This window comes from Homo sapiens, chromosome 15 (assembly GCF_000001405.40).
Source record: "Homo sapiens chromosome 15, GRCh38.p14 Primary Assembly".
Lineage (NCBI taxonomy): Eukaryota > Metazoa > Chordata > Mammalia > Primates > Hominidae > Homo > Homo sapiens.
Window position 1 is genome coordinate 44,282,323 of NC_000015.10, and position 1,074,538 is coordinate 45,356,860.

Genomic DNA, 1,074,538 nt, shown 5'->3' on the forward strand with positions numbered 1-1,074,538 from the left:
AATTCTGAAGGTGGCTGACTGATCACTGAGAGGTGTCTGCTGACAGCACTCCCAGCAGCTGGGGGAATATGTCATTCATTCCTGAAGAGGGATCTGGGTGGCACACCACAGCATCCATTACCCATGCTGGATATCATACTCCCTTCCTGTGCCTGTGGCTGAACTATAAATCGACTACAGTTTGCTTTATCAATAAGTCCGGATATATTTTCCTAATCTTTTTTAAATGCACCAATCCAGGCATTGTTTGTTTGTTTGCTTGTTTCTGAGATGGAGTCTTGCTCTGTTGCCCAGGTTGGAGTGCAGTGGCACTATCTCGGTTCACTGAAACCTCTGCCACCCAGGTTCAAGCGATTCTCCTGCCTCAGCCTCCCGAGTAGCTGGGATAACAGGCGCCTGTCACCATGCCCAGCTGATTTTCGTATTTATAGTAGAGACGGGATTTCACCATGTTGGCCAGGCAGGTCTCGAACTCCTGACCTTGTGATCCACTCGCCTCAGCCTCCCAAAGTGTTGGGATTACAGGCGTGAGCCATCACGCCCAGCCCAGGCATTGTTACTAATTGATTGCAGTTTGGCCTTTCCCTTTCGTTATCCAAAACCTGGTTGGTGTGGGAGTATAAAGGCCTGAGCCCTTCCAACCCAGGACAATTCTGAAGGGTCACCACAGCTTCAGAGTTCTACGTGGAGCTGGCCGAAGCTTTCACTGAAACTTCCCAGCAGCCCAACTTCACCCTCTGCTCATCCTGTTTTCCTCTCTTTCTTTCCCTTCCCTTCTGCAGGTGGTGATCTCAAGAACACTCCCTAAAAAAACTTCCTATTACTAATCTCCATCTCATAGTCTGTTTTCTGGATAACCCAACCCATGACACCATGGCTTTATTCACACATTAACTGTTCCTAATTGGAAGGAAAGTACTTAATACATCTCAAGAAAAAGAAAACTCAGTTGTAATTAACGTTATTTATTTTGGTCTACCCAATACACTGTTTCATAGTAACATACTGCCCACTGGCCAGAGAGGAGTGTCCTATGCTGGGCCAATCATAAAATTTCACCTTCCTGAACACAGTAATGGGTACAAGGGGTGGGCACATGACCAGCCTTGGACAATCAAAATCCTTCCCTGAGGATTTTTGTACTGAAATCTAGAAGACAAACCTCCCTTTCTTCTCAGATCAGAGAAATGTCAAGATATTACTCTATGGATGCTGGGGCCATATTTGCTGCCTACAAGGAAAAGGACCATCTGAAGTAGTGAATAAAGCCAAGCAGAGGGGAGAAACAGAAAGAGTTAGAGGTCCTGGAAGCATCAAATCCCCTGTAGGTACTCCAGTTCCTACTGCTACACCAATAGTAGTACTGTGAACTATCCTAGTATCATTCTAATAATTTTTTTCTTTTTCTTTTTTGAGACGGAGTCTCGCTGTCACTCAGGCTGGAGTGCAGTGGTGCGATATTGGCTCACTGCAACCTCCACCTCCTGGGTTCAAGCAATTCTCCTGCCTCAGCCTCCCGAGTAGCTGGGATTACAGGCGTGTGCCACCACACCTGGCTAATTTTTGTATTTTTAATAGAGATGGCGTTTCACCATGTTGGCCAGGCTGATCTCAAGCTCCTGACCTCATGATCTGCCTGCCTCAGCCTCCCCAAGTGCTGGGATTACAGGCATGAGCCACCACACCCGGCCATAATTTCTTTTCTTAAGCTAGTTTTAAGTTAGGTTTTTTTGATTAGCAATAGAAGAAATCTTGCCTACATATCTGTGTATTTCTTATTTCTATGAGCTGCCATCTTCTCTAACCTAGTCCTACCAAATGTCCAAAATATTGAGGAACAAACTATAAAATAATCCACTTTTCTACCCAATTCCAGCATGTCAAACTTTTTATGGGTCAAAATATACTGAAGACAATGTACGTGAAATTGTGTTGTGGGCTTAAGAAAGGGGGTCAGAAGGATTATGTTAAGAGAAATACAAGACATAATTTTTGCCTTTATTTATTTATTTTTGAGACAGAGTCTCGCTTTGTCACCAGGCTGGAGTGCAGTGGTGCGGTCTCGGCTCACTGCAACCTCCACCTCCTGGGTTCAAGTGATTCTCCTGCTTCAGCCTCCTGAGTAGCTGGGACCACAGGTGCATGCCCCCATGCCTAGCTAATTTTTGTATTTTTAGTAAATATGGGGTTTCACTATGTTGGCCAGGATGGTCTCAATCTCTTGACCTCATGATCCGCCCACCTCGGCCTCCCAAAGTGCTGGGATTACAGGCGTGAGCCACTGCGCCCAGCCGATTTTTGCCTTTAAAGATGACTTCATCCAAACACAAAATTCCTACACCTGCTACCCTATAACAGATGCTTATCCCCAAACTAAATCTATATAATTATTTAATTAATGTATTTATTCTTGACACAGGGTCTCACTCCATCACCCAGGCTGGAGTGCACTGGTGCGATCACAGCTCACCAAACCTCCACCTCCCAGACTCAAATGATCCTCCCACCTCATCCTCCTGAGTAGCTGGGACACCTGGCCTCCCAATTAAACCTTAAAACATTATATGTTGGCCGGGTGCGGCGGTTCACGCCTGTAATCCCAGCACTTTGTGAGGCCGAGGTGGGTGGATCACGAGGTCAGGAGTTTGAGACCAGCCTGGCTAGCATGGTGAGACCCCCATCTCTACTAAAAAAAAACAAAACAAAAAAATACAAAAAATTAGCCGGGCATGGTGGCATGCGCCTGTAATCCCAGCTACTTGGGAGGCTGAGGCAGGAAAACTGCTTGAACCCAGGAGGCGGAGGTTGCAGTGAGGTGAGATCACGCCACTGCATTCCAGCCTGGGTGAGAGTGAGACTCCATCTCCCCTCAAAAAAAAAAAAAGAAAAGAAAAGAAAGAAAAAAAAAACCCATGATTTGTCTATGATTGGCCGGGCATGGTGGTTCATGCCTTAATCCCAGCACTTTGGGAGGCCCAGGCAGCAGGATTACCTGAACTCAGGAGTTCAGAATCAGCCTGGGCAACATGGCAAAACCCTGTCTGTACAAAAAATACAAAAATTAGCTGCACGTGGGGCGGGCACCTGTAGTCCTAGCTACTTCCGGGATCGAGGCCGGAGGATCACTTGAGCTGGGGAGGTCAAGACTGCAGTGAGCTGAGATCCGAAATCGAGCCACTGCACTCCAGCCTGGGTGACAGGGCAAGACCCCATCTTTTAAAAAACAAAATAAAACAAACAAAAAAACCACAAGAAACATTATTTATCTATGATTACACTGCCTTTACAGTTACATCATATTTATGTCTATACTTGATAACATATTCTAAAAGACAGGAATGGACTTTTTAAAAATAATTTTTTAGCAGCTTTAGATCTACAGAAAAATTGTGAAAATAGTAGAGTTCCCATATATCCCACACCGTTTCCCCTGCATTAGTATGGTGCATTTGTCACAATTAATGAATCAGTACTGATATATTATTATTAACTAACATCCATACTTTATTCAGATTTCCTTAGTTTTTACCTAATGTCCTTTTCGTGTTCCAGGATCCCATCCAGGATACATTTAATCATCATGTCTCCTTAAGCTTCTCTTGGCCATGAAAGATTTTCCAATTTTCCTTGTTTTTGATGACCTTGACAAGTTTGAGGAATACTGGTCAAGTATTTTTTAGAATGTCCTTCCACTGAGATTTGTCAGATGTTTTTCTCATGAGTAGACTAGGGTTATGAGTCTTTGTGAAGAAGACCACACAGAGTGCTACAATCATCATATTGTATCACCAATACATACTATCAACAGGACATCACTGTTGATGTTAACTTTGATTACCTGGTTTAAGGAATTGACTTTTACCTTAATTTGTTTAATGTCTAACTCAGAACTACATATGGGAGGGCACTTAAACACTGTCTTAATATCTGGTTTGTATTCAGTAGGAGGAACAGCTTGATGAGACAACCATCAAAATGGAAAAGGCCGGGCGCGGTGGCTCACGTCTGTAATCCCAGCACTTTGGGAGGCCGAGGCGGGCGGATCACGAGGTCAGGAGATCGAGCCCATCCTGGCTAACACGGTGAAACCCCGTCTTTACTAAAAATACAAAAAATTAGCCGGGCGTGGTAGCGGGCGCCTGTAGTCCCAGCTACTCGGGAGGCTGAGGCAGGAGAATGGCGTGAACCCGGGAGGCGGAGCTTGCAGTGAGCCGAGATCGCGCCACTGCACTCCAGCCTGGGCGACAGAGCGAGACTCCGTCTCAAAAAAAAAAAAAAAAAAAAAAAAAAAAAAGGAAAAAAAAATCCTCTGGGGAAGAGTGGAAAGAGGATTGGTCATCTCGGCCATTTACTACATAAATGACTTTCGGCAAGTTACCTCTGCACCTGTAAAATGGAATAATGGTACCCAATAGTTCTATTAAACATCTGTTGAGGAAATGTATGTGTATGTGTTTTGTACAATATTTATACTTTTAGATTTGCCTATGTAAAAATGAAAACACTCGTGGGAACAGTAAATCTTAAGTAGTTAACATAACTTTATAGAATAATTTTTTTTTCTCTTCAGACGGAGTCTCACTCTGTTGCCCAAGGTGGGGTGCAATGGCACGATCTCGGCTCACTGCAACCTCTGCCTCACCGATTCAAGTGATTCTCCTGCCTCAGCCTCCCGAGTAGCTGAGGCTACAGGGGTGAGCCACCGCGCCCGGCCTAGAATAATTTTCGATTGCTGGTTGAGCAGAGCAAGGCCAATATGAGTTGAGGAAAGCAGAGATGGAAAGGCTCTTTATAGTTAATGATTTCTCATTTTTGCTTTGCTTCCTTTTGCCAAAGTCGGCTTGTCATCTGAGAGTGGAGAGGATTTGTTAGATCTTATGAAGCCAGAGCTCACTTCTGATGTGAACCAAGTATTAATAATTTTGGTGGTGGTTTTCTGTACTGCATCTGAGAGAGTAATCATTGTTCTTTGAAGATGCAATAATTCTACGCTACTACGGGACTTAGGGAAATAATTTTTGAGGATAGGAAGCACAGAATAATTAAGATGACAAGTCTTCCTGCCTCAAAATCATATCACTCTGATTCGAATAAAAAATACCAAGGTTTTTCCTTCTTGAGGTTTTATACTCATGGAAGTTCTTCAACCTGAGGTCTGAAAAATAAGGCAACCCCATCCTCTCCTTAAACAGGTTAGAGCCAGTACCTTTTTATTTCTCTATGCACGGACAAAATAATTATGCAAAAAAAAAAAAGAGGCAGGTTTTGTTTTTTTTTTTGCACTACTGAAATTCACACTTAACATATAAACAATCTGCTATATGCAGACAGCACTGGTGTTTAGAGTTCAATGATCTGGATTCAAGCCTATTTAAAACCAGATAAGAGAAAGTTCCCAAACATCTATGTGTCTTGGATTCTTCATCTGTAAAATTGCGTTGTTGAGAAGATAATATGAGACTAGGCGCGCAAAACAATTTGTTAGAGCTATTATTTCTAACCCGGAATGTGTTCGCTGGCAGTAACAGTGCATTAGTTACGATTCATCGAGGGCAGCTTCTGGACTTTCTGTTTGGAAGCCCAGCTGAGGCAAAAGCAGCAGTGCGTTTAAAAATTGGAGCTCGCCACATTCTGAAATTCTTTCGGTTCGTGAAAGCAGTAACCTAGGAAACGAGACTGGCACCACCCCTTTCAGTCCTAAAGCTTGGTTTCTCCCGCTTTTCTCCATTATGTTTAGGGCATCGCTATTTTACAGTCTTTTTGTTTTTTCTTTCCACATCATTAGCACAAAAGAGAAATTCCCCTTCTACAGAAGCAAGTACAAAACCTTTCTAGTCGCTCCTTTTTGGCAGCAGCTCACCTACTATTTTTTTCTATTCCGCGGTCGCAGCCCCAGACGTCCTCAAAGACAAATATTTTCGCGAGGGCCAGTGTAGGGCAGGAACTCCCTAGGCCTTGAATCAAGGGAATCCAGTAGATAACAACAGAAAGGACTCCGACCCAGGTACCTGAGACATCTGAGACCGCCAAAATTAACACAACACCCTACGCGACAGAGAAAACTCTGGGCGGGGAGAGAGAAAGAGAGCGAGCGAGCGAGAGAGAGAGAGAGCGAGAGAGAGAGAGAGAGAGAGAGAGAGAGAGAGAGAGAGAGAGAGAAAGAGAGCGAGCGAGAGAGAGCGAGAGAGCGAGAGAGCGAGAGAGCGAGAGAGCGAGAGAGAGAGAGAGAGAGAGAGAGAGAGAGAGAGAGAGAGAGAGAGAGAGAGAGAGACGAGAGGAAGCAACGTTCTCGCGACAAGAGGGGTGTCGACGGAAACTCGGAAATGGTCCCCTAGACGACCCGGCCCCAGCTAGTGGGTGGGGCCAGGGTACATCCGCCCCTTTCCGGTTTTTTTCCCCGCCTCCCAACCGTGAGGTGTTGGGTTTGGGGGACGCTGGCAGCTGGGTTCTCCCGGTTCCCTTGGGCAGGTGCAGGGTCGGGTTCAAAGCCTCCGGAACGCGTTTTGGCCTGATTTGAGGAGGGGGGCGGGGAGGGACCTGCGGCTTGCGGCCCCGCCCCCTTCTCCGGCTCGCAGCCGACCGGTAAGCCCGCCTCCTCCCTCGGCCGGCCCTGGGGCCGTGTCCGCCGGGCAACTCCAGCCGAGGCCTGGGCTTCTGCCTGCAGGTGTCTGCGGCGAGGCCCCTAGGGTACAGCCCGATTTGGCCCCATGGTGGGTTTCGGGGCCAACCGGCGGGCTGGCCGCCTGCCCTCTCTCGTGCTGGTGGTGCTGCTGGTGGTGATCGTCGTCCTCGCCTTCAACTACTGGAGCATCTCCTCCCGCCACGTCCTGCTTCAGGAGGAGGTGGCCGAGCTGCAGGGCCAGGTCCAGCGCACCGAAGTGGCCCGCGGGCGGCTGGAAAAGCGCAATTCGGACCTCTTGCTGTTGGTGGACACGCACAAGAAACAGATCGACCAGAAGGAGGCCGACTACGGCCGCCTCAGCAGCCGGCTGCAGGCCAGAGAGGGCCTCGGGAAGAGATGCGAGGATGACAAGGTAAGGACGACCCTTTTCTCTTCAAACCCCATGGTTTCTTTTCTCCCCGGGGTCTGGGGCGGGATGTTAATCCGCTAGCTGTTGTCTTATGCCTTCCAGTATTTCAGTCCTGAAGGCTCCTTTCACCCCCAACAACCCTGTTTCTGTCAGACTTTTCCCAGTTTATCAGTGCCACGTTCTCTGGTCCCTGCCAGAAAAAAATGACTGTAAATTCTGGTTCTCAAGAGTGGACTGTGTGCAGATGCTGCCTATTCTCTAAGCTCAGCTGGTGAGTTGGCAGTAGTAATCATCTGGCCTGTGTGGCCCCCTTACCTTCAAAGACACACAAATCTGGCGACTGCCAGGTTTGGTGTGGTTATTGTCTCATTTTTATTCCGTGCACACTGATCAATATTAATTTCGTTATTTAAAGAACGAAGCCGCCTCTGACTCCTCTACTTATGGTAGTCATCATATATTTTTTAAGCTGTGTGACTTTTAAAATCTCTATAGGGTGATGTATTGAATAACTAAATAATCAGCTATGACTGCCTTTTTGTGATCAAAATGTTATGATAGATGGGCCCTCGAGCTATATGTGAGACACACTTGTGTCTTGGACATAGTTGATCCATCATTATCTACTCAATTTGAATTGTTAATGAAATCAGCCAAAAGATTAGAATCTGAAAATAAATTTTAAGCAGTGGAATGTCATGTCAGTGTCTTCATTGAAAGAAAATAGAATGAAATTTTGTATAGCTAAGTTGCTATTAGGGTTGGTGTTTTATGCAGATGGAAAACTATACAAAGTTTTAAATATAAAAAGTTTAAAATTGAACTGTAATCATACTTGCTACTAAATAATCCTTGTTTTCATTAGCTCATTGGTAACTATATTAATAGTTTATGACTTAGCAACTTCTGTAGGTATAGTAGAGTTATGAAAATTTCTGGGCAGGATAGTAGATGCCTTTCTATACACTTCTTTGGTAATCTTCACATTTTTGTGTGTAAATGCCCATTATAATTACAAGTTTTACTTTGCATATCAAAATCACTTAAGGGTAAGTCATTATGAATTAAACTGTCTGTGAGCTTCTAACTTTCCTGTTGACAGCCTCTACCTGGCTTTCTTATTTCATGAAGATTAAGGCCCTCAGCTAAGTGCTTCCCTATAACCCCCTCCTCTTCACCATAACATAGACATGCTATGATAGGGTCAAGGAATCAGTACATTTATATGTGCGCTGCATGCTTAACTCTAAAGACTGAAAAACTCTCGGGCAGAGTAGGTAGAAATCCATGAAAGTTTGGAGTATTAAAGTAAGGTCTTCCTACTTGGCATGGTTGAGCATTACAATTCACATTCTTCTCTCTGGTCTCAAAGGAAAGTCTCTTGTTGTAATTAATACTCTTGATTCCATTCTTTCATCCATTGGACTTTTTGTTGTTGTCGTTGTTGTTGTTGTTGTTGTTTTTTGAGACGGAGTTTTGTTTTTGTTGCCCAGGCAGGAGTGCAATGGCGTGATCTCAGCTCACTGCAACCTCCGCCCCCCCGGGGTTCAAGCAATTCTCCTGCTTCAGCCTCCTGAGTAGCTGGGATTACAGGCATGCACCACCACGCCTGGCTAATTTTGTATTTTTAGTAGAGAAGGGGTTTCTCAATGTTGGTCAGGCTGGTCTTGAACTACCAACCTCAGGTGATCCGCCCGCCTCAGCCTCCCAAAGTGCTGGGATTACAGGTGTGAGCCACCATGCCCAGCCTCTTTTTTTTTTTTTTTTTTTAAAGAGACAGGGTCTCATTGTGTTGCCCAGGCTGGAGTGCAGTAGCTGTTACACAGGCATGATGCACTATAGCATTGAAATCCTGAGCTCAAGTGATCCTCCTGCTTCAGCCTCTGAGTAGCTGGGACTGCAGGTGTGCACCACCTTGCCCAGCTCTACTGAACTGTCTCTTTCAGTTTGTTTCACTTTTTACCTTCAACAGTATGTGGGTGTCCCCTGTTCTCAGTAAAGGAAAAAAAATCTGTATATTCCTTTCTCCCAACCAACCCATTTGTTTTTTCACTTTCATTGCTAAAGTCAAATTATTGATGGTCTACAAATGTTCCATCTACCTATTTTTTCATAACCATCCTAATCTTAAAATGTCTGCCATCTTTCTTTCCTCCCCTTTTTTGAAACTATTCTCTTGAAGGTCACAAATGGCAGTCTTCCTAGTCAAAACCAAAGAATATTTTTATTCTTACTGTATTTGACCTCCCAGTAGTTTGATCCTGTTGATTGTCTCTAGCTATTTGGAAACTATTTTCTTTCTTGCTTCTGTTATACTGGACTCTCCAGTCTTATCTTCTTCACTATATTCTTTGCTGGATTTATTTTTTCTTTCCAGTCACCTAGTAAGGGACTCTGTTATTGAGCCTTTGCTCTCCCATAAGAGCAGTATTCCCCAAAGTAGTGTTAAACAGAATACCCTTCTTGTAATATTTCTTAGGTGGTGAGGAGAAAAAAATGAAAACCTTTTTTGGAGGGAAATGTTAGTGTATCCTCCTCTTGGAATTCATAATGCCTGCTGGAATATAAAAGCTCTGAGAAATCCATTAATAAAGAAGGCTATTCAATTTTGTTTAACTCAGTCTTGTTTAGTTTATTTGATCACAGGTTACTATTTTCATGGCCTACCTATTATGGCACAGAATAATATAGCAAAGCCCACTAGTTTGGGAAATATTGCCCTGGGTATCTTAACTACTTTTAAGTGTTTGGCTAATATTTTATGCAGCTGGCTCACAAGACTGTATCTCTTATTGAATGTCAGTTCTGTGTGTGTATATGTGTATACATACATATATATATATATATATTTTTTTTTTTTTTTAGACAGAGTCTCGCTCGGTTAAGCAGGCTGGAGTACAGTGGTGTGATCTCGGCTCACTGCAAGCTCCGCCTCCTGGGTTCACGCCATTCTCTGCTTCAGCCTCCTGAGTAGCTGGGACTACAGGCGCCCACCTCCATGCCCGGCTAATTTTTTGTATTTTTAGTAGAGATGGGGTTTCACCATGTTAGCCAAGATGGTCTCGATCTCCTGACCTCGTGATCCACCAGCCTTGGCCTCCCAAAGTGCTGAGATTACAGGCGTGAGCCACCGCACCCGGCTAGTTCTGTATATTTTTAAAAGTTTTTTCTTTTTTTAGTTTTGTAGAGATAGGGTGTTGCTATGTTGCCCAGGCTGCTTTCAAACTCCTGGCTCCAAGTGATCTTGCCTTGGGCTCACAAAGTGCTGGGATTCTAGGTGTGTGCCACAGCACTTGGTGTGCCACTTCTGTATTTTGAGCTGGCTATAACAACTTTCTTGGGCTGCTTGTGAATGTCTGTTCTTGGGGTTAATGAGGACTCTCTGAGCTGCTTAGTAGAAAGGGTAGTCTTGGTCTCTGTATTTTAAACTTAACAGTTTTTCAGGGTTTTTTTTATTGTTATTGTTGTTTGTTTGTTTTGAGACAGGGTCTTGCTCTGTCACCCAGGCTGGAGAGCAGTGGTGCGATCATAGTTTACTACAGCCTCAAACTCCTGGGCTCAAGCGATCCTCCCACCTCGGCCTCCCAAGTAGCTGGGACTATAGGTGCATGCCACCATGATGGTCTAATTTTTTATTTTTTGGTAGAGATGAGGGTCTTATTATCTTGTCCAGGCTGGTCTCCAGTTCCTGGCCTGAAGTGATCCTCCTGCCTTGGCCTTCTAAAGTGCTGGGTGTGAGCCACCATACTTGGCCACTTAACAGTTTTAGATCTGGAAAATTATTGGAAAATTAGATCTGGAAAACTAAACAAGTGATCCTCCTGCCTTGGCCTTCTAAAGTGCCAGGTGTGAGCTACCATACCTGGCCACTTAACAGTTTTAGATCTGGAAAATTATTGCAAAGATAGTACAGGGAGTTTTTATATACCCCACACCCAGTCTTCCCTATTATTAACATCTTAACATAAGTATGATGCATTTGTCACAATTAATGAACCAGTATTGATATCTTATTATGAAAGTCCGTACTTTATTCAGATTTCTTCAGTTTTCGCCTGCTGTCCTTTTTTAATTCCAGGATCTCATCCAGAGTTACGTTACATTTAGACATTATGTCTTCTGAAGCTTCTTTTCAGCCTTTCCTTGTTTTTTAGACCTTTTCTTGTTTTTGATAATCTTGACAATTTTAAGGATTACTGATTAGGTGTTTTATATAGAATGTCCCTCAATTGGGAATTGTCTGAGTCTTTTCTCAGGATTAGACTGGAGTTGTGGGTTTTCGGACAAAGACCACAGAAGTAAAGTACCAATCTCAACACATCATAACATGGGTATGTTTTTCAAAATGATTTATCACTACTTATGTTAACCTCTATCACCTGGCGTGAGATAGTGCTTGTCAGGTTTCTCCACTATAATGTACTCTTAAAAAAAATCTGTTTCCATACTGTACACTTTGGAAGAAAGTATGTTCACCCTCACTTAATGAGTGGGTAGTTATGTTTTTCCTCCTTAAGGACAGAGTATCAACATAAACTATATGGAATTCTTCTGCAAAGGAGATTTGTCTCTTCTCCCTCATTTATTAACTTAATAATTTACTTGTATCGGTATGGACTCATGGATATTTATTTTGTACTTTGGCTTATAATCCAATATTAGTTTATTTTTTTGTTGCTCAAATTGTTCTGGCTCTGGCTGTTGGAGAGCTCCTTCATTAACTCCTGTATCCCCTTCTTACTTTTATAGTGCCAGAAAGTACAGAGAATTTCCACATACCCTACACCCAGTTTCATTGTGACATACCCCTTTCTTACTTTTTGGTACTTTTAGATGCTCTAGGCCTATCTATACGTTTCCTACTCCAGCCCTAGAGTCAACCATTTCTCCAAGGAACCTTGGTTCCTTTTATTGGAGAATGGCATTAGAAACCAAGGTCTGCAGCTGGGCACGGTGGCTCACGCCTGTAGTCCCAACACTTTGGGAGGCTGAGGCTAGTGGATTTCTTGAGGTCAGGAGTTCAAGACCACCCTGACTAACATGGTGAAACCCCATCTCTACTTAAAAATACAAAAATTGGGCCAGACACGGTGGCTCACGCCTGTAATCCCAGCACTTTGGGAGGCCGAGGTGGGCAGATCACAAGGTCAGGAGTTCGAGACCAGCCTGGCTAGCATGGTGAAACTCCGTCTCTACTAAAAATACAAAAAATTAGTCGGGTATGGTGGTGCGCACCTGTAGTCCCAGCTACTTGGGAGGCTGAGGCAGGAGAATTGCTTGAACCCGGCAGGCAGAGGTTGCAGTGAGCTGAGATCACGCCATTGCACTCCAGCCTGGAGGACAGCGAGACTCCATCTCAAAAAAAAAAAAAAAAACACCACCACCACAAAAAAAAACAAAAATTAACCGGGCATGGTGGGGGGCGCCTGTAATCCCAGCTACTTGGGAGGAGTATCGTTTGAACTGGGAAGCAGAGGTTGCAGTGAGCCAAGATTGTGCCACTGCACTCCAGCCTGGGCAACAGAGTAAGACTCTGTCTCACAAAAAAAAAAAAAGAAACCAAGGTCTGCTTGGCAGATATGCTCGTTGCTACTATAAGGTTATCTTTGGAAATCAAGGAATCCTTTCTCCAGAGGAATCAGAAAGGTGATATTTGGTTTCTTTCACATTATTATGCCATTCTGTCACTTCCAGTCTGTTACCTGGGTTACTAAACACATAAATTCCTTTTTTTTTTTTTTTCTGAGATGGAGCCTCACTCTGTCACCCAGGCTGGAGCGCAGTGGCGCAGTCTCAGCTCACTTCAACCTCCACCCGCCGGGCTGAAGTGATTCTCCTGCCTCATCCTCCTGAGTAGCTGAGACTACAGGTGCATGCCACCATGCCTGGCTAATTTTTGATTTTTTAGTAGAGACAGGGTTTCACCATGTTGGCCAGGCTGGTCTTTAACTCCTGACCTCAAGTGATCTGCCCACCTTGGCCTCCCAAAGTGCTGGATTACAGGCATGACCCACCACATCCGGCCTTGAACATGGAAATTCTTTAAGGGAGCTTTAAGTTGCTCCTGTCTTGTCCAAAGAAGTGAGAAACAACCCCCACTTCTCTGAGATTCCCTCAAACTTTCTGATTTTTTAAACTTCCCTCTAAAGGGTTTCAGCCTGGAGGGGTGTATTAGTTTGCTAGGGCTGCCATAACAAAATGCCACAGACTAGGTGGCTTAAACAGCAGAAATTTATTTTCTCACATTTTTGAAGGTTGGAAGTCTAAGACCAAGGTGCCAGCAGGGTTGTTTTTCTCTGAACTTCTCTCCTTGGCTTGCAGATGGCAACCTTCTTGCTGCTTTATTGTGACATGATAGTCCCTCTGTATGCACACATCCTTGGTGTCTTTTCCTCTTCTTAAAAGGATACGAGTCATATTGGATTAGACCCACTGTAACTTAAGCACTTTAAAGACCTTGTCTCCAAATACAGTTACATTCTGAGATCCTGGAGGCTGGGACTTCAACATGTGAATTTGGGGGAAACACAGTTCATCTTAGAACAAGGGAGATCCACCACACATACACACACACACACACACACACACACACACAGACACCCTTTTATTTCCTCTTTTATCAGAAAAGTCCTTATTTCTCTTTCCTCAGTACAGGGCATGTCTCTTAACTTTGATTATTATTCTCTCTCTCTTTGTCTTTTAAAGAGATGGGGTCTTACTACATTGCCCAGGCTAGAATGCAGTAGCTATTCATAGGTGTGATCATAGCACACCACAGCCAGGAACTCCTGGTCTCAAGTGAAGGTCCTCCTGTTTAAGCCTTCTGAGTAGCTGAAACTACAGGTGTGCACCACTGTGCTTGGCTCCTAAACTTGGATTCTTGCAAACTGTAGCTCATACTAAAGCTATGTGGTCCAGCTGTGGCACGTCAAGCTCTTGATAAATAAAAGGAGCTGTTAGAATGTAGAAAAAGTCCTCAAAATTGTCGTTTTATTACACACATACACACACATACACACACATCAGTTTTGAGGTTTGAAGCTGAATAGTAAATGACCTTTTTTCCCTTTAACAACCATAATTTTCCTTGAGGCAGCCTATGCCTTTAGTTGAATGGGGAAAAGGTCATATGTCAGAAAGGAGGATGAGAAGCGTATTACAAAAAAATGCTTTTTGGGGGAAAATTTTGGAATATAATAGTAGTCTCTCTTATTCTTGAGAGGTTTGAGTAAATTGATTAAAATTCTTAAAACAGTGCCTACTACATTGTTATTCTACAGCTACTTCCTTATTTCTTTTCTGCCTTTTTTCCAGGATGGGACTCTGTCTGTGTTCCTGCCCAAGATCTGGTCCCAGCCCTAGCCTACCTGCCTCACCCTTTGCTCCTGAATGTCTGACTGTTTTTGTTATTTGCTTGTTTTCAGTTTCCTGGTTCATTTCCAGTTAGGCTTAGTTGGCTCCTCCCATAGGTGTCTTAGCTGACTCCCTAGAGCTTGCCTGTTCTTCTGTAATTTGAGTATCAACCTTCTACAGTTCTAATATGCTGCACATGATAATTCCTGCCTTTGCCTCTGCCTCACCAGCCATAATCTGGCCAACTTTTAACTGTAATTTCTACCTCAAATTATTCATAAACCAATCAAAACTGATAACTCTTCCAAACGATATCCCTTTCCTACCTTCTTGGTTCCTATAAATGATGCCCATGCAACTGTTATTTAAGACTGAGGTTAGAAATTTGGTGTTGTCTTTGATTCCTTCAGTGTATCATATTGAGTGCTTCAACATGCAGAGGAGTTACTTGATCGAATTAAAAAAAACGTCATTCTGACTGCAGAATAGAGAACTTGGCAGATCCCTAACTAGTCCCCTTTCCTTGGTCTCCATTTCTTTTTGTCAGTTCTCCTGTGAAGCCAGCCTGAACTTCCTCAAACCTTATTTTCAGAGTGGCTGTATGACTCACTGACTACATCAGGTTAGAATTCTGCTGTCTCATCTTTAAGGTCTTCCATAGAATGGCTCTAGCTACCTTTGTCTCCCACTATCTCCTGACCCAAATTGTATTTCAGGCTGATTGTTTTGCTTACTTTTGCCTTCCCACCTGCCTTTCTGTGTCATGTTAATTCCTGTTTCTGTGCCTTTGTTCCTGCTGTTTGACTCTTAGTTTCTTGCCTCTTTTCTGTATATTTATTATACCAATTTTTTTTTGTTTTTTTTTTTTTAATTGAGGCAGAGTCTTGCTCTGTCGCCCAGGCTGGAGTGCAGTGGTGTGATCTTGGCTCACTGCAAGCTCCGCCTCCCGGGTTCACACCATTCTCCTGCCTCAGCCTCCTGAGTAGCTAGGACTACAGGCACCCGCCACCAGGCCCAGCTAAATTTTTTGTATTTTGAGTAGAGAAGGGGTTTCACCATGTTAGTCAGGATGGTCTCCATCTTGATCTCCTGACCTCATGATCCACCCGCCTTGGCCTCCCAAAGTGTTGGGATTACAGGTGTGAGCCACCGCACCTGGCCTTTTTTTTTTTTTTTTTTGAGATGGAGTCTTGCTCTGTTGCCCAGGCTGCAGTACAGTGACGCAATCTTGGCTCATTGCAACCTCCGCCTCCCGGGTTTAAGCGACTCTCCTGCCTCAGCCTCCTGAGTAGCTGGGATTACAGGCACGCACCACCAGGCCTGGCTAAATTTTTTTGTATTTTTAATAGAGATGGGGTTTCACCATGTTGGCCAAGCTGGTCTCGAACTCCTGACCTTGTGAACCGTCCACCTTGACCTCCCAAAGTGCTGGGATTACAGGCATGAGCCACCACACCTGGCCTATTCTACCAATCTTTTATCCAGCTTCTGATCCATGTCCACTATGAAGCCCCCTGGGACTTCTGACCTGGAATATGCTTTTCCTTCTTTTCTTTTTCTTTTTTTTTTTTTTTGAGATGGAGTTTTGCTCTTGTCGCCCAGGTTGGAGTGCAATGGCGCGATCTCAGCTTACTGCAACCTCCGCCTCCCAGGTTCAAGTGATTCTCTAGCCTCAGCCTCCCAAGTAGCTGGGATTATAGGCACCCACCACCATGGCCGGCTAATTTTTTTTTTTTTTTTTGTATTTTTAGTAAAGATGGGGTTTTACCACATTGGCCAGGCTGGTCTCGAACTCCTAACCTCAGGTGATCCACCCACCTGGGCCTCCCAAAGTGCTGGGATTACAGGTGTGAGCCACTGCTCCCAGCCATGCTTTTCCTTCTTTATACACCATTTACATTTATTGTTTGAGCTTCATTAACTTATTTTGTTCATTTTTTACTAATAGCTTATTGTTTGTGAACTTCGTTTTCTCAACGAAATTTTAAGTTCCTTGAGGAAGGACTATGTTTTAAATTTTTTCCTGCGGGAAAAATTGTTCTTAGTGCTGTTACAAAATGTACGAGGTTGATTTGTATCCCCTAAAAGGATATATTGAAGTCTAAATCACCTGTGAATGTTATCTTAGTTTGGGAATAGGGTCTTTGCAGATGTAATCAAGTTAAAATGAGGTCATACTGGATTAGGGTGGCCCCTATTCCATTATAACTGGTATCCTTATAAGAAAAAAAAATAGAATTAGGGAGAACACCAGGTGCATGAATACACAGAGACACACAGACACATTGCAGAGACCGCATGGCAGATAAAGGCAGAGATTGGAGTTATGTTTCCACAAACCAAGGAATGCCCAGGGCTACCAGAAGCCAGAAGCCAGGAGCCTCCCCCTAGAGGCTCCAGTGGGAACAGGGCTTTGCCAACACCTTGATTTTGGACTTCTAGCCTCTGAAACCATCCTCTAGCACTGTGAGACAATACATTTCTGCTTTATGCTATTCAGTTTGTGGCACTTTGTTATATCAGCCTAGGAAACAAATACACAAATGCATACTTAAAAGTTAATTTGATTTTTTGACTAGATAATTGTTTTTGTTTTTTTTTTTTGAGACAGAGTCTCGCTCTGTCGCCCAGGCTGGAGTGCAGTGGCGCGATCTCAGCTCACTGCAACCTCCACCTCCCGAGTTCAAGTGGTTCTCCTGCTTCTTCCTTCCGAGTAGCTGGGATTACAGGCACGCACCACCACACCCAGCTAAATTTTGCATTTTTGATAGAGACAGTGTTTCACCATATTGGCCAGGCTGGTCTTGAACTCCTGACCTCAGGTGATCCGCCCGCCTCGGCCTCCCAAATTGACTAGATAACTACTCTTATATAATATATACTGTGTGGCAGTATGGTTCACTGGAAAGAACAAGGGTTTTTGGAGTCAAACAGACTTGAGTTTATAATTCTACCATTATGTTACCTCTCCTTAAGCCTGTTTCTTCACTCATAAAATGAAGAGGATTCATGAAGTAAAATATTTAGAGGCCTGTCCCATACAAAGCTTGACATTTAATAATATTGGTTCCTTTCTTTCATGGGTGCATTGGTATAGCTAATCTTGAAGAAATTTGGGGCTAGGTGTAGTGGCTCATGCCTATAATCCCAGCACTTTGGGTGGCTGAGGCAGGAGGATCATGTGAGGCCAGGAGGTTGAGGCTAGCCTGGGCAACATAGCAAAAAAAAAAAAAAAAAAAAAAAAAAAGCTGGGCATGGTGACACATGCCCATAGTCTTAATTGCTTGGGAGGTTTAAGCTGGAGGATCACTTGAGCCCAGGAGTTTGAAGCTGCAGGGAGCTATGATTGTGCCACTGTGCCCTAGCCTGACAACAGAGCAAGACCCTGTCTCAAAAAAAGAAAGAAAAGGAAAAAAGAAAAGAAGAGAGGAGAGGAGGGGAGGGGAGGAGGAAAGAGAAGGAAGGAAGGAAGGGAGGGAAGGAAGGAGGGAAGGAGAGAAAGAGGAAGAAAGAGGGAGAGGGAGAGGGAAGAAAGAAAAGAAAGGAAGAAGGGAGGGAGGAAGGAAGGAAGAAGTTTAGTCTTGTATTATTCTATTGAAACCCAAGTATATTAATTCAGTTGACAAAAATTTATTAAATATATTGGGCACTTACTGTGCTATACACTAAAATGATCTTTGAAACAAGTTTTCACTTTTCTTTGTCTCCCTTTCTTATTTTTGTATTTCTCTGTTTTTTCTTACTCTCCTGATAAAGGACTGAGTAATCTCAGGAGGTTCCATGAAGATCATAAAACAAGCTGCTTTTTGAAAAATGATGACTAGGATTTAGTTGTGCAGAAAAAAGGTAAAAGGACATTCAAGGAGCTCCCTTTTACTTACTCCATAGAGGCAAACAAACAGTTCTTATAGTGTGGCATGTAACATCTGTCTCCTGAAGTGACAGGGAGTACCTTTTGACTTATGACCTCATTAAACAGGAGGAACTAGTCCTTACAATTTTTGGTTGAAGACCTTAAAGTTCCCCATGTTAGCCTCTTCCTCAAAAGAGAGTTAAAGTTTCCTTGAATTCAAAGTCCAGGCTTTTTTCTAGGGACAGACTGGGCATGCAGTAATTTCAGTTTCTCACAGTGCTTCAAGGCTCTCTTTCTTGTTCTTAATTAACTTTATCTAATTTTCTTACACTGTTTCTGGCCAGGTAGTTCCTCTTTTGAACAATGTTGCCACAGAGCTTTTGCTCAGATGCTTTTAATGTCTGATTCTTTCTCTTTTCCAAACTACACTTTTTCCCTGAGGATGACTTCAAAACTTACATCCACGAAGCTTTTTCTATTTAATATAAAATGATTTGCTTTCCTTTTACAATTTCAATTTTCTATATCCAATTTAAGTTCAACTTAGGGGAACATTTTTTCTCATTTGATGATTAACAAAGGCCTCTCATAGCTCACTGCAGCCTCAGACTCCTGGCCTCAAGTGATCCTCCCGCCTCAGCATCTCAAAGTGCTGGGATTACAGGCATGAGCCACCATGCCTGGCTACATTTTCACTCTTAAACTTGACTCTCTATAGCATTTTATACTGATGATCTCTCCTTTCTCTCCTTTTTGAAACTTCTTCCCTTTAGCTTTAATAATACCCATTTATCTTGGTTATCCTATCATTTTCCCACTCAATGTTTACATATGCTGTGCTTCCATCTTTAACCCCATTTTAATTTCTTTATTGAACAAATATGTTCAAGTTTCTATTTTGGATCAGTTACTATGCTGCATGCATATCACATAGTGAATGAGTGAACAAGACAGATATGGTATACATTGACTATGGAACTTACCCTTGAGCAGGGGCTATGAGGGGAAGACCTAACCTATTTTAGAGGCTTAGGGATGACATTCTTGAGAGTTTTAGTTGAGTCCTAAAAAAAAGATCAGGATTTAATGAGGCAAAGATTGAGTGAGAGGTTTGAGATAAGAGGCTCAGGAGAGATGAAAAGAGGGTTCCAGATGTAGAATGTTGCATATTTTATTTTATTGCATATTTTAAAGCACAGGATATCAGCCGGGTATGGTGCCACATGCCTATAATCCCATTTACTCGGGAGGTTGAGGCAGGAGAATTACTTGAATCCAGGAGGCAGAGGTTGCAGTGAGCCAAGATCATGCCAAGTGCACTCCATCCTGGGCTACAGAGGGAGACCCTCTCTCAAAAAAAAAAAAAAACTTAGGAGCCAAGGTCATGGCACCACTGTACTCCAGGCTGGGCAACAGAGTGAGATCCTATCTCAAAAAAAAAAGTTCACCATGTGGAATGAGGGAGCTAGAATGAGTGTGATAATATTTGATGTTGCACTACAAGACTGGATTCAGATTGTGAAAAGATTTGTGAGTCATGTTAAGGGCAATAGGAAGCCATTGATTGACTCTCTTTTTTACATTTAATTTTTTTTTTTTTTTTGAGATGGAGTCTTACTCTGTTGCCCAGGCTGGAGTGCAGTGTCACGATCTTGGCTCACTGCAACCTCTGTCTCATGGGTTCAAGCGATTCTCCTGCCTCAGCCTCCCAAGTAGCTGGGACTACATGCACATGCCACCACACCCAGCTAATTTTTGTATTTTTAGTAAAGACAGGGTTTTGCCATGTTGACGAGGCTGGTCTCAAACTCCTGGCCTCAAGTGATCTGTTCACCTCGGCCTCCCAAAGTGCTGGGATTATAGGCATGAGCCACCACGCCTAGTGGTTCTAGTTTTTTTCTTGTCTTCCAATGATATATTGTGAATTTTCTTTCTTTCCTATTTTTTTTGAGATGGGGTCTCACTCTGTTGCCCAGGCTATAGTGCAGTGTCACCATCTCAGCTCACTGCAACCTCCACCTCCTAGATTCAATCGAGCTTCCTGCCTCAGCCTCCCAGGTAGCTGGGACTACAGGTGCACAGTACCACACCCAGCTAATTTTTATTTTTTTTGTAGAGATGGGGTTTCATTGTGTTGCCCAGGCTGGTCTTGAACTCCAGGACTTAAGTGATCTGCCGGCCTTGGCCTCCCAAAGTGTTGGGATTACAAGCATGAGCCACCATATCCAGCCTGTGAATTTCTTGACTATAAAAATATAGTCTAGGCTGGGCGCAGTGGCTTACACCTGTAATCCCAGCGCTTTAGGAAGCTGAGGTGGGCGTATCACGAGGTCCAGAGGTCAACACCATCCTGGCCAACATGGTGAAACCCCGTCTCTACTAAAAATACAAAAATTAGCCGGGCGTAGTGGCGGACGCCTGTAGTCCCAGCTACTTGGGAGGCTGAGGCAGGAGAATCAATTGAACCTGGGAGGCAGAGGTTGCAGTGAGTGGAGATCGCGCCACTGCACTCTAGCCTGGGCGACAGAGCAATACTCCATCTCAATAAATAAATAAATAAATAAATAAATAAATAAATAAATAGTCTAAATCTAGTATAAATCTAACACTTAATATTTCATACTATTCCCTATGTCTGGACTCAGTAAATATTTGATGATTGATTTAGCAATTTGTATTGCTTCTTGAACCAACGGGTGCATAAATATGTACTAGGGCTACCACAGATATTATCCACATATCTGATTGCACTACCTTTTCTGGAAGACATAACTAAAATATTCAGATGTAAAACTACTGCTTGTCAACTCATCTTTCTAGTATACATAGAATATATCTTTTATTTGAAACGTGTTATAGTAGATCTAGAATAATATTTTATTCATTTAGAAACTCAAAAATATTTTTCTGATTCAATTTAGTGTTTAAGTGAAGAGAACAAAACCTTGGGATTAGCTTCATGGGGATATAATGAAAAAAAGTTTGAGTTATAAGCATAGCTTGGATTTTTGTTTGTTTTTTTTGGTGACAGGGTCTCATTCTGTCACCCAGGCTAAACTGCAGTGGCATGATCATGGCTCACTGCAGCCTTGACCTTCTGGACTCAAGCAATCCTCCTGCCTCAGCATCTGGAGCAGCTAGGACTACAAACTTGTGCCATCACACCTGGCTAATTTTTTTTTTTTTTTTTTTTTTGAGACAGAGTCTCGCCCTGTCACCAGGCTGGAGTGCAGTGGTGTGATCTCAGCTCAACGCAACTTCCACCTCCCAGGTTCAAGCAATTCTCGTGCCTTAGCCTCCTGAGTAGCTGGGATTACAGACATGCACCACCAGGCCTGGCTGATTTTTGTATTTCAGTAGAGACAGGGTTTTGTTGGCCAAGTAGGTCTCAAACTCCTGACCTTAAGTGATCCGCCTGACTCGGCCTTCCAAAGTGCTAGGATTACAGGTGTGAACCACGGTGCCTGGCCACACCTGGCTAATTTTAAAATTTTGTAGAGATGTGGTCTTGCTATGTTCCCCAGGGCTGGTCTTGAACTCCTGGCCTCAAGTAATCCTCCCACCTCAACCTCCCAAAGTCCTGGGATTACAGGCATAAACCACCATGCCTGGCCTATTCAAGTTTTATCATGAGATTGCAGTAATTCAGTCACGTCTTCAGGCTCCACTTCTTTTTTTTTTTTTTTTTTTTTTTTTTTTTGAGACAGAGTTTCACTCTTGTGTCAAGGCTGGAGTGCAATGGCATGATCTCGGCTCACTGCAGCCTCCGCCTCACAGGTTCAAGCAATTCTCTTGTCTCAGCCTCCTGAGTAGCTGGGATTACAGGCGCCCACCACCACACCTGGCTAATTTTTGTACTTTTAGTAGAGACAGGGTTTCACCAGGTTGGCCAGGCTGGTCTCAAACTCCTGACCTCAAGTGATCTGCCCTCCTCAGCCTCCCAAAGTGCTGGGACTACAGGCATAAGCCATCGCTCCCAGCCCTCCAGGCTCTACTTCTATTTCTAGTTCTCTCTCTTTCTCTCTTACTCAGTCACTTAGGCTGAATGCAGTGGTGCAATCACAGCTCACTGTAGCCTCAACCTCCTGGGGTCAAGCAATTCTCCCACCTCAGCCTCCTGAGTAGCTGGGCCACAGGCCTGAGCCATCACTCCTGGCTAATTTTTAAAAAATGGTTTGTAGACCAGGGTCTTGCTATGTTGCCCAGGCTGGTTTCAAACTCCCATACTCAAGTGATCCTCCTGCCCTGGCTTCCCAAAGTACTGGGATTACAGGCATAAGCCACCGTGCCTAGCCTAATTCTAGGTCTCTTGCTATTTGTACCACATCTGCAGTTACTTCCTCCACTGAAGTCTTGAATCCCCTCAAAATCATTCATGAGAGTTGGAATCAACTTATTCCAAACTCATGTTCCTGTTAATATTTTAGCCTTCTTCTATGAATCACAAATGTTCTTTTTTTTGAGGCACAGTCTCTGTTGCCCAGGCTGGAGTACAGTGGCACAATTCATGGCTCACTGCAGCCTTGACCTCCCTGGACTCAGGTGATCCTCCTATCTCAGCCTTCCGAGTAGCTGGGACTACAGGCACATGCCACCATACCTGGCTAATTTTGTATTTTTTGTAGAGGTGGAGTTTTGCCATGTTATCCAGGCTGGTCTCAAAATCCTAGGCCCAAGCAATTTGCCTGCCTTGGCCTCCCAAAGTGATGGAATTAATGGCCACTGTGCCCAGCCACAAATTATTATAATTTTTTTTTTGAGACAGAGTCTTGATCTGTCACTTAGGCTGGAGTGCAGTGGTGCGATCTCGGCTCACTACAACCTCTACCCCCTGAGCTCAAGTGATCCTCCCACTTCAGCCTCCGAGTAGCTGGGACCACAGGTATGGGCCTCTACACCTGGCTAATTTTTCTATTTTTAGTAGAGACAGGGTCTCCCCATGTTGCCCAGGCCCGTCTTGAACTCCTGAGCCCAAGTGTCCACCCGCCTCTGTCTCTCAAAGTGCTGAGATTATAGACGTGAGCCACTGCACCCAGCCTCTACAAATGTTCTTAATGGCATCTAGATTGGTGAATTCTTTCTAGAAGACTTTCAATTTATTTTGCCCAGATCCATCAGAGGAATTACATCATGGTAGGTATAGCCTTATGAAAGGTATTTGTTAAATAATAAGATTTGAAAGTAGAAATTACTCCTTGCTCCATGGGTTGCTGTTAGCAGACATGAAAAGATTAATGTCCTTGTAAATCTTCATCAGAGATCTTGGGTGACCAGGGACATTGTCAGTGAGCACTAGTATTTTGAAAGGAATCTTTTTTTTAAGTAGTATATCTCAACAGTGAACTGAAAATATTCAGTAAACCATGCTGTAAACAGATGTGCTATCATACAGGCTTTGTTGTTCCATTTATAGAGCGCAGATAAAACAGATTTAGCACAATTCTTAAAAGCTAGGATTTTAGGAATGGTAAGTGAGCGTTGGCTTCCACTTAAAGTCACCAGCTGTCCCTAACAGGAGAATCAGCCTGTCCTTTGAAGCTTTGAAACCAGATATTGACTTCTCTGCAGCTATGAAAGTTCTAGATGGCATCTTCTTCCAATAGAAGGCTGTTTCATTTACATGGAAAATGTGTTGTTTAGTGTAGCCACCTTCAGTGATCTTAGCTAGATTTTCTGGATAACTTGCTGCAGCTTTTTCATCAGCACTTGCCACTTCCCCTTGCACCTTTATGTTATGGAGATTGCTTTTTTTTTTTAAACTTCATGAACCAACCTCTGCTGGCTTCCGACTTTTCTTGTACAGCTTCTTTACCCTTCACCCTTCATAGAATTGAAGAGAGTTAAGTCCTTGCTCTGGATTAGGCTTTGGTTTAAGGGAATATTGTGGTTAGTTTGACCTATCTGGACCATGGAAACTTTCTCCATATCAGCAACAGTAAGGCTGTTTTGCCTTCTCGTTATTCATGTGTTCACTAAAGTAACACTTTGAATTTCCTTAAAGAATTTTTCCTTTGCATTCACAATTTGGCTGTTTGGCACAAGAGGCCTAGCTTTTGGCCTGTCTATGTTCTTGACGTGCCCTTTTCACTAAGCTTAATTATGTTTAGCTTTTGATTTAAAGTGAGAGACATACAACTCTTTTACTTGAACACTTAGAGGTCATTGTAGTATCGTTTTGTCTCAGGAAATAGGGAAGCCTGAGGAGAGGAAGAGAGATGGGGGAATGGTTATTCCATGGTAACTCCCGTTATCGTCTCCCCAACCCTTGGCAACCTCTATTCTACTTTCTGTTTCTATAAAGTTGTTTATTCTATTTACACACACAACATTTATTGATTAAACTCACTGTCCTCTATGAGTGCAGTTTGTGGTGCCCCCAATTATAATAATATTGAAGGTCACAGATCACAGATCACCATGACAGATGTAATAAAGAAAATTTTGAAATATTTTGAGAATTATCAAAATGTGACATAGGGACATGAAGTGAGCACATGTTATTGGAAAAATTGTGCCAATACATTTGCTCGATGCAGGGTTATAAGAAACGCATAAAGCAAGGTACAATAAGACAAGGTATGCCTGTATCCAAGTTATACTGCTTATCATCAGGGACTTGTCTCATAAGCTGGAAACTAACATGATACTAATTCTTTTTTTTTTTTTTTTTTGAGACAGAGTCTGGCTCTGTGGCCCAGGCTGAAGTGCAGTGGTACGATCTCCGCTCACTGTAAGCTCTGCCTCCCAGGTTCACGCCATTCTCCTGCCTCAGCCTCCCGAATAGCTGGGACTACAGGAGCCTACCACCACGCCTGGCTAATTTTCTGTATTTTTAGTAGAGATGGGGTTTCACAGTGTTAGCCAGGATGGTCTCTATCTCCTGACCTCGTGATCCGCCCACCTTGGCCTCCCAAAGTACTGGGATTACAGGCGTGAGCCACCGTGTTCAGCCCACATGATACTAATTCTCAATGGGCAGAATGAAATAAAACCATTTATTGATATAGTGCTTTATGATTGTTCAAAGTTTATTATATGCATAAGTCATTTATTTGGGAAAGTTGAATACCATGTGGTATGTGATAGGGATAGAAAGATAGTAAGATTCCCGTTCTTTGAAGAAGTGAGGGAGGCACACATAGAAAAATAATCCATAATGCATGATTAAATGCTATAGTAAAGCTGCTTACAAAGGGGTTTGAGAATACAGAGGAATAACTGATTAACTTCCTCAGGAAGTCAAGAGCGAAATAATTCACTGAAAAGGTGATCTTTAGTAATTTAACAAAATGAGAAAGGGATAAGGACAGGAGGAACATAAATGAGGCCAGGAAAGCTGGAAAGTATGTTGTACCTTCACAGAAGGTCAAGCAGTAGAATAGGAGAGTGTAATATAAGGTACATGGTATTGAGAAGTAGGGGAAATTATGTCTGAGTTAAAGCTATTTGGGGCCAGAATAATGATGATTATTGTTATTACTATTTTATTGTGGTAAAACATCTATAACAAAATTTACTATTTTTACCATTTTAAGTGTATAATTTAGTGGCATTAAGTACATTCACAATGTTGTGTAACCATGATTACTACCATCTATTTCTAGAACTTTTTCACGATCCCAAACCAAACAAAACCTCTACCCATTAAGCAGTAATTCCCATTGCCCTTCCCTCCAGCCTGTGGTAACCTCTATTCTAGTTTCTGTGTCTATGAATTTGTCTATTCTAGATACCTCATATAGGAGGATTATACAATATTTGTCCTTTTTTATCTGGCTTATTTCACCTAGCATAATGTTTTCAAGATTCATTTATGTTGTAGCATGTATCAGAACTTCATTCCTCTTTATGGCTGATAATATTTTATTATGTGTATATACCATGTTTTGCTTTTCATTCATCTGTTGATGAACACTTGAGTTCTTCCCCTCTTTCAGTTATTGTGAGTAATGCCTCTATAAACGGTGGTGTACAAGTATCTGTTTGAGTCCCTGGTTTCACTTCTTTTATGTCTAGCAGTGGAAATGCTGGGCCATATTCTATATTTAACTTTTTTTTTTAGAGACAAGGTCTCTTTCTGTCACCTAGGCTGGGTACAGTGGCATGACTGTGGCTCACTGCAGCTTTGACCCACCTCAAGCGATTCTCCCACCTCAGACTCCTGAATAGCCGGGACTGCAGGTGTGTGCACCAAAAGCACAGGCAACAAAACTAAAAATTGACAAATGGGATTACATCAAATTGAAAAGCTCCTGTACAGCAAAAGAAAACTATCAACAGAGTCAAAAGGTACCTACAGAGTAGGAGAAGATATTTGGAAATCATATATCTGATAAGGGTTAATATCCAAAATATATAAGGAACTTATACAATGTAATAACAATGAACAACCTGTTTTAAAAATGGGCAAAGGACTGGAATAGACATTTCTTGAAAGAAGACATACAAGTGGCCAACAGGTACAGTCATATGGAAAAATGTTCAACATTATTAATCATCAGGGAAATGCAAATCAAAACTACAGTGAGATACTATCTCACACCTGCTAGAATGATTATTGTCAGAAAGGTGAAAGATAACAAATGTTGGTGAGGATGTGGAGAAAGGGGAACCCTTGAACATTGTTGGTGGGAATGTAAATAGCCATATGGAAAACAGTATGTAGTTTCCTCAGAAGTTAAAAATAGAACTATATTATGATCTGGCAATCCCACTTCTGAGCATATATTTAAAGGAAGGCTACCAGGGACTAGGGGAAGGGGCAAATGGGATGTTGGTCAAGGGGTACATAGTTTCAGTTATGCAAGATGAGTAAGTTCTGGAGATCAATGTATATAAGCATATCAAATCATCAAATTGTGTACCTTAAATATATACAATCTTTAATTGTCAAATATCCCTTAATAAAAAAGTAATTGAGAAAAAAGTAAATAAAATAAAAAAATTCTATGAGATTCCCAATTTATTGTTTTAGCTAAAAAGGCTAAAAGCTAAAGACTTTTTTTTCTTTTGTGTTGTTTTTAAGCCAGTCAAATTTAGCAGTGGGACTTTGTAGAAATAGTAAAGAAGACATTCTACTCCTTTACATAGTAATAGCTAATGTTTATTAAGCCCTTACCATGTGCCAGCCAGTGTTGTTAACACTTTATCTCTGGCATAAACTTTTTGACAATGCTATGAGTCAGATAATATTTTCTCATTTTATAGATAAAAGAACTGAAACAGAGAAGGTAAACAGTATGTCCAAGGAAATAGAGCTAACAAGTAGTGAATTCAGAATTCAGACTCAGGCAATCTAATTTTAGAGGCCCCACCCCCTCACCAGCTTTTGGTTTTTTTTTTGATACGGAGTTTCACTCTGTTGCCCAGGCTGGAGTGCAGTGGCATGATCTTGGCTCACTGCAACCTCCGCCTCCTGGGTTCAAGTGATTCTCATGCCTCAGCCTCCTGAGTAGCTGGAACTACAGGCAAATGCCACCATGCCTGGCTAATTTTTGTATTTTTTGTAGAGACTGGGTTTTGCAATGTTGGCCAAGCTGGTCTGAAACTCCTGACCTCAAGCGATCTGCTTGCCGTGGCCTCCCAAAGTACTGGGATTACGGGCGTGAGCTGCTGCACCCAGCCAGAGCCCCTTCTTTTAAGCACTATGCTATTGGGTTTCTGCATAGTCACAGTCTTAATTTACTTTGTGCAGCATTAATTACATGATGCAAGTTTAAGAATTATCCAGAGAAGAGCAATTAAAATCACCAAGGGATGAAAGGGTACTCACAAGAGAACCAACTAAAAAGACTTGGAAAGGCTGGGAGGCCAAGGCGGGAATCTCTCTGAGATTAGGAGTTCGAGACCAGCTTGGGCAACATAGTGAGAGTCTCTCTTTCTCTCTCTCTCTCTCTATATATATATATATGTATATATATATATATATATACACACACACACCCACACACACACACACACACACACATACATATTCAGATAGCCAGGTGTGGTGATGCACACCTATAATCCCAGCTACCTGAGAGATTGAGGTAGGATCCCAGGAGTTGGGATCAAACTCCTTTGATCCCAGGAATTTGAGGCTGCAGTGAGCTATGATTGTGCCACTGTACTCCAGCCTGGATGACAGTACAAGACCCTGTCTCAATCAATCAATCAGTCAATTAAAAAATACATAGGCCAGGCACAGTGGCTCACGCCTGTAATCCCAGCCCTTTGGGAGGCCAAGGCGGGCGGATCACGAGGTCAGGAATTTGAGACCAGCCTGACCAACGTGGTGAAACCCCATATCTACTAAAAATACAAAAATTAGCTGGGCATGGTGGCACACACCTGTAATCCCACTTATTCGGGAGGCTGAGGCAGGAGAATCGCTTGAACCCGGGAGGCGGAGGTTGCAGTGAGCCGAGATTGTGCCACTTCACTCCAGCCTGGGCGACAGAGTGAGACTTCATTTCAAACAACAACAACAACAAAACGAACAAGCAAAAAACAAACATACATACATACCTGGAAAAGTTCTTAAAAGAACATATGACTAAAGAATATGGATATAAACTTTCCATACCAAATCCTGCAAGGTAGTTTTATACTTATACATGTTCTACTTATAAATGACCCATTCTTATAGATTATGCCACTGCCTTGATGCTACATGTGGTATTTCTTACCTTAACTGAAAAAGAGAAAACTATTTTAGAGCTTAGTGGGGAAAGTTTCTTAACAGGTTTTACTTCCCTAAATGGTTCCCCTCCCTAAGAGGAAAAACATTTTTCCCCAAAAATGTTGGGGAAATGCCTCCAATTAAAGAGGCATTCCAGGCACCATAACTTTAATGTGAATTAATGGCATAGTGCCTGTATTTTTCAAATGAAATTCAGGACATGATGTCTGAAAAAGATTGCTTTTCTTTTTTTTTTTATTATTGTGGTAAGTGTGTATGTGGTAAAAAACACATACCTTCAAAGGAGTGGGGAGAGACAGTCCTTCGAAGGGCCTGGGATGAGAACTAGAAATATTTGCCAATGTTAATGAACTATCAAAAGTCTTGATTATTAATTCATTCTAACATAAACCTAATATAGGATTGCTTTTGTGTGTGTGTGTGTGTGATGGAGTCTCTCCCTGTCACCCAGGCTGGAGTGCAATGGCACGATCTTGGCTCACTGCAACCTCTGCCTCCCGGGTTCAAGCGATTCTCCTGCCTCAGCCTCCCAAGTAGCTGGGATTACAGGTGCCCACCACCATGCCTGGCTAATTTTTGTATTTTTAGTATAGATGGGGTTTCACCATGTTGGCCAGAGAGATCTCGAACTCCTGACCTCAGGTGATCCACCTGCCTCGGTCTCCCAAAGTGCTGGGATTACAGGTTTGAGCCACCATGCCAAGTCGTTAACATAGGATTTCAAATCCTTGAAATTTAAAGTTTGTGAACTTCAAACTTGCATGTTCTTGGGAGAATGTAACAAGAAAGAGATTAAAACCGCTGAATAAACCATAATTGTTCTCCAACTTTATCTGGACCTCTAATCTATTACCTCTTCCTTTCTAGCAGCCCTATGTATTCTTTACTTTCCTCCCTATCCAGCTGAGATTTTGTTTCAATTTAGTTTCTTGCCATTACCCTCTCTTTTACATGCCAATTTCAAGCACAGCTGCAGAAAATCATATAACCAGATTTGCAGGAATTTATGATCAGCAAACTCAACTGGGTTTTCAGTAACACGTTACATATTATATTTCTCCAGGCAACACACCCTTTCCAACAGCTTTCAGATCTTTGCCCTCCTTAGGCCCATTTAAACTTTTTTTCTCCTTTCTCAAGCTTAGTAGGTGATCTTGTCTCCTGCTTGACCAAGAATTGGACTGATAAAACTTTAACTACCAAATCTGTAGGAATACCTACATCTGTACCCATCTGTCTTTCCTCTTTGTTAAAATAAAAGAAGGTTCATCCATTCTCCAGGGCCAGCCTCTCTACCTGTTCTCTGGATCCAATGTCTTCCATCTTTTCAAAGACTTTGTAGAATTAGTAATCCAGTCCTCCTCTTATATTCACCCTCTCAGTCTATGCTTGCTCCTCAGCATTTAAAAAATAGTTGTCTGGCCTGGCGCGGTGGCTCATGCCTATAATCCCAGCACTTTGGGAGGCCAAAGCAGGCAGATCACTTGAGGTCAGGAGTTCGAGACCAGCCTGGCCAACCTGGTGAAACCCCGTCTCTACTAAAAAATACAACAATGGCTGGGTGCGGTGGCTCACGCCTGTAATCCCAGCACTTTGGGAGGCCGAGGCAGGCGGATCACGAGGTCAGCAGATAGAGACCATCTTGGCCAACATGGTGAAACCCCATCTCTACTAAAATACAAAAAATTAGCTGGGCGTGGTGGCGTGCTCCTGTAATCCCAGCTACTTGGGAGGCCGAGACAGGAGAATCATTTGAACTCAGGAGGCGGAGGTTGTAGTGAGCTGAGATCATGCCATTGCACTCCAGCCTGGGCGACGGAGCAAGACTCCATCTCAAAAAAAAAAAAATACAAAAATTAGCCTGGTGTGGTGGTGGGCACCTGTAATCCCAGCTACTTGGGAGGCTGAGGCAGGAGAATTGCTTGAACCCAGTAGGTGGAGGCTGCAGTGAGCCAAAATTGTGCCACTCACTGCACTCCAGCCTGGGCTACAGAGTGAAACTCCATATCAAAAATAAAAAATATTTGTCTTACTTCCCCTTTCCAGGAAAATTTCTTGAAAAGACATTTTATCTCTGCATTTTCTGCTTTCATCTGCATTTTCTCCTCCTACTCCTGATAATCTCAGCATCTTTTCCCCAGCATTCTATGTTCTTGGCTTCTTATCTCTCAGTTTACTTCTTAGTCTCCTTTGCTGACTTCACCTGTATTCATTATTAAATGTTATAGTTCATAGTTTTGTGTCTGTAATCTTCTCATTCTACTCTCTTACTACGTCATCATACTCACTTATAAAACTTGTTACACTTTATGTGCTAATGACTCCAAATCTGTATCCTTTATCCAGACTTCTCTCTTGTTTCTTATATATTGCTGTATCTTTAGGCTTTACACAGTGTCTTTCACTTAGCAGGTGTTCAATAAATGTTTCTTTGTGACTGGCTGACTGACTAAATAAGTAAACTTTATAGTAATTCTTTGTGATTCTTCTTAACAGACCAAGATCAAATCCTTTGTATCCCTAGGTCTAGCACATAGTGGGTACTCACTAAGTGCTTTATAAATGACTGATTGAATAAATAATGAATAAGCACCACAATAAAATAAAATTTCTTAATAAGATGAATGAGTGAATGAAAAAAAACTTTGTGCTGTTCATTATAGCCAGTCAAGACCAAAGACCTTGTTTATTCTCTTTGAAAATGTAACTGGGGGCCAGGCGCAGTGGCTCATGCCTGTAATCCCAACACTTTGGGAGGTCGAGGTGGGCAGATCACAAGGTCAGGAGATTGAGACCATCTTGGCTAACACAGTGAAACCCCGTCTCTACTAAAAATACAAAAAATTAGCCGGGTGTTGTGGCGGGCGCCTGTAGTCCCAGCTACTTGGGAGGCTGAGGCAGGAGAATGGCATGAACCCAGGAGGCGGAGCTTGCAGTGAGCTGAGATCGCGCCACTGCACTGCAGCCTGGGCAACAGAGCAAAACTCCGTCTCAAAAAAAAAAAAAGAAAAGAAAAGAAAATGTAACTGGGTAGGCCGGGTGCGGTGGCTCACACCTGTAATCCCAGCATTTTGGGAGGCCAAGGCAGGTGGATCACCTGAGGTCAGGAGTTCGAGACCATCCTGGCCAACATGGTGAAACCCCATCTCTACTAAAAATACAGAAATTAGCTGGGCATGGTGGTGTATGCCTGTAATCCCACCAACTCAGTAGGCTGAGGTGGGAGAATTGCTTGAACCTGGGAGGCGGAGGTTGCAGTGAGCCAAGATCGCACCACTGCATTCCACTCTGGGCAATAAGAGTGAAACTCCATCTCAAAAAAAAAAAAAAAATGTAACTGATAACTGGATATAAATTATACTAAAACTTGGTTTAAGAAGACAGTAATTCATTAACAGATAAGTAAAAGTTGCAGATGTGATTGGAATGTTGACTGCATACTCTGTGTGAACTATGAGTAGTGAGAATAAAAAATGTTAATCACCTACCAGGTCTAGTATATACACAGTAGTCACAGACACAGACTCTGGACGGGGTCTATTTGAGAAAGTATTCAAAACCTCCTGTAGGTATATGACTGAGGACACAGTTTCCTCATTTGTGAAATGGGGAAAAATAACTATGCCCACTTTCATAGGGAGGTTGTGAGAATTAAATGAGATAATGCTTGTAAAGCACTTAGCCTAGGACCTGGCACAAAAATAATCATTTAATACCCGCTTGTTATTATTAATGCTATTCCATTTTGATCCAGCTGGTATAGGTGTTAACCATGCTATAGATGAATAATTGCCAAACCTGGCTGCTTATCAGAATCACGTAAGATTTTTAAAATTAAAATTCCTGGGCCTTTCCCAGACTACTGAATCAGACTGGAAGTAGAATATGTCTTTTTTAAAGCTCCCCAGGTGATTCTGAGCATCAGCCAGGTTTGGCAGTTATGTTACAGAAGATAGACTTGTCTCTAGAAATCATCTGAGTATGAAATATAATCAAGAAAAATATTTCTGGTGTGGAGAAAAAGGAGTCAAGAATGACATCTGTAGTAAGCCAATTGTATATAACCTTTGGAATAAATGGTCATAGTTGTGCTGATTGCCCAAGAACAGACCGTAATGAAAGGAAAGCAGGCACAGCTGAGCCATTTTCAAGGTTCCCCCAAATGGAAAGAGAAGCAGAGCAACTGAGCTGTTAAGAGCTGCCAAAATTAATTTAGAGAAGCCACGTAGGATGGGGAAACATGAAAAGAACTTCAGAAGAGAGCTGGTAGAAAAATAAAAATGAAGTTTTTGATATTGCAGGAAGAAAGATTAAGGGAAAATAAATGAAGTAGCTGGGGATGAACAAGAAGTACTATAGGGAAGTATCAGGAAAAAAGAATTCTTGCTGAGGAAAACAAATAAAGAGCATAAACAAAGAACATAAAACTCAGGAGAGAGGTCTCAGGAAGGACAGTAAACACATTTTAAGAGATTCACAGGGAAAAGGCCAAACAGAGCAAGGATAATTGGCCTATTATAGATGGACTCAAAATCCCAAAGAAACAAGTATTACAAAAAGAGAGGGATAAGGTAAAGCCTAAAGGCAATGACGGCGATAACAAGGGGAAATAAATGAAGGCGCTCAAAAGAAACCTTGAAGAATAATTAAAATTGTGCAAATATGGATAAAGTATAACTTAAGGTAGGAGAGTGTGTAGTACAAAGAGTATGGGACATAAAAGTCTAGGGGATCATTGAGCAAACATTTATTCAGTGTTTATGGGTATCAGGAAGTTTATGTGCTGTTACCTGTGTGGAATATATTTAGAAAAAAAGTGAAAATATTCTGGAAGCATGATCAGTTCAACAGAGAATATGTGTGGCAAAATGAAGATAATCTCTTTTTCTAGTCATGTAATAGTAAGAACTCCAATTAATTTCTCAACAGCAGGGACGTTTTGGCAGTCATTTAGAAGATAAGCATATTCCTAATGACCACAAGGAAATTAAAACTGTGAGGAGAGAGCTGGGTGTGGTGGCCTGAGCCTGTTGTCACAGCTACTGAGTTCGAGTTCAGCCTGGGCAACACAGTGAGACTCCATCTCTAAAAAAAATGAAAAAACAGTGAACTATGAGAAGGAATAGTTAGAAGGGAAGTTAAGCTTTCTTTTGAAGGTGAGGGGATGGTGGTGGAGATATTAAATGAAGGCTCTCAGAGGAAGGGTTAAAGCCAAAGGAGTTAAAGAGCTGGCCCGGCGCGGTGGCTCACGCCTGTAATCCCAGCACTTTGGGAGGCCGAGGCAGCCAAATCACGAGGTCAGGAGTTCCAGACCAGCCTGGCCAACAGGGTGAAACCCCGTCTCTACTAAAAATACAAAAACTTAGCTGGGCGTGGTGGCAGGCGCCTGTAATCCCAGCTGCCCAGGAGGCTGAGGCAGGAGAATGGCATGAACCCGGGAGGTGGAGGTTGCAGTGAGCCGAGATTGTGCCACTGCACTCCAGGCTGGGCAACAGAGTGAGACTCTGTCTCAAAAAAAAAAAAAACAAAAAAGAGCTAAAAGACCAGACTGGGCAACATGGCAAAACCCTGTCTGTACCAAAAATACAAAAATTTAGCCAGGAGTGGTCATCTGTGCCTGTGGTCCCAGCTACTCGGGAGGCTAAGGTGGGAGGATCACATGGGCTTGGGAGGCAGAGGTTACAATGAACTGAGATTGTGCTACTACACTCCACCCTGGGTGACAGAGGGACCCAGGCTGAATATATATATTCAACTATAGATTGAATTTCCCCACCTCCATTAGAATTTTTTTCCAATGTATAAGAATATGAAAGAGACAGTTCAGGGAAGCTGAAGCCACTCACAGCCTAATATTTAAGAAGAGCATACCTCTACCAATTTCAGAAGCAGATTTAAAATGGAGTACAGAGAACCTGGCATAGCATCATAAAAATTGATTTAAAAAAGTGAGACCCCCCCATCTCTACAAAAGACAAAAAAAATTATCTGGGCGTGGTAGCACATGCCTGTGGTCCCAGCTACTTGGGAGGCTGAGGTGGGAGGATCTTTTGGGCCTGAGAAATCAAGGTTGCAGTGAGCTGTGGTCATGCCACTGCACTCTAGCCTGGGCAGTAGGGCAAGACCCTGTCTCAAAAAAAGTGTTTTTTTAAATAAAAAACCAAAGTGTTGAAAATGAATACAAAGGAAGATGATGTTCTTGGAAGGGCAACAAGTACAAAAAGAGATTAGGTTCTGCAAATGAAGGAATTGGGAAACAAAGTAAAATACAGGCTAATTGGAAGTTATTACGGAGCAGTTCTGAGTGAGCAAACTGATCAAATACTGTAGTTGTTGGTGTCAGGTTTTTTTTGCTTCCCCTGTAGCTTTCCCTCAGTGATCTCATTCCTATGACCTGGATTACCATTTGAATGTGAATGGCTCTCTGGTCGTCGCCCGAGCTCCATATGTCCAACTGCCTACTGAAGATCTCTTCTTGGATATGTCACAGATGCCTCAAAATCAATAGGTCAAAATCTCAAAAAATCATTTCCCCAATTCTCTCCCTGACCCCAAGTCTGTTCCTCTTCCTGTGTTTCCCTATTACAGAAAATTATATTCTTACTCATCTAGTCACCCCGATTAGAAATCTAAGCATCATACTTGATGTTTCTCCTTTTACGCCTGTATATAATCAATTCCACAAGACTATTCTTCCCCTTTAATATCTCACATGTATTTACCTCTCTTTTCTGATTCTATTAGTTTAGACCAGAAATTGAAAAGACCTTTTCTGTAAAAGTCCAGATAGTAAATACTTTAGGCTTTGCAGGCCATATAGTCTCTGCCACAACCACTGTAGCTCAAAAGCAGCCACATACAATATGTAAACAAATTAGTGTGGCTATTTTCCCATAAAACTTTATTTGTAGACACTGAAGTTTCATTTTCATGTAATTCATATATCATAAAATCTTCTTTTGATTTTTTCCTTCAGCTATTTAAAAAAAAATGTAACAGTCATCCTTAGCTTCCTTCCCTACAAAAACAGGCTCACAGGCCATAGTTTGCCCACCTCTGACTTAGACCAACATTCTCACCTATGATATGGCAGTAGTACTTGGTCTCCCTCCTTCTCATCTTGCCCACTCTGGTCTACTCTTCATGTTGCAGCCAGATTGACTTTTTAAAATTGCAAATTGGGACTGGGTGTGCGTGGCTTACGCCCATAATCCCAGCACTTTGGGAGGCCGAGGTGGGTGGATCGCCTGAAGTCAGGAGTTTGAGACCAGCCTGATCAATGTGGTGAAACCCTGTCTCTACTAAAAATACAAAAATTAGCTGTGTGTGGTGGTATGTGCCTGTAGTCCAAGCTACTTGGGAGGCTAAGGCAGGAGAACGACTTGAACCTGGGACGTGGAGGTTGCAGCGAGCAGAGATTGGGTCGCTGCACTCCAGCCTGGGCAACAGACCGACACTCTGTCTCAAAAAAAAAAAAAAAAAATTGGAAGTTGAATTTTACTACCTTGTTAAAAGAACTTTAAAGATTGACCATAGCTTACAGGATGAATCCATGTTTCTTGGAAGACCCTTCATAATTGTGAACCTTACTTACCTTTCTAGCCATATTTCTTACCAGTTCTCCCTAATTCTCTGTTGCAGCTACTGGGAATTGTTTATAATTCCTAGAATGTTAAGTGTTTTTCATATCTAAGTTTTGACACGTGCCTTGAATGCCTTTCTTCCTTATCTTCTCCCTACTTATACCTGGTTCCTGCAGGACTCATATCAGTCATCATCATCATCTCCAGAAGCCTTCTCTCACTCCATGAAGGCTGTATTAAATCCTTCTATTAAGTTCGCCCATCATGTCTGTAGAACCGAATGATAGCATTTATTTTACGGTATTATGATTGCCTATTTACTTGACTCCCCTCCTAAATAGTAAGCTCCTTGAGTACATAGTGTTTGTCTGTTGTGTTATCCTCAGTTTCCATTTTTCTTTTTTTGAGATGGGGTCTTGCTCCGTTGCCCAGACTGAAGTGCAGTGGCTTGATTATGGCTCATTGCACTCCTGACTTCTGGGCTCAAGTGATCTTCCCACCTCAGCCTCCCAAGTAGCTGGGACTATAGGCATATGCCACCATGCTCGACTAATCTGTTTATTTATTTATTTTTTATTAGAGATGAGATCTCACTGTGTTTCCAGGCTGGTCTTGAATTCCTGAGTTTGAATGATCCTCCTGCCTCAGCCTCCAAAATGCTGGGATTATAGGCATGAGCCACCACGCCTGGCCTTCCAGTTTCCTGTATGATACCCCATAGTAATGTGTGAGTGGGGTTTTTGTTTGTTTGGTTGGTTTTGTTTTCATTTTTGTTTTTGAGACAGGGTCTCGCTCTGCCACCTAGGGTAGGAGTGCCGTGGTGCAGTCACAGCTCACTGCAACCTCAACCTTTAGGGCTCAATCAGTCCTCCCACCTCAGCCTCTCAAGTATCCGGGCCTATAGGCATGCACCACTGTGCCTGGCTAAGTTTTTGTATTTTTTGTAGAGAGGGGATTTTGCCATGTTGCCCAGAGTAGTCTCAAACTCCTGGCCTCAGGTGATCTGCCTGCCTCAGCCTCCCAAAGTGTTGGGATTACAGGCGTGAGCCACTGCACCTGGCCATTTTTGTTTGTTTTACATTTTAAAAATTGACGTATAATTCATGTACCATAAAATTTATCCTGTTCAAGTGTACAATTTAGTGCATTTTACTATATCTAAAATGTTGAGCAACTATCACCATGGTCTAATTCCAGAACGTTTTCATCACCCCCAAAAGAAACCTTGTGCTCAACAAAAAGTCACTCCTCATTCCTTCCTGCCCCCAGCCCCTGGCAGCCACTAATCTACTTTCTTTCTTTATGGCTTTACCTATTCTGTACATTTCATATCAATGCTATCAGATAATATTTGAACTTTTGTGACTGTCTTTTTTCATTTAGCATATGTAATGTTTTCCAAGCTCATCCATATTTTATCATGTTCTAGTACTTTATTCCTTTTTTCTTACTGAATATCAACATTATATTTCATTATTTATTTATTTTTTGAGATAGGGTCTTGCTCTGTCTCCCAGGCTGGAGTACACTGGTGCAATCCTAGCTCACTGCAGCCTCAAACTCCTGGGCTCAAGTGATCCTCCTACCTCAGTCACCTAAGTAGCTAGGACTACAGACATGTTCCACCATGCCTGGCTAATTTCATTTTTTATTTTCTTTAGTTTTTGTAGGTCTCACTGTGTTGGCCAGGCTGGTCTTGAACTGCTGGCCTCAAGTGATCCTCTTGCTTTGGCCTTCCAAACTACTGGGATTCTAGGCATAAACCACTGTGTCCGACCTAGCTGTATATTTTAAACTTCATTCTTCAAAGCACCCAGGACTCGGGGGGGTGAAAAAGAGGGACCCCCTAGACTCCTTCTCTTGCTTCACCTAGAACATTTATATTTTCATCTATTTATGGACAAACTTTTATTTTAAATTTGAAAGTCGTGGGCTCTCAGATTGAAGAATACACTCTACCTGGGACTGAAAGATACTCCATGGTCTTTTTACTCCATCTTTCTTTCCAACTCTTCTTTTCATGTGCTCCAGTCAGACAGTATGTTGGTGGAGTCTTGAGGTATACCTCATGCTTTCTTGCCACTGTATCTTTTCTTATACCATCTCCTCCATCTGAAATGCCCCTTTCCCATCTGTTTAAATTTTTACCTAACTTTCAATGCCTAATACAGATATAATCAATTCCATGAAGTTTTCCCGGATCTCTGGATTCTTGTAGTAATTATACTGCTTTAGATGGTGCCTTGTCTAATTTCTTGAGACTACTCTCATGTTTTCTTAGTTGTTTTATACTTTCCCATTGAGTGGCTGGACATGGGATGGTGGGGGACTGGGGGTTGGGGGTGACTATAACAGATTGCATGGGCCAGGCATTGTGCCTCACTCCTGTAATCCCAGCACTTTGGGAGACCAAGGCAAGAGGATTGCTTAAGCCCGGGAGTTCAAGAACAGCCTGGACAACATAGCAAGACCTCATCTCTACTAAAAATAAAAAAATTAACCTGGCATGGTGGCAAATGCCTGTAGTCCCAGCTATCAGGAGGCTGAGGTGGAAGGATCGCTTGAGCCCTGCAGATGGAGACTGCAGGGAGCTGTTTTGCCACTGCACTCCAGCCTGGTCTGCAGAGTGAGAACATGTCTCAAAAAAAAAAAAAAAAAGGGGGGGTGGGGGGATAGCATGAGGGAGATCTTTGTGATGATAAAAGTATTCTGCATCTTGATTGTGATGGTAGTTATACAAATCTGCACATATTTTAAAATGACATAGAGCTATACATTCATATTGTACCAATGTCAGTTTCCTGGTTTTGATGTTGTACTGTAGTTACATAAGATGCACCCATTGTGGGAAATTATGTGAATTGTGTGAAGGTTACCTGGGACCTCTCTTTGCTATCTTTGCAATTTCCTGTGAATCTGTAATTAATTTTAAAATAAAAAGTTTAGGTTGGCCATGGTGGTTCATGCATGTAGTCCCAGCACTTTGGGAGGCCAGCAGGAGAATCACTTGAGTCCAAGAGTTCAAGACCAGCCTGGGCAACATAGCAAGACCCCGTCTCTGCAAAAAAATATATTTTTAAAAATTAACTGGGTATTATGATACATACCTGTAGTCTCAGCTACTTGAGAGCCTGAGATAGGAGGATAGACTTGGGCCCTGGAGGTCAAGGCTGCAGTGAACCGTGATTGCATCACTGTACTCCAGCCTGGTTGACAAAGCAAGACTCTGAAAAAAAAAAGTTTAAAAATATATTCTTCAGGCCAGGCGTGGTGGCTCATGCCTGTAATCCCAGCACTTTGGGAGGCAGAGGCCGGCAGACCACTTGAAGTCAGGAGTTCGAGACCAGCCTGGCCAACATGGTAAAACCCCATCTCTACTAAAAATACAAAGATTAGCTGGGTGTGGTGGTGCGCACCTGCAGTCCCAGCTACTTGGGGGCTGAGGCAGCAGAATATCTTGAACCTGGGAGGTGGAGGTTGCAGTGAGCTGAGATCGCACCACTGCACCGCAGCCTGGGCGACAGAGTGAGACTCAGTATAAAAAAACAAATCATTTTTCCATGGTGCTACTTCTGATTAATGTGAATCTGCCTGTGCCTTCCAAAGTAAAGTTACTTTGGGGTAGACAAGAGATGTATTTTTAGTGATATTTTAGTTACATTTTACAATTAGAACAAACTTGTCTAAAGCAATAACTGAGACAGAGTGGTTAGTTCCCTGTCTACGAGGTCCTGGCTTATCCAAGGTCTTATTTTAATTTTTAAGTTGACTGGTAAGCCTTTGAGTCATGTTTTCGTATACTTTTAAGTTCTTAGTATTCTTATGTACTGGCTCCTAGAAGACAGTGACCATAGCTCTGAGTTTTAGAAAAAAATCATTATGTGATGTTCAGTTCAAACTTTAAAACTTTTAAAGTTGTTACATTGTTTATCAATTGAAATGAATTTTCTTGTGCAAATTTAAAGTAAGCATTACAAGATCAGAATTATTGCTGATTTTTTTTGGAAAGAGGTAGAGTATAAATAAATAACCAGAGTTTTTTGTTTGCATTTATGATCAAGCTCAAAGTGAATATGAACCAAAAAAATGAACAAAACTACATATTTTTTAGTAAAATGAGAACTTAATTTTTTTTCAGGTTAAACTACAGAACAACATATCGTATCAGATGGCAGACATACATCATTTAAAGGGTAAGAACCTTAATTCCAGATTAAAGATAAACCAAGGTCACTAAATGCCTAAAATTGTGAAGAATTAAGAAATAGTAAATTAGCCTAGTGAAATACAATTTTCTGAACAAACTCCTCTGATGGTAAAACATTTATCCTTTTGCCTTAAGATATAATAAATTATTTAATGATGCTTTATATATGATAAATCCAAGTTAAAATTTGAGATCTGTGTCTTAACCTTGAGCTACAGACAGGGTTATGCAATGAAATGTTCTTAAGAGAATACTCAAAAAAAAATTGAGCTGTAGCTTCAGAAGCCATCAAATTTCTAGGGAAAAGGTGAGAAGTGTTCCCTCTGTACTGTGTCCAATCTGCTAAATTAATTCATTCAGGTCTAGGGATGCTTTGGATAGAGCCTCCAAGCTTAAGGTTTTAGATACCCTGGGAACAGAAAGAAACCTGGAAAATAGATAAATATATAATAAATAAATAATAATAAATATAAAAATACACACACATATTTTTACTTGGATGAAGTGATAAAGAGGTACTACAGCTTTTATGGAGAAAAAAAAAAAGCCCTGCAATCTGCTTATGTTACTTCATGCCATAGCTGTTAGCCTTTGAAGTTTGGGTTCTGAGGAACAATCCTCATCTCCCTCACACCCTTTGGTTATAATACTGTATTTTAAAATTTTGCATGCATTGTCTCTAGGTTTATGTATGTGGGTAGTACATGCTCTCTAGCTTCAAAAATATCCTTTATTCTATTATCCTTTTGAGCCTCTTTGGATATACTTAGATAATCTATTTTTATTGTCCTCTCGAAGTAGCCAACCTTAGCTGGCTTTGTAATGTAGTAAAATTTTTCTCCTTACCTAGCACAATCAATAGGAAGTGTTTTTGTGTGTTGTAACCCTAAAATAAGTTGTTGATTTCCTATTATCCATGATTTAGAACAGCTTTGATTTTCTGTTAGAAATGCTTTCTGGGTCATCACATGGGTTTTTGTTGCATCTGTGTCCATGTTCTCTTTTTGACTCACCAAAATATATTAGGATGACACAGAAGATGCCACAGTGTCAGTGCTGCTTCCAACTTGCAATTTTTACAAATGCTTTCACTTGTCATCAAAGTATACTTCTTATTAAATGTTAAGAAATACTATTAGGGCTTATTAAAGCAGTAACTTAATGCTTATTAACTGTTTATTAAATAGATCAGTTGAATAAGAAGTCCTGTGGCTTCTGTTAGTATGTGTCAACAAAAATGACAACCTGTGTTACTGAGTAAAAATCTTTATTGTACCATATGTGTTGGAGTAGATCTTGAGATATTTTGAAATTGTGTATGATACTCTTCAGCAGAGAAAAAGGTCTTGATTTGTATGTATAGCTATACAACTTTTGGTTTTGAAGCTTGGGCTCTTAAATTTGAATTTAAAAATTTAAAATTGAAATTCAATAATGTGACTTTTGCAACTGGAATGATTTCTACTGAAACAAACTTCTTGAAAACTTGCCTTTTATAGGCAAGTTTTCTTTGAAATTAATATCTGCTATAGTAGAATTAATAGACACTAAGACACTTGAGATGGTTTATATTTTCTTGGAAATAAAGGAAAGTTGGTTTTTTCAATCATTGAGGTAATAAATTGACATTCTACTATCAGATTTATTTTGATTAGCTTACCTTGTTTTTATGCCTGTTACTGAAAGAAAGTTCAAAGTCAAAGTTTTCTAGAAGTAATTTTCTTTTTTTTTTTAAAGCTGGCCCCAGGCAACCCATTTCTTACCTATCCCTAATCTTTTGAAGTTAAACTAAGGGAGTACAGCCATGTCTTTCTATAACATAACTGGTGTTGCTTTCAAAGATAGAGCGTCCTGTACAATCAACCTGACTCGTGTTAACTTACTCTAAGAGTTCTGCTACGGTGACCTGGAGCAGCCACGCTAGACAGAATATCTCTGGGTTCATATAAAGAAAACACATGCCAATCAGTCAAAAGTAAAATTGATTTTTTTTAACCTTTATTTAAGTTCAGGGGTACATGTGCAGGATGTGCAGGTTTGTTACATAGGTAAACATGTGTCATGGGGCTTCATTATACAGATTATTTCATCTCCCAGGTATTAAGCCTAGTATCCATCAGTTATTTTTCCTGATCCTCTTTCTTCTTTGTTTTGCTTTCTGGTCTTCTTACTTTTCCCCTTGCAAATCTCTGTTTTGACCCACTGGAAATCACCAATTACCTCCCTGCTTTATGATCTTTCTCTGTATTCAAATAGGAAATAATCATATTTTACATGGGCTAAAACTCATATTAATGTTTTATTTTTCTTTGTCAATTGTATTTTAAGTCTTTTATCTTCAATTACAAAGGAAAATTTTATTTCCTGATAGATGAATTTCAAATACCATCAATGGGAAGCTTTGTGGGGGGACAGAGAAGCCATCCAAGAATCTTAAAATCATACTAAGCCTCAGGTTCATTCTGAAGCTATTTCAGGTATTTTACAGCATAGCCTGAATCAGAAGGGACTGTAATCTTTTTGTTCCCTTTTTCCCGAGGAGAATGAGTCCGAAAGATCACCAATTGAAGTCTCTTTCTGGTAGTTGTTAAGTTTTGTTTGTTTTTTAGTTACAGTTTTTAAATTTAGCTTTCAGTTCTAGAAACTATCCAGCCTGAGCACAGGTTTACTGAACTAGCTAGTTTGATCCCTTAGCCACAAGGCTTTTTGCTACTGCTTCCTACTGTGATCTCATTGTCTCTATAGAATCAGCATTCATAGCTGGGGCCAGGGTTTCTGGTACCTCTGGCCTGCTGTATCTTAGGAGATGGAGACAGGGATCAGGCAACAAGCTGAAAGGGTTTTTTATGGCTACCTGGCCACCACAGATCCATCACTTTTATTTGAGATGGGGGGTAAATCAACCATGTTTACATATTGGAGAATTAATATTATAAAAAGAGAAATTTGGCTGGGCACGGTGGCTCACGCTTGTAATCCCAGCACTTTGGGAGGCTGAGGCGGGCAGATCACAAGGTCAGGAGTTCGAGACCAGCCTGGCCAACACAGTGAAACCCTGTCTCTACTAAAAATACAAAAATTAGCTGGGCACGGTGGTGGGTGCCTGTAATCCCAGCAACTCAGGAGGCTGAGGCAGGAGAATCGCTTGAACCTGGGAGGCAGAGGTTACAGTGAGCTGAGATCGCACCACTGCACTCCATCCTGGGCAACAGAGCTAGAGACTCTGTCTCAAAAAAAAAAAAAAAAAGAAAGAAATTTAAAATGTGGCTTGAATATGCAAAGATAATGATTAACTACAAATATTTTATATGAATCATTGATTTTTTCATACTTGATTATTATACAATAGTTATTATGCATATTGTTAAGCATTATGTGTCTCAGCAGATGTTTATGTGACTTAAATTTTTATTCTTCGTTATTGCCACAGTTATAATTCCACAATAAAATTTAGAAAGTGTAGAAAAAAAGTATATGTTCAAAATCCTACTGTCAGACACATTCACTGATAGCACTTTGATATATTTTTATTCTAGTCTTTTTTTTTGCATGGATGCAATTATATGTTTACATCTGCTGTTTAAAAACATCTGCTTTTTATTTTTATTTTTTTATTTATAGTTTTTTTTTTTTTTTGAGACGGATTCTCGCTCTGTTGTCCAGGCTGGAGTGCAGTGGCATGATCTCGGTTTGCTGTAACCTCCGCCACTCGGGTTCAAGTGAGTCTCCTGCCTCAGCTTCCTGAGTAGCTGGGATTACAGGCATGCGCCACCACACCTGGCTAATTTTTGTATTTTTAGTGGAGATGGGATTTCAGCTTGTTGGCGAGGCTGGTCTCGAACTCCTGGCCTCATGTGATCCACCCTTCTCGGCCCCCCAAAGTGCTGGTATTACAGGTGTGAGCCACCGTGCCCAGCCAACATCTGCTTTTTTTTTTTTTTGTCTCGCTCTGTCACTCAGGCTAGAGTGCACAGTGGCGTAATCTCGGCTCACTGTAAGCTCCACCTTCTGAGTTCAAGTGATTCTCTTGCCTCAGCCTCCCAAGTAGCTGGGATTACAGGCTCAGACCACCATGCTTAGTTAATTTTTGTATTTTTAGTAGAGACATGGTTTTACCATGTTGGCCAGGCTGGTCTCGAACTCCTGACCTCAGGCGATCCACCCGCCTCCACCTCCCAAAGTGTTGGGATTACAGGCATGAGCCACCACGCCCAGCCCCAACATCTGCTTTTTAAAAACAGCCAGGCATGGTGGCTCACGTCTGTAATCCCAGCACTTTGGGAGATTTAGGCAGAAGGATCGCTTGAGCTCAGGAGTTCGAGACCAGCCTGGGCAAAATAGTGAGACCATCTCTATAAATACACGTATATATCTATATCTCCCTTTTTACTCAGGAAAGTGGCTGTATATATATCTCCCAAGTATTTTTGGAGTGCTTTTAGAGGAATAAGACTAATTCTGTAACCCTTCTGTAAAAAATAGATGTTATAGTATTGGTACATTATGGCTAGATGTTATATTTTAATCTTAATAGCTGTTGCTTATACAGTATAGGCCCCTGTTTTCATTTCTAAAAATTATCTTAATACTACTTTTGCTTAACTGCTAAGGCTGTTAGCTGTTTTTAAAATCACCTATCTGTGAAATTAACATTCACTCTTTTCCGCCTGCATTTCTTTTGTCTGTAGGCTTAGATCATGAGGGAATGAAATCTAGAACATGTGTGGCTGGTGATTATGGATTAAACATTTACAAACAAGTGTTTGGCCAGGTTATAATTTACTATCCAGTTTGGAATTTCACATGATTCATTTCCACTAAAAAAATTCAGTCCTAGTCCAGAAATTATGAGCTTTGAAAATGGAATTTTGGGATATGTAGAGCTACCATCCATAGCCGAACTAGAAATGTATCTAAAGTGATTGGCACCTATGTTGGTAGTCGAATGTGATTTAAAATGAGAAAGAAAACTTAAAATTTGTACCCATAGTACTTTTTTCCTACTTTAATAAAGCAGATAGATTTGAAGAGATAGGTAGTTTTTTGTATTGTCTCCACAGCTTAGCATGTGTCTATACAAAGTGTAACAATGTGTAATTTAAAGAATATTTTGGGTTGATGTGAAAGCCACTGAAGCTATATTTTTTAAAAAATAAATGTTGCCGGTCAGGCATGGTGGCTTATGCCTTTAATCCCAGCACTTTGGGAGGCTGTGGTGGCCAGATTGCTTGAGCCCACAAGTTTGAGACCAGCCTGGGCAACATGGCTAACCCATATCTACTAAAAATACAAAAATTAGCCGGATGTGGTGTTGCACACCTGTAGTCTCAGCTGTCTGGGAGGTTGAGGTGAGAGAATCACTTGAGCTCAGGAGGTGCAGGTTGCAGTGAGCCAAGATTGCACCACTGCACTCTAACCTGAGTGACAGAGCAAGACCCTATCTCAAATAAATAAATGAATAAATTTTATTGACCATGAATGTGTTACAAAAGGATATTAAATGTGGTGTTTGTTATATAATTTAATTTCCTGGGAGTATTACTAAAGAAATTGAGAATTATGTATAATTAAAAAAACATCCCATAGCTTCTGAATAGGAAGCATTACAATGAGTGAACTTGATTCCTTTGGTTCTTACCTTGGGTGGATAGAGCAACTTGCTGAGCTTCGTCAGGAATTTCTTCGACAAGAAGACCAGCTTCAGGACTATAGGAAGAACAATACTTACCTTGTGAAGAGGTTAGAATATGAAAGGTAAGATGTTACATGCAACATATGTTTATGAATCTAAAATATTTGTCCAGCTTTTGGACTCAGTTCATTTCTTTCTCTCTGACTTTTGTTTCCCTTTTTTTCTCTTCTTTCATTTTGTTAAGCCTTTTAAATTCCTTTTCTATTATCTTTCTTTAGCTCTTTGAAATCCAGACTCTTTTATTTTGATAAATTAAACAGCATGAAGTATCTCTTAGAGGGCATGTTGAGTTTGTGTATGTTGTAGAATTCATTGTGAGAGAAAATCTTACAAGCTCTGAGTTTTATTAGATGTGGCAAAGATGGAAAGAAGATTTGTGATTCTTTTTGACGGACATCCAGAAGATGAAACCAGCACTGGGAGATGTTCCCAGAAGAGCTGAGGGACTGAGTGCCGGCTGCTCTTCCTGCTCTGCATGTCAGCCCTCTTGCTGATACCTCTACACTTGGTGATGAGGTTGGGGATCCTCTTACAGGCCTTTCTAGCAATCACGCCTTAAAACTTTTATTATATTTGTAATCAATTTTATGGTAAAAGATATTTTTTAGATTTGTACACCAAAAGTTAGAAAGATTTGCCATATTTTAAAGCATTTTGTGTCCATTTCTGACTTCTTACTCTTGTAGGTTATCATTGTACATTTACTTAAATATATGTATTTTAACGTAACAGTATTCAGTATTTTTCTGCATGTCTATAGGATTAAAGATTTAACGTATGTACAGGTAATATATTATTCTAGCATATTAATGTACCAAAACTTCTTTAGTCTCTTCCAATTGTGGGACCACAGTAGGAGTTTTCCTTTTCTCACTTTAAGACTATCACAGGCTAGGTTATGGTGGTTCACACCTGTAATCCTAACACTTTGGGAGGCTGAGACTGGAGAATCATCTGAGCCCAGAAGTTAAAAGACCAGCCTAGGCAACATAGTGAGACCTCTGTCTCTGAAAAAAATTTTTAAAAATTAGCTGGGCATGATGGCGTATGCCTGTAGTCCTAGCTGCTTGGGAGGCTGAGGTGGGAGGATTGCTTGAGTCCAGGAGATTGAGGCTGCAGTGAGCCATGATGATGCCACTACACTGTAGTCTGGGCAACAGGGTGAGAACTTGTCTTTTTTTTTTTTTTTTTTGAGATGGAGTCTCTCACGTCTCTCGCTCTGTCGCCCAGGCTGGAATGCAGTGGCGCGATCTTGGCTCACTGCAAGCTCTGCCTCCCGGGTTCACACCATTCTCCTGCCTCAGCCTCCCGAGTAGCTGGGACCACAGGTGCCCGCCACCACGCCCGGCTAATTTTTTGTATTTTTAGTAGAGACGGGCTTTCACCGTATTAGCCAGGATGGTCTCGATCTCCTGACCTCGTGATCCACCCGCCTCGGCCTCCCAAAGTGCTGGGATTACAGGTGTGAAGAACTTGTCTCTTTAAAAAAAAAAAAAAAAAAAAAAAGCTGAGTGCAGTGGCTCACGCCTGTAATCCCAACACTTTGGGAGGCTGAGGCGGGTGGATCACCTGAGGTCGGGAGTTCAAGACCAGCCTGACCAACATGGAGAAACCCCATTTCTACTAAAAATAGAAAAAATTAGCTGGGCCTGATGGTGCATGCCTGTAATCCCAGCTACTTGGGAGGCTGAGCAGGAGAATTGCTTGAACCTGGGAGGCAGAGGTTGTAGTGAGCCGAGATCGCGCCATTGCACTCCAGCCAGGGTGACAAGAGCGAAACTCCATCTGGAAAAAAAAAAAAAAAAAAAAGACTATCACAGCTATAAAAATGTCTATGCAAAAAAGATTTCCCAAAACTAGCTGGGTATGCTGGCATACACCTGTGGTCCCAGCTACTTGGGAGGCAGAAGTGGGAGGATTGCTTGAGCCCAGGAGGTTGAGGCTACAGTGAACCATAATCATGCCTGCACTCCAGTCTGGGCAACAGAATGAAACCTTGTCTCAAAAATAAATAAAAAAATAAAGATTTCCCCTCCCCTTGTTATTTCAGTAGTATATTTTCTCAAATGTAGAATTCCTCTAAAAGAATGATTTACCAGTTTTGTTGCTTTTACAGCATAGATGAAAGGTTGCTTTCTAAAATGATTGTACTCATTTATAATGTAGACATTTCCCCATAGCCCTACCAAATTTGGTTTTAATTCTAATTTAATTTTGTTAGTATAGGAATAAGATACTACTATATATATATACATATAGGAAGTTGGTGGGTTTTTTTGTTTTGTGTTTTGTGTTTTTCTTTTTTTGAGACTGAGTCTGTTTCTGACGCCCAGGCTGGGAGTGCAGTGGCACAATCTCAGCTCACTGCAACCTCCACCTCCTGGGTTTAAGCTATTCTCATGCCTCAGCCTCCTGAGTAGCTGGGACCACAGGCACGTACCACCATGCCTGGCTATATTTTTTGTATCTTTAGTAGAGACAGGGTGTCATTGTGTTGGCCAGACTGATCTCAAACTCCTGGCCTCCAGTGATCTGCTTGCCTCAGCCTCCCAAAGTGCTGGGATTGCAGGTGTGAGCCACCCTGCCTAGCCACATATAAGAAGTTTAATTTGCATTTTATAATGGTGAAAGTTAACATTTTTCTATATGTGTGTTAACTGTTTCTTTTTGCATGATTGGTGTATGTGTATCCTTTGACTACTTGGCTAGCAGAAAGTCACCATCTTTATCTGTTTTGCTGCTGTTCACTTTCTCCTGATGGCACCAGTCTATCTTCTTTATTAGTTTCTTTCGTTCCTAGTATTCTATGGTTTAGCCTTTTATTACAGTGTTAAACTACTATTGGATGAATCTTCTGCTGCCACTTCTTATCAGCTCTCATAATTCTAGCTTTCCTCATCTGTTACTATAAATTGGTCTCACAGTTTTCTCTTCTATAGTATTTTTCTCTTCTGTGATTGAAGTTGGTTTTGAAAGTTTTTTTTTAATAGATGCAATTTATGGAAATAATAGGAAAAGAATTGTTTTTATCTTTGTAATTTCTGTTTTCTCAATTAGCTTTATCAGTATTATCTACCTCCTATTACAAGTTCAAGTATTTTAAAAGTTTTGATTGTGAGCTATTTGTATGCTCTGTTTTTTCCAGCCCACTCTCCCCTGCTAACTGAGTGTTTTATCTTTCTTATGTATGTGTCAACTTCTGGACAACTTTGAGAATCCAATCCAAGATAATATAATCTAAAAGAATGACTTTGTAATTTAGTTTTCAGTGTGGACAGCAGATGAAGGAATTGAGAGCACAGCATGAAGAAAATATTAAAAAGTTAGCAGACCAGTTTTTAGAGGAACAAAAGGTAAATTTTAAAAATATACTTAAATCCAAATATTTTTATTATAAATCATGGTAATTTAGAAATTAAAATTATAATTTTGTCACAAAACACTATATTTTAAGTTTTCCAGCCAGCCTAATTCCAAAAGTGATTTACAATGGCTTTATTTCTGAGTAAATTAAACATTTGCAAAAATATAATCTTAATTCTTAAAACTGGTCGGGCACGGTGGTTCACGCCTGTAATCCCAGCACTTTGGGAGGCTGAGGCGGGCGGCTCACTCGAGGTCAGGAGTTCAAGATCACCCTGGCCAACATGGGGAAACCCCATCTCTACTAAAAATACAAAATATAGCCAGGCTTGGTGGTGTATGCCTGTAATCTCAGCTACTCAGGAGGCTGAGGCAGGAGAACCGCTTGAGCCTGGGAGACGGAGGAGGTTACAATGAGCCAAGATCACACCACTGCACTCCAGTCTGGGCAACAGAGTGAGACTCCGTTTCAAAAAAAAAAAAAATTTAAATTAATTTTGAACCAAAATATCCATCTTTTTAAAAAAATAATTTTTGTTGTTAATATATTTCTCAGATTGTAAAGTGGGCAACTTTTTTACTGAAAATCAACTACTTCCTTTTTTATACATTTGAGAAATAGAAAAAAAAGAAACACTTTTTCCTTTATCATCAGTCTCTGTTATTCTGACACCCTTTCCTAAAGCACAGAAATGAGACACTAGCCACTACAACCAATTTGATTCATACTTTTTTTGGGGGGGGCAAATTCTTTTATTAATTCATTTTAAGTTAATATGTATTATGAAGATTCTTTTAGCAATAGAGGAAATTGTCTGAAGATTACTAATTATTAAGGACATGATTCATTTTTTTTTGTGTGTGTGATGGAGTCTCGCTCTGTCGCCCAGCTAGAGTGCAGTGGCGTGATCTCGGCTCACTGCCAGCCCCGCCTCCTGGGTTCACGCCATTCTCCTGCCTCAGCCTCCCGAGTAGCTCGGACTACAGGCGCCTGCCACCACGCCCGGCTAATTTTTTGTATTTTTAGTAGAGACAGGGTTTCACCATGTTAGCCAGGATGGTCTCGATCTCTTGACCTTGTGATCCGCCCACCTCGGCCTTCCAAAGTGCTGAGATTACAGGCATGAGCCACCGCGCACAGCCAATTCATTTTTTTATACCTTGTAATCTTACCTAACCAGGCATGATTTTTATGAACTCTTGTGATTTAAAGGAAAAAAAGATTTAATAGTGAAAAGTATTTGTTTTGCTCTTTGGTAGCATCTCAACTAAAGGACTAGAAGTTAAGGATATCAGGTTTTCATTCTTAGCTTTTTCACAATTTTATAGTAGGATATAGAGGGTGTCATTTCTTTCTCCATTTCATTTTTTGAATCTACAAAGTGGAATACCTGCTGCCTATCTGCAGTCTACTTTGAAGAGGTGTTTAAGGATGGATTGGTGGACGAAGGCAGGCCTGAGTGAGCTACCATAGTAGAGGCATTGAGGGCAACCAAAAGGTATTATTGAGACACTGGAGGGTCAAAAGAACATAATGGAACACAAAAGGAAGGGGAAGAGAGGTTTGCTGTTGCAATTGTGTCATTATAAGCGTAGTATATAAATAATGGGATAAGTTTGCTCTCTTCTATTCTCTTTTTTTTTTTGAGATGGCGTCTCACTCTGTCACCCAGGCTGGAGTGCAGTGGCGTGATCTCAGCTCACTGCAAGTTCCGCCTCCCAGGTTCACACATTCTCCTGCCTCAGCCTTCCGAGTAGCTGGGACTACAGGCACCTGCCACCACGCCCAGCTAATTTTTTGTATTTTTAGTAGAGACGGGGTTTCACCATGTTAGCCAGGATGGTCTCGATCTCCCGACCTCGTGATCTGCCCGCCTCAGCCTCCCAAAGTGCTGGGATTACAGGCGTGAGGCACCACGCCCGGCCGCTCTCTTCTATTCTCTTAAGGAATACAGATGAGAGCTTTCCCTTTTTTTCCAAGCCAGTGTAATTCTCTTTCTGTTCTTCTATACTAGGCTATTTTTATGTTATTAATTAACTAATGCTTCTCCAATTCTTCCTTGCCATTATCCTACCCTAAATGGAACAAGGCATGGCAGGAATTGAGGTGCCCAGAGAACTTCTCCTTTCTGGGTAGCACATCAGCCCTTACCCTCTAGATCAGCTACCTAATTCTACTCCCCACCCTTCATTTCCTGTACTTTAACTACTATGGCAAGTTGGTTCTGTGCAATTTGAGTTTTCATAGAGACAAATCCAATGTTAGCTATATGAAATAAGCATAAATTGTATTCAGGGATTTATCTTTTTGTTTTATTAATTTTAAAATTAATTAACCAGCCACATGTCTATCATAGAAATGACTCTGGAAAAGAAGTCAGCAAACTATAGCCCGCAGGCTGAATTCAGCTTGCTGCCTGCTTTCGTACTGTTTAGAGGCCAAAAGTGGTTTTCACATTTTCAAATGGTTGAAAAAAATCAAGAAAAAATTATCTTAGTACTTGGGAAAATTATAAGAAATTTATATTTTGGTGTTCATACATAAAATTTTATTGAGACACAGCCATGCTTATTTGTTTACTGCGTTCATGCTGTAAGGGCAGAGAAACTCTCATAGCCCAGAGAAGACTAAGGAGACTAAGGACTTAAATGCAGTGTAGTAGCTGGGGGCGGTGGCTCACACCTGTAATCCCACCATTTTGGGAGGCCAAGGTGGGTGGATCATGAGGTCAGGAGTTCGAGACCAACCTGGCCAACATGGTGAAACCCCATCTCTACTAAAAATACAAAAAGTTATCCGGGCATGGTGGCTGGCACCTGTAATCCCGGCTACTCAGGAGGCTGAGGCAGGAGAATCCTTTGAACTGGGGATATGGGGGTTGCAGTGAGCCAGTACTGCACCACTGCACTCCAGCCTGACAGCAGAACGAGACTACATCTCAAAAATTAAAAAATTAAAAAATTAAAATAAATGCAGTGTAGTATCCTGAATTGGATCCTGAAACAGAAAAAGGACTTAGTGGAAAAACTGGTGAAATCTAAGTAAGTCTGGAGTTTAGGTAGTAATAATATACTGATTTTCTTTTTTAGTTTTGCAAATGTATCATGGTAATTATGGATGGTAGGTTAACAGGATTTTAACATTAGGGAAAACTGAGTAAGGGGTGATTACTTTTCTGTAAATCTAGAATTATTTCAGAATAAGAAGTTTATTTTAAAAACAATCAGGAGGCCCACTAACCAAATCACAAACATTACATCTAGAAAAGCATCTTATTTTATTAATATTAATATTGTCCATTCATAGAAAGGTACTGTCAATAGTACATTAAAGATACAACATCTTTGTTAACTATTTTCAATGGAAAAGTATTTTTGAACAGTAGCTTGTTGACTTTTAATTTTGTTCAATATTTTTCTTATCCATATCTGGAAAAGAGTGAAGAGTACTATAGCAATAGCCTTATGAGATAGCATTATAGTGAAGATGCACAGACATGCAAGCTGGCTGCTCAGGTTGTACCTCATGGATTTTCTCACCCTTGGTGTTTATATTGACATGTTCAAAAATTTCAGTTTATCATTTCATTCATCAATGATTAAACTATCAGAATTGATTATAGCTTACCAACTTACAGGAAATGTGGGATTTGGAGTCAGAAAGACTGTGGTTAGAATTCCTTCTTCACAATTCTCTAGTTTTGTGACTTTGGACAAACTGCTTTTTTTTTTTTTTTTTTTTCTGAGACAGAGTCTTGCTTTGTCACCCAGGCTGGAGTACAGTGGCCCGATCTCGGCTCACTGCAACCTCTGCCTCCCGGGTTCAAGCGATTCTCCTGCCTCAGCCTTCTGAGTAGCTGGGATTACAAGCATGCGCCACCATGCCCGACTAATTTTTGTATTTTTAGTAGAGACGGGGTTTCGCCATGTTGGTCCGGCTGATTTTGAACTCCTGACTTCATGATCCACCCGCCTCTGCCTCCCAAAGTGGTGGGATTACAGGCATGAACCACCGTGCCTGGCCCAAACTACTTAACTTTTTCTATTTAATGGAGTGTTGCACTGTTGCCCAGGCTGGAGTGCAGTGGTGCCATCTTGGCTCACTGCAAGCTCCGCCTCCCGGGTTTACGCCATTCTCCTGCCTCAGGCTCCCAAGTAACTAGGACTACAGGCACCCGCCACCACACCCGGCTAATTTTTTGTATTTTTTAGTAGAGTCGGGGTTTTACTGTGTTAGCCAGGATGGTCTCTATCTCCTGACCTCGTGATCCGCCCACCTCGGCCTCCCGAAGTGCTGGGATTACAGGCATGAGCCGCCGTGCCTGGCCCAAACTGCTTAAGTTTTTAATACCTCAGTTTTGTTTTTCTCAAAACTATTAATTTTATTTCTACTAGAGGACAGCTATGAAGGCAATTTGGAAACTATGAGACACGATGCAAATATTTATTGTTGATTTTACTTGCCAGGACACTGGAATACCTACACCTAATTGTCAGAGTACTCTTTCTCCTTTATTGTGACACACTCTTAAGATTTGGCTGTTGTGGCCGGGTACGGTGGCTCACGCCTGTAATCCCAGCACTTTGGGAGGCCGAGGTTGGCAGATGACGAGGTCAGGAGATCGAGACCATCCTGGCTAACACAGTGAAACCCCGTCTCTACTAAAAATACAAAAAATTAGCCGGGTGTGGTGGTGGGCACCTGTAGTCCCAGTTACTCGGGAGGCTAAGGCAGGAGAATGGCATGAACCTGGGAGGCGGAGCTTGGAGTGAGCCGAGATCGCGCCACTGCACTCCAGCCTGGGCGACAAAGCAAGACTCCGTCTCAGAAATAAATAATAATAAAAAAAAATATTTGGCTCTTGTTTTTCTAGATTCCATATAGATTTTTCGTACTATTTTTATAACATTACTAAGAATTATATTTCATACTGCATTAGAGTTTACAAAGCATTTATAGATGCATTAAATGTTGACTAGAGGAACCTGTATATGGCATCCCAAGCTTGTGTACTTGAATCCTTGCTGCTCCCAATTTTCCATGGAGGCAAACTTAATACTGGTCCACCAAGAGAATTGAGTTAGGCCTAACCATGTACCTGAAGATTCACATTTCCAAGAAGATGCTAGGTTAGGAACAGGTTAGAGGAAGCACTGACCTGTTTATTGTCCTGCCACTACTTGCTGTGTTTCGGTGGCCAGCACACTTAGGAAGAAGATTGCCTGTTTTTCACCCTTGCTCTTGAAGAGGCACCTGTGTACCAGTCTCCTCCTTACTGCCATCCTGCTTGGTTCTAACATATGCTTACAGAGAACCCACCCTGCCCATAGCACCCAGGAAGATGCCCAATTTTAGGCCATTAGGGTAACCTAGAGTATTCAGCAGGCTGTCTTGCAGAATCACACACCTCAGCATAGCCAAGCAGAGTCACCTCTGCCTACCAAATCATTCATTTACTGTAGCTAGAGATTTTCAAAAGTGTTATTCTTTGACTTTTTATCAGGTATAAAAATCACACAGAAAATAATGTATCCTGCATCTCCAATTGTTCATTATTTGAACCCATGGTATATGTTTTACAAGATGAACTGTTTCAGAACATTTAATTAATAGTTGTGTCGGTGGTTTAACAATTTGAACTGAAAAATATTATTACCAAATTTTGTCTAACAGCAAGAGACCCAAAAGATTCAATCAAATGATGGAAAGGAATTGGATATAAACAATCAAGTAGTACCTAAAAATATTCCAAAAGTAGCTGAGAATGTTGCAGATAAGAATGAAGAACCCTCAAGCAATCATATTCCACATGGGAAAGGTATTATTGTTATTATTCTTTTGTTTTGTATTAATAGGATATTGACTTTTTCTTCCCATTTTGAAGTGGATATTTTCAATCATAAAGAAAATTGTTTGATTTTAGTTCACACATGATTAAGTGTCTGCATTGTTTCAAATTTGGATTGTTTGATAGAAGAGAAAAAAGAGTAAGTTATTTTAGAGTTACAGCTATGTCCAAAGCAAGAGGTAAAGATGTTCAGTTGATGTAGCCTATTACTTTTAGAAACTGATTGTTACATTCCTTCAAAACATTTTCAAATTATGTAAGAAAAACGATAGAATTCTATCTTTTTGTTACTTGGGCAGAACAAATCAAAAGAGGTGGTGATGCAGGGATGCCTGGAATAGAAGAGAATGACCTAGCAAAAGTTGATGATCTTCCCCCTGGTAAGTAAAAATTGTTAGAGAATTCGACTAAAGTGATGATAATACATTTCATGTGACCCCATTCTCTTTTTCGGTAACACTTGGAAAAGTCACAGATATCTGGATGATCGATATTTCTACTTAATTAAGTACCCATTAATTGCCAGGACTTTTTTTGGATCCAACTTTTATAAAATTTTTTGCTAAGATGTATAAAATACTTGTTTTTGCCTTGATAAGAATCACCTATATTTGAATCTTTTCTTTGCGACTCTGAGTTTTTGCTTATGACAGTTGTACTATATAGAGTCATTTATGTTTACTAAAAGTATGCATGGCTCTTTTCTTTCCCACCAAATGTGCCCAGATTCCTGTGTTGTTGGTGTGCTTTAATATGGCATAGTAATACCCTAATAAGAGTTATTTAATTATTTAGTTTTGAGGGCTTGGCTTGTCCTTTTAGTGAATTACCCCACACTTTTGGATAGTTTGTTTAACATTTTTTTTCTTCTTTTCTGGCCACTTCTGTTCATTGTATGTCTCTTTCCTCCTTAATGTGTCTGCTGCTTATCCATTTTCACTTGAAGGCCTGCTCCCACTTGCTGCTATTCTAATCCCCTTCATTTTTTTCCTTCATGTCTCTTCTTTGTTTTTCTTGCCATATCTATGTTTCTTGGCTATTAATGGTACTCCTCCCTGCTGACTCCAATTTATTAGGGTAGAAAAATAAGAAATTAACAGCATGCCTCTACTGCTTTTGGCTGATTTTATTTCTTCTCAGTCTCAGTAATTACTTCTGTGATTATAGCTAGTTGTACATGACTGAAATTGCTGAATGTTTAGATCAAATAAATGAAATATTTGTCCTTTCATTTATATAGTTTTATTGTCTTCTCAAATTCTTATGGGTTTCCAATTCATAGTGATTTCCCCTAAAATAAAGGTAAGGACAAAAGCAATAACATGAATTTGAAAATAAAGAATCAGAATTAGCAAGCTTTGTTTGTAAGACAATGAAGTAATCCAGTGATTTTTTAAAATTAATTAATTAATTAATTTTGAGATACAGTCTCTCTCTGTTGCCCAGGCTGGAGTGCGGTGGCGTGATCTTGTTTCACTGCAACCTCAGCTTCCCAGGTTCAAGCATTTCTCCTGCCTCATCCTCCTGAGTAGCTGGGATTACAGGTGTGTGCCACCAAGCTCAGCTAATTTTTGTATTTTCAGTAGAGACGAGGTTTCACCATGTTGGCCAGCTGGTCTCGAACTCCTAACCTCAAGTGATTCTCCCACCTTGGCTTCCCAAAGTGCTGGGATTACAAGCATGAGCCACCAAGCCCGGCCTCTTTTTAAAATTTTGAGACAGGGTCTCACTCTGTCACCCATGCTGGAGTGCAGTGGTGCAGTCATGGCTCACTGCAGTTTTGATCTCCTGGGCGCAAGCTATCCATCCACCTCAGCTTCCTGAATAACTGAGACTACAGGTGTGTGCCATCATGCCCAGCTAATTTTATTTTTTATTTTCTTTATTTTTTTATTTTTGTGATATGGGATCTCGCTCTGTCACCCAGGCCAGAGTGCAGTGGCATGATCACAGCTCACTGCAGCCTCGATCTCCCGGGCATAAGCGATCTTCCCACCTCAGCCTCCTGAGTAGCAGGAACTACAGGCATGTGCCACCACACCTGACTAATTTTTATAGTTTTTTTGTAGAGATAAGTTTTCACCGTGTTGCCCAAGCTGGTCTCGAACTCCTAGCCTTAAGCAATCTGCCTGCCTTGGCCTCCCAAAATGCAGGGATTACAAGCATCAGCTACCATGCCCAGCCTATTTTCTTTATTTTTTTGTAGAGACAAGGTCTCACCATGTTGCCCAGGCTGATCTCAAACTCCTGGGCTTACGTGATCCTCCCAAAGTGCTAGGATTACAAACATGGGTCACTGCACCCAGCCAAAAAATATAGAGAGAGAGAGCCAAAAATTACATATATTTTTTTCAGAGACAGGGTCTCATTCTGTTGCCCAGGCTAGAGTGCAGTGATCATAGTTGATGGTGGCCTCAAACTCCTAGGCTCAAGCCATCCTCCCACCTCAGCCTTCTAGGACTACAGGCACACACCACCACACCTGGCTAATATTTTTATTTCTGTAGAGACGGTGCCTCACTGTTGCCCAGGCTACTCTTTAACTCCAGTCTTCAAGCGATAGTCCCGCCTCAGCCTCTCAAAGCACTGGGATTATAGGCGGGAGCTGTGGTGCCTAGCTGTAATTCGGTGATTTTTAAAGTGTGGTCTTTGGATCAGCAGTGTCAGCATTACCCAGGAACCTGTTAGACATGCAAATTCTTAGGTCTCATTCCAGACCTACTTAATCAGAAATTTTGGAATGGAGCCCAGCAATTTGTTTTAAAAAGCTCTCCTAGTGATTTTGATCTATGCTAAAATTTGAGAACCACTGACTTAGATGTTAATTTAAAGAAATGTTCAGAGCAGGAACTCTGTATTCTTCCAAATTTTTGTAGCACTTACTCTAGTCCTAGGCACAGTTGAGTTTTAGGTTGATTAATCTATTTTACATTGCGGTTGTGTATTTTAAAAACTATACCCAAAGTTTTGTCAAGGACATACTGCTGGTTTCTGATACATAGAAGCACTCTATTCAGATATGAGCAACAGTTGGCTACCTGCATACATTAATTTTTCATGTAATATACCTGAAAAATGTATTATTTGTGTTTAAATATATATAATTTTTGACCTCTATTATTTATTTCCACATACTTTTCTCTTTTTTTTTTTTTTTTTTTGAGACAGAGTCTCACTCTGTAGCCCAGGCTGGAGTGCAGTGATGCGATCTTGGCTCACTGCAAGCTTTGCCTCCCAGGTTCATGCCATTCTCCTGCCTCAGCCTCCCGAGTAGCTGGGACTACAGATGCCCACCACCACGTCCAGCTAATTTTTTGTATTTCTAGCAGAGACGGGGTTTCACCATGTTAGCCAGGATGGTCTCGATCTCCCAACCTTGTGATCCGCCTGCCTCAGCCTCCCAAAGTGCTGGGATTACAGGCGTGAGCCACCACGCCTGGCATATTTCCACATACTTTTCAAGTTAAAATTTTATCATTATTACTCTAAATGTGTAATGTCTCCATTTATTTTCTCATTGGTCATAATTTATTACCCAGCCACCAGGAAATTCCAGTGTTTAGGGTAAAATGAAATGGGAATACAAGAGATCTTAGAGATCTTGTCTTGACCATTATTAGGTATATTGTCCTATCAGACAGTGGTTTTCAAATGTCTTTCATATATGAACCACTCCAGCAGGATAGAAATCTTATCTTGCCGCTTCTGCTTTCTTAATAATAATTTTTAAAAAGTACACAACAATTTTATTAGATTTTTTTTTTTTTTTTTTTTTTTGAGACCGAGTTTCACTCTGTCGTCCAGCCTGGAGTGCAGTCGTGCGATCTTGGCTCACTGCATCCTCGGCCTCCCGGGTTTAAGCAGTTCTCTGCCTCAGCCTCCTGAGTAGCTGGGATTACAGCGCCCACCACCACGCCCGGCTAATTTTTTTTGTATTTTTAGTAGAGACGGGGTTTCACTATCTTGGTCAGGCTGATCCTGAACTCCTGACCTCGTGATCCACCTGCCTCAGCCTCCCAAAGTGCTGGGATTACAGGCGTGAGCCACCGCGCCTGGCCAATTTTATTAGATTTTATAAGAATGAATAGCGCTACTTTTGATGAGATGCCAACAAATTCATATCTGATTTTTACAATGTGAACTTGCCATATGCAACTTACATGGTTGCAGCACTATAATTTGGAACTGGGAAAAACACCACGTGTATTAACATTTTGTGTAAATTGATCGTTAATGTAAAAAATGTCACCATATGCAGACATTTTCTACATTGTCATGGCATATTAAAGGCCTTCCTCTGGATTGTTTTTTTTTTTACTTTTATTTTTATTTATTTATATTTTTTGGGACAGGGTCTTGCTCTGTCACCTAGGCTGGAGTGCAGTGGCATGATCATGGCTCACTGCAGCCTTGACCTCCTGGGCTCAAGTGGTACTCCCACATCGGCTCCCGAGTAGCTGGGACTACAGGCATGTGCCACCACATCCAGCTAATTTTATTGTTGTTGTTTGTAGAGACAGGGTGTCGTTATGTTATCCAGGCTGGTCTCAAACTCCTAGGCTCAAGCAGTCCTCCCACCTTAGCCTCCCAAAGCACTGCAACTACAGGTGTGAGCCACCATGCCTGGCCTGGATTAATATTTGAAGCTCTTTAAACTATTGGTGCTTTGCTTTGATAATCATTTTTCATAGCAATTATCCTTAATTATTTGAGGAAGTATTTTGAGTGTAAAGATTATTTTGAAATGGTAACTGGTAGAAGGAAACTTTGAGCTCTGTGATCATTCGGATGCAAACACGAAGGAAAGCCATTTCATATCTTTGTATCTGGAGCTCCCTACATGCTGCCTTGCATATAGCAGGGTCCCAGTAAATGTGTATGGTTGAATTATCAGGCTATCTTTAATGGTGAGACAATGGTCTCTGGAGTCAAATTGCCTAGATTCAAACCTTTGGCTCTTATCTTTTAACAATTATGTGACAATTTTTTGCCCTTATATGTAAAATAGAATAATAACAATTCCAGCCTGACAGGAATGTTGTGAAATTTAAATGTAAAACACTTAGAACAGTGCCTGGCACATAGCAAGTGCTATATATATCTTAGTTTCTATTGGCCGGGTGCAGTGGCTCATGCCTGTAATCTCAGCACTTTGGGAGGCTGAGGCAGGCAGATCACTTGAGGTCAGGAGTTCAAGACCCCCTGGCCAACATGGTGAAACCCCATCTCTGCTAAAAATACAAAAATTAGCTGGGTGTGGTGGTGGGCACCTGTAATCCCAGCTACTCGGGAGGCTGAGGCAGGAGAATCGCTAGAATCCAGAAGGCAGAGGTTGCAGTGAGCGAAGATCATGCCTCTGCACTCCAACCTGGAAGACAGAAAAAAAAAAAAAAACCAACTTAGTTGTTGTTGTTATTATTATTTCATGTAATTGTAGCCCCATTTTTAATCTCTTTGCCACTCCTTTTTCTCAGTTTTGTCTTTTCTTCCTGAAGTAGAGTATGCCAAAATTCTTAATGTCAATGTAAGTTCTGGTGTATATGTGGTGTCCTATTAGCTATAGAGGCAGTAACCCCAAAGAGGAAGCAGAGAAAAGAACATATCCTGGCTGGGCATAGTGGCTCATACCTGTAATCCCAGCACTTTAGGAGGCTGAGGCGGGCGGATCACTTGAGGCCAGGAGTTTGAGACCAGCCTGGCCAACATGGTGAAACCCCGTCTGTACTAAAAATACAAAATTAGCTGGGCATGGTGGCACACACCTGTAATTCCAGCTACTTGGGAGGCTGAGGCAGGAGAATCCCTTGAGCCCAGGAGGCAGAGCTGCAGTGAACTGAGATCGCGCCACTACACTCCAGCCTGAACAACAGAGTGAGACTCTGTCTCAAAAAAAAAAAAAAAGAAAAAAATATATATCCTTGTAATTTAAAAATGGACTGTTATATATACTGACAGTTTTGTTTAAGATAGCTAGGACCATACTAGAAATTATGGTAGAGCAATGGGAAACTATCTTTAAATATACCTCTGAGGCCGGGCACAGTGGCTCACGTCTGTAATCTTAGCTGAGATTACAGCTGGATAGGCTGAGGCGGGAGGGTCGCTTGAACCCAGGAGTTTGAGACCAGCCTGAGCAACATGATGAAACCCTGTGTCTACAAGAAATAGAAAAATTAGCCAGTCATGGTGGCACACGCCTGTAGTCTCAGCTACTCAGGAGGCTAAAGTGAGAGAACTGCTTGAGCCCAGGAGGCGGAGGCTTCAGTGAGCAGAGATCACACCACTGCACTCCAGCCTGGTGTCAGAGCGAGACCCTGTCTCAAAAAAAAAAAAAAATGTATATGTGTGTGTATATATATATATATATATATATACCTCTGAAATAGTCAAGGGTTATAGAGCATGTGCCTAGGGTTAGCATTTTGTTTCAGCTTCTCAGCTCCCAAAGCCATACAGTGAACCCTTACTGGGTTTTGTTTGTTTTTAATGCTTGATTTGGAACTAATCGCCAAGACTTTACAGGAACTTTATGATTTAATGAATTACCTTCTTGACCTGGATACTTACCTATATGCTGATTTAGATAACTGTAATGTTAGGCAGTTACATATTTATATCAGTAGTTTTTAAACTTTTAAAATCTTTTTGTTATTTATTATTTTTTATTTTTAGAGACAGGATCTTATTCTGTCATCCAGGCTAGAGTACAGTGGCATGGTCATAGCTTACTGCAGCCTCAAACTCCTAGACCCAAGCAATCCTTCTGCCTTACCTTCTAGAGGGGCTGCGATTACAGGCTTGTGCCACCACATGCAAAACTTATTTATTTATTTATTTAATTAATTTTTTTTTTTTTTTGAGTCGGAGTCTCGTTCTGTCGCCCAGGCTGGAGTGCAGTGGCGCAATCTTGGCTCACTGCAAGCTCTGCCTCCTGGGTTCGCGCCATTCTCTTGCCTCAGCCTCCTGAGTAGCTGGGACTACAGGCACCCGCCACAAGTAGCTGGGACTACAGGCACCCGCCACCATGCCTGGCTAATTTTTTCTTTTTTTTTTTTAATACAGACGGGGTTTCACCATGTTAGCCAGGATGGTCTCGATCTCCTGACCTCGTGATCCGCCTGCCTCGGCCTCCCAAAGTGCTGGAATTACAGGCGTGAGCCACCGCGCCTGGCCTATTTTTTTATTTTTTGAGATGGAGTTTCGCTCTTGTAGCCAAGGCTGGAGTGCAATGGTGCGATCTCAGCTCACTGCAACTGCCGCCTCCCAGGTTCAAGCAATTCTCCTGCCTCAGCCTCCTGAGTAGCTGGGATTACAGGTGCCCGCCACCACATCCAGCTAATTTTTTTTTTTTTTGAGACAGAGTCTCGCTGTGTCGCCCAGGCTGGAGTGCAGTGGCACGATCTCGGCTCACGGCAAGCTCCGCCTCCCGGGTTCATGCCAGCCTCTGAGTAGCTGGGACTACAGGTGCCCGCCACCACGCCCAGCTAATTTTTTGTATTTTAGTAGAGACGGGGTTTCAACTGTATTGCCCAGGCTGGTCTCGAACTCCTGAGCTCAGGTAATCCGTCCGCCTCGGCCTCCCAAAGTGCTAGGATTACAGGTGTAAGGCACTGTGCCCAGCCTTTCTTCTTGATATTTAGGAGTTCTTTAACAGTATGCAATGCAAATATCTTCTCTGTATTATACCTATAAACAAAGAGGAAAATCGTATTTCTTTCTTGGAAACTCTTTTTTAGCTTTAAAAATCCAATCAGTCCCAGTAAAAATGTAAAAATTACCCCTACTGACTTACTTTGGGGGAAACCCTCTATAGGTATAAAGATATTTAAGTACCTGAGCAATTGAAAGTTATTTTCCTAATTAATAACTTGGAAAGAAAAAAATTACTCCCTTGGTTCTTATTTTTCTTTATTTTTATTTTTATTTTCTATCAACAGCATCCAGGAAAAGCTTTTAGGTTTTGTGTGTGTGTGTGTGTGTGTGTGACAGAGTCTCGCTCTGTTGTCCAGGCTGAAGTATAGTAGCGTGATCTTGGCTCACTGCAACCTGCGCCTCCTGGGTTCAAGCAATTCTTCTGTCTCAGCCTCCCAAGTAGCTGAGATTACAGGCGCCTGCCACCATGCCTGGCTAATTTTTTGTATTTTTAGTAGAGATGGGGTTTCACCATGTTGGCCAGGCTGGTCTTGAACTCCTGACCTCAGGTGATCCACCCGCCTCGGCCTCCCAAAGTTCTGGGATTACAGGTGTGAGCCGCAGCACCTGGCCAGGCTTTTAGTTTTTAAATATTAGGTAGAGGTAATCTATTTGTAAGATAACAGATTTTCTAGAACAGAGGCTTCGAATGGTGGTTGCATATTGGAATCTCTGGGGAGCTTGAAAAAAAAAAAGATACTGATGCCTAAATTCCATTCCAGAGATTTTGTTATATTTGTTCTGGGGTTTGACTTGGGCATTGAAGGTTTAAATGGTCACTAGGTGATTACATTATGTAGCTAAGGCAGAAAAACCTTTACTCTAGACAGATTCTCTAGATCTATACTGTATTAATGCAGTAGCCATTGGTCACATGTGGCTATTTACATTTAAATTCATTACATTTAGGTGAAATTAAATTCAGTTTCTTAGTCAAACTAGCTACACTTAAAGTGCTTACTTAGTAGTTACCTGTGGCTAAAGGCAACTGTGTTGGACAGCACCAATGCAGAACATTTTCATTATTGTAGAAAGTTCTGTTGGACAGTACTGCTCTAGATTGAAACCAGTAATAGTGGTTTTATGGGGAAGAAGATTAGGACAGGGATGAAAAGGTGACTTGCTTTTCATTATATAATCTTCTGAACTTTTAAATTTTTGTATAATACTAATAAACTACCTATTCAAAAAAATCATTATTTAAAAAAATTAAAGAGAGGCTAGGTGTAGTGGCTTACGCCTGTAATCCCAACACTTTGGGAAGCCTAGGCAAGAGGATTGCTTGAGGCCAGGAGTTCGAGGCTTGGGCAACATAACAAGACCTCATATCTTAGGAAAAAAAAAAATGGCTAGGCATAGTGGCACACACCTGTAGTCCTAGCTACTTGGGAAGCTGAGGTGGGAGGATCACATGAGCCCAGGAGTTCGAGATTGCAGTGAACTGTGATTGCACCACTGTACTCCAGTCTGGGTGACAGAGAGAGACCCTGTCTAAACAAAAAAGAGAGAGAGAGAGAGAGAGAGGAGGCAGAGTGAGATAACTGAATAGAAGCCTCCACTGATTGTCCTCCCTGCAGTAGCACCAAATTTGACAACTGTCTACACAGAAAAGTACCTTCATGAGAGCCAAAAATCAGGTGAGCAATCACAGTACCTGGTTTTAACTTAATATTGTTAAAAGGGGCATGGAAGGAGTAGGAAAGACAGTCTTGAATTGAAGACACCACCCCCCAACCCCTGCAGTGGCCTTGTGGCATGGAGAGAGAATCTATACACTTCCAGGAGTGAGAGTGCAGTAATTGTGAGACTTTGCACTGGAACTTAGTGCTGCCAACACTGAGCAGAACTCAGCCAATGCCCACAGAGGAAGCCTGTGGACTAACCCTAGTCAGAGGGGAAATTTTCTCTCCCAGCAGGCAGAACTTGAGTTTGGCTAGCCTTGCCACCGCGAGCTAGAGTGCTTTGGGGTCTTAAATGAACTAGAAAAGCAGTCTAGGCTAGAAGGACTGCAACCCCCAGGCAAGTACTAGAGTAGTGCTGGGATCAGAGCCAGTGGTCTTGCGGGGGCACACAACCTAGTGAGACAGCAGCCAGGGTGACTAAGGAAGTGCTTGTGTCACCCCTTCCACACAGTGCCAGCCAGTGCATCTTGCCAGTACAAAAGAGACCCCTTCCTTCTGTTTGCGGACAGGAAAGGGAAGAGTAAAGAGGACTTCATTTTGCAACTTGAATACCAGCTCAGCCACAGGCATCTAGGGTACCAAGTAGAGTTGTGAGACCCCTATTCCAGGCCCTAGATGCCTATAGTGTCTAGACACAGTCAGCGCCAGAAGGGAACCTCCTGCCTTGAAGGGAAGGACCTAGACCTGGCAAGATTCATCACCTGCTAACTAAAGAGCCCTTGGGCCCTGAATAATCAGCACTGGTAACCAGATAGGAGATGCCATGGCCTTGAGTGAGACTCTGAGACATGCTGGCTTCAGGTATGACCCAGCAGTAGCGACTGCAAGTAAAGACTCTGCTTAACAAAAGGAGAGGGAAGAATAAAGGAGATTAGGTCTTGCAGTGTAGATTTGAACTTGGTCATAGTTGGGAAGAGTACCAAATGGGCTCTTAGGGTCCCTAATTCCAGGCCTTAGCTCCTGGATGGTAGTTCTGGACCTACACTATGCTAGAAGGGAGCCTGTTGCTCTGAAGGGTGAGTCCCAGGCCTGAGTGTTCACAAGATGACTGAAGAGCCCTTGGGCCTTAAGTGAACACTGTCGATACCCTGGCCTCCCCATGGGAGGCCACAGTACTCCCCATGGGCCTGTGGTAGTGGTGGACACAGGGAGAGACTGAGACTCTGTTTTGGTGCCAAACTTACTGCAGTAGAAAGAATACCAGGTAGATTTCTGACATTTCCAATTCTAGGCCCTGGTTCCCAGACATCATCTCTGAACCTGCTGGGGGAATTTGCCACCCTGAAAGGAAGGACACAAGCCCAGCTGGCTTCATCATCTGCTGATTGTGGAGCTCTAGGGCCTTGAGCAAACATATGTGGTAGCCAGGTAGTGGTTACAGCAGGCCTTGGTAAGACCCAGTGCTGTATTGGCTTCAGGTCTAACCCAGCACAGTTCTAATGGTGGTGCCACAGTGGTACATGCCTATAGTCCCAGCTACTCCAGAAGCTGAGGTGGGAAGATCACTTGAGCCTGGGAGATTGAGGCTGCAGTGAGCTGAGATCATGCCATTGCACTCCAGCTTGGGCACCAGAGCAAGACCTTGTCTCAAAAAAAGAAAAAAAAAAATTAAGACCCAACAATCTGTTGCCTACAAGAAACACACTCACCTGTAAAGACACACATAGGCCGGGTGCAGTGGCTCACACCTGTAATCCCAGCACTTTGGGAGGCAAAGGCAGGCGGATCACCTGAGGTCGGGAGTTTGAGACCAGCCTGACCAACATGGAGAAACCCCGTCTCTACTAAAAATACAAAATTAGTGGGACGTGGTGGTGCATGCCTGTAATCCCAGCTACTCGGGAGGCTGAGGCAGGAGAATCGCTTGAACCCGGGATGCAGAGGTTGCGGTGAGCTGAGATCGCGCCATTGCACTACAGCCTGGGCAACAAGAGTGAAACTCCGTCTCAAAAAAAAAAAAAAAAACCACACAAAGACTGAAAATAAAGGGATGAGAAAAGATGTTCCATGCAAGTAGAAACCAAAAAAAAGAGCAGAAGTAGCTATGCTTAAACAAAATGGATTTCAGGACAAAAACTAAGAGACAAAGAAGGTCATTATATATAAAAGGGTCAATTCAGCAATGGGATATAACAGTTATACATATATATGCACCCAGCATTGGAACACCCTGATACATAAAGCAAATATTAGAGCTAAAGAGAAAGATAAATTTCAATACAATAATAGCTGAAGACTTCAACACCCCACTTTCAGCATTGGACAGATCATCCAGACAGAAAATCAACAAAGAAACATCAGACTTCATCTACACTATAGACCAAATGGACCTAATAGATATTTACAGAACATTTCATCCAGTGGCTGCAGAATACACATTCTTCTCCTCAGTACATGCATCATTCTCAAGGGTAGAGGCCATATGTTAGACCACCAAACAAGTCTTAAAACATTCAAAAAATTGACGTTATATCAAGTATCTTCTCTGAACCACAATGGAATAAAATTATAAATCAATAACAAGAGGCATTTTGGGAACTATACAAACACATGGAAATTAAACAATATGCTCCTGAGTCACTAGTGGGTCGATGAAGAGATTAAGAAGGAAATTGAAAAATATCTTGAAACAAACATAATGGAAACACAATATACCAAATCCTGTGGGATACAGCGAAAGCAGAACTAAGAGGGAAGTTTATAGCTATAAGCTCCTACATCAAAAAAGAAGAAAAACTTCAAATAAACAACCTAACAATGCATCCTAAAGAACTAGAAAAGCAAGAGTAAACCAAACCTAATGTTAGTAGAAGGAAAAATAAAGATCAGAGCAGACATAAATGAAATTGAAATGAAGAAAACAATACAAAAGATCAAGGAAAGAAAAAGTTGGTGTTTTGAAAACATAAAACTGACAAACTTTTAGCCAGACTAAGAAAAAAAGAAGACCCAAATAAAGTCAGAAATGAAAAAGGAGATATTGCAATAGATACTGCAGAAATTCAAAGGATCACTAGAGGGTACTATGAGCAACTATATGCCAGTAATTTGGAAAACCTAGAAGAAAGGGTTAAATTCCTAGACACATACAGTCTACTAAGATAGAACCATGAGGTAATATAAAACTTGAACAGACTGACAACAAGTAACAAGTTGAAGCTGTAATAAAAAGTCTTCCAGCAAAGAAAAGCCCGGGACCCAATGGCTTCACTGTTGAACTCTACCAAACACTTAAAGAAAAACTAAAACCAATCCTATTGAGACTATTCTGAAAAATAGAGGAGGAGGGAATACTTCCAAACTCATTCTAGGAGACGAGTAATAGCCTGATACCAACACCAGTTAAAGACACATCAAGGAAAAAGAAAACCACAGACCAATATCTCTGATGGACATTGGTGCAAAAATCCTTAACAAAACACTATCAAACCGAATTAAGGAACATATTAAAAAGATCATGTATCATTGAACAAGTGGGTTTTATCCCAGGGATGAAAGGATGCTTCAGTATACATGACTCAATTAATGTGGTATGTCGTATCAACAGAATGAAGGACAGAAACCATATGGTCATTTCAATTGATGCTGAGAAAGCATCTGATAAAATTTAACATCTCTTCATGATAAAAATCCTCAAAAAACTGGATGTAGAAAGAAGAACATACCTCAACATAATAAAAGCCATATGTGGCAGACCCACAGCTAGTATCATACTGAAGAGGGAAAACTGAAAGCCTTTTCTCTAAGATCTAGAACACGAAGTGGATGCCCACTTTCACCACTGTCATTTGATCTAGTACTGTTATTTGACCTAGACTTCCAGTACTAGTACTGGAAGACCTAGCTAGAGCAATAAGAAAAGAGAAAGAAATAAAGGACATCCAAATCAGAAAGGAAGGTGAAAGGATTCCCACTTTAAGCACTGCTATTTAACCTAGTACTGGAAGTCCTAGCTAGAGCAATCAGACGAAAGAAAGAAAGGTGGCCAGGTGTGGTGGCTCACGCCTGTAATCCCAGCACTTTGGGAGGCCGAGTTGGGTGGATCACGAGGTCAGGAGATAGAGACCATCCTGGCTAACATGGTGAAGCCCCGTCTCTACTAAAAATAACAAAAAATTAGCCGGGCGTGGTGGCGGGTGCCTATAGTCCCAGCTACTCAGGAGGATGAGGCAGGAGAATGGCGTGAACCCGGGAGGCACAGCTTGCAGTGAGCTGAGATTGCGCCGCTACACTCCAGCCTGGGCAACAAAGCAAGACTCTGTCTCAAAAAAAAAAAAAAAAAAAAAACACAGACAAACAAAGAACATCAAAATCGGAAAGGAAGAAGTCAAATTATCCTTGTTTGCAGGTGATGTTATATTTGGAAAAACCTAAAGACTCCACCAAAAAACTATTAGAACTGATAAATTCAGTAAAGTTGCAGCATACTAAATCAACATACAGAAATCAGTAGCATTTCTATATGCCAACAGCGAATAATCTGAAAAAGAAATCAGGAACATAATCCCATTTACAATAGCTACAAATAAAATACCTAGGAATTAACTTTACCAAAGAAATGAAAGATCTTTACAATGAAAACTGTAAAACATTGGTGAAAGAAATTGAAGAGGACACACACACAAAAAGGAAAGATATTCCATGTTCATAGATTGGAAGAATCAATATTGTTAAAATGTTCATACTACCCAAAGCAGTCACAGATTCAATGCAATCCCTATCAAAATATGACATTCTTCCCAGAAATGGAAAAAACAATCCTAAAATTTATATGAAATCATAAAAGGCCTAGAATAGCCAAAGCTATCCTGAGAAAAAAGAACAAAATAGGAGGAATCACATAACCTGACTTCAAATTATACTACAGAGCCGTAGTAACCAAAACAGCATGGTACTGGCATAAAAACAGACACATAGACCAATGAAACAGAATAGAGAACCTAGAAACAGTTCATACATCTACAGTGAACTCATTTTTGACAAAGGTGCCAAGAATATGCACTGGGGAAAGGACAGTCTCTTCATTAGATGGTGCTGGGGAAGCTGAATATCCATACACAGAAGATCGAAACTAGCTCCCTGTCTCTCACCACATACAAAAGCCATATCAAAATGAATTTACGACTCAAATCTAAGACCTGAACTATGAAACTACTAAAAACAACATTGGGGAAACTCCCTGGGACATCAGACTGGGCAAAGATTTCTTGAGTAAAACCCCACAAACACAGGCAACCAAAGAAAAGATGGACGGATGGGATGACATCAAGTTAAAAAAGCTCTGCACAACAGAGGAAACAATCAGAAAAGTGAAGAGTAGCCAGGTGCAGTGGCTGACACCTTTAATCCTAGTACTTTGGGAGGCCGGCAGATCACCTGAGGTCAGAAGTTCGAGACCAGCCTGGCCAACATGGTGAAACCCCGTCTCTACTAAAAATACAAAAATTACCTGGGCATAGTGGCAGGCACCTGTAATCCCAACTACTCAGGAGGCTGAGGCAGGAGAATCGCTTGGACCTGGGAGGCAGAGGTTGCAGTGAGCCCAGATCGCGCCATTTTAGTCCAGCCTGGGCAATAAGAGCAAAACTCCATCTCAAAAAAAAAAAAAGAAAAGAAAAGAAAAGTGAAGAGGCAACCCACAGAATGGGAGAAGATATTTGCAAACTATCTATCTGACAAGAGATAAATAATCAGACTATATAAGGAGCTCAAACAACCATATAAGAAAAAAAATCTTATAATTCAGTTAGAAAATAGACAAAAGGTCTGAATAGACATATGTCAAAAGAAGACGTACAAATGGCAAAGCAGATATATGAAAAAGTGCTCAATATCATTGGTCATCAAAGAACCATAAATCAAAACTATAATGAGATATGACTTTAGCCTGTTTAAAATGGATTGTATCCAAAAGACAGGCAATAACAAATGCTAACAAGGATATGGAGAAAAGCGAACCCTCATACACCATTGGTGGGAATGTGAATTAGTTCAGCCACTATGAAGAACAGTTTGGAGTTCCTCAAGAAACTAAAAATAGAGCTACCATATGATCTAGCCATTCCACTGCTAGGTATGTACTTAAGAGAAAGGATATGACCTGGCATTCATATGCAGAAAAATATATATATAGAAAGGAAATCAGTATATTAAAGAGATATTTGCACTCTCTTGTTTATTGCACTATTCGCAGTAGCCAGGATTTGGAAGCAACCTAAGTGCTCATCAGCAGATGATGGATAAGGAAAATGTGGTATATATACACATTGGAGTACTATTTAGCCTTAAAAAAGAATGAGATCCTGTCATTTGTAACAACATGGATGGAACTATGGTCATTATGTTAGGTGAAATAAGCCAGACACAGAAAGACAAACTTCACGTATCCTCACTTATTTGTGGTGGGAACTAAAAATTAAAATAGTTGAACTCATGGGAATAGAGAGTAGAATAATGGTTACCAGAGGCTGTGAAGCTTATTGGGGAAGGGTAAGGGGGAAGTGGGGATGGTTAATTGGTACAAAAAATAGAAAGAATGAACAAGGTCTGGTATTTGATAGAACAGCAGAGTGACTAAATAATAGTTTAATTCTATGTTTTTAAACACCTGAAAGAGTATAATTGGGTTTTAACACAAAAGATAATGCTTGAGGTGATGGATGCCCCATTTACCCTGGTGTGATTATTACACGTTGTATGCCTGTATCAGAATATCTCCTGTACCTCATAAATATATACACCTACCATGTACCCACAAAAATTAGAAGAAGAAAATGTAAGTAATGCATTTCCTCAAAAAATTATAGGTAATTAGTATTAATCCACTGTATGTAATTGACATCTATTAACCACTTCATCCAACAACAGCAGGGACTCATTCTTCTCAAGCTGTCACAGAACACTCACCAAGATAGACCATAAAACGGGAATTGAACAATGAGAACACATGGACACAGGAAGGGGAACATCACACACCAGGGCCTGTTGTGTAGTGGGGGGAGGGGGGAGGGATAGCATTAGGAGATATACCTAATGCTAAATGACAAGTTAATGGGTGCAGCACACCAACATGGCACATGTATACATATGTAACAAACCTGCACGTTGTGCACATATACCCTAAAACTTAAAGTATAATAATAATAAAATAAAAATAAATAAATAAAATAAAATAAAATGAGACAGCAACCACACACAAAAAAATACTTATAAAACAGATTTTAAAAAATATTAATCACATAATGTCTACTCTCAGACCTCAGTGGAATTAAACTGAAAATCAATAGAGAAAGATAGGCTCTCTGTTCCTTCTGTGTGATAAAGGACACAGCAGCAGCCATGCAGCAGCAGCCATGCAGCAGCAGCCATGTCCCTGAGACAGTTGGTGAAATTGAAGGTTGTAGTAAACACATTTGGCTGTACTGGGCATCTGGTCAACTGGGCTGCTTTTAACTCTGGCAAAGTGGATATTGTCATCATCAGTGACCCCTTCACTGACTCCAGCTACATGGTCTACATGTTCCAGTATGATTCCACCAGTGGCAAGCTCCACAGCACTGTCAAGGCTGAGAATCACAAGTTTGTCATCAGTGGAAATCCTATCTCCATCTTCCAGGAGCAAGATACCACCAAAATCAAATGCAGTGATGCTGGCACTGGTTGTGTTGTGGAGTCAACTGGTGTCTTCACTATCTTGTATATGGCTGGGGCACACTTAGAGGAGAGAGCCAAAGAGTCATCATCTCTGCTGCCTTTGACCCCCTGTTTGATGGGCATGAACCATGAGAAGTACGAAAGCAACCTCACAATCATCAGCATTGCCTCCTGCACCACCAACTGCTTAGCATTCTCTGACCAAGATCATCCATGATAGCTCTGGCATCATGGAGGGACTCCTGACCACAGTCCCTGCTATCACTGCCACCCAGGAGACCTATGGATGGCTTTTCTGGGAAACTGTGACGTCATGGTTGTGGAGCTCTGCAGAACATTATTCCTGCATCTACTGGAACTTCCATGGCTGTGGGCAAGGACATCCCTGAGCTGAATGGGGAGATCACTGGCATGGCCTTCCTCGTCCCTACCACCAATGTGTCAGTTGTGGACCTGACCTGCTGTCTGGAGTAACCTGCCAAATATGATGGCTTCAAGAAGATGGTGAAGCAGGCATCGGAAGGCCCTTCGAGGGCACACTGGGCTACACTGAACACCAAGTTGTCCCCTGTGACTTTAACGGTGACACTCCCTCTTCCACTTTTAATTCTGGGGCTAGCATTGCCCTCAGCAACCATTTTGTGAAGTTAATTTCCTGGTATGACAATTAGTTTTGCTACAGCAACGGGGTGGTGGACCTCATGGTCCACATGGCCTCCAAGGAATAACAGCCCTCCGGACTACCAGCCCTAGTGAGAGCACGAGAGAAAAAGAGAGGCTCTCAGCTGCTGAGGAGTCCCTGCCTCACTCCGTCCCCCACCACACCAAGAAGCTCCCCTCCACCACAGTTTTCATGCCATATCCCCTGAAGAATGGGAGGGGTCTAGAGAGCCCCCACCTTGTCATGTACCGTCAATAAAGTCTTCTGTACTCAGCCAAAAATAAAATAAAATAATAGAAAGATAACTGGAAAATCCCAAAATATGTGGAGATTAAACAACTATTTCTGAATAATGCATGGATCAAAGAAGAAATCTCAGGAGAAATTTAAAAATATTTTGAACTAAATGAAAATGAAAACACTACTTATCAAAATTTATAGGATGCAGTGAAAGTCATGCTTAGAGGGAAATGTATAGCAGTGAATGCATATGTTAGAAAAGTAGAAAGGTCTAAAATCAGTCATTTAAGTTTCCACCTTAGGAAATTGAAAAAAAAAAGGCAAATTAAATCCAAAGTAAGCAAAATAAAAGACATAATAAAAAATTAGAACAGAAGTCAATAAAATTAAAAACAGGAAATCATTAGAGAAAATCAATGAAACCAATAGCTGGTTCTTTGACAGTATTAATAAAAATGCATAAGCCTCTAGCAAGGCTAAGAGAAAAAGAGAGAGGACACAGATTACTTCTGTCAGAAATGAAAGAGGGTTATCACTACAGATCCCATGGACATTAAAAGGAAAATAAAGGAATACTATGAACAACTCTGTGCCTACCAATTTGATAACCTAGATGAACTAGACCACTTCCTTGATAGACACAGTCTGCCAGCTCTACAAAAAGATAATCTGAACAGGTTTATATGTATTAAATAAATTGAATCAATAATAACCTTCCAAAGCAGGAAGCACCAGGTACAGATGGGTTTGCCGGTGAATTCTACCAAATATTTAAGAAGAAACTATACCCCTTATCTACAGTCTCTTTCAGAAGATAGAAGCAGAGGGAATACTTCCTAATTCATTCTATGATGCCATTGTTATGCCAGTACCAAAACCAGAGAAAGACACTACTACAGACCAATGTCTCTCATGATCTTAGATGAGACAAAACTACAGACCAATATCTCTCTTGATCTTATATGCAAAAATTCTCAATGAAATATTAGCAAGTTGAATTCAACAATGTATACAAGAATTATAGGCCAGGCACAGTGGCTCATGCCTGTAATCCTAGCACTTTGGGAGGCCAAGGTGGGCAAATTGCTTGAGCTCAGGAGTTCAAGACCAGTCTGAGCAACATGGCAAAAACCCATCTCTATAAAAAAATACAAAAACTAGCCAGGTGTGGTGGCACACCCCTGTGGTCCCAGCTACTCAGGAGGTTGAGATGGGAGGATTGCTTGAGCCCAGGAGATGGAGGCTGCAGTAAGCCAAGATCACATCATTGCCTAGGTGACAGCAAGACCCTGTCCCCACCACCACCCGCCCCCCAAAAAAAAGAAAAAGAAAAAAGTGTATCACAAGCAAGTGGGATTTATCCCAGGTATGCAAATCTGGTTTAATATTAAAAAATCAAGTAACATAATTCATCGTATTAGCAGGCTAAAAAAAAAATCACATGATTATATCAGTGAATACAGAAAAAGCATTTGGCAAAATCCAAAACTCATTCATGATAAAAACACAGTTAACTAGGAATACAGGGAAACTTTCTCAACTTGATACAGAATATCTACAAAAAAATCTACAAGTAACAACATACCTAGTGATGAGAAACTAGAAGTTTTCCTAACATCATGAACAAGGCAAGGATGTGCCTTCTCACCACTCCTTTTTAATATTATACTGGAAGTCTTAGCTAGTGTAATAAGGCAAAAAGGGAAACAAAAGGTAAACACATTGGGAAGGAAGAAATAAAACTCTCTTTGTTCACAGATGTCATTATCTTATATGTAGAAGACCCAAGAGAACTGACAAAAACGCTCCTGGAACTAGTAAGTGATTATAGAAAGGTTGCAGGATATAAGGTTAATATACAAAAGTTAATCACTTTTCCATATACCAGCAGTCAACAAATAGAATTTGGAATTAAAAATACAATACCATTTATAGTAGTACTCTCAAAATTCAATTATTTAGGTATAAATTTAATAAAATGTGTGAAAGGTCTATATAAGGAAAACTACAGAACTCTAAGGAATGAAATCAAAGAAGAATTAAATAAATGGAGAGCTATTGAGTTTCATGGATAGGAAGACTCAGTATTGTCAAAATGTCAGTTCCTCGGAGTATGATTTATAGATTGATATGATCCAAGTCAAAATCCCAGGAAGTTATTTTGTGGATATTGACAAACTGATTCCAAAGTTTATATAGAGAGGCATGCCAGGCACCATGGCTCAAGCCTGTAATCCCAGCACTTTGGGAGGCCAAGGCAGGCAGATCACCTGAGGCCAGGAGTTTGAGACCAGCCTGGCCAACATGGCAAAACCCTGTCTCTACTGAAAATACAAAAATTAGTTGGGTGTGGTGGCGCACATCCGTAATCCCAGCTACTCAGAAGGCTAAGGCATGAGAGTCACTTGAACCCAGGAGGCGGAGGTTGCAGTGAGCCAAGAGCACTTCATGCACTCCAGCCTGGGTGACAGAGCGAGACTCTGTCTCAAAGAAACAAAACAAAATAAAGTTTATATAGAGAAGCAAAACATTCAGAATAGCCAACACAATATTGAAGTCAAAAGTTGGACGACTGATGCTACTCGACCTCGAGACTTAATATTAGAGCTACAGTAATCAAGACAGTATGGTATTGGTCAACAAACAGAGAAATAGACCAATGAAACAGAACAGAGAGTCCAGAGATAGACACACATAAATATAGTCAACTGGTCTTTGACAAAGAAGCAAAGGCAATACAATGGGGTAGACAGTATTTTCAAAAAATGGTGCTGACAACTAGATTTTTAAAAAATGAATCTAGACATAGACGTTATACCCTCCACAAAAATTAACTCAAAATAGATCATAGACCTAAATAGAAAATGCAAAAGTATAAAACTAGAAGACAACAAGAGAAAACCTGGATTACCTTGGGTATGGCAATGACTTTTTGGATACAACACCAAAGTAGCGATCCATGAAAGAAATAATTGATGAGCTGGACTTCATTAAGATTTAGAAACTTCTGGCCGGGCACGGTGGCTCACGCCTGTAATGCCAGCACTTTGGGAGGCTGAGGCAGGCAGATCACGAGGTCAGGAGATCGAGACCATCCTGGCTAACATGGTGAAACCCCATCGCCACTAAAAATACAAAAAAATTAGCTGGGCGTGGTGCCGGGCGCCTCAGCTACTAGGGAGGCTGAGGCAGGAGAATGGCGTGAACCAGGGAGGCGGAGGTTGCAGTGAGCTGAGATCGCGCCAATGCACTCCAGCCTGGGTGACAGAGCGAGACTCTGTCTCAAAAAATAATAATAATAATAAAGAAAAAGATTTAGAAACTTCTGTGAGTGAAAATGTCAAGAGAAGACAAGACTGGGAGAAAAATTTTGTAAAAGACATATCTGATAAAAGATCTATGCAAAATATACAAAGAACTCTTAAAACTTAACAATTAGAGGCCAGGCGCAGTGGCTCATGCCTGTAATCCCAGCACTTTGGGAGGCTGAGGTGGGCGGATCACGAGTTCAGGAGATCGAGACCATCCTGGCCAACACAGTGAAACCCCGTCTCTACTAAAAATACAAAAAAATTAGCCAGGCATGGTGGCAGGCACCTGTAGTCTCAGCTACTTGGGAGGCTGAGGCAGGAGAATGGGTTGAACCCGGGAGGCAGAGCTTGCAGTGAGCTGAGATTGCACCACTGCACTCCAGCCTGGGCAACAGAGCGAGACTCCGTCTCAAAAACAAACAAACAAACAAACAAACAAGCAAAACACTCTGCAGGATATTATCCAGGAGAACTTCCCCAATCTGGCAAGGCAGGCCAACATTCAGATTCAGGAAATACAGAGAATGCCACAAAGATACTCCTCGAGAAGAGCAACTCCAAGACACATAATTGTCAGATTCACCAAAGTTGAAATGAAGGAAAAAATATTAAGGGCAGCCAGAGAGAAAGGTCGGGTTACCCACAAAGGGAAGCCCATCAGACTAACAGCGGATCTCTCGGGAGAAACTCGATAAGCCAGAAGAGAGTGGGGGCCAATATTCAACATTCTTAAAGAAAAGAATTTTCAACCCAGAATTTCATATCCAGCCAAACTAAGCTTCATAAGTGAAGGAGAAATAAAATACTTTACAGACAAGCAAATGCTGAGAGATTTTGTCACCACCAGGCCTGCCCTAAAAGAGCTCCTGAAGGAAGCACTAAACATGGAAAGGAACAACCACTACCAGCCGCTGCAAAATCATGCCAAAATGTAAAGACCATCAAGACTAGGAAGAAACTGCATCAACTAACGAGCAAAATAACCAGCTAACATCATAATGACAGGTTCAAATTCACACATAACAATATTAACTTTAAATGTAAATGGACTAAATGCTCCAATTAAAAGACACAGACTGGCAAATTGGATAAAGAGTCAAGACCCATCAGTGTGTTGTATTCAGGAAACCCATCTCACATGCAGAGACACACATAGGCTCAAAATAGAAGCATGGAGAAAGATCTACCAAGCAAATGGAAAACAAAAAAAGGCAGGGGTTGCAATCCTAGTCTCTGATAAAACAGACTTTAAACCAACAAAGATCAAAAGAGACAAAGAAGGCCATTACATAATGGTAAAGGGATCGATTCAACAAGAAGAGCTAACTATCCTAAATATATATGCACCCAGTACAGGAGCACCCAGATTCATAAAGCAAGTCCTGAGTGACCTACAAAGAGACTTAGACTCCCACACATTAATAATGGGTGACTTTAATGGGTGACTGTCAACATTAGACAGATCAACGAGACAGAAAGTCAACAAGGATACCCAGGAATTGAACTCAGCTCTGCACCAAGTGGACCTAATAGACATCTACAGAACTCTCCACCCCAAATCAACAGAATATACATTTTTTTCAGCACCACACCGTACCTATTCCAAAATTGACCACATAGTTGGAAGTAAAGCTCTCCTCAGCAAATGTAAAAGAACAGAAATTATAACAAACTATCTCTCAGACCACAGTGCAATCAAGCTAGAACTCAGGATTAAGAAACTCACTCAAAACCGCTCAACTACATGGAAACTGAACAACCTGCTCCTGAATGACTACTGGGTACATAATGAAATGAAGGCAGAAATAAAGATGTTCTTTGAAACCAACGAGAACAAAGACACAACATACCAGAATCTCTGGGACACATTCAAAGCAGTGTGTAGAGGGAAATTTATAGCACTAAATGCCCACAAGAGAAAGCAGGAAAGATCCAAAATTGACACCCTAACATCACAATTAAAAGAACTAGAAAAGCAAGAGCAAACACATTCAAAAGCTAGCAGAAGGCAAGAAATAACTAAAATCAGAGCAGAACTGAAGGAAAAAGAGACACAAAAAACCCTTCAAAAAATTAATGAATCGAGCTGGTTTTTTGAAAAGATCAACAAGCTAGACCGCTAGCAAGACTAATAAAGAAAAAAGAGAGAAGAATCAAATAGATGCAATAAAAAATGATAAAGGGGATATCACCACCGATCCCACAGAAATACAAACTATCATCAGAGAATACTACAAACACCTCTATGCAAATAAACTAGAAAATCTAGAAGAAATGGATAAATTCCTCGACACATACACTCTCCCAAGACTAAACCAGGAAGAAGTTGAATCTCTGAATAGACCAATAACAGGAGCTGAAATTGTGGCAATAATCAATAGCTTACCAACGAAAAAGAGTCCAGGACCAGATGGATTCACAGCCGAATTCTACCAGAGGTACAAGGAGGAACTGGTACCATTCCTTCTGAAACTATTCCAATCAATAGAAAAAGAGGGAATCCTCCCTAACTCATTTTATGAGGCCAGCATCATCCTGATACCAAAGCCAGGCAGAGACACAACCAAAAAAGAGAATTTTAGACCAATATCCTTGCTGAACATCGATGCAAAAATCCTCAAAATACTGGCAAACCGAATCCAGCAGCACATCAAAAAGCTTATCCGCCATGATCAAGTGGGCTTCATCCCTGGGATGCAAGGCTGGTTCAATATACGCAAATCAATAAATGTAATCCAGCATATAAACAGAGCCAAAGACAAAAACCACGTGATTATCTCGATAGATGCAGAAAAGGCCTTTGACAAAATTCAACAACCCTTCATGCTAAAAGCTCTCAATAAATTAGGTATTGATGGAACATATCTCAAAATAATAAGAGCTATCTATGACAAACCCACAGCCAATATCATACTGAATGGGCAAAAACTGGAAGCATTCCCTTTGAAAACTGGCACAAGACAGGGATGCCCTCTCTCACCACTCCTATTCAACATAGTGTTGGAAGTTCTGGCCAGGGCAATTAGGCAGGAGAAGGAAATAAAGGGTATTCAATTAGGAAAAGAGGAAGTCAAATTGTCCCTGTTTGCAGACAACATGATTGTATATCTAGAAAACCCCATTGTCTCAGCCCAAAATCTCCTTAAGCTGATAAGCAACTTCAGCAGTCTCAGGATACAAAATCAATGTACAAAAATCACAAGCATTCTTATACACCAATAACAGACAAACAGAGAGCCAAATCATGAGTGAACTCCCATTCACAATTGCTTCAAAGAGAATAAAATACCTAGGAATCCAACTTACAAGGGACGTGAAGGACCTCTTCAAGGAGAACTACAAACCACTGCTCAATGAAATAAAAGAGGATACAAAGAAATGGAAGAACATTCCATGCTCATGGGTAGGAAGAATCGATATCATGAAAATGGCCATACTGCCCAAGGTAATTTATAGATTCAATGCCATCCCCATCAAACTACCAATGACTTTCTTCACAGAATTGGAAAAAACTACTTTAAAGTTCATATGGAACCAAAAAAGAGCCCGCATCGCCAAGTCAATCCTAAGCCAAAAGAACAAAGCTAGAGGCATCATGCTACCTGACTTCAAACTATACTGCAAGGCTACAGTAACCAAAACAGCATGGTACTGATACCAAAACAGAGATAGAGATCAATGGAACAGAACAGAGCCCTCAGAAATAACGCCGCATATCTACAGCTATCTGATCTTTGACAAACCTGAGAAAAACAAGCAATGGGGAAAGGATTCCCTATTTAATAAATGATGCTGGGAAAACTGGCTAGCCATATGTAGAAAGCTGAAGCTGGATCCCTTCCTTACACCTTATACAAAAATCAATTCAAGATGGATTAAAGACTTAAACGTTAGACCTAAAACCATAAAAACCCTAGAAGAAAACCTAGGCATTACCATTCAGGACATAGGCACGGGCAAGGACTTCATGTCTAAAACACCAAAAGCAATGGCAACAAAAGCCAAAATTGACAAATGGGATCTAGTTAAACTAAAGAGCTTCTGCACAGCAAAAGAAACTACCATCAGAGTGAACAGGCAACCCACAAAATGGGAAAAAATTTTTGCAACCTGCTCATCTGACAAAGGGCTAATATCCAGAATCTACAATGAACTCAAACAAATTTACAAGAAAAAAACAAACAACCCCATCAAAAAGTGGGCGAAGGACATGAACAGACACTTCTCAAAAGAAGCCATTTATGCAGCCAAAAAACACATGGAAAAATGCTCACCATCACTGGCCATCAGAGAAATGCAAATCAAAACCACAATGAGATATCATCTCACACCAGTTAGAATGGCAGTCATTAAGAAGTCAGGAAACAACAGGTGCTGGAGAGGATGTGGAGAAATAGGAACACTTTTACACTGTTGGTGGGACTGTAAACTAGTTCAACCATTGTGGAAGCAGTGTGGCGATTCCTCAGGGATCTAGAACTAGAAATACCATTTGACCCAGCCATCCCATTACTGGGTATATACCCAAAGGACTATAAATCATGCTGCTATAAAGACACATGCACACGTATGTTTATTGCAGCACTATTCACAATAGCAAAGACTTGGAACCAACCCAAATGTCCAACAATGATAGACTGGATTAAGAAAATGTGGCACATATACACCATGGAATACTATGCAGCCATAAAAAATGATGAGTTCATGTCCTTTGTAGGGACATGGATGAAACTGGAAATAATCATTCTCAGTAAACTATCGCAAGAACAAAAAACCAAACACCGCATATTCTCACTCATAGGTGGGAATTGAACAATGAGAACACATGGACACAGGAAGGGGAACATCACACTCTGGGGACTGTTGTGGGGTGGGGGGAGCGGGGAGGGATAGCATTGGGAGATATACCTAATGCTAGTTGACGAGTTAGTGGGTGCCGCGCACCAGCATGTCACATGTATATGTATGTAACTAACCTGCACATTGTGCACATGTACCCTAAAACTTAAAAGTATAATAAAAATAAATAAATAAATAAAAACACACACTTAACACTTAGAAAACAAGCTCGGTATGGTGGCTCACATCTGTAATCTCAGCACTTTGGGAGGCTGAGGCAGGTGGATTGCTTGAGCCTAGGAGTTTGAGACCAGCCTGGGCAATATGACAAAACCCCATCTCTACCCAAAATACAAAAAAATTGGACAGGTGTGGCCGGGCGCGGTGGCTCACGCCTGTAATCCCAGCACTTTGGGAGGCTGAGGCAGGAGAATGGCATGAACCCGGGAGGCGGAGCTTGCAGTGAGCCGAGATCGCGCCACTGCACTCTAGCCTGGGTGACAGCGCAAGACTCCATCTCAAAAAAAAAACTGGACAAGTGCGGTGGACCATGCCTGTGTTCCCAGCTACTCGGAATGCTGAGGTGGTAGGATTGCTTGAGCCCAGAAAGCAGAGATTGCAGTGAGCCATGATTACACCACTGCACTCCAGCCTGGGGAAAAGAGTGAGATCCTGTCTCAAAAAAAAAAGAAGAGAAAAGAAAACAACTTGATTAAAAAATGGACTGAAAACCTAAACAGACACCTCACCAAAGAAGGCATAAAAATGGCAAACATATGAAAAGATGCTTCATATCATGTGTTATCAGGGAAATCTACTACAGTAGATTTTGGACCATTCTAATAGGCCAAGTTCCAGCACACTGAAAACACCAAATGCTGGCAAGGACGTGGAACAAAAGCAATTTTTATGTGTTGCTGGTGAGAATGCAAAATTGTCAACTACTTGGGAAGGTAGTTGGGCAGTTTCTTACAAAATTAAACTTACTTTGACCGTATGATCCTGAAATCTTACTCCTTGGTATCTATCAAAAAGAGTTAAAAACTTGTATCCACACAGTAGCCTGCACATAAATGTTTATAGAAGCTTTATTCGTAATTGCCAAAACTTGAAAACAACCAAGATATTCTTCAGTAGGTGAGTGGATAAACTGTGGTACCTTTGGACAATGGAATATTATTTACCACTGAAAGGAAATGAGATATTAAGACATGAAAAGACTTGGAGAAAGCTGGGTGTGGTAATTCACACCTGCAGTCCCAGCACATTGGGAGGCCAAAGTTGACAGATCGCTTGAGCCCAGGAGTTCAAGATCAGCCTTGGCAACACAGTGAAACCCCATCTCTACAGAGAATACAAAAATTAGCTGGGTGTGGTGGTGTGTGACTGTAATCTCAGCTACCCAGGACGCTGAGGTGAGATAATCACCTGAGCCTGGGAAGTTGAGGCTGCAGTGAGCTGTGACTGCACTCCAGCCTGGACAATGGAGTAAGAACCTGTGTCAAAAACAAAAAAGACTTGAAAAAAATTAAATGCATATTACTAAATGAAAAAAGCCAATCTGAAAAGGCTACATACTGTATAATTACAACTATAGATATTCCGGAATAGGAAAAACTGTGGAGACACTAAAATGCAATTAAAAAATTAGTAGTTGCAAGGGGATGGGGTAGAGAGAGAGAGGATGAATAGGCAGAGCACAGAGGATTTTTAGGGCAGTGAAATGCTCTGATACTATAATGGGGAGACATGTCATTATACATTTGTCCAAACCCATAGAATGTACAACACCAAGAATGAACCCTAATGTAAACTAGGGACCTTGGGTGATTACAGTGTGCCAGTGTAAGTTCATCAGTTTTAACAAATGTACCACTTTGGTAGGGGATGTTAATAATCGGGGAGGCTATCCATGGCCATGTATGGGAGCAGGAGATATTTGGGATATTTTTCTATCTTCCTGTCAGTTTTGTTGTGAACTTAAAACTGCTCTAAGTCTTGGCCGAGCGCGGTGGCTCACGCCTGTAATCCCAGCACTTTGGGAGGCCGAGGTGGGTGGATCACGAGGTCAGGAGATCGCGACCACCCTGGCTAACACAGTGAAACCCCATCTCTAGTAAAAATACAAAAAATTAGCTGGGCGTGGTGGCGGGCGCCTGTAGTCCCAGCTACTTGGGAGACTGAGGCAGGAGAATGGCGTGAACCCAGGAGGCGGAGCTTGCAGTGAGCAGAGATCACGCCGCTGCACTCCAGCCTGGGCAACAGAGCGAGACTCCGTCTCAAAAAAAAAAAAAAAAAACAAAACAAACAAACCACAAAACTGCTCTAAGTCTTAAAAAACAATTAAAGAGAGGCCAGGCTCATACCTGTAATCCCAGCAGTTTGGGAGGCTAAGGCAGGAGGATCGCTTGAGTCCAGGAGTTTGAGACCAGTCTGGACAACATAATATGAGACAGAAAAATACCACAATTAGCCATGCATGGTGGCATACGCCTGTAGTCCCAGCTACTTGGGAGGCTGAAGTGGGAGGATCACTTGAGCACAGGGGATTGAGGCTGCAGTGAACCATGATGACGCCATTGCACTCCAACTTGGTCAACAGAACGCGACCCTGTCTCAAAAATAAAAATTAAAATTAAAGAGAAGTAATTACAGTGATGTGTGAGAGGAGGAAAAAAGATAGGAAGATTATGTCTTAAGGCCAGGTGCAGTGGCTCACGCCTGTAATCCGAACAGTTTGGGATGCCGAGGTGGGAGTATTGCTTGAGGCCAGGAATTCAAGGTTACAGTTCACTATAATCATGCTACCCGTACTCCATTCTGGGCAACAGAACAAGACCCTGTCAAAGAAAAAAACAAAAACGTTATGTTTTAAGGAAGCATTGTGGTTAATAATTTATATTTTTGGTAGAGATTATTTTTCTAAAAGCACTCTCAGAGGAAAAAATTAAGCTATAAAAATTTAAAAATCCTAACAAATTGCCAGTCTTGATATTAAAATTATAATTAAAAATTTTTCTTAGATATCTTATAAAACAGACATTGGCAAACTACCAGGTGGCCATTTGTTTTAATAAATAAAATTTTACTGAAACATAGACATACTCATTTGTTTATATATTGCCTATGGTTGCTTTTCTGCTAGAACAGCAGAATTGAGTAAGGCCCACAGCCTGAAACACTTACTGTCTGGCCCTTTTTTTTTTTTTTTTTCTGTCTGGCCCTTTAAGAAAAAGTTTTTAGATCCCTGTTTTAAAGGACACAAATTTGAATCCTTCCTATAGATTAAAATTTCTACTTTGATTATCATTTCCCTTCAGCCTGAAGAACTTCCTTTAGCATTTCTTGAAGTGCAGGTCTTCTAGCAGTGAATTTTTCAACTTTTATCTGAAAGTATCTTTATTTTATTCTCATTTTTGAAGGTTATTTTTGCCAGATATAGAAATCTGGGCTGATACGTTGAGGGCATTCATTTAGCATGTTAAAAGATGCAGTTCCGGCGGGGCGCAGTGGCTCATGCCTGTAATCCCAGCACTTTGGGAGGCTGAGGTGGGTGGATCATGAGGTCAAGAGATCCAAGACCATCCTGGCCAACATGGTGAAACCCCATCTCTACTAAAAATACAAAAATTAGTTGGGCCTGGTGGCGTGGGCCTGCAGTCCCAGCTACTCGTGAGGCTTGGGCAGGAGAATTGCTTGAACCCAGGAGGTGGAGGTTGCAGTGAGCCGAGACCACGCCACTGCATGCCAGCCTGGCGACGGAGACTCTGTCTCAAAAAAAAAAAAAAAAGATGCAGTTCCAACTGTCTTCTGGCCTTCATTGTTTCTAAGTCAGCCATCTTTCTTTTGTTGTTCTCTTTTATTGTGTGTTTTTTCTCTAGATGCTTTTAAGATTTTCCCTTTATCTTTAATTGTTATCAATTTGACCAAGATATGCCTTAGTATGGGGTTTTATTTTGTATTTATCCTGCTTAGGGTTCTCTGAGGTTCTTAGATTTGTGGGTTGATGTTTTTCACCAAATTTGGGGAAATTTCAGCATTTATTCAGATCAAATATGCAAATTTTACAATGCTATCTTTTTTTAATCCTTCTAGGACTCAAGTTTCATACATTTTTAAAATTTATTTATTTATTTATTTAAGATGGAGTCTCGCTTTGTCACCCAGGCTGGAGTGCAGTGGCATGATATCGGCTCATTGCAACCTTCACCTCCCGGGTTCAGTCGATCCTCCCACCTAAAACTCCCAAGTAGCTGGGATTACAGGCATGCACCACCACGCCCAGCTATTTTTTTTTTTTTTTTTTTTGTACTTTTATTAGAGACGGGGTTTCACCATGTTGGTCAGGCTGGTCTTGAACTCCTAACCTCAAGTGAGCCACCATGCTCGGCCGAGTTACATACATTTCAGACTGCTTGATATTATCCCAAACATCACTGAAGTTTTGTTTAGATTTTTGTAATACCTTTTCTCCTTCAGTTTGTTTAATGTCTTTGATTTACCTTCAAGTTCATTGACCCCTTTTTTTCTGTAATGTTTAGTCTGCTGTTAAGCCCAGTCAGCATATATTTCACTTTAGATGTCGTACTTTCAATTCCAGAATTTCCATTTGGTTCTTTTTTACTCCCCATTCTTTACCAGATGTTCCCACATTTTCCTTTAAATCCTTGAACATATATATACGCACACACATATATATACACATATACACACATATATATACATATACATATACATATATATATAAACAGTTGTTTATAAGTTCTTGTCTGCTAATTTTCACAAGTGGATCACCTCTCCGTTTGTTTCTGTTGATTCCTTTTTTTCTTGATTGTGGGTCATTCTCTGCTTTTTTGTATGTCTAGTAATTTTATTGTATACTTTATGAGTATTACATTGAGGAGTTTGGATTTTGTTGCCTTCTTTTAAAGTGTGTCTTCTTTTAAAGGGTGTTGAATTTTGTTCTGGCAGACAAATTACTGGAGGAGCCTGCGTTAGGGTTCCCTAGAGGTACAGAACTAATAGGAGATATATACATATAATAGGATATATTATATATATATATATATATATATATATATATATATATATATATATATATACCCGGCTACCACACCCGGCCACCTCTGTTATTTCTGTTCAGCTCTCAGCCCTATATCATTTTAGATATGTGTGTGTATATATATATATATGTGTGTGTGTGTGTGTGTGTGTGTGTGTTTGTATGTGTGTATATATATGTATATATGTACATATACATTCTTAGATTTGTGGATTGATGTTTTTCACCAAATGATTCTTCCTCAAAAATGCCTCCCCTGACCAAACTATCTAAAATAGAGCCTCCCACCACTCTCTATCACATCTCCCTGTTTTAATTTATACACAGCACTCTGACATTTATATTATGTTCTATAACTTTTGTTTATTTATTGTTATCTCCCCAACAAGAATGTAAGCTTCGTAGGACAATAACTTGGTCTGTTTTGTTCACTGCTGAATCTCCAGCTGTTTAAAACAGTTCTTGGCAGGGCACAGTGGCTCACGCCTGTAATCCCAGCACTTTGGAAGGCCAAGGCGGGCGGATCGAGAGATCAGGAGTTTGAGACCAGCCTGTATGTATATATATACATATACAGCCTGTATATGTATATATATACACACATATATATATGCATACACACACACACACACACACACACACACACATATATATATAAAGGGGAGTTTATTAAGTATTAATAAAGCCTGGATGACAAAGCAAGACTCCATCTTAAATAAATAAATAAAATTTAAAATGTGTGTAACTTGAGTCCTAGAAGGATAAAAAAAGATAGAATTTTAAAATTTGAATAATATATGATCTGAATAAAGGGGAGTTTATTAAGTATTAACTCATACGATCACAAGGTCCCACATTAGGTTGTCTGCGAGCTTGAGGAGCAAGGAGAGCCAGTCCAAGTCTCAAAACTAAAGAATTTGGAGTCTGATGTTTGAGGGCAGGAAGCATCCAGCACGAGAGAAAGATGTAGGCTGTTAAGCTAGGCCAGTCTCACCTTTTCTCGTTTTTCTGCCTGTTTTATATTCGCTGGTAGTTGATTAGAATTTGCCCATCAGATTAAGGGTGGGTCTGCCTTCCCCAGCCCACTGACTCAAATGTTAATCTCCTTTGGCAACACCCTCACAGACATATCCAGGATCAATACTTAAAGTATCTTTCAGTCCAGTGAAGTTGACACTCAATACTAACCATCACAGAGCCTGTTGATTCTGTCAGGCTTGTTTATGCTTTGGTTTTTTGCTTCATTAGAGCAAGTTAGTTTTTATTTTGTTTTTAGTCTCAGAGCATGGCCTTTAACTCTAGAGTGTGGCCTAAAAATGATAATAATCATAAGTAATTAGTCTAGTGTGGTGATGTGCTCCTATAGTCCCAACTACTCAGAAGGGTGAGGTGGGAGGATCATTTGAGCTCAGGAGATTGAGACTGCAGTGAGCTATGATCATGCCACAGCACTTCAGCCTGGGCACTAGAACAAACCCCAACTCTAAGAGCGTGGTCCCTACTCTTAAACTATGGCCTTGTAGCAACTCATCTGAATACCGAAGATGGTTGGTGCTCCATGACCTCTGTTATTTCCTTTATTTTTTATTTTTAATAGGGAAGACGGGGAGAATTTTAGCCTTTTTTGTGTATGTGTGCAGTGGTGTGATTGTAGCTCACTGAAGCATCTACTTCTTGGGCTCAAGCTCTCCTCCCACCTTTGCCTCTGAGTATCTGGGACTACAAGTGTGTGCCAGCATGCCCACCTAATTTTTTTAATTTTTAGTAGACACGAAGTCTCACTATGTTTTACAGGCTGGTCTCAAATTCCTGAGCTCAAGTGATCTCCCACCTTGGCCTCCCAAAGCACTGGGATTGCAGGGATGAGCTACCACACCCAACCACCTCTGTTATTTCTGTTCAGCTCTCAGCCCTATAGGAGGAGCTGTCTGTTAGACCCCATGAAGTCTCACCCTGTGCATACACAACCTGGGGCTTGGCCAAAGACCTAAGAGGAAATCCCCATATAGATTTCTGCTCTCCGTTTCATCCCCCACAGGTTCCTCCTCTGTAATATCCTTTCCTGCAAATTCTAGCCACCTCAGCAGGCCAAACTCTGATGATCTCTGTCTCCTCTGCTCACAAAGACTGCCTATTCATATATATCCCTTCTTTTAAGGACCATGGTCTTGTGCTGATGGTTGTACAGTGCTTACAAACAGCTGCCTCATGTATTTTTCCTGCCTTTATAATTGTTTAGGGTAGAGGAAACCCAATACTGGTTAGTATGTCATTGCTAGCAGTGGAAGTTCATGTTGTCCTTTTTAAATTAAATAAATCCATCTCTAAGTTTAAAGGAAACTCATTACTCACAGACCATGTCTCAGGAGCCATATGAGAACATAATTTTAAGTAGTACATGTAGACATTTACCTATATTTCATGGAGGGCTGAGATAGTCCCACTAACCAGTATTTGAGCAAATTTCAAGTGTGTTGTATCTGTTCATATACACAAAGCAAAGAAAGAATGTTATATCGTTGTTTTGTATTTAATGTTTATGTTTCAGAATGATTAATATTACTTCATCTCTTTCTAGGAGTTTTTATGGTCAATTGCTGATCTGAGTTTCAGTAACTTTCCAAAACATTACTATAAGTAAATATTCATCAGGACTCTGAAGTGCAAGTCAACTATATAATCAGGAGGCTCAGAAAATTGATCACAGCCGGTCAATAAATTGATTAGTTTTACATGTAAATTGTAAAACTAATCAGATTTTCTCAATCTAAATCTTAGATTCTCTTTCATTCTAAGGATAAATACATTACTTTGACAACTCTAAATACTCCAGTATGTATTAATCACCAACTATTTGCTAGGCTTGTCTCATAATCCAGAGGAAAATATTCTCACTTAGTCCCCACATTGATCATGCAGGGTAAATGGCATCATCTTTATTTTATAGATGAGGGTTGAGGCTTAGAAAAATTAGGAACTAATCCAAAGTCATGCAGTTAATAAATTACAGAGCCATGATTTGACTCTCTAAAAGAGAAAATCTGGTCTAACTCCAAAGCTCATGTATTTTATTCTTTTATTCTCTTGGCTGTGCAGTAGAACCACCTTTGGAGCTTTCAGTAAATATAGAAACCCATGCCCCATTCCCATGTTCAGTACGTCTGTGGTAGTGTCTGTAATATTAGAATGCAGCCAGAGTTGAGGACCACTGCTTATCAGTGCCATACTCCTTCTCTATAGCCATAGGCACTGGATCATGAAGTCCTGTTAGTCAGGAAATTGGAAGTCTAGACAGTTTTGAGATTATAGCCCTGCTGTTAGAGTAAGAAAATGGGAGGAAAAGGCAGGATCAGTTCTTTTTTTGCCTCTCAGAGTAGGGGCTGCAACTGAAGCCTAAAAGAGAAGTAGAGGACGATTAATCCTAAACCACCTGTCATCTTTGTAAGCATCTTACCAGTTTCTTTAGAAATGTTTACTCTGAATTTTTAAGTCAAGTGAGAGGTATGTCTTATCTCTACTGTCATGAGCTTTTTGTTTCCTCACCTTTGAAAAAGGGATATCTATCTAATTTAGAGGTAAGGGTGACATGAGACTAGTGCCTGGTTATTGCCTCCTTAGGAGCTACCAGATACAGTCCCAGCCCCCAGTTACCTCTGCCACCTAGCCACCTATTCTTAAAGTTTTTACTATTGTGTCTCTAATATGGCCCCTTCTTTCCTGTCTCCCTCATTTCTAACACTTTTTCCTCACTCCTTAGCTTCTCCTCAAATATGCTGCGCATGCTCCTGTCTCAAGGCCTTTGTACTTGCTCGTCTTTGTTTGAATGTTCTTCCTCCAAGTTTCATTCATACCTCTGCTCAAATGATTCCTCCTCAAAAATGCCTCCCCTGACCAAACTATCTAAAATAGAGCCTCCCACCACTCTCTATCACATCTCCCTGTTTTAATTTATACACAGAACTCTGACATTTATATTATGTTCTATAACTTTTGTTTATTTATTCTTATCTCCCCAACAAGAATGTAAGCTTCATAGGACAATAACTTGGTCTATTTTGTTCACTGCTGAATCTCCAGCTGTTTAAAACAGTTCTGGGCGGCCGGGCACGGTGGCTCACGCCTGTAATCCCAGCACTTTGGGAGGCCGAGGCGGGCGAATCACGAGGTCAGGAGATGGAGACCATCCTGGCTAACACGGTGAAACCCCGTCTCTACTAAAAATACAAAAAATTAGCCGGGCGCAGTGGCGGGCGCCTGTAGTCCCAGCTACTCGGGAGGCTGAGGCAGGAGAATGGCGTGAACCCGGGAGGCGGAGCTTGCAGTGAGCCGAGTTCGTGCCACTGCACTCCAGCCTGGGCGACAGAGCGAGACTCCGTCTCAAAAAAAAAACAGTTTTGGCAGGGCACAGTGGCTCGCACCTGTAATCCCAGCACTTTGGAAGGCCGAGGCAGGCGAATCAAGAGATCAGGAGTTTGAGACCAGCCTAGCCAACATGGTGAAACCCTGTCTCTACTAAAAATACAAAAATTAGCCGGGCGCGGTGGCGGGCGCCTGTAATTCCAGCTTCTCAGGAGGTTAAGGCAAGAGAATTGCTTGAACCCAGGAGGTGGAGGTTGCAGTGAGCCGAGATCGTGCCACTGCACTCCAACCTGGCTGACACAGCAAGACTCCATCTTGAAAAAACAAAACAAAACAAAAAAACAGATCTTGGCATATAGTAGATACTAAATATTATCCAATTGGCTGGGTGCGATGGCTCACACCTATAATCCCAGCACTTTGGGAGGCTAAGATGGGCGAATCACTTGAGGTCAGGAATTCGAGACCAGCCTGGCCAACATGGTGAAACCCTGTTTCTACTAAAAATGCAAAAATTAGCTGGGCATGGTGGTGCACACCTGTAATCCCAGCTACTTGGGAGGCTGAGGCACAAGAATTGCTTGAACCCACGGGGCTGAGGTTGCAGGGAGCTGAGATCACGTCACTTCATTCTAGCCTGGGCAACAGAGCAAGACTCAGTCTCAAAAATAAATAAATAAATATATAAATAAATATTGTCAAATGATTAAATTTCTACACTGATAACTCTGCTTTATAAATAATACAAAAATCAGTGATAGGATAAAAACTATATGCTCTAATGGCTTTGGTGGCCTGTATTTTCTCTTTGTGATAAATACATTTTATTATTTTATCTTTGATACTTTTCCTTAATAATGGCTTTATCAATGATATATGTTTTAGCAGCTGTAGTGGTCGGATCTTGCATTGCTATAAAGAATTACCTGAGGCCAGGCACGATGGTTCACGCCTGTAATCCCAGCACTTTCCAAGGTCAAGGTGGGAGGATCACTTGAGCTCAAGAGTTCAAGACCAGCCTGGGCAATATAGTGAGACCCCATCTTTGTTTTTGTTTTAAATGTTTAAAAGAAAAAAAAAATTACCAGAGACTGGGTAATTTATAAAGAAAGAGGTTTAATCAGCTCATGGTTCTGCGGGCTGTACAGGCATCTGCTTCTGAGGAGGCCTCAGGACACTTGCAATCATGGCATAAGGCGAAGGGGAAGCAAGCACATCTTCACATGGCCGGAGAAGGAGGAAGAAAGCAAAGGGGAAGGTGCCATACACTTTTAAACAACTAGATCCTGTGAGAACTCTATCACGAGACAGCACTATGGGGATGGTGCTAAACCATTAGAAACCACCTCCATGATCCAGTCACCTCTCACCAGGCCCCACCTCCGACACTGGGGATTACAATTCAGCATGAGATTTGGGTGGGGATACAGAGCTAAACCATATCAGCAGCCTAGCTATTAATGGTATTTTCTGATAGCAGCATGATATTCCCTGTTGACTTGTATATTTTTCCCCTGGCTCTCTGGTCTTCAATGAAGAGGACCGGGTTAAAATATAAAGAGAGCTGCTTTATTTATTTATATTTATTTATTTATTTTTGAGACAGAGTCTCCCTCCATTGCCCAGGCTAGAGTGCAGTGGTGCTATCTCGGCTCACTGCAACCTCCTCCACCTCCTGGGTTCAAGCGATTCTCCTGCCTCAGCCTCCTGAATAGCTGGGATTACAGGCACACACCATTATACCCGGCTAATTTTTGTATTGTTAGTAGAGACGGGGTTTCGCCATGTTGGCCAGGCTGGTTTCAAACTCCTGACCTCGTGATCCGCCCACCTCAGCCTCCCAAAGTGCTGAGATTACACGCATGAGCCACCCCACCTGACCGAGAGTTGCTTTGATATCAATCATTGTCATGATATTGTTTGCAGTCTACTCTGCATCTAATTTTCCCCAAACTTTCATTGTTTTTAAGCTCACATTTGTTACAGGTTTTTTCTTAATTTGTTTGAGAAGTATTCTTAATTTGTTTGACTTAGTACTTTCTTATCTGAAGATTTATAGGCTGGGCACAGTGGCTCATGCCTATAATCCCAGCACTTTGGGAGGCCAGGACAGGAAGATGGCTGGAGCCTGGGAGTTCCAAGACCAGTCTGGACAACATAGTGAGACCTCCTCTCTACAAAAAAAAATTTTTTAATTAGCCAGGTGTAGTGTTGCATGCCTGTAGTCCCAGCTAGTCAGGAGGTTGAGGTGGGAGGACTGCTTGAGCCCCGGAGGTCGGGGCTCCAGTCAGCTGTGATCACACTGGTGCACTCCAGCCTGAGTAACACAGCAAGACTTCTCAAAAAAATTAAAAAAATGAATGCTTATCATAAATGGTTTATAATGATAAATTAAAAACCATGGAAATCTTATAGGGAGGGTTCATTAAATTTGTTATATCCATAAAAGTGTAATATGTAGCCACTAAAAAGGATGATGCTGAGCTATATTTATTGGCATACAAAGATATATATGTTGGGCCGGATGTGGTGGCTCACGCCTGTAATCCCAGCACTTTGGGAGGCCGAGGTGGGCGGATCACCTGAGGTCAGGAGTTCGAGACCAGTCTGACCCACATGGAGAAACCCCATCTCTACTAAAAATACAAAATTAGCTGGGCTTGGCGCATGCCTATAATCCCAGCTACTTGGGACGGCTGAGGCAGGAGAATCGCTTGAACCGGGGAGGCGGAGGTTGTGGTGAGCCGAGATCGCGCCATTGCACTCCAGCCTGGGCAACAAGAGCAAAACTCCGTCTCAAAAAACAAAACAAAACAAAACAAAAAACAAAGATACCTATGTTGTTTCTTGTTTTTAAGACAGTGTTTCCCTCTGTCACCCAGGCTGGAGTGCAGTGGTGGCTCACTGCAGCCCTAGCCTCCTGGGCTCAAGTGATCCTCCCATCTCAGCCTCCTGAGTAGCTGGATTACAGATGTGTGCCACCCCACCCAGCTAATTGTATTTACTTTTAGTAGAGACAGAGTCTTGCTAGGTACCCCTGGGCTCAAATGATCTTCCTGCCTTGGCCTCCTAAAATATTGGGATTACAGACATGAGACACTGTGCTCAATCTGTATCTGTGATTTTTTAAATTAAAAAGAAAACAGGTTACAAGAAAACAAGTATAACATAATCTCATTTTTGTGGAGGAAAAAAATAGATACTTGTATATGTATACACAAGTATCTCCTATACAAAATTGGAGGGTAAGGTTAGCACTCTTAATTGTCTCCAAGTCAGCTAGCATTTTTCTAGATCATCGTTTGTTTCAGTACGACTAACTATAATAATTACCTCTTTTTTTAATTTTTAATTTTTTAGGTATATAGTAGGTGTGGGGCTTATAACTATTACTTCTGGCCTCTGGGAAGCCCTCTAACTATTCTATCCTAGGTATAAATAAATACCTTTCTCCTTAGTTCAACAAAACCAAGGCTGGGGTTTTCTAAAAGGAATTTTTCAAGAAAACAAAAAAAGGAAAGTAAACAAAAGGCAAAATAAAAGCATAGAAATCAAAGTGTTTACAGGATACACACTGCTTTTTCTTATGTCAGTAAAAGTCTATCCACCAACTAGTTAAGTTGTTACAGTTTATGGGGCTCTAAAGTTTTTGGGAGCTGGGCATGATGGCTCACGTCTATAATCCCAGCAGTTTGGGAGGCCAAGGTGGGACAATTGCTTGAGGCCAGGAGTTTGAGACCAGCCCGGACCACATAGTAAGACCTCGTCTCTACAAAAAATAAAATATTAGCCAAGTGTAGTAGTGCAAGCCTGTGGTCCCAGCTACTTGGGAGGCTGAGCTGGGAGGATCACTTGAGCCCAGGAAGTTGAAGTTGCAGTGAGTGATGATTTTGCCATTGCCTTCCAGCTTGGGCAACAGAACAAAACCCTGTCTCAGAAAATAAAAAATAAAAATAATCCTTGTGACTCTGCAACCCAGGCTGGAGTGCAGTGCCGCGGCCTTGGCTCATTGCAACCTCCACCTCCCAGGTTCTAGCAATTCTGGTGCCTCAGGCCCCCAAGTAGCTGGGGTTACAGGCGTGTGCCACCACGCCAGGCTGAATTTTTTGTATTTTTTAGTAGAGATGGGGTTTTGCTGTTTTGGCCAGGCTGGTCTCAAACTTCTGGCCACAAGTGACTCACATGCCTCGGTCTTTCAAAGTGCTGGAATTACAGGCGTGAGCCACCTTTCCTGGCCCCTTGTGGCAATTTTTTACCCAGATCTCTCTAGCCAAAACTATAAAATTGAGAGTTTTGATTCAGCACTATCATTTGGTAATAATGTAGAGAAAAATGGAATGACGTGGAAAATATGTGTAAAATACAAATAAAAAAGATTATAAGATAGTATATATGATATAACCCTAATTTTAAGGTATACAGTATAATGTACAGAAATAAAAAAAAACCCACCAGAGAGATACTCTTCAGATGATAACAGTGGTTATCTTTAAGTTGTAGTACTACAGTTAAAGTTTAATTTCTTTGTGCTTTTCTATTTTTCCAAGTTTTCTATAGGAACATGTTATTAAGAAGTATATATATATATTTTTTAAATTATTTATTTATTTATTTATTTATTTATTTTTTTGAGACGGAGTCTTGCTCTGTCACCCAGGCTGGAGTGCAGTGGTGTGACCTCGGCTCACTGCAAGCTCTGCGTCCCGGGTTCACGCCATTCTCCTGCCTCAGCCTCCCAAGTAGCTGGGACTACAGGTGCCCGCCACCACGCCCGGCTAATTTTTATTTTTTTGTATTTTTAATAGAGACGGGGTTTCACGATGTTAGCCAGGTTGGTTTCGATTTCCTGACCTCGTGAGCCGCCCGCCTCGGCTGCCCAAAGTGCTGGAATTATAGGCGTGAGCCACCGCGCCAGGACTTTTTTTTTTTTTTTTTTTGAGATAGAGTTTTCACTCTTATCGCCCAGGCCGCAGTGCAGTGGCCTGATCTCAGCTCACTGCAACCTCCACCTCCCAGGTTCAAGAGATTCTTCTGTCTCAGCCTCCTAAGTAGCTGGGATTACAGACACGCACCACCATGCCCGGCTAATTTTTTGTATTTTTAGTAGAGATGGGGTTTCACCTTGTTGGCCAAGCTGGGCGACAGAGCAAGACTCTGTCTCAAAATAAGTAAATAAAAGAAAAGAAAAGAAAATTTGAGCAACTAAAAATAACATATTCTTAATACCTTACCTAACTTGTGTCAATTTTTATTTGTGCTATGCATATAAAAAGGTCTCACTGTTGAAGATCACTGTATCTGAAGAGATTCATTTTATTTATTTATTTATTTGAGATGAAGTCTCTGTCACCCAGGTTGCAGTGCAATGGCGCGATCTCAGCTCACTGCAACTTCCGCCTCCCAGATTCAAGTGATTCTCCTATCTCAGCCTCCTAAGTAGCTGGGATTATAGACACGCACCACCACGCCCGGCTAATTTTTTGTATTTTTAGTAGAGATGGGGTTTCACCTTGTTGGCCAAGCTGATCTTGAACTCCTGACCTTGTGATCTGCCCACCTCAACTTCCCAAAGTGCTGGGATTACAGGCGTGAGCCACTGCGCCCAGTCCATTTTATTAATTCATCAAATCTTTGTTGAACTTCTCTTACATGCTAGGCATGTTCTAGATGTTGGGGATATAGTGGTGACGAAGACAGTTTGTACTGTCATGGAGCTTATATTCTGGGCAGATTTATTGGTCAAAAAAATCTGTGATGGGGCCGGGCGCGGCGGCTCACACCTATAATCCCAGCACTTTGGGAGGCTGAGGGAAGCAGATCACCTGAGATCCAGGGTTCGAGACCAGCCTGGCCAACATGGCGAAACCCCATCTCTACTGAAAATAAAAAACTTACCCGGGCGTGGTGGCGAGCGCCTATAATCCTAGCTATTACGGAGGCTGAGGCAGGGAGAATCGCTGGAACGCGGGAGGCAGAGGTTGCAGTGAGTTGAGATCATGCCATTGCACTCCAGCCTGGGAGACAGGGCAAGACTCTGTCCCCCCACCAAAAAAAAAAATTCTGTGATGAATGGTACAGTGTATCAATTAGTAACTGTAAATAAATTAGCATACCAACTATAAGGATTACAAAATTAGAATAAACATCATAGAATTAGTGCAATGTAAATTGATTCACGGTGGTTTTTTTTTTTTTTTTTTTTAGAAATCATAGTATCAATGGGAATAATATGGATTTATTTTTTTTCTTCTAGCTTTAAGGAAGCCTCCTATTTCAGTTTCTCAACATGAAAGTCATCAAGCAATCTCCCATCTTCCAACTGGACAACCTCTCTCCCCAAATATGCCTCCAGGTATGAAGGCTTATGCTTATAATTCCATTTGAAACCAACTTACTAGTCATGTACAGTTATATAGTGTATAAAATATATCACTTAGCAGTATAGTGAAATAGCATTTATTCTTTGAGGTAATGTTATTTTTTTTTAGACTAGTAAAAGCAGAGAGAAATAATAATCTGAAACTCCACTTTATCTGGTGGATTGTTAGTCTTTTTCTTAAGAACAGAAGAATTATTTATTATGCCACTCTGAGCTACATTCCCTTTCCTCTCTGCCTGCTATACAGGTTTAGCTTCTTCAAAATGTGTTCAAATTTATCTCATAGAGGCCTTCTATAAATTACAGTGCCCACCTATATTAAAATCTTCGTACTTATGAATGTATTTGTTTATTTTCTAAACACTCATTCCATTTTATAGAACATTTCCCTGAAATGAGAGTAGATATGATTGAAGAGACCTGCTTAAGGGAGATGATGGAAAGGAAAAAGGTCAGAGTGGAATAGGATGTTTTGGGATCCAAAATTAAAGTCATTGATGAGGATAAAAAGGGAGGTGGGGAAAGAGAGGTGGTATCCAGTAGATAATGCTAAGAAAGAATCAAGAGTCAACACTTGTGAGTCACTGTATAGTGAAGATGACTTAGAGAGTAGAAATTTCAAAAGCCTTACTGGATTTTGGAGATTTCTGATAGTGATATGGAATTTGGAGGGAGGAAAAGATATGAGTATCATTGCTATATTAATCTATGGATTTCTACTGTATATCTTTTTGGTGAATAAGTTTATGGCCATTAGTGGAGATACTCACCTGGGAATGATCAGTAAACTTCCCACAGCTAAAATCACATTGGTTATAATACTTGATTAAAGAAATGAGAATAAACCTTTAAAAAAAAAAAAAAAAGCTTTGTGGCTACCCAATGTTAAACAATAGTGTGTCTTAGCTTTCTAAAGCAGATCTTGTGAAATTCATCTTTAAAAGATTAAATTAAATTATATTCTTTTAATTTGATGTTTTTATGCCACAGATTCACACATAAACCACAATGGAAACCCCGGTACTTCAAAACAGAATCCTTCCAGTCCTCTTCAGCGTTTAATTCCAGGCTCAAACTTGGACAGTGAACCCAGAATTCAAACAGATATACTAAAGCAGGCTACCAAGGACAGAGTCAGTGATTTCCATAAATTGAAGCAAAGTAAGAATCAATTGATGAATATTATGCTAAAAATATTTCTTTAAATGTAATATGAATTAAGGTCTTCATTATTCTGCTCTCTAATAAATGTATAGTGAAGTTATATATATTTAAAGAGAAGGTATGAAAGTGTCAAAATTTAAAGGAAATACAGGTTTTAAATGGATAGATACGATTTTAAAGAAAACTTTAAAAAGGTTCTCATGTTCTCCATTGTTAAATAATAAATTTCAGGTGAGTTGACTTTTTTTAAAAATACAATTAGTTCTTATGAATATAAACTTTTTTGGAGAAATGAGAAAAATATATTTTGATAGGCTTACAAATGAAAACTTTGATTAGGGAGGAGAGAAAATAAATAGTTTTGAAAAATGGAACATTCTGGGAGAAACATACACTCTGGGGGATTGCCTTAGTAGATTGCTCAATACTGCTTCCTCCTCCATTCCCTGCAATTGCATTTTCCTCATTTAGATGTTAGAAGTATAAGAAAAAATTCTAGTAGTAGAATTTGAGGCAGGAGAGTGTCCCTTAGATCAGCTTCCTTAAACTGTGCTTTTCACTGGTTCTGCTTTTCATGGCATCTTCTTACCTTCAATTCTGAATAGACAGAATCTCTAAAAGCTTCAGTTTGTCTTTGGTTTATTTATTTATTTTTAATTTTTATCAGTCACCAGGAGTAAGATCAAGTCTTTGGTTTTTATGATGGCTTCTGTCTATGGCAGCAACTGTGCAGAGCACTGGTTAGGCAGTTATTTGTACAAAGATTGCGTGTAAGCTAATAATTGAACAATGTTATATTTGTGAATTTATTCAAGGTATTTTATTTTATTTCTTTATTTTTATTTATTTATTTTTAGAGACGGGGGTCTCGCTTTGTTGCCCAGGCTGGTCTTGAACTCCTGGGCTGAAGTGATCCTCCCGCCTTAGCCTCACAAAGTGCTGGGATTACAGGCGTGATTCACTGTGCCCAGCCTATTCAAGGTATTTTTGTTGATCTTGTAACAGTTATTCAAATTTATTCATATATGTGAATGTATAGTTTGCATTAATTTAATTGGCTTTCCTTTCTTTTTTCTTTTTTTCTGTTTTCTTCAAATAGGAAATTCCTTGATATTTTAAAGCATATCTGTGTATCTTGACCAAAGTATTGTGTGAAAAACATTTTTATTACAAAGATTTAGCTAACATTTTAAATATAATGAAAAAATATTTCCTCAAAATTGGGTTGGGGGATTGGCCTGAAAACTTACATCTCAACAAGAAGAGGTGTACAGTAAGAGCATAACAAATAAAATATCTTAATTTGATCACTTAAGATTTTCTTCTTTTTTTTTTAAATTTTTTTTGAGATGGAGTCTCACTCTGTCACCCAGGCCAGGAGTGCAGTGGCAGGCAGGAGTGCAGTGGTGCAATCTCAGCTCACTGCAACCTCCGCCTCCCAGGTTCAAGCGATTCTTCTGCCTCATCTTCCTGAGCAGCTGGGATTACAGGTCCACATCACCATGCCTGGCTAATTTTTGTATTTTTAGTAGAGATAGGGTTTCACCGTGTTGGCCAGGCTAGTCTCGATCTTCTGACCTCAGGTGATCCGCCCGCCTCGGCCTCCCAAAGTGCTGGGATTACAGTCATGAACTACTGCTCCCGGCCAAGATTTTCTTCTAAACTTATATTTATTCTATACATTTTTTTAATTGTTGCCTTACCTGTATATATTTTTTTAACTGATATTTGGGTAAAGAAGGTGGTTGGAAATAATTGCTCGGAAATTATTACTCTCTACAATAATTTTGAAAAGAGCCTAGGCATGGTGGTACACAACTGTAGTCCCAGCTACTTGAGAGGCTGAGGCAGGAGAATCACTTGAACCCGGGAGGCGAAGTTTGCAGTGAGCCAAGATTGTGCCACTGCACTCCAGCCTGGGCAACAGAGCGAGACTCTGTCAAAAAAAAAAAAAAAAAAGAAAAGAGCCTATTGAGTTTTAAACCCTCACTCCATATTATTTTCCATTTATCATTAATGTATATGGAGAGTTGAAATCAATGCATGCACAATTTTGTGATTTACTTTGACATTATTTCTTACATTCCTTTTTACTTAATTTAAATTTTTATTAATATATACACATATATTCTGTATATATTATATACATATACAGAATATATGTATACATATACATATATTCTATTGTGCTTAGGCAATAATAACAGTTTACTTAGGTCTCCTCTCATTGTTTAGATCATTTCGTATTTTCTCATTGTAGCTGTCATGATTGTTACTATCATTTTTTTTCTCCAGTTATTTCCTGTTCTTCCTACTTTGCGTGTTCCTTTAAAAGTATAGTCCTCAGAACGAAATTACTGGGTCAAAGCACTTGACTAGCTTTATAGCACTTGTTAAATAGTGTCAGATTGTTCTCTAGAACAGTTTTAAAGTGTCACTGGAGTTATTTAAGTTTAGGGGTTTCTCTGTGGCCTGGCCACATTGATTTTTATCGTTTTTATAAGGTATTTAGAATATAACGTTTCCTTAAAAATGTTTTAATAATCATTTATTCTGGTGGCCTATATTTATGTGAGTAATTTTATTATAATTATTTCTTGGTATATAATCTGTGCATCAGTTTTGACCACTTAGCCTGAAAACTTTGTAGATTTGTTCTATTTATTTGTATCAACTCTTTTCTTTTTCTTTTTTTCTTTTTTTTTTTTTTTTTTGAGACAACGTCTCACTCTATCACCCAGGCTTGGAGTGCAGTGGTGCAGTTGTGGCTCACTGCAGCCTTGACTTCCTGGGTTCAAATGATCCTCCCTTCTCACCTTCCTCAGTAGCTGAGACCACAGGCATGTGCCATCACACCTGGCTAATTTTTAAAATTTTTAAACAAAAATGAGGTCTCGTTCTGTTGTCCAGACTGGTATTGAACTCCTGTGCTCATGTGATCCTCCCATCTCAGCCTCCCAAAATGCTGGGATTACAAGCGTGAGCCACCATTGCCCAGCCCCGTATCAAATCTTTATAGATAATTCAGATTTATCACAGTTTTCCTCTTATATTGTCGTTCCTGATATAAGACTTTCTTATGCTTTATCATGCAAAAGTTTTTTTAATTAAAAATAATTTTTTGTTTTGGTAAGTTACACGTAAAATTCACCAAAATGTACAATTCAGTGGCATTTAGTGCATTCACAAAGTTGTACAAACTATCACCACTCTAGTTCCAGAATATTTTCATCACCCTGAAACAAAACTCTGTACTCTCCTACCCTCAGCACCTGGCAACCGCTAATTTGCTTTTTTCTCTCTGTCTATGGAGTCACCAATTCTGGATATTTCATATAAAAGGAATCATACGGCCAGGCGCGGTGGCTCATGCCTGTAATCTCAGTACTTTGGAAGGCTGAGGTGGGTGGATCACAAGGTCAGGAGATCGAGACCATCCTGGCCAACATGGTGAAATCCCATCTCTACTAAAAGTACAAAAATTAGGCCGGGCACGGTGACTCAAGCCTGTAATCCCAGCACTTTGGGAGGCTGAGGCGGGCAGATCACGAGGTCAGGAGTTTGAGACCATCCTGGCTAACATACTGAAACCCTGTCTCTACTAAAAATACAAAAAAATTAGCCGGGCGTGGTGGCGGGCGCCTGTAGTCCCAGCTACTTGGGAGGCTGAGGCAGGAGAATGGTGTGAACCCAGGAGGCAGAGCTTGCAGTGAGCCAAGATCGCGCCACTGCACTCCAGCCTGGGCGACAGAGCGAGACTCCATCTCAAAAAAAAAAAAATTAGCTGGGCGTGGTGGCGCATGCCTGTAATCCAAGCTACTTGGGAGGGTGAGGCAGGAGAATCACTTGAACCAGGGAGTTGGAGGTTGCAGTGAGCTGAGGTCACGCCACTGCACTCCAGCCTGGCAACAGAGCGAGACTGCATCTTAAAAAAAAAAAAAAAAATCATACAGTATGTGACCTTTTGTGTCTGGCTTCTTTTATTTAGCATAATTTTTCTGAAGTTCGACCATGCTGTAGCATGTAGCATCTATCAGTATTTTATTTCTTTTTATGGCTGGATAATATTCAGTTGTATGGATACATTTTGTTTATTCATCTGTTGATGTATATATGGGTTGTTTCTATATTTTGGCTATCGAATAGTGCTTCTATGAACATTTATGTACAAGTTTTTTTGAACATCTGTTTTTAATTCTTTGGGTATGTACCTAGATGTGAAACTGCTGAGTCATATGATAGTTCTATGTTTAGCTTTTTGAGGAACTGCCAAACCATTTTCCACAATAGCTGTACCATTTTACATTCCCACCAGCAACGTATAAGAGTTCCAATTTCTCCACATCCCCTCCCTCCCTCCCTTCCTCCCTCCCTCCCTCCCTTCCTCCCTTCCTTCCTTCCCCCCGCCACTTTCATTCATTCCTTCTACCATGTAGTACATATGAAGTGATGTTTCCTTGTGGTTTTTATTTGCATTTCACTAATGACATTGAGCACCTTTTCTGTGTACTTTCTGGCCATTTGTATATCATCTTTGGAGAATTGTTCTTTCAAGACCTTTGTCCTTTTTTAAAATTTACTTTTAGAGACAGAATCTAGCTTTGTCACCCAGGCCAGAGTGCAGTGGCACAGTCATAGCTCACTGCAGCCTCAAACTCCTAGGCTCAAGTAATCCTCCTGCCTCAGCCTCAGTAGTAGCTATGGCTACAGGCATACCCTACCATGTCTGGCTAGTGTATGTATTTATTTTTTAGCTTTTGTGGAGATGGGGTCTTGCTGTCTTGCCCTGGCTGGTCTCCAACTCCTGGCCTCAAACAATCCTCCCATCTTGGCCTCCCAAAAGCACTGGGATTATAGGTATGAGCCACTGGGCCTGGCCCTTTGCCCATTTTTATGTTGGGTTATTTGTCTTGGTTGTTGAGTTTTAAGAGGTTTTTGAAAAGGTATTCTGGTTACTAGACCCTAATCAGGTGTATGATTTGCAAATATTTTTGCACAGTCTATGGGTTGTCTTTTCATTCTTGATAGTGTCCTTTCATGCACGAAAGTTTTTAATTTTGATGAGGTCCAATTTATCTATTTTTTGTTTTTGTTCATACTTTGAGTATCATATCTAAGAAACCAGTGCCAAAATCATGGTAATGAAGATTTCCCCCTGTGTTTTCTTCTAAGACTTTCATAGGTTTAGCTGTTATATTTAGGTCTTTCATCCATTTAAAGTTAGTTTTTGTATATGGTTTGAGGTAAGGTCTAACATAATCCTTTTGTGTGTGGATACCAGTTGTCCCAGCAACATTTATTGAAAAGACTCTTCATTTCCCATTGAACAATCTTGGTATCCTTGTCAAAAATCTATTGACCACAGATATATGGGTTTATTTCTGAATTATAAGTTCTGTTACATTTATCTATATGTCTCTCCTTATGCCAGTATCATACTGTTTTCATTGCTATAACTTTGTAGTAAGTTTTGAAATTGTGAATTATGAGTCCTTCAACTTTGTTCATCTTTAAGATTATTTTAGCTCTTCATGATCCCTTGTAATTTTATTGTAGGATCTGCTTTTCCATTTCTACTAAAAAGGCAGCGATATTTTAAAAGGAATTGTGGCTAGGCACAGTAGCTCACACCTATAATTCCAGCATTTTGTGGGGCCAAGGCAGGAGGATCACATGAGGCCAGGAGTTCAAGACCAGCCTGGGCAACGTAGCAAGACCCTATCTCTAAAAAAAATTTAAAAATTAGCCAGGCATGGTGGCACAAGCCTGTAGCCTCTGCTACTGTGGATGCTGAGGTGGGAGGATTGCTTGAGCCCAGGAGTTCAAGGTTATGGTGAGCTATGATTGTTCCACTGCACTCCAGCTTGGGTGACAAAGTGAGCCCTGTCTCTGAAAAAATAAAATTAAAAAATTGGCCGAGTGCGGTGGCTCATGCCTGTAATCCCAGCACTTTGGGAGGCCGAGGCAGGCAGATCACTGGAGCCCAGGAGTTTGATACCAGCCTGGGCAACATGGCAAAACCCTGTCTCTACAAAAAATACAAAAACTACCCACATATGGTGGCATGCACCTGTAGTCCCCGTTACTTGGGAAGCTGAGGTGGGAGGATCACTTGAGCCCAGGAGGCAGAGGCTGCAGGGAGCTGAGATTCTGAGATTGTGCCATTGCATTCCAGATTGGGCAGCAGAGCAAGACCTTGTCTGGAAAAAAAAAAAAAAAAAAAAAGGAATTGCACTGAATCTGTAGATCACTTTGGAGAGCACTGCCATCTTAACAATATGAGGTCTTTCAATCCATAAATATGGGATGTCTTTCCATTTATTTAGGTCATCTTTAATTCCTTTCAGCAATGTTTTGTAGCTTTTAGTGCACAAGTCTTGTGCTGCCTTGGTTAAATTTATTCCTAAGCATTTTATTGTTTTGATGTCATTGTAAATCGAACTGTTTTCTTAATTTTCCTTTTAGACTTCTTGCTAGTGCATATAAATATGACTGATTTTTGGCCTGGCCTGATGGCTCATGCCTGTAATCCCAGCATTTTCGGAGACCGAGGTGGGTGGATCATCTGAGGTCAGGAGTTCGACACCAGCCTGGCCAACATGGTGAAACCCCATCTCTACTAAAATACAAAAATTAGCCGGGTGCAGTGGCAAATGCCTGTAATCCCAGCTACTTGGGAGGCTGAGACATGAAAATCGCTTGCACCAGGAGGTGGAGGTTGCAGTGAGCCAAGATCGCGATACTGTACTCCAGCCTGGGTGACAGAATGAGACACTCTCTCAAGGAAAAAAAAAAAAAGAAATAAGACTGATTTTTGTGTGTGTTGATCTTGTATCATGCAGCTTTATACAACTTGACACAAAAGGTCTTTATTTGTATATATTCAAGCATATTGATCTAGACTCTTATGATGATTTTCATTTCTCTTATAGAAGATCATTTCTTTTATAAAAATCATTTCTTTTATTCTATCTGGACATAAATATACTGTTCTTTTTTTTGTTTTTGAGACGGAGTCTTGCTCTGTTGGCCAGGCTGGAGTGCAGTGGCGCAATCTCAGCTGACTAGAACCTCTGCCTCCTGGGTTCAAGTGATTCTCCCACCTGGCCAATATGGTAAAACCCCATCTCTACTAAAAATACAAAAATTAGCTGGGCTTGTTGGTGCATGCCTGTAATTCCAGCTACTCGGGAGGCTGAGGCACAATAATCTTGAACCTGGGAGGCGGAGGTTGCAGTAAGCCAAGATTGCGCCACTGTACTCCAGCCTGGGCAACAGAGCAAGACCCTGTCTCAAAAAAAAAAAAAAAAAAATCGTTAGTATTCTTGTGTTTATTCAGCTTTGCTTTCCATAGAGTAAAAACTATTTAGTTATAAGAAAAATTTATTTTATTTTAGTTATTTAAGAGACAGGTGGCCTGGCACAGTGGCCCATGCCTGTAATCCTAACACTGGGAGGCCGAGGCAGATGGATCACTTGAGCCCAGGAGTTCAAGACCAGCCTAGGCAACATGGTGAAACCCCGTCTCTACAAAAGATACAAAAATTAGCTGGGCATGGAGGCGTGCTCCTGTAGCCCCACCTCCTTGGGTGGCTGAGTTAGCAGGATTCTTTAAGCCCAGGAGTTAGAGGCTGCAGTAAGCCATGATCGTGCCACTGCACTCCAGCCTGGGCAACAAAGCAAGACCTTGTCTCAAAAGAAAAAAAGAGAGAGGGAGAGAGACAGGGTCTTGCTGTGCTGCCGGGCTGGATTCAAACTCCTGGGCTCAAATCATCCTCCTGCCTTAGCCTCTTGAGTAGCTGGGATTTATAGGCATGCATCACTGAGCCCAATGAAAATTCATTTTTTTTTTTTTAGACGGAGTCTCGGTCTGTCGCCCGTGCTGGAGTGCAGTGGCGTGATCTTGGCTCACTGCAAGCTCCGCCTCCCGGGTTCACGCCATTCTCCTGCCTCAGCCTCCCAAGTAGCTGGGACTACAGACGCCTGCCACCACGCCCGGCTAATTTTTTGTATTTTTTTAGTAGAGACGGGGTTTCACTATGTTAGCCAGGATAGTCTTGATCTCCTGACCTCGTGATCTGCCTGCCTCGGCCTCCCAAAATGCTGAGATTACAGGCGTGAGCCACCACGTCCAGCTTGAAAATTCATTTTTAAGTACAGTTTTGCTTTATAGTTTTCTTCTTTTTTGACTTACAATTTTTTTCTTTCATTTAACACTTGTCAAATCATTATTTGTATCTAAATCATTATTCTCAAAAATTTCATTGTGGCCGGGCACAGTGGCACACGCCTGTAATCCCAGCACTTTTGGAGGCTGAGGCAGGTGGATCACTTGAGGCCAGGAGTTCGAGAGCAGCCTGGCCAACATGGCAGAACCCTGTCTCTACTGAAAATACAAAATTACCCAGGTGTGGTGGTACACGCCTGCAGTCTCAGCTACTCAGGAGGCTGAGTGGGAGGATTGCTTCAATCTGGGAAGCAGAGGTTGCAGTGAGCCATGATCACGCCACTGCACTCCAGCTTAGACAACAGAGTGAGACCCTGTCTCAAATAAATAAATAAGTAAATAAAAAATAAAAGCACTTGATACTCTGTAGGTACAAAATAACATGCTGTTAGAAAAAAGTTGAAAATTTTATTGAAAACACTATTAGAAAAGGAGGGGAAGTCCTTAGACTTTATATAGTTATCACCACAATTTTTGTTTTGTTTTGTTTTTTGAGACAGGGTCTCACTCTCTCACCCAGGTTGTACTGCATTAGCACGTTCATAGCTCACTACAACCTTGACCTCCTTGGGCTCAAGGGATCATCCTACCTCAGCCTCCTGAATAGCTGGGACTACAGGTGTGTGCCACCATGCCTGGCTAATTTTTGTATTTTTGCAGAGACAGTTTCACCATGTTGCTCAGGCTGGTTTCAAACTCCTGAGCTCAAGCAGTCCTCCCACCTCAGTGTCCCAAAGTGCTGGGACTACAGGCATGAGCCACCATTCCTGACCTCACTACAAATTTTTTGGCAGCTTTAACTTTAGTATTTTTGTTTTATAGCTTAATATATCATACTTATATTGATATATTTATAAAGAGCTGCATATTTTTGTAAATTTAATTTTGTATTACCACATCATGCAAAAGTGGCTAGAACATTTTGGGGTATATTTCACCATATTTGGAAGATGTATTTGGGTTAGTTTAATTTAAACTTTAGAATGTAGGCTATGTGGTGACACAAAATATAGTTTAGGGATACTTCAAAGAAACAGACATCTTCCAAAATAGTTGAAACTGAAAATCCAGGCGAGGCCTACATGTTTGCCAGCTAGGAGGGACATACCATTTGTATTTAGATGCTTTGAATAGAGATAAGAATTTACTTCAAATGTCAGCTCCCATATGGAAAGTCATGAGGGTGGTTACTCCAAACAGTAGGGAGTGATTGTTGATCAAATTGCTTCTCATATTGGCTTTTCTGTATAGCAGCAGGGTTTCATTTATTTAACAGTGGTTATTAATCATTCTCCCAAGGAACACTGGAGAGGCAAGCTAGTGTATCACAGAATACCTGATCTTCCTTTACATATAGAATTTTTTTTTTTTTTTTTGAGATGGAGTTTCACTCTTGTTGCCCAGGCTGGAGTGCAATGGCACGATCTCGGCTCACCCACCGCAACCTCCACCTCCCAGGTTCAAGTGATTCTCCTGCCTCAGCCTCCCAAGTAACTGGGATTACAGGCATGCACCACCACGCCCGGCTAATGTTATATTTTTAGTAGAGACGGGGTTTCTCCATGTTGGTCGGGCTGGTCTCGTACTCCTAACCTCAGGTGATCCGCCCGCCTCAGCCTCCCAAAGTGCTGGGATTACAGGCATGAGCCACCATGCTCAGCCCCCTTTTCTAAGGTCCCTCATCCCATTTATAAGAGTGGAGCCCTAATGGCCTAATCACCTCCCAAAGGCCCCATCTCTTAATATCACCACAGTAGGGATTAAGCTGCAACATGAATTTTGGAGAGGACACATTCAAACTGTGGCAATTATTAGTTACCTAAATTGGCTCATGAAGATTTGAAAACTTGAATAAACCAATAATCATTAAATAAGTTGAATAGGTATCAAAAGTTCCCCCCTTCCCTCAAAAGAGACTGGTAAAAGTTAATGAGAGTTTAGCTTGATTACTAATTCAGGGTCACTGTATGAAATCAAGCAAACCAAAAACTGGTTCTTTGAAAAGGCAAGTGAAATTGGAAAGACCAGCCAGGTGTGGTGGCTCACACCTGTAATCCCAGCACTTTGGGAGGCTGAGGCGGGCAGATCACGAGGTCGGGAGATCGAGACCATCCTGGCTAACACGGTGAAGCCCCGTCTCTACTAAAAAAAATACAAAAAATTAGCCGGTCGTGGTGGCGGGCGCCTGTAGTCCCAGCTACTTGGGAGGCTGAGGCAGGAGAATGGCGTGAACCCGGGAGGTGGAGGTTGCAGTGAGCCAAGATTGCGCCACTGTACTCCAGCCTGGGCGACAAAGTGAGACTCCATCTCAAAAAAAAAAAAAGAAATTGGAAAGATCGTCAGCACACATTAAGACAGGAAGAGATGACACAAATTCTCAATAACAAAAATGAAAAAAAAAGAACATCAATATAGATCCTACAAATAATATTAAAGGACACATGATAAGAGGTATTATTAATTTAATGCCAAAACATTTGCAAAGTTAGATGAAATGGCCAATGTCCTAGAAAAACACTTCTATACAAAACTGACAGAAAAAGATAGGGAAAATCTGAATAGTTCCATGTCTATTAACATATTGAATCTGTAAGTTAATATTTTGGTACCTAAATGGTTTCATTGATGAATTCTTTATTTTTTATTTATTTATTTATTTTTGAGATGGAGTTTTGCTCTTGTTGCCCAGGCTGGAGTGCAATGGCACAATCTCAGCTCACCGCAACCTCTGCCTCCCAGGTTCAAGCTATTCTCCTGCCTCAGCCTCCCGAGTAGCTGGGATTACAGGCACGTGCCACCATGCCCTGCTAATTTTGTATTTTTAGTAGAGACAGGGTTTCTCCATGTTGGTCAGGCTGGTCTTGAACTCCCAACCTCAGGTGATGCTCCTGGCTTGGCCTCCCAAAGTGCTGGGATTACAGGTGTGAGCCACCGCACCCAGCTGGTGAATTCTTTCAAACATGAAAGAATACAACCAATGTAACATAAACTTTCAGAGAATTGAAAAGGAAAAAAACACTCCCCAACCCATTTTATGAGACCAGCATAAGTTGGACAGCAAAACTAAGAATATTATGAGAAAGAAAAATTATAGCAGTTTCTCTTATTAATATAGATATAAAAATCCTAAACAAGGCCAGGCACGTAGCTCACGCCTGTAAATCCCAGCACTTTGGGAGGCCAAGGCAGGTGGATCACCTGAGGTCAGGAGTTTGAGACCAGCCTGGTCAACATGGTGAAACCCTGTCTCTACTAAAAATACAAAAATTAGCTGGGTGCGGTGGTGCGCACATATAGTACCAGCTACTTAGGAGGCTGAGGCTGGAGAATCGCTTGAACCCGGGAGGCGGAGGTTGCAGTGAGCCAAGATTGTGCCACTGCACTCCAGCCTGGTGACAAAGCGAGACTCGGTCTCAAAAAAAAAAAAAAAAATTCTGAACAAAACATTAGCAAGTCAAATCCAGAGATAGATAAAAATTATATACATGATGACCATGTTGGATTTAATCTGAAAATTCAAGATTGTTTAATATTTGAAAAGCGATCTATGTAATTTACCACATTAACAAAATATATGAGGAAAATCATCTCAAAAGATGTAAAGTGAGCATTTGAGGAAATTCATGCATTTATGATAAAACAACCAATTTTAAGCAAAGTAGGGTTAGAAAGTAATTTCCTTAACTCGATAGAGTATTTTAAGCATCCTATGACAAATATCAAATTTAATGATTAATTCTCAAAAACCTTCCCTTGAGATCTAGAAAAGGATACCCACCATCATCACTTCTATTCCGCTTTTCACTGTAGATTCTAATCAATGAAATAAAGCACAGAAAAGGAAATAAAGAGTATAGAGATTGGAAAGGAAGAAATATAACTGATAAGCTGATATTATTTGTAGACAATATGATTTTATATGTAGAAAACTCAAAACAATTTATAAACAAATGTATTTAGCAAAGTTATTACATGCAAGATTTATATACAAATTATATTTCTGTATATAGCAGCAGTAAACATAGTGAAACTTTTAAAAAGAAACTTTTTAATAGCATAAAAAGACATCAGATACCTTGAAAAGTTCTTACAAAGATTTACAAGAACCTCTATAAGCTACAAAATATTGTTCACAGAAATTAATTAATATATAAATAAATCCATATCCATGGATTGGAATGCTCAATGTTGTAATTATGTCAATTCCTCCCATATTAATCTAGAACTTCATTGCCATCCCAATTATAATCCCAGCAGAGTTTGGGGGTTTTGGGTGGAATCTGATAAGCTGACTCTAAAATGTGTATGGAAACTGCAAAGGAATAAGAATAGCCAAGACAATTTATAAAAGGAATAAAGTGTAAAGACTTCCACTATCAGATATGAAGATTTATTATAATGCTCTTTTTTTGTTTGTTTGTTTGTTTGTTTTGAGACACAGTCTCGCTGTATTGCCTAAGCTGGAATGCAGTGGCGTGATCTCAGCTCACTGCAGCCTCTGCCTCCCACATTCAAGCGTTTGTCGCCCAGGCTGGAGTGCAGTGGCGCAATCTTGGCTCACTGCAATCTCCACCTCACAGGTTCAAATGATTCTCCTCCCTCAGCCTCCTGAGTAGCTGAGATTACAGGTGCATGCCACAACACCCAGCTAGTTTTTGTATTTTTAGTTAGAGATGAGGTTTCACTATGTTGGCCAGGCTGGTCTCAAACTCCTGACCTCAAGTGATCCACCCGCCTCAGCCTCCCAAAGTGCTAGGATTACAGGCATGAGCCACCGTGCCCGACCTACTGTGCTATTTTATACAAGGGACTTTAACATCTGTGGATTTTGGTATCTGCTGGGGTCCTGGAACAAGTTCTCAGTGGATACTGAGGGAGGAACAACTCTATTCACCATAAATCACTTTGTAGGATAAATTGACCTCATCAGACTGGTACATAATGGCTCAGGCCTCAGGCATACAAAAACATTTATAAAGCAGAATATTTCATGGGCTCAGAGGTTATCTCTCAGAATCCAGCCAAGGGCCAGTCCTGAAAACAAAGCTTTCTTTGGAATGTACAGGGTTTGAGCAACCACGGAATACATTGCATCACAACAGGGGATACATTCTGAGAAAGGTGGTTTTTAGTTGATTTCATCATTGCGAACATCATAGAGTGTATCTACACAAATCTAGATAGTATAGGTTTGCCTTGGAAACGGGGAGATGGTAAGGTTGTTCAGATGCTGTTTGCCATAAATTCTAGCTACCATGCTTCTTTCATTTCCTTTATTTCTCTTTACCTTCCACAAGTCCAGTCCATCAGTGAATAGATTGCTTCCTGTGCCTACTATATGCAGGGCCTATATCCCTTGAGATAGAAATGTGGTCTTTTTGCCCTAATATGTTCCTGATAATGAAATCAATTCAAAAGCCAGTCAATAGTTTTCCTACAATTGTTTTGTGAAGAAAGCCTGCAGTAACATTTTTGTTACAGTTTGTACACCCCAACCTCCCACCTCTCATGATTATAACTCATATCTCAACAGATTATAAGTCATCACGTGTCATTTACCTTCAGGGTACTTGAAATAGTCACAACTCTAGGTATTAAATTGAATAATGCAAGATCAGTTGAATGTGTTAACTACCAAATGAATAAATGAAAGTGAATACTGCCAATAGATGAAGGCTAGAAAAAAGAGGCTGCCTTCCTTAAACTTTCCTTTTCATTCTCTCTAGGTTTATTGTAACTAGCTCTAATAGTTTCATTTTGCTTACAATAGTGGTAATATATTACATTAATGACATAAAAATATAAACTTTTTTTTTTTTTTGAGACGGAGTCTCGCTCTGTTGCCCAGGCCAGAGTGCAGTGGTGCAATCTTGGCTCACTGCAACCTCCACCTCCCAGGTTCACGCCATTCTTCTGCCTCAGCCTCTCCAAGGAGCTGGGACTACAGGCGCCCGCCACCACGCCCGGCTAATTTTTTTTTTTTTTTTCTGTTTTTAGTAGAGACAGGGTTTCACTGTGGTCTCGATTTCCTGACCTCGTGATCCGCCCGCCTCAGCCTCCCAAAGTGCTGGTATTACAAGCGTGAGCCACTGCGCCCGGCCAAAATATAAACTTTTAAAAATAAAATAGTTGAGAAATTGAAACCCGTAAACGAACATCAGACTAATGCAGCAAAAGTGACTCATCTTGGTGTTTCCTTTGACTTATAGTACAGAATTAAAATATACGGCCTAGTTTTTCTTGATTGAAATACCCTCTTGTGATTAAGAAATGTTATTCTCTTATTTTCTACTGGTTTTTTTTTTTGAACGTGTTTCTATTTTATTTTACCAACAATTTAAAACTATCTTTAGGGCCGGGTGCGGTGGCTAATGCCTGTAATTCTAGCACTTTGGGAGGCCAAGGCGGGCGAATCACAAGGTCAAAAGATCAAGACCATCCTGGCCAACATGATGAAACCCCGTCTCTCCTAAAAATGCAAAAATCAGCTGGGTGTGGTGGTACGCGCCTGTAGTCCCACCTACTCAGGAGGCTGAGGCAGGAGAATCGCTTGAACCCAGGAGGCAGAAGTTGCAGTGAGCTGAGATCACGCTACTGCACTCCAGCCTGGCGATAGAACAAGACTCCGTCTCAAAAATATAATAAAATAAAATAAAAAATAAAGCTATCTTTATTTACCAAAGATTGCCAAATTCATATGAACTTGAAAAGCATGCAGGCTAGTTATTTAATTTATAAGTGTTCATTTATTTATAGGTCAGTGATACCATGTAGACAATATACAAACATACATGTATACCTGTACACATAATACAGACAGACAAAAGTAAAGACTTTATAACTTTATTTTAAAATTTTAGCCATGAGGCCAGGTGTGGTGGCTCATGACTGTAATCCCAGCACTTTGGGAGGCCGAGGTGGGCAGATCATTTGAAGTCAGGAGTTCGAGACCAGCCTGGCCAACATGGCGAAACCCCGTCTCTACTAAAAATGCAAAAAAAATTACATGGGTGTTGTGGTAAACCCCTGTAATCCCAGCTACTGGAGAGGCTGAGGCAGAAGAATCACTTGAACCCAGGAAATGGAGGTTGTGGTGAGCCGAGATTGCAACACTGCACTCCAGCCTGGGCAACAGAGTGAGACTCCATCAAAAAAAAAAATTTTTTTTTAATAAAACATAAAATTTTAGCCACGAGAAATGGCTACATTTGCTTTCTCATTTAACATTTGCTTTCTCATACCTTCCCAATAAAACTCACTAGTTTAAAAGGATAGTTGTATTCAAACTATGCCTTTGTAAATGGAAAAGGTTAAAGTTTATCTATTCCACATGACCAAAGCCCTTACTCATTTTTTTCTCTACTAGTTTCTGAAGTTTGTAGTCTGATATTTGAGATGTCTTACAGAATGTCTAGCATTCTGTTTGAAGTTTTATTGTGTTGTTTAGCGTGAATTGAAAAGCGCGTTAAATGCCTAATTAGGTGATGTGGAGCATATGAAGTTAGACCATGTGGTATATGAATTAAAGTAAAATGTATGAAAAATTACTTCATATACATGCCATACATGCTTATTACATATTTAATAGACTTTAGCTCACTTAGCCCAGAAAAGGAATTTAAATATGGAAAATAATCTGTTACAATTTTTCAAACTTGATACAACTCAAAGACTTTCAATAGCTAGTGGGTGTGTTGTTTCTTTGTGTTCTCATGTTTAAACTATTGGGATGAAGCTATATTGTTGCTGATAATCAAATCATTTTCAGCTGGCCACCAGAGTGAAAATAATATTCAAGCGCACAATTGAATTTTGCAACAATATAAGGAAATCTAGGATCCAAAGTAAATATAATTACTTTATTACTCCCCTAGCTGGGCACAGATTTAACAGTTTTGTTACGGAGCAGCAGAACTGTATTAAAGGTTGTAAAAAGTTGAAATGCCTCAGAGATGAAGTCTACTATTTAATTCCTGTTAATACACATCATAGGCCAGGTGTGGTGGCTCACCCCTGGAATCCCAGCACTTTGGGAGGCCGAGGCAGGCCGATCACGAGGTCAGGAGATCAAGATCATCCTGGCTAACACGGTGAAACCCCATCTCTACTAAAAATACAAAAAATTAGCCGGGCTTGGTGGTGGGCGCCTGTAGTCCCAGCTACTCAGGAGGCTGAGGCAGGAGAATGGCATGAACCTGGGAGGCGGAGCTTGCAGTGAGCTGAGATCGCACCACTGCACTCCAGCCTGGGTGACAGAGCGAGACTCCGTCTCAAAAAAAAAAAAAAAAAAAAAAAACAAAACCACACACACACACACACACACACATCATAGATTTATACCATCAAATGATAACTTTGCCCTCATTACTTCTTTTTTCTCTTCTTAAATATTGTCATTCCCCAAGATCACTTCTTTGACTTATAGCTGTTTTCTGTAAATATTTATTTCCTAAAATTATATTCTGATAGTTTAACCAATCACCTTGAAATTTATGAGTTTTAAATCTACATGTTTAGCCCTCACTTTGCACCTACATTCTAGATCCATATAGCTATGTGTCTATAAAACATTTTCATCTGGATGTCATACTGTAGTTCCAAATTCAGTTTATCTAAAGCAACATTTGCTTTCTCATACCTTCCCAATTTGGGATATAGGTAGCATTAATTATAGTTTCCAGGCTAGGATTTGGAATCATCCTTTGACTCTTTCTGCTCCATTATGACATATATTCATTTTGTCATTTTCAAATGTATCTGATTCATCAGTTTCTAACATTTCCTCTGTCTTCCTAGTGTAAGTCCTCATAGCTTCTTACCTAAATAGATACTGGAGATACTGTAGGGCATAAGGCAGATCAGATTTCAGTTCTCAGGGAGCTTAAAAGAAATCTTGACTACTGGTTATTGCCTCCTACATAATGTTCAAACTCACTCTATCAAAAGGAAGCCAACTGAAGCCATGTTCAGTTGTCTCCATGTTCAGATGTTACTTTCTAGAGCAGTGTGCAATAGCACACGTACTATCACTTCCTAATTTGTTTACTTATCTGTTTTCCTTACTAAGTTATAGGAGATGAAGATAGGATGTTATTTTTGCTTTCTGTTTTTATTTTTGAGGCAGAGTCTCATCCTGTCACCCAGGCTGGAATGCAGTGGTATGATCATAGCTTACTGCAGCCTTAAACTCCTAGGCTGAAGCCTCCTGAGTAGCTGAGACTACAGGTGTGTGCCACCATGCCCAACTGTAGATTTATGATTTATTTTTGTATCACAGTGCATAGTGCAATACCTATCACATACATCAGTGAACCATGGATGGATGAAAGCATTGTAGATACTTCCATTATACTTTGTCATTGGATTTAAACAGTGACCACAAGTGAATATAGGAGATTCTATATACTTTGTCATTGGATTTAAACAATGAACACAAGTGAATATAGGAGCCTTTTTTTTTTTTTTTTTTTTTTTTGAGACAAGAGTTTCACTCTTGTTGCCCAGGCTGGAGTGCAAATAGAGCAATCTCAGCTCACTGCAACCTCCACCTCCCGGGTTCAAGCGATTCTCCTGCCACAGCCTCCCAAGTAGCTGGGATTACAGCCACCCACCACCACAGCCAGCTAATTTTTTGTATTTTTAATAAAGATGGGGTTTCTCCATGTTGGCCAGGCTGGTCTCAAACTCCTTACCTCTGGTGATCCACCCACCTCGGCCTCCCAAAATTCTGGGATTACAGGCGTGAGCCACCATGCCTGGCCCCGTAATTATCTGTAATTTGCTTGTTCAAACTTACTCTAACTTTCTCATATAAATCCAGTCAAATTAATCTCTTTACTATCTTCTAAATACCCCATCTTTGTTCTTACCTGTTCTTTCAGTGCTTCTTTCTTTCCCTGTCATAGTCTAATATAATTGTCTTCTTTTTGAACTTTCCCTTTTCTCACATTGACATGTGGCTCTTAAATGTTGAATAATTTAGCAGTCCCTTATATTGATCAGTATTATGCATTTTTGTCTGTACCGTTATATTCATTCAATGTTTAATGCAAAGTTTGTCTGATCTCCTTAACTTGATTGGCAACTCTGTGTAAGTTGGTTCTGTGTTTTTCAACTTTTGTTGTCTGTGAAATGTTGGAAGCCCAGTATTAAAGGTTAGCTATAAATATTTCTCCAAACGTGATAATTCTGTATATATAATAGCACAGATCACTGTTTAACAAAGGGCAATTGTGTCATTATTCATTCTTGTTGATATTTTTATTATCTGAGTATCTATGTAATTATAGTATTAAAATTTTGACTTAATTTAGGCTAGTCAGATCATCAAACACCTAAAAAAAGGAAATTTTAAATTGTTCTGTTGGAATATTATAACAGGTACAAGTGGGACATTTCTTTATTCCATGTCTGACAATATTAGTAAATGATATATATTTTTTAGTACCTTGTCTTAGCCTAATGTTTTGAGTCTTCTGTATTTCATAACTCTGATTTAAAAATGAAGGCCGAGCGTGGTGTCTCACGCCTGTAATCCCAGCACTTTGGGAGGCCGAGGCGGGCGGATCACCTGAGGTCAGGAGTTCAAGACCAGCCTGGCCAACATGGTGAAATCCCGTCTGTACTAAAAACACAAAAATTAGCCGGGCATGGTGGTAGGCGCCTGTAATCCCAGCTACTCAGGAGGCTGAAGCAGGAGAATTGCTTGAACCCAGGAGGTGGAGGTTGCAGTGAGCTGATATCAGGCCACTGCACTCCAGCCACTCAGTCTCAAAAAGAAAAAAAAAAAAAGAAAATATAGATTTCTGTAAATCTCTTTTTACTGCCTATATTGACATCATTTATTTTATTATTCAAAAAGAAAGATAATAAAGCCCATCAAAATGCTTGATTTATAATTAGGAGACACTGTTTTCTTACAAATAGCCTACCTATTCTCTTGTATGTTTCTTTTCTCTAACTCTATTTCATCAACTTTTCTATTTATTTATTTATTTATATATTGTACATATCCAAGCTTATACTAGAATAGTTTTAAGATGAATTCATGCTCTTTTTCTTGGCCCCAGTTACTCCAGTTACTTCAGTCTCCTGTTGTCCCCACACCCTCCCTTCTTTTTTTTTTCTTTGAGACAGAGTTTGGCTTTTGTTGCCCAGGCTGGAGTGCAATGGTGCAATCTCAGTGAGCCGCAACCTCCGCCTCCCGGGTTCCAGTGATTCTCCTGCCTCAGCCTCCCAAGTAGCTGGATTACAGGCATGCGCCACCATGCCTGCCTAATTTTGTATTTTTAGTAGACACAGGGTTTCTCCATGTTGGTCAGGCTGGTCTTGAACTCCCAACCTCAGGCCATCTGCCCGCCTTGCCGCCTTTTTTTTTTTTTTTTTTTTTTTTTTTAGTCTTGCTCTGTCACCCAGGCTGGAGTACAGTGGCGCAATCTCAGCTCCCTGCAAGCTCTGCCTCCTGGGTTCACACCATTCTCCTGCCTCAGCCTCCCGAGTAGCTGGGACTACAGGCGCCTGCCACCACACCGGGCTAATTTTTTGTATTTTTAGTAGAGATGGGGTTTCACCATGTTAGCCAGGATGGTCTTGATCTCCTGACCTTCTGATCGCCCGCCTTGGCCTCCCAAAGTGCTGGGATTACGGGCGTGAGCCACCACGCCTGGCCACACCCGCCCTTCTTTAAAAGCCTCTGTAAGTGCAATTTGTTCTTTAACGATTTTTCCTGATGGACTCTTTACCCAACAATTAGAAATACATTGGCTTGATGATGTGATGAACCATCTGTAGAATTGACCAGTACCCCCAGAATTCTATTTGTACTTAACCTTTCTTTCCAAGCAAAGGAAGCTGTTTATTTTTTTTCCTGAGTGTTCCATTGCAATGTAAATTTTATTTATTTATTTATCTATGTATTTATCTTCAGAGATAGAGTCTTGCTGTTGCGTAGGCTGGGGTGCAGTGGCACAATCTTAGCTCACTATAACCTCAAACTCCTGACCTCAAATGATCCTCCTGCATTAGCCTCCCAAGTAGATGAGACTACAGACCCCTGGCTAATTTTTTTTTTTTTTAAGAGACGAGGTCTCACTCTGTCACCCAGGCTGAAGTACAGTGGCAATATCCTAACTCACTGTAGCCTTGGACTCCTGGGCTTAAGCAATCCTTCTACCTCAGCCTCCTGAGTATCTGAGACTATAGGTGTGGACCACCATACCCAGCTAATTTTTGTATTTTTTGTAGAGATGTTACCCAGGCTGGTCTCAAACTCCTGGGCGTAAGCAGTCCTCCCACCTTGGCCTCCCAAAGTACTGCTATGACAGGCATATGCCACTGCACCCAGCCTGCAATATAAATTTTTGAAATATATTTTTAAAAATTTAGACCTATCACAGAAAGTTGTTAAATTTCTAAGTCTTAAAGTCTTGCATTATTAGGAAGTTAATTTTATGGATTAAAATAAATCTACTTTTATGCTAAGTTAAACTTAATGTCTAAATATAGTTTTAGTTGTATTGCATTTCTAAATCAGATCCTAGTGTGCCTAACATTTTTATTTTCAATGTCTAATTGTTGAATAGTTTTCTACAGTAGGTATTATGTCTATTTATCTTCTTGATTTCTTTTTTTTTTTTTTTTTGAGATGGAGTCTCACTTTTGTCACTCAGGCTGGAGTGCAATGGTGTGATCTCGGATCACTACAACCTCTGCCTCCCGGGCTCAAGCAATTCTCCTGCCTCAGCCTCCTGTGTAGCTGGGATTACAGGCATCTGCCACCACGCCTGGCTAATTTCTGTATTTTTAATAGAGATGGGGTTTCACCATGTTTGCCGGGCTGGTCTCGAACTACTGACCTCAGGTGATCTGCCCACCTCGGCCTCCCAAAGTGCTGGGATTACAGGTGTGAGCCACTGCACCAGGCCTGTCTTCTTCATTTCTAATGGTTATGAATGTGTATAATATACTGGCCTGTTATAGGTCAGTTTTCTTAAGATTCCATTGTCTTTTTAAAAATCTGTCTTAGGAAATGAGAAGAGATACACCAGAATTACTTGGGATTTTTTTTTTTTAAACCACTAGGGATTCTGATGGCTTACCTTCTTTGTCATCCCTTTTTGGAAATCCAAAATGCACACCACCATACCCAGTTAATTTTTGTATTTTTTGTAGAGAAAGGGTTTTACCATGTTTCCCAGGCTGGTCTCAAACTCTTGAGCTCAAGCAATCCACCTACCTCAGCCTCCCAAAGTTCTGGGATTACAAGTGTGGGCCACTGCACCAGGCCTAGATTTTCAAATTTTAAATATGTATCATATCTAGTAATAAAATAATTTATTCTCCTAAAGTGTTAATTTAGTCATACTTATATTAGAGAAGTCATTGGTTATTAGGAAAACATTCCTAAAAATGGTGCCCATTTCTTTAAGAAATCATTCAAATTTTAAGTGGCAAGCACTAAAATTAACACAAAAGAGAAATTCTTAATAAAAATTACATATTTTCAGAGTCTTCCCTCTTATATACTTTTGTCTTGGATAACCTTCACAAAATGTATCCTTTTATATCCAGTACCCCAAAAGTTGCCAGCTTTCACTTGTTTACTTTCTGGTCTGCCTTCCGTATAGATTCCTTCTTTTCTTCTCTCTTTACTCTTGAATTAATCCTCTACCTACTTCACAGGCCGATTCTTTGATGAAAATGAATCCCCTGTTGATCCGCAGCATGGCTCTAAACTGGCGGATTATAATGGGGATGATGGTAACGTAGGTGAGTATGAGGCAGACAAGCAGGCTGAGCTGGCTTACAATGAGGAAGAAGATGGTGATGGTGGAGAGGAAGACGTCCAAGGTGAGCGTGGGCCTGGCCTCCATGCTATAACCATGAAACCCACCTCTAAGTTTTTTGGTTGAATTTGTGTAGAATTTCCCCCACTTATTAGTGGCAGTGTAACCTAAATTTTTTGTTTTTTCTTTGTGACGGAATTTCGCTTTTGTTGCCCAGGCTGGAGTCCAATGGTGCGATCTTGGCTCACCGCAACCTCCACCTCCCGGGTTCAAGCGATTCTCCTGCCTCAGCCTCCCAAGTAGCTGGGATTACAGGCATGCACCACCACGCCTGGCTAATTTTGTATATTTAGTAGAGACGGGGTTTCTCCATGTTGGTCAGGCTGGTCTCAAACTCCCGACCTCAGGTGATCTGCTCACCTCAGGCTCCCAAAGTGCTGGGATTACAGGCATGAGCCACTGCGCCCAGCCAACCTCAGTATTAATACAAAGAGGTTCTGTGGAGTTTTTCAGTTTTATTTTGAAAACTTTTATAATAGTGGAATTTGTAAATCTGTAAATTATTTTAATTTTTAAAAATTTTGGTTATCTTATGTGTATTATTGATACAGCTATGATTTAAAACTTAGAATCTTCAGAAATTTTAGAATTAAATTGTTTAAAATGACTCTAGACTTTACCTAAGGCAAATGCTTCTAGAAAATACACTTTTCCAATTTCTCATCTAAAAACATTTTGTTATTTCAGGTACAAATATTGCCCAGGTAGCTTTTTCGTTATAAGGAAAGCCACAAAGGGAATGGTTTTCTCCACACTGAAGATAAGATTATTTCACCACTGACATAGCAGAGGAAGGCTATTTTTGAATTTTTTCTGAGAGGCTTAAAATTTATATTTAACAATCAATATGTGAAGAGTTTTTTTTATATTTATTACACAGATTCAACATATTTTTCTTATTCACTGTGTTACTTCTGCTGAGCATTTAACTTAGTGAAAGTTCAGAATCTACCTGTGTGCATGCAGCCCTACCCATGCATGCATATCAGAGTGTTTTACTCTATTACAAGTTTTTAGGCTAGTTTTCTGCCTGCTTATATTGTTTAGTAGTATTTGTGGAGCTATTTCTCTTTTCTATAAAAGTTGATTGTGACCTTAGTGTGTGATACATTACATTTTTATGTGATACATGGAAATTTTTCATCATAACATGCTTTGATTTCTTCCTTAGCTGTTTTTAAAGTAATTAAATTTTTATTTAGGCTCATGACAAGCATTGTTTTTATAAAACCCAGAAGAAAATGTAGTTGTTCTAGAAAATTATATGGTTTGTAGAAAAAAGGGAAACTAGAGACTGACTTTTACCTAGGCACTGTTTTCATAGTTCATTTTAGTTTAGGAAAATTATGATTATTGGGGATAGAAAAGAGATTCATATGTGCTAGGAGTTATATAAGGTTATATTTATAAGAATTTTTCAAACACTTTTTGGTAATATTGATATTGATATAAATATAACCTTACAATATTATGTACTTTTTCTATAATCTCATCCTTTTTTCATAAATTTTATCATTTTTTCTCATTGCTTTTGTGATTTGTTTGGATTATATTTATTTGCAATTATTTATAACGTTTTAAGGCTTTTTCATGCATGTATATCATATCACCAATTAGATTGTAAGCTCTTGGAGGGCAGGAATTTTTATTTATTTTGCCTTCCATTTTGTTTGTATCCTTTTCTACCTTTATACCCACCCCCCACAGTACTTTGCACATCACCCACCCGCCACAGTACTTTGCACATTGTCTTTAACTGATAATTGCATGCTTTTCTCGTTGAGCATTTATTCTTATAACTGTGACTAGGGTAATAACTCTTTAACTTCTGGTATTACAAGGTTGCTTGGTTTACACTTTCAATATTCTCTAATTTTTGTAAGGGCTTTTTCATCTCATTGGATAATTTTGAGGTTTTTATTATAGTGGTTTATCTCAATCTTTGTTGTCAATCATTTCTTATATCTTAAAGGTGATAATTGTCAGAAAATTTTGATTTAATATTTGTATGGATTTCAATCTATTGTAAGTAGATTTATTTTCAGTGCCTTCTCTCTCCCTTTCTTGTACTCTTCTCCTTCTTCCTCCCCTGGTTCTTACTGCCACCTTCTACTTCAAGTCCCCAAGACCCTCATGTTGCCCTCCCATTCCTTTCACAAGAAAATAAATTCACCGATACTAAGGAATATAAGGAAATGACAAAAGATGATGTCCTCAGTGAAGTAGAGAAGGGGCTGTTACATTTTTGGATTTCCCTATTTGCAAGTTAATCTTACGTGAGCTGAGTGTTGCCATTTAACATTTCTTGTCTCATTCTGGCATTCTCTAGATGATAGTGGCAGGATAGGGCACCTACAAAGGGGACCAAGAACAAAAAGATGCAGGAACATCAGCTCCAACAAATAAAGAGGGATAAGTTTGGGTGAACTGACTAAAAAGGAATACTGAGGAGACCTAAATAATTGTTAACATGTTTCCAGGGATCCTTTTTTTTAATTGAGACAGAGTCTTGCTCTGTCACCCAGGCTGAAGCTGAATCTTCCTGTTGTAGAGTTGATTTTTGTGTGTTTTTTTGCTTTTTTTTTTGAGACGGAGTCTCACTCTGTCTCACCCAGGCTAGAGTGCAGTGGTGCGATCTCAGCTCACTGCAACCTCTGCTTCCTAGGTTCAAGCGATTCTCCTGCCTCAGCCTCCTGAGTAGCTGAGACTACAGCCGTGCACCACCACGTCCAGCTAAGTTTTGTATTTTTAGTAGAGATGGGGGTTTCACCATGTTGGTCAGGCTGGCCTCGAACTCCTGACCTCAAGTGATCCACCCGCCTCAGCCTCCCAAAGTGCTGGGATTACAGGCATGAGCCACCACACCTGGCCATCCAGGGATTCTTTAGGTATATTATTAACTGTCCAAAAAGTAGGGAGAGGTAATTATGGCTGTTCCCTAATTTATCAACAAGTTGGATTCCAAATGTTCATTACTGTGCCAATGTGGAAGTAATGGTTGGGTTCCCAGTATGGTTTGCACTTGTAGCCAAAGCAGGCAGAACATAGAGTAGAAAAAAACATTAGTCAGCCAGGCGCAGTGGCTCACACCTGTAATCCCAGAACTTTGGGAGGCCAAGGCAGGCGGATCACCTGAGGTCAGGATTTCGAGACCAGCCTGGCCAACCTCTCTACTAAAAAATACAAAAATTAGCTGGGTGTGGTGGCAGGCGCCTGTAGTCCCAGCTACTTGGGAGGCTGAGGCAGGAGAATTGCTTGAACCCGGGAGGCAGACGTGTGGTAAGCCGAGATTGCACCATTGCACTCCAGCCTAGGTAGCAGAACGAGACTCTGTCTCAAAAAAAGAAAGAAAAAAAGAAAAAAACATTAGTCTAGAATCAAGAGATAGTCTGTGTATTGCTTTTCAAGTCACTTAAACTCTCTGGGCCACAATTTCTTCATCTGTATGAAGACTGCTGAATTAGAATAAATGATCTTTCTCAGTTTTAAAATTCTGTGGCCACATTCAAGTTGGAATCATTATATATAACACAAGTATTATGAGAAAATATGTTTCAGATTTCAGGATGTCTGAAACAGATCTATTCCCAAATCCATGAAAGAAAGTAGAAACTTTATTGCCACTATTGTGACTCTACAGTGAAAGATAACAAAAAATGAAGCACACACTTAATGCTCAATCAATAGGGGCTCTTCTCTGCTCTCTAGTAGTAGGAGTAGTTTCTTAAGTTGTGAGGTCCCTAGGATTAGAGATTCCAGCTGCAGGATAAGATTCTGGCTTCACCTAAATATACTTTGGCTTTGGTCTCCAAAATTGTGTATTATGAATTGAGGCTTTGGCAGCATATCTGCCAGTAGGGAGCTGAAGCATTCCAGCCTTTTATCTGATACCTGTTCATTTCATATTAATCATTGGGGTCAGCACTACTTGTAGAGTGTTTTGTAGAATTGAGGCCTATTTTTCCTGTGTTTACAATTATTTATATATGTAAGTATATATATAAATTATATATAAACAATATATAAAATATATTCTATTTTAATAAAAATGTTTGCATATTTATAATATATTTATATAGATATATAAATGGTTATATATTTATAATATATTTCTATTATATATTTATAACATATTTCTATTATATATATTTATATTTATATTATATATTTAATATATTTATATTATAATTTATGATATATTTATATTATATATTTATATATATATATTTTTTGGAGACAGGGTGTCCCTCTGTCACCCAGGCTGGAGTGCAGTGGCATGATCATGGCTTACTGCAGCCTCGACCTCCTGGGGTCAAGTGATCCTCCCACCTCAGCCTCCTGAGTATCTGGGACTACAGGCATGCACCACCACGGCTGGCTAGTTTTTTGTATTTTTTGTAGTGGCAGGATTTAGCCATGTTTCCCATGTTTCCCAGGCTGGTCTTAAACTCCTGGACTCAAGCAATCAGGCCACCTCGGTCTCCCAAAGTGTTCGGATTATAGGCATGAGCCGCTGCACCTGGCTCCTCACTGGCTTTTTGCCCCGAATTCTTGCTTTTTTTTTAAATTTTTTTTATTTTCTAAGATGGGGTCTTGCTATATTGCCCAGGCTGGTTTCAAACTCCTGAGCTCAAGCTATCCACTTCCCTCAGCCTCCCAAAGTGTTGGGATCACAGGCGTGAGCCACTGCACCCAGGCGATAGAGCTTTCTTTCTTTTATCTTTTTTTTTTTTTTTTGTCGCCCAGGCTGGAGTACAATGGCGTAATCTCAGCTCACTGCAACCTCCCCCTCCCAGGTTCAAGCAATTCTCTTGCCTCAGCTTCCTGAGTAGCTGGGATTACAGGCGTCCACCATCACGTCCAGCTGATTTTTGTATTTTTACAAGAGACAGGGTTTCACCATGTTGGCCAGGCTGGTCTTGAACTCCTGACCTCATGATCTGCCCGCCTCAGCCTCCCAAAGTGCTGGGATTACGGCGTGAGCAACCACACCCAGCCATGGTAGCGCTTTCTTTAATGGAGGTGGCCTTTCTTGACTTCAGAGGGAATTTAGGAATTATTTAATAAACTATGGATATCTTTAAAATATTCCTTTAATATTCATTTTACCTTGATGAACTATTTAAAATTTTGCTGCTTCCTAAAAGGAACTAAAATATTAGTTCTTATAATTATATTTAGTGGTTATCTGTTATTCTACATTAGATTTGGTTAGGTGATTTCATAATCATGTACTACTGCTTTACAGATAAATGCAAAGAGGTTGTTGGTAGAAACTTGAATTCTGGGTAGAATAGCTACACTGAATATGAACTCCAGTTAATTTAAAAGTCCTATGAAATTCTGAAAACAATGTGAAGATACCATATTAAAACTTTGCTAACAGGTATAAATTAACAAAAAAATACTTCATATTTATTGAGGACATTGCAAGTAATGACTGCCTTCATGTATATTATTTTGAGGTAGGAAACACAGTTGTTATCTCTATTTTCCTGAGAAGATAATTACAGGTCCAAATAATTTTAGGAACTAGATCATGTTTGTTAAGTACGTGAGCTGGGAGTACATTTGTTTTTCTGTTCCTAGACATTTGCTCTTATCCTGATTTCGCTTTTTATTTGTTCACTTAAAAATTCCAAAAAGGGCCAGGCGCGGTGGTTCACTCCTGTAATCCCAGCATTTTGGGAGGCCAAGGAGGGCAGATCACACCCTCCTGGCTAAGATGGTGAAACCCCGTCTCTACTAAAAATACAAAAAAAATTCAGCCCGGAGTGGCGGCGGGAGCCTGTAGTCCCAGCTACTGGGGAGCCTGAGGCAGGAGAATGGTGTGAACCTAGGAGGCGGAGCTTGCAGTGAGCCGAGATCGCCTACTGCACTCCAGCCTGGGCAACAGAGCGAGACTACGTCTCAAAACAAACAAGCAAACAAACAAATCCCAAAAAGGACGGGCACGGTGGCTCATGCCTGTAATCCCAGCACTTTGGGAGGCTGAGGCAGCTGGATCACGAGGTCAGGAGATCGAGACCATCTTGGCTAACAAGGTGAAACCCCATCTCTACTCTCTACTAAAAATACAAAAAATTAGCCGGGCGTGATGGCGGGCACCCGTAGTCCCAGCTACTCGGGAGGCTGAGGCAGGAGAATGGCGTGAACCCGGGAGGCAGAGCTTGCAGTGAGCCAAGATCGCGCCACTGCACTCCAGCTTGAGCGACAGAGCAAGACTCCGTCTCAAAAAAAAAAAGCCCAAAAAGTGGCTGGGCGCGGTGGGTCATGCCTGTAATCTAGCACTTTGGGAGGCCGAGGCGGGTGGATCGCCTGAGGTCAGGAGTTCGAGACCAGTCTGGCCAACATGGGGAAAACCTGTTTCTACTAAAAATACAAAAAAATTAGCTGGGCGTGATGGCGGGCCCCTGTAATCTCAGCAACTCGGGAGGCTGCGGCAGGAGAATTGCTGGAACCTGGGAGGCGGAGGTTGCAGTGAGCCGAGATCTCGCCATTGCACTAACAGGCTCGGCTACAACAGCAAGACCCTCTCTCTCAAAAAAAAAAAAAAAAAAAAAAAAAAAAAAAAAATGCTGGGCGCTGTGCCTCACGCCTGTAATACCAGCACTTTGGGAGGCCGAGCCAGGTGTATCACGAGGTCAGGAGTTCGAGACCAGCCTAACCAACATGGTAAAACCCCGTCTCTACTAAAAAAAAAAAAAATACAAAAATTATCCGGGCATGGTGGCGCACGCCTGTAATCCCAGCTACTCAAGAGGCTGAGGCAGGAGAATCGCTTGAACCCGGGAGGCGGAGGTTGCAATGAGCCGAATTCGTGCCACTGCACTCCAGCCTGGGCAACAGAGCAAGACTTCGTCTAAAAAAAAAAAAAAAAAATCCCAAAAAGTAAAGACACCTTTTCCTTTCAATAACTTTCCTATTAAATTTCTAGAAAATTATCCACTGCTACATGATGATTAAGTCTTATCTTAATTTAATCATTATATTAAAGTCCTAAAAGATGTGTTTATAGCCATAAGGTGAGGTTCTATAATGTGGATCCTAAGGAGAGCTTTCTGGAGAGGTACCCGTGATTATTTTCCCTTTTAAAAACAAAGATAGGCTGGGCGCGGTGTCTCATGCCTGTAATCCCAGCACTTTGGGAGGCCGAGGCGGGCGGATTACGAGGTCAGAAGTTCGAGACCATCCTGGCTAACACGGTGAAACCCCGTCTCTACTAAAAAAATACAAAAAAATTAGCTGGGCGTGGTGGCGGGCGCCTGTACTCGGGAGGCTGAGGCAGGAGAATGGCGCGAACCTGGGAGGCGGAGCTTGCAGTGAGCTGAGATCGCGCCACTGCGCTCCAGCCTGGGCGACCCAGTGAGACTCCGTCTCAAAAATATATACATAATTTTTTTTAAGTAAAGAGTTCATTGATAATTGATTAGCATGTATATAAAGTAAAAGTGTGAAATGGATATAATTTCAGGCTTTAACACATATTAAGACAGATTTGGGATTATCATACCTAGTGGATTATACTATTTAAAGATAGATCATTTGTTAAGAATATGGGGTAGGCTGGGTGCAGTGGTCACAGCTGTAATTCCAGCACTTCGGGAGGCTAAGGTGGGCAGATCGCTTGAACCCAGGAGTTAAAGGCCAGCCTGGGCAACATGGTGAAACCCTGTCTCTACAAAAAAAAAAAAAAGGAAAAATTAGCTGGGCATGTGGTGTGTGCCTGTAGTCCTAGCTACTCAGAAAGTTGAAGTGGGAGGATCCCTTGAGCCCTGGGAAGTTGAGGCTGCAGTGAGCCGAGATTGTGCCACTGTACTCCAACCTGAGTGATGGGACTGAGACCCTGTATCAAAAAAAAAAAAAAAAAAAAGGTGCAAAATGGTTACCTGAAATTCTAGAAATGAAAATTTCTGTAAGTTTAACAGGAAAGTTGTTGAAAAAGAAAGTTGGTTTGTTTGACTTTTTTTTTTTTTTTTTTTTTTTTTTGAGATAGGGTTTAACTCTGTTACCCAGGCTGGAGTGCAGTGGTGTGATCTCTGCTTACTGCAACCTCCACCTCCCAGGCTCAAGCAATCCTCCTACCTCAGCCTCCTGAGTAGCTGGGACTACAGGTACACACAACCATGCCTGGCTAAATTTTGTATTTTTAGTAGAGACTGGGTTTCAGCATGTTGCCCAGGCTGGTCTCAAACTCCTGAGCTCAAGTGATCTGCCTGCCTCTGCCTCCCAAAGTGCTGGGATTGCAAGCTTGGACAACCATGCCTGGCCTGTTTTGCATTTTTGAAAGAAGAAAGTTTTAGAGTGTTAAAACCTCTCATACCTAAAGTAATAGTTTTTAGAAAACTATAGTATACATATGAATTTAGATTCCAATGTATGACTTTCTTTAAATTATATTAACAAAAATTAAGCTATTGGGTAATAGTATGTGACCCAGAATGTAAGAAAAGTGATTTTTTAAGTCTGCAGAGAAGCCAAAAGATATCATAAAAATCCATGTACTCTACGCCAGGCGCGGTGGCTTATGCCTGTAATCCCAGTACTTTGGGTGGCTGAGGCAGGTAGATCACAAGGCCAGGAGTTTGAGACCGGCCTGGCCAACATGGTGAAACTAAAAATACAAAAATTAGCTGGGTGCGGTGGCAAGCGCCTTTAGTCCCAGCCACTCAGGAGGCTGAGGCAGGAGATTCCCTTGAACCCAGGAGACAGAGGTTGCATTGAGCTGAGATCATGCAACTGCACTCCAGCCTGGGCGACAGAATGAGACTGCATCTCAAAAAAAAAAAAAAAAAAAATCCATGTACTCCAAAGGGACTCTCCAAGGCTCTCATCAAAATACTTTTCATTCTTGTTCTAATATAATTTTAATACTCTTGGCTGAGGCCGGTGGATCACTTGAGCCCAGGAGTTCCAGACTAGCCTGGGCAAATGGCAAAACCCTGTCTTTACAAAAAATACAAAATGTAGCCTGGTGTGGTGGCGTGCACCTGTGGTCCCAGCTACCTGGGAGGTTGAGGTGGGAGGATTACTTGAGGCCGGGAGGTTGAGACTGCAAGTGAGCCATGATAATACCACTACACTTGAGCCTGGCCAACAGAGCAAGATTCTGTCTCAGAAAAACAAACAAACAAACAAACAAAAAAACCTCTTCAGCAGTCTCATTTCAAAACCTGTAATTTGCAGCAAAATTAGAAAAGAAGGATTGCTATTGGCAGGTAAATTGACAAGAAGGCAAAGTGATCACAACTCATAGCCAAGAAAGAGCCAGAAAAATCTGTAATAGCCAAATAAATCAAACTCCATAGCACTATTTGGAGTAATTTAATACAGCCACTCAAAGAGGCTTTGAGGATTTTAGTAACAGTAATCTTTTTTTTCTGTTTAGTTAAGAAAAGGTTAAACTTTGGTTGTTATACCCCATTTAGGAAGCCAAGAGGAAGCTACTTTTGCAGAGACGTAAAGAAATTCACTAAAATGTTAAATGTTGGGATTATGAGTGACTTTTATTTTTCTGTCTTTTATAATTTTAAAAATACTAATATTGGATACTTTTATAATTTAGAAAAAAAAATTGATGTTTAAAAGCCTGAAAATGTGTACAGAAATGTTTCTACCAAAGCTTTAATTTAAAGGACTAAATATCATCTATATAGAAATAATATATTTAGGCTGGGCACTGTGGCTCACGCCTGTAATCCCAGCACTTTAGGAGGCCGAGGTGGGCAGATCACCTGAGGTGAAGAGTTTGAGACCAGCCTGGCCAACATGGTAAAACCCCGTCTCTACTAAAAATACAGAAATTAGCCAGGCATGGTGACAGGTGCCTGTAGTGCCAGCTACTTGGGAGGCTGAGGTAGGAGAATCGCTTGATCCTGGGAGACAGAGGTTGCAGTGAGCCAAGATCGCACCACTGCACTCCAGCCTAGGCAACGGAGTGAGAGTCGGTCTCAAAAAAAAAAAAAAGACTACATTTATATAAAAATATTAACTCCTCAATATTTGTGCGTTCCTAAAGTTTTACTAGTTATGTCTATCTGGCTCTATTTCTGTTTGTCTGTCATCTATGTCTATTTTCTAAAGATTTGTTAAAATTAATCTTGCAAAATAGTTCCACATACTTTTCACTCTTTAGCCAAGCAACTAAGAAATAGAACACTATTTGTACTAGGTGTAAAATAACAAGCAGGAAACTACCTTAAGGCTATGAAAAACTGAGACATTAATTGGATTTCTGCAGTGATTTAAAAAATAATATGTTGATACAAAATTATTTTACTTACAGATGATGAAGAACGAGAGCTTCAAATGGATCCTGCAGACTATGGAAAGCAACATTTCAATGATGTCCTTTAAGTCCTAAAGGAATGCTTCAGAAAACCTAAAGTGCTGTAAAATGAAATCATTCTACTTTGTCCTTTCTGACTTTTGTTGTAAAGACGAATTGTATCAGTTGTAAAGATACATTGAGATAGAATTAAGGAAAAACTTTAATGAAGGAATGTACCCATGTACATATGTGAACTTTTTCATATTGTATTATCAAGGTATAGACTTTTTTGGTTATGATACAGTTAAGCCAAAAACAGCTAATCTTTGCATCTAAAGCAAACTAATGTATATTTCACATTTTATTGAGCCGACTTATTTCCACAAATAGATAAACAGGACAAAATAGTTGTACAGGTTATATGTGGCATAGCATAACCACAGTAAGAACAGAACAGATATTCAGCAGAAAACTTTTTATACTCTAATTCTTTTTTTTTTTTTTTTTGAGACAGAGTTTTAGTCTTGTTTCCCAGGCTGGAGTGCAATGGCACAATCTTGGCTCACTGCAACCTCCGCCTCCTGGGTTCAGGCAATTTTCCTGCCTCAGCCTCCCAAGTAGCTGGGATTACAGGCACCCACCACCATGCCCAGCTAATTTTTGTATTTTTAATAGAGAGCTAATAATTGTATATTTAATAAAGACGGGTTTCACCATGTTGGCCAGGCTGGTCTTGAACTCCTGACCTCAGGTGATCCTCCTGCATTGGCCTCCCAAAGTGCTGGAATTCCAGGCATGAGCCACTGCGCCCAGTCTACACACTAATTCTTGTTAGCCCAACAGCTGTTCTGTTCTATCTACCCCTCATTTCACGCTCAAGGAGTCATACCTAGAATAGTTACACACAAGAGGGAAACTGGAAGCCAAACACTGTACAGTATTGTGTAGAAAGTCACCTCCCTACTCCTTTTATTTTACATGAGTGCTGATGTGTTTTGGCAGATGAGCTTTCAGCTGAGGCCTGATGGAAATTGAGATAACCTGCAAAGACATAACAGTATTTATGAGTTATATCTTAGTTCTTGAAATTGTGGAATGCATGATTGACAATATATTTTTAATTTTTATTTTTTCAAGTAATACCAGTACTGTTTAACTATAGCCAGAACTGGCTAAAATTTTTATATTTTCAGAGTTGAAGTTGGTGAAGACATTCATGATTTAAACACCAGATCCTGAAAGGGGTTAAATCTACTTTGAAATGAATCTGCAATCAGTATTTCAAAGCTTTTCTGGTAATTTTAGTGATCTTATTTGATTAGACTTTTTCAGAAGTACTAAATAAGGAATTTTAACAGGTTTTTATTAATGCACAGATAAATAGAAGTACAGTGAGGTCTATAGCCATTTTATTAAAATAGCTTAAAAGTTTGTAAAAAAATGAATCTTTGTAATTACTTAATATGTTAGTTAAGAACCCGTCAAGCTTATATTTGCTAGACTTACAAATTATTTTAAATGCATTTATCTTTTTTGACACTATTCAGTGGAATGTGTAAGCTAGCTAATTCTTGTTTTCTGATTTAAAGCACTTTTAAATCTTATCCTGCCCCCTAAAAACAAAAGGTTTTGATCACAAGGGGAAATTTAAGATTGTTAACCCTGTTTTTCAGAAGGGCTACTGTTAATTGCACATAAACATGAAATGTGTTTTCCCCTGTGTACTAACACATTCTAGGCAAAATTCAAACTTATAGTGGTAAAGAAACAGGTTGTTCACTTGCTGAGGTGCAAAAATTCTTAAGACTTCTGTTTGAAATTGCTCAATGACTAGGAAAAGATGTAGTAGTTTACTAAAATTGTTTTTCTACCATATCAAATTAAACAATTCATGCCTTTATAGGGTCAGGCCTACAATGAATAGGTATGGTGGTTTCACAGAATTTTAAAATAGAGTTAAAGGGAAGTGATGTACATTTCGGGGGCATTAGGGTAGGGAGATGAATCAAAAAATACCCCTAGTAATGCTTTATATTTTAATACTGCAAAAGCTTTACAAATGGAAACCATGCAATTACCTGCCTTAGTTCTTTTGTCATAAAAACAATCACTTGGTTGGTTGTATTGTAGCTATTACTTATACAGCAACATTTCTTCAATTAGCAGTCTAGACATTTTATAAACAGAAATCTTGGACCAATTGATAATATTTCTGACTGTATTAATATTTTAGTGCTATAAAATACTATGTGAATCTCTTAAAAATCTGACATTTTACAGTCTGTATTAGACATACTGTTTTTATAATGTTTTACTTCTGCCTTAAGATTTAGGTTTTTTAAATGTATTTTTGCCCTGAATTAAGTGTTAATTTGATGGAAACTCTGCTTTTAAAATCATCATTTACTGGGTTCTAATAAATTAAAAATTAAACTTGTTTCACTGTTTTGCTGATTCTAATACATACACAAACATCACACCCATGATGTAAATACATTTTAACACTAAAATCTGAGTAAGTTTAGCACTCATTTTAAGTTAAGCTAAACTAAAAAACCAAATTTTTTTTTTTGAAACGGAGTCTCACTCTGTTGCCCAGGCTGGAGTGCAGTGGCGCATCTCAGCTCACTGCAACTTCTGTCTCCCGGATTCAAGCAATTCTCCTGCCTCAGCCTCCCAAGTAGCTGGGATTACAGGCACGTGCCACCACACCTGGCTAATTTTTGTATTTTTGGTAGAGACAGGGTTTCACCATGTTGGCCAGGCTGGTCTCAAACTCCTGACCTCAGGTGATCCACCTGCCTTGACCTCCCAAAGTGCTGGGATTACAGGCATGAGCTACCATACCCGTCCTGAAAACCAAATATTTTTACACCAGGGCTCTTTACTGTAGGTCTAGTTTATTCAACAAATATTGAATGCCTATTATGTGCCCAGCATTGTTCTAGGTATTAAGATAAGTGGATAAGATAGACAAGGTCTCTGTTCGCATGGAGCGTACATTCAAGTGGGGGCAGTCAGACAATACACAAGTAAACAAATGAACAAGACAACTTTAAATAGTGTTAAAGAGCTATTAAAAATAAAAGTCCTGGCTGGGCGCAGTGGCTCACTCCTATAATCCCAGCACTTTGGGAGGCTGAGGCGGGCAGATCACCAGGTCAAGAGTTCGAGACCAGCCTGACCAACATGGTGAAACCGTGTCTCTACTAAAAAGACAAAAATTAGCTGGAGGTGGTGGCGTGCGCCTGTAATCCCAGCTACTCAGGAGGCTGAGGCAGGAGAATCGCTTGAACCCGGGAGGCGAAGGTCACAGTAAGCCAAGATCACCACTGCACTCCAGCCTGGGTGACAGAGCAAGACTCTGTCTCAAATAAATCAATGAATGAATGAATGTTCTAAGGGTCCAAACAATTAGATTTTACTGAACTAAAACATTACAGTTATTTGGCTGGAATGGAATATGCAAGGGAGAGAGAAATGAGGCTGAAGAAGTATGGAGGGGTCAAGATAGGGAGAGCCTTGTAAGTTTAGGTATTGCTACTGACCCATAAATAAAATGAAGCAAATATACATGGAAAGATGATTTTAGAAGAAAAGTGAATATGACTTCAAAATCATTTCTAAAATATGACACAGTTTGAAGAAATCTTAAGATTGTGTCTTTTGGGCTTCTCATTCCTGTAATCATGTAACAACAAAATTTGCTTGAATATGAGGACAGAGAATTTGTTTTTAAAAAAAGCAACAACAAGACAGGTGTGGTGGCTCACGCCTGTAATCCCAGCACTTTGGGAGGCTGAGGCAGGCGGATCACAAGGTCAGGAGTTCGAGACCAGCCTGGCCAACATGGTGAAACCCTGTCTCTATTAAAAAAACACAAAAATTAGCCGGGCTTGGTGGCGTGCGCCTGTAATCCCAGCTACTTGGGAGGCTGAGGCAGGAGAATCGCTTGAACCCAGGAGGCGGAGGTTGCAGTGAGCCAAGATCGAGCCACTGCACTCCAGCCTGGGCGACAGAGCTAGACTCCGTCTCAGAAAAAAAGCAACAACATACTTACGAGGAAGTGTATTAGACTGTTTTCACACTGCTATAAAGGTACTACCTGAGACTCGGTAATTTATACAGGAAAGAGGTTTAATGACTCACAGTTCCGCATGGCTGGGGAGGCCTCAGGAAACTTACAGTCATGGCAGAAGGCAAAAGGGAAGCAAGGCACATTTTACATGGTGGCAGGAGAGAAAGTGTGCACACAGGAAACTGCCATTTTTAAAACCATTGGATCTTGTGAGAACTCACTCACTATCACGAGAACAGCATGGGGGAAACCCTCGCCATTAACCAGTCACCTCTCACCAGGTCCCTGCCTCTACACAGGAGGATTACAATTCGAGATGAGATTTGGGTGGGGACACAGAGCCAAACTGTATCAGGAAGGTAGTCACTTTCCATAATGGGGCTGACCTTAGAAACACCTATTCTCTCATGTGCGGCATATGGTTTCAATGGGACAGTGTGTCATTAATACATTTTCAGTCTAGGTTATAGAGTTTTCACATCACATGTGGGCCATCGACATTCAGTTCTAATTTTTTTGTTTTGTTTTGTTTTGTTTTGTTTTGAAACGGAGTCTAGCTCTGTCACCAGGCTGGAGTGCAGTGGTGCGATCTCGGCTCACTGCAACCTCTGCCTCCCGGGTTCAAGCGATTCTCATGCCTCAGCCTCCCGAGTAGCTGGGACTACAGGCATGTGCCACCACGCCCAGCTAATTTTTGTATTTTTAGTAGAGACGGGGTTTCACCATGTTGGCCAGGATGGTCTCAATCTCTTGACCTCGTGATCCACCTCGGCCTCCCAAAGCGCTGGGATTACAGGCATGAGCCACCGCACCCTACCCAGTTTCTTTTAAAACTCTCTTCACTAAGAGTTCCAAGTGAAAATTCAACCAACTAACCCAGAAAAAGGGGGGAAATGTAATGGTTCATGTAAGAAAAGTGCATAAAGAATAGGAATCCCCTGGACTTAAAGACAACTGAAACAAGGACTGGAATGCTGCCAGGACTTTGTTTCACCAACTCCCATTTCTACTTCCCTCTACTTACTACCTTGTCTCAAACTAGCTCCCTCCTCAAAGTTCTAACTGTGGCTTCTAACAGATCATATTTTCTTAGTTTTGCTACCTGGGAGGGGCTTCTCCTCTTCCCTTAGTTTCACTTCAAAAATCTGAGGGAGGCCAGGCACAGTGGCTCGTGCCTGTAATCCCAGCACTTTGAGAGGCCAAGGTGGACAGATTCCTTAAGCCCAGGAGTTCAAGACCAACTTGGGCATCATGGTGAAACTCTTGTCTCTACAAAAAATACAAAAATTAGCCAGGTATATGCCTGTAGTGGTGTATGCCTATAGTTCCAGCTGTCTGGGATGCTGAGGTGGGAGGACACTTGAGCCCAGGAGGTCAAGGCTGCAGTGAGCCATGACCATACTACTCTATTCCAACCTGGGTGACAGAGTGAGACTCTGACTAAAGAAAAAAGTCTGAGGTAAGGAAAGGGAGACTTCTGCTTCTGGCTATGTTGGAGTAACTTGACTAGCCCTCTTGGATTAGTAGCACCTATAAAACTCGACAAGATGTATTAGGCAACTATTTCCATCCAGCACAAGACTACTATCCCTGAGAGAAGGGAAACTTAGGCAGTGAGCCCCACAATCATTCCACTTTTTGTGGTGTAAAGAGGCTGGGAGTAAGAGCAGAGGACAGTGGGTCTGCTGAACTGAGAAGGCAGAGATCATAGGGAGCAGCTGAGACATTTGGAATCTGTTGGGTGGGACACCAGAGAATAGGGAGCTGTTCACAGAGGCAGCCCCAGAAATCCATATAGAGGTCCCCACAAGTCCATGGCCAAGGACTGGGCTATACATGCTCAGAAAAAAGACCATCTAATGCTTACAGATAGCGGTTGCTACAGGGCTGAGAACAGAATAGAGATACCAGAGGCCAAGAAGTTTTGGCACAAAAGCAGTGCTAAGGGACATTGGATTTCTGGGCCTGCCAAGGTGAACATCTTTAACAATTGCAGCAACAGGCTGAGCGGGTGGCTCATGCCTGTAATCCCAACACTGGGAGGCCAAGGCAGGTGGATCACCTGAGGTCGGGAGTTTGAGACCAGCCTGGCCAACATGGCGAAACCCCATCTCTACTAAAAAAAACACAAAAATTAGCTGGGTGTGGTGGCACATGCCTGTAATTCCAGCTACTCGGGAGGCTGAGGCACGAGAATCGCTTGAACCCAGGAGGCAGAGGTTGCAGTGAGCCAAGATCATGCCCTGTACTTCAGCCTGGGCAACAGAGGGAAACTCTGTCTCAAAAAAAAAAAAAAAATTGCAGCAACAGCTGAAACATTAGAAAGGCTGCACATTAGGAGTAAACTCCATCCCCTACAGTAAGACCTACTCTAGATCTGCCTTATCAAAGCCTAAAGTCAAGCCTTGACAAGATTAGCAGGGGAAACAGAGTATGGAGCTTGTGTCCTGCCAACGTAGGGCTTGCAAGTCTCCTTAGGCTTTCCATAGATGTGAACTAACAAAGTATAAATAAAACCAAGCATCAACAAGTTTAGGTGACCACTCAGTAACTGAAGTGCCTGCTAAAACAAGAATCATCACTTTTCAGGGAAGATAACAGAATCTAGAGTCTCTAAAACATTATTATTCATAATGTCCAGTGTTCCCGAAAAAATGACTAGACCTACAAAGAGACGAGAAAATGTGGTCCATAGTTTTTTAAAATTGGGGTGGACTTTGTTATTTGTTTTGTTTTGGAGACAGTCTTTTCTTTTTTCTTTTTTTTTTTTTTTGAGATGGAGTCTCACTCTGTCACCCAGGCTGGAGTGCAGTGGCTCGATCTCTGCTCACTGCAAGCTCTGCCTCCCGGGTTCACACCATTCTCCTGCCTCAGCCTCCCGAGTAGCTGGAACTACAGGCGCCCACCACTACGCCCGGCTAATTTTTTGTATTTTTAGTAGAGATGGGGTTTCACCGTGTTAGCCAGGATGGTCTCGATCTCCTGACCTCATGATCTGCCCGCCTCGGCCTCCCAAAGTGCTGGGATTACAGGTGTGAGCCATCGCACCCGGCCTGGAGACAGTCTTGCTCTGTCGCCCAGGAGGGAGTGCAGTGGCACGACCTTGGCTCACTGCAACCTCCACCTCCCAGGTTTAAGCAATTCTCGTGCCTCATCCTCCTGAGTAGCTGGGAAGGACTACAGGCACGCAACACCACACCCAGCTAATTTTTGTGTATTTTAGTGGAGACAGGGTTTCACCACGTTGCCCAGGCTGGTCTTGAATTCCTGAGCTCAGGCAATCCACCCGTCTCGGCTTCCCAAAGTGCTAGGACTACAGGCATGAATCACTGCACCCAGCCTTTATTGTATTTGTTAATGGAGCTATTATAAATATGTTTAAAGAATTAAATGAAAATATGTTAATGAAAGAACAGATAGGGAATCTCAGCACAGACACGGAAATTATAAAAATCCTAATGAGATTCTAGAACTGCAAAGAACAATAACTGAAATGAAAAATTCATCAGATGGGTTTAATAGCAGATTGGAGATGGCAGAAAAATGAACTTGAAGACATACAAAGTAACATGTCCAAGTATTTGGAAACACAGGGTTGACATGTTGAGAGACTCAGAAATTTGAATTTTTGATTTATTCGTCAAAATTAACGTACAGCCCTTAAGACACTATCCATCCAACTCTCTAACACGGGATTTTATCATGGCAGAACAATGACCATTCTGCAACTATGTATTGAATACCTAATACGTGTACAGAACTGTTCAGAGTACTGGGGATACAGCCGTGACAAAATCCCCGCTTTCATGGAACTACATATTAGAGGGAGAGACAAAATTATTTTATATGCTTATTATATGACCAGTAGTGATAAATGCTGAGAAAAAGAAGCCAGAATAAAGTGAGTAATAGGCCGGTAGGCCAGGCCCGGTGGCTCAGGCCTGTAATCCCAGCACTTTGGGAGGCCGAGTTGGGCGGATCATGAGGTCAGGAGTACGAGACCAGCCTGACCAACATGGTGAAACCCCATCTCTACTAAAAATACAAAAAAATTAGCCGAGCGTGGTGGCATGCGCCTATAATCTCAGCTACTCGCTGAGGCAGGAGAATAGCTTGAACCTGGGAGGCAGAGGTTGCAGTGAGCCCAGATCGCGCCATTGCACTCCAGCCTCGGCGACAGAGTGAGACTCTGTCTCAAAAATAAATAAATAAATAAATAATAGGCCAGCCCGGTGGCTCATGCCTGTAATGCCAGCACTTTGGGAGGCCGAGTCAGGCAAATCACCTGAGGTCAGAAGTGCGAGACCAGCCTGGCCAACATGGTGAAACCCCATCTCTGCTAAAAATACAAAAATAGCAGGGCATGGTGGCATGTGCCTGTAGTCCCAGCTACTCAGGAGGCTGAGGCAGGAGAATCACTTGAACCCTGGAGGCAGAGGTTGCAGTGAGCTGAGATCACACCAGTGCACTCCAGCCTGGGCAACAGAGCAAGACTCAGCCTCAAAAATCAAAAACAAACAAAAAATAAAATGAATAGTGATGGAGGGGTGCTATTTTAGATAGGACGATCAGGGAAGGCCTTTCTGAAGAGGTGGTGGTAAAACATGCAATGTAAATATCCTGTATAGCACTATTCAATTGAAATATTGAAACCACCTATATATTTTTAAATTTTCTAGTAGCCACATTTTTTTTTTTTTTTGAGACAGAGTCCCGCTCTGTCGCCCAGGCTGGAGGGCAGTGGCACGATCTCGGCTCACTGCAAGCTCTGCCTCCCGAGTTCACGCCATTCTCCTGCCTCAGCCTCCCAAGTAGCTGGGACTACAGGCGCCCGCCACCATGCCCGGCTAATTTTTTGCATTTTTTAGTAGAGATGGGGTTTCACCATGTTAGCCAGGATGGTCTCGATCTCCTGACCTTGTGATCCACCCACCTCGGCCTCCCAAAGTGCTGGGATTACAGGCGTGAGCCACGGTGCCCGGCCCACATTTTTTAAAAAAAGGGTGAGATTTTGATATTTTACTTAACCAATATACGCAACATGTATTAAATACAGAATACTATTAATGAGATTTTTTTTTTTTTGAGATGGAGTTTCGCTCTTCCACCCAGGCTGGAGTGTCGTGGAGCGATCTCGGCTCACTGCAACCTCCACCTTCTGATTTCAAGTGATTCTCTTGCCTCAGCCTCCCCAGTAGCTGGGATTACAGGCGCCCGCCACCATGCCCAGCTCATTTTTGTATTTTTGGGGTTTCATCATGTTGGCCAGGCTGGTCTCGATCTCATGACCTCACGAACTGCCTGCCTCGGCCTCCCAAAGTGCTGGGATTACAGGCATGAGCCACTGCGCCCGGCCATGAGGCAGAGGTTGCAGTGAGCCAAGATTGAGCCATTCCAGCCTGGGCGACAAGAGCAAGACTCTGTATTTAAAAATAAAAACAAAAACAAAAATTAGCCAGGGGTGGTAGTGCACGCCTGTAATCCCAGCTACCTGGGAGGCTGAGGCAGGTGAATCACTTGAACCCAGGAGGTGGAGGTTGCAATGAGCCGAGATTGTGCCACTGCACTCCAGCCTGGGCAATAGAGCAAGACTCTGTCTCAAAAAAAAAACAAAACAAAAAACTGGCTGCTGTGTTGAAAAGATTGAAGGGGTTCAAGAGTGAAACAGAAAGACTTTAAAGGCTGTTATAGCATTCCAAGTTAAAGATGATGGTTATTGAACTAGAGAAGCAGTTGAGGTGATGAGAAGGGTTTCGATTCAGAATTGATTTTGAAAGTTTATTGTACTTTAAAATTGGACATTGGGTATGAGAAAGAAAAACTGCATTCAGTAAGGCAGAGAATACTTAAGGAGGTGCAGGTTTGAGAGAAAATTAAAAATTTAGTTTTGACCACATTAAGTTTCAGATGACCATTGCCATCAAGTAATTGCAACAGTGGAGCAAAATAACAGTTCTGGTATTTCAATATTTAATATATTACTGCCTTACTGAGTTGCAATAAGTGACAAAAACATATACATCATAGAATTAACATAAGAATGAACTGTGAAGAACAAATGCCTTATATTTCAGGTAAAAGGTAAATATATTCCATATACTCTGGAATAAGGACCTACTGAAAGACTGCTGAGGATTTGAGGTATTTGTATTACATTACTTTTTTTTTTTTTTTTTTTTCTGAGACAGAGTCTTGCCCGGTTTCCCAGGCTGGAGTGCAATGGCCTGATCTCGGCTCACTGCAACCTCCGCCTCCCAAGTTCAAGGGATTCTCCTGCCTCAGCCTCCCAAGTAGCTGGGATTACAGGCGCGTGCCACCACACCCAGCTAATTTTTTGCATCCTTAGTAGAGACGAGGTTTCACCATGTTGGCCAGGCTGTTCTCGAACTCCTGACTTCGTGATCCACCCACCTCTGCCTCCCAAAGTGCTGGGATTACAGGCGTGAGCCACCGTGCCCAGCCTACATTTTTTTTTTTTTTTTTTTTTGAGATGGAATCTCATTCTGTCCCCCAGGCTGGAGTGCAGTAGCATTATCTTGGCCCGCTGCAACATCTACCTCCCGGGTTCAAGCAATTCTCCTGACTCAGACTCCTGAGTAGCTGAGATTACAGGCACGTGCCACCATAACCAGCTAATTTTTGTATTTTTAGTACATATGGGGTTTCGCCATGTTGGCCAGGCTGGTCTCAACTCCTGACCTCATGTGATCTGCCCACCTTGGCCTCCCAAAGTGTTGGGATTACAGGCGTGAGCCACCGCGCCTGACCCTATTACATTACTTAATGAACACTCTACTTCATTAGTGTCTTCATATAGCAGTAGTTTTGAATAGTTTAAAAAGCATTCAAGCTGGGTATGGTGGCATGTGCCTGTAGTTCCAGCTACTCAGGAGGCTGAGGTGAGAGGATCACTTGAGCCCAAGAGTTTGAGTCCAGCCTGGGCCGCCTGGGCAATATAGCAAGACTCCACCTCTTAAAAAAAAAAAAAAAAAAAAAACAGAAAGCAAAAATACCTGCTACTAGCTTTTTGCATTAATTACACTTTTTTCCTGTGGCCACTGCTTTACATTTAAAAATACTTCATACTTTTTTAAGTTCATATTTTTAGACCATTATTTTATTCTAAAATTTTGGACTAGATTGTTACGGAAGCTTCAAGACATTAACTACTACCATTTAAGGTAGTAGTTAACTACTACCTACTAAGTAGTTAATTACTACTTTAAGTAGTAATTAACTACTACCATTTAAGGAGCAAGGAAAGCATCTTGCTAAGTGCTTTCGTAAATAATCTAATTTGATCTTCACAACAATTCACTTAGATATTGCAGAAAAGGAGGCTAGGAGAGAGACCATGGGATATAAATTAAGGTAAAAAGCAGAACATAACAATTATCCCTTGTGAAAAAATGGTGTTAAAATGTTAAAAATTGCAAATGGACTTAGGCTTACTATCAGCAACCTTTCTAAACTTATTTTTTTTTTAATAGAGATAAGGTCTCACTATGTTGCCAAGGCTGGTCTTGAACCTGAGATACAATGATCCTCCCACCTCACCCTACCAAAGTGCTGTGATTATGGCCTGGCCCTAAACTTACCAAATGTAACAATGGTAATAATATTGCCATAAGAGGTGGTATAATGAGCAGAATAGGGGCTTGAGTCTCTATTATATTTCTTACTAGATGATTGTGACTGTCTTTGGATATGGCATGTTTTTCTTCTTTTTTCAAATTTCAGTGTCTTCAACTGAAAGGCAGGGAACAAATACCACCTATTTTACCTACCTCATAGGGTTGTTAGAGAATCAAAATGCATATAAAAGTGCTCTTTGGAAATAGCGTATTTTACTTAAGTTTTAGGAACGTGAAGGTTTGAAATAACGATTTCTTGGAAATTTTTTCCCCCAGAAATATTTCTAATTTTTACCTGATTTAAAAATAACTTTATTAGCCAGTCCTCGGTACTGGGAGGCTGAGGTGGGAGGATCACTTGAGCCCAGGTGTTTAAGGATGCAGTGAGTTATGATCATGCCACTGCACTCAAGCCAGGGGTACAGAGGAAGTCCTTGTCTCTAAACAAAAAGCAAAACAAAACTTTAGGGGCTGTGTGCAGTAGCTCAGGCCCGTAATCCCAGCACTTTGGGAGGCCAAGGCAGGAAGATGGCTTGAACCATGGATTTTGAGGTTGCAATGAGCTTTAATTACTTCAGCCTGGGGAATGGAGTGAGACCCTGTCTCTAAAAATAAATAAATAAATAAAATAAACTTTAGTAATAATGGGGTAACTGTTTAGTTGGTATTTTACTGCTTTCCATGATACACTCTGGATAAACTAATTATTTGTTGGATTCCATTGAACTTTTCAGGAATCTATTTTTGTGTGTGTGGACTGTTACTATTAATAGTTCTGTGCTGTGTATACCACCAGCTCCCAATAAATGTCGCATTCAGAGCATTTTTGCACTAGGAAGATTTAGGGTGCAAATGAACTCTGACAGAAGAATCTGTAGTATACAAGGTTTTCAGAAGACAACCCACCTGCTCCATACTTCGAAATAATGAGATTCACAACGGTATGTTATTTCTGCTTACTTCTCAGCCTCTCTTGCCATCTTCCCCCTGCCCTCCCATCCTCTTTTCTTAGCGCACAGAACTACTTCTCCAATGGCTCAACACAGTCTCATCTTTGGACTTTTCCGTCTGTTGTTTCCTTTACCCAGACACTCTTCCCCTGCAACACACACTCCTCCTTTTTGTCTCAGATGTTATCTTACGAAACCTTCCCAGACCCCCTCGCCGGCACTCTCATGTGTTTTACAACGCCTATCATGCCATCCTTGTATTCGCTTTATCAGTTTTTAAATTCTGTTTACTTGGGTGTCTTCTTCAATAGATTATGATCTTTGGCCGGGCGCGGTGGCTCACGCCTGTAATACCAGCACTTTGGGAGGCCGAAGCGGGCGGATCACGAGGTCAGGAGTACGAGACCAGCCTGACCAACGTGGTGAAACCCCGTCTCTACTAAAAATACAAAAATTAGCCGGTCGTGGTGGCGCGCGCCTGTAATCCCAGCTTCTCGGGGGGCTGAGGCAGAAGAATCGCTTGAACCCGGGAGGTGGAGGTTTGAGCCGAGATCGCGCCACTGCACTCCATCCTGGGCGACAGAGTGAAGACTCCGTCTCGAAAAAAAAAAAAAATCATTACCTTTGGGGAAGGCAGTATCCGTGTCTGCCTGGCTCACTGTTTTACCCGTCGCACCTAGTTATTTTTTCAATAAATATTTCTTGATTGAATAAGGAGAGTGGCTTGGAGTTTCAGTGAAAAATGTTCTTCCAAACACTAGGCTTGGTTTTCCGATACCCCACTAGAACTGGATTCTCTGGACTGATACATTTTCACTCTGTGGAGCTGACCGTCCTTTGACCTAGGGTCGCAGGTGGGAGCCCACTGGCCTGAAAGATCCGAGTTTTCAACCTGCAGAATCACCGCCAACATAGGGTTGAGTCGAAGGGCATGAATATTTATGATCCAAAAGCGACTGCTACGCCCTCTAGGCAATGAGCTGGAAAGGGAACCTTCAAGGGCCACCGAAATCCCAGGAAAGGCGCCAGATTCGCTTTCTCCCGGCCTCAGGCAGCTCTCCCTACGAACTACCTCCTCCAGCGCGCCAAGCCGTTAGTCCCGCCTTATCCCCTCAGCTCCACCTACCCAGCGCGCCCACAGTTACTAAACCCTAGCCGCCAGGGTGCACTACGCGTTCCTAAGCCCCGCCTCCGGGGCAAGGGCGCGCTCCCCCTCCCAGCTCTGCCCAAGCAGTTCCGTTAGGAGCGGGAGGAAAAACCGTCCTTCGGGTCCCCGCCTCTCCACTCCTAACGCTTTACTCCCTACTCCCCCTGCGACCACTACACAGCCGGCTACGGAGGCCCCTAATGTACAAATATCCCCCAGGCCCTTGCTCATCCTGATAGGTTTTGTCCTTTCTTAATCGACCCAGTACTAAGGCCTTGTGTTCAGTTTTTCTCCAGGATTCAGACTAGAGAGTTTCTTCCGGCGTAAGGAACTTCAACGCTCTTCACGGAAGTAAAAGTGTTTTTTTGGTTGTTGTTGCCGTTGTGGCTGCCCGCATTCCTTCCCTCCCACCTCGCGGAATTGTGGCGGGAGGGGGAGGAGGAAGTCAGGGCGCCTGCGCGGAGAGGCCGCTTTCCATCCGGGTCCCTGTCCGTGCGGTGCAGCAGGTCGGTAGGCGGGAAATGGCGACTGGCTGAAGGAGCTGGTTCTGTTGCTGCTGCGGGGTAAGCGGGAAAGACACCACACATTGCGCAGTCGGGACCATCGCCGGAGCCTGAGGACACTTCTCTGTCGTCACAGTTAGGTAATCCCCTTCGTCCAGACGCCGCCGCTGCTTCCAATCTCAGTCCTCCTCCTCTTCCAGGGCCGTCTGCCGGGATCTCCTCCCCTTCTAAACCTGGTCCTCCAGCGGCTCTGGCGCCTTGGTAGGCATGCACTCTTTGGCGCCTCGTACGTCCACTGTGCGGAGCCGCTCCTGTCTGGACTTTCCCCTGGGAACAGAAAGGGAGCTCACTTCCCGCCAGCTTCACCTCTTAGGTTGCGGCCTGCGTTGTGATTTCTGGGGTTAGATTTCACTTTGCTACCCACCCCCACTCCGATCTCAAGTTCCTAGTCCCCAACCTCTGGGTAATTAAGTTAGAAGTTTAGCTTTTTTTAACCTTTTTGGCCCACCTCATGTTTTCAGCATTTCATTCTTTGGAGTAGGGTGCTTTTAGGGGGGCGTTGCTCTTATCTCAGTTCTTATAAACACCTTTTCAGAATCTGGAAGAAGGGATTTGACTAAGTTCTGTTTATCTTTTGTACTGTTAAAATCTCGAGTTGACATTGTTACTTTTTCAAATCGGGAGTGGTAGTAAAGAACAGTCCATGTGGAAGGCGTCTGGTTTCCACAGTGGTCAGTTAAAGAGTGAACCTTATTATCCTTAATATTCTCTGCTTTCTTTGGATTTTAAATGTCTGTATGGGTGTTTACTTTTGCATTCTTGACCAGAGTTCTGTGGTAAATAATTGCATAAGTAAATCTTGTTTATTTACTTCTCACCCTAGTGGTGGCTGGATGTGTGAATGATGTTAAACACTTCAGCGTACCTTAGGGAAACCTAAAGAGATCTAAGAGCTCGTAAACTTACCTGAGATCCTGAAATGAAACGTACTCAGTAGATGTTCCTCCGAGGCAGGGATTTATCTTCCTAATGCTGGTAACGCAGTACCAAGATGAATTTCTTCAGTGGGTATACAAATTAGTGACTTGAAATGATGGATTTATCTGTGTAATTTTCAAATTGTAGATTGCTTTGTCTCCCCATTCTTCGCCCAGTTTTAAATTTTCGTTCCTGGTCCATTTTTTATTCTTAGAAAAGGGAAATGGCGTGTTAAAGCTAGTTTTACTATATTTCTTTACTTTTTCTTTCCTTTTTTTTAAATTACATTGCAGACCAATTGTTCATAAAGAGAAGTAATAAGGAGGCTGTTGGTGTTTTCGGAATTTATTAATCATGTTGAATTTGGGATCTTTGTAGGTTTTTTTGTTTTCACTAATCAAATTAAAATTTTAAAAACTGTTCACATTGAATATCAGTTGATATTTATAACTCAGGTTTTCAGTTCTGGATAGGTCCAGTTTAGAGAATTTCACTATTGTTTGCACGATGTTATGGTTAATTTTCAATAATAAACAGGAACACACAAACATTATTATAATCCTCATTTGGTAGACTTTGCCCAAGGTCATAAAGAAAGTCAAGGCAAAAGGTAGCTCTTATGTGAAGGAGTTTTTTAGGATTAAGTTGAGCTTCATACTTTCCTAAGGCGAATAGAATAGTGGAGGTACAGGCACGTTAACTACTTGCCGAGTCAGTTTATTTAAAAAATGGAGCCAAATATGCAACTTAAAGGGATCTTAAATCATTGGTCTAGTGTGTAGGTTTTGTCTGTATTTTAATGACCTTTTTGGGTAGTTAATAGCGTTAATGTTTTTAATAAAAATTAGTTTGCAGCTAGCTGAGTGAGCATTGTAGACCTTGTTTTCAAGAGTTCTCCTAAATTGTTTAGTACTACGTGCATTCAGTACTTGCACTCTTTTAATGCTTTCTCAGAGTTGAAAGAACGTATAAGCTGGCTGGGTGGGGTGGCTCACGCCTGTAATCCCAGCACTTTGGGAGGCCAAGGCAGGCGGATCACAAGATCAGGAGTTCGAGAACAGCCTGGCCAACATAGTGAAACTCCATCTCTACTAAAAATACAAAAATTAGCCGGGCATGGTGGTGCACACCTGTAGTCCCAGCTACTCGGGAGGCTGAGACAGGAGAATCGCTTGAACCCAGGAGGCGGAGGCTGCAGTGAGCTGAAGACCACCCCACTGTACTCCAGCCTGGTGACAGAGCGAGACTCCGTCTCAAAAAAAAAGAATGTAAAAGCTATAAATGATGTAGTCCTTAACCTTTGTGGACTTGTAGCTATATAGAAAATCTAAATAGGATTGCATAGGAATGTCAGGGTTTGTATGTTTCACAAGATTCCATTCTACATAGTGTCTCTTGTGCATTTAACTTGAGCTGGTAATGTTACTGTTTTCCCACTGTTAAGAAATTAAGAATTGGGGAAGTCTTTTCTTTTCAGATTCATCTAGCTGATCTCAAGTTTGTGATTTCTGCTTAAGTGGTTTTTCATGAGATTATTATATAACAGAGTCCATCTAATTCTGGTTAAAGAAACTTGGACCTGTTGTTCACCAAGGATGTACTAGATTCTGGATTTGTAGCTATAGATTTTATTGTCAGTTGAGTAAAATGGCATTTATTTTTATTTTTATTTTTTAGAGATGGGGGTCTCTCTTTGTGGCCCAGGTTGGAGTGCAGTAGTGAACCCCTGGGCCTATGCAGTCCTCCTGCTTCAGCCTCCCAAGTAGCTGGGACTGCAGGCACATGCTACCACACCTGGCTAATTTTTTTAGTTTTTTGTAGAGATGGGGTCTCCCTATGTTGCCCAGGCTGCTTTGCAACTCCTGGCTACAAGCAATCGTCCTGCCTCAGCCTCCCAAAGTGCTGGGAAGACGGGTATTTGCCACCAAGCCGAGTCCAAAATAGTATTAATTTATCCTAGTCATAGGAGACTGTGCTTTAGATTGATGAGATAATGAATAAAATGGTTTGCCAGAATTTGGAAAAAGCAATATCTAATTGTAACTTACCAGGTTGTGAAAGCATAAAGTAGAAAAGACACTTTAAGTCACAAATATCAAGTGTGCTGAGAGTTTATTTGTGTTGTGCTCTAAGTAATTTTTCTGGTTAAAAGTAAGCTAAAAAGTACCTGATTGTTTTAAGTAAATTGGCTACAGGGGGTCATTTGCTACTTTTTTTTTTGTTTTTTTGAGACGGAGTTTCGCTCTTATTGCCCAGGCTGGAGTGGAATGGTGTGATCTTGGCTCAGTGCAGACTCCACCTCCTGGGTTCAAGTAATTATCCTGCCTCAGCCTCCTGAGTAGCTGGGACTACAGGCACGCGCCACCACACCTGGCTAATTTTTGCATTTTTAGTAGAGATGGGGTTTCTCTATGTTGGCCAGGCTGGTCTTGAACTCCTGACCTCAGTTGATCCACCCACCTCGGCCTCCCAAAGTGCTGGGATTACAGATGTGAGCCACCGCATCTGGCCCACTTTTTTTTTTTTTTTTAATGGAGACGGGGTCTCGCTGTGTCACCCAGACTGGTCTCAAACTCCTAGGCTCAAGTGATTCTCCCTCCTTAAGCCTCCCAAAGTGCTGGGCTTACCGGCATGAGCCACTGCACCCGGCTCATGATGAGGAGCCTTGACAGATATGGAACCCATGTTAAAACCGTTTAATTGCAGCTTTAGTTTTCACTTACTTGGCATTTGCCAGGAGGCATATATCTAAGCCAGACATATATTCACTAGTGTTTGTATGACTACATTAATTTTTTAATTTGAACTATATTAAATTGTAATTGGACGTGCATTACAAATAGGTAGACTAGGTAGTTGACTGTGTGGTATAATTTGAGAATTGCCAATGCCTAACTTTATTTATATCTCTCCAGTGTTTTTCTAAATGTCCTGTTTAAAAATCACAAATTCTCTGAAAGAGGAAACTTTAAAAATTGTCTTTTGTTGACAATATTAGCACAGATTGACTATCAAATAAGCTTATTGGTACCACACACAGGTTGAGGGTTCAGAGATAAGGAAACATAGGAGAGTTAAGTTTTTTGTTTGTTTGTTTGTTTGTTTGTTTTTTTTTTTTTTTTTTTGAGACAGAGTTTCGCTCTTGTTCCCCAGCCTGGAGTGCAGTGGTGCGATCTCAGCTTACTGGAACCTCTGCCTCCTGGGTCAAGCCATTCTCCTGCCTCAGCCTCCCAAGCAGCTGGGATTACAGGCGCCCACCACGACGGCCGGCTAACTTTGTATTTTTTTTCTTTAGTAGAGATGAGGTTTCACCATGTTGGTCAGGCTGGTCACGAGCTCCTGACCTGAAGTGATCCACCCGCCTCAGCCTCCCAAAGTGCTGGGATTACAGGTGTGAGCCACCGCGCCTGGCCAGGAGAGTTAAGTTTTTATGCACTGGCTGTGATTAGAAGGGGTGTAGAATATAGGAGCATTGTCTCGGAAAGATGACAGGCATGGTGGGGATAGAATTGTGGTGGGAAGCTTTGGCTGCTTGGAGTCCTTTGGGATCCTGACAGTAAGGAATAGTGAGACTGAGTGTGGCCCCAAGAAGAATTGTAAGACCTTAAAGACAAATATTTTAATGAAGGTCACAATAGGCCAGTTGACTGTACTAGGGACTATGTATTTTGTGATATCCATATGTTCCTATATTATTATTTTATTATTATTATTATTATTATTATTTGAGATGAAGTCTTGCTCTGTCGCCCAGGCTGGAGTGCAGTGGGGCAATCTTGGCTCAATGCAACCTCCGCCTCCCGGGTTCAAGCAATTCTCCCGCTTCAGCCTCCCAGGTAGCTAGGATTATAGGCACACGCCACCATGCTCGGCTAATTTTTGTATTTTTTTAGTAGACATGGGGTTTCACCATGTTGGCCAGGCTGTTCTCGAACTCCTGACCTTGTGATCCGCCCACTTTGGCGTCCCAAAGTGCTGGGATTAGAGGCGTGAGCCACTGTGCCCGGCCTATTATTATTATTTTTTTGAAACAGAGTCTCGCTCTGTCTCCCAGGCTGCAGTGCAGTGGCGCCATCTCAGCTCAGTGCAACCTCTGCCTCCCAGATTCAAGTGATTCTCCTGTCTCAGTCCCCCGAATAGCTGGCATTACAGGTGCCCGCTATCACGCCTGGCTAATTTTTTATATTTTTAGTAGAGATAGGGTTTCACCATGTTGGCCAGGCTGGTCTCGAACTGCTGACCTCAGGATGATCCACCTGCCTCGGTCTCCCAAAGTGCTGGGATTACAGGTGTGAGCCACCGCACCTGGCCGATTCCTGTGTTAGATTGAAGAAAAAAGAGAAAGTCTATATTGAACATGAATGATCAACATGGGATTCTAGCATGGAAATGTGTTTGTGGATTTGATTAAAACAACACAACAGGCTGGGCTTGGTGGCTCATGATTGTAATCCCAGCACTTGGGAGGCTGAGGCAGGCGGATCCCCTGAGCTTAGGAGTTCGAGACCAGCCTGGGCAACATGGCGAAACCCTGTCTCTACCTAAAATACAAAAATTAGCTGGGCATGGTGACTCACATCTATAGTCCCAGCCACTAGCGGGGCTGAGTAGGGGGAATTGCTTGAGCCCAGGAGGTTGAGGCTGCAGTGAGCCGTGAGGGTGCCATCCATTGCACTCCAGTCTTCCAGCCTGGGTAACAGAGCAAGACCCTGTCTCAAAGAAAAAAAAAAAAAAAAAAAGGACAAAAAACAGCCGAAACAGTGTACTAGTAGAACATACTTGGGATTACAAGTGTGAGCCACTGCGCTCAGCCTAAGTAGGGATTTAAATGTTTTATATACATATATATACACACACACACACACACACACACACACTTTTTTTTCTCTTGAGATGGACTCTCACTCTGTTGCCCGGGCTGGAGTGCAGTGGCACGATCTCAGCTCACTGCAACCTCCGCCTCCCTGGTTCAAGTGATTGTCCTGCCTCAGCCTCCTGAGTAGCTAGGACTACAGGTGTTTGCCACCACGCCTGGCTAATTTTTGTATTTTTTCTGTTTGTTTTTGTTTTTGTTTTTTGAGACGGAGTCTCGCTCTGTCACCCAGGCTGGAGTGCAGTGGCATGAGTTGAGGAGTTCGAGACCAGCCTGACCAACATGGTAAAACCCCGTCTCTACTAAAAATACAAAAAAAATTAGCTGGGCATGGTGGTGTATGCCTGTAATCCCATCTACTTGGGAGGCTAAGGCAGGAGAATCGCTTGAACCCAGGAGATGGAGGTTGCAGTGAATCGAGATTGCGCCACTGCACTCCAGCCTGGGCAACAGAGCAAGACTCTCGTCTCAAAAAAAAAAAAAATCAGTGTATATTTTAAGAGTGTGTTTTAGTCATCAGTAATCTAACAACCCATATATTGCTTCTCTAGAGAAAACAGATTGATAATGGTTTTAGAAAAATCATTGTTATTTATTTATTTATTTATTTATTTTTTTCTTAAGAGATAGGGTCTTGACTGGGCGTGGTGGCTCACGCTTGTAATCCCAGCACTTTGGGAGGCCAAGATGGGCAGATCATGAGGTCCAGAGATCGAGATCATCCTGGCCAACATGGCGAAACCCCATCTCTACTAAAAATACAAAAATTAGCTGGGCATGGTGGCGCATGCCTGTAGTCCCAGCTACTCAGGAGGCTGAAGCAGGAGAATTGCTTGAACCTGGGAGGAGGAGGTTGCAGTGAGCTGAGATCGTGCCACTGCACTGCAGCCTGACGGCAGAGCAAGACTCAGTCTCAAGAAAAAAAAAGAAGACAGAGTCTTACTCTCTCACCTAGGCTGGAGTACAATGGCACAGTCACAGTTTACTGCAGCCTTCACCTCCTGGGCTCAAGCGATCCTCCTGCCGCAGCCTCCCAAGTAGTTGGAACTACAGGTGTGCACCACCACGCCTGGCCAAGTTTTAAAATTTTTAAATAAAGGCAGGGTCTCACTGTTGCCTAGGCTGGTCTTGAACTCTTAGTCTCAAGTGACCTCTTCCTAGGTGGGCCTTCCAAAGTGCTGAGATTACAGGTGTGAGTGAGTCACTGTGCCCGGCCAAAAACACATTCTTTTCTTTCTTATTTATTGAAGAAAACTTTAAGTCAGAGAAAACCCTATAATTTTATCAGCCTAACTCAGTTGTTTTATTTTTTGTATAGTTCTGTATTTTGCCAAATGTTTTTGATAAGTTTATTATATTTAGTAGTTTTTAAATAATTTTATAATATTAGCTAAATGGAAAAGCAGAGAAGACCATATATCAGAAATATTGATGATCCAGAAAGACCACCTGTCTTTATCACACACTTTGTTGTGAATAGGATTAAAATAACCTTCGACCAGACACAGTGGCGCACGCCTGTAATCCCAGCACTTTCGGAGGCCAAGGCAGGCGGATTACAAGGTCAGGAGTTTGAGACCAGCCTGACCAACATGGTGAAACCCTGTCTCTACTAAAAATACAAAAATTAGCTGGGCGCGGTGGTGTGCACCTGTAATCCCAGCCACGGGGGCTGAGGCAGGAGAATTGCATGAACCCGGGAGGCAGAGGTTACAGTGAGCCGAGATCACGCCACTGTGCCCTAGCCTGGGCGACAGAGTGAGACTCCGTCTCAAAAAAAAAAAAAAAAAAAAAGAATCCTTCTAACTGTGCGCAATGGCTCACGCGTGTAATCCCACCACTCTGGGAGGCCAAGGCAGGTGGATCACCTTAGGTCAGGAGTTCAAGACCAGCTTGGCCAACATGGCGAAACCCCGTCTCTACCAAAAATACAAAAATTAGGCGGGCATGGTAGCGCATGCCTGTAATCCCAGCTACTCGGGAGGCTGAGACAGGGAATTGCTTGAACCCTGGAGGCGGAGGTTGCAGTGAGCTGAGATCGCGCCATCGCAGTCCAGCCTGGGCAAGGAGAGAAACTCTGTCTCAAAACCAAAAAAAAAAAGAGAATCTTCCTGTTGTAGAGTTGTTTTTTTTTTTTTTTTGAGGCGGAGTCTCGCTCTGTCACCCAATCTGGAGCGCAGTGGCGCAATCTGAGCTCACTGCAACCTCTGCCTCCCGGGTTCAAGCGATTCTCCTGCCTCAGCCTCTTGAGTAGCTGGGATTACAGGTGTGCACCACCACGCCTGGCTAATTTTTGTGCTTTTAGTAGAGACGGGGTTTCGCCATGTTGGCCAGGCTGGTCTCGAACTCCAGACCTCAAGTGGTCCACCCGCCTCGGCCTCCCAAAGTGCTGGGATTACAGGTGTGAGCCATCGCACCTGGCCAAGTTGATATTTTATATAATGCTCCTATACTTAGTCCTTCTTCCCTAGTTGTCTTGATTTTTTTTCTTAGGTGACGGAGAAATCTGTTTTTTCCCCAAGTCCTCCTCCTCCTTTTATAATGAAGGCTTATGGAAGTAGTGGAGAGTAAAGGTGGACAGTTGTAATACCTGAAACTTGATTTCAGATTAGTCAGGCTAGAAATGTAGACTAAGTGGAAACATGCTGCTACTTTTGAAAATGTCATTTGGTGTCAAAGAGGGCAATGACTTTAGCTTTTTCTTTCATGAATATAGTAAGTTAATGTAAATTTAGTAATCATACCATTTGTAAGGTAGAGTATAAATTAACAGACCCAGAGAATTTTAGAGCTGGAGGAGACCAAAGAGGTCATCTAGTCCAATAACATTTGTGTTTTATTGTGATGAATCATTCTGAAGACTCCTTAACATGTAGTGAATGTTTGTCTTAATGAGGTTGCTGCAGGATGAGTTGTATATGATGGAAGGATGAAGACAGCTCTGATTAATTAATGACTCATCTCCCATTTTGACAGCTCTTTGTTTGTTTATTTTTTAGGTAAAATTTACATGTGAAATGCCAGATCTGATGTCCAATAATTTCTTTTGCTGTTGAGGAAACAAAGTGCTAGAATGATTGCATGACTTAAGCAGTGTCTCACAGCTAACTAATGATAGATTAAGGACTGGAAACTGAGTGTGTCCACCTCTTAGTCTGGAGGTCATTCCTTTAGTAACTCCTTCAGGAGTCTACTCTAGAACCTTGCATGCATGTATTATTTTTTATATAGCCAACTGTAAATATACATAAAGTTTTACAGCAAATCTTGACTTTGTTGCCTTTAATGTTTGATTTGTGATCTTTTTGTAATTTTCTTTATTTATATGTGTTATCTACTCTTGTTTCTCTCTTAATGCATGACACATCAGAACAGGTTGAGTATCCCTCATCCAAAATGCTTGGTATCAGAAGTGTTTTGGATTTCAGATTTTTTTGGATTTTGGAATATTTGCATATACATAATGAGGTATCTTGGAAAGGACCCAAGTTTAAACATGAAATTCATTTATGTTTCATAAGTACCTTACACACATAGTCTGAAGGTAATTTTAAACAATATTTTTAATAGTTTTGTGCATGAAACAGTTTTGACTGCATTTTGACTGACTCGTCACATTAAGTCGGGGTGGAATTTTCCACTTGTGACATTATGTATGTTGGTGCTCAAAAACTTGGATTTTGGGGCATTTCGGATTTTCAGATTTTTGTATTTCAGATTTTCCTAGTAGGGATGCTCAAGCTGTATACCACTTCTCATTCAATTAGCAAATACATTTGTAAAGAGGGCACATAAGTAAGTTCTAATTTGTTGAGAATTCTTCATATACAATGTGCTATTTTCTCTTAATGTTGTTTAGGTAGAAATGTGTGCATTCAAGACCTTGGGAGCAGATTATCAACTGAATTTATGCTTTTATCATTATTGTAATCATATTGTTAATACAAGGCAATTTGAAACCATAATTGTCTGCCTCAAAAATTGCTTGGTATCATGGATTTTGTGAAGGGGAAGGAAATCTTATGAGGAAGAAACTTTTAGTTTTATTTATAAGCCCATTTTTGTAGGCAAGAATTAAGTATTGATGTGAAGATTGTTTATGTTTCAGTGATACGGTCTCCTTCACCCCAATTATATGGCCTTTTTGAGAGAGATTAGAAAAATTGTGGCTTAGTTCAACAAAGATTGAGTTAACTCGTGTGCCAGGTTACTAGAATTATGGATCCAGCATCTACCTTCAAGACTCTTACAGTCTAGTGCAATTAAAGAGAAAGAAACAGATTATTTAATACAATTTAAGAGCTAAATTAGAGATAATCACAGGGTTTACACAGGTTTGAGGCTATAGAGGTGGTTACTTATACATGATACTTGGGCTGAGTTTTAAACAATGAAGATAATAGTTAATTGAAAGAATGAGGTAAAAAGAGCAGAAGCATGTATAGAGCACAGTGTGGGCAGGAAACTATTAGTACTGCAGTGCTAAGAATGTGGCAGCTGGCTGGGTGCAGTGGCTCACGCCTGTAATCCCAGCACTTTGGGAGGCCGAGGCAGGTGGATCACGAGGTCAGGAGATTAAGACCATCCTGGCTAACATGGTGAAACCCCATCTCTACTAAAAATACAAAAAATTAGCCAGGCGTGGTGGTGGGCGCCTGTAGTCCCAGCTACTCGGAAGGCTGGGGCAGGAGAATGGCGTGAACCCGGGAGGTGGAGCTTGCAGTGAGCTGAGATCGCGCCACTGCGCTCCAGCCTGGGTGACAGAGCGAGACTCCGTCTCAAAAAAAAAAAAAAAGAATGTGGCAGCAAATAGCAATGAAAACAGACTGGGAAGTAGTTATTGTGGGTTTCATATGCAATGCTAGAGTTTAGTCTTTATTTTGAAGGCAGTTGATGGGAAACCTGGGTGAGAGGAACAGGCAAGTTTGTGCAGTGCCCAGGATCGATTTAAAGGGGACAAGAAGAAGAAATATTTCAGAGGTAAAATCATCAGGATTTGATGATTGACTATATAAGATAAGGGAGAGGAATAATAACTGTGATGTTTAGGATGGCTTCTAAGTTTCTGGCTTGGCTAGTTAGGTAGATGGTAGTAGCATTACTTGTGATGAAGAATATATTAGGAAAAATACGGTAGGAAGAGCTGGTTTTGGTATGGGGGTGGTATGGGAAAAGTGAATTCAGTTTTGGGTGAGTTGAATTTGAGGTACCAAGTAAAAGTGTTGAGAACGTGGTTGAGTGTGAGTCTGAAATTTAGAGGCAGTAGAGATTCAAGCAGAATTAATGATGCAGTTTATAATGAACATTTGAAAGAGGCTCATTCTCCAACTCCAACCCACTACCTCTTTAATCCTTTTACCTGGGCTGCAGGCAAGTAGAAAGGAAATTTTATTGCCCAGTTTTGAATTGCTGGGCAATTAACTTTTTGTATTCCTGAAAGGAGATCTTGAACCAGATCACAACCAGTGTTGTGAACAAGTAGGGCTGTTTTACATTATATACTTTTTTCTTCCAATGTCATGAATTCTTAGGCTAAAATATTGCCCTTATTGCTATGTTTGTTTTGTGATGATGCCTAAATTGTATCATTTTCATTCACAGATTTCTTTCCTAAGCATACTCATTTTCCCAAGCTTTATATTATTATTATTATTATTATTGTTATTTATTTATTTATTTTTTTAAGATAGAGTCTCGCTCTGTCGCCCAGGCTGGAGTGCAGTGGCGTGATCTCGTCTCACTACAACCTCTGCCTCCTGGGTTCACACCATTCTCCTGCCTCAGACTCCCGAGTAGCTGGGACTACAGGCACCCACCACCATGCCCGTCTAATTTTTGTATTTTTAGTAGAGACGGGGTTTCACCATATTGACCAGGCCGGTCTCGAACTCCTGACCTTGTGATCTGCCTGCCCCCCCATCCCCAGCCGGCCTCCCAAGTGCTGGGATTACAGGCTTGAGCCACCGCGCCTTATTTGTTCCATTTTTTACTGATACAGGTTGAGTATCCCTTATCTGAAATACCTGAGACCGAAAGTCTCTGTATTTTTATGTTTTTTTTGGGGGGGGGGGAATATTTGCATTATACTGGTTGAGCATTTTCTTTGAGTGTCATGTCAGCACTCAGGTTTCTGGATTATGGAGCATTTCAGGTTTTGTATTTTCAAATTAGGGATACTCAACCTGTAATTTATCTAGTAATGGAACGCTAAAGAACTGAAAGGGTATGGTAAATCCTGACATAAGTAGTAGCATTACCAACGTGAGGCTGTATATGTCTGTTTAAAACTGTTTCCTTTATATTTTAAATTTAATAAAATCAGGTTGTTGCTGATGTTATATAAGCAATTCCTAACCTGTACTGGGCCAAATTAATATTGTATTATGTTTGTTTGGTTTTGTTATCAAGGTAATGTTGGTCTCATAAAATGAGTTGGGAAGTGTTCCCTTCTATTTTCTGGAAGAGTTTATGTAGATTTGGTATTGTTTCTTTTTAGATGATTGGTAGGATTCTCCAGTGAAGCCATTTGGGCCTGGAGTTTTCTGTGTTGGAGGTTTTTTACTACAGTTTCAATTTTAGAAATTAATGGATATGGGGCTAATTAGGTTATCTAATGTGTGAGCTTTGGTGGTCCATATGTTTTGAGGAATTTGATTTTCATCTAAATTATTGAGTGTACAGGCATAAAGTTGTTTTTTTGTTTGTTTGTTTTTGTGTTTTTTTTTTTTTTGAGATGGAGTCTTGCTCTGTTGCCCAGGCTGGAGTGCAGTGGTGTGATCTCTGCTCACTACAACCTCTGCCTCCCAGGTTTAAGCGATTTTCCTGCCTCAGCCTCCGGAGTAGCTGGGATTACAGGTGCGCACCACCATGCCTGACTAATTTTTGTAATTTTAGTAGAGATGGGGCTTCACTCTGTTGCCCAGGCTGGTCTCGAACTCCTGACCTCAGGTGATCTGCCTGCCTTGGCCTCCAAAAGTGCTGGGATTACAGGCATGAGCCACTGCGCCTGGTCCTGTTGGTAATACTCTGTAAATTCTCCTTAAAAGTATATAGGATCTATAGTGATGTTCACTTTTTCCTTCCTAATAATGGTTATTTGCGTCTTTTTTTCCTCAAACTGCTGAAGGTTTATCAATTTACTCATCTTTGCAAAAAATTTAATTTCTGGTTTTTAAATTTTTTTTTTAATTCATCTTGATTTCTGGTCTGTTGAATGCTTTGCCTCTTGAGGTTGTAATTTATTCCTTTTTTGTGTGTCTTGCAATATTTTACTGAATGCTGGATATTGTGAATAGGGTAGTAAAGACTGAGTAAATAATATTTATACCTGGAACATTGCATTCGTGGACTTTTAGGGTAGGGAGTTGAGTCAGTGTACTCAGGAGTTAAGCTGAGTTTCTGTTTTGTTGTTGCAGAGGGTACCTTAAGTGCGCCATTGGCTTCAAATTTCTCTCGTGTTACTTTGTGCTTAGATTGGTAGTTGGCATGTGGGAAGGTGTTTCTGAATTTTCCTGATCAGTTCTCAGCGTTTGGCTTATGTGCCTTGGCCTCATGAGTGGGACTCTATCAGTAATCTTGCTCCTCTAGGCCAGACTGCAATTTTTATCTTTGTCGGTGTTATCTGGAAAAGAGTTTCTCTGCTCTTGCCTCAGTGGTATTAGAGACATTAGTAAGATCTCTAATGTCTTTGGTATAAGACCCTGGGTCCAACACTGTTTCCTTCCCCTACAGTGGTAGAGTTTTTTTTTCTTTCACTCCCCCGCATTCACTTGTGCCTTGCGGGTAACTGGGCTTGCTGTTCCTCCACTAGTCCCTTCCAGTTTTTGTTCCCTAGAAGAGAAGGATCTGGTTGGGGCTTCGTATTTTTCCCATTGTAGAAGCTGCTCCCTTCCTCCAGCACTGCACCACAGAGGAGGGCTCTCTTCAGTCCCATGTTCGCATATTGTGAGCCTTTGGTGGAGGTCTGTGGAAGATCTTGCAAATGGTTTCAATTGCCCTTGTTATCTGTGTCTCTCAGGAATAATACATTCTCATGCTAATCCACACTTTGCCTTCAGCAGTTTGTTAACAATTTTAGATGAATTCTTTTTACCTGGTTTTATGGAACCATTGTTTCTTCCCGTGGTCTACCTCAGGTGAGCCCGTGCTTGCTTTCTGTCTCTCCTAGGAAGGGGTTGTATTTTCTTGGATTTGAGGTTTCCTGGTTGCCTGAGTCCTCAGCTCTCGGATGGGTTTTTAAAAGGTTCAATTTTGTAGTTTATTCATGTTTTTTTGTTGTTAGGCTGGTGGTGGCATTCTTTCTGGCTTTCTGTAGCCTAGGCAGAACCCAGTTAATTTAGAAGAATGAATCTCTAGGAAAAACTCCAGTGGGTCATAGAAGTGCTCTTCTCTTTCTGGGGCTGTAGCTTGTAATTCCCCGACTTCTTTGCCCTCAGGTTGCCTTTTCTTTAGTTTAGACCAAAGGAAAGGGTTTGAATTGGTTAGATCGATTGATAGTGGAAAGAGAGACTCCCCAATTAGCGCTGGATTGCTTTTTCTTCTTCCCTAAGTGCTGGTTCCCTCAAAACTGTCTTGTGGTCAGCTCCTCCTCTGTAACTTTTGTCATCTTTTCCCAGTCTCCTCTCAACCTTGCTTATTCTTCTATTTCCTGTTACGAAATTCCTAGGGGGAAAAAACATATATTGTGGCCAGGTGCGGTGGCTCATGCCTGTAATCCCAGCACTTTGGGAGGCCGAGGCGGGCAGATCACCTGAGGTCACGAGTTCGAGACCAGCATGGCCAACATGGTGAAACCCTTTCTCTACTAAAATTACAAAAAGTAGGCGTGGTGGTGCACGCCTGTAATCCCAGCTACTCGGGATGCTGAGGCAGGAGAATTGCTTGAATCTGGGAGGCAGAGGTTGCAGTGAGCTGAGATCATGCCACTGCACTCCAGCCTGGGTGACAGAGCAAGACTCTGTCTCAAAAAAAAAAAAAAAAAGATAGATAATTTTAAAGTCTGGAATTAAGATGAAGTATTTTAGCACTTGGTGTACCTGACAATTTGCCATTTTTTGTCTACAGGTTATTTTGTCATTTTTAAAAGTAAGTAAATATTAAAAAGGCGGGGTAGGAGGCAAATTTTACTTGGTCCCTTTTTCTGTCCTTTTCTTCTGTCCCCATTATTTTCTACCCCTTGTTCACAGTAGTTGGTTAGCAAAAAAAAAATAGGGCCAGGCATGGTAGCTCACGCCTGTAATCACAGCACTTCAAGAGGCCAAGATGGGCGGATCACTTGAGCCCAGGAGTTTGAGACCACCCTGGGCAATATAGTGGTACCCCAGCTCTACAAAAGATTAAAAAATTAGCTGGGCGTAGTAGTGCATGCCTGTAGTCCCAGCTACTCTGTAGGCTGAGGTGCGAAGATCGCTTGAGCCTGGGACGTTGAGGCTGCAAGTAAGTGGTGAACCTGCCGCTGCACTCCAGCCTGGGTGACAGGGTGAGACCGTGTCTCAAAAAAAAAAAAGAGATTTTGTTTTCCAATTCCAGAGTCCTTATCTCTTACTCTTTTGGAAACCTTTGGATTAGATGAAGATCTATAGTTTTGTTAAAAACTGTGTTAAACCATTTTAACCATTTGTAAGTACACAGTTCAGTGGTATTAAGTACATTCACCTTGTTGTCTACCATCTGTCTCCAGAACTTTTTCATCTTCTCAAACGGAAACTCTGTGTTCATTAAACAGTCTTCAACGTTCATAATATATATCAGAATTTCCTTCCTTTTTAAGGCTGAATACTACTTAATTGTGTGTACGTACCACATTTTGTTTATCCATTCTTCCATTGGTGGACACTTCGATTGCATCCACCTTTTAGCTATTGTGAAAAATGCTGCTATGAATATGGATGTACTGTGTGAGACCCTACTGTCAGTTCTTTTGGATGCATACCTGGAAGTAGAATTGTTGGATCATATGGCAATTCTATATTTAATTTTTTTGAGGAACTGCCATGCCACTTTCCACAGCAGCTTTACTATTTTACATTCTCTACAGTAAAGCGCAAGGATTCTAATTTCTCCACATTCTTGCCGGCAATTTTTATTTTTTATTTTTATTTTTTTGATACTAGTCATCTAAATGAGTGTGAAGCTGTTTTTTATTGTGGTTTTAATTAGCATTTCCGTGATAATTAGATAATTAGTGATGTCAAGTGTGTTTTCATGTGCTTATTGTCTATTTGTATATCCTCTTTGGAGAAAAGCCTATTCAAGTCCTTTGCACATTTTTGAATCTGGTTGTTTTTTTCTTTCTGATTGTAATGCTTTATGTATTCTAGATAAGAACTTCTTAAGAGACACATGATTTGCAAGTATTTTCTGCCATTCCATGGTTTGTCTTTTCACTCTGTTGATAGTGTACTTTGATACACAAAAATTAAAAACAAAATTTTTTAAGAGGTAGGATCTTACTGTGTCACCCAGGCTGGAGTGTAGTGGTGCACTTGTAGCTCGCTGCACTCTTGAACTCCTGAGTTCAAGGGATCCTCCCACCTCAGCTTCCCAAGTAGTAGCTAGTACTGTAGGTGTGCACCATCATGCCTGGCTAATTTTTTTAGTTTTTTAGGGATGGGGTCTCACCTTGTTGCTCAGACTGGTCAAAACGGTCCTTCTGCCTCAGCCTCCCAAGTAGGTGGGATTATAGGTGTGAGCCATGGCACCTGGCTCAAAAATTTTGGGTTTTGACACCCAATTTATCTGTTTTTCTTTTTGTTATGTGTGTTTTTGTTGTCATGACCAAGAAACCATTGCCAAATCCAATGTTATGAGCTTTTCCCATACACACACACACACACACACACACACACACACACACACAGACACAGAGACACATTTTTTTGAGAAGGGACCTTACTCTGTCACCCAGGTTGGAGTGCAGTGGTGCAATCTCAGCTCACTGCAACCTCTGCCTCCCAGGCTCAAGTGATCCTGCCACCTCAGCCTCCCAAGTAGCTGAGACCACAGGCACACATCACTACACCTGGCTAATTTTTTGTATTTTTGGTAGAGACGAAGTTTCACCATGTTGTCCAGGCTGGTCTTGAACTCCTGAGCTCAGGCGATCTACCCTCCTTGGCCTCCCAAAGTACTGAGATTACTGGTGTGAGCCACCACACCCAGCCTATATTTTCTTCTAAGAGTCTTAGCTCTAATGTTTAGGTATTTGATCAATTTTGAGTTAATTTTCTATGTAGTATAAGGTAAGTAGTTTTTTTTTTTTTTTTGGCGTTTAGATATATAGTTTTCCCAGTACCAGATATCTATAACTTTAGTAGGGGTACAGATAGGCCTGGTGTTGAGATATGGAATGTAGTTTTTTTTTTTTTTTTTTTTTTTTTTTTTTAGACGGAGTCTCCCTCTGTTGCCCAGGCTGGAGTGCAGTGGCGCGATCTCAGCTCACTGCAAGCTCCACCTCCCGGGTTCACACCATTCTCCTGCCTCAGCCTCCCGAGTAGCTGGGACTACAGGCGCACACCTGGCTAATTTTTTTTATATTTTTAGTAGAGACGACAGGGTTTCACCGTGTTAGCTAGGATGGTCTCGATCTCCAGACCTTGTGATCCGCCCGCCTCGGCCTCCCAGAGTGCTGGGATTACAGGTGTGAGCCACCCCGCCCGGCTGTAGTTTTTCATATTATTTGTATAATAGGTTAGGTTCCAGATTTTTTTTTTTCTTTTTGAGACAGAGTCTCACTCCGGCTGTTGCCCTGTCTGCAGTGCAGTGACGCAGTCACAGCTTACTGCAGCTTCGACTTCCCAGGCTCAGGTGATCCTCCCACCTCAGCCTCCCAAGTAGTTGGGACTATAGGCATGCACCATCACACCTAGCAAATTTTTTTGTATTTTTAGTAGATACAGGGTTTCATCATGTTGCCCAGGCTGGTCTCGAACTCCTGGGCTCAAGTGGTCTACCTGACTTGGCCTCCCAAAGTGCTGGCATTACAGGTGTGAGCCACTGTACCTGGCCTAGGTTCTAGATTTTTGAATTCAGTTATATTATGGGTTAACTATGTACATAGGAGCTGCCCTGGAACTCTACTCTGTATTTGTAACATTGTTTCTATCAGAAGTTTAATTTTGAGCTCATACCAGCCAATTTGAAAACACAGCTTTTTTTTTGCTTTTTTTTTTTTGAGATGGAGTCTCGCACTGTCGCCTGGGCTGGAGTGCAGTGGCACGATCTTGGCTTACTGCAGCTTCCGTCTTCCAGGTTCAAGCTGTTCTCCTGCCTCAGCCTCCCGAGTAGCTGGGATTACAGGCGCCCACCACCATGCCCAGCTAATTTTTTGTATTTTTAGTAGAGACAGGGTTTCACTTTGTTGGCCAGGCTGGTCTCGAATGCCTGACTTCATGATCCACCTGCCTCGGCCTGTCAAACTGCTGGGATTACAGGCGTGAGCCACTGTGCCTGGCCTTTTTTTTTTTTTTTTTCTCGCTTTGTCACCCAGACTGGAGTGCAGTGGCGCGATCTAGGCTCACTGCAGCCTCCACCTCCCGGGTGCAAGCGATTCTTCTGCCTCAGCCTCCCAAGTAGCTGGGACTACAGGAGCCCACCACCACGCCTGGTTAATTTTTGTATTTTTAGTGGAGACAGGGTTTCACCATATTGACCAGGCAGTTCTCGAACTCCTGACCTCGTGATCCACCCACCTCGACCTCCCAAAGTGCTGGGATTACAGGTATGAACCACCATGCCCTGCCATAAACTTACAGCTTTTACAGGTTAATTTTATCTTAAGGTTTTGTTCAGCCAGGGGTTCAGCTGAAAAATTACCCATTCCAATGGACCATTCAGACAAAAGGCAGAAGTAAAAAACAAACCTGGCTGGGTGCGGTGGCTCACGCCTGTAATCCCAGCACTTTGGGAGGCCAAGACAGGCAGATCACTTGAGGTCAGGTGTTCGAAACCGCCCTGGCCAACATGGCAAAACCCCGTCTCTACTAAAAATAGAAAACAAGTAGCCGGGTGTGGTGGCATGCGCCTGTAATCCCAGCTACTTGGGAGGCCAAGGCAGGAGAACTGCTTAAACCTGGGAGGTAGAGGTTGCAGTGAGCTGAGATAGAACCACTGCACTCCAGCCTGGGTGACAGAGCAAGGCTCTATCTCAAACAATCAAACAAACAAACAAACAAAAAACCTTAGAGAAAAATGGGAAATTGCTGGCTCAGAAGAGGGAACAGGCAAAAAAAAAAAAGAGAGAAAGAGAAAGGGAAATTGGAATCTTGGGGAACTTTTTTTTTTTTTTTTTTTGAGACGGAGTCTCAGTCTGTTGCCCAGGCTGGAGTGCAGTGGTGTGATCTCAGCTCACTGCAACCTCTGCTCTCGGATTCAAGTGATTCTCCTGCCTCAGCCTCCCAAGTTGCTGGAATTACAGGTGCCTGCCACTATGCCCAGCTAATTTTTGTATTTTTAGTAGAGACAGAGTTTCACCATGTTGGCCAGGCTGGTCTCGAACTCCAGACCTCGTGAGCCACTGCACCCAGCCTGGTAACTTTTTAATCAGTTAAAATGTTTTGTTGGTTATAAATATATTATTTTCACATTGCAAGTTATTTATATTGAAATTATGTGGAAATTTTTACTTAAAACACTTCTGCTGTCTTCTCCCCTTATACTTTTTCTTTCATAAAATGGAAATAACAGACACTACTTTATGTGGTTGAGAAGGTTAAGTGAAATAACATGAGAAAGCATTTATCACAGTGCCTTGCACATAGGAACCTTTTCATGTTCAGGTAAATATAGTATTTTAGAACTTTTTTGGAAAAGAATAGATTGAGAATTGGTTTTCTTTTTTTATTTTTCCAGCAACTGGTATTTATTATCAAAGTTATGTTTGATGTCAGCAAGTTGCCACAACTACAAAAAAATTTGCATATTACAATCTCAATGCAAACGTTCAAATAGAACCCCAGTCCTTAAAAAGTAAAAAAGTAATTCAGATTTCATCAAAAAGCAACAGAATTTTTAAAACATCTTTATATATCCAGCCAACAAGTTAAAATAGTTAACAAGAAAAAAATACAAAATATTGATGTTTAAAAAAGGCATATTTCTATCGATTTGCCCATCAATCTCTTGGCCACTCGGCTTCGTGCCAGTCATCATCTGACAGGCTCTCAGCCACCTCTGGCAACTCAAGCTTAACCAAACCACATCCCTTGGACTTCACATTCTTCATCTTGATGTTGGGTTATAGCACATGGCCGTATTTGTCAATTTGATCATGTAAAATCAAATGGGAGATTTCTCACAAATACCTGGTAGGCTTTCCTGGCCACCGCCAGGAGCATGGCCTCCAGCCTCACCAAAGGACCCTGCCAAACTTCCTCCAGAGTTTAAGTGGGCGCAGTCAAAGCTGACATGGCCACCACCATCCATGGCTAGGCCCATACACCCAGTCTCAGCACCCAGTGTCTGGCCCATGACGGGACCCATGCACTCAAGGCTGTTAATGCCCATCCTCTCCAGACTGTTGGCACCCGTCCACCCCAGTTCCATCCGGATGTTCCAGGTTGTTGGCACCTATGTGCTCCAGGCCAGTGGCCATGTGATCCATCATGGGGCTCATGTGCTCCAGGCCAGCCCCCATACCTGCAGGAACCATGCACTCCACACCAGAGCCCATGTGCTCAATGGTTTGGTCCACATGGTCAATGGGAGCAGCTGTGCACTTGAGGCTGAAGCCCATGCCGGCACCCATGTGCTCCAGGCCGGAGCCACTGCGCTCCGTGACCTTGCCTGTGTGCTGGATGCTAGAGGCCATTTGGTCAAGGCCCAGCAGGCCCATGCGCTCCCTGTGGGAGCCTTTGTGCTCCACAAAGCCCATGCGGTCCATGACCAGACCCATGTGCTGCATCTTGGAACCCACACGATCCACACCATGGCCCAGGCCTGGACTCATGCATTCCATGCTGGCACCCCCAGTGTAGTCAGCGCTTGGGCCTCATCCTCTCGATTTTGGGGATGCTGCCTCCACCTTCACTTCCTCTCTGCTTTGTAGTGATCTTCCCTATCCTAAGTGTATTACTAAGATTTCCTTTATTCTGCCCATGTTCATCCCAGAGCCAAATTGACCCACATTTTCCATACCGCCACCATGGGGGTCCCTCCTCCATTTCTCCCATTTTATTCTAAATCCATGCCCTCCATTCTAATTTCTGCAGGCCCTGTTTCCCATTCCAGTGCCTTTATTCAGGTGATTGGCATCGATAGTCTGCCCTCCTGGTCCTAACCCTGTTCCAATACCACCAAGGCCATAGGGAAGCTGCGGACGCTTAGGAGGGAAAAAAAAATCCTTTGGTAAGGCGGTCTCATCCGTCTTTACCTGCGTTGGTCTATCACACAGCAGTTGGCCATTGAATGTAGATATAGCTTGCACAGCTTCAGTGGACTGTTCAAAAGTAACAGTGCCCAATCCATGATTTTTTTCATCTTTATCCTCAAGAATGTGCTCAGAACACCACATCAGCCATACTAAAATATTTCCTTGAGTTTCTTCCAGCCAACTTTGTAATCCTGATTTGCTACAAATATTGTGCTTCCAAGTCTTTCTGTCTGTAATACATGGATAATTTCATTTGGGATGTTAGGATTATTTAAGATACTAGGTGGGATAGTAATCATTTCTGGGCCACTTGGTCTCATATCTGTTCCACCAGTGGTAGCCATCACGTTTTGCATTGCTCTCCTGGCATGTTCACTATCAGGATCTTTCACTTTCAGTGGTCTTCCACTCAGACTATGCTTGTCTAGCACCTGAATAGCTTTTTTTATGTTTTCTTCCATCTTGAATTCAATAACAGCACATCCCCTGACTTTCCTTCAGTGCCTGTTGCCCAGGCTGTATTGCAGTGGCATGATCTCGGCTCACTGCAACTTTTGCCTCCCTGCCTCCCGGGTTCAAGTGATTCTTGAGCCTCAGCCTCCCAGGTAGCTGGGATTACAGGTGGGCACCACCATGCCTGGCTAATTTTTTTGTATTGTTAGTAGAGACAGGGTTTCACCATGTTGGCCAGGCTGGTCTTGAAATCCTGAGCTCAGGCAGTCCGCCCACCTCGGCTTCCCAAAGTGTTGTGATTAGAGGTGTGAGCCACCACGCCTGGCCTCAGTTCAGTATAAGGAAGTTTTTTGATTAGAACTCGTTTAAGGCGAAACACCATTTCTACTAAAAGTACAAAAAGTAGCCAGGCGTGGTGGCACTAGCCTGTAATCCCAGCACTTTGGGAGGCTGAGAAGGATGAATCACTTTGAGGTCAGGAGTTCAAGACCAGCCTGGCCAACATGGCAAAACCTCGTCTCTACTAAAAATACGAAAATTTGCCAGGCATGGTGGTACATGCCTCTAATCCCAGCTACTTGGGAGGGTGAGGCAGGAGAATTGCTTGAACCCAGGAGGTGGAGGTTGCAGTGAGCTGAGATTACGTTGCTGCACTCTTGCCTGGGTGACAGAGCGAGTCTGTCTCAAAAAAAAAAAAAATTAATATTTTTTTACGTTTGCATTATGAAATAATGATCCTTATGTCTCCTTAAGCATTCCGTTAGATTCTACATTACTTTTCTTCAGGAATGCTACCTGAGGTGTTTTTGCTGTGGTTGGAGAGGTTGAATTAAGAGCATTTTTCAATTTTAGTGTTTTAGATTTTTAGAAAAAAGAGGGAATTGGAGGTAACCTATAAATATAATTTAAATTACTTAGTTTTACTGTTTTTTTAACTTAAAATTAGGAAACATTTAAATATTAAAAATAAATTCTAATTTGGAAGATTTAGTCATATAGACACTCCTTATACACTGCTAGTTCAAACCACTTTTCCAGAAAGCAGTTTGTTAGTATTTCTAGAGATACTACCAAATGTTAACAATCTTTGAACTTGTAAGTTCACTTCTAAGAAACTGTCTTAAGGAAAGAATCAGAAATGTAGACTGAAATTTATGTGGTTATTTCATTTGAGGTGATGTTAGTAATTATGAAACAGTTTATTTTCCAACAAGTCAGTGATCAAATAATGAAACGTTTATCTGTATATTGGAATATGACATGACCATTAAAAGTTATATTCTTAATTTTTTTTTTTTTTTTTTTTTTTTTGAGACTGAGTCTCACTTTGTCACGCAGATTGGAGTATAGCGGTGCAACCTTGGCTCACTGCAACCTCCGCCTCTGGGGTTCAGGTGATTCTCCTGCCTCAGCCTCCAAGTAGCTGAGATTACAGGCGCCTGCCACCATGTCCGGCTAATTTTTGTATTTTTTGTAGAGAAGGGGCGTTTCACCATGTTGGCCAGGCTGGTCTCGAACTCCTGACCTGAGATGATCTGCCTGCCTTGGCCTCCCAAAGTGCTGGGATTACAGGCGTGAGCCACTGCATCTGGCCAATATTCTCAAATTTTTAAAACAACATTGGTAAAATATAGTATAAAAGGGGAAAAAAACAGGTAATACGTGTAGTATAATTATAAATATTGATTAAAATACTTATACATGTTAAAACAAGCAGACTAATATACCCACATTATCAGTCATTTCTGAGTTAAGGAATTATGGGAGATTTTATTTCATGTTTTACTGTCTTTCTGTTTCTTGTTTTTTGTTTTGGAGACAGAGTCTCAGTCTGTTTCCCAGGCTGGAGTGCAGTGGTGTGCTATGGCTCACTGCAGCCTCAGCTTCTCAGGCTCAAGTGATCTTCTCTCTCTCAGCCTTCCAAGTAGCTGAGACTAGAGGTGTGCACCACCATGCCCATATAATTTTTTTGTTTTTATTTTTTGTAGAGACTGGGGAGTCTCCCTGTGTTGCCCAAGCTGGTCTAGAATTCCTGGGCTCAAGCAATCCTCCCGCCTCAGCCTCCCAAAGCCCTGGGATTACAGGTGTGAGCCACCACGCTCAGCCTAAAGTTCTAAAATGATGTGTATTTTATAATCAGAGAAAAGGGTCAATATGTCCACCAAAAATAAGAATTTTTCCAACTCTTAAGGGATCAAGAGTGAATTTTGTTTTATGTAAATAATTACATATATCTCTCACTGGATTGTTGTAAGCCTGGCACATGATTAATATGTTTTCACTGCAGTTTTTCCCCCTGAGTTTGGGTCATACTTTACTGTTTCTATCATGTCTTATAATTTTTTGTTGAAAACTGGCCATTTTAGATAATATTGTAGCCACTCTGATTCTTGATTTTTCTCCCGTCAAAAGTTGTTGGTTGTTTAGCAGTAACTTCCATGGGCAGAAAAAAATCTATGAAATTTATCTCCCTGCAGTATGCAAACACTGATGTCTCTGCTTAATTATTATTTTTTCTTTTTAAATATTTTTGCTTTTACTTTTAAGCTTGGCTTACTAAAGCATACCTCCCTATATATTTGCATAGCCTAGTGGTCAACTAATGATCGGACCAATCATGAGCCCAAACACCTTGAACACAGATCTCAGCTGTAAAATTTTTAAACTAGTAAATTCACTTCTAAGAAACTGTCTTAAGGAAAGAATCAGAAATGTAGACTGAAATTTATGTGGTTATTTCATTTGAGGTGATGTTAGTAATCATGAAACAGTTTATTTTCCAACAAATCAGTGATCAAATAAATTATGAGACATTTATATTGAAATATTGAAATATTACATGACCATTACAAATTATATTCTGTAAAATTTTGACAAAAAGATACTCCTATAACATTAGAGGGCGTTTCATTTCTCCAAGGCAAAATCTGTTTTGCTTTTTTTCTCTATAGATTATTTGTGTCCCCGATAAAAATTCTTTTTAATGATGTTATTAAATATGTATTATTTTGTGTCTGCCATTGTTTAGCATGTCTATGAGATTATTTCATGTTTGTTTATGATAGAAGTTCCTTTGTGATGCTGATTAGTATTCACTTACATGAAAACACCACAGTATTCATCTTTCTGTTTTGGGGCATTTTTGTTGTTTCCAGTTTGGGACTAGAAACAGCCTTATTGTGAATAAGGCTGTCAGGAATATTTTTGTAAAAATATATTGTGAACGTGTTTACATTTCTCTTGGATAAAAATGTAGAAGTGAAATCAGTGAGTCAAAGAGTTTGGTGTATATTTATTAGAAATTGCCCAATTTTATCAAAAAACATACATCCTTAACAGCAGCATATAGTAACATGAGAATAAAGAGACTTCTCTTTATTCTCCATCATTGTTACTATTTAAATTTGTCATTCTTTTTAATTTTTGCCATTTTAGGAGGTGTGAATTGGCATACCTTTGGGGTTTTAACTTAAAATTCTTATGAATAATATTGAGTATCATTTTTTATGCTATCACCAGTTATCTAATTTTTATGAAATATTTTCTCATATTTTTGCCTGTTTTTTCTATTGGCTTGTTTTCTTATTGTGTTGTAGGACTTTATATATTCTACATACAAGGTCTTTGTGATATGTGCGTTTTGTGAATATTCGACCAGTTTGCTCCTTGCCTTCTTATTTTTCCAATAATGTCTTTTGGTAGACGGCAAGTTTTTAATTTTTATGAAGTCAGTTTATCCAGTTTTTTCTTTATGATTATTCTTTAAACAAGACTATGTCATTTGCAAAGAGATAAGTTTCACCTTTTTTTCTTTTTAATATGGATTTCTTTTATTTTTCTAGCCTAATTGCCTGCTTAGAACTTCCAGTAAAATGTTGAATAGAAGTGGTGAGAGGGGCCGTCCTTGTCTTGTTCCTGATGTTAGAGGGACAGCATTCAGCCTTTTATCATGTATGATAGGTCATGTGGGTTTTTCATAAATACCTTTTTATTATGTTGAGGAAGTTCCTGTTTGTTCTTCATTTATTGATTATTTTTAATATGAAAGGGTGTTGGATTTGATCAAATGCTTTTTCTGCATTAATTGAGATGATCATGTGGATTTTTTTTTTGTTTTTTACTTAAATTCTTTTTATTATACTTTAAGTTCTAGGGTACATGTGCACAACGTGCAGGCTTGCTACATATGTATACATGTGCCATGTTGGTGTGCTGTACCCATTAACTCGTTATTTACACTAGGTATATCTCCCAATGCTATCCCTCCCCCATCCCCCCCACCCCACGACAGGCCCCAGTGTGTGATATTCCCCTTCCTGTGTCCATGTGTTCTCATTGTTCAGTTCCCACCTATGAGTGAGAACATGCGGTATTTGGTTTTTTGTCCTTGTGATAGTTTGCTGAGAATGATGGTTTCCAATTTCATCCATGTCCCTACAAAGGACATGAACTCATCCTTTTTTATGGCTGCATAGTATTCCATAGTGTATATATGCCACATTTTCTTAATCCAGTCTATCATTGATGGACATTTGGGTTGGTTCCAAGTCTTTGCTATTGTGAATAGTGCCGCAGTAAACATACGTGTGCATGTGTCTTTATAGCAGCATGATTTATAATCCTTTGGGTATTTACCCAGTAATGGGATAGCTGGGTCAAATGGTATTTCTAGTTCTAGATCCTTGAGGAATTGCCACACTGTCTTCCACAATGGTCGAACTAGTTTACAGTCCCAGCAACAGTGTAAAAGTGTTCCTATTTCTCCACATCCTCTCCAGCACCTGTTGTTTCCTGACTTTTTAATGATCGCCATTCTAACTGGTGTTGAGATGGTGGTATCCCATTGTGGTTTTGATTTGCATTTCTCTGATGGCCAGTGATGATGAGCATTTTTTCATGTGTCTGTTGGCTTCATAAATGTCTTCTTTAGAGGAGTGTCTGTTAATATCCTTCACCCACTTTTTGATGGAGTTGTTTTTTTCTTGTAAGTTTGTTTGAGTTCTTTGTAGATTCCAGATATTAGCCCTTTGTCAGATGAGTAGATTGCAAAATTTTTCTCCCATTCTGTAGGTTGCCTGTTTACTCTGATGGTAGTTTCTTTTGCTGTGCAGAAGCTCTTTAGTTTAACTAGATCCCATTTGTCAATTTTGGCTTTTGTTGCCATTGCTTTTGGTGTTTTAGACATGAAGTCCTTGCCCATGCCTATGTCCTGAATGGTATTGCCTAGGTTTTCTTCTAGGGTTTTTATGGTTTTAGGTTTAACATTTAAGTCTTGAATCCATTTTGAATTAATTTTAGTGTAAGGTGTAAGCAAGGGATCCAGTTTCAGCTTTCTACATATGGCTAGCCAGTTTTCCCAGGACCGTTTATTAAATAGGGAATCCTTTCCCCATTTCTTGTTTTTGTCAGATTTCTCAAAGATCAGATGGTTGTAGATGTGTGGTGTTATTTCTGAGGGCTCTGTTCAGTCCCATTGGTCTATATCTCTGTTTTGGTACCAGTACCATGCTGTTTTGGTTACTGTAGCCTTGTAGTATAGTTTGAAGTCAGGTAGCGTAATGCCTCCAGCTTTGTTCTTTTGGCTTAGGATTGTCTTGGCAGTGTGGGCTCTTTTTTGGTTCCATATGAACTTTAAAATAGTTTTTTCCAATTCTGTGAAGAAAGTCATTGGTAGCTTGATAGGGATGGCATTGAATCTATAAATTACCTTGGGCAGTATGGCCATTTTCACGATATTGATTCTTCCTACCCATGAGCATGGAGTGTTCTTCCATTTGTTTGTGTCTTTTATTTCATTGAGCAGTGGTTTGTAGTTCTTCTTGAAGAGGTCCTTCACATCCCTTGTAAGTTGGATTCCTAGGTATTTTATTCTCTTTGAAGCAATTGTGAATGGGAATTCACTCATGATTTGGCTCTCTGTCTGTTATTGGTGTATAAGAAAGCTTGTGATTTTTGCACATTGATTTTGTATCCTGAGACTTTGCTGAAGTTGCTTATCAGCTTAAGGAGATTTTGGGCTGAGATGATGGGGTTTCCTAAATATACAATCATGTCATCTGCAAACAGGGACAGTTTGACTTCCTCTTTTCCTAATTGAATACCCTTTATTTCTTTCTCCTGCCTTATTGCCCTGTCCAGAACTTCCAACACTATGTTGAATAGGAGTGGTGAGAGAGGGCATCCCTGTCTTGTGCCAGTTTTCAAAGGGAATGCTCCCAGTTTTTGCCCATTCAGTATGATATTGGCTGTGGGTTTGTCATAAATAGCTCTTATTATTTTGAGATACATCCCATCAATACCTAATTTATTGAGAGTTTTTGGCATGAAGGGCTGTTGAATTTTGTCAAAGGCCTTTTCTACATCTATTGAGATAATCATGTGGTTTTTGTCTTTGGTTCTGTTTATATGCTGGATTACATTTATTGATTTGCGTATGTTGAACCAGCCTTGCATCCCAGGGATGAAGCTCAGTTGATCATGGTGGATAAGCTTTTTGATGTGCTGCTGCATTCGGTTTGCCAGTATTTTATTGAGGATTTTTTTTTTTTTTTTTTTTTTTTTTTTTTGAGACGGAGTCTCGCTGTCGCCCAGGCTGGAGTGCAGTGGCACAATCTCGGCTCACTGCAGGCTCCGCCCCCTGGGGTTCACGCCATTCTCCTGCCTCAGCCTCCCGAGTAGCTGGGACTACAGGCGCCCGCCACCTCGCCCGGCTAATTTTTTGTATTTTTAGTAGAGACGGGGTTTCACCGTGTTAGCCAGGATGGTCTCGATCTCCTGACCTCGTGATCCACCCGCCTCGGCCTCCCAAAGTGCTGGGATTACAGGCGTGAGCCACCGCGCCCGGCCTTTATTGAGGATTTTTGCATCAATGTTCATCAAGGATATTGGTCTAAAATTCTCTTTTTTTGTTGTGTCTCCGCCAGGCTTTGTATCAGGATGATGCTGGCCTCATAAAATGAGTTCGGGAGGATTCCCTCTTTTTCTATTGATTGTAATAGTTTCAGAAGGAATGGTACCAGCTCCTACTTGTACCTCTGGTAGAATTCCGCTGTGAATCCATCTGGTCCTGGACTTGTTTTAGTTGGTAGGCTATTAATTATTGCCTCAATTTCAGCTCCTGTTATTGTTCTATTCAGAGATTCAACTTCTTCCTGGTTTAGTCTTGGGAGGGTGTGTGTGTCCAGGAATTTATCCATTTCTTCTAGATTTTCTAGTTTATTTGCATAGAGGTGTTTATAGTATTCTCTGATGGTAGTAGTTTGTATTTCTGTGGAATCAGTGATGATATCCCCTTTGTCATTTTTTACTGCGTCTATTTGATTCTTCTCTCTTTTCTTATTAGTCTTGCTAGCGTCCTGTCAATTTTGTTAATCTTTTCAAAAAACCAGCTCCTGGATTCATTGATTTTTTTTAAGGGTTTTTTTGTGTCTCTATCTCCCTCAGTTCTGCTCTGATCTTAGTTACTTCTTTTCTTCTGCTAGCTTTTGAATTTGTTTGCTCTTGCTTCTCTAGTTATTTTAATTGTGATGTTAGGGTGTCAGTTTTAGATCTTTTTTTTTTTTCTTTTTTTTTTTGTTTTTTTTTCTTTTTTTTGAAACAGGCTCTCACTGTCGCCCAGGCTGGAGTGCAGTGGCGCGGTATTGGCTTACTGCAGCCTCAACCTCCTGGGCTTCAGTGATCCTTCCACTTCAGCCTCCCAGGTAGCTGGGACTACAGACATGCACCACCATGGCCAGCTAATTTTTGTATTTTTTATAGAGATGGGGTTTCACCATGTTGCCCAGGCTGGTCTTGAACTCCTGGGCTCAAGCCATCTACCTGCCTTGGCCTCCCAAAATGCTGGGATTACAGGCGTGAGCCACTGTGCCCAGCCTGCTTTGAAGCCAGGCACTGACTTCTCATAGCTGTGAAAGTCCTAGATGGCATCTGTTTCCAGCAGAAAGCTGTTTCGTCTACTTAGAAAATCTGTTGTTTTAGTATAGCCACCTTCATCAGTGGACATAGTGAGATCTTCTGGATAACTTGCCTCCACTTTTATATCAGCACCTGCTGCTTCACCTCACCTTGCACATCTATATTATGGAGACAGCTTCTTTCCTTAAACCTCATGAACCAAATAGTGCTAGCTTCAAACTTTTCTTATGCAGCTTCTTCACCTCTGGATTAGCTTTGGTTTAAGGGAATGCTGTGGCTGGTTTGATTTTATATCCAGACTACCAAAACTCTCCATGTCAGCAAGAAGGCTGCTTTGCTTTGTTAGCCTTTGTGTGTTTATTGGTGTGGCACTTTTTTGGTTGGGGGGGGTGGTGCGGGGTGGGAGAGGGTAGTGATGGAATCTCGCTCTGTTGCCCAAGCTGGAGTGCTATAGTGTGATCTCTCCTCAATGCAACCTCCGCCTCCCGGGTTCAAGCAGTTCTCCTGCCTCAGCCTTCAGAGTAGCTGGGATTACAGGCCCCTGCCACCACGCCCACCTAATTTTTGTATTTTTAGTAGAGACAGGGTTTCTCCATGTTGGCCAGGCTAGTCTGGAACTCCTGACTTCAGGTGAGCCACCTGCCTTGGCCTTCCAAAGTGCTGGGATTACAGGTGTGAGCCACTGCGTGCCCAGCCTGTAGTTTCTATTTTTTAAAAAGTTTCTTTTTTTTCTATGATTGTTTTGTTGAGTTACTAAAAACAATTTCTGAGACTCTAATCTTTGCCAGGAATTTCTGTACATTTAGAGTTTAAAGTGCTTAATTGGAGTTAGTTTGTTCTGTGAGTGTATCCACTATGGTGAATAGCTTTATTGTCCTTTGCACATTATAGCCTTTACTAGTCCTTTTTTCATTTTGAGCCTCAGAATGGTAAGGTAAATATGTTTTTTTATACATGTGATAAAACATAACTAAGTGACTACAGATTAGCCATGATTGGAGTAGGATTAAAATTCACATCTCTTAATTCTTCGTTTAGTATTCTTTGTATTGTGTTTCACAGATTCTAATTCAGTTATGTCTTTAATTCTAAGTGTTGGGACAGTTTTGCCAGCAATTAATTGTCTTACCTATAAAATGAGAGAGCTCAAATAAATAGCCTCATATTTTCTTTCTGATGTGAATCGTTTTAAAAGTATCATTAAATGTGGTAAGATAGGACTTTCTCAAAATGATCCACATTCTGTTGTTACACTTATATGGTTGTTGATTATTAGAATTGTGCTCATGGAATTCATTCATTCATTGGCTGACATTACTTTTCCACTACCCAGTGAGTTACAGAAAAGCAAAACCTTTCCTTATCTTGTTTACTATTTACTCAATTCTTACTTGGCCCAGTGCCTTGAATGTGGCTATGTATGCAATAAATATTTGTCGAACGAACGATTAAACGAATAGTAGTGTTGGCAGGCAGTATAGTATTATGTAAAGAGCATGCACACTCCTTGGTGTTACCCTTACTTTAGATCATAGGATATATTATAATATTTCAGAGGTTGTTGGGAAGGTTACTTGGGATAATATAAATAATGTATAAAGCATAATGCCTTTTACTTAAAATGTTGGTTTCTTACTGCAGTCTCCTAGAGTCTAGGACTTTTGTTTTTTTAGCCAAGATATTTTTATTATATAAGCTGGGCACATTTGGGTAGAGAAGGTTGAATTTAATAACTTTTAATTTTTTATTACATTTATTATTTTTCTCTTTTAGTTTTACATGTGGCACCCATAAAAGATGAGGCTGAGAACACGGAAAGCTTCTCAGCAGTCAAATCAAATCCAAACACAACGCACTGCCAGAGCAAAGAGGAAATATTCAGAGGTTGATGATAGCCTGCCTTCAGGAGGAGAAAAACCATCGAAGAATGAAACCGGCTTGTTGTCTTCAATTAAAAAATTTATTAAAGGAAGCACACCTAAGGTAATGATTTTACCATATACTTTCATATCATTAAAAGTGAAAATTGGCCGGGCACGGTGGCTCACGCCTGTAATCCCAGCACTTTGAGAGCCCCAGGCAGGTGGATCACGAGGTCAGGAGATCGAGACCATCCTGGCTAACACGGTGAAACCCCGTCTCTACTAAAAATACAAAAAATTAGCCGGGCGAGGTGGCGGGCGCCTGTAGTCCCAGCTACTCGGGAGGCTGAGGCAGGAGAATGGCTTGAACCCTAGGGGGCGGAGCCTGTAGTGAGCCGAGATCGCACCACTGCACTCCAACCTGGGCGACAGCGGGACTCCGTCTCAAAAAAAAATAGTGACAATTATGATATTTTCTCTAAGCATGTGTAGATGAGAAATCTGATAGCGCACCAAAAACTACGTTTTGGTGTTAATTTTACTTCTAAGAGTTTTACATGCAGAATATTTAATGGCAGTTTAAGAAGAACATTATTCCACTGAACTAATCCACGTAGCCTTCTGCTTTTTCAACATAGTATTATGGGAAGCAAAATAAATTTTTCCTTGTTCTTTTACTTGAGTTGTTTCTTTTACTTTCATTTTCTTTCAAAGAAAAAGTTTCTTGTTAATATTCACTGTCTAGGGAGGTGATGTCTCTCATCTATTCAAGTTCTAACATTTGTATGATGAAGATGTATTGCTTCGTTAAAGAGAAAAGAACATAAAGAAAGAATGGACACGGACCAGGAGTCTTGTACTCCAGATTCATATTCTGGACCAACTTGAGTGACCTAAGGAGAGAGTCATTTACCCCCCAAGCCTCAGGAAGATAGTAAATGGCACTGATACCAACTGCTTCGTCTATCTCAGAGTTGTTTTCAGATTAGATGGTACAACAGGTAGAAAAGCAGTTGGATGAATTTTATTTTATTTTATTTATTTATTTTTGAAACAGAGTCTTGCTCTGTCTCCAGGCTGGAGTGCAGTGGCGCATTCTCCGCTCACTGCAACCTCTGCCTCCCGAGTTCAAGTGATTCTCCTGCCTCAGCCTCCCGAGTAGCTGGGACTACAGGCGCCCGCCACCACACCAGCTAATTTTTGTATTTTTAGTAGAGACGGGTTTTCACTATGTTGGCCTGGATGGTCTTGATCTCCTGACCTTGTGATTCGTCCGCCTCGGCCTCCCAAAGTGCTGGGATTATAGGCATGAGCCACCGCGCCCGGCCTCAGTTTGATCACCTTTAATGCACTCTATCAATGTATAGTATTATTGATTGTGTGTAGTTTTTTTATGACTTTACTATTTTTGTGTTCTTAGAATAATTATTTATATGGTAAATTTTTCATTATAATGGAAGTGTATTACTTTCTTAAGCAGAAAAATAAATTACTGGCTGACTTGTTCATAGGGATAGATTTTGTTGTAATAGAATTAACAAAGCCTAATTACTGTAAGTCACTGGGCAAGATTTGGAAGTATTCTTGGTTTGCATAGGGTTTTAATTTTTGTTTTGGTGGTTTTATTTTTTGTTTTTGTTTGTTTCTAATACTATAATTTCTTTGTTAATTTTCAGTAATTAGAAATTTTAAAAAGTTTCTGAATTTATGTAAACTGAGAAAATATTCTAATGTTATCATATAACAAAGATGAAATATCTTCCAGAAACCTGAATTTCCATCTCTATAAATTCCTAATGGGTTGTCATCAGCCTCTGTTGATGGGAACCTTGCTACGTATTATTACTTCATTCTTCTGAGCAGCTTTAGTTGTCATAAAGTGCGTCCTCATCTTTTGCTTTCTCATGTTACTTTTTTGTAGTTTTTTCCACTTGAAAACAGATCTGTGTTTCCTTACATGTGCAAGTACAAACCTTCAGTCATTATACAGGGCAGCTATTTCTAGTTTTCCTTATATGACATATGATATTTATCATTATCTTGGTCACCTTTATCTGTTATTCATGAAAGATAAAAACCAGAAGTGAAGATAGGTTTTTGTTATGTCTTCAGAATTCTATTCATATTTATAGTTGACCCTTGAACAATGTGGAGTTTAGGGATGCTGACTCTCCCATGTGGTTGAAAATCCACATACAACTTTTGACTCTCCAAAAACTTAACACTAATAACCTCCTGTTGACCAGAGCTTTACCAATAACATAAACAATCATTCAACACATATTTTGTATGTTATGTGTATTCTATACTGTATTCTAATTTTTTTTTAGACAGGATCTTACTCTATTGCCCAGGCTGGAGTGCAGTGATACTATCATAGCTCACTGCAGCCTTGAACTCCTGAGCTGAGTTGATCCTCCCATCTCAGCTTCCTGAATAGCTAGGACTACAGGCATGTACCACCATGCCCAGCTATTTTTAAAGTTTCTCTCCCTTTTTTTTTTTTTTTTTTTTTTTTAAAGAGATGAGGTCTCATTTATATCGCCCAGGCTGGTCTTGAACTCCTGACCACAAGCAGTCATCCCACCTTGGCCTGTCAAAGTGTTGGTATTACACACCTGGCTTTATATTGTATTCTTACAATAAAGTAAGCTAGAAAAAAAGAAAATGTTATTAAGAAAATCATAAGGAAGAGAAAATATGTTTACTATTTAAATGGAAGTAGAGCATCATAAAGGTCTTATCCTCATTATCTTCTAGGCTGAGGAAGAGGAGGGGTTGGTCTTTCTGTCACAGAGGTAGCAGAAAATTTGTGTATTAATGGACCAATACAGTTCAAACCCAGGTTGTTCAAGGATCAGCGTACTTCTTTTGACAGTGAATTGTTTCTTTCATTCCCATTGCCCAGGCTAGAGTGCAGTTGTGCAGTCACAGCTCACTGCAGCCTTGACTTCCCAGCTCAGGTGATGCTCCCACTTCAGCGTCCCAAGTAGCTGGGACTACAGGCTTTTGCCACTATGTCTGGCTAATTACTTGAATTTTTTAATAGAGGCAAGGCTTCACCGTGTTGCTCAGGCTGGTCACAAACTCCTGGTCTCAAGCTGTTTGCCTGCCTGGACCTCTCAAAGTGTGAGCCACTGAGCCTGGCTGAATTGTTTCTGTTAATGTGGTTTTGTGTTAAATTATACTTTTTGTCCTTCTTTAGTAGCTTAATCTCTGTTGGTCAGCAAATTTTGGCTCATGTCAACTGGAACAGCAGTCCCCAACCGTTTTGGCACTAGCAGCTGATTTCAGGGAAGACAATTTTTCCAGGGACCAGGTCAGCCAGGGTGGGGTTTAGTTAATGGTTTGGGGATGAAATTGATCCACCTCAGATCATCAGGCATCAGATTCTCATAAGGAGCACACAGTGTAGATCCCTTTATATGCACAATTCACACTAGAGTTCGTGCTCCTATGAGAATTTGCTACTATTGATCTGACAGGAGATAGGGCTTAGGCAGTAATGCTTGCTGGCTCACCGCTCACCTCCTTCTCTGTGGCCTCATTCCTAACAGGCCATGGACTGGTACCGTTCCATGGCCCAGAGGCTGGGGACTCTTGAACTAGAACACTCAGGACTTTTTTTTTTTTTTTTTTTTTTTTGAGACGGAGTCTTGGTCTGTTGCCCAGGGTGGAGTGCAGTGGCACAATCTCAGCTCACTGCAACCTCTGCCTCTTGGGTTCAAGCGATCCTTTTCCTCAGCATCCCAAGTAGCTGGAACTATAGGTGTGTGCCACCATGCCCAGCTAATTTTTGTGTTTTTGTAGAGATGGGGTTTCACCATGTTGCCCAGGCTGGTCTTGAACTCCTGGCCTCAAGTAATCTGCCCACCTCAGCCTCCCAAAGTGTTGGGATTACAGGCGTGAGCCATCGTGCCCAGCCACTCAGGAGGATTTTTCTGTAGAAATTTTTGTCCAAGTTTCTTTTTTTGTTTTAGCTAAATCTAAGATCTTTCATTAATGCCTCATTACTCAAAGATGTTACATAAGATCGGGCAAAAATCTGTTTGTAAGCTAATGTTGATTGATTGATTGATTGAGACGAAATCTTGCTCTGTCGCCCAGGTTGGAATGCAGTGGCACGATGTCAGCTCACTGCAACCTCCGCCTCTTGGGTTCAAGTGATTCTCCTGCCTCAGCCTCCCGAGTAGCTGGGACTACAGGCGCCTGCCACCATACCTGGCTGATTTTTGTATTTTTAGTAGAGACGGGGTTTTGCCATGTTGGCCAGGCAGGTCTTGAACTCCTGACCTCAAGTGATCTGCCCACCTCAGCCTCCCAGAGTGCTGGGATTACAGACATGAGCCACTGTGCCGGGCTGTCTTATTTATTAATTAACATTTTTGGGTAAGGTTTTTCATACAGCTACAAATTCACTTTATTGTGCTGTAACTGAACTCAGATTTTAAAAATCATATTCTATAAGATTATTATTGAAATTAATATTTGAATGCTTTACTAAAATCGGAGTGAAATCACAATTGTATTTTCCCAGACAACTAATCCTGTGTTAGGAGTAAATAATGTGGTTAATTTGTCACATATTAGTCTTAATGAGCTTATATGGCTTTTAATTATTGTTGCTTTCTTATCTACAATGTCATAAACCATATTCTTAATCACATATTCTAAAATTGCGTTGAGTGTCTAGACAATGCTTGCTTACGTATGTATCTTAAATACAGTGTCATTGTCTTTTTCAAAATTTGGGTAGGAGTTCACAGCTAAAACCTATTGAATATTAACCATCTTTTGATGTTTTATAGGTGAGAACAACAGACTTAATGAATTTAGGTAACTTGCAGTGTCAATAGTAACAATAACAACAATAATTATAATAATAACCTACCCAGGTTAAAAAATAACAGTGAAGACCAATACGACAGCTTTTACTTTTTTTCTTTTGAGATGCAGTTTCACTCTTGTTGCCCAGGCTGGAGTGCAATGGCATGATCTCTGCTCACTGCAACCTCCACCTCCTGGGTTCAAGCGATTCTCCTGTCTCAGCTTCCCGAGTAGCTGGGACTACAGGCATGTACCACTACGCCCGCAACAGCTCTTACTTATGGTTAGTAAGCAGTTACTATTTGCCAAGCACTGTCCTCAGTGTTTAAAGTGTAATAATTTAAGCCTTACAAACCATATGAGATAGGTGTTACTTTTATATTACAAATGAGGAAGCTGAGGCACAGGGAGGTTAAATAATAACTTGCGCAAAGTTACTTAGTTTTAAGTGGCAAAGCTGGAGCCTAGTTTACCTGGCTCCAGAGCCTACACTCCTAACCACTGTATACTACTGCATCTCCAATAAGTGGTGCTGCTAGGATTTAAACTCATATGTATTTAACTGATACCTGTATTATTTCTCCTTTATTATTGTCTGTCAAAGTGGCTGGACGCTGTCTAGAAGTCCAAGAACAAGATGCTGGCCAACATGCTTCCTTCTTAGATCTCTGTTCTTGACTTATAGATGGCTGCCCCTCACACCCCTCACATGGTCAGTCTTCGGTCTGTGTATGGTCTGTGTCTGCATCTTTACAGACACTGGTCATACTTCTTTAGGGGCCACCTGAAGAAATCCTCCTTTTTTTGTGCGTGTATGTGAGACAGAGTCTCTCTCTGTCGCCCAGGCTGGAATGCAGTGGCGCTGTCTCAGCTCATTGCAACCTGTCTCCTGGATTCAAGCGATTTCTCGTGCCTCAGCCTCCTGGATAGCTGGAATTACAGGTGTGTGCCACCACACCTGGCTACTTTTTGTATTTTTAATAGAGATGGGGTTTCTCCATGTTGCCCAGGCTGGTCTTGAACTCCTGACCTTAAGTGATCTGCCTGCCTCGGCCTCCCAAAGTGCTGGGATTACAGGCGTGAGCCACCACACCTGGCCAAGAAAACCCTTTTAATTACTTTTTTAAAGGCCCTATCTTCAAATACGGTCACGTTCTGAAGTATTCAGGTTAGGGCTTCAACATAAACTTTGGGGTAACACTATTCAGTGTGAATGAAATCTTTGGTCTCTCAAATACAGATTTTGTGATTCAAAGACTTCAGATTTATGAAATTATCAGCAAGATTATTCAGGAATTGTTCGTGTGCAGCCTTTCTGCTTTTTAGCACAATGAGATTTCTAATATGTAATTGAAGGCCTCACAACTAAAATATATTTGTTTTCTACCATGAATCTCTGTATTTTTCCAAATATGGCATTTCCAGAGTTTTCTTCATAACAAAATGACCTTTTCCTCTATTCTTAACTAAATGATGTTACAGTTAAGGATCATAAATTTCCATATGAATGCAGTTTTAATGAAATACCTGTTTTTAGACCTTTTAACTGTGGTCTACAAAAAGAAACACATGGCTAATACTTTCATGTGAAACAAAAATCACCCTTAATTTATGTGATGTGCTCTGATTTTTCTGTTTTGTTTCTTCTTCTAAAGGTGATTGTATTAATTTAAATTGATTTGATAATACATTAATGGGTTAAATTTCTTAGTTTGAAAAACATGATTAGATGAACATTTTTGTTCAAAATCTTTAACTCTGATTTGCCAAACTTTGTAGTTTTATTTGGGAATTTTCCTCCTCCTCTTTTTTTTTTTTTTTTTTTTGGATGGAGTCTTGCTCTGTCGCCCAGGCTGGAGTGCAGTGGTACAATCTGGGCTCACTGCAACCTCCATCTGCTGGTTTTAAGCGATTCTCCTGCCTCAGCTTCCTGAGTAACTGGGATTACAGGCATGTGCCACCATGCCTGGCTAATTTTTTGTATTTTTAGTAGAGACAGGGTTTCACCATATTGGCCAGGCTGGTCTTGAACTCTTTTTTTTTTTTTAAAGACGGAGTCTCACTCTCACCCAGGCTGGAGTGCAGTGGGACCATGTTGGCTCACTGCAACCTCCATCTCCTTGGTCCAAGCAATTCTCCTGCCTCAGCTTCCTGAGTAGATGGGATTACAGGCACCCACTACCGTGCCTGGCTAATTTTTTTATATTTTTAGTAGAGACGGGGTTTCACCATGTTGGCCACGCTGGTCTCGAACTCCTGACCTCAGATGATCCACCCGCCTCAGCCTCCCAAAGTGCTGGGATTACAGGCGTGAGCCACCGCGCCTGGCCAGAACTCTTGACCTCAAGTGATTCACCCGCCTTGGCCTCCCGTAATGGGATTACAGGCATGAGCCACCACACCTGGCCTTATTAAGTTTCTTTAACTACTTGATTAATTGAAGTAATTTGCCACTTACTATGGAATGAAAAAAAATCAGCTCAGACTAACTGGTGGAATTTATGGAGGAAACGACAGTTTAAGATTCATTCATATTCATTCATTCTCTTCCCACCACCACACACACAAGCATGTATTTATATTTAGTCATGTGTCACTTGACAATCTGAAATGCACTAATTGGCAATTTTGTCATCATGTGAACATCATAGTACTTATGTGAATCTAGATGGTGTATTCTACTACTTATCTAGGCTATGTGGTATAGCTTTTTGCTCCTAGGCTACAAACCTGTACAGAATGTTACTGTACTGATTGGCCGGGCGCGGTGGCTCATGCCTATAATCCCAGCACTTTGGGAGGCCGAGGCGGGCGGATCATGAGGTCAGGAGATCGAGACCACAGTGAAACCCCGTCTCTACTAAAAATACAAAAAAAAAAAAATTAGCTGGGCATGGTGGCGGGCGCCTGTAGTCCCAGCTACTCAGGAGGCTGAGGCAGGAGAATGGCGTGAACCTGGGAGATGGAGCTTGCAGTGAGCTGAGATTGCACCACTGCACTCCAGCCTGGGTGACACAGCGCGACTCCGTCTCAAAAAACAAAACAAAACAAAACATAATGTTACTGTACTGATTATCATGGGCAGTTGTAACACAATGTTAAGTATTTATGTTTCTCAGCATAGCTAAACATAGAAAAGAAACAGTAAAAATAGAGTATTATAATCTTACGAGACCACTGTTCTATATGTGGTCTGCTGTTGACTGAAACATTGTATGGCACATGATTCTATTGCCTTGCTCTGTCTGCTGAACTGTGTGCACATAGCACCCAGATCTTGGTTTCTAAATACTGTTCTCCACTAAAGGAACTAGGGTTCTGTCTTGTTTTATGCATATATAATTATGTCATATGCCAAATAATGAGAGTTTTGCTTACCCTTTGTCATCACTGGGACTTATTTTTTTCTTCACTTATTACATTGGTTAGGATCTGTATTACCATGTTCAGTAGCAGTGGTGAGAACAACACCCTTGCCTTGTCCTTAGGGGAAGAGAATTTGTTTTACCATTAGGTATGATGTTAGCTAGATGTTTTTCTTAGTTATCTTTTATTAGTTGGTGGAAGTTCTTTTCTATTCCTGTTTGTAAAATGTTTTTATTTTGTTGTTGAGTTTTCTCAAAGGCTTTTTGGCTTCAGATTTCTCTTATTCTTTTCTTATTTATTTATTTATTTTATTTTTTTTGAGACGGAGTCTCACTCTCTCGCCCAGGCTGGAGTACAGTGGTGCGATCTCAGCTCACCACAACCTCTGCCTCCTGGGTTCAAGCAATTCTCCTGCCTTAGTCTCCCAAGTAACTGGGATTACAGGCACGTGACACCATGCCTGGCTAATTCTTTGTATTTTTAGTAGAGATGGGGTTTCACCATGTTGGCCAGGCTGGTCTTGAACTCCTGACCTCAAGTGATCTACTCGCCTCGGCCTCCCGAAGTGCTGGGATTACAGGCATGAGCCACTGTGGCAGGCCCCTCTTATTCTTTTAATGTAGAGTAGTACATAAATTTTTTTTTGAATGGAAATCGTAACTTGGAGTTGATTTGCTGGGGATTTTTTTTTAAGAATTTTTGTATCTGTATTCATGGAGGATTTCTTCTGTAGTTTTGTCTTGATTTGTAATGTTTTTAAATTTTGGGATTAAGATTAAGCTGGTGCCATAAAACAAGTTGAGGACTGTTCCTCCTCTTCTGAAAGAGCTTGTGTTCGATTGGTGTTATTTCATTCTTAAATATTTGGCAGAATTCACTGTTGAATTCTGGAGTGGGATTTCTAAAATGTAACTGGAATTTTCTTTGTGGGGTATCTTTTACTGTAATTTAGTTTCTCTAATATAGATGAGATTATTTAGCTTTTCTCTTTCTTGTTTTAGTCATACATGTTTTTAAGGAATTTAAGTTGATTTATTTGACATCATATTTTGTTGGTATTTATTAATTTAATACTGTCTATAGAATTTGTAATGGTGCTCCTCTTTTCATTCCTGATCTAGATAATTTATTGATCTTTATTTTGATGAGTCTTGCTTGGGTTTATCAATTTCATTATTCGTTCAAAGGGATTTTTAATATTAACTGTTCATTCTGTTTAATTGATTTCCACTATTTTCAGTATTTTCTGTTTTCAGTTTGATTTACTTTTACTTTTGTAGCTTCTTGAAGTGAGAGCTTAAATCAGATATCAGTAAACATTTTCTATAAATATTTCAGGTAAGAAATATTTTAGGCTTTGTGGACAATATTGTCTCTGTTGCAGCTACTATTCAACTGCCACTGTAGACGGCTACATAAATGAATGAACATGGCTTTGGACACGGGTACAGTAGTTCCCCCCTATCTTTGGTTTTGTGTTCCATAGTTTTAGTTACCTGTGGTTGCCAGGGTCTGAAAATATTAAATGGGAAATTTCAGAAATAATTGGTAAGTTTTAAATTAGTCACCTTTCTGAGTAGCATGATAAAATCTTACATCATCCTGCTCCATCACAACTGGGACATTAATCATCCCTTTGCCCGAGTATCCATATGTATATGCTGTACTCCTGTTAGTCACTTAGTAGCTTTCTTGTTTATCATATCAGCTGTGTAGATACCACTCTGTTTGTATTCAATTAATCCTTATTTTACTTAATAATGGCCCCAGAGTACAAGACTAGTGATGCTGATAATTGTTCTATTTTATTGGTAATCTCTTACTGTGTCTAATTTATAATTCAAGGTTTATCATAGGTGTATATATATGGAGGAAAAAACAGTATATGTAGTGTTTGGCACTGTCTGTGGTTTCAGACAACCACTGGAGGGTTTTGAAAGGTGTCACGTGAGCATAAGGGGGAACTACTGTATTTGAATTTCATATAGTTTTCATGTGCCATGAAATATTATTGTTCTTTTGATGTATTTACCTCCAACCATTTATAAGTACAAAAAATATTTTTACTTTCTTGCCCATATGAAACAATTAGTGTGCTGAATTTTGCCTATGGCTGTAGCTTGCTACTTCCTTGATTAGAACATTAATTTTACACTATTTTTTTTTCTAATGTAGGTATTTAAAGGTATGAATTTTAAAGTATTCCTTTCTCTATATGCCATATATTTTGATACCTTATTTTTTATTACTTCATTTTTCTTGTGATTTATTTTGACCCATGGATTATTCATTTCGATTCAAGAATATTAATATACTCTGTATAATTTGATTTCTTTGGTATTTTTTGGTACTTACTAGCACATATTCTATCTTGTTGAATGTTCTATATGTATTTGGGAATATATGTGATATTTCGGAGTTGTTCAGTGCAGTATTCTATAAATATCAATTATATCCAAATGGTTGATAATATTCTAATTTTCTATATCTTCTTTTAAAGTGAAAGCAAGTTTATTAAAGAAGTAAAGAAACAAAAGAATGGTGGCCGGGCGCGGTGGCTCACGCCTGTAATCCCAGCACTTTGGGAGGCCGAGGTGGGTGGATCACAAGGTCAGGAGATCGAGACCTTCCTGGCTAACACAGTGAAACCCTGTCTCTACTGAAAATACAAAAAAATTAGCCGGGTGTGGTGGCAGGCACCTGTGGTCCCAGCTACTTGGGAGGCTGAGGCAGGAGAATGGCGTGAACCTGGGAGGCGGAGCTTGCAGTGAGCCGAGATCACGCCACTGCACTCCAGCCTGGGCGACAGAGCGAGACTCTGTCTCAAAAAAAAAAAAAAAAAAAAAAAATGGCGACTGCATAGTCAGCTATCTTATTTTTTCATGTACTTGTTTTATTGGTTATTAAGAGAGGGATGTTAAAATCACTTATTTTTGTGCATTTGTCTACTTCATTATCTGTCAATATTTGCTTCATGTATGTTGAAGCTTCATGTATTTATAAGCGTATGACTTGTTCTTGTTAATATTATGATGTATCTCATTATCTCAAGTGATATTATTTATTTTGAAGTTTATTTTAATATTGATATAGCCATACAGTTTTCTTACTTACTATTTGCATGATATATGTTTTTCCAGCCTTTATAAAACCTGTGTGTATATATTTACATTGGCTTTTTTTTTTTATTTTAAAGACAGAGTCTCGCTCTGTCACCCTGGCTGGAGTGCAGCTGCGCAATCTTGGCTCACTGCAACCTCCACCTCCTGGATTCGAGCAGTTCTCCTACCTCAGCCTCCCGAGTAAGTGGGATTACAGGCACCTGCCACCACTCCCAGCTAATTTTTATATTTTTAGTAGAGACAGTGTTTTACCATGTTGGCCAGCCTGGTCTTGAACTCCTGACCACAGATGATACACCAACCTTGGCCTCCTAAAGTGCTGGGATTACAGGTGTGAGCCACCACGCCTGGCCTACATTGGCATATTTTGTCTATTTATATTTAATGTAATTATTAATATGTTTGAGTTTAAAGTCTTCTATCTTACTATGTATTCTGGATTTGTCCCATCTTTTGTTTCTCTTTTCCTTTCCTGTCATTTGAGTGAACTAGCTATTTTTTAGAATTTTATTTATCCTCCTATATCCTATATTGACTTCTCAAAAAAAAACCTTAAACACAATAAAATACACCTGTTCAAAGTGTTTGTTTTCTTGAATTCTGACAGATTTATGCACATGACCAAAAAGTATCCTTATTTTATACCCAACATCACCTGAGACAACCACTGATCTTTCTGTCATTATAGAGTTTCATAGGATTATAATCAGTTTATCTTGCTTCCTTCACACACACAACATACATTTTTTGGTTTCTTCCGCGTTACCACATGTATCTGTAGTTGATTCCTTCCCCTCCCCTCCCCGAGTAGTATTCCTGTGTGTGAGTCTACCACAATTTGTCTATTTAAGTTGTTTCTGTTTTTTGGCTATTATAAATAAAGTTGTTAGGAATATTTGGATAAATAAGATTGATATTGCTGGATCATAAGATGTATGCTTAACTTCTTTGTAGCAGCTTTATTGAGATATAATTTATATACCAGAAAATTCACCCATTTTTTTGAAGTGTAGAAGCTTTTATTTACTTATTATTTTTTGATATAAAAAGCTGTACTTAATGTATACAGCTCTATGAGTTTGGGGATAAATATATTCCTGTGAAACCATCACCATCATCAAGGCCATCAACGTATCTGTCACCTCCCAGAGTTTACCCTGCCCCTTTATTATGATCTACTATCTTAGAAAACTTTAAATATGTAATATAGTATAGTTAAGTATAGGCACAGCACTATGTTGTATAGTAGTATCGTTCATTCATTCATTTAAAGTATAAATTCAGTAGCTTTTAGTACATGCACAGAATTGTGCAACCATTGCCTCAACTTTAGAATATTTTCATCACCCTCAAAAGAAACCTCTAGCTCCTAAATTTCCCCTTCCTCTCTAGCCCTAAGCAGTCACTAATCTGCTTCCTGTCTCTATGGATTTTGCTATATTTTGGACATTTCATGTAAATGAAACCATAGTCTATTATGTCTGGCTTCTTTCACTTAGCATGTTTTCAAAGTGCATCCATGGTGCATTTGTTCTCAGGATCTCCTGGGGCTGTGTCCTGGGAATTGAATAAAAATTAAAAAAAAAAAAAGAGAAAAAACAAAGTACATCCATGTTGTGGCATATATTATATCACTATTTCCTTTTTATTGCCAAGTAATATTCTGTTGTATGGATATACCACATTTTGATTATCCATTTATCAATTAATGAACATTTGGATTGTTTTCATATTTTGACCATATGAAGAATGCTGTGAACATTCATGTATACATTTTTGTATGGACATCTGTTTTCCGTTGTCTTGGGTAAGAGCTTGAATTGCTGGGTTATATGATAACTTTGTGTTTAGCTTTTTAAGGAACTGCCAGACTGTTTTCCAAAGTGGTTGCATCATTTTACAGTTCCACTAGCAAAATATGAGGATTCCAGTTGTCTTGAGGACAATCAACACTTGTAATTGTCTGTCTTTTTTATTATAGCCATCCTAGTGAGTGTGAAGCAGTATGTCGTAGTTTTGATTTGCATTTCCCTAATGACTGATGGTATGGAGCATCTTTTTTATGTGCTTCTTGGCCATTTACATTTTCTTTAGAGAAATGTCTGGTATTTTAATTGTATTATTTTTATTATTGAATTGTAAGAGGTGGTTTTTTTTTTTTTGGCATGATCTCGGTTCATTGCAACCTCTGCTTCCTGGGCTCAAGTGATCCTTCACCTCAGCCTCCTGAGGAGCTGAGACTACAGGCATGTGCCACTATGCCCAGCTAATTTCTTTCCCCACTTTTTGGAGACAGAGTCTCACTTTGTCACCCGCTGGAGTGCAGTGGCGCAGTCTCCATTCACTGCAACTTCTACCTCCTGTGTTCAAGCAATTCCCCTGCCTCAGCCCCCTGAGTACCTGGGATTACAGGCACATGCCACCAAGTCCAACTAATTTTTTTTATTTTTAATGGAGACAGGGTTTCACCGGCCCAGGCCGGTTTTGAATTCCTGACCTCAGGTGACCCGCCTGCCTTGGCCTTCCAAAGTGCTGGGATTACAGGCTTGAGTCACTGCGCCAGGCCTAATTTTTGTATTTTTTGTAGAGACAGGGTTTCACTATGTTGCCCAGGCTGATATCAAACTCCTGGGCTTAAGAGATCATCCTACCTTGGCCTCCCAAAGTGCTGGGATTACAGGTGTGAGCCACCACACCCAGCCATGAGTTCTTGATATAATCTAGATACAAGTCCCTTTTCAGAGATATGCAAATATTTTCTTCTATGCTGTGGACCCTTTCTGAAACACAGAACTTTTACATTTTGATGAAGTCCACTTTGTTTATTTTTTATTTTGTTGCTTGTGCTTTTGGTATATCCAAGAAACTATTGGCAAAATCAGGGTGACAAAGATTTATCCCTAGATTTTCTTTTTTTTTGAGATGTAATCTCGCTCTATCGCCCAGGCTGGAGTGCAGTGGCACGATCTCAGCTCACTGCAAGCTCCACCTCCCGGGTTCACGCCATTCTCCTGCCTCAGCCTCCCTAGTAGCTGGGACTACAGGCGCCCGCCACCACGCCCAGCTAATATTTTGTATTTTTAGTAGAGACGGGGTTTCACCGTGTTAGTCAGAATGGTCTCGATCTCCTGACCTTGTGATCCACCCGCCCCGGCCTCCCAAAGTGCTGGGATTACAGGCGTGAACCACTGCGCCCAGCCGTATCCCTAGATTTTCTTATATGAGTTTTATACTTTTAGCTCTTTGATACATTTGAGTTAATTTTTATAGATGGTGTGAGGTAAGAAGTCATCTTCATTATTTTGCATGTTCATTTTCATTAAGTCCCAGCACCATTTGTTGAAGACACTTTTTAACTTTTGAGAAACTGCCCAGCTATTTCACCGTCTAACATTCCATTTAACAATTTCAAGCAGTTTCCCTTGCTCACATTCTTACCAGTATTTGATATTGTAAGTCTTTTTAACTTTAGTCTTTCTACAGGGGTAGAGTATCTTATTGTTTTTAACCTGCATTGTTTTAACTTCCATTTCCGAGGCTCAGGTGATCCTCACGCCTCAGCTAGCTGGGACTACAGGTTTGCATCACCACACCGGGCTAATTTTTATATTTTATAAGAGATGGGGTTTCGCCGTGTTGCCCAGGCTGGTCTCCAACTTCTGGGCTCAGGCAGTCTACCTGCCTCGCCTTCCCAAAGTGCAAGGATTACAGGAGTGAGCCACCACCCACAGAATGTTAAGACTCATATATAAAGGCCGAGATTTAACAGTTTTACAGCTTCATCAAGAACTTTCTTGGGGCCAGGTGCGGTAGCTCACGCCTGTAACGCCTGTAATCCTAGCACTTTAGGAGGCCGAGAAGGGCAGAGGGTGGATTGCCTGAGCTCAGGAGTTCAAGACCAGCTTGGGCAACATGGTGAAACCCTATCTCTAATAAAGTACAAGAAATTAGCTGGGCATGGTGGTACACGCCTGTAGTCCCTGCTACTCAGGAGGCTGAGGCGGGAGATCGCTTGAACCCAGGAGGCGGAGGTTGCAGTGAGTGGAGATCGCACCACTGCACTCCAGCTTGGGTAACAAAGTGAGACTCTGTCGTCTTTGTTTTAAAAAAGAAGAAAGAACTTTCTTGAGAGGAACTGGCTCTCCCAACTTGCTAAACGTGGCTATAAAGAATGCAATGGGCCAGGCTTGGTGGCTCACGCCTGTAATTCCAGCACTTTGGGAGGCTGAGGCAGGCGGATCACCTGAGGTCAAGAGTTCGAGACCAGCCTGGCCAACATAGTGAAACTCCATCTCTACTAAAAATATAAAAATTAACCGGGCATGGTGACACATGCCTGTCATCCCAGCTACTCGGGAGGCTGAGGCAGGAGAATTGCTTGAACCCGGGAGGCAGAGGTTGCAGTGAGCCAAAATCACTCCATTGCACTCTAGCCTGGGTGACTCCATCTCAAAAGAAAAGAATACAATGACTGTTGGGTTTCAGTGCGTTGATTTGTCTTAAGGTACCAGTTACTATATACACCGTTGCTCTTGCATAGCTAGCACAAATGTTAACACAAGTTGTTCTAGAATGGACTGAAAGACAATAAATAAATAATAAATAAATAAATGGATTCACCACTTTTGTTTGTTACCATGCATTCACAGTAACAAAACTCTTTGCTAATTAGTTGGTGCTGGTATCAAATAAATACATGTAGGCAAAATACCAAGTCCGGCCACATTAATAAGGCACAGAAGTACAATTCTCTACATACTAGATATTACTTCTTTTTTTATGTTTGCAGATAAATCTTTCATTCAGTGATTTAACTTAGCATTGGAAAGTGGGAGGGCATGCTTCTTTTACTGACTTTTTATCTAGCAGACTTTCAGCACTATCTACTATGCAAAGATTTATCTCTCTGATATTGTTTACCCCTTTTCAACCAATGCAGTGTGATAACTTTAAGATTCTTCAGGCCGGGCGTGGTGGCTCACGCCTATAATCCCAGCACTCTGGGAGGCCGAGGCAGGTGGATCACCTGAGGTCAGGAGTTCGAAACCAGTCTGGCCAATATGGTGAAACCCCATCTCTACTAAAAATACAAAAATTAGCTGGGTGTGGTGGTGGGCACCTGTAATCCCAGCTACTCGGGAGGCTGAGGCAGGAGAATCGCTTGAACGTGGGAGGTGGAGTTTGCAGTGAGCTGAGATCATGCCACTGCACTCCAGCCTGGGCAACAGAACAAGACTTCGTCTCAAAAAAAAAAAAAAAAGATTCTTCAGACGCTTTTTCATTTTTAGTTTGAAAAACTAACCACTTTTTGCTTTTAAAGAACTCATTATGTATATATTTAAAGTATTAAATTCCTTTTTAAAAAACTCATTCTCAAATGACAGTATACTAAATTGTCACCATTTAAATATGTCTCATCTATTTAAGTATGTTCTATTACATAAGATGTAGTAAGACAACCTTATGCAGCCAAAGGGAAGATATCTTTATCATGCTTTCATTTGCTATTGACAATTGCATCAAGAGTCTCTGGAATAGATTTACTGCTTTGTGAGTCAGAGAATCCTGATATGTCAGTTTCTTATTTTTCAGCAGTGCACCAATGGATTGAAATCACAGCTCTTCTTACCTCCCTGTTGTAACCTAATGATTCATTATTAAGTATTAAAAAGTTACATTTTTTTTTATTTTGAGATGGAGTCTTCGCTCTGTCGCCCAGGCTGGAGTGCAGTGGCACGATCTCGGCTCACTGCCAGCTCCACCTCCCGGGTTCATGCCATTCTCCTGCCTCATCCTCCTGAATAGCTGGGACTACAGGCGCCCACCACCACGCTGGCTAATTTTTTGTATTTTTTAGTAGAGATGGGGTTTCACTGTTAGCCAGGATGGTCTCGATCTCCTGACCTCATGATCCGCCCGCCCTGGCCTCCCAAAGTGCTGGGATTACAGTCGCGAGCCACTGCACCCGGCCACAAATTTTATTTTAAAATATTACTAAATTCTGAAATAACTTTTATGTAAAACTTAAAATTTAGAAGTAAATGTATTTTAAATGAATATATTATTGCAAAGCAAAAGCAGAAGAGTACTCTTGCTGTGTTTTCACATAAATATATATATACAGTCAGGTGCCAGGTAATGATGTTTAGGTCAGCATGGACCACCTTATGGTCCAATAAGGTTATAATACCATATTTTTACTGTACTTTTTTCTGTGTTTAGGTACATGAGTACTTAACATTTTGTTATAATTGCCTACAGTATTCAGTATAGTAGTTTGCCGAACAGGTGGGTTGCCTAGAGCGATAGGTGTGTGGTAGATAATATCATCTTGGTTTGTGTAAATACGCTGTATGATTGTACAGTGATGGAATTGCTAAAGATGCTTTTCTCAAAACATATCCCAGTTGTTATGTGATGCATTACTTTATATAGAAAAATTTTGAAATTGCAAAATAATAATTTACTAAATCATAATGAAGTTACAGAGATTATAGCAGGTACAACTAGATAATTAGTAAGAGCACAGTAGAAGTGCACAACACAAGGTTGGGCACCATGGCTTATGCCTTTAATCCTAGGACTTTGGAAGGCTGTGGTGAAAGGATCGCTTGAGCCCAGGATTTCGAGACCAACCTGTGCAACATAGTAAGACCTCGTCTTTTCAAAAACTTTTAAAAACGAATTAGTCAAGCGTGGTGCTGCACACCTGTAGTCCCAGCTACTTCAGAGGCTGAGGTGGGAGGATCACTTGATCCCAGGAGACAAAGGCTGCAGTGAGGTGAGATTGTGCCACTGCACTCTAGCCTGAGTGACAGAGCAAGACCCTGTCTTTAATAAAAAGGGGAGAAAAGGGGGCCAGGCTCAGTGGCTTATACCTGTGATCCCAGCACTTTGGGAGGCCAAGGTGGGTGGATCCCTTGATCTCAGGAGTTCCAGACCAGCCTGGGCAACATAGCAAAACCCCGTCTCTACAAAAAAATTTTGTTTTCAATTTGCTGGACTTGGTGTGTGCCTGTAGTCCCAGCTACTTGGGAGGCTGAGGTGGAAGGATGACTTGAGCCTGGGAGGTCAGGGCTGCAGTTAGCTAAGATCGTGCCATTGCACTCCAGCCTTGGTGACAGGGCAAGACCCTGTCTTTTTAAAAAAAAAAAAGTACTTGCCAGGCACGGTGGCTCATGCCTGTAATCCCACCACTTTGGGAGGCCAAGGTGGGCAGATCACCTGAGGTCGGGAGTTCAAGACCAGCCTGACCAACATGGAGAAACCCTGTCTCTACTAAAAATACAAAAAATTAGCTGGGCATGGTGGCGCATGCCTGTAATCCCAGCTACTTGGGAGGCTGAGGCAGGAGAATCACTTGAACCTGGGAGGCAGAGGTTGTGGTGAGCCAAGATCGTGCCATTGCACTCCATCCTGGGCAGCAAGAGCGAAACGTAGTCTCAAAAAAAAAAAAATACTTAACACAAAGATATTTTATATGTATTCACATATTTTCCATTATGTTATTCACCCAACGCATTTAGGATTTTATCTGGTACTATTTATCTGATGCCTGCAGAACTTTATTTAGTATGTGTTTCTCACCAATTTTCTTAGTTTTATGTCTACATTTTTTGAGCACATACTCATTACATGCTATCCTTTATTCAAATTTGGCTTAGTTCTACAGGTTCTCCATCTGTTTGATGTGCTTGATGTTTATGATTAGTCTTAGCATCATTGTCTGAAGCTCATTTTTGTAGTGAATTCCTTGGAAAAGATTGGTGGGGCTGAGCATGGTGGCTGATGCCTGTTATCCCAGCACTTTTGGGAGGCTGAGGCAGGCATATCACCTGAGGTCAGGAGCTTGAGACCAGCCTGGCCAATATGGTGAAACCGTCTCTACTAAAAAAGAAAATACAAAAATTTCCTCAGCGTGGTGGCAGGCACCTGTAATCCCAGCTTCTCGGGAGGCTGAGGCAGGAAAATCGCTTGAACCCGGGAGGTGGAGGTTGCAGTGAGCTGAGATTGCACCACTGCACTTCAGCCTGGGCAAGAAGAGCAAGACTCTGTCTCAAAAAAAAAAAAAAAAAAAAAAAAAAAAAAAGACTCATGAGAAGCATATTCTGAGCTTTTGCATGTTGATAACAGTGCCCTCTATGCTTGAAAATCAGTTTTGCTGGATATAAAATCCTTAACTCACATTTTTTCTTGGTTATTTTAAATGTTATTCTATTTTCTTCCAACATGAAAAGCGTTTCTGTCAAACGTTTGATAATATAATTTTTTTTAAGTTGCTAAATTAGAACATGTCTTGGATTGACCTGGGGCTTGGTGGCTCAGGCCTGTAATCCCAGCACTTTGGGAGGCCAAGGCAGGCAGATCACTTCAGGTCAGGAGTTCAAGACCAGCCTGACCAACATGGTGAAACCCTGTCTCTACTAATAATACAAAAATTAGCTGGGCGTGGTGGCAGGCACCTGTAATCCCAGCTACTTGGGAGGCTGAGGCAGAATTGCTTGAACCCAGGAGGCGGAGCCACTGACTGCACTTTAGCCTGGGTGACGGCTGTCTAGCCTGTCTCAAAAACAAATAAAAAATAATAAAACGTGTCTTGAATTGACATGCCACTCCTGGCTTTTACATTTTCTTCATTTGTTTTTATGTCTGTCTTCATTTCTTTAAAAAAAAACAAACAAACAAAAAAAAAAAAACAAGTTTTCTCCCTTGCCAGGTGTGCTGGCCATCAGCTATAGTCCTGGCTATTCAGGAGGTTGAAGCAGGAGGATTGCTTGAACCTGGGAATTTGAGACCAGTTTGGGCAACTTAGTGAAACCCTGGCTCTCAAAAGAACAAAATTGTTCATTTTACCCTCTTTCTTATAAGGTATAATCTTTTGTTTACTCTCTTGGGCCCCTTGTAGTATAGTCTTTATTTCTGAAATGATTTGTAAAAATTTTTGAATTTTTTTGTTCTGTTTCTTAGTTTCTGAGTTTTTCTTCCTCTGCTGTATGTCTCATATTTTCTTTCCTTTTTTTTTTTTTTTTTTTTTTGAGACAGGATCTTGCTCTGTTGCCCAGGTTGCAGTGGCATGGTCATGGCTCACTGCAGTCTCAAACTCCTGTGCTCAGGTGATCCTCTTGCCTCAGCCTCTTTGAGTTGCAGGGACTATAGGCACATGCCACCATGATTGGCTAATTTTTAAATTTTTGTGTAGAAATGGGATCTTGCTGTGTTGCCCAAGCTGATCTCAAACTCCTGGCCTCAAGTGAGGCTCCTGCCTCGACCTCCCAACGTGCTAGAATTACAGGCCTCCACACCAGCCTCATATTTTCTTATTTTGCCTGATTTTGAAATAGAAGATTATAATTTTTATCTTTTCCCTATGCATCTTTTTCTGACACGTGTTCTTTATCTATAGAGGTATTGTTCTGCTCCACGTGTGTTTCATTATAGTAGTTTTGTGTGGGATTTGATATCTATACTTTCTTGCTCATTTTTATGTGAAATTAGTTTTTCTGAATTTTCAGAAAGTTATGTAGTTCAGGGTATCTCTTTGAACAAATTTTGTTTTTATGTAGTGTTTTTAAATATTGGTGATGCTTTTTGAGTTTTGTCTTTTATTTCTACCATGTGTTTATTTGGAATTTCTCTGTCTTTTCTCTCTGTGCCTGCCCTACTCACATTTGATTCCACTCCCAATACTTCCTCCTAAGTATGGAAACTTGTTCTAGAAGGGCGCCATAGTTGGTCAGTTTCAAGAGTTCATAGGAGCAGACTGTTCCTGTCATTTCAATTCTAGCCATAGACCCCCTATGCTATTGGATTGGACAGCAACTCCCCAACTCCCCTCCCCCTTATTTCATTTGCTGTTCTCAAATTGGCCTGCCGTGGTTTCCAGTGACTACCTACCTGTTAGGTATTTGGGGCTTCTTTTCTCAGGTGTGCCACCTCACTTGTTGCTTATTTCTGTTTTCCTTTGCACTGGTATATATGGACATTTAGTTATTGTGCCTGTTGGTTTGTTCTCATCTGCTTGCATTTTTGAGTGTGGGGGATACCTTGTCTTCTGGTTTCGTTGTAAATGTTGCCCATGGGTTTTTCTTGCCTTTTCAGTTCTCTGTATTTACATGGGGATTCATATATTTAAGAACACCTTCCCATCATTTTCCCCTTAATTACCTATCTTAGAGACAACTTTGAAAAATACAAATTTTGCACTGAGGTGGAAGGATAGCTTGAGGCTAGGAGTTTGAGACCAGCCTGGGCAACATAGCGAGACCCTGTCTCTACAAAAAATAAAAACATTAACAGGGCGTGATGTTATGTGTCTGTATTCCTAGCTGCTTGGGAGGCTGAGGCAGGAAGAATGCTTGAGCTTACGAGTTTGAGGCTGTAGTGAGCCATGACTGTGCTACTACACTCCAGTATGGGCGACAGAGACCCTGCCTCCATGAAAAAAAGAAAAAAGAAAAATACAGATTTTAGAGAAGACATTGTAGGATTACTGTATTTAGTGAAACAGCTTATATAGTAATGTAGAAACTGTGTCTTTCCTAGTTCGTCTTCCTCTTCTAAAAAATCCTACCATGTTCAAAGTATACCCAAATTTTACAGTTGAATGTTCACAGAAGACTAGGATTGGGTGACAAATTGTCATTCAGAATTGGATCATCAGGCTGGGCACCATGGCTCATGCCTGTAATCCCAGCACTTTGGGAGGCTGAGGCAGGAGGATTGCTTGGGGCTGGGAGTTCAAGACCAGTCTGGACAACATAGCAAGACCCTGTCTCTACTGGGGGGAAATAAAAGGATTGGATCATTAGGCATTTCAATGAATTATTCTGAAGAGTATGATTTTACTGTCAATGACTGCAGAATTTTAGTCTTGACCTTAATAGCTTCCTCTTCCGTTTTTGTAACCTGAAGTATTTGAATGTGTTCTAAAGTGACCGCCTTATAGTCTGTTCTGCAACAATATGTGGTGCCCCTACAATAATATTATTTAGCTTACTCACTATTGGTAAACAGGGGAGTAGTATCAATAACATAGTAGGGGGGAGGGGTTTGTAGATGATTTTCTTCTAAACCAGACAACAAACTGAATAATTAGAGTTGAATTTGATATTCTCTTCATCAGGAAAGTAAAAAGCCTCCAGTTCAGCTGCTACATAGGCACAAGTCCTTTCACCTGTATTTTTATTTTTATTTTTTGAGATGGAGTTTCACTCTTGTTGCCTAGGCTGAAGTGCAATAGCATGATCTCAGCTCACCACAACCTCCACCTCCCGGGTTCAAGCGATTCTTCTGCCTCAGCCTCCCAAGTAGCTGGGATTACAGATATGTACCACCATGCCTGGCTAATTTTGTATTTTTAGTAGAGACAGAATTTCTCTATGTTGGTCAGGCTGGTCCCGAACTCCCAACCTCAGGTGATCCGCCTGCCTCGGCCTCCCAAAGTGCTGGGATTACAGGCTTCAGCCACAGCGCCCGGCCTATTTTTATTTTTAATTAAAACTGATAATCTGCAGCAGATATTCTCTCTCCAGAGAGGTGCACCCTGGTCTAGCAGGGACTCTTCACATGTGGCAGTTTGCATTTCCTTTTGTACCCAACTTAACAGCAGCCCTGCTGGCTTAAAGCTTCACTTTTCCCATAAGCCCGTTTCTACTTCATTGTTTTTAGTACCCTTTATTATCCCCTGAGGTAGCATTCCAGCCCTCTTAGCTGCCTTACCTGCGTAGGGATGTCCAAGTTATCTCTGGTGGTCCCAGTCGTTGTTGTTTTAGAGACAGGGTCTCACTTTGTTGCCCAGGCTGGGGTGCAGTGGTGCAATCATAGCTCCCTGCAGCCTTGAACTCCTGGGCTCCCACCTGAGTCTCCCAAGTAGCTGAGATTACAGGCATGTGTCACCAAGCCCAGCTCCAATCATTGTTTTTGTTAGTGCTATGGTTACAAAGTTACAGGGGCATGAACTAATCTGCCCCAACATACCTCTCTCCCCTTCTGGACCCATTTTTTCCATAAGTTTTGTTACTTTTATTGTTGCAGAATGCAAGGTTTTCATGAATGTATGTATGTATGTTATAGCAGCTGTACTAGGACATTTCAGGGGGAGGCTAGGACTTAATGTAGTTGAAACTGCTGTATTATTTCTGTTCTTCAAAGACTTTATAAAGAGAGCTCCTGTATTTTTTGATAATGAAGATTCCATGTTTGTGATAGGAGGCTCCCTGATCCTCATTTTAAAATACAGGAGAATAGTACATGGTCAGAATTGGAAGGATTTTATTGTGGATCACTGAGGCATTATTGTATGCTATTGTAATTTTCACCATTTACAATGCCAAGTTTTGTTTCAGAAATAATGCAGCAATATCCAACTTGTAGAAAATGTATGTTAGTGCATTTTATTAGTTGCTGTAGGGTAAAAACATTAAATACAAAAAAGTAGAGATGAGAATGTTGATTATATGTATCAATTATATATAATATGTAAATTTGAAGATCTAATCCTTACCAAAAGATTTCAGGTAGTCTCATTAAAACAGTAAGGAATTATGTAGGGCAGTATTATAGTAATACTAGAAAATCACTCATGTGGCTAGGTGCTGTGGCTCATGCCTGTAATCCCAGCACTTTGGGAGGCCGAGGCAGGCGAATCACGAGGTCAGGAGTTCGAGACCAGCCTGACCAATATGGTGATGCCCTGTCTCTACTAAGAATACAAAGATTAGCGGGGCGTGGTGGTGCGTGCCTGTAATCCCAGCTACTCGGGAGGCTCAGGCAGGAGAATCGCTTGAACCCAGGAGGCGGGCGGAGGTTGCTGTGAGGCATGATCGTGCCACTGCACTCTAGCCTGGGTGACAGAGTCAGACTCTGTCTCAAAAAAAAAAAAAAGAAAAAGAAAAAATCACTCATGTGCATGACTCTAGAAAAAATTTACAAATGAGGCTGGTCACAGTGGCTTACGCCTGTAATTCCAACCTCGTCTCTACTAAAAATACAAAAATTAGCTGGGCATGGTGGTGGGCGCCTGTAATCCCAGCTACTCGGGAGGCTGAGGCAGGAAAATCGCCTGAACTCAGGAGGTTGAGGTTGCAGTGAGCCAAGATCACACCACTGCACCCCAACCTGGGCAACAGAGGAAAAACTCTGTCTCAAAAAAAAAAAAATTTACAAATTAGAAAACTATATATATAAATAGTAAAACATAAATCATCCTAATGGCTGAAAGTATACTATTTTAGTCCATTAGTACTGCAAGAATAGTATAAACTGGTCATGGGGACTTGCCCCATATAAGGTAGCAAATAGAGAGCTTTGTTAAGGGGTAGACTCTATATTATTTATTCTGGTAATTGAATAATTGAGGTAGGCAGTGCGGGTGTGGCAGTGCCAGGCCCCACCTTTATCCCCACCCTCTATTTTTGGGCTATATGTGACTTGCCAGCACATTCAGTGGGGCTCCCTCTCCTACCCTGAGTTGCTTAAGGAAATTATCTCTGTTCTTAAGGACACTTCTAAAAATGAGGGAAAGCTTTTGAAGATTCAGAGCACATTCTATAATTCAATATTTTGATAGCATGGAAAACTTAATGGACCTTGGGGAAGGGATCTGAATTGTAGGGATGCTGTAATTGTATTTGTATATTGTAATTGCATTCATGTTCTTACAGCCCTGTCAAATTTTTTCTGTGTTGATATTACCTATAATTGCATTTTGTTTTTCCTGGATATGAAAAGCAGAGGAAAGTATATTATACCGTATTTTTTCATTTTAATATTGTAACCTGTAAGGCAGAATGATTGTGCTTAGTGTGTTTTTTTTTCTCTTATATCTTAAGGAAGAGAGAGAAAATCCTTCAAAACGGAGTAGAATTGAACGTGATATAGATAACAATTTGATCACGTCAACACCAAGAGCAGGAGAAAAACCTAACAAACAGATATCTCGAGTAAGACGGAAAAGTCAAGTAAATGGAGGTTTGTTAATATTTAGATACTGTTTTATTTAGGTGTAAGCAGAGATCTCACCTGACACATTTCTTATCTATTTTTAAAACTCTACTTTGAGGCCGGGTGCAGTGGCTCATGCCTGTAATCCTCACATTTTGGGAGGCCGAGGTCGGCGGATCATTTGAGGCCAGGAATTTGAGACCAGCCTGGCCAACGTGGCAAAACCCCGTCTCTATTAAAATCACACACAAAAAATTAGCCAGGCGTGGTGGCGCATGCCTGTAATCTCAGCTACTCAGGTGGCTGAAGGTTGAGAATCGCTGGAACCCGGGAGGCAGAGGTTGCAGTAAGCTGAGATTGTGCCACTACACTCCAGCCTGGGTGACAGAGTGAGACTCTGTCTCAAAAACAAAACAAAACTACTTTGAGTAATTTTTGCCTTAATTTTGTAATCTTTGTATTATTAGTAACATGAAGTGAAATAAAAATGTGCTAATTTGAATCTTACTTTGAATTAAAGTAAGTAAAGATAGAGTATATACCTTTATGCTATTTAGCATAAAAATGTATGTGGATCAACATTTTGAACATCTAAATAAACTCATTTCTTAAAGCAATAATAATTGTGACTTAATTTAATTGAAATATATACCAAATTTCTTCCTAGATTATTCTACTTAAGAGCTCAGAGGGGACTTGCATCACTTAGTCCAGTAGGTTTCAACTAGGGGTGATTTTTTCCTCCAAGGGACATTTGTCAATATCTAGAGACCTTTTTGGTTGTCACAACTTGTGGAGGGGTGGCTACTAGTGTCTACTAGGTGGATGTCAGAGATGTTAAACATCCTACAATACACAGGACAGCTCTTCAAAACAAAGAATTAGACTGAAATGTCAATACTGCCGCTGTTGATAAACTCTGTCAATACCTTGTTGCATAGCAGAGAAACTCCTCAAAGTCAAAAAGAAGGAGAATAGCATTAAGGAAAAGCAGAGACAGCTATAAAGAATAACACTTTAGAGCAACAGTCCCCAACCTCTTGGCAGCAAGGACCAGTTTTGTGGAAGACAGTTTTTCCACTGACAGTGATGGGAATGGTTTCAGGATGAAACTGTTCCATCTCAGATCATCAGACATTAGTTAGATTCTCATAAGGATCGCACAACCTAGATCCCTTGCATGTAAAGTTCACAGTAGGGTTCGTGTTCCTAAAAGAATCTAATGCAGCAGCTTATCTGCAGATAAGGTAGTAGAGGCAGAGCTCAGGCGTTAATGCTTGTTCACCTCCTGCTCTGCGGCCCAGTTCCTAATAGGCTGCGGACTGGTACCAGTGGGTATGGGGTTAGGGACCCCTGCTTTAGAGTATGGAGTACTGTTTTAACGAATGCTATCTTAAACACAGCAGCAATTTCTCCCCTTGTCTCTGCCCAGTGCAGCAATATATCTTTATTGTTAGAAAAAACAAACCAGGAGGGAGAAAAAGACTGAGACAAGACAAGGGGGACAAAATAGAGAAAGAAACAAGTTAAAAGAACCATAGCAAAGAAGGAAATAAGTGTTGTAGACATCAAAAGTTGAGGAGAATCAAAGGATGATTAATTAGAACAGTTGATTGATTTTACTTTTATATTCTTAAAAGATCTGTGGAACATTTTGATTTACAGGAAACTTAAAATTATTTTCCCTAGCCACTCTGAGATGGCGTCTCAGTGTCCATAAGTAATTTTTGACACTGCTATATATAGCCTTTTGCTTCAGTAGAGTTATGTTGCCTCTATTCATTTCGCTGTCATTCATTAGATAGAAGCAGATGTGAGGGAAGGTTTTATGAATTAGAACCGTCCTAGAATGTAAACAAAAATAAAATTATTTGTGTTTTAGTTGGTGGGAACTAGTTTGCTTGTTTACAAAGAATTTTCTTCATTTTGTGTTATACTGTGTTGATTTGAAGCCTTTCAGTCTATAGGTGTAAATCTACTTTGAAAAAACTCAGTAAATATTAGCATTATAAACACATTGATACATAAAGAGCATTTGACTTACGAGTAATTTACCTCAATGTTTCTTTAATAAGCTTTCCTGAACATTAACATTAATTAGCTTTCGTGAAGTATTTTGAGGGAAAAAGAGTTACTTCTATAATGAATGATTTATAACACACTTCTGAAATTCAGTGTTTTCTAGATCATGACTTTTTTCTTGTTTCTTTTTTAGAAGCTGGTAGTTATGAAATGACAAATCAACATGTAAAACAAAATGGAAAATTAGAAGATAATCCTTCCTCTGGCAGTCCTCCAAGGACTACTTTGTTGGGGACCATATTTTCACCTGTCTTCAACTTTTTTTCACCAGCAAATAAAAATGGTAAGTATAAACTGTTAACTGTGATTTGGATTTTTTTTAAAAAAATGCATAGTTTGGGTTTTTTTTTTTTTTTTTTCTTGAGACGAAGTCTCTCTTTGTTGCCCAGGCTGGAGTGCAGTGACGCGATCTCCCCGCTCACTGCAGCCTCTGCCTCCCAGGTTCAAGCAATACTCCTGCCTCAGCCTTACAAGTAGGTGGGACTGTAGGTACCTGCCACCATGCCCGGCTAATATTTTTTGTATTTTTGGTTGAGACGGGGTTTCACCATGTTGACCAGGCTGGTCTCAAACTCTTGACCTTCAAGTGATCCGCCCACCTCGGATTCCCAAAGTGCTGGAATTACAGATGTGAGCAACTGTGCCCAGCAAAAAAATACATAGTTTTTAAAAAGATCTTTTTTATTTTATTAGCATATTTTGTCAATGTCTCGTGTATGTTTTCCACCTCATTAATAATATACAGCTCCTTGGGAGCTGGGTGTGGTGGCTGATGCCGGTAATCTGAACTCTTCGGGAAGCCAAGACAGGAGAATTGCTCAAGGGCAGGAGTTTGAGACTAGCCTGGGCAACATAGTGAGACCCTGTCTCTACAAAAAAATGTAAAAATTATTTGGGCGTGGTAGTGCACGCCTGTAGTCCTAGCTACTCCAGAGGCTGAGGTGGGAGGAATGCTTCAATCCAGCAGTTTGAACCCAGGAGTTTGAGGCTGCAGTGTGCTGTGATTGTACCACTGCACTCAAGCTTGGACAGCCAAGTAGGGGGTCCACGTAAAAAAAAATAAAAAGAATGGAATGGTCCTGTCTTCTGGGTGGCAGGGGTAGTGGCTCACAAAAGGCTTGAAAGAAAAGCCGAATCTGGAAAAGTGGCAAAAGCCATTCCAGGTAGAAGGAGCAGCATGCGTAGAGGCCTTGCAGCAGAAAACAGCATAGTGTATTTGAGAGCTGTTTGTAGTTTGTAATTGATGGAACATTGCATTTGAGAAGGGATAAGGTAGGAGAGCTATGAAGAAGTCATATAATAGAGCTAACATAGTAAGATGATGAACTTTATTCAAGTATGGGATAATTGAAAGTTTGTTTTGTTTTGTTTTTTTCCCCAAGGTGAAAGCAATTTTATTAAGAAAGTAAAGGAATAGGCCGGGCACCGTGGCTTATACCTGTAATCACAGCACTTTAGGAGGCCGAGGCAGGTGGATCATGAGGTCAGGAGTTCAAGACCAGCCTGACTAACATGGTGAAACCATGTCTCTACTAAAGAAAAATACAAAAGTTAGCTGGATGTGGTGGCATGTGCCTGTAATCCCAGCTACTCAAGGCAGGAGAATCACTTGAACCCAGGAGGCGGAGGCTGCAGTGAGCTGAGATCATGCCACTGCACTCCAGCCTGGGTGACAGAGCAAGACTCCGTCTCAAAAAAAAAAAAAAAAGAAAAAGGAATAAAGAATGGCTCCTCCTCCATAGGCAGAGCGGCCTGAAAGGTTTTAAACTGGTGAATAATACGATCAGATCTATGTTTTATAAAGATCACTTGGGCAGTAGTGTGTAGACTAGATTCTGAAGAGGCCATAGGCAGGTAGAACAATTAGTAGACTTGTAGTCGTTTGTGTGAGACTTGATGAGACCTTAATTGTATTAGAGAAGACAGGAAGGATCAGAGGATAGAAAATAGACACATTTTTGGTGCAGATTGGAGGTGAAAGAGAATAGAGATGAAGATGGCACAAGAGTAGAAGATTCAAGGAAAATAAAGTTCCTGGGAGATAGATAATTGAGTGTAATTTGGACCATGCTGAGTTTGAGATGCCATGAAATATTTAAATAAAAATATTCAGGCTGGGCGCGGTGGCTCAACGCCTGTAATCCGAGCACTTTGGGAGGCCGAGATGGGCGGATCACTTGAGGTCAGGAGTTCAAGACCAGCCTGACCAACATGGAGAAACCTATCTCTACTAAAAATACAAAAAAATTTAGCTGGGCATGGTGGCGCACACCCACCTGTAATCCCAGCTACTCAAGAGGCTGAGGCAGGAGAATTGCTTGAACCTGGGAGGCCGAGGTTGCAGTGAGCTGAGATCGCACCATTGCACTCCAGCCTGGGCAACAAGAGTGAAACTCCATCTCAAAAAACAAAACAAAACAAAAAAAACAAACCCCAGTAGTAATATTTTCCCCTCATGCTGAAGTAAAGAATCTCTGAAGGTGTGTATATCTCTGAAGGTGTGTACAGAAATAGATGTCTGGGGAAGAAGGAGTTGAAGTTTGATAGAGTTTTCTTGGAAGGAAGAGATGGTGTCATTAATGATAGTTCTAGTGGAAGGGACTTGGGAAGAATAGTGAAGGTTTACATTGATATTTTCTTTGTGTGTGTCTCTGTCTCTCTCTCCCCACCCCATACACACACAACCTCTCTCTCCACTCCCACATCTGTCTCTTCCCCCCTCCCCCCCACCTACCTCCTCCCCTCCCCCTGCCTTTCCCTGTCTCTGTGTCTCTGTTTTATTTGGATTATGACCAGTCTTTGTAATTGTATTTTTTGTTCCATAGCCTGCAACTAGGGTCTGAGAAGCCTGTTGGTTACGTTGATTCAAGAGGGATTTCTTGATGGATGACAGTGGAGGAATGAGGGATCAAGGATACTGAGGCTGCCAGTTTGACAGTGTATTTAAGTGATACACCACGAAGTCTAACTAGATGAGGAGGGTTGAGAAGAAGTGTTTGAGGGACGTGTTTGGAATTAAACAGACTGGCCTTTATCAAGTTTGAAGATCACATATAATGGGAGTATGAGATATATAATTTGAGGGTTAGGAGGTTGTGCTAAGTGGTTAATACAGTATTAGAATTTTAGGCTTCAGAGGTGAAGTTTCTCAGTGTTAATGTCCAGGTTATAGCTATGGTAGTAACTGATATAGAGCAGTATGAGTGAAGGTGGTTGGAGCTGAAGAGGGCAAGAACTTTGAGGATTAGTCATTGGATGAGTCATTGACATCATCTGTAATAACAACTAGAAAAAATACTGTGTTAAATAGAGCAGTAAACTAGTAGCTATGTATTAAACTTCTTTGCGATTGAGAGGATTCTGGCAGTAGATGGTAGGTGCCAGCAGTGAGGATAAGTGAAGAATTATATAGCCATGTGACATCAGTCTCAAAAGAGCAGACTTTTTTTGCACATTAGTGGAAAACCAGCGATTGGATAGTAGCAATGGAGATAAATGAATTCTGATTCAATTAGTATATTGGTATGGGAGAATAAAGAGCATTGAGGGAAGGGTATCAGAAAAACCTTTTAGGAAAGAGGTTAAACTTAAAGCAACAAGGGAGAAGGAATGTTCTGTAAGGAAGTTGAGAATATTGGAGGTTAATTTTTTTTGTTATTTTTGTTTAAAATGACATTTGGAAGATTCCAGAAGGAAATGGAAAGACCTGGGATTATTATTTTTTCTTTTTTAATTGAGACAGGGTCTTGCTCTGTCACCCAGGCTGGAGTGCAATAGTACGATCACCGTTCACTGCAGCCTTGACCTCCTTCTGGGCCCAAGCGATCCTCCCACTTCAGCCTCATGAGTAGCTGGGATCACAGATGTGCACCACCACACCCAGCTAGTTTTTATATTCTTTGTAGAGACAGCCATGTTGCCCAGGCTGGTTTTGAACTCCTGAGCTCAAGCAATCTGCTTGCCTCAGCCTCCCAAAGTGCTGGGATTACAGGCATGAGTCACCACACCTGGCCCAGTCTTTGTTATTGAGATGGAGTTTTGCTGAGAAATTATTTTTATATCTTTTAATTAAAAGGTTCTCATGATTAGGGGAACAGCTAATTTTTTGATACCTCTGGTTGAAAAATTACAATTGCACACATGACTAGGATGCAGAAACTTTGCTCACAAATGTTACTCTAGCCTGTAAGTCTTTATTCTTCATTGTTTGAAATAGCTAGCAAAGATTCTCTAAAAGCAATATACTCAGCTTTGTTCCTGCAGGAATGATCAGTCTAAATAAATATATTGTACGGTGATGCTGCATTTAGTTTTTCTAAATAGGTGCATTTTTAAATGATGATAGTACACTGAATCATGATTTCAGGAACGTCAGGATCAGATTCTCCAGGACAGGCTGTGGAAGCTGAAGAAATAGTAAAACAACTTGATATGGAACAGGTGGATGAGATCACTACCAGTACTACTACATCAACTAATGGAGCAGCTTACTCAAATCAAGCAGTTCAAGTGAGACCATCACTAAACAATGGTTTAGAAGAAGCAGAAGAAACAGTTAATCGTGATATCCCACCCCTTACAGGTGAAGAAAATTTCTTTTCTTATACATCTTCATGAGTAGTTGATAAAAAATAACAGTATTTCATATTTTTTCTTAAATGAGCACATTATATGCATAGGTTTTTCTTCCTGGAAGTTAAGAAAAAGTTAAAATTGGAAACAAAGCTTTGTCCCAAAAATCCAAAGTCATTTTGAAATTGAAATTTTTTAAAAGATTTTGACTAAGTATTAGTCATTTTACAGTTTAATTATTACTACTAATCTTATTGCTTGGAGAAATTTAATACAACTAACAAAATATATGCTCATGTTTATGAATATCCTTATTATTATTGCACAAGTCTTAGACCCTTATGTCTGAGGTCACTAGCTAGAGGCAGTCTCATACCTTCAGATTTGTTTGATTACATCAATGACATCCCCCCAAAAACTGCTTCTGTTCCTAGATCTCCCTATATACCTAAGTTTGCAGCCTGACTTGGAACCTTATAAAGGCCAAACATAATTATTGGGTTTCGGAGCCATTTGTCCTTGAAATGTGGAAACATATGGATCAGGAATTTCATTACCTCTGAGTACTGTGGTGGATAGACAGGGTACAAGATGGAATTGTGTTCCACCATTCTTAAAAGCAGAAATAAAACTGAAGAAGGCCATCTTCTTATTAGGGCATGGAGATTTTATCTTAAATTTGTTTTGTTTGTTTGTGTTTGTTGTTGTTGTTTATTGTGGTACCAGGTATTTGAGAGAGCGCAGTAAATATATATTAGTTAAGAAACATAGTTTGGGGCCAGGCATGATGGCTGGGGCCTATAACCCAGCACTTCAGGAGGCCAAGGCAGGAGGGTTGCTTGAGGTCAAGAGTTTGAGACCAGCCTGGGCAAAAGAGCCAGACCCTGTCTGGGGTGGAGTCTCACTCTGTCGCCCACGCTGGACAGTGCAGTGGCATGATCTTGGCTCACTGCAACCTCCACCTCCTGGGTTCAAGCGATTCGCCTGTCTCAGCCTCCTGAGTAGCTGGGATTACAGGCATGTGACACCACTCCCAGCTATTTTTTTTTTTTAACTTTTAGTAGAGACCAGGTTTCATCATGTTGACCAGGCTGGTCTCGAACTTCTGACTTCAAATGATCTGCCCACCTCGGCCTCCGAAAGTGCTGGGATTACAACTGTGAGCCATTGCGCCCGGCCAAAAAAAATTTTTTTAAATTAGCCGGGGATGGTGGCATGTGCCTGTAGTCCTAATTACTCAGGAGGCTGAAGTGGGAGGATTGCTTGAGCCCAGGAATTCCAGACTGCCGTGAGCTATGACTGAGCCACTGCAATCCAGCCTAGGCAGCAGAGCAAGATCCAGTCTTGGGAAAGACAAAAGAAAAAAAGAAACATAGTTTGGTTTAAGGAAATATAATATACAGATGGTTCCTGAGTTACAGTGGTTCAACTTCCAATTCTTTTACTTTACAATGGGTTTATCAGGGTGTTAAATGCATTTTGACCTATGATATTTGTGACTTATGATGGGTTTATTGGGATATAGCCCCATCATAAGTCTAGGAGCATCTGTACTTCTCTCAGCTATAAAAAGGAAACTTTTAAAAAAGTAATTGACACAGCAGAAAACATTTAAAGAAAATATGATACAATTATGAAACTTCTATATAATGCAATCCAGTAATACCAACGTGAAGAGACAAGCAGCAAAATAGGTTTATTTTAAAGTCATCAAGTGAAAGATTCATATGTATAATGTTAAATTCAGAATTTAAAAATAATACAGAATCTAACAGTCAAATCAATACAATTACGTTCATTCTTTTGTGGGTAATATTTGCAATTTAACCCACCTTTGACCCATCATTTTATGCTTATTACTTTGCCCAGTGGTATAAGACTAATAAAGTATAGACTAAAGTTCAGGGCTTTGGCTTCCTGTTCGATGTTTGTTCTGTATTTTCATGCTCTTGTATAAGCCTTTTTATTTATTTTTTCTGACAACTGTGAAGATGGAGAAAGGATTTCTGTAACTTAGCGGTTTCTAGAAGGGAAAATTAAGATATACTATAGTTGTCACAGTCATTCATTTATTCTCCCAGCATTTATGAGCACCTTTTTTTTTTGTGATTGGAACTGTTGATGAATTGACTCCTGAGGAGTTTGTGATCTAATTGAAGAGCCAAATATACAGAAACATCACTATACAGTATGGTGAGTGCTGCTACAAAGAAGTGAGCTAAATGACATGGTGTGTCACATTGCAGTTACTCTGATTGGGATGATCATGAGAGTATAGATAGAGGCATTTAGTATGAGTGACAAAAGTATTCTTTTCCTTAACTTTGAGAACATAGCCAAAGAGAACAAGAAGGTAGGAAGCTAGCAGCTGTGTTACTTTGGACAGCTTATTTAAGCTTTTGAGACAGTTTCAAAAACAGTTTTCTTAGCTTTAACATAGTTTTTGTAATACAAGGTTTTGCAGGCTAAAGGAGATAAAATAGGCAAAATACTTAGCATATAAGCACTTAACAAATATTCTTGGCTGGGTGCCGTGGCTCATGCCTATAATCACAGCACTTTGGGAGGCCAAGGTGGGCAGATCACTTGAGCTTAGGAGTTTGAGACTAGCCTGGGCAATATGGCGAAACCCTGTATCTACAAAAACAACAACAAAAAAATTAGCTGGGCATCGTGGCTTGCATACTATAGTCCCAGCTACTTGAAGGGCTGAGGTGGGAGGATTGCTTGAGCCTGTGAGGTCAAGGCTGCAGTGAGCTGTGTTCATGCCACTGCACTCTAGCCTAGGCAACAAAGTGAGACCTGTCTCAAAAAATAATAATAAAATAAAAATATTCTTTCATCTGAGATTAATAGGAACTTGAAATGGTAAAGTTGTTGGAGATTTTTTTTTGTGCTGATTATTGGAAGCATAATGTCAGAGATGAAAAAAAATTCTGCTTTACATCTGATGTCATCCATTGGACATACACACCACGTTGACTCTGTCTCAAAAGGTGTTAATACATGATAATTGCACAAAAGATTAATTTTTGTCTTGAAAGACTATTATCTACCATTTCATTTCTATAGAAAGACTATAGAAATTTTTATTGGGTTCTACTTTAAATTTTTATATCTGAGACGTTACCTATTTGGCTTGTAAGTTACCTTTGTCTTCTTACATTTAAGTTATAATTATTGTCTTGGAAAATTCCCAGCATAATTTCTAAAGCACTATCAAAAGATAAGCTCTTAGCTCAAACTGGGAATGAACTATGGCATGCAATATAGAATTACTTCTTGATCATTTTTAAGTGTTTATAAATTAGAAGTAAAATAGTAAGTCTTCTAAGCAGTGATTTTGATCAGGTACAGTGGCTCACCAGCACTTGAGGAGGCCTAGGAAGGAGGATCTGTTCAGCCCAGGAGTTCAAGACCAGCCTGGGCAGCATAACAAGATACTTTTTTGTCTCCACAAAAAAATTTTTAAAAATAATCCAGGTGTGGTGGTACATCTGTAGTCCCACCTACTTGGGAGGCTGAGGAGGATTGCTGGAGCCCAGGTCGAGTCCACAGTGTTTGCTCCACTGTGCTCCAGCCTGGGCAACAGAGCAGGACCCTGTCTCAAAAAAAAAAAGGTTAAAAGAATAATTTCTGGCTGGATGCAGTGGCTCATGCCTGTAGTCCCTGCACTTTGCGAGGCCGGGTCACCTGATGTGGATCACCTGAGGTCAGGAGTTCGAGACCAGCCTAGCCAACATGATGAAACCCCATCTCTACTAAAAATACAAAAAATTAGCCGGGCGTGGTAGCAGGTGCATATAATCCCAGCCACTCGGGAGGCTGAGGCAGGAGATTTGCTTGAACCGGTGAGGCGGAGGTTACAGTGAGCCCAGATCGCGCCACTGCACTCCAGCCTGGGCAACAGATTGAGACTCCGCCTCAACACAAACAAACAAAGAAAAAAACAGAATGTCTGCATAGAGTAGCATTTCTTAATTTTTTGTTTTTCTTTTTGAGATGGAGTTTTGCTCTTGTTGCCCAGGCTAGAGTGCAATGACACAATCTCGGCTCACTGCAACCTCTGCTTCCCGGGTTCAAGCGATTCTTCTGCCTTAGCCTCCTGAATAGCTGGGATTACAGGCATGTGCCACCATGCCCAGCTAATTTTGTATTTCTATAGAAATGGGGTTTCTCCATGTTTGTCAGGCTGATCTCGAACTCCTGACCTCAGGTGATCCGCCTGCCTTGGCCTCCCAAAGTGCTGGGATTACAGGCGCCCGCCACCACTCCTGGCTGCATTTCTTAATTTTTTAAGATTATAGTCGTGGCCGGGTGCGGTGGCTCACGCCTGGAATTCTAGCACTTTGGGAGGCCGAGGCCGGTGGATCATGAGGTCAGGAGATCGAGAGCATCCTAGCTAACACTGTGAAACCCCGTCTCTACTAAAAATACAATAATTAGCCAGGTGTGGTGGCACATGCCTGTAGTCCCAGCTACTTGGGAGGCAGAGCCTGCAGTGAGCCAAGATCACGCCACTGCACTCCAGCCTGGGTGACAGAGCGAGACTCCGCCTCAAAAAAAAAAAAAAAGAGATCATAGTCTTGAGATTCCTGGGAACATACAGTTTTTTAAAATAAATCTTCAAAGGGCTCATGAACTTTTTAAAGACTGTTCATGGTCCGGGCGCAGTGGCTCACGCCTGTAATCCCAACACTTTGGGAGGTTGAGGTGCACGGATCACCTGGGGTTGGGTGTTTGAGACCAGCCAGACCAACATGGAGAAACCCAGTCTCTACCAAAAATACAAAAATCAGCCAGGTGTGGTGGCACGTGTCTAATCCCAGCTGCTCACAAGGCTGAGGCAGGAGAATCGCTTGAACCTGTGGGGTGGAGGTTGCAGTGAGTTGAGATCATGCCATTTGCACTCTAGCCTGGGCGACAGATCGAGACTCCATCTCAAAAAAAAAACACAAAAAACCTACATTTGGGTCTGTTGTCAGCATACATTTACTGACTGCGTGTATGTACAAGGCATTTTATGAACTATTACCCCTATAAGAGCACCATGAAATTTTTTGGTGATTACATGTAAACACCATACAATTAGAAGATTACATTTTTTGGTGTATATTTTTCTAGTAATAAGTAGTAGATTTTTTCTTAGCTGATAAACATCTTAATTCTAGCCATGATCTGGTTTGCCATTTTTTCTATAGTGGTCATTTTTCCCTTTAGATCTAAAGTTAGATCTGTATGTTAATAAATTGGCTTTTAGGTGTTTACAAGTTATTTCTGTCTTTAAAATACACAAGGCTTTAGGAAGATCTTAGATAGAAGCAGTAAAAATATATATTTCATGAAGCATTAAGTAAAAGCAACATTTTTTCTTTCACTATGTTAAATAGCACCAGTAACTCCAGATAGTGGTTATTCATCAGCCCACGCGGAGGCCACCTATGAAGAAGACTGGGAAGTATTTGACCCGTGAGTTGCTTTTTTCTCTTTTTTTCTTTCCTTTTTGGAGCATGATGAGAGTACGTTATATATGTGGATTGGTGGCTAAATAGTATATTGCCAAGATATGTGACCTGTAGGTATTTGAAACTTTTAATGGGGCTGGGTGCAGTGGCTCATCCCAGCACTTTGAGAGACCCAGGCAGGCAGATTGTTTGAGCCTGGAGTTCAAGACCAACCTGGGCAACGTGGCAAAACCTCGTCCCTATAAAAAATACAGAAATTGGCCGGACACGGTGGCACATGCCTGTAGTCCCAGCTATTAGGGAAGGTGAGGTGGGAGGATCACTTGAGCCCAGGAGGCAGAGGTTACAGTGACCTGTGATAGAGTGAGACTGTCTCAAAAACAAACAAACAAAAACAGCTGTTACTATTTTACAGAGATACTAATTTGTATGTTTTCACTTTTATTAATATGTTTTATAAGTTTTGTTTTCTGGGTTAACTGCTTTATAGATTTTTAAATGGGCTGAGCTTAGTAATGTTCTATATGTATAAAAAGTAAAATGTTGAAATTTTCTTAAAATCTGATTTATAGCTATTATTTCATCAAACATGTCCCGCCACTGACAGAAGAACAACTAAATAGGAAACCTGCTCTTCCGTTGAAAACAAGAAGCACACCGGAATTCTCCCTAGTTTTAGACTTGGTAAGTATATTATCTGTAGAGGTAGAGAGAATAAAGGGGTGAAATTCTTTTTTAGAATCATGCTTATGTTAGCTTTCCCTTTTTTTTGTCAGGATCATGTTTTCCTGAAGGACCAAAAATAATTTGGGTCAACTTAATTAACCATATGCAAGACCATAACCCTTTTCTTATTCTTATTTTTACATATATATTATACCAATACACTTTTTATTAATAGTCTCAAAAGCACAATTTCTTATTTTTTTGAGATGGAGTCTCGCTCTGTCGCCCAGGCTGGAGTGCAGTGGTGCGATCTCAGCTCACTGCAAGCTCCGCCTCCCGGGTTTACACAATTCTCCTGCCTCAGCCTCCCGAGTAGCTGGGACTACAGGCGCCTGCCACCATGCCCGGCTAATTTTTTGTTGTGTATTTTTTGTAGAGACGGGGTTTCACCTTGTTAGCCAAGATGGTCTCGACCTCCTGACCTCATGATCCGCCCGCCTCGGCCTCCCAAAGTGTTGGAATTACAGGCATGAGCCACTGAGCCCGGCCCCAGTATGATATCTTGATGTGATTTAAAAATTTGTATTTTAGGGACTGGGTGTGGTAGCTCATGCCTGTAATCCTAGAACTTTGGGAGGCCGAACTTTTGGCCGATCACTTGAAGCCAGGAGTTTGAGACCAGCCTGACCAACATGGCAAAACCCATTCTCTACTAGAAATTCAAAAATTAGCTGGGCATGGTGATACACACCTGTAATCTCAGCTACTCTGGAGGCTGAGGCACAAGAATCACTAGAACCCAGGAGACGGAGGTTGCAGTGAGCTGAGATCATATCACTGTGCTCCAGCCTGGGCAACAGGGCAAGATTCTGTCTCAGAAAAAAAAATGATATTTTAGGGTACCAGAAAAGCTTTGAAAACAATGATCTCCTATCATTTGCTAACCAAATTTAATATATAGTCACATTTCCCCTCTGCCTCTTGATTTCTTATTAATTTTGCATTTTTAAAATCTGTTTACTTTTTTTAAGGCTAGTAAAGTGAAGCCCTGGGATTGAGGAAGGAACTAATTTCTTGATATTAGTAAAAATGTATCTCATGTCATATTGGAAAATATTTTATTATTAAGCATTTGTTACTGGAACCCTATAATTGGTACCCTATATTTGGAGATGTGGTTTAGCTCTCATAGAAAATTTATCTTAGCCAGGCACAGTGGCTCATGCCTGTAATTCCAGCACTTTGGGAGGCTCCATTCAGCCCAGGAATTTGAGACCAGCCTAGACAACATAGTGAGACCCACGTCTCTACAAAAAATGAATGAGCCTGGTGTTGCAAGCGTGTAGTCCCAGCTACTCGGGAGGCCGAGAGAGGAGGATCCCTTGAGGCCAGGAGTTTGAGGCGGCAGTGAGCTACAATTGTGCCACTGCATTGCAGCCTGGGCAACAAAGTGAGATCTCATTTCAATTTTAAAAGGAAGGAAAGAAAATTTATCTAGGTCAGGCACAGTGGCTCACGCTTGTAATCCCAGCACTTTGGGAGGCCAAGGCGGGCAGATACTTGAGTCCAGGAGTTTGAGACCAGCCTGACCAATATAGTGAAACCCCATCTCCACTAAAAATACAAAAATTAGCCGGGCGTGGTGGTGGGCGCCTGTAATTTCAGCTGCTTGGGAGGCTGAGGCAGGAGAATCACTTGATCCCGGGAAGTGGAGGTTGCAGTGAACCTAGATCATCTGGTGCTGAGTAAAATTACATGAAACGTAATTTGTGAGATACTAAAACATCTACTTAAAGTAAGATGCTTTATAAAAAGTTGGAGGATAAGGAGTTAAATGAACAGAGTATATATTTTTAATAATTAGATTCTACACTTACATTTGCTGATTGTAAAAAAGTAGCATGCATGTGGGTTTAACTGAAAGTTGGCAACTGCAGAACTCAAAGCCTTGCTTCTCAAACTTGAGCATGTGTCAGAATCCGAAGGGCTTCTAAAAACAGACATTGTTGCCAGGCACGGTGGCTCACTTCTGTAATCCCAGCACTTTGGGAGGCCAAGGCATGTTCCTGAGGTCAGGAGTTCGAGACCAGCCTGACCAACATGGTGAAACCCTGTCTCTACTAAAAATACAAAAATTAGCCAGACGTGATTGCTGGCGCCTGTAATCCCAGCTACTCAGGAGGCTGAGGCAGGAGAATCGTTTGAACCCAGGAGGTGGAGGTTGCGGTGAGCTGAGATCGCACCACTGCACTCCAGCCTGAGAGCGAGACTCTGTCTCAAAAAATAAAAATAAAAAAAACACAGAGATTGCTGAGACCCATCCCCTCCCCTGAGTTTCTGATCATCAGAAGTGAGGTTAACATTTGCATTTCTAACTAGTTCTCAAATGATGTTTATTCTGCTTGCTAGTCCAGGAGCTATACCTGAGAACTAGTGACTTTAGAAACTCCTACCCCAAATTGCTGTGCCACATATAGTAATATATTATAAATGTAAAATTCAACATATGAATGGGTGCTTTAGTGTTTTGGTGATTAAGGATAAAAGTATCCTTTGAAGTTTCTTTTACTATCTTGTTTCATTCAATTTCTGTTTTTTATTTTAAGGATGAAACACTAGTGCATTGTAGTCTAAATGAGCTAGAAGATGCAGCACTTACTTTTCCAGTCCTTTTCCAAGATGTCATTTATCAGGTAATTAAAATTTTTTTGATGATTTTTGGCCTGATAGGTAACATTCTGATAAAAAAAACTTTTGTATTTTTTTTGTGTGTATGTGACATTAAATGTGTTTTTCTGTAGAAGTATAATGGATTTCATCAACATTTTAATGATTTATTAACAAAATTAGCATCATGCTAGATATTACATAAAACAACATTAATTTGTTACTCCAAAAATGCTAACTTTCTTACCTTGAGATCTCAGCTAGTTTCATAATCTGTTTGCCAGCAGGTGGAGGCAGGAGCACTGACATCATAGATCCTCAAGAGGAACTTGCCAGGTTAACTCCTGGTGTTTTTGTTTTTGTTTTCCAAAAATCCAATTAATACAAAGAAAACTCATTCCTTGTTGATCATTTTATTTCCTATAGTAGTAATGTGGTCTGTGAAAATTACACTTTAGTACATCTCTTTTATAATTAATCTTAGAATTCCAGGACACTCTTCTAGTTATTGTTTTACTTAGGGCATTTTAGTTTGAGCATTTCTCTCTCATCTGTGCTGATGGACAGGTAACAGTGCAAAATACAAATATCATTAACATTTCACTGTGGATTATGTGTGCTGGCCATAGTTTTTACTTTAAGGTTTTTCCATTATTATAAGATTGAGTTAATAATATAAGTGAATACACTTTGAAAATTGCAAAGTACGTTTCTGTTTTGGAGGTTGTTATTTAACTAGCATTATTTGCATTATATAATAGTTGAAAGATTGGGAATCGAAAAGTTTGTTGTCTGTCAAGAGGGAGCCAGCCTAAAGATTAACTTAGTAAAGTCACAGAGTGCTTGCCATGTGGATGATGAAAATGTGTTTGGTTGTTTATGTGCTCTTAAAGGCAGTTAGAATGTGGTTATAGTTTTCTTGGCAGATAATAGTTGATGTCTCACAGAAACCGTGAAATTTAAGAGTTAAATAGAAGTTTGTGGTTCATGGCTACTTTAACCTACTTTGTCTAGTAATGAGTTGTAAGAGGATTTATTTTAGTTGTCAGTTCTAGTTTTAACCTAGGGTAGGTATTGTAGCTATGGCAATAAATATTTGAATACTGAATTCACTTTTTATGTAAGCTGATTTTAGTCCTGATGTATAATCGGGGGTAAGCAAAATGTACATAAAATTAAAAGATTTAAAGATTTTTCTGTTCCCTTTCAAAACTGATGATTATTTGGTTTAAGGCAAGTATTTTTCTTAAGACCTTTTTTATCAAATTTGTTGTTCTTGTTTAGTGGACTTTAAGGACAGGAGTCCTTGTGGCAGATGTAAATAGTATAGTGATATCTTAGTTTTCTCTTTTAAGCTCGATAACCTTGTTGGGGTTTTTCTTTGTTTTTTGCTTTTGGGTGTTTTTCGTGATTGCATTTGAAAAAAATGGCTTTAAGGCTTTGAATTTGGAAAGGAAAGCTATTAATTGAAAAATATAGATAAACAATGATTTTGAGATGACTTCTTAAGCTTCTAGGTTTGAAATTGAAATTTATTTCTTACAGATGGTTTTTGTTCTGTTTATGTAATTCTTAGTAGTGAATAAGAAACTTAAGTAGGTAAATTTGATTCTTCCCTTTCATGAGCGTTTCTCTTCAGTATGATCATAAAATTGAATTTTTTTCTTACTGCTTCTACCATTTCTGCTTTAACTCTCTTTTTAAAGTTCTTATTATTTCATGTGGATCTGGATAGTTGTCTTATTTTGAATAAAAAGCTTCTAGCAGCATATATGACTAATTAAAATACTGTATGTATGTACTGCATCTACCTCTGTGGAATTCAGACAACTCTTTTTCTTATGTATTCTGAGTTACACTTTCTGAAACTGAAAAATAAATGATCTAGCCTAAATGAGAGCACAGAGCAGGTAGTTTGAACCTTATAAGCTATAGAGATGATTGCACTTTAATACGATTTAGTTACCATATCACAGACAGAGTTTAGTTACTTTTTAGTAAATTTTTGAGGATATCCGTAGTTAATATTGGGTACATTCCCTTGGATTTCTTATTTTGGCATAGCCATTCTGTCTTTTAAAAAATAAATGAAGAAATCTTTGGGTTAGGGTTCCCCCAGTTTTCAGACCAGCAAGCTCCCTTTAAACAGGGAATGATGTCTTTTAAACTTTCAGTGGTGTTGTCTCCATCTACTGGCAAAGAAGAAATATACACAAGGGTCTGAGATGATCTAAGAGATATTGGAGAAACCACATTATTAGGTAAGATGTAACTTAAATCTTTAACCACTGTACTATGATGTGGCCCACTTAAAGGTAGAAATCTGTAAAGTACTGCATATACTCTTATTTTTTAAAAAATTTATTGAGGTGAAATTTACATGACAAAATTAACCATTTTTAAATGAACAGTTCCATAGCGTGTATCTGTATTATTCTTGAATGTTAGTTTTATAGCATTTACATATATATGTATATATATTTTATATGTAAAGATCAAATTTTTCATCTGAAAGCCAGATGGAGTGTCCTCTTGGGACTTATTTTACGTTTTTTTTCTTTCTGTGGTATATTTGTTATGGTTGACCTATAACTAATTTTAACTCTACATGTTATTTCTGTTTCATTTCAAAATAATTTAATTGTATTATATATGTTTTAATAATTGTCTATATCAGGGGTTGGCAACCTTTTTCTATAAAGGGCCAGTTGTAAATATTTTAGGTTTTGTGGTCCCTGTCATGACTGCTTTTTGTGCTATTGCAGCATGAAAGTAGCCATGGACAATACATAAATGAAAAAGCATGACTGTGTCCCAGTACAACGTTATATACAAAAATCAGTGGCAGGCTGCATTTGGCCACCATAGTTTGCTGATTCCTGGTCTAATAATTATGAGAGTATATACAGTAAATTTACATATTCAAATTGTAAGTAGAAGTAAGTAATCAAATGTTCATCAAAATTCTTGTAAATGTATGTAGAAAATTTAAATTAGATCCACAGTAATCTGGTTGTGGGCCTTTAAAGTTTTTTTAAAATCAAAGTTTGAGGGAACTTTGAGGTGGCCACTACTCACATTTAAAGATTGCCTGACTTAATGATACGTACTCTTCTTTTGGTTGATATGTAGGAATAAACTTGGTTAATGCAAGTCTTAGAATTTGTAAGCAGGTAGATTATTGTAAATTAGTACCTTGAGGTGTAATTTGAATTTCATTTCTCTAGGGGATTAAAAAAAAACCTGAAAGATCTATCTCAAATTAAAATTTGATGTATGTTACTACTGACACTATGTGGACTAGACAGAGTATAGTTTGTATATGGATAAAAAGTCATTTGAAAGAACCGACTTGTTAAACGTGAGGAAATGGCACTCATATAGGCAAAATTACAGGCTTTTTGTTTGAATGGGTCTATTTTTCTTAAATTGGTTTTTTTTTTACATTGTTTTATAATCAGTTATTAAGAAAACATGTATTCATAAAATGGTACAAATGCATTTGATATCTGGAAAAACAAGTGCATGATCACTTTTATTGCACATGTTTAATCTTTATATTTAGCCTATATTGGCACTTTGTCAGGAAATCCATCTCGTGGTGTTACTCAGTTAAGAGGTCTCCACTGTATTTAGTTTCTGTTCCTGCAGATCCACCAATTCAAGACTCTAGGTCATCTCACTCCCTCTTCCATCCCGAAGATGACTTCTATCCACAAGCAGGAGTGAATCAAAAGACATTTTTCACTTAGCTCTTGAGCTGAACCACCTCCTCAATGACCTTCCTCTGTCTCCATCAAGAACTGGAGCTCAGTTTTTTGAAGATGTAATAGAACTACTCAGCCCAAATGTGGCTGATTGAAGACAAAAAGAAGATACCTCATATGTTTCACCACAGTGCAGCCAAACGTAACTGTGTTGTCCAACTCCTCATTCTGTAAAGCTTGGCAGGGGCATCTGATTTTTGACTCTGTTCACCAATAAGACTTTAGCCAGTCAGTGGCTTTCTGAAGATCAGTAAAATCAACAAACTTTGGGTCAGCTGTCCAGAAATCAGATTGTGGTAAGCACTCAAGGACAGATAGGATCCCTGTAGGGAGCTACTTGTAAAAGATGCTTTGTTTTATTAGTAGAGGTTGCTTTTATGGGAAAAGTTGGGGGAAGAGGTGGATGGGGAAGGCCACGGTTAGCAAAGCTTACCCGCGTCCCCATTCTTTCAGTTTTCTTGGGAATCTTACAGCTTAGGATAATTTTCATATCACAGAACAAGAGAAGTAGAACCAGGTGCAGTGGCTCACGCCTGTAATCCCAGCACTTTGGGAGGCGGAGATGGGCAGATCACCTGAGGCCAGGAGTTCAGGACCACCCTGGCCAACATGGCAAAACCCTATCTCCACAAAAAAATAAAAAAAATTAGCCGGGCGTGGTGGCAGGTGCCTGTAATCCCAGCTACTCAGGAGGCTGAGGCAGGAAAATCACTTGAACCCAGGAGGCGGAGGTTGCAGTGAGCCAAGATTGCGCCACTGCACTCCAGCCTGGGCGACAAAGCGAGTCTCCATCTCAAAAAAGAAAAGAAAGAACAAGAGAAGTAGAGGGTCAGTTGCTTCTGTCTCCTCTTTACAGTCTTTTCTAGAAAAGTCAGCTTTATTTTTGCTTCATGAAGGAAAGAAACCAATCATTTAAATTTATAATTTTGTAGTAAATACCTAATTTTTTTCTCAAGTTCTGGCTTAAATTGATACTAACCAACATGCACATTGTTCTTGAGATTCATCTACAAAAGTAGCCTAAAAAAAACTTTTGAGGCCGGGGCAGTGGCTTGCTTGTAATCCCTGCACTGGGAGGCTGAGGTGAGAGGAATGCTTGAGCCTGGGAGTTTGAGACCGGCCTGGGCAAGATAGTGTGAGATCCTGTCCCTTCCAAAAAAAAAAAATTAGCCGGGCATGGTGGGGAGCACCTATAGTCCCAGCTACTCGATAGGCTGAGGCAGGAGGATTGCTTGAGCCAGGAGGCTGAGAAATCAGACAACCATTTCAGGGTCATAGTTGCATAGTATAGAGGATAAAACTAATATTTTAGCTTGTAGGGAACAATAATTCAATAATTAATTGTAGATGAATATTAAAAATACTACTTTAGAATAATTTTAAAGTCACTTTCCCATCCTTATTAGTATGTTTAGTTATTGGTACTAATTTTTTCATCATAATTATTCATTATTAATTGGCTAAAAAAAGGAAAAGATACAAATGAAACCAATAGTTCTCTATTTCTCAAAAATATGGAAAAATATATTTTATGGGGATTCTTTGTCTAAAATGTATCTTTCAAAATTAGGAGCAATTCATTAAAATAAAATAGAGGCCAGGTGTGGTGGCTCATGCCTGTAATGATAGCACTTTGGGAGCCCTAGGTGGGTGGATGGCTTGAGCTCAGGAGTTCAAGACCAGCCTGGGCAATGTAGTGAGACCTTGTCTCCACAAAAAATGCAAAAATAGGTGGCACACACCTCTAGTCCCAGCTACTTGGGAAGCTGAGGTGGGAAGATCACCGGAACCCCGAGAGCTTCAGGCCCTAGTGAGCTGTGATCACGCCACTGCACTCCACCCTGGGTGACAGAGAGCCAGTCTCAAAAAGAAAAAAAAGAAGGAGAAAAAACATACGGGCCAGCCATGGTGGCTCACACCTCTAATCCCAGCACTTTGGGAGGCTGAGGCAGGTGGATCACCTGAGGTCAGAGAGTTCGAGACCAGCCTAAACAACATGGTGAAACCCTGTCTCTACTAAAAAAAAGAAATTAGCTGGGCGTGGTGGCAGGTGCCTGTAATCTCAGCTACTCGGGAGGCTGAGACGGGAGAATTGCTTGAACCCGGGAGGGAGAGGTTGCAGTGAGCCGAAATCGCACCATTGCACTCTAGGCTGGGCAACAGAGCGAGACTCTGTCTCCCAAAAAAAAAAAAAAAGAAAAGAAAAGAAAACATACTATGTGGAAAGTTCTTATTTAATGGCTATAAATTTAGAAGGTGTGACAGTTGATTACATTAAATTGGAGGCTTCATTTCCTTTGAAGTTTAGAGTTTGAGTTTAAAGGTAACATTTTTGTTTTACTAAAATGGCCATTGTTTTGACTAAACTTTTATTAATGTAAATACATCAAGTTTTTTAACATATGCAAATATATGTACATACAATATAATGGCCAATTTTTCCCTGATGAAAATTATGCTTCATTGGTAACTTTTTTTTTTTTTTTTTTTTTTGAGACAGAGTCTCAATCTGTTGCCCAGGCTGGAGTGCAATGGCGCTATCTTGGCTCACCACAATCTCTGCCTCCCAGGTTCAAGAAATTCTCCTGCCTCAGCCTCCCGAATAACTAGGATTATAGGCACGTGCTACTGAGGCCGGCTAATTTTTGTATTTTTAGTAGAGATGGGGTTTTACCCTGTTGGCCAGGCTGGTCTTGAACTCCTCACCTCAAGTGATCTGCCCACCTCGGCCTCCCAAAATGCTGGGATTACCGGCATGAGGCATGAGCCACCATGCCCAGCCCCATTGGTAACTTTTAATATAAATCATATAAATCACCTATATGAATACATTAAGCTTCATTTTATCCTACTTTGACTTTTTTTTTTTTTTTTTTTTTGGAGGCATGGTGTCGCTGTGTCACCCAGACTGGAGTGCATTGACACAATCTCTGCTCACTATAGCCTCTATCTTCCAGGCTCAAACCGTCTTCTCACCTCAGCCTCCCAAACAGTAGCTGGGACTACAGGAATGTGCCACCATGCCCTTTTTTGTATGTTTTGTAGAGACGGGGTTTCTCTGTGTTGCCCAGGCTGGTCTCAAACTCCTGGGCTCAAGCAATCCACCCAGTTCAGACTCCCAAAGTGCTGAGATTACAGATGTGAGCCACCGTGCCCTGCCTGTACTCTTTAAAAAATTTCTTTTCAGGTTGATTTCTGTTTGAGTAAGGTTTTGCAGGAACTTTTTTTTTGAGACAGAGTCTCGCTCTGTCGCCCAGGCTGGAATGCAGTGGCACAATCTTGGCTCACTGCCAGCTCCGCCTCCCAGGTTCACGCCATTCTCCTGCCTCAGCCTCCCGAGTAGCTGGGACTACAGGCGCCTGCCACTACACCCGGCTAATTTTTTTGTATTTTTAGTAGAGACAGGGTTTCACCGTGTAAGCCAGGACGGTCTCAATCTCCTGACCTCGTGATCCGCCCACCTCGGCCTCCCAAAGTGCTGAGATTACAGGCGTGAGCCACCGCGCCTGGCTTTTTTTGTTTGTTTTTTGTTTTTTTTTTTAAATAAGACTGAGTCTCGCTACTCTGTCGCCCAGGCTAGAGTATGGTGGCACCATCTCAGCTCACTGCAACCTCCACCTCCTGGGTTCAAGCGATTCTCCTGCCTCAGCCTTCTGAGTAGCTGGGATTACAGGCATGGGCCACCATGCCGAGCTAATTTTTGTATTTTTAGTAGAGATGGGGTTTCACCATGTTGGCCAGGCTGGTCATGAACTCCTGTCCTCAACTATCTGCCCACCTCGGCCTCCCAAAGTGCTGGGATTGTAGGCGTGAGCCACTGCACCCAGCCGCAGGAGCTTTTAATTTAGGGATTTTTTGTTGTTTTGTTTTTATTTTTATTGGTTTTAGTGTTTACCTATTCATCCCAAATTTATCCACCTACAAATACTACCCCCAGCATCTGTCTACCTCTTATTGGAATTTTCATGAAGCAAAAGATTACTACTGTAACATCACTCAGTGGGTTATGAAATTGAGACCACTCTAGGGCCTACCTGAATAACCCTCTTTCTTTGGAGAAGGTTTGGGTTTTATCTTTAAGTTCTGGTATTGATGCTAAGAACATGTGAACTAAATTAAACAGTTTACTGAAACAGTTTGTTATCTCCCTCTTCCAAAAGTATAGATTTTGGCTGTAGGGCTTTCTCTTTGGAATTGAGGTTGCCCAGTTCTGCCCAATAGAATCATACTCACTCCAGCTCTTCTTGTGACTGATTACTTTTAAACAATGAGATAGATAATAATAGCTAATAGCTATTGGCACTTTGAATGTACCAGACACTGTTCTAGGTACTTTACGTGTATTAACTTATTTAATCTTCACAACCACCTTATGATGTAGATATTGTTGTTATATCCTGTATTTTATAGATAGGGAAACTGAGGTATACAGAAGAGTTAAAAAATTGGTACAGCCACTTGTACACTTGTGGTATCTACTGATGGTAAGATAAGATTTTTTCAGTTAATTGTAGCATCTCATTCTTTTTTTTTCTTTTTTTTTTTGGAGACAGGGTTTCATTCTGCCACCCAGGCTAGAGTACAGTGACATGATCACATCTCACTGCAGCCTCAACCTCCTGGGTTCAAGCAATTCTCCTGCCTCAGCCCCCTGAGTAGCCGGGACTACGGGCGAGTGCCACCACGCCTGGCTAATTTTTGTATTTTTTTGTAGAGACAGGGTTTCGCCATGTTGCCCAGGCTAGTCTCAAAACTCCTGGGCTCCAGTGATCCTTTCACCTCGGCCTCCCAAAATGCCCTAGCATTTTAGGATTATAGACATTGAGCCACCACACCTGGCTGCATCTCATTCTTTATGTTCCCCAACTTTGTTTATTTTCTACTGTTTTAATTCTTCTTGCTTAATTAAATAAGAAATAGCACCTACCAGTCATCTTTTTGATTAAAAGAAAACAGATGTCATACTCTAAAGTGGATGATTCCTTGGATTCATCATTTTTTAAAACCTATTGCCACAATGTAGCAATAGGTTGGAAGGATGTCATGGAAAAAGTTTCAAAGATGTTTCTTTTTGAAAGTTATGGTCTGCCGGGCGCTGTGGCTAGCCCCTGTAATCCCAGCACTTTGGGAGGCTGAGGCGGGTGGATCACGAGGTCAGGAGTTCAAGACCAGCCTGGCCGAGATGGTGAAACCCTGTGTCTACTAAAAATACAAAAAACTTAGGCATGGTGGCGGAGCCCTGTCAGCTGAGCTATTCGGGAGGCTGAGGCAGAGAATTGCTTGAACCCGGGAGGTGGAGGTTGTAGTGAGCTGAAATCGCACCACTGCACTCCAGCCTGGGTGACAGAGTGAGACTCCATCTCAAAAAATAAAAAAAGAAAGTTATGGTCATATTATCTGGGCCTAAAAATCATTTAGAAATGTTTTTCCTAAAAAGACTCACATGTAATTTTTGGGGGGGTCATACTGTTAAAATTATCTATGATATTAGATTAAGGTTTGATAAACTAGTAGAAATTACTAAGTATATAACTTGAAATTATATAATTCGATGTGAGTTTTAATTTAGACTTTACCACATAATATGTAGAATCAGTTTATAAGTGGATTATCATTTTAATGACTGCCTTTTTTATTTTTATTTTTTTTATTTTTTAATTTTTTTGAGACACAGTCTTGCTTGATCACCCAGGCTGGAGTGCAGTGGTGTGATCTCAGCTCAGTGCAACCTCCACCTTCGCTGTTCCAGTGATTCTCCTGCTTCAGCCTTTCAAGTAGCTGGGACTACAGGCGTGCACCACCACCATGCCCAGCTAATTTTTTGCATTTTTAGTAGAGACGGGGTTTCCACCATGTTGGCCAGGCTGGTCTTGAACTCCTGACTTCAGGTGATCCGCCCGCCTTGGCCTCTCAAAGTGCTGGGATTACAGGCGTGACCTACCACGCCCAGCCAATGACTACTTTTTTAAAAATCCAGCTATGTTAACTATTAATAGCCTTTCAGTACTATCTATATACAATTTTTATCTTAACACACAAAAAAATAGACCATCAAGTATTATTCATATCAAGTAGTAGTAGTGTAGTGGGTTTTTTGAAATTATATATATGGCTGGGTGCGGTGGCTCATGCCTATAATCCCAGGACTTTGGGAGGCCAAGGCAGGCAGATCACTTGCCTTGCTGACATGTCAAAACCCCGTCTCTACTAAAAATACAAAAATTAGCCGGTTGTGGTGGCATGCGCCTATAGCCCCAGCTACTTGGGAGGCTGAGGCAGGAGAATCGCTTAAACCTGGGAGACGGAGGTTGCAGTGAGCTGAGACCACACCATTGCACTCCAGCCTGGGCAACAGGGCGAGACTCCATTTAAAAATATATATATATATATTCATTTTCTGTGTAAAATTTAAATTTTGGTAAAATCAGTTCACAACACCTTTTTTTTTTTGAGACGGAGTCTCACTCTGTTGCCCAGACTGGAGTGCAGTAGCGCATCTTGGCTCACTGCAACCTCTGTCTCCTGGGTTCAAGCAATTCTCCGGTCTCAGCCTCCCCAGTAGCTGGGACTACAGGTGCATGCCACCACGTCCAGCTAATTTTTGTATATTTAGTAGTATATTTAGTAGAGACAGGGTTTCAACATGTTAGTCTGGCTGGTCTCAAACTCCTGACCTCAGGCGATCCACTCGTCTTGGCCTCCCAAAGTGCTGGGATTACAGGCGTGAGCCACCATGCCTGGCACCACAACACTCTTTTACAGATATTCTGATAGATTTTCATTTTAAAAGTTTTGCATAATGAACATGTTCATAAATCTGTATCTTCAAGTAGTAGTCAATCTTGAATAGTTTTTTAAATATAATTATTTCTTATTATGGCTTTAGGCATTATTTTTAAACTTTTGACATTTTCCACAATATATTTGGTTTACTGAGAAAATATTAAAATTATTTGTACTATAAATAAAATATTATCGATTTGAAGAAACATGTATACTAGACTGAAATGAAGCTTTTGGCCTTTGGGAGATTACATAATTTTGAAGAGCTGCAAGTTTCAAGAAGGTAAAATACTAAGTAGAGAAAGGAGTGGATTAAGGAAATGTAGAAAATGGGAAGTAGGCAGCTCAGGAAAGGAATCTTTGTATGAGAGTAAAATTAGAAGAAAAATGGAGCTAATGCTATTTGTAGAATAGATTTTGAAGCATTTGGAGGCATGTCTATGTGTGCATCTGTCTGTTTTTGTATCTCTGACCTAACACAATAAAGTAATGGTAGTCTCAAGAGTTAAACTCATTGTATTATATGTACCTGACAGATGTTCTTTATTTGTTCTTACCAGACAGTACGTAGTGCTTCTTGACTTATATATTTCTGTTCACGCTTACCTATATCCAAATAACTTAGACGCTGCTGGCCTTATGTCTCATCTCTACTTCTGTTTCTGAGATTTTCCTTTGCATCACATGGCACAACCCCATGTGGCCCTAACCCCAGCCCAGTACCTTTCTACGTTTCTTCCCACTTTCCTCCCTCATTCTCTGCCTGTGTCTTTTAATACTGAAACACCTTCTTGTTCACATGGTGAATCTGTTCTGAGGATAGGAACTATTATTTTCAACAGTTACTCTTTCCATTCTCATAGTAAAGAAACACTCTAGCAATATATTCCTTTATCTTCAGTGCCACCTCTTATCCCCAGTAAACAAACACATTTTGAAAGCAATGTCAAATTTTAAGATGCATGTTATATTTAAGTATAGTTAAAGTAGTAGTATGCACAATGAAGTTATAGCTTTGACCTAATCTGGAAGTCACTGTATGAGAAGTTGGAAAATGTCACCTTTGAACAATGTTCCACTTACTATGGCTGGAAAATATTGTTAACTAGACATATTCTTGTGCAGTGGAATTGTGTCGTGTTCAGAGGCAATAAATCTCAAAGAGGCCCTGCTTATCTTAGTTTACTGCAGGTTGAATATCCCTAATTCAAAAAATGCGAAATCTGAAATGCCTCAAAATCTGTAATTTATCACCAGGTGTGGTGGCTGATGCCTGTAATACCTCCCCTGGGAGGCCGAGGCGGGGAGATCACCTGAGTTCGAGAGTTTGAGACCAGCCTGGTCAACACGGTGAAAACCGTCTCTATTAAAAATACAAAAATGAGCCGGATGTGGTGGCACACGCCTATAACCCCAGCTACTGGGGAGGCTGAGGCATGAGAATTGCTTGAACCTGGGAGGCAGAGGTTGCAGTAAGCCAAGATCATGTTACTGCACTCCAGCCTGGGCAGCAGAATGAGACGGTCTCGCAAAAAAAAAAAAAAAAAAAAAAAAAGAAAATCTGAAACTTAGTCGGGTGTGATGGGTCATGCCTATAATCCCAGCACTTTGGGAGGCCAAGGCAATATTGCTTGAGCGTAAGAGTTTGAGACCAGCTTGGGCAACATAGTGAGATAGTGAGAGCCCATCTCTACCAAAAAAAAATTGTTTAAAGCCAGGCATGGTGTTATGCACTTGTCATCCCAGCTATGTGGAAGGCTAAGACAGGAGGATCACTTCAGCCCGGGAGGTCGAGGCTGCAGTGGCCATGTTTGCACCACTGCACTCCAACCTAGACAACAGAGTGAAACCTTGTCTTAAAAAAAAAAACAAAAACAGCCTGAAACTTTTTGAGCACTGACATGACGTTCAAAGGAAATGCTCATTGGATCATTTTGCATTTTCAGATAAGGGACACTCAACCTGTATATGGAGCAAGTGATAATAGGGATATTGAAAATAAAACATTTATATACATGAAAAAATGAAATATTTTTGGTTACTAACTGCATGTGAGTGATGAACACTGGCAACAAGTAAAAGGTTCTGATAGTTTATAGTTTATCATCTACCTTGAGATGGAATTCAGAAAAAGTATTGGCAGAATAGATGGGTTGTTCTTAACCATCACAAATCTGTTTTGAAAAGACTCAGTTGATTAAAATGATTTTGTTAGTAAAATAATATACATAAAAATCTGTTGTTGTTTGGCTTACCAAAGAAGGTGTGTGTGGTTTTCAATCAAGGCTACAAACTACACCAAATGTTTCAGGATGAAAATGTTAAAATTGATTAGAAGAACAACTATCGTTAAATTTTTTAGACCTCATCCTAAACGATGGTGATTGGATGCTGAGGATTTGGTTCTTTTTTTCTGCTTTGAGGAGGGGTATGTGGTTTACTTTGTTTTTGATCATCAAGACTGATAGGATTAGGCCGGGCGGAGTGGCTCACGCCTGTAATCCCAGCACTTTGGGAGGCAGGCAGATCACTTGAGGTTAGGAGGACAATGTGGTGAAACCCCATCTCTACTAAAAATACAAAAATTAGCCAGCCATGGTGGCCCATGCCTGTAATCCCAGCTGCTCCGGAGGCTGGGGTAGGAGAATTGCTTGAACCCTGGAGGTGGAGGTTGCAGTGAGCCAAGATGACGCCACTGCATTCCAGCCTGGGGGAAAGAGCAAGACTCCTTCTCAAAAAAAAAAAAAAACTAATAGGATTAAAAACAAGTAAACCTTTATCTAGCCCAGAGATGGGGACAGAGTGATATTATTAGCACAGTAATGATCATTCAAAATTTGTCTTCTGGCCTGGCTTGGTGGCTCACGCCTGTAATCTCAGCACTTTGGGAGGCCAAGACGGGCGGATCACCTGAGGTCAGGAGTTTGAGACCAGCCTGCCCAACATGGCGAAACCCCGTCTCTACTAAAAGTACAAAAAGTTAGCCGGTCGTGGTGATGAGCACCTGTAATCCCAGCTACTCCGGAGGCTGAGGCAGGAGAATCACTTGAACCCAGGAGGCGGAGGTTGCAGTGAGCCAAGATCATGCCATTGCACTCCAGCCTGGGCCGTAAGAGTGAAACTCCATCTCAAACAAACAGAATTTGTCTCCTATAAGTGGTCAGTTCTTAAGGAAATTCTCTATTTTGCCCTAAAACATTCCTAGAACTAGATTTTTGTCATGGGGGCATTTTTGTGTGCATGTATATGGATGCCAGAATTGAAACTCCACTAAGCCTGGGTTTGAATTTGTTGCTACCACAAGGTGTTTGGTTTGTTTTTAATCTGAATCCGTGAATCTAGTTCAATAAATACTTGTTATTCGTGGTATTTGAAATTATAATAGTAGTCACCTTTGAATGAAGTATAGTATTTTTCTTTCTGTAAAATTTTGTAACAAAATGAATACAATTTAGAGGAGTCAGAATGTAAATAGTTTTAATGGTTGCTCATGGCTTTTTGAATATTAGATTATAGGAGCTATATTAAATGTAGGCAAAGAGAGACACAGAAATAAGAAAATAATGTATGTAAAGCAGTTCTGTGGGTACTGTAGTCTTTTCTGATACTGACCAGTAGGTTTTGAGAACTGTTGTGTTTGACTGTTATAATTTTAATCTCAAGTAGCCAATAGTGCTAATTTAGATGCCACATCTGAGTCATTAAATGTAGAATAGGAAGATTGATTTCTGAAAAACTGAGGTTATTTAAACCCATCAATCCAGACGTCTCCTTTTGAATATAATTTACCTTGATATAAATTTAAAATAGAGATATTTTTAGCAGGTGGTTGTTTGAAGGAATTCTGAGTAATTATTGAGGAAGGTCATTGAGACAGGTCAGCTAGAGGTGGACACAATAATTGGATGGATGCTACCTGGCTGGAAGATGGAGCTTACTGGTGGATCAAAATCTCAGAGGGAAACTTTCCATTTTTAGCTTAAATGTTTATTAAAATTACATACCAGTGAAGTACTGTATGCTGCTATTAGTAAAAATGACTTGATCATCAGTGATTATTATTATCCCACCAAAGAGATTGGTTTAAGTGATCGCTTGTATGTGAAATATACTTGGTTTGAGTGGTACTTAGTTAATATTTCTATACTTTAAAACATGAACTTTTTCATTATAATCAAAGTTAGAATACAGCACATCTTAAAAAGAAGTGGTTTCCCATTGTATGTTTATTTGCTGAAACTTATCTTTGTATTTCCTTAGGTTTATGTGAGATTAAGACCATTTTTCAGGGAATTCCTGGAACGAATGTCTCAGATGTATGAGGTAAACATGCTTAAGCTAATTACATATGTATTTTTATTTTATTCAATATAGTACCCATATTTAGACCATGTATAATGATTACTTCTTTTCCCCTGAATTTATAGATCATTCTTTTTACTGCTTCTAAGAAGGTGTATGCAGACAAGTTACTGAACATACTAGACCCTAAAAAGCAACTGGTCAGGTAAATTTAATTAAGAAATAGTGGAAATGTCTGTCACACTGATCTATGAAATTACTGATTCTATTTCATTTTAATGGCCATTTTCAGTTGGCTGCATATGTGTTGAATGGTGAATATAAATGAATTTTTTAAGCCCCTAAACTCTTTAAAAGAGTTCCTAATGATGGAACTCCAGACAGACGTTCTTTAAAGGATACAAAGATCCAGTGCCTTTATTCACTGTGACATCTATATCCTCATTTCTTTTGGGATTGGGGAAGACGGGGGTTGGGGGGGTTGTGTGGAATTTTTCCACGTTGTGCATGATGTTTCATCTCCATATGTCTCTGAGGTAATGCATGTTAATTTACTTTTTAATGGCATAGAGAAATAAAAATTATTTTTTAACAGAAAGGATCAAATTAAGCCCTTGCTTTTTTTGAAAGCAAATTTATCTTCCATGGAAAGAAAATGTTACATGAATCTGATTGGAAATTACAGTGGGTTTAGTCACTCAGGTTATCCTGACTGGACTCAGTTCCTTGTGTGTGCCCTGAGCCAGCAGATGCAGTGTTTTCCTGGTTAGTGGGAGTGCCGTGGTGATTTTAAAATATTATGATAATTAGTTCCATTATTTTGTCAGCTGAAGTGAGATAGTAAGACTGCAGCAGTCTTGCTGTATCCTTTAAGAGGAGGGGTTAATCTTTGAATTTTTGATCAAAAGCTGAGAGAGATGACACAAACGGCTCATAAAAGCTTTAATAGGGCCAGGCGCGGTGGCTCACGCCTGTAATCCCAGCACTTTGGGAGGCTGAGTCTGGCTAATCACCTGAGGTCAGGAGTTCAAGGCCAGCCTCACCAATATGGAGAAACCCCGTGTCTCTACTAAAAATACAAAATTTAGGTGGGCGTGGTGGCGCATGCCTGTAATCCCAGCCACTCGGGAGGCTGAGGCAGGAGAATCGCTTGAACCCGGAAGGCGGAGGTTATGGTGAGCCGAGATCGTGCCGTTGCACTCCAGCCTGGGCAACAAGAGCAAAACTCCATCTCAAAAAAAAAGACTTTAATAGCTGGGTTGGTTGGTTGGTTCGTTCGTTCTTTCTCTCTCTCTTTCTTTCTTTCTTTCTCTCCTCTCTCTTTCTCTATTTCTTTCTTTCTTTTTCTTTTTTTTTTTTTTTGAGGCGGATTCTCACTCTGTTGCCCAGGCTGGAGTGCAGTTTGCAATCTCTGCCTTCTGAGTTTAAAAGATTCTCCTGCCTCAGCCTCTCGAGTAGCTGGGACTACAGGTGTGTGCCACCACACCTGGCTAATTTTTAGTGTTTTTAGTAGAGATGGGGTTTCATCATATTGGCCAGGCTGGTCTTGAACTCCTGACCTCAAGTGATCCACCCACTTTGGCCTCCCAAACTGCTGGCATTACAGGCGTGAGCCACTGCACCCAGCCCAGCTGAGTATAAATTTTCTTAAATACTTTTCCCATGTTGTCTTACTGGAAAATCCTAAAGTGTATTTTCTGCTGTTAACAGTACCTTTATTATTCAGTGGTTGCAAGTATACTGAAAGGCTTTTCCTAATGTTCATATTTTGGAAGGTTTTTTATTCTAAATAAAGCTGTGGTATCTTTTGTTTTTTAATCTAAAGGGTCAAAATAAGTAAGCTGCAGTCACACAAATGGGAAATGGTATTTTCTGTTCACAAAAGTATATTGTAATTTATGCTAATTTTACCTCACTTTACTAAAGTATACCCAGTGATTTTGTTTTGATGACTTCATTCATTATAATGATTTCTGTTCAGCATCTCCAGTATTCCAGGGAACAGTGGTGAGCAACACAAGCTCTTCCCTCTTGGAGCTTTCATTTACTAATGAGGAACAAATGATAGTCATGTTATGACAATGTGTTATAAATTAACAATCCTCTTTTAAACTAGATTTATAAAACCTACACACTTGAGGGTTTCCATTTGTTCTATCTAGATGTATTTTGAGAAATCTGAAACAAAAGCTTGTTTTTTTGTTTGTTTGTTTGTTGTTTGAAACAGTCTTGCTCTGTCACCCAGCCTGGAGTGCAGTGGTGCGATCTTGGCTCACTGTAAACTCGGCCTCCCAGATTCAAGCGATTCTCCTGCCTCAGCCTCCTGATAAGCTGGGATTGCAGGCGCGCATCACCACGCCCAGCTAATTTTTGTATTTTTAATAGAGACGGGGTTTCATCATGTTGGTCAGGCTGGTCTGGAACTCCTGACCTCGTGATCCGCCCACGTTGGCCTCCCAAAGTGCTGGGATTACAGGCGTGAGCCACCGCGCCTGGCCAACAAAAGCGTTTCAAAGAGTAGATTGTGAGTGCTATAGGGAATTGTCTGTGTTGGTGACAAGGTAGACTCTAAGAAATTCCTATGATCTAGGCTGAGTGCCGTGGCTCACGCCTGTAATCCCAGCACTTTGGGAGGCCAAGGCAGGCGGATCACGAGGTCAGGAGTTCAAGACCAGCCTGGCCAACATAATGAAACCTCGTCTCTACTAAAAATACAAAAAAAATTAGCTGGGCATGGTGGCAGGCGCCTGTAATCCCAGCTACTCGGGAGGCAGAGGTTGCAGTGAGCCGAGAGTCTGCCATTGCACTCCAGCCTGGGCGACAGTGGGAGACTCCGTCTCAAAAAAAAAAAAAGAAGAAAAAAAGAAATTCCTGTGATCTCTAAATCTCATGAGTTTCTAACACAAGTCTGTACTCACATGGATGATCTGCTCTTTGATGACTGGTACAAATAGTTTTTTTCTAAAAATGCAAATACATGCTATACACCCTCAGATTCCTGAATGAATAATTGGAAGGCTTTTACTGTAATTTAATTAAAATAACTGTAGTATCCACGTACAGATTCAGTTGTCTCCTGTCTCAATGAGTTTGCCACTATCGGTGAAGAGGCATCAACAGTGACTTGAATTTACATGCTGTATCTGCCTTTCCAGTTTCCTCATATCTAAATGTTTATAGAAATAAAACAGTGAATCTTATTTAGGCCCAACCAAGGCTTGAATTAATTTACTTAGTCTTTTTTGTTGTTGTTTTTTCAAAGTAGAACTGACTAAACTTTCCCGGGGCCAGATGATCGTTTGACTGTGATTATTAAAGTTATTCCTTATAATAAGGGGGAAAGAACTGCTTATACATTTTGTCTGTTCGTTAAATTCTTCCTTTTTGCCATACCAACTGGCACTGATAATTTTAAGGTTGAGTTTTTATTTGTGTGTGTATATGTAGATTTTTATTTATTCTTGGTAGCACTGTGACAGATTTTGTGGGTAGAAAATACCAGTTTCTTGAAATTGCATAATTTAAAATACAGGTCCAAATAGGTCCTAGATTTTGTAAAATTGTTAGTGTGATTAAGACACAAGGAAGACAACTTACCAATTATTAATATATACAGAATAGAGTACTTCAAGGTAGAAAAAAATTATATGAAACAATTATTAGTAATGTTCAGAGACTAGTATTTTGAGTATAAATTGAGATTATAATAATCACTTTAGTATTGTAAAACCTTTAATAGCTTTCTAAAATGATGTAGTATTTTTCTATGTGAGTGAAATATCAGTTTACATTTATAATACTTGATACTTAAATCTGAATTCCTCATTTCACTTAATCTTTTTTCAAATGATCATACACATATACTAAAAGAGGGGTGTTTAGGAAAAGTTGAAATGATGGAATGTTTTGGTCTTAGGACCTTTTCTCAAAAAAAATAAGGAAATCTAAAAAGCATTTTTTCAAATGCCAACACAAAAACATTCCTTCTTATATTTTCTATTCTGGCATGTACAGGGATAGGGAGGCTGTGTGGTCCACTGGTTAGAGCCAAGGACTGGGAGCCAGGAGGATCCTGGGTTCCAATGCGGGGCTAACCACTGACTTACTGTGTGACCTTGGGCAAGTCACTTGACCTCCTTGTTCCTCAGTCAACCATCTGGAAAATTGGTTAAAAAGCAGGACCTCGCTGACAACCAGATGCTGCATCTGAGCTGAGCTTTCTTGGGTAAATAAATTACAAAAACAATTTAGAGTTTTTAATCCCCCTTTATAATTTAATAATAACATTTTGGGATAAACTCAAGTTCTTTAAGGCATAGTAATATTTGGTTGTAAGCTTTCAGTAATTGCTTAGAATTTTTATAGTAAAATGGCAGCCCAACGCTTAGACCCATATTTGTGTTTGAATTTCCTTCAAGAGAGAAAATCATATGGCTTAAACTATAAAGCCTATGGTGTATATATATGTGTATATGTTCTACTTTTTAGAAAGTTTTTTTTTTTTAATTTGTTTTTATTTTTATGTTTAGGCACCGGCTTTTCCGTGAACATTGTGTTTGTGTACAAGGAAACTATATAAAGGACTTAAATATTCTTGGAAGAGATCTTTCAAAAACTATAATAATTGACAACTCACCACAAGCCTTTGCATATCAGGTAGGAAGAAAGTTGATAAACAAACTCAGATTGGAAAAAATACAATGAAGACACATGCTGCCAAACAGAATATGATGGGAGAAGAAGAAGAGAATTTTCACTGGTGGAATTTCCCTTTAATGTGTCATTTTTTTAGAATTAGAAATGACAAAGTGGTATATTCCTTTTGGAAAATTTTTACTTAAATGACATGCAGCATAAATGAAGAAAAACCTGAGTAAGAAAACTATAAGATAAGCATCATTGAATAGCATTCTTATCAGTTATTAAATCAGTAATTAGTAATTTAATCATAAACATATTTGAGTACTATAGTTAGTTTATGTTCTTCTGGTCTGGTTATTTGGTTTAATGTTCTGAAATATTTTCTTAGACTATTTTGTCAATATATTTGTACCCTTTGTTAATATTTCTTTGACGTATAACTACAAATGTAGATGAGTCATCCTTCCTTCCTTTTGTTTTTTTGTTTTTTTTTGTTTTTGTTTTTTGAGAAGCAGTTTCACTCTTGTTGCCCAAACTGGAGTGGAGTGCAATGGCGTGATCTTGGCTCACTGCAACCTCCGCCTCCTGGGTTCAAGCGATTCTCCTGCCTCAACCTCCCGAGTAGCTGGGATTACAGGTGTCTGCCACCACGCCTGGCTAATTTTGTATTTTTAGTAGAGACGGGGTTTCTCCATGTTGGTCAGGCTGGTCTCGAACTCCCGACCTCAGGTGATCGCCTGCCTCAGCCTCCCAAAGTGGTGGGATTACAGGTGTGAGCCACTGCGCCTGCCTGATGAGTCATCCTTTCAAGGTATATTTTAGATTATGAATATGTCCATGTGATATGATTTCTTTTTTCTTTTTTTTGTTTTCCTTTTTTTTTTTTTGAGACGGAGTTTTGCTCGTCGCCCAGGCTGGAGTGCAGTGGCACGATCTCAGCTCACTGCAGCCTCCACCTCCCGGGTTCGTGATTCTCCTGCCTCCACCTCCTTAGTAGCTGGCACTACAGGTGCGCGCCACTATGCCGTGCTAATTTTTTTGTATTATTAGTAGAGACGGGGTTTTGCTGTGTTGGCCAGGCTGGTCTCGAACTTCTGACCTCAGGTGATCCCACCTGTCTCAGCCTCCCAAAGTGCTGGGATTACAGTTGTGAGCTACCACACCCAGCCCCATGTGATAGGATTTCTTAGATTTGCTTCACAATAAGCCAGTCCAGAATAGGGATGATGCAAAGTGGATTGGAGTATAAACTAGATTTGTCCTGTGTTTCAAAATGTCTATAATAAAAAGAAAACAAGTGAAAAGCTGTATATGATACTAAGTTATATTTAGGTCCTTACTTTTATTTGTTTACATTTAAAAATGTCTTTTAAGAATTTCATCTTGGTTCCTAGTTAAAATTATATCAATTATCCTCCATCTCATATACAACATTTAGCCTAAATTTTAAAACATTTTATCCCAGAGATTATTCACCATAAAATAAATATGGCTTGCATTCTTGTTTTTAGGCTCCTCTTCAATGAAATACCATTAATTTGTTAAGTTTCTACTATATTTCAAGTTATCATCCTACTCGATGGGAATAGAATAATGAATGGGAGATATGGTCACTGTATTTAAGGGGAAAAAAAAGTATAGGCTTTTCTATATTCTCTTTAGATTGGCAGTGTCCCATCATTCACAGTGCCTACCTAGCATTGTACTAATTGTAACTATTTCTTGAAGGAATAATGGAATATTTTATTTATATTAATGATCCTTATAAAATGTATTTTAATGGAACTTTCTTGTTTAGTTTTATATACTCTGAGAAGAAATGACACTGAAAAACCAATAGGCTTCAATTTATTTCCTTATCCTCTGTCTCTTGCACTATTGAGTTGTCAAAGAAAAGTCTGGTGACATTACTTTTCAAAGGAACTTTTAGATCAGTGTTTACTTAATAAATCTTTGTTTATTTTTTAACTTTTTCCAAACTAGGTAAAATATAAGTAAAAGAGGATTTAATTACTTATTTATTGTTTTAGCTTTCTAATGGAATCCCTATAGAAAGTTGGTTTATGGATAAAAATGACAATGAACTCCTAAAATTGATTCCATTCCTGGAGAAGCTTGTAGAACTGGTAAGTGTAGCTTATCTTTTTCTGTTGTGTTTTTGTTAGCTCAACTATATTGAAATAAATATTTTTAAATGTCTTTGCTTTGTGTGTACTGACTTATAAAGTCAACTGTGAGCCAGGTCACAGGTGCCATCATAGGCGCCTGTAGTGCCAGCTACTTTAGAGTCTGAGGCAGGAGGATTGATTGAGCCTAGGAATTTGAGGTCATACTAGGCAACATAGTGAGACTCCAGCTCTTTAAAACATAATGATGGGCCGGGCGCGGTGGCTCACGCCTGTAATCCCAGCACTTTGGGAGGCCGAGGCGGGCGGATCACGAGGTCAGGAGATCGAGACCATCCTGGCTAACACGGTGAAACCCCGTCTCTACTAAAAATACAAAAAATTAGCCGGGCGTGGTAGCGGGCGCCTGTAGTCCCAGCTACTCGGGAGGCTGAGGCAGGGGAATGGCGTGAACCCGGGAGGCGGAGCTTGCAGTGAGCCGAGATCGCGCCACTGCACTCCAGCCTGGGCGACAGAGCGAGACTCCGTCTCAAAAAAAAAAAAAAAAAAAAAAAAAACATGATGATGATGATGATGATAAAGTCATCTGTCATGGGAGATGAGGGCAAAGGTTGAAAAAGATTATGTGCATTTTCAAACTTTTTTGAGGCAGGGTCTTGTTCTGTCACCCAGGCTGCAATGTAGTAGCACAATCACTATTCACAGCAGCCTTGACTTCCTGGGCTCAATCTATCCTCCTGCCTCAGCCTCTTGGGTAGCTAGGACTATAGGCATGTGCGACCATGCCTGTCTAATTTTTGTATTTTTTGTAGAGATGGGATTTCACTGTGTTTCCCAGGCTGGTCTTGAACTCATGGGCTCAAACTATCTGCCCATCTCAGCCTCCCATAATGCTGGGATTACAGACGTGAGCCATCATGCCCAACCACATTTTCAGACTTTATATATTATATTAACATTATGCTTATCAGTACTTAAGAATTTATAGATTGAATGTCTTTACTATTTCAGTGGTCTTTCTCTTACAAATTGCTAAGCAGTTGTGTTAGAAATAACATTAAATTGGCCGGGTGTGGTGGCTGATGCCTGTAATCCCAGTACTTTGGGAGGCCGAGGCAGGCAGATCACTTGAGGTCAGGAGGTCGAGACCAGCCTGGCCAACATGGTGAAACCCCATCTCTACTAAAAATATAAAAATGAGCTGGGCGTAGTGGTGGGCGCCTATAATCCCAGCTACTCTAGAGGCTGAGGTAGGAGAATCACTTGAACCCGGGAGGCGGAGGTTGCAGTGAGCCGAGATTGCACCACTGCACTCCAGCCTGGGCAACAGAGTGAGACTTTGTCTCAAAACAAAACAAAACAAACAAACAAAATTAAATTTTTCATTTTGGTCTTATAATTCACATCTAGAATTAATGCTTATGCTACTGAAACTTTATTCTGGGAATTCTATTTCTATATCACATGGAACACTTAGCTTTAAAGACCAATGTAGAAAGTAGAATTCCCTTTTACCTGTCTTGGTTTGGCCTCTATTGCTTGATGAAACTTTGGCAGGATGTAGTGGTGCACACCTATTTAATCCCACTGTTTTTTGTTTGTTTGTTTGAGACAGGATCTTGTGCTTTCGCCCAGGCTGGAGTGCAGTGGCGCAATCTCGGCTCACTGCAGCCTCCGCCTCCCATGTTCAAGGGATTCTCGTGCCTCAGTCTTCCAAGTAGCTGGGATTACAGGCGCCCGCCACCACGCCTGGCTAATTTTTGTATTTTTAGTAGAGACTGGGTTTCACCACATTGGCCAGGCTGATCTCGAACTCCTGACCTCAGGTAATCTACCTGCGTTGGCTTCCCAAAGTGCTGGGATTATAGGCATGAGCCACTGCACCCAGCAGTAATCCCACCATTTTGGAAGGCTAAGGTGGGAGGATTGCTTGAGGCCAGGAGTTTGAGACTAGCCAGGGCAACATAGTGAGACCTCATCTCTACATACATACATACATACATACATACATACATACATACATACATACATACATACATAAGCAAGCAAGCTTGCTGGGCATTGTGGTGTGTGCCTATAATTCCAGCTACACAGGAGGCTGAGGTGGGAGGATTGCTTGAGCCCAGAAGTTTGAGGCTCCAGTGAACCAGGATTGTGCCACTGCATTCCAGCCTGGGTGAAAGAGCAAGACCCTGTCATTCATTCATTCATTCGTTCATTTATAAATAAACAAACAAACAAATCTTCTTGGGAGGCCAAGGTGGGCAGATAACCTGAGGTCAGGAGTTCAAGACCAGCCTGGCCAACATGGTGAAACCTTGCCTCTACAAAAATTACAAAAAATTAGCCAGGCATGGTGGTGGGCGTCTGTAGTCCCAGCTACTTTGGAGGCTGAGGCACAAGAATCGCTTGAACCCAGGAGGCAGAAGTTGCAGTGAGCTGAGATTGTGCCATTGCACTCCAGCCTGAGCAACAGAGCAAGACTCTGTCTGAAAAAACAAAAATTTAAAAAAGAAATCTTCAACGAAATTCTTTTCAAAATCTTAAATTTAACTGCATCTGTGTAGTATCTCTATTTGGCAAATAAAATATGTCATAAAATAAAAACTGGTATGTTTTCTCTGCAAGGTAAGAATGTATGTTATGAGGATCATATCTTTGAAATTTTATGCCTTTTTAAAAATTGTCTTTTTTCCACGCAGAATGAAGATGTTCGACCACACATCAGAGACAGATTTCGCTTGCATGATTTGCTGCCCCCAGATTAAGTACAAAGACTTGTCAAATCACTGAAGGGGGAGAGAATGCAGGACCCTTTTGGACTAAGACAAAAACATTGCCATTACTGTTGAAATTTTGCATTTTTGTACCCCGTCTTGCTTTTCTTATCTTTGGTGCCCAATAATAATTAAGGGTTACAGAAAGAGACTTTATCTATCTCAGATCGAATACATATAGTAGGTAGGCTAAAACAGAAGAGTCTTTAGAACTAGTGCAACTCCAGTGAAATTTTTTATGTACAGGACATCTGCAGTTTATAAAGAATTCTGTTTCTGCCACCAGCAGTTTGACCTGTAGTCACACAGGATTTTATGATAATAACAGAGATGAAAATGGACTTTTATTTTCTCTCTGTTTGGTGCTCTAAGTGGGTTTGTAGCCACTTTTCTGTTACTTTATGATTCTCATTTCAACAGGAATGGCCAGTAAAAGTTGTTTTATTTTTCCTGTTAAGGTTTATAACCTTTTTACATTTTTGACCTGTATTAGATTAGAATTTCATTATGCATTCCTTTTAGTTGAGGCGCTTCATAGTTTTCTGGAGATAGTCAATTTTTAGTTTTTTATTATACATTTGAATGGCCGTTTTCCTGCTTTGTCTGCCTGCACATTGTATATTTGTTTAAAAATATTCTCTACTTTTAGTCTATGTAAGTTTCATTTAGAAAGACATGCATTTATATTTTGTTTCTGTAATATTCTACTGTAGGTGAAATCTTTTCAAAAATCAAGAGACTGGGTAGATAAGAATATATGAATGACTAATATACAAAAGATTTAAACCATTGTGATGGCGTATATTCTCAAATGGTAATATCTTGCAATGGCACACAGATTTAATGGATAAAGGTATACCTCAGACTTCACTGTGCTCACAAATCTTTGAGGAGAAAGTTTGGTCACCTGTTTGGCTTGATTTAGTTACTGCTGCCTTTGGTTTTCTCCAGGAATGAAGTATTCAGCACAGTGACTCAGTATTTTTAGTTATTTTGCATGGGCTGGTAGTACCTCTGTTATGCTCTCAGTTACAATCAATTTAAAACTGTATAACAGTCTTGGTACCTAACAGTAGCTATGCATAATCCTGTGGCACAGTACACTCCCAAGCCACCAATGCAGTTAATATGCTCTCATAGTGGTTTTTCTATGCTATATGAAAATAGTCTTCAAGCCTTGGTTCTCTAATGCAGCTACCACAAGAGGTTGATATTTTTATAGTGGCGTGTAATCTCCTTTTCGGGAGGCTTTTTATGGAAGGTAGAATTTGTAAAAGTTCGTATGCTTTGCCTCTCAACTGCATTAACATGCCACAGGCTCAGACTGTTTTTGTGTAAAGGATGTCAAAGAACGGCACTTTTTCTAAAGAGAAGTTTGATATTTTGTATGCTTGTTAAGAAAGTACAGTATTGGAAATTAAAGGTGGACAACTGATAATTGAGGAGTATGTCAATTAATTTTTTATGTATATTACCTGTTTACTTGTACAACTTACTGTACAAATTACATGCAGCTTCATTTTCAAATGAATCCTTAAAATAAGGAAATCTTTTTAGGAAAACATTTAATTTTTGTATTTTTGATTTTAAAGGCATGAGTTATGTCAATTTTCAGTGTATTAATGAAGATTTTAACTTTTCATCAGGTTGAGTGTTTTCTTACTATATTATCTGTTGTGTATGTAGTTAGCATATTGTGTCACTGAACTGTTTAAAAATCTAGCATGTAGAGCAAGCCTGTTTTGTGGAAAATCCTTATTCATTAAAAAAATAATCATGGCAGATTTTCTGCAAAAAAAAAACAAAAGCATTTGCAATTCAGAATACTGATTTTTTTAATTTTATTTAAAGAAAGGTATTTTGCTTGCAGGAAAAAAATACTACAGATTCATTTTAATGAGAATCTTTGAAATGTATTTATCTTTAGGGCATCTGGGCATCTTTATGCTGTTTGTCTTCTGTCTTTCTTGAAATAAAATGTACATACGTTACCTTTACATATGCTCTTGCTCAAAATTGTGAACCTAGTTACATTTCTCCCTGCTCCCTTCCTTTTTATGCTCAAACAGCGAAACCCAAAACTTAAAAGATCTGAACTTTCAGCATGCATTCTGATTGCTGAAAGATTTCCTGATTTAGTGCATTCTCAAAAGGGCTTTCCCATAATCTAAAGGGAAATGTAAGCACCTATACTCTTGTGCCTGTGGGCACTTCAATAATAAAAACCAACTTTTTAAACTAATCATCTTTTATCAATGATAAAGTTGTTTTCAGTCCCACACTAGGAGAGTTCCTTTAAGTCAGCTGATCAAGCATAAGATACTTCCGTAAAGAAATAAACTAAGAAAATTTTTTATGGCTTGAGAAAATTCCTTGAGGCCAAATTAATATATTTTTCTTTGTTATTTTATTTGAGTCATTTTAAATTTGTTAATACAAAATTTAAGATAATTTACAGAGACAATTTATCCAGCTTCCTTCTACCTTAATACAATGTTTTGTCTTCCCATTATCCTCTCTTTTCTTTATCTGTTGGTAGATGTAAAAAACTTCCATTTAGTTAATCGGAGGTGTGTATTTTTTAAATTGAAATGTGCCCAGCCCCTTCAGCTCACACAGGAAACATGAACTCTTAAAAAACTGACTAGTAAATGCAGGAGAGGTGGATACCTGATGAGACACAGCGAAAGTGACCTGTATACACATTACAACTCTGGAGTACATATTAAAGTCGTGCTATTTCCAGTGGTAAATGTCTGACTTTTAAGACATTCTTTTAAATATTTGTATCATTGTTAGGATGTTTTAATCAGTTGTTTTTTAATTCCATGTAATATATGTAGCCCTCATCAGATTTATATCACCATATTTCTCCTTGTGTCCTAAGAGAATTGATGACAATTCGTAACCATAAATTGTTTTATATTAGCTAGTATGTATATTTATTTTTACCCAATGGCTTTATCTGTTTCCCAAAATTTGTTTGGGATTTGTTGAAAGCATTGTGTAACTTCTATAAACGGCTATTTTCTTGTAACTGTCAGTGAAATGAATGTGTACATTGTTTTCTTGTATTTCTCTGGGTTGTTTTTTGTTTTTTTTTCCAAGGGTTAACATAGAATGTTTTTTTTAAAAAATTATCTTTGGCCAATGACTTTTTCATCTAGATCTTACTTTCATTCAACCTTCTAAAGAAGTTCGTTTCTCATTGTTTTGTTCTGTCAACTTGCCTGAAAAACAGAGACTTCATCTCATCAATGAAGAAAGCATTTCATTATTCCTACAGATCTTTCCTGCGAGCACAGAATTCTTCATAAGGACCAGATCTCTTCCATGTCTGTGTCAATCACATAAAGCTAAAATGTAAAGGACATTGAAGCCTTTATTTAATTGTACTAATATGATGGTGTTATATACTACATCATTAGCTAGTTAAGGTTTTCTGACCTGACTTCTCTTTGTCTTCCTAGGTATTTATTTGTTATCTTTTAATCTTGTGTATCTAAATTAACTTAGTTAATAGTTACCCACCGAATAACTATGCCAAGCAACTAGTAAAGAATGTTTATTTTATTTCCCCTTATAGGGGAAGAGTGGACTGGGAACAAAAATGTATGGGCCAAAAGGCCTTAGGGTTGTCATTCATTGACTTTCTTATTCCTCTCATGAGCTATAATTGAGTATAGTATTTTTTTAGTGCTGATGTCATTACTTCTCATGTCTTCCCCTGAGTTGAAAGCCTACGACAAACATGTATAAAATACATTTAAGAATTTTCAGAATATGAACCACAAAACTCAGTATCTTATATTTAAATGCTACTTAAGTTATTATTGGAATCCAAGTCTCACTAACTAGGGTACATTTTTATAAAATGTTTCTCTGTATCTTGAATTGAAATTACTTGCCCAGAGGCAAGAGTTCTGGGGATATAACATGATTTGAGATCTTTTTTAAAAAAGGGTGGGGCGGCGGGGGAGAGAGCGACAAGTTTATACTAGTTTATGCTTTTGATATTAGTATTTTAAGATACATCAGTTGATCCCGAAACCTGACCATTAGAATTACTCTGAGGAGCTTTTAAAATAGATTCCTGGAGCCTACCCCTGGAAAATTGTCTCGCTGGATCTCGAGAGGGGCCTGAGAGTTCTGGCTTTTTTTTTTTGTTTGGTTGGTTTTGTTTTGTTTTGTTTTGTTTTTTCTTTAAAGCTCTCCTGGTGATTCTAATAGCCAGTATTGGGTAATCAATGTTTTAGCTAAATGTGACACTGGTTTGAGAGTAGGCAACAAAATTAAAGTTCACCAGACATCTCTTTGTGGTAGAGTTTTTTTTTTTTTAAACTGGGACCAGATTTCACAGAGCTTATTCAAGATACATGGAGGAATAATAAAGAAGATTAAGGCTACTGCTCATTATCATTTTTGTCTTTCATATTTTTTAAGGGTTTGCATTTCTAGGACTTGGAATAGTTGACCATATACATAGCTAAAGGACATGTCCCTGAATGAGACCATTATATATATTATCTGTAAAATATTTCACTATTTTTTTATTTTATAAATCTTTGTAGAAATAAGCAATGAAATACTACTTTCATCTTTTGAAATGGGATTTTTCAAGGCAGTGTCCTTTTGGCATTAAGGTAGGGGGGAGTTAATATTCTCTCTGCCTTGTTTCCACGTGAATCAATATTAAAGTCATGGACATTTTAAAATCTCAATTTAATTTCTTCTTATTTACTATGCAGTATAGCCGTGAACAAGTAATGTAGATTTAGTTTTCTCATCTTCAAATGCCCTGATCACCCTACCTCACAGGGTTGTTGTGGGGATAAATAAAACTTTTATGGAAGCACTTCTCTTTGATGATATTTTATCAGCCATCAGAAACAATATAATTTCTAACAACATTTGTACAGTGCTTTTTTTTGTTTAGAAGCATATCTTTTTTTCACATTACTTTCCCTTTTGATGTTGAAAAACATAAAGGAAATTGAGACTTGGAGAAAGCTGTGACCCAAGACTATGCAGTTCCTCTGGGAGACTTGAATTTAGTTATCACCATAATATTCTGTTTCCTAGTGCCTTGGCATTTTGTATGATTATGTTTGTTCATGAATACAAAGCTTTCTCAAGTTTGTAAGTCTATTTAGCCAACAAAATGTTCTTATAAAATGTAAGGAATATACAGTGGTACAAACTAGACCTATAGGTAATAATTCATTTTAAACTAGAAGGAAATTTCAAGTTCTAGGTGTACTCTATTTTAGTGTTTTCCCAAGATCACAGAGCTAGGACTAGAATGTAAGTCTCTTAATTACCGTTACAGTAATGATTTTGGAAGGGCATTCTTTATTGCTGGAACTACTGTGAGCAGAGGTGAAAAACACTTGAAGATACCAACCAGAATTAAAAGGGGTTGGTTTTGAAAAGGAGAGAGAAGATGGCAAGAGTGAACCAGATTATAGTGCGCTAAGATGAGGAATATACTCGATGTATGGGCTAAAATAATGAGCCAGTATCACTATAGCATAGTAGCACTCTGGTCCCACACTAGTTTCTGTGATGAGACTTTGTGATAGCTATTTTCCCTAAGCTCCAAAGGAGTTTGAGGCGCACACAGTTTTGAAAGCCACTGCAATAATCCTTGAGAAATAAGTGATTGCACTATAACATTCTATTCAGGCAGATAGTTGACTTGAGAGCATGGTCAATGAAAGCATGAAGTTCAGAATCAAATTTGAGTTCAAGTCCCTGAAAACCCAGCCACTTAATAAGCAAGAGGGTTGTTACCTACCTTTCAGAATTATAAGGATCAAATGAAATGTCAAAACATGTTATAAGCCGTAAGCAATATACAAGTAACATGAGGATGGAGATGTTAAAGCAGGTAGTTTTCTGAAGGAGGGATGAGAACTATATACCAGGTTTTGAGAGATGTCTGAAGCCAGAAAGCAGGAATGTGCAGTAGGATCAGGATATTGTAATACCACAGGACCACAGATGTCAGGGAGGGTTTTTAAGAAAGACAGCAGTGGGTTGCATTTTTTAAAAGACCTGTTAGGCCGGGTGCAGTGGCTCACGCCTATTATTCCAGCACTTTGGGAGGCTGAAGTGGGCAGATAATTGAGGTCAGGAGTTGAGACCAGCCTGGACAACATGGTGAAACCCCCGTCTCTTCTAAAAATACAAAAATTAGCCAGGTATCGTAGTGCACGCCTGTAGTCCCAGCTACTTGGAAGGCTGAGGCAGGAGAATCGCTTGAACCAGAGAGGCAGAGGTTGCAGTGAACCGAGATTGTGCCACTGCACTCCAGCCTCGGTGACAGAGACTCTATCTCAAAAAATAAAAAATAAAAACCACTACGTGTTAGGCACCATGCCAGGCTCTGTGAATGGTAGAAGGTGGCAAAACAGACAATGCCTTAAAATCTTAAGCTTAAAATCTACCAGTAGAGAAAGTCAAGATCCTTTTATTGGTTAAAGGGCTAAAGCTAGGCTTGGCTGTGGGGAGAGGAGGCTCAGGGGAGTAAATGATCAGGTGCGTATTTTAAAAGATCGCTTTGGAAATAGAGTGGGTGGGTGGGAGGCCAGTTAGCAGTTATATAACTCTCCATGTAAAGTATTCCCTTTCTCTAAGTTAATGCACTGGGTGATAGCATCATAGTGGACAGTCAGGTCAGAAGATTGTTAAGGTTCTGGGGAGAGTATGGCTTGTGTGGCTTACTGAGAGCTTACTAATCATGTGGATTTTAGGCACTCCCTGAGGAAGGCATGTTTTTTCCGCTGGCCAGACAGGAATAGGAAGGTACTGTAGGATTTTATGGTACCCTGTAAGTATGGAAAAATATATGGAAGTTGAATGGAGACAGTTTCGTGTCTTAAGACTCATGGGGGTAGGGTTTTGGTTTTTCGTTTTGGTTTAAAATAAAAAATTTCATTTAACTTAATCAAATCATATAAATCAAAAACTTTATTTATTTAATTATTGAGATGTAATCTTGCTCTGTTGTCCAGGCTGGAGTGCAGTGGTGGGATCTCAGCTCCCTGCAACCTCTGCCTCCCGGGTTCCAGCGATTCTCCCGCCTCAGCCTCCCTAGTAGCTGGGACTACAGGCGTGCACCATGATGCTCAGCCAATTTTTGTATTTTTAGTAGAGACAGGGTTTCACCATGTTGGCCAGGCTGGGCTCAAACTCCTGACCTCAAGTGATCCACCCGCCTGCCTTGGCCTCCCAAAGTTCTGGGATTACAGGCATGAGCCACTGTGCTCTGCCAAAATTTGTTTTTACATGTACTCTTTTTCCCAAGAAATCATTAGAAAAAACATGCAATGACTCCATAATTTTGCACTTTTATAAATAGGAGTTTTGACCTGCCCCTATTTCCAATTAAAACAATCTGCTCTTCAGCCTTAACCTAGTCCATCTTTATAAGATTTTGAGTCTGATGCTTAAGGTACTTCCTCTTAAAAAGAAGCTATAAAGGGGCCGGGCGCATGGCTCACACCTGTAATCCTAGCACTTTGGAAGGCCGAGGCGGGCGGATCACGAGGTCAGGAGATCAAGACCACGGTGAAACCCCGTCTCTACTAAAAATACAAAAAAAATTAGCCGGGCGCGGTGGCGGGCACCTGTAGCCCCAGCTACTCGGGAGGCTGAGGCAGGAGAATGGCGTGAACCCAGGAGGCGGATCTTGCAGTGAGCCGAGATTGTGCCACTGCACTCCAGCCTGGGTAACAGAGCGAGAGTCCATCTCAAAAAAAAAAAAAAAAAAAAAAAAAAAGAACTCTAAGGCCAGGCACAATGGCTCACACCTGTAATCCCTGCACTTTGGGAGGCTGAGGCGGGGGGATCACCTGAGGTTAGGAGTTCGAGACCAGCCTGGCCAACACGATGAAACCCATCTCTACTAAAACTACAAAAAATTATCTGGGCATGGTGGCACACACTTGTAATCCCAGCTGCTCAGGAGGCTGAGGCAGGAGAATCACTGGAACCTGGGAGGCAGAGGTTGCCGTGAGCAGAGATTGCGCCAGCCTGGGCAACGAGAGCAAAATGTCATCTCAAAAAAAAGAACCTATAAGTAGCTCTGCTTCATTTGTGTTGTTTATTTACTCTTCTATAGCTTCAATGATGAAACTTTTTTTTTTTTTTTGACATGAAGTCTCACTCTGTTACTTAGTCTGGAGTGCAGTGGCGGGATCTCAGCTCACTGCAACCTCCACCTCCTGGGTTCAAGTGATTCTCCTGCCTCAGCCTCCTGAGTAGCTGGTGGAACTCCTGAGTTCAGGTGATCCACCCGTCTCTGCCTCCCAAAGTGCTCGGATGACAGGCATAAGCCACTGCACCCAGCCATGAGGAAACTTTTTTTGAGACGGGCTGGCTCTGTCATCCAGGCTGGAGTGCAGTGGCACGATCATGGCTCACTGCAACCTCAACCTCCCAGGCTCAAGTGGCCCTCCCACTTCAGCCCCCTGAGTAGCAGGAACTACAGGTGTGTGCCACCATGCCCAGCTAATTTTTTATTTTTTGTAGAGATGGAGTCTTGCCATGTTGCCCAGGCTGGTCTTGAAATGAGCTCAAGTGATCCTCCTGCCTCAGCCTTCCTAAGTGCCGGCATTTTAGATGTGAGCCACTGTGCCTGGCCTGGAACTTCCTGACAGAAGTTTTAATGTTAATTTGTTAAGAAACATTGATTACCTAGTCTGCTCATCTGTAAAATGGGAATACTGTCACTGTCTTTGTGATTATAGAGCTCCCCTAGAGACTAACCTGTGAATCACAAGTTTTTTTGTGTGTTTGTTTTGAGACAGAGACTCGCTCTGTTGCCCAGGCTGGGTGCAGTGGCATGATCTTGGCTCACTGCAACCTCTGCCTCCTGGGTTCAAGCGATTCTCCTGCCTCAGCCTTCCAAATAGCTGGGATTACAGGAGTGCACCACCACATCCGGCTATTTTTTTGTATTTTTAGTAGAGACGGGGGTATCACCAGGTTGGCCAGCCTGGTCTTGGAACTCCTGACTTCAGGTGATCCACCTGCCTCAGCCACCCAAAGTGCTGGGATTACAGGTGTGAGCCACCACGCCTGGCACAAGTTTTACAGACTAAAGGAAGTCCCTAATACATAGGTCTAGAACCTTGTTTTCCTGTTTCCTCATTTGAAAAAGCAGTATGCACACCACTATAAATAAATTCTCAATTTCTGCTTTGAAAACAATGCTGCATACACATAGCCCATGAATTTTTCCATAGCACCTTCAACCCACATGCCCCAGTTTTTTTTTTTTTTTCTTTTCTTTTTTTTTTTTTTGATAGAGTGTCATCCAGGCTGGAGTGCAGTGGCACAATCTCAGCTCACTACAACCTCTGCCTCCTGGGTTCAAACCATTGTCCTGCCTCAACCTCCCAAGTAGCTGGAATTATAGGCATGAGCCACTATACCTGGCTAATTTTTGTATTTTTAGTAGAGACAGGTTTCACCATGTCCAGGCTAGTCTCGAACTACTGACCTCAAGTGATCCACCCACCTCGGCCTCCCAAAGTGCTGGGATTACAGGCATGAGCCACCGCGCCCAGCCTTCTTCTTTTTTTTTGAGAGGGAGTTTCGCTCGTCGCCCAGGCTAAAGTGCAATGGCGCGATCTTAGCTCACTGCAACTTCTGCCTCCCGGTTCAAGTGATTCTCCTGCCTCATCTTCCCGAGTAGCTGGTATTACGGTGCCCGCCAACATGCCCAGCTAATTTTTTTTTTATTTTTAGTAGAGATGGGGTTTGCCACATTGGCCAGGCTGGTCTTGAACTCCTGACCTCAGGTGATCCGCCCGCCTCAGCCTCCTAAAGTGCTGGGATTACAGGCGTGAGCCACTGTGCCCAGCATTTTTTTTTGTTGTTTGTTTTCAGATGGAGTCTCTCCCAGGCTGGAGTGGAGTAGCACAATCTCGGCTCACTGCAACCTCTGTTTCCTGGGTTCAAGCAATTTTCCTGCTTTAGCCTCCTGAGGAGCTGGGGTTACAGGCATGTGCCACCACGCCCGGCTAATTTTTGTATTTTTAGTGGTCTTGGGGTTTCATCATGTTGGCCAGGCTGGTCTTGAATTACTTCAAATGATCTGCCTGCCTCAGCCTCCCTAAGTGCTGGGATTACAGGCGTGAGCCCGTAATAGGCGTGCCTAACCAGTTTTCAGGTTTTTGACTTAAGCAACTAGATAAGTGTCACTCAATATCCAAAGGCATCGTCTATCTATTTCTCCCTTCCCCTCCTCCTTCATATCTAGTCAGACACTATATTAGTACGGGTTCTCCAGAGAAACAGAATCAATAGGATGTGTATATGCAGAAAGAGATTTATTTTAAGGAATTGGCTCACATTATTCTGGGAGCTGGCAAGTCTGAAATCTGCAGGGCAGACAAACAGCCTGGAGACCCAGGGAGATTTGACGCTGCAGTCTGGAGGCTGAATTGCTTCTTCTTAAGGGTCTCGTTTTAATTTGAACTGACCGGATGCGGCCCACCCTCATTATAGAGGGTAATGTACTTTAATCAAAGTCTGCTGATTTAAATGTTAATCACATCTAACAAATACAATTCATAGCAACAACTAGACTAGTGTTTGACCAAAAACTGAGTAACATGGGTAGCATCGCCTAGCCAAGTTGATAGATAAAATTAACCATTAAAGTCACTAAGTTCCATTGACAATGACCTTTAAATATTTCTCAAGTTGGTTTCTTCTTCTCCATTGCCATTGCCTTAATTTAGGCTTGTGTTCTCGTTTAATTAATTCATAAAATACTTACGTATTAGGCATTATGCCAAATGTTGGAGATACAATTGTGAGTAAGATTGTGTCCTTAGGGACTTACATTCCACCCTTTTCCTGACTTCTTTCTTGCCTCCTTCCAATCCACATTTTTTTTTTTTTTTGGTCTTGTCACTTTGATGCCCAGGCTGGAGTGTAGTGGCCAGAACGTGGCTCACTGCAGCCTCAACTGCCTCAGCTTCCTGAGTAGCTGGGACCACAGGACCACAGGTGCACACCACTATGCCTGGATATATATATTTTTTTGTAAAGATGGGGTCTCACCATGTTGGCCAGGTTGGTCTCGAACTCCTGGGCTCAAGCGATCCTCCCGCTTTGGCCTCCCACAGTGCCGGGATTACAGACGTTGAGCCACCGTGTCCGGCCCTGATCCACCTTTATAAATGGCTGTCTGTAGATCATGGCCTCTCACATTTTAACTGGGCTGTAGAATATGTATTGAAGGATCATCTTTATAAAATGTTTATTTGTAGACTCTGAAAAGATAACACCAGAAAGGGGGAACAATGGTTACCACTAGAAAGAACGGAGCGGAGCAGCTGATCGTTGTATCTACCTTTTTTGTTTTTTTTTTTTTTTTGAGACGGGTCTAACTGTCGCCCAGGCTGGAGAGCCGTGGCGCGATCTCGGCTCACTGTTGCAACCTCCGCCTCCCGGGTTCAAGCGATTCTCCTGCCTCAGCCTCCCTAGTAGTGGGGATTACAGGCGCCCGCCACCACGCCCAGGTGATTTTTGTATTTTTAGTAGAGGTGGGGTTTTACCATGTTGGCCAGGCTGGTCTCGAACTCCTGACAGCAAATGATCCGCCCATCTCGGCCTCCCAAAATGCTGGGATTACAGGCGTGAGCCACCGCGTCCTGCCCACGTATCTACCTTTTTATCACATGAATGTTGTACCAAGTTCGCGTATTACATATTTGAAAATAAATTGCGAAAATAACAAAAACAAAATCCATCTACTGGCTAGCTCTTTAAAATCCTGCGGGGGAGCCCAGTGGCCCAACGGCGAAGTTTAGCCCATCTTGCCCTTTCTGGTCAGTGTACCTGTTCCATTTATCTCTGACTGCGCCACTCAGTCAGGTGAGGGACCACTGGAGTTTTCTACCGGAAATGCACTTCAGCAAATGCCACTTGCTCTCTCCAACTTCAGTTTCAACCAGCGCCTACCTCAGGAAGCCTTCCTTCATCCTCCGGCCCCCGCCGCCGCTAAGGTTATCCTTTTACATTCAACCTCATAATGCTGCTTTTTGTGGCAGTCATCACAGTGTCGAAATTTGTTTACATGTCCATCTTTGCTACTTGATGGAGGGCAAAGATACACCTCATACCTAGCATAGACCCCAGGAGGTCCGAAATTGTTCTGCGAAAGAAAAAAAAATCAATGTGCTGGCCTCAAAGGGGCTCACAGGAAGGGAAAAGCCTCGAAGACTAAGGCTCTCTTCGATTCCTTCGTGACTAACTCGAGGCAAACATGCCAGGAACGCGGCTCTCCCCACCCGCTCCTGCATCTGCGCCCGGGGATCGCCGGATTCCAGAGGGGTCCCCTCCACCTAGCGCGCGACGACTCCCTCTGGGGTCCCGGAAGCCCGGCCACCGACCCCACAGGCGGGCGTGGCCTCAGAGCCCTCTTCTGAGCACGGCGTGGGTATCCGCAGGCGGCCATGGACGGTGATCACAGTGACCAGAGGGACAGCGCACCCTCCGGTCGAAGCGGGGTAGGCGTTGGCAGGGGAGGGGCGACGAAGACTGGCGAGGTTCAGGCGCCAGCCAAAGAACCACTCTGCTAACTTCCTGGCACTTACGTTTCCTACCCGGGGCCCAGAGTCGGGCGGCGGTCTTCCAGCACCACGAACTCCAGTACTGGTCTGCGTTGTAGGGAGCTGGAAGCCCGACCCAGCACTCCTCAGCCCCCTGTGCCCCTCCCTCTGCTCTTTCCGCCCCTCCCTCCGCCCCCCTCCGCCCCCCCCTCCGCCTCTCCCTCAGCCCCGCAGCGCCACCGACCGCGTTCCCCGCCCACTTCTTACCCGCGCGCGTCGCCGCCGCCGCCTGAGGGGGCGTGGCCTCGGCTCGGCGCACAGTCAGCCACGGTCCCATCCTGCTCCGCGCCGGTCAACGAGAGCAAACCCAGTGACTCACCTCCGCCGTGCTAACTCCTCGCTAGCTCTCCCTCTCACACACGCTCACACCCGGCTCGAGATGGCGGCGGCGGCGGCGGCGGCGGGGGACTCGGACTCCTGGGGTGAGGAGAAGTTGCTGGGGCAGGGCCCGGGCCGGCGCCGGCCCCACGCAGTGGCAGGCACTAACACGGCTCGCTTTCTTCCGTAGACGCCGACGCTTTCTCCGTGGAAGACCCAGTGCGGAAGGTGGGGGGCGGCGGCACTGCCGGCGGGGACCGCTGGGAAGGCGAGGACGAGGACGAGGACGTCAAGGTGGGTGCGGGCTAGGGCGCCGGGCAGCGCGGAAGCGGGCTGGCGCTGTTGCCGGCCGACTCTGGGCCCCGGGTCGCTGCCGGGGCCTGCGGGCCGTGGGTCCAGGCGCGAGCATAGGGCCTGGCGGTGCTCTCTTCCCCTCCGCTTGCCGGCCATGTGTGGGCCGAAGACTGGCAGCGTGGCCTCCCGGACTCCCTCGCCGGTTGAGAGTCTGCTCTCCGGCGTGGATCCCACCCGCCGGCTGGCGACGAAAGGTGACAGCATCGGCCGGGTCGGCCCACGTGCAAGCTTCGCGGTCCGGAGCCTCTCGCAGGAATGAGACCGGGAAGTTGGGAATTGAGCCTTGTAGCTTATCCATATGGAAAGCCTTGAGACTCGCCTGTCTTTTCGAGCTCAAGTCAGCCCAGGGCCAGTAACTCATTTATGACCCTGAGGTCTACTTATACAGTTTGTTCGAGGGATTAGATGAGTGAAATATTGTAGTTGAATTTCAACCTTTTTTTCCCACACGAGACAGCTAGAAACAGTAAAGGGAAATAACTTTTGGCTCTCCCTTCCCCCACCCTGTGGTAAAAAGAATGAACTGACCACTGAGATAGCCCGCAGTTAGTGGACAGAAACCCAGGTAGTTCACACCGTGACCTGAGAAATGGAGAGACGACAGTTACTCAACTACACACATACGACACCTAAGGAAATATTGAAGATTTGGTGGTGGTTGTAGATGACGGGCCCGTGGTTTTTTGTTGTTGTTGTTGTTTTGTCTGTGCCTTGTAGATAATCATTTTTACCTCAGTCGTTTGATTTTGAAAACTCCGAAGGGTTCATTATACAGCTGTAAGTGACATTTACTTCTACATGGTTTTTTTTTTTTTTTACAGTAGTTACAGAAGTCTCAAATCCAAAATGTTAAGACTCTTATTAACAAAGTTCTCAAAATCTTGTTATATTTGTGCAGATAAAGTTTTGTGTGAAATGGAAAATGATTTTTTTTTGTGGTTTTGCCTAATTTAGTGAATTTCTCCTAATTTATAAACACAAACGGAGAACCCTATAAATCCTGCCTGGGCTGAAAAGTTTAAGCTAGATAATCACTATGAACTTAATAGGAATGTTGTTTTGAGTTTTTCTGTTCTCTCCCCAGTCCGATGAGGTTGGATGTGTGGATGTCCGATTTACTGACAGCCTGAGGTTCAAGAATGTTGTGAGCTTTGCACACATTGAAGTTAATAAATCGACTGGTTATTGTTTGAAGACACTCAGATGCTTTATTTACATGTTGTAGAAACATGGGACTAGATTTTGTTACCAGCCGCATTACAAGATATTAGTTACCCCTCTACATTGTAGCAGATTTTCAGTTTTGAGCCTTGGGTTCATATTGGTCCTTTCATTTTTTTCCATGCATATAGGAAGTGGCAGTTAAGACATCTGTTATGAAATTTGGGAATAAATTAACAAATGCAGAGAAAAGATTAGAGATATTAGGAAAGAAGTTGCAGAAAATGAAGTTTTAATGGATAGTCTAGACTAATGTCATGGAATAACTTCCTTGGGATTAAGGGATCTAAATGGTATCGATCTTGATGAATATAATTCTTTTTTTTTTTTTTTTTGAGATGGAGTTTCGCTCTTGTTGCCCAGGCTGGAGTGCAATGGCGCGATCTTGGCTCACTGCAACCTCCACCTCCTGGGTTCAAGTGATTCTCCTGCTTCAGCCTCCCAAGTAGCTGGGATTACAGGCACGCACCACCACGCCTGGCTAATTTTGTATTTTTAGTAGAGACGGGGTTTCGCCATGTTGCCCAGGCTGGTCTTGAACTTCTGACCTCAGGTGATTCTCCTGCCTTAGCCTCCCAAAGTGCTGGAATTATAGGCGTGAGCTACCGTACCCAGCCTCTGATGAATATAATTCTGATCACTTGGAACAAGTTTTGGATATTTACAAGTTGTAAGGGACCACAAAGATTATCTTGTCCAGTTGCTCTTTTTTTTTTGGAAATGGAGTCTCGCTCTGTCACCCAGGCTGGAGTGCAGTGGCACAATCTCCGCTCACTGCAAGCTCCGCCTCCCAGGTTCACTCCATTCTCCTGCCTCAGCCTCCCGAGGACTACAGGTGCCCACCACCACGCCCGGCTAATTTTTTCTATTTTTAGTAGAGACGGGGTTTCACCGTGTTAGCCAGGATGGTCTCAATCTCCTGACCTTGTGATCTGCCCGCCTTGGCCTCCCAAAGTGCTGGGATTACAGGCGTGAGCCACCACACCCGGCCCCAGTTGCTGTTTTAGTGCTAAATTTCTTTTTCTTTTTTTTTTTTTTTTTTAACTTAAAGCAATCTATCTATTCATCTAATTTTTTGAGAGAAGGTCTCACCCCGTTTCCCAGGCTGGAGTGCAGTGGCACGATCTCTGCAACCTCCGCCTCCCGGATTCAAGTGATTCTCCAGCCTCAGCCTTTCTAGTAGCTGGGATTACAGGTGTGCACCGCCGTGCCCAGCTAATTTACATATTTTTTTCTTTTTTTTTTTTTTGAGATAGAGTCTTGCTCTGTCACCCAGGCTGGAGTGCCGTGGCACGATCTTGGCTCACTGCAACCTCCGCCTCCCAGGTTCAAGCAGTTCTCTGCCTCAGCCTCCCGAGTAGCTGGGATTACAAGCGCCCACCACCACACCCAGCTAATTTTTGTATTTTTAGTAGAGACGGGGTTTCACCATCTTGGCCAGGCCGGTCTTGAACTCCTGACTTCGTGATCCACCCGCCTCGGCCTCCCAAAGTGCTGGGATTACAGACGTGAGCCACCGCGCCTGGCTATATATATATATATATATATATATATATATATTTTTTTTTTTTTTTTGTAGATACAGGGTTTCGCCATGTTACCTAGGCTGGTCTCAAACTCCTGAGGTCAAAGTGATCTTCCCGCCTCGGCCTCCCAGAGTGCTGGGATTACAGATGTGAGCCACTGCACCTGACCTATTTATTTTGAGACGGATTTGTGAGACTGGCTAATTTTTGTGTTTTTGGTAGAGGTGGAGTTTCGCCAAGTTGCCCAGGCTGGTCTCAAACTCCTGAGGTTAAAGCGATCTTCCCGCCTTGGCCTCCCAGAGTGCTGAGATTACAGGTGTGAGCCACTGCACCTGGCCTATTTATTTTGAGACAGATTTGTGAGACTGGCTAATTTTTGTGTTTTTGGTAGAGATAGAGTTTCGCCAAGTTGCCCAGGCTGGTCTCGAACTCTTGGAGTCAAGTGATCTATCCTCCTCAGCCTCCTAAAATGCTGGGATTATGGGCGTGAGCCAGCAGACTCAGCCATATCACCAAATTTCTGAATTCTTATGTTTTTGTACTTTTTATGAGGAGTTGCAGACAAGGCTTAGTTTCCGTGAGGTCTTCTGTTCATGTCAGCATCTAGTACTTAACCTTTAAAAATACAGGTTTAATGTCATTTGTAATGTCCTGGGAAATGAAAGGAAAACTGATGTTTTTGTTATTATAATTTGCTCCAGCACTTTACTCTCATTTAGTAGACTTAGTATTTTGCTGTCCTTGACTTTTCAAATAGCTGTCTGGCAGTGGCAGAAGTGGACTTAGGTGAAACTGTACAACCGTTAATATATATGGCAAGAAAAGACTATGCTTTTCCCCAGTTAAAAAGATGAGAACTCGGGAGCATAGTTTCCCATCACCCTGGCTTTATTTACCTTTTTTACTATCCTGATAGTTGTGCAGAGGTAGTGGGAAGAATTGTTCACTTGGCATATATGACTCCTTCCTCATTGCTGGTATGATATGTAGGATGTGTTGACTGAGAAGGCAGTGAGTACCTACTGGACACAAGGACAACATAACTTTTGCTCCATTTTACTAGTCTCCTAGCATTTCAGTAGAACAGTTTAGAAGCTAGATTTATTCAAAGGGTACAGAGTTTGCAGAAACTTATAGCTGTGTTCAGCCATCTCACGCATTTGCCTCTGTAACCATATAGCATTTCTTTTAAAAGATCCTGAAGAGGCTGAGGCAAGAGGATTGCGTGAGCCTAGGAGTTTGAAGCCAGCCTGGGCAACATAGCAAGACCCCAACACATTTAAAGAGAGAGCGATCCTGAAGAACAGATTTAGTTGAGCCTCTCTCGTCCTACTCATTCACTCTCTGTTAGGATCCTATTCCAATAAATAGTTTGAATCTACCAGATAGGGACAATTTTCAGGGGTTGGAAACAACTTCTAAAGAACAGGATCTGTATTTTACAGAATGTGAAATTACTAGGAAATACCCAGAAGGTGGGCATTTTGCCAGAAAATGGGTATTTTGAAGAGAGTGTGTGTATGTGTAACTTAAGAAAAATTCCAAACATGCAGTAGAGAGAAACATTTAATAAACCAGTGACCAGTCTTGTCTCCTCTGTATCCCCACTTTCCTCCTCCAACCAGATTATTTTCAAGAAAATCTCAATCATATCATTTCATACCCTGCCACTTTTATAAACTAGCAAGTTTTGAATTAGGAAGCATGTTTGTTATTGAAAAATATTTTCTTGTCATGATGGATCATTGTAAATAAACCACTTGTTTAGTGTTCAGTGTCTTGATATCGCTGAGCCAGAAATTTAAAGTAGATTGATAACTGTCCTGAATATGAGACAGGTAGGCATTGAGATGGAACTCAGCTGAGTGCTGATCCATTGTAGTATGTTAAAAGCTTAATGAATTGAATTAAATGAAGTAGAATTTACTAAGGCAGGCACCTTGGCTTCTAGGCACCCAGCATAGTTCTGAGATGGTGGAAGAACATTTTGGCTTTTAAAAAACTGAACTTTGCTGGGAAGTCTACCCTTGCCAAGATCTCGTTGCACAGTTCTGAGTTCTCTCAGAACTGCACAGCTTACAGAACACAAATTAAAGGCTTTTTTTTTCTTTCCCAGCAAGAGATTATGTTTTACCTAAACCAAATTATTTAAAGAAAAAAGGAGAAGGAGTATATGTTAGTTCCTAGGCTGTTGCTATAGGGCAAAAGAGTTTTATTGCTCGTTTGAAGCTACTTCTATTTGACAATCTATAAATACATCTTGCTTAAGTTGGAAAGCATTTTCAGCCCTAAATGTGTTCTCATTGCATGTGACATAATGTAGTTTTATATTATGAAGACAGAACCAGCTAACTACTGGCCACATTGTTAGAAATAAAAAGAAAGCAAGATATAAAGTTTTCTGCTTTGCTTCTGATACTTAGTTGTGTTCAATTAGGGAAGCAAGTTTTAAAGTTAAAAAGCAGCCATCTCTTTCATAGAAATAGCTTAAATGATGGGTGTGTATCTGCAGGGCAAGAGTATAGATAAGCAAGTAGTTTATAAACAGGCCCTATTCTAAGAAGCTAGCCATTTTAGGAGAGCAGCCTGGGTGATTCTTTTGAAGATAAATTGGATATTATAGTTGAAAGATTAATTGGCTACCAAAAATAATTGGGTAAAGGATTTAATTGGATGTTCATAGGTAGTCTCTTGAACCAAATAACCATTTAGGGCTCTTTGAAGTGAGTTGTAGACTTGCTCCCTATTTTAAGTGTTAATTTTAGCTGTTTCTCTAGGAAGCCTTTTTACATTTTATCTGAATTTGCTGCTGGAATTTACAAACTTCTAATGTTTACAAAAAATTGGGCATATTTTTTGAAGCAGCGTGGTGAACATTCTACCTTAAATCTACTTTTCAGACACTTAATTTTATAACTATGGAAACAAAAACTCTAACTTCCTGGGGAAAGCTACCTGGCCTTTTGCTTTTATAATTACATCTGTTTGGAAGTGTGACCAGTCTCTTTTTGCTGACACTTACTATGCTCCTTTCTTTAGGGGCTTAGTGCTAGTTTGGTAGTAACTTCAGGGCAGACTTGTAAGCACTTTGGGGAGAGAGTGACAGTCAAGGTTTGGATGGTCCTTTTATGAATTGAGGAGCAGATGTCATGGCTCTTCTTGGTACATGTTGATAGGAACCACTTTTTTTTTTTTTTTTTGAGATGGAGTTTCGCTGTCTCCAGGCTGGAGGGCAGTGGCGCAGTCTCGGCTTACTGCAACCTCCGCCTCCTGGGTTCAAGCGATTCTCCTGCCTCAGCCTCCCAAGTAGCTGGGACTACAGGTGTGCGCCACCACACCCAGCTAATTTTTGTATTTTTAGTAGAGATGGGGTTTCACCATGTTGGCCAGGATGGTCTCGATCTCTTGACCTCGTGATCTGCCTGCCTTGGCCTCCCAAAGTGCTGGGATTACAGGCATGAGTCACCACGCCTGGCCAGAATCACTTCTTTTGCTACTAAAATCCATTCTGTGATGGAGTAGGGAATGTCTAGGTAGCTTCATTATGTCTGCATTGATGTGTGTCTGGGGTAAGGTTTATGCTTTGATGGGAGAAACTAGGGACAGGGATAGAGGTGGACATAGAGTTGGTGTGAATGTACTGAGGGAGCAGTGATATGGGTGGGGTGGGGGTTATGTTTTTCTGGGAAGGGTAACTGAAGAGCATCAACATTAAATAAAAATGCTCCTGTGTTGAGTTTGTTTCTTTACCTTGGAGGTATTGAGATGGAGCTCCTTATTTTCAGCCATACTTCTTCCTTCTTGACCTCTTACTACCAGAGGCTTGCAGACCAGTTTTTTTCTTTTTTCTTTTCTTTTCTTTTCTTTTTTTTTTTTTTAGACGGAGGCCTTCTCTATCACCCAGGCTGGAGTGCAGTGGCGTGATCTCGGCTCACTGCAACCTCTGCCTCCCGGGTTCAAAGTGATTCTTGGGCATCAGCCTCCCGAGTAGCTGGGACCACAGGTGCACACCACCACGCCCTGCTAATTTTTTTTGTATTTTTAGTAGAAACAGGGGTTTGCCATGTTGGCCAGGCTGGTCTTGAACTCCTGAACTCAGGTATTCCACCCACCTTGGCCTTCCAAAGTGTTGGGATTACAGGCGTGAGCCAACTCATCTGGCCCAGTTTCTTAAATTAGTAGAAAACTGGCCAGGCGTGGTGGCTCACACCTGTAATCCCAACACTTTGGGAGGCTGAGGTGGGTGGATCACCTGAGGTCGGGAGTTCAGGACCAGCCTGACCAACATGGAGAAACCCATCTCTACTAAAAATACAAAATTAGCCAGTTCGTGGTAGCACATGCCTGTAATCCCAGCCACTTGGGAGGCTGAGGCAGGAGAATCGCTTGAACCCAGGAGGCAGAGGTTGCGGTGAGCTGAGATCGTGCCATTGCACTCCAGCCTGGGCAATAAGAGCAAAACTCCATTTAAAAAAAAAAAAAAAAAAAAAGGTGGGAGGGGCCAGGCACGCCTGTAATCCCAGCACTTTGGGAGGCTGAGGTGGGTGGATCACGAGGTCAAGAGATCAAGATTATCCTGGCCAACATGGTGAAACCCGGTCTCTACTAAAAACACAAAAATTAGCTAGGCATGGTGGTGCATACCTGTAGTCCCAACTACTCAGGAGGCTGAGGCAGGAAAATTGCTTGAACCTAGGAGGCGGAGGTTGCAGTGAGCTGAGATTGCGCCACTGCACTCCAGCCTGGCGACACAGTGAGACTCCATCTCAAAAAAAAAAAAAAGATCAGTAGAGAACCACTACAGGCAATTTAAGGTGAGAAGTTTGGTAACCAGTATACCTCTAGCTGGGCATATCTTAATATGTGTAATAATCCTTCTCTTTATGAGATTCCCAGAGTTCCCAGGAGAGGGACTTAGTTCCCAGTTAGTTATTTTATACTTCAGGACTCAGGGAAGAAGTCATATTTACTATAATACTATTTTTATTTTTATTATTTTGCATTGGAATTGCATTGGAATTGCTTTATTCCAGCGAATTAAATTGTTTACCAGACTGTGAATTTTGTAAGCAAGTGTTTAAAACATGCTTTTTAAAGACCTTCCTTAACATTGTGTTTAAAGCCTTAAATGAAGCTGTTTACATGTATACATTTAAAGGATGTATCTCAGCATGTTACTCTAAAGATGTGTTGTAAGCTGCTTTATTACAGTGAATTGAACTCTACTAAACCGTGAACTTTGTAAGCAAGTGTTTAAAACATGCTTTTTAAAAAAGTAAATCATTTTATTTTCAATAAAAAGGTCAGTCAAATGTTTAGTTATTTAAAACTTTTTTAAAATTAGTTTTTATAATTGGCAAATAATGTACATATTTATGGGGTATATTGTGATGTTTCAATGCATGTATACATTGTAATTACCATTTCATCACTTTAAACATTTATCATTTCTTTGTGGTGTTAACATTCAAAATTTTCTTATGGAACTATCTTGAAATATATAACATTGTTATTAGCTATAATCACCGTACTGTGTAATAGAACACCAGAACTTATTCTTCTAACTGTAACTTTATACCTATGACACTTTAAAGAACTTTGGTCCATTCAGAGCAGGTCCCTTAGTTTTTCACTGAGATTGTGGGTTGGCTATGTCTGGGCCTGGGTTTCCTTTTCTTTAAAATGGGGGAATAACACTACCTTCTTACAGGACTGTTGTGAGAATTAACCTTGTTACTACACCTGTTTCTCAGAAGGGTTTTAAATATGCATCTTCTGGAAGTAAGCAAATGGTCCTCCTATCTGAAACACTGCCCCCTATCACTCACAGATCCAGCCTTCCTGTGTTCTGTGAAGATTTAAACAACAAAAAATGCCTAGTAATTCACTTTTATTTTTAGCTCTTTGGTTCCTTTTGTACTGTGATGTATAGCACTTAGCAAACTAACGGCGAAATACAAACGTTTGATCTCTAATTTCTAACTCTAGTATCACAGTTACTCAAATAATGACTAGCTGGTTTGCTTTCAATCTGTTAAAACTGCGAGCTGTGGGTTAAATTGCTGAAGTAAGATGAATATAAAAATACACTTACTTTTTAATACAAAGTTCCTTTAATTATGCTTGCAGACTGTATGACAGCCTTAATCAGGATGTTGAATTTTTAATTTCTTTACTGGACTTAGAGATTTTTATTAAGAACCAAGGCTTGGTTAGTTTATATTCCTAGACTGATACAAATTTGTGATCTGTCGTGTTATGAAACCAGAAGCTTGGTGTCATATTGTGGCATATTAGTCATACTAGTCAGCCTTTGCTTCTTTAGTAGCATCAGGGCCTCTTGCCCTGCTTTTGCCATCTTGCCACTCAGCTTCAAATGGCATGTCATAGTGTGCCTGGTGGCTGCTGAGACAATGGCCAGGCTACCTATGATTAAAGCCATCTTTAATCATAGGGCTGTGTCTGTCCCTATTAAACTTGAGCCTTCTAAGTTCTGTGGAGCTTTTAGAAAATTGTGTTTGATAATTGGTTTATATTTAGCTCAATGATTGAGTTAGGCATAGAAAAAACAGAGTATAGATCTTTTTTTTTTTTTTTTTTTTTTTTTTTTGAGACAGAGTCTCTGTTGCCTAGGCTGGAGTGCAGTGGCTCGATCCTGGCTCACTGCAGCTTCGCCTCCTGTGCTCAAATGATTCTTGTTCCTCAGCATCCTGAGTGGCTAGGATTACGGGCGTGCACCACCATGCCCACCTAATTTTTGTATTTTTTAGTATAAACGGGGTTTCATCATGTTGGCCAGGCTGGTCTCGGAACTCCTGGTCTCAAGTGATCTGCCTGCCTCGGCCTCCCAAAGTGCTGGGATTAAAGTGCCCTGAGTTAGAGAGTGGGATCCATGAAGGCTTGATTAGCTGTTGACTTTTTTTTGTGAGACGGAGTTTCATTCTTGTTGCCCAGGCTGGAGTGCAATGGCGCGATCTCGGCTCACCACAGCCTCTGTCTCCTGGGTTCAAGCAATTTTCCTGCCTCAGCCTCCCGAGTAGCTGGGATTACAGGCATGTGCCACCACACCCAGCTAATTTTGTATTTTTAGTAGAGACGGGGTTTCTCCATGTTGGTCAGGCTGGTCTTGCATTCCCGACCTCAGGTGATCTGCCTGCCTTGGCCTCCCAAAGTGTTGGGATTACAGGCGTAAGCCGGCCTTGATTCTTTTTTTTTTTTTTTTTTTTTTTTGAGACGAAGTCTCGCCGCACTGTCACCTGGGCTGGAGTGCAGTGGCACAATCTTGGCTCACTGCAACCTCCCACTCCTGGGTTCAAGTGATTCTCCTGCCTCAGCCCCCAAGTAGTTGGGATTATAGGTGTCTGCCACCACGCCCAGCTAATTTTTTGTATTTTTAGTAGAGACAGGGTTTCACTATGTTGGCCAGGCTGGTCTCAAACTCCTGACCTCGTGATCCGCCCACCTCAGCCTCCCAAAGTGCTGGGATTACAGGCATGAGCCACGCACCCGGCCTGACTCCTTTTTAATAGTGGGCTTTAGAATTATATAGACTTAATTCATTAACCAGGCTTATGTTGTATGGAATACTACTTGAAATAAATGAGCTATTGGCCAGAGTATAGGATGCTTTTTACATTTGGGGGGAAGTAAGAACTATAAAGTTCTCTCAGTTTTTATTTATTAATAACTGAATCACTTTCAGAGAGGCTATTGATTTCAGCTAGGTTGTCCTAACTGCTAATGGAGAAGCTTTCTTATGAAGTTAGATAAGTTGATATGAGGGTTCATATGGAAAAACAAAACATGCAAGAAAGGCCAAGAAAACACTAAAAAATCTGAAAACCTACAAGGAAGGACTAGCTCTAGCTGACATTAAAGTAAAGCCTCTGTAATTAAAACAGTACCGGCTGGGCATGGTGGCTCACGCCTGCAATCCCAGCACTTTGGGAGGCTGAGGATCACCTGATGTCAGGAGTTCGAGACCAGCCTGGTCAACATGGAGAAACCCCGTCTCTACTAAAAATACAAAAATTAGCCCGGCATGATGGTGGACACCTGTAATCCCAGCTACTCCAGAGGCTGAGGCTGGAGAGTCACTTGAACCCAGGAGGCAGAGGTTGCAGTAAGCTGAGATCGCGCCATTGCACTCCAACCTGGGCGACAAGAGTGAAACTCCGTCTCAAAAAACAAGACCAAAAAAACCCAGTATGGTACCGTTATATGGAGAGACAGTAGACTAGTGGGATAGGATCAAAAGCCCAGAAATAGACCAAGTACATATGAAAATTTAGTATATGGTAAGTCACAAGGTATCTTAAAATGTTTTTTGCTGCAATAGAATGCAATAGACTGGGTATTGTATAAACAACAGATTTATTTCTTATGGTTATGGAGGCTGAGAAGTCCAGTATCAAGGTGCTGGCATCTGGCGAGGGCCTTCTTGCTCTATTATCCTGGGGCAGAAGGGCAAAAGAGCACAAAGGATTGCAGGAGGTGTCAGAACTCATCCTTTTATCAGATATCTACTCCTAATATAAAGGTATTAATAATTCATTCATGAGGGCTTTGCCTCTAATCATTTCTAAAAGACCCTACTTCTCAACACTGTTGGATTGGAGATTTCATCACATGAACTTTGGAGGACACATTCAAACCATAGCCCAGGGAAAAAAACCATTATTTATTAAAGGGTTTTTAATAAATGATGCTGTGACAACTGGGTAGCCATTTGGGAAAAAAATGAAATTAGATCCATGTTGCATATCATAACACAAGAAAAAAACTCCAAATCAGAGATCTAAATAAAAAAAAAAATGAAACCCTATACATTCTAGAAGAAATTGTGGGTGAATTCTTAGGTGTAAGAAAAGACTTTCTGGCTGGGCGAAGTGGCTCATGCCTGTACTCCCAGCACTTCGGGAGGCTGAGGTGGGCGGATCACCTGAGGTTGGGAGTTCGAGATCAGCCTGACCAACATGGACAAACCCCATCTCTACTAAAAATACAAAGTTAGCCAGGCATGGTGGTGCATGTCTAATCCCAGCTGCTTGGGAGGCTGAGGCAGGAGAATTGCTTGAACCCGGGAGGTGGAGGTTGTAGTGAGCCTAGATCATGCCATTGCACTCCAGCTTGGGCAACCAGAGCAAAACTCCAACTCAAAAACAAAACAAAACAAAACAAAACAACAAAAAAACAAGAAAAGACTTTCTAATTGACTTGAAATCCATCCAGAGGCAATGAAAGAAAAGACTGGGGCTAGGCACGGTGGCTCACGCCTGTAATTCCAGCACTTCGGGAAGCCGAGGCGGGCGGATCATGAGATCAGGAGTTCGAGACCAGTGTGACCAACATGGTGAAATCCTGTCTATACTAAAAATACAAAATTAGCCAGGCATGGTGGCATGTGCTGGTAATCCCAGCTACTCGGGAGGCTGAGGCAGGAGAATCACTTGAACCTGGGAGGCAGAGGTTGCAGTGAGCTGAGATCGTCCCTGTATTCCAGCCTGGGCGACAGAACGAGACTCCGTCTCAAAAAAAAAAAAAAAAAAAAAAAAAACCATTTCTACTAAAAATAAATGAGCCAGGCATGGTGGTGTATGCCTGTAATCCTAGTTACTGGGGAGGCTGAGGCAGGAGAATCGCTTGAACCTAGGAGGTGGAGGTTGCAGTGAGCTGAGATCGTGACATTGCACTCCAGCCTGGGCAAGAAACTCCGTCTCAAAAAAAAAAAAAAAGTCTGGTAAATTTTATTGCATAAATTTGTTGGGATGCATAGCAATTCATGGGGAAACAATAGAGGCATTTCCATCAAGAAAGCAAGGATGCCCATTACTTCTGCTGCTGTTCAACATTGCACTAGAGGTTTAGCTGGCCCAATTAGGTAAATCACTTGTGAGGGCCTAAGGATTGGTAGAGAAGTAAAGCTATCTTTTGTTTGCAGATAAGGTAGCATACCTGTAAAACCCTAGAGAAGCAACGATAAATCTAACTTAAGTGATAAATGAATTCAGTAAGGTAGCAGGATATTAACATATAAAAAAGCCAATAGTCATTTTTGTTTATTTGTTTTGAGACAGGGTTTTTATGATAGTGAGTTGCCTAGGATAGAGTGCAGTGGCACTATCATAGCTCACTGCAGCCTTAACCTCCTGGGCTCAAGTGATCTTCCCACCTTAGCCTCTCAAGTAGCTGAGACTACAGGCACATGCCACGTTGCCCAGTTAATTTTTTAATTTTTTTTTTTTTTGCAGAGACTGGGTCTTGCCGATAGGTTTTTATACACAAATAATAGCCACCTAGAGGACATAATAGGAAAACACCCTATTTATAATAGCAACATACAAGATGAAATACTTAGGAATAAATCTAAAGAGAAATGCGCAGAGCCTCTAATAGGGAAATCACTTTAAAACACTTCTGAAAGGTACAAAAATGTACTTGATCAAATGGAAAGACAGTTCTTATTCTTGGTTAGGGCAGCTCAGCATTATAAGATGTCAATTCCCCCTACATTAATTTATAAATTTAATGCAGTACAAAAAAATACCAACAAACATTTCTCTGGAGTTAGTCAAGTTGATAATAAAGTTCACATAGAAAAGCAAACATGCAAGAATTATTAATGGAAGTCCTTTTCTTTAGGATAACTGGGATGACGATGATGATGAAAAAAAAGAGGAAGCAGAAGTAAAACCAGGTGAGCCACTGGGGCGCCTCCATTTTTGTTTTTATGTCTTGCTGAGCATTTGTGACTTGTATTAAGACAAATGACAGAACGCTCACAAAATGGAACATTTTGGTATTTAGAAACCAAGTGTCCTTCCATTCCCACTTTATTCTGTTTTCCCTGCAACTTTTCTCTATCGCCTCAAAATATAATCAGATTAGATACTTGCTGTATTTCTGTATGAGTGCTTGTTAGTAGGAAAGGGTAGAGGTTCTGGCATTAATTATAGTTGAATGATCTAAGCCCTGCCTATAGGACGGTGGGGAAATATGAAGAGATATTTGGATCTTAGGGGTCACATTAGAGAGGAGAAGGAAGAGTCCCAGAAGTTTCCCATTATTTGTGAGAAAAATCACTGTTTGAAGCTGGGAAAGGTTTGGTCTCTTAATAGTATACAAGTATCATGTCTGTCTCATCCATAAACTGGAAAATACTCAGTATAACTGAATAAAACTTTTTTTTACTTTTAGAGGTAAAAATTTCAGAAAAGAAAAAAATAGCAGAGAAGATAAAAGAGAAAGAACGGCAACAGAAGAAAAGGCAAGAAGAAATTAAAAAGAGGGTAAATTCTGTTTTCTAAAATACAGAATTCTCACATCGGTAGTGGTATAGTTTCTAACAGGCTGCAAATATTACCTAGGAATTTGAAGGGCTCTGTGAAGACTGTAAATGGATACCATAAGATAGGTAAAATCCAAAACAAATTGATTTGTGGTTTTTGCAAAAACAGAACCCAGTTTTATATATGAGTGTCTTTTAAGTTTTCACAAACATTCAGGAATAGTCATGATAGTGCAGTGACTACAGTCAGTGATTTTTGCCAGTGCCTGTAGTTCATTCTAGTCAGCAGTATTAGTTTTTGTTGTTGTTTTTTGTTTTTTTTTTTTGGAGACGGAGTCTTGCTCTGTCGCTAGGCTGGAGTACAGTGGCACAATCTCGGCTCAGTGCAACCTCTGCCTCCCGAATTCAAGCCATTCCCCTGCCTCAGCCTCCTGAGTAGCTGGGACTACAGGAGCCACGGCGAGCTAATTTTTTGTATTTTAGTAGAGATAGGGTTTCACCATGTTGGCCAGGATGGTCTCAATCTCCTGACCTCGTGATCCACCCGCCTCGGCCTCCCAAAGTCCTGGGATTACAGGTGTGAGCCACCGCGTCTGGCCAGGATTAGTTTTTATTTGCAGTGTATATATTGAACATAATATAAAAATTGTTCATTTCTGTGCCATGTGCTATATAAATGTATTTGTTTTTGATTTTTTGGCACAGGATCAGAAATATATGCTTGTTTTTTTTTGTTTTTGTTTTTAGACAGAGTCTCACTCCGTTACCTAGGCTGGAGTGCAGTGGTGTGATTTTGGCTCACTGCAGCCTCCACTTCCCAGGTTCAAGCAATTGTCATGCCTCAGCATCCCAGGTTGGAATTACAGGCACACGCAACCATGCCTGGCTAATCTTTGTATTTTTAGTAGAGATGGGGTTTCGCCATGTTGGCCGGGCTGGTCTCAAACTCCTGACCTCAAGTGATCTGCCTGCTTCGACCTCCCAAAGTGCTGGGATTACAAGCATGAGCCACCACGTCCAGCCTATTTTCTATTTCTTTTCTTTTCTTTTTTTTTTTTTAGAGATGGAGTTTCACTCTAGTCGCCCAGGCGGGAGTGCAATGGCGTGATCTTGGCTCACTGCAACCTTCTCCCGGGTTCAAGTGATTCTCCTGCCTCAGTCTTCGAGTAGCTGGGACTGCAGGCATGTGCTACCATGCCCAGCTAATTTTGTATTATCAGTAGAGATGGCATTTCACCGTGTTGGCCAGGTTGGTCTCAAACTCCTGACCTCAGGTGATCCACCCGCCTTGGCCTCCCAGAGTGCTAGGATTATAGGCGTGAACCACTGTGCCTGGCCTATTTTCTATTTCAGAACACATTTACATGGTTCAAAAATTAAAACAGCCTGCGTGGTGGCTCATGCCTGTAATTGCAACGCTTTGGGAGGCTGAGGTGGGAGTATTGCTTGAGTCCATGGATTTGAGACCAGCCTGGACAACATAGGGAGACCCCGTCTCTACAAAAAATAGAAAAATAAGCTGGGCGTGGTGGTACATGCCTGTAGTATCAGCTGCTTGGGAGGCTAAGGTAGGAGAATCACTTGAGCCCAGGAAGTTGAGGCTGCAGTGAGCCATGACTGCGCCACTACACTCCAGCCTAGGTGACAGAGCAAGATCCTGCCTCAAAACAAAAAAAAAAAGAAGAAAACGGCCAGGCGTGGTGGCTCACGCCTGTAATCCTGGCACTTTGGGAGGCCGAGGCAGGCAGATCACAAGGTCAGGAGATCGAGACCATCCTGGCTAACACGGTGAAACCCCGTCTCTACTAAAAAATAGAAAAATTAGACGGGCGTGGTGGCGGGCGCCTGTAGTCCCAGCTACCTGGGAGGCTGAGGCAGGAGAATGGTGTGAACTCAGGAGGCGGAGCTTGCAGTGAGCGGAGATCGCACCACTGCACTCCAGCCCGGGCGACAGAGCGAGACTCCATCTCAAAAAAAAAAAAGAAAAAATAATTATATTCCAGTATAAAGAGAAGATAGATATACACTAAGCTGTCAACTGTCATGTCAGAGAAGTGGGTTTGGGAAACAAATGACATCTACTATTATATCTTTAAAATTTGTTATAGTGGTAATTTTATAATTATACAATATGATGAAAAGGGGAAATGTTTTGAACCATTCTGTTGGACATTTAGGTTGTCTGTAAATTTATTTGAAATTATGAATAATACTCTAATGTACATTCTTGGGCTTACATATTTGTGTGCATCTTATTTCTTAAGGTAAATACCTGGAAGTAGAATACTTGATTAAAGCATGTAAAAATATTATTTAAGACTTGATCCATATTACCAAGTTGCCCTAGAAAGGGTTTTCCAATATAGTTTTAGTAGCAGTGTATGAAAGTAATATTTTTACCTTGTCCACAGTCTCAATTCCTTTTTTTAAAAAAGGTTATAGAAGTAACCCCAGTCTTCCTGGGTACAAATCTGTCACGTTACCAGCTGTTACCTTCTATTTAGTTGTGGGCAGGTTGTTTCTTTGTGCCTCCATTGCTTATCTTTAAAATTGGGTTAAGGATACCTAAAGTGGACTGGGCGCAGTGGCTCACACCTGTAATCCCAACACTTTGGGAGGCTGAGATGGGCGGATCACTTGAGGCCAGGAGTTCAAGACCGGCCTGGCCAACATGGTGAAACCCCATCACTGCTAAAACTACAAAAATTAGCTGGATGTGGTGGTGCACGCCTGTAATCCCAGCTACTCGGGAGGCTGAGGTATGAGAATCACTTGAACCCAGGAGGCAGAGGTTACAATGAGCGAAGATCATGCCACTGTGCTCCAGCCTTGGTGGCAGAGTGAGGCTCTGTCTAAAAAAAAAAAAAAAAAAAAAAAAACTAAAGTGTTTAGAAGAATGCCTGAAACAGTAATTACCAGTGTTCACTTTTATTTGTTATTATATACGCTTATTTAAGAATTCGTACAATACAGAAAGGTACTGAGTGCATCATAATCCCTGTGCTTTTTAAAAACTTTTGTCTCATTTTAGTTAGAAGAACCCGAAGAACCTAAAGTGCTAACACCAGAAGAACAATTAGCAGATAAACTGCGGCTAAAGAAATTACAGGAAGAGTCAGACCTCGAATTAGCAAAGGAAACTTTTGGTAAGACGGGATTATGATTGCAATACAGTATTAAACTGTTACAGGTGAAGACCCAGAAAGTTCAGAAAACATCTCCTTTTCTTAAAAGAAACATACTGGCTAATGTAGATATTAGAAAGCAGTTTTTAATCTCTGTGTATATTTGAGATTTCATTACATGTTCAGATTTTTGAATAATTGTTTTGAGTAAAAGATTATTAAGATAAGTCATTTATAGCAATGCAAGAAGGGCAAAAAGGAGTAGACTCAGATGAAGTACACTACTGCATAGAATATTTTTATCAGCTGGATGAAATTTGCATGAAATGTGAGGTCTGTAGCTTTGAAATGGACTGTAGGGCTGTCCTGTTGTCTTAAGACTTAGACAGTAGGATGTTGCTCCAGGTGAGAGGCATGCAGCTTTTGCTGTGCCTTCTTGTGCTCAGTGTCATTTCCTTCTGCAACCCTTCTTTGCCCTTACCATGCCCTATCTTTAGAGGGCCTCCATTTCTTTGTGCGGTGTCTGCAGCTGTGGTTAGTGCGTGAGATAAAAGTGCAGGATCCTATAAATAGATAAATTCAGAGTGTTCCAGAGTAAGAGACATGGCTAGAGAAATAGTCAAAGCCCTCGCTTCATTTAACCAAGTTATCGTTACCTGTTGAGTACTTTTCAGAGTAGAAGATCATGTTGAAACAGTTAAATCACTGAAATTTATAACCAAGAAGGAAAGCTCTAGTTATTCTGATACCCCTCCCCCACTTTCATACTTTCTCTACTCTGAAACAGATCAACAGGCTGACTGTAGTGATTGTTTTCCTTTTCATGAGGAAGTATGACCTTATCTGTCAGTGGATCTGTACAAATACCAGGAGTTGATGTGAATGCTCCTGTGCACCATTGTATGCTTGGCAGGTCTTAACTGCACTCATCTAATTATAGAGAGCTCTTGGCTGTTAATATGTGTCTTCCTAGGATGGTAAAAGCTGCCCATGTGTTTATTAAAGAGGCAGGTTTATGAAGTGTGCATAAAGCCTAGCATGGGACACCTGTTATAGACTAAAAGGTAAAAACATGCATTCATATAGTCATTGTTAATAGGATTTTACTGTTGTGTTTCTCATACTAAAATACCACATGTAATATTGTTAATAACTAATCTACTTGACATGGAGGATACAGAAGCATACTTATCTTAGTGTAAAACTCATCTAGGCCAGATTTTTTTTTTTCTAACAGGGTCTGGCTCTGTCATCCAGGCTAGAGGACAGTGGCTGAGATCGGCTCACTGCAACCTCTGCCTCTGGGCTCAAGCCATCCTCCCACCTTAGCCTCCCAAGTAGCTGGGACTACAGGCGCATGCCACCACGCCTGGGTAATTTTTGTTTTTTGGGGCTTTTTTTGTAGATACAAGGTTTCACCATGCTGCCCAGGCTGTTGTTGAAGTCCTGAGCTCAAGTGATCTGCCGCCTTGGCCTCCTAAAGTGCTGGGATTACAGGCATGAGCCACCATGCACAGCCTAGGCCAGATTTCTTCTATTGGGATTTAACATGTTTACCCCCGCTTAGCTTCTGGAGTTAGACAAATACTTTCACAGGATCCATCTTTGTTTCTTATTCTTTTTGTTCCCTCTCTCCCCACTTTACTGTGGGGGTGTTCTTGGACAAGAACAGAGTATCCCTTTTGTAATGTAATATGTTGTGTTTTGTTTTTAGAGAAAGGTTCTTGCTCAGTCATCCAGTCTGGAATGCAGTGGCATGACCATAGCTCACTGCAGCCTCAAACTCCTGGGCTCAAGCAATCCTCCCACCTCAGCCTCCCGGGTAGCGAGGGCTACAGGTGAATATCACCACACCTGGCTAATTTTATTTATTTTTTTGAGACAGAGTCTCACTCTGTCACCCAGGCTGGAGTGCAGTGGTGCAGTCTCGGCTCATTGTAACCTCCGCCTCCTGGGTTGAAGTGATTCTCGTGCCTCAGCCTCCCAAGTAGCTGGGATTACAGATACATGCCACCACCATGCCTGGCTAATTTTTGTATTTTTGGTAGAGACAGGGTTTCACCATGTTGGCCAGGCTTGTCTCTCGGACTCCTGACCTCAGGTGATCGGCCTGCCTAGGCCTCCCAAAGTGTTGGGATTACGGGTGTTAGCCACTGCGTCTGGCCACACCTGGCTAATTAAAAAAATTTTTTTTGTAGAGATGAGGTCTTGCTGTGTTGCCCAGGCTGGTCTCAAACTCCTGGCCTCAAGCGATCCTTCCTCTTAGGCCTCCCAAACAAAACACTGGGATTACAGGTGTGAGCCACTGTGTCTGGCCTTGATATATTGTTTTTAAATGAATAAAATACTTATTTATAAAGAAAACCTGTTATATATAAATAGATGTCAAAATACTAAAATGACAAATTTGTGATACAGAATTATATGCTTCCTTATCGATGCATTAAATCAGGTGTAGTGGCACGTCAAATAATGTCATTTGAGAGTAATTATGACTGAACAATATTAATATTGTAAGATATCTGTAATGGCAGGAGAGTGTGATCTCTCCTGGTAAGTCAAGTTTTGCTAATACCACTGTGATTTGTTGCCAGTCAATTGAAACTGAAGGAAATGCTGAATTAGAGGTTAATAAAGATGTAACTTTTTTTCTGATTTAAGTTTGTAACCCCCCTCCCCCCTCACCCAGCCATTCTATCCAGTGACTCCAGTGGCTCCAGGTTCAGAGCCCCTGCTTTAGAATGAAACGACAGGGTTATTCAGATAGCTATTGGCTTTGTAAGGTTTCATTTTTAAAAATCCTAACCTCCTGATACTTTTCAGTGCTTCTTTTCTCCTACAGGTGTTAATAATGCAGTTTATGGAATAGATGCTATGAACCCATCTTCAAGAGATGACTTTACAGAGTTTGGAAAGTTACTAAAAGATAAAATTACACAATATGAAAAGTCACTATATTATGCCAGTTTTTTGGAAGTCTTAGTTCGAGATGTGTGTATTTCATGTAAGTAATTCTAATTTCTAGCCCCTCTGGGTAGATTTTTAGTAGGATGTTCTCTTCAGGAGGTTGAAGGTTATTTTTTATTTTCAAGGATACTATAATACAGACTCATGATTTGCTGTTTTTAGCAATTACCTTGTGAATGTTGTTCTGCAGATACAGTGAATTTGAGTGCTGGATCTTTTTGTTTGTTTGTAGGGGTAAGAGGACTTCTTGTTTTACAATGGCTTCCCTAAGAGATACCTGGGCTTGTCAGCAAAGCAGCTAATAAAACACTGGCCTATTCTTTTTATCTGATTATCACTTGAGAGGGGCTGGGAAGTATCTTTTGAGGGAAAAGGTCTCTGGCACTGTAGGATTTGGGTTGGGTGAGACTTCAGCCACTGTCTTTTACAAATCAGAATTAGACAGGGTGCAAGTTGAGTGACAGGGCTGGCACCTATTCTCTGGGTCCGTGGTTGTGGTGCCACACCTTGATAGGAGTCATACATTTCAGGGCAGGGTGAATGGGAGTGACAGCCATGGGTGGTGAAGCAGGAATGTATGGAAGGGACTGGTTTTGCTAGTATTTGCAGTTTTTTTGTTGTTGTTGTTTTTGTGATGGAGTCTTGCATTGCAGAGGCACGATCTCAGCTCACTGCAACTTCTGCCTCCTGGGTTAAAGCAATTCTCCTGGTCTGGCGCAGTGGCTCATGCCTGTAATCCCAGCACTTTGGGAGGCCAAAACAGGCGGATCACGAGGTCAGGAGATTGTAGACCATCCTGGCTAACAAGGTGAAGCTGAGGCAGGAGAATGGCATGAACCTGGGAGGCAAAGCTTGCAGTGAGCTGAGATCGTGCCACCGCACTCCAGCCTGGGTGACCAAGTGAGACTCCGTCTCAAAAAAAAAAAAGCAATTCTCCTGCTCAGACTCCTGAGTAGCTGGGATTACAGGCGCCTGCCACCACGCCCGGCTAATTTTTTGTATTTTTAGTAGAGACGGGGTTTCACCATGTTGGCCAGGCTGCTCTGGAACTCCTGATCTCAGGTGATCTCCCTGCCTTGGCCTCCCAAAGTACTGGGATTATAGGTGTGAGCCACCACGCCCAGCCTATTTGCAGTTTTTAAGATGGAGAAAAAGGAATCCTACACAATGAATTGGGTTTTCTTTGATAAATTATCACTAAGCTGAGGGTTCTACATTTGATTGGTAATGTGCCCAGAGTTGATATTTTATTCTGCATGTACTAATTTTTTTCTGGTTTTTGGAGGTGTTCTCTAACCAAAACTGAACACTTTCTGGTAGCTAAAAACTGGTGTCTCTTTCCAGCTTCATATTTTTATAAGGCTGATAATGCTGTCCACTGAACAGGACTATTTCTTGGTAGGACATAGAGATGGTCACTGTTCTCATTGTAGTTCCCGTGCAAGAAAATGGAGACATCATGGGATAGGGTGTTGTCATTGTAGGTTTAAGAATTGTCATTCTGGCCGGGCGTGGTGGCTCATGCCTGTAATCCCAGCACTTTGGGAGGCTGAGGCTGGTAGATCACCTGAGGTCAGGAGTTTGAGACTAACCTTGCCAACATGGTAAAACCTCATCTCTATTAAAAAAAAAAAAAAAAAACACAAAAATCAGCTGGGCATGGTGGCACGCACCTGTAATCCCAGCTACTCGGGAGGCTGAGGCAGGACAATCACTTGAATCTGGGAGGTGGAGGCTGTGGTGAGCCGAGATCACGCCACTGTACCCCAGCCTGGTGACAAAGCGAGACTCTGTCTCAAAAAAAAAAATAAAATAGGCCGGGTGCGGTGGCTCACACCTGTAACCCCAGCACTTTGGGAGGCCGAGGCAGGCGGATCACGTCAGGAGATCAAGAGCATCCTGGCTAACACAGTGAAACCCCGTCTCTACTAAAAATACAAAAAATTAGCTGGGCATGGTGGCGGGCGCCTGTAGTCCCAGCTACTCGGGAGGCTGAGGCAGGAAAATGGTGTGAACCCGGGAGGCGCAGGTTGCAGTGAGCCGAGATCGCGTCACTGCACTCCAACCTGGGTGACAGAGTGAGACTCCATCTCAAAAAAAAAAAAAAATAATAGTAATTGTCATTTCATGTTTATTTGTCTGTTCTCCCTGATTACTGGGGGTGTGTTAATGGAAGGGCATGTTATCCTCCCCCATTTGTTTAGACTGAGGAAGGATAGTAGGGAGCATTGTGAGCTATAAAGACAGTTTCTCTTTGGTTGAGCAATGGTGTGTTGGTGATTACAGGTCGTCATTATAAATAAAATGAATTTTGTTTTCAAGAGACAGGGTCTAGCTGTGTTGCCCAAGCTGGTCTCGAATTCCTGGGCTTAAGTGATCCACCCACCTAGGCCTCCCAAAATGCTGGGATTACAGGCATGTGCCACTGTGCCCGGCCACCTTACGTTTAAAGAGGAGAAATTCATGGTCCTTTCAAAGTTACTGAAGTTTAACAATGAACAAATTGGATTTCTCATAACACTTTTGGAATGTACATTTTGGGATATATAGATATATATGGAATGTACATATTTAGCTTTAACTTTTCAAAATGCTTAAAAATTCAAGTTTAATGGTATGCCCTTTTTTTTTTAAGTGGAAATTGATGACTTGAAAAAAATTACCAATTCACTGACTGTGCTTTGCAGTGAAAAACAGAAGCAAGAAAAGGTAAGAGCAAGCTGTGTAGGGAAATGGGTATTAAATTAGAGTGGGGTTATAGGTCTAACAGTCAACAAATATAATAGGAGCCTGTCCTAATTAAAAGTCAAGCAACTCACTAATACCATTTAAGTTAGACTAGAAGAGGAGTATGGGTGCTATTACTGTCCTTTTGTTTCCAGACATGTTCCCCTTTTCTGAGTTAATAGAAATTGCTGAAATCACAGACTGGGTTCAAATACTAGCACTGCTACTTAATAGGTATAGGTAAATCAGCTTTTCTAAGCTTCAGTCTTCTCCCTTCTAAAATAGGAACAATAATACTCACTTTGCAGAGTATTTATAAGAGTAAAGTAAGAGAAGTATGTCAAGTAAAGGTTAGAGCTTTGTGATTTTAAATTGGGGGGTACTTATCCACACTTTTCTAAATTTGCTTCAGTGAAGTTAAGGCTGTCTACCAATAACTTATAACCCCTGCTGGTGGGCTAGGTATCCAGAGCAGGACCAAGGACCCAGATCAAGTTTTGGAGAGACTGACTCTGGGAGACCTGTTCAGGTCCAAAACATGTAGGCTCGGATGTCCCTTACAGAACTAGTGTTTCTGGGACCAAAGGTTTTTGTGTGTTTGTTTATGAGGGTTGCTGTACCAGATAAGATGCCCATAGCACACTAAGGTTCATGAATTAACTCTCTTTCATCTTTAGCAAAGCAAAGCCAAAAAGAAGAAGAAAGGTGTGGTTCCTGGAGGGGGATTAAAAGCCACCATGAAAGATGATCTGGCAGATTATGGTGGTTATGATGGAGGATATGTACAAGACTATGAAGACTTCATGTGACATTTTATCTTTTCTTGGTGTCATCTTTATGTTGCCCACAATCCCTTGAACATGTAGCACAACTTCCTTTCCTTTCAGTTCTGCCAAATGCTACAATCAGAAGTGCAGTATCTTTTGTGCTGGTTATTTAACCCCTTGACACTTAGGTGCTAATGTGCAAATGAGGGAACTTGGATCTTGCTGCCAAGGGGTTAAAATTGGGAACCTAAGTTGCTACTAAATCATAGTTCAAAACCTAATAATGTTGTCGTTGTTGCTATCTGATTTCATAGCAGCAGTCACTAAATTGGAAACAAAAGGTTGCAACGTGACAAAAAAAATTGTGTAGTATTTACCAGCACCATTCAGTAATACAGCCTTAACCATACCTCCTTGAACTACTTCATAACTTGTCAAGAAAAGCAGTTTGCAGCAAGGGCATGTGGTGTGCACCTAGTATTAAAATTGCTTTGTCTTAAAATTGAACATGAGGATATTAAAAATACATTGTGAAGAAGACTGCTTATCTCAGAGTGAAGATACTGCGGCTGAAAAGCACTAGTTTGATATAAAATTAAAATGACCAAAACCCTCCAACTTTGAAGCTAAAGAAGGTAAACCTTTCCATTATTGCATTACATGTTGTGGAATCTCTCGAGTGCAAAGACTGTCTAGTTATTTATCAGGCTATTTCTACTGATGAACTGCTTCAGGTGGGGGAGGGAAACTTATTTTTATTTGCCTGATTTAAGTGTCTGAGAAACAAATCTTTGTTCTCTTAGGCTGCAATGGAACAACTTTACCAGGGTTTTGGCATTTCCTTTCCTTTCCTTTATAAAACATGCTCAGCAAACTGCACCAGTTAACTACAGTTTGGTAAATTGTTATGTTAACAATTATGACATCTGCAATGTTTTATAAAGCAACTAATTTAATAAAATCACTGTTGTGAGGACTTAAATTTTGTGTTACCTCCCAAGAGATACTTTTTGAGAGTATAGAACACAGCTCTTGGGAGTACAGTTCTCTACGTTCTCTACTAAATCTTAATAAATGCTTGACATAGTTACAGCTTTAAAACATGAGTGATTTGCCAGGTCCTTATGTTGTCACCATAGAGCAACAAAGGTATAGGGCTGCCTTCCTCTTATTTATTTGGGGACATTATTTTGTTATTTAGATACCAAGGCCTAATTAATTAAGTACCTATAAGAACTATTTATTTGGAGTAACTGAGCCTGTAACTCAGGTTTATGGCTGTTAAGTATAGATTGGGGAATCTTTATTATGTCTTCTCCTAAGCAGTTTAACCAAATGTGTGGTTAGTGTTTTTTTATTCCCCTAAGACAGAAAGAACAAAAAATGTTTTAAATTTCTCTTATATAGGAAATAATAGGAACGTCAAAGCTCTGTATACCTACTAAGTGGAAAACAAGACCATCATCTAAGTGATTTGAGAAATTAACAAAAGTAGTGACTACACAGCAATAATTACAGTAAATTAAATAAAGATTCCTTTAAGGCAGACAAGGGCTAAGATTTCCTTAGCAGTAATAATGACATACACTGAATTGAAAATCTATTTTATTACAGAAAGATCAGTTTCTAACAAATGAAAATGTATCACCTGTTCCTTAACTGTGTAAATAATAATTAAATTTCTTTGAAACTGGAATCTGCAGGTACAGGTATTCTTTAATCATTATTGGATCATCTAAAGTAGAAGCTGTCCTGAGGAAGAGGAAGCTTTTGATCTTAATACTAGTATCTATATAAAATGGTGTGGATGAACAATCATCTAAAATCAATCTATTTTAAATAGGAATTTCCTCCTGAAAAGTTTCTTACTTGCTACCTACTACCCACAAAGGACTGATATGGTACAGTACCGGGATTGTTCAACTTTAGCAAAGATCTCCAATGCATTCTTCTTCTCATCACATCTGTCAGAATCTGCTAACAGTACAAGAAAACAGACACCTATGAAATCATCTAACCTGCTAGCATGTCCTTTAGACAGCAACCTGTCTGAGGGTCCTTCAGAAGCACATTTACAATTTCATAAAACTTGTGTTCGTATGCCAACTTGTAATACAGGTAAACATCTTCACAATATGTGAGTAATTTCTTCAGGTTTTCCATGACCATGTCAGTAGGCTGATGTTGTTTATATCTAGATAAAGAAACATAATGTACAGGTTAAGATACTGTTTTTTGTTTTGTTTTGTTTGAGACAGTCTTACTCTGTTGCCCAGGCTGGAGTGCAGAGGAGCAGTCTTGGCTCACTGCAACCTCCACCTGCTGGGTTCAAGTGATTCTTGTGCCTCAGCCTCCCGAGTAGGTGGGATTACATGAGTGTGTCACCACCCTGGCTAATTTTTCTAATTTTAGTAGAGACAGCGTTCTGCTATGTTGGCTAGGCTGGTGTTGAACTCCGGGCCTCAAGTTACCTGCCTGCCTTGGCCTCCCAAAGTGCTGGGATTACAGGCGTGAGTCACTGTGGCTGCCCTTTTTTTTCTCTCTTAAATAAAAGATGGAGGTCTCACTGTGTTGCCCAGGCTGGAGTACAGTGGTTTTTCAGAGTGTGAACTCCTGGGCTCAGCTGCTTCTCTTGCAGCCTCCCGAGTAACTAGGACTACAAGTGTGCACCACTGTGCCCACCTTAGGATACTGTATTTTGAGTGAGGGCTGTCAGCTCTGAAGTACCACTTACTATTACCTATAGAGGAGAGGGTGCTGGAGTCTGGGTTATCTCAGACTAGTATTAGGGGTGCTTGATAAAATATTTCTTTAAAAATGAGTATGTTAATGCTTACCTTATAGAGTAAGTTTAGTACTCCAAAAGGCACCTCTGATGTTTTAGTGTTTTTCGTTTCTTTTTTTGAGACAAGAGTCACACTCTGTTGCCAGGCTGGAGTATAGTGGCACGATCTCAGCTTACTGCAGCCTCTGTCCCCAGGTTCAAGTGATTCTCCTGCCTCAGCCTCCCGAGTAGCTGGGACTACAGGTGCCAGCTACCACACCCAGCTAATTTTTGTATTTTTAGTAGAGACAGGGTTTCACCATGTTGGCAAGGCTGGTCTCAAACTCCTGACCTCAAGTGATCCTCCCGCCTCGGCCTCCCATAGTGCTGGGATTACAGGCATGAGCCACTGGGCCTGGCCAGTGTTTTAGGTTTTTGGCACTGAGTAGCTATCCTCCCATTTTAAAGTACAAAGCACTATGAGCAAACTGTTCTTGTTGATCTCTTTGCATAAATCTGTTAAAAGACTTCCTTCTAAGGATTCTTGATACTGCTTTGCCATTTTAAGTAGAGGTAATCTAAAGGCATGGTGTACTTAGCCATAAAATTCTTACACTTGTCTCACCTCAAAGCAGAGGCAAGGAGCAATGTTTACAGTCAACTTTTAATACTTACTTTTTGGAAATCTCTTCAAATATACTGGACTTTAATAACCTTTGCTGCTTAAATTCTTCCAAGTAATTAAAGTCTCCTTTAAGAATCACTTGCTGGTATAAAATTTCAGCCCAATCTGGAACAAAATCGTAGGCCTCAGCCACAATAGAAGCCTTAAAAGGAGAGGTGAAGAAGGACACCATCAGAGCCCATCTGATGTAAAATCAAAAACAAACTGTTGTAGAAAACAATACTGTATACTCACTCATGTAGTGAATATGATCATTACCAATTATGTTAAAAGGCTCTATGTATCAGAGGTGGTGAAAAGTCAGGTGTGTGTTTGGCATTTTCCCTCTCATAAATCCCCAAATTATCTTAAACCCTTTTTTAAAAAAGACAGGGTCTCACTATGTTGCCCAGGCTGGACCAGAAATTCCTGGGCTCAAGATCCTCCCGCCTCAGCCTCCTGCATATCTGGGACTACAGGTATATGCCACCATGCCTAGCTTCTTTCAGTGTTTTTAATCTTCCTCACAATGAATTGAAACTGCTAAGAATATATTATTCCCATTAGCAGTATGAGGAACAGTGAAAGGGCTGATTCCCTGATAATCCACTTCTTTAAAGGGCTAGAACCAATCTCCCTGACTTGCTGTACTAACCTGAGTGTGCCATTCTGTAACTGCTGGGGCTAGGAGGTTCTTGCAGGACCACCAGCAAGAGTATTACTCTGAACCTCAACTGTCTTAAGGCAGTGGTCCCCAACCTTTTTGGCATCAGTGACAGGTTCCCTGGAGGACAATTTTTCCACAGACTGGGAGGGGATGGTTTCGGGATGAAAATGTTCCACCTCAGATCATCAGGCATTAGATTTTCATAAGAAGCCCTTGCATGTGCAGTTCACAACAGGGTTCATGCTCCTATAAAAATATAGTCCTGTCACTGATCTGACAGGAGATGGTGTGCAGGCAGTAATGCTTGCTTGCCCAGTGCTCACTTGCTGTGCGGCCTGGTTCCTAGCAGGCCATGGGCCAGTACCAGTCTGCAGCCTGGGGTTAAAGGGCCAAAGGTGTCTGCCTCTCTGCTGGCCTAACAGCACAGGAAAGGGAGACAGCACTGTCTTACCATTCTCTAACCTCTGCCCAACAATATACTAGAGAGAAATACATCAAATTGCCGTTCTATGTTGGTATCAGAGAGTTAAATCAGAACTGTACTGTCCTGGTTCTGTCACTAGCCCTGAGACCTTACCTCTGGGTTCCATGAGTGGGACAGAAGGAGAGAGGATGCTAGCAGTGCTGGCTACAGTTTGCTTTCTTGCTCACCTGGTAGAACCGAGGTAGGGCCAGAATACAGTCCATCAGCTTGTGGCGGCCCAAGTTGATGAGCATTGTGTTCTGGCCAGTGTTCAGAAAGTGAATCTGCAGAGTTATCAACTTGGTGAGCCGCTGACAGTGCTGGGCCTGTCGCACACAGGAGTCCTGAGGAACAAGGGTGGAGAGGCACAGTAGAGAAAGACCTAGTTGTCACCTCCTGTGTGAACCCTCACAACGGTATTCACCCCTTCTGTTCCTGGTTGGCCTATGATGCCCTCCCGCTTCACCTGGAAAGAGCCCAAGGACAAAAGAAAATAATTTTACTGCAGACAGCAAGTCCCAAGGCCAGTCTGAAAAAAGCCTTTGGGTTACCTTGGCATAACTCTCTGCTGCATCCAACATCAGAGTCAGGGCCTTCAGCAGCAGTTGTTTCAGCTGGTGCCCATCCTTGAGGCTGTCCTCTGTAGGGGAAATAAAGAAGATTTGCCGAGTCTGACTCCCAAAGCTCACTGTTCTCATCCCACTCATTGTGATCGTGGCTAGAATAGAAACATCCCAGCCATGTTCACAGGCAGGCAGGAACACCTCACTCAGATAAAGGTTATTGGGCCAGAAATGCATACGCTTATTGTAACTTCACTCCGCAGTAGGATTCAGTGCCCCTTCTAATGCCTCATTTCTCCAAAACATCAAGGAAGGCTTACATGGTATCAACGTGCATGTTGGTTCCTGGTGGATGATACCCTGGATATATAGGCTATAGATCCAAGAGTACAATCCTAAATTGCACATGCCTTCAAAGTCTCCATTCCATCTGTCTGCCCAAGTGGGGGTCCTGCTGAGCGACATACCCACCTCAACATTCTTTTTTTGAGATGGAGTCACACTCTGTCACCTACGCTGGAGTGCAATGGGCGCGATCTTGGCTCACTGCAACCTCCGCCTCCCGGGTTCAAGTGATCCACCTGCTTCAGCCTCCCAAGTAGTTGGGATTACAGGTGCATGCCGCCACACCTGGCTATTTTTTTTTTGTATTTTAGTAGAGACAGGATTGCACCATGTTGCCCAGGCTGGTGTTGAACTCCTGAGCTCAGGCAATCCACCTACCTTGGCCTCCCAAAGTGCTAGGATTACAGGCATGAGCCACTGTGCCGGGCCACCTACCTCAAGATTCTAATAGCCCATCTCATGGGCTCTTGTCCTTTGCTGTAAGAATTTTATCGAGGGCCGGGCATGGTGGCTCACACCTGTAATCCCAGCACTTTGGGAGGCCAACGTGGGCAGTTCACCAGGTCAGGAGTTCAAGACCAGCCTGGCCAACATAGTCAAACCCCATCTCTATTAAAAATACAAAAAATTAGCCGGGTGTGGTGGCAGGTGCTTGTAATCCCAGCTACTTGGGAGGCTGAGGCGGGAGAATCACTTGAACCTGGGAGGCGGAGGTTGCAGGGAGCTGAGATCGTGCCACTGCACTCCAGCCTGGGGACAGAGCGAGACTCTGTCTCAAAAAAAAAAAAAAAAAAGGAATTTTACCTAGCTAGCAGCACTGTTCTGGTAGTGTGGCTGTGACCTCACTCACCCCAGGGCTGAGACTCAATCAATTTCAGTTGGATGCGGGCAGCTGCCTCGTGGTTCTCGCCAATCTCCCGGCACATGCTGAAGCACAGGGCAATCATATTGTGCTTTTCACTGTCTCCAGGACGGCAGCGTTTGATGTAGTCCAGCAGGGCTGTTTTCAGGGTACCACTCTGCCCAGAATAAAAGGGAAAAAGCAAGGTGTCAGTCAGGGACTGCAAGGCAGACAGGACTAGCTGAGTCACCTTGTTCTGCATTCCTTAAAAACTCCCAAGAAGAAGAGGAGCAAAAATGAGAATAAATACAAGTTTTATGCTGTCCCAAGTATGAGGAAACAGGCATGTGTGCTTTCCTGTTGGAAGTGTGAAAGGCAAAACTTTTTCTAAAGGGAGAAACCTTAAAAATACACCCGCATAAGCTGATCTAACAATTCCATTTCTAGGAATCTGTCCCTAAAGAGATAAGCAGAGAAAAGTGCTAAGATGAATGTAACAGGGATATTTAATAGCAAACAATGAGAAACAATCCAGATGTCCAAAATAAGGGGAAGAGAATACCATGTAGCCATTAAAACTTATGTAGGAGGATGATTTGTTGATTTGGGAAATAGTCATGATATACTTTGTTAAGTGAGAAAAGCAGGATATTTCATCTCTTCACTGTATAAGTTTTATTAAAATAATTATATATAGATGTTTTCAGGTACATGTGCAAAGAAGGCCTATACCAAATTGTTAGTGACTGTCTCCAGATGGATAGACACTGAGGGCTTTTTCTGTGTTGTTCTGTTTTCCAAGTGTCTTACCTGGAATATGCATTACTTTTGTAATCAGGAAAAAGTTATTAAAATATTTAAATGCAGAAGGAAAACTGCCTCAAAAACAGTTTTAAAAACCCTTGGGGGATCTTGAAGATGCACCTATGTCCAGGACTTGCTCCTCACTTGATGACTAGATTGGTCTGTCCTGAAATTGGCCCAATATTAAAGAGAGATTTTTTTCTGCTTTCTCTCTTAATCCTGCCTGGCTGGGCCCATGTTCCCAGAAGCCAAAGGTGAAATGAGCAGAAGCAATGAATCATCCAAATGTTCTGGAAACAGGTACTGTGAGGAGTATGCTCGGTGTCACAGAGGACACTGAGGACACACGGGCTTGCAGAGCCCAAGACTTAAACAAGTCAGGCCTTTGCTTCCAAGCCGCCTTCCTGTTCATCATCATAAATGGCTCCACAGCTTTTTGGTCTAAACTTTTGTGTTTGATTCCCAACCTGGCTCTTAGCAGCACAATTTTTCACAGTCTCCTGAAAACTCTCCACTCTAAAAGCCCTCAAACAACCTCAGAGCTAGACAATCCACTTTCAGCCTGGCTCAGGGTTTTTGCCCCTGCCAGAGAAGGCATTTAAGACAGTAGAGGCAGGAGACAGAGGCTGAGGTGGAGGAGGACAAACTTATTTTCTTCAGTATTTAGCATCGGCTGGGCACGGTGGCTCATGCCTGTAATCCCAGCATTTTGGGAGGCTGAGATGGGTGGATCACCTGAGGTCGGGAGTTCAAGACTAGCCTGACCAACATGGATAAACCCCATCTCTACTAAAAACAAAAATTAGCCGGGCGTGGTGGTGCATGCCTGTAATCCCAGCTACTTGGGAGGCTGAGACAGGAGAATCACTTGAACCTGGGGGGCGGATGTTGCGCCGAGATCACGCCATTTGCACTCCAGCCTGAGAAACGAGCGAAACTCCGTCTCAAAAAAAAAAAAAAGAAAAAGAAAAAAAAAATATATGGCATCAGCATATTCACGGACTGATCTGAACCAGAATCTGAAGCCACTGGTGACAGTGTATGTCTTGGGGAGGTCCCTAATTCCTTCCCTCCATTTTCCCAAGAGTCTACCCTGACTGAGATTATTCCTGAGAAAAGCTGAGGCTCCTGAATTATCAGCAGTACACCCCATCCTGGAGCTCATTACTTTGCACCTACCGGATCCAACTTCTTCCTCATTAGCACTTCAAAGTAGTGCTTTTTATGCAGCAAATCAAATATGTATGTCATCTCGTTGTACCTTCCAATGCCAGTGAGGAGCCGTACCTGTGAAGTGGGAGGACAGCTCGCATCAGCATCACCTGGAGTCTGGAGTTCTCTGAGCCAGACAACTACCATCAGTGGTTGCTTTCAGATGCCAAGCTCCAGGAGGAGAAGGGCTAATTTCCAGGCTACCATGCTTAGCTCCCTCCCATGTACCCAACAGGGGGCCTCTGGAGGATTCAGAAATGTCAGTCACTGGGCCACCACTGGCTGTTCTTTTTTTTTTTTTTTTGAGATGGAGTCTTGCTCTGTCACCCAGGCTGGAGTGTAGTGGCACGACCTCGGCTCACTGCAACCTCCGCCTCCCGGGTTCAAGCAATTCTCCTGCCTCAGCCTCCCAAGTAGCTGGGATTATAGGCATGTGCCACCATGCCTGGCTAATTTTTGTAGAGACAGGGTTTCACCATGTTAGTCAGGGTGGTCTCCAACTCCTGACCTCAGGCAATCCGCCTGCCTCGGCCTCCCAAAGTGCTGGGATTACAGGCGTGAGCCACCATGAACGGCTTTGCTGTCCTTAAATGTGACTCTCAAGTGCTAAAGTGCCATTCTCCTGGGCAGGCACTCTTCCTCTTTTCACCACTACTCATGACAGTGGCCCAGTAGCTTGCTCAGCCACTCAGGTCAGTTTCAAGCCCAGAGAATTTAGGGAGGCACATGGGAACTGAGTTGCCGACTTACTTCAATTCAGAGATGGGGGGAAGGTCCAAACCTTGTTTTGGGGAAAAATGCAGCTGTCTTAGCCCTCTATCTAGAAAAGTTAACTGCCCTGACTAGGGGGTGGGATGGCCCTGGAACCTGGGAGGGATCTTCTCCCTTTCGCTCCTTTGGAGCAACCTCTGATTCTGACAGAAATGATAACTTGGAGCAGAGGGTTGGGCTGCCCAGCCAACTCTCAAGTAGGTAGTGGTATCCAGATGGGCAGAACCCCCTACGACTACATCAGCTCTGGGCTGGCTCCCACCCTTTCTACTACTCTCAAAGGTTTCCACAGGATGGAGACTGGGGTTGAGGGGGCTACTTACCACCAGCCCATACTCCTCACTGGGGGCCAGGTGGTTATCTGTGAGCATGTGGGCGGCCTGTAGGACTCGGATGATGCCCTCCATGTGGCACGTCAGGGTGAAGCAATGATGGGCCAGGATCAGGAGCTCTGTGGCTGGGAGGGTGGGCACTGGTAAGATAAGATTATGAACCCTGGCTGCCCACTGTCAACCTCTGCCTGGCAGGAGGGAAAAAGGGCCTGGTGGAGAAGGGGCCTGTCTGGAGAGGGCCGTCCCATCAGCCCTCCGAAGTCCCTGAACTTAGCAGCTGTAGCTTTGAGACAGCCCCTTGATGACATCCAAATCATTCTCTCAGTCATGGCACAATCCTCAAAGACAATCATGTAGTGACTGTTTCCCCAAAAGGCCCCCAAAATGAGAACACAGCACCCTCGCCTTCTAAACATGGAGAAACTTTCTGCAGACAAACTGATGGAGTTCCTGCCAACATGAATCCAAGGGCATTCTCTGCTTGTATCCCAGCAAAAGGTCTCAGGGCCTAATCAAGTGCCATTTGGTGTTCTGGCTTTCTAGAGTAGTGAAAGTCTGACATGTACAGATTTAAAAATACTACAATCACTGTAAGCACAATGAAAAGGCAAACTGGGAAAAACACCTGCAATGTGAGGACTGAAGAAGGTTCTCCATCCTTAAAACATGCTGTAGCCTCTGGGCTTTTGCATCTGCAGGGCCCTCTCCAGTCCTACTGACTCCTAAGCATCCCTGACAATGAATCCTTCAGGCCTTCGTTTGGACATTTCGTCCAGAACTCTATCTTGACCCCATCATTCTGGCTCTTACTGTGTATTAAGACCCTAGTCTGAGCTCCAGGAATTGCTTATACACCATATCCTAGATGCTTATAGTGTCTGGCACAAAGTTGGCACTCAGTAAATACTGTTGAACTGGACCGAGAAGAGATAGAGAAGGCTATTTTTATTTAAATTTCTTTTCTTTTTTTTTTTTTTTTTTTGAGATGGAGGCTTGCTCTGTTGCCCAGGCTGGAGTGCAGCGGCGCCATCTCCACTCACTGCGAGCTCCACCTCCCGGGTTCAGGCCATTCTCCTGCTTCAGCCTCCCGAGTAGCTGGGACTACAGGCACCTGCAACCATGCCCGGCTAATTTTTTGTATTTTTAGTAGAGACGGGGTTTCACCGTGTTAGCCAGGATGATCTCGATCTCCTGACCTCATGATCCACCCGCCTCGGCCTCCCAAAGTGCTGGGATTACAGGCTTGAGCCACTGCGCCTGGCCTTAAATTTCTTTTAGAGATGGATCTTACTCTGTTGCCCAGACTAGAGTTCAGTGTTGCAATCACAGCTCATTGCAATCTCCAACTCCTGGGCTCAAGGGATCCTCCCACCTCAGCCTCTCAAGTAGCTGGGACTACAGGTGTGCACCACCATGCCCCGCTAAGTTTTTAAAAATATTTTTAGAGACAGGGTCTCACTATGTTGCCCAGATTGGTCTCAGACTCCTAGTCTCTAATTATCCTCTGCCCTCGGCCTCTCAAAAGCATTGGGATTACAGGCGTGGGCCACTGTTCCCCATTCTAATATACAGTTTTTCATTATATATAAGAAATCTGTGTAACCATTAGAAGTTATATAGAAGAATATTCAATGCCATGAAAAATGTTAATGACAGCATATTCATAAAGTAAAAAAATTATAAACTATACAGAGTATAATGTCATTTTTTAAAAAAGAGAACTTATCACACATTCTAATGAAGGCCTATAATGAGTTAGACATTATGGAAAATAAACAGGCTTTGAATCCATGGACTGGGTTCAAATACCAGCTCTGCCACTTAACAGATGTAATCAGCTTTCCTAAGGTAAAGTTTGTCTCCCTTCTAGGGGACAATAACGTTCTCTTTGCAGGGCAATATAAGAGTGAAATAAGTATGTTGAGTAAAGGTTACCTTTTTGTATGATTTTAAATTTGGGGGTACTCATCCATAATTTCTAAATTTTCTTCAGTGAAGTTAAGGCTTTCTACCAAGAACTTATAACTCCTGCTGGAGGGCTAGGCATCCAGAGCAGGAACAGGGACCCAAATCAAGTTTTGGAGAGACTGGGAGACCTTTTGAGACCTGTTTAGGGCCAAAATATGTAAGAAAAAGGTCAATAACTTACTGCAAGACAGTTCCCCATGGGGAACGGAGGAAATCTTATCCAACAACTTCATGCCTACCAATGTGCGGTCTTGACACAGAGTGGTCAGCTGAAGAAATGTCTGGCTTTCCTCTGTTGGGTTGAACATCTGCTTATGTCCTGTACAGAGAGGTGTGAAGACAGGTGCTGGTTTTATCTAAGAGAGGCCCACTCTGCCCAGGCTTAGGCACCAGGAGGTAATGCTTATGGAGCTCTGCAGCTCTCCGCTTGCTGAGCTTGAAACCCTTGGCCTATTGGTCATTTTATAGGACAGGAGTTCTTTTTTTTTTTTTTTTTTTTTTTTGAGATGGAGTCTTGCTCTGTCATCCAGGCTGGAGTGCAGTGGGGTGATCTTGGCTCACTGCAACCTCAGCCTCCCAGGTTCAAACGATTCTCCTGCCTCAGCCTCCTGAGTAGCTGGGACTACAGGTGCCCGCCAACACGCCCGGCTACTTTTTTGTATTTTTAGTAGAGGCGGGTTTCACTGTGTTAGCCAGGATGGTCTCTATCTCCTGACCTCGTGATCTGCCAGCCTTGGCCTCCCAAAGTGCTGGGATTACAGGCGTGAGCCACCGCGCCCGGCCAGGACAGTTCTTTAGCTCAGAAAGCCACAGCTACTCCCAGTGTAATCATAAAACAATAAAAAGCAACAGCATGTATTTTGTACATGTATTTTGTAAAAAATAAAGCATGTATTTTGTTTTATTTAAACAAAATACATTACTGCAATCCAGAAACTTGAGAGAACCACATACAGGATGTATATAAGCACAACATCCAAATCCTTAACACTGGGAACTAGAGAATGCTGTCAGAGAGGTTGGGAATCCCCGGGGGGTAGGGCACCTGTTCCCTGTGATGAAGTAAGCAGCTCCCGTGTCACCTCTTCTGCCACGAGTTCAGCCACAGTATCTGGCTTAAGGCCCTGTGTGCTGATGAAGGCCTGGGCTCGTTTGCATCGGTCAGGCTGCTGAGAGGCCAAGATTTTCCGGAGCATGGCTTCACCATCCTGAGCAGCAACATCTGTGTAGGAACAGCCCAACTCCTGAGAGGAAGACAAAGCCAGTCAAGGCCACTTTTAGAAGCCAGGAAAAAGCAAAAGAGCCCTTTCTGAAATCTGATGTGGACAGACTCCACTGTATTCTGAGCTTACAGACTCCTCACCCTCAGCAGGAACCTTAGAAAAAGCAAGTACTGTTTTCTAACCCTTTCTATCATTTCACCAAAGCCAAATCCAGGTAAAAGAAAGGCTTGTATTCAGAAAGCATCAGGTTATTCTCTTGTTGGACACTTATTTTTTTGGCGGCAGGGTTGGGAGGGGTGGCAGAGTTTCACTCTTGTTGCCCAGGCTGAAGTGCAATGGCACAATCTTGGCTCACCACAACCGCTGCCTACTGGGTTCAAGCAATTCTCCTGCCTCAGCCTCTCGAGCAGCTGGGGTTACAGGCATGTGCCACCACACCCAGCTAATTTTAGTATTTTTGGTAGAGATGGGGTTTCTCCATGTTGGTCAGGCTGGTCTCAAACTCCTGCCCTCAAGTAATCCACCCGCCTCGGCCTCCCGAATTGCTGGGATTATAGGCATGAGCCACCATGCCCAGCCTGATTTTTAAAAATATTATGAAATGTAAGAACACCGACTAAAATACGAGAGCCTTTATTATTCCCAGAGCAGCAGCAAAACCCTCAATTTCCAAAGAAGTCTTTGAGTCTTCTCCAAGACGAGGGCTTTAGGGTTTGGCTTTATTTCTCTTGTGCTCTTCTACTTCCAGTCTACTGTTTTTCTCCCCCAAGCAGCGCAAAGGTACAGACGATTTCTGCTTCCTCTGGCTCTTGTCTTTATAGTCATCACATTCCATATGGAATGCTCCACACAATCATAATGCAAAACCCAAGATATTAAGTCTAGAAGAGACCCTCATGGTCAAATCATCATTTATAGATGACGAAACAGGGGCCCACAGCCCTAGCTTTCTGGTTTGCTGAGCTGCAGCCAGGAGTCAGATCGCCCTGGCACCTGGCCTGGTGTCCTCCCCACCATTCCCCAAAGATAAAATTATGAGGGCCAACATCCTGATAAGAGCTCTACTCCCAGGTCATGATTATCATCTAAAAGGCTGACTTGGCAATGTCCAAAATCAACCTCAAACTTCTCATTTCCCTCCCTCTCAGAAAGAGGAGCCCCACCCCTTGGCACATACCTTGGCAAGATCATACAGACAGAGGACCTGTCGACAGTAGTTCTTCCCATGGAGGCATTTGCTTGTCAGCACTTCCAGGTTAGTTACCACTTCATTACTGGAGGGCACTGTCACAAACTTCTGACTATCCAGACTTGAAGCTGGAAGCAAATACAAGTCTGAGGGGCTCTAAGCTGGGAGGTTCTGGCCTCTCCCTAGCTCTCTATGGCTCTACCTCTCTGCTTGAAGCTCCCTGCACTGCACTCCCATTACTCTGACTGGGGATAGGACCACTGCTGACAGGGCCCCACCTCAACTTCTTTCATTGCCCTCTTCCAGGAAATCCCACCCTGGGATACTTCAAAGACCTCATATGCTACAAAGATCAAGGCCACCTAATGAGTGCTCTAGAGATCAGCACCAAAGATGCTTGCCAGAGTCTTCTCTATATGTCCTCCCTCCTGTATCAAATAAGTCACCAAGTATAGCTGACTATCTCCATAACATCTCTCCAGTTGTGGCCTTAGTTCCAGCCTTCATCACTCTGCATTCTGAGGAGCTGTTATCTGTCTCCTGCTGCCAGCCCCTCACCCCCAGTCGGTCTCCAACATACTTTTTTTTTTTTTTTTTTTGAGATGGAGTCTTGCTCTGTCACCCAGGCTGGAGTGCAGTGGTGCGATCTCAGCTCACTGCAACCTCTGCCTCCAGGGCTCAATAGATTCTCGTGCCTCAGCCTCTCGAGTAGCTGGGATTACAGGCGTGCACCACCACACCTGGCTAATTTTTGCATTTTTAGTTGAGATGAAGTTTTGCCATGTTGATCAGGCTGGTCTCAAACTCCTGGCCTCAACTGATGCATTTGCCTCGACTTCCAAAAGTGCTGGGATTACAGGCATGGGCCACTGCACCCACCTGCAAATATGCTTTAATTTATAGTAAAATTAAAATCTATTCCTGATTTTTTTTAAAACGAAGCTCTTGGACGGGTGCGGTGGCTCACGCCTATAATCCCAGCACTTTGGGAGGCTGAGGCGGGCGGATCACTTGAGGTCAGGAGTTCGAGACCAGCCTGACCAACATGGAGAAACCCTGTTTCTACTAAAAATTTAAAGTTAGCTGGGTGTGGTGGCGCATGCCTGTAATCCCAGCTACTCAGGAGGCTGAGGCAGGAGAATTGCTTGAACCCGGGAGGCGGAGGTTGCGGTGAGCCGAGATTGTGCCATTGCACTCCAGCCTGGGCAACAAGAATGAAACTCCATCTCAAAAAAAAAAAAAAAAAAAAAAAAAGCTCTTAGCTTAAAATAGGAGAAGATATTAATTTGATAAAGGGTTTCTATTAGGAAAAAAAAGTAAGGAATATTTATATCACACTTTGTAATGGCAAAAACAAAACAGAAAAATTTAAATGTATATCAATAAAGCATTATTCAAGCTTAGTACATCTGTACAGTGGAATACTCTGCAGCCATTAGAAAGAAGGGGGTCAGGCCAGGTGTGGTGGCTCATGCCTGTAACCCCAGCACTTTGGGAGGCTGAGGTGGGCGGATCACAAGGTCAGGAGATCGAGACCATCCTGGCTAACACGGTGAAACCCCGTCTCTACTAAAACTACAAAAAAATTAGCTGGACGTGGTGGCGGGTGCCTGTAGTCCCAGCTACTTGGGAGGCTGAGGCAGGAGAATGGCGTGAACCCGGGAGGTGGAGCTTGCAGTGAGTGGAGATTGCGCCACTGCACTCCAGCCTGGGCGACAGAGCGAGACTCTGTCTCAAAAAAAAAAGAGAAAGAAGGGGGTCTATCTATATGTACTGAGAGGACAAAAATGTAGATCAATATGATGTAATCTCATTTTTTGTAAAAAATAAATATTGTGTTGCTTACAAGTAGAAAATGCATACCAAGCAAGTAAAAGATAGTTATTCTGGGGAATTTTGTGGGAGTAGTGTTGAATTGGCTTTTTTTGTGTGTGATGAAGTCTCACTCTGTCGCCCAGGCTAGAGTGCAGTGGCACCATCTCGGTTCACTGCAACCTCTGCCTCCTGAGTTCAAGCGATTCTCCTGCCTCAGACTCCAGTGTAGCTGGGATTACGGGTGTGCACCACCACGCCCAGCTAATTTTTTGTATTTTTAGTAGATATGAAGTTTCACCATGTTGGCCAGGCTGGTCTTGAACTCCTGACCTCAGGTGATCTGCCCACCTTGGCCTCCCAAAGTGCTGGGATTACAGGCATGAGCCACTGTGCCCAGTCTGAACTGACTTTTTACTTTATGCGTTTCTATGTTATGTGATTTGCTACACTAAGCACAATTTTTATTTTAAAATATTATTAAAAAGTGCTGTAGGCCAGAGGTGGTGGCTCATGCCTGTAATCCCATCATTTTGGAAGGCTAAGGTGGGAGGATCCCTGGAGCCTAGGAGTTTGAGGCCAGCCTGGGCAACACAGTGAGCCCCCACTGCTACAAAAAATTTAAAAATTAGCTGGGGATGGTAGTGTGCACCTGTAGTTCCAGCTACTTAGGAGGCTGAGGCAGGAGGACTGCTTGAGCCCTGGAGGTTGAGTCTGCAGTGAGCCATGTTTGCACCACTGCACTCCAGCCTGGGCAACAGAGTGAGGCCCTATCTCAAAAAAAAAAAAAAAAACAAAACAAAAACTCTTAAAGATAAAAAAATAAAATAAAATAAAATGCAACTCAGACCATGCTATTCCCCTGCTTAAATCCTTCACTGAGAGTTCCAATTCTAGGTAAGTTGGTTATAATAAGCTCAATCTACTGTGTCTTTCCCACTGAATTCAATACAAAACCTGGACATAATACATGTGGCATACAAGGACTCTGGAAAAGTAAAAAGTAGCAGGCAAACTGAAGATGACCAGAATTATCATTATCCCCCCTCTAGCAAGCTCTGGCCTGAATGCAGCGCTGACTAAAACCTAAGAACTAAGGGCTGAGGTGAAGTGTGAGTGCGAGAGTGTGTGAATTCCAGAAGCTCTCTAGTACCAGTTTGAAGAGTGGAAAGGGGAACTCCTAATTCCTGTTCTTCCTTGTCCTGGCTCCCAAGCAAGCCACTGGCAGTGGTGGGAGAGGCTGCAGTGACAGCAGGCAAGAGCTAAGGCTCTCAGAAAGGGGAGCCTTCTTTCCTTTTTTTTTTTTTTTTTTTTTTTGAGACGGAGTCTCGCTCTGTCGCCCAGGCTGGAGTGCATTGGCGTGATCTCGGCTCACTACAAGCTCCACCTCCCGGGTTCACACCATTCTCCTGCCTCAGCCTCCCGAGGAGCTGGGACTATAGGCGCCCGCCACCACGCGTGGCTATTTTTTTTTTTTTTTTTGTATTTTTAGTAGAGATGGGGTTTCACTGTGTTAGCCAGGATGGTCTTGATCTGACCTCATGATCCGCCCACCTCGGCCTCCCAAAGTGCTGGGATTACAGGCGTGAGCCACCGCGCCTGGCCAGAGGAGCCTCCTTTTCTGAGCAGGGGCGCTCTGGTCTCAGGAGGGCGGAGTAGACCCCTGTTGCTTTTGCATTACCCTCCTGTCACCTGGCCCTGGGTGTAGGAATAGTCAGGGTAGTGCAAGACAGAGTGGGGGTAACTAAACCTTCAGCTTTTGGCCAAATAACTGAAAAGAGAAGCCTCAGGGGGAAAAACTAGCTGGGAGAGCCCCAGGAAAGCAACCCAATACATTTTTATGAACTACAGGGCTCACTCCTGGACTACACATGTATGGCCTTGATCCTAAGTAGCACAGATCACTACCAAGGTCACAGATTGACCACTAGGTGGCGTGCACACACAGGACAGATCTGAATACTACCGCAAAGGAAAATGAACTAATGTTAAAACCACAATGCACAGGCAGTGGTTTGGAACTTCAGCTTGAACCTAACCAGGTCAACTGTCTGCTAAAAAATATCAACATCCTTCATAGGATTTAAATAAGATCCACAGTCTCAAATAGTGTATTTTAATAATACACTATTCAAAATGTCCAGATGCAGCCAGTTGTGGCGGCTCATGCCTGTAATCCCAACACTTTGGGAGGCCAAGGTGGGTGGATCACCTGAGGTCAGGAGTTCGAGACCAGCCTGGCCAACATGGCGAAACCCTGTCTCTACTAAAAATACAAAATAATTAGCCAGGTGTGGTGGTGCACACCTGTAATCCCAGCTACTCGGGAGGCTGAGACATGAGAATCTCTTGAACCTGGGAGGCCGAGGTTGCAGTGAGCTGAGATTGCACCACTGCACTCCAGCCTGGGTGACAGAGTGAGACTCCATCTCGAAAAACAAAAACAAGAAAACAAAAAAACCCAAAATGTCCAGATGCAACCCCAGATTACTCAGCATAAGAAAAAGCAGGAAGAGGGGCTGGGCGTGGTGGCTCACGCCTGTAATCTCAGCACTTTGGGAGGCCGAGGTGGGTGGATCACCTGCAGTCAGGCGTTTGAGAGCAGCCTGGCCAACATGGCAAAACCCCATCTCTACTAAAAATACACAAACACACAAAAATAGCTGGGCGTGGTGGCGCCAGTCCCAGCTACTCGGGAGGCTGAGACAGGAGAATTGCTTGAACCCAGGAGGCAGAGGCTGCAGTGAGCCGAGGTCACACCACTGCACTCTAGCATGGGCGATAGAGTGAGACTCCGTCTCAAAAAAAAAAAAAAAAAAAAAAAGAAAAAGCAGGAAGATTTCAACTCACACGAGAAAAGATGAGATGCTAGCTAGCATTAAAATGATGCAAATGTTAAAATCATCTGACAAAGAATTTAAAGCAGCTATAATACAAATGTTCCAATAAGCAATTCTGAATGGTCTTGAGACAAACAGAAAAATGGAAAGTCTCAGCAAAGAAACAGATATGAAGAATAAAATGAAAATTTTAGAACTGAAAAATGCAGTTACGTGCTGTATAACCATGTTTCCATCAACAACGGACTGCATATACAGTGAGGATCCTGTAAGATTATAATAGAGCTGAAAAATTCCTATCACCTAGTGACATCATAGTCATTGTGACATAGCACAATTACTTAATTTTTAAATAAATTTAGTGTAGCCTAAATGTACAGCATTTATAAAGTCTACAGTAATGTAATGTCCTAAGTTTTCACATTTACTTACCACTTAGTGACAACCAGAGCAACTTCTAGTCCTGCAAGCTCCATTAACGTTAAGAGCCCTTTACAAATTGTACCATTTAAAAAAATTTTTTAAATGAAAATCTCCAATTGTTTATTTCCTGAAGCTAAAAAATCTTTATATCATATTTTTTACTGTACCTTTTCTATGTTTAGATATGTCTAGATACACAAATACTTACCATTGTGTTATAATCAACTACAGTACAGTAGCATGCTGTACTGGCTTGTAGCCCAGGATCGGTAGGCTATATATCATGTAGTATAGGTGTGTAGAAGTCTATACCACCTAGGTTTGTATAAGTGTGCTCTAAGATGTTTACACAGTGATGAAATCACCCAACAATGCATTTCTCAGAATGTAACCTCATTGTTAACGCATGGCTGTAACTGAAATTTTAAAATCATAGAAATAAAATTCAGTAACAGAAATTATCCAATCTGAACAACAGAGAGAAAAAAAGTTTAAAAAAAACTGAACTGGCCAGGCACAGAGGCTCACGCCTGTAATCCCAGCACTTTGGGAGGCCGACGCGGGCAGATCACGAGGTCAAGAGATCGAGGCCATCCTGGCCAACATGGTGAAACCTTGTCTGTACTAAAAATACAAAATACAAAATACAAAAATTAGCTGGGTGTGGTGATGCACGCCTGTAGTCCCAGCTACTTGGGAGGCTGAAGCAGGACAATCACTTGAACCTGGGAGGCAGAGGTTGCAGTAAGCCGAGATTGCGCCACTGCACTCCAGCCTGGTGACAAAGCGAGACTCCGTCTCAAAAACAAACAAACAAAAACTGAACAAAACTTCAAGGACTTAAGAGATAATAACAAAAATTATATATTCATGTACTTGAAGTTCCAGAAAGAGAGGAGGTAGGGTATGGTGCTGAGAAAATATTTGACAAAATTATGGCTGATCAGTACCCAAGTGTGGTGAAACACATAAACCTACATATTCAAGAAGCTCAGTAAACCCCAAATAGAATAAAGCCAAAGAAATACATATCCAGTCACAATATAATCAAACTGCTGAAGACCAACAACAGAAAAAAAAACATCGAGAGCAACCAGAGAAATAGGCACTGTTTATATAGATGAACAATGATTCAACTGACTGCAGATTTTTCATCAGACACCATGGAGGCGAAAAGGAAGTGAACAACATTTTCAAGCACTGAAAGAAAATAACTAATTTTCTTATTTATTTTTTGAGACAGGTTCTTACTTTGTTGCCCAGGCTGGAGTGCAGTGGCATGAACATGGCTCACTGCAGCCTTATCCTCCTGGGCTCAAGCGATCCTCGTGCCTTAGCCCCTCAAGTAGCTGGGACTACAGGCATGTGCCAACACACCTGGCTAATTTTTGTATTTTTTGTAGTGACGGGGTTTTGCCATGTTGCCCAGGCTGGTCTTGAACTCCTGAGCTCAACTGATCTGCCTGCCTCAGCCTCCCAAAGTGCTGGAATTACAGGTGTGAGCCACTGCACCTGGCCTGAAAATAACTAATTTTCTATATCCAGCAAAACATCCTTTAGGAATGAAAGTAAAATAGAGACATTCTCAGATGATGAAAAACTGATTATTAAAAAAAAAAAAAAGGCTGGGCGTGGTGGCTCACGCCTGTAATCCCAGCACTTTGGGAGGCCAAGGCGGGTTTATTAAAATATATTTTTTGGCTAAGAGCAAAAACCTCATTGTTTAATGAGGTTTTCAATGTATGCAGAAGTAATAAAAGACAAGTAGGATGTAAAGGGAGAAGAATAAAGTGACCTAAAATGGTGGTAAGATTCCTCCTACATTCCAGCTGAGGTGGTAAAATATTGATTCTAAGTATACTGTGGAAAGTTAAGGATGTACACTGTCATCTCTAAAAAAATAAAATTAAACTATACAAAGATGCAGAGTCAAAATCACAATAAATTAAAATGGAAGACTAAAAAATGTTCAAATAACCCAAAAAGCAGAAGAAAAAGTTTCCCTTGAAAATCACAAAATGCTAAAACTCACCCAAGATAAGAAAGATAACCTGAATAGTCCTGTAATTGTTTAAGAAATTGAATTTGTGGTTTAAAATCTTCCAAAATGGAAATCTCCAGTCTCAGATAGTTTTACTGGTAAATTCTACTAAGCATTTAAGGAAGAAATAACACCAGTTCTACACAATGTTTTCCAGAAAATAAAAGAGGAGGGAGTACTTTCTAACTCATGAAACCAACATTACCTTGATACAAAAACCAAACAGTATAAAAAAAGGCCGGGCACGGTGGCTCAAGCCGGTAATCACAGCACTTTGGGAGACCAAGATGGGCGGATCACTTGAGGTAAGGAGTTCAAGACCAGCCTGGCCAATATAGTGGAACCCCATCTCTACTAAAAATACAAAAAGTAGCCAAGCGTGGTGGTACACGCCTGTAATCCCAGCTATTCGGGAGGCTGAGGCAGGCGAATCACTTGAACCTGAAAGGCAGAGGTTGCAGTGATCTGAGGTTGTGCCACCACACTCTGGCCTGGGCGACAGAGGGAGACTCCATCTCAAAAACAAAAACAGTACAATAAAGAAAATTACAGAATAACATTCCTCATGAACATACATGTAAAAATCTTTAACAAAACAGCAAATTGATTCCAGCAAAAAATCAAAAAGAATAACGCACCAGGCCCAAATTGGATTTATGTAAATGGGGAATTCAAGGCTGGTCCAATATTAAAAAATCAACTAATGTAATCTACTATATTAATAGTCTAACGAAAAAAAAAACCACATGATCAGATTAACAGATACAGCAATAACATGACAAAATTCAAACTGATTTATGATAAAAATTCTCAGCAAACCAGGAACAGAAGGGAACTTTTTCAACATGATAAAGCCTGTCTTCAAAAACCTACAGCTAATACCATACTTAAATGATGAAAGATCAAATAATTTCCCTTTAAGGTCAGTAAAAAGGTACAGATGTCCACTCTCGCCACCCCTATCCAACACAGTACTGAAAGGCCTAGTCAGTGCAATAAAGCAAGAACAAGAAATAAAAGGCATACAGATTGGAAAGGCAGAAATACAACTCTATTTGCAGATGACATGAATGTCTATGTAGAAAATCTTGAGGAATCTACAAGAAATCTCCTAGAATAAGCAAGTTTAACAAAGTCATATAAAGGTAACATAAAAAACAGATTTCTGGCCGGGTGCGGTGGCTCACGCCCTATAATCTCGGCACTTTGGGAGGCCGAGGTGGACGAATCGCCTGAGGTCAGGAGTTCGAGACCAGCCTGGCCAACATGGTGAAACCCGGTCTCTACTAATACAAAAATTAGCCAGTAATCCCAGCTACTTGGGAAGCTAAGGCAGGAGAATCACTTGAACCTGGGAGGCGGAGGTTGCAGTGAGCTGAGACCACACCATTGCACTCCAGCCTGGGCGACAAGAATGAAACACCATCTCAAAAAACAAAAAACAAAAAACCAAAAAGAAAAACAAAAAGCCATATTTCTATATACTATCAATGTAAGACTGGAAATGATTAAATTTACAGATGTATAGAATATGTAGAATAAATTTCAGTGAACTAGCTACAAATCAGATAGATTCCCTTTAACTTTGAAACATAGCTAGTTTAAAAGACATAGATCTTTCTATTTCATTGCCTAGTTAATTGGCTAGTCTACAGATTACCTGGAAAAAAGTTGTTGTCCCCTTAACTTGGTAGAACTATTCTGCCACAAGGGTCCCTTCCTTCTTGGAGACAGTGCTAACAGTGCCATTTAAGACTCTGGGCCATCTGATCTCCTTCACTTACTGCTGTGGACTCTCCTTAGGGGAATGTCGGGTGCTTCTTCCTCAAGCAGCTCAGCACTTTGTAGGAGAGCATGGATCTCTGGGTGCAGATCCTCCATACTAGCTTCCCCTGAGGCCAGTGCTCTGCAGTGCAATACCAAGGCGACATCTGGATTATAAAAATGAAAATACCGGCATACTCTACTTGCTTCATGCACACAGCCATCATCCAGTAGGCGCCCAATCAAAAAGTTTAGTGACTCCTGCTCTTTCCAATCCAATCTATTCTCGCATGTCTCTTTGGATGGAAGGCTGTTAAGTTCTAAGTATTTTGATGTGTTCAGAGCAGCCAACTTGGAGAAGGAAAACTCACTGGCTAAACTATCAAAGGAAAGTTCACCACTAGTTGAGATCTGTCGAGAAAATCTGGGCTCTGTTTCCTCCTGATTTCTTCCAAGAGTGTGCTGGGTGATGCGGCACAGCCAGATCTGCTTCTCCAGCTCCTCCAGCTTATCCAAGGGCACCACGTCCTCCTGGGCAAGCCAGTGCCCTGCCAAGGTGAGCAGCAGATGGCGCTCCTCCATGCTGCTCCATCCAGTTGGGTGCTCACATGCCACATGGGCCTGGGTTGAGAAAAAGGAAGAAGCTGCTTTGCTTGAAATTGAATTTTTCTTAAAATTCTCATGGCATTTTTTCCAGAAGTCAATTCTTGCTTGTTTTAGTGACCACTGTTCAATGTGTTTTAGGGTCTGCATTTCCTGTGTTATCTGTGAAATTTAACAAAGCAGATTTTAGCCTTTCTTGGATAAAAAAGTATCATAAATGCTAATGTTCCCTAAGTATATCATACTTGTTTGGACAGGGTCTCAGTCTGTCACCCAGGCTGGAGAGCAGTGGTGGCGATCACAGCACACTGCAGCCTCAACCTGCTGGACCCAAGAGATCCTCCCACCTCAGCCTCCCAGGTAGCTGGGACCACAGGTGTGTGCCATCATGCCTGGCTAATTTTTAATTTTTTGTAGAGACAGGGTCTCCCTATGTTGCCCAGGCTGGTCTTAAACTCCTGGGCTCAAGCAATCCTCCTGCCTTGCCCTCCCAAAGTGCTGGGATTATAGGCATGAGCCACTGCACCTGGCCTTATCATACTTGTTAAAACCAAATCAAATCAGAGAACAGAGATTTGGCTACAGATGACCCTAGATATTTTATCTGGAAAGTTATGGTATGAAAAACAATTCTTGATTGATCTCATGGAATGGGGTTTAAGTGGAAGCCCCCTTATATTTAATTCTATTCAAAGGAAAATAGTTGTAGCATATCCTACAAACTAATGTTACATTTGCAGCACACATTTCTCAATCATGGGAATTGTAGGCTCATCCATTTCTGAAAGTAATGTGTGTGTCAAAAGTAAAAAAAAAAGTCTTATCTCCTATAAATTATACATCTCATTTGATTTACTGTTTAATGCTGATTTTAAAAGCTAAGATTTTAAATAACTTAAAAAGACCAATGAGGCTGGGCGTGGTGGCTCACGCCTGTAATCCCAGCACTTTGGGAGGCAGAGGCGGGCGGATCACAAGGTCAGATCAAGACCATCCTGGCTAACACAGTGAAACCCCATCTCTACTAAAAATACAAAAAAAAAAAAAAAAAAAAATTCAGCCGGGCATGGTGGTGGGCACCTGTAGTCCCAGCTACTCGGGAGGCTGAGGCAGGAGAATTGCATGAACCCGAGAGGCGGAGCTTGCAGCGAGCGGAGATCGCGCCACTGCACTCCAGCCTGGGTGACAGAGCAAGACCCCGTATCTAAAAAAAAAAAAAAAAAAAAAGACCGATGATACCTCTTTAATAACCAAGTTGTCCACAGGTAACTCAGCTAATTCTGCTACCCTCCTGGCCAAAGCGAATTGTCCATCTGTCTGCAGTCTTTCCAAAATAGATCTACATTCATGCTGAAGATTCTCAATGCTGTAGCTGGTAATAATTGTATGATTAATGGCTATGGATGTATCCTTCAAAATCTGGCAAAGGATGCAAAGCTTTTTCACATCTGGACCTGTGCCAAAGAGAAAAGGATATAAACATTTAGTCAATAAAATGCCACTACAGCATTTCAAGAGTAATACATATCAGGGGGAAAATATACGTGTTTAACATAGTAATGTGGTTAAAGGAAAAATAAAAAGCTGTTTTTTTTTTTTTTTTTTTTTGAGATGGAGTCTCACTGTCACCTAGGCTGGAATGCAGTGGTGTGATCTCCGCTCGCTGCAACCTGCACCTCCTGGGTTCAAGGGATCCTCCTGCCTCGGCCTCCTGAGTAGTGGGGACTACAGGTGTACACCACCACACCTGGCTAATTTTTGTACTTTTAGTAGAGATGGGATTTCACCATGTTGTCCAGGCTGCTCTCGACCGTGCCCGGACAAAAAAAACTATTTTTCTACTCTGGTTGACTAGCAGAGGAAGCCATAAGGTAGCTGTATACCAAAAAAAATGGTCCTGCAAAATTGTTAGTGGTAAAGTCTGACTGAACTTGCTTGTCATATAGTAAGAGGTGTTACAGATTAATGGCTAGGCGTAGTGGCTCACGCCTGTAATCCCAGCAGTTTGGGAGGCCGAGGTGGGTGGATCACTTGAGGTCAGGAAAGACCAGCCTGGCCAATATGGTGAAACCCCGTCTCTACTAAAAATACAAAAATTAGCCAGGCGTGTGGTGGCACACGCCTGTAATCCCAGCTACTCGAGAGGCTGAGGCAGGATAATCACTTGAACCTGGGAGGCGGAGGTTGAAGTGAGCCGAGATGGTGCCATTGTACTCCAGCCTGGGCAATAGAGTGAGACTCTGTCTCAAAAAGAAAAAAAAAACTGTTAGAGATTAGCACATGAACTCAATCTACACATCTGGCTTTATATACAGGGCAGAGGTTGGTGGCCTTCAATGTAGTAGAAACACAGTAGGAAGATTTTAGTCATTCAGACTGGTCTCTCTCTTTCTGGATTTATCTCCTACCTTGATCAAATTTGTCTGATTTAGTGGTCATTTGTTCATTCAATGCAGGAATCATGTGGATCAAGACAGAGAACTTGTAGGACAGTTAAATCTCCAGCTGGCCAATAGCCTAGGCTCTAATGTGGCACACTGTATTCAGAATGAAGCATCACTTGCACCTCTAAAATTTATCTACTTAACCCAGGGAGACCTAACTGAGCTCCTCCTGATGTCCCTTGGAAAGTATTAGTAACACTAAGAATTCTTGGCCAGGTGCAGTGGCTCACGCCTATATTCCCAGAACTTTGGGAGACCAAGGCAAGAGGGATCGCTTGAGGCCAGGAGTTCAAGACCAGCCTGTGCAACATGGCAAGACCTTTCTCTCTATTAAACAAAAACAAAGAATTCTCTGCCAACAATTTATGTGGCTGAGTTTGCTCCCTTTCCCAAACAGTCTAAGTAGAGTCTATGTGTGTCCTACCATAAGAGAGGGGCATGAGAAACATTCCACAGGAGGTTATTTCCAGTGCCACCTGCTGGGCAGCAGTCTGATTCAGGTAGTTCTGGGGACAGTAAGACACCCTGCACAATCATATAAAACACGTTTTTACAGAACATATTCCTGGCTGGGCACAGTGGTTCATGCTTGTAATCCCAGCACCATGGGAGGCCAAGGCGGGAGGAGTGCTTGAGCTCAGGAGCTTGGGACTAGCTGGGCAACGTGGCAAAACCCTATTTCTAATAAAAGATACAAAAATTAGCCAGGTGTGGTGGTGTGTGCCTGTAATTCCAGCTATTCAGGAGGTTGAGGTGGGAGAATCACTTGAGCCTGGGAGGCAGAGGTTGCAGTTGCAGTGAGCTGAGAACGTGCCACTGCACTCCAGCTTGGGCAACAGAGCCAGACTGTCTCAAAAAAAAAAAAAAAAAAAAAAAAAAACGTATTCCTGTTCTCTAAGCAAATAAATGTTAAATACGCACACATAGTAACACAATTTCTAAAAATATAAAAAATTATAGAATAAAACTATTATAGTCATGTTTAACAATGTAGTCAATTCTTATAATTATTCAAAGATAGATTATGGCAAACAACAGGAAATTCATTTTTGAAAAAAATTATTACTACAGATCAATGAAAACACCTATATGTTAAAAGGACTTATCATTTGGTCTGCACAGTAACTGGTAAGTGCCATCTTATATCCACTACATTTTGGAAACACCTCTTTTTCCTTTTAGTCATCAGATCCACAGCCTGCAACAACTGGCTCTGAGCTCAGGATTCTGTCAGTGTTCTGTGCAAATCTGAGCTCTCCAGCTGAACATCTGTGAGTTTAAATGTGAGAAAATAACCCTAGTAGCCAAACTGTCAGAATATAGTATAAAAGAACAACATTATCATTCAATAAAAAACTTGAAATTATCAAACAAGTGGAAAAGATAGTAAGGCAATATTTGTTTGAGTCAATCAGCAACAAGTTTAGAGACTGCCAACATCTTGAGGAATCTGCAAAAAAAAAAACAAACAAAAAAACAAGCACAATTTTCTCTGAAACTTTAAAAATGAATTGTGCATTTCTGAAATAGGGTTTGTGACCCTGAGCAATGCTAAGGTTACTTGCCATAGAGAAGAAGATAGTGACAGGGTGTGGGAGTTAAGTCAGGGTGGTGGGAAAAATTGTAGAGGAAAAACTATAATAGTTATAGGAAATATTATATAAGAATAATTATATACTAATATAGGAAAAATTATATAAGATAGTTATAGGAAATAAACACAAACCTTCTCAGAAGGCTGGGCCGTTTGCATAGCTTCAGTGACAGATTTGGCTGAAGGCAGCCTAATCCTCTTTACCTTTAGTTGATAGCAAAAAAGCAAATAACAAGGGAATGTGGGGAAGTATATCTAAATAGCTTGTTTACTCATGTGGTCCTAAGACCAACCTTTGATCAACCGCGGGTACATAATTGCTCTCTACTCAGGGGATCGGCAATGTTAATTACCGTCTAATGGTGTTTACTCAAAACCTTTGCCATTTAATCTGTACTAAATAAATGCAAACTTTGCCAGCTTATGAAGCAATGCTCCAGACTCAGAGCAGAGCCCCTTAGCTGGACTGACAGGCAAAATATCTCTGTCAGTGTATGTCTTGATCTGTTGCTAGGTCAGCGTCTGTGGGTTGGACCCCCACAACAGGGTAATGTAGAAGCCAGCCAGGAGGAAATGTGGCTATTTGGTAACTGCTTAGAATGAGATGATTGGTTATATCATTTATGTTTTATGCTGTTGTATTATTTCTTGAATATTTTAACCACAATTTAAAGTTCTCTGTAACTTGTTTACTCCCAGTTGTAGACTGTAAGTTAATGTTACATGCATTTTAATTTCCTAACTACCCCTCTAAAGTATTTTCAAGATTAAGAAAGCTAACTTCTTAATAGCAACTTAACTGTAAGGATTGTCTTACCATCAGAGAAGAGATGCTCTCTTTCAACAAAGAGCTGTAAAAGCTTCCCCAGCTCATACTGGGTCTTACACTGCTGTAGCATAAGCTTCAAAAGGAAACACACCTGATCCTCCAGCCACATGGCAGGGATGACAGGGTGGACCTTTGTGGCTGCTGTGTTAAGCTATGAAAGAAAAAGAGAAGCTTAGGGAAAGCAGTTTCATGAGAATAGCAAATCAAAACCTCCAAATCTGGGAACCTCTAAGAAAGCTAAAATTCCCTCAAAAGCCATCGCCTGTCATGAGGCACTTACTCAGTTCCTTTCCAAATGGCAGGAACTGGTAATGGGGCTCAGAGGACTGGCAAAAACAAGCCCTCCTCAGCAGCTTTGCACATTGTCTCTTTGTGGAAAGTTCTGGTATAGAGCTGCATGTGTGAAAAAGATGGGCAAGAGTCCTAAAGACTGAATGCTAACTACAGAGTTAATGTAAAATATTCCTACTTAGTGACTGTCAAATTAATAGCCCTTTGAGTCACTGTAAAATTAACCAGATGTTTCACTTAGCAGCTTCTTTATTTTTATTTTATTTTTTGAGACGCAGTCTCACTCTGTTGCCTAGGCTGGAGTACAGTGGTGCAATCTTGGCTCACTGTAACCTCTGCCTCCCGGCTTCAAGTGATTTCTCCTGCCTCAGCCTCCTGAGTAGCTGGGATTACAGGCACACGCCACCACGCCTGGCTAATTTTTTTGTATTTTTAATAGAGATGGGGTTTCACCATGTTGGTCAGACTGGTCTCGAACTCCTGACCTGATGATCCGCCTGCCTTGGCCTCCCAAAGTGCTGGGATTACAGGCGTAAGCCACCGTGCCTGGCCTAGCAACTTCTTTAAAGAGGGATGTAGGCCTGCCCTTGAATCCAGAGGATTTTAAATTCACATTATAAAAACCGCTTAGAAAGACGTGCCTAACATTACTTCGCTAGTTCTACCACTTTGCTTGTAGTTTATTCTTGTTAGAGAACGGTCTCAGTTAAGAAGCTTGGATTTACATCATTTCAACTGAATGCTAAAAATATTAATAGGAAGATGAATTCAAGTGGCAGGCTGCATTTCTACAAGTAGGTGTGGCAAAAATATCTTCTAGGATGCTGCAGGAAAAGGCTGATTTCAGAGGAGTGGTGCTTTCTTACCTGCTGCTGCTGTTTTTTTTTCTTTCCTTTGTGTTGGTAAAGAACAGGGTCTTCACTATGTTGCCCAGGCTGGTCGAACTCCTGGCCTCAAGCCATTCTCCCACCTCTGCCTCCCTGAGTGCTGGGATTACAGCTATGATGATAGCGCCCAACAGATGCTTCTTTTGTGACTTCATTCCTGATTTTTACTTTGGTTCTTGCTTCGTATTATTTTTGGAAGACTAATATTTGGTTCTCAGTCACTATAGTCTCGTAGTTCACTCTAGACTTCATACAACATAATCACAAAAAATACTGGGCGTTTTGGTGGAATAGAAACTTAACTGCCGGGTTTCAAAACACGTATATGTTAATAGGCACCAAAAACTTATAATTCAGTACCTCTGTGCCTAGTGCTGAGTTAGGCCCTAGTCTTGGCTGAATACTTCCTGTATACTTCTGAACACACCATAAAAGTCATTCTGAAGGTAAGTTTAACATGCAGGGCTTTTTGGCTGTGACGTAGGTTTTAGAAGACAATATTCCCTTCAATGGAATTCTCAAGACTGCCAAGATCTTAAATTAAGGAATGGTTTATAAAATCATGTGTCACATTACTGCTATCTTCTTACCTCTATTTGGAATGAATTTCCTTCTCTACTGTCTTTCCTATGCCCTATGTGGTCCTCCCTGTCCATTTCTCATCCTCTTCTCTTAAATTCCAATAGGACTTACCTACTCTAAGTAAAAAGATCATTTTGCTTTTGCAGCATCTCCCTTAATGCAAAGTTGTTTAAGGGAATTATTATGAGAAAGAACACTGGTAGTCAGCTCACTAAATTGCTACTATTCCTGCTTAGACACTGTTCCTGAATGTTTTCTATAACCATTCTGACTGGATTTTGATGTTTAGAAGAACAAAAGTTATATAATACTTCTATTCTTTTTTAAAAAATATTTCTCTTCTTGATTCTTTATCCTCCTGAGTGTCCTTGTTAAAATTAGCTGGGATTAGGGCATTAGTGCTTAGTCTTTATTTAATTACTTGTATACCTAACTCTGTTGCTCTAAGAAGAGGAACAAATGTGAACAGATGATGGAACTGGTTAAGCTGGTCAGGCAAGAATAAGAAGATACCTGGGAGGTAGCCAACTGGCCATAGGGAGTAATAGGCTAAGGAAATTAATGTGCCTATTTTCTGTGGTTTTAGAATCCTAGGCATATTCAAATAACTGATTTGGTATTTTCAAATATATAACTTTCAAATCTTCATTACAGTGAAGACCAGTGTGGCCGGACATGGTGGCTCATGCCTGTCATCCCAACACTTTGAGAGGCCGAGGCAGGAGGACTGCTTGAGGCAAGGAGTTCCAAACCAGCCTGGGCAACAAAGCAAGACTTCTTCTCTATAAAAAAAATATTAAAAATGATCGGGTGCAGTGGCTTACGCCTGTAATCCCAGCACTTCAGGAGGCTGAAGTGGGTGGATCACTTGAGGTCAGGAGTTCAAGACCAGCCTGACCAACATGGTGAAACCCTGTCTCTACTAAAAATACAAAACGTTAGCTGGGTGTGGTGGTGGGCACCTGTAATCCCAGCTACTCTGGAGGCTGAGGCAGGAGAATCGCTTGAACCTGGGAGGTGGAGGTTACAGTGAGCGGAGATCATGCCACCGCACTCCAGCCTGGGCGACAGAGCCAGACACTGTCTCAAAAAAAAAAAAAAAAAGATTAAAAATTAGCCACGCTACTTGGGAGGCTGAGGCAGGAGGATCCCTTGAGCCCAGGAGTTCAAGGCTGTAGTGAGCTGTGATCGTAACACTGTGCCTGAGTAACCGAGTGAGACACCAAGTCTTTAAACAAAAACAAAAAAGTCCATGCATGCCAACCAAGTGCAGATCAGTGAGAAAGAGCACCATAATTCCAACTTACCGTTTCAAGGCTCTTCTGAAACTCCAGAAGTTTAGCTTCAGCTTCTTTATAATTCCTGAAGAACATACACAGTTCATACATCTCCATCACCAGTAGTAACGGGGAATCCTTTGACAAAGAGTTTGAAAAAAATTACAAAATTTTGAACTTAATATTTTTTCAATGAATAATGCCAAATAAGAGAATGTTAAAAATGCTATTAATAAGGCAGGGCACAGTGGCTCATGCCTGTAATGCCAGCACTTTGGGAAGCCGAGCCAGTGGGATCACCTAAGGCCAGGAGTTCGAGACCACCCTGGCCAACATGATGAAACCCCATCTCTACTTAAAATATAAAAAAGTAGCCAGGCATGGTGGTGCATGCCTGCAATCACAGCTACTCCAGAGGCTGAGGCATGAGAATCACTTGAACCTGGGAGGTGGAGGTTGCAATGAGCCAAGACTGTGCCACTGCATTCCATCCTGGGCGACAGAGTGAGACTCTGTCTCAATAAATAAATAAATAAATAACATTAGCCAAGTGTGGTGGCATGTGCCTATAGTCCCAGCTACTCGGGAAGTTGAGGGAGGATCACTTGAGACCTAGAGGTTGTAGCTGTAGCTATGATCACATCACTGCACTCCAGCCTGGGCAACAGAGCAAGACTCTGCCTCAAAAAAAAAAAAAAGAAATGCTATTAGCAATAGCTTCACAGATTAAATCATGTACGTTAAAGTTAAATATAATTTCTTTTCCTTTTGGAAAAATGATACTCAGTCCAGTTATACCTACTCAACAATCAATTTTCTGTCTACTCTATACTTGGCCTATTGCACACAGGCAGGAAGCATTCCACTAGATGGTGCTATGACACCTTTATTATTATTTTTTATTATTTTTTTTGAGACATAGCCTCATTCTGTCGCCCAGGCTGGAGTGCAGTGGCATGATCACAGCTCACTCACTACAGCCTTGACCTCAGGTGATCCTCCCACCTCAGCTTCTAGAGTAGCTGGGACTAGAGGTGCGTGCCACCGTGCCCAACTAGTTTTTGTATTTTTTGTAGAGACGGGGTTCACTGTGTTGCCAGGCTGGTCTTGAACTCTTGGACTCAAGTGATCCATCCGCCTAGGCTTCCCAAAGGGCTGGCATTACAAGTGTGCGCTAGCATGCCCAGGCATAACATTTTAAACACACACACCTGGATAATCTGCTCTACTGATCCACCTTACCTACTGTTGCCTGTGGCACTGATTCATACATTTTATTGTTGTCAGTGGGAGTCGCTCAGTCAGATAATAGGAGTTCTGAATTAGAAAGTATGGCTCTGAACTGTAAATACACCACTTACTGAAGTATTTTGAGACCTTGGATAAGTTACTTAAGTTTTGTGAGCCTTGATTTATTAGTCTGTCAAATGAGAGCAACATCACTTCATAATATCTTTTTTTTTTTTTTTTTGAGACACGGTCTTGCTCTGTCACCCAGGCTGCAGTGCAGTGGTGTGATCTTGGCTCACTGCAACTTCCACCTTGCGGGTTCAAGTGATTCTCGTGCCTCAGCTTCCCAAGCAGCTGGGTTTACAGGTGCATCCTGCCACGCCCGGCTTTTTTCTTTTCTTTTTTTTTTTTGTATTTTTAGTAGAGACGGGGTTTTGCCATGTTGGCCAGGCTCATCACAAATTCCTGGCCTCAAATGATCCGCCCGTCTCAGCCTCCCAAAGTGCTGGGATTACAGGTGTGAGCCACCGTGCCTGGCCCATAATATCTAATATTATTTTCACATAGGATTATTGTGAAAACTCACTAAAATAATGTATAAAAAGCACCCTGAGGCTTGGAGCGGTGGCTCACGCCTGTAAATCCCAGCGCTTTGGGAGGCCGAGGTGGGAGGATCACGAGGTCAGGAGATTGAGACCAGCCTGGCCAACATGGTGAAACCCCGTCTCTACTAAAAATACAAAAAATTAGCTGGGCGTGGTGGCACGCGCCTGTAGTCCAAGCTACTCGGGAGGCTGAGGCAGGAGAATTGCTTGAACTCGGGAGGCGGAGGTTGCAGTGAGCCGAGATCGTGCCACTGCACTCCAGCCTGAGTGACAGAGCGAGACTCTGTCTCAAAACAAAAACAAAAACAAAAAACAAAAAACCACCCTGGGCCAGGTGTGGTGACTGATGCCTGTAATCCCAGTGCTCTGGGAAGATGAGGCAGGAGGATCACTGAGCCCAAGAGTTCAAGACTAGCCTAGCCTGGTCAACATGGCAAAACCCTGTCTCTATTAAAAATGCGAAAAAAAAAAAAAAAAAAAAGCCAGGCATGGTGGTGTGTGCCTGTTTTCCTAGCCATCTGGGAGGCTGAGTTGGGAGGATCACCTGAGCCTTGGAGGTTGAGGCTGGAGTGAGCCTTATTATGACACTGAACTACAACCTTACAACCTGGATGACAGAGTAGGACCCTGTCTCAAAAAACAAAATAAAATAAATACGACTTTGCTAAGTAAATGGTACTTTTGTTGTTGTTGTTGTTTTTGAGACAGTCTTGCCCTGTCATCCAGGCTGGAGTGCAGTGGCACGATCTCGGCTCACTGCAACCTCCACCTCCCAGGTTCAAGCAATTATCCTGCCTCAGCCTCCTGAGTAGCTGGGATTACAGGCCCACGCCACCATGCCTGGCTAATTTTTGTATTTTTAGTAGAGACAGGGTTTCACCATGTTGAACAGGCTGGTCTCAAACTCCTGACCTCAAGTGATCCACCCGCCTCAGCCTCCCAAAGTGCTGGGATTACAGGCGTGAGCCACTGCGCCTGGCCAGTAAGTGGTACTTCTAATATTATCATCATTATCTGTTGTTGGCTAAAAAAAAATCCAGGGATGGAAATAAGAAAAAGCCAAGAAGGGATATGCTGAAGTAATCTCTTAAGCTCTGGAAAGAAGTGAAGCAACTATCACTACCTTAAAGAAAAGCTGGAAACCTCTGATGAGAGTTTTGCTCTTTTGTCTTGTTAATAATGTTCTCCAGATGACTGAAAGATCCTCAAGGTTCCAGGTATGGTCCTCTGTTGAGTCCTGAATGTGTCCCATTGCTTCAGTTGCAACATTGTCCTCCACAGAAGTGATGATCCAAACACAGAGACAAGAAATGGCACTGGCACCCTGCCACGGGATAAATAAAATAACAACTAGGCCTGGATTACCTGGCAAATGTACAAATACTACAGATGGATATTTCCTGTTTAGAATAAGTCACCCAACTTAATTAGTTAAAATGGCTTGAAAAGCCTTCAAACATGAAACAAACTAATGAGCAACCAAGGGACTGTTCTAAACTGTCCTGCAGAGTGTTGCAGGTCACAAGACCAAGAAGCAGACAGAAGGGGGTATATGCAAAAGTCAGGGAAGTACTAATCATAAGAGAGTAGGATTGCCCTCCACTGATCTGCTGATTAAAGGACTGTCTGGAATGTCCCTCTTCCCTGCTAAAGAGGGCACTAAAGAAACAGTGGTGGTCAGTCCACCAAAGCGTCTTTCTCTGTGACTGCCAACCAGAAACCAAGGCTCTGATCACTTGAGTTCACTGAATGTCAAGGCACAAGAAAGTACACCAAATGGCCCAGAGCCTAAGCTAGAGAAGCACAAAATGTTGCAGTGAACTTGGAAACACATGCTGGAACCTCACTGTCATCATCACCCCACTTCTGATTATCAGCCTTTCCTGTCCCTCATTACTTATTCTATTGTTCTCTGGGTACTTACTTCAGGCTTCTCATGATCCTCACCTGGAGACATGAGGCCAGAACACTGAGGATAGGGGCCTGTTGTTTCACTGCTTCAACCAGAAGCCAGTGCCAGGAGTCTGGCTCCTCTGAGCATTGGAGCAGAATTTCAAATAAATCGGTCATCTCTTGTTTGCTTCCTTGAAGTTCCTGGGGGCACTTATTGCAGACTTGATCGCTGTCCATTTTGGAGGTGGGCACTGAGGGCAAGTTCTCAAAAGCCAGCCTTAAGTGGTCTTGAATGACTGGGCTGAAGTACTGGATAAGGGATTTCACCTAGAAGGCATATCAGATGATTAAACAGAAACCCAACTTTCAGTTTCAGCTGGAGCTGAAAATGTTAGAGAAAAGCATAGACAAAATTATGCTTTCTCACCCTGAACTAAGTCAGAGTGACTATTATGTAATTTTACAAAGCTGTATGGTGCCTTTTAATGAATTTTCATATTCAATCTGAAGTCACAAAAGCTTTTCAGCTCTTCAGTACTAGTGCCTTGTCTGATGCCAACCCACTGAAATCTTAGGAAAAATAATAGTATCATATGAAACAAAAGCCCATGTATCCAGTACGTATCCTGGTCAAAAAAAAAAAAAAAAAAAAAAAAAAAAAAGGCCTATGTCATGTCTACACAACAGAAAGAATGCTATCTTCTAAGAAGTGTTCCTATTTCCTTTTGAGTGACTGCTAACAATTAGTGGCTTACCTCTGCTGGGTGGTAGTTGTGGAGTTGGCTGTGAATAATGAACTGCAGCCAATCATTTGCTTTGGCACATTCTCTAAGGTAAGATATGCTTAGTTTCATATTGTGTAGCCTGCAGAACTGCACCACTAATGCCCATTGGCTGCTAGATTCACTGGATAACCTATAATCAGAATTAGAGGTGGGGGTGGTCAAGAAAAAACAAAAAACTCATTAAAATATAGCTTTAGCTTGAACTGGAAAATGAGTAAAAATGATATAAATTAAAGCACAGTGTATTCTCCAACAAATACTAAATATTTATTAGGCTACTTTGAAAAAAGTAGATTCTTTTTTTTTTTTTTTTTTTTGAGACAGAGTTTCGCTCTTGTTGCCTAGGCTGGAGTACAATGGTGCGATCTCAGCTCACTGCAACCTCCGCCTCCTGGGTTCAAGCAGTTCTCCTGTCTCAGCCTCCGAGTAGCTGGGATTACAGGCATGTGCCACCACACCCGGCTAATTTTGTATTTTTACTAAAGACGGGGTTTCTCCATGTTGGTCAGGCTGGTCTTGAACTCCCAACCTCAGGTGATCCGTCCGCCTCACATTCCTGAAGTGCTGGGATTACAGGTGTGAGCCACTGTGCCTGGCCAAAAACAGTAGACTTTTTCACCCATAAGGCAGAATAGCTAGCTTAGCATACTGGCACAATTCATTCCTTCCCCAAGTCATCAATCAAGTACCTATTTATACTGGCTGTGTAGCATCCTTAGGAGAACTGAGGAAGTTGTCAGTCAAGAAACTTTCTGAGCACTTATTTCTCTTGCTCTATTCACTTTAGAGTACTCAGAGGCCTGGTGGGTGCCTGGGCCTCCTCACCAGGGGTAGGGTACATGTTCCTGCTGCAAGCAGGATTCTGCCAAGAACAGAATCAGTGATAGGATGTACAGAAAAAGGGTGCGTTCTCAGGGTCTGGAGTGGTTAGGTCAGCCCCAGTGGGGCAGCATAAAGAAGGCATGAAGTGTAAGGAGGTGCTTTTACATACGGTCACTTCAGCTTCCATTATCAACTGACATAATAAAATGAAAAAAGTAAGGACATGACTTAAAGTCAAATTTTGGAAGACCCATCCTACATCATCCTCTTCTTCATTTTTTTCCAATCCTCCAAGACATCTGAACCCACATCTTCTGGCATTTCAACATGTACCATTTAAAAGACTTCTCTGACTAGCAGGGCAGTGGAGGAGACAAAGCTGCTCTCCATCTCTTGGTAAGTCCATCTCTAAAGAGAGAATTGCTATCTTCACCCTCTTTTCACTGATGGCAAGATGCAATTAAAATCATTATTCATTTACTGAGTATCTGCTACATGCTAGATAAAGAAGAAGATAAGGTCTAGGGGGATTTAGTGAAAACACCAGAGTTGTTCAAAGAAAAACTAGGCAAACACAGGTTGGCACAATAAGCTTGTTAGAAAAGAGGCTGAGACTGCAACTCACAAACCTCTTTATTTCCTGTTGCTGAATGCTGTTCCATGTACCTTCTTCTAAGAGAACAAGCAATTCTTCTGTGGTTGTCTTTTCACCATCAGCTAGTTTAGATAGTTTTTCGGCTGTAAGAAATATAAACAACAAAATATGGTGAAGAGAAAAAGTCAAAACCTGAGCATTTCTGTTTGAATAGTGTGGCTCAGGGCCATTTCAGAACCCAATTAAAGTGCCCAAGAAAGTGAGACAAAGAACACACACTCTGCAGGAAAAGGATAAAACCAAGAAGATAACCATTTTCTCCCCAAACACTCACAATTCAATGCCTTAGACCTCGTCACACCTTCTCTAAACAAAGCAGGCCAGATAAAAGGTGCTGTACCTACAGACTCTCTGATAAAGCTGTACTGAGCATCTTCATTTCTGCACTTGTAGCTCAAAATTATATTGGCCACTTTCATATCAACTCTGAGCTTGAGGCTGTCAAGGCCAAGCAATTCTAAGAAACAAACACATGCAGCTCCTATTGAAGGTATGTGGAAGGAGGAGAGCCCTATAACATAGGCTTCATTGCCTACTTGCTGGATCCTGAAAAAGAAAGGAATCAAAATCACATCAGCACATGAAAATTATGTCTCACCAGGAAAAGCAAATGGAATTAAATCAGTGACAGAGGGAGTGCCAGCCATGTGATTTGTGGCCTCCTCTCCCTTACCTTTTGCCCCTTGCACATACCCGTTTAGGTTCCTGGTAGCTTTTCAGTTGTCTTTTGGCCCAAGAGCCCCCCGCTTCCCTTAAGCTGACTTTCTAAAACGCTTAGTCATAGTCTAAACTATTCTTGCTTCCAACTTCATCAAGACATGAAGTACAACTTCTGAAAGACTGCCAACTTGTGATCTTATCAATTATGAGTACGTATACAAACTACGAAGAATATCAATGCCACTTAAATGTAAGTTTGACATCATGAAGCACATTTAAAAAAACTCATATAGGCCTTTTATAGGAATAGAAAATTTGGGAAAGACACAAGAAATTACTATTTTTTATTTTTATTATTATTTTTTTGAGATGGAGTCTCGTTTTGTAGCCCAGACTGGAGTGCAGTGGTGTGATTCTTGGCTCACTTCAACCTCTGCCTCCCGGGTTCAAGCGATTCTCCTGCCTCAGCCTCCTGAGTAGCTGGGACTACAGGCACCCACCACCATGCCTGGCTAATTTTTGTATTTTTAGTAGAGACAGGGTTTCACCATATTGGCCAGGCTGGTCTCAAACTCCTGAGGTTGTGATCCGCCCACCTTGGCCTCCCAAAATGCTGGGATTACAGGTGTGAGCCATCGTGCTCAGCCCACACAAGACATTATTAACCATGTTTTTACCATGTGGAATGGGAAGCTGAGGGCTATCTTTCATTTTCACCTTTCTGAACTACTTGAATACTTTACCATAAAAAAGGTATTACTTTGTTAATTATAAAACAAACCAATAAAGTAAATCTATATTTAGCTGTTCATTATAGTAAATGCTCCTCTCAATTCTGTGCCTTATAAAAATGAATAATTGAATTATTAAAGACATTAAATATAGAATTCACATCTCATCATATAATTCCCTTTTTTTAAAGTTCTGGGATACATGTGCAGAACATGCAGGTTACATAGGTATACATGTGCCATGGCAGTTTGTGGCACCTATCAACCCGTCATCTAGGTTTTAAGCCCCGCATGCATTAGGTATTTGTCCTAACGTTCTCCCTCCCTTAGAATTCCCTCTTTAACTGCTAATATTTGACAAACTCCTGTATGATTTTAAATTTTATTATTTTTCAAAACATATTTATGTTTTTTCCAATTAACAAAAATCACACACACTAAATGCCAAAAACTTAGGACACACAGGGAAGCACAAATGAAAACAACAATAATCACCATCCAAATGTAATCACTGTTAACTGTGGTATGTTTCCAGTATGTTTTTCAATGTACATGTAAAACATTATACAGATATGCCCTTTTTTAGAATACAAATTATATTTTATTTTACTTTTTTTGTTTTAGTGGCAGAGCCTCACTGTCACCCAGGCTAGAGTGCAGTGGCATGACCATAGCTCACTGCTTCCTTGAACTCCTGGGCTCAAGTGATCCTCCTGCTTCCCAAAGTGCTGGGATTACAGGTGTGAACCACTGTACCCAGACAAAATTATATTTTAAATACTCACAGCTGCTTGGGAGTCTTGCTCTTGATTAATTCCTGGACCAGAAAAGTACCAAATGCAAATGATGGCCGCCCATTATGTAAATAATAAGCAAAATTCAGACGTTCCACTATAGCATATTTATTAACCAGGTCAGGGCTAGAGAAATGTGGGAGATGACTCCATGCATCTAGGGGGAAAGTAAAACAATATTAATTATCTGTATATCACCATAATTAATTTCAGATTTGCACATGGAACTCTCTAATGATAAAACTGGTTGCTGTAATTATTTTGCATCACTACGTATCACTTTGAATCTACCAAAATCTGATTTATTTTACTTCAGTGTATAGAGGTAGCCTTCATTTTATACAAAGATGTGTACCTGAGAAGTTGCATAAAAACTCTGGTAAGAAATGATGCTTCAGCCGGGTACGGTGGCTCACGCCTGTAATCCCAGCACTTTGGGAGACTAAGGCAGGCGGATGACCTGAGGTCAAGAGTTGAGACCAGCCTGACCAAGTTGGAGAAACCCCGTCTCTACTAAAAATACAAAATTAGCCAGATGTGGCGGTGCATGCCTGTAATCCCAGCTACTTGGGAGACTGAGGCAGGAGAATCACTTGAACCTGGGAGGCAGAGGTTGTGGTGAGCCAAGATCGCGCCATTGCACTCCAGCCTGGGCAACAAGAGTGAAACTTCATTTCAAAAAAACAAAAAAAAGTGTGAGATTCCTGGTCTTGACACCACTAGCTGCGTGACCTTGAGCAACTTATTTAAGAATTGTATATATTTAAAGTATACAACATAATTGATTTTTTATTTTTTTTTTTAAGACAGGGTCTGGCTCTGTCGCCCAGACTGGAGTGCAGTGGCATAATCTTGGCTCACTGCAATCTCCACTTCCTGGGCTCAGGTGATCCTCCCACTTCAGCCTCCCAAGTAGCTGGGACCACAGGTGCATGCCACCACACCCAGCTTTCTTTAGTATTTTTGGTAGAGATGAGATTTCACCATGTTGCCCAGGCTGGTCTCAAAATCCTGAGCTCAAGCAATCCACCTGCCTTGGCCTCCCAGAGTGCTAGGATTACATGCGTGCGCCCAGCCTCTTCTTTTTTTTTTTTTTTTTTTAAATAGAATCTTGCTCGGCTGTCTAGGCTGGAGTGCCATGGCACAATCTCAGCTCACTGCAACTTCCGCCTCCTGGGTTCAAGTGATTCTCCTGCCTTAGCCTCCTAAGTAGCTAGGACTTAGAGGCACGTGCCACCACACCTAGCTAATTTTTGTACTTACAGTAGAGACGGGGTTTCGCCATGTTGGCCAGGCTGGTCTCGAACTCCTGGCCTCGGGTGATCTGCCCACCTTGACCTCCCAAAGTGCTGCGATTACAGGCATGAGCGTGAGCCACTGTGTCCAGCCAGCCACCGCGCCCAGCCCACCCAGCCTCTTTCACCAATGTTTGATAGTTTAATATGTACAGATCTTTGACCTCTTTGATTAAATTTATTCCGAAGTATTTTGTGTTCTATTAAAAAATAGAAATGGGATAGTTTTGTTCATTATCTTTTTCAGACAGTTTGCTGTTGGTATATAGAAACACTGATTTTTGTATGTTGATTTAATATCCTGCAACTTTCTTAGATTTGTTTATTAGTTCTAACAGTTTTACTGGTAGAGTCTTTAGGATTTTCTATATACAAAATCATGCCATCTGCAAACAATGACAACTTCACTTCTTTCTTTCTGATTTGGATGCCTTTCTTTTTTTTTGCTTAAATGCTCTGGCTAGGACTTCAACTACTATGTTGAACAGAAGTGGCAAGGGTGGGCATCCTTGTCTTATTTCTGATCTTAGAGGAAAAGCTTTCAACTTTTCACTGCTGAGTATATTAGCTGTGAGACTGTCATACATGGCCTTTATAATGTTGAGATGCATTCCTTCTATGCCTAATTTGTTGAGAGTTTTTATTATGAAAGGATGTTGAATTTTCCTAAATGCTTTTTCTGCATCTATTGATATGATCATATGGTTTTTGTCTTTTTTTTTTTTTGAGATGGAGTCTTGCTCTGTTGCCCAGGCTGGAGTGCAATAGCGTGATCTTGGCTCACTGCAAGTTCCGCCTCCCGTATTCACGCCATTCTCCTGCCTCAGCCTCCCAAGTAGGTGGGACTACAGGCGCCTGCCACAATACCTGGCTAATTTTTTTTTGTATTTTTTAGTAGAGACAGGGTTTCACCGTGTTAGCCAGGATGGTCTCTATCTCCTGACCTCGTGATCTACCCACCTCGGCCTCCCAAAGTGCTGGGATTATAGGCATGAGTCACCATGCCTGGCCTGGTTTTTGTCTTTCATTCTGTTAATGTGGTGTATCATTTATTAATTTGTGTATGTTGAACCATCCTGGTTTTAATTCTGTATTTGATGATCCTTTAAGTTCAGAAAGGCAATAGCCAATAACCCTATAGTTGTAAAGTCTTTAAATAACTGCAAAAGGAGCTTTTAAATTCATTCACAAAAGGTCATTATGCAATAAAATCCCTTTTAACATATTTATATGAGTCCTCTGTTCACCAAAGCCAACTCACTGTACCTTTCTCCAACAGGCAATTTTTTTTTTTTTTTTTTTTGGACACAGGGTCTTGCTGTTGCCCAGGCTGGAGTGCAGTGGCATGACCATAGCTCACTGCAGCCTTGACTTCCTTAACTCAAGCAATCCTCTTGCCTCAGCCTCCTGTAGCACTGTAGGCACACACAACTATGCCTGGCTAATTTTAACATTTTTCTTTCACCTTCTTGACCCTTATCTTCTATACCCGGCTAATTTTTTGTAGAGACAGTGTCTTGCTATGTTGTCCAAGCTGGTCTTGAATTCCTCGCCTCAAGCAATCCTTCCACCTCAGCTTCCTGAGTGTTAGGATTACAGGCATGAGCCACTGCACCTGGCCTCCAACAGGTAATTTTAGAACATTTTTCCCTCTACACTAATTACCCTCCTATAACCTCCATTTGTTATCACTTACTTTCTGATGTTGTATTCATAGAGCATGAATATCTTAGAAAGATGGCACCATCCTTCTATTAATAAGACCAGCAGAATAGCTCAGTTTAAAGTTCCTCTAAACCCAAGAAAATATCAAACAAAAATGTCTTTTTTTAGATAAATTTGAAGTCAGAAGATATTTTGATATGAGTCTAGTCATCTCTTGGTATCCATGGGGGATTGGTTCCTGAAACCCTTGGATACCAAAATCCACAGAAGGATGCTCAAGTCCCTGTAAAATAGCATAGTATTTATATATAGCCTATGCACATTTCCCCATACACTTTAGATTACTCTAGATCACTTATAATACCCAATAAATGTAAATGCCATGTAGATAGTTGTTATACTGTATTTTTAAATTGGTATTATTTTTAATTGTTCTATTGTTTTTCTTTTTTTTAAATTGTTTGTTTGTTCTTTTGAATATTTCCCATCTGAGGTTGGTTGAATCCTTGGATGTGGATCCCAAGGATATGGAGGGCTGACTCCAGTTAGAAAGAAATAGTCACTCCTGTCACGTACTATTCAATTGTCTCTTAACCACTTACTACCTATTTTTTAAAAAAGACAACACTGTGATCTGGTTCCAGAAACTAGTTCTGGAAAACAGTGTACCTGCTCTTGTTTTCAAAGTTCAAAGCTTATTTCTGAAATAAAGTTGTGTTTTCTCATGGAATTCCAAGGACTTTTCACATTGTGACCTGATTCCTAAAAAAAAAAAAAAGGCTTGAAGACCCTGGAGGTATCTGTCATCTTACAAAGGTCTTACCTGAAAGTACATTCCCTCTTTGAGATTAAAAAAACTGTCACATGCCCTATTTGTATTCTTGTGAGAACAGAGCGACTTTGACAACTTGTAATTACATATAAAGCCATTCATTAGATATTTGCTGAGCGTTTGTAAGGCACACAGTACTGAAATGAGCACATTTGAGTTTTTTATTCAAATAAGACCATAATTTTTTAGCACGTTGGGGCTTAGTGTGGAGACTGCGTATAAGAGAAAATTCATTCTAGAGGGAAATTTTACTCTGGCCTGGTGCAGAAGCCAAGTCACCACACAGTGTTCTTACATCCCTGTTCAGTGGTAAAACCATAAGAAAAAAGAAGTCAACATTCAAATTAAATACAGGTTTCCAATTTTATAAATATGTATTGGTTGGGTGCGGTGGCTCACGCCTGTAATCCCAGCACTTTGGGAGGCCGAGGTGGGTGGATCACGAGGTCAGGAGATCGAGACCATCCTGGCTAACACGGTGAAACCCCACCTCTACTAAAAATACAAAAAATTAGCCAGGCGTGGTGGTGGGTACCTGTAATCCTAGTTACTCGGGAGGCTGAGGCAGGAGAATGGCATGAACCCGGGAGGCACAACTTGCAGCGAGCCGAGATCGAGATCGTGCCACTGCACTCCAGCCTGGGCGGAACAAGACTCCATCTCCAAAAAAAAAAAAAAAAAAAAAAAAAAAAAGTATTACATTTTCATAACAGTTTCATTTACTTTGTGCTTTATTTCCTCAAGTATGTTTTAAACTTCTAAAAACAGCAGGGAACATGCTTTCAACTTCTCTGTGCCTCTACTCTACCTGGCAGAGTGCTCAATTTCCAAGAGTTAGAATGCCAGGTCAAGATGCCACCTAAGTGATGGAGTTGGAGCCATCACAAGAGGAGAGGGTATTTTGTCTACTCTCTAGTAACTTCACTGAGAAAGAGTATTTCTATTTGATAATGCAATAAGCACTACTTTTTTCAGCACTCAACAAATATTTACTGAACATCTACTGTAGGCTTGGCATGCATTGGACTCTGGGCACGAGGTAAATTCTATATATCAAAATTCGAACTTATAAAACACATACATTAAGAAATTCATTTTTATGTATGTCAATAGATATTGGGTACATACTATGTACAAAGTACTAATGCAAAGCCTAATTTAGGGTAATATAGGCAGAGGCACCACAGGCAACATGATATTAAAGATAAAAGAGAAATAGAAAAAACAGTTTAAGAACAGAAAAAAATCAGAGAAAGTCTTATGGTCTTTATAGGACATCACGATGTGTGTGAATCTGGTACTTAAATGCCTTGCCTCCTTTTATTCTCATAGTAATGTGTTCGGTGGTCACTGTGATTAACCTCATTTCATAGAGAATTAAAGAGGTTAGATCACATGACCAAGGTCATACAGGTATTAATTACATGGTAGGGCCAGGATTTGTTTAATGCTGACACCTATGCTTTTAATTTTTATGATACTATACTGGAAATGAAGAATAACTTTTTGAAAGGAAGAAATATAAGCAAATAGTTACACATTACATTTCTCAGCAAGTACAGCACTAGTAACCTAATACATTCACTTTTAACTCACAATATGTTTTCAATTCTGTCTTTGCGAACTATTTTTCCTTTGGAATACACCTTTACTTTTAAAATAAAAATCAATGAGAAAACTAGATTGGCATTACATGTATTAACTTCTGTAGTTAACACTGCTAAAACATGTCTCAAGAAGTACCCATGATGACTTACCTCCTATAGCTAGTGTGTTAGCAGACTGCCAGCCAAACAATCTGCTAGGATCAAAGGGTGATAATGACTGAAAAAGGGGAAAAGTTAAACAGAATTAGAAGTTCACTGATTATAAAATAGGTAAAAAAAATTATATGAAAGGACTTCAGAGGTAGTCTGCTCCCCTTTTCCAAGGCAATTTAAGGCTTATTCTGGACATAAATTCTTTGAACACAGCTAAAAATAAAATAGAATTATGACATATCTTTATATCTTAATTAAAACAGAACTGGCTATGTTCCTTTTAAAGACTCTCCTTATGTCAAACTATGTCCGCAAAGGCTATACTCTTTTGGTAGAGGGAGCATCAACTATAAAGTAAAATGGGCTTCAGAAATGCTTTTGGAATCAAAAAGCAAGAGGGCTAAAAGACTAGAAAACGTTACCAGGTAAACATGATAAGATGAGCAAAGAACAGGGTAGGCAAGGAAAGGAAAAGAGAAGAAAAAACTAGATAAATGGTTGAAGGAATGTGATGAGCAACAACATGAACAACAAAGAAAAAATAGCGGACCAAGGTGAAGTCAATCAGAAAAGATCTGGCAGCAGCAAGTAGTGGTTGTTTGGAATTTTTCTAGGCCAAATGTTTAGCAAAGTCTATAAACGGATCGTGGGAAAAATACAGGAAAAAAACAGAACAAAAAAAGTCAGGATTTGGATGGCCCAAAATAGAGTAGCTTTGATGTAAAACTAAGGAAGATTTTGTGATCTATTAAAGAAGGAATACTTTTCCTAAAATAACCACTAAAAAAATTAAATCAGTCCACTTGAAAACAGAACAAAGAGCAACATGAAACCACTTGTGTTTCAAGCTGATCCAAACTACTTTACGTAGTGAAACTATGTTTGTTTTGCCTGGGAAAAAACAAGACACAGGGGCATCTGTGACCTGTACTTTCCCAGTAAAACTATGTTTTTACATAATCCACTTTATCATTTATACCAGTGCTACTCAAAGTGCTGGTCTAAAACAAGGTAAGACACTTCTGTCAGTATAAATCCAGAATACTGCTTCCTTCTTCAAAGTCTTGCTACAAAAAAACCCCTACTGAACTAAACAGTGTACTTAGGGACACAGCAGATATATATTTTGGTGCATACTAATCTCACCACGTTCCAGCAACAAGCAGTATACAAGTGCTGACCACACTTTTAAGTAGCACCAGTCAATACCCTAAGAAGTCTCTGCATTAGAGTAAGAGGGAGTTTGTGCCTTTATAGAGTTATTATTTTTTTGAGACGGGGTCTCGCTCTGTTGCCCAGGCTAGAGTGCAATGGTGCGATCTCAGCTTACTGCAACTTTCGCCTCCCAGGTTCAAGCCATTCTCCTACCTCGGCCTCCAGAGTAGCTGGGACTATAGGCACGTGCCACCATGCCTGGCTAATTGTTATATTTTTAGTAGAGATGGGGTTTCACTATGTTGGCTAGGTCTTGAACTCAGTGACCCGCCCACCTTGGCCTCCCAAAGTGTTGGGATTACAGGCATGAGCCACTGCACCCGGCTCCTTTATAGAATTATAAACCTTACGTTGAGTTGAAGATACTATGAGAATATGTGTATTCAGGGAAAAAAGGAAAAGCCTTTTGAAATGAGAAATGGGCAAAGGAAGGTGTTCTTAACCGAGGATCCCTGAATAGGCTTCAGGAAGTCTGTGAATCACTTTGAAATGTAAGCAAAATTATATGCATATGTGTAATTTTTCTGAGTAGAAGGTTTATAGCTTTCTCACATTCTTAGACGTTCTGAAAAAGATTAAAAAGCACTGATTTAAACAAACATCCCTGATTCATTGAGAAGAGATAGTTAGAAGTTAAAAGTGGCAGAATAGAGAAGCTTTTGATGAAAACAGCAGACAGGTATGCTGGTCAACTGTTTGGTCTGACCCACCTCCACCCTTCCCACTCTGCTCAGTATTGCAGGATACTACATTTCCCAAGCTCCTTTGCCCTTCGGCTACCAGATACATATAGCCACAAAGACACTGTGGGAGACTAAAGATGGGAAGAGGGAAGAAGCCAAGATATTCTCCCCCTTCATTTTCCTGGGGCATCTCCGCTAAGTTTCTACCTCTATACTCTATGTTCCTGGTTCCCATTAGGCAGCCTGGTTGTTAGTTTAACTCCCAGAGATGGCTCCAGCTTCTGGGTTCTGGTAACACCACTTTTTTGCATTGTTCTTGCAGCCTTAGGGGTGATGATGGCTTTCTATTTTGTTATTTTTGGGTTGTCTCACTATCACATTTGGTTTCCCCATTCTGCTATCATGCTGTGTAAGTAATTCCCTACATTAAATGCCCTCCGGTTGAAAGATCTAGAGTGATTTCTGTTTTCCTGGCTGAACTCTGATAGACCTAAATATTGGCCACCTAAATACTGTACCTGAATAAGGTGGTAGATTGTAATATCAGATGGCAGGACACTAGGAGGAGTGCACTGTGGGAAGAGAGCAGTTTTTAGCTTGGGGTAAGGAGTTAATGCCATCTTCAATAGCTGGGGATCCACTTTCTTCAAACAGTTTTCATTTTCTTCATTCTGAACAACCTAAGTAAAAAAACAGATAACAGGTTGGACAGTAGCATTTTTCTCTTCTCAAAGTTTCTTTTTTTCACAAGAACCTTGTGAAACAAGATTAGCTTGAGAAGAGTATGTGGTAGTGAATATAGCATTAGACAAGTAGTCATAAGTTAACAGTTCTTGTTCTGGTTCTAAGACAAACTAGCTATGTGACCTTAGCTAGATATTTAATATCGGGTCTTTGTTTCCCCATCTGCAAAATTAGGAAGTTCAGCTAGATCAGTGATTTTCAAGCTGTATGTAAAGAAATTGTTTGAAAAACAGCTCTGCCAATATTTAATTCAATAATATATATTTTAAAATATTTACAAACTGATAAACTAGATGACTTCTTACCCAACTCTAAAGTTATTCTATGACTGTAATTTCTGACAGATGATTAAAAATAGAGGATTAAATAGTCGTGTTTTAAGGTATACTGCAACAATCTAAAAAAGGTGGTACTAAGTTAAGCTAGCACCATTAAGAAACTTTTGAAGATTAGATATTAAACAACATTCTTTTTTTTTTGAGACGGAGTCTCACTCTGTGGGCCCAGGCTGGAGTGCAATGGCGCGATCTCGGCTCACTGCAAGCTCCGCCTCCCGGGTTCAAGCAATTCTCCTGCCTCAGCCTCTGGAGTAGCTGGGACTACAGGCACCCACCACCACCCCCGGCTAATTTTTTTTTTTTGTATTTTTAGTAGAGACGGGGTTTCACCATGTTAGGTCTCCATCTCCTGACCTCGTGATCCGCCCGCCTCACCCTCCCAACGTGCTGGGATTACAGGCATGAGCCACCGCACCCGGCCTTTAAACAACATTCTTAATTTCCCTCTAAACAGGCCACTCTACTTCTAAAAAGCAAAGATGGGCACATTTCCACTAGGTCCCTCAATACAGTTTATATGGGTAGCTGAAGATTATAGTTTCCTTTGACCTAAGAGGGCAAATAGTAGACAATAATTACTAAGCCACAGATCTAAAGTATTCTTACTCCCAGAAGCAAGCAGATCCTAATTGTATTCTGAAAACAAATCTGGAGTATTGGAAAACAAACTAAAGGGAAAAAATAATCTCTATATAACATATTCATTCCCCTCCCTGCCCCCGCCCAGCTTTTTTTTTTTTTTGAGACAAGGTCTCACTTTATCACCCAGGCTGGAGTGCAGTGGTATGATCTTGGCTCACTGCAGCCTCGACTTCCCAGGCTCAAGTAATCGTGTCTCAGCCACCCAAGTAGCTGGGACTACAGGAGCACGCCACCATGCCCAGCTAATTTTTTTTTTTTTTTTTTTTTTTTTGAGACGGAGTCTTGCTCTGTCACAGAGGCTGGAGTACACTGGCGCGATCTCAGCTCACTGCAACCTCTGCCCCCTGGGTTCAAACAATTCTTCTGCCTCTGCCTCCTGAGTAGCTGGGATTACAGGCGTACGCTACCATGCCCGGCTAGTTTTTGTATTTTTAGTAGAGACGGGGTTTCAGCATGTTGGCCAGGCTGGTTTTGAACTCCTGACTTCAAGTGATCCACTCGCCTTGGCCTCCCAAAGTGCTGGGATTACAGGTGTGAGCCACCGCACTCGGTCATGCCCAGCTAATTTTTAAATTTTTTTTTTGTGGAGATGGAGGTTTCATCATGTTGCCCAGGCTGGTCTCAAACTCCTGTACTCAAGTGATCCACCCACCCTGGCCTCTCAAAAGGGCTGGAATTACAAATGTGAGCCACCGCACTTGGCTTCATTCACTTTAAACTGAAGATGACATAAATTTCTTTTCTTTTTTTTGAGACGGAGTCCCGCTCTGTTGCCCAGGCTGGAGTGCAGTGGTACAATCTCAGCTCACTGCAACCTCCGCCTCTCAGGTTCAAGTGATTCTCATGCCTCAGCCTCCCCAGTAGCTGGGATTACAGGCGTGCGCCAAGACGCCCAGTGAAGTTTTTTTAGTACAGATGGTGTTTCACCACGTTGGCCAGGCTGGTCTCGAACTCCTGACCTCAAGTGATCCGCCTGCCTCGGCCTCCCAAAGTGCTGGGATTACAGGAGTGAGCCACTGCACCGGGCCGAGATATAAAATTTTTAAATTCAGCCTTATCCTCTGCTCTTTAATCTAATGAAATACTTGAATATAGTTATATTTTAATATCAGCTGAGATCTAGACAATCCATAGATAATTCTGCTAAATTTAAAAATCAGTCCTATTTTGTCATAAAGTGCTATCCATACCTGACTGACACCCCCAGGAGAATACATTGTAGTAGCAAGGGCCAGGAGGGTATGTCCTTCCAATAGCATACTGCTTACACTGGCCTGATTGGTGGGAATCAAAATCTGAGCATTTGCAAGGCTAGCCTGGAAGATCAGTTTGGGATCTGGAAAATAAAAGACAGTGTTTTTCTCCTTAAGAGGGATAAATACTAAATTAAGGATTACATAAATGTGAGAACAATAACATAAATTTTTAACTCTATCCCCAGTAAAAAAAAAAAAAAAAAAAAAAAAAGGACTTCCTAAATTTAAAAGCAATGGGAAAACATCACAGAGGGAAAAAATGAAAGATTTGTCTACATAAAAATAAAAACTTCTGTTCAAAGAAAATTAAAAGGTAACAATGAACTGAGAGAAAAATTGTAACAAATGACAACCTAAAGAGTTGCTGAGTTTGTTCTCAACAAAGAGCTCATCCAAATCAATGCCAAAAATACTGACTCTAACAGATAAATGGGCAAAAGAAATAACCAATTTATGAAGGAGGAAATATAAATGCCTGACACATAAAACTATATAATTCACTAGCAACAAAGAAATGCAAATTAATTAGATGCCATATACTACCTATCCAATTAGCAGTAATTTAAAAAAACTCATCATCAAGCATTAGAGCTGGTCACAGTGAGTAGAGACTAGGACTTAAAATAAAATTGTACAACTCCCTTGGAAAGCAATCCGGTCCTACAGCAAGAACCTTAAACATGTGTAACCTTTGACCCAATAGTTTTATATCCCAAAACCTATCTGTGCTAAGAAAATAATCTGAAATAAGGACAGTTTTATATTGAAATATATTCAAGACTATTATTTATAATAGAAAAAAATGGAAAATGCCCTCATTGTCGGAAAATGAGAGAACAGAAAATTAAATAATGGTATATCCATACAATGAAATATTATGTAAACATTTAAAATGGTCACTGTCTTTTTTTTTTTTTTTTTTTGAGATGGAGTCTCACTCTCTCACCCAGGCTGGAGTGGAGCTATCTTGGCTCACTGCAAGCTCCACCTCCCCAGTTTATGCCATTCTCCTGCCTCAGCCTCCCAAGTAGCCGGGACTACAGGCACCCGCCACCAAGCCGGGCTAATTTTTTTTTTGTATTTTTAGTAGAGACGGGGTTTCCCCGTGTTAGCCAGGATGGCCTCGATCTCCTGACCTCGTGATCTGCCCGCCTTGGCCTCTCAAAGTGCTGGGATTACAGGCATGAGCCACTGCGCCTGGCCTAAAATGGTCATTGTCTTTAAGAATGTGGGAAAATTCTGTTATAATATTACACACAAAAAAGCAGTATATAAAAACATAGATGTTTCTTGTTGTTCTACTAGCACTTAACAATAGTCTGTCACAAGGTAGGAGCTCAATAAATATTTGTTGGGTGAATGAAATACAATAGAGACTAAGTTTTTAAAAAGTACAGTGAAGATAACTGGAACAAAATACATTAAAATATTATCAGTGGTTACCTATGGGTGGTTATTTTCCTATGTACCTAGGCTATCTACCTATGGAGGTATTACTTTTTAATTAATTAATTATTTTTTAAAAAAGAGACAGGGTCTTGCTTTGTCAACTAGGCTGGAGTGCAGTGACACAATCTCTAATCCCTGGGCTCAAGTGATCCTCCCATCTCAGCCTCCCAAGTTGCTGGGACTACAGGAGCATGCCACCACAGCTAATTTTTAAAAATCTTTTGTAGAGACAGGGTCTTGCTATGTTGCCCAGGCTGGTCTTGAACTCCTATCCTCAAGTGATCCTTCCACTTTGCCTCCCAAAGCACTGGGATTACAGGTGTGAGCCACCACACCTGGCCAGTATTACCTTCTTGATAGTTGTCTGTGGCTTCTAATTTTTTTTTTTAACAATGAACATATATTACTTCATAATCAGCATGCAAAACCAAAAAACAAAACCCACATTATGAAAAAATTCTGCATTTTGAGAGAAACTGGACATTACATGCAACTGAAAGACTACTGACATTCCTTGTCTGTGGTCATTCAGCCTGTCCCCTTTCCCATATTTCTGGCATAACACCAGCTAAGTCCTCAGGGGTAAGAAGCCTTTTCTGTCTGATTACAACCAGAGTAAGCCTCTACATCAGCAGCTCCACTGCAGAGGACACAACAATCTCACACATACTATGGATTTCTTTTAACTCCATTTGGAGTTCCTTACAAAAATTCAAAACAGGGATCTGGAAGACAGACCACTTCTTCATGGAAAAAGGGTGTCAGTCTACCAGAGAGCAGGAATTCAGCCTGTGACAAACTGGTGGGATAAGGGAAATTCTAGAGCACGATGCTAAGGGGAAGGGGACAAAACCACAGAAGCTCTTTGCTCCAGGTCTAGCTTTTCTTGGCTGGCTGATGGCTAACCTTTTTGGCCTTCCTTCTGCTTCTTACCTCAAGTGTGAGCCTAGATTACATTCAGATAGCTGACCACAGCCAAATAATTTATTTAAAAGAGTTCACAAGTTTAATACCATTCAACAGACCAGTGACTGATCCAAAGCAAGTTTCTGTGTTTAATACAGTATACCCATACCTGTTAAGTTACTGGCAACTTGTCGACACTGAACTAAAAATTCAAACCAAGGGTGTGCTTCATGTAACTCTTTTTTTTCCAAAAAGGGACAATTTTCAGGACTAAGTCTGTATATAAAACAAACAAAAACCTTCTTTGATTAACATACAGGATAAGACAATTACAACCATTTTGCTCAGGCGATGATTAGCATTTAAAAAAAGAATCTTGGAATTAAAAAGTAAATATAACACAAAATACTCCCACTCTTGTGTTGTATTTTACATATTCTTCATGATCTGGAAACAATTTTAGAGATAGAGATTTTAGAGACATCATATGTTCACTACCATGATGAAATTTATCCAAATCTTTATCAGATTAATAGATACCTTGTACTTTAAGATACTTCATATTTTATTGGTTTTTACAACAAAAACTTTTTAGCATATTCAAACTTAATAAGAGGCTTTTAAAAAACTCTTACAAGCCAAGTGTGGTGGTGTGCACCTGTAGTTCCAGTTACTTGGGAGGCGGAGGTGGGGGAATTGCTTGAGCCTAGGAGTTCGAGGCTGCAATGAACCATGATTGTGCCACTGCACTCCAGTCTAAGTGACAGAGTGAGACTGTCTCAAAGTAAAAAAGAAATAAAAAGCTTACACAACTACAGAGAGGTTACAACTGAGGAATTATGGCTCAGAATACATACTTTGAAAATACAGCTCTTAAACCTGTTCTCTTGCCAGTAGCTATGGAGACAACATTTCTAAGTAAGACTAATGATATGACATACCAAAAATACAACTTCTCTTGGAACTCCTAGTCTGTTTTTTTTGAGACCGGGTCTCACTGTATTGCCCAGGCTGGAGTGCAGTGGCGCAAACATGGCTCACTGCAGCCTGGACCTCCTAGGCTCAAAGTAATCCTCCCACCTCAGCTTCCCAGGTACCTGGGACTACAGGTGTGTGCCACTATGCCTGGCTGATTTACTTCTTTGTAAAGAAGAAGACCCACTACATTGCCCAGGCTGATCTTGAACTTTTGGGCTAAAGTGATTCTCCTGCCTTGGCCTCCCAAAGTGCTGGGATTAGAGATGTGAGCCACCGTGCCCGGCCAATTCCTAGTCTTTACTACACAAAATAAGTAAAATAAAAATGTTGCCTATGAGTGCACAAATGTGGGCTCCAGAATAAAAATTAAGTAGAATTAAATCAGCTCTTCCACTTATTAGCTGTGTGCCTTAAGTAACATACTTAGTCTCTCTCAAAGCCTGTTTCTTCATCCATAAAATGGACATGGGAGTAACTACCCCATAGAGTTTTTGTGAAGATTAAATGAGATAATGCATATAAAGTACTTAGCTTAGTGCCAACATTGTAAACACTCACATATTAAAGACTACTTCTATTGTTATTGTTATTACTGACCCAATAGCAATTAACACTGGCCACAGATATGATTCTGCGGGTTAATCTTAGGCAGACAGATACTAATGTATTGCTCTCTCTTTCTCTGTGCGTGTGTGTGTCTATAGAAATATAAATTTTAGAGCATATCTAATATACCTTGAAAGTGAAATACAGTTTGCTATGAAATCAAAGTTGCTTAGCATTCTCTTGGTAATCAAAGTATCAAAGAAAACTCCAAGTAAAACTTTAGAATCTTCCTCTCAAACCTTTTAAAGCATTTCTTTCATTGTATTCTAAAGTCAAGTTATTTAAAAGGTTAACAGAGATACTACAGAATTAATTCACCAAAAAACACATAAGCATTTTGCTGAATGTAGTACTGAACTCAAAGATGTACCAACTGTTGAGATGGAGAAAACTACCTCAAAAAGATCAGTATTCCTCGTGTGAATGCTTACTATTTTCCTAAAAGTCACATTCAGGAGTCATATGCAAAGAGAAAATGTGAAGACCTGCTCAAGGACAAATGCATTCTCAGTACTCACTTGTAACAGTCAAGGTAGACATAAAGAAGATGCTGCAGACTGTGCTCCAAACAATAGAGAATGAATTGAGAATGGAAATCCCAACCTTCTTTGGTCTTGTAGTTTTGAACAGGGAGGGTATCCTGTATTACACCTCCAATACGGCTCAGTCTTAGGAGGAAGCATTCAAAGTCTTCCAGTTCAGATGCCAAAAAAACCCCATTCCTATGGACAGATTTATAGGATGTCAAGTTAAAAAGTTGCTATGTTCAGAGTAGACCAAATCATGCCCACAGTTTAGGTCTCAATTACTTAAAAATAAGCATTTACAAATTAATGCTGCCAGTTCTTACTCTATATGTTCTCAGACACATTTTTTGCTGATTTCTAATAAAATTTTCTGCACCACTGTAGTATTTAAAGGTAGCAACGACAGACTCAAGCTATCTTTATTATTTTAAAAACCTAAATCAAGTTATTTCCATTTTTTGGTTTTTGATGGGAGCCATTACCCAGTATAGCAACAGTGGTTAACCCTTGAAGCTAGATGCTCTAAGCACTGAGAAATTCACCAAGATATCCAAACAAAATCATCATGCTACATCAGAATAATTTAAATAGACCTACTGAACAAGAATAGAAATCTGCATGTAAATATTACTTTTTACAAAGTTACTGTTACATCATATATACCAAAGGAGTAAAGAAAATATATACCTGTATATGGAGTTTATAGAAACATCATGGAACCACTAACCTAATTATAGAACATTATAAGCCCTTGGTATATTCCTTCCCAACTGCATGCCCTTTGCTACCTCCAGAGGTAGCCACTATCTTGACTTTTATGATAATCATTCCCATACTTTTTTTTTTTTTTTTTTGGCAGGGTCTTGCTCTGTCGCCTAGGCTGGAGTGCAGTGGTGCCACCTCAGCTCACTGCAAGCTCCGCCTCCTGAGCTCAAGTGATCCTCCTACCTCAGCCATCTGAGTAGCTGGGACGACAGGCATGTGCCACCACACTCAGTTTTTAAATTTTTTGTAGGGACAAGGTCTATGTTGTCCAGGCTGGTCTTGAACTCCTGGACTCAAGCAATCCTCCTGCCTAGGCCTCCCAAAGTGTTGGGATTACAGGTGTGAGCCACTGTGTCTGGCCTTTTTACTTTTATTCATAGTTTTATTACACATATATGCAATCCCAAATAATTTAAGGTTTTACCTATTTTGAACTTTGTATTATGTGGAACATTCTGGATATATTGTTCTCTACCTTATTTCTTCTACCCAACATTGTGTGATTTATCCATGTTGATACCTCTGGGTATAATTTGTTATTTTTCATTATTATATAGTATTCCATTGTATGAATATACCATATTTATCCACTCTACCTTTGAGAAAATTTAGCCATACTTATGATAAAAACTATTGGCAAACTAAGCATAGATGCAAACTCCCTTAACTTTACAAGGGGTATCTAGAAAAATCCTTCTAGCCAACATCATATTTATTAGTGAAACACTGAGGTCCATTTTAGTTGTTCCTAAATTTCGGGTAAAATAAATTTGCATTTCCTTACCTATAAATGAGGAAGAGCATCTTTTCCTATATTGATTAGCCATTTGTGCTTCCTCTTTTGTGAGAAGCCTGTGCTGGTATCCTTCTCCTCAGATCCAAGCTCTACTCTGCGTCACCCTACTCTGTTCCTGGAGGCTCACCTCTATGGGTTCTACTACGAGACCCCAGTGTCCTCAGACTTCTGTTTTAGTTCACTCAATGGGAGGGCTCCATCAGGAGATAAAAGGAAATATCCTGGCTCTCTCTGTGCTGGGTGACTACAGCTTGGCTGACACCCTACACTAAGGGTCACAACTCCTGCCAGGCAGCTCTCTTGGTCTCAGTGCCAGATCTTTGCCCCTTTAGGCCTTTTAGAAAGCATATATCCTACTACTCCCAAGGTTGTGAAGATATTCACTTATAGCATTTTCCATATTTTATACTTTCACATTTGACATTTAGGTGTTAACATCTACCCAGAATTGATGTAATGTACAACACAAGGTAGGGAGGGGAATCTGATTAGATTTTTTTCCCCATATAGCTATTCAGTTATTCTAGCCCCATTGTCAAAAAGATGGTTCTTTCTCCACTCTTGTGCAGGACCACCTCTGTCATATGTAAAATGATCATACAGGTATAGGTCTGTTTCTAGGCTCACACTTCTGTTCTCTACCCCGGCACCAATACTCTGTCTTAACTGCTACAGCTTTAGAATAAGTTTTGATATCTGGTAGGGCAAGTTCTTTTTCAGGGCTCTTCTTAACCCTCTAATTTCTTTTTGTTGTTTTTTTTGAGATGGATTCTCACTCTGTCTCCCAGGCTGGAGTTCAGTGGCTTGATCTTGGCTCACTGCAACCTCCACCTCCTGAGTTCAAGTGATCCTCCTGCCTCAGCCTTCTGAGTAGCTGGGATTACAAGCAAGTGCCACCACGCCCAGCTAATTTTTGTATTTTTAGTAGAGACGATGTTTCATCATGTTGGCCACGCTGGTCCCAAACTCCTGACCTCAACTGATCTGCCTACCTCAGCCTCCCAAAGTGCTGGGATTACAGGTGTGAGCCACCGTGCCCGGCAGACCCTCTAATTTCTATATAAATATTTATGATCGGCATGTCATAATCCACAAAACAAAAAACAAAAAACAAAAAAATAACCGCTGGGATTTTTACTGAGATTACACTATATTTAAAGATCAACTTGGTAAGACTTGATAGCAGGCTTGTCTTGCTCCAAATCTAAAGAGAATGCTCACAATGTTTCACTAGTAAGTATGATGTTGGCTAAAAGGATTTTTCTAGGTACCCCTTTTAAGTTAAGGGAGTTTAGGCCAGGCGCAGTGGCTCACGCCTGTAATCCCAGCACTTTGGGAGGCCAAGGCAGGCGGATCACGAGGTCAGGAGATTGAGACCAATCTGGCTAACATGGTGAAACCTCGTCTCTACTAAAAATACAAAAGAAAAAAAAAAATTAGCCAGGCGTGGTGGCGGGCGCCTGTAGTCCCAGCTACTGGGGAGGCTGAGGCAGGAGAATGAGGAGACCTGGGAGGCGGAGCTTGCAGTGAGCAGAGATAGCGCCACTGCACTCCATCCTGGGCGACAGAGTGAGACTCCATCTCAAAAAAAAAAAAAAAAAAAGGCCGGGCACGGTGGCTCACGCCTGTAATCCCAGCACTTTGGGAGGCCGAGGCGGGCAGAACACGAGGTCAGGAGATGAAGACCATCCTGGCTAACATGGTGAAACCCCATCTCTACTAAAAATAAAAAAAGAAATCAGCCGGGCGTGGTGGTGGGTGCCTGTAGTCCCAGCTACTCTGGAGGCTGAGGCAGGAGAATGGTGTGAACCCAGAAGGCAGAGCTTGTAGTGAGCCAATATCACGTCCCTGCACTCCAGCCTGGGTGACAGCGAGACTCCATCTCAAAAAAAAAAAAAATTAAGTTAACGGAGTTTGCATCTATGCTTAGTTTGCCAAGTTTTGATTGTAAATAGGCTGAATTTTATCAAATGCTTTTCTGTATCTAACAGGGTGGTATGATTTTTCCCCTTTAATCTGGTGGTATAGAGTTCATTAATTTACTAATTTCATAATTCCAAAACCATATATACATTAGTTTAAAAACCAAATGCTAAGCAAAATATTAGGTAAGCACACAAGTTCTATAATATTTACTAGTAGTAAACAAGAGCATTTAGTGCAATGGAGAGAAGAATGAATAGAAAATCAGGGCTAAGGGATTTAAATCTGTAACAAACTGGCTTGGGCAAAGCACTTAACGTCCCTGGATCTGACTCTCCACATCTTTAAGCTGGGGAGGAAAATACAGCTGTAAGTATACCCCAATAAGTGTAAATAGAAAATAATACATAAAAATATGTTTAAGAAACTTAACATACATGTTATTAGCTTTCCTTATACTATTTCAACAGGTTAGAAAGATAGATTAAATGGAGCCGAATGAAATGGTTGATATTCAGTCATTTTTGACCCACACAAATGGCAAGTTCATATGGTTCAATTTAACAGGCTTTTCTAAATGAATTAAAGTTTAAAATCTTCACATCACTTCAAGAGCTACTTCCCCTCATTATTTCTTAATTCAGCAGTTCTCTTAGTTCAAGAACATGCACAACACACATGTAGTGATATGAAGCACAGGAGACAGGATACTAAGGTATCTCCATCTCAGCTCTTGTCACTTGCTCCTTATAGCCCTACTGAAAACTTAACATTTCTATACCAAAGTGCATAAAATGTTTTGGGAGGAACCTGCATCTAGACCTTGAGAGCTTATTTACTACCCACATGATATTAAATGCATATGATTTTTTTTTTTTTTTTTTTGAGACAGAGTCTCACTCTGTTGCCCAGGCTGGAGTGCAATGGCGCAATCTCGGCTCACTGCAACCTCTGCCTCCTGGGTTCAAGCGATTCTCCTGCCTCAGCCTCCCAAGTAGTTGGGAGTACCCGGCATTATGCCTGGCTAATTTTTGTATTTTTGTAGAGACAGGGTTTCACCGTGTTGGCAAGATTTGTCTTGAACTCCTGACCTCAGGTGATCTGCCCGCCTTGGCCTCCCAAAGTGCTGAGATTACAGGCATGAGCCACCGCACTTGGCCAAATGAGTATGATTTTAAAACCTCACTGTAAGATGATGCCCTTTAAATTTTATAGTAATATGAAACAACACTACACTGGATTTATGGCATTTCAAAGGAAAAGCTATACCATTATTTTTTCTTGCTCTTCCCTTGTATTCTTCCCATTGGGTATTAGTTCAACAGTTATAATACCTGGCCAGCTTATCTAAAATTTCATTCCTCATGTAGTTGTTACAGGAAGTATTCTGGTTAATAACATCAACAGTCAGAAGGGGCCATTTGTTCTGCTGAAGTGAAGCATAACTATGCTGGGTTTGAAATTCTCCAATCCATAAGATAATGTTTAACCAATCATGGCGAGCTGTGAGGTATCTCCAGAGGGCTTCAGGGGAATATGATTTGTATTCTACATGAAAAAAAACACATTTTAAAATATAATTAATTATGTCTATTGACATGTAACTCAACACTAAATTACTGAGTAAATATAACAATCTGGACATAGATATTTATACAATATATTAATTATTCAGGTCCTCTGTTTTACTATTTTCCTTTTTTTGAGACAGGATCTCGCTGTGTTGCCCAGGCTGGAGTGCAGTGGTGCACTCGTGGCAGCCTCGACCTCCTGGGCTCAAGTGGTACTCCTACTTCAGCTGCCCAAGTAGCAGGGACTACAGGGATGTGCCATCATGACCAGGTAAATTTTTTTTTTTTTTGAGACAGAGTCTCGCTCTGTAGCCCAGGCTGGAGTGCAGTGGCGCAATCTTGGCTCACTGCAACCTCTGCCTCCCAGGTTCAAGCGATTCTCCTGCCTCGGCCTCCCAAGTAGCTGGGATTACAGGAATGCACCACCACACCCAGCTAATTGTTGTATTTTTAGTAGAGGCGGGGTTTCACAATGTTGGCCAAGCTGGTCTTGAACTCAGGTGATTCGCCTGCCTCAGCCTCCCAAAGTGCTGGGATTATAGGCGTGAGCCACCACGCCCGTCCACCCAGGTATTTTAAAAAATATATATTCTGTAGAGATGGGGGTCTCACTATGTTGCTAGGCTGGTCTTGAACTCCTGGCCTCAAGCAATCTTCTCATCTCGGTTTCCCAAATTTCTGGGATTACAGGTGTGAGCCACCGTGCCTGGCCACATTGTTCATTTTATAATCAATGCTACAGCCAAAGAACTAGATGTAGCTTCTAATTACTCTGGTGGTTAAAATGAAACTTACGTATTAGCTGTACATTTCACTTACCTGTTCAACCCTTTTTTTCCCTTCTCTTTCCCTTAATGTAAATAAAAACTTTGTTTCAGATGGGGAAGGATGAAAAGAAAAAAATAAATTAAAAATAATAAACAAACAAAAACTTCAGCCATAATAGTAAGCCAGAATTTTACTCTCTGAATTGCTACTGTTTACCACTGTTAGTTATGACCCAGATCCCCCATATCAGATGGCATAGATCCCCAATTTACACAAGAAGCTCAAGACTATTTGAAAAAACAGATTGTCACTTTGAAGCTGGAATGAAAACTCAGCCTTGAAATCTCAATTAACTATTTTTTTCTTTTATTAGCACATTATAAATCCCTCCCAGAAACTCTGAGATAAGAAAGAGATCTTAATGCAACGACTTGCATTTTAAAGAACCTGAATATTATTTCCCGAAAGGAATTCTAAAATTGAGACACATCAAAATATTCAAATATCAATACCCAATTTAATCCTCATTCAGTATGTTCATATTTCAGGCTCTCTCACACTTGCCTTCTGGACTTATCCTGGGGAGAAGGATGGATTCTTGTGTTAGTTGATCCCACCACAGAGCCCAATTTAACACAATTCTATGGTCCTGTTTGTTAAATTCATCTTTACAATCATATTTCAGGAATGAGTCCAAAACAGACTTGTGCTTGAAAAAATCTTGTTCCTTTATCCAGTACCTAAAAACAGTGATATAAATTTTTTTTTTTTTAATTTTGGAGAAAAAGGCATCATTCCTTTTTATCTGCTCAAGAACATCCACTCTTTTGGGGAACACATAATTCTGATTATGCAAATATTAAAATGACAGAAAACTCTCGAGTCCCTTCTGTCTGATACAAGTTTTATCTCCAAGGAGAATGCAGGCTCAGTTCCACATAAGAAACTTGTGTTCACTAACAACTATAAATGAAATACTATCTAACGGTATTCTAATATTATCAAAAGAGGACTAATGAGACTACCTGGGAAATGACTGGATTTGCATATTTTCTTGGAAATGTCCCAAATAAAGCTTCTCAACTTGATGCACGAAGTCTATAGTTCTTTTCTCTTTTTCAGAAAAATAATTTTTTTCTTTTAAAATTTCAACCTTGAATAAAAAGTAATTAAAGCAGTGACTTTACAAAAAATCAAGCACTTTTGCAAAAAATGTCATGAGATTATCAAATAAGGTAGTGCTGGGAATTAAAGATTATTAAAAAAAGTCATGAGATAATATGCCATTCAAGAATTATATTTTGAACATTTGAGTTAATGTATGTTAACACAAATTTTCTTTTGCCACAAATGTAAAATAGTCATTGAAGAAAGATGAAGGGGAAAAAAAGATGAAGGGGTTGTCACACTTTTACTTATTAGATATTAGTTGAACATTAAAATTACTTAAGGTTTTTCTTCCAAGGTTTTCTTCCAAGTTTTTCACCCAGGCTTTCTAGAAAATGTATACTATGTAGTCTCACCTTTACCTACCAAAAAGTCACGTATATTTTTATTAGTTGTATAGAAGCAGATCTTGAGCAATTGGCCTTTTACATCAAACCCCTAAAATAAACATAGAAAACCAAAAAAAGTTACATTTTGTAATGGAACTATTTTGAACATAAATATGTGTTAGATACAGAAACACCCTATTATAAACATCTATCTTGTTAGAATTCCATAGCTTTCTGCTCTTTCAAACACTCATTTCCCTACTTTCTTTTTTCTTTTTGAGACAGTCTAGCTGTGCTGCCTAGGCTGGAGTACAGTGGTGTGATCACAGCTCACTGCAGCCTCGACCCCCAGGCTCAAAGCGATCCTACCAACTCAGCCTCCCAAGTAGCTGGGGCTACAGGTGTGCATCACCATGCCTGGCTAATTTTTGTATTTTTTGTAGAGATGGGATTTCTTCCTGTTGCCCAGGCTGGTCTTGAACTCCTAGGCTCAAGTGATCCTCCTGCCTCAGCCTCCCAAGGTGCTAGGATTACAGGCATGAGCCACCCTGCCTGGCCCTCCTACATTCATTATATGTATTTACTGCCTATCCCTAAAGTCCTTAAGCATTTTGTCAGAGCAAAGGCAGCACACAGAACAATTTAAGGCAATGCTAGGCTACCACAGGACCAAAATGACAGCAATCTGGTATGCTGATTCAAGTGGAAACAATGATCAATGCAAACAACATCCCTTTTACACAGTTCCACTCCTCTGCACCTCCTGAAAGTTACCATGGGCAAGACCCCAACCATGCAGGTTAGGGCTAGATCTCAGCTTAGTCTAGGAGCCCTACTTCTAAGGCTTCCCCTTCTCATATGAAGTAAAACCACAGAGCATAAAGCCCAGCAAAGGCATAATTTATTAGAAAGTTCAAGTGGAGATGTTAAGGGGTCACATGAACAATACAGAATGTCCTCCAACAAATAATGAGCTCCTATGCATGCTTCGACAAGTGTGAAGTCTTCTATGAGAAACACTATCTCCTCCTAATCAAAGTGCCAGGTCTAACAGAGTACTTTTCTTTTCTTTTTCTTTTTTTTTGAGACAGGGTCTCGCTCTGTCACCCAGGCTGGATGGAATGCAGTGGTGTGATCTCAGGTCACTGCAACCTCTGCCTCCCGGGTTCAAATGATTCTTGTGCCTCAGCCTCCCGAATAGCTGGGATTACAGGCATGCATCACCCACCTGGCTAATTTTTGGCCTTTTTAGTAGAGACAGCATTTACCACGTTGGCCAGACTGGTCTCAAACTCCTGCTTCAAAAGTGATCTGCCCATCTCGGCCTCCAAAATTGCTGGGATTACCGGTGTGAGCCACTGCACTCGGCTCAGAGAGTACTTTTAAATGCCATTTAAAAATCTCTTCAAGAGATATGGAAATAACCTAAGTGTCTATCAACAGATGAATGGATAAAGAAAATGTGGTGTATATATACAAAGGAATATTATTTGGCCTTAAAAAAAAAAAAAGAAAGGCCAAGTATGTTGGCTCATGCCTATAATCTCTGCACTTTGGGAGACCAAGGCAGGAGGATTGCTTGAGCCCAAGAGTTCGAGACCAGCCTGGGCAACATAGTGAGACCCTGTCTCTACAAAAAAAGAAAAAAAAAAGAGAGAGAGAGAGGAAAACCTGCAATTTTAAACAACATGGCTGAACCTGGAAGATATTATGCTAAATGAAATAAGCCAGACAAAGAAAGACAAATTCTTCATGCTCTCACTTATATATGGAATCTAAAAAAAAGCTGAACTCACAGTAATAGAGAGTGGAATGATATTACCAAGGACTGTGGGGTAGGGGAAAGGAGTAGATATTGGTCAAAAGGTACAAACTTTCAGATATAAGATAAATAAGTTCTGGAGACCTATGTACAGCATAGTAACTAAAGTTAATAATAATACATTGTATACTTGAAATCTGTTGAGAGTAGATCTCAAGTGTTCTCACCATATAGACACACATAACTATGTGAGGTGATATATTAATTAGCTTACTTGTGGTAATTTTTTCACAATGTACATACATATCAAAACATCATATTGTATACCTTAAATACATGTAATTTTTGTCACTCATACCTAAATAAAATTAGGGGGAAAATATCTTCAAGAAAGTTCTCAGGCCAGGCACGGTGGCTCACGCCTGTAATCCCAGCACTTTGGGAGGTCGAGGCAGGTGGCTCACCTGAGGTCAAGAGTTCGAGACCAGCCTGACCAACATGGAGAAACCCCGTCTCTGCTAAAAATACACAAAATTAGCCAGGCATGGTGGCGCATGCTGTAAACCCAGCTACTCAGGAAGCTGACGTAGGAGAATCGTTTGAACCTGGGAGGTGGAAGTTTTGTGAGCCAAGATCGCACCATTGCACTGCAGCCTAGGCAACAAGAGTGAAACTCTGTCTCAAAAAAAAAAAAAAAAAAGCTCTCAGTACCAAAACATTTCTCAGTGTTATTTCTCTTTTAGATTTAGAGACAGGGTCTTGCTCTGTTACCAGCTATTTTTAGGTGCAATCATAGTTCACTGCAGCCTAGAACTCCTGGAGATCCTCCTGCCTCAGCCTTCTGAGTAGCTAGGACTACAGGTGTGCTATGGTTTGGATCTGTGCCCCTGCCCAAATCTCATGTTGAATTGTAACCCCCAATGTTGGAGGAGGGGCCTGTTGGGAGGTGACTGGATCATGGGGGCGGATTTCCCCCTTGCTGTTTTTGTGATAGGAAGTAAGTTCTCACGATATCTGGTTGTTTAAAAGTGTGTAGCACCTCCCCACTGCTCTCTCTTCCTCTTTCTCCTGCCATGTAAGACAGGCCTGCTTCCCCTTCATCTTCTGCCATGACTGTAAGTTTCCTGAGGCCTCCCCAGCCATGCTTCTTGTATAGCCTGTGGAACTGTGAGCCAATTAAACCTCTTTTCTTTCTAAATTACCCAGTCTCAGGTAGTTCATTATTATTTATTTAGTTACTTTTTGAGATGGAGTCTTGCTCTGTTGCCCAGGCTGGAACGCAGTGGCACCATCTTGGCTCACTGCAACCTCTGCCTGCTGGGTTCAAGCAATTTTCCCTGCCTCAGCCTCCCCAGTAGATGGGATTACAGGCGCCCGCCACCACACCCGGCTTATTTTTCTACTTTTAGTAGAGACGGGGTTTCGCCATGTTGGTCAGGCTGGTCTCAAACTCCTGACCTCAGGTGATCAACCCACCTCAGCCTCCCAAAGTGCTGGGATTACAGGCGTGAGCCACCACGCCCGGCTCAGGTACTTCTTTATAGCAATATGAGAATGGACTAATACAAGGTACAAGGTGTAAGCCACCACGTCCTTTTTATTTTTTTTAGAGACAGGGTCTTGCTATGTTGCCCATGCTGGTATTGAATTCCTGGCCTTAAGCGATCTTCTTGCCTCAACCTCCCAAAGCACTGGGATTATAGACATGAGCCACCACACCCAGCCATTCTCAGTGTTATTAATGTCATTATTTCTTAGTGTCATTATTTACTACATAAATTTCTTAGTTTATGAAATAATTATGAATACAAACCAATTTTATAATAACTAGAAATTATATTAAATACATTTTAAGACTTTATGGATTACACCACTCACCATATTCTTCAAAAGTTCAGAGGCTTCCTTTATATTGTTCTTTTTTAAATTGTCAAAGACCAAATTTAGGCCTATGCCAATAAGCTCCTCAAGTTTTTGAGCAGAATGACTATCAATCCTGAAGAAAGTCTGTGCCTCTGGTATTTTGTTGTTTAAAATGGCGCTGGCAATAACTTCCTAGGAAAAGAAAAACGTTTGCCTTTTAAGTTCTTTTTCATTTCCTTATTATGATTATCAACATGGGATTATACATTTATGTAACATCTAACAAAGGAACTTTTATTTAAAATCTATTACTAGATTTGGAGTTAGGTTCAAGGGATATTAAATTGAGTAAAACTAAGACCCTACACTCCAGGAGCTAGTGGAAGACACACCGATTATAGTACTGTATGATAAGGGCTGTGATAAAAGTAACCCAGGGTGCTAGAGAGGAAGGTCTAGAAGAGAAACACCTAAATAAGAAGGATGACCACCCCCACCCCCGTGTCCCCCCACATAGGCTTGCTAGTAGAAGTAACTAGTAACTGATGGGCAAAAAATTTAAAGACCAGTAAGTGTTCCGTAGATATACTGAGATAAGAGGATAAGTGTTCCAAAAAGAGGGAATATCATATGCAGAGGGACAAAGAAAAGAAACTGCATCAAGCCTTCAGGGAACTACAAATTACTCAATGTAACTGGAGAGAGTAGCAGATGAGACTTGAAAGCAAAGCAGAGGATCCATCATCATGAGCCTTGCGTTTGAGGTAGATTTTATCCTGAAACTACGTGGAGCCACTGAAAGACCGTAAAAGCAAGATGTGATGTAATCAGATATATATTTACAGAAAAATATCCAGGCAGCAATATAGAGAGTGGACTAAAAGTGATTCAAGCTCAAGATATTGAGGCATTAGAAGGCTACTACCAATAATCCATGTGAAAAGAAATACTTAAACTGAAGATCTAAACACTAGAGGGAACAGAAAGGAGGCACTCTTAACCTAGGGCTTTAAAGAGATCTGTAAACCCCATTAAGCCATGTATAAAATTTTGTCTATGTGTACACATTCACATGCCTGTTTTTGAAGACAGGGTCTACAATTTTTACCAGAGTAAAATATAACCCCTTCCCCTGGCAAAAGTTGAAAATCAGTGATTTTGAGTAAAAAGAGGACCATAGACAGAGCCTTGCAGAACATTAAAGGAGGGAAACAGGAAGAGAAATCTGTGAAGGAGACAGGAAAAAGGAGACAAAAAAGTAGAAGGAAAAGTAAGTAATTTTTTTTTTTTTTGAGACAGAGTCTCGCACTGTCACCTGGGCTGGAGTGCAGTGGTGCGATCTCAGCTCACCGCAACCTCCACCTCCCGGGTTCAAGCAATTCTCCTGCCTCAGCCTCCCGAGTAGCTGGGATTACAGGCGCCTGCCACCACACCTGGCTAATTTTTTTGTATTTTTAGTACAGACAGTGTTTCACCATTTGGTCAGACTTGTCTTGAACTCCTGACCTTGTGATCTGCCTGCCTCGGCCTCCCAAAGTGCTGGGATTACAGGCGTGAGCCACCGTACCCGGATAATTTCTTACTTTTTAAGGTTACAGAATGAATAAGAGATACAGAAAATGCAGTCACACCACGTACTTTAATCCCTCCACCCCAAGAACAGCAATCTTAACAACCTAGCAGCATCTCCATCTTATCACTTTAATTCCCAATTGATTATGATCATCTGTGTTAAGCTGTTTTAGCTTTTGTTTTTCCAATACCAATACCCTCCAGTGGATGAAGGAATTCTTCCAGTCCCTAAGTCATACAGATGGTAGTAAATTTTAGTTGTATTATAACTTTTACTGTGGTGGGAAAAAAGGCAAACAGATGGAAACAAATTTAACTGGCAAAATGTCTTAAATAGAATTTCAGATAGGACTAAAATTAAGTATACTTCTAAGTAATAATGTCATAAAATAAAAATTTCCAAAGATCTAATCATCAGCAGCAATTCAATTTATCCAGTCAGGCAGAATGCATGTGTCCAAAGCACCAGGCTTGAGCCAATGAGGGAGTATTGCTAAGGAGTACCACTTCACATGGGTTTAGAGTTGGGTGTTTGTTACTGAACCCAAGTGGGCAGATCTAGCATTAAGAGGGAGCCTACCCTTATAGCGAATTAAATAAATGGAGCTTGTAGACATAAATTTGAAGTCATAATCAGAAATCCCCAAACCGATAAAACCTAAAACCTTTGCCAAACATTCTGAATCACAAGTATATAGAGTCTGAATTCTGTTTCTTTCTATTGTTTTCTCAGACCTTCTGAATCTGGCAAATAAAAGAAGTGATGATTATTCGTACTTACCTCAAAGCTGAGTTTCTTCCATATATTGCTCTCCTTTACTTTGGGGACATTTTCATGTACATCATATTCATCTATAGCATCTGTTAGCTTCCAAGGAAACTTTATCATGAAGGTTCGAAGTTCATTAATGTAGCTAGTCAAAATGTTCACTCCTTTTTGCAGATGTTCATCTAGTTCTATGGAAAATACCAATGTGCCAATTTGTGTGTGTGTGTGTAAATATAAACCATGAGCTGTTATAAAGAATTCTAAAGAAAGTCAAAATTCAAACTTGGTATTTTTAAATTTCAAACAATATGTCTGAGGATTTTCCTTTTTACAAGTAAGTAGCTCTGTATTTTAATATAACCCTTTCCTTTTCTTGTCCTTCATGATTAGTCCTGGGTCTTTCTACCAACTTTCTCAGTATCAAAACCCATTTCACTTACTCAACTACACACTGACCTTACCCAAATGTAGTAAATGGCGTGCCACTGGTTTATGCTGTGTCACCCAATAGCAGCACTTGTATCTGTTCTGACACAGGAACAGTAGAATTGCCCCCTTCCTAGCTGCTATTCTTACCTTCAGTGTGAATGAAAAGCTCCTTTATTTGGTTGTTAAGGAAAGACAGTGTAAGATTAAGCAATTGTTCTGAAAAGTGTTTGCTTTGGGGTTCAGAATAACTTTCTCTAATTGCCGAGCAAAGTAAATCCAATGCTGGTATCAGCTCTTCCACATCTGAGAAAGAACCAAAGAAATTAACATAAAGAACACCAGGATACTCACAATAAAATTAACATATCAAAAATATCATGTTACAATATTTTTAAACATAAAACAAGGACCAATGTCTTATTTTCAAAAAGCTCACAAAACTTTTCTGCAGGCTTATTACCTGCAAACTTTAATGATTCTAATTATTAATAGTTATCATTTACTGATATCACTGCTATTACCCTTTTGCTGACCACCTACATCTTAAGTACTGTACTTGTTGTTTTATAAATGCTATCTCATTTATTCCTTTCAACAACTTAAGAGGTAGGTGTGTATTATATTCTCTTTCCATAGATTAAAAAAACTGAGGTTCAGAGAGGATAAGTAACTTGCCCGAGCTAATTTAGAAAGTAAGTGGCAGGGCCGGGCGCAGTGGCTCATGCCTATAATCCCAACACTTTGGGAGGCCAAGGCAAGCAGATCACTTGAGGTCAGGAGTTCGAGACCAGCCTGGCCAACATGGTGAAACCCCGCCTCTACTAAAAATACAAAAATTAGCCAGGCGTGCTGGCAGGTGCCTGTAATCCCAGCTACTCAGGAGGCTGAGGCAGAAGAATTGCTTGAACCCGGGAGGCGGAGGTTGCAGTGAGCCAAGATTGTGCCACCGTACTCCAGCAGCCTGGGCAACAGAGTGAAAAAAGAAAAAGTAAGTGGCAGGGCCAAAATTTGAATTTAAGCCTGTCTGATTGCAAAGCTATTCTGTGCTAAACATTCAAGTGAAAACAAGAAGTGTGGGCCCCTGGATGTTGCATCGGCAGCTGAAGGCTCTAATTAAGTGATTCCTGTTTGTCTCAGCACTCCTCCCGCTGCCCCCCGTGGATTACATCTGTGAGATGTATGAGAATTATGGGAAACGGGTTTTCCCCCTAGGGGAGCAGGTAAGGCTATTACCAGTGCTTCTCATTCAGGTCCCATCTCCACCCTTTAGAGCTGAGCAGTGCAGGTGAGAGTGGAATGAGGAGAAATCACTAACCACCAAACAACAGAAGTGAATAATGACTCTACAACTGCTGATGGAGCCCTGCTCAATATCAAAAACTAGGCCTTTTTCTATAAATTTAAGCAGTTTTTAAAACATCAGAGCATTAGAAAAGCTGGCAATTCAAGAAAGAGGAGACCAAACTCTGCACTCAAAACAAAATAGAATGTGTGTTTTTGTTTTTGTTTTTTTGAGACGGCGTTTCACTTGTCCTCCAGGCTGGAATGGAATGGAGCGATCTCGGGTCACTGCAACCTCCGCCTCCTCCCTTCAAGCGATTCTCCTGCCTCAGCCTCCCGAGTAGCTGGGATTACAGACATGCACCACCACACATGGCTAATTTTTGTATTTTTAGTAGAAATGGGGTTTCACCACGTTGGTCAGGCTGATCTCGAACTCTTGACCTCATGATCCACCCATCTCGGCCTCCCAAAGTGCTGGGATCATAGGCGTGAGACACTGCACCCAGTCTGAGAATGTGTTTTTAAAAGAAAATATCTTTCCACCACATATGAGATTTAGGAAGAAAAAAAAGAAAACATCCAATTCATTTTCTCAGTGAAAGCTAATACTACATCAGTGGAAAAACAGCAGGTTGTAATTTTCTCCATGTAAGCAGACTACAAATTGATACAACTTTTGAAGGACAATTTATCAAGGTGTTTAAAAATATAAATTGTGCATACTCTTAAACCTGGAAATTCCAGGTCTAGAATTTAACAATAAATTCTAGTAATATAAGTAAATGATTATATATATGTGAAATTACACACACATACAGCATTTCTAGCACACTGTTAACAGCTAAGAACTAGAATAAATCTAAATGTCTAACAGGAGTTTGGCTTGGTAAATTATGGTACAGCCCATACAATGAAATTCTATGTCATCATATTTAGTAAGTATATATTATTAACAAGAAAGATGTCTATAGTATAAAGTGGGGAAAAAACACAGATTATAAAACCGTATTTACAGAGTGTCAAAGGACAAAATTACAACAAATTTAGATTAAAGATCTCAATTGGTTTTATTGCAACTCTAGAATGTGGCAACACTTAATTTCATAACATGGAAAAGGTGTTCTAGTGAGCTGAGCAGAAGGGGTTGGCTTTATAGACATGGAAGAGCTGAAGAAAGCAGAAGCAAAGAAAAAAGAGCATATTAGTTGTTTCAAAGCTACTTTTTTTGTAAGATGAAGAGAGACAGAATAATACAAAAAATACTGATTATTTAACATGAAACTGCATCAGGCTTTTTTTTTTTTTTTCAATTAAAAATAGAGGCTGAGTCTCACTATGTTGCCCAGGCTGGTCATGAACTCTTGGTCTCAAGTGATCCTCCCGCCTGGGCCTCCCAAAGTGTTGGGATTATAGGTGTGAGCCACTGCACCCAGCTTTTTTTTTTTTTTTTTTTTTTTGAGACAGAGTCTCACTCTGTTGCCCAGATTGGAGTGCAATGGCGTGATGACGGCTCACTGCAGCCTCAACCTCCCAGGCTCAAGCAATCCTCCCACCTCCCTTTCCTGAGTAGCTGAGACCACACATGCACACCACCACGCACAGCTAATTTTTAAATTTTTTGTAGAGGTAAGGTTTCACTATGTTACCCAGGCTAGTCTCAAACTCCTGGGCTCAAGAGATCCTCCCGCTTCAGCCTCCCAAAGTGCTGGAATTACAGCCATGAGCCACTGCACCTGGCCTACATTACTTCTTTTACATAAGGATTATATCAGAGGAACGTCATTATCACGCTGATTGAAGATTGAAACTGGACTGTTTGGGATTATTGGCTCTCTCCTAATTTCTCCCAATGTCAGAAGACCACCTTATTTTAAGTTTGATGCTATGGAACTTTAGCATAGTTGACTCCATTTTGATTTCTGTTCTGGTCTGATGGGGCCTAGTACAGCTCACACCAAAACAATGGTTTCCAGTAATTTTTATTTAACAAGGGGAAAATATACTTTATTACCCTGTTGTTCTAAGGAGAGAATTTACATGGCTACCTGGTCTAAGAATAAAAGTTAGGCTTCCTATTTATTAAAAAGGAAAGCCAAAATCTTGAAAAGTGTTGGTAATATGGCAAAAAAGCAGAGAAGTCTGGGTGAATTTTTTTTTTTTTTTTGAGAGTCGTACTTTGCAACCAGGCTGAAGTGCAGTGGCACAATCATAGATCACTGCAGCCTAGACCTCCCAGACTCAAGCAATCCTCAGCCTCAGCCTTCCAAGTAGTTGGGACTATGGATGCGTCATCATGCCCAACTAATTTTTAAAATTCTTTTGTAGAATGGGGTCTTGCTATGTTCCCCAGACTGGTCTCAAACTCCTAGACTCAAGCGATCCTCCCACCTTGGCCCCTAAAGTGTTAGGATTACAGGGCGAGCCACTGCATCCCACCAAAAATTCTTATAACAAATCCTAATCCACAACTCAGAAAGCCACACTGTCAATACACATCTCAGATGGTTGCAAGGGCAGGCAATTTTCCAAATAAATGTTTTTCTGTTGTGTATAAAACTGTCTTGAATTTGAAAGATTGCCTCTTCCTTGCATAATAAAAATACAGAGTACAGTAAAAGATATGAGCAATAAATACCCCACATAGTATGGGGACATTTATAGAATCTGATAACACTGCCAAATTTCCACAAAGTTGTCCAGGCATGGTGGCTCACGCCTGTAATCCCAGCACTCTGGGAGGCAGAGGATTGTTTGAGCCCAGGAGTTTGAGACCAGCCTGGCAACACAGTGAGACCCCATTCTCTACAAAGAATAGCTGAGTGTGGTGGCATACACGTGTAGTCCCAGCTACTGTAGTAGGCTGAGGTGGGAGGACTGCTTGAGTCCAGGAGGTGAGGCTGCAGTGAGCTGTCATCACCGCACTCCAGCCTAGGCAACAGAGTGAGACTCTGTCTCAAAAAAAAAAAAAAAAAAAAAAAAAAAAAAAAAAAAAAGAAAGTTTCCAAAAAGTACGTAAAATCCCATGACTAAGTTTTGGCAAGTAAATGAGTCATCAGAAAACACAACATCATACTTTGAAAGTTATTAAGAAGATCAAATGATAAATACAAATGTAGAAATCTTTATTCCACTTACTTCTTAAATATAAATGGGATGACAAGTGATCAAACTGATCAGATACAGAAGATTTTGAGGATGGATTAAAAAGATTTTCCTTGCTCTTCAAAAAGAAATTTACTGTGTCCAGCTGACGATTTTCTATCCCGGCCTGAAATGAGGAGGAAAATAAAAATCAGAAAAAAATTACAATAGGAAAAAAAAATCAGGATTCAGATTTTTAAACAAACTTTAGAATTTAATGTGGTGAGACTACAGGAGGCAAAAGACTGCATGAGTACATGGGCTCCAGTGAGGATTTTGACAATGACTGATTATGCAATCTGGGGCAAGACTCTGTAACCTTTCTTTTCCTTTCTTTTTTTTTTTGAGTCAGAGTTTTGCTCTTGTTGCCCAGGCTGGAGTGCAATGGCATGATCTTAGCTCAATGCAACCTTTATCTCTCAGGTTCAAGAGATTCTCCTGCCCCAGCCTCCCAAGTAGTTCGGATTACAGGTGCCCGCCACCATGTCCGGCTAAATTTTGTATTTTTAGTAGAGACAGGGTTTCACTGTGTTGGCCAGGCTGGTCTCGAACTCCTGACCTCAAATGATCCACCTGCCTTGGCCTCCCAAAGTGCTGGGATTACAGGTACAAGCCACTGCGCCTGGCCCAATTTCTGCTTCAATAGAAACAGGAGGTTATTAGACTACAAAACCTTTTCAGCTCTACCATTTTATATTTCTACAACAATTCAAAGCTAAATATTAGGGATTACCCTTACAATTCAGTTATATTCTATTTGAATTAAAATGTTATGGCAGTACAATATAAAGTCCTACTCTGTCACCCAGGCTGAGGTACAGTGGCATGATCTCACCTCACTGCAACCTCTGCCTGCCCAGCTTAAGTGATTCTCGTGCCTCAGCCTCTGGAGTAACTGGGACTACAGGCATGCACCACCACACCCAGCTGATTTTTTTTTTTTTTTTGTATTTTTAATAGACGGGTTTCACTGCGTTTGGCTAGGCTAGTCTCGAACTCCTGGCCTAGAACAATGCACCCAACTCGGCCTCCGAAATTGCTGGGATTACAGGCATGAGCCACTGCGCCCAGCCAGATTCTCAGTTGTCTTTTTTGAGGCAGAGTCTTGCTCTGTCGCCCAGGCTGGAGTGCAGTGGTTTCATCTTGGCTCACTGCAATCTCCGCCTCCCAGGTTCAAGTGATCCTCCCACCTCAGAGTCCCAGGTAGCTGGGATTACAAGTCTGAACCACTACACTCAGCTAATTTAACAGAAACGGGGTTTCACCATGATGGCCAGGCTGGTCTCAAACTTCTGACCTCAGGTGAGGATCCTCCCGCCTAGGCCTCCCAAAGTGCTGGAATTACAGGCATGAGCCATCGCACCTGGCTGCATTCTATATTTTTAATAAACAAAAATAAAATAAACATTTTTTTTTTAAGTATGATGGCCAGGTGTGGTGGCTCATGCCTGTAATCCCAGCTTGGGAGGTCGAGGCAGGTGGATCAGCTGAGGTCAGGAGTTCGAGACCAGCCTGGCTAACACGGTGAAACCCCATTTCTACTAAAAATACAAAAATTAGCCAGGTGTGGTGGCAGGCACCTGTACTCTCAGCTACTCAAAAGTCTGGGGCAGGAGAATCGCTGGAACCCGGGAGGTGGAGGTTGTGGTGAGCCAAGATCATACCACTGCACTCCAGCCTGGGCAGCACAGCAAGATGCTGTCTCAAAAAACAAAAACAAAAACAAAAGAGCATGTGGCCTGAGAAGCCTAAAATATTTACTGTCTGATCCTTTACAAAGTTGTTGGGGCACAGTGGCTCATGCCTGCAATCCCAGCACTTTCGGAGGCTGAGGCGAGAAGACTGCTTGAGCCCAGGAGTTTGAGACCAGCCTGGGCAACATAGTGAGACCTTGTTTCTAAAAAGGTTTTAGTAAAGACCTTGTCTCTACTAAAAAAAATTAAAAAGTAGCTGGGTGTGGTGGCGCACACCTGTAGTCCTAACTACTGGGGATGCTGAGGCAGGAGGGTGTCTTGAGCCCAAGAAGTTGAGGCTGCAGTGAGCTGTGATTGCGTCACTGTACTCCAGCCTATGCAACCCTGTCTCAAAAAAAAAAAAAAAAAAAAAAAAAGAAAAAAGGAAAAAAGCCGGGTATGGTGGCTCACTCCCATAATCCCAGCATTTTGGGAGGCTGATGAGGGTGGATCACCTAAGGTCAGGAGTTCAAGACTAGCCTGACCAATATAGTAAAACCCTGTCTTTACTAAAAATACAAAAATTAGCTGGGTGTGGTGGTGTGCACCTGCAGTCCCAGCTATTTGGGAGGCTGAGACAGGAGAATTGCTTGAACCTGGCAGGCGGATGTTACAGTGAGCCGAGATTGCGCCATTGCACTCCAGCCTGAGTGACAGAGTGAGACTCCACCTATAAAAAAAAAAAAAGAAAGAAAAATTTGCCACCCTTAGCATAAAGCAGTGTGCATAAGAATCACCTGGAGAATTTGTCAAGCTGTGGACTGCAAAACCCTGCCCCTAGACCTTCTAATTCAATAGATATTGGGAGGGGCCTGACAATTTGCATTTCTAATCTACAGGTCATGGTGAGCTGCTGGTCCAGAAACCAGATTTTGAGAGCCAATGGGCCAAAGTTCTGGGTGTTAATATACCAAGGCAGGTGAGACATATTGGTGGGAGTTATGTTGGAGGAAGAAAAAACAGGACAAACCTAGGGTCCATGTGAGGTGACACCCGCCAAAAAAAGATAAACTAGAAAAAATTATTGGCCCGAGAGGAGACTATAAACAAACTATGCCTTCGTTCTGAGTGATGGGAGTAAAAACTAAATTATCAATGAATAGAATATTCTTGTTCTTATGATATATATACTAAAGTACTTAGAGTGAAGGATTATAAAGTTTGCAACTTTAAAATGGTTAAGAAAAAAAAAAAGGTACAATTAAAACAAATGTGGTTTCATCCTGGCTACCATGGTGAAACCCCGTCTCTACTAAAAAATACAAAAAATTAGCCGGGCGTGGTGGCGGGCGCCTATAATCCCAGCTACTCAGGAGGCTGAGGCAGGAAAATAGCGTGAACCTGGGCGGCGGAGCTTGCAGTGAGCCGAGATCGTGCCACTGCACTCCAGCCTGGGCAACAGAGTGAGACTCTGTCTCAAAAAAAACAAAAAAACAAATGTGGTTTGGGAGAAAGGCAGGTCACTTGAGGTTAGGAGTTTGAGACCAGCCTGGCCAACATAGTAAAACCCCACCTCTACTAAAAATACAAGAATTAGCCAGGCGTGGTGGTGCACACCTGTAATCCCAGCTACTTGGGAGGCTGAGAGAGGAGAATCGCTTGAACCCAGGAGGCAGGGGTTGCACTGAGCAGAGATCGCATCATTGCACTCCGGTGTGGGCAACAGAGCAAGACTCCATCTCAAAAAAAAAAAAAAAAAAAAAAAAAAAAAAAACAAAAAAAAAACACAAATGTGGTAAAATGTTAATAGTTGGTGAACTAGGTGAAATTTAACTTAATGTTCATTTTACTAATTTTTGAAGTTTTTCTATAGATTTACAAATTTTCAAAATCACACATATAAAAACAATGCAAAATAGTAATTCTAAAAATAAAAATTTAAATTAGAAACAGATGTGTTTAATAGCAGATTAGACACAGGTGAAGAAAGAATTAGTGCACTGGGAGATATGAAGAAATTATCCACAATGTACCAACGTCTCATAGTGGTTAAGAAGGATTGAGCAAAGTGTCAACAGTCTAACTACTTCTGATTGAAAGACCAATGTGACAAATGGAAGATACATTTTGTTTTCCCTTTTTTCTTTGGAGACAGGATCTCACTCTGTTGCCCAGGCTGGAGTGCAGTTCCTCAAGCTCACTCAGTGCAACCTCCACCTCCTGGGTTCAAACGATTCTCCTACCTCAGCCTCTCAAATAGCTGGGACTATAGGTGTGAGCCACCATACCCGGCTAATTTTTTTGTATTTTTAGTAGAGATGGGGTTTGGCATGTTAGCCAGGCTTGTCTCAAACTCCTGGCCTCAAGTGATCTGCGCACCTCGGCCTCCCAAAGTGGATTACAGGTGTGAGCCACTGTGCCTGGGTTGGAAAATACATTTTCAATTTTCAAGCACATGGAACTTTTATTAAAACTGAGTAGTCATGTGCCACATAACAATATTTCACTCAACAACAGGCTACATTTACAATGGTGGTTCCCATAAGATTATCATAGAGCTGAAAATTCCTACAGCCTATTATTTACTATGCTATACTTTCGTTATTTTAGAATGTACTCCTTATTTCTTTTTTAAGCTGGCTATAAAACAGCCCCAGGTAAGTCCTTCACGGTATTCCAGAAAAAGGCATAGGAGACGATAGCTCCATGCATGTTACTGCCTCTGAAGATTGTCTTGTGGGACAAGATGTAGAGGTGGAAGACAGTGATATCGATGATCCTAGGCCTAGGATATGTATGTGTTTGTGTCTTCATTTTCAGCAAAAAGTTTAAAAAGCAAAATAAATGGTGAAAAATGAACCTAAATACATAATAATGTCTAATGTGGTTAAAAAAATAAAACACAACAATAACATGAATAGGCTATGAGTAAATGAAGTTAAAGCATTCAACGGACCTGTATTATTCAAAACAATTAGTTATTAACTGTAGATCTGAGCTGGGTGTGGTGGCTCACGCCTGTAATCCCAACACTTTGGGAGGTCGAGGCGGGTGGGTCACTTGAGGTTGGGAGTTCAAGAGCAGCCTGCCCAACATGGTGAAATGCCTCTACTAAAAATACAAAAAATTAGCTAGGCATGGTGGCAGGCGCCTGTAATCCTAGCTACTCAAGAGGCTGGGGCACAAGAATCGCTTGAACACAGGAGGTGGAGGCTACGGTGAGCCAAGATCGTGCCACCTGCACTCCAGCCTGGGCGACAGAGCAAGACTCCATCTCAAAACAAACAAACAAACAAACAACAAAAAAAACCACAAAACCCCCCCCCCCAACACACACAACAAAAAAACAAACTTTAGATCTGATAATTTAAGTATGTACATTATATTTCCTAGGATAGCTTCTTAAAGAACAGAAAGTGAATAATTTCTAAACTAGTTTAGGGCACAAAGGAGCTCCTGGAGTGCTTATGATGTTTTATTTCTTCACCTGGATGGTGGTTACAAGAGTTTTTGCTTGATAATTATTTGTTGGCCAAGTGCAGTGGCACACGCCTGTAATCCCGGCACTTTGGGAAACCGAGGTGGGTGGATCACCTAAAGTTTGGAGTTCAAGACCAGGCTGGCCAACATGGGGAAACCCCACCTCTATTAAAAATACAAAAATCAGTTGGGCGTGGGGGTGCATGCCTGTAATCCTAGCTACTAAGGAGGCTGAGGCAGGAGAATCGCTTGAACCCGGGCTGTGGAGGTTTCAGTGAGCCAAGATTGCGCCACTATACTCCAGCCTGGGTGACAGAGTGAGACTGTCTCCAAAAAAAAAATAATAATAATAGTAACTATTATTATTTGTTAAACTGTATCCTGCGTATTTTTTTACACATTGTATTTTACAATACAAAAATAAAAATGTAATAATGTGGTTCATTACAGTAACAAATTAAAGGAGATTATTCATATGATTATCTCAATAGATACAGAATAGGCATTCAATAAAATCCAATACCCATTCATGATAAAACCTCATAGCAGGGAACATAAGGGAACTTAACCTTACAAAGGGTATCTTAAAACACACACACACACACAAAGAGATACACACACACACACACACACACACACACACAGAGATGGAGAGACAGAGAGAGAGCGTGTGTGCTCTACTCAGGAATAAGGCAAAGATTACTTCTGGATCATGTTATACTAGAGACCCTAGTACCCCAATTAAGAAAAAAGGTGGTAGCTAGGCGTGGTGGTTCACGCCCGTAATCCCAGCACTTCTGAAGGTCGAGGAGGGAGGATTGCTTGAGCTAGGAATTGAAGACCAGTCTGGGGCACATGGCAAAACCCTGTCTCTACAAAAAATAAAAAAATTAGCTGGGTGTGGTGGTGTGCAACCGTAGTCCCAGCTACTCAGAGGCTCACATGGGGGTATCCCTTGCAACTGGGAGGCGGAGGCTGCAGTGAGCCAGGACTATGCCACTGCACTCCATCCTAGGTGACAGAGTGAGACCTGGTCTCAAAAAAAAAAGTGCTAAGAAGTACATACAAGGATTTGAAAAGATGAAAGAAAACTATATTATTCTGATGTTATATGTATATTAACTATATAGAAAACTCAATAAAATCTAATAAATTATTAGGATTAATTTAACAAATTTGCTGGATATAAAAATCAATACACAAAAATTAATTATATTTCCTTATACTGTCAATTAACAAAATGCAATTTAAAAAATACCACTTAGGGTCGGGCATGGTGGCTCATGCCTGTAATCCCAGCACTTTGGGAGGCCGAGGCAGGCAGATTATGAGGTCAAGAGATCGAGACCAGCCTGGCTAACACAGTGAAACCCCGTCTCTACTAAAAATACAAAAAATTAGCCAGGCGTAGGGGCATGTGCCTGTAGTCCCAGCTACCTGGGAGGCTGAGGCAGGAGAATCGCTTGAACCCAGGAGATGGAGATTGCAGTTAGCCGAGATCACATCACTGCACTCCAGCCTGGGTGACAGCGTGAGACTCCGTCTCAAAAAAAACAAAAACAAAAACACTTAGAATGAACAATAAATACAGTATTTAAATATACACACAACACACACACCAAAAATAATGGAAAAGATGCCAAGATTTTAATGGAAAAATTGTAAAAATTGTAATGTTTTATTGAAAGACATTAATAAAGACCTGCCCCGCCCCCCAAAAGACAAGAAAGACTATGGATATAAAGATTAAATATCCTAAAGACGCCATTTCTTCCCAACTTGATATATAGATTTAATGTAATTCTAATATAAATCCTAACAATTTTTCATGAAACTTGACAAGCTAATCCTAAAAAGTAAAGATTAAGGAACAGACAACAATAAAGGCACCCCTGAAGAATAAGGGAATTTGTCCTAATTAAAATCCTCGATAATAAAGGCAAGATGGAATTGGCCTAAGGAAAGACCTATGAACAGAATAGAGAGGTCAAAAACAAATTCATGCATATGTGGAAACTTAATATATGACACTCAAGACATTTCAGATCAGCAGTAAAAGACAGGACTTTTTTATTTTTTATTTTTTGAGGCGGAGTCTCATTCTGTCGTCAGGCTGAAGTGCAGTGTCCTGATCTTGGCTCACTGCAACCTCCGCCTCCTAGGTTCAAGTGATTCTCCTGCCTCAGCCTCCCGAGTAGCTGGGAATACAGGTGTGCACCACCATGCCCAGCAATTTTTGTATTTTTAGTAGAGACGGGGTTTCACCATGTTGGCCAGGATGGTCTCGATCTCTTGACTTTGCGATCTGCCTGCCTTGGCCTCCCAAAGTGCTGGGATTACAGGCGTGAGCCACCGCACCCAGCCAGGACTTTTCAAAAAAGTGCTCAGACAAATGGTTATCGGTATGGGAAAAAATTAAAATAGCCCATATCATGTATAAGTTTTAAATGGATAAAGAACTTAAATGTGAAAATCATAATTTATAGCTGGGTGTAGTGGTAGGTGCCTGTAATCCCAGCTACTTAGAAGGCTGAGGCAGGAGAATGGCTTGAACCTGGGAGGCAGAGATTGCTGTGAGCTGAGATCTCTCCACTGCATTAAAAAAAATTCATAATTGAAAAACTTTTAGGAAAAAACAGAAACTATATAATTTAAGGATAGATGTCACAAATAGCATTAGTCATAAAGGAAAAGACTGATTAATTAAATTCCATTAAAATTAAGAACTATATTAAAGATTCCACGAATTAAGTAAAAAGACAAGCCACAGACTAGAATACATCCACCACACAAACAACAAAGAATTGGTATCTAGAGAATATCCAACACTATAAACCAATAAGAAAAAGAAAAATACCCGAAAAGAAAAATAGGCAAAAAACTTGAACGGTTACTTATGAAAGAAAAAAAATCCAAATATCTTACACACACACACACACACACACACACACACACACACACACACACACAAAACCTTAATCAGGGAAATGCAAATGAAAATCCATCATACCATCATACTGGAAAAAACGTTATAAATTAAGTGCTGGCAAGAACATCAAGAACATGCAACAATGAGAAACCATACACTGCTGGTGAGAGCATAAACTGATAAAACAATCTTGGAAAACTAGAGTATTATCAATAAAATTAAACATGTGCATGCCGTATGATCAAGCAATTCTGCTTTCACCCTAGAGACGCTCTTGCCCATGTGCTGCAGCAGATACATGAGAAACTTTACAGCAACACTGCTTAACAGAAAAAAAAAAAAAAAAAAAAAAGGAAACAACTTAAAGCTAGATAAAGACATATTATACAGTGGGATACGATACAGAGGTGAAACTGAATGAACTATAGTTATATACATTAAACATGGATGAATCAAAAAAATCATGTTGAGTCTCAAAAAATATATATACACTGCCAGGCATGGTGGCTCACACCTGTAATCCCAGCACTTTGGGAGGCTGAGGCAGGAGGATCACCTGAGGTCAGAGTTCGAGACCAGTCTGGCAAATATCGTGAAACCCCATCTCTACTAAAATACAAAAAGTTGCCAGGTGTGGTGGCACGTGTCTGTAATCCCAGCTACTCAGGAGGCTGAGGCAGGAGAATCACTTGAACCCAGAAGGCAGAGGTTGCAGTAAGCTGAGATAGCTCCACTGCACTCCAGCCTGGGTGACAGAGTAAGACTCCATCTCAAAAAAAAAAAAAAGAAAAAAAAAAGAAAGAAAGGAAAGAAAAGAAAAAAAAATATGTAAAATATATAATTATATATATACACACACACACATACACAGTGGTTCCATTTTATGCAAAATTCAACATTAGCTACAACTAAATAGCATTATTTGGGGATACATTTATATGCAGAAAAATAAAGAAAATCATGAGAATGGTTAAAAATTTCAGAATGGCTGGGCATGGTGGCTTATGCCTGTAATCCCAGTGCTTTAAGAGACCAAAGCAGGAAGATTGTTTGAGGCCAAGAATTCGACACTCACCTGGGAAACAAAGCAAGATTCCACCTCTACAAAAAAAAAAAAAATAATAAAAATTATCTGGGTGCAGTTGTATATACCTATAGTCCCAGCTACTTGGGAGGCTGAGGCAGGAGGATCACTTGAGCCCAGGAATTCAAGGTTACAGTGAACTATGATCACACTACTGCACTCCAACCTGGGTGACAGAGCAAGACCCTGTCTCATTAACAAATAAATAAATAAAATTTCAGAAGAGTGGTTAATTCTGAGGCCAGGCAAGGTAAGGGAATAGGATCAGGGCAGGGCATACACATTCAAAGATATCCATGATATTCTATTTCTTGCCTTGATGGTGGATACAAGAATATTTGTTTTACTATTGTTATCACTTAAAATATATATTACTCATTCATTTTTATGTAGGAGGAGACCAGGGCCAAAGCAATGTTGTATATACAATGCAATACTAATTAAATTCACACAGAGACATGTGCACTGTTTAAGGGGAGAGGCACTGTGTGAATTAAAATCCTGGTGCTACCACCTATGCCCATGTATAGCTGAGTTAGATTTCCTAACCTCTTTGTGCTTCAGCTTCCTGATCTATAAAATGGGGCTAACAGTATTAATAATAAGAAAATTAATGAGATAACACTTGTCTATTATTAACATAGAAAAAATAACTATAAGGAAATAACACCCAAATAGTAAACATGATTACTTCTGGATGGTAGATTTACAGAAGACTTAATTATTTTTCTTACAATGATATTTTAGAGTATATAAAAATAAGTTTTTCAACAAATGGTGCAAGGACAACTGAAGATCCACAAAGAATGCAAAAGAATGAAGTTGGCTTCCTCCTTCATGCCATATAAGAAATTGAACTTAACGTGCATAATAAACCTAACTGTAAGAGCTAAAACTATAAAAGTCTTGTAAGAATAAATCTGCACAATCTCAGATTAGGCAATGCTTTCTCAGATTCAACACCAAAAGCAAAAATGACCCCCTCATCCCCCCAAAAAAGATACATTGACTTCATAAGACTAAAACACTTTTGCGTTTCAAAGGACACCATCGAGAAGGTGAAAAGCCAAAAAAACTGAGGAGGAACTCCTCCCCAACTCATTCTATGAGGCCAGCATCATTCTGATACCAAAACCTGGCAGAGACGCAATGAAAAGAGAAAACCAGGCCAATATCCTTAATGAATATAGATATAAAAATTCTCTGGCTGGGAGTGGTGGCTCACGCCTGTAATCCCAGCACTTTGGGAGGCTGAGGCAGGCCGATCAAGAGGTCAGGAGTTTGAGACCATCCTGGCTAACACGGTGAAACCCTGTCTCTACTAAAAATACAAAAAAAAAATTAGCCGGGTGTGGTGGTGGGCACCTGTAGTCCCAGCTACTCAGGAGGCTGAGGCAGGAGAATGGCGTGAACCCAGGAGGTGGAGCTTGCAGTGAGCCGAGATCGCGCCACTGCACTCCAGCCTGGGCAACAGAGCAAGACTCCATCTCAAAAAAAAAAAAAAAAATTCTCCACAAAGTACTAGTGAACTGAATCCAGCAATACATCAAAAAGCGAATCCAACAGAATCAAGTAGGCTTTATCCCTGGCATGCAAGACTGGTTCAACATATGCAATCAATAAATGTGATTCATCATATAAACAGAAGTAAAAACAAAAACCATTGCTTGCTCCTCAAGTAGTACTCCCTTCAACATCCCTTCATGTTAAAAACCCTCAACAAACTAGGCATTGAAGAAACATATCTCAAAATATCAAGAGCCATTTATGAAAAACCCATAGCCAACATCATACTGAATGGGCAAAAGCTGGAAGCACTCTCTGTGAGAACCATAACAAGACAAAAATGTCTACTCTCACCACTCCTATTCAACATAGTACTGGATGTCCTAACCAGAAAAATCAGGCAAGAGAAAGAAATAAAAGGCATCCAAATAGGAAGAGAGGAAGTAAAACTATCTCTGTTTGCAGCTGACATGATTCTATACCTAGAACACCCCATAGTCTCTGTTCAAAAGCTCCTGGATCTGATAAACAACTTTGGCAAAGTTTCAGGATACAAAATCAATGTAAAAAAAAAGTCAGCAGCATTTCTATACACCAACAACATTCAAGCTGGGAGCCTAATAAAGAATGCAATCCCATTCACAAAAGTCACAGAAAGAATAAAATACCTAGAAATACAGTTAGAGAGATGAAAGATCTCTGCAATGAGAATTACAGAACAATGCTGAAAGAAATCAGAGATGACACAAACAAATGGAAAAACATCCCATGCTCATGGAGGAAGAATCAATATTGTTAAAATGGTCATACTGACCAAAGCAATTTACATATTCAATGCTATTCCTATCAAACTACCAATGACATTCTTCACAGAATTAGAAATAACTATTTTAAAATTCATATGGATCCAAAAAAGATCCTGAATAGCCAAAGCGATCCTATGCAAAAAGAACAAAGCTGGAGACATCATCACTTCTCGGCCTTTTGTCTAAGACCAATTGTAGCTGCAGACTTCACATCACCTGACTTCAAACTATACTACAAGGCTACAATAACCAAAACAGCATAGTACTGGTACAAAAGCAGACACATAGACCAATAGAACAGAACAGAGAGCCCAGAAATAAAGCCACACACCTACAGCCATCTGGTTTTCCACAAAGTTGACAAAAACAAACAATGGGCAAAGAACTCCCTATTCAATTAATGTGCTGGGATAAAAGGCTAGCCATATGCAGATGATTGAAACTGAACCCCTTTCTTATACCACATACAAAAATCAACTCAAGTTTGATTAAAGACTTAAAAGTAAAACCTAAAACTATAAAAACCCTGGAAGATAACCTAGAAAATACCATTCTGGACATAGGCCCTGGCAAAGATTTCATGACAAAGACACCAAAAGCAATTGCAACAAAAACCAAAAATTGACAAATGGGACCTAATTAAACTAAAGAGCTTCTGCAAAGCAAAATAAACTATCAATAAACAGACAACCTACAGAATAAGACAAAATATTTGCAAACCATGCATCTGACAAAGGTCTAATATCCAGAATCCGTAAGGAACTTAAACAAATTAACAAGCAAAAAACAACCCCATTAAAAAGTGGGAAAAGGACATGAACAGACATGTCCTTTCATGTCCTTCTCTTTTCAAAAGAAGACATACACATAACCAATAAGCATATGAAAAAATGCTCAATATCACTTAACATTAGGGAAATGCAAATCAAAATCGCAATGAGATACCATCTCACACCAGTCAGAATGGCTATTATGAAAAAGTCAAAAAATAACAGGTGCTAGCGAGGTTGCAGAGAAAAGGGAAAGCTTATACAGTGCTGGTGGGAATGTAAATTAGCTCAGCCAATGTGGAAAGCAATTTGGCGATTTCTCAAAGAACTTAAAGCAGAACTATCATTCAACCCAGCAATCCCATTATTGGGTATATAACCAAAGGAATATAAATCATTCTACCATAAACATACATGCACACATATATTCCTCACGGCACTATTGACAATGGCAAAGATATGGAATCAACCTAAATGCCCATGATTGGCATTTAGGTTGGCAAACTAGTGTATTAGTAGTCTGTTCTCACACTGCTACAAAGATACTACCTGAGAAGGGAGGTTTAATTGACTCACAGTTCTGCATGGCTGGGAGGCCTCAGGAAACTTACAATCATGGCAGAAAGTGAAGGGGAAGCAAGGCATGCCTTACATGGTGGCAGAGAGAGTACAGGGGAAAACTGCCACTTTTAAACCATCAGATCTCTTGAGAACTCACTATCAGGAGAACAGCACTGGGGAAACTGCTCCCATGATGCAATCACCTCCCTCCCTTGACACATGGGGATTACAATTCAAGATGAGATTTGGGTGGGGACACAGAGCCAAACCATATCAACTGGATAAAGAATTTGTGATTCATATACATGATGGAATACTATGCAGCCATAAAAAAGAGCGAGGTCATGTCCTTTGCAGCAACACGGATGGAGCTAGAGGCCATTATCCTAAGTGAACTAATGCAGGAACAGAAAATCAGATACTGGGTGTTCTCACTTATAAGTGGGAGCTAAACACAGTACACATGAACAAAAAGAAGAGAACAACAGACACTGGGGCTTACTTGAGGGTGGAGGGTAGGAGGAAGGTGAGGATTGAAAACTGCCTATCAGGTACTATGCTTATTACCTGAGTGATGAAATAATCTGTACACCAAACCCCCATGATATGCAATTTACCTATGTGACAAACCTGCAAATGTACCCCTGAACCTAAAATAAAAGTTAAAAAAATTTTAAAAAGGTGAAATAACAACCCAAAGAACGGGAGAAAGTATTTGTAAATCATGTATGTCATAGAGTCTAGCATCCAGAATATATACACAACTCTTAGAACTCAATAAAAAGACAACCTAATTTGACAGACATTTCTCCAAAGACGACACACAAATAGCCAATAAGCATATGAAAACATGTTCAACATGTTTAGTCATTAGGAAAATACAAATGAAAACCACAATGAGATGCCATTTCATTTTGACTTCACACTGACTAGGATGGCTGCAATAAAAAACAAACAATAACAAGTGTTAAGCTAAGATGTGCAGCTAGCAGAACCCTCATACATTGCTGATGGGAATGTAAAATGGTGCAGTCACTGTGGAAGTTTGGGGATTCCTCAAAAATAATAAATGACCCAGTAATTCCACAGCTAGGTATATACCCCAGAGAAATGAAAACATATGTCAACACAAAAACTTGTACACAAATGTCCACAGCAGGATTATTCATAATGGCTAGAAAGTGGAGACAACCCAAATGTCCATCAGCTGATGAATGGATAAACAAAATGCAGTATATATTGATACAATGGAATATTCAGCCATAAAAAGGAATGAAGTTGTAGTGACATGCTACAACATGGATGAACTTTGAAAACATGCTAGGTCAAAGATGCCTGTCACAAAGGTCACATATTTTATAATTCAATTTACATGAAATGTCCAGAATAGAAAAATCCAGTCAGAAAGTAGATTGGTGTTTAAGACTTGGAGACAACAGGAAATAGGGAGTGGCCACTAATGGTTATGGACTTTCTTTTTGAGGTGATGAAAATGTTCTAGAATTAGTGGTGATGGCTGCACAACTCTGAATATACCACAGGCCATTGAATTGTACATTTTAAAAGGGTGAATTTTATGGGTATGTGATTTATATCTCAATAAAGCTGTCATTTAAAGAAACTGGCACATAACATTATTAACTTCAGGGACTGTGAGTATAGCAGAAGGTACCCTGCCCTTGATTCTAGCTCCTGTCTTTATTAACATGGCTCTGGGTCACCCACTCAATCACTGAAAGCCTAAGTTTCTTCATCTGTAAAATAAAAAGAATATAAACAACCCAATCTGTCTCATATGGTTGTTTTGGGACCAAATTAGATATTCCATGTAAAAGAGTGTTTGTGAATTATAAAATCTTACATAAATTCAGGTTATGCCTCTTCTGAAGTTGGATCAGAATAGTAGGAAGCAGGCTGGGTGCAGTGGCTCACTCCTGTAATCCCAGCACTCTAGGACACAGCGGGTGAATCACTTGAAATTAGGAGTTAGAGACCAGCCATGGCCAACATGGCAAAACCCTGCCTCTACCAAAAAATACAAAAATTAGCTGGACATGGTGGCGCGTGCCTGTAGTCCCACCTACTGGGGAGGCTGAGGTGGGAGAATTGCTTGAACCTGGGAGGCGGAGGTTGCAGTGAGCTGAGATTGCACCACTGCACTCCAGCCTGGGCAATAAAGTGACACCCTGTGTCAAAAAAAAAAAAAAAAAAAAAGTAGGAAGCATAAGGTAGGAATAAAAGATCATTACTGTTCAAGCTTTCCATAGCTTATTTCCACTTCATTTAGTCTCATTAGCTTAATGTTGCCTCCATTTCCTGTACCTTTTTCTTATTATTTACTATAATCTTATATCTTTTAAAGCCAAAAAGGGTAAACTGCTAAGCAGAGTTAGGGTAATGAAACAGCCAGAACTGTTTAAATAGATATACAAAGGCTATAGTTCTTTTTGCTGCTAAATTAAATGAATTCTCTCAAATCCTAAATCGAATAAAAGTATATAACACAAAATAATTAAGTAATGTTCTTGGGCATTTAATTCTGTTACCTCTAGTGCATGTATGGGAATTGAGCACCTTCCCCAGCCATTGAGATGACAAAGAGTGTCCACAGTGCTGGCACTTCCATGGATCATGAGTCTGTTTAAAAACTCTTCTTGAGTCAAACCAAACAAAATCAGAGAGAGTCCATTCTCTATAGGAAAAATAAAAGTTAGCTTTAACAAATTAGATTAGATTTTAGGATTATGATTTAGGAATTGATTTTTAATTACTCAATACTTCAGTACTATAATTACAAATATATTTATATTTACTGGATATCATGTACTATAATGATCTTAACTCATCATGGTTTTTCAACATTTTTATAGGCGAGTTTTGTGGGTTTTTCCTTTTTAGAGACAGAGTCTCCCTCTATTGCCTAGGCCGGAGGGCAGTGGTGTGATCATAGCTCACTGCAGCCTCAGACTCCTGGGCTCAAGCAATCCTCCCACCTCAGCCTCTGGAGTTGCTGGAATTACAGTTTCATGCCATCACACCCAGCTAATTTTTAAAAAACTGTTTTGCTAATTTAAAAAAATTTTTAAATTGTTTTGTAGCAATAGGGTTTCACTTTGTTTCCCAGGCTGGTCTCACACTCCTGGCTTCAAGTGATCCTCCCACCTTGGCCTCCCAAATGTTTTGATTACAAGCGTGAGCCACTGCACCCACCAAGAAAATTTGTCTTTAAAACACTGACCACAAGGCAAATTCTTATAAGAGCAATGCATTTTATGAAATAGCACTAAATTAGCCAGGCACAGTGGCTCCTGCCTGTAATCCCAGCACTTCAGGAGGCCGAGGTGGGCAGACCACCTGAGGTCAGGAGTTTGGGACCAGCCTGGCCAACATGATGAAACCCCGTCTCTACCAAAAATACACAAAAATTTAGCCAGGTGTGGTGGCGGGCACCTGTAATCCCAGCTACTCGGGAGGGTGAGGCAGGAGAATCACTTGAACCTGGGAGGCGGAGGTTGCAGTGAGCCAGATCACACCATTGCACTCCAGCCAGGGAGACAAGAGTGAGACTCCATATCAAAAAAAAAAAAAAGCACTAAACCCCACATTTCTACTTTATATTATCTTGCATAATCAATCCTGGAACCTTTAATCATTTACAGATGTCAGATTTCTGGTTTACTATTATAAAATAATTCATAGCATATTCCTGACACATAGAAATACATGATTACCAAAATTTGGGTATAGAAGAAACACACGGTTAATTCCAATAATCACAACATTCAATACCTTTGCAGAAGATGAATTATGCGGTGAATGAATGCATATCTGAAATATCAAAATCTCCCATGGGTACAGGGGCAAAGCAGGTAGTGAGAAAAGTGCAAGAAAAACCTAATCAGAAATAAAATGGCTCAGGCTAAGCATGGTGGCTCACGCCTGTAATCCTAGCACTTTGGGAGGCCAAGCCGGGATGATCACTTGAGCTCAGGAGTTTGAGACCAGCCTGGGCAAGGTAGTGAGACCTCATCTCTATTAAAAAATAAAAGTACAGCCAGGTGTGGTTGCTCACACCTGTAATCCCAACACTTTGGGAGGCTGAGGCAGGTGGACTGTTTGAGGTCAGGCGTTTCAGACCAACCTGGCCAACAGAGCGAGACGTCGTCTCTACTAAAAATACAAAAATTAGCTGGGAGTGGTGGTGCGTGCCTGTGGTCCCAGCTACTCTGGAGGGAGGTGGAGGTTGTGGTGAGCCAAGATCGCACCACTGCACTCCAGCCTGGGCGACAGAGTGACACTCTGCCTAAAAAAAAAAAAAAGTAAATTAAAAAAAAGAGAAATAAAATGGCCCATCTAAGAGAACAACTGAAACTCAGCTCCAACCCATAAGTTACTATGCAGGAATGCAGATCCAGTGTTGCCAGATCTTACAATTTTTTCTTTTTTTTGAGACGGAGTCTCACTGTCTCCCAGGCTGGAGGGCAGTGGTGCAATCTCGGCTCACTGCAACCTCCGCCTCCCAGGTTCAAGCAATTCTCCTGCCTCGGCCTCCCATGTAGCTGGGACTACAGGTGCCGGCCACCACGCAAGGCTAATTTTTGTATTTTTAGTAGAGACAGGGTTTCACCATATTGGTCAGGCTGGTCTTGAACTCCCAACCTCAGGTTATCCATCCACCTCAGCCTCCCAAAGTGCTGGGATTACAGGCGTGAGCCACCGCACCCGGCAGATCTTATAATTTTTCAGTAACAGCTGGAAATTAGAATTTGTGTGAAATCCTCTCATTCTGAATGTTTATAATCTTTTTTAAAAGCCTAGACAGTGCAAGCCAAGCAAAATAAATATGCAGTTCATACATGGCCCATGAGCACCTTGCTTACAACCTCTGCTTGTGAAGTCAAATGAAGACTCTTTGGGTTAAAAATAATAATAATAATAAACTTCATTTCTCTCAAACTTTCTCTTAGTATCTTAGCATTTAGCTGGGCAGAAATGACGTTAATTAAAAGCCAAACATATGAGACACTATTACCAAGAATAACAAGAAACTTCCTCTATAAACAATTACAATACCACTTAAAGGCAAGAGCAGGCACTGAGGCAGAAGTAAAATACAGTAGGAAAGCATACATCTCAGCAATGGATTTCAATCTAATACAAGACAGTCTCACCTGTCAAAACAAAGCACAGCTGCTGGTCTCCACTACTGTCTACAGGAATACACTTTGTGCCAAGGGAAAAACACTGCATGCCCTGGGTCTCCAAATCCCAGAGGGTAATGGTATAGCCCATCCTTTCCACTTCCCAAGTAAACAGTGCAGTGAATCCTGTCACAGACACACATTTAAGCTCTATGGGTTCCTCTTGTTCACTGATGTGCATTATTTTCCATGATCTTCCTGGATCACTGGTCTTGGCATGATCTTTCTGTAGAACATTATATTGCCCATGCATTATGTCCTGTGGAATGAAGGCCCAGCTCTGCACACTTGTACTGTGGTTACCAGATTCAGGTGACTCCAAATGCAAAATATCCTGGAACCATGGAGCACAACAGGAAACCTCCAGTTTGGAGTTCTTTATTGTTTCATTCAATGATGATAGCTGGGCTTTCCAAGACCTGGAAACAAGGTAAAATATAACTTAACACCTGTCACAGTAAAAGGCACTATGTAAAACACTAAACCAGGGCAAAGATGTTCTTAAAAAAAAAAAGTATCTATCAAATAAAGACCTTTAATGAAAGGGTACAGCGTCAGCATGATAAAAAATAAGAACAATAAACTACATGAAAAGGAAGTTTCTGTACCTATCAATTTGGAAGGAAAACTTGGCCAGTTTCATGTTGTAGGCAGAGTTAACAGGATCATCTTCATCTACGCCCTTAGGTCCTTGAATAGGAAGATCTTCTAGTATTCTTTCACACAGTAGGTGTCCTGGGTGTTGCCTACATTTAAAAATAATGATAGACATATGAAAAAATGATGATCAAACCCAAATTTGTGTTACTACTGCTCCTGTTAAAAATAAGAGATTACAGAGAAGGAATAGTACAACAAATTCCGCAGAAAGGAACTCCTTATCTCCCTTGCTTATGTCACAGTAATAGAGTGAACTCTAAGAATTTTACTCTATTAAGGGCAGTTAGCTTGATAAAGCAGTAAGAACACTTACTGTCTACTATATTTCAGATGTTATGCTAAACACTTCACACAAACTCTTATTTAAGCCTCTAACAACCCTGTGAGGTAAATATAACCCCATCTTATAGAAATGGAAACTAAGGTTCAGAAACACTTTGAAACAGACTAATGTGACTATCAAGTCTAGCTTTTTTTCTTTTTTTTTTTTTTGAGACAGAGTCTCACTCTGTCACCCAGGCTGGAGTGCAGTGGCGCAATCTCAGCTCACTGCAACCTCTGCCTCCTGGGTTCAAGCGATTCTCCTGTCTTAGCCTCCCGAGTAGCTGGGACTGCAGGTGCATGCCACCATGCCTGGCTAATTTCTGTATTTTTAGTAGAGACAGGGTTTTACTATATATTGGCCAAGCTGGTCTCAAACTCCTGACTTCCAGTGATGTGCCTGCCTCGGCCTCCAGTCCAGATTTTAAAATCACTCATTATACTGCCACCACAAAGTAAGATTTAGGCTGCGACCAGAGGAATGCATAAGAACTAGAAGGTAAAGTATGTATGTGGGTATAGGTGGGAGAGTATATGTGGAAAAGGGGGCTGTTACATTTGAGAAACAAAGAAGGCTAGGGTGGCTAATGTACAGAAAATGAGAAGTAAGATGGAATGGGATGAGGCTAGAAAGATGGTTCAGGGCCCCATAGGCTATTAAGAATTTTAAACTTTTATCTGAGGGGGAAAAGGAACCTGAAGAAGGCTTTTAAGCAGAAAAGCAATATGAACAGATGCAGCAGAGTAGCTAGGGGAAGAAGGGGAAGGATTTTATCTCTTTGAACACTTACATTATTAAATATTAATCCTTTAAACAACTTGAAGGTAATTTGTTGACACAACCATATGACACTGTCCCAGGATGATGATGAAAAGAAGTTAGAGAAGGTAGGGCGAAAATGAGAAGATGCATGAGAAAATAGTTCCCCCATCAACAAAATAAAAGGTAGATACCCCTGCCCCAGATGTTAATGACTGGCTACACCTCTGATAAAATATGCATTTTAACAACATCACTCTTAGCTACTCTATTGTGGATGGATTTGAGGGGGTAATAGGCATGAGGAGATCAAGTAGGAGACTATTAAAATAGTTCAGTTAAGAGATAATGGTGGCATAGAGTGACGACAGAAGAGTTGAGAAAAGTGGACAAAGAAACATTTAGGAGACAGAAAGGGTAGGACCTGATGATTAACTGGATGTGGATCTAATACCAAAAAGAAGTTGGAGATACAGTAGTTCCCTCTTATCCACAGTGGATACATTCAAGACACACAGTAGGTACCTGAAACTGCAGATAGTACCAAACCCTATACATACAGTTGACCCTTGAATATCACAGGTTTGAACTCCATGGGTCCACTTATATGATTTTTTTTTTCCAAAAATACATTGGAAAAATTTGTAAAGATTTGCAACAATTTGTTTAAACTCACAAATGAACCATGTAGCCTAGAAATATATTTTTTTCAGACAGGGTCTTGCTCTGTTGCCCAGGCTGGAGTGCAGTGGTGCAATGACAGCTCACTGTAGCCTTGATCTCCTGGACTCAAGCAATCCTCCTGCCTCAGCCTCCGGAGTAGCTGAGACCACAGGCATGTACTACCATGCCCAGTTTAGCCTAGAAATATTTTTTAAAATAAAGATTAAGTCAGGTATGTCATGAATGCATAAAAGTTACATAGTTACTACTCTATCATTTTCTACCATAAATTATGCACAAATTGGCTGGGCACAGTGGCTCATGTCTGTAATCCCAGCACTTTGGGAGGCTGAGGCAGGTGGATCACTTGAGGTCAGGCGTTCAAGACCAGCCCGGCCAACATGGCGAAACCGTTTCTACTGAAAATACAAAAATTAGCTGGGCGTGGTGGCACATGCCTATAATCCCAGCTACTTGGGAGGCTGAGACACGAGAATCACTTGATCCCAGGAGGCGGACCTTGCAGTGGGCCGAGACTGCACCACTGCACTCCAACCTTGGCAATAGAGCAAGACTCCATCTCAAAATTAAAAAAAAAGAAACCCACAAACTTATTATAAAAAGTTAAGATTGGCTGGGCGCGGTGGCTCACGCCTGTAATCCCAGCATTTTTGGGAGGCCAAGGTGGGCGGATCATCTGAGGTCATAAGTTCAAAACCAGCCTGGCCAACACGGTGAAACCCCATTTCTACTAAAAATACAAAAAATTAGCCAGGCGTGGGTGGTGGGTAATCCCAGCTACTCAGGATGCTGAGACAGGAGAATCGCTTGAACCCAGGAGGCGGAGGGTGCAGTGAGCTGAGATTGCACCATTGCGCTCCATCCCGGACAACAAGAGCGAAACTCCATCTCAAAAAAGAAAAAAAAAAAGTTAACATTTATCAGAACCTATGTAATGTACACACTTACGGACTGTACATGATACCATTCGAAGCCAAAGAAAATGTAAACGAATGTCAAGATGCAGTATTAAATAACTGCATATAATTAGCTGTAGTATATACTGTACTGCTGTAATAATATCATGGCCACTTCCTGTTGCCATTGCAGTGAGCCCTAGTGTTGTAAGCATCTGCTTAAAATGCCATGTGGTACTAATAATCTCTGTGTGAGCAGTTCTTCTCTCCAGTAAATTGTGTAACACAGTAAAAAGTGATCTCTTTAGCTGGCACAGTGACGTGAACGTATAGTCCCAGCTACTCGGGAGGCTGAGTTGGAGGACTGCTTGGGCCCAGGAGTTTGAGTCCAGCCTGGACAACATAGCAAGATCCTGTCTCTAAAATAATAACAACATAATTTTTTAAAAGTGATTTCTTGTGGTTCTCATGTATTTTTCATCATGTTTCGTGCCATACCATAACCTTGTATAACACCATGGGACCCATATGAAATGTAATGCTGGAAGTGCTCCCAAGTAGAGAAAAGTCATGACATTGTAAGAAAAACATGAATTGCCTGACATGTACCATGGGTTGAGGTATGCTGCTGCGGTTGCTTGCCTTTTCAGACAGACTACTCATCTTGTAAACAGATTATGTAGAGTATCAATACAGTACAGTACTGTAAATGTATTTTCGCTTCCTTAAAATTTTCTTAACATTTTCTTTTCTGTAGCTTACTTTATTGTAAGAATATAGTGTAATACATATAACATAGAAAATATGTGTTAACCAACTGTTTATGTTATCAGTAAGGTTTCTGGTCAACTGTAGGCTATTAGTAGTTAAGTTTTGGGGGAGTCAAAAGTTACATGTGGCATTTTGATCGTGCAGGGGGTTGGCATCCCTGAGTTGTTGAAGGGTCAACTGTACTGTTTTTTCCTATGCATACATACCTATAATAAAGTTTAATTTATAAATTAGGCCCAGTGAGGGAGTAATAACTAATAATAGGACAATTACAACAATATACTGTAATAAAAGTTATGTGAATGTAGTCTTTCTTAAAATATCTTACTGTATGTAATATTTCCGGAACACAACTGACTGGGAGAAACTGTAACTGTGGATAAAGGCGACAACTATATAAAAAAGAGAGGAAATGGAGAAAGGCCCCTAAGAAGGATGGAAGGAATGGGATCTAAAGCACACACAGAGGGATGGGCCTTCATAGGAGGCAAGGTCATCCAAGAAAAGTTGGGAATAAAGAGATTAATGGAGGTTTGAGGAAAACAGAGAAGGTTTAAAAATACAGTTGTAAAGAATGGGCTCATGAAAAATCACTGTAAAATTTCCAGGCAACATTAAGACCAATTAAAGGTACTAAGTGTGAACCTAGAGTGGTATCAATTTTCTTTTGTTGTTTTCTACAAGTACTCAGCTGTCTGACTGCAGACACTGTGAAGGCAGAAAAAAAGATTTCAATCAGGGTTGAAATTTTGCCAGACCAAGTGCTATCACAGGGCAGGAGCAAGAGTTTAGAGTACATGCAAGAAAGTAACTGTATGATGGATCACAGAATCTATGCTGGAAAGAGAGGGAAGTGAAGACAGGATGGGGTAAAGAGTGGAAGGTCAATGAATTGGAAATTCCAGTTAGGTCAGAGGACAGGTGAAGTGGGAGTACTTGAGTAAGCAAGCTGGAAAGTTTGGGAAGTTGTGGTCAGAGACTGAGATGTAAAAAGTAGTGACTTGGGGGAGGGACGACTTCAAATATTGATAATGCCTAGGGTATGGCTGTGGAGGTGGAAAGCTAAGGTAAACTGGAAGAAAAAGTCATTGACAATGAATTTAAAGAACAAATCATGAACTTGGGTTCTCAAGGAGCTTATAAACTCTATGGGAAACATGAGAAAATTAGGGAAATAACATGTCTATACAATTAAGTGCTAAACTGTGGTTTAAAATTGTGTAATTTTGATTTACATGACATAAACCATATATAAATCAAATCAAAATCAAAACTTTGATGAACATGTAAAAATATAAAAGGTAGCCAGTGGTCAGTTATACATATTATTCAGTAACTACTTTACAATGTATTAGCTAGAACATGATCTAACTGAATAGAAAAAGAAACACTAGTTAAAAAAAAAAAACTAACGAGGATATTTTTAACCTCTTATCAGTCTAACTATTTACCTCAAATTAGAAACTGCAGTCATCTACATACCTGAAATACAAATTTAAGTTAAGAGCAACTGCGGAGTTGGAGGAGCTGACAATCACTGCAACATCGAGGTCTTGAGAAACTTTCAGTGAAGTAAATGAAGAAATCTTGGCTGGCTCCTGTTGCTGCTCATTACACATGTCTTCTTTGTGAAGTGCTAAATCCACATGAGCTACATATGTACCATCCACAACATCAAAAATGTCTTTTAGTTAGAGTTAAAAGAAAATGCCAGTTTTGTAAGTATGCCTAACTATTTAAAGCACAGGTTGGGAAAGAGCTATAGACTTTATCACTCCAATTTTGTAGGTATAACAGAAGAAGACTGAAAACTGAGGCAAGCCCCCATTATAACAACCAGATGACTATGAAGTTGATGCCACAATAAAGAACCTGATACCAAGTTCTTCAACAATACCTGCTGAACATCTGCTCTGGGCCAGGCCCAGAGGCACTGCTATTTTCCAACAGCACTGGCCAAGAGATGAGGTAAACCTACTATTTTATGTAACCCAATACTGTCTATCCAAAGTATTATCAACATGCAGTCAGTATAAAAACTGAGACATTTTATGTTTTTTCTTCTATAAATGTTCAAAGTCTGATATTTTACTTAGAGCACATCTTAATTTGCATACTAAATTTTCATCAGAAATACCTGATCTGTATTGAGACTTCATAAAATTTAAGGTTTAAAGTTGGAACAACTAAAGTTGTAACAAACATCCTTAAAAGTTCTCCAATGACTGAACTGAGTATCAGCTTTTAAATCTAAAGTAACAAAAATTAGCTGGGCGTGGCGGCCCATGCCTATAGTCCCAGCTACTCGGGAGGCTAAGGCACGAGAATCGCTTGAGCCCAGGAGGCAGGGGTTGCAGTGAGCCGAGATCACGCCACTGCACTCCAGCCTGGGTGAGAGTGAGACCCTGTCTCAGGAGAAGAAAAAAAATCTAATTACACAAAATTAAAAATTCGGTTCCCAAGTTATGCTAGCCAATTTCATATGCTTAATAGCCACATACGCTTAGTGCCTACTGTTCTGGACAGTGCAGTTCCATAACCTGGCAACAATAATTGTTAATTTAGGATTTATGACACTTTTGCAAAAATTATATACCTATTACAAAATATAAAAACCATTATTTTAATTCAGAAATTAAAGTTCCAAAATCATATAAGGGGTAATTTGTCAAATCTTCAGAATAATTTTGCTGATGACCAACAGATCTACTGGAGACAAAGAACCCATAATATTTTCTAAGATCAAATTAACGTGGCAAAGCAAACATTTATTAATATGATGGAAACATCATTAGAGACAAGAGGTAGACTATATTTATACATGAAAAGACATGTATCACAACATAAGCTTTTTTTTTTTTTTTAAGACAGAGTCTCAGTCTGTTGCCTAGGCTGGAGTGCAGTGGTACGATCTTGGCTCACCACAACCTCCACCTCCCAGGTTCAAGCAATTCTCCTGCCTCAGCCTCCCGAGTAGCTGGGATTACAGGCATGCACCACCACGCCTGGCTAATTTTTTTGTATTTTTAGCAGAGACGGGGTTTCACCATATTGGCCAGGCTGGTCTCGAACTCCTGACCTTGTGATCCGCCCACCTCGGCCTCCCAAAGTGCTGGGATTACAGGCGTGAGCCACCGCACCTGGCCACATAAGCACATAGTAGATATTCAAGAAATACATTTTGAATAAACAGGTAATGCAGAGAATATACAATTTTAAAAGAACACAGATATGTATGGTTAATACTATTAAAAATGTATATACTGGAAAATATTCAACTAAAATATAAAGCAATATACAATTTAGTATTTTAAGTTTATGAGGATCTTTTTCCATGAAAAGTTTTACTGAAAAACTAACCACACTTCCTATATCCCAGCTCCCAAAACTAAAGCCTAAAAAGGCTCATCTTTATAGGTGTTCTTCTCCTCTACGTATCAATCAACACTTCTACCACCAAGGATACAGATCCAGCCTAAACTACTCAAAACAAAAAGAATTCCTCTGCAGAGCTGCGTGTCAATAATCATGTCCACTGCCTGTGCAGGCAAGGGAAGTGTGAAACAGTTGAGTACTCTAATTGCAGCATCTCTTTCAGGAAATATAATATGTAGGATGACACATTTGTTGATGAACAGTAATGATGTGTTATTGTGAAATGACAGGATTCTCAAAGACAATAAGGAAATACCTACAAAACAAAAGGATATTATTTCAAACTCATTGGTCACAATTTTACAACTGGTACATTTGATTTGATAAACCTAATACAAAAAAGTAAAACAAAAAAGGAACTGGACTTAGTCTAACTTTACGCAGTTATCGTTCACACCCACCTAAGGAAGTAGTCACTGGGAGGTAGGTAAGAGGATGACTAAAGATGGCCTACAATGTCCCTGATTCCATTTATGCTAGTCTGACAGCACACTAGAAGGAGTATTCAAAAAAGCCAACTTACCCATGGGACCCCATAAGAAGACTTTTTCTTTTTTTAAAAGAAAAAAAGAAGAAACCTTATAATCAAGGGTGAAGAGTATGTTACTGCTTTAAAAATAGAGGCCTGAGTGCTTTGATTTCTGCTCCCGGCAGTCAACAGCTCTATAAGCAGTCTAGATCAGCACTGTCCAATAGAAATATAATGTGAGCCACATACATGACTTAAAATTTTCTAGCAGGGGTGGCTCACACCTGTAATCCCAGCACTTTGGGAGGCCCAGGTGGGCAGATCACTTGAGGTCAGGAGTTTGAGACCAGCCTGGCCAACATGGCGAAACCCTGTCTCTACTAAAAATATAAAAGTTAGCTGGGCGTGGCGGCGGGCGCCTGTAGTCTAAGCTACTCAGAAGGCTGAGGTGGGACAATCAGTTGAACTGGGGAGGCGAAGGTTGCAGTGAGCTGAGATGGCACCACTGCACTCCAGCCTGGGTGACAGAGCGAGACTGTCTCAAAAAAATAAAATAAAATAAAAATAAATAAATAAAATTTTCTGGTAGCCACATTGAAACAGGTGAAATTAATTTTAATAATATACATTAGCTTATATTCAAAGTATTTCATATTTTGAAATGTAATTAAATACAAAAAATTGAGATATTTTATTTTTAGTATTAAGTCTTCAAAATCTAATATGTATATGACACAAAGTACATCTTAATTCATATTAACCATATTTCAAGTGCTCAATAGCCCCATCTGCCTAGTGACTACTATATCAGACAGCGTAGACCTGATTTCACCTCTATGACTTTTCCTGAAGTATGTAACTACATGGTAATGTCACAAATTTAAATATGCTGAAAGACCACCTGTAGATACTTACTGATATCTTGATCGTCAATGAGCTTTTGCAATGCCTCCCTACTACAGCTATACAAAATGGTTGCATCACATCTTCCATCTTTCAAATTAAATTCATAGATAAGCAGTTCATAATTTTCACCAAGAGCGAGCAGTTTGGGCTTTTCAGTTGGTGTGCTGCTGTTACGAGAATCCTCCCATAGAAAGCTAAGAAAAAAAGTTTAGATTTATTATATTCTATATCCGCAATAATATTTACCCACAATGGTGGGGGTAGAAGGGTTGAATAAGTAGAGAACAGTTTAGTTGACCTGGTATAGTCATTCTACACTTCAATCTAAGAGAACATAAACTGCTCTAGGACCTCCCTCCTCTTCCCGCTTCCCTTTTACACCAACACGAAAATACAGGAGTGGGTGGTAAAAAACAAAAATGTGGGGCTCAGAGCAAGAAATGATGGCTCCATTTATTCTTTCATCTTTAATCCCAACTAGTATGTTTAAACAAACTGTCATGATCAAGGGTAGGTATCAACAACAAAATATGTATATTATTTATATGAGGTGGTATTCACAATAAAATAGGCTTTTGATAACTTAAATGTTTTGACTTTTAAAAGAAAGTGATTATTTGTATTTATAGACTGACGATTCCAAATCTTGAAAAACTCTGCCTAATAGAACCTTCCGTGATGGAAATGTTTTATATTAGCATTGCCCAATACAGTAGTCAATAGCCACATGCAGCTACTGAACACTTGAAATGTGGGGCAACTGAGGAACCAAATTTTTTACTTTAACAGCCACATGTAGCTAATGACTACCATTACTAAACGGTAGAGTTACGGAATTCTTAAACTGAAATGTCAAAATAACAACACTGGCAAGACTGATGGTGTTTCAGCTTCAAATTAAATATTAAAACTAAATTACACATTACAAATAAAAGCCCCAGATTTGAAAATAACACAATGAAAGAGGTGAGGCTATACCATGCTGATAAAATTTCATCTTTTAAGAAACTTGCTTCTACAGAAGTAGTGTTTTATACTTCTAGAGTAGTATATAAAACTACTGTGGTACATACATGATTTAATTCAATTAGTAATAAAACTAATAAGAGTACATAATAGTATTATGTACTATTATGTATTTTATACTACTATAGTAGTTTTATACTATTATAGTATTAATATGTCCTTATTAGGTAAAAAAAAGACATTTTTCTGACTGTTCATATTGATAAATGTAGAAAATAACCTAAATGTCAAATATACAAAAGGTTAAACTAAGATATACTTAAAAGGTAGAGTACATCATTAGCATAGGGACAATATTGCCACATGGAAAGACAGGAAATTTTCAATGCAATAAACAAGATATATGATGTAATTTCAACAATATTAAAAAGACCTATGTACTTTGAAAAAGTAGGAAGTAAACTCTAAATACTATAAACATGCCCTTATTTTTAACCTATGAAGTATTTTAACTGAATTAAAATTCAATTCAACTAAAAAAGTTAAAAAGTCCTTTCTTGGTCCTCCTCCCCTCTAATTTCATGAACTAGCATATGAACGCCCCCTTTATTTCATCTCGGTCTTACCTTCCCTGCTGGGTTCTCAAACACCTAAAGATTTCGGCTTTTCTTTGCCCCATTCCTCTCTTTACAGAGCCACATTCATAGGTACTTGATACTGCTAAATAAACTAATTTCCCCTAAACTAGTTTATAAATAACTTAGTTTATAATAAGTTTATAAACTAAACGCAGAGATTCCTCTTTCGAGCAACTAGACATCAAGGGTAGAGAAGACAAACCCAGAAGAGTTAAGCATTCACTGATGTATCAAATGAATCTCTAAATGTCAGGAGCTGTTAGAGGAGCTGGAGATTCCAAGATTAATAAGACACCTTTTGGCTACTCATCTTAAAGAAAGAGTTGTGAAAATACTTACTATTAATAATTATTAAAAGAACAGGTCAGGCTCAGTGGCTCACACCTGTAATCCCAACACTTTGGCAGGGAGAGGCGGGATCACTTGAGCCCAGGAGCTTGAGACTAGCCTAGGCAACACAGTGAGACCTCATCTCTACAAAAACTAGAAAAATTAGCCAGGCCTGGTGGTGCACGCCTGTAGTCGTAGCTGCTGGGGAGGCTGAGCCCGGGAGGTCAAGGCTGGCTGCCGTGAACCGTGACTGAGCCACTACACTCCAGCCTGGGCGACAGCGACCTTATCTTTAAAAAAAAAAAAAAAAAAAAAAAAGCAGCAGCCCACTCAAAACACTAAGAGGGCGTTCCCAAACTTTATGATGTAAACTCTTAAGTACTGAACCAAGAGTTACGGAAGTACAAAGTAATGCATTATTGTAATCATGTTTGTCTTCCCCAAACATGCGCGCCTCGCAAGAAAGAAGTGTCTTACTCAACTTTTTAGGCACTGCTCCTATGTAACAGCAAGCACACAATATTTGCTGAATAAATGAAGGGACAAACTGGACTCTGTCCTTGAAGAAGAGGACTACATGTGAAAGAAAACGCTATTCACTTCAAGGACATGAAAAAAGTATCAGGATGATTCAAATTAGAGATGATCCTCAGCTGGCATCTTTAACTGAAAGAAATGGGCATGGGACTCGACCCTGTGACAGTTAATCAACCTGTGTTGAATAATGAAAGAATCAGCGCCTCAGCTGAGACCCGTTCCGGGTTCGCCGCAGGTGGCAATGGAGCTGGGTGCCGTCTCCGCCCACCCGGAACAGGAGAGCTGGGCTGCCAGAATGCAACGAGGCGAGCGTTTCAGGTCGGGGGAAAGGTTCTGTGAGGAAACCACGCTCGCCTCTGGGGCGTTTCCTGCAGCTGGCACCCTTCTCCCGCCACCTCTATGGCTGCAGGGAGGCCTCGGCGTGAGCCCTTGGGGCTCAGTCAGCCGAGCCTAGGCTCTGGACTCCCCCAACGGCCCAACTCTCCCTCAGCACTTACTGCCAGAAGGGGCCCTCCAGGCAGCAGCGACCCCCGCCCCGGCTGCCAGGCGTCAAAGAAAGCACTTGGAGGCTGCCCGCAGCCGTCAGGCTCCCCAGAGCCTCCGGCTGTGTGCGCAGCTGCGCCCGGGAGCCGAGCTGCCCCATCGCCTCGGCGGGGACTGGCACCAACAGCATCGGTAGAACCCGCCCCATGGCCGCGGTGCCCCAGCTACCGCCGGCGGAAGCAGCACTCGCGACCCCTTCCTCTGCAGCCATCTTGGCCCGGCGGTTACTTCCGGTCACTTTCGCCGGAACCTGACTGCGTCGTGGGCATGCGCGGTGTACGTAGCGGCTCCCGCTCGGCCTCGTGACTCCCGCGGAGACCTCTCGGCTGTCTCCGGTCGATTCCATTCGTTTCCTGTGGGGGGCAGTACCAGCCTCTCTAGCAAAGCCACATCTGCCCTGACGCCAGTCCCACTCTGCTTAACTGCTCTGGCATGCTTGAAGGCCTAGCTTAGCGTAGCAGGCCGTTGCAGCCGTTCTCGCTCTGTGGCATTGCTCTTTGCCTTCTTGGTCCAGCTGCCTCCAGCTCCCTTGGAACCCAGTTCCTGCCTCTTTTCTTCGCTTTTCTTATTGTGCTGTTCGCTTACAGGCTCTGGGGTGGTGCCATTTCCTTGGTAGCATGGACCGTCTTACAGTGTGGATCCATAGTAAGGGTGTTGACCCGAAATTTGAAGTCAAATAATATCCATTGTAACAGTCAGAGAGACGGGGTAAGTAAGGGGTGGAGATGGTAGAGAGCTCCTGTCTGTTTTCTCAGGGAAGTATGATCCAAGATCAAGAGAAGGAGAGGAGCAAAGAGTTTGAGGTGAGAAGAGGGGTTGAATAGGTATTTTGGTAAAGTCTCCTAAAAGACAACTGTACCTTCTTAACACATCTTCCACATTCAGAACATTTCAGCATAAATGTAACCTCTATTGACAGGCCTCCCCAAGCCATTCAACCTAAGGTCCCTTCTACTGCAGTCTCTCACCTAGTTTTGTTTTTAATCATAGTATTTATCACTACTTGATATTTTCTGCCAGTTCCTGTCCAATAAGAATGTAAACTTCAAAAGAGCAAGGACTTTGTTGCTCACCACTGTCCTGGCTAGTACCTAAAACAGTGCATGTTTCATGAAAGGTACTCCCGCATTTGTTGATCAATGCATGACCTTATTTGTCAAAATAAAAGCAAACTTTTTTTTTCTTTTGAGATGGAGTCTCGCTTTGTCACTCAGGCTGGAGTGCAGTGGCGGGATCTCGGCTCACTGCAACCTCCGCCTCCTGGGCTCAAGCAATTCTGCCTCAGCCTTCCCAGTAGCTGGGATTACAGGCGCACGCCACACCCAGCTAAATTTTTGTATTTTAGTAGAGACGGGGTTTCACCATGTTGGCCAGGCTGGTTTCGAATTCCTGACCTCCGGTGATTTACCTGTCCCAGCCTGGAAGTGCTAAGATTACAGACGTGAGCCACCGTGCCCAGCTGAAACCAAACGTTTTCTATCACAAGGGAGATATATTCAACCTTCTAAGCTTAGCTGGGGCTGTGTTCTTTCTGTAAAAAATGGCAACGTTAAAGCAATTTCTAAGGTTACACTTGTGTTAGCTACAACAAAGCCTTGTCCCTTATAATCAGGACAGTCTTCTCATGCCTGTAAATCCCAGCACTTTGGGAGGCCAAGTTGGGAGGATCACTGGAGCCCACCCTTGCCAACATAGGGAGACCCTTGTCTCTACAAAAAAAATCAAAAAAAATTTTTTTTGAGAGTTTTGCTCTTGTTGTCCAGGCTGGAGTGCAATGGCACAGTCTTGGCTCACTGCAACCTCTAACCTCTGCCTCCTGGGTTCAAGCGATTCCCCTGCCTCAGCCTCCGAGTAGCTGGGATTACAGGCGTGTGCCACCATGCCTGGCTGATTTTGTATTTTTAGTAGAGACGCGGTTTCTTCACGTTGGTCAGGCTGTTCTCAAACTCCCGACCCTCAGGTGATCTGCCCACCTCGGCCTCCCAGAGTGCTGGGATTACAGGCATGAGCCACTGCACCTGGCCAAAAAAAATTTTTTTTTAATATTAGCTGGGTGTGGTGTCACATGCCTATAATCCAAGCTACTCAGAAGACTGAGGTGGGAGGATCACTTGAGCCTGGAGGTCAATGCTGCAGTAAGCCATGATGGTGGCACTGCACTCCCACATGGGTGACAGAGTAAGACCCTGTCTCAAAAAAAAAAAAAAAAAAAAAAAGAAAAAGGACATTCCTGGAGCACTCACACATAGGATAGCCTTCATTACAGGTTTTAACTTACAAGCAAGTTCCAACACATCATTCTATTATCTCTTTAATTATACCTTATTATGCCATGTCTTATTTTTAGGCACATCATTTAGATTTTTGAAGAAAGGATATGAAAATGGGGAAGGGTTCTCCAATATATAAAGGCATAAGAAATGTCTTCAGACTCTCTGGATCCCTGTAAACATAGTCTATGTAGCTAGTGTCTGATGATTCAACTTCCCACATACACGTATTCCAGAACAAACAGATCAGTAAATCCAGGCAAACCTATAAAGAGAACAGATATTAACTGCAAGCACAATTCTACTTTGCAAGTATTTATATGATTTAATTAGTATCTGACTCTTTCTAGCAGTAATTCTGAGGACAGAGATGACCATGTTATTCATGCTTATATCCTAGAATAGTTGTCCCTCAAGTATTTCTTGAATGAATAATTCAGGTTCTTAAATTAATTCTTGCCCTCAAATAGGTTAGCACTATAAATGACCAAAGCACCTGGAATAAAAGGTTGGCTGAAGACTTAGTCAAGAATGGTTACTCAGTAAATGTCAGTGTGTAGAACCACTTCTAAAAACACATGATCCTTCATGCTCATAATTTAGAAGAAGGAAGTAGTGAAGCAAGTAACAGAACATAGATTGGGCTTGAACAAGGGGCTTTGACCTTGTTTCTGCCATTACTTACTCCATCCTGGCCTCCAGCTGCTGAACCAATTGTTTGTCCACGTGGTGACAGAACAGGGGAAGTAGGTTGCTGGGGAAAGCTAGGGGTTCTGCCAGAGAGGCTGTAGGCATTTGGGCTATCTCCCAGGCAATCAGAACCACCATGTCTGTCCTAGAGAGCATAAATATAAATATAAGCAAATAGATTTGCTTAAGAAACAGACTCAGGGCCAAGGTTTCTTATTATCTTTCCGTTACTACTACCATTGTCCCCCACCCCCAGGTAGCAATTCAGAGGTAACATTTGCATGTTTGGTACGTGCCAAGCAATGCTTAGTGCTTTACACATTTCCCTTCCTATTTAATCTTAAGAACTATGAGGGGTTAATACCATCATCCCTAGTTTGTAGATAAAGAAACAAACTAAGAGAAGTGAGAAGTGAAAGAACTTGCCCTAAAGTTATATTGCTAGTAAGTGATACAGCCAGAATTCAAACGTAGGTCTTTTTAAAATCTAAAGCTTGTCCCCTTAGGTACTATGTTATACTGCCTCCTAGAAGAAACCGAAACTCTAGGGCACTATAGAAAAAAAGCAGAACAGCTACAACACTGCTACTACTTTCTCTATCCAACCTCTTCCTCAGTACTTGAAAATGCCTCAGGAAATACTTCACCTGGCTCAGTCTGCACATCCCGAGGGTACTAGATAGTATTTACAAGGCCTTTATGATCTTACCAAGCTGTATGGTCACTGTTGGGTTCCTCTAGGGAAGAATGCAGCGATACCAGTTGCTCCCCATGGCTCAGCAGGGCATAGAGCAAAGATATTCCAAACTGCAAGGGACATATATATATTCCAGAGCAAAATGAGTTCACACTCGGCATTTGGTGCTTTCCTGACTCTTATCTTCCCAACTAAAGGACAGGTTCACATTTAGAGATAGAGCTCAAAATATCCACAAGTGCTGTCAGGTTTTACACTGGTGAGCCAAAGAACTCTCTAACCCTTTCCATAGGAATCACTGCTCTGAACTTTTCCAAAAGACACTCTTGGAGAGCTGATTAAATGCATACTTCTAGGCTTAACTCCTAGGAGTAGGAGATCGGGAATGCATCCAGGAATCTGAGGCAGGTAGTCTGTGGACCCCACTTTAAGAGGCACTTCTTTAAGCAAAGACCTTCAGTATGGCATACATGAGATAACCCACTGGGATATTAGAAGAGAGCATCAAAATTTTCACATCTAGAGTCTCATTCTTTAAAATTTTCTGTCTTTTATTATATACCTATTGGCTGGGCGCAGTGGCTCATGCCTGTAATTCCAGCACTTTGGGAGGCCGAGGCAGGCGAATCACTTAAAGTTAGGAGTTCAAGACCAGCCTGGCCAACATGGTGAAACCATGTCTCTACTAAAAATACAAAAATTAGCTGGGTGTGTTGGCGAACACTTGTAATCCCAGCTACTTGGGAGGCTGAGGCAGGAGAATGGCGTGAACCCAGGAGGCAGAGCTTGCAGTGAGCCAAGATCGTGCCACTGTACTCCAGCCTGGGTGACAGAGCGAGACTATCTAAAAAATAAAAAAAGAAAATATTTATTATGTACCTATTATTACTAGTGTTACATGTATTTGATTTATAAACACATGGGTAGTGTGGTTTAGAATATTTTTTTACTGAAAGGGGTATACAAGAGTTTGGAGACCTGCTTTAGAGACTCACATCAGCAGCAATCAGGGAGCTTATTAGAAAAGCAGAGCAGGTGCATGGGCCCCACCCCAGACCTACTGAATGACTGAGTGGGACCAAGGAGCTGGGTTTAATAAGCTTCCAGGTGATCATGTGCTTACTAGAAATAGAGAAGCACTGCAGAGGATAAGATTTGTGTAGAGATGAGACTGTCCCCCAACTTACCCCTTATCAGTGATACCAACCTGAAAGCCATCTATGGAAAAAAGCCTCCTAGACATGTTACCTGATTCTGAAGCACCACGGTGACTGGCCGCTCTGAGGAGCCAGGTGGCAACAGCGTTAATCCCTGAAGTCCTTGGAGGAGTTCGTGGAGGGTCAAGTGACTAATACATTTGCCCAGAGGTTTGAATAACATTTGTAGGGCCTGCAAGAAGATCAGTAAGCACCTCCCAAATTCCACTACAACTTCACCTCCCCTTACCTTGCTTCCACAGTCCCTTCCCTCGCTGACCTGTCTTTGGCACGTCCTGGTGAGGTTACTTACCAGGCTTATCACCACTATGACTCTCCATCCCCAACACTGACACCTTCGGTACCTACTTGTCCTAGGAATCCTTCTCTAAGAAAAGTAGATAGGGGCTCAACATTTATCAGGGCGTCCTAATCTTTTACTCAGACCTCCTCAGCACACTGACACCTGTGCAACCATACACCTGTTGCTTTTTGTTCGTCATACCTGAAGATGATCCACTGTTCCTATAATAGTTCTGTAACTTCCTTGCCTGAGGGTGGCAAGGCCAGCATCCCTCGCTGTGCCCAGCACCTTCTCTGGCATCTCTGGGGCATGTGGGGACTGGAGGGGAGGAATGACCCCTAACCTATTCAGGAGACCATCCTCTTCTCCACTCAATGCCACAGTACCTGATCAGCCACATCCCTCCGGACCAGGAGGGGCAGATGGTGGGTGATAGCCAAAAGAATGGTAACAGCCTGATCCTGGGGCAGGAAGGGGAGCAGCCGGGCCACCAGGGCCTTCCCCTTCCTCACAGAGAGCACCTGCAGGAAGCCATCTGCTGCCTCTCTGCAAGGGAGAGAGGAGAACATTTTCAGAGCTCTGCATAGAGGAGAGGGCTACATGCCACAAAGGAGAGGCAGAAGCAAGACCAGTGTCTTTGCTGCTCCTTCCCTTCCTGGGCTGAGGTGGAACCCTCCCACACTCACTCCAGGTTGTTCTGCTCCTGGGTCTTTAAGGTCTGGAAGAGCTTCTCAACCTGGTTGCTTTGCTGCTCAGAAAAGCAGGGCGGTGGAGGCCTATACTTCCAGCCTTCCTCTATTTCTAGTAACTGAAGGAACATCTGGGAATTTGAGGGTGGAAAAAAGAGGTAAATTTGGGTAATATCTCATTCTCAAAGGTAGGTTTGGAACTCGTCCCTAAGGAACTGATATCTCACCTTCTCAATCCGGTATAATACCCGAAGCCTCTGACTGCTTGCAGCTTCTATATCCTAGGAGAAGGGAGTCACCAGCTATCAGCTACACTGCCACTGCCACAGCCCTAGCCCAGGCCCCCAACTAGCTAGAGATTGAGCTGGAAAGGCTAGAAACAAAGTCTGATCACACTTCTTCCTCCTTCTTCGGTCACAGTCTTAAACACAAGAATGTTCTAGACCCTTCTTCCAAAGGGGAGAGAAAAATGTCTGGGAAGATAGTGCTCCCACCTGCTCTTGAGTTCCATGGGGTACCGCATCAATAGCTCGGCGAGGGCTGAAGCATGTCGACACAGCTACCTGGCCCAGGGAACCCTCGATTCGGACCACTGCATGAGAAGAGAGGCACATTTCCTTCCCCCTCCCACACTCTGTCCACCCAGATGCCCAGCCCAAGTCAGCAGGTCAGCCCTGACCCTACCGGACTCATAAGCCTCTGCCTTCGGAATGTAAGGCGTTACCAGCTTGAGGGACTCAACCCGGTTTCTTCGTCCAAGTAGCTCTTCGTCTGCCTGCTTCTTCTCTAGCTTCTGGTAATATTCCTGAGAATGCACGGAATAGGAAACAAAAAAACAAAACACCTTATATTCATCTTTTGAATTTAGAATTAAGTTTCTCAAGTGCAGCCTCTTAAGTTTAGTTTTTTTGTGTGTGTTATAAGTTTTGTTGTTTGAGACAGCATCTCCCTCTGTCACCCAGCTGGAGTGCAGTGGCGCAATCTCTGGCTCACTGCAACCTCCCTGGCTCAAGTGATCCTCCCACTTCAGCCTCCTCAGTAGCTGGGGCCACAGGCACGTGCCACCATGCCCAGCTAATTTTTGTATTTTTTGTAGAGGTGGGATTTCACCATGTTGCTCAGGCTGGTCTTGAACTCCTGGACTCAAGCAATCAGCCCTCCTTGGCCTCCCAAAGTGCTGGGATTACAGGCGAGCCATTGTGCCCAGACAAGCACGGCCTCTTAACACTCTTTCCTACAACAATCATTCCAGAAATGATGCTGGCACCTTAGGCCCTCCTTGCAGTTATTCTAAAGTGTCTTAAGCACCCTGGGCCCCACATCACCCATCTTGGAATTCACATACCAAATACTTAAAGACCAGATACCACCACCAAGTCTGATGAAAGGTCAGAGAGCAAAGTGGAGAGCCAGTGAGCAAACCTGTTCCAGCGTCTGTAACCTTCCTGCATTCCTCATGCTCTAGTACCCACACACTGCATACCACCTGTCCTCCCCACTTCCCCATTTAATCTTGTGATCTCACCTGTGCTTTCTAAAAATCAGTTATCTGATGGTATGAAGGCCATCCAGAGGTTTAAGCACAGAACTAGCTATAGGGAAGTGTTTGTCAGTTGCCCTCTAGGCCAGTTTTATACTTCTGTGGATTTGCTCAGCAGCTCTGACATTTTCTTAAAGTTGAGAAATCCTAAACTAAAATCCACTGACAAGCCAAACAAGGATTTGAAAAAGGCTCTTTTGTTTAGAAGCAATGCCAAAAAGGCAAGAATACAAAACTATTTCACTTTCAGTGACCCTCGCAGAAAAAGGAGGGCTTTTGAAGCTTGGTGGAAAGAAAGGAAAAATACCTAATGTAAATGAGAAGGCAATAAGGATGGGGCACTGGATGGGAGGCTCCCAGATGTTGAGGTGAAAGTGAAACAGCCAGCCGGGCGCGGTTGCTCATGCCTGTAATCTCAGCACTTGGGAGGCCGAGGCGGGTGGATCACTTGAGGTCAGAAGTTCAAGACCAGCCTATCCAACATGGTGAAACCCCATCTCTACTAAAAATACAAAAATTAGCTGCGTATGGTGGTGCATGCCTGTGATCCCAGGTACTTGGGAGGCTGAGGCAGGAGAATCACCTGAACCCTGGAGGTGGAGGTGGCAGTGAGCTGAGATGGTGCCACTGCACTTCAGCCTGGATGACAGAGGGAGACTCTGTCTCAAAAAAAAAAAAAGAAAAAGAAAGATAACAGCCTAGACAACCCAAAAACTTGTGGATAAAGACTTGCCCCATAAATAAAGGCAGAAGGAAGCAGGGGAAAATGAGTAAAAATATCTGCTGTCGTTCTTTCAATTAAACAAACTGAATCCCACTATTTATAACATCCCTGTGCTTTAGATCTAAAAAGTCAAAGTAGATGAATATAACAAGACATTTCTCAGCATACACAGGTGGGAAAATCCATATTTCCTGGGTGAACAGGGAAAATTCTTAGCAAAGAGTAGAGACAAAACCCAAGTGTGTTTGGGGAACTGGAAATAATCTTAGTTGGCTGAAATGTAGGAAGATAGAGAGAAATGAGTTTGGGATGTCAATTTTAGAAATACGGCCCCCATCCTGTAGTGATTCTCTCTCCCACCTGAACAGACATGACCTCTATGAGCCGAAGAGAGGATCAGAGCGGGCCCGGGAGTCCAGGCCCATTTGACCCAAGGTCAGAGGCTGGGCTGAGTACTGCGGGGCTCACCTGGTAATAGTAGTCATCCAGGCGGGGTTTTGCACTCTGCAGCTGCACCATCTGCACTTTTATCACCCAGTCCTTCTCTTTTCTGGTCATGAGGTTAGCATAGGGGTCTGGCTGCTGAGACCAAGGCTTCTTGGCTGGGGGACTTTAAGCCAGGAGGAACAACCCTTTAGACTTACCCACCACTGGCACTTCCTAAGGAGTGTGGTGAGCAGGAAGTGGGGCTCTCTGGGAAGGATGGAGCAAGCACAGAGGTGGGCAACAGTATGAGAGTTTTAACCACCACATGGGAGATTTGAGGGAGACAACTGGTCACAAGGGGAGACCCGGCATGCAAATGGGCTCCCCTCAACCCTGCTCCTGGTCTGGGCTTTACCTTGGTGTTTGACTATGCTGCTGCTGCTGCAAGATTCGTTGGTGCCGAGGGTGGAGCTGGGTCAGATGACTGGGAAGACAAGAAGTAACGAGCTGGGTGGAAGGAAGCTCTCAGTTCTCTGCCCCCTCCATTCATTCAGCCCAGGTCAGCTCTGATGGACATCTAAGGAACCTTATCTGTTTAGGTACTTTCCCAAAGTCAGCCACATGGCACATCATAGTCCTAGACCCACAGGGTTCCCAAGCTCCTCCAACATCTATTTTCCTGCAATTTGGCTGCAGGAAATCTTGGAACAGTAGAAAACATTTTGGCCTGGTCATCAGGAGTTCTGAATAGTAGTCTCAGTTCCATCATGCTACCTGATTGCAAATAAATTTTTATTTTTAATTTTTGAGACAGTCTCCCTCTGTCATCCAGGCTGGAGTGCAGTGGCATGGTCTCAGCTCACTGCAACCTCTGGCTCCTGGGTTCAAGTGATTTTCCTGCCTCAGCCTCCCAAGTAGCTGGGATTACAGGCGCTCGCCACCACGCCTAGCTAATTTTTGTATATTTAGTGGAGACACAGTTTCACCATGTTGGCCAGGCTGGTCTCGAACTCCTGGCCTCAAGTGATCCTCCCACCTTGGCCTCCCAGAGTGCTGGGATTACAGGTGTGAGCCACAGCACCCGGCTTTAAATAAATTTTTAATCTCCCTGGGGCTAATTTGTGAGGGAGACGGAATTAGACTATACCTCAGACTTCTCTTACTAGTTTTCTGTGTTTCCCTGTGGCAACTGGTAGGCATGGTCCCCGCCCCTCCTCAGCCAGCACCTCCTGAGACCTCTGGGGAGAACCTCAAACCAGTACCTGAACCTAGGGGGCCACGAGGTCAGCAGGCTGCAGAAGAGAGTTGGGTCTGGTGAGGGCAGCCGAGGTCCAAAGTGCTGTGCTGGAGAGCTGGTGCTGGGAAATGTAGGCCAGAAAGGGATGGGCGACAGGTAGTCCAAGGTCTGAGAGAGGAATTAAGAGGTCTGGGAGAACGCCATCTCCACCAAAAGAATGCTGCTCTTGTTGTGAGGGCTCAGTTCCTTTCCTACCTTTTCCCCTCAAGAACTTCACCCAACATTGTGCCATCTTGTGAGTCCCTCAAGGCAGCTTTGGGGGCACCAGACTATGGTTCCTGCCCTTGTTTCAACAGGGCTTGACTAGGAAGCAGCTCTTCATTCCCTGACAATGCAGGGTCATGTGCTTTTCCTACCATTTGGAAAGTCAACACTTCTCACCCTCCTCTCTATAATAGTCTTCTCTTGGGCTGTCTTCAGCCGCTGGGGCAGTACTCATCTGTCTTTTCTGACTCACTCAAAGCCCTCCTCAGAGCTCTTAATTCCTTCTAGTTCTCCCTGAAGGATATCCTGGTTCTTGAATTCCTCTACCCCAGGCCATGTTCCCATTACACAGTTAACTGCAGGGCAGGTGCTCTTTCCAGCTAAGCGCTGGCCATCTGCTGAAAGATTGCCTAAGGCAGGAGTAAGGGATCTAGTTTGTCCTTGTTCATACAAATGGCCAGTTGTCCCAGTACCACTTATTAAGGTGTCTATCCATGCCCCTGCTTGGGCACACCACCTCTGTCATTTATCAAGCTCCTCTATGATGGGGCAACTCCCACCTCCCACACCCATACCTCACTTTGGGTGCCTTAACTCCAGACCAGGGTTGGGGGTAGACTGAACATAATAGATGGAATCCTCACTACCCACAGTATGGAGACTGCAGCAGACTCACCTGCCACAGAAAATGCAAGGAGGCAAGTGACATTCCCAGCATACCAGGGGCCTTGACTCCAGGGGAGCTAAGCAGAGCTCTCTGGAACAGGAGGGAGGAAAAACCAGGCTCAAATGGGCCCCTGTAGTGTCTTCTGCATTCACCTGTGTTTTTGAGGTGGTGGGAGGAAGCAGCAAGACCAGGTGTTCCAACATCCAGGGCAGTGGCAGCTTGGCCCTCCCTCAGATTCAAAGTCAGCTGGGCCAGGATCCCTCTCCCTCTCCTGGGAGGAATAAGACTAGTGCAGTGGTCCTCCCTTATTCATGAGACATATATGTTCCGAGACCCCCAAGGGATGCCTAGAACTGGATAGTACTAAACCCTGTGTATAGTGCTTTTTTCTTATATATACATGCCTATGATAGTTTATATATATATTTAAAAAAAATTTTTTTTAGAGTCAGGGTCTTGCTCTGTCACCCAGGCTGGAGTGCAGTGGCACCATCATAGCTCACTGCAGGCTCAAACTCCTGAGCTCAAGCCATCCTCCTGCCTCAGACTTCTAAGTAGCTGAGACTACAGGCATGTGCTACCATATCTGGCTAATTTTTGAAAATTTTTTTTCTTTTTTTTTGTAGCGACAGGGTCTTGCTTTGTTGCCCAGGCTGGTGTGGAAGTCCTGGCCTCTAGCAACCCTCCCAAAGTGCTGGGATTACAGACATAAGCCACTGCCCCTGGCCAGTTTAATTTAAGAATTAGACACAATAAGAAATGAACAATAAAAATAGAACAGTTATAACAATATACTGTAATAAAAGTTATGTGAATGTGGTCTCTCTTAAAATACCTTATTGTACTATACTTGCCTATTTTCAGACTATAGTTGACCAAGGGTAACTGAAATGGCAGAAAGTGAAACCATGGACTACTGTACCTTAGTAGTAGGTTGAAGGAAGTTCTGAAATCACCTCATATCTACATAGGAGTCCTTGTCCTTCTCCACTAGTTATGGGATCCAGGGGAATAAATACCAGGAATGGACTACTGAGACAGAGGGGCCCAGGATCAGGCAAACGTGACTCACCTTTAACGCTAGTAGCAGGGCCACCGCCTGTGGGCGATGCACAGCTCTGCTAGGACCTGGTTTTAAGGCGAGAACAGCATCAGAAATGAAGTGGGAGACAGGAGAAAGAGGGAAGGAGAGAGTCCCTAACTCAAGTTCAAGGCTTAAAAAGAAAGTGTTAATCCAGAACTTGTCTTAGAAAAGGGTAGAAAAGAGAAGAGGAATGTTTAGTGACAGCCTGTGAGCCACAGACAGTTCAGGACAACCCTCTCCCATTCCCTTCTGCCATGGTACCTGGGTGTTGTGGACAGCACCAAGTACAGCTGGATCCCCAAGATCATTCTCTTCCTCCTCTAGGTCTGGGTCCAGATCTGGGTCCAGATCCTCCTCGTCCTCCTCCTCTTCCTCCTCCTCCCCTTCATTCTCTTCTTCTTTTTCCAACTGGCAGGCAGACACCAGCTCCTCCTCAGAAGCCAAGGGGCCACAGGTCTTACCTGGCCCTTGGTTTAAGTGTGGGCCAGAGGAGAAGGTAAGATGGGGCTCAGCTGTGAGTCTTGTCTAGAGAGGCTGCTACTCAATAGCACTTCTGTTCATAAGCCATCTCCAGCACCACCTTTGAACATAACGCCTCCTGTTCTGTGGGTTTAACTCGGCCTCCCTTCTCCCAAGGTGCCCCGAACCATCCCCCAGTAAGTCAAATGGAACCTGAGCCAGGTGTGGTGGCTCGTGCCTGTAGTCCCAGTTACTTGGGAGGCCAAGGCGGGAAGATCATTTGGGCCCAGGAGTTTGAGATCAGCCTGGGCAACACAGTGAGACCCTGTCTCTAAGTAAAAAATTTAAAAAGCAAACAAAAGGAACCCGGCAGATACCAAACACCTTCACTTTCACATCCCCTCTTCAATTCCTTCATTAAGTTCTAGCACAGCCTTTTCCATCTGCTCTGCCCCACCCAACGCCCTTTCTATTGCCTCTTTGAACAAGTTCCACCTGCCCTGACTCACTGCAATTTAACCCTACTGTGTGCCATATACTTTACGTGCATATGTTCATTTAACAGTAATATGAGGCTGTCCTGGGTTGTTGTTGATAATTTTACTAGGTTGGTGAGAAAAATAAAGCCCAGAAGAGTGACCTTTCAGTCACCCATTATGATATAATTAGCAAGTGGAAGAATTTGGAATAACTTCCAGTGACTCTGGACATCCAATCCCATATGTGAAACAGACCAGCAACCTCTGCATGCTGGGGCATTTTATATAACATCACGGCCCACTTGTTGATACCTTCAAGGCAATTCATCTTGGCAGGCTGGTGGACTTCCTTCTTAGCCGTGTCCTCCAGTGAAACAGCATTGCCAGCCTCTGGAAGGTAAACCTGAGACAAGAAAGAGGCCAAGAGGCACCATCCTCAGTCAGTAAGGATGACATGGCACCCTAAAACAGCCATGGAATCCTCCCAGCAAGATGGTTAGAGAATTCTTGGCCATGGTCTTGAGGAGAGAGACCCTGGGGTCTCAGACTGCCATAAACACCCACCCTCCCAGCTCGGCTCTAGGGAGCTGTCCCACAAAGGGACAGAAATGAGGCACAGGCTAGAAGCAGGAAGAGAAGTACTTCCCAACCGACATCACCAGTCACCGTCCGAGTGTGGTGATGCCTTGCTGCCGACACCCACCACCTGACTGTTGCTGTCCTTTCTGTTTAAGTTATTCATAGCAGCCTGGGCCAGGACCTGTTTGCCGCTCCTGGCTTTAAAAGTCCCAGCTCCTCCCCTGCTCACCCATTAAAGGGCTAGCATCCTCCATCCATTGGGGCCTGATGGAAATATGAGAACATAGTTTAATGATTAAAAAAACGCTTGAATGGAGAAAAGACATAAACTGCATTTTTAGCCATCCATGGCTTTTAGTACAGTTTATTGGGATTGATATTTGGGGGCAGATAGTTAAAAAGAGGATCCCTGTTTTCCACACCCTTCATTGGTAGTTTGTGAGGTTGCATTTAATTTAATCCCTAGGTTTTGCTTCAACAAAATTGGATAGGAAAGTCCTGGGTAGATCCTGGGGAGGATGCCTAGCAACCACATTCCTGGCGCTTCAGGGCAGCGTACTTGAAGCCCTCAAGTCCACCTGATGATGCTTGCCCTTCACCGGGTCATGTGAGCTTAAGTCAGCTACTCAGCTCTGACTGATGAGAGACCCCTGTGAATTTGGAAGTCAGATCTTCATGGTAAAAACACTTTTGCATGAGATACACAGTCTTACATCTTCTTGGCTGCTCTAATGGCAAACTGGTCCAGAAGCTCAGGAGTAAAAACAAATCAACAACAACAAAAACAAAAACATAGCTGCTCCTGGTAGGCAAAACCCAACACCCTCCCAAGTCTCATCTAACCCTCAAGCAACCCTGGGTTCTGTGCCCACATCCTGTGTTCAGCTGAAACCCACATGACTTTGTAGAACTTCTGAATAAGAATAAAAACTAAGTTAATTTCCCTACATCAAAAATGAAAGTTAGGACCCTCTTGTCATGGTGATAAGACCATGATTCTTGGTGCCTTTAAAGGAAAATATTTGTTTCAGAAGTTTTACTGCAGGTCATAACTATATGGGTGGGGGAACAAATATAAGTAGCTTGAAAGTTACTGAAAAACTTCTCATATATCTTGAGATAGCATCTTACTCTGTCACCCAGGCTTGAGTGCAGTGGCATGATCTTGGCCCACTGCAGCCTCCACCTCCCGGGTTCAAGATTCTCCTGCCTCAGCCTCCCGAGTAGCTGGGATTACAGGCGGCCACCACCATGCCCAGCTAATTTTTGTATATATATATATTTTTTTTCAGTAGAAACAGGGTTTCGCCATGTTGGCCAGGCTTGTCTCAAACTCCTGACCTCAAGTAATCCACCTGCCTTGGCCTCCCAAAGGGCTGGGATTACAAGCACAAGCCACCACACCCAGCTGGGTTCTGGCCTTTTTGGTAATGTTATTCAGCTGTTTCTCTCAGGAACTTCCTAATAACGTACTTTAGCACTATTAACAAAAGGACCACATGGTGAATTTCAGTGTTCCAGAGGTGATTCATTAGGTTGTTGTAGAGACTAGATCTTAAGGAGAAACTTGTTGCATGAAGATTTTCATTCTGAAGGGACTTCTGGTACTGACTAGTACCAAAGCAGGTGGACTAGGGCTCAGTCTTAAAGATCACAGCCCTGCCCTGGCTGTTTGGAGTTTCACTTGGGACCTACTGTTTTTTATGAAGGTCCCCTACCCTTATCTGAAGTCTCATATGTCTACTGATCCCCTAGATGTTCTAACTTTCCTGCCATCATTTCATTATGTTAAGTTCAAGCCAAGCCTATGTTAGGCTTGGGGTAAACAGTGAATAAAGCAGATGCTTCCCACAGCCTGTTAGAGCTTCTTCTAGAATAAGAAGTACACACAGGTACACAGGATTGTTGGGTCAGATTTTAAAAAGACATTAGAGTGGCTCATACCTGTAATCCCAGCACTTTGGGAAGCTGAGGCAGGAGGATAGCTTGAGCCCATGAGTTCAAGACAAGCCTGGACAACATAGTGAGACCCCATCTCTATTAAAAATTTTTTCTTAAAGAAAAAAAATGACATTAGAAATATTTACATTTGCTACATAAAACACTCTTTTATGGGGAGATTTTTTATCCATTGTTTCAGGTTCTTTAATAGCAGTAGATCTAGTCTGGCTTTCAATTTCTTCTTGAGTTTTAAGTTATATATCTTCTAGGAATTTGTCCATTACTTATAAATTTTCAAATTTGTTGGCATAAAGTTGTTCATAGTATAAGTGTATTTAAAAATCCATGCTATAACTGTACTTTGTCTCTCCTGCCCCCTTTCATTTACTTGTTTATTTTGAGACAGAGTCTTGCCTGTCACTCAGGCTGGAGTGCATTGGCACGATCTCAACTCACTGCAACCTCCACCTCCTGTGTTCAAGCAATTCTCCTGCCTCAGCCTCCAGAGTAGCTGAGAATACAGGTGCACACCACCATGCCTGGCCAATTAATTTTTTTTTTTTTTTGAGACAGAGTCTTGCTCTGTCAGCCAGGCTGGAGTGCAGTGGCACCATCTCGGCTCACTGCAACCTCTGCCTCCTGGGATCAAGCAATTGTCCTGCCTCAGCCTCCTGAATAGCTGGGATTACAGGGGTGTGCCATGCCCGGCTAATTTTTGTATTTTTAGTATAGAAGGGGTTTCACCATGTTGGCCAGTCTGGTCTTGAACTCCTGACCTCAGCTAATCCACTTACCTCGGCCTCCCAAAGTGCTGGGATTACAGGCGTGAGCCACCGTGCCTGGCCAATTTTTTTTTTCTTTTTCTTTTTCTTTTTTTTTTTTTTTTTTTTAGTAGAGATAGGCTTTTGCCATGTTGGCCAGGCTGGTCTCAAACTCCTGGCTTCAAGTGATCCACCTGCCTCGGCCTCCAGAGTGCTAGGATTACAGGCGTGAGCCACTGCGTCCGGCCCTTTGTCTCCCTTTTTATTCCTAATATTATTCATCTCCTCCTTTGTTCTTCTTTCTAGAGTTTGTCTATTTTATTAGTCTTTTTAAAGAACCATGTATGTCAGGTTTCCTTCAGGAAATAGATGGTGTATTCAAACTGGATAATCTAATAAAGTTATATTTATAAAAGTATAGAAAGAGTATAGTGAAACCACAAGTAATAGCAGAATCCCCTGGGACTGGGACAAGAGGATGGAGCAGTCACCAGAACCTGGAGACAGAGAGGGCTGCCTGGCTTCAGATAATGTCAGCATCTGTGCTGTATGAGTTCCAGTGTGGCAGCCCTCTCCTAAATTACCCCAATTCCCTCTGGATCTGGGATCTGCTCCCTCCTCTTGCCCCTGAGGTCTGGGGGTGGGAAAGGCTCCCCACTCTTGCTAGTTCCAGGGTGCTTCACTGGCCTTTATGAGTTTCCCTTCACCCTGTTCACACCTTGGTGAATATTCTCTTCCTGACATGCTCCTCAGTTACACCACTTGAATGTGCCATCTGCTTCTTGTCGGGACCATGACTGACACTGCTCCATCACCAGCCTGCTGAGCTGTTCTTTAATTTGTCCTTGTTTAGCTGCCTTTCCCATACATCCCTCATCAGTGATTCTAAAAAATAGGCATTGTCCTCCTCCAGTCTTCCATACAACTCCCATCTCTACTCTCAGCAGTCAACCTCACCTCTTATGTTATGGGGAAAATAGAGGCCATTGGGGCTGATCCACTTCAATTCATACTTGGAGGAAATTATACACAGCCACAGGCCCCCCACCTTGCACTTCCAGGTGGGGGGCTCTCCTCCTCTTCAAGTCCAGACTCTCTTCCTGGATGCTTGGCCCTTCAGCCACTTTTCTCTGTGTCTTGAGCCTCTCTGTTTTCCCCTTTCTTTTTCTTAGTGTATAGGATAGAAATATCAGGATGTGTCCACTTCTTGGAGACAAATCCCTGTCTTGTTTTTGTTTCTTATTTTAACTGCCCTTCAGGTCTCTCCTACCTAACAAACCAAACTTCTCCATTTCCTCACATCATTCCTTCAACTGTTGCTTTCTGGCTTTTGACTCCATTATAGTGGTGGCAACAGGGACAAACAGACATAATCTCCATAAGCCCCTTCAACACTTTTTCTGGACAATTGACAATTATTTGACGTATTAGTTCTCTGCAAATGCAGGGTCAAGACAAGTCCCCTACCCTTACTTCCACCTAGATGCCACCTATATAATTCTCGGGCTTGAAAAAGTATATCTGGAGCTAACATTACTAGTTACTCCGCAGAGACTTTTCTCAATACCATTACCAGTGATTTTTCTTTCTTTCTTTTTAGTTTTAGAGATGGGGTCTCGCTCTTTCACCCAGACTGGAGTGCAGTGGCACGATTATAGCTCACTGCAAACTTGAACTTCTGGACTCCTGCCTCAACCTTCCAAGTAGCTGGGACTACGGCATACACCACCACACCCAGCTAATTTTTAAAATTTTTATAGAGATGGCGTCTCGCTTTTTTGCCCAGACTGGTCTCAAACTCCTGGGCTCAAGTCGTCCTCCCACCTTGGCCTCCCAAAGTGCTGGGATTACAGATGTGAGCCACTTCTCTCGGCTGTGATTTCTTAACTGTAAGTGCAAAAGACATGTTTCAGTCCTGACCTTAGCTGACATCTCTACAGCATTCAACACTGCTGATCACATCCTCCTTGGATCTCTGTGCTCCCACAGCTTCCCAACACTTGTCTCCTGGCTCTTCCAGTACCTCTTGGGTCATTTTTCTTTGGCCCTTTTCCTGCTCCCCTCATCTTCTTCCCATCCTTTGAATATCCGCTTCCTCAGGCTACTTCTCAGTCCTCTATATATCAAATATTCTTAATCTGAGGATCCCCTGAAATTGTGTATATGTTGGTGTGGTTTTCAGTATGTTTGTTTTTCTGGAAAGAGCATCTGTAGCTTTTATCACATCCTCAAAGGGATCAAGGATCTGCAAAGGTTAAATCCTCTGCAACCTGATATCCCTGGGCAATCTCATCTCATGCTGATGATTTCCAAGTTGTTTTGTCAGATCAGACACCCCTCAACTTACAACACCTCAGTGTTTCTCATGTCCCATTCTTTACATAAAGCATAAGCCCCTTTACAATCTGGCCCTGACTGTCATAGAAAGCAACCAGTCTCCTATCTTAAAGTTCCCTACCTTCTAGATTGAGTTTCAGAAATAGTAAACTGCTTTTAGCTGCATGGAGAAATTAGGGTTCCACTTTAGCCTTCTCTCGTAATCGCTGTGCACCAGGTTGTCCCTACACTGGAGACCTCTCGCCCTTGGTCTGGGAGCTATATTCTGTTGTTGATTAAGGCAGCTTTCTGTTCCAGTTCTGTCTTTCCAATGATATTGAAAGTGTGTATCTTAGCAGGTAATATGCTGTGCATTATGTCATATAAGCAACATGAAGTTACAAAGTAAGAGTTGTTTTAATTGGAAGGTGATTTCAGAATTGTCTTTATTGAATGGTCTTATTCTAATATTCTAGTTATTCAAATGGGAAAAACAAACTCGGCCCAGGATTCATCTCCTCCAGGAGGCCTTCTCAGATAGGCTTTTCCCTTCCAGCCTGGGATAGGCACCCTTATGTGTGCTCACTGATCCTTATGCTTTTTGCTCATTGCACCTACCACACTGTGTCGTCATTCTGTTTCTAAATTTGTCACTCCCACTTGCAAGCAGAGATGTTCCTCATCTCTGTGCCCCTGGCACTTAACACAGTCTCTGGAACAGAGTAGGTTCTTAGTAGATGTTGACTGAGCTGAACTGGAATGGAAAATTATGGACCTTTCCCTGAGAGAGAGACTTCTTCAGAGGGGTTTCTTGCCAGCCACCTGGGTGTGTCCTACTCCAGCTCACTCCTCACGTTCTTCCCAAGAAATTTCATTCCAAGAAACAAACCAGAATATCTAAGCCAGAAATCATAAAAGAAAAGATACGTAGATTTCACTAAAGAAAGTTAAACTTCTATATTGAAGACATATTTATGCCAAAGTAAATGCTAGATGGAGCAAAGATTTAAACATAAAAAAAATCTCAAAACGGTGGCTGGCAAGATGGCCAAATAGGAATAGCTCTGGTCTGTAGCTCCAAGAGAGATCAACACAGAAAGTGGGTGATTTCTGCATTTCCAACTGAGGTACCCAGCTCATCTCACTGGGACTGGTTAGACAGTGGGTGCAGCCCACGGAGGGTGAGCCAAAGCAGGGTGGGGCATTGCCTTACCCGGGAAGTGCAAGGGGTTGGGGAACTCCCTCTCCTAGCCAAGGGACTGTGAGGGACTGTGCCTTGAGGGACGGTGCACTCTGACCCAGATACTACGCTTTTCCCATCCTCTTCACAACCCACAGAACAGGAGATTCCCTCAGGTGCCTATGCCACCAGGGCCTTGGGTTTCAAGCACAAAACTGGGCAGCTGTTTGGGCAGACACTGAGCTAGCTGCAGTTTTTTTTTTCATACCCCAGTGGCGTCTGGCATGCCAGCGAGACAGAACCATTCACTCCTCTGGAAAGGGTGCTGAAGCCAGGGAGCCAAGTGGTCTAGCTCAGTGGATCCCACCCCCACAGAGCCCAGCAAGCTGAGATGCACTGGCTTGAAATTCTCACTGCCAGCACAGCAGTCTGAAGTCAAGCTGGGACACTTGAGCTTGGTGGGGGGAGGGGCGTTTGCCATTACTGAGGCTTGAGTAGGTGGTTTTCACCTCACAGTGTAAACAAAGCCACCAGGAAGTTCAAACTGGGTGGAGTCCACTGCAGCTCCGCAAAGCTGCTGTAGCCAGACTGCCTCTCTAGATTCCTCCTCTCTGGGCAGGGTATCTCTGAAAGAAAGGCAGTAGCCCCAGTCAGGGGCTTATAGATAAAACTCCCATCTCCCTGGGACAGACAGAGCACCTGGTAGAAGGGGCAGCTGTGGGCACAGCTTCAGCAGACTTAAACATTCCTGCCTGCTGACTCTGAAGAGAGCAGCGGATCTCCCAGCATAGTGCTCAAGCTCTGCTGAGGGACAGACTGCCTCCTCAAGTGTGTCCCTGACCCCCATGCCTCCTGACTGGGAGACACCTCCCAGCAGGGGTCGACAGACACTTCATACAGGAGAGCTCCGGCTGGCATCTTGTGGGTGCCCCTCTGGGACAAAAATTCCAGAGGAAGGAACAAGCAGCAATCTTTGCCGTTCTGCAGTCTCCGCTGGTGATACCCAGGAAAACAGGGTCTGGAGTGGACCTCCAGCAAACTCCAACAGACCTGCAGCAGAGGGGCCTGACTGTTAGAAGGAAAACTAACAAACAGAAAGGAATAGCATCAACATAAAAAAAAAAAAAATCCACACAGAAACCCCATCCGAAGGTTACCAACATCAAAGACCAAAGGTAGATAAATCCATGAAGATGAGGAAAAACCAGCACAAAAAGGCTGAAAATTCTAAAAACCAGAACATCCCTTCTCCTCCAAAGGATCACAACTCCTTCCAGCAAGGGAACAAAAGTGGACAGAGAATGAGTTTGATGAATTGACAGAAGAGGCTTCAGAAGGTGGGTAATAACAAACTGCTCCAAGCTAAAGGAGCATGTTCTAACCCAATGCAAGGAAGCTAAGAAGCTTGAAAAAAGGTTGGAGGAATTGCTAACTAGAATAACTAGTTTAGAGAAGAACATAAATGACCTGATAGAGCTGAAAAACACAGCACAAGAACTTTGTGAAGCATTCACAAGTATTAATAGCTGAATTGATCAAGCAGAAGAAGGAATACCGGCGATTGAAGATCAGCTTAATGAAATAAAGCAAGACGACAAGATTAGAAAAAAAAAATGAAAAGTAATGAACAAAGCCTCTGAGAAATATGGCACTATGTGGAAAAGACCAAATCTACATTTGATTGGTGTACCCGAAAGTGATGGGGAGAATGGAAACAAGCTGGAAAACACTCTTCAGGATATTATCCAGGAGAACTTCCCCAACCTAGCAAGACAGGCCAACATTCAAATTCAGGAAATATGGAGAACACCACGAAGATATTCCTCGAGAAGAGCAACCCCAAGACACATAATCATCAGATCCACCAAGGTTGAAATGAAGGAAAAAATGTTAAGAGCAGCCAGAGAGAAAGGTTGGGTTACCCAGAAAGGTAAGTCCATCAGACTAACAGTGGATCTCTCTGCAGAAACCCTACAATCCAGAAGAGAGTTGGGACCAATATTTAACATTCTTCAAGGAAAGAATTTTCAACCCAGAATTTCATATCCAGCCAAACTAAGCTTCATAAGTGAAGGAGAAATAAAATCCTTTACAGACAAGCAAATGCTGAGAGATTTTGTCACCAACAGGCCTGCCTTACAAGAGCTCCTGAAGGAAGCACTAAACATGGAAAGGAACAACCGATACCAGCCATTGCAAAAACATACCAAATTGTAAAGACCATCAACACTATGAAGAAACTGTGTCAACTAACGGGCAAAATAACCGGCTAGCATCATAATGACAGGATCAAATTCACACATAACAATATTAACCTTAAATGTAAACAGGCTAAATGCCCCAATTAAAAGACACAGACTGGCAAACTGGATAAAAAGTCAAGACCCTGCCAGGCACGGTGGCTCACGCCTGTAATCCCATCACTTTGGGAGGCCAAGGCGGGTGGATCACGAGGTCAAGAGATTGAGACCATCCTGGCCAACATGGTGAAACCCCATCTCTATTAAAAATACAAAAAATTAGCTGGGCCTGGTGGCACACACCTGTAATCCCAGCTACTTGGGAGGCTGAGGCAGGAGAATTGCTTGAACCCAGGAGGCAGAGGTTGCAGTGAGCTGAGATTGCGCCTTTGCATTCCAGCCTGGGCAACAGAGTGAGACTCTGTCTCAAAAAAAAAAAAAGAAAAAAATCAAGACCCATCAGTGTGCTGTATTCAGGAGACCCATCTCATGTGCAAAGACACACATAGGTTCAAAATAAAGGGATGGAGGAATATTTACCAAGGAAATGGAAAGCAAATAAAGCAGGGGTTGCAATCCTAGTCCCAGATAAAACAGACTTTAAACCAACAAAGATCAAAAGAGACAAAGAAGGGCATTACATAATGGTAAAGGGATCAATGCAGCAAGAAGAGCTAACTATCCTAAATATATATGCACCCAATACAGGAGCACCCAGATTCATAAAGCAAGTTCTTAGAGACCTACAAAGAGACTTAGACTCCCACACAATAATAGTGGGAGACTTTAACACCCCACTGTCAATATTAGACAGATCAACGAGACAGAAAATTAACAAGGATATTCAGGACTTGAACTCAGCTCTGGACCAAGTGGACCTAATAGACATCTACAGAACTCTCCACCCCAAATCAACAGCATATACATTCTTCTCAGCACCACATCGCACTTGTTCTAAAATTGACCACATAATTGGAAGTAAAACACTCCTCAGCAAATGCAAAAGAACGGAAATCATAAAAAACAGTCTCTCAGACCACAGTGCAATCAAATTAGAACTCAGGATTAAGAAACTCACTCAAAACTGCAAAACTACATGGAAACTGAACAACCTGCTCCTGAATGACTACTGGGTAAATAACAATATTAAGGCAGAAATAAATAAGTTCTTTGAAACCAATGAGAACAAAGACACAACGTACCAGCATCTCTGGGCCACATTTAAAGCAGTGTTTAAAGGGAAAGTTATAGAACTAAATGCCCACAAGAGGAAGTAGGAAAGATCTAAAATTGACACCTTAACATCACAATTAAAAGAACTAGAGAAATAAGAGCAAACAAATTCAAAAGCTAGCAGAAGACAAGAAATAACTAAGATCAGAGCTGAACTGAAGGAGACAGAGACATGAAAAACCCTTCAAAAAATCAGTGAATCCAGCAGCTGTTTTTTTGAAAAGATCAATAAAATAGACAACTAGCCATACTAATAAAGAAGAAAAGAGAGAAGAATAAAATAGACACAATAAAAAATGATAAAGGGGATATCACCACTGATCCCACAGAAATACAAACTAGCATCAGAGAATACTATAAAAACCTCTATGCAAATAAACTAGAAAATCTAGAAGAAATGGATAAATTCCTGGACACATACACCCTCCCGAGACTAAACCAGGAAGAAGTTGAATCCCTGAATAGACCAATAACAAGTTCTGAAATTGAGGCAGTAATTAATAGCCTACTAATCAAAAAAGTCCAGGACCAGATGGACTCACAGCTGAATTCTACCAGAGGTACAATGAGGAGCTGGTACCATTCCTTCTGAAACTATTCCAAACAATAGAAAAAGAGGTAATCCTCCCTAACTCATTTGATGAGGCCAGCATCATCCTGATACCAAAACCTGGCAGAGACACAACAAAAAAAGAAAATTTCAAAGGTCAATATCCCTGATGAACATTGATGTGAAAGTCCTCAATAAAATACTGGCAAACCAAATCCAGCAGCACATCAAAAAGCTTATCCACCATGATCAAGTCAGCTTCATCCCTGGGATGCAAGGCTGGTTCAACATACACAAATCGATTAACGTAATCCATCACATAAATAGAACCAATGACAAAAACCACGTGATTATCTCAATAGATGCAGAAAAGGCCTTCAACAAAATTCAACACCCTTTCATGCTAAAAACTCTCAATAAACTAGGTATTGATGGAACGTATCTCAAAATAATAAGAGCTATTTATGACAAACACACAGCCAATATCATACTGAATGGGCAAAAACTGGAAGCATTCCCTTTGAAAACCAGCACAAGAAAAGGATGCCTTCTCTCACCACTCCTATTCAACATAGTATTGGAAGTTCTGGCCAGGGCAATCAGGCAAAAGAAAGAAATAAAGGGTATTCAAATAGGAAGAGAGGAAGTCAAATTGTCTCTGCTTGCAGATGACATGATTGTATATTTAGAAAACCCCATAGTCTCAGCCCAAAATCTCCTTAAGCTGATAAGCAATTTCAGCAGTCTCAGGCTACAAAATCAATGTGCAAAAATCACAAGCATTCCTATACACCAATAATAGACAGAGAGCAAAATCACGAGTGAACTCCCAGTCACAATTGCTACAAAGAGAATTAAGTACCTAGGAATCCAACTTACAAGTCATGTGAAGGACCTCTTCAAGGAGAACTACAAACCACTCCTCAAGGAAATAAGAGAGGACACAAAGAAGTGGAAAATCATTCCATGCTCATGGATAGGAAGAATCAATATCGTGAAAATGGCCAAAGTAATTTATAGATTCTCTGCTATCCCAGCACTTTAGGAGGCCAAGGCAGGCAGATCACGAGGTCAGGAGATTGAGACCATCCTGGCTAACACAGTGAAAACCATCTCTACTAAAAATACAAAAAATTAGCCAGGTGTGGTGGCGGGTGCCTGCAGCCCCAGCTACTTGGGAGGCTGAGGCAGGCGAATGGCGTGAACCCGGGAGGCAGAGCTTGCAGTGAGCCAAGATCATGCCACTGCACTCCAGCCTGGGTGACAGAGCGAGACTCTGTCTCAAAAAAAAAAAAAAAAACTAGCTAAATAATAATAATAATAAAAAAAATGCTATCCCCATCAAGCTACCATTTACTTTCTTCACAGAATTAGAAAAAACTACTTTAAATTTCATATGGAACCAAAAAAGAGCCCGCATAGCCAAGACAATCCTAAGCAAAAACAAACAAACAAACAAACAAAGCTGGAGGCACCATGCTACCTGACTTCAAACTATACTACAAGGCTACAGTAACCAGAACAGCATGGCACTGGTATCAAAACAGATATATCGACCAATGGAACTGAACAGAGGCCTCAGAAATAACACCACACATCTACAACCATCTGATCTTTCACAAACCTGACAAAAACAAGCAGTGGGGGAAAGGATTCCCTATTTAATGAATGGTGTTGGGAAGACTGGCTATCCATATGCAGAAAACTGAAACTGGACCCCTTCCTTACACTTTATACAAAAATTAACTCAAGATGGATTAAAGACTTAAATGTAAGATTGAAAACCATAAAAACCCCAGAAGAAAACCTAGGCAATACCATTCAGGACATAGGAGTGGGCAAAGACTTCATGACTAAAACAATAAAAGCAATGGCAACAAAAGCCAAAATTGACAAGTGGTATCTAATTAAACTAAAGAGCTTCTGCACAGCAAAAGAAACTGTCATCAGAGTGAATGGGCAACCTACAGAATGGGAGAAAATGTTTGCAATCTATCCATCTGACAAAGGGCTAATATCCAGAATCTACAAAGAACTTAAACAAATGTACAAGAAAAAAGCAAACAACCCCATCAAAAAGTGGGCAAAGGATATGAACAAACACTTCTCAAAAGAAGACATTTATGCAGCCAACAAACATATGAAAAAAAGCTCATCAACATTGGTCATTAGAGAAATGCAAATCAAAACCACAAAGAGATACCAACTCATGCCAGTTAGAATGGTGATCATTAAAAAGTCAGGAAACAACAGATGCTGGGAGGATGTGGAGAAATAAGAATGCTTTTACACTGTTGGTGGAAGTGTAAATTAGTTCAACCATTGTGGAAGACAGTGTGGTGATTCCTTAAGGATCTAGAACCAGAAATACCATTTGACCCAACAATCCAATTACTGGGTACATACCCAAAGGATTATAAATCATGCTGCTATAAAGACACATGCACAGCTATGTTTACTGCAGCACCGTTCACAACAGCAAAGACTTGGAACCAACCCAAATGCCCATTAATGATAGCCTGGATAACGAACATGTGGCACATATACACCATGGAATACTATGCAGCCATGAAAAAGGATGAGTTCATGTCCTTTGCAGGGACATGGATGAAGCTGGAAACCACCATTCTCAGCAAACTAACACAAGAACAGAAAACCAAATACTGCATGCTCTCACTCATAAGTGGGAGTTGAACAATGAGAACACATGGACACAGGGAGGGGAACATCACACACCAGGGCCTGTTGTGGGGTGGGGGACTAGGGGAGGGATACCATTAGGAGAAATACCTAATGTAGATGACTGGTTGATGGGTGCAGCAAACCACCATGGCACATGTATACCTATGTAACAAACCTGCATGTTCTGCACATGTACCCCAGAACTTAAAGTATAATAATAAGAAGAAAATCTCAAAAATACTAAAAGAAAATATATGAATGTTGGCCAAGCATGGTGTCTCACACCTGTAATCCCAGCACTTTGGGAGGCCGAGGTGGGCGGATCACCTGAGGTCAGGAGTTCGAGACTAGCCTGACCAACATGGAGAAACCCCATCTCTACTAAAAATACAAAATTAGCCAGGCATGGTGGCACATGCCTGTAATCCCAGCTACTCGGGAGGCTGAGGCAGGAGAATCGCTTGAACATGGGAGGCGGAGGTTGCCATGAGCTGAGATAGCGCCATTGCACTCCAGCCTGGGCAACAAGAGCGAAACTCCGTCTCAAAAAAAAGTGAGTGTTTTCTAAATGTAAAGACGGACCTTCTAACTATCACCCCAAATCCATAGGCTATGAAGGGTGGCTGACAAATTTGTCTACAAAAAAATTTAAGATTGCTGAGTGGCAAATATAAAACCACAAATAAAGTCAAAATATTTTTTTTTTTTTTTTGAGACTGGGTCTCACTGTGTTGCCAAGGCTGGAGGGCAATGGCACAGTCACAGCTCACTGCAGCCTCCACCTCCTGGGCTCAAGTGATCCTCCCACCTCAGCTTCCTGAGTAGCTGGGACCACAGGCACACGCAACCATGCCTGGCTTTTTTTTTTTTTTTGGTATAAACAGCATCTCACAATGTTGTCTAGTCTGCTCTTGAACTCCTGGGCTCAAGTGATCCTCCCACCTTGGCCTCCCAAAGTGCTGGGATTACAGTCCTGAGCCACCATGCCTTTATTTTTATCTGGTAATCTTAAATTTACCTTTGAAAGTCATTTAAAAAAACTTATGGGTAAAAATTATTTTTGTTGTTTCTGAAGATGTTAAGAGTTCAGAAAAAGAGATATTTATGTTAAGCTCAGATCTTTTTAGCAATAGCTTCTTCACAACTGCTTGTTATCATATATTATCCAATCAGTAACCATGTCAAAATTAACATAATGCTGTTGACAGATAACATAAAAATAAGTTTGCTATTTTCTCTGACATTTACTTTGAAAATTCTTTACTTTAGTTAAGTGTGAATGTCTGTTAACACAGAATGTCTGTGTCCTTATGGAGACTGAGAAATCTTTGACCATGCTTTTTACTTTTTCAAATAGAAAAACTGTCCTAATTTAAATAATAATTTAAATTTATATTTTAATTAATTATAAAAATATGAGCTTTGGGGAATATAGGCTAAGTGTATAAAACTACTTTTTTTAACTGATATTTTATGTTAAAATATATTTGGTTATAAAAAACTCAAAAATGTTATTGTTTTTCAAAACCATGCCTCTATTTACATTACAGGAAAGGTGCACATATAGACAGAGAAAAGTTGAGATTTTGTCTACCAAACCTATGTTCAATCCATAATAGGTAATTGTCCAATGATTTATAACATAACATAAAAAGATTTTCTGTGATTAATCTATAACTGCTACGCTTACAGAGAAACTTCTAGGCAGGAGAAACTTTTAAAACAGATTGTGGCCAGGCATGGTGGCTCATGCCTGTAATCCCAGTACTTTGGGAGGCCAAGGCAGGCGGATCACTTGAGGTCAGGAGTTCGAGACCAGCCTCACCAACATAGCAAAAACCCGTCTCTACTAAAAATACAACAGTTATCTGAGTGTGGTGGCATGTTCCTGTAATCCCAGCTACTTGGGAGGCTGAGGCACAAGAATTGCTTGAACTCAGGAGGTGGAGGTTGCAGTGAGTTGAGATCACAGCACCACTGCACTCCAGCCTGAGCCACAGAGTGAGACTCTGTCTCAAAAAAAAAAAAAAATTAAATTAAATTTAAAAATAATATAAAGTAAACCTGGGCACGGTGGCACACACCTGTAGTACCATCTGCTCAGGAGGCTAAGAAAAGGCCAGCCTAGGCAACATAAAGAGACTCTGTCTCAAATAAATAGATAAATAAATAAGATACAAAGTAAAACAAGGAGATACAATTGATGATAATGACCAGCTAGGGGAAGAGTGTGGGGAGATAAATATCGTCCTTATTTTATAGAGGGAGGATAACCTGGTACAAAGACTCTGGAGGCAGTTTCACAGTGTGTAGCCTGAATTATAATAGGGAAAAACTGCGAACATCTTCAATACAGGATTAGGTAAAAATGTATGGCATGTTTTATACAATGAAATACTGTGAACACATGAAAAAACAATATAGATCTCTATTATTATAGAAATAGATACACTGTCCATGATAAACGGTTAAATAAAAAGCAGTTTGCAGAGAAATCTCTGCACAATGATTGCATCTTTGTAAACATATATATTCATATTCATATCTGTATATAAATAGAGAAAGAATAAACAATGGATTAGCAGTGGTTATCTTTGGTTTATAGAATAACAGGTAATTTAAATGTTTATCTTTATCCTTACCTATTGTCTGAAGTTTTCATAATGGCCATGAATTTTATAATTAGAAAAAATAAAGCTATGTGGATAAGGTTTGTAAAATAGCAAACAAAAAATACCCCAAAGACAAAAACCAACGACAACAACAACAAAAAAACCAGCTCTGTTGGTACCTGCATCACAGTCTAAAGGATAAAGTTCATATTCTTTACCTTGACACTAAGTCTTCTGCAGGCTCCTCCTGATGGGGCTAATTTCCTGGTATCATAATCTATATATTGCCTATAACCAGAGCCTATGAGCTCACCAGAGGAGGAACTTTCCCCAGTGCCGAGGAGCTAGCAGGCACTCAGTAAAGAATCCTTGAACGACTGTGGTGAACACTGAGATCAGATGGATAGGTTGGGGCCAGGTTGTAGAGGCATTTAGGCCAGGCTAAGAAGAAGAAAACCAAAACTTTGGGATATCTTTGTCTTGGGGGCTGGAGGCCCCTCCTCTTACTCTTGTTCCTCTTCAACACTGGCAACAGCAGGTAGAGCAGGAGTGGTCTGGCCCATTTGGAGCGTGACATCTGAGAAATGGCTCAGAAATGGCAGCACTGCCAGGACTCTGGCCTGTGATTCTCATGTGATGTGCTGGGCCCACATCACTGGGGCTAACTCAGCTCAGTTTGTGGCAGTGATAGGAGGGGAAGACCAGGGCTCCTGACCAAGCCAGGCTTTGGCAAAACTCCTACCTTCCTCAGCTATGGAGCTGATGATAACCTGCCTCCAACATGAGTGTGCTCAGAATGCTCTGTGTAGCCAGAGCCTAGTTAACCAAGAGGTAAACTTGACTTGGAAAAGGCAAATATTTATACTGAACTAAGCTCCTGGAAACCAAGGCCAAAATGTCCATGATTCTGGAAAAAGGGGAAGAACTAATTTTCTATTGCTGCTGTAACGAATTTCCAAAAACTTGGTGGCTTAAGAAAACAGTTTATCATCTTGTATTTCTGTAGCTCAGAAGTCTAACACAAATATGATGGGGCTAAAAATCAAGGTGGCAGCCGAGAAGCACTCCTTTCTGGAGACTCTATGGGAGAACCCATGTCTTTGGCTTTTCCACCTTCTAGAGGCCACCTGCATCCCTTGATTCATGGCCTGTTCCTTCATCTTCAAAGCCAGCTTGTGGCATCTCTGACCATTCTTCTGCAGTCACATCTCCCTCTGACTACCATCAGGAAAAGTTCTCTGCTTTAAAGGACCCCTGTGATTACACTGGGCGTACCCAAATAATTCCTGATAATCTCCTTTGTAAAAGGTCCTTAACTTTAATTACATCTGCAAAATCCCTTATACCATGTAAAGTAATGTTTCTGCAGGTTCTGGGGCATTATTCTGCCTACCACAAGGCATGATATAGAGAAAAGTCCAAAAAATGTTTTCTTTTTCTGTTTTTTTTTTTTTGAGACAGAGTCTCGCTCTGTCTCCCAGGTTGGAGTGCAATGGCGTGATCTTGGCTCACTGCAACCTTGGCTCACTTCAATCGCACTTCAAGCGGTTTTCCTGCCTCAGCCTCCCAATTAGGTGGGATTACAGGCATGTGCCACCATGCCCGGGTAATTTTTTTTGTATTTTTAGTAGAGACAGGGTTTCTCCACGTTGGCCAGTCTGGTCTCAAACTCCTGACCTCAGGTGATCTGCCAGCCTCATCCTCCCATGGTGCTGGGATTACAGGCATGATCCACCACACCCAGCCTAAAAATGTCAATAATTAGAAGCCAGTTCTGTATCAAGTGACATGGAAAATATCAATATTTTATTACATTAAGATAAGCAAATTCAATGAATATACATATAAAATAATCCCAATTTTGTGGAACCTTCCCTTCCCCCTACTAAACTCTGAGTTATGTACTGACTGAGCCACCTCCTGCCTGTCATGGCCTGGCTTCCGGGGATAGATGGTGGAACCCACCTCCCCCACTCACACTTGCAGAATGTTGGATGAGCAGAGGGGCAGTCCCACCTCAGGTTTTGCTGTCAGTGGTCATTAGATAAATAGATTTTTGGCTAATTTGACATATGATAAATTGTCTTTTAGCAAACTCATTTGTGGCAAGTTGATCCACAGTTAAAACAATAATAGTAATGATGATAAGAAATCATGAAATAAAAGCAGTCACAGCTTTTTCCTTTCAGAAGTCCCCTCTCTCTCACTAGAGAGAGCTGTTTTCCTTTCTCTTTCTTTTGCCTCTTAAACTTCCGCTCCTAAACTCCTTGTGTGTGTGTCTGTCTCCTACATTTTCCTGGCATGAGACGACAAACCCTGGGTATTTACCCCAGTCAACATAGCCACTTCTTACTGAGGACCTCATCCAGGATACCAAAGTACAGCATTCATCGAAATGAGTCAAGGAAACTTACAAGCTTTTGCCTACATTTTAGACTAACCCTGCTTATTCCTATGAATCAAGTGATGATCTGCAACTTGAAGAAACAAAAAGGGATGGCAACATCTGGTGGAGGCAAACCACTGTTACGACCCATTGGAATGGCTGACACCAATCAAACTCCAAATGGTGCTGCAGACAGAACCACACATGGACATGCCTTTCTTCCGAGGACCCTTAGATCAACCCCAGGAGGAGCCTTAGCTGCTGTTACCCACACAACACCCCTTTTCAGCATGAAGTAGCCAGAAAGAGTCATCGTCCACCACCCCCTAAAAGCAGTTAGGGACACCATCCTGGCCAACATGGTGAAACCCGGTCTCTACTAAAAATACAAAAAAATTAGCTGGGCGTGGTGGCACGTGCCTGTAGTCCCAGCTACTCAGGAAGCTGAGGCAGAAGAATCACTTGAACCCGGGAGGTGGAGGTTGCAGTGAGCCGAAGATTGCACCATTGCACTCCAGCCTGGCGACAGAGCGAGACTCCCTCAAAAAAAAAAAAGCAGTTAGGGTTACCACTCCAGAGGGGGGAATGATACAGGAGTTAAGAAATTAATTAGGGTACAGAAGTTTTTCTTTTAATGAAAAGCAGCCCCAAATTATTTTCCTTTCTAACAAAGAGCAGCCTGCAAAATTGAGCTGCAGACACAGATGCCTGCAGTTGAGCCAATCATGTTCAAGATGGCAGCTCCATCTTCCCTTTTCTTTGTCAGCCACTTTTACAGTAAGGGGCAGACAAGATGGCGCTGGCCAAGGGGAAAGTTCATTTGCATAATAAGATTAGGGTGGGATGGCCAGCCTTCCCCTCACCTCTGTAAATGTCATACCTGATGGAACCAATCTGTGAGCCCTACATAAATCAGACACTGCCTCCTAAAGCCTGAGTATAAAATCCAGGGCACCGGCTGCCGGCTGGCCTTTTCCTCAGAAGTTCCCTCTCTGTCACTACAGAGACAGCTGTTTTCCTTTCTCTTTCTTTTGCCTATTAAGCCTCCACTCCTAAACTCAAAACAAAAACAGTCACAAGCCCACCAAGTTCTGTTTACTCCTGTGGACATACCTGGTCCTTCTGTGTCTATGATGGATCTGTGGACACATCTCTCACCATTTTGTGCTGTTTATTTTGTTTTAAACTTCTGATTCTTTACCAAATAATTCTTCCTGGTTTCCTCACAGTTGTTTTAGGGGAAGAGTTCAGAAAGATCCAAACCACCAGAGAATAGAGAGCACCTGATTGGAAGCAGGTCTAACAGTGTCAGGGGGCAGCCAGAAAGGACCCCACACTAACTGGTCAGAGGCAAGTGTCAGCTCCACAAGCTGGAAAGTGGGAAGCTATGGCTGAGAAGCATTTGTCAAAAGGGAAAAAGAATATTTGGAGGAGAATGTTGATTTTTTAATAGTGCTGCACGGAATCCAAGGCAAGATAGAAAATATCCAGGTTAGAATTCTGCAGTTTTAAGTAGGAACTGAGATGAAGAGCGAAGTACTATACCTACAAGGGAAAACATCCCTAAAGGAAGCTGTGCCAGTAATTTAGTAACTGGGTATAATCTTCCCCAGGGAAAATTCTGGGTCTGTCCTACTACTCCCACACAATTAAGAGATTTTGGCTTCAACATTTACCTAATCCATTTCTGCATTCAAGCTGACAGGTGATGCTACCTCTGATTCCTTTTATGCTTTTAATAGGCTTATAATTAAGGATGAATAATACATTTAAAATTATGGTTATTACTGGGAGAGGATTTGGGAGAAATTAGGATTTTTATATTTCTGTACTACTTGATTTTTTTTACATCAAGCTTATATAATTTTCCCAGTAAAAACAAATTTGGCATCTGATAGACTGCAATGGTTACACACAAGCCTGTGGGACAGGTTCTCTGCCTACTGGATACTTTAATTCCCAACTTTTGTCTTTCCTTTCATTCTCCCCCAAATAAAGATAATAGTACTCGCCTCATATGGATCCTGGGAGATTTTTTTTCCCCCTCCAAGGTATGGTGTCTGACTTGGTAACTGCCAATTAAAAAAAAAATCTCCCTCTTTGTGTTCTATTTTTTTGGGGGCCTGTTGCCCATTATGTAACAGCTCTCAAATCTGAAAAGTCAGTCAGGCTGAACATCTTAGGTAGCTGCTCATAAATTAATTATTGGGCTGATTTTAATTACAGATTGGAATCTCCTGGTGGGCAGGGTCTGGCGTCTTCTGCTTTTAATTCCTTAGAAGTACTTACATTTGCCGCAAAGCCTGCACTTAACCAAAATTTGCTGAATTTAATAGAATTAACACATAAGATTGAGGATTTTGAGTTCCAAAACAGATTTAACCAAGAGGTACTTTGGAGCAGGTAGCAATCTTCAAACTCCTTAAATTATACCATTTAACAATGGTTTTAACTATCTCCTCCTCCTCCTTCTCATCCTCCTGTTTCTTCTCCTCCTCCTCCCTCTTCCTCTTCCCCTTCCTCCTCCTCCTTCTCCTCCTCCTTTCTTTTTCTTCTCCTCTTCCTCCTTCTTCCTTTTCCTCTTCCTCCTCCCTTTTCTTGTTTCTTCTTCTTGCTCCTGCTCATTCTTCTTCCTTCTTCTTCTTTCTTCTTCCTCCTTCTTTTCCCTCCTTCTTCTTCCTTCTTCTCCTTTTTGACCAATCAAGTGAAGCAGTGGAAGTGGAGAAGGAACAAAGAAATCTGTGACTGTGATGAATTAGTTGTAAACACCACTGTACTTGAACCAACCTTAATTTTCTTCTTTATAGTTTTTAGTATGTTCCAATTTTCCATCATGTGCATATATTACTTTTATAAACAGAAAAAAGTAAATGTCAGTTAAAAAAATAATATTACACATCTTGTTGCTGGCTCCTGTGTATCTAGTTCCCCTCACCTTCTCATTTGCTTCATATCTTGGTGCTGGTTGCTCTGTAGCTACATCCCCCTCACCTTCTCATTTGCTTCTATTCTTGCCCTGGTCTCCAAAGCCTCCCAATTACTTCTTATGGATCCCTTCTCGGAAAGTGCCAAGAGTTATTTTCTAGCGGAAAGATTGAGGCCTTTGGAATCCACTAGACCAAGATTTGAATCCCAGCTCAGTGAAATCATGGGAAGTATCTTACCTCTCTGCATCTCGGTCTCCTTATCTGTAAAGGAAATAACACCTACCTTCTAGGTTGTTGTGTAGTTTGGGTCAGCAGCTTTCCCACTTTTTTTTTATTATTATTTTAAAAAATTGAGATGGGGCTCTTGCTATGTTGCCCAGGCTGGTCACGAACTCATGGGCTCAAGTGATCCTTCTGCTTCAGCCTCCTAAGTAGCTGGGACTACAGGTGCATACCACCATGCCTGGCTTGGTCATTTTGTTTAATTTTTTTATTTTTATTTTCTGTCTTTAAATTTTTTTAATTTTAATTTTATTTTTAATTTTCATGGGTACATAATGGGTGTGTGTGTATATATATATATGAAGTGTATGAGATATTTTGATACAGGTATAATAATCACATCAGGGAAAATGGTGTATCCCTTACCCCAAGCATTTATCCTTTCTTTGTGTTACAAATAATCCAATTATACTATTTTAGTTATTTTTACTATACAATAAACTGTTGACACTAGTCACCCTGTTGTGCTATCAAATACCAGATCTTATTCATTCTAATTATATTTTTGTATCCATTAACCATTTCTCCTTCTCCCTCCCCCGACTACTCTTCCCAGCCTCTGATAACCATTATTCTACTCTCTATTTCCATGAATTCAGTTGCTGTAATTTTTAGCTCCCACAGAGAAGAACACACAAAGTTTGTCTTTCTATGCCTGGCTTACTTAACATAATGACCTCCAGTTCCATCCATATTGCTGCAAATGACAAGAATTCACCCTTTAATTCACCCTTTATTATGGCCAAACACACTCCATTGTGTATGTGTACCACATTTTCTTCATTCATCTGTTGATGGACACTTAGGTTGCTTCCAAATCTTGACTATTTTGAATAGTGCTGCAATAAACATGAAAATGCAGATATCTCTTTGATATACTGATTTTCTTTCTTTTGCGTATATACCCAGGAGTAGGATTGCTGGATCATATGATTGCTGTATTTTTAGTTTTTTGAGGAACCTCCAAGCTGTTCTCCCTAGTGGCTATACTAATTTCCATTCCCACCAACAGTGTATGAAGGTTCCCCTTTTCTTCACATCCTCACCAGCATTCATTATTGTCTGTCCTTTGGATAAAAGCCATTTTAATGAGGGTGAGCTGATATCTCATTGTAGTTTTGATTTGCATTTGTCTGATGATCAATGATGGTGAGCACCTTCTCAGATACCCGTTTGCCATTTGTATGTCTTCTTTTGAGAAATGCCTATTCAGATCTTTTGCCCATTTTTAAAATTGGATTAGTAGATTTTTTTCCTATAGAGTTGTTTGAGCTCATTTTATATTTTTATTATTAATACTTGTGAGATGGATTTGTTTGTAAATATTTCCTCCCATTCTGTAGGCTATCTCTTCTCTTTGTTGATTGTTTCTTTTGCTGTGCAGAAGCCTTTAAGGGTATTACTCAAGAAATTTTTGCCCAGTCTAATGTCCTGGAGAGTTTCCACAATGTTTTCTTTTAGCAGTTTCATAGCTTGAGGTCTTAGATTTAAGTCTTTTTATTTTCTTTATGAGACAGGGTCTCACTGTGTCACCCAGGCTAGAGTGCAGTGGTCTCAGCTCACTACAACCTCCACCTCCTAGCTTAAAGTGATTCCCATGCCGCAGTCTCTTGAGTAGCTGGGATTACAGGTGTGCATCAACATGCCCAGCTAATTTTTTGTATTTTTAGTAGAGACAGGGTTTTACCATGTTGGCCAGGCTGGTCTCAAACTCCTGGTCAAGAGATCCACCCACCTTGGCCTCCCAAAGTGCCAGGATTACAGGTGTGAGCCACCATGCCCAGCCAGATTTAAGTCTTTATTCCATTTTTATTTGATTTTTGTATATGGTGAGAGATAGTGGTCTAGTTTCATTCTTCTGCATATGGATATCCAGTTTTCCCAGCACCATTTATTGAAGAGAGTGTCCTTTCTCCAATGTAGGTTTTTGACAACTTTGTTGAAAATAAGTTTACTGTAGATGTATGGATTTGTTTCTGGGTTCTCTATTCTGTTTCATTGGTTTATGTGTCTGTTTTTATGCCAGTATCATGCTCTTTTGGTTACTGCAGCTTTGTAGTATAATTTGAAGTCAGGTAATGTGATTCTTCAGTTTTGTTCTTTTTGCTCAAGATAGTTTTGGCTGTTCTGGGCCTTTTGTGGTTCCATATAAATTTTAGGATTTTTTTTCCATTTCTGTGAAGAATGTAATTGGTATTTTGATAGGGTTTACATTGAATCTGTAGATTGCTTTAGGTAGTATAGATATTTTAACATATTGAGTCTCCCAATCCATGAACATGGAATATCTTTCCATTTTTTTGTGTCCTCTTCAATTTCTTTCATCAGTGTTTTATAGTTATCATCGTAGAGATCTTTTACTTCTTGGTTAAGAAGGTATTTAATATTAGGTATTTAAATTTAATATTATTTGTAAAATAAATGACTGTACGTTGATTTTCTTTTTATTTTCTTTCTTTTTGTTTTTTGAGATGGAGCCTCACTTTGTCACCTAGGCTGGAGTGCAGTGGTGCCATCTTGGTTCACTGCAGCCTCCACCTCCTGGGTTCAAGTGATTCTCCTGCCTCAGCCTCCCTAGTAGCTGAGACTACAGGTATGTGCCACCACACCTCGCTAATTTTTGTATTTTTAGCAGAGATGGGGTTTCACCATATTGGCCACACTGGTCTTGAACTCCTGACCTCAAGTGATCAGCCCACTTTGGCCTCCCAAAGTGCTGGGATTACAGCTGTGAGCCACCATGCCTGGCCTGTATGTTGACTTTGTATCCTCCAACTTTACTGAATTTGTTTATCAGTTCTAATAGTTTTTTGGTGGAGTCCTTAGGTTTTTTTCAAATATAAGATCATATCATCTGCAAATAAGGATAATTTGACTTCTTCCTTTCCAGTTTGGATGCTCTTTATTTCTTTCTCTTGTCTGATTACTCTAGCTAGGACTTCCAGTACTGTTTTGAATAATAGTGGTGGAAGTGGGCATCTTTGTCATGTTCCAGATCTTTGAGAAAAGGCTTTAGGTTTTCCCCTAATTCACTATGATACTAGCTGTGGGTTTGTCATATAGCTTTTACTGTGTTGAGGTATGTTCCTTCTATGTCCAGTTTTTGGGGGGGGTTTTATCATGAAGGGATGTTGAATTTTATCAACTGTTTTTTCAGCATCAGTTGAAATGATCATATGGTTTTTGCCCTTCATTCTGTTGATATGATATATCACATTGATTGATTTGTGTATGTTCAACCATCCTTGCATCTCTGGGATAAATCCCACTTGGTCATGATGAATGATTTTTTTTTTCCATTGGAAAGATATTGCAGATGAGATGAATAATCACTTTAATGTGTTGTTGAATTCAGTGTGCTAGTATGTTGCTGAGGATTTTTGCATCAGGGATATTTGCCTGTAGTTTTTTTTTTTTTATGTGTCTGTCTAGTTTTGGCATCAAGGTAATACTGGCCACGTAGATGAGTTTGAAAATACTCCCTCCTCCTCTATTTTTCAGAATAGTTTGAGTAGGGTTGGTGTTTTGGGTCTTTCTTGCATTGCTATAAAGAAATAACTGAGGCTGGGCATGGTGGCTCATGCCTGTAATCCCAGCAGTTTGGGAGGCTGAGGAAGGCAGATCACTTGAGGCCAGGAGTTTGAGACCAGCCTGGCTAACATGGTGAAACCCTATCTCTACTAAAAATATGAAAATTAGCTGGGTGTGGTGGTACATGCCTGTTCTTTCAGCTACTCAGGAAGCTGAGGCATGAGAATTGCTTGAACCCAGGGGGTGGAGGTTGCAGTGAGCTGAGATTATTGCACCACTGCCCTCCAGCCTGGGTGACAGAGTGAGACCCTGTCTCAAAAAAAAAAAAAAAAAAAAAAGAGAAATACCTGAGTCTGGGAAATTTACAAAGAAAAGAGTTTTAATTGGCTTATGGTTCTGTAGGCTGTACAAACATAGTGCTGGCATCTGCTCAGCTACTGGGGAGACCTCAGGGAGCTTTTACTCATCGCAGAAGGGTGCCAGGCACTTCACATGGTAAGATTTGGAGCAAGAGGTGGTGGGGGGAGGTGTCACATTTTACCAACAACCAGATCTCTCAAGAATGCACTCACTATTGTGAGGACAGCACCAAGCCATGAGGGATCTGCCCCCATGATCCAAACACCTATCACCAGGCCCCACCTCCAATACTAGGGATTACAATTCAACATGAGATTTGGGTAGGGACAAATATTGAAACTATATCAGTTGGTATTAGTTCTTCTTCATATGTTTAGTAACATTTAGCAGTGAAGACATAGAGTCCTGGGCTTTCATTTGTTACTTGTTATTGGTCTGTTCTGGTTTTGGATTTCTTCAAGGTTCGATCTTGGCAGGTTGTATGTGTCTAGGAATGTATCCATTTCTTCTAGGTTTTCCAATTTATTGGCATGTAGTTGCTCATAGTAGCCTCTAATGATCGTTTGAATTTCTTTGATATTGGTTGTAATGTTTCCTTTTTCATCTCTGATTTTATTTATATGAGTCTTCTCTCCTTTTTTTCTTAGCGAGTCTGGCTAAGGAATTGTTGATTTTTGTCTTTAAAAAAACAACTTTTCTTTTTGTTGATCTTTTCTATTGTTTCCTTCATTTCAATTTCATTTATTTTTGCTCTCATCTTTATTATTTCTTTCCTTCTAATAATTTTGGGTTTGGCTTGCTCTTGCTTTTCTAGTTCTTTGAAATGCATCATTATGTTGTTTATTTGAAGTTTTTCTGTTTTTCTTTTTTAATGTAGGTGCTTATGGCTATAAACTTTCTTCTTATTACTGCCTTCTCTGTATCCCATAGGTTTTGGTATATTGTGTTTCCATTATCATTTGTTTCCAGAATTTAAAAAATTTCCTTCTTAATTTCTTTGTTGACCCACAGTCACTTAGGAGCATATTTTAATTTCCATATATTTGTATGGTTTCAAACATTCCTCTTGTTATTGATTTCTAGTTTTTTTCCATTGTGGTCAGAGAAGATATTTGATATAATTCCAATTTTTTAAGACTTATTTTGTGGTCTAACATATGGTCTATCCTTGAGAATGATCCATGTGCTGAGGAGAAGAATGGGTATTCTGTAGCCATTGGATAAAATGTTCTGTAAATATCTATTAGATCTGGCCAGGCACGGTGGCTCATGCCTGTAACTCCAGCACTTTGGGAGGCCAAGGCAGGTGGATCACAAGGTCAGGAGATCAAGACCATCCTGACTAACGTGGAGAAACCCCATCTGTACTAAAAATACAAAAAAATTAGCTGGGCATGGTGGTGAGCACCCGTAGTCCCAGCTACTCAGGAGGCTGAGGCAGGAGAATGGTGTGAACCTGGGAGGTGGAGCTTGCAGTAAGCTGAGATCACACCACTGCACTCCAGCCTGGGCAACAGAGCAAGACTGCATCTCAAAAAAGAAAAAATCTATTAGAGCCATTTGATCTATAGTGCAGATTAAGTCTGATGTTTCTTTGTTGATTTTCAGTCTGGATGATCTGTCCAATGCTGAAAGTGGGGTGTTGAAGTCTCCAGCTATTATTGTATTGGGGTCTATCTCTCTCTTTAGCTCTAATAATATTTACTTTATATAGCTGGGTGCTCCAGTTGGAATGCATATATTTTTACAATTGTTATATACTCTGGCCGAATTAACCTCTTTTCATTATATAATGACCTTCTTTGTCTCTTTTTATAGTTTTTGTCTTGAAATCTATTTTGTCTGATGTAAGCATAGCTATTCATGATCCTTTTTGGTTTCCATTGGAATGGAATATATTTTTCTATCCCTTTGTTTTAGTCTATGTGTGTCTTTATGGGTGAAGTGTGCTCCTTGTAGGCAACAAATCACCGGGTCTTGCTTTTTTTTTTTTTTTTTTTTTTTTTTTTTAAATCCATTCAGCCACTCTATGTCTTTTGAATGGAGAGTTTAGTCCATTTAGATTCAATGTTATTATTGATAAGTAAGGACTTACTCTTGCCATTTTGTTATTTGTTTTCTAGTTGTTTTGTGGTCCTCTGTTCCTTCCTTCTTTTGTTCCTGTCTTCCTTTCTGTGAAGGTGATTTTCTCTGGTAGTATTTAAAAATTTCTTGCTTTTTATTTTTTGTGTATCTGTTGTATGTTGTTTTGGGGACTTTTTTTGAGATGGGGATCTCGCTTTGTCACCCAGGCTGGAGTGCAGTGGTGCGATCTTGGCTCACTGCAACCTCTGCCTTTCAGGCTCAAGTGATCTGCCCATCTCAGCCTCCCAAGTAGTTGGGACCACAGGTGAGTGCCACTATGTCTGGCTAATTTTTTTTTTTTTTTTTTGGTAGAGACAAGCACTTTTGTAGAGACAGCACTTTCACCACCGTGTTTTCCAGGCTGGTTTCAAACTCCTGAGCTCAAGCCAAAGGCCTGCTTTGGCCTCCCAAAGTGCTAGGATTACAAGTGGGAGCCACCACTCCTGGCCCCTGTTGTATGCTTTTTTATTTCAGGTTACCATAAGGCTTGTATTTAATATTTTATAACCCATTATTTATTTTATTATTTTTGGCATATTCACAACATAACCCATTATTTTAAACCAATGAAAACTTACCACTGATTACATAAATAAAGAAGCAAAGAAAAAATTAATAAAAACTCTACATTTTAACTTTGTCCTCCTGCTTTTTAATTCTTTGTTGTTTGTGTTTGTGTCATATTGTACTGTCTATGTCTTGAAAAGTTGTTATAGTTATTAGTTTTGACTGGTTCAGCTTTTGGTCTTTCCACTCAAGATATGAGTAGTTTACATACCATGATTACAGTGTTACAATATTCTGTTTTTTTTCTGTGTACTTCCAATTACCAGTGAGTTTTACACCTTCAAATTATTTTTCATTGCTCATTAATGTCCTTTTCTTTCTGATTAAAGAACTCCCTTCAGCATTTCTTGTAGGACAGGTCTGGTGTTGATGAAATCCCTCAACTTTTGTTTGTCTAGGAAAGTCTTTATTTCTCCTTCATATTTTCAAGGATATTTATTTCTCCTTCATATTTCAAGGATATTTCCACTGGAAAGTCTGCTGCCAGACATATCAGAGCTCCATGGTATGTTATTTGTTTATTTTCTGTTGCTGCTTTTAGGATCCTTTCTGTATTCTTGACCTTGGGAGTTTGTTTATTAAATGTTTTGAGGTCATCTTCTTTGGGTTGAATTTGTTTGGTGTTCTATAACCTTCATATACTTGAATATTGATATCTTTCCCTAGGTTTGGGAAGGTCTTTGTTACTATCACTTTGAATAAACTTTCTACCCCATCTCTCTCTCTACCTCCTCTTTAAGGCCAATAACTCTTTTTTTTTTCTTTTTGAGACAGAGTCTCACTTTGTTGTCCAGGCTGGAGTGCAGTGCTGTGATCTTGGTTCACTACAGCCTCCACTTCCCAGGTTCAAGCAATTCTCCTGCCTCAGCCTCCAGAGTAGCCGGGATTAAAGGCGCCTGCTGCCACGTCCAGCTAATTTTTGTATTTTAGTTGAGACGGGGTTTCACGATGTTGGCGAGGCTGCTCTCGAACTCCTGACCTCATGATCTGCCCACCTTGGCCTCCCAAAGTGCTGGGATTACAGGAGTGAGCCACTGCACCTGGCTGCAGCCAGTAACTCTTAAATTTGCCGTTTTGAGGCTATTTTCTAGATCTTGTAGGCATGCTTCATTCTTTTTTATTCTTTTTTCTTTTGTCTCTTCTGATTATATTTTCAAATTGCCTGTCTTCAAGCTCACTAATTCTTTCTTCCACTTGATCAGTTCTACTGATAAGAGAGTCTGATGCACCCTTATGTATGTCAGTATCATTTTTCAACTCCATAATTTTTGCTTGATTCTTTTTAGTTATTTTAATCTCTTTGTTAAAGTTATATGATAGGATTCTGAATTCCTTCTCTGTGTTAGCTTTAATTTCTTTGAGTTTCCTCAAAACATTGTTTTTTTTTAGACAGAGTCTTGCTCAGTTGCCCAGGCTGGAGTACAGTGGTATGATCTTGGCTCACTGAATCTCCGCCTCCCAAGTTTAAGCAATTCTCCTGCCTCAGCCTCCTGAGTAGCTGGGATTACAAGCATATGCCACCACGCCCAGCTATTTTTGTATTTTTAGTAGAGATAGGGTTTCACCATGTTGGCCAAGCTGGTCTTGAACTCCTGAGCTCAAGTGATCTACCCACCTTGGCCTCCCAGAATGTTGGGATTACAGGTGTGAGCCACCGTGCCTGACCAAAACAGCTATTTTGAATTCTGTTTCAAAGGTCACATATCTCTGTTTCTCTGGGATTGGCCTCTGGTGCCTTATTCATTTGATGAGGTCATGTTTTCCTGGCTGGTCCTGATGCTTGTGGATGTTCATCAGTGTCTGAGTTAAATATTTATTATAGTCTTTGCAGTCTGGGCTGTTTGTATCTGTCCTTCTTGGGAAGGCTTTCCAGGAATTCAAAGGAACTTGGGTGTTGTGATCTAAGTTTTTGGTCACTGCAGCTGTATCTGCATTAGAGGGCACACCAAGCACAGAAATGCTGTGGCTCTTTCACAGTCTGTTGTATCTTTTTTGATTTGAGGTTACCATGAGGTTTGCAGATAATATTTTATCACTCATTATTTTAAACTGCTGACAACTTAACACTGATTACTCATAGAGGCACTGCCATGGTGGTCTTGGATAAGATCTGGAAGAATTCTCTGGATTACCAGGCAGAGACTCTTATTGTCTTCCCTTATTTTCCCCCAGGCAAAGTCTGTCTTTCTGTGATCAGCTGCCTGGAGTTGGGGGAGAAGTGACACAAACACCCCTGTGACCACCACTGGGACTGTGCAGGGTCAGACGTGAAGCCAGCATAGTACTGGGTCTTGCCCAAGGCCTATGGTAACCACCGCCTGGCTACTACCTATGTTCACTCAAGGCCCTATGGCTCTAAAATCAGCAGGTGGCAAAGCCAGCCAAGCTTATGTCCCTCTCTTTAGGGTGGCAAGTTTCCCCCAGCCTGGGGTGAATCCAGAGATGCCTTCCAGGAACTGGGGCCTAGTCAGAAACCTTAGGAATCTACCTGGTACTCTATTGCACTGAGGCTGAACTGGCACCCAAGCCACAAGACAAAGTCCTTCCCACTTTTCCCTCCCCTTTCCACAAGCTGAGGAGTCTCTTGCCATGGCCACTTCCACCCCAGGCCTGTGGTGGGTACTGTCTGGCTACTGCTGATGTATACTCAAGGCCCAAGGGCTCTGCAGTAAGCTTGTGGTGAACGCTGCCCAGCCTGGGACTCACCCTTCAGGGAAGCAGGCTCCCCTCTGGCCCAGAGCAGGTCCAGGAATGCTATCTAAGAGCCAAAGCCTGGAATCAGGGACCTTAAGAGGCCACTTGGTATTCTAACCCCACAGTGGCCAAGTCCCCTTTACTCTTTCCACTTCTTTTCTCAAGCAGAAGGAATTTCTCCCCATAGCCACCACAGCTGTAATGTGCTGGGTCACACCTTAAGCCTGCACGTCTCTGAGTCTCACCCAAAGCCCATGATGAGTACTACCTGGCTACTTCTGATTATTCAGGGCCAAAGGGCTCTTTAGTCAGCTGGTGAGGAATCCTGCCAGGACTGGTCCTTCCCTTCAAGGCAGCAGGTTCCCTTCTGGCCCAGGGTGTGGCTAGAAATGTCAGCTTGGAGCTATGGCCTGGAATGTGGGCCTCAGGACTTTGCCTGGTGCCCTATCCTACTGCAGCTGAGCTGGTATCCAATGCAAGACAAACTCATCTTTGTTCTTCCCTCTCCTCTTCTCAAGCAGAGGAAAGAAGTCTCTCTCTGAGCTTTGAGCTGCCCTGCCTGGGGTTGGGAGAGGGGTGGTGCAAGCAATCCCTTGGCCATCCCAGCTAGTGTCTCACTAGGTTGTGTGCCCCCCACATTCACTGGCTCTGAGCCCAGCACAGCACCAGGACTTACCCAGGAATTGCCATCCTTGTGGCCTAGACTGCCTTTCAAGTTTATGTAGAACCTCAGAGCACTTCAGCCCATGGTGGGGAGGCTTACTGGAACTCAGGTTCCCACTGCTGGGATGGGTGATTTGCCTCTAGCTAGGGCTGGTCTAAATGATCCCTCCATGGGACCTGGGTGAGTTCTTCCCAGTGTTGCTTTGTGCTATGACTGGGCAGCACTGAGTTCCAATGCAAAGTCTGAAAATCACTGCACTCTTCCTCTCCCAGAAGCACACATTCTCTCTCCATGCCAGGTGGCCGCTGCCGGCGAATGGGGGAGAGATAGCATTTAGCAATTCAAGACTGTCTTACCCTCTTCAGTTACTCTTTCAGTGATACGAAGTTAAAACCAGGTACTGTGATCACTCACCTGATTTTTGGTTCTTATGAAGGTGCTTTTTTTTGTGTGGATCATTATTCAATTTGGTGTTCCTGCAGGGAGCAGGATTAGTGGAGGCGTCTATTCAGCCATCTTGCTCCACCTCCCCTAGCTATGTCCTTTTAAATATTTATAATCGACATACAATATATTACACTTAAAGTATACAATAAGTTCTAAAATATAACTGAAATCATCATCGAACTCTAGATAATTAACATATCCATCAACCCTAAAGTTTCCTCATGTTTAGATGATCTCCTTTCCCTCTAGAAACCACTCATCTACTTTCTGTCATATAGATTATAGTTTGCCTTTTCTGGAGTTTTATATAAACAGAATCATATAGTATATGTTCTTTTCTGTCTGACTTCTTTTATTTACCATGATTATTTCATCCATGTTACATGTATCAACAGTTTATTCCTTGTTTGTTGATGATAGTATTTCATTGTATGGATATATACTCCAATGGGTTTATTCATTTACCTGTTGATGTATGTTGGATCGTTTCTAGTTTTCAGCTATCACAAATAAAACTGCTATAAACATTAAACATTAATGTCCAAGTCTTTGTATAGACATATGCTTTCATTTTCTCTTGGGCAAATACCTTGGGTGGAGTGGCTGGATATTATGGCCAGTGTATGTTTAACTTTATAAAGAGCTGTCGAAGTGTTTTCCTTTTTCTTTTTTCTTTTTGAGATGAAGTCTTGCTCTGTTGCCCAGGCTGGAGTGCAGTGGTGCAATCTCGGCTCATTGCAACCTCTGCCTCCCAGGTTCAAGCAATTCTCCTGCCTCAGCCTCCTGAGTAGTTGGGGTTACAGATGCCTGCCACCATGCCTAGCTAATTTTTGTATTTTTAGTAGAGACAGGGTTTCACCATGTTGGCCAGGCTGGTCTCAAACTCCTGATCTCAAGTGATCTGCCCGCCTTGACCTCCCAAAGTGCTCAGATTACAGGTGTGAGCCACCACATCCAGCCCCAAATTGTTTATACCATTTTATATTCCTACCAGGATTGTATGAGAGTTCCAGTTCTTCTAAATTCTTGCCAACATTTACTACTTTGAATAAATGTTCATTGTAAAAAAATTTTAAGAGGGTTATATAGGGGAAAAAAAGGCCGCTATTAATCTGTTAATTGCACTACTGGGAGATAAAGCTATTAAACTGTCATATTTGTGGCTGGGCGTGGTAACACATGCTTGTGATCCTAGCACTTTAGGAGGCTGGGGAAGGAGGATCACTTGAGACCAGGAGTTCGAGACCAGCCTGGGCAACACAGCAAGACTCTGTCTCCACAAAAATATTAAAAATTAAAAAAAAAAGAAATTGTCATGTTTGTAGACTTCCCAAATTTGCCATCCTAGGCAAACAGTGCTCTTGTTTTTAAACAAATAGTTGTATACATAATTTTCCCCCTCACTATTCAAAACATGTCATAAATGGTAAGTCCAAGAAAAATACAGGTATTCCCCCCCAAAGAAAACTGTAAAATCGACTTTTTTCTATCTGTACTGTTTTTTATTGGTTTTTAAATTGGTTTTCCAAGTGAGTAAATCAGAATCTATCTGTAATGGATTTTAAATTTAGTGTTTCTCTGTGATGTAGTAAACAAGAAACTAGAGGCAAAAATAGCCCTGTCCCTTGCTAAACTTCTAAGGCACTTTTCTAGTACAACTCAACACTAACATTTCAGGCCTTTAGTGCCTTATATGAGTTTTTAAAAGGGGGAAAAGGGAGGGAGCAAGAGTGTCTTAACTCATACATTTAGGCATAACAATTATTCTCATATTTTAGTTATTGAGAGGGCTGGTAGAAAAACTAGGTAAATAATATTAATAATTATAGCGCTTATTAAACACTACAGAACACTTACTATGTACCAGGCATTGTGGGAGGCTCTCTCTTGTGCATTATCTCATTTCATTAGGTCCATGGAGAGTATTGCATTTTCTTAGTTTAGGCATGGCCTCCACAATAAAGATTATCAAAAGCCTAAAAATATGTAAAAGAAACCTAGAAGTTATTTGTTGTGCTCCTTGGGGAAGCTAGGCAAATCCTTTCAACTGAAAACCATGGTGACTTCCAAGATCTCTGCCCCTCCCCATCGCCATGGTCCACTTCCTCTTCTCACTGTTCCTCTTAGAAAAGATCTGTGGACTCCACCACCACGAAATGGCGGCACCTTATTTATGGTCACTTTAGAGGGTAGGTTTTCTTAATGGGTCTGCCTGTCATGTTTAACGTCCTTGGCTGGGTCCAAGGCAGATGCAGTCCAAACTCTCACTAAAATTGCCGAGCCCTTTGTCTTCCAGTGTCTAAAATATTAATGTCAATGGAATCAGGCCAGAGTTTGAATTCTAGTCTCTTAGCCTTTGTTTCCCCTGTCCATAAAATGAATGGGGGTAATTCTTTCCTCCTACAGTTTATTTATATATTCACTAATTCATTCATTCATCCATCCATTCGTTCATTCGGTTTACTGAGTACCTACTATGTGCCAGCCCCTGTTCTAGGGTGGAAACTAAGAGAATGATGTACCTAGAGGGCGCTGGAAGCTCTAAAGCCCTAGCAGTTACTGCTTTTACTATTAGTGGTCGTTTTTTTCTCCCCCCCGCCCCCCGACAAATCAACAGAACAAAGAAAATTACCTAAACAGCAAGGACATAGGGAGGAACTTCTTGGCACAGAACTTTCCAAACACTTTTTCCTGAAGGGATACAAGAAGCAAGAAAGGTACTCTTTCACTAGGACCTTCTCTGAGCTGTCCTCAGGATGCTTTTGGGACTATTTTTCTTACCCAGAGAATGGAGAAACCCTGCAGGGAATTCCCAAGCTGTAGTTATAAACAGAAGTTCTCCTTCTGCTAGGTAGCATTCAAAGATCTTAATCTTCTGGGTTTCCGTTTTCTCGAATGAAAAATGCAGGTCCGAGCAGTTAACTGGCTGGGGCACCATTAGCAAGTCACTTAGCATCTCTGGGGCCAGTCTGCAAAGCGAGGGGGCAGCCTTAATGTGCCTCCAGCCTGAAGTCCTAGAATGAGCGCCCGGTGTCCCAAGCTGGGGCGCGCACCCCAGATCGGAGGGCGCCGATGTACAGACAGCAAACTCACCCAGTCTAGTGCATGCCTTCTTAAACATCACGAGACTCTAAGAAAAGGAAACTGAAAACGGGAAAGTCCCTCTCTCTAACCTGGCACTGCGTCGCTGGCTTGGAGACAGGTGACGGTCCCTGCGGGCCTTGTCCTGATTGGCTGGGCACGCGTTTAATATAAGTGGAGGCGTCGCGCTGGCGGGCATTCCTGAAGCTGACAGCATTCGGGCCGAGATGTCTCGCTCCGTGGCCTTAGCTGTGCTCGCGCTACTCTCTCTTTCTGGCCTGGAGGCTATCCAGCGTGAGTCTCTCCTACCCTCCCGCTCTGGTCCTTCCTCTCCCGCTCTGCACCCTCTGTGGCCCTCGCTGTGCTCTCTCGCTCCGTGACTTCCCTTCTCCAAGTTCTCCTTGGTGGCCCGCCGTGGGGCTAGTCCAGGGCTGGATCTCGGGGAAGCGGCGGGGTGGCCTGGGAGTGGGGAAGGGGGTGCGCACCCGGGACGCGCGCTACTTGCCCCTTTCGGCGGGGAGCAGGGGAGACCTTTGGCCTACGGCGACGGGAGGGTCGGGACAAAGTTTAGGGCGTCGATAAGCGTCAGAGCGCCGAGGTTGGGGGAGGGTTTCTCTTCCGCTCTTTCGCGGGGCCTCTGGCTCCCCCAGCGCAGCTGGAGTGGGGGACGGGTAGGCTCGTCCCAAAGGCGCGGCGCTGAGGTTTGTGAACGCGTGGAGGGGCGCTTGGGGTCTGGGGGAGGCGTCGCCCGGGTAAGCCTGTCTGCTGCGGCTCTGCTTCCCTTAGACTGGAGAGCTGTGGACTTCGTCTAGGCGCCCGCTAAGTTCGCATGTCCTAGCACCTCTGGGTCTATGTGGGGCCACACCGTGGGGAGGAAACAGCACGCGACGTTTGTAGAATGCTTGGCTGTGATACAAAGCGGTTTCGAATAATTAACTTATTTGTTCCCATCACATGTCACTTTTAAAAAATTATAAGAACTACCCGTTATTGACATCTTTCTGTGTGCCAAGGACTTTATGTGCTTTGCGTCATTTAATTTTGAAAACAGTTATCTTCCGCCATAGATAACTACTATGGTTATCTTCTGCCTCTCACAGATGAAGAAACTAAGGCACCGAGATTTTAAGAAACTTAATTACACAGGGGATAAATGGCAGCAATCGAGATTGAAGTCAAGCCTAACCAGGGCTTTTGCGGGAGCGCATGCCTTTTGGCTGTAATTCGTGCATTTTTTTTTAAGAAAAACGCCTGCCTTCTGCGTGAGATTCTCCAGAGCAAACTGGGCGGCATGGGCCCTGTGGTCTTTTCGTACAGAGGGCTTCCTCTTTGGCTCTTTGCCTGGTTGTTTCCAAGATGTACTGTGCCTCTTACTTTCGGTTTTGAAAACATGAGGGGGTTGGGCGTGGTAGCTTACGCCTGTAATCCCAGCACTTAGGGAGGCCGAGGCGGGAGGATGGCTTGAGGTCCGTAGTTGAGACCAGCCTGGCCAACATGGTGAAGCCTGGTCTCTACAAAAAATAATAACAAAAATTAGCCGGGTGTGGTGGCTCGTGCCTGTGGTCCCAGCTGCTCCGGTGGCTGAGGCGGGAGGATCTCTTGAGCTTAGGCTTTTGAGCTATCATGGCGCCAGTGCACTCCAGCGTGGGCAACAGAGCGAGACCCTGTCTCTCAAAAAAGAAAAAAAAAAAAAAAGAAAGAGAAAAGAAAAGAAAGAAAGAAGTGAAGGTTTGTCAGTCAGGGGAGCTGTAAAACCATTAATAAAGATAATCCAAGATGGTTACCAAGACTGTTGAGGACGCCAGAGATCTTGAGCACTTTCTAAGTACCTGGCAATACACTAAGCGCGCTCACCTTTTCCTCTGGCAAAACATGATCGAAAGCAGAATGTTTTGATCATGAGAAAATTGCATTTAATTTGAATACAATTTATTTACAACATAAAGGATAATGTATATATCACCACCATTACTGGTATTTGCTGGTTATGTTAGATGTCATTTTAAAAAATAACAATCTGATATTTAAAAAAAAATCTTATTTTGAAAATTTCCAAAGTAATACATGCCATGCATAGACCATTTCTGGAAGATACCACAAGAAACATGTAATGATGATTGCCTCTGAAGGTCTATTTTCCTCCTCTGACCTGTGTGTGGGTTTTGTTTTTGTTTTACTGTGGGCATAAATTAATTTTTCAGTTAAGTTTTGGAAGCTTAAATAACTCTCCAAAAGTCATAAAGCCAGTAACTGGTTGAGCCCAAATTCAAACCCAGCCTGTCTGATACTTGTCCTCTTCTTAGAAAAGATTACAGTGATGCTCTCACAAAATCTTGCCGCCTTCCCTCAAACAGAGAGTTCCAGGCAGGATGAATCTGTGCTCTGATCCCTGAGGCATTTAATATGTTCTTATTATTAGAAGCTCAGATGCAAAGAGCTCTCTTAGCTTTTAATGTTATGAAAAAAATCAGGTCTTCATTAGATTCCCCAATCCACCTCTTGATGGGGCTAGTAGCCTTTCCTTAATGATAGGGTGTTTCTAGAGAGATATATCTGGTCAAGGTGGCCTGGTACTCCTCCTTCTCCCCACAGCCTCCCAGACAAGGAGGAGTAGCTGCCTTTTAGTGATCATGTACCCTGAATATAAGTGTATTTAAAAGAATTTTATACACATATATTTAGTGTCAATCTGTATATTTAGTAGCACTAACACTTCTCTTCATTTTCAATGAAAAATATAGAGTTTATAATATTTTCTTCCCACTTCCCCATGGATGGTCTAGTCATGCCTCTCATTTTGGAAAGTACTGTTTCTGAAACATTAGGCAATATATTCCCAACCTGGCTAGTTTACAGCAATCACCTGTGGATGCTAATTAAAACGCAAATCCCACTGTCACATGCATTACTCCATTTGATCATAATGGAAAGTATGTTCTGTCCCATTTGCCATAGTCCTCACCTATCCCTGTTGTATTTTATCGGGTCCAACTCAACCATTTAAGGTATTTGCCAGCTCTTGTATGCATTTAGGTTTTGTTTCTTTGTTTTTTAGCTCATGAAATTAGGTACAAAGTCAGAGAGGGGTCTGGCATATAAAACCTCAGCAGAAATAAAGAGGTTTTGTTGTTTGGTAAGAACATACCTTGGGTTGGTTGGGCACGGTGGCTCGTGCCTGTAATCCCAACACTTTGGGAGGCCAAGGCAGGCTGATCACTTGAAGTTGGGAGTTCAAGACCAGCCTGGCCAACATGGTGAAATCCCGTCTCTACTGAAAATACAAAAATTAACCAGGCATGGTGGTGTGTGCCTGTAGTCCCAGGAATCACTTGAACCCAGGAGGCGGAGGTTGCAGTGAGCTGAGATCTCACCACTGCACACTGCACTCCAGCCTGGGCAATGGAATGAGATTCCATCCCAAAAAATAAAAAAATAAAAAAATAAAGAACATACCTTGGGTTGATCCACTTAGGAACCTCAGATAATAACATCTGCCACGTATAGAGCAATTGCTATGTCCCAGGCACTCTACTAGACACTTCATACAGTTTAGAAAATCAGATGGGTGTAGATCAAGGCAGGAGCAGGAACCAAAAAGAAAGGCATAAACATAAGAAAAAAAATGGAAGGGGTGGAAACAGAGTACAATAACATGAGTAATTTGATGGGGGCTATTATGAACTGAGAAATGAACTTTGAAAAGTATCTTGGGGCCAAATCATGTAGACTCTTGAGTGATGTGTTAAGGAATGCTATGAGTGCTGAGAGGGCATCAGAAGTCCTTGAGAGCCTCCAGAGAAAGGCTCTTAAAAATGCAGCGCAATCTCCAGTGACAGAAGATACTGCTAGAAATCTGCTAGAAAAAAAACAAAAAAGGCATGTATAGAGGAATTATGAGGGAAAGATACCAAGTCACGGTTTATTCTTCAAAATGGAGGTGGCTTGTTGGGAAGGTGGAAGCTCATTTGGCCAGAGTGGAAATGGAATTGGGAGAAATCGATGACCAAATGTAAACACTTGGTGCCTGATATAGCTTGACACCAAGTTAGCCCCAAGTGAAATACCCTGGCAATATTAATGTGTCTTTTCCCGATATTCCTCAGGTACTCCAAAGATTCAGGTTTACTCACGTCATCCAGCAGAGAATGGAAAGTCAAATTTCCTGAATTGCTATGTGTCTGGGTTTCATCCATCCGACATTGAAGTTGACTTACTGAAGAATGGAGAGAGAATTGAAAAAGTGGAGCATTCAGACTTGTCTTTCAGCAAGGACTGGTCTTTCTATCTCTTGTACTACACTGAATTCACCCCCACTGAAAAAGATGAGTATGCCTGCCGTGTGAACCATGTGACTTTGTCACAGCCCAAGATAGTTAAGTGGGGTAAGTCTTACATTCTTTTGTAAGCTGCTGAAAGTTGTGTATGAGTAGTCATATCATAAAGCTGCTTTGATATAAAAAAGGTCTATGGCCATACTACCCTGAATGAGTCCCATCCCATCTGATATAAACAATCTGCATATTGGGATTGTCAGGGAATGTTCTTAAAGATCAGATTAGTGGCACCTGCTGAGATACTGATGCACAGCATGGTTTCTGAACCAGTAGTTTCCCTGCAGTTGAGCAGGGAGCAGCAGCAGCACTTGCACAAATACATATACACTCTTAACACTTCTTACCTACTGGCTTCCTCTAGCTTTTGTGGCAGCTTCAGGTATATTTAGCACTGAACGAACATCTCAAGAAGGTATAGGCCTTTGTTTGTAAGTCCTGCTGTCCTAGCATCCTATAATCCTGGACTTCTCCAGTACTTTCTGGCTGGATTGGTATCTGAGGCTAGTAGGAAGGGCTTGTTCCTGCTGGGTAGCTCTAAACAATGTATTCATGGGTAGGAACAGCAGCCTATTCTGCCAGCCTTATTTCTAACCATTTTAGACATTTGTTAGTACATGGTATTTTAAAAGTAAAACTTAATGTCTTCCTTTTTTTTCTCCACTGTCTTTTTCATAGATCGAGACATGTAAGCAGCATCATGGAGGTAAGTTTTTGACCTTGAGAAAATGTTTTTGTTTCACTGTCCTGAGGACTATTTATAGACAGCTCTAACATGATAACCCTCACTATGTGGAGAACATTGACAGAGTAACATTTTAGCAGGGAAAGAAGAATCCTACAGGGTCATGTTCCCTTCTCCTGTGGAGTGGCATGAAGAAGGTGTATGGCCCCAGGTATGGCCATATTACTGACCCTCTACAGAGAGGGCAAAGGAACTGCCAGTATGGTATTGCAGGATAAAGGCAGGTGGTTACCCACATTACCTGCAAGGCTTTGATCTTTCTTCTGCCATTTCCACATTGGACATCTCTGCTGAGGAGAGAAAATGAACCACTCTTTTCCTTTGTATAATGTTGTTTTATTCTTCAGACAGAAGAGAGGAGTTATACAGCTCTGCAGACATCCCATTCCTGTATGGGGACTGTGTTTGCCTCTTAGAGGTTCCCAGGCCACTAGAGGAGATAAAGGGAAACAGATTGTTATAACTTGATATAATGATACTATAATAGATGTAACTACAAGGAGCTCCAGAAGCAAGAGAGAGGGAGGAACTTGGACTTCTCTGCATCTTTAGTTGGAGTCCAAAGGCTTTTCAATGAAATTCTACTGCCCAGGGTACATTGATGCTGAAACCCCATTCAAATCTCCTGTTATATTCTAGAACAGGGAATTGATTTGGGAGAGCATCAGGAAGGTGGATGATCTGCCCAGTCACACTGTTAGTAAATTGTAGAGCCAGGACCTGAACTCTAATATAGTCATGTGTTACTTAATGACGGGGACATGTTCTGAGAAATGCTTACACAAACCTAGGTGTTGTAGCCTACTACACGCATAGGCTACATGGTATAGCCTATTGCTCCTAGACTACAAACCTGTACAGCCTGTTACTGTACTGAATACTGTGGGCAGTTGTAACACAATGGTAAGTATTTGTGTATCTAAACATAGAAGTTGCAGTAAAAATATGCTATTTTAATCTTATGAGACCACTGTCATATATACAGTCCATCATTGACCAAAACATCATATCAGCATTTTTTCTTCTAAGATTTTGGGAGCACCAAAGGGATACACTAACAGGATATACTCTTTATAATGGGTTTGGAGAACTGTCTGCAGCTACTTCTTTTAAAAAGGTGATCTACACAGTAGAAATTAGACAAGTTTGGTAATGAGATCTGCAATCCAAATAAAATAAATTCATTGCTAACCTTTTTCTTTTCTTTTCAGGTTTGAAGATGCCGCATTTGGATTGGATGAATTCCAAATTCTGCTTGCTTGCTTTTTAATATTGATATGCTTATACACTTACACTTTATGCACAAAATGTAGGGTTATAATAATGTTAACATGGACATGATCTTCTTTATAATTCTACTTTGAGTGCTGTCTCCATGTTTGATGTATCTGAGCAGGTTGCTCCACAGGTAGCTCTAGGAGGGCTGGCAACTTAGAGGTGGGGAGCAGAGAATTCTCTTATCCAACATCAACATCTTGGTCAGATTTGAACTCTTCAATCTCTTGCACTCAAAGCTTGTTAAGATAGTTAAGCGTGCATAAGTTAACTTCCAATTTACATACTCTGCTTAGAATTTGGGGGAAAATTTAGAAATATAATTGACAGGATTATTGGAAATTTGTTATAATGAATGAAACATTTTGTCATATAAGATTCATATTTACTTCTTATACATTTGATAAAGTAAGGCATGGTTGTGGTTAATCTGGTTTATTTTTGTTCCACAAGTTAAATAAATCATAAAACTTGATGTGTTATCTCTTATATCTCACTCCCACTATTACCCCTTTATTTTCAAACAGGGAAACAGTCTTCAAGTTCCACTTGGTAAAAAATGTGAACCCCTTGTATATAGAGTTTGGCTCACAGTGTAAAGGGCCTCAGTGATTCACATTTTCCAGATTAGGAATCTGATGCTCAAAGAAGTTAAATGGCATAGTTGGGGTGACACAGCTGTCTAGTGGGAGGCCAGCCTTCTATATTTTAGCCAGCGTTCTTTCCTGCGGGCCAGGTCATGAGGAGTATGCAGACTCTAAGAGGGAGCAAAAGTATCTGAAGGATTTAATATTTTAGCAAGGAATAGATATACAATCATCCCTTGGTCTCCCTGGGGGATTGGTTTCAGGACCCCTTCTTGGACACCAAATCTATGGATATTTAAGTCCCTTCTATAAAATGGTATAGTATTTGCATATAACCTATCCACATCCTCCTGTATACTTTAAATCATTTCTAGATTACTTGTAATACCTAATACAATGTAAATGCTATGCAAATAGTTGTTATTGTTTAAGGAATAATGACAAGAAAAAAAAGTCTGTACATGCTCAGTAAAGACACAACCATCCCTTTTTTTCCCCAGTGTTTTTGATCCATGGTTTGCTGAATCCACAGATGTGGAGCCCCTGGATACGGAAGGCCCGCTGTACTTTGAATGACAAATAACAGATTTAAAATTTTCAAGGCATAGTTTTATACCTGATGGCCAGCTTTGTTTATTTGACCAAGAATCTGAGTTAGCTAGTTCTAGGTACTGACAGGATAAATAAAACACAACACTGCTCCCGATCTTCTCAGTTTAGCAGAGGGACAGATATGCACTCAAATAATTAAAATATATCCTGATAAGAATATAGCATAGGTACGCGCGAAGAACTTGGCAATCGAAATTTTGTTGTTCAGGCTGGGCGAGGTGTCTCATGTCTGTAATCCCAGCACTTTGGGAGGCCATGGTAGGATGATCGCTTGAGCCCAGGAGTCCGAGACCAGCCTGGGCAACATAACAAGACCCTGTCTCAATTCAAAGAATTGAATTAAAAAAAACAAAAAATAATTTTTTTAAAAAAGAAATGTTGTTGTTCAAGGAACAACAACAAAAATCTAGGGAGGTGTTAGAGAAGCCATTTGCCTGAGCTGAGAGTAAGTTGCTAGTGGTTCTCTTGATTGGTAGGTGGGGCCTGGGTTTCCAGGCATGGTAGCCAGGAAGGACAGCCACATGGCAGGTTTGGGTAATTCCAAACAGTGGAGGAAGGGTGTCTGGGGGAAGACTTGTAGGAACTCAGCTGAAAAAATTGGGGGATGATACTCTGAAAGAAAAACAAAGTTTTAAAATTTCTACTCTTACACTTAACACATAATGCTTCTGTGACCGGATATTTAGGGGTTTTCCCCCCACACTCTGTTAGGAGAAAAATTTTAGACAGATTAAATTTAACAGAGTTTAACTGAGCAAAAATGATTCTCGAACCAGGCAGCTGCCGGAGCCAGAATAGGTTCAAAATGACTCTGGGGGTGCCACATGGTTGGATGACATTTAGGGACAGAAAAAGGAAAGTGATGTGCAGAAAATGGAAGTCAGGGGCAGAAGCAGCCAGATTGGTTGCAGTTCAGCATTTGCCTCATTTAAACAGGGTTTGAAGAGTTGGCCACCTGTGATTGGCTGAGACTCTGTGGTATAAGAGTAAGTTACAGTCTGTTTACACATCCAGTTAGGTTACAGTTCACTATGCAGAGAGAAATCTTTAGCCTGAACTTACACAGGGAGGCAGTTTTATTTATTTATTTAATTTTTTTTTTTTGAGACAAGGTCTCACTCTGTCACCCGGGCTGGAGTTCAGTGGTATGATCATGGCTTATTGCAGCCTCGACTTCCTGGCCTCAAGCAATCCTTCCGCCTCAGGCTCTAGAGTAGCTGGGACTACAGGCACATGTCAGCATGCCTGGCTAATTTTGTTTTTTAATTTTTAGTAGAGATGAACTCCTGGCCTTGCACAATTCTTTCGCCTCAGCCTCCGAAAATGCTGGGATTACAGGTGTGAGCCACTGTGCCCAGCTAAGGCAACTTTAGGCTAAACCTTTTTTTGAGACAGAGTTTCTCTCTTGTTGTCTAGGCTGGAGTGCAGTTGCACCATCTTGGCTCACTGCAACCTCCACCTCCAGGGTTCAAGTGATTCTCGTTCCTCAGCCTCCCGAGTAACTGGGATTACAGGCATGCGCCACCACGCCTGGCTAATTTTGTGTTTTTAGTAGAGATGGTGTTTCACCATGTTGTCCAGGCTGGTCTCAAACTCCTGGCCTCAAGTGATCCTCTGGCCTCAGCTTCCCAGAGTACTGAGATTACAGGCATGAGCCACTGTGCCCTGCCTAGGCTAAACTTAATTTAACAACACCAAACAATCTCCAGCAGACACCAACTGGGTATCCCATAATTCAATTCGATTTTGATTGGATCTACCTGGAGATGGTGTCAGATCCCGCTGGTTGAGGGTTCAGTCCCACAAGACTGCCCTCCACTTCAGATGCCAATCACACATTGTAGGTTGTTACCTCTACTTCTGACTGACCAGCTGGAAACCAGAACTCCCATGACTGCCTCCTTGACTTTGGTTAATTTGCTAGGACAGTTCATATTTACCAATCTATTATAAAAGATTAAAGGCTACAGACGAATAACTAGATGAAAAGATGAATAGGGCTATATGTAGGGGGTTGTGGTGGTGACAGTCCATGCCCTCTCCAGGTGTATGCCACCCTCCCAGCACCTCCACACATTCAGCAAACAGGAAGCTCATCGTTCAAGAGTTTTTATAGAGCTTGATCTCCAGCTCCCCTTCACCTTCCCAGAGGTGGATGGGTGGGGGTGGAAGTTCCAACACACTAATCTTCTCATCACTTGGTCTTTCTGGTGACTAGCACCATCCTGAGGCTATCTAGGGGCCCAAACCTATGAGTATAACCTCATTAGCATATACTCAAGGGTTACCAAAGAGGCTTATTATTAATAATAAAAGACACTCCTATCACTCAAAATTCAAAGGATTTTAGGAACTTCTGACAGGAACTGGGGACAAAGACCAAATGTGTTTCATATTATACCACACTTACCTAGGCCATTCATTAACTCTTCACCTGGCTGCAAACTAAAATTACATGTAGAGTTTGTAAGAACAAAACAAACACACACACAGACACACACACACACACACACACACACACACACACACACACACAAAACAACAAGGCAGGCACGGTGGCTCACGCCTGTAAGCCCAACACTTTGGAAAGTCAAGGTGAGCAGATTACGAGGAGTTCAAGACCAGCCTGGCTAACATGGTGAAACCCTGTCTCTACTAAGAATACAAAAATTAGCCAGGCATGGTGGCACGTGCCTATAATCCCAGCTACTCAGGAGGCTGAGGCAAGAGAATCGCTTGAACCTCGGAGGCAGAGGTTGCAGTGAGCCGAGATCATGCCATTGCACTCCAGCCTGAGTGACAGAGTGAGACTCCATCTCAAAAACAGCAACAACAACAACAACAACAACAACAACAACAACAACAACTCACCAGCTTCCCAGACTCCCATCCAGGCCAATTAAACCATAATCTCTCGGTATGGAGCCCAGGTATAGTGTTATTTTTTAAAAAACCTCTAGATAGTTTTAATGTACATCCAAGATTGACAGACCCATTGAGTTCAGTCATAAAGAACTCTCTCTCCATTCCATATCATTCAACAGAGCTATTTTGTGAGGGGCTGCTCTGCTGGCTGATATTACAAGGTAATACTATGTCAAAGTCAAATGAAATATAGAGTTGAATCTCTGAAATTAAAATGTTTTATTTGGGAGGAAAGAATTGCAACTCAGGGCATACACACAGACCAGCTGGTCTTTGGCATGTCTGAAGTACAAAAAGGTTTTATAAAATGGGAAAATGTTACTTATCGCTCTGAGAAAATTTCACTGGTGCTAGTAAAGTTTTGAGGAGCTGGCAAGTTTTGATTGGCAAATGATGACAATAAACAGAACTAGTCTCAGAGTTGTAGCAGGTCATTTCAGTAGCCATTAGTTAAACCTGGTTTCAGATGATAGCAGGCAGTTTCAGCTTCCAGGCTTGCAGAAAATCGCATTTTTGGAACAATGTTTTGTGCCCTGAGTGCTTCTCCCTGGCTTCTTGACTCTGTTTTAGTTGAGTAAGACAAAAATGACCCAGTTTGATGACCAACTTTCACAGTTCCTTTGGAGCATGCCTTAGTTTCTCTTTTTAGAAGAGAGCAAGCAAAGAGGAGGAATACAGGAAGCTTAATTAACCTTATTAAATATAATTGTGCAATGCAAATTAAACTGAAAAGTCCCAACATCAGTAATAGAGAAGTAGATCCTACATACTGACATGGAAGCATACCCATACTATATTGCTGAAACAAAAATTAGTTTCTACAAAATATGTGTAAGAAGCCACTTTAAAAAAACAAACTAGGTGGGGCATGGTGGCTCACACCTGTAATCCCAGCATTTTTGGAGGCCAAGGTGGGAGGACTGCGTGAGCTAAGAAGTTTGAGACAAGCCTGGGCAACATAGTGAGACCCAGTCTCTCTCTCTATTTATGTATTTATTTATGTATGTACATATTTATTGATTTATTTATTTGAGACGGAGTCTTGCCCTGTCACCCAGGCTGGAGTGCAATGTCGTGATCTCAGCTCACTGCAACCTCCACCTCCCAGGTTCAAACGATTCTCCTGCCTCAGCCTCCTGAGTAGCTGGAATTACAGGCACCCGCCACCATACCCAGCTAATTATTTTTTGTATTTTTAGTAGAGACGGGATTTCATCATGTTGGTCAGGCTGGTCTCAAACTCCTGACCTCATGATCCACCCGCCTCGGCCTCCCAAAGTGCTGGGATTACAGGTGTGAGCCACCGCGCCCGGCCGAGACCCAGTCTCTTTAAAAAAAAATGGCTAACATGGTGAAACCCCATCTCTACTAAAAATACAAAAATTAGCTGGGTGTGGTGGTACATACCTGTAATCCCAGCTACTTGGGAGGCTGAGGCAGGAGAATCACTTGAACCCAGGAGGCGGAGGTTGCAGTGAGCGGAGATTGCATCACCGCACACTAGCCTGGGTGACAGAGCAAGACTTTGTCACACACACACACACAAAAAAGTGGACGCTTGCATCACTTGAGCCTGGGAGGTTGAGGCTGCAGTGAGCAGAGATCAGGACACTACACTCCAGCCTGGGTGATGAAGCAAGTCCCTCAAAAAGGAAAAAAAAAAAAAGTAGACCCTTGCACCCCAAATCTGTATTGTTCAAAGGTTAACTGTATCCTCCTTTAAAAAAGGGGTTACTGTTAAATAATAATTTTTATATCTTACTTTTTTTCATGATCCCTAAGGAAAACATGTCACAAATGGATATGTCTTTCTAGTTTTGTCAACAACCACTTTCACGGTATTTTTGGGCTGTTGCTTTTTACTTGTCATTTTTGTGTTGTAAACCCTTGAAGCAAAACTCAAGGTCTTTTCTTTTTTTCTTTTCTTTTCTTTTCTGAGACAGGGTATTACCCTGTCACCCAGGCTTGTGTGCAGAGGCACAATCTTGGCTCACTGCAGCCTCAGCCTCTTGGACTCAAGCAATCCTCCCATCTCAGCCTCCCAAGTAGCTGAGACCACAGGTGTGCACCACCCATTCCTGGCTAATTTTTTTTGTGTATTTTTTTGTAGAGATGGGGGTCTCACTATGTTTCCCTGGCTGGTCTTGAACTCTTGGGTTCAAGCGATCCTCCAGTCTCGCCTCTCAAAGTGCTGGGATTACAGAGCCACCACACTCAGCCATTTCCTATAATAAAAAAATATTTTGTCTGTGATGTAGCCATCAAAGTTTTAGGGGGAAAAATTGGCATTGTCTTTCCCTGGAGTCTAGACCTATAGGAAAAAAATTGAAGGCTAATATTTGGGTTCTAGATAACGCAAAATAAATAATAAAACATCTGTGATTACCTTGATTGAAAAGTTTGTGCATAGAAATTATTCTGGTACTTTGGAGAGCTACAAGAAGGCCTAACAGAAAAAAAAACTGATAAATACAATTAAAATAACAGTCGAGCATATATTAAAGCACTTACTATGCACTAAACTCTATATATCTCCTGTCATTAGTTGGATGCAATTATTAGACATCTTTGGTCCTCCACAACATAGGTGATTAAAAAGCCTAAGAAACTGAAGCGTTATCTATGTCTTTGGTAAGACACACAGGCCCAAGTGAAGCCTGCAATGATGTGCAGGCTTCCCCTCCCCCACGGACCACATGGACCACTTCCTCTTTTTTTTTTTTTTTTTTTTTCTTTAGACAGAGTCTCACTGTATCGCCTAGGCTGGAGTGCAGTGGCGCAATCTCGGCTCACTGCAACCTCTGCTTCCTGGGTTCAAGTGATTCTCCTGCCTCAGCCTCCCGAGTAGCTGGGAATACAGGCATGCACCACCATGCCTGACTAATTTTTTTATGTGTGTGTTTTTGGTAGAGATGGGGTTTCACCATGCTGGCCAGGCTGGTCTCAAACTCCTGACCTCGTGATCTGCTCGCCTTGGCCTCCCAAAGTGCTGGGATTACAGGCACTTCCTCTTTTTACTGTTTTCACTTAGAAAAACTGAGAGGACTTTTGCTGCCACTGAATGACACAGCATAGTTGAAGTGGTTTTCTCGTCATTTATTATGGCTCGAATGTTTGTCCCTTCTGAAATTCATGTTGAAACTTAATCCTGGCTGGGCACAGTGGCTCACACTTCTAATCCCAGCATTTTGGGAGGCTGAGACTGGAGGATCGCATGAGCCCAGGAGTTTGAGACCAGCCTGGGCAACATAGTGAGTCCTCCTCTCTACAAAATCAAACAAACAAAAATTAGCTGGGTGTGGTAGCACACACCTGTGGTCCCAGCTACTTGGAAGGCGGAGGCAGGAGGATTGTTTGAACCCAGGAGGAGTTTAAGAGCAGTCTGGGCAATATAGTGAGACCTCATATCTGTCTATCTATGTATCTATGTATCTATGTATCTATGTATCTATCTATCTATCTATCTATCTAAAATAAATTAAATTAAAAAATAAAAAATAATGAGGCAAAGAAAAGAAAGTTAATCCTCAATATAACAGTATTAAGAAGTAGGGCATTTAAGAGGTGACTGGGTCATGAGGGCTCCTTCATGAATGGATTAATGGATTAATGGGTTATCCTGAGAATGGGTCTGTTATAAAAGCCAGTTTCGCTCTTTCTCTTGTGCCCCTCTAAATCTTTATCTTTAGCCATGTTATGATGCCTCTCTGATATCTTTACCCATGTTATGATGCGGAACAAAGCCCTCACCCAAAGCAAACCAGATACAGCCCCTCAATGTTGAACTTCTCAGCCTCTTCCATACATTTTTCTTCCTTTCTTTTTTTTGAGATAGGATCTTGCTCTGCCATTGTGCCATTGCAGCCTCAAACTCTTGGGCTCAAGTGATCCTGCTGCTTCAGCATCCTGAGTAGCGGGGCTTACAGATGCACACCCCCATGCATCACTAATTTTTTTTTTTTTTTTTGAGATGGAGTCTTGCTAGGTCACCCAGGCTGGAGTGCAGTGGTGCGATCTCGGCTCACTGCAACCTCTGCCTCCTGGGTTCACACCATTCTCCTGCCTCAGCCTCCCAAGTAGCTGGGACTACAGGTGCCTGCCACCACGCCAGGTTAATTTTTTGTATTTTTAGTAGAGACAGGGTTTCACCGTGTTAGCCAGGATGGTCTCGATCTCCTGACCTCATGATCCACCCATCTTGGCCTCCCAAAGTGCTGGGATTACAGGCATGAACCACTGCGCCCGGCCGCATCGCTAGTTTTTAAAAACTTTTTGTAGAGACAGATTCTTACTATGTTGCCAAGGCTGGTCTCAAACTCCTGGCCTCAAGAGATCCTCCAGTCTTCGGCCTCCCAAAAAGATGGGATTACAGGCATGAGCCACCTCACCTGGCCTCTTTTTTTTGTATATTACCTGATCTCAGGTATTCTGCTATAGCAACAGAAAGACGAAGACAGAATCCTTAGCTGTCTGCAAGTGTGCATGCCATTTTCATCATCTGAAGAGTCAGCGAGTGTCTTAGGTGGAGTCTTGCAAAAGCAGGCCCTGAGCCAAAGATTTGGATGCAAATGACTTGTTAAGAAAGGGCTCTTCGAGACCGTGCCATTGCACTCCAGCCCGGGCAAGAAGAGTGAAACTCTGTTTCAAAAAAAAAAAAGTGGGGGGCTCCTAGGAAAAGAACAGTAAAGGAGTGGGGGATGAAGGACAGGGAATGGGAAGAAGCCAAGCGAGAGCATGATTTCCGAAGTCCTACACTCAGCCTGATCACACGGGAAGCTTTAGAACAAAGAACACACCTCAGAGTTTTTCCTGCCTCAACACAAAGGAGCTGGGCTTTGGTGCTCTTCATCAGCCTGTCTTTGGCTATCCAGGGTTGTGGAACGAGGTGAAACATAAAACTCCGAGGTACTTCCGGCTCCCTCCAGTGTCTGAGGGTAATCTGCAGGACTGAGGGTAATTGCAGATGCTAGCTGTTAGCAGCAAACTATGCAAAAGCTGAGGACTGGCTTATAAAGCCAGATCTGGGTGAGTCATGTTTCCTGTCAACATCCTCTGCTGGGCCCATAACACATGCAACCCCAAACTTCCATTACAAGTTCAAAGTTTCTAAGGGGATAGCATTACAGTGTGTATGATATTGGACTCAGACCTGAGTTTGAATCCTAATTCCACAAAAGAAATTGGAAAAGAGTCATATTGCTGACTTGACCCTTTGTCACCATATCCATAAAATGGGATAATTATTCCTATATCATAAATTTACTTATTTATTCACTTAGTCATTTGTTAAATAAATATGGAGTGTCTACTTTGTGCCGGGCACTCTTTTTAGGGTGGTTCTGAGAAGGGGATGGCAATGAGAAGGGCTCTCTAAGATGCAAGACTCCAGGCAACTGCTTTTACTTCCAGTGGTTCTTTATTTTCACAGCTCATTAGAGCAAATTACCACAGCAGGGAGATACAGGTTGAGTATCCCTTATCCGAAAAGCCTGGCACCAGAAGTGTTTTAAATTTTGGATTTTTTTTTGATTTTTGGAATATTTGTTAATTATCAGTTGAGCATCTCTAATGTGAAAATCTAAAATCCAAAATGCCCCAGTGACCCTTTCCTTTGAGCATCATGTTGGTGCTCAAAAAGTTTGAGATGTTGGAGCATTTAGGATTTCAGATTTTTGGATTAAGGATACTCATTTTGTACAATGGAAAACTTCTTGGCACTAATCTGATGAAAGAAGAAACTACGGGAGAATCCCTTTCCCTAAAAGGCTTTCAGTAACAAGATGGCCCTGACTCATTCTGGACAGTTCCTCCAAAGGTAGGCCTACAGGTAGAACTCTTTTCTGGCAGCATAGGGGTTTTCCAGAATGAAGGTGTATTTTTTTTTTACTGAGGCCAGGAAAGGTGAAGAGAATGAAGGGTTCCTAGTGACGATGCAGCAACCAAGTCATTTATGTAATGGAGCCTTATCTGACAGATTTCTAGGATAGAAACTCAGTATCCAAGCTCAGGCTTGGCAGACTGAGGTGGGCACCGTCCCCAGGATTGCAGTGTGGATTAGAGGTTTCAACCCCAATCATATTCAACAGCTCCCTTTCCCCCAACAACCCCTTTTTATAACAATTGTTTTGTGGTGATTCTTTTACTAATATGATCATGAAAATTAAGTAATTTAGCTTGTGAATGCTCTAGCTTGGCTGCACTGCTGGTATAAAGAAGTGCCAGACACTTGCAACTGCCTAGGATCTCTGTGAACCAGCGGCATGGAAGACTGAGAGGCACGCTGGATTGATGGCTCAGATTCAAGTATGGTATTGCAGGTTCTGGTGTAATTTTCTAAAATGGCGAAAATCTCTAGGTAAAACTCCAAAAATAAAAAACCAACATACATCTTCCTTTGAGTTACCTGGTAGTTATATTCCTGGAAAATTCAGTGTATATGAGCCTGAGGTAGTAGATGGTCAATAAATACTCAAGAAATAAAAAAATAAAAAAATATAAAAATATAAAACACATTTCTTACATGTCCTTGGTGCTTGTAAGCCCAGATTATATGCAGGCTTTTTTTTGGACGGAGTCTCTGTTGCCCAGGCTGGAGTGAAGTGGCGAGATCTGGGCTCACTGCAACCTCCACCTCCTGGGTTCAAGCGATCCTCCTGCCTCAGCCTCCTGAGTAGCTGGGATTACAGGCACGCGCCACCACCCTCAGCTGATCTTTGTATTTTTAGTAGAGAAGGGGTTTCACCATGTTGGCCAGGCTGATGTAGAACTCCTGACCTCAAGTGATCCGCCCACCTCGGCCTCCCAAAGTGTTGGGATTACAGGCGTGAGTCACAGCGCCCGGCTGCTTTTTTATACATTAAGTGTGCTTGCAGAGGACTGCGACCTCTGGCCCTCGGCCTCTTAATAAATACTCCAAGTGACTTCATTGGAACAACCACTGAGAATCACTTATCTAGAGAGTGGGAAGTTGCTGATCTCATCACTGCATGGGGTGGGGTGAGGGAAGCAACCCTGCCCTTCCCCTTTCTCGGAAAGCAGCTGGCTTTGAAGAAAGAGAAACCAGGACGGGAAAGTCCTGATTTCTAATCTGAAACAGCGCTTTTTGTCCAGAGACCGGTGACGAGCGACCCTGGGCTCGGGTTTTGATTGGGCAGTTCGGAAACTGTAAAAGCGAATTAAAAGGGTGACAAGCTAGTGTTTTAGCCTATCCAGTTCCGGGAGTTTGCACGCAGACGCTCTGCTTCGTGACCTTGGCTCTGCTCTGTGGGCGCCGCCCCCAGCCTGGGCGCGTCCATCGTCGAGTACCTTCTCCTCTGCCTCCCCCTCCCTCTGCTTCTATCTCTCTCCAATTGCCCTCCCTGGCCTGCGGCCGCCCGGTCCTCCTTCCCAGCCCAGTGCAGCCAGGCACCCGGGTTCGGCTTGCTCAGGTCTCTGTCCGGGACTGGGAAGCCACGGAGGGCCGGGAAAGTGGCACACTCCTGGAGCTCAAGCTTCCTACTCTCTCATCGCTGAATAACTACCGGGCAGGACTGGGTGGAACAGACAGCATATTTAGGTCATTGATGGGCTGCTGGGTGGATGGAGCTGGAAAGTGATGGGCACTGCTTTCTGGGGCTGCCCAGGTTCCTTCCGAGGGCTCGCTTTTCCTGGGCAGAGCGGGAAAGAGGAGGGGCAGGCCGGTCGCGAAACGCAAATAGTCGAGAATAGCGATCCGGGGAGAAGCAGGTGTCTGTGGGGCCCAAGAGAAGTACCATCTCGGTAAGTAGGCCGGTGCATGCAGGGGAGCGCAGAGCCCTAAGCCCTTCTCTGGGGTCCGCCCGTTTTCCTGCTGGGCTTCTCATTTCCTCACTAGGTTCTACGGTTTGCCGATCTAAATCCAGTTCGTGTCCTATTGTATTGTGTAACATTTTTGGCAGCTTACATCTTTGTTTATTGAGATATAGTTCACAAACCATACAATTAACATATTTAAGTGTACATTTCAGTGGGTTTTAGTATATTCACAGGGTTGTGTAACCACCTCAATTTTAGGACATTTTCGTCACTCCCAAAAGAAATTTTGTACCAGTTCGGTGTCACTCCCATTTCTCCCAAACCCCTAGTCCTAGGAAACCACCAATCTTTCTGTCTCTATGGGTTTGCCTATTAGTATTTCATAGAAACAGAAACATATAATATGTGGTCTTTTGTAACTGGCTTCTGTTTTCAAAGGTCGTCATATTGTAGCAAGGATCAGTTCTTCATTCCTATTTATTGATGAATATTACTCTACTGTATAGATATACTAAGTTTTGTTTATCCATCTATAGTTAATGGGCATTTGGATTGTTTCCACTCTTCGGCTACTGAGAATAAAATGTGGTTATCAATATTCATGTATAAATTTTTGGTGTGGACATAGATTTTCAATTCTCTTGAGTATATATGCAGGAGTGGAATTGCTGGGTGATATGGTAACTCTATGTTTAATCTTTTAAGGAACTACTAGGCTGTTCTCCAAAGCTGAATGTACCATTGTGTATGAGAGTTCCAATTTTTCTACATCCTCACCAATACTTTTAATCTTTTTTTATTATAACCATTCTAGTGGATACGAAATGGTATCTCTTTATGGTTTTGATTTGTATTTCCCTAATGACTATGCATTATTTTAAAATTATAAGCTAATTAATTTTTACAAAGATTTACATGCTGTGATTTTGACAACTTAACTTCTAGGTCACATGCTCAAAAGTCACAGAGCCTAGACCCAAACCAAGCCTTTCTATGGCTAATGCTCGAACTCCATCCTCTCTTTCCTAGAAGGCAATCTGGGATAAATTTTTCAGAACTCCATTTGTTGCCTCTGTTAGAAAGAAAACACTGGGCAAGATGAACCTGCAAGTAGAGTAAATGGTTTATTTCTTATTTGCTTTTAGGAGTATGTAAGGAGATTTTTTGGTCTCCCGTTTTTACTTTATAAAAAATGAGTGAGTGGGCCAAGCGCTGTGGCTCATGCCTGTGATCCCAGCACTTTGGGAGACCGAGGCAGGCAGATCACCTGAGGTCAGGAGTTTGATATCAGCCTGACCAACATGGCAAAACCCCATCTCTGCTAAAAATACAAAAATTAGCCGGGTGTAGTGCCATGCACCTGTAATTCCAGCTATATGGGAGGCTGAGGCATGAACATTGCTTGAACCCCGGGGAGACGGAGGTTGCAGTGAGCCAAGATTGCACCACTGCACTCCAGCCTGGGTGACAGAGTGAGGCTCTTTCTCAAAAAAAAAAAAAAGGAAAGAGAAAGCTCTTAATTGAAGTAGTAACCCTTTCTTGGGTGTTCAATGATATTGTGCTTCTCTTCATGTAAGTGCCCCTTAGATTCCTCCTCCTCACTACCATCAGGTCATAGAATAGGGAGGGGCACTCAGTTTCAACAGCAGTGGCCTCCAAATTTTGTTCAAATGCATAACTATAAAAAGTTTTTTGTATACATTCTCTATATATAGCTATACATTTTATACATACACTACTATCAGTCTTGATTTAGACATTACTAAAGCTTAATTTTTCTCTCATTTTTTTTCAGTTAAAAATTCAGATTGAACTATCTTACAAATGGCTCCCAGAAGATCCACTCCCTGTGGGAACACAGCAGTTGTGGAAGTGAAGACAGGACTGGACCCAGAATAAGGGTTCAAATATGTGGGGAAATCTGACCTCTAAATTCTTATAAGTCAGAGAGTGACTGAACAACAGCAGTGAGACATCGAAGAGTTTTAATATCTGCTGTAAACCTTGGCACAGATCATTTACTTCTCTAAGACTGAATCCAAAAAGCACAATGGAATACTATAATAAGCTGAGACAGCATGGTGAATTCCAGACAAGCCTGAGCATTCCCTATAGCCAGAGAAGGAGGCCCAACACCTAACATAGCCTTGGATGCAGAACTGATAGAACTTGGGGAAAGTGATGAAGTAGTTGACCTCACCTGTGAATCTCTAGCACCTGTAGTGATTGACCTAACTCACCGTGACTCTGTAGTGATTATTGAACAAAGGAGGAGGCCAAGAGCAAACACAAGGCCACTCCAAGACCACACTGGCAGTTGTGTGGTGAACAATGATGAGGAGGGAGTGAAAAGGGACAGAGATGTATGTATAACCAACAGTGCCCACCATAATTCCCTGCAAAAAAATTTTTTTTGTCATATACTACCTGGTTATATTCAGTGTCAAGTTTGCATGGATGGATGCTCAGAGATTGAACTTAGTATACAACACATCTACTCTATAGAATGTGGCCACATCTGTAGTCAGTGCTTCTGCACTTCCTTTACACATACTAACACTGCCCAGTTTGTTTGAAAAAAATCAGCCTCCATCAGTATCACTGCAGTTATATATGATGTATGCCTTATTGCTCAAGACAGATCCTGTGGCTGGATTTTTCCATGTCTTTGTGCAGGAACTATGGGTTGTTGGCATCCAATGCTCTGAGCTTAAAAATACTGATTTTTAAAATTGCTATCTGCAGTATATAAGAAACTCTTTGATTTCTCATATGCTCTGAGACTGCTTTTTGTTTCCTTTGGTTTTATGCTTCAGCTCTGGACTTCAGTTGCCAGAGTGTGCCAGATACTGGGGTCGTCCTTAAAGCAACTTTCCCTTTCTTATAGTCATCAATTTTTAGTTGGCCACATGTGGACATTCTGGACCACATAAATAAAGACAACACCCTAGAGATGGTGAAGTAAGTTGTAAACTAAAATCCTAAGCCCCCTAATTGACTGAATGGAACCCCTCTTGACCAAAGTGACCCCAGAAAAACCTTAAAACTGAGTTCCTGGCCATGACGGGATGGGAGGTCAGACACGCTTCATTATATCTCCGTCTCTTTTATGGTTTAGACACAACAACTGACCAGCATTAATGTCAAAATAAAGATCATAAGGCTGACAGAATAGACCCTTTGTGGCAATAACAAATTATTCGTAAGATCTAAGGTCATGCCAGGCAAGTGTTATGTCATGCACTCCTACACTTAAAGAATAAACTATGTTCTAACTGCCACAAGATTTTCTATTTATTTATTTATTTATTTATTTTTTGAGACGGAGTTCTGCCCTGTCAGTTTTTCTTTTTGTTTAGCAGCTAAACAAGCACCAGCTGAGATAAGCAATTTTTTTTTTTTTTTTTTTTTGAGTCAGAGTCTTGCTCTGTCGCCCAGGCTGCAGTGCAGTGGCCCGATCTCGGCTCACTGTGAGCTCTGTCTTCTGGGTTCATGCCATTCTCCTGCCTCAGCCTCCCAAGTAGCTGGGACTACAGGCACCCACCACCACGCCCCGCTAATTTTTTTGTATTTTTAGTAGAGATGGGGTTTCACCGTGTTAGCCATGATGGTCTCCATCTCCTGACCTTGTGACCTGCCTGCCTCGGCCCCCCAAAGGGCTGGGATTACAGGCGTGAGCCACCGCACCCAGCCACTTTCTCTTGATAAGAAGACCACTGACTATGGGCTGGTTCTGGCCAGTTTATAGAGGCTAAGCACCCTTGTTCCTTCCTGTCCTGAACAGGCATTTTGACTTATAGGGTCTAATTGTTATGCATTTAAGTGTTAAGTCTCCACCTTAGGCCTGGCGTGGTGGCTCACGCCTGTAATCCCAGCACTTTGGGAGGCTGAGGTGGGTGAATCACTTGAGGTCAGGAGTTTGAGACCAGCCTGGCCAACATGGCAAAACCCCGTCTCTACTAAAAATACAAAATTAGCTGAGTGTGGTGGTGCACGCCTGTAATCCCAGCTACTTGGGAGACTGAGGAAGGAGAATCATTTGAACCTCAGAGGCAGAGATTGCAGTGAGCTGAGATGGCGCCACTGCACTCCAGTCTGGGTGACAGAGTAAGACTCCGTCGCGAAAAACAAAAAACAAACAATAACAACAACAAAAAGAGTTAAGTCTCCACCTCAAAGTGAACATGGGTTGTATGTTACATGCATGTTTGTTCAATAAGCATGAGTCAGGATGACCTTCATAATTATTCATAGCTCCTCCTGTAACCTGTTGAATATGTATGTTTAGCCAACCTATTCAGCATCAAGTTCCTACCCCTGCTCCTCCTTTGAAGTGCCTGTCTCTGGTCTTTGCCAGAGATTGTACTTCCTGGCCTGTGGGATGGCCACCTTGCAGGCCTTTAACGCTTTATAAGAAATAAAGTCTCCTCTCCAAATTTATGGATGTTGTGAGTTCTGTGTTAACAAAGTAGAGAGAAGGAATTTGGGAGACTGACAACTTTGCAAACCAGAGCCACTATAGAAGTTTGGACTTTTACTTAAGAGAGAAATAAATTTCATTCTTGCTTAAGCAACTTTTATACTGGGTATATTAGTCAGGTTGACATACAAAATTAACCATCACTCTGGGTCTCGTTTACAGCAATGGAATTTTTTTATTTTTTATTTTTATTTTTTGAGACAAGGTCTTACTCTGTCAACCATGCTGGAGTGCAGGGATATGATCATGGCTTACTGCAGCCTCGACCTCCTGGGCGCAAATGATCCTCCCACCTCAGCCTCCTGAGTAGCTGGCACCACAGGCACGTGCCAACATGCCTGGCTAATTTTTAAATTTTTTGTAGGGACAGGGTCTCGCCATCTTGCCCAGGCTGGTCTTGAACTCCTGGGCTCAGGTGATCCTCCCACCTTGGCCCCCCAAAGTGCTGAGATTACAGGCATGAGCCACCATGCCTGGACACTGTTTTTAAATAGTGAAAAAAAGACTTGAAGTACTCTTTGTGAAGATTGAGACTTCTTGCTACATAGGATTTGGAATCACAGGCTTCTAGAGACAGAAGGGGGTCTTAGGAATTCACATTTTAAAGAAGGAGGAACTGACACCCATAGGAGTTAAATGTCTTAGCTAAGGCTATTCAGTGCTCTGGTGGTGAGAGACAAGGCTTCCATCTTCTAGGCCAGTACTCTTACCCCTAGGCTAAAGGTTCAAAAATGTGCAGGCGCTGGCTTTAGTAAAATCAGCTATACTAAGCATTGTCAAATGTTTTAGCCAACAACAAAAACAATCAAGATGAAACAAAATTACTTTTTTGACTAAGTGATCACCAGCATTTCATAGACATTTATCTGACAAAGGTTTTGATCTAACAAATGCCATGTATTGCCAAGGTGAGCAAGATACAGTACTACCTATCCTGTGGTTTGTTCACAACTTAGTGGAGGGGCAGACATGCAATCAAACAATTAGAATACACTCTGTTAAAGCCACGTGTACAAAGATCTAGGGTGCTATAGAAATGTGTAAAACTAGGCCAGGCGTGGTGTTGCTCACACCTGTAATCCTAGCACTTTGTGAGGCTGAGGTGGGAGGACAGCTTGAGCTCAGAAATTTGAGATCAGCCTAGGCAACATAGTGAGACCCTGTCAGAAAGAAAAGAAAAAAGAAAAGAAAAGAAGGAAAGAAAGAGAAAGAGAAAGAAAGGGAGAAAGAAAGAAAGAGAGCAAGAGAGAAAGAAAGAGGAAAAAGAAAGGAAGAAAGAGAAAGAAACAGAGAGAGAAAGAAAGGGAGAAAGAAAACAGAAAGAGAGAGAAAGAAAGAAAGAGAAAGAAAAAAAGAAAGAGGAAAGAAGGAAGGAAGGAAGGAAGGAAGGAAAGAAGGAAGGAAGGAAGGAAGGAAGGAAGGAAGGAAGGAAGGGAGTAAAGCTGTGTTTCTCAACTGGGGAGTGATTCCAACCCCTGCCCCCAGGAGACATTTGGCAATGACTGGAGACATTTTTGTTATGACTGGGTTTGGTGGGGGGGGGGTGGCTACAGGCATCTAGTGTGTAAACGCCAGGGACACTGCTAAATATCCTAAAATTCACAGGACAGCCCCTCTAACGTAAGACTTAGCAGGCCCAAAATATCAATAGGGCTGAGGTTGGTAACCTCTGGTATAGAGCCAGCAAAATATCTTCTACAAGAGACAGGGAAGTGGGTAAAGCTTGGTTTGGGGATGAGGGGGTGGTTAGGGAAGAGTTTAGTAAAGAGATAATGACGGGGGTGTGGGGGAAGGGAAACTCCCATCCGAAGGGACAACATATACAAAGCTGCAGAAGCGTGACATATTTGGGCGATCCCAAACACTGGGGAAAGAGCTGTGGTCATTAAGTCTGGACAGCTAGGCAGGAGCTAGACGTGCAAGAAATCATATTGAGTTAGAGGAACTACTGTAAGAAAAACTGTTTGGCTCTGTGGTGGCTCTTTATAAGTCACTCAGGAGCACAGTGTTGGTACATCTCTCTGCGAGCTAAAACTGCTGAAGAAAGCTGTATGAAATGAAGCTTTTTTCATCCTGCTTTCTTAGGGCCTGGTGTTTCCCAGGCCTGTGTTACTGTCTCAGAGATAAAATCAGGGCTGCTTCATTGGAATATGAGAGGTGAACTAGCTCTCTATTAAAGCCACTCAGCTGGTGTCTTGATGGTGTGATGGGATCATGAACAGGGGTGAGGTGGTTATTTTTCATGAGTTAGGCTTAATATAGGCTGCTGCTGACGTGTATTTCCTCTTTCATAGAGCATCCTTAGTCCAGAAATGGGGAGCTATGAACCTTAAGATTAGACCACTAACTCGAATCTAAATGAGCTGCCCTTGTCTCCTACAAAAGAAAAGTTGGGCAGGTAGGGTATTCTAATGAGGGTTTCTCTTTCTCTTAAGCAAATGATGATCAAAGTTAACTGACAAACTGTCACGGAATCTGCCAGACCTCACTCTGGCCTTGCTGCTTCTCTCCAGCTCCTGAACTTTTCTTTCTTCCATCATGCTCTGAGCCCATTCCTTGAAAACTAAAAGGTCCCTGACTCCCAGTCTGCAGCCATCCTGGGCCTGCTGAGCTCTGATTCAAGTGCCTGCCTCTGCCCCTTGGTGGGCTGAAGCTTCATGGAGGTGAGTGACCCTTTTTTTTTTTAACTTAGCAGGGCTTCTAGGAATAGTGTGGAAAACAGGATCATAGAAGAGGATATGGATTTAGGAGCACAAAAGGAAATTCATGAAGGGAAGTATTTAACTTGTGACAGCTGGTAGCTACTATACTCTCTCCAAGCCTTGGAATAACTGATAATTTATACTAGAGAAGCTGGTAGGAAAGTAATGAAATCCACCAAAACATTTTGAGAAAAAATAAACTATATACTATATACAATTTACTTTCATTATCAATGTAATCATTTTATTTTAGATTTAAAAATTATTATGTATAACTTGGTTTGCTTACAATACCTTCACATTTGATTATTTTATATTTAAGGCAGAGTTGATACTTAGATAGTAAACATTTTTAATTGAATTCTTCCTTTAAGACCTCTTCAGAGCTAAAATAAAGGAAGTTATGTTCTTCTGAACTTAGTGTTTTCCTGATTGTCAAACAAAAGAAAATGGTTATTTACTACATGAAAGCTTGAAAAACTCACTAAGGGTTTTTCAGGGGCCCTTGAATCCTGAGTTATCATCCATTTCCACTAGTTTCCACTTCTTATAAAGTTTAATTTCATTATATTAATCATTAAGATCAGTTTCTAATTTCCTCTATCATAGGACCTTTAGGTTTGCTGCTACTCATCTCTGTGCTTAGCTATTGAAGCAAACAGGGCTATAAGCATTTTGTTTATAATTTCTAGGGCAAAAATAAACACTATTGCCTAAACCTACTATATTCTTATTACTTTAAGGCCAAGTCAGTGAAAATAGACACTTTTCCATAATAGTAAAAAAATTGTTTGTGTGATAGTGAGTTTCCCATTACTTCAGATGTTCAGGCAGAGGTTGGAAAGGAGTGAATTAAATGGCTTAAAATTTCTTTCAACTCTGGGAAGCTCCAAGAAGTCAGAAAGTTCAGAATCTTGCCTTCTTATGTGCAAATGGCTTGACTCGTGAAGCAGGAGTGTGTCTTGCTCTTAGGTTTAAGCTGGCTGTGCTATATAGTTTGTCTCTGTGGATGAACTGTATTTTTCTGCTCTCAAAGTTAATTCTTCATAAAAACTGCCCATCAAAGTTTAAAAATTACTTTGAAGGAATAAAGGTTGAAAAGCAACAAATGAACTCTCCTTAGATATCTTAACTATGATTTCAAAAATTTACAACACAAAACTTCTCAGGAAAAAAAAATCTCTGGTAAAAATTAAGGATTTCTTATGCAAGCTTCCATGGACTTCATAGCTCTTTGCCTTTTCTCTGCTCTTTGAGAATGTGCACAGTGAACTGAAGGAGGAAGATACATACTTTCTTTCTTTCTTTTTTTTTTTTTTTTTTTTTTAGGACAGAGTCTCACTCTCTTGCTCAGGCTGGAGTGCAGTGGCACCATCTCAGCTCACTGCAACCTCCGCTTCCAGGGTTCAAGTGATTCTCATGCCTCAGCATCCCAAATAGCTGGGACTGCAGGGACGCACCACCACGCCTGGCTAATTTTTGTATTATTATTTTTTTTTTTAGTAGAGATGAGGTCTCACCATGTTACCCAGGCTTGTCTCCAACTCCTGACCTCAGGTGATCCTCCTGCCTCAGCCTCCCAAAGTGAGGCTAAGATTACAGGCCTGGGCCATCGTGACCTGCTGATGTGCTTTCTTATAAAGTGATTCCTGCCAGCCAGGGCTTTATAAGGATGAATATCAATTCCTGACTCGAGTTTCTCTCTCTCTGCCTTAAGGTTAGACTTCTTCCCCTAAAAGGGGCTGGCAGTAGATGTGTTTCCTAAAAGATTTCCAGGTCCAGAAATTTTAGACTCTCATTTGGTTTCCAATTCTATAGCTCCCTCTAGAGCAGTAGGAAGTTATTGCAGATATTTTGCTTCACAAATTTGATCCATTTAATAAATTCAATTCCACAAAACATATTGATGGGCTCTCTGCTGACTCAGTGGTTAATAGGCTTTGGGGTCAAATAAAGAGTTCAAATCTGAGACCCACTACTTAATAATTGTGACTCTGGGAAGATACTTGAAGCAATCTGAGCTTCAGTTTCCTTAAAATATGTAGTAATAATACGTATTTCATAGGGTTGTTCTGAGATTAAATGAAATAATGTATGTAAATCCTCTTCCACAGTGAATGCTCAGTAAATATTAGCTAATATAATTAATCCCTTGTTTTACAGAAAAGGATATATTATTGAAAGTCAGGGGAATTGGCAAACCCTCAGCTAGCAAGATGAATTAACCATATAAAACCAGTCAATCATATAATATCAATAATTAATAACATTAAATATATTTTCATATCATATAACTCACCCTTTTGAAGTTTACAATTCAGTGATTTATAGCATATTCACAAAGTTGTACAATTATCACCACTATCTAATTCCAGAACATTTTCATTATCCCCAAAAGAAATTCCATACCCATTATCAGTCACTTCCCGTTCCTCTTTGCCCTGCCTTGGTAACCGCTATATATTTTAAACATACTTTAAAAACACACGGAGGGGGCAGCCAAGATGGCTGAATAGGAACAGCTCTGGTCTACAGCTCCCAGCGTGAGCGATGCAGAAGACGGGTGATTTCTGCATTTCCATCTGAGGTACCAGTTTCATCTCACTAGGGAGTGCCAGACAGTGGGCGCAGGACAGTGGGTGCAGCGCACCGTGCGTGAGCCGAAGCAGGGCGAGGCATTGCCTCACTCGGGAAGCGCAAGGGGTCAGGGAGGTCCCTTTCCTAGTCAAAGAAAGGGGTGACAGACGGCACCTGGAAAATTGGGTCACTCCCACCCTAATACTGTGCTTTTCCGACGGGCTTAAAGAACGGTGCACCAGGAGATTATATCCTGCACCTGGCTCGGAGGGCCCTACGCCCATGGAGTCTCGCTGATTGCTAGCACAGCAGTCTGAGATCAAACTGCAAGGCGGCAGCGAGGCTGTGGGAGGGGCGCCCACCATTGCCCAGGCTTGCTTAGGTAAACAAAGCAGCCGGGAAGCTCGAACTGGGTGGAGCCCACCACAGCTCAAGGAGGCCTGCCTGCCTCTGTAGGCTCCACCTCTGGGGGCAGGGCACAGACAAACAAAAAGACATCAGTAACCTCTGCAGACTTAAATGTCCCTGTCTGACAGCTTTGAAGAGAGCAGTGGTTCTCCCAGCACGCAGCTGGAGATCTGAGAATGGGCAGACTGCCTCCTCAAGTGGGTCCCTGACCCCTGACCCCCTAGCAGCCTAACTGGGAGGCACCCCCAAGTAGGGGCAGACTGACACCTCACATGGCCGGGTACTCCTCTGAGACAAAACTTCCAGAGGAATGATCGACAGCAGCATTCGCGGTTCACGAAAATCCACTGTTCTGCAGCCACCGCTGCTGATACCCAGGCAAACAGGGTCTGGAGTGGACCTCTAGCAAACTCCAATAGACCTGCAGCTGAGGGTCCTGTCTGTTAGAAGGAAAACTAACAAACAGAAAGGACATCCATACCAAAAACCCATCTGTACATCACCATCGTCAAAGACCAAAAGTAGATAAAACCGCAAAGATGGGGAAAAAACAGAGCAGGAAAACTGGAAACTCTAAAAAGCAGAGCGCCTCTCTTCCTCCAAAGGAACGCAGTTCCTCACCAGCAACAAAACAAAGCTGGATGGAGAATGACTTTGACAAGTTGAGAGAAGAAGGCTTCAGATGATCCAACTACTCCGAGCTACAGGAGGAAATTCAAACCAAAGGCAAAGAAGTTAAAAACTTTGAAAAGAATTTAGATGAATGTATAACTAGAATAACCAATACAGAGAAGTGCTTAAAGGAGCTGATGGAGCTTGCTGTATTCAGGAAACCCATCTCACATGCAGAGACACACATAGGCTCAAAATGAAAGGATGGAGGAAGATCTACCAAGCCAATGGAAAACAAAAAAAGGCAGGGGTTGCAATCCTAGTCTCTGATAAAACAGACTTTAAACCAACAAAGATCAAAAGAGACAAAGAAGGCCATTACATAATGGTAAAGGGATCAATTCAACAAGAAGAGCTAACTATCCTAAATATATATGCACCCAATACAGGAGCACCCAGATTCATAAAGCAAGTCCTGAGTGACCTACAAAGAGACTTAGACTCCCACACAATAATAATGGGAGATTTTAACACCCCACTGCCAACATTAGGCAGATCAACGAGACAGAAAGTTAACAAGGATACCCAGGAATTGAACTCAGCTCTGCACCAAGCGGACCTAATAGACATCTACAGAACTCTCCACCCTAAATCAACAGAATATACATTTTTTTCAGCACCACACCACACCTATTCCAAAATTGACCACATAGTTGGAAGTAAAGCTCTCCTCAGCAAATGTAAAAGAACAGAAATTATAACAAACTGTCTCTCAGACCACAGTGCAATCAAACTAGAACTCAGGATTAAGAAACTCACTCAAAACCGCTCAACTACATGGAAACTGAACAACCTGCTCCTGAATGACTACTGGGTACCTAACAAAATGAAGGCAGAAATAAAGATGTTCTTTGAAACCAATGAGAACAAAGACACAACATACCAGAATCTCTGGGACACATTCAAAGCAGTGTGTAGAGGGAAATTTATAGCACTAAATGCCCACAAGAGAAAGCAGGAAAGATCCGAAATTGACACCCTAACATCACAATTAAAAGAACTAGAAAAGCAAGAGCAAACACATTCAAAAGCTAGCAGAAGGCAAGAAATAACTAAAATCAGAGCAGAACTGAAGGAAAAAGAGACACAATAAACCCTTCAAAAAGTTAATGAATCCAGGAGCTGGTTTTTTGAAAGGATCAACAAAATTGATAGACTGCTAGCAAGACTAATAAAGAAGAAAAGAGAGAAGAATCAAATAGAAGCAATAAAGAATGATAAAGGGGATATCACCACTGATCCCACAGAAATACAAACTACCATCAGAGAATACTACAAACACCTCTATGCAAATAAACTAGAAAATCTAGAAGAAATGGATAAATTCTTCGACACATACACCCTCCCAAGACTAAACCAGGAAGAAGTTGAATCTCTGAATAGACCAATAACAGGCTCCGAAATTGTGGCAATAATCAATAGCTTACCAACCAAAAAGAGTCCAGGACCAGATGGATTCACAGCCGAATTCTACCAGAGGTACAAGGAGGAACTGGTACCATTCCTTCTGAAGCTATTCCAATCAACAGAAAAAGAGGGAATCCTCCCTAACTCATTTTATGAGGCCAGCATTATCCTTATACCAAAGCCGGGCAGAGACACAACCAAAAGAGAGAATTTTAGACCAATATCCTTGATGAACATTGATGCAAAAATCCTCAATAAAATACTGGCAAACTGAATCCAGCAGCACATCAAAAAGCTTATCCACCATGATCAAGTGGGCTTCATCCCTGGGATGCAAGGCTGGTTCAATATACGCAAATCAATAAATGTAATCCAGCATATAAACAGAACCAAAGACAAAAACCACATGATTATCTCAATAGATGCAGAAAAGGCCTTTGACAAAATTCAACAACGCTTCATGCTAAAAACTCTCAATAAATTAGGTATTGATGGGATGTATCTCAAAATAATAAGAGCTATCTATGACAAACCCACAGCCAATATCATACTGAATGGGCAAAAACTGGAAGCATTCCCTTTGAAAACTGGCACAAGACAGGGATGCCCTCTCTCACCACTCCTATTCAACATAGTGTTGAAAGTTCTGGCTAGGGCAATTAGGCAGGAGAAGGAAATAAAGGGTATTCAATTAGGAAAAGAGGAAGTCAAATTGTCCCTGTTTGCAGATGACATGATTGTATATCTAGAAAACCCCATTGTCTCAGCCTAAAATCTCCTTAAGCTGATAAGCAACTTCAGCAAAGTCTCAGGACACAAAATCAATGTACAAAAATCACAAGCATTCTTATACACCAATAACAAACAGAGAGCCAAATCATGAGTGAACTCCCATTCACAATTGCTTCAAAGAGAATAAAATACCTAGGAATCCAACTTACAAGGGACGTGAATGACCTCTTCAAGGAGAACTACAAACCACTGCTCAATGAAATAAAAGAGGACACAAACAAATGGAAGAACATTCCACGCTCATGGATAGGAAGAATCAGTATCGTGAAAATGGCCATACTGCCCAAGGTAATTTATAGATTCAATGCCATCCCCATCAAGCTACCAATGACTTTCTTCACAGAATTGGAAAAAACTACTTTAAAGTTCATATGGAACCAAAAAAGAGCCCGCATCGCCAAGTCAATCCTAAGCCAAAAGAACAAAGCTAGAGGCATCATGCTACCTGACTTCAAACTATACTACAAGGCTACAGTAACCAAAACAGCATGGTACTGGTACCAAAACAGAGATAGAGATCAATGGAACAGAACAGAGCCCTCAGAAATAATGCCGCATATCTACAACTATCTAACCTTTGGAAACCTGAGAAAAACAAGCAATGGGGAAAGGATTCCCTATTTCATAAATGGTGCTGGGAAAACTGGCTAGCCATATGTAGAAAGCTGGAACTGGATCCCTTCCCTACACCTTATACAAAAATTAATTCAAGACTGATTAAAGACTTAAACATTAGACCTAAAACCATAAAAACCCTAGAAGAAAACCTAGGCATTACCATTCAGGACATAGGCATGGGCAAGGACTTCATGTCTAAAACACCAAAAGCAAGGGCAACAAAAGCCAAAATTGACAAATGCGATCTAATTAAACTAAAGAGCTTCTGCACAGCAAAAGAAACTACCATCAGAGTGAACAGGCAATCTACAAAATGGGAGAAAATTTTCGCAACCTACTCATCTGACAAAGGGCTAATATCCAGAATCTACAATGAACTCAAACAAATTTACAAGAAAAAAACAACCCCATCAAAAAGTGGGCAAAGGACATGAACAGACACTTCTCAGAAGACATTTATGCAGCCAAAATCACATGAAAAAATTCTCACCATCACTGGCCATCAGAGAAATGCAAATCAAAACCACAATGAGATACCATCTCACACCAGTTAGAATGGCATCATTGAAAAGTCAGGAAACAACAGGTGCTACAGAGGATGTGGATAAATAGGAACACTTTTACACTGTTGGTGGGACTGTAAACTAGTTCAACCATTGTGGAAGTCAGTGTGGTGATTCCTCAGGGATCTAGAACTAGAAATACCATTTGACCCAGCAATCCCATTACAGGGTATATACCCAAAGGACTATAAATCATGCTGCTATAAAGACACATGCACATGTATGTTTATTGTGGCACTATTCACAATAACAAAGACTTGGAACCAACCCAAATGTCCAACAATGATAGACTGGATTACGAAAATGTGGCACATATACACCATGGAATACTATGCAGCCATAAAAAATGATGAGTTCATGTCCTTTTTAGGGACATGGATGAAATTGGAAATCATCATTCTCAGTAAACTATTGCAAGGACAAAAAACCAAACACTGCATGTTCTCACTCATAGGTGGGAATTGAACACTGAGAACACATGGACACAGGAAGGGGAACATCACACTCTGGGGACTGTTGTGGGGTGGGGGGAGGGGGGAGGGATAGCATTAGGAGATATACCTAATGCTAAATGATGAGTTAATGGGTGCAGCACACCAACATGGCACATGTATACATATGTAACTAACCTGCACATTGTGCACATGTACCCTAAAACTTAAAGTATAATAATAATAAAAAAAATGGTGGAGTAGAGAAGTCCCAAAGTCCATCCCTCCACAAAAACTGGCAAAAATTTTGAAGATCGAGTTTTTTAAAACTTGAAACTAATCAAAAGCTTACAGCAACCAGGGAAATATTTAATAATAATTAAATAAAACCTTGAATCTCTGTAAAATAACTTTTTAACACTTTAACTTACTCAGGTTTTCCTCATTTCCCATCTTGGTGGTGGTTTTAAAGACAGCTGACATTCCAACTACAGGTACATAGTACAAGTGGGAGCAGCATGGACCTTATTCCCAAAGAACTGTGGCTTTGACCTGTCTGGTGCTTCCATGAAGTATTACATAAAAGGCTTGCCATTAGTTTGTTTAACTCAGAACTTTTTCACAGATGAGATGGCTACCCTGGAGGTATAGTTTGGAAACATTTAAAAGCAAATGTTTTTATTGCTGCCACCTGGGGAAAGGCATAATAGTTGGGGCAAACAATAGAGTAACCAAAAAGCTGAGAAAGAAAGGCTGGGGAAAGAGTTATTTTGGGGAATACCCTTTGAAAAGTACCCACATATTCCTGGTAATCTAGAAGGCCAACTGCATGCCCAGGACTGAGTGCATACTAAAAAAAAAAAAAAAACCTGAGAAAGACCCCAAGTTTTCTTCTCGGAGTGACTTTTAGGATCTGTGTAAGCAGGAACTGAGGACTAAGGAAGTTGTAAACTGTGTGTTGAAGGCATGCTCAACATATACGAAGCCCATTTACAAAGACTGGGAGGTTTTTGTTGTTGTTGTTGTTTGATTTGGGTTGATTCTAGGCATTTAAGGAAATCTCTGTTGAACTATTAGATGACTACTAAGTTCATGGGACAGAATTCAGTAGCTACATGTGACGAAGAATACAGACTTTACAAAATTTGTTTAGAAAAGTCACTAACTAAACAAAACAACTACAACAAGAAGTAACAAAAAACCCCAGAGAAGGTGGAAGATTCTGATTTCCAGAGATTTCACATTATACTTGTCAAAGTATCGGATATTCAACAAGTATAAATAAATAAGAACATATGGCCCATGGACAGGAGAAAAGGAAATTAATAGAAACTATTCCTGAGGAAGCTCAGACATTGGACTCACTAGACAAAGATTTTATATCAATTATTTTAAATATTCTCAAATAGCTAAAGGAAACAATTTGCAAATAAGGAAACCATGAGACTGATGTCTCACCAAATAGTGAATACCAGCAAAGATGTAGAAGTTATAAAAAGGAACCAAAGAGAAATTATGGTGTTGAAAAGCATAATAACTGAAATGAGAAATTCGCAAGAAGTGTTCAAATCAGATTTGAGCAGGCAAAAGAAAGAATTCATGAAACTGAAAATAGGTCAATTGAGATTATGCTGAAGATCAGGGAAAAAAAAGAATGAATAAAAATGAGCAGAGCCTCAGAAACCTGTGGGACTGTTATGCATAGTTGGAGTCCCAGAAGAGAGGAGAGAAGGGGACAGAAAGAATGCTTAAGGAAATAATGGTTTAAAACTTTTGAAATTTGACAAAAGGCATAAAGCTATACATCAAAGAAGCTCAACAAACTCTATGTAAGTTAACAGAGAGCCACACCAAGTTATAATTAAACTATTAAAAGCCAAAAATAATCTTAAAAGTAGCAAGAGTGAAGTGACTTATGTACAAGAGAGCCTCAATAAGTTAACAGCTAATTTTTCATCAGAAATCATGGAAGCCAGAGAGCAATGGGATGACATCTTCAAAGTAATTGAATAATCCACAAAGAATTTTGTATCTGGCCAAACTATCTTTCCAATATGAAGAAGAATTTAAGACATTCTCAGACAGACAAAAACTGAGCTTATCTCTAGTAGATCTTACCTACAAAAAATGACAAAGGGACTTCTTCAAGCTGAAATGAAGGGACATTAGACAATAACTTGAACCCAGACAAAGACATAAAAAAAGCACTCATCAAAGAACTACCTATTTTTGGTTTGTAACTCTTCTTTTTTTTCTAAAGTTTTAAAAGATAATAGCATAAACCAATAATTGTATATAAAAAAAGAAATCAATCTTAGTTTAAAACTCAAGTGTGCAAAGAATAGCACATAGTATTTTCTATAACACTAAATATTGGCTTTGCATTCCCATTCCTGTGGGCTGGAGGTAAATTTGTTATCTTTCAGGAAAGGCATCCACACTGATTAATGCTGAAAGTCCATTACCCAGTCTAGTCAAATTCATATATTGAGGACATTTGAAATATTCTGCCCACTCCCAGCACGTGCACGTGCACACACACACACACACACACACACACATCTTTCTTTAAATATATAGAAACGTTAAAGTGTCAATAACAATTTAAGTGTTAGTTTTTAAATGGTGGATTAAAAACTAATTTTCTCCCTTCTCTTAGAAACTCATCCTTCTTTAAGTCAAAAACCACAAGGAGAATGAAAAATAGACAAATAATTTGCAATGAAACTAGAGACATCAAATAGCTTGGACTACAATCTATGAGGAAGGACTGCCAAATATAGTGAAAGTCAAGCAGGAATGTGAGAAAGGATGCCTAGGGAAGCAGACCTTACATGAAGGGAGGTGGTACTTTTCCAAAGAAAGTACCCCATCCTGTTGGCCACAACCCACAAGCCCTGGTACAGAACAAAGAGAACAGGCAAGCAGGCTTAAGCTGGAGTAACCCATTTGTTATACAGATTTGAGATATGGGAAAGGTGAAGTTGAACAAGGACAAATATGCCATATTTTCAGAAAGCAGTCTGTTGCTGAGGTAGAATGGAGGAGAGAGACTCTGCATTGCAAACAACCCTGCAGTGTTGATCATGGGGAAAAAAGAACCCATGCAAACATTGTTTTATAAAGAAAATAGCCTCAAATATAACCCTGCCTCCATCCTCATACAAGTCTCTTGCAAATAGCTGATTCAGGAAGAACTCACCTCATTCAAAGGTGTTTAAAGAAATACAAAATAAATAGCATCTATAAAACAACAAAATGGGAGAAAATGTCCAAAGCAAAGCACAGAAAGTTATGGAGTTAGAAGATATGAAAAAGAAATTAATAGAAATAAAGACTGGAGTGAGAAGCGTCAACATCTGTCTGATAGGAATTTCAGAAAAAGAGGCTACAGAGAATGGTTGAAAGGCAACATTCAAAGAGAAGATGGCCGTATTAGGTCCAGACAGGCAAGACCCAGGTTTGGGGAGATCAGGCATCAGCAATAGGGAACACAGGCTATGTGAGAAACTATGGAGCAAAGGGCTACAGACTCAATCAAAAGCATTTTCACAACAAAAGTGAGAATGTAGACATGGAATGAGGGCAATATAAATAGTTATTAATGAGAATGGAATTTGATCATGAGGCAAAGAATGTTTAGCCATGTTCCCCTGGCTAGAATAAATCTGAATATAAGGGAAACTAAGCCCATAAGGAGAGGTAAATGTAAACTTCTAACGAGGAATGGGCAGGGTTAGGAATGAGGAACAGAGCAGTTCTGGATACTCCAATTCTCAAGTGGATATATAGCAGATGGAAATTGCTCTGGCCTTCAGGATAGAGTTCTTTGAATTCCCTGATTTCACCAGTGACTTGAGTGTCAGAGCAAGTTCGTACTCCTCTGAGCTCCAGTTTTCCTCTCAAGAACAGAAGAGTAACCTCTGGACAAACTCTCAGGGATTTTGCCTCAGAATACATCTTCTGTCTATATTTAAGTTTTTTATCCTTCAGAGGAAGATGATATGCAAGTTGAAAAGTAGAAGCTAGGGACTTCTAGTTGCACTTTGTCCTGGTCCCATAAATGTAGTGGAGGTCCAGATGTGAGCAGCTCTTGGGCAGAGCCTCTATGTTATTCATTTCTATGACCCAGGAAGTATGGGCATAGAAACAAAGCTGCCATCACTGAATGTTTATTTACACCATTAGACCTTTAGGCACTGAGATTGAAGCCACTTCTGGTGGCCACTTCTGGTGGCTATTCATCAAATAGTAGCCCACCCTGGAAGGCATTATATAGCATTCTGCAAAGCAGGATATTATTCAGTATAAAAATTCTGGCTCTGGGCTGGGCGTGGTGGCTCATGCCTGTAATCTCAGCACTTTGGGAGGCCAAGGTGGGTGGATCACTTGAGGTCAGGAGTTCGAGACCAGCCTGGCCAACATGGTGAAACTCTGTCTCCACTAAAAATACAAAAAATTAGCCAGGCATGGTGACGCATGCCTGTAATCCCAGCTACTCGGGAGTCTGAGACAGAAGACTCGCTTGAACCTGGGAGGCAGAGGTTGCAGTGAGCCAAGATCATGCCATTACACTCCAGCCTGGGCGACAGAGTGAGACTTTGTCTCAAAAAAAAAAAAAAAAAAAAAAAAATTCTGGCTCCGGAGTCAAATGGCTTCAGTTTAGTATTATTAATTTTTTGAGATAGGGTCTTACTTTGTCGCCCAGGCTAGAGTGCAGTGGCATGATCTAGGCTCACTGCAGCCTTAACAGTCCAGGTTCAAGCGATTCTCCAGCCTCAGCCTTCCGAGTAGCCGGGATTACAGGCACGTGACACCACACCCAGTTTTTGTTTTTGTTTTTGTTTTTTCCGGTAGAGACAGGGTTTCACCATGTTGCTCACGCTGGTCTCAAATTCCTGGGCTCAAGCGATCAAGCTTTGCCTTGGCCTCCCAAAGTGCTGGGATTACAGGCGTGAGCCATCATGCTTGGCCTACAGCTTCCATTTTTTCAAAAATTGAGGTAAAAGTCATACAACATAAAATTAATCTTTTAAGATGTACAATTCAGTGGCATTTAGTGCGTTCACAATGGTGTATAATAATCACCTCTATCTAGTTTCAAAACATTTTCGTCCTCCCAAAAGGAAACCCCATGACCAGTCACTTCCAGTGATATGAGCAGTCACTCCCCATATCTCCTTCTCTCCAGCCCTGGCAACCAATGATCTGCTGTCTCTATAGACTTACCTATTCTGTATATTTGATATAAATGGAATCGTGTAATATGTGACCTTTTGTGTCTGGGTTTTTTCACTTAGCATAATGTTTTTGAGGTTCATCCATGTTGTAGCATGTATGAATACTTTATTCCCTTTTCTGACTGAATAATCTTCCATTGTATGAATATGGCACACTTTTCCATTCATTAGTTAATGTGCATTTGGATTGCTTCCACCTGTGCCTATTGTGAATAGTGCTGCTATTAACATTTAGGTACAAGTTTTTGTTTGACTATCTGTTTTCAGTTCTTTTGGGTATATTCCTAGAAGTGGAATTGGTAGGTCTGTCTTATGGTAGTTTTTTGTTTAATTTTTTGAGGAACTGCCAAACTGATTTCCACAGTGGTTGCACCAATTTATATTCTCAATTAACAATGTACAAGAGTCCATTTCTCTGTATCACCAATACTTATTGTTTTCCATTAAAAAATTACGGCAATACAAGTGAGTGTGAAGTGGTATTTCACTGTGGCTTCGATTTGAATTTTCCTAATGACTAGTAATACTAAGTATCTTTCCATGTGCTTGTTGGTCATTTGTTTATCTTCTTTGCATAATTGTCTATTCAAGTCCTTTGTCCATTTTAAAAATTGGGTTGTTTATTTTTTGCTATTGAGTTGTAAGAGTTCTTTATTCTGGATAATAGACCTTATCTGGTATAGGATTTGCAAATATTTTCTTCCATTCTGTGAGTTGTCTTTTCACTCTTTTGCAAAAAGAAAACTAAAAATAGTTTGTTTTTTGTGATGTCTTTATCTGTCTTTAGGACCAAGATAAGCTATCCTCACAGAATGAATTAGGAAGTGTTCCCTCTTGTTTTTTTGGAAGAGTTTGAGAAGGATTGATATTAATTCTTTAAATAGTGGGCAGGATTACCAGTGAAACCGTCTGGTCCTGGGCTTTTCTTTGTTGGGAGGATTTTGATTACTGATCTACTCTCTTTACTTTTGTAGGTCTGTTCAGATTTTCTGTTTCTTCTTGAGTCAGTTTTGGTAGTTGGTGTGCTTCTGGAAATTTTCCATCTCATCTGGGTTGTTCATTTGTTGGCATACAATTGTTCATAGTTTCTTATAATCCTTTTTTATTTCTGTAAGATCTGTACTAATTTACCCACTTTCATTTCTGATTTTAGTAATTTAAATCTTCTCTCTTTTTTTCTTCATCAGTCTACTTAATGGTTTCTAAATTTTGTGGATTTTCCCTCCAAAGAATCGCATTTTTATTTCATTACTTTTTCTTTTTTTTTTTTTTTTTTTTTTTTTTTGAGACGGAGTCTCACTCTGTTACCCAGGCTGGAGTGCAGTGGCGCGATCTTGGCTCACTGCAAGCTCTGCCTCCTGGGTTAACTCCATTCTCCTGCCTCAGCCTCCCGAGTAGCTGGGACTACAGGCGCCTGCCACCACGCCTGGCTGATTTTTTATCTTTTTAGTAGATTGTTTTTCTATTTTCTATTTTGTTTCTTTTCTTTTGCCTTTTTTTTTTTTTTTTTTTTTTTGAGACATGGCCTCACTCTGCTGCCCAGGCTACAGTGCAGTGGAACAATCATGGCCCACTGCAGCCTGGACCTCCCAGGCTCACGTGATTCTCCCACCTCAGTCTCCCAAATAGCTGGAATTACAGGTGCATGCACCACACCTAACTTTTTTTTTTCTTTTTAGATGGAGTCTCGCTCTGTCGCCCAGGCTGGAGTACAATGGCACGATCTCAGCTCACTGCAACCTCCCCCTCCCAGGTTCAAGCAATTCTCCTGCCTCAGCCTCCCGAGTAGCTGGGATTACAGGTGCTCGCTACCACGCCCAGCTAATTTTTGTATTTTTAGTAGAGATGGGGTTTCACCACATTGGCCAGGCTGGTCTTGAACTCCTGACCTCAGGTGATCTGCCCACCTCGGCCTCCCAAAGTGCTAGGATTACAGGCATGAGCCACCACACCTGGCCTTTTAAAAAAATTATTATTTATAATTTTTAGTAGAGATGACATCTTACTGTGTTGCCCAGGCTGGTCTCAAACTCCTGGGTTCAAGTGATCCTTCTGCTTTGGCCTCCCAAAATGCTGGGATTACAGGCATGAGCCACCATGCTCTGCCTCTATTCTTTACTCTTTCCTTCTGCTATCTTTGGTTTAGCTTGTACCTCTCTTTCCAGTTCTAGGGAAAATTTTGGCTATTGATTTGTGGTCTTTCTTTTTTGATGTAGGTGTTTATAGCTATAACTTTCCTTGTTAGCACTATTTTCACTGTATCCCATAAGTTTTGACATGCTGTGTGTTTTTGTTTATTTGTTTTTGAGACAGGGTCTTGTTTTGTCACCCATGCTGGAGTGTGTAGATGTGATCTTGACTCACTGCAACCTCCACTTCCTGGGTTCAGGTGATCCACCTACTTCAGCCTTCCCAGTAGCTGGGACCACGGACATGTTCCATTATGGCCAATTTTTTTTTTTTCTTTTTGTATTTTTGGTAGAGACAGGGTTTCACTAGGTTGCCCAGGCTGGTCTCAAGCTCCTGAGCTCAAGTGATTGGCCTGCCTCAGCCTCCCAAAGTGCTGGGATTAGAGGTGTGAGCCACTGTGCACAGCCTGTATTTTTGTTTTTACTCATCTCAAAGTATTTTCTAATATTACTTATAATTTCTTCTTTGACCAATTAGTTAAGAGTGTGTTGTTTAATTTTCACATATTTATGAATTTTCCAGTTTTTCTTCTGTTATTGATTTCTAGTTTCATTCCATTGTAGTCAGAGATATTTTGTACGATTTTTTAGAACTATTTCTATCTTCACATCTGTCTCTTTTTGCTACACGTATTTTGAGGCTCTGTTGTTGGGTGTGTATATGTTTATAATTGTTTTATCTTCTTGATTGATTGACCTTTATATCATATCCTTGATAATATCCTTCTTTGTATTCTTGTAACAAGTTTAACAATTTTTATCTTAAAGTCTATTTTACTTGATATTAGTAGAGCTACTCCATCTTTTTTGGGTAACTATTTGTATGGATTGTCTTTCCAACTTTTTACTTTCAACTTGTTTGTGTATTTGGTTCTAAGGTGAGTCTCCTGTAGACAGCCTATAGTTGGGTCATATTATTTTTATCCATTTTCCTAATCTGTGCCTTTTAATCAGAAGTTAATCTATTTCGTCTAAAGTAATTACTGATAAAGACTTACCTATGCCATTTTGTTATTTTCTGTATGTGCTTTTTTGTTTCTAAATTCCTTCATTACTTCCCTTTTTTGTGATTAACTGATTTTTTTCTAGCATAACATTTTGATTCTTCTCTTTTCTTTTTCTTTATATTGCTTAGTAGTTTTTTCTTTAGTAGTTACCCAGGGGGTTATAATTAGTCAACTTTATAACGATCTAGGGTGAATTAATGCCAACTTAGTTTTAATAGTACAAAGCAAAAAATTTTACTATAAAAACTCTGCTCCTTTTCAGCTCTGTTTTCTCCTTTTTGTTGTTATTATCACCAATTATCTCTTTATACATTGCATATCCATTAACACACATAACTATTGTTTTGTGCATTTGTCTTTTATATTGAATAGGGGAAAAAGAGGAGTTAGAAACCAAAAACTGCAATATTGGACTTTACCTATGTAGCTACTTTTTCACTGGTCTCTACTTCTTTATATGGCTTGGAGATACTTCCTAGTTTCCTTTCATTTCAACATGTAGGACTCCTTTTAGCATTTCTTCTAGAGCAGATCTACTAGCATTTTTTGTAGATTAAGACTACTAGACAACTCCTTCAGTTTTTGTTTATCTGGGAATGTCTTAATTCCTCTTTTCATGAATATATAATTCTTTATTTTTAAAAAATTTTAATTAAAAAAAAGTAGAAACAGGGTCTTGCCATGTTGTTCCTGGGCTCAAATGATCTGCCCACCTTGGCCTCCCAAAGTGTTGGGATTACAGGTGTGAGCTACTGTGCCTGGCTGGATACAGAACTCTTAGTTAACAGTTTTTTTCTTTCGGCAGTTCAGATATGTCATCTCTCTCCTTCTTGGCTTTCATATTTTCTGAAAAGAAATCAGCTAGTAATCTTACTGAGAATCCCTTGTATGTGAAGAGTCATTTCTCTCTTGCTGCTTTCAAGATTCCTTCCTTGTCATTGGACACTTCAATTATAATGTGTCTCATTGTGGATCTCTTTGAATTTATCCTGCTTGGAGTTTGTTGAGCTTCTTGGATGTAAAATTTCATCATATTTTGGAAGTTTTCAGCCATTACTTTTTCAAAAATTTTTTTTTTTGAGACAGAGTTTCACTCTTGTTGCCCAAGCTGGGGTGCAGTGGAGTGATCTCAGCTTACTATAACCTCCACCTCCCAGGTCAAGCAATTCTCCTGTCTCAACCTCCCAAGTAGCAGGGATTACCAGTGCCTGCCGCCATGACCAGCTAATTTTTTGTATTTTTAGTAGAGACAGGGTTTCACCATGTTGGCCAGGCTGGTCTCTAACTCCTGACCTCAGGTGGTCCACCTGCCTCGGCACCCCAAAGTATTGGGATTACAGGCTTGAGCCGCAGTGCCCGGCTGCTTCAAACATTCTTTCTGCATTTTTCTCCTTTCTTTCTGAAATTCTTATTATGTCTGTTTGATAGTGTCTTGTGGATCTCTTAGGCTCAGTTCATTGTTGGTCATTCCTTTTTTTTTTTTTTTTTCTGAGATGGAGTGTCATTGTTGTTGCCCAGGCTAGAGTGCAATGGCGTGGTCTTGGCTTACTGCAACCTCTGCCTCCTGGGTTCAAGCAATTCTTCTGCCTCAGCCTCCCAAGTAGCTAGGATTACAGGCGCCTGCCACCACACCCAGCTAATTTTTGTATTTTTAGTAGAGATTTTTAGTAGAGATGGCTAACCATCCTGTGTTAGCCAGGATGGTCTAAATCTCCTGACCTCGTGATCTGCCCGCCTTGGCCTCCCAAAATGCTGGGATTACAGGCATGAGCCACTGCGCCTGGCCTGAAATGTGTTTTTTTAAAAAGGAGTGAAGGGGACCCTGGATGGTTGACGATATCACACTACTGACTAAGGAATCTGATTGATTTTCCAATTCTTTGTATATAATTTCTAGAAAACAAAAATAAAATAAAGGTAATAACTAGTAGAGCAGAAGTTGAAAAATAAAACTTTCAAAAGACACTTGGGGAAAGTGGGTAAAGAGAGAGATGTACAACAAAGTACATTTCTTTGATTTAGTACTGTTTCTTCCTCTGCCTTGATTCTTTATTAAAGTTTAAATAGCATCATACGCTATAATTTCAGAAAACACTCAAGTTACTGGTTCACTTTCAAAGGAGAGATTATGTGCTTTTACTTTAGTTGTACCAATTTTCAGCTCCTTTAGGAATGGCGCCATCATCCTGGAGTGTTAAAATGGGCAACAAGAAAGATAAACTCATTTTAGCTGTTCTTTTCTAAAGGTATCCACCAACCCCTCCTCCAACATCGATCCAGGCGACTATGTTGAAATGAATGATTCAATCACCCACCTACCCTCTAAAGTGGTGATACAAGATATTACTATGGAGCTACACTGCCCTCTGTGCAATGATTGGTTCCGAGACCCACTGATGCTAAGCTGTGGCCACAACTTCTGTGAAGCCTGTATCCAAGACTTTTGGAGGCTGCAAGCAAAGGAAACATTCTGTCCTGAGTGTAAGATGCTATGTCAGTATAACAACTGTACATTCAACCCTGTACTGGACAAGTTGGTAGAGAAGATTAAGAAGTTACCCTTACTCAAGGGCCATCCACAGTGCCCAGAGCATGGAGAGAACCTGAAACTGTTCAGTAAACCAGATGGGAAACTGATCTGCTTTCAATGCAAGGATGCTCGGTTGTCTGTGGGGCAGTCTAAGGAGTTCCTGCAAATCTCTGATGCTGTCCATTTCTTCACGGTGGGTGAGCCCTGGGCCTTGAACAATCCCTTAGAAAAACTAGGAAAAATATTTCATAGGGCTTCTTCTTTCTTCCAACCCCATCCCTTTATTCAAATGATGATTAGAAAGCCCAGACTGCTCAGAAAGTACAACGTATCTTGCAAAGTTCTTTTTCTAGAGTTGCTGCTTATAGGAAAGGAACAGTGGAGGAGCCCTGGCTTACTCCCTCAATCAAATCTGTACCTAAACTCTGCCATGGTAGCACTCTGCTAAACACTGTGTAGAATATGGATAGATAAGATATTGCTCTTGTTATAAAAAATTCAAAATTTGGTTAAGTTTAAAATGAAGAAAACAACAGAAGCAATATTAAGATAGCCTCGTGTTAAAAGTTAAATTTTGTCACATTTGTAATTCTTAAGGGTTTAGAATTTCTGAGACTATTAGAGAAAAATGAAATAGGGGACATATAGTGAAAGAAAGGGAAAGGACTTGAACTGGGAAATCATTTGGATTTTGAAGGGCAGAAGGAAGAAACAAATGTTCCAAGTGAGAACAACACAAGTAAAATGATAGATGCTGAGAACAGTATATAACTAGAGTGGAAAATGTGTAGAGTTCTATTCCCTTCTTCAAATCCCTGTAGCTAGCTACTAAGAGAGAAAAACTAAGTTTTAAGCTGTAATTTACTCCATAATTCTTTTTTTTTCTTTGTTTTGAGATGGGTCTCACTATGTTGCCCAGGCTGGTCTCAAACTCCTGGGCCCAAGTGATCCTCCCATCTCAGTCTCCCAAAGTGCTGAGATTACAGATGTGAGCTGCCACACCCGGCCTTTTCTTTTCTTTTTCACAATTCTTGAACGAGACAAGAACTATGATACAGGGGAAGGGGAAGATTTTTGCAGCAAGAGCTTGCTTTTTTCTTGCACACTGGGGCCTTGGGGAAGATGTCCTTTATGGTCCTTCATCTCCCGAGTTAGTCTGGGTTAATTCTATTTGATATTCCCAGGAGGAGCTTGCCATCCAACAGGGTCAACTGGAGACAACTCTGAAGGAGCTTCAGACCCTGAGGAACATGCAGAAGGAAGCTATTGCTGCTCACAAGGTGAGGAGCAAGAAAGAGGGGTTATGAGATAGAACTGGAACACACCCTCCATGTAACTTCAGCTATGGGTACAAAGGTGCCTAACATATATTATCTACACACTAAATGGTACCTAGGCTATGGAATTGGAAAACTGAGTCTGTAGGGTGGAAAGGAATATGGTGGTGGAGTAGGTTCCTAATAGCTGATCAACAGAGCAGATTAACCTTTCCCCTAATATGCTGATCTTTTCGATAGTTCAGTCACCAGGTGACTGTCGTGGCGTTGAAATGTGTCTGGTCTTTGGCTTTATCTATGGCAAAAAAAAAAAAGGAACTTATTAGAAAAAAATCAATCACTAAAGATTGCTATGTCCAAAGAAATACCTTTATTTCCTTTGAGTTTATAACCAGACACCTCTGGACTAGGTCTCTAAGGTCATAGGCTTTTCCCAGCTGATTTGATCTTCTTAGCTTCCTCCAAGCTAAATAAAGCTATTGTCTGCACTTTCAACTTCATAGGCACTCTAGGACAACATTAATGGCTAGAGCTTTGGCAAATCAGTCCCTAGATTGGGGGTGCTAAATTGGAAGTTCTGTTTCTTTATTCATTATTCTATGGAGAAGAGCCTTCTCAGGTATTTGGCATCTGGAAGAAAAAAATATGCAGACTCAGGGAAAGAAGAAGGATATATGGAAGTAATGATGTCTTCAGAAAATCTTGTTCCTTTTGTAAAAGTTCCTATTAGTGTGAGCATTCATTCATTCATTTAACAAATATTTATTGAGTGGGTCAGGCATAATACTAGATATTGGGGATGGGAGACAGCTGTTAATTAAATAATCCCATGAGTAATAATAAAATAACAACTGTGATAAGTACTATAACTGAAAGTATAGGGTATGATGATAGCATATAAATGGAGAACATAATCTAGACTGGGGGAGGGGTGTTCTCTGAAGAAGTCACATTAAAAATTGAGAATTGAAGGATAAGTAACTTATCCAAGTGAACTGGGTGAGTGGGGATATGAAGGAGGTAGCCTGGAGAAGAATGTTCTAGGAATAGAAAAGAGTATCTGGAAAAGTCCTGAGATGGAAAGTTAGCTGCTATGTTAAACAGAGAAAAGGCCAATAAAGCTGGAACATGCTAAGCAAGATGATATTGATGAGGTGGATATGGGCTCACTGTAACCTCATACTCTTGGGCTCAAGAGATCTTCCCACCTCAGCCTCCTGAGTATCTGGGACTAGTTTGCCACACATGGCTAATTATTTTATTTTTGGAGAGACTGGGTCTCACTATGTTGCCCAGTCTTGAACTCCTGTTCCAAGCAATCCTCCCAGCTTGGCCTCTATAAGTGTTGGAATTACAGGTATGAGCCACTGTGCCCAGCCAAGACTATCTTAAGGTGCAATAATAATTATGGACCATGGGATCCAAGCTAGATAAGAGAGGACATGAAGGTAGAAGTTCCTGAATAGAAATGGAGGGATCGGTGAATAGGAGGTTTCAATGAGATCCAATAATTGTTGCAATAGGAGTATCTGAGTGAGCCTGGTGCATAAAAAGTTATTTTGGAGATGATACAATTGCTGGGGGTGATAAAATCCTAGGTGAGACTATAGGAATGAATCAATAAATGTGGAAATCACTAGAAATGAGGAGAATGAGGAACTGAGAAGCCAGGATGTCAAATAGTTTAACTGTGAGGATGTTGAGGTAACCCAAGGAAAAAGCTGCAAGTGTAACAGTGGCATTCCCCCAGTTCTGATTTCTAGGTAAGGACAGTTCTTCCAGCCTCCCAATACCCCCAGTCTAACAGTACCACTTGGCAGCTTTTGGATTACCAATCTAGGAGGGTATTATCTTTCATTCTAGAATGTTTGACTAACTCCACAGTCTTATTTAATATGGCATTGGTTACCATCTCAGTACTGCAATAGGAAACTGGAGGTCACTTTTGCCTATTTCATCCTGAACTATTAAATTAGTTGGAAAAGGAGTAAGTCTCCCAAAGGACTCATTTTAGTATGACTGAATTTGATATTCAGTAGCCATTTGTATGCATTTTTCTGTGATGGTATTTACCAAGTGTGTGAGTGTTGGTGGTGTGGGCCCCCATCCCCAAGCACTAGTCTCTGCAATAACCATGGTGATAATCATGGAGGTTTCCAGGAAAACAAGCTACATCTGCAGCAACATGTGTCCATGGAGTTTCTAAAGCTGCATCAGTTCCTGCACAGCAAAGAAAAGGACATTTTAACTGAGCTCCGGGAAGAGGGGAAAGCCTTGAATGAGGAGATGGAGTTGAATCTGAGCCAGCTTCAGGAGCAATGTCTCTTAGCCAAGGATATGTTGGTGAGCATTCAGGCAAAGACGGAACAACAGAACTCCTTCGACTTTCTCAAAGTGAGAATCCACACCAATATGATTATGGGTACCTTCCTACCTAGAGGGGGGAAGAGGTTTGGAAAGAATGCGGAAGTGGCTTTTCACATCCAGGGAAAACAAAACAAAACAAAACAAAACTGTTATAGTGCTTTTAAGATTCTCTGGAAGAAAAGGAGGAGGCTGCTTCAGCTATACGCACAGCAGAAAGCTTTACTTTCATCCTCTTAGGAAATACGATTTTTAAATTCCATTAATAATAGTATATAGTAATGGTTTAATATTTTTCCATAAAGAGCTTGATGCTTTATTTCTCAAAAATAAAAATGTTGCAGCCTGAGTTGTATCTTTGGCTCTCAGCAATCATAAGCTGACCTGTCTGAAAAGCTGTTTTCTAACCTTTGCTTTCTTAAGCTTCACCTCTAAAGAAGCGTTGGTTACCATCTCAGCACTCAGAAGTTTAATTAGCTAGAGTAAGGAAAAGTGGCCTTGGGACTGGGATACCTAATGTGTTTTTCTTCTGAGACTATTTGAAAGTATAGGTAAAGATAGCTTAACCTTAAGTATTGTCTTATTGGCTTCTGTCTTGCTCCCTGTAGAAGAGAACTCTAGAAAGAGCAAAAGATCAATTTAACCTGGGTTAGGATCAGGGATGAAGATTAGAAAAAGTGTATGAAGGATGAAAGAAGTTGGTAGAGATGAGTTCGGGACCATCTGCACAAATTCTGGTGGTGGCTGGTATCACCAAAGAAATTTTGAGAGTTGATGAACGGGCATCTGATGTCTCTCTTTCTCCTTTCTTCTAGGACATCACAACTCTCTTACATAGGTAAGTGTTTCCCTATGGTACTATTAATATCATTCCTTGAGTCTCTGGAGGATGTCTAAGGATAAATGATTTATGTGCCCTGCAGCTTGGAGCAAGGAATGAAGGTGCTGGCAACCAGAGAGCTTATTTCCAGAAAGCTGAACCTGGGCCAGTACAAAGGTCCTATCCAGTACATGGTATGGAGGGAAATGCAGGACACTCTCTGCCCAGGTATCAGTGGGTAGTAACTATTGGTTCTTGAGGCTCCTAATCTACGTTTAATCTGTGGGACTTCTTCTGTGGCCCTAATTAAGTTTTTACAGTCTGGGATAGGGAAGGGGTACAGTTTGGCCAAAAGGAGGCTAGTTGGTATGACTGAATTTCTTCTAGTACCATGACCTAAGAATTTATGACTTTGTGCTGGTAAATAGATATGAGTTTGATATCAGGATTACTTCTTAGCATATGATTTTGACTGATTTATGAAATGTGGCAACAGCCAAAATTTTATCTTGTTTTGCTAAATCAGCTATATGAATCCCAGGGGCTTCTCTGAAGAAGGAGGAGGTTTCTGAACATACTCTTTTTATGTACACTGGGTCTTTACAGTTTCTTTTGTGCTTGATGTTCATAGCGTAGAACATTTTAGAAGATTGTTTAGATCTTCAGTGCTTCAGAAGAAAACCAATAATTTAAATAAACATACCTAAGAAGGACACTAAGTTTTTGTGTTCCTGTAGATACCAAAGGACTGAGCAAGATAAAATAACACACATGGCATTTCAAGAACATCAAATAAAGTTCTAAATAAAAATCTTTATAGAAATAAAATTCTAAATAGAGTTTTTATAGAATTCATAGACTCATCATTATTATTATTGTTTATGGTTATTGATTTAATGAGAAATCACAAATATATCCCTGATTTAATGAAAAATCGCAAATTTTTCCAGGTAATTGACATTGAAGAAAAATCAACTATACTGAGATATAGTTAACATAGAGTAAAATTATCCAATTTTAAGGGCACAATTTGATGAGTTCTGATGTATATATACACTTAGGTAAACCTCTCCATAATCAAAATATAGAAGATTTTTATCACTCCAAAAAGTTCCTACATGCCCCTTTGAAATCAATCTCTTCCTTCTACTCTCAGCCTCTAACATTCACTGACATGTTTTATTTCACTTTAAATGTGTCTTTTCTAAATTTTTGTCTAAGTGATAGCATACATTATGTAGTGTTTTGTGTCTTCTGGTTTTTTTCACTTAGCATAATTTTTTTTTTTTTTGAGATGGAGTCTCGCTCTGTTGCCCAGGCTGGAGTGCAGTGGTGCCATCTCTGCTCACTGCAAGCTCTGCCTCCAGGGTTCATGCCATTCTCCTGCCTCAGCCTCCCGAGTAGCTGGGACTACAGGCGCCTGCCACCATGCCCGGCTAATTTTTTTATATTTTCAGTAGAGACGGGGTTTCACCCTGTTAGCCAGGATGGTCTCGATCTCCTGACCTCGTGATCTGCCCGCCTCAGCCTCCCAAAGTGCTGGGATTACAGGTATGAGCCACTGCGCCAGGCCGCATAATGCTTTTTGAGCACTTATGTTGTTCCATGTATCAATAATCATGATTATTTATTCAGTTTACTTATTCATTTCCCAGTTGATGGACATGGGGTAGTCCATGGTAGTTTTATCCATCCTGCAATTAGTGAAAATCCCAGTTTCTCTATATCCTTTCCAAAACTTGATATTGTCAATCTTTTTAATTTAAACCATTTTATTGAATGTATAGTAGTATCTTATTGTGGTTTTAATTTGTATATCTCTTGTTTTGGTGGGAGGGTGGGACAGAGTCTCACTCTGATGTCCAGGCTAGAGTACAGTGGTGCATCTCAACTCACTGCAACCTCTGCCTCCGAAGCTCAAGTGATTCTTGCGCCTCAGACTCCCCAGTAGCTGGAATTACAGGCGCGCACTGCCATGCCTAGCTAATTTTTGTATTTTTAGTAGAGATGAGGTTTTGCCATGTTGGCCAGGCTGATCTTGAACTCCTGGCCTTAAGTGATCCATCCACCTCAGCCTCCTAAAGTGTTGAAATTACAGGCATGAGCCGTGGTGCCCGGCTGCATATCCCTAATGAGCAATCCTGTTGAGCGTCCTTTCAGGTGCTTCCTTGCCATTCATATATTTTTTTGGTTGTGTTCAAACTTTTGTCTATATTTTTGTTAAATTGTTGTATTATTAAGTTGTAAAGGATACAAATCCTTTATCAGATATATGTTTCTTAAATATTTTTTCTCACTCCATGGCTTGCCTTTTCAATTTATTTTTATTTATTTATTTTTTTGAGATGGAGTCTCACTCTGTCACCCAGGCTGGAGTGTGGTGCAATCTCGGCTCACTGCAAGCTCCGCCTCCCAGGTTCACGCCATTCTCCTGCCTCAGCCTCCCAAATAGCTGGGACTACAGGTGCCCGCCACCACGCCCGGCTAATTTTTTTGCATTTTTAGTAGAGATGGGGTTTCACCATGTTAGCCAGGATGGTCTCGATCACCTGACCTCGTGATCTGCCCGCCTCGGCCTCCCAAAGTACTGGGATTACAGGCGTGAGCCACCGCACCTGGCCATCTCTGGCTAATTTTAGGACTTGCTTTTTGTCACTTGCTTCCATCAATTTGATTATACGTGGTCTTGGTGTGATTTTCTTTGTATTTATTCTGCTTGTGCGTCATTGAGCTGCTTGGATCTAAGGGTTTATAATTTTCATCAAATTTTGAATAATATCAGCTGGTATTTCTTCAAATACTTTTTTACCAACCCCTTTTCTCCTCTCCTTCTTGGAGTCTAATTTTACATATTTTAGACAACTTGATATTGTCAAGTTGTCTCATGTCATCGATATTCAGTACTTTTTTAGCCTTTTTTCACCTCACACTTTATTTTAAATGGTTTCTATTGTTATTCAAGTTCTCATCTTTTCTTCTGCATGGTCTAACCTTCTGTTAATATTGTTCAAGATATTTTCATTTTATATACATTTCATTTCTAGAAGTTTCATTTGGGTCTTTTTATATCTTTCTTATCTCTTCTCACCATGTTCATGCCTTCCTCTACATTCTTGAAAAAATGGAAGACATTTATCCATTTTAATATCCTTGTCTGCTAATTCTATCATCATTGTCATTTCTGGGCCTGATTTTATTGTTTGATTGTTCTCCTGAGAGTCATATTTTCCTGCTGCTTTGTATGGCTAGTAATCTTTTTCTTTTTAATGGGCTTTATTTTTTAGGACACTTTTAGATTTTTTAATTTTACAGAAAAACTGAGAAGATAGTATAGAGTTTTTTATATGCCCCATCCTCACTTTTCTCTATTATTAACATCTTAGATTTAACATTTTTAACAACTAATGAACCAAATTGATACATTATTAACTGAAATCCATAGTTCCTTTAGATTTTCTTAGTTTTTACCTAATGTCATTTTTCTGTTTTAGGTTTCCATCTAAGGTGCCACATTACACTAAGTTGTCATTTTCTTTAGGTGCCCCTTGGCTGTGACAGTTTCTCAGGCTTGCCTTATTTTTTATGACTTAGATAGTTTTGAGGAGTACTGGTCATATATTTTGTAAGGATGCTGCACTATTGCAATTTGTTTGATGTTTTCCTCATAAAATTTGGGTTATTAATTGGGAGAGGAAGACAGTAGCATTAAAGTGTCATTGTCATCACATCACATTAAGTGTTCATACCGTCAACATGATTTATGACTATTGATGTTGACTTTAATCACCTGGCTGAGGAAGTGTCTGTCAGGTTTCTCCACTGTACTCTTTTTCCCTCCTTCTATACTTGTATACTTTGGAAGGCAGTCATTGTGCACAGCCCACGCTTAAGGAGGGGATAGTTATGCTCCCTCTCCCTGAGGGTAGTGTATTAATGTAAATTATTTGAAATTTTGCTGCCCTGGAGATTTGTCTCTTCTGGTTGGTAATTTTTTACTGGATGCCAAATATGATGAATTTCATATTGTTTGTACTGATGAATTCATATTGGTGAATTTTGTATTTGCTGGATTTTGTTGTAGTTCTTTCAGTTCTATTGAATTTAACTCTGGCATGCAGTTAACATGGTATGACATCATTTTGTTCCTTCTGAGGCTTAAATAAAGCCTAGTTAGAGTGGCTCAAGAGCAGCCTTTAATCTAGGGCTAACTTAGCCCATTTTCTAAAGTAATATACCCTTCTGATTACCCTACCTGACGTTGACATATTACGACATTTTTCCATTCTGGTTGGCAAGATTGAAAATTATTCCCAGCCTTGTGTGAGCTCCAGAAATTGTTCAGTCTATTGATTTCTGGAGGTTCTTTCTCTGGCCTTGACGAGTTTCACTGCATGCATGTGCAGATTAGTACTCAGCCACAGCCTTGAGAGAATCCCTTTGTAGATGTTTGTAAGTTTCTGTGAAGTTCCCTCCTCTGTGTTACTCTGCTTAGCAAATTGTAGCTGCCTTGGTATGACAGAGTTTTTCTTCCTGTATACTTTGCTCTGTAAAGCCAAACTTCACTTCTAGCAATCTTTTAAAATGCAAACTGATTTTTAAATTTTTGGTATAATTTTACATCAAGAAAACCAAATGAGATTTATTTAATATATGACTATTTATTAATAATGTATTATTTATCCATATACTCTCCCTCTATACAGAGTGGGAAATTGTTTTTCTATGGTAACTGTGGTCAGACCTTTGTAAAATATATTCCATACTTTTTATTTCTAAGTCTTTGCTTATTTTGTAGATCCATATATTCTCCTTTTCTGCCAGCCTTATAAATTAGGCTGTTGCTTTAGAGCAGGAGCTGGCACTTTTCTGTAAAGGTTTGAAGAGTAAATATTTTAGGCCTTGCAGGTGTATGGTCTTTGTTGCTGCTACTTAACTCTGCTCTTGTAGTGAAAAAGAAGCTACAGACAACATATAAATGAATGGTCATAAATGTGCTCCAATAAAACTTTACTTACAAAGTAGGCAGTGGGTCAGATTTGACCTGTTGGTTGTAGTTTGCCTACTCTAGCTTAGGGAATTTTTCAATTTAAAATATTTGCATGAACAAATGCCCAAATAATGTGGAGTGAACCATATGGGGAAAAAGCATTCTAGGACAAGGGAAGAAATTATAAGGACCCTGAAGTAGGAATGATCTTCATTATGTTCAAGGAACTGCCAAAAGACAAGGGTGGATGAATCAAAGTAAATGAGGGAAAGTGTGGTAGGAGATGAAGTAGAGAGGTAGGTAAATCATGTGGCTCTTTTTTCCTCTATAAGGACTCTGGATTTTATCTCAGATGTGATGGTAAACATAAGAGTATGCTGAGCAGGGAAATGGCTTGATCTCATTCATGATATGTGTAGAATAGGGTGCAGATGGGCAAGAGAGGAAACAGAAGAGTAAAAAGCTATTGCAGTAGTTCCAGGCCAGTGATATTTCTGGAAGTAGTCAGAAGTGTTTGGGCACAAGATATATTTTGAAGGTGGAGCTGACAGAACTTTTCGTTATATGAACGTGGCATGAGAAGGAAAGAGAGGACAAAAAGCTGACTCATGGGAATCTTCAGAGCCAGTGCAGGCTGAACTAGCTAGAGATGTGTCAGAGGCTTAGCAAAGAGAGCAGAGTGGGATTCCAAAACGTTGCTAAAAAGTCTTTATGGTACCTCCAAAGAAAACCCAGTCCTCACATCAGAAAGATTAACAACCCAAAGTGAATGGGGATATGTAAGGGGATAGGGATTTAGCCTATATGGAAAAATTCAAGATTCTTAATTCTTCAAAGCCTCTTGTTGGAAAGAGAAGTCCCTGGGATAATGGAAAAGACTCAGGCTTTTCTGAGAAGATAGAGTTAGACTAGAGTTCATGACTAGCCTGGCCAACATGGTGAAATCCTGTCTCTACTAAAATTACAAAAAATATCAGCTGAGCGTGGTGGTGCATGCCTGTAATCCTAGCTACTCAGGAGGCTGAAGCAGGAGAATTGCTTGAACCCAGGAGGCGGAGGTTGCAGTGAGCCGAGGTTGTGCCACTGCACTCCAGCCTGGGGGACAGAGCAAGAATCTATCTCAAAAAAAACAAAACAAAACAAACAAACAAACAAAAAAAAAACAGAGAGAGAGAAACTAGATTGATTCTGCTTCCAAGGATAAATAAATCCAATAACAACAAATGCATGCATACATGTATCTGTGTCCATGGTGTGCACACACATAGCTATTAGGTCTCCTTTATCAAATTTCATGTCAAGGTCCAATGATCTCACATCTGGAATTTGTGTCATCCTCTTGCTGGTCAGCTTTCAACCTCTCTTCATTTAGTTTAGATATTCTTTTTTATACTGCTGCCCTTTGAATTGTCTAAACCAATGCTTGTAAAATTATCTGTGATGAAGGGCCAATCAAAAAAATCTCAATCTGTCATGGACTGATACTTTTGTAGAATACAATATAAATTACTTGAAAAAGTAAAATTAAAAAAAGCAAAGATTACAAAGTACAAGCCCAATTTTGTAATTATTAGATTCAACTGACATAAAATTACTGTCAATTTGCTATGAAAGTTTTTAAAAGTTTACTGTTAATTTCTATACTATCTTTGTCCGAGACTGTTAACCACATGGTATGTGGACCACATTATGAGTAGCAATGACATAAACCACTCTAGATCTCAAAAATCTCATTATCTGTTAAACCAAAATAAACCTCTCACTATTGTCCTCTAAACTCTGTACCAGTTAGTTCAGTCTTGCCTGTGTCTAACAGGCAAGCTCTTGTGTTCTCTTCCACACAGGGGACTGTTTTTAATCCATTTCTTTCTTTCCGTTTATTCAAAACATCCTAAATACATCTCATGTATATACAACTGAATACTTACCTTCCTCAGAAAGCTTTCCTAGAACATCCTTACCTAATTTTTACCCCTTTGGCATTTGTATTTTCTTATATTTATTAGTATAGGTTTATATTATTTGTATTGTTTCCTTTAGTAGAGCATAAATTACTTCTGAGTAAACCCTGATTTTTACCCTAAATATAAAAATGTCTAGAATATAGTAACATGGATACCCAAACAATAAAAAGCATGTAAGTGGCCAGGTGCGGTGGCTCATGCCTGTAATCTCAGCACTTTGAGAGGCCTAGGCAGGTGGGTTGCTTGGGGCCAGGAGTTCAAGGCCAGTCTGGCCAACATGGCGAAACCCTGTCTCTACTAAAAAATTACAAAGATTAGCCAGGTGTGGTGGCACACACCTGTAATCCCAGCTATTTGGGGGGCTGAGGCACGAGAATTGCTTGAACCCAGGAAGCGGAGGTTGCAGTGAGCCGAGATCGCACCACTGCACTCCAGCCCTGGGCAACCTTGTCTGCCTCAAAAAAAAAAAAAAAAAAAAAAAAAAAAAAAGCATATAAGTAATTGCTTGCCTGTCTAAGAGTCTATGTGTATGGGGAGATAAAGTACTATTGAATATGAAATACTATCTTTTACTGTGGGAATTTGTGTTTACCCCCCTTTCTCCCATGCTCTGCTTTCTTTTATTTTCTTACTAGGCCTGTCTCCACTAACTCTGGACCCTAAAACAGCTCACCCAAATCTGGTGCTCTCCAAAAGCCAAACCAGCGTCTGGCATGGTGACATTAAGAAGATAATGCCTGATGATCCTGAGAGGTTTGACTCAAGTGTGGCTGTACTGGGCTCAAGAGGCTTCACCTCTGGAAAGTGGTACTGGGAAGTAGAAGTAGCAAAGAAGACAAAATGGACAGTTGGAGTTGTCAGAGAATCCATCATTCGGAAGGGCAGCTGTCCTCTAACTCCTGAGCAAGGATTCTGGCTTTTAAGACTAAGGAACCAAACTGATCTAAAGGCTCTGGATTTGCCTTCTTTCAGTCTGACACTGACTAACAACCTCGACAAGGTGGGCATATACCTGGATTATGAAGGAGGACAGTTGTCCTTCTACAATGCTAAAACCATGACTCACATTTACACCTTCAGTAACACTTTCATGGAGAAACTTTATCCCTACTTCTGCCCCTGCCTTAATGATGGTGGAGAGAATAAAGAACCATTGCACATCTTACATCCACAGTAATGAGTCATAATATTATACAAATTCAGAGTGTTATTAAAGAGGTATTGAAATATTTTACCAGTCTCACTGGATTCTCTTCTCAATTTTTGGGGAACTATGGAATAATGAAAAGAGGATGCGCAAATCAAATTCCATTCTTTCAGTATCCTAAATGGATTTCACTGGAGGCTTTCAAGGTATCATTCTTCTCTGGGGTCTTTTATGACACAGGAGCCACTCTCATGAGAGTGATCATCATGCTACTGTTACTGGAGCAAACTGCAACTTGAGTTTGTGATGTTTGGGAACCCTTTTCAAATATGCCCAGAAATGATCATGTTGTCATATTTTCCAGCTTAATGACCCTTAGCAGATGAATTTTCAGGTGTTCACTCTTCTTACTATTTTTTGATATACATTTTCATCGTATTTCTTTTTTTAGAACTTACTGCTGTAATTTTATTTTTTTGAGACAGAGTCTCGCTCTGTTGTCTAGGCTGGAGTGCAGTGGCATGATCATGGCTCACTGCAGCCTCAACCTCCTGGGCTCAAGCAATCCTCCCATCTCAGACCCTGAGTAGCTGGGACTATTGGCGCACGCCACCACAAGTAGAGATGGGGTTTCATCATGTTGCCCAGGCTTTTCTGGAACTCTTGGGCTCAAGAGATCCTCATGCCTCAGCTTTCCAACGTGTTGGAATTATAGGTGTGAGATACCATGCCTGTCCTGTAATTTTAAACCATGCTCCACAGGCTTAAATAAAAAAGTAGGAAATGATCTGGACTAGTTTATAATCTTGTCTTGAATTCTCTCAAGATACATTTTAGTCCAGCAAATCTGTAATTCTTTCCTTTCCTTTCTCAGTTCCATTTCCCTGCTTTATCTATCTGCAGGAGACATGCATATATATATATATGTATGCAGTCTGAGAGATGGGGTCTCACTATGTTGCCTAGGCTAGTCTTGAATTCCTGACCTCAAGCATCCTCCCACCTTGACCTCCTAAAGTTCTAGGATTACAGATGTGAGTCACCACACCCAACCTCCATCTACTTTTGACTACGTCCTTTTTCATCATTCCTGCCTATAATTTAAGTAGTATTTTGCATCTTGTTCTCTCCAATATACTCATCCTTGAGCTTTTTCCAAGTCTAAAATTCTTAACATCATTGATCTCAGCAGTACTCTTGATTGACTGTCCCTATTTCCTTTCTTTGGAAGTCCTCATCTAAATGGGCTTTATTCTCTATAGTTGACAGTTTTGGGGGGACTTTTTAGGACCTTCAGCATTGGCCCTCTAAAATTATAATTAGCACAGTTTTTTTTTGGGGGGGGTCAGGGCAAAAGCTTAAATGTATGTATGGGAAAAATAATGCAAATACTACAGACAATATTCATGTAGTTTGTTATATACAATATGCATACATTTACAACTGATTTGGATAAACAGCCATAACAGGATTAAGACTACATTTAAGAAACTGCCTTGTTTTTTTTGAATTCACTTCAATCAGAACGTAGTAAGAACATATTTTGTGCCTGGAATCTTGCTTAATGTCTTAAAGGGTATAAAAGCAGCATAAAAAGAAAAAGAAAGGCATGCCAATAGAAAGTAATCTGACTAAAAATTAATTCACTTCTAAGGTATAAAAAGTTACAGCTGAAATATATTATTTTTTAAGACAAAGTCTTACTCTGTCACCCAGGCTGGAGTACAGTGGCACAAACACGGCTCTTTGCAGCCTGGGACTCTTGGATCCTCCCACCTCAGACTCTCGAGTAGCTAGGATTATAGGCGCAGGCAACTACGCCCAACTAAATTTTTATTTTTAGTAGAGACGAGGTCTCACTATGTTACCCAGGCTTGAAATATGTTATTCTTAAGATGCAATGGTTCTTAACCCTGGATACACATTAGGTTCATGTAGGAAGCTTTAAAAAAATTTAGATGCCTGGAATCCAGCCAAGACCAATTAAGGAAAGATCTCTATCAAGTGAAACCCTGCTAGAGTCCCAGTGTACAGTAGCTACAAGCCACTAGTTTCTAAAAGCTCTCAGGCGATTCTAATGTGTGGCTGGGGCAGACAGCCACTGAACTAAAGCAACATGTTTTATTTATTTTTACTTTAAAAATTTTTTTCCACAAGTTATTGGGGTATAGGTGGTATTTGGTTACATGAGTAAGTTCTCTAGTGGTGATTTGTGAGATTTTGGTGCACCCATCACCTGAGCAGTGTACACTGCATCATATTTGTAGTCTTTTATCCCTTGCCCCCCTCCCACTCTTCAAGTCCCCAAAGTCCATTGTATCATTCTTATGCCTTCACATCCTCACAGCTTAGCTCCCATATATCAGTGAGGACATACAATGTTTGGTTTTCCATTCCATGAGTTACTTCACTTAGAATAATAGTCTCCAATCTCATTGAGGTCACAGCAAATGCCGTTAATTCATTCCTTTTTATGGCTGAGTAGTATTTCAGCATATAAATATACCACAGTTTTCTTTATCCACTTGTTGATTGATGGGCATTTAGGTTGGTTCCATGATTTTGCAATTGTGAATTGTACTGCTATAAACATGCATGTGAAAGTATCTTTTGCATATAATGACTTCTTTTCCTCTGGGTAGATACCCAGTAGTAGGATTGCTCGATCAAATGGTAGTTCTACTGTTGCGGGAAGTCAGGGATCCCAAACAGAGGGACCGGCTGGAGCCACGGCAGAGAAAACATAAATTGTGAAGATTTCATGGACATTTATCACTTCCCTAATAATACTCTTATAATTTCTTGTGCCTGTCTTAATCTCTTAATCCTGTTATATTCATAAGCTGAGGATGTACGTCACCTCAGGACCCTGTGATGATTGTGTTAACTGTACAAATTGATTGTAAAACGTGTGTTTGAAGAATATGAAATCAGTGCACCTTGAAAATGAACAGAATAATAGCGATTTTAGGGAACAAGGGAAGACAACCATAAGGTCTGACTGCCTGTGGGGTCAGGCAAAAAGAGCCATATTTTTCTTCTTGCAGAGAGCCTATAAATGGACGTGAAAGTAGGAGAGATATCGCTAAATTCTTTTCCTTGCAAGGAATATAATATTAAGACCCTAGGAAAAGAATTGCATTCCTGGGGGAGGTCTATAAACAGCCGCTCTGGGAGTGTCTGTCCTATGCTGTTGAGATAAGGACTGAGATACGCCCTGGTCTCCTGCAGTACCCTCAGGCTTACTAGGATTGGGAAACCCCAGCCCTGGTAAATTTGAGGTCAGACTGGTTCTCTGCTCTTGAACCCTGTTTTCTGCTAAGATGTTTATCCAGACAATACGTGCACTGCTGAACATAGACCCTTATCAGGAGTTCTGATTTTGCCCTAGTCCTGTTTCCTCAGAAGCATGTGATCTTTGTTCTCCTTTTTGCCCCTTGAAGCATGTGATCTTTGTGACCTACTCCCTGTTCATACACCCCCTCCCCTTTTGAAATCCCTAATAAAAACTTGCTGGTTTTGCGGCTCAGGTGGGCATCACAGACCTACTGATATGTGATGTCACCCCTGGCGGCCTAGCTGTAAAATTCCTGTCTTTGTACTCTTTCTCTTTGTTTCTCAGACTGGCTGACACTTAGGGAAAACAGAAAGAACCTACACCCCCGATATTCTACTTTTAGTTCTTTAAGGAATCTCCATACTGTTTCCCATAGTGGCTGTACTAGTTTACTTTCCCACCGGCAGTGTAGAAGTGTTCCCTGTTCATTGCATCCATGCCAACATCTACAGTTTTTTTTATTGTTTTGATTATGGCCATTCTTGCAGGAGTAAAGTGGTATTGCATTCTGGTTTTGATTTGCATTTCCCTGACCATTAATGATGCTGAGTATTTTTTTCATATGTTTGTTGGCAGTTTGTATATCTTCGTTTGAGAATTGTCTATTCATGTCCTCAGCCCACTTTTTGATGGGATTGTTTGTTTTTTTCTTACTGATTTGTTTCAGTTTGTTGTAGATTCTGGATATTAGTCCTTTGTCAGATGTATAGATTGTGAAGATTTTCTCCCACTCTATGGGTTGTCTGTTTACTCTGTCGACTGTTCCTTTTGCTGTGCAAAAGCTCTTTAGTTTAATTAAGTCCCAATTATTTATCTTTGCTTTGATTGCATTTGGTTTTGGGTTATTGGTCATGAAATCCTTGCCTAAGCCAATGTCTAGAAGGGTTTTTCCAATGTTATCTTCTAGAATTTTTATAGTTTCAGGTCTTAGATTTAAGTCCTTAATCTATCTTGGTTGATTTTTGTATAAGGTGAGAGATGAGGATCCAGATTCATTCTCCTACATGTGGCTAGCCAATTATCCCAGCACCATTTGTTGAAAAGGGTGTCCTTTCCCCACTTTATGTTTTTGTTTGTTTTGTTGAAGATCAGTTGGCTGTAAGTATTTGGGTTTATTTCCGGTTTCTCCATTCTGTTCCATTGGCCTATGAGTTTTTTTTTTTTTTTTTTTTGAAATACAGAGTCTCGCTTTGTCTTCCAGGCTGGAGTGCAGTGGCACGATATTGGCTCACTGCAAGCTCTGCCTTCCAGGCTCATGCCATTCTCCTGCCTCAGCCTCCTGAGTAGCTGGGACTACAGGCACCCGCCACCATGCCCAGCTAATTTTTTATTTTTTTTTTTAGTAGAGACGAGGTTTCACCGTGTTAGCCAGGATGGTCTTGATCTCCCGACCTTGTGATCCACCTGCCTTGGCCTCCCAAAGTGCTAAGATTACAGGCGTGAGCCACCATGCCCGGCCCTATGTGCCTATTTTTATACCAGTACCATGCTGTTTTGGTGACTATGGCCTCATAGTATAGTTTGAAATCAGGTAGTGTGATGCCTCCAGATTTGTTCTTTTTGCTTAGTCTTGCTTTGGCTATGTGGGCTCTTTTTTGGTTCCATATGAATTTTAGAATTGTTTTTTCTAATTCTGTGAAGAATAATAGTGGTATTTTGATGGGGATTGTACTGAATTTGTAGATTGCTTTTGGCAGTGTGGTCATTTTCACAATATTGATTCTACGCATCCATGAGCATGGGATGTTTTTCCGTTTGTGTCATCTATGTTTTTTTCAGCAGTGTTTTATAGTTTTCCTTGTAGAGGTCTTTCGCCTCCTTAGTTAGGTATATTTCTAAGTTTTTTTTTTTTTTCTGTAGCTATTGTAAAAGAGGTTGAGTTCTTAATTTGATTCTCCTCTTGGTCGCTGTTGGTGTATAGAAGAGCTACTGATTTGGGTACATTAATCTTGTATCCAGAAACTTTGCTGAATTCTTTTATCAGTTCTAGGAGCTTTCTGGAGGAGTCCGTAGGGTTTCCAAGGTAAATGATCAAATCGCCAGCAAACAGTGACAGTTTGACGTCCTCTTTACTGATTTGGATGCGCTTTCTTTCTTTCTCTCGTCTGATTGCTCTGGCTAGGACTTCCAGTACTATGTTGAAGAGGAGTGGTGAGAGTGGGCATCCTTGTCTTGTCCCAGTTCTCAGAGGAAATGCTTTCAACTTTTCCCTACTCGGTATTATGTTGGCTGTGGGTTTGGCATAGATAGCTTTTATTACATTGAGGTATGTCCCTTGTATGCCACTTTTGCTGAGAGTTTTAATCATAAATGGATGCTGGATTTTATCAAATGCTTTTTCTGCATCTATTAAGATGATCATGTTATTTTTGTTTTTAATTCTGTTTATGGGTGTATCACATTTATTGACTTGCATATGTTAAACCATCCCTGTATCCCTGGTATGAAATCCACTTGATCATGGCGGGGTTATCTTTTTGATATGTTGTTGGATTTGGTTAGCTAGTATTTTGTTAAGGATTTTAGCATCTATGTTCATCAAGGATACCAGTCTGTAGTTTTCTTTTTCGGTTATGTCCTTTCCTGGTTTTGGTATTTTAGGGTGATGCTGGCTTCATAGAATGAATTAGGGAGGGTTGCTTCTGTCTCTATCTTGTGGAATAGTGTCAAAAGGATTGGTACCAATTCTTCTGTGATGTCTGGTAGAATTCTGCTATGAATCCATCTGGTCTTGGGCTTTTTGTTTGTTTTTTGGGTTTTTGTTTTTGTTACTTTTTTTTTTTTTTGAGACGGAGTCTCGCTCTGTTGCCCAGGCTGGAGTGCAGTGGCACAGTCTTGGCTCGCTGCAACCTCCACCTCCCAGATTCATGCGATTCTCCTGCTTCGGCCTCCCAAGTAGTTGGGACTACAGACATGCATCACCATGCCCAGCTAATTTTTGTATTTTTAGTAGAGACAGGGTTTCGCCATGTTGGCCAGTCTGGTCTCAAACTCCTGACCTCAAGTTATCTATCTGTCCATCTTGGCCTCTCAAAGTGCTGGGATTACAGGCGTGAGCCACTGCATCCAGCCTCCTGGACTTTTCTTTGTGTTGGTAATTTTTTAATTACCATTTCAGTCTTGCTGCTTGTTATTGGTCTGTGCAGGGTATCTAATTCTTCCTGATTTAAGCAATGAGGGTTGTATTTTTCCAGGAATTTATCCATCTCTTTTAGGTTTTCTAGTTTATGTGCATAAAGGTGTTCATAGTAGCCTTGAGTGATCTTTTGTATTTCTGTGGTGTCAGTTGTAATATCTCCTGTTTCATTTCTTAATGAGGTTATTTGGATTTTCATTCCTCTTTTATTGGTTAATCTTGCTAAGGGTCTGAAATTTTATTTGTCTTTTGAAAGAACCAGATTTTTGTTTTACTTATCATTTGCATTTTTTTGTTTGTTTCAATTTCATTTAGTTCTGCTCTGATCTTGGTTATTTCCTTTCTTCTGCTGGGTTTGGGTTTGGTTTGTTCTTGTTTCTCTAGTTCCTTGAGGTGTGACCTTAGAATTAGATGTCAGTTTGTGTTCTTTCAGTCTTTTTTTTTTTTTTTTTTTGAGATGGAGTTTTGTTTTTGTTGCCCAGGCTGGAGTACAATGGCGCTGTCTCTGCTCACTGCAGCTTCCGCCTCCCGGGTTCCAGTGATTCTCCTGTCTCAGCCTCCTGGGTAGCTGGGATTACAGGTGTCTGCCACCACGCCTGGCTAATTTTTGTATTTTTAGTAGAGACAGGGTTTCACCATGTTGGCCAGGATGGTCTCAAACTCCTGACCTCTGCCCACCTGAGCTTCCCAAAGTGCTGGGATTACAGTCGTGAGCCACCATGCCTGGCCAAAATTTACTTTCTTATTTACATTTTTCCATACTGCTTGATGTTTTAGTTTGTGAATATATCATTTTACCAATATAATTTTTAATATTTAACTTTTAAAAGAACGAAAAAAGAGAAACAAAGTGACTCTAGATTAACTTTACTTTTTTTTTCTTTTTTGTTTTTTGTTTGACACGGAGTATTGCCCCGTCGCCAGACTGGAGTGCAGTGGCGAGATCTCGGCTACTGCAAGCTCCGCCTCCCGGGTTCAAGGGATTCTCCTGCCTCAGCCTCTCGAGTAGCTGGGACTACAGGCATGCACCACCACACCCGGCTAATTTTTGTATTTTTAGTAGAGACGGGGTTTCACCATGTTGGCCAGGATGTTCTCGATCTCCTGACCTTGTGACCCACCTTCCTCGGCTTTTCTGATTATAAAGAGAAAAACACTTATGAGACTATTATTTTAAAAATCTACAAAACAAAGAAGAGAGAACACTCAAAGTTTGCACAATGTCTTTGGAGATAATCTGTTAGTCCAGAATCAAATTTCCTAAAAGTATTAGGTGACCATAAAAGGAGAGAGAGGAAGCATGACCTCATCATGAGATGAGAAAAGTTGGCAATTAAAATTTACTGCTGATAAAGGGACAGAAAACATGTTAGAAGGGTTCATTACAAGATAATTTAATAAAAAATATTGAAAGCAGCAAAGAAGAAATCCAATGTTACAGAAATTTCATCTGTCCTGCAAAGGACATACCTGAAAAGCTGAGGAGCAATTCTGAAATATAAAGAAAAAACAAACAAACAAAAAAGAATAAATATCAAATAAATATGAATATAAGTAAAATAGGACAACTCACTAAATACCACGAGATAAATAAATAATATCTTCAGTTTGTAAGGGATCGTGTCAGAAATTCTGCATGCTATAGTAGACTGGTTTGCTAAAATGGCAATGAGCATCCCCTTGTTTTATGAGTCCCCTTTTGCAATGTGACTTTGCAGCATCTCCCATTAGGAGGTGGAGTCTATTTTCCCACTCCTGCAACATGAGCTGCTGGTCTCAGTTCCTTGCTTTGGACAATAGAACATGTTAGATGTTATGCTGTGCCAGTGGCAAGCCTAGGCCTTGCAAATGCATGTAATTTGCATGTTCTGTGCTTTCTCTTGGAAGCCTGCCAAGCTGCCATAGAAACAAGCCTGGCCTCGCCAGCTGCAGGATGAGTCCACAGAGGACAGAGCCATTCCAGATGAGGCCAGGCCCTAGGCAACCCGGCAGCTACTACAAATACATAATTGAGACCATCCTAGACCAGAAGTTTTCAGCAGAGCTCAGCCCAAATTGGAAACCTGCAGAATTCTGAGCTAAATAAAAGATTATTGTCTTAAATCGCTGATTTTTTTTTTTTTTTTTTTGAGACCGAGTCTCGCTCTGTCGCCCATGTTGGAGTGCAGTGGCGCGATCTCGGCTCACTGCAAGCTTTGCCTCCCAGGTTCACACCATTCTCCTGCCTCAGCCTACCCCGCAGCTGGGACTACAGGCGCCCGCCACCATGCCCGGCTAATTTCTTTGTATTTTTAGTAGAGATGGGGTTTCACCGTGTTAGCTAGGATGGTCTTGATCTCCTGACCTGGTAATCCCCCTGACTCAACCTCCCAAAGTGCTGGGATTACAGGCGTGAGCCACTGCGCCTGGCCAAGTTGCTGACTTTTTTTTTTTATTTGAGAAGGAGTTTCGCTCTGTCGCCCAGGCTGGAGCGCAATGGCGCAATCTCGGCTCACTGCAAGCTCCGCCTCCCGGGTTCAAGAGATTCTCCTGCCTCAGCCCCCAGGGTAGCTGGGATTACAGGCCCGCGCCACTACGCCTGGCTAATTTTTTTTGATTTTTAGTAGAGACGGGGTTTCATCGTGTTAGCCAGGATGGTCTCGATCTCCTGACCTCGTGATCCCCTCGCCTCGGCCTCCCAAAGTGCTGGGATTACAGGCATGAGCCACTGCGCCCAGCCATGAGTCGCTGACTTTTAAAAAATATTTTTAATTGACAAGGAAAAATTATATTTATGGTGTAGAACATTATATATATGTACTTTTATATATACATATATATACCTTTTTATACATACCTTTATGTTTATATAACTTTATAGATATATATACGCCTTTTTTGTGGTAAGAACACGTATAGTCTATTCTCTTAGCAATATTCAAATATATAATATATTGTTTTTTTTTTTGAGATGGAGTTTCGCTCTGTCGCCCAGGCTGGAGTGCAGTGGCACAGTCTCAGCTCACTGCAAGCTCCGCCTCCTGGGTTCACACCATTCTCCTGCCTCAGCCTCCCGAGTAGCTGGGACTACAGGTACCCACCACCACGCCTGGCTAATTTTTTGTATTTTTAGTAGAGACGGGGTTTCACCGTGTTAGCCAGGATGGTCTCGATCTCCTGACTTCGTGATCTGCCCGCCTCGGCCTCCCAAAGTGAATATATTGTTCTTAACTGCAATCACCATGGTGTAAGATAAATCTCTTTAACTTATTCCTTCTTTCTAACTGAAACTTTGTGTCCTTTGACCAACATCTCCCCAATACCCCCACCCCTCAGCCTCTGTTAACTTCTGATGTGGCTTTTAAGGCATCAATTGCTAATCAACACATTCACATTGACCCTAGCTGTCATTTATATGGGAAGGCAAAGAAAGATAATCTCAAGAATGAAAGAGACTTGAAAATACATTATCTTTTAAAAATTACTTGAAGATGGACATGAAACACTGACAAAAGATAAAGCAAAATTCAGATACCAAGACAGGAGAAATCATAATATAAAATTATTGGTAGAGACTAGTGATAACGACTAATACAAAATGACTAAATTATTATAAATATGACTTAATACAAATGATAATATGCTCATGAAATACATAATACAAAACTATGAAATTGCATAAAGCTAAATTAAAATGTAAGTTTGTATAAGTAAATAGAAAAGAAAAAGAGAGTACATAAAAGTATGTTCAAATTCTTATTTTAAATTATAAAGGGGACTTAAGGGAAACCAATTGTTATATCAAATAGATATACGTTATCACGTTTGAAAAAAATTTAAAGGATTAAAAATGTGGTGTTAAAATAGACTGAAATTAAAGTACCCAAACTGCTGGAGAAAAGAAAAACAATGAATGCATCTAACATACAGCAAAAGACAGAAATGACAAAAAAAGCAAAGCATGAACATCAACAACCAAATAAAAACAAAATGACAGAAGTAGGAGCAAATATATCATTTATTGCAATGAACATAGAAAGATTAAAATTCCGTATTAAATATAATTGATACAAAAAGAATCCAACTAAGCAAAAAGCCTAAAGTTGAAAAAATACATCAGACAAACACAAATAAACTGAAAGCTACAATTGAGTAATAAAATCAGACACTGCTGAATTCAGGGCAAATATATTAAAAAGGATTCTTAATGACTTTATAATTAACATTTTATAATGAAAAGAATAAAATATGTAGTTACATTATAAATATCCACAAATATGCATCAGTCAACATTGCTTCAATATATAGAATGAAAAGAAGTATAAAAACAAGACAAAATTGTTAAAAGCACAGTTATAATGCTATTGACAGATCAAATAGATATAAATAAACAAACATAAAACAAAAATTAATCCTGTAGTTGTTCATCTTTTTAGACTCTTGGACCCCTATGGGAATCTCATGAATTTTCTCTCCTCACTCAGAAGCATGTGCATATTGCCTGCATGTCAGGGAATTTATGGATACCTTGAAGCCCATTCATGAACTTCTTTGTGGCCCCCTATGGTTTACTAATACTAGATAAAAGGCTTTGAGTTAAATAATAAAGGTTGGTCTAATAATTACCAAACTTTAACTCTATGGAGAATAGATTTCCAGTGCCCATGGCTCATTCACATAAATCTATCATATTAGACCACAAAGACAATCTATAATTCTAAAAAGTATATATTATGCAGACCACATCTCTAAGCAAAGTGCAGTAAAACTAGAGACTAATAAGAACATATTAACCCTAAAAATAGAGTCACTTTGAGTTGTTAAAAGTCACTCTCTAAAATAACTCTTTGGTTAAAGAGGAAAAGAAAATGATGACTAGAAAAAAATTAGCAAAACTAAGAACACTACATACTATATCTTAGAAATGTAGATGAGTGATTAACACCACATTAGTTATTAAAAGCTAGCTCTTTCAATAAACTGCGTTGGGACAACAAGCTAATAAATTGGCACTGAGGATACAAAGGAAGAATAGAATTCATGAAGAGCTAAGTCAGTTTTGAAATAAAAGAGGAAAGATGAGGTGGGGAGAGCACATTATTCTTTATGATATTAAGATGTAGGAAAGGCCATTGTTATATAAACAGTATGGACTAACATGGATAGAGATAAATAGAACAAATCGGAACAGAATAGAGACCTCAGAAATAGATTTGTTTGCGTGTGACTTTGATTCACAGTAGATGTGACTCTTTAAAGCAATAGGGAAGGGATGATTTGGTTGGCATATAGCATTGAGAAAACTGATTCCCTAGGACATGAGGAGATGATGCAGAGAAGGGATTCCTGAATGGCCAAAATACATATAAGGAGACTCTTACACACACAAGTATATAGATAAATAAAAACTAAAATGACAGTGAGATACCATTGTATATCCATTATAATACAAAAATTAGAAAGATGGTGAAGATGTCAGAAAACCGGCTCCTCATGCACTACTGACAGTTGTATAAACTGGTACGGCCCTCCTAGAAAGCCGTCTGGTTGTGTCCTCAATAAAATAAGTATGCACACATCTGTGATCCATAAGTCCCTCTCTTGGGCATATATCCTAGAGAAATTTTCCAGCAGGTTGGTAAAAATGCATTTTAGAAGATGTTTTAATGCATATTTTTGGTATTGGAGAGAACGTAGGTATCCAACAATTGGGGAATGGGTAAGTTAAAGGTAGAAAATGTAACGCAACATTATTTAGCCTCAAAAGTCATGAATGAGACAGCATTCAGCACCATGGACAATCATTTAAAACATGCTGGGTGAAAAGTTTTTAAAAAGACAGAAATTTATAGTATAATGCCATTTGCATAAACTTGTTTAAAATTTTGTGGGTACATAGTAGTTATATATATTTAGGGGGTACATGAGATGTTTTGATACAGGCATGCAATGTGAAATAGGCACATCATGACGAATGGGGTACCTGTTCCCTCAAGAATTTATCTTGTGAGTTACAAACAATCCAACTTTACATACAACAAACTATTTTTCAAAGATAAATAAATTTGATTATATATAAAGTGTATGTAACAGATACCTATGGAAGAAGATAAATGAGACAGTGAAACAGGGATAAAGGAAAAATTAATGGATTCACACAAGAGAGGGGCCTTACATGGATGTATGATTACAATGTGCTATGATTAACTCAACATTGTGATCTATTTCTACTTATTAAAGTATGTTTTAAAACACTAGCTTGCTTCTCCTCTAATTTAGATTCAGTTAGCATTTGCAGAGCATCTACGAGTGCCAAGTACTTTCACATTCTTTCTTTCATGTAATGCTTACAAGAAACAGGGATGTTTGCTATGATTGTCTACATTTTGCTAAAGGGAAACAGGCACCTGAATTTAAAGAATTTACCCAAGGTCACAAAGTTAGTAAGTAGAAAAGAAGGGATTGAGACCTGGGTCTGTCTGACGCATTGTGTTCCCTCTAACATAATCTACAGTGTCTGTGTGTGGTGTTACAGTGTTGAGACATCATTTAAACTCATGAATCATAAATCATGCTACTAGAACTATAGACAATAGACTGGATACTGACTCCTAAGAACAATAAACAAAGATATTGATTCTGCTGTGATGACAGAAATCACAACACAACAACACAAGAATGCATAAATCCTGCCATGACCTCTCTTCCCAGTGGGGTTCCTCACCACAGGAAATATACACAAGAAACTAGAGGGGCTTGAAAAATGCAGTTGAAGGTTATGGCTCAGACCTGTCGGCCTACACTAAGCTTCCTCCTTTCTCTCCTTGAAATAAAGATAACCAGGCCCTGAGACTACTTAAACAGAATCCTACCCTCTTTGGAGAGTCATCAGAACATAAGATAGTGATCTTCTCTATCACAAGGCACAACAAGATTTTACATAATAATTCTGACTTTGTACAGAAGCTTCAGCTGAGACTCCAAGATTTGTAAGAAGTCAACAGAAAGTGTGTCCATTGCCCCAGAAAAATGAGTAAGTGCTTATGACGGGGATCCACCGATATCCATGTCCTCTGCCTCTTCTGGTTACACTGCTGGACTACATTTTATAGTCTCCTCTTCCATGTAAGGGAGGCCTGATAACTAGCTTTCAGCAATGCAACGTAAGTGAAAGGAACTATCTCACCAACCAGCCATGTCAATTAAAAGGAAAGTTATCTTCCTTGTATCAGTGAATTATTTCTATGAAACAAACCACCCCAAACGTAGTGGCTTAAAATAACAACCATTTATTTATATCATAATTCAGCAGGTCAGCAACTTAGGCCAAGCTTGTTGGGTGATTCGTCTAGTCTTGTCATGGCTCCCTTTTGTGTCCACAGTCAGAGGCAGGTCAGCGACCTTCTCTCCTTCTGGAGTTTGGCTAGCTATAGGCTGGGGTGACTGCACAGCTGGCCACGTGTCTCTCATTTTCCAGCAGACAAATCCAGGCTTGTTCATTTGGAAGTGGCAGGATTTGAAGAAAAAGAGCAGAAATGTGCAAAGTTTCCTGAGTCCCAGGCTCAGAACCAACACAATATCATTTTTAACCACACTCTATTGGTTTTAACAGACTACCAAAGGAAGCCATGGCACAAAATAAGACCATTCACATAGAATACAGCAAATACACTAGTGAAAGAAGTCTAGATACTGAGCAACTACACAGAGCAGAGCTCCTCTACAACCACCAACATATTGACCACTTTCGTCAATGACATGACCATTTAAAGCCACTGAGGTGTTTGTTATAGCATTTAGCCTATGCTGACTTGGCTCACTAAGCCACCAAACTCATTCAGCCCATCTTTAACATCCAGCTTACGTGAAAGAAGATTTGTGTTAATTAAAGGGGGAATCATTAGAGAAGATTCTTGCCCCTCACCTACCCCAAAACAACAGACGGAGTTCCCAAAAACTAATTTTTGGGGATTGGCATTGTCAGATAGGAGGAACAAGTTGAAACTTCCTCCCTGGCTGAAGGTTTGCACAGCCAGAGAATCTTGTGATGAGGCTGGAATGTGAGAGAGCTGTTGGGAGAAATGGACATGGTTTCCCTAGAATCTGGGGAGACATGAACGTGAAGGGCTAGCTGGAGCACCACCTGAGGGCAGAATAGAAATGGACTGTACCTTGAGAATTTAGTGGATCAATGAAGCCAATTTTTCATGTGGACCCTATGAAGTTTAGTCCACGCTTAAGCTATCTTGAGAGGACCTCATCAAAGACACTGCCTGTGTCCCCAGCCATGGAAATCTTCATACTTTGTTTTAATGAGAGTAGACATATCTGAGGACAAGAGATCTTCTGAAACCAGATGAGTTTGGCCACACATTCTCTGCGTTTTGCATCTTTCTGAAAGCATTCCTTTGAAAATTTTTGGTGTTGGTTAATAGGGTGATCATCATTCAGGAGGAAAATGTTCAGAGAGGGAGAACAGATGCAAGCATGTGACTCATCCCATGAAGCCAAAGGTATGCGAAACACCCAGACTCAGAATTAACTGTGACAGATGGTGCCTAAACATCTGCCTCCGGTAGGAACCAGACTACTGCTCCACCTGCTACTAAGAGAGCTTGCAATCATCTCCCCCAATACCCTTCTCCCCAGGGAAGCCTTCTCATCCAGCAAACTCCTCTCCACTTGCCTCCTTCACTGTTTTTTCCTCTTTTGAAATCATAACCCCGTAATCACACCTGTCCTCTGGGGCTTCCATTCCCCTGTAGGGCCATCTGACTTTCCATATGTGTGCTTCATCTCCTTTCTGAAAAATGTGGCTTAGTATTTCAACCCTCCTCAACATGGCACCAAGAGTATATCTACTTTGTTCTGTAGTTCTTGAAGAGCCTTAAATCTAAACCATGACATCAGCCAGAGTTTATAGGATTACTTGATAGTTTGCAACGAAAGTCATACTCATTGACAATAATAACAACAACATACATACCAATTGCTATATGCTGGGCCTATAAGGTATTATTTTCTCTACTTTATTGATGCAGAAACTGAGGCAGCAGAACTGTAAAAGGACTTGTAAAAGTTCATACAGTAAGTATATGGCAGAGCCAAGATTCAGGGCTGCCATGTATGGCTGTGCAGGTTATGCTTTGCACTGTATCAGGAGGTACCATTTGCCTCGGCTGATATACAGCCTGCACAACACTACACACCAGAATCTGAATGTAGGCAGACTGTCTCCAAAGTTCTTACGGACTCTCTAACAAAGGGAGTTAAAGCATAGCATAAGATTTATGTATGAAGACCTTCATCACAGAAGTGTTTATCCTAGCAAAAAAAAAAAAAAAAAATATTGAAGCAACAATAGAGGAATGACTAAGCTAATTACATTTAGGCCACTTCACAAATAATTTTAAAACTATTAAAAATAATGTACAAAAATGATGTAATATTGAAAGATACCTTAAATTATAGTGAGGGATGAAAAGAATCAACATATGAAAGTCAAAAACAGAAACACACCACCCACCTTGAGCTCCTGAGATGATACTATACCTTCTGGGACCAACTGAATACCTTCTGACAAGTCAATTATATTTTACTCCTGTCATCATGTGCAGGAGAGCAACTAGTCCTCAATGGAATAAAAATTGTTTCTAGCTGAAGTTTTCTTTTCCTGACATCATGCTTGTTCCTGCAAATCCACGATGTCCAATCAGGGTATCTCAAACAACATTGCGCCTGGCAATGGAACTCACCTCAGAGTAAAAGAAAGCAGGTAATGACTAATACCAATGGAATTTACCAGGCTTACCATTACTTCATTATCCAGAAGTAATTAGCCTTACAGACCAAGCAAAATATTTGCTTTCTCCTTCAGATCATAAAAGTATTACACTAAAAATTATTTCCAAAACTTAACTCCTCCATTTCTGACCTGGATAAGATGGCAGACTCTTGCCCTCTCTAGTCCTCTCCACAATGCACAATAGCAAACTGTAGAGACTAGCCGTACACGGTCTGTGGGTCTTTCTCCCTGTGTGCGGAGAGGAGAGATCATAGAAATAAAGACACAAGACAAAGAGAAGAAAAGACAGCTGGGCCCGGGGGACCACTACCACCAAGACGCAGAGACTGGTAGTGACCCCGAATGCCTGGCTGAGCTGTTATTTATTGGATATAAAGCAAAAGGGGCAGGGTAAAGAGTGTGAGTCATCTCCAATGATTGATAAGGTCACGTGAGTCATGTGTCCACCGGACAGGGGGCCCTTCCCTGTTAGGTAGCCCAGGCAGAGAGAGAGAGAACAGCTTACGTCATTATTTCTTCTATGCTCTTTTCAGAAAGATCAAAGACTAATACTTTCACTAATTTTGCCACTGCGATCTAGAGGGCGGAGCCAGGTGTACAGAGTGGAACATGAAAGTGAAACAGGAGAGTGACCGCTGAAACACAGCATCACAGGGAGACGGTTAGGCCTCCGGATAACTGCGGGTGGGCCTGACTCCACAAGAGGTGGTGGAGCAGAGTCTTCTCTAACTCCCCCGGGGAAAGGGAGACTCCCTTTCCCGGTCTGCTAAGTAACGGGTGCTTTTTCTAGGCACTGACGCTACCGCTAGACAAAGGTCCGCTAGGCAACCGGCGTCTTCCCAGGCGCTGGCGTTACCGCTAGACCAAAGAGCCCTCTAGTGGCCCCGTCCGGGCATAACAGAAGGCTCACACTTGTCTTCCGGTCACTTCTCACAGTGTCCCTTCAGCTCCTATCTCTGTATGGCCTGGTTTTTCCTAGGTTATGATTGTAGAGTGAAGATTATTATAATATTGGAATAAAGAGTAATTGCTACAAACTAATGATTAATGATATTCATATATAATCATATCTATGATCTATATCTAGTATAACTATTCTTATTTTATTTATTTTCTTTATTATACTGGAACAGCTTGTGCCCTCGGTCTCTTGCCTTGGCTCCTGGGTGGCTTGCCGCCCACAACAAACATTGCAAAAATAACTCAAGAGACAATGAAAGGGGAACTCTGAGAGGTAGAAGACGAGGGTGCATCGGTTTGAGACCCCAGGCAGGACTGGAGAAGCGACACAGTGTCAGGGCATCCTATGTCCTTCCAACCTACAAAAGAGGTGATCCAGGTCAAGCATTTTCTGATCTGAGCCTAGCAACAGAAGGCAGCCCAGGTAGGCTAAGGTCTCCCCCACATTGAATAGGAGTCTACCTATACCACCACCTGAGCCCAGCAAATAGGGTGGATCAGAAGCCCACTTACATACTAAGGGGCCAGGGAAGCTTTCTTCTTCCCTGATGGGCCTGAGACTCTCCTCCTCCTCCACCCAGAGACACCATGCAGTTGGAAGGCACCAGAAAGGGAAACACACCAAAATAAGAGAGCGTCATGACTAACTGAATTCGTTTTGCAGACAACAATGAAAAAGAAAATCCAAAAAGAAATAAATTTTTTGAAAGCATTTACATTGCCATCAGACACAAGAAGGTCCTGTCAGGCATGGACAAAGTCTATACAGTCATAACTCATGGCCTAGAGAGCCCTTGGAATGTACAGCTACAGACAGCTACAGATACCCCATATCCTTGCCCCTAGGGACATCAGGAAACAGGGTTTCATCTGCCAGACTGTGGTGACCATGACTGAGGATTACTTCCCTTCAATCCCCTCAGAGACAAAATGAAATGAAGGGAAAGTCATCCCTGACTTTGTTTAAAACACAGCATCCTACACAGGTTTTACAAACATCTTATTTTTTACGACCTTTTTCTGTTATTTCATTTTTAAGAAACCCACCGCTCACCTATTCATCCCCTGAGAGAAGCTTATTTAAAGCTCATGAGAAAGCAGAGAACTATTTCACAACATTGAAGCAAAATAATCTGACTGAACCAAGCTTTCACAGGGGAACTGGGGAAAGAGTGAAGAACCAAGCAAAATAGACGAGTCAGGAGACTAAAGTTGTAAAATAGTTTGGTTTTGAATTCTTATTTCTAGTTTTTCCAAAGTAGCATTATAACTAAGAGATTTTCCTCTAAGTTGCTATAAAAAGCAAAAGTGGGCCCAGATGTTACCAGGGAGCTGTCAAGGCTCTCCTGCCTCAAGAAACACACCTTACCCTTCCTAGAGAATGACTTTGGGAAGAGGTCACTCTCAGAGTATTTACCAAGAGAGAGAAGGAAGTCAGTACTCCACAATTCTCCTGGATTTGTAATCCCTTGCTCTTCTGCTGGCTTTTAATTTCTATCTGGATGGCCTACTATGAGGCTGCCCTGACCAGATTCTTCCCCAGAACAAGGAGCTTTCAGTAAGTGAGAAGAGAGGAGTGACGAATCACACTCCACTTTCAGAGTGTCTTGTTATGGAAAATTTTCTTGCATCGCATCCGAGAGCATTAACATAAAATAATTGCACTAGGCCGGGCGCAGTGGCTCATGCCTGTAATCCCAGCACTTTGGGAGGCCAGGGCAGGCAGATCATGAGGTCAGAAGATCGTAGCCATCCTGGCTAACATGGTGAAACTCCGCCTCTACTAAAAATACAAAAAAAATTAGCCAGGTGTGGTGGTGGGCACCTGTAGTCCCAGCTACTCGGGAGGCTGAGGCAGGAGAATGGCGTGAACCCAGGAGGTAGAGCTTGCATTGAGCAGAGATGGTGCCACTGCACTCCAGCCTGGGTGACAGAGCGAGACTCTGTCTCAAAAAAACAAAACAAAACCAACCAAACAAAAACTGCATTAATGTTAGAAAGAACTTATGAGAACATTGTAAAAGTATCAGTAGAGCACACATTCATTCATTTCTTTAACAAATAAGTATTGAGCAACTTCTACATGCCAGATATTGTCCTAGCCACAGGAAACACAGCAATAAAAGAAAAAAAAAATCCTGCTTTAGAAGGCTTACATTGGAGTGAGAAGAAACAGACAAATAGTTATCGGCATCTGACCATAAGGTAGGTTAAGGAAGAATAAAGTAGATTAAGGAAGACAGAATTAGGAATATAGGGAATGAGAATACTGTTTTAAATGCTGAAAGATAATCTTTCTGAGGAGGTGACCTTGAGTAGAGACAGAAAGAAATGAGGGGAAAGTATGCAACAAATGTGGAAGAAAAGCACTCCAGACAGAGAAAAAGCGCATGGGAACATGCACGTTCATGGAGAGTGAAGAGGGGAGGGTGGATGAAGAGTCGTGTGCTGGCAGCGAGAGCAGGGGTGGTGGGAGCAGCCCACAGAGCACCTATGGCCAATGGAAGGATCAGACTTTCACTGTGTGCAATATAAGAAGCCACTGGAGAGTTTTGAACAGAACAGCAACATCTTCTGGTCCACGTTTCTAAAGGGTCATGTGGATTGCTGTTGCAGGATAGGTGGTGGAAGGGGCAAAACCAGGTAGGAGGCTATTGCCACAGTCAAGACCAAAGATGGGGGTGGCTTGAATCAGGATGGGAGCAGTAGAGATGATGAGACATGGTCAGATTCTGAACAAATTTTGTAGGTAGAGCTGACATTATTTGTTGATAAATTGGCTACATGGACTGTGAGTGGGAAATAGGAATCAAGGCTGACCCCAAGACTGCTGACCCAAAAAGCTGATAGAATTTACTGAAAAGCAGAATACTGCAACAGAAGTAAATCAGAGGTAGGTATGAAGCGAATTAAGAGTTTGATTGGAGATGTATTCAGTTTGAGATGCATGTTACACGCCTCAGTGGAGCTGGCAAGTAGGCAGTTGGACTTAAAAGTTGGACACTTACAGGAAACGTTAACTGCTGAAGTTACTTTTGGAAGTTATTACCCAGATAGCTGGTACTTGAGCCATGGAAGTGAAGTTTACAAAGACAGAAATCTTCTTGTTAAGGCCCCTTGGATTTCAATAATCTACCAGATTTGTGCAATAGTAGACCAAATCAAAAATAAATAGAACAATAAAAATCTGTCTCTGGAGCCTACATAGTCAAAGTAGAAAAGCCTTTGGACCTTTAAGACTTGCAGTTTACTAGCTCTGTTCAAGTAATTCAATGACCACAAAACATGTGTGAGCATATGAGGATGCCCAAAGAAGGGAATTTAGACCAAGATCATAAAAAAGTTTTCATAGAATACATCAAAAAGACATCTGATACACACACAAACACATACACACTAAATGCAAGATAGATAGAGGTAGATATAGACTTACCATGGACATTTATGCTTAATTATCCATAAGGAATAGAATCAAGTTCCATTAATTTTTTTCAATTCTTTCTCTAACTCAAGACTTTCAAACCTCCTCTCTCTTTTGTTGTCCCTTCCTTGCTCATCTCAAATCAAAATCACAATTTATAAGATCACTCTTACCAAACCAAAGAGACTTGGGGGGAACAGTAATTTTTATGAGCTAACTTGGGATCTGTTATCATTTTTAACAGATGACACTTGATTTCTCACCTGATGTACTAAAGAATGGCAGAACGAAAGCCTCTAGGGAGAAAATGAGATTTTCATAACTTAAACACTAAAAACAACAGCCCCATAACACTGAATGTCATTATCAAGCAGCGAACACTCTCGCCTCTCTTGTCAACTGTGGTGTGCACGAGATGCCTTTCAGAAGGCCACACGTTCGTTTACACTCATGCCTACCCACCACGCCACCCCCATCACAATCAGACACACACACACACACACACACACACCCCACCAGCAATCATGCTATTACCTCTGGCACACTTGGAAAACATGTGTCAGAGCTAGAACCTTCTCTTGTCACATTATCATAAATTACTGCACAGGATATGAGTCTGTGGTTGCAGACCATTTTTTTCCTTACGTGGTGAATTTGGCCAGAACTGGTGAGAATAATGAATGCAGCTGTACATCCAATGTGCAAGGAGGATAGATATTCAGACCCAGGGTGAATTAGAGAAAGAAAAATCCCCAGCAAGAGGGACGACCCAGCTCACTCAAGCTTTGTCAGTCACTGTTTACTTCATGTTCACCCATAAAATAGATAATGACAATATTTTCCTATATATTTCTAAGCTGCTGGTCTCTGGGGAAGTCTAAAAGTTCACAGTGGACTTAAAAATATGTACCAAATCTTTAGCAGACAATAAAAGAGATGTGGAATCAGCATTTTATCAATCACTGGATTAGACCTTCCTACACCCCAGGCAAGGGACTATTTGCAAGGCTACCAAAAAGCAATGAGCCTTGTCCTACTCCACTGTTTTGTCCTTAAATTCTGTTGTAAGTCTTTTGGGGGAAGCTTTACCTCCGGAATCTTGTCGTGGAGTATTCTAGAGGGGAAAAAGACAGCATAGCACACCACACCACACCAGACTACACAAACTCACCTCTCTCTCTCTTCCTACCCCACCAAGCCCCTTCTTCAGTGCCTTCGGGAGGGCTGCCTTTCTTATCCTAGCATGGCCTGGAATTAGCAGAATACAGGATTAACACTTTATGTGCTAGGCTTCAAGAAGAGTTTCAACACCCACGGTGCATGTTAGAGTTTGAAAATGCCTTCATGCCCTTTACCACAGTGAATACTTCCAACAAGTCTCTGGGAGAAGCAATGTGGGCATTATTCTCCCGTTTCATAATTGAGAAGGGAAGGCTCAGAGTTAAGGCAGCACAGAGGCCAAGGTAGGAAAAGGCTGGCAGCAGGATATGACCTGGAGGCTCATGAATTGAGGTCCACCTGCAGGAACTATATTCACTTGTCTTTCTCTATAGGAAAAGATTCTGGTCTCAGGCAGACCCTACTGCCACTCAGACAAACTTATTAATTCCTCTAAGCCAATTCATTCATCTCTAAAGTTAATTTATTATACCTGCAAAGGCAGTTATGATTAAGGAAAATGGAGAATAGAAAGCACCAGGACCAGGACCGAGCATGTGTTCTGGGGATGTTAGTTTCCTATGTGTCTCTTCTCCACTCCTCCTGCCCCAGCTACAATCCTCACAACACTATTACCATTACTATAATTGTTACTTTGATGTGATTACACCTAACCTGTTCTCTGTGCTTACTACATACCAGCCACCCCATACTTAATTCTTGCCACAATGCTATGAAGTACCACTATTATCCACCTTATTTGAAAGCCTGAAAAAAAAACTGATTGACAGGACAGTTGTACAGAGTTGAGAATCCTTCTCTGGTCTGAGTCCCATGTCACAATCTCAGCCACTTTGGAACACTGCCTGGATGCTCAGGCCTCCTGCTCAGCCCACTTGTTCTCACTAGCTTTGAACGTCTGCCCTCTCCCTCTCCATTCTCATGCCCTGGTTCTCACCTGACCTAAACAACCTTGTAACTAGATTAATAAACAGCTTGTAGGACCTGGCCCCTGGTGCCATTCACGTCTCTCACCTAGGTTTGTCAGATATAGTAAAGAAAAATATAGAACTCCCAATTAAATTTGAATTTCAGATAAATAACCATGTTTAAGTATAACTAGGTCCCAAATATTACACGCTATGCAGACTTGCGTGAGACATATTTGTACTAAAAATTATTCATTATTCATCTGAAATTCAAATTTACATTGGTATCCCATATTTTATCTTGATAACCCTAGGCACTTCCCAATCCCCAGTAGACTCTGCTATTCTGTGTGTCCCATGTCTATAAACCCTGCTGTAGTGGTTATTACATCAGTGGATTTTGAAAAATCACACCTCTATTATTCACAGCTTACAGAGTTCCCTCCCTTTGAATCTCAACTAATTTATGACTTGCGTTAGTAAAACTGCAATGGCAGAGTCTCTTCTAAGCCTAGGTTTTAAGAAGCCCTAGAAAATAGTACTGGGGCATGTATATCAGCTATCTATTGCTGCATAACAATTTCTGATTTTGCACTCTTATAATCTCTGAGCTCTCAAATAAGAAGTCTTACTACTCTGCTGGAAAGACTATATGTATTACTTTACTTCACAAGGTTTTTATGAAATGCAAATGAGAATGGGATGATTTAGATCAGCTTCCTCAGGAGTAGAACTCAAGACCAGGACACACACACACATATATATGTTATATATGTTTAGAACGTGGGGTGGCGGGAATCATTCCAGCCTTTCACACATTGCAGTCAAGACACATCTTTCAGCTTTCTCTCACTTGCAGCTCAGAATCGTGTTGTATAGCAATAGACTGAGACTCTCACGCGTGCAGGGAAATCCACCCAGGACCCAGGAAGAAAAGGGAATATGAATCACTAATACTCTCTAGTGGGCTATGGCCCACTAATCCCTCAGTTTCTTCTCCAGCAGCTCCTTATTAGACCAGGAGAGTCTCCCTCACCCCTGTCTTACTTGCAAGACAGGAAGTAACTAAACAAGGGACAAGGGGACAAGGTGGGAAGTGTTGGTCACATCCATTCTAGGCACTCAGCAGTTTCTTGCCCCACTGAGAGGCACTGGTGTCATGTACTCTAGTGGCTGAGTTTTTGTACCAAGAGGTGTTTTTTTTTTTTTTTTTTTTGAGATGGAGTTTCACTCTTGTTGCCCAGGCTGGAGTGCAATGGCACCATCTCTGCTCACCACAACCTCTGCCTCCTGGGTTCAAGCAATTCTCCTGCCTCAGCCTCTGGAATAGCTAAGATTACACACATATGCCACCACATCTGGCTAATTTTTGTATTTTTTTTAGTAGAGATGGGGTTTCTTCATGTTGGTTAGGCTGGTTTCGAACTCCCGACCTCAGGTGATCCGCCCACCTCAGCCTCCCAAATTGCTGGGATTACAGGCATGAGCCACTGCACCTGGCTGAGAGGTGCTCTTAACTCCCACTCTGTACAGGGAGAGTGGCTGGGCCTAGACATTTCTCTCAGGAGCAACCTCCCTCCCAAAAGCTGGACCAGACCTCTCATATCTTGGGAAGAGTTGGTGCCCAAATAAAGGATCTTTAAGAACCACCTGGCCTAAGCTAGCACATAGTTCAAAGGAACGTTCTGCCCTCAACAAGGAGGAAAGAAAGGGGTCAACACAAATCTGGGGCCAAGGGGCCTGAGGAAATCTACTGTCTATTGAGAATATGATATAGGCCATGATCTCTATTATTTATGATTTTACAAACTCATTTTAATGGCTGGAACCAAATATCTTATGAAAAAATAATTTTTGCTTAAGGAAAATACTTTGCTAGACTGCGTTGACTGGAGAAATTAAAACCCCAAAAGTTTGGTGCATAAGAAGACAAGGAAATTAAGATAACTCAATTGTTCTACCTAATAAATTAAGTTTTTGGAGATTGGAGTAAAGATGGGATGAATCTGAAATAGGGAGAGAGAGAAGATGTAAGTCTAGGAGTCTACTCCTCACTAGGACTAATGTTAATCTATTAGTCTCTTTATCTTTAGTCTCTTCTCACAGGGATGGCTTCTACCCCTAATGTTGTAAAAATGACCATCCCCCTCCTAAGAAATTCCTGCCCAGCCCTGCTTCCACTTTAAGTCTTAGCCTTATGTTTCCTATTCACTTCCCACTGGAGCTCCTTGAGTCACCCCTGAGGTGGCCCAGGCTCTGGGCTTCATTGTATCTGGCCAGGATGCCTAAGCTGCCCATCACCCCTAAGCACTGTCAGGAACCCCACAGTCAAAGGCTCTGCAGAGTCAAGTAGCCTCCCACTTATCCAAGTCCTCATCTGTCACTCTTGACATCTGATGAACTTCCAAAGATGCCCCAGTTATCAATGAACAGGGCAACTGCCTCCCACCTCTAACATCACACCAGGCTGAAGTATCCATAAAGGCCTGTCTTATCTACTTTCAACAGCACCGTGAGAAATGACCCATGTCCAAGGCCCCCTATAGACAAGCAGACTGTGCCTATCTTCCTGCTGACTCTCTAGTATTGAGGATTTTTTTTATTCTTCTTTGCTTTAAAATGAAGTGTTTATAAAATGTTGCTAAACCCAGGACTGTAAGCTACTTGAGAACATGAAATGTGTTGTTTCCATCTCTGCCCCTGCTACAGCCCTCATGCTGTCAGCAAGTGATGCTGCTTCCAGGGCAAGCCAGGGTTCTTGCCCTGTTCTGAGTAACTGGAGTCACTGATCAAATTGACATCTTCTAAATTATAGTTCCATCTAATGGTGAGAATGTGGGGAAATGGGCATGACCAAACACCACTGGTGTCAAGTGAATTGATCTACTCTCTGTAGAGGTACTGGCAATAATAATCAAGAGCCCTGGTGTCCATGCCTTTTAATCATATAATTTCACTTTGGGAAATGTACCTAGAGGAAAGTACGAAGCTTCATGTGTAAGAAAATTCTCATAAGGAAATATTTGTAATATTTGGAAATAGCCAATATGCCTAAGATTTTAATATATATGATGAAATATTTTGTAGGCATAAAATATTTCATAGGCATTGGCTGGGCACGGTGGCTCATGCCTGTAATCCCAGCACTTTGGGAGGCCGAGGCAGGCGGATCATGAGGTCAGGAGATCGAGACCATCCTGGCTAACACGGTGAAACCCCATCTCTACTAAAAATACAAAAAAATTAGCCAGGCGTGGTGGCGGGCGCCTGTAGTCCCAGCTACTTGGGAGGCTGAGGCAGGAGAATGGCGTGAATTGGGGAGGCAGAGCTTGCAGTGAGCTGAGATGGTGCCACCGTGCTCTAGCCTGGGCGACAGAGCGAGACTGTCTCAAAAAACAACAACAACAACAACAAAAAAATATATATCATAGGCATTGAAAAACAAGGTTTGAAGAGTATTGATATGGGAAAATGTTCATTTTAGATATATGAATATATTTATGTGTATTAAAATTTAATCCCTTTAAAAGGACAAGTACACTAAAACACAAATTTATGAATGATCTTTTTAAATTTTCCTTATTTCTTATGACTATACTTAGTATAATATTGCTTCATAATTAGAAAACATAAATAAATCTATCAAGTTTGTAATCAAAAATCAAGTGTTTGTGTCAGAGTCATTAAAAGGCAAAAGACTATTATGTTATATTTATTCCATAGCCAATTATCAAGCAGCTCCTACATAACCAGGCACCACGGTTGAAGCTGGGAATTCTAAGATTACTAGAACTCACTTTCTATTTTTAAAAGTTCACTCAGTGCAATAGGGGTTTATTTGTCATCTGCCAATGACCATAAAATGTGGTTGGTGTAATGGGAGCACAAAGGAGGGAATTCTGGCTCTGTTGGAAGAAGGATTTTAAGTTTCATAGAGGAAATGATACTACTTCAACTATCCTCAGTCACTCATTCATTTATTCATTCTGTCAACAACCTTGTTTCAAACACCTACCATGTCCCAGGCACTGTGCTAGCACTTTGGGAGGCCGAGGTGGGCGAATCACGAGGTCAGGAGATCGAGACCATCCTGGCTAACACGGTGAAACCCTGTCTCTACTAACAATACAAAAAAGTTAGCCAGGCGTGGTAGGCACCTGTAGTCCCAGCTACTGGGAAGGCTGAGGCAGGAGAATGGCGTGAACCCAGGAGGCGGAGCTTGCAGTGAGCCGAGATCACACCACTGCACTCCAGCCTGGGCAACAGAGTGAGACTCTGTCACAAAAAAAAAGAAACAAACAAAAAAAAAGAAACACAGAATCAAGCACAGACAGGCCACTGTGAAGATTTAGTTCATGGTTAGCAGGAACAGATCTTCCCAAGTAGTTCTGGAAATGAGGCCAAACCCATTTGTTTCCATATGGTCCCAGACAACCAAAAAAAAGACAGAAAAATTTCAAAGGGTAATGGAAAAACTTCCAGGCATCGTATGGTCATTCATCACATCTAACTGGCATCTTGACTCCTGAAATGCTGGATAAATCTCCCTTGGAAGTTAGCCATGTAACTGTCCTATACATGTGGACTTTATTTTTCAAAGTAAAGGAATAACTTTTTATTCAAGGATTCCTAAGCCATGTCCCCTAACCAAATTAAATATTCTTTCCCCACTGCAGTCATTTATGTTATTAGTAGTATTATTTTTCTTTCTTGTATTATCCATTTAACAATATTTCTGGAGAACCTACTGTTCACCGAGCTTTTTTGTGGACACAGGAATAGAGTACTGAGTAAAACAGTCCCCTCCTTTCATGGAATATATATTCTAGTTGGGGTTTTGGGTGAGACAAATAATAAACAAAAAAAGAAGTAAATATATATGACATATATTACAGTATAGATACATAAAAATACACATACTGAATATATGATATATAATGGTGATTAGGGAGAAAAATAATTGAAAATTGTGGAGATACAGAGTTCCAGTGATGAGAGGAGTTTGCTATCACACATAGAATACTCAAAGAAGACCTCACTGAGCTTGTGACATTTGAGCAGAGAGCTGAAGGAAGTGTGGAAGTTAACTGCACATACCTGCGGAAATAAAGTTCTGGGCAGAGAAAATGCATGTACAATGGCTCTGAGGCAAGAAATGCTTGGTATGTCCTAGGAAAAGGAAGGAAAACAATGTCTCTAGACTGGAATGAGTGAAGGGATGAGTATAGGACACGAGGTCAGAGAGGTGTACATAAATACTTGCTACTAGACCTCAAGTTCTAAAAAGTGAGGACCAAGTCTTAATCATCTTTATACCTTCCCTAGCTCTTACTAAAGCAACTGGCACATAGAATGCTTTAATAAAATGTTCATTGTAGTTATAATGAATGCATAGTTTATTTATGTTTTATGTCATTTCTAGAGCATTCCTTTTATTATTATAAAGAAATTGGCCAGGCCCGGTGGCTCACACCTGTAATCCCAGCACTTTGGGAGGCCAAGGCAGGCAGATCACCTGAGGTCAGGAGTTCGAGACCAGCCTGGCCAAACCCTGTCAAAACCCTGTCTCTACTAAAAATACAAAATTAGCTGGGCGTGGTGGCACATACCTGTAATCCCAGCTACTCGGGAGGCTGAGGCAGAAGAATCGCTTGAACCTGGGAGATGGAGGTTGCAGTGAGCCGAGATCACGCTATTGCACTCCAGCCTGGGTGACAAAAGCCAAACTCCTCACCAAAAAAAAAAAAAAAAAAAAAAAAGAAATTAAATTTAGTTTTCATTTCTATTAACTAGGTTTAATTCGGAAATCAGTAGATATAATTCTGTTAGATGGATGGATGGGTGGGTGGGTGGGTGGGTGGATGGATGGATGTGTAGATGGACCAACAGATTTAGATATACAGATGTCAGATTTGAGCAAAACCCTAGATCCTGGCCATGATCATACATCTGTACCCATGGCCAGGATCCAATGGGCCTCTCAATTTATCCTTAACTTGCTTATTTGCAATTTTATCCATCAAGTGATGCCACATGAGGAATTTAAATATCTGGACTAAGTAGGAGAGGTTATTGTTTGCTAAAGCACCACTGTCCCAAGCTCAAGAATGTTATGCTATTGGCATTTATAAGCCCAGTTCTAGGCATCATTATCTCAGTGGCCTTGAGACATTACCAGTCTATCTCAGAGATTCAGACTTGTCTCCTGATTGTATCTCTATCTCTTTCTCACTTCTTGGATGATTTACAATTACTTTCTCTCTGTCTGTTCCAGCACAACACTAACAAGTAAGGGCTCAGCTGACTTAGTCACACTTGAAGTCCATGAGAGGACTACAAGCCATTGATATCCAGTGCGTTCTGGATCAAGTTTTTGTTCCTTTTTTCATTTACCTGGGTGCTAGTCAAGCCTGAGGCTTAACTAATATGGGACCAAATTAAATGCTAAATGAATAAATTAATGAGCAAGGCTTAGATCTCAGTCAGACCTTGCAAGAAGGAAAGAGAGACCATCCATTAAGTTGAAGTTTAACAAATTTTAAGTTTGTTGTAAAATTTTTACTCTGATATTTGAAGAAGTAAGAGATTCATTCTTGGCACATACCTTCAGTTGTTTCTGTGAGGTTGGTAAATCCATTTTCCATGTTGTTATTATAACAGATCTGAGGACATTAATTGATATGTTTCACTAGAATGTGAGTTCTGATAAGGATGTCAGAGATGAATACAACACATTCTCCTGCAAATGCACTTTGGAAATGCCTTGTCTCACATATGGTATAAATTCTAATTGATATCTTTCACCAAGTATTCATTTACACCATGCTGTTTATGGCAGAAATTCCCTATATACTATAACTGTTGTCCAAATATAAGACTTCTCATGATAAATTTCTCTTGGCTTTGAATGTCAGGGGAAGTTTATGTCTTCTACACAACTGGTCTATGTGTTTTCGTCTGACAATAATAACTAGACAAACCATTGGATTTCCCTTTTTCTGTCTTGTCTTTTAAGAATTTCAAAGTTTGAGCATTAGGCTCCATTTCATTACCCCTCACTCCAGACTCCTAGTATATATTCCTACTGCTGACACTGCATGATTTCTGATCTTCATTTAGCTTTATTTCAGCTTTTCCATTGTTTTGAGCTTTACACTGAGGTTTGGAGAAGTTTGAGGGATGCCTCCATGAGAAACAGGAAGAATATATATTGTTAGCAAAGAGATACGTAACTTATTGCTTGAAGAGATTTGACAGTCATGTAGACTTGAACTAAAATATCAGCTTCAGTACTTGTTAAAAGTGTGAACCTGACTGAGCAAATTGCTTAAATTATCTGAACTTTAGTTTCTAAGAATAATAAAATTTTGTGAGAATTAAATAAGATAATGCATAGAGAATGCTTAGAATCCTATCCAGCACCTTGTATGTGCTTAATAAATGATATTTCTACGTAACAAATAAAAGCCATTGAGAGACAACTTTAATTTATACAAATAATTAAACAAGGAGTGTTTCTTGAATATAATAGAGTAGCTAAAGGTTCAGACTTAGAAATCACGTTATGTGGGTTCAAACCCCTACTCCATTATTTTCTATCTGTAACCTTAGGCGAGTTTTATTATGCCTTCATTTCCTTATATTAAATGACAATAAAAACAAAATCTACCTCATAGGGTTATTTTAAGGAGGCAACACAGTATAGATGCTTAAAAGTTTCCAGCACACAAGCATGTAATAAATGCTATTACTGCTTTAACTAGTATTATTATTAGTTGACTCTAGATTCAAACTAAATTTTTTAGAGATTTCTACTCCATTTTGGCCTCAAGAAAAACTGAATATAATAAATAATGAAAACTGAATTGGCCTGGGAATACAAAGATATTTTTTCTGGGTTTATTTTCACTTCCACACTGGGAGCTTTATTGATAACTTTAGAGATAAACATTTATGTGGAAGTAAATACACAACACAAGCCCAGAAAGGTACACACTGTAACTTTTTTATAACAGAAAGGAATTGTTGGGGATAATGTATTTCTCTCATGCTTCTGAGTCAAAAACCAAGCAAACTGAAATAGCCCAACACCATCATGATCGATTCCTTGTTTTTATTTCATTTTACTCTTTGCAATATGTTTTCATATTTAGTCATATCTCTTTTGATCCTCAAAGTGAGCCAAATAAGAGGACAGGACAGGTAGTTATTATCAATGATAAAGTGAAGAGTTGAGTGAAGTGACTACTCAGGGCCACCCAGTTGGCAAGTGACTGAGCTGGATTCAAAACCAGCTGTCATCCTTTTTCCTCACACTACACACATTGCCCTAAGTCAGACTTCCACACTGGAACTGTTTAATCTGTTAAAAAAAAAAAAAAGAAAAGAAAAAGAAAAGAAAAAGCTGATTCTGCAGTGACCACTGAGACATCTAAACAGAAGCCTCACCTTACCCCCCCTCAGGAGACAGGGCCATTGGACGGTCAGAGTGCCCCTTTCCTGTTGTTTCTTGTGCATCTGGATTCAGCACACAGCCCTGTCATCCCCCAGCTGTCCACTAAGCACCGCCATCAGCAATAAAGGAGTTACCACTTAATCTCTGGTACTTAAAATGGGAAATTGAAGCATATAATCACAGGATTAGAAACAGCTGAATCTAGGGACGCTGAAAAACCCTTTAGAACAAGTTGCCAAATAGTTTTGCTCTTTGCCAAAATATCTTTTCTCTTTATTTAACCCTTTCTGAGTTATAAGAGAAATGCAATTACAACCATGATATTCTCTACTAAAATGAACAGCTTCTGCTGTCTAAGAAAAAAAGGAAAGATTCAAAAATATACCTGTGACTATAATAGCTCTTGGGAGGAGGAAAAGCCCTCTTGAGTCATCCAGAGTCAGGCCACTTGGAAATTGACTATACATGTAGGTTGGGAACTAGGCTGGTTATTAAGCTACTGTATCTTAGCACCACCCACTCACCTGTTACTCTGTTACATGATTTTGAGGCTGGACTCCACAAATAAAATTTATCCTTTGCCATCTGGTTTCCTGTTAGGCTCTGCCAATAAAGGGTATTAGAGGAAGACTGCAAACCTAGAGGATGGCAAAGGGATTTGCCCCTTGCTCTTTGCTTTCTGTGTCTGTCAACATCCCCTCAGCAATAGTTCTTCACCCTAGCAGCAGCATTTGGGTCTAGGTCTTTTTTTTTTTTTTTCTAATTTCCAGAATCAGCCTCATTGGAGTCCCTGCAGAGACACCAGCACCAGCCAGGTGGCACCTCCTGCTCCGTGGTCTTGTTCTCAACTTTATGGGGCTCTTCATCCAAGCTTCTAGGTTCAACTAATCCACTCTACCCTTTGCTCCCCTGTTCTAACGGTGGAAGATATTTCCTGTAGTTTGCATATCTTTCTGGAGTTATAGTTTTCTAAATACCTGTTTAGCAATTCGATTCCCTATATTAAATTATCCCTGTTAAAATAACTGGAATGGTTTCTGTTTTCCTGATTGGACCTTGATGGATACAGGATCTAACTTTATTTGTATTTCAGATATAGGTTGGAATGGTCACTTTCCCAAAACTTTTATTAATTTATTAATCCAAGAGAACATATGATATGTCTGGCATTCTGCTGAGGACTGGGAAAAGAAATATAAGTGTCTTCTACTAATTTAGTCCAACAAACCATGAGAATACCCAGATAAACCCTATGCAATCTGAAGTGCTAAAAGAGATATATAAAAATTGCTGTGGATTTTTTAAAAAGAAAGGAGTATGCTATAACAAAAGTATCTTAGAAAAAAAATTTTTTTGAAACAAAAAAATGGGCTGGGTGCGGTGACTTACGCCTGTAATCCCAGCACTTTGGGAGGCCAAGGCAGGTGGATCACAAGGTCAGGAGATCGAGACCATCCTGACTAACATGGTAAAACCTCGCCTCTACTAAAAAATACAAAAAATTAGCTGGGCGTGGTGGCGGGCGCCTGTAGTCCCAGCTACTCGGGAGGCTGAGGCGGGAGAATGGCGTGAACCCGGGAGGCGGAGCTTGCAGCGAGCCGAGATTGTGCCACTGCACTGCAGCCTGGGCGACAGAGCGAGATTCCATCTAAAAAAATAATAATAATAATAATAAAATAAATAAATAAAAAAGGAACAATTAATTTTGTTAAGGAGGATTCAAAGACAGATAAATAAAAGAACCATACTGAAAAGATTGAAAATGAAGGTTTTAACATAGACACAGGGAAGGGAACAACACACACTGGGGCCTGTGGGGGAGAGGGAAGGGGGAGAGAGAGCATTAGGAAAAATAGCTAATATATGTTGGGTTTAATACGTAGGTGATGGGTTGATAGGTGCAGCAGACCACCATGGTCCACGTTTACCTATGTCACAAAACTGCACATCCTGCACATGTACCCTGGAACTTAAAATTTTAAAAAAGAGAGAGAGAATAAAAGAAAAATAAAAAAAGAAAAGAAAATGAAGGTTTTAAAGGGCCACGTGAATTTACTGTTTTTTCATTCTCCGCAAATTATCACAAGGACAAAAAAACCAAACACCGCATGTTTTCACTCATAGGTGGGAATTGAACAATCAGAACACATGGACACAGGAAGGGGAACATCACACACCGGGGCCCGTTGTGGGATGGGGGGAGTGGGGAGGGATAGATAGCATTAAGAGATACACCTAATGCTAAATGACGAGTTAATGGGTGCAGCACACCAACATGGCACATGTATACATATGTAACAAACCTGCACGTTGTGCACATGTACCCTAAAACCTGAAGTATAATTAAAAAACAAGACAAAACTGTAGTTGTTTTTAGTTTAAAATAGTTTAAAAACAACTATTAGCACTCTCAATTTTCATTAATTATATCCATAACTTAAAAACTATTAAACCAATCTGGCCTGTTGAATCTCTGCGTAATTCTTCCAGCCATTCAGATTACATTAATTTGTAATATACCACCTTCCACAGGAGTTGTATTTCATATTTCATAACCCTCCCCCACAAACACGCACACAAATGGTAAATTTGTTAACTCTCTTTTCAAGGAACACACACTCTTACAACATGGATTACGCAACTATAGAGCAAGCCCATGAAACCTAAAGTACATTCCATGATACGTTACTTCACTGGGGGCATTAGTAGGTAGTCCATGAATGAAGGGTACAATATATAAATAACTTTGAGAAATGCTGGACTGAGCAGACAGATTTACTTGCTGCAGGAATTTTCAAAGCTTTTAATATCCTAATATGTTTGTGAATCCCAAAGACAACGTTACAAATTGCAGCCAGCTCTCCAGATCACATTTGCTTCATCTTTCACTTATCCATCATATCCAATCAGATATTTAAGTTCCCTCTAGTTTCTTCCTCCTCCTTCCTTCTTCCCCACTGTGACCATCCAAGACTTTGTCCTGGTCTTTTTTATCTACCACCCTCCTACCTGACCACCTTGCCTTACTGCTCATCCCCCAGGTCAGTCTTCCACAACAGTCAGACTTCCACTGCAATCAGAAAACTGCAGCCCACAGACCAATGCCAAACAGTTTATTCATAGACCAATGCCTGTTTATTCATAGTTGATAAGCTAAGAATAGTTTTACATGGTTATGTTTTAAACAGTTATATAAGCACCTACATAATATCATTTTGTGTCTTTTGCAAAGCCTAAAGTATGTACTATCTGGCCCTTTTAGAGAAAGTTGCTGACTCCTGCTTGACACCCCTGTCAGATGCATTTATCCTAAATCACCTGTACTTTTTATGGTTTCTTATCACAAGTTATAATGGCTCCTGCTTGTTTAGCCTCAATGACAGAAAACCATGAACAAGGAAAACCCTCTCACCAAGCAGGGAAGTGGGGTCCTTCTTTTAGGTTTTGGCAAAGAGAAAAATTGTTGTCATCTGCTGACTCCAGTGCAAAATCAGGGAACACTAGAAGTATAGAAAGTCCCTTTCTGGGGATACAAAAATGTGCATGCACCAGAGAGTGGTAAACAGAAAGAATGACCAATTTTGTCAAAGCAGAATTACCAAACAGGAAGCAGAAGGTACAGGCAGTGATGCACTGACAAATGTCTCACAACTGGCTTTCCACTGAGATGCAGGAAAGATTTTAATTAGAGGTGAGAAGCCTTGATGTGTATCATGTGCCAATTTCCATGGTGTAAATGCTCCCACCACGCTTGTTTCAAGTTACAAATAAGACATCATGGAACAGAGTTGGGAAGAGACACACTCAATGGGCTTTCACCCTAATACAGCAGGAACAGAGCAGGAACCAAAGCAGGACCAAAAGGAGCAGAGTCCTGTTTCTCCGGGCTTCTGTACCCTGATCACTCAGGAGAAAGGCAAGCCACCCAGGATAGTGGTTAGAAATCAAGTCGACAGCTGATCCTTGACACTAGCCCGAAGTTTGGGAAAGTATTTCATCTGCTCCCTTTGTGATATGACTTTTTTTCCTGGGGGCTGGGGAGGTCCACCTTGCTCCTATGCTGAAATTCCTTCCGCTTCTTTCACAATGAGGAAAGCTCTTGAGAAGGAAAGCAAGGAAATACACACTTATCCACCCCATAGGCCAAATGTCTGATGTCAGACCCTTTCCTCGGGTCATGTTTGGTTAGGAAGACGTAAAAAAATTTGAAAACAGTATATAAGAGGAGGCATCAGAAAGAGAAAATTAGAAGAAAGGGAATTAACTACTATCAAGTGTTTGTTTTTTCATTAAGCAAGAGGTTCAGGGTTCCATCAACTTGGAAGGAATAAAATTCATCTTTATTTTCACTCTTTAACAAGTAGTTGGCATTTTCTTCATTTACAAATGTAGGTTATAAACCCACAATGTGATTTTGCCAACAATAGAAATGAGATATTTTCATGTACAGTGTTACAGTTTGGCAGGTAAATCAAAATATCATTTATGTGCTTCTTTACCTCAAAATTATCGTAGTTATCAGACCCTCAGCTTAATCTCTTAATTTTTAATACATGAACAAAGAAACATATTACATTCTAACACACATTTTAAAAAAACATTTTGATAAATGTATTATAGTGTTACCTTTGTAATTCCACATATTTTGTTTTATGAGTTTCAAGTACTTGTTCTAGGAGCCCATAGCCTTCACTAGACTGCCAACAAATATGGTCAATAAAAGATTGAAATCCCCATGAAAGACATTTTAAATATGTTACTTTAACCATCACAATGATGCTATAAGTTTTCTTGTTCTCCTTTCACTGGTGGAAAAAAAAATTGAGTGTTAAAGAAGTTAAATGACGACCCCAAGCTTATTCTGCCATTACATGGCAGGGCCAGTAATTGAACTCCAATTGGCTTGATGCTCTATTGCTCTTCCAGGCCCTTCACCCTTCTGATTGCTCCACTGGTAAAGGGAAGGAGGATTTGCTCAATGGTCTTGATCAGGCCCCAAGTCTCTGAAAAGGTCTTTTGGTTGCTACAAAGTCAAGAGCCCCAGAAAGCAGGCCAGCAGGATGTTAACAGAATGGGCAGAAAAGTAGACTTTCAGTGCTACCATTATTCCTCCTGGAGTGGCTCAGCTAAATTAAGCCAGGCCTCAGTGACCCTGTCCTCCAGATGTGCTACAGGGACCTAGCCTATGTGCAAAGGCCTGGAGGGTGTATGCATCTCCATTATACAGACAGGTCCCATGGGTTTCGTTGCATACCTCAGCTCAGTGCCAGGGAGCAGGAACACTGTGAGAAGGAGGACTTCCAGGAGAAAAGATGGGGAGGAAATAAATTCTCTCTGAGCTTGTGCCTCTGCCCTGCAGAGTGACTTTACTTCTGTCCAACTATCATCTATTGGGTCCTCTATGCCAATATGGTGTGAAATAGTATTGAGATTCAAAAACAAACAAGTTATAGTTTCTACCAACAGGAGCTCATGACTTAGGGGCAGTTACATGTCCTGTTAGGTACTTCCAGGATTCTTTGATGCTGATTCAGAAATCCCAGGGGAAGGCAGAGATGAAAACAATCTCAGGACAGTGAGATAAGAGGAACAATACATGGAAGTGCAACGAGGATGACAAAGAAGGATTTATACTGGTTACTTAGGAAAACAACAGAAGTGTTCACCAAGGGACTGAAAAGATGGATAGGAGTGTTCCCTACAGGGTGGAGGGTGGAACGGTGAACAGGTGGAGAGAAGACTGTGGACTAAAGCACAGCTTACTTTCAGCAAGAGTGCTGAGTTCAGATTCCCCCAAAGGCAGAGCTGAGGCAAAGACTTGAGTGCAGGTGGTTTATTTGAGAGGATGTGAAATTGAGGGAGTAGTGAAAATAAGACAGAGAAGGAAGAAAAGCCAGCAAAGAGTACATTTCTGAGTTGTTTACCACTGTAGGCAACAAGGGCTCAATGTACCAGGGGCCTGCTATGAAACCACATGGAACTCATCTCAGCACTGTTCCACTGGGGGAATGGGAGGCCAGAGTGGTTGAGATGAGGTTTGCTCTCAGGGAAGTTAACGCCATCATACTTTTCACGTTCTGCCTGCATGCAGCTGAGTAGCCTTTGGTGGTTTCTCATGTCTTTCTCCTCTTATAAAGACACTAGTCCTAATGGATTCGAGCCTCATCCTGATGACCTCATTTAATCTTAATTATCACTGTAAAGGCTCTGTCTCCAAGTCAGTCAGGGCTTCAACATATAAATTTTATAGGAACACAATTCTGTCCATAACAAGTGCCTTTATGAAAGGAAGGGAGAAAGAGCCATTTTAAGGGTCTAATTTCAGGATGTTGCTAGAAATAACTTGTATGTGTATTTACCGGGGCATGTTGCATGAGAAATCTGGCATAAAACACATTTCGTTGTCTGTACAGTGTTGTCTCTGTGAAAACAGTTAAATAAAAATGAAGAAAATTACTTGTCTTTCCATTCTTCCCTAACCCCTTCCTCAAGAGAGATGAGCCATCTTTAAGGAGGCCAGCATCCATCTAACAATTGTTGACTCAGTAAAATCTCTTCTAAACAATAGTGGCACCTTGGGATGAGTGACTTTTGACCTTCCATAGCCTCCAATAACCCTCAAGTCATGCGTGTCAAGTACTCATATACCCTAAATAAAAACAGTGAACCTACTACAAGCGAAGAGTTTCAAAATACATTTCCTCTCACCTCTTTCCAGTTAGAACACCACTTCTAAAGCCGAAACTGACAAAAGACCTCAAGCCATTGCTGTTTTCAATCAACTGTTATTCATAATACCAGTAATACCAGACGAGCATTCTGTTCAGAATAGAAGATTGAATGCATGGAGTTATCTCTCTACAACATTCCATTAAAAGTCCCATTAAAATTCCAATGATTGTAATAAAGAAGTTAAAAAGTGAACAAATCCATATTAGCACCGACAATGGGGAGGACAGAAGAAGCACCAGCAGATCTGAAAGTTTAGCAAAGTAATGGGAGAGAGAAAACATATGGAATCATATCGACAGATAAAACAGGATGAGGAAGCTGTATTGAGAGAGTAACCTCACTTGTGTACATACTCTGCCTCATGCCTTTAAGTGAAACCTGTTAACTGCTATGACCCACAGAACTTACAGACAGCAAGAAGGAAAGAAGGAAATTTCCCAGAACTAAGGTCCCAAACACTTGGGATGAAAGGCCCAGGCCCACCAAATGCTGAGCAAAATGAGAAGGACACATCCTCATAAACCATGAGCACACCAAGCAGGGCTATGCCTCTGGATGTACAGGCTTTACTCTGCGCAAAAGCTCCCAGCCAAAGGGTTGAGTGGAGATCAAATCCAACCCACACTTACCAAGCCAGGCTCTCTGGTGCAGAGCTGCACCCACCTAGAGCAAGGACACTTTTTGTACTCCACATAAATATGTCATAACAGCAACCCTACCGCCAAGGGAAAATAAAGTGTCCTAAATCTTATAGAGAAAGCGAAAAATTTAAAAAACGGATTTTTATAAGAATACCATGGATCATTGCTATGGTAGACATAGAGATGCACTACCTTGATCCCCTTTCAAGGAACACCTGCTACCCGATGCATGGACTACAGTGAGCAGAGCCTCCAGCTGTCAGCTCCTTCAGGGTCAGCTTCAGCCACCTCTCCCAAGGTCATTCCCTTCCCAGAGCAGCCTGTATCTGGTGTCAGAGAGAAGGAGGGCATAAAGGTTCAACCATTTCTGCCCAGCAAATAATATCCATGGGTATTATGCATACCCATGACCCAGAGCACCTGCCATGTCGGCTGAGGCATTTTCAAGCCTGTGTTTCAGTTCAACTGCTCAGTCAGCCCAATCTTGCTGTTGCCGCCTTCCTTTCACAGGTGTTGATCCTTAATAAATATTTTGTTCCCTAAACTCCATCTCTACTTCTGGAGAACTCAACCTGCAGCAAATGGCTTCAATGCTCTGGAGGAAAAGTAACCGTAAATCTCTAGTCTTAGACAAAAACTTGTTACTCAAATGTGAAGGCTGAATATTAAATCATGTGAGACTCAGAGATGTCTCCTTATACACCCTGAGGGGGAAAAAAATACTTGAGGATAAACTTGAGACCAAAAGAAAAACAAAAACAAATAAAACAGAAACCATGAAAACAGTAGGCCAAAGTGACTAGTTTTGAAAATAAAAACCAGAGACAGAACTATGCAATTGGCTGTGACAAATAAAAAGCCCCAACAACATTTAGATCGAGTTCCAAGAAAAAAGTCTCCATTAAAAAGTAGATTCCAGGGCCGGGCGCGGTGGTTCATGCCTGTAATCCCAGCACTTTGGGAGGCCGAGGTGGGCAGATCATGAGGTCAGGAGTTCGAGATCTGTCTGGCCAACATGGTGAAACCCCGCCTCTACTAAAAATACAAAAACTAGCTGGGCATGGTGGCAGGCACTTGTAATCACAGCTACTGGGGAGGCTGAGGCAGGAGAATCATTTGAACCCAGGAGGCGGAGGTTGCAGTGAGCTGAGATCATGCCATTGTATTCCAGCCTGGGTGACAGAGCGAGACTACATCTCAAAAAAAAAAAAAAAAAAAAAAAAAAAAAAAAAAGTAGATTCCAATTTGATAGGTAATGTGATGAAGCAGGAACATCTTTGTAAAATGGTGAAGAATTTGTTTCTTTTCCATAAGAAAAATGAAAGAAAATTAGAAACTTTGGACAAAAACAAAATCTATACAAAAAGCTACAAATATGAAGCAAATTCATATGTCATGTTTTTGAGATGCTGAAGCAAACTGAAATAAGTTTGGGTGTTGAGAAAGCATTGGCTGTAAGCTGCACATGCTCTGTGCTATTTCTCATCTCAGAAGGGCAAGTCACTCTATTTGGTCTTGGGGTGAATAATATATAATCATTATATTGCTAATGACTTGCATTGGTGCTTGATTTTTGAATTCAAGCTACAGGCAAAGCATATTTATAAAATAGAATGAAAAAGTAATAAACCTTGATGATGTTTAATGATGTTGTTGGAAGACTTTGAGAATTGGTAAGAGGAAAAGTGAAAATTCAGGGCTTCTAATTTCATCTTACATTTCTCATAGCAGCAAATCAAATTTGTTTCAAGTTAATGGATCAAGATGTAGCATTTGATGTATACTTTTTACAACTATTAACATACCAATAGAAGAACCCGAACTAATAATATAAAAAATAGGATGAGGGAAGAGAAAATGGGAGAAGACAGTTCTTTATCACTCATAACAGGGAGTCTATAACTGATGTTTAAAATTAATAATTGGAGAAACAAAGATTTCACATACTATTTAGAATTATATAGGTAACCACTGGAAGAATTAAAAGCAGAAAGGGCTCATCTGTGGGAAGTGGGTCAGAGGAGAAAAGGGATGGGACAAGGAACAGTTGATTTTCATTGTATGTGCTTCTGCACTGTTTGCATTTAAATTTCTGTGTGTATAAACATTTCACCTGGCTTCTGTTCTTCCTCTGCCCCTTGGACAACCTCTCATTTGTTACTGTCTTAACTCTGATGTTTCTGTCACCTTCAGAGCAGTTTCCCCTTGTGTCTACCTGTTCCACATAGTGCAATCCCAGGACCCAGGAAAGAGATAGCTCAGCCCTCCATTACCCCCTCTCCTAGGTACCAGCCTCTGCCTGATAGGAGAGGAGTAGCTAACAAAACCTTGCCTCCCTAAGTGGCTTACAAATGCCTTCATTAACTCCCTCTGTGTACCTAGAAAGTCCAGTATAATCATACACGCATGGACCAATTCATAGTTCTCGACTGCACTGAATCAGTTACCAGTCATGTGACGTTAAGCAGGCCACTTTCACCTCTTGGGATCTGTTTCCTCATCTGTAAAATGAACAAGAATAAAATCCAGCCTTCTGTGTCAATGATCAATTTAGTCCACGTGGGTAGACAAGATTTAAGACATACCCCTTGAAAAAGAAATTATAGATCTTAAAGACATTTCAATATTCATCTAATCACAAGTCTGAGTAGGATGTGAAAAAAGGTTTTTGGCAGCTGACTAGACACTGGAGCATTTTTCTGTGTCACCTGGAAGATCCAGCAGAGTAAACTTTGCCTGGACTGAATATTTTTGAGCTGTGTGAGCTGGAACAGGCCACTTCACTAATCTGATTCTCAGTTTCCTCATCCACAAGATGATAGAAACATAACAGATGTTCTTTGGAGACCCTGAGCAAGTCTAGGGATGTGGAAGGCTGCGGAAGGCTGCCTGGCTTGAGCATCTTAACAGCGCCCAAGTTTATGGTTCAGCAGTGCAGCCCCGGCAGTCCAAGAAAGAAACAACACCATCTTCTCTGCCCCCAGAATTTCCAAGATCTCTGCTAAATCTGACCCAAAGAAACAAGATGGTGCTTCTGGCCACTTCTCTTACTGATCCTTTGCCTCATGTCCTGGATTTGCTCTTTATCTGCTTCATTGGATTCAGTGTCTTAGGCCATCCCTCCTTCCCTAGCCACCTTTTCCCAGAAGAGGAGTACCAGTTCTGTGCCCTATGCCCCACAGCCTTGGGTCAGCCACAGGGTCACTCTGGATAGTGAAGTTCTGAATAACCCTACTATTAAATTAAAGTGATTTTTCAAGCAATGAGTTGTAGTAAAATCCCCACCCAAAGAAATCCACAAGTGAAACACCCAATACATAATTGGTATTATCATTAAAGGTTGAAAATCAGTCATCAATGAGGAATGCAACAATTATTTGGAACTAAATCTCCACCAGCACATGGGGACCAGGAAAGCTGTCTGGCACAGCATCAGGGAGTCATTCGGCCTGGAGAGCTCATTGCACTGACAAATGAGAATTAGATCCTAATTATCCCATTGGCAGGTTTCCGATATTTTAATATACTTTCTACCACTGTCACACTGTCAAAACAATCATTTGCCTCCTTAAGCAGGTGTCAGGCATTGTAAAGTGTGTATGTCCTTGTAAAATTAAACAGGAAACTTTCTGAAATTGGAGATGTAATCTGGGGCCCTAATTATAGCATACATAGATACCTAAAGTCAGGAGGCAAAGAGAAAGGAACACTGATTTTCCTTTTTCTCTTTTTTTCCCCTGAGGCACTGAAGTCTGAGTCCACACACAGGTGAAGGTAAATTACGCCACCTGAGTATCAGGGAGGGATTCCAAGCCGTTTTTCCTGCCATCCTTGCCTCTTAGCCAACATTGGTTATAAACATGTATTAATTTTCTCTGCACAATCTGTAGAGTTAACCTATCTTGTCTCCTTTGACTCTCAACAATAGCTCCGTAAGTTCAGCCAGGCAGCACCTTTGTGCCATTTTATAGCTGCACAAACTGACTAATGAGTGGTGCTTCAAGCCGCCTGATTCTAATAAACCTGTTTCTTCTACGTCCCCTCCACCCCCCCCCCCCCACCCCCGCCGCCGTGTAGCTGCCTTTCTTCCTGGTCCAGTAACTAAACCTCTGCTGGAATTACCTCGAGGTTCACGTTCCTGTTGCTGTTTCGTGGACTCTGAGACTCTTGGACAGGTGGTCAGGAGGTGAAACTGGCAGCCACCAACACAGGGCCCCGTGAGCTATTCACAAATAGACATTGTATTAATGCTGAATGACTGATTGACCAAAGTAATAGCACCAGGAAAGGCTCCCCAAATTCAAGGAGTACTGAACTCAACAGATGTTAGTTCGTAGCCTACTATGGACAAAGCATTGTGTACAATGCAGGGGTGTTATACATGAAAGAAGGCAAGATTTCTTCCCTCAAGAAGCTCACATTTGAGTCAAGAAGATAGATATGCTCTTATTTTCTAAAAATTAGGCAACCATTTTGAAGGTATAAAGTGCTCGAAAACCAAACGGGAAAGGACATCATCACAGGTTGGGGTCAAGAGACTTCATAGGAGATAAAATATGAGGCCGGGCGCGTGGTTTACACCTGTAATCCCAGCACTTTGGGAGGCCGAGGCGGGTGGATCACGAGGTCAGGAGATCGAGACCATCCTGGCTAACACGGTGAAACCCCGTCTCTACTAAAAATATAAAAAATTAGCCGGGCGTGGTGGCGGGCGCCTGTAGTCCCCGCTACTCAGGAAGCTAAGGCAGGAGAATGGCATGAACCCGGGATGCAGAGGTTGCAGTGAGCAGAGATCGCGCCACTGCACTCCAGCCTGGGCGACACAGCGAGACTCCATCTCAAAAAAAAAAAAAAAAAAAAAAAAAGAGATGGTTCTTGAAAGACAAGGAAGTTGTTGACAGATGGTAGTGGGGGAAAGGATGGTACTTTCTGCTCAGTGATACACTCTCAATACTGGTTGACCCCTTCTCAGATGGAAACCTTCCCTGGACCCCCAAATCTGGGCACTCCATCGCATACTGAGACTGTATTAGTTTGTTCTCACACTGCTATGAAGAAATACCTGAGACTGGGTAATTTATAAATAAAAGAGGCTTAATTGGCTCACAGTTCCACATTGCTGGGGAAGCCTCAGAAAACCTCCAGTCATGGCAGAAGGTGAAGAAGAAGCAGGCACCTTCCTCACAGGGTGGCAGGACAGAGTAAGTGCAAGCAGCAGAACTGCCAAGTGCTTATAAAACCAACAGATCTCATGAGACTTACTCACTATCACGAGAACAGGATGGGAGAAACCACGCCCATGATCCAATGACCTCCACCTGGTCCTGCCTCTGACACGTGGGGATGATGGGAATTATAATTCAAGATGAGATTTGGATGGGGACACAGTCAAACCATATCAGAGACCAAACCCCTGCTCACCCTTCCCCTTTTCTCTCCCACCCCATGCCTCCCTGGAGGTTTCTTTTGATAGCACCCCCTCAAAAAATCCCATAAACCCAGATCCTTGTGTCAAGCTCTTGGATATAAGCCAGTTACCTAAGAAGCTCTTCTGGAGCTGCATTTCCTCACCTGTAAAACCCTGATAATACATCACAAGTGGCTGTGAAAACAAGGTGATGTAGTTTTAAGTTCCTTGTATAATTCTGGGTTCAATAAATCATGGCAAGGATTTTTTTTCTTCTTTACATTTCAAGAGAATTTCTGGTCTCTGGGATATGAAACAAAGAGACCCCAGGTAGCACCATCAGGTGTCAGCAGCAGCTGAGGGACTAGAGCAACTAGGAGTTTGTAAATGCAGGAGGCGCCAATCAGCCCACGCCTACTGATGGGCCAGTCAGGACTTGTGCCAACCAAGTGCACTTTGTACCCAATTTACCACAACTGGTGGGGGCAGGGAGCTGGAGAGGAGGTGGTGGAAGGGGACAGGTGGCAGGGCAGTGGGGTGCCATTGGAGGAGTTTCAATTCAGTATATTTGTAGGTTAGCGTTGCTGTTTACCTTTTAAGCAGAAGGGCAAACAGATAGTCTACCAGATAAAATCGCTCTCTCTGAAATATTGCTTCCTGACTCCACTGTTTCATCTCCATTGGCTTCTGCTTCCCTCTACCCTCTCCTTTCAGGCTGGCTTCCCACAATCACTGCAGGGTGAGCCCGAGTTGATGAGGGCACCTGGCTTTGGCAGCAGCTCATCAAAGCTAGAGTTCAGGTGTGTTTCTAGGATTTAATTAAGCTAGAAATGAAATCCAGCCCTGCAGTGGCTCATCCTCTTTATTATCACATTTCTTACTGCTTGTCAGGCCACAATGACTGCAGGTCTTGAAAAAGAAGAAGCGGCATGTTTCCTAGGCAGGGCTCAGTTAATCTATTTCACATGGCATTTCAGGTACATTCCTCCATTTTAGGATGGGAGAAAAAGTATTCTCAGGGATCTTTCTGGGGAAAGGGATCACTTTTACATGAATAAAGGTAATTCTTGTTATAATATGTGCCCACTATAAAAAAGTATAAGATATAACAGAATGTTAAAAATCACTTGTAATCTTACCAGCTAGAGATAAACATGGCTAGTATTATATCTCCTTCCTGCCAAGTTACAGGTTGTAAAAGAGAGAGTAAAAGAAAGAGTTCTGATGCTGTAGAAGGGGGGGTTCTGGTTCACTGTATAAACAAATCATATTTTTCACTTATATATATACTCACTAACATTGATTTATATAGGACACTCATTCACTAAGATCAATGTTCCCCCACTTTCAAACAGTGTGGAACTAGAAAAAAAGATCAGGACTTAAAGGAATTTTCATGCTCAGTAATACTAGACTATCACATTGCAGTCATGTTTTCTGTCCTAGTAACATATTCTATAGTCTCTCAGATTAATCAAATGAGATGAGGGGATTTATACACTGCTGTGCACTGAGAAGGGGGCTTAACAATCTCCCAAAGTAATATCATTTGACATTTGTTGCTATTTGACTGCAACTGCAAAAGGTATTCATTTTTTAGCCTGATTTGTGTTCTGCGGGTGGCAGTCCCCTTCATGTCCCCTTAGTGTGGTGAAGTTTGGCAGCTAGATGGCACTGACCTTTCTCACTCTGGAAATGTGATTGCTTTCACAATGATTGCGTAGAAACACTTAGCAAATCTCACACTGTTAACTCCACCCCACACCCGCAATGTTGGCATTTTCTGACTGTCAGGTGGCATTAGCCAGCTGAAAACTCACTAAGATGAGGAAGCTGTGCTGAGTTAATAACTTCTGAGATAGTCATTTAGTCAGTTTTCATGAAATTAATAAGTTCCACCTTGGCAATGGTAAAAGTCACAAAATCATGAACTGTCAAAGATGGAAGGAACCTTCAAGAACTCGTAGTTCAACACCTTCATTTTACAAGTAAAGGGAAATGAGCACTAAAAAAAGGAAGGGATTTTTGTTTTTAAGATCGTAGAGCTAGGATGGAGTAGTGGTTTTCAACCTGTGTGGTGACAGCTTAGATCTAAATGGAATTCTGCATGCATAACTGCAATATATATGAAACATCTCAGAAAGAAGCACCGTGATTGAAGCAGGGTGGGAATCCATAACCTCACCCACTCCTTGTCCATCTCAGCTCTCAGATACCTTGGGGAAGCCCTGAGTCTCCATGAGGCACAGATCAAACCACTTTCTTATGGCATGCTGGCTTCAGTTACATTTCTCACACCTCCAAATGCTCTTTATGTGAACAAATAATCTCTTTTAGACTGATAAATAATTCCAAATGTAAAAGTGTGATCTCAGTTCTCTCATTTGCTAAAGGAAGACAATAATGATCTCTGCCACAGCAAAGGAAATATCCATTAGAAGTTGAAAAGATAATGAAAATGAGTAGACATTGTGATCTCCTCCCTCAGCATCAATTTCAGCCCTGGTCCACTGTAGAACTGCTATGTGGTTTAGGCAGGCACTGACGCCAGCTCCAGCTTCAAGGTGGTCCAGCACTGGTCTAAAGCAGTTAGCTATAGGTAACCACTGAATTGGTAAATGTCAATAGTAGGGTAACTATATGATAGTTAATTTTGTAAGTCAAGTTGACCGGGCAACAAAGATGCCCAGGTATTTGGTTAAATGTTTTTTCTGAATATGTCATTTCTGGATGATAGTAACATTTGAATCAGGAGACTGAGCTCTCATCCAACCTGATGAAAACTTAAATAAAATAAAAGGATGAGTAAGAAAGAATTTTTTTGTGTCTCTGACTGTCTTCAAGCTGGGACATTGGTCTTCTCCTGCCTTTAGACATGGACTCAGACTGGAACTTACACCATTGACTCTCCTGGTTTTCAGAGTTAGACTTGAAATGGAACTTACAGCATCAGCTTTCCTGGTTCTCAGGCCTTTCGTCTCAAAATTTAACTATACCATCAGCCTCTTGCGTCTGGACTTCTCAGCCTCCATAATCATATTATGAACCAATTCTTTTTTTTTTTTTTTTTTTTGAGACAGAGTCTCGCTTTGTCTCCCAGGCTGGAGTGCAGTGGCGCGATCTCGGCTCACTGAAAGCTCCACCTCCCGGGTTCATGTCATTCTCCTGTCTCAGCCTCCCGAGTAGCTGGGACTACAGGCACCCGCCACCACGCCCAGCTAATTTTTTTTTGTATTTTTAATAGAGATGGGGTTTCACTGTGTCAGCCAGGATGGTCTCAATCTCCTGATCTCGTGATCCACCCGCCTTGGCCTCCCAAAGTGCTGGGATTATAGGTGTGAGCCACTGCACCCAGCTGAGCCAATTCTTTATAGTAAATCTAGATAGATAGATAGATAGATAGACAGATAGATACATAGATACATAGAGACATATAGGGATATATACATGCATATACGTTCTATTGGTTCTGTTTCTCTGGAGAATGCAGATTGATTCAAGGAACAAACACGGACCTTAGTTTGGGCAAATCAAACAAGGTTTACTAATTGAAAAAGTACAGAAGGAAGTCAGAGTGGTAAAAATATACAGCAGAGAGGTCAATGCTGCTCTCCAAAGGAGTTATAAAATTCCCAACAATAGACCCACAGTTGCAAATGATAACTTTGAGAGAGGATCACATTAGACTTTCTAGACACCCAACTATCCCCCTCTGTTAATAAGGGTGGACTTGCCCTGCATGTTAGGTAGCCTGAATAAATATTGGGATGCCCTCATTTGGGTCAGTTGCACACCATTACTTTTGGGACTATACGATTTATGATAAAACTAAAGTTGGTGTCCAGCTCAGTACAATATACTTGGACATAAACATAGCCTTATTCATCATTCTCAGCCTTCCCAAGCTAATATAGCCTGGTCCAGTGACTCTCTGAAGTAAAGATTGTCAAATCAAAAGGAGCTCTGTTACCCAGGTATCCTTACCAGTCAGCTAATAATGTCCATGCAATAGAGTTGTTATAAGGTATAAATAAAATACTGGGGGTGTGGCCAAGATGACTGACTAGAAGCAGTGGCAATCAAAGGCTCCCATCTAAAAGAACCAAAACAGCATCCAAATCTTGCACTGGCAACTGAGGTTATCCAAGTTCTATCATCAGGATTGACTAGGTGGCTGGTGTGACCCACGGAGAGGAAGGAATAGCAGTGTGGTGAGGTGGCCCACCTGAAAGCTACATGGGGGAGGTGAGCCCCCAGCCAAGAGAGGCCGTGAGTGAGCGTGCTACGCAACCTGGGAAGCCATGCTTTTTCCATGGAACTGTGCAACCCACAGATCAGAATATCCCACTTGTGACCCCATACTACCATGGCCTAGGATCCCAACCACGGAGCCGCACAAATTCTCAACAGCTAGAATCTATCTAAGCCTGTTGCATTCCCGGGCAGAGGGGCAGCCATCACCACAGCTGTGGCTGCCTGCTGTCTAAGCCATCTGAGCTTCTTGCGGGAGGGGCGGCAGCCAACACTGGGACTGCTAGTTGGCCAGGCGCGGTGGCTCACGCCTGTAATCCCAGCACTTTGGGAGGCCGAGGCGGGCGGATCACGAGGTCAGGAGATCAAAACCATCCTGGCTAACACGGTGAAACCCCGTCTCTACTAAAAATACAAAAAAATTAGCTGGGCGTGATGGCGGGCACCTGTAGTCCCAGCTACTCGGGAGGCTGAGGCAGGAGAATGGCGTGAACCTGGGATGTGGAGCTTGCAGTGAAGCGAGATGGCGCCACTGCACTCCAGCCTGGGTGACAGAGCAAGACTCCGTCTCAAAAAAAAAAATTTAAAAAAATCTGCTACAACATCTGTCTAACATTGTACTGAAAGTCAGAGCCAGTGTAATTAGATGAAAAATTAAAAGACATCCATATTGGGACAGGAAAATTAAAATTGTCTCTACTTGCAGATGGCATGATTTATATACAAAAAATCCTAAATAATTCACTAAGAAACTACTACATTTAAGTAGGCAGAACCAAAAAATCAATACACAATGATCAATTCTATCTCTATACACTTACAATGAGCAATCAAAAATGAAATAAAGAAGCAATTTCATTTACAATAGCATCAAAAAGAAAAATACTTAATACATTTAACAAAAAGTGTAAATCTTATACTCTGAAAGCTAAAAAGTACTGTTGAAAGAAACTGAAAAAGTCATAAATAAATGGAAAGACATGCCATGTTCACAGATTAGAAGACTATTTGTCTAAGATGATAATAAATATTCCCAAAATTGATCTACAAGATTCAATGTAATCTTCATTAAAGTCCCAGATGACTTCTTTGCAGAAATTGAGTAACTGATCCTAAAAGTCAAGGGACTTAGAGTAGCCAAAACAACCGTTAAAAAGAACAAATTAGGTGGAGCCAGTTTCAAAAGTTTCTACAAAGCTATAGTAATCAGTATAGCCTGGTACTGCCACGAAGATGTCACATAGTTCAATCAGATAAGATTTAGAGTCTAGACATAAACCCTTTGGTTAACAGTCAATTGATTTTCTTTTCTATATATATTTTAAGCAGAAAAGGATTTATTTTTATTTTTATTTTTTTACTTTAAGTTCTGGGATACGTGTGCAGAATGTGCAGGTTTGTTACATAGGTATACGTGTGCCATGTGGTTTGCTGCACCTATTGACCTGTCCTCTAAATTCCCTCAGTCAGTTGATTTTCTTTCTTTTTTTTTTTTTTTTTTGAGACAGAGTCTCGCTCTGTCCCCCAGGCTGGAGTGCAATCTTGGCTCACTGCAAGCTCCGCCTCCCGGGTTCACGCCATTCTCCTGCCTCAGCCTCTCAAGTAGCTGGGACTACAGGTGCCCGCCACCACGTCCGGCTAATTTTTTGTATTTTTAGTAGAGACAGGGTTTCACCGTGTTGGCCAGGCTGGTCTTGAACTCCTGACCTCAAGTGATCCTCCCACCTCGGCCTCCCAAAGTGTAGGATTACAGGTGTGAGCTACTGCACCCGGCCAAAAAAATAGTCTGTTAAAGCTTCTTAAGGTAAATCCAGTTTAAAAACTAGAAAGATAAAATAATGTTTCCTTCTGACCTAATTTAAAAGGACCCAGGAAACAAAGTCCTCTACAGAAATCACAGGGGGTGATACAGAGGGAAAGAAAGCAAATGAAGGAAGTAATAAAGGTACATCCAAGGCAGGATGGACGTGCAGGCATCATAGTCACAGCCATAAACCAGATGAACTCCTCAGAAAAGTGGAAGGCTCGTAATCTTGATTCGAAAACAAAACTCAGTGACTCAGCGTCCACAAAACACGGCTAAAACCAAAAATACAGGCACACAACCTAAAAGGAGGTGTCAAGGACTGCCCTACTGTTACTCCGCTGACCATCAGATAAAGTAGGTGGTTAGTTAAAAGACCGAGTGCCAGTGAAAGGAAGCAGCTGGCTTTTCGGAACCAGTGCTTTCGGGATCTGTTTAACTGTCCTCCCACGGTCCTTGAGGCCTCATAACAAACCTACACGGGCTATGGTATCACAGATCGCCCTGCCCAGGCTGCCCAGGGGTCTGCTAGGCTTGTAGTGGTGAGTGGGTGCTTCCCTGCCTTCCACTGCTCCTAGGAAATTGCTGCAGTCAAGGGCTTTCTGGAATGAAAATGTTGCAGCTGAGCCTGAAAGCCACAGCAAGGTGTGACATTCTTATTAGTTTTTCTTAACTTACAAAAATGACACATGAACATGCTTTTTTAAAATTTTTCAAATTATAGAGGAATTTATACAGTAAAAAATGAAAGTCCTCTTGTCCCCAACCATCCCGCTGGGCAAACAACACAAAACCGCAAAGTCCTTTCTTCCAGAGCTAACTACTATTAATAGTTTGATGTCCATCAGCCTGGACATTATTTTCTACACATATTCAAACATATGTATGTAGGAAGTAGGCGGGATGTGGGGCAAATCATTTAATCCCTCTGTATGTCAGTTTTCTGAGCCTTAAAATGGGGGCAATGATATTACTCTCATAGGGTTATTGTGAGGGTTATATGAGTTAAGATATTTGGTATTCTCAGAATAGTGTCTGGCCTATAGTGGGCACCCAGTTTCAGCTGTTGTGATTCATTCCTTATTTCTCGTTCACAGAAGCTTAGCATTCTATTGTAGAGATGATAACGATTCTGAGAGGTTTCACTGACTCCTACCTGGATAGTTAAGAACATACACACGGCCGGGTGTGGTGGCTCATGCCTACAATCCCAGCTACTTGGGAGACTGAGGCAGGAGGATTGCTTGAACCTGGGAGGAGGAGGTTGCAGTGAGCTGAGATCACACCACTGCACTCCAGCCTGGACAACAGAGCAAGACTCTATTCTGTCTCAAAAAAAAAAAAAAAAAAGAACATACTCACTATTAGCTCTCCTGAAATTAATGGGTTGGGGACCCTGGCCCAGAACTCAGAACCCTGCCTCTGGTCTGGTATTGTTTTCACCACACCACAGGGTCCCCCACAATTCCCCCTTAAAAGCTGAAACTGTCTGGATGGAGCAGCTGGTCCTACTCCTTGTCCCTCAGTGACGTCCAGCTCCGTTGTCTTATTTGCACCCTAGGCTGTCTCTGGTGGGTTTCTGGGGCAGGGGGCTCTAGGCCAGGTGAGCCCTCCTCTTGCTGCAGTCTCTGGACGTGCCCCTCCTGGTCCTCGAGGTTTGGCTTCCCCTTCCACACAGTGAGTCACTACATGTTGAGACTGCCGGCCTGAGGATTCCCGGCTGCTCTGGGTTTAGCTCAGGCTAATGGGCACGATGGAAACAGCTGGGAGCTGGGAGTGAGGTCTGGTTGCTTATGAGGCTACAGACATTTCCAGAGCTCCTTCTACATGCCAGGCACTGTGCCAGCCAGTTAGGGACACCTCCATAATGTAGGTGTGAGACTTGGTCATGGCTTCTGGAGGTCCCCGTCCATGTGAACCAACCGCCCAGAGCTCCTGGATCCAGCGGCTCTTCAGAGGGGCATCAGGGGAGCAGAGCAGAGCAGGCTGGTAAGAGGCAGCTCCTAAGTGCTGACACCTGGTTCCTCTCCTCCTCCCTGCCTGGCCTCTGGGCCTGCTGCCATCTCTCTTTCCCTGGCAGGTTTGTGGAATTGCTGAGAATGCTGGGTCAAGGCCAGGCTGAGGCCTTTTCTGCCACCCTGGGAACTCTTCACGTACCTTCAAGCACCTTTGCAGACTCAGGGCTCAGAGCTGGAAAAGTCTTGAGGGTCATTCATCCTACTCATTTAACAGGTCAAGAGAGAAAATTTGGTGAGACAAGGGCAGGGGCACAAGCACTTAATAAGCATAATCAGAGTGCCATTCACCAGGGGAAGAGCATCAGGCTTCTTTATTCTGTCCCTATGACAAGCCTGAGGCTTGTTTTATTTTTCCCACTTAAAGGATGAGGAACCTGAAGCTTGAAGGAGTCAAGTGAGTTGCTCGAGGTCATCAGGAAGCAGAGTAGCCTAACGTGTACTCACCTCTTCCTTACTATAGGGAGCCCAAGACATCTACACAACCCACTGGTCTCTTCCTTTACAAGTGCCTCTTCCAAATGCAGGAGAGCTGTCCCTCCAGTCAGCCACAGGCCCATGGCCAGACACAGACTGGATGACAGAAACTTTCCCAGCCAACCACCTTGGCAATGTCTGTTTTCCCTTCAGAAGCATCATTCCCTCTGGAACCCCATTCCGGAGGAAGGCAGCATGGCAGGAGCAAGGGCCTTCCTCAGGTCCTAGTTTTGTTGGGTGTTCAGCAAGGTGTGGGGATTTAGTGTGTGGTGCAGGGGAAGGCAAGTTGGGGTTGGCCCAGGAGAGCTCTGGCTAGAGCCTGTCTGTCCCTGTGCTATGCTGAAAGCCCAGCTGCTCCCCAGAACCAGCAGCCCCAGTCCCCAAAGGCCAGAGCTGAGTCACTTTCTTCAGTCTGCCCTGGATGACTAGTTCCTTGCCTCCCAGCTTTTTCCGCATTCACCTTCTCACAGATCATGTGTTGGACTCCTTCTGCTTACTGATAACAGTTTTCCCAGAAGTTCCTGAGAATCGTTAAACCTTAATACTGTCAGCGCTGGCAGCCCTATCCCATCTCACATGATGAGTGGCAAAAGATATGATTCCCTTTGGTATTCCTGAAAGCAGATAGCGCAAATATGCAAGAGCACTCGAAAATCTACACAGTATTGTTAAGCTATATAAGCACAGCGTTACATACACATATGTGCCCACAGAATGAAACAGCAATGTGACAAATGCTTTCGAATCACTCAGAAGGCAAAGTTCCTTAAGGGTTCTACAAATTGCCAAGTTTCTTGGGGTCTGAGCATCTAAGATCTGCATATTAACACCTGCTATGGTTTGAGTTTGACCCCACCAAAACTCATGTTGAAATTTGATCCCCAACGTGGCAGTTTTGGGAGCAGATGGCTAATGGGAGGTGTTTGGGTCATAAGGACAGATTCCTCCCAAATGGCTTGGTGCCATTTTCGCGGTAGTGAGTTCTCACTCTAGCAAGACTGGATTCTCTCAGGAACGGATTAGATCCACAAGAGTGGGTTGTTACAAAGCCAGGATGTCCCTTGAGTTTGGCCTCTTCACATGTGTCTGCTTCCCCTTTGACTTTCTCTGCAATGTTATAGTGTAGCACAAAAGCCCTTACCAGAAGGCAGTGCCATGCCCTTAAACTTCCCGGCCTGCAAAACTGTGAGCTAAATAAACCCCTTTATTTGTAAATCACTCAGTCCCAAGTATTCTGTTATAGCAACACAAAATGGACTAAGCCAGTACCCAGTCCAAGTCATTTTATGCCACATGGATTTGCACCTACTTGGAGAGGTCAGAACCAATAAGGAACATTCTACACACACCACCCTTACTTCTTCCTGGTGATTTGTTAAAGTTTGGTGAATGGGCCGGGTGCGGTGGCTCTTGCCTGTAATTCTAGCACTTTGGGAGGCCGAGGCGAGTAGATTGCCTGAGCTCAAGAGACCAGCCAGGGCAACATAGTGAAACCCAGTATCTACTAAAATACAAAAAAATTAGCCAGGCGTGGTGGTGTGTGCCTGTAATCCTGGCTACTCAGGAGGCTGAGACAGGAGAATCTCTTGGATCTGGGATGTGGAGGTTGCAGTGAGCTGAGATCACGCCACTGCACTCCAGCCTGGGCGACAGAATGAGATCCTGTCTCCAAAAAAAAAAAAAAAAAAGGTTTGGTGAATGGCCTTTCTTTAGAGTTGCAGGGGCTCCTGCCCTAAACTTCTCAGTGAAACAGATCTCAATGGTCTTATGCTCCTCCCTCTCCCCCATTGTTTCTTTTGCTGTTTCATTGCTGACAGTGTTCAACAGCAATATGCCCCATCTTTATATATCGTAAGAAACACTAATTCTAGGTTATTACAAGCAGAAATATTTTTGTCCTGAATAACATTGTTACTGGGCCAAAAGATAGATCAGGAGTCCCAGACTTTAGTTTCCTGAAATTGCCAGGTCAGGCACAAGGGGAAGGGGCTCCTGGATATTGACTAACTTGGGTGGGCCTAGCCAGGAGAAAGATAGCAACATGTGCTCTGTACTTTCTGGGAAGATCCCTGAAGCCATCACGGAGGCTCCCCAACTTCCGAGTCGCCTATCTGTTGCTGTGGCAGTGGGAATGGATTACTTAAGGAGAGGGCACTTTGCTCTCTGTAGGTGGGCAAGTTTCCCGGGCTCTCTGTTTTGCCTCCCTCTGGCTTCTTCCTCCTGGGCCCTCTGCTGTGTGCCACAGGGGATCAGGGATTCTCATCTTCCTGAGGACCAGTGGGGAAGAGTGAACATGGCAGCCTCAAGGTTAGCTGAAGCTGCCATTTGCCCAGCCTCTTCCATCCCAACCATGTCAGTGAGCCCAGGTCTGGTTAACTATTGCAGAATGCCTGTAGTAGGGAACTCTGGAAGTGTATTGGGCTGAGGTGGGATTTTCCCTCCCCACAATGCCCTGAGCAATGGAAGTGGTGAGGGGTGAGCGAGTCAGGCTGCTGAATTCTGTTGGCATTCCCTCCTTGTGTAAAATGGGGTGTTGGGGTGGGGCAGCCTCTGCTTGGATTTGGTTGTAAGATAAACCTGGAGGAGAAAAAAAAAGTTTGGTGAACGGTACCCAGTGTCCCCTGGAATTGAGGTGGAGGGACGGGGTAGGGAAGGCTTCCAGTATAAGTTCATTGATGGCGGCTCACTGCTCCACAGTAGCTGGGCCACAGTTCCCTGTGAATTCTGTGCCAGTCCTTTACAGGAGCTGTTTGTTGTCATGTCCTGGCAGTAGTCCCAGAGCTAAAAGGGACCACCAATTTTACTAATAAGGAAACTGGGGCCTGGAAAATGGCAATCTGTCCAAGTTTATGGGTCTAGGCCCCTGCTTTCCCAAGGGTGGCCTGAAGCCAGAGAGCCAGTGGCTTCATGGCCTCATCCTCAGCAGCCCCTGTGAGCTACCCAAGACCCCAGAGTCCTCCCACATCACACAAGGCCTGGGGCACCCCCAGAGATTTTCTTAGACAGTCTGAATGTCAATACTGTGTTTTCTTGTCTAACCAGGTCACCTTAAAAATGTGTGTACCCTTAACCCCAGCTATTTTCATTCTAAAATATAACTTCAAGAAATAACATATTAATAACTTCAGGAAATAATGAGTCAGGAGAACAAAAATATGCAACAAGGGTTGTCATTGCAACTTTATTATTAGAGCAAAACTCTGTAAACTATCCAAACACTCAAAATACTGCAATTTGCTTTATAAATGATAGTCTATCCACACAATGGGATGTGGTGATTTAAAATAATGATGTGTATAATTATTGACATAGAAAGAAATTTAGCCATTTATTAAATGAAAACAAGTATGTTTGTAAAATGGTATCCAGAAGACAAAGGACCCAGTTTCTTCAACATAACAGTGGCATGTGAACCAAAATGTAGGGGGAACTATAATAAAGAGGCTTAAGAAAGAAGAAAAAATAAAAAATAAAACAGGCTTAATATATCAACCGCATGCAATATGTTTAGATCCTGATTCCAGAAAAGCAAGTGTAAAAAAGTAAAGTTTTGGCTGGGCATGGTGGCTCATGCCTGTAATCTCAGTGCTTTGGGAAACTGAGGCAGGAAGATTGCTTGAGGCCAGGAATTCAAGAACACTCTGGGCCACATAGTGAGACCTTTTTAAATTTTTTTCTCTACAAAAAGTAGCCAGGCATGGTGGTGCATGCCTATAATCCCAGCTACTCCAGAGGCTGAGACAGGAGGATCACTTGAACCCAGGAGTTTGATATTGCAGTGAGCTCTGATCAAGACCCTGTCTTTGGGGGAAAAAAAAGTAATTTTTTCTGTTTTTTAGATGAGGGAAAATATGGCATGGATTGACGGGGTATTAGCTATTATGAAATTATTATTAGTTTTGTCAGGTATAGTAATGGGAATTATTTAATAATTGTGATTTTTTTAAAGTCCTCGTCTGTTTATGAGTAAAATGAAAAAAGTAAAGTACACTCCCATTAATGTTTACAAATGCATGCACATGTTTGATATGTATAGATTCATGGAAAGGGGCTGCAGGAAGCCCAGGAATTCATTCCTACCACCACCACAACCAACTAAGTGCTCAATCAATATTGATTGACTCAGTGAATCAGTCCCGGAACCAAGAATGTGAATTCCCCACAAGCTCCCCGACCTTGGGAGGCCCAGCAGCCTCTGTGTGCTCTGTCACCAGTGCCTGGCACTTGATTCACGCTTTCAGTCAACACTGAGGTCCCCACCCAGTCAGCTCCACGAGTGCTAGGGAGTGAAGACGTGTCAGGGCGGAGAGCTGGGAAGGACCCCACAGGCAACCTGGAAGCAGCGGACTGCTCCATGGACCCTAAAGGAGAAAGAGGACATGTTGGCTCCTCTAATTCCCTCTTGCAGCCCACCTCTGGCTACAGCAGATGCTGGTGTGAAGTCACCTCTGCACTCAGTCACTGGTTCTCTGACATCTTCCCCACCCAGTCTCCCTTGTGTAGCACAGTCCTGCCTCCTCCCTCCTGACTCCTATTGTGTGTGCAGGAGGCCTGTTGGGGAGTTGGTGGAGCCAGAGGTTAGGAGAAAGAGAGGCAAATAGGATTTATGGGATATTTGCCTTTCCTAAGAACTGTCCTCTGCTCATGATGTCAACCTAGGTTCAAGGTACAGAGGCCAAATAACAGGGAAGCAATGCTCAGAAATTAGCAGCCAGCTGGGACAGAGGCTGGGTCTGGCTACAGGCGGTGGGGCCTGGTCAGGGTCATCTCTGGGTGGCCTCCTCCACACACTGACTTCTACCTAGGGCTCAGGGAGGAGGAGGATGAAGGGGCAGCAGTGAAATGGCTTCACGAGGCATGCATAGGCTGCAGGAAGTGCCTCCAAGACACCAGCAGACATTCTCTGGTAGAGCCTCTGCCCCTCACTCCCAGCTTCCTTCTCTCTTAAAGCCCTGGCTGAAGCAGACACTGAGCTCCTTCTCTGGGCACCTGAAAGGGGGCACAGGGCGTGAGGATGATGTTTCCACCAAGACTGCTTAGTGCATCTTCTCATCAGTAGGAGCTGCTTGGTGGGGGTGGTGGCATGGGGAGCATCATTTGTCCTCTAGGACTGGACACCTCAGGCCTATGAGAGGCAGCATGTTGTAAAGGATTTGATGTCAGGATTCCTGGGTTCTGTCTAATCCTGGGCCATTGACTAACCCACTGTGTGATTTGCCAAGTCACTTCCCCAATCTGAGCCTCAATTTCCTCTCTCGTTAACTGAAGGGTTGTGTTGTAAGACAATCTTAAGGTCTCCTCTGGCATTTATATCTTCTTTATCTACAAAATGATTGTGTATGTGGCTTGTCATGAGGATTAGAGATAATTCATGTCAATGAAATTATATTTGGTACAGAAAATATGTAACCTTCAAAAATCCTGGGATCCTTCCCTCTGGGAAATGGGTAACCTGAGTCCATTCCCCACTAAACAGGACCATAAACAGCAGCATGAGTCAGATACCACCACCAATATTTATTACCCAAAGCAATCTGAAAGAATCGGGCACAAGGTCATGGCTTTCCCAGGTTACAAGAAAATCAGAACCTCTTCAAACTCACCCTCCACCCATAGCCAAAGTAAGGAATTAAAGGCTATAGCTCAAGCTATGTCATGGCTACTATATCCTCATTCTTGATGAATAGTCTCAAAGTCACAAGTTGGCATGATGCGATTTAGGTCCAAATCTTACCAGAAAAAAAACCCACCATTAAAATAAGACAAGTTCATAGAAATCATTCCAACAGAAAGATACCAAGAGCCTTTACTGGTAATGAGAAGAGGAAAGATTTTCTGTTTATAATAACCAGAAAGAAATGGAATTGTCTAATAACCATCAATTGAGTATGAGCCTAGTTGAGTTGAGTATGAGTCTAGTATGGCATGCTAATCTTCTGGGGTGGGGGAAGTCCTGTGAGCTAACCAAACCCTCCTGGTCTCTGGTGAGGTCCACAAGTAGCAGTTTCCTGGTTGCCTGGTGACAAGGGACCGTACTTAGGGGTGGGGTGGGGCATGTTGGGGAGGGGGTCCTTCACTTGGCAAGTGAAATAACACAATTCTCAGAAGCTGTAGAAGAGGCAATCTTCAAACAGTGCTGAGTAGTCCTCTTACTTTTTCCACATTAGGGGAATGCAAACTGGTTTAACCTCACATGACATTTCCTTTTTTGTTTGTTTGTTTTTTTCATTTGATTGGTTTAAAAATTATCCTGGATCCAGGAAAGTGATGCCTTTTCTTATTCTCCTTTTATCATCAAAACAAACAGCCAATATGTCTCTAGAAACATTGCGTTCTAAACTGGAAGTGCTGACAAGCCTTCATCCCAGACCCTGAGTGGCAGATTTTCATGAAAATCAGCTTCTGGGCCAGTTAAGTCTTCATGAAGTTATCTTTTCATAACTCAGCCCTCATTCCCCTCTGGGTCAGTAGCAGTGGAACCAGGAAACCCAAGGGCCAGATTTCCTTCCTCAATGAAGGCACTCCAGGAAGAAGGGGAGTTCCTGGCACCTGCCTGCCAAACTCTGCTCTACTTGCTGAACTTTGCTCAGCATGAACAGGGCATTCTGGCTACAAGTTCCCCCAAACTATCCCAGATTGTATCTTTAAGGCACACCAATTCCTCTGCGTAAGGACTTCTGTTCACAATGAATTGTATTAGTTATTCTTAACATTCAAAAGAGAAAGTTCTGCATCAGAGCCCACCCATGTCCAGCCATTGTGCCCTGAGATCCCGAGACTGGGGATGAGGGCAGAGCCCATTAACATCAGGGATTCTGGTCACTGGGGTCACACTTGAGCATGATTTTCAACCCCAATCCCTTTTTAAATGTTTCAAAGGCCTCCAGAGCTTTCTCCAGAGGAAACCTATGGGTGACGAGGGGTTTTACATTCACAGACTTGGACGCAAGCATCGAAATCGCCACTGGCCACCTGTAAAAGAGCACGAGCATTATATTCAACCTTCAAGAGGAAAGAGCCAGGTGCCCCAAACTACCAAGCACTAGATCAGCTTGGCCGTATTTATTGATAGCACTGTGGTTCTGCAAAGCCAATTTTACAGGCCAACAACCCAGGAAAGGACCTTATGGCTTATGATTCAGGGGTACAGAGCCTATTTGCAATTGCCCCCACCCCTCACCCACCCGCTCACTCTGCCACGTCTGCCATGGAGCCTAGAATTCCTGTGGCATGAAGGTACGAGGCACATGGTGGAGGCCACTGGGAAAAGGCAGAGAAGCCGTGGGGAGGCAGCCCGGGACAATCCAGTCACACCCACTAACAGCTCAGCTTACTGGAAAACTGGCGCCCTGATGAGGGCAGGGAGTTACAGCCTCTAAAGCCAGGAGTAAGGGACACTGCTGGGGAGAGGGGTCCCAGCCAGAGGGCCCCAGCAGGGGAGAGGGTGGAGCTGCAGAACATGGGTGGGGCAAACTAAGACCCTTTCGCTCCCCAGGGTGGGCCCTAGGGCTAAGGAACGGAAGCCACAGGACTTGATTTCTTCCTTTTGTCCTCCTTTCTCTCCTTCTTCCCTTTAAATGGAGAAAATGGAGACCTGGTAACTTAAGAAAATTGGGGGATAAAGGGGCCTAGGGCGGATAAGCAGCAGACACTCAGTAAGACTATGCTTCAAAATCCCCTCCTTCCCTCCCTCCATCCATCCTTCTGTTCCTCCCATTCTTTTTTTTTTTTTTTGAGACAGAGTCTGGCTCTGTTGCCCAGGCTGGAGTGCAGTGGTGCGATCTCCGCTCACTGCAATCTCTGCCTCCTGGGTTCACACCACTCTCCTGCCTCAGCCTCCCAAGTAGCTGGGACTACAGACACCCACCACCATGCCTGGCTAATTTTTTGTATTTTTAGTAGAGACAGGGGTCACCGTGTTAGCCAGGATGCTCTCGATCTCCTGACCTCGTGATCCGCCTGCCTCGGCTTCCCAAAGTGCTGGGATTACAGGCATGAGCCGCCACGCCCGGCCTTCCCATTCTTTAATTGGGAGTGAGTGTTCTCTCTTTGGATCCCTGTTATATCACACAGCTATCAGTGTGGCCAGGGAGTGCCCCCCATGAACAAACAGGCAGAGACTCATGGGCCAGAGGCTGAGTGGGGCCTGCCATGGTCTTGCTGGAGGCTGGGCATCCCGGCTCACCCACAGCATACTCACGTGTTGCAGTATCGAAACACGCCCTTGATATCCACCTCCCGGATGGCTGCATGCAGTAGGGGTACGGTGGTCATCTCAGAGCCCAGCCCCACAAGCACGAGGGTCCCACCAGAGCGAGTGGCCTGTAAAGGAGGTAAAAACAAGAAAGCTCAGAAGATAAGAAATACTGACTTCCCACTTACAATAACATATTGTCATCACACAAGTATCTTCTGGTTGCATCAGCTGAGCATCCAAAAATTCCTGAGAATGTGATTTGTGTACACTGCTGAACTGCTCAACCTGCCAACCAAACTTAACTGAGCGGGAGAGTAAACACGGTTTTCTTTAAAGTGTATTGTGAAAACATACACTTAACCCATGGAGAACCAGGCACAGTGGGAACATCTTCCAAAGCTTTACAGATTCGGGACCCAATATTGGCTTCAGCCACCTCCACAGTCTAAGCACCTGTTCCTCCCCCAGAGCGCCCCTCCACAGGCAGCACTTTCATCAGAGCTGGAAGGAACCACTGGCCCTCTAAGCTCACCGGTGGTGAGAAAACTATAAACATGAGACAGATGGGCCACTTGTATTCTGTGGCTTAAAAAAGGCTTCATACATGCGTGCAGGCTGGCAGTTAGAAATCTTTTTGTTCCAGAGATGTTTACCTCAACAGTATGAGCCATAATGGGTTTTGTCTTCCTTGAATGTTTATCTGCCTTATCAGTTCCCCACTTGGAGTGGGTCACAGGCAGCAGTGAAATTTCTCCTGAAAATTTCCCCAGAACTCCCTGTGAGTGCTGTGCTTGTTCCAGAGCTTTCTGGGGATCACTGTGCTCAGTGCGGTGAGAGACAGAACAATGGATAATTCAATCATGCTGGTTGTTCATTATAGTCAGCAGCAAGCATTTATTGGGACCATTCTAGGTGCTAAACAGTGGAACTAGAGAAAGGCACATGTCACAGCCTCCATTTCTGAGATGAAGGATACACCACGATCACAGCCTCCACTTCTGAGATGAAGGATACACCATGGAGAGAGGCCTGTGGTGCCGTGAGCAAGAGGTGAACTCAGGGTTTGAGTGGTGTGGGAGTGACTCCCAGCGCTGCTGCTTCAGAGCTGTGGCACCCTGGACGTGCCCTCTCAGCCCATTTTCTAGGGAAACTACTTCCTTATCAGCACTTCCTCTCTACCTGGTGGTGAGGAGGAACACCAACTGGCCATTCCAAGCTGCCAAGATGCCAGCAGTTTGCTGACCCAAGGTCAAGGAATGCTGGAACCACCTGGACACTATCCTGTAGGTATGGCATCTGCATCAAGGATATGACATCAATTCTACCCCAAGGCATCTGCCATGTCTCATCACAAACACTATCCAGTCATAACCTGGCAGGACGGCGATGCTCAGATTTGTCCATATTTGGTCCAGCCACCTAGCCTGCTCATTGGCGGGGTGGCCTATAGCATTCTACAGCACCCGTCATGCGTGACGTCAGGAGAGACACTGCTTCAGGCCTGGTGAGGCCCATGGGTCACATTCACCTCCATGCCTGCCTCAGGTAGCCTGGCAACCAGGCCCCCACCATCAACAGTGGAAATGCCAACTGTTCCAAATGCTCTAAGGGCAGGGCACAAGAGGAAGGAGAGCCATGTCCTTTAAGTCCCCCAGCTTATACTGCCTCTCTGCGGGGTGGAGGTCACTTACCTGCTGACAACTTGAAGACAGCAGATGCAACCTACTCATGTCTTAGCCCTCAAAGTGCCCAGCACAAAGCCTGGCACATGGTAGGTGCCCAAGACATACCATGGGTAGATCAATCACACACAGATCCATTGTTCCTCTCTGAGCTTCGGCTTCTTTTTGCCCCTTCCCACATGGCGACCACTGCCTATGACAGTGAAGCAGAGGGCTGGCGGACTCCAGCTGAAACTCACGACACTGCCAAGGTGGCACCCGCTCCTCCCTCTCCCCCACTGGTTCCTCAGCTCCCAAGGCCGCTGGGCAACTTAGTAGGAGGAGGTCTAGGCAGCTCTGCTACTCAGCTTGGTGGGTCAGCCTTCCCTAGAATGTCTCATGTGATGCAAAGTGCCCTCCTGCTGTGAGCCTCAGAAGGAAGGAGGAAGCCCACGCTACCTGGGGAGGCTGTCTGGGAGGCAGGGACAGGAGACCCCTGTGGTGGCGGCTGCCTGCTACCCTCTCCAGCCCTGGCCCTGTCCCCCCACCCTAGCATGGTTGTTCGTGCCCTCCTTCCCTTCCTCTCCTAAGCAGCGGGGCAACTCAGGCACTGGGGCCTGGCAGGGCTGGGCCTGGGCCTGACTTGGCTTGCCTCAAACAAACCACAAATCCCTCAGCATAAAACGGTAACTGGTTTTCAGGGCTGTTGTGCAGATTAGGCCTCATGTTTATAAAGTACAGCAGAGAACCTGGCATACAGTAGGGCTTGGAACCTGGAAGTTGTTATTTTCCCTTCGTTTCCTCATACTTTGATCTGTCAGTGCCACTCCCTCCCACCACCTCCAACTTCCTGCCAACTTCCCATAAGTGGCTGGTGGGTCGCTGAGGGGCGAATCAGGCATTGGCAGCTTATCTGTTCCTAGGTCTGGGAGACAAAACAAGCAGTAGTCAGCTGTGACCCTGGAAAATCACCTCACCTTCATGACTAACTGAATGACTGTCACTTTATATCTATGACTAAAAGACTGCAGTTTTCCTCAATAAAATAAGACAGAGATTTCCCACATACAATTAAGGCATGGTTCCCTGTTTTTCTTCTTGATCTTTTTACCAAAACTACTGCACTTTTAACATCACAGATATGATCATGAAGCCAACTGCGTCCCCAAAGTGTGTGTCCTTAACATTTTTCAAGGCCCATGTATAGCTGTTATCTTGTGTGAACCTCAGATGGCCCAATGAGGATGTAAGGCAAGTTCAAGTACAGGCTCCACACTAGAGATAAGAAAACAGAGATGGCAAAAGATGAATAAGTTTGGCTTGGGGCTCACGCAGCAAGCTGGTAAAGAAGTTTGACTCCCTACTTCTGCCTCCTTCACTCCCCTACGCTGATTCCCCAAAGCTGCCCTCAGCCCACTCACGTAGATGCCTGCCTGGATGGAGGCCTCTGCCCCGTGCACTCGATGGTGACTTCCGGCTTGCACCCCAGCAGACCTTCTACTTTCCTGGCGATTTCCTGAGGGCTCTCCTTGGAGATCTGGAGGACTAAATCAGCCCCAATCTCCTTGGCTTTGGACAATCGGGTAGCAGACAGATCTGAAGGTAAAAAAAAAAAAAAAAATTCTTTCAAACAAGAGAAATCTGATGACTCATTAGGAAGAAAAGAAAATGGAGGTGTAAGATCTGATGGCAACAAAGCTCTCGTGCAATGGGTGGTGGTGTTGAGCCCAACACACATACTCTTCACACCAAGCTTGTCCAACCTGCAGCCCACATGCAGCCCAGGATGGCTTTGAATATGGCCCAACACAAATCTGTAAACTCTCTAAAAATATTATGAAATTAAAAAACAGTTTTGTAAAGTTCATCAGCTATCATTAGTGTTAGGGTATTTTATGTGGGGCCCAAGACCATTCTTCCAATGTGGCCCAAGGAAGCCAAAAGATTGGACACCCCTGCTCTACACCCTCATATACCCCCATATCCACCATACAGCTACACACACACACACACACACACACTCTCACACAAACTCTCTCTCTCTCATAGCTTCTCCTAACACAAAACACACACTCACACTCCTCTATATCTCCACAATCCATATGACACTACACACTCACCCCCTCCACACTGTCACGGATAACCTCTCCTCACACATGCACATACAGTAGGACCAGCTGTTTCCCAGTCAAGGAGATTGATAAAGAACAAAGTCTTACCAGTCACCACTACTTGAGCTGCTCCCATTGCCTTGGCCACGAGCAAAGTGACTACCCCGATTGCCCCTAAACAAAGCAAAAGATATAAGATTGTGAAATATTAAACATCTGCTCTCCCACTTGTCCAGGCCACGGACAGGAACCATATCTTTTGTGTGTCTCTAGCATCTATCCCAGTGCCTGGCATGATAAGACCTTAGCGGCTGTTTGTTGAATGCAGAAGAGAATGAATCCATGAAGAATTATTCTCTACATAAAATACGCTCCTAGTGCTGGGTTCTATTTAATCCTCTCAAACCTCAGAGCTAAAATTTTCCCACTTACTCCTGGGCACTAGTGGAGATAATCTCAAAGAACCACGGGATTCAAGGAAACACAAACTTACTCAGAAAATAAGAAATCTCAGAAGGTCTGGACTTGTTTTCCTGTTCTTTCTTTGCCCCTACCTTCGTGAGAACCCATCACACCTCCCCCAGAGAGAGACATATTCCTTTTAGGTGCCCTCTGAGGACCACCTGGAGAGGGTTCTTAAGTGAGCTGGCTCCCTGGGTTGGCCCAGGTGCCCAGATAGCCCCAGGATACTCAGGTATCCAAGGATTTGCCTGAGACACCTGCTTCCCCATAGTATCTGCATGCTATGTGACACTATGGTTTTAATATAAAAATCAGACCCACAGAATGAAAGCAATGCAGAATATCTTTGGGGGTTTACTTTTTGTACACATCCCCTAAGAACAATTTTGTGAGCTCCCTCAGAAAACAAAACACTGAAAAATAATACCTGAAATGTCCAACAAAGCATGATTAAAAAACTACATGGCTACTAAAAATTACGCCATAACTCTTTATCTATTGACATGGAAAAATGTTCACAGTATATTGATTTTTTTTTTTTTTTGGAGACAGAGTCTTGCTCTGTCACCCAGGCTGGAGTGTAGTGTTGCAATCTCAGCTCACTGCAACCTTCGCCTCCCGGGTTCAAGCAATTCTCTCACCTCAGCCTCCTAAGTAGTGGAGATTACAGGCGCCCGCCACCAAGCCTGGCTACTTTTTGTTTTTTTAGTAGAGACAGGGTTTCACCATGTTGGCCAGGCTGATCTCAAATTCCTGACCTCAGGTGATCTGCCTGCCTCAGCCTCCCAAAGTGCTAGGATTACAGGCATGAGCCACTGTGCCCAGCCTGATTTTTAAAAAAGAGTAGGTAAAGGAAGCGTATTTAGCATGGTCTCAGAAAAAACCAACTAACTAAAAGATTCTATACCCAAATATTAATAGTGGTTCTCTTGGGCTAATCGGTAATGGGATTACAGGTGAATTTCTGTGTGTGTGTGTGTTGGGGGCAAGGCATGCATGTGTGTGGTATGTGTGACTTATTTTCCTTTTCTATGGTAAAAAGGTACTGGATCCATGCAGATTTTTATAAGAATCTGTCACCTGAGTCCCGCAGTCTGCTAGCCCATTGTGGCAAGTCTATTCTACATCCATCACCCCTCTTAGGAAGCCGTGTGATCACTTATTTGGCCAGCCAAAGAAAATCACAAACAAGTATGAGGAACACCAGATCACACCCACAAGGAGTGTGAGCGTACTGTCTGGGTCACCAGAATGATTCGTTCTGAGGCTGCTAGGGCTTGTTCCAGATGGCTGGAAAGATGGCTGGAAACAGGGGATGAGAGAAGGCAGCTAGCTACAACCCTACTGCAGGCAGACTGCTGGCTCACAGTGGTGTGGGAGCAGACCACTGCTCACTCCTCCCACTGGCTGGGAGCAGGGTCTACCTTATTCATAGATGGGACTAGGCCATCACTTTGCTGGTATAATTTGAAAGTTCCAAGAGTTGCCCTTCCCTTTACTATCAAAAATATTTCTCTAAGGTGGAGGTTGCAGTGAGCCAAGATCACGCAAATAAAAAAATTTTCCTAGTTTCCCATCAAGGGTTCAAAAATAATCGCCAGATTAATTCCCTTTTTTTTTTTTTTTTTTTTTTTTTTTGAGACAGAATCTCGCTCTGTCGCCCAGGCTGGAGCGCAGTGGCATGATCTTTGCTCACTGCAACCTCTGCTTCCCAGGTTCAAGTGATTCTCCTGTCTCGTCCTTCCATGTAAGTGGGACTACAGGGGGCGCACCACCACACCCAGCTAATTTTTGTATTTTTAGTAAAGATGAGGTTTCATCATGTTGGCCAGGCTGGTCTTGAACTTTCGGCCTCAAGTGATCCACCCGCCTCAGCCTTCCCGAGTGCTGGGATTATAGGCATGAGACACTGTGCCTGGCACAGATTCATTCTTTTTGTTTGTTTGTTTTGAGATGGGGTCTTGTTTTTTTTGAGACAGGGTCTTGTTCTGCCACCCAGACTGGAGTTCAGTGGCACAATCATGGCTCACTGCACTCTTGACCTCCCAGGCTCAAGTGACCCTCCCACCTCAGCCTTCTGAGTAGCTGGGACTATAGGCACACACTACCACACCGGCTAATTTTTGTATTTTTTTGTAGAGATGGGGTTTCACCATGTTACCCAGACTGGTCTCGAACTCCTGGGTTCAAGTGATCCACCGGCTTTGGTCTCCCAAAGTGCTGGGATTATAGGCAGGAGCCACCGTGCCCAGCCAATTCATTCTTTAAATGAATGAAAGGGCTATGTTGCCTAGGACATATAACCCTAGTTAATATCATGTCCACAGATACTCATTTGTTTAGCAAAGTGCTAGTCACTGAGGGAATGGGACACTGCAATCCTCCTTTACCCAGAAGGATTCTAGAACAAATCTCAAGCCTTGGAGGGGGAATGAGATGGGCAGAGGGTTCCCTGAATTCCCAGTCAATGAACCCGCAACAGGGTGGCTTCTGTTTCTTACCAGCTCCACACACAAGGACCTTGTGTCCCAGGGTAACTCCGCCTCTCCTGCAGGCATGGATCCCCACAGAAAGTGGATCAATCAGGGCGCCTTCCTCAAAGGTGACATTGTCAGGAAGCCTGAGGAGTCAATTGACACACAGAGATCCTCTGAGTTAACTACAATGCTAACAATAGTATTATATATGCCCAACGTCACTGTAATAACAACAATAGCTAACATTTATTGAGCATTTATTTATGTGCAGAGCAATGTGCTAAGCAATTTATATACATTAACTCACGTAAATCCCTGGAATAGTTCTGTGGTAGGTACTATCATTCCCATTTTACAGATGAGGAAACAGGCGTGGTGGGTTAAATGACTTGCCCCAGCGGTCCAAAGCTAGTGAGGAGCCAAAAGCGTTCAAATTAGAAGCCAGATATGTTCTCATCACAGAACCCATGCCACAATGTCCCCATCTGAAGAAGGCAACATGGTTTTCTTTGGGTAAATCAATTCAGTGAAATGAACACATTATGTTTTCTTTAATGTGCTATCCAAGGTACGGTATGGTGGTTATCATTAATAAATGAAAAGTTTGTTTATTTATTTACTTATTTATTTATTTATTTATTTTTGAGATGGAGTCTCACTCTATCTCCCAGGCTGGAGTGTAGTGGCGCAATCTCGGCTCACTGCAAGCTCTGTCTCCCAGGTTCACGCCATTCTCTCACCTCAGCCTCCTGAGCAGCTGGGACTACAGGCGCCCGCCACCATGCCGGGCTAATTTTTTATATTTTCTAGTAGAGACGGGGTTTCACCGTGTTATCCAGGATGGTCTCGACCTCCTGACCTTGTGATCCGCCCGCCTCAGCCTCCCAAAGTGCTGGGATTATAGGTGTGAGCCACCATGCCCGGCCGAAAAGTTTATTTAACAAGGAGTTAATATGGCCACCTTCCAGCATCTCATCTGCTTCCCAAACTTACAGCCTTTTTAGTTTCACTTTAGCAAACAATCCTGACTATCACCAGTTTTGCAGAACAGTGATTTAGCAATGGGCATCACTCTGATAGTCGCCTCCCATATTATACATTCCAGAAGAACCACATCTGAGGACAGCAGCTGCCCCGCTGACCCAGGACCAGTTAAGATGAAAGGACCTGTTCCACATAGCAGATTAAATGCTGTGTCACCTTCACTCTGGGTTCTAGGTTTTCACTTCCACTGGCATCTTAACCCTATCAATAATACAGCTGATGACGACAGCAAATATCTGCATAAAGCTTTACAGATTAGGAAGCATGCTCATCCGTTATCTCATTTAATCCTCATGAAAACCATGTTAGGCAGGTAGGGCAGGCTTTTTTTAAAAAACATTTATTTTACAGAAGAGTAAACGGAAACTCACTGACATGACATTAAGAGAATTGCCAAGGTTATGAAGCTAGGGAATGAAGGCCAGACTTAACAAAGGTGTCCTGATTCCACATCCTCTGCCTGTCCCATATCAGCTCCATCCTGGTATGAGCAGCTGTGTAGCTAATATTAATATCTAATTTCTGCTAGTTCCTCACTGCCCAGGATTTACCCAGCACCCCAAATCTCCACACACAGGAACAGGAAAACCCTCAAGTTCCAAAAAGAAATAAATGTGACAGCCAAACCATGTGCTCATCCCCATGATCCTTTCAACACTGTCTCCAATCTTCAACAGAATAACTCGGAGTCCTCCTGTCACTGTCCCTGATCCTTGACAGAACTACTCACCAGGCCAATGGAGGCCCAGCTGCCACCCACCACCCCCTTATCCCTTCCCCTCGGCTTCTTTCCCATCACTTCCCCTACTCCAATCCACTCTCCTGCTCTGACTGCGGTCACACTCCTTCTACTCCCCCTAGAAGTATCCCTTCTATATAATAGGAAAAAGGTGAAAATGAAATTGTGAAGATGCCTAAACTCTCTTAGGGACTCCACAGGTTCCTAGACATGCCTGCCCTTCCACATCTGGGCCTCCTGAGGAACTCATAAGGGCTCTATGCAGAGGGTGGCTTGCGTGGAAACTACATCAAGGAGAGATGGGATTGGGGAAGGTGATGAGGGAAGATTGTTATCAGGAAGAATACTCTACTGATTAAGCAGATGCTGCCTCATCCGCCTGCACCCAACACAGCCAACTGTGTTGGAAAGCCACCTGGTGTGGAGGCAGAAGCATGCACAAGGAGTCCTGGAGGCCAGCCCCGCTGCCACTGACCTTGGGAAAACCACTGACTCCACCCTCCCCAATCTTGTCCAGTGGGGGTTGATGGAGAACGAGGATGAGAAGACTCCAAGTTTCTTCCCAGCCCCAACCTTTCATGCTTTATAAACACCAGAGAGTGATGAGGCAACTTGGTAGTTTTTACAATGGGGTTCAGGGAACAGTCCAAATTGGGTAACGGATGATCAAGAAGCCAAGGAGGAAGCAGGAAAATAGAAAGAAAATAGATACAAAAATAAAGAGGCTGTGGTAGTATGGGAATCCTAAAAAGACATCAGAGAGGAGGGCTTGGGTCTAGGGAAGAACTGGGGACACAGGCAGAAAGCCCCCTGGGAGGAGAAGAAAGGCAGGGCTGTAGGACTCCCCAGAGACCTTCCTCAGCACCCCCACTGCCACTGCCACTGCCAGCCAGAGCCCCATCATTCCCTATAAACCACCAGCACAAGGCTCTCTTTCAGGCCTACTCCTGCACCTCCATGCCCAGACCACTAGGCCATGACTATGGCATAGCTTGGTACCATTTACTGAGCACCTACTATGTGCCAGACCTCATGCTGGAGACTTGATATGCTTTTCTCATTGGATCTCATCAGTAATTCTGTGAGGGAGGTACCATTACTATTTCTATTTTACAGGCGAGGATATTGAGGTTACAAAATTTAAGTGACTTGCCCAAGGTCACACAGTTGTAATTGGCAGAGACCAGTGGGCTTCACCACTATGCTCTTCTGCCTTCCATGAAACTTTCGTTTGGTGTCTTGACTTGGAAAGGGCCCCAGAAAGATGGGCCCATTCAGGAACCACTTGCTGAAAGGTGTACTCTGCACATGTAACCTGCTTACTTCTAGAGCAGGTTCAGGTGTTGACTTAAACCCATCACAAGGTCTCTGGCCTGTGACTCCTCTCAAGGCTCCCAGTGGGCCCTAGAAAAACTCAGATCTGTCAGACTGCTCCTGTGACTGGCACCTGGCCTCCATCGGACAAGCCCCATCCTGGCTGAAAACCACCACTGAGGCCAGGCTGCGGTGGGGGAAGAATGCATCTGGGTTGGGTCAGGGGGAAAGCGGCACTTCGGCACCCTAGAGCTCCACGGCTGGGGCCATGGGGGGCCACGCAGAAAGGGAGGCACTTTGCTTCCTCCAGACTCAACTTCACAATTTCAGGGGTGAGAATTGGAGTAGGGTAGGGGAGTGGGCACAGGGCAGGAGCTTGAGACTCACAGAGACCCCAGTTTGACTCTTGGTTGTGCTCTGTGCCCAAGTCAATGAGCTTCCTTCTGCCTTGGTTAACCCAAAAATGGTGCCCACCTCAGCATTATTCTTGTGGAGATTAAATAAATTGAAGCATGCAAACCACTTATTAGCACAAGGGCAGGCACATAGTAATAATAATTATGACTCTCCATGCATCACCTTATTTAATATTTTGGCGATTAAATGAAACTGAAGCAGAGAAAAGTTAAATCATTTCTCCAAATTCACTTGCCAGGAGGGAGTAGATCCAGGATCCCAGAACTCAAGCCCTGGCAGCACACCACACCTCAGGAAATGTCAGCCGTTGCTGTCATGGTGTGTTGTTGCTATTGTCGAGGTCATTGTTGTTACAGGTTTCCTTTCTGGTGGTTGCAGTGGAAACTAATAACAGAGGATGAACCACAGGAATTCCCTCCAGGATGTCTGCAGAGGGTGAGTGATTTCAGCAATAATTTTCTATTGTTGCTCTAAGTAAGGGAAACTGGAACTGAAAGACTAAAACCAACCACTGTGAGTCAGTCTTATTCCTAGGGAGGCTACCCTCTCTCAATGCCACCAAGAAGAGTAGCCTGCCCAGGCGATGCCTCATGTTTGGAATTAGGAGCTGAAAGAATAAAGAAATAACCACAGGAAACAGCACCAAGTTAATGAAGGGAAAGAGGTCCCAGGTGACCCAGTGGGACTGTGGACACTAACTTGTAACAAAAGGCTGCATTGTGCTTATAGAACTGGCAGAGGTTCCCATCATCAGGGGGTGTGGCACAGAAGAAGATGGAAGGTGACAGATTGTATCGGCCCATCTTGCAGAATTCATCATTTTCTCGGGGAGCACCAGATTCGATGGCAACACGATCACCTGGAGAGGAAAACAAAGATGGCACCATGTCCGAGGGTGGGAGCAGAGTCTGCCTCCTCTTTGGTCCGGTTCTTTGTTTTCCAACCTTTGAAAACAGCAGAAGCAGAGATGTTATGAAGGCTTGCATGCTCATGGGCAGATGCCAGATGAGAGAATCTAGCTTAACGAGCCACCCTCCTCCCTGGGGACCCAGGGTGTCTTAGGCAAGTGAGGAAACTCGGGATGAAGCACAGAGTCACTCTGGGGGAAAAGGACCAGCCCCCTCCTCCACAGCCCAGTGTGGCCTGCCCTTTTTCCAGCTCCTGCAACAAGCCAAGCCACCCTCTATCTCCACAGCCACTTCCCAGCTAAGGCAAGCCAAGTATAGTTCCCATCTCACACTGCTGGAAAAGGGGTAGCTAATACATGGAGTTTGCAGGCATTTTTTCTTCATCTGTTTGGAAGATAGAAAGCAAAGCCTTTACAAAGACAACAGCTATAATTACAGCATGTTTTATGTCCAGTTTGGTCGTTTTTAGACAATAATTAGGAGTCAACTGATTCCTGGTAGTAGAACTGCAAAGGCCAATGACCTGCAGAGGCCTCATACAGTGGAGAGTAATACTTGAGGCTTCTGAACAGCCAGCTCTATTATATTTCTACTCTATGCCTCACAACGACTGCTTGGAAACCCAGCCTGAGAACTGCTCTCTAATTGTTTTCTTTTTCTGTCTTTTTATTATGAAGAATTTCAAACACACAGCAAAATTCAAAGAATTGTATAGTCAACACCTGGATACCCTCCTCCTACATTCTTCAAGGAACATCTAGCTATGTTCACTTTATCACATATCTATCCATCTACCCCTCCATCTCATCTCTGTCTCCTTCCATCAGTCGATCTTCTTTTCCGATGCACTTCAAAGCAGGCTGCAGACATCAGTATACTTCACCCTTAAATGCTTCAGCCTGCATATCATTAACTAGAGTTCAGTATTTGTTTATGGTTCTTTTTTAAAGGTATCACCTAGGAATGCAAACCCCTTTTATGATACAGAACACTACCACTACCTCAGAAATCTTATTCCTCTGTATCTGTTCCCAGTCAATCCCCAGCCCCATCCCCAGAGGACACCAATGTTTTTATTTTTATTTTTTGTACCACAGATTAGTATTGCCTGTTCTAGCACGTCACAAAAATGGGATCATACAGTAGATACTCTTTTGTATCTTTCTTCTTTCAGTTAGCATAATGCTTTTCAGATTGATCTCTGTTGTTGTGGTATTAACTGTCTGGCCAGGTGTGGTGGCTCATGCCTATAATCTCATAATCCCAGCATTTTGGGAGGTCAAGGCAGGAGGATTGCTTGAGCCCAGGAGTTCGAGACGAACCTGGGCAACATAGAAAGACCTCATCTTTACAAAAAAATTTTTTTTTAATTAGCTGAGCATGGTGGTGTGTACCTGTGGTCTCAGCTACTTGGGAGGCTGAGGTGGGAGAATCAATTGAGCCCAGGAGTTCGAGACGAACCTGGGCAACATAGAAAGACCTCATCTTTACAAAAAAAATTTTTTTTTAATTAGCTGAGCATGGTGGTGTGTACCTGTGGTCTCAGCTACTTGGGAGGCTGAGGTGGGAGAATCACTTGAGCCCAGGAGGTTGAGGCTGCAGAGAGACATGATCACACCACTATATTCCCACCTGGGTGACAGAGCAAGACTGTCTCAAAAACAAATGACAGTTTGTTCCTTTTCATGGCTGAATAGTGTTCCCATAGTTGCTCAGGCAAGAGAAGATGCACCCCGTGCTTGCCTAATGTAAGAGTATACCACAGTCAGTATCACCATTCTCTTACTGATGGAAAAAACCTGGTTGTTTCCAGTTTTCTCATTGCTGGTTTTTTGGGTTTTTTTTGTGTATGTTTCTTTGTTGTTTTTTTTTTGTTTGTTTGTTTTTTGAGACAGGATCTCACTCTGTCACCCAGGCTGGAGTCCAGTGGTGCAATCACAGCTCACTGTAGCCTCGACCTCCCCAAGCCCAGGTGATCCTCCTGCCTCAGCCTCCCAAGTGAGGAAGGAGAAAGAAAAAAAGCAGGCAGACAGTTAGGGCAGGTCCTTGGTGGAATTCTTTCAAACAAAACAGCAGTCTGGAAAAAATCAAGCTGCAGGCACATAAAGAGCAGCTTGGAAAAATCAAGCTACAGGCACAGATAAGGGAGTGAGGCCCAACATAGAAATGCCTTGGTTCTCTGTGTAATCAGTGCACTCCCAGGAAAAAGTTTCCTCCCCTTTTTGGGCATGTACACAGTGGGCTCCATGAGAACTTGCATGGGGTGGGGTGGGGGCTTGCTTAAAACATGCCCGTAGTTGCTCAGGCAAGAGAAGCTGCACCCTATGCTTGCCTAAGACATGCTCGCAGCTGCACAAATAAGGGAAGCTACACAGGTAGCTACACAGATAAGGTAAGTTACACAGCACCTACACAGATAAGGGAAGTTTCTTATAAAAACCTTCGTATTTAACTGTAAAACAACAACCCTCTTTCAGGTCCCCCGCTCTGCTGCTGAGAGCTTTCCTCTTTCACTTATTAAACTTTCACTCCAACCTCACCCTTGGTGTCCACACTCCTTAATTTTCCTGGTCATGAGACAAAGAACTCTGGATAACACCTCAGACAGTGAGATTGCTATATTGACCCTAGACTGCTTTACAAGTAGCTGCAACTATAGGTGCATGCCACCATGCCTGGGTGATTTTTGTTTTTGTTTTTGCAGAGACAGGGTTTTTCCATGTTGCCCAGATTGGTCTCAAACTCCTGAGCTCAAGCAATCCTCCTGCCTTGGCCTCCCAAAGTGCTGGGATTACAGGTGTAAGCTACCATGTCCATCCCTGGTTGTTTTTCATGACTATCTTGCCTCCTCATCAAGGATGGGAATGCTTCAGGATTAGTCAGTCTTCTGCTCCATATTTATTTTTTCATAGTGTCTACTGTTGTGCTAGTCAAATTTTTATTGCTAAACATAGAATTTGTGGATTGGGGGAAAACAAACCATGGGACACAAATGTCATTAGTATCTAGAAGGGCATTACTTATTGGCAAAAATTTCCCCTGGAATGTGACAAGTAAAACCTGTTGGTTAAAGACAGTAGCACTTTTCTGTTGTAAAGGAAAGGGAGACAGGTAGGAATAATTGAGGACAAATAGTTATCCTGAGGTTTTGGGATGGTTTAGATGGTTCATCTTCATGTAGGTACCCAGCCCTGTGTAGGGGAACTCCAAATACACTGTCAATACAGCAATGGCCTCCATGTTTCCAGAAAACAGAAAGCAGACTTACAGGGGATTTTAATATCACAGGTATTGCTACACATCAAAGTTACGATTGGATTTAAACTCCGTCTGAATTTGGGGAGTGACCCATACCAGCGAATCAGAGACCAAACTAGAAACCCTGGCAGACCCTCCTGCCTGAACCCAGGCGTTAACTCCACAGAGAACAGCAGAAATCTCCCCTTCTAGCAGCCAGGAACAAGCTGGAGACCAACATGGCCAAACGCCAGTGAGGCAGGAAGCCATGTGGCAGGAGCCCAGGAAAGGACCCACAGGCCTTATCCTGCCTCAGTACCTGGTTATTCAGGAAAAGTCTGACGGATAGACTCCACTGGGAAGAGGTGCTTAAACCTACTACACAGAATAGAGTTTACCAATAATGGTGGGATCAAGTCCTGCCATTTACCAAATGCCCATTGTGTGCCAGGTACCAGGAAAGGCACATCACAAAATCTCCCTTCCCTCACCATAAACCAACAAGATGGTGTTATCTCTGCTTTAGCGATGAGGAAACAGAAGCTCAGGTGGTCACACAGTGATAAGCTGTGGAGATTTGACTGTCTGCTCACCTCTGTACTAGTGTTCAGGCCCTCTGGAGCCTGAAGAGGATGTTAGGAACCTGGTGAGGCCTGCTGAGGCCATGGAAGGTCTGGCCTTTATTCAGCAGGGACATGATAAGCAATTTTTCCTAAGTCTTTTTGTGTTGAAAGTACTCACAGAATAGTGTAGAGTCCTGGTACATAGTTAGTGCTCATTAAAATAAGTGGTGAAGGCTGGTCTGAAGGTAGTGCATCATCTTAATTGATTGTTCATACTCAGTTACAGATAATACTCCTTGTTCTACTCTTTCCCCACTTCTCACTACTGCACTTGACTAGTCTTAAAAAAAAACAGGAATGCTTCCATGCCTTAGAGTTATTGACTTATACGTATGTTTGTTCATTTGTTTGTTTGTTTATTTATTTATTTGAGACAGAGTCTTGCTCTGTCACCCATGTTGGAGTGCAGTGGCATGATCTCAGCTCACTGCAACCTCCACCTCCCAGGTTCAAGAAATTCTCCTGCCTCAGCCTCCTGAATAGCTGGGATTACAGATGCACGCCACCACGTCTGGCTAATTTTTGTATTTTTAGTAGAGATGGGGTTTCACCATGTTGGCCAGGCTGATCTCGAACTTCTGACCTCAAGTGATCTGCCCACATAGGCATCCCAAAGTGCTAGGATTACAGGCGTGAGCTACTGTGCCTGACTGACTTATATGTTTAAATTCTGTAAATGAACATTAGGAAATATTTGATGAGTTGTGGTCTTCTTTCTAGATTAGTTGATTAGAATTTTAAGTCAAAGTTAACAAATGAAAGACTTTAAATCCAAATTTTGTATCCTAAGGAAAGAAAAGGACCCACAGAAATCCTTATGACCACCAAAATATGTCTGTATTTAGCTGGGCATGGTGGTTTATGCCTATGTAATCCCAGCACTCTGGGAGGCCGAGGAGAGCTGATCACCTGAGGTCAGGAGTTTGAGACCAGCTTGGCAAACATAGTGAAACCCAGTCTCTATTAAAAAATACAAAAATTAGCCAGGTGTGGTGGTGCATGCCTGTAATCCCAGCTACTCAGGAGGCTGAGGCACAAGAATCACTTGAACCTGGGAGGCTGAGGTTGCAGTGAGCTGAGATGGCACCACTACACTCCAGCCTGGACAACAGAGTGAGACTTCATCTCCAAAAAATAAAATGTCTATATTTGTCTCTTCCTTCTATCTCCTCTGACTCCCTCTGCTTTCTCTCCTGTCCAGTGAACTTTCTGCAAATTATGCCTATGTCATTAAGGATGAATTCTTCCACCTAGCCTTCAAGATCCTCCATAATCAGGTGGAGTTTTCATATTATTCAGTTTTACCTTCTAATTATGATTATATTATGATAACATGACATTTCACAGTTTTACAGTGCTTTTTAAATTTTATTTTATTTTATTGTTTTGAGATAGAGTCTTGCTTTGTCACCCAAGCTGGAGTGCAGTGGTGCAATCATGGCTCACTGCAACCTCAACCTCCCGGGCTTAAGTGATCCTTCTGTCTCAGCCTCCTGAGTAGCTGGAAATGCAGGTGCACACTACCACACCCAGCTAATTTTATTTTTTGTAGAGACAGGGTCTCCCTCTGTTGCTCATGCTGGTCTCAAACTCCTGAGCTCAAGCAATTCTTCTGCCTCGGCCTCCCAAAGTGCTGAGATTACAGGTGTAAGCCACCATGCCCAGCCAAGTGCTTTTTAAAGGGGGACTTTTATAAAGATTATGCATGTTTATCATCTCCAATAACTCCCCAACACAAAACCTCTGCTCTGAGCAGCACAGACTTATCTGCACCCAGATGTGTTACTCTCACATCTGTAATTTTGTTGTTCCCTTCCTCTTTTATTTTTTTTTTTTGAGATGGAGTCTCGCTCTGTCTCTCACCAAGGCTGGAAAGCTGGCATGCAGTGGCATGATCCCAGCTCACTGCAACCTCTGCCTCCTGAGTTCAGGCAATTCTCCTGCCTTAGCCTCCCAAGTAGCTAGGACTATAGGCGCGTGCCACCATGTCTGGCTAATTTTTCTATTTTTAGACAGAGTTTCACCATATTGGCCAGGCTGGTCTCAAACCCCTGACCTCAAGTGACCTGCCCACCGCAGCTTCCCAAAGTACTGAGATTACAGGCATGAGCCACCGCACCCAGCCTGTTCGCTTCCTCTTAACTAGAATATTAGCTCTGACCTCTTCAATAACTCAAATATAAAACCGTTCTCAAGTATGAAGATGCTGGGTAGCCCAGTGGTTCTGAGCACTTGCTCTAGAGTCCAAAAGACCAGGGTGGGTATCCCAGTTCTGAGACCAACTAGTGAGTGACCCTGGGCAATAACCAGGCTTCAATTTCTTCTTCAATTAATGAAGATAATAATGCCTATCTCATAGAGTTGTTTCAAGAATGAAATAAATAGCCCAGGTGCAGTGGCTTAGGCCCGTAATTACAGAACTTTGGAAGGCCAAGGTAGGCAATTAACTTGAGGTCAGGAGTTCAAGACCAGCCTGGCCAATATGGTGAAGCCCAGCCTCTACCAAAAATACGAAAATTAGCCAGGCATGGTGCTGCATGTCTGTAATCCCAGCTACTTGGGAGGCTGAGGCACGGGAATCACTTGAACCAGGAGGTGGAGGTTGCAGCAAGGCAAGATTGCACCACTGCACTCCAGCCTGGGTGACAGAGCGAGACTCCGTCAAAAAAAAAAAAAAGAAAAAGAAAGAAAGAAAGAATTGTACATCTAAGTGTTTAACATGGAGACTAATGTAGCAAATCAATAAATATTAGCCACCTTCTTATTAATGTTACTACTGTTAGATGTCTAGCTCAAAGACCTATCTCCTCCATGAACTCTTTAACCACCTCTGCCCACAACAAATGCCCTTTGAACTCCTAAAGCCTATTCTTTCCCACACCTAATTGTACCCTATGGGCTTGCTGTCTAACTGCTGGTATTTATGAAGGGCCTGACATCTAGTGTTTCCATATAGAACTAAGCATCCAGGGATCATATCTGCTCATTTTTCTATATCCCTCAAGGCTCGTGGCATAAGACTGAGCTCATTGTGGACAACTGACTAAACCCTTGTTATAATTTACATTTACAGAACCCCACTCTTTGTTATAATTTATAGTCAGAGACTTTGTCCCACAGGTGAGAACCAATCATCAGTGGCTGTTGGAAGCTATAAACATTCCATTAGGAAATAACCTCATAACACCACAGGAGCCTTCTTGACTTCCACTAATGATGAATGACTTAACATCCCTAAACAAGACACATGCCTGACTGCTTCACAGCTGGTCAATCCCTCTCCATGTGGTTGGGCTCAGAGAACTTTATAAGTAACACAGGATGGGGCCTCCTGTCAACCTCCACCTTCCCCCAAATAACGTGACCTTATTTCCGGGCTGCACAGCAGCCTCACCGGTAAAGGAAGGTTAAAGCCAATAGCTAACTATGCCAAGACAACTTGGATTTAATTCACGGTATCAGGGAACAACACAGCCTGCCACAGCTGAGAATTCCTCCCTCTGGAAAAATGAATTTAGTAAATCTAGGAAAAATAATGGTGGTTTCCCAGCCATCTAATAAAAATCAAACATTATATCCAAGGCCGTGGTTCACAGCATGTAAAGGTAGTTTGGTTTCCTGTGCCTCAAATGTTTTCTCCAGCCCTTTACCTGGCTTATTTCTTACCTGGCTCCAGATGTTGGATTAATTGTCCCTTCCTCAAATGAACCAAGGGTCTGGGTAAAATACACTAATCACACCCTGCATTCTCCTCTACTGCCCTTAACACATGGTGACTAAGTAACTATCTGTCTGCTCCAGGTCCCTCTTTTCTTGTGTAAGGTAAGATCCATGTGAGTATGGAACAAGATTGTCTTGTTCCCTGCTGTACCCAGAGCTTAACAGAGGGCCTGGCCCAAAGAAAGCATGCACACATATTTATGTTGAATGAACACATAAGTCGAAGGACCTTGCTGACCTGGTTTTAGGTGCTTTACCGATGATCCCACTTTTTCGACTGTTCCCGAAGCTTCATGTCCCAGCACCATGGGCTTTTTCACAATAAAATTCCCAATTCGACCATACTCCCAGTAGTGGACATCTGAGCCACAGATTCCAACAGAATGCATCCTCAGCAAGACCTCTGATAAAAGAAAGGAAGAAAAAAACAGTGAGAGAGGGAACAACCCCTATCACTCTGAGGTGACCTAGTGATTTCCCTTTGCCCAGGGGAGAGGGCTGGGTTACCAGGCCAGGTACACAATTTAGGCCACAGAGGAAATCAAGCTCCATAGCAACCCTGATTAAGTCTCGCAAGGCAAACAAGCTTCCACATGTGGTGGCTAATTTTATGTGTCCACTTGGCTAGGCTATAGTGCCTGGTTGTTTGAAGATACGTGTTGGGCATGGTTAACTTTTAAACCAATAGATTTTGAGTAAAGTAGATTACCCTCCATAATGTGGGTGAGCCTCATCCAATCAGTTTGAAGGTCTTAAAGGCAAAGACTGAGGTTTTCTGAAGGAGAAGGAATTCTCCTCAAGACTGCAACATCAACTCTTACCTGAATTTCCAGCCTGCCCTTTGTACACATACACACATACATACATACACATATATCTTAGTGGTTTTGTTTCTCTGGACAACACTAACCAATACACTGGGTAAACAATATATCATTAGTAGGATGAAATGTACCAACCACTTAAGAGAACAAACTATTTTCCAAAAGATAACTTTCCAGACAATTAATATGCTATGCGTGATTCCTATCTATTTATGAGAACAGGTCTGGTAGAATCTCAGCTTGGCAACATTTTGTGAACTATCAAGTTGAGTTCTTCACGCCTATTGTTTTCTTTCTTTCTTTGTTTCTTTTTTTTTTTTTGAGACAGAGTCTCCCTCTGTTGCCCAGACTGGAGTGCAATGGCAGGATCTCGGCTCACCGCAATCTCCGCCTCCCGGGTTCAACCAATTCTCCTGCCTCAGCCTCCCAAGTAGCTGGGATTACAGGTGTGCACCACCATGCCAGGCTAATTTTTGTATTTTTAGCAGAAACGTGGTTTCGCCATGTTTGCCAGGCTGGTCTTGAACTCATGACGTCAGGTGATCCACCTGCCTCAGCCTCCCAAAGTGCTGGGATTACAGGCCTGAGCCACCACGCCTGGCCAGTTTTCTAAGTTTAAAATAATGATGGTACTGAGCCCCTTTGGTGGAATAAGTACCAATAAGTACCATCATCTCTGACTGAGATGATGGTTATGAATACCTCCCTGAAAAAAACACTCTGCCTTAGAAAGACAAAGAGACCCAAATCTCTGCTATGCACTGCACTTGCCACAGACTGCCAGGGGTGGCTCTTCAGAACTTTCTTCCTCCTTAGTTTTAGTGAAGAGTAAGAAATGGCAGGGTGAATTCTCAGGTCAAATGCAGGGAAAAGTCATTTGAGTTAGGAAAATCATCTCAGAATTTCGTCTCTTGAAGTAGCAATTGGTAGTGAGAGATTAGATTTGACTTGCTAGAACACTCGCTGAAATGCACTCTTTTCGCTTCCAATGCAAGTGTAGCAAGAGACGAGAGTGCAAGCAGAATGCTGCTTCAGGGAGAAAAGCTGTACCAGGAGCCAAGCTTGTACTCTGGGTCCAAGACAGCCCTCATTTGGCCACTTATGGAATCAACAGTCAACTTTTCAGGACACAGTGAGGTAACTCTTTCACTTCTCTGAACATGGTATCTTGGTGAAAATCCTTGAACCCTAGCTATACAATACTTACTCAGCACCCACAGAATGGTTATATTCTATCTAGTCTGTATTCTTACCACTTACAAGTCGATAACACAACTGACCTTTCAGTAGCAAAGCTGTGGATCTACCAGGAAAGCTGCCTTTGATCTGATGTTCACCCAGAAGCTGCGGTTCTGGTGTGAGGTAGGACAAAGTGGGAAAGGACACCCCCAACTCCTCAAGGGCAGAAAGGGGACCTGACTGTCTAGGTGTGAGAGGGGGAGGGTGAGTATCTACAGACACTCTGACCATTGCCCCCAGCCTCACTTCAGGGTCCTGCACGATTATGACAAAGTGGAATTCCAGGGATGGGAGGGATTAGAAAGCTGTCAGCAGGGATCTGCCCGAGCCAACAGACAAAAAGAGATGGAAATGTTCACAGCACCTGCCATGTGCAGACGGTGGGCTGGACTTTATCCTCACCATAGCACTCAGTTTGTACATGAGAAACCCAAAGCTGGGAAGTTGCAGATGCCACCTTGGGCGTCAGCATGTCAGCTAAGCCCCACAGGCTTAGCAAGTGAGAGACGTGGAAGGAGTGGAGTAAAGGTGTTGGAAACCCTGCCCCAGTGTGCTCACTCACTTTCTGTGCTTGGTTGATTAGGGCAGGGGACAGGGCCTCATGCAGCACCTCCCACCCCCACTGGACAGTAGGTCCTGGGCTGCCCCACACTTCGGTGACTGGCCTTCCTGGGGAGTGGGGAAACTGGCATGATGCTCCCTTTGCTAAAGATTAAGTTCTGTAGACTCACTCCTTTTCAAAGTTTGCGTTAGGGTTAGGACACTTGGCCACTCCAACAGCAGCTTCTGGTAGATAGGGTACACTGTCATTAGGTCAAAAGAGGAAGAATTCTGTCATTGGTCCATATACTTCACATCAAAAACTCTTTGGGACAAGTCAGCAGTCTGGTACGGTAATTTTTCTGATTCTATCACTATTCTTTTTATTTCATGTAGCAGCCAAGATAAACTTCCCACGAGGTCATGCTGTGGGCAGTACACACTGTTCTCAGCATAAGAAAAGCATAGGTTTTTAATGGACGCAAAAGTAATAAACAGTTGGAAAAGAGAGGTAAGGGAGCAATATACATGTGACTCCAAAGGAAACAACAGGAAATAACAGAATATAAGTCATGTTTCCCAAGAACTTACCATTTGGGCCTGGTTCAGGGATAGGATAGTTCTCCTAAAAGAAACAAAATTGAAAAAATCATTTAGCATGCATAAGAACTTCACCTTATGAACATTTTCCATTAAAAACAATTAGAGTTTCATCATTAGTTTATTTCTTCTTAGAATTAACACAAGCTCAGACCACACTGCTCCTGGGTGCATGCCTGAGGGGATACGCTAAATGGCACGCTGCACACACCTGCCTAGCCCTTCGTCACTTTTCTGCATAACACAGTGACGGACCCAACAGCAGCATGCCCAGCATACTCACAGAGCATACAGAGGACCACACTTGTTGTCAGTAGTGACATGTCACAGGGTGAGATGAAGTTCTGACGCTGGGTTCCCTCCCTAGGAAACAGCCTACAAGCCAAAGGCCAATCCTAACTGAGGAAGAGCTGACTCTAATTGCTGACCTCATCCCACCCACTGGTGCAACTTCGCCAGGACTAAGGAAAAAGCACAGTCCATGTAACTCTAGGCAGAAGGGATCTTTGGGTTTCTAGATCTGCCATCCGTATCAGATCCTGCCTTCCTGGAAAAACATGTTCTTAGATACAGATTTGTTTGGTCTGACAAACTCCTCCAGGGAAAGGATGCAGGCGTTTCTGACAGTTGCACTGAGGATGTTTCCCGCTAGACAGGTAGGAGAAAGTGTCTGTGCTGCCAACCTCTTTCCTTTACATCGGCACAAAGACTGATACCTGGTCCTCTTTTCCTAAACTTCCCATGTGGCATTTGAGGGGCCCCTTGGGAACACATAAGACCTGCATTTTGGCCCCTCTCACAGGTTCAAAAGTAATCTGAGCTATTCTGGTGTTCACAGCTAGTAGTAGTAGCAGTAGCAGCAGTAGTTGTAGTAGTGTTGGTTTACTAAGCCTTCTTTCCTCATTGTCAACAGGCTAGGAAAGTCCTAGTGACAAGGAAGGCCACTGAGTGGCCAAATCAATCCAAGTGTTCATTTTATTCTTTGAAGGTAATCAAGAAAAGAGATGTACCCAGGCGCAGTGGCTCATGCCTGTAATCCCAGCACTTTGGGAGGCTGATGCGGGCAGATCACTTGAGGTCAGGAGTTTGAGACCAGCCTGGCCAACATGGTGACACCCATCTCTACCAAAAATACAAAAATTAGCCGGGCGTGGTGGCACGTGCTTGTAGTCTCAGCTACTCAGCAGGCTGAGGCAGGAGAATTGCTTGAACCCGGGAGATGGAGGTAGCAGTGAGCCCAGATTGTGCCACTGCACTTCAGCCTGGGTGACAGGGTGAGACTCTGTCTCAAAAAAAAAAAAAAAAAAAAAAAAAAAAAGAGAGACAGAGAGAGATGGAAATGTTCACAGCACCTGTCATGTGCCAGACAGTGGGCTAGACTCTATCCTCACCATACCACTTAGTTTGGAAATGAGAAACTCGAAGCTGGGAAGTTAAATAACTTGGTCAAGGTCATGCTACCAGAGAGTGGATGAAGCCTGCTTCCACTGTACCCTACTGTAGCCCCAAGGTGGAATATGACTTTTCTCCTTCAGGGGTGGTGCAAAGAGCTGCCAAACAAGTGATGAGAATGTCAGAGCTGAGCCCCATGAAGAAAACTCTGGGAGGAGGCACTGTTCAAAGCTTACCTCCTTCCAAAAGGGCCTAACTAGCTACTTTCATAGGCAGCCCCACCGCACTAAACAACACCAAAGGACAAATGCTGCTCGGTACTATCACCGTGCTTAGTGATCAGTGGCTTTTTATTTTTTCCTAACAAGATAATAAACACCTTGAAGCCAAAGACCACGCCTTCCATCTCTTTAGCACCAGGTACACTGCTTGGCCCCAAACTCAAGTGTTTGTACTTGTTAAATAACCACTATCCAAACTAGTGTTTCCAAGGAAGGTCAGAGGTTTTCACTTATGTCAAGTTACCAGCCCTTTCTGTTGAAGAGGCTCAGTGCTAATTTGAACCTCTTCTCCCATGAAACAAAGCTCAAAGCTTTAATGTTATTGCTGCCTAGCTGATATTGCTCAATGGCTTCTTTATGTCAGGTACGGTGTGCTTTACAGGCATTACCTCATTTAATACTCACAGAAACCCTACATGGTACATCCTACTATTGTCCCTTTTTCATATGATGAGACTGAGGAACCCACCCATGGTAACACTAAGGCAGTAAACGGTGGAGCTGCATCCAAAGCAGCCTGATGGGGGCAAAAGGGCTTAAGGGAGTTTTTTTTTATCTCTTGATAATTTAGACTGGCTACATCGGAAGGAAGGAAGGAAGGAGGGAAGGAAGGAAGGGAGGATGGGAGGGAGGGAGGTAATCAGTCTAGAAATAGCCACCTTATGATAGCTGATTGTCACCAAAACCTTCCTTAAAGTTGTTGCTGGTCCCACATCAGACATCAGTGACCGCTGTGTAAAGCGATCCTTCTGTTATACCAAGTGGATTTTTTTTTGTTTTTTTTACTTTAAGTTCTGGGATACATGTGCAGAACCTGAGGTTTGTTACATAAGTATACATGTGCCATGCTGGTTTGCTGCACCTATTAACCCATCACCTAGGTTTGAAGCCCCACATGCATTAGGTATTTGTCCTAATGCCCTCCCTCCCCTTGCCCCGCACCCCCCGACAGGCCTCAGTGTGTGATGTTACCCTCCCTGTGCCCGTGTGTTCTCATTGTTCAACTCCCACTTATGAGTGAGAACATGTGGTATTTGGTTTTCTGTTTCTGTGTTAGTTTGCTGAGAAGGATGGCTTCCAGCTTCATCCATGTCCCTGAAAAAGACATGATCTCATTCTTTTTTATGGCTGCATTATACTGCGTGAAATGTTGAACTGCAGGTTAAATTGAAACTAAAGACTAAGGCCTTTATTTCAAACATGGGAGAGCACCCCACCTTCCCTGCTAAAGGCACTAGTAGGCAAATTCACAGACACTGAAAGACAGTTCCACAGCATACAATTCATAGCCTTGCCTCCAGCCAGGCCAGACCTGAACGCCCCATTTCAAGGTGGAGAGGTGGTAAGACTAAAGCTTAGAACAACAGTCATGCACACCAAGTAGGCCCTGGGTCACTAGAGAGAACACTACTGTAAATATTTGTTCAAGTTAACGGAGCTGAACAACTGTGCTCCTACCACACAGCAAAGCTGCAGTGACTCTCCCAGACACTAGAGGGTGCTGTGCCCACAGCCTGTGCTGTGCCTATAACGGAACACGCTTGATGGAGAAGTTCAAATAAATTCTTCTCCCTGCACACCAACTTTCTTTTTCCATTCTTTTTCTGGCTGATTCTAATTACCCTTGCAACTCAGGCTTGTCTCCTGCCTCCTGTCTCTGTAGGAGACATGCTACCTGAGCACAAAACCATTTTAACATCAGCCTGTAGGTTTGTAAATATTGCCCTAAGCACACTGTGGAGACTACAATGTTTTAGGAAGTTACTGCAGCATGGTTGCTCAAAACCTTGCTTTTCATGTTTCCTTGCCATGATGTTGGCCACAATCCTCTGTTTGCTTAATCCTTTTCTGTCTCAGATACTCTTCCATTTATCCAATTTCTCATGTACCAAAGTTTCTTAGCTCCTCTGAGATCCCGAACTTTCACTTTTATCTCCACAGCTCCTTTTTTTCTCATTCCCAAGGGTTTTGTCATCTCAATCATATTCAAGGTTTCCTAAAGGAATTTCTTTCTTTCTTTATTTTATTTATTTATTTATTTATTTTTTGTAACTCATCAGCAGTCCCTGATGTCAGATGTCGCTGCACTCAGGCTAGAGTGCAGTGGCATGATCTCGGCTCACTGCAGCCTCGACCTCCTGAACTCAAGTGATCCTCCCATCCTCCCACCTCAGGCTCCCGAGTAGCTGGGATTACAGGTGCGTGCCACGCCGCGTGGCTAATTTTTTTCTATTTTTGGTAGAGATGTGGTTTCATCATGTTGGCCAGGCTGGTCTCGAACTCCTGGCCTCAAGTGATCTGCCTGCCTCTGCCTCCCAAAGTGCTGGGATTACAGGTGTGAGCCACCATGCCCGGCCGAAATTCTTATCTTTTAATGAGTGACTGTACAAGAGGGTAAAAAGGAATTGAGTAATTTTTCTTTACCATAGTTGTGTGAGTTTTCCAGCATATTTCACTTCAAGTCAGAAATACATATCTGAATCACATATATACTCTCCCTTCTATCCCCTTCAGCTCCTCCCGCTGCCCTACCAGCCCACTCCTGAAGTAACTCATGGAAATACTTCAGGAAGTACTCTCTGCGGGGACATGGAATCATCTCAGGTACCTCTCACATACTAAATGTTACCTTGCTTTTCCTAAATACATTTTTTACATTAGCCTAAATATATATTTTCTAGCTATGTCATCATTGGTCCCTTTTCCTCTACTTCCACCTGCATAACTGAGTTGATTCCCTCAACACGTCTTGCTTGGGTTGTAGCAACAGCCTCAACACAAGCAGAAATGGAAGGAAGATGCCTTTTCCCTCCTCCAGCCAACCTGAGTGGCACAGTGAACTCAGACTCTGGAACTGCCTGTCAACATGCAACCCAGGCTTCCCCCACCAGCTGCGTGACCTCAGGGTAGTTATGTAACCCCTGTGTGCCCCAATTTCCTCCTTCATATAATGATAATCATGAAAGGGAATGCCGACTCAGTAAATACGTTCACTCTTATTACAAAAGAAGTAAAATCAAAGTTCTTTTTCCATAATTAGTTCACACTATGGTTGAACCAACCCTGGACAATCTTGTCCTTTTGATAAGAGTAAAGCATGTTAAATAGAAATTACAGGAGGCCACTGTTTTGCTTCTGCACAGCGCCCCAAGAGAACAGAATTAAAAACCCAAAATGGAGCCACTCATACTAAAGTTCCACATCATCAAAGCAAAACTAAGTTCTTATATGACCTTCAGAGAAATCAGGAGAGATAATAGCCAAATATCCCAAACAGGCCAGTTTCAGTCAGCATGATAATAAAGTTCCCTCTACTTTAATCCTTACCAAAAAATAAAAAATAATGACCTGAAGAAACCTGATCTTAACCAATCAGTTATTTTTCTGTTGTTCTATTTCCCTGTTCCCACCTTACAAGGAAAATAACCGAAATGACCAATCTGCTTTTTCTTGTGTTTCTGCTTTCTTTAGCTCTTTTCTGTTTGTAAAACCAACCTCCTCTGTTTACCTCACTGGAACACAGGCTATTTTATGGAATGAAGTGTTGCCCAATTCTAGAATTGCAAATAAAGCCAAAGAAAATCTTTTAAATTAAATTGCAGTCATTTTATCTTTTGACAAGTATTTTAAATTATTTTGTGGAAAAGTTGTGTTCTGCATCCTGGATTCAACCAAACCTGAGGTCAAAAATATTCAAAAAATAAAAAACAGCAATACAACAATAAAACATAATGCAAATGAATAATATTGTATAACAATTATTTACAGAGCATTTACATTGTGTTAGGTATTAGAGGTAATCTAGGGGGATTTAAAGTAGATGCGAGGATGCATGTAGGTTATATGCAAATACTAGACCATTTTATTACATACAAGGGACTTGAGAATCCTTGGATTCTGGCATCCACAAAGGGTTCCTGGAGCCAATCCTTCCCCTACTCCAGGATACCGAGGACAACTGTATTCTCATGGTTTTCATATCAACATTAAGAAAATCTGACCACTCTACAAGGCTGGCATTTGGAAGAAAGTGAAGGGATTCTAGCAGTTTTTAGGCTTGACTCTGCCAGTTGTGGAAAGAGTGCAATGTGCTCCCACTGTCTTCGGGTGGGGGACAGCTAGCAGTGTGTGGGGAAAGTGCTAGTCTCATCCCAGATGCACAGCAGTCACCTGCTCCCTGCTGCCAAGCCTCCTGTGGGCCTGTGGAGGGCTGCCCTGCACACCTGCAGGGCGCAAGAGACCCTGTTTTTCTTCCTTTCCTCTTCCATTTTCCCTTTCCCTTGAGTGCCTGAAGCGTGTTTTAAGGGTGGGAGGAAAATTCAAAGGTTTCCCAATTGGCTATTTTGTCATGAGAGGCTTTGTTCTAGCCGTGTTGGTCCTGGCAAACTTGAGGTCAAAGTAGGAGGTAGAATTTCCTCCCAAGGTCCAATGAGCTGGTCTCCAGCCCAAGCTCTCCTGGCTCCATTCAACTTTGTTCTGCTGATAACAATCTTGCTGAAATGCAAATCTGTATCAAGTCACCAGTGACCCTGGAGACTCCTAAACCCCTCACCTGGTGGCCACCACACCCCCATTTCACCTCCAACTACACCCATTTCCCATTGCCTAATCCCTCTCCTTCTTTCAGATCCCGCAGGAGGTGGGAATTGAGGCATCTGGGATGACTTCTGAATTCCTACAAGAATTACGAGACACTTAGGTTTGGACATGCTGGGACTGAGGTGTCTTGGGACATCCAGGTAGGGCTATTGATATATAATAATGTTTTGTGATTCTAAATGTCTCAAAATGGAGTCTTCTTTTTCTTCTAGTTATTGTTTTATAAAAATATATTGTGGTAAAATACATAACATAAAATCTACCATCTTAAATCTTTTTAAGTGTATAATTCAATATTGTTGTCTATATTCACATTGTTATACAACAGATCTCTAGAATTTCACATCTTGTAAACCTGAAACTGAATACCTGTTAAGTAACAACTGCCCATTTTACCCCCTCAGCAGCCCTTAACAAACACCATTCTACTTTTTGTGAGTTTGGCTACTTATTTCATATAAGTGGAATCATACACTATCTGTCACTTTGTCACTGGCTTGTTTTTATTAACATAATATTCTCAAGGTTTATTTTTAACACAGCATGTGACAAAACTTTTTTCAGGGCTGAATAATATTCCACTATATATCTATATGCCACATTTAAAAAATGTTCATTACTTGAATAACATCTGGGTTGTTTCCACCAACAAAATGGAGTCACAATGATAAGTGACTCAGCTCACAGTGAAACTGCTGACTGCTCAAAGTGATAAGCATATGTATGTAGGACTGAGATGACAACACCTGCTGTGGCCAGGCAACCCCAAAACTTGATAAGAAAGGGAAGCCAAGGCCAGGCGGGATGGCTCACACCGGTGATCCCAGCACTTTGGGAGGCCGAGGCAGGTGGATTGCTTAAACTCAGAAGTTCCAGACCAGCCTGGGCAACATGGTGAAACCCTGTCACCAAAATATCTGACAAAGGGCTAATATCCAGAATCTACAATGAACTCAAGCAAATTTACAAGAAAAAAACAAACAACCCCATCAAAAAGTGGGCAAAGGATATGAACAGACACTTCTCAAAAGAAGACATTTATGCAGCCAAAAGACACATGAAAAAATGCTCACCATCACTGGCCATCAGAGAAATGCAAATCAAAACCACAATGAGATACCATCTCACACCAGTTAGAATGGCAATCATTAAAAAGTCAGGAAACAACAGGTGCTGGAGAGGATGTGGAGAAATAGGAACACTTTTACACTGTTGGTGGGACTGTAAACTAGTTCAACCATTGTGGAAGTCAGTGTGGCGATTCCCCAGGGATCTAGAACTAGAAATACCATTTGATCCAGCAATCCCATTACTGGGTATATACCCAAAGGACTATAAATCATGCTGCTATAAAGACACATGCACATGTATGTTTATTGTGGCACTATTCACAATAGCAAAGACTTGGAACCAACCCAAATGTCCAACAATGATAGACTGGATTAAGAAAATGTGGCAGATATACACCATGGAATACTATGCAGCCATAAAAAATGATGAGTTCATGTCCTTTGTAGGGACATGGATGAAATTGGAAATCATCATTCTCAGTAAACTATCGCAAGGACAAAAAACCAAACACCGCATGTTCTCACTCATAGATGGGAATTGAACAATGAGAACACATGGACACAGGAAGGGGAACATCACACTCTGGGGACTGTTGTGGGGTTGGGGGGAGGGGGGAGGCATAGCATTAGGAGATATACCTAATGCTAAATGATGAGTTAATGGGTGCAGCACACCAGCATGGCACATGTATACATATGTAACTAACCCGCACATTGTGCACATGTACCCTAAAACTTAAAGTATAATAATAATAATAATAATAATAATAATAATAATAATGAAAGATTTTAGGAATGAGAGTTTCCTCAAATGACTCCCTTCATAGGAGTTCCTGAGGCACTGAACCATTTTATCAGTAGACCCTGCCCCCCTGTATACCTAAATCGGCCACATTTTGCTGGGCTGCAGTTCCCCGGCCAGCCAGAAATGGAAGGGTTTTTAATCTGTGGCTGGTGGTCTTACATCAAAAGAAGAAAACAGTCAAATTCTCCAGTTCATATCCAACCAAGGGTTTTTTCCTCCCCCAAAATGCAACCGCTGACAATTTATTAAGTCCAGGAAATCCTGGGTTTCATTTTGGTCCTCTTGCAGAGAGGAAAATGGGTGGTTCCCCTCAAAGCTTCCCCAGGATTGTTCCTCCTAGTTGCTATCTCTGGTTCACTACTGACCCCAAACCCAAGCCAGTGAGCCTATTTGTCTTATGGAAAAGGTGGAGGAGCAGTGATACCACATTGGGGGTCCGGGTTGGGCACTGTGGAGGTGCTGGTGGAAGACCATGCCTGAGAAGGAGTGGCGAGGGCCCAGAAGGTCTGTGTTGAGCTGCAGGTGCACCTGAGGCAGCACAGTGGGTCTCCTCTGCTGACAACTCTTTCTGCCCTTTCCCCTCCAGTGTTGGGGCTCTCTCCAGGGTAATGTCCTCCTCTTCTTTCCTTCTCACTCTACATGGTTCACTCAGCCCAGGCAAGCTCAGCCATCCATAATTCCCCATAGGGCACTATTTGGGACAGGACAACTCTTTGTTGTGCAGGACAGTGCTATGAACTGAATAAAGTCCGCAGTAGTGCTCCTCAGTCATCGTGACAACCAAACCTCCCTGACACATTTCCAAATGCCCTCTGGGTCAGGGGGGCAGTGTAGTACTGCTCAGTAGAGGAGCAAAGGACTCCTGAGTTTACATTTCCAACCAAGATAGTTAGTATCCCTGCACTCCAGATCCTTGCACCCAAGGAAATTTCTCAAAGGCACCTTGTGTCCTGTCCCAGAGACATCTTTTTTTTTTTTTTTTTTTTTTTTTTAGACAGAGTTTTGCTGTCATCCAGGCTGGAGTGCAGTGGTACGATCTCAGTTCATTGCAATCTCTGACTCCCAGACTCAAGCGATTCTCAGCCTCCCAAGTAGCTGGGATTACAGGCATGTGGCACCACACCCAGCTAATTTTTGTATTTATAGTAGAGACAGAGTTTCACCGAGTTGGCCAGGTTGGTCTCAAACTCCTAACCTCAAGTGATCTGCGTACCTTGGCCTCTAAAAGTGCTGGGATTACAGGCATGAACTACCACAGCTGGCCTCCAGAGACATCTTAAACTCAACTTTTCAAACCTGATCTCATTTTAATCTACTCTGACCAGTAAATGACCCTACCACTTCCCATTCTCAAACTGAGCCTAGGTGTCATTTCCTAAATCCTCCTCTGAACTCTTTTACCCAGTTAGTGTACCAGCACACAACCACAGGTGAAATAGCCCATCATATTTTCTAGATCTTTTAGGTTACAGCCACCCCAACCTAGCCCCTAATCCAGTCAGAGAGTGGGTTCTAATGCAAAGCTGATGAGATCAAGGTTAGTTCGCTGCTGCTCTAATCTTCAAAGCTTTGTCTACGGAACCATAGTAGAGGTAGTCTGCCTGAGCAGTGGAAGACCATGAGTTTGAGGTAAGATGAAGGAGAACGTAACTGTGTTTCTGCATCTTAGGCGCATGACTTTTAAGCAGGCTCTGAGCAGATAGAGGGCCAAGGTTCTTTTCTCTTGGGGTCTTTTCTCTGTGGGGTCTTTTCTCTCTGAGGCCTCCATCAAAGCCCTCGGGCTCTGTCATAATTGTTGACTTTATCTGTCTGCCTCCCTCAGTAAACTTGGGAGCAGGGGCTGTGTCCTCCTCTCTGGGCCCTCAGCCCAGTGCCTGGCACATGGCAGGCACCCTTTCATGAGTGAATGTTTGTGGAATGAAGTACTGAGTTGGAAATCACTCTGCAAGCTGGGTAGAGCTGGACCACTTTCCCTTACTCATAATACCATCTGGCATTTGCAACAGTAAACACTAACAGCCTCACTTTAATTCAGGACCTTGGGTGGAGGCTCCAAAGAGTGGAATGAGCACTAGAATGGGGAGTCTGAACATCTGAGTCCTTGTCGTGGCTCTGTTAACTAACAAAACCTATCACCTTGGGTATGGCACTTTCTTCAACTGAGGAGATGGAGAGTCAGCTGGGACAAGGGTTCTATAGAGGGGCTTAGAGTGGCTTAAAGGGAGTCCTTGAACAATCTGAAATTGTTGCCAAACTCAGTCTCTTTGCATTCTGTCGAAGGGACACTACTGATTCTTAAATAGTCAAGAACTGCCAATCTGGATAAGCTTCTGAATTACTGCAATTTACATACTGATGCATGTACTTTGAGGGAGAGGAGGTACAGGGGAGCAGCAGAGATGGCTGGCACTCATCCCACATACCCACTGCCATCCCAGGCCCATCTGAGAAGCACTTTGTCAAGGGAGCCTTGGCATGACCAGGGTGCTGACTCCGCCACTTCCTAAACTTTGGTGCCACAAAACAGGAAGCAAAAGGCAGGGTCTAAAGCAGAGGACACACATACAGAATGCTCCTAAAGGGACAGAGGCACGGGATTAGAAAGAAAAACTGCTGGAAAGTAAACCAGATAGGGACTTAGGGAGAGAAGGAGCCTTACAGACAAGGGGACTACCAAGGTTCAGAAGTCTGGCACAGGCAAGGGGAACACCAGGAGTTCTGGAGATGGTGGTCTATACTGGAAGGAAAGGAGAAGGAGCTGGCACTTCCTGAGCACGTACTAAGTGCTGAGTACTCTTGTGATCATAATAATCCTGCAAGGGAGGTTTATCAGTTCCAAGCAAGGGGAGTTAAATATAAGTTCTGCTGTTTTTAAGTGTCCTCTGGCCCCCCTTTCTGCTTTGCACTGTCTGCCCGGATAATTCAGACAGCCTTAGCATTTTCTTTGAAAAGGTCAATGACGAGAGGCTGGACTATGAATCTGCAGCTGGCAAAGGAGAGAGAAAGCTTCATTCAAACAGTTTGCAACCATCCTGGGCACCGGCCACGTGCCAGCCATGGGGCTAGGTTCTCGGAGGTACACAACTAGATCCCTGCTCTTCGCAACAGCCACTACCCGCCACCCCCACATCCTGAGGGGAACTGGGATCTGGGCAGCCAGGGCGCTTAAGTTGCGGGGCCGGTGCTGGGCTGTAAGTGGGAAGCCAGGACTGTGGCTGGGCTCAGAGGAGAGTGAGTCAGGGTTGGTAGGCTTCCCACCCTCCTTCCAGGCTTATCAGGCGCAAGTCACCTGGTCCATGCACCACCAGGGAGAGGTTCTTGGGCTTGGCCGCCGCCGCCATGGAGCTTTTTTGCCTCTCGAGTGAGGCCTGGAACATGCAGGATGTATGGTTGCTCTGGTGGTGCTGCCCAGCTGAGGGTCCAAGACACTGGGTGGAAGGCGGGGCCTGGGAGAGGCAGCGCATGCAGGGGCGGGACAAGGCTTTTTACAATCCTCTTGCAAGACAGAAGAGTTCTCCAAGTCTCCACTCAACCCAGGAAGTTCAGCTGGCTTCACTTCTCAATCCTCCCTCTAAACAGGACATACCAACTGCTGTTGGGAATTGGGCGATGACTGATCTAGCTACTTCCTGCTGGATAGGGGCAAAGAAGGGGCCCTGCAGTTGTAGTGTCCTCCAGAGGGGAACTTTTTAGGCCAGTCAAAGGGCCAGTAGGTTGATCCAGGGGTCCTTCGTAGAAGTTGTGAATTGAGCTCATTTGGGGTTCCATTTGTAAGACCATCTGTAGCTTGATGGCCTCGATCCTGGAGGAAACAAATTTGACAAGGAGGTTAAAAATGCAGGGACTGGGCTGGGCGCAGTGTCTCATGCCTGAATCCCGGCACTTTGGGAGGCCAAGGCGGGCGGATCATGAGGTCAGGAGATCAAGACCATCCTGGCTAACACGGTGAAACCCCGTCTCTACTAAAAATACAAAAAATTAGCCGGGCATGGTGGCAGGTGCCTGTAGTACCAGCTACTTGGGAGGCTGAGGCAGGAGAATGGCATGAACCTGGGAGGTGGAGCTTGCAGTGAGCCAAGATCACACCACTGCACTCCAGCCTGGGTGACAGAGTGAGATTCCATCTCAAAAAAATTAATAAATAAAATAAAATACAGGGCCCGAAGGTGAGTAATAGCAAGATGGCTGTCACAGGACCTAGAAAGGGGAGAAGCCATGTCGCCCAACTCCAGAGGTTGGTCTAAGAGTTTGAGAGGCACTGTGTGATTTCAGAAGCCTTTTCCTGTAAATGCTCATACTATCCCTGACTGGTTAGTGTAAAAGCAACACTCTTCCCCTAAGAAGGTGCAAAGTCCTCCTTTCTCAGCAGCAAGGAGGTCTAGGCCTCAGCGGTTTTGGAGAATCACTGCTGCCAAAGAATCTATTTGGGATTGTAGAGTAAGGATAGATTTTGTTATTTCTCACAAACTGTCTGAGAAATCCTTTGAGAGTGTGTGGTAGTAGGATAGTGAAGTGGACAAACCTGCTATTCCAGTTCCTGTAGCAGTGACCATTCCTAACCCTATAAGGAAGGGTATTAGTTGTATGGCCCTGCACTGATGGACTTGAGCTTTGAGGGGCATTGATTGGGTTTGATTTCCTGGGGCAATGTCAATGTTGGGACTTAGGAAGACTAAGGTGCAGGTGCCTGTCCAGTTGGTGGAGAGGCAGATATAGGTTGAAGTTCTGCATAAGAAGAATATGCCTTGGCTGTAGACAGAACTGGTTGTGTATGTTAAAAAGCTGTGTGAGTTTGTTGTTTTCATTTTCCCATACTCCTAGAGTACTTGCCAAGGTAGCTCTTGTGAGTGGCTGGAAAGGGGTGTTAGGAGCAAATTGAGTGGCTCCCTGTGTTCCATTTTCCCATTGGAGAAAAAATCATTTTGTATCAACTACGAACCATTCAAGGGAGTGATTGAAAGAGGGGATGAGAAGGCAATAATTAATGGTGGGGGCATTGCTGCAGGGGGACCAGGGGTGAATGGTCATGCAGGGAGTATGTTTGCCATTACAAAACCCGGACTGTTTGTTAAGCAGGGAGGAGGTAATGATTTTTGGAGGCCCTGAGAAGCGGACAAGCCATCTGAATGGAGCTGTTTGGGTGACTCAGAAGTTACTATGATCAGTTGGGGCTTGAAGTTGTAGGGTGTAATTACACTGATGGGATAGTAGGTGCCCCAGGGGCAGGCCTGATAACAGGTTGTGCTGGAGGCATAAAGGGGCTTTGAAAGTTAAGACAGTATTCATGGTTACAGGGCCGTGTATGGACTTTTCATTGCTCATGTAATAGGTGAGGTTGGAAATGTAAAAGCTGGATTGCACGTCCTGTTAGGGTATTCTTGGTAAGCTTTGGGGAAACCCAAATCTAGGAATTATTTCATGAATTAGGACTTTAACCACTTCCCAAGGCTTCTCTGTCTTGGAGGGGAAGGCTTCTGTCCAATTTGTAAAGATATCAACACAGACCAAGTATTGAAATCCCCTTGACTTAGGCATATGGGTGAAGTCTAACTGCCAGTCCTCTCCAGGATCATGCCCTATTCTTTGTTCCCCCAGAGGGGCCTTATGATGGACCAAGGGATTATTCCTTTGGCACACCTCACAGGCTTTGACTACTTGTTGGATGGTCTGGAGGAGATTTGGCCCCATAAATAGGGATTTGGCCATTTGATGAGTGTTCTCAATACCCATATGAAAAGTTTGGTGAAGGTTCTTAAGTATTTTCCACTGGCTGGCTTTGGGCATGAGTACTTTTCCCTCTTCTGTCATTAACCACCCTAGGGGAGAAAACTATACCACCATGAAAGTCCCCATTCTGTTTTGGTTGGGGAACACTGGGGCTTAATCTCTTGGAGACGGTTGTTCCATACCAAGGGTCCTTCCATAGGTATTTCTAATGGGAGTTTCCACCTGGCAGCAATTTTGGCCTCAGTGTCTGCCTGATGGTTTCCTTCTGCCTTTTCTCCTTCACCTTTTTGACAGCTTTGGCAGTGGAAGACTGCCACCTCCTTGGGTTTTTGCACTGGGTGCAATAACTTCATGATTTCCTTGGGGTATTTAATAGGGGTTCCCCCAGAGGTTAGGAACTCCCTTTCTTTCCATATTGCAGCATGGGCATGTAGAATAGATAAGCATACTTTCTATCTGTATACACATTTATTCTTTTTCTCTTTCCCAGTTCTAAGGCTCGGATAAGTGCCACCAGTTCTGCTAACTGGGTGCTGGTCCCTGGGGGAAGACGCTTACTTTCAAGTACTGTTACATCACTAACTATGGCATAACCTGTCCTTTGTATCCCATTCTCCACAAATGAACTTCCATTGGTATATAGATTAAAGTCAGGATTAGCTAAGGGGACTTCTAAAAGATCCTCTTGGGTGGCATAAGTCTGGGCTACAATTTATTGGCAGTCATGCTTGATTGGTTCCCCATCCCATGGGAGAAAAGTGGCAGGGTTGAGGGACGCACACCTGCATATTTGAAGCACTGGTCCCTCAAGGAGTAGCACCTGGTATCTAAGCAGGCGGTTGTCTGATAGCCACAAATTTCCTTTGGCACCTAGTATGCTGTTTACATCATGAGTAGTCCGGACAGTGAGATCCTTTCCTTGAATTATTTTGATAGCCTCTGATACCAAGATAGCAACCATCACAACTACCTGTAAACAGTGAGGCCAGCCTTTTGCTACTACCTCAATTTCCTTACTTAGGTATGCCACTGGTTGTGGGGTTGTCCCACGAGTCTGAATAAGGACTCCAAGAGCTATTCCCACTCTCTCTGTGATGTATAAAGAGAAGTTTTGTCCTGTGGGAAGGCTTAAGGCTGGAGCTTGTACTAGGGCCTGCTTTAAGATTTTGAAGGCTGTTTCTGCCTCTTGTTCCCATTCTACTAGATGAGTATTTGCCCTCTGAGTCTCCTTGATTAGCATATAGAGTGGCCTGGCCATCTCACTGTATCCGGGGATCCATAGTCAGCAACAGCCAGTGATTCCAAGGAACCCCCGCAACTGTTTTAATGTCTTAGGGCAAGGATAAGGCAGTATAGGCTGTGTTTGTTCCTTGCTGAGGGCCCTGGTTCCTCTGGCTAAGATTAGGCCTAGATATTTGACTTGTTGTAGGCAGAGCTGGGCTTTCAGTTTAGATGCCTTGCACCTTTGATTAGCTAGAAAGTTCAAGAGATCTAGAGTAGCCTGCTGGCATGAGGCTTCCAAACTGGTAGCCAAAAGTAAATCATCCAAATTCCATTCCAAGATGGCTGAATAGGAATAGCTCCGATCTGCAGCTCCCAGGGTGATTGATGCAGAAGACGGTGATTTCTGCATTTCCAACTGTTGGACCTAGTTCATCTCATTGGGAATGGTTGGACAGTGGGTGCAGCCCATGGAGGGCAAGCCGAAGTGGGGCAGAGCATCGCCTCACCCAGGAAGCACAAGAGGTCAGGGAATTTCCCTTTCCTAGCCAAAGAAAGCTGTGACAGACTGTACCTGGAAAATCAGGACACTGTCACCCAAATACTGTGCTTTTCCAACAATCTTAGCAAACGGCACACCAGGAGATCATATCCCGCACCTGGCTTGGTGGATCCCAAGCCCACACAGCTTTTCTCACTGCTAGCACAGCAGTCTGAGGCAGCAGCCTGGTAGGGGAGGGGCGTCCACCATTGCTGAGGCTTGAGTAGGTAAACAATGTGGCTGGGGAAGTTTGAACTGGGCAGAGCCCACTGCAGCTCTGCAAGGCCTGCTGCCTCTGTAGACCCCACCTCTGGGGGCAGGCATAGCTGAACAAAAGACAGCAGAAACTTCTGCAGACATAAATGTCCCTGTCTGACAGCTCTGAAGAGAGCAATGGCTCTCCTGGCATGGTTTCTGAGCTCTGAGAATGGACAGACTGCCTCCTCAAGTGGGTCCCTGTTCCCCGTGTAGCCTAACTGGGAGACACCTCCCAGTAGGGGCTGACAGACACCTCATACAGGTGAGTGCCCCTCTGGGATGAAGCTTCCAGAGGAAGGATCAGGCAGCAACATTTGCTCTTCTGCAATATTTGCTGTTCTGCAGCCTCTGCTGGTGATACCCAGGTAAACAGGGTCTGGAGATGACCTCCAGCAAACTCCAACAGACCTTCAGCTGAGGGACCTGACTCTTAGAAGGAAAACTAACAAACAGAAAGGAATAACATCAACATCAACAAAAAGGACATCCACACCAAAACCCCATCTGTAGGTCACCAGCCTCAAAGACCAAAGGTAGATAAAACCACGAAGATGGGGAGAAACCAGAGCAGAATAGTGGAATTTACTGGAAACCAGTGCACCTCTTCTCTTCCAGAGGATAGCAGCTTCTCACCAGCAATGGAACAAAGCTGGACGGAGAATGATTTTGATGAGCTGACAGAAGTAGGCTTCAGAAGGTTGGTAATAAACTTCTCTGAGCTAAAGGAGGATGTTCGAACCCTTCATAAAGAAGCTAAAAACCTTGAAAAAAGATTACATGAAAGGAAAACTAGAACAAACAGTGTAAAGAAGATGATAAACAACCTGATGGAGCTGAAAACCATGGCACGAGAACTACATGATGCATGCACAAGCTTCAATAGCTGATTTGATCAAGTGGAAGAAAGGATATCAGTGATTGAAGATCACATTAATGAAATAAAGTGAGAGGAGAAGTTTAGAGAAAAAAGAGTGAAAGGAAATGAACGAAGCCTCCAAAAAACAGGGACTACGTGAAAAGACCAAAATCTATGTTTGATTGGTATACCTGAAAGTGACAGGGAGAATGGAACCAAGTAGGAAAACACTCTTCAGGATATTATCCAGGAGAACTTCCCCAACCTAGCAAGGCAGGCCAACATTTAAATTCGAGAAATACAGAGAACAACACAAAGATAATCCTCGAGAACAGCAACCCCAATACACATACTTGTCAGATGCTCCAAGGTTGAAATGAAGGAAAAAAGTTAAGGGCAGCCAGAGATAAAGGTCTGGTTACCCACAAAGGGAAGCCCATCAGACTAACAGCAGATCTCTCGGCAGAAACTCTACAAGCCAGAAGAGAGTAGGGGCCAATATTCAACATTCTTCAAGAAAAGAATTCTTCAAGAAAAAAATTCTGAATTTTCAATCCAGAATTTCATATCCAGCCAAACTAATTTTCATAAGTGAAGGAGAAATAAAACCCTTTACAGACAAGCAAGTGCTCAGAGATTTTGTCACCACCAGGCCTGCCTTACAAGATCTCCTGAAGGAAGCACTAAACATAGAATGGAGCAACCGGTACCAGCCACTGCAAAAACATGCCAAGTTTTGGCTGGGCACAGTGGCTCACACCTGTAATCCCAGCATTTTGGGAGGCCAAGGTGGGTGAATCACAAGGTGAGGAAATCGAGACCATCCTTGCTAAGATGGTGAAACCCTGTCTCTACTAAAAATACAAAAAATTAGCCAGGCATGGTGGTGGGCACCTGTAGTCCCAGCTACTCAGGAGGCTGAGGCAGGAGAATGGCATGAACCCAGGAGGCAGAGCTTGCAGTGAGCCAAGATCATGCCACTCCACTCCAGCCTGGGCAAAAGAGTGAGACTCTGTCTCAAAAAAAAACAACAAAAAACAAAAAACAAACAAACAAAAAAACATGCCAAATTTTAAAGATCATCGATGCTAGGAAGAAACTGTATCAATTAATGGGCAAAATAACCAGCTAACATCATAATGACAGGATCAAATTCACACATAGCAATATTAACCTTAAATGTAAGTGGGATAAATTCCCCAATTAAAAGACACAGACTGACAAATAGGATAAAGAGTCAAGACCCATCAGTGTGCTGTATTCAGGAGACCCATCTCACATGCAGACACACATTGGCTCAAAATAAAGGGATGGAGGAAGATCTACCAAGCAAATGGAAAGCAAAGAAAAAGCAGGGGTTGCAATCCTAGTCTCTGATAAAACAGACTTTGAACCAACAAAGAACAAAAGAGACAAAGAAGGCCATTACATAATGGTAAAGGGATCAATTCAACAAGAAGAGCTAACTACCCTAAATATATATGCACCCAATACAGGAGCACCCAGATTCATAAAGCAAGTCCTTAGAGACCTACGAAGAGACTTAGACTCCCACACAATAATAATGGGAGATTTTAACACCCCACTGTCAATATTAGACAGATCAACAAGACAGAAGGTTAACAAGGATATCCAGGACTTGAACTCAGCTCTGCACCTAGAAGACCTAAGAGACATCTACAGAACTCTCCACCCCAAATCAACAGAATACACATTCTTCTCAGCACCACATCGCACTTCTTCAAAAATTGACCACATAGTTGGAAGCAAAGCACTCCTCAGCCAATGTAAAAGAACAGAAATCACAACAAACTGTCTCTCAGACCACAGTGCAAACAAAGTAGAACTCAGGATGAAGGAACTCACTCAAAACTGCAAAACTACATGAAAACTGAACAATCTGTTCCTGAATGACTACTGGGTAAACAAAGAAATTAAGGCAGAAATAAAGATGTTCCTTGAAACCAATGAGAACAAAGACACAACGTACCAGAATCTCTGGGACACACTTAAAGCAGTGTGTAGAGGGAAATTTATAGCACTAAATGCCCACAAGAGAAAGCAGGAAAGATCTAAAATCAACACCCTATCATCACAATTGAAAGAACTAGAGAAGCAAGAGCAAACACATTCAAAAGCTAGCAGAAGGCAAGAAATAACTAAGATCAGAGCAGAAGTGAAGGAGATAGAGACACAAAAAACCCTTAAAAAATTAATGAATCCAGGTGCTGGTTTTTTGAAAAGATCATCAAAATTGATAGGCTGCTAGCAAGACTAATAAAGAAGAAATGAGAAAAAATGAAATAGACACAATAAAAAATGATAAAGGGGATATCACCACTGATCCCACAGATACAAACTACCATCAGAGAATACTATAAAAAGCTCTATGCAAATAAACTAGAAAATCTAGAATAAATGGATAAATTCCTGGACACACACACTGTCCCAAGACTAAACCAGTAAGAAGTTGAATCTCTGAATAGAACAATGACAGGTTCTGAAATTAAGACAATAATTAATAACCTATGAATCAAAAAGAGTCCAGGACCAGACGGATTCACAGCCAAATTCTACCACAGGTACAAAGAGTAGCTGATACCATTCCTTCTGAAACTATTCCAAACAATAGAAAAAGAGGGAATCCTCCCTAACTCATTTTATGAGGCCAGCATTATCCTGATACCAAAGCCTGGCAGAGACACAACAAAAAAAGAGAATTTCAGACCAATATCCCTGATGAACATCGATGCAAAAATCCTCAATAAAATACAGGCAAACCAAATCCAGCAGCACATCAAAAAGCTTATCCACCATGATCAAGTTGGCTTCATCCCTGGGATGCAAGGCTGGTTCAACATATGCAAATCAATAAACATAATCCATCACATAAACAGAACCGACGACAAAAACCACATGACTATCTCAATAGACGTAGAAAAGGCCTTTACAAAATTCAACAGCCCTTCATGCTAAATCTCTAATAAACTAGGTATTGATGGAACATATCTCAAAATGATAAGAGCTATTTATGACTAACCCACAGCCAATATCATACTTAATGGGCAAAAACTGGAAGCATTCCCTTTGAAAAGTGGTACAAGAGAAGGATGCCCTCTTTCACGACTCCTATTCAACATAGTGTTGGAAGATGGGCCAGGGCAATCAGGCAAGAGAAAGCTCCGCCTCCTGGGTTCATGCCATTCAATTAGGAAAAGAGGAAGTCAAATTGTCCCTGTTTGCAGATGACATGGCTGTATATTTAGAAAACCCCATCGTCTCAGCCCAAAATCTCCTTAAGCTGATAAGCAACTTCAGCAAAGTCTCAGGATACAAAATCCATGTGCAAAAATCACAAGCATTCCTATACGGCAATGACAGACAAACAGAGCCAAATCATGTGTGAATTCTCATTAACAATTTCTACAAAGAGAAAAAAATACCTAGGAATCCAACTTACAAGGGATGTGAAGGACCTCTTCAAGGAGGACCACAAACCAATGCTCAACGAAATAAAAGCGGACACAAACAAATGGAAGAACATTCCATGCTCATGGATAGGAAGAATCAATATCATGAAAATGGCCATACTGCCCAAGGTAGTTTATAGATTCAATGCCATCCCCATCAAGCTACCAATGACTTTCTTCACAGAATTGGAAAAAACTACTTTAAAGTTCATATGGAAACAAAAAAAGAGCCTGTAGCCTGTATTGCCAAGAAAATCCTAACCAAAAAGAATGAAGTTGGAGGCATCATGCTACCTGACTTCAAACTATACTACAAGGCTACAGCAACAAAAACAGCATGGTACTGGTACCAAAACAGATATATAGACCAATAGAACAGAACAGTGGCCTCAGAAATAACACCACACATCTACAACCACCTGATCTTTGACAAACCTGACAAAAACAAGCAATGGGGAAAGGATTCTCTATTTAATAAACGTGCTGGGGAAACTGGCTAGCCATATGTAGGAAGCTGAAATGGGATCCCTTCCTTACACCTTATACAAAAATTAATTCAAGATGGACTAAAGACTTAAATGTTAGATCTAAAACCATAAAAACCCTAGAAGAAAACCTAGGCAATACCATTCATGATATAGGCATGGGCAAGGACTTCATGACTAAAACACCAAAAGCAATGTTAAGAAAAGCCAAAACAAATGGGATCTAATTAAACTAAAGAGCTTCTGCACAGCAAAAGAAATTATCATCAGAGTGAACAGGCAACCTACAGAATGGGAGAAAATTTTTGCAATCTACCCATCTGACAAAGGGCTAATATCCAGAATCTACAAAGAACTTAAACAAATGTACAAGACAAAAACAAACCACCCATCAAAAAGTGGGCAAAGGATATTAACAGTCACTTTTCAAAAGAAGACATTTATGTAGCCAACAGGCACATGGAAAAATGCTCATCATCACTGGTCATCAGAGAAATGCAAATGAAAACCACAATGAGATACCATTTCACACCAGTTAGAATGGTGATCATTAAAAAGTCAGGAAACAACAGATGCTGGAGAGGATGTGAAGAAATAGGAATGCTTTTACACTGTTGGTGGGAGTGTAAACTAGTTCATCCATTGTGGAAGACAGTGTGGTGGTGATTCTTCAAGGATCTAGAACTAGAAATACCATTTGACCCAGCCATCCCATTACTGGGTATATACCCAAAGGATTAAAAGTCATGCTACTATAAAGACACATGCACACGTATGTTTATTGTGGCACTATTCACAATAGCAAAAACTTGGAACCAACCCTAATGTCCACCAATGATAGCATGGATTAAGAAAATGTGACACATATACACCAGGGAATACTATGCAGCTATAAAAAAGGATGAGTCCATGTCCTTTGCAGGCACATGGATGAAGCTGGAAACCATCATTCTCAGCAAACTATCACAAGGACAGAAAACCAAACACTGCATGTTCTTACTCATGGTTGGGAATTGAACAATGAGAACACTTGGACACACGGTGGGGAACATCACACACGGGGGCCTGTCATGGGGTGGGGGGCAGGGGGAGGGATAGCATTAGGAGAAATACCTAATGTAAATGACGAGTTGATGGTTGCAGCAAACCAACATGGCACATGTAACCTATGTAACAAACCTGCATGTTGTGCACATGTACCCTAGAACTTAAAGTATAGTAATAATAAAAAATATAAATCATCCACATTCTGAAGGACCAGAGTTCCTGGACTTGGGAAGTGGCCTACATCTTGGGCCAGTGCCTGACCAAACAGATGAGGGCTATCCCTAAACCCTTGAGGCAAGACTGTCCACGTAAATTGGGATGTGTGGTCTGTGGGATCCTCAAAGGCAAAGAGAAACTGGGAGTCAGAGTGCAGGAGAATGCAGAAGAAGGTATCCTTGAGGTCCAGAATAGTGAACCATTCTGCTTCCTCTGGTATTTGAGAGAGCAGGGTATAGGAGTTGGCTACAACTGGATATAGAGAAATTACTGCCTCATTGATGAGACTAAGATCTTGCACTAGTCTCCACTGAACATTTGCTTTTTGTACTCCTAGAATTGGAGTGTTGCAGGGCCTATTGCATTTTCTTACTAAGCCTTGAGCTTTTAAATGTCTAACAATATACTGTAAACCTTTATGAGCTTTGGGCCTTAAGGGATATTGCCTTTGATAAGGAAAAGTGGTGGGGTCTTTTAGCCTGATTCGAACTGGCTGGGCATTTTTTGCCCTTCTGAATTGTCCTTCCAATGCCCAGACTTCAGAGTTGATTCCCTCCTCAAGTAGGAGACAACAAATGGGTAACTTGTCCCCCATATTCATATCATATCAGTAATAGCTCCAGCTTTGGCTAACACGTCCTTCCCTAATAAGAGTGTGGGACTTTCAGGCATAACAAGAAAGGCATGTGAAAAGAGCAAAGTCTCTGAATTACAACTGAGGAGGTGGGAGAAATACCTGGTTACAGGCTGTCCCAGGATTCCTCGGATGGTAATGGACTTTGAGGACAGTGGTCCGGGGCAGGAGAGTAACACTGAGAAGGCAGTGTCAGTGTCCAGGAGGAAATCAATTCACTGGCCCTCAATGGTTAAAGTTACCCGAGTCTCAGAGAAGGTGATGACATGAGCTGGCACTTGCCTTGGGCATCCTCAGTCCTGTTGTTGGATCATCTGGTTGGGGGTTCTGGCCTAGAGAACCTTTGTCCTCCAGGACATCTTCCAGTGATTGCCTTGGCATAGTGGACATGGGCGAGAGGGTGGCTTGTTTCTCATTGGACAATCTTTTTTGAAGTGTTCTTGCAAACCACACTGATAACAAGCCCTACCAGGTTATTGGCCTTCTCCATTTTCTCTCCTCTCTGAACCACCAAGGTTTGTTCATGTGAGGGCCATGAGTTAGGCTGTGGCCTTTCTCTGATCTCGCTTTTCCTTCTCAGCCTGTTCCTCTTGGTCCCTGTGATAGAACACCAAGGTTGCCAGCTTTAATAATGCCTCCAGATTTTGTTCAGGGCCCAGGGCTCACTTTTGGAGCTTTCTCGTGATATCTGCAGCTGGTTGCATAATAAACTTATCCTTTTGGATTAATTGACCCTCAAAGGAGTCAGAGGACAGGGGAGTATATTTTCTTAAGGCCTCCCATAGCCACTCGAGGAAGGTGGATGGATTTTCTTCCTTTCCCTGAGTTATGGTGGACATCATTGAATAATTCATGGGCTTTTTCCTAATTCTCTTCGTCATTCTAGAACACAGGTTAACAGATGTTTGCGACTCCAGTTCCCATGATCTGAGTCAAGGTCCCAGTGGGGATCAATACTGGTGATGGCTTGCTGACTGGTAGGGAATTTGTCCCTTTCTTTGGCTGTCATTCTATCATTTACTTGACTAAGATACCAAGTATCTCCAAACTCTCAGGCTGCAGCTAAACCTGCATTCTTTTCATTAAAGGCCAGGGTTTGATCTAACAATAGCATGACATCTCTCCAAGTGAGGTCGAAGTTTTGCCCTAGACCCTGTAGGACATCTATATACCTATCAGGATCATCTGAAAACTTCCCCAGATCTACCTTGATCTGCTTTAAATCAGAGAGGGAGAAGGGGACATGTACCCAGGTTGGGCCAAATTCCCCTCCCCCTACAGCTTGAAAAGAACATAACCAATAGCCCAGAGGTTTTTGTGGCCCCTTGGAGATTTCTTTGCTTGTTTCCTTCTGGGTGGGGGAGATTAGAGGAGGCTCATCATTAATAGGAAGAGGAGCTGTAGGGAGGCTAGGATATGGGGGTAAGCTGAGAGGTCCTCCTGTGGAATGTAGGTTGCAAGCTTTGCATAGTTGTGGATTGTCCTTCAGTGAAAAGAAAGCTTGGACATAAGGTATTTCACTCCATTTGCCTTCCATCTTACAGAAAAAGTCAAGCTGCAGGATAATACTGTAATTTATACTTTCCACAGGTGGCCATTTTTCCCTATCAGAGAGAGAATATTGGGACCAGGCCACAGTGCAGAAAAAAATAAGCCTCTTCTTTTTCAGGGCTTGCAGGTCAAATTCATCCCAATGGCTTAGGATGCATTTCAAGTGTGAGCCTGTTTGATGCCTGAGTGTTTCCCATCTAAAAGAAAAAACTGCCCATGATTTTGGTTCATTTTTTTATCCCTGACCAAAAACTTGCAACGGTCCCTGGACCCTGCTGTTCAGAATAGTTGTGCTCACTGAAGCAGCAGCAGAAACACTAGTTTTCCTCCTAGACGACAAAGAGGACTGAGGAAGGTCAGATTTAGTGGCCCTTACCAATGCATTCTCGAAAACCTGCACCCTTGCCTTTCCTCTTAGACCACAAAGAGGACCGAGAAAAATCGGATTCAGTGGCCCTTACACATTCTCGAAAACCTGTTAGTTAAGAGTCCTAAGCATTTTCTTCTGTTGGTATTGTGACCTTACCCTTGTCCTATAGAGAAGATATGCCTCAAAATGGAGTGGAGGGCCATACTTGAAGGAGGGAAGGGATCGCCAGGGTTGTAAGAGTGATGCCTTTTGTCCTCACTTCTCATCATATGAATAGGAAGGATATCCCCCCTCCCAATTTTGGAATCTATAATTTCTGAGGCTCTGCATATCTTAGCTTTGGGAATAGCCTTTGTTAGGCCTACTCGTCTGTAGAGGGATCCTAAAATTCCAGATAGTCCCTCCGAGATAGGGCTTCGGGCAATAATTATGTCTTTCTGATTGGTGAGCCTGGGTGCCTCAAAAAGGGAACAGAGTCCCGAAATTTATACAAAAATAATTCTTATAGGAGAAACTTGAAAAGCACCAGGGACAGGGAGTGGTTTTTAGAAGCAGGATTACCCTTGGAGAACAGAGGCAGGAGGAAGTTTGTCTGACAGGCATTAGGACCCAGGAGGCAAGGATCAGGATAGATAGGATAGATGGACAAGTCTCACTTGGGTGATGTAACTTTGAGAGTCTGCTCATGGCTGCAAGGTCAACCAACTTTTGTTAGGACCCCAGAGTGAATGGCTTTCCTCTCTGTTGACCCTTAGCTCAGCCCGGAAGTACAGGAGAAGCAGAAGCTGTTTCCAGGCAAACCAATGCTCCTAACTCCAAAGAGTTGGGGGGTTTTTAGAGAGCCCTTTCCTAGAAAGCCTGACACCCGTGTCTTATTCTGGGGGCCACACTAGTTCCTTCTAACTGGCTGACAAGTGCTTGGTGTTTAGCCCCCGAATTCTAAGGAAAAATAGGACAGAATAGCAAGTGAAATGGTACTCACTGCATGATGCTATCCTGGATGAGCCCCCAAAATATGTCCAGAGTTGGTTGACTGTGGGTTCATGGCCTTGCTGACTTCAAGAATGAAGCTGCAGACCTTTGCGGTGAGTGTTACAGCTCTTAAAGGTGACACCAACCCAAAGAATGAGCACTAGCAAGGCTTATTTTGAAGAGCAAAAGAACAAAGCCTCCACAGCATGGAAGGGGATCCGAGCAGCTTGCTGCTGCTGGCTGGGTGTGGCCAGCTTTTATTCCCTTATTTGTCCCCTCCTATGTTCCATTTCTATCCTATCAGAAACCCTTTTTTCAATCCTCCCTGTGATTGGCTACTTTGAGGATCCTGCTGATTGGTGCATTTTACAAAGCACTGATGGGGCATTTTACAATCCCCTTGCTAGCTACAGAATGCTGATTGGTGTTTTTTTACAGAGCACTGATTGGTGCATTTTACAATCCTCTTGTAAGATAGAAAAGTTCTTTAAGTCCCCATTTGGCCCAGGAAGTCCAGCTGGCTCCACCTCTCACCAGCACTTTGGGAGGCCAAGGCAGGCATATCACCTGAGGTCAGGATTTTGAGACCAGCCTTGCCAACGTGGCAAAGCCCTGTCTCTACTAAAAATACAAAAATTAGCCGGGCATGGTGGTGGGCACCTGTAATCCCAGCTACTTGGGAGGCTGAGGCATGAGAATCTCTTGAACCCAGAAGGCAGAGGTTGCAGTAAGCCAATATCATGCCACCGCACTCCAGCCTGGGTAACAGAGTGAGACTCTGTCTCAAAAAAACAGAAAACAAAAAAACTAAGTTCCCCACAAAGTTATTTCAGACTTTGCCCAGGAATGAACAAGGACAGCTTGGAGGTTAGAAGCAAGACGGACTTGGTTAGGTTGGATCTCTTTTACTGTCTCAGTTATGTTTTTGCAATGGCGTTTTCAATCCCTTCCTTTGGGTTTTATAACACCTTAATCTTAAGGTGTTGGCTAATGAAGATGGAGAAAGGGCAAAGACCACTCTAACTTCTTCCTGCTGACCAGGGGCATAGTCGGGGTAGGTGTTGACCCCAAGGTGAGAGGACTGGAATCATTTTGCTACTGTCTGAACATACTCACGCAGGATGGCTGAAAAATGTGTTAGTATTGTCATCTATAATTTTAGTATTGCATTTAAGGGAACAGCACACTACAAAGTAAATAATGAGTTCTAGCATAAGGCATGCAATTCCAACTTTTAAAAGTAAAGATTTGAAAACATTAATTTGGAGACTTGTAGTCCATGAATAATTTAGGATTTAGTCCAAACTGCAGAAAAAACTCAAGAACAACTAACAATGATTGTTTTTTATTTTTGGAGCATAATTTTTCTGTCTCCAGTCCCCATTTTTTAATTAAAAATAAATCACAGTAGGTCAACTTTACTTGCAAAATAAGTTTTAGTCTTATTATGCTCTGCCTGATTACTTGCATAAGTGCAGCAACAATAATTATTGTTCACATAGGCTTTTTAAATTGGCTTTGATGGAACTCTGTTCCATAAGGAATCTCAAACAAGACTTTTTTAAAGCCAGGCCAAGCCCATGGGTTTGTACCCTCAAATAACCATGAGTTGGGTCAATTCCTCTCCTCTTGAGGTCCCAAGATAACTTGGGGCTCCTGGGCCTGTTAGAAAGTGACATTCTTTACTCACCACAGATCAGGAACCCTGTACAGGGACTGTGTAGACAAGGCATGAGGCCAGTTTTCCCAAGGGGCTTTGTTTTCTCTGTTTTGTTTTGTTTTTGAGACAGGATCTTGCTCTGTCACCCAGACTGGAGTGCAGTGATGCAATCTCTGCTCACTGCAACTCCATCCCCCAGGCTCAAGCAATCCTCCCACCTCAGCCTCCCAAGTCGCTGGAACTACAGGCATGTGCCACCACACCCAGATAATTTTTGTATTTTAAGTAGAGACGGGGTTTCACCAAGTTGCCCAGGTTGGTCTTGAGCTCCTGAGCTCAAGCTATCTGCCTGCCCCGGTCTCCTAAAGTGCTGGGATTGCAGGCATGAGCCACCATGCCTGGCCTCAAGAGGCTTTTATTCCTTAAAGGCAAGCATACGATTCCAGTCAAAGCCTTGGTAAAATAACCAGTTTCTTCAATTTTGTCCTGTTGCAAATGAAAACATTCTTATTGCACTTATGGAAGTAACTATATTGCCATAAGAATACTCACAAATAGTTACCAAATCCTGGCAAAATCAGGAAGAGAGAATCAAATATGCTCCAAATTTTGTTTACAGATGTGTACTTTACTCAATATTAAAAGCTGTAAATAGCTCAAAAGAAAGGTTTTCTTGGCTCTGAAAAACAAAAAATGATCAGCAATGTTTTAAACAAAAAGTCAAAAAAAGTTGCCTCAGTCTTCTATTAGTTCAGCCCATGCAGTTAACTTCCATTCTGCTTAGTATTCATGAACATTTCAGCTCTCAATGAGAGTCCTGAAAGTTTTTCCTCTATTCTAATGTCACAATCTCCAAAGTTTTCAGAAACCTGCATTTAAGAGCACCTGTCAGAGTGTTATAGCTGATTATAAAACCATTTAAAGAGGATCAAAAGACAATAATTGTCTGTGGATGACAAAAAGTTTTAGGCCAGCCACAGTTAAAGACACAATTGACAAGGAAATTTGTTACTTCTGGGGAACACAATAATTTAACATAGCAATTATAATTATTAATGATAACATATACAAAGTCATATCAGAATTACAGGAGTTTCACATAATTTTGGAACATATATCAATAACACAAAAATCTTTTTCAAAAGAGAAAACCAAATTTCATGTTTGCATTAATGCCTCTTTAATGCTAAAGCTAGTTTTTAAATAAAATGTTATAAATTATCCAGTTTTAATTAGTTTGACCATAAGGTAAGGTTTTTATAAACTTTTTTAGAACACTTTACAATTTTCCATTAAACAGCAGATTAATTTTCTAAGAAAACCCTTTTGTTTAGACACAGGGGCCCAGATTCTGGCCCGGCATTAGTGTGCTTTTATGTTCAACATACAGAAAAAAATTAAATAATCCCCTTCAAAACTTAAGACCAACCCTTCACAAACACTTTTCAACTTGCTTAAACCTTCAGTTTTGTCCTGTTACTCTTTTAGGTTAAGACGATCTTTAAAGCCCTCTGAACTAGACAAAATTACATTCCCTTTGACAAAAGCCATATTCCCTTACCTTATTTAATCCTTTAGCTAAAGCACATTCTACTTTCCTTACACATCTTGCATGTAAAACAATTTCTCCAGCAGTCTCAATTACACGTTACAACGTTAACACTTAGCAACTTTTGTTTTTGATGAAAACCCTGATAAATAAGTGGTTTTAATTATGTACTAAGTGTGGAGCCTAGGACATCAGACAGAAATGCAGATAAGGTCTGCCTCCAGCATAGCTAGGGGGCATGGCTAATTCCACATGTCCCCAGACCTTAGCTAGAATTTCTAATGGCTCCAAAGTAGGTAAGTCTAACAATTTTCGAAAGTCAAAGAAACAGTTTATGACTTTAAAGCATTTAGCAAACCTAACATCTGACCTTATTTAGACCAAACATCTAAATTGTGAAGACATTTTTTATTTACCAGTGATCTTTAAAACTGTTTTTATTTCCAAAAGATCACTGAAATTATGTGAACAAACAGGCATTAAAAAGTTTCTATTTTTCTGACAAAATACTTGATTTAAGTGCTTATTTTTCTAAGCCAATTAGAGCTCTTTTATACAAACATCATGCATACAACACATATACATAGACAGACAGACAGAAGATCTGGTACTTGTAAGATTTTTCATTTGCTAGTTTCTTAATTGGATTACTGGCTTCAAGGTGACACCCTTGGAGGAACAGCACCAGGAAAGCATGGCATTTCTAGGGCCCAATAAGAAGGCATAGCTAGAAGGCAAAAACATATCCCCAAAATTAAGGGTGCCATTTGTATACTGCATCCTGGATCCCCCCAAAAGAGGGAAATACTATGGGAGAAGATAGTGCAATACTTCTACCATGCATGTCATTGCAAAGCAACCCAAAGCCAATTAGCCCATTTTGAAATCAGCCCATCCTCCATGGGAGTCTCCTCTCAGTTCGGGGTGGGGATATTTCCATACCTTCCAGGTGGCCAAGAGCATGCTTCTCTAATCCAAAAATCCAAGAGCCAAGTATCCCTCTTAACTGCTATTAGTTATCCCTTAAAGTATATTTCCTACCTGGTTATTACACACCAAGACTAAAAGCTCTCAAATAATGCAAAGTAATTTTTGATACCTGCCAAAGTAAAAAATGTCAGGTAATGTAATATAAAACAGAATACAGCCTTAGATTTTGAGAGGGATCTATTCTCTTTCAATTCCTAGGGTTCCATGAGAAAAACAGAGCTTTTTCCCAGAATGGGGTCTGTGGCACCTCCTCTGTTTTTCCCTAAGAGTCCCAGGCTGTTAGAATTTATCTTAGGTTCTTTCATGTGGGCATCAAGAGTGTTGAGAAGACAAAAGTGGAGAAAAACAATTCAGTCAACTGAGAAGAAAAAACCTTTTTTTTCTTTAGAAAAATAAGATCCAAGAAGAGAAAAAAAAGTAAAGGTATTTTAAATATATGTACAGTTTGGATATCTGCTTTTAATGAAGCTGATTTTAACCATACAGCTCTTTAAAAAATTATTTTTTAAATATCTAATTACTAGACTCTAGCCAGCACAGACAGTCAATGTTCCTTGCTTTTGAACTTCACCACAGGTAACTTCCCATGTGAAATTAATGTTTTAAATAAGGTTATAATGGATACACATGGTGATTCAAAGAGAGAGTAATCAGTTTCTTTCTTTTTTTTTTTTTTTAACAAGATTTAGAATCTTCCCAAGGTAGTTCAAAGGAAAACTCAAGAGGAGAAATCAAAAGTGGTCCATGGGGGAAAAAGAATCAATAAGGGTCAAAAAGTTACACAAATAAACCAGAAAAGACTCATTCCCTAAGCCAAGAATTGAACCTGGGATGCCATTGTCAAAAGACAAGGCCTTAGCTACTGAGTTACAGCATTGAGCAATTTCTATTGCTCTTCCTAGAAGAAGCCTAGAGCAGCCAATTTTGAGCTTGCAAAGGCTTTTAACTGCTCAAGATAACTTTTAGGGTTAACTATGACATGAATCCCCAAATTCCTGTCCTCTGGGTGGCAGAGACCAAGAGAAAGTATCCCCACATGGTCACAAGATTGGGCTCTTAAGGACACAAAACAAACAGATAAATTTCATCTAGTATTGGTTTCAGGGACACACAGCAAAGTTTGTAACTGAGCAGCCTGCCAGGATGGCTTGAAAAGTGGGCTTACAGGAGTCTTAAACCCACATTCTATTCTGTGATTCCCTTCTCTCCATTACAGAAGAACACAGAAAGACAAATTCTTAGCACAAAGTACACCAGATTTGCTACCACCTAAGACTAGTCTCACAAATGCTTTCTTCTACTAATCAAACCCTTGCAGAGGAGACAAACAGTGATGTTTATCATTTATACAAATACACACACACACATACACACACAGAGAGAGAGAGAGGAGAGAGAGAGACAGAGACCAGAAACTCGGCTGGTGAGAAATTCTTACCCTTTTTACCAGCATACCAGATTTCTGTGTTCCCTTTCTCTGAAGCTTCCAGAAGAATGGAGCAGCTTTTGATGAATCTGCTTACTGTGCCATAGCTGTGGGGGCCAAGCCCTGTTACAAAAGAAAATCATCCATTTCTGTTTTATGGAACCGTAGGCAAAAGCTTCTCACTTTTGCAAGATGCTGCCTGACGGGTTGCATGGGGAACTGAATTAATATTTTCCATCCCAGCCGAAGCAAAATACACATAACTAAACAGACACTAGTCACCTCGTTCAGCACCCAATATTGACCTGGCAAGGCTCAAATTTTCTCATGTTGGTTCCTATAGTCTTTGATCCACTCCAAGTGGAGAGGGATGACTTCCAACCGGTAATTAAATGGGTGGTCTCTGGGCAAGATGAAGAGTGGACAGTCACCCCATGTCAGGCCTGTTGAGCTTTCTTCAGGGCTCACCAGATGTAACCTGACTTACGGAGGGTTCTCTGAGTTAGGCCTGCTGGACTTCCATCAGCAATTCCCTCAGAGATCCCCTCAACATATACAAACACACACACAACAAAGACAAGACAGACAGAAGGCCTTTGAGACACAGATTCCAGACCCAGTCACAAACCAAGAGTATTCCTCCAAACAAGTCCCCCTATTCTCCATCCAATTAGATACCCCACCAGTAGACATCTCGTGATGGGGCTAAAAACAGACACACCATGATGGGGCTACAGACAGACATCCTGCAAGGCAACCAAGAGACAGCAGCACGTCCAGAGAGGCTGACAAATAGGAGAAGGAAGGGGCTGTTGGCAGCACCTAGAATACTCACCAAATCAGATACCCCATAATGGGGCTACAGCTACAGACACTACGTGATGGGCTACAGACAGACACCCAGTGATAGGGCTAGAGTCTCAGACATCCAGTGGTGGAGCTGGAGACAGACACCCCACCATGGGGCTACAGACAAACATTCCAGCATGGAGCTACAGTTATGGGATATCTCCCAGGACTATTTCTGTATTGCAATTAAATCCATGCCCATTGGATCAGCAGCACCCCACCAGTAGAGCCTAGAGTCCAAGAGAACTAGGTGGCCACTTGGGCTGGCCTCTGGATCTGTTGCTGGAGGGAGTCTACCAAACCACGGGCAGGCAGCCACAAGGGCAAGCCCCAGCAAGCCCCAAATTTGTAACTGCCCATGGGTTCACCTTGTCTGCTGCCTAGACAAAGTTAATTTATCCAGACAGGGGAACTGCAGTAAAGAAAGTAACTCATGCAGAGCCAGCTTTGCGGGAGACTGGAGTTTTATTATTACTCAAATCAGTCTCCCCAAGCATTCAAGCATACAGAGATCGGCGTTTTTAATGATAATTTGGAGGGTGGGGGAAAACCAGTGAGTCAGGAGTGCTGACTAGTTGGGTCGGAGGTGAGATCATAAGGGGTCAAAGCTGTCTTCTTGGGCTGAGTCAGTTCCTGGGTAGGGGCCCCAAAATCAGATGAGCCAGTTTATCAATCTGGGTGGTGCCAGCTGATCCATCAAGTGCAGGGTCTGCAAAATATCTAAAGCACTAACATTTCATTTTATAATAGTGATGTTATCCCCAGGAGCAATTTGGGGAGGGTCAGAATCCTGTAGTCTCCAGCTGCGTGACTCCTAAACCATAATTTCTACTCTTGTGGCTAATTCATTACTCCTACAAAGGCAGTCTAGTCCCCAGGCAAGAAGGAGGTTTGTTTTGGAGAAGGGCTGTTATCTCTGTTTTAATCTATAAATTAAAAACTAAGATCTCCCTGAAGTTGGTTCAGACCATGCCCAGGAATGAAGAAGGACAGCTTGGAGGTTAGAAGCAAGATTTTAGGTCAGATTTCTTTCACTGTCTCAGTTATGATTTTGCAGTGGTGGTTTCACAGACACACTGCTAATCCCCTTACCTAATCCATTAGACTTTGCCCCAGCCCTTGAAGTTGTCTCCCCTGGCCTGCCCAACACACAGGGCACAGCCTGTACTTTCACCAGTAATCACCCCTTCCCCAAATGCACTGGAATCCCACTGATGACAAGGCCTCATTTCTTAACCAGGATGTGGTAAAGTGTTCTATACAGTATAAAAGCCCCCAAAAAATTTGGTGATGAAGACGGATCAATCTCTGGAGCCCCAGTAATGACAAAAAAGGAAGTGTGTATGTGTGCGCACGCGTGCATGTGTAGGTGCGGGGTGGGGGAGCATTACAAGATGTACAAGGCAGTGGAATGGATTTTTGCAGTGGAATGACTTATGGAATCAGTCAGGTCCTTTGCTTTTAGATACCTCCCACAGCTCTTAGCTGTGCATGACTGGTTCTTTCAGTAGCTCCTGCTCTTAGCAGCTAAGAAGGTCTTGCTTGGAGAGATGAGGTACTTGCCTTCACTTACCCACTGAATTTAAAACCCAGTTTAACCCTCCTTGCTTTATGGGGTTTCCTCACAGTCTTCTAAGCATGTCCTTCCAATGGGTGAAGCTGAAGGAGAAGACCCCAGGAATGGCTTAAGAGCTGAGGGCCACTTTAAGGAGACACTCCTTGGACTTTAAATTATGAAAACAAAACACAGAGAACCAAAGCAAAAGCCACTGGAATAATGACATAATGGCCACACTGGAGTTGTATTTGTTTTCTCCTGAGCAATAACACTTTAAAGCTGTCTTGAAGGTTGTTGCCTGGTAGCAGAGATTTGGAGGAGGGGAAGGCAAATTTAGAAATATATTCTATGACTAGGGCTCTTTATAGAGAAAGTAAAAGGAAGAATTGATAAGGATTCTGTTTTTTCAGAGCAGAAGAACTTGATAAGGAGTCTTAAGAAGCTGACATTTTAAAAACAAAAAAAAAGTTGTTATTATAGTATTGTGACATTCTGCATAATTTCCTAATGAAGACCAGCATTCATAGTGCTGAGGAACAGACTTTTCCAGGCATTTTACTGAATAAGCTGTAAAATGCTGCCTTTGACTTTGCTGGTGGCCTGCTTGGCATAGCTTCTCTAGGTCTCTGCTTAACGTTCCCAGACAGCACAGCACTTCGAAACACTCTCCCCACTGAATACAACTAACAAGTTCTTGATAAATCTCTACTATCAAAACTTATTTGGATTCTTACCTGGCAGGGGAGATGCCATGATCATGAAGGTGGTTTTCCCAGGCTGAGGCTCATCCATTGCACTCCATAGGTGTGCTTACCACTGTGATTTCCCCAAATGCGGGAAACTCAACAGCATAATTTGTGGTAGTGAGGAACTGCATTCGTGCTTTCCCCTGGGGAAAAAAAAAAGGAAAAAAAAACTCATTTGGAGTTTAAAATATAATTAATTAAAAATTAATCCTGTGGGGTCACGTATCTAAGGGAGACTTTAACCCATCAGATACTGGATCTGGATAACCTGCAATAACCCAGTGTCTGTGATGGGTTAGTCTCCCCTTAAATTATCACAGATACTGGGTTATTGCAGGTCTGGATTACATAGTGTACTAACAAGAAAAATCAGTGTGCCATAGGTCCTTGGTGTTCCAAAAGTCAGAACAGTTATAAAATCCTGACTATGGCTTTCTCCATTGCTTCATCAGCTATTCAGTTACTCACACCTAGCTATTCACAACAAAAGAAAGAAGCAACAAAAAACCAAAAACCATAAAGTTTCTTGAAGAACTTGGAAATAAGGTTGACAACGAACATTAAACTAGTAAAATCCATATGCAATAAAAGAGATTAATAGAGGCCACCCTGAGGAACCATTAACATACTTTCCATTAACAAACCTGAAGAAAGCACTAAGAAGAGTTAGGAAAAGAGAGTCAGAGAGCAGGAATTTTAGTCTAGAACTACCCAAGGAGAGAGGCACTTTGGTAGTGGTGGCAGTGCTGGTGGCACAGGAAGAATGGAAGCAAGGAGACCAGTTGAGGTTCCTGCTATATGCCAGCCAAGAATGGTGATTTGGACTTGGATAAATGGTGGAAGTGGAGGTGGAGTGAAGTAGACAGATACAAGATTTATTTTGGATGTAGGATCCATGGAACTTGGTAAGGTGTTAGCTTGTGGGAGTTGAGGAGAAGATAGCAGAAAGGCTGACTCCCAGATTTCTGGCATGACTAACTGGATGGATGAAGATACTCTCAGCTGAGATTTGGGGAGGACCCGATTTGGGGAAAATATCAAACGTGTAATTTTGGGTAGGCCAAGTTTGAGATGGTGTCTTTGTCTACTTTGTGTTGCTATAAAGGAATATCTGAGGCTGGGTGACTTATAAAGGAAAGGCTTATAGGGCTCATGGTTCTGCAGGCTGCACAATAAGCATGGTGGCAGCATCTGCTCAGCTTCTGGTGAGGGGCTGCAGGTTGCCTCCACTATTGGCAGAAGGGAAGAGGGAAGGAGAGCGAGCACGCGCTGAGATCACATGGTGAGAGAGGAAGCAAGAGAGAGCAGGGAGGTGCTAGGCTCTTTTTACCAACCAGCTTTCATGGGAACTAACAACCAGCATAACAGAGTGAGAACTCACTCACTTTACCTGCGCCCACCAACCCACAAAGGGAGGGCATTAATCTATTCATGAGAGGTCATCCTCTCTGACCCAAACATTTCCCATTAGGCCCCACTTCCAACATTGGGATCAAATTTCAACATGAGGCTTGGGGAGACAAACATCCAAACTATAACATTCTGCCCCTTCCCCCCAAACTCATGTCCTTCTCACATGCAAAATACAGTCTACCCCAGTAGTCCCAAAAGCATTAACTTGTTCCAACATCAACTTAAAAATATGAAGTCCAGAGTCTCATCTGAGACTCAGGGCAAATTCCTTCCAGCTATGAGCCTGTAAAATCAAAAACAAGTTATTTAGTTCCCAGATGCAATGGTTGTACAGGCATTAGGTAAAGATTTTCATTCCCCAAAGGAGAAACTGGCCAAAAGAAAGGTAACAGGCCCATGCAAGTCTGAAACCCAGTAGGGCAGACAGGCAGACATTAAATCTTAAAGCTCCAAAATAAACTTTGACTCCATGTCCTGCATTCTGGGGACACTGGTTTGAGGGATGGGCTCCCAGTGCCTCAGACAGCCCTATCCCTATGGCTTTGCTGAGCGCTGCCTACATGGCTGCTCTTATGGTTTGGAGTGGAGTGCCTGAGGCTTTCACAGACTGAGGTGCATGCTGCTGGTGACTCCATAATGCTAGGGTGGAGGGCAGCAGCCCTTCTTCCACAGCTACTAGGCACTGCCCTAGTACAGTTTCTCTGCAGTGGCTTGCCCCTGTGGCAGGCTTCTGCCTGGGCACTCAGGCTTTCCAATACATCCTCTGAAATCTAGGTGGAAGCTGCCCAGCCTCTACCACTCTTACATTCTGGGAGCCTGCAGACAACACCATGTGGAAGCTGCCACAACTTAAGGCTTACGCTCTCTGGAACAGCAGCCTGAGTGGTACCTGGGGCTGTTTGTGCTCAGGTTAGAGCTAGAGCAATTGGGATGCTCCCCACATCCTGTGGTGGCACAGAACAAAAGCACCCCAGGCCTGTCCCCTGAAACCATTCTGTCCTCATAGGCCTCTGAGCCTGTGATGGGAGGGATGACCTCAAAGATTTCTGAAATGTCTTTGAGGTCTTTTCCCCATTGTTCTATTAGCACCTGGTTCCCTTTTATCCATGGTAATCTCTCTAGCAAGTGGTTGCTCCATATCGCCCTTGGATTCCTCACCTGAAAACATTCTTTCCTTCTCTACCACATGACCAAGTTATAAATATTCCAAATTGTTTTGCTCTTTCTATTTTATTTAGAAATTCCACCTTTAGATCATTATTTTGCTGCTGTATCTGATCATAAGCTGTTAAAAGTAGCCATGCCACTTCTTGAATGCGTTGCTGTTTAGAAATTTCTTCCACCAGATACCCCAGGTCATCACTCTTAAGTTTGGCCTTCCACAAAGCCCTAGGCCATGAACACAATGCAGCCAAGTTCTTTGCTACGGCATAATATGGGTGACATTTGCTCCAGTTCCCAATAAGTTCCTCATTTCCATCTGAGACTTTGTCAGCATGGCCTTTACTGTCTATATGTCTATAAGCATTTTGGTCACAACCATTTAACCAATATGTAAGAAGTTCCTAAATTTTTCTAGTCTTTTTGTCTTCTTCTCAGCCCTCCAAACTCTTCCAACCTCTGCCCATTAACTAGTCCAAAGCCATTTCCACATTTTTAAGTATTTTTTTTTTTTTTGACACAGAGTCTCACTCTGTTGCCCAGGCTGGAGTGCAGTGGTGTGATCTCGGCTCACTGCAAGCTCCATCTCCCAGGTTCACGCCATCCTCCTGCCTCAGCCTCCCAAGTACCTGGGACTATAGGCACCCACCACCAAACCCGGCTAATTTTTTGTATTTTTTTTAGTAGAGACGGGGTTTCACCATGTTGGCCAGGATGGTCTCGATCTCCTGACCTCGTAATCCACCCGCCTCAGCCTCCCAAAGTGTTGGGATTACAGGTGTGAGCTACCGTGCCCAGCCAAAAAGTAGTGTTTTAAGAAAAAAGTGCTCAAGTGTTTAAGACTGATAAGAAGTCAAGAGGGAAACCAAAGAATATCTAGTGGATTCAGCAACAAGGAGGTAATTGGTCATCATGCAAACGGAGTTTTGGTGAAAAGATGGGAGTGGGAGCCATATTGGGACGGGATCATTCATCCATTTATTCAGCAACTATGTAATAAGTGTCTGTGACATGCTGGTACACGGTGCTGGGGATACAATGAATCTGACAGACACAATCCCCACTTAGGGGAGGAGAAGCCATTAAGCAGATAATCATAGAAGTAATGACTCAAACACAATTATGGTAAGGGCTATGAAGGAAAAGAAAAGAAAACCATGAAAGTGTGTAGCAGAGGAACCTAGTCTAGCTTGAAAGCAAGGGAAGTTTGCCCTGAGGGAGTGATAGATAAAGCTGTACTTGAGAGACTTGAGTTGTGACAGCAGTGAGGCTAGGGAGGGAGATTGTGTGTTCCAGGCAGAAGGAACCACAAACGTGGAGTCCAAGAGGGCGAGACCATCATGAAAAGTCAGCAGTGTGGCAGAATCACAGTGAACAAGGAGAGAGTGGCACAAAACAACAAAAACAACAACAGCAACTAGAGCCTAGCAAGTGACCCAACCCAGGGGTTCACATAGATCCTCCAGTGTTTTACACTGTAGGAAATGCCAGGGTGCAAGAAGAAAGGTAGTGAGAAGGCCTATGGCTGAAGACCTTAGGGCAAAAGCTGGAAAATTATACTTCTCTAGGGTTAGGATTTCACTCTGATGTACAAAGTCTATTTTTTTTCAAGCCAAAAATAATCCAATAGCACTGACTTTTATTCATTCATGTGAAGTCACCTGAAATGATATCCGTTGCATTTAAATGCTCATTAATAATATAAATGACTTAACAAATCCATTTCAATGGATATTCAATATTCCACTTAGATAAGTCACACAGCCTCATGACAACGCATATAACATATATAAACAGACAGAGATAAACACCCCCTCCCCCTCAGTTGATTTATTCAGCATGTTAGAGCAGTGAAGAATGGTTTCAGTCTTATAACCAAGTTAGAGTGAAGACACTGGCCACATAATACACATGCTGCATTTGTAAAACAATTCTGAGTCTTGGGCAAATGTACTCTTGAAATCTTACAGTTTTTAAAAGCAGTTATTGTCCAAAGCTTGGAGAACTTAAGTCTTCTCAAATGAGCATGTGAATGAATGGAGGGAGGTAAACAAAAATAAAATTTAAAAAGATGAGGTCTGATATGGGAGCAGCTGGATAAGAAACTAAAAAGGGGCCGGGCACGGTGGCTCACACCTAGAATCCCAGCACTTTGGGAGGCCAAGACAGGCAGATCGCTTGAGCTCAGGAGTTCGAGACCAGCCTGGGCAACATGGTGAAACCCTGTCTCCACAAAAAATTAAAAAAAAAAAAATACAAAAATTAGTCAGGTGTGGTGGCACACGCCTGTAATCCCAGCTACTTGGGTGGCTGATGCAGGAGAATTGCTTGAATCCAGGGGGGCAGAGGCTGCAGTAAGTGGAGAAAGAGAGAGAGAGAGAGAGAGAGAGAGGAGAGAGAGAGAGAGAGAGCGAGAGGAAGGGAGGAAGGTAAAAAGGAATAGCAATTTAAAGTTTATTTCAGCTATAATGCAGGTTATTCTGACTTTGAGGTAGCATCACATGGCATACTTCTGAGTCAATTCTCGAGATATTCTGTTGTGTTTATCTCTGTCTGTTTATATAAAAAGGCACAGTGAGACATTTCTGAACATGGGAGGATCTCAAGAAATATTGTTTCCATGAGCATTCCTTGAAGAAAGTACTAGAAGATGAACTTACACCAACCAATAAATAAATGGGAAAACTATGGCAAAAAGAGAGGTCATCAAGAGCAGGATAGGGAGAAGATGAGAAAATATTCTAATTTCATTATTTAGTCATATTAGGGGATTGATAGATAATGCCTAAAAGAGGAAGATTAAGTATATAAATTATAAAGACAATCACTAAAACAAAAATATAACCTTTCCAGATTTTCAGAAAAAATAAAACCAAATACCACAACATCAGAGTTTTTAAAGGATCTATGAAATATAGAAGGCATCATATAAAATTATATAAATAATTAAGACCAAGTATGTCAATTTAATAAATATAAATGTGCTAAGCTAATGTATTAAAATAAAAGAAATTTCAGTCACGTGTGGTGACTCACACCTGTAATCCTAGCACTTTGGGAGGCTTAGGCAGGAGGATCGCTTGAGCCCAGGAGTTCATGAACAGCCTGGGCAACATAGTGAGATCCCATCACTATTTTTTATTTAAAAAATAATAAAAATTGAAAGTCAAATAAAATAAAATAAATTTGGATTAAATCATAAAGGAAAATCCAACTCTATGCTGTATACAAGGGATCCAAAAAAAAGTAAATACAAAATCTTTACAAATGTAAATTAGAAGAAAGCAATGGTTATAATTTTTTTGTTTTTTGTTTTTGTTTTTTTTCTCTTTCTTCCTTTTTATTTTCTATTACAGTTTAAATTCTAGAGTACATGTGCACAACATGCAGGTTTGTTACATAGGTATACATGTGCCATGTTTGTTTGCTGCACCCATCAACTCGTCATTTACATTAGGTATTTTTCCTAATGCTATCCCTCCCCCAGGCCCCCACCCCCTGACAGGCCCTGGTGTGTGATGTTCCCCGCCCTGTGTCCATGTGTTCTCATTGTTCAACTCCCACCTATGAGTGAGAACATGCGGTGTTTGGTTTTCTGTCCTTGTGATAGTTTGCTGAGAATGATGGTTTCCAGCTTCATCCATGTCCCTGCAAAGGACACAAACTCATCCTTTTTTATGGCTGCATAGTATCCCATAGTGTATATGTGCCACATTTTCTTAATCCAGTCTATCATTGATGGACATTTGGGTTGGTTCCAAGTCTTTGCTATTGTGAATAGTGCCACAGTAAACATAAGTGCACATGTGTCTTTATAGTAGCATGATTTATAATCCTTTGGGTATATACCCAGTAATGGGATCACTGGGTCAAATGGTATTTCTAGTTCTAGATCCTTGAGGAATCGCCACACTCTCTTCCACAATGGTTGAACTAATTTACACTCCCACCAACAGCGTAAAAGTGTTCCTATTTTTCCACATCCTCTCCAGCATCTGTTGTTTCCTGACTTTTTTAATGATCGCCATTCTAACTGGTCAGAGATGGTATCTCACTGTGGTTTTGATTTGCATTTCTCTCATGACCAGTGATGATGAGCATTTTTTCGTGTGTCTGTTGGCTGCATAAATGTCTTCTGAAGTGTTTGTTCATATCCTTTGGCCACTTTTTGATGGGGTTGTTTTTGTATTGTACATTTGTTTAAGTTCTTTGTAGATTCTGGATATTAGCCCTTTGTCAGATGGGTAGATTGCAAAAATTTTCTCCCATTCTGTAGGTTGCCTGTTCACTCTGATGATAGTTTCTTTTGCCATGCAGAAGAAGCTCTTTAGTTTAATTAGATCCCATCTGTCTATTTTGGCTTTTGTTGACATTGCTTTTGTTGTTTTAGTCATGAAGTCTTTGCCCATGGCTATGTCCTGAATGGTATTGCCTAGGTTTTCTTCTATGGTTTTTATGGTTTTAGGTCTTACATTTAAGTATTTAATCCACTTTCAGTTAATTTTTTTATAAGGTGTAAGGAAGGGATCCTGTTTCAGCGTTCTACATATGGCTAGCCAGTTTTCCCAGCACGTTTATTAAATAGGGAATCCTTTCCACATTGTTTGTTTTTGTCAGGTTTGTCAAAGATCAGATGGTTGTAGATGTGTGGTGTTATTTCTGAGGCCACTGTTCTGTTCCATTTATCTATATATCTGTTTTGGTACCAGTACCATGCTGTTTTGGTTACTGTAGCCTTGTAGTATAGTTTGAAGTCAGGTAGTGTGATGCCTCCAGCTTTGTTCTTTTGGCTTAGGATTATCTTGGCTATGCGGGCTCTTTTTAGGTTCCATATGAACTTTAAAGTAGTTTTCTCCAATTCTGTGAAGAAAGTCATTGGTAACTTGATGGGGATGGCATTGAATCTATAAATTACCCTGGGCAGTATGGCCATTTTCACGATGTTGATTCTTCCTATCCATGAGCATGGAATGTTCTTCCATTTGTTTGTGTCCTCTTTTATTTCATTGAGCAGTGGTTTGTAGTTCTCCTTGAAGAGGTCCTTCACATCCCCTGTGAAGTTGGATTCCTAGGTATTTTATTCTCTTTGTGGCAATTGTGAATGGGAGTTCACTCATGATTTGGCTCTCTGTTTGTCTGTTATTGCCGTATAGGAATGCTTGTGATTTTTGCACATTGATTTTGTATCCTGAGACTTTGCTGAAGTTGCTTATCAGCCTAAGGAGATTTTGGGCTGAGATGATGGGATTTTCTAAATACACAATCATGTCATCTGCAAACAGGGACAATTTAACTTCCTCTTTTCCTAATTGAATACCCTTTATTTCTTTCTCTTGCCCGATTGCCCTGGCCCATCTTCCAACACTATGTTGAATAGGAGTGGTGAAAGAGGGCATACTTGTCTTGTGCCGGTTTTCAAAGGGAATGCTTCCAGTGTTTGCCCATTCAGTATGATATTGGCTATGGTTTTGTCATAACTAGTTGTTATTATTTTGAGATACATTCCATCAATACCTAGTTTATTGAGAGTTTTCAGCATGAAGCGCTGTTGAATTTTGTCAAAAGCCTTTTCTGCATCGATTGAGATAATCATGTGGTTTTTGTCATCAGTTCTGTTTATGTGATGGATTATGTTTGTTGATTTGCATATGTTGAACCAGCCTTTCATTGCAGGGATGAAGCCGAGTTGATTGTGGTGTATAAGCTTTTTGAGGTGCTGCTGGATTCGGTTTGACTATACTAATTTTGCATCGATCTTCATCAGGGATATTGGTCTAAATTTCTCTTTTTTTGTTGTGTCTCTGCCAGGCTTTGGTATCAGGATGATGCTGGCCTCATAAAATTAGGGAGGATTCCCTCTTTTTCTATTGTTTGAAATAGTTTCAGAAGGAATGGTACCAGCTCCTTTTTATACCTCTGGTACAATTTGGCTGTGAATTTGTCTGGTCCTGGACTTTTTTTTGGTTGATAGGCTATTAATTATTGCCTCAATTTCAGAACATATTATTGTTCTATTCAGAGATTCATCTTCTTCCTGGTTTAGTCTTGGGAGGGTGTGTGTGTCCAGGGAATTATCCATTTCTTCTAGATTTTCTAGTTTATTTCCATAGAAGTGTTTATAGTATTCTCTGGTGGTAGTTTGTATTTCTGTGGGATCTGTGGTGATATCCCCTTTATCGTTTTTTATTGCATTTATTTGATTCTTCTCTCTTTCTTTTATTAGTCTTGCTAGCAATCTATCAATTTTATTGATCTTTTCAAAAAACCAGCTCCTGGATTCACTGTTTTTTTGAAGGGTTTGTTGTATCTCTATCTCCTTCAGTTCTGCTTTGATCTTAGTTATTTCTTGCCGTATGCTAGCTTTTGAATATGTTTTCTGTTGCTTCTCTAGTTCTTTCAATTGTCATGATAGGGTGTTGATTTTAGATCTTTCCTGCTTTCTCTTGTGGGCATTTAGTGCTATAAATTTCCTTCTACACACTGCTTTAAATGTGTCCCGGAGATTCTGGTACGTTGTGTCTTTGTTCTCATTGGTTTCAAAGAACATCTTTATTTCTGCCTTCATTTCGTTATTTACCCAGTATTCATTCAGGAACAGGTTGTTCAGTTTCCATGTATTTGTGTGGTTTTGAGTGAGTTTCTTAATCCTGATTTCTAGTTTGTTTGCACTGTGGTCTGAGAGACAGTTTGTTGTGATTTCTGTTCTTTTACATTTGCTGAGGAGTGTTTTACTTCCAACTATGTGGTCAATTTTGGAAGAAGTGCGATGTGGTGCTGAGAAGAATGTGTATAATGTTGATTTGGGGTGGAGAGTTCTGTAGATGTCTATTAGGTCCACTAGGTGCAGAGGTGAGTTCAAGTCCTGGATATCCTTGTTAGCCTTCTGTCTCATTGATCTGTCTAATATTGACAGTGGGGTGTTATAATCTCCCATTATTGTGTGAGAGTCTAAGTCTCTTTGTAGGTCTCTAAGGATTTGCTTTATGAATCTGGGTGCCCCTGTATTGGGTGCATATATATTTAGGATAGTTAGCTCTTCTTGTTGAATTGATCCCTTTACCATTATGTAATGGCCTTCTTTGTCTCTTTTGATCTTTGTTGGTTCAAAGTCTGTTTTATCAGAGACTAGGAATACAACCCCTGCTTTTCTTTTTGCTTTCCATTTGCTTGGTAGATCTTCCTCCATCCCTTTATTTTGAGCCAATGTGTGTCTCTGCACGTGAGATGGGTCTCCTGAATACAGTACACTGATGGGTCTTGACTCATTATCCTATTTGTCAGTATCTGTCTTTTAATTGGGGTATTTATCCCATTTACATTTAAGGTTAAATTGTTATGTGTGAATTTGATCCTGTCATTATGATGTTAGCTGGTTATTTTGCCCATTAATTGATGCAGTTTCTTCCTAGCATCAATGGTCTTTAAAATTTGGCATATTTTGCAGTGGCTGGTACTGGTTGTTGCTTTCCATGTTTAGTGTTTCCTTCAGGAGCTCTTGTAAGGCAGGCCTGGGGGTGACAAAAGCATTTGCTTGTCTGTAAAGGATTTTATTTCTCCTTCACTTAGGAAGCTTAGTTTGGCTGGATATGAAATTCTGGGTTGAAAATTCTTTCCTTAAAGAATGTTGAATATTGTCCCCCACTCTCTTCTGGCTTGTAGAGTTTCTGCCAAGAGATCTGCTGTTAGTCTGATGGGCTTCCCTTTGTGGGTTACCCAACCTTTCTCTCTGACTGCCCTTAACATTTTTTCCTTCATTTCAACCTTGGAGCGTCTGACAATTGTGTGTCTTGGGATTGCTCTTCTCAAGGAGTATCTTTGTGGTGTTCTATGTATTTCCTGAATTTGAATGTTGGCCTGCCTTGCTAGGTTGGGGAAGTTCTCCCAGATAATATCCTGAAAAGTGTTCCCTAACTTGGTTCCATTCTCTCTGTCACTTTCAGGTACACCAATCAAATGTAGATTTGGTCTTTTCACATAGTCCCATATTTCTTGGAGGCTTTGTTCATTTCTTTTCACTGTTTTTTCTCTAATTTTGTCTTCTCGCTTTATTTCATTAATTTGATCTTCAATCACTGATATCCTTTCTTCCACTTGATCGAATCAGCTATTGAATCTTGTGCATGCATCACAAAGTTCTCGTGCTATGGTTTTCAGCTCCATCAGGTCATTTCAGGTCTTCTCTACACTGTTTATTCTAGTTAGCCATTTGTCTAACCTTTTTTCAAGGTTTTTAGCTTCCTTGCGATGGGTTAGAACATACTCCTTTAGCTGGAGAAGTTTGTTATTACTGACCTTCTGAAGCCTACTTCTGTCAACTCGTCAAACTTATTCTCTGTCCAGTTTTGTTCCATTGCTGGCGAGGAGCTGCAGTACTTTGGAGGAGAAGAGGCACTCTGGTTTTTGGAATATTCCACTTTTCTGCTCTGGTTTCTCCCCATCTTTGTGGTTTTATCTAACTTTGGTCTTTGACGTTGGTGACCTACAGATGGGGATTTGGTGTGGATGTCCTTTTTGTTGATGTTGGTGCTATTCCTTTCTGTTTGTTAGTTTTGCTTCTCACAGGCCTCTCAGCTGCAGGTCTGTTGGAGTTTGCTGGAGGTCCACTCCAGACACTGTTTGCCTGGGTATCACCAGCGGAGGCTGCAGAACAGTGAATATTGCAGAACAGCTATTGCTGCCTGATCCTTCCTCTGGAAGCTTTGTCCCAGAGGGGTACCCACCTGTATGAGGTGTTAGTTGGCCCCTACTGGAGGTGCCTCCCAGTCCGGCTACACAGGGATCAGGGACCCACTTGAGGAGGCAGTCTGTCTATTCTCAGAGCTCGAACACTGTGCTGGGAGAACCACTGCTCTCTTCAGAGCTGTCAGACAGGGACATTTAAGTCTGCAGAAGTTGTCTGCTGCCTTTTGTTCAGCTATGCCCTGCCCACAGAGGTAGAGTCTAGAGAGGCAGTAGACCTTGCTGAGCTGTGGTGGGCTCCACCCAGTTCGAGCTTCCTGGCTGCTTTGTTTACCTACTCAAGCCTCAGCAATGGCGGATGTCCCTCTCCCCACCAGGCTGCAGCCTTGCAGGTCAATCTCAGACTGCTGTGCTAGCAGTGAGCAAGGCTCCATCGGTGTGGGACCTGCCGAGCCAGGCACGGAAGAGAATTTGCTGGTCAGTTGGTTGCTAAGGCTGTGGGAAAAGTGCAGTATTTGGGTGGGAGTGTACCCTTTCCTCCAGGTAGAGTCTGTCATGGCTTCCCTTAGCTAGCAAAGGGAAATGCCCCAACCCCTTGTGCTTACTGTGTGAGGCAATGTCCCGCCCTGCTTCAGCTAGCCCTCTGTGGGCTGCACCCACTGTCCAATCAGTCTCAATGAGATGAACCAAGTACTTCAGTTGGAAATGCAGAGATCACCCATCTTCTGTGTCAGTCTTGCTGGGAGCTGCAGGCCAGAGCTGTTCCAATTCAGCCATCTTGGAAGTGACTGCAATGGTTATAATTTTAACATCAGGCAAGGCTAACATCAGGACAAACAAGTATTAAGGGGTACAAATAAATAATCTATAATGATAAAAAATTGCAGTTCACAAGTTACAATGTTATGAATACCTAGGCACCAAATAACTTAGCACCGACATGAATATTAATTAAAACATAAAATCACAGGATGTACAAGAAAAAATGGAAACACTGTAGTAGAAGCCAAAACAACAGAGAAGGGCTAAATACCATAATTAATAACAGATAAAACTTGGTACTCAAGAAAGAGAATACACCTTTTTTTTAAAGTATCTGTGGATAATTCACAAAAATTGACCATATATTAGGCCAAAATGAAAAATTTGTGAGGTATAAACTATAGAAAAAGTACAGATAACATTGTCTAAATACAAGGCAATAAAAAAGAAGAGAAGAGCCAGGTGCAGTAGCTCATGCCTATAATCCCAGCACTTTGGGAGGCCAAAGCTGGTGGATCCCTTGAGCCCAGGAGTTCGAGACCAGTCTGGGCAACAAGGTGAAACTTTGTCACTACCAAAAAAAAAAAAAAAAAAAAAAAAAAAACACACACCAAAGAGAAGAGAACACTTTATAACTTGTTTTATGAGGCCAGCATAACCTTGATATCCAAAACAGACAAGGACATTATAAGAAAGGAAAATTACATGATGATCTCTCTCATCAACATAGATGCAAAAATTCTGAACAAAATATTAGCAAATCTAATTGTATTAATACATTCAAAGCATGTATAGCTTTTTTTTTTTTTTTTTTTTGAGATGGAGTTTCACTCTTGTTGCCCAGGCTGGAGTGTAATGGCATGATCTTGGCTCACCACAACCTCTGCCTCCCAGGTTCCAGCAATTCTCCTGCCTCAGCCTCCCGAGTAGCTGGGATTGCAGGTATGTGCCACCATACCCAGCTAATATTTTGTATTTTTTAGTAGAGACGGGGTTTCTCCATGTTGGTCAGGCTGGTCTTGAACTCCCGACCTCAGGTGATCTGCCCTGGCCTCCCAAAGTGCTGGGATTACAGGTGTGAGCCACTACACCCAGCCAAGCATGTATAGTTTTTAAAAGCTCAACAACATGATCTGATATGCAGTCAGGTTTGATCCACTGTTGTACATAATATAAGATGTCATCATCACAGACCATAATAGTAAATTCCCAATTGAATTGCCAATTTAGAAGCTTGACTTTTCCCGGTCACTTCAGCATTATGTTGGAAAAGACTGAACCTTAAAATCAGACTGATCAGGGATGGAATCATAATTCTTTATTTATTTTTTCTTTTTTGAGACGGAGTCTCCCTCTGTCGCCTAGGTTGGAGTGCAGTGACGCAATCTCGGCTCACTGCAAGCTCTGCCTCCCAGGTTCATGCCATTCTCCTGCTTCAGCCTCCCGAGTACCTGGGACTACAGGTGCCTGCCACCATGCCTGGCTAATTTTTTGTATTTTTAGTAGAGACAGGGTTTCACCATGTTAGCCAGGATGGTCTCGATCTCCTGACCTTAGGTTCTGCCCGCCTCAGCCTCCCAAAGTGCTGGGATTACAGGTGTGAGATCACCACGCCCAGCCAGAACCACTATTCTTAGAATTTACCAGCTATGTGATTTTGGACAAGTTACCAAACCTGTTAGTGTCAGTTTTTTTCAGCCGTAAAATAAGAATAACACTAACTCTCAGTAATGTTCATTTGTGGAATTAAGGAGACACAATTTATACAGGCAATATGTTGGGATGACACCCCAAATAATATAAAATCAATGAGAGCCAAATAAAAAGGATGAGGTTAGACACCAGTAGAAATGACACAGCCAAAGAGATTATTGGATTATTTGTGGGTGTGTAATAGTCTCACCAACACCCAGATCAAATTTAAGTGGCCTGGGTATACTGTCATCTTTGGAAAATAGGAACTGGACTGCACCGGATTAGGTTAAGTCTCAACCTAATCGGTTGCATAATAACATAGGACGAAAACAATGTGCCAATCCCCACAGTAGGAACACCCTAATAACAGACATGGAGGCATCAGGCCACTGAAGCAGGGTGGCATCAGCCATTAGAACCATGGAGCCTCCCGTACCCCACCCGTGGGGTTTCCTGCTCACTGGGCCACCTTCTGCTGACATTTTTACAGATGTGCCTACGGAAAGGGGATGACATGATGAGCCAACAAGCACATCCATCAAATCCTCTAGAGCAGTATCAGTGGAAATCTAAAAGCCCTAGGACTCGGACCTTGGCCACCTCACTGCCCTTAGTGCCTGGGTGATGCTGGAGAGGATATTTGCAAGCCTCCATCTTTTTCTCCCATCCCAGTCTAGTCAGTTTATATGGCAATGAGGTGAGGAAAGGAAGCTTTGGTGATTCAGGTTTCTGGGGTGGCCACTACATGATTCATCATGACAAGACTGCAATGATGATTTCTCAGACTTAGCAAATACTAGCACTTATCCCTTCTGAAGTAAAGCAGGTCCATTATGAGATGGTTTTTAATATGGCCACTTCTGGTATCTTTCATTTTTCAGAGAACATCTTGTATAACTCAAACTCCTTCTCCTCTCCTTCCTTAGTGCTGTGCCCTTGTTTGCTTCTTTCATCTCCCAGAATGCAGTCTGAACTTCAGTCACTTCCACGGCCCCCCTTTTCCTCCACACTACGCTTTTTCCCATGATCATTCTGAATACTTGTCACTGACCCTGTGGAGATCTCTTTCTCCACAGTTCATTTCCCAGTTTCACTTTCTCCTACTCAATGATGTCCATCTCCTACCCATTCCCAGGTTATGCTGAGTTTAACCACAGTCCATCATGCCAGAAAGACTAGTATGTGACGCATGGACAAAATGCTGTTTATTTTTCATGGGACAAAATGTAATGTTTTCCTGAAGGGTTATTGTTGTAATCTCTACCTGTACCAGACAACAGACAGGCTGACCTTTAGAAGGTAAAACTAAACTTCTTCCTTTTCAACTCACCCCTGTCACCATGTCAACTTCTAGGGGTTGGCAAATAAGGAGGTAGAGCTTGTTCTGTTTGATCAGTATTCTTTGCACTTAATGATCCTTATGTGCTCCAGCTTTGGCAGTTAAATCAACAATATTAATTTTGTTTTCAGTATGTGCAGAGCACCAAACCACAAGAGAAAGTGCATGACAGACAGACTCCTTGTCCTGAAAGAGATGACACTCTATGGGGAAAGACCACCCCTACTCCAAGAACACATACAACCACTCAAATGATTCAAATGGAAAAGTAGGGTGAGCGTCATTCTTACCACAAGTGCAGTCATAGGTGTGCTCCCCAAATCAGCCTGTATGGAGGCTAAGAGCACGGGCTCTGACACTTGCCATCTGATTTTAGGCAACTGCTTAAGCTCTCTAAGCCTCTTTCTTCTCTGTAAGATGGGATACCCATAGTCTCTGCTTCATAGTGTTGTAGTGAGGATTAATTAGCACATAAAAAGTGCTTAGCACAGTAATAATAATAGCTAGTTTCTTAAGCATTTACTTTATACCAGCGTGGCAGCTAAATAATGGCCATGAAAGATATCTAGGTGCTAATCCCTGGAATCTGTGAATGTTACCTTAATGGAAAAGGGGTCTTTGCAGATGTTATTAAGTATCTTGAGATGGGGAAATTATCTTGGGTTACCTGGGTGGACCCTAAATGTAATCACAAAGTGTCCTTGTAAGAGGGAGATAGAGGGAGTAAAATCTAGGAAGGGTTTTACTGAGGAAGGCAGCAATGTGATGATGGAAACCAGATACTATGCTGCTGGCCCTTGAGATGGAGGAAGGTGCCACCTTCATCCTAACCTAATATAAAAATCCAGATTTACAAAACAAGTCAGTGAAAAGATAATTATTTTTTCCTTGTTGCAACTTCTTTCACTCTGGACCCTGGGTTATGGGGTTATGGGATTGGTGAGGAGTGGTTTGGGAGAAAGCTGTGGCTTGAGGCTCTTCAGGTCTCTCCCTGGCCTAGAATAAAGTGGGTCAGGAAGGTTCTGCACATGTGAGTACAGGGTGTGGTGTGTGGTGAAGCCTAGTGAGGATGGTAGATTAGTAAGTATGATCCCTGGATACACCTCCCCACTATCAATGAGGAGATGGGAAGAGGTGAGAGTTGGATGAACCAATACAAGGGAGTTCTTTAGAATAGTGCCTGGCTGTATTCATTTCCTATGGCTGCTGTTACAAATTACCACAAACTTGGTGGCTAAAAACAATACACATTATTCTCTCACAGTTCTGGAGGTCAGAAGTCTGAAATCAGTGTCACTGAGCCAAAATCCAAGTGTCTGCAAAGTCGAGCTCCCTCCAGAGGCTCTAGGGGAGATTCTGTTTATTTCTCTTTTCCAGCATCTAGAGCTGCATTCTTGGGCACCTTCCTCCATCTTGAAAGCTGGCAGCATAGCATCTTGTTTCAGTCATCACCTTGCCGCCTTTTTCTGTATATAAGAAGTCACCTAGGCAAGCAGTATGCTAAATGATTAATGATCAAAAGCTTAGTTGCTATTATGGAAGACTCTACCAGACTGGCTCCTTATCGTTGCCATTCAGAAGCTATTTGTGTCTTCAAGGAAGCTGCTTGAAAGAAACACAAAAAAGAAACCAACATTTGTCCTTGTGGCCTGAGTCACAGGGAAACACAGAACGGAGAGAACCAAGTTTCCTATCTGTGACCTGACTCCACCATAGCCTAGACCCAAGTGATGCCTATAGCACTTCCAAAGTCCCTGGGAGTTTGGATCCAGGCCAGGACTGGTTACCAGTGGGACTGGGTCCCGGCTCAGTATCAAGATCTATCTGTTTCCCCCAAGGGTTTTCCAAATTTCCTAGGGTACCTGAGTCTGGGGAACAGCCTTTAGGACAGCACTGTCCAAGAGAAGTACAGTGGTCTCTTGGGATATACAGAGGATTGGTTTCAGGACACCTCCAACACAGCTACCAAAATCCGCGATGCTCAAGTCCCTTATATGAAATGGTGTAGTTTGTGCTTATAACCTACACACATCTTACTGTATACTTTAAATCATCTCTAGGTTACTTATAATACCTAAGACAATGTAAATGCTATGTAAATAGTTGTCATATTTTTAAAATTTGTTATTTTTATTGTTGTATCGTTATTTTTTCCCAGATATTTTTGATCCACAGTTGGTTGAATCCACAGATGCAGAACCCACAGATATGAAGGGCCAACTGTATAATGTGGGCCATGTACAGTTTTATTTATTTATTTTTTTAGAGACAGAGTCTCGCTCTGTCACCCAAGCTGGAATGCAGTGGCACAATCATAGCTCATTGCAACTTTGAACCCATGGGCTCAAGTGATCCTCTTCTCTCAGCTTCCCATGCAGCTGAGACAACAAGGATGCATCACCATGCTCAACTATTTATTTTTTCTGTAGAGATGAGGGTCTACACCCTATATTGCCCATGGTGTATCTAACTTTAAATGGTCAAGTAGCCACATTAAAAAAGGAAAAAAAAAAAGAAACAGTTGAAATTAATTTCAACAATATATTTTATTTAAACCAATATATCCTAAACATGATTTTAACATGTAATCAACATGAAAGTTATTCTGTTTTTGCCTGGGCACGGTGGCTCACGCCTGTAATCCCAGCACTTTGGGAGGCCGAGGTGGGCAGATCACTTGGGGTCAGGAGTTTGAGGCCAGCCTGGCCAACATGGTGAAATACCACCTCTACTAAAAATACAAAAATTAAAACAAAATATAAAAATAAATTAAATAAACACACATACAATTCAAAAATTAGTCAGGCATGGTGGCAGACACCTATAATCTCAGCTGCTCGGGAGGCTGAGGCACGAGAATCACTTGAACCTGAGAGGCATAAGGTTGCAGTGAGCAGAGATGGTGCCACTGCACTCCAGCCTGGGTGACAGAGGGAGACTCTGTCTCAAAAAATAAAAATAAAAATTATTCTGTTTTTGCGCTAAGTCTTCACAATCCAAGGTGTATTTCACACTTAATACATCTCAGTTCAGACTAGCCACATTTCAAGTGCCCACTAGCTACATCTTGCTATATTAGACAGCACAGGTCTACAGCAACTTGACTTGCCTGCTCCTACCCACTCTACCTCGCACTCTCATCAAATGCAGAGACAGTGCCAGGGATTTCATGAGAGGTGGGCCAGAAAAGCTCAGGGGGACTTTTTTTTTTTTATATAAGGCAATAAAATATGTTGCCCAGGCCGGCCTCAAGCAATCCTCCTGCCTGGGCCACCCAAAGTGCTGGGAACCTGTAAAGGTGTGAGCCACAATGACCGCTCACTTTTTTTTTTTTTTAACAAATCTTTGTTGTATATATTTATGGGGTAAAATGTGATGTTTTGATGTATGTATACAATTGGCATGATTAAATCAAGCGGATTAACACATCCATCACTTCACTTACCTATTATTTTTTATAGTGAGACATTTGAAATTTACTCGTAGCTATTTTGAAATATATATTACCATTGACTATAGTCACCCTGATGTGCAGTAGATGTCAAAACCTGTTCCTCCTGTCTATCTGAAATTTTGTACCCTTTAATCAATAATTCCCCATTCTGTCCCTCCCCACCTTCCCCCAAGCTTCTGTTAACCATTGCTCTACTTTCTACTTCTATGAGTTCAACTTTATTAGAATCCACATATAAGTGAGATCATGTGGTATTTATATTTCTGTGCCTGGCTTATTTCACTTAGCATAATGACCTCCAGACTCATCCATGTTGTTGCTGGAAATGACAGGATTTCCCCCTTTCGGGGCCTAGTTGTTATCATAGTGATGCTATGAGTCCACCAGGGAAAACAAAGTTACCCTTCTTCTGAATCATCCTGATTTTTTCCAATATCCCTCTTTTCTGCCCTGCAGAAACCAAGGACTAGTGCTCTTAGAGAATTTGACCTATATGTTATTCTAGCACCTACTTCACTTTGCCTTACAGTCAGTTGTTTATATTTCCAACTCTCCAACCAGATTATATTTATAATGGAAGGGTCCCACTCCCTGTTATCTCACTTTACAGGAAAAGAAAAAAAAGCTGTGAGTTTAGCACTCTGTCATCAACAAATGTTTGTTGAATGAATGCGTAAATGAATGAATGAGACAACCCTAGCAGGGTTGATGAATGTGTATTATGGAAGCCTTCGTTTTATCTGGCACCTCCAGGTCCATACAACCTGCTTCCTAATAAACAGTGAAACAGGGCACTGTTGGGTCCCAGTCTGGAAACTGAAGGAAATATTTTCCTTTATCTTCTGGATCCTTACATGTATGAATTCAATTCATCAAATAGTACCTGAGTAACTCCCATATTCCAGGCACTGTGCTGGGTGCTGTGGGAGCTGCAAAGATTAGTAAGAAATAATCCTTGCCTTCAAGTACCTAACAATGTAGTAGGGGCCTTTGGCAGGTATACACAAGTAATTATAACTTTAGGTTGAGTAACCTAAGTGCTCTAAGTGGACTAGAGTCCTGTGGGGAGAGGGGGCAAGAAGAGGAGGTTGCCAAAGAAGTTTCATTCAGAGATATCCTTTGAGATGATGCCTGAAAGAAGGACAGGATTTGGACAGATGGGAATGGGGAGAGGGAAAGAAACAGCTTTTAAAAACCTAACAAATGGGCTGCGTGTGGTGGCTCGCACCTGTAATCCCAGCACTTTGGGAGGCTGAGGCGGGTGGATCACAAAGTCAAGAGACCGAGACGATCCTGGCCAACATGGTGAAACCCGTCTCTACTAAAAATACAAAAATTATCCAGGCATGATGGCGCACACCTATAGTCCCACCTACTCAGGAGCCTGAGGCAGGAGAATTGCTTGAACCCAGGAGGTGGAGGTTGTGGTGAGCCAAGATCGCACCATTGCACTTCAGCCTGGTGACAGAGCAAGACTCCATCTCAAAAAAAAAAAAAAAAAAAAAAAAATCTGACAAATGAGGAAGAAACACAATACAGAGTAGGTATGGTGAGGAGCCTAACTAAGACAAGGAAATGAACCCGATTTTAAAGATAAGAGCAAAGTGAAATAAATCACAACACTGTGACAAGGAAACAAACCTCTTTAAGAGGGGTGAGGGCCCCACAGTTGGCAGGCACCCTCGTTTAAGTCAGCAACACCATGAAGGAAAGCTCTTGAGATTGGGAATTCCAGGAAGAGATGAGATCTGTGCCACACCTTCATCTGTGTCACACCCTCATGATTGCAGAGGCAAGGAATGGAGGAATGAAGGGCTCTCTGATCAAGAAAGAGGGAATCTCCTAAAGACTGTGACACAATCAGGTTGAGCAAAGCCCCCGAGTGACAGAGAAAGGATGAGAAGAGATCAGATACGCTGGAAATAACTTTATGTAACACAGAAGACATGGGCAATAGTCTGGCTAGTGAGTACTACATGCTCTGGAGATTAGGGGAACCATACGAACGGGAAAACAAATAGCAGGCTGGGAAATCACCCCAGGGTGGGGAGATGGAAGAAGAATGGAGACAGTGATAGTGAGAACTGGAGTGTAAATTCTAAGTGACAGCCTTTTCCAAGCCACTAAGGTCAGGATCCAAGGCCTGGAGTAGGGTAGGTGGTTCTGTACATATCACAAAAATTGCACCCACAACAGTGGGAAAAAAATTCCAAGACTGATATTGAGGCAGGTGTGTAAAACAAAAGCAGAGACAATCTGATTTAAGGAAAAGATTGATTTACTTTCAATTTTATTTTTAAATTTCAGATCCACCTAATGCCCTGAGCAGTTTTACTTCAGAACAAAGAGCAGGCCCCTTTACCTTTCAGAGCCTGCACACAAGGGAGCCTGAAGAACACACACATTCTGCACTCAGTGATACACCATAGCTGTAAAGGAAACTAATAAAGGCAAGCATGCATTGATCATGTGGCAAATGCTAGGCCCTGTGCAATGCACTTTTACAGGCATTTTCTCATTTAATCCTTCAATATTACTATGGCATTGTTACTATCTTCATTTCTCAGATGCGGAAACAAGTTACATAGCTCACTAAGATGACAAAATCTAGTAATTAGTGGGGCTGTAGGAAGATTTTTAATATTATAAAATCACTATTTTTCCCAGTTAAAGGACTGCTCAGATTTTCTCTTTTTCATGGCAGTTTTAGTAAGATATATTTCCTAGAAATTTAAATAGTTCATGTAAATGTTCAAATTTATTGACATTAATTTGGTCATAATTTCCTCTAATTTTTTTAAATGTCTCTAGAATCTGAGATGTATTCCTCTTTTCATTTTTGATATTATCTGTGCCTTCTTTCTTTTTCTTTGCCAGTCCTATCAGAAATTTATAAATTTCTTTTAGTCTTCAAAACTCAACTTCTTGATTTGTTGATCATTTCTACTGTAAGTTTGTTTCCTATTTTATTAATTTCTTCTATCTCTACTACAATTCCATATTATTTCCTAACTTCTATTTTCTTTGGGGTTTTTTGGTGATTTTTTTCTTTTTCAATTTCTTTCTTCCTTTTTTCTTTTTTTTTAGATGGTCTTGCTCTGTTGCCCAGGCTGGAGTGCAGTGGCACAAACATGGCTCCCTGCAGCCTCAACATCCCAGCTCAAAGCATTCCTCCCACTTCAACTTCCTGGGTAGCTGGGACTACAGGTACACGCCACCACACATAGCTACTTTAAAAAAAATTTTGTAGAAATGGGGTCTCCCTATGTTGCCCAGGCCTGTCTCAAACTCCTGGGATCAAGCAATCCTCCCGCCTCGGCTTCCCAAAATGCCAAGATTACAGGCGTGAACCACCACGTCCAGCCCCTATCTTCCATTGTTTTACTTTCAACATTTTAACATCCTTAAATTTTAAATGTCTTTTATAAATGGCATATAATTATTTTAAAACTCTAGCTGCCCAAAGTGGTGATTTAATTGAAGCATTTAGTCCACTTACCTTTAAGATAATTGTTGATATACTAGGGTAAATAATAAACATTTCTACCATGTATCTCCCGTAAAGAGAGAAAAATTTTCCTTGGGAAGAAATGAAGGATATTATATTGATGCCATCTACTGAAAAAATTAAAAAACTGAAAAACTACTCCAAGTAACATTGTTTCCGTTAAGCAAACTTTTAAAAAGCTTTTGTTCAAGGTTTCAACTATGTTATTGTATTGGATAAACACATTCTGCCTTCAGCTATTCATAGATTTCTATCTTTTCCAACCTGTTAGGGTAAAAATGGAGCTGTCATGAACTCTTTGTGTCTTAGGAGGTAAAAAGCTCCCCAACTCTATCTAGTTTGCCCACACTAGATAGAGTCTCCCTCTATTGCCCAGGCCGGAGTGCAGTGGTGCGATCTTGGCTCACTGCAACCTCTGCCTCCTGGGTTCAAGCGATTCTCCTGCCTCAGCCTCCCAAGTAGCTGGGACTACAGGCACACGCCACCATGCCCAGCTAATTTTTGTATTTTTTGCAGAGACGGGGTTTCACCATGTTGGCCAGGCTGCTGTCAAACTCCTGACCTCAAGTAATCCACCCACCTTGGCCTCCCAAAGTGCTGGGATTTCAGGTGTGAGCCACTGTGCCCAGCTTTGAGTGTTTTATTGAACTTAATTTTTTAAGTAAAGACTGGGTTCTTGCTATGTTGCCCAGGCTGATCTTGAACTCCTAGCCTCCAGAGATCCTCCTGCCTTGGCCTCTAAAGTGCTGAGACCACCATGCCTGGCCCCAATTTGAGTTTTCAAAGTACTAGTTTGATGATCATTTATCACTTACTTTGTGACAGGAACCCGAATATGCTAATAATAATGAAGCTACATAGCTTTTTTATTGAGCACTTACTAAGTATCAGGTACGGTCCTAGGCACTTTACATGTATTACCTTGCTTAATCCTCACAATTTCCCTATAATTTTGGCATTAAGATCCCCATTTACCAGGAAACTGAGGCACAGACAGCTTAAGTAACTGGTCCAAGATCACAAACTAGATAAGAGTTACAGTTGGAATTTAAACCAAGATAGTCTGACTCTGTGCTCTTAGCCATTCCCTTATACTGCTACTGAGATGCAGTGCCCTCTCCAATACAAAGGGTATGAGTTCAAGTATCATTTACGAGTATGTTTGCTGTGGCATAATGTAGAATGCAAAGTAAACAGAAAAAAAAAGGTACTCTAGGGAAGGTCTGTAGATTTTAATAAAATTATTAATAGCTTTAGGTGGGTTCTCCTATCCAGTAGTAACAGGATGATAGCTGTATCGCTGGGCTACTAGGCCTTTCATTTAAGTACTTCAGGGAATCACTCATGCAAATAGAATTTTCTGCTAAATAGTTATTTCTGGGAATTATTTGTGCCTAGTAAAATTTTATAGACTCACAGATCTGGAAGGTCCCTTAGAGATCTATTATTCCAGACCACTCATTTATAATATTAACAATTATCTTTGAAGGTGGTTTTGTTTGTTTGTTTGTTTTTTGAGACAGTGTCTTACTCTGTCATCCAGGCGTACAGTGGTGTGATCACAGCTCACTGCAGCCTTGAACTCCTGGGCTCAGGTGATCCCCCTACTTCAGCCTCCTGGGTAGCTGAGACTACAACAGGCACATTCAGCTAATGTTTTGTATTTTTCGTACAGACAAGGTTTTGCCATGTTGCCCGGGCTGGTCTCAAACTCCTGGACTCAAGCTATTCTGCCATGGCTTCTCAAAGTGCTAGGATTACAGGCATGAGCCACCACACCTGGCCTGGAGGTGGTATTTTAAGGGCCTTTTTCTTTTTTTTATTTATATGGTGTTTAATTTTTTATAAGAACACATCACACATAGTCAGAAAAATAAACTTAAAGATGGTTATTTCTGCTAAGACAAGTCAATGAAGGAAAAAATAGTCATTTCAACAAATGGTGCTGGAACAACTGAATATCCACATGCCAAAGAATGAATCTGGACTCCTACCTCAAACTATACTAACTCAAATCATAGACCTAAATGTAAAAATTAAAACTGTAAAACTCTTAGAATGTAGGAGTAAATCTTCATGATCTTAGGTTGGGCAATGGTTTCTTAGGTACAAACCAAAGGCACAATCAACAAAAGAAAGTATAGATAAATTGGACTTCATCAAAATTAAAAACTGTGTGTTGCAAACAATGTCATCAAGAAAGCAAAAAAAAAAAAATCCATGAATAGGAGAAAATATTTGCAAATCATATATATGATAAAGTACTTGTATCCAGAATATATAAAGAACTCTTATAATTCATTAACAAAAAGACAATTAACCCAGATTAAAAATGGCAAAGGAGGTGAATAGAAAGATATTCTATTCTTTCTATTCAATATTCTTCAGAAGATATTGAAGTATATTCAATATCTTCTTTTATTGGCTTCTTTTTTATCTCCAAAGAAGATACAAAAAATAGCCAGGCTGGGCACTGTGGCTAACGCCTGCAATCCCAACACTTTGGGCAGCTGAGATGGGTGGATCACTTGAGTCCAGGAGTTCAAGACCAGCCTGGGTGACATGGCAAAACCCTGTCTCTACAAAAAAAAAAATTAGCCAAGCATGGTGGCCTTGCCTGTAGTCCCAGCTACTCAGGAGGCTGAGCCAGGAGGATTGGTTGAGCCCAGGAGGTGGAGGTTTCCATGAGCCAAGATCATGTCACTGCATTCCAGCCTAGGTGATAGAGTGAGAACCCATCTCAAAAAAAAAAAAAAAAAAAAAAAGAGGGAGAGATAGCCAATAAGCACATGAAAAGATGTTCCATATTATTAGCCATTAGAGAAATGCAAATCACAAGAGACCACTTAACACCCACTAGGATGGCTATATTTAAAAAGACAGATAAATGTTGTTGAGGATGTGAAGAAATTAGAACCCTTATTCATTGCTGGTGGGTATGAAAATGGTGTAGCTACTTTGAAAAACAGTTGGCACTTCCTCAAAACGTTAAACATAGTTATTAGATGACCCAGCAATTCCACTCTTAGATATATACGCAATAGAAAAAAAAACATATATCCACATAAAAATGAAATGTTCATAGCAGCATTATTCATAGTAGATAAAAAGTGGAAAGACTTAAATGTCCATCAGTTGATGAATAGGTAAATACAATGTAGTATATCCATACAATGGAATATTATTATACTTAGCAATAAAAAGTAATGAAGTACTGATACATGCTTTAACATAAATGAACCTGGAATACATTATGCTAAGTGAAAGAAGCTAGTCACAAAACAGCATATATTGTATGATTCCATTCATATAAAATGTCCAGAATAGGAAAATATATATAAATAGAAAGTAGATTCATGGTTGCCTAGGGCTGGGGTGTGTGTTGGGGGCATGGGGAGTAACTGCTAATGGTCAAGGGGATGATGGAAATGTTCTAAAATGTTCTTTTGGGAATGATGAGAATGTTCTAAAATCAGACTGTGGCGATGATTGTACAACTCTGTAAATGCTCTAAAAACCATTGAATTGTACACTTTATATGAGTGAATTGTAAGGTCTATGAATTATATCTTAATAAAGCAGTTAAAGGAAAAATGGCTATTCCATTAAACTGGAATAGCAATATGATTTAAGATGCCATTCTATCTATTCATTATTAAACATTGAGGTTAATTTCAGTTTTTCACTCTGCTAAATAATAGTGTAACCAAGCACGCCATTACAAAGAACTTTTTACTAAAGCTGCTATAAATCTAATAAATATGTGATGTCACTAAAGTCACCTACCTCACTTTAAGGTTACAAATCTGTCAATACTTTACAGATGTAAATAAATGGTATCTTCCACACAATTCTCACCCATAGACCAAGGTCAACAGCTTGCCCTTAAACCTCAATTATAATTGGTTTGGCAATAATAGACAAAAATATAGTGACTTAAACAAAACAGAAGTTTGTTTGTCTGTCACATAAGTCTAGAGGTAGGCAGCCCAAGGCTGGGATGGCAGATTTCTACACAATATCCTCAGGATCTCAGGCTCTTTTCAGTCCACTGCTTTGCCAACCCTAGGGTATGGTTCTTGCTCTTATGGACTGAAATGGTAACTACCACATCCTCTAAGTAACAGGCTGAAAGAACACAGAAAGAATGGGAGTGGAAGGAAAGGGAGACAAAGAGTATGTGCCAAGGCCTTTAAGAAAAGTTCCCGGATTCCATTTCTTCTGTATATCCATTGGCTAAACCACTGTGACAGCCATACTTAATTTCAAGTGGAACTGAGAATATATTCTTTATTCTTGGTAGCATGTGCTTAGATAGAAATTAGGGGTTCTGGGGCCAGGTGTGGTAGCTCATGCCCATAATCCCAGCACTTTAGGAGGCTGAGACAGGAGGATTGCCTGAGCCCAGGTGTTTGAGACCAGCCTATAGGCAATATAGTGAGACCCTGTTTCTAGAAAAATATTTAAAAATTAGCCAGGTGTAGTGGTATATGCCTATAGTCCTAGCTACTTGAGAGGCTGAGGTGGGAGGACTGCTTGAATCCAGGAGTTCAAGGTGATTGCACCACTGCACTCCAGCCTGGTGAAACAAGAAAGAAAAGAAAAGGAAAAGAAGAGAGAGGAAGGAAGGAAGGAAGGAAGGAAGGAAGGAAGGAAGGAAGGAAGGAAGGAAGGAAGGAAATTAGGGGTTCTATATCATTATGGAAAAAAGAGAAACAGACATTCAGAAATTAACTGGCAGACTTGGCCAATGACTCATAATGTATCTAATTACAGAAAACACTACCAAAAGCTAGAAAAAAAATCTAGTCACAAAGGATGAAATAACTAAGATGAACTACACACTAAATTAAACAGTTTAGGAAATGACTATGCTTAATACTTGAAAGCATCAGAGAAGACATGCTTTCAAAAGGATGGAGAAATAAAAGTTCTAAAGTGAGGAGAACATTTTTTTCTTTTTTTTTTCTTTTTTTGAGACGGAGTTTCCCTCTGTCTCCAGGCTGGAGTTCAGTGGCACGATCTCGGCTCACTGCAACCTCTGCCTCCCAGGTTCAAAGGATTCTCTGGCCTCAGCCTCCCGAGTAGCTGGGATTATAGGCATTTGCCGCCACGACCAGCTAATTTTTGTATTTTTAGTAGAGACTGGGTTTCACCTTGTTGGCCAGGATGGTCTCAATCTCCTGACTTCGTGATCCACTCACCTTAGCCTCCCAAAGTGCTGGGATTACAGGTATGAGCCACTATGCCTGGCCAGAGAACACTTTTAATAAGGATAGTCAGAGGCATTATCCATCAGCTACATTAAAGCAAGTTTTAAAAAACGGTTACATGAGCAATAATTAAGATCATATTGCTTTTCACTTCCCATTAAAACAATAAACTTAAAATAGTTCAACTTTGCTTATTTTATTTTTTCATATGCTTCTAATTCCTGGAAGGCTTATGTTATCACTGATTTTATTGTGTCTGACAATATTTCAAAGATATAGGTTACATTTTGCTTTACTATATACATTGAAAGATACAATCACTTTGGGAAACAAACCAAAAAAAGTGTTTCATTATAATTTTAAATTTACACATGCATAATATATCAGAAAAATACTGGATACTCTCTTTCAAGAAATTCCAACATACACAACTTGGTGTACATTTACTTAATCCTCTTAGTCATTAATTTAAGATCTACAGACAGGCTTGGTTTCTATACAAGAAACAGTCAATGGTATGTAACTACAATAAAGTATTCAGGAGAAATGCGTTTCAGGGAAAGATAATTAAGATTTAAGGTTTTTGTCTTTTCTGTTTTTTTGTGTAATTTACAAGATCTGAAGGGCTTAACCACAGATGTGAATATAAATAAGGAAAAGTTATCATATGGAAAAAATATAAATTCTCAAATGCTGATGCCAAAAGTAGTGTTAAAATTTTGTCTTATGAAATTTATGTCATGGGAGAAGGGCCAGGGCCAGGGCCCACATATACCTAAATGGTCCAAGCACTAAAAAAGTGTGCATTTTCTTTAGATAATTCTATAGCTGGTATTCACTTGCTTGGAAGAAGTACAGTTCTAAGATGATAGCTTCACAAATAACACTGTCATTTATAAGTCACAAAAATGTAATAAACCAGTCAGACTCTATATAGCATGGCCATATGAATAAAGATAACAAACTGCCTTCTTGAAATCACTACAACTCAATACTAATGAAACTGTCTAGGGTCAATGGTCTTGTAGTCTGAGGTGTTATCTGAGCTCATTGTCTCACAACCAAGAAAATTAAGGAGCCTGGACACAAGGGTGAGGTTGGAGCAAAACTTTTATAAGCAAAAGAAAGAAAGCTCTCCACAGTGGAGAAGGGACCCGAGTGGGCTGCTGTTTTTACAGTTGAATCCAAAAGCTTTTATGTGAAACTCCCCTCAACTCTGTAGCTGTTTGTGTAACTTCCCTTATCTATGAAGCTGTGTATGTAACTCTCCTTATCTGTGTATGTCTTGGGTAAACACAAAGTGCAGCTTCTCTTGTTTGTGTAACTGTGGGTCTGTTTTAGGTAAGCTCCCCACCTCCGTGTGCAAGTTCCCACGGAGCTCACCACATAAATGCCTGAAAAGGGGAGGAAATTTTTTCCTGAGAGCCTGCTAATCACACAAAGAACAAAGGCTCTATGCTGGGCCTTGCTTTCTTATCAGTGCAGCTGCCATTTGGTTTTTCCCCAGGCTACTCTATTTATGCCTGTAGCTGTGATTTTTTCAGGCTCTTTCTCAGAGGACTAGCCTTAGTGGTCTGCCTAACTGATTTTTCCTTTTCTTCTCCCTCACTATTTCAGCTTATTTAAAAGGCAAGCATGTTGGCTTGTTTCTGGGTCTGCTTTGCGGATCTGCAGTTGTATTGTGCCTGGCACATAAGCTACAGAATTTGCTATTTGGGAGAGTGGGGAGGTACTTGCCTAGAAAATCAAGATGGTTGTGTTCCAATTCTGTTTTGGCCCCCAGTTAGTCCCCCTAAGTAAGACATCTTCTCAAGGTCCTTATTTCCTCATTAAAAACAATAAGTGAACGGGACTCGTTCTTTAAGTTCCTTTCTAAAACTGTGATTCTAAGGTGACTTGCAGGTTCATCTAACAAGACATAACACTCATAGTCTGTTTATGTTAAGTCACTTTTGAAACCTGCACGTTGTGCACAGGTACCCTAAAACTTAAAGTATAATAAAAATAAAAAAGAAAAAAAAAGAAATATTATCAGAAACCATCCAACATGATATATGAATTATTAAAATGTTTTTCTCCATTATGTTTCAAGTCAGAGACAGTAATTCAGAACTCCACTAGCATCCTATTTTTTTTTTTTTTTTTTGAAATGGAGTCTCACTCTGTCGCCCAGGCTGGAGTACAGTGGTGCGATCTTGGCTCACTGCAAGCTCTGCCTCCCAGGTTCATGCCATTCTCCTGCCTCGGCCTCCTGAGTAGCTGGGACTACAGGCGCCCGCCACCATGTATTTTTGTTTAGTAGAGACGGGGTTTCACCGTGTTACCCAGGATAGTCTTGATCTCCTGACCTCGTGATCCGCCCGCCTCGGCCTCCCAAAGTGCTGGGATTACAGGCGTAAGCCACTGCGCCTGGCCGCATCCTAATTTTTAAAATCAAAATAAGATGACCAGAATAATAAAACTTAGCATTCACAGTATTCAATCTAGAAAAAATATAATTAATAGAATGTTAAAGCCAAAAGAGCATTCAACAGACAGAAAGAGACAGGGGAGAGAGAAGGGGAGTAGAGAAAGAGAGAGAGAAAAGAGAAAGTGAGAAAGAGAAAGAGAGAGAGAGAGGAGGAGGAGGAGGATTGAGAGATGGAGAGTTTGTGATTGAGACTTCTCATGAAATGTATTTTAATGACAATTACTCCTTAACAACTGTGCATTGAGAATATTTGAACATATTGTTATAAGCTAGGGGAAAAAATCCAGCCCAAATGTCAAAACACAGAACCAAAATGATTCTGAATTTCCTAAAGACATATTTTGAGAAACAGAAAAATTATTTCCCATTTCTCTATCCCCCAGTACCAAAAGGGAGCATTTTACATTATGCACATCTTGATAATATTTTATAGAAAATAAATGCAAGGTATTTACAATTTAATTTAATATTTCCTCTTCAATTTGTTTTTTATAGCAGACATATTAATTTCATTTTGAACATGATATGCCAAATATCCCGAGTTTCCAGCAATGAAGTCATGTAACTCCCCAAGGAATTTCTTCATGGCATCAATTGATATATAATCTACAAAATAAAATAAAATAAATATATACAGATATATACTTGAAACCCTCTCATACTATTTGCTTTTCAGTGTCTTTGATTTATTAGAGTTAAGACTTCTAAAGAATGTTTTTAGAAAATAAGTAAAAAGAAGAAATAATACTAGTAAGAAGATTCTCCATGAAACCTTATAATTATCAGGGAACACCTCCTCTTCCCCTCCCACAACTTTCTGCCACCTTTTAAAAGATTAAAATGCGGATTAAAGTCGCTTTAACTATTGAGATTGTGAAGTCTAGGTTGGGGCTAGAACGTAAAAGAGACCAAAATAACTGGGAAGTGTATCTAGCTTAGAGGGTAATCACTTAGAACTATCCATCCAACTAGCTACTAACAGTATAAACAGTTCATCTTCCCTGTTTCAGCAGGCAACACTTTCCTGCACTGCTAACACTGGAATAGGATTCTTTTAACAAAAAAATTAATGAAAAATTGATGTTACTGCTCATTCAACAAAGATAATGGGTGAGAGTAATTTTGATGTCAATTAGTTATCCAAAACAGATATGAGTCATATAAAAAATGCTGCCTAGAATGGAGACAGCTTAAGGACTCTATGACTAAGCAATATTAACTTGATATCAGTTGCTTACTATTTAAATGATTACATTTTATGTGTAACACAAGTGTTTGTGGCTTTTACTAAAATTGAAATCTAATTTAAAAGTAAATATTGTGTGGAAAAAATTCTGATAAAGCTCAAGGATGACTGAATTTAGAACACCATACCATCAAGATCAACAGGATATCCATGCATATTGTTTAATCATTTTTAATAAAAAATAAATTCACAGTTAATAAATTAACTATGAATCCAACCATATAAAATTGACTAGTATCTTTAAAGATATTTTAATCATGGTCATTTACTTTAGGAGCTCCTGAAGCACTATACTCTATGAGTTCATAATCTTTGCCTAATGGCTATGTATCTGTGTAAAATAAGCTAGTGCAGAAAACTATCACTATTAGTGTTTAGTTAATTGCACATATACACTGTGTGAAACCTCTGAAGATGTGTGAGGATAGGAATTTAAAAATTACTACATTAGTAAAAAATATTCCTGTAAGTATAAGAAGGATAGGACATTTATGGCATCAGAAATAAATTATTGTAGCATTTTTGAATAGTTAAGGACTTTAGGATGAAATGGACAGAAACCTAATTTAAACTAACTTAAACAAAAGGGGAGTTTACTGGAAGGACATTGCCGTATCATCCGAGCTGTGAGGAAGGCAGGCATATTGCTGGGACTCAGAGTTAATTAGAACCAGCTATGATCGCTCTCACCAGTCTGAAGTTTTTAGGGTTTTTTTTCGTGTGTGTGTGTGTGTGTTTTGACAGGGTCTTATTTTGTTGCCCATGCTGGAGTGCAGTGGCACTATCACACCTCACTGCAGCCTTGGTCTCAAGTTTTTCTCTATGTATTAGCCTCATTTTCCTTTTTGGAGGCAAGTTGGCTTTCTTTTCATGGTAGAAAATACGGCCAATGACAGCTCCTAAGTTTTACATCTTAGAGTTTTGATCACCTAAATGAGAATGACTTGATTTGCTATGTTCCACATCTAAAAATCCAGAAGAAGATCTGCAATTAGCCCAGTTCAAATCAGGCATTCACTCTCAAAGCAAATGTTGAGCATGGGGAGCAAGCTCATGTTTAAAAAAATGTCTGTTCCTGTGTTATCCAGATAAATTGGGAGGGAGAAGGGAATTCCTAAGAAAGGCACTCCTGGTGGACAATCCCACATGCATCTGTGATAGCCAGCCACCCAGTGGCCCCAACTGATCCCCACCTCCTGATATTCACAGTCCACTACGATTTTGTACTTGGTTTGATCTGTATAACCAATATGACAGAAGTGATGCAATGTCACTTCTGAGAGTCGGATGTAAAAAAGACTATGGCTTTTCTTCTTGGGCATGCTCTTTCTTATTCTTGGATTTTTCACTCTGAGGGAAGCAAACTACCTACCATGCTGTGGATGGTCCTTATGGAGAGGCCCATTTGGTGAAGAGTTGAAGCCTTTGGCCAAAATCCAGCAAAGACCCAACATCTGCCAATAACCACTTGAATGAGGTTTGAAGTGGATTTTCCAGTCCCAGTTGTGCCTTGGAATGACTGCACTCCAGCTGACAACTTGACTGCAACCTTACAAAAGGCTATGAGACAGAAGTACCCAGCTAGGATACTCCTGGATTTCTGACCTTAGAAACTGAAATAATAAATGTTCACTGGGTCAGGTGCAGTGGCTCGTACCTGGAATCCCAGCACCTTGGGAGGCCAAGGCAGGAGGATTGCTTGAGCCCAGGAGTTTGAGCCCAGCTTGGGCAACACAGTGAGACCTCATCTCTATAATAAATAAATAAACAAATGTTCATTGTTTTAAGCTGCTAAGTTTCAGAGCACTTTGATTTACATCAATAACTAGTACAGCATCTATTATAGATTTCCAAACTTTTAATTATCAGAACCTTTTGATTTGAAAATTGTTGCCAGCAAAGTATTTATAATTATTAGTAATTGCTTTCTTACTCTTATTAATCACATATGTAAATGTCAATCAGAACTTCTTATCATGGGTGATAATAAGTGATATTAGTCTGAGGGAATTTAATTCCAGTCATAAGCTGAAAACAAAACAAAAAATCTTTTGATGTTTTAGGGGATATCTGGCAATGTCTAGGAACATTTTTGGTTGTCACAACTGGGGGAGAGATGGGTAATGCTATTGGTATCTAGTGGGCAGAGGCCAGGGTAAATATTCTTTTTTTTTTTTTTTTTGAGATGGAGTCTGGCTCTGTTGCCCAGGCTGGAGTGCAGTGGCGCGATCTCCGCTCACTGCAAGCTCCGCCTTCTGGGTTCACACCATTCTCCTGCCTCAGCCTCCCAAGTAGCTGGGACTACAGGCACCTGCCACCACGCCCGGCTAATTTTTTTTTGTATTTTTAGTAGAGACGGGGTTTCACTGTGTTAGCCAGGATGGTCTCCATCTCCTGACCTCGTGATCTGCCCGCCTCGGCCTCCCAAAGTGCTGGGATTACAGGCGTGAGCCACTGCGCCCGGCCAGGCCAGGGTAAATATTCTATAATGCACAGGACTGACACTCACCTACCCTCGCCCTAACGAAGAATTATCTGGCCTAAAATGCCAGTAGTGCCAAAACTAAGAAACCCTGTTCTAGGCTATTGCCCCAACGTGTACTTTCTATAACTAAAGACCACAATTAATTCTATTTTCAGAAATTTAATAGTCAATGAGTTGAACCTAACCCATCCTGAGGAAGAGATAGTCAAGTTTTAGTCACAAAAATTGATACCACAGCCTAAATTAGAACTCTTAGTCACTAAATGTTTAATTAACACAAGCTGATTTTTTCCAACAAGAAGTTATTCCTTCCTGTGCAAGCAGATGGGCATGATAAAAAAGAGAAGTACTTGTTATTTCACATCAAAATTAAAAACAAATACATTATCTCTAAAAATGAAGATTTCTTCCAAGAAATTGCTATTATTTAATGCAGAAATATGAAAAAGGAAATTTATTCAATTGAGAAAATAAAAAGATTAAAAATTTTTACTTTAGTTCTACCAATAAAATTCACAACAGAGTATTGCCACAGGTTGAAATTATACTTTTAAAATTCTGACTAATTTTTTAAGTTTTTTAAAATTTGTTTTTGTGTTACACTGTTATGTCTTTGTGAAAAATCAGACTGTTTCTTTATCCAGCAATAATACATAAAACAGCACTGTTACATGTCCAAATGTAGGCATATGTCCTTATCTATGGCTGATTTTAATATTTATCATTGCTCTTCTTTTTTTTTTTTTGAGACGAAGTTTCGCTCTGTCGCCCAGGTTGGAGTGCAGTGGCGCGATCTTGGCTCACTGCAACCTCCGCCTCCTGGGGTCACGCCTTCTCCTGCCTCAGCCTCCCGAGTAGCTGGGACTACAGGCGTCCGCAACCACGCCCGGATAATTTTTTGTATTTTTAGTAGAGGCGGGGTTTCACCGTGTTAGCCAGGATAGTCTCGATCTCCTGACCTCGTGATCTGCCCGCCTCGGCCTCCCAAAGTGCTGGGATTACAGGCGTGAGCCACCGCGCCCAGCCGGAATACTTTCATTTATTAACAAATGATATGACTAGGCACCCTGAAGAGCCAAGATGATCGATTAAAATATTCTTAGAATGTTAAGGAATTCCAAATGGGTAGATATAAGACCAATACTCTCAATTCAATAACTCAGAGTGGCTGCTTTCGCTCGCAAAGTGGAGGTATCTTCAAGGAAATCGGAACCCGTGGTGATCCCTGGCAACCCGATCTGTTTTTGGCTGTTTCTAAACATTAAGGAATGGAAACTCCATGGCGGCCCTAAGTAGCCTGGTTTCAGGCTCTCATGGATGCACTGATAGAAGGTGATACCTGTATGCTAAATTATGAGAAAACCACAGCAACTCCAATTTCAACATATTGAGGAGATGCTTCTGTTGCTTCCCAATTTGCCCATATGAAGACATCAAAAAAGGACTTAAGGATTCAGAGAAAGAGAAATCTTATGATAAAGAAAAGAATTAGATTTTTGGAAGAAAAGCTTATAGGAGCTCAATTAGATGAAGAAACAAGTTTTGTGGAATAGCAACAAGTAAATAAGGCCTATTATGCATATTGAAAGATTTGTGGCCCGGCGCGGTGGCTCACACCTGTAATCCCAGCACTTTAGGAGGCTGAGGCGGGCGGATCACAAGATCAGGAGATCGAGACCATCCTGGCTAACACAGTGATACCCCATCTCTACTAAAAACATAAAAAATTAGCCGGCATGGTGGCAGGCGCCTGTAGTCCCAGCTACTCGGGAGGCTGAGGCAGGAGGATGGCGTGAACCCGGAAGGCGGAGCTTGTAGTGAGCCGAGATTGCCCACTGCACTCCAGCCTGGGTGACAGGGTGAGACTCTGTCTCAAAAAAAAAAAAAAAAAAGAAAGAAAGATTTGCATTGATAGACATGATTTAAAGAGCAAATTGGATAAAATGAGTAAACACAACTCTGAATCTTTAAAAGTATTGAATAAACAGATGCAATCTAAAGAAGTAGAACTCTAGCTAAGGACAGAGGTGGAAACTCAGCTGGTGATGAGGAATTTCAATCCACCTTCATCAAACTGGGAGGTGGAAATGTTAAGCTGTAACCTGAAGATCCAAGGTTTGGAACAAGAGCTGATGAGGAAAGAATATAACGATCTCAAAATAGAACTACTCAAAAACCAAACAAACCTATCTGTATGAGGAAGACAATCTTGAAGAGCAGAGATCTCTGAAGAGTAAGAACTTCAAGTGATAATACACAGAATGTATACTGGCAACTGAAGAGATAAATGTCTAATTTATATCTGGTGACTCAAGTGCTAGCTGAACTATTAAGAAAACTGGAAACCCCAACTGCAATCAAGAAAGCCTGCACCTCAGTAAGATGCATTGAAGACCCTTGGAAAGACAGCACAAAACTGCACATGATGAATTTTACTGCAACATACACAAGACATCCCCTTCCCTGACCAAATGGCAAAGTTCTTTTTTATACTACATCTTCCCCTTTACCAGGAGATATAAAGGTTTTATCAGAGAAAGCAGTCCTCCAATCACGGACAGATAATGAGAGAGCCATTCCTAATGAGGGCACACACTCTTATGGCAGAAATTCTCTGGAAGATCATTTTGAGTATTCCCAATCCCTCCTGACTCAAGTGAGACAGCATTTAGGAAAATTAAAAGTAAAATTTTGCCTTTTAACAAATGTGCCACTACTGCATTACTTGGATCAACATAGTCAAAATTTCCTTTATAAGACTTAACTCTGAAGAGATTCATCATTTGATCAAAAGGACACTGTCTCTCAGTGGTTCTCTCAAGAAATTCTTAACAAACTAAACGTAGATTTTGATTAAAATTTTGTAGAGTTCTTTAGTATATGCATTTGAACATACTGTATGATATTATGTAGTTTATTTCCAGTATGAAAGAATACCCTCCAGCTCCATATTCTAAGAAACAGATATATGCTACTAATTTTTTTTTTTTTTGATACATGGCCTCACTCTTTCACCTTGGTTGAAGCACAGTGGAATGACCATAGATAGCTCACTGCAAACCTCAACTCCTGGGCTTAAGCAATCCTCCTGCCCCAGCCTCCCAAGTAGCTAGGACTACAGGAGTACACCATTACATCCAGTTAATTTTTTTTTTAATCTTTTGTATAGACTGGGTCTCTCTATATTGCTCCGACTGGTCTCGAACTCCTGGCCCCAAGCTATCCTCATGCCTCAGCCTTCCAAAGTGCTGGGATGACAGGTGTGAGCCACCATGCCTGGCCTGCTACCATACTAATTAATAAATACCTTGGGCCCAGAAGTTCAAGACCAGCCTCAGCAACATAGTGAGATGCCATCTTGACAAAAAATAATTTAATTAGGCTGGGTGAATTGGGGCACACCTGTAATCCTAGCACTTTGGGAGGCCTAGGAGGGTGGATTGCTTGAGGCCAGGAGTTTGAGACCAGCCTGGCCAACATGGCAAAAACATGTTTCCATTAAAAATACCAAAAAAAGTTGTCCAGGCGTGGTGGTACACACCTGTAGTCCCAGCTACTCAGGAGGCTGAGGCACAAAAATTGTTTGAACCCAGGAGGTAGAAGTTGAGAGGTTACGGTGAGCCAAGATTGTGCCACTGTACTCCAGCCTGGGTGACAGAGCGAGACCCTGTATCAAAAAAAAAATTTTTTTTTTTTTTGTTAATTAGCCAGGCGTGGTGGCCCACATCTGCGGTCCTAGCTACTCAGCAGGCTGAGGTGGGAGGATTGCTTGAGCCCGGGAGTTCCAGGTTGCAGTGAGCATATGATCATGCTACCTCACTGCAGCTTGGGTGACACAGCAAGATCCTGTCTCTCTCTCTCTCTCTCTCTCACACACACACACACACACACACACACACACAAATTAAGTAAATAAATAAATAAACATAAGGTGTTTAAGAAAGAAGAAAAACGCCTCTTTATACCATAATTTCCACATCTGAGAATTTACATGAAGAAAACTATCAAAAAAGTAGAGCAAGATTTACTTTTAAAAAGATGTTCATGGAGGTGTCATAAAAGTAATAAATTCTAGGCCAGGTGTGGTGGCTCATGCCTGTAATCCTAGTGGCATTTTGGGAGGCTGAGGAGGGAGGATCTCTCGCTTCAACCTGGGAGGTTGAGGCTGCAGTGAACTGAAATAACGTCACTGCACCCAGCCCTGGGGGTCAGAGTGAGCTTTTGTCTCAAAAAAAAAAAAAAAAAAGGTTAAACAAACAAAATGAAATGCCATATGCTGCCAGTACACATCATAATATCAAATAAGATTTTTCGGCCAGCCACAGGTGGTTTATGCCTGTAATCCCGCCACTTTGGGAGGCTGAAGCAGGTAGATCACTTGAGGCCAGGAATTTGAGACCAGCCTGGAAAACACGGCCAAACCCCATCTCTACTAAAAATACAAACAATTAGCTGGTGTGGTGGGGTGGCATAGTCCCAGCTGCTCGAGAGGCCGAGGCATGAGAATTGGTTGAACCCGGGAGGCAGAGGTTGCAGTGAGCCGAGATCACGCCACTGCACTCCAGCCTGGGCAACAGACTAAGATTCTGTCTCAATTAAAAACAAAAAACGAAGGTTATCACTGGGAGAGGATTTGGGAGAAATTAGGATTTTATACTAATTCTGTACTGCCTGATTTTTCATACATCAAGTTTGTATGATGTAAAAAAAATCAACGTCCCTAGTACTATGCTAACAAATGCTTCAGCAGGTAAATTGAGGGTATATTTTATCTGTGTTCACACTGCACCCTCTGGTGTTTCCACAGAGAAAAGGCTCTAAGTAGACACCTACCTAGGGTTTATTCATATCCTTTGTCCATTTCTGTTGTTTTTGGATTGGACATATTTTTCCCAGATTTCTAATACCTCTTTGTATATTAAGGAAATTAGCCCTTATGGGAGAAAAACTTGAAAAAATTATATAAATTACATCATTACTTTTTATTTTGAAGAAAGATAACTACTATTTGATCATTTATATTACAGCAGCTAAATACCAGACTGTAGGGTACCCCAGTCCCATCCTCCCCTCCCCTGATTCCACTCCTGGCTTGCTTTCTGTGTCCTGACCAAAAATCACAGAGGGCTTTGACTGCTCTGTGAGACAGCCCAGTGCAGGGTTTTCCCATCAGGCTTGAACTCAAACCAGGACCTTAAACATTTCCAGGCACTGATAAAGGTATCTAGGTTGCTGCTCAAAACACTGAATGAAATTGGCCTCAGCCCTGAGCCAGATTCCTTAAACCCTCATATAAACTCCATACCCAGACCCCCTCACTGTGGATATACCTAGGTAGAACACCCCTTATATCTTGTCCATTGCAAGGATTGGTGTGATACTCTGCAAGTTCCCTCAATAGATGCTTTAGACTGATTACTCTAGCTAGTGGTTCTTTCTTTAGAATCCCAACTGGCCCCAACTTGGGACAGTTTGGGGCACTCCGTGGTGGGGATTCCCCTGCCTCCACTTTTAGGTTGACTCCGGCCACAGGTTTGGAGGGATAAAACAGACTTCTGAAGAACCAATGTTCCCTATGAATATTTGAAAACCAACTGAATTGGAAAATATGGAACTAGGGCTAGATCATGTATAACTAGGACCTGCAATGAAAAGGCCTCTCATAAACTGGTCCTAATATAACGGCAAGGCCATGTTTGTTTGTCTTTTTAAGTTAATTTCTTGTTTTTCTTTGAGACAGAGTATTGTTCTGTCACCCAGGCTAGAGTGCAGTGGCGTGATCACGGCTCACTGCGGTCTCAACCTCCTGGGCTCAAGTGATCCTCCCACCTCAGCCTCCAAATAGCTGGGACTACAGGTATGTGCCACTATGCCCAGCTAGTATTTTAAATTTTTTATAGAGATGGGGTATCCCTATGCTGCCCAGACTGGTCTCAAATTCCTGGGCTCAAGCGGTCATCCAGCTTCAGCCTCCCTAAGTGCTGAGATTACAAGCATGTGCTACAATGCCCAGGCTAAATTTAATTTCTTAAACCAATGTAATATATTACAAGCAATTTGGAAAGAAGAGGGGAAATCACTCATCACTTTTCATCCTAATAAAATTACTGCTAATATGTAGTGTATTTCCTTCCAAGTAAAAAATATATTTTAAGATTATTTTGTAGTTCATAAGCATGATGATTGGGTTTTCACACACAGATACATATAATTTTTAAATAATGTATTAACTGTTATCATAACATACATAAAATCCTTGTCTCCTTTCTGCAGAGACAGTATAGTGTGCTATACTATGAGATAGTATAGTATTCTACATAGTAAATACCTGGTATAGTATTTAATGACTACCATTTAAATAATGGGCTCTGACTCATTGAAATCCTGCTTCTCCCCTACTTAACAAAGTTTATATGACTTTGGGGAAATTGCTTATCTTTCTAATCATAGATCTCTTTTTTTGTATAATGGGAATGACTTATAACGCTATCTATCTCATAGGAAAACTGAAAATTAAATGAGATAAGCACAAAATCAGTGGTCACAGATTTCTACATTGAATTGAATATCAATGAAGTTTATGAATTCAATACCTTTCGGATAATTCTTTTTTGTGCTATGTTGCTAGTTCACTGTTTTCCCTAAGGGTCTTTATTTCATTTGGTGTTACTTCATCATGCTGTGGATAGAAAAATAAATCACATTTAAAAAAATCGTCATACCAGTGATCCAATCAGTAATGTTTTTAAAAAGGAAAAATAAACTGGAAATATATATATCAAAAGCCATAAAAATATTTACACATTTAAGTCCACTCAGTCTAGCTTTGTGGAGAAAATTTACAAAATTTTGTCCACACAAACATGTAATTATACTATATATTTTTGGAGACACATAAAGAAGACCAGAATTTTAAATATACCAGCTGTGGTTATGTCAGATAAGTAAAACTTTGACTGATTTTATTCTCCTTTCAATTATTGAAATTTCCTCTAATGTGGTTATATTACCTTTTAGTCACAAAAATAAGGAAACAAAAAAACTTGCTACTAATTTAAACTTTCTTAAAATCCTTGACTTAAGGATTCCTGCGAGCTACAAATCAAAAATATAAAGTAAGCTGAACAAATTATGTTTCTCCTTCAAAAGGACATTGACGTATTTAGCTGTAAAGATAAAAAATGACTAAATGTATGTTAAGCTTTTTCTAAATATTCTGTGAAAGCAACTTAGATACTGGTACCTATCACATAATCTATTTATTTTATATACCAGTAAGAAGTTTCTTTTTTTAAATTTTTATTTATTTATTTATTTTTTTGAGAGAGAGTCTTGCTCTGTCACCCAGGCTGGAGTACAGTGGCACAATCTCGGCTCACTGCAACCTCCGCCTCCCAAGTTCAAGCAATTCTCCTGCCTCAGCCTCTCGACTAGTTGAGACTACAGGCGCCAGCCACCACATCTGGCTAATTTTTTGTATTTTTAGTAGAGACGGGGTTTTGCCATGTTGCCCAGGCTGGTTTTGAACTCCCAAGCTCAGGCAATCGGCCCACCTCAGCCTCCCAAAGTGCCAGGATTATAGGCGAGAGTCACCGCGCCCAGCCACCATTAAGAAGTTTCTATATTTAAATACAAACTTAAATCCACTCCAAACAATTGTAATGCTCCCCAGATTTACCCTAGTTATTGCCATTCAATGAATACCTTCCACGTATATATTCTATGGTTACATTATTATAATTGGCTAATACTCATATCAACCAATATTTTGAAAGAATTGACAAACTCTTTTATCATGTAATAATATAACTTCTAGAGTCAACGTCCATACAAGCACGTTTTAGTAATTTTTTAGTAGAAAAAACATTGGATTGGGTTAGAGCTGAGAAAATTTGGCTCCACTTTGCCAATGTGTACTAAAATGGGTCATTATATTTTCTTTACCTTAGTTTTCTCATGTATAAAGCTAAATGATGAAATTAATGATCTTTAAACTCTAAAGTTCTGCTAGAGTCAATAATTACCACCAAATAATAACCATTGCATTACTGCTCACGTTCCTGCAAACACTGTGAAAAGTCAAGGATTAGATATTTCAGTCTTTAGTACAACATACTATTACCTCCTAGGCAAAAAGACTGAAAGAACTATTATTTTCAGATGATGATGGCTTGGGAAGAAAAAACAAATTAATGACAGAAATATAAAATATATAAGTTGATAGCCTGATTTTGGACATAATGTAAAGGTTTTCTATATGATATGGCTGTGGGTTTCAAGTTTGAAAAAATAAAAATGAAAGATTTTCTCCCTAACTCTTTATTGTGAAAAATTTCAAACTTACCACAAAGTTAAAGAATAGTACAATAGGCCAGGCACAGTGGCTCACGCCTGTAATCCCAGCACTTTGGGAGGCCAAGGTGGGCAGATCACGAGGTCAGGAGATTGAGACCATCCTGGCCAACATGGTGAAACCCCGTCTCTACTAAAAATACAAAAAGTAGCTGGGTGTGGTGGCGGGTGCCTGTAATCCCAGCTACTTGGGAGGCTGAGGCAGGAGAATCGCTTCAACCCAGGAGGTGGAGGTCGCAGTAAGCTGAGATCCTGCCACTTCACTCCATCCTGGTGACAGAACAAGACTCTGTCTCAAAAAAAAAAAAAAAAAAAAGAATAGTATAATAAATACCATATACCTTTCACCTAGATTCACAAAGTGTTAACATTTCCGACACCTTGAGTGCCTCCTCTCTCTTTTTATTTTTGTGGAACCACTTGAAAACATTTGCAGATATGACATTTCCACTCTCTAATACCTGGCATGTGTTTTCTAAAAATATACATTGTTTTATCTTTACAACACCACTATCACACTTAAGAAAATAAAATGTAATACAGTATCACCCATTATACAGTTCATTGTTAAATTTTCCCAATTGCTCTCCAAATGTCTTTTATACCTCTTTTTTATGTCTCTTAATCTACTATGCTCCTATTGCTTTTTTTGTATTTTATGACATTAACTGATGTTAGAGTCCAAGTCAGTTAATTGTCTTGTGGTATGGTCCATATTCTGGATTTGTCTGAATGTTAACTCATAATTAAATTCGGGTTAAATGTTTTGAACAAGAATACTACACAGATAATATTGTGTATTTATTATATCATATCTGACTGAACATAATGAAAGGTTGCTCCAATATTGATGATGCTGTTTGCTAAGTTAGTTAAATGGTGCCTGCCAGATCGCTCCATTGTAAAGATATGCTGTTTAACTTTGTAACTAATAATCAATCTGTGGGTGATAATTTGAGATCATAGGTTTAGAATCCATTAATGACCTTATCTAAATCAATTATTATATTGAGGGTTTTTAAAATGGTGATTTTTCTATTTTATCTTTCTTTCTATATTTACTAGCTGCTATTTTTGTAAAGGAAAATTTCCCTTCTCCCACCCTTATCTTCCTTATTTTCTTCCTTCTTTCCTTTCTTCCTTCTGTCCTTCCTTTTTTCTTTATGTCTGCTTTTGGAGTATCATATACACGTATGGAATGCTTCACGAATTTGCTTGTCGTCTTTGCACAGGGGCCATGCTAATCTCTGTATTGTTCCAATTTTAGTATGTGTGCTGCCGAAGCAAGCACATGGATTCTTTTTACCTAACATATTATAATCCATTATTGTCATTATTAGTTTCAATGCTCAATTGTTCCCAAATTTGGCTATTACTTAAAGATTCTGAAGTAAGTTAAAAGCATAAGTAAATCTGAGGCAGGATGGCAAAAGCTACAAAACAGCTATTTTTCCAGTATTGTACACTATTTTTTTCTTTTTTTTCGTTAATCAGGCAGCCCCTGAACCAGAATAGGTTCAGACAGACTCTTGTACACATTTATTGAGGGGTGTTATTCAAAACATTGAACAAACAGCATGTCACAGAAATTAACCAATCAGAATCTACACTGGCAGTAAAGAACTGGTAAATACTATGCACCTGTTATTCTCTTCCTATTACTAACAGAAGCAAATTTTCAAGTTTCTTATAGGAATAATTTTATTTATACAAAATAACCTCAATTTTACTAATGTACTACTATAAAACAAAGTCAAACAAAATAATATTCAATAACAGCATGCCCTTTAAATTTCTTAATCTGTGCCGGGCACAGTGGCTCACGCCTGTAATCCCAGCACTTTGGGATTACAGCACTTTGGTCAAGGTGGGGGGATCACTTAAGGCCCGGAGTTCGAGACCAGCCTGGCCAACATGGTGAAACCCCATCTCTACTAAAAATAAAAAAATTAGCCGGGTGTGGTGGCACATGCCCATAATCCCAGCTACTTGGGAGGCTGAGGCAGGAGAATCGCTTGAACCCAGAAGGCAAAGTTTGCAGTGAGCCGAGATCGCGTTGCTACACTCCAGCCCAGGAGACAGAGTGAGACTCCGTCTCAAAATAAATAAATCAATCTCTTAAACTGACTCATTGGTGCTAACATGTCACAAGTAAACATTTTAAAGATAACTTTGCTTTCAGAAAATGTTGAAACTGTAGATTCTAATCAAGTACCTTAATTTACTCTTACCTTTTCTATCAGAAAATGTTGGTCTTGTTCTCAAATAAAACTACCAATTTTTCTTCTTATTTCTGTGGTGAGAAAAACAAATCCAATATTTTTTTTTTGGAATCTTCTGAATTTTGCTTAAAGTCTGAAATTTCTAGGCCAGTGTTATTCTATTTGCAACAAAATCACATAACACACTTGTTAAAATGCAGATTCCTATTGAATCAGATCATTGAGGAGGAGCTCTGGAATTTGCATTTCTAACAAACTCTCCAGATGATTCTAATACACTTTGCTAATCATTGTTGTAGACGTTTCCTGCTAGAATATATCTATATCTATATCTGTATCTCTATATACATTAGATGTATATATATAATTGAGATATGTTCATCCACTCTTATATCTATATTTGTATCTACATATACATTAGATATACATCAATATCTATATCTGTATCATTAGATATACATTAGATGTATATGTATACACATGTAGATATACATCTACATATATATATCTCTATATATAATAATGCATATGTATCTATATAATGCATTAGATATATATTAGATGTATATCTAATGTCTATATAGCTACAGATATTGATACAGATACAGATATATAGATATAGATATAAAAAAGGGGTGGATGAACAATATGTCTAGTAAACATGGTAGTACAGGAATTCTACAATGGTCAGTATGTCAAACAACAATGTCGTCATCCAAACTCAATGATCTCAAAAGTTTTCACAGTAGCCAAAAGGACAAAAAAGGTAATATTACCCTAGACTTTTGCTGTCCAGTATGGCAGCCACTAGCTACATGTAGGTACTGAGCACTGGAAATGTGTGGTTAATCCAAATTGAGAGGTGCTGTAAGTATAAAATAAATACAGGATTTTGAAGACTTAGTATCAAAAAAATGTAGGGTATCTCAGTTTTTATAGATTATATATTGACATGATAATATTTTAGATATATTAGGTTAAATAAAATATATTCCTAAAATTAATTCTACTCACTTAATTATTCAATTAATTTTTTTAGAGAAGGGGGTCTCAGCTTGTTGCCCAGGCTGGAATGCAGTGGCTATTCACAGGCGAGATCATGGTACACTGCAGCCTCAAATTCCTGGGCTCAAGGAATTTTAAAATTCGCATTTTAAAAATGCGAATCAATGGATTTATTATCATAACCAATCTTTAAATATCAGAAGAAAAAATTAGAAAAATAATGAAGGGATTCAAAACTAGCAAAGAATACATTTATTAAACGCTTACCACATCAGATACCTTAATACATTATCTTATTTTAAAAAACAATTTGAAATTATTAAAATAAATAGAGACAGGGTCTCACCATGTTACCCTGTTGCCCAGGCTAGTCTTGAATTCCTGGGCTCAAGAGATCCGCTCCCCTCAGTTTCCCAAAGTGCTGGGATTACAGGCACGCCCTACCGCGCCCGGCCTATTATCTCATTTTATCCTCAAAACAACTTCAGAGAAGTAACTTGCTACAAGATCACAAAAGTAGTAAGCATCAGATCATAGCCTGTGAAGTTAAGATCTGCGTCTGTCTTATTCTCCACTGAATCCCCAGCACCTACCCAGGTTGAAACCTGGCACACAGGAAGAGCTCAATGAATGTATGAATAAACAATACATAAACAAAGTCAGGATATACACCCAAGGCAATCTGATCCAAAGTCCATGCTTTTTCCACTTATGTTAAATAGATACAAAATTCAAAAATATGTGACTGAGAGTAAAATAAGTACAGTTGAATTTGGCTGTTTAACAGAGATTAGCTGGATTTGGCTGTCTGACAGGGATTGGCTGAATGATCTTTGCTAACCTTTTTGCAGGCACGCAGGAGGAAGAATGAAACGACCCAAAGCCACCGAGTTTTTTATTTCGGCATTAGCTACTGCAGGGAGATAGTAGGCATGAAAACCTGTGGCATTATCCTCTATGTAATCAAGACTCTGATATATTCTAGGAGAAAGAAAGGAAATATTTTAGGTTATGAAAGAAACAAGAATGTATTCAAACTTTCAAAAGAATAAATAAATAACTGGAAGTAGGGAGACAATTACATTGAAGCATACATGTATGCTGTCCTTTTCTGGCAAGGAAGGAAAAACATATGGCATAAGATACTACTTTCTGGGGGCCTATATCTGGCACATCTCAGCTTTACAGGGTTGGTTAATGACCATATGAATTAGGAAACTTGATATAAAACGGTCGTGTTCACTGGGCATCAACAGTGGATAGAGCTAGCAGCCTATGGGGCTTATCCATGGTCATTGCTATAAAGAGGGATCAATTAATCCTGAGGTGAAGAGTGCGCATGCAATCAGAGAAACCTTCACATATAGAAAGCAACATATTTTCTATAGATGGAGATAAGAAAAGCATTACAAGAAAAAGGCACGCATGAAGGCACAATAATGGCATTTCGGGTTGACTGGGCTACCGAAGGCATGAGAAAAACTGGGAAATAAACAAGGCAGGCACAGCCACGATCTAAATCTGTAGGAAATCGCGGGGGCAGGAGGAAGTGGGGAAAGGAGGGTGGTAGGGCCCTGATCTGATGTCTGGTTTGTAAACGAAATCTGACAGCCATGCGAAGGGGGATCTCAGGGAACAGATTCAAGGCACAGTAACGGCTTAGGAAGTTACTTTGATAGCCCCGGCCAAAAGGGAATTAATGTGCTACTAAGTTAGTGGCAGTGAGGATGAAGAACAATTACAGGGATCTAATTCATGGTATTCGGCCTCTGACTGATTCATGGCGTAGGGTTGTTATTCAAAGTTTTGGAGAACACAGACCCTAGCGCAGGTATGGCAGGGACTACAGGAACCCGCCACCACGCCCAGCTAATTTTTTGTATTTTTAGTAGAGACGGGGTTTCACCGTGTTTGCCAGGATGGTCTTGATCTCCTGACTTCGTGATCCGCCCGCCTCGGCCTCCCAAAGTGCTGGGGTTACAGGCGTGAGCCACGGCGCCCAGCCTGCAGCAATATTTTTTAAAGGTAATCGTAGTGACCAGGGTATCTGCTAATATTAGAACATTGATTGAGAAGAAATTGAACCCTGAAGATTGAAATGGGGAAACACAGGCAAGCCCCCAGTGAAAGAGTGGACCTCAAACTAAATTTACCGAGTTCTCTCCTCTCCACCCCCTGGTCAAAGCAGCCCTTCAGCACCCAGCTGAGGAGGGTACCTCCCTTTGCCTGAAGAACATGCAATGCCCCCCTGTGAGGTAGTTAACTTGAAAGACACTGCTGAGTCTCACCAGAACCTATTTTAATAACATTATCCCGGCCAGGCGCGGTGGCTCACGCCTGTAATCCCAGCACTTTGGGAGGCCGAGGCGGGTGGATCACGAGGTCAGGAGATCGAGACCATCCTGGCTAACATGGTGAAACCCCCGTCTCTACTAAAAAATACAAAAAATTAGCCGAGCGTGGTGGCGGGCACCTGTAGTTCCAGCTACTTGGGAGGCTGAGGCAGGAGAGTGGCATGAACCTGCGAGTCAGAGCTTGCAGTGAGCCGAGATCGCGCCACTGCACTCCAGCCTGGGCGACAAAGCGAGACTCCATCTCAAAAAGAACACAAAAAAAAAAAAACAACAAAAAACACCCATTATCCCAATTTATGTAGACATTAAGTGGGATCAAGGCAGAAGCAATATAAAGTTGGATTAGGCTAAATGTATTGACATGGGTCAACTAAGCAGAGATCCTGGATGCAGCATTCCTAGCTCCAGGAGTTAGGAAGGGCTTTGTTTGGTTGGTTGGCTAAAATGTGAGCCCAAAGGTAGCCTATACTAAGTGAAGTTGAAATGCCAGACTGTCTTGGTGTACTATGGGAGAAAGATTGTTAAAGACTTAGAGGTATGGGAAGACAGAGTGGATTTATCATGTAAGGCCGGCTCACCCATGATCAGGGAATTCAGAGGACACACGTTTCACCACAGCTGTTAGAAATGAATTTGTGAGGGGAACCCTAGCATCCTTAAGATCTCTGTGGTCATTCTTCTCTGTAGGTCAGAAATGACAGTGGGAACTGCAACCACCAAACTTAAGATCCCTAAATGCAATGAGGTGCCAAGTGGCAACACTTGATTGTCAAAGACAAGGTGGGTGTGGTCACCACAATGGACAGTGGAACGAAAGAAGTGATCAGAGTAGACTGACTCAGAGAGATCTCTGGAGTTGACTGGTTATCAGGATGGTTCTAGGAAAGAAATAGATGGCCGGAGTTTTAGCACCTTTTTTGTGTAGTTATGATAGAATACCTGAGACTGGATCATTTGTAAAGAAAAGAAGTTTATTTAGCTAGTTGTTCTGCAGGTTGGGAAGTGGGACATGGCACTGGCATCTGCTCATCTTCTGGTGGGGGTCACATGCTATGTCAGAACATGGAAGAGAAGGTCAAAAGGGAAGAGAGAAAAACCAAGGGGCATCCTGTTTTCATAACAACCCACTCTTGAAGAAACTAATGCATTCCTGAAAGAATGAATCCCACCTCACCAGAGCAAGGACTCACTCACTGCTGTGAGAACAGCATCAAACCATCTATGACCCAACACCTGCCACTAGGCCCCACCTCCCAACACCTCACCTTGAAGATCAAATTTCAACATGTATTTTGGTGGCGGCAAACAAACCATATCCAAACCACAGCAGCCAGTCTACTAAATTCTCATTAGCCTGTGCAGTCAGAAAGATCTAGGTCCAGTGAACAGAAGTCTGACTTAAATCATCAAAAGAGAGTTACGGCTCCACAATCAATTCACAAACTAGAACCAGTTTATAGAATTCTTTCCTTTGAATTAAGAGGAAAGGTTCCCTTGAGGAAGGAACACAATACAATGTCAGAAACTTGTAATGCTGATTTTCCTCCCAGCCATCCCCAAAGGCACCCACAGCCCTTTGTCACAATGAGTGCCTTGAAGAAAGGGAAGTAATAAGACTTTTAAGGGATTGCTGGCTCTAAACTGACACTAATTCCTGAAGATGAATACTACCTGTGGCCCATCAGTCAGAATAGGTCTTTATGCAGGTCAGGTCATTGATGGACTTTTAGCTCAGATCTGTCTCATAGTTGACCGACTGTCTCCCTGAACCCAACCTGCACTCATTTCCTTAATTCTGGAATTCATAATTGGAAGAGACAGTCTCAGCAACTGGCAGAATCCCCAAATCCACAGGTTTCCAACCCGTGGAGTAAGGGCTATTATGGTAGGCAAGGTCAAGGAGAAGCCCCTAGAAGTGCTGCTCTTTCTACAAAAATAATTAGCCACAAGCAATACTGCATTCTGGAAGGACTGCAGAAATCAGTGCTACGATCAGGATACAGGGGTGATGATTGCACCACATTCCTGTTCAATGCACCAATTTGGTCCATGGAGAAGACAGACCGATATTGGAGAATGATAGTGGATTATCATAAATTATTCAGATGGTGACTCCAGTTGCAGCTGCTCTTTTCCAGATGTGGTTTTGTTGCTTTAGCCAATCAACCATCCTCTGGTACTTGATTTGCAGCTACTGATCTGAAGAATGCCTTTTTTATTTTCTTTATACCTATTAGTGAAGACCACTAGAGGCACTTTGATTTCAGCTGGCTAAGCTAGAAATACATTTTTGCTATCCAACCACAGGTGTTTATCAACACTCCAGCCTATACTTGATCACCTTTCCTTTCCACAGCACCTCACACTGGTTTATTACTTTTTTTTTTTTTTTTTTTTTTTGCAACAGAGTCTCGCTCTGTCCCCCAGGCTGGAGTGCAGTGGTGAGATCTCTACTCACTGCAAGCTCCGCCTCCTGGGTTCATGCCATTTCCTGCCTCAGCCTCCTGAGTTGTTGGGACTACAGGGCCGGCCACTACGCCCAGCTAATTTTTTTGTATTTTTTTTTTTTTTAGTAGAGACGGGGTTTCACCGTGTTAGCCAGGATGGTCTCAATCTCCTGACCTCATGATCCGCCTGTCTCACTCCGTCCTCACGTGGCCTTGTCTCTGGTTACTGCATCCCTGGTGCCTCTGTCTTCTCATAAAGACACCTGTCCTATTGGATGAGGGCCCCACCCACATGAGCTCATTTACCTTTAGGAGCCCCCTAAAGTCCCCGTTTTCAACTACAGTCACATTGGGAGTTAGGACTTTAACATATGAATTTTAGGGGGACACATTCAGCCTGTAACAGACATTTCAATTGTTTCTCGTGTCTTAATCTAATTCAAACTTAGCAGTGAGAGCTTCAGTAATCTCAGCCTCTGCCATCTCTCATAGCTGGGTAACTAGCCTTTCACAGGGTCTCACCTTGCTTGCTGAGGGTAAGTGTTAAATCACCCTTGTGACTGGCAGCTTTAAGCAAGTGCCTCATGAGGTAATAACCTACATTGGTCACATTGATTTTTTTATTTCCTTTTTTTTTTTAAATTGAGGCAGAGTCTCACTCTGCCGCCCAGGCTGGAGTGCAGTGGTGCGATCTCGGCTCACTGCAACCTCCACTTTCCAAGTTCAAGGGATTCTCCCACCTCTGCCTCCTGAGTAGCTGGGATTACAGGTGCCTGCCACCATGCCCAGCTAATTTTTTTTTTTTTGCATTATTAGTAGAGACGAGGGTGTCACCATGTTGACCAGGCTGGTCTCGAACTCCTGCACTCAGGTGATCCACCCGCCTCGGTCTCCCAAACTTCTGGGATTACAGGTATGAGCCACCATGCCGACCTTATTTCTTTATTGAAAAATAAATAGAAAAAAAAATTTAAGATGTAAAATGATATGAAATGAAAACCATCTCATCTTCTGTTCCTATCCCACTATCGTATATCTCTTAATTTTCATAATTTCCATTATTTTCATAAATAAGGGCTGTTTCTTTTATGAATTACTGAAAACAATTCAAACTGGCTTGTAAAAAAGTGAAAATGAATGACCTCTGAAAAATGAACATTTTCAGATTTGTCTGGATTGGGTTTCAATTTTTTCTTTTCCTTTTTTTTTTTTTTGAGACAGGGTCTTGCTCTGTCACCCAAGCGGAGTACAGTGACACAATCTCGGCTCACTGCAGCCTCAATCTCCTGGGCTCAAGCAATCCCCCCACCTTAGCCTCCCAAATAGCTGGAACTACAGGCATGCACCACCACGCCTGGCTAATTTTCATTGTTTTTGTAGAGATGAGATTTTCCATGTTGCCCAGGCTCGTCTCAAACTGAGCTCAAGCGATCCACCCACCTCAGCCTCCCAAAGTGCTGGGGTTACAGGCGTAAGCCAGTGTGCCCAGCACTTTACTGTCTTTTACCATTTATCTCTTATATGGGATGAAGCACAGTGATTTACCAGGCCTGAGTTATGTGACTAATTTTATGGTGTGGATTGGGATGGATAATGTGTTTTCTGAAAAAAAAAAAAAAGAAAAGAAAAGAAAGAAAGAAAAAAAGAGAAAGAAAGAAGGAAAGAAAGAAAGAAAAAATGCAAGATACTGTTAACAGAAAAGGAAACAGGTGATAGGTAAGTCAATATTACAGATATTCACATTTAATGACAATTTAAAATATAATGCATGTATTGCTTTTTTTTCTTTTTTTTTTAACTGGCGCCTGGCTCATTTTTGTGTTTTTAGTAGAGATGGGGTTTCACCATATTGCCCAGGCTGGTCTCAAACTCCTGGCCCCAAGTGGTCCGCCCATCTTGGCTTCCCAAAGTGCTGGGATTACAGGCATGAGCCACTGTGCCCAGCCTATACTTGTTTTTTTATTGTGGTAAAATGTTTGTAACATAAAACTTACCATTTAACCACTTTTAAGTGTACAGTTCAGTGCCACTAAAGTGCATTCACAATGCTGTACAACCATCACCATTATCCATTTCCAGAACTTTTCCATCATCCCAGACAAACTCTGTACCCATTAAACAGTGACTCCCCAGCCTCTAGTAACCATTATTCTGCTTTTTGTCTCTGTGAATTTGCTTATTCTAGGTACCTCGTGAAAGCGGTATCATACGGTTTTGTCTTTCTGTGTCTGCCTTATTCCACTTAGCATAATGTTTTCAAGGTTCATCCATGTTGTCGGCTGTATCAGAATTTTATTCCTCTTAAGGCAGAATCATGTCCCGTTGTGTGTATTGTACAGATGCTCTCAATTTATGATGGAGCTACATCTCAATAAACCCACCGTAGATGGAAAATATCGTGTTGCAAATGCATTTAATACACCCAACCTACTGAACATCGTAGCTTAGCCTAACCTACCTTAAACATGCTCAGAACACTTAGATCAGCCTACAGCTGGGCAAAATCATCCAACACAAACCTTCTTTTATAATCAAGTGTTGAATATTTCCCGTAACTTATAGAATACTGAAAGTAGAAATCAGTATGGTTGTACGGGTACTTGAAGTACAGTTCCTATTGAATGGTTATCACTTTTGCACCATTGTGAAGTCAAAAAATATTAAGTCAAACCATCGTAAGCTGGGGACTATCTGTGTTTGTTTTTGAATAGATAGTACATGCACAGAGTACAACATTCAAAGATGCAAAGGACCTAGAGTGAAGAGTAAATCTCTCTCTTATCCCTTCCTCCTCCCAGCCCCAGCTCCCCTCCCAAGAGACAACCAGTGTGACTGCATTCTTGTGTATCTTTTCTGAGAGTGTCTCTGCACACTCAGCATCTAGGTTTAAATAGTATTTAAAAATATATTTTCACACAAGTATTAGTACACCAGGCATATTGTTCCTGCATCTTGCTGGTATCCTCTTTCTTCACCACCTCCCTTCCCCCTTCCTTTTTTTTTAGACAGAGTTTCGTCTTGTTGCCCAGGCTGGATGCAATGGTGTGATCTCGGCTCACCACAACCTCCACCTCCTGGGTTCAAGTGATTCTCCTGCCTCAGCCTCCCGAGTAGCTAGGATTACAGGCATGTACCACCACGCCTGGCTAATTTTGTACTTTTAGTAGAGACGGAGTTTCACCGTGTTGGCCATGCTGGTCTTGAACTCCTGACCTCAGGTGATCCACCCACCTCAGCCTCCCAAAGTGCTGGGATTACAGACATGAGCCACCGCACCTGGCCAGGAGTAGATTTTTTTTTAAAGTTAATACATGATAAGATTTTGCCGGGCATAATGGTTAATGCCTGTAACCCCAGCACATTGGGAGACTGAGGTGGGAGAATTGCTTAAGCCCAGGACTCAGAGACTAGCCTAGGCAACGTAGTAAGATCCCATCATTACAAAAAATAAAATTAAAAAAAAAGCCAGGTTTGGTGGCCCACACCTATCGTCCCAGCTACTCTGGAGGCTGAGGTGGGAGAATCGCTTGAGCCTGAAAATTGAGGCTGCAATGAGCCGTGATCACACCACTGCACTCCAGCCTGGGCACCAGAGTGAGACCCTGTCTCAAAAAAAATAAATAAAGATTATATTTAACTCATTAAAAAGAAAACTGGCAAGGTGTTAAAATCAGTTCAAAGGACAATCCAGGAGAGGTACGGTGGCTCATACCTGTAATCCCAGCACTTTGGGAGGCCAAGGCAGGTGGATCACTTGAGGTCAGGGGTTCGAGACCAGCCTGGCCAACATGGTGAAACACTGTCTCTACTAAAAGTACAAAATTAGCCAGGCATGGTGGCATGCGTTTGTAATCCCAGTTACTCTGGAGGCTGAGGCAGGAGAATCACCTGAAGCCGGGAGGCAGAATTTGCAGTGAGCCAAGATCATGGCACTGCACTCCAGCGTGGGCAACAGAGTGAGGCTGTGTCTCAAAAAACAATGAACAAAAAAAAAAAAAGGATAATCCAGGCCTGGTTCGGTGGTTCCCAGCACTTTGGGAGGCCAAGGCAGGCAGATCACCTAAGGTCAGGAGTTAAAGACCAGCCTGGCCAACATGGTGAAACCCTGTCTCTACTAAAAATATAAAAATAAGCTGGGCGTGGTGGCATGTAGTCCCACCTACTCGGGAGGCTGAGGCATGAGAATTGCTTGAATCCAGGAGGAGGTTGCAGTGAGCTGAGATTGCGCCACTGCACTCCAGCCTGGGTGACAGAGGGAGACTCTCAAAACAAAAGGACTATCCAAAGAACAGATCAGGAATATTAACATAAATGTTTAAGGGAAGGTGAAACATCTTTCTAGCTTTTTTTTTGTTTTTTTCATAGATGGAGTCTTGCTATGTCACATAGGTTGGAGTGCAATGGCATGATCTCGGCTCTCTGCAACCTCCACCTCCCAGGTTGAAGCAATTCTCCTGCCTCAGCCTCTCTAGTAGCTGAGATTACAGGCACATGGTTGTAATCCACCACACCTGGCTAATTTTTGTATTTTTAGTAGAGACGGGGTTTCACCATGCTTGCCAGGCTGGTCTTGAACTCCTGACATCCGGTGATCCGCCTGTCTCCACCTCCCACAGCGATAGGATTACAGGCATGAGCCACCGTGCCCAGCCTGAAACAGGTTTTTCCTTGGAGGTGGTGGTGATGAAGGGGAAGAATTGTCACTCCACTGTATGGAGTTCGTTTGCATATGTATAAACAATAATTATTTTCCTTTTTTTTTTTTGATATGGACTCTTGCTCTGTCACCCAAGATGGAGTGCAATTGTGCGATGTCAGCTCACTGCAACCTCCACCTCCTGGGTTCAAGCAAGTCTCGTGCCTCAGCCTCCCAAGTAGCTGGGATTACAGGCACCTGCCACCACGCCCAGCTGATTTTTGTATTTTTAGTTGAGACGGGGTTTCACCATGTTGGCCTGGTTGTTCTTGAACTCCTGACCTCAAGTGATCCACCAACCTTGGCCTCCCAAAATGCCGGGATTACAGGTGTGAGCTACCATGCCCAGCCTATTTTCCATTGTTATAATTTATCTGTAATTTATAAAGTTGTAAAATAGTAATCCCAGCACTTTGGGAGGCTGAGGTGGGCAGAGCACCTGAGGTCAGGAGTTCAAGACCAGCCTGGCCAACATGGTGAAACCCCGTCTCTACTAAAAAAAAATTTAGCCGGGAGTGGTGGCGGGTGCCTGTAATCCCAGCTACTCGGGAGGCTGAGACAGGGAGAATTTCTTGAACCCGGGAGGCAGAGGTTGCAGTGAGCTGAGATTGTGCCACTGCATTCCAGCCTGGGCAACAGAGTGAGACTTTGTCTCAAAAAAAAAAAAAAGTAGAGAGTCTGGATTTCTAGAGAATATGAAGGGAGGACATTGCAAAACGCAGCAGCCAGGGGGAGGAAATATCCTGGAGGAAGTTGAACTTCACTCTGATTGGGAATCTATCCAGGTTGAAGCCCCTCTACAGAGGTCCCCAGAATGCTCCCCTCTTTCCCCACTGAGTTGGCTGGGAAGTAAAGTCCAAGATGACAGCTGCAATTGTTCCCATGTAGAAGTGTCCTCCAAGGGATCCGAATAAACTTAGAGTTTTCTTATCCTGACTGTGCCGATAAGGAGAATGGCCAACCCGGGTACACAAAGTGGAGGCCACTGTCCAGTATCTCTTGGCAGGTCACACTCTATCCTTTTCTGCTCACATCAGCTGGGCTGCTAACACCTCCCAGTGATAGTGTATCCAGGCTGGTCACCCGATGATGGTGTCTTGTCCATTTGGAAGGCCCAGACCAATCAGCAGAAGTGAAAAACTCACCCTACAATTTACTGCTCCTAGAACAAATTCTTTGTCTTGCTGATAATTCTCCTGTGCATGGCTGAAACTATCAGCTCTGGGACAATGCGCATAACTTTGCATGGATGATAAAGCTCCATTTATTTATTTGGCTGAATAGAGTTACTATACTATTACTTCCTCTATGAGTTTCTGACATAAAGTCAGACAAACTCAAATGCAAGCTTATTTTTATTTATTTTTATTTATTTATTTATTTTCTGTTTCATGTACCTTTTATTAAAAATAGTTTTTATATTGGACACATGTTTACAGATACCATTTTAAGAGGACCTAAAGCATACAAATATGGGCTCTTGGCTTGCTTCACTGAATGAAGATAAAGATATAAAAACCCATATCTGTCTGAGGGTAGTCATTTAAAGACAGCCACTAACGTGGAATTCTCACAATTGTTCTTTTAAGGGATATTTTAAGCCTTGTTCTCTTATCGTCGTAGGTAAGCACTTGTACCATGAAAACTGTAACCTGTACTTCAAGAAAACATTCACATTTCTGCTACAAGAAAAGGTTCTGATGATTTAAATGTTTAAGACTTATGGCAGCTTTTCAGAAAGAAAAAGGGTCTTCATAAGATACAAAGATAGGGAGGCTGAGGCGGGTGGATCGTGAGGTCAGGAGTTCAAGACCAGCCTGGCCAAGATGGTGAAACCCCGTCTCTACTGAAAATACAAAAATTAGCCTGGCATGGTGACAGGCACCTGTAATCCCAGCTACTCAGGAGGCTGAGGCAGAGAATTGCTTGAACCTAGGTGGTGGAGGTTGCAATAAGCCGAAATCATGAAACTGCACTCCAGCCTGGGCAACAGTGCGAGATTCAAACAAACAAACAAAAAGTAACTAGGAAAGTGTTTTACATGTGGGCTTATTATAAGAAGAAATTTACTAAAAGCTGAGAGATGGGTCTCAATAAAACTTGCTGATTCAAAGAAAGTGGATGGGAACTTTACTGATCTTGGTTTAAAATATCCTGAGTCACCTGCCTTATGAGGTGGAAGGTCTTTCTTTCTTATTATATGTACACCTTTAATTGAAGAGGTGAGAAAAGCTCCATATTGTGATGCTATGATTTCCCCAAGGCTTACCTTCTATAAGCAGTCAGTGATAAAGTGCTGTTGACCCACATTTGTTTAGAATTATTTCATTAAAATTGGGGCATGGCCTAGCAGTTTATAATAAATATTTATGGATAATTTTATTGGCTTTTAAAAGATACTGTAAAATTGACATATCTCAAAATGGAGTTAATTTATATTTACAACAAACCAAACACAAATATCAATTATGGAATTACAGGGTCACATTTTAATTCCTGAATTTTACAGTTTAGCATTAATATCACCACATGTATACAAATGGTGTAAAACAAGTACAGTGGTATTTTTAATACAAAATAAACATCTGTTTTATGGAAAAACTATACTTCATATCTACACAGACAGCTCATCTTTTCCAAACAATAGCCAAAATTAAAATTAACTACAAAATCTCCAAAACAGGGGAAACTGCTTCAGATTAAACTATTCCAGGAAAAATGGACCCGTAACACATTACAAGGGTGATCTAAAGATTGTAGTTGAAATTACTGTTAAAATTTTTTTCCCCAATGCATTAAATTGTATTTTGGGGACATTTTTCTCACTTCGGCATGATCTCAGATCATAGATGATCAAACTAACATTAAAATATTTACAGTTAACTTGTTGCTCTAAAAATAAAACTTCTTAACTGTTTGCCTCAATTTATTTTTAAAATTCACTTACGTACATGGAATGTGCTTTTACTCTTCTTAAAAAAGCAGTTTTCGTATCACACCCTTGTTTACAGAAAAGCTACATGTGCTTCATGCTGACTTTGACACTTAAGTAGCTTCTTGGATCAAAATGGCTTCTAGATACTAAATGCCACTTAATTCAGCACTATTCTTTGTTGGTCTGTATAAGTAACACTTTAAAACTTGCAGCTCTGGAAAGAGAGAGAACTTTACTAACAAAGTAGAAAGTGATTTCAAACTATCTTCCACAAAAGATTGTACTGGTAGGCGGTTGAAAACATTCTATTCGATCCACTTTCAAATTTCTAGAGAAAATCATTTTGGAATACTACTGTACTGATTCTTGGCCTTCGTTGTCTCTAAAAGTGCTGATTTTAACATTATCTTAAAACTGTCCAGTTTGAATTGAGCTTGTTTTCATCAATATACACATTGAAAATTCCTGGTGTAGAAAACTCAACATGTGCTGAATACGGGGTGTACTTCCCTTCAACTACCTAAAAGGCTGAACTTTTGTTAAATCTTAAAGAAATGGTCCCAACAGCTTAACTTCATTTTTTTAATGATAGTTGAATGTGTTTTCCATAAAAATTTACTTTAAAACGAGGCAACTGATTAAAACAACAACATGGCCATCACCATTATACAAGTAATGTTATTGAGTTTACAACTGAAGTTCTGTAAAATTGTTTCTAGATCGATACCCCGAGGAGCAACCCTGCATTATTATATCAACCTTTTCCCTTCCCCTAAACCGTCTCAAAAAACCCCTGGATTAGCACACTGAGCTAAGCCTCTGTCACAAAAAAAAAAAAAAAAAAAAAAAAAAGAAGGGGGAGGTGAAGAAAGAAGATACCAGCAAGATGCAGGAACAATATGCCTGGTGTACTAATACTTGTGTGAAAATATATTTTTAAATACTATTTAAACCTAGATGCTGAGTGTGCAGACACTCTCAGAAAAGATACACAGGAATGCAGTCACACTGGTTGTCTCTTGGGAGGGGAGCTGGGGCTGGGAGGAGGAAGGGATAAGAGAGAGATTTACTCTTCACTCTAGGTCCTTTGCATCTTTGAATGTTGTACTCTGTGCATGTACTATCTATTCAAAAACAAACACAGATAGTCCCCAGCTTACGATGGTTTGACTTAATATTTTTTGACTTCACAATGGTGCAAAAGTGATAACCATTCAATAGGAACTGTACTTCAAGTACCCGTACAACCATACTGATTTCTACTTTCAGTATTCTATAAGTTACGGGAAATATTCAACACTTGATTATAAAAGAAGGTTTGTGTTGGATGATTTTGCCCAGCTGTAGGCTGATCTAAGTGTTCTGAGCATGTTTAAGGTAGGTTAGGCTAAGCTACGATGTTCAGTAGGTTGGGTGTATTAAATGCATTTGCAACACGATATTTTCCATCTACGGTGGGTTTATTGAGATGTAACTCCATCATAAATTGAGAGCATCTGTACAATACACACAACGGGACATGATTCTGCCTTAAGAGGAATAAAATTCTGATACAGCCGACAACATGGATGAACCTTGAAAACATTATGCTAAGTGGAATAAGGCAGACACAGAAAGACAAAACCGTATGATACCGCTTTCACGAGGTACCTAGAATAAGCAAATTCACAGAGACAAAAAGCAGAATAATGGTTACTAGAGGCTGGGGAGTCACTGTTTAATGGGTACAGAGTTTGTCTGGGATGATGGAAAAGTTCTGGAAATGGATAATGGTGATGGTTGTACAGCATTGTGAATGCACTTTAGTGGCACTGAACTGTACACTTAAAAGTGGTTAAATGGTAAGTTTTATGTTACAAACATTTTACCACAATAAAAAAACAAGTATAGGCTGGGCACAGTGGCTCATGCCTGTAATCCCAGCACTTTGGGAAGCCAAGATGGGCGGACCACTTGGGGCCAGGAGTTTGAGACCAGCCTGGGCAATATGGTGAAACCCCATCTCTACTAAAAACACAAAAATGAGCCAGGCGCCAGTTAAAAAAAAAAGAAAAAAAAGCAATACATGCATTATATTTTAAATTGACATTAAATGTGAATATCTGTAATATTGACTTACCTATCACCTGTTTCCTTTTCTGTTAACAGTATCTTGCATTTTTTCTTTCTTTCCTTCTTTCTTTCTCTTTTTTTCTTTCTTTCTTTCTTTTCTTTTCTTTTTTTTTTTTTTCAGAAAACACATTATCCATCCCAATCCACACCATAAAATTAGTCACATAACTCAGGCCTGGTAAATCACTGTGCTTCATCCCATATAAGAGATAAATGGTAAAAGACAGTAAAGTGCTGGGCACATTGGCTTACGCCTGTAACCCCAGCACTTTGGGAGGCTGAGGTGGGTGGATCGCTTGAGCTCAGTTTGAGACGAGCCTGGGCAACATGGAAAATCTCATCTCTACAAAAATAATGAAAATTAGCCAGGCGTGGTGCATGCCTGTAGTTCCAGCTATTTGGGAGGCTAAGGTGGGGGGATTGCTTGAGCCCAGGAGATTGAGGCTGCAGTGAGCCAAGATTGTGTCACTGTACTCCAGCCTGGGTGACAGAGCAAGACCTTGTCTCAAAAAAAAAAAAAAAAAAAAAGAAAAGAGAAAAGAAAAAAAATTGAAACCCAATCCAGACAAATCTGAAAATGTTCATTTTTCAGGGGTCATTCATCTTCACTTTTTTACAAGCCAGTTTGAATTGCTTTCAGTAATTCATAAAAGAAACAGCCCTTATTTATGAAAATAATGGAAATTATGAAAATTAAGAGATATGTGATAGATAGTGGGATAGGAAGGGAAGACAAGATGCTTTTCATTTAATATCATTTTACAACTTAAAATTTTTATTGTTATCTATTTATTTTTCAATAAAGAAATAAGGTCAGCATAGTGGCTCATGCCTGTAATCCCAGAAGTTTGGGAGGCCAAGGCGGGTGGATCACTTGAGGTCAGGAGTTCGAGACCAGCCTGGCCAACATGAGGAAACCCTGTCTCTACTAATAATACAAAAAAAAAAAAATTAGCTGGGCATGGTGGCAGGCACCTGTAATCTCAGCTACTCAGGAGGCAGAGGTGGGAGAGTCCCTTGAACTTGGGAAGTGGAGGTTGCAGTGAGCCGAGATCGCACCACTGCACTCCAGCCTGGGTGTCAGAGTGAGACTCTGCCTCAATTTAAAAAAAAAAAGGAAATAAAAAAATCAATGTGACCAATGTAGGTTATTACCTCATGAGGCACTTGCTTAAAGCTGCCAGTCACAAGGGTGATTTAACACTTACCCTCAGCAAGCAAGGTGAGACCCTGTGAAAGGCTAGTTACCCAGCTATGAGAGATGGCAGAGGCTGAGATTACTGAAGCTCTCACTGCTAAGTTTGAATTAGATTAAGACACGAGAAACAATTGAAATATCTGCTACAGGCTGAATGTGTCCCCCTAAAATTCATATGTTAAAGTCCTAACCCCCAATGTGACTGTAGTTGGAAACAGGGACTTTAGGGGGCTCCTAAAGGTAAATGAGCTCATGTGGGTGGGGCCCTCATCCAATAGGACAGGTGTCCTTATGAGAAGAGAGAGAGGCACCAGGGATGCAGTGCCCAGAGACAAGGCCACGTGAGGACATAGTGAGGTGGCGTCCACAAACAAAGCGGGGAGGCCTCAGGAGAAACCGAACCTGCTCACTCTTTGATCTTGGACATCCAGCCTCATGAACTGTGAGAAATACATTTATGCTGTTTAAGCCACCCAGTCTGTGGTATTACCTTATGACAGTCCTAGCAGACTCATACAATGTCCATCTCTGTGAAATTACATAATTATACTTCATTGTGAATAATTCTCAAGAGGATTTATAGATTCAGTGAAATCCCATCAAAATTCTCATGGGGAACTCCTTCGCATGCTGACCCTAACAATGTAAGATGTGAGTAAAGGACAAGCAGAGGCAAAAGCATCTGAAGGGGAAGCTCGAGGGCCTATCCCAGCAGATGGGAAGGACGGTTTACCATCTCATAGGAAGATCTGACCATCTAACTGGAAACCCAGATCCATACAAATCGGAAAAATTCCATTTATCAAAAGTCATATCTTCTCTCTTTTTTTTTACAAGCCAGTTTGAAATATTTTCAGTAATTCACTATAATCTACTATAAAAGTGTGATTAAGACATGCTAGTGTTGATTCAAGGATAAATAAATGAAGCATTGGAGTGGAACGAAGAGCCACATAACAGAGCTAAACATTGAGGACGATTTTACATATGATGAAGTTATCACAGCAGAAGGCTAAGGAGGAAGGACAGCAGAGGTGCTGGGACAGGTGGTTATCCACATGAGAGAAAAAAAAACTAGTTTCTATGGCTAGACGTGGTGGCTCATGCCTATAATCCCAACACTTCGAGAGGCTGAGGCAGGAGGATTGCTTGAGTCCAAGAGTTCTAGAGCAGTCTGGGAAACAGTGAGACTCCATCTCTACGAAAAATGAAAAATTAGCCAGGCATGGTGGCACATGCCTGTAGTCCCATCTACTTAGGAGGCTGAGGTGGGAGGATTGCTTGAACTCAGGAGGTTGATGCTGTGGTGATACAAGATCGCACCACTGCACTCAGCCTGGGCAACAGTGAGACTCTGTTTCAGAAAAAAAGAAAAAAATAGTCTCTTACTTCATATTATTTATTATCTACAAAATACTTCAGAAGGGTTAAGGTCATAATAGCAAAGACATACTCTAAATTTGTTATAAAAAGTAAAGAAGACTTTGTGATAAAAATTTCTTAAAATTGTTATAAAACACGAATCAAAAAGTAGAAATAATGATAAATACTCTATGAACGTTTTCAAAATCAAAAGGGAGTCATTAACTTAAAAAAAAAAAAAAAGAAAGCTTGACAAATAGAGCCAGGGAAGGCCAAGAAAAGAGAATTCTAATTCTTTTATGCCTGATAACAAAAAGTATCATAAAAGACTGCAAAAAACACAACTTTGCACAAAGGTCATTGTAACCTTATACAAAAAATGCTTCTGTGACATCTGCCTAGCAACTGCCTGTCCAACCTTGGACTGGAATCACCTTTATTGAGAACGATAATGTAATCCTCTTCATTATTACCTTTAAAAACCATTGTCTTCCATTTCCTCCCTGAATGTGCTCATAGTTTACCATGGCACACATATTCTCATCACAATCCTTTGTTCTCAAATATCTTTTATTTTAGAGAATCCTTCAGTGTATTATTTAGGTTGACAACTGCTAAAATAATAATAAGAACTTCAGTTATAAAAAAGAAAATAGGCCGGGCGCAGTGGCTCATGCCTGTAATCCCAGCACTTTGGGAGGCCGAGGTGGGTGGATCACCTGAGGTCGGGAGTTTGAGACCAGCCTGACCAACATGTAGAAACCCGTCTTTACTAAAAATACAAAATTAGCCAGGTGTGGTGGCGCATGCCTATAATCCCAGCTACTCGGGAGGGCTGAGGCAGGAGAATTGCTTGAACCTGGGAGGCAGAGGTTGTGGTGAGCCGAGATTGTGCCATTGCACTTCTGCCTGGGCAACAAGAGTGAAACTCTGTCTCAAAAAAAAAAAAAAAAAAAAAAAAAAAAAAAAACAAACGAAAAGAAAATAAAGAAATTTAAAACACAAGCAATTATCTGTATTTTTTTTTGCTTTCTTTTGTTTTTGGTTTATTTTCTGGTAACATATGAGAAAGAATGAATATCTAAAGAATATAAAAATGTTCTATAAAATAATGAGAAAAAGACAACTCAATACAAAAAATGGGGGGGCAACAGACTCAAACATACAATTCACAGAAGAGTAAGCACAAATGGCCAACATGCCATTTAATAACCAATTAAATGAAAAGCAGGAATACAGCAAGATATTTTATTACATCCATGTAAATTGGCAAAAATTACTTTATTGGAAAAATCTCATTGCTGATGGTAATACAAATGTAGCAGCCTGGACCTGTTACAGAGCCTTCTCTTGTCCCTTGTTGTGGGCTATACTCAAAACTATCAGCTTTTCAGGTCATGGTTAATGAGTTGGCATAGCACACCCAAATGAGATACATGTTGCCTACAAAGAGACCGAGTAGGGATTATACCTCTTTTGTGGTCATAGGAGGGCCAGATGTAACAAGTTTTCCTTAACTTTAGGAGGGATTCTCCTACCATGGGACCCCTAGAAACTTCAGTGAGACAGAAGATTCATGAATATTTATGAGATCTATTTCCTGAGACACTTACATTGCAGAGTAATTGCTACTTTCTGCTCACCAAGTTCAAGCAATATAATATCATAAAAGTAATAGACCAGTGTGAGGTGCTGTGGAAAGGAAAGGTGATCAAGTATAGGCTGGAGTGTTGATAAACACCTGTGGTTGGATAGCAAAAATGTATTTCTAGCTTAGCCAGCTGAAATCAAAGTGCCTCTAGTGGTCTTCACTAATAGGTATAAAGAAAATAAAAAAGGCATTCTTCAGATCAGTAGCTGCAAATCAAGTACCAGGGGATGGTTGATTGGCTAAAGCAACAAAACCACATCTGGAAAAGAGCAGCTGCAACTGGAGTCACCATCTGAATAATTTATGATAATCCACTATCATTCTCCAATATCGGTCTGTCTTCTCCATGGACCAAATTGGTGCATTGAACAGGAATGTGGTGCAATCATCACCCCTGTATCCTGATCGTAGCACTGATTTCTGCAGTCCTTCCAGAATGCAGTATTGCTTGTGGCTAATTATTTTTGTAGAAAGAGCAGCACTTCTAGGGGCTTCTCCTTGACCTTGCCTACCATAATAGCCCTTACTCCACGGGTTGGAAACCTGTGGATTTGGGGATTCTGCCAGTTGCTGAGACTGTCTCTTCCAATTATGAATTCCAGAACTAAGGAAATGAGTGCAGTTTGGGTTCAGGGAGACAGTCGGTCAACTATGAGAGAGGTCTGGGCCAAAAGTCCATCAATGACCTGACCTGCATAAAGACCTATTCTGACTGATAGGCCACAGGTAGTATTCATCTTCAGGAATTAGTGTCAGTTTAGAGCCAGCAATCCCTTAAAAGTCTTATTACTTCCCTTTCCTCAAGGCACTCATTGTGACAAAGGGCTGTGGGTGCCTTTGGGGATGGCTGGGAGGAAAATCAGCATTACAAGTTTCTGACATTGTATTGTGTTCCTTCCTCAAGGGAACCTTTCCTCTTAATTTAAAGGAAAGAATTCTATAAACTGGTTCTAGTTTGTGAATTGATTGTGGAGCCGTAACTCTCTTTTGATGATTTAAGTCAGACTTCTGTTCACTGGACCTAGATCTTTCTGACTGCACAGGCTAATGAGAATTTAGTAGACTGGCTGCTGTGGTTTGGATATGGTTTGTTTGCCGCCACCAAAATACATGTTGAAATTTGATCTTCAAGGTGAGGTGTTGGGTCATAGGTGGTTTGGTACTGTTCTCACAGCAGCGATCTAACTTTATATGTAACTTATATCACAGCCTGATCTAACGTTATATTGCTTCTGCCTTGATCCCACTTAATGTCTACATAAATTGGGATAATGTTATTAAAATAGGTTCTTGTGAGACTCAGCAGTGTCTTTCAAGTTAACTACCTCACAGGGGGGCATTACATGTTCTTCAGGCAAAGGGAGGTACCCTCCTCAGCTGAGTGCTGAAGGGCTGCTTTGACTAGGGGGTGGGGAGGGGAGAACTTGGTAAATTTAGTTTGAGGGCCACTTTTTCACTGGGGGCTTGCCTGTGTTTCCCCATTTCAATCTTCAGGGTTCAATTTCTTCTCAATCAATGTTCTAATATTAGCAGATACCCTGGTCACTAGGATTACCTTTAAAAAATATTGCTGCAGCCTGGGTGCAGTGGCTCACGCCTGTAATCCCAGCACTTTGGGAGACCAAGGCGGGCTGATCACAAGGTCAGGAGATGGAGACCATCGTGGCTAACATGGTGAAACCCCGTCTCTACTAAAAATAAAAAAAAATTAGCTGGGTGTGCTGGTGGGCTCCTGTACTCCCAGCTACTGGAGAGGCTGAGGCAAGAGAATGGCATGAACCAGGGAAACCGAGCTTGCAGTGAGCTGAGATCATGCCACTGCACTCCAGCCTGGGCGTCAGAGCGAGACTCCGTCTCAAAAAAAAACAAAAAATTGCTGCATTTGATTTGCCAATATTTTGTTAAGAAATTTAGCATCTATGTTCGTAGGGATATTGTTTTTTTCTGGGGTTATGCTGGTCACTTAAAATATGTTGGGAATTGTCCACTCCTTTGTTGGAATTGTAATAGTAGCTTCCCTTTCATTCTAGATATTAGTAACTTACTAAAGTGTTACCAATTTTATGGATCGTTACCAAAAAACCCTTTTGTTTTCATTGTTTCTATTGCTCATTAGCTTTCATTTTCGTCAATTCCTTCTGTCACCTATGTTTTTTCTACCTACTTATTGTCATCTAAATTTGCTCGTTTTGCTTTGCTTAGCTTCCTAAGATTTAAATGTAGCATTGATATAGAGCTTTTGCTTTATTTCCTAACATATACATAAATCTATACATCTGCACTGTTTTCCATACCTCTCAGAAATATCGATACGTTGTGTTTTAATTTTCATCCATTTCAAAATATTTTCTGTTTTTAGTTGTGATGTGTTCTTTGAGCAATCTGTTGTTTAAAAGTGAGTTGTTTAGCTTCCAGATATTGGGGAATATCTAGATGTTTTATTTCTGTTAATTTGTAATTTAGTATAATTTTGGTCAGAGAACATATTCTGTAAAATTTTAAATTTTAAAGCTTATTGAGCCTTGTTTTATGACCCAGTATGTGCAAAATCTTGGTAAATATATTGCATTTGGACCTGAAAGGATATTTATTCTCAACTTTTAGGATTTTTATAAATACAATTTACTTTGATTAAAGTAGTTGATGGCATTCATCAGATCATTTATTTTGAAATGGTTTTTTGTGTGTGTGTCACCTCTTCTATTAATTGCTGCAAGATTAGTGTTAAAATCTCCAACTATGATTTTGGAGTTTCTTTTCTCCTTTTAGTTGTTAAATATTTTATATCTTACTCCTGTTTCTAGGCACATGTATGGTGATAATTTTTATGTATTATTGATATATTGACACTATTAACATTATTAACTGTCCTTCTTTGTCCCTTTTGTCTTGATGTTTGATATTTACATAGAATTTTTTGCTTATAATGTGCATGGTATTTCATTTCCCATTTGGTCAATTTCATCTATCTGTGTCATCATATCTAAATGTTGTACCTAATAGACAAGAATTCAGTTGTTTCTTGCTTTCATATTCTGTCTGGTCTTCTGTGCTTTTTGGTTGTGGTGATATACCTATTTATGTTTAATGCACTATTAATATGGTTCTATTGAGGCCTGCATTTCACTCGTTTTCCTATTCCCTATCTCATTTACTTTTCCTTTCATCTTTATTATATTTTTCTTGTGTTTTTTGTTTTTTTATATTACTTTTTTATTGTATTACTTTTCTATATTTTCCATCTGTGAAATTAAATCATATATTGAATTCTTTCATTTCTAATAAATGTGCTTGACATGGTTTGGCTGTGTCCCCATTCAAATCTCAACTTGAATTATATTTACCAGAATTCTCACGTGTTGTTGGAGCCGCCTAAGGGGAGGTAACTGAATCCTAGGGGCCGATCTTTCCTGTGCGCCTCTCCTGATAGTAAGTCTCACGAGATCTGACGGGTTTATCAGGGGTTTCCGCTTTTGCTTCCTCCTCATTTTCTCTTGCCCTCACCATGTAAGAAGTGCCTTTCACCTCCCGCCCTGATTCTGAGGCCTCCCCAGCCACATGGAAATATAAGTCCAACTAAACCTCTTTTTCTTCCCAGTCTCAAGTATGTCTTTATCAGCAATGTGAAAATGGTCTAATACAGTGCTCGATGCTAAGAATTTTCCTCCAATTTCTACATTAAATGGACCCATAGATGCTGATCTGTAATATTTTAATTATCATTGTTTTTAGAATTTTTCCATCTCCCCTTTTACTCCATAGTTAACAATTTTTAAATTTTTTCCATGGGAAAGTCTTTGTGTTTATGACTTTGCTAATAATTTCTAGCATCATTGCATTGTAACTAGCAAGTGTTGTTTATAATATTTGTACTTACGGAACTTGCAGATATGTCTTTGTGATCTATTATATGATAATTTCTTGTGACTATTCTACGTGTTCTTGACGAAGTATATACTCTAGGCCGGGCATGGTGGCTCACGCCTGTAATCCCAGTACTTTGGGAGGCCAAGGTGGGTGGATCATAAGGTCAGGAGTTCATGACCAGCCTGGCCAACATGGTGAAACTCCGTCTCTACTAAAAATACAAAAATTAGCCAGGGTGGTGGCACACGCATGTTGTCCCAGCTACTTGGGAGGCTGAAGCAGGAGAACTGCTTGAACCAGGGGGTTGGAGGTTGCAGTGAGCTGAGATCGTTCCACTGCACTCCAGCCTGGGCAACAGAGTGAGACTGTGTCTCCAAAAGAAAGTATATTTTCTAAGGGTGTAATGTTTGTATTTATTCTTAAGATTTTTCTTATTGATTTTATGATGTTTAGGTCTTCTATCTCCTTAGTTATTTTGTCCACTTGATGTGTGTTGTATTGAGAGTAGTGTTTTAAAGTTCCCAATGATGAGAGCCTTCCTAACTACTCATTAGTGCCTCTCTGGTTTCTATTTACGCAGAATGTGATTTTTGTGCACAGACATTCATAAGTATTGTATCTTTATCGTGAATTGGGTTTTAGCATTAAAAGCTTGCTTTCTTTGTCATACTTAATGTTTTGTGGCCTGAATACTACTTACATAAGGATTGCTATACCTTGTTTTTTTTAATGTTTTCATTTGCCTAGTATGCCTTTGTGCTTTTTTTTTTTTTTTGAGACAGAGTCTTGCACTTGTCACCCAGGCTGGAGTGCAATGGCACGATCTCAGGTCACTGAAACCTCTGCCTTGTTCAAGCGATTCTCCTGCCTCAGCCTCCTGAGTAGCTGGAATTACAGGTGCCTGCCACCACACCTAGCTAATTTTTTTATTTTTAGTAGAAACGGGGTTTCACCATGTTGGCCAGGCTGGTCTTGAACTGCTGACCTCAGGTGATTTGCCCACGTCACCTTCCCAAAGTGCTAGGATTACAGGCATGAGCCACTGTGCCCGGCCTTGTGTGTAAATTTTTATCCTTTCTTAATCACTTTGGTTTTGGTGTGTCTCTTATATTCTGCAAATATTTGGGCTGTGTTTTGTGATTCAAAGTGATGTCTTGTTTTGGTAGTTAAGCCATTCATATGGATAAGTATGACTTTTGATAGATTTGGCCTCAACTGTGTCACAATATTTTATAACTATTTTTATTATAATTGCTGTGTTTCCTTTTCTACAAGTCCTGTATTAATTGCTTCTGTATTTTAAAAAATTTAACTTATTCTACTTTCTTCTTTCCCTCTCTCTTCTCCTCCCATTTTTAGTTTCATTATTTTTAACTTACACAATATATAAGATTTCCATATTAGTAACTCACCCTTGTCCTATTTTCATTTTAGCCTTAGAGCTACTATATGTGTAAATACTCACACCCATCATTTTAATAAGGATTTCCCAGTAATATTTGTTTGGATGAAACTCATCCTGTAGTTTCTTCAAGAAAGGCTTGTAGGTAAATGATTTTATATGTTCTTATATCTTTAACACTTTCTTGTGTAGTCCTGGTACTACACGAGGTTAGTTGGCTGGATATAAAGCCCTCTGTATATTATAGAGTATTTTGAATTTGCTACCCACCTTATGATTGTTTTGCTTTGTATGTTGTTTTTGAAAGGTCTGATAGGCCAGGTGTGGTGGCTCACACCTATAATCCCAGCACTTTGGGAGGCCAAGGCAGGCAGATCACCTGAGGTCAGGAGTATTCATAAATTATTTAAATCAGCCTAAGAGTATTCATAAATTATTTAAATCAGTCTAAGAAATTTTCAAGTTCATGTAACTTACGTAAATCATTAATAAACAAATAAAACTCAGATCCAATATACTCTGACTAATTAAAATCTCCCCAAATAAAATAACTATGACTCAGAATAAAATTCTAAGCTGACACTTCAAATAGAATAAAATTTATTCAAATAAGCATTTGTGGATATGAAAAGCCCCTGGAGTCAGATATCTAAAAAATAAGAACAAAAATGGGCAAAAACATAAGGAAATGAAAATATAGTTAATTAAAGCTGGAAGATAAATGAAAGAAAGAAAGACAAAGTTATCTCCTAAAGAAAAAGGGAACCACAAGGTCACAAAAGAGAATAGACTCAAATGAAAATATAATGACTAGCATTGAAGAAAGGTAGAAAAACACCTGGAGAATGAAAATGACATAAGGAAAAAAGAGGTCACAGAAAAGTGGTAGAAATCAAAGTTAAGCAAAGGCACTATTCACAAAGTTGGAGTGCCAGGAAAAAAGTAATAAAACAATGGAATAAACTAATGAGATAATATTTAAAAGTATGTTGCAAGAAATTTTTGCTGAAATAAACTTGAGTCGACTGAGTATTTGGGAAAATTCTCCTGAAACAGTAAACTTTAAGTCATAAGCTAGTAAAATCATTAGGCTTTATAGATTTTGAAGCAAACAATATTGACAAGAATGCACATCAAAACTTGTTATGGCTAAAAACAAATATATCAATGTAACTATGCATGTATTAGGATAAAAAAGGTGAAGAATAATTTACAATTGTGAAGGGCACATGAAGTAAAATGGGACATTTAAAGATAAACTCTTCCTGGTCTTCAAGAGAAAAGATCACACAAAACACCTTCTTTTTTTTTTTGAGATGGAGTCTTGCTCTGTCGCCCAGGCTGTAGTAGTGCAGTGGCACAATCTCGGCTCACTGAAACCTCCACCTCCCGGATTCAAGTGATTCTCCTGCCTCAGCCTCCCAAGAAGCTGGGACCACAGGTGCGTGCCACCACACTCAGCTAATTTTTATATTTTTAGTAGAGACAGGGTTTCACCATGTTGGCCAGGCTGGTCTCGAACTCCAGAAATCAATAACAACTAGATAACTAGAAAATCATATGTACTTGGAGATTTAAAAACATTTCACATAATCCACAAGTCACAATACTCATATGGGAAATCTGAAAATACTTTGAATTGAATAATAATAAAAAATGACCTCTTAAAAACATGTGACACACATTTCAAAGGAAATTTATAGCTTTATATGCACATATTAGAAAAATAAAGGATCAAAAACAATTATCTAGTTCAAGAAATTAGAAAAATAACAGCCTTTTTTTTTTTTTTTTTTTTTTTTTTTTTGAGATGGAGTGTTGCCCTGTCACCCAGGCTGGAGTGCAGTGGCGTGATCTCAACTCACTGCAACATCTGCCTCCCGGGCTCAAGCGATTCTCCTGTCTCAGCTTCCCTAGTAGCTGAGATTACAGGCATGCGCCACCACACCCGGATATTTTTTGTATTTTTAGTAGAGATGGGGTTTCACCATGCTGGCCAGGCTGGTCTCGAACTCCTGACCTCAAGTGATCCCCCGACCTAGGCCTCCGAAAGTGCTGGGATTACAGGCATGAGCCACTGCGCCCAGCCTAAGAACAGCAATTTTAAAGAAAGAAAAGTGGAAGGAAATTATAAAGAGCTAAAATTAATGATATAGAAAAGAAATACATGAAGAGAATATCAATAAAACCAGAAGTATGTTCTTTGAAAAGGCTAAAAAATTGACGAAGTTCTAATCAGATTAGGAAATAAAAAAAGGGAAGGCACAAATGACCAGTATCAGAAATGAAAAAAAGATTGTCAGAGAGGTGACTAAAGTAGGAGGAAAAATTTAAAAACAAGGACAAAAAAATGAGAACAAGAACCATGACTAGAGATCCCTCAGATATTAAAAAAGTAAAAGACTTTATGGACAACTTTATATAAACAATTTTTTAATGTTTAAAGGAAGACAACACCAGAAAAATATAACTACTTATCACAACTGATGTAAGAGGTGGGAAACTGTAAAAGGAAAACAATTTTGAGTAAAACAGAAATTTGAACACTGGTGCTATTTGACTATATTAAAGAACTATCTTTTAAGTGTGAGAATGGTGTCGCGGTTGTGTGTATGTTTTTTAAGTCCTCACTTTTCAGGGATTCAAAGTGAAACATTTATAGATGAAATGATGAAATGAATTTTGCTTCAAAAATAATACTTGATGCTGCAGAATCTGCCCTATGCCTGTAAACATAAAGCATGGTAACTTTGTTAATATTTAGGGTTTAAAACTCCCCACCTCAAAATTTAAAACAAAACCAACCAAACAAAAAACCCTCACCAACTCGAGTCGCCGCCCTCCTCTTATCAGGGGAAGGCTGAGAGGCCCCTAAGTGATCCCGAGAACCAGTCAGCTCAGTCTGGTAGTGACTGTCCCTTATCTGAGGGCCTCAGGCCCTTCCCGGCCATTCCTCTTGAGAACCAATCATCGAGCTTGACTTTGGACCTGGAACCAATCAGGGATCTCAGCTCTGCGGCCTCCTCTCTCACATCTCCACAGGCTTGGCGACGCCATGTTTCAAGGGCAGCGCGGTTGGTTTTGCGGCAGCGTTAGCCAGGATCTGAGGCAATTCTGGGGTAGGAAGCTGAGTGGAAGCAGCGGGTTAGGTGGTGAGGGGAGCATCCTCCTCTCTCTGATGCTTTGGGTCCAGGGTGCTTGATAGGTTCACCCTGTGCTCTTACCTCCACAGTGGCTGAAGGGGGAACGATCAGTGACCCGCGAGCCGCCGACTTCTTGTTCAGCTGTGATGCCTCGCACCCAGACACGCTGAGGTACTGAGGGCGACCTGGCAGTGCCTCTTATGTTAGGATGAGCCGGGAGTTAGGGATGGAAGTTGCAGTCCACTAATAAATATTGATGAGGCTGGGCGCGGTGGCGGACACCTATAATCCCAGCTACTGGGAAGACTGAAGCAGGAGAATCGCTTGAACTCGGGAGGCGGAGGTTGCAGTGAGCCAAGATCGCACCACTGCACTCCAGCCTGGGTGACAGAGCAAGATTCCATCTCAAAAAAAAAAAACATAAATAAAGTAATAAAATACAATAAAATAAAAAATAAATAAATAATATTGACGATAGGGTGAGACTGAAAACGAGCAAGTTTTCAGTCCTAGATTTGAGGGAAAGAAATAGACAACCTCCTTTCCTTTCTGCTGCAGTGTCACAGGCTTCTCCCTGGTCCTCGGGCCTCTTCCTGAATTCCAAGTGTGTGTTTCCAGCTGCCTCTTCTACACCCGCATGTAGCGCCTTGAAGGCCCCTCATACTCAATGTCTAAATCAAATCTTGTCATTTCCCCTCATACCTGCGCCAGGGCCTGTGTTCTCCAAAACTTTGAATAACTTTGAATAACAACCCTACGCCATGAATCAGTCAGAGGCCGAATACCATGAATTAGATCCCTGTAATTGTTCTTCATCCTCACTGACACTAACTTAGTAGCACCTTAATTCCGTTTTCGCCGGGACTATCAGAGTAACTTCCTAAGCCGTTACTGTGCCTCGAATCTGTTCCCTGAGATCCCCCTTCGCATGGCTATCAGATTTCGTTTACAAACCAGACATCAGATCAGGGCCCTACCACCCTCCTTTCCTCACTCCCGCCCCCACCCCCAAGCTGCTGATTTCCTACAGATTTAGATCGTGGCTGTGCCTGCCTTGTTTATTTCCCAGTTTTTCTCATGACTTCCGTAGCCCAGTCAACCCGAACTGCCATTATTGTTCATGCATGCCTTTTTCTTGTAATGCTCTTCTTATCTCCACCTATAGAAAAGATGTTGCTTTCTATATGTGAAGCTTTCTCTGACTGCATGCACACTCCTCACCTCAGGATTAATTGATCCCTCTTTATAGCAATGACCATGGATAAGCCCCATAGGCTGCTAGCTCAATCCACTGTTGATGCCCAGTGAACACGACCGTTTTAGATCAAGTTTCCTAATTCATATGATGATTAACCAACCCTGTAAAGCTGAGATGTGCCAGATATAGGCCCCCAGAAAAGAGTATCTTATGCCATATGTTTTTCCTTCCTTGCCAGAAAAGGACAGCATACATGTATGCTTCAATGTAATCGTCTCCCTACTTCCAGTGATTTATTTATTCTTTTGAAAGGTTAAATACATTCTTGTTTCTTTCATAACCTAAAATATTTCCTTTCTTTCTCCTAGAATATATCAGAGCCTTGATTACATAGAAGATAATGCTACAGTTTTTCATGCCTACTATCTCTCTGCGGTAGCTAATGCCAAAATAAAAAACTCGGTGGCTTTGGGTCATTTCATTCTTCCTCCTGCGTGCCTGCAAAAAGGTTAGCAAAGATCATTCAGCCAATCCCTGTCAGACAGCCAAATCCAGCTAATCTCTGTTAAACAGCCAAATTCAACTGTACTTATTTTGTTCTCAGTCACATATTTTTGAATTTTGTATCTATTTAACATAAGTGGAAAAAGCATGGACTTTGGATCAGATTGCCTTGGGTGTATATCCTGACTTTGTTTATGTATTGTTTATTCATACATTCATTGAGCTCTTCCTGTGTGCCAGGTTTCAACCTGGGTAGGTGCTGGGGATTCAGTGGAGAATAAAACAGTGCAGATCTTGCCTTCACAGGCTACGATCTAATGCTTACTAGTTTTGTGATCATTTAGCAAGTTACTTTCTGAAGTTGTTTTGAGGATAAAATGAGATAATAGGCCGGGTGCGGTAGGGCGTGCCTGTAATCCCAGCACTTTGGGAAACTGAGGCGGGCAGATCACTTGAGCCCAGGAGTTCAAGACTAGACTGGGCAACAGGGTAACATGGTGAGACCCTGTCTCTATTTATTTTAATAATTTCAAATTATTTCTAAAAATAAGATAATGTATTAAGGTGTCTGATGTGAGCATTTAATAAATGTGTTCTTTCCTACTTTTGAATCTCTTCATTATTTTTCTAATTTTTTCTTCTGATATTTAAAGATTGGTTATGATAATAAACCCATGTATCTGTATTTTTTAAAATACATTTGAAAGCACTTTCACATCAATTTTTTCAGCAGCCCTAGGAAATAGGATGGGGAAGTAAATAAACTGCTTCTGAGATTGGTTCTTTTAATTTTCCCTGCTTGGAACACCCTTTCTTATACCGTTCTTCTACCCAAATCCTGCCTATTTTTTCTGGGCTAACTTTATTATTATTATTTTGAGATGGAGTCTTACTCTGTCGTCCAGGCTGGAGTGCAATGGTGTGATCTCAGCTCACTGCAACTCCACCTCCTGGGTTCAAGCGATTCTCCTGCCTCAGCCTCCTAAGTAGCTGGGACTACAGGCGCCCACCACCACACCCGGCTAATTTTTATATTTTTAATAGACATGGGGTTTCACCAAGTTGGCCAGGCTGGTCTTGAATTCCTGACCTCAAGTGATCCACCCGCCTCAGCCCCCCAAAGTGCTGGGAATACAGGCATGAGCCATTGCGCCTGGCCTGGGCTAACTTTAACTAGCCCATGGGTAGGTTTCTTATTATTACTCAATTCTTGATATGTAGGTGGCAAGCATATCAATTCCTGATATGTAGCTTGTCTACATATCAAGATACGTGTTATCATACATATCGTAGATACGTGTTCATCTCCAGAAAGACAGATTAAAGCTGAGTACATATTCCCAGTGAGGAGAGTATTAAAAAGAAAACAAACAACTTAAAAATTATTTCTATAAAAGAGCCATTAGAAACCCCAGAGATTTGGTTCCTTCCATAGTCAATGTCCTGGTCAAACCTACTTATAAGTAATAACACTAAATTGTTCTAAGTAGTTACATAAATCAATTAATGACTGGATGGGGGAATTGATTTTAAAAACTACTTGTGCCAATCAGTGAATACCCACCTTCAAGGAACTTATATTGTAGAATGGCTGTGATTTAATTTATCACTCCTATTTACTTATATGATTTTAAATTATCACTCCTATTCTGTCTTTGAGTTTAGCATCTTATGTTAACATGTATTTAAATTTTCAAAAATCTGTTTTAAATGAAAACATGCTTCTTTTAAAAAATTAAAAGTATACCTTTTTAATCTGCCTATTGTCTAGTAGAAGTGTGAGGTGCAAATGTGAGCCACATATGAATTTTACATTTTCTAGTAGCCACATTACTAAGAATAAAAAATAACTGGGTGAGGTGGCATGCACCTGTAATCCCAGCTACTCTAGAGGCTGAGATGGGAGGATCCCTTGAACCCAGGAATTTGAGGCTGCAGTGCACCATGATCACCCCTGTGAATAGCCACTGCATTCCAGCCTGGGCAACATGCTGAGACGCCCTTCTCTAAAAAAATTAATTACATAATTGAGTAGAATTAATTTTAGAAATATATTTTATTTAACCTAATATATCTAAAATATTATTTCAATATATAATCTATAAAAATTGAGATACCCTACATTCTGTTTTTGATACTAAGTCTTCAAAATCCTGTATTTATTTTATACTTACAGCACCTCTCAATTTGGATTAACCACACATTTCCAGTGCTCAGTACCTACATGTAGCTAGTGGCTGCCATACTGGACAGCAAAAGTCTAGAGTAATATTACCTTTTTTGTCCTTTTGACTACTGTGAAAACTTTTGAGATCATTGAGTTTGGATGATGACATTGTCCTTTGACATACTGACCATTGTAGAATTCCTGTACTACCATGTTTACTAGACATATTGTTAATCCATCCTTCATTTATATCTATATCTATATATGTGTATCTGTATCAATATCTATAGCTATATAGACATTAGATATACATCTAATATATATCTAATGCATTATATAGATACATATGCATTATATAGAGAGATATATATCTATAAATGCAGAGGTATATCTATACATACATATATACATATACATCTAATGTATATCTAATGATACAGATATAGATATTGATGTATATTTAATATATATGTAGATACAAATATAGATAGAAGAGTGGATGAACATACCTCAATGATATATATATATATATATATATATACACACACACACACACATCTAATGTAGAGATACAAATATAGATATAGATATATTCTAGCAGGAAACGTCTACAACAATGATTAGCAAAGTGTATTAGAATCATCTGGAGAGTTTGTTAGAAATGCAAATTCCAGAGCTCCTCCTCAATGATCTGATTCAATAGGAATCTGCATTTTAACAAGTGTGTTATGTGATTTTGTTGCAAATAGAATAACACTGGCCTAGAAATTTCAGACTTTAAGCAAAATTCAGAAGATTCTTAAAAAAAAAAACCAAAACAGTATTGGATTTGTTTTTCTCACCACAGAAATAAGAAGAAAAATTGGTAGTTTTATTTGGGAACAAGACCAACATTTTCTGATAGAAAAGGTAAGAGTAAATTAAGGTACTTGATTAGCATCTACAGCTTCAACATTTTCTGAAAGCAAGGTTATCTTTAAAATGTTTATTTGTGACATGTTAGCACCAATGAGTCAGATTAAGAGATTGATTTATTTATTTTGAGACGGAGTCTCACTCTGTCTCCCAGGCTGGAGTGTAGCAACGCGATCTCGGCTCACTGCAACCTTTGCCTTCTGGGTTCAAGCGATTCTCCTGCCTCAGCCTCCCAAGTAGCTGGGATTATGGGCGTGTGCCACCACGCCCGGCTAATTTTTTTATTTTTAGTAGAGATGGGGTTTCACCATGTTGGCCAGGCTGTTCTCGAACTCTGGCCCTCAAGTGATCCGCCCACCTTGACCTCCCGAAGTGCTGGGATTACAGGCGTGAGCCACTGTGCCCAGCACAGATTAAGAAATTTAAAGGGCATGCTGTTATTGAATATTACTTGGTTCGACATTGTTTTATAGTAGTGCATTAGTAAAATTGAGGTTATTTTGTATAAATAAAATTATTCCCATAAGAAACTTGAAAATTTGCTTCTGTTACTAATAAGAAGAGAATAACAGGTGCATAGTATTTACCAGTTCTTTTTTTTTTTTTTTGGAGACAGAGTCTCCCTCTGTCGCCTAGACTGGAGTGCAGTGGTGCGATCTCGGCTCACTGCAAGCTCCGCCTCCCGGGTTCACGCCATTCTCCTGCCTCAGCCTCCAGAGTAGCTGGGACCACGGGCGCCAGCCACCAAGCCCAGCTATTTTTTTTTTTTTTTGTATTTTTAGTAGAGACAGGGTTTCACCGTGTTAGCCAGGATGGTCTCAATCTCCTGACCTCGTGATCCGCCCGCCTCGGCCTCCCAAAGTGCTGGGATTACAGGCGTGAGCCACCGCGCCCTGCCATTTACCAGTTCTTTACTGCCAGTGTAGACTCTGATTGGTGAATTCCTATGATGCACAGTTTGTTCAATGTTTTGAATAACACGCCTCAATAAATGTGTACAAGAGTCTGTCTGAACCTATTCTGGTTCGGGGGCTGCCTGATTAACCAAAACAAGAAGAAGAAAAGTGTACAATACTGGAAAAATAGCTGTTTTGTAGCTTTTGCCATCCTGCCTCAGATTTACTTACGCTTTTGACTTACTTCAAAATCTTTAAGTAATAGCCAAATTTGGGAACAATTGAGCATTAAAACTAATAATGACAATAATGGATTATAATATGTTAGGTAAAAAGAATCCATGTGCTTGCTTCGGCAGCACACATACTAAAATTGGAACAATACAGAGATTAGCATGGCCCCTGTGCAAAGATGACACGCAAATTCGTGAAGCATTCCATACGTGTATATGATACTCCAAAAGCAGACATAAAGAAAAAAGGAAGGACAGAAGGAAGAAAGGAAAGAAGGAAGAAAATAAGGAAGATAAGGGTGGGAGAAGGAAAATTTTCTTTTACATAAATAGCAGCTGGTAAATATAGAAAGAAAGATAAAATAGAAAAATCACCATTTTTAAAACCCTCAATTTAATAATTGATTTAGATAAGGTCATTAATGGATTCTAAACCTATGATCTCAAATTATCACCCACAGATTGAATATTAGTTACAAAGTAAAACAGCGTATCTTTACAATGGAGCGATCTGGCAGGCACCATTTAACTAACTTAGCAAACAGCATCACCAATATTGGAGCAACCTTTCATTATGTTCAGTCAGATATGATATAATAAATACACAATATTATCTGTGTAGTATTCTTGTTCAAAACATTTAACCCGAATTTAATTATGAGTTAACATTCAGACAAATCCAGAATATGGACCATACCACAAGACAATTAACCGACCTGGACTCTAACATCAGTTAATGTCATAAAATACAAAAAAAGCAATAGGAGCATAGTAGATTAAGAGACATAAAAAAGAGGTATAAAAGACATTTGGAGAGCAATTGGGAAAATTTAACAATGAACTGTATAATGGGTGATACTGTATTACATTTTATTTTCTTAAGTGTGATAGTGGTGTTGTAAAGATAAAACAATGTATATTTTTAGAAAACACATGCCAGGTATTAGAGAGTGGAAATGTCATATCTGCAAATGTTTTCAAGTGGTTCCACAAAAATAAAAAGAGAGAGGAGGCACTCAAGGTGTCAGAAATGTTAACACTTTGTGAATCTAGGTGAAAGGTATATGGTATTTATTATACTATTCTTTTTTTTTTTTTTTTTTTTTTTTGAGATGGAGCCTCGTTCTGTCGCCAGGGTGGAGTGAAGTGGCGGGATCTCAAGCTTACTGCGACCACCACCTCCTGGGTTGAAGCGATTCTCGTGCCTCAGCCTCCCGAGTAGCTGGGATTACAGGCACCCGCCACCACACCCAGCTACTTTTTGTATTTTTAGTAGAGACGGGGTTTCACCATGTTGGCCGGGATGGTCTCAATCTCCTGACCTCGTGATCCGCCTGCCTTGGCCTCCCAAAGTGCTGGGATTACAGGCGTGAGCCACTGTGCCTGGCCTATTGTACTATTCTTTAACTTTGTGGTAAGTTTGAAATTTTTCACAACAAAGAGTTAGGGAGAAAATCTTTCATTTTTATTTTATTTTTTTTAAACTTCAAACCCACAGCCATATCATATAGAAAACCTTTACATTATGTCCAAAATCAGGCCATCAACTTATATATTTTATATTTCTGTCATTAATTTGTTTTTTCTTCCCAAGGCATCATCATCTGAAAATAATAGTTCTTTCAGTTTTTTTTTCTAGGAGGTAATAGTATGTTGTACTAAGGACTGAAATATCTAATCCTTGACTTTTCACAGTGTTTCCAGGAATGTGAGCAGTAATGCAATGGTTATTATTTGGTGGTAATTATTGACTCTAGCAGAACTTTAGAGTTTAAAGATCATTAATTTCATCATTTAGCTTTATACATGAGAAAACTAAGGTAAAGAAAATATAATGACCCATTTTAGTACACATTGGCAAAGTGGAGCCAAATTTTCTCAGCTCTAACCCAATCCAATGTTTTTTCTACTAAAAAATTACTAAAACGTGCTTGTATGGACGTTGACTCTAGAAGTTATATTATTACATGATAAAAGAATTTGTCAATTCTTTCAAAATATTGGTTGATATGAGTATTAGCCAATTATAATAATGTAACCATAGAATATATACGTGGAAGGTATTCATTGAATGGCAATAACTAGGGTAAATCTGGGGAGCATTACAATTGTTTGGAGTGGATTTAAGTTTTTATTTAAATATAGAAACTTCTTAATGGTGGCTGGGCGCAGTGGGTCGCGCCTGTAATCCTGGCATTTTGGGAGGCTGGGGCGGGCCGATTGCCTGAGCTTGGGAGTTCAAAACCAACCTGGGCAACATGGCAAAACCCCGTCTCTACTAAAAATACAAAAAATTTGCCAGATGTGGTGGCTGGCGCCTGTAATCTCAACTACTCGAGAGGCTGAGGCAGGAGAATTGCTTGAACTTGGGAGGCGGAGGTTGCAGTGAGCCGAGATTTTGCCACTGTACTCCAGCCTGGGTGACAGAGCAAGACTCTGTCTCAAAAAAAAAAAAAAAAAAAAAAAAAAGAAAAGGAAAAAAAAGAAACTTCTTACTGGTATATAAAATAAATAGATTATATGATAGGTACCAGTATCTAAGTTGCTTTCACAGAATATTTGGAAAAAGCTTAACATATGTTTAGTTATTTTGTATCTTTACATATATATCTTTACGTATATAGTGAAGCAAATACTTCACTGTCCTTTTGAAGGAGAAATATAATTTGTTCAGCTTTCTTTATATTTTTGAGTTATATATTTTATACCTTTATAAATATATAAATATATATTTATAAAGATATATATATTTATAAAGATATATATTTATATAGATATATATTATATTTATATAGATATATATAATTATATATTATACATTTATATATTATATATTTATATATCTATATATTATATAAATCTATATATCATATAGATTTATATATTTAATAGATATATAAATATATATCTATATAAAGATATATATTTTATATCTTTATGTATATAGTGAAGCAAATACTTCACTGTCCTTTTGAAGGAGAAATATAATTTGTTCAGCTTACTTTATATTTTTGATTTGTAGCTCACAGGAATCCCTAAGTCAAGGATTTTAAGGAAGTTTAAATCAGTAGCAAGATTTTTTGTTTCCTTATTTTTGTGACTAAAAAGTAATATAACCACATTAGAGGAAATTTCAATAATTGAAAAGAGAATAAAATCAGTTAAAGTTTTACTTATCTGACATAACCACAGCTGGTATATTTAAAATTCTGGTCTTCTTTATGTGTCTCCAAAAATATATAGTATAATTATATGTGTGTGTGGAAAAAATTTTGTAAATTTTCTTCACTCAGCTAGATTGAGTGGACTTAAATGTGTAAATATTTTTATGGCTTTTGAGATATATATTTCCAGTTTATTTTTCCTTTTTAAAAACATTACTGATTGGATCACTGGTATGACGATTTTTTAAAATGTGATTTACTTTTCTATCCACAGCATGATGAAGTAACACCAAATGAAATAAAGACCCTTAGGGAAAACAGTGAACTAGCAACAGAGCACAAAAAAGAATTATCCAAAAGGTATTGAATTCAGAAACTTCATTAATATTCAATTCAATGTAGAAATCTGTGAGCACTGATTGTGTGCTTATCTCATTTAATTTTCAGTTTTCCTATGAGATAGATAGCATTATAATCATTCCCATTATACAAAAAAAAGAGATCTATGATTAGAAAGATAAGCAATTTCCCCAAAGTCATACAAACTTTATTAAGTACGGGAGAAGCAGGATTTGCACTGAGTCAGAGCCCATTATTTAAATGGTAGTCATTAAATACTATACCAGGTATTTACTATGTAGAATACTATACTATCTCATAGTATAGCACACTATACTGTCTCTGCAGAAAGGAGACAAGGATTTTATGTATGTTATGATAGCAGTTAATAAATTATTTAAAAATTATACGTATCTGTGTGTGAAAACCCCATCATCACACTTATGAACTACAAAAGAATCTTAAAATATATTTTTTACTTGGAAGGAAATACACTACATATTAGCAGTAATTTTATTAGGATGAAAAGTGGTGAGTGATTTCCCATCTTCTTTCCAAATTGCTTTAATATATTACGTTGGTTTAAGAAATTAAATTTGGGCATTGTGCCGCATGCTTGTAATCTCAGCACTTAGGGAGGCTGAAGCCGGATGACTGCTTGAGCCTAGGAATTTGAGACCAGTCTGGGCAGCATAGGGATACCCCACCTCTATAAAAAATTTAAAATACTAGCTGGGCATAGTGGCACATACCTATAGTCCCAGCTATTTGGAGGCTGAGGTGGGAGGATCGCTTGAGCCCAGGAGGTTGAGACCGCAGTGAGCCGTGATCACGCCACTGCACTCTAGCCTGGGTGACAGAACAATACTCTGTCTCAAAGAAAAACAAGAAATTAATTTAAAAAGACAAACAAACATGGCCTTGCCATTGTATTAGGAACAGTTTATAAGAGGCCTTCTCATTGCAGGCTTATACATGATCTAGTCCTAGCTTCATATTTTCCAATTCAGTTGGTTTTCAAATATTCATAGGGAACATTGGTTCTTCAGAAGTCTGTTTTATCCCTCCAAACCTGTGGCCGGAGTCAATCTAAAAGTGGAGGCAGGGGAATCCCCACAACGGAGTGCCCCAAACAGTCCCAAGCTGGGGCCAGTTGGGATTCTAAAGAAAGAACCACTAGCTAGAGTAATCAGTCTAAAGCATTTATTGAGGGAACTTGCAGAGTATCGCACCAATCCTTGCAATGGACAAGATATAAGGGGTGTTCTACCTAGGTATATCCACAGTGAGGGGGTCTGGGTATGGAGTTTATATGAGGGTTTAAGGAATCTGGCTCAGGGCTGAGGCCAGTTTCTTTCAGTGTTTTGAGCAGCAACCTAGATACCTTTATCAGTGCCTGGAAATGTTTAAGGTCCTGGTTTGAGTTCAAGCCTGATGGGAAAACCCTGCACTGGGCTGTCTCACAGAGCAGTCAAAGCCCTCTGTGATTTTTGGTCAGGACACAGAAAGCAAGCCAGGAGTGGAATCAGGGGAGGGGAGGATGGGACTGGGGTACCCTACAGTCTGGTATTTAGCTGCTGTAATATAAATGATCAAATAGTAGTTATCTTTCTTCAAAATAAAAAGTAATGATGTAATTTATATAATTTTTTCAAGTTTTTCTCCCATAAGGGCTAATTTCCTTAATATACAAAGAGGTATTAGAAATCTGGGAAAAATATGTCCAATCCAAAAACAACAGAAATGGACAAAGGATATGAATAAACCCTAGGTAGGTGTCTACTTAGAGCCTTTTCTCTGTGGAAACACCAGAGGGTGCAGTGTGAACACAGATAAAATATACCCTCAATTTACCTGCTGAAGCATTTGTTAGCATAGTACTAGGGACGTTGATTTTTTTTACATCATACAAACTTGATGTATGAAAAATCAGGCAGTACAGAATTAGTATAAAATCCTAATTTCTCCCAAATCCTCTCCCAGTGATAACCTTCATTTTTTGTTTTTAATTGAGACAGAATCTTAGTCTGTTGCCCAGGCTGGAGTGCAGTGGCGTGATCTCGGCTCACTGCAACCTCTGCCTCCTGGGTTCAAGCAATTCTTGTGCCTTGGCCTCCCGAGCAGCTGGGACTACAGGCACATGCCACCCCACCACACCAGCTAATTGTTTGTATTTTTAGTAGAGACGGGGTTTGGCCATGTTGCCCAGGCTGGTCTCAAATTCCTGGCCTCAAGTGATCCACCTGCTTCAGCCTCCCAAAGTTCTGGGATTGCAGGCATAAACCACCCGTGCCTGGCCGAAAAATCTTATTTGATATTATGATGTGTACTGGCAGCATATGGCATTTCATTTTGTTTAACCTTTTTTTTTTTTTTTTTTTTTTTTTTTGAGACAAAAGCTCACTCTGACCCCCAGGGGTGGAGTGCAGTGGCACGATTTCAGTTCACTGCAGCCTCAACCTCCCAGGCTGAAGTGAGAGATCCTCCCTCCTCAGCCACCCAGAATGCTGCTAGGATTACAGGCATGAGCCACCACACCTGGCCTAGAATTTGTTACTTTTATGACACTTCCATGAACATCTTTTTAAAAATAAATCTTGCTCTACTTTTTTGATAGTTTTCTTCATGTAAATTATCGGATGTGGAAATTATGGTATAAAGAGGAGTTTTTTTTCTTTCTTAAACACCTTATTTATTTACTTAGTTTGTGTGTGTGAGAGAGAGAGAGACAGGATCTTGCTGTGTCACCCAAGCTGCAGTGAGGTAGCATGATCATAGCTCACTGCAACCTGGAACTCCCAGGAGTTCAGGCAATCCTCCCACCTCAGCCTCCTGAGTAGCTAGGACCGCAGATGTGGGCCACCACGCCTGGCTAATTAAAAAAATTAATTAGACAGGGTCTCGCTCTGTCACCCAGGCTGGAGTACAGTGGCACAATCTTGGCTCACTATATCCTCTGCAACCTCCACCTCCTGGGTTCAAGCAACTTTCGTGCCTCAGCCTCCTGAGTAGCTGTGACTACAGCTGTGTACCACCCCGTCTAGCCAATTTTTCTTGGTGTTTTTAATAGAAACTTTTTTTTGCCATGTTGGCCAGGCTGGTCTCAAACTCCTGGCCTCAAGCAATCCACCCTCCTAGGCCTCCCAAAGTGCTGGGATTATAGGTGTGCGCCAACTCGCCCAGCCTAATTAAATTTTTTTTTTGTCAAGATGGCATCTCACTATGCTGCTGAGGCTGGTCTTGAACTTCTGGGCCCAAGGTATTTATTAATTAGTATAGTAGCAGGCCAGGCATGGTGGCTCACACCTGTCATCCCAGCACTTTGGAAAGCTGAGCCATGAGGATAGCTTGAGGCCAGGAGTTCAAGACCAGTCTGAGCAACAGAGAGAGAGCCAGTCACTACAAAAGATAAAAAAAAAAAATTAACTGGGTGTAGTGGTGTACTCCTGTAGTCCTAGCTACTTGGGAGGCTGGGGCAGGAGGATTGCTTAAGCCCAGGAGTTGAGGTTTGCAGTGAGCTATCTATGGTCATTCCACTGTGCTTCAACCAAGGTGAAAGAGTGAGGCCATGTATCAAAAAAAAAAAAAAAATTAGTAGCATATATCTGTTTCTTAGAATATGGAGCTGGAGGGTATTCTTTCATATTGGAAATAAACTACATAATATCATACAGTATGTTCAAATGCATATACTAAAGAACTCTACAAAATTTTAATCAAAATCTACGTTTAGTTTGTTAAGTAATTTCTTGAGAGAACCACTGAGAGACAGTGTCCTTGTGATCAAATGATGAGTCTCTTCAGAGTTAAGTCTTATAAAGGAAATTTTTATTATGTTGATCCAAGTAATGCAGTAGTGGCACATTGGTTAGAAGGCAAAATTTTACTTTAATTTCCCTAAATGCTGTCTCACTTGAGTCAGGAGGGATTGGGAATACTCAAAATGATCTTCCAGAGAATTTCTGCCATAAGAGTGTGTGCCCTCATTAGGAATGGCTCTCTCATTATCTGTCCGTGATTGGAGGACTGCTTTCTCTGATAAAACCTTTATATCTCCTGGTAAAGAGGAAGATGTAGTATAAAAAAGAACTTTGCCATTTGGTCAGGGAAGGGGATGTCTTGTGTATGTTGCAGTAAAATTCATCATGTGCAGTTTTGTGCTGTCTTTCCAAGGGTCTTCAATGCATCTTACTGAGGTGCAGGCTTTCTTGATTGCAGTTGGGGTTTCCAGTTTTCTTAATAGTTCAGCTAGCATTTGAGTCACCAGATATAAATTAGACATTTATCTCTTCAGTTGCCAGTATACATTCTGTGTATTATCACTTGAAGTTCTTACTCTTCAGAGATCTCTGCTCTTCAAGATTGTCTTCCTCATACAGATAGGTTTGTTTGGTTTTTGAGTAGTTCTATTTTGAGATCGTTACCTTCTTTCCTCATCAACTCTTGTTCCAAACCGTGGATCTTCAGGTTACAGCTTAACTTTTCCACCTCCCAGTTTGATGAAGGTGGATTGAAATTCCTCATCACCAGCTGAGTTTCCACCTCTGTCCTTAGCTAGAGTTCTACTTCTTTAGATTGCATCTGTTTATTCAATACTTTTAAAGATTCAGAGTTGTGTTTACTCATTTTATCCAATTTGCTCTTTAAATCATCTCTCAATGCAAATCTTTCAATATACAGAATAGGCCTTATTTACTTGTTGGTATTCCACAAAACTTGTTTCTTCATCTAATTGAGCTCCTATAAGCTTTTCTTCCAAAAATCTAATTCTTTTCTTTAACATAAGATTTCTCTTTCTCTGAATCCTTAAGTCCTTTTTTGATGTCTTCATATGGGCAAATTGGGAAGCAACAGAAGCATCTCCTCAATATGTTGAAACTGGAGTTGCTGGGGTTTTCTCATAATTTAGCATACAGGTGTCACCTTCTATCAGTGCATCCATGAGAGCCTGAAACCAGGCTACTTAGAGCCGCCACGGAGTTTCCATTCCCTAATGTTTAGAAACAGCCAAAAACAGATCGGGTTGCCAGGGATCATCACGGGTTCAGATTTCCCTGAAGATACCTCCACTTAACCAGCGAAAGCAGCCACTCTGAGTTATTGAAATGAGGATATTGGTCTTATATCTACCCATTTGGAATTCCTTAAGATTCTAAGGATATTTTAATTGATTCTAAGGATATTTTAATCGATTCTCTCTTGGCTCTTCAGGGTGCACAGTCATATCATTTGTTAATAATGAAAGTATTCCAGCTGGGTGCGGTGGCTCACGCCTGTAATCCCAGCACTTTGGGAGGCCCAGGCAGGCGGATCACGAGGTCAGGAGATTGAGACCATCCTGGCAAACACAGTTAAACCCCGTGTCTACTAAAAATACAAAAAATTAGCCAGGTGTGGTGGCGGGTGCCTGTAGTCCCAGCTACTTGGGAGGCTGAGGCAGGAAAATGGCCTGAACCTGGGAGGCCTGAGCTTGCAGTAAGCCAAGACCATGCCACTGCACTCCAGCCTGGGTGACAGAGCAAGACTCTGTCCTCCGAAAAAAAAAATAGTAAAATAAAATAATGAAAGTATTCCTTCTTTCACAACATCTCTTCCTTTTCATCCCCCCCCCTCCTTTTTTCCCTTTATCTCTTATTGTTTGGCCAGAATTAAATAGTGGGTGGTCCCTGACTTTTCTGGGAACACAATTTTGCTTTATTTGTAGGACCTCATCCTGATGAGTAGAGTTTCTTTTGGGAGAGTTTAAATGAAATAGAAGCTTTTTTTTTTTTTTTTTTTTTTTTTGAGACAGAGTTTCGTTCTTGTTGCCCAGGCTGGAGTGCAATGGCGCGATCTTGGCTCACTGCAACCTCCGCCTCCCAGGTTCAAGTGATTCTCCTGCTTCAGCCTCCTGAGTAGCTGGGATTACAGGCATGTGCCACCACGCCTGGCTATTTTTTTGTATTTTTATTAGAGACAGGGTTTCACCATGTTGGCCAGGCCGGTTGTGAACTCCTGACCTCAGGTGATCCACCCGCCTCGGCCTCCCAAAGTGCTGGGATTACAGGCGTGAGCTACTGCACCAGGCCTTAAAAATGGAAAATAAAGCCTTTGCTATTACTCAGTGTACTTCTAGATTTTTAGGAAAATAATAAATTTAAGGATGACTCCAATTTTTAATTATTGAGGTTTTTATTTTTATACAATTATATTGTTAGTTATATGTGATCTAAGTATAGTAAACATTGTCATTTTTGAATAGTGACTGTTCAAAACATGAATGAAAATAGGATCTTTTAGTTGAGATCCTTTTAGCTTTTTTTTTTTTTTTGAGACAGAGTCTGGCTCTGTCACCTAGGCTAGAGTTCCAGTGGCGCCATCTCAGCTCACTGCAACCTCCACCTCCCAGGTTCAAGCAATTCTCTTGCCTCAGCCTCCCGAATAGCTGGGATTACAGCTGCTCGCCACCACACCTGGCTAATTTTTGTATTTTTAGTAGAGACAGGGTTTCACCATGTTGGCCAGGGTGGTCTCAAACTCCTGACCTTAAGTGATCCGCCCACCTCTGTCTCCCAAAATGCTGGGATTATAGGCGTGAACCACTGTTCCTGGCCACCTTTTAGCTTTTAAAAATAAGAATATACATTTTTTTAGATTTTATAATTGTATAATTAGAACATCAATTGTTTTTTTTTTTTTGAGGTGGAGTCTCGTTCTGTTGCCCAAGCTGGAGTGCAGTGGTACGATCTTGGCTCACTGCAACCTCTGCCTCCTGGGTTCAAGCAATTCTCCTGCCTCAACCTTCCGAGTAGCTGGGATTACAGGTGGGTGCCACCACACCCAGCTGATTTGTATTTTTAGTAGAGATGGGCTTTCACCATGTTGGCCAGGCTGGTCTCGAACTCCTGACCTCAGGTGATCCACCTGCCTCGGCCTCCCAAAGTGCCAGATTTACAGGTGTGAGCCACTGCGCCTCGCCTAGACATCAGTTTTTATTTGTTATAGTAAACTATGGAAATACTAGTTAATAGATGCCCAATTATTTGAATACTAACAAACATGTTGTGATCATTTAAAATAGAATCTACTATGCTTTTCTTTTGGCAGATTTAATACTGTATATGTATATGTGTATTTTGTCTAAATATATAGTATTGCATTATTGTACTTTCAGGGATATGGAGAAAAAGACCCAGGACTCTATAGACTCAAATACTTGTTTTGTGAAGCGGCTAAGAACACTAGAATATCTATATGGGTCTTTATATTACTTAAAAGCACAAAAGAAGTTCATAATTAACATTTTCACCCATTAAGACTGAAGTCTGATCAAAGAGCAATTAAATTACTATATATGTGCTCACTTTGACAGCACATATACCAAAACTGGAACTATTCAGAGGTTAGCATGGCCCCTGCGCAAGGATGACAAGCAAATTTGTGAAGCATTCTATATATTTTTAAAAAATCACTATATATATTGCCTGGAATAAGTTCTTACTTGTAAAACAAATCCAAATATATACATATGTGGTATAGTATACTATAGTAAAGGTAATTATGTATTATAAATATTTATTTATAAATATACTTTAATATAAATGTAATACATATAGACATATATATACTATGTATGTGTGACTTTCTGTATGCTTTATTTTACAGCCCAGAAAAGCATTTTATAAGAACTCCAGTTGTAGAAAAGCAGATGTACTTCCCTCTACAGAATTACCCAGTTAACAACATGGTAACAGGTAGTTTAAAATAAAATTTAGAGTAAACTCAGGTAGGAAAGAAACAAGGGAATATTGTGTTGAATAAAGCTGTTGTACTTCAGATACCTAGAGAGTAGAGCCTTCTCTAGTAAGCCTGGTAATGGAGGACACATCACTTAAATATTGAATAAATTACCTGCAGAATTGACCCAGGAATATGCTTTTAAATTTTCTGTGCTAAAACAATGGTATCAAGGTAGGGTGACCACATGTCCCTATTTACATGAGACAGTCCCAGTTTAAGCTGTTGTTCTGGCATTAGTTTTTAATTCTCAAGTGTCCCAGTTTGGAAGATAAATTATATGAACAGCTCCAATCAGAGTTTCTTTTGAGAATCTGATGAAACATAGGCCCCTTTCCTTAGCATACACACATAGAAACATAACACACACACTGCCATTCCATTCAATATCAAATATATAAATATTTTAAAAACCAAACAAAAACATAACACACAAACTTTGCATATAATTGTAAAAGGCTCACAGATGCCCAGAAGCCTATACATGGATTACCCAGATGTCCATGGACTCCTTATTTGGGTTTCCTATCCTAGTGCTGTACATAAAGAGAAGACAACTAACCACGGCTGACATTGAGAGGGTAGAACCAAGGGAACCAACTGAAAAGTGGCCATTGGGATTTCAACTGTGTTGAGTGAGATGGATATTTAGATACTTTGATCTGAGTAGTATTCAGTGGAGTCACTGATAACAATTTTAAAAATAGAGATTTTTTTAAAAAATTGCTTTTAAAAGAGCAATTTTTAAAGTATGGGTTTTTGAAAGCTTATTTAAAAAATAATTTGTATATTTATCATTTTCTCTTTATTTAGCAATGTTAAAACTACCTCTTGCAGCTAGTCCACAGCTTCCTAGATCATAGATGTCTTGCCATATTACTATCCCTGTTCATTTGGACTTACCAAACATTTATTAATATATTTAAGAGAGCAATGATAAATATTAAAATCAGCCATACATAAGGACATATACCTACATTTGGACATGTAATAGTGCTGCTTTTTGTATTATTGCTGGATAAAGAAACAGTCTGATTGTTCAAAAAGACATAACAGTATAACATAAAAACAAATTTTTAAAAACTATTAAAAAATTAGTCAGAATTTTAAAAGTATAATTTCAACCTGTGGTAATACTCTGTTGTGAATTTTATTGGTAGAACTAAAGTAAAAATTTTTAATCTTTTTATTTGCTCAATTGAATAAATTTCCTTTTTTGTATTTCTGCATTAAATAATAGCAATTTCTTGGGAGAAATCTTCATTTTTAGAGATAATGTATTTGTTTTTAATTTTGATGTGAAATGACAAATACTTCTCTTTTTTTATCATGCCCATCTGCTTGCACAGGAAGGAATAACTTCTTGTTGGAAGAAATCAGCTTGTGTTAATTAAACATTTAGTGACTAAGAGTACTAATTTAGGCTGTGGTATCAATTTTTGTGACTAAAACTTCACTATCTCTTCTTTGGAATGGGTTGGGTTCAACACATTGACTATTAAATTTCTGAAAATAGAATTAATTGTGGTCTTTAGTTATAGAAAATACAAGTTGGGGCAATAGCCTAGAACAGGGTTTCTCAGTTTTGGCGCTACTGGCATTTTAGGCCAGATAATTCTTTGTTTGGGCGAGGGTAGATGAGTGTCAGTCCTGTGCATTATAGCATATTTACCTTGGCATCTGCCCACTAGATACCAATAGCATCACCCATCTCTCCCCCAGTTGTGACAACCAAAAATGTCCCTAGACATTGCCAAATATCCCCCTAAATCATCAAAAGAGTTTTTGTTTTGCTTTCAGCTTTTGACTGGAATTAAATTTTCTCAGACTAATATCACTTATTATCACCCATGATAAGAAGTTCTGATTGACATTTACATATGTGATTAATAAGAGTAAGAAAGCAATTACTAATAATTGTAAATACTTTGCTGGCAACAATTTTCAAATCAAAAGGTTCTGATAATTAAAAGTTTGGAAATCTACAGTAGATGCTGTATTAGTTATTTATTGATGTAAATCAAAGTGCTCCAAAACTTAGCAGCTTAAAACAATGAACATTTATTTATTTATTTATTATAGAGATGAGGTCTCACTGTGTTGCCCAGGCTGGTCTCGAACTCCTGGGCTCAAGCAATCCTCCTGCCTTGGCCTCCCAAAGTGCTGGGATTCCAGGTACGAGCCACCGCACCTGACCCAGTGAACATTTATTATTTCAGTTTCTAAGGTCAGAAATCCAGGAGTATCCTAGCTGGATGCTTCTGTCTCACAGCTTTTTGTAAGGTTGCAGTCAAGTTGTCAGCTGGAGTGCAGTCATTCCAAGGCACAACTGGGACTGGAAAATCCACTTCAAACCTCATTCAAGTGGTTATTGGCAGGTGTTGGGTCCTTGCTGGATTTTGGCCAAAGGCTTCAACTCTTCACCAAATGGGCCTCTCCATAAGGACCATCCACAGCATGGTAGGTAGTTTGCTTCCCTCAGAGTGAAAAATCCAAGAATAAGAAAGAGCACGCCCAAGAAAAAAAGCCATAGTCTTTTTTACATCCGACTCTCAGAAGTGACATTGCATCACTTCTGTCATATGCCATTGGTTATACAGATCAAAACAAGTACAAAATCGTAGTGGACTGTGAATATCAGGAGGTGGGGATCAGTTGGGGCCACTGGGTGGCTGGCTATCACAGATGCATGTGGGATTGTCCACCAGGAGTGCCTTTCTTAGGAATTCCCTTCTCCCTCCCAATTTATCTGGATAACACAGGAACAGACATTTTTTTAAACATGAGCTTGCTCCCCATGCTCAACATTTGCTTTGAGAGTGAATGCTGATTTGAACCGGGCTAACTGCAGATCTTCTTCTGGATTTTTAGATGTGGAACATAGCAAATCAAGTCATTCTCATTTAGGTGATCAAAACTCTAAGATGTAAAACTTAGGAGCTGTCATTGGCCATATTTTCTACCATGAAAAGAAAGCCAACTTGCCTCCAAAAAGGAAAATGAGGCTAATACATAGAGAAAAACTTGAGACCAAGGCTGCAGTGAGGTGTGATAGTGCCACTGCACTCCAGCATGGGCAACAAAATAAGACCCTGTCAAAACACACACACACACACACCCCAGAAAAAAAAACCCTAAAAACTTCAGACTGGTGAGAGCAATCATAGCTGGTTCTAATTAACTCTGAGTCCCAGCAATATGCCTGCCTTCCTCACAGCTCGGATGATACGGCAATGTCCTTCCAGTAAACTCCCCTTTTGTTTAAGTTAGTTTAAATTAGGTTTCTGTCCATTTCATCCTAAAGTCCTTAACTATTCAAAAATGCTACAATAATCTATTTCTGATGCCATAAATGTCCTATCCTTCTTATACTTATAGGAATATTTTTTACTAATGTAGTAATTTTTAAATTCCTATCCTCACACATCTTCAGAGGTTTCACACAGTGTATATGTGCAATTAACTAAACACTAATAGTGATATTTTTCTGCACTAGTTTATTTTACACAGATACATAGCCATTAGGCAAAGATTATGAACTCATAGAGTATAGTAATAGTGCTTCAAGAGCTCCTAAAGTAAATGACCATGATTAAAATATCTTTAAAGATACTAGTCAATTTTATGTGCTTCGATTGATAGTTAATTTATTAACTCTGAATTTATTATTTTTATTAAAAATGATTAAACAATATGCATGGATATCCTGTTGATCTTGATGGTATGGTGTTCTAAATTCAGTCATCCTTGAGCTCTACCAGAATTTTTTTCACACAATATTTATTTTTAAATTAGATTTCAATTTTAGTAAAAGCCACAAACACTTGTATTACACATAAAATGTAATCATTTAAATAGTAAGCAATTGATATCAAGTTAATATTGCTTAGTCATAGAGTCCTTAAGCTGTCTCCATTCTAGGCAGTGTTTTTTTTATATGACTCATATCTGTTTTGGATAACTAATTGACATCAAAATTACTCTCACCCATTATCTTTGTTGACTGAGCAGTAACATCGATTTTTCATTAACTTTTTTTGTTAAAAGAATCCTATTCCAGTGTTAGCAGTGCAGGAAAGTGTTGCCTGCTGGAACAGGGAAGATGAACTGTTTGCACTGTTAGTAGCTAGTTGGATGGATAGTTCTAAGTGATTACCGTCTAAGCTAGAAACACTTCCCAGTTATTTTTATCTAAGTTCTTTTATGTCCTAGCCCCAACCTAGACATCACAATCTCAATAGTCAAAGCAGCTTTAATCCACCTTTTAATATTTTAAAAGGTGGCAGAAAGTTGTGGGAGGGGAAGAGGAGGTGTTCCCGGATAATTATAAGGTTTCATGGAGAATCTTCTCACTGGTATTATTTCTTCTTTTTACTTCTTTTCTAAAAACATTCTTTAGAAGTCTTAACTCTAATAAATCAAAGACACTGAAAAGCAAATAGTATGAGCGGGTTTTAAGTATATATCTTTTTTTAAATTTTATTTTGTAGGTTATATATCAATTGATGCCATGAAGAAATTCCTTGGGGAGCTACATGACTTCATTCCTGGAACCTCAGGATATTTGGCATATCATGTTCAAAATGAAATTAATATGTCTGCTATAAAAAACAAATTGAAGAGGAAATAGTAAATTAAATTGTAAATACCTTGGCATTTATTTTCTATAAAATATTATACAGATGTGCATATCATAAAATGCTCCCTTTTGGTACTGGGGGATAGTGAAATGGGAAATAATTTTTCTGTTTCTCAAAGTATATCTTTAGGAAATACAGAATCATTTTGGTTCTGTGTTTTGACATTTTTCCCCTAGCTTTTAACAACATGTTCAAATATTCTCAATGCACAGTTGTTAATGAGTAATTGCCGTTAAAATATATTTCATAAGAAGTCTCAATCTCAAACTCTCCATCTCTCAATCCTCCTCCTCCTCCTCTTTCTTGCTTTCTCTTTTCCCTCTCTCTTTCTCTCCTCCCCTTCTCTCTTTCTGTCTTTCAAATGTTCTTTTGGCTTTAACATTCTATTAATTATATTTTTTCTAGATTGAATACTGTGAATGCTAAGTTTTATTAATCTGGTCATCTTATTTTGATTTTAAAAATTAGGATGCTAGTTGCATTCTGAATTACTGTTTCTGGTTTGAAACATGGAGAAAAACATTTTAATAATTCATATTTCATGTTGGATGGTTTCTAATAATAAATATCTCAAAAGTGACTTAACATAAACAGACTATGAGTGTTATGTCTTGTTAGATGAACCTGCAAGTCACCTTAGAATCACAGTTCTAGAATGGAACTTAAAGAACGAGTCCAGTTCACTTATTGTTTTTAATGAGGAAATAAGGACCTTGAGAAGATGTCTTACTTAGGGGGACTAACTGGGGGCCAAAACAGAATTGGAACACAACCATCTTGATTTTCTAGGCAAGTGCTTCCCCACTCTCCCAAATAGCATACGCTGTAGCTTCTGTGCCAGGTACAATACAACTGCAGATCCGCAAAGCAGACCCAGAAACAAGCCAACATGCTTGCCTTTTAATAAGCTGAAATAGTGAGGGAGAAGAAAAGGAAAAATCAGTTAGGCAGACCACTAAGGCTAGTCTTCTGAGAAAGAGCCTGAAAAAATCACAGCTACAGGCATAAATAGAGCAGCCTGGGGAAAAACCAAACTGCACCTGCACTGATAAGAAGGCAAGGCCCAGCATAGAGCCTTTGTTCTTTGTGTGATTAGCAGGCTCTCAGGAAAAAAATTCCTCCCATTTTCAGGCATTTACATGGTGGGCTCTGTGGGAACTTGCACAGGGAGGTGAGGGGCTTGCCTAAAACAGACCCACAGTTACACAAACAAGAGAAGCTGCACTTTGTGCTTACCCAAGATATACAAAGATAAGGAGAGTTACATACACAGCTTCATAGATAAGGGAAGTTACACAAACAGCTACAGAGTTGAGGGGAGTTTCACATAAAAGCTTTTGGATTCAACTGTAAAAACAGCAGCTCACTCGGGTCCGTTCTCCACTGTGGAGAGCTTTCTTTCTTTTGCTTATAAAAGTTTTGCTCCAACCTCACCCTTGTGTCCAGCCTCCTTAATTTTCTTGGTTGTGAAACAATGAGCTCAGATAACACCTCAAACTACAAGACCATTGACCCTAGACAGTTTCATTAGTATTGAGTTGTAGTCATTTCAAGAAGGCAGTTTGTTATCTTTATTCATATGGCCATGCTATATAGAGTCTGATTGGTTTATTACATTTTTGTGTCTTATAAATGACAGTGTTATTTGTGAAGCTATCATCTTAGAACTGTACTTCTTCCAAGCAAGTGAATACCAGCTGTAGAATTATCTAAAGAAAATGCACACTTTTTTTTAGTGCTTGGACCATTTGGGTATATGTGGGCCCTGGCCCTGGCCCTTCTCCCCTGACTCAAATTTCATAAGACAAAATTTTAACACTACTTTTGGCATCAGCATTTGAGAATTATATTTTTCCATATGATAACTTTTCCTTATTTATATTCACATCTGTGGTTAAGCCCTTCAGATCTTGTAAATTACACAAAAAACAGAAAAGACAAAAACCTTAAATGTTAATTATCTTTCCCTGAAACACATTTCTCCTGAATACTTTATCGTAGTTACATACCATTGATTGTTTCTTGTATAGAAACCAAGCCTGTCTGTAAATCTTAAATTAATGACTAAGAGGATTAAGTAAATGTACACCAAGTTGTGTATGTTGGAATTTCTTGAAAGAGAGTATCCAGTATTTTTCTGATATATTATGCATGTGTAAATTAAAAATTATAATGAAACAGTTTTTTAGGTTTGTTTCCCAAAGTGATTATATCTTTAGGTGTATATAATAAAGCAAAATGTAACCTATATCCTTGAAATATTGTCAGGCACAATAAAATCAGTGATAACATAAGCCTTCCAGGAATTAGAAGCATATGAAAAAATAAAATAAGCAAAGTTGAACTAGTTTTAAGTTTATTGTCTTAATGGGAAGTGAAAAGCAATATGATCTTAGTTACTGCTCATGTAACCTTTTTTAAAAAATTGCTTTAATGTAGCTGATGGATATTGCCTCTGAATATCCTTATAAAAAATGTTCTCTGGCCGGGCACGGTGGCTCAGGCCTGTAATCCCAGCACTTTGGGAGGCCAAGGTGGGCAGATCATGAGGTCAGGAGATTGAGATCATCCTGGCCAACAAGGTGAAATCCCGTCTCTACTAAAAATACAAAAATTAGCTGGGCATGGCGGCACGTGCCTGTAATCCCAGCTACTCAGGAGGCTGAGGCAGGAGAATCCCTTGAACCTGGGAGGTGGAGGTTGCAGGAAATAATATGGAATTGTAGTAGAGATAAAAGAAATTAATAAAATAGGAAACAAACTTACAATAGAAATGATCAACAAATCAAGAAGTTGAGTTTTGAAGACTAAAAGAAATTTATAAATTTCTGACTGGATTGGCCAAGAGAAAGAAAGAAGGCACAGATAATATCAAAAATGAAGAGAGGAATACTTCTCAGATTCTAGAGACATTTAAAAAAATTATGACCAAATTAATGTCAATAAATTTGAACATTTACATGAACTATTTAAATTTCTAGGAAATATATCTTACTAAAACTGCCATGAAAAAGAGAAAATCTGAGCAGTCCTTTAACTGGGAAAAATAGTGATTTTATAATATTAAAAATCTTCCTACAGCCCCACTAATTACTAGATTTTGTCATCTTAGTGAGCTATGTAACTTGTTTCCGCATCTGAGAAATGAAGATAGTAACAATGCCATAGTAATATTGAAGGATTAAATGAGAAAATGCCTGTAAAAGTGCATTGCACAGGGCCTAGCATTTGCCACATGATCAATGCAGCTTGCCTTTATTAGTTTCCTTTACAGCTATGGTGTATCACTGAGTGCAGAATGTGTGTGTTCTTCAGGCTCCCTTGTGTGCAGGCTCTGAAAGGTAAAGGGGCCTGCTCTTTGTTCTGAAGTAAAACTGCTCAGGGCATTAGGTGGATCTGAAATTTAAAAATAAAATTGAAAGTAAATCAATCTTTTCCTTAAATCAGATTGTCTCTGCTTTTGTTTTGCACACCTGCCTCAATATCAGTCTTGGAATTTTTTTCCTGCTGTTGTGGGTGCAATTTTTGTGATATGTACAGAACCACCTACCCTACTCCAGGCCTTGGATCCTGACCTTAGTGGCTTGGAAAAGGCTGTCACTTAGAATTTACACTCCAGTCCTCACTATCACTGTCTCCATTCTTCTTCCATCTCCCCACCCTGGGGTGATTTCCCAGCCTGCTATTTGATTTTCCATTCGTATGGTTCCCCTAATCTCCAGAGCATGTAGTACTCACTAGCCAGAGTATTGCCCATGTCTTCTGTGTTACATAAAGTTATTCCCAGCGTATCTGATCTCTTCTCATCCTTTCTCTGTCACTCGGGGGCTTTGCTCAACCTGGTTGTGTCACAATCTTTTTTTTTTCTTTTTTCTTTTGAGATGGGTTCTCGCTCTGTCGCCCAGGTTGGAGTGCAGTGGCGCGATCTTAGCTCACTGCAACCTCCCCCTCCTGGGTTCAAGCCTTCTCCTGCCTCAGCCTCCGGAGTAGCTGGGACTACAAGCGCCCGCCACCACGCCCAGCTAATTTGTGTGTGTCTGTGTGTGTGTGTATTTTTAGTAGAGACGGGGTTTCACCATGTTAGCCAGGATGGTCTCGATCTCCTGACTTCGTGATCCACCCACCTCGACCGCCCAAAGTGCTGGGATTACAGGCGCGAGCCAACGCGCCGGGCCGGTTGTGTCACAATCTTTAGGAGATTCCCTCTTTCTTGATCAGAGAGCCCTTCACTCCATTCCTTGCCTCTGCAATCATGAGGGTGTGACACAGATGAAGGTGTGACACAGATCTCATCTCTTCCTGGAATTCCCAATCTCAAGAGCTTTTCTTCATGGTGTTGCTGACTTAAACGAGGGTGCCTGCCAACTGTGGGGCCCTCACCCCATTTAAAGAGGTTCGTTTCCTTGTCACAGTGTTGTGATTTATTTCACTTTGCTCTTATCTTTAAAATCGGGTTCATTTCCTTGTCCTACTTAGGCTCCTCACCATACCTACTCTGTATTGTGTTTCTTCTTCATTTGTCAGATTTTTTTTTTTTTTTTTTTTTGAGACAGGGTCTTGCTCTATGGTCAGGCTGAAGTGCAGTGGTGCGATCTCGGCTCACCGCAACCTCTGCCTCCTGGGGTTCAAGCGATTCTCCTGCCTCAGGCTCCTGAGTAGCTGGGACTACAGGCATGCACCACCAAGCCCGGATAATTTTGGTATTTTTAGTAGAGATGGTGTTTCACCATGCTGGCCAGGATGGTTTGTGTCTCTTGACCTCATGATCCACCCGCCTCGGCCTCCCAAAGTGCTGGGATTACAGGCGTGAGATACCACACCCAGTCCATCTGTCAGATTTTTAAAAGCTGTTTCTTTCCCTCTCTCCATTCCCACCTGTCCAAATCCTGTCCTTCTTTCAGGCATCATCTCAAAGGATATCTCTGAATGAAACTTCTTTGGCAACCTCCTCTTCTTGCCCCCTCTCCCCACAGGACTCTAGTCCACTTAGAGCACTTAGGTTACTCAAACTAAAGTTATAATTATTTGTGTACACCTGCCAAAGGCCCCTACTACATTGTTAGGTACTTGAAGGCAAGGATTATTTCTTACTAATCTTTGCAGCTCCCACAGCACCCAGCACAGTGCCTGGAATATGGGAGTTACTCAGGAACTATTTGATGAATTGAATTCATACATGTAAGGATACAGAAGATAAAGAAAAGTATTTCCTTCAGTTTCCAGACTGGGACCCAACAGTGCCCTGTTTCACTGTTTATTAGGAAGCAGGTTGTATGGACCTGGAGGTGCCAGATAAAACGAAGGCTTCCATAATACACATTCATTCATCAACCCTGCTAGGGTTGTCTCATTCATTCATTTACGCACTCATTCAACAAACATTTGTTGATGACACAGTGCTAAACTCACGCTTTTTTTTCTTTTCCTGTAAAGTGAGATAACAGGGAGTGGGACCCTTCCATTAAGGCATTTATAATCTGGTTGGAGAGTTGGAAATATAAACAACTGACTGTAAGGCAAAGTGAAGTAGGTGCTAGAATAACATATAGGTCAAATTCTCTGAGAGCACTAGTCCTTGGTTTCTGCAGGGCAGAAAAGAGGGATATCGGAAAAAATCAGGATGGTTCAGAAGAAGGGTAACTTTGTTTTTCCTGGTGGACTCATAGCATCACCATGATAACAACAACCAGGCCCTGAAAGGGGGAAATCCTGTCATTTCCAGCAACAACATGGATGAGTCTGGAGGTCATTATGCTAAGTGAAATAAGCCAGGCACAGAAACATAAATACCACATGATCTCACTTATATGTGGAATCTAATAAAGTTGAACTCATAGAAGTAGAAAGTAGAACAATGGTTAACAGAGGCTTGGGAGAAGGTGGGGAGGGAGAGAATGGGGAATTATTGATTAAAGGGTACAAAATTTCAGATAGACAGGAGGAACAGGTTTTGAGATCTACTGCACATCAGGGTGACTATAGTCAATGGTAATATATATTTCAAAATAGCTACGAGTAAATTTCAAATGTCTCACTATAAAAAATAATAGGTAAGTGAAGTGATGGATGTGTTAATCAGCTTGATTTAATCATGCCAATTGTATACATACATCAAAACATCACATTTTACTCCATAAATATATACAACAAAGATTTGTTAAAAAAAAAAAAAAAACGTGAGCGGTCATTGTGGCTCACACCTTTACAGGTTCCCAGCATTTTGGGTGGCCCAGGCAGGAGGATTGCTTGAGGCCAGCCTGGGCAACATATTTTGTTGCCGTATATGAAAAAAAAAAGTCCCCCTGAGCTTTTCTGGCCCACCTCTCATGAAATCCCTGGCACTGTCTCTGCATTTGATGAGAGTGCGAGGTAGAGTGGGTAGGAGCAGGCAAGTCAAGTTGCTGTAGACCTGTGCTGTCTAATATAGCAAGATGTAGCTAGTGGGCACTTGAAATGTGGCTAGTCTGAACTGAGATGTATTAAGTGTGAAATACACCTTGGATTGTGAAGACTTAGCACAAAAAAAGAGTTATTTTTATTTTTATTTTTTGAGACAGAGTCTCACTACATCACCCAGGCTGCAGTCCAGTGGCACCATCTCTGCTCACTACAACCTCGTGCCTCTCAGGTTCAAGTGATTCTTGTGCCTCAGCCTCCTGAGCAGCTGGGATTATAGGCATGTGCCACCAAGCCCGACTAATTTTTGAATTGTATTTGTATTTATTTAATTTTTATTTTTTGTTTTAATTTTTGTATTTTTAGTAGAGGTGGTATTTCACCATGTTGGCCAAGCTGTTCTCAAACTGCTGAACTCAAGTGATCTGCCAGCCTCGGCCTCCCAAAGTGCTGGGATTACAGGTGTGAGCCACCGTGCCCAGCCAAAAACAGAATAATTTTCATGTTGATTAGATGTTAAAATCATATTTAGGATATATTGGTTTAAATAAAATATATTGTTGAAATTAATTTCACCTTTTTTTTTTTTTTTTTTTTTTTTTTTTTTACTTTTTTAATGTGGCTACTTGACCATTTAAAGTTAGGTACACCCTGGGCAATATAGGGTGTAGACCCTCGTCTCTAGAAAAAAAATAATTAGTTGAGCATGGTGATGCATCCTTGTAGTCCCAGCTGCACGGGAGGCTGAGGCAAGAGGATCACTTGAGCCCATGGGTTCAAAGTTGCAATGAGCTATGATTGTGCCACTGCACTCCAGCTTGGGTGACAGAGTGAGACTCTGTCTCTAAAAATATAAATAAATAAAACTGTACATGGCCCACATTATACAGTTGGCCCTTCATATCTGTGGGTACTGCTTCTGTGGATTGAACCAACTGTGGATCAAATATACCTGGAAAAAAATAACAATACAACAATAAAAATAAATTTTAAAAATATAGTATAACAACTATTTACATAGAATTACATTGTCTTAGGTATTACAAGTAATCTAGAGATGATTTAAAATACACAGTAGGATGTGTGTAGGTTATAAGCACAAACTACACCATTTGATATAAGGGACTTGAGCATCGTGGATTTTGGTAGCTGTGTTGGAGGTGTCCTGAAACCAATCCTCTGCATATCCCAAGAGACCACTGTATTTCTATTGGACAGTGCTGTTCTAAAGGCTGTTCCCCAGGCTCAGGTACCCTAGGAAATTTGGAAAACCCTTGGGGGAAACAGATAGATCTTGATACTGAGCCGGGACCCAGTCCCACTGGTATTTACCAGTCCTGACCTGGATCCAAACTCCCAGGGACTTTGGAAGTGCTATAGGCGTCACTTGGGTCTAGGCTATGGTGGAGTCAGGTCACAGATAGGAAACTTGGTTCTCTCCGTTCTGTGTTTCCCTGTGACTCAGGCCACAAGAACATATGTGACAGGGTGTTGGTTTGTTTTTTGTGTTTCTTTAAAGTGGCTTCCTTGAAGACACAAATAGCTTCTGAATGGCAATGATAAGGAGCCAGTCTGGTAGAGTCTTTCATAAGAGCAACTAAGCTTTTGATCATTAATCATTTAGCATACTGCTTGCCTAGGTGACTTCTTATATACAGAAAAAGGCGGCAAGGTGACGACTGAAACAAGATGCTATGCTGCCAGCTTTCAAGATGGAGGAAGGTCCCCAAGAATGCAGCTCTAGATGCTGGAAAAGAGAAATAAACAGATTCTCCCCTAGAGCCTCTGGAGGGAGCTCAACTTTGCAGACACTTGGATTTTGGCTCAGTGACACTGATTTCAGACTTCTGACCTCCAGAACTGTGAGAGAATGAATGTGTACTGTTTTTAGCCACCAAGTCTGTGGTAATTTATAACAGCAGCCATAGGAAATGAATACAGCCAGGCACTATTCTAAAGGACTCCCTTGTATTGGTTCATCCAACTCTCACCTCTTCCCATCTCCTCATTGATGATGGGGAGGTGTATCCAGGGATCATACTTACCAATCTACCATCCTCACTAGGCTTCACCACACACCTGTACTCACATGTGCAGAACCTTCCTGACCCACTTTATTCTAGGCCAGGGAGAGACCTGAAGAGCCTCAAGCCACAGCTTTCTCCCAAACCACTCCTCACCAATCCCATAACCCCATAACCCAGGGTCCAGAGTGAAAGAAGTTGCAACAAGGAAAAAATAATTATCTTTTCACTGACTTGTTTTGTAAATCTGGATTTTTATATTAGGTTAGGATGAAGGTGGCACCTTCCTCCATCTCAAGGGCCAGCAGCATAACATCTGGTTTCCATCATCACATTGCTGCCTTCCTCAGTAAAACCCTTCCTAGATTTTACTCCCTCTATCTCCCTCTTATAAGGACACTTGTGATTACATTTAGGGTCCACCCAGGTAACCCAAGAAAATTTCCCCATCTCAAGATACTTAATAACATCTGCAAAGACCCTTTTTCCATTAAGGTAACATTCACAGATTCCAGGGATTAGCACCTAGATATCTTTCATGGCCATTATTTAGCTGCCACAGTTGTATAAAGCAAATGCTTAAGAAACTAGCTATTATTATTACTGTGCTAAGCACTTTTTATGTGCTAATTAATCCTCACTACAACACTATGAAGCAGAGACTATGGGTATCCCATCTTACAGAGAAGAAAGAGGCTTAGAGAGCTTAAGCAGTTGCCTAAAATCAGATGGCAAGTGTCAGAGCCCATGCTCTTAGCCTCCATACAGGCTGATTTGGGGAGCACACCTATGACTGCACTTGTGGTAAGGATGACGCTCACCCTACTTTTCCATTTGAATCATTTGAGTGGTTGTATGTGTTCTTGGAGTAGGGGTGGTCTTTCCCCATAGAGTGTCATCTCTTTCAGGACAAGGAGTCTGTCTGTCATGCACTTTCTCTTGTGGTTTGGTGCTCTGCACATACTGAAAACAAAATTAATATTGTTGATTTAACTGCCAAAGCTGGAGCACATAAGGATCATTAAGTGCAAAGAATACTGATCAAACAGAACAAGCTCTACCTCCTTATTTGCCAACCCCTAGAAGTTGAAATGGTGACAGGGGTGAGTTGAAAAGGAAGAAGTTTAGTTTTACCTTCTAAAGGTCAGCCTGTCTGTTGTCTGGTACAGGTAGAGATTACAACAATAACCCTTCAGGAAAACATTACATTTTGTCCCATGAAAAATAAACAGCATTTTGTCCATGCGTCACATACTAGTCTTTCTGGCATGATGGACTGTGGTTAAACTCAGCATATCCTGGGAATGGGTAGGAGAGGGACATCATTGAGTAGGAGAAAGTGAAACTGGGAAATGAACTGTGGAGAAAGAGATCTCCACAGGGTCAGTGACAAGTATTCAGAATGATCATGGGAAAAAGCGTAGTGTGGAGGAAAAGGGGGGCCGTGGAAGTGACTGAAGTTCAGACTGCATTCTGGGAGATGAAAGAAGCAAACAAGGGCACAGCACTAAGGAAGGAGAGGAGAAGGAGTTTGAGTTATACAAGATGTTCTCTGAAAAATGAAAGATACCAGAAGTGGCCATATTAAAAACCATCTCATAATGGACCTGCTTTACTTCAGAAGGGATAAGTGCTAGTATTTGCTAAGTCTGAGAAGTCACCATCACAGTCTTGTCATGATGAAGCATGCAGTGGCCACCCCAGAAACCTGAATCACCAAAGCTTCCTTTCCTCACCTCATTGCCATATAAACTGACTAGACTGGGATGGGAGAAAAAGATGGAGGCTTAAAAATATCCTCTCCAGCATCACCCAGGCACTAAGGGCAGTGAGGTGGCCAAGGTCCCATTTCTAGGGCTTTTAGATTTCCATTGATACCGCTCTAGGGGATTTGATGGATGTGCTTGTTGGCTCATCATGTCATCCCCTTTCCATAGGCACATCTGTAAAAATGTCACCAGAAGGTGGCCCAGTGAGCAGGAAACCCCAGGGGTGGGGTACGGGAGGCTCCATGGTTCTAATGGCTGATGCCACCCTGCTTCACTGGCCTGATGCCTCCATGTCTGTTATTAGGGTGTTCCTACTGTGGGGATTGGCACATTGTTTTCGTCCTATGTTATTATGCAACCGATTAGGTTGAGACTTAACCTAATCCGGTGCAGTCCAGTTCCTATTTTCCAAAGATGACAGTATACCCAGGCCACTTAAATTTGATCTGGGTGTTGGTGAGACTATTACACACCCACAAATAATCCAATAATCTCTTTGGCTGTGTCATTTCTACTGGTGTCTAACCTCATCCTTTTTATTTGGGTCCCATTGATTTATATTCTAAGTTTTAGGGATACTTTGGGGTGTCATCCCAACATATTGCCTGTATAAATACTGTCTCCTTAATTCCACAATTGAACATTACAGAGAGTTAGTGTTATTCTTATTTTACGTCTGAAAAAAATGGACACTAACAGGTTTGGTAACTTGTCCAAAATCACGTAGCTAGTAAATTCTAAGAATTGTGATTCCAGGCGGGCGCGGTGGCTCACGCCTGTAATCCCAGCACTTTGGGAGGCTGAGGCAGGCAGATCACGAGGTCAGGAGATCGAGACCATCCTGGCTAACACGGTGAAACCCCATCTTTACTAAAAATACAAAAAAAAAAATTAGCCAGGTGTGGTGGCAGGCGCCTGCACTCCCAGCTACTCAGGAGGCTGAGGCAGGAGAATGGCGTGAACCCAAGCAATGGAGCGTGCCGTGAGCTGAGATTGTGCCACTGCACTCCAGCCTGGGCGACAGAGCGAGACTCTGTCAAAAAACAACAACAACAACAAAAAAGAATTGTGATTCCATCTCTGATCACTCTGGTTTTAAAGTTCAGTCTTTTCCTACATAATGCTGAAGTGACCGGGAAAAGTCAAGCTTCTAAATTGGCAATTCAATTGGGAATTTACTATTATGGTCTGTGATGATGACATCTTATATCATGTACAACAGTGGATCAAACCTGACTGCACATCAGATCATGTTGTTGAGCTTTTAAAAACTATACATGCTTGGCGAGGTGTGGTGGCTCATACCTGTAATCCCAGCACTTTGGGAGGCCGGGCATATCACCTGAGGTCGGGAGTTCAAGACCAGCCTGACCGACATGGAGAAATCCTGTCTCTACTAAAAAATACAAAAAATTAGCTAGGCATGATGGCACATGCGTGTAATCCCAGCTACTCGGGAGGCTGAGGCAGGAGAATAGCTTCAACCTGGGAGGCAGAGCTTGGGATGAGCCAAGATCGTGCTATTGCAATTCAGCCTGGGCAACAAGAGCAAAACTCCATCTCAAAAACAAACAAACAAACAAAAAAACAAAAAACTATACATGCTTTGAATGTATTAATACAATTAGATTTGCTAATATTTTGTTCAGAATTTTCACATGTATGTTGATGAGAGAGATCATCCTGTAATTTTCCTTTCTTGTAATGTCCTTGTCTGTTTTGGATATCAAGGTTATGCTGGCCTCATAAAACAAGTTATAAAGTGTTCTCTTCTCTCTCTTTTTTTTTTTGGCAGTGACAGGGTTGCACCTTGTTGCGCAGGCTGGTCTCAAACTCCTTGGCTCAAGGGATCTACCAGCCTTGGCCTCTCAAACTGCTGGGATTATAGGCATGAGCTACTGCACCTGGTTCTTCTCTTCTTTTTTAATGCCTTCTATATAGACAATGTTATCTGTACTATTTCTATAGTTTATATCTCACAAATATTTTCATTTTGGCCTAATACATGGTCAATTTTTGTGAATTATCCACAGATACTTTAAAAAAAAGGTGTATTCTCTTTTTTGAGTACCAAGTTTTATCTGTTATTAATTATGCTATTTAATCCTTCTCTGTCATTTCGGCGTCTACTACAATGTTTCCATTTTTTCTTGTATATCCTGTGATTTTATGTTTTAATTAATATTCATGGAGGTGCTAAGTTATTTGGTGCTTAGGTATTTATAACATTGTAACTGGTGAACTGCATTTTTTTATCATTATAGATTATTTATTTGTACCCCTTAACATTTGTTTGTCCCAATGTTAGCCTTGCCTGATGGGGAGAAACCAGAGCAGAAAAGCAGGAAATTCCAAAAATCAGAGCACCTCTTCTCCTCCAAAGGATTGCAGCTCCTCGCCAGCAATGGAACAAAACTGGACAGAAAATAAGTTTGACGAGTTGACAGAAGTAGGCTTCAGAAGGTCGATAATAACAAACTTCTCCAAGCTAAAGGAGGATGTTTGAACTCATCATGAGGAAGCTAAAAACCTTGAAAAAAGGTTAGATAAATGGCTAACTAGAATAAATATGTAGAGAAGACCTTAAATGACCTGATGGCGCTGAAAACCACAGCACGAGAACTGCATGACACATGCACAAGATTCAATAGCTGATTCGATCAAGTGGAAGAAAGGGTATCAGTGATTGAAGATCAAATTAATGAAATATAGTGAGAAGACAAGATAAGAGAAAAAAGAGTGAAAAGAAATGAACAAAGCCTCCAAGAAATATGGGACTTGTGAAAAGACCAAATCTACATTTGATTTGTGTACCTGAAAGTGATAGGGAGAATGGAAACAAGTTGGAAAATACTCTTCAGAATATTATCCAGGAGAACTTCCACAACCTAGCAAGGTAGGCCAACATTCAAATTAAGGAAATACAGAGAACGCCACAAAGATACTCCTTGAGGAGAGCAACACCAAGACACACAATTGTCAGACTTACCAAGGTTGAAATGAAGGAAAAAATGTTAAGGGCAGCCAGAGAGAAAGATCAGGTTACCCACAAAGGGAAGCCCATCAGACTAACAGCAGATCTCTCGGCAGAAACTCTACAAGCCAGAAGAGAGTGGGGGCCGATATTCAACATTCTTCGAGAAAAGAATTTTCAACCCAGAATTTCATATTCAGCCAAACTAAGCTTCATAAGTGAAGGAGAAATAAAATCCTTTACAGACAAATAAATGCTGAGAGGTTTTGTCACCACCAGGCCTCCCTTTATAAGAGCTCCTGAAGGAAATAGTAAACATGGAAAGCAACAACCAGTACCAGCCACTGCAAAAACATGCCAAATTTTAAAGACCATCAATGCTAGGAAGAAACTGCATCAATTAACAGGCAAAATAACCAGCTAACATCATAATGACAGGATCAAATTCACACATAACAATATTAACCTTAAATGTAAATGGCCTAAATGACCCAATTAAAAGACACAGACTGACAAATTGGATAAAGAGTCAAGACTCATCAGTGTGCTGTATTCAGGAGACCCATCTCACATGCAGAAATGCACATCAGCTCAAAATAAAGGGATGGAGGAAGATCTACCAAGTAAATGGAAAGCAAAAAAAAAAAAAAAAAAAAAAAGCAGGGGTTGCAATCCTAGTCTCTGATAAAACAGACTTTAAATCAACAAAGATCAAAAGAGACAAAGAAGGCCATTACATAATGGTAAAGGGATCAATTCAAAAAGAAGAGCTAACTATCCTAAATATATATGCACCCAATACAGGAGCACCCAGATTCATAAAGCAAGTCCTTAGAGACCTACAAATAGACTTAGACTCCCACACAATAATGGGAGACATTAACACCCCACTGTCAATGTTAGACAGATCAACGAGACAGAAGGCTAACAAGGATATCCAGGACTTGAACTCAGCTCTGCACCAAGCGGACCTAATAGACATCTACAGAACTCTCCACCCCAAATCAACAGAATATACATTCTTCTCACCATCACATCACACTTATTCCACAATTGACCACATAATTAGAAGTAAAGCCCTCCTCAGCAAATGTAAAAGAACAGAAATCACAACAAACTGTCTCTCAGACCACAGTGCAAACAAATTAGAACTCAGGATTAAGAAACTCACTCAAAACTGGAAAACTACATGGAAACTGAACAACCTGCTCCTGAATTACTGGGTAAATAACGAAATGAAGGTAGAAATAAAGATGTTCTTTGAAACCAATAAGAGCAAAGACACAATGTACCAGAATCTCTGGGATACATTTAAAGCAGTGTGTGAGGGAAATTTATAGCATGAAATGCCCACAACAGAAAGCAGGAAAGATCTAAATTCAATACCCTATCATCACAATGGAAAGAACTAGAGAAGCAAGAGTAAACATATTCAAAAGCTAACAGAAGGCAAGAAATAACTAAGATCAGAGCAGAACTGAAGGAGATAGAGACACAAAAACCCTTCAAAAAAATCAATGAATCCAGGAGCTGGTTTTTTGAAAAGATCAACAAAATAGATAGACCACTAGCAAGACTAATAAGAAATGAGAGAAGGATCAAATAGCCACAATAAAAAATGATTTGCATTCCTCTGATGACCAGTGATGATGAGCATTTTTTCATGTGTCTGTTGGCTGCATAAATGTCTTCTTTTGAGAAGTGTCTGTTCATATCCTTTGCCCACTTTTTGATGGGGTTGTTTGTTTTTTTTCTTGTACATTTGTGTAAGTTCTTTGTAGACCCTGGATATTAGCCCTTTGTCAGATGGGTAGATTGCAAAAATTTTCTCCCATTCTGTAGGTTGCCTATTCACTCTGATGACAGTGTCTTTTGCTGTGCAGAAGCTCTTTAGTTTAAAATCCCATAGAAATACAAAGTACCATCAGAGAATACTATAAACACCTCTATGCAAATAAACTAGAAAATCTAGAAGAAATGAATAAGTTCCTGGACACATACACCTTCCCAAGACTAAACCAGGAAGAAATTGAATCTCTGAATAGACCAATAACTGGTTCTGAAATTGAGGCAATAATTAATAGCCTACCAACCAAAAAATCGTCCAGGACCAGACGGATTCACAGCCAAATTCTACCAGAGGTACAAAGAGGAGCTGGTACCATTCCTTCTGAAACTAATCCAAACAATACAAAAAGAGGAAATCCTCCCTAACTCATTTTATGAGGCCAGCATCATCCTGATACCAAAGCCTGGCAGAGACACAACTAAAAAAGAGAAATTTAGACCAATACACCTGATGAACATCGATGCAAAAATCCTCAATAAAATACTGGCAAACTGAATCCAGCAGCACATCAAAAAGCTTATCCACCACGATCAAGTAAGCTTCATCCCTGGGATGCAAGGCTGGTTCAACATATGCAAATCAATAAATATAATCCATCACATAAACAGAACCAATGATAAAAACCACATGATTATCTCAATAGATGCAGAAAAGGCTTTTGACAAAATTCAACAGCACTTCATGCTAAAAACTCTCAATAAACTAGGTATTGATGGAATGTACCTCAAAATAATAAGAGCTAGTTATGACAAACCCACAGCCAATATCATACTAAATAGGCAACAAATGGAAGCATTCCCTTTGAAAACCAGCACAAGACAAGGATGCCCTCTCTCACCACTCCTATTCAACATAGTGTTGGAAGTTCTGGCCAGGGCAATCAGGCAAGAGAAAGAAATAAAGGGTATTCAATTAGGAAAAGAGGAAGTCAAATTGTCCCTGTTTGCAGACGACATGATTGTATATTTAAAAAAACTCCATTGTCTCAGCCCAAAAACTCCTTAAGCTGATAAGCAACTTCAGCAAAGTCTCAGGATACAAAATCAATGTGCAAAAATCACAAGCATTCCTATACGCCAATAGCAGACAAGCAGAGAGCCAAATCATGAGGGAACTCCCATTCCTGATTGCTACAAAGAGAATAAAATACCTACGAACCCAACTTACAAGGGATGTGAAGGACCTCTTCAAGGAGAACCATAAACCACTGCTCAATGAAATAAAAGAGGACACAAACAAATGGAAGAACATTCCATGCTCATGGGTAGGAAGAATCAATATCGTGAAAATGGCCCTACTGCCCAAGGTAATTTATAGATTCAGTGCCATCCCCATCAAGCTACCAATGACTTTCTTCACAGAATTGCAAAAAACTACTTTAAAGTTCATATGGAACCAAAAAAGGGCCTGCATAGCCAAGATAATCCTAAGCAAAAAGAACAAAGCATGAGGCATCATGCTACCTGACTTCAAACTACACTACAAGGCTACAGTAACCAAAACAACATGGTACTGGTACCAAAACAAATATATAGACCAATGGAACAGAACAGTGGCCTTAGAAATAACACCACACATCTACAACCATCTGATCTTTGAGAAACCTGACAAAAACAAGCAATGGGGAAATGATTCCCTATGAATAAATGGTGCTGGGAAAACTCGCTAGCCAAATGTAGAAAGCTGAAACTGGATCCCTTCCTTACACCTTATTCAAAAATTAACTCAAAATGGATTAAAGACTTAAATGTAAGACCTAAAACCATAAAAACTGTAGAAGAAAACCTAGGCAATACCATTCAGGACATAGGCATGGGCAACAACTTCATGACTAAAACAACAAAAGCAATGTTAACAAAAGTCAAAATAGACAAATGGGGTCTAGTTAAACTAAAGAGCTTCTGCACAGCAAAAGAAACTGTCATCAGAGTGAACAGGCAACCTACAGAATGGGAGAAAATTTTTGCAATCTACCCATCTGACAAAGGGCTAATATCCAGAATCTACAAAGAACTTAAACAAATGTACAAGAAAAAAACAAACAACCCCATCAAAGAGCGGGCAAAAGATATGAACAGACACTTCTCAAAAGAAGACATTTATGCAGCCAACAGACACATGAAAAAATGCTCATCATCACTGGTCATCAGAGAAATGCAAATCAAAACCACAGTGAGATACCATCTCCAACAGTTAGAATGGTGATCATTTAAAAGTCAGGAAACAACAGATGCTGGAGAGGATATGGAGAAACAGGAACACTTTTACACTGTTGGTGGGAGTGTAAATTAGTTCAGCCATTGTGGAAGACAGTGTGGCGATTCCATGGAATACAATGCAGCCATAAAAAGAGTGAGTTCATGTCCTTTGGAGGGACATGGATGAAGCTGGAAACCATCATTCTCAGCAAACTATCACAAGGACAGAAAACCAAACACCTCATGTTCTCACTCATAGGTGGGAGTTGAACAATGAGAACACATGGACACAGGGCAGGGAACATCACACACCGGGGCCTGTCAGGGCTTGGGAGGCTGGGGGAGGGATAGCATTAGGAGAAATACCTAATGTAAATGACAAGTTGTTGGGTGCAGCACACCAACATGGCACATGTATACCTGTGTAACAAACCTGCACATTGTGCACATGTACCCTAGAATTTAAAGTGTAATAGAAAATAAAAAGGAAGAAAGAGAAACAAAATGAAGCAAAAAAAACTTATAACCATTGCTTTCTTCTAATTTACAATTGTAAAGATTTCTGATTTATTTTGTTTTGGATCCCTTGTGTACAGCATAGATTTGAATTTTGCTTTATGATTTAATCCAAATTTACTTTATTTTATTTTACTTTCAATTTTTATTATTTTTTAAATAAAAAATAGAGATGGGGTCTCACTGTGTTGCCCAGGCTGGTCATGAACTCCTGGGCTCAAACGATCCTCCTGCCTAAGCCACCCAAAGTGCTAGGATCACAGGTGTGGGTCACCAAGACTGGCTGAAATTTATTTTATTTTAATACATTAGTTTAGCACATTTAGATTTATCAAATTGAAATACTTGGTATTAATTATTAATACAATATATATAACTTTATATGATGTCTTCTATTATTTAATAGATCCTTTAAAAATTCTGATGTTATGGTATGTATTTGGTTTTATTTTTTCTGAAAATCTGAAAAGGTTATATTTTTATTTCAGTGATGGTCTTTATAATGTATTTACTTAATCTTCCTCTCTTAGGCACTATCTATCAATCCCCTGATATGAATAAACAATGAAATTAGAATATTTTCTCATCTTCTCCCTATCCTGCTCTTGATGACCTCTCTTTTTGCCATAGTTTTCCCATTTATTTCTTGGTTGAAGTTCATCTTCTAGTAGTTTATTCAAGGAAAGCTCATGGAAACAATATTTCTTGAGATCCTGCCATGTTTAGAAATGTCTCATTGTGCCTTTTTATATAAACAGACAGAGATAAACACAACAGAATATGTCGAGAATTGACTCAGAAGTATGCCATGTGATGCTACCTTGAAGTCAGAATAACCTGCATTATAGCTGAAATAAACTTTAAATTACTATTCCTTTTTACCTTCCTCCCTTCCTCTCTCTCTCTGTCTCTCTCTCTCTCTCTCCTTCTCCACTCACTGCAGCCTCCACCTCCTGGGTTCGAGTGATTCTCCTGCCTCAGCCACCCAAGTAGCTGGGATTACGGGCATGTGCCACCACACCTGACTAATTTTTGTATTTTTGTATTTATTTTTTATTTTATTTTTTTGTAGAGACAGGGTTTCACCATGTTGCCCAGGTTGGTCTTGAACTCCTGAGCTCAACCGATCTGCCTGCCTTGGCCTCCCAAAGTGCTGGGATTCTAGGTGTGAGCCACTGTGCCTAGCCGCTTTTTTAGTTTCTAATCCAGCTGCTCCCATATCAGACCTCATCTTTTTAAATTTTATTTTCTGTTTACCTCCCTCCATTCATTCACATGCTCATTTGAGAAGACTTAAGTTCTCCCAGCTTTGGACAATAACTGCTTTTAAAAACTGTAAGGTTTCAAGAGAACGGTTGCCCAAGACTGATAATTGTTTTACAAATGGAGCATGTGTATTATGCGGCCAGTGTCTTCACTCTAACTTGGTTATAAGACTGAAACCATTCTTCACTGCTCTAACATGCTGAATAAATCAACTGAGGGGGAGGAGGTGTTTATCCCTGTCTGTTTATATATGTTATATGCGTTGTCATGAGGCTGTGTGACTTATCTAAGTGGAATATTGAATATCCATTGAAATGGATTTGTTAAGTCATTTATATTATTAATGAGCATTTAAATGCAACAGATATCATTTCAGGTGACTTCACATGAATGAATAAAAGTCAGTGCTATTCCATTATTTTTTGCTTGAAAAAAATAGACTTTGTACATCAGAGTGAACTCCTCACCCTAGAGAAGTATAATTTTCTAGCTTTTGCCTTAAGGTCTTCAGCCATAGGCCTTCTCACTACCTTTCTTCTTGCACCCTGGCATTTCCTACAGTGTAAAACACTGGAGGATCTATGTGAACCCCTGGGTTGGGTCACTTGCTAGGCTCTAGTTGCTGTTGTTGTTTTTGTTGTTTTGTGCCACTCTCTCCTTGTTCACTGTGATTCTGCCACACTGCTGACTTTTCATGATGGTCTCGCCCTCTTGGACTCCACGTTTGTGGTTCCTTCTGCCTGGAACACACAATCTCCCTCCCTAGCCTCACTGCTGTCACAACTCAAGTCTCTCAAGTACAGCTTTATCTATCACTCCCTCAGGGCAAACTTCCCTTGCTTTCAAGCTAGACTAGGTTCCTCTGCTACACACTTTCATGGTTTTCTTTTCTTTTCCTTCATAGCCCTTACCATAATTGTGTTTGAGTCATTACTTCTATGATTATCTGCTTAATGGCTTCTCCTCCCCTAAGTGGGGATTGTGTCTGTCAGATTCATTGTATCCCCAGCACCGTGTACCAGCATGTCACAGACACTTATTACATAGTTGCTGAATAAATGGATGAATGATCCCGTCCCAATATGGCTCCCACTCCCATCTTTCCACCAAAACTCCGTTTGCATGATTACCAATTACCTCCTTGTTGCTGAATCCACTAGATATTCTTTGGTTTCCATCTTGACTTCTTATCAGTATTAAACACTTGAACACTTTTTTCTTAAAACAATGCTTTTTGTGCCTTCACTTATTCTCAGGATCCTTTGCTGTTTCCTCTTCATTTTTCCTAGTTCCTTGATGTTTGATGCTCAGAGCTTGGACCTGAGCTATGTCCTTTTTCAAATTGTGTGTTCAGTCTCTAGATTATCTTCTTCTCACTTACTGCTCTCAATAGTCTATATACCAATGACTTCCAAATTTCATCTAGACCTTCAAGCCTAGACTTTCCCAGTCTCCTACATAGCACGTGCCCTATATTGTTTGGTCATTTCACCTGGATGTCTGCTATAGGCATCTGCTATAATTTAGATGTTTGTCCCCCAACACCTCATGTTGAAATTTGATTCCCATGTTGAAGGTAGGGCCTAATGGGAGGTGTTTGTGCCATGGGCATAGACGACACATGAATAGATTAATGCCCTCCCTCTGGGGTTGGGGAAGTGAGAGTGAGTGAGTGAATTGTTGCTCTGTTAGTTCCCACCAAAGCTGTTTGTTAAAAAGAGCCTGGCACCCCTCTACTCTCTCTTGCTTCCTCTCTCACCATGTACTCTCTGCACACCTTGGCTCCTCTTTACCTTCACGATGAGTAGAAACAGCCTGAAGCCCTCACCAGAAGCAGATGCTGGTGCCATGCTTATCACACAGCCTGCAGAACTGTGAGCCACATAAACCTCTTCTTTATAAATTACTCAGCCTCAGGTATTCCTTTATAGCAACACAAAACAGATGAAGACAGAAAATTAATACTGAGGAGTGGGTGTTGCTATAAAGATACTTGAAAATGTGGAAATGGCTTTGGACTAGTTAATGGGCAGAGGTTGGAAGAGTTTGGAGGGCTCAGAAGGAGAAAAAAGACTAGGAAAAGTTAGGAACTTCTTACATATTGGTTAAATAGTTGTGACCAAAATGTTTATAGACATATAGACAGTAAAGGCCATGCTGACAAAGTCTCAGATGGAAATAAGGAACTTATTGGGAACTGGAGCAAATGTCACCCATATTATGTGGTAGCAAAGAACTTGGCTGCATTGTGTTCATGGCCTAGGGCTTTGTGGAAGGCCAAACTTAAGAGTGATGAACTAGGGTATCCAGTGGAAGAAATGTCTAAACAGCAACACATTCAAGAAGTGGCACGGCTACTTTTTTTTTTTTTTTTTTTTTTGAGACGGAGTCTCGCTCTGTCGCCCAGGCTGGAGCGCAGTGGCGCGATCTCCGCTCACTGCAAGCTCCGCCGCCTCCTGGGTTCACGCCATTCTCCTGCCTCAGCCTCCCAAGTAGCTGGGACTACAGGCACCTGCAACCACACCCGGCTAATTTTTTTTGTATTTTTAGTAGAGACGGGGTTTCACCGTGTTAGCCAGGATGGTCTTGATCTCCTGACCTCGTGATCTGCCCGCCTCAGCCTCCCAAAGTGCTGGGATTACAGGCGTGAGCACCATGACTGGCCTGCTACTTTTAACAGCTTATGATCAGATACAGCAGCAAAATAATGATCTAAAGGTGGAATTTCTAATTAAAAGAGAAAAAGAGCAAAACAATTTGGAACATTTATAACTTGGTCATGTGGTAGAGAAGGAAAGAATGTTTTCAGGTGAGGAATCCAAGGGCGATATGGAGCAACCACTTGCTAGAGAGATTACCATGGATAAAAGGGAATGAGGTGCTAATAGAACAATGGGGAAAAGACCTCAAAGACATTTCAGAAATCTTTGAGGTCATCCCTCCCATCACAGGCTCAGAGGCCTATGAGGACAGAATGGTTTCAGGGGACAGGCCTGGGGTGCTTTTGCCCTATGCCACCGCAGGATGTGGGGAGCATTCTAATTGCTCTAGCTCTAGCCTGAGCCCAAACAGCCCCAGGTACCACTTCAGGCTGCTGTTCCAGAGAGTGTAAGCCTTAAGTTGTTGCAGCTTCCGCATGGTGTTGTCTGCAGGCTCCCAGAATGTAAGAGTGGTAAAGGCTGGGCAGCTTCCACCTAGATTTCAGAGGATGTATTGGAAAGCCTGAGTGCCCAGGCAGAAGCCTGCCACAGGGGCAAGCCACTGCAGAGAAACTGTACTAGGGCAGTGCCTAGTAGCTGTGGAAGAAGGGCTGCTGCCCTCCACCCTAGCATTATGGAGGCACCAGCAGCATGCACCTCAGTCTGTGAAAGCCTCAGGTACTCCACTCCAAACCATAAGAGCAGCCATGTAGGCAGCGCTCAGCAAAGCCATAGGGGTAGGGCTGTCTGAGGCACTGGGAGCCCATCCCTCAAACCAGTGTCCCCAGAATGCAGGACATGGAGTCAAAGTTTATTTTGGAGCTTTAAGATTTAATGTCTGCCTGTCTGCCCTACTGGGTTTCAGACTTGCATGGGCCTGTTACCTTTCTTTTGGCCAGTTTCTCCTTTGGGGAATGAAAATCTTTACCTAATGCCTGTACAACCATTGCATCTGGGAACTAAATAACTTGTTTTTGATTTTACAGGCTCATAGCTGGAAGGAATTTGCCCTGAGTCTCAGATGAGACTTTGGACTTTAGACTTTTAAGTTGACGTTGGAACAAGTTAACACTTTGGGCACTATTGGGGTAGAATGTATTTTGCATCTGAGAAGGACATGAGTTTAGGGGGAAGGGGCAGAATGTTATAGTTTGGATGTTTGTCTCCCCAAGCCTCATGTTGAAATTTGATCCCAATGTTGGAAGTGGGACCTAATGGGAAATGTTTGGGTCAGGGAGGATGACCTCTCATGAATAGATTAATGCCCTCCCTTTGTGGGTTGGTGGGCGCAGGTAAAGTGAGTGAGTTTTCACTCTGTTATGCTGGTTGTTAGTTCCCATGAAAGCTGGTTGGTAAAAAGAGCCTAGCACCTCCCTGCTCTCTCTTGCTTCCTCTCTCACCATGTGATCTCAGCCCATGCTCGCTCTCCTTCCCTCTTCCTTTCTGCCAATAGTGGAGGCAACCTGCAGCCCCTCACCAGAAGCTGAGCAGATGCTGCCACCATGCTTATTGTGCAGCCTGCAGAACCATGAGCCCTATAAGCCTTTCCTTTATAAGTCACCCAGCCTCAGATATTCCTTTATAGCAACACAAAGTAGACAAAGACACCATCTCAAACTTGGCCTACCCAAAATTACATGTTTGATATTTTCCCCAAATCTGCTCCTCCCCAAATCTCAGCTGGGTGTCTCTTCATCCTTCCAGTTAGTCATGCCAGAAATCTGGGAGTCAGCCTTTCTGCTATCTTCTCCTCAACTCCCATAAGCTCACACCTTACCAAGTTCCATGGATCCTACATCCAAAATAAATCTTGGATCTGTCTACTTCACTCCACCTCCACTTCCACCATTTATCCAAGTCCAAATCACCATTCTTGGCTGGCATATAGCAGGAACCTCAACTGGTCTCCTTGCTTCCACTCTACCTGTGCCACCAGAACTGCCACTACTATCAAAGTGCCTCTCTCCTTGGATAGTTCTAGACTAAAATTCCTGCTCTCTGACTCTCTTTTCCTAACTCTTCTTAGTGCTTTCTTCAGGTTTGTTAATAGAAAGTATGTTAATGGTTCCTCAGGGTGGCCTCTGTTAATCTCTTTTATTGTATATGGATTTTACTAGTTTAATGTTCATTGTCAACCTTATTTCCAAGTTCTTCAAGAAACTTAATGGTTTTTTTTTTGTTGCTTCTTTCTTTTGTTGTGAATAGCTAGGTGTGAGTAACTGAATAGCTGATGAAGCAATGGAGGAAGCCATAGTCAGGATTTTATAACTATTCTGACTTTTGGAACACCAAGGACCTATGGCACACTGATTTTTCTTGTTAGTGCACTATGTAATCCAGACCTGCAATAACCCAGTATCTGTGATAAGTTAAGGGGAGACTAACCCATCACAGACACTGGGTTATTGCAAGTTATCCAGATCCAGTATCTGTGATGGGTTAAAGTCTCCCCTAGATATGTGATCCCACAGGATTGATTTTTAATTAATTATATTTTAAACTCCATATAAGTTTTTTTGTTTTTTTTTTTTCCCAGGGGAAAGCACGAATGCAGTTCCTCACTACCACAAATTATGCAGTTGAGTTTCCCGCATTTGGGGAAATCACAGGGGTAAGCACACCTATGGAGTGCAATGGATGAGCCTCAGCCTGGGAAAACCACCTTCATGATCATGGCATCTCCCCTGCCAGGTAAGAATCCAAATAAGTTTTGATAGTAGAGATTTATCAAGAACTTGTTAGTTGTATTCAGTGGGGAGAGTGTTTCAAAGTGCTGTGCTGTCTGGGAAAGTTAAGCAGAGGCCCAGAGAAGCTATGCCAAGCAGGCCACCAGCAAAGTCAAAGGCAGCATTTTACAGCTTATTCAGTAAAATGCCTGGAAAAGTCTGTTCCTCAGCACTATGAATGCTGGTCTTTGTTAGGAAATTATGCAGAAGTGTCACAATACTATAATAACAACTTGAGTTTTTTGTTTTTAAAATGTCAGCTTCTTAAGACTCCTTATCAAGTTCTTCTGCTCTGAAAAAACAGAATCCTTATCAATTCATCCTTTTACCTTTTCTATAAAGAGCCCTAGTCATAGAATATATTTCTAAATCTGCCTTCCCCTCCTGCAAATCTCTGCTACCAGGCAACAACCTTCGAGACAGCTTTGAAATGTTACTGCTCAGGAGAAAACAATACAACTCCAGTGTGGCCATTATGTCATTATTCCAGTGGCTTTTGCTTTGGTTCTGTGTGTTTTGTTTTCATAATTTAAAGTCCAAGAAGTATCTACTTAAAGTGGCCCTCAGCTCTTAAGCCATTCCTGGGGTCTTCTCCTTCAGCTTCACCCATTGGAAGGACATGCTTAGAAGACTGTGAGGAAACCCCATAAAGCAAGGAGGGTTAAACTGGGTTTTAAATTCAGTGGGTAAGTGAAGGCAAGTACCTCATCTCTCCAAGCAAGACCTGCTTAGCTGCTAAGTACACAAGCTACTGAAGGAATCATTCATGCACAGCTAAGAGCTGTGGGAGGTATCTAAAAGCAAAGGACCTGACTAATTCTATAAGTAGTCCCTGCAAAAATCCATTCCACTGCCTTGTACAACTTGTAATGCTCCCACACCCTTCACCTACATGTGTCCACGTGCACACACACACCCACACCCACACACACACACTTCCTTTTTTGTCATTAGTGGGGCTCCAGAGCTTGATCCATCATCATCATCAAATTTTTTGGGGGCTTTTATGCTGTAGAGAGCACTTTACCACATCCTGGTTAAGAAATGAGGCCTTGTCATCAGTGGGATTCCAGTGCATTTGGGGAAGGGGTGATTACTGGTGAAAGTACAGGCTGTGCCCTGTGTGTTGGGCAGGCCAGGGGGAGACAACTTCAAGGGCTGGGACAAAGTCTAATGGATTAGGTAAGAGGATTAGCCGTGTGTCTGTGAAACCACCACTGCAAAATCATAACTGAGACAGTGAAAGAGATCTGACCTAAAATCTTGCTTCTAACCTCCAAGCTGTCCTTCTTCATTCCTGGGCATGGTCTGAACCAACTTTGGGGGGATCTTAGTTTTTAATTTATAGATTAAAACAAAGATAACAGCCCTTCTTCAAAACAAACCTCCTTCTTGCCTGGGGACTAGACTGCCTTTGTAGGACTAATGAATTAGCCACAAAAGTAGAAATTATGGTTTAGGAGTCACACAGCTGGAGACTAAAGGATTCTGACCCTCCCCAAATTGCTCCTGGGGATAATGTCATTATTATAAAATGAAATGTTAGTGCTTTAGATATTTTGCAGACCCTGCACTTGATGGATCAGCTGGCACCACCCAGATTGATAAACTGGCTCATCTGATTTTGGGGCCCCTACCCAGGAACTGACTCAGCCCAAGAAGATAGCTTTGACCCTTTATGATTTCACCTCTGACCCAACTAATCAGCACTCCTGACTCACTGGTTCTCCCCTACTCTCCAAATTATCGTTAAAAATGCCGATCTCTGTATGTTTGAATGCTTAGGGAGACTGATTTGAGTAATAATAAAACTTCAGTCTCCCGCAAAGTTGGCTCTGCATGAATTACTCTTTCTTTATTGCAATTCCCCTGTCTTGATAAATTGGCTTTGTCTAGGCAGCAGGCAAGGTGAACTCATTGGGCGGTTACAAATTTGGGGCTTGCTCAGAATTGCCCTTGTGGCTGCCTGCCCATGGTTTGGTAGACTCCCTCCAGCAACAGATCCAGAGGCCACCCAAGTGGCCACCTAGTTCTCTTGGACTGGGGGTTGACTCTAGTACTGGCTCTACTGGTGGGGTGCTGCTGATCCATTGTGCATGAATTTAATTGCGATAGAGAAATAGTCCTGGGAGATATCCCATAACTGTAGCTCCATGGTGGAATGTTTGTCTGTAGCCCCATGGTGGGGTGTCTCTCTCCAGCTCCACCACTGGGTGTCTGCAACTGTAGCCCTACCACTGGGTGTCTGTCTGTAGCCCCGTCATGGAGTGTCTGTAGCTGTAGCCCCATTATGGGGTGTCTGATTTGGTGAGTATTCTAGGTGCTGCCAACAGCCCCTTCCTTCTCCTATTTGTCAGTCTCTCTGGAGGTGCTGCTGTCTCTTTTTTGGTGTCTGTCTTTAGCTCCATCATGGGGTGTCTGTCTTTAGCCCCATCACGAGATGTCTACTGGTGAGATGTCTAATTGGATGGAGAATAGGGGACTTGTTTGGAGGAATACTCTTGGTTTGTGACTGGGTCTGGAATCTGTGTCTCAAAGGCCTTCTGTCTGTCTTGTCTTTGTTGTGTGTGTGTTTGTATATGTTGAGGGGATCTCTGAGGGAATTGCTGATGGAAGTCCAGCAGGCCTAACTCGGAGAACTCTACGTAAGTCAGGTTACATCTGATGAGCCCTGAAGAAAGCTCAACAGGCCTGACATGGGGTGACTGTCCACTCTTCATCTTGCCCAGAGACCACCTATTCAATTACCGGTTGGAGGTCATCCCTCTCCACTTGGAGTGGATCAAAGACTATGGGAACCAACATGAGAAAGTTTGAGCCTTGCCAGGTCAATATTGGGTGCTGAACGAGGTGACTAGTGTCTGTTTCGTTATGTGTATTTTGCTTCGGCTGGGATGGAAAATATTAATTCAGTTCCCCATGCAACCCATCAGGCAGCATCTTGGAAAAGTGAGAAGCTTTTGCCTATGGTTCCATAAAACAGAAATGGATGATTTTCTTTTGTAACAGGGCTTGGCCCCCACAGCTATGGCACAGTAAGCAGGGTCATCAAAAGCTGCTCCATTTTCTGGAAGCTTCAGAGAAAGGGGACACAGAAACCTGGTATGCCAGCAAAAAGGGTAGGAATTTCTTACCAGCCAAGTTTCCGGTCTCTGTCTCTTTCTCTCTGTGTATAAATGATAAACATCAATGTCTCCTCTGCAAGGGTTTGATTAGTAGAAGAAAGGATTTCTGAGAGTAGTGTTAGGTTGTAGCAAATATGGTGTACTTTGTGCTAAGAATTTGTCTTTCTGTGTTGTTCTGTAATGGAGAGAAGGGTATCACAGAATAGAATGTGGGTTTAGGACTCCTGTAAGCCCATTTTTCAAGCCAGCCTGGCAGGCTGCTCAGTTACAAACTTTGCTGTGTGTCCCTGAAACCAATACCAGATGAAATTTATCTGTCTTGTTTTGTGTCTTTAAGAGCCCAACCTTGTGACCATGTGGAGATACTTTCTCTTGGTCTCTGGCATCCAGAGGACAGGAATTTGGGGATGCATATCATAGTTAACCCTAAAAGTTAACTTCAGCAGTTAAAAGCCTTTGCAAGCTCAAAATTGGCTGCTCTAGGCTTCTTCTAGGAAGAGCAATAGAAACTGCTCAATGCTGTACCTCAGTAGCTAAGGCCTTGTCTTTTGACAATGGCAGCCTGGGTTCAATTCTTAGGGAATGAGTCTTTTCTGGTTTATTTGTGTAACTTTTTGCCACTTATTGATTCTTTTTTCCCCCGTGGACCACTTTTGATTTCGTGTCTTGAGTTTTCCTTTGAACTACCTTGGAAAGATTCTAGATCTTGTTAAAAAAAAAAAAAAGAAACTGCTTACTATCTCTTTGAAATACCTTATGTATCCATTATAACCTTATTTAAAACATTAATTTCACATGGGAAGTTACCTGTGGTAAAGTTCAAAAGCAAGGAATATTGACTGTCCTGGCTAGAGTCTAATAATTAGATATTTAAAAAATAATTTTTTAAAGAGCTGTATGGTTAAAATCAGCTTCATTAAAAGCAGATATCCAAACTGCACACATATTTAAAATACCTTTACATGGTTTCTTTTTTCTCTTCTTGGATCTTATTTTTCTAAAGAAACAAAAAAGGTTTTTTTCTTCTCGCTCGACTGAGTTGTTTTTCTCCACTTTTGTCTTCTCAACACTCTTGATGCCCACATGAGAGAACCTAAGATAAATTCTAACAGCCTGGAACTCTTAGGGAAAAACAGGAAGTGCCACAGACCCCATTCTGGGAAAAAGCGCTGTTTTTCTCATGGAACCCTAGGAATTGAAAAAGAATAGATCCCTCTCAAAATCTAAGGCTGTCTTCTGTTTTACCTTACATTATCTCAAATTTTTTACTTTGGCAGGTATCAAAAATTACTTTGCATTATTTGAGAGCTTTTAGTCTTGGTGTGTAATAACCAGGTAGGAAATATACTTTAAGGAATGGCTAATGGCAGTTAAGAGGGATGCTTGGCTCTTGGATTTTTGGATTAGAGAAGCATGCTCTTGGCCACCTGGAAGATATGGAAACATCCCCACCTGCAACTGAGAGGAGATTCCCATGGAGGATGGGCTGGTTTCAAAATGGGCTGATTGGCTTTGGGTTGCTTTGCAATGACATGCACGGTAGAAGCATTGCACTCTTTCCCATAGCATTTTCCTCTTCTGGGGGGATCCAGGATGCAGTATACAAATGGCACCCTTAATTTTGGGGATATGTTTTTGCCTTCCAGCTATGCCTTTTTATTAGGCCCTAGAAATGCCATGCTTTGCTGATGCTGTTCCTCCAAGGGTGCCATCTTGAAGCCAGTAATTCAATTAAGAAACTGGCAAGTGAAAAATCTTACAACTACCAGATCTTCTGTCTGTCTGTCTATGTATATGTGTTGTATGCATGGTGTTTGTATAAAAGAGCTCTGACTAATTGGCTTAGAAAAATAAGCACTTAAATCAAGTATTTTGTCAGAAAAACAGAAACATTTTAATGCCTTTTTGTTCACGTGATTTCAGTGATCTTTTGGAAATAAAAACAGTTTTAAAGATTATTGGTAAAAAATGTCTTCACAATTTAGATGTTTAGTCTAAATTAGGTCAGATGTTAGGTTTGCTAAATGCTTTAAGGTCATAAACGGTTTCTTTGACTTTTGAAAATTGTTAGGCTTACCTACTTTGGAGCCATTAGAAATTCTAGCTAAGGTCTGTGGACATGTGGAATTAGCCATGCCCCCTAGCTATGCTGGAGTCAGACCTTATCTGCACTTCCATCTGAATATTAAGCAGAACAGACGTTAACTGTATGGGCTGAACTAATAGAAGACTGAAGCAACCTTTATTGACTTTTTGCTTAAAACATTGCTGATCTTTTTTGTTTTCCAGAGCCAAGAAAACCTTTCTTTTGAACCTATTTACAGCTTTTAATATTGAGTAAAGTACACATCTGTAAACAAAACTTGGAGCATATTTGATTCTCTCTTCCTGACTTCCCCAGGATTTGGTAACTATTTGTGAATATTCTTAACTTATGGCAATATAGTTATTTCCATAAGTGCAATAGGAATGTTTTCCTTTGCAACAGGACACAATTGAAGAAACTGCTTATTTTACCAAGGCTTTGACTGGAATTGTGTGCTTGCCTTTAAGGAATAAAAGCCTCTTGGGGCTAGGCGTGGTAGCTCATGCCTGCAATCCCAGCACTTTGGGAGACCAGGGTGGACAGACAGCTTGAGCTCAGGAGCTCAGGACCAACCTGGGCAACATGGTGAAACCCTGTCTCTACTAAAAATACAAAAATTAGCTGGGTGTGGTGGCACATGCCTGTAGTTCCAGCTACTTGGGAGGCTGAGGTGGGAGGATTGCTTGAGCCTGGGGGATGGAGGTTGCAGTGAGCAGAGATTGCATCATTGCACTCCAGCCTGGGTGATAGAGCAAGATCCTGTCTCAAAAACAAAACAAAACAGAGAAAACAAAGCCCCTTGGGAAAACTGGCCTCATACCTTGTCTACACAGTCCCTGTATAGGGTTCCTGATCTGTGGTAAGTAAAGAATGTCACCTTCTAACAGGCCCAAGAGCCCCAAGTTATCTTGGGACCTCAAGAGAAGAGGAATTTACCCAACTCATGGTTATTTGACGGTACAAACCCGTGGCTGGGCTTGGCTTTTAAAAAGTCTTATCTGAGATTCCTTATGAAACAGAATTCCATCAAAGCCATTTTAAAATGCCTATGTGAACAATAATTATTCTTGCTGCACTTTATGCAAGTAATCAGGCAGAGCATAATAAGACTAAAACTTACTTTGCAAGTAAAGTTGATCTACTGTGATTTATTTTTAATTAAAAAATGGGGACTGGAGACAGAAAAGTTATGCTCCAAAAATAAAGAAATATTCATTGTTAGTTGTTCTTGAGTTTTTTCTGCAGTTTGGACTAAATCCTAAATTATTTGTGGACTACAAGTCTCCAAATTAATGATTTCAAATCTTTACTTTTAAAAGTAGGAATTGCATTCCTTATGCTAGAACTCATTATTTACTTTGTAGTGTGCTGTTCCCTTAAATGCAATACTAAAATTATAGATGACAATACTAACACATTTTTCAGCCATCCTGCATGAGTATGCTCAGACAGTAGCAAAGTGGTTCCAGTCCTCTCACCTTGGGGTCAACACCTACCCCGACTATGCCCCTGGTCAGCAGGAAGAAGTTAGAGTGGTCTTTGCCCTTTCTCTATCTTCATTAGCCAACACCTTAAGATTAAGGTGTTATAAAACCCAAAGGAAGGGATTGAAACCGCCATTGCAAAATTATAACTAAGACAGTAAAAGAGATCCAACCTAACCAAGTCCATCTTGCTTCTAACCTCCAAGCTGTCCTTGTTCATTCCTGGGCAAAGTCTGAACTAACTTTGGGGGGAATTTCTTTTTTTGTTTTTTGGTTTTTTTTGAGACAGAGTCTCACTCTGTCACCCAGGCTTGAGTGCAGTGGTGTCATCTCAACTCACTGCAACCTCTGCCTCCTGGGTTCAAGTGATTCTTCTGCCTCAGCCTCCCAAGTAGCTGGGATTACAGGTGCCTGCCACCATGCCTGGCTAATTTTTGTATTTTTAGTAGAGACAGGGTTTTGCCACATTGACAAGGCTGGTCTCAAACCCCTGACCTCAGGTGATATGCCTGCCTTGGCCTCCCAAAGTGCTGGTGAGAGGTGGAGCCAGCTGGACTTCCTGGGCTGAGTGGAGACTTGGAGAACTTTTCTATCTTACAAGAAGATTGTAAAATGCACCAATCAGTGCTCTGTAAAAACTCACCAATCAGTGCTCTGTAGCTAGCAAGGGGATTGTAAAATGTCCCAAACAGTGCTCTGTAATATGCACCAATCAGCAGGATCCTGAAAGTATCCAATTGCAGGGAGGACTGAAAAAAGGGCATTCTGATAGGATAGAAATGGAACATAGGAGGGGACAAATAAAGGAATAAAAGCTGGCCACCCCCAGCCAGCAGTGACAAGCCGCTTGAGTCCCTACCATGCTGTGGAAGCTTGTTCTTTTGCTCTTCACAATAAACCTTGCTACCACTCACTCTTTGGGTCCATGCCATCTTTAAGAGCTGTAATACTCACCGTGAAGGTCTGCAGCTTCATTCTTGAGGTCAGTGAGACCACGAACCCACTGCGAACCAACTCGATACACAACTTGGGAGCTCGCCCAGTATAGCACCATGCAGTGAGTACCATTGGACCCCTTTCACTTGCTATTCTGTCCTATTTTTCCTTAGAATTCAGGGGCTAAACACCAGGCACCTGTTGGCCAGTTAGAAGCAACTAGCGTGGCCACCTGACTAAAGACACGGGTGTCAGGCTTTCTAGGAAAGGGATGTCTAACAACCCCCAACTCGTCAGAGTTAGGAGCATTGGTTTGCCTGGAAACAGCTTCTGCTTTTCCTATACTTCTGGGCTGAGCCGAGGGTCGACAGAGAGGAAAGCCATTCAGCTCTGCAGTCCCAACGAAAAGTTAATTGACCCTGCAGCCATGAACAGAGCGCTCAAAGTTACGTTGCCCAAGCGAGACTCATCCATCTATCTTATCTATCCCGACCCTTGCCTCCTGGGTCCTATGCCTGTCAGACAAACTTCCTCCCACCTCTCTTCTTCAAGACTAGTCCTGCTTCTAAAAACTACTCCTTGTCCCCGGTGCTCTTCTAGTTTCTCCAAAAAGAATGGTTTCTAGTATAAATTTCGGGACTCTGTTCCCTTTTTTAGGCACCCGGGCTCACCAATCAGAAAGACATAATTATTGCCCAAAGCCCCATCACAGAGGGGACTATCTGGAATTTTAGGATTCCTCCTCAGACTAGCAGGCCTAACAAAGGCTATTCCCAAAGCTAAGATATGGGGAGCCTCAGAAATTATAGACTCCAAAATTGGGCAGCGGATATCCTTCCTGTTCATATGATGAGAAGTGAAGACAAAAGGCATCACTCTTACAACCCTGGAGATCCCTTCCCTCCCTCAAGGTATGGCCCTCCCCTCCATTTTGTGGCATATCATCTTTATAGGATAAGGGTAAGGTCACAATACCAACAGAAGAAAATGCTTAGGACTCTAACAGATTTTTAAGAATGCATCAGTAAGGGCCACTAAATCCGTTTTTTCTCGGTCCTCTTTGTGGTCTAAGAGGAAAGGCAAGGGTGCAGGTTTTTGAGAATGCATTGGTAAGGGCAACTAAATCTGACCTTCCTCGGTCTTCTTTGTGGTCTAGGAGGAAAACTAGTGTTTCCACTGCTGCTTCTGTGAGCAAAACTATTCCAAACAGCAGCATCCAGGACCTGTTGCGGGTTCTTGGGCAGGAGAAAAAAAAACAAACCAAAACCATTGGCGTTTTTTTCTTTCAGGTGGGAAACACTCAGGGATCAACAGGCTCACACTTGAAATTAATCCTAAGCCATTGGGACCAATTTGACCTGCAAACCCTGAAAAAGAAGTGGCTTATTTTTTTCTGCACTATGGCCTGGTCCCAATATTGTCTCTCTGATGGGGAAAAATGGCCACCTGAGGGACGTATAAATTACAATAGTATCCTGCAGCTTGAACTTTTCTGTAAGAAGGAAGGCAAGTGGAGTGAAATACCTTATGTCCAAGCTTTCTTTTCACTGAAGGACAATCCACAACTATGCAAAGCTTGCAATCTACATTCCACAGGAGGACCTCTCAGCTTACCCCCATATCCTAGCCTCCTTACAGCTCCTCTTCCTTCCTATTAATGATGAGCCTCCTCTAATCTCCCCCACCCAGAAGGAAACAAGCAAAGAAATCTCCAAGGGACCACAAAAAACCCGCTATAGGTTATGTCCTCTTCAAGCTGTAGGGGGAGGGGAATTTGGCCCAACCCGGGTACAAGTCCCCTTCTCCCTCTCTGATTTAAAGCAGATCAAGTTAGATCTGGGGAAGTTTTCAGGTGATCCTGATAGGTATATAGATATCCTATGGGGTCTAGGGCAAACCTTCGACCTCACTTGGAGAGATGTCATGCTATTGTTTTGTTGCTGTTGTTGTTGTTTTGAGATGGAGTTTCACTCTGTTGCCCAGGCTGGAGTGCAGTGGCACAATCTCAGCTCACTGCAAGCTCCACTTCCCGGGTTCACACCATTCTCCTGCCTCAGCCTCCCGAGTAGCTGGGACTACAGTCATCCGCCACTACGCCTGGCTAATATTTTGTATTTTTAGTAGAGACGGGGATTCACCGTGTTAGCCAGGGTGGTCTCAATCTCCTGACCTTGTGACCTGCCCGCCTCGGCCTCCCAAAGTGCTGGGATTACAGGTGTGAGCCACCACCTCACCTGGCTCACTGGATCTATTGTTAGATCAAGCCCTGGCCTTTAATGAAAAGAATGCAGCTTTAGCTGCAGCCTGAGAGTTTGGAGATACCTGGTATCTTAGTCAAGTAAATGATAGAATGACAGCCGAAGAAAGGGACAAACTCCCTACCAGTCAGCAAGACATCCCCAGGATGGATCCCCACTGGGACCTTGACTCAGATCATGGGGACTGGAGTCACAAACATCTGTTGACCTGTGTTCTAGAAGAACTAAGGAGAATTAGGAAAAAGCCCATGAATTATTCAATGATGTCCACCATAACTCAGGGAAAGGAAGAAAATCCTTCCGCCTTCCTCGAGTGACTATGGGAGGTCTTAAGAAAACATACTCCCCTATCATCCGACTCCCTTGAGAGTCAATTGATCTTAAAAGATAAGTTTATTATGCAATCAGCTGCAGATATCAGGAGAAAGCTCCAAAAGCGAGCCCTGGGCCCTGAACAAAATCTGAGGCATTATTAAAGCTGGCAACCTCGGTGTTCTATAATAGGGACCAAAAGGAACAGGCCGAGTAGGAAAAGTGAGATCAGAGAAAGGCCACAGCCTTAGTCATGGCCCTCACATGAACAAACCTTGGTGGTTCAGACAGGACAGAAAATGGAGCAGGCCAATCACCTGGTAGGGCTTGTTATGAGTGTGGTTTGCAAGGACACTTTAAAAAAGATTGTCCAATGAGAAAAAAGCTGCCCCCTCACCCATGTCCACTATGCCAAGGCAATCACTGGAAGATGCACTGCCCCAGAGGACAAAGATTCTCTGGGCCAGAAGCCCCCAGCGAGATGACCCAACAGGACTGAGGGTGCCCGAGGCAAGCACCAGCTCATGTCATCACCCTCACTGAGCCCTGGGTAACTTTAACCACTGAAGGCCAGGAAATTGATTTCCTCCTGGACACTGGCACAGCCTTCTCAGTGTTAATCTCCTGCCCTGGACCGCCGTCCTCAAAGTCCATTACCATCCAAGGAATCCTGGGACAGCCTGTAACCAGGTATTTCTCCCACCTCCTCAGCTGTAATTGGGAGACTTTGCTATTTTCACATGACTTTCTTGTTATGCCTGAAAGTCCCACACCCTTATTAGGGAGGGACATATTAGCCAAAGCTGGAGCTATTATCTATATGAATATGGGGGACAAATTACCCATTTGTTGTCCCCTACTTGAGGAGGGAATCAACTCTGAATTCTGGGCATTGGAAGGACAATTCAGAAGGGCAAAAAATGCCCGCCCAGTTCAAATCAGGCTAAAAGACCCCGCCAATTTTCCTTATCAAAGGCAATATCCCTTAAGGCCTTAAGCTCATACAGGGTTACAGGATATTGTCAGACATTTAAAAACTCAAGGATTAGTAAGAAAATGCAACAGTCCCTGCAACACCCCAATTCTAGGAGTACAAAAACCAAATGGTCAGTGGAAACTAGTGCAAGATCTCAGACTAATCAATGAGGCAGTAATTTCTCTATATCCAGTTGTACGCAACTCCTATACCCTGCTCTCTCAAAAACCAGAGGAAGCAGAATGGTTCACTGTTCTGGACCTCAAGGATACCTTCATCTGCATTTCCCTACCCTCTGACTCCCAGTTTCTCTTTGCCTTTGAGGATTCCACAGACACATCCCTACTTATGAGGACATTCTTGCCTCAAGGGTTTAGGGATAGCCCTCATCTGTTTGGTCAGGTACTGACCCAAGATCTAGGCCACTTCTCAAGTCCAGGAACTCTGGTGCTGCTCCTTCAGCAAGTGGATGATTTACTTTTATTATTATTATTATACTTGAAGTTCTAGGGTACATGTGCACAGCATGCAGGTTTGTTACATATGTATACATGTGCCATGTTGGTTTGCCTCAACCATCAACTCATCATTTACATTAGATATTTCTCCTAATGCTATCCCTCCCCCTGCCCCCCACCCCACAACAGGCTCCCATGTGTGATGTTCCCCACCCTATGTCCAAGTGTTCTCATTGTTCAATTCCCACCTATGAGTGAGAACATGCGGTGTTTGGTTTTCTGTCCTTGTGATAGTTTGCTGAGAATGATGGTTTCCAGCTTCATCCATGTCCCTGCAAAGGACAAGGACTCATCCTTTTTTTATGGCTACATAGTATTCCATGGTGTATATGTGCCACATTTTCTTAATCCAGTCTATCAGTGATGGACATTTGGGTTGGTTCCAAGTCTTTGCTATTGTGAATTGTGCCACAATAAACATATGTGTGCATGTGTCTTCATAGTGGCATGACTTATAGTCCTTTGGGTATATACCCAGTAATGGGATCGCTGGGACAAATGGTATTTCTAGTTCTAGATTCTTGAGGAATTGCCACACTGCCTTCCACAATGGATGAACTAGTTTACACTCCCATCAACAGTGTAAAACATTCCTATTTCTTCACATCCTTTCCTGCATCTGTTGTTTCCTGACTTTTTAATGATTGCCATTCTAACTGGCATGAGATGGTATCTCATTGTGGTTTTGATTTGCATTTTTCTGATGACCAGTGATGATGAGCATTTTTCCATGTGTCTGTTGGCTACATAAATGTCTTCTTTTGAAAAGTGACTGTTAATATCCTTTGCCCAATTTTTGATGGGGTTGTTTGTTTTTTTCTTGTAAATTTGTTTAAGTTCTTTGTAGATTCTGGATATTAGTCCTTTGTCAGACAACAGGTTGCCTGTTCACTCTGATGGTAATTTCTTTTGCTGTGCAGAAGCTCTTTAGTTTCATTATATCCCATTTGTCTATTTTGGCTTTTGTTGCCATTGCTTTTGGTGTTTTAGTCATGAAGTCCTTGCCCATGCCTCTGTGATGAATGGTTTTGCCTAGGTTTTCTTCTACAGTTTGTACGGTTTTAGGTCTAACATTTAAGTCTTTAATCTATCTTGAATTAATTTTTGTATAAGGTGTAAGGAAGGGATCCAGTTTCAGCTTTCTACATATGGCTAGCCAGTTTTCCCAGCACCATTTATTAAATAGGGAATCCTTTCCCCATTGCTTTTTTTGTTGTTTGTTTGTTTGTTTTTTGTTTTGTTTTTTTGAGACGGAGTCTCACTCTGTCGCCCAGGCTAGAGTGCAGTGGCACAATCTTAGCTCACTGCCAGCTCCACCTCCTGGGTTCATGCCATTCTTCTGCCTTAGCCTCCCAAGTAGCTGGGACTACAGGCACCTGCCACCATGCCCGGTTAATTTTTTGTATTTTTAGTAGAGATGGTGTTTCACCGTGTTAGCCAGGATGGTCTCGATCTCCTGACATCATGATCCGCCCACCTTGGCATCCCAAAGTGCTGGGATTACAGGTGTGAGCCATGGTGCCTGGCCTCCCCATTGCTTGTTTCTATTAGGTTTGTGAAAGATCAGATGGTTGTAGATGTGTGGTGTTATTTCAGAGGCCTCTGTTCTGTTCCATTGGTCTATATATTTGTTTTGGTACCAGTACCATGCTGTTTTGGTTACTGTAGCCTTGTAGTATAGTTTGAAGTCAGGTAGCATGATGCCTCCAGCTTTGTTCTTTTTGCTTAGGATTGTCTTGGCAATGCAGGCTTTTTTTGGTTCCATATGAACTTTAAAGTAGTTTTTTCCAGTTCTGTGAAGAAAGTCATTGGTAGCTTGATGGGGATGGCAATGAATCTATAAACTACCATGGGCAGTATGGCCATTTTCACGATATTGATTCTTCCTATCCATGAGCATGGAGTGTTCTTCCATTTGTTTGTGTCTCCTTTTATTTCATTGAGCAGTGGTTTGTGGTTCTCCTTGAAGAGGTCCTTCACATCCCTTGTGAAGTTGGATTCCTAGGTATTTTATTCTCTTTGTAGCAATTGTGAATGGGAGTTCCCTCATGATTTGGCTCTCTGTTTGTCTGTTATTGGCATATAGGAATGCTTGTGATTTTTGCACACTGATTTTGTATCCTGAGACTTTGCTGAAGTTGCTTATCAGCTTAAGGAGATTTTGGGCTGAGACAATGGGGTTTTCTAAATATACAATATCTGCAAACAGGGACAATTTGACTTCCTCTTTTCCTAATTGAATACCCTTTATTTCTTTCTCTTGCCTGATTGCCCTGGCCAGAACTTGCAACACTATGTTGAATAGGAATGGTGAGAGAGGGCATCCTTGTCTTGTACCACTTTTCAAAGGGAATGCTTCCAGTTTTTGCCCATTATGATATTGGCTGTGGGTTTGTCATAACTAGCTCTTATTATTTTGAGATACGTTCCATCAATACTTAGTTTATTAGAGTTTTTAGCATGAAGGGCTGTTGAATTTTGTTGAAGGCCTTTTCTGCATCTATTGAGATAATCATGTGGTTTTTGTCATTGGTTCTGTTTATGTGATGGATTACGTTTATTGATTTGCATATGTTGAACCAGCCTTGCATCCCAGGGATGAAGCCCACTTGATCATGGTGGATAAGCTTTTTGATGTGCTGCTGGATTCAGTTTGCCAGTATTTTATTGAGGATTTTTGCATCGATGTTCATCAGGGATATTGGTCTAACATTCTCTTTTTTAGTTGTGTCTCTGCCAGGCTTTGGTATCAGGATGATGCTGACCTCATAAAATCATTTAGGGAGGAGTCCCTCTTTTTCTATTGTTTGGAATAGTTTCAGAAGGAATAGTACCAGTTCCTCTTTCTACCTCTGGTAGAATTCGGCTGTGAATCCGTCTTGCCCTGGACTTTTTTTGGTTGATAGTCTATTAATTATTGACTCAATTTCAGAACCTGTTATTGGTTTATTCAGAGATTCAACTTCTTCCTGCTTTAGTCCTGGGAGGGTGTATGTGTCGAGGAATTTATCCATTTCTTCTAGATTTTCTAGTTTATTTCCATAGAGGTGGTTATAGTATTCTCTGATGGTAGTTTGTATTTCTGTGGGATCGGTGGTGATATCCCCTTTATCATTTTTTATTGTGTCTATTTGATTCTTCTCTCATTTCTTCTTTATTAGTCTTGCTAGCAGTCTGTCGATTTTGTTGATCTTTTCAAAAAACCAGCTCCTGAATTCACTGATTATTTTGAAGGGTTTTTTGTGTCTCTATCTCCTTCAGTTCTGCTCTGATCTTAGTTATTTCTTGCCTTCTGTTAGCTTTTGAATTTGTTTGCTCTTGCTTCTCTAGTTCTTTTAATTGTGATGTTAGGGTGTTGATTTTAGATCTTTCCTACTTTGTCTTCTGGGCATTTAGTGCTATAAATTTCCCTCTACACACTGCTTTAAATGTGTCCCAGAGATTCTGGTACTTTGTGTCTTTGTTCTCATTGGTTTCAAGGAACATCTTTATTTCTGCCTTCATTTCATTATTTACCCAGTAGTCATTCAGGAACAGTACAGTTTTCATGTAGTTTTGTGGTTTTGAGTGAGTTTCTTAATCCTGAGTTCTAATTTGATTGCGCTGTGGTCTCAGAGGCAGTGTGTTGTGATTTCTGTTCTTTTACATTTGCTGAGAAGTGCTTTACTTCCAACTATGTGGTCAATTTTGGAATAAGTGCTATGTGGTGCTTAGAAGAATGTATATTCTGTTGATTTGGGGTGGAGAGTTCTGTAGATGTCTACTAGGTCTGCCTGGTGCAGAGCTGAGTTCAAGTCCTGGATATCCTTGTTAACATTCTGTCTTGTTGATCTGTCTAATATTGACAGTTGGATGTTAAAGTCTCCCATTATCATGGTGTGGGAGTCTAAGTCTCTTTGTAAGTCTCTAAGGACTTGTTTTATGAATCTGGGTGCTCCTGTATTGGGTGCATAAATATTTAGGATAGTTAGCTCTTCTTTTTGAATTGATCCCTTTACCACTATGTAATGGCCTTCTCTGTCTCTTGATCTTTGTTGGTTCAAAGTCTGTTTTATCAGAGACTAGGATTGAAACCCCTGCTTTTTTTTTTTTTTTTTTGGCTTTCCATTTGCTTGTTAGATCTTCTTCCATCCCTTTATTTTGAGCCGATGTGAGTCTCTGCAGGTGAGATGGGTCTCCTGAATACAGCACACTGATGGGTCTTGAATCTTTACCTAATTTGCCAGTCCATGTCTTTTAACTGGGGCATTTAGCCCGTTTATATTTAAGGTTAATATAGTAGGCTTCAGAAGGTTGGTAATAACATACTTCTCCCAGCTAAAGAAGGATGTTTGAACCCATCATGCATTGTTATGTGTGAATTTGATCCTGTCATTTTGATGTTAGCTGGTTATTTTGCCCATTATTTAATGCATTTTCTTCCTAGCATTGATGGTCTTTAAAATTTGGCATGTTTTTGCAGTGGCTGGTACTGGTTGTTGCTTTCCATGTTTAGTGTTTCCTTCAGGAGCTCTTGTAAGGGAGGCCTGGTGGTGACAAAACCTCTCAGCATTTGCTTGTCTGTAAAGTATTTTATTTCTCCTTCACTTATGATGCTTAGTTTGGCTGAATATGAAATTCTGGGTTGAAAATTCTTTTCTTGAAGAATGTTGAATATTGGCCCCCACTCTCTTCTGGCTTGTAGAGTTTCTGCTGAGAGATCCAGTGCTAGTCTGAGGGGCTTCCCTTTGTGGGTAATCCGACCTTTCTCTCTGGCTGCGCTTAACATTTTTTCCTTCATTTCAACCTTGGTGAATCTGGCAATTGTGTGTCTCGGGGTTGCTCTTCTTGAGGAGTATCTTTGTGGTGTTCTCTGTATTTCCTTAATTTGAATGTTGGCCTGTCTTGCTAGGTTGTGGAAGTTCTCCTGGATAATATCCTGAAGAGTGTTTTCCAACTTGTTTCCATTCTCCCTGTCACTTTCAGGTACACCAATCAAATGTAGATTTGGTCTTTTCACATAGTCCCATATTTCTCGGAGGCTTTGTTCATTTCTTTTTACTCTTTTTTCTCTAAACTTCTCCTCTCACTTTATTTCATTAATTTGATCTTCAATCACTGATATCCTTTCTTCCATTTGAATGAATTGGCTGTTGAAGCTTGTGCATGCATCACATAGTTCTTGTGCCATGGTTTTCAGCTCCATCAGGTCATTTAAGGTCTTCTCTACACTATTTATTCCAGTTAGCCATTCGTCTAATCTTTTTTCAAGGTTTTTAGCTTCTTTGCGATGGGTTTGAACATCCTCCTTTAGCTGGGAGAAGTATGTTATTACCAACCTTCTGAAGCCTACTTCTCTCAGCTCATCAAAGTCATTCTCCGTCCACCTTTGGTCCGTTGCTGATGAGGAGCTGTGATCTTTTGGAGGAGAAGAGGCACTCTGGATTTTAGAATTTTCCGTTTTTCTGCTCTGGTTTCTCCCCATCTTCGTGGTTTTATCTACCTTTGATGCTGGTGACCTACAGATGGGGTTTTGGTGTGGATGTCCTTTTTGTTGATGTTGATGCTATTCCTATTTGCTAGTTTTCCTTCTAAGAGTCAGGTCCCTCAGCTGCAGATCTGTTGGAGTTTGCGGGAGGTCAACTCCAAACCCTGTTTACCTGAGTATTACCAGTGGAGGCTGCAGAACAGCAAATATTGCAGAAGAGCAAATGTTGCTGCCTGATCCTTCCTCTGGAAGCTTCGTCCCACAGGGGCACCCGCCTGTATGAGGTGTCAGTTGGCCCCTACTGGGAAGTGTCTCCCAGTTAGGCTACATGGGGGCCAGGGACCCACTTGAGGAGGCAGTCTGTCCATTCTCAGAGCTCAAACACTGTACTGGGAGAGCCACTGCTCTCTTCAGAGCTGTCAGACAGGGACGTTTAAGTCTGCAGAAGTTTCTGCTGTCTTTTGTTCACCTATGCCCTGCCCCCAGAGGTGAGGTCTACAGAGGCAGCAGACCTTGCAGAGCTGCGGTGGGCTCTGCCCAGTTCAACCTTCCCGGCTGCTTTGTTTACCTACTCAAGCCTCAGCAATGGCGGACGCCCCTCCCCTGCCAGGCTGCTGCCTCAGACTGCTGTGCTAGTAGTGAGCAAGGCTCTGTGGGCGTGGGACCCACTGAGCCAGGCACAGGATTTAATCTCCTGGTGTGCCATTTGCTAAGACCGTTGGAAAAGTGCAGTATTTGGGTGAGAGTGTCCTGATTTTCCAGGTACAGTCTGTCACAGCTTTCCTTGGCTAGGAAAGGGAAATCCCCCAACCGCTTGCGCTTCCCGGGTGAGGCAATGCCCCTCCCTGCTTCGGCTCACCCTCCATGGGCTGCAGCCACTGTCCAACCAGTCCCAATGAGATGAACCAGGTACCTCAGTTGGAAATGCAGAAATCACCGTCTTCTGCATCGATCACACTGGGAGCTGCAGACCGGAGCTGTTCCTATTTGGCCATCTTGGAACGGAATCTGGATGATTTACTTTTGGCTACCAATTTGGAAGCCTCATGCCAGCAGGCTACTCTAGATCTCTTGAACTTTCTAGGTAATCAAGCGGGCAAGGTGTCTAAACTGAAAGCCCAGCTCTGCCTACAACAAGTCAAATATCTAGGCCTAATCTTAGCCAGAGGAACCAGGGCCCTCAGCAAGGAACAAATACAGCCTATACTGGCACCGGTCCCTCAAGGCGTAGCACCAACCAGATTGATAAACTCACTTATCTGACCTTGTGGCCCTCGCCCAGAAACTGACTCAGTCCAAGAAGACAGCTTAGATCCCCTATGATTTCATCTCTGACCCAAACAATCAGCACTCCTGACTCACTGGCCTTTCCCCACCCATCAAACTATCCTTAAAAACTCTGAGTCCCCGTATGCTCGAATGCTTGGGGAGCCGGATTTGAGCAATAATGAAATTCCAGTCTCCTGCATAGCTGGTTCTGCATGAACTCTTTCCCTATTGCAGTTCCCCTGTCTTGATAAATTAGTTTTGTCTAGGCAGCAGGCAAGGTGAATCCATTGGGCGGTTACATATTGGGGAGGGGGGACTGTAAGGGAATGAAATCCTGAGCATTATCCTCAAAGGAGGGAGGGGCCTTATAGACTTAGGCCTATCTAGAAGCGCCTCTCTCCTCAGAGAGTAAAACCTCACTGTTTCTCAGAGGGCTGAGAGGCTTGAAGGAAGAGTTTGGGCAGAAACTCTGCTTTGAATAGAAGCAGCAGATCCAGTTGAGAGAAAGAGGTTCACAAATTCCATTTCATGGCTTTTTTTTTTTTAAAGACAGATTTTCACTCTTGTTGCCCAGGCTGGTGTTGAATGGCATGATCTCAGCTCACTGCAACCTCTGCTTCCCAGGTTCAAGCTATTCTCCTGTCTCAGCCTCCCGAGTAGCTGAGATTAAGGCGCATGCCACCATGCCCGGCTAATTTTTGTATTTTTAGTAGAGACGGGGTTTTCACCATATTGGTCAGGCTGGTCTCGAACTCCTGACCTCAGGTGATCCACCTGCCTCGGCTTCCCAAAGTGCTGGGATTACAGGCAAGAGCCACTGCGCCCGGCCTCATGTCTTTTTTATACTTAAGCACCAGGCCCATGTAATGATGCACGAATTCATTTACTCCTACTCGTGCCAGGCCCTTTCCTGGGGGCTGGAGACAAAGGGCCGACGTGGACGCTGCGTCATGGTAGCACCTGTCTCGCAAAGTGCACACCGTGCTCCACCCACAGCCTCAGCATTCTCGTTGCTAGGAATATGGACCCTCAGGCAGCACCTCAGACCTAGACCTACTGTATCAGAATCTCTGTGCTGGTCCTGAGAATGTGCATTCTCAACAGCGCCTCACATTCCCCACCCCAATTCTTCTGCAGCTAACGTTTGAGAGCGCTGGTCTGGTGCCTACTGCCTCTGCAGGCGGTTTTCAAGGCAGCCGTGTGTGCTTGCATGTGAGGCGGCAAAAACAGCGCGCTGCAGGGCCGGCGCGGTGGCTCACGCCTGTAATCCCAGCACTTTGGGAGGCGGAGGCGGGTGGATCACGAGGTCAGGATATCGAGACCATCCTGGCTAACACGGTGAAACCCCGTCTCTACTAAACAAAAATACGTGGTGGTGGGCGCCTGTAGTCCCAGCTATTCGGGAGGCTGAGGCAGGAGAATGGCTTGAACCCGGGAGGCAGAGCTTGCAGTGAGCCGGGATCGCACCACTGTACTCCAGCCTCGGCGACAAACAAACAAACAAACAAAAAAAACAGCGCGCTGCAGATGGAGCCAGCACCCGGGCTTCTCGCTCCCAGCCCCCTCCCGAAGCCCCGCCCCGCCTCCGGGTCTGGAGGAGGCTGGGAAGCCCCGCCCCTCCACGCTAGCGCCGCCCAGGCTGGCACAAAGGAGGAAGCCTAGTCCCGCCCCTGCGTGCGGCGCTTCTCCCAGGCCCCACCTTCCATCCAGTGCCCTGGACCCTCGGCTGGGTAGCGCCACCAGAGCGACCAAACGTCCCGCGCCTTCCAGGCCGCACTCCAGAGCCAAAAGAGCTCCATGGCGGCGGCGGCCAAGCCCAACAACCTTTCCCTGGTGGTGCACGGACCGGGGGACTTGCGCCTGGTAAGCTGGGAAGGAGGGTGGGAAGCATACCGATCCTGCCTCACTCTCCTCTGAGCCCAGCCATAGTCCTGGCTTCCCACTTCCAGCCTGGCGCCGGCCCCGCACCTTAAGCGCCCTGGCTGCCCAGATCCCAGCTGGTTCCCCTCGGGGTGTGGGGGCAGCAGGTAGTGGCTGTTGCGAAGGGCAGGGATCTAGTCGTGTGCCTCCCGGAACCTAGCCCCGTGGCTGGCACGTGGCCGGTGCCCAGGACGGTTGCAAACTGTTTGAATGAAGCTTTCTCTCTCCTTTGCCAGCTGCAGATTCATAGTCCAGCCTCTTGTCATTGACCTTTCCAAAGGAAATGCTAAGGCTGTCTGAATTATCGGGGCAGACCGTGCAGAGCAGAGAAAGGGGGGCCAGAGGACACTTAGAAACAGCAGAACTTGTATTTAACTCCCTTGCTTGGGACTGATAAACCTCCCTTGCAGGATTATGATGATCACAAGAGTACTCAGCACTTAGTACGTGCTCAGGAAGTGCCAGCTCCTTCTCCTTTCCTTCCAGTCTAGGCCTCCATCTCCAGAACCCCTGCTGTTCCCCTTGCCTGTGCCAGACTTGTGGATCTTGATAGCTCCCTTGTCTGTAAGGATCCTTCTCTCCCTAAGACCCTGTCTGGTTCACTTTCCAGCAGTTTTTCTTTCCAATCCCGTGCCTCTGTCCCTTTAGGAGCATTCTGTATGTGTGTCCTCTGCCTTAGACCCTGCCTTTTGCTCCCTGGCTTGTGGCACCAAAGTTTAGGAAGTGGCTGAGTCAGCAGCCTAGTCATGCCAAGCCTCCCTTGACAAAGTCCCTCTCAGATGGGCCTGGGATGGCAGTGGGTATGTGGGATGAGTGCCAGCCATCTCTGCTGCTCCCCTGTACCTCTTTTCCCTCAAAGTACATGCGTCAGTATGTAAACTGCAGTAATTCAGAAGCTTATCCAGGTTAGCAGTTCTTGACTATTTAAGAATCTGTGGTGTCCCCTCCACAGAATGCAAATAGACTGAGTTTGGCAACAATTTCAGACTGCTCAAGGACTCCCTTTAAGCCGCTCTAAGCCCCTCTATAGAACCCTTGTCCCAGCTGACTCTCCATCTCCTCAGTTGAAGAAAGTACCATACCCAAGGTGATAGGTTTTGTTAGTTAACAGAGCCACGACAAGGACTCAGATGTTCAGACTCCCCATTCTAGTGCTCATTCCACTCTTTGGAGCCTCCACCCAAGGTCCTGAATTAAAGTGAGGCTGTTAGTGTTTACTGTTGCAAATGCCAGATGGTATTATGAGTAAGGGAAAGTGGTCCAGCTCTACCCAGCTTGCAGAGTGATTTCCAACTCAGTACTTCATTCCACAAACATTCACTCATGAAAGGGTGCCTGCCATGTGCCAGGCACTGGGCTGAGGGCCCAGAAAGGAGGACACAGCCCCTGCTCCCAAGTTTACTGAGGGAGGCAGACAGATAAAGTCAACAATTATGACAGAGCCCGAGGGCTTTGATGGAGGCCTCAGAGAGAAAAGACGCCACAGGGAGGGGCCCTTGGCCCTCTATCTGCTCAGAGCCTGCTTAAAAGTCATGCACCTAAGGTGCAGAAACACAGTTAAGTTCTCCTTCATCTTACCTCAAACTCATGGTCTTCCACTGCTCAGGCAGACTACCTCTACTATGGTTCCGTAGACAAAGCTTTGAAGATTAGAGCAGCAGCGAACTAACCTTGATCTCATCAGCTTTGCATTAGAACCCACTCTCTGACTGGATTAGGGGCTAGGTTGGGGTGGCTGTAACCTGAAGTATCTAGAAAATATGATGGGCTAGAGAATTTCACCTTTGGTTGTGTGCTGGAACACTAGCTGGGTAAAAGAGTTCAGAGGAGGATTTAGGAAAACACCTAGGCTCAGTTTGAGAATGGGAAGTGGTAGCGTCATTTACTAGTCAGAGTAGATTAAAATGATGAGATCAGGTTTGAAAAGTTGAGTTTAAGATGTCTCTGGAGGCCAGGTGTGGTGGCTGATGCCTGTAATCCCAGCACTTTGAAAGGCCAAGGTAGGCAGATCGCTTGAGGTCTGGAGTTTGAGACCAACCTGGCCAACACGGTGAAACTGTCTCTACTATAAATACAAAAATTAGCTGGGTGTGGTGCCACATGCCTGTAATCCCAGCTACTTGGGAAGCTGAGAATCGCTTGAGTCTGGGAGTCAGAGATTGCAATGAACTGAGATCGTACCACTGCACTCCAGCCTGAATGACAGCAAAACTATGTCAAAAAAAAAAAAAAAAAAAAGATGTCTCTGGGACAGGACACAAGGTGCCTTTGAGAAATTTCCTTGGGTGCAGGGGTCTGGAGTGCAGGGATACTATCAGGGGTGGAAATGTAAACTCAGGAGTCCTTTGCTCCTCTACTGAGCAGTACTGCACTGCCCCGCCACCCAGGAGACATTTGGAAATGTGTCAGGGAGGCTTGGTTGTCACGATGACTGAGGAGCACTACTGCGGACTTTATTCAGTTCATAGTGCTATCTTGCACAACAAAGAGTTGTCCTGTCCCAAATAGTGCCCTATGGGGAATTATGGATGGCTGAGCTTGCCTGGGCTGAGTGAACCATGTAGAGTGAGAAGGAAAGAAGAGGAGGACATTACCCTGGAGAGAGCCCCAACACTGGAGGGGAAAGGGCAGAAAGAGTTGTCAGCAGAGGAGACCCACTGTGCTGCCTCAGGTGCACCTGCAGCTCAACACAGACCTTCTGGGCCCTCGCCACTCCTTCTCAGGCATGGTCTTCCACCAGCACCTCCACAGTGCCCAACCCAGACCCCGAGTGTGGTATCACTGCTCCTCCATCTTTTCCTTAAGACAAATAGGCTCAGTGGCTTGGGTTTGGGGTCAGTAGTAAACCAGAGATAGCAACTAGGAGGAACAATCCTGGGGAAGCTTTGAGGGGAACCACCCATTTTCCTCTCTGCAAGAGGACCAAAATGAAACCCAGAATTTCCTGGGCTTAATAAATTGTCAGCAAATGCATTTTGGGGGGAAAAAAGCCTTGGTTGGATATGAACTACAAAAAAGATAAGAGGAAGTGGGGAGAATTTGACTGTTTTCTTCTTTTGATGTAAGACCACCAGCCACAGATTAAAAACCCTTCCATTTCTGGCTGGCTGGGGAACTGCAGCCCAGCAAACTGTGGCCGATTTAGGTATACAGGGGGGCAGGGTCTACTGATAAAATGGTTCAGTGCCTCAGGAACTCCTATGAAGGGAGTTGTTTGGGGAAACTCTCATTCCTAAGATCTTTTCAAAAAATGTATAAATTTTCAAGGGAAAAGTGTATCATTTAACTTACATCATTATTTGCTTTCCAAAAAGTGTATAAATCATTCCTAAAATCTGAAGCAGGTTTCCAAAGCATTCTGAAGCAGGAAGCAATGTCTCAACCTTTCCCACTGCTGCCATCCTACTTGAGATAAGGCCAGGAACCAGCCAGCGTCTGGGGCAGTGGTTCTGTGGGGGAATGCGACCTTAGTCCACTTTACTTGTCCTTTAACTGGCAGGAAGGAAACCTACCACACAGCCTCCCTACTGCCTAAGGAGACTGCACCATTCTCTTCTTTCTTGATGTATGGCTGCACGGAACAAAAAATTAAACTCCTCACCTACTAATTAGTTAATGATCACCTTGACCACAGCAAGGAGGAGCATTTATAAATTGGGTGGTAAGTCAGACACACACTAAGACCAGTGGTTTTCTTTTATAGTTAGGAGAACAAAACGAAACAACAATCTGAGACTTAAGGATTTTCGCTTTTCCCTTCATTTTGAATAGAGAAAGTTTGAGAGTTGGAGGGAGGAAAAGGGACTGATGACCAAGTTGATGTATAAAGAAGCAAACAGTGTCAGCTTGCTGGGGTTCTCTCTAAATGGAAATAGTACGAAGTTCCCAAACCAGGCTGGGGAGCCAGAGTGGGGTTTAGTCCCCCTTCTACTGCTGCTAGTTGTATGACTCAACAAATTATTTTCCACTTCAACTTCCCCGTGAAATGGGGATAATGGTAGTATTCATCTTTGGTTGTATGAGGATTCAGTGGAACCAATTGTGCGTGTGAAAGGCCTAGCACAGCATTTAGCACACTGTTAATGGTATGTGCTAACTGTGGAGATAAGCAGGAAGCCAGAGCCCCTGAGGACGGACACTTAAACCATATCAGCTTAAAAAGAGGTGGATGGAGACCAGGGCCTTCAAACACATGAACAGTTTTCCTAACCAAATTATTATAATGTGGGCCCAGGCAATAATCTTGCTTTCCACTGTATTTACCAGTTTAATTACTGTATGCCCCTTTGATCAGTCTATTGAGACCCAGAAGCTTTTAATTAGGAAATGAATTATGGATTCATGAAGTTAGAATATAAAATAGTCAAATTAGTTTTTACCCCATAGAAGCTATGTTTGGTGGTGGGGGTGGTGGGAAGCTTGTTTTTACAATGTAGGGTTCACTCGAATGGTAAGGAAATGCGGGGAATTAATATATTGACTGCCTACTGCATTCCAGGCATGTGCTGGGAACTTTAATACAGGGCTTTACAAACTGTCCACAATGAAGGGCCAATTTTACTTTTTCCAGTCGGCCATGGACTGATATGTTTGCATCAATATATTTGAATGCTGTGTCACGTCAAAATGCTATAAACAGCCAGGCACGGTGGCTCATGCCTGTAACCCCAGCACTTTGGGAGGCCAAGGCGGGCAGATCACTTGAGGCCAGGAGTTTGAGACCAGCCTGGCCAACATGGCAAAAATCCTGTCTCTACTAAAAATACAAAAATTAACTGGGTGTGGTGGTGCACAACCTGTAATCCCAGCTACTCAGGAGGCTGAGGCACGAGAATCACTTGAATGGGGAGGCAGAGGTTGCAGTGAGCCAAGATCATGCCACTGCACTGCAGCGTGGGTGACAGAACAAGACTCTATCTCAAAACAAAAACAAACAAAAAAATTATATAAACATTTCTAAATGCTCCTCTCAATTTCTGTACATTGCATTACAAATCAGTTCATCAATCACCCTCTGAGTGCACTTTATCTCCCTTCTTCCTGAAAGCTGGCTCTTCCTTCAGGCAGGAGCATCTGAACAGGGAGAAGTATAGGAACAAAACAGGCTCCATTTCCAGGAAACAACACCATGGAGGGGATGTAGTCAGATTTTTGTTATGATCAGCTATATGAGGAGACAATAAATTAAAGGGAAAAATAATAATTTCAGAATGATGGGTTAATGTTGTTTAATTATAAAGGGCAGAAAAATTAATATATTGGCATCAAGTTTAAACATTACTCGGAGGTCCATGAAGATATTTCTTGAGTTTTTGTCCATTGAGGCAACGTATTATACCTTAGGTCAAAAGAATTGCTTTGACCTAAGCATTTTTAAATACTCTTATTTATTTTTAAAAATAAGATAAATCTATATCTGTAATACAGCACATTCAAAATGTCTATACTTTACTGTTAAGATTTTGGGGTGAGAAGCGGATGGTATAATGAGAGGGCATGAACATGGGCAGCTCAGATGGTCCTGTGCATCATGTCTGTTTCTCTGAGCCAGCTGCTTCTATGTGATCAGATTAAAGGGGCTGATAGTCATGAAGCAGGAGCTGGATTAAACCAGATTACCCTGATAGTGATGAGATGCAGGCTACTTAACCCTTACAAGTCAGAGACACTTGAGAGTGAAAAGAGAATGTGAAAATCCTCCAGAAAAAGAGAAATTGGGTAGCAGTAAGTAGCCCAAAGAACCATCTTTCTTGCTTTTATCTTAATTATGTTTTAACAACAAAACAAAACCCAAACTGGACATACCATTTCAAATTCAAAACAGGAAATTAAATCCAGTAAACACTCCCACCTCCACCAACAGCTCTGGAAAGGCAATGCCTTTGTCTGTGAAAGACCATGAGGCACAAAGGTAGCATTTTCCTCTCAAAGTGATGCAAGCTTTTTCTTGGCCCCTTCGCCAGACCTGTGGAGTACTGGGCCTACCGTGCTCAACCCCTTGTGGGAGGGAGCACATGAATGAGTGAGTGCGGGATCCAGCCAGCTGCTCCAGGCACTGACACAGGAGCAAGCTCCTTGAGGGGAATGCAGCAGCACCCAGGTAAGGGTGTCCATGACCCTGAAGCCCCAGAGGGGCTGTTACAGTGCTCCTTTATTTCCACCGTCTGCAGATGGTGGCATGTTAGCAGCTCAGTTGGCCCCTTGCCTCGCTGCACGGGGCATGCCACTGGTGAGGGGCAAAGGGCCAGTTTGACAGCCTTTTCTGGGTACCTGTACTTGGTGGGCCCTGAGCTCTTGTCCAGTGTCCAAGAAGAATGAGGTCACGCAGATGATTGAAGGATGGTGAAGGTGGAGAATTTTACTGAGCAATGAAAATGGCTTTCAGCAGAGAAGGGAACTGGAGAGGGGATGGGAAGGGCAGGTCATCTTCCCAGAAGTCAGGTTGTCTCCTCCCCGAAGTCAGGTCATTTCCCCCTCTACCAACTGAGTCTGGGATCTTTATAGGCACAGGATAGGAAGTGCGTATTGATGGGTTTGTGAGTATGCAAAAAAGGTTAACGTGAAGACACCATGCAAAGGTGGGCAAAACAGTGTAGAAAACTACTTAGGAAAGGTTAGGTATATGTAAAATAGGTGAAGGGTGGGGATCAATCAGAGGAAAGCGTCCAAACAGGAAGACAAGTTCTTGATCCAGTCCCAGGATTTAACTTGTAGCTTGGCTTTCCGGCTTTAAACTGTCTTCTACTTGGAGGTGGAATTTCACTGGGTACCCACCCCTATCTGCCTAGGCATTTGGCCACCTCCTTTTGCTATCAAAAGCAGGAGAAGAAGCAAGCAATATCACAAATAGGATTTTACCATTCCATAAAAGCAGCCCTATTCTAAGGGGAGACCCTAGAATTATGGATGTAGGGGAAATTTCTCTTTAAAACTGCACAACAGAAATTAAGAAGGAGGAGAAATATGTACACGTAGATACAATATTAGCATCTAACTTAGAAGTCTTTTAGTGTGGCTGTTGAAGCTGGCAGTTTTCCCCAAATCAGGTTTGCACTAAGAACATTAATTACCAGGGAAAATACATTCAAATTTTGCAAAGTAATATTCAACTCAACAATTTTAAAAAACACAGAAATATTCAATTACATAGACCCGAACACAGTGAGCACTTATCAAGATCACGAACAGACTAGAGCATCTGACAAAGCTCAGAGACTTAGAATTTTTGCTCCATATATAGAACCATTTAATAAGATCATGTATGGTTATGTTCATACACTTTGAATTAGGAGGAAATTTTAATATATTTATCCCTGATGAAAATTAAATAGTCCTTAACTATCCTGTGTGGATTCAATGCTAGGTGCTGGAGAAGTGCAAAGGAGAGAAAGGAGTCACCTCTCCAGCCTGGTGAGGACAGGGGAGGCTTCTTGCAGGAGGTGATGCCTGAGCACCAGTCCCAGTAACCAACTGCCTGTTGAACAGCTGTCATGTCAGGTTCCAGCCTACTTGTGCTGACTCCGACCAGGAGCCCAGAGGTTTCACAATAACTCAATGGCCAATTAAATGTGAGGCTTTCACATACCAACGATCATGCAAATATATTCAACACACACAGGCAGTGATAGGGGAGGTCGGGGCAGCCATGGTGGTTCACACCTGTAATCTCAGCACTTTGGGAAGCTGAGGTGGGAGGATCACTTGAGGCCAGGAGTTTGAGACCAGCCTGGGAAAGACCTTGTCTCTACAAAAAATGTAAAAAGTAGCCGGGTGTGATAGCACACTCCTGTAGTCACAGCTACTCAGCAGGCTGAAGTAGGAGGATCGTTTGAGCCCAGGAGTTCGAGATTGTGGTGAGCTATTAATGTGCCAGCCTGGGCTACAGAATGAGAACCCATCTCTTAAAACAACAACAACGACAAAAAAAAAAAAACAACAGGGAATGAACCGTGGCAAGTAGCTCCAGAGACCAGCACGCTGACTGATGAACAGATTTGGATTTCCCTTGAAACAACAAAGTGGGAGGAGTGTTGTTGCTGTTCTTCTCCCAGCAGAACTTATGGCAGCCTCTGTTCGTGAGGAGGCCTCAGAGTTCTCACGGGCAGAGCTTCTACAGGCTCTCGGCCATGGTCACTTTCTTTGCTGTTTTTATACCCTGCATAGGAATGTCCATTGTCATAACTTAGCCATCTTTTGGCTTCACTTTCTTATTTTATTTTATAAAATTAATTTTGGTGACAGGGTTTCACCATGTTGCCCAGGCTGGTCTGGAACTTCTGAGTTTAAGCAATCCACCTGCCTCGGCCTCCCAAAGTGCTGGGATCACCGGTGTGAGCCATCCCGCCTGGCCTTGGCTTCCCTTTCTTATCAAGTTTTGGGGTTGCCTGGCCACAGCAGGTGTTGTCATCTCAGTCCTACATACATATGCTTATCACTTTGAGCAGTCAGCAGTTTCACTGTGAGCTGAGTCACTTATCATTGTGACTCCATTTTGTTGGTGGAAACAACCCAGATGTTATTCAAGTAATGAACATTTTTTAAATGTGGCATATAGATATATAGTGGAATATTATTCAGCCCTGAAAAAAGTTTTGTCACATGCTGTGTTAAAAATAAACCTTGAGAATATTATGTTAATAAAAACAAGCCAGTGACAAAGTGACAGATAGTGTATGATTCCACTTATATGAAATAAGTAGCCAAACTCACAAAAAGTAGAATGGTGTTTGTTAAGGGCTGCTGAGGGGGTAAAATGGGCAGTTGTTACTTAACAGGTATTCAGTTTCAGGTTTACAAGATGTGAAATTCTAGAGATCTGTTGTATAACAATGTGAATATAGACAACAATATTGAATTATACACTTAAAAAGATTTAAGATGGTAAATTTTATGTTATGTATTTTACCACAATATATTTTTATAAAACAATAACTAGAAGGAAAAAAAGACTCCATTTTGAGACATTTAGAATCACAAAACATTATTATATATCAATAGCCCTACCTGGATGTCCCAAGACACCTCAGTCCCAGCATGTCCAAACCTAAGTGTCTCGTAATTCTTGTAGGAATTCAGAAGTCATCCCAGATGCCTCAATTCCCACCTCCTGCGGGATCTGAAAGAAGGAGAGGGATTAGGCAATGGGAAATGGGTGTAGTTGGAAGTGAGATGGGGGTGTGGTGGCCACCAGGTGAGGGGTTTAGGAGTCTCCAGGGTCACTGGTGACTTGATACAGATTTGCATTTCAGCAAGATTGTTATCAGCAGAACAAAGTTGAATGGAGCCAGGAGAGCTTGGGCTGGAGACCAGCTCACTGGACCTTGGGAGGAAATTCTACCTCCTACTTTGACCTCAAGTTTGCCAGGACCAACACAGCTAGAACAAAGCCTCTCATGACAAAATAGCCAATTGGGAAACCTTTGAATTTTCCTCCCACCCTTAAAACACGCTTCAGGCACTCAAGGGAAAGGGAAAATGGAAGAGGAAAGGAAGAAAAACAGGGTCTCTTGCGCCCTGCAGGTGTGCAGGGCAGCCCTCCACAGGCCCACAGGAGGCTTGGCAGCAGGGAGCAGGTGACTGCTGTGCATCTGGGATGAGACCAGCACTTTCCCCACACACTGCTAGCTGTCCCCCACCCGAAGACAGTGGGAGCACATTGCACTCTTTCCACAACTGGCAGAGTCAAGCCTAAAAACTGCTAGAATCCCTTCACTTTCTTCCAAATGCCAGCCTTGTAGAGTGGTCAGATTTTCTTAATGTTGATATGAAAACCATGAGAATACAGTTGTCCTCGGTATCCTGGAGTAGGGGAAGGATTGGCTCCAGGAACCCTTTGTGGATGCCAGAATCCAAGGATTCTCAAGTCCCTTGTATGTAATAAAATGGTCTAGTATTTGCATATAACCTACATGCATCCTCCCATCTACTTTAAATCCCCCTAGATTACCTCTAATACCTAACACAATGTAAATGCTCTGTAAATAATTGTTATACAATATTATTCATTTGCATTATGTTTTATTGTTGTATTGCTGTTTTTTATTTTTTGAATATTTTTGACCTCAGGTTTGGTTGAATCCAGGATGCAGAACACAACTTTTCCACAAAATAATTTAAAATACTTGTCAAAAGATAAAATGACTGCAATTTAATTTAAAAGATTTTCTTTGGCTTTATTTGCAATTCTAGAATTGGGCAACACTTCATTCCATAAAATAGCCTGTGTTCCAGTGAGGTAAACAGAGGAGGTTGGTTTTACAAACAGAAAAGAGCTAAAGAAAGCAGAAACACAAGAAAAAGCAGATTGGTCATTTCGGTTATTTTCCTTGTAAGGTGAGAACAGGGAAATAGAACAACAGAAAAATAACTGATTGGTTAAGATCAGGTTTCTTCAGGTCATTATTTTTTATTTTTTGGTAAGGATTAAAGTAGAGGGAACTTTATTATCATGCTGACTGAAACTGGCCTGTTTGGGATATTTGGCTATTATCTCTCCTGATTTCTCGGAAGGTCATATAAGAACTTAGTTTTGCTTTGATGATGTGGAACTTTAGTATGAGTGGCTCCATTTTGGGTTTTTAATTCTGTTCTCTTGGGGCGCTGTGCAGGAGCAAAACAGTGGCCTCCTGTAATTTCTATTTAACATGCTTTACTCTTATCAAAAGGACAAGATTGTCCAGGGTTGGTTCAACCATAGTGTGAACTAATTATGGAAAAAGAACTTTGATTTTACTTCTTTTGTAATAAGAGTGAATGTATTTACTGAGTCGGCATTCCCTTTCATGATTATCATTATATGAAGGAGGAAATTGGGGCACACAGGGGTTACATAACTACCCTGAGGTCACGCAGCTGGTGGGGGAAGCCTGGGTTGCATGTTGACAGGCAGTTCCAGAATCTGAGTTCACTGTGCCACTCAGGTTGGCTGGAGGAGGGAAAAGGCATCTTCCTTCCATTTCTGCTTGTGTTGAGGCTGTTGCTACAACCCAAGCAAGACGTGTTGAGGGAATCAACTCAGTTATGCAGGTGGAAGTAGAGGAAAAGGGACCAATGACGACATAGCTAGGAAATATATATTTAGGCTAATGTAAAAAAATGTATTTAGGAAAAGCAAGATAACATTTAGTATGTGAGAGGTACCTGAGATGATTCCATGTCCCCGCAGAGAGTACTTCCTGAAGTATTTCCATGAGTTACTTCAGGAGTGGGCTGGTAGGGCAGCGGGAGCAGCTGAAGGGGATAGAAGGTGAGAGGTGACAGCGTGCTGGCAGTCCTCACAGCCCTCTTCGCTCTCCGCGCCTCCTCTGCCTGGGCTCCCGCTTTGGCGGCACTTGAGAAGCCCTTCAGCCCACCACTGCACCGTGGGAGCCCCTTTCTGGGTTGGCCAAGGCCGGAGCCGGCTCCCTCAGCTTGCAGGGAGGTGTGGAGAGAGAGGCGCGAGCGGAAACCGGGGCTTCGCGCCGCGCTTGCGGGCCAGCTGGAGTTCCGGGTAGGCGTGGGCTTGGCGGGCCCCGCACTCAGAGCAGCCGGCCGGCCCTGCGGTTCCCGGGCAATGAGGGGCTTAGCACCCGGGCCAGCGGCTGCGGAGGGTGTGCTGGGTCCCCCAGCAGTGCCGGCCCGCCGGCGCTGCGCTCGATTTCTCGCCGGGCCTTAGCTGCCTTCCCGCGGGGCAGGGCTCGGGACCTGCAGCCCGCCATGCCTGACCCTTCCCCCGACTCCGTGGGCTCCTGTGCAGCCTGAGCCTCCCCGACGAGTGCCGCCCCCTGCTGCACGGCGCCCAATCCCATCGACCACCCAAGGGCTGAGGAGTGTGGGCGCACGGTGCGGGACTGGCAAGCAGCTCCACCTGCAGCCCCAGTGCGAGATCCACTGGGTGAAGCCAGCTGGGCTCCTGAGTCTAGTGGGAACTTGGAGGACCTTTATGTCTAGCTCAGAGCTTGTAAATATACCAATCGGCACTCGGTATTTAGCTCAAGGTTTGTAAACACACCAATCAGCACCCTGTGTCGAGCTCAGGGTTTATGAATGCACCAATCCACACTCTGTATCTAGCTAATCTGGGGGGGAGGTGGAAAACCTTTGTGTCTAGCTCAGGGATTGTAAATGCACCAATCAGCACCCTGTCAAAACAGACCACTGGGCTCTAGCAATCAGCAGGATGTGAGTGGGGCCAGATAAGAGAATAAAAGCTGGCTGCCTGAGCCAGCAGTGGCAACTCGCTGGGGTCCCCTTCCACACTGTGGAAGCTTTGTTCTTTCGCTCTTTGCAATACATTTTGCTACTGCTCACTCTTTGGGTACACACTGCCTTTATGAGCTGTAACACTCACCGTGAAGGTCTGCAGCTTCACTGCTGAAGCCAGCGAGACCACGAGCCCACCGGGAGGAACGAACAACTCCAGACGCGCCGCCTTAAGAGCTGTAACACTCACCGCGAAGGTCTGCAGCTTCACTCCTGAGCCAGCGAGACCACGAACCCACCAGAAGGAAGAAACTCCGAACACATCTGAACATCAGAAGGAACAAACTCCGGACACGTCGCCTTTAAGAACTGTAACACTCACGGCGAAGGTCTACAGCTTCACTCCTGAAGCCAGGGAGACCACGAACCCACCGGGAGGAACAAACAACTGCAGAAACGCTGGCTTAAGAGCTGTAACACTCACCGCGAAGGTCCGCAGCTTCACTGCTGAGCCAGCGAGACCACGAACCCACCAGAAGGAAGAAACTCCGAACACATCCGAACATCAGAATGAACAAACTCCGGACACGCCCCCTTTAGGAACTGTAACACTCAATGCGAGGGTCCGCAGCTTCATTGTTGAAGTCAGTGAGACCAAGAACCCACCAATTCCGGACACAAAGAGAGGAGTATATATGTGATTAAGATATGTATTTCTGACTTGAAGTGAAATATTCTGGAAAACTCACACAACTATGGTAAAGAAGAATTACTCAATTCCTTTTAGTCCTCTTGTAGTCACTCATTAAAAGATAAGAAATTCGGCCAGGCACAGTGGCTCACGCCTGTAATCCCAGCACTTTGGGAGGCAGAGGCAGGCAGATCAATTGAGGCCAGGAGTTCGAGATCAGCCTGGCCAACATGGTGAAACTCCGTCTCTACCAAAAATAAAAAAAAATTAGCCACGCAGCGTGGCATGCACCTGTAATCCCAGCTACTTGGGAGGCTGAGGTGGGAGGATGGGAGGATCACTTGAGTTCAGGAGGTTGAGGCTGCAGTGAGCCGAGATCGTGCCACTGCACTGTAGCCTGAGTGCAGTGACATCTGACATCAGGGACTGCTGATGAGTTACAAAAAATAAATAAATGAAAGAAATTCGTTTAGGAAACCTTTAATATGATTGAGATGACAAAACCTTTGGGAATGAGAAAAAAAAGAGCTGTGGAGATAAAAGTGAAAGTTCAGGATCTCAGAGAAACTAAGAAACTTTGGTAGATGAGAAATAGGATAAATGGAAGAGTATCTGAGACAGAAAAAGATTAAGCAAACAGAGGATTGTGGCCAACATCATGGCAAGGAAACATGAAAAGCAAGGTTTTGAGCAACCATGCTGTAATAACTTTCTAAAACATTGTAGTCTCCACAGTGTGCTTAGGGCAATATTTACAAACCTACAGGCTGATGTTAAAATGGTTTTGTGCTCAGGTAGCATGTCTCCTACAGAGACAGGAGGCAGGAGACAAGCCTGAGTTGCAAGGGTAATTAGAATCAGCCAGAAAAAGAATGGAAAAAGAAAGTTGGTGTGCAGGGAGAGGAATTTATTTGAACTTCTCCATCAAGCGTGTTCTGCTACAGGCACAGCACAGGCTGTGGGCACAGCACCCTCTCGTGTCTGGGAGAGTCACTGCAGCTTTGCTGTGTGGTACGAGCACAGCTGTTCAGCTCTGTTAACTTGAATAAATATTTACAGTAGTGTTCTCTCTAGTGACCCAGGGCCTATTTGGTGTGCCTGACTGTTGTTCTAAGCTTTAGTCTTACCACCTCTCCACCTCGAAATGGGGCGTTCAGGTCTGGCCAGGCTGGAGGCAAGGCTATGAATTGTATGCTGTGGAACTGTCTTTCAGTGTCTGTGAATTTGCCTACTAGTGCCTTTAGCAGGGAGGGTGGGGTGCTCTCCCATGTTTGAAATAAAGACCTTAGTCTTTAGTTTCAATTTAACCTGCAGTTTAACATTTCACGCAGTATAATGCAGCCATAAAAAAGAATGAGATCATGTCTTTTTCAGGGACATGGATGAAGCTGGAAGCCATCCTTCTCAGCAAACTAACACAGGAACAGAAAACCAAATACCACATGTTCTCACTCATAAGTGGGAGTTGAACAATGAGAATACATGGACACAGGGAGGGGACCATCACACACCAGGGCCTGTCAGGGGGTGGGGGACAAGGGGAGGGAGGGCATTAGGACAAATACCTAATGCATGTGGGGCTTCAAACCTAGGTGACAGGTTGATAGGTGCAGCAAACCAGCATGGCACATGTATACTTATGTAACAAACCTCAGGTTCTGCACATGTATCCCAGAACTTAAAGTAAAAAAAAAAAAAAATCCACGTGGTATAACAGAAGGATCACTTTACACAGCGGTCCCTGATGTCTGATGTGGGACCAGCAACAACTTTGAGGAAGGTTTTGGTGACAATCAGCTATCTTGAGGTGGCTATTTCTAGACTGATTACTTCCTTCCCTCGCATCCTCCCTTCCTTCCTTCCTTCCTTCCTTCCTTCCTTCCTTCCTTCCTTCCTTCCTTCCTTCCTTCCTTCCTTCTGATGTAGCCAGTCTAAATTATTAAAAGATAAAAAGACTCCCTTAAGCCCTTTTGCCCCCATCGGGCTGCTTTGGATGCAGCTCCACCATTTACTGCCTTAGTGTTACCATGGGTGGGTTCCTCAGTCTCATCACATGAAAAAGAGACAATAGTAGGATGTACCATGTAGGGTTTTTCCGAGTATTAAATGAGGTAATGCCTATAAAGCACACAGTACCTGCCACAAAGAAGCCATTGAGCAATGTCAGCTAGGCAGCAATAACATTAAAGCTTTGAGCTTTGTTTCACAGGAGAAGAGGTTCAAATTAGCACTGAACCTCTTCAACAGAAAGGGCTCGTAACTTGACATAAGTGAAAACCTCTGACCTTCCTTGGAAACACTAGTTTGGATAGTGGTTATTTAACAAGTACAAACACTTGAGTTTAGGGACAAGCAGTGTACCTGATGCTAAAGCGATGGAAGGCATGGTCTTTGGCTTCAAGGTATTTATTATCTTGTTAGGAAAAGTAAAAAGCCACTGATCACTAAGCACAGTGATAGTACCGAGCAGCATTTGTCTAGTGCCCTTTGGTGTTGTTTAGTGCGGTGGGGCTGCCTATGAAAGTAGCTAGTTAGGCCCTTTTGGAAGGAGGTAAGCTTTGACAGTGCCTCCTCCCAGAGTTTTCTTCATGGGGCCCAGCTCTGACATTCTCATCACTTGTTTGGCATCTCTTTGCACCACCCCTGAAGGAGAAAAGACAAATTCCACCTTGGGGCTACAGTAGGGCACAGTGGAAGCAGGCTTCATCCACTCTCTGGTAGCATGACCTTGACCAAGTTATTTAACTTCGCAGCTTCGAATTTCTCATTTCCAAACTAAGTGCTATGGTGAGGATAGAGTCCACCCCACTGTCTGGCACATGGCAGGTTCTGTGAACATTTCCATCTCTCTCTCTTCCTTTTTTTTTTTGAGACAGAATCTTACCCTGTCACGCAGGCTGAAGTGCACTGGCACAATCTGGGCTCACTGCTACCTCCATCTCCTGGGTTCAAGCAATTCTCCTGCCTCAGCCTCCTGAGTAGCTGAGACTACAGGCGCGTGCCACCACGCCCGGCTAATTTTTGTATTTTTGGTAGAGATGGGTGTCACCATGTTGGCCAGGCTGGTCTCAAACTCCTGACCTCAAGTGATCCGCCCGCATCAGCCTCCCAAAGTGCTGGGATTACAGGCATGAGACACTGTGCCCGGGTACATCTCTTTTCTTGATTACCTTCAAAGAATAAAATGAACACTTGGATTTGGCCACTCAGTGGCCTTCCTTGTCACTAGGACTTTCCTAGCCCGTTGACAATGAGGAAAGAAGGCTTAGTAAACCAACACTACTACAACTACTGCTGCTACTGCTACTACTACTAGCTGTGAACACCAGAATAGCTCAGATTGCTTTTGAACCTGTGAGAGGGGCCAAAATGCAGGTCTTATGTGTTCCCAAGGGGCCCCTCAAATGCCACATGGGAAGTTTAGGAAAAGAGGACCAGGTATCAGTCTTTGTGCTGATGTAAAGGAAAGAGGTTGGCAGCACAGACACTTTCTCCTACCTGTCTAGCGGGAAACATCCTCACGTGCAACTGTCAGAAACGCCTGCATCCTTTCCCTGGAGGAGTTTGTCAGACCAAACAAATCTGTATCTAAGAACATGTTTTTCCAGGAAGGCAGGATCTGATATAGATGGCAGATCTAGAAACCCAAAGATCCCTTCTGCCTAGAGTTACATGGACTGTGCTTTTTCCTTAGTCCTGGCGAAGTTGCACCAGTGGGTGGGATGAGGTCAGCAATTAGAGTCAGCTCTTCCTCAGTTAGGATTGGCCTTTGGCTTGTAGGCTGTTTCCTAGGGAGGGAACCCAGCGTCAGAACTTCATCTCACCCTGTGACATGTCACTACTGACAACAAGTGTGGTCCTCTGTATGCTCTATGAGTATGCTGGGCATGCTGCTGTTGGGTCCGTCACTGTGTTATGCAGAAAAGTGACGAAGGGCTAGGCAGGTGTGTGCAGCGTGCCATTTAGCGTATCCCCTCAGGCATGCACCCAGGAGCAGTGTGGTCTGAGCTTGTGTTAATTCTAAGAAGAAATAAACTATTGATGAAACTCTAATTGTTTTTAATGGAAAATGTTCATAAGGTGAAGTTCTTATGCATGCTAAATGATTTTTTCAATTTTGTTTCTTTTAGGAGAACTATCCTATCCCTGAACCAGGCCCAAATGGTAAGTTCTTGGGAAACATGACTTATATTTTATTATTTCCTGTTGTTTCCTTTGGAGTCACATGTATATTGTTCCCTTACCTCTCTTTTCCAACTGTTTATTACTTTTGCATCCATTAAAAACCTATGCTTTTGTTAGGCTGAGAACAGAGTCTACTGCCCACAGCATGACCTGGTGGGAAGTTTATCTTGGCTGCTACATGAAATAAAAGAACAGTGATAGAATCAGAAAAATTACCGTACCAGACTGCTGACTTGTCCCAAAGAGTTTTTGATGTGAAGTATATGGACCAATGACAGAATTCTTCCTCTTTTGACCTAATGACAGTGTACCCTATCTACCAGAAGCTGCTGTTGGAGTGGCCAAGTGTCCTAACCCTAACCCAAACTTTGAAAAGGAGTGAGTCTACAGAACTTAATCTTTAGCAAAGGGAGCATCATGCCAGCTTTCCCCACTCCCCAGGAAGGCCAGTCACCAAAGTGTGGGGCAGCCCAGGACCTACTGTCCAGTGGGGGTGGGAGGTGCTGCATGGGTCCCTGTCCCCTGCCCTAATCAACCAAGCACAGAAAGTGAGTGAGCACACTGGGGCAGGGTTTCCAACACCTTTACTCCACTCCTTCTAGGCCTCTCACTTGCTAAGCCTGTGGGGCTTAGCTGACATGCTGACGCCCAAGGTGGCATCTGCAACTTCCCAGCTTTGGGTTTCTCATGTACAAACTGAGTGCTATGGTGAGGATAAAGCCCAGCCCACCGTCTGCACATGGCAGGTGCTGTGAACATTTCCATCTCTTTTTGTCTGTTGGCTCGGGCAGATCCCTGCTGACAGCTTTCTAATCCCTCCCATCCCTGGAATTCCACTTTGTCATAATCATGCAGGACCCTGAAGTGAGGCTGGGGGCAATGGTCAGAGTGTCTGTAGATACTCACCCTCCCCCTCTCACACCTAGACAGTCAGGTCCCCTTTCTGCCCTTGAGGAGTTGGGGGTGTCCTTTCCCACTTTGTCCTACCTCACACCAGAACCGCAGCTTCTGGGTGAACATCAGATCAAAGGCGGCTTTCCTGGTAGATCCACAGCTTTGCTACTGAAAGGTCAGTTGTGTTATCGACTTGTAAGTGGTAAGAATACAGACTAGATAGAATATAGCCATTCTATGGGTGCTGAGTAAGTATTGTATAGTTAGGGTTCAAGGATTTTCACCAAGATACCATGTTCAGAGAAGTGAAAGAGTTACCTCACTGTGTCCTGAAAAGTTGACCGTTGATTCCAGAAGTGGCCAAACGAGGGCTGTCTTGGACACAGAGTACAAGCTTGGCTCCTGGTAACAGCTTTTCTCCCTGAAGCAGCATTCTGCTTGCACTCTCGTCTCTTGCTACACTTGCATTGGAAGGGAAAAGAGTGCATTTCAGCGAGTGTTCTAGCAAGTCAAATCTAATCTCTCACTACCAATTGCTACTTCAAGAGAGGAAATTCTGAGATGATTTTCCTAACTCAAATGCCTTTTCCCTGCATTTGACCTGAGAATTCACCCTGCCATTTCTTACTCTTCACTAAAACTAAGGAGGAAGAAAGTTCTGAAGAGCCACCCCTGGCAGTCTGTGGCAAGTGCAGTGCATAGCAGAGATTTGGGTCTCTTTGTCTTTCTAAGGCAGAGTGTTTTTTTCAGGGAGGTATTCATAACCATCATCTGAGTCAGAGATGATGGTACTTATTGGTACTTATTTCACCAAAGGGGCTCAGTACCATCTTTATTTTAAACTTAGAAAACTGGCCAGGCGCGGTGGCTTAGGCCTGTAATCCCAGCACTTTGGGAGGCTGAGGCAGGCGGATCTCCTGAGGTCAGGAGTTCAAGGCCAGCCTGGCCAACATGGTGAAACCCCGTCTCTACTAAAACTGCAAAAATTAGCCGGGCGTGGTGGCGCATACCTGTAATCCCAGCTACTTGGGAGGCTGAGGCAGGAGAATTGGTTGAACCGGGGAGGTGGAGATTGCAGTAAGCCAAGATCCTGCCATTGCACTACAGTCTGGGCGACAGAGGGAGACTCTGTCTAAAAATAAAAAATAAATAAATAAATAAATAAATAAATAAAGGAAAGAAAACAATAGGCATGAAGAACTCAACTTGATAGTTCACAAAATGTTGCCAAGCTGAGATTCTACCAGACCTTTTCTCATAAATAGATACGAATCCACGAATCACGCGTAGCATATTAATTGTCTGGAAAGTTATCTTTTGGAAAATAGTTTGTTCTCTTAAGTGGTTGGTACATTTCATCCTACTAATGATATATTGTTTACCCAGTGTATTGGTTAGTGTTGTCCAGAGAAACAAAACCACTAAGATATATGTGTATGTATGTATGTGTGTATGTGTACAAAGGGCAGGCTGGAAATTCAGGTAAGAGTTGATGTTGCAGTCTTGAGGAGAATTCCTTCTCCTTCAGAAAACCTCAGTCTTTGCCTTTAAGACCTTCAAACTGATTGGATGAGGCTCACCCACATTATGGAGGGTAATCTACTTTACTCAAAGTCTATTGGTTTAAAAGTTAACCATGCCCAACACGTATCTTCAAACAACCAGGCACTATAGCCTAGCCAAGTGGACACATAAAATTAGCCACCACATGTGGAAGCTTGTTTGCCTTGCGAGACTTAATCAGGGTTGCTATGGAGCTTGATTTCCTCTGTGGCCTAAATTGTGTACCTGGCCTGGTAACCCAGCCCTCTACCCTGGGCAAAGGGAAATCACTAGGTCACCTCAGAGTGATAGGGGTTGTTCCCTCTCTCACTGTTTTTTTCTTCCTTTCTTTTATCAGAGGTCTTGCTGAGGATGCATTCTGTTGGAATCTGTGGCTCAGATGTCCACTACTGGGAGTATGGTCGAATTGGGAATTTTATTGTGAAAAAGCCCATGGTGCTGGGACATGAAGCTTCGGGAACAGTCGAAAAAGTGGGATCATCGGTAAAGCACCTAAAACCAGGTCAGCAAGGTCCTTCGACTTATGTGTTCATTCAACATAAATATGTGTGCATGCTTTCTTTGGGCCAGGCCCTCTGTTAAGCTCTGGGTACAGCAGGGAACAAGACAATCTTGTTCCATACTCACATGGATCTTACCTTACACAAGAAAAGAGGGACCTGCAGCAGACAGATAGTTACTTAGTCACCATGTGTTAAGGGCAGTAGAGGAGAATGCAGGGTGTGATTAGTGTATTTTACCCAGACCCTTGGTTCATTTGAGGAAGGGACAATTAATCCAACATCTGGAGCCAGGTAAGAAATAAGCCAGGTAAAGGGCTGGAGAAAACATTTGAGGCACAGGAAACCAAACTACCTTTACATGCTGTGAACCACGGCCTTGGATATAATGTTTGCTTTTTATTAGATGGCTGGGAAACCACCATTATTTTTCCTAGATTTACTAAATTCATTTTTCCAGAGGGAGGAATTCTCAGCTGTGGCAGGCTGTGTTGTTCCCTGATACCGTGAATTAAATCCAAGTTGTCTTGGCATAGTTAGCTGTTGGCTTTAACCTTCCTTTACCGGTGAGGCTGCTGTGCAGCCCGGAAATAAGGTCACGTTATTTGGGGGAAGGTGGAGGTTGACAGGAGGCCCCATCCTGTGTTAGTTATAAAGGTCTCTGAGCCCAACCACATGGAGAGGGATTGACCAGCTGTGAAGCAGTCAGGCATGTGTCTTGTTTAGGGATGTTAAGTCATTCATCATTAGTGGAAGTCAAGAAGGCTCCTGTGGTGTTATGAGGTTATTTCCTAGTGGAATGTTTATAGCTTCCAACAGCCACTGATGATTGGTTCTCACCTGTGGGACAAAGTCTCTGACTATAAATTATAACAAAGAGTGGGGTTCTGTAAATGTAAATTATAACAAGGGTTTAGTCAGTTGTCCACAATGAGCTCAGTCTTATGCCACGAGCCCTGAGGGATATAGAAAAATGAGCAGATATGATCCCTGGATGCTTAGTTCTATATGGAAACACTAGATGTCAGGCCCTTCATAAATACCAGCAGTTAGACAGCAAGCCCATAGGGTACAATTAGGTGTGGGAAAGAATAGGCTTTAGGAGTTCAAAGGGCATTTGTTGTGGGCAGAGGTGGTTAAAGAGTTCATGGAGGAGATAGGTCTTTGAGCTAGACATCTAACAGTAGTAACATTAATAAGAAGGTGGCTAATATTTATTGATTTGCTACATTAGTCTCCATGTTAAACACTTAGATGTACAATTCTTTCTTTCTTTCTTTTTCTTTTTTTTTTTTTTTTGACGGAGTCTCGCTCTGTCACCCAGGCTGGAGTGCAGTGGTGCAATCTCGCCTTGCTGCAACCTCCACCTCCTGGTTCAAGTGATTCCCGTGCCTCAGCCTCCCGAGTAGCTGGGATTACAGACATGCAGCACCATGCCTGGCTAATTTTTGTATTTTTGGTAGAGGCTGGGCTTCACCGTGTTGGCCAGGCTGGTCTTGAACTCCTGACCTCAAGTGATCTGCCCACCTTTGCCTCCCAAACTGCTGTGATTACGGGCCTGAGCCACTGCACCTGGGCTATTTATTTCATTCTTGTAACAATTCTATGAGATAGGCATTATTATCTTCATTAATTGAAGAAGAAATTGAAGCCTGGTTATTGCCCAGGGTCACTCACTAGTTGGTCTCAGAACTGGGATACCCACCCTGGTCTTTTGGACTCTAGAGCAAGTGCTCAGAACCACTGGGCTACCCAGCATCTTCATACTTGAGAAAGGTTTTATATTTGAGTTATTGAAGAGGTCAGAGCTAATATTCTAGTTAAGAGGAAGCGAATGGCTGGGTGCAGTTGCCCATGCCTGTAATCCCAGCACTTTGGGAAGCTGTGGTGGGCAGGTCACTTGAGGTCAGGGGTTTGAGACCAGCCTGGCCAATATGGTGAAACTCTGTCTAAAAATAGAAAAATTAGCCGGACATGGTGGCACACACCTATAATCCCAGCTACTTGGGAGGCTGAGGCAGGAGAATTGCCTGAACCCAGGAGGTGGAGGTTGCAGTGAGCTGAGATTGTGCCACTGCATGCCAGCTTTCCAGCCTTGGTGAGAGACAGAGCAAGACTCCATCTCAAAAAAAAAAAAAAAAAAAAAAAAAGAGGAAGTGAACAACAAAATTACAGATATGAGAGTAACACATCTGGGTACAGATAAGTCTGTGCTACTCAGAGCAGAGGTTTTGTGTTGGGGAGTTATTGGAGATGATAAACATGCATAATCTTTATAAAAGTCCCCCTTTAAAAAGCACTTGGCTGGGCATGGTGGCTTACACCTGTAATCTCAGCACTTTGGGAGGCCGAGGCAGAAAAATTGCTTGAGCTCAGGAGTTTGAGACCAGCATGAGCAACAGAGGGAGACCCTGTCTCTACAAAAAATAGAATTAGCTGGGTGTGGTAGTGTGCACCTGCATTTCCAGCTACTCAGGAGGCTGAGACAGAAGGATCACTTAAGCCCAGGAGGTTGAGGTTGCAGTGAGCCATGATTGCACCACTGCACTCCAGCTTGGGTGACAAAGCAAGACTCTATCTCAAAACAATAAAATAAAATAAAATTTAAAAAGCACTGTAAAACTGTGAAATGTCATGTTATCATAATATAATCATAATTAGAAGGTAAAACTGAATAATATGAAAACTCCACCTGATTATGGAGGATCTTGAAGGCTAGGTGGAAGAATTCATCCTTAATGACATAGGCATAATTTGCAGAAAGTTCACTGGACAGGAGAGAAAGCAGAGGGAGTCAGAGGAGATAGAAGGAAGAGACAAATATAGACATTTTATTTTTTCGAGATGAAGTCTCATTCTGTTGTCCAGGCTGGAGTGTAGTGGTGCCATCTCAGCTCACTGCAACCTCAGCCTCCCAGGTTCAAGTGATTCTTGTGCCTCAGCCTCCTGAGTAGCTGGGATTACAGGCACGCACCACCACACCTGGCTAATTTTTGTATTTTTAATAGAGAATGGGTTTCACTATGTTTGCCAAGCTGGTCTCAAACTCCTGACCTCAGGTGATCAGCCCTCCTCGGCCTCCCAGAGTGCTGGGTTTACATAGGCATAAACCACCATGCCCAGCTAAATACAGACATATTTTGGTGGTCATAAAGATTTCTGTGGGTCCTTTTCTTTCCTTAGGATACAAAATTTGGATTTAAAGTCTTTCATATGTTAACTTGGACTTAAAATTCTAATCAACTAATCTAGAAAGAAGACCACAACTCATCAAATATTTCCTAATGCGCATTTACAGAATTTAAACATATAAGTCAGCCGGGCATAATAGCTCACACCTATAATCCTAGCACTTTGGGAGGCTGATGCAGGCAGATCACTTGAGGTCAGGAGTTCAAGATCAGCCTGGTCAACATGGTGAAACCCCATCTCTACTAAAAATACAAAAATTAGCCAGACGTGGTGGCATGCATCTGTAATCCCAGCTATTCAGGAGGCTGAGGCAGGAGAATTTCTTGAACCTGGGAGGTAGAGGTTGCAGTGAGCTGAGATCATGCCATTGCACTCCAGCCTGGGCGACAGAGCAAGACTCTGTCTCAAATAAATAAATAAATAAACAAACAAACAGACATACATACATATAAGTCAATAACTCTAAGGCATGGAAGCATTCCTATTTTTTTTTAAGACTAGTCAAGTGCAGTAGTGAGAAGTGGGGAAAGAGTAGAACAAGGAGTATTATCTGTAACTGAGTATGAACAACCAATTAAGATGATGCACTACCTTCAGACCAGCCTTCACCACTTATTTTAATGAGCACTAACTATGTACCAGGACTCTACACTATTCTGTGAGTACTTTCAACACAAAAAGACTTAGGAAAAATTGTTTATTATTTCCCTGCTGAATAAAGGCCAGACCTTCCATGGCCTCAGCAGGCCTCACCAGGTTCCTAACATCCTCTTCAGGCTCCAGAGGGCCCGAACACTAGTACAGAGGTGAGCAGACAGTCAAATCTCCACAGCTTATCACTGTGTGACCACCTGAGCTTCTGTTTCCTCATCGCTAAAGCAGAGATAACACCATCTTGTTGGTTTATGGTGAGGGAAGGGAGATTTTGTGATGTGCCTTTCCTGGTACCTGGCACACAATGGGCATTTGGTAAATGGCAGGACTTGATCCCACCATTATTGGTAAACTCTATTCTGTGTAGTAGGTTTAAGCACCTCTTCCCAGTGGAGTCTATCCATCAGACCTTTCCTGAATAACCAGGTACTGAGGCAGGATAAGGCCTGTGGGTCCTTTCCTGGCTCCTGCCACATGGCTTCCTGCCTCACTGGCATTCAGCCGTGTTGGTCTCCAGCTTGTTCCTGGCTGCTAGAAGGGGAGATTTCTGCTGTTCTCTGTGGAGTTAGTGTCTGGGCTCAGGCAGGGGGTCTGCCAGGGTTTCTAGTTTGGTCTCTGATTCGCTGGTATGGGTCACTCCCCAGATTCAGACGGAGTTTAAATCCAATTGTAACTTTGATGTGTAGCAATACCTGTGATATTAAAATCCCCTGTAAATCTGCTTTCTATTTTCTGCAAACATGGAGGCCATTGCTGTATTGACAGTGTATTTGGAGTTCCCCTACACAGGGCTGGGTATCTGCATGAAGATGAACCATCTAAACCATCCCAAAACCTCAGGATAACTATTTGTCCTCAATTATTCCTACCTGTCTCCCTTTCCTTTACAACAGAAAAGTGCTACTGTCTTTAACCAACAGGTTTTACTTGTCACATTCCAGGGGAAATTTTTGCCAATAAGTAATGCCCTTCTAGATACTAATGACATTTGTGTCCCATGGTTTGTTTTCCCCCAATCCACAAATTCTATGTTTAGCAATAAAAATTTGTCTAGCACAACAGTAGACACTATGGAAAAATAAATATGGAGCAGAAGACTGACTAATCCTGAGGCATTCCCATCCTTGATGAGGAGGCAAAATAGTCATGAAAAACAACTAGAGATGGACATGGTGGCTTACACCTGTAATCGCAGCACTTTGGGAGGCCAAGGCAGGAGGATTGCTTGAGCCTGGGGGTTTGAGACTAGCCTGGGGATTTGAGACTAACCTGGGCATCATGGAAAAACCCTGTCTCTGCAAAAACAAAAACAAAAATCACCCAGGCATGGTGGCATGCACCTATAGTCCCAGCGACTTGTAAAGCAGTCTAGGGTCAACATAGCAATCTCACTGTCTAAGGTGTTATCCAGAGTTCTTTGTCTCATGACCAGGAAAATTAAGGAGTGTGGACACCAAGAGTGAGGTTGGAACGAAAGTTTAATAAGTGAAAGAAGAAAGCTCTCAGCAGCAGCGGGGGTGGAGGGAGGGGGCAGCAAAAGAGGGTTGCTGTTTCACAGTTGAATACAAAGGTTTTTATAAGAAACTTCCCTTATCTATGTAGCTGCCTACGTAACTTCCCTTATCTGTGTAGCTGCGTGTGTAGCTTCCCTTATCTGTGCAGCTGTGAGCATGTCTTAGGCAAGCACAGGGTGCAGCTTCTCTTTTCTCAGCAACTGCGAGTATGTTTTAGGCAAGCCCCTGCCCACCCCCTTGCAAGTTCCCATGGAGCCCACCATGTACATGCCTGAAAAGGGGAGGAAACTTTTTCCTGGGAGCCCACTGATTACCCGAAGAACAGAGGCATTTCTATGTTTGGCCTTGCTTCCTTATCTGTGCCTGCAGCTTGATTTTTCCAGGCTGCTCTTTTGTTGGAAAGCATTTCACCAAGGACCTGCCCTAACTGTGTGCCTAACTGGTTTTTTTCTTTCTCGTTCCTCATCTCCCACCTCAGGAGTGGAGACTCTAACTGCTGTTAGGGAGGTAGGGCGATAATCTCTCTGGCTACTTTCTGCTGGAGGTGGGGGTTGTGTGGGGGACAGCAGCCAGGGTTCCTTCTGGGGCTTATCTAAGGGTCCTCAGAAGAAAGGTGTGTCTATGTGTGGTTCCATTTGCATCACCATTTGGAGTTTGATAACCTCTAGGCGAGAAAAAACAATGTGGGTTATTAGAAGACATATATCAAAACAAGACAAGGGGGTAAGAAAAGCTCAAAAATCCCAAAGCTGACAATGTGCCCAGATAACTGGCAGCTATAGTTATGCCTGCCAAGATTTGGGTGCATGGGACTTGGCTTTGGTTAGCTCCCTTGGTCTTATTTTCCCAAACAAGGAAACCTCTGAGTTATGGGCTGCCCATTCATTCCCATCATCTGGCAGGATTTGCAGGATAATTGCTCAGAATTAAAATATTGATCCAGATTTTTTATATTACTGATCTCTTTTGTTTCTTCTGAGTTGCAGCCAGAGATCGCTGATTGGTTCACAGGAATAAGCATGGTTAGTCTAAAATGTAGGCTAAGTTTTTAAGTAAAAACTTAAAACTAATGAGATTAGAATTTAATGGACAAATGTATGATAAGTTTTGAAGCATATTTTTCTCTTGCCAGTCCTCACTTTTGTCAAAAACAAATCACAGTAAGACTGAGTTGTTTGCAAAATAAACTTTAGTCTTATACTTGGCCTGATTATTTGCATAAAGTACAGCAAGAATAATTATTTCTACATAGGCTTTTAAAATTGGCTTTGATGAAACTCTGTTTTGCGAGGAACTTCAGATAGGACTTTTCTTTTTTTTTGAGACGGAGTCTCGCACTCTCGCCCAGGCTGGAGTGCAGTGGCGCCATCTGGCTCACTGCAAGCTCTGCCTCCTGGGTTCATGCCATTCTCCTGCCTCAGCCTCCTGAGTAGCTGGGACTACAGGCACCCACCACCAGCCCTGGCTAATTTTTTGTATTTTTAGTAGAGATGGGGTTTCACCGTGTTAGCCAGGATGGTCTCGATCTCCTGACCTTGTGATCCACCTGCCTTAGCCTCCCAAAGTGCTGGGATTACACGCATGAGCCACCGCGCCTGGCCCTACTTTTCAAAGCTGAGCCCAGCCATGGATTTGTATACTCAAATACCTATGAGTTGGGCAAATTCCTCTCTTCTTGAGGTCAAAAGAACATGGAGCCTGTTAGAAAGTGACATTCTTTACTCACCACAGTTTAGGAATCCTGTACAGGGACTGTGTAGACAAGATATGAAGCCAGTTTTCCCAAGGGGCATTTATTGGCTCTGCAACTCCAGCTTGATTTTTTAAAGGGAAGCATACTGTTCCAGTCAAAGCCTTGGTAAAACAACTAGTTTCTCCAGTTGTGTCCTGTTGTAAAAGAAGATGGATTCTTACTGCGCTGATGGAAACAACTATATTGCCATAAATCAAGAATACTCACAAATAGTTTCCAAAGTCTAGAGAAACTGGCAGAAAGAAACAAACATACTCCAAATTTTGTTCACAGGAGTATACATTACTGAATTGTTAAAAGCTGTAGATAGCTCAAAAGAAAAATTCCCTTGACTCTGAAAAACAAGGATTAGCAATGTTTTAAGCAGAAAGTTAAAAAGGATTAGTTCAGTCTTCTATTAGTTCAGTCCATTCCATTAATACTTGCTCTGCATGATATTCATGAACATTTCAGTTCTTCATGAGTCCTATACATTTTTCCTCTATTCCAATGTCACAATCTCCAAGGTTATCAGAAACCTGCATTTGAGAGCACCTATCAAAGTCCTATAGCTGATTATAAACTATCTTTTGAAGATGATTAAAACAAGACAACAATTGTCTGTGAATGACAAAATATCCAGGGTAGCTACAGTTAAAAACACAATTGACAAAGAAATTTGGTTATCTCTGTGGTTTACAATAATTTACACAATAACCTTAATTATGATTGATAGCAAATACTCAGACATTAGAATTTTAGATATTCTATACAATTTTGGAACATAATGTTATTCACTAAAATATAACCTAAAGAAGATTAAACATGACTTTGGCAATCCCACGTAACTAAACATGTCAAATACTCCTGTTTACCTCTCTTTTGGATGCTCCAGGGGCCCGCTATAATACCCAAAAGCTTGGGATTAGAAAAGACAACCTTGAAACTGAAGTTTGATTTGGGGGAGCCTGTTAAATATGTTAGCGGTTCAAAGCACTTGATATTATGAAGTACAATTACGGATTACTATAAACTATTTATTTTAGCCAAAGTCATGACCAAAACATTCTAAAACAAGGCAAAAACCTTCACTCATTAAGAGGGAGGACTTAGCTTCCAAACAATCTGTCTTTAATGTTACATGAAAATCCTGTGCAAGAGGAGAAAGCCAAATTTCACCCTTGCGTTAGTCTACTATTAATGTCAACCCCAACTTTTTTAATGAAACCTTAGAGATAATTCTATCAAATCTTACCCAGTTTGATCATGAGGTGAGATTCTTGTAAACCTTTTATAACTCTCTACAAATTTTTGTTAAGGAGCAGATCAGTGCCTCGAGAAAGCCTTGTTGTGCTTTTATTTCAATGCTCAATTTATGTAAAAAACATAGAATACCCTTCTGAATTTAGTCAATATATTCAGACACAGAATTTCCTTTGCAAGATTAATTTTTATAATGCTTCCACAACTTGCTCAAACCTTCAGCTTTATCTTAACCTAATTCAAAACAATCCTTTATTTCTAGGCAAAATTTACATTTCCATGTCTTCTTATAATCTTTTACCAAAACACATTTTACTTTCCTTACACACCTTGCATGTAAATCTATTTTCAGTAGTCTCTAATTTCCTCTGGGAGGAAAGTGGCTGGGCTTAGGCAATTAAGTGGACTGTAGATCCTTCCAGCAGCAAAGCCTGATATGTGAGGAAGCAATTGTCTGTTAGCCAGAGACTCCAATGTAGCTGGATGCAGAACAGGTGCCTCAAACATAAGGATTGAATGGCTGTTCTCCCTGTGATGGGGATGGGGACAGCACTGAGGCTAAAAGTTGTCTCTCAAGGGTGGCTTCCTCTTGACTATTGAAGGTGGAATTTTGCTGTTTACAGATGGGGCATGGAGCCTGGTCCCTAATAGAGGGATGTAGGAGGGAGAGAAATTGGGGAACTAGAGGCCTTGGACAAAGGGCCAATAGTGCCCTCCACAGAGAAAAATCCCATTTCACTAGGTGGCATGGTAGGGACTGAAATGTTAGGTAAAAACTCTGACTCTAAATTTTTTCCAGGCAGAGGTTAGAAAGAGGTTTGGGGTTTGATAGTCTACCCCCACAGTATGCCTCTTAGCAAAAGAAAATTGTCTCATAGAGTAACTGTTCAAATTCATTGGGCAGACAGAGTCTCAGCCTTGCCACTGCTGCCCCCACCACCCAGAGACTGCTGAGCCCCTGTCTATCCACCGCCACCACCCACTTCAGACACTGAACATCCAGTCATGGATAAAAATGAGCTGGTTCAGAAGGCCAAACTGGCTGAGCAGGCTGAGCGATATGATAACATGGCAGCCTGCATGAAGTCTGTAACTGAGCAAGGAGCTGAATTATCCAATGAGGAGAGGAATCTTCTCTCAGTTGCTTATAAAAATGTTGTAGGTCATCTTGGGGGGTCATCTCAAGTATTGAACAAAAGACAGAAGGTGCTGAGATAGAACAGCAGTTGGCTCGAGAATACAGAGAGAAAATTGAGACAGAGCTAAGAGATACTGTCTCTTTTGGAAAAGTTCTTGATCCCTAGTGCTTCACAAGCAGAGAGCAAAGTCTTCTATTTGAAAATGAAAGGCAAGTACTACTGTTACTTGCCTGAGGTTGCCGCTGATGATGACAAGTAAGGGATTGTCAATCAGTCACAACAAGCATACCAAGAAGCCTTTGAAACCAGCAAAAAGGAAATACATCCAACACATCCTATCAGACTGGGTCTGGCCCTTAACTTCTCTGTGTTCTCTTATGAGATTCTGAACTCCCCAGAGAAAGCCTGCTGTCTTCCAAAGACAGCTTTTGATGGAGCCATTGCTGAACTTGATACATTAAGGGAAGAGTCATACAAAGACAAAACACTAATAATGCAATTACTGAGAGACAACTTGACGTTGTGGACATCAGATACCTAAGGAGACAAAGCTGAAGCAGGAGAAGGAGGGGAAAATTAACCAGACTTCCAACTTTTTTCTGCCTCATTCTAAAATTTACACAGTAGACCATTTGTCATCCATGCTGTCCCACAAATAGTTTTTGTTTACAATTTATGACAGGCTTATGTTACTTCTATTTGAATTTCTTTCTTCTTTAAATTTTTTATTTTATTTTATTATTATTATACTTTAAGTTTTAGGGTACATGTGCACAATGTGCAGGTTAGTTACATATGTATACATGTGCCATGCTGGTGTGCTGCACCCATTAACTCATCATTTAGCATTAGGTATATCTCCTAATGCTATCCCTCCCCCATCCCCCCACCCCACCACAGTCCCCAGAGTGTGATGTTCCCCTTCCTGTGTCCATGTGTTCTCATTGTTCAATTCCCATCTATGAGTGAGAACATGCGGTGTTTGGTTTTTTGTCCTTGCGATAGTTTACCGAGAATGATGATTTCCAATTTCATCCATGTCCCTACAAAGGACATGAACTCATCATTTTTTATGGCTGCATAGTATTCCATGGTGTATATCTGCCACATTTTCTTAATCCAGTCTATCATTGTTGGACATTTGGGTTGGTTCCAAGTCTTTGCTATTGTGAATAGTGCTGCAATAAACATACGTGTGCATGTCTCTTTATAGCAGCATGATTTATAGTCTTTTGGGTATATACCCAGTAATGGGATGGCTAGGTCAAATGGTATTTCTAGTTCTAGATCCCTGAGGAATTGCCACACTGACTTCCACAGTGGTTGAACTAGTTTACAGTCCCACCAACAGTGTAAAAGTGTTCCTATTTCAACACATTCTCTCCAGCACCTGTTGTTTCCTGACTTTTTAATGATTGCCATTCTAACTGGTGTGAGATGGTATCTCATTGTGGTTTTGATTTGCATTTCTCTGATGGCCAGTGATGATGAGCATCTTTTCATGTGTTTTTTGGCTGCATAAATGTCTTCTTTTGAGAAGTGTCTGTTCATGTCCTTCGCCCACTTTTTGATGGGGTTGTTTGTCTTTTTCTTGTAAATTTGTTTGAGTTCATTGTAGATGCTGGATATTAGCCCTTTGTCAGACGAGTAGGTTGTGAAAATTTTCTCCCATTTTGTAGGTTGCCTGTTCACTCTGATGGTAGTTTCTTTTGCTGTGCAGAAGCTCTTTAGTTTAATTAGATCCCATTTGTCAATTTTGGCTTCTGTTGCCATTGCTTTTGGTGTTTTAGACATGAAGTCCTTGCCTATGCCTATGTCCTGAATGGTAATGCCTAGGTTTTCTTCTAGGGTTTTTATGGTTTTAGGTCTAACGTTTAAGTCTTTAATCCATCTTGAATTGATTTTTGTATAAGGTGTAAGGAAGGGATCCAGTTTCAGCTTTCTACATATGGCTAGCCAGTTTTCCCAGCACCATTTATTAAATAGGGAATCCTTTCCCCATTGTTTGTTTTTCTCAGGTTTGTCAAAGATCAGATAGTTGTAGATATGTGGCATTATTTCTGAGGGCTCTGTTCTGTTCCATTGATCTCTATCTCTGTTTTGGTACCAGTACCATGCTGTTTTGGTTACTGTAGCCTTGTAGTATAGTTTGAAGTCAGGTAGCGTGATGCCTCCAGCTTTGTTCTTTTGGCTTAGGATTGACTTGGCGATGCGGGCTCTTTTTTGGTTCCATATGAACTTTAAAATAGTTTTTTCCAATTCTGTAAAGAAAGTCATTGGTAGCTTGATGGGGATGGCATTGAATCTATAAATTACCTTGGGCAGTGCTAGCAAGACTAATAAGGAAAAAAAGAGAAGAATCAAATAGATGCAATAAAAAATGATAAAGGGGATATCACCACCGATCCCACAGAAATACAAACTACCATCAGAGAATATTACAAACACCTCTATGCAAATAAACTAGAAAATCTAGAAGAAATGGATAAATTCCTCGACACATACACTCTCCCAAGACTAAACCAGGAAGAAGTTGAATCTCTGAATAGACCAATAACAGGCTCTGAAATTGTGGCAATAATCAATAGCTTACCAACCAAAAAGAGTCCAGGACCAGATGGATTCAGAGCTGAATTCTACCAGAGGTACAAGGAGGAACTGGTACCATTCCTTCTGAAACTATTCCAATCAACAGAAAAAGAGGGAATCCTCCCTAACTCATTTTATGAGGCCAGCATCATCCTGATACCAAAGCCGGGCAGAGACACAACCAAAAAGGAGAATTTTAGACCAATATCCTTGATGAACATTGATGCAAAAATCCTCAATAAAATACTGGCAAACCAAATCCAGCAGCACATCAAAAACTTATCCACCATGATCAAGTGGGCTTCATCCCTGGGATGCAAGGCTGGTTCAATATACGCAAATCAATAAATGTAATCCAGCATATAAACAGAACCAAAGACAAAAACCACGTGATTATCTCAATAGATGCAGAAAAGGCCTTTGACAAAATTCAACAACTCTTCATGCTAAAAACTCTCAATAAATTAGGTATTGATGGGACGTATCTCAAAATAATAAGAGCTATCTATGACAAACCCACAGCCAATATCATACTGAATGGGCAAAAACTGGAAGCATTCCCTTTGAAAACTGGCACAAGACAGGGATGCCCTCTCTCACCACTCCTATTCAACATAGTGTTGGAAGTTCTGGCCAGGGCAATTAGGCAGGAGAAGGAAATAAAGGGTATTCAGTTAGGAAAAGAGGAAGTCAAATTGTCCCTGTTTGCAGATGACATGATTGTATATCTAGAAAATCCCATTGTCTCAGCCCAAAATCTCCTTAAGCTGATAAGCAACTTCAGCAAAGTCTCAGGATACAAAATCAATGTACAAAAATCACAAGCATTCTTATACACCAATAACAGACAGAGAGCCAAATCATGAGTGAACTCCCATTCACAATTGCTTCAAAGAGAATAAAATATCTAGGAATCCAACTTACAAGGGACGTGAAGGACCTCTTCAAGGAGAACTACAAACCACTGCTCAATGAAATAAAAGAGGATACAAAGCAATGGAAGAACATTCCATGCTCATGGGTAGGAAGAATCAATATCGTGAAAATGGCCATACTGCCCCAGGTAACTTATAGATTCTATTTGAATTTCTATATTTCCCATGTGGTTTTTATGTTTAATAGTAGGGGAGTAGAGCCAGTTAACATTTAGGGAGTTACCTGTTTTCATTTTAAGTGGCCATTATGGGGATGTGGAATTTTTATACAAGTTATAAATGTTTGGCATAGTACTTTTGGTACATTGTGGCTTCACAGGGCCAGTGTTCCATATCTAAGCAAAGAAACTTCCATATTTAAGCAAAGAAAACTGCCTATGTATTGGTTTGTCCTGCTGGGGAGTAAAAGGGATCATTGGTTCCAGTCACAGGTGTAGTAATTGTGGGTACTTTAAGGTTTGGAGCACTTACAAGGCTGTGGTAGAAACAATTATCCCATGGATCCCACGTGTTAAACCATGCATATCTGTGGAATACTCAATCTCAATGCGCACACCTTTGACTACAGCTGCAGAAGTGTTCCTTTAGACAGTCGTAACCCATTTTACTCTGGATAAGGGCAGAAACAGTTCACATTCCATTATTTGTAAAGTTACCTGCTGTTAGCTTTCATTAATTTTGCTACATTCATTTTATTTGTATTTAAATGTTTTAGACAACTGAGGAACAAATGTGAAAGTAAAGATGCAGTAAAACTGAATTGGCTGATATTCATTACTTATGTATATCAAGCACAGCAGTAAAACAAAAACCCATGTATTTAACCTTTTTTTAGGTTTTTTGCTTTTGTGATTTTTAGGTTTTTTGCTTTTGTGATTTTTTTTTGATACATGCCTAACATGCATGTGCTGTAAAATAGTTAACAGGGAAACAACTTGAGATGATGGCTAGGTTTGTTTAATGTCTTATGAAATTTTCATGAACAATCCAAGCATAATTGTTAAGAACATGTGTATTAAATTCATCTAAGTAGAATAAAAGTTTTATGAATAGAAAGAAAGATTTGGCTGGGCGTGGTGGCTCACGCCTGTAATCCCAGCACTTTGGGAGGCTGAGGTGGGCAGATCATGAGGTCAGGAAGTGGAGACCATCCTGGCTAACATGGTGAAACCCCGTCTCTACTAAAAATACAAAAATTAGCCGGGTGTGGTGGCAGGTGCCTGTAGTCCCAGCTACTTGGGAGGCTGAGGCAGGAGAATGGCATGAACCTGGGAGGCAGAGCTTGCAGTGAGCCCAGATTGCACCACTGCACTCCAGCCTGGGCAACAGAGTGAGACTCTGTCTCAAAAAAAACAAAAAGAAAGAAAGAAAGAAAAAAGATTCACTGGGCAGTGCTGGGCACAAAGCCCAAATGGAGAGGAGGGTATTCACTGAGGGTGAAATATCCTCCCATACAGTGCCATGAATGCCTATCATTGGGGGACAAAAAGGTCCTTACTAGGTGAAAATTTAGACTGAAATCTTGAATTCTCCCTGTTTCTAGGAAATCACAAAAACAGCAATTCTTTGAGTTACTTTCCTGGTTACTAAGGCACTGGCTGATTCTATCCAACAAAATTATATTCCCAGGTTCTAAAAACACCTTCAGCATAGCATACAAAGAAGGGATAGGAGACATGATAGTCACAAAGGAGAGAATGGAAGAAAATGTGATAGGAAAGACTGGAAGTCCTGGTGCCGACACCGTGATGGGCTGTCAGGAACTGGAGTTAGTTCGGGGGCCTTCAGATAACACTGAGGTGTAGCCTCAACCAGAAACCTTCAGTTGTCCCAGGACCTCCTTCCAACCCTATGTGATGGCTAGGTCTTCCATGAATGGAAACTGGATTGGAACACAGCTGACATTCCCAGCACCCAAGGGCGATGGGGGATTGACAAAATACTCTCCAGCAAGCCTGTCCTCTGAGTCTTACAGATCTGGTGGCTGCACTAACCACTCTTAACTGACCAACAGAGGCCTGGTATTTGTTTGATTTTGAGAGAAAAAAAAAAAAACTATGGATAAGAAACTGCAGAAAGTAAAGTACTGGGGGGCTGCTCCTACTCACCCTTCTGACATATCCCAGATGACCCCCTACAGGTGAAGCAGTCTAGGGTCAGTGTAGCAGTCTCTTTGTCTGAGGTGTTATCCAGAGTTCTTTGTCTCATTACCAAGAAAATTAAGGAGCATGGACACCAAGGGTGAGGTTGGAGTGAAAGTTTAATAAGTGAAAGAGGAAAGCTCTCAGCAGCAGAGCAGGAGACCTGAAAGAGGGTTGTTGTTTTCCAGTTAAATACGAAGGTTTTTATAAGAAACTTCCCTTATCTGTCTAGGTGTTGTGTAACTTACCTTTTCTCTGTAGCTACCTGTGTAGCTTCCCTTATTTGTGCAGCTGCAAGCATGTATTAGGCAAGCACAGAGTGCAGCTTCTCTTGCCTGAGCAACTACGGGCATGTTTTAAGCAAGCCTCCACCCCACCCCATGCAAGTTCTCATGGAGCCCACTGTGTACATGCCCAAAAAGGGGAGGAAACTTTTTCCTGGGAGTGCACTGATTACACAGAGAACCAAGGCATTTCTATGTTGGGCCTCACTCCCTTATCTGTGCCTGTAGCTTGATTTTTCCAAGCTGCTCTTTATGTGCCTGCAGCTTGATTTTTTCCAGACTGCTGTTTTGTTTGAAAGAATTTCACCGAGGACCTGCCCTAACTGTCTGCCTGCTTTTTTTCTTTCTCCTTCCTCACTTGGGAGGCTGAGGCAGGAGGACCACCTGAACTTGGGGAGGTTGAGGCTACAGTGAGCTGTGATTGCATCACTGTACTCCAGCCTGGGTGACAGAGTGAGATCCTGTCTCAAAAAACAAACAAAAAAACCAAAGAAACATGCACAAAAAAAAAACCCCAAAAAACCAGCAATGAGAAAACTGGAAACAACCAGGTTTTTTCCATCAATAAGAGAATGGTGATACTGACTGTGGTATACTCTTACATTGGAACACTATTCAGCCATGAAAAGGAACAAACTGTCATTTGTTTTTGAGACAGTTTTGCTCTGTCACCCAGGTGGGAATGCAGTGGTGTGATCATGTCTCTCTGCAGCCTCAACCTCTTGGGCTCAAGTGATTCTCCCACCTCAGCCTCCCAAGTAGCTGGGACCACATGCACACACCACCATGCTCAGCTAATTAAAAAAATTTTTTTTGTAAAGATGAGGTCTTCCTATGTTGCTCTTGAACTCCTGGGTTCAAGTGATCCTCCTGCCTTGACCTCCCAAAGTGCTGGGATTATGAGATTATAGGCATGAGCCACCACACCTGGCCAGACAGTTAATACCACAACAACATAGATCAATCTGAAAAGCATTATGCTAACTGAAAGAAGCAAGATTCAAAAGAGTATCTACTGTATGATCCCATTTTTGTGATGTGCTAGAACAGGCAATACTAATCTGTGGTACAAAAAAAAGTCAAAACATTGGTGTCCTCTGGGGATGGGGCTGGGGATTGACTGGGAACAGATACAGAGGAATAAGATTTCTGAGGTAGTGGTAGTGTTCTGTATCTTAAAAGGGGTTTGCATTCCTAGGTGATACCTTTAAAAAAGAACCATAAACAAATACTGAACTCTAGTTAATGATATGCAGGCTGAAGCATTTAAGGGTGAAGTATACTGATGTCTGCAGCCTGCTTTGAAGTGCATCGGAAAAGAAGATAGACTGATGGAAGGAGACAGAGATGAGACAGAGGGGTAGATGGATAGATATGTGATAAAGTGAACATAGCTAGATGTTCCTTGAAGAATGTAGGAGGAGGGTATCCAGGTGTTCGCTATACAGTTCTTTGAATTTTGCTGTATGTTTGAAATTCTTCATAATAAAAAGATAGAAAAAATAACAATTAGAGAGCAGTTCTCAGGCTGGGTTTCCAAGCAGGTGTAGTGAGGCATAGAATAGAAATATAATAGAGCTGGCTGTTCAGAAGCCTCAAGTATTACTCTCTACTGTACCAGAGTCCTCTGCAGGTCATTGGCCTTTGCAGTTCTACTACCAGGAATCAGTTGACTCCTAATTATTGTCTAAAAATGACCAGACTGGACATAAAACATGCTGTAATTATAGCTCTTGTCTTTGTAAAGGTTTTGCTTTCTATCTTCCAAACAGATGAAGAAAAAATGCCCGCAAACTCCATGTATTAGCTACCCCTTTTCCAGCAGTGTGAGATGGGAATATACTTGGCTTGCCTTAGCTGGGAAGTGGCTGTGGAGATAGAGGGTGGCTTGGCTTGTTGCAGGAGCTGGAAAAAGGGCAGGCCACACTGGGCTGTGGAGGAGGGGGCTGGTCCTTTTCCCCCAGAGTGACTCTGTGCTTCATCCCAAGTTTCCTCACTTGCCTAGGACACCCTGGGTCCCCAGGGAGGAGGGTGGCTCGTTAAGCTAGATTCTCTCATCTGGCATCTGCCCATGAGCATGCAAGCCTTCATAACATCTCTGCTTCTGCTGTTTTCAAAGGTTGGAAAACAAAGAACCAGACCAAAGAGCGGGCAGACTCTGCTCCCACCCTCGGACATGGTGCCATCTTTGTTTTCCTCTCCAGGTGATCGTGTTGCCATCGAGCCTGGTGCTCCCCGAGAAAATGATGAATTCTGCAAGATGGGCCGATACAATCTGTCACCTTCCATCTTCTTCTGTGCCACGCCCCCCGATGACGGGAACCTCTGCCGGTTCTATAAGCACAATGCAGCCTTTTGTTACAAGTTAGTGTCCACAGTCCCACTGGGTCACCTGGGACCTCTTTCCCTTCATTAGCTTGGTGCTGTTTCCTGTGGTTATTTCTTTATTCTTTTCAGCTCATAATTCCAAACATGAGGCATCACCTGGACAGGCTACTCTTCTTGGTGGCATTGAGAGAGGGTAGCCTCCCTAGGAATAAGACTGACTCACAGTGGTTGGTTTTAGTCTTTCAGTTTCAGTTTCCCTTACTTAGAGCAACAATAGAAAATTATTGCTGAAATCACTCACCCTCTGCAGACATCCTGGAGGGAATTCCTGTGGTTCATCCTCTGTTATTAGTTTCCACTGCAACCACCAGAAACGTCATAACAACAATGACCTCGGCCAGGTGTGGTGGCTCATGCCTGTAATCCCAGCACTTTAGGAGGCCAAGGCCAGTGGATCATGAGATTAGGAGATCGAGACCTTCCTGGCTAACACGGTGAAACCCCATCTCTACTAAAAAAATACAAAAAATTAGCCAGGCCTGGTGGCAGGCACCTGTAGTCCCAGCTACTTGGGAGGCTGAGGCAGGAGAATGGCTTGAACACGGGAGGTGGAGGTTGCAGTGAGCCGAGATGGCGCCACTGCACTCCAGCCTGGGCAACAGACCGAGACTCCGTCTCAAAAAGAAAAACAACAACAATGACCTCGACAATAGCAACAACACACCATGACAGCAACGGCTGACATTTCCTGAGGTGTGGTGTGCTGCCAGGGCTTGAGCTCTGGGATCCTGGATCTACTCCCTCCTGGCAAGTGATTTTGGAGAAATTATTTCACTTTTCTCTGATTCAGTTTCATTTAATCGCCAAAATATTAAATAAGGTGATGCATGGAGAGTCATAATTATTATTACTATGTGCCTGCCCTTGTGCTAATAAGTGGTTTGCATGCTTCAATTTATTTAATCTCCACAAGAATAATGCTGAGGTGGGCACCGTTATTGGGTTAACCAAGGCAGAAGGAAGCTCATTGACTTGGGCACAGAGCACAACCAAGAGTCAAACTGGGGTCTCTGTGAGTCTCAAGCTCCTGCCCTGTGCCCACTCCCCTACCCTACTCCGATTCTCACCCCTGAAATTGTGAAGTTGAGTCTGGAGGAAGCAAAGTGCCTCCCTTTCTGCGTGGCCCCCCATGGCCCCAGCCGTGGAGCTCTAGGGTGCCGAAGTGCCGCTTTCCCCCTGACCCAACCCAGATGCATTCTTCCCCCACCGCAGCCTGGCCCCAGTGGTGGTTTTCAGCCAGGATGGGGCTTGTCCGGTGGAGGCCAGGTGCCAGTCACAGGAGCAGTCTGACAGATCTGAGTTTTTCTAGGGCCCACTGGGAGCCTTGAGAGGAGTCACAGGCCAGAGACCTTGTGATGGGTTTAAGTCAACACCTGAACCTGCTCTAGAAGTAAGCAGGTTACATGTGCAGAGTACACCTTTCAGCAAGTGGTTCCTGAATGGGCCCATCTTTCTCGGGCCCTTTCCAAGTCAAGACACCAAACGAAAGTTTCATGGAAGGCAGAAGAGCATAGTGGTGAAGCCCACTGGTCTCTGCCAATTACAACTGTGTGACCTTGGGCAAGTCACTTAAATTTTGTAACCTCAATATCCTCGCCTGTAAAATAGAAATAGTGATGGTACCTCCCTCACAGAATTACTGATGAGATCCAATGAGAAAAGCATATCAAGTCTCCAGCATGAGGTCTGGCACATAGTAAATGCTCAGTAAATGGTACCAAGCTATGCCATAGTCATGGCCTAGTGGTCTGGGCATGGAGGTGCAGGAGTAGGCCTGAAAGAGAGCCTTGTGCTGGTGGTTTATAGGGAATGATGGGGCTCTGGCTGGCAGTGGCAGTGGCAGTGGGGGTGCTGAGGAAGGTCTCTGGGGAGTCCTACAGCCCTGCCTTTCTTCTCCTCCCAGGGGGCTTTCTGCCTGTGTCCCCAGTTCTTCCCTAGACCCAAGCCCTCCTCTCTGATGTCTTTTTAGGATTCCCATACTACCACAGCCTCTTTATTTTTGTATCTATTTTCTTTCTATTTTCCTGCTTCTCCTTGGCTTCTTGATCATCTGTTACCCAATTTGGACTGTTCCCTGAACCCCATTGTAAAAACTACCAAGTTGCCTCATCACTCTCTGGTGTTTATAAAGCATGAAAGGTTGGGGCTGGGAAGAAACTTGGAGTCTTCTCATCCTCGTTCTCCATCAACCCCCACTGGACAAGATTGGGGAGGGTGGAGTCAGTGGTTTTCCCAAGGTCAGTGGCAGCGGGGCTGGCCTCCAGGACTCCTTGTACATGCTTCTGCCTCCACACCAGGTGGCTTTCCAACACGGTTGGCTGTGTTGGGTGCAGGCGGATGAGGCAGCATCTGCTTAATCAGTAGAGTATTCTTCCTGATAACAATCTTCCCTCATCACCTTCCCCAATCCCATCTCTCCTCGATGTAGTTTCCACGCAAGCCACCCTCTGCATAGAGCCCTTATAAGTTCCTCAGGAGGCCCAGATGTGGAAGGGCAGGCGTGTCTAGGAACCTGTGGAGTCCCTGAGAGAGTTTAGGAATCTTCACGATTTCATTTTCACCTTTTTCCTATTATATAGAAGGGATACTTCTAGGGGGAGTAGAAGGAGTGTGACCGCAGTCAGAGCAGGAGAGTGGATTGGAGTAGGGGAAGTGATGGGAAAGAAGCCGAGGGGAAGGGATAAGGGGGTGGTGGGTGGCAGCTGGGCCTCCATTGGCCTGGTGAGTAGTTCTGTCAAGGATCAGGGACAGTGACAGGAGGACTCCGAGTTATTCTGTTGAAGATTGGAGACAGTGTTGAAAGGATCATGGGGATGAGCACATGGTTTGGCTGTCACATTTATTTCTTTTTGGAACTTGAGGGTTTTCCTGTTCCTGTGTGTGCAGATTTGGGGTGCTGGGTAAATCCTGGGCAGTGAGGAACTAGCAGAAATTGGATATTAATATTAGCTACACAGCTGCTCATACCAGGATGGAGCTGATATGGGACAGGCAGAGGATGTGGAATCAGGACACCTTGGTTAAGTCTGGCCTTCATTCCCTAGCTTCATAACCTTGGCAATTCTCTTAATGTCAGTGAGTTTCAGTTTCCTCTTCTGTAAACTAAGGGTTTTCTAAAAAAGCCTGCCCTACCTGCCTAACATGGTTTTCATGAGGATTAAATGAGATAATGGATGAGCGTGCTTCCTAATCTGTAAAGCTTTATGCAAATATTTGCTATCGTCATCAGCTGTATTATTGATAGGGTCAAGATACCAGTGGAAGTGAAAACCTAGAACCCAGAGTGAAGGTGACACTGCATTTAATCAGCTTTGTGGAACAGGTCCTTTTTTCTTCTTGACTGGTCCTGGGTCAGCAGGGCAGCCACTGTCCTCAGATGTGGTTCTTCTGGAATGTATAATATGGGAGGCGACTATCAGAGTGATGCCCATTGCTAAATCACTGTTCTACAAAACTGGTGATAGTCAGGATTGTTTGCTAAAGTGAAACTAAAAAGGCTGTAAGTTTGAGAAGCAGATGAGATGCTGGAACGTGGCCATGTTAACTCCTTGTTAAATAAACTTTTCATTTATTAATGATAACCACCATACCGTAGCTTGGATAGCACATTAAAGAAAACATAATGTGTTCATTTCACTGAATTGATTTATCCAAAGAAAACCATGTTGCCTTCTTCAGATGGGGACATTGTGGCATGGGTTCTGTGATGAGAACATATCTGTCTTCTAATTTGAACCCTTTGGGCCCCTCACTAGCTTTGGATGGTTGGGGCAAGTCATTTAACCCACCACGCCTGTTTCCTCATCTGTAAAATGGGAATGATAGTACCTACCACAGAACTATTCCAGGGATTTACGTGAGTTAATGTATATAAATTGCTTAGCACATTGCTCTGCACATAAATAAATGCTCGATAAATGCTAGCTATGGTTGTTATTACAGTGACATTGGGCATATATAATACTATTGTTAGCATTGTAGTTAACTCAGAGGATCTCTGTGTGTCAATTGACTCCTCAGGCTTCCTGACAATGTCACCTTTGAGGAAGGCGCCCTGATCGAGCCACTTTCTGTGGGGATCCATGCCTGCAGGAGAGGCGGAGTTACCCTGGGACACAAGGTCCTTGTGTGTGGAGCTGGTAAGAAACAGAAGCCACCCTGTTGCGGGTTCATTGACTGGGAATTCAGGGAACCCTCTGCCCATCTCATTCCCCCTCCAAGGCTTGAGATTTGTTCTAGAATCCTTCTGGGTAAGGGAGGATTGCAGTGTCCCATTCCCTCAGTGACTAGCACTTTGCTAAACAAATGAGTATCTGCAGACATGATATTAACTAGGGTTATATGTCCTAGGCAACATAGCCCTTTTTGTTCATTTAAAGAATGAATTGGCTGGGCACAGTGGCTCCTGCCTATAATCCCAGCACTTTGGGAAACCAAAGCCGGTGGATCACCTGAGCCCAGGAGCTTGAGACCAGTCTGGGCAACATGGTGAAACCCCGTCTCTACAAAAAAATACAAAAATTAGCAGGTGTGGTAGTGTGTGTCTGTAGTTCCAGCTACTCAGAAGGCTGAGGTGGGAGGATCACTTGAGCCTGGGAGGTCAAGGGTGCAGCGAGCCATGATTGTGCCACTGAACTCCAGTCTGGGTGACAGAACAAGACCCTGTCTCAAAAAAAACAAGACCCCATCTCAAAACAAACAAACAAAAAGAATGAATCTGGGCCAGGCGGGGTAGCTCATCTCAGCACTTTGGAAGGCTGAGACGGGTAGATCACTTGAGGCCAAAAGTTCAAGACCAGCCTGGCCAACATGATGAAACCTCAACTTTACTAAAAATACAAAAATTAGCCAGGCGTGGTGGTGCACCCCCTGTAGTCCCAGCTACTTGGAAGGCTGAGACAGGAGAATCACTTGAACCTGGGAAGCAGAGGTTGCAGTGAGCCAAGATTGTGCCACTGCACTCCAGCCTAGGTGACAGAGCGAGATTCTGTCTCAAAAAAAAAAAAAAAAAAAGGAATTAATCTGGCGATTATTTTTGAACCCTTGATGGGAAACTAGGGAAATTTTTTTTTTTCTTTTGAGACAGAGTCTTACTCTGTTGCCCAGGCTGGAGTACAGCAGCGCGATCTTGGCTCACTGCAACCTCCACCTTAGAGAAATATTTTTGATAGTAAAGGGAAGGGCAACTCTTGGAACTTTCAAATTATACCAGCAAAGTGATGGCCTAGTCCCATCTATGAATAAGGTAGACCCTGCTCCCGGCCAGTGGGAGGAGTGAGCAGTGGTCTGCTCCCACACCACTGTGAGCCAGCAATCTGCCTGCAGTAGGGCTGTAGCTAGCTGCCTTCTCTCATCCCCTGTTTCAAGCCATCTGGAACAGGCCCTAGCAGCCTTAGACCAAATCATTCTGGTGACCCAGACAGTACGCTCACGCTCCTTGTGGGTGTGATCTGGTGTTCCTCATACTTGTTTGTGATTTTCTTTGGCTGGCCAAATAAGTGATCACACGGCTTCCTAAGAGGGGTGATGGATGTAGAATAGACTTGCCACAATGGGCTAGCAGACTGCGGGACTCAGGTGACAGATTCTTATAAAAATCTGCATGGATCCAGTACCTTTTTACCATAGAAAAGGAAAATAAGTCACACATACCACACACATGCATGCCTTGCCCCCAACACACACACACAGAAATTCACCTGCAATCCCGTCACCGATTAGCCCAAGAGAACCACTGTTAATATTTGGGTATAGAATCTTTTAGTTAGTTAGTTTTTTTCTGAGACCATGCTAAATACGCTTCCTTTACCTACTCTTTTTTAAAAATCAGGCTGGGCATGGTGGCTCATGCCTGTAATCCTAGCACTTTGGGAGGCTGAAGCAGTCGGATCACCTGAAGTCAGGAGTTTGAGACCAGCCTGGCCAACATGGTGAAACCCCGTCTCTACTAAAAATACAAAAATTAGCCAGGCGTGGTGGTGGGTGCCTGTAATCTCCACTACTTAGGAGGCTGAGGTGAGAGAATTGCTTGAACCCGGGAGGCGGAGGTTGCAGTGAGCTGATTGCACCACTGCACTCCAGCCTGGGTGACAGAGCGAGACTCTGTCTCAAAAAAAATACTGTGAACATTTTTCCATGTCAATAGATAAAGAGTTATGGCGTAATTTTTAGTAGCCATGTAGTTTTTAAATCATGCTTTGTTGGACATTTCAGGTATTATTTTTCAGTATTTTGTTTTCTGAGGGAGCTCACAAAATTGTTCTCGGGGTTGTGTACAAAAAGTAAACCCCCAAAGATAGTCTGCATTGCTTTCATTCCGTGGGTCTGATTTTTATATTAAAACCATAGTGTCACATAGCATGCAGATACCATGGGGAAGCAGGTGTCTCAGGCAAATCCTTGGATACCTGAGTATCCTGGGGCTATCTGGGCACCAGGGCCAACCCAGGGAGCCAGCTCACTTAAGAACCCTCTCCAGGTGGTCCTCAGAGGGCACCTAAAAGGAATATGTCTCTCTCTGGGGGAGGTGTGATGGGTTCTCACAAAGGTAGGGGCAAAGAAAGACCAGGAAAACAAGTCCAGACCTTCTGAGATTTCTTATTTTCTGAATAAGTTTGTGTTTCCTTGAATCCTGTGGTTCTTTGAGATTATCTCCACTAGTGCCCAGGAGTAAGTAGGAAAATTTTAGCTCTGAGGTTTGAGAGGATTAAATAGAACCCAGCACTAGGAGCGTATTTTATGTAGAGAATAATTCTTCATGGATTTATTCACTTCTGCATTCAACAAACAGCCGCTAAGGTCTTATCATGCCAGGCACTGGGATAGATGCTAGAGACACACAAAAGATATGGTTCCTATCCATGGCCTGGACAAGTGGGAGAGCAGATGTTTAATATTTCACGAACATATTCCATCTTCTGCTTTGTTTAGGGCCAATCGGGATGGTCACTTTGCTCGTGGCCAAAGCAATGGGAGCAGCTCAAGTAGTGGTGACTGGTAAGACTTTGTTCTTTATCAATCTCCTTGACTGGGAAACAGCGGGTCCTACTGTATGTGCATGTGTGAGGAGAGGTTATCTGTGACAGTGTGGAGGGGGTGAGTGTGTAGTGTCATATGGATTGTGGAAATATAGAAGAGTGTGAGTGTGTGTTTTGTGTTAGGAGAAGCTATCAGAGAGAGAGAGAGTTTGTGTGAGAGAGTGTGTGTGTGTGTGTCTGTGTGTAGCTGTATGGTGGATATGGGGGTATATGAGGGTGTAGAGCAGGGGTGTCCAATCTTTTGGCTTCCTTGGGCCACATTGGAAGAATGGTCTTGGGCCCCACATAAAATACCCTAACACTAATGATAGCTGATGAACTTTACAAAACTGTTTTTTAATTTCATAATATTTTTAGAGAGTTTACAGATTTGTGTTGGGCCATATTCAAAGCCATCCTGGGCTGCATGTGGGCTGCAGGTTGGACAAGCTTGGTGTGAAGAGTATGTGTGTTGGGCTCAACACCACCACCCATTGCACGAGAGCTTTGTTGCCATCAGATCTTACATCTCCATTTTCTTTTCTTCCTAATGAGTCATCAGATTTCTCTTGTTTGAAAGAATTTTTTTTTTTTTTTTTTTTACCTTCAGATCTGTCTGCTACCCGATTGTCCAAAGCCAAGGAGATTGGGGCTGATTTAGTCCTCCAGATCTCCAAGGAGAGCCCTCAGGAAATCGCCAGGAAAGTAGAAGGTCAGCTGGGGTGCAAGCCGGAAGTCACCATCGAGTGCACGGGGGCAGAGGCCTCCATCCAGGCGGGCATCTACGTGAGTGGGCTGAGGGCAGCTTTGGGGAATCAGCATAGGGGAGTGAAGGAGGCAGAAGTAGGGAGTCAAACTTCTTTACCAGCTTGCTGCGTGAGCCCCAAGCCAAACTTATTCATCTTTTGCCATCTATGTTTTCTTTTTCTTTTTTTTTTTTTTTTTTTTTTTTTTTTTTGAGACAGAGTCTCACTCAGTCGCCCAGGCTGGAGTGCCGTGGCTCGATCTCAGCTAACTGCAAGCTCCGCCTCCTGGGTTCACGCCATTTTCCTGCCTCAGCGTCCCGAGTAGCTGGGACTACGGGCGCCTGCCACCATGCCCAGCTAAGTTTTTTGTATTTTTTTTAGAAGAGATGGGGTTTCACCGTGTTAGCCAGGATGGTCGCCATCTCCTGACCTCATGATCCGCCCTCCTCGGCCTCTCAAAGTGCTGGGATTACAGGCGCTATCTCTGTTTTCTTATCTCTAGTGCGGAGACTGTACTTGAACTTGCCTTACATCCTTATTGGGCCATCTGAGGTTCACACAAGATAACAGCTATACACGGGCCTTGAAAAATGTTAAGGACACACACTTTGGGGATGGGGTTGGCTTCATGATCATATTTGTTAAAAGTGCAGTAGTTTTGGTAAAAAGACCAAGAAGAAAAACAGGGAACCATGCCTTAATTGTATGTGGGAAATCCCCGTCTTATTTTATTGAGGAAAACTGCAGTCTTTAGTCACTTATATAAAATAACAGTCATTTAGTTAGTCATGAAGGTGAGGTGATTTTCCAGGGTCACAGCTGACTACTGCTTGTTTTGTCTCCCAGACCTAGGAACAGATAAGCTGCCAGTGCCCGACTCGCCCCTCAGCGACCCACCAGCCACTTATGGGAAGTTGGCAGGAAGTTGGAGGTGGTGGGAGGGAGTGTCATTGACAGATCAAAGTATGAGGAAACGAAGGGAAAATAACAACTTCCAGGTTCCAAGCCCTACTGTACGCCAGGTTCTCTGCTGTACTTTATAAACATGAGGCCTAATCTGCACAATAGCCCTGAAAACCAGTTACCATTTTATGCTGAGGGATTTGTGGTTTGTTTGAGGCAAGCCAAGTCAGGCCCAGGCCCAGCCCTGCCAGGCCCCAGTGCCTGAGTTGCCCCGCTGCTTAGGAGAGGAAGGGAAGGAGGGCACGAACAACCATGCTAGGGTGGGGGGACAGGGCCAGGGCTGGAGAGGGTAGCAGGCAGCCGCCACCACAGGGGACTCCTGTCCCTGCCTCCCAGACAGCCTCCCCAGGTAGCGTGGGCTTCCTCCTTCCTTCTGAGGCTCACAGCAGGAGGGCACTTTGCATCACATGAGACATTCTAGGGAAGGCTGACCCACCAAGCTGAGTAGCAGAGCTGCCTAGACCTCCTCCTACTAAGTTGCCCAGCGGCCTTGGGAGCTGAGGAAGCAGTGGGGGAGAGGGAGGAGCGGGTGCCACCTTGGCAGTGTCGTGAGTTTCAGCTGGAGTCGGCCAGCCCTCTGCTTCACTGTCATAGGCAGTGGTCGCCATGTGGGAAGGGGCAAAAAGAAGCCGAAGCTCAGAGAGGAACAATGGATCTGTGTGTGATTGATCTACCCATGGTATGTCTTGGGTACCTACCATGTGCCAGGCTTTGTGCTGGGCACTTTGAGGGCTAAGACATGAGTAGGTTGCATCTGCTGTCTTCAAGTTGTCAGCAGGTAAGTGACCTCCACCCCGCAGAGAGGCAGTATAAGCTGGGGGACTTAAAGGACATGGCTCTCCTTCCTCTTGTGCCCTGCCCTTAGAGCATTTGGAACAGTTGGCATTTCCACTGTTGACGGTGGGGGCCTGGTTGCCAGGCTACCTGAGGCAGGCATGGAGTTGAATGTGACCCATGGGCCTCACCAGGCCTGAAGCAGTGTCTCTCCTGACGTCACGCATGACGGGTGCTGTAGAATGCTATAGGCCACCCCGCCAATGAGCAGGCTAGGTGGCTGGACCAAATATGGACAAATCTGAGCATCGCCATCCTGCCAGGTTATGACTGGATAGTGTTTGTGATGAGACGTGGCAGATGCCTTGGGGTAGAATTGATGTCATATCCTTGGTGCAGATGCCATACCTACAGGATAGTGTCCAGGTGGTTCCAGCATTCCTTGACCTGGGGTCAGCAAACTGCTGGCATCTTGGCAGCTTGGAATGGCCAGTTGGTGTTCCTCCTCACCACCAGGTAGAGAGGAAGTGCTGATGAGGAAGTAGTTTCCCTAGAAAATGGGCTGAGAGGGCACGTCCAGGGTGCCACAGCTCTGAAGCAGCAGCGCTGGGAGTCACTCCCACACCACTCAAACCCTGAGTTCACCTCTTGCTCACGGCACCACAGGCCTGTCTCCATGGTGTATCCATCTCAGAAGTGGAGGCTATGATCGTGGTGTATCCTTCGTCTCAGAACTGGAGGCTGTGACATGTGCCTTTCTCTAGTTCCACTGTTTAGCACCCAGAATGGTCCCAATAAATGCTTGCTGCTGACTATAATGAACAATCAGCATGATTGAATTATCCATTCTTCTGTCTCTCACCGCACTGAGCACAGTGATCCCCAGAAAGCTCTGGAACAAGCACAGCACTCACAGGGAGTTCTGGGGAAATTTTCAGGAGAAATTTCACTGCTGCCTGTGACCCACTCCAAGTGGGGAACTGATAAGGCAGATAAACATTCAAGGAAGACAAAACCCATTATGGCTCATACTGTTGAGGTAAACATCTCTGGAACAAAAAGATTTCTAACTGCCAGCCTGCATGCATGTATGAAGCCTTTTTTAAGCCACAGAATACAAGTGGCCCATCTGTCTCATGTTTATAGTTTTCTCACCACCGGTGAGCTTAGAGGGCCAGTGGTTCCTTCCAGCTCTGATGAAAGTGCTGCCTGTGGAGGGGCGCTCTGGGGGAGGAACAGGTGCTTAGACTGTGGAGGTGGCTGAAGCCAATATTGGGTCCCGAATCTGTAAAGCTTTGGAAGATGTTCCCACTGTGCCTGGTTCTCCATGGGTTAAGTGTATGTTTTCACAATACACTTTAAAGAAAACCGTGTTTACTCTCCCGCTCAGTTAAGTTTGGTTGGCAGGTTGAGCAGTTCAGCAGTGTACACAAATCACATTCTCAGGAATTTTTGGATGCTCAGCTGATGCAACCAGAAGATACTTGTGTGATGACAATATGTTATTGTAAGTGGGAAGTCAGTATTTCTTATCTTCTGAGCTTTCTTGTTTTTACCTCCTTTACAGGCCACTCGCTCTGGTGGGAACCTCGTGCTTGTGGGGCTGGGCTCTGAGATGACCACCGTACCCCTACTGCATGCAGCCATCCGGGAGGTGGATATCAAGGGCGTGTTTCGATACTGCAACACGTGAGTATGCCGTGGGTGAGCCGGGATGCCCAGCCTCCAGCAAGACCATGGCAGGCCCCACTCAGCCTCTGGGCCCATGAGTCTCTGCCTGTTTGTTCATGGGGGGCACTCCCTGGCCACACTGATAGCTGTGTGATATAACAGGGATCCAAAGAGAGAACACTCACTGCCAGTTAAAGAATGGGAGGAACAGAAGGATGGATGGAGGGAGGGAAGGAGGGGATTTTGAAGCATAGTCTTACTGAGTGTCTGCTGCTTATCCCCCCCAGGCCCCTTTTTTCCCCCTATTTTCTTAAGTTGCCAGGTCTCCATTTTCTCCCTTTAAAGGGAAGAAGGAGAGAAAGGAGGACAAAAGGAAGAAATCAAGTCCTGTGGCTTCCGTTCCTTAGCCCTAGGGCCCACCCTGGGGAGCGAAAGGGTCTTAGTTTGCCCCACCCATGTTCTGCAGCTCCACCCTCTCCCCTGCTGGGGCCCTCTGGCTGGGACCCCTCTCCCCAGCAGTGTCCCTTACTCCTGGCTTTAGAGGCTGTAACTCCATGCCCTCATCAGGGCGCCAGTTTTCCAGTAAGCTGAGCTGTTAGTGGGTGTGACTGGATTGTCCCGGGCTGCCTCCCCACGGCTTCTCTGCCTTTTCCCAGTGGCCTCCACCATGTGCCTTGTACCTTCATGCCACAGGAATTCTAGGCTCCATGGCAGACGTGGCAGAGTGAGCGGGTGGGTGAGGGGTGGGGGCAATTGCAAATAGGCTCTGTACCCCTGAATCATAAGCCATAAGGTCCTTTCCTGGGTTGTTGGCCTGTAAAATTGGCTTTGCAGAACCACAGTGCTATCAATAAATACGGCCAAGCTGATCTAGTGCTTGGTAGTTTGGGGCACCTGGCTCTTTCCTCTTGAAGGTTGAATATAATGCTCGTGCTCTTTTACAGGTGGCCAGTGGCGATTTCGATGCTTGCGTCCAAGTCTGTGAATGTAAAACCCCTCGTCACCCATAGGTTTCCTCTGGAGAAAGCTCTGGAGGCCTTTGAAACATTTAAAAAGGGATTGGGGTTGAAAATCATGCTCAAGTGTGACCCCAGTGACCAGAATCCCTGATGTTAATGGGCTCTGCCCTCATCCCCACAGTCTTGGGATCTCAGGGCACAATGGCTGGACATGGGTGGGCTCTGATGCAGAACTTTCTCTTTTGAATGTTAAGAATAACTAATACAATTCATTGTGAACAGAAGTCCTTAAGCAGAGGAATTGGTGTGCCTTAAAGATACAATCTGGGATAGTTTGGGGGAACTTGTAGCCAGAATGCCCTGTTCATGCTGAGCAAAGTTCAGCAAGTAGAGCAGAGTTTGGCAGGCAGGTGCCAGGAACTCCCCTTCTTCCTGGAGTGCCTTCATTGAGGAAGGAAATCTGGCCCTTGGGTTTCCTGGTTCCACTGCTACTGACCCAGAGGGGAATGAGGGCTGAGTTATGAAAAGATAACTTCATGAAGACTTAACTGGCCCAGAAGCTGATTTTCATGAAAATCTGCCACTCAGGGTCTGGGATGAAGGCTTGTCAGCACTTCCAGTTTAGAACGCAATGTTTCTAGAGACATATTGGCTGTTTGTTTTGATGATAAAAGGAGAATAAGAAAAGGCATCACTTTCCTGGATCCAGGATAATTTTTAAACCAATCAAATGAAAAAAACAAACAAACAAAAAAGGAAATGTCATGTGAGGTTAAACCAGTTTGCATTCCCCTAATGTGGAAAAAGTAAGAGGACTACTCAGCACTGTTTGAAGATTGCCTCTTCTACAGCTTCTGAGAATTGTGTTATTTCACTTGCCAAGTGAAGGACCCCCTCCCCAACATGCCCCAGCCCACCCCTAAGCATGGTCCCTTGTCACCAGGCAACCAGGAAACTGCTACTTGTGGACCTCACCAGAGACCAGGAGGGTTTGGTTAGCTCACAGGACTTCCCCCACCCCAGAAGATTAGCATCCCATACTAGACTCATACTCAACTCAACTAGGCTCATACTCAATTGATGGTTATTAGACAATTCCATTTCTTTCTGGTTATTATAAACAGAAAATCTTTCCTCTTCTCATTACCAGTAAAGGCTCTTGGTATCTTTCTGTTGGAATGATTTCTATGAACTTGTCTTATTTTAATGGTGGGTTTTTTTTCTGGTAAGATTTAGACCTAAATCGCATCATGCCAACTTGTGACTTTGAGACTATTCATCAAGAATGAGGATATAGTAGCCATGACATAGCTTGAGCTATAGCCTTTAATTCCTTACTTTGGCTATGGGTGGAGGGTGAGTTTGAAGAGGTTCTGATTTTCTTGTAACCTGGGAAAGCCATGACCTTGTGCCCGATTCTTTCAGATTGCTTTGGGTAATAAATATTGGTGGTGGTATCTGACTCATGCTGCTGTTTATGGTCCTGTTTAGTGGGGAATGGACTCAGGTTACCCATTTCCCAGAGGGAAGGATCCCAGGATTTTTGAAGGTTACATATTTTCTGTACCAAATATAATTTCATTGACATGAATTATCTCTAATCCTCATGACAAGCCACATACACAATCATTTTGTAGATAAAGAAGATATAAATGCCAGAGGAGACCTTAAGATTGTCTTACAACACAACCCTTCAGTTAACGAGAGAGGAAATTGAGGCTCAGATTGGGGAAGTGACTTGGCAAATCACACAGTGGGTTAGTCAATGGCCCAGGATTAGACAGAACCCAGGAATCCTGACATCAAATCCTTTACAACATGCTGCCTCTCATAGGCCTGAGGTGTCCAGTCCTAGAGGACAAATGATGCTCCCCATGCCACCACCCCCACCAAGCAGCTCCTACTGATGAGAAGATGCACTAAGCAGTCTTGGTGGAAACATCTTCCTCACGCCCTGTGCCCCCTTTCAGGTGCCCAGAGAAGGAGCTCCAGTGTCTGCTTCAGCCAGGGCTTTAAGAGAGAAGGAAGCTGGGAGTGAGGGGCAGAGGCTCTACCAGAGAATGTCTGCTGGTGTCTTGGAGGCACTTCCTGCAGCCTATGCATGCCTCGTGAAGCCATTTCACTGCTGCCCCTTCATCCTCCTCCTCCCTGAGCCCTAGGTAGAAGTCAGTGTGTGGAGGAGGCCACCCAGAGATGACCCTGACCAGGCCCCACCGCCTGTAGCCAGACCCAGCCTCTGTCCCAGCTGGCTGCTAATTTCTGAGCATTTCTTCCCTGTTATTTGGCCTCTGTACCTTGAACCTAGGTTGACATCATGAGCAGAGGACAGTTCTTAGGAAAGGCAAATATCCCATAAATCCTATTTGCCTCTCTTTCTCCTAACCTCTGGCTCCACCAACTCCCCAACAGGCCTCCTGCACACACAATAGGAGTCAGGAGGGAGGAGGCAGGACTGTGCTACACAAGGGAGACTGGGTGGGGAAGATGTCAGAGAACCAGTGACTGAGTGCAGAGGTGACTTCACACCAGCATCTGCTGTAGCCAGAGGTGGGCTGCAAGAGGGAATTAGAGGAGCCAACATGTCCTCTTTCTCCTTTAGGGTCCATGGAGCAGTCCGCTGCTTCCAGGTTGCCTGTGGGGTCCTTCCCAGCTCTCCGCCCTGACACGTCTTCACTCCCTAGCACTCGTGGAGCTGACTGGGTGGGGACCTCAGTGTTGACTGAAAGCGTGAATCAAGTGCCAGGCACTGGTGACAGAGCACACAGAGGCTGCTGGGCCTCCCAAGGTCGGGGAGCTTGTGGGGAATTCACATTCTTGGTTCCGGGACTGATTCACTGAGTCAATCAATATTGATTGAGCACTTAGTTGGTTGTGGTGGTGGTAGGAATGAATTCCTGGGCTTCCTGCAGCCCCTTTCCATGAATCTATACATATCAAACATGTGCATGCATTTGTAAACATTAATGGGAGTGTACTTTACTTTTTTCATTTTACTCATAAACAGACGAGGACTTTAAAAAAATCACAATTATTAAATAATTCCCATTACTATACCTGACAAAACTAATAATAATTTCATAATAGCTAATACCCCGTCAATCCATGCCATATTTTCCCTCATCTAAAAAACAGAAAAAATTACTTTTTTTTCCCCCAAAGACAGGGTCTTGATCAGAGCTCACTGCAATATCAAACTCCTGGGTTCAAGTGATCCTCCTGTCTCAGCCTCTGGAGTAGCTGGGATTATAGGCATGCACCACCATGCCTGGCTACTTTTTGTAGAGAAAAAAATTTAAAAAGGTCTCACTATGTGGCCCAGAGTGTTCTTGAATTCCTGGCCTCAAGCAATCTTCCTGCCTCAGTTTCCCAAAGCACTGAGATTACAGGCATGAGCCACCATGCCCAGCCAAAACTTTACTTTTTTACACTTGCTTTTCTGGAATCAGGATCTAAACATATTGCATGCGGTTGATATATTAAGCCTGTTTTATTTTTTATTTTTTCTTCTTTCTTAAGCCTCTTTATTATAGTTCCCCCTACATTTTGGTTCACATGCCACTGTTATGTTGAAGAAACTGGGTCCTTTGTCTTCTGGATACCGTTTTACAAACATACTTGTTTTCATTTAATAAATGGCTAAATTTCTTTCTATGTCAATAATTATACACATCATTATTTTAAATCACCACATCCCATTGTGTGGATAGACTATCATTTATAAAGCAAATTGCAGTATTTTGAGTGTTTGGATAGTTTACAGAGTTTTGCTCTAATAATAAAGTTGCAATGACAACCCTTGTTGCATATTTTTGTTCTCCTGACTCATTATTTCCTGAAGTTATTAATATGTTATTTCCTGAAGTTATTAATATGTTATTTCTTGAAGTTATATTTTAGAATGAAAATAGCTGGGGTTAAGGGTACACACATTTTTAAGGTGACCTGGTTAGACAAGAAAACACAGTATTGACATTCAGACTGTCTAAGAAAATCTCTGGGGGTGCCCCAGGCTTTGTGTGATGTGGGAAGACTCTGGGGTCTTGGGTAGCTCACAGGGGCTGTTGAGGATGAGGCCATGAAGCCACTGGCTCTCTGGCTTCAGGCCACCCTTGGGAAAGCAGGGGCCTAGACCCATAAACTTGGACAGATTGCCATTTTCCAGGCCCCAGTTTCCTTATCAGTAAAATTGGTTGTCCCTTTTAGCTCTGGGACTACTGCCAGGACATGACAACAAACAGCTCCTGTAAAGGACTGGCACAGAATTCACAGGGAACTGTGGCCCAGCTACTGTGGAGCAGTGAGCCGCCATCAATGAACTTATACTGGAAGCCTTCCCTACCCCTGTCCCTCCACCTCAATTCCAGGGGACACTGGGTACCGTTCACCAAACTTTTTTTTTCTCCTCCAGGTTTATCTTACAACCAAATCCAAGCAGAGGCTGCCCCACCCCAACACCCCATTTTACACAAGGGGGGAATGCCAACAGAATTCAGCAGCCTGACTCGCTCACCCCTCACCACTTCCATTGCTCAGGGCATTGTGGGGAGGGAAAAATCCCACCTCAGCCCAATACACTTCCAGAGTTCCCTACTACAGGCATTCTGCAATAGTTACACCAGACCTGAGCTCACTGACATGGTTGGGATGGAAGAGGCTGGGCAAATGGCAGCTTCAGCTAACCTTGAGGCTGCCATGTTCACTCTTCCCCACTGGTCCTCAGGAAGGTGAGAATCCCTGATCCCCTGTGGCACACAGCAGAGGGCCCAGGAGGAAGAAGCCAGAGGGAGGCAAAACAGAGAGCCCAGGAAGCTTGCCCACCTACAGAGAGCAAAATGCCCTATCCATTCCCACTGCCACAGCAACAGATGGGTGACTCGGAAGTTGGGGAGCCTCCGTGATGGCTTCAGGGATCTTCCCAGAAAGTACAGAACACATGTTGCTGTCTTTCTCCTGGCTAGGCCCACCCAAGTTAGTGAATATCCAGGAGCCCCTTCCCCTTGTGCCTGACCTGGCGATTTCAGGAAACTAAAGTCTGGGACTCCTGATCTATCTTTTGGCCCAGTAACAATGTTATTCAGGACAAAAATATTTCTGCTTGTAATAACCTAGAATTAGTGTTTCTTATGATATACAAAGATGGGGCATATTGCTGTTGAACACTATCAGCAATGAAACAGCAAAAGAAACAATGGGGGAGAGGGAGGAGCATAAGACCATTGAGATCTGTTTCACTGAGAAGTTCAGGGCAGGAGCCCCTGCAACTCTAAAGAAAGGCCATTCACCAAAGTTTTTTTTTTTTTTTTTTTTGGAGACAGGATCTCATTCTGTCGCCCAGGCTGGAGTGCAGTGGCGTGATCTCAGCTCACTGCAACCTCCACATCCCAGATCCAAGAGATTCTCCTGTCTCAGCCTCCTGAGTAGCTGGGATTACAGGCACACACCACCACGCCTGGCTAATTTTTTGTATTTTAGTAGAGACCGTGTTTCACTATGTTGCCCTGGCTGGTCTCTTGAGCTCAGACAATCTACTCGCCTCGGCCTCCCAAAGTGCTAGAATTACAGGCAAGAGCCACCACATCCGGCCCATTCACCAAACTTTAACAAATCACCAGGAAGAAGTAAGGGTGGTATGTGTAGAATGTTCCTTATTGGTTCTGACCTCTCCAAGTAGGTGCAAATCCATGTGGCATAAAATGACTTGGATTGGGTACTGGCTTAGTCCATTTTGTGTTACTATAACAGAATACTTGGGACTGAGTGATTTACAAATAAAGGGGTTTATTTAGCTCACAGTTTTGCAGGCCGGGAAGTTTAAGGGCATGGCACTGCCTTCTGGTAAGGGCTTTTGTGCTACACCATAACATTGCAGAGAAAGTCAAAGGGGAAGCAGACATGTGTGAAGAGGCCAAACTCAAGGGACGTCCTGGCTTTGTAACAACCCACTCTTGTGGATCTAATCCGTTCCTGAGAGAATCCAGTCTTGCTAGAGTGAGAACTCACTACCGCGAAAATGGCACCAAGCCATTCGGGAGGAATCTGTCCTTATGACCCAAACACCTCCCATTAGCCATCTGCTCCCAACACTGCCACATTGGGGATCAAATTTCAACATGAGTTTTGGTGGGGACAAACTCAAACCATAGCAGGTGTTAATATGCAGATCTTAGATGCTCAGACCCCAAGAGACTTGGCAATTTGTAGAACCCTTAAGGAACTTTGCCTTCTGAGTGATTTGAAAGCATTTGTCACATTGCTGTTTCATTCTGTGGGCACATATGTGTATGTAACGCTGTGCTTATATAGCTTAACAATACTGTGTAGATTTTCGAGTGCTCTTGCATATTTGTGCTATCTGTTTTCAGGAATACCAAAGGGAATCATATCTCTTGCCACTCATCATGTGAGATGGGATAGGGCTGCCAGCGCTGACAGTATTAAGGTCTAATGATTCTCAGGAACTTCTGGAAAAACTGTTATCAGTAAGCAGAAGGAGTCCAACACATGATCTGTGAGAAGGTGAATGCGGAAAAAGCTGGGAGGCAAGGAACTAGTCATCCAGGGCAGACTGAAGAAAGTGACTCAGCTCTGGCCTTTGGGGACTGGGGCTGCTGGTTCTGGGGAGCAGCTGGGCTTTCAGCACAGCACAGGGACAGACAGGCTCTAGCCAGAGCTCTCCTGGGCCAACCCCAACTTGCCTTCCCCTGCACCACACACTAAATCCCCACACCCTGCTGAACACCCAACAAAACTAGGACCTGAGGAAGGCCCTTGCTCCTGCCATGCTGCCTTCCTCCGGAATGGGGTTCCAGAGGGAATGATGCTTCTGAAGGGAAGACAGACATTGCCAAGGTGGTTGGCTGGGGAAGTTTCTGTCATCCAGTCTGTATCTGGCCATGGGCCTGTGGCTGACTGGAGGGACAGCTCTCCTGCATTTGGAAGAGGCACTGGAAGAGGCATTTGGAAGAGGCACTGGGTTGTGTAGATGTCTTGGGCTCCCTATAGTAAGAAAGAGGTGGGTACACGTTAGGCTACTCTGCTTCCTGATGACCTCGAGCAACTCACTTGACTCCTTCAAGCTTCAGGTTCCTCATCCTTTAAGTCGGAAAAATAAAACAAGCCTCAGGCTTGTCATAGGGACAGAATAAAGAAGCCTGATGCTCTTCCCCTGGTGAATGGCACTCTGATTATGTTTATTAAGTGCTTGTACCCCTGCCCTTGTCTCACCAAATTTTCTCTCTTGACCTGTTAAATGAGTAGGATGAATGACCCTCAAGACTTTTCCAGCTCTGAGCCCTGAGTCTGCAAAGGTGCTTGAAGGTACGTGAAGAGTTCCCAGGGTGGCAGAAAAGGCCTCAGCCTGGCCTTGACCCAGCATTCTCAGCAATTCCACAAACCTGCCAGGGAAAGAGAGTTGGCAGCAGACCTGGAGGCCAGGCAGGGAGGAGGAGAGGAACCAGGTGTCAGCACTTAGGAGCTGCCTCTTACCAGCCTGCTCTGCTCTGCTCCCCTGATGCCCCCCCAAAGAGCCGCTGGACCCAGGAGCTCTGGGTGGTTGGTTCACATGAACGGGGACCCCTAGAAGCCATGACCAAGTCTCACATCTACATTATGGAGGTTTCCCTAACTGGCTGGCACAGTGCCTGGCATGTAGAAGGAGCTCTGGAAATGTCTGTAGCCTCACAAGCAACCAGACCTCACTCCCAGCTCCCAGCTATTTCCATCGTGCCCCTTAGCCTGAGCTAAACCCAGAGCAGCCGGGAATCCTCAGGCCGGCAGTCTCAACATGTAGTGACTCTTTGTGGAAGGGGAAGCCAAACCTCAAGGACCAGGAGAGGCACGTCCAGAGACTGCAGCAAGAGGAGGGCTCACCTGGCCTAGAGCCCCCTGCCCCAGAAACCCACCAGAGATACCCTAGGGTGCAAATAAGACAACTGAGCTGGACGTCACTGAGGGAAAAAGAGTAGGACCAGCTGCTCCATCCAGACAGTTTTGGCTTTTAAGGGGGAATTGTGGGGGACCCTGTGGTGTGGTGAAAACAATACCGGACCAGAGGCAGGGTTCTGAGTTCTGGGCCAGGGTCCCCAACCCATTAATTTTAGGAGAGCTAATAGTGAGTACGTTCTTTTTTTTTTTTTTTTCTTTTTTTTTTGAGACAGAATAGAGTCTTGCTCTGTTGTCCAGGCTGGAGTGCAGTGGTGTGATCTCAGCTCACTGCAACCTCCTCCTCCCAGGTTCAAGCAATCCTCCTGCCTCAGCCTCCCAAGTAGCTGGGATTGCAGGCGTGAGCTACCACACCCGGCCTTGTTTATGTACTTGAGTATCCAGGTAGGAGTCGGTGAAACCCCTCAGAATTGTTATCAACTACAATAGAATGCTAAGCTTCTGTGAACAAGAATAAGGAATGAATCACAACAGCTGAACCTGGGTGCCCACTATAGACCAGACACTATTCTGAGAATACCAAATATCTTAACTCACATAACCCTCACAATAACCCTTTGAGAGTAATATCATTGCCCCCATTTTAAGGCTGAGAAAACTGATGTACAGAGGGATTAAATGATTTGCCCCAGATCTCGCCTACTTCCTACATACATATGTTTGAATATGTGTAGAAAATAATGTCCAGGCTGATGGACATCAAACTATTAATAGTAGTTAGCTCTGGAAGAAAGGACTTTGCGGTTTTGTGTTGTTTGCCCAGCGGGATGGTTGGGGACAGGAGGACTTTCATTTTTTACTGTATAAATTCCTCTATAATTTGAAAAATTTTAAAAAAGCATGTTCATGTGTCATTTTTGTAAGTTAAGAAAAACTAATAAGAATGTCACACCTTGCTGTGGCTTTCAGGCTCAGCTGCAACATTTTCATTCCAGAAAGCCCTTGACTGCAGCAATTTCCTAGGAGCAGTGGAAGGCAGGGAAGCACCCACTCACCACTACAAGCCTAGCAGACCCCTGGGCAGCCTGGGCAGGGCGATCTGTGATACCATAGCCCGTGTAGGTTTGTTATGAGGCCTCAAGGACCGTGGGAGGACAGTTAAACAGATCCCGAAAGCGCTGGTTCCGAAAAGCCAGCTGCTTCCTTTCACTGGCACTCGGTCTTTTAACTAACCACCTACTTTATCTGATGGTCAGCGGAGTAACAGTAGGGCAGTCCTTGACACCTCCTTTTAGGTTGTGTGCCTGTATTTTTGGTTTTAGCCGTGTTTTGTGGACGCTGAGTCACTGAGCTTTGTTTTCGAATCAAGATTACGAGCCTTCCACTTTTCTGAGGAGTTCTTCTGGTTTATGGCTGTGACTATGATGCCTGCACGTCCATCCTGCCTTGGATGTACCTTTATTACTTCCTTCATTTGCTTTCTTTCCTTCTGTATCACCCCCTGTGATTTCTGTAGAGGACTTTGTTTCCTGGGTCCTTTTAAATTAGGTCAGAAGGAAATATTATTTTATCTTTCTAGTTTTTAAACTGGATTTACCTTAAGAAGCTTTAACAGACTATTTTTTTGGCCGGGTGCGGTAGCTCACACCTGTAATCCTGGCACTTTGGAAGGCCAAGGTGGGAGGATCACTTGAGGTCAGGAGCTCAAGACCAGCCTGGCCAACACGGTGAAACCCTGTTTCTACTAAAAATACAAAAAGTAGCCGGGTGTGGTGGTGTGCCCCTGTAATCTCAGTTATTTGGGAAGCTGAGGCAGGAGAATCCCTTGAACCCAGGAGGCAGAGGTTGCAGTGAGCCACTATCAAGATCACGCCACTGCACTCCAGCCTGGGCAACAGAGCTAGAATCCATCTCAAAAAAAAAAAAAAAAAAAAAAAAACCTACGAAGCTTTAATACACTATTTTTTATCATTCCTACTATTGATATCTATTAATAAGTAGGTTATCTTTTGACTTTGTTTTAAGGAAATGTAGATGTGAGTGTTTTCTCCTCCAGCCTTACTCACCCTGTGGTATTATATCCCTGTCTAAAAACTGCTGAATCTCCCTGTTTACCTCCTGGGTAGTTCTCACAGTATCATATCTGATAACACTGTTTAATCAGACCTCATGCCATTTGACATGTCTCAGCTAGTCTTTCCAATCACTTCTCCATGTGCATATCCCCACAGTTCATAATGATTAGCTCTGTACCTGAGGACTTGTGTAGATTAATTCTTTCAAGCCTTCCATTTCTTCAAATATTCTTCCAAAGGGGAAAAATAAACTTGGGTCCTTACCTTATGTTGCTAATTTATTTTCCTTCAGGTTGTACGGCTTTCCTTTCAAACTGTTCTCTTTTCTTTCCTTTTCTTTTTTGGAGATGGAGTCTCACTCTCTTGCCGAGGCTGGAGTGCAGTGGCGCGATTTCGGCTCACTGCAACCTCCGCCTCCCAGGTTCAAGCAATTTTCCTACCTCAGCCTCCCGAGTAGCTGGGACTACAGGTGCATACCACTACGCCTGGCTAATTTTTTGTATTTTAGTAGAGACGGGGTTTCACAGTGTTGCCCAGGCTGGTCTCAAACTCCTGAGACCAGGCAATCTGCCCTCCTCAGCCTCCCAAAGTGCTAGGATTACAGGTGTGAGCTACCATGCCCAGCCAAACTGTTCTCATTTCTAAGGCTTGAGAAATAATGTCCAAAGACATCTTATTCTAGCCTCTTAAAATATCTCCTTCTTAGCCCCTGTAACCACTCACAAATACTACATCCACATTTATATTATCTTATTTGATCTTATCTCTGAATTCAGAGTTGGCAAGTAGATATGTAGAGAAATGTCGTGGAGGATCATATTGCTCTCTGAGCTTTACAAACCTTCTCTCATTTTACCCCACATTCGGCAGGAAATTGAGGCTCATTGTAGTAATGGAACCTAAATAAACATAATTGGTATGTCAGGATTTGAGCGCCAGGCTGGTTGCTCCAAAGGCCATTCCCTCAACCACAATGACTCTGTATTTTCTTCATGATATTCTTGGTCACCCTGTTGCCCTTGTACCTTGTAATCTCTTTGTTTAGCTGCTATACCCATCAGGGATTTTTCTTTTTGCATTATGATCAACTCTGTTTAATTTGGCTCTATTTAGACTTTCTATGCTGGTGTTCTTGGCATTGCTAATTATTTGCTCTCTTCTATAATGAGGTTTTAACTCAGCGAAAAATAAAAAGTCCCTACCTTACCTCAAACTCCATTTTCCTAGAGGACTCCATTGTTAACAATTTAGAGTATATCCTTGCAGACATACCCCAAACACTATACCCACACATGTATACTCTCTCTATATATATACACACACACACTACACATACATACATATACATACACATTAATTTAATTTTACAAAAATGGGATTATATCCTGGTTATACAGTCAGCCCTTCATATCTATGGGTTCTGCAACCATAGGTTTAACCAACTGAGAATTGAAAATATTCAGAAAAAAATTCCACCAAGTTCCAAAAAGAAAAGCTTGGATTTGCTGCGCACTGAGTACTATGTTGAATCCACACAAACGAAGTGATGTGTTGGTGTCATATGAGGTGTTGTAAGTAATCTAGAGATGATTTAAAATATACGGAAGAATGTATGTAGGTTATATGCAAATATTACACCATTTTATATAAGGGCATCTACAGATTTTGGTATCCTTAGGGGGTCCTGGAACCAATCCCCCATGGATACCAAGGAATTGCCATATATATTTCCATGTCAGTAAATGTAAATCATATTTATTCCTTTTCATGCCAACATATTGAATGGATGTATACAACATAACAGCCATTGCACATAACATAGCACCTGTTGTATGGATGCACCATGTATCATCAGGCATCATTCATCATTCTCCTGTTAGGGTGTTTTGGTTTCTTCCAATATGTTGCTATTACAAATCAATGAATTTCCTTATACATAAATCTTTCCATATAAGTGCAAATTTTTCTATAGGATTCTTAGAAGTAGGACCATTATGCTGAATGATATTAACACAATTATCAAGCATCACTCCTATGCTTCCTTGGGGGTAGGCAAAAATATTTTTCCCTTTTTCTTTCAGAATAAATGCTACTGAATGAGTTGGAGATTTGTTCTTCAGTATTTGTCCCATTGTTTTTTCCTTCATTGGCTTCCCTTTTCCTTTTGATGGTGAAACGTTGATCTTTTAAATTTTGTTTTGACACAATCATCAAAATTAAAAAGCAATAAAAGTTTGATTTTGACAACAGTCATCACTGTAACACATCAGCTTTGGATTTTTCTCTGCTGGCCTTCAGTCTTTATGCATGCGTAATCATAATCTTAAAAATCTCTACTTTTAATCCATGATTATGAAAGCAGTACATACTTGTTATTTTAAAATCTCAGAAATGCATCACACAGAAAATAAAAGTCGCTCTTAGTTCTACTCCACCCACAGAGATAAATACTGTTAACAATTTATAAGTAAATATTTTCATAGTCACAATCAAAATACAGATATAATTTGTATCTGTATACAGTAGAAATAGAAGTACTATTCCTACTTAATGATATATAAGTATTTTCATAGTCATAATCAAAATACAGATACAATTTGTATCTGTATACTGTAGAAATAGAAGTACTATTTCTACTTAACAATAAATCTTAACTTTTTTTTTTTCTTTTTTTTTTTTTTTTGAGACATGGTGTGGCTCTGTCGCCCGGACTGGAGTGCAGTTGGCATGATCTTGGGTCACTGCAACCTCCGTCTCCTGGGCTCAAGCCATCCTCCCCACTCAGCCTCCCAAATAGCTGGGACTACAGGTGCATGCCACCACACCTGGCTAATTTTTGTATTTTTAGTAGAGACGGGGTTTCAACATGTTGCCCAGGATGTTCTCGAACTCCTGACCTCAAGTGATCCACCCACTTTGGCCTTTCAAAGTGCTGGGATTACAGGTGTGAGCCACGGTGCTGGGCCACCCTTATCCATTCTTATGTGCTTTTAAAATATTTGTAATTATAGTTTTTCCAAAAAGATTATTGTTTGGATTGGAATCTTGTTTTTTTAAGACATGGTCTCACTTTGTCACCTAGGTGGCAGTGCATTGGCAGGATCATAGGTCACTGCAGCCTCAAGCTCCTGGTTTCAAGCTATCATCCTACCTCAGCCTCCTGAGTAGCTGGGACCACAGGTGCGCGCCATCACACCTAACTATTTTATTTTTTGTAGAGAGAGAGTCTCACTATGTTGCCAAGGCTGGTCTCGAACTCCTCTTCCCAAGTAGTCCTCCCACATCAGCTTCCCAAAGTGCTGGGATTACAGGTGTGAGTCACAATACCCAGCTCTTAAAACAAATTTTTCGTGTATATTTTTTATTTCTTATTATGAATATTTTATATTTTTGAACAATGTATAAAAGTATAAAAAGGAAAATAAAATCAAATATATCATCACCTAGAAATACTCACTCTTACCATTTTGGTGCATTTTCGTCTATAAAAGTAAATATTTGTCTGGATTTCTGGTTATTTTCCTAGGACAGTTTCCTACAAGAGGAATTAGTGGAACAAACCTTTTAAGATTCTTGAGATATTTTGCCAAACTTCCTGAATGTAAGATTGCTCATCTAATAATTTTCATCGCACATGGTTATATAATATTCCATTTGGTTGTATAGTTTACTTAATCATTCTCTGATTGTTGGACATCCAGACAATTATGGCTTCCTGGGGTTGCCGAGAGAATTACACGAGAGAGCTATTAGGAAACCAGACCTTGGGTCTGACACAGAGGAAATCTTCATTACTATTCCTTTGCCTACCCCCTGCTTCAACCACTCCAGGTAATGGGCTTCCTGTCCGCCAGAGAACTCAGCCCTAAATGCCTCCCTTCCCCATCTGGGGCCACTCCAGCACATTCCCCAAAGCTTATGCCTTCCAAAGATGTCAGCCTCTTCTGAGTCCTGATGAGGTGCGGCTCTTGTTTTCCAGAACGACAGTGGGTGTTGTTTCCATATCACACTGGGTGTTGGCAGATCCAAAGGTAAGAGGAATCCAAAGATGCTCTTTCCTTCAAAAGATGCCATCTTTAGGGTCTGGCTGTGGAAGAGGAACGTAGTCCAGTCAGCAGGGTGAGTACTCCAGCCCAGTGATGAATGTGTACATGGACCTTCTTTATCCTTCAAGGTTAAGCTCAAAATCCCCCTCTTGCAAGGACCTTTTCTGAATTCCCTTTCTGAATCCACTCATCTTAGCATTTAATCAGTTGCTTATCACATAGTGTAATGTATTCACGAAATATCCCATGAGAATGTGCTCTCTGTCTGGCACTTTACTAGGCAGGGGAAAAATGACAGTGAACTATAGGCATAGGTCCTGCCCTCTAGGGGGCTTATAGCAGAGAAGGAAAGAGGAACATTGAGCAAGCATTGTGCTTGCTGGTGTGATGAGTTACTGTACTTTCTCCCTAGAGCTGGATTGGTTTTTGGCTCCTGGAGGGCAGGAAGTATGTCTTGCTTTTCTTTTGGACCCTGTGGGATCTAGTATGATCTGTGTTCACAGCAGTTGTTCAATGAATACCATCAGAACAATTAACAATGGAAAATATATTATGAAAAACCTTGATTGCTTATACCTTTAGAGGCATCAGGATGCAAAGAGCAGAGACTCTGAGATATCATAGGATTCAAACCCTCACTTTGCCTGTTACTAGCTGGATGCCCGTGGGTGATGTACTCTGAGTCCCACATGCCTCGTCTATACAATGGAGGCAGTAATACCTTCTCCAGAGAGTTATTGTGAGGATTAAGTGAGGCAATTTATGTAAATGTGTTACAGGACCCAACACAAAGTAAACCTGTAAATATTAGTTCCCTTTCCCCAGACTATTTAACCTTGGTTGAGAGGCCAAGGAAACTGTTTTCTTCTATCCATTTGAGACACCGAGTGCAGAAGGGAAGAGTGAAGTTGCAGGTCTAGAAGGGGTCTTAGCCTAATCCTTTTTTTTTTTTTTTTTGTGAGACAGGTTCTCACTCTGTCACTCAGGCTGGAGTGCAGTGGCAATCTCAGCTCACTGCAACCTCTACCTCCCAGGTTCAAGAGATTCTTGTGCCTCCACCACCTGAGTAGCTGGGATTACAGGCACCCGCCACCACATCTGGCTAATTTTTGTATTTTTGTATTTTTAGCATTTTTGTATTTTCCCCATGGGGAAACATGGGTTTCCCCATGTTGACCAGGCTGATCTCGAACTCCTGGCCTCAAGTGATCCACCTGCCTTGGCCTCCCAAAGTGCTGGGATTACAGACGTGAGCCACCGTGCCCGGCCAGCCTAATTCTTTTATTTTCTTGGTAAGACAAATAGAAGCCCATAAAACTCAGGTGACTTCCCTCAGGTTACTTGGTGATTTGAGCAGTAATGCTGGAAACAAAACTCAGGTCCCCTGATTCCAGCATCCAGTGCATTTTGGGCAGCCTTTCCTAAATTCTCACTGCCAGCCTCTCACTCTCAGAAAAGCTAGAGCCTTCATGTTACAGCTCATCTGAGGTCACTGGCCAGGGAAGATAAGGGTTCCTGTGAAATCAGGGAGAGACTTCCCAGGAAATTTACAGCTCCCTGGAGACAAGACAGGGAGGTGGTCACTTAGTAATTTTCCACTCCATGCAAGGTCAGGATGGATTGACTTTCACATGATCAGGGTGGCTGGGTAGTGTGTCCCTGGAGGTTAGAGCAGGCCTCCTCCTGGCTTCACAGAGCCAGAACCTGGTGGGACACAAGAAAGTGAGCGGGAAGCTGGGGAAATGAGAAGGAGGGATGATGAGATAGGGGATAAATCTGGATTAGAAACAAGTCACTCACCATTACTCAGGCCCCACAAACCGCAAACTCCTCAGACTATGGAGCTCTGCTGTCAGAGCTTCGGCTTCTCTTACTAATAGGTGATGCTCGTAACAATATTACTAGGTGCCAGGCACAATTAAGGGCTCTCCATACATTAGCTTCACCTGAACGCTTGCAGCCTGCTTTTGAGTGACAGGATAAAGTGGTAGTTAAGGGCATGATATCTGGTTAAACTTTCTGGGTTCAAATCTAGTCTCCTCCCAAAGTGGGAAGATCTGCTTGAGCCCAGCAGTTCGAGACGAGTCTGGGCAACATGTCTCTACAAAAAACTTTAAAATTAACTAGGTATGGTAGTGCATGCCTGTAGTCCCAGCTACTGGGGAGACTGACGCAGGAGGATTGCTGGAGCTCAGAAGTTCAAGGTTACAGTGAGCTATGATCATACCACTGCGCTCCAGCCTAGGTGGCAGAGCGAGACCCTGTCTCTATAAAAAGAAAAACCTAGTCTGTCTTCTCACTTACATTCTAGATAACTTTGAGCAAGTTGTTTAAGCCTCTTCGTGCTTCAGTGTCCCTTATCTGTAAAATGGGGATTGTGGCTGTTCTAAGGATTAAGTGAGTTAATGCATTTCAAGTCCTTATGATAGCACTGGGCACACAGCAAGCTCTGTATGCATTAATCATCATAGTTTTGTTGTCGTCATCTTAGAGGGCTTTCTTTAATCATCCTATCTAAAGAGTTCCCCTTAGTCAGTCACTATCATTTCATAGTTTTATTATCTTCAAAGCACTTGTGATCTGTGACCTCCTTCTTCTCTTCCTCTTCCTTCTATCTTGTTCATTGTCTGTTTCCTTCCACTAACATTTAAGTTCCCTAGAAGCTGTGCCTGTGCCCGGGACATAATAGATGCTCAACACATATTTGTTGAATTGAATTATATTATTAGATCTTCCCAAACCCTATGGAGCAGGTAATCATGTTATCCCCATTTTATGAAGGAGCAAACTGAGGCCCTGAGAGTTTTCTTTGTTTTCTCAAGGTCACCCAGCTAGGACTCAAACCCAATTTGACTTAAGAGCCCTCACTCTTAAGTACTATGCTGGATTGACTCCTCTTACTCAAAAATTCTTAATAAATAAGGAGATATCTGCACTCCCATGTTTATTGCAGCACTGTTCACAATAGCCAAGATTTGGAAGCAAGCTAAATGTCCATAAACAGATGAGTGGATAAAGAAAAAATGGTACATATCACAGTGGAGAGCTATTAAGTCATAAAAAAGAATGAGATCCTGTCATTTGCAACAATATGGATGGACCTGGAGAGTACTGTGTTCAGTGAAATAAGCCAAGCACAGAAAGCCAAACGTTGCGTGTTCTCACTTATTTGTGGGATCTAAAAATCAAAACAACTGGACTCATAGAGATAGAGAATAGAACAATGGTTACCAGAGTTGAGGGTGTTGGGAGAAGTGGGGGTTGTTCATGGGTACAAAAATGAAAGAATGAATAAGACATAGTATTTGCTACCACAGCAGAGAGACTATAGTAAAAAATAATTTAATTGTACGTTTAAAAATAACTTAAAAAGTATAATTGGATTGTTTGTAACACAAAGGATGAATGTTTGAGGTGATGGATACTCTCCCCTTCAAAAAAAGAAAATATATTTAGACCTATTTCTAAGCAAAAAAGTTAATGTCAGGACAGTATATGAACTATGATTCAGTCATAATGTGTACGTAAATACAGTATGTGTATACATGTATAAACAAAACCAAACAAAATGAAAATTCTTAGTAAGTAGACAGGAATTATGCCACATCTTAGCAATGTTCTCCTCTTTCACTTGAGGCAGAAGTTGGGGCTGGAAAGTTGGAAAAAGGGGCAAAGATCCAGCCTTCATTCCTCTCCTACAGAGCTCAGCTTCAGCCCCTCCTGTCCTCATCCACTCCTTTTCCCCCTGGCCCCAAAGCCCTTCCATCCAATCTCATGCTTGTCTTCCTCTTCTCCATCCACAGTCCCATTACCATCCAATCCCACCCGATTCCTTGTCCATCCCTGTTTCATTCTCATCCTCATCCCTATTCCTGGGAGGCAGGGTTTGGGTTGGGCTTTGTCCCAAAGCCTGAGACAAACATCTCTGTAACCCAGAGCGGGGAAGATTTGCTTTCCTTTACACGGTTTATGTGATCATTTCCACGAATTCCCTCTGAGTCATCTTCCATCTTTCTCTGGGACATTTTTGTAGCCTCCCTCGTTTGCACATTTTTCAGTCTAATCCCTCCCCGACACACACTTATGCAATGACCTCGCTTTCTGAACCCAAGGTATCACCCAATAGCTGCCTGATCCTGCCTTCTAGCCCACTTCTCAAAGAGTTGGTCATAAAGCCCCAGGAAGGGTAGGACCAGGTTAGTATCTAGGCAAGTGTTGAGGCTGAAGACACTTTTAACCTCTCTGCAAGTCCTTGACTTTTATCCCTGTCATTCAGTGGCTTTCTGGGACTCTGTGCAGGGTTAGACAGAGCAGCCAGATCACATGAATACATGCTTAGGGCTGACATCTACAGCCTGACTGGCGTGTGGAGTCAGGACTGAGGCCAGGCAGGCTGAGTGCCATCTGAAGTGACTCAAGATAATGGCAGCATGTCCCTCTATCCAGCTGGACATACACTTGGCATTGCCCGGTGTTTGGGCAAGAGTTGGCTGGGGATACATCTTCAGTGATGACAAAGTCTTTGGGAGATCCTCACTTAGGCCCCAGCATGGCAGGGAAGTCAGGGCTAAGCAGAGAGTTTTATGGATAATCTTGATAGCCATGTTAATGCCATTCTCCAGTCTAGCAAGGATGGGTGAATTAGGATGGAATGAATAAATACTTTGCACAGTTTTTAGAAAGGCATAGGGAGGAACTGCAGGGTCAGATTTGGGAGTAAAGCTAAGGCTGAGACTGAAGGGGCTGGAGTTTGGGATTACTGACTGGTTGTGCACTTACTAAGGGCAGGAAGGCTGGAGGACTGCAGGAATGATGCTGTTGATAAATAGGTGAACTCATAATCATCACGCACCGCAACTATGGAACACAGTCTCCTGCCTTTTCTCATCTGTGTAATTGTCTGGGCCAATATTGTTATTTGACTTCCCAATACTCTCACAGACATTTGAATAAATGAGGAAGAGGCCCAGAGGAGTTAAGGGATTTCCCTCCATAGCTATTTGCAGATAAAGTGGGCACTAGAATCCAGGTCTCTTGACTTCTGATTGGTGCTCTTCCAGCCTTGTCAGAGAGATACCTTCAACAGAGGGGGTTGGGAACCAGAGGCATTTGGCCTGGCTGAAGAGGTAGGGTGGGGCCAGTGAGAAGACAAACCTGGTCTGAAACTCTCCCTCCACAGGTCCTACTGGCTGGATAACTGTATGACCCAGCAATTCCACTCATAGATACATACTCAAGAGAAATGAGTGCATGATGGCCACCAAAACATAGGTACAAGAACACTCACAGAATTTTTATTTATAATCATTCAAAATTAGAAACAACCCAAACGTCCATCAACAGAAGAATAAACAAACTGTGGTACATCTCTACAATAGAATACTACTCAGCAATGAAAAGGAACAAACTGCTGATACACACAACAGCATGGATGAATTACAAAGGCATTATGGTGAGTAAAAGAGGCCAGTCTCAAAAGAGTATATTTAGTAGGACCAAAACTGGATTTGGTAGAAATCACATCAGTGGTTGCTTCTAGGAGCTAGGGGAGACGAAGTGGAAGGGGGTACAAGGGGAGTTTCTGGGGTGATGGAAATGTTGAAACATTCTATGTCTTGACCTGGGTGGTGGTAAAACATGTACATGATTATTTATTATACCTCGATGTAAAATATTTTACAGCTCAGCTTTTTAGGAAAGAGCCCGATGAAAAAGGAAAAGAAAAGTTAAAGAGCTGAGTATGGAGGGGATGTTTCAGCCTGGCTCTTGCGTAAGGTGACCAGCTGTCCCAATCTGCCTGGGACTGATGGGGTTTCCTGGGGCAAGAGACTTTCAGTGCTAAAACAGGGAGAGTCCTGGGCAAACTAGGACAGCTGGTCACCCAACTCTTGTGGAAGAGGGGAATTGAGATCGAGTACTGAATATCTGGCAGAGAGGCTGGAATCCTTCAGCCCCAGAGCCCAGGGACCACTCCAGTAGATGCAGAGAGGGGCCTGCCCAGGGGTCAGGGCAGTGGGTATCACTGGTGACATCAAGAATATCAGGGCTGGGGAGGCATCTTTGTTTCCTGGTGCCCTCCTCAAAGTTGCTGACACTTTGGGGACGGGAAGGGGTAGAAGTAGGGCTGCTCCTTTTGGAGCTGGAGGGAATAGACCTGGAGACAGAGTTGAGGCAGTCGGGCTGTCCAGGTTCTAAGCATCACAGCTTCTGCACTGGGCTCTGAGGAGATTCTCAGCCAGAGGATCCCAGCCTCCTCCTCCCTCAAATGTCAGTCCAAGCAAATACCAAAGCAACGCATCGATTTTGTGGAAGTCAATTAGAGATGTGGGGAGCTATCGGAGACAAGCACTATTGTACCTTTTCACCTCCACACTTGTCACAAGCAGGGACTGTCTCCTCCCCACTTTGCTTGCCACGCCTGCCATGGCTTGAGCTGGGGTGAGGAGTGGTCTTTATCTTCTTTGGGAGATCCTGACTGGTTGCGCACTTGCTAAGGGCAGGAAGTCTGGAGGGCTGCAGGAATGGTGCCGTTGATAAACAGGTGGACTTATAATCATCATGCACTGCAATTGTAGAACATAGTCTCCTGCCTTTTCTCATTTGTATAATTGTCTGGGTCAATATTCTCCCAATATTGGGAGGGGCTCTGCAGCCCTCCAGCTGAGGCCTAAGGTGGATTCTGATGGAGAGATTGCCAGCAGGGCTGGGCAACTTAGGTGCACAGAAGAGAAGGCAGGATACTGGAAGCAGCAGCCAGGGAGGACAGGCTCAGAAGTTCTCATAGTGGTGCATGAAGTGGGCTCGGTCCTGCCTGTTGACGAGCTGACAGGCCTTCTCTACATTCTTGGTCATTCCTGGAGGGCCGCAGCTGAACACCCCGATCTTGCGCACCTGTCAGGAGATTGGAGAGAGAGAGGGGCCTGCAGCCTAAAGGTGCTCACTCTCCTTGGGAAAAGCTGCTTCCTGAGCCTGGCTGGAATGACTAAGGCTTCAAGCCCAGGCCTTGAGGAGGAGGCTTAACGTGGAGGGGGTGGAAGTCCCCCTTTAACAGCTGACCTCATCCTGGGGCCAGGCAATCGGGTGGAGTTCTCTGCTCAGAACAGAGTGGCAGGGTGCTTCAGGGCCAGGATGTCCTGGCAGGAGAAGGCCAGAGTCCCAGGGTGGGAGGGAGTGGGACTGACCTGTGGGTGGACCTCCTGCAGGGAGTTGAAGAAGGGCTCGAAGGGGGGACGGCCAAAGTGGGTGATGGAGCGCAGGCCCGTGAACAGACTCCGGTTCAGCACTTTCTGGAAGTGCCGCTCGCAGATGTACTGGGGGCACAGGGGCAGGTCAGACCAAAGACAGTCAGGGCCAGCACTCAGCCCGAGCCAGCCCACATAGCCCAAGAGACAGAGAATGGGGAGGGGAGGGAGCTGGAGGCTGAGGATCAGGCCATCAGCTCTGTGCCTCCTGCCAGCTCAGCCTGGCCGTCCACCCACCTGCCCTGGCCATCCTGCCTTACGCTGCCAATCCATCTGCCCGCCAAGTTGCCCTGCCTGGCGGGCCCTGACATACTAGCATGGTGGTCCTGAGGTCGAACTTCTCAGCCAGCTGGGTGACATAAATGTGCACAGACACCAGGTCCTGGTGGTCGTTCTCCTCCACCTCTTGGATGATGTCAGCCAGCCACTCAAACTGACGCTGGGTCCGTGTCACCCAGATGAAGTAGATCTGGGGACACAGGGCTGGAGATCAGGACCCAGCTCAGTTCAGCCTCCCTAGATCCCAGGTGCCTTCACCTGAGAGGCTGGGAAGCCCCAGACCACCTGCAGACACCAAAGCTGTGGCAGGACCCACCAGCCTGATCCCAGGCTTCCAACTGACAGGTCCCAGCAGAGGCCCTTCTGGCTATACCACCAACCTCCCTCCAAGTTTGGCATCTCAACCACTGGGTAAGAATGACCCCTTCAGACTCAGTTCCTGGAGCCAGGAGCTTTCTCTCATGCTCCACCACTTGATGCGGGTCACAATTCGGCCACCTATGCCCCATTTGATGAATGAGGGAGGGATGCTCACCTTCTTACACAGCATTTGGCTGCCCAAGGATGACTTGAAGACCAGGTCTTTGAGGATGGAGGCAAAGGGGGTGACCCCAATGCCCCCTCCCACCAACACTGACACCTCAAATTTATGCCACTCCTGATGGCCCTCTCCAAACGGTCCATCAAGGTACAGCTGCCAAGAGAGGGGGGAGATGAAATGAGCCTGACCCTGCCCCAGCTCTGAGACCAGAAACGGAGACACAGGCAGAGGGAGGATACAGAACATCCTAGTCTTTTCTGAGGCACCCCGGTCCTCTCCCAGGCTGGCTTTGGGACGGCTGGAGCTTCTAGTCTCAGGATAGGGAAGGGCAGAGATCCTCTGCCAGTGCCAGAGGCCCGGAAGCAGGGTTCCCAGTGACGGGCACCTTTGGGTATCCAGCACAGCCATTGCCCTTTGGGGATGAGTAGATCTCCCTGAGGCGAGTGGTCCAGGGCCCCACTGCCCGGATGTGCAGGCTGAGTGTGTCCTCATGGGGCGCGGAGGTCAGTGTGAAGGGGTGGTACTCGGTGGTCCCCAGAGCCAGGCAGGCGATCCGCACCCACTGTCCTGACTTGTACTCAAAGCCTTGGGGCCTCTGGAATTGCAGGTAGGTCACTCCTGGAGGTCATAGACAGGGAAAAGCACAGATGAGAAGGCCTGCTCCTGGTACCTGAGGACTGATAGGCACCTGTCCTCTTCACACCCCTGAGGCCTGGGGAGTAGTCACATGGTCTGAGCAAGCGGGGCTCCTGGGGCTGGGAGTAGGAGGGTCCCCTTCTCTGTTTCCCAGGTAATGCAAGAGCTGGGTTTCTCTGCTCCCCTGTTCCAGCCCCTCTCCTCCTCTCTACTCCCTCTTCCCATGGAAGGCCCAGGCCTCATACCACTGCCTTGAATACCAACCTGCTGGGTAAAGGGACTCAGGCTCACCAGGGACCATCTCAGTGGCTACCAGACCTCCATTTGAGGGTTACCTTTCTACACACCTCCTGCACTATCATTTATCTAACACTTTTCTTTAAATTGACTAACTTTTCCAATTCAATTAATCTTGGCAGGGAACTTTATTGCTAAGGTAAGTGGAAAACCAGTATCATGTGTCCTACATAGAAGACAACATATTTTGTTACCAAATTTTAGCTGGATACTGTTTGTACCATAGCTGAGCCTCAGGCCTGATCTCTTCATTGAAAAAGGAGATCAGCAAGTGCTGGAGAGTAGAAAGGCATACTAACACCACTCTGAGATTTTGTCCTTAAGTAATCTCAATTGAAATAACATTGCAATGAGATTAATTTTTTTACAACATGAGTCCTGAAGGTTAGACAGTCCTGAGATACATAAAATCATCTTTTGCCACCCTCTATGATGATACCAATCCCGACTTTGGCCAGCACTGACTCTCAACAACCCAGACTGGCAATCTGGGCATTTGCCTGTCTCTGAGAGAAGGAATGGGACAGGCATATGTGGCTTCCTGCCCTGCACTTCCCCTGCACCCAGGCCACACATGTGGGGCCCTTTCCCATCCTCAAACCCCTCTGTATGCACGTTCAGCCACCTCTTCTCAGGTCACTTCTCACCATCTGCAAGTCTCCTGGGAGCTAAGCACAGCCCTTTCTGGGTCTACTTCTATCAGGAAACCTTCAGGAACCCCCGAGAGTGGTTTTTTGTTGTTGTTGTTTTTGGAGACAGAGTCAGAGGCAGTGATGGGGTCAGGAGACCTGGTGAACTGTCTCCCCATGTCTGAAGATTTGGCCTCTGTCGCTCCCGACCCAGGTCAGGCTGGGCCTGATACCTGAGGGCAGCAGCTCCGCCTTCACCACGCTGATCTCCACCTTCTTCCGGCTCAGGCTCACCAGCTTGTCACCTCCATAGATGATTGCCGGGACCAGGAAGTAGATGTGGAAAGTGGGCAGCTGGATCAGAGCATAGCTGCCATGGATGATGAGCTGGAGACACGGCCAGTTAGTACAACTCAGGCCCAGCCAGGCCCCTGCCCGGCATCCCCTCTTGCCCAGGCACTAGGCCTGTGCCGGGGAGATAGGGCTGAGGTCTGGGGTCTTAAATCTCAAAGTCTCATTCTGAGATCTTGGATCCAATTCTCCCTCTTTCACCTTCCTGTCCCATCCTGAGCTCCCTGCTCCATGGGCTGGCCCAGGGAAGTCCCTCACCAGGGCATAGAGCAGGATGTAGAGGTGGTGGGTCAGCCAGAAGCCCCGGAAGCTGCGGCGGCGGAAGTGGTGGGAGGCGAAGACATACATGATGGCCAGGACCAGGAGCAGAAGCACACCTGTCATACCTGGGGGCAGGAAGACAGGGCCAGTGAGTAGTCTCAGGACTTCAGCTTGGGCTGAAAAGACAACAGCACATTCCCCTATCCTTCCCTCCTTCCTCTCTCATCCCTCCGGGGCCCCCAGAAAAGCCTGCCTGGAGGGATTTGAGCTGGGGCTTGTCCTGAAGGCTAGAAACAGACCCCATGGCCAGTATAGACAAGTGAGTATTCACAGAGAGATGGAGACAAAAGCAGAAGTCCTCAGACAGAACCCCCAGGTCCCACGTTTCCTACCTGGGACGGTCTGGAAGAACCACCAATAGAACTTCTGGGGAAGCTTGGACCTGGGGGGCAAAGGCACCTTGAGCCTCTGACTGGGGCAGGAGGGGCTCCAGCACTGTCACAACACAGCATGACTCCTTTCCTGCTGGCCCTGACTGCTGAGGGTATGGGGCCTCCACCCAGTTGGCCAGGGATCCCTCCAAGGAACTTGGCACCCAGGCTTCCATGGTTCCACCCTCTGTACTCAGCAATTTTTCCTTCTGTGTTATCCTGAACTCTCTTACTGTGGTTGACCCCTGCTTCCTTGAGTCCCTGGTTCATTATTCTGTAAGCTCCATGAGGGCAGGGATTTTTGTTTCATTCACTGCTCTATCCCTAGGCTTAGAACAATACAAGGCACACAGCAAATCTCGGTAAGTAGTTGTTGAATGACTGCATGTATCTTGACATCCCTACTCTGGCATCTGGGTAGACACATGGGACATGCTGCATAAATGTCTGTCCAGTGAATGGATAGAAGGCAGAGATGGCAAGCTGTGTGTCAGGTATCTATGAGAAAGAGTCTCTGACTTCATCTCCCAAACACCTTTCCTGGCCAATCACAGCCAGCTTCCTTCTTGAAGGCAAGAAATTTACCTTTCAGCTTCCCCCAGGGGACTAGCTTAGCACTGAGCTTCTTGCTGAGTGTCTGGGACTGTCTATTTCTTTCCTTTTTTTTTTTTTCAAGACAGAGTCTTGCTCTGTCGCCCAGGCTGGAATGCAGTGGTACTGATCATGGCTCACTGCAACCTAAAACTCCTGGGCTCAAGCAATCCTCCTGCCTCAGCCTCCTGAATAGCTGGGACTACAGATGTGTACCACAATGCCCCGCTAATCTTTTTACTTTTTGTACAGATGGAGTCTCACTTTGTTGTTCAGGCTTGTCTGGAACTCCTGGCCTCAAGCAATCCTCCTGCCTCAGACTTCCAAAGTGTTGGGCTTACAGGTGTGAGCCATTGTGCCCTGCCTATTTCTTTCTTTTTTTTTTTTTTTGAGACGGAGTCTCACTCTTTCGCCCAAGCTGGACTGCAGTGGCGCTATCCCGGCTCACTGCAAGCTCCGCCTCTTGGGTTCATGCCATTCTCCTGCCTCAGCCTCCCGAGTAGCTGGGATTACAGGCGCCCACCACCACGCCCGGCTAATTTTTTGTATTTTTAGTAGAGACGGGGTTTCACCGTGTTAGCCAGGATGGTCTCGATCTCCTGACCTCGTGATCCGCCCACCTCGGCCTCCCAAAGTGCTGGGATTACAGGCGTGAGCCACCGCGCCCGGCCTGCCTATTTCTTTTTCTATTATACCCTTGGGCCCACCCTATGAGTCCCAGGAGAAACCATCCCCAGAACTGACCCATCATTCACAAAGACGTTGGGGAATATGCAGGCCAGCAGGCTGAGTGGGCTGACTGAGAAGATGTAGACATTGACTGCGTGGCCAGCACTGTGCAAAACTGGAAGAGACAGACCCTGTTAGAGATGCCAACCAGGACAGACTCTACCTCCGATCCTGAGGGAGAGAGGAGGCATAGGGAGGAGAGATGGAGGTATAAGGAGTTCCATCTCCCCACTGTTTCCCCCAACTAGACCCAGGGTGCTGCAGCAAAGAGGAAGAAGCCTGGGAGTCACGTACTGGCCAGGACAACAGCAGCCATGGCGATCCAGCGGTGGAAGTCCACTGCGGCATCAAAAGGCACATAGCGGTTGAGGAAAGTCTCTCGCAGGAAGGTTATGAGGTTGCGGCACATGGTGAGCAAGATATAAGAGAACATGAAGGAGACGCTGGCCGCCGTGCCTCGTGACAGGATGATGCCCACGAGGGTGGTCTGTGCAATGTCCGAGGGTGGCGAGGCAAAGCCATAGTCTGGGGCCGGAGTGAGGTTACATCAGCTTGGCACAGGTGGCCAAGGTCCCGAGCCCTGGGCTCTCCCATGCAGACTCTTAGGATCAGAGGGCTTTCCACTCCTCTCCAAGGGTCAGAGCCTGCTCCCTACCCACTGCCCACAGCCTGGAACTCTTACAGTAAGCACGATCTGCAAACACGCCAACACAGATGGCCGAGAAGATTGCCACACACACGATGTGCCTCCGGTAGTTCTCCACGAAGCGCTTGTACTGCTGCAGCTTTTGGGCTAGGAAGCCTCGCTGCATCTTCTCTTGCAGCGCCTCTGTGTACAGCCGGGGAGTGGGCACTGCTGCCCTATAGCAAGGGGAGGCAGGGCAGCAGTGTGGTAAGGGCCCTCTGGCCTTCCCTTAATGCCACTCCATGAAAGGTGACCTGGGGATCTGGCAGGCATCAGGATGGGCCACAACAGATGAATGGAAAAAAGCAATCTGGGGGCTTCTTCCTCCTCCAACCCTTTACTTCTGTCTTTGCTCCATCCACCCACTCACTGTCTCCCTGCTACTCCCCCTCCTCCTGTCTGTTTTATCCTTCTTTCTTCCTGATCCCAGCACAGGCCTCAAGGCTGTGCCCAAAGCAGGCAGGAGCCAGGAGACCCCTTACTATCATCCTGTTGAGCCAGGACCCTTGCCTGAAGAATGGGGTGCAGAGGCTGGAAGAGGATGAAAAGTCATTCAACACTGTAACCTCTCAGTCAGGTCAGGAACAAATGGAATGAGACTCAGGATGGTCGCTTATATGTCAAGGATATGTGGGTGGGGCCTAGGGACCCTAAGACTTCTCTCCATGTCTCTTTGGGCCCAGGGATTTGGGAGACACTCACTTTTTGCCAAACCTCTTCTTCAGTCCAGGGCCTCCCAGCTCTGGGGCTTCTGGGGCAGGGGGCCCCAGTCCCTGGGGGTGGGAGCTGAGAAAAAGAAATGGGGCTGTTCTCCCCTTGTCTTTGCAGCCAGGAGAACAACTCCCTGGGCAGAGCATGGGGTAGAGGTAGGGAGTGGCTCCTGGTACCAGGCAGGGGGCAAGGCACAAAATGAATTAATAGGATCTCATGATTTGTTTTGTAGAATGATTCTGGCCTGGAGCAGCAGGGAGAGAGCCAAGCATCCGAGCAGCATAGGGTGAGAGAGGCAGCTGGAATGTTTGTGCTACCATGAGCTACTTTCAAAGGGCAAATGCCTGATTTTACCAGGGGCTGATCAGCCAGTCCTACTCCCTTCATTTCTCTGCAGGGGGCTCAGCCAGGCCAACCTGCCAGAGCCCCATTCCTGCTCACCGCTCCCCAGGTGTCCGAGTGATGAACGAGACTCGACAGCTGATGTTTTGTTTAAAGATATCTCTAATACCTAGAGAAAAGAACAAGAGGCAGGACTGGCTTCCCCACAAGGGCAGTGGGGTAGGATGGGAGACTGTGCCCTCCTCCCTTCTGGGAAAGTCATGTCCAGATCTCTGACTCGAGTCCTGTTTCCCTCATTCCCTAGACTAAGCACTCACTGTACACAGGGCAGACAATGTGGCAACTTTGCACAAGAAAGGGGACATCCTCTTAGGTGGATGCAACCCTGCAGGTCCTTTGTGTAAAAGAAACAATGCCTCTTCCTCTGGCCAGATACATCTTAGAGCAATGCCGGTGGCTTTGAGCAGTGTGTAGGATAGATTTCAACCTGCTCCTTGACCTCAGTGGGTATCATTGTGCATTAGGCAACTTGCACACCTACATGTGCCATCCCAATTACATGTGCTTGGTTCTATACTAGGTACCAAGGACTCAGAAAAGAGTAAGACCTGGGTCCTGCCCACCAGGAACTCTCATTTTGAGGACACGCCCCCCCTCCCTGACGCCAACCATTCCTCACACACTCACCATTTCCACCTCCACCTCCACCTTTGACACAGAGCTGCGTGAAGCGGAGCTCGCTGTCATGGTCCCGCAGCATGAAGTGAAAATCCTCCCATGTCAGCTCCTCCTTGTCCTGGAATCCCGACTCCCGGAACATAGACTCCACCACCTCGGCCAGCTGGGCCTTGGACAGGCAGTTGTTGGAGATCTCGATGAAGGATCTGGAGGAGGACCAGAGACACAGCAGCCTGTCACCCAGCAAGGTCAGGCTTGGGTAGGTGCAGGGTGGGGCAGGCCCCAGATTATCTAATGTGGTTACCAGTGACCCGGGAAATGGCACTGAGAAGGTGCTCATCCAGCCTGCCGCTGACACTAAGCTGGGTGGGGTAGCCATGGACTCAAAAGGCAGAACAGAATTGAAAGTGACCTTGACCAATCAGAGAAAGCAGCCCTCAAACAGGGGGCATCTACAACTGAGAAGATAGTCCACTGAGTGCAGGGGTGTCCAGGGTGTGCATGGCCCTCTCTCGTGGCAGGCTCTCTGTCCACTCTCTTCTGTTGATGCCTCCCACATCACCCCTGGATTCCCCCTTTCATAGTCCAGTGGGGGCACCAGGCAGCCAGGTGCCAGGGAGGGGAACTAGCTGCAATGCTGCTGCTTCCTTGTGCCAACACCCCGGGGCACAGGCGGGAGCGTCTCCATGCCCAACCTGATAGCACCCACAGTGGCACCTGCAGTAGCCAAGCTCTATTCATAGGTTGTGCCTCGGGACAGAAAAGACAGACTATGCAAGTTTGTGTAGGTCCGGCAGCAATGCTGTGCCATGCTGGGCCCATAAAACACAGCAAGCACAACCATCACATTAAAAACATCGTCCCACCGACAGTAAGCAAGATACACGCTGAGTTACAGGACAAGAAGGTGGGAATTCACCAGGTGTGGTGGCTCACGCCTGTAACCCTAGCACTTTAGGAGGCTGAGGCGGGCTGATCCCCTGAGGTCAGGAGTTCGAGACTAGCCTGGCCAACATGGTGAAACCCCATCTCTACTAAAAATACAAAAATTAGCTGGACGTGGTGGCACATGCCTGTAATTCCAGCTACTTGGGAGGCTGAGGCAGGAGAATCACTTGAACCTGGGCAGTGGAGGTTGCAGTGAGCCGAGATCGTGGCACTGCACTCCAGCCTGGGTGACAGAGTGACTCCGTCTCAAAACAAACAAACAAACAAACCAAAAAAAGAAGGTGGGAACTCAGCCCTTGGAGGCAGGGACCCTCTCCTAGATTCCCTTGAGCCTCACCTCGGGCTGGGCCTGCAGTGACATACCCAGTGAGGTACAGACTGCAATAGCTTTGCCCTTTCAGAAGCCCTTGTCCAGTTGGGGTATCTGGACCATATGAGGAATGTAGCAGTTAAGGGGAATGCTTAAAGCAATGTTAAGGCTTAACAGGATAGAAAAATTGAAATAATGTGGGCTGTTACATCTATACTTTGTATTCATTTGCTCACTTATTTCATTTTGTCTTACTCAGTTAGTTATGTATGAAATGCCTGCCCTGTGCCAATCACAGTGTAGAGAAGCTGGATTCAACAGGGAACAAGCCCTGCCCTTATGGCATGGAGGGGAGCTGTGTTACTGACGCATTCATTGTCTTCAGGAATGAGAAGCACAAAGCTGTTTTTTTTTACCGGCACAACAAAACCAGAAAGGGCTTAAGATGCAGGAAGAAAGAATGGTTGGAATATGGAGAAGCCTTCCACGTTTCTCTTCCTGACTATCATGGTGATGAATAGCGGAGCAGCAACCAAGGTCATCCATTCACTGTTTCACTGGGTAGAGCACGGTGTTGGGCGTGCCGTAAAATAGTTCACAAAGATCCAAGGGCATCCAAAAGGGATTAGTGGATTTTTGTCGTTGGCCATATTGGTGTTGGGTTTTTTTTTTTCGTTTTTTAACTAGGGAGGCTTTTCTGGCTGGTGTTGACAGTCCAGACAGAGACTCTCCCAGAGGCAGGAGCCAGTCAGGTAAATATTTGAAGGTGGATGCTCTGAGAGTTTAGGATGTAGTGTTTAGGCCACCTCTCAGCACAGATGACCACAGAGCCTCTTTGCCAGCCCTCCTCTGACTGGACCTGTTTTCCTGTTTGAAACACACCAGGAAGTCTCAGGATTAGAAAGGCACACCCCATACCGCATCATGGTGAAGAATTCGTCCTTGGAGAGGAAGCCATTCTCATCCAGGTCATACATGGTAAACATTAGACGGGACTTATCCTCTGGGGAGCCTGGGAAGAAAAAAGGGAATGCAGGTCATCTCCTTGCTGAAAGACCCCTGGATTCTTGGATAGCCTGCCACCTCCCAGCCCCCTACCTTTCATGAAGACCACCAGGATGTCCAGGAACTCTCGGAAGGACAGGTAGCCATTGCCATCCTTGTCAGCCAGAGAGAACATGGACTCCACAAACATGTCCTGGGGCTTGAGGCCCAGGGACTCGGCAAACTCGGCCCTGCTCAGCTCGCAGGTCAGGGCCTCCCGCACCTTCTGGGAGGAGTCCAGGGGCAGGGTCCCTGCGTCGGCCTGGTTGATGTCCAGCACCTGCACTCGGGCAGCAGCAGAGGGAGGGAAAGAGAAGGAGGTGAAGCCTATGCTGGAAGCAGTTCAGTGACCCTTCATATCTCCCCAAAGTCCAAATCAGAAAGGCTAAACTCTGATGGTTCTCCTGATCCTTAGATATACTGACTGGGGCCTCTGTTGTCCTATAGACGGGGGAATCAAATCTCTAGCAGCCTGCCCATTTCTCCCTGGGCCCAAGAACCGGGAACTTCATGCAGTGGGCATGGTGCTGGGGTAGGGAAGGGGAAGGGCGAAGTTAAGGGGAATGGAAAGTGAGAGAGCCTATACTGGGGACAGAAGATGTAGAGACATGGTGGTAGACAGGCAGGAAGGGGCTGGGGCTGTGCTCTCTTGCCAATTCAGATAAGGCTGCCATGTGCCTATGATTTGCCCATTGCACAAAAAGTTTAAAAGTCGCATGTAACAACCATTTATTGTTTTTTGTTTGTTTTTTTGAGATGGAGTCTTGCTCTGTCACCCAGGCTGGAGTGCAGTGGCATGATCTTGGCTCACTGCAACCTCCGCCACCCGGGTTCAAGCGATTCTCCTGCCTCAGCCTCCCAAGTAGCTGGGATTACAGGTGTGAGCCACCACGTCCAGCTAATTTTTGTATTTTTAGTAGAGATGGGGTTTCACCATGTTGGCCATGCTAGTCTCGAACTCCTGACCTTAGGTGATCTGCCCGCCTCAGCCTCCCAAAGTGCTGGGATTATAGGCATGAGCCACTGCGCCTGGCCACAACCGTTTGTTAAATGCCTGCAACATACCTGGCACTTGGGCCAATAAGCACTGTACATAAAACAATGTTTTTCAAACATTAGAGTGTATCTGAATCATCTGGGGAGCTTGTTAAAACACAGATTGCCAGGCCCCACCCACAGAGTTCCTGGTTCAGTCTAACTGGGTAGGTGCATTTCTAACATGTTCCCAGGTGAGGCTGATGCTCTCGGGTCCAGAGGCCAACCTCTGTGTACCACTCATGTAGACGATCTCACCGAATCCTCACAACAATGCAATGGGATGGATACAGTTTTCATCACTGTTTTATAGATGAGGAAACAGAGATACAGAACAGTGATAATGTGACTTGCCTAAGGTCACAGAGCTAAGTAAAGTGGCAATGCCAGGATTCAAACAAGGCTATTTCTCTCCAGGCCATAGAGCGGAAGCTTAGTTCACCCACAGGGGCGTTCTATGCAGCCCAGGTTTCCTCCATTTCTGGGGCTGGACCCATCTCCAAAAGGCACAGGTCATGGCACCTGAGCAAAAAGGTGTCTGAAGAAGATCTCCAGGATGCGTTCCCGCTGCTGCTTTGTCACAGCCTTCCTAAATAGCTCCTTCTCGCTCATCTCAGCCACATGGAGGCCCAGAGCCCAGCGCACGCAGAAGTCCCATAGCTGCTGCACAAAGGCGCCCCGTTCCTCTTCAGAACTAAACAGCAGCACCTGGGTGGGAGGAAGGCGGCACTGACGCAGGGAGCTCGCTGGACCTTCTGCTTCAGCCTCCCCTCAATGGATCTTGGGTTGAGGGGAGGAGAGAAAACTCCTCCCCATCCATCCAGGCTGGGGCCAGGTGTGTGGACGAAGGGGGTCAGGTTGTGTCTGGGGGCCTCTGAAAGGAGCCCCTCTCCCCAGCATCAGCTGTCATAGTTGAGCTCTGTAGCTGAGGATAGGGTGGCCTCGCTTGTGATAATGGAGTCGTGTGAGGGCAGCCCAGGCTGGGGAGGCAGGACGAGCCATACCAGGTCATACTCCTTAGGGATCTTGAGCAGCAGGGTGCGGCATCCTCGGTTGTTGGACAGGATGAGGTTGACCTGCTGCAGAGGCTGCAGCTGGACCACACGGAGCACAGTGAGATGCCTGTTCAGGACCTGCAGACACCTGTCTGACAGCAGCTGGATGATGATGGGACTGCTCCTCTCCTTGGGGCCTGGCCACTCCATCGCTGGGGAAGGGATAATTGGGCCGGGTAGTTCAGCAGATGTCCCCAGGTCCCCGCCTTCAGGTCAATTCCTCTGTGAGTCTGAGCAGGCGCCCTAAAGGTGCCTTGGCTTTCCTCTCACTCTGTAACTTGGTTCTTTCTCCCAGACTCCTGTCTCTCCCCTCCTCCGTCCCTCCTCCCTCCTCTGCCCAGCCCCTGCTCACCTGGCACTCCATCTTTGGCTGCTTCCTTCTTCACGCTCTCTTTGAGTTTCTTTTGTAGCTTCTTGTGTTCTCGGCCCCGGAAATAGGCCACCACTCCAGAGAGAAGCAGACTCACTGAAGTGGATCAGAAGGAACAGTGAGGAGGGAGCCCCTCACCTAGAGCTCCACTGTGGCTTAGGCTATGGCCCCTCCCTTCCAGAGGTTCCTTGAGCCTGGTCTCAAACGGTACCAAATAGCCAGCCCCTCAGGCCAGCAGGAAATGAGGGGCAGGGCCAGTCTGCAGAGAGGCTGCCTAAGAGCTCACCTAAGGGAAGGCAGCAGAGAGCAATGATGGTGATGGCAAAACCAGGGCTGCTGCCTTCAAAGAAGTCAAGCACAGTCAGGGGTGCACACTGGGGCAGGCCGTCAGTTGTGAGCTGCTTAGGTTGAGGGCAGGGTGCACCTGAGGGAGAGGGCAGGGAAGACCTCAAAGTCTGAGGATCCCGCTATGTGGCCAGACCTCTTTCCCCTCTATCCTATAAAGGACCAAGGTATCATCTGTCTTCCCCAGGCCCACCTCCCTGAAACTGTCTCCCTCAAAAAGTCCCCATTCATTTCCTGTCTCTTGGCATCTACCCCATCCACCCCTTCTTGACTGTAGGGTGTAGCTTGTGTGCTAGTTGAGGTCCCTGCTGTGGGAGCCAGCCAAATGCAGGCCTCCTAGCCCAACACAGAAGGTGCCTGGCTCCCTGGACAGCACCAAGTGATTCCCCCGCACCCTCAATCTTGATCCTTCTCTGGCCACTGTCACTCACTTGTGTTCTCCCACGGCACTCACCTTTATGCCAGACAAAGACATTGGGCTGCAGGGCACTGGGGTCAATGTTGATAACAGCGACCAGCACGTCCCGCAGGGTGGTATTTCGGATGTCTTCAATCTCCTTCTTGGAGAACAGCCTAAGTTGGAGGAAGTAGAAGTCACTGGGATGGGAAGGGGATGCAGGCCTCCAGCAACCCCAGGCCCAAGGACCCAGGTGAGAAAAGAGACCCAGAGGGGCTGGGTGCAGTGGCTCATGCCTGTAATCCCAACACTTTGGGAGGCCAAGGCGAGTGGATCACTTGAGGTCAGGAGTTCGAGACCAGCCTGACCAGCATAGTGAAACCCCATCTCTACTAAAAATATTTTTTAAAAAAATTAGCCGGGCATGTTGGTGCATGCCTGTAATCCCAGCTACTTGGGAGGCTGATGCAGGAGAATCACTTGAACCTGGGAGGTAGAGGGTGCATTGAGCCAAGATCACGCCACTGCACTCCAGCCTGGGTGACAAAGCTAGACTCTGCCTCAAAAAAAAAAAAAAAAAAAAAAGAAAAAGAAAAAGAAAAAGAGAAGAGAAGAAAAAAAGAGAGACCCAGAGGGGTTGGGAAGGGTGTGGTGGGCTGACTGGGAATCAAGGGCTCATAGGGGCTGTCTAAGGCTAGACAGAGGGTCTGGGGCTCAGGCTGAGGAGCAGTCTGAGGTGGGGGCCCAGGCAAGCCTTACCCATTCCTGGTGTTCTCAAACCAGTAGCGGTCACCATCCCGCAGCCGTACAAACTGGTCGAGGACAATGGCACTGAACAGGGGTCCAGGGTCCCCATGGCTCTCCAGGAGCCCCCCAAGGAGCAGCTCTAGCTGGGATAGGTCCTGGTTGTACAGGGCAGCTGTGGCCTCCAGCACCTGGGGCACCACAGGAGATAAGGGGTGAGCGTATGTTTGCTGCGGAGGGCAGCCACTGTTGCCCCATCCCTCGGGCACAGAACCTCAGCCGCTGCCTGGCTGCTGCTCAGGCCTGATTTCCTCTTCTTAGGCAAGCCCCCTCAGGCAGGACAAGTCTGGTGGAAGGATCAGTGTGTCCCTACCCACGGTAACACCACGGTCAGGTGCCCTAGGACCATATCCTGTGACCATCACCAGCCTGCCTGACCTCAATGATTAGCAGCTTCAGGGGCACACAGCCCTTGGGGTGGGACCCTGCAGCAACAGGACAATGGCACCCAACCCAGAAGCCACCCTGCAGGAATGGTACAATGCAGTGGTTAGGAATATATTCTGGAATCAGATGGCTGAATTTAAGTCCCTCCTCTATGATTTACCAACTATGTCATCAGTAAAATGGGGAAAATGATTATACATACCTTACAATATTATTATGTAGATTAAATGAGTCAACATATGTAAAGGGTTTGGAACAGTATTGCCATAGGAAAGCTTTAGCTGCCATTATTATCATTACTATTCCTGACCTGGGGGTCCACATTAGGGTTGAGATCACTCCAGTTCCTTGGGATGTCCAGCCCAAAGGCCAGCAGGGCCTGGCTATAGCTGGGCAGCCCCATATCTCGGCCACGTTGGATGCTGCTGGCCACATAGTCTGTACGGGAGAATTTGCCAGGGCCAGGCCAGTAATCTGAAGAGGAGAGAAGACTAGACTATGGGCTTTGTCCTCTCCATCCTTTTTTGCCCTGCAGCCTTGTATCTGACTATTGGCACTACGGTTCTTCCCTCCTGGCTACCCCCAGTGATCCACATGAGATCTGTGCCCATGCTGACCTTGCCTTGCTGCAAGGCCAATGTCACCATGGGTGATCAGAGCCAGTTTTTCCAGTAAGACCCTTCCTCTAAGACTCAAGACTGTTCTAGTCACCAAGCAGTAAATTCCCTGTCCTATGCCTCCCTAGTTTCAAGACAGGGCTGAATGAAAACCTTTAGAGACCTAATTAAGCACCAAAGAGATTGTGGTACCACCCCTCCCCAATACTCAGACATAGTTAATTTAAAATAAAAGCAACACAAAAGTGTAAATTAAGCAAAAAAAAAAAAAAAGTTCAAAGTTCATTTTCTTCTTATGGCTCCTTGAAGTCTGTGTTTGTATCTGTGTTCCTGCATCGTGAGCGCCCTAGGTCTGCTATTGATGAACCCAGAGGGATCCTCAGGCTTCCTGGTCCCTTACCATCCACCCCTTCTGGCTCTGAGCTCACCCCTCAGATCTTCAACCACTATGTTGTCCTCCAACTCCGAAATCTGGGAGGCCATTCCCAGCAGCAGCTCATTCACCTCCTGGGTACTGTTCAGATTGGGGTTCTGGAAGTAAACAATGCACTCAAGATAGGCCTCTACCCAAAACTCGGTCTCTCTCAGCCTGGACCACTTTAGTACCCCAGGACAAAGGGCCCTTGGCCAGTCCCAGACTCTCTTGAACTGTTGTCCCCGGATAATTTCCTCTACCCTTCATCTCCCATGAACCTGGGGCAGCAACACTCAAGAACTGGGATTGTTGCTTTTCCCAGCCTGTGTGAAGAGACTGACCTTGACCCATCTTCCCCTGACCCTGACCCCAGTCTGACCTCCCGAATCCAGTAGTTGTTGCAGACCCTGAGAGCTTGGGAGCTTTGAAAACCCTTGTTCAGGACCTTCCGGAAATGACAGCTGGCATTTCTGAAATTGAGAACAAAGGATGTGGTGAGGGAATTTGGAGAAGAATCAAAGATGGGGTTGAGTGGGCTGAGGGACTCAGTGGGGGTTCACTAGGATTGAGCAGTGGCCCAGGAACTTCCTTGAACACGGCAGAGATTTGGTGATGTGCGTTTACTGAAGATAGAGTGCGCTCCTAGTCCAGGTAGGGTGGGGAGAGGAGGGAAGGGAATGACCCAGCTGCTAGACAAATCCTACACCCAGCCACCAAATTTCAGCCCTTAGGAGAGCTGGAGAGATTTCCCTACTAAGCCTACACATCTTACCCCAGGGTTCTGTTTCAGGGCCCCAAATTTTTGCTTCCCCTTCTCTAGTGAAACTGCGAAGGAGTGTGAAAGGCCCCAGCCCCCAAGGCAGCTCATTCTGCACCTTTCTTAGTGTGGTGCCCCTCTCTGCCAACCCCTCCCTCACCTCATGTAGACACCAGGGGGCACCATGGTAGAGAAGAACTGCTCAGAGGCCACCACAAATTCCGGGGAGATGCTGGGGTCTAGGAAAGGACGGTATCCTGCAGGAAGGAGACGGTGATGATGGGGAGACAGGCTTCTTGCCTCCACATCCTCCCATCACAGGCACCTGTCTCCTTCCCCTCAGGATTCTCCGCACAGGTGTCCTCCTTCCCCGCTCCCTCACCTGTATACTCCGGGAGTGTTTTCTGCAGGAAGCTGGGCAGCCACTCATACACAGCGATGTTCTGAGGGGCAGAGAGGGGCGAGGGGAGGCACAAGTTGGATGGTGTGGGGCCTGGAAGGGTCTGAGCCCAAGGACGGCTTCCGTGTGGAGATGAGACCAGGAAGGGTCAATCATGGGAGAAGCAACTCAGACAGGAGCAGTGTGAGGCCTGTCCCCACAAGGAACCAGGGGATTTGAGGGAGTGGGGGTTGGGGAGGTGATAAATAATCATCACCAGCCAGATTTCTCCTATAAACAGCGCGTGCCTCCCTATCATTTACAGGGGCTTCCCTAGACCTCGGCTGTCTGGGGAGGGGTTTCTGGGTGGCGGTTGTCCACAGATGGGGAGCTCCATGGGGCAGCGGAGTCTCCCGTGGGCTTGCACGCGGAAGGGAGGACGTCGCGGGGCGCGGACGGCTGACCTGGTAGGTGGCGATGACCCTCTTGCGTGCGTGCTGGAACAGCTCCTCGTCCTCCCAGTCTGGGTGCTGGCGGGCCAGCCTCTGCGCCCACAGGTTGTGGTAGCGGAACCAGAGCAGGCCCAGCGCCTGCAGGAAGGGTTCCCGGTTCCCTCTCTCTGCCCCGAAGGCTGCATCCGACGTGGGGGCGCAGGGGAGGAGACGAGCGGTAGCGTGATCGGGGGAGCCCACACTCGCAGACCCCCAGCCGGCCCCGTCCCGCCCCTGTGGCCTCACCGTACAGCCCCCGGGGCCCGTTCTGCCCGGTGGCGGGGTCGGGCGCCGCCCACATGAGCAGGGGGTTCTGCGAGTCTCGGGGGAAAGCGGGGTCGGGCCCCGACGCCAGCTGTCCCCCCGAGAAGCTCCGCAGCGCGTCGCTCCAGGAGTGCGAGGAGCCATAGATGGCGCTGCCGTCCAGCCAGCCCGTCACCTGGTTGGCCTGCGGGGCACGCGGCGGGTGAGCCCGGGTCGAGAGGCGGCGGCGGGCCAGGGAAGGCCGGGGCCCGGCGGGTGTCCGCGGCTGGGGAGTGGGCGCCTCTCCCCTCCAGGCCCTGCCAGGCCCGAAGCCCAGGCCCCACCTGGCTGGGGTGCGGTCCCTTCCCGCCGCCTTCCCCGCCTCACCAGGTCCCGGGGGTTGCTGGGACTCCGTCCGGTCTCGGGGTCCCAGCGGCTCCTCTGGAAGGGCAGCACCACGTCCCCGCGCTGGTCGGGGTCGAACACGGGGTCTCCAGGTGGGATGCGGATGTTGAGGAACTCGGCGGGGCAACCGGGCGTTTCCACGCTCACCACGTCGGAAAGAACATGGTAGCCTGCGGGCATGGGGCGCCAATACGTGACAAACCGTCCGTATTGCGCCCTCCCCACGGCCAGGGCGGCCTCCAAGTGTCCTCAGGAGCCAAAAGACAGAGGTCCCAGTGCCAGCTCCGCCACCAGCTCTGCACGTTAGCCCCAGGTAGCCTCAATTTTCTAATCTGCAAAGTAAGACTATAGTGAGTTCCCTTCCTACTCAATTCATAAAGCTGTTGTGAGAATCAAAATGATATAATTTATGTAGGGGTACCCCAAGTCAGTCCTCCTCCCTCTGGGCTAGGGGGAGGTAAAATGGTTACAAACACACGGTGAGGAGAGCGGTGGCTGGGGAGCTCAGTTCCCAAGAGCTATAATGGGGGTCCAGTGACACCCCTAGGTTGGAATAAGGCGTAAGAGAAAGGTTAGATACAGAGCAAATATCTCTGTATCAACATCCCAAAATCTCTCCGAGATGAAGGCAGTCTCGAAGTGCTGCGTAGAGAGGAAGTGGTTGGGAGTCGGATGGGTCTCCTGTGGACTCGCAGACGGGATCTGGCCCCTCCCCCAGGCTGAGCAGAGCGCCAGATCAACCCCACTGGTCTCCCCCTTTGCCCTCACCAAAGAAGACCCCCAGTACGGTGCGGTTGTGGAGCGACGGCAGGCCGGCTATGCCCCGCGTGGCTGCGTTGCTGAGCCGGCGCGGGTTGGGCAGCTGCGGCTCCTCCAGAGCCTGATACACACCGTCGGCGTAATTGGCTGGTACGCGGCGCTGCAACCGGCAGCCTGCGGAGGCAGGGAGCGGGGCTCTGTCTAAGCACTCCATCCCCTAGGATCCCCCAAACCTCTCCCTAAGCCTCCCTCAACCCCCATCCCACTTCACTGACAGAACCTTCCCTCAAGGGTCTCTTGGCCCCGGGAGCGCATAAGATTGCGCTGTGTAGGCAGCGGAGCTGCTGGGCGCGTGTTCCCCGCAGATTCCCCGCTCAGGGCCTTTCGCGCCCCGGCCCTTCGCGAGCCACGGCCCCAGCACGCCCGGGCCCCCAGAACGCACCAACAGCACCACGCTCGTGGTGCCTCAGGTTGTTAAACCAGCCGTCATAGCGCTGCACTTCCCAGGGCAGTGAGAGTGCGTCCTGACTGCCTGTGGGCACAGAGAAGGGCCTCCTCAGCACTACGCTCCCAGCTACCCCTCCCGAGCAACGAAGGCCTTGGCCAGTCCTTCCCCAGCTCGCGGAGCGCCCCTAACCGGACCCAAGTGTCGGGCCGCACTGGGAAGTTTCCCATCCCGCTGAGCTGCACGGCGAAATGACCTTCCAGTCTCAGGGAGCCGCTTGCCGCACCTCTCCCCGCCCCACCTCCCAGGGATCCTGGGGAACACCCCGCCGCTAGAGGAGCCTGATACTTGCCCGATGGACCCAGGGATCCAGTCAGAAGAGCTCCCAGGAGCATCAGTGCCTCTGGTCTTGCACGGAGCATGCCAACCCTGCAGCCTGCGGGGTGAGGGTGGGGGTGGTAGGTGGTATGCGAAAGCCACTGTTAGGGCGTCCTCTATGCCTCCCCTCTTGTTCCTACAGCTAGTACTGGAGGAGGAGCACCAGCTGTTTCCACTTCTGGAAGGTAGCTGTTAGAAGCATCACCGAGGACCTTCATCCAAACGCCACTCTTTCCAGGACAATTGGCAGCTCTGGAGGCATTGACACTGTTCCCCATCCGCCACCCCATCAGAGAGTTAACCCCCGACCATAGGAACCCACTGGGCAGGAGTCTTCTGGGGCATGTCAGTCCAGGGCAGGACTGGTCAAGCCTCCCAGGGTGTGCCCAATGTCTCCAATGTTTCACCTCCACCCGCCCCCGATCCGTCAGGCTCCGCTTCTCCTCCAGGAGGCAGGGAAGGGAAAAAGGTTACTGACCTGGGAGTGAGGGACTGCAGCACCCTTCCACAATGAATCCCCCCTTCCCCAATAAACTCCCCTTCTGCAATGAACGCCTGTGCATGATGGGCGAGGGCTAGGGTCAGATCCCAAACTCTGGTCTAACCTGTGGTTTAGGGTGGTGTTGGGTTCAGATGTCTTCTTTCCTCTTAAAATCTTTGCTTCTGTGCTCTACTTCTTGCCTTCACCCTCACTCTTCCAGCTCCGCCGATCCTCAGCCTCCCCGGCTGCACTCTCACCTTTCTCTCTGGGTCCTTGGTCTCGCCACTGTGCAGGTGTCGGCTCAGGACAGACCTGCGCCAGTGTGAGCATCTGGACCTAGGGCTCACCCTCCTGCCGTGGAGGTGGGGCCCTTATTTGCACAACCTCTTCCAGCTCAGACCAGCCCCTGGGCTGGGACACCCGTGTGGCACGTCGCCCACGCTGCTATAAAAGGGGTCCCGCGCGACTTCCAAACTCAGCGCCAACCCGCAGAACCAGGAAAGTAACGGCTACAGACAGTGAGAAATAGTTTCGCTCGCCGGCTAGAAAAACTCTGTCGGTACCAACCCCAGAGCGTTGAGAGCAGCCCACCTCCACGCTTCCTTAACGGAGAGGTGCAGGACTCAGACTTCACCAGCCCACTCGGTCCCAGCCTTGTACGCAAAGAGACGCCAAGGACGCGCTCTCCCGCGTCCAGGCAGCCCCAGCTTGCTGGCTTGCCTGCCCGCCTGCGTGCAGCACTCGGCCGGCGTGCAGCATGACCCTGTGGAACGGCGTACTGCCTTTTTACCCCCAGCCCCGGCATGCCGCAGGCTTCAGCGTTCCACTGCTCATCGTTATTCTAGTGTTTTTGGCTCTAGCAGCAAGCTTCCTGCTCATCTTGCCGGGGATCCGTGGCCACTCGGTAAGGGTGTCCTCATAGTGCAGGTAGAGTGGGGGAAGGCTCATGGGCAGATTGTCTCCTGAGGGACCCAGGACAGGTAAGACTGTACAAGAGCCTCCATGAATAGTCGAATTGAGGCTCAGGTGGAGTGAAGTCAGGAGTCTGGTGCAGCAAGCACCCCTTTCCAAGGATAGGGAGAGCTCCCCATCCAGGATATCCTGGAGAAGGACCCCAGCTGGGTCCTTGGGAAGGCTGCTGCAGAGAATGGGCACCCAGTCCAGTAATCCTGAGGAACAGTCTAGGCTTCTTGTGCTGGAGGGCCTCCCACCTCTCCCAGGACTAAAGCTGCACTCTCATCCCATCCGGTGGGTGATGACCTTCAGGCCAAAAGGACAGATGCCAGCAGCTCAGACTGCAGTGTTCCCCTTTGCACTGGGTTGAGACACATGTGTATGGGTGCCTCATCCTCAGGACTGAGACTCCCACATTGGATTAGAAGTTGGAGCCAACTGGGTGCATTGTCTTAGACTTTCCCCCTCTCCCAGAACCTAGGTTGTGCATTTTTCAGTTCTGGGAGGACCCAGCTTTTCTGCATCTTAATCTGTGTTGCTTTCCCTGGAACTGGTGCACCTAGGAGTATCTGCATTCCCACCTCCTCCCCTCGGAGATCAGGCTGGGGCCTCCCTCTTCTGAGGGAGGTGACCCCTGCGTGCCTAGCACTTCTGGACTCACTGAGCCTCACCAAGCAGTGACTGGACCAGGAGGCAGAACCAGGACCAGGCGCCAGACAGCTAGGGGAGTGAAGGTGGTGGAAGAGTGCCAGGAAGTGGGGGTGGAGGGGAGGTGCTGTTAGGGTAGATGGGAAATGGGGCTAGGGAGGTGAAAGTGCGTGGTCACAAAATATCAGAAATGCCAGTAGCCCAGAGGGACTTGCAGGAAAAGCGTGCCTAACATTAGTCTCAAAAGTCTGGATATAACTAAAGATCCAGGTGAAGTGGGGTCAAGGGTGGTCTTGGGGACTCTGGTTTGGCAGGGCTCAGGCCTGACCCGGGTGCCTATTCCTGCAGCGCTGGTTTTGGTTGGTGAGAGTTCTTCTCAGTCTGTTCATAGGCGCAGAAATTGTGGGTGAGTGTGTGGTGCAGCCCATGGGGAGAGGACGGGGTGAGGAAGGAGGTGGGCAGAGGGCACCTGGGACAATAGGGAACTGGGGTTGGTTTTCTGCTCCCTCTTCCCACTCTCCAGCTCCTTCTAGGGCCCACTTTTTGGCCCTTACCATGCAACCACATTGGACCTCTAAGTCCCCATCTCTCTGCAGTGTCCCACCTCCCATACCACTCTCTAATTCCATTTTCCCACCCTCATCCCACCCCCACCGTGTGCCTTTCCCTACAGCTGTGCACTTCAGTGCAGAATGGTTCGTGGGTACAGTGAACACCAACACATCCTACAAAGCCTTCAGCGCAGCGCGCGTTACAGCCCGTGTCCGTCTGCTCGTGGGCCTGGAGGGCATTAATATTACACTCACAGGTGAGGGGGCTGGGGCTAAATGAACTCCTGGAGCTGGGAGATCCCCGGTTAGGTGAGTGTGTCAGGGATAGCTGGAGGGCCTCTCACATCCCACAAGCTCAAATAGCTTGTGGTCCTCGTGGATTTGCGTTTTCTCCAACCACCACCGAACCCATTTCTCCCGCCGAGAGCGCCACACCCCCACTTTCCTGTCTGAATCCGCTTAGTTGCGAGGTCTCCGACCGCGGGCAGCCCCATGAGCCCGCCTCACCCCACAGGGACCCCAGTGCATCAGCTGAACGAGACCATTGACTACAACGAGCAGTTCACCTGGCGTCTGAAAGAGAATTACGCCGCGGAGTACGCGAACGCACTGGAGAAGGGGCTGCCGGACCCAGTGCTCTACCTGGCGGAGAAGTTCACACCGAGTAGCCCTTGCGGCCTGTACCACCAGTACCACCTGGCGGGACACTACGCCTCGGCCACGCTATGGTAAGTGCTGGAGGGAAGGCTGTGTGCACGTGTGTGTGTGCCAGGAGCTGGGCCGTATGAGCGGGAGGATGCAGGCCTCGGAGGCGCTGAGCAGCTGCAGCCAGACCCGACGCGCTCGGGGTGGGCATGACAGCCTCGCGGGTTAGAAGATCCACGAGATCTGCACAGACGGAATCCGGAGAGACTCCAGCCACCGCCTGGACCTCAGGAGCCCGCTTCTCCCCCGGGGAATTCCCCTGCACCGCTGCCATCCCAGTCCCTGGCTTTGACGCTGGGGTAGGGATAAAGAAGAGCGCAGCTGTGGGAACCCCGGTGGGCTGGGAGAAGCCCGCTCACAGCGGGTCCCCCCACTCCCCGGCAGGGTGGCGTTCTGCTTCTGGCTCCTCTCCAACGTGCTGCTCTCCACGCCGGCCCCGCTCTACGGAGGCCTGGCACTGCTGACCACCGGAGCCTTCGCGCTCTTCGGGGTCTTCGCCTTGGCCTCCATCTCTAGCGTGCCGCTCTGCCCGCTCCGCCTAGGCTCCTCCGCGCTCACCACTCAGTACGGCGCCGCCTTCTGGGTCACGCTGGCAACCGGTGAGGACCGAGAGAATGGGCCCCGGGGGCTAAGGGTGGAGACAGGATTCACACCGGGTGTGCACTTTCCAGTTTACAGAATGAATTCACATCTATTACCCTATTTGCCCCTCTCAATAGTTCGCAGAAACAGGCACTGTTATGACCATTTTACAGATGAAAAGTGGGGGGCTCAGAAGGGTTTGGTGTCTTGCCGTGTTTCATGTAATTCAGATTAGAGGTGTGTGGCGGGAGGTAACACAAGGGGTAGGCTCCAAAAGATGGAAGAAGGCCCGGGCATCACGCCTGTAATCCCAGCACTTTGGGAGGTCGAGGCAGGAAGGTCGTTTGAGGCCAGAGTTCGAGACCAGCCTGGGCAACATAGCCCTGACTCCACATGCCCTCCTTTCTTTCGATCCCCACCGCCACAGGCGTCCTGTGCCTCTTCCTCGGAGGGGCCGTGGTGAGTCTCCAGTATGTTCGGCCCAGCGCTCTTCGCACCCTTCTGGACCAAAGCGCCAAGGACTGCAGCCAGGAGAGAGGGGGCTCACCTCTTATCCTCGGCGACCCACTGCACAAGCAGGCCGCTCTCCCAGACTTAAAATGTATCACCACTAACCTGTGAGGGGGACCCAATCTGGACTCCTTCCCCGCCTTGGGACATCGCAGGCCGGGAAGCAGTGCCCGCCAGGCCTGGGCCAGGAGAGCTCCAGGAAGGGCACTGAGCGCTGCTGGCGCGAGGCCTCGGACATCCGCAGGCACCAGGGAAAGTCTCCTGGGGCGATCTGTAAATAAACCTTTTTTTCTTTTGTTTTTTAAAAACTGTTTTTCCCATTAATTTTCATGGCTTCTCCGCGCCGGGGTCGCACGTCCTCATGAGCTTCGCTGGGCTGGAGACAGCCTAGTACACTCTCCGCAGTGCTGTGAAACCTGATTCTCTGCGTCGACTCCAGAGTAATAGGGGCGCCCTCTAGTGAGGCCGGAGGGACCCTACCAGAGCTAGCATCTTTCTGAACCACCCCAGGGGGACGTTAGGTGGCAGTGATGAGGCAGGTCACCCACTCCCCCGTCCTGGATGCCACTCAGCTAGCCCAGCTGAGTGGGGTGGGAAGGAATAGCGTTTTGGAGTTGATTCCCTAACTTCCCACCTGGCTTCTTGTGAGGTGGTGTTTGAGGGCCAAGGTAGGTGTCAGCAAGGCATAGAAAGATAAATCCCAAGATTCTTGGCAAGTCTTGCAATCTTATGTAGCAAATTTGGGAACTGAAGCTCAAAGAGAATGTGGCATAGTTGGTTAATGTTAGACCTAGGATGAGAAGTTTGGTTTCCCCTCCTTTCCAGTGCTGTCTTTCATTGTACCAAAAGGCCACACAAGCTGGAGAAGTAAAGGAAGAACAAAAGGAACCCAGGAAAAAGGAAAACAAGAGGTGCCGAGGGATGAGAGGAAACCATAGGAGAATCATATGTAACCCCCACCCTGCTGGTGTTATGGGGGTGAAGTTAGGTTTCAGTGAATAGCATCTTGAAGAGGCAAGGCAGCACGGAAAGGCTGGGTTGCTGTGCAGATAAGCTAGCCCCTGCTTGGCCTTATCATGGCAACAGGCTTTATGGACAGGCCCAGCATCTCTTCAGTCCCTTAGGGCTTTTTGTTTTGTTTTGTTTTTTAACATCAGTATATAGAGCCTCCTTTTTCTACTCCGTCTGTAGATTGGTGCTGGGTGTCTGGTAACAGCCACCCTGAGGGCAGTTCTGCTGGTTTTATGGGGCGCCAATGAGGTTTGGAGCCAGACTGGAAGTCCAGGTGGCCTCCACGGGGAGGAATGTTATAAAGCACAATCAGGATCTTTGGGGTGTGCCTCCTTACAGTATGCCTTGGTGGAGGAAGCCTCTGACAGGGGAATGTCCTGGGACTTGGGACTGTCAGCCATGGACCGGTAGCGGGGGCTCAGGAGTCCACCTTCCTCAGGACTCCACTCCAGCATGGGGTCTTCATCCACACTCTGGTTGAAGAAAGCCTTCAGCCTGTGAGGCTGCATCCTGTGGGCCACCGCCATAGCCAGGCCCAGCAGCACACACAGCAGTCCTGGAGATGAGGGCAACAATTGTCCCACCTTAGTGCTAGTAACACCTGCCGAGGATATCTTCCCCTGGGAGTGTCAGAACAACTCTAAGGGAAGCCTAGAGCCCCTGCTTCAGGGCAACTTGGGCTCAGAGAGGTGACTGGCTGAGGGGCATGTGGCTGGTGTGGCTCTGTTGTCCTAAGTTTCCAGACTCCAAGCCCAGTGCTCCTTCTGTTATATCCCGGGAGAGAGAGAGAGAGAAAGGGGGAGAGGGAGAACTCTGAAAATAGGGAGAGAAAAGAAAAAAACCCTGGGGAAGGGCAGGGCACAGAGGAGGCATGAGGAGGCACATGAGGGAGTAGACAGCGGGACAGGAGAGGAGAATAAGACTGCAGGACAATTTAGGGATGTGTAAGGCAGGACAGGGAAGGGTTTAAGAATGGGGACCCAGAGAAGGGTATTTGGAGGAAGCAAGAGGGGACAGGGGGTTGGAAGATTTTAGAAGCAGCTGGGTGAAGAGAGTTAGGGGATGACAGAGACAGAGAAGATACAAGGGAGTGGGCATCTCTGAGGAGGGGGGGGAAGTGGCACTGGGGAGAGAAAATCAGGAGATAAGAGATACAAGAGGGTGGGACTTTAAAGAGGGCAAAGCCATCCTGGCCTCCAGGAACAGACCCTCAACTCTACCGACATGATGCCCCCAGGCCCTCCCTCCCTGGCCTTGAGACTTCTAGTGCTTGTCTTTAGGGCTGGGTCTTACCTGTGGTCAATGTGATCCAGAAGGCAGGCCCATGGTGAGTATGCAGCACAGAAGCGCCCAGGTGCAGGGGACAGGGTGAGGTGAGTGATGTGGCCATGGAGAAGAAGAGCAGAGCCAACAGCTGGAAGATGCCCGTGGCCAATAGCATGTAGCCACCATATACCAGCACAGGCATGGAGAGCATCACATTGGCCAGCAGCCAGCAGAGGAATGCCACCCTGGAGAGCCAGGACCCAGTGAGGACTGGCCCAGGTACTTCTACCTGCTGGTGAATTTGGATGGGCCCAGGCGGAGGTTCAGGGACCCAAGAGTGACCCAAAGATATGAGGTAGGGATTCCTTCCCATGGACTTCCCAAGCCAGCACCATGGGGACTGGTGCCAGGCCACCCCACCTGAGATACCCACATGAGTGGAGGAGAGATGGGTAGAAACCCTGTTCCTGAATCTAGGCTACCAGGGCCTCCACCCCGTCTCCTTCCCATCCTCACCATAGCATGGCTGAGGTGTAGTGTCCCGCCAGGCGGTACTGGCGGTATAGGCCACATGGGCTTCTTGGAGTGAACTTCTCAGCTAGGTACAACACAGGGTCTGGCAGCCCCTTCTCCAGAGCCTTTGCATACTCCTCAGCATAGTTCTCACCCAGGCGCCAGGTGAACTCCTCGTTGTAATTGATGGTCTCATTCAGCTGCTGCACGGGGGTCCCTAGGGCACAAGGCAGCTCTGCTCAGCAGGAACCCAAGGGCCAGAGTGGGGCCTAGGTAGGGACTCACCCACACTGGGCAGAGGGACAGGAAGTGGTCTCAACTGAGAGAAGGTAGCTTCCAAGGCCCTGAATTTCCCTTCCTACCATGCCTCTGACCTCCCACCTCACACATCCTCCCAGCCCCTGTGCCAGGCATCCTATAGCTCTTTGACCACACCAAACATAGATCCCAAAGATGGCAGAGCCTTCCCCCCCACCACAGGTAAGAGCCCTCCCTCACCTGTGAGTGTGATGTTGACTCCACCCAGCCCGACCTGCAGCCCAATATCAGCGCTGATCCACTCAGAACTGAAGGCCTTGTATGATGTGTTGGTGCTGACCTGGCCCACAGACCACTCAGAACTGAAATTCACAGCTGTGGTTGGGGAGTTGGACATATGGGAACTCAGAGATGACTGGGCATTACTAGGTTAGAGTCAGAAGGAGAAATACAAGGGGTCCATGTCTGTTTTGGTCATAACTGGATACCCGTTAACTAGCCAGGGTCTGGCTCATGGTAAGTCTGCCAACCACATGTGTGGGATTTCCCTTGGCCATATTCTGTTTACCTCTTCCCTCCCTTTCTCCCTGCTTTAGGGAGAGTCACTCAGGGAGCTGGGAAGGAAACATGAACCAAAACCATGCCAGGCAAGGCAAACGCAGATAGCTTCAACAAAAACTTTCTTTGAGACGGAGTCTTGCTCTGTCTCCCAGGCTGGAGTGCAGTGGCACCATCTTGGTTCACTGCAACCTCCGCCTCCCGGGTTCAAGCAATTCTCCTGCCTCGGCCTCCCGAGTAGCTGGGATTACAGGTGTCTGCCATCATGCCCAGCTAATTTTTTGTATTTTTAGTAGAGATGGGGTTTCCCCCATGTTGGTCAGGCTGATCTCGAACTCCTGATCTCAGGTGATCTACCCACCTCAGCCTCCCAAAGTGCTGGGATTCCAGGCATGAGCCACTGTGCCCGGCCTCACGGAGACTTTCATCTCTCCTATTTGCCTCATCACCAAACTAAAGCAAACAGCTGTTTCCCATTTCCTCCCTTCCTTTCTGGGGCCCTCTCCCCACAGACATTCATTTTGACCTCCTTTCCCCCGAATAAAAGTGTTAGGAAGGTTGAGGAGATGCATCCAGCTTGTTTTCCAGGGTGACACCTCTCCAGGCAAGGGTAAGAGTGGGGAGATAAGGCCATGGTGAGAGAAGCATATGGGCAGGGTCTGGAAGCCACCCTGAAGCAAGGGCCCACCGCTGTGGGGAAACAAGGAGAGGAGATGCAGGCTGCTGAGGGAGTTGAAGGGATGGAGGCAGCAGCCCAAGTCAGCTGCACTTCGCACTCACCCAGGATTGCAGCCCCGATGAATAAGCTGGTCACCACCCGAAGCAGCCAGAACAGCCTCTGAGTCACAAGGTAGGTGGGTTAAGTAAAGAGTGCCTTCCTTCCACATCTACCCTTCCTGTTTCCAGACTTGGGGGAGGGGCGGGAATTCTAAAGCTGAGATCACTTGGTCAATTGAAATCAGAGTGTCTGGCACATAATAAGTGCTTATGTATTTATGTATGCATTTATTTATTTATTAGAGACAGGATCTCACTCTCTTGCCCAGGCTGGAGGGCAGTGATGCGATCTTATATCACTGCAGCCACTCAAGTGATCCTCCCACCTCAGCCTCCCAAGTAGCTGCAACTACAGATGCACACCATGATGCCCAGCTATTTTTTTTTTTTAAGAGATGAGGTCTATACTATAAACCCAGGCTGGCCTCGAACTCCTGGGCTCAAGCAATCCTCCCACTTCAGCCTCCCAAAGTTCTGGGATTGCAGGCATGAGCCACCATGCCCCACCAGCGCTCAATAGTGAACTGCTGAATCAATGAATGGGGAGCTTTCTGCCTGGGGTCGTGGCTATCTTTTCTCCGCACTGGGGTCTCCTTCCTTAGCCTGGTTGTAGTCAGAGACTCTGAACCCCTCAGCCTGAGGCTGAGGTCTCTCTGGGCTGGGGTCTCCAGGACTGGGTTTCTCACCGTCTTTCCCCGAATGCCAGGCAGGATGACGATGAACGTGGCCAGTGCAGTCAGAAAGATCATGATGATGCTGGCCAAAGTGGTGTCCATCGGGAAGGTTGGCTTGGGGCCAGCATAGAAGGGGAATGTGTGTCCCAAAGTAGCCATCTTGGTGAGGTGGTGCAGGGGGGGCAATGCTGTACAACAACAATAGACATTTATTGCATGCCCTCAATGTACCTGGCACTGTTTTTAGTGCTGGAGATACAGCACAGAATGAGCCAGACTAGGTTCCTCTTCTCTGGAGCTCACATTTTGTGCATCATCAGACTCTGCTATTACCACCGTTCCACTGCCCCTCAGCCATCCATCTCCCCATCTTTTAGGTGACAGAATGAGGGTCTTTGCCATCAGTCTCTGTTGCCCCATTCTCCTCTCTTAACCTCCAGGTTCCATAAGTCAGTGCTACCACCACCCTGGGGGCTTCTCTGTTTCTTCTGGGACTGTCTCAAGAAATAAAATTCTCTTCTCTCTCCTTCAGGCCCCTAGCACAGATAGATCACAGAACATAAAAGGAGCTATATTATCAGGTGAAGGCATAAGGTGAAAGATGGTACAGATTACAAAAAGATTGGCTTTCTTCCTCAGTCCCCAAAGGAACAAAGGCCAGGCAGCTCTCTGCTAAGTATATAATCCAGCCACATCATCAGAGGACTGAATTCCAGACCTAGCACTGCCCACACAGGTCTGTCCAGCTTTCTCAAGCACCCTGGCTCTTGTTCTGGTAACTGCAGAACAGTTGAGCTTCACTGAGTTCACCTAAATAAGCACTGAAGGGGCACCTGCCCTCTATCAGGCAGTGCTGGGGCCAGATGTCCTTCTATTCCACACATTACCAACAATGGCCCTTCTCTTTGATTCAAATTCCCAGGCCAAGTTTCAGCTCAAACGCTAGCTGTGGTCTTCTCTGCCCATCCCCTGATCTGAGAACTTGTTTGACTCTTATTTGTTCTTTTGCAGACAGGATATTGGGAAAATGGTACCTGAACTTAATGTGTTTAGTTAAATCTCAGACAGAATGGATTGCATGACACACTACTATTTTAGCACAAATAAAGGGGAAAAAAAGTCTTGCCAATTAAACCATGGCCACCATTGCTGGTGAGATGTACCTAATTTCAGAGATGTCAGAATGTGAAAAAAAAAAAATGCATCTTAGAGTCAATGATCCCAGTTTTCCTCATTTCATGCAGTGTGATCTGTACTGGGGTTTCAGTTTGCCCAGAAGGCTCCATAATTTAGTCTGACCACACATTGTCTTATTAAGCGTTATAATGAAAGAATAAGCTTGGGAGTCAAGTAGCCCCAGAGGGTTTGAATTCTGCCTCTGCCTCTTGCAAGTTACTTGACCTTTACAGACATCCAGTTTTATTAAAAATTTGAGATAGTAATGTCTATCTTGTAAGCATCATTGTGAGCATGAAATGAGATTGTGTATATAAAGTGCTGAGAATAGTACTGGAAACAAATAAGCTATCAAGTTGGGAAAGAGGGGGCATTTTGTTACTCCATTTATCTCTTTCTTCAATCTCTTTTTTTATTTTAAGTAAATAAAAAATGGAGTACATTTAAATTTTTTATTAAGTTCTTATGTTCCATTATTTTGTTTGTTTGTTTGTTTGAGACAGAGTCTTGCTCTGTCACCCAGGCTGGAGTGCAGTGGCACCATCTTGGTTCACTGCAACCTCCGCCTCCCAGAATCAAGCAATTCTCATGCCTCAGCCACCTGAGTAGCTGGGATTACAAGTGCGGGTCATCACACCCAGCTAATTTTTAAGTTTTTTTTAGCAGAGACGGGATTTCACCATGTTGGCCAGGCTGGTCTTGAGCTCCTGATCTCAAGCAATCCACCATCCTTGGCCTCCCAAAGTGCTGGGATTACAGGCATAAACCACCGTGCCCGGCCTCTCCAATCTTTTTTGAAGAGAACCCTGAGCTGGAATCCATTCTGGGACTAGTTTCTGTTCTTTACTAATATTGTCATATTGGACAGGTAAGCGACAACCTCTTGAGTCCTTGGTTTCTTCATCTGTAAATGGATTTCATAATCCCCAGGTCCCTTTTAGTTCTAATGCTGGGATCCTCCTAATATGCCCTAGCTCCCAGCCTTCCTCTCTCCTTCTAAGCTGGCCACCTTCTTGTGTTGTCTGTGAGAGTAGCATGGTGTCAGGCAAAGAGACAGAAAGACAGACAGTTTTAACTTCTAATCCTGTATTTTGGGCAAGTCACTTAATCCCTGAGTGTCAGTTTTAACATGAACTTTTTTGCTTTTTCTTAACTACTCAACTCTCCCATCCCTGAGGAATAGGCGTCTCTCTTCTCTCCTATTCTGCGAATCCATCCTCCTGGGCTCTAGCCATTCATGCCTGCCTTCTCCACCACCTTTATCATCAGTTGTCCCCCTTCCCATCATAGCGTCCCAGCTTCTTTTTCTCTGCTGGCTCCTTCTCTCAAGGGTATACTGAAATTTTTCCCACCTTAAGAACACACAAAAAAAGAACCTTCTCCCTTGATCTTCTTGGTCCCCTCCAGCTACCATCCTATTTTACTCTATTCCTGTCACAGCCAGGCTTTTGAAAAAACAGTGTATATTGGCATTTCCATTGCCTTATCTCTTCAACCTACCACAATCTGACTTTTCCTCATCCCTGCCTTCTCCATTAGGTCACTAAGTGTTAAATCCAAAGGGCAGTTTTCACTTTTCATGCTTCTTGACCTCTCTGTGGTATTTAACACTGCAGACCATGCCCCCTTTCCTCAAACTTTACCTCCTTACACTTCCATCACACCATGTTCTCCAGGGGCTCCTGCTTTTGGCCATCTCTTTGTGGCTCCTCTACTAGTTCTTTTTCCTCCCTGTTAAATGTTGATGCTCCCCAGGAATCTGTGGTGGCTCTCTTCTTTTAGCAGTATTCCAGATTCCCTGGGCAATCTCATCCATTCCCATGGCTGATGGTTCTCAAATGTCTTCAGGTAGTCCTCCTACCTGAGCTCCAAACTCAAAAGGGCCAACCACCCTGTGGACATTTTCACTTGGATGTTCCCTTGATGCCTGAAATTTTAACAACCCCTCAAATGGAATTCATTGTCTCTGCCCTGCTTTTTATTCTATTGTCTTTGTATGTTTGGCAACATCACCACTGGTCAATCAAATAAGCCAGACACCTGGACCATCTTACCTCCTAAATATTTCTTGAAACTATCCATGCATTTCCTTCTGTACTGCCTCTGCCCTAACCCAAGCTCATCCTCTCTTACCTGGTTCCAAAATAATTTTTTTTCTAGTAAGCCAATATAATCATTTCACTTCTCTGCTCTGGCTAAAATCTCATCTTCTTACTTTCCCACATAAAGTGCTTTATAACCCGGTTCCACCTATACTGTCTCCATCTTTTGCCCAGCCTAGTCTATAGCCATACTGAATGACTGACCTCTCCCTGAATCTGACACGCTCTTTCAAGCCTTCAATACCTTTGGATATGCTATTTCCTCTGCCTGGAATGCACTCACTCTCTTGGCAAATGCCTTTTCACCCTTCAAGTCTCAGTTTGTGTTCCCTCCTCTGTGAAGTTTCCTCTGATGCCACTGGGCCAATGTAGAGGTTCCCACTTTGAACATTCTGATTGCATTTTGAACATACCTTCATGATAACAATGATTACATTGTACTCTAATTGTCTGAACATCTGTCTCCCAATTAGACTGTAATCTCCTTGAGGGCAGAGATTTCATCTTTCCATCTTTGCATCCCCTGGATGTAGAGTATACTAATCAGGCTCTGGATCAAATGAATAAATATGAATGAGTTCCTCTCCCCACAGGTGGCTTCTGATTTTGCACACAAGGGGGAGCTATGCTCCCTTATTGCCCTGTGCTAATAATTCAATATTAACTGAGTGTCACCAATACAGAGCTAAGGACTGGGCACAAAGGGATTTGACTAACCCTGTCAACTTTTAGTAATTTCTCAAAATTTTCAGAAAGCCTCTTCCAATAGTTAGAGTCTCCAAGACTAACAAAGACCCAAACATGAATTTTCATGTTTAATTGAATCAGAAACATACATCTCAATCTTAGCTGAAATGAGTAACTAAGAATTCGTGTATTAAATTATTTTATAAAATATGTGATAGTGGTATTTATTTTAAAGCAGATGTTTACTGACGTAAGAATTCTTTATTTATGACATGTAGACTGAAGCTATTATATTTTTAAATAAAAGTTCATAGGAGGAAGGTCTATAAAATGTAAAATATCTTGGCTAATAAGATAGAAGATAAAGCGAGGCTAACAGCAAGAACACATGTGATACGCTGGAGTTCAAAAAGGAGTATTTTTAATATATGTGAATAAGAGATAATATAATGTATTTTGGTCAGGGTTAAATATTATTCCTGCATTTATTTTAAAGGGAGGTTATAAAAAAATTTACAAGAATGTTTCATTTCTATTAACATGTGCTTAAAAGAAACACTAACAAAAGGCTTTTCGTATTTTAAGTATAGAACAATGTTAACTTATTTCCAGTTCTCCAAAATGTCATATTTATTAAAGATGACAGAAGCAAAAAAACAGTTGGTAAATGAAATTTGCCTTTCTTAATTTCTTCTTGTTCCATTTCATAACTTAGGTCTTCCTTTATTTGCATTGCCTAATTTAAAGTTAATTTTTCATGACCCTGACCCTAATTTTGTTTTCATTATTAAGCTAACAGGGCTCATGCATGAAGAGGTGGGACAGAAATGAGAAGACCCCACACCCCACAGTCCTGCTTTTCCTACAACGCTTGTGTTTCCCTGGGGAACATCTTTCTTTCTGGCTCGTCAAGTAACATCTGACAGTAAAATTAGTTTTAATGTGAGAAAATCTCATATCAATATTAACTTGACCCACTCCTCCCCTACCTCATCACCATGACTAGGATGTATGCACAGTGTACATTGATATAAATAAGCAGACACAAGATACAGTCAAATATGCACCTACAAATTTAGATAAACAGAGACACAGACGCAAGAACCACCCAGACTGTCATTCTCAGTAATATAGACTTCATCCCAGGCCCCTGTGACAAAATTGGGATGCTTTCTCATGGGGTGGGGGGAGTTTCCCACACTTTAGGGTCCTCCTTTCTCACCTGGCCTAGGGAGGAGGAGGCAGCATCCTCCCTTTCCAGGCTCCCTTATGTACTGAAGACTTTCCTTATGCTCAATCTTATTATAGACACAATTACCCAATCCTTACCTACCACAGGTTGAAGTGGAGTTCCTATGTGTGTATGAGAGGTGGGTAAAACATAAAGTTACAATCTTTAAGAAAATTCAGCCTAGAACAACCTCCAGCCTTCTTCATTCAAAGTTATGTGCTAACGTCTTGTGGCCTCTCTTGTAGCCTGACAGGACTTTTTTCCTGAAGTCTTCCCCCTTGCCCACCTCCCCCATCTGCTGGAAACTATAGAGTAAGGGCCACTAATTCTCCACAAGTGGGGAGTGGGTGACATGGCTGGAGTTGCCAAGACCTCTGATTGGTAATGCACAGCTACTGCAATGTGATGCTTTTTTCTCTGATTGGGGTAGACCCCATTAAACGTTTACAGCTGTGGCTAGCTAAGGGGACCCTGTCAGGAACTCCTGTGCTAGACTTTCCTCTTCAAGGAAGGGGTCTGTGTGTACGTGTGTATCTGTGTATGAATGTATATGTGTGTTGTTGCACAAAAATAGGAGTTAAGTGGAGAAATTGAACAAGATCTGAAAAGTGGATTGGAGGCAGGATTCCCCAGTAAGGGCTGATGTGGATAAGGAATTCAAGGGTGCAGAATCATGCAAGCCAAAGTATCCAGACTCGAGTTAAACTGGGATGGCGATTCGATGTCTATAAACCTTGTGGCATTTATGGCCTTAAGAGGTTTTCCTTGCCTCCCCAGTTTCTTACCAAACTCTCTCTTTGAAGAACTCCCACTTGATCCGAACTTGGTCTGGATGAAAGCAGGAAGTGCAGCCCTAGGTGCCAGGGCGGGAGCAAGCACTTCAAGACCCCCTCCAAAATCACCTGGACCGCACAGATCTAAGCAGCCGCATCCCCCACCACCCACACCCGGACCACTATTCCCTACCTTCCCCTCTTCCAAACAGTGCGTGTGTGGCAGCCTGCGCCTCTCGCCTTCCCCCGTGGAACCTCACACGAAGCGCCCCCGGGGGTGTGATTAAAGAGGGAACCAGGTCCCGACGTTCTGTGAACAAACGCGCGCCCTTACTCTCAGTGGGGCTCCCGTCCGACCCCCACTCCTCTCCTAACTCACGTAAGGACCCGGCTGTGACCGGACAAACCGGGTCTGGGGTGCTTCCAGTCACTCTTCAAGTCACTCCCAAACTTCTCAGACTGCACCCGAGGCTCTGCGGCGCCGCCTCCCTCTCCCGGCCTGGTACAGAGAAGGGCTGGGTGCGCCAGGACAGTAGTACCGGGGTCTGCCAGCTCCGCAGAGGTCCCTCCAATCCCCCCTCCTCCTCTGCGCCCCCCCACCCATGCCCAGCAATCCCAGCAGCTCCAGCGCAAACCTAGCGACGCAGTTCCGGGTCTGGCGGGGCGCGGGCGCGGCTCGCAGGGCGGTGGGACCCCCAAGACCTCACGAGGATCCCCGGAGGGAGACGTGACTCCGGGGTCTTAGAGGGGTTTAGGTCGGATGGGTGACTTGCTTTGACGCCTGGCCTGGTCTGTGGGTGGCAGGTGATCGATGGCCTTGGACTTGGAGCCCAGACCCGACGGTGTCGAGAGGATCTGAGGAGAGTCTCCCCTCCCCATACCCTCTCCGCCTCCCACCCTCTCCCCAGCCCCATGGGACTTGTGAAGGCGGACTTGCTTTTTTCGCCGTCCACACAACCGCACTAGCCGGGCCTTCGGCACCGACGGAACATCTCTACCTGCGCCCCGGGAGCCCTCGCCGTCTCACCTCGCGCGCTGCCGTCCGCTGGAAGCACCTCCGCGCCTCCCCAGGCGCCAGACTCCATCCCGCCCCACTGCGCCCCGCCCCGTGGCTGAGCCGAGCCGGGCCGTGCCTTCCCCTCCTCACCCCCAGCCCCGCCCGTCCCGGCGCAGAGCTGCAGAGGCACCGGACGAGAGAGGGCTCCGCGGGCCCAGCTGGCAGCCAGGCCGGAGACAAGTTGCAGTCCCGGGCTCTGGTGACGCCGTGGCCGCAGGTCAGATTTGGGAGGGCTTTTCCCGGCCCGCGGGCCTGGGCGCTCCGGGGGAGGGAGCTCCAAGGGCAGGGTGGCGGGGGAGCCGCAGCTCCTCCACGTTATGGAAGAAAGGGGAATGCTAGCCCCCTGCGCCTCCGATCTTATCCTAAGGCTAAAACCGGTCCTGTTAGGGCCTGTCCTCTGCCCAATCAAGGTTTTGAGAGACTGGGTTCTTTGGGACCTGGGAATGTTGGGTGGCCTAGTTTGCCTGGGCCTGCGGGTTCTTCTCCTGGCACCAGCACAACATACCAGGGAGGGAGCTTTGGGCTTTAGGATCCAAGCTTTCCCCCTCAGCCCTCCCTTAGGACCAAGATGGCCTTGACCCATCTTCCTCCCACCTCAGGGCCACCAGGGTCACCACTCTAGGGCTTCAGGCTGGAAAAGCAGCCATGTGGGGCAAGAACAGGCAGGCCTGTGTTCTCTCTCTGGTTCTGCCGCTGGCTCTGCCTGGGGCTTCACTGCCCTGTCCTGGGCAACCTTCCTGTCAAGGTTGTTGAGAAGTTACTGCCCCATCGTTGTGTAAATCATTAAGGGCAACCCACCCACAAGGAGTGGTTATTAAGCATGTCCACCTTCCTCTTCAGGTCATCCCCACACAGCCTGGTCTGAAAGCCCATTTCATGCCCTTAGGGGCTGAGTGGTACATTAGCGTTGAGGCCCAGGATCCTGAAGACATGGTGGTGGCGGGGGAGGGGAATGACATCTTGGGATCAGGGAAGGACCGCTGTGGCTACTTCCGTATATCCAGCTTTACAGCTTCAACCATCCAGAGCCCAGCTCTTCATGCACTATTAAAGGCCAGCACCTGGACAGACTCTGTGAAATGCAGCAGGTGATACTGAGCTTTCCAGTTATGGCAGGGCCTAGGTTTTTTCATTTAATAGGAGATGGAGTAGGGATGAGGTCACTCCCTGGGTTCTCTCCTCTAGACAACCCATCCAGGAACCCTGATGTTTGGCTGGGGATGAGGCTTTCCCTGAGCTCCTTTCTTCCTCTATCCTAACCCCAATCTCCAGGTTGCCTTCAGGAGGTCTTCGCCGGCTTTAGGTACTCCTTACTCGCACTCAGGAGTCCCAGCCTGAGTCCTCTGCTGCCTCTGTTTCCCTGTTGACTCTGGGTGGAGAGAGAGAGAGCAGGAAGCTTGCACTAAATACATGAGCACCTGGTAGTGCATCCCTTCTGGATCCAACCAGAGGAGACAAGCTCCCGCCTACCCTCTCTATATCACATTTGCCCAACACCTGTCACTTGCTTTGAATTAAACCTCCTTCTCACATTTGATTCTGGCAACCATGCTTAGAAGTAAACAGTTCAGGCATATTTGCTCCCATAGCTGGAAGAGGAAAACAAGGATCAGATTGGAGAAGTGATTTATCTAAGATCCCACAGTGGACTGGGAGCAGCACTGAGACCTCAGCCTAGTCTCCTGATCCCCAAGCAGGGCCCTGCCTAAGGAACACACTCTGCAGAGTGCTGGGCCAAAGCAGGGTTTTCCAACTAATCTTAGAAGGTAAAGTCCATGAAGGTATGTACCAGGGATTTCTGTTTGTTTTGTTCGTCACTTAATCTCCAGTGTCTATGTCAGTGGCTGGTATGTAGTGGTGCTCATGAAGTATTTGCCGAATCAATTAAAGAATTTTCGGAAAGAGTGAGTCTCTTGAACTTTGCTACCTACTGTGACCTTGGCCCAGCCCCAGGCCTTGATTCACAGAGGCCTGCAGAGTCTTTCACCTGATTCTTCTGAGTAGCTGGGGCTCATTCTTTGCCTGTCTTTTTCTAGGGTCTCCATTTTGGGACATTCTAATCCCTGAGCCCCTATTATTTTCATCATGGGCTTCTGCCTGGCTCTAGCATGGACACTTCTGGTTGGGGCATGGACCCCTCTGGGTGAGTACAGATTGGAGGAGAAGCATGGTTAGGAGCAGAGGAACCCAGCATCCTCTGGGCTCCCCCAAGGACAGGATCCATTTGATATTCATCTGTATCTTTAGTCTCTAGCTGACACAGTGCCCTGCACATGAGAGTTGCTCATTTCTAGCTGTTGAAGAAATAGATGGATAATGGAATGAAAATTATCCCCAAATACACAGAATTAGGGAGCCTTCAGCTGCTGTCAGCACTTTCTCTTTTATTCTTACAGTTTGGGGGCCCTTTCTCTCTCCTCTCTCTTCTCTTGTTTTCCATAAAGTGAGGGCCTCTGACTCAAAATAGGAAAAGATTGATTAGACACATAAGACAATAAAGGATCTTGGGGTCAGATTGGACCCAAAGCTGAAGGGGAGTCATCAATATGTTTAAACATTATGATGAAAAACAAAAGCAATATCTTCCATAAGAGTTTCATGTTGCTGCCTTCAGTAGACAGTTTCTTGCTGGAATCTGAGGCTGCTCTCTGCAGTCCGGATCTCTGTGGAGGGAAGTGGGCCTACAGTGCCACAGTTAAAGTTAAAAGATCAAGTCCCTGATCACTGGGGATGGGAGATGCAAAAGCAGAAAGCAGAGAAAACCTGTAGAAGGATCTGTCCTGGCTGGAGGTGACAGGATGGTGACACCTTCCCTACAACTTCTCCCTTGCCAGAGCTACTCACATCCACGTTCCTTCCAGCCCTCTTCTTTCCCTAGCTTTGGATTTCCCTTTTTTCCCTCAGCTCTCACCTCTTATCCCCAAGAGGCGCTTTCCCTGTACTGTCCTGCAAAGGCTCTCTCCTTTATGTGCCACAGGTTCATTTTATTTTAGAGATCACATGTGTGGCCCTGCCCAAAGTCTTGAACCTTAGCTGGGTTCTTTGCTCAAACATCAGGCCCTGAGTCATTTTCCCCCCTGACTCTCTGCTGAGTGAGTGTGAATGTGTGCGTCTGTTCTCTGAAGTGAGCAGAGAAGAAGCCCCAGGCCTATAGACTCCTAGTTTGGGGGAAAGAATCAGGCCAGCTATCTGCTCTACTGATCAGAAAGATCCCTGCTCCATCCCTGATTCCATTATCCATTCTGGATCTTCCCTCTGTCCCTCATTCCTCAGTTCTTTCCCCAGCAGCTGAGTGCTCCCTCCTGGACCCTCATTTTGGAGAATACAACAGGATCAAGAGGAGGAATTGTATGGGGGACAAGATGCCCCAGAAAAAGGGCAAAGTCATCCACATCACCAGTCCAGTCCCTGGTCCTACCCAAGAAACTGGGGAAAAAAGCAGTAGCAACACCACACCCTTGCCCTGGGCTCTGCTCAGCCAGAGATGACTAGTCCCCTCACCACACCGACCCTGCCCAGGGATGGGTCACAGAATGACATGTCCTTCTCCGGTATGGAGTGTGGCTGGCTCTTGCTCTGTGTGGTGTCTTAGGGCTGGGGATGGATTCTGTCCTGTTGTGTCCCCTCAGGGAGCTGAAGTTTAAGGGGAGTAAAGTCCCCTGCATCCTATTCCCCATCACCACTGCTCTCCTCCAGCCCCCTCTCCCTCTCTGAGGCCGTCTGTCAGCACACTCTGCTCCCTGCTCCACTGCTTTTTGGCTCCCTGCCATGTCTCCCCCACTGAGCAGCTTAAAGATCTGGCTTGAGTTTGGACACTACTTTGCCCTGGTTTTTCCCTCTGCACCCTACCTCTCACATCCACTTCAGGTATCCACTTTCTGCTGCTCCAAGTGCCAGGCTCACAGCACCCATATCCGGCAGGCCTGCCTGTCCTCTCACGCACTGACTTGCCCAGCTGCCCCTTCCCTCCATTCTCACACAGGAGCTCAGAACCCCATTTCGTGGGAGGTGCAGCGATTTGATGGGTGGTACAACAACCTCATGGAGCACAGATGGGGCAGCAAAGGTAAGTGAGAGCCAAGTGGGGATAGAACCCCAGGGCCAGGGGGGTACTGAGTGCTGCGGGGCAAGAGCTGGCAAGTACCAGCAAAGGCCATCCATTTCCAAGGTTTTAGGATCCATGACATGGAGGAAAGCCTGGGAGAGAGGGGGTCAAGAATGCCCCCTGAAGATTCATCCTTATCCTTACCCCTCCTACCCCAGGCTCCCGGCTGCAGCGCCTGGTCCCAGCCAGCTATGCAGATGGCGTGTACCAGCCCTTGGGAGAACCCCACCTGCCCAACCCCCGAGACCTTAGCAACACCATCTCAAGGGGCCCTGCAGGGCTGGCCTCCCTGAGAAACCGCACAGTGTTGGGGGTCTTCTTTGGTGAGAACTTCAACCTCTGGGGAAGGAAGCCGGTGGGGTCGGCTGGACACCTCTGCATGTGAAGAGGGGTCAGAGGATGAGAGAGAAGTGATGGAAGGCCTAAGGGATGAGGGTGAGAGGTGGAGGAGGCAGTGGGGTATGGTAGGGGTAGAAGCAGGTGGAGAGAGGATCCATGCTGAAGTGAACTCTGGTTGGGGAGGCAGAAATCTGCCCCACACAGAAAGATGAGGGGTGGGGTTAGGGAAAAGGGGCATCCCTCCTCGTTGGGTTGTTGGTGGGGGTAAGGGGCTGGTAGAGGCAGAAACATGAAAATAATCTGGGAGGGCCTCTCCGTGGGACCCTGTTCTTAGGCATTGCCCCATGGCTTCTAGGACAGGCTCAGGGCAGGGTTCTGATTCTGGCAGAGTGGACTGAGGGGAAGTCAAAGTGGGGGTGCTAGGATGGCTTGACCCCAGTGACAGGATTGGTGGCTGGTCCATCAGGAATGCCTGGCTCCTGCTGCGTTTTGGAGCTGGTGCTGCCGGCCCGTTTGCCTAGGCACACTCACAGGGCACCTCCCAGTTACCAAGGAGAAAGCCAAACTGTCAACGACAACAGCTTGGATCAGGTGTAGGCACAGAGGGACAGAAGAGACAAACAACTGGGAGGGAGTGCCTAAGGTCAGGGCTTGGACTTGCCCATAATGGCTGCTGAGTCTTTTGAAGCTTCAGGGGAGGGAAGGAAACTGGATACCTAGGGTAAGAAGGAAAGTGGCCCTCTGCTTGCCCTAGCACCCCCTCCTGCACTGCCCGCAGGCTATCACGTGCTTTCAGACCTGGTGAGCGTGGAAACTCCCGGCTGCCCCGCCGAGTTCCTCAACATTCGCATCCCGCCCGGAGACCCCATGTTCGACCCCGACCAGCGCGGGGACGTGGTGCTGCCCTTCCAGAGAAGCCGCTGGGACCCCGAGACCGGACGGAGTCCCAGCAATCCCCGGGACCCGGTGAGGCGGGGAAGGCGGCGGGAAGGGACCGCACCCCAGCCAGGTGGGACCTGGGCTTCGGGCCTGGCAGGGCCTGGAGGGGAGAGGCGCCCACTCCCCAGCCGCGGACACCCGCCGGGCCCCGGCCTTCCCTAGCTCGCCGCCGCCCATCGACCCGGGCTCACCCGCCGCGTGCCCCGCAGGCCAACCAGGTGACGGGCTGGCTGGACGGCAGCGCCATCTATGGTTCCTCGCATTCCTGGAGCGACGCGCTGCGGAGCTTCTCCAGGGGACAGCTGGCGTCGGGGCCCGACCCCGCTTTTCCCCGAGACTCGCAGAACCCCCTGCTCATGTGGGCGGCGCCCGACCCCGCCACCGGGCAGAACGGGCCCCGGGGGCTGTACGGTGAGGCCACAGGGGCGGGACGGGGCCGGCTGGGGGTCTGCGAGTGTGGGCTCCCCCGATCACGCTACCGCTCGTCTCCTCCCCTGCGCCCCCACGTCGGATGCAGCCTTCGGGGCAGAGAGAGGGAACCGGGAACCCTTCCTGCAGGCGCTGGGCCTGCTCTGGTTCCGCTACCACAACCTGTGGGCGCAGAGGCTGGCCCGCCAGCACCCAGACTGGGAGGACGAGGAGCTGTTCCAGCACGCACGCAAGAGGGTCATCGCCACCTACCAGGTCAGCCGTCCGCGCCCCGCGACGTCCTCCCTTCCGCGTGCAAGCCCACGGGAGACTCCGCTGCCCCATGGAGCTCCCCATCTGTGGACAACCGCCACCCAGAAACCCCTCCCCAGACAGCCGAGGTCCAGGGAAGCCCCTGTAAATGATAGGGAGGCACGCGCTGTTTATAGGAGAAATCTGGCTGGTGATGATTATTTATCACCTCCCCACCCCCCACTCCCTCAAATCCCCTGGTTCCTTGTGGGGACAGGCCTCACACTGCTCCTGTTTGAGTTGCTTCTCCCATGACTGACCCTGGCTGGTCCTCATCTCCACACGGAAGCCGTCCTTGGGCTCAGACCCTTCCAGGTCCCTCCCCATCCAACTCGTGCCTCCCCTCGCCCCTCTCTGCCCCTCAGAACATCGCTGTGTATGAGTGGCTGCCCAGCTTCCTGCAGAAAACACTCCCGGAGTATACAGGTGAGGGAGCGGGGAAGGAGGATGGGAGGGCTTGCGTGTGTCTTGCGGGGTGGGGTGGGGACTACGTTGGGGATTTTAGGGCTAAATTCTTCTGTCCTCTCTTCTCCTATTTCCCCAGGATACCGGCCATTTCTGGACCCCAGCATCTCCTCAGAGTTCGTGGCGGCCTCTGAGCAGTTCCTGTCCACCATGGTGCCCCCTGGCGTCTACATGAGGTGAGGGAGGGGCTCAAAGGTGTGTGTGCTGGGAGGGATGGGGCTGTCAACTGAGGAAAATCTGCCCTCAGGAGCCCTCTGTACAGGATTATCAGTCTGAAGTGTCCCCAAGGGAAAGACCGATAGAGAGGGGAAGAAAACAATTGTTTTAAAAGATACATCACTGTGGTTTTTAAGTATTTTTACTTCCATTCTCCTGCTGCTGGTGTAGATATTACCCTCCCCCCCACCATTAAATATAGAGTAATAAAGGTTCAGAGGGTGTCACAAAGTCCACTGGTCTAAACCTCATGTCTTGACACTACACTGGGGACATTTTTAGCTATAATCACAGAGCCCAGGGCCTGCAACCTTTTGGGGGCAGAGGGTTCTAAAATGTGTGCAATCTGAAGGAAAATATTGGCTTCAAAATAATGAAAAGGGAACTTTAAAAAGACATAGGCCGGGAGCAGTGGCTCACGCCTGTAACCCCAGCACTTTGGGAGGCAGAGGTGGGTGGTTCACCTGAGGTCGGGAGTTAGAGACCAGCCTGACCAACATGCAGAAACCTCGTCTCTACTAAAAAAAAAAAAAAAAAAAAAAAAATTAGCCAGGCATGGTGGTGCATGCCTGTAATCCCAGCTACTCGGGAGGCTGAGGCAGAAGAATCGCTTGAACCCAGAAGGCGGAGGTTGCGGTGAGCCAAGATCGTGTCATTGCACTCCGGCCTGGACAACAAGAGTGAAACTCCATCTCAAAAAAAAAAAAAAAAAAAAAAAAGACACATATTTAAATAATGTATATGTATGTATATGTATATGAAACAAAGCATGTCCATTTATATTTTTACAATTGCTTTATAATTTAAAACAATTCATAGATTAGATTTACTCTGGAATAATCTCTGGGGTATGCCTGATGATGTCTGAGAAATAGACAATTGAGTTATTCATAGACAAGTAGTTTCAGAAGAACAATTTTTGAATCCTTTAAATAGGTATATATGTACACATATATTGTACATATAACTGTGTATATATATATTTTATATGTGTGTGTATATACATATATTGAGAGAGAGTCAGAGAGAGAGTGTGTGTGTTAATGAGCTATGAGTACATTTTAGATATTTGGTCTGATGTTGTAGATGGGACCTTCCAAAAGTCAGACCCTCCAGGATGTGCTAAGGTCCGAACCACACACCACCTCGGAAAGACGATGGCCTGGGGTCCCTGGATACCGCCTCAGAGACCAGAACTGATGCCTGACATTATAACCCCATTATCTCAATCACCATCTCCCTGCTCCTTGCATTTCAGAAATGCCAGCTGCCACTTCCAGGGGGTCATCAATCGGAACTCAAGTGTCTCCAGAGCTCTCCGGGTCTGCAACAGCTACTGGAGCCGTGAGGTCCGAGCTGGGGGCCACATATGTGGTGGATGTGTGTGTGTGCATGCTTATGTGTGTGTGTGTATGTGTGTGTGTGTGTGTGTGTGTGTGTGAGTGCATGGTGAAAGTGGTCAGTAAGGCTGACGCAGGTAGCTGGGATAGGCTGGGGTGAAGGAGGCAGCCTGGAGGACCTCAGGCATCTCCCCTACAAAGTCTGAGGTGACCAGGTAGCTGAACATGGCCAAAAGCCAACCCACCACCCCAACCTCAGGGCTGTGGGAAAGCCAGTGGGACCTGTGCAGGTATGGTTCCGCCTTCGTTGCTCCCTCTCACGTTTTCCCTCTCCTTCGACAGCTTTGGGCGTCCTGTAGGCCTTGGAGTACCCCAACTAGTCTCACTTGCCCCAAGGAAACATCCCATTAGACACACATCCCGGGCAGTGTGTGAATGCGTATGTGTGAGGGGGGTGGGGAGGAAGCAGGGGTTCCTAGAGATTATTGGGGATTGTCCATCCATCCAAATCAGGCCAGCATGGGTGAAGAACATTGATTGTGAATTTAAAGCAAAATGAGATACTTTGTGTAAAGTGTTTACTAAGGGGAAGGGAGTGGGGAGGAAGAAAAAAGAAGCCATAGAATCAGAGCCCTGGAGCTGAGTTGAAAGAGGACTCAGTGTCCCCCTCATCAGAGTCCCTTTTTATTAAGGGAAGGAAACTGAGTTCAGAGAGGGCCTGTGACTTGCCCAAGGTCATACAGCTGGTTAGTAACAGAGGACTAAGACCTAGATCTTCTGGTTACTTTGCCAACCACACTGTCAAGTATCCCAAGGTCAAAGTAAAATTTTAAGATCCCTTGTGCTTGTATAGACCTCTGTCAGGCAGCACTGACAGAGGGGACACCCCTCACCCTGAGTGGGGAATCAACCTGCAGAAGAGGAATGTCCCACCGGTTTGGGAGCAAACAGCAGGACTGGGTGGGCTCAGGGATAAGGATGATGGTGTGGAGGGAGCCGGCTGTCTAACCTCTGACCCCATTAACCACACCCCTTTCCTCCCCACCCCCAACCTATAAAGCACCCAAGCCTACAAAGTGCTGAAGATGTGGATGCACTGCTGCTGGGCATGGCCTCCCAGATCGCAGAGCGAGAGGACCATGTGTTGGTTGAAGATGTGCGGGGTGAGTCTGAGGCTGTCCCTGCAGGTTGTGAACTCCTGGCCTCTGGGAAGAGGCTCAGCTGGACTTCCAGAACCAGGTATGAGGGGGTGCCTGGGGCTGGGAGCCTGCACTGCACTCACTGATGAAAGAGCTTCTGACATGCTGACCATGGCTCCTTCTGGCTCAAGTCTCCTGGGGCTGGTTGGAGCTTGGGGCCTGGACTGGACACTGCTGTGGTGGCCCTGAGCTCCCTCAGACTGTCTGGTATCTTGTCTCCAGATTTCTGGCCTGGGCCACTGAAGTTTTCCCGCACAGACCACCTGGCCAGCTGCCTGCAGCGGGGCCGGGATCTGGGCCTGCCCTCTTACACCAAGGCCAGGGCAGCACTGGGCTTGTCTCCCATTACCCGCTGGCAGGACATCAACCCTGCACTCTCCCGGAGCAATGACACTGTGAGGAGGGGTCAGGACCCAGAGGGTAGGGCGGGAGGGACAAGGCACGTGGGCCTGAGACATGGAAGATAGGCAGTGAAACTTGAGCACAAGAGACAAGCACCTAATGGGAGGGGCAGGGCTTACCCAGATCACTTTTCCCAATATTACATATCAGGATGAAGATTACCAGACCAGCAAGATTTGGCTTTGCACTCGGATTGTTCAGATCCAGCAAGCGTGTATTAAGCATCTATTGTTTGCTAGGCACTTAATAGTCACTATCTTATTTACTGTTCTCTCCACCCTCCTGAGTGGGTATAGAAGGTCCTTGACTTAGGAACAATCTGTGCTTTCTTGCACCGATGTTTAAGCCACCTTTCAGGAGTCAGCTGTTACACCCTGAGCTACCACCTGGACTGGTGGCCCAGGCCAAGGTAGAGCCTGAGGCGGAGGCCCAGCATGCCTTACCCATTCCTGGTGTTCTCAAACCAGTAGCGGTCACCATCCCACAGCCGCACAAATTGGTCAAGGATGATGGTGCTGAACAGGGGTCCTGTTCAGCTGCTAGCCAAGAGACCAGATTGGGATACCTTACCATCTTGACACAGCAGTGTTTCTACAGTTGTGTGCCTATTCTATTGCATTTTGCCCTTACTATTTTATAAAATTATTGGAAAGTGGGGATTTGAAAGGCCAATAAAGAAGTGATATGAGCATGGGGGCTCGTAAACTTTATAAAATCAATATATAGATAGGAACCACCAGGCACACCAAAAGTAGCAAATCTTTAGCTTCAAATGGGCCTCAGTGGGATTAAGCTGGTCAAGTGCTATTTACACTGTGGAGAAAAGAAAACTAAAATAAAGGTCAGGTAGAAAATGCTGGTGATATGTTTTTGAAAACTGTCTCCAAAAGGCAATATATAATCAGGCATTTGATTAAAAAAAATTTTAGTTCTAAAGAATAGAAACCTTTTATAACACATCATTCTGCCATTCAACTTTTGCACATTCTGATTTTGTCCCTTCAACTTTCATACCTTTTCAAGAACAAGTTATGAATGCGGATTGGCTGGCTGTTTTATTACTTTATAAAATAGGCAGCTGAATGTGTGAGAGGGTTCCCATAAATGGAGTTCACTTATGTAAAACACTCAGAGAAGTGCCTGGGGCATAATAAGCACTGTATAGGAGTGAGTTACTGTTACTGTCATTTATTATTATCATCCCTGGGGCTAATCCCTGGGAGCCACCTCTTTGCCTTAGGGTGGGTGCCGTGTCCTTTCTCTTACTTCTGCCCCTTCTTGGTTCCAGGTACTGGAGGCCACAGCTGCCCTGTACAACCAGGACTTATCCTGGCTAGAGCTGCTCCCTGGGGGACTCCTGGAGAGCCACCGGGACCCTGGACCTCTGTTCAGCACCATCGTCCTTGAACAATTTGTGCGGCTACGGGATGGTGACCGCTACTGGTTTGAGAACACCAGGAATGGGTAAGGCGTGCTGGGCCTCCGCCTCAGGCTCTACCTCGGCCTGGGCCCCAGACCCTCTTTCTGGCCTTAGACAGCCCCCATGAGCCCTTGATTCCAAGCCAGCCCACCACCCACTTCCCAACACCTCTGGGTCTCTTTTCTCACCTGGGTCCTTGGGCCTGGGGTTGCTGGAGGCCTGCATCCCCTTCCCATCCCAGTGACTTCTACTTACTCCAACTTAGGCTGTTCTCCAAGAAGGAGATTGAAGAAATCCGAAATACCACCCTGCAGGACGTGCTGGTCGCTGTTATCAACATTGACCCCAGTGCTCTGCAGCCCAATGTCTTTGTCTGGCATAAAGGTGAGTGGCCAAGGGGTGGCTGGAGGAGTGGTGGGTCTGGAGCCTCGTCCCTCTTCAGCTCTGGGCTTGGCTCAATGTGGCTGAACGTCAATCTCTGTGCTCCAAGAGGGGAGTGAGCTGTGGTTCTGCCCTTGGGAACTCCAGGTGCCAGGGCCACCACTTGCAGCTGTGTAGGGTCCCCTCTGCAGAACTCCAGGAAGTGCTGAGTGAGGGCAGAACTGAGACTCAGAGAGAGCTGGTGAGGAGGTTCACATTCGGCTGAGATGGAGCTCGGGCTAGGTATAATATTAGGAGGGCTCAGTGCAGTGAGGATATCCCAACCCTACAGCAGTGAGGGAAGCGTGTGTGTGTGTGTGTGTGTGTGTGTGTGTGTACACTTCTGTGTGTGAGGGAGAGATGGAGGTTGGGATTCATTTTTTACCCCACTTGTTACCCAAGGCAGCCCCTTCCCCTCAGCTACCCAGAGTGCCCCCACCCCCTTTCTGCCACCCTAACCTCCTCCGTGATCCTGTGCCAGCACCTGTGGCCCAGCACCCAGGACGCTGGCTTCCTCTGCCTTCCCAGGAGACCCCTGTCCGCAGCCGAGACAGCTCAGCACTGAAGGCCTGCCAGCGTGTGCTCCCTCTGTTGTTCGTGACTATTTTGAGGGCAGTGGATTTGGCTTCGGGGTCACCATCGGGACCCTCTGTTGCTTCCCTTTGGGTAAAATCATGGACAGAGTGGGGTGGGGTGAGAGATGCAAGCTAGGGGATGCAGTTTGGGTGGTTCCACTAATGACAACAAACCACGCAAACCACACAGAGCATGGTCCCTTTGGGTAGGAGAATGAAACATTAGAGGAGGAAGGGACAAGAGAAGTGTTTGACCTGCAGAGAAGTCAGCTCCAGGGAGAATTGCCTCCCTGTTTTCCTGGGACTGCCCCCAGGGCCCAGCATTGGTCAGGAGCCAGGGGGAATCTATAATCCACAGCTTTTTGCAGGCCTGAGCCTAGAGGACTGTCAGAGGCAAATCCCTGTTTAAGAACAAGGGCTAAGACGGGGCGCGGTGGCTCATGCCTGTAATCCCAGCACTTTGAGAGGCCGAGGCAGGCGGATCACCTGAGGTCAGGAGTTTGAGACCAGCCTGATCAACATGGAGAAACCATGTCTCTCCTAAAAATACAAAATTAGCCGGGCATGGTGGCGCATGCCTGTAATCCCAGCTACTCGGGAGGCTGAGGCAGGAGAATCAATTGAATCTGGGAGGCAGAGGTTGCAGTGAGCTTAGATCGCGCCATTGCACTCCAGCCTGGGCAACAAGAGCGAAACTCTGTCAAAAAAAGAAAGAAAGAGAGAGAGAGAGAATGGAAGGAAGGAAAGAAGGAAGGAAGGAAGGAAGGGAGGGAGGAAGGGAGGGAGGAAGAGCAGGCTGGGGCAGACATAGTCGCTGGAGTGAGGGCTTGGGGCTTAGTCTTTGGCAAGGCTGTGTGTGGGTCAGCTAGCAGCCTGGTGGGGTGAGTCTAGTCTCTGACACAAGGACTCTGGACTTAGTCTCTGGCCAGGAAGGGACGTGAGTGGTGGAATCTGAGGAGGAAGGGTGGGTATCTTAGATGCTACCCAAAGCTCCCCATGGGATGCAGAGCAGCTTCCCCCAGGGACCTTCCCAATCTGAAACAATTGAGCAAGCTGACCTAGGAGGTGGGGACAATAGGTGGTATTGCCAGGTAAGGAGCTGAGAAAGGAGCTGCTTCCATCCCCTAGACCCCCACGTCTCCCTGAACCTCTGCCTCTGCCCTCCCAGTGAGCCTGCTCAGTGCCTGGATTGTTGCCCGGCTCCGGATGAGAAATTTCAAGAGGCTCCAGGGCCAGGACCGCCAGAGCATCGTGTCTGAGAAGCTCGTGGGAGGCATGGAAGGTAGGTCTAGGGCTGGCCAGGGTGGTGGTAGGGAGGACATGGCTCAGCGCTACAGCTACCCACCTCCACCCCAGCAGCCTAAGGAAAAGGCCTCCCTTTTCTAGGACTGTAGGCAAGGCCACAGTGGCATTAAGCAGAAGTTGGACATGGAGTCCTGCAGCCTCCAGAGTTTCTCATGTGCAGCAGTCATTGGACCTTGCCTTACAGGGAGTAAGTGTAAGACCCTGTAGTGATCTTACAGGGTCACTATGACTTACGAATCCCTGGGAACTGCTGATTTGTAGCATCTCACGCTGGAACTCCAGGCAACAGAGAAGTGGTTAATGAAGGTCCAGAGTCAGACTGGGATTGGAATCTTGGTTCCACCACCACTATGGGCTATTGGGCCTTAGGCAGATTTTTGAATCTCTCTAAACCATTTTTTTCTTATCCATAAAATAGGAATAATAATAGCACCTACCTCACAGGTTTATAATTAAATGAAATAATTCATGCAAAGCACTTGGTATAGTATTGAGCACATAGAAAACATTCAGGAAATGATAGTTACTATTCTTTTCATGGGGCTAGAGGCACAGCCAGGCTTTCAGGGAGGGAATGACTCTCAGTACCCCAGAAGGGGACAATGAACTGTGGAGGCCTTGATCTAATTTCAGCCCTGAGCTGGCCCTCTTCCTCCCAATGTACCTCTGATGGGTCCCAGCTGACGAAGCCCTGTCTCTCTCCCCCTAGCTTTGGAATGGCAAGGCCACAAGGAGCCCTGCCGGCCCGTGCTTGTGTACCTGCAGCCCGGGCAGATCCGTGTGGTAGATGGCAGGCTCACCGTGCTCCGCACCATCCAGCTGCAGCCTCCACAGAAGGTCAACTTCGTCCTGTCCAGCAACCGTGGACGCCGCACTCTGCTGCTCAAGATCCCCAAGGAGTATGACCTGGTATGGCTCAGCTGGCATCTGGCTCCTTGTCCACAGCCAAGGCCAGGGAGGCAGCCAGGTGGAGGGGAAGAAGCATGGGGTCAGGAGGCAGGAAATGATAGTTACTGTGCAGGAGTCTGGCTTCTTGTTCCCAGGTGGAGTACCTGATAGAGAGATAAACTTGGACACGTTTATCCTGCTCCGGGTCTGCTGGATGACATAATCTCCATGGTTTCCTCCTAACTCTTGCAACCACAGTCTGCCTCCTCCTTTTCTAAGGACAACCTGTCAGGTCCCAGCTGGGTGTCCTTGGAAGAAGCAAAGCCCTCTTCCCTGTCCTCTTATCTCAGGATGTAGTGAATTTTTAGAGATTTTGGAGGAGAGCTAAATCAGAGGCCTGGCCCATGATCCCCTCCATCCTCTGGCCTTCCTGCCCTCCTCTGCCTTCTCCAGTATGGAATAGAGGGAAGAATGTCTTTGTACATGTGCCTTTAAATCCAAACTCTGCACCTATGAGCAAGTCACTTAACCCTACTGAGCCCCTTTCCTCTTCTGTAAAAGGAGAAATAATATCCCTTTTTCAAGGCCACCCCAGTGGCCCCTCTGACATAATCCACATAAACTGCCTAACCTCAAGAGGCCTTGGCAAATGGTTGCTTTTGCTCGGGCTGCCCCCTTAGGTGCTGCTGTTTAACTTGGAGGAAGAGCGGCAGGCGCTGGTGGAAAATCTCCGGGGAGCTCTGAAGGAGAGCGGGTTGAGCATCCAGGAGTGGGAGCTGCGGGAGCAGGAGCTGATGAGAGCAGCTGTGACACGGGAGCAGCGGAGGCACCTCCTGGAGACCTTTTTCAGGCACCTTTTCTCCCAGGTGTGTACATGGGACCAGATCAATCCTTATGCTGTGGTGGTGTCCTTACCTGCATGAGGCCATGGGGTGACTCGAGGGGAAGTCAAAGCCCAGAGTTCTCAGCTAATAATCAAGTCTATTGCAATTTTGGATGAATCACCAGACTTTATCATAAGGAGTTGCCCCTGCCCCCATCTGAACCCCACCTCCAACTACGAGGCTCCAGTGGGGGGATGCCCAGGAATGGGCTTCTCTGCATGTGTTGCTTATCGCTCTCCTCAGGGCTGCCCAGACTTTCCATCCTCACTCATCTCAGCCTGCCTCAAAGGCTGCAGAGACCCAGAGCAGCGTGGGCACCATAAGGGATATTGTTCACCCCTTCTTGGGGGAGTGCAGCTGCCAGAGCCCTCCATGGGGCATTGATGTCCACCTTGCAGACTTCTGAGAGAGACTGGGAGGATATAGGGAAACAAGACAAAAATGCAGAGACTTGAGTCCACAGCTGGCACAAAAATAGAGGCAGCCTGGGAGCAGGGTAGTGGAGTGGAGAAACATGGTAGATAAAGATAAATATGGTCAGGTGCGGTGGCTCACACCTGTAATCCTAGCACTTTGGGAGGCGGGGCAGGTGGATCACTTGAGGTCAGGGGTTTGAGACCAGCCTGGCCAACATGGTGAAACCCCGTCTCTACTAAAAATACAAAAATTAGCCGGGTGTGGTGGCGGGTGCCTGTAATCCCAGCTACTTGGGAGGCTGAGGCAGGAGAATCACTTGAACCTGGGAGGCAGAGGTTGCAGTGAGCCGAGATTGCACCACTGCACTCCAGCCTGGGCAACAGAGTAAGACTCCATCTCAGTTAAAAAAAAAAAAAGATAAATACAGCATGGTTCTCCCACTGAAGAAGCTTATCCTTCCACTGGGGAGATGGAACATGCACAGAAAGGAAGATAACTGGCAAAGAATGAAGGCTACAAAAGTGATTCAGGAAATCAGCAATCCGGGAGCTCAGAGAAGACAGTGAGTCTTCAGCCTGCTGTGAGATCATGATGGAGGTGATATTTGGCAAGGACTTAAAGTTGGACAAGTTTTGGCTCAGAGGAAAGGAACAGGAGGGACTAAAAAGAGGGCTCCATGGAAGAGCAAAGAAATTAATGTTTGAGGAGAAAAAGCAGGATCATGTGGTTGGGGAGAGGATTCATGAGAGAAGCATCCATTGAACAGACATTTACTCTGTGCCAGGAACATGATTTAAAGTCATTTGAGGACAAACAAGTTGAACTTGAATATGTACAAGAACAGAGGGACCCTCAGCTGGGTGACTCCTTCCCAGAGCCCAGGCAGGACTGGGCATCTCCACTCATTCAGGATCCTTCGGGGCTATGGGAACTCCCTGTGCTGAGACACGAAGGGTGCTGATATATCCTGGGGGTGGCTGTCAGTGTCTCATATGATTTCAGCTTTCAGAACATTTTCAACACAACCACTTTTGTTGATCTCGCAATAAACCTGTGAGATAAGTAGGGCAGATGAGGAAATGAATTCCAGGCAACCGAAGAGACTTGCATGAGGTCATTCAGCAAGCAGGTGACAGAGTTGGGACATGAACCCAGGTCTCTTGCCTCCAGCCCTAGGCTCTTCCCACTACAGCACCTTGTTTGAAGCTGTAAGGTTTACCCCATGAAACCATCACCAGACTTGGAGTAGGCACCTCACTTGACAGGCAGGAAAGACAGGTACTGTGGCCTGTGGCCTGCCTGCTTCCTCACTGTCTGTTCTCTCATACTGGGGAAGCCTCTGGGTGGGCTGGGGATGGCCACAATGAGAATTCCCCTTTCTCAAGCCCAGCTTTTCCTCAATCCAGCTGAAGCCTTGTCTTAGTTAAAACTTTTTTTACACATAAATAAGAGAAACCCCAATAAGCTAGCATTGACAAAGGGTCACTTGACTCTGAGAATACAGAGATGTCTCAGGAATTCCAAAGGGAGGACATCAACCTGGCCTGAAAGGACCTAGAAAAGGAAAGCTGTCAGCCAATGAGGCCACTCCTCCCCTAGGCTGCCTTTGCCTTACTTGATCTCTAAGTGGCTGAGCACTTGGAGGAAGAGAGTGGTCCACACTTTCTGAGCTTTCTTGTGCTCAAGTCAAGACAGACCTCACACTTCTTAATTCCAAGTGAGTTCCCTGTCCAGTCAGCTAAGGCAGAGGGTCAGGGTTCTGTAGAACAAACATGGCCTCAGGCACCACCATAAGGCCTCCTAGCAGAGGGGGTCCTGGGCAGACACCTCAAAAGGTGGCTCCTACAGGGCTCAGCTGAACTTCAAGTCAAGGAAGCCTTGTCTCCTCTCCCTCCCTCTGCTTCTGCCCAAGTGCAGGTGCTGGACATCAACCAGGCCGACGCAGGGACCCTGCCCCTGGACTCCTCCCAGAAGGTGCGGGAGGCCCTGACCTGTGAGCTGAGCAGGGCCGAGTTTGCCGAGTCCCTGGGCCTCAAGCCCCAGGACATGTTTGTGGAGTCCATGTTCTCTCTGGCTGACAAGGATGGCAATGGCTACCTGTCCTTCCGAGAGTTCCTGGACATCCTGGTGGTCTTCATGAAAGGTGAGGGAGGAGGGAATGATAGGAGAGGCTGGACAGGGGCTGATCTGTTGGAGATGGGGAAGCCCTGGGACCAGGTCTCCAGCCATGGCAGATGCCCAGAAGTGCCCAGGCCGAGGTCAGGAAGCAGAGCGACCCTTGCTGTGTCCAGAAGTGGGTCATCACACTGGTGTGAGGCCCCTTTTGGCCAGCCTGGGGGTTCAGGCAGGCAGGCGGGGGCTCTCCTTATGGAGTCCTCCCTCTCCCAGGCTCTCCTGAGGAAAAGTCTCGCCTTATGTTCCGCATGTACGACTTTGATGGGAATGGCCTCATTTCCAAGGATGAGTTCATCAGGATGCTGAGGTTTGTTCTCTGGGACAGCCAGGAGAATGGGCCAGGGCAGGGATGCCAGGGCAAATAGATGGGACCTGAAGGAGAGAGCAGAAGGGCCAAGGAAGGAAGCCTCCTCCTTACCCATGTAACCAGAGGCTGTTCAAACTAGCAGGGGGCTTGGGATGTGGCCAGTCGGGGCCCCTCCACATGGGCACAGAGAACTTGGTGCGATGGAGTCAGTGTGTCCTGTGTCTGGGTCGCAGGCCCCAGTCAGGGCCGGATGGTTCCTCTCCCCCAACCCCAGATCCTTCATCGAGATCTCCAACAACTGCCTGTCCAAGGCCCAGCTGGCTGAGGTGGTGGAGTCCATGTTCCGGGAGTCGGGATTCCAGGACAAGGAGGAACTGACATGGGAAGATTTTCACTTCATGCTGCGGGACCACAATAGCGAGCTCCGCTTCACGCAGCTCTGTGTCAAAGGTGGGGCAGCCTGGTAGGCAGCACTGACTCATTGGTTAGGCATAGTAGGCACAATGCCCACATACTTTTAGGAGTCCACAGAAATGTTTTAATTTCCATTAAAATCAGAAGAAAAAAATGAATGTAGTAATATGTAATAATGTATCCAATCTGGATTGTAGTTTTCTTTATATCAACATAATTATACAATATAATTTTAAAATATTATTTTTTATTTTTATGGAGGAAAGGACCCAAAAAGGTGAAAGTGCCTAGGGCCCAGGAAAGTCATAATGCAGCTCTGCTGGTGGGGTGGGTAGGGTCAGGATAGGGTAGGAAATGGTGATTGGAACTCTGCTTCCCCTGGCTCCCTGCCAAAGCCCCCTGTGCGTGGTGCCCAGGGCAGGGGGAGACTGTCTCCCTGTTACAGCCCTACCCAGGCCATACTTCCTTCAGCTGGGATGTCTGGTTGTGGGGGTGGGGTGGTATCTCTTGGGGTTTTTTTTTGCCACTATATCTCCTGGCTGAGTGCTCAGTAAATGTTTGCTGAATACATGAAGACCCAGTTCTGTTGTCCTTCCCCCTACTTCCTGCCCCACCAGTGTCTGATTCAAGTGGGTGGGGGCTAGAGTTAGAGTGAGGAATGGGCAAGCAGCAGGCAGGAGGGTCTGTCTGTGGCCTGCTCTGAGCTGTTATGGTATCTTTGCATCTTAGGACTCTCACTGGGGCATGTTGAGACCAAACCCAGCCCCTCCCAGAATTATGAGAAGGGGTAGGCTGAGCAGCCTCCACAGGGAAGAGGGGCAAGTTAGATAAGACACAGATGAGCCTCTGGTCAGGGCTTCCCCCTGGGGGTAAGGAGAGCTGGAAGAGAAGGAACCCAGCACTCCTGATTCTGCAGCTTTTTACCTTTCCCAGGCAGCCAGGGCAGCAGGCACCTGAGCCTAAGGGCAGGGGCAACGAAGGTGCATGGAAGGGAGCCCACACCACAGAGTCCCAGGGACATCCAACACCTGGGGTGGAGGGTAAAACCAGGCTTGGGGATTGAGGAAGATTAGCACTGAGTATTGTTTTCTTTTAATTGTTATTGACTCCAGATTTTTTTTATAAAGATTTTAAAACTAAAGAAAAGGAACAAAAGGCCAGGTGCAATAGCTCATGCCTGTAATCCCAGCACTTTGGGAGGCCAAAGTGGGAGGATCACTTGAGGTCAGGAGTTTGAGACCAGCCTGGCCAACATAGAGAAACCCCATCTCTATTTAAAAAAGTACAAAAATTACCCAGGTGTGGTGGCACATGCCTGTAGTCCCAAGTACTCCAGAGGCTGAGGCACAAGAATCGCTTGAACCAGGAGGCGGAGGCTGTAGTGAGCCAAGATTGTGCCACTGCACTCCAACCTGGGCGACAGAGACTCTGTCTCAAAAAAAGAGATGTTCCTTCACTTTTCACCTAGATATGCTATTTGTTACCATTTTACCACATTTGCTGTTTGTGGAACATTTGAGAGTACAGGCATTAATACTTTGTTTTAAACATTCTGATTTAATTTTAATATAGTTCAGCTTATCTTCTTTTGACCTCAACTATAGACCAGGGTCATCTTCAGGCTTGGTTCAGCACTTGGAAGAAACCCAGAGATTCCCAGGACTCCTGTAAGAATTTGGCTTTGCAGCTTAGTCCTGCCCTGCCTTCAGTGCTCAGCCTAGACAGGAACAATGGGGTGGCTCCTGGGAGAGCTTTTCTCCTGCATATTTTATTATGAACATTTTCAAACACAGAAAAGTAAAAAGAACTGTAGCGTGATCTCCCATATACCTACCACCTAGATTCTACATTTAGCTCTTGGAGGTTTTAAGCTAGAGGATCTTAAGCCAAATTTTTATGGCAGAGCAGGCTCAGAAGGCAGGTTATATACAGTTCCCGAAATCTACCCCATAGTCCCAGAAGTGGGACTGATGATGGACACACTTTAGGGAAGCCTGCCTGGCCAACTTTCTTTCAGGCCTTTTCCCTGCCCACCTATGGCTGGGTCCAGCTCCCATTGGGGACAAGGGCTGAGGTTGGAGCACCCGAAAGCAGGGCCTCCATTGGTCTGGGACTGTCTACTGTGCCTGAGCATGGGATGGTAGGAGTGCTGTGCGTTTGAGCCAGGTCTTCCTGGGCTCTGGACCCTGAGCTGCTCCCTAGCCTGGCTCTGCTTTGCAGGGGTGGAGGTGCCTGAAGTCATCAAGGACCTCTGCCGGCGAGCCTCCTACATCAGCCAGGATATGATCTGGTGAGCACCCATCTGGGAATGTCGGGGGGAGGAGTTGGGGAGTTGCCATTTCTCTCCCCTGAATGGCTGGGATCAGGGCCACCGCTAGCCCATGCAGCACCTTCAAACAAATTAGAAAAGGACACCCCTTTCTCTAGGCAGACACAGCCCTGTGCCAGGGCAAGCAGAAAGCCTGCTGGATTTCCGCTCTCACTTACGGCCTGGCCCAGATGCCCTTGTGAAGGGTAAAGGCATATGCAGCAGCCTTAGCGAGGACCCCCAAGATCAGACTCTGTCTATAGGTGACTGTGGGAATCCTGCTGTCCCCTTGCTGACAGCTCTGATCCTTCCTCAGCAGAATGGGTTTGGAGGCAGACCAGGATAGCAGAGGAACGAGTGGTTGAGATGGCCAGCATCCTATCTCTTACCATTCTTGTCTTAGTCCCTCTCCCAGAGTGAGTGCCCGCTGTTCCCGCAGCGACATTGAGACTGAGTTGACACCTCAGAGACTGCAGTGCCCCATGGACACAGACCCTCCCCAGGAGATTCGGCGGAGGTTTGGCAAGAAGTATGTCTGCTCTTCCCCTTAAGCCCAGGCAGTTCATCCATTCCTTCAGCTTATAAACATCTTTTCCTTGGTGCCAGGCACTGTGCTAAACATTGTGGGTACAGGCAGGGTGAATAGTCCTTGCCCAAGAACATCACAATCTAAGAAGAGAATCTGGTACACTGATAATTTCAATGTCCCACTGATGACTGTTCTAATAGTGGTAAGAGCGAAGGGCTTTGGAACTCAAGGAAGCACTCACCTCTGCCAGGGAGGTCAGAGATGCCTTCATGGAAGAGGTGTCCTTTGAGTCTCTAGTAAAGGCTGAATATGGGCGCCGGGTGGGAGTTGGGAGCTACAGACTGGAAGGAGAGGGACTGAGTGTGAATGAACACAGGTAGATGGAGTACATCCCCTGGGAAGAAATGACCACTCCAAGCCATCCCTCCACTGCCAGCTTGCTTATGCAGTGCAATATAGCCTGATGCGGTGAGGTCTGAACCCTTCTTCCACAAGGGTAACTAGGTTTCTTTCTCGGAAGCAGTGGGCTTCCCTCACTTCTGGGCGGCTCACCTCCGTGAAGTGGGGCCCCACTAGCGTTGGGTCCCATGGTGGGTGCCAAAGGCTAAGGCTTCCTGTCTCCCAGGGTAACGTCATTCCAGCCCTTGCTGTTCACTGAGGCGCACCGAGAGAAGTTCCAACGCAGCTGTCTCCACCAGACGGTGCAACAGTTCAAGCGCTTCATTGAGAACTACCGGCGCCACATCGGCTGCGTGGCCGTGTTCTACGCCATCGCTGGGGGGCTTTTCCTGGAGAGGGCCTACTGTGAGTGACTTTACTTACCACGAGCCCTGTCCCTAGGCTTGCAATGAGTGATCGCCCTGGGGGTGGGGCCTGCGATAAGTGCCAGCCCTGGGTAGGGTAAGTGGAGCCTGTCTGAGTGAAGACTGTGCGGGGGAGGCCTGTTGTGAGTGGCAGCCGGCCAGGGCCTACCGCCCCTAACCAGCTCTCTGTCCTCTGCACTGACCCTCGCTTGCCTGCCTGGGCCCCCTCCACAGACTACGCCTTTGCCGCACATCACACGGGCATCACAGACACCACCCGCGTGGGAATCATCCTGTCGCGGGGCACAGCAGCCAGCATCTCTTTCATGTTCTCCTACATCTTGCTCACCATGTGCCGCAACCTCATCACCTTCCTGCGAGAAACCTTCCTCAACCGCTACGTGCCCTTCGACGCCGCCGTGGACTTCCATCGCCTCATTGCCTCCACCGCCATCGTCCTCACAGGCAGGGCCTGGGTGTCCCTGGGAGGCTCTCCAGGGCCTCCCGCCCCCGCTGACTTCCCCTCGTATGAGAGCCCCCCTCTCTGCTGGCACTTACCTTTAATGTCCTTCTCCATCAGGATGGAGTTGGCCTGGGCCAGGGTGTGAAGTAAGCCCGGGAGCCTGTCGCTGGTCACTTCCAAGTGCCTCTTCCCGCACTTTCCAGGGCGCCTCACCAGCCTCAGCTGACAAGTTACTAACACCCCAGAATGAGTGTGCATAATGTGTCAATTCTCCCAATTTTTATGTTTTAAAGCATGACTCTGAGAGAAAGCAAAGGAGTGAACTTCTAATGCTGTAATTTCAGACTCACATGGTTGCGCACATGGATGGTGTGTCTGTGGGGTGTTGGGTAGGGCCAGGTGATTGTTTAGAGGTCAGAAGTCCAGGCCGGCGCGGCGGCTTATGCCCCTAATCCCAGCACTTTGGGAAGCTGAGGCGGGCGGATCACTTGAGGTCAGGAGTTCGAGACCAGCCTGGCCAACATGGTGAAACCCCGTCTCTACTAAAAATACAAAAATCAGCTGGGTGTGGTGGCACATGCCGGTAATCCCAGCTACTCAGGAGGCTGAGGCAGGAGAATTGCTTGAACCTGGGAGGCAGAGGTTGCAGTGAGCCGAGATCGCACCACTGCCCTCCAGCCTGGGTGACAGAGTGAGACTCCATCTAAAAAAAAAAAAAAAAAAAAAAAAAAGAGGTCAGAAGTCGAGACTCCTAAGGTACTTCTCTGGGACCCCCACTCTGGCCAGGGTCCTCGATCTTGGGCTGAATGAGTGAGCACCCACCCTGGGCTGCCCCAAGCTCACCACTTGGTCTGCTCTTCCTTAGTCTTACACAGTGTGGGCCATGTGGTGAATGTGTACCTGTTCTCCATCAGCCCCCTCAGCGTCCTCTCTTGCCTCTTTCCTGGCCTCTTCCATGATGATGGGTGAGTAAGTGCGAATGTGTGTGTGTGTGTGTGTGTGTGTGTGTGTGTGTGTGTGTGTGTGTGTGTGTATAATGGGGAGGATTCCTTTTGGGTGGAAAGAAATTATCTGGCTCCAGAGGAGACTGTCACCTTCTAGGTTACAGGACAGACAGTGACCAGCCTGAGCCCCTAATGCCAAGTCAGCAGGAGAGACTGGTGTCTGAGTTGGGGTGCCTCCCCTGAAGGGTCCCATCTGGAATTCCCAAAGATCTCCTCTCATTAGCTGGGCATGGTGGTGCGTGCCTGTAATCCCAGCTACTGGGGAGGCTGAGGCAGGAGAATGGCTTGAAACCAGGAGGTGGAGGTTGCAGTGAGCCAAGATCATGCCACTGCACTCCAGCCTGGGTGACAGAGCAAGACTCTGCCTCAAAAAAAAAAAAAAGAGAGAGAGATCTCCTCTCAAGGTGTCTCTTTGCTGTCCCTTCCACACAGGTCTGAGCTCCCCCAGAAGTATTACTGGTGGTTCTTCCAGACCGTACCAGGTGAGAACCCTCCTTGATCCATGAATTTCTGGACCTGACTGTGAGTTCAAGGCTCTGGGTTCTCTGCACCCCAGAGCAACCCACGTTCACTCACTCAGCTCTTCCGGTGACCCAGGCTCTGTCCTCTGGCCTGAGGACACTACTGGGTGGGCAGGAGACTTAGACTACTCTGCATTCCAGCCCTCCTCGCAGGAGCTCAACTGGGTTCCTGCCCCTACTTTGGGCTAGTTCCTTCTCTAGTAGGGTTAGGAGGAGAAATATCTCCTACTATGGACTAGTTCCAGTGGAATAGGAGTGGCTGGCTACCTCTTCCCCCAATACACACACATACCCTAACAGTAGCTTTGAGGAGTGCTGTGCCCCAGCTGCATGGGGGAAGGAGCAGGCTCTTTGTCAAGCCAGACAGAGGCGCCTACCCAGTATGCCTTGAAAGGAGCGTTTGGGGGATATTCCTAACTCCCTATAATCACCCATCTTAGAGCTATTAGCTGTGAATCTATTCAAATTCTCTTGAACCTATTTATATTTTCAGTCTGTTCCTTCCTTGGAGTAACATAATTTCTATACTGGCTCCTCTCTGTGAAACACAGCATGGTTTTTTTTTTTTTTTTAATCCTAAAATGATCTGCTTTGAACTTCAGAGGGTGCTTGCTAATTCCTGCACACTGAGATTTAGTGGATAAGGCTGTGTTTATGCTCTCCTCTCCTTTTAGGACTTTACAGGCTTTGGTTAGATCCCTTCTTAACCTTTACTTTTTTATACTTCAGGGCTCTAATCTTCTTAACTTCTGCCTCTCTTCCTTGATCACTTGAGGGAGCATTCTCTGTCCTCTCTGCCCTGCCCTGGCTCCAGTATTATCCCCCTGTATACCCATGGCCTGGATCCCCTGTGAGAGGAGGGGCCTCCCACCAACTCTGGGTTGTACTTGGGGACCCTAGTGATGAGCAGGGACAGTGTGGTCCTGGCCAGTCACTAACAGTGCCAGTGCTCATGCTGTGTGCTGTGGCAGCCAACAAAGAGTGGTGCAGGGACAAGGACCAAACCTTGACTCGATGAGAGTACAGCCTGTCATTTCCATTGTTTGGCCCAGAGGGCCCAGAGTGGACACCCTCTGCATCCATTCATTCAGCACACATTTATATAGGGCCCACGGTGTGCCAGGCCCTTGCACTAGGCACTAGGATTCAGTGGCAAACTAGCTTAGCCTGTTCCTCATTCTTGAGAACCCGAGAGTCAGGAAAGTGACAGACAAAAACCAAATAATGACATTGGTGAAAAATTGGCTGGGTGTGGTGGCTCATGCCTGTATTCCCAGCACTTTGGGAGGCCAAGGTGGGCGGATCACCTGAGGCCAGGAGTTCAAGACCAGCCTGGCCAACATGGCAGAACCCTGTCTCTACTAAAAATAAAAAAAATTAGCTGGGCATGATGGTGCATGCCTTTAGTTCCAGCTACTCAGGAGGCCGAGGCAGAAGAATCATTTGAACCTGGGAGGCAGAGGTTGCAGTGAGCCGAGATTGCACCAATGCACTCCAGGGAGCCTGGGTAACAGAGCAAGACTCCATCTCAAAAAAAAAAAAAAAAAAAATCATGGTGACAAGGGCTATGAAAAGTGAACAATGTCTGCTGAAATGAAAGGTACCTGTGATCAGTGGTGTTGGGGGAGAGGACCAGAGGAGAATGCTGGGACATTCTTACTCCAACTTGGGCAGTGGAGTGGAGAGGGGACCTTGGAAGCTCCAGAACAGTTCCCTTTCAAGGCACTGATCTTCTGCCTTCCACCCTATATTCATTTTGCAGGCCTCACGGGGGTTGTGCTGCTCCTGATCCTGGCCATCATGTATGTCTTTGCCTCCCACCACTTCCGCCGCCGCAGTTTCCGGGGCTTCTGGCTGACCCACCACCTCTACATCCTGCTCTATGTCCTGGTGAGGGCTTTTGGCTGTGAGCCAGGCCAGGAGGGTATGGGCAGGACATTTCCAGGGAGGCAAGGAGAGCTGGGACATTCATTCAATTTCTAGCTATTTGAAGCATCCTCTTCACTTCTCGACGTCCCTCTTTGAAGGTGGAGATGATAGTACAGGGCTCTCCATTAGGATGACCCCAATATGCAGCACTTGGAAGCTCGGCTCCCTGGCATGGGTTTTGCAGTAGCAGCCCTGCCAGACTGATCTCCATTCCTCGCAGACACCTCCACCCCACTTCTGCCCAGCTAGTCTTTCCCCACTTTGGGTGGCTGGTTTTGGCTCCTGGGTGGACTACCTGCACCCAAGAGAGCATCACCCTTTTTGAAGAAACTTATCTTAAATGGGTTCTGCCACTTTTGTTCTGATCCTATTTTTGGGGGCATTAGTCACACCTGCTAAGTGCCACCTGTACAGTATATAAGCTTGTTCAAAATGACTTCAGTTGGATTGTTGATCTAATGAATTTTTATTTTTTATTTTTTGAGACAGAGTCTCGCCCTGTCGCCCAGGCTGGAGTGCAATGGCATGATCTCAACTCACAGCAACCACCGCCTTCCGGGTTCAAGCAATTCTCCTGTCTCAGCCTCCTGAGTAGCTGGGACTACAGGCACGCACCACCATGCCTGGCTAATTTTTGTATCTTTAGTAGAGACAGGGTTTCACCATGTTGGCCAGGCTGGTCTCGAATTCCTGACCTCGTGATCCACCCACCTCGGCCTCCCAAAGTGCTGGGATTACAGGCGTGAGCCACCGCGCCAGGCCAATCAAATAGATTTTTAAGACTCTACCTATCCCCTTTCCTTCTCCTTAACCTTGGCTCCTGCCTCCCTCTCTCCATGTTGCCTCCCTTCTCATGTTCCCTTCACCCTCCCCTGGGTTTCTCATCGGCTGCCTAGCTGGTTAGTTCCCGAGCTGATTCTGTGTCCCTGTGTTGTGGCTCTGCTTGTCTGCCTTCCTCATGAGCAGAGGCAATTCCCTAAAGGGTACTCTGAGGGCCTCACTTAGAAGCTAAACCAAATCCCAAGGCTCCAGCTGTTCCCTGCAGCAGAACTGCATACAGGGCTCTCCTTTGTGCCGAGACAAAGAGAAACTGCACCATGGCCTCGGTCAGGTTGGCTCCTGCCATCTGACCTGCCTTCTCTCAGGTGCAGTTCTGTCCTCACTGACAGATAGGAGGGTCTGTTTCATCTTGCCTGTTGCTCAGCATTTCACAGTTCTGAAGATGACTACTTAGCCTTGGCTTAGGATGTTTCCTAGAACTGATGATATGCGTTTCCTAAGAAACATCTCTTTCTTTGGAAGCTATGACTAATTTACCCTCTCTCCTCCTCTTCCCAATAATGAGTGGAGCCCTAGCATTCTCGGCTACTGCTTCTGTTGGGGGTGGAAATGACGTTCTTGTTCCTGGTGATAAAGCAGCTACTTTGAACTAGATGAGAGATCCAGAAGAGTGGCCAGGCAGGCTCCCTAAGACCCAGAGCCCTTTCTGATTTGTCCTGGGGTGTAGGCATCACTAGGATTCCAAGCCACCCTTCCTGCCAGCAGGAAAGTCAGGGGTTCGAAAGGTGTGGCCGGGCACAGTGGCTCACATCTGTAATCCAGCACTTTGAGATGCCGAGGTGGGTGGATCACCTGAGGCCAGGAGCTCAAGACCAGCCTGGTCAACATGGCGAAACCTCGTCTCTACTAAAAATACAAAAATTAGCTGAGTGTGGTGACGCACACCTATAGTCCTAGCTACTCAGGAGGCTGAGGCATGAGAATCGCTTGAACCCAGGAGGTGAAGGTTGCAGTGAGCCGAGATCATGCCATTACACTCTACCCTGGGCAACAGATGGACAGCCTGTTTAAAAAAAAAAAAAGAAATAAAAAAGGAAAAAAGAAAGGTGGAGGCCTCTATGCTAGGCTATCCTCACCAGCAGTTTGGGACAATCTCATCTCAGGGAGATCAGGGCAAGAGCACCCTCTTTGTTCCCACTTGTCCCAGGCGTGACCACTTGACTTCAAGCAGAAAGATAAATTACAAGTAAAGGACCCCAGTATAGACTAGACCCTGGGGAAGGATGGCCAGGCTTCTGATCCAGGCAGAAGAGGGCAGGGCTAGCACATCAGAGGCTGAGCTGGCTGAGCCACCACCCCATCCCACCAGCCAACAAGGAATCTGCAGCAGCCTTGTGGTTTAAAAGGAAAGCCAGCACAAAATAGGGTGTAGAAACAGAGCAGCATGACGTCACCCTGCCATTGTACTCAGCCTGTTTGGATGCTCAGAAAGCCTTAGGGGTGGGTGTGGGCTCCACAATGAAACAGTGAACTTGGGGAAGAAAGAGCCAGTTCAAAGAAGAGCTCAGAGAGGTTTAAGTTAGTCTTGTAGGGAAAGGTTCAAGAATCTAGGAAGACTTAGCTGGGGGAAGGGAACGCCTGAATGGGGAACCAGAGTTCAGTTTAAAAGCTATCTGTTGGCCGAGTGCAGTGGCTCGCACCTGTAATCCCAGCATTTTGGGAGGCTGAGGCGGGTGGATTACCTGAGATCAGGAGTTGGAGACCAGTCTGGCCAACATGGTGAAACCCCGTCTCTACAAAAAAATTAGCCGGGAGTGGTGGCATGCGCCTCTAATCCCAGCTACTCGGGAGGCTGAGGCAGGGGAATTTTTTGAACCAGGGAGGTGGAGGTTGCATTGAGCCAAGATCACACCACTGCACTCCAGCCTGGGTGACAGCGAGACTTCCATCTCAAAAAAAAAAAAAAAAAAAAAAAAAAAAAGCAGCTATCTGTGTATCTGTGGAGGGTCTTTTATGTACTAGCTCTCTGTAGGGCCCAGCAGCAGAAGGGGAGACTCTAATCTCTTCCTTAGGAACTTAGGATTCGCTGTGACAAAAAGTGGCACATGCATGAAATGATCAAAATGAACACTTGATATAGGATTAATTGCTGAGCGGAGTGTTCCAAACAGTAAGTTATAGGAGTTCACTGAAGGGAGTTTCACTTGGGCTAAATTGGCTAGGGAAGACTTTGAGGAGAAGACTGGACTTGGGCCAAGGGTCTGGGGGAGGTAAGCTAAGCTTTGACAGGGCAGAGTGGAAACTGAAGAGCAATCCAGGTAAAAGGAAGGGCATGAGCACAGGCAGAGGTGGGAATGGTGATAGGATATTCAGGAGGCAGAGGGGACAGGGCTGGCTGCAGATGGCCATAGGGCATTAGGTGGTGGCAGGACATGCTGCTGGTGATCATGTGGCAGCTGCAGTTGAAACTGAGGGGCTGTGGCTCAGCTGAGAGGCCATGCCACATGGCGGAGCATAGAAAGAGATGAGCAGAGGGTGACAAAACCAGGCTTGGGCAACACCCATGACTGGGGGTGGCAGAAGGAATTAAGCCAGTGGAGGAGATGGAAAGCGAGTGGCCCAAAGTGGGAGAACCAGTAGAGCATTGTTGCAGAAGTGGCGAGAAGGAGGTGGTCACTAGTGCCTCAGGCTTCTAAGAGTAGGAGCCAACATGGCCTGAAAAGATATATTTTACCCATTTGTGGGGCTGCTGGGCCCTCAGTGGGAAGGTCCTAAGGAGAGGTGGACGCAGAAGTCAAACTGAGCCAGACTCAGGAGCAAGCAAGTGGGAAGAATGTGACCAAGTAGTGTCTGACCATGTTAGACAAACTTATTAGGGAAAGGACCAGAGCTGGATGATACTTGTCAGTTATTACATGGAAAAGGGAGACTAGTTAGGTATTCTTAGCCTGGAAAAGGAGAGGATAAACTGGGGAAGCGCCTTTCCCCAACAGTTACTGTGTGCCTATCATATGCCAGGCAGAAACTGCTAGGAGCTTATAATGGCAAACAGTCCCTACCCCTTCAGTCCAGTGGGGAAAACGACAGTAAACATGTAAATGAATGAGGAAGCAAAAGTACTGTTGGCCGCGCGCGGTGGCTCACACCTGTAATCTCAGCACTTTGGGAGGCCGAGGTGGGCAAATCATTCGAGGTCAGTTCGAGACCAGCCTGGCCAACATGGTGAAACCCCATCTCTACTAAAAATACAAAAATTATCTGGGTTTGGTGGCAGGTGCCTGTAATCCCAGCTACTCGGGAGGCTGAGGCAGGAGAATCTCTTGAACCTGGGAGGCGGAGGTTGCAGTGAGCTAAGATCATGCCATTGCACTCCAGCCTGGGTGACAGAATGAGACTCTGTCCCCCCAACCCCCAAAAAACAAAAGTACTGTGGATGACAACGCATGCACTAAGAGAGTTAACAGGCAGATGTGGTAGAGAGGACTGAGGGGAGGCCTGAGGAGGTGGTGTTTCTACTGAGACCTGAAAAATGAGATGGAGCTAGCCATGGGAAGAACCAGGAGAAGGGCATTCCAGGCAGGAGATGCAAAGATCCTTAAGCAGAAAGGACTGGCCGTGTTTGAGGAACAGGGAGGGGAGAACGGCTGGCAGGCAGAAGTCAAGAGTACTTGTGAGGCCTTGTAGTGCAATGGGAAGGCCACCAAAGCTTTTAAAGCTGGGGATGAACAGGATAAAATGAACTTTAAAAAGTCACACTGGCTGCCTTGAAGAGACAGGAATTACAGTGAGACAAGACCAGTAGAAGACCTACTTCCACTGGAAGGCTCCTGCATGAGTCCAGGTGACAGGTGACATCACTTGGTCTAGGGTGGTGTCAGGGATCTAGAAAATACTCTAATTCCTCATGGAATGCTATGGAGGATGGAGTTGGGAATGGTGAGGTTTTGCAACCTAGAAGGAGCATGGTACGTGGTGAGGTGGGGGCTGGATATACCAGCGGGGAAGTATGGAGGGTCTAAGGCCTGAGCTGGCCCTGTATTCTGCTATGGGCATCGCTAGGTCTGAGCAGAGCTCTTTCCTCCATCTAGCTCATCATCCATGGTAGCTTTGCCCTGATCCAGCTGCCCCGTTTCCACATCTTCTTCCTGGTCCCAGCAATCATCTATGGGGGCGACAAGCTGGTGAGCCTGAGCCGGAAGAAGGTGGAGATCAGCGTGGTGAAGGCGGAGCTGCTGCCCTCAGGTACCAGCCTGGCAGGAGATCAGCTTGGTGACACTGAGGGAGCTGACCGGGCAGAGGCAGAGTCTAGACCGCACAGTCTCCTGGTCGGGCCCAGTGGAGCTGGCAGGTGCCTTGGGTGGCAGGGACAAAGGAGCTGGTAGGGGCAAGGCGCAGTGGCTCACGCCTGTAATCCCAGCACTTTGGGAGGCCAAGGCAAGTGGATCATGAGGTCAAGAGATCGAGACCATCCTGGCCAACATGGTGAAACCCTGTCTCTACCACAAAAAAAAAATACAAAAATTAGCTGGGTGTGGTGGCATGCACCTGTAGTCCCAGCTACTCAGGAGGCTGAGGCAGGAGAATCGGTTGAACCTGGTAGGCAGAGGTTGCAGTGAGCTGAGATCGTGCCACTGCACTCCAGCCTGGCAACAGAGTGAGACTGTGTCAAAAAAAAAAAAAAAAAAAAAAAAAGGAAGGAGGGAGGGAGGGAGGGAGGAAGGAAGGAAGGAAAGGAAAGGAGGGCTGTTTGCCAGGGGACCTGAGCCTCTCTCATCGCAGAGAGCAGAGAAGCTCAGGCCAGGCTGCCCCTTGCCTGGCTGACCCTCAGCCCCAGTGCTGCCTGGGCCCCCACAGGGTGAGCTTCTGATGGGGGAGGCCTCCTTTGTCATATTCCAGAAGCAGAGCTGAGGCTGTGGGTGGGGAGCTCTCTGGAGGCCACATTGTTGCTGGGTTCAGGGCAGCAGCTTCTCACCCACCATCCCTCCCCAGGAGTGACCCACCTGCGGTTCCAGCGGCCCCAGGGCTTTGAGTACAAGTCAGGGCAGTGGGTGCGGATCGCTTGCCTGGCTCTGGGGACCACCGAGTACCACCCCTTCACACTGACCTCTGCGCCCCATGAGGACACGCTTAGCCTGCACATCCGGGCAGCAGGGCCCTGGACCACTCGCCTCAGGGAGATCTACTCAGCCCCGACGGGTGACAGATGTGCCAGATACCCAAAGGTACCAGACCCTGGCCAGACATGCCACATGCGCCCATATCCCCTTTGAAGGCTTTGGCCCGGCAGCACTAGACTCCCCGCTCTGTGCCTCCCCTCTCTGCATCTAGAGACTGGTTGTTCCAGATAATGCCACAAATCCTCCTCTTCCCCTCACTCCATATACGTATCTACCTTTCCTTTTCTCTCATTTCTGGCTTCCGATCTATGGTGGTGGCCAAGCTTAACTGAAACCCACGCCCCTCCCTACAGCTGTACCTTGATGGACCATTTGGAGAGGGCCACCAGGAGTGGCATAAGTTTGAGGTGTCAGTGTTAGTGGGAGGGGGCATTGGGGTCACCCCTTTTGCCTCCATCCTCAAAGACCTGGTCTTCAAGTCATCCGTCAGCTGCCAAGTGTTCTGTAAGAAGGTGAGTACTGCCCCCACTTCCCACCAACCCATGGCCCCTTCTTCCTTGTCATGGTACCCATCTGTGCCTTTCTCCTCTGCCTTTGTTCTTGGCTTCCCTGAACTGGGCAGGGGCAAGTTGGTTTGAAACCTGGGGTTGGGTGGTGAGTGGGGTGGTATCAGGATATCCCTAGACCCTTTAGGACAGAACTGGTTTGCGGATGCCTCCAGAATCCTGCCTGGTTTACAAAGACTCTTTCCCTCAGTTAGGGGTGCTCCACATAGGATTTGCTTCTGGGAGTTCCTCCAGGCAAGGTTGGAGGGGGTAAAGAAACCCATTCCTTCTTACAAAGGAGCCCAGCACTTGGAGCCTTATTGGGCTGGGAGAGGGAAGGGCATGTTGGGTGGAGCACAAGTGAAACTGGCTCAGCTCTCAAGAGGAACAGGAGGAGTGGTGGCAAGGCAGGGCTGGTGGGCCAGGTTGGCCCCAGGAACACAGCTCAAACCCTCAGGCCCTCACACGGGTCCTTTCACACCAGCCTGGACCTGGTGGCAGGCCCCTGCTCGTTTCTCTGGGCCTGGCAGGTGAGTCAGGGGTGCTGGAATGCAGTGGGCAGAGGCCCAGCCCATGTGCTGTCAGCATTCAGAGGGTGACAGCTCCCCTCCTGTCCTCTGCCCTCTGCTTCTTAACTATACAGCCCCGCTTTCCTCCCTCGGAAGCTGCAGAGGGCTCCCCGCAGGGCAGCTTCCACCCGCTGGTATCTCTTTGAGCCCATTCCCATCTGCTCAGGCAGCTGCTGGGTCTCCCTGAGGCTGCTCTGTGAAATGCCCTTTAGCCACTAGGTGCCTGGCAGCCTGACCAGGGACCACTGGAGGGAGCTGTAGGACAGGCTGAGCATGAAAGCTGCTTCCCACCCCACAGACCATCAGCTCCCAATCACCAAGGGATCTTTCCCATGGCCCTGGGGTCTCTCACTTCCACCTCTCTATGCCCTGGGCCAACTCCATCTCTGGCCTCAGAGCCTGGCCCCGTGGCCCATACACTCCATCTCCCCAGGCTGTCTAGGGAAGGGCACAAGCTAGCTGTGGTCAGAAGAGTTCTATCAGTATGGACACCCCTGGGGTTTAGGGAGACTGAGCTGAGATGGGTCCTGAACTCCAGCCCTGTGTCCCCAGATCTACTTCATCTGGGTGACGCGGACCCAGCGTCAGTTTGAGTGGCTGGCTGACATCATCCGAGAGGTGGAGGAGAATGACCACCAGGACCTGGTGTCTGTGCACATCTACATCACCCAGCTGGCTGAGAAGTTCGACCTCAGGACCACTATGCTGGTATGTCAGGGCCCACCAGGAGGGTATGCGGGCCACTGTCTGAGCTAGGAATTGACCCTAGCTGTGCCTGGCTGAACTTTGTTCCACCCTTCCCTACCATAGTACATCTGTGAGCGGCACTTCCAGAAGGTTCTGAACCGGAGTCTATTCACAGGCCTGCGCTCCATCACCCACTTTGGCCGTCCCCCCTTTGAGCCCTTCTTCAACTCCCTGCAGGAGGTCCACCCCCAGGTCAGTCCAACCCATAACCAGGTTCTCTTCCTCTTTATCATTTGGGGTCTGAGCAAAGCTCCCAAACCTTCCCCATCGAGGAAGAAATCGACTGCTGATGAGAACCCATCCCCTGGGAGATTGGTGGGGTAATGGAATGGAAAGGATAGGTGGGTGTCACCCTTAGGTGCTAAAGGAGGAGGCAGGCAATAGGGACTTGCCATCTCTGAAGCCAAGATGTATTGTCCAGAAGGAAGAGCTCAATCATTGAGCTAGTCCTCGCCAAAAACTCGGGGCTACCCTCACCACTACCCTCACCAATACTGAGTCAGTCCTCACCCTGGACACTGAGGGAACCTTTACCATGAGCACTGGGCTAGTCACTACTCACAAATACTGGTCTAGCCCTCCATGAGACCCTGAGCTGTTCTTCAACTTGAACACTGATTAACCCAACCTCTATTAGAAATGTTGATCTAGCACTTAGCAAAATTCCACTAGACCTATAAACACTGAGCCAGCCCTCACCATGCATAGTACAAAGCAAACCATCAGGAGCACTGCTGGCTTTTTTTTTTTTTTTAATTTAAAGAAAGGGTATTGCTCTGTTGCCCAGGCTGTAATGCAGTGATGCAATACCAGTTTACTGTAACCTCCAACTCCTGGGCACAAGCAATCCTCCTGCCTCAGCCTCCCAAGTAGCTGGGACTACAGGAGTGCACCACTATGCCTGGCTAATTAAAAATAAAAAAATTAGAGTCAGGGATGTTGCTATGTTGCCCAGGCTGGTCTTGAACTAGGGAGCTACCCCTTCCTCTGAACACTGCGTTATCCCTGCCTCTGAGCAAAGAGTTAGCCTCCACTTATTCCTCCTGCAACAGGTCCGGAAGATCGGGGTGTTTAGCTGTGGCCCCCCTGGCATGACCAAGAATGTGGAAAAGGCCTGTCAGCTCATCAACAGGCAGGACCGGACTCACTTCTCCCACCATTATGAGAACTTCTAGGCCCCTGCCCGGGGGTTCTGCCCACTGCCCAGTTGAGCAGAGGTTTGAGCCCACACCTCACCTCTGTTCTTCCTATTTCTGGCTGCCTCAGCCTTCTCTGATTTCCCACCTCCCAACCTTGTTCCAGGTGGCCATAGTCAGTCACCATGTGTGGGCTCAGGGACCCCCAGGACCAGGATGTGTCTCAGCCTGGAGAAATGGTGGGGGGGCAGTGTCTAGGGACTAGAGTGAGAAGTAGGGGAGCTACTGATTTGGGGCAAAGTGAAACCTCTGCTTCCAGACTTCAGAAACAAATCTCAGAAGACAAGCTGACCTGACAAGTACTATGTGTGTGCATGTCTGTATGTGTGTTGGGGCGGTGAGTGTAAGGATGCAGTGGGAGCATGGATGCTGGCATCTTAGAACCCTCCCTACTCCCATACCTCCTCCTCTTCTGGGCTCCCCACTGTCAGACGGGCTGGCAAATGCCTTGCAGGAGGTAGAGGCTGGACCCATGGCAAGCCATTTACAGAAACCCACTCGGCACCCCAGTCTAACACCACAACTAATTTCACCCAAGGTTTTAAGCACGTTCTTTCATCAGACCCTGGCCCAATACCTATGTATGCAATGCTCCTCAGCCCTCTTCTCCCTGCTCCAGTAGTCTCCCTTCCAAATAAATCACTTTTCTGCCTTCAGGGTTTCTTTATTCTGCCCTAGGACCGGAAGGGGCATGGGGAGAGGAAGCCACTAACCCAGCCAGCTCACCAGGCTGGCCCAGACATCTCTCAAGCTGCCCAGTGTCCTGAGTAAAGGAGCTGGCCCAAGGCAAAGTGCCCCAGCTAGCAATCCCTTCCCCGGCCCAGGGGTGCCCTTCCTGACAGAGGGCCTGTCAGCCACTAGTGTGAGGCCTGGTGAGCCTGCTCAGGAGGGGCAGAAACAGAGGGTGTGGAAGCTTCTGGAGGAGGTTGGCTGGGGAAGAGAACGGGGTCGGGGGCAGACTCAGCTGGAGTCTATAGGGAGCCAGAGCCGCCTGGCTTGTTACCAGGACCTCAGTCACTCCCAGCCCTTCTCTGAGCAAAGGGAGAGTTGGGCACCTGTGCCTACATGGCTCTTCCAGGCAGTGAGATGATAGCAGGAGACAAATGAACACATCACCCAACCTCTCTGGGCCTGTTTTCTCATCTGCAAAATGGCTGGATGCTCTCCAAGTCGACTTAAAGACAGGACAACCCTCTGAGGGAATTTCTCTGAGTGCGCCCCTTTTTTTTTTTGAGACAGAGTTTCGCTCTTGTTGCCTACGCTGGAGTGCAATGGCACGATCTTGGCTCACCGCAACCTGTCTCCCGGGTTCAAGCGATTTCTCCTGCCTCAGCCTCCCGAGTAGCTGGGATTACAGGCACGCACCACCACGCCCGGCTAATTTTGTATTTTTAGTAGAGACGGTATTTCTCCATGTTGGTTAGGCTGGTCTCGAACTCCCGACCTGAGGTGATCTGCCCGCCTCGGCCTCCCAAAGTGCTGGGATTACAGGCGTGAGCCACCGCGCCCGGCAAGAGAGTGCCCAATTTTAAGTGATCCTTCCTATTGCTTCCACAAAACGCCTGCATACCACATATCCTCAATTTCGAGAAAATAGCCACTGGTTTAGAAACTCTCAAGTACTGTGATTCACAGCACACTTTGGAGGTTGCACGTTTAGGTTCTGGAAGAGGCCCTCAGACGGCCCTTTGGCTCAGCGGTCCCCCGAAGGTGCCTGTCCAGCATGTCGAGGGGTCCTGACCAGCCTGCCCGCGGGGTGGGGCGGGCCTGGGGCAGCCTGAGAGCCGCTCCGCCTGGCGACCCAGTGGGCCTCCCCGGGCCCGCCCAGAGGCCTGGGCGGGTTCCAGCGGTGGGCGCCGGTCGGGGTGCGGCCTAGGCCGCGGGCCGGTGGTTAGGGGCTCGCAGGCCGGCCACGCCCGAGGGTCTGCCCGGGACAAACCCTTCCGTTAGGGCGCGAGGGAGGCGCTGCAGGCCCTCAGTTCCTCGGCCAAGGAGACAAGCGCGGCCCCCGCGGCCCGTCCCGCCAGCCTTCCCGCCTCCGCCGGCGCGCGGCTTCCGCGTGGCAGGCCGCCCCGCTCCCCGGCCTGGCGCGCTGCCTCTTTGTCTCTCCGCGCCTCCCCTCCTCCCAGACAAATGGCTGTTGGCAGGAAATTGGACGCGCTCGGGGGAAGCCGCGCGCCGCGGGGAGGGGGCGCCGCGCGGCCAGCGGGCCTCGGGTGCCCCCAGCCGGGGCGGGGGCGGCGGGGATGTTTTGACATCTCGTCAAAGAAAGGAACTTGATGCTTCGAAAGTGCTTTTCACAGCCGGGCTGTGTCTGCTCCAGAGCTGATTTATACGCAGAATCTGCGCTCGCTTCTCCGCTCCCTCCCCCGTCAGCCCGGGGACGGCGCCGGAGGCGCGGGCGCGGCTGTGCCCGGCAGGATCGGGTTTATTTATTGCCTCTGGCCCGGAGCCGGGGCGGCCTGGGGACTGCACAGTTCCCTCTGCCCGAGCCCCTCCCCTTCTCTCCCCACCCCCCAAAGCCGGCTGCTTCCCAGGGGCCTGTCTTCCCCAAACCTCTTACCAGACTCTGGGCGGAGCCCTCCGACGGTCTGGGGTGGAAGTCGGGGACGGAGGCAGAGAGGTGGTAAGGCGCCCCAAGGGGCCGAATTCTGCACTACCTCGCACGGACCCAGTGGGGAGAGGGTGGTGGTGGTGGAGGTCACCACCTCTGCCCTAAGGTCGGAAAGGAGCCGGAGCTGCCAGTCTGAAACTCCCTACCATCCCAGTAGCTCTGGAACCCCCTTCCTCCAGGGGCTATCCTTTCTCTCCAGGGATTCCTCTTTCCCCAGCTCCAGACAACCCCTTACTCCAAGGCCCCAGGAGCCCTTTCCCTTTAGAATAAATTAAGGAATCTCCAGCTTCTACTGGATCCCAGGAGAAGAAAGGTTTGAAAGATCACGTCCCTGGCAAGAGCCACAGCCCTCAGCCAGGTGATGGGCACAGGGCTGGGTACAGGTCTATCACAGTGCCCTGGCTTCACATCTAAAGAGTCCGGATGGCCACAGGGTAGAGCAGGGACATGTGTTCGGCTCCCTTAATGGGTAGCTTGCGGCTGGCATAGTGGTGCACAATTTCAGGGACGCTGCTGAAGGGCGGGCTGTTCTGGCCCAGCACATATTTGTGTTCCTTGGTTCGGGACAGCTTCATGTGCATGAATCCCTGGCTGCTCCTGGGAAGAGGAGAGGAGACTTTGGTGAGTGGGGGCTCTCCTCAGCCCCCTCATCCATCCACCCAGTAACCCTCCCCAACCCTACAGCAAATGTGGTGGTTCCGAAGCCAGCTGAGAATGACAGGTGATTAGGGGAGGTGGAGGTCAGTCCAGAAAGCAGGGGTGGTGGTGGTGTAAGTAGGTAGCACTGGGCATTGGCTTTGTGGTAAGGCCACTGGTTGTGCCAAGAATGTGTGTATAGGGAGCATACAGGGTGTGTGCAGGTGGAAACTGAGCGACCAGCACCTCCCCCGACCCCTGCTGGCCAACCCTGGGGTCCAGGCACCCCGGCCCTCCAGCCTCTGTGGCCAGGGCCAGTTTAACCTCACCTTTCTTGAGCTCTTTGGTAGGACACCCGTGAGGGGCTCCTGGTGACTCATGTGGAACCACATATGCCCTTGGCAGGAGGGTGGACAGATGTGACAACCAAGCTAGTCTTCATTGGGGCTCTCCCTTCTAATGACTAGGGGGAAGGGGGAAGCTGATCTGGAAGACCCCCCAAAATCTGGGAGTGCTCAGCTGCCTCCTCCTGGGGATATCCCTTCACTCTCTTGCTTTCTGGGTCTTGGACCAAGCCCCTAGCTCATTTATCCGGCCCTTCAGCCTACAATGACTTCACTCCCTTGCTCAGAGGAGACATGCTCCTGCCTCTGCCATCTCCCTGCCACAGCCAGGAAATCAGCATTAGTGCCTGGCCCCGCCCTCAAGACAAGGACCCCACTGCTCAGAGCTCTGGCTAGCTCCTAAATGTCCAGGGACCCTCGGCCCATGAGAGGGCATGGGAGTGAGACCTCCAAGAACCTTTGTCTAAACCACCACAGGCTTGGTCTGTCAGGCCTCAGGTCTGAAACTCAAGCACAGGCAAGGGGTGAGGAATGTTTTGGGGAGCCCTGAAGCCTAAGTGTTATATACTGCTGGCCAGAGCCTACTTGGGGACAAGGACGGGGCTTAGAGGTTAGTGTGGAAAGCAGAACCAGTGAGGGAGCTGCCTCCATCCTGAGGTCCACCCCCCGGAGAAGTGAGGCTGGCAATCCTTATCACTTGCCTCCCCTGACTGGGTACAAGGCTCTGCCCGGACCCATTTCACCAGGCCCACAAGCGAGAAATCAGAGTGGGGAGGCTGAAGGGAGGTGACAGATGGGAGGAAAAACGGAGGCCCCAAACTCTATCCCTCTGCCTCCCCAGGCATGGAGTCCTCAGGAGCCTAGCAGACTGCTAGGAAAAGGCCTGAGGCCCCAGGGCTGGGAGTCAGGGTGCAGGGTGGCCGGGGCCATCTGTAGGTCTGAGATAACTAGGGCTGACAGCACAGGCCCTTGGGGAAAGGAGCCAAGGGCCTGAGGCAAACAGCCCCTGTGGGTGGTGGAGAGGGGAGGCAGTGTCCCCTGTCAGGCTCAAGGCTGTGGGCAGCAGCATGGGCCCTGCTTTCCTTCACCTCTTCTCAGTTTGGGGCTGACCCCTTCTCCCTTAGTCCACCTGGGGAATTGTCTCTCCTAAAAGCTGCACATTGTATCTTCTCAAAAGACAGATCTGGCTAAGAAGGACAAGTGGCCAGAGAGCTCAGCCGCCATCTGGATAACCAACCTCCTGCAGAGGGGATGGCTGTGCTTTCCCACCTCCTGGGACAAAGTCCCAAGGGTCCATTAGGACACAGCAAAGCCCTTGCCAGACCCTCAGGGTACTGGGGTTAGGACCAGCTGGGCTGCAGGACCAGGCTGGCAAGCCTTTTTGAGGAAGTTGTTTAATTACCAGTGAAAGCTCTTCCATTAGTGAGAGAAGAGAAACCATAATTCTATTTCAGAGAAGCCATTTATATGCAAACGAGGCTCTGGCAGACAGATGCGGAGCCAGGTCAGCCAGGGTGGGAGCAGGTCTCCAGGCCTGCCTTGCCATTTTACCTCCCAGGCTAAGGCAGGCTGGCAGGGCTCCACTTTGGGAGCCAGACCCCTGGCATCTCCCCTTACCTTGGCCTGTACCAAACAATAATATGGCACTGGTGGAGCCCTGGAATACCATAGTTTGTGGAGTCAGACAGAGCTGGGTTCAAATCCTGGTTTGGGGACTTTATTACCGGGTGGCCTTGGGCAAGTAACAAACCTCTTTGAATTTATTTTCTGTCTATAAAAAAGAGATCTATCTTGCAGGGGAGTAGTTGGTTTAGAAATGGTATACAGGCTGCTTGGTATGCTCCATGAACTTTATAATTTTTAAAGCAATACACATTTCTGAGGTTATGTAAATCAAATTTTTGACAAAAACTTTTCTGGGAAATGCTTCTTTGATTTTACAATTCAGACTCCTAGAGTATGACAGCTGGAAAAAAAGCGATAATCTATCAACTCATTTGGCAAAGGTAGAAACCGAGGCTCGGAGATATTAAGTGATTTCCCTAGGATCACATAGCTAGTGTATCAAATCCAAGAATAGAACTCAGGTTACCTGACTATAGTCCGGCACTTTTTCTATTATCTTTTTCTTTTTTTTTTTTTTTTTTTTCTGAGACAGAGTCTTGCTGTTGTTGGCCTGGGCTGGAGTGCAATGGCGCAATATCGGCTCACTGCAACCTCCGCCTCCTGGGTTCAAGCGATTTTCCTGCCTCAGCCTCCCGAGTAGCTGGCATTACCAGTGCTCACCATCACACCCAACTAATTTTTGTATTTTTAGTAGAGACGGGGTTTCACCATGTTGGTCAGGTTGGTCTCGAACTCCTGACTTCAGGTGATCCACCTGCCACGGCCTTTGAAAGTGCTGGGATTACAGATGTGAGCCAACACACCCACCACTTTTTCTATTATCTTTGAGGGAAGTTGAATAATTATCCCCCAAATATGTCTTGTTTAGCAGCCCCAAGTTCCCATAGATTGGATTTGTCTGAATGGGAGGGTATATCTGTACTCTGATGGTCCCAGAGAATGTGGTAGAAAGTGGTGCAGGTGTCCTACTAGTGATGGTGGGGGGCAAATGAACATACCACCCCACTGGCTTCCTAACGGGGTGCAGGGTCTACCAGGCAGAACTCCTGGTTGCCCAGGGCAGGGCTGGCCATGCTACCAGGGAGTCTGGGAGGCTGATCTGCTGCTCCTGGGAGGAAAGCCTGATGGGGAGGGAGGGCCTTGCCTCCTCTACGTCTTCCAGGACCCAAAAGCTCAGACACCCCCCATCCCCGAACACACACACAGACACACACACTCTTCCTCAGAGTAAACAGAAATACTTTGTGTCCACTGCCCTGCCCTCCTTCCAGGAACCAGCCCCCCCCAACACCCTACAGACTCCCTCACGCAAAGCTCCTATCTCCTTGCCTATGCTTCTAGAACATCTTGGGCTTCCATTAATAATGACAGTGATAATTTATTGAGCCCTTAGCACTATGCTAAGCACTTCCCATGCATTATTTCACCTAATCCTTCCCTATATTATCCCCCATCCATTTCATTAGTAAGGAAACTGAGGCCTAGAGAGGTTAAGGGGGCCAGGCCACACAACTAGAACAGAACCCTTCTGAGCTGGATGCTGCGGATCAACTATTTCTCCCAATGGACTCTGAGCTCCTTGAGAGCAGGGGCTGAGTCTCAGACATCTCAGGACCCCCAGTGCCTGGGGATTGTTCATGGGGGATGGGGACCTCCCCAGCTTGGTTGGGCATAAGGGGAATACTGGAGTCCCCTTCCACCCTGCTTGCTGTCCCTGAAACCACAACTGTCCCCACTCACTTGAGGGAGAGGGAGAAGTCATTCTTGCTGGTCTCACTGTTGCGCACCAGGTAGCTGGCCTCTTTGCACAGCCGGAGCAGGTTCTCGGCGTCGGTTCGGCTGATGGCCCCGTGATACCAGCTAAGGATGAGAGAGAGGAAGGGGGGCATCTCTGCTGGGTCCCTCGCTGTCCAGGCCCACCCATTGTGGGTGTCCCCTGTAGGGAAGCCAGTGCCAGGAGGGGAGGAGTGGGGAGGGAGTCCCCAGCTGGACACAGACACTCACACCTGGTTTTCCAGAGGCAGTGCTGGATCTGTCCACTCCCCCAGGGGGCTGCTGGGCTCCATGCTTAGGGGTTTGGCTGACTTGGGGTTCCCTGCAGAGAGTCGGGGAGGTAGCCGCCCCTTCTCCTCCCGGCCAGGTGACAGGCAGCTCTTCTCCGGTCCTTCAAACTGGGCTGTGGGGAACATATCAATCATGGACTCTAAGGACCCTAGAGGTCCTCAGAGGTCCCTATTGAATAGCCAGTGCCCAACCCCTACTTCTTCCAGCCCCAGAAAGGATCAAAGGAATGCTCTAGGAGGGCAGCCCATGCTGAAGGGCCTGACTGGCTCTGGGGACGTAATCCTGGATCTATCCCCTGGTGGGGGTGGGCCCAGCCTTCTGTGCCACACAGGGTGTTGCAGTCCCCACATTGTGGGAGGAGAGAGCAGAGGAGCAACCTGAGAAACCATGCACGCTTCTCCCTCCAAAGCAGCTGACTGCCTTCCCCCAGTCCATCCTCTCAGGGTGGCTTCAGCACTGATAATATTGTTTCTTTCTCCTCCTCAGAGTTCATTACCGTTCTCCAAATCACCCTGCCAAGCCATTCTGTAGAAATGACTTATCGATCTGAGAACAATTATCTGGTTCCCCTTGGTGCCATCCTGACAGGCTAATCCCGCCCAAAGCCACCAGCCAGCCTGTCCCTCCCCGACCCCCAACGTTGCTGCCCACTGGCTCCCCTCCCCAACCCACAGAGGCCCAGAGGCAGCACCTCTGCCCTCCCAGACCAGGGGAGCCTGATGGCTGAGCCCATAAGGGAAGGCTGAGCCCCCGTGGGTCCCCAGGCACACATGCGCACGTGCACGTACGGACAGACACCCTCCTTCATCCCATATTTTAAAATACAACATTCAGGCACAAATGTACGAACAGATGCTCATGCCTCTGCACACACACCCTTGGGTGCCCATTCTGGGCAGAACTGAACATAGAGGAAGAATTAAGTGCGTTCTTTCTCCTCATTTGGGCTCTTTTTCTCTCCTTGTAGCACTTTGAAGCCCTTACTCTCTTTCAGTCACCAGATGCAAGGTCAGATCTGCTCCTCTGCGCCAAGGAGTTCCACACTTGCTGTGTCTGTCCCACCCCCAGCTCAGGAGTATTTGCATTGCTGAAGGAGCTTGTCAAGCAAAGCTCTCCCCAAAGTGAATTTAAAATGGTGGATTTTTGTAGCATGGTGAGGAACACATTAGAAAGGGGCCTCCCTGTAGAAGACACCATCCCACAGCTGTGGGGAAGGGAGGAACGTGCATTTTGTCTCTTCCTTCTTCCCAAATGAGATTCTTCCTGGGGTCTCCAAATCCTGCCCCACCTCTCAGCTCCTCCAACCCAACCCACAGGGCCTGGAGGGGTGAGGACATGTCACCCTGGCCAGAAGCCCCCCAGGACCCACCGCTGCTGTCCTCCAGGCTGGGCTCAGGGAGGGGCGAGGCTGGACCGGAGATGTCCCTGTCCCCATCAGGCAGGGAGGGGCTGCTGTCCAGCTGTCCCACAGGTGGAGGCCAAGGTAGGTCTTTGATGACCTTAATGTCAACTGGAGCCAGCAGCAGAAGTGAGAAGAGAGACAGACAGTGACAGAGACAGAAAGAGGTAGAGGTTGAGACACCAAAACCCAGAGCCAGGACACAGGACAGCCTAGAAATGAGGAGGGGCAGAGGCAGAGGCAGAGGCAGGTCAGCTTTTGGGGAGGCACTCAAGGGCTGGGCAGAGCCAACGTTGACCACACCAGGTTGGCCTGGTCAGAGGGAGGGAGGCTTGGGTGGCAAGCAGCAGGATGCAGGGGCTTGCACTGTCAGCCCGTGGGTCCCCTTCATTTGACCTCTCACAAGCCTCCAGGGCCCAAAGGTACCAGGAACAAAGGAAATGAAGGACTAAGAGTGACCAGCACCTCCCAACACCACATCTGGGTTCCCATAGCCTCCTGGCACCCACAGCCTTGCCTCCCTTTCTCCTTTTCCCCACAGCCTGGGAACTCGCAGGCAGCAAGAAAGAGCCAGCCTCGCCTCAGGTTGTCAGGATTACTCAGACTTGAGGGCAGATGTTTTATTGAAATTTAATCCCCACCCCCCATCCTGAGAAGAGTGATGCCACTGGCGGCTGCTGGACTGCTAACGAGGTTTCCTAATGACGAGCATAGATTTTCCCATTAAGCAATCCAAACAGTATTGATTCTCCAAGGAGACTTCTGGAGATAAACGGCCCATCCTCAATGGTGTGTGCTTTACAGGAAGAATATTAGAATCCTGTGGTTTTCCAGTCTGGCTGTCAGGGTGGGGAGGGCAGAGGAGGGCTGGGTCCAGCTCCAGGATGAGCCCCTTGCCCAAGCAGGGGAGAGGGGCATATGCAGGCAGGAGTGAAGTCGAATGGCATTTGAGCCCTTTATGTTCTCCCTGAATCAAGGACCCAGGAGCAAAAGCCCTCTCCCTACTCCAGGCTCTTGCTCCACCCACCTCAGACCACTAACATGAACTTTTCCATGGTGGACTTGGACTTGGGATGGACAGAAGAAACCTGATCTTCATTTGGCAATCAAGAGATTTCTCACAGCCTCACTCTGCTCCTCAGAAATCTCCTTGGGGCCAGACACCCCTGGTCCGCCAGGGCCTACCACTGGGAGGCAGAGCCCTAGAATTCAGGTTACACCCATAGCTGTCTTTATTGTTTGAAGTAAGTGCCTTCTTTTGTTAAATGTAAGTATTTTAACATATGTCACGAGTTTCATAAGTTTGTTTTGGAATTTATTTTTAAATATACCCAGTCCCCAAAAGAGAGAAGTAGTCTAAGCCTCTTAGCTTCCAAGAGGTGGTGATGCAGGGGAATGCCTTCATCCTTCTCCTGTACCCATTCCTTGACCCTGCACACAGCGCTGTGTCCACACTGCCAACCCCACCCCCTATGGTACAGAACTCAACTACATTTCCCTGGAGTCCTGATCCTGGGCCTCTCTGGGTTCCTGGGGTCCACTCCTTCCATTCTCTTGAGCCTGGAAAGCTGCTCAGAGGCCCCAGCTGACCTGCCCTCTCCACCAGGACTCACCTGCAAAGGCTTTGGAAATCCGCTCCTTCTTCCACTCCCAGGGCTGGTCATACTCCTCAGGGGGCCTCTCATCATCCTCTGGCAGGCGGGACTCCCGGGGCCAGGGGGCCCCCTCACCTTCCGCGGTGGCCCCATCCTCCTCTGGCTCATAGGGTGTGTCATACAGAGGCAAGGGCTGAGTTGCTGTCTCCTTGGAGCCCCGGATCTCTGCCGGAGCAGGGCAGGAAGGGAAAGGTGAGGGTTCAGCCTTGGCTTTCTGGCTCCCCTCCTCCAATGCTTCTCAGCAACAAGCCAGGCCTCCTTCAGAGGAGATGCCCTGGCTCTGGGGGGAGCTCAGCAACCACACATCCTGGGTTCCTCACCCTCAAAACACTTCTGGGTCTCTAAAAGCAAGGGAGCCAATGAAGGCAAGGGCAGGTGGGCACTAGAGTAAAAGACAGGAAAAGGATCCTGCAACAGCCAGCGAGGGCTGGGTAGCTAAAATTTATGAGTTTAGGAAACTGAGGCACAACCCTCCCGTTGTCCACTTCCTCCCTGATGCCAAGCTCCATTTGTTTCCTTCTGTCCCAAATGATATCATTCCTTTTTTCTTTTTCTTTTCTTTTTTTTTTTTTTTTTGAGACGGAATCTTGCTCTCTCACCCAGGCTGGAGTGCAATGGCACGATCTCGGCTCACTACAACCTCCGCCTCCCCGGTTCAAGCGATTCTCCCACCTCAGCCTCCTGAGTAGCTGGGATTACAGACATCCGCCATCATGCCCGGCTAATTTTTGTATTTTTGTAGAGATGGGGGGTTTCACCATGTTGGCCAGGCTGGTCTCAAACTCCTGACCTCAGGTGATCTGCCTGCCTCGGCCTTCCAAAGTGCTGGGATTACAGGCATTAGCCACCACACCCAGCCCGCAAGTGATATCATTTGACAATCACAGAATTATTCTTTGCTGCCCAGACACTGTGGACCACCCGCTCCTTGAAACTTTCCCTTCGACAAGTTACGTTCATCATCATAAAGACCTTTCACTTTGACATTCCATGGTTTCAAACTCATCACCTTCTCTAAAGCTAATTGGTTCTCTTTTTGGGATCACTGACCCAGCCCTCACCATTATTTTGTCCTTCCTGACTATCTCGAATGCTAATATCTGACCTTCAGTTGTGTGGCCTCCTGTACCACTTCAGGTCACACAAGTCACATCTGCTTCTCCAAAATGACTATTGGAAAGGCAGTGACCATCCTCCCCACGGACCCGGCAAAGACTTTCTTTCTGATCACCCCCATTTGGCCTCTCCCTAGATCCTCTCTTGGCCTCTCTTTCCCAAGACTAGGTCTTATGCATTTTTCCCTATCCTAATTCCTTGAACTGTATGCCCAGCCTCATGGCACTTGCTGCATCTGTATTTCCAGTCATTTGGGTCCATTGCCATAAAGACCTTTCGCTTTGACATACCATTGTTTCAAACTGACCACCTTCTCCAAAGCTAGTAGTTCTTTTATTGGGATCACTGACCCCAGTGAAAATATGATAAAAGCTATGGAGCTACTCCCCCAAAAAATGTGCTCCCATATTTTCACATATAATTTCAGGGCATTCATGGGGGCTTCCTGGGTTCCACACCCTCTGACCTAAATGGGGTAGTCAGCTTCTCACTTTCTCCATTTCTGTCTACTACACTGTTCTCCTTGGACCTGGCCCTCCTTCATTCTTCAAATCCCATCTGTTCTTTGCCAATACCCAGTGACCTTCACCCTCATCTTTCCGTATATAGATTACTGCTAGGGTGAACCTCCATTCTGCAGGCTTGTGTTTCCAAGAGCTCCATGGAATAATAGTCCTGGGATATTCTTGACCACTCTCTGCCTCCCTTACCACCTCTCCCAAGTAGGAAGAGCAGTTTATTGTATTGGTCAGTGAATGCACACTCTCTTTTCCTGAAGAGAAAGAACATTCTGGTTCATGCAGTCAGTGGCCTGCTCCTGTGCTGTCTTTGACCCAGAGCCCCAGGTACCCAAGGGCAGGCTCTGAGCTTGGATGGGGACAAGCTCTGGCTCTTCTTTTGCAGGGTTCCCCCACTAGGCCTACTGAGTTGCCCAAGCCTGATTGGGCAAGTTTAATTCTGTGGTGAAGTATTAAGAAGCCCATTGTGATGACACATAAGCCCATTGCAGTGAACATAAGTAATGTTCTCTAATCAACTTTATCAGTAATAAAGCTGACATTTTCATCCTGTTCCTCTCTTGCTCAAGAATTCATCATGGCTCCACTCCCCATTTTGAAGCAAGTCCAGATACCTCATTCCAGCCTATGAAGCACTGCTCCGCCCCTCTCGGACTCTCTCATCTAGGTTCCCATGCACACCCAGCACTAACATCATTTGCTCCTGAACAAACTTCCTCTCACCCTGCCTCAGGGCCGTGGCTTGGACAGACCCACCCTGTCCTCTCTGATCTCCCCTATTTGATCTCTTTCCCCTGGACTGTCTCTCAGCCTCTGTTCCCAAGACCAGATCTTACTCTTTTCTCTCTAGCCTCACTCTTTGGACTACTTGCCCAGGCTCATGGCACCCACTGTAACTGTATTTCTAGTCATCTTTCTCCAACTGCCATGAAGATGTTTCATTTCAAACTCATCCCCCCTCCCAAGGCTAGTGGTTCTCTTTTTGGGATCACTGATCCTCCCAGCCCTCACCACTCTTTTCCTTCCTATCTTGAATACTTCTATCTGAACTTCAGTTGTGTGGCCTCCTATACCACTTCAGGTCTCACAGGTCACAGCTGCTTCTCCAAAATGACTCTGAAAGGCAATGACCATCCTCCCTAAGGACCTGGAAAAGACTTTCTCCATATTTTCCAGGGACCAAAGAATCAGTCCTTAGACTTGTGAGTCGCAAAGCCTGTTCTGCAGAGCCCAGGCCTCAGGGAGCACCTCCCCTGCCCCTGTCACTCACCGGCCATCATCTTTTGAGCCTCATAGGGCTCCATGTAGCCATCATTTTCAGGGACCTTCTCTGGGGCTCCTGAAGCTCCTGCTGAGCCTTCGCCAGTCTCCTGAACATCAAACGGGTCCGCATAGTCTTCTAGGATAGCTAGCTGTGGGAGGAGAGTGAAGAGAGTGGGCTTCAGGGAGCAGAGAGGCAACTCTGCTTCTCCCAAGGTACTCTGTCCATGGGAGCAAGAGTCCCAAGTAGGCTGCCTTCGACCCAGACCCCCAGGTACTCAAAGGAAGGCTCTGAGCTTGGATGGGGACAAGCTCTGGCTCTTCCTTTGCAGGGCTCCCCTACTAGGCTGCCAACCAAGTGGTACCTCTTTCCTTCTTTCTTTTTTTTTTTTTTTTTTGAGACAGAGTCTCACTCTGTCACCCAGGCTGGAGTGCAGTGGCGTGATCTCGGCTCACTGCAACTTCCATCTACCGGGTTCACACCATTCTCCTGCCTCAGCCTCCCGAGTAGCTGGGACTACAGGCACGCACCACCAAGCCCAGCTAATTTTTGTGTTTTTAGTAGAGATGGGGTTTCACCATGTTGGCTAGGATGGTCTCAATCTCTTGACCTTGTGATCTGCCCGCCTTGGCCTCCCAAAGTGCTGGGATTACAGGCGTGAGCCACCGCGCCCGGCCCCAAGTGGTACATCTTTTCCACTAATTTTGTGCCTCTAGGCCATCTCCTAGGCTAAATGGCCAGGAGGAGGCTACTGGGCCATAGGGCCTGCCTCAAGTCAGGGTCCAAGCAGGACCATAGCTTACACCAGGTGGTTCAACAAAGGGAATTACTTCAGAGAAACAGTTACAAAGGTGTTGGAAGAGTTCAAAGAGCAAGCAAAGAATAGTGAGACAACTCAGAGATTAGCATGGTCCATGCCTACAAGGGCGCTTCCAGATGGTGAACAAATAAACAGCTGCTGAGCATCAAGGAAGGGAAGACTGAGTAGTCACTTTTTCAGTTCTGCTGACGGATCCTCACAACATCCCTGTCATGTGGGTATTACTGTCCCCATTTTAAGAAGTCAGAGGCTCAAGGAAGTTAGGGAACATGTCCAGGACCATTCTACGTAAGTGGAGGAACCAGGTGATTGGAACCCATGCCCTTTGTGCAAAAGGCTGCCAACCTGCCACCAGGGGGCATCTTGGCTGTCCTGGGAGAGAGAATGCTGGAGCCGGCTTTGGGACAGACCTGAAGTTGTGCTGAAGTCCCTGTGGCTCCTGGAGGGCAGGGACAGGAAAGGCTTCACTTTGGCCCTTCACTTCCTACGCTGCCCCTTTCTCCCACACAAGTGGGCTCACGGCCACTCCTCTATGCCTGCTGCCATTCATCGCACAGTGAACTGCAAACCACACACTCCGAAGAGGCACTCAAGGTGCTCAGGGCGGGGCGCAGCTGAGGACAATAGAACCTTTCTCCAAGCTGGGCTTGGGCTTCTCCTGATGGGGCGCTGGCTGAGGCAGAGACTGAGCCCGGTTCACCCAGGGCTGCCAGCACCCCAGGAGCACTGCACCACTGGGTTGACAGGCGATGACAGGAGGTGGCTCCAGGGCCTGCAGCATGGGGAGAGGCCACTCTTGCCTTTCCCTAAATCTCAGTCTAGGCTTTGATTCTGAGCCAGACCAGGGCTGTAGGAGCCAGCTGGGCTGGGAGGCCGTGGGGTGACTGGCCTGCTCTGGGTTAGAGCAACTGGGAATGGTGACCCCTAGCAAGGCAGAGATGAAGAAAGGAACCTCTTCACCTCGGAGACCCCTTCTGCATGTTCCTTCCACCTTGCTATTCCCTCTGAGGTACCTCCCAATGGCTCCTACTGTCTCATCTGGGGTCTTCAGCTCCCACCTTGTTCTATTCATGCCCTCAGCTCCTTTACAACCTCCTTTGCGTCTCTGCCTGCTTGTGGGATAACCACCATCTCAGATCATCCAATTACCACCACTGGACTATTCATATCTGGAGCTCTTTGTTGTTTTTGTCTTTCCAGCTCCAGTAAGCACCTGGCATACAGTAGGCACTAGACAAATGTTTCTCCTTGATCATCGCCTATCTCCCCTTGGAGCCCTTCACCCCTAGTCCTCCTTCTGCCAGGAAGTAGAGAAAATAAATCCACTCACCCCTACCCGCCCAAGCTGCTTCCTCCCAGGCCAACTGGCACCCACAGCCCCACCCCTTGACCAAGGCGGCTCTGTGGTCAGCCCACCTTCGGTGATTCTGTCAGTCGGCAGCCAGCATCACACTCTTGTGGCAGCTGCTTAACAGTGTCTGACTCAACCAACACGTTATCCATAAACCTTGCGATGGCTCTCCAGTGCTTCAGGAAAAAGTCTGCAGTTGAAGAGATTTGAAAGCTTCCACTTTCCTCTTTAGTTTCTCTCTACTCACCTTGGATCACTTTGTTACCAGAAAGCTGCATGTTCTTTCTACTTCAAAGGCTTTCCCTCTGCCTGGATCACTTTCCCCTTCCTCCTCAAGAGCTAACTCTTATAGATTATTTCTTCAGAAAGCCTTTCCATACACCTCCCAGGCCTGTTAGGTGTCTCTGTGCTGGGCTATTATCACACTGCATGGTAAATGTTTGTTTTGTTCCATGTCTTCCTGCAGACTGTGAGCTTCCTGAGGGCAGGAACCATGTTTACTTTCAAATTCCTGACAGTGTTAACTCCATTCACATAAAACAGGAAGAATGGACAAAGGAAGTACTTTTCCTTGTTCATTCAGGAGAGGAAGCACAAATCTGGATTGGGTGGGATCATATGAGGGGACAGTCTTTCCAAGTGAAGCTGTGTCACCAGAAGCTGCTTGGTCAGCAGAGGTGCCTGATCCAACCCCCGATAGTCTCCCCACCCCTAATCCTCCACTCCATAGAGCCCCTTCGGCCTCTCCCTCACCAAGCCTGCAGGCAGCACCCTTCTTACCCAAGTCCTGGGCCCATGCCCAGAGCTGCGACCCCTCCGAGGCTGGCGTGGGCCTCCTCAGCTCTAGCCTGCAGTGCCCATGGGCACCCAGGTGGCAACTCTGTGGGCAGCTCAATGGCTCCTCTGTTCCATTCCTGGCTCCACACCCAGCTCCAGGAAGCCCCGGCCCCACGCCCTGGGCTGGGATGCCCAAAGGAGCCGCCCACAGGGCTGGGAGTTGGGAGCAGCAGCAGAGATGCCAGTTGGGAAGGATGGCAGGACAGGCACCCACCCTGGGCATAGAAGTTCCTGGGCAGAACCCAGGCCTGCTTTCCTGTGGCTTCTAGGTCCCCAGGATAGACTGCTTAGTGGAGGAAGCTGCTCCTATAGGCTTCCGACCCCTTTGACCTACCCTAATTTGTTATTTTGTTTATGGTCCCTTTGCCCCACTCTGATGTGCTCACTACTGTATCCTGCATCAATCTCAGGGCTGGCACACAGTAGGTACTCAATGTATACTAAGGGACGCTCAACAGGCGTCCTCTCCAGACTCCATCCTCTGGAGTGACATCACCTTTCAGATCCCCATTCACCTTGACCTCTAATGGCTGCAGGATCAGGCTCTCAGCAGATCTACATCTGAATAGAAATCAAAGACTCTGGCGCAAAGGCCAAAGGGAGGAATTGTCCGCAAAGGACCTTTGGGGAAGACACCTAAAACCACGGCGGAGGGGTGAAATTAAAGACTTTCAAAACTTAAAAATAAATAAATAAATAAAAAATAAAACCACGGCTGGTATTTAGGCACATTCTCTGATATAGCCAGAATGCTGCTGAAATGCTGAAAGATTTCCAAACTAGTAAAGTAGCTACTACCCAGAGGATCCCATCCCTCTCCTTCCTGCCACCCAGCAGGGTGCCTCCAGGACTCTGCTATATTGTGTCTGTTCCAATTGGGCATTACCCCTCCCAGAGCAGCTGTCATACTTTGAATCTCCTTCCTGCTCAAGCCTCTCCTGTGGTAGCTAGCAGGCCTGCCATCTGGTTCCTCTTCCACTCTGCAATTGGGCCATGCAACACATCCCTGACCCCCACCACGGGGCTCCAGAGGGTGTGGATCCAGGAGGAGCAAGAGGGGCACACGTTACAATGTGTGCCTTGCTCTGGAAGGTCCCCAAAGTCTCCCACTGCCCCTTTCCTCTGTTTCTTTAGTTTACATTGAGTGTCTGGAAACCTCTTTTTATGTGTAGACCTCTGTCTTTTTATCTGTAGAAAAAGGATGGTAATAGTACCCATATCATAGGGTTGGGAAGAGGAAAATGAATTTGTAAAAGTTCTTAGCCCAGAGGCTGGCATGGAGTCAGTGCTGAATAAATGTTAGCTCTGAGGATAATCTTTTCTATTCAGGTATTAAGGCCTCAGAGTTTAGATGCTTGTCCAGGGTATGCAGCTTGTCAGCAGCAGAGACAAGATAGGGACCCTGGCCTCCTGACTTGTAGTATGTTATCATAGATTTTTCAAACATTTGGAAAATGCAGCATCTTCTCTCCTCTATTTGTAGATTTAAAATACACTTTAAATCTAAGGAGTCCTGCAGCAAAGAAATCAGTCTACTTTTGTTTAATTCTGTAATTTCCCAAAAATATTTAACCATGGAAGCCCTTTGTCACTGAAAACCTATTAACCTGTCACAGTTTGGGAAATGGTACATTACTTACCTTCCTCGAGATCAAACTTTTTATACCCATTGTTCCTGCTTATTGGAATGTCCTTCTCCTATTTTATCTGAGAAATCCCTTGACATAAAACAAATGTCTTTCCCTTTTCTAATTACAAGAACAATGCCATGTTCATAAAACAGTTAAACATTACAGACATGCAGTAGATCCTAGCAACCCTCATAAGACCCTTGGGTGTGTCTGGTGTCACCTTGGGATTGGGTAGCAAGTGGTGGTCCCCAGCATTCAGGAAGTAGTAAACTCAGTACAGAACACACCCCTCATTCCTTCCCTAAGAGTCTGCTTCCTCTTGTTCATTAGCAAATGCTTAGTGAATACCTCTTCTCTGCCAGGCACCTGCTGGTAGGTGCTGAGGGTCCAGGCATTGGGCTCACTCTACCACCTGCTGGCTGAGAAACCGTGCAAGTGTGACTCAGCATTCCTGTGCTCTGGTTTCCCCATTTATAATCTGGGGATAGTAGTAGAATCTTCCTCACAGGATTGTTTTAAGGATCAGTTGGTCTAACACATGTCAGCTGCTTCAAAATGGTATCAGGCACAAGGTAGGTGCCTAGTAAATGTTAGCCACTATATTATTAAAGACAAAAAGACCAAATTTCTGAGTCCTTCTGGAGGAGGCCCACAGTGATAGACCTAAAATAAGCTCCAAGTTGTGAAGCCCTAAGGCTAGGCACCAGGCTCTGGGGGCACCCACAGGCCCACCGTATGCAGGGTTTGGGCCCCACTTTTGCTCTCACATAATATGTTGACTCTGTGGTGAGGGCTAATGGAGTGGGCAGCAGGTATCCTCCAAGTCCTGGGCCCCAGCCAGGGCTTGTTCAGCCTAGCCAGTAGCTCCCACCCATGGTCCTCAGGGTCCCAGCTGTTCCTGGCTCCCAAGAGGCAAAGTGCCAGAGCTGAGTTGTCATTGAGTCACTCACTGGCCAAGGTAAGAAGCACAGATGTCTTCCAGACAGAGTTGGTGCCACAATGTGGGGTGACAGCACTGGGTAGAGTGGACAGGCCTGCCATCCAATCCCCCAGTAGCTGCAGGCCTCAGCCATCCTCAAAGCAGCAACGGCAGCACAGATGGCCAGCCTGGGCCACAGAGGCTTAAGAGGTTTAACTAGTCTACAAAAGTTCCTTCACCTGGACTCCTACCTTCTCCTCCCTCCCTTCCCCAGACTCTCCTCCTCCCTCTATCTCCATCTGCAACATAAGCAGACTGGATCTACAGACTCTGTGGAAGTCTTAAGAAGAAACATTAAAGCAAACAAACAAACCCCAAAAAGGCAAGTATGAGGTCTTCCAGGTGCTGTGTCCCTTTCAGCGCCTAATGACATACACTTAATGAACACTGGCTAAGAGATGGTCTTACATTGACTGGCAGCCCCTACCAATCCTCCTAACCTCAGGGCAGGAATATTTTGTTCAACTTTAGATGCCCTGACTGTATCCCTCACTTTACTCTTCCTATCTCTGTCTGTTTACTCCTTTCCAAATCTGTGCCTGGAGGACCCAAGTCCTGTGGATATCATCTATGAAGTACATCTATTTTTTAAAGTTCTTAATATTTTGGGGCCTGTGAAACCCTACGAGAATCTAAGAGCTATACCTTTCCCCAGAAAAATAGGAAATATCTGCACACAATTTCTGGCGGTTCATGAAGCCCAGGAACCTCTCCATGAGCTAAGAAGAGCCCTGGTTGTAATCCAGGGTGCCTGACTGTCTCATTGTCCGTGTTACCTCTCCACCCAACCCCAAACACGTATCTTGGCATGAGGGAGGCAAAGGACACACTGCACAGATGGTCACAGGCAGCTGAGAGCTTTGTCCAATCAGAGCCCTGTTCCCATATCCATCCCCTTCCCTAATTACACCAGGTTTTTCCTGCTAAAGGTCTGAGAAAAGGGAGCAAAGCAAGGGGCCCAGCTCTCTAGCCCCCACTGCCAGAGCATGGCCTGGGGGCCAGACGAGGGCCCAGCACCGTGAAGCTCTTCCTCTGGCCAGATGGCAAGGCCCTGCCTGCCCGTTGCAGGGCGCGGCTCCTGCTGCTCCCACACCTGCCCTGCCAGGCCTGCCCAGATGGCCACCCCTGCACCCCTGCCAACTACGGCAGTGGGTCCCAGGGTGGGCTGGCAGCCAGAACCCCACATGGGGAGAAGGCTAATGGTCCTGAACCCCCTGGGCCTCTCGGTACTGTCGAGGACCTGGTTCTCTCCTGCCCCCATACTAACTGGGTTTCTGCTCAATCCCTCTGGCTTGTCATAGAAACACCTCCACCCATTTCATCAAATCTCATGACCCATCCCTTCTCAGAGGGTTCTGACTCCCCCAGCCCCAGCCACTGGGCTCCAGAGGAGAGAATAGGCCAGCACAAAGCACATCCCTGTTCCCAGGCCTCATCACATGTCAGGAGGAGACCTCAAAGCAAGCCAGAAGGCCTGAGAGAAGGAGGAACAGAAAACAGGGAGAAAGCGGCCACATAGTACATAAACACCAGCTCCACTGGGCCACAGGGGCATGCGCCAGCTCACATCCAGGAGCAGCATCTCTTAGGTTTAGGGTAAGGGACTCAGGTACCTTGTTTGAGCTTTTCCTAGGGGAAGACTCAGACCCCAAACTCTGCTCCTAAAGGGGTGGGGAGCTGCTCTCTCTAAATGGTGGGAGGCCCCAGGTCAGGGCCCAGAGAGATAGCATCCCTGCCCCGGGCCAACTCAGATGGCATCCTGGGTCTTTCTCATCACACCCATTAAAGAAACCACAGATTGTATGGCTCCTGGGAGAGCCTGCTGGATTTCATTCCTGTCCCTGTAGCTGACAAAGGAGTCAGACATCTCTTGGCCCCTAAGTCTGAACAGCACACAGATCACAGAGCTGACCCAAGCTGAGGCATGGAGGCCCTTGGCAAGAAGAGGCTGTGAGTCTCTGCATAGAACTGTGTGGGTGCACCCCTTCCTTGGGGGTGTCTGGGAAAATGTGCAAGGGAAGCTGTGGCTAGGGGAGTCTCCGACCCTCACGCCACCCTGATAATGGACAGTCACCATTCAGGACATATTTATGTACCCTTTTTTATGTCAAGCATTGTGTCAGGCACTTGGGAGACACAAGAAGACATGGTCTGTGTCCTGGAGGAGCCCATGGCTTGGTGGGCAGCCTGTTAGGGCATCCAAGCCACTGTAGAGAGGAGAAGGGCCAAAGACAGCTCAGGCCCATGTTGCCTGTGCCAAACAGGCAGTGGTTAGAGAGGAGGAGACTGACTGGTCAGTGGGAAGAACAGGGCCTATCCCTCTCCTCTGTCTCACTGTCACTACCTCCATCACATCACACAATAGCAGGGGACAAGAAGCAGACGAGCACAGCCTTGGAGAAGTGCCCTTGAACCTTCCTCTGCAGAATAAGTATCCTGGCCCAGGATGGGCAGCCATGCCCCATGGCAAAAACTAGGGGAAAAATAATTTGCATTCCTGAGGCTTCTGCTCTGACCCTGACAGATCTCTCTCATCCAGGAAATCTGGCGGAACGGCGCTCTCTCAGCTAAAAAGCCTCAATCCTGGAGCCAACGGATTCGGAAAGCAACTTTGCACTCCAATCAAATAAAAATGTTCTTCTCTGCTGAGGAGAAGGGGGCAGGCCCCAGAACTGAGCTCTCGGGGTGAGTGAAGAAGGACAGCAGAGCCAAGGCAGCCCACAGAGTCATCATCACAGAATTTAGGGGCCTGGGATGGCTTTCAGCTCTCACTCTGCCAGGGAGGGATAAGGCCAACCCGAATCAGGGCAGGGCCCTGAGGCATGGTGGATTTCCTGTTCTCCTCCCTATCCTGGTGCCTGCAGACCCAGGAAAAGCTCCAGCCTCCCTCAGAATGGACCAGGGGGAGAGGGAGGCCAGGAGGAGAGGAGGAATGGGCTCAGCTGCTTAGCCCCATGTGGGCAACAGGTCCTGAGCACTGACTATCCTCATACCTGAGAGGACGAGGGAAGGAGGGAGGAGTGGGCCTGGACCCCACGAAGCCCCCTTGGCAAGAGCTGTAAGCTGCCTGTCTTCGCCTCCTGAGAACAACAGCCTATAGGGCAAAGGCCAGCTCGTGCTGTGTCCGCAAGGAGAAACCCGTCTTCACCTCCTTTCTGGGGCTTCAGCACCTGCAAGGATGCTTAGGCTGGAGAAACAGGAGGAGGAAGAGGAGGAGGAAGCAAAGAGGCAACAGGAGGGAAGAGCTTTGTGCTGGCTATGCCCAGGGGGAAGGGTCAGAGATCAAAGGGCACTGAGCCGCTGCTTCCAGAGGGGCAGAAAGGCCATCAACCAGTGGGGGTTGGGAGGTGCGCCTCAATTCCCGTTAGCAAAAGGCTCATGGATCAGGCTAGAGGGGGCTACGAAGTGGAGAGCCAGCCCGGGAGGGGGAGGGTCACCAGTTCTGGGGCCATTACAAAGGATAGGGCAGAGGGGCAGAGTTTGGGGCTTCCGTCTCAGATTAGTCGGTTGAGAATCTGAACAAAGGTGGGTGAAGGCTCGGAACCCCGGGGTCAGGGGCTCGCGTCTGCCAGAAGCTGAGACACCGAGGGGCCCGGGCCAGGCCACCTTTGTCCCTCTCGCAGCCTCCAGACCCCTGACCGCCTTCCCTCCTGGCCATCCCGGCCCGGCGCGGCACTCACCCTATCGCTGCTGGCGGGGGGTCCGGAGATCCGCTCATCAGCAGGCGGCGCCGGGGGCCCCGGGGTCTCGACCCGAATAAGGCGGTGTGGGGGAGAGCCGTGGCGCGGGGGCGGCGTGGGTCCGGGGGCGACAGGGGTGGCGAGGGCGGCGGAGCCGGACGACCCCCCGGAGTAGGGGTCTTCGAAGTCGCGCTCCCGCTGCAGCCTGTAGGCGGCCAGGATGTCCGGGGGCGGCGCGGGGGGCGCGGCCGGAGAGGGCGCAGGGGGGCGGTAGTCGGGCTCGGGGGGCGCCGGCTTGCTGCCCCCTCCGCCGCCGCCCCCCCCGCGGAAGCCCAGGTGCTCCCGGAGCCACTTGGCTACTCCGCCGCTGCCGCCCCCTCCTGGGCCGGCTCCCGCACCCCCGGCGCCCCGGCGGGACCCCCCCGGGCCGCCCCCAGCGCTCCCCTGCGTTCGCGGCCCCGGGCGGGAGCCAGCCGGAGGAGCTCCGCTCAGTAACATGGGGCCAGCCAGACTGAGCGAGGGGAGCGCAGCGGCGGGTGGGGGGCGGGGGCGGGGGTGGGGAGGGGGGCGGGGCTCCGCCGGGCGGGGAGGGGGCGGGGCGCTTCAGTAACAAGGGAGAGGCGGGGCTCCGCTCCCTAACAGGGTCTTCCTCCTCCCGTAGCTCGGAAGAGTGTACGCGGGCTTCCAGCCGGTATGCACAGGCAAGAAGTGAAGTGGGCAGCCCTGGGGCAGAGGATGCGACTACTGGACTGAGGTTGAATCCTTTACGTGTCGCCACGCGGTCCCCTGTGGGGAGCGCATCCATCCCCATCTGTTCTTTTCCCCAGCTCCCAGCTCGTGCGAGACGCAAAGAGGGGAGCCCCCAGACTCCTGACTCTAGGGAGCCTTACGCCTCTCCTCTTCCCTCTCCCAGGATCTCGCAACTGGGAAACTATAATCTAGGAGGAAAATCTAGGCGGGCAAGAAAAGGGGCTAGGTTCTGTAAGATGTGTCTGTAAGCCTCCTCCTCCCGTGCTACCTTGGGAGCCCCACAACCTCCTCCCATCCAACCGTACGCACTGCACATACCCGAACCTACGTTACTTCCCGATCCAGGCAAACACATCTCACATCACATACAAACAACTCCCTAGAGACGCCCACTTCTCCCGTGTCGTTTTCACACACGCCCTTCTCACACGCAAACAGCCCTCGCTCAAACATCCCCCACCCACGGGAGCACCTGCTCCAAACGGGCCCACATGGCCCTGACGATAGCATGCGCACGCACGCAGAAATCCCTTCCAGCCACATCCCGGGCTTCATTGTCAATCAGATTAGTAACAGAATGGAAACAGACAAGTCAATAAATCAAGTCTAGAAACAGTCCCAGTGTTGTCTATCACAAACTCCTTATCCTCTTGAGGCTCAGATGCTCAAGTGCTAGGCATTTTTGTCTTAGAAATAAAGCCAGTTCCGGCTGGGCGCGGTGGCTCACGCCTGTAATCCCAGCACTTTGGGAGGCCGAAACGGGAGGATCACGAGGTCAGGAGATCGAGACCATCCTGGCTAACACGGTGAAACCCCGTCTCTACCAAAAATACAAAAAAATTAGTCGGGTGTGGTGGCGGGCACCTGTAGTCCCAGCTACTCGGGAGGCTGAGGCAGGAGAATCGCTTGAACCCAGGAGGCAGAGGTTGCATTGAGCTGAGATTGCGCGACTGCACTCCAGCCAGGGCGACAGAGTGAGACTCCGTCTCAAAAAAAAAAAAAAAAGAAAAAGAAAAAAGAAAAGGAAAGAAATAAAGCCAGTTCCTCACCATAAATGTAGGCCTGAAGCCAACACCAACACATTTGCTCTTGGCTCTGCTGGGAAAGCAGCTGTCTCACCTCACTTTACCCCACCCCCTTTCCCCCACTGCCTCAGTGTCTCCGCACTCCTAGGTTCATGTCTGCCTTTTTTTTTTTTTTTTTTTTTTTGAGACGGAGTCTCACTCCGTCGCTGGAGTACAGTGGCACGATTTCAGCTTACAGCAACCTCCACCTCCCGGGTTCAAGCAATGCTCCCAGCTCAGCCTCCCTAGTAGCTGGGATTACAAGCGTGCGCCACCACACCTGGTTAATTTTTTGTATTTTTAGTAGAGATGGAGTTTCACCGTGTTGGCTAGGCTGGTCTCGAACTCCTGACCTCAAGTGATTCCCCACCTCGGCCTTCCAAAATGCTGGGATTACAGGTGTGAGCCAACGGCACCTGGCCATATCTGCCTTTTGAGGGCGCAAAAAGCCAAGAGGCCCCAAAGGAAAGGAGTTCAAAGCGGGGGGTGTAAAGAAGGATGTAATGGCAAAACTGTGAATCTCCTGGGATTCCCAGGGCCCCGAGTCTCAAAATATTTGTTGAGTTCCTGCTTTGTGCAAATTCTAGTTGGGCGAGGTGGCTCATGCTTGTAGTCCCAGGTACCTGGGAGGTTGAGGTGGGAGAATTGCTTGAGCCCAGAAGTTCAAGGCTGCAGCGAGCTATGATTGTGCCACTGGTCAGACAGTGCTGCTTGTATTTAGGACAGTGCTTCTGATCAAGCCAGTGCTGCTTGTATTTAGGACAGTGCTTCTCAAACTTTAATGTGGACACTAATCTCCTGGGGATCTTGGTAAGTTACAGATTCTGACTCTCTAGGTCTAGCTGGGGTGGGGTCCCAGGTGATACAGATACTGCTGGTCCCAGACCACATGTTGAGTAGCTGGACTGTAGGAGATACTGGAGAATCTGATGTTGAACTTGGTTTTATGAAGTATAATAGAGAAAATAACGTGCATATTTTTAAAATGTGCAGTTAAATTGACTAATGGTGCAAAACGAAGCTGGACATAGAGATGATAAATAGAGAAGAATGGTCCAGTTAATGTATATCAGAGAGTCTCCACAGTCACCAGGTGTGAGGGCATGGATAGGTAACTAATAAGAAATCCAATAGTTGTGGGCTGTAGCCAGGTATTTGGGGAAGGTACTCAATGCTACTGATACTTGCTTTCATGATCTCTGGAAAGGGCGTGATAATCATTGTGTGAGGATTAAGGGAGGTGATGAATATGAAAAAGGTTTGAAAACTGTAAAATGCTTACAGTGGAAGGTGTGACATGAGTTAAACTGCTTGACAGCTCAGAGGAATGAAATCAATCAAGTCTGCAGGCTTCATGCAGGACAGGAGGTAGACCTGAGCTGGGTAGGATTTGGACAGATGAAGCAAAGGAGTGAAAGGTCATTCCAAGACAGGAGGTCGGCATTAGCTGGACAAAGGCATAGAGGTGGGAACCCGCACACCATAAAAAAGGGGAGTATTCATGATGGGAAGAGTAGGAATAAAATAAGATGGGAAGGAGGGAAGATGTCATAAAGGCAGGGTTTAAACAATAATTTTAAAATTATAAAAACTTGTGTGCACCATACACTTACTCTTGTTTTAAAAGATCTGCTAATGTACTTTCCTCCATTACCAGAGTATGAGCTCCTAAAAGCAGGCAGTTTGAGCACCTCATGGAGTCAGGCAGCTTGATAGGAACCAAGGATACAGAGGTGAGGCCATCACAGCAAGGGTCCTCTGAGAATTGGGTGGAATTTTCTAGATCCAAATTCTGTTTACCTTTTCTTTCCTTTAGAGATGGGGTCTCACTCTCTTACCCAGGCTGGAATGCAGTGGCACAATCATAGCTCACTGCAGCCTTGAACTTCTGGGCTCAAACGATTCTCCTACCTCAACCTCCCGCGTGTGATCCGCCTCACCCAACTAATTTTTAATTTTTTGTAAAGATGGGGCCTCAGTACGTTGCTCAGACTGGTCTTGAACTCCTGGCCTCAAGCAATCCTCCCACCTCGGCCTCCCAAAGCACTGGTACTACAGGTGCACATTACCATACCTGGCTAATTTATTGTATTTTATTTTCTAGAGACGAAGTTCTTGCTATGTTGCTTTGACTGGTCTCAAACTCCTGGCTTCAAGTGATCCTCCCGCTTGGGCCTCCCAAAGTGCTGGGATTACAGGTGTGAGCCATTGCACCCAGCCTAGATTCAAATTCTTGCATGTTAAGCAGTTCGCCATAGTATCAGGATTCTGTAAGGAAGCATGGGTGCTCCCATCACCAAGTGCAGAGCCTGTCACATGGCATCGGTTTAACAAACGTTGAAATGGATAAAGACAATTTGTCTTTCTTATTCTTAGTTTTATATAGCTATAATTGTGGTATACACATAATTTTATATCTTTTTTAACTTAACATTGTATGATAATTTCCCCATTTTTGTCATGTAAGTTTATTTTCTTCCAAATTTTTTTTGGGGAAAACTATCAACCCTACAGAAAAATCCAAAGAAAGTATACTGGAGGCTGGGCACAGTGGTTGAAGCCTGTAATTCCAGCACTTTGGGTGGCCGAGGTGGGCGGATCACTTGAACTCAGATGTTCAAAACCAGGCTGGGCAACACGGTGGAAACCCTGTCTCTATTTAAAAAAAAAAAAAAAAAAGTAAGTGTGGTGTAAACCTATTTACCCTTCAGCTAGATTCACCTCTTTTTAAATTTTGCCATATTTGCCTTATTCCTCTCCTTTTTCTTTCATTTTCTTAACCATTTGGTACAAGTTGCAAATATCATGACACTTTGGTTTTACACACTTTAGCAGGCATTGCCAAAGAATAAGGAATTCTATCAGGCTACAAGATCATTATCACATTTAGGAAATTTAATATTTATTTAATAATATTGTCTGTCATACAATCCTTATTAAATTTTTTGATTTTTCCTGAAAGTGTCTTTTATAGTTTTTTTCTTTTTTTATTTTGTTTTTGAAAAATCTTTAAATTTTCCTTCAGGCAGCCTCCTGAGCCAGAGTAGGCTCAAAGAAACTCCCTACAGTTTTTTTTTTTTCTGATTCCAGATTTTTTTTTTTTTTTTTTTTTTTTTTTGAGACAGAGTCTCGCTCTGTCATCCAGGCTGGAGTGCAGTGGTGCAATCTGGGCTCACTGCAAGCTCTGCCTCCCGGGTTCACGCCGTTCTCCCACCTCAGCCTGCTGAATAGCTGGGACTACAGGCACCCGCCACCATGCCCGGCTGATTTTAATTTTGTATTTTCAGTAGAGATGGGGTTTCACCGTGTTAGCTGGGATGGTCTCGAACTCCTGACCTCGTGATCCACCTTCCTCGGCCTCCCAAAGTGCTGGGATTACAAGTGTGAGCCACCGCGCCTGGCCCTGATTCCAGATTTAATTAAGTTTCCCCATTTCATCTGTTTGTTATGTTCCTTTAGTCTATTTTAATTTTGAACAGTCCCCTATTCTTTTGTTGCTAGTTTGTTTTTCATCACATTTATCTTTTTGAAATGTCCAGGCCAATTGTCATGTAGGATGTCCCACATTCTGGACTTTTCCATAGTTTCTTCATGATTAGATTCAGGTTACACATTTCTGAAAGGAGCACTACATAGGGGATGTTGTGGACTTTCTAGTGCGTTACACCAGAAGGCCCATAATGCCCATTTGTCCCTTTATTGGTGATGTTAGGCTTGATCACTTGGTTAAGCTGGAGTCCACCGGATCTCTCCACTTTACAATTTAAAGAAAGCTGTGGAATGATATTCTGAGAACTTTTAGCTATTTTCTTCAAGCAACATATTACCCCATTGTTTTATCCCCCACATTGATGATCTATACTTAAATTTGCTATTACACTGGGGATTGCAAAATAGTGACTCTCTAATTCTGTAATTCTATGAACTCAAAATATCTGAGACAGGTCTCAAGTAATTTAGAAAGTTTATTTTGCCAAGGCTAAGGATGCACACATGACAGCCTCAGGAGGTCCTGAGGACAGGTGCCCAAGGTGGTCACGGCCCAATCAATATGTGTAAAATGTACATTGGTCTGGTCTGGAAAGGTGGGACAACTGGAGGCCAGGGAGGGGGCTTCCAGTTCATAGGTAGATGAGAGACAAATGGTTGTATTCTTTTAAGTCTCTCATTGGCCTTTCACTGAATACACAATATACATGTGAGAGGAGAGGAGAGGAATAGTCACTTATGCCTTAGTCTGGTTTAGTGAAGCAATAGGGCAGAGGAAACAATAGGGCAGAGGAAACAATCAGATATGCATTTGTCTCAAATGCATATAATATTCAGTCATGAGCCTCAGAGGGATGATTGAGTTCCACAAGGAAATTCCTTGTGGGCAAATTGGAGGAAAGTATGTCGCTTTTTAAAATCTTTGTAGCTATCTTATTTAGGAATAAAATGGAGCCAGGTGCAGTGGCTCACGCCTATAATCCCAGCACTTTGGGAGGCCGAGGCGAGTGGCCTTATGCAGGCTTCATGCAGGACAGGAGGTAGCCCTGAGCTGGTAGGATTTGGACAGATGAAGCAAATGAGTGAAAGGTCATTCCAAGTCAAGAGGTCAGGAGTTCAAGAGCTTGTGCTCAGGAATTAGAGACCAGCCTAGGTAACATGGCGAAACCCCTTCTGTACCAAAAAAAAAAAAAAAATTAGCCAGGTGTGGTGGTGTGAGCCTGTAGTCACAGCCACTCAGGAGGCTGAGGTGGGAGGATTGCTTGAGCCTGGGAGGTAGAGGTTGCTATGAGCCAAGATCGTGCCACTGTACTCCAGCCTGGGCAGCATAGTGAGAGTTTGTCTCAAAAAAAAAAAAAAAAAAAAAGGTAGGCAGCATTGCCTGACATAGTTCCCAGCTTGACTGTTCCTAGCTGGCATTCTTCTGTAAAGGAGAGCTTTCTTACCTCTCCCCCAACCTCCATCATGGAGTGAATTTTTTTTTAATTCAACATGATATAATCCATTATTATCATATTATTATTCTTTTTGATGCCCAAATTACCCAAAATTTGACTATTGGGAGCCTTTTCAAGAGGCTCCTGTGTCCTTCTTCTGTTTTGTTTTGTTTTTTTGAGATGGAGTCTTGCTCTGTCGCCCAGGCTGGAGTGCAGTGGCGCGATCTTGGCTCACTGCAACCTACACCTCCCGAGTTCCAGCGATTCTCCTGCCTCAGCCTCCTTAGTAGCTGAGGTTACAGGTCCCTGCCACCACACCCAGCTAATTTTTGTATTTTTAGTAGAGACAGGGTTTCACCATGTTGGCCAGGGTGGTCTCAAACTCCTGACCTCAGGTGATTCACCCACCTCAGCCTCCCAAAGTGCTGGGATTACAGGCGTGAGCCACTGCGCCTGGCCTCCTGTGTCCTTTTGACTTGGTCCCATCAATGTTTAAGCTCTTCAGTGCTTTCTCACACAAGATGTTCCAGAATCACTTTGTACCTCCCCTGCTGCAGACTTAGAATCAGTCATTTCTTGAAAGAAACCTTACTCCTTTTAGTTGGGAATGGTATTTTAAAATTGACTTTTTACTTTGTAATTTCATTTTATTTTTGAGACAGGCTATCACTCTGTCTTCCAGGCTGAGTACAGTGGTGTGATCATGGCTCACTGTAGCCTCAACCTCCTGGGTTCAAGCGATCCTCCCACCTCAGCTGCTCCAATAGCTGGGACTTACAGGCATGCACCACCATGCCCAGCTAATATTTTGATTTTTTTTGCAGAGATGAGGTCTCACTCTGTTGCCCAGGCTGCTCTCAAACTCTTGAGTTCAAGTGATCCTCCTGCCTCGGCCTCCCAAAGTATCGAAATTATAGGCATGAGCCACTGTGCCTGGCCTGTAATTTTAAAATGGTTATTTAATATATCACCAAATGAACATACCTCAGTTTAGTTCAACATTACCTGATTTGTTGAGTACTTAGGCTATTTCCAATCTCCCTTTTTCTAAACACCTCTTTATGGAGATAATTTTTCCTAGTTTCGCATTATTTCCTTTGGTGAGATTCTCAAAAGTAGAAATCTTGGGGCAGAGCATAAACTTTTTTGACTCTTGCTACACACTGCCCAGTTGCTCTCATGGATAGTTTTAAAAGTCAGCCATGACTTCTAAATGTCAAACCTAATTATTTTGTCTCATTTTTTTTCCCCTTGACTTCTTTGCACCACCTGAGTCTGTTGACTCCTGTCCTTGAAAACTTCTTCTAAACTTTCTTAAAATGACACTTTCCTGGTTTTCTCTTCTCTCAGGCCACATTCTTTTATTTAAAGTCTATTTTTTTAAATAAATTTAATACAGCACCAGAGATACTGCTCCTTTTAAGAGCAGAGCTAACCCATAGGCAGTGTGCCTAGAGCAGCCTCAGGCCACATTCTTGTTTCCCCTCTTAACCTCCTAAAGTTGTGCATATTCCAAGGCTAAGTCCTTAGCCCTCACTTTTCTCACTGGGTACTGAGTACAGCATCTTCACTCCTGTTTGCCTGGCTTTGGGTGTCCAGTTCTGTCCTGAACTCTGATTCTTCCTAAGTTTTGCTGTCCAAGTCTGGTCCTTGCCTTTTGTCTCCAGCCTTGTCTTGGGTCCATCTCTGTCCATAACCTTGAGAGGACAAGCACATCCTAGTGTTCTCACATATGCACTTTGTTTGTTGGGATCTTGGATGTTAAGACAGAGCTCCATTTGGGCCAAGTTTTGTTTTGCCTATATAGTTTTGGTCAACTCAGTGTTTAAAAAAATAATTGAATTAGTTGCCGATATTTAAAAATTTATAACATCTCACACAAAACTCCAGATTGCTGACTTCCTGTTTTTTTTTTTTTTTTTTGAGATGGAGTCTGGCTCTGTCACCTAGGCTGGAGTGCAGTGGCCTGATCTCAGCTCACTGCAACCTCCGCCCCCCGGGTTCAAGCAATTCTCCTGCCTCAATCTCCCTACAGGGACTACAGGGGCATGCCACCACACCTGGCTAAGTTTTGTATTTTTAGTAGAGACGGGGTTTCCCCATGTTGGCCAGGCTGGTCTCGAACTCCTGACCTCAGGTGATCCACCTGCCTCGGCCTCCCGAAGTGCTGGGATTACAGGCATGAGCCACTGTGCCTGGCTGACTTCCTCTGAAATATCAGAAGATCTGGTGCATTAGGCTTATATTCCCATCAGAACATCTGGTACAACTGGTGGAAGATAAGTAGCCTGACTGGTTTCAGATGAGGCTATATCTCCAAAGACCATCCTAGGTCCTTCCTAGCATTTCATCGAAGCCCCAAGTCAGTTGCTTTTACCAACTTTCTGTTTTTCTTCCCTCCTTACTATAGAGTTAAGAGGAAAGGCCGGGCGTGGTGGCTCACACCTGTAATCCCGGCACTTTGGGAGGCCGAGGCGGGCAGAACACGAGGTCAGGAGATCGAGACCATCCTGGCTAACACGGTGAAACCCTGTCTCTACTAAAAATACAAAAAAAATTAGCCGGGCTTGGTGGCGGGCGCCTGTAGCCCCAGCTACTCGGGAGGCTGAGGCAGGAGAATGGCGTGAACCTGGGAGGCGGAGCTTGCAGTGAGCCAAGATTGCACCACTCTGCACTCCAGCCTGGGTGACAGAGCAAGACTCCGTCTCAAAAAAAAAAAAAAAGGAAAGTGCACTATTTCTCCAGGTCATGTCCCTATTAAGGATAGTAAAAGGGAAAAAAAGAAAGAAAGAAAGACCTAAAAGGGCTACAAATTACTAGAAAAATAGGAGCACACACTTTTCTTTTTAGTGAAAATACAGACTATTCCTATTTGATATTAAAAAACATGATTCTGTTTTGAAAGGACACAATTTGAGATGCAGCAGCTCTAACCTATAGTCCTAGCACTTTGGGAGGTCAAGGTAGAAGAATTGCTTGAGGCCAGTTCCAGGCTGCAGTAAGCCAAAATTGCTCCACTGCACACCAGCCTGGGTGACAGAGCAAGACCTTGTCTCTAAAAAAAAAAAAAAAAAAAAAAGCAAACCTGGCCATGTCACTCATTTATGGACTCCATAAGAAACCTCTGTTCAAATATTTATGGAGAGACTGTGTGCTTGGAACACAAACATATGTTAAGATCTCGTCCTGCCTTCAATGAGCTTGAATTTTGAGTTTCCTAACTGTAGTGGTTTGTGACTTAAAGTTGGAGCCTGATAATAAGAGAAGGGGGACACGGGAGTGGAGGGTCTCCAAATGGCCTGCCAAGTCAAGTCCTTCTATCTGACTCCAAATTCAAGATGCTTCCCTGCCCTTCCCACCTGAAATCAAAATAGGGCTGCTTCCTAACAGAGCCCAGGCTCCCACCCAAAGGTTTATATGGGTATAGTAAACAGTCCCTTTCCCCTATCTTACCAACACAAACTGTTTCCCCATCTCCCCAGCCTGGAGTCAGGGCCTGGGTAAAAGAGGAACAGGACCAGAAATAGGTAGAGATTCACATCCTTCAGGGTATGTGACCTCTTCCCAGTAAAGGGAGATTGCCTACCAATACATACCTATTACTTCATGTTCTGTTCACATTCCATCACCTCAGGAAAAAAAAAAAAAAAAAAGAGAGCGGGCAAGCGAGGGCATGTTTGCGTTTTATGCAAAAAGCAAGGAGGAATAGATTCACATACGTATATGCATATATAAATATATATTCATACAAGGACTGTTGTGGAAAGATATAGTGGAAACTGAAAATAATTGGTGGATAGGGTGAAAAATGAAAAAGAGCTGTACTTTTTACTAGACTTTTGTGCATGTATTCCCTATTTAAAAATAAATGACCCAGAGCCTCCGTCTCAAAAACAATTTTTTTTAAAATTAAAAAAACAAACAAAAAAAAATTATCCGAGCATGGTGGTGCACGCCTGTAGTACCAGCTACTCAGTTGGCTGAGGCAGGATAATCGCTTGAACCCGGGAGGCGGAGGCTGCAGTGAACCAAGATCGCGCCATTGCACTCCAGCCTGGGCGACAGGGGAGACTGTCTCAAAAATAAATAAATAAGTAAAAATAAAAATAAATGACTCAATAAAAAAATGTACATGAAAAGAGAAAAAAATCACAGGGTCATAGGGGAGCTGTTTTGCTGGTGTGGAATTATTCAGACAACTATATTTGGTAAGAAAGGGATTATAACGGCTGGGTTGAAGCTGTATCAGAGCATTACATGAGAGTTACTGTAGGTGGCGGTCCTCGGAGTGCCTCAGTTTTCAAAGGAGAGAAACGTTGGTTCGTTTCAAGAAAGTGAATTACGATTTATATAAAATGTTACAAAAAAGGGGAAAAAAATACCGAGCCCCTTGCCGTGCCATTGTTCCCACAATGCCGTGACTCGGATTCGAACCGAGGTTGCTGCGGCCACAACGCAGAGTACTAACCACTATACGATCACGGCGAGCTACCGGGGACCCGTAGGGGTTGGCTTCTGATTATCCTCTTCAACAGTCATAGGCCTTCCCAGTTTGCGCGTCATTAAATGGCCTACTTACGGGGCGAGGTTCCAGCCTGTCCCTGAGTCTGATAATGCGCAGGCGCGTTGTACTCCGCCAGTTGCTTTTCTTCTTCTGTTTTGGCCCATTAGCCACGGGCTGTGGTGATGATGAGATGGGCTCCCGGTGAGCGCAGTGGGAGTTTAGGGGAGACGGCGTGAGCATCCAGGAATGGGGCTGGGCGGAACTCAGACTACCCTTGGGGGATGCCCGTTTCCTATGCCCCGGAGACCCTTGCCGCGAACCCTCCAGGGTTCCGGTCCTACAGGGGGCGCTCCTCACGGGTCCTCCCTCCTGCTGCATCCTCCAGCGGTGACCCAATGCCGCCTCTGTGGAGATTGTGGACACCCTAGAACCAGGTTCCACGTAGAAAAAAATTCAGCAAACGCATCTCCCCATGTTCCCAACACCCACTTCCTTCCAGCCTCTCATACTCCCCTGACAGCCCTGACTCCTCCTGACTCCTCCTTCCGCAATGCTTCCGCCGTGCCAGGTGCCCACCTAGGCTGTGTCACGGGGCCGCAGCAGGGACTAAGTCCGATTTTAATTATTGTCCATCAGTGCTCTCGCCCCCACGGCGCCTAGAACCGGGCCGAGTACACAGCAGGCAGTGGCTATTTGCTAAAACTCAGAAGGTGCCATTGGCATTTAACAAGTGAATTCCAGAGAGAACACCTGTCTCTCCAATGTCACCCTCTCCCATCAATCCTCCCTATGCAGAGCCGCGGGAGGGATCTTGCTAAACACGATTTGAATATTTTCACTTCTACCCTCCTCACCCTCACCCCTAGACGGCAGGAACTTCGTCTGCCTTTTCCAGCTCATCTCTTGGCCCTCCTTCAGTGTCGTTCCCCATGCCTCAATTTCACTCATTCAACTCAACACGTCCTCGAGAAGCGCCTACTACCTGTCAGGCCAGAGCCTTTGGGCGTTGTTGGGGTGGGGACTTACAAAGAAGACAGAAGACTTATAAAGAGGAATTAAGATCTTTCCTTTTCGGTGAAACCTCGTCTCTACTAAAAATACAAAAAAACTAGATGGGCCTGGTGGCGGGTGCCTGTAGTCCCAGCTACTCGGGAAGCTGAGGCAGGAGAATCGCTTGAACCCAGGAGGCGGAGGTTGCAGTGAGCCAAGATCGCGCCACTGCACTCCAGCCTGGGTGACAGAGCGAGGCTCCATCTCAAAAAAAAAAAAAAAAAAAAAAAAAAAAAAAAAAAAAAAAAGATTTTTCCTTTTCAAGACTCCCTTCAAGCCTCTGTACACGAAATCATCCTGGCTGCCTGACAAATTCTCACTGTGCCTTTAAGAGCTACCTTGATCCTCACTTCCTTTGCTAAGCCTTCTTTTCCTATCATTAGGAATCCGCTCCCAGTGCTTCTGTGGAAATTTGTACGTATGTCTACTACAACACTTTTTAAACTGGCGAGTGGTCTGTGCTTTGTCTTCAAGAACGCGCCCAGGCTCAGAGGACCCGGAAGCCTATATCTTTCCAAAGTCCAATTTAGCCAGAGCCAGCGTAAACGTCGCTCTCAAATGTCACAAGGGAATCGGGGTCCATTTTCCACAATGTTGTGAACTCAGGATTAAAAACGGATTGGTACAATAAAACAAACTCCCCTTGCCGTGCCATTGTCCTCACAATGCCGTGACTCGGATTCGAACCGAGGTTGCTGCGGCCACAACGCAGAGTACTAACCACTATACGATCACGGCGAGCTACTAGGGACACAGGACCTCGGCTTGTCGCCTGAACTCTTCTCTGTTGAAAGCCCCGCCCCCTTGCAATGTCATTGATTTGTCATTGTTTGTTCTAGCCTATCTCCACCCTCGCAGCCATCTGAGGGCACGCAAGAGCATTAATCTCTGCTTTCTCGATTTTGGTCCACACTTGCCTGCGCACCAGACACGGTGGCCGATTTCTCCACCGTGGAGGCTGCTCTTGGGGTTCCCCTTACCTCGCGCCTCAAGGAAGTTGTATGGTGGTGGGTCAGAACTGATTTTCCTTCTTGTAAAATTTAAGAGCTCCAGTCCCAGCCAAAGTCGTTCAGATAGCATGATAGTCAGGGCATGGTGAGCGTCAGAGAGACTTTGGGCCACCATTCGGGCGTCCTCAGGGGCTTCACATCATTGCAGGCCCGGCCTCATAGGAATCCTTTGGTTGCAAAGCACTTTCATGTCCCTTCTTTTGCGGTCCGTGCGTACAGCCAAGAGGAGACTTCGGGCTAGGGAGTCCACAGCGCTCCCGGCTGCTCTTGCGGGTGAACGTGGGTGCGGGAGGAACCTGGTAGATAATGGACGCTTAGGAAAGCTGGAATGGCCGCCATCTAGACGAGAAGGGCAACACTGGGTCAGCTGCTCGTCGTGGCGTCCCGGTAGCTCGCCGTGATCGTATAGTGGTTAGTACTCTGCGTTGTGGCCGCAGCAACCTCGGTTCGAATCCGAGTCACGGCATTGTGGAAACAATGGTACGGCAAGGGCCTCTTTTTAGACTTAGAAAGCCACACATTCTTCTGGGAAGCTAACTCTAAAAGCTGTTACCTGGCCAGGGCTGAAATTATAACGGACAATGAAGTGTGCACAAAAAGTTCGGTGCACACTCTGGGGCTTTCCTTTCTCATCTGCTAGTGAATCAGTCACCCCCACCTTCCCCAATATGTGATTATTTTATTTTTGTGTAGTTTCTGTGTGGTACTCTTTATTTTACCCTTGTGAATGACCGAATCATATATTGGATCCTCTAAAAACCTTCACACTAGCTAAAACATCAATACTTTGGGACAAAGGGGTGATAGGAACAATGTGCAAACATTAATTAAGGGTTAGAAGAATGCAGATTAGACCATACGCTGAACCGTTTTGCTTCAGATCCCGTGACAAGTGAAATATATGACTGCACTAGAGGTGCTGGTTCCAGTAGCCACTATGAGGGGTGCTAATGAGAGGTTTGTGGCCTTCATCTCCACAGTCTCCTAGGTGAGAGGGGGTTTTCTCCTGGAGGGTTTTCCCCTAATCTACCTCAAGTTTAAGCACATTTTGTTTGCTTGTTTTATGTGGACCTAAAAAACCCAAACTCAACAAATTCAAGTCTGTCATTTGGCATTAGGCAAAATGGAAGTGAGTTTTGGATTTGACTTTCAGGCAGCTGGTGGTGGCTATGTCACTCTCAAGGAGGGAATGAGAGGGCACTGAGGAATGAGCCTCTCCAGCTCCTCTCAGGTGTCCTGAGGGTGGCAAGGCAAGCCCGAGATCATTCCTGGGAGAGACAGACATTGCAATGGGGTTGCGCCCCCTCTACCCACAATCAATCAGTAAAGAATGAACAGCACTTAAAAGCTAGGCACTGGCTTCATGCCTGTAATCCCAGCACTCTGGGAGGCCGAGGTGGGCGGATCTCTTGAGCTCAGGAGCTCCAGACCAGCCTGGGCAACATGGCGAAACCCTGTCTGTACCCAAAATACAAAAATTAGGGCATGGTGGCGTGTGCCTGTAGTCCCGGCTACCTGGGAGGCTAAGGTGGAAGGATTGCTTGAACCCGAGAGGCAGAGGTTGCAGTGAGCTGAGATCACACCACTGCATTCCAGCCTGGGCGACAGAGCAAGACCCTGTCTCAAAAAAAAAAAAAAAAAAAAAAAAAAAAAAGCAAGGCACTGCGTGGGGGCTGTAATCTCCCCAGGTCTCCAGTCTCCCAGTTCTCTACATTTGGCGAGTTTAAACCACACAACAGGACAGCTCACACCTCGAGAGTGTTCTGCGCAAAATAGAATGGGGAAAGGTGAGCCTGAGAACTTGCCAAGCTTTGGATGACTGATTCAAACGTTATATGTCTAGAAAATCAACATCGCCAACAACAAAAAAAGAACTGGCCAACAGGAATGTGGTGACTTATATTCCTCCAACCCCTCACCAAATAACTGCTGTGACGGATTTCAATCTGTGGGCTGGAATAAGGTGTCAGGGTGGGATGCCAGGAAAGGCTCTGGCTTTTCCCCTGAAGACCAGCCCCCACTGCCCTGCTGCAGGTGCTTCAGTAGGCAATGAGCTGCTCCCACACCCTGAGGAGAAAGTTAGGAGTAGCCACTCTCTAAGAGTACTACAAGGAAAAAGTGTCAACCAAGAGGCTGGGCATGGTGGTTCATGCCTGTAATCCCAGCATTTTGGGAGGCTGAGGTGGGAGGATTGCTTGAGCTCCGGGGTTTGAGACCAGCCTAGACAACATGGTGAGAAGCTCTCTCTATAAAAAATACAAAAATTAGCCAGGTGTGGCGGTGTGTACCTGTAGTCCCAGCTATTCAGGAGGCTGAAGTGGGAGAATTGCTTGAGCCTGGGAGGGGGAGATTGCAGTGAGCCGTGATCATGCCACTGAACTCCAGCCTGGGCAACAGAACAAGACCCTGTCTCAAAAAAAAAAAAAAGCGTCAACCAATAAAACAAAAATCACAAACATTCACCATCTGAGATAACCCACTAGCCATCCATGTCTGAGGTCAGGAATGCTAAAGAAAGCTGAACTGAAAGTGTTGTATTGTGACCTAGTTGCAGGAAGAGTGACACGAGGGGAGGGCTGCCTTTTTGGCAGCTACACGGTAGTCCATGAGATGGGCGCATCCAGCTCTCAACATTTCATAACATCCTCTTCTGAGGTCACTCAGTCAATTTTCCTTACAAAACAGACTTTGATAATGATTTGCCCATTAGACTTCCCTACAGGAAAAAGCATGCTTTGAACAAGCTTATTGGCACTGTTCTCCTAACTGTGGGTGTTTTGGTTTAGACTCATAAGAGTCTGGTTAGCATAATTCATTTCCCTTGTGCCTACTTATCTCTAGGTACACTGACAAAATGGAATGTCAGGGCTGGCAAAGCCCTGCTCCTGGAGACCCTGGCCTGGAATGACCTCATCAAGACCCCGCTGCCCTGGGACACCCTCTCTGAGCAATCAGTCAGCACCCCCTTCCTGTTGGTCCCTTGCTTTTAAAATTGTTTTATGATTTCTGATTCTGGGAATGTAATATTTCCTCCTATCACTTCCAGCTTGAGGTTGGAACTCTTCTCTAGGTCTCAGTGCCAGGAAAGAGGTAGGGTGCTTATACTTAAGAGCACCCTGTTCACACATTCCAGCTCCAGTTGTTCCCATCTTGGTTGGATTTGTTAATTTCTGCAGGTTTCCAACCTCTAAGTCACTTTGAATTTTTTTCCCTTCCATCTGATAGACCCTGAGGTACAGTAGTTGATAGTACTAGACTAGTCCTAACTCTAATTAAGGGGTAGCATAAGTTGGGGATGGTGGCTCACGCCTGTAATCCCAGCACTTTGGGAGACTAAGGTGGGAGGATTGCTTGAGCCCAGGAGTTCAAGACCAGACTAGACAGTATAATGAGACCTCGTCTCTGTTGGGGGAGCTAGCATAGCTTAGTAATGAAGCCTCTGACACCTGAAAGTAGGCTGTTTAAGATTTGAATCTCAACTCATCCATTTACTAACTAGGTGACCCTGGGGAAGCAACATGTCTCCATGCCTCAGTTTTCTCACCTGTAAAATGATTGTAGAATGACTTCTCATCTGTAAAAGGATTGTTATGAAGATTAAATGAATGAATATTTGTAAAGCAATAGTGCCTGGCACTTACAAAGCCCTACTGAAGTTTTACTTAAATAATATAGTAGATGGGAATATAACATAATGAAATCAACTCCTTAAAAATGAACACCCTGGAACATAAACATCCAAATGAGTATTGTGTTTCAAATCAGGCATTCCACTTTCTCCAAACAGCTGCCCAAAATATTTTTGGAATTCTTATTTGGAGATTATTTTCAGGGCTAATTTATAAGCCATATGAGTACATCCACCTCAATATTTATAATCACATTCTATTTTGAAATAACTTTTGACTGCTTTTAAAGCTACCTTCAAAGAGAAAAATGTCACCACTGAGTCTTTTAAGGCACAAAAATTTCAATGACAATGCCAGAAATGTTTTATAAATAACATTCCAGCAAAAGAAAAACAATTTTTTTTTTTTGGTAGGAGTGTGTAGACTTCAAAGGGCAAACCTTGAAAGGGACAACAGTAATTTATAAGCTTCAGATTGTCTGCTTAAACCATCAACCCCACAGCTTCCTGGTTATACTCCCTGGTTATACCTCGTATATCTGGGAGCTGCCAACCCCCACAGGGGCGCAGTGTTGAGCAGCTGCCACTGGACCAGCAGGCTCTGGTCCTGGAAGGCTTGTCCAAAATTCAGAATCTTGATCCACAACTCAGAATTACCCAGTGAAAATCTTCGGTTTTCCACAAGGTCCTCTCCAAGTGATTCATCTGCACAGGAAAGTTTGAGAAGTGCTGCTCTAGCCTAAAGCTCTAATGGAATCCTTCATTGTTCATCTTGTGAGTACTTGGGTTACTAGAAGGGACCTGCCTGAATCTACTGAGCCTCATCAATGGGGATGTCATTGAGGTTTTCACAGTGAGGAGATGGTGATCTGGGAGGGAGTCATCAAAGGGCCCATGTTTAGGGCCGTCTAGGGAGGAGGCAGCACATCTGGATTTCCACTAGAAGGCGCTGTGCCCCAGGAAGTAGTAGTGAAAAGCTGAGGCTGGAAAAGACTCATTTAATTTGCAACATACCACTTCTGACTTAACTGAGCCTGTTCCACAGGGATTCTCTGGGTAATGAGGACTCAGATTTCATCCATCTACTTATCTATCCATTCATCCATCCATCCATCCATCCATCCATCCATCCATCCATCCACTCATTCATTCATTCATTCATTCTTCATTCTTCCCATAAACTAGCATCTCTTAGTTCTTAAGTCATTGGGGGCTGCAAAGCTGTATAAGATACTTCTTGCCTAGAGTAGTTTATTTTTGAGCTGAGTTTGTCAACTGAGATTTGCCCCTCATCCAAAGTCAAGTGACCAGCATAGACTGTTCAATATGCTGTAGTCGGTCTCTTGTTTCTAGGTACTTCTCTCCATATCCACAAAAAGAAACTGTAGGGAAAGATGGTGCAGGACTTTATTCCTGGCATGAGACCTGAAACTAATTCCTGAGTCAGGAAGAATGCAGGAGCTGCCTTGCAGAAGCAAAGGTCTAAATCAGTGGTTTCCAAACTTTTTAGAACTGATAAACTAGGACAAACTTTTCACCACTGAATGAAAAAATGAGGTCAATGTGGTAAGCTTTTAAAATGCTAAATGCATTTAATCCAAAGGACTGTCCTCTAGGCTGAGACAATGACCTTTTTATTTTTGAGGTATTAAAGTGACTTTTATAAAACTATGGAGAAAGTAGGTGATAGGTGTTTTTTTGTTTGTTTTTGTTTTTGTTTGTTTGTTTTTTAGACGGAGTCTTGCTCTTGGCTCACTGCAACCTCTGCCTCCCAGGTTCAAGCGATTCTCCTGCCTCAGCCTCCTGAGTAGCTGGGATTACAGGCATGTGCCGCCACACCCAGCTCATTTTTGTATTTTTAGTAGGGACGGGGTTTCACCTTGTTGGCCAGGTTAGTCTTGAACTCCTGACCTCAGGTAATCCACCTGCCTCGGCCTCCCAAAGTGTTGAGATTACAGGCATGAGCCACTGTACCCAGCCAGTGATAGGTTTTAAAAAACATCTTTTCTTGGAAACGTTTTAAATTGGCAATGTTGGTCTCCAAAATTAGTTTTGAGTTACTGGTCAGAAAAATCTGCAAATACAAAGCTCACTACAGAGTTCAGAGAGCCAAAGCATCAGGCTGAGCAGAAATGGTCCTGGGTGAGTAGGGGGTCTGAGGAGGCATGCTCAGAGGGAGATGTGTTCCTGTTCTGTTGGGCAATGGTCCATGCTGACACCTATCCTCCTGCCCAATAACCAGTAGTGCCTAGTATGATCTGTGCTAGGCCTTGGAGATATGAATTAAATAAGACCCATTCTTACTCTGAGATCATTTTAGTTCGGGGTTAATCAGATGAGTGAAGAACTAATTAGAACTATGCCAGACATATATACAAAGTGTGTTGGAGCTTAGATCGTTGATTCTACCAGGATACAACATTTGATCTGAGTTCCAAGGCATGCATAGTACTTTTCCTGGAAAAGAAAGGGAAAGGATATTCTACTTGGGAGGCTGAGGCAGGAGAATCACTTAAGGCTGAGAGGCGGAGGTTGTAGTGAGCCGAGATTGCTCCACTGCACTCCAGCCTGGGTGAGAGAATGAGACTCTGTCTCAAAAAAGATAAAAAGGAAAGGGTATTCTAGGCAAAGAGAAAGGCATAAGTAAAAGCAAGGAAGTATGATGCACAGATAGCATAGGAAAAGACAAGTTGTAGCTACAACATTAGATATGGAGGGGAGGGAGGCCGGGGAGGGCGGATCACTTGAGGCCAGGAGTTCGAGACTAGCCTGGCCAACATGGTGAAACCCCATCTCTACTAAAAATACAAAAATTAGATGGGTGCAATGGCACATGCCTGTAATTCCCCCTAAAACAAACAAACAAAGAAACAACAAAGATATGGAGGAGAGAGTGGAGGGTGAGAGGCTGGAGCCAAATTTTGATGAATCTCTTACTTGAGTCAGGCCTTTTTCCTGGAGGCTGGTGTTTCTTCACATTTTGTGGTAACATTGCTTTGGGGATCCATTGACAGCCACAGCCTTGTTCTCCAAAGTAATACACCTATGATAAAATATCAGGAATTCACAAATTTCCTGAAGGCTGTCCATAGGCTTTGTGTCAGGCATTGAGGGGAGAGGGGCATTTAAGTTCCCATTTTTAAGCAGAAGAGAGACATAGTCATATCTGTGTTTTAGAAAGGTTAGGTGTAAATGGATAATTATATCCTGATAAAAGTCTTCATTCAGGAGAGACAGAAGAGAATTTCTGCTCCCTGGACTAGTAGTTGATGTTGGAGCTCGGGGACTAATACTCATCTAGGGATGAACGAGGGACTCTTCCCTCAAATCACACCTATAGATGTTTTCTCTTTAGCATGGAGGTAGAGGGGATGAACATGTTGGATAAAAAAAAATGGATATGAGGCTTGAGTGTGTCATCCAGAAGATCACCAAGATGGCTAGATGGTAGAAAGGAGAGCTATATTGGTGATATCAGTTTGCAGCTGGGAAGAGAAAGTCTCCAACGTGGACCAATGGTGCTCTTTCTTCTTCTTCTTCTTTTTTTTTTTTTTTTTTTTTGAGACAGTATTTCATTCTGTCACCCAGGCTGGAGTGCAGTGGTGTGATCATAGCTCACTGCAGCCTTGAATTCCTGGTCTCAAGCCATCCTCCCATCACAGCCTCCCAAGTAGCTGGGACCACATGCACACACCACCACACTCAACTAATTTTTGTATTTTTTGTAGAGACAGGGTTTCACCATGTTGCCCAGTCTGGTCTTGAACTCCTGTGCTCAAGTGATCCACCCACCTCGGCCTCCCAGTGGGCTGGGATTACAGGTGTGAGCCACCTCACCTGGCCTGCTCTTTCTTCAAGGAGGGGAAGGACACGTTGGGTTTTATGCTTCACAGAGCTTGTGTCATACACATTCAGCAGATTTGGGGAAAAGCTATACATATTTATGAGGGAACTCTATGTATGGGCAATGGGTAAACATGTATGTAACATACATGCCACGTTCACTTTGGGGTAGGATTTTGGCATTGAAATGAGGTGGAATTGGCTCCACATCAAAAGATGAACTATAGGACACCAAGGCAATTTGTGCACAGCCTCTATAAGCTGTCTGAAACTGGCTTAAGGTCTGCAATAGCTTCTGAGAAAAGAATATTTGTAAGGCTGGTCCTCTGTCTAATCAGACTTGGGGTCTGGGTTGTAAATCAGAGCTCATAGCTCCTATTATTAGAGACCTTAGCCATAGGAATTTAGCAATTTGCTATGCCAGCCGGCACCTTGGACCCATAGGTAAGTTACTTTCCTTAAGCTTTGAGTCTGTCTTACTTGATAATGGTGCATCCATTTTGGTCTCTCAGATCAAAAGAGGAAGATCTAATATCAAGTGTATAATGTTTTCTAGAGTCAGGGTAGCCAAAACAGCATGAAAAGAGACGTATCCATGTTATACTGATATTGTTAGCATTGAGCATTTGACATGATGGTACAATGTGCAAATTTCAAATGTAATTTTAAGTTAAAAGGGAAAGATACATACAAAAATTGCAACAATCTGACTTGAATTTCTTTTATTTCCAAACTTTCTTCTAAATTTCAGTCATACTGGCCACGGTGTTTCATGCCTGTAATCCCAGCTGAGGCGGGTGGATCATAAGGTCAGGAGATCGAGACCATCCTGGCTAATGTGGTGAAACCCCATCTCTACTAAAAATACAAAAAAATTAGCCAGGCGTGGTGGCGGGCGCCTGTAGTCCCAGCTACTCGGGAGGCTGAGGCAGTAGAATGGTGTGAACCCGGGAGGCGGAGCTTGCAGTGAGCCGAGATCGTGCCACTGCACTCCAGCCTGGGTGACAGAGTGAGACTCTGTCTCAAAAAAAAAACCAAAAAACAAACAAACAAACCCCAAAAATTAGCCAGGTGTGGTGGTGCGCACCTGTAATCCCAGCTACTCGGGAAGCTGAGGCAGGAGAATCACTTGAACCCAGGGGGTGGAGGTTGCAGTGAGCCGAGATTGCACCATTGCACTCCAGCCTGGGCTACAGAGCGAGACTCCATATCAAAAATAAAAAAATTTCAAAAAGTCAAACTATTTCTGTGTCATGACTACTCTGGTTCACTGGCCTCGTCCTGAGTCTAGATAAAATATTTTTAACCATATAATCAAAGCTGCAAATAACTTCTTTTTCTTCAATTCTCTTTGGCCAAATGCTTCAAGAAAACTCAGGTGATTCACAAGTTCATATGTTCACAAATTCTCTGATACTCCTCCCTTCAAGAAGTAGAGCTTAGCCAGGCTTGATGGCACAAGCCTATAGTCCAGCCACTTGGAAGGCTGAAGTGGGAGGATCACCTGAGCCCAGGAGTTTGAAGCTACAGTGCACTATGATTGTGGCTATGAATAGCCACTGCACTCCAGCCTGGACAACATAGCTAGACCCCATCTCTAAAAAAATTTTTTTAAAAAGAAGTAGAGGCCGTGCACGGTGGCTCACACCTGTAATCCCAGCACTTTGGGAGGCCGAGGCAGTCGGGTCACCAGAGGTCAGGAGTTCAAGACAAGCCTGGCCACCATGGTGAAACTCTGTCTCCACTAAAAATACAAAAATTAGCTGGGCTTGGTGGTGAGCACCTGTAATCCTAGCTACTCCAGAGGCTGAGGCAGGAGAATTGCTTGAACCCAGGAGGCAGAGGTTGCAGTGAGCTGAGATCACGCCATTGCTTTCCAGCCTGGGCGATAAGAGCGAGACTCCAGTCTCAAAGTAAAATAAAAAAGAAGTAGAGCTTAATTTCTCTTCCTGAAGTGAAGGTGGGCTGAATGAATTATTCTTTGAATGAATAGAATAATTTGGAAGTTATGGTGTGTCACATCTGACAGGTCTGATAGGACATTATAAATGGCATTGTAGCTTCTTCTTTGTTCTCTCTTGGATCACTAGCTCTGAAGGAAGCCAGCTGCAAGGTCACGAGGAGACTCAAGTGACCTCACGGGGTTGAGATCCATGTGGTGAGAAACTGAGCCCTCCTGCCAATGGTCATCAAGGAAATGAGATATTTGGCCAATAGTTATGTGAGCAAGCCATCTTTGAAGCAGATTGTCTGGCCTCAAATCAAACCTTCAGGTGACTGTGGCCTTAGCCAACATCTTGACAACGACCTCATGGGAGACCCTGAACAAGAATCACTCAGCTAAGTCACTTCCAAATTCCTGAGTTAAATTGTGAGATAATCATGGCCAGGTGTGGTGGCTCATGCCTGTAATCCCAGCACTTTGGGAGGCCCAGGTGGGCGGATCACTTGAGATCAGGAGTTCGAGACCAGCTTGACCAACATGGCGAAACCCCGTCTCTACTAAAAATACAAAAAAAATTAGCCAGGTGTCATGGCGTATGCCTGTAATCCCAGCTACTTAGGAGGCTGAGGCAGGAGAATCGCTTGAACCAAGAAGTGGAGGTTGTGGTGAGCCGAGATCACACCACTGCACTCCAGCTTGGGTAACAGAGCAAGACTCCGTTTTGGAAAAAAAAAAAAAAAGGAATTGTGAGATAATTAGCTGGGCACGGTGGCTTACGACTGTAATCCCAGCACTTTGGGAGGCTGAGGCGAGGTGAGTGGATCACTTCAGGTCAGGAGTTCAAGACCAGCCTGGCCAACATGGTGAAACCCTGTCTCTACAAAAATACAAAAAAATTTAGCTGGGTGTTGTGGTCCATGCCTGTAGTCCCAGCTACTCAGGAGGCTGAGGCAGGAGAATTGCTTGAACCCGGGAATTGGAGGTTGCAGTGAGCTGAGATCGCACCACTGCACTCCAGCCTGGGTGACAGAGCAAAACTCTGTCTAAAAAAAAAAAAAAAATTGTGAGATAATCAATGTCTGCTTTTAAAGCTGCTAAGTTTTCAGGTAATTTGTTACACTGTGATAAGTAACTAATACAGATTTTGTTACCTAGAAGTGGGGGCACTGCCATAACAAAACCCTAAAATGTGAAAGTGGCTTTGGAATTGGGCAGCCTTGGAGGAAAGTGTTAGTGAAAAGTCTGAATACCTTGAAGAAGCCTCAGGGCCCTTGAGGAGGTTGTAAGTGAGAGCATAAAGAGGAAAGTGAGGAAAATCTTGTTGTCAATTGGAGGAAAGGGGTCATTATTATATAGCAGCAAAAAGTTTAGCAACACTGTTACCTGGGGTAATGTAGAAAGTAAAAATATACCAGATGAACCACATGATCTAGCAAAAAGCTTTCCAGGAAACCTGTTGAAAGCATCTCCTGGTTTCTTCTTATTGTTCATAGGAAAATGCAAGAGGAGATAGATAAGCCAAGAACTATTAAACATGAAGGACACGAAGGAACCAGAATTTGAGGGTTTTGAAAATTTTCAGCCTCTCTAACTGGCTAAATGTAAAAGATAGATTAGGTTTTGGGGGTTTTGTTTTTGTTTTTGTTTTTTTAGAGACAGGGTGTCGCTCTGAGGTCCAGGCTGGAGTGCAGTGGAATGATCATAGCTCACTGTAGCCTCAAACTCCTGGGCTGAAGCAATCCTCCTGCCTTGGCTTCCTGAAGCTCTGGGGTTATAGGCATGAGCCATCATGCCTGGCCAAGAAGTGAATTCTGAGCAAAGATCAAATCTAGGGCACTACTGGGAAAACATGGTCTAAAGACAAAGTAAAATTCTTTGTCATAATGATCCAAGGTACAGCCTCAGAGTACCATTCAGTAAGACAAATGGCCCTCTAAAGATTTTAAGGGTATGCTTTATAGATACTCTCCTTTAAACAGTGGGGCTTTTCAAAAGCTAAACAGCATTGCACCTCAGCAGATGCCCAATATTGAGAAGGGCTTATTGCAAAAAGGTTTATGGCTGCGATCTCAGACTTACGGAATGAACCACAGTAAGATTCACAGAAGACCCACAACATTTAAGAATCATATTGGCAGAAACAGCTTGGAATGAAAGGGACAAAGATAGTACATGAATGAAGAGACTTTTGAATTCCCAAAATTTCACCTGCTGTAATCAGACTGAGAAAACTCTACAGCTGAAAAACATGAGTTATCTCTCATGGAAAAGGAAGGATGACTTAGCAGAACCAAGAGCTCCAAGGTAGGGGCCAAAAGTCATGGGATGAATCCCATTCATTCAGTAGGAATGAATCCTAATAAAAGAATCTCCAAACTTTGCCTAGCTGGGTCTCAGAACCACTATGGACCAGTCCTATTTTTCCCCTTTTTGCACAGGACTGTTTACAGTGTTTATCGTATGCCCATCCCACCACTGTGTGGTGTGTGTGGGTGTGTGGGTGTGTATGTTGGGGAAGATAATTTATCTCCAGTTCACAGGTGTTCAGATTGCAAGAAGCTGTCTTTAAGGAAATACACCTGAAAAGCATTGTCTGCACCTGGACCTGATTTATATACTGTGACTCTGGATTTTGAACTGATACTGAAATAAGAAGAGACTTTTGGGGCCCTTAGGAAAGGGGTGAATATATTTTGTGTAGGGAATTGCAAATAAGTGATTTGTGGCCTGATGGTGGCTTAAAAATATATCCACAAATTCCTTGATACTCTTCCAAGTATCTTCTTCAAGATGTAGAGCTTAATTTCTCCCCATTAGAGAGAAATTTGGATTTAGTGACCTTTCTAACAAATAGAATATGGCAGATGTGACAGTGTGTCACTTTCCAAGTGAGGTCATACAAAGCATTGCACCTTTCTTCTTGCTGTCTCTGTTGGGTCATTAAAGCCAGATGCCATGATGTGAGGACACTCAAGCAGCCCCATGGAGAGAGCTGAGGCTTTTTGGCAACAAATGTCTGAGTTTGATAACTTTCATTTAAGCCTATGACTTTTTTTTTTTTTGAGACGGCGTTTCGCTCTTGTTGCTCATGCTGGAGTGCAATGGCGTGATCTCGGCTCACTGCAACTTCCACCTCCCAGGTTCAAGCGATTCTCCTGCTTCAGCCTCCCAAGTAGCTGGGATTACAGGCATGTGCCACCACGCCTAGCTAATTTTGTATTTTTAGTAGAGAAGGGGTTTCTCCATGTTAGTCAGGCTGATCTTGAACTCTCAACCTCAGGTGATCCACCCACCTCAGCTTCCCAAAGTGCTGGGATTACAGGCATAAGCCACCATGCCCGACCCTCCTATGATGCATTTTGAGTTAATTTTTGTATATTCTGTAAGTTAAGAGGTAAGTTTTTTTCTTTTAGTTTTTAAAAAATACACTGCTATTCAATTGTTCAAGCACTCTTTGTTGAAAAGATTATTCATTCCCCATTTTATTGTCTTGGGACCTTTGTCAAATATCAATTGATGGCTGGGTGCGGTGGCTCACACCTGTAATCTCAGCACTTTGGGAGGCTGAGGCGAAAAGAGGCTGAGGTGAAAAGAGGCCGAGGCGAAAGGATCCTTTGATCTCAGGAGTTTGAGACCAGCCTGGGCAACATGGTGAAACCCTGTCTGTACCAAAAGTACAAAAAATTAGTGGGGCATGGTGGTGGGTACCTGCGTCCCAGCTACTCAGGAGGCTGAGGTGGGAGGTTCGCTTGAGCCGGGGAGGTGGAGTTTGCAGTGAGCCGAGATCACCCCACTGTACTCTGCCCTGGGTGACAGAGTGAGACCCCATCTTAAAAAAATAAAAATAAAAAATAAAAAAAATCAATTGACTATGTATGTGTGAGTCTATTTCTGGACTCTCTTTTTGTTCCATTGATCTAAATGTTTATTTTTAAGCCAAAACAACATTGTCTTAGTTTCTGTAGATTTATATTGGTAATCAAATTAGGTAGTATTATTTCTCCAACTTTATTTTTTATTTTAAAAATTATTTGGCCTTTTAAAAAATCTCCACACACATTTTAGAATCAGCTTGTCTATTTTTACAAGAAAACTTGCTGAGATTTTGATTGGAATGGCATTGCATGACTAAATCAATGAGTGGAGGAATTGACATGCAACAATATTGAGTCTGGCAATCCATGCAAATAGCACATCTTTCTATTTACTTGAATCTTCTTTAATTTGACATCTTTTTCCAAATTTATCCCTAAGTGTTCAATATTTTTATGCTACTATAAATGGCGTTTTAGATAATTTCCAGATATCTTTCGTTCTTGATTTCTAAATTAATTCTGTTGCTATTAGAGAACATTGTATAATCTCAATCTTTTATCCAGACTTGTTTTATGACTCAGAATACAGGTTATCTTGGGAAATGTTCTGAGGGGACTTGAAAAACATATGTATTCTGCTGTTGTTGGATGAAATGTCTATAAATGTCAATTAGGTCAAGATGTTTTATAGTGTTATTCAAGTTTTCTAAATCCTGACTGATTTTCTTTCTAGTTGATCTATCAATGATTGAGATGTTGACAAATCTAATTGTGGTGGTTTTGTCTATCTCTCAACTTTGTCAGTTTTTGCTTCCATGTATTTTGGAGCTCTGATGTTAGATGTATACAATTTAAAACTGTCGCATTATCTAATGAATTGACGTTATTATTACTATTTTATTATTATTCTTTCCCTTCACATGTACAGTTTGTTCGTAGGAAGCCTACAAGTTTTGGTACCTCTCGTCACAATGATCCCAGATTCCTGTTGGGTGTGTTGTAAACAGAGGAGCCATTCCTCAGGCCCCCTGCTCTGAGCACATCCCGGACCTCTTTACTATTAAGAAATTATCGAGGCCAGGCGCGGTGGCTCACGCCTGTAATCCCAGCACTTCAGGAGGCCGAGGCGGGCGGATCATGAGGTCAGGAGATCGAGACCATCCTGGCCCACATGGTAAAACCCCGTCTCTACTACAAAAAAAAATTACCTGGGTGTAGTGGCGAGCGCCTGTAGTCCCAGCTACTTGGGAGGCTGAGGCAGGAGAATCGCTTGAACCTGGGAGGTGGAGGCAGAGGTTGCAGTGAGCCGCGATCGCGCCACTGCACTCCAGCCTGGTGACAGGGCGAGACACCGTCTCAGAAAAGAAAAAAGAAATTATCGAGTTGTGCTGGCGAGACACCGTCTCAAAAAGGAAAACAGAAATTATCGAGTTGTGTTTGCAGCCGCCGTCGCTGCCGCGCCGCCGTCGCTCTCCAACGCCAGCGCCGCCTCTCCCGCCTCTTCCTCGCCGAGCTCCAGTCGAAGGAGAAGGGAGTAAGTAAGGAAGTCTCTATACCTTGGCTCGTACAAAGCCAAGTGCCCGCAAACTGGACGGTGGTAAAGCACCAGGAAGCAACTGGCTACAAAAGCCGCTCGCAAGACTGCGCCCTCTACTGGAGGGGTGAAGAAACCTCATCGTAATAGGCCTGGTACTGTGGCACTCCGTGAAATTAGGCGTTATCAGAAGTCCACTGAACTAATTCGCAAACTCCCCTTCCGGCGTCTGGTGAGAGAAATTGCTCAGGACTTTAAAACAGATTTGTGCTTCCAGAGCTATCGGTGCTTTGCAGGAGTCAAGTAAGGCCTATCTTGTTGGCCTTTTTGAAAACACCAACCTGTGTGCTATCCATGCCAAGCATGTAACAGTTATGCCAAAAGATATCCAGCTAGCACTCCGCACACGTGGAGAACGTGCTTAAGAATCCACTATGATGGGAAACATTTCATTCTCAAAAAAAAAAATTATCTTATTCCTGTTATTGGTAGTTCTGAACATTAGATTTTTTTTCCCCCATGGGGTCAAAAGGTACCTAAGTATATGATTACGAGTGCAAAAATAGGGGACAGAAATCAGGTATTGGCAGTTTTTCCATTTTCGTTTGTGTGTGAATTTTTAATATAAATGCAGGGAGGTAAAGCATTAATGCAAGTTAAAATGTTTCCGTGAACAAGTTTCAGCGGTTCAACTTTATAATAATTATAAATAAACCTGTTAAATTTTTCTGGACAATGCCAGCATTTGGATTTTTTTTTAAACAAGTAAATTTCTTATTGACAGCAACTAAATAGTGTTGGTAGCATTTTTATCATATAGTAGATTCTATCCATTCACTATATTTTTCTGAGTTGTCCTACATGCAAGCACATGTGTTTAATGTTGTCTGTCTTCCGTGCTGTTCCTGTAAGTTTGCTATTAAAATACATTAAATTATAAAAAAAGAAATTATCATTTTTATCCCTGGAAATATTTCTTGCTCTGAAATCTACTTTGTTTGATAGTCTTTTTTTCTTTTTTTTGCGGTGGGGGAGCGAAGTCTCACTATTGTCCCCCAGGCTGGAGTGCGATGGCACGATCTCGGCTCACTGCAACCTCCACCTCCCAGGTTCAAGCGATTCTCCTGCCTCGGCCACCTGAGTAGCTGGTGTGCATGCACCTGTGGTGGTGCATACCACCACACCTGGCTAATTTTTTTATTTTTAGTAGAGACGGGGTTTCACCATGTTGGCCAGGCTGGTCTAGAACTCCTGACCTCAGGTGATCTACTTGTCTCAGCCTCCCAAAGTGCTGGGATTACAGGGGTGAGCCACTGCACCCGGCATTTTTTTTAAGACAAGGTCTCGCTTTGTCACCCAGGCTGAAGTGCAATGATGCGATCTTGGCCTATTATAGCCTTGACTTCCTGGGCTCGAGCGATCCTCCCACCTCAGCCTCCCAAGTAGCTGGGACTATAGGCACATCCTAATTTTTGTATTTTTTGTAAAGACGAGGTCTTGCTATGTTGCCCAGGCTGGTCTTGAACTCCTGAGCTCAAGCGATCTACCTGCCTCAGGCTCCCAAAGTGCTGGGATTACCAGTGTGGGCCACTGTGCCTAGTCTGCTTGATATTTTTATAGCCATTCCAGCTTTCTTTTGATTAGTGTTTTTATGGCATGTATTTTTCCGTCCTTTTTCTTTATCTGTACTTTTTTTTTTTTTTTTTTTTTTTTGAGACAGGGTCTCGGTCTGTCACCCAGGCTGGAGTGAAGTGGCTCCATCATGGCTCACTACAGCCTCAATCTCCTGGGCTCAAGTGATCCTCCCATCTCAGCCTCCTGAGTGGCTGCAACTACAAGTAGGCACCACCATGCCCAGCTAATTTTTGTAGTTTTCGTGGAGAAGGGGTCCCAGTGTGTCTTGACCTCCTGGGCTCAAGCGATCCGCCTGCCTTGGCCTCTTAAAAGTGCTGAGATTACAGACATGAGCCACCACACCCGGCCTTGCCTTTGTTTTTGAAAAATATTTCTCCTGTAAATAGAATTCCAGGCTGGGCATGGTGGCTCACGTCTGTAATCCCAGCACTTTGGGAGGCCGAGGTGGGTGGATCACGAGGTCAGGAGTTTGAGACCTGCCTGGCCAACATGGCAAAACCCCGTCTCTACTAAAAATACAAAAATTAGCTGGGCGTGGTGACACGTGGCTGTAATTCCAGCTACTCGAGAGGCTGAGGCAGGAGAATCACTTAAACTCGGGAGGTGGGGGTTGCAGTGAGCTGAGATCGCACCACTGCACTCTAGCCTGGGTGACAAGAGCAAAACTCTGTCACTCACACACACACACACACACACTCACACACTAGAATTCCAGGTTGATAGGTTTTCCTTTCAATACTTTAAAAGATGTTGCTCTGCTGTCTTCTGCTTGCATTGTTTCTGATGAGAAGTCTGCTGTAGTTACCTTTTTTCCTCTGGCTGTTTTGAACATTTTCTTTTTAATCACTTATTTCCTGCAGTTTGATTATGATTGCCTTTCTGTGTGTTTTCATTATGTTTATTCTGCTTGAGGTTAGCTGAGTTTTGTTTGTTTTTGATACGAGTTCTGGCTTTGTCACCCAGTCTGGAGTGCAGTGGTGCTCGCTGCAGCCTCAACCTCCTGGGCTCATGTGATCCTCCTGCCTCAGCCCCCTAACTCCCCAGTAGCTGGGACTACAGGCGCTTGACACCACACCCAGCTAATTTTTGTGTATATATAAATTTTGTGTATACATATATATATTTGTGTGTGTGTGTGTGTGTATATATATATATATATATTTTGTGTGTGTGTGTAGAAATGGGGTTTTGCTATGTTGCCCAGGCTATAATTTTTTTTTTAATCATTCAAGGTCTATTTTATCTTTATAATGAAATTAAGTCTATATAGACCAAAGAAAGAAAACAAGGGATGAAATGATAACAATAATTTACATTTTGAGGTGTTTACTTTTTGCCAAGCCTGGTGTTGGGGATTTTACATTCATTACTTCCATTCATGTGCAACAACTGAGTACTCAGCATTGGACCAAGAGCTTTACATCTATCACAAGCTAATCCTCCAAGCACTTATCAGATAGGCATTATATTAAAGATCAGAAAACTGAGGCCCAGGGAAGCTAAACGCAAAGCAGATCTTGCTAAAGCAAGATCATATACCTCCTCTGTGACTTTCTTTGTGTGTGGGGGGGAAATTGTATACTGTTATTTGTTCAAGTAATTTTTTTTTTTTTAGATGAAGTCTTGCTCTGTCATCCAGGCTGGAGTGCAGTGGTGTGATCTTGGCTCACTGCAACCTCAGCCTCCCAGGTTTAAGCGATTCTCCTGCTTCAGCCTCCAGAGTAGCTGGGACTACAGGCTTGCACCACCATGCCCAGCTAATTTTTGTATTTTTAGTAGAGACGGAGTTTTGCCATGTTGGCCAGGGTGGTCTTGAACTCCTGACCTCAGGTGATCCGCCCGCCTCGGCCTCCCAAAGTGCTGGGATTACAGGCATAAGCCACCATGCCCGGCTGTCCTGCAGCTTGTTAAGATTCGTTTTTATTTTTAATTTTTAATTTTTTAAGTTTTAAAATATTTTTTCTTTTAAAAAATAAGAGAAAAGGTCTCACTATGTTGTCCAGGCTGGTCTCAAATTCCTGGGCTCAAGCGATCTGCCCACCTTGGCCTCCCAAAGTGCTGGGATTATAGGCATGAGCCGCTGTGCCCAGCTGGTTGTTGAGGTTTGATTCATTTTCCTTTTTCTCTCTACACTGCGTTTTGGATAGTTTATATTGCTATATCTTCAAGTTCACAGTTAATCCCACCCAGTCTAATTTTTTTATATCGGATATTATATTTTTAATCTCTAGAAGTTCCATTTATATCTTTTTATATTGTGTTTCTCTCATTATGTTTATGTTTTCTTTTACATTTTTTTTTCTTTTTGACACAAGGGCTTACTCTGTTACCCAGGCTGGGAGTAGTGGTGTGTTCAGGGCTCACTACAGCCTCAACCTCCTGGGCTCAACTGATCCTCCCCACTCAGTCTCCCAAGTAGCTGGGACTACAGGCACATGTCACTGTGCCCAGCTAATTTAAAAATTTTTGGTAGAAATGGAGTCTCATTAAGTTGCCCAGGCTAGTCTCAAACTCCTGGGCTCAAGCATTCCTCCCACCTTGACCTCCAAAAGTGCTGAGATTACAGGCATAAGCCACCGTGTCTGGCCGCCTTTTACATTCTTAAGAATATTTATAATATTTATGTTAGCTGTCTTAAGGTTCTTGTCTGCTAATTCCATCTTCTTATAGTTTTGAGATTTATACTGATTGATTTTCCTTTTGATTATGGGTTATATTTTTCTACTTCTTTGCATATTTGGTAATTATTTTCTTGTATGCCAGACTCCATGAGTTTTACATCATTAGGTGTTGATATTGTGGTATTTCTTTAGAGTGTTGACATTATTCTGGCATGTGGTTAAAATTACTTGATGTTGCTGGGCATGGTGGCTCATGCCTGTAATCCCAGCATTTTGGGAGGCTGAGGCAGGTGGATCACGAGGTCAGAAGTTCGAGACCAGCCTGGCCAACATGGTGAAACCCTGTCTCTACTAAAAATACAAAAATTAGCGTGGCATGGTGGTGCACATCTGTAATCTCAGTCACTAGGGAGGCTGAGGCAGGAGACTCGCTTGAACCCGGAGGCAGAGGTTGCAGTGAGCCAAGACATGCCACTGCACTCCAACCGGGGTGACAGAGTGAGACTCTGGTTCAAAAAAAAAAATTACTTGGGGTTAGTTTCAAACTTTCAGGGCTTACTAACCAAAGCATGATCCTTCTGGCTAGTAGTAACACAAACTACTCACAGCCCTGTGTGAGCTCCAGAAATTGTTTAGTTTACTACATTCTGGTGGTCCTTTACCCGGCTTCATGGTGATTCACTGGATGTATACATAAGTTACTTCTCAGCCAAAGACTCAAAAAGATTCCTCTGCAGATTTCTGGTGTTCTCTGTCTTTGTAAACTGGCCAATCCCAGGGCTCACCTCATTTGTTCTCTTTCTCTCAGAGATCATAGTTATATGTTGCCTGTTGTCCAATGTCTGAAAGCCACTGTTTCATATATTTTATCCAGTTTTCTAATTTTCCAGAAAGAGAATTATTGTAAGTTAATTTTTGACAGGTGAAAATGTTAAGTCTGTTGACAGATTTTTCATGACTTCTTCAATTTAATTAACAGTAATAGGATTTGGGGGACTTTCAATTTCTTCTTGAGCCAGATGTAGTAAGTTACTTTCCTAGAAATTGGTCTTTTTCTTCAAGTTTTTAAATGCTGTTGATAGAATTATCTTATTAACTTTTAAACCTCTGTCTTATTTATAGCTGTGCCCCTAGTTTCGTTTGTATCTGCTGAAGTGTATATATCTGTCCACTGCTACAGGGGGGAATATAATAATACTCTGTCTCTCTTCCATTCTCCAAATCCCACAGAAGTACCTCTCATTTATGGCATCTAGCATGGAAAATGGTTAGCAAAAGATACTAAGAAATGCTCTTAGTATCTAACTCTTGGGGGATCACAGAAGAGAGATCCTGCGTTGCTAGTGGATAGTCCGGTGCAGTTCACTGCCTCAGGTGCTCAGCATCCATACATAGCCTTTTACCCACATTTATTTTCAAACAATGAGAATGACAGCATAATGCTTTCACCTCAGTTCTGTGACTATCTCTCATGCAAATGAAGATGCCCTCACTATCTTCCTTGGAAGGGGAGACCCAAAGTCCTACCAGTCATTTCTCTTCTCTTTATGATGGTCCTTCTTTTTCCTTTTCAGTCACAATCTTCCTTTGGTATCCTGTAACCTAAAAACTAAATTATGAGGTTAGCTACCATCAACTCACCCTAAATGAAAGAGTAGAGGACAGAGAAGGGGAAGAAAGTCTATATATTAGTTGTACATATATAAAACAAACCAAGGGAAAAATATGTTTAGCTACTAAAATCTCTTTTTTTTTTTTGAGATGGACTCCTGCTCTTGTCACCCAGACTGGAGTGCAATAGCACAATCTCAGCTCAGCTCACTGCAACCTCTGCCTCCTGGGTTCAAGCAATTCTCCTGCCTCAGCTTCCTGAGTAGCTGGGATTACAGGGGCCTGCCACCACGCCCGGCTGATTTTTGTATTTTTAGTAGAGACGGGGTTTTGCCATGTTGGCCAGGGTGGTCTCGAACTCCTGACCTCGTGATCCGCCTGCCTTGGGCTCCCAAAGTGCTGGGATTATAGGCATGAGCCACTTTGCCTGGCCAAAATCTCATTTCTTAATTGGTGATGAGGCAGTAGTTGGTGTTAATAATTTCCTTCTTCCCCTATCCATTTCACATTCCCTATTCCCTCAGTCAGCCCTTCAACTAATTGGTTTTTATCTTACAGCATGACTTACACCTTCACTCTTAAGTTTGTGAACTATTAATGGTTCTGATTAAACTGTGTTGCTATAGTCTTCCTTTACTTTTTGATATGGGACATTGAAGTATTAATAGGCATCATATCCAGAATGAGTCAAGTCCACTGAGGAATTGCTGCCTCCTTCCTCCATTAGGGGGCCGTGAAATCAACCTGCCATCAGGTGACTGTCTGGTGCTGCTGAGAAAGCGTGCCATACTAGGGACTCATCGTTGACCTTTGCTATAGGTAGATTCAGCAATCACCAATGGGAGTAGCCAGATCAGCCTTGGTGAGAAATCCCTATGGCAGAGCCGATGCATAACTTCTAACCCTGCTACATGGCCACATTATTTATGAGTCCATTGAGCAAGCCCTGGGGTAGCTGGGGAAATAGGTTGAAAGGCATTCAACCTCCTGCCAGTGCTTCCCATTGGCTAAACCCAAGCAGAAGCGAGAGGGCAAGGCAGCCTAGTGACACAGTCCACACAGGTCAGAGCAAGATGGAGAACAAGGGAGAAAGGATCTGGAGAAAGACACAAAAGTTACACAGTGTACTCTCTGTTGTGGTGCCTCAAGTAAGATTTCTGCTCACCAGACCTAGACTTTTTTTCAGTTAGGACTTTGTAGGCGCTCATTGTTTCAATTCTGGGGAGACCATGAGCAATTAGGCAATGACAAGGATGCCTGCAGCTCAAACCATTGATTACCAAACAGGCCTTGTGTCCCATTTCCATAACCATAACCATACTGTCTGGCATTTATATGCTGCCAGTGGCAGAGGCTAAATGCATATAAATGAGATTCCATTATTCCCACTGAGATCAAGGAGCCTAGATTAATGTCTGGCATCTATAGTGTGTGCTCAATAAATACTTGTTTATTGCATAAACACTTTGTGAGGTAGATATTATTATCTGCTTTCTGTGTATTTTGTTGGAGTCAATTGGCTAACCTTTCTGGCTATTTTTTATCAGTTTCCCTCTTCCAGATCTCGGCATGATTCCCTAAAGCTTAATACCACAGTCAAATCTATTACTTCCAAGCTCAGAAAGCTTAGTTGTTGGATGGGCTAAGCCTCGACTCACGGAAACAGCAGCATCTGCAGTGTTCTTCATTGCCTTCATTTCAGAAGTTGTGTTCTTAACAGCAAGGAGTGTGAATGCTTTTTACATCTTTGACGAGATCAGAACTCAGAGCATGTGAAATGGAGGAAGGGAAACACAAGACTGAGGGAGTCCAGAGATTTGGGTTCTAGCCTGGTTCTATCTTTTGTGCATTGTGTTAGTTTCCTAGGGCGGCTGTAACAAATTGCCATAAACATGTAGCTTAAGACAAAAGAAATTTGTTCTCTCATCGTTCTGGAAGCTAGAAGTCTGATATCAAGGTGTTGGTAGAGTCACACTCTCTCCAAATATTCCCTCCTTTTTGACTCTTTCAGCTTCTGGTGGCTCCAGGCATTCCTTGCCTTGTGGCTTACCTAATTCCATCTCTACTTCCATCTTCACATCACTTTTTCTCTTCTGCGTCTCTGTGTGTTCAATATCCCTCTGCCTTTCTCTTACAAGAACACCTGCCATTGGATGTAGTTTGCCCTAAATCAAGGATAATCTTATCATGAACCCTTAGCTTAATTATATCTGCTAAGACGCTTTTTCCAAATAAGATAATGTTTAAAGTTCCAGGGATTAGAACTTGGACATCTCTTTTAGGGGGACATTATTCAACCCACTACAGGCACATCAAATCACATCCTTCTCTGGACCTCAGTTTCCCCATCTGTAAATTAAAAGGGTTGGATTGGATGAATCTCTAAACATTTTATAGTTCTCTTAATCTTTACTTCATGTAATCAAGGTCATATAAATAATGTCACCCTAAACAATGTGGCTACAAGAGACAACCAACAACTGACCACTGAAAAATTCTTCACAGCATAGCACCACAACATAGGCAAGAGGTTCTTCTTTTGTGTTGTGTTTGTAAACCTGGCCCCAGCCTTTGCTCCATGCTCAAGAAGGTGAAATCGGCTCTAACTATCAAGCATCTCATTTCTGCTTCAACAGCTCACAGTCACATGCCCAAAAACAAGGAGGGATTTCTGATTCTTTAACAGGCTTCTGCAACCTCTGTCCTTGCACATATTGCCAGTGTCATCTTCTATTACCTTTAGCTTGCTGCCCTGTGGCTCAGAAAGCCACAAGGCAGATTTCGTGACTCTTAGAAAATAATAAAAAAAAGTATTGAAATGCTTTCTTTAAATATAAACCACAGTCATAAGTTATTCAGATATATATGAATAGCTATTTTTGGCAGAGGAAACCCCAGCAATTTTCAATGGGCTCTAAAGAAAAAGCCATTGAGACTACGCTGAGTGATTTGGGGGCCTGCCTTCCTGAAAATCACCAAGGTGATAAAGGTGGAGCCACTAGACAACAGAGCCATCTTGTAATTCTACAGAACATACGGTGACCCTAAAACATTTCCAAAGGCTTAACATTTTAATGAGGCAGAAGGTTAAGATTGGATAATACACTGAACACAAATCTGATAACACTTCATAACAATTTCAAAGAAAGACCCTTTGTTTCCAGTGGTCTCTTTGTAGCCCCCTCTCCTAAGCAGTTGGTTATATACCAGTTCGGAAAGGACAGTAATCTTTGTGATTAACGTCCAGCACCATGGCTACCCCAAGGCACAACACTGATATAGGTACCTTTGTCAATCAACAGAGTTCTCCAGCCTCTTTTGTCTGCTCACTCCCCCCACCCCCACCCTCTTCTGCCCAACCATTTCTAATAGGGCACCCTCCTGTGACCACTTCTTTCTGCGACTCTCCCCACCCTGGCCCCAGCTCACACATACATAACTAATCAGGTGTCATATCCCTGGGGCCTTGCTCCTTAAATTCCAAGATAACCAGTTAATAATTTAAGGTTTTATCTTAACTGCTTTACAATTGATTATTAACCTTTGCCAAGGCTTGTGCTGTATCAGCATCAAGTATTTCATTGTCGTTTTCTATCTTCTGGAAGATACGAAAAGAAAAAACTGTCAAGTCAGCCATTCTGGTTTGTTGATCTCAGCTTCACAGTCCACGGGTTGAGGTCAACTCTGGTCCCTAAACTTTCCTACCTGGGGTTTGTGAATCTTCTTTCCCCTCATTAAATATAATCTCTTTATCTAAATCTCCTCAGAGGGAGCCAGCTAACCTGCTAATTTGTAGAAGGGTGTTAAAAAATATTATCCTTCCACCCCAAAATAACATGATCATTTTAATGGAGCTCCCTCAAGCTAACCTCCTTTATGATGAGACCCTGAGACCAAGACAGGTCACAAAAGAAGATTGTCTGCTGCTTCCAGGGCCCCATGGTGTACCTGGATCTTCCAAGTATTCTTGTCACACAGAATCTGTCTCATTTGTGATACAATATCCAAATCATGGCAAAGGAGCAATGGCATACGGAAAAAAGCAGTGTTGTGTACATTTCTGTAGAATAAAAGATATATAATAGGAAGAAATGTGGTGTGAGTACGAGTGGGCCTAGAGGTGTATCCGTTCAGTTGAACCCTCCATATATAAATGTTGAGGCATTAGAGAGTAGGCAGATGACTTAGTCGGCTTGGGCTGCTGTAACAAGATACCACAGACCTGGTGAGTTAAATAACAGACATTTGTTTTCTCACAGTTCTGGACGCTGGAAGTCCGAGATAAAGGGTCCAACCAGTTCAGTTTCTGGTGAGGGCTCTCATCTTGGCTTGCAGACTGTCACCTTCTCCCTGTGTCCTCAAAGGGCAGAGGGCGCTAGAGTGAGCAAGCTCTCTGGTGTTTCTTCTTATAAGGAGACTAATCCTATCTGATTAGGGTTCTATCCTATGACCTCATGTAACATTAATTACTTTCTTACTCCAAATAAAGTCACACAGGGGGTTAGGACTTCAACATATGAATTTTTTGGGAGAAAGGGGCACATATCAGTCCACAGCAGCAGGGAAGGCTTAATCTAGACCTCTTGCTCTGTGGCCCAGAAAGGTACATCATGCCTTCCAATTGGTGGAGCCAGTAATCTACTGTTCTGGGACCTGGGTTGGAGGTTTATAAGTTAGGCTTATAAATCACTGCTAGGGGCCGGGTGCGGTGTCTCACATCTGTAATCTCAGCACTTTGGGAGGCTGAGGCGTGCTGATCATGAGGTCAGGAGTTCGAGATCAGCCTGACCAACATGGTGAAACCTCATCTCTACTAAAAATACAAAAATTAGCCGGGCATGGTGGTGTGCGCCTGTAATCCCAGCTACTCAGGAGGCTGAGGCAGGAGAATCTCTTGAACCTGGGAGGTGGAGGTTGCAGTGAGCTAAGATCATACCACTGCACTCCAGCCTGGCGACAGAGCAAGACTCCATCTCAAAAAAAAAAAAAAAAAAAAAAAATCACTGGTAGGGGCAGAGAGGGAGCCCCTGGGAACATGGTACAGTGTTTAGTGTTAGCTTCACACATTCTACAGCCTAGGGCCCATGCAGGTGTCGATGAAAAGAGTGAAACTCTGTAAAATATTTGAAGATATTTATTCTGAGCCAAAAATGGAGACCATGGCCCATGACACAACCCTCAGGAGGTCCTGAGAACATGTGCTCAAGGTGGTCGGGTACAGGTTGGTTTTATATATTTTAGGGAGGCATGAGACATCAATCAAATACATTTCAGAATACAATGGTTTGGTTCAGAAAGGCAGTACAACTCAAGGGGGGTGGCTTCCAGGCTATAGGTAAATTTAAACACTTTCTGGTTGATAATTGGTTGAGTTTATCTGAAGACCTGGGATCAATGGAAACGATTTTTCAGGTTAACATAAAGAATTGTGGAGACCAAGTTTCATTGCACAGAAGAATACGTCAGATAGCAGACTTCAGAGAGACAGAGAGAGTATCTTGTAAAATGTTTCTTATCAGACCTAAAAGGGCACCTGGCTCTTAGCTGATTATCTCCTGGATCTGGAAAGAAAGGAAGAAAAACAAAGGGGAAAGGGGATCTCCATAGGATGTGTATTTTTCCCACAGGAGACCTTGTAGGGCAATTTCAAGGTATGGCAAGGAAATACATTTTGGGGTTAAATATCTTTTCCTTGTTTCATAATGTTATGCCAGAGTCAGACTGAGAAGTAAGTCACAATATATAGGGTCAAATAAAACCCATCTGATGATATTTTATGGTTTGTAGGGCATGACTCCCTAGACCCCTTAGGTAGGAATTTGGGCAAGATAAAAAATCAGGGCTTAGTCCTCACAGGCCTGAATTTTTTTTTTTTTTGAGACAGGGTCTCACTGCATTGCCCAGGCTGGAGCGCAGTGGCACAATCACAGCTCACTCCAGCCTCAAACTCCCAGACTCAAGTGATCCTCTCACCTCAGCTTCCAAGTAGCTGGGACCACAGATGTGCACCACCATGCCCTGTTTTTAAAATTTTTGGTAGAGACAGGGTCTCCCTATGTTGCCCAAGCTGGTCTTGAACTTCTGGCCTCGAGCAATCCTCCTGCCTTGGCCTCCCAAAGTGCTGGGATTATAGGCATGAGCCACCATGCTAGGCCAGGCCTGAAATCTTTCAGCGCATGAAGACCCTTTGCTCAGAAGTTCTGTCTAACTCACTGTGGCCCATTGGCCCACAGTCTGGGCCAACAGAGGGTGCAGTTTTAGAGTCCTGAGGATGACTTGCCGGCCTCCAAAATTTATTTATTTTACACATTTTAAGAAGTCAGGAAACAATTCTAAACAAGATGCTCTATTTCCCTTCACTTGCTCACTGATTCTTAAAAGTTCTTTAACACAGGGGTCCCCAAATCCCAGGCCATGGACCAGTACTGGTTAGGAACTGGCCACACAGCAGGTGGTGAGTGGCAGGCGAGTGAGTGAAGCTACATCTGTATTTACAGCCACTCCTTTTCGCTTGCTTTACCGCCTGAGCTGAGCCTCTGGTCAGATCAGCAGCAGCATTAGATTTTCTCAGGAGCATGAACCCTATTGTGAACCGCACATGAGAGGGATCTAGATCGCGTGCTCCTCATGAGAATCTGATGCCTGATGATCTGTCACTGTCTCCCATCACCCCTAGATGGGATTGTTTAGTTGCAGGAAAACAAGCTCACGGCTCCCCAGTGATTCCACATTATGGTGAATTGTGTAATTATTTCATTATATATGACAATGTAATAATAGAAATAAAGTGCACAATAAATATAATGTGCTTGAATCATCCCAAAACCATGGAAAAAATTGTCTTCCACAAAACCAATCCCTGGTGCCAAAAAGGGTGGGGACTGCTGCTTTTAACAGAGTACAGGACCCACATGGGCTACTTTCTGGGTTTTTTTTTGTTTGTTTTTCTTGTTTTTTTTTTTTTTTTGTTTTTTAAATGGAGGAGTCTTGCTCTGTTGCCCAGTCTGGAGTGCAGTGGCACGATCTCTGCTCACTGCAACCTCCGCCTCCCAGGTTCAAGCAATTCTCCTATCTCAGCCTCCTGAGTAGCTGAGACTATAGGTGCACACCACTATGCCCGGCTAATTTTTGTATTTTTAGTAGAGACGGGATTTCACCACGTTGGCCAGGCTGGTCTCGAACTCCTGACCTCAGGAGATTCGCCTGCCTTGGCCTCCCAAAGTACTGGGATTACAGGTGAGAGCCACTGCATCTGGCCCTGACGTGGGCTACTTTCTGACTTTGGTTTACAGTGAGGCAGCCGATTCAATTCTTATTTTTTTATTTTTTGGTGCTCCAGGTGAGGCTTGAATTAGATTTCTTAAGGATAGGTTTTGATCAGGCTGGAGGGAGGAAAACTGGAGGAGAGAGCCAAGGGAAAAGAGGTGGGGATTTGGCTCTGAAGACGCTCTCTGCTGGCTTCCTATTCATCTGTGTGCTGTTCTCCCTCAGGACAGAGCCTGCCTCTATCACGGCCCCACCTTCCCATGCCCCCATTTCACCAGGTTGGGCACCATTCCCTCCTTCACTCTGGACAGTGATTTCTCATGGAAAGGATTGGGTTGGAACTGCTTGCTGAGGTGGAGGGGAAAAGAGTGAAGCAAGGAGGTGACTGTACTATTGCATTCTATCTTCTCGCAGGCCGCCTTCCAGTTTTTAATGCCACAGTCAGCAGATCTGCCACTTGGAAAGGTTCTTGAGAACTCAGCCTGTGGACTGAATCATGGGCGGATTTGGTAACTTCAAAGCTGGTGCCAGCCTGGCGGCCCTTCCCTGCTATTAGAGTTATCTTATTTCAGGAGAACTTCGAATTACAATACACTTATCTTCATTGCAGCACTGTTAATGGAAGACATTTTCAGGAACTGGAACAGCCTCTTGAGATGTGACTTTGGGACTGACTCAGTCCCACAGTTGCAATGCTTCTATCAGTGTCCTCTGGGGTTTTAGGAGTGCCTGGGGCAAGTCTAGAACCTACCTACTTTATTGTGACCCTAATTGAGAAAATACCTAACTGTCTGGATTCACATCTAAGATTTCTACTCAACAGCAGTTGGGCAAGTTGCTTTATCTCTCTAAGGCCCCATTTTTGTAAATAGGGTTTTTAAAAAGCAGTAACTACTTCATAGAGGTTTGAGAGGATTCAGTGAGATAATGCATGGAAGGCCCTTGGCTCAGAGATTGGCACTTAGTAAACTCTCAATAAAGGTTAACTGATATTATCAATAAAAACTGAGGCCAGGCATAGTAGCTCATGCCTGTAATCTCAGCACTTTGGGAGATTGAGGCAAGGAGGACCCTTGAGGCCAGGAGTTCGAGACCAGCCTGGTCAACATAGTGAGACCCTGTCTCTATTTGTTTATTTATTAACATTTTTTTTTTGAGATGGGGTCTCACTCTGTCACCTAGGCTGGAGTGCAGTGGCATCATCTCAGCTCACTGCAACCTCTGCCTCCTGGGTTCAAACAATTCTCCCACTTCAGTCTCTTGAGTAGCTGGAACTATAAGTGTGCATCACCGTGGCTAATGTTTGTATTTTCAGTAGGGGTGGGGTTTCGCCATGTTGGCCAGGCTGGTCTCGAGCTCCTGAGCTCAAGCAACCCTCCTGCCTCAGCCACCCAAAGTGCGGGGATTACAGGTGTGAGCCACCACTCCCAGCTGACCCCATCTCTATTAAAAGAAAAAAAAAATTACCTGGGCATAGTGGTATGCACCTGTATTCCTAGCTACTCAGGAGGCTGAGGTGGGAGGATCGCTTGAGCCCAGGAGTTTGAGGCTGCAGTGAGCTATGATTGCACCACTGCACTCCAGCCTGGGTGACAGAGCAAGACCTTGTCTCAAAAAATAATAATAATAATAATTGAGTTTTCTGATATTAGAGCATAGAGCATATTAGAGCATAGTTTCTATGAGATGAGCATTTTCTCTCTCCCCTGTAAACCTTTGTCAAATTCCACTGACCATATTCAGTGCTCTGACACAGAGCTTGACACCTTCTCACTGATGCATCAGCATTCTTGGCTGGGCTCCATGGTGCCATGTTCCTGTGCTGGCCTCTCAGGCAGGTAGCATCCAGCTGGCCATGCACATATTTACAAAAATATGACTCCTCAGAGTACTATTTGTTTTTATTAATTTAATTTTATTTTAGATTCAGGGGGTACCTGTGCATGCTTGTTACATGAAAGACTGTCTCCAGAACACCTGTGAGGCCACCTCAGTCCTCGCTGAGCTAAACTGGTGACCCAGACAGCACTATGGGCAGAGAGCACTGGTCATGTGCTCAGTTCTAGAGCTTCAGTATCAACAACAACCTCCTACAATTATAGCCTTACCAGTCTGTGGAGCTGAATCTTCATTCTCTATTTGCTGAACTTTCTGGGAGGCTTCTGAGAAAGGCAGATGACAACTCCTTTTGCAGAAGTGAAAATCAAGGCTCAAGGGAGCTAAATACTTTCCCCAAAGTCTCTAGGTCCCTTTGCCCATAGAAACTCTGACTCCAAGTTTTTCCACTCCTTCTGTAAAAGTAAAACAAAACAAAACAAAACAAAAAACTCCAAGAGGGATTAAACCCTGAAATGCTTAATAACAAATAGTTTGGTGGTGGGTTACTTCCTTACAACTTGTTTTCCAAACAAGGGTAGACTTTCACCAATGGGATAGAATGAGAGTGTCTAGAGGGAGGATCAGGAGTGGGAGGCCAACATCAGCTTTCTTAGACTTCGTCCACTTCACATTTAGCCATGGAAATAATTAGCCAACTATAAATCAATAAAGAATACTAGATGCCAGACTTTTCTAATCAGAACCCAACCCAAAAGTCTCCGAGGAAGGTCAGCAAATAAAGAATGAAGATTCAGCTCCACAGACTGGTAAGGCTATAAATGTAGGAGGTTGTTGTTGATACTGAAGCCCTAGAACTGAGCACATGACCAGTGCTCTCTGCCCTTAGTGCTGTCTGGGTCACCAGTTCAGCTCAGCGAGGACTGAGGTGGCCTCACAGGTGTTCTGGAGGTGGTCTTTCCTCCCAGAGATCCCTGTGGCACAGCTTGTCAGGGAGGGTTCTGCAAGGTATAAGAAGGAGAGATGGTAAGTAGAAAGAGATGAAGGAAGGCCAGATGCAGTGGCTCACACCTGTAATCCCGGCACTTTGGGAGGCCGAGGCAGGTGGATCACCTGTGGTCAGGAGTTTGACACCAGCCTGGCCAACATGATGAAACCTCATCTCTACTAAAAATACAAAAATTAGCTGGGCATGGTGGCAGGCGCCTGTAATGCCAGCTACTTGGGAGGCTAAGGCAGGAGAATCACTTGAACCTGGGAGGCAGAGGTTGCAGTGAGTCGAGATCACACCATTCCACTCCAGCCTGGGCAACAAGAGCAAAACTCAGACTCAAAAAAAAAAAAAAAAAAAAAGAAAAGAGAGAAGTAGTGTGAGGGAGAGACAGAGAGGAGAGAGGGAAGGAAGGAGGTGGAGAAAAGGAGAATCAGAAACAGAAAGAAATTAGAAACAGGATACAAAAGCAAAGGACAGAGCTGATGTGGTAGCATGCCCCTGTAATCCCAGCGAATCAGGAGGCTGAAGTGGGAGGATATGGAGGATGGCTTGAGCCTGGGAGTTTAAGGCTGCTGTGAGCTATGGTTCCACCGCTGCACTCTGGCCTGAGCAACAGAACAAGATCCTATCTCAAATAAATAAATAAATAAATAACAATAAAAAAGTAAACAGAGGGCAGGAAAGAAAATGGAATCCCTAATACCAGGACAGAGCACTTGTAGCTCCTTAGGATTTGCCATATTCTCTCTCACTTTGCTTTCTGTGGCTAGATAAATCATATTTAGTTGATCTTTCAGTGAGGTGTCTAGAAATGCTTTACTGAAAAAGCAGGCTCTTTAGCACCTGATAGTGGAATTGGCCAAGACCAGTGCTGCAGTGCTGCGGGCTATTTATAACTTCCGTCCTCTGTTTCCAGACCCTTCATTCAGTGTCATCTCTCAGAAAGGAGCCTGCTATGGGAGACAAAGCTAGAGAAAAAAATATCTTACTTTTCACAGGCAAATGTCAAAAAGCACAGAATTCCATGAGAAATGAAAAGCATTTCAAAAAAATAAACTATAATTGGATATATAAGACATTAATATAAAAATAAATAATAGGGTCCCTTGGAAAACATTTGTTATCACCATCCCTTTAAACCTACTGTTTTAACTGCCCCCAGTAATTCAGATGGCCTGGTATTCAAGTCCACCTCTATCCAAAATTGTGAAGTTGAAGAAATGTGTCTTTCTTTCTTTTTTTTTTTTTTTTTTGACAGGGTCTCGCTCTGTTGCCCAGGCTGGAGCCTAGTGGCACGATCAGAGCTCACTGCAGCCTTGACCTCCTGGGCTCAAACAATCCTTCCACCTCAGCCTCTGTAGTAGCTGGGACCACAGGTGTGTGCCACTATGTCCAGGTAATTTTTTATTTTTTGTAGAGACAGGGTCTCACTATGTTGCCCAGCCTACACAGTTGAGTCTCGAACTCCTGGACTCAAGTGATCCTCTTGCCTTGGCCTCCCAAAGTGCTAGAAGGATTACAGGTATGACCCACTGCAGGGGGCAGAAATGTGTCTGAAAATGCTACCCGTCACACTCTACTCCATGCTTCTTTCTTTCCTTCACAAGCTCCTCCCTGAAGGATCCTCCCCTCTGGTGAGAGGGCACAAAGGCTCAATACCTAGCTAACACAAGAACAGAGAAGGAAAGGGTTAATAGGAAACAGAAGTATACGGAATGCTTTACTCTGCCTGGAGGGGAAGGAAGGGGATTTGGGCAGAGGTGACCTCTGAGATGGCCTCTGAGAAGATAATAGTAGTTTGAGTTTAGGACAAATTGACTCAGATATCAGTGGATCCTCCAGGCAGAAATAACCTTCAGGTTTTTGCAGACAGGAGTGTGGGTGAGAGGTTAGGATTGGAGAGAGGGACTGGGTGTCCTCTCCATGAAGTGGGAAGTGTGTGATGGGCTGTCATCTTCACTGAAGCCTGAGTGCATGACAAGCAAAGCAGAGGGTCCCTATTATGACATGCCCCCCAGGCAGCTCCTGCAGCTTCATGCAGCCAATGCAGTTGGGGTTAGTGGGGAGATCTTAAGGTCCATTGTGCTCTAAGAATCTAAATGATTTGAAGAGGTAACCTTCTCCACACCCCTAGATAACAGCTATTTTTTACCTGGCTCCAAGGCCAGATGGAACTGAACAAGGAAGGGGCAGGTGGACCTCCAAGTAACTCCTTCATTCTTTGATTTCTTCAACCATCCTCTTGGAAGCAGGACAATTTCCAAGTCTATTCTCTTTCTTAGCCGATAACAAGATAATTTATCCTCTTAACATTAGCTCAACGAAAAGAAACTTGGAATTTTCCATTTGTTGGTTCTCTCCTTTTCCTCTAAATATAATTCCTCCAAATATAATTTCTCCATTTTAAATAAAATTTCTGGATTTTCTCCAAAGGTCACTGAATGACAGTATAGCACTGCATTAACATGGACTAACCTAAACTTAGAGATAAAGAAGGGGTCACCCATGTGGGACAATCTCAGGGGTACTAGGAAGGTCCTGATGTTCAAAGCTATCTATCTAGCTCCTTTCCTTAGGTTACAGCATTATTCCTTCTGTTTTATTATTTATTATCCAACAAGTATTTATTAATAGTTGCTATGCCTGCTTTGAAGCAGCCTAGGAAGGACTATACACTTGAGCTGTTGGTGATGAGTTTTTTAGTTGGTTGGTTTGTTGTTTTTAGAAAGTTTTTTTTTTTTTTTTAGACACAAAGTCTCACTTTGTTGTTGTTGTTGTTGTTTGCTTTTTGAGATGGAGTCTTGCTCTGTCACCCAGGCTGGAGTGCAGTAGTGTGATCTCGGCTCACTGCAATTTCCGCCTCCCAGGTTCAAGCAATCCTCCTGCCTCAGCCTCCTGAGTAGCTGGGATTACAAGCACCTGCCACCATGCCTGGCTAATTTTTGTATTTTTAGTAGAGATGGGGGTTTCACCATATTGGTCAGGCTGGTCTCTGTTGGGGAAACTAGCCCACACCATCCAGTGGGTACCCCGAGTCCAGCAGAGACAAAGGAGTTAGAAAGAGACAGAATAAGCATTTAAAAGGTGGGTCCAGGGAACTGGAGCATCGGAGGCTTGCTCACGGCCCAGAGCTCTCAGGCTTCACCCAATTTATTGGTTTACAAGCCCTTTGTTCTTAGGGCAGATGGGAGGGGGAGGAAGGGATGAGGAAAAGGATTAATCAGTGAAGGAGAACTCATGAGTCATTCGATAAGATGTACAGCAGTGGTGGTTTCCGTGAATGCCCTTGAACAAAGGTGTGTGTCTAAACTACTTAAGATCTTGAACTTATTGGGACTGAAACAGGTGGTAGCAGGTTTCAGGAGGAGCCAAGATGTTTGATTATACTCCACTGCTTCAAGGGAGTGTTACCTCCCTGAGCAACCCGTGGAATGCCGCTGAGCGATTATACTCTCAGGGCATAAAGACATAAAGGCAATAAGGAGACTTTTCTCCTCAGAGGCCGCTCATGGCTTCCCATGTGTGTCTCACACAGGGGAGACCAACTCAACTGGCACCCCACTAACTCTCTTTCTCACATGTCCCCCTTTTTTGTCTTTATTAATTTTTTTTGACTAATAACCGCCATTGCTATCATGGCTCATTTACGGTGTCTGACGTCTCTCCCAAGGTGCTGTCTGCATCTGTAGACTAAAAACAAACAGCATAAACAGACACAAACCAAAATAAAATTTGCAATTGTTGATCCACCTATGGTTTTAATCCACTTTAAAGGATTGGTATTAGAAAGGCCATCAGTGGCTCCAGCAAGAATATCAGCTCCAGGCAACATGGTGAGATGAGCCTGAGATGCCTCAAAAACTTGTTTTTTCAATTTAATTTAATATTAAATTATCTTCTTTTCCTTGTGGGTGACAACTAATCATCACCCAATGGTGTTCAGTGGTATTATAAGAGCTAGGAGTAATACAAAAATCAGAAGTATTTCAATCACGTTGCATATGAATTCTATGCTCCAAGCTCATAATCTGATCTCCCATCCAAATTACTGTTTGATGGAGATCATTAATTTGATTTGCCAGTTTTTGATCTATTTGGCTTTGGGAATTCCAAAGCTTAGAAGAATTTTTCTGCCAACTATCCACAAAGCCCACAGTTTGAATAGAAGAGTACAAAGCATCACCAGCAGGAGCAGCAGGAGCAGCAGTAGCTGTGACAGCTATAAGGCCCATGATCACAGCTATTAAAGTAAGTATGAATCTCTTTGATCTATTAAGTATTCCTTTTAGTACTTCAGTGATAATACGTATGGAAGTAGAGGCCTCCCAGGGTCTACTGAGGGAAACAGGTATCCAAACTCCTTCTTGGGCCCTAACCAGTAAAACGCTATTATCTTTATTAAAGGTAGAATTAATGCAGGTAAAAAGATGACAGTTGAGGCATGATATGGTTTGAGAGTCAGGTAGGATATTAATTTTTCCCACTGCCAACATAAAAGGAGGTCTAACACAACTCTGCAATGGGACCAACTGATTAGAGGTCATGGCTACAACAAATCGAAGTTTTTTACTACGGGTCTCTGTTTTATATTCTCCTTTCCAAATCCAAATTGGGGTTTGAGCCATCATTAATTTCTACAATTCTAGATGTTCTGGACTTATAATTGGATCAATCATTTTTGGGCTTGGAGGAGCCATACCATTTTCCTCCCACTTAATAGGGTAATTTGTTTCAATTTTTCTATATAATTTTGGTGCATTATCTTGGTAGTCGTTTGCAAAAGGAGTCTCTCTACAATCTTTGCACTGTCCAGTACAATTTACTGCAAAGTGTCCCCTAGGGGCCCAATCAATGATTCCATAGGAATTATTCTGCAGTACAGCAGCACTGTTTGCAATACAATCTTCCCAGGTTAGCACCTTTAGCTTTCCAGACCATTTAGTGGCCTGCCTAGGGCAGGGCTTCTTATTGGGTTTAAATTTATTAATCTGGCGATGTGTCATAACATAGCCATGCTCAGGGTATTTAATAGTGTCCAAAGATTGAAATGTTCTTCCACTGATTGCATGAATAGAGGCTTTTGGTCCATTATGTGCAGGGACATAAACCATCCAAATTTGTTTATCATAATTTAAAAATCCTGCTGCTGGCCCCAGGCAGATGGGAGGAAAGCGATAACCAATGGAAACATTCATTAACATTCCTTCCTCCTCTGGATGAGTAGGACCTCGGTTATCTGTTGGTCCAGGCATCCAGACACTATCATTAATATAAACCTCCACCAGGGGGTCTAACCATGTAACAGACCTAATCAGTGGGGGAATGGAATGTAGGCCCAATAAATGTAATTTTGATCTGCCCCAGCTACGGGGAGACTCACCGCCAAGGAGATTACTGCCATCATAGCTATCATTAGATTACTGGTGGTCAGCAGCTTGTTCTGAGACCTCAGGTTCTCGTCTGCAATGTGAGCTAGTCTCCTCATCTGCCCACAGGTCGGTGGAGTTGCTTGGCAAGTTTTACTGGTTTCCATCTGCTCAACAGAGATGTTCATCTGAGCCATCTGATGAACCAGGGGTGCAGGGACATTCCGAGGTCTTTTCCTCTTCCTTGGATTCTGGCTCATGGCACAGCTTAAGATGTCTTGTGGGTACCCAGACAGGAAGCTGATTCTCTCCTGGCAAGATACAAGCAAAACCCTCGACCCCATGTAATGATTTTGCCCTTTTCCCAAGTTTGGTTCTGACGTCCTTCCACTACATGTTTTCCTTCATGAGGATTTATTTTTTGTCCTGTCAAATGCTGCTCTGCTGCCGTTGTAACCTGATCTCTAGACAAATTCAAAAAATTTAAAGTGATAAGAGCCAATTATAGCTGCATATGGAGAGTAGAGTGTTCTCTGGTTCCCCCCTCTGTCTTTTGTTTTTGTAATTGAGATTTTAAGGTTCGATTAGCCTGTTCAACAATGTCTTGGCCTTGAGAATTACAGGGTATTCCACTACTGTGCTCAATGTGCCATTGTTGAAGAAACGCTTGTGAAGATTTACTATAGTAGCCTGGGCCACTGTCTGTTTTAATCTTTTGTGGGATGTCCATGGCAGCAAAACAAAAAAGTAAATGTCTTTTAATATGAGCAGCTGCCTCACCTGTTTGGCAAGCTGCCCATACAAAATGAGAAAAGGTATCTATAGTAACATGGACGTATGAAAGTTTCCTGAATGAAGGTACATGGGTTACGTCCATTTGCCACAACATATTGTGGGTTAATCCCCACGGATTAACACCAGTCCCTTCACGTGGCAGTTGTAGTACCTGGCACTGAGGGCAATGTTGCACAATGTCCTTTGCCTGTCTCCAAGTAATCTGACATTTTTGTTTAAGTCCTGCTGCTAACATGTGTTAGGGAGTGAAAATCTTGGGCATTAGTAAGCACAGTGGAAACTAGCAAATCAGCTTGATAGTTAGCCCTTACAAGTGGCCCTGGGAGATTAATGTGTCCTCAAATGTGCATAATATAGAAAGGAAAACAGCGATCATGCACTGCCTTTTGTAAAGAAGAAAACAGCTGATAGAGTTGTTCATCTGCAAGATATTTAGTGAGTGCAGTTTATATGTATTGAGTGGTTTGAACAACATAAGCTGAATCAGAGACAATATTTACAGGTTGCTTAAAGTCTTCTAACACAGCTATAACTGCCTGTAATTCAGTCCTCTGTGCTGATTCAAAGTCAGTTTGAATAATTCTGTTTTTAGGTCCAACATAAGCTGCTTTTCCATTGCTAGAGCCATCTGTAAACACAGTCACTGCTCCTTCCAATGGAGTACTATGGGTAATTTTTGGAAGGACCCATGTTGTTAGCTTTAAAAACTGAAAAATTTTGTTTTTTGGATAATGATTGTCAAGAACTTCAGTGAAGCCAGCTAAATTTATTTGCCAATTGACTGAATTAAGAAAGGCTTGCTGAATCTGATTTTTATTCATTGAAACTATAATCTTATCTGGATCTGAGCCACAAAGTTTAACAACTCTAAGGCGAGCTTGTCCAATCAAGATTACGATCTGGTCCAAGTATACTGTGAGTGTTCTAACAGTATTGTGAGGCAGAAAAGAACATTCAACTAAGTCCTCACTCTGAACTATAACCCCTGTAGGAGAATGGAAAGTAGGGAACACAATGAACTATAATGGTAAACTTGAGTCTATTCTATTAACCTGGGCCTGTTGTATTTTTTCTTCAATCATTTGTAATTCTTTGGCAGCCTCAGGAGTCAGTTCTTGTTTACTATTGAGAGCAGGGTCTCCTCTTAAAATAGAGAACAGATTAGACATAGCATAGGTAGGGATTCCCAAAGTAGGTCAAATCCAATTGATATCCCCTAGTAATTTTTGAAAATCCTTTAAAGTTTTCAGAGAGTCTTTTCGAATTTGAACCTTTTGGGGTTTAATTGCCCTTTCCTGAACCTGCATTCCCAAATATTGGAAAGGAGTGACCGTTTGAATTTTATCTGGTGCTATGAACAATCCAGCACTGGCTACCACCTCCTGTAAATATGAATAACACTGGATAAGTTGGTCTTGATTTTCGGCTGCACACAATATGTCATCCATATAATGAATGATATACGAATCGGGAAACTGATCTCTCACAGGTTGAGTAGCCTTCCCCACAAAAGTTTGACAAATAGTAGGACTATTCAACCTACCCTGCAGCAGGACTTTCCAATGATATCTGGCTGCTGGTTCCCTGTTGTTTGTTCATAGCAGGAATAGTAAAAGCAAATTTCTCAAAATTAGACTCTGCTAGAGGAATATTACAAAAGCAATACTTCAAATCTATAATTATTAATGGCCAGTCTCTAGGAATCATGGTGAAGGATGGAAGCCCTGGCTGCAGGGACCCCATTGGCTGGATGACTGCACTGACCACTTGTAAGTCGGTTAGCATGTGGCATCTGCTGCATTTTTTTATTTATTACAAACACTGGCTAATTCCATGGAGAAAATGTGGGCTCAATGTTTCCTTTGTTTAATTGCTCTTTGACTAATTCCTGTAAGGCCCCCAATTTTTCCTGAGAAAGCAGCCACTGCTTGACCCAAACAGGATTTTGGGTCTTCCATTTTAAGGGAATAGGATTTGGAGGCTCAACGGTGACTGCCCCTAAAAATGGTAACCTAATCCTGTTCAGTCATTTTTTACAGTAACCTGTATGGGTTCAGTAATGCCCATCTCCTGTTTTCCTAGGCCTTTTCCAGGAACATAGCCCATGTTTGACATTATTTTTTGACTGGCTTGACCATACCAGGGAGAAGGGATTGAAATTTCTCTGCCCCATTTGTGAAGCAGATCTCTCCCCCATAAGTTAACAGGAATGGATGTAATTAGAGGTTGTATTGTGCCTTCCTGTTCTTCTGGACCAAGACACGGTAAGATAAAAGTACTTTGGAAAACTTCTGAAGCAGTTCTGACCCCAACAAGACCCACTGGGGCCTTTTGTTTGGGCCAGTTTTTTGGCCATTGATAAAGAGCTATGATCGACACATCTGCTCCTGTGTCGACCAGACCCTCAAATTGTTTTCCTTGAATAGTGACCATACAAATAGGACTATTGTCAGAGACTTGATTTACCCAATAGGCAGCCTTGCCTGCTGAATTCGTGCTTCCAAATCCTCCTGTTCTTTTTTCTGAGCTTTCTCCTAACTTAACATATGGTAAAAGCAACATTTGAGCTATTCTGTCACCTGGATTAGCACTCCAGGGAACAGTGGAGGAGATAACAATTTGAATTTCTCCCTGGCAATCAGAGTCCACTACTCCAGTATGTACTTGAATTCCTTTTAAGTTTAAGCTGGACCTTCCCAGTATAAGTCCCACTGTGACATTTGGCAATGGGCCATAAACTCCCATTGAGACCTTCCTAGGAGGCTCCTCAGGAAGGAGGGATACAGCTTCCGTACAGCATAAATCTACTGCCCTGCTTTTAGCTGTGGAGGGGGACAATTGCTGTACATTTGTACAGGGATAGGCTGGGCCAGGAACACTCTGTTTGGAGTCAGGGATGTCCCATCCTGAATTGGGAATGCCCCATTTTGAATCGGGGCCCAGGGCTGGCCCCTCTGTCTGCTTCCTGGCAAGGGCTGTCCTCTGTTATCAAACTTTGAATGACATTGATTAGACCAGTGTTTTCCTTTTTTACATCTAGGACAGGTCCCTGGTTCCCTGCTTTTTCCTCCTGAGTTTTGCCTTTTTTGGCTCTTTCTACATTCTCTTTTTGTATGTCCTATCTGTCCACAATTATATCAAGATCCAGGGAACACTCGTGTGTTTTTTGTTACCCTTAGTCCAGCCATTGCCTGAGCAAGGAGGATGGCCTTATATAAGTGATCCCTAATGCCACTGCAGGCTTTAATGTATTCACTTAAAGTTTTTTCCTCATTTAGATCTGCCTTTCCCTTAATAGGTCTAATTGCTGCCTGACATTCTGTATTAGCATTTTCATAAGCAAGCAGTTGAACTTTCCTGGCATGAGAATCCAAAATAGCCTTTGAGCTGTGTCTTGCAAACGGGCGATAAAATCTGGATGAGGCTCCCTTGGACCCTGTCGAACTGAGTTAAAAGAAGGATAAGTAGTACCAGGGTCATGAATTTTTTCCCAGGCTCTTAGGCATATACTTCTGAGCTGATCAACAGCCTCATCACCCATTACCATCTGTTGATTTATAGTACCTCATGCCTGTCCGATTCCAAGCAATTGATCAGATGTGATATTAATGGGAGGTTGAGCTTGAGCATTTCTGCATGCCTGATTTGTTGCTTCATCTGTACACCAGGCTTTAAATTGCAGAAATGGAGAGGGGGATAGGGTGGATTGGGCTAATGACTCCCAATCCATAGGTATTAAACACCTGTTATAAGCCACAGATTGTAACAAGGAATGAACATAAGGAGAATTCGGCCCATATTGTCCTATTGCTTGCTTTAAGTCTTTTAATATTTTAAAAGGAAATGGCTCCTAGCGTGCTTGGGCATGTTCTCTGGGCTCCTCAGCTGGCGAAATAATTACCAGAAACTGCCAAGCATCCAAATCCCTGATTTCTCATCCCTGGCGAATGGATGCCTGGATTGTCCCTGTGCCATAATTTGTATTTGGGCCGGCTTGCAGCATTCCTTTACTATAATTAACAGGTGGACAAGCCTGGATCATTCCCTCACTGTAATTGGCTGTTGGGCCAGCCTGAAGCTTCCCTTTGCCACAGTTAATGGTGGGGCGTGCAACAATGGGAGTGACAAGCTGCATCTCAGGCTCTCATTTCAAAAATTCATAAGGCTGAGGTGGGGGTGGCCATTCCGGACCTTCCCCTAAAGGCACAGTAGGTGGCACTATTTCTGCAGTAGGTGGAACTGTTTCTTTCATAAGTTTTTGGAGGTTAGCATATATAGCTTCCTGTTTCTTCCCCTTTTTAAAATTAGACTGTGATGGTTCACTTTGCTGATCATCAGAATCCTGATTATTAAACTTTTCTATGTCATCCTGAAACTCCTTCTCCTCCTCAGCGTGGAAGGGCTCTAGTGCTGTTTTAATTGCTGACCACACAGACCAAGCGGAGAAAGGAATATCGTGGCCCTCTTGTTGTGCTCGTTTTAAGTCTGATCCAACCTTGTCCCAATCTTTTACATTCATGGTTCCATATTCCAGGAACCAAGGAGAATACTTTTCTACGAGATGGAACAAAGATGTGAGATTTTGGGTACTCACAATTACCCCCCACCACGGCACAATAACTGCCGCACCAGGCTTAAGTAATTAACAAACTTACTTTCAGCCTGACCCATATTTTCCTGAGGTTACCCTGGAATTCTCCAAGTGCCCTACTTACCCATAGAGCCTGAAGTAAAAACGTACTCAGGCATCCTTCATCAGTCGTCCTCCACTTTCCACACTCTGGCGTTTCTTCACTGGATTATTTGTAGAGATTATGGGGAGCCCCATGTTGGGCGCCAGATGTTGGGGAAACCAGCCCCACATCACCCAGCGGGTACACTGAGTCTAGAGGAAACAAAGGAGTTAGAAAGAGACAGAATAGCGTTTAAAAGGCGGGTCCAGGGGACTGGAGCATCGGAGGCTTGCTCACAGCCCAGAGCTCTCAGGCTCTGCCCCAATTTATCGGTTTACAAGCTCTTTGTTCTTAGGGCAGATGGGAGGGGGAGGAAGGGATGAGGAAAAGGATTAATCAGTGAAGGAGAACTCATGAGTCATTCGATAAGATGTATAGCAGTGGCGGTTTCTGTGAATTTCCTTGAACAAAGGCGTGTGTCTAAACTACTTAAGATCTTGAACTTATCGGGACTGAAATGGGTTGGAGCAGGTTTCAGGAGGAGCCAAGATGTTTGATTATACTCCACTGCTTCAAGGGAGTGTTATCTCCCTGAGCAACCTGTGGAATGCCACTGAGCAGTTATGCTCTTCGGGCATAAAGACATGAAGGCAATAAGGAGACTTTTCTCCTCAGAGGCCGCCCATGGCTTCCCATGTGTGTCTCACACAGGGGAGTCCAACTCAACTGGCACCTCAGAAACTCTCTTTCTCACAGGTCTCGAACTCTTGACCTCAGGTGATCCACCTTCCTAGGCCTCCCAAAGTGTTGGGATTACAGGTGTGAGCCACTGCACCCAGCTAAAACAGGTATTTTAATACATCCCTTATACATTAACTTATGTTAAAGAAGGTAGAGGAAGTAATGAGCTTGATGGAGATATAAATGAAAGACATAAAAAGAGATTTGAAATAGAACTCTGGGCCAGGTGTGGTGGCTCATGCCTATAATTCTAGCACTTTGGGAGGCTGAGGTGGGTGGATTGTCTCAGCTCAGGAGTCCGAGTCCAGCCTGGGCAACATAGTGAAACCCCATCCCTAAAAATACAAAAAATTAGCTGGGCATGGCAGTGTGTGCCTGTAATCCCAGCTACTTGGGAGGCTGAGACAAGAGAATCACTTGAATCCAGAGGCAAAGGTTGCAGTGAGCCGAGATCATGCCATTACACTCTAGCTTGGCCGACAGAGTGAGACTCCACCTCAAAAAAAAAAAAGAAAGAAAAAAAGAAATAGAACCTCTGAATATGAAAAATACAACATCTGAAATGAAAAGTACACTGGATAGGATTAATAGCAGCTTAGACATCATAGAAGAAAAATCAAACTGAAAGATACAGAGAAAAAAAGACTGGAAGAAACAGCGAGAACACCATATTAGAGATTCATGAAATATCATTAAGTGGCCTGGTGTACATTTAATTTGAGTCCCAGAAAGAAGAGATAAAAGGGGAAGATAGAACTCCTAGGGTCAAACAATCCTCCCACCTCAGCCTCCAAAGTAGCTGAGAATATAGATGTGCACCATGACACTGGGATTTGACTTGTTTTTAAGTTCACTGATTCTCTTCTTAGTTAAGCTGAGTCTGCCAATAAGCCTGTCAGAGCTATTCTTCATATTTGTTACCATGTTTTTTTATTTTTAGCACTTTCATTTGGTCCTTTCTTATAGTTTTCTTCTCTCCTGACAGTCTTTTTTTTTTTTTTTTTTTTTTTTTTTTTTTTTTTTTTTTGAGATGGAGTCTCACTGTGTTGCCCAGGCTGGAGTGCAGTGGCACAATCCTGACTCACTGCAACCTCCACCTCCCAGGTTCAAGTGATTCTCCTGCCTCAGTCTCTTAAGTAGCTGAGGCTATAGGTACGTGCCACCATGCCTGGCTAATTTTTGTGTAGTTTTAGTAGAGGTGAGCTTTCACCATGTTGGCCAGGCTGATCTCAAACTCCTGACCTCTAGTGATCTGCCTGCCTCGGCCTCCTAAAGTATTGGGATTGCAGGCATGAGCCATGTCGCCCAGTCAGTCCTCATCTCTTTATGCATGTTTTCCTCCTTTTCCACTACAGCCTTTAACATGTTAATCTTAATTATTTTAAATTCTCCATATAATAAGTGGATTATTTTAAAGGTCTTCATCCTCATTGTCTTCACATCAAATAGGCTGAGGAGGAGAAGGAAGGGGAGGGGTTGGTCTTGCTATCTGAGGAGCGGCAGAGGCAGAAGAAAATCTGCATGTAAGCAGACCCACACAATTCAAATCCGTGCTGTTCAAGGGTCAACTGTAGTTGGAAGCTATGATGATGGTTTTAGTGTATACTTTTAGTAGAATGATGTAGTTAATTTTGTATAATTAACTGCATTTATGAGTCTTTAAACTTAAAAATGATAAGGAAAACTATCTCCTTAGTTTTAAAGTTGCTTTAACAGGCAGGGCAAGGTGGCTTACACCTGCAATCCCAGCACTTTGGGAGGCCAAGGTGGGTGTTCAGGAGTTCAAGACCAGCCTTGAGGTCAGGAGTTCAAGATCAGCCTGGCCAATATGGCGAAACCCCAACTCTACTAAAAATACAAAAATTAGCTGGGTGTGGTGGTGGGTGCCTGTAATCCCAGCTACTGGGGGGCTGAGGCAGGAGAATCGCTTGAACCTGGGAGGTGGAGGTTGCAGTGAGCCAAGGCTGTGCCACTGCATTCCAGCCTGGATGAGAGAGCAAGATGCCATCTCAAATAAATAAAAATAAATAAATAAAGTTGCTTTAACAGTTTATAAAAATAAAAATCACCTACTTTTTCAGTTAAAAATAAATAAATCTTCCCACGTAACAGTCATAACATATGGATTATATCTGATTCCGGTTGGTCATTGCATTATCTCTTGATAGTGTGGTTTTTGTTTGTTTTTCCTTTTTTGTCATAAGTATTTTGGTTGTAGGCCAGACATCTTGTGTAGAACAGTAGAGACTGGGACAAATTGCTTTTATGCCAGAAAATGGGCATATGCTTTTGTGTTAGTCCATTCTTGCATTGCTATGGAGAAATACCTGAGAGTGGGTAATTTATAAAGAGAAGAGGTTTAATTGGCTCATGGTTCCGAAGCTTGTACAGGAAGCATGATGTTAGTCATCTGTTCAGCTTCTAAGGAGGCCTCAGGAAACTTACAATCATGGCAGAAGGCAAAGGGGAAGCAGGCTCATCTTACATGGCCAGAGCAGGAGAAAGAGAGAGAGGGGGAGGTGCTGCACACCAGATCTCATGAGAATTCACTCACATACAGTACCAAGGGAAGATGGTGCTAAACCATTCATGAGAACTCTGTCCTCACGAGCCAATCACCCCCAACCATGCCCCACCTCTAGCTTTGAGGATTATATATATATTTTTTGAGACAGAGTTTCACTGTGTCACCCAGGCTGGAGTTCAGTGGCTCGATCTTGGCCTACTGCAACCTCCGCCTCCTGGGTTCAAGCAATTCTCCTGCCTCAGCCACCATGCCCAGCTAATGTTTGTATTTTTAGTAGAGACAGGTTTTGCTATGTTGGCCAGACTGGTCTCGAACTCCTGACCTCAAGTGATCCTCCCGCCTCAGCCTCCCAAAGTGTTGGGATTACAGGTGTGAGCCACTGAGCCTGGCCTGGGGATAACATTTCAACATGAGATTTGGGTGGGGACACAGATCCAAATCATACTAGTTTTTTTTTTTTTTTTTTTTTTTAAGACAGGGTCTTGCTCTATCACCCAGTCTGGAGTGCAGTGATACAAACCTGGCTCACTGCAGCCTGGAATTCCTGGGCTCAAAGGATTTTCCCACTTCAACCTCCTGAGTAGCTAGTACTACAGGCATATGGCACCATGCCTGGCAAATGTTAGCCTTTTTTTTCTTTTTGTAGAAACAGGGTCTCACTATATTGCCCAGGTTGGTCTCAAACTCCTGCCCTCGAGTGATACTACTGCCTCAGTTTCCCAAAGCACTAAGATTACAGGTTTGAGCTACCATGCTCAGCTAGGCGTGTGCTTTCTTTAGCTAAATCCTTAGTGTTTGGGGTTGAGTCGATCTAGTGAAAAGTTGAGCTGGATTTGTTGAATTGAGTTGGTGGCTTGTATGAAGATTTTTCTCAATAACTGCTTGAGCTTCAGCTTTAAGTCTTTTCTTTGCACCTATGCCTTAGAGAAGGCCCTCTCCACACATTCCCCCGCCCGCTTTACAGAAGTAAATGCCTGTTACTTTCTACTCAACTCTTGCTATCCTGGTGTGGAAAAGGAGAGTGCCCTCTGTTTTACAGGCTCATCCTCAATCTTACACAGGTGTTATGTCCCTGGGTCTTAAAGGTGGGGCATTATCAGCAATCGTCCCTCCATCAGCAATAGGAAATCTCTAATGGCCTTGGTCCAGGGCAGTTTTCTGCCTCTCTTTCAGAGGTAGAAATTTTTTTTTCTGTTCACTTCTCTCAGCAATGAGTCTTCACCTGTGGCCCAAGGGTGGCAAATTTTTTTCCCCTCTCCCAGTGATCCAAGGCAGTTTTGCAGGGGAGATAGATGAGAACAATCCAGGTAGAGCTTTGTGTCTTTCCTGCAGTGATAGCTGCTCACCTTTCCTAGGCCTGCACCATGAGGGGAACTTTCCCAAGTCTCCTGTTTTGCCCATGGTCTTTCTTCTTTTTTTTTTTTTCAACTTGCATTGCCTCTGACCCAAGTCAGTAGCAACCTTTATTACTTATAAAGATTTTTAAACATTTCCATTGTATTTACAACACAAATTTTAGGCAACACACTCCTATGAATGTGATGGTTTTAATGGTTAATACCTATCCAAGTAAAAAAATTATGCTTTAATGTGGAAAGAATTTTAGCCTGGGCAACAAACATAGTGAGACCCCATCTCTGCTAAAAAAAAAAAAAAAAAAAAAAAAAAAAAAAACTAAAAAATTAGCCAGGCATGGTGGCTCACACCTGTAGCCTCAGCTACTTGAGAGGCTGAGGTGGGAGGATTGCTTGAGCCCAGAAGATCGAGGCTGCAGTGAGCCAAGATTGTGCACCGTACTCCAGCCTGGGCAACAGAGTGAGACCCTGTCTCAAAAAAAAAAAAAAAAAAAAGAACAAGGTAGAGGGATTTGAGAGGTGTGTATTTCTGTATTCTGGCTTTTTTTTTTGAGACAGGGTCTCACTCTGTCACCCAGGCTGGCGTGCAGTGGCACAGTTTCGGCTCACTGCAACCTCCACCTCCTGGGTTCAAGTGATTCTCCTGCCTCAGCCTCCCGAGTAGCTGGGATTACAAGCATGCACCACTGCGCCCAGCTTATTTTGTATTTTTAGTAGAGACAAGGTTTTGCCATGTTGGCCAGGCTGGTCTTTAACCCCTGACCTCAGGTGATCCACCTGCCTCACCCTCCCAAAGTGCTGGGATTACAGGCGTGAGCCACTGTGCCCGGCCCGTCTTTTTTTGGTGTTGTTTTTTAATTCTTTTTTTTTTTTGGAGACAGAGTCTCGCTCTGTTGCTCAGGCTGGAGTGCAGTGGCATGATCTCAGCTCACTGCAACCTCTGCCTCCCAGGTTCAAGTGATCCTCCCACCCCAGCCTCCCAAGTAGTTGGGACTACAGGTGTGCATCACCACAGCTGGCTAATTTTTTGAATTTTTAGTAGAGGTGGGGTTTCACCATGTTGGCTAGGCTGGTCTCAAACTCCTGACCTCAGGTGATTCACCCACCTCGGCCTCTCAAAGTTCTGGGAGTACAGGCATGAGCCACCACACCCGGCCCGTGGTTCTTTTCTTTTTATTATTCTCCCAAAAAGTGCAGCCATTTTGGCTGTCCCAAATATTGTTTGTCTGCATTCTGATTTGAAAAATAAAGTGTCCTCAAAATAGGAGCTAGGATGAATGTGGAGCTGGAGCACAAATCCTTTTTTTTTTTGACCGGGTCTCCCTCTGTTGCCAAGGTTGGAGTGCAGTGGCATGATCACAACTCACTGCAGCCTTGAACTCCTGGGCTCAAGCGAGCCTCCTGCCTCAGCCTCCTGAGTAGCTGGGACTACAGGCATGCACCGCCACCCCCAGCCATGTTTCCCAGGCTGGTCTCAAATTCCTGGACTCAAGAGATCCTTGTGCCTCGGCCTCCCAAAATGCTGGGGTTACAGGCCTGAGCCAGCCCTGCCAGAGCTCAACTCTCTTGGGCTTCTCTCAAGGATTGTAGACTTCTCAAGTCCTGCTGCTACTGGTTGCTCTGCAATGCCTTCAAACTTATTTTATATATTTTGTCCAGTCTTTTTAGTTGTTTTCAACAGGAGGGTGAGTTAAATGCCAGCTACTCTATTAAGACCAAAATTTTAAGTCCCTATACTCTCCCTAGTTCTGCCTGCTTCTACAGTAATTGAAGGAGATATAAAAGCAGAAAGGATAAAACCATCTATTACTTACATCGTATTTATTTCCCAGATGGGTTTTGGCAGGCCACCTCATTTTCCAGGAGTAACCTCTAGGCTTTAGGAGAGTTAACAACCTTTAGGACAGTTGTAAGTTTCAACTTCCACAGAAATGACCAGAGCTAGCCTCTCATCCTGGCTCTCCCCTAACTAACTGTATGACTTTAGGCAAATTCCTCATCTTCTTTGAGTCTATTTTTTTTTCTTTTGATCTAAAATAGGATTAGTAGCTAACTTGCTTACCTTACAGGAATATTACAAGGATAGTGAAAGTATAGAAAAATCTTTTGAAAGACTATAAAATGCTGTAGAAACAGAGGATCTCTTATTTATGTTTAACCTTGCAGCCCAGAAATAGCTTAGAACTGGGAGTAAGGGACTCAGGATATAGAATTGGCTTAGTCACTAACTAAGGTTTTGACTCTGGGTAAATCACTTTATTCTTCCTGATCTGTAATATGAGAAAGTTCATCCATCAAACTATATGTGATAAGGCAAAAAACAAACAATGGGGCCCAAGTCAGTTAATCAAGGGGAGGTACCTGCTAGGTTAAATCTTTTCCTCTTGGCAGTTGGGTTATGTCAATATTTGTGTTTAAAAAAAATCTGGATCCCTTGGGAAAGTGAGAGGAGTACTATGGCCTGCACTTAGAAGATGAAGATATGGGTTTTTACATCTTCTATAAGGAAAGAAAAAGGGAAGTGGGAGGGTGAGAGAAGACAGAGGTGTGATCACTGGCATCATTTCACCTGAACAGAATACTAGGATCTGTGCCTATCATTATGCTTGGACTTAGCCCCGGAAGTGGCAATTATTTAAGGTAAAAACTGTTGGGGCGTGGTGACTGGAGCCTGTATCCCAACACTTTGGGAGGCCTAGGTGGGAAGATTGCTTGAGGCCAGGAGTTCGAAACCAGCCTGGGCAATATAGTGAGAATCCTGGGTCTACCGAATAAAAATTTAAAAATTAGCTGGATGTGGTGGCACACACCTATAGTCCTAGCTCCTCAGGAGGCTGAGGCAGGAGGACCACTTGAGCCCAGGAGTTTCAGGCTGCAGTAAGCTATGATCTCACCACTGAACTCCAGCTTGGATGACAAAGCAAGACCCTGTCTCTAAAATAAATACATACATATGTACACAAATAAGGTAAAAATAAAAAAAAGATATAAGATATATATCCTTTTGTAATCTTATATATTTTTGTATACATTCTATCTTATACATATATCTTATATATATATAAGATTTACAGGTATATATGTATTTAAAAATATACAAAAAGATATAAGATACATGTATAAGATAGAATGAGCAAGAGACACTTCACAGTCATATTGACATATAGGACAACAGCTTGAAAATATCTGTAAGCAGGTTCACTTTCAACACTGGTGTCTTATTTTCCTGAATTAATATAAGATCTTACAACAGTGCTCCACAATTGCAAAGTCATGTAATATTTTTCCAAGTTCTTTCTTCTGTATTAAATTACTTAATTTTCATGATAATCTTATGAGATAGGATTAGGCAGGGTGGGAAAGATGGAAGAGGCCCAGAAAGGTAAAGTGAGTTGCTCTCGATCCAGAATACAACACACATCTACTCTGTGAGGGATTCTGTGTACGTCTGCGCACATACACATGCAGAACTGGGGAAACAGAAATATGTCCTTACTTTGGTGTTTGGAATCCGCATCTACATACCAAATAATCTAAGCCAGAATCTGTGGTGGTGATGTTGTTTTCACATATTTTACAAATATTTATTGATTGCCTAATAATATTGTGGTGGGCCTTGAGCCTAGGGATACAGTGAAGAACAAGATAGAGAACCTGGCCAGGAGCAGTGGCTCACACCCATAATCCCAGTACTTTGAGAGGCCAAGGCAGGAGGATGGCTTGAGCCCAGGAGTTTGAGACCAGACTGGGCAACATATTGAGACCCCTATCCCCACAGAAAATTAAAAAAAGACTTAGCCAGGTGTGGTGGTACACGCCTGTGGTCCCAGCTACTCCAGAGGCTGAGATGGGAGGATCACCTGAGCCCAGAAGTTAGAGGCTGCAATGAGCCATGATAGTGCCATTGCACTCTAGTCTGGGTGACAGAGCAAGACCTTGTCTAAGGAAAAAAAAAAAAAAAAGACAGAGAGCTTGTGCTTGAGGAGATCACTGTCTAGTAGGCGATGGTATGTGCTCTATAGGGTTCAGCAACAACATGGTGCAATCAGAGTGCAGGGAGGGGTCCTAAGTTTTATCCAGAGGGCGTCATAGGAAGCTTTCTTTCTTTCTTTCCAGGCCAGGATAAGTGTTACCAGCTCTGTAAAGTCTTTCTCTCCCTCTTTTTTTTTTTTTTTTTTTTTTTTGAGATGGAGTCTCGCTCACCCAGGCTGGAGTGCAGTGGCATGATCATGGCTCACTGCAACCTCTGCCTCCTGGGTTCAAATGATTCTCCTGCCTCAGCCTCCTGAGTAGCTGAGATTACAAGCCTGCACCACCATGCCCGGATAATTTTTGTATTTTTAGTAGAGATGGAGTTTCGCCATGTTGGCCAGGGTGGTCTCGAGCGCCTGACCTCAAATGATCCGCCTGCCTCTGCCTCCCAGTGTGCTGGGATTACAAGCGTGATTCACCGCGCTCGACCTGCAAAGCCTTTCTTGACACATCCGTCTTTCCTCACTGATCTGTTCGTTTTTTGATGGCAGAGACCTTGTCTCACTCATTTTTATGTCCTCACACGGAAAACGGTGGCTGGCTAATAGTGGTTACTCAATAAGTATTTGTTGAATGGATTAATAAAATAATTCCTAGCAGTCATTTGGCATGGAATCATGTACAGTCGTGCTGTTTATTGTTTTCTAGGGCATGTCTTTCCAGCACAAAATGATGGTAAATTTTCTGGGTGCAGAGACGGCTCTTACTGTATTTTACAGGCTACCCAGTGCCTAGTCCAGTGGTGGGTAATGCTTACAGGAATGTACCTGTTAGAAGTTCTTACAGAATTCTTTTGTTTTGTTTTGTTTTCTGACAGGGTCTCACTCTGTCGCCCAGGCTGGAGTGCAGTGGCGCAATCACAGCTCACTGCAACCTCCACCTCCAGAGGCTCAAGGGATCCTTCCACCTCCGCCTGCCGAGTAACTGGAACCACAGTCGTGTGCCACCGCGCCCAGCTAATTTTTGTATTTGTTGTAGAGATGTGGTTTCGCCATGTTATCCTGGCTGGTCTCAAGCGATCCGCCCGTCTCGGCCTCCCGAAGTGCTGGGATTACGGGCGGGCGCCACCTCTGCATAAGTCTTAGGCCTGCAAAACAGTCTTAAAAACATATAATATTTAACTTGAGAGGTGCAGTCCTCCTCTACATTGAGGGCAGGCTCAGCGAAGGAGGGCCCAAGACATAAAACTAACCAATGGCAGGAAAGCCCCCATGCCCCACCCAAGCTGCCCCTCCTCCCTCGCAGCTGAGCTTTTCTTTCAGTCCTTCACTGAGGAGCCAGAGGGAATCAATTCCACAAGCTGGGGTAAGTAAAGGTGTTTGGGGGAGGGCAGGTGCCTAATTTACAAATTTTTAAAGAGATCATATTTAAACTAAATGCAGGTAGTTTTGTGCCTAGTCAGGAAGGCCCTAATTTACACAATATAAGTTGGTTATGTGTGTTTAATGAAATTATACTTCAAATGCTTGAAGAGATCACATTTTCAAAAGCAATTCCATGGGGAAGGGAATTTTCTGCAAAGTAAATAAATATCTCAGAATGAACTTATATTCTAATTGTGAATGTCCATGTATTAAATTTGCTTATTCTGAGGCCCAAATGTTTGCTTATTTTGTTTAAAAACTTTACTTGGGATCATTAACATTCATACTAATTATTTTAAATGTAAGTTTTGTTAATTTCACTGATGAGTTCTCTCTGGGGCATAAAAAACCAATTCTTATGCTACATTATAGTCAGGAATTTGAAGGCCTGTAAATTGTTATCTGTTCAGCAATACTTTAGGGTCCGGGTCTTCCCAACTGCCTTCCTCCCTGTTTCCTTCTTACTCAGCAAGCTCAGTGGGGCCTCCCTGGGGCTAAAAGGAGTAGTTACCCTGTGACTCTTTCTTTGAGGGTCCAAGTAGGAACCTTTATAGCCCAGATCCTGGGGCCCTGGGCGGCCCACTGATTCATTTCAATTCCACTGCCTTTCATTTCTCTTCTCCTATCTTACTGCCTCTTCTTTAGCTATTCACAAGAGGAAATAGGATTTTATTTTTCATTATTTATTATATAAAAATTACACATCCAATCTTCTCAATTCTCAGTTCTTAAAGAAATCAACTAAGCCTTCAAAGACTTTTAGTTTTGCGTTTTCCATGGGTAACTGGTCCTAAAAATTCTCCCCATCCCCACAGAACAGAATGACCAATCTTTCAGGCTTGGCCCTGAATTTGTTTTTCAGTTGAGGAGAACAGGAGATGGAGAAAGCAAGTGGAAGACAGTCCATTGCTCTGTCCACAGTGGAGACTGGCACAGTGAACCCGGGGCTGGAGCTCATGGTAATCACCAGTTTAGTTTCTCTCTGCAGAGCTGTGGGCTGCTGCATGGGCTCCTGTAGGGTATTTGGCTGCTCTCAATCCCCATCATCCCTGGCAGGGCTCCATGACTGATCCCAATGCTCTCTGTGCTTGTAGGAAAAAGAAGTAGAGCCTGAGGGAAGCAAGAGGACTGACGCACAAGGACACAGCCTGGGGGATGGACTGGGCCCTTCCACTTACCAGAGGTACTGGTGTTTTGGAATCTTGTTCAGTTAGGAAAGGATCTAGGGTGGGCTGCCCCTTCAGGCAGCTTGTGGTATTATCACAACCGCTCCACCTTACCATGTGTACATATATATATGTATCTTACATAATTAATTAACTTAAACATGTGCCATAAACTCCATAAAAAAAAAGGAGTTCAGCAGTATCAGTGTTGGTTGGACTGAAAATAAAAATAATAACAATGGTAATAATGGCTAACAGATTTTGAGTGTATACTTACTATTTTGCAGATTGCTTTATGTTATACATTTATTTTCATTACAACAGGTAGGTATTCATTTTAATCCCTTTAGAAATTAATTTACCATATCATTAAAAAAACAGTAGCTCTTCTGGAATACTCAGATTTGGGAATGGTGGAGAGGAAGGGAAACCTGGGGAGAAAACACAGAAGGACTTATTATAAGGATAATAAAGACAGTAAAAAAGATCTTAGAAGTCAAAAGAGAAGAGTCTCAAGAATGAAGAAGGTACAGTCCACAGTGCTATGTGAACAGGGGTCTAGGAAGGAGGAGTGAGAAAAATCTTTGAATTTGTTTGTGGATCTGGTCCCAGAAGTAATGTCAAAGAAAATTGTTTGAGTAAAATAGATCATATGGAAAGAAGCAATGTTCCATGGTCTGGAAAACAGTGGGTATTTATAAAAGAGTGCAGAAGTCATACACTAAAAGCTGAGAAGAGGACATTGGATAGCTTCTAAAGGGAATACGGTCATGAGCTACATAATGATGTTTCAGTCAATGATGGACCGCATTATACAATGGTGTATAATCATGTATATCAACGGTGTATATCATTACACAACGGTGGTCCCATAAAATTATAATACTGTATTTTTACTGTGCCTTTTCTATGTTTAGATATGTTTAGATACACAAATACTTACCATTGTGCTATAGTTGCCTACAGTATTAAGTACAGAAACATGCTGAACAGATTTGCAGCCTAAGAATAATAGGATCCACCATATAGCTTGGATGTGTCGTAAGCTATACCATCTAGGTTTGCATAAGTACACTGTAAGATGTTAGCATAATTATGAAATTGACTAATGTTGAATTTATCAGAATGTATCCCTGTTGTTAAGTAACACATGACTATATATGGAGATGATTCAGAGCAGCTTCCAAACAAAAGGTTATTTTTATATTTTCTTCTCTTTATTTTTGAAAGTTACCTCAGTGACTTCTTAAAATTTTTAATTGTTTTATTCACAATTTGCTTCTCTCTAAAAATTTTTATATTATCATGTTTTATATATACTGAATTGACAGTAAATTCTTTGTAAGTTTTTCATGCTTACATGATATTTCATATTTTACTTAGCAGTGTGGCCGTTAATCATGTGAGTCACATTGCTTGTGTCTATATTTGAACAGTGGTATGCTAGTAAATGTTTAAGAATTGACTCTCCACCGGGCTAGTGGCTCATGCCTGTAATCCCAGCACTTCGTGAGGCTGAGGTGAGAGGATCACTTGAGCCCAGGAATTCAAGACCAGCCTGAGCAACATAGTGAGACCTGCCTCTACAAAAATTTTTAAAAATTAGCAGGGCATGGTGGTGCGTGCCTGTAGTCCCAGCTATTCCAGGAGGCCGAGGTGGGAGGATCACTTGAGCCCAGGAGGTTAAGGCTGCAGTGAGCCATGATCGTGCCACTGTACTCCAGCCTAGGGGACAGAGTGAGACCGTCTTGAAAAAAAAAAAAGAAGAAAGAACCGGCTGTCCACATGTAGTTTTGCAATGAATGTTGGTTAATATTTTTGCTCACCTTAATGAGGAGTAAGACCAGGGGTTGGCAAACTTTTCCTGTAAAAGATAAGGTAGTAAATATTATTGGTTTTGTGGTTGATGTGGTCTCTGTTGCAATTATTAAACTCTACCATTTTCGTAGGAAAGCAGCCACAGGTGATACTAAACAAATGAGCATGGCTGTGTTTTGATAAAACTTAATTTTTAAAAAGAAGGTGAGATGAACTTGGCCCACAGACCACAGCTTGCTAATCTTTAGTCTAGATGAAATAATAAATTAAGACCTTATTTACAGTATTCGCCTGTAACGTAAAAACTCTCAACATGGCTGATTTCAAGTAACCAAAGGGTTACTTGAACAAGGAGTTGGGAAGAGATGTATCATTATATAAAATTTCCACCATACACATACAGCAGACATGAATAACTTCATGAGCTCACATGACAGAAAAATGTAGCAAAATAATTAGAAAATGATGAGTTTTTAGTATTTATTACCTTTGTCTTTAATGTAATTTAATTATACGTTTATATAGTTTTAATTTTTAGTAATGGCTTGCACAATTCCTGAAAATGTAACAATCACTTCTCTCAAGCCAGCGCAGGCCAGCTTCCCCTGCACCACTGACTCTAGCACTTACCAGATTTTGGGCAAGTTATTTACCCTCTCTAAACCTCAGTTTTCACCCTGTAAAACAAGAATAATATTAGTACTTAGCTGAAAGGATCTTGGTAATTTTTTTTTGCCAGACTGTTGTTGGCACCTTAAACTGCTCTGATATATAACATGTCCAGTTCCCTTCAAGTCTTATCGACCTTATATTTTCTCATATAAACCATGTTAACTAGTTACATAGATATAAAATCATGCCTTAAAGTTCTAACTTGCATTTATTTTTATTTTTTGAGAAATGAGGTCTTACTTCATTACCCAGGCTGGTCTTGAATTGCTGGGCCCAAACAATCCTCATGTCTCAGCCTCCCAAAGTGCTGAGATTACAGGTGTGAGCCATGTGCCTGACCTTAACTTGCATTTCTTTAAATTTTTGTAAAGCTACACATTTTCCTCCATTTGCCTTACTTTCCATATTTCTACGTGTGATTTTCTTTTCTTTTTTTTTGGAAACGGAGTCTCACTCTGTCATCCAGGCTGGAGTGCAGTGGTGTGATCACTGCAACCTCCACCTCCCGGGTTCAAGCGATTCTCCTGTCTCAGCCTCCCGAGTAGCTGGGATTACACGTGCTACCACACCCAGCTAATTTTTTTTTTGTATTTTTAGTAGAGATGGTGTTTCACCATCTTGGCCAGGCTGGTCTTGAACTCCTGACCTCAGGTGATCTGCCCACCTCAGCCTCCCAAAGTGCTGGGATTATAGGCGTGAACCACTGTGGCCGGCCTACTTTTCTTTATCAACTAAAGTAAGTTCTGGATTTTGAACCTCATTTCCTTTCTCCTGACCAACTCTAATAGAACCCACATAGATTTCTTGTTTCCAGTTCTCCCCACCTCCTGCCAATCTATCCTATATAGCTTCTACCAAAACTACCTAAAGTATGTCTGAACTCCCTTATATCACAAACCTCTGTAGCTCTCCAGTTGCTCCTGAACAAAGCCAAACTCCACAGCCTGGTATTCAATTCTCCCCAAAACCTCTTCCCCACAACCAGGATCTGTATCCAACTTGACTTTCCAACATTAACTCTTGCAATTCCCTTTCTAATGCCACCCTATGCTCTAGTGAAAGTCAACTATCAACTGTTCCTTATATGTAATCCCCAGTTTCCTGCCTCCATGTCATGCATGTCATTACATCATTGCTTATGAGTGTACTGTCTTCATTTTTTGTCTTTGTGCCCAAATACAACACATATTTTAAGGCTCAACTCAAGAGCAATCATGTCCATGAAACTTTCCCTGATGCTGCCTCTCCTCCCCTCAACCTCACTGGCCCCAGTACTAAAAGGTCCCTTCTTTCTCCAAACTTCCATAACATTCTATCTGACCCTCTCTTATAACACTTTAAGCTTTTGACATTTTGTTATAGACTTACATGTATATTATATCCCCTATACTGGACTGTAAATACATTGAGGGCAAGATCAATGTCTATTTCATCCTTTTGTCTCCTATAACACTGGAAACAATGCTTTACCCATAGTTTATACTTAAAATGCCATAACATTCAAAATTCAATAAATACATGTTAATAAGTTATGTATATAATCTAGATAACAGACTTTGTAATTTCTTCATGTGTACATTTTTCAATTCTGTTTTGTTTCTGTATTGATTTTTAAGTATTTATTTCTTTTTCTTCTTGTTCTTTTGTTTGATTAACTCTGATGATCTGGGGTGCTTTGTAGGGAGTAATCTGACATGTAGCTTTAAGCTGATGCTTTTCCATACTGATACCCACTTTTCTAGCAAGTTATTAAATTGTGAGTTCTTTCTCTATTCTGATGTTGCTTCGACTTTATTAAGTTAATGTGATGATTTGGATTTATTTTTAAATCTTTTGTTTCACTGACACAGTTCTGAGTACTTAACACGATATCATTGTTTACAATGTACATTAAAACTTGATGGCTCATGTATTTGCATTAGTTTTTCCTTTAAAAAATATTCCTTGGGGCTGGGCATGGTGGCTCATGCCTGTAATCCCAGCATTTTGGGAGGCCAAGGCAGGCAGATCACTTGAGGTCAGAAGTTTGAGACCAGCCTGGCCAACATGGTGAAACCTAGTCTCTACTAAAAATACAAAAATATGTGGGCATGGTGGTGGGCACCTGTTCTCCTAGCTACTCGGGAGGCTGAGGCAGGAGAATTTCTTGAACCTGGGAGGCGGAGGTTGCAATGAGCCAAGATCATGTCATTGCACTCCAGCCTGGGCAACAGTGAGACTCCGTCTCAAAAATATATATACTATATATTTTTTTTGTCAAATTTTATTTTATTATTATTATTCTTAATTTATGTTTTTGGGACTGCATGCCATAGTTTAACTGGTACAGTTTTTTTTGCCTTTTTAGTGTAATGTTTAATAAAGCATAGCATGCATACAGAAAAATAAACATAAGCCTTAATGAATTTTCACAAAGTGAATACAACCATATGACCATCGACCAGATGAAGAACCAAAACATTATCTGTACCCAAGAACCATTTTATGTTTCCTTTCAGTCAGCCTCCCTAAGGGTAATCATTATCCTGACTTTTAGCATCATAGATTAATTTTGCCTGTGTTTGGACTTTATATGGGAAGTCTAATTTATACTTTAAATGAAAATATACCATATATATACTTTTGCTTCTTTTGCTTTACATTGTGCTTTGGAGATTCTTCCATATTATTGCATATATTGTACTTTGTACATTTTTAATTGCTGTATAGTATTTCATTGTAAGAATCTACCACAGTTTATCTGCTCATTTTACTGTGGGTCTGAATTTTAGTAGTTTCTATGCTTTTGCTATCATAGTGCAGCTATGAACATTTTTGTGCATGTCTTTTAGTAAAGATAAATACACCTTTCTACTGGGTATATACTTTGGAGTGGAATTGCCATGCTATAGGGTATGTGTAGGTTTATGTAGCTTTAACAGATGCTAAACATATTTTTAGCAAATTTCACTCCCCTGGCAGTGTTATGAGAGCATGTCTTTTTTCATTGTCTCCATTGTATGTGTGTAGTATTATCACATTGTAGCTTTGGTTTGTATTTCCCTAATGGCTAAGGAACTTGTGCATCTTTTCGGCTTTTTCTGGCCACTGAATATTCTCTTTTGTGAAGTGCCTGTTCAGGTCTTTAATTGGCAGTGTTTTTCTTTCTTAGTGTATAAAAATAGTAGTACATTTTATAAATGATGAAATACAAACAAGAGTACATTTTAAGCACTTGCCATTAAAAAAACTAGTATGTAAGGTAATACATGTGTTAATTAGCTTGATGTAGCCATTCCACAATTTATATATATTTTAAGCCATCATGTTGTATACCATAAACATATACAATTTTTGTCAATTTTATTTTAAATTTTTTTTAGAGATGGGGTCTCACAATATTGCCCATGCTAATCTTGAACTATTGGGCTCAAGTGATCCTCCCTCCTTGGCCTCCCAAAGTGCTAGGATTACAGGTGTGAGCCACTGCACCCAGCCAATTTTTGTCAATTTTAAAAAGAAGTACAAAATTAATACCCTGAATGATGTTGCTACCACTGTAAATGATACTTTCATACTTTCTAGCTATCTGTCACAAGTATATAGGCAAATCATTTTTATGAGTTTATCTATCTACCTATTCTTTTATTCAGCAAACACTTATTGAACATCTATTATGGGCCGGGCACTTGTTAGCGACCTAAAGCAATAATAGTATGTGCTAGGTACTAATTTAGGCACCAAGAATACAAAGATAAAAACAGAAATGCTCCTTTCCCTGATATGCTCAAAACCTAATAAAGACAGGTAAACAGAAAAATGACAATATCATGCTATATGGTAAGTGCTATATGGTAAGTGAGTTGTGGTCAGGAGGTGATGGAAGAAATCTTTTCTAGGCATGCAATTTGTATCTACTCTTGGACTAGTCCAGCCTGCCTCTTACTTTGCAGGAGGCTTACTCAACTGGCATTTGACTGCATATAATTTTAAACTAGCTTTATCTAGTACATCGGTTTAGGTCCCAACAGGAAACAGATGGCATACTTAAATTAAGATAATTATAGGAGAATTTATTTACAAAGAGACCATTACAAAGATATGTATGAGGTATGGTGACACCATAAGAAAGGATAATGCAAGAAGCAAAAGTCTTGAAGCAGTGAACAGTTACTATTCGTAGGCCTGAAGGAATAAGATGTAAGAGCACCTGGCAGGAGAGTCAGATAAAAAGACCTCCTCAACACACTGACCTGTCTTTTCATACACTCTGATCATCTGTGGAGGTCCCAGTAGCAGAACCCAACCTGATAAGCCAGAGGACATGGGAGTACATTGATGTAGTTTACATGAGTTAAATTCCCAGGGCACAGAGTGGAGTGGAGAGTGGTGCTGGAGGAGCACACCAAAGATATCTGGCACACATGGGAAGGCCAGGATTGAAATTAAATTCATTCCTTGATATACTTTGCAAATGATGTTCCAAAGATAATGATGTCCTCAGGTATGCTGGCCCTTTTACTCACTACTTTCTCTATTAAGCATGGAAAAATGAGGAAGGATCACTTGAGCCCAGGAGTTTGAGACCAGCCTGGGGAACATAGCAAGACCTCATCTCTACAAAAATTTAAAAAAGAAAATTAGCTGGGCGTGGTGGTGCACACCTGTAGTCCTAGCTACTCAGAAGGCTGAGGCAGGAGGGTCACTTGAGCCTGGGAGTTCAAGGTTGCAGTGAGCCATGATCATGCCATACCACTGCACTCTAGCCTGGGCAACAAAGTGAGACCTTGTCTCTTAAAGAGAAGAAAAGCAAAGCAAAGCAAAGCAGAGTTCTTGAGATCCTAAAGAATCATCTTGAGTTGATCCAGTCAGATGGTGATAAGCATTGTTTCCTCCTTTCTCAGCTTACCTGTATCTCATAGTACACACTCTGCTCAGCTAACACAGGGTTGGGCTTCCTGCAGAAGGGACAGGAGGGGATGGGGGCAGGAATGAAAAGGAAGACTAGGAACTGGGAGTGTGTTAGATGGGAGGGGCAGCCATGGAACTCCATGGGCCAAAGCCCCAGGGCATTAGGAGTTAATGGCTGGTCCTAACCCTGGCTAAGCTGCCCTGCCTCAGCATGACTGCCAGACTGGGACCTTCTTGCTGGGATCACCTTCTCTGGAGCTCCCAAGATTTTGGAAATTAGAGCTTTTGGCTCAGATGGCTGCAGCATGCTGAGCATACTTAGGAGTGGAAAAGACAGGCAACCCTGGAATCTAGGGAAGATGTGGCATAGAATGATGGTTAAGAGCTCAGATGCTGAAGCCAGAGTGTATATTCTGTGTTCGCTCCTTACAGCCTGTATGACTTTGGGAAAGTTATTTAACTTCTGTTTTTCAGTTTCCATACTGTAAAATGGGAATGCTAATAGTAACAGCTCCAGGGGTCTTAAGAGGAGTCAATGAGTTAGTATTTGCTAAGTTCTTAGAAAGAGCTCAGCATAGAGAAAGCACTATATACATGTTTGTTAAATCAAACTTGAATATCCCTACTTGCTGGGCCTCTTCTCTCAGGCCTGCACATCCAGAGCAATTCTTGAGGTTGGTAGCATTTTCCTTCCTGTCTGTCAATGCACATTTGGCTGACTGTTCAAGGCCATAGGTTTGTTTGGTTTTTAGGGAGGGATGGCCAAATTGCCTCTAAGAAGAACAGGCCCTCTTGTGAATATGGAAGCTTAGCAATCCTCTGTCCTTTCAGAATGGGAAAGGAAAGTAGTAGACCCCTGACATGAGCAGTACCCACTTCTATGGTAGGAGACTACCAAGGATATTGCTAGTTCGGGCTGAGTAGGGTATTCTGACCTGCTGCCCACCAGCAAGGTTTGATTTGCCCTTTTTGGCATTGCAGGACACTACCTAACTTCCTCCTGGCTGAAGAATATTCTTCATTGACTAAGAGCTAATTCTGCCTTGTGTTAGGTAATCTGAATTCTGAGAGTTGAATTAATAGAAATGGGATGGAGTAATTCTTGTATCTTAACTTTTGGGTTCTTATTAGGAGGAGTCGGTGGCCTTTCAGCAAAGCAAGAAGTTTCTGCAAAACACACGCCAGCTTGTTCAAGAAGATCCTGTTGGGCCTGTTGTGTTTGGGTGAGATATTGAGAATTCATGAAAGTGAGAAACACAGTTATTTTAGAAATTTGCCTTGTGTCAAGGTGATTACCAGGTGGAAGGCATTTTTATTCAAAACTGATCTAAAAAGCTATTTGATGTATCAATCTTAACTACTTGTAGGTGCACCATAATGTATTGAATTGCACTTGTAGGAACAAGTGAAATCTGAGAATAAACTATTTTTCAAAAGTGTACTATTTGATGGATTTAAAATATTTCAGAGAATGGGGGCTTATCCTTTTTTTAGTGGCTTGATTTGGTGGAGTGCATGATTCTTACAGCCTTGATGACAGAAGCCTGTATTATACCTTACTTATTTGCTGGTTTACTACTATATCATTGGATATAAAATATTCTTAAAAGACAGCAGATCTCTGTTTAAAACATACTGTCAGTGGTATATGGGGCTTTAATGTCAAAATAGGAGGCACCTGGGATGGTGGGAGCAAAAATTATATTTTGGGATGAGTAAGAGAGCCATGGGATGAGGTCCACATGGCTGCACTTCCCAGTGGTAGCTTTGTTTACATGGTTTGTTCCAGAGGCAAGGTTAAAGTGACTGGGGTAATAAAGTTTCAAGGGGAGATGACTGACTTTTGAAGAGTCTAATGGTGAACACTGATCAAATCTACTCCAAGGGACAGAGAGAGGATATTAGATAAAATAGAAGGGAATGAGATTTCATTAGGGACCAGTGAAAATATGCAGTCTTTGCATTAAGTCAGACTGTCCTTGGGGATCCTCAAGAAGAGGACAGTTAGACATCTATCCTGGCCTCAAGAAGTGCAGTTCTGTCTGACAGTAGGGCTGGGTGGCAAGGTCTCTGGAGGGTTTTTCTTGCTCTAAGTCCCAGGCATTCATGACTGGAGTTTCATTTGCCCATTGGAAGCACTGCCTTGCTGATCTTTACTCTGCTTCTTCTCTTTTTAGCCTATGCTGCCTATCTCCTGGCAGCTTGCATCTTGAATTTCCAGAGGGCACTGGCCTTGTTTGTCATCACCTGCTTGGTGATCTTTGTCCTGGTTCACTCGTTTTTGAAAAAGCTCCTGGGCAAAAAATTAACAAGATGTCTGAAGCCCTTTGAAAACTCCCGCCTGAGGCTTTGGACGAAATGGTAAGATAAGAATCTCAATACCTGGCCTCACAGCTTATCCCAGCCCACCTCCTTTTTTCTCTTTTGATAGTTGCTGAGCAGGCTCTCAGACCTGCACATAGGCTTTTCAGAACCAAAGCGCAGAGAAAAATAACAATAGGCCTCTGAGCACAGGACCTCAGTCCAGATTCTTGTAGCCTTGGGTCTCAACATTGCTGGGGGGCAGGAGGAGTTTAGTTTCAGAGAAGAGTTTTAGTCTGATTGTCATCAGAGCCAGTGTCAGAAATGAGAAAAATCATACTCCTCTTCAGTGAAGTAATCAGAACAGAGCCTTGCAGCTACATTAAGCTATCAAATTGATTTGGTGGTCATTGGTGTCTCCCTTAGTTCCCTGATACTTTTTATGCTTTTTTTCTCTCTAGTCTCCTAGACTTCCTGCACCCACTGGTGCCTTTTAAAATTCCTTAGAGTTTAAAGAGAAAACTTACAGTCGTGTATATTCTGAACTGGCGTCTACAGCAGCCACAGCTCTAACAATGGCACATGCATGGCCTTTGATCACAGGCCAGGAGTGAGAGAATAACTTTCAGACTCTCTGTAAGTTATTTGTTTTTCATTCACTGGGTTGATGACATGGTCTTGGCATTCCTTCTTCAGGGTGTTTGCAGGAGTCTCCTTGGTTGGCCTTATACTGTGGTTGGCTTTAGACACAGCCCAAAGGCCAGAGCAGCTGATCCCCTTTGCAGGAATCTGCATGTTCATCCTTATCCTCTTTGCCTGCTCCAAACACCACAGCGCAGTGAGTTTTGGGTATTTGGGTTGGGTATAGCAACACATGGCCAAGGGCCAAGTGCTAATCATAAAGCGTATGCATCAAGTGTTAATTACAAGGGCATAGAACTAGTTCATAACAACCCCTAGAATTTGCCTCTTTGATAATTTTGTTTCTAAGATAAGTTTAAAAAATTCTCAAAGGCCCTAGACCACTTATTTTCAAACTGTAGATTGTGATCCATTAATGAATCTTGATACCAATTTTGCGAATCTAGGCCAGTGTTAAAGAAAGAACAAAAGAAAAAAAATAAGGAAGGAGAGAAAAATAGAATACAGTAGAAAATCAACACGCAGTGCAGATAGTACTGTTAAAATATTGATTTATAAAACTTTTATTTGTATGTATGCATGCATATATGTGTGTATAAGTGTCATCTAACCTCTAGACACATTTTTTAAAAACCTTATGAACATATGTGGCTTTTTGTATATTACTGCCCTGTTTCTCCCTACCATTGCCCCTGCTCCCTATGCCATCAGACCCTAGACTTACTGTTAATATTCTAGGTTGGTTCCACCCAGAGTACATGTTTAAAACTCCAACCAGGTAATGGACTAGCAGAACTCACATTGAAATAATATTCTTATTGATCCTAGGTGTCCTGGAGGACAGTGTTTTCGGGCCTAGGTCTTCAATTTGTCTTTGGGATCTTGGTCATCAGAACTGATCTTGGATATACTGTATTTCAGTGGCTGGGAGAGCAGGTCCAGGTATGAGAAATTAAATGCGAGGGCTTTTCTCTTTTAGAACCCTAGAGAAAGGAGATTTGAGAGGAGCATGAGAAGATTAGGCTGTATCTTGTTAATGATGTGGTGGAAGATCTGGTTGGGAAAGGAGAGAGTGTACTAGGATACAGCTAAGAATATGAATAAAGAGCTCATGGGGACATAGCCTGCCCCTGGGCTGTCAAAGGGAGGCCAACCTCAGTAGCAACAGTAGGTCCTCAGGACGCATGGGGCTGGTCTCGTCTTCCTGTGTGTCCTTTTGGGTTTCATTCTTATTCTCTGTCTTTTTCTTTTTTTCCCTTCAGATTTTCCTGAACTACACTGTGGCCGGCTCCAGTTTTGTCTTTGGGGATACACTGGTCAAGGATGTCTTTGCTTTTCAGGTGATACCTATTTTATGGGCAGGAATGATGGTCTATGGAGGGGTAGAGGAATAAAGCAGAGGATGAAAGTGTGTGTCCAAGAGATCAGCGCCCCTGTATACCAATTTGACCCTAACAAGAGGGTTTAACCCCATCAGTAAAGGAAATGGCATCTATCTTCTTCCCTGTGGTCATTGCCATCATAAAATTAGATGAAATGAGAATTGGGGGAAAAGGGTCAGAAAACAGCTTGTGGTTTAGTACTGGTGGGACAATGGGTTTAATACATTTTAAATGTATCCCTAAACTAGTTTGTGTAGGTACTGAATACCTACACTGTATGAGATACCCTTGGAATGCTAAGAGCTTAACTTAGAAGCCTAAAACACAGAGTATGCAATGTAACATCTCACCACCTGCTACCATTCTCATTACAGGCCTTACCAATCATCATTTTCTTTGGATGTGTGGTGTCCATTCTCTACTACCTGGGCCTTGTGCAATGGGTAGTTCAGAAGGTGAGTCGTTCTCTTACACCAGTCAGGAGACAGGCCTTCATCCTGTCATCAGTCAGCTTTGGAAAAATGCCCATAGCTAAGGTCTAGAGTGTTAGAAACAATGGGAAAAGGCAGGCCCTCTCAAGCATGCCTGATAGCAAACTGTCAGCCGAGGCCCTAGGTAGGCTGAGGGCAGAGCAGAGAGAAGATGAGCTGGACTGCCTTTGATACTGAGTTTTAATGTACTTGTTCTAAAGGCAACGAGTCCTGAGTTCTGGTCAAGGCTCTGTTTCTAAGTTGGTTTTTGGCCCTAGGCTTGCTGCTCTACTTCTCTAGGCCTCAGTTTCCTTATCAGTAAAGTGGAGGAGGAGGAGTTTTGCGAGATGTTCTCCAAGATTCCTGCTAACATTAATGGTTTAGGTTTCTGTATTCTTCTAGGTCGCCTGGTTTTTACAAATCACTATGGGCACCACTGCTACAGAGACCCTGGCTGTGGCAGGAAACATCTTTGTGGGTATGGTAAGCACCTTGAGGACTTTTGGTCTTCTTCCCTCTGAGGAACTGAGAATTTGGCACAAAACAAGAGTATGCTTTCCTTCTGAAAAGTCAAATAAATGAAGACTGTGGGGCAGCCAATCTTGGATGAGAGATAACTCAGCAGCTCAAAGAAGACTCTGCTCATTGCGTTCACCCTTTGCGCCTAATAATACTTCCCTGGTAATACTTAATCTGGAGGGATAGCCTTCACCACTTCTAATGAACACTTCCTACGTAGGAATGTAGGGAATGTCCTCGTCCAATTCATATCCCCTTTCGGAGGCTATGAAGGGTGTTTGATCCTCATTCTGGTTTCTCCCTGTGACTCCCTGCAGTACTTGGTTTCCAGGGTCTCTAAGGAGGAAATCACTTATCTTGCTCATCGCTAACGCCCAGGCTCTTCCCCATAATACTTGCTTGGTACATTCGTCTGTATGGAGTAGGTGCTCCATATGTGCTACTGACTGATCAGCTCAATGTTGGGGACAATGACTTGTCACATTCGCAGGGAGTTAGTACTGAGGTCTTTCTCTCCCAAGGCTCTAGGCTGCTTCTGAAATGTTCTCAGAGTACTTCTGGATACTTTACCATAGCACTCCACATTTTGCTGAAATTATCCATAATCAGCCTAGTTTCCTATGTGAGACTATAAGCTTCTAAGAGTAAGGACTTTGCCTTACCTATATCAATGTCCTTAGCATCTAGTGCAGTGCTAGGCACATAGTTGGTACTTGTTAAATAATAGATACCATTATCTTAGGTCAGTGCTGGATATGGCTTACATAGATGGCCCTTCATAATTTCATAACATTTTCACAAACATTATTTCTTTTGATCCATAAGCAGGGGGTTTGGATCATCTATTTGTATTTCATTTAATGAGTACTGTTTAAGCATCTAATATGTTCTCATTAAGTGCACTGCATTCCGTAAGTTCAGTAAGTGTGTGGCTTTAGACATTGAGAATATACAAACAAAATATACCATTTCTCTTCTATAACATTTTAACATGTCAATAGATGAAACAAGCATGTATAGAAACAGGTGAGAACTATGCCAGCCAGGACATGATTGGGTGCCAGAGGAAGTAAGGCAGAAGCTGGATGGGCCTGACAGCCGGGCTCCGTGCTCACTAAGTGAAGCTGTGGCTCACTTAACAGTGCTCACACTGGATGGATGTGTATCTAGTGGGTCCAGCCCCTGGGGCTGGGGTGGGCACACTGGCATGGGGAGTTACACCTTCTTGGAATCTGACTGTTTTCTCCGTGTTTGTAGACAGAGGCACCTCTGCTCATCCGTCCCTACCTTGGGGACATGACACTCTCTGAAATCCATGCGGTGATGACTGGAGGGTTTGCCACCATTTCTGGCACTGTGCTGGGAGCCTTCATAGCCTTTGGGGTAGGCATAGTCTGCTTGATCACTCCTGGGTGAACTCGAGTTGGGTTTGATAGAAACACTGATGCCTAAGTCTGGCGCCTCACAGGTTGATGCATCATCCCTGATTTCTGCCTCTGTGATGGCCGCCCCTTGTGCTCTCGCCTCATCAAAGCTAGCGTATCCGGAAGTGGAGGAGTCCAAGTTCAAGAGTGAGGAGGGGGTAAAGCTGCCCCGTGGGTGAGTCCAAGGAGGCATATACTTTGGGAGATGGTGAGCTGTAGTTAAGAGTGGCACTGTGGTGGCAGAGACTTCAAGTCTCCCTGAGGGGGAATAATGTGATTCCATATTCCTTCTTGCCTATCTCTGGTGCTTGCTAATCATGCTGGTTTTCTTCATTTAACCCTCCCACCTGGCACTAGCTTCTGCATGCCAGTACCCTCTGTCCTTGCCATCCATGCAATTACATGACAATTATATCTGATATTGCTTCAGAGTAATTTCCACTAATAGGGTCACTGAGGAACCCCTGTCACCTTCTACATTGGCCTTGCACCCTCCTCCTGCACGATAGGGACAGTGGGATTTCTCTTCTCTGAGGGGCTGAGACTGCTGTAGACACCCTACTCTTGCCCTCTGCCCAATAACCACAGGAAGGAGAGGAATGTCCTGGAAGCTGCCAGCAACGGAGCCGTAGATGCCATAGGCCTTGCTACTAATGTAGCAGCCAACCTGATTGCCTTTTTGGCTGTGTTGGCCTTCATCAATGCTGCCCTCTCCTGGCTGGGGGAATTGGTGGACATACAGGGGCTCACTTTCCAGGTAAAGGATTACATTTGTTGGGCTGTCCCTCTGGGATGTGGTTAGGTAGCCCTTCAAACATGCATGTCCAAATCAAAACCACAATGAGATACCATCTCACACCAGTTAGAATGGCAATCATTAAAAAGTCAGGAAACAACAGGTGCTGGAGAGGATGTGGAGAAATAGGAACACTTTTACACTGTTGGTAGGACTGTAAACTAGTTCAACTATTGTGGAAGTCAGTGTGGTGACTCCTCAGGGATCTAGAACTAGAAATACCATTTGACCCAGCCATCCCATTACTGGGTATATACCCAAAGGACTATAAATCATGCTGCTATAAAGACACATGCACACGTATGTTTATTGCGGCACTATTCACATTAGCAAAGACTTGGAACCAATCCAAATGTCCAACAATGATAGACTGGATTAAGAAAATGTGGCATATATACACCATGGAATACTATGCAGCCATAAAAAATGATGAGTTCACGTCCTTTGTAGGGACATGGATGAAATTGGAAATCATCATTCTCAGTAAACTATTGCAAGGACAAAAAACCAAACACCACATGTTCTCACTCATAGGTGGGAATTGAACAATGGGAACACATGGACACAGGAAAGGGAACATCACACTCTGGGGACTGTTGTGGGGTGGGGGGAGGGGGGAGGGATGGCATTAGGAGATATACCTAATGCTAAATGACGAGTTGATGGGTGCAGCACACCAGCATGCCACATGTATACATATGTAACTAACCTGCACATTGTGCACATGTACCCTAAGACTTAAAGTATAATAATAATAAAAAAAAAACAACCATGCATGTCCTTCTGACCCACAGTAAGCCAAGAGAGAGCATGAATAGAAGGGTGGAAGAGATTGGGCCAAGGCTCCAGAGAAGGTCCTTGGCACCTGACCTTTGTTATATTAGTCCTTCCTTTTCCTGTGATATCTCTCTTTCACTCAGGTCATCTGCTCCTATCTCCTAAGGCCCATGGTTTTCATGATGGGTGTAGAGTGGACAGACTGTCCAATGGTGGCTGAGATGGTGGGAATCAAGTTCTTCATAAATGAGTTTGTGGCTTATCAGCAACTGTCTCAATACAAGAACAAACGTCTCTCTGGAATGGAGGAGTGGATTGAGGGAGAGAAACAGTGGATTTCTGTAAGTGACAATCCAAAAAGCATAAACACCGTGAGGTCTCAGCCATGGTTATCTGAGGGTAGACAGAAAGTGCCAAACAGGTTTGTTGCAGACCTGCAGATGCCTTTCTGGGGTCGCAGGCCTAACTACAAAGCCAGCAGAACAGCCTACCTAGCAGCCTCATCTGCAGCGCCTGAGCTATTATGGGTCTGCATGCTATTTTCCCCCTGCCACCCCCACCACTGCCCCAACTGTGACCCAACTTCTCTCTATAATGTAATTGCTGGGTCTTTACAGCTGGGGCAGTCCAGGGCAGACACTATCTTTTGATGGTCTAAGGTCCCCTTCTTCACTTATAAGTTTAAATTGCTCCAAATTAATATTCTTTTTCTTTCCCTTTGCCTCTCTCCTCCTCCTTCGCAATCCTTCTCATTCCCAGGCCTTCTCGTTATTCATAGCCTTCAACAGGAACAGCGTTGGGCAATGAGGCCCATGGTGGTTTCCATGTCATTATCCCTATAGTAACTCAGGGAACAGTTGTTTTCTGAGCATCCTTTCATGTTCCTTGGGAAACCATGGAAAAGACTGGGGGCTGTCAGTACTCTGGAACTTCTATTGTGATTATAAGACCGCACGCATGGGACTGAATTTATTTGCTTATTTATTTTTGTTTTCCCTAGGTGAGAGCTGAAATCATTACAACATTTTCACTCTGTGGATTTGCCAATCTTAGTTCCATAGGAATCACACTTGGAGGCTTGAGTGAGTTCATCCATTTTCCCAGCTCCCCAGTAAGACAGCCAGATCCCAGCTTCTGTAGTGGGCAGTCCTGGTGCTTCAGTACAAGCTGGGATCAGATAGAGAAGCCATTGTGAAATGGGCCCATTTCTTAGGCTGCAGTTAACTTGGACCTAAGGCAGTCATGCCCACCTGGCTAATGCATACAGCCCTTTATAATCTCAACTTCAGTTACTTCTTTTTCCTTTGGATTGGAGGCCCCAAAAACTAATTTTATTTTAATTTTCTCTATGAGGAAGAAAATATAATGATATTATTTCAATTTTGCCATTAAATTGGAATAGTGCATATATAAATAAAGATATTTATTTATTTATTTATTTAATTTTTTTTGAAACAGAGTCTCACTCTGTTGCGCAGGCTGGAGTGCAGTGGTGTGATCTCAGCTCACTTAAACCTCCACCTCCTGGGTTTAAGTGATTCTCATGCCTCAGCCTCCCGAGCTGGGATTACAAGTGTGTGCCACTATGCCCATTATTATTATTATTATTTTTTTTGTATTTTTAGAAGAGACGGGGTTTCACCATGTTGGCCAAGCTGGTCTTGAATTCCTGGCCTCAAGTGATCTGCTGCCTTGGCCTCCCAAAATGTTGGGATAACAGGCGTGAGCCACCACACCTGGTCTTGTATTTTATTCAGTAGTGAAGACACTTTTTGAAATTAGGCTGCTCACTAGTCATCCTCATGGAAACACAAAGAATTAAAACAAATAAAAGCAGCAGGCACATAAGGCAGATAGACAGTAAGAGAGAGTGGTGTAAAGTGTTGGATTTAAATATGCAAGTACCAAATGTTAAAGGAGTGGGTCTTTGAAGCAGACACAGATATATTTAGACTGTTGGAGATACTGCTGCATGGGGGTGATTGTTGGAGGAATAATATGAGGAAAGTGGAATTGTCCTTGAGTGCAGGGGCACAGGGGTGACTAGCAGATCCCAAGTTTGGAAGATCCAAGTTAGAAATGGATCTTAGGCTGGATGTGGTGGCTCATGCCTGTAATCCCAACACTTTGGGCCAAGGCAGGAAGATTGCTTGCTATAGGAGTTTGAGAGCAGCCTGGGGCAACATGGTGAGATTCTGTCTCTACGAAGAATTTGAAAGTTAGCTGGGCATATTTGCACATATGCCTGTAGTCCTATCTACTCGGGAGGCTGAGGTGGGAGGATTGCTTGAACTCAGATCGAGCCTCCAGTAAGCTGTGATTGCACCACTGCACTCCGGCATGGGTGACATGGGGAGGTCCTGTAGAAAGAAAAAAAGAAGAAAAGGAAGGAAGGAAGGAAGGAAGGAAGGAAGGAAGGAAGGAATCTTAGAAGGAGTAGATTATAATAAGAAATATAGCTCAGTGTGTCCCTTTTTAAAGGCAATTATATTCTGGGGTAGAGTCATTTAATTCATGTACTTGGTAGCCAATTTAATTGAAAGGTGAAATAATTCCCTTTCAGTTTACCTTTTCCCCTTCTGTCAAACACCTGACTGTATTGTTCTAGTCTTGATGCCTGATTACTGTCCGATTATGAGACTGCCATCTAGTAGTGGGATATGCATTGTGTGGCTAAGTCTTAGGCCACACAATGAGTGTTGCTTTCCTTAGCCCTCTGTCTCAAAATAGTCCATCTAATTCTGGTCCAGGCTTAAGAGTGCGTATCTCAAGCAGTGAACGCCAGGCATTTGTACCTGTCTGGAGAAACCCAGAGCCTTGCTTTATCCAGATACATCTTGGGTATGTTCACAGAACCATTAAAGTGAGGGTCAGACACTCAATACTTGATCTGAGGAAAGTCTAAGTTAGTGATCCCTCAGGACTAATGTATACACACACTTCTTAGGGCAACACTGGCCAGTCTCAGGTGGATGGTAATAAGGATGCTCTTCATCGGCTGTGTTTTGTTTCTCTGCGTTCTTCTAAGTGGGGGCCCATGGGATATACCTGATTGCCTTGGTGGGGAAAAGCTGAAGTTATTTTATTTTATTGTCTGCAGCATCAATAGTACCTCACCGGAAGAGTGACTTGTCCAAGGTTGTGGTCAGGGCCCTCTTCACAGGGGCCTGTGTATCCCTTATCAGTGCCTGTATGGCAGGTAGGTGCCTCAGCTCTGATGGAGATACTGCTGCATGAGGGTGATGGTTGGAGGAATAATATGAGGAAGGTAGAATTGTCCTTGAGTACAGGGGCAACAAAGATTACTTCCCTAGATCATGACAGGCTGTCTTTCAGAATATTGATTTACCCATGCATTCCACAGATACATGGCAAAGGCACCTAATCAAGAGTGTCCACAATTCGTGCCAAAAGAATAAAGAGCCTTGAGAAGCACGTGTCAGATCTTCCCCTTAGTACCTCTGTCTCCTTTATCCAGGAATCCTCTATGTCCCCAGGGGAGCTGAAGCTGACTGTGTCTCCTTCCCAAACACAAGTTTCACCAATAGAACCTATGAGACCTACATGTGCTGCAGAGGGCTCTTTCAGAGGTGAGCACCAGGACCCCATTCCTTTCTCTCACACACGGCCCTCAGGTCTCCACGGTAATGCTGTTGAGGTTGCATAGAGTGTATAAGGGCTGTGAGTATTGGTAATGGCCTAGATCAGTGTTCTTTTCTCTTATTGGGTGCATCTTCATTATTAGCTTAGTATGCTCCAGCGACAGGGTCTACCTGTGTTAGTGGGCTACTGAGAAGTAGAGCAGCAAAGGAAGAAGAAAAATGGTTTCCCTGATAAGAAATTACTCTACTGGCTGGGCACGGTGGCTCACACCCACAATCCCACACTTTGGGAGGCCAAAGTGGGAGGATGGTTTGAGCCCAGGAGTTCGAGACAAGCCTGGGCAACATAGCGAGACCCTGTCTCTATTTTATATTAATTAAAAAAAAGAAATTACTTATTGTGATTGGAATACAGGTAGGTTATACGTAGACTTAGCAATGGTTATAAGTGGCTAAAATATTATAGGCTTCTTCAGACAGAAATGAAGAAAACTGAGAGAGGATAAAGTTGAATTTATAAAATCATGATGAGTTCAGGTAGTGTAAAAATGAACTTGTTTACCAAAATCTAGAATATGAAAAGAAGAGGATATGTCATTAAGCTAAAAGAACTAGTTTTGGAACACACAAAAGGAAAGATTTGAGGAACTAGAATGTTTGGTGCCTTCAAATCAAAAGGTGTGTGTGTATTGGTGGTGATATATGCGTGAGTGAAGGGAGTTGTGGGAAAAAAGGCTGAGAGATCATAAGAAGCCTTGTATGAAATACTAAAGAATTTAGGTTTTGACCTGCTGAATTCTGAACACTGGCATGATCAACTATGCTGTTTCAAAATATCATTTTGGTAGCCATTTGAATGGCAAGGAGACCAACAAACACCCTGCTGTAATAGTCCTAGTGAGAGATGGTAAGAATTGATACTAAGTGGTTGTGAGGTTGGAGATACACTAGATCCAGTAGAATCAATAGGATTGATCATTGGCTAGATAGGAGGAAGAGGTGGGGTGAAGAAGAGGAAGGAGTCTCAAGTGACTATCTCTTTTCCGGCATAAGCAAGTGGGTCTAAGGAGTGCCATTCATTCACAGAAGAGGAGGACTAGTTTCAGGAATGGGAGTAAAAGGGAGAGATTATGGCTTAATTCAGTTTTTGTTTTTTATATTTATTGATTTATTGTATTGAGATGGGGTCTCACTATGTTGCTCAGGCTTGTCTTGAACTCCTGGACTCAAGGGATCCTCCCATCTTGGCTTCCCAAAATGCTGGGATTATAGGCCTGAGCCATCATGCCCAGCCTTAATTCAGTTTTTGATGTGTTAACTTGGAGGTAGTTGCAGGACCACCCTGTGAAGGTACTCAAAAGCCACCTCAGGTCGGGCTTCAAGAGAGAAATCAGAGCTGGAGATAGATTTAAAAGTTATGGGCTAGACACAGTGGCTCACACCTATAATCCCAGCACTTTGGGAGGCCAAGGCAGGAGGATCACTTAAGCTCAGGAGTTCAAGACCAGCCTGGGCAACATGGCGAAACCCCATCTCTACTAAAACAAAACAAAACAAAACAAAACTAGCCAGGCATGGTGGTGTGTGCCTGTAGTCCCAGCTACCTGGGGAGGCTGAGGTGGCAGGATCACTTCAGCCCAGGAATTAGAGACTGTAGTGAGCCGTGATCCGTATCACTGCAGTCCAGTCTGGGTGACAGGGTGCAAACAAACAAACAAACAAATAAAGATTTGGAAGTTATTAAGTGGTCTGTTCACTACATAGCTAGATATTCAGGTGCTGGCTGCTTAAAAGGTTACTGGGCCAAGTGAATGAATGTTGCCCCTCCTGTGTTTGGAGGTTATCATCAGAGAAGGCAACTAACATATTTTTTTAAAAATTCTTTTGATGCACTATTAAAGATGAGGTATGAGCTGGATTCATCATTGCTCTGGCATCGTTTTGATTCTTCTTTTTTTTTTTTTTTGAGACACAGGCTCACTCTGTTGCCCCGGCTGGGGTGCAGTGGCACAATCTTGGCCCAGGCTCAAGCAATCCTCTTACCTCAGCCTCCTGAGTAGCTGGGACCACAGGCCAGGCATGTGTCACCATGCCTGGTTAATTTTTACTTTTTGTAGACATGGGCGTTCATCATGTTGCCTGATTCTTATGTTCTTGTGGCATTTTGGTGGATTTTCTAAAGCCACATACTGAAGATCATTGAAAGACAACGTTTTTGTCCAATTAATTTATACTAATTAAGTGTAAGCTGTTTTCAAGAGGAAGGTGGCCTTGGAATACCACCTTACTTTTCAGAATCAATTCAATACTAAATCATTATAAGCCATACATTTGCCTCAGGGATATCTGGAAATTTCCAAATGGACTATGGTTAGGAGTTGCGCAAAGGAACAGACACACATGGTTTATGGTTTCTTGCTAGTATTATCTTGGGAATGAATGAGAAAAGAAACATAATTGGGTTCTATTTGGTCATGGCTGATGGGTCAATTTACAGGTTTTTGTTTTTGTTTTCAGCTGCTTAGTATAACTTATTGATATGTTTTGTTGCTTTGTTCCTGTCTGACCCCTTATGTACCTCTCTGGTTTTTCACTGCAGTACTTCTCTGAATGGCACCAACCCTCCTTCTTTTTCTGGTCCCTGGGAAGATAAGGAGTTCAGTGCTATGGCCCTTACTAACTGCTGTGGATTCTACAACAATACCGTCTGTGCCTAAGGCTGCTTGATCTATTTCTATAACAGTTTTGATCTTAAAAGCTTTGTGATTGCAAAGGTGTTTATGTACTCAGGGTGCCCACAACTCACTCACCAAGATGTTTAACAGTAAGTAACAGTAAATGTAAAAGATTCATTTTGGGCCGGGCTCAGTGGCTCATGCCTGTAATCCCAGCACTTTGGGAGGCCGAGGCGGGCGGATCACAAGGTCAGGAGATCGAGACCATCCTGGCTAACACAGTGAAACCCCGTCTCTACTAAAAATACAAAAAATTAGCCGGGAGTGGTGTCGGGCGACTGTAGTCCCAGCTACTCGCGAGGCTGAGGCAGGAGAATGGCGTGAATCCGGGAGGCGGAGCTTGCAGCGAGCCAAGATCGCGCCACTGCACTCCAGCCTGGGTGACAGAGCGAGACTCTGTCTCAAAAAAAAAAAAAAAAAAAAAGATTCATTTTGGTTCGCTGTATCCCAATAACGAAAAATAGCTTTTGTTTTTCCATTATTTGGCTGAACCAAAAAATGGCATTCCTCATGGGCCCTGCCTGAACTTTCATTTGAAAAAATAAGTATTACTGTCCAACAATGATAGACTGGATTAAGAAAATGTGGCACATATACACCATGGAATACTATGCAGCCATAAAAAATGATGAGCTCATGTCCTTTGCAGGGACATGGATGAAATTGGAAATCATCATTCTCAGTAAACTATCGCAAGGACAAAAAACCAAACACCACATGTTCTCACTCATAGATGGGAATTGAACAATGAGAACACATGGACACAGGAAGGGGAACATCACACTCTGGGGACTGTTGTGGGGTGAGGGGAAGGGGGAGGGATAGCATTAGGAGATATACCTAATGCTAAATGACGAGTTAATGGGTGCAGCACACTAGCATGGCACATGTATACATATGTAACTAACCTGCATATTGTGCACATGTACCCTAAAACTTAAAGTATAATAATAATAATAAAAGAAAAAACTTCATAAAATAAAGTGAAGCACCCACCAAAAAATAAAATAAATAAAATAAATAAATAAAAGAAAAAATAAGTATTACTATGTCAAAAAAGTCTTACAAATCATGCTTCTAGTTGCCATCTTAAAAATTATGTGATGCAGTGTGCTATAAATGTGATTTAGTATGTAATTTGCCTGGGACGGGGGAGAAGCTACATTTATTGGCATTGTGGATGAGCTGGATTTATATTACTGATGTTACCTTTGAAAGGTATATGAATATTTAATGATAAGATTTTTCTGGTTGTCAAACATTTGTAAATCTGCAAACTTCTTAACAACATTACACAGTAAACAAAAAATACTTCCTGTATACTAAGGAAGACTTCTAAGGAATATCCATTTCTTAAAGGCCATTACTTTGTTGTAGTATTCTGCTTTAGTGCTAGCCACATTTGCTCCAAGTTTATGGGGAAGCCTTTAAAACAGTAATTTTCAGTGGGAAGGGGCCAATTTTGCTTTTCAGAGGACATCTGACAGTGTGTCTCCAGACATTATTGGTGATTAAAGTGGGAGGATGCTACTGACATCTAGTGAGTAGAGGCCAATATTGCTACTAAAATTCCTATAACCAAAGGTCAGCTCTCCCACAACGAAGAATTACCTGGTCCCAAACGTCAATTGTGCTGAGACTCAGAAACTCTGATTCAAAATATTTTAGATATTTATTATATTTAATATTATTTATTATATTAATATTATAGCCTTAAGGAAGGGTTTCAAAAGGATACAGGAGTTCCTCAAAAAGTTAAACACAGAATTACCATAGAGCCCCACAATTCCACTCCTACATACACATTCAAAAGAATCAAAACTAAGTTCTCAAACAAGTACATGTACATGCATGTTCACAGTAGCACTATTCAAAATAGCCAAAAATTGGAAACAGTCTAAATGTCCATCAATGGATAAATTGTGTTACATACACACAATGGAATTTTATTCACCCATTAAAAAAAGAAGTACTGATTTATGCTATGTAGAGGCACCCCGAAAACATGCTAAACGAAAGAAGCTAGACACAAAAGTCTTATTATTGCATGATTCCATTTAGATGAAATATTCAGAATATATAAATCCATAGAGACAGAAGGGAGATGGTGGTTGCCAGGGCCTGGGGAAGGAGGGATTAGAGAGTGACTCCTTAACGAGTTTGGGGTTTTCCTTTGGGGTGATGGGAATGTTTTGGAACGAGATAGAGGTGGTGGTTGTGCAACATTGTGAATATTATGTCACTGAATTGTTCACTTTAAAATGGCTGTTTATGTTATGTGAATTTCACCTCAATAAAAAAAATTTTTAGAAGGATTCAGGTACTTGGCTGAGGCAGGAGAATGGCGTGAACCCGGGAGGCGGAGCTTGCAGTGAGCCGAGATCCCGCCACTGCACTCCAGCCTGGGCGACAGAGCGAGACTCCGTCTCAAAAAAAAAAAAAAAAAAAAAAAAAAGAAGGATTCAGGTACTTGTATCTTCCCTTAGCTAATCTACCTCCTTCAATTTCCCAATTCTCTCAGCTCAGAACCACTTGGTCGTCTTCTCAGTCTCGATTCCTATCTTCTCTCCCGTTTTCCAAACTTGACAGAAAAAGGAAGCTTCAATAAATTGTTTCTTGAACTACAGATGAATTTTACTCTATGCCTGGTTTATTTCTGAGAGGCAGCAGAATGCAATGGTTACTGGTATTGGACATGACGCCAGATTACTTGAATTCTGATTCAAGCTCTGCCAGTTATCACTAAGGTGATTTTGGACAAGTTCCTTAACTTCTCTGTGCCTTGGCATCCTCATCTATAAAATAAAGATAGTGAGACCCACCTTATAGGTAAAGACAGTGACACTGCTGTAAGGGGATTATCTGTTTTCTGTTGCTCATAACGGAATACGTGAAACTGGGTAATTTATAAAGAAAAGGAGTTTATGTCTTAGGAGGCTGAGAAGTCCAAGGTCAAGAGGCCACACCCGGTGAGAGCTTCTTGCCAGTGGGGACTCTGCGGAGTGCAGGGGCAGTGTAAGGCATCGCATGGTGAGGGGGCTCAGTGTGCTAGCTCAGGTCTCCTCTTATAAAGCCACCAGTCCCTCTCCGTGATAACCCATTAACTCATGAATGGATTGGTCCATTCCGGACGGCAGAGCCCTCATGACCCAATCACCTCTTCAAGACCCCATTCTCAATATTGCCACACTGGGGAACAGGTTTCAACATGAGTTTCCGAGGAGGCATTCAAATCACAGCAGGGAACAAAACAGTGACTGCTCGCTCCAAGTCTAATGTAAGGTTAGCTATTACTATTAGCTGTTACTAATAGCATTACTATACTTACTATAATACCATAGTTAATAGTATTATAGATTATAGTAGTAATAATACCATTACTATCATTTAGGAACCTGAGTTCATGGCTATCGATTTGTTGAGTAATGTATGAAATTCAGTTCACACAAGGAAGCATGAGAGAAGGGGACTCTATCTCCCTCCAGGGCGGGGGCCAACTTTTTAATTCGGTTTTTAAATTCTCAGGTTCCTACTTAAAGTAAACCTGGCCTAAACTCTCCCTCTTAGAGGGCTTCGCTGTAAATGCGGGAAGCATGCCAATCTCAACACCAGTGTCTGCAGAACACTGTCAAATGCAGGAGGGAACAGGAAAAACAGGAACTCACTGTCTCCTCGATAAACGCGACGGGGCGAGAGGCGCTCCCAGGCGAGGGCGGAAGTGATGTGAGAGGGTGTAGACCGCCCTGGTTGGGTGGAAGGGCCAGTCAATCCTGGGAGGCCCAAAACGGGGACCAATCGCTCTTGGGCTCCGCCCTGGAGGCGGGGAAAACACGCCCACCACGCGTTGTGGGCGGTGCCACGGCGCACGCGCATTCCTCCCACAGCTAGTCTATCCGGGTCCTGATCCGGGACTCTGAGATGAAGAGCTGTTGGAGCAGAAGAGTCCTGAGAGAAAAAGACGGAAAATCGTGGAAAGGCGCTGTGGAAAGGAGTAGTGTGGAAAGGAGACCGCGGGGATGAGGAGAGGAGAGAGGCAGGCTGCATCACCGAATGGGCAGCATGTCTTAAAGTACACTGTTTGTCTTAAAGTACACCGTAAAGCCTCTCTTGTGCCTGTTGTTTAGAGCCTGCCCTTTTTGCTTAATGTGTATGGACATCTTTCTAGGCCAGTACTTATAGAGCTACCTCATTCATTTTATTTATTTATTTGTTTGTTTGAGACAGGGTCTGGCTCTGTTGCCTAGGCTGGAGTGCAGTAGCACGATCTGGGCTCACTGCAGCCTCCACATCCCAGGTTCAAGCAATCCCCCTGCCTTAGCCTCCCGAGTTGCTGGGACCACAGACATGTGCTAATTTTTTTATGTTTTGTAGAGACAGGGTCTCGCTATGAACGTTTGTGTCTCCTGAAGTTCATATGTTGAAATTCTACTCCCCCAGGAGGCTGAACAAGAGGGTAAAGCTCTTATAGGAGGGATTAGGTTATTAGGGTGAAACCCTCATGAGTGGAATTAGTGCTCTTATTCAAAAGGCCTGAGAGAGGTCCCTTGTCCCTTCTGCCATGTGAGGTTACAGTGAGATGATGGCTGTGAGATGATGATGAGGAACTGGCCCTCATCAAACACCAGATCTTCTAGTGCCTTGATCTTGGACTTCCTATTTCCACAACTGTGAGAAATGAATTTCTTTTGTTTAAAAGACGCCTAGTCAAAGGTATTTTATCACAGTAGCCTGCACAGACTAAGACAAATAGTTTCTCCATATCTCTACCATAAATTTCTTATATTTCTTTTCAGTGGCACCTGGCTCCATGTCCTGTGTATGTCTGACTCCCAGAGGCCAGAGGTAGGCTCAGAAGGGTGGGGTTAGGGGATGGGTTAGGTCCAGCTGGTAGTTGATGAGGGTGGCCTGAGGGATCCAGACAGGAAGCTCCATGCCATGTTTCTGGTATAAGGCCAAAGATCAGAACTGATGGAGCCAAATCTGTTCTCAGGTAATGGAAGTGAGGTAAATCCAGGAACGGGGGGAACTAGGTAATCAAATCATGTTGTTTTTGTTTTTGTTTTTGAGATGGGGACTCACTCTGTTACCCAGGCTGGAGTGCAGTGGTGCCATCTCAGCTCACTGTAACCTCCACCTTCCAGGCTCAAGTGGTCCTCCCACCTCAGCCTCCTGAGTAGCTGGGACCACAGGTGCATGCCACCATGCCTGGCTAATTTTTGTATTTTTGGTAGAGACGGAATTTCGCCATGTTGCCCAGGCTGGTCTTGAACTCCTGAGCTCAAGCGATCCATCTGCCTTGGCCTTCCAAGGCCACCGCGTCCGGCCATGTCATCAAATAGTTTCAACACAATTGCCAGACACTCATGATAAATATCTGTCATCAACAGGAAAGCATAGTTCAGGAAATTGATTCAAAATTACCTAAATAAAATATGTTACCACTTATATTTTCATTAGACTGATTAACTTTGATCAGTTTCTGTTTTTAAAAACTCAGCTCTTGCTTCCAGACAAGCAAATGGTGTATTTCTTTCAAGCCCCAAATTTACTTTGTCACTGTCTCAAGGTTCATGCCTCTCACATTCATCAGTAGATTTCCCTTGACTATAAAAATCCTTTCCATAAATTCGAAGCAGGAATCAAAACATAATATTGAAGCAGTTTAACAAATATAGAGTGGGAACTTTTTTTGCTGAAATCATATTTCCACTTGTCAAGAGCTGTTGTTCCATGAAGGGAGGTAAACATTACGACTGTGAGATTGAGTGCCTCATTAAGAAAAATGGGAGGAGAGAGCCCTGTTTTCCATGGCGACAAGACTCAGATTTGAATTATTCATTAAATGAAGAATATTTCTTTATGATTAACCAAACTCAGAGGACAGTGTCACAAATTTCCCACAGAAAAGATATTCTTCAGACACTTGACAGTTGAGGGCTCCTGTATTCATGGTTTTGGAAGCAAATGTATGACTCTGTGAATGGGCAAACTGTCTTTGAACTATGTGACTATAATTTATAGAACAAAAACCAGTATCAATTTATTTCCTTGGTAGATTTCAGAGACAAGCTAAATATTTAAAAGAATGTTTTAGGATGGCTAGAGAATGGAAGACATTATCACTAGTCATATGTTTATAAAAGCAAAACACTCCATTGCATAACTCTTTGCTGCCTAGATGGTGGTCGCCATTCTTGTGGACTAACTGAAAGCCATTTGCTGCCTGGCTGCCCCATGCTACTGCAGACCACAGCTCACGGCACTGTTGAGCTGCTTAGATTTGGCTGACTGTGTCAGCGTGTGCGACTGAGCACAGTGGCACTTAACAAAGGCTTAGAAGGGGTGGGGAACATGCTCCTACCAGCCATATCGTGTAAGAATCACACACAAAAAATTCACTCAATTACTATTCATAATAATAGCTAACATTTACTGAGTGCCTACTAACTGCCAGGCGTTGGATATTACTTGACCAAATTCTCACAAAAACTCTATGAGGTATCTCACAGTCATAAAGCCACAGCCACAGCCCCTGGTGCTAACATGCCCCCATACACCCCCATACACTGAGTACTGACTCAGGAGGAAAGACTGAAGCACATTGGCCAAAATGGGCTGCAGAGGCTCTTTCTTCCTGAGAAGCTGGCTGGAGGAGTGGGTACTACCACCCAGAAGTGTGAGAGAGTTCATGTCTAGGGTAGGGTAAACCTTGACCACTGAGAGACAGGAGACAAAAAGAAGCCAGCATTGTTCACCCTTCCTCCCGTGAGAGGCAGTGGCTTCATATGTACTCCGTGGAGATGCCCTGGAAGGCCAGGCAAACATCTCTGTTCGCAGTGAAGCTATGGCCATCTTGGTAGCACATCTCTTTGTTTTTACATCTCCCCTACCTCACTTCTTTTTTCTCGTCATACTTTCTTCCCTGCAATTTCACCAATCAATAAAGCATCCATCACAAAAATGTGCATATTTTTGCTCTAAGCTTTTCTTGAGACTGTAGGCTCAAAAATGCTAGTACCAGGAGTAGTCTTTAAAAGCAGACCTTTAAAAGTGTGATTTTAGAGACTAGCCCACCTATCTAAAGGCAATCAGAACTGTTTCCCCAGTGGTAAACAGGATAGTATAACCCTGCCATGCAGGGGCATGCATGACAATTACTAAGGCTTTCACCTCCAGTTGACTGGGATGAGGTGCAGATAGAAGATAAGGAATTAGGATATTATGTGGCTGCTGTATTTGATCAGTATGGGAGCAATAATAACGGCACAGAGTGGAGAATAGACTGGCTGCTCTTGAGAGCATTGGAAGTCTTGGAAAAAGAAAATGATAGTTTAAAGCAGCATATTGCCAACTAAGTAACAATATGAAAGCCAGAGGAGTTCTGTGGCAGCCATAAAGGAGACTCATCTCTTGCAGCAGTAGGTTAGACACTGTTGAAAACAATGAGAACACTTGGACACAGGGTGGGGAACATCACACACCGGGGCCTGTAGTGGGGTTGGGGGAGGGGGGAGGGATAGCATTAGGAGATATACCTAATGTAAATGATGAGTTAATGGGTTCAGCACACCAACATGGCACATGTAAGCATATGTAACAAACCTGCACATTGTGCACATGTACCCTAGAACTTAAAGTATAATTTTAAAAAATTTAAAAAAATTAGGTTCAGGGCTGGGTGCAGTGGCTCACACCTGTAATCCCAGCACTTTGGGAGGTCGAGGTGGGTGGATCACCTGAGGTCAGGAGTTTAAGAGCAACCTGGCCAACATGGCAAAACCCTGTCTCTACTAAAAATACAAAACTAGCTGAACATGATGGTGCACACCTGTAATCCCAGCTGTTGGGGAGGCTGAGGCAGGAGAATCACCTGAACCGGGAGACAGAGATTGCAGTGAGCCAAGATTGTGCCATTGCACCCCAGCCTGGGCTACAGGAGGGAAACTCTGACTCAAAAAAAAAAACAATAAATAAAAAGAAAAGAAAAGAAATTAGGTTCAGGATCCAGAATGGCAAAGCTGCTAAAGGTATTGAATGCATAGCTTCAACAGCTTTCCCATGTGGAGGTATTTTCCAGAAAAGAAAAATGTGAGGCGTTAAGACCTGAATAAGAAATATGTGAGTGGCAGAGTGACCAGTGAACCCAAGGCATCAGCATCACCTGCTAGACATGCAGAGTCTCAGGCCTCGCCCCAGACCCACTGAATCAGAATATGCATGTTAACAAGATTCCCTGGCCGGGCACCGTGGCTCACGCCTGTAATCTCAGCACTTTGGGAGGCAGAGGCAGGAGGATTGCTTGAGCCTACAAGTTCAGGGCCAGCCTGGGCAACATAGTGGACCCCGTCTGTACAAAAAAATTAAAAAAAAAAATAGCCAGGTGTGGTCCCAGCTGCTTGGGAGGCTGAGGCAGGAGGATCGCTTGAAGCCGGGAGGTTGGGGCTGCAGTGAGCCATGATCATGCCACTGCATTCCAGCCTGGGTGACAGAGCAAGACGCTATCTCAAAAATAAATAAATAAATAAATAAAATATGTGAGTGGATGAGCCTCAAAATCTGGAGCTCCTAATTGTCCCTAAATCTTCCTGGCCAGCAGAAGCAGTCCCTTTTCTTTCTTATTTATTTATTTATAATGCTGTCAGCAAAACCCTTTTCTCTTGACTAAGGAAAACAGCCTCCCCTTGCCCATCCAAAATAGGTCATTGCAGAATAACTTTCGTTCTTCCCAAGATAAGCCTCCATTCTCTGCCTTTTTTGCCTCCAGTCTGGTAATCTGTGCCAGAGCTCAGCACAGCCTGAGCAGGGAAGTACAGGTCCTGCTCCAGAAGGAGTTAGCCTCCATTCCAAAGGAACTGTAGGACCTGGAGAATATGTAAGAACTGAGGACTAAACTCTAATTTTTTTATCTGCCCAAATTCCTACCTAAGGGGTCTAGGGAGTCATGTCCTACAAACCATAAATTCTCATCAGATGGGTTTTGTTTGACCCTATATATCGTGACTTACTTTTCAATCACTCTGGCATAACATTGAGACAAGGAAGAAATATTTAACCCCAAAATATATTTCCTTGCTATACCTTGAAATTGCCCTACAAAGTCTCTTGTGGGAAAAATACATATCCTGTAGAGAATCCCCTTCCCCCTTTGTTTTCTTTCCTTTCTTTCCAGATCCAGGAGATAATCAACTAAGAGCCAGACACCCTTTTAGGTCTGATAAGAAACATTTTATAACCTGCTCTCTCTCTGAAGTCTGCTATCTGCACAATAAAACTTGGTCTCTCCATAATCCTCTTTCTTAACCTGAACATTCCTTTCCATTAATCCCAGGTCTTCAGATAAACTCAACCAATTGTCAACCAGAAAATGTTTAAATCTACCTATACCCTGAAGCCCCCGGTTTGAGTTGTCCCACCATTCTGAACCAAACCAATGTATTTTATTTTATTTTCTTTCTTTCTTTTTTTTTTTTTTTTGAGATGGAGTTTTGCTCTGTCACCCAGGCTGGAGTGCAGTGGCGTGATCACAGCTCACTGCAGCCTCAGCCTCCTGGGTTCAAGCGATTCTCCTGCCTCAGCCTCCCAAGTAGCTGGGATTACAGGTGCACGCCACCAAGCCTGGCTAATTTTTGTATATTTAGTAGAGCTGGGGTTTTGCCATGTTGGTCAGGCTGGTCTCAAACTCCTGACCTCAGGTGTTCTGCCCGCCTCAGCCTCCCATAGTGTTGGGATTACAGGCATGAGCCACCATGCCCAGCCCAATATATTTCTTAAATGTATTTGATTGATGTATCATGCCCCCCTAAAAATATATAAAACCAAGCTGTACCCCAACCACCTTGGGTACGTGTTCTTAGGACCTCCTGAGGGCTGTGTCACAGGCCATGATCACTCATATTTGGCTCAGAATAAACCTCTTAAAATATTTTACAGAGTTTGACTCTTTGTCAACAGAATCAGGGTAATGTAGGTGGGAGTAGATCTTGAAAATGTAAGACTGGGGAGAGAGAGAGAGTGAGTGCATAAAATAAGGTTTTATAAGAGAGAATTCATTACCTGAGGGCATACATTCATGAGTGGTTATCCAGTGTTTTGGCAAGAGCACTTGAGGTCACTATAAATAGTTTGTTGTGCTGTTTCCTTGAAGCTTGGACACACCAGAAATAATCTTGGCATTGTACTGGAGAAGGGATCAAAAGTCATAGGAAAATGAGAACGTTAGAATATATTTACTATGTATTAAGACCTGCTAACCCGCCACCTGTCTATATACTCCAAGAGCCCAGGGAACTTCCTTATACTAAGGAATAAGAAATACATTGGTGAAAGGAGCCCTGTCAAGGCCAAGAGTGGGGGATACTGCCATGGAACACGGATCTCTAGTATCAAAAGGGTTGATGGAATTCCAGAATACCAGAAGCCAAATAACACTCAACTAACAGAGCAAAGGTAAATACAATTACCATAATGGGCAGCAATGCCAGTACGACAATCAAGGTGCCTTGACCCATAAATATTTTTGGCAACAATTAGTAGATTTGAGTATTCCTAGGGTTGAGACAGATGGACAGCCATGTAGGATATTACTTAATTTATAAAATAAATGCATGAATTGGTAAGCAGAAGGCTGACATCAGCCATCACAATGGAACATTGGTTTCCCTCAGCTAGTTTCCAAGTCTAAGTCAGTTTAGAAACCCATAGCCCATTGATTGAAGGGGAGGCTGAGTCCACTTGAGAAGGAAACTCCAAAACTACCATAAGTATATACATCAGTATTTTTAGAATCCCTCTCTAAAAGGACAAGTGACATTTTTCAAAGACAACCATAAGTATATACATCAGTATTTTTAGAATCCCTCTCTAAAAGGACAAGTGACATTTTTCAAAGACAACTACACTGGGTAAAGAAGAATACCTAGATGTTCTGAGAGCTGGTATTGGGGACCTGAAATGTTATCATGCCCTGTAGTTAGATTGGTGGTTTCCTAAGTCCAGGTGATGAATAGACCCCCTGGCTCAAGATTATATCACAATGTATCCAGAGGTTTTGCGAACTGGCCTTAAGTTTTTGTCCCTGGTTTCTGAAAGTATAATTGAGACAGATACACTTAGAATCTGGGAAAACTGTCACTTTGGTTTTCTGACCTGTGAAATAAACTTCTTTATGGTAGGAAAGGCCAAATAGAAGCCCCCAAGCCACCTCCTGCCTCTGGTTAAGATACTAAATCAGAAGTATTACCATATCCCAAGAGGAATTGCAGAGATTAGCACCAACATCAAAGACTCAAAGTGGGCTCATGGCTGTAATCCTAGCACTTTGGGAGGCCAAGGTGGGAGGACTGCTTGATCCCAGGGGTTCAAGACCAACTTGGACAACATAAGGAGACCTCATCTCTACAAAAATTAAAAAATTAATCAGGAGTGATGGCACGCACCTGTGGTCCCAGCTACTTGGGAGGCTGAGGTGGAAGGATCACTTGAGCCCAGGAGGTTGAGGCTGCAGTAAGCCATGATTATGCCACTGAACCCCAGCCTGGACAACAGAATGAGACCCTGTCAAAAAAAAAAAAAGACGTAAAAGTGTCCAGAGTTCGTCTTCCAGTCACATTCCCATTCAGTTAGATAGACAGTGCAGCGGAAGTGTGCTGGGCACAGATTCCCATTCAATTCAATTATTTTCAAAAGCACAGATAAATAATGGAGGATGGTAACAGACTACCATAAACTTAACTGAGTCATTGCCTCAGTTGCAGTTCCTATAATATCTTTATTAGAGCAAATCAACACACCTTCTGGTATTTGATACGTGGCTGTTGATTTGATAAATGCTTTATTTTCAATCATGGGTTGGCTAACTTTTCCTATAAAAGGCAAGACAGTAAATATTTTAGGCTTTGCATGCCATCTGATCTCTGTTGCACCTGCTCCATTTAGCTTGATTTTGTGTCAAAGCAGCAAAATACAACATGTAAATGAATGAGCATGGCTGTGTTCCAATAAAATTTTATTTACAGAAACAGTTGGAGTGTCATATTTGGCCTGGAGGTTGTAGTTTGCCAGTCCCTGTTAGAGAGCCCCATCAATTGGGAGAGGCAAAAGCATTACTTGACAAGAAGAGCAGTACACTTGACTGTCTTGCCTCTGGCCTATGTTAACTCTCCTGATCTCTGTCAAAGTATAGTCAATGGGAATTTTGACCGTCTTGGTAGCTCACAGCACAGTATGGTAGTTTCATCATTCTGATTACATTATGCTAATTGGGTCTGAGAAGCAGGATGCATCAAGCACTTTACATGCTTTTGACACATTTGCTTCTGAGATTGTGGTTATGTTTTCTTCTCTGCTTTTTTTTTTTTGAGACATAATCTCGCTCTGTTGCCCAGGCTGGAGTGCAGTGGTGCATTCTCAGCTCACTGCAACCTCCACCTCCTGAGTTAAACGATTCTCCTGCCTCAGCCTCCCGAGTAGCTGGGATTACAGGCGCGTGCCACAATGCCTGGCTAATTTTTGTATTTTTAGTAGAGATGGGTTTCACCATGTTGGCCAGGCTGGTCTCGAACTCTTGATCTCAAGTGATCCACCTGTCTCGGCCTCCCAAAGTGCTGAGATTACAGGTGTGAGCCTCTGTGCCCAGACTCTTCTCTGCTTTCAGTTGCTAAAAATGACAATTTTATACTGACAGGGATAGGAATTAGAAGTTACAACTTTTATAGCCAATTACTGCTTTAGCTTTAAGTCTCAGCCAAAATTCCTTAGAAAACAAGGCCTGCAGCAAATGATTATATGCTAATACTTTATGTGGAGTACCATGCCAGAGAAGCAAGGGAAAATAGAAGTATGGCAAGGAAGCAGGGAAAACAAAAAGTGTTAGATCCCGTGTACACACACTTACCAGTCCTCATTTCATCTGGCATCTCTGCAGCGCAACCCTTCCTGCAACCCCTTCCTTCTTGAAATGTATGTCTGTTTCCTTTACATACACTTTCTTACCTCCCACCTCTCTGGCTGCCTGTTTTCTGCTTGCTTCATTAGCTCGTTTTTCTCCACTTGCTCCTTACATGCTGAGTATTTACAGGTATTTTGTCCATGGCCTTTTCTCATGGTAGAGAAACCCCATCTCTACTAAAAATACAAAACTTAGCTGGTCTTGATTCACAAAGCAACTCAGAAGGCTTACATTGTTCTCTTAAGCTCCTGACCCATAGTTCCAATAGTTTACTAAACATTTCCACCTGCGTGTTCCAATGATATTTCAAACTAAGTGTGTCCATAATCAAATTCAAATAAACATACACTGAGCACTAGCCTATGCTGTCAGCTCTAAGTTAAGTTGGAGGAATACAAAGACAAATAACTTCACACTTCTTCCCCAGACGTGTTCCTCCTTCTGCATACCCTGTGTTTTTTTTTCTTTATTTTCAGAGACAGGTCTCCTTCTGTCGCCCAGGCTGGAGTGCAGTGGAATGATCATAGATCACTGCAGCCTCAAACTCAAGCAATCCTCCTGATGCTGCTTCCCACCACGCTGGCCAATTTTTTCTTTATTATGTGTAGAGACGGGGTCCTACTACGCTGCCTAGGATTGGCCTTACACAATCCTTCCAACTTGGCCTCCCAGTGTGGGCGTGGGCCACTGTCCCAGCATACCCTATGTTTTGTAAATAGTATCAGCATTCCCAGTGACCCTGGAAAAGTACTTTTGATCATCCCACCTCTCTTTTCCCCCGGAATCCTATTGATTCTTTCTCTTAACATCTATTCCCTCTGCCTCCTCTCCTCATCCTTTTGCCCCTGGATCATCACAGGTGCTTCCTAATTGGCCTTCAGTCCATGTCTCACACCACTGCCACCAGCTTGACCCTTCTAAGAACAAATCTGGTTATCTCAATGCCTTGCTTAAAACTCTTCAATGACATCCCATTGCCTATAGGGTAATTCTAATCTCTTAGGCTTGTCAGATAAGGTTCTTTAAGACGTGGCATCTGTAGATCTTTCCAGGACTTCCTTTTACCATCCCTATATTCTCCCTGCTTTCTAAAAACATTGTATTATGCTACTGTGTTCAAAATGCTAGGCTGTTTCCTCTGCCAGAGATGCTCTGAAGCTCTCTGCCATTCTTCTCTCACATGTCTTCTTAGCAAACTTTTCCTTCTTTTCAGCTCCCTCATTTCAGCTCACAGGAGTCACAGCTCCAGCCACAACTTCTCTGGAATTCTGGTTCTAGTTCTTTACTAGGAGACAGTGTGGAATAGTGGAAAGAAGCCCTGACTTTAATCTGGTGGCATGGGACTTAAAATCCTCACTCTCCCACCTTCTGGTGGCCTTACTCTTTTCTCCATTAGAAAACTGTGCTAATGGCCTGGTGTGGTGGCTCACACCTGTAATCCCAGCACTCTGGGAGGCCGAGGTGGGTGGATGACGAGGTCAAGAGATGCAGACCATCCTGGCCAACATGGTGAAACCCCATCTCTACTAAAAATACAAAAATTAGCTGGGTGTGGTGGCGCACACCTGTAGTCCCAGCTACCTGGTAGGAGGAGGTTGCAGTGAGCCGAGATCATGCCACTGCACTTCAGCCTGGCAATAGAGCAAGACTCCATCTCAAAAAAAAAAAAAAAAAAGAAAAGAAAAGAAAAGAAAACTGTGGTGGTAACACTTGCCTGGGAGGGAGGCTGTGAGGATGAGTAGCATCCTATGGTGAAGCTCCTGGTAGAAGGTGCTGCAGAAAAAGTAACTTTTTTTTTCAGTTGTGAAATTCACTTAGACTTATGAGCATCATCTCAAAGTCAATTTTTCTTTCTTCCCAAAGCAATTCCTCCTCTAGACATGTCTCTTTCCATCAGTAGCTCTGTCATTCTTTTAGCCATCCCTGCTGAAAACCTGCCGTATTGGATTCTTTTTTTAACCAGCTAGATCCTTTCCTTTTTCTTTCCTTTTGCCACCACTCTAATCATTTTTTTTTTTTTTTTTGAGACGGACTTTCTCTCTTTTTGCCCAGCCTGGCGTGCAATGCTGCTATCTCGGCTCACTGCAATCTCCACCTCCTGGGTTCAAGCAATTCTCCTGCCTCAGCCTCCTGAGTAGCTGGAACAACAGGCATGCACCACCCTGCCTGGCTAATTTTTGCATTTTTAGTAGAGATGGGGTTTCACCATGTTGGCCAGGCTGGTCTTGAACTCCTGACTTCAGGTGATCTGCCCACCTCGGCCTCCCAAAGTGCTGGGATTACAGATGTGAGCCACCATGCCTGGCTCACCACTCTAGTCTTATTTTTCAGAGTGTGTGTGTGTGTGTGTGTGTGTGTGTGTGTGTGTGTGTGTGTGTGATGGAGTTTTGCTCTTATTGCCCAGGCTGGAGTGCAATGGCACTATCTCGGCTCGCTGCAACCTCTTCCTCCCTGGTTCAAGCAATTCTCCTGCCTCAGCCTCCCAAGTAGTTGGGATTACAGGCATGCACCACCACACCCAGCTAACTTTTTGTATTTTTAGTAGAGACGGGGTTTCTCCATGTTGGTCGGGCTGGTCTCAAACTCCCAACCTCAGGTGATCTGCTCGCCTCGGCCTCCCAAAGCGCTGGGATTACAGGTGTGAGCCACTGCGCCCAGCCTTTTCAGAATTTTATACAGGACAATTGCCAGTGTCTTCTGGCTAGTCTGAAACACCATTTTATTAATGTCACTCCCTTGTGCCAAAATCCTCAATGAGTCCTTACTAACCGTGGAATAAAGTCTAAACTCCTTAGCATATATTAAAAACCTCCACAATCCACAACCTACAGTAGCCAGATTTAGCAAATAAAAATACAGAATTTCCAGTTAATTTTGAATTTTAGATAAAGAAATACATAGTTTTTAGTATGTTACATGCAACATTTGGGACATACTTAAACTAATACATTATTTGCTGTTTATCTGAAATTCAAATTTAACTGGGCATCCTGTATTTCATCTGGCAAACCCATTTGACCTTAACCTCTCTTTCTGGTCCTATAACTCAATACTCTCCATGGACCTCAGCTACTCTTGGTCTATCCTCAGGTCTCATGTTTCTTGTTGCATGTATTTTTGCTGTGGGTGCCCAAGAAGAAAAAGCACAGCCTCTGGGATCAGAAAGATCTGAGTTTGAATCTCAGCTCTCTAGCTTACTAACTCTATGACTTGGGCAAGTAATTTAACTCTTCTAATCTCAGTTTTCTCTTCTGTAAAATATGAACCCTGACATAACTGACATAAGAGACATAAGACATATGACATAACTGACATAAAAGAAAGTGGTTGTGAGGATCAGATGAGCTATTCAAAACCTAGGACTGTTGAGGCCTAGTGTATGTATTCAACACGTGAGTTCATTGTCATCATTGCTAGCATTTTTGAAAAGCAGACCTATGTCACCTCTTTCAGTCCTTGGTGATACAGTTGACCATGATTTGCCAAGAAGCAATGTGGTCTGGGTTAAATTTAGAAGTCATGAAGGCTGGAATGGAGGTCATCTCTCCTGGGTGTGCTTGCCTTACCAGGTCAAGCTTTCTGGCAGCAGGAGTGAAACAAGCTGTGCAGCGGGGAGGATCCAGGGACAAGGAGCCGAGGGGGTCTCCCAACACTGGGAGCCATCCTGCCTCCACTGGCCAAGGTTCCTCTATCCTACAAAATCTTTTCTCTTTACCTAACTCCTCTCAAGCCATAGCCCATCACTCTCTTTGTTTGCTTAAGACCAAATGTCTTTAGAAAGTGGTCACACCCTTGCTGTTTCCATTTCTACATGTGAAGCTCAGTTTACACCCCAGTAACTCTTTGAAACCGTGCTTTCAACCCTCTTTAGTTACCTCCTGGTTGTTGGATTCAGTGTATTCTTTATTGATGTTGGAAATGCTGACCGCTCGTCTTTTTTTTTTTTTTTTTATTGATCATTCTTGGGTGTTTCTCGCAGAGAGGGATTTGGCAGGGTCATAGGACAATAGTGGAGGGAAGGTCAGCAGATAAACAAGTGAACAAAGGTCTCTGGTTTTCCTAGGCAGAAGACCCTGCGGCCTTCCGCAGTGTTTGTGTCCCTGGGTACTTGAGATTAGGGAGTGGTGATGACTCTTAACCAGCATGCTGCCTTCAAGCATCTGTTTAGCAAAGCACATCTTGCACCGCCCTTAATCCATTTAACCCTGAGTGGACACAGCACATGTTTCAGAGAGCACAGGGTTGGGGGTAAGGTCACAGATCAACAGGATCCCAAGGCAGAAGAATTTTTCTTAGTACAGAACAAAATGAAAAGTCTCCCATGTCTACTTCTTTCTACACAGACACGGCAACCATCCGATTTCTCAATCTTTTCCCCACCATTCCCCCCTTTCTATTCCGCAAAACCGCCATTGTCATCATGGCCCGTTCTCAATGAGCTGTTGGATACACCTCCCAGACGGGGTGGTGGCCGGGCACAGGGGCTCCTCACTTCCCAGTAGGGGCGGCTGGGCAGAGGCGCCCCTCACCTCCCGGACGGGGCGGCTGGCCGGGTGGGGGGCTGATCCCCCCACCTCCCTCCCGGATGGGGCGGCTGGCCGGGCGGGGGGCTGACCCCCCCCACCTCCCTCCCGGATGAGGTGGCTGCCGGGCGGAGACGCTCCTCACTTCCCAGACGGGGTGGCTGCCAGGCGGAGGGGCTCCTCACTTCTCAGACGGGGCGGTTGCCAGGCGGAGGGTCTCCTCACTTCTCAGATGGGGCGGCTGAGCAGAGACGCTCCTCACCTCCCAGATGGGGTCGCGGCCGGGCAGAGGCGCTCCTCACATCCCAGACGGAGCGGCGGGGCAGAGGCACTCCCCACATCTCAGACGATGGGCGGCCGGGCAGAGACGCTCCTCACTTCCTAGATGGGATGGCAGCCGGGAAGAGGCGCGCCTCACTTCCTAGATGGGATGGCGGCCGGGCAGAGATGCTCCTCACTTTCCAGACTGGGCAGCCAGGCAGAGGGGCTCCTCACGTCCCAGACGATGGGCGGCCGGGCAGAGACGCTCCTCACTTCCAAGACGGGGTGGCGGCCGGGCAGAGGCTGCACTCTCGGCATTTTGGGAGGCCAAGGCAGGCAGCTGGGAGGTGGACGTTGTAGCGAGCCGAGATCACGCCACTGCACTCCAGCCTGGGCACCATTGAGCACTGAGTGAACGAGACTCCGTCTGCAATCCCGGCACCTCTGGAGGCCGAGGCTGGCGGATCACTCGCGGTTAGGAGCTGGAGACCAGCCCGGCCAACACAGCGAAACCCCGTCTCCACCAAAAAAATACGAAAACCAGTCAGGCGTGGCGGCGCGCGCCTGCAATCGCAGGCACTCGGCAGGCTGAGGCAGGAGAATCAGGCAGGGAGGTTGCAGTGAGCCGAGATGGCAGCAGTACAGTCCAGCTTCGGCTCGGCATCAGAGGGAGACCGTGGAAAGAGAGGGAGAGGGAGACCGTGGGGAGAGGGAGAGGCAGAGGGAGAGGGAGAGGCAGAGGGAGAGGCAGAGAGGCAGAGAGGCAGAGAGGCAGAGAGGCAGAGGCAGAGGCAGAGGCAGAGCTATTTTTTTATTTTTTTGAGACAAAGTCTCGCTCTGTCACCAAGGCTGGAGTGCAGTGGCATGGTCTTTGCTCACTGCAACCTCCCGCTCGTCTTCATATGTAAACCTTATGGCATTGTCCTCTTCTGGTTCTCCTCCTACTTCTCCGACTGCTCTTTTAAGTGTCTTCTGGCTGCCCCTTCCATATGACTCTCCTGAGCAGGATGGTCGTAGAGTGTGGAAGCCTAGCTCCTCTTGCTCAAAAGTCCATTGAAATAATGAATAAAGTACACATACAGAGGAAAATAATTTATTGCTACAGAAAACCAAGGTTGAAATCATATATAAACTAGAAATCTGGGGGGATTTCTTCCAGCAGTAATGATGGGCCAGGATTGAAAAGAGCCAGTGAGGGCGCGTACCACCCTCCTTCTTGAGCAAGGACAACTTATCTAGAAAGTAAGTGGCAAAACTCCCTGGCCGACCCCACTGCCACTCTCTAACTCAGAGAGGCAAGGACAGTGTTACTCTGGCAGAGAGGAGGGTGAGGTGTGTTGAGGGGCCTGCTGAGAGGCCCACCACAAGAAGTACCTTCTGAGTAGCTAACTCAATTTTTAAGATGAAAGCCCATGAAATAAATAAAACTGCAAAGCATAAACTTGATTTTGACAAAGCCTGGGGAGTGATTCCCTGACAGGGGTAGAATTGAAGGAAGTGGTTTTTACTGCACACTTTACAGAACTTCTTATTGGTGTAATGTGGGGTATGAAAGGGAAAATAAATTTTTGTTCATGAAGTCATTGCTGAAGGCTTTCCCTAGCTGCTTAGCTTACTAATACGGTCTCATTGCTTTGTATCATTCTGAACCACCATGCATTCCATTCCCTTTTCATTGTAGCACTTCTCTAGAGGGCACCATCTTTTGCCAGTCCCTAGGTGGAAAAGACTTTGGAGTTTAAGCATACCACCATGCGTAAGACTGGTCCATTTCCTCAGCATTCCTCATTCAGGCTACCTTTTTGTTGGCAAAGCTAGTGACTTCCCATTCTACAATCAATTCACCAATATCTCTAATAGAAAATGTTAATGTTTGGTTTTGGTTCGCTGTATCCTAACAATGAAAACTTCCTCAACAATATTTAAAATTGTCTGTGGATCCTACCTGAATTAGGTTTGAAATAATAAACATTACCATGTCAAATAAAATCTTAACATTTTAATTCCTCATAGTCATTCTATAAATTGTATGACGTAATGTGGTATAGCAAAGAATAGCACTTGTGGAGAAAAACTCTATTTCTAGACATTTTGAGGGTGAGCTGAAATTCTTGCAACTACAGAATCATTTGAAAGGAGTGTATAAACTTAATGGACAGTCCCCCCACTCCCACATTTACACAGCTGTTACATATCTCTTTAACTATTAATATTGAAACAAAAATACTTTCTATTTACAAACTTCTGGGGTATCCTGCTCTTTAAAATTCTTCACTATGGTTTAGTATTAAATAGTCATGTCTTTTTCCTTATTTATTTTTTATTTTTTTGAGATGGAGTTTTGCTCTTGTTACCCAAGCTGGAGTGCAATGGCACGATCTTGGCTCACCACAACCTCTGCCTCCCAGGTTCAAGCGATTCTCCTGCTTCAGCCTCCTGAGTAGCTGGGATTACAGGTATGTGCCACCATGCCTGGCTAATTTTGTATTTTTAGTAGAGATGGTGTTTCTCCTTGTTAGTCAGGCTGGTCTTGAACTCCCGACCACAGGTGATCCACCTGCCTTGGCCTCCCAAAGTGCTGGGATTACAGGTGTGAGCCACTGCACCAAGCCATCTTTTTCCATTTTAATAAGAGATCATTTAATAATTTTTCTATTAATAATTTTTCTATTAATATTTTAGCAAATAAATTTTAAAAATGATTTCAAAAGAATACTCACATCCTCTATGTTTACTCAGTCTGTTTTGCATTATTGTAAAGGAATACCTGAGGTAATTTATAAGGAGAAGAGGTTTATTTGGCCCACTGTTCTGCAGGCTGTACAAGAAGCATGGTACCAGCATCTACTTCCGGCCAGGACCTCAGGAGGCTTCCAACCATGCTGGAGGTGAAAGGGGAGCAGGCGTGTCACATGGTGAGGGAGGGAACAAGAGAGGGGACAGGAGTGCCATGCTCTTTTAAACAATCAGCTCTCCTGTGAGCTAATAGAGAACTCACTCATTACAGTGAGGATGACGCCAATTTGGTCATGAGGAATCCACCTTCCTGACTCAAACGTCTCCCACCAGGCCCCAACTCTAACACTGGAGATCAATTTCAATATGAGATTTGGAGAGAACAAATATCCAAACTATATCACCACTTCATCATTCAACCCACCAAGCTCAGAGAACACAGCACCAAAACAAAAAAAAACCCTTTGATCCTCTTCCTCATCCTTCTCCCCCATCTCCCATGTCTTTGAAACCTGACTCAAAGAAAGAGGGAAGCCTCAGTAATTTGCTTCTTGAATTATAGCCATGTTCATCCTAGGCTTCCGGAGACAGTGGTTATAGTGGGTTTGCAGCACACTCACTGGAGCCAGACTGATATGGTTTGGATCTGTTCCCCACCCAGATCTCATCTTGAATTGTATTCCCATAATTCCCACATGTTGTGGGAGGGACCCAGTGGGAGATAAGTGGAATCATGGGAGCAGTTTCTCCCATAATGTTCTCATGGTAGTGAATAAGTCTCATGAGATCTGATGGTTTTATCAGGGGTTTCCGCTTTTGCATCTTCCTCATTTTCTCTTGCCACCACCATGTAAGAAGTGCCTTTTGCCTCCCACCATGATTCTGAGGCCTTGCCAGCCTTGTGGAAATGTAAGTCCAATTAAACCTCTTTTTCTTCCCAGTCTTGGGTATGTCTTTATCAGCAGCGTGAAAATGGACTAATACAGTAAATTGGTACCAGTTGAGTGGGGTGTTGTTGAAAAGATACCCAAAAATGTGGAAGCGACTTTGGAACTGGGTAATAGCCAGAGGTTGGAACAGTTTGGAGGGCTCAAAGAAGACAGGAAAAATGTGAGAAAGTTTGGAACGTCCTAGAGATGTGTTGAATGACTTTGACAAAAATGCTGATAGTGATATGAACAATAAGGTCCAGGCTAAGGTGGTCTCAGATAGAGATGAGGAACTCGTTGGGAACTGGAGCAAATGTGACTCTTGTTATGTTTTAGCAAAGGGACTGGTGGCATTTTGCCTCTGCCCTAGGGATATGTGGAACTTTGAACTTGAGAGAGATGATTTAGGGCATCTAGTGGAAGAAATTTCTAAGCAGCAAAGCATTCAAGATGTGACTTGGGTGCTGTTAAAGGCATTCAGTTTTAAAAGGGAAGCAGAGCATAAAAGTTCAGGAAATTTGCAGCCTGACAGTGCGATAGAAAAGAATCCTAGCTGGGCGCGGCAACTCACACCTGTAATCCCAGCACTTTGGGAGGCTGAGGTGGGCAGATCCCTTGAGGTCAGGAATTCTAGACTACCCTGGCCAACATGGTGAAACCCCGTCTCTACTAAAAATACAAAAATTAGCCAGGCATGGTGGCTCACACCTGTAATCCCAGCTACTCAGGAGGCTGAGGCAAGAGAATCACTTGAACCCAGGAGATGGAGGTGGCAGTAAGCCAAGATTGCACCATTGCACTCCAGGCTGGGCAACAGAGTGAGACTCCATCAAAAAAAAAAAAAAAAAGAAAGAAAATCCCATTTTCTGAGGAGGAATTCAAGCAGATATTTGTAAATTCAAGCAGATATTTGCATAAGTAATGAGGAGTCAAATGTTAATCCCCAAGATGATGGGGAAAATGTCTCCAGAGCATGTCAGAGACCTTTGCAGCAGCCTCTCCCATCAAAGACCCAGAGGTCTAGGAGGAAAAAATGGTTTTATGGGCAGGGCCCAGGGTCCCTGTGCTGTGTGCAGTCTATGGACTTGGTGCCCTGCATCCCAGCTGCTCCAGCCATGGCTGAAAAGGGCCAACATAGAGCTCAGGCCGTGGCTTCAGAGGGTGCAAGCCCCAAGCCTTGGCAGCTTCCATGTGGTGTTGAGCCTGCAGGTGCACAGAAGTGAAGAATTGGGGTTTGGGAACCTCTGACTAGATTTCAGAAGATGTATGGAAATGACTGGATGCCCAGGCAGAAGTCTGCTGCAGGGGTGGGGCCCTCATGGAGAACCTCTGCTAGGGCAGCACAGAAGGGAAATGTGGGGTTGGAGCCCCCACAGAGTCCCTACTGGGTCACCACATAGTGGAGCTGTGAGAAGACGTCCACCATCCTCCAGACCCCAGAATAGTAGATCCACTGACAACTTGCACTGTGCTCCTGGAAAAACCACAGACACTCAATGCTGGCCCATGAAATCAGCCAGGAGGGAGGCTGTACCCTGCAAAATCACAGGGATGAAGCAGCCCAAAACCATGGGAACCCACCTCTTACATCAGTGTGACCTGGATGTGAGACCTGGAGTCAAAGGAGATCATTTTGGAGCTTTATTTTTAATTAATTAATTAATTTATTTATTTATTTAATTTTTGAGATGAAGTTTCACTCTTGTTGCCCAGGCTGGAGTACAGTGGTGCGATCTCAGCTCACTGCAACCTCTGCCTCCTAGGTTCAAGCAATTCTCCTGCCTCAGCCTCCTGAGTAGCTGAGATTACAGGCACCCACCACCATGCCTGGCTAATTTTTGAATTTTTAGTAGAGACAGGGTTTCACCATGTTGGCCAGGCTGGTCTTGAACTCCTGACCTCAGATGATCCACCTGCCTTGGCCTTCCAAAGTGCTGAAATTACAGGCATGATCCACTGTGCCTGGCTATTTTGGAGCTTTAAAATTTGACTGCCCCGCTGGATTTTGAACTTGCATGGGCCCTGTAACTCCTTTGTTTTGGCCAATTTATCCCATTTGGAATGGCTGTATTTACCCAATACCTGTACCCCCATTGTATCCAGGAAGTAACTAGCTTGCTTTTGATTTTACAAACTCACAGACAGAAGGGACTTGCCTTGTTTCAGATGAAACTTTGGACTGTGGACTTTTGGGTTAGTGCTGAAATGCGTTAAGACCTTGGGGGACTGTTGGGAAGGCATGATTGGTTTTGAAAAGTGAGGACATGAGATTTGGAGGGGCCAGGGGCAGAATGATGTGGTTTTGCTCTGTGTTCTCACACAAATGTCAACTTGAACTATGCTCCCATAATTCTCATGTGTTATGGGAGGGACCCAGTGGGAGATAATTGGAATCATGCGGGCAGTTTTCCCCATACTGTTCTCATGGTAGTGAATAAGTCTCATGAGATCTAATGATTTTATCAGGGGTTTCTGCTTTTGCATCTTTCTCATCTTGTCTTGCTGCTGCCATGTAAGAAGTGCCTTTCACCACTCACCATGATTCTGAGGCCTCCCCAGCCATGTGGAACTTAAAGTCCATTTAAACCTCTTTTTCTTCCCAGTCTTGGGTAAGTCTTTATAAGCAGCATGAAAATGGACTAATACGCAGACTACCTGGATTCTAACCCTAACTGCCATTTAATAGCCATTATCAATAGCTGATATTAGGCAAGATACTTAGCCTCTCTGTAACTCAGTTTTCTCACCTGTAAAACAGGGATAATATGTACCCACCCCACAGGGTCATCATAAAAAATCAGTCTATAATAGTGGCTGTCGCACAGTTAGTTTGGAGTGTTAGCCACTGCCATTATTACCATGGAGCTCAGTCTTTGGCTACAAATTAATTTGTTGGGCTTATTTAAAAGTTTGGCCCAAACACATGAACAAAGAGGAAATTTGGAGAGGAAGGGCTGAATTTCTAATTCTGCCTTAGTCTCCTATTTATTTATTTTAATTTAATTTAATTTTTTTTTTTTGAGACAGGGTCTTGCTCTGTAGCCAAGGCTGGAGTACAGTGGAATGATCTCAGCTCATTGCAGCCTCAACCTCCTGGGCTCAAGCAACCTCCTGTCTCAGTCTCCTGAGTAGCTGAGATTACAGGCCTGTGCCACCATGCCTGGTTAATTTTTTATTTTTGTAGAGATAGATCTTGCTCTGTCACCCAGGCTGGAGTGGAGTGGCATGATCATTGCTCACTGCAGCCTCGACTTCCTGGGCTCAAATGATCCTCCCACCTTGGCCTCCTGAGTAGCTGGGATAGACTACAGGCATGCACCACGACCTCCAGCTAATTGTTTGAAAATATGTTTTAGACATGGGGACTCACTATGTTGCCCAGGCTGGCTTCCAACTCCTGGACTCAAGTTATCCTCCCCTCTCAGCCTCCCAAAGTGCTGAGATTACAGATGTGAACCACCATGTCCAGCTCAGTCTCCTATTTAAAGCAAATCTGGGAGCAGCTCTCCTCAACGGGAAACAGAATGATCAGAAAAGTGAAAGTAACGTGTGTTGAGACCTTAGCAAGCACCAGGTGCCATGCATATCTTACATACAGTCTTCAAAAACCTAAGCTTTACATACTGTTATTATCTACTTCTTACGGAGGAAACAAGCGAAGAGTGATGAGCTTGCTAATAAATGGTGGAGCTGGCATTTGATCCCAGGAGCTCTGGCTTTAAAACCCACCTGTTTAACCAAGAGTGGCAGGGATTTTTTTTTAAAATGAAACACACCACTGTTCCTATTTCTTAAGTCTAAGCCTCTTTATATTTTTTGGAAATTCAAATATCTATACTCCTTATGAATAGCACATAAATCTACTTCCCCATCTTAAGCTCATCCCCTCTGGCTGGTCCAATAGAGTACTTTAGTTTCAAGAAAAATTTATATTTTGAGCTTCCCTGCTAAACTAGGAGTTAAAGAATGCTGACCTTAAAGCCTTGGCTGTAGCAGTAGATTTTGCCATGACTGTTGTGGAATAGGCTACTAGGCAGGGATGGGAAGAATTTGGGATGTAAAGCTGGAAATTACTGGGATATCAATGGCTGGCACTTCTGGGTTTTATGTCTTGTATTCCCTACTACTCAAGGCCCCCAATCTTCAGTCTATGTTAGGCATTCACTGTCTTCCTTCCTATCTCTTAATATAATGTCTTTCCTGTAGGTCCTGATCCTTAGGATGATTTTTCTCTTCTAGTCTATGCTGTATCCATTTCAAGCCAAGATATCACTTTTAACTTTCTAGGTTCTCAGGAAAGCAGGCTTCTTCCCTATCTCTATTTTGTCTAGGTTTCCTGCCCTTTAGCATCGCAGTGAAATTTTTAAAATAACAGTTACGAGTTTCATCTATTCAGTCAGCATTCCCAGAGTACTGCTCACAAAAAATTTTTTGATTTGCTTTTTTTGTGATTGTGTATACTCTATCTTTTTTACTTGTTAGTGTCCATATCCATTTTTATTTTCAGGGTGAAATTCTCAGTGTTATACACCCTTGTTTTGTTTTGGCTTTGTATTTGAATTTGCTTCACTCTATTTTTCTCTACTTTTAAGGCTTTAAAAAAATAGGTCCTTCGGCATTTTCTTCACTCTTTTTTTTTTAATTGACATGACATTCGTAGCATAATATTAATCATTTTATTTTTTGAGGCAAGGTCTCTCTCTGTCACTCAGGCTGGAGTGTAGTGGGGCCATAGCTCATTATAGCCTCAACATCCCAGGCTCAAGCAATCCTCCTGCCTCAGCCCTAGAGTAGCTGGTACCACAGTTGTGTGCCACTATGTGCTAACTTTTGTATTTTCTGTAGAGACAGGGTTTCGCCACATTGCCCAGGCTGGTCTTGGACTCCTGAGCTCAAGGGATCCTCCCATCTTGGCTTCCCAAAGTGCTGGGATTGTAGACATGAGCCACCGCACCCGGCCATATTAATCATTTTAAAGTATACAATTCAGTGGCGTTTAGAACACTCACAATGTGTACCACCTCTATATAGTTTCAAAACATTTTCATTAGCCCAAAGGACAACGCTTTACCCATTAAGCAGTCACTCCTCATTCTACCCTCTTTTAGCCCCTGGAACAACTAATCTGCTTTCTATCTGTACAGATTTTTCTATTCTGAATATTACATATAAATGAAACCCACATATGACCTTTGTGTCTGATTTATTCTACTTAGCATAATGTTTTCAAGGTACCTGCATGTTGTAGCATGTATCAGTCCTTTGTTCCTTTTTATGGCTGAATAATATTCTATTATATGCATATGTCACATTTTATTTATTCATTCATTCTTTTATGGACATGTGGTTTGTTCCCATCTTTTGGCTATTGTGAATAGTGTTGCTGTGAACATTCATGTACACGTATTTGTTTAAGTATCTGTTGTCAATTCTTTGCAGTATATACCTTGAAGTACAATTGCTGGGTCATAGGGTAATTCCCTGTTTGATTTTTTGAGAAACCACCAAACGGTTTTTAACAATGGTTGCACCATTTTATATTCCATCAGCAATGTACAAGAGTTCCAATTTCTCTAATTCCTTAGCAATACTTACTGTTTTCTTTTTGTTGTTGTTGTTGTTGTTGTTTGGTTTTGGTTTTCTAATTATAGCAATCCTAGTGGGTTTGAAGTGGTATCTCATTGTGGTTTTGATTTACATTTCCCTAATGACGAATGACATTGAGCATCTTTTTATGTGGTTGTTGCTCACTGGTATATCTTCTTTGAAGAAATATCTACTTAAGCACTCTGCCCATTTTTAAACTGAGTTGCTTGTTTTTTTCTGTTGAGCTGTAAGAGTTTTAAAAAATATATTTTTGATACCAGGCACTTAGCAAATATATGAGTTGCAAATGTCCCATTCTTTAGGTTGTCTTTTCACTTTCTTGGTAATGTCCTGACATAAAAGTTTTAAATTTGGACACAGTCCATTTTACCTATTTTTTTCTCTTATTGCTTGTGCTTTTGGTGCCATATCTAAGAATTCATTGCCAAATCCAAACTGATAAAAATTTACCTTGATCCTTTTTTCTAAGAGTTTAGTAGTTTTTGTTTCTACATTTAGGTTTTTTTTTTTTTTTTTTGAGGCAGAGTCTCGCTCTGGCTCTGTTGCCCAGGATAGAGCATGATGGCGTGATCTCAGCTCACTGCAGCCTCTCTGCTTCCTGGGTTCAAGCTATTCTCCTGCCTCAGCCTCCCAAGTAGCTGGGATTACAGGCATTCACCAGCATGCCGGCTAATTTTTGTATTTTTAGTAGAGACAGGGTTTCACCATGTTGGCCAGGCTGGTCTTGAACTCCTGACCTCAGGTGATCCACCTGCCTCAGCCTCCCAAAGTGCTGGGATTTACAGATGTGAGCCACCACATCCAGTCTTTTTTTTTTTTTTTTTTGATCCATTTTGAGTTACTTTTGATCCATTTTGAGTTACTTTTTGTATATGGTGTGAGGTAGGGGTCCAAAAAGTGTCATTCTTTTGGATGTGGATATCCAGTTTTCCCAGAACCATTTGTTGAAAAGATTACTTCTTCCCCATCAAATGGTCTTGTCACCCTTGTTGAAAATCAATTGTCCATAGATGTATGGGTTTACTTCTGGTCTCTCAATTCTATTCCATTGATGTTTATCTCTGTCCTTATGCCAATACCTCACACTGTTTTGATCACTGTAGCTATGTAGTAAGTTTTGAAATTGGAAACTATGAGTCTTCCAACTTTGTTATTTTTTTGATATTATTTTAGATAATCAGGGCCCCTTGCAATTCCCTATGAATTTGAGAGGATCTACTTTTCCATTTCTGCAAGAAAAAAAAAGGCATTGGAATTTTTATAGGAATTGCATTGAATATGTAGATCACTTTGGGTAGCATTGCTGTCTTAACAATATTAAATATTCCAATTTCCAATAGATGAATATGAGATATCTTTTCATTTATTGATGTCTTCTTAACTTTCTTCCAGCAATGTATTGTAGTTTTCAATGCACAAGGCTTTCACCTCCTTAGTTAAATTTATTCCTAGATATTTTATTCTTTTGGATGCTATTATAAATGAGACTGTTTTCTTAAGTTCCTTTTTGAATCATTCTTGCATGTCCACTATTAATTTGTACTGAAATCTTCTAAGCTTTTCATTAACTTGTCACTTTGTAATCGTTCTCAAGTCATAAATTACCCAACAATATCAAAAATATTTATTATTTAAGAATATCACCAACTTCTGAGCACAATTCTTTTTTCTCTTTCTTATTACATCTAGTACAGTGTCCTCTTTACTTATAATATAGGTATTCAGTAAACTTATTAATTTACCAATTTTTATTCATTATTTATTTTTATGTATTTTTAAATTTTAGAGTCAGGGTCTTGCTCTGTTGCCTAGGCGAGAGGGCAGCAGCACAGTCATAGCTCATAGCAGACTCAAACTCCTGGGCTCAAGCAAGCCTTCCCCCTCAACCTCCCAAGTAGCTAGGACTACAGGCGTGCACCACCATGTCCAGCGAATTTTTAAGTTTTTTGTAGAGATGGAGTCTCTGTATGTCACCCAGGCTGGTCTTGAACTCTGGGCCTCAAGTGATCCTCTGCCTCGGCCTCCCAAAGTTCTGGGATTACAGGTGTGAGCTACCACGCCCAGCCCTTGATTCATTACTTTAAAAAATGCAAAATCATGTCATGTAAATATCTATCCATGCTTTCTTTCTATTCCTATTAGCATTGCCTTAGTCAGGCACATGCAGTTTCTCCCTGTGGAATTTTCAGGTTTTTTTAAATATTGTCTCTTCTTCCTTCCTAAATCTTGATGGTAATTTGTTTTTGCAGTCTGGATCAAGATCAAAATTGCTGCAGGCTACCTCAACTTGTCTTTGGTTCATCCATGCTGCTCTTAAGGGAGAAAGAGAGAAAGGGTTCAGGTTCAGTTATTAAAATACCTCTTCCATGAAGTTTCCCCTAGACTGATTATTGAAAAGCTAAAGCTAATTACCTCTCTTTTTCCATCTCATTTGCGTGAAATCGTAATCTCTCCAGCTTTGTATCTAATTATGTACTCACTCTTGCCTTAATTAAAATGTATTTAAAATCACAGAATTAGAAGTTGGAGGGGATCTTAGGAATATAATGCAGACTCCTGGTTAAATGTGGTCGAATGAGCACATTCACTTGTCGCTGATGCCTAGCCAAAGCCTTCTAAAATGTCAATATATTCAAAATGCATAAACCAACAAGGACAAAAAAACTGGGTAAGAAGATGACAGTGACTACACTTCAAGAGTTGTAAAGCCGATGGAAAGGTGGAAACTGACCTAGCAGAGTGATAACCCATTAAACTATTAATGAAAAAAACTCAGAGCAAGCCAATTCCCAGAACTCCAGAAAAGCTTGGGTATTAGAGGTGGTAGGTATCTCTGAAAGGGGAAAAATGACTGAAAAAAAAGCCATAGTTGAGGGTAGGGATACTTTACAGAAAATGGGACTTAAACGAAAGCCAATATTAGACAGTGACAACCTAGCTCCCTTCTCCAACTCGGTTCTGAGAATTCTGCAACCAGCTTACCCTCTTCAACCCACAGGAAACTGGAAAATTCCTCTTTGGGAAAATGTTCCACCCCAAGAGCAGGGAAAACCTTCCAAGCTTAATAAGATCATTCTACACTGATCAGCCCAACCTCCTACTCTGCCTCACCTCTGGTATTGGTCTCACTGTTCTTTCTTTTAGTTTAATTTATCGTGGTAAGAACACTGAACATGAAATCTACCCTATTAACACATTGTTAGGTGTGCAATATGTTTTTGTTGTCTATAGGCACATTGTCATGCTGCAGATCTCTAGAGCTTATTCATCTTGTTTAACTGATACTTTATGCCTATGATTAGTCACTGTCCTATAAAGGATCACCTTCAGACAATAAAGGAATTTCTCCAGCATGAAGGACAGAATGAACAAAATGGAACTCAGAGGAAATCAAAGCAATGGAGTTGGCAGGAAAATGTGTTTAAAAAATACCTACTGTCTGTTCCTGTTGCTAGGAAAAGATATCATATCTCCCCTTTCCCCAAAGAAAGGAGGCTTTAAAAAGGAGAATTGAGAAGAAAAGAGACTCCTGTAAGTGGAAAATGCTATAGTAGAAAAAAAAAATTCAACAGAAGGGAAGGAAAATAAGACGAGGAAAATAAAGTGGTTTCTGAGGACTGAAACCACATAGTTTACTGTTTAAATTTACAAGACATTACTCTTTCAGTCTCTTCACAAATAAAACTTTATTATAAAAGGGACCTCTTTCATGAGGCAATAAAAGAAGCAAATAACTTTGTTTATTCTGGGATTTATTTCCCCCAGAAACTGTTAAAATAAACATCAAACTGTCCGATTTACCAATAGATATCATCAAGTGACAGTTTACTCCCCAAGAATTGTTTTTTTCTTTTTCTTTCTCTCGCTCTCTTTTTTTTTTTTTTTTTTTTTTTTTTGAGACAGGGTCACGCTCTATTGCCCAAGCTGGAGTGCAGTGGCATGATCATAGTTCACTGCAGCCTCCAGCTCCTTGACTCAAGTGATCCTCCCTCCTTAGTCTCCTGAGTAGCTGGGACTACAGGCATGCATCACCACACTCAGCTAATTTTTTTATTTTTTGGTAGAGACAGGGGTCTCACTATGTAACCCAGGCTGGTCTCAAACTCCTGGGCTCAAGTGATCCTCCCTCAGCAGCCTCTCAAAGTGCTGGGATTACAGGCATGAGCCACCAAGACTGGCACCAACACTCTTTGAATCCGTCACCTCAAAATCTTGCTGTGTCCACCAACTCTAAACTATTATCCTTATCCAATTCTGATCAAGCCCTAGCATTGAAAGACCTGCCTTAAACCAGACTTCAAAACTTCATAAATATGTCAACTTTTCCCTGCCCCTTCTGAGAGGCTACTAAGACTCTGTCAAGTTAGTGTTCTTCCTTACTGCCATAGGAATAAAGTTGTCTTTGTTTAATCAATGGCCTGTTTTAGTGATATTTTGGTGGAGCCAAAATTATTACCTTTCAAAAATTAGTACAAAAAGACATAATGAGACAGAAGAAAAGAGAAAAGCAAGTTAAAAGATCAGAGATCTAACATCTGAATAATATAATAGAAATTTCAACAAGAGAAAGAAAAAATATTGGGAAGAAAAATACTAAAAGAAATAATTTGAGAAAATTTCCCAGAACTGAAGGCCATAAATTTCTAGAATACAGGGCATGATGAAATCAAAGGAGACCCACACCAAGGTTAAAATCATTGTACAATTTCAGAAATGTTGAGATACTATAGAAAGCCGAGGAAAAGTGCTTGGTTGCCTGCAGATTAATATTATTGCCACCAGATGGCAAGAATTCCTCAAAGGCTCTAAGTCTAAGATTTTTGTTTCATTTTCTTCTTCAGATCTTTCCAACGCATTAGAAAGGGAATTCTCATTTGGCTTCTCTCCATCTAGTCTGGCTCCATCAGAGATCTGACTCTTTTCTTCCTAAATGGCTCTGCTGGAAGGTCACTGTATAATCAGCCTGGAGGAGTAAGTGCATTCTCTTTGAGGAATTGACTCATGTGGCTTTGAGGTTAAAAGAAAGACTTTTAAGAGAATGGGCTCTGGACTGCAGTTGTCTATTGTGAACAGAAGGACTTCTGTCATGCAGGGATTCCACAAAGCATTCGTTCATTCATTCTTTCATTCTTCCAACAAGTTTTATTGATGCTGACTATATGCTGGGTACTGTGTTAGGCACTAGGAATAATACTTCAGTGAAAGAAAATCAGACATGGACTTTGTCTTCATGGAGATTAAATTCTGAGGAGAGCAACATTCCATAAACGTATACACACACACATATATAAACAAATATATGTAGCTATATACATACATACATACATACATACATATATATTTAAATAAATTGCGATGAGTGCTATGATGAGCTAGGTATGTGGAGAAAAAGAGACCTATTAGGTCTCTGAAGAATCTGATGGATTCCTGTAAGAGTGGAAGTAAGCAGATCAGCTAGGAAGCCATTGCAGTTTTCTTAGAGGGAGATGAAGATGACTTGGATCAGGGTGATGCCAGAGGAAAGAGAAGTAGATGAATTCAAGAGAAATTGGAGGTAGAATTGACAGGATGTGGTCACTAGATCTGGGAAGTTAGAAAGTAGATGCATTAAAGATGACTCCCCAGTCTCTGGATGAAGCAACTGGCTGGATGATGGGGTTGCCATTTTCTGAGGTGGAGAAGGCTTGGGGAGGAAGAGGTTTTGGAGGAGGGGATGGTGGATAGAATCAAGAGTTCAGGGGCCTGACGCTATGGCTCACACCTGTAATCCCAGCACTTTGGGAGGCCGAGGCGGGCGGATCACCTGAGGTCAGGAGTTCAAGACCCAGCCTGGCCAACATGGTGAAACCCTGTCTCTACTAAATATACAAAAAAGTAGCCAGGCATGGTGGCACTCACCTGTAGCCCCAGCTACTCAGGAGGCTGAGGTAGGAGAATTGCTTGAACCCAGGAGGCAGAGGTTGCAGTAAGCTGAGGTTACACCACTGCACTCCATCCTGGCTGATACAGTGAGACTCCGTCTCAAAAAAAAAAAAAAAAAGAGTTCAGGGTGGAATGTTAATTAAATTGGCCTTTCTCCCCAGGCATTTAGGTTATTGTTTGGATGCCACTGGTCCAGGCTAGAATGGGTTTTGCTCTGATCTACTGTGTAATAGAATGACTTGGCCTGGTTTATTTGGTTTAAATTGGCTCACAATTGGCATTCATTAAGTTAGAAACTGTTGTTAACACAGTGCCCCTAAAGAGAAATAGGAAAATCAGCTTACATTTGTACTGTCTTTTCTGATGTGGGCATTTGAGAGTTAAAGAGAACTGTCCAGGCTCATGCCTGTAATCTTACCACTTTGGGAGGCCAAGGTGGAGGGATTGCTTGAGGCCAGGAGTTTGAGACCAGCCTGAGCATCACAGGGAGACCCCATCTCTACAGAAAATTATAAAATTAGCCAGGCATGGTGGCACACACCTGTGGTCTCAGCTACTCAGGAGGCTGGGAGGTGGGAGGATTGCTTGAGCCCTAGAGGTCGAGGCTGCAGTGAGCCATGTTTGCACCACTACACTCCAGCCTGGGCTGCAGTGATGCCCTATCTTTAGAAAAAATAATAATAATAATAATGGGCTGAGCATCTTCTACATTTTTTGTCGCATTTGTTTGCACTCTATTCATAAGGAGCACACAGTCTCGAGGACAAGAAGCTTCTGGAAAATGCAAGCCCAGTTGTTTTGGTGGATCCTTCTGAATGATTATGCACAGGTAAGATCCTGAGTGTGATTGTGAGGTGGCAGAGAGGAAAACTTCTTCCATTGCAAACAATATCTCTGAAGATAGAGAACATATTTGTCCTATTTTATCCCCAATATAGTGCTTAATAACATATTTACACAGTAAGTGCTGAATGAAGCTGCTCCACCTGGGTTGTTTTCAGTCTCCAGACCTGTGTTGAACTCTCTGGAGGATTTGAAACCCCTCTTCCCGAAGAGCTGCTACATAATTAGCTGTGTGATGGGACGAGGTGCCTCTCTGGACTCAACAGGGCTTAGGACCTCATTTCCGGGGGTGCTAGGAAAAAGACACTTCTCCTTCCTTCTTCCTACACCCCCTTCCATGGAGGTCTTTTGCCACCATCAACACCGTGTTAAGTCAGAATTTAAAACCAACTTAGCCCTCAACATTGATGTTTTCATTTGTAACCTCAAGGTGGAACAGTTGGTTATGTACTGTGCCCATAATCAGCAGTTACCTCAGTCTTTTTCTTTGATTCATGCTTTGCCCTCTCTTTGTGCCCTACCCTTTTGTTTCGACTATATGCTATTTTGAGGGCAAGAATTGTATCTTTTTAAACTTTATATTTCCATACGACTTATTTTTGTCTCTTTTTTTTGTAATAAAAAGTGTATATTTTAAGTAGTATATACATAAACACAGTGAAACGATTACTACAGTCAAGCAAATTAACATATCCATCTCCTCATGTTACCTTTGTGTGTGTGTGTGTTTGCATGTGTGTATTGTGATAGCACTCGAAATCTTCTCTCCATCAATTTAGAACAGTTCTTTACAGCACTGGCAAGGGGAAGGAATGGCCTGGGAGAGCCTTATCTCCCCCCCGCCGGCCACCAATTTTCATAAACTCCGCAACCCCCCTCCAGAATCATAATTAATACATAAACAAAAGTTTGTAATTATAGACAGAAGCATATTTTTGGTCGGGCGCAGTGGCTCACGCCTGTAATCTCAGCACTTTGAGAGGCAGAGGTGGGCGGATGACTTGAGGCCAGGAGTTTGAGACCAGCCTGGCCAACATGGCAAAACCCTGTCTCTACGAAAAATACAACAAACGAACAAACAAAAAGCCCCACGGGTGTGGTGGCATGCATCTGTGGGCCCAGCTACTCTGGAAGCTGAGGCAGAAAAATTGCTTGAACCTGGGAGGAGGAAGCTGCAGTGAACTAAGAATGCACCACTGCACTCCAGCCTGGGCAACAGAGTGAGACCCTGTTTCAAAAAAAAAAAAAAAAAGCATATTTAGAACACACATTATTTACTACGCAGAAGTAGCCTTGAGACAAGTCCTCTAGCTTCCCCTTCCCTCCAGATTGCTACCCCAGTCTCCCTTGTGAAAAACCTGCCACTCCCACTGCTCAAGAAAGTGTTAACAAACTGTTGTTAAAGGACAGGAGCCAATGCCTGGCGAAGGCTGCAGCATTCCTCTGAAAGCTGGGGTAATGTTGTTTTTGTGCTGGTGGCCTGTCCTCTAGATTCGCAGAAGACTCACCCTTATATAACTTGGGGTTCTTGTTTTCCTGATCCAAAGCTCTTTATTTAATAAACTCTTTGGGATAATGATATGTCTGAAGCCCTCTGAAAAGTTCCCTTTGAACTTTTATCTGAAATGATAAGAAAAAAGTCAGGCTGCACCTGGAATTCAGACTTTGTTTCAAGTTCTTTCAAAGCAATGCAGATATGGAATATTTAAACAAACTACAATTCTGGAAAGCTTTTTAAGTGAAAGTTTTGGTTCTTAGCTTTTGGAGGTGTAGTTTGGAAATATCATACCACATTTAAGCCTCAATCTAAATAATAAAATGTGTAAAATAGTTTTCCTATATACTATTTTCCCCAGTTCAAAAGATTTTGTCTTAGTCCAAGCTTTTTTCATAAAAATTATAATTGTTTGATAGTATAGTCAGTTAAAAAACCAAAATATGAGGTTTAAACATTGAAAAGGACGTGGTAAAATTGTCATTATTTGCAAATGACATTATCATATATACCTGGGAAGCCTAAGGGCATCAACTTAAAAGTTATTAGAAATAGGCCAGGCGCAGTGGCTCACGCCTGTAATCCCAGCCCTTTGGGAGGCCGAGGCAGGTGGATCACAAGGTCAGGAGATTGAGACCATCCTAGCTAACACGGTGAAACCCCGTCTCTACTAAAAATACAAAAAAAAAAAAAAAAAAAAAAGAGCCGGGTGTGGTGGCAGGCACCTGTAATCCCAGCTACTCGGGAGGCTGAGGCAGAAGAATCGCTCAAACCCAGGAGGTGGAGGTTACAGTGAGCTGAGATCACACCACTGCACTCCAGCCTGGGTGACAGAGCAAGACTCTATCTCTATTAAAAAAAAAAAAAGAAGTAATAGGAGCATTCACTAAGGCAGTCATTGCAAACAATACATAAAAATTAATAGTATTCTTATATTTCAACCACAACCAGTTCAAAAATATCACAAGTAAAATTTTTTTGATCACAAATCAAAACAACAACAACAAACCCTAACAGGAAGTAAGCAGGACCTAGATGAATAAAAATATAAAACTTAATAGAGGACATAAAAGGATTGATCTCATGTCAAATTGTAATCCCCAGTGTTGGAGGGGGGACCTGGTGGGAGGTGACTGGATCATGGGGATGGGCATCACCCTTGCTGTTCTTGTGATAGTGAGTGAGTTCTCATGAGATCTGGTTGTTTAAAAGTGTGTAGCACCAAAATCAATTGCAACAAAAGCCAAAATTGACAAATGAGGTCTAATTAAGCTAAAGCACTTCTGCACAGCAAAAGAAACTATCATCAGAGTGAACAGGCAACTTACAGAATGGGAGAAAATATTTGCAATCTACTCATCTGACAAAGGTCTAATATCCAGAATCTACACAAGAAAAAAACAACCCATCAAAAAGTAGGCAAAGGATATGAACAGACACTTCTCAAAAGAAGACATTTATGCGGCCAACAAACATATGAAAAAAAGCTCATCATCACTAGTCATTAGAGAACTACAAATCAAAATCACAACGAGATACCATCTCACGCCAGTTAGAATGGTGATCACTAAAAAGTCAGGAAACAACAGATGCTGGAGAGGGATGTGGAGAAATGGAACACTTTTACAGTGTTGGTGGGAGTGTAAATTAGTTCAACCATTGTGGAAGACAGTGTGGCGATTCCTCAAGGATCTAGAACCAGAAATACCATTTGACCCAGCAATCCCATTACTGGGTATATACCCAAAGGATTATAAATCATTCTACTATAAAGACACATGCACACATATGTTTACTGCAGCACTATTTACAATGGCAAAATCTTGGAACCAACCCAAATGCCCATCAGTAATAGACTGCCTACAGAAAATATGGCACATATACACCATGGAATACTATGCAACCATAAAAAAGAATGGGTTCATGTCCTTTGCAGGGACATGGATGAAGCTGGAAGCCATCATTCTCAGCAAATGAACACAGGAACAGAAAACAAAACAAAACACTGTATGTTCTCACTCATAAGTGAGAGCTGAAGAATGAGACCACATGGACACAGGGAGGGGAACATCACACACTGCAGCCTGTTGGGGTGTGGGGAGCAAGGGGAGAGAGAGCATTAAGACAAATACCTGATGCATACGAGGCTTAAAACCTAGATGACAAGTTGATAGGTACAGCAAACCACCATGGGACATGTGTGCCTATGCAACAAACCTGCACGTTCTGCACATGTATCCCAGAACTTAAAGTAAAATTTAAAAATAAAGAAGTAAAAAATAAAATAAAAGTGTGTAGCAGCTCTCCCTTTACTCTCTTCTTCATGCTCCAGCCATGTAAGTTGTGCCTTGCTTCCCTTTCACCTTCTACCATGAGTGTAAGTTTCCTGAGGCTTCCCCAGCTATGCTTCCTGTACAGCCTGCAGAACCAAGAGCTAATTAAACCTCTTTTCTTTATAAATAAAATAAAAGGATTGATCAGAAAATTGCATTTTATATCCATTTTTTTCTATATTAATCTATGGATTCAATGAAATCCCAACAAAAACTATAATTAAATTTTTTTTGTAACTTGACTTGATTTTTAGTCCAACTGGAAGAGTAGTTACATGAAATTGACTGCAAAAAAAATTTAAATAGTGGTAAGGGATGACTAACCCTTAAATAGAGCCAGCCTCCAGCATGGCCCTAAATGATCTCTGCCTCCTGGTTTTTACACCCTGGAGTATCCCCTCCTATATTGTACCAGGGTAGTAGGGTTGCCAGATAAAATATAAGATGCCCAGTTAAATTTAAATTTCAGTTAAACAATTTATAGTATTTTGGTATAAGTATGTCCCAAATATGTTTATATGCATGAAATATACTTGTACTAAATAATTTATGGCTTATTTGAAAATCAAATTTAACTGGGAATACTCTGTTATTTGTTAAATCTGGCAACTCTATTAAACCAGGGTTGGTCTGTGTGACCAACAGCATAAGATAGAAGTAATGGAACATCACTTCTGGGGTTAAGTTAAAAAAGACTGTGGGTTAAGTTAAAAAAGACTGTGGTTTTTGTCTTGGACATGTGCATTCTCTCTCTCTCCCAATCTGTGTCTCTCTTTGTCCTCTTGAGAGGTGACAGCGTGCTGGCAGTCCTCACAGCCCTCCCTCACTCTCGGCGCCTCCTCTGCCTGGGCTCCCACTTTGGCGGCACTTGAAGAGCCCTTCAGCCCACCGCTGCACTGTGGGAGCCCCTTTCTGGGCTGGCCAAGGCCGGAGCCGGCTCCCTCAGCTTGCAGGGAGGTGTGCTGGGAGAGGCGCGAGCAGGAACCGGGGCTGCGAGCGGCGCTTGCGGGCCAGCTGGAGTTCCGGGTGGGCATGGGCTTAGCCGGCCCTGCACTCGGAGCCGCCGGCCGGCCCTGCCGGCCCCGGGCAATGAGGGGCTTAGCACCCGGGCCAGCGGCTGCGGAGGGTGTGCTGGGTCCCCCAGCAGTGCTAGCCCACCAGCGCTGCGCTCGATTTCTCGCCGGGCCTTAGCTGCCTTCCTGCCGGGCAGGGCTAGGGACCTGCAGCCCGCCATGCCTGAGCCTCCCACCCCCTCCATGGGCTCCTGTGCCCCCCGAGCCTCCCCAATGAGCGCCGCCCCCTGCTCCACGGCGCCCAGTCCCATCAACCACCCAAGGGCTGAGGAGTGCAGGGGCATGGCGCGGCGCGGGACTGGCAGCCAGCTCCACCTGCAGCCCCCATGCGGGATCCACTGGGTGAAGCCAGCTGGGCTCCTGAGTCTGGTGGGGACATGGAGAACCTTTATGTCTAGCTCAGGGATTGTAAATACACCAATCGGCACTCTGTATCCAGCTCAAGGTTTGTAAACACACCAATCAGCACCGTGTGTCTAGCTCAGGGTTTGTGAATGCACCAATGGACACTCCGTATCTAGCTACTCTGGTGGGGATGTGGAGAACCTTTCTGTCTAGCTCAGGGATTGTAAAGGCACCAATCAGCGCCCTGTCAAAACAGACCACTGGGCTCTAGCAATCAGCAGGATGTGGGTGGGGCCAGATAAGAGAATAAAAGCAGGCTGCCCGAGCCCCAGTGGCAATTGGGTAGGGTCCTCTTCCACTCTGTGGAAGCTTTGTTCTTTCGCTCTTTGCAATAAATCTTGCTGCTGCTCACTTTTTGGGTCCACACTGCGTTTATGAGCTGTAACACTCACCGCGAAGGTCTGCAGCTTCACTCCTGAGCCAGCGAAACCGGGAACCCACCAGAAGCCCGAACACATCCGAACATCAGAAGGAACAAACTCTGGACACGCCGCCTTTAAGAACTGTAACACTCACCGCTAGGGTCCGCACTTTCATTCTTAAAGTCAGTGAGACCAAGAACTTGCCAATTCCGGACACACTCTCGGTCTGGAGGAAGCAAGCTGCCATGATGTGAGCAGCCCTTATGGAGAGGTCTACAAGGCAAGGAATCAAAACCTCTGGCCAACATCAGATGAGGAACTGATGCCTGCCAACAGCAACAGGAATGAGTTAGGAGTGAATCTTTCAGCCCCAGTCAAGCTTTGAAGTGCCTGCAGCCCCTACCAACACGTTAACTGCAACTCCATAAGAAACCCTGAATCAGGACCACCCAGCTAAGCTGCTCCTAGATTCCTGGCCCTCAAAAATTGTGTGAGATAATAAATGTTGATTTAAGATGCTGAATTTGGGGGGTAATTTGTTATGCAGCAATAGATAACCAATACACTGACCTAATTAGATATTTAATCACAAAGTTACAATGATTAAAACAGTTTGGTATATTATGCAGAAACCTATACTTCAAGGGAGCAGTATTGAGCGTCTAAGAATGTATATATGAGAGATTTGTATATTACTCAGGCATCATTTTAAATCAATATGGAAAAGATTAATAAATAAGTGGTATTATAATCACCTAGCCATTTATTTTATTTAATTTTATTTTATTTTTTATTTTATTTTATTTTATTTTTAGACGGAGTCTCCCTCTGTCACCCAGGCTGGAGTGCAGTGGTGCATCTCAGCTCACTGCAACCTCCACCTCCCAGGTTCAAGGACTTCTCCTGCCTCTGCGTCCAAAGTAGCTGGGGTTACAGTTGCCTGCCACTATGGCTGGCTAATTTTGTATTTTTAGTAGAGACAGGGTTTCACCATGTTGGCCAGGCAGGTCTTGAACTCCTGACCTCAGGTGATCCACCCGCCTTGGCCTCCCAAAGTGCTGGGATTACAGTTGTGAGCCACCACACCTGGCCCTAGCCATAAAAATTTTATTGTGTATTTTGAGGTTTATAACAATATTATGGGATACACATGGATAGGAAAATGGTTACTATTGTGAAGCAGATCAACGTGTCTATAATCTCACATAGTTACTTTTTTGTGTGCAATAAGTGCAGCTAAAATCTGCTTATTTAACAAAAATTCCTAATAGAATACAATTTTATTTAGTCCTTATGCTGCACATTAGATCACTAGACTTGTTCATCCTACACACCTGCTACTTTGTAACCTTTGACTTATGTGTTCCCATTTCTTCTCCTCCGCCGCAACGCCTTGTAACCACTGTTTTACTCTCTATCTCTATATATTTGACTTTAAGAAAAAAGATTCTACATATAAATGAGATCAGGCAATATTTTTCTTTCTGTATCTGGCTTATTTCACTTACATAATGTCCTCTGAAGTCCGTCCATGTTGTGGCAAATGACAGGATCTCCTTTTCAGTGGCTGAATAGTATTGCATTTTATATATATACAGTTTCTTTTTCCATTTATCTCTTGATGACAGTTAGATGTTTCCATATCTTGGCTATTGTGAATGAGCATGCGAGTGCGGATATCTTTATGAGATGGTGAATTCATCTTCTTTGGGAATGTAACCCAGAAGAGGGATTGCTAGGTTGTATGGTAGTTTTGTTTTTTGAGACAGGGTCTCACTTTGGCTGCCCAGGATGGAGTGCAGTGGCGCAATCTTGGCTCACTGCAGCCTCAACCTCTGGGGCTCAGGTGATTCTCCTACCTCAGCCTCCTGAGTAGCTGTGAGTACAGGCACGCACCACCATGCTTGGCTAATTTTTTGTATTTTTAGTAGAGACGGGGTTTTGCATGTTGCCTAGGCTGGTCTCAAACTCCTGGACTCAAGCAATCAGCCAGCTTTAGCTTCCCAAGGTGCTGGGATTGCAGGCATGAGCCACCATGCCTGGCCTTATTTTTAATTTCTTTAGGAACCTCCATACTGTTTTTCATAATGGCTGTACCAATGTACATTTCTACCAACAGTGTACTAGGATTCCCTTTTCCTTTCATCACTTAGCCATTTAGAACCTTGCCAAAAATAAAGAGAATCTCCTGTCTCTGGACTAGGCTTTCAAATGAAATGAAATGGAAAGTAGAGGTGGGGTTTTGCCATGTTGGCCAAGCTGGTCTCAAATTCCTGACCTCAAGTGATCCGCCCACCTTGGCCTCCCAAAGTGCTGGGATTACAGGTGTGAGCCACTGCACCTGACCTCCATCTCAGTTTTCTAACGGAATCATTAAATAGCAAGTAAGCATTAACGAAGAAGAGTGTGACTTCTTACATGTGTTCTGCAAACATTGCACATACTCTTTCCATATTGTAGTACAAACACACGGAGTCTGGGAAGGATCACACAAATCCTATCAAAAATTTCTTAATAATCATTATTTGTTAGCTCCCTTGTCCTACTAAAAGAAAATGAAAACAAATCATTACATGTTAATAACAGAAATTTGCCTAGGGTTTCCCATGACAATCTCCTAAAAAATTTAAAATACAGTTTTAAAAAATATATAGTAAAGAACAAAGAAGAACACAAAATGACCCATAATCTCACTACCCAGATAAGCTCATTGACATTAAAAAAAATAAAGTAATACATTAATGGAAATTCAAATATTCCAATAGCTTTTTAGAAAAAAAGGACACTACATTTAATGCATTGGTGTACGATGTGACCCAATTTTAGAGAATGTGTGTGATGGTGGAAAATGCATCTTTAGAATTGATGAATTATGTTATTTCTTTCCAGACTTTTTTCTTTGTGTATTTTTAATGTAGTTGATATATACATATGTAAAATGTATATACTGTTTCTGCCCTTTTTCACTTAATATTATATAAACATTACATTAGTGCTTTTTAAAATTAATGATTATCTTTTTAATGTAACTTATTTAATTAAATAATATTTAAATATTACATTGTAATTAGCTTAGCCATTTTCCTTTAGTTGTTTCCAGTGTTTGCTCTTATAATTAATATTTTTTCCTAAGTCAAACTGCATCCAGCTTTATTAAAGATACTCTTCATAAACAATTATGATAGTCCAGGCAGGACATGGGCAGACAGTTGTTAACAGTATACAACAACGTTCAAACTTCCTCCTTCCGTGGACCATCAAAATCAGAAAGCCAGTATAAAAACCAATGAAATCTGACTAAAACACCAAAAGCAATGGCAACAAAAGCCAAAATAGACAAATGGGATCTAATTAAACTAAAGAGCTTCTGCGGGGCAAAAGAAACTACCATCAGAGTGAACAGGCAACCTACAGAATGGGAGAAAATTTTTGCAATCTACCCATCTGACAAAGGGCTAATATCAAGAATCTACAAAGAACTTAATCAAATTTACAAGAAAAATACAAACAACCCCATCAAAAAGTGGGCAAGGGATATGAACAGACACTTCTCAAAAGAAGACATTTATGCAGCCAACACACACATGAAAAAATACTCATCATCACTGGTCATCAGAGAAATGCAAATCAAAACCAAAATGAGATACCATCTCATGCCAGTTAGAATGGCAATCACTAAAAAGTCAGGAAACAACAGATGCTGGAGAGGGATGTGGAGAAATAGGAATATTTTTACACTGTTGGTGGGAGTGTAAATTAGGTCAACCATTGTGGAAGACAGTGTGGCGATTCCTCAAGGATCTAGAACTAGAAACACCGTTTGACCCAGCCATCCCATTACTGGGTATATACCCAAAGGATTATAAATCATTCCACTATAAAGACACATGCACACATATGTTTATTACAGCATTATTCACCATAGCAAATACTTGGCACCAACCCAAATGTCCATCAATGATAGACTGGATTAAGGAAATGTGGCACATATATACCATGGAATACTATACTGCCATAAAAAAAGATGAGTTCATGTCCTTTGTGGGGACATGGATGAAGCTGGAAACCATCATTCTCAGCAAACTATCACAAGGACAGAAAACCAAATACCGCATGTTCTCACTCATAGGTGGGAATTGAACAATGAGAACACTTGGACACAGGGCAGAGAACATCAGACACCGGGGCCTGTTGGGGGCTGGGGGGCTGGGGGAGGGATAGCATTAGGAGAAATACCTAATGTGAACGATGAGTTGATGGGTGCAGCAAACCAACATGGCACATGTATACCTAGGTAACAAACCTGCATGTTGTGCACATGAACCCTAGAACTTAAAGTATATACGTATAAAAAAAACCTATTGAAATCTTTATCTGATGTTCTGAGTAGGGAAAGTTTCAAGCGACGGTTGGCACTCCACGTTTAGCATGTTGTTTAACACATTTTTACAAGGAGACCCTGACTTTCAGGAAATGAAATTACAATGGCAGAATTTATCTGAAGATTCACAATCTACAAATGGAACTGCCACTTTTTCAACGGAGACCATCTCAGTGGCATCGCTGGAAAGTCCAGATTGCCTGACACACTGGTAACCAACTATTGGAGGTCAGGTCCCAACAGGTGTCTGCGTTTAAAGGAGTTAAGTCAATGCTGAAGGCAGAAAGAGAGAAAAGGACATAAAAGTTAATTTTGGTTTTACCACACCTCCAGGGTGTTTGTGCTACGGTGGCTATGTGTGTCAACATCAATAAATCCCTTCTCCTAGGAGCTGAGAGGAAGTCTCTCAAAACTAGAAGGGAAAGGTGTTTTCCCAACGTCAATCAATCCAGATTCAGAGACATTCTATTAGTGACATATGCCCCTCCCACCCACAAAAAAAAAGCGTTCTGTGTACTAACAACATAACTTTAAAAAAAGTAAAATAGGATTCTGCATTTTTATAAAACAATAAAAAAATAGCATTGAAACTTCCTTTGCAAAAATTGTAACAGTGAGAGAAATCTCACCTGACTCCAACTTGCTTCTAACCTCACATGCTAACTGCCTTTGCTCATTCCTGGACATAGGCCAAGCTAACTATGGGAGGAATTTAGTTTATAGTTTTGTTTTGCTTTGTTGTTGTTGTTGTTGTTTAAACAGAGTCTCATTCTGTCACCCAGTCTGGAGTGCAGTGGCGCCATCACAGCTCACTGCAGCCTCAAGTTCCTGGGCTCAAGTGATCCTCCCACCTCAGTCTCCCAAGTAGCTGAGACTCAGGCATGTGCCAACACACCCAGCTAATTTTTAAATTTTTTGTAGAGATGGGGTCTCACTATGTTGTCTAGGCTGGTCTTGAACTCCTGGGCTTAAGTGATCTACCCACCTCGATCTCCCAAAGTTCTGGGATTACAGACATGAACTACTCCACCCAGCCAGCCTATAGTTTAACTTTGAAGCAAGGATAATAATAGTCCCTCTCCAAACTGACCCCATCTGGGGAGTTAAACTGCCTTTGTAAGGCTAATGAAAGGCCACAAGGTTAAGATTATGGGGAGGACCTGAATTCTGCTAAAATGTGGGCATAGTTAAACAATAACCAGCTGTTGTTCCCTAGCTTGGTTTTTCTATAATTCTTTCCAGTTCAGAGGTGATGAAGCTAGAGATCACAAGATCTGTAACTTCCTCAGTTACTCCTATAGATAATTTACTATCGTGGAACCCGAAATTGGTCTTTGAGATGTTTTTCAGACTTTTGCATTCTGGCAACTAACTGAGTCCACCTGGACCCATGACTCATACCAAGGAACTAACTGAACCAGTCCTGTGACTCCCCACTCAGAGACTGACTCAACAAATAAAGACTGTTTTGGACACACCTGTGATTACATCTTCAACTAATCAGCAGCACTCATTCCCTAACCCCTGCCTGCCAAATTATCCTTAAAAACCCTAGCTTCCAAGCTTTCAGGGAGATGGATTTGAGAAATGTTTCCTGTCTGCCCACTCAGCTGCCTTGCAATAATTGAACTCTTTCCCTACTGCAACACTGCTGTTTCAGCATATGGGCTTTTCTGTGCAGCAGGCAAGAATAATCCATTGGGATGTAACAGTATTTCAAACTGTACAGTCACCAGAAGTACAGATTTATCAAAAATGCATACACTTCACTTGGCATCTCCAGCACCTTCAGCTTTCTGTGCCTTCTCCGTTCTGGCATCTCCATTTTCTGCAGGTTTATTCACCTCTTTGTCAGAGTTGGCTCTTCCTTTTTCCCCTTTGGATACTTTCTCTCCCTTTTTTGTAGGGGCCTTTTTAGGCTTCAGCTGTGGCTTTGGCAGAGCAGGCTTTCCAGACAACTTTGTGGATCTTCCCTGTAGTTTGTCCTTTATCTTGGCCTTATCTTCTTTAGCATCCCCTTCAGCCTTTCTCTTGGGCATGGTGGCAATGGTGGCTGCACACAGGTGCTGGCTGCAGGGATGCAGCAATGCATGGGGATACGGTGGCACACGGGCTTTGGTCAGCCTAGGGGGTCGTTCTCACCTCTTCTTCTTCACAGTGCTCCTATAATTAATGCTTTTTGCTTTTGAGATGGAGTCTCACTTTGTTGCCCAGGCTGGAGTATAGTGGTGTGATCTCAGCTCACTGCAACCTCCGCCTCCTGGGTTTGAGCGATTCTCCTGCCTCAGCCTCCCCAGTAGCTGGGACTACAGGCATGCACCACCATGCTCAGCTAATTTGTATTTTTTTAGTAGAAATGGGATTTTACCATGTTGGCCAGGCTGGTTTTGAACTTCTGACCTCATGTAATCCGCCCACCTCAGCCTCCTAAAGTGTTGAGATTACAGGCGTAAGCCACTGGGCCTGGCCTGACGGTCTTCTTAATTTCGACTAAACAATTATATTCACAAGACAATTGTAAGGGAGAAAAAATGCTTCCTTCTACCCTTCCAGACTCTGTGACTGCCTGAGAATTAAATTGAGAGGCAGATTAACAGGAGAAAAACAGTTTTAATTACATACATATTCATCGGAGTTTCACAAAAATATGAAACTCAAGGAAGCAGCCAGATGATTGAGACTTACATATCATCCTGAGCTACAGAAAGAAATAGGGGTTTAGAGACTTCTGTTGAGAGTGAGGCAAATCATGGGAAAGGGAGAGGAGGAAATGTGTGGTAAATAAAGTTTGCCTTATGCAGATAAGTCTCTCAGGTACAGAGAGTAGCTCTCTTTCTTGTATAGACATTTTTACTAATGAAAATTTCCTTTATAAATGTAAATTTCCTTTACAAAAGGGGAAATTTAGACTTTATTTTGGATAGTTGAGGCGGAGGTAAAGAGCTTTCCTGGAGTCAGTGGGTTCTCAGTTGCCTTTAGCTCAGAATAATCAATATGCCAAAATGGCATATTTGGGGCTGGCATATTCTTAACTTCTTCACTACCATAGGCTTCACTTGGCATCAGGTTCTCTTAGAAGGATATAGAATAGGAACCACAGCTTGCCAGAAGGCAGTGTCAGCTGTGGCTCAGCCAAGACAGTAGTCCTAGCAGCTTTCCGTGTAGCTGTCCACATAGCCATCCAGCAGAGTTGTCAAGTACAATACGGATGTCCAGTTCAGTTTGAATTTTAAATAAAATATATAGACTATATATATATACTATACAGTGTACATATGTATATATATACTCTCTTTCTCTCTGTATCTCTTTCTCTCTCTCTCCCCCACCCCATATAACATACATATACACACTATATATATGTATATAATATTTATATACATGTAATCCCAGCTACTTGGGAGGGAGTATATAGTATATATATACACTCCCTATAATATCTATACTTCCTATATATATGCTCCCTATATATATAGAACTATAGGGAGTACATATACACACACACACACACACACACACACACACACACTACACACTCCCTCTCAAGTAGCTGGGGCTACAGGTATATGAATGCCATATACATATTTATAGTGTGTGTGTGTGTGTGTGTGTGTGTGTGTGTGTGTGTGTGTTATATGGGGTGGGAGAGAGACAGAGAAAGAGAGACAGGGTCTTGCTCAATTGCTCAGGCTGGAATGCAGTGGCAGGATCATGGCTCACTGCTGCCTCGAACTGCTGGGTTCAAGCAATTCTCCCACTTCAGCCTTCCGAGTAACTTGTAATACAGGTGTGCACCACCACACCCAGTTAATTTTTTAAAAATTTTTTGGAGATGGGATCTTGCTATGTTGGCTGGTCTTGAATTCCTGGCCTCAAACAATCTTCCCACCTTGGCCCCTCGAAGTATTGGGATTACAATTTGAGCCACAGCACTTAGCCAAATATTTTTTTCAGTGTATGTTCCAGGTATTGCATGGGACCTGTGTTATTTATTTATTTATTGAGAGACAGTGACTATGTTGCCCAGGCTGGAGTGCAGTGGCTATTCACAGGTTTGAACATAGCTCACTGCAACTTCAAACTCCTGGGCGCAAGTGATCCTCCTATCTCAGCCTCCAGACTAGCTGGAACTTGTGAAGGGAAATTAAATTTGGGGACCCCAAACTCATTTAGCCAAAGGGAAAAGCGAAGCTGGGAACTGGGTCACACAAACCTGCTTGCCTCTTTTTGTTCCTAAATAAGATGGCTACAAGATGAAAAGCTACACGCCTCCCCTACATTTTGTCCACAAGGAAATTTCTGGTGAGCTGTTAAAACTTCACCATGGCAATGCAAATTGATAGCTTATCTTTACAGGTGCAGTCACCCAGCCCGTCAGACACAAATGCATATCTGATTATTCCCCTACCCCGTTTTGTCTGTGTTATCTTATGTAAAATGCAGATTCCCCACATTTTTCCTCTGCCCCTTTCGTTTATGTGAAAACTGTGTGCTTCTCAATATCCCGCCCTTTCCCCTTTAAATTTAGAGCCGTCAAAATCATCTTCAGAAAAAGGCATAGACCTGTCTCCCGGGCCTGTCCTTAACTTTGGCAAATAAATCTCCTAAAATGATTGAGACTTGTCTTGTCATTTTCCTAGACTGATAGACTACAGGCACGCGTCACCCCATCTGGCTGGACCTGTATCTTTATTCACTAAATCTGGCATTTCTAAACCAGAAGATACTTTCTTTGGCTTCCAAGTGACATCTCAGATGCAAGAAGACAAGATCCACATTGAATGGGTGTGGGACTACCCATTTAAAAATCTAATGCCTCGGCCAGGCACGATGGCTCACACCTGTAATCCCAGCACTTTGGGAGGCCCAGGCAGGTGGATCACGAGGTCAGGAGATAGAGACCATCCTGGCTAACACGGTGAAACCCCATCTCTACTAAAAATACAAAACCTTAGCTAGGCGTGGTGGCAGGTGCCTGTAGTCCCAGCTACTCGGGAGGCTGAGGCAGGAGAATGGCGTAAGTAAACCCGGGAGGCGGAGCTTGCAGTAAGCCTAGATCACGCCACTGCACTCCAGCCTGGGTGACAGGGAGATTCAGTCTCAAAAAAAAAAATAATAATAATAATGCCTCACATTAGCTACTATGTCTCTCTCTCTTTTTTTTTTCTTTTTTCTTTTTTTTTTTTTTAAGACAGGGTCTAGCTCTGTCACCCAGGCTGGAGTGTAGGGGTGTGATCATGGCTCCCTGCAGCCTCAACCTCCCGGGCTCAAGTGATCCTCCCACCCCAGCCTCCCGAGTAGCTGGGACTACAGGCATACGCCACCACACCCAGCTAATTTTTGTATTTTATGTAGAGATGGGGCTTCACCATGCTGCCCAGGCTGGTCTCAAACACCTGGCCTCAAGCGATGCTCCCATCTCAGCCTCCCAAAGTGCTGGGATTACAGGGGTGAGCCACCATGCCCGGCCAGCAACTATGTCTTATAAGAACTTCACAGACAGTTTTAGAGTCCTTCCAAGGGACATATTTGTTACAAGAGACACAGTACTCAGGGAATCTCAAACTAAAACCTCTTAACAGAAATTTATAGTTTAACTAGTTCAGATACAGTTTACCAATCAGGGTCATTTTACCATAAGTAGGTTGTCAAGCAACAAAAGTGACATAGTTTCCTTTCTCCTTCTCCTTCTCCTACTACAACTGACCCTTGAACAACACAGGTTTGAACTGCATGGGTCCACTTATATATGAACTTTTTTCTGCCTTTGCCACCCCTGAGACAGCAAGACTAACCCCTTCTCTCCCTCTTCTTCCTCAGTCTACTGAACACGAAGATGATGAGGTGAAGACCTTTATAATGATCTACTTCCGCTTAATAAAGATATATTTTCTCTTCCTTATGATTTTAATAATGTTTTTCTTTTTTCTAGCTTTCCTCATTGTATAAATATAGTATATAATACATATAACATATAAAATATGCTAATCAACGGTTTATGTTATTGGTAAAGCTTCTCATCAAGTAGTTAAGTTCCTGGGAAGTAAAACATTATACTTAGATTTTCAACTGTGTTGGGAGGTCAGCACCTCTAACCCCCAGCTTGTTCAAGGGGGAACTGTATTACTATGATCTATTTTTTACCCATAGAACATGTCTGACACCAAATATGTGGTGTTTTTTTTTTCCCATGCCAACCTCAAATTCTCCTTCTCTCCAGAAACCAACTGGGTATCCAATAATTCAATTGAATTCAATTCTGACACTAGTTACCTGGTGTTAGTATCAGATGGCACAGTTGAAAGGGCCCAGTCCCACAAGACTGCCCACAAGACTTCAGATGCCAATCACAAGCTGAGCCTCCCATACTTCTGTCTTAATGGCTATAAACTAGGGGTTTCCACAACCCTCTCCTCAGGTTCAATAATTTGCTAGAATGGCTTGTAAAACTCAGGAAATCATTATACTGACATTTAGCAGTTTATTTATAAATGATATTATAAAGGCTACAGATGAACAGGCAGAGGACAAGGTGTGAAACGGGAGATGTGCAGAGCTCCAGTGCCCTCCCTGGGCACCCCACCCTCTCGGTGTAACTGTAGCAGATCCATTGTCCCATGTGCACAGCAAGTCAGTAGGCAGAGACACCAGGGTGCAGCAGAGAAAGAGGTTTAATTGTAGGGTCTCCGAACTAGGAGATGGGAGGAAACCTCAACTCCATCTCCCAAGCAATCTGGGGCTAGAGATTTTGTGGGCTTTTTTTTTTTTTTTGCGATGGAGTTTTGCTTGTGTCGCCCAGGCTGGAGTGCAATGGTGCCATCTCGGCTCATTGCCACCTCTGCCTCCCAGGTTCAAGCAATTCTCCCGCCTCAGCCTCCAGAGTAGCTGGGATTACAGACTCCTGCCACCATGCCCAGCTAATTTTTGTATTTTTAGTAGAGACAGGGGTTTCACCATGTTGGCCAGGCTGGTCTTGAACTCCTAACTTCAGGTGATCCACTCACCTGGACCTCCCAAAGTTTACAGGCGTGAGCCACCGTGCCCGGCCTGGGGCTAGAGATTTTAAGGGTTTTGGAGTGGGCTGAAGTGTGAAGATCATTGATTGGTTGAAGAGTGCAGGGTAAAGTCATGGGACAGAAAGATGAAGAAGCTGTATTCTCATGCTGATTCCATTTCTCTGTGGGGGTCTTCAAACTGGTTGGTTTCAGCTGTTTCACTGGAGTTTGGGATCTGAAAACATCTTAGGCAACCTTCAAACAAAAGCCATATGATTCTAACGGCGGTGATCCTGTCTATAGGAATAATGGGGGTGCAAATGGGCAGTATCTAGTGCTATTGACTTTCAGCAACAAGGAAATGAGCCAAAGTGCAGCCTGATTAAGGCTTAATTATAACGAAATTTCTGCCCAGAACTCAGCATGAAATCCTTGTCAACCCTGTGGGGATGGCTTCATCAGCCGCTCGATGTGTTTTCCAACTCAGAAGCTCTCTGAAGCCCTTTGTTTAGGGTTTTTATGGAGGTTCTATTACATAGGCGTGATTGCTTAAATCATGGGCCATTGGTGATTTACTCAATCCAGCTTTTCTCTCCCTCCCTCGGGGTGAGTAGGGCTGAAAGTTCCAATCCTCTATAATCACATGTTTGGTTCCTCTGGCAACCAGTGCCCATCCTGAAGCTATCTATGGGCTTCCAGCCACCAGTCATCTAATTAACATAATTCATGTACACTCGAAAAGAGCTTGTTGAAAATAACAAAAGATGCTCCTGTCACCTCGATTGCTCAGAAAATTCAAAGAGTTTTTAGAAGCTCTGCGCCTGGAACCAGGGATAAAAACCAGCGATTTTAACAAAAGACGCTCCTGTCACTCCTATCACTCGGGAAGTTACCAGAATTTTAGAATCTCTGTACCAGAAACTGGGGGCCTGAAGACCCAATATGTATTTCTTACTATATCACAGTATCACAGTCCTTATTAGGTTGCCAGTGGAAAAGATGTAGAAAGTTAACCAAAAGTCAAATTTTCATGTAGGAGAGAAAAGGTTTTGCTAACACTTCACCCACAAGCTTCTTTATCAACAAAGTAACTCATCATTGGAACCTGTATGCTCTATTTATATTTTCAGTATACATTAGTTGGCCAAAATTTAGGTATAAAAGTAGGGATAGCAACAAAAAAAGAAATCATTTCTTCACTTCTTTTTTTTTTTTTTTTTTTTTTGAGATGGAGTCTCACTCTGTTGCCCAGGCTGGGGTGCAGTGGTGCAATCTCGGCTCACTGCAACCTCCGCCTCCTGGGTTCAAGCAATTCTCCTGCCTCAGCCTCCCAAGTAGCTGATTACAGGCATGCACCACCACGCCCGGCTAAGTTTTGTATTTTTAGCAGAGATGGCCATGTTGGCCAGGCTGATCTTGAACTCCTGACCTTGTGATCCGCCTGCCTTGGCCTCCCAAAGTGCAGGGATTACAGGCGTGAGCCACCATGCCTGGCCGAGAAATCACTTCCGTACCAGAGCAGTTTAAATGGATGTGCCTGGCAACCTACTGTAAACCAAAAATAAAACTCTAAGCCCCCTCAACCATCTGAATGGACCCCTCTTCTTGGCCAAGGGCATTCCAAAGTTGACCTGAGAAACTATTCCGGCCATAATGGGAAATGGGTGTTGAACATGCCTCATCCTACCCTCCTCCCTTTTGGAATTACTGATAGAATGGACTCTTTAAGTCTGATAAGAAACATTTACAATCTATTCTCTCTGAAGCCTGCTACCTGGAGGCTTCACCTACATGATAAAGCCTTGGTCTCCACAACCCCTTATCTTAACCCAGATATTTCTTTCTATTGATTCTAAGTCTTTAGACAATAACTAAACTCTTTCAGAGAAATAAAAGACAAAAGAAATAATTCAACAATATTACAAAGAAATGAAGGGCATGAATTCCCAATTTCAAGGGACCCATTGAGAACCCAGCATAACAGGCAAAATAAAGATACACACCAAAGCACATTATTATTAAATTTCAGAACATTGGAGACAGAAAGGACCTAACAGAGAGGAAAATAAAATCACTGGAAAGGATAAAGAATCGGAATGGTATCTGACTTCTCAACAGCGACTCTGGTAGTAGAAGTCAATAAAGAAATGTTTTTTAAAACAAAAATGTTTTTAAGTTCACATTTTATTTAGGTTGAAATAAGCTGTACAAAATTGGTATTTCTGACCAAAAATAACAGCCATATTTTCTATCATATTTATAGATAAACCACAAAACACTTATTGTAGTCAGTTTTTCAGGTTTTGATTTTAATCTAGATAAGGAAGTAGACATAGTTATGAAAAAAGAAGAGAACAGACACATCAGCTGTCTGTATCCAGGGCTTCTGATTCTGTCTTGACCATGAAACTAAAGTGTTCCACATACACCTGATGAAAAGCTTACGACACAGGAAGACATCAGCTCAACAAAGGAATGCAAATAGCAACAAGCAGAAGGAGAACAATGATGCCAGACTCTTCCATTCAAACTTGTTCTTCTAGGATCACTTGATAAAGATCAGACCTACAATGCCACCCTTGTTGGGTGAGCTCACTGCTTCTCTCACTCTCTGGTAATTCCCATAACTGTGCATTAAAGGGTTTTTTTTGTTTTTGTTTTTGTTTTTGTTTTCTTTTGTTTTTGAGACTCTGTCGCCAGGCTGGAGTGCAGTGGTGTGATCTCGGCTCACTGCAACCTCTGCCTCCTGGGTTCAAGCGATTCTCCTGCCTCAGCCTCCCTAGTAGCTGGGACTACAGGCATGTGCCACCACGCCCAGCTAATTTTTGTATTTTTAGCAGAGATGGGGTTTCACCATGTTGGCCAGGATGGTCTCAATCTCTTGACCTTGTGATCGGCCCGCCTCGGCCTCCCAAAGTGCTGGGATTACAGGCGTGAGCCACTGTGCCTGGCCGCGTTAAAGGTTTTTAACAGTATACTTAAAAGTCCTACCAGTGAAAGGTGAGTTGTAAGATTCACTGTGACATTTTATGAAATGTATTCTTTCCTCCTACACCTACCCAAAATTTATTCCTTCAAAGTACTGATAACTAACTTAACTTCAAAGTACTGGATCCACAGTGATACTAAATGCTGTGTCTGAAATGATTTTAAAACAATTCTACCAGCCTGAGCAACAGGGCAAAAACCCATGTCTACAAAATATACAAAAGTTAGCCAGGAATGCTAGCGCATGCCTGTAGTCCCAGCTACTCAGGAGGCTGAGGTGGGAGAATCGCTTGAGCCTGGGAGATTGAGGCTGCAGTGAGCCCTGACTGTGCCATTGCACTCCAGCCTGGGTGACAGAGCAAGACCCTGTCAAAAAATAAAAAAATAAAATAAATAAATAACAATTCCAGAGTGCCAGCACCAGAGAGTATGCAGAAATGGAATTCGGCACTTGTACGTCTTCCATTTTTTCCCATAGAAGGAAACTTACTTAAAACATCCTTTTAGGGTCGGGGGTGGTGGCTCACATCTACAATCCTAGCACTTTGGGAGGCTGAGGTGGGCGGATCACTTGAGGTCAAGAGTTCAGGACCAGCCTGTCCAACATAGTGAAACTGCATCTCTACTAAAACTACAAAAAACTAGCTGGGCGTGGTGGTGCGGGCCTGTAATCCCAGCTTCTGGGGACACTGAGGCAGGAGAATCACTTGAACCTGGGAGGCGGAGGCTGCAGTGAGCCGAGATTACGCCACTGCACTCCAGGCTGCCCAACAGAGACTCTGTCTCAAAACAAACAAACAAAAAATAAAATTAAATAAGCATCCTTTGAGGTATTCTTACTGATTTCTGAATCACTTGTAGGAAGTTCTTACTTGCTGTATAGTTTGATATGTGCACCTACAGTTAAATCCAGATCATGTTTTATATCAAAATTTATGTTAAGTAAAACCAAGTTATTTAACCTTTGGTCTGTCAAAGTTTTCCTCAGCTATAATTTGAGATGCTTTCATTTATTTTCATAGTGCTCATTCTCAATCTTCATTATAGGAAGAATACACAGGACTTTCAACAATGTGTACACATTAGGGAGTTTTACTGATGTCAGGCAGACAGAGGGCTTCAAAAATGCCAATAGAAGCTCTGCCTCTTTCTGTCTGTGTTTCTACTTGATTCTCCAACAATGAAATTGGCTGAGAGCATGTTCAGATTGGCTCAGTCACTTCAGTAAAAGTCAGCTTAGTGTTTCTCCGATGTGTCAAATTTGAGCTGTCCCATGACAGAAGGTGCCAGAGATCAGCATTTGCGAGCTATGAGACCCTGTTCTGAGAATAAATCTTCAAGTTCCAGAGTAATGCGCTGCACTGTTGGAACACACAGAGATTCCTTATAGTAACTCTCAGAGGTTAGTTGAGATTCTAGGTTACCTTGCTGAGCTCTGCAGAATTTCCCAGAGACTTTTATTTGAATATCAAGATTGGTTATCAAATTCATGCCTTCCCCAAATTCATGATAAGTTTTAATATTTTCCAATACTTCATTAGTGATACGATACCACCATGAAGCTGCTGGCTGCAAAGAAAACATCAGAGATTTTCCCCTAGAGATTTTTTTCCCAAAGCCTCTTGTAAGATAAGACATTTTTAAGAACATTTATAAAAATGAAATCAAGGCCGGGAGTGATGGCGCTCACCTGTAGTCCTAGCACTTTGCGAGGCCAATGTGGGAGGATCACTTGAGCCCAGGGGTTTGAGAGCAGCCTGGCCAATCATAGTGAGACTCTGTCTCTATTAATTAAAAAAAAAAAAGAAAGAAATTAAAATACATTAATGCACTGCAGAATACAAATGCTCAGCCAGCTACACAGTTATGTCATCTGAGACTTGTCTCACTATTTATATATTTATATCTCTAAACATAAAACAAATGCTGGCAGGAGATCCAGTAAAATTTCAAAAGCATCATGTCTATCTGTCCATTGAGAATGAAAAATTGCCTTCAGTTCATTATTCCTTTCTTTGTTGTTCTGAGAAAGGACAGAAATTACATAGTCAAGTCCTAAAAGTAGTTGTGGTGAAGAATGAATAAAAGAACAAACTTCCTCAGTCCTTCATAATACAACAGATATCCCCATAATAGGCACTGATTTTGCCAACCACATATTTAATTTTTAATTTTTTAATTTTAATTTTTTATTTGTTGAGACAGTCTCGATCTGTTGCCCAGGCTAGAGTGCAGTGGCACAATCTTGGCTTATGGCAACCTCCGCCTCCCGAGTTCAAGTGGTTCTCCTGTCTCAGCCTCCCCAGTAGCTGGGATTACAGGCGATTGCCACACACCCAGCTAATTTTTATATTTTCACGCCCAGCGGGGTTTCACCATGTTCACCAGGTTGGTCTCGAACTTCTGACCTTAAGTGATCCTCCCGCCTCGGTCCCCCAAAGTGTGGGATTACAAGCGTAAGCCACCATGCCTGGCCTGCCAACCACATATTTAAGGCACAGGAAGAGCAGAATGTGTAGATAGTTTGGGGATATTTCAGTTAAAAATCTTGAAGCAGCAACCTCCATTTTTGAAGAAAATCTATTGGCCATATTGTACATCTGGCCACAACAGCACTCCACATTTAGCCCCACTTCCCGATTTTTGTAGTGTGAGATCACACAACCAAAATGTCTGCTTCAGCTTCACAAGGAAGACACTCACATATTTCTCTGTCGGGTAAGAGACTCATCAATAAACCTCTCCACTCCGGGCTGGTGTTCTTTCTCTGCTATGTCCACCACAGCATCAGTGATCACAGAAAAGAAGTATGATCCCTCACTTCCTGGGGCTTTCTTCCCAAAAGCAGCTCTCACAGATCTCTAGCAGCTGTTCCTGCTGTTTTCCAACAGAACAGCTGGAAAGACGCTGTTGCCTCAAAGGGTTTTCTCAGGACCTTGTCACCAGAATTTATCTGGTACCTTAGCGGTGTTTGAAAGATATCAGGAGTAAAGAGATATTCCCAGATTTAATCAAACTCATGTGCATCCAGAGGTAGGTTTTGTTTTCTCAAAAGAATAAACATTTAAATAAAGATTTTTGGTATTATTTGTTTTTCTTCTCTTCAGGGATTAAAAGTAAAATGTTTTCACCTTGTTCCTCACTCTCTTTTACTACATTGAGCTTCTGAGTCTTGCTGTCGTGTGTTTCTTTATGTTTTTGTTCCTGTTCAGAAGTTTTATCAATATTTTTTGTTTTAATTTTGTTTCAGTGTCCTGATTTCATCTTCACTTAATTCTTTTTGATTGACTACTACACTGGAGTGTTTTTTTATTCATCTGAACAAGATATTACAAGTTCCTTTAAATAGATGACATTTGAAAAGCATAAATTGGCTTCTCTGCCCACCCTCACCCTTCAACTGTCAGCGTATCCTCATTCTTCTTGGATGCAGGACAAGAGTTCGGGTACGAGTTATAATACAGGTGGGCTGTCTGCTGGGGCGCACCCGGTCCAGCCTCCTCAGGCTGAGCCGGTATGCAAGCCAGACTTGGCTGGGGCAGACCAAGTGGGTGGGGTGCCTCCAGCAGCAGGTAGCATGGCCAACGGAGGTCCAGGCTGGGGAGTGGTACGTCGCTGGCCGGAGATCCCGGCTGGCAAAGTGACCAAGAAAAAAATATTGTGTCAATATCATCTGGAGGTAAGAAAATATTACACATTCACAGACGCATAAAAGTATATCCAGACCCAGATAGAAAGCTTACAGTTTTAATTTTAAAATTTTAACCAGTTATATTTCATCCAAGCAGAAATACAAAAATCACTGAAGCAATTCTCCCCCAATTGAGTACAAATTCTTAATAGATTTGATTCAAAAAATACAAAATAGACAAACAGGAAAAAAGGAACAAACTGCTGTTTTTCACCTTCAGAGACAAGATTTCTATAAACCATTTAATTAGTTAATAAAGTCCACCAAAAAATAAAAATAAAAAACAAAAAGCATAACTTGTTTTTGAAAAAAAGGCATAAATATTTTCAATTGAATTATTTGACTCCAACTTTCTTTTCTGAGATTTTTAGCCTTCTTTGTGTGCTCTTAGATTTTTAGTGAGTCCCTGTTCTAGTTATCTATTGCTGCAAAACAAACCACACTTCTATACCTAGCAACATGAACACAACAATTTTATTATCCTTATGGAATTCAGATAGGGCATGGTGTGGATGTTTTGTCTCTGCTCCATGATTTCCAGGGCCTCAGCTGGGACGACTCAAATGCTGAGGGGTGGCTTGAAAGGCTGGAAATGGAACCATCTGGAGCCTTCTTCACTCACAGATCCGGTGCCTGGGCTGGGATGACATGAAGGCTAGGCTTAGCTGTGGCTGCTGACCACAGAACTTGCATATGGCCTCTCTCTATGGCTTGAGCTTCCTGCAGAATGTTGGCCAGGCTCCAAGAGGGAGCTTCCCAAGAGAGAAGGTTCCCAGAGATCCAGGCAAAAGCTGCATGGCCTTTTATAGCCTAGTCTCAGAAATCACAAAGCATCTCTTCTTCCACACTCTGTTGCAGGGATCAGCAAACTATGGCCCAATGCCAAATCCATCTGCGATGTCTTTTTTTAAAATAAAGTTTTGTCTGGGTGTGATGGCTCACGCCTGTAATCCCAGCACTTTGGGAGGCTGAGGTGGGCAGATTATGAGGTTAGGAGTTCAAGACCAGCCTGGCCAACATGGTGAAACCCTGCCTCTACTAAAAATACAAAAATTAGCTGGGCATGGTGGCGTGTGCCTGTAATCCCAGCTACTCAGGAGGCTGAGGCAGGAGAATCACTTGAACCTGGGAGGCAGAGGTTGCAGTGAGCCGAGATCGCACCACTGCACTTTAGCCTGGGCAACAGAGTGAGACTCCATCTCAAAAACAAGAAATAACAATAAAATAAAAAAATAAAGTTTTATGGGAACATAGCATGTTTAATCATTTATGTACTTTCACACTACAATGGCAGAACGAATTAGTTGCAGTAGAAATCATATAGTTTGCAGTCTAAAATGTTTGCTGTCTGGCTCTTTACAGAAATAGTTTGCAGAGCCCTGCTCTATTGGTTAAAGCAATCACAAGCCTGCTCAGTGCCAAGGGGAAGGAATAGACCCCACCCTTGGTGGGAGGTGTGTCAAAAAATGTGCAGTCATTAAAAAAAAAAAGAATCACCACACTTCCTGTTTGCCTCATATTTTTATTCTTGTTTGGTTTTTTAACTTTGTAAGCTACTTATAAGAGCTCTTCTAACTATTTGAATGTACGCTAAAGTCATTTCGGTTAAGAGAAAGTTAAAAAATGGAAGTCAATTATGTTATTTCAAGTTGTAGTCTTTTGAAACTTCCCAATGTCAGCCCCTTTAGGTAAATATTTGGTTAATAATTCTTCCAAAGAAAGGTTAGAAAGGTTAACTTTTGTTCAGAGTTAAAGGACAAAGAAGACCTTTATTTTAGTTCCTTAAAAAAAAATAGTTCCTTAAAAAAAAGAAAAGAAAGAAAAAAGGGCTGGGCACGGTGGCTCACGCCTGTAATCCCAGCACTTTGGGAGGCTGAGGTGGGCAGATCACGAGGTCAGGAGTTTGAGACCAGCCTGACAGACATGGTGAAACCCCGTCTCTACTAAAAATAGAAAAATTAGCTGGTCAAGGTGGCACGCTCCTGTAATCCCAGCTACTCGGGAGGCTGAGGCAGAAGAATCACTTAAATCCAGGAGGCAGAGGTTGCAGTGAGCTGAAATCAATCCACTGAACTTCAGCCTGGGTGACAGAGCAAGACTCTGTCTCAAAAAAAAAAAAAAAAAAAAAAGTAAATGGTAAATGGTAAACACTTGTTGAAACAGTTAAGCCTCTCACCTGGTCAACAAGTTTCAGGTTATATAAATCATTCCCTATTGATGAACATTTTTATTTAAACATGCTATATTGGTACTATTTTAATTAAATCCCCAATTTCCTCATCTGTACAGTGAAGGAGTTGAGTAGGCAGTGGTTTTTAACTCTGGTTACATATTTAAATCATGGGAGCCGAGACCCCATCCTAGATAATCAAATAAGACCTCTGGAGATGGGGCCACTACAGATTTTAAAACCTCCTCAAATGATTTTAATATACAGCCGGGGCAGAGAAATATGTGGCTAGGTGACTGTAGGCTCTTTCCAGAGGGTGAAATTCTGTGAACGTAAGGGCGATGTGAAAATGGGAAATTTTCCCATATTTGCTGCTTATACTACTAAGAACATTATTTGGAATGACTGTTTGTATGTTTTAATACAGTAACCAGCATGACTTCAACATCTCATGGTCATTTGAACTACCTGAGTTAGCCAGAACCTAAGTCAAATGTTTCAATTTTCACATATCTTTTGATCTACTAATTATTTCTGTCATTCTATACTATACGTTTACTCTGAAATAGACCCTGTGTTTTATTTGTTCGTTAATGAACTGCTACTATGGCATCATTTTCGGTATGACATTGACATGTGTCTGTAAATACGTATTAACATTGTGTTTCTCGAACAAGTGTGCCCTTACATCACTTGGGGAATCTTGTTAAAATTAAAATTCTTATTCAGTAGATCTAGGGTGAGAATCTGGCCTAAGAATCTGCATTTTTTTTCCCTTATCGTTACCTACAGAGGATCTGCATTTCTAACAAGCTCCTAAATTATGTTGATGCTATCTGTCTACCATCCATGCACTACAGCTTGCGCAGCAAGGCATTAACAGATCCATCCAGACTGATGTAACTCAGAACTGCAAGTCAGCCTCAGCATTAATTGAGGAAAAGAATAGGGTCACAGGAAAAAGAAGGGGTGCTAGAGTCATTAAAAATTTTTATGCTTTGCATAATGGCACCTCTTTTTTTATTTTTTAAAAGAAATAACCCATTGAGAAAACTATAGAACTTTGTCACTGGTTCTTTCCATAGGTTTCATCAATTATTTTCTTCAGCCGTGTGACACCTGTCGTCTACAGTATAGGCTCATGCACTGGATATTTCTAAAGGCAGATTTAGCAGCTGAGAGCCCATTTCATTAGTATGATATAGTGGGAAAATGCACTGGACTGGATTTTAGAAGACCTGAGTTCTTGTCTTTATCACTTTTTGATTGTGTGACCTTGGGCAGGTCACTTAATCTCATTGAGCCTCAGTCTTGTCTTTAAAGCTAGGCTAGTAATCCCTGTCTACCATACAAAGTATTAAGAAGAGCAAATAAGATAGCTGTGAAAGTGCTTTGTAAATTACAAAGTTACTTAGACGTGTAAGTTATTATCATTATTGTCCATGTGGTACTGACTGAAGGCCTACGTGTAAAAACACATTGGCTCTTGATGCTGTTAACCCTCAACTTCCTTTATCAGTAGAAGGAGGTTTAGCAAGAATTAGATGATGAATAAGCCACATGGAATCTTTCTCTGTCTGGGTTCAAAGAATGAAAGAATCAAAGAATGAAAAGATGGAGTCTTAAGAGTCAGAGAAAGGCAGGGCTTGGTGGCTTATGCCTGTAATCCCAGCACTTTGAAGAGGCTGAGGCAGGCAGATCATCTGAGGTCAGGAGTTCGAGACCAGCCTGGCCAACATGGCGAAACCCTGTCTCTACTAAAAATACAAAAAAATGAACTGGACATGGTGGCATGAACCTGTAGTCCCAGCTACTCAGGAGGCTGAAGCATAAGAATCGCTTAAACCCAGGAGGTGGAAGTTACAGTGAGCCGAGATTGCACCACTGCACTCCAGCGTGGGTGACAGAGCAAGACTGTCTCAAAAAAAAAAAAAAAAAAAAAAAAGAATCCTGGGGAGAAATGGTTAATTCAAATTTCCTTATTCATGTGTATTATATACTTGACCATTGTTTCCTTTCCAATTCCTTGTCTGGCATTGGAAAACACCAGTGATGTTGATGGGAAGGTCTATGCAACTGCTTGTGAATAAAAGCCAATTTTGAATTAAAAAAAAAAAACAGAAGAAAAAACCAGGTTTCTCTGATCCGTTCACATAACTCAGTGTAGAGGAATAGTTAATACCATGTCTTTCCTTCACTCTGTAGAATGCTTGCTGTAGACTGGTAATTTACTATCATGGTTATTGAGCAAACAAAGAGGCTTGGCTTTCATTACAATAGAGGAAGAAAAATACTGGTGTGGAAAGAAACATATTTGGCCAGGAGCAGTGACTTATGCCTGTAATTCTACTACTTTGGGAGTCTGAGGTGGGAGGATCACTTAAGCCCAGGAGTTGGAAACCAACCTGGGCAACATGGGGAAACCCTGCCTTTACAAAATATACAAAAAATTAGCTGGGCATGGCGGTGCGTGCCTGTAGTTCCAGCTACTCGGGAGGCTAACGCGGGAGGATCACTTGAGCCTAGGAGGTTAAGGCTGCAGTGAGCTGTGATCGCGCCGCTGTACTTCAGCCTGGGTGACAGAGTGAGACACTGTCTCAGAAAAACAAAAGGAAAGAAAAAAACTGATTTAGCTTTTGTGGTTGGATAAAAAGTCTACATGATGAGATAGCTAGTGAGTCCATAAATCATCTCAGGGTGGTAGTCTGCAAGTGGGAAATTGAGTTAACTTTCTTGTGGGTATGGCAAATAGCTTTTTAAAATTTATTTATTTATTTTTTGAGACAGAGTCTCGCTCCGTCGCCCAGGCTGGAGTGCAGTGGCGCGATCTCAGCTCACTGCAAGCTCCGCCTCCCGGGTTCACGCCATTCTCCTGCCTTAGACTCCGAGTAGCTGGGACTACAGGCGCCCGCCACCACGCCCGGCTAAATTTTTTTTTGTATTTTTAGTAGAGACGGGGTTTCACCGTGTTAGCCAGGATGGTCTCGATCTCCTGACCTCGTGATCCGCCCGCCTCGGCCTCCCAAAGTGCTGGGATTACAGGCGTGAGCCACCGCGCCCGGCCGCTAATTTTTTTTTATTAGTTAACCTCAGATATTTTCATAAACACGTTTCAGAGTCCCCCAGACTCTGTTCTGGATGAATATAGAAACTTTTTTGATAAGTTTCTTGTAAGAAATTTCCACAATGGCAGAAATTCATCCCTACTGTTCAGTTCACCTGAGGCCGGTGATCCACTACCTGATTTTCCAAATTCAGGTTCCACACTCAAATAACTTGCTCCTTCTATCTCTGGGGTTGTTTCATGAGCAGAGCAGCCAGTGTTCTTCAATCTGTGGTTGCCCACATCCTGACCCTGATAATCTTTCTTGTTAGCAGACAGAGATGCCTCTACTGACCTGTGCATACATTGCAGACTGATACTCTCTGAAATCAACCCATGATGGCTGGTGACTTTGCTATCATTGCAGGAAGTGTGATGGGTGCTTTGTGTATTTTGTGATAAGAACGACTTGTTAAGCTTTGAGTGAAAGCCAGAGCCTCAGACACCGTTCCACTGAGAAAACTTGAGACTTCTAATATAACATATCAGGCATGTGATATGGTTATTTACCTGTCTTTTCCAGAGTATTGAATCTGGAACATGTATGTAGGAATTTCCTTACCAGTTTTAGTTTTAACAAGCACTTTTTTTTTTTTTTTTTTTTTTAGAGGTAGGGTCTTACTTTGTTGTCCAGGCTGGAGTGCAGCATTGTAATCATGGCTCACTGCAGCCTCAAATTCCTGGGCTCAGGTGATCCTTCCACTTCAGCCTCCCAAGTAGCTAGGACTGCAGGCATATGTCACCACATCTGGCTTTTTTCTTTTCTTTTCTTTTCTTGTAGAGACTTGATATGTTACCTCGGCTGGTCTCTAACTCCTGGCCTCAAGCATTCCTTCAGCTTCTGCTTCCCCAAGTATTGGGATTACAGGTATGAGCCATTGTGCCCAGCCTTAATAAGCACTTTGACCCTTTGGGGAAGACCAAGGTAAAAGCATGAGAACCCCAGGAGAATTTCCTATTGAATTTCTAGAAATAAGTACCCTAATTATGGTGTAATTTTCATCTAATCTAATTTATCCCTGGGAACGTTGCCTGAGTATGACCAGCTATTCTTAAGGAAGCCTGACTTTCTAGTGCAGTGTATTCCAGAAGCCACCATCATAAGGATGTTAGAGAACCCCTTCAGTATCCTTGGCCCGCCATTCAGTCCGAATTTTAGGGGGAGGCTGGGGAGTGCTAGTCTGTCCGCAAGCTTGAGGTTGGCTCAGGGATCTCTTAAACCTTCAGAGTAGACCCAGAGGATTGGCCTTTGGTTAAGAGGTTCTGTTTGGTCTTGTGTTAGCTATTAAAGAGAATTCCAGGGTGACAGTATATCGGGTACTCTAGGTTACCCGAGCATTTTTTTCCTTTAAAGAATTCCAGAGCATTCAGTTTGACTCAGAATATTTGGAGCTTAATTAAAGCAAAAGCAGACCTTTCCTGGGGTAGCCGTGGGCTAGAATAGTTTACCCCATCTCCACCTCTGTCATCCTGCAGTCTCCTGAAGATTCACTGAGGTTCAATGTGGGTTACCCAAGGACTTATGTACGTTCCAAGGATGACGAAAGATGCAGAGCCAGCTGTAGCAGTGCTTATCTTTAATGCCACTAGTTAAATTTTACGCACGCCGTGGCTCATGCCTGTCATCCCAGCACTTTGGGAAGCCAAGGTGGGTGGATCACCTGAGGTCAGGAGTTCAAGACTAGTCTGGCTAACGTGGTGAAACCCCGTCTCTACTAAAAATACAAAAAATTAGCCGGGCACGGTGGCACTCGCCTGTAATCCCAGCTACTGGGGAGGCTGAGGCAGGAGTATTGCTTGAACCTGGGAGGCAGGGGTTGCAGTGAGCCCAGATCGCGCCATTGCACTCCAGCCTGGGCAACAAGAGTGAAACTGTATCTCAAAAAAAAAAAAAAAAAATTTTTACTCTACCCAAATAAACAGAATAAACAAGCATCACTGTGCACCATTTGTGAGGTCAATATTCCCATTGCCTAAAATAAAACTTCACTCTTGCTTGATATGCTGATACTAGGAGGGATATGACAAGGCTCAGATATACTGGTAGGGGATACTTCAAGAAAACGTATTGAAATAATGTCTTTTAAATTTTATAAAATAAAATAAAGCTTGTCCATTTTTTTCTGTTCTTATATTTATTGAGCTCAATCCCAGTTTATTTTCAGAAGTCATCTCAGACATAGTAGTGGGTGCCAGAGCATTCCCACCAACCAGGAATTCCATGTATATATGGATGTATTTATCTCCTCCCTTACCCACTGTACCTTAGAACCAACCAAGAATTTCAGCATAATAAACCGATCTTTATCACACTGTCCTTGTAGATTGACTTCAGCCTTTAAACTGACTGTACTTTGAGCCCTTACCTTATCAAAACGGATTTACCTAGAAGTGGAAGAGTCCAAATTAAGGATAAAAAGTCAGCCAATGGTAAAGGAATATAGTAGCTTCCACATCCCACTTCACATTTGCATCCCATTATAATAAAATGGTTCTTTTTTGACACAGCCCCTCTGACATTTTGACGTATTCTTCTTTGGGTAGAGTCCTCTCTTTCTATTATTCCTAGAATAATCTTCATTTTTGTCAGATAATGGGCCCTGAATTTTACTACATTTTTTTTTTTTTTGAGACGGAGTCTCACTCTGTCGCCCAGGCTGGAGTGCAGTGGCACGATCTCGGCTTACTGCAAGCTCCGCCTCCTGGGTTCAGGCCATTCTCCTGCCTGAGCCTCCCGAGTAGCTGGGACTACAGGTGCCTGCAATTACTCCCAGCTAATTTTTTTGTAATTTTAGTAGAGACAGGGTTTCACCACATTAGCCAGGATGGTCTCGATCTCCTGACCTTGTGATCCACCCGCCTCGGCCTCCCAAAGTGCTAGGATTACAGCGTGAGCCACCGCGCTCAGCAATTCTACTACTTTTTCCCAACTTTAATGTATAGGGTATTGCAGGGTTTTCTAGCTGAGTTGTTTGTAAGCCCATTGACTCTTAACAGTTTTCAGAAAATGTGCAATAAAAATAATTTCTAACACTAACAATAGCAAGGCACAGAATCTCCTCGAAGCTGCAACCAATGCAGCATCAATCCTGTCCTCCAGCAGCTGAGATACTGGGGACTGAATTTCTCTGAATAAGCTTGTCATCCATCAGCATCTGTCTCATTATAAGAATAAACATCTCTCTGGAGTAGAAGAATGGGCAGGAAATGAATAACAGTACTCTTCTATAAGTAGTCTACCTGCAGAAGCATACAAAGGTGCATCTATACCAGCCTGTGTTAAGAGTAAAATATGGAAGAGAACAACATAATCCCCTCCAATGTGGCATAGAAGCCACACAGGATTGTTTCGATGTGAAGACAGATCTCAGGGTTTCTTTCTGCCTTGATATTTCTGAAGCCTATGTTGTTAAAATTAGCTTTCTTAGTCTCTTTTTCACTATTGCTATTGTCTCATTAAAGTAGCTTGTTTGTAAGAGTCTTGCAGAGTCCACAAAAAGCCTAAAATTGCTGTAGCACAAATAAATATAGAAGTTATAGTAAAATCTAGAAAACTACCTAGTGTATTGTAATTTCTTAAGCTGTAAGTAATTATTAGTAACGAAGGATTTATGGGATTCGAGAAGATGGAATCTCACAAATGCCAAACCAACTGTTTGATTTCACAGACAAGATTGATGGCAACTGGGAAGTTAAACTTTAATTATAGTGAGTAATTTTATTCTTCCGTATTTTAGCAAAGCTTCTATAAAAAGGCTTACTAATTTGAATTTTAATTCTTTTCCTTGTTTCAGGCCTGCTGAAGGTGATAATGAGCGCCAAAATTTTCACAAGTAAGTAGAGGGCAAAGAGAAAGAAAAAAGGAAATTGCCACAGCCCTGATAGCCAGCTCTTTAGAACTGATAATACATTCCTTTCCTAGTCAATCCATTCCTTCCCAGAGAATTGGGGATTCTATTGGCTTCAAAAGCATCACATGATAATTTTCAAATTTATAGGGTAAGAAAAGATCAGTTTCCCTAGACTGCCAATAAAGGACAGAGTTGCTATTCTTATCTCTGGTCGTTTCCCATCCCTTGATCTGTGTTTTTCTTAAGTATTTTGCATACAATTAAGATGATAGAGAGGCTTTGGGTGAGAAGAACAAAACTTCTCACTTATATTTTCTCTTTTTCAGGTAAGAACAGAAGTCATCACAACCTTTGTTCTCTGTAGATTCGCCAATCTGTACTCCATTGGGATCATGTTAGAAGACCTCGGTGAATACATGACCAAACTCCCTACTTCTCTTTTCTCCTTTTAAACCTCTGTAGGAATACAAACAATTTTAGAAATGAGAATATTTAGTTATGGAAAAAGTGAAGACCTTGGTGGGAAGTTTGTTTCTATAGAATGAAAAGCATGAATTCTAAATTTATAAAAATTAGTAGGAACCGGAGCTGGACGCAGTGGCTCACGCCTGTAATCCCAGCACTTTGGGAAGCTGAGGTGGGTGGATCACATGAGGTCGGGAGCTCGAGACCAGCCTGACCAACATGGAGAAACCCCATCTCTACTTAAAATACAAAATTAGCTGGGCGTGGTGGCATATGCCTGTAATACCAGCTACTTGGGAGGCTGAGGCAGGAGAATGGCTTGAACCCAGGAGGCAGAGGTTGTGGTGAGCAAGATCACATCCGTGCACTCCACCCTGGGCAACGAGAACAAAACTCCGTCTCAAAAAAAAAAAAAAAATTAGTAGGAACCAGGGAAATAGAAATAGGAACAGTGTGAATTCCCTATAAACTTCGTAATCAGATGAGTATAGGATTTGTAATGGAAAGGTGGAACAAAAGGATGTTTCTTAAGAATACATGTTATTCTTCATTGAAAGTTTTTGTTTGTTTGTTTTTTGGTTTTTGGTTTTTGTTCTGAGACAGGGTCTCGCTCTGTTACCCAGGCTGGAGTGCAGTGGTGCAATCTCAGCTCACTGCAACCTCCACATCCTGGGTTCAAGCAATTCTCCCACCTCAGCCTCCTTAGTAGCTGGGACTACAGGCATGTGCCACCAAGCCCAGCTAACATTTTTGTATTTTTAGTAGAGAGGGGTTTCACCATGTTGGCCAGACTGGTCTCAAACTCCTGACCTCAGGTGACCTGCCTGCCTCTGCCTCACAAAGTGCTGGGATTACAGGGGTGAACCACTGCACCCAGCCGATTGAAAGTTTTAAGTTATGTACCCTTTAAGTTAAGGAAGATTGACAATCAGAAGACAAACAAGTAAGGAAGAGATAGGAGTTAGATGTTCGGAAGGAATACAACAGGTTTGGACTTTTGCTATCTCATGATAGGTTTTGGCTTAGATTTGCAAAGCTAGCATTCCAAAAGTTGTTTCATTTCCACCTAGGTATTACTTAATCTACCACTAGATGCCATTCTCACAGATAATGGTTAACTGGGTCAAAGATTGGCATGCTTTTGATTTTCTTTTTCAAATAATATTCTGCTAAAGAAGCTAAACATAATTAATTCCTAGAATTATCTCTAAATTGAATTATACACATTAGAAGTGCTTTCAAAGAATATATACTTGGTTATAATTAATTACATCCTATACTTATTCTCAAATACTATAATCATTGCTTATTCTACTGTTATCCTGCTTACTTCATTTTATCTAAAAATTATTTTAGATGGAGTCTTGCTCTGTCTCCCAGGCTGGAGTGCAGTGGTGCAATCCCGGCTCACTGCAACCTCCACCTCCCAGGTTCAAGTGGTTCTCTTACCTCAGGCTCGCGAGTAGCTGGGATTACAGGTGCATGCTACCATGCCCAGCTAATTTTTGTATTTTTAGTAGAGATGGGGTTTTGCCATATTGGCCAGACTGGTTTCAAACTCCTGACCTCAGATGACTCACCCGCCTAAGCCTCCCAAAGTGCTGAGATTACAGGCGTGAGCCACTGTGCCTGGCCCATTTTATCCAAATCTTAAGGAGAGGAAAATTTTCAAATTTACCAAGGACTATTCATGAATTTGGTCTTCTAAGGGCCCAAGCCAGAGTTCTGGGATCTTCACCAGCTTTGTCAGGTATCAAAACCTCTCATTTCTTTCACTGAGGCTTTAACAGTGCTAGGCTGGTATCTGCTAAGCTTGAATAAGCTTTAGGGAACCTTCTCAGTGCACCTGATTATGTCCTTGAGTCTCAGAGATTTTTTGCTTCCTGAGCTGAAGAAGAAATAGAGGAACACTCCTTCTTGACTACCTTGATGTTTAATTTTATGTGTCAACTTGGCTAGGCTAAGGTGCATGGTTGTTTGGTCAAACACCAGTCTAGATGTTGCTGTGAAGGTATTTTTAAAATAAATCAGTAGACTTTGAATGAAGCAGATCATCCTCCATAATGTGAGCAGATCTCATCCAATCCACTGAAGGCCTTAGGAGAAAAGACTGAGGTTTCCTGAAGAAGAAATTCTCTTAAGACTGCAACATAGAAACCCTGCCAGAGTTGCTGGGCACAGTGGCGCAGGCCTGTAATCCCAGCACTTTGGGAGGCCAAGGTGGGTGGATCACCTGAGGTCAGGAGTTTGAGACCAGCCTGGCCAACATGGTGAAACCCCATCTGTATTAAAAATAAAAAATTATCCAGGCGTGGTGGCAGGCCCCTGTAATCCCAGCTACTCGGGAGACTGAGGCAGGAGAATTGCTTGAATTAGGGTGGTGGAGGTTGCAGTGAGCCAAGATCATGCCACTGCACTCCAGCCTGGGTGACAGAGTGAGACTCTGTCTCCCCCACCCCCACCAAAAAAAAAAAAAAAAAAAAAAAAATGAAACCCTGCCAGAGTTCCTAGCCTGCCCGGTCTGCCCAGTCTGCTCTATAGACTTTGGACTCAAGCCTGCAAGCCTCACCTCTTACCTGAATTTTCAGTCTGCTGACCTGCTCTGCAAATTTTAGACTTGCCAGCTCCCAGAATTACATGAGCCACTTCCTGAAAATCTCTCTCTCTCTCTCTCTCTCTCTCTCTCTCTCTCTCTCTCTATATATATATATATATATATATATGTATATACACACACACATACATGCAATGTGTAGGTAGATGCATAGATCTCCTATTGGTTCTGTTATTCTGGAGAACTGTGACTAATACAACTTTTCTAATAAGAAAGTTATTCCTCTATCTTTACTTTCCGCATTTTTTCTATTTGGGACTAGCATTTGTAATTTGCATCAAATACTTGTATTTATTTACAAGCATTACTTCATGAGCTCATGAAGCTCTGATATATTTCTATTGTGCTGCTTCTTATTTTTATTGGAGAACCTTATCATCCATTTATCTTCATAAAAAGAGAACATTTCAAAATTACATTCAATAGAAAGTAATGTTATAGCAGAAATACAAAGTGAAATCTCCATACTTTGTTAAAAATTTTTTTCAGATGGAACTCTTAAAAACATTTTAAGTCCTTGAGTGTATCTACTGGATAATATTCATTTCCTTTTTTTTTTTTTAAATATAGTTAACTATATTTAGTGGATTATGGGTGGAGAAGAAGGATATTTGAATATTTAAGACACAAAAGACAAGATTGATACCAAGACTGACAACACAGAACAAATGCCAATTTACAGGAGAGAAGGTAGAGATGTTAATAGTGATAAATTAAGAATCCTTTGGAACTTTTTCATAATAGGCTGGTAGTATATAGAATACATGACTACCTCAAGCTCCTTTCTCCTAATCTCTCTTGTTGCCTGTAGCTTCAAAAGTGTCCCACCGGGAGAGTGACTTTTCCAAGACTGTCATGGGTATCTTTCTCACTGGGGCTTGTGCTTCCCAATGCTTGTGTGGCAGGTAGGTGCTTCTTTGAGTCTTGGTGACAGAAACACATAGAAATATGATTTAGTCCTTTAAGGAATAAAAAGGAACCCATCCAGTTTTCAAGGGGGAAAAAAGTTCAAAACAATCAGAAACTTTTTTTTTTTTTTTTGTACCCAAAGCAAAACTTACTCAGGCTTTTTGGAGCGGGGAAAAAAAAAAAGAAAAGAAAAGTAGACAATATGCTTCTTATCTTTGAAGAAATTACGGATGGGTAGATGGGTTAATTTTAAAAAGGAGAAGACACATGCTACTATTTAAAGAAGCCCCAGAAAGACTTAAACTTGAAATCCGCGCTGTGGCAGCAGCTTTCCTCATTACCCTCATTCTTAGGCATCTTCTATGTCCCCAGAGGAATTGAAGTCAACTCTGTTTTTTTATTCAGTACAGTGTCCAGCAGCAACTATGACAACTATGTGTGCTGCAAAGAATTTTTCCAGAGGTGGGTGTCTCCAGGGCCACAGAGTTCCCTCTCAGTACTTTACAGGGGAAGTTATTCTCTACTCTACACTTGAAAGTAGAGAAGAAAAGAAACACGTGTGAAAGTATTTGGAAGTGCATAAGTGGTGTGTGTAAAGGGGAATGTCATGTTCAGCCTTGTGTTTTTCCTTCCTTCTTCCTACTGGAACCCGTTTGAGTCTTTGTTACCCAGTTAGTAGAAGCTGTAGATCTGAGTAGAAGTTTTCTTGTTTGTCAAAAGAGCATTACCACTAGTGGTTGAGAGGGTGCATTTCCAGAGAGAAAGAGGGGGCAGCAGCCCTTTTGCAACTTTTAAACAGCGATGAGAATTCTGGCCCTTTGTCTTTAAGCATTATATTAAGCAGACTTTGACGTTTTTGTTTGAGCATTTTACTCAACATTACTAACCCCTTTTCCTTCTCTGGTCCCTGGGAAAACATGGACTACCATGCAAAAGCTCCTACCAAATGCTGTGGCATCTTCAATCACAGTTCCTGCCCACCACAAGCAGGCCAAGTCCCTGAGCCACACACCTGAATTGATAAATCTTCTATAGAAGCATAGATTGGGCATCCTTTGCTTGTCTCCAGCTTCTCTGCATTGCACCGTTTTGCTACATACCATGAGAATGACTCAACCTCTTGCACGCTCAAGTACCTGACTTTGAGCAGTTACCTTTCCTAAGTGAAAAGTGAGCATCTGAAAAGAGATCACTTGCTTTAGAAATATATTAAAGATGCCTGTTGTGCGGTGGGGGGAGGGGGGAGGGATAGCATTAGGAGATATACCTAATGAAAATGACGAGTTAATGGGTGCAGCACACCAACATGGCACATGTATACATACATAACAAACCTGCACGTTGTGCACATGTACCCTAGAACTTAAAGTATAATGAAAAAAAAAAAAAAGAAATATATTAAAGATGGGTTTCCCTATAAAGAATGACTCCAAAACATGAGAGATGGTCCATCTGAATAAATCCTTAAGTGAAATAAAGACCATGATAGACATTACTGATGCTGGTATACTTTGGACAAATGAATCCGGGGAACAGAAGAAACAACATGGACCTGGGCGCAGAGGCTCACACCTGTAATCCCAGCACTTTGGGAGGCCGAAGCAGGTGGATCAGGAGTTCGAGGCCAGGAGTTCGAGATCAGCCTGGCCAACATGGTGAAACCTCGTCTCCACTAAAAATGCAAAAAATGAGCCGGGTGTGGTGGCGTGTGCCTGTAGTCTTGGCTGCTCAGGAGGCTGAGGCACAAGAATCGCTTGAACCCAGGAGGTGGAGGCTGCAGTGAGCCAAAATCATGCCACTGTACTCTAGCCTAGGGTGACAGAATGAGACTCTATGTCAATAAACAAACAAACAAAACAGAAGAAGAAACTACAAGGAGACTGGGAGTCTTTATTAGGAGAAAGGAAATTTAGTTTACCTGTAACTGGAAATAGAGCTTAGAATTGTATTTATGGGCTAAGACAGTGACATGTACCCAGGTATGGGAGAAACTTCAAAGCCTTGCTGACCTTTGGCCATACATACAAGCAGGTGTTCTCTCTTACAAAAGCCCCTTTCAAATCCTAGGCACATTTTAGTCACACAACTGCAAACTCAAAATTAATTTGCCTCAGTTCTAGTGGTGGTCAGGTCCAGTGGTCAGGTGGTGGGTGAAGACTGCAATTTTAAATAAAATGGTTAGGGAAGGACTTGCATTTAAGCAAAGACCTGAAGGAGGCAGGGAACAACTCATGGAGATAGCTGGGGACAAGGCTTCCAGAAGAAAAGTAAGAGCAAAGGTCTGACAGTGAAAGTTTGTCTAGGGTGTTCTGGGGCCAGCGAGGAGGCCTGTGAGGCTGGAGTGAAGTGAGGAAGGGAGGTGGAGGAGCTGGAGCTGGGGTGGCAGTGGGGCCCAGGTTGTGTGGAACTTCTGTAAGCACACAGGCTTCCCCTGAGTGAGTTGGGAGGGAGAGGAGTGACATGACTTGACTTTTGTTTTAACGGGATCATTCTAGCTGCTGATGAGAACAGACTAAAAGGGAACAAGGATAGAAGCAAGGAGATCAGGACGAGGTGTTTTCAGTAAGCCAGGAGAGAGATGACAGTAGCTGGCACCAGGACGGGAGCAACCGAGGTGGCAAGAAGTGGTACGATTCTGAATATATTTCAAAGGTAGATGGATCTGCTGGTGGATTAGATATGAAGTGTGAGAGAAAGAGAGGAGGCACAGATGAGTCCAAGGTTGTCAGCCTGAGCCATTGGAGGGATGGAATTACCTTAACTAAATAGAGGAAGACTCAGGGAGAGGCAGGTCTTGGGAGAAGCATCAGAAGTTCAGTTTGGGATGTGCCTAACAGAGACATTGAATAGGCAGCTGAATACATGAGTGTAAACAAGTCAGGACTGCAGTTATCAATTTGGGAGTCATATACATGGAAATGAAAGCCACAAGACTGAATGAGTTTCCCAAGAAAGAAAATATAGACAGAATCTAAGGGAAAGAGCCAAAGACTGAGCCCTGGAGCACTCCAATGGTTAAAGTCAGTAGGAACCAGCCAAGGAGATGGAGAAATAGCAGCCATTGAGGAAAGAGGAAAGCCAGGTGAGAGGGGTATTATGAAAACCAGAGGAAGGTCGGGCACAGTGGCTCTCACCTGTAATCCCAGCACTTTGGGAGGCTGAGGCGGGCGGATCACCTGAGGTCAGGAGTTTGAGACCAGCCTGACCAACATGGAGAAACCCCATCTCTACCAAAGATACAAAATTAACCGGGCGCAGTGGTGCATGTCTGTAATCCCAGCTACTCAGGAGGCTGAGGCAGGAGAATCACTTGAACCCGGGAGGCAGAGGTTGCAGTGAGCCGAGATCGCACCATTGCACTCCAGCCTGGGTGACAAGAGTAAAACTCCGTCAAAAAAAAAAAAATAGAAAGAGAGAGAGAAGGAAGGAAGGAAAGAAAGAAAGAAAGAAAGAAAGAAAGAAAGAAAGAAAGAAAGAAAGAAAGAAAGAAAGAAAGAAAGAAAAGAAAAGAAAAGAAAAGAAAAGAAAAGAAAAGAAAAGAAAAGAAAGGAAAAAGAAAACCAGAGGAAGAAAATGTTTTACGGGGGAAAAAGGGGATCCACTGTTGAACAGTGCCGATGAGTCAAGTAAGAATGAGGGATATTTGCCTGGGATTTTGCAATGTGGGGAACATTAGTAATTGTAACAAGGGCAGTTTATGTAGAGAGCTGGGGGTAGAAGCCTGAATGAGTGGGCTCAGGAGGGAACGGGATTAGAAGAACTACAGACAGGGAGGATAGATGACTATTTTGAAGAGTTCTTCTGCAGAGAGTGCAAGAATAGAGCAGTAGCTAGAGGTGAAAGTGAGGTGAAGAGAGGGTTTTTTTCTTTTTTTAAAGTGGGTGAAATAATCCTGCATTTGCACACTAATGGAAATGTCTAATAGAGAGAAAAAATGTTGATGCATCAGAGAAGCAGAGAATAGCTGGAGAAATTCTTTTCTCAGCACGTCTCATAGAACTGAAGACATTCTAACCTATGCCAAAGTTTGTTCCTATCCTATGCACAGTGAAATGTCAGCAATTCTGGTCAAGGAAATAGTTTCTGCAGGGGCAGAAGTGGAAAGAGTTTCCGAGGTCCTTTGGAAAGTCACACCCCTGTATCTTGGAGCCTGAGGGCAGGGTTTGTGTGGACAAAAGTGCTAACCCAAGGGTCTCAGCTTTGACTCGAAGATAAATTCTTCTGGGCATTTGCATGAATCCCACCCAAGCAACCTCTCTGTACAATATAGCTTATAATAAGACCTCGCTAAAACAGATTTTACCATTTGTGATTATTGGAAGAGACAAAAATCAAAGTTTCCCCTTTTACCTCAGAGACAATTGTTTCCATAGAAAATTAAGGCTGTTTACAAAATTACATGGGAAATTTTACTTCGCTTTGTAAAAGGCTTCAGACATTATCTTCAGTGTGATTGCAAATAATAAATTCCAATTTAAGGAGATACCTGGGGTAAGCCTGTGCTTTCTTATACCAAATCAAAAATTTTTTTCTCCATTTCACTGAGGTTCTGTAGTAGGCAATGCTGTCTTAGCATGTTTTGAATTATTATAGCATAGTACTAGAAAATAATAAAACTGCCTTTTCTATAAAAATATCCTATCAGTCTGATTTTTAAATAAGTGAGAAAAATTTCTCTCCTTAGGTATGGTTTGGAGAAATTTTAAATGGTTGATACCTTCCTAAGCACTCCTTAAAAAAAGAAAACCAATTCAATCAGCTTTTCAATATTTTCCACTGAATTACCCCTAATAGCAGAGGACAGCAAACACATACTCTGGAGAATATGGGGTGTGGCCAAAGTGGCCAAGGAAATCACAAAATTTCTTTGAAGTCTCCTTTTTAAATATTAAAATTCATATGAATTTTTCATTTTATACCATACTAATGCAAAGTGTAAAATACACATTAAAATATGTTTTAAATTATCATTCAGAGGGAAAAGTGTTCTACTTGTCTCACTGGTTCAATGAAGAAGCTGCTTTTCATCGATTCTGTCCATGTCAGAAAACTGGGCTGAACTGAAAGCAGCTAACACCAGATTCATCATTTAGGCAATCTGTCTTCTCTGTCTTGGAGAAGTTTTGAACTCAGTGACTCTAGAACCCAGACCTACAAAAACATATTGATAAAATTGCAACAGTTTTTCACTGCTTTATGTGCGATGAAAGGGTAAAACTAGGAAATATTCTTAGAACGCTGCTGGAGAGAAAGTTATGGTGCAATATTTTCAGGTTCCTGTGAAAGAAAATTTCAATAGTTGCATCATCCTACTTACAAGCAAAATAACCTACCTCATATGATGGGGTCTCCAGTCTGGTTACCCTCTCACTGTTTCAGGAACATTCATAAGAGCTGGAATGTGGTATCTTTTTTGTCAGCACTTCTTTTAAAATGGTCTGAGACTACTTACTAAATCAGAACTTCTGGGTGCAGGGCACTAGAATCTGCATTTTAGCAAGCCTTCCAGGTTGTTCTGGTGCACATTACATGTTTAAACATTTTCTGGAAGAACATAAAATGAAAGAAATCAATTTCAGTGTAAAAAGAATCAGAAGAAACAATAGAGAAGAAAATTGGGACAATTTTATGACTTTCTCCAGCAATGATTATCTGATCAGGCAGAGAGTAAGTTCTTGCTGAGGGTTGTAGCGGACAAGTTAATTTCCTTCCCAGCATCCATTTCCCCCTTCTCCCTCCCAAAAGAATGTCATTTTCTTCATCCCTCTTTCCTGCATCAACGTGCCCCAAGTGAATGCCACCCTCCCAATTCCAAAGGTAGTTCGGATAAATCCCATCCTAAATGCCAATGACTGGTCAGGAATGGGCAGATGACCCAAGGGGCCAACAAAATATGATAGGAGTCCTGTTAAGGGGATTCTAGGGAAAGTTTCTGCTTCTATGAAAGAGCTACACAGAAAAAAGTAACACTAGGTTATGATCCCAGGAACTGCTGCCTTCATCTTGCTGTCAGCCTAAGGATAAGCCAACAATGAGGGAGGCTTTCCATCCAGAAAGATGGAAAAAAACTTGGTCATAAGGTAGTTGAATTTCCTTACTGCTAAACTTCCTATTGTGTGCAATAAGTTTTCTTGTTTAACCTACTTTAAGTAAAGCTTCCATTACGTGCAACCAAAAGGAACCCAAATCATGTGGGGGTTATTCAGGGTTGATGTTTTAAAAATGAAAATTTGAATATGGCGTGGCAAAGTGGGTGTGACCACAGAAGGAAATGACAACCAGGCTTGAATGGAAGTTTACTGTACTCACAGGCCCAGAGAGGGGTCACCACATACCACACAGGTCCACAAGGGAATCGTCAAGTTTTGGTCATGTGGCGGAAGACAGGAGCTGGGGGAAGCTTAGACGTGAGTCTTTGTTGAGGTTTCCTTGGGAAAGGCAAGGCAGAGCAGAGAAAGCAGCTTGGGATTGACTAGTTTGAATAATTCTGACCAGCTCTGGGCTATAGGAGTGGTCTGCAGTTGCCTGATTTAGAGCAGGGGAAATATTGGTTTGGTGTCTGAGAGATCGATAAGGAGATGGCAGGGCTATCGACTTGGGATTGGTTGGTTTGTATATGAAAAATGTGCTCCTAGCCAAGCCCTTTGCTATCTCTAAGAATTAGCAAGACCTGAAAGGGGCAGTCTTTCTCTGGCCAGCAAGATGTCAAAACATCATGAAATACAGAAAATAAAAAACACAATTAATACAACTGGATATCTTCAAAACAAATAATGGCAGTTAAAAGCATAAGATTCCAGAGTGTTAGTAAGGGTTCTTCAACTGTAAAAAGAGTCCATTTAAACCAAAGGAGTAGAGTTCTAGGGAGACATGATTGTCTGAGAAGCACATTTATCAGAGCTAACCAAGCAAAAAGGGGAGGTGAGAGATGAAGACAGGGAAGATCAGAGGCATTTCCGGCAAAGGGAAAATGTGTAAAATCCCTGGGGCAGAAGAGAGCATGGCTCTGGGGTAGCCAGAGTGGAGGGAAGCCAGGGAAAGTGGCAGTGAGACAGGCTGGAGGTGGGCGGACGCAAGGCCATGTGGGGCCCTGTAGTCCATTGTAAGGATTTGGGACTTTGTTTTAGAGAAAAATGAGAATTCCACTGAGAGACTTTGCGGAGATGGGGAGAAGAGGGGACCAGATTTCCGTACTGAGAGGTCAGTCTGGCTGCTGAGGCTTGAGGAAGCTGTGGCAATGGTTCAGGTGAGAGATATTGGTAGCTTGGACTAGAATGGAGGCAGCGAGGATGAAAAAAATAAGTAGGTTGTTGATTAATTTGTTCTAAGCTGAAGGTGTACATTTGGCAGATTTCCTATAGATCATAATGAAATCATGGGTAGTAAAGTGAGGGAAGGATCTAGTGAAGAATGAGAAAGAAATAGGGCCTTGAAAAGAGTCCTAAGGAAGCCGAAGACTTTCGAGTCCTTTAGACTCCAGGGCTTGGTAAACTTATCCTGTAAAGGATCAGATAGTAAATATTTTAGGCTTTGTAGCCAAGAATCAGAATCAAGATATTATGTGGGTACTTATATAACAGAGAGGAAAAAGAAGCCATAAAGCTGTTATCGACAAAATTCAAAATATAATAAAAATTGAGGACAACCTTTTTATAATATAGTTCTACCAATGAGAAAAATGAAATTTTCTTTTGGGGGAATGATAGTTTTGCTTAATTGGCGTTCACTGTTAGTGTTCCCTATTATCAAAATAAATTGTAAATGTTCATCTATTAATGTGATGAGATTTTACATCTTTATATATTTCAAATGTCTTTTCACACAGACACATAATGCCAAATGCTGATATCAATTCAGGAACGTACAATCTTTTTTGTTTTTTTGAGATGGAGTCTCGCTCTATCTCCCAGAGTGCAGTGGCGCGATCTCGGCTCACTGCAAGCTCCGCCTCTTGGGTTCATGCCATTCTCCTGCCTCAGCCTCCCGAGTAGCTGGGACCACAGGCGACCGCCACCACAGCCGGCTAATTTTTTTGTATTTTTAGTAGAGACGGAGTTTCATCGTGTTAGCCAGGATGGTTTTGATCTCCTGACCTTGTGATCCGCCTGCCTTGGTCTTCCAAAGTGCTGGGATTACAGGCGTTGAGCCACCACGCCTGGCCCAGGAACATATAATTTAAATTGAACATATTCATTGCTTGGAAAGGTATTTATAGAATTGTATTAGATTCTTCTTTTGACAGTTGGTTTTTAGCATGTCATTGCCAATAAATCACTTTCTTTCTTTTCTTTTTTTTTTTTTTTTGAGCCAGAGTCTCGCTCTGTCGCCCAGGCTGGAGTGCTGTGGTGTGATCTCGGCTCACTACAACCTCTGCCTCCCAGGTTCTAGCGATTCTCCTGCCTCAGCCTCCCGAGTAGCTGGAACTACAGACACGCGCCACCACGTCCGGCTAATTTTTGTATTTTTTAGTAGAGACGGGGTTTCGCCATATTGGCCAGGATGGTCTCAAACTCCTGACCTCATGATCTGCCTGCCTCGGCCCCCCCAAAGTGTTGGGATTAGAGGCGTGAGCCACCACGCCTGGCCTACACTTTCTTTTTCTAATTTTAAAACAATTTTTTAAATTATTTTAAAAAATTTAAATTAAAAATGTGGGAGGCTTCAGGAATTTGCGTGTCATCCTTGCACAGGAGCCACGCTAATCTTCTCTGTATCGTTCCAATTTTAATACACGTGCTGCCAAAGCAAGCACTGATAAATCACTTTCCTAAACCACACAGTTAAATATACTTTGAAATTACCTTTGCTCTTGCATTGAGTTAAAAAAAACTCTGCTGGAATGGTCATTTGAGTTCAGAAAATATATCTGTTGCAAATGGAGACTGGAGATCTTGCTTTTTGTTTCCAGTTTTGACAGCATGGGAAGTAGGTAAAGTAATTTCATATTACTTGTGATTGAGACATGAGCCATCTAAACGACTTTACCATAAGTTTTGAATATAAGCACTGTTTTGCCTCATAATTTTAGATTGAATTTATTAAGAAACATCAAGTCTGTAGCAAAAGCTAATTCTAAAGTAATTAACAGTGATTGCAGGCAGCTCTTCTATTTGAAAAAAACTTCAATCCTAGCCCCAAGCTCAAAAGATTGCAATAAAACCTTACCATTGCTGAACCATTGACTGCTGTGGGGGTGGTGGGGCAAGTCAGGATATTCACACAATTCCTCAGTTCCCACTAAAGACTCAGTATTGATTCCTTGAACAATCCACAACTGAGCAGAATCAGTAACCCATGTTGATTCACCAAGATCGAAGGAAAACCACTCCACATCATTTGTGTTAATTGATTATTGTCGCTCCCATTGTCCTCAACTCAGAGAGCAACCCTGCATGCCAAAGGCTAATACTAATTTTAAGCAGTTTGTTTCTTCTGGACACATTTCTTCAGCAACCAAACATGATTTAATTAACTAGCCATTAGTAAATGGCTTTCCTTGATTAGCTAACAAATGAGCCATTGGGATTCTTACCTACAAAAAGGTTGAAGACTTTTTTTTTCATTTTTTATTTTTGTGAAGACATTTTGCTGTAATGAGATATTTCATTTTAAATTTTCTATTTTTTTCTGACTGTTGCCTTCCTGTAAGTTGGAAATCTTGTGATGAGTACTTCTGGTATTGTCAACATGTATTCTTTCAGCGCAGGTATAATGTCATTGTACAATGTTTTGCCGTTTAATTTAATCAGAATAATCCACACTCCACTGTGCCTTAGAAGTATGACAGTAACATTTACTTTTCTTTTCTGTTTTGACATGATGGGTATAGACTGGTAATAAAAAAATAAAATATCATAGGTACAGTGACACATGAGACACTTGAAACCCTGTCAAGTGATAACTGTGTCACTGTGATTTGTGGCATGCCAAGCCACATTGCAAAGTAGTGATAGCACCCTACAGTGTCTCTATCACAACTACTCAATCTGCCATTGGAGCACAAAAGTAGACATGGACAATATGCAAATGAATACATGTGGCTGTGTTCCAAAAAAACATTATTTATGGACACTGAAATTTGAAATTCATGTCATTTTCATGCATCGTGAAATATTATTTTTCTTTTCATTTGTTTCAACTATTAGAATATGTAAAAAAAAAAAAAACATTTTTAGCTTGAAGGACCTGTTAAAAACAGATGGCAGTCCAGATTTGACTGCAGGCCATAATTTGGTGAATGGAAGATTGTTTCAAGATAAAGCCTAGAAAACAGCCACTGGGCCAGGCATGGTGGCTCACGCCTGTAATCCCAGCACTTAGGGAGGCTGAGGCGGGCGGATCACCTGAGGTCAGGAGTTTGAGACCAGCCTGGCCAACATGGTGAAACCCCAACTCCACTAAAAATGCAAAAAATTAGCCGGGCATGATGGCATGTGCCTGTAATCCCAGCTACTCAGGAGGCTGAGGCAGCAGAATAAGCTTGAACCCAGGGGGAGGAGATGGCAGTGAGCCGGGATCAAGACACTGCACTCCAGCCTGGGCTGTAAGAATGAGACTCTGCTTCAAAAAAAAAAAAAAGACAGTCACTGCAACTATCAGTTATTTGTTGAACTCAGAGGAAGCAGTTGGACAATGTGAGAAAAACTGCAGATATAAGTGGATCAAGTAGTGAATTGAAGGTGAGAGAACAAATATGGAAAGTATAAGCCATCTTTTTGCGAAATATG

The 1,074,538-nt window shown here is 42.9% G+C and overlaps 16 protein-coding genes, 7 long non-coding RNA genes, 5 other non-coding genes and 16 pseudogenes across 134 annotated transcripts, besides 73 other annotated features; 24 read left to right on the forward strand and 20 right to left on the reverse strand.

Annotated features, from left to right (window-relative positions):
• Window positions 5,456-6,362: an enhancer, noted in NCBI's record as "NANOG-H3K27ac-H3K4me1 hESC enhancer chr15:44579976-44580882 (GRCh37/hg19 assembly coordinates)". NCBI's record gives its function as "activates a minimal SCP1, AML or CMV promoter by ChIP-STARR-seq in primed H9 embryonic stem cells {active_cell/tissue: H9 hESC(primed)}" and the evidence as "EXISTENCE:reporter gene assay evidence [ECO:0000049][PMID:30033119]".
• Window positions 5,456-6,673: a biological region, named in NCBI's record as "Sharpr-MPRA regulatory region 13790".
• Window positions 5,744-5,813: an enhancer, noted in NCBI's record as "active region_9335". NCBI's record gives its function as "activates an Ori minimal core promoter by ATAC-STARR-seq in GM12878 lymphoblastoid cells {active_cell/tissue: GM12878}" and the evidence as "EXISTENCE:reporter gene assay evidence [ECO:0000049][PMID:35858748]".
• Window positions 6,209-6,503: an enhancer, noted in NCBI's record as "tiled region #13790; HepG2 Activating non-DNase unmatched - State 1:Tss, and K562 Activating DNase unmatched - State 1:Tss". NCBI's record gives its function as "activates a minimal TATA promoter and a strong SV40 promoter by Sharpr-MPRA in HepG2 and K562 cells {active_cell/tissue: HepG2 | K562}" and the evidence as "EXISTENCE:reporter gene assay evidence [ECO:0000049][PMID:27701403]".
• Window positions 6,314-6,673: a silencer, noted in NCBI's record as "silent region_6394". NCBI's record gives its function as "represses an Ori minimal core promoter by ATAC-STARR-seq in GM12878 lymphoblastoid cells {active_cell/tissue: GM12878}" and the evidence as "EXISTENCE:reporter gene assay evidence [ECO:0000049][PMID:35858748]".
• Window positions 6,397-133,436, forward strand: GOLM2 (golgi membrane protein 2). Of its 3 annotated transcripts, none has more exons than NR_157849.2 (10): window positions 6,397-7,034; window positions 40,643-40,697; window positions 46,363-46,465; window positions 49,666-49,756; window positions 55,441-55,585; window positions 55,915-55,995; window positions 63,553-64,944; window positions 97,368-97,466; window positions 98,484-98,654; window positions 131,014-133,436. NR_157849.2 is itself a non-coding variant. In NM_138423.4 (10 exons), exons 1-10 carry the CDS (start codon window positions 6,708-6,710, stop codon window positions 131,082-131,084), a joined length of 1,311 nt encoding a protein of 436 aa, NP_612432.2. In that variant the 5' UTR covers window positions 6,397-6,707; the 3' UTR covers window positions 131,085-133,436. The 3 variants fall into 3 exon arrangements, 2 of the variants coding, with proteins under 2 accessions (NP_612432.2, NP_816929.1); NM_138423.4 differs by lacking the exon at window positions 63,553-64,944 and adding an exon at window positions 120,565-120,732; NM_177974.3 differs by lacking the exon at window positions 63,553-64,944.
• Window positions 13,729-14,023: a silencer, noted in NCBI's record as "tiled region #4392; HepG2 Repressive non-DNase unmatched - State 16:ElonW, and K562 Repressive DNase matched - State 5:Enh". NCBI's record gives its function as "represses a minimal TATA promoter and a strong SV40 promoter by Sharpr-MPRA in HepG2 and K562 cells {active_cell/tissue: HepG2 | K562}" and the evidence as "EXISTENCE:reporter gene assay evidence [ECO:0000049][PMID:27701403]".
• Window positions 18,149-18,443: a silencer, noted in NCBI's record as "tiled region #4287; K562 Repressive DNase matched - State 5:Enh". NCBI's record gives its function as "represses a minimal TATA promoter and a strong SV40 promoter by Sharpr-MPRA in K562 cells {active_cell/tissue: K562}" and the evidence as "EXISTENCE:reporter gene assay evidence [ECO:0000049][PMID:27701403]".
• Window positions 36,975-37,204: an enhancer, noted in NCBI's record as "active region_9336". NCBI's record gives its function as "activates an Ori minimal core promoter by ATAC-STARR-seq in GM12878 lymphoblastoid cells {active_cell/tissue: GM12878}" and the evidence as "EXISTENCE:reporter gene assay evidence [ECO:0000049][PMID:35858748]".
• Window positions 72,286-73,580, forward strand: GAPDHP43 (glyceraldehyde 3 phosphate dehydrogenase pseudogene 43; annotated as a pseudogene).
• Window positions 120,893-121,112: a silencer, noted in NCBI's record as "fragment chr15:44695413-44695632 (GRCh37/hg19 assembly coordinates)". NCBI's record gives its function as "represses an EF-1alpha promoter that drives an FKBP-Casp9 reporter gene in an ReSE screen in phorbol 12-myristate 13-acetate-treated (for megakaryocytic differentiation) K562 erythroleukemia cells {active_cell/tissue: K562(+PMA)}" and the evidence as "EXISTENCE:reporter gene assay evidence [ECO:0000049][PMID:32094911]".
• Window positions 133,437-140,676: 7,240 nt separating the features above from the next.
• Window positions 140,677-143,995, forward strand: LOC124903479 (uncharacterized). Its single transcript, XR_007064605.1, has 3 exons — window positions 140,677-141,217; window positions 143,445-143,651; window positions 143,972-143,995. It is a non-coding gene; the product is annotated as an uncharacterized LOC124903479 (long non-coding RNA).
• Window positions 144,209-144,816: an enhancer, noted in NCBI's record as "H3K27ac-H3K4me1 hESC enhancer chr15:44718729-44719336 (GRCh37/hg19 assembly coordinates)". NCBI's record gives its function as "activates a minimal SCP1, AML or CMV promoter by ChIP-STARR-seq in primed H9 embryonic stem cells {active_cell/tissue: H9 hESC(primed)}" and the evidence as "EXISTENCE:reporter gene assay evidence [ECO:0000049][PMID:30033119]".
• Window positions 144,471-144,700: an enhancer, noted in NCBI's record as "active region_9337". NCBI's record gives its function as "activates an Ori minimal core promoter by ATAC-STARR-seq in GM12878 lymphoblastoid cells {active_cell/tissue: GM12878}" and the evidence as "EXISTENCE:reporter gene assay evidence [ECO:0000049][PMID:35858748]".
• Window positions 144,817-145,424: an enhancer, noted in NCBI's record as "NANOG-H3K27ac-H3K4me1 hESC enhancer chr15:44719337-44719944 (GRCh37/hg19 assembly coordinates)". NCBI's record gives its function as "activates a minimal SCP1, AML or CMV promoter by ChIP-STARR-seq in naive and primed H9 embryonic stem cells {active_cell/tissue: H9 hESC(naive and primed)}" and the evidence as "EXISTENCE:reporter gene assay evidence [ECO:0000049][PMID:30033119]".
• Window positions 144,981-145,360: an enhancer, noted in NCBI's record as "active region_9338". NCBI's record gives its function as "activates an Ori minimal core promoter by ATAC-STARR-seq in GM12878 lymphoblastoid cells {active_cell/tissue: GM12878}" and the evidence as "EXISTENCE:reporter gene assay evidence [ECO:0000049][PMID:35858748]".
• Window positions 145,307-246,716, forward strand: CTDSPL2 (CTD small phosphatase like 2). 14 transcript variants are annotated; one of them, XM_005254441.3, is made up of 13 exons: window positions 145,307-145,571; window positions 176,669-176,878; window positions 201,902-202,040; window positions 204,229-204,378; window positions 208,462-208,677; window positions 214,058-214,136; window positions 214,705-214,816; window positions 217,405-217,491; window positions 232,276-232,338; window positions 232,443-232,522; window positions 236,847-236,973; window positions 238,989-239,084; window positions 241,787-246,716. In XM_005254441.3, the coding sequence occupies exons 2-13, from the start codon at window positions 176,693-176,695 to the stop codon at window positions 241,850-241,852; spliced, it is 1,401 nt and encodes a 466-aa protein (XP_005254498.1). In that variant the 5' UTR covers window positions 145,307-145,571; window positions 176,669-176,692; the 3' UTR covers window positions 241,853-246,716. The 14 variants fall into 14 exon arrangements, 9 of the variants coding, with proteins under 9 accessions (XP_005254498.1, NP_057480.2, XP_011519967.1 ...); NM_016396.3 differs by having other exon boundaries at window positions 145,307-145,450; XM_011521665.3 differs by having other exon boundaries at window positions 145,307-145,450; window positions 204,232-204,378.
• Window positions 145,425-146,031: an enhancer, noted in NCBI's record as "NANOG-H3K27ac-H3K4me1 hESC enhancer chr15:44719945-44720551 (GRCh37/hg19 assembly coordinates)". NCBI's record gives its function as "activates a minimal SCP1, AML or CMV promoter by ChIP-STARR-seq in primed H9 embryonic stem cells {active_cell/tissue: H9 hESC(primed)}" and the evidence as "EXISTENCE:reporter gene assay evidence [ECO:0000049][PMID:30033119]".
• On the reverse strand, window positions 165,053-167,016 carry HNRNPMP1 (heterogeneous nuclear ribonucleoprotein M pseudogene 1; annotated as a pseudogene).
• Window positions 246,717-252,182: 5,466 nt separating the features above from the next.
• On the reverse strand, window positions 252,183-254,601 carry EIF3J-DT (EIF3J divergent transcript). Of its 2 annotated transcripts, NR_034171.1 has the most exons (3): window positions 254,479-254,578; window positions 253,721-254,036; window positions 252,183-253,152 (listed from the first exon to the last, which is right to left on the reverse strand). It is a non-coding gene; the product is annotated as an EIF3J divergent transcript (long non-coding RNA). The 2 variants fall into 2 exon arrangements; NR_034170.1 differs by having other exon boundaries at window positions 253,721-254,601.
• Window positions 253,493-254,280: an enhancer, noted in NCBI's record as "NANOG-H3K27ac-H3K4me1 hESC enhancer chr15:44828013-44828800 (GRCh37/hg19 assembly coordinates)". NCBI's record gives its function as "activates a minimal SCP1, AML or CMV promoter by ChIP-STARR-seq in naive H9 embryonic stem cells {active_cell/tissue: H9 hESC(naive)}" and the evidence as "EXISTENCE:reporter gene assay evidence [ECO:0000049][PMID:30033119]".
• Window positions 253,493-254,417: a biological region, named in NCBI's record as "NANOG-H3K27ac-H3K4me1 hESC enhancer GRCh37_chr15:44828013-44828800".
• Window positions 253,968-254,417: an enhancer, noted in NCBI's record as "active region_9339". NCBI's record gives its function as "activates an Ori minimal core promoter by ATAC-STARR-seq in GM12878 lymphoblastoid cells {active_cell/tissue: GM12878}" and the evidence as "EXISTENCE:reporter gene assay evidence [ECO:0000049][PMID:35858748]".
• Window positions 254,588-254,757: a silencer, noted in NCBI's record as "silent region_6395". NCBI's record gives its function as "represses an Ori minimal core promoter by ATAC-STARR-seq in GM12878 lymphoblastoid cells {active_cell/tissue: GM12878}" and the evidence as "EXISTENCE:reporter gene assay evidence [ECO:0000049][PMID:35858748]".
• On the forward strand, window positions 254,825-280,481 carry EIF3J (eukaryotic translation initiation factor 3 subunit J). 3 transcript variants are annotated; one of them, NM_003758.4, is made up of 8 exons: window positions 254,825-254,915; window positions 255,002-255,105; window positions 268,554-268,608; window positions 269,109-269,200; window positions 272,231-272,345; window positions 275,167-275,328; window positions 277,927-278,000; window positions 278,696-280,481. In NM_003758.4, exons 1-8 carry the CDS (start codon window positions 254,873-254,875, stop codon window positions 278,825-278,827), a joined length of 777 nt encoding a protein of 258 aa, NP_003749.2. In that variant the 5' UTR covers window positions 254,825-254,872; the 3' UTR covers window positions 278,828-280,481. The 3 variants fall into 3 exon arrangements, with proteins under 3 accessions (NP_003749.2, NP_001271264.1, NP_001271265.1); NM_001284335.2 differs by lacking the exon at window positions 275,167-275,328; NM_001284336.2 differs by lacking the exons at window positions 268,554-268,608; window positions 269,109-269,200.
• Window positions 254,948-255,257: a silencer, noted in NCBI's record as "silent region_6396". NCBI's record gives its function as "represses an Ori minimal core promoter by ATAC-STARR-seq in GM12878 lymphoblastoid cells {active_cell/tissue: GM12878}" and the evidence as "EXISTENCE:reporter gene assay evidence [ECO:0000049][PMID:35858748]".
• Window positions 255,278-255,327: a silencer, noted in NCBI's record as "silent region_6397". NCBI's record gives its function as "represses an Ori minimal core promoter by ATAC-STARR-seq in GM12878 lymphoblastoid cells {active_cell/tissue: GM12878}" and the evidence as "EXISTENCE:reporter gene assay evidence [ECO:0000049][PMID:35858748]".
• SPG11 (SPG11 vesicle trafficking associated, spatacsin) lies at window positions 280,374-381,340 on the reverse strand. 9 transcript variants are annotated; one of them, NM_001411132.1, is made up of 40 exons: window positions 381,069-381,340; window positions 378,110-378,294; window positions 376,757-376,981; window positions 374,773-374,974; window positions 369,807-369,944; window positions 369,169-369,617; window positions 366,544-366,689; window positions 351,183-351,315; window positions 346,911-347,066; window positions 346,347-346,522; window positions 344,009-344,185; window positions 340,406-340,477; window positions 339,898-340,025; window positions 339,437-339,612; window positions 337,868-338,081; window positions 333,041-333,244; window positions 331,108-331,214; window positions 328,518-328,663; window positions 326,122-326,283; window positions 323,703-323,769; window positions 318,145-318,310; window positions 316,309-316,514; window positions 315,943-316,051; window positions 314,462-314,621; window positions 313,761-314,033; window positions 312,937-313,137; window positions 310,009-310,116; window positions 306,930-307,092; window positions 303,314-303,528; window positions 301,492-302,092; window positions 292,580-292,719; window positions 291,225-291,423; window positions 290,361-290,498; window positions 288,203-288,336; window positions 287,076-287,183; window positions 285,102-285,270; window positions 283,895-283,983; window positions 283,532-283,687; window positions 282,225-282,376; window positions 280,374-280,979 (listed from the first exon to the last, which is right to left on the reverse strand). In NM_001411132.1, the coding sequence occupies exons 1-40, from the start codon at window positions 381,323-381,325 to the stop codon at window positions 280,799-280,801; spliced, it is 7,188 nt and encodes a 2,395-aa protein (NP_001398061.1). In that variant the 5' UTR covers window positions 381,326-381,340; the 3' UTR covers window positions 280,374-280,798. The 9 variants fall into 9 exon arrangements, 8 of the variants coding, with proteins under 8 accessions (NP_001398061.1, NP_079413.3, XP_047289100.1 ...); NM_025137.4 differs by having other exon boundaries at window positions 301,492-302,236; XM_047433144.1 differs by lacking the exon at window positions 381,069-381,340 and adding an exon at window positions 380,517-381,034 and having other exon boundaries at window positions 301,492-302,236.
• Window positions 300,084-300,255: a silencer, noted in NCBI's record as "fragment chr15:44874604-44874775 (GRCh37/hg19 assembly coordinates)". NCBI's record gives its function as "represses an EF-1alpha promoter that drives an FKBP-Casp9 reporter gene in an ReSE screen in HepG2 liver carcinoma cells {active_cell/tissue: HepG2}" and the evidence as "EXISTENCE:reporter gene assay evidence [ECO:0000049][PMID:32094911]".
• Window positions 302,073-302,122: a silencer, noted in NCBI's record as "silent region_6398". NCBI's record gives its function as "represses an Ori minimal core promoter by ATAC-STARR-seq in GM12878 lymphoblastoid cells {active_cell/tissue: GM12878}" and the evidence as "EXISTENCE:reporter gene assay evidence [ECO:0000049][PMID:35858748]".
• Window positions 305,273-305,484: a silencer, noted in NCBI's record as "fragment chr15:44879793-44880004 (GRCh37/hg19 assembly coordinates)". NCBI's record gives its function as "represses an EF-1alpha promoter that drives an FKBP-Casp9 reporter gene in an ReSE screen in K562 erythroleukemia cells {active_cell/tissue: K562}" and the evidence as "EXISTENCE:reporter gene assay evidence [ECO:0000049][PMID:32094911]".
• Window positions 310,757-310,856: an enhancer, noted in NCBI's record as "active region_9340". NCBI's record gives its function as "activates an Ori minimal core promoter by ATAC-STARR-seq in GM12878 lymphoblastoid cells {active_cell/tissue: GM12878}" and the evidence as "EXISTENCE:reporter gene assay evidence [ECO:0000049][PMID:35858748]".
• Window positions 313,877-314,026: an enhancer, noted in NCBI's record as "active region_9341". NCBI's record gives its function as "activates an Ori minimal core promoter by ATAC-STARR-seq in GM12878 lymphoblastoid cells {active_cell/tissue: GM12878}" and the evidence as "EXISTENCE:reporter gene assay evidence [ECO:0000049][PMID:35858748]".
• Window positions 362,156-362,260: a silencer, noted in NCBI's record as "fragment chr15:44936676-44936780 (GRCh37/hg19 assembly coordinates)". NCBI's record gives its function as "represses an EF-1alpha promoter that drives an FKBP-Casp9 reporter gene in an ReSE screen in phorbol 12-myristate 13-acetate-treated (for megakaryocytic differentiation) K562 erythroleukemia cells {active_cell/tissue: K562(+PMA)}" and the evidence as "EXISTENCE:reporter gene assay evidence [ECO:0000049][PMID:32094911]".
• Window positions 380,435-380,574: an enhancer, noted in NCBI's record as "active region_9342". NCBI's record gives its function as "activates an Ori minimal core promoter by ATAC-STARR-seq in GM12878 lymphoblastoid cells {active_cell/tissue: GM12878}" and the evidence as "EXISTENCE:reporter gene assay evidence [ECO:0000049][PMID:35858748]".
• Window positions 380,684-381,640: an enhancer, noted in NCBI's record as "NANOG-H3K27ac-H3K4me1 hESC enhancer chr15:44955204-44956160 (GRCh37/hg19 assembly coordinates)". NCBI's record gives its function as "activates a minimal SCP1, AML or CMV promoter by ChIP-STARR-seq in primed H9 embryonic stem cells {active_cell/tissue: H9 hESC(primed)}" and the evidence as "EXISTENCE:reporter gene assay evidence [ECO:0000049][PMID:30033119]".
• Window positions 381,115-381,594: an enhancer, noted in NCBI's record as "active region_9343". NCBI's record gives its function as "activates an Ori minimal core promoter by ATAC-STARR-seq in GM12878 lymphoblastoid cells {active_cell/tissue: GM12878}" and the evidence as "EXISTENCE:reporter gene assay evidence [ECO:0000049][PMID:35858748]".
• Window positions 381,635-381,804: an enhancer, noted in NCBI's record as "active region_9344". NCBI's record gives its function as "activates an Ori minimal core promoter by ATAC-STARR-seq in GM12878 lymphoblastoid cells {active_cell/tissue: GM12878}" and the evidence as "EXISTENCE:reporter gene assay evidence [ECO:0000049][PMID:35858748]".
• On the reverse strand, window positions 383,410-429,068 carry PATL2 (PAT1 homolog 2). Of its 20 annotated transcripts, NM_001387263.1 has the most exons (18): window positions 428,698-429,001; window positions 428,549-428,607; window positions 427,774-427,892; window positions 394,153-394,243; window positions 393,164-393,369; window positions 391,828-391,908; window positions 390,913-391,055; window positions 390,066-390,134; window positions 389,693-389,834; window positions 387,645-387,765; window positions 387,455-387,552; window positions 387,188-387,241; window positions 386,958-387,091; window positions 386,658-386,817; window positions 386,020-386,160; window positions 384,784-384,881; window positions 384,070-384,219; window positions 383,410-383,649 (listed from the first exon to the last, which is right to left on the reverse strand). In NM_001387263.1, exons 4-18 carry the CDS (start codon window positions 394,166-394,168, stop codon window positions 383,631-383,633), a joined length of 1,632 nt encoding a protein of 543 aa, NP_001374192.1. In that variant the 5' UTR covers window positions 394,169-394,243; window positions 427,774-427,892; window positions 428,549-428,607; window positions 428,698-429,001; the 3' UTR covers window positions 383,410-383,630. The 20 variants fall into 20 exon arrangements, with proteins under 20 accessions (NP_001374192.1, XP_011519640.1, NP_001374191.1 ...); XM_011521338.4 differs by lacking the exon at window positions 384,784-384,881; NM_001387262.1 differs by having other exon boundaries at window positions 428,549-429,001.
• Window positions 384,667-384,766: an enhancer, noted in NCBI's record as "active region_9345". NCBI's record gives its function as "activates an Ori minimal core promoter by ATAC-STARR-seq in GM12878 lymphoblastoid cells {active_cell/tissue: GM12878}" and the evidence as "EXISTENCE:reporter gene assay evidence [ECO:0000049][PMID:35858748]".
• Window positions 390,050-390,119: an enhancer, noted in NCBI's record as "active region_9346". NCBI's record gives its function as "activates an Ori minimal core promoter by ATAC-STARR-seq in GM12878 lymphoblastoid cells {active_cell/tissue: GM12878}" and the evidence as "EXISTENCE:reporter gene assay evidence [ECO:0000049][PMID:35858748]".
• Window positions 393,348-393,397: an enhancer, noted in NCBI's record as "active region_9347". NCBI's record gives its function as "activates an Ori minimal core promoter by ATAC-STARR-seq in GM12878 lymphoblastoid cells {active_cell/tissue: GM12878}" and the evidence as "EXISTENCE:reporter gene assay evidence [ECO:0000049][PMID:35858748]".
• Window positions 429,016-429,678: an enhancer, noted in NCBI's record as "H3K27ac-H3K4me1 hESC enhancer chr15:45003536-45004198 (GRCh37/hg19 assembly coordinates)". NCBI's record gives its function as "activates a minimal SCP1, AML or CMV promoter by ChIP-STARR-seq in primed H9 embryonic stem cells {active_cell/tissue: H9 hESC(primed)}" and the evidence as "EXISTENCE:reporter gene assay evidence [ECO:0000049][PMID:30033119]".
• On the forward strand, window positions 429,195-435,823 carry B2M (beta-2-microglobulin). 2 transcript variants are annotated; one of them, NM_004048.4, is made up of 4 exons: window positions 429,195-429,291; window positions 433,101-433,379; window positions 434,007-434,034; window positions 435,285-435,823. In NM_004048.4, the coding sequence occupies exons 1-3, from the start codon at window positions 429,225-429,227 to the stop codon at window positions 434,018-434,020; spliced, it is 360 nt and encodes a 119-aa protein (NP_004039.1). In that variant the 5' UTR covers window positions 429,195-429,224; the 3' UTR covers window positions 434,021-434,034; window positions 435,285-435,823. The 2 variants fall into 2 exon arrangements, with proteins under 2 accessions (NP_004039.1, XP_005254606.1); XM_005254549.4 differs by lacking the exons at window positions 434,007-434,034; window positions 435,285-435,823 and having other exon boundaries at window positions 433,101-433,980.
• Window positions 435,522-435,571, forward strand: MIR10393 (microRNA 10393). Its single transcript, NR_162102.1, has one exon. It is a non-coding gene; the product is annotated as a microRNA 10393 (primary transcript).
• Window positions 444,269-444,563: an enhancer, noted in NCBI's record as "tiled region #1044; HepG2 Activating DNase unmatched - State 1:Tss, and K562 Activating DNase unmatched - State 5:Enh". NCBI's record gives its function as "activates a minimal TATA promoter and a strong SV40 promoter by Sharpr-MPRA in HepG2 and K562 cells {active_cell/tissue: HepG2 | K562}" and the evidence as "EXISTENCE:reporter gene assay evidence [ECO:0000049][PMID:27701403]".
• Window positions 445,587-446,574: an enhancer, noted in NCBI's record as "H3K27ac-H3K4me1 hESC enhancer chr15:45020107-45021094 (GRCh37/hg19 assembly coordinates)". NCBI's record gives its function as "activates a minimal SCP1, AML or CMV promoter by ChIP-STARR-seq in naive H9 embryonic stem cells {active_cell/tissue: H9 hESC(naive)}" and the evidence as "EXISTENCE:reporter gene assay evidence [ECO:0000049][PMID:30033119]".
• Window positions 446,575-447,560: an enhancer, noted in NCBI's record as "H3K27ac-H3K4me1 hESC enhancer chr15:45021095-45022080 (GRCh37/hg19 assembly coordinates)". NCBI's record gives its function as "activates a minimal SCP1, AML or CMV promoter by ChIP-STARR-seq in naive H9 embryonic stem cells {active_cell/tissue: H9 hESC(naive)}" and the evidence as "EXISTENCE:reporter gene assay evidence [ECO:0000049][PMID:30033119]".
• RNF4BP (ring finger protein 4B, pseudogene) lies at window positions 446,666-450,529 on the forward strand (annotated as a pseudogene). The gene is made up of 2 exons (NR_125376.1): window positions 446,666-447,230; window positions 449,041-450,529. The product of NR_125376.1 is annotated as a ring finger protein 4B, pseudogene (transcript).
• On the forward strand, window positions 454,206-485,505 carry TRIM69 (tripartite motif containing 69). Of its 5 annotated transcripts, NM_182985.5 has the most exons (7): window positions 454,206-454,388; window positions 472,578-473,054; window positions 474,046-474,141; window positions 476,299-476,532; window positions 477,318-477,340; window positions 477,426-477,550; window positions 484,909-485,505. In NM_182985.5, exons 1-7 carry the CDS (start codon window positions 454,383-454,385, stop codon window positions 485,448-485,450), a joined length of 1,503 nt encoding a protein of 500 aa, NP_892030.3. In that variant the 5' UTR covers window positions 454,206-454,382; the 3' UTR covers window positions 485,451-485,505. The 5 variants fall into 5 exon arrangements, with proteins under 5 accessions (NP_892030.3, NP_001288073.1, NP_001288074.1 ...); NM_001301144.2 differs by lacking the exon at window positions 472,578-473,054 and having other exon boundaries at window positions 476,291-476,532; NM_001301145.2 differs by lacking the exon at window positions 472,578-473,054 and having other exon boundaries at window positions 476,291-476,481.
• Window positions 498,789-499,083: a silencer, noted in NCBI's record as "tiled region #4328; HepG2 Repressive non-DNase unmatched - State 24:Quies". NCBI's record gives its function as "represses a minimal TATA promoter and a strong SV40 promoter by Sharpr-MPRA in HepG2 cells {active_cell/tissue: HepG2}" and the evidence as "EXISTENCE:reporter gene assay evidence [ECO:0000049][PMID:27701403]".
• Window positions 510,468-510,656: a silencer, noted in NCBI's record as "fragment chr15:45084988-45085176 (GRCh37/hg19 assembly coordinates)". NCBI's record gives its function as "represses an EF-1alpha promoter that drives an FKBP-Casp9 reporter gene in an ReSE screen in HepG2 liver carcinoma cells {active_cell/tissue: HepG2}" and the evidence as "EXISTENCE:reporter gene assay evidence [ECO:0000049][PMID:32094911]".
• Window positions 524,106-524,310: a silencer, noted in NCBI's record as "fragment chr15:45098626-45098830 (GRCh37/hg19 assembly coordinates)". NCBI's record gives its function as "represses an EF-1alpha promoter that drives an FKBP-Casp9 reporter gene in an ReSE screen in phorbol 12-myristate 13-acetate-treated (for megakaryocytic differentiation) K562 erythroleukemia cells {active_cell/tissue: K562(+PMA)}" and the evidence as "EXISTENCE:reporter gene assay evidence [ECO:0000049][PMID:32094911]".
• Window positions 537,789-538,083: a silencer, noted in NCBI's record as "tiled region #4183; K562 Repressive DNase matched - State 5:Enh". NCBI's record gives its function as "represses a minimal TATA promoter and a strong SV40 promoter by Sharpr-MPRA in K562 cells {active_cell/tissue: K562}" and the evidence as "EXISTENCE:reporter gene assay evidence [ECO:0000049][PMID:27701403]".
• SORD2P (sorbitol dehydrogenase 2, pseudogene) lies at window positions 543,425-602,372 on the reverse strand (annotated as a pseudogene). 2 transcript variants are annotated; one of them, NR_146394.1, is made up of 10 exons: window positions 602,302-602,372; window positions 599,173-599,283; window positions 568,032-568,065; window positions 565,076-565,240; window positions 557,049-557,208; window positions 552,860-552,978; window positions 550,005-550,070; window positions 549,207-549,381; window positions 546,128-546,249; window positions 543,425-544,899 (listed from the first exon to the last, which is right to left on the reverse strand). The product of NR_146394.1 is annotated as a sorbitol dehydrogenase 2, pseudogene, transcript variant 2 (transcript). The 2 variants fall into 2 exon arrangements; NR_146393.1 differs by lacking the exon at window positions 602,302-602,372 and adding an exon at window positions 599,996-600,297.
• On the forward strand, window positions 572,235-574,452 carry LOC105370798 (uncharacterized). The gene is made up of 2 exons (XR_932185.3): window positions 572,235-572,317; window positions 574,341-574,452. It is a non-coding gene; the product is annotated as an uncharacterized LOC105370798 (long non-coding RNA).
• Window positions 602,294-602,458, forward strand: RNU1-119P (RNA, U1 small nuclear 119, pseudogene; annotated as a pseudogene).
• LOC100420928 (telomere repeat binding bouquet formation protein 2 pseudogene) lies at window positions 632,298-648,300 on the reverse strand (annotated as a pseudogene).
• On the forward strand, window positions 637,635-638,715 carry LOC100129830 (5-azacytidine induced 2 pseudogene; annotated as a pseudogene).
• On the reverse strand, window positions 645,283-645,381 carry RNU6-1108P (RNA, U6 small nuclear 1108, pseudogene; annotated as a pseudogene).
• TERB2 (telomere repeat binding bouquet formation protein 2) lies at window positions 674,365-696,907 on the forward strand. 2 transcript variants are annotated; one of them, NM_152448.3, is made up of 7 exons: window positions 674,365-674,460; window positions 674,574-674,655; window positions 676,051-676,190; window positions 679,201-679,262; window positions 683,836-683,921; window positions 691,545-691,633; window positions 696,167-696,907. In NM_152448.3, the coding sequence occupies exons 1-7, from the start codon at window positions 674,397-674,399 to the stop codon at window positions 696,304-696,306; spliced, it is 663 nt and encodes a 220-aa protein (NP_689661.1). In that variant the 5' UTR covers window positions 674,365-674,396; the 3' UTR covers window positions 696,307-696,907. The 2 variants fall into 2 exon arrangements, with proteins under 2 accessions (NP_689661.1, XP_011519542.1); XM_011521240.3 differs by lacking the exons at window positions 683,836-683,921; window positions 691,545-691,633; window positions 696,167-696,907 and adding an exon at window positions 681,510-681,642.
• Window positions 680,508-680,611, forward strand: RNU6-1332P (RNA, U6 small nuclear 1332, pseudogene; annotated as a pseudogene).
• LOC100187725 (5-azacytidine induced 2 pseudogene) lies at window positions 687,492-688,992 on the reverse strand (annotated as a pseudogene).
• Window positions 689,732-689,910: a silencer, noted in NCBI's record as "fragment chr15:45264252-45264430 (GRCh37/hg19 assembly coordinates)". NCBI's record gives its function as "represses an EF-1alpha promoter that drives an FKBP-Casp9 reporter gene in an ReSE screen in HepG2 liver carcinoma cells {active_cell/tissue: HepG2}" and the evidence as "EXISTENCE:reporter gene assay evidence [ECO:0000049][PMID:32094911]".
• On the forward strand, window positions 691,236-691,338 carry RNU6-966P (RNA, U6 small nuclear 966, pseudogene; annotated as a pseudogene).
• Window positions 697,756-697,956: a silencer, noted in NCBI's record as "peak2324 fragment used in MPRA reporter construct". NCBI's record gives its function as "represses an SCP1 promoter by STARR-seq MPRAs in K562 erythroleukemia cells {active_cell/tissue: K562}" and the evidence as "EXISTENCE:reporter gene assay evidence [ECO:0000049][PMID:32103011]".
• On the reverse strand, window positions 720,542-720,706 carry RNU1-78P (RNA, U1 small nuclear 78, pseudogene; annotated as a pseudogene).
• Window positions 721,814-721,863: an enhancer, noted in NCBI's record as "active region_9348". NCBI's record gives its function as "activates an Ori minimal core promoter by ATAC-STARR-seq in GM12878 lymphoblastoid cells {active_cell/tissue: GM12878}" and the evidence as "EXISTENCE:reporter gene assay evidence [ECO:0000049][PMID:35858748]".
• Window positions 740,653-740,822: a silencer, noted in NCBI's record as "silent region_6399". NCBI's record gives its function as "represses an Ori minimal core promoter by ATAC-STARR-seq in GM12878 lymphoblastoid cells {active_cell/tissue: GM12878}" and the evidence as "EXISTENCE:reporter gene assay evidence [ECO:0000049][PMID:35858748]".
• Window positions 740,873-794,863, forward strand: SORD (sorbitol dehydrogenase). 2 transcript variants are annotated; one of them, NR_034039.2, is made up of 9 exons: window positions 740,873-741,027; window positions 758,086-758,119; window positions 760,935-761,099; window positions 778,660-778,904; window positions 782,949-783,067; window positions 785,859-785,924; window positions 786,555-786,730; window positions 789,995-790,116; window positions 791,043-794,863. NR_034039.2 is itself a non-coding variant. In NM_003104.6 (9 exons), the coding sequence occupies exons 1-9, from the start codon at window positions 740,962-740,964 to the stop codon at window positions 791,206-791,208; spliced, it is 1,074 nt and encodes a 357-aa protein (NP_003095.2). In that variant the 5' UTR covers window positions 740,873-740,961; the 3' UTR covers window positions 791,209-794,863. The 2 variants fall into 2 exon arrangements, 1 of the variants encoding a protein (NP_003095.2); NM_003104.6 differs by having other exon boundaries at window positions 778,745-778,904.
• Window positions 741,592-742,242: an enhancer, noted in NCBI's record as "H3K27ac hESC enhancer chr15:45316112-45316762 (GRCh37/hg19 assembly coordinates)". NCBI's record gives its function as "activates a minimal SCP1, AML or CMV promoter by ChIP-STARR-seq in naive H9 embryonic stem cells {active_cell/tissue: H9 hESC(naive)}" and the evidence as "EXISTENCE:reporter gene assay evidence [ECO:0000049][PMID:30033119]".
• Window positions 743,386-743,674: a silencer, noted in NCBI's record as "fragment chr15:45317906-45318194 (GRCh37/hg19 assembly coordinates)". NCBI's record gives its function as "represses an EF-1alpha promoter that drives an FKBP-Casp9 reporter gene in an ReSE screen in K562 erythroleukemia cells {active_cell/tissue: K562}" and the evidence as "EXISTENCE:reporter gene assay evidence [ECO:0000049][PMID:32094911]".
• Window positions 748,949-749,243: an enhancer, noted in NCBI's record as "tiled region #12640; K562 Activating DNase matched - State 5:Enh". NCBI's record gives its function as "activates a minimal TATA promoter and a strong SV40 promoter by Sharpr-MPRA in K562 cells {active_cell/tissue: K562}" and the evidence as "EXISTENCE:reporter gene assay evidence [ECO:0000049][PMID:27701403]".
• LOC100422669 (tyrosine 3-monooxygenase/tryptophan 5-monooxygenase activation protein zeta pseudogene) lies at window positions 770,446-771,335 on the forward strand (annotated as a pseudogene).
• On the reverse strand, window positions 810,328-831,850 carry DUOX2 (dual oxidase 2). 2 transcript variants are annotated; one of them, NM_001363711.2, is made up of 34 exons: window positions 831,651-831,850; window positions 831,020-831,103; window positions 830,665-830,754; window positions 830,232-830,396; window positions 829,446-829,633; window positions 829,062-829,263; window positions 828,789-828,955; window positions 828,328-828,388; window positions 828,106-828,202; window positions 827,568-827,658; window positions 827,202-827,304; window positions 826,467-826,630; window positions 825,725-825,900; window positions 825,023-825,141; window positions 824,510-824,647; window positions 824,206-824,319; window positions 823,803-824,005; window positions 823,321-823,506; window positions 821,818-822,043; window positions 821,638-821,731; window positions 819,471-819,667; window positions 818,883-818,952; window positions 818,433-818,516; window positions 817,728-817,906; window positions 817,340-817,570; window positions 817,061-817,160; window positions 815,687-815,736; window positions 815,292-815,419; window positions 814,916-815,069; window positions 813,506-813,738; window positions 813,115-813,273; window positions 812,614-812,769; window positions 812,241-812,369; window positions 810,328-811,950 (listed from the first exon to the last, which is right to left on the reverse strand). In NM_001363711.2, the coding sequence occupies exons 2-34, from the start codon at window positions 831,087-831,089 to the stop codon at window positions 811,828-811,830; spliced, it is 4,647 nt and encodes a 1,548-aa protein (NP_001350640.1). In that variant the 5' UTR covers window positions 831,090-831,103; window positions 831,651-831,850; the 3' UTR covers window positions 810,328-811,827. The 2 variants fall into 2 exon arrangements, with proteins under 2 accessions (NP_001350640.1, NP_054799.4); NM_014080.5 differs by having other exon boundaries at window positions 830,665-830,750; window positions 831,016-831,103.
• Window positions 819,653-820,153: an enhancer, noted in NCBI's record as "H3K4me1 hESC enhancer chr15:45394173-45394673 (GRCh37/hg19 assembly coordinates)". NCBI's record gives its function as "activates a minimal SCP1, AML or CMV promoter by ChIP-STARR-seq in naive H9 embryonic stem cells {active_cell/tissue: H9 hESC(naive)}" and the evidence as "EXISTENCE:reporter gene assay evidence [ECO:0000049][PMID:30033119]".
• Window positions 828,418-829,244: an enhancer, noted in NCBI's record as "H3K27ac-H3K4me1 hESC enhancer chr15:45402938-45403764 (GRCh37/hg19 assembly coordinates)". NCBI's record gives its function as "activates a minimal SCP1, AML or CMV promoter by ChIP-STARR-seq in naive H9 embryonic stem cells {active_cell/tissue: H9 hESC(naive)}" and the evidence as "EXISTENCE:reporter gene assay evidence [ECO:0000049][PMID:30033119]".
• Window positions 830,087-830,622: an enhancer, noted in NCBI's record as "H3K4me1 hESC enhancer chr15:45404607-45405142 (GRCh37/hg19 assembly coordinates)". NCBI's record gives its function as "activates a minimal SCP1, AML or CMV promoter by ChIP-STARR-seq in naive H9 embryonic stem cells {active_cell/tissue: H9 hESC(naive)}" and the evidence as "EXISTENCE:reporter gene assay evidence [ECO:0000049][PMID:30033119]".
• Window positions 832,004-836,099, forward strand: DUOXA2 (dual oxidase maturation factor 2). 2 transcript variants are annotated; one of them, XM_017022180.2, is made up of 6 exons: window positions 832,004-832,430; window positions 833,477-833,534; window positions 833,802-833,936; window positions 834,143-834,407; window positions 834,769-834,983; window positions 835,394-836,099. In XM_017022180.2, exons 1-6 carry the CDS (start codon window positions 832,284-832,286, stop codon window positions 835,585-835,587), a joined length of 1,014 nt encoding a protein of 337 aa, XP_016877669.1. In that variant the 5' UTR covers window positions 832,004-832,283; the 3' UTR covers window positions 835,588-836,099. The 2 variants fall into 2 exon arrangements, with proteins under 2 accessions (XP_016877669.1, NP_997464.2); NM_207581.4 differs by having other exon boundaries at window positions 834,194-834,407.
• DUOXA1 (dual oxidase maturation factor 1) lies at window positions 835,044-847,557 on the reverse strand. Of its 21 annotated transcripts, none has more exons than NM_001276264.2 (11): window positions 847,501-847,557; window positions 847,138-847,324; window positions 846,696-846,812; window positions 840,546-840,721; window positions 839,863-839,920; window positions 838,765-838,899; window positions 838,270-838,483; window positions 837,781-837,998; window positions 836,825-837,043; window positions 835,582-835,747; window positions 835,044-835,487 (listed from the first exon to the last, which is right to left on the reverse strand). In NM_001276264.2, exons 4-11 carry the CDS (start codon window positions 840,690-840,692, stop codon window positions 835,193-835,195), a joined length of 1,452 nt encoding a protein of 483 aa, NP_001263193.1. In that variant the 5' UTR covers window positions 840,693-840,721; window positions 846,696-846,812; window positions 847,138-847,324; window positions 847,501-847,557; the 3' UTR covers window positions 835,044-835,192. The 21 variants fall into 21 exon arrangements, with proteins under 21 accessions (NP_001263193.1, NP_653166.2, XP_011520485.1 ...); NM_144565.4 differs by having other exon boundaries at window positions 847,138-847,293; window positions 847,440-847,557; XM_011522183.3 differs by lacking the exon at window positions 847,501-847,557 and adding exons at window positions 846,515-846,582; window positions 846,882-847,017 and having other exon boundaries at window positions 835,044-837,043; window positions 847,138-847,225.
• Window positions 835,647-835,846: an enhancer, noted in NCBI's record as "active region_9349". NCBI's record gives its function as "activates an Ori minimal core promoter by ATAC-STARR-seq in GM12878 lymphoblastoid cells {active_cell/tissue: GM12878}" and the evidence as "EXISTENCE:reporter gene assay evidence [ECO:0000049][PMID:35858748]".
• On the forward strand, window positions 847,672-883,252 carry DUOX1 (dual oxidase 1). Of its 8 annotated transcripts, NM_017434.5 has the most exons (35): window positions 847,672-847,776; window positions 849,149-849,340; window positions 849,596-849,702; window positions 851,542-851,625; window positions 851,823-851,987; window positions 852,782-852,969; window positions 853,152-853,353; window positions 853,460-853,626; window positions 854,028-854,088; window positions 854,207-854,303; window positions 855,602-855,692; window positions 856,744-856,846; window positions 857,105-857,277; window positions 858,573-858,748; window positions 858,970-859,088; window positions 859,653-859,790; window positions 860,868-860,981; window positions 861,714-861,913; window positions 862,573-862,758; window positions 865,111-865,336; window positions 865,582-865,675; window positions 865,950-866,125; window positions 868,310-868,379; window positions 868,801-868,926; window positions 869,552-869,730; window positions 869,964-870,194; window positions 871,058-871,157; window positions 871,629-871,678; window positions 873,480-873,607; window positions 878,515-878,668; window positions 879,416-879,648; window positions 879,897-880,055; window positions 881,210-881,365; window positions 881,468-881,596; window positions 882,457-883,252. In NM_017434.5, exons 3-35 carry the CDS (start codon window positions 849,645-849,647, stop codon window positions 882,577-882,579), a joined length of 4,656 nt encoding a protein of 1,551 aa, NP_059130.2. In that variant the 5' UTR covers window positions 847,672-847,776; window positions 849,149-849,340; window positions 849,596-849,644; the 3' UTR covers window positions 882,580-883,252. The 8 variants fall into 8 exon arrangements, with proteins under 8 accessions (NP_059130.2, XP_047288647.1, NP_787954.1 ...); XM_047432691.1 differs by having other exon boundaries at window positions 849,149-849,702; NM_175940.3 differs by lacking the exon at window positions 849,149-849,340.
• Window positions 863,948-869,558, reverse strand: LOC124903480 (uncharacterized). Of its 2 annotated transcripts, none has more exons than XR_007064607.1 (2): window positions 869,168-869,558; window positions 863,948-864,244 (listed from the first exon to the last, which is right to left on the reverse strand). It is a non-coding gene; the product is annotated as an uncharacterized LOC124903480 (long non-coding RNA). The 2 variants fall into 2 exon arrangements; XR_007064606.1 differs by having other exon boundaries at window positions 863,948-865,740.
• Window positions 884,310-885,109: a silencer, noted in NCBI's record as "silent region_6400". NCBI's record gives its function as "represses an Ori minimal core promoter by ATAC-STARR-seq in GM12878 lymphoblastoid cells {active_cell/tissue: GM12878}" and the evidence as "EXISTENCE:reporter gene assay evidence [ECO:0000049][PMID:35858748]".
• Window positions 884,892-918,794, reverse strand: SHF (Src homology 2 domain containing F). 22 transcript variants are annotated; one of them, NM_001394041.1, is made up of 8 exons: window positions 918,405-918,794; window positions 916,450-916,798; window positions 895,843-895,984; window positions 892,897-893,103; window positions 891,254-891,394; window positions 889,827-889,996; window positions 889,561-889,680; window positions 884,892-885,811 (listed from the first exon to the last, which is right to left on the reverse strand). In NM_001394041.1, the coding sequence occupies exons 2-7, from the start codon at window positions 916,750-916,752 to the stop codon at window positions 889,594-889,596; spliced, it is 1,050 nt and encodes a 349-aa protein (NP_001380970.1). In that variant the 5' UTR covers window positions 916,753-916,798; window positions 918,405-918,794; the 3' UTR covers window positions 884,892-885,811; window positions 889,561-889,593. The 22 variants fall into 22 exon arrangements, with proteins under 22 accessions (NP_001380970.1, NP_612365.3, NP_001380972.1 ...); NM_138356.3 differs by having other exon boundaries at window positions 889,825-889,996; NM_001394043.1 differs by lacking the exon at window positions 891,254-891,394.
• Window positions 885,310-885,399: an enhancer, noted in NCBI's record as "active region_9350". NCBI's record gives its function as "activates an Ori minimal core promoter by ATAC-STARR-seq in GM12878 lymphoblastoid cells {active_cell/tissue: GM12878}" and the evidence as "EXISTENCE:reporter gene assay evidence [ECO:0000049][PMID:35858748]".
• Window positions 885,391-885,892: an enhancer, noted in NCBI's record as "H3K4me1 hESC enhancer chr15:45459911-45460412 (GRCh37/hg19 assembly coordinates)". NCBI's record gives its function as "activates a minimal SCP1, AML or CMV promoter by ChIP-STARR-seq in naive and primed H9 embryonic stem cells {active_cell/tissue: H9 hESC(naive and primed)}" and the evidence as "EXISTENCE:reporter gene assay evidence [ECO:0000049][PMID:30033119]".
• Window positions 886,650-887,252: an enhancer, noted in NCBI's record as "H3K4me1 hESC enhancer chr15:45461170-45461772 (GRCh37/hg19 assembly coordinates)". NCBI's record gives its function as "activates a minimal SCP1, AML or CMV promoter by ChIP-STARR-seq in primed H9 embryonic stem cells {active_cell/tissue: H9 hESC(primed)}" and the evidence as "EXISTENCE:reporter gene assay evidence [ECO:0000049][PMID:30033119]".
• Window positions 887,253-887,855: an enhancer, noted in NCBI's record as "H3K4me1 hESC enhancer chr15:45461773-45462375 (GRCh37/hg19 assembly coordinates)". NCBI's record gives its function as "activates a minimal SCP1, AML or CMV promoter by ChIP-STARR-seq in primed H9 embryonic stem cells {active_cell/tissue: H9 hESC(primed)}" and the evidence as "EXISTENCE:reporter gene assay evidence [ECO:0000049][PMID:30033119]".
• Window positions 895,982-906,496, forward strand: LOC124903481 (uncharacterized). The gene is made up of 2 exons (XR_007064608.1): window positions 895,982-904,136; window positions 905,793-906,496. It is a non-coding gene; the product is annotated as an uncharacterized LOC124903481 (long non-coding RNA).
• Window positions 896,826-897,332: an enhancer, noted in NCBI's record as "H3K4me1 hESC enhancer chr15:45471346-45471852 (GRCh37/hg19 assembly coordinates)". NCBI's record gives its function as "activates a minimal SCP1, AML or CMV promoter by ChIP-STARR-seq in primed H9 embryonic stem cells {active_cell/tissue: H9 hESC(primed)}" and the evidence as "EXISTENCE:reporter gene assay evidence [ECO:0000049][PMID:30033119]".
• Window positions 900,779-901,327: an enhancer, noted in NCBI's record as "H3K27ac-H3K4me1 hESC enhancer chr15:45475299-45475847 (GRCh37/hg19 assembly coordinates)". NCBI's record gives its function as "activates a minimal SCP1, AML or CMV promoter by ChIP-STARR-seq in naive and primed H9 embryonic stem cells {active_cell/tissue: H9 hESC(naive and primed)}" and the evidence as "EXISTENCE:reporter gene assay evidence [ECO:0000049][PMID:30033119]".
• Window positions 904,072-904,624: an enhancer, noted in NCBI's record as "H3K27ac-H3K4me1 hESC enhancer chr15:45478592-45479144 (GRCh37/hg19 assembly coordinates)". NCBI's record gives its function as "activates a minimal SCP1, AML or CMV promoter by ChIP-STARR-seq in primed H9 embryonic stem cells {active_cell/tissue: H9 hESC(primed)}" and the evidence as "EXISTENCE:reporter gene assay evidence [ECO:0000049][PMID:30033119]".
• Window positions 905,539-905,588: a silencer, noted in NCBI's record as "silent region_6401". NCBI's record gives its function as "represses an Ori minimal core promoter by ATAC-STARR-seq in GM12878 lymphoblastoid cells {active_cell/tissue: GM12878}" and the evidence as "EXISTENCE:reporter gene assay evidence [ECO:0000049][PMID:35858748]".
• Window positions 916,214-916,333: a silencer, noted in NCBI's record as "silent region_6402". NCBI's record gives its function as "represses an Ori minimal core promoter by ATAC-STARR-seq in GM12878 lymphoblastoid cells {active_cell/tissue: GM12878}" and the evidence as "EXISTENCE:reporter gene assay evidence [ECO:0000049][PMID:35858748]".
• On the reverse strand, window positions 916,284-916,355 carry TRH-GTG1-7 (tRNA-His (anticodon GTG) 1-7). The gene has a single exon. It is a non-coding gene; the product is annotated as a tRNA-His (tRNA).
• Window positions 916,414-916,763: an enhancer, noted in NCBI's record as "active region_9351". NCBI's record gives its function as "activates an Ori minimal core promoter by ATAC-STARR-seq in GM12878 lymphoblastoid cells {active_cell/tissue: GM12878}" and the evidence as "EXISTENCE:reporter gene assay evidence [ECO:0000049][PMID:35858748]".
• Window positions 917,324-917,483: an enhancer, noted in NCBI's record as "active region_9352". NCBI's record gives its function as "activates an Ori minimal core promoter by ATAC-STARR-seq in GM12878 lymphoblastoid cells {active_cell/tissue: GM12878}" and the evidence as "EXISTENCE:reporter gene assay evidence [ECO:0000049][PMID:35858748]".
• Window positions 917,984-918,263: a silencer, noted in NCBI's record as "silent region_6403". NCBI's record gives its function as "represses an Ori minimal core promoter by ATAC-STARR-seq in GM12878 lymphoblastoid cells {active_cell/tissue: GM12878}" and the evidence as "EXISTENCE:reporter gene assay evidence [ECO:0000049][PMID:35858748]".
• On the reverse strand, window positions 918,091-918,162 carry TRH-GTG1-8 (tRNA-His (anticodon GTG) 1-8). The gene has a single exon. It is a non-coding gene; the product is annotated as a tRNA-His (tRNA).
• Window positions 918,364-918,653: an enhancer, noted in NCBI's record as "active region_9353". NCBI's record gives its function as "activates an Ori minimal core promoter by ATAC-STARR-seq in GM12878 lymphoblastoid cells {active_cell/tissue: GM12878}" and the evidence as "EXISTENCE:reporter gene assay evidence [ECO:0000049][PMID:35858748]".
• Window positions 918,364-919,033: a biological region, named in NCBI's record as "H3K27ac hESC enhancer GRCh37_chr15:45493041-45493550".
• Window positions 918,521-919,030: an enhancer, noted in NCBI's record as "H3K27ac hESC enhancer chr15:45493041-45493550 (GRCh37/hg19 assembly coordinates)". NCBI's record gives its function as "activates a minimal SCP1, AML or CMV promoter by ChIP-STARR-seq in naive H9 embryonic stem cells {active_cell/tissue: H9 hESC(naive)}" and the evidence as "EXISTENCE:reporter gene assay evidence [ECO:0000049][PMID:30033119]".
• Window positions 918,829-918,900, forward strand: TRH-GTG1-9 (tRNA-His (anticodon GTG) 1-9). The gene has a single exon. It is a non-coding gene; the product is annotated as a tRNA-His (tRNA).
• Window positions 918,904-918,963: a silencer, noted in NCBI's record as "silent region_6404". NCBI's record gives its function as "represses an Ori minimal core promoter by ATAC-STARR-seq in GM12878 lymphoblastoid cells {active_cell/tissue: GM12878}" and the evidence as "EXISTENCE:reporter gene assay evidence [ECO:0000049][PMID:35858748]".
• Window positions 918,984-919,033: a silencer, noted in NCBI's record as "silent region_6405". NCBI's record gives its function as "represses an Ori minimal core promoter by ATAC-STARR-seq in GM12878 lymphoblastoid cells {active_cell/tissue: GM12878}" and the evidence as "EXISTENCE:reporter gene assay evidence [ECO:0000049][PMID:35858748]".
• LOC124900370 (small nucleolar RNA SNORA11) lies at window positions 932,584-932,711 on the reverse strand. Its single transcript, XR_007064821.1, has one exon. It is a non-coding gene; the product is annotated as a small nucleolar RNA SNORA11 (small nucleolar RNA).
• On the forward strand, window positions 933,097-933,815 carry H3P39 (H3 histone pseudogene 39; annotated as a pseudogene).
• Window positions 933,816-969,258: 35,443 nt separating this feature from the next.
• On the reverse strand, window positions 969,259-996,900 carry SLC28A2-AS1 (SLC28A2 antisense RNA 1). The gene is made up of 5 exons (NR_120335.1): window positions 996,875-996,900; window positions 973,630-973,676; window positions 973,008-973,045; window positions 971,544-971,612; window positions 969,259-969,750 (listed from the first exon to the last, which is right to left on the reverse strand). It is a non-coding gene; the product is annotated as an SLC28A2 antisense RNA 1 (long non-coding RNA).
• SLC28A2 (solute carrier family 28 member 2) lies at window positions 969,912-995,524 on the forward strand. The gene is made up of 18 exons (NM_004212.4): window positions 969,912-969,956; window positions 970,878-970,974; window positions 971,110-971,198; window positions 979,693-979,784; window positions 980,739-980,922; window positions 981,559-981,700; window positions 982,333-982,446; window positions 982,767-982,844; window positions 983,261-983,341; window positions 983,759-983,839; window positions 985,133-985,258; window positions 985,344-985,474; window positions 985,888-986,056; window positions 987,016-987,213; window positions 987,873-987,954; window positions 989,973-990,071; window positions 990,351-990,462; window positions 993,074-995,524. The coding sequence occupies exons 2-18, from the start codon at window positions 970,894-970,896 to the stop codon at window positions 993,189-993,191; spliced, it is 1,977 nt and encodes a 658-aa protein (NP_004203.2). The 5' UTR covers window positions 969,912-969,956; window positions 970,878-970,893; the 3' UTR covers window positions 993,192-995,524.
• Window positions 996,628-996,797: an enhancer, noted in NCBI's record as "active region_9354". NCBI's record gives its function as "activates an Ori minimal core promoter by ATAC-STARR-seq in GM12878 lymphoblastoid cells {active_cell/tissue: GM12878}" and the evidence as "EXISTENCE:reporter gene assay evidence [ECO:0000049][PMID:35858748]".
• Window positions 997,138-997,317: an enhancer, noted in NCBI's record as "active region_9355". NCBI's record gives its function as "activates an Ori minimal core promoter by ATAC-STARR-seq in GM12878 lymphoblastoid cells {active_cell/tissue: GM12878}" and the evidence as "EXISTENCE:reporter gene assay evidence [ECO:0000049][PMID:35858748]".
• On the reverse strand, window positions 1,038,032-1,039,268 carry LOC107984732 (non-histone chromosomal protein HMG-17-like). Its single transcript, XM_047433406.1, has one exon. It carries the CDS (start codon window positions 1,039,062-1,039,064, stop codon window positions 1,038,792-1,038,794), a length of 273 nt encoding a protein of 90 aa, XP_047289362.1. The 5' UTR covers window positions 1,039,065-1,039,268; the 3' UTR covers window positions 1,038,032-1,038,791.
• Window positions 1,043,940-1,044,870: an enhancer, noted in NCBI's record as "NANOG hESC enhancer chr15:45618460-45619390 (GRCh37/hg19 assembly coordinates)". NCBI's record gives its function as "activates a minimal SCP1, AML or CMV promoter by ChIP-STARR-seq in primed H9 embryonic stem cells {active_cell/tissue: H9 hESC(primed)}" and the evidence as "EXISTENCE:reporter gene assay evidence [ECO:0000049][PMID:30033119]".
• LOC100533853 (THAP domain containing 12 pseudogene) lies at window positions 1,049,485-1,050,302 on the reverse strand (annotated as a pseudogene).
• On the forward strand, window positions 1,050,261-1,060,449 carry LOC124903482 (uncharacterized). The gene is made up of 3 exons (XR_007064609.1): window positions 1,050,261-1,050,454; window positions 1,059,767-1,059,805; window positions 1,060,150-1,060,449. It is a non-coding gene; the product is annotated as an uncharacterized LOC124903482 (long non-coding RNA).
• Window positions 1,072,458-1,072,563, reverse strand: RNU6-953P (RNA, U6 small nuclear 953, pseudogene; annotated as a pseudogene).

Excerpts from the sequence above, each read along its gene's own strand:
- GOLM2 (NM_138423.4), top strand. The coding sequence starts at position 6,708 with ATGGTGGGTTTCGGGGCCAACCGGCGGGCTGGCCGCCTGCCCTCTCTC. Across the intron at positions 40,698-46,362 it reads AGACATACATCATTTAAAGG|AGCAACTTGCTGAGCTTCGT; the intron begins GTAAGAACCTTA and ends TTGGGTGGATAG. Across the intron at positions 120,733-131,013 it reads TGGAGAGGAAGACGTCCAAG|ATGATGAAGAACGAGAGCTT; the intron begins GTGAGCGTGGGC and ends TTTTACTTACAG.
- CTDSPL2 (XM_005254441.3), top strand. The coding sequence starts at position 176,693 with ATGAGGCTGAGAACACGGAAAGCTTCTCAGCAGTCAAATCAAATCCAA. Across the intron at positions 232,523-236,846 it reads CCTAAAAAGCAACTGGTCAG|GCACCGGCTTTTCCGTGAAC; the intron begins GTAAATTTAATT and ends TTTTATGTTTAG. Across the intron at positions 239,085-241,786 it reads TGGAGAAGCTTGTAGAACTG|AATGAAGATGTTCGACCACA; the intron begins GTAAGTGTAGCT and ends TTTTCCACGCAG.
- EIF3J (NM_003758.4), top strand. The coding sequence starts at position 254,873 with ATGGCGGCGGCGGCGGCGGCGGCGGGGGACTCGGACTCCTGGG. Across the intron at positions 254,916-255,001 it reads GGGGGACTCGGACTCCTGGG|ACGCCGACGCTTTCTCCGTG; the intron begins GTGAGGAGAAGT and ends TTTCTTCCGTAG. Across the intron at positions 275,329-277,926 it reads TCGAGATGTGTGTATTTCAT|TGGAAATTGATGACTTGAAA; the intron begins GTAAGTAATTCT and ends TTTTTTTTTAAG.
- SPG11 (NM_025137.4), bottom strand. The coding sequence starts at position 381,325 with ATGGCTGCAGAGGAAGGGGTCGCGAGTGCTGCTTCCGCCGGCGGTAGC. Across the intron at positions 374,975-376,756 it reads GAGTAGTTTAGGCTGGATCT|ACATTTTTGATGTTGTGGAT; the intron begins GTATCCTTGGTG and ends TCTAACTAAAAG. Across the intron at positions 314,034-314,461 it reads ACAACTACCACCCAGCAGAG|GTGAAATCCCTTATCCAGTA; the intron begins GTAAGCCACTAA and ends TATGCCTTCTAG.
- PATL2 (XM_011521336.3), bottom strand. The coding sequence starts at position 394,582 with ATGAATAACTTAAACAGAAAGGACAGCAACAGTCAGGTG. Across the intron at positions 391,909-393,163 it reads GTGCTGTCCACAACACCCAG|AGAGCTCTGCTTAGCTCCCC; the intron begins GTACCATGGCAG and ends CTCCTGTTCCAG. Across the intron at positions 387,242-387,454 it reads CCCATGGAACTCAAGAGCAG|GATATAGAAGCTGCAAGCAG; the intron begins GTGGGAGCACTA and ends CCCTTCTCCTAG.
- B2M (XM_005254549.4), top strand. The coding sequence starts at position 429,225 with ATGTCTCGCTCCGTGGCCTTAGCTGTGCTCGCGCTACTCTCTCTTTCT. Across the intron at positions 429,292-433,100 it reads TGGCCTGGAGGCTATCCAGC|GTACTCCAAAGATTCAGGTT; the intron begins GTGAGTCTCTCC and ends GATATTCCTCAG.
- TRIM69 (NM_182985.5), top strand. Across the intron at positions 476,533-477,317 it reads ACTCCTTCGACTTTCTCAAA|GACATCACAACTCTCTTACA; the intron begins GTGAGAATCCAC and ends CCTTTCTTCTAG. Across the intron at positions 477,341-477,425 it reads ATCACAACTCTCTTACATAG|CTTGGAGCAAGGAATGAAGG; the intron begins GTAAGTGTTTCC and ends TGTGCCCTGCAG.
- TERB2 (NM_152448.3), top strand. The coding sequence starts at position 674,397 with ATGTTTCAAGGGCAGCGCGGTTGGTTTTGCGGCAGCGTTAGCCAGGAT. Across the intron at positions 674,461-674,573 it reads GGATCTGAGGCAATTCTGGG|TGGCTGAAGGGGGAACGATC; the intron begins GTAGGAAGCTGA and ends TTACCTCCACAG. Across the intron at positions 676,191-679,200 it reads TCCTGCGTGCCTGCAAAAAG|AAATAAGAAGAAAAATTGGT; the intron begins GTTAGCAAAGAT and ends TTCTCACCACAG.
- SORD (NM_003104.6), top strand. The coding sequence starts at position 740,962 with ATGGCGGCGGCGGCCAAGCCCAACAACCTTTCCCTGGTGGTGCACGGA. Across the intron at positions 761,100-778,744 it reads GGTAAAGCACCTAAAACCAG|GTGATCGTGTTGCCATCGAG; the intron begins GTCAGCAAGGTC and ends TTTCCTCTCCAG. Across the intron at positions 778,905-782,948 it reads AATGCAGCCTTTTGTTACAA|GCTTCCTGACAATGTCACCT; the intron begins GTTAGTGTCCAC and ends TTGACTCCTCAG.
- DUOX2 (NM_001363711.2), bottom strand. The coding sequence starts at position 831,089 with ATGCTCCGTGCAAGACCAGAGGCACTGATGCTCCTGGGAGCTCTTCTG. Across the intron at positions 828,203-828,327 it reads AACACTCCCGGAGTATACAG|GATACCGTCCTTTCCTAGAC; the intron begins GTGAGGGAGCGG and ends TCCTTCCTGCAG. Across the intron at positions 823,507-823,802 it reads TCCCTAAGGAGTATGACCTG|GTGCTGCTGTTTAGTTCTGA; the intron begins GTATGGCTCGTC and ends CCTCCCACCCAG.
- DUOXA2 (XM_017022180.2), top strand. The coding sequence starts at position 832,284 with ATGACCCTGTGGAACGGCGTACTGCCTTTTTACCCCCAGCCCCGGCAT. Across the intron at positions 832,431-833,476 it reads CGGGGATCCGTGGCCACTCG|CGCTGGTTTTGGTTGGTGAG; the intron begins GTAAGGGTGTCC and ends CTATTCCTGCAG. Across the intron at positions 834,408-834,768 it reads TACGCCTCGGCCACGCTATG|GGTGGCGTTCTGCTTCTGGC; the intron begins GTAAGTGCTGGA and ends ACTCCCCGGCAG.
- DUOXA1 (NM_001276264.2), bottom strand. The coding sequence starts at position 840,692 with ATGGCTACTTTGGGACACACATTCCCCTTCTATGCTGGCCCCAAGCCA. Across the intron at positions 839,921-840,545 it reads CTGGCATTCGGGGAAAGACG|AGGCTGTTCTGGCTGCTTCG; the intron begins GTGAGAAACCCA and ends CTTGTGACTCAG. Across the intron at positions 835,488-835,581 it reads AGATTGGGTCCCCCTCACAG|TCCTTGGCGCTTTGGTCCAG; the intron begins GTTAGTGGTGAT and ends TCCTGGCTGCAG.
- DUOX1 (XM_047432690.1), top strand. The coding sequence starts at position 849,645 with ATGGGCTTCTGCCTGGCTCTAGCATGGACACTTCTGGTTGGGGCATGG. Across the intron at positions 869,731-869,963 it reads TTTCCTGGAGAGGGCCTACT|ACTACGCCTTTGCCGCACAT; the intron begins GTGAGTGACTTT and ends CCCCCTCCACAG. Across the intron at positions 871,158-871,628 it reads GGCCTCTTCCATGATGATGG|GTCTGAGCTCCCCCAGAAGT; the intron begins GTGAGTAAGTGC and ends CCTTCCACACAG.
- SHF (NM_001394037.1), bottom strand. The coding sequence starts at position 905,629 with ATGTTACTGAGCGGAGCTCCTCCGGCTGGCTCCCGCCCGGGGCCGCGA. Across the intron at positions 895,985-905,131 it reads CCCCCGCCAGCAGCGATAGG|CTAGCTATCCTAGAAGACTA; the intron begins GTGAGTGCCGCG and ends CTCCTCCCACAG. Across the intron at positions 889,997-891,253 it reads CAGCCTGGAGGACAGCAGCG|CCCAGTTTGAAGGACCGGAG; the intron begins GTGGGTCCTGGG and ends TGTTCCCCACAG.
- SLC28A2 (NM_004212.4), top strand. The coding sequence starts at position 970,894 with ATGGAGAAAGCAAGTGGAAGACAGTCCATTGCTCTGTCCACAGTGGAG. Across the intron at positions 971,199-979,692 it reads GGCCCTTCCACTTACCAGAG|GAGGAGTCGGTGGCCTTTCA; the intron begins GTACTGGTGTTT and ends GGTTCTTATTAG. Across the intron at positions 982,845-983,260 it reads AGGATGTCTTTGCTTTTCAG|GCCTTACCAATCATCATTTT; the intron begins GTGATACCTATT and ends TTCTCATTACAG.
- LOC107984732 (XM_047433406.1), bottom strand. The coding sequence starts at position 1,039,064 with ATGCCCAAGAGAAAGGCTGAAGGGGATGCTAAAGAAGATAAGGCCAAG.